The sequence below is a fragment of the Pleurodeles waltl genome, chromosome 8, assembly GCF_031143425.1.
Source record: "Pleurodeles waltl isolate 20211129_DDA chromosome 8, aPleWal1.hap1.20221129, whole genome shotgun sequence".
Taxonomy (NCBI): Eukaryota; Metazoa; Chordata; class Amphibia; order Caudata; family Salamandridae; genus Pleurodeles; species Pleurodeles waltl.
The window spans coordinates 729,138,239-730,291,671 of NC_090447.1; the positions used below are offsets into that span (position 1 = coordinate 729,138,239).

General features: G+C 43.7%; 1 protein-coding gene and 1 long non-coding RNA gene across 9 annotated transcripts; one reads left to right on the forward strand and one right to left on the reverse strand.

Moving 5' to 3' along the window:
• The first annotated feature begins 52,210 nt into the window (after positions 1-52,210).
• EPHA3 (EPH receptor A3) lies at positions 52,211-905,383 on the forward strand. 6 transcript variants are annotated; one of them, XM_069204910.1, is made up of 17 exons: positions 52,211-52,423; positions 117,556-117,620; positions 234,040-234,700; positions 481,322-481,477; positions 492,894-493,229; positions 572,528-572,652; positions 586,810-586,972; positions 598,554-598,656; positions 600,669-600,736; positions 635,100-635,228; positions 667,121-667,306; positions 725,293-725,354; positions 750,430-750,639; positions 792,046-792,195; positions 793,770-793,963; positions 885,870-886,025; positions 901,820-905,383. In XM_069204910.1, exons 1-17 carry the CDS (start codon positions 52,330-52,332, stop codon positions 901,923-901,925), a joined length of 2,964 nt encoding a protein of 987 aa, XP_069061011.1. In that variant the 5' UTR covers positions 52,211-52,329; the 3' UTR covers positions 901,926-905,383. The 6 variants fall into 6 exon arrangements, with proteins under 6 accessions (XP_069061011.1, XP_069061012.1, XP_069061013.1 ...); XM_069204911.1 differs by having other exon boundaries at positions 635,103-635,228; XM_069204912.1 differs by having other exon boundaries at positions 586,813-586,972.
• LOC138250250 (uncharacterized) lies at positions 432,673-507,947 on the reverse strand. Of its 3 annotated transcripts, none has more exons than XR_011194915.1 (4): positions 507,684-507,947; positions 500,972-501,029; positions 494,562-494,640; positions 432,673-434,716 (listed from the first exon to the last, which is right to left on the reverse strand). It is a non-coding gene; the product is annotated as an uncharacterized lncRNA (long non-coding RNA). The 3 variants fall into 3 exon arrangements; XR_011194914.1 differs by lacking the exon at positions 432,673-434,716 and adding an exon at positions 450,751-451,116; XR_011194916.1 differs by lacking the exon at positions 432,673-434,716 and adding an exon at positions 456,489-459,168.
• Positions 905,384-1,153,433: the final 248,050 nt, after the last annotated feature.

Sequence of the window (1,153,433 nt, forward strand, 5' to 3'; positions counted from 1 at the left end):
TGCGGTAGTATCCTGTGAGGCCTAAAAAGGTTCTCACCTCAGTCTGAGTTCTAGGTGGTTGCCAGGTCTTGATAGTTTCAATCTTGGCCTGGAGTGGCTGCACCTTGCCACCACCCACTAGGTGTCCCAAGTACACCACTGAACCCTGCCCAATCTGGCACTTACTAGCCTTGATGGTCAGGCCTGCCTGTTGCAGGGCCTGAATCACCTCCTTGAGGTGGAGCAGGTGTTCCTCCCAGCTGGAACTGTAGACAGCTATGTCATCCAGGTAGGCTGCACAAAAGGCATCCTTGCCAGCTAGGACCCCGTTAACCAACTGTTGGAAGGTAGCGGGGGCATTTTTCAATCCAAATGGCATCACCCGGAACTGGTAATGGCCATCAGGGGTTGAAAATGCGGATCTCTCTTTAGCCCCCTCAGTCAGGGCGATCTGCCATTACCCTGAAGTAAGATCAAACGTACTCAGGAACTTGGCAGCGCCCAGCCTGTCAACGAGCTCATCAGCTCGGGGGATGGGGTGAGCATCAGTCCGGGTGACTGAGTTGAGACCCCGGTAGTCCACACAGAACCAGAGTTCTGGCTTCGCACCTGGGGCAGTAGCCTTAGGGACCAACACCACTGGGCTGGCCCAGGGACTACTGGATTTCTTGATAACCCTTAAAGCTAACATCTTGGAGACCTCCTCCTTGATGCTGGCTTTCACCTTATCCGATAACCTGTAAATTTTGTTCTTCACAGGGAGACTGTCACCGGTGTCAATGTCATGAACACAGAGGTTGGTCAGTCCAGGAGTAAGGGAGAACAGGGGGGAGAACTGCTCCAACAGCTCATAGCAGTCTCCTTTCTGGTTTAGAGTCAGGGAGTCAGAGAGGATGACCCCTTTCACTGACCCATCACCTTCTTGGGCAGAGAGGAGGTCGGGGAGAGGTTCACTCTCCTCTTCCATTCCTTCATCTGTGACCAGAAGCATGTTGACCTCAGACCCCTCAAAATGAGCCTTTAGTCAGTTGACATGGAGCACCCTTAGGGGGTTCCTAGGGGTTTGGAGGTCCACTAGGTAAGTGGCCTCCCATTTCCGATCCTTTACTTCAAATGGGCGAGACCAGCGGTCCTGGAGAGCTCTAGGCTCTACTGGCTCCATTACCCACACTTTGTCTCTAGGTAGAAACTCTACCAGGGTGGCCTTCTGGTCATACCAGCATTTCATTACCTCTTGACTGGCCTCAAGGTTACTTTGGGCCTCTTTCCAGACGCGGGTCATCTGGTTGCAGAGGGCCAACATGTAGCTGACCACATCCTGAGGGGGTGCCTTTGGAGCTCTCTCCAACCCCTCCTTGACAATGCTTAAGGGTCCCCTGACAGGGTACCCATTGAGAAGCTCAAAGGGACTGAACCCCACCCCCCTCTGGGGAACCTCTCGCTAAGCAAAGAGAAGGCATGGTAAGAGGACATCCCACTTATGCCTCATGGCCTCAGGGAGGCCACCAATCATGCCTTTCAAGGTCTTGTTGAATCTCTCCACAAGACCATTAGATTGGGGGTGATAGGGTGTGGTAAACTTGTAGGTTACACCACACGCATCCCACAGAGACTTCATGTATGCAGACATGAAGTTAGTGCCTCTGTCAGACACTATCTCTTTTGGGAATCCCACACGGGTAAATATCCCCATCAGAGTTCTGGTCACCACCGGTGCAGTTACAGTCCTCAGAGGGATTGCCTCTGGGTAACGGGTGGCATGGTCCACCAAAACCAGGATGAACCTGTTGCCTAAGGCAGTTTTGGGGTCCAATGGACCAACAATGTTGATGCCCACCCTTTCAAAGGGGGTGCCAATGACAGGAAGTGGAATCAAGGGGGTTTTAACCCTTTTCCCTGCTTTACCACTGGCCTGGCAGGTAGGACAAGATCTACAGAACTTATCTGAGTTTGTCCTCATTCTGGGCCAATAAAAGTGGGTGACAAGCCTGTCAAAGGCCTTGCCTTGCCCCAAATGTCCTGGCAGGGGAATATCGTGAGCCAGACCTAGTAGGAAGGTTTGGTAACACTGGGGGACCACCAGCGCATGCGCTGTCCCAAAGGCCGGAACCTTAGGCTCACTGTAGAGGAGATCATTCTCCCAATATATGTGGTGATCGTCAGAGGCTTCACCTGCCGCCTGGTCTGAGGCTTGCTTCCTCAGACCCTCTAGAGTGGGACATTCTTTCTGCGCCTTGCAGAATTCCTCCCTGGTGGGTCCACCCTCAACTTGCCAGCCAGCAAGCTTAGGTAGGTCACCTAGGGTGGCAATGTCTTCCCCAGTTGGCACAGGAGCCTCCTCCTCAGGAGCCCCGTCAACCACTGCGGGAACTTCTGGGACCGGTTTCCCGCGCCCCTTGCCCCTCCTCTTGGCAGCTCTCTGGGACATTGTTCCAGGCTCCAGACACCCTTGACTTCCCTCTCGGTCATCCATGGACCGTGTGGTCATGCAGACCCACTCAGGTAACCCTAACATCTCCAGGTGAGATCTGAGCTCCACTTCTTTCCAAGCAGGACGCTCAAGATCATTGCCTAACAGACAATCTACAGGCATGGCAGGACTCACAGCTACTTTCAGAGTACCAGAGACCCCCTGTGGTATTGTGTTAAGAATAAGTAAGGAAAAAATTACTTTCATGTATTTAAAATGTATCATATTACTTGTGTAATTGTATTTCATTGTTTTGTTCTTTGTTTATTTGTAACATGTTACTTGGTTTCTTCCGGCCGCCCCTGCTCCATCAATGGGACTGTTTGGAATGTTGGTCACGACAGTTGGTGAAGGAGCAGAGCAGGAGTGGCTGGGGTTTCCTTTTCTTCATTGAGAATTATTCTTCAATAAATACGGATTACTGTTTTCCTGGTTTCCTGCATCGAAATTACTTCACCCCCCCACTCAAAGGGAACCAGAGCCACCGGTAGGTGACTCTCACGATTGTCAGCTACTATGACCTGGTGGAATGTATTAGGGACTATCTGCTCTGTTGACACCAGCTGACTCTTGATAGTAGTCATACTGGCTACTGTGTCACGCAGAGCCTCCACCTTCTGCCCATCAATGGTGACCCACTGCCTGTACTTGGAAGTATTTTGGGGCATGTGGGCTTTGGGCACCATTCCTCCTTCTCCCAGGGACACTAGGGAAATCTCTACCTGTTCCCCAAAGCTATCTGGGTCCATCTCCCCCCCGAGCGCTTCACTAGTCAACCCAGGTGTCTGTCGGGTAGTGGACGGTGCACTCTTGGAGCACTGGGGGACGCCTTTATAGTGACCATACTGGTAACACTCCATGCATTTGGGGTTGGATTTCCCTGACCTATCATATGTCCCTGGCTTTTTCCCAAATCTGGAAAAGGAATGGTTGCCACCCCCTCCCTGGGAATTCTTTTGGGGGCCTTTGGAGAGTTCCTTATCTGTAAGTTTATCTCCCCCCTCTTTCTTCTGTTGGGAACCCTGACCACCTTTGTGGGTGTCCCCCCCAGGTACCTTCTTGGACACTCTGGTGCTAACCCAGAGGTCTGCCTCCTCAGCAAGCTTCCTGGGATCAGTCAGCTTACTATCCACTAAGTGCTGGCGCAACTCTGTAAAAGTCATATTAAGCATATGCTCTCTCAGAATCAAGTCATATATAACCCTTTATAATCCTCTACTTTATTGCCCCGCACCCATCCATTCAGTGCCTTACTGGAAAAGTCAAAGAAATCTACCCATGTTTGTGTGGTTTGTTTGGTGCTGTCCCTGAACCTCTGACGGTATCCCTCAGGGGTCAGCCCAAACTTGGCAAGTAAAGTGGCTTTCTGAAGTGGGTATGTGTTTTGATCAGGTTGATCCAATGTGAGAAGTGTGTCCCTCCCCAATGGCGGCACATAACCCCACATAGCTACCCCCCATTGCCCTTCAGGAACCTCATGAGCCCTTAGTGCAACTTCATAAGCAGCTAACCATTTATCTATGTCATCTCCCACCACAAAACTGGGCACCATATTTTTGGGTATACAAACCTTCTTTTTTCCAGCAGGTCCTGTCAGTATGCTGCCACCATTATTGCTGGATTCAGACTGCTTTGCCTTGAGATCCAGCTCCTTGAGACTGAGATCATGAGCCAATAACAGTTTCTTTTCAGCCAAGGCTCTCTCAGCTGCAGCTTCAGCTCTTTCAGCTTCAATCTGTTTGGCTACTCTTTCAGCCTCAGCTTGCTTGGCTTCTCTCTCTGCCCTTCTTTCCTCCTGTTGAGCCTCAGTTTTCAGTTTTGCCATTTGCAATTGGAACTCCCTTTCCTCTCTCCTTTCCTCTGCGGTCAGGCTTTGCACAGAGACACTGCTCCCTGGTCTGGAAGAGGGTACAATTGCAGTGGTAACACCATCCACAGATAGCAACAAATCCTTTGACGGGCCATTTTCTGGCTCCTCTTCCTCATCATCCTCTTCAAAATGGGCATCTGCCCAGGCCCTCAGCGCCACTTGAAAGTCCTCCTTTTTGGAGGCCCCTTGGGTGGGTACCCTCATTGCCCTGCAGAATCCTTTTAGTTGTTTGACCGTATATGTATCCAACAGGACTAGGTCAAAGTCTCCTATCTGAGACCCAGTCAGAGACATGTTGAGTGAGGATTTAGTTTTTGAAAATTGTCAGGAAAAAACGAATTTGCAAAAAGAGATAAAAATCAAGTTGACCTTCAACTGTGGGTAGGTAGTGAAATACTTAGCTACTGTATGTCACTACACAAATACAAGTCCTATCCTCACCGCTGATCACCAATGTTAGAAATGGGGTTTTTGTTTGGCATCAGGTTACCCCCTGTCCAAGCAAAAGCCCTCACTCTAGTCAGGGTAGTCACACACAATCCAAGATTATCCTGTGCCCACCCTCTGGTAGCTTGGCATGAGCAGTCAGGCTTAACTTAGAAGGCAATGTGTAAAGTATTTGTGCAATAAATCATACAGTACCACCATATAGCACCACAAAAATACACCACACAGTGCTTAGAAAAATATATTATATTTATCAGGATAATTGTAGGTCAAAACGAATAAAGTTGCAATGTGAATTTGTAGAGATATCACTGAAAAGTGATATAAAGTGTCTTAAGTCTTTAAAAAGCAAACAAAGGCCCTCATTCTGACCCTGGCGGTCGGCGGAGAGACGGCGGTCGGACCGCGAACAGACCGGCGGTATTAAAAATGGCATTCTGACCGCGGCGGTCCCCGCCGCGACCGACCGCTACTTCTCCACTCCGACCGCCGCGGCGGTCATGACCGCGGGGCTGGAGTTTGCGCACTCCGGCCCGGCGGTCGTCCCAAGACCGCCAAGGGTATTATGACCCTGCCTACCGCCGCGGTTTCTTGCGGGCGGGAACCGCCGTGCGAACCATGGCGGTAAGCACTATCGGGGCCAGGGAATTCCTTCCCTGGCACTGATAGGGGTCTCCCCCACCCCCCACTACCCACCCGAGTCCTCCCCCCACACCCTCCACCCCCCTGCCACCCCCCAGAGGTGGTACGAACCCCCTCCCCACCCCCACCCCGACATGCACATACATGTACCCCGACATGCACACACCCCCAACATGCACATATACACACCCCCTACACACACATACACAACGGGGACACATACCCGCACACATACATGCCGACATGCGCACCTGCCGAACAGCACACATTACCCATAGACACAGCAGCACCCCCCGCCCGCATACATGCACTCACACACCCCCTCTACACACTCACACGCACACCCCCATGCACGCCCACATCACACAACACCTCCCCACCCCCTCCCCTCACGGACGATCAACTTACCTTGTGCGTTGGTCCTCCGGGAGGCGACGGGAGACATAGGGACGTGACCGCCAACAGAAGACCGCCAACAGAAGACCGCCACACAGAAATGTGGGTCGTAATTCTGTGGGCGGTGTTCTGCTGGCGTGGCGGTGGAGGTTGACCAGTCTCCACTTTCCCGCCGACCGCCAGTGTGGCTGCTGGCGGTTTTCCGGCGGAGCGCTCCCAGCGGTCAGAATGCGCACAGCGGCACACCGCCGCGGTCGGCGGTCTTCACCGCGGCGGTAACTCAGCGGTCTTGCGAAAAGACCGCCAAGGTCAGAATGAGGGCCAAAGTCTCTTTCAAGCACAAAGTACATGGTTTGGAGTGGAAAATCTCCTCAGAGGGCCACAGAAGAAGAGATACGTGAAAAAAGGGTGTGTGCGTCGATTTCTTCCCAGCACACACGGACTTGCGTCGTTATTTTTCACGCGGGGAAGTCGTGCGTCGTTTTCCGGTGCGCGGACAGTCACTTTCTGTGGATCGTGGGGATTACCAGATGTCCCGGGTCTGTGCGTGGATTCTCCTGCTTGTTTACCAGCTGCGCGTCGTTCTGCGGGGCTGTGCGTTGAAGTTTCGCTCTCACGGCAGGCGTCGCGTCGATTTCTCCTCTGGAGGTCGGGCGGCGTTGTCCTTGCGAGGCCATGCGTCGAAGTTCCGGTCGTCCCGAAGGCGTTGCGTCAATCAGCGTTGGTGTGCGGCGTTTTTCTCACCGCAGAACAAGCTGTGCATCGAAACTTTCGGCGCACGAAGCGTCCAAGTGAAAAAGAGAAGTCTTTTTGATCCTGAAACTTCAGGGAACAGGAGGCAAGCTCTATCCAAGCCCTTGGAGAGCACTTTTACAGCCAGACAAGAGTTCAGCAAGGCAGCAGGGCAACAGCAAGGCAGCAGTCCTTTGTAGAAAGCAGTCAGGTGAGTCCTTTAGGCAGCCAGGCAGTTCTTCTTGGCAGGATGCAGGTTCTGGTTCAGGGTTCTTCTCCAGCAAGTGTCTGAGTGAATGCACAAGGAGCTATCAAGTAAGCCCAGCCAGACATGGATTGTAAGGCACAGAAATATTTAAGTGCAAAGAAATGCTCACTTTCTAAAAGTGGCATTTCTAGAATAGTAATATTAAATCCAACTTCACCAGTCAGCAGGATTTTATATTACCAATCTGGCCATACTAAATATGACCTTCCTACTCCTTTCAGATCAGCAGCTACCACTTCAATACTGTATGAGGGCAGCCCCAATGTCAGCCTCTGAAGGGAGCAGGCCTCACAGTAGTGCAAAAACGAATTTAGGAGTTTTACACTACCAGGACATGTAAACTACACAGGTACATGTCCTGCCTTTCACCCACAAAACATCCTGCTCTATAGGTTACCTAGGGCACACATTAGAGGTGACTTATATGTGGAGAAAGGGGAGGTTTAGGCTTGGCAAGTACTTTTAAATGCCAAGTCGATGTGGCAGTGAAACTGCACACACAGGCCTTGCAGTGGCAGGCCTGAGACAAGGAAAAGGGGCTACTTAAGTGGTTGGCACAACCAGTGCTGCAGGCCCACTAGTAGCATTTAATCTACAGGCCCTAGGCACATAGAGTGCACATTACTAGGGACTTATAAGTCAATTAAATAGTCCAATCAGGTATGATTCAAGGTTACCATGTTTTAAGGGAGAGAGCATATGCACTTTAGCACTGGTTAGCAGTGGTAAAGTGCACAGAGTCTAAAAGCCAGCAAAAACAGTGTCCAAAAAGTGGAGGGAGGCAGGCAAAAAGTTTGGGGTGACCACCCTAAGGCTGTCAGGTCTAACACACACACATATACAAAACACTACCACATCGGACAATTTGAAATACACACACCTGATACACATACACACACCACTCCCACACACCCAATACAATACAAAACACACACCCACATCACCCACAAACCCCTACGACAACAATTACTGAGAGAAGGCCAGAGAGAGACACCACCATGAACAATACTAGCATCCACAGGCACACAACACCATCACCCACATAACTTCTACGCACCTCACACTAGACACCACTACATATCAGCACACTTATCACCCCACACACCACCCCACACATCACCTACACCACCCCATGGCACAGCAAAGACACCCCAGGTTCTCGGAGGAGGAGCTCAGGGTCATGGTGGAGGAAATTGTCTGGGTAGAGCCACAGCTATTTGGCGCACAGGTGCAGCACACCTCCATAGCTAGGAATATGCAGCTATGGCGAAGAATAGTGATCATGGTCAACGCAGTGGGACAGCACCCAAGAAATCGGGAGGACATCAGGAAGAGGTGGAACGACCTACGGGGGAAGGTGCGTTCCGTGGTCTCAAGACACCACCCGGCAGTTCAGCGGACTGGCGGCGGACCCCCACCTTCTCCCCCACAACTAACAACATGGGAGGAGCAGGTCTTGGCGATTCTGCATCCTGAGGGCCTCGCAGGAGTAGGTGGAGGAATGGACTCTGGTAAGTTAAATCTTAACTATTACATCCCCCACCCTACATGCATGCCAGCACATACCCCCACCCTCACCCCCATCACTCTAGCTCCTCACAAATGTCCCAACATCCCAAACCACACATCCTAACACCAAGCCCTGCATGCAACAACAAAGCATGGACACCCATCACTAAAGCATGCCCACTGCACATACCCATACACCTCCCTAAACCACCATCACACAAGGTCCCACACAGGAATGCAAGCACTGGGGTACACGGTCACCCACCCATTGCACACAATGGCACACACAGATATAATAAACATCCTTTTATACCCCTGCAGGACCCCTACCCAACGTCACCGGACAGGAGAGTCCACACATGTCCACACCACCAACAGAAGAGGTCCACAGTGATGACAGCACCTCTGTCCAACTGGATCTATATGACCAGCCCGGCCCATCGGGGACCTCTGGACAGTCGGTTCCCCTCACTCAGTCACAGGCCACCACAGACCTCCCCCCTCTGGAAACACCAGCACAGCACCCACCCAGCGGGCCCATACCTCCGTCCCCAGGACATGTCAATCAGCAGTGTGTCCACCACTACAGGGAACTTAGGATAACCCATCACCCCAACAACAACAGGGACCTGGGGGCAGTGGTAGTGGGCACAAGGTCCAGGGGACGGAGGCCCAGGAACACAGGGGAATTGGGAGGGCTGCTGTGCGACAGGGGGCGGACAGGCCCAGGGAACCCGCTCTCCACTAGGCCCTCTCCGACATCATGGGAGCCTACCACCACTCCCAGAAGACGATGGCAACGGCACTGGCCAAGTTTCAGGAGACCCAGCGCCTGCAGAAGGAACAGTATTCGGGCTTCAGGGAGGAACTCAGAGCCATAAATTCCTCCCTGGGCACCATCGTAGGGGTGCTGAAGGAAGTACTCAACACCAGGAGGGACACTGTGGCACTACAAGGGGCCCCTGACACTAGCATGGACGATTAACTGCCCACCACCTCCGCCGGTGCTAGTGGACAGGAGGCACCGCCACAGGACCACCACACCAGCACCCCAACCCCTGCAGATGGAGAACCACCTCGCAAACAATCCCTGAGATCCAGGACAAAGACAGAGAACGATGCAAAGACCCCCGCCAAGAAATGAGACCACCCTGAATGTCATCCTTCTGTCCCACTTTGTCACCCTGTCCATCCTTAAACTGCCCCAGCTCCACTTCCTATGCCCATTAGGGCAATGCACCTGTGAGACTAATAGACTGGACTCTGTCATGGACATTCCTCCACCATCAACCCTCACCATTTTCCTACCCCCTCCAATATTGAGCACTAAAATAAACACCCTTAAAGCACAAAACAATCTGGAGTCAGTCTGTGATTTCGGAATACTGTATAAGCAGTCACTGTGGCAAAAAGCTCTTTCATTTGTAATGTCAACATAACTATGTCACACAGCTGTAGTCCATGAGGAATCAAAGCAGATGTCACCCTGTGGGACCCACATCTGTGAAATCGTAAGGGACAGTGACATCTCACAGACCATACACTGGGTGAAAAGGACAGACAGTAGAGAGGTAGTAGTGTTTAAGTACATGTAGTGGGCAGGATTGTTTTCTTACCTGTGTTTCACTGGAAATATTGCTGGATCACTGAGTCCCTGTTGTCCATGTCTTCTTCTTCTGCTTCCTCATCTTCACTGTCCACAGGCTCTACAGCTGCAACAACACCGCCATTTGGACCATCCTCCTGCAGAAAAGGCACCTGTCATCGCAAAGCCAAGTTGTGAAGCATACAGCAGGCCACGATGATCTGGCACACCTTCTTTGGTGAGTAGAATAGGGATCCACCTGTCATATGGAGGCACCTGAACCTGACATTCAGGAGGCCGAAGGTCCGCTCGATCACCCTCCTAGTTCACACATGGGCCTCATTGTAGCGTTCCTCTGCCCTTGTCCTGGGATTCCTCACTGGGGTCAGTAGCCATTACAGGTTGGGGTAACCAGAATTACCTCCAAATGGCGAGGGACAACTGTTAGACACACACTAACCTGGAGGGATATCCCCAGACAACCATTCCCACTGCTTCCAGGTTCTCACCTAATAGCCACACACGGTGCCTCTGGAGTTGACCCATCACATAAGGGATGCTGCTATTCCGCAGGATGTAGGCATCATACACTGAGCCAGGGAACATGGCATTCACATGGGAGATGTACTGGTCTGCCAAACATACCATCTGTACATTCATCGAATGATAACTCTTCCGGTTTCTGTACACCTGTTCACTCCTGTGGGGGGGGGGACCAAAGCCACATGGGTCCCATCAATGGCACCTATGATGTTGGGGATATGTCCCAGGGCATAGAAATCACCTTTCACTGTAGGCAAATCCTCCACCTGAGGGAAAACAATGTAGCTCCTCATGCGTTTCAGCAGGGAAGACAACACTCTGGACAACACGTAGGAAAACATAGGCTGGGACATCCCTGATGCTATGGCCACTGTTGTTTGAAATGACCCACTTTCAAGGAAATAGAGCACTGACAGCACCTGCACTTGATGGGGGATTCTTGTGGGATGGCGGATAGCTGACATCAGGTCTGGCTCCAACTGGGTACACAGTTCCTGGATTGTGGCACGGTCAAGCCTGTATGTGATGATCACATGTCTTTCCTCCATTGTCGACAGGTCCACCAACGGTCGGTACACCGGAGGATGCCGCCATCTCCTCACATGTCCCAGCGGACAGTGCCTATGAAGGACAACAGCGAGCACAGAGTCAAACAACTCAGAGGTACGTACCCACAGCTTACACAGAACACCAATCATAGGCCCTCATTCTGACCTTGGCGGGCGGCGGAGGCCGCCCGCCAAAGTCCCGCCGTCAGGTTACCGTTCCGCGGTCGAAAGACCGCGGCGGTAATTCTGACTTTCCCGCTGGGCTGGCGGGCGGTCGCCTTCAGACCGCCAGCCAGCCCAGCGGGAAAGAGGCTTCCACGATGAAGCCGGCTCGGAATCGAGCCGGTGGAGTGGAAGCTGTGCGACGGGTGCAGTTGCACCCGTCGCGTATTTCACTGTCTGCGCAGCAGACAGTGAAATACATGTAGGGGCCCTCTTACGGGGGCCCCGCGACCCCCCCTACCGCCATCCGGATCTCGGCGGTCCGACCGCCGGGATCTGGATGGCGGTAGGGGGGGTCGGAATCCCCGCGGCGGTGCAGCAAGCTGCGCCGCCGCGGAGGATTCAATGGGGCGGCGGTACACTGGCGGGACCCCGCCAGTGGTGCCGGTCCGACCGCGGCTTTACCGCCGCGGTCGGAATCCCCATTGGAGCACCGCCGGCCTGTCGGCGGTGCTCCCGCGGTCCTCCGCCCTGGCGGTCAAAGACCGCCAGGGTCAGAATGACCACCAGAATCTAAAAAGTGGCCTGTATGTGTGTTGAGTCTAGGCCTAGGTATGTGTGACGCAGTTGAAAATGAAGCTATGTGGGCCATGAAATGGCGGCTGCCTGACCTCTAAAGTGGGACAATGGGATGTGAGGTAACTGCGCTGGCGTTGTATACCGTCGCGGTAGGGGGTCGAAGACCGCGGTGCAATGTTGCATTGGTTAACATTGGACCCTATGGCTCCCAGGAGCCAATGACGATGTATGCCGGCGGGACGCACCGCCGTGGACGTGACCGCCATTTTCTATCACTTCAATCACTCGATACCTGATCTTCGACAGGAGAGGACCTACCCTGCAAGTGCTGCTGTGACCTCGGTCTGGAAGAGACAATGGCTCGAGTGTCTGGGGAAAGGGCCCCTGCCTTCACATCGGAGGAGTTGGAGAAACTTGTGGATGGGGTCCTCCTCCAGTACACCCTACTCTACGGTCCTCCAGACAAACAGGTAAATACACTGGGAGCATGCTGTATGGGCTATGCCTGTGTGGAGAGGTGTGGATGTAAGAAGGAAGGGGGGAGAGTGGGGTGTGCATGAAACGACGGTGAGTGCATGTGCCACATGGCAAGAGTAGGGATGGGGGCAATGACTGTGACGGTGCAGTTGGTAATAAGTTTCTCTTCTCCCTGTACAAATCATGTAGGTCACGCCCACCAGAAAAAATATATTTGGTGTGCCATCGCCAAGGACGTCCAGACCCTGGGGGTCTACCACAGACGGAGCACCCACTGCCGGAAAAGATGGGAGGACATTCGCCGCTGGAGCAAGAAGACGGCGGAGGCTCAGCTAGGGATGGCCTCCCAATGTGGGAGGGGTGCCTGTCGGACCGTGATCCCCCTGATGTTCAGGATCATGGCGGTGGCGTACCTGGAGTTGGATGGGCGCTTGAGGGCATCACAGCAGCCACAAGGGGGAGAGTATACTCTCATTCTGCTGATTTTGCGCGCAGTGGAGGGATCTGGGTGGGGGAGGTGGGCTGTGGGTTTCCCTAGGCCAGGGCGAGTTCCGTAGGCAAGGTCCTTCCTAAGGCAGGCCATGTGGTACCCCACTGCACCTCTGTAGAGTGCCAAGAACACCTAGTCATGCCCCTGTGTCATCCATGTGTGCAGATGTCGTCCATAGCCTAGTAGGCCATTTCCCAGGAATTGAACAGTGGAGCCCAGGAGCGCAGCGTAGTGCAGGGGGCTTGTGTGTCTGTTGTGTCCGCCAACGGTAGCGGTAATGCATGCACTCAACATGTCTTTCTTCTGTCGTCCCCCCCTTTTTGTGGTCTCCCTGTTCTTGTGTGCATTAGCATCATCAGGCGGAGGAGCAGTGGCACCGGAGCACGAGGGGGCTGCATCCCACATGGCCATGGAGGGCCACACTGCAGAATCGGACTTCACCAGTGGGACGGAGGGCGAGGGGAGCTCCACGGCGGGGACAGGAGCTGAGACCAGTGACACGGACTCGTCCTCTGATGGAAGCTCCCTTGTGGTGGCAGCAACATCTGTGCCCCCCCATCTACAGGTACAGCCCCCACCCTGCCTTCCAGCACCGCCCTCCCAGCAGCCCCTCAGACTTTGCCCCATGCCCACTCACCAGGGAGGGTGGGCATCACCTTCGCCCCAGGCACCTCAGGCCCTGCCCCAGTCACCCCTGCTGCCCTCAGTGAGGAAGCCATTGACCTCCTCAGGTCCCTCACTGTTGGGCAGTCTACCATTGTGAATGCCATCCAGGGTGTATAAAGGCAGTTGCAACAAACAAATGCATTCCTGGAGGGCATTCATTCTGGTCAGGCGGCCATTCAGCGAGCTTTTCAGACTCTGGCCTCAGCACTGATGGCAGCCATAGTCCCTGTCTCTAGCCTCCCCCCTCCAACTTCCTCCACCCAGATCCAATCCCCTGTACCCCAGCCTATCCCAAGCACACCTCTAGACCAGCATGCACACACGTCAACACACAAGGGAAGCTCAGGCAAACATTAGCACCACACATCCCACAGGCACTCACACAAGCATCAGACACATGCAGACACACCAACATCCACTGCCTCCACTGTGTCCCCCTCCTCCTCGTCTCCCTCCTCCCTCCCATCTCATCTACACTCACACCTGCATGCACTACCTCTACAGCCACTACTACCATCACCACCACACCAACCACCACACCCCGCTCACGTGCAGTCACCACCCCCACTACCATTCACACATCCCCTGTGTCCTCTCCCAGTGTGTCTGTGACGCCACCTCCCAAGATACACAAACGCAGGCACACACCCACCCAACAGCCATCCACCTCACGACAGCCTCCAGCGTATGCACCTTCACCCAAAGTCAGCAAACAAACAACTCCTACAACCACAACCTCTTCCACTCCCAAACCCCCTCCAGCTACCCATCCCAGTGTCTCCCAAAAACTTTTCCTGTCCAACCTTGACCTCTTTCCCACACTTCCCCCACCCCGTCCGTCTCCTAGGTCCCGAACTAGCACCTCAGCCACAACATCTCCGGGACCGGTGGTGCCTGTAGTCACCAGAATCTGGAGTGCACCGGCCACCAGGGCAGCCAGTGTGGCACGGAGCCACAGCACAGATAGTCCCCCACCTGTCAAGCATCAGAAGTTGGCCAGTGCCCGGCGGGAGAGGGGGAAGACTCCAGCCACCAAAGCTGCTCCCAGGGGTCCCGATGGGAGTGTGGAGTCAGCTGCGTCACCTTCCTAGGTGGGGAAGGGCCACAAGAAACCAGGAAAGTCTGGGAAGAGCAGCACTGCGGAGGAGACCGCCATCATCCCCGCTGCCCAGGAGGCCACAGCCGTCATCCCCGCTTCCCAGGAGGCCACAGCCGTCATCCCCGCTGACCAGGAGGCCACAGCCGTCATCCCTACTGACCAGGAGGCCACAGCCGTCATCCCCGCTGCCCAGGAGGCCACAGTCGTCATCCCCACTGGGACTGAGAGGACCGCCAGCACAAGCCCCGCTGGGCTAGAGAGGACCGCCAGCACAAGCCCCGCTGAGCTAGAGAGGACCACCAGCACAAGCCCAGCTGGGACAGAGAGGACTGCCAGCAGAAGCCCCGCTGGGACAGAGAGGACCGCCAGCACAAGCCCCGCTGGGCTAGAGAGGACCGCCAGCAGAAGACCCGCTGGGACAGAGAGGACTGCCAGCACAAGCCCCGCTGGGCTACAGAGGACCGCCAGCACAAGCCCCACTGGGCTAGAGAGGACCGCCAGCACAAGCCCCGCTGGGACAGAGAGGACCGCCAGCACAAGCCCCCCTGGGCTAGAGAGGACCGCCAGCACAAGCCCCGCTGGGCCATGAAGGACCGCCAGCAGTTGAGTCACTGCAAAGGAGCCCACCGCTCCAAGCACCGCTGAACAGGGCACCGCCGTCTCAAGCACCGCTGAACAGGGTACCGCCGTCTCAAGCACCGCTGAACAGGGCACCGCCGTCTCAAGCAACGCTGGCCCATGAGCGCCAAGGGCACTGACACTACTGAGTCCGTCACAGGCAGAATGAAGCACTCTGGGCACCATGCCCCCTCCAGAACCAGTGGAGACTGTTATGCACTTGAGAGACTGTGGCTTTGCACTCCCCAGGATTGAACAGTGGGCAAACCACCCACTGTAGAGACTTGAGAGACTGTGGCTTTGCACTGCCCAGGATTGAACAGTGGGCAAACCACCCACTGTAGAGACTTGAGAGACTGTGGCTTTGCACTCCCCAGGATGGAACAGTGGGCAACCCACCCACTGTAGAAACTTGAGAGACTGTGGCTTTGCACTCTCCAGGATTGAACAGTGGGCAAAGCACCCACTGTAGAGACTTGAGAGACTGTGGCTTTGCACTCCCCAGGATTGAACAGTGGGCAAACCACCCGCTGTATAGACTTGATAGACTGTGGCTTTGCACTCCCCAGGGTGGAACAGTGGGCAACCCACCCACTGTAGAGACATTGAGAGACTGTGGCTTTGCACTCCCCAGGATTGAACAGTGGGCATGTGGCCCTCTCATGGATTTGGCGTCATGCACTCAACCGGCTGAGGTGCCCCCCCTTCCCTCCCCCTGAGGTGCCTGTTTTCTTGCTCTCTGATGCCCCTGCAGTGTTCTCTCCGTCATGGTTGGGGATCTTGTGTGGGCCTCGCCCATACCGTGTGGGCCAAGTGTTCCACTGACTTAATTGGAGCACTACCTGGACTACTATGCTTGGTGTATATTTTGTTAATGGTGTATATATATATTTTTACCTACTTGATTTTAATACATTAGAAATGGTTACACTCATTTTCTTTTGTCTTTGCATTCTTCCGGGGGTAGGGGGGTGTAACTGTGATGTATAAATATGTATTAGTGTGTGTGTTGTCGTGTGTGAGGGTGAGGGTGGGGGTGGGGGTGTTGCGTGTTGCGTGTGTGTCCCTGTTTTTACCCTCCCCTGTGTCATAGGTGCTGTACTCACTGTGGTCTTCACCGCCGGCGTTCGTGCTCCTGTTAGAGGATCAGGAAGACTATCGCGGGGAGAATTTGGAGTTCCGGCTCCATGGTGTCCTAGTTCCTCTTGGGGTGTGTAGAGGTGCGCGTTTTCCCTTCGGAATCCTGTTTCCGCCGTGTTTTTATCTGGGGTGAATCCGCCCCGGAAAAGGTGGCGGATTGGTAGGTTGTGATACTGTGGGCGGTACTTTGTCCTCCGCCTGTCTGTTGGCGGTGACCGCCACGCTGTTTGTCTGTACCGCCGTGGTGGTCGGAGTGTTAAAGTGGCTGTCTTTGTTGGCGGTTTCCGCCACGGTCATAATTGCTAAATTTTTCCCGCCGCCCTGTTGGCGGTCTTACCGGCGCTTTCACACTGACCGCCAGGGTTGTAATGACCCCCTAAGAGTTGCTTGAGAACCAAAGTGTGATTCCCTCTGATGGACTAGAAAGTTGAGGAACTTGTGCGTTCCTGTGAGGGGTGCCAAGCTTCGGGAGAGCACAACAGACCAGCCCCAGTAGAGAAAGGAGTAGGGCCATAACAACTCTGGGTCTCCACCAGCCTCAATTATGGGAGCCTCACTGACGGAAGGCACACCATGGTGGTCATAGATGACTTCTCAAAATACCCAGAAGTTGAGATAATTTCCACTTTGACAGTTGACAGAGTAATACCAAAAGTGGAGAAAGTCTTGGCCACCCATGGCCTCATCTCAGAATTGAGGACTGATAACGGACCTCTGTTCCAAAGCCATGAGATTGCATCCTACCTCATGACGGCTGGGGTTCGCCACAGGAAAATCACTCCCAGATGGCCTCAGGTGAATGGCGAGGTAGAACATTTCATGAGGATACTCAATAAGGTGATCCGAATAGCTTCGGCAAGCGGGCAAAATCCTTAGTATGGCATTTATGCATTTCTGAGAGACTACCACCAAACTCCTCACTCCACAATTGGTAGGGCTCCAGGACATGTCTCCATGGGGCGCGTTGTGGCTGACTCCAGTCTCCACCATCGTGACTGCGTGCCTAACCCATTGAATGGTCAGCAAGTATACCAAAAGAGGTTGGACGTGAACTGAAGGACCAGTCTCCGTCGATGCGCCAAGTGTTCAGATCTCCAGACCAGTGACCTAGTGCTTCTCAAAGACCTGTTGCTAGGAAGCAAGTTTTGTTTCCCGTTTGGACAAAGTCAGTTGATGGTCATGAGTCAGTGTGGAACCATGATCACTGCTCAAAGAAGTGGATCTACCGTCATTTCTATGTTCAAGCGATTCTACCCTCAATTTTGTCCCCAGAATCAGGGTCCAAGTCCCATTCCCCTGACAGTGACCAGGGTTCTGTACCTGGGGCTAATGACGTTCCACCTACGCCGCCGTCTTCTAATACAACAGACTGCCACCCTGCTTCTAATGGGACAAGAGCTACCCAATTGTCTAATAAGGAACCAGCCAGTGATCGCACTGATCGGTCCACCGCACCACACATGAACTGCAAGGCAACCCAGCGGCTTCCCACAGATGGTGGGACCATTTGATTTAAGGCCTTCACAATGTGCGCATGTGTATGATGCCTCTATTTATTTCCATGTTGTTCTTTATTCAGTTTTTAGGAGGAATGTAGTGTTGCTCCGGTGACGCAAATGATTGCAGGCGCTACCACGACCATAAAGTGAATTGTTAGGGGGTCGGTTAGACTCCCCTTCATGCTACAATGAAATGTTGCAACCCCGTGGTCACGTGTGGCGCTGGTAATAAAGTAAGGCTGGCCAGCAAGGCGGGGTTAATGATGGTCACGTAGGTGAGCAATAAACTGCATCGGCTGAGCCAGAGGTTCCAAACCAAACCGTGTCCTTGTGAGTTATTCCGACGCCGCATGCACAGTACATATGTCACCCGGTGACATAACAGAGATTATGATAAGCTTGTTTTTTATTGTATTAGTCAACATAGGAGACTGTGATGATATATTTTAATTTTTTCAAGGTGTGTAATGCTCTGTCTGATGACTTGTACTTTTAAATCAAGGTGATTTTCAACCATGTTTTTGTTTCTATTACATTGTAAAACTCAACGAGTTTAACACTAAAATCTTTGAATAAATTATGTGTATACAGAAGGTGCCATGGATGTATACCATTTTGCGGCCACCAATGTATATTCAGTCTCAGCCATTAATCCATTTATTGTTGAAGACATATATTTCTGTTCAACCATTGCTGCTTTTACTGCTTCAATTGTGTTTTTTACCTGTTGGGAGGTGATTTCTGGGCGATCATAATCACTGTCTCACATTTTAGCCCCTGTCCCCTTCGAGTTCATCTGAGTGATTCTACAAGTTCAAGTCAAGTCAAAACTTTCTTCGGCAAAATAATGCCAGAAAAGTACATCATTAAAAACATGTCCATATGAACAAATTAGCAATACATTACGCCGGAATTAAATAGCACGTAAAAACAAAACAGTTTGTGATGAGTTTTAAGGGGGGGAAACTACATATTTGAATTACCAGAAAAGCTGTTTATTGAAATAACAAAGATACAGAAACATTTGTATACTTAAAAAACATTAAGGGGGTGATTCTAACCCTGGCGGTCGGTGATAAAGCGGCGGCCAAACCGCCAACAGGCCGGGGGTCCAAAAAATGGAATTCTGACCCTGGCGGGAACCGCCAGCACAGCCCGCCACAATAACACTCCGACCGCCACGGCGGGACCGACAAACAGCGCGGCGGTCACCGCCAACAGCCAGGCGGCAGACAATGTACCGCCCACACTATCATGACCCACCAATCCGCCACCTTTTCTGGGGCGGGAGCCCCGCCGATAAAAACACAGCGGAAACAGACTACGAATGTGAAAACGCTCACCTCTACGCACTCCACGAGTACGGAGGACAGCATGGAACCCGAATTGAACATCATACCTGCTCTCGTCTACCTGCTCATCTACCACGAGTACGAACTCCGGCGCAGACGTCAACGGTGAGTACAGCACCTACGACACACGGGAGGGGGGAGGACGAAAGGTTACGGGCACACACATATGCAACCCCCCCCCCCCCAATCTGTACACACCAATGCAGAGCAACAAGTCACAGTGACACCAACCAAACCCCCGTAAAAAATACAATGACATTTCAAAATTGTCAATAAATATTTATGTCCAAAATAGCCTCCGATAAGTATTGGTCAACTAGCCAGAATATTTACATTTAAAAAGTCTATATACACAGCAGTGGACAACTGCAGAAATCAGTCCTGCACATTTTACGTAGTAACGATTTGTCCGTGGGCCAAAGTGTAGCAACACAAGGGCAAAGCCCACACACGAGACCTGAGTCCTTTGGAGAGAACACTGCAGGGGCATCTGATGACAAAACTACAGGCACCTCAGGGGGAAGGGAAGGGGGGGCACCTCAGCCACATGAGTCCACGACGCCAGACCCACGAAGGGGCCACCATGCCCACTGCCATATCCTGGGGAGTGCAAAGCCACAGTCTCTCAATGTCTCTACAGTGGTTGGATTGCCCACTGCCATATCCTGGGGAGTGCAAAACCACAGTCTCTCAATGTCTCTACAGTGGTTGGATTGCCCACTGCCATACCCTGGGGAGTGCTTGACAGGAAGGGCCCAGCGGAGCGGTGCTTGAGACGGTGGGGCCCAGCGGAGCGGTGCTTGACAGGAAGGGCCCAACGGAGCGGTGCTTGAGACGGCGGGGCCCAGCGGAGCGGTGCTTGACAGGAAGGGCCCAGCGGAGCGGTGCTTGAGACGGCGGGGCCCAGCGGAGCGGTGCTTGAGATGAAGGGCCCAGCGGAGCGGTGCTTGACAGGAAGGGCCCAGTGGAGCGGTGCTTGAGACGGCGGGGCCCAGCGGAGCGGTGCTTGAGACGGCGGGGCCCAGCGGAGCGGTGCTTGAGATGAAGGGCCCAGCGGAGCGGTGCTTGAGACGGCGGGGCCCAGCGGAGCGGTGCTTGACAGGAAGGGCCCAGCGGAGCGGTGCTTGAGACGGCGGGGCCCAGCGGAGCGGTGCTTGACAGGAAGGGCCCAGCGGAGCGGTGCTTGAGACGGCGGGGCCCAGCAGAGCGGTGCTTGAGACGGCGGGGCCCATCGGAGCGGTGCTTGAGATGAAGGGCCCAGCGGAGCGGTGCTTGAGACGGCGGGGCCCAGCGGAGCGGTGCTTGACAGGAAGGGCCCAGCGGAGCGGTGCTTGAGACGGCGGGGCCCAGCGGAGCGGTGCTTGAGATGAAGGGCCCAGCGGAGCGGTGCTTGAGACGGCGGGGTCCAGCGGAGCGGTGCTTGACAGGAAGGGCCCAGCGGAGCGGTGCTTGAGACGGCGGGGCCCAGCGGAGCGGTGCTTGACAGGAAGGGCCCAGCGGAGCGGTGCTTGAGACGGCGGGGCCCAGCGGAGCGGTGCTTGACAGGAAGGGCCCAGCGGAGCGGTGCTTGAGACGGCGGGGCCCAGCGGAGCGGTGCTTGACAGGAAGGGCCCAGCGGAGCGGTGCTTGAGACGGCGGGGCCCAGCGGAGCGGTGCTTGACAGGAAGGGCCCAGCGGAGCGGTGCTTGAGACGGCGGGGCCCAGCGGAGCGGTGCTTGAGATGAAGGGCCCAGCGGAGCGGTGCTTGAGACGGCGGGGCCCAGCGGAGCGGTGCTTGACAGGAATGGCACAGCGGAGCGGTGCTTGAGACGGCGGGGCCCAGCGGAGCGGTGCTTGAGATGAAGGGCCCAGCGGAGCAGTGCTTGAGACGGCGGGGCCCAGCGGAGCGGTGCTTGACAGGAAGGGCCCAGCGGAGCGGTGCTTGAGACGGCGGGGCCCAGCGGAGCGGTGCTTGAGATGAAGGGCCCAGCGGAGCGGTGCTTGAGACGGCGGGGCCCAGCGGAGCGGTGCTTGACAGGAAGGGCCCAGCGGAGCGGTGCTTGAGACGGCGGGGCCCAGCGGAGCGGTGCTTGACAGGAAGGGCCCAGCGAAGCGGTGCTTGAGACGGCGGGGCCCAGCGGAGCGGTGCTTGAGATGAAGGGCCCAGCGGAGCGGTGCTTGAGACGGCGGGGCCCAGCGGAGCGGTGCTTGACAGGAAGGGCCCAGCAGAGCGGTGCTTGAGACGGCGGGGCCCTGTTCAGCGGTGCTCTTCTGCACGGCGGGCCCTGTTCAGCGGTGCCTGTCTTCACGGCGGGGCCCTCTTCAGCGGTGCCTGTCTTCACGGCGGGGCCCTGTTCAGCGGTGCTCTTCTGCACGGCGGGGCCCTGTTCAGCGGTGCTCTTCTGCACGGCGGGCCCTGTTCAGCGGTGCTCTTCTGCACGGCGGGGCCCTGTTCAGCGGTGCCTGTCTTCACGGCGGGGCCCTGTTCAGCGGTGCTCTTCTGCACGGCGGGGCCCTGTTCAGCGGTGCTCTTCTGCACGGCGGGGCCCTGTTCAGCGATGCCTGTCTTCACGGCGGGGCCCTCTTAAGCGGTGCCTGTCTTCAGGGCGGGGCCCTGTTCAGCGGTGCCTGTCTTCACGGCGGGGCCCTGTTCAGCGGTGCTCTTCTGCATGGCGGGGCCCTGTTCAGCGGTGCCTGTCTTCACGGCGGGGCCCTGTTCAGCGGTGCCTGACTTCACGGCGGGGCCCTGTTCAGCGGTGCTCTTCTGCACGGCGGGGCCCTGTTCAGCGGTGCTCTTCTGCACGGCGGGGCCCTGTTCAGCGGGGCCTGTGTTCACGGCGGGGCCCTGTTCAGCAGTGCTCTTCTGCACGGCGGGGCCCTGTTCAGTGGTGCCTGTCTTCACGGTGGGGCCCTGTTCAGTGGTGCTCTTCTGCACGGCGGGGCCCTGTTCAGCGGTGCCTGTCTTCACGGCGGGGCCCTGTTCAGCGGTGCCTGTCTTCACGGCGGGGCCCTGTTCAGCAGTGCTCTTCTGCACGGCGGGCCCCCTTCAGCGGTGCTCTTCCAGGAAGTCTAGGGAGCCAGACCTAGGCTGGACACCCTGATCACTCGCCCTCCGACTGTGCAGTGGCAGGCCCCTTCGGGGACAGAGTCCTGGGCCCTTTGCTGTCGTCCCTTGCAGGCGGGATGGGGCTTGCGGGGCCCTCCAGCTCCGCGCTCCTGATGGATGACCTCTCCGCCCTGCTGCCCTTTCGCTCCTTAGATGGGGCTCTCGGGCCCTTGCCTCCCCTGGCTGTTGTGGCAGGTGAAGTGGCCGTTGTTGGCTCCTTGGGGGCAGCCGTCTCAGTCCTCTCACGGCGGCCCTTCAGTTTACGTGTCCTCTTGCCTGGGGGTGGGCTGGATGTCCCCTTGCTGCTCAGTGAAGTGTCACTGCCGCCAAAGGGTGGACTCCAGAAGCCATGCACCACTTGGACACTCGAAGCTGGGCTGGTGGTGGCTGAGGTGCTCTTGGGACTCTTAACCGATGGAGGGGGTGGGTCAGGGGAGGGAAAGAGGTTAAGATTAGAGAGGTAACATTTCTTAGGACCAAGGTAAAGGGTAGGATTAGTGGTGATGGAAGTGGAGGAAGAGGATGTGGTTGTAGGAGAGTCAGGTGTGCTGTCTTTGGGTGCAGGTGACTGAGGCGTAGGCTGTCGTGAGGTGGTTGGCTGTTGTTTGGGTGTCTGCCTGCGTTTATGTGTCTTGGAAGAGGGGGTGACAGACACAGTGGGAGAGGACACAGGGGACGTGTAGATGGCAGTGGGGGTGGTGACTGCACGTGTGAGGACTGTAGTGGAGGGTGTGCTGGTGATGGAAGCACTGGCTGATGGTGGTGTGCATGCAGGTGTGAGTGTAGACGTCACAGGGAGGGAGGAGGGAGACGAGGAGGAGGGGGACACAGAGGTGGTAGTGACTGTTGGAATGTCTGCATCTGGGTGTTGCTGGGGTGAATGCTTGTGTGTCCTGTGGTGCTTGTGTCTGGATGATCTGGCCTTGGGTGTTGAGGTGTGTGCAGGCTGGTCTGATGGTGTGGATGGGATAGGCTGAGGGACAGGAGACAGAGAAAGGGTGGAGGCAGTTAGAAGAGGGGGGCTGGAGACAGGGACAATGGCTGCCGTCAGTGCTGAGGCCAGAGCAGTGAACGATCGTTGATGGGCAGCCTGACCCGAATGAATGCCCTCCAGGTAGGCATTGCTCCGATGCACCTCCCTTTCCACCCCCTGGATGGCATTCAAAAGGGTAGTCTGCCCAACAATGAGCGATCTCACGAGGTCAATGAGCTCCGCACTGAGGGCAGCAGGGGTAACTGGGGCAGGGGCTGAGGTGCCTGGGGCGAAGGAGACGCCCGCCTTCCTGGGCGAGCGGGCACGGAGCGAAGGCTGAGGGGCTGCTGGGAGGGCAGAGCTGGAGCGCTGGGTGGCGGCTGTACCTGTGGAGGCGGGGTGCCCGGATGTTGCCGCCACCGCTAGGGAGCTCCCAAACGAGGACGTGTCCGTGTCGCTGGTGTCTTCACCGGTCCCCGTTGTGGTGCTCCCCTCGCCCTCCGGATCACTAGTGCCCTCGGTGTCTGTTCCAGTGCCCACCGGGGCATTGTGACTTGCAGCTCCCTCGTGCTCCGACGCCAATTCTCCTCCGCCTGATGATGCTGATGCACAAGAAGACAAAGAATAAGGGTGGGGGTAGAAATAATAGAAAGTTGAGTGTATGCCTTGTCAATACCGTTGGCGGAGAGGACAGACACAGGTGCCTCATGCACTAAGCCGCGAAATTGGGGTACACTACTCAGTACTTCTGACTAGGCCAACAGGTCTAGGGACAACAGACGTGCACATGGGTGATGCAGGACCATGGATAGCTGTACTTGGCACCCTACAGAGGTGGGGGGCGGGGGCACAGGGCCATGTCTAAGGGAGGGGACTACACTACAGAAAGCGCCCTGGCCTAGTGTCACCCACGGCCCTCCTCCCCCACCCAGACGCCTCAACTGCGCTTAAGGATAGCAGAATGTGCAGGTACTCACCCCCTTGTGTCTGCTGTGATGTCCTCAAGCGCCCATCCAAATCAGGGTAGGCCACCGCCAGGATCCGGGACATCAGGGGGGTCAGGGTACGACTGGCACCCCTCCTAGGTCGGGAGGCCATCCCCAGCAGTGACTCGGCGGTCTTACGGGTTCCGCGGCGGATGTCCTCCCACCTCTTGCGGCAGTGGGTGCCCCGTCTGGTGTAGACCCCCAGGGCCCGGACTTCCTTGGCGATGGCATGCCAAATGTCGATTTTCTGATGGGCGCTCACCTGTTAGACATGTACAGGGTGGGAAAGAGAATACGTGAAATTTCTGCATGTTTGGAGTACATGCCCCCCTCTCCCCAACCTTGCCATGTGGCCCATTCTCTCATCTGTCGTGCGTTGCAGTCCTCATTTTCTCCCCACCCCAACAACTTACATCCACCCCACTCCACACAGGCATAACCCATTCAATGTGCACTCAGTGTACTCACCTGTTGGTCTGGAGGACCGTAGAGTAGCGCATACTGGGGGAGGACCCCATCCACTAGTTTCTCCAACTCTTCAGACGTGAAGGCAGGGGCCCTTTCCCCAGTCGCAGCAGCCATTGTCACTTCCAGACCGAGGTCACAGCAGCACTTGCAGTATAGGTCCTCTCCTGTGGATGATCAGGTATCGAGTGATTAGGCAGATGGAAAATGGCGGTCATGCCCGCGGCAGTGCGTACCGCGGCGGTGCATACCGCGACCGCCGGCGCACATCGTCATTGGCTCCTGAATCCCATAGGGTTCAATGTTAACCAATGCGGGTTCGTATAGCGGTCTTCGACCGCCTACCGCCACGGTGTGCCACGCCAGCGCATTGACCTCACATCCCATTGTCCCACTTCACCGGTCAGTCAGCCGCCATTTCAAGGGCCCACATGGCTTAATTTCAACTGCGTCACACAGGCCTAGGCCTTGCATTGCCACACTTCCAAACATAGCCATCCATACCTTTTCGTGTACTGTGCATGCAGTGGTGAACGTACCTGCGACTTGCTTGACTCTGTGCTCCATGTTGTCCTTCCTAGGCACCGTCCGCTGGGACTTGCGAGGAGAAGGATGAATCCTCGTGTGTACCGCCCGCTGGTGGACCTGTCGACAATGGAAGAACGCCACATCATACTACGATACCGACTTGACCGAGCCACTATACATGAACTGTGTGCCCAGCTGGAGCCAGACCTGATGTCCCCCATCCGCCAACCCACAGGAATTCCCCCTCTAGTGCAGCTTCTGTCAGTCCTCCATTTTTTGGCAAGTGGCTCATTCCAGACAACAGTGGCCATGTCATCTGGAATGTCTCAGCCTATGTTTTCAAAAATCTTGTCTAGAGTGTTGTCTGCCCTGACGAAACACATGCGGCGCTACATTGTATTCCCTGAGGAGGTTGATTTGGCCACTGTGAAGGGTGATTTTTATGCCCTTGGACATATCCCCAACATAATTGGTGCCATTGATGGGAACCATGTGGCTTTAGTACCCCCAAAAGACGATGAGCAGGTGTACAGAAACAGGAAAAGTTACCATTCGATGAACGTTCAGGTGGTCTGTTTGGCTGACCAGTACATCTCCCATGTGAATGCCATGTTCCCTGGGTCAGTGCATGACGCGTATGTGATGCGAAATAGCAGCATCCCTTATGTGATGGAACAGCTACAGAGACAACGTGTGTGGCTAATTGGTGACTCTGGTTACCCCAACCTGCCTTGGCTATTGACCCCAGTGAGGAATCCCCGGACCAGGGCAGAGGAACGGTACAATGAGGCCCATGGGCGAACTAGGAGGGTCATTGAAAGAACCTTTGGCCTCCTGAAGGCCAGGTTTAGGTGCCTACATATGACAGGGGGATCCCTGATGTACTCACCAAAGAAGGTGTGCCAGATCATCGTGGCCTGCTGTATGCTTCACAATCTGGCATTGCGACGTCAGGTGCCCTTCCTGCAGGAGGATGGTCCAGATGGTGGTGTTGAAGCAGCTGTGGAGCCTCGGAGAGTGAAGAGGAGGAAGACGAAGAGGACGACCCAGACAACAGGGACAGAGTTATCCTACAGTATTTTCAGTAGCACACAGGTAGGAATCACCCACGCCATTTACCATTTAGTGAATGCCCCCTGCATCTTTACTTTGTGTATTTCCCCCCAGTTCTTTTAAGCTGAAGTTTACTTTTCCCTTCCCTTTTCAGTGCTCTATGACCCACTGCGTGACTTCTGCCTGGTTAGCCCATGGACTAATGCTTATTGACATCGGTATGTTGTCCACACATATATAACAGAACATTATTGATAAGTAATGTGTTATACATTTGTAAATAATACAGGCTGACTCCAGAATGATTTATGTGCAATGAGTGATTTATTTTTAGTGCTATATTTTGGTACATGATATTAAAACGGTGAAGGGTAAGGGTGGAGTTATGTCCATGGCAGAGTCCAGTTCTCGGTCGCACAGGTGCATTGTTCATATGGCAGTGGAAGGATGGAGCAGGGGCAGTTCAAGGTTGGACAGGGTGACACTGTGGGACAGTGGAATGACATCCGGGGGGATATTAGACTGGCGGGGGTCTTGGCATCCTACTCTGTCTTCCTTTGAGATCTCAGGTTCCTCTTGCGGGGTGGTTGTTCTTCAGCAGGAGGTGGGGTTCTGGTGGCCCGTCGTTCTGTGGGGGCCTCCTGACCACTAGCGCCAGCGGAGGTGGTAGGCTGTTCCTGGCTAGTGACAGGGGCCCTTTGCGGTGCCACATGGTCCCGCAATGTGGTTTCAATGCGGTTGAGGGCCTGGACTATGGTCCCCATTGCGGTAGCGATGGCCCGGAGTTCATTGCTGAACCCCATGTTCCGTTCCTCCCGCTGTGCCTGGATCTCGGTGAACCTGGTCAGTACCGTCGCCATCGTCTCCTGGGAGTGATGATACGCTCCCATGATGGTGGTGAGGGCCTCTTGGAGAGTCGGTTCCCTGGGCCTGTCCTCCCCCCCCTGTCGCACAGCAGCCCTCCCAGTTGCCCTGTTTCCCCGGGCCTCTGTCCCCTGGACGGTGTGCCCACTACCACTGCCCCCAGGTCCCTGTTGTTGTTGGGGTGTTGGGTCAGCCTGGGTGCCCTCTAGTGGCGGACACACCGCTGATTGACGCGTCTGCGGGACAGAGGCATGGGCCCGCTGGGTGGGAGCTGTGCTGGTGTTTCCAGAGGGGTTTGGGTCTGCTGTGGCCTGTGTCTGGGGAACCGACTGTCCAGAGGTCCCCGATGGTCCGGGCTGGTCGTCAGGTTCTAGGTCGACAGAGCTGCTGTCCTCACTGGGGGCCTGTTCTGGGGGTGGGATGGACATCTCTGGACCCTCCGTGGCGGTGTGTTGTCGTTCGGGCCCTGCAGGGGTAAAGGAGTATGGTTATTGTTTCTGTGTGTGCCATGGCGTGCATTTTGGGTGCCCTTGTCCCCCAGTGCTGGGATTCCTTTGTGGGAGGTGTTGTGAGGGTTTGGGGGGGGGTGTATGGGTATGTGCAATGGTCATGCTTTGGTGGTGGCTGTCTATGGTTTGTGTTGGCATTCAGGGGTTGGTGTTGTTTAGGGTGGGTTGTGCTGGTGAGACATTGGCAGGGAGGTTATGTGCTGGGGGTGAGATTGGGGGTGAGGGGGGGGTTGGCATGCTGGTGTTTAGGGGGGGGGGGGGTGAAGTAGTTGAGATTCTACTTACCAGAGTCCATTCCTCCTTGTACTCCAGCGAGGCCATCAGGATGCAGAATGTTTACCACCTCTTGCTCCCATGCTGTGAATTGGGGTGGGGTGGGTGGGGGTCCGCCGCCAGTCTTCTGCACAGCGATGTTGTGCCTGGAGATCATCGAGCGCACCTTCCCCCGTAGGTCGTTCCATCGCTTTCTGATATCTTCCCGATTTCTGGGATGCTGTCCCACAGCATTGACCCTGTCTACGATCCTTTGCCATAGTTCAGCCTTCCTTGCTATGGTGGTGTGCTGCACCTGTGTGCCGAAGAGCTGGGGCTCAACCCTCATGATTTCCTCCACCATGACCCGGAGTTCTTGGTCCGAAAACCTTGGGTGTCTTTGGTGTGCCATGGGGTGGTGTGGATGAGGTGTGGGGTGGTGTTTGTGGTGATGTGCGTGGTGATATGTGGTGATGTGTGCGTAGATGTGGTGTGGGTGATGAAGTTGTGTTCCTGTGTGTGTTGGGGTTTTCTAATGCTGTGCTCGCTATCGCTATCTCTCGCTCTCGCCTTCGCTCCGATTTCCAACTAGTGGGGGTTTGTGGGTGATGTGGGTGTGTGTTTTATAGTTGATTGGATGTGTGGGAGCGTTGTTTGTATGTGTGTCAGGTGTGCGTATTTCAAATTGTCCAATGTGGCAGTGTTTTGGAGCTGTGTGTGTATTTTGACCGCGGCGGTGTGTACCGCCAATGGAATACCGCGGTTGAAAGACCGCCGCGTGGATTTGTGGGTCAGAATGGCATGGGCGTGTTTGTGTTGGCGTGACGCTGGAGGTTTGGTCATCTCCAGTTTTCCGCGGCCCGCTGATGTGGCGGCCTTCCTTGGATGTCGGATTTTTGGCGGTTTCACAGTTGGTGGTCAGAATGCCCGTGGCGGTCTACCGCGGCCGCGGCGGTAGTATGGCGGACTTCTGACCGGCGGTAAGGGCCTTTTACCGCCGAGGTCAGAATGACCCCCTAAAAGTCTAATCAAGAATCTAACTTCCTAATATAAAGTGCGCCTCTAATAAAATGAAGGACTACACAACACATGTTTACCGAATCCAACTGCTGTAGAGGTAGATACTGAATGATCAATCTATATGATTTAAAATGCATAGGCCATAAGACTGGGACTTAAAACCGGGATCGTAATGTTTTATAAAGGGAGGGAAAAGCTTGAGATGAATACTGGATTGATCTGACCTATTGTCACAGTGACATTTAAGGAGGTTCTCAAACCAGGTACCTGGTTATGGGAAAGCAAGAAAAAGTGTAAAGAGCACAACGGTATCCTAGTTAGATATAATCTGTGTTGAGAGTTCTCTGCAAATGTTAAGTAAAGCTTTAGCTCATAATGAGGGACTAGAGTAAGATATCTTTCCAGAGAGGCCATCCGGGGAGCGATAGCATCCTTATCTGAGCTTTCGCTGTGGGGCATAATAATTCGGGATTAGTGAACAGCTCAAGTACCCTCAGGCTTAAAAGGGTACTCTTAAGGTAGGCTAGGCACAGGATGCTAGCCACCTTATTAAGGGCCATGCAATCTAAGTGAGACCTCATAACAGGGGGCTGAGTTACATTAAGATTGATACAAAGTAACCATCTCCTTTACTGCCATATGCCCCAATTTTGATGTGAAGCAAACAATTATGTTAATTGTTCTTGAAAATTGGGGTCCTCTTAACAACAAAGGGGCCCAATTAAGCTTAGAGTCAAATGGGACACCTAAATAGGTAAAACTGCCCACTTTTGAAAACTGGTGCTCCCTCTATATGATGATTTTTTGATTTGGTACTTTTTTGCCCACAAATTAAAATAAAGGACTTTGACTGATTGACCTCTAGATCTAAGTAGGTCATAAACTCCATTAAGCAATCCAGCAGCTGCAATAGACCATTTACAGTCCTGGCTATGAGGGCCGCGTCATTGGTGTAAACGAGTGTAGGGATGAAACGGTTCCCCACCTTCAGTATAGCTAACCTCTTTTGAAGAAGGTACCCCTCGAGTCTATTTATATAAAGAAAAAAGAAAAATGGAGCTAAAATACAGCTTTGTCAGACTTCCTGACTGCAGTTTAAAGCACCTGTGCAATCTCCTGGAGGTGAATAGTGGATCCTTCCTGGAGTTTCCCAATGGAGACAGCAAAAAAACATAACTAAAGATTTTTACACCATAAAACTCTTTAAGATGTTCCGTAATTTTGAAAGATTTACAGTATCAAAAGCACTTTATAAGTCAATAAAGGCCAATTTCAAGACACTTTTTTTTTTTGCTTGAACATATTTAGCAAATAAAGAGTGGGGTTTAACCATTGCTCTGTGGTTTCAGTCCCCTGCCTGAATCCATACTGTAGAACTGAAATTATATTTTTTGTCTTCGCCCAGTCCTCCAATCTTGCCAAAAGAACCCTGCCTAGAATCTTCACAGTTGAATGCAACAGGGAAACAAGGCTATAGGTCAGTAGCAGGCAGGATTATTTCTGTCCCCTTTCTTAAAAACTGAAACAATGACTGCTTCTTTCCACGTTGGTATAAGAGGTCCAGTTATAGCAGCACAAAAACATTCATGAGCAAGGGTGCCCACAGGTCTAAATATTCATTTTAAATAACCACTGGAACATCATCCAGGCCTGGAACTTTGCCAGTTTTGCTCTTTGTAATGGCTAAAGCTACATCATTGACCCTGGTGGTGAGGCTAAACTCAAGGGCCCTCTCCCTATCACTCTGGGTCCCTTCCCAGAGACTTTGCTGTATAAAGGACTAACTCCTGGAATTGAACACTTGAGAAAAATAGGAGACTCAGGTTTCAGTTGAAATTAGACATTCAATCTCAGATGAGGGGCCTGATGTAAACATGGGTCGATTACCTCCCAAAAACGTTTGGAGTCCTTTGACTTCCCTGCATTGAGGAGGATGGCCCAAGCTGATTTTGTAAGTGTAAGTTTCCTATCCCTGAGCGTGACTTTATAGAACAATTGTGGTACTGACTTAATATTCTCCTGGTCTCTAGGGTGAGAGATCAGCACCTTATGGGCTTCAGAAAAAGCTGATTTAAGCTAGCATTGTGGGGTGGATGGGACTGCAAAGCATATCTTAGCAAAGATATCTATTATCAAGCTAGGAGATGTATCAGTCAGTAAACACTTGTTTTATCTAAATTTTGGAACACTGTATGTGAGAAAGTAGTCTCTTTCTAGCCTTGTTACCCCCACTTTTGGCCTGTTTGTGAGTGTATGTCAGGGTGTTTTCACTGTCTCACTGGGATCCTGCTAGCCAGGGCCCAGTGCTCATAGTGAAAACCCTATGTTTTCAGTATGTTTGTTATGTGTCACTGGGACCCTGCTAGTCAGGACCCCAGTGCTCATAAGTTTGTGGCCTATATGTATGTGTTCCCTGTGTGGTGCCTAACTGTCTCACTGAGGCTCTGCTAACCAGAACCTCAGTGGTTATGCTCTCTCATTTCTTTCAAATTGTCACTAACAGGCTAGTGACCAATTTTACCAATTTACATTGGCTTACTGGAACACCCTTATAATTCCCTAGTATATGGTACTGAGGTACCCAGGGTATTGGGGTTCCAGGAGATCCCTATGGGCTGCAGCATTTCTTTTGCCACCCATAGGGAGCTCTGACAATTCTTACACAGGCCTGCCACTGCAGCCTGAGTGAAATAACGTCCACGTTATTTCACAGCCATTTTACACTGCACTTAAGTAACTTATAAGTCACCTATATGTCTAACCTTTACCTGGTAAAGGTTGGGTGCTAAGTTACTTAGTGTGAGGGCACCCTGGCACTAGCCAAGGTGCCCCCACATTGTTCAGGGCCAATTCCCCGGACTTTGTGAGTGCGGGGACACCATTACACGCGTGCACTACATATAGGTCACTAGAGGACAGACACAGGTGCCTCATGCACTAAGCCGCGAAATTGGGGTACACTACTCAGTACTTCTGACTAGGCCAACAGGTCTAGGGACAACAGACGTGCACATGGGTGATGCAGGACCATGGATAGCTGTACTTGGCACCCTACAGAGGTGGGGGGCGGGGGCACAGGGCCATGTCTAAGGGAGGGGACTACACTACAGAAAGCGCCCTGGCCTAGTGTCACCCACGGCCCTCCTCCCCCACCCAGACGCCTCAACTGCGCTTAAGGATAGCAGAATGTGCAGGTACTCACCCCCTTGTGTCTGCTGTGATGTCCTCAAGCGCCCATCCAAATCAGGGTAGGCCACCGCCAGGATCCGGGACATCAGGGGGGTCAGGGTACGACTGGCACCCCTCCTAGGTCGGGAGGCCATCCCCAGCAGTGACTCGGCGGTCTTACGGGTTCCGCGGCGGATGTCCTCCCACCTCTTGCGGCAGTGGGTGCCCCGTCTGGTGTAGACCCCCAGGGCCCGGACTTCCTTGGCGATGGCATGCCAAATGTCGATTTTCTGATGGGCGCTCACCTGTTAGACATGTACAGGGTGGGAAAGAGAATACGTGAAATTTCTGCATGTTTGGAGTACATGCCCCCCTCTCCCCAACCTTGCCATGTGGCCCATTCTCTCATCTGTCGTGCGTTGCAGTCCTCATTTTCTCCCCACCCCAACAACTTACATCCACCCCACTCCACACAGGCATAACCCATTCAATGTGCACTCAGTGTACTCACCTGTTGGTCTGGAGGACCGTAGAGTAGCGCATACTGGGGGAGGACCCCATCCACTAGTTTCTCCAACTCTTCAGACGTGAAGGCAGGGGCCCTTTCCCCAGTCGCAGCAGCCATTGTCACTTCCAGACCGAGGTCACAGCAGCACTTGCAGTATAGGTCCTCTCCTGTGGATGATCAGGTATCGAGTGATTAGGCAGATGGAAAATGGCGGTCATGCCCGCGGCAGTGCGTACCGCGGCGGTGCATACCGCGACCGCCGGCGCACATCGTCATTGGCTCCTGAATCCCATAGGGTTCAATGTTAACCAATGCGGGTTCGTATAGCGGTCTTCGACCGCCTACCGCCACGGTGTGCCACGCCAGCGCATTGACCTCACATCCCATTGTCCCACTTCACCGGTCAGTCAGCCGCCATTTCAAGGGCCCACATGGCTTAATTTCAACTGCGTCACACAGGCCTAGGCCTTGCATTGCCACACTTCCAAACATAGCCATCCATACCTTTTCGTGTACTGTGCATGCAGTGGTGAACGTACCTGCGACTTGCTTGACTCTGTGCTCCATGTTGTCCTTCCTAGGCACCGTCCGCTGGGACTTGCGAGGAGAAGGATGAATCCTCGTGTGTACCGCCCGCTGGTGGACCTGTCGACAATGGAAGAACGCCACATCATACTACGATACCGACTTGACCGAGCCACTATACATGAACTGTGTGCCCAGCTGGAGCCAGACCTGATGTCCCCCATCCGCCAACCCACAGGAATTCCCCCTCTAGTGCAGCTTCTGTCAGTCCTCCATTTTTTGGCAAGTGGCTCATTCCAGACAACAGTGGCCATGTCATCTGGAATGTCTCAGCCTATGTTTTCAAAAATCTTGTCTAGAGTGTTGTCTGCCCTGACGAAACACATGCGGCGCTACATTGTATTCCCTGAGGAGGTTGATTTGGCCACTGTGAAGGGTGATTTTTATGCCCTTGGACATATCCCCAACATAATTGGTGCCATTGATGGGAACCATGTGGCTTTAGTACCCCCAAAAGACGATGAGCAGGTGTACAGAAACAGGAAAAGTTACCATTCGATGAACGTTCAGGTGGTCTGTTTGGCTGACCAGTACATCTCCCATGTGAATGCCATGTTCCCTGGGTCAGTGCATGACGCGTATGTGATGCGAAATAGCAGCATCCCTTATGTGATGGAACAGCTACAGAGACAACGTGTGTGGCTAATTGGTGACTCTGGTTACCCCAACCTGCCTTGGCTATTGACCCCAGTGAGGAATCCCCGGACCAGGGCAGAGGAACGGTACAATGAGGCCCATGGGCGAACTAGGAGGGTCATTGAAAGAACCTTTGGCCTCCTGAAGGCCAGGTTTAGGTGCCTACATATGACAGGGGGATCCCTGATGTACTCACCAAAGAAGGTGTGCCAGATCATCGTGGCCTGCTGTATGCTTCACAATCTGGCATTGCGACGTCAGGTGCCCTTCCTGCAGGAGGATGGTCCAGATGGTGGTGTTGAAGCAGCTGTGGAGCCTCGGAGAGTGAAGAGGAGGAAGACGAAGAGGACGACCCAGACAACAGGGACAGAGTTATCCTACAGTATTTTCAGTAGCACACAGGTAGGAATCACCCACGCCATTTACCATTTAGTGAATGCCCCCTGCATCTTTACTTTGTGTATTTCCCCCCAGTTCTTTTAAGCTGAAGTTTACTTTTCCCTTCCCTTTTCAGTGCTCTATGACCCACTGCGTGACTTCTGCCTGGTTAGCCCATGGACTAATGCTTATTGACATCGGTATGTTGTCCACACATATATAACAGAACATTATTGATAAGTAATGTGTTATACATTTGTAAATAATACAGGCTGACTCCAGAATGATTTATGTGCAATGAGTGATTTATTTTTAGTGCTATATTTTGGTACATGATATTAAAACGGTGAAGGGTAAGGGTGGAGTTATGTCCATGGCAGAGTCCAGTTCTCGGTCGCACAGGTGCATTGTTCATATGGCAGTGGAAGGATGGAGCAGGGGCAGTTCAAGGTTGGACAGGGTGACACTGTGGGACAGTGGAATGACATCCGGGGGGATATTAGACTGGCGGGGGTCTTGGCATCCTACTCTGTCTTCCTTTGAGATCTCAGGTTCCTCTTGCGGGGTGGTTGTTCTTCAGCAGGAGGTGGGGTTCTGGTGGCCCGTCGTTCTGTGGGGGCCTCCTGACCACTAGCGCCAGCGGAGGTGGTAGGCTGTTCCTGGCTAGTGACAGGGGCCCTTTGCGGTGCCACATGGTCCCGCAATGTGGTTTCAATGCGGTTGAGGGCCTGGACTATGGTCCCCATTGCGGTAGCGATGGCCCGGAGTTCATTGCTGAACCCCATGTTCCGTTCCTCCCGCTGTGCCTGGATCTCGGTGAACCTGGCCAGTACCGTCGCCATCGTCTCCTGGGAGTGATGATACGCTCCCATGATGGTGGTGAGGGCCTCTTGGAGAGTCGGTTCCCTGGGCCTGTCCTCCCCCCCCTGTCGCACAGCAGCCCTCCCAGTTGCCCTGTTTCCCCGGGCCTCTGTCCCCTGGACGGTGTGCCCACTACCACTGCCCCCAGGTCCCTGTTGTTGTTGGGGTGTTGGGTCAGCCTGGGTGCCCTCTAGTGGCGGACACACCGCTGATTGACGCGTCTGCGGGACAGAGGCATGGGCCCGCTGGGTGGGAGCTGTGCTGGTGTTTCCAGAGGGGTTTGGGTCTGCTGTGGCCTGTGTCTGGGGAACCGACTGTCCAGAGGTCCCCGATGGTCCGGGCTGGTCGTCAGGTTCTAGGTCGACAGAGCTGCTGTCCTCACTGGGGGCCTGTTCTGGGGGTGGGATGGACATCTCTGGACCCTCCGTGGCGGTGTGTTGTCGTTCGGGCCCTGCAGGGGTAAAGGAGTATGGTTATTGTTTCTGTGTGTGCCATGGCGTGCATTTTGGGTGCCCTTGTCCCCCAGTGCTGGGATTCCTTTGTGGGAGGTGTTGTGAGGGTTTGGGGGGGGGGTGTATGGGTATGTGCAATGGTCATGCTTTGGTGGTGGCTGTCTATGGTTTGTTTTGGCATTCAGGGGTTGGTGTTGTTTAGGGTGGGTTGTGCTGGTGAGACATTGGCAGGGAGGTTATGTGCTGGGGGTGAGATTGGGGGTGAGGGGGGGGTTGGCATGCTGGTGTTTAGGGGGGGGGGTGAAGTAGTTGAGATTCTACTTACCAGAGTCCATTCCTCCTTGTACTCCAGCGAGGCCATCAGGATGCAGAATGTTTACCACCTCTTGCTCCCATGCTGTGAATTGGGGTGGGGTGGGTGGGGGTCCGCCGCCAGTCTTCTGCACAGCGATGTTGTGCCTGGAGATCATCGAGCGCACCTTCCCCCGTAGGTCGTTCCATCGCTTTCTGATATCTTCCCGATTTCTGGGATGCTGTCCCACAGCATTGACCCTGTCTACGATCCTTTGCCATAGTTCAGCCTTCCTTGCTATGGTGGTGTGCTGCACCTGTGTGCCGAAGAGCTGGGGCTCAACCCTCATGATTTCCTCCACCATGACCCGGAGTTCTTGGTCCGAAAACCTTGGGTGTCTTTGGTGTGCCATGGGGTGGTGTGGATGAGGTGTGGGGTGGTGTTTGTGGTGATGTGCGTGGTGATATGTGGTGATGTGTGCGTAGATGTGGTGTGGGTGATGAAGTTGTGTTCCTGTGTGTGTTGGGGTTTTCTAATGCTGTGCTCGCTATCGCTATCTCTCGCTCTCGCTCTCGCTCTCGCCTTCGCTCCGATTTCCAACTAGTGGGGGTTTGTGGGTGATGTGGGTGTGTGTTTTATAGTTGATTGGATGTGTGGGAGCGTTGTTTGTATGTGTGTCAGGTGTGCGTATTTCAAATTGTCCAATGTGGCAGTGTTTTGGAGCTGTGTGTGTATTTTGACCGCGGCGGTGTGTACCGCCAATGGAATACCGCGGTTGAAAGACCGCCGCGTGGATTTGTGGGTCAGAATGGCATGGGCGTGTTTGTGTTGGCGTGACGCTGGAGGTTTGGTCATCTCCAGTTTTCCGCGGCCCGCTGATGTGGCGGCCTTCCTTGGATGTCGGATTTTTGGCGGTTTCACAGTTGGTGGTCAGAATGCCCGTGGCGGTCTACCGCGGCCGCGGCGGTAGTATGGCGGACTTCTGACCGGCGGTAAGGGCCTTTTACCGCCGAGGTCAGAATGACCCCCTAAAAGTCTAATCAAGAATCTAACTTCCTAATATAAAGTGCGCCTCTAATAAAATGAAGGACTACACAACACATGTTTACCGAATCCAACTGCTGTAGAGGTAGATACTGAATGATCAATCTATATGATTTAAAATGCATAGGCCATAAGACTGGGACTTAAAACCGGGATCGTAATGTTTTATAAAGGGAGGGAAAAGCTTGAGATGAATACTGGATTGATCTGACCTATTGTCACAGTGACATTTAAGGAGGTTCTCAAACCAGGTACCTGGTTATGGGAAAGCAAGAAAAAGTGTAAAGAGCACAACGGTATCCTAGTTAGATATAATCTGTGTTGAGAGTTCTCTGCAAATGTTAAGTAAAGCTTTAGCTCATAATGAGGGACTAGAGTAAGATATCTTTCCAGAGAGGCCATCCGGGGAGCGATAGCATCCTTATCTGAGCTTTCGCTGTGGGGCATAATAATTCGGGATTAGTGAACAGCTCAAGTACCCTCAGGCTTAAAAGGGTACTCTTAAGGTAGGCTAGGCACAGGATGCTAGCCACCTTATTAAGGGCCATGCAATCTAAGTGAGACCTCATAACAGGGGGCTGAGTTACATTAAGATTGATACAAAGTAACCATCTCCTTTACTGCCATATGCCCCAATTTTGATGTGAAGCAAACAATTATGTTAATTGTTCTTGAAAATTGGGGTCCTCTTAACAACAAAGGGGCCCAATTAAGCTTAGAGTCAAATGGGACACCTAAATAGGTAAAACTGCCCACTTTTGAAAACTGGTGCTCCCTCTATATGATGATTTTTTGATTTGGTACTTTTTTGCCCACAAATTAAAATAAAGGACTTTGACTGATTGACCTCTAGATCTAAGTAGGTCATAAACTCCATTAAGCAATCCAGCAGCTGCAATAGACCATTTACAGTCCTGGCTATGAGGGCCGCGTCATTGGTGTAAACGAGTGTAGGGATGAAACGGTTCCCCACCTTCAGTATAGCTAACCTCTTTTGAAGAAGGTACCCCTCGAGTCTATTTATATAAAGAAAAAAGAAAAATGGAGCTAAAATACAGCTTTGTCAGACTTCCTGACTGCAGTTTAAAGCACCTGTGCAATCTCCTGGAGGTGAATAGTGGATCCTTCCTGGAGTTTCCCAATGGAGACAGCAAAAAAACATAACTAAAGATTTTTACACCATAAAACTCTTTAAGATGTTCCGTAATTTTGAAAGATTTACAGTATCAAAAGCACTTTATAAGTCAATAAAGGCCAATTTCAAGACACTTTTTTTTTTTGCTTGAACATATTTAGCAAATAAAGAGTGGGGTTTAACCATTGCTCTGTGGTTTCAGTCCCCTGCCTGAATCCATACTGTAGAACTGAAATTATATTTTTTGTCTTCGCCCAGTCCTCCAATCTTGCCAAAAGAACCCTGCCTAGAATCTTCACAGTTGAATGCAACAGGGAAACAAGGCTATAGGTCAGTAGCAGGCAGGATTATTTCTGTCCCCTTTCTTAAAAACTGAAACAATGACTGCTTCTTTCCACGTTGGTATAAGAGGTCCAGTTATAGCAGCACAAAAACATTCATGAGCAAGGGTGCCCACAGGTCTAAATATTCATTTTAAATAACCACTGGAACATCATCCAGGCCTGGAACTTTGCCAGTTTTGCTCTTTGTAATGGCTAAAGCTACATCATTGACCCTGGTGGTGAGGCTAAACTCAAGGGCCCTCTCCCTATCACTCTGGGTCCCTTCCCAGAGACTTTGCTGTATAAAGGACTAACTCCTGGAATTGAACACTTGAGAAAAATAGGAGACTCAGGTTTCAGTTGAAATTAGACATTCAATCTCAGATGAGGGGCCTGATGTAAACATGGGTCGATTACCTCCCAAAAACGTTTGGAGTCCTTTGACTTCCCTGCATTGAGGAGGATGGCCCAAGCTGATTTTGTAAGTGTAAGTTTCCTATCCCTGAGCGTGACTTTATAGAACAATTGTGGTACTGACTTAATATTCTCCTGGTCTCTAGGGTGAGAGATCAGCACCTTATGGGCTTCAGAAAAAGCTGATTTAAGCTAGCATTGTGGGGTGGATGGGACTGCAAAGCATATCTTAGCAAAGATATCTATTATCAAGCTAGGAGATGTATCAGTCAGTAAACACTTGTTTTATCTAAATTTTGGAACACTGTATGTGAGAAAGTAGTCTCTTTCTAGCCTTGTTACCCCCACTTTTGGCCTGTTTGTGAGTGTATGTCAGGGTGTTTTCACTGTCTCACTGGGATCCTGCTAGCCAGGGCCCAGTGCTCATAGTGAAAACCCTATGTTTTCAGTATGTTTGTTATGTGTCACTGGGACCCTGCTAGTCAGGACCCCAGTGCTCATAAGTTTGTGGCCTATATGTATGTGTTCCCTGTGTGGTGCCTAACTGTCTCACTGAGGCTCTGCTAACCAGAACCTCAGTGGTTATGCTCTCTCATTTCTTTCAAATTGTCACTAACAGGCTAGTGACCAATTTTACCAATTTACATTGGCTTACTGGAACACCCTTATAATTCCCTAGTATATGGTTCTGAGGTACCCAGGGTATTGGGGTTCCAGGAGATCCCTATGGGCTGCAGCATTTCTTTTGCCACCCATAGGGAGCTCTGACAATTCTTACACAGGCCTGCCACTGCAGCCTGAGTGAAATAACGTCCACGTTATTTCACAGCCATTTTACACTGCACTTAAGTAACTTAAAAGTCACCTATATGTCTAACCTTTACCTGGTAAAGGTTGGGTGCTAAGTTACTTAGTGTGAGGGCACCCTGGCACTAGCCAAGGTGCCCCCACATTGTTCAGGGCCAATTCCCCGGACTTTGTGAGTGCGGGGACACCATTACACGCGTGCCCTACATATAGGTCACTACCTATATGTAGCTTCACAATGGTAACTCCGAATATGGCCATGTAATATGTCTATGATCATGGAATTGCCCCCTCTATGCCATCCTGGCATAGTTGGCACAATCCCATGATTCCAGTGGTCTGTAGCACAGACCCTGGTACTGCCAAACTGCCTTTCCCGGGGTTTCACTGCAGCTGCTGCTGCTGCCAACCCCTCAGACAGGCATCTGCCCTCCTGGGGTCCAGCCAGGCCTGGCCCAGGATGGCAGAACAAAGGACTTCCTCTGAGAGAGGGTGTTACACCCTCTCCCTTTGGAAAATGGTGTGAAGGCAGGGGAGGAGTAGCCTCCCCCAGCCTCTGGAAATGCTTTCATGGGCACATTTGGTGCCCATTTCTGCATAAGCCAGTCTACACCGGTTCAGGGACCCCTTAGCCCTGCTCTGGCGCGAAACTGGACAAAGGAAAGGGGAGTGACCACTGCCCTGACCTGTACCTCCCCTGGGAGGTGCCCAGAGCTCCTCCAGTGTGCTCCAGACCTCTGCCATCTTGGAAACAGAGGTGCTGCTGGCACACTGGACTGCTCTGAGTGGCCAGTGCCACCAGGTGACGTCAGAGACTCCTTGTGATAGGCTCCTTCAGGTGTTGCTAGCCTATCCTCTCTCCTAGGTAGCCAAACCCTCTTTTCTGGCTATTTAGGGTCTCTGTCTCTTTGGATTCCTTAGATAACGAATGCAAGAGCTCATCCGAGTTCCTCTGCATCTCTCTCTTCACCTTCTGCCAAGGAATCGACTGCTGACCGCGCTGGAAGCCTGCAAACCTGCAACATAGTAGCAAAGACGACTACTGCAACTCTGTAATGCTGATCCTGCCGCCTTCTCGACTGTTTTCCTGGTGGTGCATGCTGTGGGGGTAGTCTGCCTCCTCTCTGCACTAGAAGCTCCGAAGAAATCTCCCGTGGGTCGACGGAATCTTCCCCCTGCAACCGCAGGCACCAAAAAGCTGCATTACCGGTCCCTTGGGTCTCCTCTCAGCACGACGAGCGAGGTCCCTCGAATCCAGCAACTCTGTCCAAGTGACTCCCACAGTCCAGTGACTCTTCAGTCCAAGTTTGGTGGAGGTAAGTCTTTGCCTCACCTCGCTAGACTGCATTGCTGGGAACCGCGACTTTTGCAGCTACTCCGGCCCCTGTGCACTTCCGGCAGAAATCCTTTGTGCACAGCCAAGCCTGGGTCCACGGCACTCTAACCTGCATTGCACGACTTTCTAAGTTGGTCTCCGGCGATGTGGGACTCCTTTGTGTAACTTCGGGTGAGCACCGTTTGACGCATCCTTGTAGTGCCTGTTTCTGGCACTTTTCCGGGTGCTACCTGCTGCTAAGAGGGCTCCTTGTCTTGCTCGACGTCCCCTCTACCTCCTGGTCCAATTTGCGACCTCCTGGGCCACAGCAGCATCCAAAAACGCTAACCACACGATTTGCAGCTAGCAAGGCTTGTTGGCGTTCTTTCGGCGGGAAAACACTTCTACACGACTCTCCACGGCGAGAGGGATCCGTCCACCAAAGGGAAAGTCTCTAGCCCTTTTTGATCCTGCAGAAACCTCAGCTTCTTCTGTTCAGTAGAAGCTTCTTTGCATCCACAGCTGGCATTTCCTGGGCATATGCCCATCTCCGACTTGCTTGTGACTTTTGGACTTGGTCCCCTTGTTCCACAGGTACCCTAGATTGGAAATCCATTGTTGTTGCATTGTTGGTTTGTGTCTTTCCTGCATTATTCCTCTAACACGACTTCTTTGTCCTTAGGGGAACTTTAGTGCACTTTGCACTCACTTTTCAGGGTCTTGGGGAGGGTTATTTTTCTAACTCTCACTATTTTCTAATAGTCCCAGCGACCCTCTACAAGGTCACATAGGTTTGGGGTCCATTCGTGGTTCGCATTCCACTTTTGGAGTATATGGTTTGTGTTGCCCCTATCCCTATGTTTCCCCATTGCATCCTATTGTAACTATACATTGTTTGCACTGTTTTCTAAGACTATACTGCATATTTTTGCTATTGTGTATATATATCTTGTGTATATTTCCTATCCTCTCACTGAGGGTACACTCTGAGATACTTTGGCATATTGTCATAAAAATAAAGTACCTTTATTTTTAGTATAACTGTGTATTGTGTTTTCTTATGATATTATGCATATGACACTAAGTGGTACTGTAGTAGCTTCACACGTCTCCTAGTTCAGCCTAAGCTGCTCTGCTAAGCTACCATTATCTATCAGCCTAAGCTGCTAGACACCCTATACACTAATAAGGGATAACTGGGCCTGGTGCAAGGTGCAAGTACCCCTTGGTACTCACTACAAGCCAGTCCAGCCTCCTACATTGGTGGCAGCGGTGGGATAAGTGCTTTGAGACTACTTACCACTCTTGTCATTGTACTTTTCATAAGAGAAAAATATACAAAACAAGTTCAGTGTATATACACATAACCAAAAAGTTTTGCATTTCATCTTTTCACTCTTTTCTAAGTGCTGAAAAGTACTTCTAAACTTTCTAAAAAGTTTTAAAAGATTTTTTCTGTCTTTCTAAAAGTTCTGAAAACGTTTTTCTCTTTTTCTATCACTTTAACTCTCTCTAAAAATGTCTGGCACAGGCCAAAATGTTGATCTGTCCAAACTTGCATATGACCACCTTAGCTGGAAAGGAGCAAGGAGTCTCTGTGTAGAGAGAGGTTTGAGTGTAGGGAAGAATCCTTCCTTGGAACTGTTACTTAACATGCTTAGAGAACAAGATAAGGCTAAAAGTGCCCCATCTGTTGAAAAAGTAGCTAATGGTTCCCGATCTGATCCAGGGACTCCCCCAGGAAAAGGTTCAGGAAATAAACTTCTTAGCCTTCCCATTACAAGACAGTCTAGCATAGTTGGTACTGAGGTGGAGTCACATCATACAGATGATGTGCTCTCACATTACACTGTCAGCCAAGCTGTTAAGGTGCCCTCTGTAAGGGACAGGTCTCCTTCTGTTCATTCCCATCATACCTCTGTATCTAGAAATGTCCCTCCCACCAACCCTGATGACAGATTGTTAGAAAGGGAACTCAATAAGTTGAGGGTGGAACAAACCAGACTGAAGCTTAAAAAGCAACAGCTGGATTTGGATAGACAGTCTTTAGAACTAGAGAAGGAAAGACAGAAGTTGGGTTTTGGAACCCATGGTGGCAGCAGCAGTATTCCCCATAGTCATCCTGCAAAAGAGCATGATTCCAGGAATATGCATAAGATAGTTCCCCCTTATAAGGAGGGGGATGACATTAACAAGTGGTTTGCTGCACTTGAGAGGGCCTGTGTTGTACAGGATGTCCCTCAAAGGCAGTGGGCTGCTATCCTATGGCTATCATTTAGTGGAAAAGGTAGGGATAGGCTCCTTACTGTGAAAGAAAGTGATGCCAATAATTTTACAGTTCTTAAGAATGCACTCCTGGATGGCTATGGCTTAACCACTGAACAGTACAGGATAAAGTTCAGAGAGACCAAAAAGGAGTCTTCACAAGACTGGGTTGATTTCATTGACCATTCAGTGAAGGCATTGGAGGGGTGGTTACATGGCAGTAAAGTTACTGATTATGACAGCCTGTATAACTTGATCCTGAGAGAGCATATTCTTAATAATTGTGTGTCTGATTTGTTGCACCAGTACTTGGTGGACTCTGATCTGACCTCTCCCCAAGAATTGGGAAAGAAGGCAGACAAATGGGTCAGAACAAGGGTGAACAGAAAAGTTCATACAGGAGGTGACAAAGATGGCAATAAGAAGAAAGATGGTGAAAAATCTCAAGATAAGCATGGGGATAAGGGTAAAACCAAAGATCCCACTTCAAATCTTAAACACTCTTCAGAGGGTGGGGGTAAAACAAATTCTTCTTCTTCTTCTCAACCCACACACATTAAAAAGCCTTGGTGCTTTGTGTGTAAAAACAGAGGCCATAGGCCAGGGGATAAGTCCTGTCCAGGTAAACCCCCTGAGCCTACCACCACTAATACATCAAGCTCTAGTGCCCCTAGCAGTAGTGGTACTAGTGGTGGGACTGCTGGCAACAGTCAAGTTAAGGGTGTAGTTGGGTTCACTTATGGGTCCATCATAGAAACTGGGGTAGTCAGTCCCAAGACAGTCTCTGTCACACCTAGTGGCATTGGCCTTGCCACACTGGCTGCTTGTCCCCTTACAATGGATAAGTACAGGCAGACAGTTTCAATAAATGGTGTTGAGGCCTTGGCCTACAGGGACACAGGTGCCAGTATCACTTTGGTGACTGAAAACCTAGTGCCTCCTGAACAACACATCATTGGACAACAGTATAAGATTATTGATGTCCATAACTCCACTAAGTTTCTTCCCTTAGCTATAATTCAGTTTAGTTGGGGTGGAGTTACTGGCCCTAAGCAGGTGGTAGTATCACCTAGCTTACCTGTAGATTGTCTCTTAGGTAATGACCTAGAGGCCTCAGGTTGGGCTGATGTAGAGTTTTATGCCCATGCAGCCATGCTGGGCATCCCTGAGGAATTGTTCCCTCTCATTTCTACTGAAATGAAAAAGCAAAGGAGAGAAGGCCTGAAAACTCAGGATCCCTCTCCATCAACAGGTAAAAAGGGTATCACAGTATCCCCTAACCACCCTACCATTCAGGATACCATTCCTGTGGTGGGAGAAACCTCTCCTGGGGTGGCACCTGGTCCAAGGGAATCATCAGCTGGCAAAGCTGGACTCCCTGAGGTAGAAGTACCTCTCTGTGGGATAACTAACATTGGTGAGAAAAAGAGCACCATTTTAGTTAACATGGAGCATCCCTCCAACCCTCCCAGAGAAACTTTAGTGCAGAAACTCTGCACTGCCTCACAACACTTAGGACAGCATCCCTGCCCTAGTGTGGAGCTCATAGGACAGCATCCCTGCCCTGCTCCAAATAAAGAGAAACAGCATCCCTGTTCTCTCTTCCAGCCATATGGACAAAGTTTTTGCCCAGCTGTGGCTTTATTGAGACAGCATCCCTGTCTGGCATTTCCATCATTACAAATAGGTTCAGTGGATAATTCCCACTGCTCTAAACTAAAACTTACTGATAGAAACTCTGAAAATACATCTTCACATTGTTGCTTAGATAAAAAACTTCAAACAGGGTGGTTTACATCCCCACAGGGAAGTAACCATATAGTGGATGATAAAGGGAGTAACCAGTCTATTGCAGAGCTACTCTCTACTTATCACCACTTAGACAATAAAGTCTCAACTGGCCAAGGTTAGCCTTATTGTCCGTCGTTTGGGGGGGGGTTGTGTGAGAAAGTAGCCTCTTTCTAGCCTTGTTACCCCCACTTTTGGCCTGTTTGTGAGTGTATGTCAGGGTGTTTTCACTGTCTCACTGGGATCCTGCTAGCCAGGGCCCAGTGCTCATAGTGAAAACCCTATGTTTTCAGTATGTTTGTTATGTGTCACTGGGACCCTGCTAGTCAGGACCCCAGTGCTCATAGGTTTGTGGCCTATATGTATTTGTTCCCTGTGTGGTGCCTAACTGTCTCACTGAGGCTCTGCTAACCAGAACCTCAGTGGTTATGCTCTCTCATTTCTTTCAAATTGTCACTAACAGGCTAGTGACCAATTTTACCAATTTACATTGGCTTACTGGAACACCCTTAAAATTCCCTAGTATATGGTACTGAGGTACCCAGGGTATTGGGGTTCCAGGAGATCCCTATGGGCTGCAGCATTTCTTTTGCCACCCATAGGGAGCTCTGACAATTCTTACACAGGCCTGCCACTGCAGCCTGAGTGAAATAACGTCCACGTTATTTCACAGCCATTTTACACTGCACTTAAGTAACTTATAAGTCACCTATATGTCTAACCTTTACCTGGTAAAGGTTGGGTGCTAAGTTACTTAGTGTGAGGGCACCCTGGCACTAGCCAAGGTGCCCCCACATTGTTCAGGGCCAATTCCCCGGACTTTGTGAGTGCGGGGACACCATTACACACGTGCACTACATATAGGTCACTACCTATATGTAGCTTCACAATAGTAACTCCGAATATGGCCATGTAATATGTCTATGATCATGGAATTGCCCCCTCTATACCATCCTGGCATAGTTGGCACAATCCCATGATCCCAGTGGTCTGTAGCACAGACCCTAGTACTGCCAAACTGCCTTTCCCGGGTTTTCACTGCAGCTGCTGCTGCTGCCAACCCCTCAGACAGGCATCTGCCCTCCTGGGGTCCAGCCAGGCCTGGCCCAGGATGGCAGAACAAAGGACTTCCTCTGAGAGAGGGTGTTACACCCTCTCCCTTTGGAAAATGGTGTGAAGGCAGGGGAGGAGTAGCCTCCCCCAGCCTCTGGAAATGCTTTCATGGGCACATTTGGTGCCCATTTCTGCATAAGCCAGTCTACACCGGTTCAGGGACCCCTTAGCCCTGCTCTGGCGCGAAACTGGACAAAGGAAAGGGGAGTGACCACTCCCCTGACCTGTACCTCCCCTGGGAGGTGCCCAGAGCTCCTCCAGTGTGCTCCAGACCTCTGTCATCTTGGAAACAGAGGTGCTGCTGGCACACTGGACTGCTCTGAGTGGCCAGTGCCACCAGGTGACATCAGAGACTCCTTGTGATAGGCTCCTTCAGGTGTTGCTAGCCTATCCTCTCTCCTAGGTAGCCAAACCCTCTTTTCTGGCTATTTAGGGTCACTGTCTCTTGGGATTCCTTAGATAACGAATGCAAGAGCTCATCCGAGTTCCTCTGCATCTCTCTCTTCACCTTCTGCCAAGGAATCGACTGCTGACCGCGCTGGAAGCCTGCAAACCTGCAACATAGTAGCAAAGACGACTACTGCAACTCTGTAACGCTGATCCTGCCGCCTTCTCGACTGTTTTCCTGGTGGTGCATGCTGTGGGGGTAGTCTGCCTCCTCTCTGCACTAGAAGCTCTGAAGAAATCTCCTGTGGGTCGACGGAATCTTCCCCTGCAACCGCAGGCACCAAAAAGCTGCATTACCGGTCCCTTGGGTCTCCTCTCAGCACGACGAGCGAGGTCCCTCAAATCCAGCAACTCTGTCCAAGTGACTCCCACAGTCCAGTGACTCTTCAGTCCAAGTTTGGTGGAGGTAAGTCCTTGCCTCACCTCGCTAGACTGCATTGCTGGGAACCGCGACTTTTGCAGCTACTCCGGCCCCTGTGCACTTCCGGCAGAAATCCTTTGTGCACAGCCAAGCCTGGGTCCACGGCACTCTAACTTGCATTGCACGACTTTCTAAGTTGGTCTCCGGCAACGTGGGACTCCTTTGTGTAACTTCGGGTGAGCACCATTTCATGCATCCTCGTAGTGCCTGTTTTTGGCACTTTTCCGGGTGCTACCTGCTGCTAAGAGGGCTCCTTGTCTTGCTCGACGTCCCCTCTACCTCCTGGTCCAATTTGCGACCTCCTGGTCCCTCCTGGGCCACAGCAGCATCCAAAAACGCTAACTGCATGATTTGCAGCTAGCAAGGCTTGTTGGCGTTCTTTCGGTGGGAAAACACTTCTGCACAACTCTCCACGGCGAGGGGGATCCGTCCACCAAAGGAAAAGTCTCTAGCCCTTTTCGTTCCTGCAGAAACCTCAGCTTCTTCTGTCCAGTAGAAGCTTCTTTGCATCCACAGCTGGCATTTCCTGGGCATATGCCCATCTCCGACTTGCTTGTGACTTTTGGACTTGGTCCCCTTGTTCCACAGGTACCCTAGATTGGAAATCCATCGTTGTTGCATTGTTGGTTTGTGTCTTTCCTGCATTATTCCTCTAACACGACTTCTTTGTCCTTAGGGGAACTTTAGTGCACTTTGCACTCACTTTTCAGGGTCTTGGGGAGGGTTATTTTTCTAACTCTCACTATTTTCTAATAGTCCCAGCGACCCTCTACAAGGTCACATAGGTTTGGGGTCCATTCTTGGTTCGCATTCCACTTTTGGAGTATATGGTTTGTGTTGCCCCTATCCCTATTTGTCCCCTTTGCATCCTATTGTAACTATACATTGTTTGCACTGTTTTCTAAGACTAAACTGCATATTTTTGCTATTGTGTATATATATCTTGTGTATATTTCCTATCCTCTCACTGAGGGTACACTCTGAGATACTTTGGCATATTGTCATAAAAATAAAGTACCTTTATTTTTAGTATAACTGTGTATTGTGTTTTCTTATGATATTGTGCATATGACACTAAGTGGTACTGTAGTAGCTTCACACGTCTCCTAGTTCAGCCTAAGCTGCTCTGCTAAGCTACCATTATCTATCAGCCTAAGCTGCTAGACACCCTATACACTAATAAGGGATAACTGGGCCTGGTGCAAGGTGCAAGTACCCCTTGGTACTCACTACAAGCCAGTCCAGCCTCCTACACTGTAGACATCAAAAACTGGGCCTGATTGTCAGTGTCCCATTTAATGTGGAGACCTCTGTTTGCAGAAAAAGCAATACAGACTGGCTCTGGGCTCTTACCCACACCTGACAGCTGGGGGTTAAAAGTAACAATACGGGGGTTTGATCACTCAAACAATGTGGTGAAATTCTAAAGTCTGAAATTAAGAAGCAATAAATACCCCAAATTAATATAAAATCAGCAGTACTGCATGCTCCACCCCCTGTCAAAAGTTGGGTAAGTGTTCAAAAAAGCTGGACTACACTCACTAGCGAAGAGGAAATCATTAATAAAAATCATATTATTCAGGCGCGCCTGTAAACTGTCTGCTTGAAATGGGTCATTTTCTGATTGGACTGGTCTTCCAGGCCACAAACCAAAGACTGCCCACACCTAACATGCAGGAAGCACTCTTATTACAATTCAGTTTTTGAAGGTAGTCGGCCAACATGTCTACCACATGTGAAGAATGATAGGCAAACAGATTATAATAAAAAAGTGTATTCATCAAATCTGCTGGCACTATATCAGACAATATCAATACTTGAAACAAAGGGGTTGAGTACAAAAACTTTACTTTAAGGCACGAGAAATTAACTAAAATCAAAATAGCCAAACCACCCTTTGCCCTCCCAGAGGTAGATGGGTTTGCTGAGGAACAAAAGGTTTGAAAGCCATCCATATGAAAGTCCTTTGTGGCCCAAGTCTCTTGAAGACAAATTATTTCAAAACCCTTTATAAAGGTAACCCAATCTTCGTTAGATGGTTTAGAAAAAAAACTTTGCAATATTCCATGCTAACAGTTTGTGAGGCATGGAAAATGGGTTAATCTTTAATTTAAGTGCTGCATTGTGAGGAGCCCTCCCCGATATCTGATGGACAACTATATACCGAGATGGGGGAGTGATTACTATAACTGCCCAGAGCGGCTTCACCATCCCAGGTCAGATTAGAATTCTCCCTTGTAAAGCAGACCACAGCTAGACCGGCGGCATTTGTCAAATACTGTCATAAGTTGCGGCAAGCCACTGATGGGACGCTGGCTAAACTAGTATGGCAGGAAATCAACCTAGAAAGGGGCAACAGTAACTATAAGGAATACCTGGAAATAGGCCTTAAGCGGTTAGATCTGGCTGATGCTTGGGACCTGTCACTGTCTTGTCCGGTATTTAAGAAGGTTGTAAATAAATCAAGCAAATTGCATAGCTGGCTAGAAGACAGGGAGGAACTGGCCAAAAGGTCACATGGCTGGTTAGTACTTAAATCGTACACAATACAAAGAAAATCATTTTTGATGGCTGCACCCTACACCCTGAGAATTAAAAATAAGGTTGGGGGAGATGCCCATGTTAGATTTTTTGCCCAAATGGAAGAATGAGACACAAGTGCCAATCAGGAATGTCATCTATGCCAACAGGTCTTAGGGACATTGGAGAATGTGGTTTGCATCTGCCCAGCCCTGGTATTTATCAAAGGAAAAAAATGTTGAAGAATGAATTTAACAACCTAGGTATCAGAACATGTAGACACGCCTTAGTTGAAGCACTCAATCCCAGAAATGAGATTCTAAACATTAGGCAGGTTCAATTTCTGGAGACTTTTATCTAACTTACCTCTGTACCCCCCAGAATCTTAGGGACGGTGTAGGGATTGTGTGCTAATACAATTTCATGAATGGCCCTTCGACGGGTTGGGGGGTCAGGAACCACGTAAATAAGTGCCCAGCCATGCTCTTAAAACATGTTACACATTTGTACATCTACAAACAGTCGTACGTGGGGCTCACAGGGCTCATATGTCATTGTAATCAAGATTGTAATGATGCTTGCACCTATAAATAGCCACTTGGGGGGTTTAAATGTCCATTGTATAGACTTTGTCCTCTTACTATTCAATTATAATTTTAACCATGTTTTATATTTGTAAACCAGCCAAATGAGGAGTGAACGTATTATGTATTGTCAAAGGGTATAATGTTTTGGATCATTCCATGGAGAGGGATGGCTTTTATGGTTTTATGGTTTTTATTAACTAATAAACTAATATTTGACTGACTATTATACCTTTAGTATCAAGTGTCAGAGAAATTGGATTATAAATTGAGGATTCAGTCAACTTTAAATGCCATTCATTGTCCTGAAGACTGCTCAGTAGGAAAAAGCAATTACTTAGAGGAATACTGGGGGCCTCAATGGATGACTCAACCTGAATGACTCAACGTGAATATTCCCTGTTCCTTGGCCTGGAAATGGCATGATCTATAGTAGAAGCCCAAAGGCAAGGCTCTGATTCTTCCTTGAGCATCTACCAGATGTCTTAGCACAACTAGCAACTTTCCCACCAAAAAAGGTCTTCTAAAATTTACAGCACAATCACCTAGGGTGAGTTTTGGTGTGTGGCCCACCCAGGAAACTCTCCTCACTGCCAAATTATCATTAAAAAGATCACCAGGAGAGCCTGAGTTTGCCTTAAACCAGTGTATTACCTTGTGTTTTAAGTCTAGCCAGGTTACCCTTTTACTTGGGAGCAATGGTGGAACTTGAGCTAGAATGAAAATGTAAGGAGAGCACTCAAGGAGCAGGTGTAAGCTAGGCTGGTGATCATCAGAAAGAGGAGTAGATCTGGCTTCAGGCAGATGGGAACATTGGTGACTCTGAGGCTGGCCAGCACTATAGATAACAGAACCCACATTGCCAGTATGAGGTGGATTTGAAGATGGCCATCAGCCAAAAGTGCAGCTGGGCCACTGGCCTTTGACACAGAGTGATCTTCAGCATGGGGGATGTCAGCCCTTGAAGTTGAAGTAACCAAGAAAGGGAGCGGCTGGACACAAGGAGATTGAGTCAAAGCCAAAATTGTCTCTGTTTCTTTTTCTATTTGCATGAAAATTTCAGAACGAAAAGTGTTCAGTGTAGTCTTCAGTTTAACAAACAGACCAACACACTATTCCTGACAATGGAGCTAAGGAGATCCACATGTAGGAATTTTAGGCTATCGTCTGCCAGGGCATTAAAGACTGGGGTGGCTGACTTCTGGGCGACTTGTAAATCATTCAGAGGTTTGGACAGTTAGTAAGAGGGGGCGAACTTAATTGAGGTGAAATTGTATCCGTAATTTTCAAAACGTCTGGTGATGATTGCTGGAGGGTGTAGTCCCACCCCAGCAACGAAATCTCAGAGGCCTACGCCCACCTGCCGCGGAATTAACAAGATGCTTTAATAGCACTGAACGTGCTAGCATGCCCCTCCTCCTGGGCAAGCAAGATGGTTGCAAAGGAGACACAGAGTCTTTCTCCCACTTGATAGGTGGCTAGCTGTCTAGGAATTCTAATGGTGCCAAAAAGACACAGAAAACCAATAAAGGTGTAAGAGCAAAGCCAGGGCTGGAGACTGGGGAATTTGGATTTTATTGCAACAGGCACAGAGGTCAGAAGAGTCGGTAGGCCTGGTTATCTAATATCAATGAAGTCCTTTATCTTCTTGAAGCCACTAGGTCACTTTTTAACAGAATATAGTGCCTGTAAGGGTGCAACGAGAGCTTCATGGTTCACCACCTCACTCATCCATAATTGTAACACGCTGTGTCGTATCTTTCATTACCTATGCGATAGATGTGCAATGTGGTACAACATCAGATGGAAGGCTCAGTGCAATAACAAAGCCTGCAAATAGCATTGGGGCATCCGCTCGGACCAGACACGTGGTGAGTACATAGCCTGCTCTGCTTGTCACTCTTAGGTGAAAAGCCCTGTGTTTTCCACCAAACCATGCGTTGTCTGCGGTATTTTGGTCCTTGTTGGCTAAGAAGTCATTTGTACAACGTTCACTGGGGAAGGTTGCAAATATCGGCATTATGCCCTGCGTAATAACATCATAGTAAGTGCACATCCGCCACCTGAGTTATACTACTGCCCCACCGTAAGCCTCTGTGTAAATGCGTGCCTAGGTGCCAGTATAGAATAATATAATTGGCTATCAACTCGGTGTACTTTTGAGTATGAAGTATTTCGCAGACCCCTGCAGAGGTGCTGTGTGGACTGACAGCGCGTGGGGTTTCCCCTAGAGCCGCCAGTCCCCCCTTGCCTGTTCCTTTGTGGTCCTTGGCAGGCGGCTTTAGGACCCAGGGGTAGCGGGTCTCCGGCAGCCGCGGGGGCACAGACTCCTCCTTATCTCCAGTGTCAAACTTGACATCAGCTTGGGGAAGGCGAGGAATGGTAACCAGCGGAGGAGCGCTCACATCCTCGGAGGCTGCGCGCGGCGCGGAGATATGCGGCTCCCCCTGCCCTCTGTAGCAGCAGCATGGATCCCTCCCCGCTCGCCGTCCCCCTGCTCCTACTCTGCGCCGCTCTCCTCTGCCTGGGGGAGCAGCCGAGCCCGCATCCCACCAACGAAGGTGAGTGAACCGGGCAGAACAACCAGTCGCCCCCGGTCACGGCTTGCCTGGCAGCGATTCGGACCTGGTTCGCTTTTCTCAGCGCTGCACGTGGTGATTTTGGATTAGTTCGGCCCCTTTCTTGCGCATTTCTGCAAATATCTCGCGACAAGGCGCCTAGAGGTGTCTGTGGCGAACCTGGTGGCCCCTTTTGCCAGGTGATGCGCTGATTTCAACCTGCTGGGATGCTCCTGGATGCTGCTGCACGAGCTTCACCCAGCCCGAAAGAGCCGGGAAAACTTCGGGTTCGAGTTCACGGACTCCCAGTTCGTCTTTGTTGGTGGTCCTGAAGGAGGATGTTGTAGAGTCTCTGTCAATGGGTTTCTTGCATGGGGTGGTTAACAATGTGTGTTTACAGTATGAACTGCAAGATCCTAATCTGCGATACTCTGTTTGGTGAAGTGGAAAGCAGATAATATTCCCAGTACTGGAATGTGGCTAATTTTACCACTATCAATTAACTTATCGATGCTACTTAGAATTGTGTATTTGTGAAAAAGGTACCCATAATCTTATTGTAATTGATGGCATTAATTACAAAGCTGCGTCCATGAACAGAATGGAAGTTATCTTAATTTCAGTAATCGGGTCTACGCACTTCCCTGTGCATTTGTGAGGCTAACTTGACATTGTCATCTAGCGTGTTATCACAGAGCGCCTTGCGCACACAAAGCAAGGTGGCAAGCGCTTCCCTGACTACGAGCGCAGCAGGTTGGGACAACGCAATGTACACCGCAGGCTCCTGCGCTATTAAATTGTACTGGCTGTGTAACAGAGGTAATCCCTCCGAAGATCATTTACGCTACCCAGCCTGAAAGCATTTGAGTATAAGTGCGGCTAATTGCACAGTAGGCATGCGCCGGTGGATGGTAATACGGCTACTTCAGGGCAGAGATAGCGGCTGCAGAAGTGCTCCGCTTGGTTCGCGCTGCTGGTGTTTCCGCTTTCTTCACCTGGGTTAAATTACTCCTAGTAGCTGGTGCCGACAAGTCAGCCACAAGTCGGCCTTTTGGTCAAGTGTTTGCTTCTGTTTGTTCGTTAATTCTATTAGATGTTGTGTCTTTAGTGACAGCTCCAACAAAACTTTAAAGTTGTTTGACAAACTTTACTAAAGTGATTCTTTACTTTTTTCCATGGGTGAGTTTCATTTCCTATTATTTTCGACACCTCCCCTCGAAAGCTGCTGTTCTGTACTATTTTATTTTCTGCTTTTATTCTTTTTCATAAATGTAGTTCTTCATTTCGCCACACTTATTTTTCTTTGAATTACGTCTTCCTTCTTTCATTCCTTTGTTTCTTTCTTTCTTTCTTTCTTTCTTTCTTTCTTTCTTTCGTCTTTCCATCTTTCTTGCTCTTTCTGTTCTTCTTTCATCACTCTGTCCTTCATCCAGTGTTTTTCTGTCTGACTTTGCTTCTCTTTATATTTCTTTCTTCCTTTCTTTCACGAGTTTCTACATGGATATCTAAATTGCGGATCAGTGTGTAATTTTAAACTATCACCACTCGCAAGCCCAATTTAATTTTATTTTTTATTTTTCAGTTATTTACTTACTAATTGTATTGCATTGGTCAGATACTCCTACTACAAAAAGGGTAGCAGAGTTTCTCCTAATTTGTATCCCGAGCACATCCTGTGGGTCCCAGACGCTCTTTCATCCATAAAGCCAGGGGGAGCGGCTTTACAGAGTGTACAATTAGAGCACAATATAATAAGATTTGCACCTGCTTTCAGTGTATTTACACAGGCGTTTTCAACTTCGAGCAGAGTTTGATTCAGTGCGTCCGCACTGTTAATGAGCCCAGAAGCCGCGCTCTCGGCGCTAACAAGATGCAAAATGTATATTTAAATCAGAAAAGGAAGCAAGCGATTTTTGAAAAGCAGTGTGGACAGTCGTGTAAACTTCAAAAGCTCACCGTGTTGGAGACTGTATTTCAAGTGACGCATCTTTATTGCGGCAGTTTTTTCTGGATTGTTTGACTTCTCGCTAAGAAGGTGCATTTCCCAGTTACAAGCGAGCACGACACGAGTAAAATATTAAACTTCTCACGTCGCGCGCAGTAAGCGTGTAACTACTGGCTGTCCCAGATCACTTTGTCCCAACTGCCTGATTGTACAACACAACAGCCCTGTATTGCGTTATTTATAATATTATTTATACATCACTTTCCATAACCCATGCGAGGCCTGAATCAGTTTCTGGTAAACGGGTTATTCAGTAAAAGACGCTGTAGTTGTTTCCTGTGAGGTTGTTAGCGACGGGAGAGAAGATTCCCGCATGCCGGAGAAGGCAGCGGGGTACTGCTTGAAGGGCAGCCACAGGCGCCTGTGTAAAAGCAGGCAGCGGGGTTCAATGCGCAGTAATCAGGGGCAGGCACTGTACTTACGTAAAACTCGCTGGCTTTGTATCGGTACAGCAGGCAGCACTGGCTGTACCCCTGAGGCACCCGGCGGGCGACGCTATCTCTGATAACCGAAGATAACGCTGCATTCTGTCCTTCAGCGCTAGATCCCGGGGGGCGGAGGGGGCAACAGTCGCTGGGGTCGAAACCCCATGTAACAGTTGTGGGGGACTCTTAACAGCATGAGGCCTGTACTCGTATGTGCTTGAAATGGAGGAATAGAAGTGCAGGCACTCCGTACCAGAGTACCTGCTTGTTTCTGAGAAGTGCCGGTTCTCTCCAATTAAAAGTATTACGTTTTCCTTAAGAAGTGCAGGTACTCTCCCCCTCAAAATAAAAAAGTTCTGGTACTCTGTACCGGACAGTAGCGGCCCATCTAAAGCATTGTGTATAGCAGTAACCTGGCTCTGCATCCTAGTACATACAGGGCATGGAGTACTGGCATTTGATATGCATGTAACAGTAGCCGGCCTGTACTAGGGTAACAGTAGCGGGCCGATACTCGTGTTCCAGTAGCACTGACTCCCCTATGGTAACAGCAACTGCCTGTACCCCGTAACAATAACGACCTGTACCCGTGTAACAACAACAGTATCTGCCCCCTGTAACAGAAGCAAGTCTGTACCCGTGAGTAACATTAGTGGTGCTCTCCTGTACCCGTGAACAGCACGGTCTGTAGGTCTGTAACAATGACACTGGCCTGAACCCTTGTGGTATAGTAGCTGAGCTGTACCCCTGTTTCAGTATCACTGACTATCCACTTTTATCAGTACCTGCCTGTACCCGTGTATCAGTAGCTGGCCTGTACTCGAGTAACAATAGCACTGACTGTCCCTCTGTATCAATAGCTGACCTGTTCTCCAATAACAATAGCACTGACTGTTTTTCTGTAACAGTACCGGGCATGTGACTGTGTAATTGGAGCACTGAATGTTCTTCAGTATCAATAGCTGACCTGTACTGGAGTAACAATAGCACCGACTGTCCTTCTGTAACAGTACAGGACCTGCGCCTGCGTAACAATAGCACTGACCTCTGTATCAATAGCTGGCCTGTACTCGAGTAACAATAGGACTGTCTGTCCCCGTTTATCAATAGCTGGCCTGTTCTTTTGTAACAATAGCACTGACTGTCCCTCTGTATCTGTAGCTGGGCTGTACTCTAGTAACAATAGCACTGTCTGTCCCTCTGTAACAATAGCTGGCCTGTACTCGAGTAACAATAGGACTGTCTGTCCCCGTGTATCAATAGCTGGCCTGTTCTATCGTAACAATAGCACTGACTGTCCCTCTGTATCTGTAGCTGGGCTGTACTCTAGTAACAATAGCACTGTCTGTCCCTCTGTAACCAATAGCTGGCCTGTTCTCGTGTAACAATAGCACTGACTGTACCTCAGTATCAGTAGCTGGCCTGTACTCTAGTAACAATAGCACTGACTGCCCATCTGTTTCAATAGCTGCCCTGTACTCGAGTAATAACAGCACGGACTACCCTTCTGTATCAATAGCTGGCCTTTACTCGTGTAACAATAGCACTTTCCGTCCCTCTGTATCAGTAGCTGGTCTGTACTCGAGTAACAATAGCACAGACTTTCCCTCTGTGTCAAAAGTTGGCCTATACTCTAGTAACAATTGCACAGACTGTCCCTAATTAACAGTAGCTGTCCTGTACCTGTGTAACCATAGCAGGGCTGGACGCGTGTAACGGTAGCACAGGGTGTTCCCGTGTAACAGTAACTGTGCCCGTGAATAATAGTTGCGGGCTTGAACCCCAGCTGTCAATAAGGTGGGCCTTCGGCGCTTTCCTGTCTCTGTTGGTGTAAATGGGAATAGGAACCCCCTCGCGCCTACAGAGGGTGTCCCTTTGCTTTTATTTGTCATCATCACCTGCTCATTTCCACAGTGCTCTTTCCCCACCCAGTGGGATCCTCTATTCCTCCTCCCCCCTAACTAGACCCCCCCCCGCCCCACACATACACACACCTAATTTTCGGGCTAGTCGGTGATAATTCCGCGCCAATGTCAGATGGCATTGAATCAGTCACAGGCGCCCCGGGCTGGCGTGTCTCTCATCTGCGGCCACAGCAGGATGCCTTGTCCAGACAGCCCTATAACATGTAGTGGCACGTTGCAGTGTGTGACGCTGGCAGCCCGTGGCGAGACTTTCAGATGGTGCACTTGAGACATGCCACTAGGTGTGGCTTTAATGGACTTGGGTTGCGTGTGTGTGTGTTTTTTTTTTTTCCCAGTATACACAGTGCGAGAAGAAGCGTTTGCCATCTATTTATTTATTAAACCGTTAGCGCCTATGAGACCCAACGCTGGTCACAAAATACTTTTCATAGAGTAAATTAACGAACGTCATTCTAATCAAAGGAGGATGAGGCGTGGCTATAGAAGATAATACAAGTCGTTGGACTTGAACCCAAATGACAATCTTCGCAAGCCTCGGGTGCAAATCGCGCATTGCATTAACTTCCATTTTCGCGAGGCCTGTATTTTCGCTGTGTGCAGTTAGCACTCACTTCACAGGTCCGGACCGTGGAATGTGGGATAACACGCAAATTGTGTACGTTTTCTCCATTAACGAGGTGCTAAAAGAACACAAGGACGATGCACATAAAAGAACGTGTACTTGATGGTGACACAATATGGCAAGTAAATATAGTGGGGTATGAAAATGCAGTGGGCGCAGGAATTCGTAGCCTGTCAGTGAAGGGCTTATCTGAGGTGGGGCGCTGATCGCGGGCTCTTTCGGAGAATAAAAGTGTTGTGAGGTTGAGTTGGGAGGGGTGAGGAGAGATGTGGTAAAGGCCGGCAGAGCCTGCAGTCGGACGTGGCAAATATACAGCACTTTCGGTGTCTTTATCAGGGCCGGCTTTAGCGCTGGTGGCGCCCTGTGCGATGGTCTTTTTTTGGCGCCCCCCAAACTGACACATGCCAACATTGCGTTGTGTACAGCATTGACACAAACCCATGGCTCACCATTTATGCCGAAAGCTAGCACAGTACCATCATGGATAGAGACTCGCTGTGCGGAGTGCGCGCACAAAGTAGCAATGCAGTCTGCACAGCACTGCCAATGCAATGCTGGACTTCACTGAGACAACTCAAGCGTGCCAAGTGACCGGTGAACACAAGCTGGTGATGCATTGTGCACAGCACTGCCATATCCCAGAGTGGAGCTGTGCAGAACACTGAGACAAGCCTGAGGAGCACTCTGTGCAGCCTTCACACAAGGCCGTGCTGCATTGTTTACAGCACAAACACAAGTCACATGTGCATTGTGAACAATACGAGCACAAGTCAGAGGCACATTTTTAACAGTACAGGGGAAGGACAGATGTATTGGATGCACTTCACACAATCAAGAGTGCACTAACTCAAGCCATGAACAGCAGTGTCACACACCAGGGGTGTGTTTTTCACAATTTATGGTCAGACACAGCACCATTACAAATAGAAACTCACCATGTGCAGCGCACACTCGAAGTAGTGGTGCATTGTGCACTATACTGACACAATTCACTGGTACACTGTGGCCAGCCCTCAAACAATCCAGGGGTGCACTGTGTACAACAGTCACACAAACCAGAGCTGCATTGTTTGTGCCACTGACTTAAGCCATTGGTGCCAGTGCTGAATTTGTAAACAAAAACGTGCCGTGCCCAAAGCCCTCCTCTTAAACATGCGGCTGCTGCAATTAAATGTTGGAACACGAAATACTGAGGCAGCGTAATCCTGAAGCCATCTCAGGCCTCCTCAATCCATTTAAAGCCACTCCCTGCCCCTTCAGCTCACTCTAGCAGCTTTCTACTTTCTCCCTTTGTGACGCCTTTTCATTTTTTCCTTCCTCCACCTGTCCCATATGTGTCGTTTGCTTGCAGCAAAGGCCTGAGGCAGAAGAATAAGCCCCGGCCCTAATAAATAACTGCCGGAGCTCAGCACAGGAAACAACAAGCACAAATTAAGCACTTATTGGTGCGTTTTACACAGCATGGAAACAAGTTAGTGATGCATTGTGCACATCATCCACGTGAACTGGAGCTGCAGTGCCTACAGCTCTGAGACAGGGGAGTTGTGCACTGTACATACACGTATATAAGACCCAGGCAAACTGTGCAAACCAATGACACAAGCTGGAGGGATACTGTGCACAGAACTGAGATAAGTTAAGGATGGATGGCGCACAGTATTCACACAAGCCTGGGCGCACTGTGTACAGCAGCGACACAAGCCATACAAGCAGTGTAAAGAGTGCAAACACAAGCTAGAGGACTCACTGAGCACAGCACAGAGACAAGCTGAATGTGCACAGTGCACTGTATTAACACAACCCCGAGATGCATTGTTGGACAGCACTAACACAGGCTGGGTAGGGACATCTTAAGGATTTTGGGGACCCGGGGCCAAACATATTTTGGGGGCCCTTATTCAGAACAGCTTTGAATTCATGTTACAATTTCAACAATGCATGCCCTCTTGCCCCCCTCCCTTCCCCTCAATGACCACCTCCTCGGATTCCCTCACTACCACTGGTAAATGTGCCCCTTTTCTCTCCATAGCCCCCCTTTCACATACATTCATTTATTGTAAAGCAAATGTAAAGGATGGCTTTACTAATTCATTCAGCTATCCACATAAAATATAGTTATGTTCTTATCAGCAGGCATATTAACCCTCTACTCTACGGTGAGTCAAAGCTGCCACCAGACAAAACTCCCATCTCTGTCCCTAGCAGGAACATTAATCACAAGAAGTATCTTGATATTTTAATTGCTTCCTGAAGGCTGGACTCAGGAGGTGCTTTTAAACCGCAAGCTTCTTAGTTATTGCTAAAGACAACACCCCCCTGAGGTCAGCACTCGGTGCGGTCGCACCGCTTGCGCCGCCTTAAAGCCGGCCCTGGTCTGTATTGTAGGATGTCAGTGCTTGCCATGGTGTGGAAGCTTTCTCCGTTTATTTAGTTACCAATGTATTCCTTTCACTGATTTGCATAGCGCTGGCTTGTGACAAGAAGCCGCGTTGTAGCTCTAGGTCTCTCAGACGCCAGTAGTTTGCTTTTCCGTGACTTCGACGCCTAGCTTACGGTTGCCTAATAAATGGCTTTGAGATATCACGGGGTTTGGATGTCTCTCTAGGGAACATTATTCGCCATGCTTCGCGGTAGATGAAAGGTCCTTCATTAGACTTTGTCCTCTAATTCAAGGGAGGGGTGGTCCCCGTGGGACATAGTGAGGCGGAGAAGGCCCCCAGAGACACTCCGCAGCTCGTTTTCGAGAACTGGGGACTCCATCAGTAATAAGGACATTCGTCTTTTCTCTCAAGAAGAGCGCCATCGGCAGCGGTGTGTTCCGCCCACGTGTCCGGATTCCTGGCAAGGCATAGCATTCAGTCGGCCAGCAGGTGGAGTAGCACCGGGTCACTGCGGGCGTAGCGACCAATTGGGCCCCAGTTGTAACTGTATTTGGCTACTCATCCAGCGACTGGGCGGCTGGGGTGTAGCACAACCCCCTGCAGCTCCTGCATGCAGGAAGGGGCAACCCTTCAGGGGGCCCTAGTCTGCCTCAAAGAGTATCAGCGAGACTCAGAGGCCCCGCGACACATTCTGCAGGCGAGGGGCATCATTTTACGTTACGCCACACGCCGGGGTGGGGGTGGTGTGCGGAATCTTCTTGCTTGCACCGAAGCTCGTGACGCCCTTTCTGCTCCTCCTCCTCACTGGTCGTTAGGGGGCGGTAGATGTGTTGCCAAGCCTAGTATTACCCATGGTTTAATGGCGAAAGATGGACTACTAAACCCCGGCGCTCGTGTTAACGGGCCCTGTCTGCAACGCATCCTTCACAGGTCCCTGAAATGGCTCGCACAGTGCTCCACGTATTGTTCTAATCTCACACCACGATGGCTTTAGCCACAATAAACAGATGTACGAAATAAAGTTCAGCCACTACAGGAGGTGCGCGCCTGCCCTCATCCGAATAGGACACTTTCATATCAGAACTCTGCACAATACAATTAAAAGGTGCAATTTTGTCCAAGCCCTCAAAGGAGGAGATGTTGTTCCACTGAGGAGCCTTTAAGTTAGCTCGATATTTCTACGGGGCTGGGAGGCCTTCCAGGCAGTCCGAACTGAAACCTAGAATCGCCGAAAACACTTCCGATCAAAATGTAAATCGATACAAAAAATGCTGTCTCGAGAGATTTGTGTTTCGTTTACTGGCAAGATGTCCCCCGGACGAAAATATAAGCGAACGAGGTTGGAACGCGAAATGAGTACTTTCGCTTGAAATAAATAACATTCCATGTCAGGAACACTTTCATCTACCAGTTTTAAGGGCAATTAAGCTTGAGGTTTGAACCAATGCAGAAAATGAATGTACCCATGTAACACAACCGAGAAAGATTGTTACTTTTTTGCGAACTATCGAAATAAGGGTGCGTTAGTATGTTGATCCCAACTCGCTGAGTCAAACTGCTTCAAGCTGAGAAATGGAGCACATTAGAAACCCACTATATTAGTGGCTATACAAATGTTGGAAGTCGTACATTAGTGACGACACCACTCTGGTGCCACCTATACCCAACATAAACAGTGAAACGGGGCCTCTTCCCAGCAACGTGCCCCCCGCAGATCTACTGGAAATCTGGGCCTTTCTGGAGGTCGAACTGATACTTACTCTTGTTAGGGGTCTCTCTTGGTCCTTGCAGCCACACAAGCTGCCTATGTATTATGTGGGCAACAAATACGATTGTGAATCTCAGCTAAGCACATTAATACCCCCAGTATCCCTACAAACAACCCCATTTCCTCCCAGGGTCTTCTCTTATGTTCTAAACCCCCCAATCGCACCTGGCGGGAAATCTAGGAAGAAGGCTTCGGAGGGAAATGTCTAGAGGTCTCTGGAGGTTCGTTGCAGTCTCCAAAGCGGCCTACGTGGCAGGGTGTGGCAGGGGCTCTTCTGAGCTCGGTATGTGGCACTGGGCGCGGCGAGACACGGCATTGTTTCAGAAAAATCCAATTATCTTGCTCCTCGTGTGCGAGCGTCATGTGGTAATCATCAGAATTTGAGGCTTTGCTGAAACACACTACGCTTGCAGAGCTTAGTAGAGTTCGGAGCTGTGAGGAAGGGGATCAACTGGCTGGGAAAATGAATTCTAAGGTTAGGGTGGACAAACCGAATCGTTCCCTTGTATTACTGGGGGCGCCCATTTTGTTATTTTCTTTATAATGTTGTTTTGGATTTTTATTCTTTGGGCGGTTTTTATTTTTCCCACGTGTGACAATTTGGGATTGTGTTCTACAGACAAGACTGAGAACCCTGCCAGGGCACCATGTCAACACCCCAGCACTCCTGTCATCTCCCCCTTTCCTTCCACTTATAATAACCTCACTGGTCCTCACCCCTCTCCAGCCTACCAATCACACCTCATGGGGGCCTGTATAAAGAGAAGCTGCGAGGGAAGTCTCGCGTGCTGCTTGTGACTGCTGATGTGTGAAAGGTATGTAAATAAATGCGTTATTGGGGCTCTTCTGGAAATCACTGAAGAGTACTAAAGGAATCACTTCGAGGCGTTACTAATATGAACATTGAACACATTTTTAGCAATGCCTAAATCAGTTTCCCTTTTACAGGATACATGTTTATTCAACTTGTAGCCTGAAGTGTTTTTCTCGCCCCTGTGTTGCCTGCTTAGACATCACAGTGAGCCCTGCTTTAGAGCTGTCAGGCGTCGCCTGCCCCAGCCGTGCGCGCGCACTTGGCCCCCGAGGCACGGGCCCTTCCCCTTCACGTAACCTCGCCAGTTAACACTTGACCCGTGTCATTATTTCTCCAGGCGCCGTCACAGCTACTTAGGCTCTTTACGACAACCCGAAATGCTACAATATTTTTTTTAGGCAATCAGACGCTTTCGAAACTGGCAAAAGTACAGTGCGCTATTGCTGAGCAATAAAAACGTTCAGAAATATTACGCACTCACGCATACATACGTCCAACACCATAAGCCAAGTGGCCCTTGTTACATGTTACACTTCAACCATTCCTTGTTTTTTGGCCAATAACACATTACATGGTGAGATCGTATGACATACACACATAGGCGAACACTCTATACAACAGCTCTTCCAAAAATGCAAAGTGTGGTCAGCTAAAAATGTAAAACTTGATGAAAGTATCACACATGACACAAGATCACTCGACATTTTCGGGTGCGCATAGCTTCCTGTAATTATACCTTAAAAACACTGATGTGTGCAAATGCACGCACGCTCACGGTAATGCGCTTCAGCTAACCCACCCTCCCCCTGCGTAAAGTGGTGCAGTGAGATGCGTAATTGTTTTCGCCAGTGTTCGCTTATGAAGGTAGCAGCATAATGCGGAATCTCGCGACCAATTGCCTCACGGGTGATTTATGATAACACTAGAAGAACGAATCTCAGAATCCGTGGCTATTCTAAACTTTTTTTTACACAGGTGGCCTTACAGGAGCTCTTTGAAAGGCAGACGTCTTTATCAAGTTCACACAGGATTGCATTGCTTGTTTTAAACCATGGTCTATAAAGTTCACGCCAAGATCCGTGCACCCGAAGAAGCTACAAACAGATTACTTCTCATTTTACTAAGGAGAAGTGGCTTTCCAAGTGCCTTATGACGTCAGAAGCCCACAGCGTTAATCCTGCCTTCCCCCATATAAATGTGTGATCTTGGGAAAACTATGCATCTCAGTGCTCCCCAAATAATATCGTTCAATATTTAGAGATAAACGGAACACTGGTTGTTTGCACGCAGTAGTGTACATTTGGACTTTGAGTTCTTGCGTGAAGAAGGCACATATATTTTATTCAGTCTGACTGTCAAGATTGTGCCCCTCCCCCATCGACCTTGGTGATCAAATTCGAAATATGACCTCTTAATAAAGTGAATACCTTGGTTGCACAAAGTGAAACTAATACACTGTGTATTCTGTAGCCATTATCACATTTCGAGGCGCATCTATACACACACAAACTTGCAAATGTGGTCAACTTTACTTCTTATTTTCCAGCCGTTAACTGTTCCTCCCAACCCCGAGCACTTTTCACCACTGGCACTTAAAGGAACTATCCCACACCACTAATGGTTGCTTTTTTCAGGGATTGGCCCTGCAAAATTCTCCCTTTCTTCATTGTGGAAAGCGCAAATCAATTTATTGTTGACTCAAAAACACGAGGCCCAAAATACTGCATTCGAATAGTTTTAGTGATTGACTGGGAGGATAAAAGAGGTAAATGAAATGAAAATTCGCTCCCCGCCTTCTTTCGCCGTGAGTCGCACATGTTGTCAGGTGCTGGGGGATAGATGCTGATAACACGTCTGGAAGTCACCATTTAACATTTAATGACGAACTCCGTGCGAGGACGCAGAATTTTAACGCCAATAAAAATGTTCGCACCGTAATGAAACACTTTCGAGGCTTTGATAATGTACACATTCTTTTCGCGTAATGTGTGTGTTGCATGAAAAGTGTACGATTGTGCAGCACGTCAGTGCAAGAGGAGGAAACGTGAAAATAAAAAAATGATGAAGGCCCTGATTCTCTGAAGACACCCCCCACCTCTTACCCAACGATGGCAATAACATATAAATCACGCTTACCTCCGGCAATGACTCTATTGCCCCTTCAGACTCCCTCTCCCAGCCCCTCCATATGTTTCTGACTTACACTCTTCTTTTCCCCTCTGTTACCCCCGAATCATTGTTTTCCTCCCTGCTGCTTCTACTTTCATCCTTCTCCCCCCACTGGGACGTAATACTCCTCCACGTCTCCTCTTTCCATCTTTTTTCAAGCTCTCTCCGCTCCCTCCTTTCCCTCCTTTCCCTCCTTTCCCTTCCTTCCTCTCCTGTGCTCTCCAACGTTGTCACGCGATATTGCTTTCTCGCACCTGCTTTCTGCCGACCTCTTTCTCCGACCCTTCTCTGTCGCCCCTCAACTTTCTCTCGCTCGTCCCCTCATAACTTTCGATTTGTTTACCTACTTTCTGCCTTACTTCATCGCTTTCATTTTTATTGCAGCCTCTCACCAACTCTCTCCGTTCCCCCTCTCTGTGAACATTTCGTCCTCCTTTCTCCCCTGTCTCGTTCTCTCCCTCTGCCTTGCTTCACCCCACGTCTCTTCTCCCTCTCTCTTTCCCCAGTTTCTTCATATTGACATGGTCCTTACCGGCCTGCTCTGAGGGCAGTGCGTGCACACCGATCGGATGTGTTATACAGCCAGACCCTCGAGAGTGCTCCTCCGAAGCTAATAATAACAATAATAATAATAAAAACGCATGGGCTGTGCTCACCAACAAGACCACTAAAGAAGAAGTCATGTCTTACACTTTTTAGGACACACATTGGTTCAATATTTAAGAACACTCCTGACATCCTCAAATAAGTTCCAGAATGTCTGAATTTTTGTTTGTATATTTAGTGGAAGGTTTGGCGGCCTAAAGGCCACTTTCCTAGATGCATTTTACATGTCTTTTAGTTTTTGGTCTATAATATGGGAAACTATGTCGAGTCTTTGGCGCTGTTTTTTTCCTGCTGTGCACTTACTGCTGCTTTCTGAGCATGCCAAGGGTTCAGTATCGGTGAGCACTGTGAGCTGTAGCCATGATTCTGTAGTGCTCTTTACATGACAGCTCAGTGTCGTGGCAGAGAGCATGTGAGGGAATGCATGTAGTAGCTACAACTTCGAAGGATACTTACACTAGAATATCCGTGGTCAAATGCTATATTTTAAAAGTACAATTTAGTTTAGGCGTTTTGAAAAGTTAATTATTTTGCCCAACTGTACAATCTATTTGTTTAAATATTGGGATGTTTATTTATGATTGTTCTACATATGTCATTAAGTTATCCCATATGCACAGTAAGGGTCTATAATACATGGAAGCTTCCCTGTATAAAAACCTGTTTCTAATTTCCTTATTGCACTCAAGTTGTTTGTGACATTTCGAGACACCTGCAATAAGAAAATGATGTAGCGTCTTAACTGTAATAACTTATTAGAGTTGAGATGTGAAATCGTAATGCTTGCTGCCAGCAGCCGAGGTAAAAGGCAGGTCATGGAGCTTCATTACAGGTGCAGTTCAAGCATGAAGAACTGGCTTTTCGGTCTTCTCTGTTTTTCTAAAATGAATAGTGAGCAGCAGAAAGGAGTGATTTAAGGCAACATATTTGCTTTTGCAAATTGTAGTTCATTAAAGAAAATAATAATTTTGCTTGTTTTGAAACATTATAGAGTACAGCCTTTTGTTTCAATCTGATTTATATTAAAATTATTCGAATATGTTTTTGTACCTCCTAATCAATTTTGCACTACGGATTCCTCTTTTATTTTTCATGTTTGAAAACTTCCTTTTTCACAGGAAGGAGAAATGCAGATGGATTTAAACAGTTTGTGGGACCGGTGACCGGGTGACCAAGTATTACAAGTAATTAAATGCCCTGTTCTGTACTTTAAGGGAATATTGCAAATTATCTCAGAGTTCCATACCCTTATAAAGGAATTGTCCTTTGTATACACTCATTTATAAAGTTATGGGTCTCCTCAATGAGGTGCAATATCCCTACAGAGCACAGCAGAGGGTATATTATTGTACAAATATTTCCTGTACAAATAGTTTTTAAAACTAAACATTATTTAAAATCAGAAATTAATTGGAAAGACAAAATTCAAGTGAATTACATACTATTTATGGCTCTAACCTCAAACCCAAGAATTAATGAGTTTGAAACCAATACTGTTCATGCTATAATATTAATCAAACAATTTATACAGAGAACAAGAAAGAGAGAGATGAGAAAATAAAGTGAACAGTTGATAGTGAAAACACCTCTAATTTTAATGAAGATGATCTCCTTTTGTGCAGAGATATGAGCTACTTGTACTGAGATATGAAACAAGCAAATCATTGTTCGAAATATTGTTTCTCTTGTCAGCAGTCTGAAAGATTAGAGTCCTTCTATTAATTTATTATACTGATGAGCAACGCCAAAATAAAAATTCACATAGAAGCCCATCCACCAAACTTTTTATATCCAAGGCAAAAGTTCAGTACCTTTATAGCTAAAGTACTGTGCTGAATTTTAGGGATTTGCAAAGTTTTGGAGGACTTAAACAGAAACAGTGTGTGTAGGTTTTTTCAGTGTTCAGTTGGAATCATCATGTTTTAATAAATTGCTAAAGGTTGGTCTTCATGCAGTAATGATTAATTCAAGTAGTACTGGGTAACATTTATATATTTGATATTGTTACAGCTATGAATTGTCACATGAACCTAGGGAGTGGTGGTGAATACCAGAGAATGCATTTTTTATTTATCTAGTGAAATAAGGAAATGTTGATATTGTATGCCACTGAAGTCCGTATGTGTTTTTGTTGCAGCCATATGCAAACAACAAAAAAGACAATGGTCACTATGCATTTTTTCCGTTCTGGGAAACTGTCTGGCCGCATTTGTTTTTGATGACAATGGTTATGTTTACCAAACATATTTTTGACTATTTTTGCTCAAAAGTGCAATATATAACAAAAGTATAATACATTTCCAGAAAGCATAAACAAACTGCAGAAAGAAGAGCACATTAAATGTTGACATGATTATCATGGGGAAAATGACAGGAAAACACACACTGACGCATACAATGTGTTTTCTAAGTTACCAAGATATTTATTTTCCTCGAAAGATGTCATGGGAAACTAAGTTTATTTATGTTCTTTTCAATTTTTATTAAAGATAGTGTTTGCACATTCTTCCTTGTTTAGCAGGAGTTCTCATGGTAAATATAACCCTTATGTGGTCCCTACCACCAAAAGTTCTAAAATCTAGAATGCGGGACATACTAATTTACAAATTGAAATCGTATTTTGAGAAGTGCTCCGTATAGAAAAGAATAATAATAAAAAAAAAAACACCCGAAACAAAGCATATATGTTCACTTACAACCTATTTATAAGGATATAGTTCTTTATTCAGGCTAGTCCACATCTATCCTTCAAACATGTACCCTCTTGTCATTTTTTGGTGCAACATCCTCGAGGTTTCAAAATGCTATTGCAGGTTAAATGGGACGTGTACAGCATAATGCTTCTCAACTGCACACAATTGCATATTTTTTTGCCTGTTAAATTTGAGACTACTTTGAAAACAATTGCGAGAAAAATTCCACAGCCCTAAGGCTGCACAGCCCCCTTTTCGGTGGGAGAATCCTTTTGCAAAAAAAAGTTTTGTGAGGAAAAGTATTCTTCCAAATGTTTTTTGCAAGAATTTTAAATTTCATGCCAAAGAGTTGCAAAGTTTAGTGAAGCGGTGCATTCTTTGAATAGTTTTGTTAAGTTTGTAAAATTTTGTAGAAGTTTAAAATTAACCCTTAGCTTTGAGGTACTGATATAACCTTTTGGATCACATCATCGGAGCCTTACATGCAGGCTACCAACCACTGCTTCGAAGTTAGTCATTCAGACGACCTCCTTTGATAGTGCTAGTCTGTTTCAGTAAAATGTTTTCACTAGAAAAAAGTACAATAATTAATTTTTTCAGATTTGTAGTAGGGATTGAGGGCCAGATTAAACAACAAATGATGGTGTGTGGCGCTTAGGCAAATTTGGCAGCGCCACAGACCGTAATTTTCCAAACGCAGGGATGAGGCGTATTTAAAAAAAAATGGTGTACCCATGTGTTACTCCTTGCGACGGCGCTAAATTTGCTGCCATGTGCCAACGCAGTCACCCTTGTACCAAAGTGCAAGGATGGCTGCGTTGAGGGGAAGATTGTTTTTGTCAGGAAGGAGCGCCTTCCTTCACAAAAACAATCTTAATTGACGATTTGCTCTTTCTATGTGTACTGCAGAATGTAGCACACATACAAAGAGTAAAAAACGAGGAGAAATGAAAGAATTTCTCCTTTTTGTGCTATGCTAACGCCACCCCTTGGGTGGTGTTAGATTTTGGCACTGCCTCAGGTTTCAAAAACTCGTAAATCTGAGGCAGCATCAAAATGCAATGGGTGTTGCTTTGGCACACCCACTAGTAACGCCCCTTCCACGCAAAGTGCTGCATGTGAAGGAGGCTAGTTACAAGGTGGCGTTAAGCCACAAAAGGTGGCTTATCGCCACCTTGTAAATACGGCACAGGTCACTGCGCTACTGGGGCGTCACCAAAAGTGATGCTCCAGTGGCGCTAGGGGCTCTAAATATGCCCCTTAGTATTGAAGTTATGGGGGATTAATATGCAGAAAATTATCTACATTTAAGCATAATTTAATAGACATCTAAGAACAAACTGTTGTTTACAGAGATGTTTTTTTAGGAAAAGGAGTAATGGAACTGCAACAGGTGTTTGTGATTAGGTGCTTGAAACAGGGAGTAAACACTGCCAGTTGATGCCGAGCCCCAACCGCCTGATCCCCACCTGGTGACTTTATGACTCACTGACTGCAGAAGGCCTGACATTCCGCGGACTGATGCAGCTGTGGTTTAGTCCTTACAGCAAAAAATCTTTAAAGTGTGTGGAGACTTTCAGGCAGTGTATAAGAGATTGACACATAAATGCAGATTTAAAGTGCAGATGCCCAACGGTTTTTTCACAACCATGCTGCTGGCACTGACGAATGTTGAAGTTATCGAATACCAAAGCTGCATAGCCGTGATATCACTTCTTGCCTCTTTTTTCTATCACCCACTCCCTCCCCCTTTATTTCACTCTTGCAACTCCTTTTTCAACCTACTTTCTCCCTTTGTCACTATATTTCCATTTTTCTGTTCTCCCTTTTGTGTTTTCTCTTTCTCTTCTTCTGGCTCAAAGTCTGTTGAAGAAACATAAGTGGCAGTCCCCTAAAAAGAGTGCCACTGGGCCCTACTTGCGGCCAGTGGTGAGCCTCACCTGCAACCACCGGCTCAAATTAAGCACACGTAAGGCTTAAGAAATATCCCTGCAACACAATCTGTGATGTAGAGGCCTACTCATATTTAACTCTATGACAACTACTGTGCGTGTCCAGATGGAGATGTGACTGTACTGCTGTCCATCTAAGGAATCTCCAGGAGATGGATGTCCACCCACTTACTGCCTATCACTGGTTTCTGCTTCATGACTGGAGCAGCTATGGTGACAGTGGAATTTTTTCTTTGGTAGTGGGGTGCTGACATTTTAAGAATGAATTATAAGCACCTACCGGACATATTTCTGCATTCTCTTCAAGGTGCACTGGATCAGGGGGTTCATCCATTGCCCTAGTCCTGAATGTTTCCCGAGACTAACTAAACAACCAGCTGAAACTCCAGATGCCAATTTCTTCACCAATAAAGCAATGCCCTGCACACCACAATGTATAGCCAAACAATAGATAGGGTCAGAACAAAACGTTAAGGACACCAACATGCCAACAATTTATTCATAGCCAATTTATTCATAGCCAACAGTCATAATTATATTTAGTCTGAAACTTTTTTTGTTCTAACATATATCCAGGAGGACTGGCACACAACATTGAACAAAGGCAGCCAGCATTTCAGATTCTCTGTTGTTATACAACTCCTGTAATCAATTTGATTATCAGAGATCGTGAGGAATAGGGGGAATGTTAGTAGCAACCCCGGAGTGGACATGGTCCTTACTTATACAAAGTATTGCTCCTGCTCCAGTTCATCTTGTATATGGTCACTCCTGTCTGTAAACATTGAGCTCCATCACATTTGCCTTCAGATGTATGCTGATGGCCTAGAGAGTGGCACCAATTTATACAAATGCACCTTCCTCGTAATTAATTAATGTTTTCTTTGTACGAAGGAAGTTAAAATAAAAATACCAACCTTAGGGGTGCATCCAGTAAATTCCTGACGTTAACATGGCCCTTGCACTGTGCCCAGCTCAAACTCAGGTGAAAAATCTGAAAATTGATGGGCTACACGTTAAGTGCCAAGAGGTCCTAATGCTCTAAAATAAATTCAGTAGTCGGAGGAGCAAACCTTCATCTCAAAAGATAATTAGCTGCCACCAAAGCGGCTTCCAGCTAATCATCTGTTTTATGTACAATATTCTCTAGTCCCATCAATGTTGGGAAACTGCAACAGTTTTACTACAGCCTATTAGTGACAATATTAAAAAAAAAGATAACCAAGTAATCCCAAATCTGACTATAGGGATAAGCCAAACTCTCAAAAAGCATTGATTGGCTTTCAGTTGCAGAATGGATCAGGTTTAAGGTTTGCACATTTCCCACCAGGTTTCTAGGAAAAGGGGGCTCCCCCATCTTCGGAAACTCGACTCTTACTATGCTCTTTCTGTGGACCTGAGACATCAGGACAAAATGTAAATGTGCCATGGAAAATTGAATTGTATGAGGCATGGAGGAAGAATCTACATTGTTCATTGATCTTTACTCTAGGACTTGTTTGACTAAACCTTAATATTCAAACCAAACTACCACACTGGAAGGAATAGAAAACAACAGAATGCAGGAACCTTTTGTTATAGAATCATTATTTGCAGTTTTACATGGTAACAGTAAAACAATTACCTTGCACAGTATAAAACCCACATCACAGTGTATCATTGTCATTTCACAATCTTGGATGACGTCAATAATCAAAGTCCTCACATTACTACAATTAGACCCAGTTGTATCATCTGTTCGATAGGTCATGGTAGTCTCGACATTTTTTCTAAATGTTATCATATTTGCAGGGGCATCCCGAGACTCATAAATGGTTTCCTCCAGTGGGCTGCACCAGTCCATGCCCTGAGTCCAAGCCGTAATTGAATAGGCCATTGGGAAGGTCCAGCTATGGGCATTGCCCCTCTGGGCTATTACCGTGACCACTCCAGCCAATTGTCTGTCACCCCTGGTTCCTCCTAGGTAATCCAGTATGCCAAGCAGGGCGATTCTAGGATCCCTTGCAACGGTTACACCCACCACAGCAGACAATACATCAAAGACCCTTTCCAATATTTTTGTATCACAGGACATCGCCAAACAACATGGAAACAATCTCCCACATGACTCCCACATCTATAACATGTGGGAGAGGGATAGGCAAGAAGGCCTGTTTTTTGCAGGCAGGGAGGGGTCATGTAGGCCTTATGTAAGTACTTAAGCTGTATAAAGCAGCCCTTTCATAGGGAGATATACAAGGCAGGAAAAGCTCCCTTACCAAGGGGGATGATCTCTCATTGTACTGATGTTTACGACAATACATAAAGTTCTTGATAGTAGTGGGCAAGTGTGGCATCCATCCCCCTAGGGTATTTCACCCAATCTCCAGAGTACCCCAGAACATGGGTTATCACCCAAGTTTCGGACTGGTGGGTGGCCAGCCTGTCAATAATTTTTTGATTTGTTTCCTCATTCATAAACCTTTCGAGTGGTCACCATCCAACACTTTCAGGCTTCATCCAAGGTTGATTGGTGTAGTGATGTCCGATCTATCTGTAGCTGGTGTGTTTTCGACTTGCTAAGTGACCCCGGTTACCTGCGATCAAGCAGCGCTATAGATTGCTCAAACCCAACCACCCAGTGTTGTTCATCACGTTCTTCTCCCATGAGATAGGAATGTGCCTCGCCCCTCATATAAGCTTTGCCCATTTCCCAAATGGTCCTGGCAGAGTCGCTAGAGCCCTCATTCAACTCAAGTAAGGTCTTGTATTCTTTTTGCAAGATGACTATGAACTTGTCTTCCTGCAGGAACCAGGCATTGAGGTGCCAGATCAAATGAGTGTCTCCAGGGGCCACATCAAACCGAAACAGAACAGGCACATGGTTTAATATTCCCCATGGAAGGATCTGGGATCCCGTGTGCCAGAGGAGATCAGTGGCTGGCAGGAACAGGTAATCAATGCAGGAGAGTGAGTCATGTGTGGTTGATGCATGAGTAAAGCCTAGGCTTCTAGAATGCCACACTCGCCACACGTCACTGAGTCCCAGTACCTTTGACCAGTCTGCAAACTCTCCACCATGTTGGGGGTGTATCATTTGGGTTTGTGCCAGTCGGACTTCACCATTATATCATTTAAGTCACTCCCCAAATTCGTCCTTCCCTGTGGGAGTGCGCCCACCAAATCCCTGAGGGCCTTAAGTATTTTCTGATACAGTGTTGGGGGTATGTAAACGCTTGGAAGATTGTATAGGGTAACCTTCATTAAGCCTTCTATAAGGATATATCAGCCCTAGGTATCCCTTATAACTTTTGTCACAGCCATGGGTAGGGATTTGTGAAGGAGGATGGCCACCCCTCTAGATCACCTAGGGTACCCAGCATGGCAAGGAAATGACAATTGGTGCCCTATAGATGTGTTTCCTGTAGAAATACTAACTTTGGGGAGTGCCCTTGGATGAACTGGAAGACAGCTCCCCTCTTGAAACGGTCTAATTGACTGTTAACATTCCAGGTAAGAGCCGCAAAAGATGGGGCCATGTTAGTGTCATGGTGGGCAGTTGGCAGACAGTGGAGTTTGGCATGATACAATTGCACTGCTCAGAAAAGGATGACATTTACAGAAGAGGACTACTGCGGAAAGGCTGTCAGATAGGTTGTCCCATTCAGCACCTGTCCCACATAAAGGTAAGGCATAACAAAACAATACCAACTTAACATAAACATGTAAAACAATCCCAATAACACCCCAGCTCTCCCACCCCATACTTCCCACCCAGAAGAAGCATCTGTCTCTCTTTACCAGCATAGTGTGAAACTAATTATCTAACTAATGGGGGAAATATGTAACCATACAGGGCTGGAAGTCCATCCCTGCCACTTCTGAATACAATGGAACATTACTATATCAGGATATTATGATGCTGGTGTGTAAACAATGTCAAAGATCTATATGAGCTACTGCGATCCAGGATGAATAAGTGGGCATGCTAGGTCAGGCTGGAGCTGCATGCCATCATCCACAGGTTGCCTGCCCTGGTCTTCTTCCGAGTCTGAGGCTGGATCTGAATTGAGGTTGTCAGTAGTATATTGTCTCAAGTTTTTTCCATTGGCGCTTATTCTTTGACCATGTGGTTTCCCAGACAGCGTCCTTTTGAAGATTTGTGTCGCCCCAAGGAGTAGGCAACTTAAGAGTGAGTGGCTGTTGCTCGGTTAGTCCATGTCTCCTTTGGGGAGTCAAACAACGTTTTGGATGGTGCACCACTATCATCTTGGTGAGGTACAAGCACTTTTAGGGAATCTGCGTAACTCGTAATTTAATTTTAACTTGGTTGGCTGGCTGGCTTTATACCATACAAGTGTAGTCTGGAAAGACCAAGATGTGCCCCGATTGATATTGAAGTTCTTTGGCAAGTCGTGCACCCTCTAAAATGGCGTCTCAGTCTTTGTAATTAACAAATCATGCTATGAGGGTCTCAGAGGTGCCCCAGGAGGAGGTCTTTGGGCCTGGAGCAGCATGTTTGTTCTATGACAAAATAGTTCGAGAGGTTAGAGGGGGTCCATCCAGGACCGGAGCCTCTGCTATTGGAAGTGTTCAGGTGATTGGCCTTCAACACCCTATGGCAATTCAACAAAGCACAGGTCATATTCCCAGGCACTGTTTTCAGCCTCTTCAACATGGTCCTGCAGGGTATCTGAGTATTCATTCAGGCAGACCACTTCCGATGAGAGGTATTTAACTGTGTCCTCGAGGGTAGCTAACCTTTCTTTCACTTCAGAGACCCTTTCTACTGTTTGCTGGAGGTCTTGATGGAGTAGAGGTTCATTCATTCCTACTCCTGCTATTTTGGTCTTCAGTGCCATCTTGTATTCGTGAATAGTCTGCAAAATGAGGGACGTAGTGTTAGCTGTCACCGGGGCATCACCCCTGTGGCACCTTCTGAGGGCTCTTTCGCTCTCCCAGTGTGGCCGTGTACTTATCCAACTTGGTTTGATCCCCAGGCCCTGTGTTGCAGCCCCTCGTCCTTTCACAGGCCAAGAGGGTGTGGTCCTTGCCTGTCGAGGTAGGCAAGATAGTGTGCTGCAGAGAAAGCGTGACTCCCCTCAATTGTTAGGTTAGCTGACAGCCACTAAAGAGAGGCGAAGAACAGACTCACATCGGTTGCGGCTCATCAAGACAGGCCCTCCTAGCAGCACGAGTAGTCGGCTCCCCTCCGACCCCCAGGATCCACCAACATGCACCGCTGCTACTCCAGATTTGGCCTCAAACACCGTGCACAGTTCAGGCCAAAAGGGTCCCAGGTGCCGGGAAGAGTCATCCAGAGCTAGGATCATCAACCGTTGGGTGGACCTGTAGACATTGGCTGTGGTAGTGTTTTGTGGCAGTGATCCAGGAATTGCCCCCATTGTGTTGCTTATATGTAAGTTAAAGTAAAGGGGGCCCCTGTACCTGGATCCCAATGAAGAGGAGGTCAGAGCACAGTAAATAAAAAGGGGGGAACCCCTTACCATCCAGGGCTTCCTGGGCTGTAGGGTGAATCTCAGAGGCTGGGATGTGTCATGCCCATGTGCCAAGAGGCTGGGCCCCAGGCGTCAGGCCTGTGCCTGGAACCACTTGGTAAAAGAATCCCAGGACCCTGGGCACCATCAATGCCATCCCAGAAGCATGTCCCCGGTCAGCACCACCTGGGCTTCTGGATTAAAAAACCAGGGCCCCACCCAGTCACCCTGCTAGAATCAGGGCCCCTGCCCCAACCGCCTCTGCTTGCTCATCCTCCTGTAGCCTAGCTCATGTTTTCAGGAGACCGTCAGTCCCTGGGCCTTCCTCACTGCCAAAATAAATCCTGGGTCAATCACCACCATTCTCGTGGGAGGATCTCCATCAAAGCCTGGGCCTCAACAGCTCCAAAAAAAGGTTCATCCCCAGACAGGGCGCAGTCCAGGTGTCTAATGTGAGGATAGCTGCCAGCAGAAGCCTCTGCTCACTGTCATTTCCTAGGCAGTGCCTCTGACTGTTCTCAGTGTTTCTGCCATGAGGGCTGCCCAGGATCGTTGAGGAAGGTGTCACCTGCTCCTACCGCCGTGCATGGCAATCAGGCCTGCTGCAACACCTGTTAGGTGCACACCAGCACCCAGAGAAAGGCCAGAAGCAGAGCTGCGGTGTTGGAGCTCCCAAAAGTTCACCCACCCATCTTAGCCATCCAGGCCGCACCCCCATTGTAGGAACCTTTTAAGGCACACAAGTCAAATTAAAGAAGCCCTTTCTTTATATTAGAGACTAGCTTATAGAATTCTGGACATGAAAATGAAGACACTTTGTCGCTCTAACACTCTTCTTTCCAAAGGATCTGGGGCCAGATGTAGCAAAGGGTTTTACCCATTCTGTGTCTATGGGAAAATGTGTTTGTACATATGGCCCCTAATTCCTCTTGATAACTAGCTCGGCACAGTGCTTGAAATGGAAAAATAGAAGTGCAGGTACTCTGTACCAGAGTACCTACCTATTTCTGAGAAGTGTCGGTACTCTCCAAATAAAAGTATTATGTTTTTCTTGAGACGTTCAGGTACCCTCCCTGTAAAAATAAAAAGGTGCTGGTACTCCGTACCGGATAGTACCGGACCATTTAAAGCACTGCTCTGCCGAAATACAAAAATAAGTAACATAAGGGCGGCCAGTTTTTTTAATCCTTTTCAGTTAGAGACTTTTTTGGTGAAATCTGCGGACAGTGCAGCAGATGATGCATTCTTTGGAAAATGCAGCAAATCCATAATTATGCTGTAAATACTGAGCCGCGAAATCGCATAATTCTAGTGCCCCCGGAAGATAATCAACAAATGCAAGCATGATGGGCCTACAATCATGGCAAGTATGTAAATTGGAAAACTGAAAACAGCAAATTCTAGAGGCAGCTCCACCTTTATTAAGCATGGTGTCAGTGAGAACATATCTATGGCAAGCAGCTCTATTCTCGTTTTCTTCACATGTTTTTTCCTGTGGCGCGTTATTGATGTGTTGTGTGGTATCCGTTCCTCCGCCGCCTTTAATAAAGTCATGTTTCATGTTGCCGTGGTGGCACAAGCTGCAACAAATGACATTGCCCGCTATTCTCAGAGCCATTCCGGGGCTCCCCGGTTATATATCACTAGTAATGTGCACTTCTGGACTGTGGACTGTTCATTTGAATAGTAATGGGCTGGATGGTTGGGGTCAGTAACCATCCTATTGTGCCATATTTTATGTGGACTGAAATGAGTGCAGCAGTGAATGCACTGACCTTTGATTCCTTCCCCGGGAATCAGTTGAAACGCGTGCATACATGAATATATGTTTGAGGATGAATTATAAAACCAAATCATAAACACAATCAGATTTATGACTGCAAATCTTTGCACCTATAATGCAATTTTCCATAAATTTAAGAATGATTTCCAAATACGCTTTCATGTACATGTAATATTAAAGCAGTGAATGACTCAATATGTCAGATTCTAATTTCCTAGTTGAGCAAGAACTCTCATCTGGTTCCAACGCAGCTAAATGTTCAGAACTAATCACAAATGTCTATTTAATGTCAGATGTTTGTTGTCTGGCTGCATGCACAACATGTTTCCACAATGACCTAGAACAAAAGCTTACCCCTGCCTTTTAAATACAAATTGGCATTTTGATCTATGTCATTTCACATATTAAAGTTCTGGTTGTCATTCAGAGGAGTTCGCATTATTTAATAAAGAGGCAAATAGAGCTTTTTAAATAGATCATGTGCATTGATATTGTCGATGAGACATGTTTCAGAGTCAAAGAAATCCTAAAACAGTGAGAGCCAAGAAAGGATTTTATTTTCAACCCTAGTCTCAGCCTAAACAAACACATTGGTATAATCAGCTGCTTATATTCCACAATAAAATATTTCCTTCCCCTCCAAGTTTCATTCATTAGTTCACTTACTCATATGTGGAGGCTTGTTTAGTGTTAATGCTGCCTTTACGAGACTCCAAAGAACAACTCCAACCTCCTTGAAAGGCACATTCAACCTGGAAGTGAGAGCCAAGCTAGACCATGGCGAAATAATGTATTAATCCTTGCGAAAAAGTTTGTGATTTTCACGGTTTTCTGTACTATTCACCTACATGATACTGATTCAAAGATGTCTTTCAGGTACAGTAAAGCTTTTGCTGAGAGGCGTTTTTTACTCATATCAGTCTCCTGTTGGTATCTCGAGTAAATTTTATTGTGTGAGTTATACCCTTCCATCTATTTTTCAACAAAGATACCGGCCGACTACATTTTGAAGAATAGGCATCATTTCTCAGAAAACAAAATTCAAAATCTTGCCCGTATTAATGACTGTAGGAGCCATGAAATAAGACCCGGGAGCAATTTTATGTAGCCAGGGGAAATTAGTGTACATTCCAGATTTTTTGCTATGTAAAATTCATGATATTTCACAAAATTTCACATGATGCAATTTAGCTGCTTTAATGCTGAAAGCTTGTTTACATTAAAAAAGTGTCTTGGTGTAAGGAATTTTGAGCTCAGAACAGGGTCCTGTCAATATCTCACAACATTGATTTATGGGAAGTATGCTGGTATGTGAAAAAGGTCATTTCGAGATAACAAAAAAACACATTTCACCACAAGGCATAATTTCACTTTTTTATGAATTTCTCAAAAAGAAATGATGTGATTTTGCACACACATAATTACGCCCATGAATATGATCGTCCATCACCAATATGCTCTTCCATCTACATTGGAGGTAACCCTGTCAACTTTGAAATCATTTCACTGTGTGAGAGCAGGGGAGGGGCCTTGGACTGGCAGAGTCTGCAGCTAGGGGTGGGGATTTGTGGAGGCAGGTGCTGGAGTGAAGGGTGGGGGCTGTAACCTTGAAAGGCCTCCAGTGAAACCACTGCAAAGGCTTCTGAAGCTGGTACCCAGTTCGAGGGAGGGCAGAAAACCCCCGATGGACATTGGCTGTGCCTAGCCTCCATGCACAACCAGTAACCCTGTCTGTGAAAATGTTTCCAGCTCAATTTGGGCTCACACAGGAGACTGTGTGAATGGTGCTAATATTGTGTGACACATGGTGGCACTGTGTGAGTTGCCAGGCCTGAGTAGTCTCTGGACCTTCCTTCACGCATCCCACAATTGTTACATCGTGAAGACATGTTTCCATGACACTTAATTCTCTGTACGAAAATTAGAATTTATAGCGGATGCTGGGATTGTGGTATACTTCGAAAAACCTTGAGGCTAGGGCAAGAAAACACACAATGTAGCAAGATTTTGCAAAGATGCATATGCTTCATTAAATGGAATATTAACAGAATTGCTAACCAAGCAACGCTTCCGATACATCCAGAAGTCATCACTGATGATATAACCTCTTAAAAATATTCGGGAGTCTAGTCTACGCCTTCTGTGTATTTATAGAAAACAAGAGGCATCGTCGGCCTCACGTTTGTTCAACGATCCACACAGAGGTTTTCATCCAGGAGTTACTTAGCTAAAGCAGTGCTGGTTTCTTATCCCCTCTGGATTTCCAAAAACAATGTCTCCGTCGAACAAATGCAACTTTTGAAGTCAACTGAAAGAAACAAATTGCGCGGCCGGTTTCTATAACTTGCAGACACGTCAAAGCTCTCCACATGCTGGCGCTGAGAAGAGGCAGCGGCTCACCTCGCGCCTCCCAGCACTGTGTCTAATTCAAAGCTCCTGAGCGTGTGTTTCTGGTTAGGACTAACAAACCCTGGAGCTGCTTTGCAACGCAGTTCGGTCCCTCCTGGTAAAAGACGGGTCACTGTTCAAAAACAAAACCATTAGTACGTTAATGACAACCCGGTGGAGCAGCCCAAAAGTGCTCTGGCATTAAATCGCGTTAATCTAACAAATAACAAGAGGTTTTCCAGGGGGATTGACTTTCAATAGGTGTTTATATCGCTGGGCACGCAGCCTGTTTGAAATGTTCAAGGGATGGTTAACTCGTTTATGGAGTGAGTGCACAAAGGCATTGTACAAAATTACTAAAACGGCAAACGGTTATATGTGCGGCACAAATTCTATTCATCCGCTTGGCACTGATTTCATTATAACCTGGGCCACTGGAATTAAGTGTCAGGGAAGGAACAAATAATGTGGCAAGATTGATTAAGTTATCTGGCAAGAACAGCCAAATTATGCAGTATAATACGGCATATTTTGTGATAGTATTTCTTCATTATTTTGTCATTTTTACACACAGTAACATTGTGAAAATATTATTACACCCTATCAGTAACAGTTAATATCCAAATACAGCAGTAGGTAATTGAAAGAGGACCAGTCGACCTTTGTGAAGGTCTTACACTGCCCGGGAACATTTGTTACCATATTTCTAGTAACTTTTCGTACTGTTGAACAAGAAACATTTTTTTTGTGAAAGTGCAGATTATACAGCGGATAATACATTATGTGGCAAATGCGCTAAATCCACAATGTTGCGGAAAATTCTATGTCCGCAGGATTGCATAATTCCAATGGCCCTTGTGAGGGCTTTGAGTGGGATGAAAAAAAGCTGGTGGGGTAGTGGTTTCTCAAAGGGGCATGGCCAGTGCAATTAAGGGTGTGGCTTAAAAACACATAAGCAAAAAATCTGTGCTTAGCATAGTGTGCCATCAGACTGGTATTTTGCTGCTTCAGTCTGTCATTGCATCCAGATATATAATACAACATGTAACTTTGCACTTACAACAAGCCAGGACTATTTGCTTTGTCAATGTCTTTTGGTCGCATAAGATAAATAAGCAGCAACAATCGTTTGTTGAATATAGTTTTGAAAATGCTTTAGTTGCGAATTGGTGAGACTGTGAAAGAACTATCATGAGTCTCTTCGAAGTTACATCAAAGGCAGTGAAGGGTGGTACTTCTGCCAAGGTAAAAACATTTTTTTTCACTCTGAGCGTGAAAGAAAAATGGAGAGCCCCATAGGGACCCATCTCAGCATCTGCTTTTTAGAACTTCCATTGCTGAGCACCAACAGGACCTGGCCAACTTAAAGCCCAGGCCCTACTTCTAATGTACGTTAAAGAGTTACCCAAGAACGCAATAAAAACAATTTTACATAGTTGCATGTAAAACAAGTGTATGCAAGGGCAATTGGTCTCACTGTTAAAAAGCAATGTGGACTTTTAGCTTTCTTAGAGCTTTATGCTGACGCTATATGCTTCTCTGACAAGGCTGAACAGCATCGGAAAAAAAGAAGAAAAGCTTAGTGATGTGCATGCACACATGCATCATGACGCATTTTTTGTGAATGCGTCATTATGCTATGGCTGCCTAGCATGATGGCCCAGTGAGATTACTTATGGACGCAATGCATCACTACATGTTGGTGGACGCCTATCTGGGGTCAGTAAAAATACAAAAACACACAAATATTAGATTCTGGGCCATCCAACAATATATAGATATAAATATTGATAAAAAAATGCAACAAGAGGAGAGCTGCAGAGAAGTAGGGGAGGCTGGGGTACTGCTGCAACAGTGGCTGGGGGCAGGAGGTTAAAAAAAATTAGAAAGGCAATGGAAGAGCAATGAAATAGATATGGGGAGGAGCCAAACAACACAGAAAATGTGGGGGGATTTTAGAGAAGAAGCAGCACATGAGGGAGAGAGCAAAATACAAGTTGTACTACGCAGTGTTAGGAAAAAAAGAAGACGTTTCCTGAATGGAAGCAGTGAAAGAACAAACGCCATCCAATCAAGAAACAGTAAAGAAAAACCTCTCCAGAGATAGGTCAAGCAAAGAATACAGAGAAATCTATTGAAAATGAAACAGGGAAATAAGTTAACTAACAAAGCCATTCAATCAAGAGAATGGACCTATCCCAAGGGCCATATTTTAACCTGTTAGAGACAATAGGTCTTCAACAACCAACGGCAAAGATGTCTTTTCTTGAGCCCTATAACATTTATGTGTTCTAGGTATATGTTTTTTTTCTTTATTAAGCAAACTCCTTCTCCCGGAAGACACAGATCCTGCATTTGAATAGTTCAATGTGAGACATGCGTATTGGTGCTTCAGAGCCATAAACAAAAAACAATTCCAGATAAGAACTTTCACAATGTGAAAGAAGTTCCGCCATTATAGAAAAGTAAAAGATAGAATACCCAGGCATTCTATACTTAATTTTTATTCACATCTCCATTGTTTTGTTTGGGTGTATGTTCTTTTTGTACTTTTCTATACGATTTATGTGATTACAGTGTTATATAATATGGATTGTTCAAGTGTAACTAAATATTGTTGTTTATTAATTTCACCGGGAGAATTGCCTGAAATCTATGGAACTATGTTATATATATGCATATGCACCGTTTTCTCATTGATAATTTCACTGCAGATGCTGCAGTGATATTATCAATGATGTCATAGAAGATGTCATTATTGAAGTAATATGCAGAGTAATTAGCAGTGCATGGGGAAGGTGTGAGTTATAGCTTCTTAGGGCACAAATTATAGTTACTTCAGGTAACAATAACTGCTGAATTTCTATGGTTTTGTATGTGTAAAATCAGAACCTAACTATAATGTCCATGTAACCTTTGTTTTTTTAGTGAATTTCTAAGGTTCTTTTTAATTTTGTTTCCTAACTATAGCATACCTGTAATCTTTGGATTTTTCAGTGAATTTCTATAGTTTTTTAATGCTACTTCCTGACTATTGAGTCTGTGAGTGGGTGTGTGAATGGTTCTCTCGGACTCTGAGTGGATGTATCAGTGACTGTACGGGTGTGCAAGTGAGTGTGTGAGTGGCTGTATGGATGTGTGACTGGGTGTGTCAGTGGCTGCATGGGTCTGTGAGTGTCTGTGTCAGTGGTTTTCTGGATCTCTTAGTCGGTATGTGAGTGGTTGTGTAAGTGGACATGTGAGTGTGGTTGGTGGGTGTATGAGTGGGTGTGTAAGTGGCTGTGTGAGTCTCTCAGTGATATATCAGTGGCTGGATGGGTGTATGAGTGGGTGTGTCAGCAGTGCTGCTGTTTGGGTGTGTGAGTGGGTGCGTAAGTGGATTTGTGAGTCTGTGAGTGATTTTGTAGGTGGCTATCATGGGGTGTATTTGGCTGTATGAGTGGTTGTATAGGTGTGTAAGTCGTTGTGTGAATGTGTGTGTAAGTGCATGTGTGGGTCTATGAGTGGGTGTGTGAGTGGTTATCTGGGTTTCTGACTGGATGTATCAGTGACAGTACATGTATGTGAGTGGCTGTATGGATGTGTGACTGGGTGTGTGAGTGAGTACATGGCTGTGTGAGTGTGTCAGTGTTTTTCTGGGTCTCTGAGTGGGTGTGTAAGTGGTTGTGTGGTTGTGTAAGTGAACATGTGTGTATGTGTTGTGTGTGTATGAGTGAGTGTGTATGTGGCTGTGTGGGTCTCTCAGTGGTATGTCAGTGGATGTATGGGTGTGTGAGTGCATATGTCAGTGATTTTGATGTATGGGTGTGTAAGTGGCTGTTCAGGTGTATGGGTGTGTACATGGCTGTGTGAGTGCCTGTGTGGGTCTGTGAATGGGTGTGTTAGTGGTTCTCTGGGGCTCTGTGGATGTGTGAGTCTCTGTTCAATTGAGGTCTGGATCCACAGATCTGCTGCAGATTCACATGGGGGGCCATGTTTAGCGCCACAGTAAATCCATGGATCTCCACATGCCCCAAAAAACATTTTTGGGCAATTTCTTGTCTTTGAGCGATCCCTCACAGACACCTAATCAGTCCCATGGGGCCAGAGTACCTCTTTCCTGACCCCTTATATCTTATATACACTTTATTCCCTCTTTGGAAACCATGTTCCTAGTCACAAAATGGCAGCCAAAACTTTTCTCTCAGGTTGTGGCCGGCCAATCACAGCATTGCTGTTGGCACGTGGATCTGCAGATTCACCGTGGTTGAACCACATATCTAGATATGCATGAATCTTCTTTCTTAACTCCAAAACTACTGAACAGATTTACATATAGTTGCACTCTTTGTGGACCAAGATCTAGCTTTCGCCTAAATTCAGTGTAATTCTGTCGAGCAATTTGGACTCTAGTTGTGTCTAAAATCCCTATGGAAAACTACATGGGGAAACACATTTTGGGACCACCGCCTTCTTCTCAGGCCCCACTTAATGAGTCAACTCAAAGCTTTCTAGGTAGCAGCTCAAGTGAGTGGCAAATTAGTTTTGACAATTTTGTGAAGGTTCGTCAAATGCTTATTAGCAAAATATAAACACTTCTCCTATGGAAATTAGATCCTAACTATAAGTGCCTACTTCTGATCCTGAAGGATTAACAATTGCTTATTATTCTTCTTTTCGATAAGAATTGTTGTTATCTCTATCATGATCACTCTTAAGCATTGTTACCAAATAGACAAGTTTCAAATTTAGTTTGAGTTTGTTGATACTTTGTCTAGTGGATGTGTTACTGACTTTGGAATGTCAAGGCCTCAGATTTCATCCTGGCTTCCTTAGTGGACCAATATATTTTGCAATTGTGGGTAACGACCTCTGCATAAATGTCTAAATAATGAGTTGTTGCAGTTGACAGATGAGGAGTGACAGGACAACCCGTGTACAAGGGCAAAGAGAAAAAGCAACTTAGACCACTGTTGCAATATTATTGATGTGGTGTGTATTGGGTCAGGCAGCCACTTTAGAGGGTGTTTGGTAGAGTCAACCACAGATGAGACAGGGATGAGCATAGATAAGTGTGAAGTCCCAGTAGGGGCTGCCACTTTAGATGGTGTTTGATAGAGTAAATCACAGAGTGTGAGGTCACTGTGAACAGATCAGAAGGAGCAGGAGGCAGAGAAAAGGAAAAAAGGCTGCTACCTGTGATACAGCATGGCATTTGTAGCATAACAAACAAGAATTGGCAAAGCCAATAGATCTCACATTAGGTAACTTTTGGATTTGCCAATACCTTTTAGCTAAACTGTACATGGTTTCTGATGGTATGCAACATGGCTAAATAAGAAACATTAAGCCTATTGCATCATTTTGTAGGGACCTCCACCCCACATCTGTGTAAGTGTAAAATGGCATACCTGCCGTTTTTTCTTTTTGTTTACCGATACCCTCAGATGGGGAAATAAAAAGGGAAACATGCACAAGGTTTTTTTTCTAAGCTGGTGAGGGGAAGTAACACAGAGGGAGAGAGTGGAAGCAGCACTTGGGCAAAGCAGGTGGGAGAAGCAACACGAGCGGAGGGCGTCGAACCAACATAGGGGGCAAGTGGGGGCTGAAGCAGCACAGAGGGTCGAAGAAACAGAGAGCGACAGTGCACCCAACTAATGGTGCACAATAAGGAGGCTCTAAGCCCAGTGTAAGCTTACTATACCGCTCGCAACAGACAGCACGTGCTGTCTTTAAATTCCTTGACATATATTTAGCATTTCAAAAAGTTCAACTGTTCAAATGTTTTATACTTTATTAATATGATAATATTATAAAATTCTCTAAATAGCTGCAAACACTCTGGGTAGGCTTTGTGAATTCCCAGTGATCTGAGGTTAGGAACTGCTGCTTGTCAAGTCGTCAGAGCAGAAGAGGTCTGCCCCCAGTGTAGAACAAACTTTAACTTTGAACTGTTTGTTGGTTTCCATACTCCGAATATAACATGTGGTGAGGACTGTGCAGTATCACAAGGTGGCTACCTATTTGCAGAAAATAAGTGCTACAGGCACATAGGTAGTTCTTCTCAGTTTGTGGCCTGGTCTGATTTTCTGGGTCTCCTACACCCGGGTTGGATATTCTTTCCAAACTTCCCACCTTCCAGCAACAAATGGGTGCAGAGCTGCGTGTTGTTGTGACTGCTGCTCGTCAAAGCTCCAGACACAAAATGCTTGCGTCACTCCTCTGCCCCCAGCTGAGTAGGAGGGATTCACTGCGAGGGTCTCTGCAGAAACCTTGGGTTGTCTTCCAATGGAAGGCTCAGTGGTGGGCGGGCTCACGATGATGCTCGTTACCAGTTGCTTCTGCTTAGCTGTAATTGTCAATTGTCTATGCATGTTTGTCGGGCGAGCTTGTATGAGTGAAAGTATGCATGCGTGCATCCATCATAGTATACTCTTTCTCCTCTCCGCTGTGTTACCATTCTTTCTTTCTTTCTTTCTTTCTTTCTTTCTTTCTTTCTTTCTTTCTTTCTTTCTTTCTTTCTTTCTTTCTTTCTTTCTCTAATTTTTTTCTGTATTCTTCTTTCTCTTCTCTTCCTTTTGTTTTCCTTTATTTCCACCTTTATTGTTGTGCATGCTTTCCTTTGGTTCCTCTCTCAATGTCACCTCTTTGCTGTCTCAGCTGATCGTTCTCTCTCTCACATTCCCTTGTCTCTGCCTCTCTCACGATTTCTAATGATCAATATCCCGCTTTCCCTTCCATGTCCTACTACTCTCTGTATCTACGTCTGTCTCTAACTTCCCTTTCATACTCTTTATTCCTCTCCATCTCCCTCAGTCTCTCTGCCTGTGTTTGTGCCTGCCTACAACCCTCTCTTTTCATGGTTTCAACTCCTATTTTGCTTTTGTTCAGTTCTCTCTCCTCTATATCTCTTGCTCTCTTCGTTTCTGTGTCCTCTTTTTCTCTCTCTAGCCATCTGTCAAATTTTTCTTCCATCCCTTTTAATCTGGCACATCGGAGTACTGGTGGCTTTGCCTGTTGGAAAAGTAAATACCTGCTATCAAATTGGGCTGTGCATTTCATTTTCACAATCATAATCTTGTGTTAATCTTTTGGGTACCCTGGATAATCTCTGTTTTCATTAATCTTATGCTCTTGGCATAAAGTTCTTCGACAGAAGACAAAGTTAGAGACAAAGGGGCATAATTTGAAGCCCCTAGCGCCTCCTTGTGTCACATTAGCATCATTTTTTTACACTAATGTGGCCGAACGAGGTCAAAATCCCTGCACCATATTTAAAAAGTGGCACAATGCATGCATTGCAACACCTTGTAACCCTTTGCGCTACATTATGTCTGCATCAGGCATAATATATGCAAAGGGGGTGTTCCCCCTTTAGGGGAGCTGAAAAACTTGTGCAAAGAAATCTAGGAGATATCTTTACATCATTTTTTTCGGTACTTTTAGCTCTTGCTCAGAGCAGGTGTTAAAGGGAGGCACACAATTGATTACAATGGGCCTCAATGGGCTTTGCAGGATTAGCGCCAACATTTTTTATGTTAATCTTGCAAGGCTCCGGACTAGCATCAAAAAGTATGACGCTAGTCCCTTAACTACAGCTATGGTGCGCCGTATTTTATATACAACACACACGGTGAAGTTAGGGGGCGCTAAGGGGCGCAAGAAAAGTGGCGCTGCACTGTATGCAGAGCCACTTTTCTTAAATATCCGCCAAATGTGTTGACAGAGCAATGTAACTTACTGCATATCGTCTACATGTGCTGTTGTGGCAATGTTCAGCACATGACTTTAAAAAGTGGACGGGAAATATATCGGAGCTGACATCTCACATCATTCAGTTCATACATGAGGAGATAGCTTAAGTACATTTTTCAGGTAGATGATTGCAAGTGTGTTATATACAGAAAAAAAGTTCTCAAGTGTGTCATACTTACTTATGGAAAAAGCTATGCCGTTTCACCCACTTATGCTGACTAACCTCTTTCATTCTATATCATTTTCCGTTCAAACTGCTCATCAGATATAACAGTCTTAGTGAAGGGCGAGAACATGATATTTAGAAAAGATCAGCTTATGAAATCTCAGTTACTGGTCAGTGAGGAAACTTGGAACATGTGTAAATACATAGTGCACAAAGTCCATAGTGCTGTGAAACCACATTGATGATAGGTGTGCGTTCCTGAATAGCTGATGCTATGACATAGATTGAAGGGGGAAGGGGTAATCCAAGTCTTGAGAATCAAGGTTGATTCACAGCTCAGAGTCATGCATTCATTTATTTTTCTGCATGTAAACTATACCCCATACAATGCTTGCAGAGTTAATGAGCTATGTTTATATGGATGTAGTTGGATAATTTGCATCACCGAAGGACAAATTTGCTTTTTACACTTGCAGTGACGATTGTAAAAAAAAAATACATTTGCTTCAACTGGCTAATGGAACAATCATTGGAAAAGTCAGTAGACCTCTCCTTTACAGTGAGAGGGCCAAGATATTGACTTTGCCAATGCTAGTTTTAAAGAAAGTACAAGAAAAAACATAAAAAATTGTCTCTACTCTGTGCCACTCTACTCTGTACCACTGCACTCCACACCCCTGTAGGTTATGCTGCAGCACTCTATGCCACTCTGCTTTGCATCTCTCCTCTGCACCACTGCACTCTACGCCCCTACACTTTAGTATGCACCAGTGCATTCTACAACACTGCATTGTACGCCACTGAATTCTGTGCAGCTGCACTCTGCACCACTATACTCTGCAACACTCTACATCAATGATCTCTTCACTAGTCCATTCTACTCTACAGTACTCCACTCTACACCACTCTACACCACTGCATGCTATTCGTTTCCACAACCCCACTCTATTCTATGCCACTGAATTCTATGTCCCTGCGCTCTACATCACTGCACTTTAATCTGTGCCACTGCATTCTATGCCAATGCACTTTATGCCACTCTACACCACTACACTCTACAGTACTATACTCTACTCGGCAACACTGCACTCTACACCCTGAACTCTGCATCACTCTACTCTGCACTACTGCATTCTATGCCAGAGCACTCTGACCCACTACACTATACACCACTCTATTGTGCATCATTCCACTCTATGCCATTGTTCTCTGCCGCACTCCACTCTACACTGCTGCACTCTATGCCACTGAACTCTATGGCACTATTTTCTACTCCACCCTACTCAACACCATTCTACTCAGCTGCACCACTCTATGCCACTTTACTAATTTGCACTCTGCTCTGCATCACTCCACTCTGCACTACTGCACCTTAATATGCAACACTCCAAACTACACCGCTGCATTCTATGATTCTGCATTGCATGCTACTGAATGGTATTCCGCTGCATTCTACACCACACTCCAATGGCTTTCCCTTTATGCAACTCTACTCTATGCCACTCCTATACACAACACTTTGTAACATTCCACTCTATGGCACTCTACTCCACTCTCCGGTTGTCCCACTGTATGACACTCCATGCCACTCCCCTCTACGCCAGTAACTTTTAGCCATTTTAACAGCAGCTACCCTGGTGTACAAGATGGCTAAAACACATTGGCAAAGCCAATTGCTCTTATATAGTCGAGACCTATAGCCTTTGCCAAAGCTTGTTCTCCATGCACCATGTATGACATTGTGTTTGTTAATGACACATGGCCTACATTGGTCAGTTTAGCAATGGTTGTATCCTGCACTGTATATTTTCACTTGAGTGTGTTCGGATACTGTTTCTGTTACATTTCTTTCCTTTAAATGTATTCTACTGTAGCCAAGGATGGACTAGGAACTCAAAGCAGCCCTGGCAAATTTTGTCAGATCAGCCCCCATAGGGTGCATAGTGAGCCTGACCACTACAGTGGGGCTTGGTGGGTTCTCCCCCTATGAACATTTGGTAAAGAATGGCAAAACAGTGCATTCTATGAAAATGTTCATGATATATTCAATTATATTTGTTTTTAAAGCATATTAATCATAACCTTTCAGTGCACCAGGATAGGGCAATCTTTAATGGGGCTCTTCAATGTTTCCCTCACCATCACCCTGTAACAGTGCTTCTGTTCCCTCCAAACCATTTTCTCACATGTATTTCATTTGTTTCATAGTGCCTCTCTTACCCGCATAGGCTGTTGGAGCACTTTAAATCACACACAGTTACAGAGCCAATGAATCCTGCATGTGTAAATAAGTGTGTAGATCCATCATCCGTACCAGCAGGTATTTTTTAAGAGTGTTTGATCTAGGAAAGCATAAACTCAGGATTCAGAATGTAGCACGGTTATTATAGTTGACTTTACTAATAACCATTTATTTCTACCCAAGCAAACCTTTTTAGCAAAATTAAGATAATGAAGTCTGGGGAAAACCATAACCTTCTAACCTGTATCATGCAGTTTGCATGCAGCTCTTTGATGGCAACTCATAGCTCACTGTGCTAGAGTATAATTGTAATTTATGAATCTCACAGTAACAAAAGGATCTTTGAGACCAGCAGTATTCCACTAAGCGCTGCACACAAAATACTGTTCTGTGATCTGCATAGTACAGTTCTTTGCAGCCAGCAGATTAACACTCTGTGCTACCTTAGATTAGTCAAAACTTCCACCAGACAAGACTCCAATCTCTCTCTAGCAGATACATTAATTAACAGAAATATCTTGGCATTTTATTGTTGCCTGAAAACTGTTGGATATTCTGCAGTGTTTTTAAAACTGATGCACTGCTCTAAAACTGTCCCCCCGTAACAAAAGAGGCCCCTTACACTTCCAGCCATTCAAGGAAACGCCGAGGCCCAGTACGGCCAGTCCAGCCCTGACTGCAGCATTACAAGCTCAAAGTTGACTATGGAGGGAAGAGTGCATCTTCTTTGTAGATTGAATGCACAACTGCAAAGCTTTAAATACATCCTTTCTTAAACATGAGTTCTTATTTCCGATGGTATCACTGGAGGTATGTATCTTAAGGGTTGGCAGAAATTTTAATTATACCACCGAAAATTCTTGTTTTGCATTGTGTGAAATTTGCAAAATTTAAAGAATTTCAAATTACACAATTTTACAGAGATTTTGGTTGCAGGGACCTGTTGCCTTGCTCGAGGAAAAATATTGATTGTGATTGATTGTGATTGTGAACATTTTATGATTTTCTGTATGAAACGTCTTGCGAAATTTTTACAAGAGGTATCGACAAACCACATTTCAGATAATTCACATATTTTCCTGAAATTTCGGTAAGAAAGATTACACGATTTTTCACAGCTGTAGTGTGTATACATTGTTTTCGTCTGAAGGAACTTCATATGATGTACTTATCAGGCCTGAGGGAGTTTGGTCATGTAATTTTTCCCTCTAGCACAATGGCAGTGGCCTTCTCTGTAATCTATTTTGCAGTTGCTTTGGTTATTTTTAGCAGAAGTGAATGCTAAGGTTTTGTTGCACATCAAGGGGATGTCAGCCTGTTTTGCTGGACTTTGAGAAACAAGATGGCGTCAGGGTATTTAAAGCAGCAAGATTTTGAAAGTAAACACTACTGGAGAGAAGATGCTGGTGAAATAAAATCATAAAGGGACTGTCGGTATTGGAGTGTCACAGTTAATGTCTTGATCAAAAAATCTTGGACATGTCAGTGAAAGCGTTTGGAACTTGGGGGCAGATTTATGGAAAGTGGCGCTGCACCGAGTGCAGTGCCACTTCCCCTTTACCCCTTAGCACCCCCCTACCACCAACATGCGTGCACCATATTTAAAATACGGCGCACCATTGCACAGGGTTGGGGGCAATAGCATAAGTTCACATGACGCTGTTGATGTACTCTGCAGTAGTAACGCCAAAATATTGGTGCTACTCCTGCAGAGGACATAGGGCCCCATTCTAAAGAATGGATGGCCCCTTTTAACGTCTGCTCTTCATCAGGTATTAAAAGTGCCGTAAAAAATGGCATAAAGAAATCTCACAGATTTCCTTTCACCATTTTTATGGCTCTCCTAATGGGGGAATGCCCCCTTTGCATGCATCTTACCTGGCTCAGGCATAATGTAGTGCAAAGTGTTACAGAGCAGCGCAATGCATGCAAAGGGTTACAGAGCGCGCGCAATGCATGCATTGCGCCACCCTGTAAATAAGGCGTGGGGATTTCGACCTTGTTTGGCCACATTAACATAAAAAACAATTACGTTAATGTGGCGCAAGGAGGCGCAAGGGCACTATAGTCATGTTGACCAGAATATTATCTCCATAGCATGAGAAAAACAATAATTTAAGACATTTAAAGACAACATCCAAAATACAACACGAAACCAAATTCACAGTAGTGCACTTGAAAGCAGTTGAGTAAACATTGGTACACATGACATAAATGACAAACTTTGTGTTTATGTTTAAAGCTCGTTTTCAAAACACAATCCCTCACATCAAAATTACATGTTTATTGTTCTAAAGCTGTCTTGCCATGGGTGCAACTCTAAGGTGCAGAGGGAGGGGGAAGTGGGTTATCCTTTCAAAGAGGTAATGGAAGGGTTCAGTTTTCAAAGACTGCTGTGAAGTTAAATAAACAGACGTCTCCCAATATATTTCTAAACACCAGATTAAGGACTCTGTAAAATTCCTCCAAGTGACATGGTTTTCTCTGCACCTTTTTGACCTGAAGAAAATTGGATTTTGTCCTTGAAAACATCAGTGAAATTAAGTTCAGTGAGTGGTTTACAACATGTACATAAATCGTTCAACCATTGGAAAGCCTACTTTTTTTACGTCCTTCAGATAAGTAATTTGCCAACCAAGGCATCTCTCAAAAGCAACAAGTGACACTTGTTTAACCACCATCAGAGCTCATCAGAGGAATACAATTCCCTCTTTACATCAAAAGGCTGTCATTTCCAAGGACCATTGATAGGCCAGTGAAATCACATAAAATGCAGCTTTACCAAAGTTTAATTACTCATTTTCATCTCCAACCAAAACAAACACTCCGTAAAGAACACTTACTAACACATGAATGCCAAAAAGGGCCATATTTTATGAGGATATCTTGTTACTTGTCACAGAAATGCATAAAGGTAAATTGCATTTTTAAAAGTATGGAACAGAAGCAATACACATATCCTATAAGCAGCTCTAGGAACAATCACCTTAGTATTTTGTAATGCTCAGACTGATCTACATAGCACTCTTATGATTAAGCACCAAAGACGCCATCTCAACACAGTGAAAGTCAAGCAGTGTGAAGAAGTAGTAAGACAGGAAAAAGTTATAGAAAAATACAATAGCATTCTATGTCATACTTTGTAGCTTGGCCCTGCTCCAACAGAAGCAATGGCGCAGTGCGCAAAAAACAATGAACTTGATTGCATTCCTGAGGGATTTCCAGTGTGTGATACTATTGCAAGCATTCCACAAATCACCTCTTGTTGAGCTAATGTGGTGCTTCAAGTGCAGCAGCTTATCCCACATATAGGTCCTATACTTTCTCTGCCCTAAGATACTAGAGCACCTCAATTACAGTTATCAGCAAGGTTGAAACCAGTCTGGGGTTGCCTGTGTCATGTTTAGAGGGCTTTTGGCCATACACATTGGGCTAGACTGTTCCTTTTGGAATGGGACCAAGAATGATTTCATATGTTTTTTTCTTATCTGCCATTATTAAGTGGGCAGAAAAGAGGACAGAAATTAGGTCCAAGTGATTGCCAATGGCTAAAGCTTTTGGAAGCATTTGACCCATCCATCAGCAGTTGTTGATTTAGTATGGAGTCAGGCATCAGCTACCGTGACCGCATTTCCCCAGCACCAATCTATCTATGCTGGCTCCCTCTTGAAGTGTGCTCAAGACACCTGCTTTGTATAAAAAGCAATTTGTATTAACTACTCAACTTACTGGACAGGAACTCTGTATTCAGAAATCAGTCTCACAGTGTTAAATCTTTGCTGCTTTCATCGAGCGGACGTGCAGAGGATGCAGTGCACATCGACAGCAGGAGGAGGAGGCACCAAGAGCCATCGCTGCTCGCAGCCACAGAGTTTGTCGTTTGGCCACCTGCAGCCCCCACCCAACAGCCCGCGGTCGGCCTCAGCATTTGCCTGGCACCGTCTGCACTGCCTTCTTCCCTGCTTCTTTGACAGGCAGGCGGGTCGCACTACAGGACACAGCGGGCAGACAACGGAGACGGAGGACACCGGAGGAAGTCAAAGCAGGTGAGTCGGGGGTGCCGAGGCACAGCCGTGGCGACATTAACCCCCTAACCAGACCACTCGGATCCTTGTCTTCATCCTATTGAGCGGGGTTAAGATCGCTGGGGTTAAGACTGCAGATAAGACTGCTGACACACTGCCAGCCTGGCTGTCTCCATCCCCCCTGGCACCGACTGTGCTGTGCTTGCTGGGGCTTGCTTGGTGTTGCCTACCCCAGCCCACCCCAGCTGTCCCTGCTGACCCCAGGGAAGCTGCCACACTCACAGTCCTCCCTCCTCAAAACTAACTTTAACTAACTCCAAATCAGCCTAAACCAGCTCAACTCCTACCCAGCCATCTACATATGTAGCCTCATATATCGGCTCTGAATCTAGAACTCAGAACCTCGGTCCAACTCCGATCTGCTTGACTTCGCTTGGAACCTTTGATCTTGTTCCAGCTCTAGTTCCCGATCAGCCCAGAACACCCAGAAGCCTCGAAGCACCCTGGACGTGCTGGAGCACTTGGTCAAGGTCCAATTTTAGGGTAACACTGAAGACGCCCCTGCTCCAGCGTGCTTGTGCCCTTCATCCCCTCTCTCTGACAAGGGAGCAGCGGGGGGGCAGCCAGGGAGGTGAGGTGGCGCAGGTGCTGCCAGGAACACTGAGAAACACTTTGGACGTGCTAGAAGACTAAGGTCAACGTCTAACCCCCAGGAAAACCCAGAAAAAGTCCAGAAGACCCCCAGAAATAGAAGGGCTTGGCGAGCTACTATTATCAAAATAAATATATAAATAAATAATCACACCTAGGTACGTGCTCGAGGAATAATACTTGACATAACCAACAAGCACCCTACCGGCTCCACTAAGCACTACCAAGCACATATTGAGTACTCCACTGAGCAACACAGCAACAGCAGTAGCAACGGTAACAGCAGGCCATAGCCGAGGTGACTCAGTAGGGCTTGGCCCCCCTATAAGTAGGTTGAGCCCCGTGCCACAGGAGTGGCCAAGCCAGGCCTTGGTGCAGCTTGTGGCTGGGGGCACCCCCGACTTTCACCTCCACCCCTAATCCACCCCCAAATAACTTGGAAAATTTGCCTGCAGATCCCAAGAGTTGGACCATGAGATCTGGCAAGAACTGGCTGCAAATTGCAAACAAGCCATGGAAGAAGTCCACCATGAAGCTCCTCCCTGCGTTCAGCAAGGGAACAACTGTGAACAACACAGTTGGAGCCTCCGCTGCTGCCAACTCCAAAGCTGTTCCCTTTCTGGAAGGACCCAATGGCCACAATATACACAATCTCAGACAACGCCTCCGCCCTTCCGAGTCTGATTATTCCAATAAAGAGGAGCACTGCACTTGAAACAAGTGGTCTATTTGCTTCACTTAAAAGCTATAAACCCACTAGCAGCCAAACAAAATCAAAACTTCACACCACCCAATCAGGGCACCTCTGTCTCTGCAAAAACTCTAGAAATGGTAGCTCAAACCCACCGGCCCTTCACAACGTCAAATGACAATCTTTATCTACTCTCTTCAACACGTGGTCCAGCACAGGCCTCCATAGTAATCAGTCCTCTAGCAGCAAACACAGCAAAGCAGCCCTTGCACAGCCCGCACAATGATGAAATTTGGTCCTGCTCTCTTTCTCTTTCAAACAATGCTGATTTGTTACAGGCACTAGAAGTCAAAACTGTTCATATTGAGGACCTCCACCCCCCAAAACACCCTGGAAGTCCGGTCCCAGCCAACATTACGGCCCATCCTCACAGTGTATGTGAACTTAAGATGATCCCGTCATCCTCTGACTCAACCAAAGGGGATCACAAGCTGGAAACCCTTCTGCCTAGAGTCACGCAGCCATCCCCAACACAAGGACCCCCATAGTCTACCACCCAAAGCAGGGCACACCTAGGCAGGATGACAATTACCCAGGCCTACCAAACCTTCAGCAAACCTCTTCCCCTCAGCGAAAGCATAACCAAACAACAGGAAAAGACCTAAAATGAGCGCCTGAATATGTAGCCAATTGAGAGCCAACTGTTCCGTTGTGGTGGGACTGTCTACTTGCAACCCTGCAATCATCAATCGAAGTCCTAAATTTCCAGTCAGACAAACTGGACACACCGATCAACATTATGAACTTAATGCCTGAGCAAATTGTGGGAATATACCAAAAAATTGAAACCCTCACATAACTAATAGTGAAATCACAAGCAGGCCCCACACCGAACCAGGAGCAATGCGCCTGCGGCCGAATCATTGATAAACTAGCTATACTTCCAGACAGTTTGTTGAACATATTAAAATCACTGCAGCTTGTCAAAAACGAGGAAGCAATAATGATACCGCCTACTGCAAGCTCTACGCAAAAACTGTATGTGAACTCCATCCAACATGAGCTGATCTGTGACTCACAACTACCCACCACTCAGACCAATCCTGCCTCTGAGCTATCTCCTAGCGAAGTAGCACCGGAAGGGCAAATCTGGACCAGCAACAAAACTGCCCTCCCAAAATTAATGAAAAGACAACATAAACACTTAAGGAAAGCCAGAAAGAAGCAATCTGACAATAAGGATGGGACATCCAAAAAATTACACCCCATGTTTGCTCCCAATGCAGTCCCAAAGAAGACAGATAAAGACACCAGGACACTGGACTGCAGCAGCCGGTTCAATAAGGCAGACTCATCCCTGTCAGTCTCAATGTCAGGCGACACCGCCCTCCCCAAAACAAACCAACTCAAGACTTAGATCTTGCTTACACCAGCCCACCACCGTGTGTGGGGTATAACAGGCTCACAAGAGGATCAAAAACTACTGACAGCATACCCCCAACCATTTCTATAGGCAGACCAGAGCCGGTCAGATATCCGTATCCACTTTTGAGCACTAACGCTCCCATAGTAGCAGATGAACTACCAACAACGGTCTTGAGGGGAGCCATAGGAGCCTCTCCCACACCTTATGGTAATCAAAGAAACCACCCGACTCAAACCCAAGGTCCGTTCACCGAAGCCATCTGGGAGTGGCTGCCGGTAGCCCTTAATGCCCCCGCCTCGCATGACAATTACAACCATCAAGGGCACGTCCAGACCAGGAGCACCTAAGGCTGATATCCTGGAATATAGCAGGTGCCCAATCATTGCTTGAAACAGGCTCTCCTCCAAAAGCTTGGCACAACATGGGTATTATTACACTCCAGGAAACCTGGTCACAACATTATTGCAGCTGTTGGGTTTCACGTCCTTTCAAAAAAACACAGTTAAGCACAAGCAGCATGGGATACCAAGTGGAGGTCTAGCGGTCTACCTGTCACTAACCCTGAAAATGGACATAGAAGGGCTGCCACAAGAAGACAAAGGCTGCCAAGTGCTAAATCTCTGAAATTGGAACTCCCACAATAGGCCACCGGTGTTACTGGTCAATGCCTACGTACACCCCAGCTCTTCCTGCAAACGAGCTGCAATAAAAAACCTACCAGCCATCCTTACATACCACCGCCAGACCCACCATGACTGGGACATCATTTTGACAGGAGACTTAAACTCAAATCCATTCAAGGTTCAAGAGGAAGATGAAATACTAAGCGCCAACAACTCCTACTGGAACGTCTCGACACAGGTGTCATCGACATTTACTTGCTGTAATCAACAGGGAGCACAGTTGGTGATGTCACTGGAATACCTCAAACTACGGGTATTAAACGAGAGGTCCACTGGTGATTTCTCCCAAGCCACACCTTTCACGGCCCAAATTCACGGTCTATTCTAGACTTCACCCTAGTCACACTACCTCTGATCCCTTTGGTACAGCAATTTCAAATAAAATATACTACTTCCAGTGACCATTCATATCAAATCCTGACCCTAAGGTCTTCCTCCCTTGTTCATGATCCTGTCCCGCCACAAATGGGGCCAATAGAGTCAACAAGCTTAAAGAGACTACGTTGGTCATCTGCCACAATAGAAGCATTATCTTCATCTGCAAAATTGCAGATGTTGGAGAGCCTTAACACCCATGAACACATAATGGATGTATGGGATGACTTCCGAGTGAAAATACAGGACCAATATTCCCATCACAACCCATCACGTCCAATTCATCGAGTCACTCCAGCTCGCCTCTCAAAACAAGCTCAACTCCCCAAAAAAGCTCAAAGGAAGCTTGCAAGACTTCTGAAGGCCCGTCCAGGCAACCTGCTACTCTGGCAACAACTGAAGAACTCAAAGAAAGCGTACAAAAGACAAATATGTAAAGACAAGGCCGAAGTCACGAGCTCCTTTTTGCTAAAAATAACACATGCTACTAAAAGGAAAAGTCCCAGAGACTTCTGGAGTATCATCAACAATCTAAATATGAGAGGGAACTCAATTAAAAACTCAAACATCCCAGAAAAGACCTGGGTGAGTCACCTCTAGACAATCTTCACAGCAAAGCACAACCCCAGAGGAAATACCCCGCAACTGCTAGCATGAACCCACTGGATGATGGGGAGACGATCAAACTCACCCAGTCGTCTGATAGGACATACTGCGCACTCCTAAAGGCCTCTGGGGAGGGAGCCCTGGGGCCAAATGGCCTTCAACAAGCCATTTTTAGGGAAGAAGCAGTCTTCTGGTCAGAAGTGCTAACCTCCTTATACCTAGAAGCAAGCTTAGGAGGAAGCATCCATGAGAGCTGGTGAGGCTCTATAATCAATTCAATCTTTAAGGATGGCAATAGAGCCAATCCGGGGGACTACAGGTTAATCTCCCTTATTGATGTTGAGACAAAGACCTTCGCGTCCCTGCTCCTTGCTGAACAAACAACATGGTTTGAAAAACATAAAATCATCCCAATCAACCAAAGAGGCTTCAGGAAAAGGAGTGGGTACCACGATGAATATCCTAATAACTTCGCTCCTGGTAGAGCAGAGTAAACGGTGGCACAGGACACTACATCTTGGTTTGATTGATTTCAAGGCTGCCTTCGACCGAGTGAACAGACATCTGCTCTGGAGTACGCTGAAGCTATGGGGTCTTCCGGCCCCCCTTCACAATGCAATAATTGCTCTATACTCAGATACACGGGTACTCATAAAGATCGGCGATGGCACAAGGCTTTCAAGGAAAATCTCCACAACCCTCGGCCTGAAACAAGGCTGCGTACTCGCCCGGCTTCTGTTCAATCTATTCATGGCAGACCTGACCGATGCTCTGGATGCCAGAAATGTTCACCCCCCTTGCCTGGGAGGGCTCTCAATGACACACCTACTTTATGCGGACGATTTGGTACTGTTCAGCTGCACTAAGGTCGAGCTACAAAGATCCCTAAGCATTCTTGCAGCCTATGATCAATCCAACCAGCAAGAAATCAATGTGTCAAAATCAAAAATAATGTGTGTAGGTTGCAAGTATACCCTCAAATCAAGGATTGCCTTAAGCAGTGTGTCACTAGAGATGGTCTCTAATTTACACCTTCTCCCTACTTGCCAAACGGCTACACGGTCCATCACTTCGTCCCCTGTTAACAGTCATTTAATCTAAACTGCTTCCCACACTAACCTATGCAAGAGTAGCAATGCATGGCCTAGATGAGCTTCTGATAGACAGCACAGCTCAAAGTATTCAGACGAGTCTTCAAATTACCAAACTCCGCCTCCCCGGCTCAGCTCCGTCCTGGATTCGGACTTGTACGCCAACACTTGGCCGCAAGAGCAGAGGCGGTTAAAACCTGGTACAAAATCAGTCATTCTGCAAACAAACTGAACGAGGCTCTTTGGCAGGCCATTGAATATGACCAGCACTCAGCCACTATAAGTATTGTCGATCACCAATTGTTGAGTTAAGACTTAAAGATCTGTTGGAGGCAGCCCTGACCTACAGATCTTTTTCAAAAGGGGCTTCTAAGGCCATTAAAATCCTTTCATTCACAGAAGACAAAGACAAATTCAGCACCCGGGCACACGCATAGTTGACCGTAAGACACTATGTCAAACTTGAACCGGCTGCATATCTCTCCACAACGTTTGCGCTGCACATGAAACATAATCTTATGACAAGTCGACTAAGCAACCCACCAATCCTAGTCAGTGCTCCGACCTGGAAGAACATCACCTCGCAGAAGTGCAGACATTGTGAATGCTGAAAGGAACATCTAATACACACAATCTGCATCTTCCCGGGCCTGCTAGATCTCCGAAAGAGATTTCTTAAGAGGATGTTCACCGACAGAGCCATCAGGATCTGCAGGGGAGCCAGATTAGCCTGCTTCAATCTGCACGAGCCTTAGCTAAACTGCAAGTTTCTCAAGTTCTTGAAACACGCCATTCATACTGTTTCCCCCACTAAACTGTAAGTTTATCAAGCTCTTGAAATACGTTACGTAAAAAGCGATGTTCAGGCACTTAGCTCCAGTGGGTCAGGCAGTTGTACACCACGGGAGACACATAAGCATATATGAAACTTCCTAAGACCGGGACAGTAAAAATGTATTTCTCCCACCTAAAGACATCTCAAACTCCCGGTCTGTATATCTTTTATCTTTATTTATTTTCAACTCTTAACTTTCAATCCACATCTAATTTCTCTGTATTACAATCTTAATTTCATCCTTTCTTCAGAATGTTTTTACCATGTAATCAGGCAAAATTGTTATTATTTTATTCAACTGAAACAATAAATGAACAAACCGTAAACCTTGCTTTCATCTCCAGTCAGGCATAGGTTTGAATCCCCAAAACCTAATTTAGTGCAACATATTTCTGTTCGTTCTATGCTACCAGTGCATGTTTAGCCCCAACTTTAATATGTTCGACAAAGATCTGAAGACTTTCATCTTTGAGTAGTATCTTTGTTGCAAACTTATTTGACTTCACTGAACAACCACAGATGATCAGATAAGCTAGCAGGGGCCTGCCTGGGAACCAAAAGCAGTGCTGGCAAAAATGTTTAAATCAGCCCTGCTCTCTCTAGCTCTCTCGCCACTCCCTTCCCTCTCTCGCCTGCTCTTTCTCCTGAAACCCTCTCCCCACCCAACCCCTGCTGTAATTACCTGGGAAAACTGAAGAAACTGGCGGAGGCGCCAGCAGCAGCAGCCCCCTGCCCTAAAATCTGGCCTTCAAAGCCGCACAACTTGATTTTCCACCTGAATCACACAACCTTTACAACCCCATGAATGCAGGGCAAGAATATACTACACTAATATCAGTTAGAACAACAGTATTTCCTTATTGAGGCGAGACTCTTGCAAAAATAGTCTCCTTTCTAATATCAAGAGAATGTGGCAGCCATCTTGGCAGTGGCCCTCTCTCCTGGTGCACTATAAGATGCAGGTGAAGCAAGGAATTTGGACTCGAACTGCTTCACTTGACTTGACTCGTTTGATTTGCCTCAACTCAAAGCAGACAAAAGTGGCATTTAATAAAATGAGGGAAAAATTGACGCTCAGTATAAATGTCCCTCTGTTAAGAGCTTTGGGACCCATTTGGACATCGTCTGCACTATATAAAACTACAAAATAAATCAAGTAAAGGTAGAAAATATATCTTCTTCCAATAGTTATAAGCGTATTCTAGACGCATCACTTGCACGTTTCAGCTTGCCAGTACCCGGCATATCTGAGTCCCTTCTTACATTTTTAAATTATATTGGCAACACTTAAATCAGACTTTGTAGATCACAGTAGTTAGAAAATATATCTCAACATCATAACAATATTTTGGATGCATATAGTAGTTTATGACCTGGGACATATTGGTAGTTTCTCTTTTGTTACTCAAAACGTTTTAAATACATTTTTTCGGTATCAATTTTGCACTCCATTGTGTGTGCAGTTTAATGTTAATAAAATTGAAACGAAATTCTATTGGTAGTCTGATACTTTGCCTCCTGCTGGTCAATCTTAAATAATGCTAGTTCACAAAGATATGTAAACGTCCAAAACGTAGTATAGATGCTACATCGAACTGAATGATTACTTTCTGATACAAAGATTTGTATATGTACGATATGTCCGTGTCATGGCCCCATAGAGGCGCTGTAGTTCGGCTGATTTCAACCTTGGTTTTGGAGATTCTATCAAAGACCGGGGTGGGACTTCTCCTGGTTTGACCGGGATTATTAGTCCTGTGGGTGCTGCTCATATGCTGCTTTCGTGTATATGTGTTGATCATATGTGTGCGCCAGTGGCACGGCTGCTTCAGGGTCTGCCATCTTTAGGCTCTGTGTAGCTATTATGGCAGGTACTGCATTATTTACTTGTGGCCATTAACCACAATGCTGCCCTGAACACCTGTTTTCGGAATGTTTCTGCGTGTTTGATACCAATCTCCACATTAGATTACTGAAATGATTTTTTTTCGGAGCATGAAAAGGAAAGCTGCCCTGACATGATAGTCTTAGAGCTAAAAGAGACCAATCCGCAGAGCTGTCCAACCTGAGAAGGTGCCCCTTTCAGCATCTAGATACCACACCACCGTGGTCTACCAGCCGGTAGCTCCAGAAGTGCTGAATTTGACTGGGTGGTTGCAGGTAGGTGGCGTTGGCACTCGTTTTTCAGGACTGGGTCTGATTTTTCTTCATCAGACTTTCAGACAAAGTACAGACAGAAACGCAGGAATGCGAGCAAAACGGAGGAAGAGAAGGATAGAAAAAAATGACAAAGGTCGTCCAAGAATGAGATAAAAAAGATAGGTAGTGTAGGATACTGGAAGAAAGAGACCTGAGGGTCAATTAAGAGTAGGAGGCATTGGTAGTAAGCACCCTCTGCATTCAGCAGCACCAGCAGTGGGCTGCTTAGAAAAGATTCAGGCATCTGCACTTACAAATTAAGCACTGCTTCTACTTAAAGTGGCCAGCACAAGTAAGCGAGGCCCAGGGCAGTGTTCTGCCACTTCTGCACCTTGACCAGTGCTCTGAATATTTGATTTAGAAGCACACGAGCCTGCCAGTGGCATACATAACAATACATACAATGTAGAAATTTGAAAGAAACCTGACAGCCCCATGCAGAATGTGGGGTAACCGTAAATCTTGCAATTTTTGCAGACAACTCTAAATACGGGCTACAATCCAAATATTGAATTTCCTCTACCTTAGGAATAGTACTGTAAAGGAAATGCAGGTGGTGGATTTTGATCCCTATTTAGAGTTTCCTCTAGAGATTGTAGAATGTGTAGTACCCTTCAAACTCTAAATGAGAGCCTCACTGTGAAATGCAACATCCGTCTTTGGACACAATGTTGCATCCTAAAGGTTTGCCTCCTGGATATTGGGTCCAAGATATCGTGAGACACTAATATCAGGGACAAACTATCAAGGGACAGACCGAAAGGTAAGTAGTCCCGCAATACTTTGTCCACAACATTAGTGTACCACTATATTCTTGTACTCACTATTTAACAGTACAACCAACCTAAATGGTCCAAAGTCTGACAAGAGCTAGGACCATGTGTGGCACATAGCAAGCCAGACCTGTGAATAAAATAAGGTGTAGTAGCGCAATAGCAAGTCAACAGTGAATCGAGGTGAATCTAGGTAATCCATAGACATATCCTACATAACTGACACCAAAGTTGTGCTTCAAGATGAATGTCACGCAGAATAATGGTCATCCACCATTCCTTCTCGCTTACCAAGCGTAAAACATTTTTCCTATCAAAACTATCACACGAACAATTGGTATCCATGAAAACCTATATTTATAGATTGAAATGTACTTTCTGATATTTCTTTGTATACACAGAGATACCCGGAAGGGGACAAATCCTGTTCTCCCTGCTAAGGAAACAATGACTTGCCAGTGCGATCGCAGGGCCCATTTCTGGTTAGACTGCAAACATTGAGTGCAAATTTGGCACATCACCTAATTTGGAATCATGCAAAATTCACAAAGTAGCAGCTGCGCAATTTTCGCCCACTCACGAATGGGAAGAAATACACCTATAATGTCATCCCGCCATTCAAAGGTTCGTAAATGGTGCATCTGTGCCATTTGCTATCGTGAACTGCACCAGGTTTCACCAGCTGCAAATCACTGGAGCAAACAATCAAGATTTGCACCAAGCTTGCAACCCCAGTGTGAGTGCAAATGGGTGTTTTTGCCCGAAGATGACCGAGACAAGAGTACCGGGTCCTTCGTAATGTGGGCCTCACTGTCCATCCAGCTCTTGCTTATACTGCACTGTTGCCCAATCAAGAAATCTGCCACTATATAAAGCCACCCGGGCGACTGTAAGTGCAACAACGTCTATGGTATTTGCATAATACTTGTTTGTTTAATTGCAAATTTTAGTCAGAACAAAGGCATTTTAAAATCTTGAAATCCGCCTAATATATTATTTAGTCGATGGTAATAAATGGGAAAATAAAACGCAGCCATGGTGTTCACGTCAAGGCCCTGGTGTTGCATTTCAAAGAATTTAAAATGTACTTATGCAGAGGGCAGAATTTTAGTGTGTGCTTACTCGGCACAGCAGAACAAAGCGATCGGTACATTATTGGCATCCTCTGGGGCAATGTACACAAATCATACCTTCAGGCGGAACCTCTTGAGGTGGAGTTTACGATGAAGATTAAATAATTCCTTTCCGTTAGCACTCAAGTCAGTGTAGTATTTCTTCAGTGTTTTGCAAGCATGAAAGAAGCTGAGGGTGCCAGTTCCCTAATGGAGAGCACGTGAGTTGAAGAATGTATAACCAAACAGTTGGATAATCCAAGGAGGGATTTACCTGTGCTCCTGCTGCTCGACATGACAGTATAATGTACATAGGAACATGATTTCTTTGAAAAAGTAGTAAGTGTGAGCTGAAAAAGTTTACCTACAGCAGGCTGAATTTACCACAGAAGGACGGGGTGCACTGTTTCTGGAAGGTTCCATTCAAGAATGCATGCACATTAGTTAGTATTCTTATGAGACTAGTGTGGTTGCTTCTGTTTTTACACGCGTTATACTAAATTAATAAATAAAGAAATCGGAGAAATCTGGTGTAATTTGCATTTGAAAACTGTCAATGAGTTTAACCTTTGAATGCACACACGCTCACATATCATAGGAGAGTTTTTTTTTCCTAAAATAAAAGTGTTTTTTTTCCTAGTTAAAATTATTTCATAGCACTCCTGACCCATTATAATAGGGCTAAACACTACAACAAACATAAAAAAACATCTTTGGCATCAGAGACAAAAATGCTCATTTACTACGACTTATAAGTCGCTGTCTCGACCAGCTCTGAAGAAGGCCTCAATATATACACCATAACCAAAATATAAACTGAAAAGCAGAAAAGATGAGGAACTAAACATGCATTGAGGAAAGAGCAGGCATATGAAATGTGACTTTGGTAACAAGTAAAAGCCCTTAACACTCTGCTGCTCAAGGCTCTGATGGATGGAAATCAAAAACTTTCAAAAATTCAGTAATGCTTTAATCTCTCTTGTTCTCAACGTTCGGAGCAGATCACTTGACACTAAAACCACAACTCATTCACTCACTCAATCACTCATTCACTCACTTACAAGAGTGATCGACCCTTAGGACAACAATGAAAAATACTGTACTGCATGATCCCAAGGGCAAGTCTATCCTGCATATTATGACTAGACGTTTGCTGTGTGAACACACAAAGGGGCACAGTGCGGCACCACTTTCCTTGTGCTCTTTAGCGCCCCCCTACCACAAACATGTGTGCACCGTACTTAAAATATGCCGCACCATGCCATCTGGTACAGGGCAATAGCATCTTTTTTATGCTATTGATGTATTCTGCAGGAGTAGTGCCAACATTTTTGTGCTACTCCTGCAGAATACATGGGGCCCCATTGTATTCAATGGCATGTTCCTTTTTGATTACTGCTCTGAGCAGTTGTTAAAGGTGCAAAGAAAAATGTTTCAAGAAAATCTGTTAGACTTCCTTGCGCCACTCCCCCAACCCCCCAAACGGGGGAACACCCCCTTTGCATACATCATGCCTGGAGCAGGCATAATGTAGCTCAAAGGGTTACAAACTGGCACAATCCATGCATTGCGCCACTTAGTAAATATGGTACTGCGTTTTTGGCCTTCTAACACATTAGTACCTAAAAAATGGTGCTAATTTGGTGTTAGAATGGCACTATGGACTCTTAAATATGCCAGATATTGTTTTAAATTAAACATACAGACAATGCAAATTGAAAATCGAGTATTCAGGGAAACAGCTAAGGGGGTAGACAGTTCACTCTGGTCCTTCTGCTGAAGTTTACATATGTTGGTGCCAACACACTGGGTCGATCCATTTGAGTAAATCTGTTTCCACTTCTATCAGGGATTGATTCTCCTATCCTAGGCAAATATTACAAGTTTCATCCACGAACTTTGCAGCAACTTTGGTCATGGTTGCAAACTGAACCACAACAAAAATGCCACTTTTCATATCATGCATCTTAGCTCTGATGGTCTTGTGCTCCTCAGCAGCTGTTTCTTTCTCATTCCCGGATATGACTAGGGACACTTCACACCTGCTGTTCACATTTTTCCTTTGGAAACATGCAGACGTCTTAATTCTCTGCATATTACAGACAATTAGAAAATGGTTCGAAGATTTTTAATTTTTCTAATTCCTTGCTGATTTTTTAAAATTCAGTTTTCGAAGATTGGGTCTAATTGTCTGACTTTTCTTGCAAAGAAAATGCATTCAGAAGCAACAAATAGGGAGCTTGGTTGCCTTAGGGTAAGGGAACCGTGCCCTTAGACGGGCCTGCTACAGTAGCTACTAGTATGGGACATGATAATTGATTGCAAATGAACTTAAGAAGCATGCCTGCTGGGAAGGACCCAAATAAGTGAGGGAAAGGCTGAGGTAAGGTGCGCATGGGCACAGAGGTTCTGACATAATTATGCTGAGGAGCTGATGAAAGATCACTGTGGGGCTAAAGCATTGCTTTCTAAACATTGCAGAACTGTCAACAGAATAAAGTGCAGATTGATGTATTTTATTTCCCCTTCTATTTGGATAAGAATTAATTAGATTGAATTTTATGTCATTAACGTTGTTTTTACTCGCTATAGTAGGCAGTGGCTTCTAACCACTTCAAATATTATGCACTCGCATTATATTTCAGTGTTTCCTGTTTACTATCTCAAACTCATAGGTTCAAAATGGCTTGTTTTCTATTGAATGCCCGCAAGTCTCAGTTCCATCCACCTATGGGATAATAACGTTTGTGGGGCTCGCCCTGTAGAGGTGGAGGGTGTGCACAGAAACAGAGGAACACAAAGGGTCAGCATAGGACAAGATATTAGGAAGCTTGCAACAGTTGTTATTGCTACAGCGTTTGTACAAACGATCAATCATTTGTGAGAACTGGTATATTAGGGATAAATTGTACAAGTGATATGACTAGAGCAAACAAAATGGCAGACACTATTACATATGGTCTAGTCCTAGGGTGTCCAATGTAGTGTGAGGAGGCAAGAATCCATACCATATTTTCGAAAAATCCTATTCACATCCAATTTACATAGATATTGACTTTAAGTGGAACTCATGGCATTGTCTTCGAAATTCTAAAAATATGCCATTGATCCAACTATCCTGGACCTATATGACAGACTCGGTGGAAGGGGAATGGTTTCAGTCCTTCCTGATACGTTCTCGTGTCTGTCTGAAGACAAAGAGCAAGAGAGACATTGATAGGTAGGGGGCAAAAGAAAGGAGTCTTTTAGAGTGAAGTAACCTTTCACCAAAGCATTTGTATCGCAGCGTGCAGAGAGATACAGCTCTGGAAAGACGACCGTCAGGTGGTAAGGCAGCACCAGCTTTGATAGAGAGTTGACACCCATTTGCAGCATTTTATATGAGTCATATGGTTTGCATTTGACCCCCTGCTGACAGGAAGCCAATGGAAAGACTGCAGACCATCCAGCATATGTTTTACCATTTAAAGTCCATTGATCTCAACATATTAAATAACTTTCCAAGAGTAATGCCAGTATCACTTTATGGGATGTCAGTTCAAGAAGAAACAGCAACCTACTATCCCCTAGTGACCTGGGTAATAGGATTGAAAAACAATTGTTGTAAATGTGAAAAGTATATCGTTTTTAAATTTCAGAGAAATTTGTACACTATTGATTAATGATGAGATCTGGGAGAAACCTTACTACTTTTTTATTTCAAATTGAGACGTATGATTAAACCAAGCAATGCGCCAATCTGTAAGGGGAAAGTGGCATGAGAATGCAAACCAGCAAATTGAAAGTGAATACAGTCCTCAGTTATATAGTGTAAGAAGAGTACACAAATATTTTTCATATATAAAGAAAAGGCTACCTTAAATACATAAAGTTGTCCCAAATAATTGTTAATAGGTTTGGGAAAAAAACGTCTGTCTATTTTAACCTCCTTAGTCTTAAGTTGGATGAGAGCTTTATCAGGTCCAGATAGTCAATAGCCGTGACCACCATTCATTGTGCCACAAAGGTGGTCAACCAAGTGTTAGGGCATCTTATAAAGCTCATGCAATTCAATCAAGAATAGCAAAGGAGCAGTCGAATGTGGCTTTGTGATGCATTCAACACTTTAAGAGAAGCATCGACCATCTGCAAGTGCCAAGAGCAGCTTGTCGTGGCTCATGCAAGAAACTAATGGGTCACCCTCCAGACAGGATACCAGAACAGATAGTTCAGGAGAGAATTACTGTGGTGGTACAAAATGATCCAATATAGGAGCAGGGGTCAGATAGAATGGGAAAGGGTGCAGATGAAATAATGCAAATATAGGCACGTTATTTACATGTGGGATGAAGGACAGTTAATCACTGAATGGAACTCTAATGCCCAAGTCAAACTTGAGAGTAATAATTTTGAAATTTACTCTGGCTCTTACTGGCTCTCTTAGATGACCTAGATTTCTAACTATTGCATGCTTCCCCTCGTTTCCTAATATCAAGTGATCCTTCTACTTACCTGCCATCCTCTGCATGTCCTACTCTCGCTGTTCATATCCCACACAAAGTTGTTTGTCCCTTCTCATTCTATAGATCACAACAACTGCTTTCTATTGAAAGAGGTTAACCTTGTTCCTACACCTTAAAAATACCTAATCTTTTCTAGACCATCTTTTCATTCCACCAGTCATTTGCAGGAGATGAACTCATAGAGGATATCCTAATCTCTTACCTGTTCTGTTTTTTGAATTGATACTTTTTTCTTTCTTTATTATGTACCGCTTGTATTGTATTTTCTTTTGTTGCTGTTCTTCCTTGTTTGTCCCATTTCACATTTAGGTCTTGCCTAGACAGTGCAAGAACTCTGTATTCAAGAACTTTGGTTTTCTTTCAATGGACTTAGAGCCCACCCAATGCTTATCAATGGTTGACTTCATTCTTAATCTCATTTGTTTGCTTGCTATTGATCAGTTTGCACAGCCTCCCTTGTTCTTCTTGTGTTTTCCCACCCCTGAGCACAGATGCACTGCTTGTGTCCTTCCACTGATCATTTTGTAGTTGCTACTTTTTTCTCTGAGTTTAAGCATTCTAGTTGTGCCCTTTTGCACTGGCACCCTCATGTACCTCTCCCCCCTCTGCTGTCTGTCTTTTTGAAACCAACCACCCTCTCACCATTTATTGTTGTCTGGGTTGCTTGCCCCCACACGCACTCCCTCATTCCATTATTGTACATGTTGCTTGTCCTGCAACTGCCCTCCCTCTCACCGTTGTCCATGTTGCTTGCCCCACCCAATGTCCCACTTTCCATTGTTTTCCGTGTTTCTTGCCCTCCTTTATTCAGTTGTCGATGTTACTTGCCCCACTCAACCCCTCTGAATATTTTTGCCCATGTTGTTTGACTCTACCTGCCCTCCTTCTTTTGTTGCTGTCCATTTTGCTTGCCCCACCTGCCACCTCCTTCCGTTGTTGTCTGTGTTGCCTGCCCCCCCTTGCCCTCCTTGTTTCCGTTGTTGCCCATGTTACTTGCCTCCCAGCCCTCTTCCATTGTTGCCAGTGTTACTTGGCTCCCCCGCCCCCTTCCATTGTTGCCTGTGTTACTTGCCCCCACCCACCTATCTCCTCACATTGTTGTCTGTGTTGCCTGCCCCCTTGCCCTCCTTGTTTCCATTGTCGCCCCTGTTACTTGCCTCCCCCGCCCTCTTCCATTGTCACCTGTGTTACTTGCCCCTACCGACCTATCTCCTCACATTGTTGTGGGTGTTGCTGGTGCCTCCCACCCAGCCACTTTCCCTCCCTCTGTTGTGCATGGTGGCCCCCATTTGCCATAACAAAAGATCGCTATTATGTAGACACCCCTTACTACCTCGTAATGCTTTTTCTCTCCATCTGCCCTCTGTGTTGCCTCCCACCCCACCTGCTCTCCCTTCCACCAGCAATAAAAAAAGAAACTCTTTGACACATTCGGCCCTGGCCGTGTCAAATCGCTTTTTGAACTCTCATCCATGCCGCTGTACAACACACATAAAACATTGAAAAAGCAAATACATTGTTTAAACGAGACCAATTGGCTTTGCCAATAATTGTTTCTGAATGAGAGTTTATGTCACTCACACTCTCTTTCTTACCTCATTCTCGTTGTCTCTGTTGCCCGGAAACCCTCCCTCTTTATCTTACTTTAATTTTCTCTGCCACGTTCTCTATATTTCCCCTCTGCCTGGTTCTTTCATGATAAACGCTTTACATTTCAGTTTGTACAAATGATAAAGTCAAGCACTGCTGTGGATTTTTAATCAATGAGATGTGAGGGCCCTCTCTTGCATAATGATATTTTAATTGATTTTTGATTCAGTGTAGTGCTCTAGTGGTGACTCTCTGGCAATAAGTTATCTTTTTTATTGATTTGCCCTTTGATGTGTGGTTAATACACATGCGGTAACTCTTTCCAATTCCCTGTTATGTTCAGGGTTTTGAGGCTAGTCGAGCTGTTAACATGAGCACGTGTTCAATTTTTATTTTGACGCTAGCCGGCAATGCTACTGCGTGCTGTAGTATTCATGTTACTTAGTGAAGCAACAAAATGATTGATACAGCTCGTGAATGGATTGATGACCAGTGAAATAAATGATAACTTTGTGGTGTGAAAGGGAAGTCAAAATTTAAAATCAGACATGCACTGGTAAAGCTGATAAGGCCAGTGTTGGTTGCAAGCCTTCTGGCTTTGTCAATGCTTGCTTTGCCATGGGTTCTGTTTTGTTTTTTTAGGAGGAGCTGCTGGACCCACACCAAAATAAATAAAATAAACATTGGCTAAAAGCAAAAAAAAGTCCTAATAAAGCACACTTTACCACAGTAATCAGTGCTAGAGAAGGGAGCTACTTTATCTAAATGTGCCCTTTGTGAAAGAGCAGAATACTGTCACTCACTGTGAAGTTGGCCACGGGCTGAAGTGGGCTCACCCGTTGCACCATTCTGTATGCTGTAGAGGGTGCACATAAAATATGAATGACATACCACATCATTGGATGAAGAGGACTCGCTGTAAGATTCTACATGTAAGTGCATTATGTGTATTATATTTTGTAAAATTAAAGGTGTTGGCTAACACCAGGCCTGAACCAATAAGGTAGCAGTACGAACTACACTTCTCTGTTAGACTAAATATTAAGAGCAGTGTTTCGCCACTCTTTGACAACAGGCGAAAGACTGATGTTACTTTTAAACCTCTCGGTAATCCTGCTCACAATTGTAATTTGACAATGTAGAAAAATGTCCTGCAATACACTTATTTGAAATTTCTTCTGCTCTACTGCATACTGATGTGATTTCCACAGACTTACAAGAGGGACCTCTAGTTCATGTATTTGAATACATAAAGCACTTTTATTCAGAGTGCAAAAAGGCAACGTAACATCATCAGACACCTCGGTAACAAAGGACACAAAATTAAACAAGGACCATAAATATTTGATGTATGTTGGAAACCTAAAGCTAGCCTGTCTTTGGAAACATTTTCTGAAGAGAGACAATGAAGGTGATCAGTGAACCCCGGTACTAACTCATTCCTGATATCAGTACCAAGTAAAGTAAGAGACCTGAACTGAGAGGGTCACAGGGTGGTTGAGGGCATGTGAGCAAGCCTGGCTGGCTGAATTGAGATTACTATGATGAAGAACCTATCTTTTTCCCAACACACTGGTTAATAGGTGCCCCACTGTAGTGTTCCCCGTTTAGTATGTAAATGTTCTGCTTAGTTGTTCTACGTCCACTAAATTGTCCCACCTTTCTTGGTCTGCCCAATCCCTTTAGCTAAATTACCCCATTCAGTCGGGGTGGCTGGTAATCTTAAAAAATGGTGGGGCGAGCGAAGTTCCCCGCCACTTCCCAAAAAACTAAAAAAAATGTCCCCTCCCTCCAAAGCTCCTAATAAAACACTCCCTCCCTCAAAAGGTCAAGATAAAATAACCCTTCCCTCCAAAAGCCCATAGTAAAACAACCTCTCCCTCCAAAACAACAGAATAAAAGTACCATGTTAACTTAAAATAAAAAGTACTTACTGACTGCAGCAAGTCCTCCTCAGTGTTCTGGAACTTGCATTCTGCTTTGGAGCTCCCCTGATTAATCCAGACACTGTTCTCATGCTGGTAACCTGCATGAGAGAAGCGCCTGGATTGGATGAAGTGTACTGGCCGGACTCTCCTTCAGGCCCTGGAGGCATATGCTTGGTCATTCAGCTGTCTTTAGACAGCTGAGTGGTTAGCTTCAAAGTGGGCATTTCACTTTGGCCAGCCCTAATGTCTTTTGCCTCAGGGGCACTGCAGCGCATATTGGTGGGTGGGAGGGGGGAATAATATGGAAATTAAATCATTTCTTTGCCATTTTATGTTTTTCACCAGTGGCTCGCAGTGGGCGTGGTGGGTGATGCTTCCTCACAGAGAAACCGCTGCTGCCATTCAGTCATTCTCACACTCAGCCCAACTCCCCGTAAATAGATGTCTCTGACCGACTTGCTCTGCCCAGTTTCTCTAGTCTCAGTACCACTTCCATGCACTGTTCTAAAATTCTACTCTCCATCACTTCCTGTCACAGACCTGACTCCACCATTAGCAAACACTTTTTACCCCTTTCCTGCTTCTTGCCATTATCTCAACATGATGCAGTGGTGACATTTTGCTCAGCGCGTGCATGTGCAGGCCTCAATTCTTGATACATTTCTCCTAAAATTGTTGTGATGCAGCAATTTGTATTGCACCACTTCCTTATCCTGATGTAACCCAGAAGGGCAATTGAGAGGTCAGAAGCTCTCCAGGCCATGACGTGTTATCAGTGAGAAACTGCTTATTAGCTTTAAACTCATGTATTAGACCCAATGTGAAAGTTAAATCACTCATTCTTTCTTTCTGTGACAATCATTTATTAATTAATTGGCTTCACCCACTAACTGAAACTAAATCAATGATAACAGAAGCCTGTCTTTACCCATCTTGTAGCTCACACTATTACTGTACAATGATTACCATTCTTTATTTCTTTTATTTCTAAAGTGAGTGCATGCCAAAAAGCTGCAAGGCACTAGGAACTATATTGATTTGATAGTGATTAACTGATGCTCAGCGCTGTTCTTTGTCAGTGGTGCTAGCACCTGTCTGTAAGGTTTAGGACAACTAGTTTAATTACAAAAAATATTGCTTTATTTAAAAGCAATCACAGACAAGGTAGTCTGCTGACCTCAGTGGGGAACCATCCCAGTGATGGATGCAATTCATAGTGTCACAATTTGGGACCTACCCCAATAATATTCATGAGGTAGGAAGATTTACAACCCACTATGAATCAGGTCTTTGGGAACTGACCTATTGGTACTTAGGTCGGTTAGCAAAAACAAAATGGATCCTGTAAAAGTCAGTGCGCTGTTTGCAACCACTTTTATTGAATCTATTCATAGTACATCTGACCAAAGCTTGTTTCCAGTTTGTTATCAGGGCCAAAAAGTGTGGAGCATTTGAAAGGGTGTGAGTTTGGGAAACACAAAGATAAACTGTAAAGCTGACAACATGGCTATAGTTGGTTAGTAATCTGCCTTTATTCATAGGCAAGGCTATGGGAATTAATGAGGGGAGGACCAAATTATGTGGCAGGGCAACTAATTTATGCAGCAAAAAGGCAAATTATGTGGCATATCATTGTGTGGTAGCATTACTTCTTAATTTATTATTTGACACAAGTTCACACTGTCTGTGCAGAGATTTCACCCATTAGTACCTGTTTAACACCAACATACAGCAATAAGCAACACAAAGGAGACTAGCCAACCATTGCAGAGCGCCTTCCACTGCTCGGCAAAGTGTGTTTTTAACATATTTTGATTTGGTTAAACTAGAAAGTATTTTTTCTGTGGGAAAATATGGAGATTATGCAACAAATGATGGATTATGTGGCTAATATAAAAAAAAGCATAATTATGTGGAAAATGCCACAGTCACACAATCTCATAATATCAGTGGACCTGGTCATAGGCATCAACTTCTATGGGCCCCTGGAACTCGGGATCCAGCAGTATTTCCAGTCTAGGGTCTTCAAGCTTGCCAGGGCAAAGCCTAAGTGATTATGTTGCTCTGAACTATGCCTGTTGAAGAGAGCCATGTAATTGGAGGCCAAGATCTGTGAGTGTGGGAGAACGGCACTGGTGTAGGAGAAGCTATTAAACAGTAAGAAGATGGAGCAATGCAAGAGCTGAAGGGCAGAGGCAGTGCTTAATTTGTAAAAGACTGAGTGCTACTGTCCATCGCTCTGTTCAGTGGTCTGAAAGTGGTGCAACTAAATATCAGCTTGCTGCATACTGAAGCTGTGCAGTCTTTATTCCCTTTTTAATACACTACCAGGCCCGCCTTGCCTCTTTTTCTCACACTTGTAGGTTCCTCATTTCTTCCTTTATGGTGTTTTTTTGTCTTTCTGATCCTCTGTCTTTCCACTGTGTGTGTTTTTCCCTCTCTAGTTCTCAGTAAATGTCTGATGCAGAAAAATAAGTGTCAATCCCCCAAAATATGTGCTGGTTATAATAATCTGGTCCACATACAGGATTTACATGACAATTGTCTTATCTCTAAGTGCATTAATGGTTTATGTTGAAAAATGGTAATTTGTAATAAGCACTTCCCAGTACAGTGCTATAATGTGACCTATTAATGTCAAAATGTCACCCCATACGGTAAAGAAACATGTTTTTGAACCTTGAAGCAACTTTATCATTTTTTTCTGTAATGTTTGTTGTATGATTTACAAAGCAAACATTTTCAGTGCTCTACTTGGTCATGGGCTGTAAGATCCAAACCTGAACCTTGGCTCGACTCTCCCTGTAAATTTTTGGTTCGCCCACCGCTAATGTGAACCAAAGAGTCAAGTAGTAGGGGGCAGCAGGTGAGCACAAGAATCTGGGAGCAAAGGTGACAGAGTGTAAGTGTAGGCAAAGAGGGCAGAGCATGTTTAGGTTTGGGTAGAAGATGGGCAGATTGTGAGTAGATGTAGCAGTGTGGGTGTAGAAGGGGCAGGATGCAGATGGTTCAGAGTGTGGTAAAGGGGGCTGTGTGTAGATAAATGGGGAAGTCAGCAGAAGGAAACAGTACGTAAGCAGATGGGGCAGAGTGCTGACAGATGGTACAAGGAGCAGAGATAGGGAGCACAGAGCAGGGTGTGAGCAAAGTGGCACTGTATGAGCAGAACAGGCAAGGAGCATATGAGAGCAATTGGGAGCAGATGCAGCAATGTGTAGGCAGGATTCAAGGAGAAGTGTGCCACCAGAAGGGCAAGGAGCAAAGGTTGGTTAGCCAGTAGAAGGGGCATTGTGCAAGCAAAGGGGGCAGTATGTGAGCAGATAGGGCAGAAAGCAGATGGGACAGAGGAGAGTGGAAATGGGGCAGTGTGAGAGCAGACAGCATGGTGTGTGTGCATAAGTTTCCAAATGTGTATGCGTAAGTGTTTATTGCATTAAAAAACACTAGATAACTTTTTATTGGCCCGCGTTTTAAAAAATAAAACATGGATATTCCCAAAGCACTGTGCCCAGTCAGCTAATCTTTCAAACTTATTATAAAATTTCGATCATCTCACCTAGGCCAGACCACTAATTTTGACCCTGGCTGCCTTAGCCTTAAAGAAAAAATGAAACATTCTCAGACCAGTGACATCTCTAGAAGAGGGCCATATGGAGCCCGTGCCCCATCTCTGTTTGCCCTGGCCCCCTTTGTACCCTACCACCACAGCTGCTTAATATGCTAGGAGGTGACACGCAAAAAACTGACACTGCACATTGTCATACACATTAACTTATTCAAATATATTTCAGTGCAGTACAGTGTTGTTTTTTTAAAGTGTTTAAACCTGAGCAGAGTGCAGTGCAGTGGAGGTGCATTCATTCCCACGCGGAGAGCCAACCCCCTACAACATATGGGTTTCAGTCATGCTCAGCTGGTCATGGCCAGCACCCAGCTCCCTGGAGTCAGCCAATCCCCTGCTGCTCACAACCTTCTGCTGTTTGCAGCGTCCCACTGCAGACAGGTATGCCCCACCTCCTTTTTTTCACATTTCTTTCAATTCCACAAGACTCTTGTGAAGCAGCTTGGCCTCTGAAGGAAACTCAAAACAATATATAGTTTTTTTTAAATGTAGCCTCATGGGGTGGTCTCAGCCCCTACAGGGTGCAGGGGGCTGTGTAACCATGTCCTGAAATGGCAGCCGCCACACTTCATTTCATGTTCAAGCCAGCCAGTCAAAGCGAGAGCTCTTACAGGACTCGCAGAGCATTATGCGCCCAAAGTAGTGAGATGACCGTCAGGGTGAAAAAAGGCCCCTCAGACTATATTTTGATTTCCAGCAACTGCAAGACTCTTGCGAGACTTGTGAACCCAACCACCCAGATATACGAACATTTTGAACCTTCATTTATCAAAAAAATAAATGTAACAGATTGACACCAAATCCCAAAGAGCACACTTTTTGTGTGAAGATCTAGCTTTCTGCCAAATTTGGTTTAATTCCAATCAGTCATTTTGGCTGTTCAAAAGTCCCATGGAAACTGAATGGGCAAATTAAGGTTTGGGATTCCTCCTGTTTTTCTCTGCCCCGTAGGTGGATCACCCTGAAAGTTATCAGTAAGGAGCTGAGTTGATTGAACATTTTTTGGAACGTTTCATGAAAATTCATCACAATGAGCCAAAGTTATTAGCAAACCAAAAACGAAATAAACAATACTATTCCTATGGCAACTGGGCCCTAACTATAGCTACACAGTGGGAACTGCCACTGTATCCACTGTTTACTATATATATACATATATATATATAGTGCTCTATTATCATTACATAAGTAGGAATATTACAAAAGTTGCATGATTATCATTCCATTGGTCATAGAGTAACATTAGGCAACACACATGGTAATATTCATAAAGTAATAGGGACAGAAGTCCTAGACCTAATGCAACATGCATGATTTCAACTGGAATCAAATATGATTTGGAGACTTTTGAAAATGAGGTAGAACAGTAAGAAATAAATATTAGCGATACAATTATTGATTGAAACTGGAAACTGGAGCGGGGGAAAGCGGGGGGGGGGGGGGGCGAGAGAGAGAGAGAGAGCGCGCACAAGTTTCTTCTGTGGTTCACTTTGGTACCCCCCCAAAACCCCCAACACACAAAAACACACATTCTAGAGAGACGCCACTGTTTCGTAAGTCCACGAATTGTCATACTGCCAAGACGCAGTCAGCAAAACCAGCAGGGTTTGTACACAACGTCTGTAATTAATTTACACAGAGAATCGCAGCTGAGGCATTTCGTGTTTGTTTGCATTTGAAAACTCGTGCTCCTCTGATGTTGTGCTGTTTCGGTGTAAATGAGCTGCGCCGCAGAATGTGTTTGATGTTCTGGGAGGCAGGGCCACCTGAACAAATGAAAGCTCCATAATAAACATGTCGGTGCTCAGCGTGAAGCAGGGTTAACTGGACGGAATCCAGAGACACTCATCCCCGTGTCTTCTCTTTTCTCTTGCAGTGAGCCTCCTGGATTCTAAGGGGGTGCAAGGGGAGCTGGGCTGGATCTCCTACCCGTCGCACGGGGTGAGTACTCACAATGTGAAATGAGATGGCGGCTGCACATCTATTTGCTGAGAAACTATGATGCCTGTCCATACTGTGCAATGAAAACGTGAGGAAGTGTGAATCACACACCATAAAAAGGTGGTGGTGGAGGGGGTAGAGGGCGGGGCTTGTATTATCAGTTAACACCGGAGAGCGGTGGGTCAGGGACGAGATCTCTGGAGATTGTTCTTCAAACAAAGAGTTGTGCGAAGACCATGTCGTTTTGCGAAAAAGGAAGCTATTCTTTATGTTTCAATTGGTCCACACACTATTTCAGCAAGGAATGCGAGTTAACAGACAAACCAGGAATTAAAACTAATAAGATGAGCTGGAAAGAAAAACTTCCAATGAGGAATAGCATGCAAGAATTGGTAACTAAACACTCTCGTTATTCCCAGTTTTTCTGGAGTCAACTTAAAATGGATGGATATTCACTCATCCCAGAAACAATAGCATTAGTGCTTCTGGAAGCATAACTAGCAGATAGGCCACAACACTTGAAATCAGGCACTAATTAAATAAACAAACACATTTAGCGGTTTAGTCTTTCTAGGAGATCTAAGCCAAACCTTTGGCACCAAAGGGAAGGAAGCTCAATGTAACTGGCTTAAAAATCTCTGTATTAAGACCCGTCTGGTTTAAAAAAATGTGATGCGCAGTAGCAACCGCCTTTTTACTCAGAGAAAGGCAGACAGTGGAGAGCAGAAAAGGATAATCTGTAGCAGGTCAGTATAGCATATCCAAAGGAAAGCTCTCCTAGAAGTAGAGAATTGTGTAATCGGAGAGGGATGCATTAAAGCAAGCTTAGTTACAAGAAGTACGTTCAGGCTCCGTTCCATACTTACCTATGTCTTGAGGTACACCAGAATGGGACAGAGAGCCATGAACTTTTTAAAGTACCCATGCAGCATTCAATGCAGCGCGCCCTGGCTCACACTCTCATATTTGGGGAAGCCACCGCAATATGGTAATAACTTGCATTTCTGTGTGGCCCACGTAACTACAGATCTGGGTATTATTAACACTGTAAATGACGTTTATTAAACTTACTTACACTTTTGTCCTCGTTTTTATTAACCTTTGAAGTGTAAAAGCTTGAGCAATCTCACGGGATCTTGTAATGTAACTTTCAGGGTATTGATAGATCTCTAGGAGAGCGCATTAACCTACTAAGAAGTGTGGCCCTATTTCTCACCAGTGGCTACATTTTACAACAGATTTTATAATATAAGAATGTTCAAGGACTATTATGTGTATGCACTTTAAGACAATACTGGTTTTACATTGCGTGATGAATAAGCTGTATGCACCTTCCTAAGACTGAAAAGAGGGAATTGGATATTAACTGATGTGGTTTCACTTTTCACTAGTGTTTTTACCCTTTAACTGATTTTATAGTATGACAATGCTGAAGGATTGTTTTGTGCATGCACTTTCTTGATAATGATGAGTACCCTATATGCACTGTATTGACAACTCTGGATTTGCACTGTATTATGAATAAACTGTCTTGCTTGCTTCTTATGGTTTTTAACCACAATTAAAGCCATTTGGATTGAAACCTACTGAGCCATTAGCCATGTGAACTTCCATAATTGTGGTTCGTTTTCACACTCTTCCATGTTGGATTGTTTCCAATCTCAACACTATCAAAATGCATATATCAAAATCAGATTCACTGGATGTTGCAGGAAACAATTACTCCACAAAGGTTATAAGGCTGACTAAGTTAAAAGGCAAGAAAAGATACATTTTGAGGCCCAGTCTGTGGCAGTATCACCCCAATATTGTACCACCTTAAGAGGTACACAACAGTGATCCCACGACTAGGAAAACTCCTTGAGATTTTCGTTAGGACCAGCCCTTCTAACTTCCTGAATATATCAATTTGTGGAAAAGATATAGAGCAGCACCCAGCAGAAAATAACTTTACATGTTATTGCTTGTAATGAGAGGTTGCCTGTTTTATTCTGCATATCCCAGTTATGTTTTAGAATCACTTTTAGTTAAAGATTTACTCTGTTCTCACATGATGTACGTCTTAAAGAACCGCTACCATTCAGGAAATAGGCCTACAGAACCATGTTATACATTGCATGCCTATTTAGTATTTGTGCAACACTTAAAACAGTGAAAACACCACATAAAAACAATCCACACCAGGTTAGATAAATATAGCTTAATTTAACGAACAAGACAAAAAGGACAAAAATCCAATAAGTAGAAGTCAAGATATTAATTTTTAAAAAACATCTGCAAATGTAGTTCTTGGAATCTTAAAGCGCCAACCGAGGCTAGCTGGTCATGCTAGACCAAGGTAAATCCAAACGTTCAGGCCAACCGTGATGGACCATGGGCTTGCTAGAAGGACCAACCTTGTGCCGCTAAAAAAATGCCTTTTATAGAGGGTTGTACTGACGTTGTGGATCCGATGCAAGGAGCGGAGGAGACCATGTGAAGGTGATGCATCGGGTCCAATCCATGCAGTCAGGGATGTGTTGTCATCGATCTACGCAGTAGTTAATGAGATGTCCTTGAGGTGCGGCGTTGAACCCTTTACGATGAACGTGATGCATCATTGTCGAATCATGCAGCCGGCAATGCAAAGCTGATGTGTCAGGGCTGAGGGCGATGCACTGGTTCTGAGCTGTCCAGTTAGTGATGCAATGCCTTTGTCCTTAGCGGCAGTGGTGATGCACCAGCGTCAATGAGCTAAGGGGCTGTTCCAATTGGTACACTGACAATGTGGATTTCTGTAGAAAACATCTGCAGAACCCACTTCCAAGGACCTAGGACTGGATTGGCCCCACTTGGCAGGGTAGGGCTGTCCAGGTTCTGAAGGTTAGGAGTGCCTAACATGAATAATGGTGCAACAGTTCAAATGTTTTGGTGGGCTGGGTCAGAGAAATTAATTTGTAAGGGAAGATATCATATATTATTAACTGGTCTTACTGACTGCTCTCCTGCCCTACTGTGAGAGACACATGCCTTTTGGCTAATCTTCAGTTTATTGTATTCTGCATCCTCACACACTCTCCAACGTCTGCAAATGTATTATTCTTGGTCCAATCTTTCCCATTTGAAAAGTGAATTAAAATTGATTTACTGTGTTCATTACTACGATGACAGAAACAATGGTGCAACATCAATATACTTCATTTTTGTGGCAGTTAAAATTTATGTAAAGACCATACAACGTGTAGTAAGCACAGGGCCTGATAGTTCCTGACCACAACCCCAGTGTTTCTTTATGTATATCTCTCTTCAAATTAGCCTTTTAGGATTCTGAAATAAGTTGTTAGTTGAAAACACAATATTGTCTCACTGTATACCCATCTAAAAGTCATAGTCAAAATACTGCAGAGTTAATGAAACTCCACATTACTTCACATTTTTTTCTTGCCTCACAAGCAAATATGAGTGTCCGAGCTTCTCTCTAATTACAAGGGGAGTCTTTGATTAAAATGTATAGTTTTACTTAATTTAATGTACTTTGGTATAGGTGTTTTTGAAGTAAAATGCTGCCTAAAATTGTGTGTGTTTTGGAGGACGTTGGATGCATTTATAGAAAGTAGAACCGTTTGTGGGTAATGGAGGACTAATGGCAGTCCAAAATGGATTTGTGCACAATTATAATAGAAATGTAGAAATTGACATTGAAGCACCTTTTCCTTTTTGATAGACTGATTACAGAGTTGCGTATATAAAACAATGTTAAGTTTTGGGACATTAAGAAGATAATCTCCTAAAACAGAATTATTTTAAATAAAAAAAAATATTTTTTATAATTATTGTGCATTTTAAAACCTTGTACGTTATGGACATTATTGTTTAAAGAAAAATATGCCTTGTAAAATAGCTAAGGACAATCATTTTAGGATATGCATTTTCTATCATAGAGAAACAGTTGTTCAACCATGACAGCTCCTCAGGCAGGATGCTCTACCGTGCTTTCATCGTTATTTCAGAGCCATCTTTGGTAATCTCTTTTTATTCCACAGTAGGGAATGTGAAATTCACAAAAGTTTTTTCCACAAAATGTGCTTCATTTTTGTGAAGTTCCGAGTATTACATGAACTACCTTCCACAGTTTCTCAAGTAACTTTTCCCTGTGAGTATATAACTTGCCCAAATAGGTTACATGAGATACTAGCGAAACACTGCTGCCAGCAGAACATCTCTTGCTGAAGTAGAAAACTTCTCTTTGTGAGACATTTTTTACTCAAACCAGACACAGTCAAAAATCACATAACATTTCACGTTATACTAAATGGTGAAAAGAGTGCACACTTCATAGAATGTGAATTTGGGGAATTACCTGAGATTGTGACAATGTAATAAAAACATTGCACAAGCCTGTGGTGATCTTGCAAACAAGTAATTTTTGATATTTGAAGTAGTGTAGCCCTGATCCAGGGAGACGTGGGCATTTTACAGAGTATGTTTGTACACTTTTATTTCAGCAGTACTATCTCTAACATGAGTTGCTGTGTACCAAACAAAAAGATATGCATGTGCTGTCCATCAGCCAACTCTTTTGATTGATTACTCAGTATTTATTTTCACATTTGATGCTTTAGCTCTTTTATTTTTTAACTGAGTAATTAGTCTGGAAATGAGTTTGCTGGTGTCCCTCCACATCTTTGGACATATTGAATTTCTCCTACATTCAGGGGGACAGAGTTGAGTTTTATCTAGCAGAAACCTCAATGGAAGTTATTAATCTATCACAGAACTCTCAGAATACATATTAAGGTCACCTTATTAATCAAAACTTCCTTTCTGCCTGGCACTGGAGCAGTTAATTGAATAGTCTGGGATCCACTCTTTTGGCAAAGGGTCAACATTCTTAGTTTTCTATTAAGAAAGCAAGTGCTTTGAGATATCTTTGAAATAGTAAAGTTAATCCACAGTGATATGTGAGGATTGAAATTTAAGTGACTCGACCTTTTAATCAGTGGGTTCAGTGGCACAAGCAGTGTGTACGTGTCAGCAGTAGATGACAGGGGAGTAGATTACGCACTGGAATGCTCAAAACGTATCTTCTTTTTCACAAGGTCAAACAGCAAGAAATGTAAAATGCAGTGGCAGTTCAGGGGGTGCAGAATGGGTGGGGTAGCGTGCGGAGGGGGGTATAAAAATGTAATGAAATAAGAAAAAAAACAAATCACTTCAATCTTAGCCGTAACGCTGTTCCTCTCCTCTGTCTTCTTGGTGCAGGCACAGGCTCACAGCCTGCCCTGCAGTCAGTCCTGACGCTGCTCAAAGCAGCTTCAGGATTGGCTGGGAGCACCCATCCAGGGCACTGCCAGGCAGACTGGGAGCCTGTACAGGCTCTTTCCAGCCCAGCAACCGTGTTGCTGGGCTGGAGAGAATCCTGTGCCCATGTGTGTTTGGCCGGCTTGGGACGGCCAGCCAAACATTCATGCACAGTGAGGGGGGTGCTGTGCGCTCCCCCTCAGTGCACGTCATCCCTGTGGCCCCATCCCTTGCAAAGAAAATGATAATAAATATAGTGTATTAACAAAGTTCATCGTTTTCTTTGAAAGGTTTTGCCGCCGCTGCTGTTGACTGGGGGTCGACGCTCTTCCACCCTATGGAGGAGCCGCCCCTGGTAAAAAGACATATGGTCCAATTAAAAGTTTGGTAAATGCATTACTTCTTCACAAATGAGACAGAAAACATTTCCACCTTATTCCAAGTGCATTATATCATATAGCACCTGTAAAAAAGTGCCAAGTTAGTAGTGGAATAACCTGTACACCAGACTCAAAATAGGAGCAGAATCTGAATGTCGTGGAGTAAAACTGCAATGATTGTTTTTGTGTGTCTTTATCTTTTAAAGGAGGAGAAATGGGGAGCATAAATTTTGCGGTAGGGAGAGTAAAAACGTACCCCATCTAATTTAATTTAACTGAGCATTACATTCATGTCACTGCCAAATTAAATGATTATCTTCAGTGTGTTGCCTGGGTACCCGGCTGTTGGACTGACATGTATGAATATTGAACTATTATTATCATTTTCAGGCATTTAGCAATTACGCGATGCACCTAGTTAACATTCAGCGACACGATAATGACTGAAGTTAACATGTTGAAGCCTTTTTGCAAACTAGCCCATGTAATCCGTAACAAGAACAGTTTGCTGCAGGGCTAGGGTTGCTCATTTAGAAACAGTGAAATTGGATTCATTTTTCTTCAGTTTTGTGTCTTGAGCACTGATTTGTTTTTATGGTAAAATACGCATTCACTACTGTAATATGAAGGGTATACATGGAATAAATCTATATTTGTCTTGATAAAAACAGTGAAGCTAGGACCGGTGCAGTCGGGGGGTACACACAAACCTATTAAAGCAACTGGTGCAAGACATGGCTGTGAGCAAAAGTGACAGTGTCTATAAATTGCCCCATCCACGATAAGAAGTAGAGATAATGGTATTTCGATAAGAAGCATTTAAAATATAGTTTTGTGGGGTTGTACTTCTAAATATTGACACCCAGAATATTGTGGTACAAAAATACTGGGAAAAATATAGAAGGGGCAAAATATCAAACGGTAAGTGCAATTAAGGAGTATTAGATTTACTATTCCTAACTGCACAACAACATACCTTGAAAAAAAATATATACATATATATATATATATATATATATATATATATATATATATATATATATATTAACAAGGTACATATATATTAGGCATATAAAATCTAGCCTTACTTACCTTTTGATATTTTTTTATTTTTTTATTTTATCCTTGATATTGTGTATCATCGATATTCTTGTATTACTACTCAAGATGTACACCTTTCAGGATGGTTACCAAGGAATATTTCTGGGTATCAGCTTTTTTTTATACTATGCAGGCAGCAAAACAATGTTTATTGTTGGCCTTGTGTAAGTGCCACTCTTCCTTTTTGAAGTACTGCATGTGTCCATAGTTGTACAATTCATAGAAGACAGGAGTAGAAGAGTTAATTGAGATTTTCCTAGCCTTTTTGTCAGAAAGTCTAGATTTTATTAAAGACACAGAGGCGAGTATTATGCCGTCTTTTCTTGCTTTTATTTTCACAGCAGCCAAGCAAGAACTACGTTTCCCAGAAAAAAACAAAAGTTAGAACTACAAGATGATATCACAAAGGAACAACCAATAGGACGTATGAGTATGACAATAATTATGTTGACAGCGAACAACAAGGCTTCTTTTCTTGAAGCAACTCTTGAAGAGATGTATAAATGGACAATAGCACTGAATAAAAAAGTAATCAACATGGTGAAAAAGTTTGTGAAGCAGTCATTAAAATTGAAAGAATTTCCGAATTGATCCAGCTGGAAAGGTCCATGGAAAATGGAATCTTGTGTGGACGAAAGCAACCCAGCTGGATTACGAGGAGCCAACCCCATGGGAAGCTGTTGGCACTGCAGAAAAGAAAACAGGGGCTGATTAACATCACAGTGGTGGGCTAATACTCACCGCCGTGCCTTTAATAAAATCTAGCCTTTCTGACACCAAGGCTAGGAAAACCTCAATTTATTACAAGACCGGACGCTCATATTATGCAAGTTCAAAGCATAGCAATAACAGAGTCAGTGACAAGTGAAATTGATTTGCAATAAAACATTCTAAAAGTATTCACATTAGACCAATCTGCAGATTTGAGAATATCCTGTAAGGAAGCCCCAGCTCAATAAGCCCGAAAGGCCATTGCTCCTCTGGCTGAATGGGTACCAAAGGAATCAATGTTAATTCCTGCTAAGGACATGATCCATCCAACCCAACAGGCTAATGTAGGAGAGGCAACCGGTTTCTGGGGTTTCTGGTAAGAAATGAATAACTGGTTAGAAGAAGAGCATGTCAAATCTACGTGCAAGTAATGTAACATTTTAAGCAATTTCCAACACACAACTTGGGTTGAGAAGGAAAAAATGGATATTGAATGAAGGCTAAATTAGTCTTGGTATATCCGCGACCCTGGAAAGAAACACCAAGAGGAGAGTAATGGAAAGAAGAAATCTGAAACACATTTTAATGAAATCAAACATAAAAGCATAGTCAACATGGCAGAAAGTAGCTTAAGCAAAGGTGAAACATCGTTTGGCCATGCAATAAATAACTTTGAAACCAAATTAGCATCCCATATTATATTGTATTCAAGAACTGGTGGATGACCCAATCTTACTACCTTTAAAAGTTGACAAATCAGAGGATGTTCACCCAATAGGTCTTCTATTCACCCTGTAATGTTCAGCTGAAATAGCCAGTCTATAAGTATTGAGAGTACAATAAGATTTACCTTGAGGAGCTAATGAAGCAAGGAAATTGACTACCAATGTTACATCTGCTGAAAAGTGATCTGAATTCCTGTCCATACACCAGCTGCACCAGGTGACCCAGGCTGACCTGTAGGCCTTTGAAGTGCCAGGGCATCATGATTGTTGGATGAAGCTCCTCCAAAATTCCTGGGGTTCTACAGGAAGCCCAAAATTATTCCAGGCGATCAGAAAAAAGGAACCATTGAGGATTATGTTGTGTTGGTGACCCAGAAGGTCGAGCAGTAAATCGGGAAAATGAGGGAACCAAACAGGACGATCCATTGCCATTTCTAAAAGGGTTTGATACCAACGTTAAGCTTGTCAAAAAGAAGTTATGAGAAATAGAGAGGATTGCTGTCTGCATGCTTGAGTGAGAACTCGAGGGTGAGAAGAAATGGAGGAAAAGCATAAAGAAGAGTTTTTGGCCAAAGTTGGAGGAAAGTGTCTGTAGCTGGAGCTTGTGGGTCTGGCCTCCAACTGAAAAAAGAAGAAAGATGAGAGGCAAAGAAATCAATTGACATGTTGCCAAAGAAGGAAGTAAGACGATTGAACACTGAAGGGTGCAGTTGCCAATCACTTGAATCTTGAAGGTGGCTGAAGTATCAGTCCGCTATCACATTCAATTTTTGTGGGAGATAAACTGCTTTGGCTAACTGAGATATTCTGATGGAAGCAATACTCTCAGAGATGGTTTGCAAGAATCGCTAGGATCTTGGATCTGGTGCCTCCGAGGTGGTTGATATATCTGACCAAGGTCAAATTGTCCACTCTCAAAATAATTTTGAAGCTTACTCTTTCTTTTGTAAAGGATCGGGTGGCAAAGAAACATCCAAGCATCTCTAAACTATGTATGTGCAAGAAGGGCTCCTTCTGAGACCATGCACCTCCAGTCAAGAACTGACCACACCTTGCACCCCAACCAGCCCGACTTGCATCAGATTCTATTACAAGATCTGAGGTGGCAGAGAAAATTGTTCCCCTGTTCCAGGCATCCAAGTGGGTTAGCCACCAAAGGAGCTCTTCCCTGGAATCTGGTTCTAGAGAAACTGGGTCACAACAGGCAAGGTCTTTGTGAAGATGTTGTATTTTTAATAGTTGAAGAGCCCGATAATGAAGTGAGTCTGGAAAGATTGCTTAAATTGAAGAAGCGAGAAGTCCTACCAGATGGGCTAACGAACAGAGGGAGATGTGAGGGAGGGATAATGAATGATGAATTTCCTTTTTTTTTAGATTGACTTTGTGTTGAGGAAGTTGAAGGATAGAGCGAGTAGTGTGTATCAAAAAACACAGAAATTCCAATTGCTGAGATGGTACAAGGGCTGATTGCTGGACATTGATGTGGAAACCTACACTAAGGAGAAGGTTTTGACAAAGATGTAACTGAGAAAGAAGAAGATTCTAGATTTGGGCCATAATGAGGAAGTCATCTAGATAAAGAATCAGACGCATTCTATTAGCTCTGGAGAAAGCCGCCATTGGTATGAGATTCTTGGTGACTGAAACACCAAGGAGCCAAAGATAGACCGAAGGAAATAACTTTGAGATGATAGAAAGAATTTCCCCATTGAAATTGGAGACATTTTCTGTGGGAAGGACGAATTGGCACAGTAAGGTAGACGTCCTGAAGATCTAGTCTGACCAACCAATCGTCTTGAAGTAAAATATCTCTGAGATGTAAAATGGTCTCCATTTTGAAATGACCACAAAGTTGTTGAAACTTTTGAGGTTCAAGACGAGGTAAAAATTTTGGTTCTTGTTCTGAACTAGAAAAATGGTGCTGAGAAAACCTGAAGAGCCGAAATTGACTGGTTCTACGGCCTTTTTGATGAGAACATATTGGATCTTGCTGTGGGTGAGTTGTTGTTGATCTTAAGAAAAAAGAGGGGGATGAGGGAATTGGAATTGGATTGGAGGCTGGCAAAGCTCTATGAGGTAACTTTGAATAGACTGAATTACCGAGGGATCTGTGGTGAGAGAAAACCATGAATTTATGAATAAAGCCAATCTACATCCTATGGGAGTAAGGCCAGAACTGAAAACAATTACCAAACAATTGCTCTCCTTTATTTGAATATCCTCTGGACTGGTATCCTCTGGCCCAGCGGGGATGGAACTGAGGCTTGAATCCTGAATAGGTGTCAATTTCATTCTGCTGGTTGAAGGAGCCTCTATTGGGGTATGGACCCTTTGAGAGGCTGCTGGCAGAGTGACTCCGACCTTTGCCGGCCCTGGAGAAATCTTGTGAAGGAGAAATTTTCTTCAGGGAAAATCGGGCTTTGTCCATAGTGGCAAAAGTAGACAAATATTTGCCTAATTCCTTTATAAAGCATTTGCCAAACAATAATCCTTTGGCCAAGGGACCTTCTTCTTTGGAGGCTAAAGTACCATTTATGGTCAATTTTGAGCAGGAGATTTTTTTCTTCTCTCCAGAGAAATGTGCGTGTTAGCTTCGCCCAAAATGCAAATTGCACGTTGGGCCCAATAGGAAAGCGTAACAGGATCTATGAAAGCAAAGTTAATTAACTATAAATACAAATATATACTAGCATGAAATGAGGTGAAAGTGAAATAATATATACTTATCTTGACTGCGAGCAGCACGAAAATAGAACTTGTTGTTCGCAGTTAACATAATTATTGTTATACCTGTGTCCTATTGGTTGTTCCTTTGTGATATCATCTTGTAGTTCTAACATTTGTTTTTCTCAGGGAAACGTAGTTCTTGCATGACTGCTGTGAAAATAAAAGCAAGAAAATACTGCATAATATGAGCCTCTGGTCTTGTAATAAAATTATGTTCAGCCTTTTTGCCAATTGTTTGGTACCAAGAATGCTTTGCGCAGTCCCTCAAAGGGAGAATCATTTAAAAAAATCGTATGTCACCAGAAACCATCCATATTGTCCACATCAGTCATGATAGCAAAATCCGTTTTAAGTCTTAACATCATTGGCTGAATGATTCACAAAGCATTTAGTGCACATTAATTCCCAATCCTGAGTCACAGAATTAGAATTGGCTGAATGTTTTGTATGCAAACTGTCTTTATGAATGTGGAAAGTACACTACTTGGGTGGAAATGTAATATTCACAAATATAGCATTAGGAGTAGGTTTTTAGCCATTTCCTGATAAATTACATCTGCCTCTGGAAGTATGTACAAATGTATACCTGTCAACCAACCATTAAGCTTGTTTCCGTGGTAGGTGATGAACAGATAATGCAATCATATTTAATGCGAGCACAGAAGAAAATGCATACCATGTTAAAAAAAATATTTTTTTCTGTGGAGAACTGAACACAAATTTAAAGGTTCAAATGTTTCCACCTTCTGCAAAATTAGCACATGTACATTGTAAGCAGTTGAGTACTTAAGGCAATCTACTGCCGTCTTATGTTTCCACCTATAAAAGTCAGAATTTTATAAATCAGGTTTTGTCTTTGAAGATGGTACAACTAAACATATTGTAATGATTTTGAACATTTGAATGCATTTGTCACTTGCACCACCATGAAAACTTTACATCCAAGGTGTCTCCTATCTTTGCCATTGGGCTGTCTTTTCTTCTGTCAGAACTAGAGTATGGCAAAATGTTTTTTTTTTTTTCTGTGGTACATCTTGACCTTGTTGTTTTGACCCAAGTTGAAAAATTAACATCTTAATATCTCAGAAGTGGATTTCTGCGGGGTGCTATATTCATTCTGCAGACTGATGGGTTTTAATAAACCTTTTAGAGAATCTTTATTGAGAGTATCATTTGCCACATGAATATGTGTTTGTGTGTGTGAGTGTGTTTGTGAGAGAGTGTGCCCTGTGTGTGTGCGTGTGCGTGTGTGTGTGTGTCGCTTTTTGTCATTATTATGTTATTGACTCTTGACAGGTTTGATATGTTCTTTTTCTTAAAAAAACTAGTCCTGCTTTCCTCAACTGTTGCTTTAGGACAATCAAGCATTGTTCATCATTGTACAACACCCTGTTGCTCTCTTTTGGCTTAGAAAAGTTCAAATGGAAAAAATATTAATTTTGATTATGGGAGGAACCTTTGAACATGAATGGGTATTTTGGCTCCTCTTCTACAACTTAAAAGAAGGAACAATGCTATTACTAGTGCAGCAGGTGCAGTGGCACCGAGGCTCAGAAGTGTGAGTTATCCACTGAACGCCATAATCACTGTATTTTACTGCCTAACACAAAATCAAAAAGCAGTCAGCCAACACCAAACTAAATGGCTATGCCAAAACTTGATGAAGTATCTGTTGTGACAAAAAATGTAAAATTAAGATTTTTTTTTTAATCTTTGAATTACAGCTAGTCATTTTGCCAGTGCTTCTGTTGCCTACACTCCAGGTGATTTATTTTCTGCCTTCTTTGTAGGCCGAAGCCTACCAGATAGTGCCACTGTCCAGTTTGCTAACAACATTTTTGAGACATTCGCAAAGTTTCCCTTGGAATGCATTCTGCCAATTGCTTACCATTTTCTTTGTAGTTTGCAACTCATATTTGCTTGCTTTCTATTTGCTGTCTCTATTTGTTTCAGACTGTCCAGCTTGAGCTTGTCCCTAACCATTGCCCAAAACCCATTCACTGTATTTTTCCACCAATACTGAATTTCTGTTAACAGCCCATTAAACTTGTTCTTATCTTGTCACATTCAAAGACAGAGGTCAAATGTCAAGCTCTGTCTTCCAGGAAAGTTGGTGTTTACTTTTCTTTCTCTGACTTCAACGTGAGAGGGTTTATGTGACAATCATGCTGGCTACTGGGGCTATGCTTGAGGAATGCTGTATTTTTTCTAACACACAACAAAATTCAAATGTCAGTAAATGAACTGTACAGATATTTCAGAATATATCATAACTAGAGAAGCACATTTTTGTTAATTCTGAGGTGTGACGGAAACAAATATTTTAATACAATCACAACTAATCAATACACTTGGTGATGATGTTTCCTAACATTATTGTCTGTGTGCTGTATACTTTTATCAGTAAAACTCTATGTCTGTGTAAATGTAGTGCTCATTCCAATTGAAGATGTATTGTCTGTAATGGCAGTATGCTACCATACCATGCATACTTCACTTTACCCCACTCCACTCTATTCTGCACAACTCCACACCACTGCAGTCTTCTCTGCACCACTCCACACTGTGCCACTCCACTCCATGCCACTCCGCACTGTCACTGCACTCTATTATGTGGCGCTTTACTCTACACCACTTCACTCTATACTTCTATACTCTACACCCCTCTGCTCTATGCCTATGTACTCTAGCCCATACTACTCTACTATGCACCACTGCATCTTTCACCACTGCACTCGAACCTACTCCATTCTACGCCACTCCACTCTATGCCACTCTACTCTGCAACATTGCAACCTATATCACTGCACTCTTTGCTGATGCACTCTACTCTGTGCCACTCTACCTTGAACCAGAGCACTCCATGACAAATGACTCTACACCGCTGTAATCTATTCTGTACTCTACACCACTGTACTCTACTGTGCACCACTTCTTTTTACTCTGAAACAAAGTACTCTATGCCACTCCACTCTGCACCACTCCACCCTGTGCTACTCCACTCTACTCTGCACTACTGCCCTCTACTTTGTACTACATTACTCTACTCAATGTACTGTACACCACTTTACTCAAAACCAATGTACTCTACGCCACTGCACTTTTCGCCAACCTACTGTGTACCAATGCCCTCTTCATCTCTATACTCTGCAACATTTTAGGCCACTGCACTATACACCACTGCTCTTTACACCATTGTAATCTATGTCACTGCACTCTATGCCACTCTCTTCTACTCTGCACCACTGTACTCAGCAACACTGCTCTCTACCACTTTACTCCAGATGCACTCCACACCACTCTACTATACACATTTTACTGCTCTTTACACCAGTCTACTCTGTAACACTGCACTTTCTGGCAATGTACTCTATGCCACTCTACTCTATGCCACTGAATGCTACACCACTGCACTCTCTGTCCCTGTAATCTACTCTGCACCACTCTACTCTATACCATTCTATGCCAATGCACTCTCTGCCACTAAACTCACACCACTACATTCTGCTTCACTCCACTCTCTGCCACAGTACTCTACACTACACCACTCCACTGTACTCTGCACCAATCCACTCTATGTCACTTCACTTAATGCCACTCTACTCTGCAACACTGCACTCTCCTCCACGGATCTCTACAACACTCTTCTGTGCACCTCTGCACTCTATACCAATGCACACTGCTCTCAACCTCTCTCCTCTCACCACTCTACTGCACTACATGCCTATGCTCTGTACCCCACCACATTCTAAGCCTCTCTACTGTGCATCACTGCACCCTATGCCACTTCACTCTACGTCATTCCACTCTAAAGCACACTAATCTACTCTGCTCCACAGCCCTCTACAACACAGCACTTTACAATGCTGCAATTTATGCCACTGTTCTCTATGCCAATGCACTCTACTCTGAAACAATCTGCTCTACTCCACTGCACTTGCACTCCATGCCACTCTATTCAAGTCTGTGACATCCCACTCTATGCCTCTTCACTCTACACTATTGCAATGCACATTGCACCACTCCCCTTCATTCTATTTAAGGCTGCTGCACTCTACGCCACTGCACTCAGTGCCAGTGCAACTCTACAGCACTGTCCTCTATGCAAATCTATTCTGCTCCACTGCACTGCATACCACTATACTCTACTCAGCAACACCCTACTGTATGCCACTGCTCTCCATGCCACTCTACTCTACATCATTACATTCTAAACACACCAATGCACTATGTGCCACTGGATTCTACAAAACTACACTCTACAACACTCTATTCTGCAATGCTGCACTCTTCACCACTGAACTCTATGCCATCCTATTCAGCACTGCTTTAATCTACTCCACTGCACTCTATGCCACTGCACTCTACTCTGTCCAACTATATGCCATTCTACTGCACTTTATGTCAATGCACTCTACACATCTACACTTTACACCACTCTTATCTAACGTGCACCACTGCACTCTATGATACTGTACTCCATCCCACTTTACTCTATGCCTTTTTACTCTTCACCACTCTGCTCTGTGTCAGTGCACTCTACCTTGCTCTGCTATGCATCACTGCACTCTTCACCATTGCACTCTACACCACTCCCGTCTAGGCCATTCAACTCTACTCTGCACCCCTCCATTCTGTGGCACTCCACTCTATGCCTTTCTACTCTGCAACAAAACACTCAATGCCAATGCACTCTACCCCACTACTACATGCCACTGCAGTCTACCCTGCACAACTCCACTCTACCCTGCACCGCTCACTTCCATGCCACTTCATTCTACTCTGAAACAATCTACTCTATGCCTCTGCACTTTATATCACTCTACTCAATTCTTTGCCACCACACTCTATGCAACTACACTCTATGCCACTGTACTCTGTGCCACTCTACTCAATACCACTGCACTCTATGCCACTACCTTACGCCACTGCACTCTACTCTGCATCACTCCACTCTAGCCTGCACACTCCACTGTGTACCACTTCACTCTACTCTGAAGCAATCTACTCTATGTCACTGCACTCTATGCTGCAGCACTTTACACACTCTACACTGCACCACTCTATGCCATTGTGTTTTACATCACTCTAGTCTAAACCACTGCACTCTACGCCAGTGCAGTAAACACCATCTTACTCGAAACCACTGCACTCTATGCCCATCACTCTAATATTCAAAACCAATGCACTCTACACCACTTTACTCTGAAACACTTTATGCCTCTGCACTCCATGCCACTGCATGCTACACCACTCTACACCATTGCGCTCTGTGTCACTGTATGCTACATCACTCTATTCTACTCTGCACCACTATACTCTATGCCACTGCTCTCTGTACCACTCTACTCTGCACCATACTACTACGCAACTGCACTCTAATAAACTGCACTATATGCAACACTAGTCTTCAAAATTGCACTCTCTGTCACTGAACTGAACACCACTCTACTCTTCACCACTGCCCTCTTTACCACTGAATTATATGCCACTGCTCACTATGTTACTCTAAACCATTGCACTCTATGTCACTGCACTCTACACGACTTTATTCTACTCTGCACTACTGCTCTCTGCACCACTCTTCTCTATGCCAATGCACTCTACACCACTGCACTCTACTCTAAACCACTCAATTCTATGCCACTCTACTGCACTCTATATTAATGCACTCTATGCAGATATGCTCTGCATCACTCCACACCACTCCAATCTATTCTGCACCACCGCACTCCATGCATCTGCACTCTACACCACTCTACTCCACTCCACTCTACACCACTTCACACCTCTGCTCTCTACCCTACGCCACTTCACTCTACTCTGCACCACTCTGCACTGCACCAGCGCTCTCTACACCTTCGTACTCTTCACCACTTCAATGTACTCTGCACCACTCTACTCTATTCCACTGCACTCAAAGCCACTCTACTCTATGTAATTGTACTCTACACCAATGCACTCTACACCACTTTACTCAAAATCAATGCATTCTGTGTCACTGCTCTCTATCCCTAACTACTCTGCGCCACTGTACTTTATGCCAATTCACTCTAGGCCAACCCACTCTACGCCGCTCCACTCTATGATACTCCACTCAATAATGCTCTACTCCATTAAACTCTATTACATTCTATGACACTGTACTCCACTCTGTCACTCCAATCTACAATACTCTACTCCACTATATGCCACTCTACTACACTGCTCCACTCTATAGTGCTCTGCAAAACTCCCTCTATGCCACTCCATGCCTTTTTACTCCACTCTTTTCTACGACACTCTGTTCCTCTCTACTCCACTCCACTATTCCAGTTTATGCCACTCCACTCTATGTCACTACACCCTGCGACAGTCTATGCCTCTCCACTCTACTCTACACTACTGAAGTCTACAACACTCTACTCCAGTCTGTGCCATTCCACTCTCCTACACTACTCTACTCTATGCCACTCCACTCTACGACACTCTACTCCACTCTGACACTCTTCTCCACTCTAATCCACTCAACTGTATTCCACTCAATGCCCTTCCACTCTGCGACACTGTACTCCATCAATGACACTCCACAACACTCTACACAACTCAATACCACTCCACGACAGTCCACTTCCCTCCACGCCAGAAAACTCTACTCTACACCAGTCCGCACCACTCCATAACACTGTACTCTGTTCCTTTTTCTGACACTCCACTCCACATCACTCTCCCGTGCCCCACTAACGTTTAGCCATGCTGAACAGAAGTCATGCCTTTGTACAACATGGCTAAAAGATATTGGCAAAGCCACTAGCTCTTGCATAGAGAAGACCTTTTGGCTTTGCCAATGCTTTTTAAAGTTGCTTTTCAAAAGTGGGTAAGGGACAGAGTAACAGTGTATGAATCTGCCTGCATTTTGAGTGTCTAATATAGGTCTTTATTTATTCTTATTGATTTCATAAATAATAATAAAACCCATGGCACAAGTGAAAGGCACGTTATGGAAATATCATAACCAGTAAAACAGCCACATGTGTGAATCGTCTTTTTAAAATTCTAATTTTTTTGCAAAAACATTGCAGCCATATTTAGATCTCAGTACTTTTTTAAAACTTTTTGTAGCGTATACTTAAAAGAACAAATACAAAATAACCATTGCATCAGTTCCAAAGGCAAGACGCTTTGTGTTCACCAATGCTTGTTTTTGTAATTACGCTGCGTCATTGATTATGGCAAAATGCTACAAGGCTGTGATTTCCAATATACTGTAAACATAACATAACTATTTCCTAATGGATATTGATGTGGGAAGCAGGTACAAGATTTGTCAGGTCACTGTGGATTGTATTGTGTTGACAGCACATTTCTAGTACATACATACGACTTTTCAATCTTGAAGCATCGTTTATAGGAGATGTGGTTAAAGGTTTATGGGGTTGGTCTGATTTTCACAAGAAAAATAACTAATATAACCTTTCCGCACATGGAGTAATAGTTTTCCAAAAGGAAACAGTAACGGTATAACAGTAACGGTATAACGGCTTCGGTTAAAGTAAAGCCTTAACATAACACTAAGAGGACTAGATTGTTAATGAAAACGAAATGTAAATAACTATGACCATTTATAAAATAATCTAACACTAACTGTAATTTTAAGCAAAGCGCTTTCAGTAGTTAAAACTCTTATTTTGAAAGTAGCTAAAACTCTTATTCAGTTCTAATTTTCTAAGAAACATTGGCACCTTGTAGAGATATATTTCTGCCTATCTGTTACACGAGGGATACAATGCAGGTGTTTTAGGGCACGTGTGTTTTGACTTGTAGTTAAGATCCTATAGCACCTCAGAACTTGCTGCAAAGTTGTTCTACGTATTTTTAGCTATTGCTCTGAAACTAATGCTGTGATACTATTGTGAGGACTCACATGTGCCATATTCTTGAATGGAATTGGCTAAAAAATAAAGGGGCATGTTTATACTTTGCTTGCGCTGTTTTATGGTCAATAATTTTGACGCTAAAATGACGCTGAGCTAACTCCTTATATGTATACTGATGCTAGACCCGTCTAGTGTAAAAATCGTGGAGTTAGCGTCATGTTGTGGATGCGGCAAACTACCTTGCACTAATTAGATGCAAGGTAGATGTTCCCATCCACAATATGACACTAACCCATTACCTCCTTATTTATACTCCAGTGCAGAAACAACGCACATGGAGAAGGTGGACCCAAATAATGGTGCTAAGCCTGCTTAGCTCCATTATTTAATGCCTAGGTTCGACCAGGCATTAGGGTACCTGTGGACCCATTTCCATGGCCAAACACTATAAAATGGGTCCACAGATGCCCACCATAAGCCCCAGCAACATCCACATCCAGACCAGAGGGACACCATAGGATGGGGGACCCCATCCAGGGTAAGTATAGGTGAGTATTTTTTGTTTTTTAATATGGCACTAGGGGCCCCCTACATGGCCCCCATTGCCTGGCACTGGTTCTTATGGCCTTGTCCAGGGGACACTGGCCCCCTGTGCTGGCCATTCGGGTGGTGGGCATGACTCCTGTCTTTCCTTAAGACAGGAGTCATTTTGGGGTGCTAGTGCGTCAGAAAATGACGCTTGGCTGTTGCTTGGCTGCATATTTATTTCTGAACCACTAGCGCCTTTTACCCTACCACCACCTCCCCTCACGGGTAGCATCTTTTTTAAAGACGCTAGCCTAGCCCTAGTGCCGGCATGTGACATTCCATAGATATGGCACACTGCTGCCACCATGGAATGGTGCTAAGGAATTTGCAGCAAAATCGTGTTAGCGCATTTTTACAGCAAGAACATAACTATGCACCACAATTCACAACACAATAACTCAGAAATTAGAATAAGAGACAAACATTTGCTTCACATGAAAGTTTCCTGAAATATGATCAAAAGGGACATGCTATCTTTATCAGACAAGCAAGGTGATGGGAGTAAGGCTTTAATGAATCTTAGCCCACTGTCTGATAGGAAGCTTGATTATGTCTTCTTGGTTAGACTGATGCCATGGACAGGTCAATCAAAAAGAATTGTGGAGGTGATTGTATAGGTATTAAGTCTAAAAGTCATATCCTTTTTGGTAGATTATTCATCAGCTTGTAGCCAGGAAGCTAACATTCGAGGATCTGTATGGTTCCTCTGGGGTATTGTTCTGCAAACCACTTATCTATTCTAATACTTTTGCTGCACCCCATACAGTAAATAATTTGTGTTATTAATTTTTAATTAAAACTTCAAATTGAATGTTTCCCTTAACATCTTTAGACTGCAATGACTTCTCCTCCTTCTGATGCTGTAACTAGCCTTTACCTATTTGAAAGGTGATTTCATCATTAAGCCGATAACTATGACTTATAATCTTGTTTTTGAGGGAATGTATTTTCCTACAAAGGTTCTCATCAGTATATTTCTAAACAAGTGGAAGCTTTTCTAGATGTTCTGGCCGTGTCCAATATGTGAAACACCTGTGATATTTTTCCATTATTGATTGTCTTCTTACTTTTGATTCTAGGGGTGGCAGTGTTATAGACTAAATTTTTTGGCACTGCCAGTGTGAGGGATTGTGTTATGCTTTGTTTCGATCAGTCATCGTAGGAACCATAATCCACTGTATATGAATTATTTTGGCCCAAGGAAGTGCTAAGAGTACTACTAGGAAAACGAGGGTTCCATTGTTGAGCAGGACAAATGACTGAAATGGGAGTTGGTAAACCCTTAAAATGTATTGGTAAGCTTTTTAAATGAGTGACATAATGCCAACGATAAGTAGGTTTTGATTAACAATAACTATACTTACTTATATATACTTATTATACCTTGAAACATAGATGTTCTGTGTCCTCTTTGGATGCCATAAGGTATGTTTGGAGAGTCTCCATGCAGTCAATGCCAGAAATTTCCTTCATGATTTTTTGTACATGTGAGCGGTGGTAACCATGGTGTTCAAGGCGTGCTAAGAGTTCAGACTCTTTTTTGAAAGAACACCTCTTCTTTACCCCTTGGGTACATTACATACATTGTTCTTTGGATGACATTGATTGTTTGGCCTATGCAATTAACCCACATTTAAAAGCACCCTTTGTTTTTAGGGATCATGAAGAAATGTGGAACAAACTTCTGGTGCAGTGAAGATTTGAGTAGACATGTCAAGAGGAACCCATCTAAAAGTTCACAATTTCCCATAAGAAGAAGTGCCTCCTTTCTCAAAGTATTAACAATAGATAATACATTCAAATGGAATGTAGACACCACAGTTAAAAAACAAATCTGAAATTGTAATTCACCAAGTGTGACGTTGGCTAGGTTGACTGGGATAAAGTGAGAACTGCCTGTGTGCTTAGCTTTACCTTCACTCGGCCTGGTTTTAGGATGCTCACCACCATTTACATGGCAGAGGGGTATTATAAAATTCAGCACCTCTTTGACAAGAAAACCTTTGTCATAAATATTGCTGAAAAGTGTTACATGGTAAATAATCCTAAATTAATGAAACTTCGCATTTGATACTGTACCCATAGATAGTTCAATAATTTTAGCTAGATGACAAGTTTCCCAGGTCCATGGGTGATGTGCCCCTACACTTCAGGTTTCTTTCCTTTGAATTCTGAGACTTACAGTCCTGTCTTATAATGGAATAAACTAGATTACAAGTCCCAGAATTCAAAGAAAAACCTTGACTGGAGCAACACATCACACATGGATGCTGGAAACATGGCAAGGCTGTATTTCTGAATGAATAACAATCCTGTATTTGCTACTTCCTTATCAATCTAATCACTTACAATTATTTAGTTTTCCTTAAGTGCCCTCAGGCTGCACAGCTGATTTGAGGTTGTACACAAACTAATGTTATATTATTGTTATTGATATAGCATTCTGTCTTTATTTTGCCACCCCTTTCTCCCGCCTTATGACTCTCAATGTGTCAACTGTTTGTTAGTGTTTGGTTTTGTGTTGATGGTGGAGTATGTTCAATATTTAGTTTCTGAGTCATTTGCTTAGGTTATTCTGAAAGTAAAATAAGAAAAAGTTGTACCTTTGAAGATCTTTTTACAGTGCTGTGTGTACAGATGGGCATGTTAAAGTAATGTTTCATGTTTTTCGTGATTTGGGTGTTCAATTATCCATTACATGACAGGAGTAAAATGATCTATCTATCTATCTATCTATCTATCTATCTATCTATCTATCTATCTATCTATCTATCTATCTATCTATCTATCTATCTATCTATGTTTCTGTTAATCCAACTATCTATTTATCAATCTTTTTGGTGAGTTAACATATATTTGCTTTTCACTTATGTATGTGTGTGTGTGATGCAAATCAAATATACATGCATATACACATAGATTCATGTTTACACATACATTTAGTTCTTCCTATTTATTTGCATCCTTACCCCTTTTATTTTATCTGTTTATTAAACTCAAAGTAACCATTTCAAATATTCACAATGCTTTAAATTATTTCTAAAATGAATGTTCTCCAGTGAAAGTTAATAAATCTTACTTTTGAAACTAAGGGCCTAATTTAGATTTTGGCGGAGGGGAATACTCGATCACAAACGTGACGGATATCCAGTCCCCCGTATTACGATCCAATTATATCCTATGGTTATCATAATACGATGGATGGGACATATATCTATCTATCTATCTATCTATCTATCTATCTATCTATCTATCTATCTATCTATCTATCTATCTATCTATCTATCTATCTATCTATCTATCTATCAATCTATCTACATATATATATATATATATATATATATATATATATATACACCCACACACACGCAAGCACAAACACATACACACACATATATAAAGGAAAGAGGCTCACTCAGGACGATTTTTATTTAAAAGGACCCTTGATTGGTTTCAGCCTCCAAAGGGCCTTGATCACATATCGACATGAATGGCTATTCAGACTTTATATACTTACATAGATGTCAATGAAGGACAAATAGTCTGTTAGAAATGGGGTCTTTGGTTGACAGTCAGGTTACCCCCTGTTCAAGCAAGGACCCTCACTCTAGTCAGGGTAAAAGAGAATTACCCTCAGCTAACCCCTGCTTACCCCCTTGGTAGCTTGGCAGAGCAGTAGGCTTAACCTCAGAGTGCTAGGTGTAAAGTATTTGTACCAACACACACAGTAACTTAATGAAAACACTACAAAATGACACAACACCGGTTTAGAAAAATAGGAAATATTTATCTAAACAAAACAAGACCAAAACGACAAAAATCCAACATACACAAGTCAAGTTATGAATTTTTAAAGATTAAACTCAAAAATAGCGCTTAGAAACAAAAAATGCTTCAATGAGATGTTAACACGGCGTTGTGACGGAGTCGTTCCCAACAAGCCGACACCAGCGGCGCTGGACACGGAGTCGTGTAGACCCCCAAGTACAGTACCTTTGGTGAAGAGTGAAAACAAGCCGATGCGCAAAGTCGGGAATCGCGGCGTCTGTGCGAAACGTTGAATCCGTGCACTTCAAGCGGCGTCGGTCACGACGTGGTGCGGCGACTTCCACGGAGTTGCGGACTTCAGCGGGGCTGCTGCGACGTCGGGCCTGCGAAGAGCGTCGCGTTCCAGCAAAGGTCACGGCGTCAGGTGCAGACGGCGTTACCGGATTCAGCAGCGGCGTCGGTCCGAAGTCGTCCGAAGTCGATTTCCTTGGATTTCCACCAGCTTTCCTTTTAAGGGCCCAGGGACTGGATAGGGCACCACTTGTCAGAGCAGGAGTCTCTCCAGAGACTCCAGGTGCTGGCAGAGAGAAGTCTTTGCTGTCCCTGAGACTTCAAACAACAGGAGGCAAGCTCTAACTCAAGCCCTTGGAGATTTCTTCACAAGATGGAAGGCACACAAAGTCCAGTCTTTGCCCTCTTACTCTGGCAGAAGCAGCACTGCAGGAAAACTCCACAAAGCACAGTCACAGGCAGGGCAGCACGTCTTCCTCAGCTATCAGCTCTTTTCCAGGCAGAAGTTCCTCTTGGTTCCAGAAGTGTTTCTAAAGTCTGTAGATTTGGGTGCCCTTCTTATACCCATTTTAGTCTTTGAAGTCACCTTTCTTCAAAGGGGACTCACACCTACTTGTGAAATCCTGCCTTGCCCAGGCAAGTCATCAGACACACAGCAGGGGGTTGGAGCCGGCATTGTCAGAGGCAGGCACAGTCCTTTCAGATGAGAGTGACCACTCCACCCCTCCCTCCTAGCAGAGATGGCTAATCAGGAAATGCAGGTTACACCCCAGCCCCCTTTGTGTCACTGTCTGGTGTGAGGTGAAAAACAACCCAACTGTCAAACTGACCCAGACAGGGAATCCACAAACACGGCAGAGTCACAGAATGGTTTAAGCAAGAAAATGCTCACTTTCTAAAAGTGGCATTTTCAAACGCACAATCTTAAAATCAACTTTACTAAAAGATGTATTTTTAAATTGTGAGTTCAGGGACCCCAAACTCCACATGTCCATCTACTCTCTAGGGGAATCTACACTTTAATCATATTTAAAGGTAGCCCCCATATTATCCTATGAGAGAGACAGGCTTTGCAACAGTGAAAAACGAAATTGGCAGTAGTTCACTGTCAGGACATATAAACCACATTACTATATGTCCTACCTTATCCATACACTGCACCCTGCCCTTGGGGCTACCTAGGGGCTACCTTAGGGGTGCCTTACATGTAAGAAAAGGGAAGGTTTAGACCTGGCAAGTGGGTACACTTGCCAAGTCGAATTTACAGTGTAAAAATACACACACAGACACTGCAGTGGCAGGTCTGAGACATGATTACAGAGCTACTTATGTGGGTGGCACAACCAGTGCTGCAGGCCCACTAGTAGCATTTGATTTACAGGCCCTGGCACCTCTAGTGCACCTTACTAGGGACTTACTAGTAAATCAAATATGCCAATCATGGATAAACCAATTACATACAATTTACACGGAGAGCATATGCACTTTAGCACTGGTTAGCGGTGGTAAAGTGCTCAGAGTTGAAAAGCCAACAGCAATAGGTCAGAAAAAAATAGGAGGCAGGAGGCAAAAAGACTGGGGATGACCCTGCATAAGCAAAAGTCCAACATAGTCATTGCCAAAACCAGTGCCATATTGGAAAATAAAAATCACTAACAATAGATATAGGCCCTCATTACAACACTGGCAGTAAATGCCAATTACCGCCGTACAGAAGGCCGCCAATATACCGATGCGGCTGCGGAATTCCGCTACTGCTATTACGACCCACAGCTCGGAATCCGCCATAATCCAGACACCCACACAAGTCCGCCACACCAAAGGTCAGTGATAAACTGGCGATAACAAAACCTCCACCGTCACGCCAACAGGAATACGCCTACACTATCACGACCCACGAATCCAAGCAGTGGTCTTTTAACCATGGTATTCCATTGGCGGTACAAACCGCAGTGCTCAAAATACACACACATTTACAAAACACAACCACATTGGACAATTCGAAATACACACACACCTGACACACATACACGCACCACTCCCACACACCCAATCCAATATAAAACACCCACCCACATCACCCACAAACCCTTGCTACCAGAATTCTGATACCACGCCAGAGAGAGACACCACCATAAACAACACCAGCATCCACAGACACACAACACCATCACTTACACAACATCCACACACCTCAAACAACACACAACAACACATCCCCTCCACGTCACAACACACACCACCTCACACATCACCCACACCACATCATGGCACCTCAACGACACCCCAGGTTCTCTGAGGAGGAGCTCAGGGTCATGGTGGAGGAAATCGTCCGGGTAGAGCCACAGCTATTCGGATCACAGGAAGAGGTGGAACGACCTACTGTGGAAGGTGCGTTCCGTGGTCTCCAGACACCAGATTGCTGTACAGAGGACTGGCGGTGGACCCCCACCTCCTCCCCCACAACTAACAACATGGGAGGAGCAGGTCTTGGCAATACTGCATCCTGAGGTCCTCGCAGGAGTAGCAGGACGACTCGACCCTGGTAAGTCAAACCTTTACTATTATATCCCCCACCCTACCTGCATGCCATCACATACTCCCACCCTCACCCTCATCCCCATCACTCCAACACCTCACATATGCCCCACTATCACAACCCACCCATCCCAACACCAAGCCCTGCATGCAACACCAAAGCATGGACACCCATCACCAAAGCATGTCCACTACAGATACCCACACAGACCCCAACCCAAATATCACACAAGGACCAAGACAAGAATGCATGCACTGGAGTACAGAGTCACTCACCCATTGCACACGATGGCACACACAGATGCAATAATCATGCCTTTACACCCCTGCAGGACCCCAACCCAACGTCACCGGACAGGAGGTACCAGACATGTCCAGTCCCCCCACAGAAGAGACCCACAGTGATGACAGCAGCTCTGCACAACTGGATCAAGATGACGAGCCCAGCCCATCAGGGACCTCGGGACAGTCAGTTCCCTTGACACTGGCACAGCCACCACAGAGCCTCCACCCTCAGGAAACACCAGCACAGCACCCACCCAGCGGGCCGATCCCTCTGTCCCCAGGACACGTCAATCAGCAGTGTGTCCACCACTACAGGGAACCCAGGCAAACCCACCAACCCAAGAAAATCAGGGACCTGGGGGCCGTGGCAGTGTGCAAACGGCTCAGGGGACAGAGGCTCAGGAAAACAGGGAAACTGGTAGGACTGCTGTGCGACAGGGGGAGGACAGGCCCAAGGAACCCACTCTCCACGAGGGCCTCGCCAACATAATGGGAGCTTACCATCATTCCCAGGAGACGATGGCAACAGTACTGGCCAAGTTTCAGGAGACCCAGCGGCTGCAGGAGGAACACTATTTGGGGATCAGGGAGGACCTGAAGTCTATTAACAGCACCCTGGTCACTATTGTAGGGGTGCTGCAAGACCTTGTCAACACCAGGAGGGACACTGTGGCACAACAAGGGACCCCTGACACTAGCCTGGACGATGAAAAGCCCTCCGCCGGCGCTAGTGGACAGGAGGCACCGCCACAGGAACACGACACCAGCACCCCACCCCCTACAGATGGAGAACCACCCCGCAAACGGTTCCTGAGATCCAGGAACAAGACAGATAACATTGCCAAGACCCCCGCCAGGAAATGAGACCCCCCTGAATGTCACCCTTCTGTCCCACTTTGTCACCCTGTCCATCCTTAAACTGCCATTGCTCCACTTCCTATGCCCCTTTGTACAATGCACCTGTGAAACAAATAGACTGGACTCTGCCATGGACATTCCTCCACCATCACCCCTGCCCATTTTACATCCCCCTCCACTTATTTGCACAGAAATAAACACACTTCAATCACAAAACAATCTGGAGTCAGTCTGTGCTTTCACAAACGTGTAATTGCAATAACCATGGAATATAGCAATGTCAATTTAATTGTTCACATACCGATGTAACACAGCTGTAGGGCTGGAGGAAATATAGCAGAGGGCACAAAGTGGGACCCACATCTGTGAAATGGAAAGGCAAAGTGACACATCAGGGTCCATACACTGAGTGAAAATTACAGACTTATGCTAGCTCCAACAATAGTATGAGATGTGTGAGGCAGTGACATCTTCTTACCTGTGTCTCACTGGAAGTATTGCATGATTATGTTGTTTCTGTTGTCCATATCCTCTTCTTCTGCCTCCTCTTCTTCACTGCCCACAGGCTCCACAGCTGCCACTAGACCACCAGCTGGCCCGTCCTCATGCAGAAAAGGCACCTGGCGTTGCAAAGCCAGGTTGTGCAGCATACAGCAGGCCACGATGATCTGGCAGACCTTCTTTGGTGAGTAGTAGAGAGAACCACCCGTCATATGGTGGCACCGGAACCTGGCCTTCAGAAGGCCGAAGGTGCGTTCAATCACTCTCCTAGTTCACCCATGTGCCTCATTGTAGCTTTCCTCTGCCGTTGTCCTTGGATTTCTCACTGGGGGTCAGTAGCCATGACAGGTTGGGGTAACCAGAGTCACCTGCAAATGTCTAGGGACAACTATTAGACACACACTAACCCTTTGGGACAACCCCATACCCAGACAACTATTCACACTGTATAGGGTCCTTGTCCTCACCTATTAGCCACACACGGTGCCTCAGGAGTTGCCCCATCACATAAGGGATGCTGCTATACCTCAGAATGTAAGTGTCATGCACTGAGCCAGGAAATTTGCCATTCACATGGGAGACGTACTGGTCGGCCAAACACACAATCTGCACATTCATAGAATGGTAGCTCTTCTGGTTTCTGTTCACTCCTGCAGGGGGTACCAAGGCCACATGTGTCCCATCAATGGTACCTATGATGTTGGGGATATGTCCCAGGGCATAGAAGTCACCTTTCACTGTGGGCAAATCCTCCACCTGAGGGAACACGATGTAGCTGCGCATGTGTTTCAGCAGGGCAGACAACACTCTGGACAACACGTTAGAGAACATTGGCTGGGACATCCCTGATGCAATGGCCACTGTTGTTTGAAAGGAACCACTTGCCAGAAAATTGAGTACTGACAGGACCTGCACTAAAGGGTGGATTCCTGTGGGATGGCAGATAGCTGACATCATGTCTGTCTCCAACAGGGCACACAGTTCATGGATTGTTGCACAATCAAGTCTGTAGGTGACTATTACGTGTCTCTCTTCCATTGTCGAGAGGTCCACCAGCGGTCTGTACACCGGAGGATGCCGCCATCTCATCACCTACCCCAGCAGACGTGCTCAATGGACGGGAACAGCGAGCAGAGAGTCAGCCAACACTGAGGTATCACAACATGTTATTTGCACACATTTATTAATCTGCAATTTTCCTGTTACTGTGTGTATTCAAGGCCTACCGTGGTGTGATGCAGTTAGTATTAATGCCATGTGGGCCCCTGAAATGGCGGCTGCCTGACTTGTAAGGTGGGACAAGGGGATATGAGGTAACTGCTCTGGCGTTGTACACCTTTGCGGTAGGCAGTCGAAGACCGCAGCGCAATCCTGCATTGGTTAACATTGGACCCTATGGGTCAGAGGAGCTAATGATGATGTACGCCGACGGTGACGGTACGCACCGCTGCGGATGTGACTGCCATTTTCTGTCTGTTCACTCACTTGATACCTGACCTTCAACAGTAGAGGACCTACACTGCAAGTGCTGCTCTGACCTCAGTCTGGAAGTGAGGATGGCTCATGTGTCTGGGGAAAGGGCCCCTGCCTTCACTTCGGAGGAGTTGGAGAAACTAGTGGATGGAGTCCTCCCCGTACACACAACTGTACAGTCCTCCAGACAAACAGGTGAGTACACTGTGAGCATGCTGCATGGGCAATGCCTGTTTGCAGTGGTGTGGATGGACGATAAAGGGGGGGGGGGACTGAGGCCTGCATGTGCGGACGGTGAGTGTATGTGTGTCAGGGCAAGGGTGGGAACGTGGGCCAATGAGTATGATGGTCCGGACGGGTAAAGATTTTCTATTTCCCCTGTACCATTCCTCTAGGTCAGCGCCCACCAGAAGAAGGCTATTTGGCGTGCCATCGCCAAGGACGTCCGGACCCTGGGGGTCCACCACAGATGGAGCACCCACTGTTGGAAAAGATGGGAGGACCTTCGCCGCTGGAGCACGAAGACGGAGGAGGCCCAGCTGCGGATGGCCTCCCAACGTGGGAGGGATGCCCGTCGCACCATGACCCCCCTGATGTGCTGGATCCTGGTGGTGGCGTATCCGGAGTTGGATGGGCGCTTGAGGGCATCACAGCAGCCACAAAGGGGTGAGTACACTCTCATTCAGCTGACTGGGTGGGGGAGGTGGACAGTGGGTTCCCCTAGGCCAGGGCGATCTTGGTAGGCAAGGTCCCTTGTGAGGCAGGCTATGTGACACCCCAACCCCACTAGTGGTTCGTTACATCTACACCTAGTCAGGCTCCTGTGACTTCCATGTGTGCAGCAATTGGGCTTAGGCCTTGTACCCCATGGGCATGTGATTAATCTAGGAACTATAAGTGCATGGTATAGTGCAGAGGGCTGCTGTGTCTATAGTGTCCGCCAACGGTAGTGGTGTTGCATGCACTGAACATGTCTTTCTTCTGTCTTCTCCACCCTTTCTGTGGTCTCCCTGTTCTTGTTTGCAATAGCATCATCAGGCGGAGGAGCATTGGCATCGGAGCAGAAGGGAGCTGCATCCCACTTGGCCCTGGAGGGAGAAACAACGGAGCCACCAGTGGGATGGAGGGCGAGGCTAGCTCCACGGCGAGGACAGGAGCTGACAGCAGTGACAGCAACTCCTCCTCTGATGGGAGCTCCTTTGCGGTGCCGGGGCCCTGTGTGTAACCCGCATCAACAGGTACAGCTGCCACCCCCTACCAGCACCACCCTCCCTGCAGCCCCTCAGCGTGTGTCCCGTGCCCGCTCACCCAGGAGGGTGGGCATCTCCTTCTCCCCAGGCACCTCAGGCCCTGCCCCAGTCAGCCCTGCTGCCCTCAGTGAGGAGGCAATTGACCTCCTGAGATCCCTCACTGTTGGGCAGTCTACCATTCTGAATGCCATCCAGGGTGTTGAGAGGCATTTGCAACAAACAAATGCATACCTGGAGGGCATTCATTCTGGCCAGGCAGTCCAACAGAGAGCATTTCAGGCTCTGGCCTCGGCACTGATGGCAGCCATTGTCCCTGGGTCCAGCCTCCCCCCTCCAACTTCCTCCACCCAGACCAAATCCCCTGTACTTCAGCCTATCCCAAGCACACCATCAGACCAGCATGCACACACCTCAACACATAAGGGTGGCTCAGGCAAACATAAGCACAACACATCCCACAGGCACTCACACAAGCATCATACCCATGCACACATACCATCATCCACTGCCTCCACTGTGTCCCCCTCCTCCACATCTCCCTCCTCCCTCCCAGTCTCGTCTCCACTTACACCTGCATGCACTACATCCTCAGCCACGACCTCCATCACCAGCACGCCCATCACCACACACCGCTCACGTGCACTCACCTCCCCCACTACCATTAACACATCCCCTGTGTCCTCTCCCAGTGTGTCTGTGGGCCCTCCTCCCAAAGTGCACAAACGCAGGCACACACCCACCCAACAGCAATCCACCCTACAACAGCCTCCAGCCCATGCACCTTCACCCAAATTCAGCAGACGTACACCCCCTACAACCACTACCTCTACCTCCACTCCCAAACCCCCTCCATCTACCAGTCCCAGTGTGTCTAAAAAACTTTTCCTGGCTAATATTGACCTCTTCCCTACACCTTCCTCCCCGTCCTTCCCCTAGGGCTAGGCTTTCCAGCTCCCAGCCCAGCACTTCAGCCACCACATCCCCAGGCACAGTGGTGCCAGCAACTGCGGGTCATGGAGTGCGCCAACCATCAAGACTGCCAGTGTGCCACGGACCAAGGGCAAGGACATTCCGCCACCTGCCAAGGTGAAATAGGTGCCCATCCACTACCTCAGTCCTTTGGAGAATGAAGAAGCACTCTGGGCACAAAGCCCCCTCCAGAAGCAGTGGAGTACCTCATCCACTACCTCAGTCCTTGGCAGGATGAAGCAATCTGGGCACAAAGCCCCCTCCAGAACCAGTGGAGATTGACATCCACTACCTCAGGCCTTGGCAGGATGAAGCACTCTGGGCACAAAGCCCCCTCCAGAACCAGTGGAGTATCTCATCCACTACCTCAGTCCTTGGCAGGATGAAGCACTCTGGGCACAAAGCCCCCTCCAGAACCAGGGAAGTATCTCATCCACTACCTCAGTCCTTGGCAGGACGAAGCACTCTGGGCACAAAGCCCCCACCAGAACCAGTGGAGATTGACATCCACTACCTCAGTCCTTGGCAGGATGAAGCACTCTGGGCACAAAGCCCCCTCCAGAACCAGTGGAGTATCTCATCCACTACCTCAGTCCTTGGCAGGATGAAACACTCTGGACACAAAGCCCCCTCCAGAACCAGTGGAAATTGACATCCACTACCTCAGTCCTTGGCAGGATGAAGCACTCTGGGCACAAAGCCCCCTCCAGAACCAGTGGAGACTGTTATCCACTTGAGAGACTGTGGATTTGCACTCCCCAGGATAAAGCAGTGGGCAAACCACCCACTGAAAAGACTTGTGAGACTGTGGCTTTGCACTCCCCAGGGTAAAGCAGTGGGCAAACCACCCACTGAAAAGACTTGAGAGACTGTGGCTTTGCACTCCCCGGGGTAAAGCAGTGGACAAACCACCCACTGAAAAGACTTGAGAGACTGTGGCTTTGCACTCCCCAGGATAAAGCAGTGGGCAAACCACCCACTGAAAAGACTTGAGAGACTGTGGCTTTGCACTCCCCAGGATAAAGCAGTGGGCAAACCACCCACTGAAAAGACTTGAGAGACCGTGGCTTTGAACTCCCCAGGATAAAGCAGTGAGCAAACCACCCACTGAAAAGACTTGTGAGACTGTGGCTTTGCACTCCTCAGGATACATCAATGGGCATGGAGCCCCCTCGTGGAGCAGTGGCGTTGTGCGTTCATCAGGCTGAGGTGCCCCCCTCCCGCTTCCTCTGAGGTGCCTGTATATTTTCTATGTGATGCCCCTCCAGTGTTCTCTCCGTTTGGAGTCAGGATCATGTGTGGGCCTCGCCCATGCATTTTGGGCCCAGTGGTCCACGGACAATGATTGGTGCACTATCCGGACTTGTGTAGTTGTTGTACATATTTGTATATACTGGATTTTGACTTTTGACTAATGGATTTTTATTGATTACAATTGTGACAATCATTTCCTTTTGTCCTTGCGTTATTCATGTGGGGGTAGGGGGTATATATGTAATGTTGCACATGTATTTGTGTGTATGGTGTTGTGGGTGAGGGTGGGGGTGTAGCGTGTGTGTATGTCACTCTCTTTTACCTCCCCCCTCCCCTGTGTTGTAGGTGCAGTACTCACCGTGGTCGTCACCACTGTCATTGGAGCTCCTGATAGAGGAGCAGGAAGACCATCGCCGGCAGGATCTGCAATTCGGGCTCCATGGCATCCTGGTTCCTCGTGGGGTGTGGAGAGGTGAGTGTTTTCCCTTCTGTGTACTGTTTCCGCCATGTTTTTATTCGCGTTGGTTCCGCCTCGGAAAAGGTGGCGGATAGCCGTGTTGTGATAGGGTGGGCGGTACATTGTGTTACACCTGTCTGTTGGCGGTGTCCGCCACGCTGTTTGTTTGTACCGCTGTGGCAGTCGGAGTGTTAAAGTGGCTGTCTATGTTGGCGGTTTCCGCCACGGTCATAATTCCAAGGTTTTTTCCGCCGGCCTGTTGGCGGTATTACCGCCGCTTTAACACCGACCGCCAGGGTTGTAATGAGGGCCATAGTGTTCAATTCAAACCTAATGCAAAATTTGTGCAAAAAAGTAATTTCAACTGTGGAAATCACAGAGGAAACCAGCTAAATAATTCTATTAAGAAATAAATTAAAACCCTCGTAAGTTTTAAATGTTACAGCCTTTCATATTTTCAGAGACAGCATGTCATCTACATTAACCCTAAGATGTATTTACATTGGCAGCATCCTCCATATATCTGGAACATCTAGTTGAACAGAAGCAAATTATGTCTCATTTCCTGTGGTACATAATTTGTAGTGAAAGCAAACAAAAGTCCCCAAGTGCAAATTGGAAACTCTCCAACATCTCATACACATAATGCATCTTATGGCTGGTTGAAACATACTTACGTTGCAGTTATTGGTCTCACATATCTCACTAATTGCCGAAATATGTATTAACAAAATACTGCAAAGTGGGCTAAAAAGAAAACTCAAAAATACATCAATGTTGTAGTGTTCACATACATAGATTTTATTTTTTACTTGGGTGGAGACAAAGATTTCTGGAAGAGAAGATCAGTGAGCTTCCAGTCAGTCAGTCAGTCAGTCAGTCAGAAATACTTTATTCGACTCAGAAGAGCCATAAAATACATAGTCAATTGCATATACAATAATCAGAAAAGAATATAAATAACAATATCCGGATAATCACATATTACAAAAATTAATAACACTTGGCAATTCCAATAGCATCAAGTATAAAATTTAACACATCATGTATCGTCTCTTCACTTCCCAAGTCGTGTAGATATGAATAGGCGAAATAGATGGACCTAATGCCTGAAGACAAAAGCACAGGACGTAGAAACATTCTCCTAGGTACAATATATCGATTACAAAAGAGAACAAAGTGCAAAGTGCTTTGGGGAGAGTTGCCGTCACATGTACATGGCGGGAGTTTTTTAAACCAAGTGTCTTGAGTAGGAAATGCTACTAAAAAATGTATAGACTTCAAACAAAATCTAGTCAATAAAAACCTGTGCTGCTCTAAAGGAATAAAAGTAAGATACCGATTGTGGCGTGGCGGCTGGCGCAACAAGCTCTCCAAATCCCCTGATGTCTTACTAGTCAAATTCGATTGAGAAATAGAATGCCAATAGAGCTCCTTAGTCCTCTCTTTGGCCTTGCCTGGTAAAGATTTAGGGGTATGGAAATATTCCCAAAACAGGAGAATAAGGAATTTAACATATCTGAGACTGGGAATATCCATAGACCGATCTGCAGAATTGAGCTTTGGGATTTAACCAGACTCTTAACCAAAGCAATAGAGGTTGCAATCTTATAGAGTCAGCTATGCCCCTCAGACCAACTTCATCATGACAAAAAGCGGCCAGGGTGTGTTGCAGAACTGCTAATAACCTCCTCAGAAACTTATTCTCCACTACCTGAAGGCTGTACAATTGCTATAGCTCCACAACCCAGCTCCGAACGACGCAATAGAGAAATATTTAATTTAAAAAACAGACAGCATTTCCCCAACTTCCTTGAGAACCTAAAAACAGCATCTATGGCTATTTGAAATTGCAGAACATGAACACTAGTTAAAAATTTCCAGTTAAAACCAACAACTATTGAGATCCAGAGGTAAGTACAATTCAGAACTTTTAATATTTCTGAACCTTCAAGAACACATTTCTTAGTTTTTTATAGCTTTGGACCACTCTTCACCACATAGGACTTTGTTCTATTTGTTCTTAGGCCAAGGCTCCCCATGAAAATATTAAAAGCATGCAACAAAGTTTGAAGGCCATTTACTGTTCTTGAAATAAGGACAGCATCGTCAGTGTAGGGGTATGACTGGGACTGGCTGGTAATTAATGAGTGGCAAATCTTTCCCCATCTTACACAAAACAATCTTCCAAACCATTTATATAGAGACGGAAAAGGGAAGGTGGCAGCACACACCCCTGTCTAACCCCCTTTAAAGAGGGAAATTCTTCTGTCAGATCGTCCTCCTGACTAAAATGACCCTAGCAGAGGTGCAGGCGTGAAGTCTGCTGAGAAGAGAAATTATACCTTTATCAACCCCCATGTCTGACATAACAGCCCACAATTTTGATCTGTCAACTGTGTCAAAAGCAGGGGACAGATCCATAAAGGCAAGATGGACACAGACTTTTTTTGGCCTTAGTATATTTTTATACTATCAGTGTCAGATTGAGCGTCTGTTCAGTTGTACCCAACCCCAGGCAAAACCTGAACTGTACCTTTGATAAACAGTCGGTCTCCATAGCCCAGGTCTCCAATTCTGCTAGTACAACTCAACCTAAGATTTTAACAGAGCTGTCTAAGAGGGAAAGTGGACAGTAACACTGTGGTTTGGCCCTGCCCCCTTTCCTGAAAAATGGGCACAATAATCGCCTTTATCCAGGTGTCTATCAGGGGGCCTGTTACAACAGATCTTAAAACGTTGATCATTAATGGCCCCCAAAATTCTGGTATAGTTTTGTATACATCGGCAGGAATTCTGTCAGGTCCCAGGGCTTTGTCAGGGGGGCAATCTTGGATGGCCTGAAGAACGTCAGATACTTCAATTGAGTTATAAAGGCTATGACTAAAGAGATATCTATCCCATCGGTGGGGCCATTGACTACTTCCTGGAGGATATTATCCTCTATTTTGAAAGATTTAGAGAAAGACTTTACCCACAATTGGGCTGGGATGATAGTATCTATTACAGCATTATATTTACCAGCCAATGGGGTGGAATTAACCACTCGCCAGAAAGCCTTCATATGTTTATTATTGCTTGCTTCTGTTAGCTTGTCATAGGCCTTCTCCCTCGATTCCTTCTTCCTGGCAACAAGGATGTCCTTCTATCTCTTTCTTGCCAATCTAATAGCAGTCTGATTACGTGGGGAAGTACCAATGGCCTTATTTAGGGCTTTGAGGGTGAACAGGCATGCATGATTGAACCAACTAGGGATCCTATCTTTATAGACACTTATTTGCTGTAACTTATCTGACATATAGCTTGTTAATGCAGAAAATGCCTCAATAATTTTATGCACAGGGGTGTTTTCCCCCAGAGCAGCCATGACCTCTTCCTTCTTATTTATCATCAGGTCTCTGTAAAAGCTACATTTATCAATGTTTTCCCACTTAATGGCCAGGCCTTTCTGTCCATTAATCCTCAGCTCTGGTTGCTGGACCTCAACACCAGAACCTTTATCCAGGCCCATCCTAGTTTCCAGAATTAGGGGTTTATGATCACTTATACAAGTTAGTGTCACACTAAACTTCCCTACAGAGTGGGTTAAATCTTTTGAATAAACTATAAAATCAATTGTAGATTGAGCACTTCCTCCATAAAACGTAGGGACCCCTGGAAAAATGATAGAGTTGGCGGCCAGCATTCTATTGAGTGTGTTCCCATAGGGGAATGTATAAAGTGCTGTATGGGGCAGTCATACCGCAACAATCTAAAAGTTTAGGTTCACACAAATGGGCATTAATACCTCCAACCCAGATAATCATAAGTTTCTTCTTACTTTAGTTTGGTAGCTTATGCACCCTAGTCTCAAGACCATCAATAACGCTAGTGTCTGATGAATCAAAAATATTGTTGTAATAATTAATCAACAAATCGTCATATGAATCAGTTAATTTGAGGAGATGAACCAGGTAATGTGGTGTTGCATCAGCAACACGTACATCCACCCCCCCTTAAAAGTACAGATATAAATGTGACCAAACCCCCCTTGGCCCTTCCTGATGGAAACTTGACTACAGAGGCACAGTAGGTGGTAAAACCGTTAATATGAGGAGGGGTCTAAAAGCCAAGTCTTTGACATCAAATATAAGAATATTGACCCACAAGCCTTGACCAATCTGGATTAGCCTACTTGGCCCTGAGCCCTGCCGCATTCCCTGAGGTAATCCCAGGAGTTACAATAGTGGAGATATTTGCTGTTCTGATAGGCTGTAAATTAGATAAAAGAGCGAAATCAGACTCCAGATCTCCACAGAAGGCATTTCCATTGGCTAATGGTCAGTCCAATTGCTCCAAAGAGTTCAGAGATCCAAAACTATTAGATAGTGGCAGTGGGCAATCGAAAGACTTGGACTGAGGGGGGCTGCAAAACCTCTGCTTATCTGACCTTTTAGGGTGAAAATGTCGGGGGTAAAAAGGGGTGCCAATAAAGCATGCCAGCCGCTGTACTCTGATAGATGCCAAATCAAGTGTTGATATTGAGGAATGATAAAGCAAAACACTCACTAGTTGTGGATTTCTAAAGTTAATGACAATACAATCCCCTGGTGAAACTTTGCTGGTTGAGTCAATCCATGAGACCCTTCTCACAGTTGACATTTCTCTAGACAAATCTGAACTCCACCCTGAGTACTTCCTCACCCAATGCATAACCTTATTTAATAATGAGGTGTGGGACTCAGGCTGGCCTACATACGTTTTATAGAATTATAATAAATGGGGCACATGCTGGGGAGATCCTGAGATATGGGGCATGGGTATTTAAAAAATCGAATGGAGTACCCTGCTTAGGGCCCTTTTGGACTAATGTCTCCTCAACCCTCTGCTGATGAATTCGTTTTTTACTATGGCCCTTAGATAGAGAGGTCGGGATTCCAGAGATAGATCCCTGCATGGGATTTACTCCCCCCCTCTGATCTGGTGGACAGCAATTAAGGCCGGGAGACGTATATGCTCGGCAGTTTCAAGTGCAGATTTATTACCCCATGTCAATAACGGGGCTGTTGTTTCCCATGCAGCTAGTAGTGCATTAACCTTACCTTCTGGAGACTCCATTTTGTTTAGAACCAAGGAGCACATTTCCTTTATGTCCTTGAAATAGTTATCAGTTGAGCTAAGTTGAGCACATGATTTAGCAGATGACTTCTTGTTAACAGTACTTTCACGGGAGACCTTCTTGAGAGCCTTTGTTTGTATTTTTTCCTTGCTTATCTTTATACCTGGTAGATCCTCACCAGGTAAAATAATAAGGTTTAGACAAGGCGGCACTGAACTAAGAAGGGGGCTTGCCATACTGGGGGGGCCTAATTGCCTACTCTTTTTTAGGGGGGACTATCAGTAATTGCAGGGGAGATGGGCTCAATCAAAAGCTCCTGTTCCCGAACAACGCATGGGTTCCTCGATTTGATTAAAGGCTTCTTTACATGAGAGACCACCTCTTTGTCCTCTCTTTGGTCAAGCTTCTTCAAAGTTGAGTCCATACTAACTACCACCCTCCCTATCTCAGACTCAGTTGCACCCATCACAGAGGTTAGATAGCTGGTTTTCAATTTCGGGCCAGAATCCCCAGTTAGTGTGCCTGCCATCGCATGAGTACCTTTCTACTTCCCCATCGGGTCTCCCGTAAGAAGAGCCTAGCGCTAAACTAGTTATAACTAAACAAAACTACAGGCTGCAATATCAGCATATGCCATACTAGGTATCCAGGGCTAGAGACGGGGCCCAGCCTCATCCGGCTGCTGACTGGTGCAGACATGCCCGCCCTTGGCCCAGTATTCGCCTACGTGCGTCCCACAGCGAGAGAGAAAGTCTGAATAAATGCACATCTGGGCACGAAAGGAGCATTGGAGTGGCCAACTGCCGTGAGTAGACCTGGGAAATTTAGTTATGGAGCCCACAGCCCTTCAAATGGCAGTCTGAGCATCCCTCACAGCGCGAGACAAGCTCTGAGTAAATGCGCATCCGGGCTCGAAAGGCGCAGCGGTAATGGCCATCTGCCATGAGTAGGCCTGTGAAATGTAGTTCTGGAGCCCCGGCCTTTCAAATGGTGTCTGAGCATCCGGCGCAGCGGGAGAGAAGGTCTGAATAAGTGCACCTCTGGGTGCAAAAGGAGCAGTGGGAGCGGCCACCTGCTGCACATAGACACATTAAACGCAGATCGAACACTTCTTTGGTGGAGTTTAGAACCTCCTACTCTGTTCAAGATCACAGGCTCCTACTCCCGGCACCAGGAAAAAGAGATCGACCTGAGCCTGGAGTCCATGAAGACAAGGGTAGGGGTACCAACCAACTCTCACCAGAGAGTCTCTTCCTCGTCTCCTAAAACAGAAAATAGATTGGACTACAAACCATAAGTCAGAGCACTTATCATAAAGTGGCAACACACCCTTTCAATTCAGTACATATTCACTCTCCCAAGTGTAGATTTAACACCTTCATATTCAGGCCCTTTGGAGTCTTAATTTCTAGTTCAATAATATATTTTGACTCTTTGCTTCTCAATTGCAACTATAGAGTCCCAGTTCGTATGTCAGGGTCTACTCTGTCTATCTCAAGTACTATAATAGGTTACATTCACAGTAGTGAAAATCAGTAAAATGGCGAGCCACCAGGAAGTGGTTGTCCACATTGTAGATTGCTATCATGTGTTCAGGTAAATGTTTCTTTACTGGGTGGAAAGTACTCCCAACATATAACTTGTCACATGGGCATCTTAAAATGTAATTTGCATGTGCAGTGCAACATGTAATAATTTTCTCAATCAATCTGTACCCTACTCCAGATGGTATTTGAAAGGTTGTTAGGCTCTTCCTGGTTTCATTTCCAGCTCACAAAGAAGCCTTTGAGTACTTTTTCAATCCGTTTCTCTTTATGTGGTCGAAATGTCACTGTATACTAACCAATCACAAAGTGATCTGCTTTTCGTAAAAGTAACCATAGGCTTGGGGAAGATCTGATTGGCTATCACACTGTCACACTTTATAATGTGCCACCTTACTAATTTTGTTGTTGTAGGTCATGATCATGGGTGTATACTTCCTCTCAGGATCTGTTTTGTGTGTATCAATGGAACTAAATAGGGTTCTCTGGCTTTCTCTGAGCCCCTTTGTTTGGCTTGATTAATCACCCAACCAGGGTAACCCCTTTCACTGAACCCTTTGGACATAGTCACAAGTTCTGCTCAAAATTATCAGTGGAACTGCAGTTTCGGTTTGCCCAGAACATTTCCCAATCAGGAATGATCCATTTTAGTGCTTGAGAGTGGCCACTCTGAGCATGTAATAAGGTGTTTTCTGCTGTAGGTTTTCTATGCAGTTTAGTTTCTAAATGATCTCCTGATACCTCCACCAGAGTATTGAGAAATATTATCTTACTATGACTAATCTTGCAAGTGAGTTTCAGGTTTTGACTGTATCTCTTTAAAGAGCATAGGTCCATTTTGTTCCAGCAGTATTCTGCTACGTGTAACAAATATATATGAATGCTAAATGGTTTCTCTTCCTACATTGGTATTTTAGCCAATGTAGAGATGAATATATTTTAAAATGTCTTTTAGAAGGATATTTTCTTCTCTTCCATTTTACCATTAATTTATTTTCATTGTTGGTCAAAGGCTTTTCTTGGAAAAATGTCTGACAGTAGAAATTAGTGATTATGATCAAGAGACTAAATAAGAGAGTATATCTTTTCTAAATAAGTTGTAAATATTCTTAGATAAAGAAAGTGCTTCATCAGCTCAGTGAAAAGACGCATTACAAAGCACCATTTTGCATAAAACAACCAAAAGGTTTGACTCAGACGTGCCTGAAAAAATATTTTATATTTAAACAAGAAAGTAATAGTGCAGACCCTATAGTAACATGAAATCAGATGTGAAAACATTGGCCACAGCACACAGAGAGTAATGTCCAACAGTAAGGCAGAAAAAGATATTCCTGGTGTGGTTCCGAGAGTTGAGGGAAGTATAAAGTTGAAACGAGTCTCAAATCCTGTTTGCAGATGGTGTCTTTATTCGTAGGTGCTTAGAAAGCATTAAGTCATCATGGAGATACAGCCAACACGTGTTTCGTCACACAAGTGACTTTATCAAGGCTGAGTAAATGGTAAAGAACTGAAATAGGTATGGCTGCGCCAGGCAGCTGCAGGTGCGTGTGTAAAAGGCTTGCATGAAATCGAAGATATGAGAAGGCCCTGATAAGCCTATAAAATGACCGAGTAGTAGCGTAGTGGTGAGCTGTCCGGTAAACGCGAGACGCGAGATCGCAGCCATACCTATTTCAGTTCTTTACCATTTACTCAGCCTTGATAAAGTCACTTGTGTGACGAAACACGTGTTGGCTGTATCTCCATGATGACTTAATGCTTTCTAAGCACCTACGAATAAAGACACCATCTGCAAACAGGATTTGAGACTCGTTTCAACTTTATACTTCCCTCAACTCTCGGAACCACACCAGGAATATCTTTTTCTGCCTTACTGTTGGACATTACTCTCTGTGTGCTGTGGCCAATGTTTTCCCATTTTTGCTCTAGGGTACTCCTAGTACCCGTTTTGGTGCCTACCGGGCAGTAAGGCACCGGGCCATTCTGCACCGGACTTTACTCTCACTTATCTATTCTGTTTAAACCACATGTCTACTGTCTAGAAGAGCGGCACCTCTCACCCTTACTGCCCCATTTCTCTGTTCCATGAAATCAGATGTGAAGGGTTGTGGATGATAATCCACTGTCATGATTGGCTCTTGAAAAAGAGTTAAATAATCTTATTTCATGGTGACCCTTTGTAGGAGCCTCAATAAGTGTAACAAGTTACTTAATGATTTACATGTATTTAATACCATTACAGTAAAAGAAGAATTACCTGGATGTAGTGAAACAGTGTAAAGTCCATCTTTTTAGGTCAAAGTCTATCAGACAATGCAGCGTTTGGGTTACAAAGATTTCTTGAGCACATTTGGAAAGTTTCTCTTGGAATGCATCCCACCCATTGCTCACCATTAGCTTAGTGTTTTGCAAATCCAAGTTGATTGTTCTCTTTTTGCTGGCTTTATTTGTTTTACGCAGTCCAATATGTCTTTGCCCCTCCTCTGGAGCATAACTTGTTTACTGTATTCTTCCATGAGTGCTTGCTTTCTGTAAATAAGCCTTTTCTTTGTCTTCTTATGTTGTCCCTTTTGCCGTGCATTTAAAGAAAGAGGTCAAATGGTGGGCTCTGTCTTCCAGTGGAGCTTGGTGTTTACTTTTCTTTCTGTGACTTCAAAGTGAGAGGATTTATGTGACAATCATGCTGGGTACTGAGGTTGGAAGATGGCTTTATGCAGCTTTTTTTCCTGCACACAACAAAATTTAAATGTCAGTGACTGACTGTGCAAATATTTCAGAATATATCAGAATTAGAAAAGCACTAATGTAGCACATTTTTTGTAATTCTTAAGTGTAGTGGAAATACTTTGGAAACCATCAAACAAATCAATGCACTAGGTGATGCCATTTCCACATATTATTATTAGTGTGCTGTATAGTTGTATCAATAAAACTGTTGGCCTATTTAAGTGTAATGCTCATTTCAATTGAAAATGGGTTGTCTATAATGACAGTGTGCTACCACACCCTCTGCTCCCCTACATTCCACAATACTCTTCTCCCACTATGCTATGCCACTGTGCTCTACGCCTCTCTATGCCATTGTAAATCACTCTACAACATTCTACACCACTCCACAACACTCCACACCATGCCATTCTACTCTTCTCTGTGCCACTCTACTCCACTCTATGCCATTCCTCTCAGCGCAACTGTGTGTAATTCTAATCCAATCCACACCACTTTATGACACTTCACTCTGTGCCGTTCCACTCTATGACACTCTACTCCATTCTACTCCAGTGCACTCTAAGATGCTCCTCACTACGACCATCCACTCTTCACCACTCCTCTCCACTCCACACCATTCCACTCTACGTCACTCCACTCTCCTCCATTCTATGCACCTTCACTATAGGACACTCTACTCCACTCTACGTCCCTCCACTCTATGCCCCTTCACTCTATGGCACTCCACTTCCCTCTACAACACTCTACTCTGTGACACAACACTCTGTGACTCTCTACTCCATTGTCTCTCCACTCTACACCCCTCCACTTTGCAGCACTTTGCACCATCCCACTCTACATCACCCTACTCTACACCATTCCACTCTAGTCCACTAAACACCACTCTACATCACTCTACAACTCTTTCCTTTATACCACTAACTTTTAGCCATGGTGAGCAGCAGTCACGCTTCTGTACAACATGACCAAAACCCATTAGCAAAGCAAATAGCTGTTGCATAGGACAGAACTATTGGCTTTGCCAATGCTTCTTTCTATTAGAATTTATCAAAGTTCCAGTAAAAAAGCCCTTCATTCCCTTTTTCTGATTTTCCCTTTTCAATCATGTTACATGGGGAAGACAGGAGTCTGCCCTCCATTCACTTGTCATACTAGCTTGTATTAAATTCAGTCTCAAACTCTCTTCTTTATAAATCATTCTAGGTTTCCAGTGTTGACTGATATTTTCACCTAAATGTGAGTTTGTTACCTCTCTGACCTTATATTTCCTTTCACCTTTTCTTCATCCACTCAGATAACATTGCACTACATTTTCATTGTGGCACTTCTCCTGTGTAGACTTTAAATCCAAAAGTCTTGAACCTCCTTAAATATCCAGACCTCACGCTCTCTATAAAGCGTCTGTTGATTTGCTGTTGCGGTGATGCCAGGGTCACAATTCTAGGTCTGTAATTCACTACATTTCTATTTAGTGCAAGGAGCTTGTGGTGAGTTAAAAGAACAGCACAATAATAAAACATTTAAGGCTATTTTCTGCCTGCTCAGATCTAGAAACTAAGATGAAACATATGCACAAACAGGCTCCTTAATCCCTTGGTTTCAGACGCTCTATTGCAGAGGAAATCTTATGGAAATTCCTTTGCTAGTGAATTCAGATGTCTTCCATCCTCTGCTAACCAACCTTGCAGAAAACAGTTCCATATTTCACTCAAGAAATTGAACCCATGTACGATCCATTTCCCTGGTTTATATTGAGAATCCCATTTAAAGTAATCCATCAAAAGTAAGTAATAAAGATTATCTTGCTTTGTGGATTGATCGCAGTCATGTAGCAATTTAAACTAGCAATCCTTTAAATATTTACAGTTACCCCACTTTGACAAAGTGCACAAACCACTACAATCTAATTTCCCTGTTTGCTTTGTCTTCTTCGCAATTATTGACACCATATCGCAGCACTGTCAGACGCCATACAGTTTGGTCGACGGAACTTTCCCCCATTCTATTGCCGTGAATTTAACTTAGTATGCGACATATTTGCAGGAAACTGGCACGTCAGCCCCCGGGGAAATATGCCCCGATGTGTTCTGTAGACACAAACGCCAAAGCTGGGTCTCAGCTTCAAGAATGTGAGCTGCAACGTCACGTTCTAAGAATTCTGTGTGTGTTAGCTATTTTCGTATTTGACATCCAGGCTGCTTTATAACTAGACAAAATTGTGGTCTAAGTTCGGAAACCTCCATTTAGCTTTATCCCTCTTAAGGAGATGCATACACTTTAAAACTGCGGGTGTGTGGAATCGGATAGAACGTAGGTTAGGTACATTTTAACGTTCCTGCCTCAGAGAAAGAAATGCTCAATGGATTGAAGCAGCCGGAATGATAGCCACAAATAAGTGGCTCACATTCACCACATCAACCTAACTTTCCCGTACACAGGTCTTACCTCTTTTCTTTCTCAAACTAAGGTTTACTTGACTGCAGATATTTTTCAGAAACAAAGTATGTACACTTTTTAATTCTCATGTTCTGATGCAATATCTTTTATAAACAACATCTACGGTTGTTAATTTTTGGATGCATGATTTTTTTCTGCCTGCTGCGAAATGTCCAATCAGTATTATGCCATGCCCGTGTAGCACTGAAAAGAGCTCCATTAAAAGCAATTCCAGAAAAGTAAAATTAAAATTGCTAACTATCGCTTGGATAGTATTAAAGCCGACCCCTGTTTCTCCCAAACAGACTTGGGCCCTCATTACAACCGTGGCGGACGGTGCAATGTTGGCAGTAGGACCGCAAACAGGCAGGTGATAATTATTGCCCCATTATGACATTGGCGGTTTGGCACATGCCAAACCGCCAATGTCACTGTCCGCCACGGCGGTAACGTCCGCCAGGCTGGAGACAACGGTCTCCAGCCCGGCGGCCGTTACCAGTCTGCCTGCGGGATCATGACCCCGCATACCGCCATGGATTTCATGGATTTTGAACCGTCACGAAATCCATGGCAGTAGGCACTATCAGTGCCAGGGAATTTCTTCCCTGGCACTGATAGTGGTCTCTTCCTCCTCCCCCTCCCTCCCAGGAGTCCACCCCTAACAACCACGACCCCCCTACTGCCCCCCAAAGGTGGTAGGGCACCCTCCCCACCCTCGACCCCCATAGGTCCCCCCAAACATACCCCCACCCTCCCACTCACACACCACTCACACACATATACGCGCACTTACAAGCACACATGCACACATACACACACGTTACATCCCCACTACACACATCACACCCGGCAAACATACACGCACCCACACACCCCCTCTAAACACTCACACCCCCATTCATGCACACACCACACAACACCCCCCCAACCCCTTCCCCTGTCGGACGATCACCTTACCTGATTCGGTGGTCCTCCGGGAGGGAACGGGATCCATGGGGGCTGCTCCGCCGCCAGCACCCCGTCACCAGAACACCGCCATGCCGAATACTGGAACGTAATTCGGTGAGCGGTGTTCTGATGACGTGGCGGTGACAGAGGAGCAGTCTCCACTACACCGCCGACCGCCAGTATGGCTGCTGGTAGCTCTCCGTCCCAAAAATGGCGGGGGGTCGCCACCAGTCATAATATGGTTGGCGGAAGACCACCAACACTGGCGGTCTTTGGCCCAGTGGGACCTCTGCAGTCTTTCAAAAAGACCGCTGAGGTCAGAATGAGGGCCATGGTGTGGAAAAGGGATACTTACTAAGAGACTCATTATACAGCATATTTTTACTGACACAGCCGAAAAAGCTCAAGATTTGGAGAACCATACGTTTGTGTATCTGCAAAATAATCCCTTGCTGCAGGGCATGAACGGTATCCAATAATGTTAATGTGCTTATAACAAAAAAGGTGTGCCCATAACAACATCTGGACACAGTTCAGATAGGTGATTTATTGATGCTTTTCTGCACCATATTCTAATAAATTAATTTACTAAATTTCCTTTATGAAGGGGCATCCTGGGGAGATACTCTTAACTGACCATGCAAATGATTTCAAACAGGACAAATAGGAACTATCTGATATAGCTGCTTCAGACCAGCAATTGTTGTCTTCTGTGCCGTGGCAGAAGTTGGGTTGGATGGTTGGACCCTGCATGGGTTGAAGAATGGTACTAGCGGGCTTTTGCAGCTTCTTGGAATCCTGAATAAGTGACTTTCTATGGATAAGCAAGGGATGATACATCTCTCGCTGTTAAACATATACAATATGACAGAGGAAATGCTTTGTATTACTCAAAGCATTTAAAAGGCTACAATAAATGTATGTAGATTTATGAAGATATTTGTATTAGACATTAGAGTGATTCTTTTTGATATACTTTATTGGTCGCTTTGAAAAAGTGGTTTATAAGTTGGGGTGCATTAGTGTCTGCCTCAAGTAATAAAGTCATTATATTGTTAGGTTCAGTGGAAGGTTTCTGTAATTTAAACCTGAGCTTCTACCCTGGTAGCTTTGATACAGAGCTGATATGCTTAATTTAGATCAAATATATAGAGCATTTAAGAAGTATCAAAAAAGATAAAAAGTCAGAACACAACACAATAAAAATCCTTCACCAATTTATAAAAATAGAAAACAGTATAGTAATTACAATGACACCAACAATACAAAAATCAGATAAGGGGAACAAGAAATATGATTTTTTAAAGAGTTTAATTAGAAAAATGACCAAGTAGCACTAAGGGCCAGTGGTAGTCGGTAGTTGCTCTGCATCGAGACCTAAAAGTGGTTTGAAACTTAACATGATGGAGCGTGGGACAAAGTTGACCCCGTAGGGCCTGGAAGTAGGGAAGTTCAAAACCATTTCTTAGTCCTAATCTCAAAAGGAGCTTTTTTGAGGAAAAACTCATCTCCAAGTAGGACAAACCTGAAATCCAATCCAAAGGTATGGGCTGCCGGTGGGATACTTTTCATATTTGGTACCCTTGAAGTTCTGGAGCAAAAGTTTTTTAAAAGTTTCCAAGCTTATTTAGGTTGTTAAACAACCTGAGAAGCACACTTCCAAGAGCCCCAGGAGGAGCACTGAGATACTCTTGCTGTGTCAGACAGAGGGAAACAGCAAAGTCTAGTCCATGTCTAGTTGCCACTGGTCATCTGTAATTCTTTACAGGAATGCCCTTTTTAGCTTTTTTAGATCCCTGAAGCAGTCCAGGGCATCAGCCTTGTGATTCTTGGAGATCTTTCTGTCCTTGGATTTTAAGTGGGGGTGGGGCCCAAACTTCTCACACCCTTTTCATAGATTACACATGCCAAGTGCAGCAGGTTCAGTCTGCCTGGTACCCTTTTGTACACCCAGCAGTGTTCTGAGGAAGACTGTGTGAGGATCCAGCTTTGTTGAGTTCACAAGCCTGAGAGGAGGGGACACCCTAAGACACTCCAAGTTCAGTACTTAATTTTAAATAAAACTAAGTGTCAGAGACCTCACCAGGAGGCCATTGCAGTTTGCATCACCCATTGACCCTGCCGGTTCAACCAGTGAGAGAAACAAAACATCTATTAACCATCATTCTCCTACAGGTGTGACAATTCAGACTTTTCCGACCTCTAAAAGTATAAGAATGGCTTGGGTGGTATGAATTAATTATTTTTAACATATATTGATCTACAAACAACTGTTGTTGTTCTCATCTACAAATTATACAAACAGCACCACTATGTGGCAGACTGTCATAAGTTAGGGTGAGGACAATTAAGTGCTGCTGCTGAACACTGGAAACCACTGGCTCAAATCAAGCACTGTCCTAGTTCCTCTTTGACCAATGAAGTGAAGGTTCCCAGGTCCTATCCAAACCACTTTTGCAGCGCTTCCTGGTTGCTTTGCTGCAAAAGGCCCACAAGCAATGTGCCAAGATGGCAAAGGTCTTTAACCAGATCTAACACTAAAATTCAGTTTGAAGCAGGCACTGTACCCAAGACAGATGTTCAGAAGAACTCAAGCAGGGTCCTTCAGAAATCAGACAGAGGATACACATGAATTATCCTGGCATCCTGTTCTCAAACCTTCGAGTGTGCTAAAGTGTTACATGTGGCTCATAAAGATCTAACAGACAGAATTTGACACATTGATTTCCATACAATGTCCCAGTCCCCAACCTGTATATTGTATTGAGCTCAGTGAGTCATCCCTGTCCATTTGGGTCAGCCTATTGTGTGCTCCTGGGTTGAGTTTCACACCTCTATCACACCTCTTTCCGGGCTGAGCATAGGTGGGCAACTGGCAGAGTCTAATGCAAATGAGCCTTCAGACAGCACAGGGAATTAAAGGATGTAGAGTCTTCCACAGCCTGGTACCCAAAGCATGACTAGGCCATACACGGCGCTGTATTTACATGTTTTTATTTCTCTGCATGCATGTGTAAACTCTAACATTCTAAACTTACTTTTGTTCACATTCTATTCCAGCTAATATGTCACACTGATACAGACCCTCAGGGGGCCAAGAAGGTTATCTTCCAAATCATGCAGGACACTACATCTCCCCCTCATTTAAATTTAAAAAAAATAAGTTTGTAGAACATCATTGGACATACACAAGTAGTTATACATATAAAGACATTGTACAACTATATCTCTTCAATTGATCTTCTTGGTACTTTGATCCATAAACCAGATCTGTTTACAGGAAGTTATAAACTGTCATCTTCAATGTCAAAAATTCCTAAAGATGGTGAGGAGTCAACAACTATGTTGTCAGAATCATTTGTGTCACTATATTGAGTTGAAGACTGATGAAATACAGGCCTGAAATGAGAAGAGTCTCTGGTTACAGACTTCCCAGGCATTGGACAGTCACCATGTGTCTTTCGGTGAACACTGCTTGGAAAGGTTCAGCATCATAAAGTACATTAGATTTTCATTTGTGTAACTTTTGACCAATCACCTAATATCTTTTTGTGGATGAGAGATCTTTTGCATGTTGCCTCTGGTCTGCATTAACTTTCATTTTCTGTTTGTGAGCCAAATCCCTTGTACCAATCATGTTTTCACATATGTCTCTTTCTGTGATCCATTGAGGTAACTTTGTTGTCATTGCTCTCCTGAACATCAAAGTCGCAGGACTTCACCTGTGGTCGAGTCGGGTGTTGAATGATAAGTTTGTAAAGTAGACTTTACTACTGCTTCTCAAGAAGTGCATGCTGCTTTCTTCAGCTTACTCATAAAGTGTTCAGCAAGTCCATTGGTCTGTGGCCATAAGGGTGTGACTTTTTAGGCTTTATTATCCAATGCTTCAGAAATTCTTTAAATGATTTGCTGTTGACGGGTGGATCATTGTCAGACTTTACAATAGCTGCTATGCCCCATGTTGCAAAGATGCCATCAAGTGCTTCAATTACTCACTTGTGTGTCATGGATGAAAGATCTTCGACCAAAGGAAAATGTGAATATAATCACCATTAAGTGATGTCCAGCATCAAGTGGACATAAGAAATCAAATGTCTATTCTTTTCCAGGAATATTTAGGGAGTTCTGACATGCTGAGAGTATGTTGAGTGACTTTGGTTGACAGACATTTACATATGTGACAGGCCCTGAGTTACTTTTGAACTCTTTTATCAAAGTATGGAAATCAAACTCACTCTCAGATTGCTCTCTTTGTAGCAACAATACCATGATGTCCTTCGTGAGCCACTTTGATCATATTTTTTCATAAACACTATGAAATCAGGATCCTTGATCCTTGCAGTATTATTTCTTCCTGAGTTATGGACAATTTATTTTAACATTCTTGTACTGTTGATACTCTCCATCATTACTGAGAGGTCAAATGTGTTTATTTCACAACTGATGTGTAATTATATCTTTTAACTTCAGCAGGTCACTATAGTGACTTGTGGCAATGACACTTTGGGCCAAAGACAAAGCAGCTGGTGTGCTTGTCTTGACAATGAAATTGATGTAGGGCTCAGCCATTTTGGATGGAGTACCATGACCTTGACTAGGCACTCTTGGAAAGTAGTCATTGCGATTTTGATCCTTCCATGACAATTCACAATTCTATAGTCACATTCTTGCAATTGTAGTCCCCATCGTTCCATCTGAGGAGCCACGTTGGCTTTTGGATTGCCAAAGATGGTCAGCAAAGCTTGATGATCAGTCAACAGCATAAAAGGCTTTCCCTCCAGAGTAAAAGGCTTTACCTTCAGACATACATGGAAATCTTCACAAGCCCATACTTCAGCCAAACATTCAGTCTCAGGCTGTGAGTAAGCACGTTCTGTTTAAAACAAACTTCTACTGGCACAGGCCAAAATATGTCATAATGATTTTGTGTGCCCCCCCTATGCTATGGAAGTATAGTGCCTACCTCAACAGGGCTAGCATCAGCCACAATCTCTGCATGAAGCTTTGGATTGCAGTACTCCATTTCCGTGGCATTTTTGATGGCGTGTTTGACTTTCTTGAAACATTTTTTACATTCTTGTGACCATTTAAAAGAAGCATTCTTCTTTGTTAACTCTTGTAATGAGCACTAACAGTGGCAAAGTCCTTTACATATCTTGAACAGTAACTGTCCATTTCAAGAAAAGAACACACCATTGTAACATCTTGTGGGGTTTCAACATTTTTTTAAGCTTGTACTTTTGCAGGAGAAGGCTTCATACCCCATCAGAAAAAATATGGCCAAAGAATTTCAATTGTGTCTAATTGCACTCACACTTGTCTGTAATTAATGTAAAATCTGCATCATTGAGTACTTAATATACTTGTGTGAGGGCTTTATCGTGCTCCTTCTGGGTAGTTCCAAAAAACAATATGTCATCACTATAATTGAAGGCATTCACAACAGGTTATATGATACATTATATGACATCTTGGAAAAGTTCTGAAGCCGATGACACACCAAAAACTAAAGGCCTGATTTAGAAATTGGCAGATGGGGTTACTCTATTACAAACATGACGGTTATCCCATCCATTGTATCACAATCTCATGATATTCTATGGGAAGCATAATAAGGTGGATGGGATATCCGTCACACTTGTGATGGAGTAACCGATCCACCAAACTCTAAATCAGGTTCCTAAGACTCTTATATATAAACAAACCAACATGTGTTGAAAAGGTTGTAATGTATCTGCAGCTTTCTTCATGTGATAACTGGTGGTAACCTTTATTCAAATCATATCAGGAAAAAACGTTGTCACCTTTCAATACCGTTATTATGTCAGCAATGTGCCGCCCTGGATGTCATTCTCGTTTAATTGCTTTATTCGCCTGGTACATGTCAACGCATATGCACACAGCTCCCTCGTGGTCCTTTTTAGGTACTAGTACTAAAGGAGAGACCCATGGTGTTGGCCCAGTGGAATGTTCAATAATGTCATGTTTAAGTAAAGCTTTGAGTTATTTTTCAACAGCTTCTTGTAAATGAAAAGCAACCCAGCTATGTCTCTGAGCAACCGGACAGACAGCCTTATTAATATGCAACTTTACTTTCATAGTTTATAACATTCCCAAGACGTGAAACAATGAAGGGAATTGACTTACTATTTTGTGATGAGCATTCATGTTGTAATTCACCGAAATCAGTCCCATATCCGCAGCTGTGTTGAAACTAAGCAAGCAGACTCTTGCTTCCGTGCCGTGAAGCACATGGATCTGTGCTTTTACATTTGTTTTCTTATGTTTCACTGTTGCTATAATCAAACCTCGACTCTTCATGGGCGTCGGTGGAGTACAAGTGATCACTTTCGTCTCTCTTGGTGTAAGCTGCAGTAATGGAGATAGTATATTTTACTTTTCTTCGGGCATTACATTTATCGATGCACCACTATCTATGATGAAAGGTATGGAATATCCATTTATTTTTAATGTAATCTTTGGACAGTGTTTACATGATTTCATTGCTTTGACATGTTGAAATTCCTTTTACAGACTTTTCTCCTCACATGTGTCCAGTCCGACATGTGCACATTTTTCTAGTGTAAGCTTTGACATGGCACAATCACTTTTTTCACTTTCACATATTATTGCGGCAGAAGAACTGCTTGACATTATTTTAGATGGTGATTGACTTAGTTTAGGATCTATTTGCCTCAATTGATGTTGCTGCTTGGCCTTGTGGGTGGGACACCATGCAAAAACAGCATAATGAGAAAGATTCTAGGCCGGATTTCTGATATGCACACATAAAAAATGCATTTCTTATTTCCAACTTGTTAGACATTCTTTTTTTTTACTATTGCTTAAACAGAAAGGCTCAATTTCTGAAAGAGAGGATGAAAGGTAGTACATTATGATACCCTAACGTACATTTATGCATGTGTGTTACTTAAAAATGTTGGCTTATTACGGGTGTTAATGTGTGATTCTTCTCAATGCTTCATTCCCTTTGACACACTTAACTAAGAGTAGTTTTCATGTACAATAGTGACTTTCTCTCATTTTTCTACCATACAAGTGTGCAAAGTAAACAGTGCACACATTGCACATCCATAGTGATAACAAGGTACAACAATTTTCTATATTTTTAGGCCTCACTATTTTTCCACCAAAACATTTCTTTTTCACTTTTGTAGCCCTCCTTTTTTATACAAAAACCTTGTAGATAATTAGTTGATACTCAACAAAATGCATGCCAAGTCTGTGTCAGAAGTTTACACAAGCACAGCATATGACTCAACACAGATATTAATGTCCCAAACACAATATTTTGGGGATGTGCATCTATATTATATTGCCTGTCCATGACCACTCAAATGACACTCAACTGATGTTGCTGTCTGACCTTGTGGGTGCATGTTGAAGGTTGCTTCTGGAATGTTTTGGGGGCTATTTTGTTTTCACGCCGTGATGTACTTACTTTTTCCTTTACTCTGCACATCATCACAAAATGGTAATCTTTACCACAGCCTTTGCATATCTGACCAATGGCAGTACACTTTCCTTCAAATAGAAACACAAATCCACACCTCACACTCAACCTCTTTTTCCATATAGGCATTACTTTGTGTCCCTTGGTCTTCTACTTAACATTGTGCAGCCTAGGAAGAGGAGATTTAAGAAACAAATTTGAGATCCTTGCAATAAAATAGAATGACAAACTGTTTTTATGAAAACATAAAGCATTTCTGTCTCTTTAAATTAGATATATAATAAATATTTCTTCCATTTCTAAAATGAATTGGGTAGGGGTGAACTAGATTTTACAGCAGTTTCCAGAAAGGAAAGTGCCTCTGTCACCTCACCATGAACTAAAGGTTGCTATTAGTACTAGTGTTTCTATCCTTTTTTAATTCTGCCATGTATATGTGACCCTTGGGACTTACTCACCTGTCAGCAAAATATAGACACTCATGAAAATTTATCACAGAAATGTTCACCATGAGAGTTTGGTTTTTCATTTCCTTGGAAAAGTCTTTAGCTTCCGCAATTAATTTCGCACATAGTGCAGCCTGTACTCAAAATATTATTCAGCCGGGAAATTACATTTGCGTGCAAACCACTGCTTTGCAGATTATGAGTTTAATGGAAATACGTCACCAGCGGAACATAGAAAAACCATCCTCCCTGAAGTGCTGTCCTTCTAGAAAGTCCTTTACTTCCTTACCCCTGCATGCCTTGCTCAGTTGCTTAAAGTAGGCCTCTGGTTTCTTTTCTTTTCTTACTGGTACAAATGACTAATGTAGTCACAGCCTGTTCCCACAATCTTGGTGCAACAGCTGTGATTTATTAAAAAAACAAAGGTACAGAGACGACGCCTAACTTCCTCAGCACTCCTGCTTACCTCTAACCAATCTTATTTGTTTGTATTTTTAATTGTTCTTCTCTCCAGCCAAGCTATTATTCAGCAACCTTTTCAATACTGTCGCTTTCGCATATATTTCATGATGTGAAAAGTGGTGGAAACAGAATTTAAAAATGCTTCACGTGGTGAAATCTCATTTTAAAATCCAAGGAGAGCAGAAAGAGCTGTAATTGGGAGGCTATTCCATAGGTTAATTGTCAAAACTCTTGTCGAAAGAACACGTATTTCTTTGACTCTACAATGTTCTGTCTGAGTCTGATGGAAATAGGTAGAACATGCAAAATTAATGGCCCACGTGTCATTAAGGCACACCAATGCCCTGGTGTGAAGTTTAAATCTGCCAGTGGAGCTAGCAAGTTACTGGTGAACAAAAATGACTGAAGGATGTGACAGTTTGTTCTACCATCCTTATTCTCCCCGTGAACTGGAAACCGCACGGTGGGGAGGGAGGAGGCACGATTATAAGGGGGTGAGGTCTTGTGGGGAGTATACGGTAAATAAGTTGCAAAAATATACCACAGTGCTTCATTTTGAACAAAAAAATGAGTATCAGGCCAAACGTTTCCTCAGCATCCTAGCACTGGTACAGCTGCATGCCGGGGTTGTCTAGTCTTGGTTACACCTTTTGTCTTTTTCTTCCACCAACCTGCACTTCCTGTCTTTTTTCATCCTCTTTCCAGCTTGTTTTCTTCCTTGCTTTCTCCTTTTGTTGAAGTTTATCTAGGTCTAGCTTTCACTTCCTCTTTATTTCTCCCTTTTTAGTTTTTCTCTAGCTTACTCTAGGTCAAAGTCTGATGATAAAAACTAAGGGCACAAAAATGAGGGCTGTTGCTCACCACCTAATACTACCTGCGTGAAGAAATTCATCAATTTTCTTTTTAAAATGGTTCAATAAATTGATTATGGAAAGATTTGGAGTTTGGTGGGCAGGTGCTCTGCCCACCCTATCTAGAGTCGGGCAGACTGTCAGCTTTCTGTTGAAAGTGTTCCCATTAGCTCCATTGATGGAAGGCTTACTCTGACGGCCTGATGGATTGCAGGTGGTCAGAGCAAAGACATCATACTGCTCACACTTTTTAGGGCTGATAGTCTGAGGTCCTTTTTTCTGTGTGCTACTGCCAGGGAAATCTTGGCAGTGATGAACAGAAAAATACAAATAAAGACCCCTATATCCAGGGGAAAAAAACTACCTGGATGTCTTTAATTATTTGTTCTTCAAATCAAAATCCTAGCTTGGGAGTTTGTTTTCGAAAAACAAAACGTTTGGTGGACGGCCATCAAAACTGATTGTGACTCTCTACTGTTTGGTACCTTCAGAAGACTAGCTGTCAGAGCAGTTGTTTTGAAGGTACAGAAATCACTGCTGATCAGTGATGGCCCTTAAATTTGGCAAGTGGTGGTTCACTCGGTGTGGTGGAAATAACATTCTCCTGAACCTTGACAGATGGAAGGCAGACCCCCAAATCCTAAATCAGGACCTAATTCTGATTTTGAATTATTTTTTTAAAAACCTTGAGGACAGTGACAAATACATACGTAAACATTTAATGTGTAGTGGTCCTGCTCAGCAGTGAATTTATTTTTATATGTGATACAAATGTCAGAGTTCTATTTTTTTTTTAATTCCAAACACTCAGTGAACATGTGTTTCGCTCTAGCCAATAAGCCTTAGAGCCTTACCAAAGTTTCAACAACTTCCAAATAATGTCGGTATAGAGTAACTTTAATAAATATGGCATTTGCATCTTGGCATATTGGGAAGCAATGAAGAGTTGAAATGATATTCAAACATAAGGGGTGACCAATACAACAATCCTCTTTAGGCCCAGACTGACCTGTGTTTGCACCCAAGTATGATACACCATCTTTATTCAGTTGCTTATATTCCAAACGTTGCTTAGAAGTTGTTGAATCACTGACAAAGCACTAGAACAGAGCAAAACACGTGCCTTCTAGATATTCATTTTAGGTTTTTGTACTTAGTGATATTCTGCCTTTTTGTGGGAAAATATTCAAAATGTTTTATAATATTTGAAGCATAAATAATAGGTCAAATAGTTGATAACATGTGTGGTTATTCTATTATTTGAAGACAGCACTTGCCACTGTCTCGCGCTCATGGCAAGACCTCTGTACATTAGTTTCCCATTGCAGAAGTCCCACCACAGGTGCGGGTTCCCCAACACAACTGAGGTGGCCTTCACTGTAATCAGGGAGGCCCTTTGCGAATTAGGGCCTGTGTTTCGAGCCAGGTCTGTGAATAATGTGTGCCCCTGTGTACATGGCCCTATCCATCTCTTGACTTTACATCTTAATTTACAATAGTGCTATAGAAAGAAGTTTAGTGATGCACATCACATTCTGATGCAATGACAGAAATATGGTGAACTTTAGGTACATTGCTAGAATGGTGTGTGTTGAACGCAAGAGACCAGTAGGTAGCTATAGGAATTTGTTTTACATAAAGTTTCTGACAAGGGGTTTCAACAGGCTACAAGGTAACAGTACCTCAGAAGTGGAAAGCATCAAATTCTCAAATAATGGGACCTTTCTACCGACGTGGGAAAAGTGGTCTGACATTCATGAAAGACATGGACAAACCGTACAGGGCAAGATGTGTCGCGCTGACAGAAGAAATTGACCCAGAAGTAAGACTGAATGTTCTGAGCGAGTGACTTCAAGAAGGGGAAGGAATATATTTGGTGACTGATTTTACAGTGATATTCCATGAAAGTTTTAATTTTGTAGATAATTTCAAGCAAACTCAACCTAGGTGACTGCCAATGTTAGTGAATGAAACTGAGGTGTAGGTGTTATCAGACCGCAGCAGCAGCATTCCTCCTGTAAATGGGAGCATGATTTCCCCAAAACAACAAAGGAGGAAATCACTGTACCTCACCTATACCAAAGGCATCTGATAGATAATTTGGTAACTGGGACAAAATCTGTCTCCTACTGATTCAAACCCTCTCAGAGGGCTAGGAGGAAATGATTATGGAGACAAAACTACAGATCTCAGAGACAAATGTCATACATTATTGACACATTATATAATGTAGAAGTATGCTACAGCAAGGAAAGATACATTTTGTGGTGCAGAGATAATACTGTTAGATGCCATTAGGCATAACTGGCTCTCAACCTCCGTACAGAGTTTCCTTTTCAAAGCCGTTTATCCAATGTTACTGTGTCCATCCACAGGAATTCAGAGATGAGAACCTCTTTCAAGCTTCTGGCAATGGGCAAATTAATGTAAATTTTCTAACTTTATGGAGGCTTTGGGATCTGGAAGTTCATAGACGGGAAACATTTCAGAAGGATTATCTCTATGTCACAATAAAGGCCAAGGTAGCTGTATTACTCTATAATTCCCTTTGCTAAAAGGTTTTGTTAGACAAAAGTAGAGCTTTAAAGCAAATCCATTGAGAAGTATCTGGTGGCACTGCAGTAGAGTGTTATGGATTTCCAGATGTACATGACATGGGTCCTCTGAGCAGAGCACAACACCCCCTGGCAGAACCTTTGAGGTGGCTAAATCCTATTCGTAAGTCCTGAATAGGGTTTTCTAGAAATTATATTTTCATGAACCCCAGATGTTTTGAGGGTATATTGTGGCCCCCACTGATTGGGTTGTGAGAGGGAAATCAAGAGCATTTCTAGGTCTCCTAGCAGTGGACTTTCTCCCTAGTAATACAAGTGGTGCGAGTCAAAATTAACATTATTGGGCTTTTGACCAAAGTTAGCAGCATTGAGAAACCATTAACTTTTGTTGTCCTATAGTCCACCACTATGAAATCATAGCCCACTGTCCTAAGCTCATTTATTCTCAAGGCTGAGGCTGCAGATGAAAGCCAGCAGTTCATGATCTGTGGTACATCCATGGATTTGGAAGTCAACTGATCACCACATATTAACCTGTTTTGAATGCTTTTTGTGAGAGGGCCAATGGCATGATGAAAGGCATGCTCAGAGAATAGATACTTGGAAGGAATAGACTTCCTTCCTGTTTTTCATGTATTAAAAATGCATGAAATATGTTCTGCTGATCATGAGTAGAGGTATTTTCACAATTCAATGTGTCTATATCCTGTTATGGCTATAAATTGGAGAGCTAATCCTTCTATCAGACAACTTAAGCCCTGATTTATAGTTTTTTTGCACTGTATTGCATCATTTTTTGATGCAAAAGCAGCGCAAACCTACAAAATACAATTATATTTTCTAAATTTACACCTCTTTTGTGTCAGAAAATGTTGGTAATGTGGTGCAAAGAAAGTATAAATCAGGGCCTTAGTGTGAGAAGGAGTGAGATAAATGGAATCTGCTTAAAGAAATCAAACATCATTTTATTTCAGATACTAAAAGTACTTATGTGAACTCTTTACAACTTAACAGGGATCAGGTTTGGAGATAAATTAAGCAAAATTATGTAAATTAATATTTCCAGTTCACCATCCAATTTTCTGAAAGGTTGCAAACTCATGATTCTTTTTGCCTAATTACATTTCAAAGTTTTGCTTTGAATAACTATGGATAGATGTGCCCTCAACTATAGATTATAAGGATATTGTAATTAATTGGCAAGTTCTATAACAATATGCTGGCATGAGGTTGAAGGCCAAGTGCCTTTATATGGGCATGAAACTCTAAAAGGGTTTGCTATATTATTACAATACACCCAATTAGATCTGCATCATCCCATATAAATCTTGTACCCATGATAATCTTTCTTTCTTTTGTGCCTTGTGCCTCCATCTTCATTCTGTGTTCTGTAGTGCATCTTACCTTCCACTGCAGTTCCAGCCTTAACTTGGCTGCCTATGGGCTGGCCTAGCCCTAACCATCCTTGCCTTGCCTTCTTGCCCAAGGCCATAATGTGTGTCTAAAGGGGTCCCTTCCTCGCCATCTCCCAATATCTATGACTTGCCTTCTCTGGTGCAGAGCTGGTCTCCACTCTATCTTCCTTACCTTCTATGCTGAGCAGCATTGCAAAGCCCCCACTCTTCCTGCCCTGCTTTTCTCCTCCTTGCTTCCTTCCATTGTCTATGTCTAGCCTTTTATGTCCCAGTGCTGGCCTCCACTGTACCATGCTTGCCTTCTGTACTGGATAGCAATGCAAAGTCCTTGCCGTTCCTGCCTTGATTTTTCCTGTGGTCCCCAGCTTGCCTTCTTCCTGAGGCCACAACACACTGCTCTCTGTATAGGGCCACTGTGAGCATCTTCAGATGCCCTACCTTGATCACGAACACAAGACCACTGTGTGCAGCCTCCTTTCTGAAAGACTGTATTATGCAGTTTGGTCAGAGCCACCATGTGCAAGGTAGTGGAACTGGCCTCTCCTGCATGACACAGACTTTCCTCATTAGACATGCTGGAGGTTTTAATAGAAAATAAAATCCATTAATTAAATAATGTGTCTGAGTGAAAACTAGCACTAACCAAAAAGCTGCATTTAAATGTGCACTTTCGTTTCTTAACTTTGCATGTCCTGCATATGCTTGACTGCCTTGATTTGCTTACTTTGTCAAATTCTAACATGCTTTAGTTCAGCAGAAATGTTTCTGTCATAAAATTTGCATGGGCTGTGCATGACGCTATCTTCCGTCTGAAACAAAGAAAGCTATATTATTTTGTTCTTTCTATCTGACTGACCTGCATTGGAATTTCAAAACCTGCTGAACTAATCTGAAAGTTCCTTCTGTATGAATAAGGTCTTGGTGTCAAGATGTGTGCAAATGGAAGTCGCAAAAGGAGAATGAACTTAAAACTTATACAAGTGCCTTGTTTTTCAGAGAACAAAGAGCATGAGAAAGAAAGCCAAATGTTGACAGAAACACTGTGTTGAATGTTTAGATTTCTCTTTGTTCAAATAGTCACATCGACCAAAGATGTTCCATTCTCATGAAAACATGGCTCCTGATTGGATGTCTAGTATCTTGAATGAAACAACTTTGCTACAATGTATTTTTCATGCCAAATGTATAAATATGTTCTCACGGAGAAAACATTGGCAGAGACTGGCAGACTTGCTCTCAGACCCAGACTCTGTCTCTCTCTGAGCTCTTGACACAGTCAGATTTGTTTCCTGCCTAAACTACTCACTATTTAAGAGTCTGTTACAGTATTCTTTTTGGGTACTGATATATTCACAGACTAGACTGCTACTAGAATTGTAATTTTCTTTTTTCATAGACTAAAATGTTTAACTTTTATTGATTTAGAATATTAGAATAGGGACAGATTGCGGGGCACACTTTATGTTATGTTTTATACAATTAATTGATTAATAAAGAAAGACTGAAAATGTATGATAAGATAAATATTTTAAAGCTTTAGTCAATTTTCATTATTGACTCTTGAAGAAAAGGAATTTGTAATTCATCTAAATTGAGAATTGCAGCTTCCTTTTATACTCATTTCCAAGATCTTAGGCCCTAAAAGGTGCATGATTTTATCATTTTAGGATTCTCTGCTCTCCCAGTTATGGCATTCTTGCTGTGGATGGGTTTGCAGAAGGGGGAGGATGTGCTGCAGCAAATACGTCACTACTGGCTTGTAATACATTATTGCAAGCCATTAGTGACATGATTTGTTTTATTACAAGCATGTTCTGATATCAAAACGCACTTGCAAGAAGAAAATAATTTATGTCACAGGCTAGGGAGATTACACCTCAGAAATTCTTCTTCTTTACATGCATATATTAAAATGTATTCTTTTTGATGCGTGCAGTATCGATACACTGTAGTAGAAGCTTTTTACATCTCAAACGTTGATTCTTCTCTGCACATATGTAAAAATCCACTTGTTAAGAAGGCAGAAATGAAGATCATTTTCTTTAAAAAAAAAAGTCTTATTGGCACACCTCATCTCGCTGCACCCCACATATCTAGAATGCTTGCCTCCCTCGCAATAGAAACACCCCTTCATTTACACCTGCAGGGGGTATATCACACCTATTGTGCTATTCCCACCTTTCCTGAATTCTACACTAGCTTAATGACATAGTGCTGTGGAATGTGTCAAACTTGACTGACTCTTGCTCAGATCCCTGACCATTTTTTCACACCAGAAATGTCTCTTGCATCTCTTCACACTGATCAAAAAAAAGATCAATATGAGATTTATCAAAAAGTCATCCAATGAAAAAAGACAGCTTGCACTGTGTTGCATGACAGAAAGAGAGAAGAAATGAGCCATATCTACTAAGCTATGGTACAGTGCTGCTTTCTACCTGTGCTGACGCACTGAGTGCTGCCTTGCGCCAATTCATGCACCCTGTGCCATGGTGCAAGGGTGTCTGAGTGACAGGCAGGTTTGTTTTTCGGCAGAAATTTACCCCTTCCTGCAAAAATCAATGCCTTGAGGCATTTTGGTCTTACTATGTATGCTGCAGAATGCAAAAGGTAGAAAGAGGAAATAACAAGGAGAAATAAAGATATTTCTCCCTCCTTACACCTGTGTTGGGAAGGCGTACCGTTTTGACGCAATCCCAAGTTTACTAACCTTACTAAATCTGAGATTGCACCAAAATCCATGAATGGATGCATTGGAACCCTTTCCTAATGCCGAGTAACGCACAGCAATGATTTGCAAGGTGGCTTTGCGTAGCTCAGTAAATCCCACTAAAGGGGCTTGCGTTGGCTTGCATCACCCTGCGTAAAGCAAGGGCAATGCAAGCCCTTTGTAAATATAGGCCTTAGCATCAAACATTACTTTCTGAGTCATTCAAAAAAATTGACTGTGTCCCTATTGCCATTGCATGCTATTACTTTTTGTTTGATGTATAGTGCTCTGACACCCACAGGTGGTATAGGCGGTATGAAAAATATAAATTATTACACCACATTCGTATCGAGCACAGTAAAGAATAAACTATGTCTTGGAACAAAAATAACGAGTATATTTTTTTCAATTTCAGTGGTGTGTTTTATTGATCTTAAAATGATTTATGGATGAACTATCTTAGTAGCTCGACACAATTCGGATCAAAACTATTTTAAGCAGGTACTGATTGATTTAAAATTGCTGTAGTTGAAAACCATCAGCTCCAATGCACTAATGCTTATAGAATCGTGGCCACATCTGGGTGAAAATGAATTACATTTGCTAGACCTTCATGCACATTCGCCTGACAACTTAATGCACTTACAGGGCCACAGGTTGTCCTAATCCACCCGAGGATCCAAAACAGAACACCTGTTTTTTGCTGCATTCGGTCCTGTAGTGTTAGTTATATATATCTGTATTCAAGACAAAAGTGCTCTGACAAGATTGCATTGAAAATCTATAAGAAGATGAAAATGTGTTATTTTCTGAAGGCAGGTCATGGTCTTACGGAGTTAAAACAAAAAAGAAAAAAAGGATTAAAGCAGATAAGTGATATCATATGGCCAGACCGCTTGCCGTGTGGCAGGGCGCTGACCCTTTTCTGAAAGCTACCCTTTATCATCGTCCAAAGGTTTTTGGGATTTGAAAAATGTTCAGGAATACTTTAGAAACAGCCTTTTGTGGTTTTACTTTAACAAGCTAGTTTGCTTTTACAAAAATGACACCGTAAGCAGTAGGGGTGCCAGGAGAGCAATTTCAATGTATTAATAGTATTTCCTTAACTTCAGGACAAGCAATAATTTCATTTGACAAGCAGGACTTTTGACATGCAGAACAGTGAGCCATGTGTATTTCAGAAATCATTAAACCAATGATTGCATTCTTGAAAAGAGTCTGTGTCTCAAGAGGAGTCTCCATCGTGAAACCCCGAATTACTGTGTGATTTCATGCACAAATCTGTCAATTCAAGCACCATATTAGTACACTGAAGGGCAAATATGATCCACCTATTTTATTTTATAATTTTGTATTGATTTATGTTGTTATCAGAAGGCACTTCAAATAATCGTAGGTAGCACAAAACTAACAGAATAATAGCTGGTAATTTAGCCAATAGAACTCATATTTGGTCTATCCGTTTAGTCTCATTGTTGCTTGCTACTTTTGCCCAAAGCTGTAAGTAGGTGATTCATAATTAGTTAATTGTGAAAAGCCCCAATGTGTTCTCATTAGAAGCACATTAATTGGGTTGGCCTCATGGTGGGGATAGTTGGGAGGCTGAATTAAGAAATATTTTTAGCCGTTTGCCATATGATGTAAAAGATGATTTTGTCGATGCTCTATATTGGGTCAGAGAGTTAGGGGCCTTTGGGCCCAACGCCTGGAACAGTGATTAGGTGAGCATCAGCCCTTTCAATGGAGAAACTAGTCCCACACCAGGAATTTTCTTTTTAAACTGATACCAAACGGCAGGTGTTAAAGTTAATTTCTCCAAGAACTTTGGTTAATACATGATAATTGTTACAGATAGGTCCAAAAACAGCACCTTGACTACCTAGTTTTCCTGGACCATTGAAGGTATGCTGGTCTACTGCATAGATTTAGGATCATAAGTCTCTTTAAGCAAAATTGTTGTTAAATGCTGAAATGGTGGATGATTTTAGAATGCAAATTTGACCAATAATAATAATGTTTGAAGTGTGAAAGAATTTGAAGAGCATTTCATGACTGAGTGTGGCTGCTCTCCTTCAAGAACATTCATGGTGAAGAATATTTGATTTTAAAGCACATTGAACAGTAACATTGGCCAAAACATAGTAAGATAGACAGGCCTACTTGTATAAGGGCTATATGTTCTTCCTTCAAGGAAAAAAGGCACACCAAGCCACAATATTGGACGTTATTTCACAATATTACAATAAGAGTAGTTCACATTTTACAGGATTTTAAAGATTCTCTGTACAACATAAGGGAGTCTTTCCCAACAAATGTTTGGGGAAATTATCGTCAATAGTTATTTTTTATTGTACAAGGGAGAGGTAGCATCTGTGAAAACATGAAAGAATTTAGGAATGATTACTGATTATCCACCTTACATCAATAAAGAAGATAATACCAGATTCTTCTTAAAGACAGGTGAATGGTCTGTAATCCTCAGATTGACATATAATTTCTTATTTATATATTATAGGATATAATTTAGTAGTCTGTAAAGCCACAAACCTGGAGTGACATACACACCTAGATTAGGAATAATTCAGTTTATACAACCAGAAATGTTCATGTATAAATAAATTAAAACAGTAAACTTCTTGTTCATGTTACAATGATCCAGATAATAGGTCTAGTAAGTCTACTTAAAAGTCCACATGGGTGTGCCCTCTAAAAAAAGATAATAGAGTACATGATTTCAGTAAAATATCTTAGTTGCTCACATAAATAAGCATAATTAGGAGTTTAACTAACAACAGCAATATTGGAGCTATAGATACAAATCATAATTAATCACATACGCTGAGACCAGATCGCTTTCCGACTAAATCAACACAGATAGCTTATTTATTCTGAGTCTCCATGACCACACTAAAAATCTAGAAACAGCGAACACAATGTTTTCCTTCATGTCACACCTAAGTATCCTGGATGCTTCCCAATAATGGACAGTGCTTACACAGAGGAGTAATTTATTTTTTCCGGGGCATGGAATAGGTAGGACAGAAAAAAGGAAATGATCCACTGATTCTTCCGACTGCAGGCAAAAATGGCAGTGGGAAGATGAGGAGCAGCTTTTGTCCCATGTAAATGTAGAACATTTTAATGTCAGAATGCTGATTCTAAGCTTTATGTACAAACCTTTTGCTTGGGTGGGGCGTATCTTGTTTAAATATGATTAAAAACTAAAGAACCATTTGAAACTCAAATATTTCTCAGTGATGCTCCTCTCTTTTCGATTTCTCTATGTTTGTTCCAACATAAGGTCCCAATAGGCTTGCTGCAGTTTTGTAAGAATACCTTTCCACATTGAGGTGGGAGTATGCCAGACCTCCTTTATTTTGACAAGCTCAAGTGGTACTTTTATTTTGCAGAGCAATGGGGGATGAACTCCCATGTCGATATTGAATATCTCCATCAGGGGTTTTCTATAAATCTCGAGTTCCGGCATGTTCCAGAGACGAATCCAGTATGTCCAGAGTTTTAATGGTATCACCTGATCAATCCTCTTTAGCGCTAGATCAAATCGAAGTGTATTTACTGACAGATTAAATAATCTCCTAATAAATTAATTTTCAGTCTGGCTAAGCTTAAGCACATCAGCTCACCCCCAAAGTTCTTTACCATATGTTGCCCCTGACAGAGCTGTGTCCCTATATACGTTGAGGACTGACGTTACTGTTTTGTTGGAGGAGGCCTTGTATTTTCTTCCAATAGCCGATGTCCTTTGGAGCAGAATGTTTCTGCTTTTTCCAGCTGTGGTATCCAGGACAAATTATCAACCAGTCTTACACCCAGATAATCAAAGCAGTTTACTTGTTCCAAGGGCATCCCCTCTATCCTTATTCTGCCTCTAAAGGAATGGTGGAGGTTCAATCCCAAGAATTTTAATTTTGTTCGAATTATCTTAAGGCCCAGTTCAAGACAAAAAGATGCAAAATGATCCAACAGCAACTGGAGACCACGCTGGATTTGCGATATTGAAAGCATATTGTCAGCAAACATAAGATTAGGGGTGCTGATGGCCACCGAGTTAGGGGCATCGTGATTACATGTTGCCAGCCATTCTACCGCCTCATTAATGTATAAGCTAAGGAGCATGTGGGAAAGCATTCATCCTTGACTAACAACACTGTTTATAGTTATCCTAGGTGTAAGATCCCCTCCTGAATTCCACCTAACTTGTCCATTTATTCTAGAGTGTAGTATTTTCAGAATCCCCAAGAGGCCATCTGAGATACTATCTGACTCCCGCACCGCCCATATTTTTTTCCTCTGGACCAGGTCAAATGCCACTCTTAAGTCTATAAAGGCAACATAAAGTTCTGGCTAGCAGGCATAGACCTAAAGGAATCAATTCCATGCTTCAGAGTGTTTGTAAAATCACAGCACAATTAAATTGAAAACTTGCCACATTTGTCTAATGTGTCATTTTTCCATGAGTTGAATAAAACATACATTGAATATATAATTTTATCACCCCAAATTTCCAGTATTCACAATAACCCCACACAAATTTTGTCCAAAGGTGTAACATAAATTACATTAAAAGACTGTTCCTTTTAGGTCTTTTTAAAGCAAAAGCTAACCCGGAGGTGTCATAAAGGAGCTTTTATCTGCTGACTAATCTTTTAATGGACAAGACATCGAACAGCATTGTTACACTAACATTAAGAAGGTGTTCACTTCAAAGGATACAAAATGTTCCCTTTTTAAAAAAACAATTGGTTATTGCAGTCCACATTGTGTGGTTGGATTGCAGTCTCCCTGGTATGGTCTCCTTCAGGCGGGTGAAGACACCGGTTTTGGGATTTTAGGCCTCAACAGTGAGTTGCAGCCTGAGTTTAGTGGTACAGTAAGCATGGGACCTGGCCTGGTGAGTTTGGTTGTATAGTTTCCATTGGAGCAGGATGAAGATTGATTTGCACACGACGGGTGTCTGCCTACAGTGGCATAGTGAGTCAAAAAAACTGAGGATTGGATTGCTATCCGAGTAAGTACCTGTGACTGACATTAATTCAAGCATCGCACCGATCATTTTTAGTTTTTCCAAGTGGGAGGCCTCAAGGCTGATCAATATGTCATACGTGGGTCTCATTCTAACTGTTGTTGGCTCTTACATAAATTCTGAAATGATTCTCACTGCAGACTCCTACTTAGGAGTTGAAAATAACATTCTAGGATTCAGAATAATGTCAAAAAGGCATATTTGAATACCGATTTCTGATCCTTAACCACACCAAAGGGAACATTGAACATTTTTAATGGTCTTCAATCTGGTACTTCACTGAGAAACTGGCCTAATAAGAACAATCTGGGATTATCCTATCTGATCAATTTAAGTTGTGCCAGAGGGAGCTGATGCAACATCACACTTGTCATAAGAACAGGCACCTACGGTTAGTTACAAATGTTTGAACAAGTATTAATTGCACATATAATGCCTGTCCTAAGGATAAAAGTCAAAAGTGTGCCTTATAAGTTGTTTTGTCACTGTCTGATGGAGATGCAAAGTGCCTAAATGGGACACATTGCCTTAGTGCATGTCCAAACATGGAACTACTACCACCATCAATCAGTGGGAAATCTGTGAAAAGCCAGGGCACAACACTCTTAAACATGCAGTGGAAGAGCAGCAGTGTAGCTCACCCCGGCAATAGGACTCACCTGTAAATTGTACATTACTGATTGGTCATTTATATTGCACCTTCCATATGCTTTACAAAGCGTAAAGAACTGTATTCAAATACCACATGAAGAGTGCACCCAAAACAGATTTAAATGATTAATGCACACAAGAAGAGAAAAAGAGGTAATGGATGTGAGAGAAAAAGAGAGACACAGGCCAAGAGCAGCAGGAGAAGGCATACATAAAATGAAAGAAGAAAATAAGGCAAAGTACTGTGGAGTTAAATTGATGAAAATCACAAATTGCATCACATGTATTATTGTACGTAGGTCTTGGTGAAGATTGACATTGTGATGTTTGATACAAGTTTGGTTTGTGCGGAAATTTGCATTGTTTTTTATTTACTTTACTCTCATCATGTGGGGTTATTTACTAGATTATTACATGTGCAATACCTGGGACTAGTAAATTTTACCACATGTAGTGCTACGTCTCCACGTGTGGAGGTAAACATAATACCACTTTTCAGGCTGTGCTCCACATTCCAAATGACTCCTGGAATCATAAAATGCTAATTCTCATCTAACCCGGCATTTCACAACTGTAGTCCGACCCATACACACATTGAGGTTATAATTGACAAAAAAAGGGCAAAAGTAATTTCAGATATTCTACATTTTAAATTACTTAAAAAAACACAACACAAACATTCCCAGAAGTATGTCTGAGAAGTAGCAGCTTTCCAGAGACACAACTGGGAAAGTCATATGACTGTTTCTGATGTTGGCATTCCCGAAGTAGGGAATTATACAAATATTATCAGGAAGCATTCAGAGATGCCAGTGCTGATGTGAGATTGATTGTATATTTAGGTTTTTTTTTCCTCGCAGAGGAAAAACTTTATCTAGGGAAGAACTCCTTCCCTTGCATCCCAATAAAGTTTTAGGGGGTCATTCTGACCATGGCGGTAATTACCGCCATGGCGGAGGTCGGCGGTAGCACCGCCAACAGGCTGGCGGTGCACCGCTGGGCATTCTGACCGCGGCGGTTCAGCCGCGGCCAGAAACGGAAAGTCGGCGGTGTACCGCCGACTTTCCGCTGCCCGTCTGAATCCTCCATGGCGGCGGAGCACGCTCCGCCGCCATGGGGATTCTGACACCCCCTACCGCCATCCTGTTCATGGCGGCTCTCCCGCCATGAACAGGATGGCGGTAGGGGGTGCCGCGGGGCCCCTGGGGGCCCCTGCCGTGCCCATGCCAATGGCATGGGCACGGCAGGGGCCCCCGTAAGAGGGCCCCAAAAAGTATTTCAGTGTCTGCCCAGCAGACACTGAAATACGCGACGGGTGCAACTGCACCCGTCGCACCTTCCCACTCCGCCGGCTCAATTCTGAGCCGGCATCCTAGTGGGAAGGTTGATTTGCCCTGGGCTGGCGGGCGGTCTTTTGGCGGCCGCCCGCCAGCCCAGGGCAAATGTCAGAATCACCGCCGCGGTCTTTCGACCGCGGTGCGGTGTTCTGACGGCGGTACCTTGGCGGACGGCGACCCCCTTAGTGTTCTGACCTCCTTCCCACATTTGAAAAGGGTTTACTTCAGCCCTTTATCCAGTCCTATCCATCAATTTCCAAGGTGGGGACGGAGTTTGTGAATGCTCACCAATTTACTCAACTGTGTGTTCACAAATACACAAAGCTAACAGCACCTTTTAATGCCTACTGCCCATATTTTGCATGAAGGTACTCCTGAGTAATTCCATGCATTCTGTTCTGACTTACAAGTATATAAGAGTAAATGGATTTAGATCAGCTAAGTATCCTTTTGTAAACACCTAGTGGCCTATTCACAAAGGCATCTTAGAGCATAAAAAATAGTACTTCTGTAGTATTTACTCTTCTATGTACTTGTTTAAGTATTTCTGAATCTTCTCATAGACAGCTAAAATAGGAATATTCAGGACATAATCATATACAATAAGTATAAAGAGAACTTTCACTAATAGGGTTTATGCTTTTTAGCTGAGTCACAAGACAAATAAGAACATATAAAATAGTGCACCTGTGGTACTACTTCCCATACTCATGAAAGATTTTGTGAATAAGCCCCTTAAAATGCATAACTTGAGTCATTTCTGCTATAAATGTTCACTTATTGTCACAAATGCCATTGTGAAGTGGCCCTACAGGTATGCGCAATTGCACTTTCGAACATCTGGCATGTGCCGTGGAAGTGGGGAGTTCATAAATATCAGTTTAAGATTGTAGGAAGAGGCCCTCATTGGTGGGACTAGTGATCAATTCAAGAAAACACTTGTCCCTCTTTCAAAGGCAATATGCAGGGATGCATTTGCACCTATCCAGGAATAGAACCTGTCGTATGACTCATGATTACAGCAAAACCACCTTGTAACTTGCCAAAGTTACCCACTGGAATGAACCTGGCATATCACTCTAACCTTGAGGTTTGCACATTTGTAAGAATTGTCCAGCTTTTAGTTTATACTGCCAGACCCATATTCCCATAAATAATAACAGCACGTTAATTCCTTTTCACATTCAAGCTTGATTCCTACAGAGTCCTGTGTGTCCCATATAAGAGGTCCATTGAGGAAACTCTTTCCCTAGTTTATTACTATGGGCAGTCCACACAGGAGTTCTAGTGTTATGGTGCCATGGCTCACGTTTGTGGGCAAGGACCTGCAAACACTTGTCCCACTGAAGTGCATCTTTGTTTCCAAGAGACCTGTATCAAAGCTTGCCTTTTAACTTGGGTGCTCCTCTCTGTGAACTATAGTGAGTGATCAGTAAGCCATCTGACTCAGACACTGTCTTCAAGCATTGCAGTCTTCCTTAGTGAAGAATACACTCTTGGTTGCTCATAAACATGGCTCACCAAATTTAGGAAATGAACCATAATCCTTACACATTGCACCACAGATACTGTTATGACAGGTATCCCTGCACTCCTTCAATGCTGATTCATGTTTGGTGTTGGAGAAACTCTCACTAAAGATTTTGTGATTCTCACCCTAAGTGTCCAGAAAGGGACCTGCCCTTAGTCTCTGTAGTGCATATCACCCAATCTTGTACCTTTCTTTCACTCAGATCCTCTCAGGGTGAAGACTGTCTGTGTGGAAGGTAAAGGAATCACATTTGACTCTTGGTTCTGATCTAATGCATGGGAATGCCTGAGAAAGAGCAATTAGAGAACCTCTTCTCAGAGGACCTTAAGTATCAGCTTGATCAGGATTATAGTATATGTTCCCAGCATGAAATGATTCTGTTTATATCAATAGTTTATAAACCTTTCTGTTGCCTGCATCCCACACCCCTTCCCACAAAAAGTGACACTCTGGTGCCGCTGTCCCCTCCTCCAAATTTACAAGGCAGTGCTCAAGCACTTTTTGTGACTTAAGGCCGCCTTGTAAATATGGGACCCTCTGGCGCAACTAGAAGAAATGCCTTTATTTCTCGTTTTTGCTTTTTCTATGTGTGCGGTATTATGCAGCACACATAGAAAGAGCAAAATGCAATTAATGATTGTTTATGTGCAGGGAGGTGTCCCTTCCTGCACATAAGCAATCATTCCCTTCAACACAGACACCCTTTCACTATGGTGCAAGGATGCCTGTATTGGTGCTGGCAGCTAAAATTAGCGCCAGCACTAGGGGAAACAGAGGGATGACCCTATTTGTGTAAATACGGCGCATCCCTGCATTTCAGAAGTGATTCAGCGCAGCACTGCCAATTTTGGTGCTGTGTCGCACTGCACCACTTCTGTGAAAATATGCCCCTATATTTTTTTTAACTCTTTATATTTGAACTTGTATGGTGAAAGTCAAAAAGAACGAACTACATTATTTACAACAAAAAAACATCAAGCCCAGCATCTGTGCTTATCTTGCAGGGAAGCTCACCATCTCTGGTTGTTTACACCTGCAAACAGGACACTGTTAGACTCCAGACTAAGAAGAGAAAAGGGAAAGCAGCAGGCCTTTTCATCTATGCACCCAGAATCTGGAACACCATTCCTATATTCATCAGGACCATCTCAATGCTGCTCAAATTTAGTAAAGAGTTGAAAGCACACCTCTTTAAAGTACACTACATTTCAATGCATTACCAGTTACCTTTTCTATCCCTTCTTGACTGAATATTTGCCTTTGACCCTGCACATTGGCCCACTGCCTTTTGGCTACGTTTGAACTATAAAAATACTACATAGATATATACCTTTGTACTATGTTCATGCAGGGCATGCAAACAATTTGATACTTTTGATGACGCTTTGGATTTGATCAGATAGCCAGTAATTACATCTTATTGTCAAAGGGTTTGTGCTGCAACAAAACATATATATGTTTAATGTAACTAAAAGATGCATTATCATATATTACAAAGGCCAATCTAATTAGACTCTATATCATGCAAATTGTGTACTACTCCTGCAACAAAAATATGTCAAAAACAACTGAAACCCTCATCCAGCTACAAAACTGCATCAGTCTTCGGTCTGCTATCTAAACCCTTGTAATATCACACACCGGACTACCCTGAGCTGCCACGTGCATGTAGATGTCATACTCATAATAACTAGTACGCTATACACATACTAACAAAACATAAACCATTGCATAATCAGTGCAGTAAATAAATGCATGATCAGCTAGTTGAGCGCAGGCTCTCAAACTAATAATTTTCGTAGATGTACTTACTATCCAAGGTGCCATCAAATATTCCACATACAAATATTTCTGAATTGATTTGGAAGTCACCTCTTATTTAAAACCTAAATTGCTTAAATAAATGACAAAACTCCTAATATGTAACTTTAAATTTAATTTAAAATGCCTTGTTGCTTTAAGACTGGCCTGTTCTAGAGCACAACAAGCGTTTGCTTTCTTTTTTATTTATTTCATTCTACCCTCCTGTGGGTGTAATGTTCTAATAGCATTGTAGTACTTCTGACCGGACTAGAGTGGGCTCCCATTATAGTGCCTCAGCTGAGACTTAAGTATGTAAGTGAGAGTCGAGGCCTTTTACTATCATTTTAGCCCTCAGACATAGGTTATAATGCCTATTAGCTCTCACAACATTATGAAACCGCAGGCCCTTGGTGTTAAGAACTACACATTAATAGGTTATTAAAAATACAGTTATATTGTGAACAAATTGTAGCTAAATCTACTTTAATCATCATCGTCATGTTCTTTATTTTGGAAACTTGCCATAAGGGCACAAATACATACAAAGTTAAACAAATTACATTAAAAAAAATCAATTAGAATCCATATAAAAGGAAAAAATCGCAATGCTAGCAGCAATAATTATTAAAGTGCATAAACAGTAAATAATAAAATCAAGCTGAGTCATGATCAATTCAGTAAAAGAAGAATTGGTCAAAACTTCATACAGCACTAAAATGCTTTGCCGAATCTGCCACATATTTAATAGAAACCGTGAGACGGCAAAGACAACAGATTGCGATGTGTCAGTTCTTAGCAGCCTAGAAGCAGTCTTGTACTCTCTGGCCCCAAAAGGATGGCATAAAGGCAAAAGCTACCTCCTTCTGGATGTGTGATACGTTGGACAGAAAATGAACATGCTCAGTAGATTCTGGTTGATTCAGAGAAGAATGGACAGCACAGATCAGAGTCAGAACAGGGTTGTTGCCATTTTGCTGTTGCTCTGCGTGGTGGGGGGGGGGTGGCTATTATGATTTCGCATAAAGTGACTTTGCCAATGGTTGCTCAATCTTATCCAAGTAGTCTTCTAATTTAAAATTACCTTTAAATTCCAGGAAGGAAGTAATGAGTGAGCCAGTTCTACCTTAATCATGATTAAGAGGTTTGATAGTTCCATATTGACCTTAAGCAGATGATATTATGGGAAGTCCCTAAAAATTAAAACCGTTGACATGAAGCTTCCAGTGCGATTTCTTCAGTAGGCCTATTAAACCACTATGTTAGCCAGCAGAGTGCATTCCGTCTCCTTGTAAAACACAGAAAGAGTTGTCCTTATGTATAAATGAAAGTACTTAAAAATAATCAGCATACGTATGGATCTTGTCTGTTTCATGAATACCTACTACTCTCATCAAGGAAATACAAAGCATAAAATGATACACGGCATCACCCTTTGAAAATGACTGTTGTCATTATCACTAAAGTGAAGGATGGGTGTACTCTTCTTTCACAAACTGCTCGTTGGTATCTGCCCCGGTCAACAGATTAAGCCATGGTGTGATTTATGGTCCAGTGAATGAGCTGTCACTGTATGACTAAAGGCACTTGCTTTGTGCATCTCCAGAAAACTGAAAATTGATTTGTTGGCATTCTTGAGGGAAAGAAAGAGAGATCATTCTGCGAGAAAACCTTTCTTCAAAAAGTATGCAAAAGCAATTTTTTATGTGTCATAAAATATATGTATCATCCCTTTAGGATCCCCTTTCAGATCTCCTTATATATAAATTATTCGATACATTAGTTCTTTGAAAACTATAGCTTGACTAGAGTGTTTGTACTGGTATGCTTTCCTCAAATAGCTGTCATTTATTACAATGCTTGGTAAGCTCTGTTGCAAACACTTCATCGTGAACTCCTCACAAGCACTCTTACAGTCTTGTACTGTGTTTCACTTCTATTGTCTCCTTACTCCAGAAATGGCTCAGTACCTGGTTTTAGGGTCCATGAATCCTTAGCTTTGGTTGCATAATTTAATAAAGTTTTGGCAAAAAAGTAGGTCTGGCCTCAGAAAGCAACCTATTTTTGTATTTTATTTTATCGCGGACCTATGCAATATGCAGAAAAGATGGAAATAATATAAAAAGTAAAGGAATGGCCAAGCAGCTAGACACACCTATCTTGGCACTATCACTCAAAAGGGCCAGTGGATTAAGTGGTCTGACCGAATACCCCATGTTGTACGCTGTGGTGGGCAGAACCAAAATATGATTGACAATTAGAACGACCAATGGATGAAGAGGCCTGACAGCCCATTTATTTGTTATTATGAATGTTTTGGAAAGATTGCTAAAGCTGTTTCTAGGGCAGACCTAAACAATGTTGAAATAAGACACAAGATTCATGGAGGTCAGTGTTTATGGTACTGTAAATCTGTGGTCAGTTGCCTACTGAAAACGTCCAGAGAGGAGCCAAAAGCAAGAAAAGGTCTCTCAAAATGTTTTATAGAAAGAAAACAAAAATATTAATATCTGTCTTCAGGCATCGCACTCAGAACAATTCCAAAATCAGTCCTTTCCATCTGCATTCAAAAGACAGCAATTTTCATTGACATGAATAAGTTCAAAACCCAGATCGGGGTGGTAGCAACCTATATTTTCTGTATCATACACTGTAATAATGTGTTCACAAAGTAAAGAAATAATTACAATTTGATCCTTAACAAACTTGGAAACCTGCATTCAAAGTTGAAGACTTAATTACTTTTATGGAGCACAAGCTTCAGGAGTTTGAGGTGGTCGGAATGCTCTAATTAGAGCACCAGTATGTCAAAAAACACAGTTGTGCTCACTACAATGAAAAAGGATGAAAGGATAAAAATTGGAGTAATGATAAGGTGCAAGGTTGTTTAAGTCATTGAACCATCAGTCTTGGCCAGGAACAAAATCCCCCTTTTTCGTAACATAAATCAAAAAAGCTATCCGCCTGCTCCTCTGGTAGGCAGATTCATTCCAGGACTGATACTGGCACAAAGAAGAACAGTTTTCCCACTTCTCAAGTCAAAGAGTAATACATTATTTTGATCCAGAATCCATAAAAGGACTGTGTTCTAGTACAGAATGGCAATAAGAGACATTCCTAAGTCTATTGGTTCAATTATCATTTTTCCTACTCCAACCCTGGGCTTTCCTTAAGCTGGTCTATAACTATTTTGCTGCAGTTTAAGATAACCACAGCCTGAGAGATCACTTTTTAAAGCACTCCATGTTATACACTCAGTGATTAATTTGTAAAAAAAATAAAAAACAAGCAAGTGCTAGGACCCAATCGAATGTCTGCGAAAGTCACAAGAGCTCATACCATCCTCTGCCCCTCCTAGTTCTGCCAAATGGCAGTTGTAGGGCCTAATATGAAGTATCACATTGATACCGGTGGTAGTAAATGTGTTGAGCACTGGCAAACACCTGCACAAATTAAGCATTGTATGCACCCCAATTTCCCAAAGATCCAGTTTCGAACAGATGTGTTTCTGAACAAAAGATCCCTCTCCTTTCTCTCCCTTCTTATGAAAAAAGAAGGTCATGTTTAGGGAAGAAAAGAGGGATCCTCCCACCCATTCCCCATGGATCCGTAAGATTGCTCCGCTCTATGTGGCAACAATAATCCTACCACTTGTGCTTAGTGTAGAGTTGATAGATTCTCATATCAAAGTGTAACATTGTAATGGGTCCGAGGTTTCTGTTTACTTTTTACTTTTAAATCTGAACATGTCACTTCATGTAAATCCTGAAAAATAATTTTCTTTGGTTCTGGTTTAAATAATTTTGTGTTATTCTCCTTTGGACCCTAAAAGGCACACAATTAATTTCAGAATTGGATGTTCTGTAGAAAACTATAGAGACTTTCATATTTAGGTAGTGCCATCAAGGACAATGTGAACAATCAGGTTATTATGAATTCCATAGTTCTATCTCATCAAAAACATTGAGCATATGTTTGTTACATATATGACTACAGGCCAGCACTAAGGCACACAAGATACCCAGAGAGGGCATTACAATTTAAATCTATGTCAACTTGCAAAAGAAACAAACAGCTTGATGGGAGTTTTTTTTAATTGACTTTTAATAGTAATGACATCTTGAAAAACACTACAACCACATAAATTTATGATTGGCAGAGGGTTGGTCCAGGTAAACAGAAGTTGTAACAACTGAGACAAAAATAGAGGCTTCAGTATTTTCTATAGGAAAAAACAAGGTGCAGAAAAAAACAGAATGTTTATGGTTCACTTCAGAGCTCATCGGATACATCTACAAATTCAACTGAGATCTTATAATTAGTATGCAGATATCTGATGGTATTTTCCGATTTATCTCACTGGTGACAAGTACCAGTACACAACCAGAATAGATAGTGATGTATACACTATGGGCCTGATTCTAACTCTGGAGGACGGTGTTAAACCGTCCCAAAAGTGGCGGATATACCACCTACCCTATTACGAGTTCCATAGGATATAATGGACTCGTAATATGGTAGGTGGTATATCCGCCACTTTTGGGACGGTTTAACACCATCCTCCAAAGTTAGAATCAGGCCCTATGTCACTCTGCCACTCAGCTGAAATTAATTTTTTTTCAAACAATATAAAAGTTCACCTTTCTCCGTGCAAGTTCAAGGCTGGTTATGGTGAGATCACCGTTTTCGCAAAGTTACATCTGCAGTCATTAAAACATACCCTAAAGTCATTGGAGCTTGAAAGCAATCAATGTTATCACCTGCCTACAGAAACCCAGCAGGGAAACAATCTCATGTCAAATAAGGTATAGTATTTTTTCCATTGGAAGTCATCTAATCTATAATTTCGCTGCCTTGAGATTGTGAGTTGATTAAAATCGCAACGTGAGCGTTCTATATGTTATCAGACACTGACTTCTCCATTCCGAAGGCATTTTAAAATTGGAGGCTTTATTTGCGATTTTGAATTTAAAATTTGTCAAATTCTTAGGACTGTAAAGTGCAGAAAGCACACCTTGTACATATATATATATATGTTGTATGCTGAGTTATGTAACTACACATTTCAAATAATTCAACTTGTCTGTTTTGGATCAAAGTGTCAGTGTACACCAGGTTTCCTCTTTTACCTGGATTAACATATATGAGGGAAAAATGTATTTTTAATTTCTGACCAATGCTACTGACCACTCGCAGGATGTCCCACTCATTTGTAGGTTGGGCATTACTAGCCACAAGTTATTCTGCCACTGGAAACATCAAACTAGAAACAAGGACAATGATTCATTCTCGCTGAATTAAGTGACAGGTAAAACTGTTCTTTTTTAGGTCTCGCTTGAGACAGTGCATGCACAGTGGCTTGCAAGACATTTTATTTACATACATGCGACTTAGAGCACAACCGTTACTTACCATTGATTTGCTTCATCGTCACTCTCATTTCCTTCCTTCATACTGGTCAGCGCGTGATGGTTGAATTTTCTCTTCATATGTATGTCCCTTTCATAGACCGAGTACTGCTTCCTGTTGGCGGGCTTCCACTGGTTGCCCGCTTCCGAATGTACTTTTTGTTTTTCATTTAAGTTGTAGCACACCATGAGAATGCATGTGTTCGCAGGACCCCTCTCTTCCTTCTCCACCCCTCTCTGCGTTGTTTCTTGCCCATCCCCCTCCCACGTTGTTGCCCTGTCGTTACTTGACTTGCCCCCCCTCCCATGTTTTTGTTTGACCATTTCTTCCTATCGCTCCTTCTCTGGTTCTCCACATCTCATGTTGTTACACTGCCATTGTTGCTTGTCCCATCCCCCTCGCCACTCCCGCTTGTTATTTGAGACGTTGATCCTGCTCCGACCCTCTTTATTGCTTCCGCCATCCAACCGGACCCATCCTCCTGTTGTTGCTTGCCACATCCCTCTCCACACTCCCACGGTAGTTGCTGCCCTCTTCACTTTTCTCCTTCTTCCCTCATTGCTTGCACCGTTCCCCCAACTCCTCTCCCATTGTTGCTTGCCCTTTTCCCCTATATTTATAATTTAATGTGAAATTGCTGTTGTGAGAACAAATGTAATGCTAAATTCCAACAGTGGGGCGACATACAATATTAATGCGAACACTGAGATGGATTTTAAAAAGAACAGTCATTTTGATTTTAACATAGTCTTTTTCAAAAACACAATTGGTCTTATTTGCATTTCTGTTACAGTGCAATTATAAAAAAAGTACACAAACTTTATTTTATTTTGTTGCCTAGACATTTATTGATGTGTTTTATTAATTAAAATCCACGAAAACGTTTCAAGCAAAACAGAGAATTTTAAAACAAGACATCTGCACTGAGTCAACAAAATGGATTTCTTACTTTGAGCCTTGTGAGCTAGTGTCAGAAGCAACGATTCAAACCAAGAAATAAAGGAAATGCTATACAAGCAGACTCTGAATTATATCAGGATGCTGGGCTTCCCTTTGGGATCAGACAAAAGAAAATAGGAAATACAGACAGCTTGAAGTCACAGAAGGGAATATGTTTCGATCCACTGAAGACATCAGTGATATACGTCCTCTTTAAATTCCTGACATGCTGGCATCGCCTTCTTCAGTCAGCAAAGGCATCACATGCCTGGTCCTGTTGCACAATGAACATATTCTCTTCAGCACCTTAGTCGGTTCCTAAAAGGTTCATTTAGCTACATACACATCATCAGCAGTAAACAAATAGTCCCTTAAGTCACAGTTCTCATCGGCGCTAGATGGATATAAACTGTTGTTGATGTGTATGGCCCTAAAAGATCCCTTGAGGAGCTGAAGTGAACTAGGTCCTTTAAATCCCAGTACGATGAAACATCCAGGCCCAGATTTACTAAAGGTACATCCAGGCCCAGATTTACTAAAGGTACATCCAGGCCCAAGTTTACTAAAGGTTTATGCTGGAACATAGTGATGCAAATCTGTGCAAAGTGCCACAAAATCTCCGAAGGGGTAATTTATTTTCTAGTGAAAAAAGTGGGTACCCTTTTCTCAGAAAAAAACGCCCCTGTGCTGCTTTCCATCTTCAAGGGGACACTACCTCAGAGGATCAGTAGCAATACCCATAGGTTTTGATGCAAAGCTTAACCTTCTAAGATAACAAAACTGTGCTTCGAATGATAAATGAAGGCCTCTTTGAAGCACACGTTAACAAAGGGGAAAACAATTATTTCGCTAAACAAACCATGCATTTCATGTGTGATGCAGTGTACATCACTCATTCAAAGTCTGCGAATTTTCGGAGTTTGTCTACGCATACGAATGTGTGTGCTAGAATGGCATGTTTCCAGAACAAATCCTAGAGTAGACAGCACACACTCACATCTGCACGTGGTGCAAGGTTGTGCCTCACGCAAGCAAGCTTGTTTGTTCATTAGCGAGCAGCAGCCCAATATTAGCAGCTATGGCCATGCACGGTTTACCCCCTTGGGCATTGCAGAGCAGCGCAGTAAAACGGTTGCTGGGTAATTTGAATAACAAGTGAATAAATATGGCTCCGGTTTTCCAAAGTGAAGAGGACAAATGGATGGACAGTGGCTTGGTTGGTGTGTGAGTAACACTTGTAATCATGCACAATAACTGGCATGTCTTTTTGTTAGTTTTAACGTATACCCTCAAAATACAGAGTAGAGCTTTGATTGTTTTTTTTTTATTTGTAATCCTATTGTGAGGTATAATTAACATTACTCAATTTTGACCTCCAGACAAAAGGATAATAGACAACCTCAAAAGGCGTTAAACCTTGATATTATTTGGCAATTCAAGGTAAACACAATATACAATTATTTGTTGAAATTATTTACTTAAAGCGAGTAAAGGCTTGATGAATCAATTCACTTGTGGAGGGTTTTGTATTTTCAATGGTAATATACAGATTTAGAAGCCCACCTGACAAACGTGAAACAACAATTTGATACTGAAGCAAGGCTGTTCGTTTTCCTATTTTGCCTTGTTGTGTTGCACAAAGTAGGCCTTGGGTGGCATACGTGATCTTATCACTGATTCTCCCTTCTTTTGCATGATCCATGGTGTGCAGCAGCAGATGCTTTTTGCAGTTATTGCAGGCGCGTGCCCCAGATGAACACCCTTCTTTTTATTTTTCCTCTGAGTAGAGCAACATTTCCATCTTGTTTCTTTTTTGTAAATATCATGGCATGAGTTTGCTCCGTTTCTGAATTGCGACTCTTTTAATGAATCTGTTTTGTCTACATAAATATTTACTCTTACCGTGTGGGGCGGGAAGGATGTCAGGGGGGCAGGGCATGGTGTAGGCTGGAAAGGTGGAGTGTTCCATGCTCCCCAGTGCTATTGGAGGGGGATGGGCAAGGTGCAGACTGAGTTTGTGTCCATAGGCCTTTCTCAAGCTGCATGCGACTTAACTAGCTCTATTTTCTAGCTGGTGTGGGAATATTGGAGCTCTTGTGATCTGGTGGAGTGGTATGTCCATCAAAGGTGTCAGTCCGCCTAACCCATCATCAGGTCCTAAAAGCAATAAGCAACACATGGCACACTTTATTGTCAACACCAGGGGCACAAGATTACCTTCTCATCACAAAGTATTCACTTGATAAGGAGGGCAAAATGGTAGTACAGATCAGGTGCTAAAATAATTCATTTTCAATTATCGCACAGATATCTGATTTGTAAATACTTCATACAATAACTTGATGTTTGTATTACATCTGCTTGTATCCATTTTCTGCCTGAATGTACAGCACATTCCCATATTCCCTTCCTCGATGAACCAAAGATGAAGAGGATGTCTCAGCACTCCCCACTTCAGCCTGCCTAAACTCATAATTATTAAATGTTCATATGGAACTCCATCAGAGTAAAAGTGAGATAGCACTTTCCACTTAATTAAGTGGCTGCAGGGTGACAAGCATGGTGCCTTATGATATAAAGGAATAAATACATATTTCTCCCAGTGTGATGCCAACTAATCAAAGGCTATGGTTTCGCAGCCCAGTCATGTAGTCCATATTCTCTCAACATGAATGTTTTTGAAATCCATATAGCAGACATATTTGTAGGGTGCACATTCAGCAACAAGGCTGTCACTTGGTCCTGGCAAATAACTAATGTTTAAACTACCCAAGTCAATAGTTTTCATTTAATTGACCTCGTAAGTATGAACAGATAGATGAACCCATGGGGATGCGAGCCTATGACCATGAGTTTAAACACAGGCCCCTGGATTGGATGTATCAGTTCAAAGGGCGACTGAACCCAAGAGATAATTTTTGATATATAAGCGATTCATTGGGGGTGACACAATTCTGTTCAATTCATTGTAAAAAAAAAGATAAAATAATATGCTTGCATTATACTTCTTTCTTGTGTTTCACTATGAATAGCTACATATTATCGATGTTTCATTTATATTTTATGTGTTTCCTGGAAACAGTATTTTCCTATTCTTACTTTTTTATTAGAATTATGTGTAGGTAAACTCCCCACGGTTTCTCTTATATGCCTTACATACGTTTATGTGGGTTCCTAAAAGTAAAACCGTACAACCCAATCTGTACACTGTAGACCAAAACATATGCCAGGGCTGGTGTACAAAGGCATGTAAGAGTTTCTAGAAGAGCTCTCCTGTTGTCCCTTTTTTACATAATATGACATAACTTTGTGAATTAGCCACATACATCTAAATGGAAATACAAGTGGGCTACTCAAGTAACTTTCATATACGATTAGAATAAAAGAAAATGATTGTGACCTCCTTTCCCTTTTACAAACGGAGTCGGACGTTCCGGGGTGGATTCACAAAGGCCTGTGATGATATATCGTAAATGCTTTTGTGAATTCACCTCGATGAGCCTGTAAGTCACAAATCGACCTGGGACTTGGCATCAAGTGGAGCCTTTACACATGCTTAAAGGCGGCTATGATGACTGATCACTATGTGGCGTGTAAAAGTCCTAATGATAGACTGGTCATGGCCTTGAGGTAAATTATGCATAATTATTCATAACAGCTATTTTTGGCTTGTGTGCCTTTATCCTGGACCTCTGCCTGAGGAAACAATTTGGAATAATTAGTGCGCCGCTGCTGTGACAATGATGAATGAATTGAACCCACGCTGCGCCACACACCAGTCTTGATAAGAAGCAGATAAGTTTGGTAATGGCAGCATTTGTGTTATTAGCGATGCAATTATACATTCCTTCTATTTTCTACTTTTTGTTGCACGAGCTCACGAGACGACCTTTCTAGTGACCGACGCGCTCCTCATCCTAGTTTCCGAGGAACATTTTTAGCATCAATATCAAACGGCAAGTAGATGGAAATAGAACATTTATTAATATGAAACCAATAATGAATATGTGATAATTCATGTTTGTTGGCTTCATGGGGACATTTTTTTAACAATCTTCCAAGTGCCTCATATTTGTTTGCAGAGAATATATTCATGTAAGGATCGCTGGCGTTCTAGGTGAAGGGTAATTTTGCAACCTCATGACAATGGGCTCATCTAAGACACCTTAATAACCAGGCCACAAGTCCGAAAAAAGAAGGGGGGGACTGCCAAGTTGGGCAGTATGCACGTGACATCACGGCGAGTGACATTGCATGTGGCATCACAGGAAGTGGCAACATAACCCATGACTTTACAAGAAGTGACATCATAAGAAGTGACAATCAGATTTAAAGACCGCAAACATATGGTTAGTAGGTCTATCATAAGTACATTTGAGCGCTTTATGGGCAAACATACAAACATTCCTTGCATATAATGCCCACCTGACGCAAGGTAACTCAATGCAGGGCAGTCTGCTGCCTTGCGTTCCTGTGTTTTTTTTTTTAAACAAATCAACTCAACCAGGATTTGTGTGGCACTATAAATCCCAAAATAGTTTTTTCCTCAAGGTTGCACCATAAAGTGACGCAACCCTAACGCAAAATCTGCGCCTCAACGTCTACATTTGTTTTTAAAAAGTCTGCCACAAAGAAATTGGAAACAAGGAGAAACGTGACAGTAAATCTGTTCTGCTTAATTGGTTCCAAATCCTGTTTTTTAAAATATTTTATTGGGTTATGGCACCTGCTGGAGAGATCTTTGGATTTCTAGTAAATCTGAGAAAACAATAATAAGGGTAAGATAACTTTGGTGGTTAACACATTTGCTGGAAAAATCTGTGTTTTGTCTAGTGCCCCCCTCTAACTCAAAGTAGCATTGAGGGTTAAAGTGTCTTCTGAAAAGCACATCATGTAACATGCAGAGGGCAGATTTTAATTTTATGTAGAAGAGTAAGTGGGTTACTGCTCTTAACACAGAGATAATGTTGTTACTTGCAGTTCATAAATCGTATTCCTCCTAATAGAGTGCAGTGAGCTATGAAGGACGATATTTGACTCCTACACCTTGTAACTCTCACTGTCTTATGCAACATATGCTTAACGTTGGTGTTCCAATCTGTATGATTTATTGTCAGTGTGATGAATATATGTGAAATAAAGAGCTCTGACTCCCTGCATTGGGATGAGTAGCACTATAACAGAAATAGAAAATAGTGGTATTTAAATTGTTATTTTGTGCAAATACTAGGAAAGACCAATGCATCTGACATTCTTACAGTAGTTCATGCATATCGCTCATAGACAAGGACTGCACAAAGTCAATGTGTGCCTCTCTTAAGTACTTGTAAAGTGCTAACAAGCTGTGAGCCTTTGTTTCCTCTTCACTGCATTTACATCTAGATGTTAGGCTCTAGGTAGGTGCGAGGTAGCATACCCCTTAAATCTGGCCTTTGTTATGTACCCAGATGGAGCTTGAACTATGAAAGCCCCCTCCTGCCTGCACCCTGTTGCTCAGACCGAGAGCAGACAATGTGCAGGCACTGCTGAATGTGTCCCAATCAGAAAATTACACCGAGGCACATTCAGCATTTTAAATTGGGGCCCAGCTTCTCCTTGGTAGGGTGGACAGCGTCTACCCTGTGAAAATAGTGGGTGGACGCAATCCACCTCCGAATTGTGCCCTGTTAATAACTTTATGCACTATCTTGCTTGTGGCATCATTTGATGGTTAGCTAGAATTGCCTTGCTGAAGCATCCATCCTGTATTTTTTCCCAAATCGTTGTTCTGTTTAAGAGAGACATAACCAGGGTCAGACTGTCCTACTGGGCAACCAGGCAGTGCCCGAGGGGCTGAACTGATAGGTCTGCATGAGGGCTGGGTTTTGGAGGTTTGTGGACCTGTTTTATGGCCTGATGGGCACGTTTTCACTATTGATTTACCTGATGTTATCACAAACATTGCCTCTATTAAGCATATATGCATGCAGTCTCCCATATCTTGCAAAACACTTATAAAACTCTCCTACTTGCAAATGTGGGCGACTTTTTGTTAGTTATCTGATTCACTAATGGGGGGCACTTTTATTTTGGTGCCTGGGCCTATTTTCTGCCCCAGTCCGGCCAGGGACAGAATTAATGGCTCCCTGTGGCTTTTTTTCCTGCTTATTCTGTTCTTCTACAAAACAATGACATTATAAGCATTCAGAAATGTTAATGACTCTTAAAATTCATGGTCTCGTCTGCTTTTTCTGATTGGCCATTACCGCATGACACATTGAATGCATTTCACACCTGATTGCTAATTGTTTTTTTTCACTATTAGGCTCTTGCTCCTTGCTTCTATGTCTCCTAGGACGTTTCTACTTTATAAATTCTGTTCAGCATTCCGACGCCATTGAGGCCTTGCTCGCGCTTGCCAAATAAGCATACACATATAGTAAAAGTATTTACCCAGTGCACTCTTAAACTCTGGACACTATAAATACGTACATTGGGCACACAGATTTAGAAAATAATCTCCATGGTCAAGCCACCCTTACTCAAAAAGCATGGCTCAAACTCTGCAAAACGGTGTCCTGAGTCACAACTTTGGGTTTGGCTAGATGGACTTTTGTATTAGATGATAGCACACAAGCTTCATTAACGTTTAACATACATTAAACGCTTTCTAGGACCATTGCTCTATGCACTTCACATTGTACTGTAGTTCTTTCATTTTGTTTTTCTGATGGAAATGAATGACTTAATATTACACCTTCAGTGCATCTGCCCATGAGCAGTTGCTACTTGAGGACAGACAAGGAAACTAGCTGCAATGCGACATTTTGTGACTATTTTTAGGTTAATCCAACATGGATGGCCCTACCACCATAGAGGCATTTACTTCATGCTGACCACAACACACATGCAGCATGGCAGCCACTACATGTAAAATCCTGGCAGATTCCTGCATCCTCAAAACACGTCAACATCTTTCTGTGCCACTATCCGCCCATTTCAGGGAGAGGGGAAAGTAGAACATCAAATGGGTTTTTAGCAACACAACTTGCTAATTAATGATTCACTGACATGCCATTTCTGGCTGTGTGTGATTTTTGTGTGTATTTCTTGCATGTATGCACATATAACTGCATTATTTAAGTGTGTCCATGTGTATGAATATAACTGGGTGCATCAGTGCATTGCTATCTGATGTCAGTGTGTTTTGTGCGATATTACAGTTGTGTGATTTGGTATGTATCACTCTATAAGTGCATGTGAGTGTGTGAGTGCATGTATCCTTGAGAGTACATCTATGTGAGAAAGTTGGCATACCGCTGGACATGGGTACGTGTTCACATAAATGCATGTCGAGGTGGGGCATGAGCAGATGTGGGTAGATATGTGAGTGCATGATTGCATGTGATAGGGAATTTCTGTATGTGTCAGTGCACATGTGAGTACCTTCCCATAGTAGGCTGACACATTTCCAAAATCTGTAATATGAGGATAATACCTGGCCATTTGATGAGACTACTTTGGAATATGGTGCCATTTGTATGCTGCGACATTGGTGCATTGGTGCATTCCTTTGTTCAGTTTCCCACCCAAACACCCATCCTCCCACACAGCAAGAACTATACAAGCCAAATATCCAAAACCATTGCAAATAGCGACCCACAAAAACAAATTCCAAGACAGGTGTCCACCTAGCCACATCCAGTCTATATGAAGCACAAAATGTACAACTGAGAAGGCTAGACTTAACAGCTTTGTAAATGTGTCCTAACGCAACATTTAAGAAAGTAATGTTTTATACTAGGAGACCAAACCTATCGTCATTCATAGAAATACAACCTTTAATTTCGGACACATCTTTGAGATCACTATGTAAATTACCAACGTTTAGGTCTTTCAGCATTTTAATCTATTTTGGAAGTACCACAACCGAACATATGAAGAAATAACGTTCTTAGCATTTTGCAAAGTTACATACATTTGGGCAAATTGTGCAATAGCATGAGGAGCACAATTAATCACTTCACTCCCAGAGTAAAGAAACTCCCATAACAAGTACAAGTTATTGCGCTGGTCCATTTTCGGAATTTGGACAGGTTTGATATCTACCAATAAGTGTTATTTCAATCCTTCTGTGCTTGACTGATCTATATACACGTTTATGGTGAGGCATATCATATGTAGATCAGAACACGCTGCTCAACGCCTACCCCCCCCCCCCCAATGACTGCTTTGTAAACAGAATATGCAATTCTCATGAAGGCCAATCAAAATGACAGTGTTTTGCTCTAATTGACTGTATGGGTGTAGGGTGAAGACTTGCATATTTTTGTATTTATTGGTCTGCCAAAGCACATCAAATGCTATTCAGCAGCAAATCTAAATTAAACAAGGTATGTTACAAATTGATTTGAAAGTAAAGCTCATTATTCAGAAACATGGAGGTGGAAGGCATTAACATAAACACTGCACTTTCTTTCAAGCAGTCTAGGAGCACCAGGGAAAGCAATGTACGATTTTCATGTAGAAGGACTTCATCCTCTTTATTATATTGGTCTTTCTCCGAGTCATAGGTGCTCTTTGTTCTCTCAAATAACCAACCCGCCAATGCAGAAAACATATTTGGAAGTTGGGGGTAGGTTATGTTTTATTTTGCTCCTATTTAAATAAATATTTGATTACACCTCATAAAAAACGCGAGCCAGCGCTAAATGCTCTAACTAAGGAAAAGATCCTTGACTTGGTTCCCATTTTCACCATAACCTGAAATACAATATTTCCTGTTTATTTGTAATTGGTTTGGGTTCCCCACTGTCCAGATGATTATTTTGCAGGTAGGTACAGAAATTAGGTGATTTGTAACACAAAGCATTCTACAATTTGAAGGATTAGAAATAACAAAGCAGTAGCAATTTGTAAGCTTGAAGTAAACATCCAGCTGGTCTACCAAATATCAGGGTTAGTGGAATGTGAGAATCCATTCCATTTGACCCACATTGACATTACAGGAAGTGGTATCAGATGACCTGCGACTAAGGTCATGGGTCACTGTATGTGTTGACATTCAGGGAACTTTTAATTACAACGTTGGAGTGTTTATTTTCTCTTTTTTACAACGTCTAAATTGAATTTATTTGTGATACACATTAGATCATATGGTAACTCAAAAGGAAAACTAGTCAGAGTTTGGCGCAGTGAGGCAACACATTTTTGGTGAGGTGGCACTGTTGGCTAATCAATTCAAAGGAAAGCAGTCCTGGAAATGGATATACCATAACCACGAATGAAACAATGGAGCGGATGTCTTGGGGTGTCACTCTTATTTATGGAAAAGAGAGATCTCTTCACCACACCCTGTTCAGTGGCTCTGGCAAGGAATGGCTTCAACAGGGTTTGCCTATACTCCTCCCTGGCTTCGTTTTCTGATTCTTTCTGAACTACCAGGCCAAGTCCTCCCTGTACCGGAAACAAGCATCCTAGGACTGGATTCAGGTAATCTCCCTTCATCAGCCAGGCTAGCTTGAATACAGTGGCACAGTGAGCCTGGGTCCCACGTCTGGGCATACCTGGCGCACTTATGGCGACAAAAGCAAACAAAGACAAATGATGGATCTCTTTCATTTAGAGATCAACATTTTTTGAACCTCTGTTTGTAGTGCTGGCCATTAGTCAATGCTCACATAGCATCTTGGCTTACTTTGCTACACTATAGAGGGCTGGATAGTACCATGCCAATACATTTCAGATTTGCCACATATTTTATTGGAAACAAAATAATTTCATACACCTTTGAACCTAGTAGATCACATTCAGAATTCCAGCTCCTCATTCCAACTATTCAGAGTGGAAATCAGAAAGTAGATGGAAATGTCGTTAACATCAGAGCCCAGAGCTCCATATGAGCTTTCAACTCAAATTATACAAGTGGACGTTCTTTCAACAGGATCGCTTGTTCCAAGACCTAGGACTATTTGATCAGATAAAACAAACATTTTAGCAATACTGCCTTCAAGAAGTCAAGCCCCAGTGCGCTGTTTCAGTGTGAGTTAACTTACAGATTTCTTGAATAATATCTAAAATTTAAATTAAACCAACAATCCCTTCCTTACATCACATGTATCTCAAAGTAGCATCAACAACACATGGAACAACATTTTCATGAACACCATTCTATTGCATTTACATTAGGATATCAACGTTGGTAGTAGACTATGGTAGATTTGTTTTGGTTGTTTCCAAACACTTAAATAGAACAATATGCAAAATGGTGGTGTTAGTGATTGGTTGAATAGACAAAGAAGTGGCCGCTTTGCTTGCTTTAATCATGTGATTACTTCAATATATGAACCACAAACCCACCACATAGCCTGTACATGCAATTCTTGTTTAGCACTGGTTATTCCCAGAGGGTATTTCTCTTGTTAGAGCGTAGTTCAGAATAAATCATTTCAAAATCTCTGCTTACCACTGCACCTTGGGTAATAGATCTTGGAGGTGTGTGAGCAGGGAGACTGCAAATCAAAACAGTAACAATTCTAAATTATCAATGACATTTTATAGGAGTCAATGATGTGAGTTGGAAGAAAGTTTAATATTTTTATTATCAATTTTCTTAGTTTCTCATCTTTATTGACAGAAGTAAAGTTTATAATCAATAAAATCAATGTTAAATAAAACAGTGCAAAAGTGTGTTCTATACAAATAGCTTCCTTAGTCTAATCTAAAGGATGTTTTTGTAAAATGAAAAGAATAATCAATTAATTAGATGAACCCATACAAAGTTAATAGATTCAGAGATGTAAAAGCATTGAGAAACTCTGTAAAGTTTTAAAGGAAAATAAGTTTCAGGCAGAGTCTCAAAATGAATCTGAGTATCAAGTTTAAAGCAGCTCAAAGTGAGTCTGTGAGAGGTCTGAGAACCATCACTAAAGTGAGAGAGTGTCATAATGGGGTGAGAAAGATTGGTGATTGAATTGTGACTAATGTAGTAACACGTATTTTATATGAATTCAGTATTTGTAACTTGTAACTTCTTTCTTCATCTTCGCCCCTGGTTCAACCAATCAGGTTTTGATACCTTCATGGGAACAGGATGGCTTTCATCAACTAATCTATTTACACAAAGCAACTATGCAACATTGTATTTATCATGTTCTAATGTTGCAACTAAATAATCTACTGGATACCAGTTCACACCATTGTAAGGAATAGAAGAGAAAAAGTTCATGGTTAGTGTAATGCATATTTGCACTTCACATTCATTTTCCATACACCTTTTTCTATCCAGCTTATTAATAAAGAAACAGATTTTGTGATTTTAAACTAAACATTGTATTAATTTAATGAGCAAATGAATGTATGAAGGTTAAAAGAATATACTTTACTACATGGACCATTGTCAAATGTTCCAAGCACATTTAAAAGTTAATCATAATACATTACTGACCTAGGTCACTAATGACAATCTACTAAAATATGTGCTCTATGGGGCATTCTTCAACTAACGTCTGCAGATATTATTGCCTTGTGCTTTTTTAAATGGTAAGAAAGAACAGAAAGAAAAGTAAATGCATTTCTTTCTCGTGTTCAGACCTACATGTTATTTCTACACGGTTAATTCTGTACCCATCATTTTGTTAATTGGAAACATCCTCCCACTCTCTTTCAGAGAACCCACAAATGGGTTTGTTTGCCGTACACCATTAAGGTAAATATCACCTCATGTATGACATCATTTTGACAGCGTTATCAATTTCAGGACTGGCCCTATAGGTTATTTAATTGTAGTTCCATAGAAAATAGTGGCATATCTAATTTGAGTAGAGCCTGTCACTTGCAAAATTGCCTTGTGATATCATCCCATAGGTTAACTACATCTGGGCTTAGACCAATAACATTACCCTTTCATCTGTAATTGGAATGTATGTGGCTATCTATTAATAATACATCCTTGCCATGCTGAAGCTGGAGACACATGTAGTTGAAAGTGTTTAACATTAAAAGTATGATAATCTTTGTTTTCCCATTTTTTTCCTTCAGTTGAATGATTCCTTTACACATCTAAAACTTTCTGAAAGATTTCTCTATCCCACAATTTATTGATTACCACCTCTTTTAGCTCTTGCCTTTCAGTCGAGCATTTGCTGTGGCATACGTTGTCATACCACTGCCACCTGCAAGCAACTAAAATTAAAATTGACTAATGAAATGGTATGTCATTGCCGGCAACAACCATCAAGCCAAATTATATACATCTAAGTATAGTAGAAGTAGTAGAAGATTGCTAACACCATGGAATGCCTTTTTACCTGTGTGGCGTGAATTGTGTTTTGCATAGCTTCAAAAACGCACTCTGCATGTGGTCCAAAAAAGATGTCTTCCATGAATGAGTAAGGAAAATCACTGATTCTTGGGATGCCTGAACGATCAAGTATAAAAGAAAGTGCTCCAGAGAGGGTCAAGCCACGGTAGCTATTATGTCTGGTGGCTCAGAAGCCGAACTGCACAGTCTAAACATAGGGACTAATTCTGATTGAAGGAAGGATGATTAAGTATACTGGCTGAAACATAGGGGTGCTTCAGCACTTTTGATATTAACAGCCTTTCAACTGAACACAATGGATTTCTATATTTAGACTACACGGGTTGGCTGACAGAATGGCTAAAGCAGCTTTAAGCACACACTGTCACCCCAAGGGCGAGCAGGACGGGAATCTCTCAGTGATCTGTGGCCCACTGAAATTACTTCTAAGCTATTGTCCACGACTGCTCTGCTTGTGGATGATGCATCAATGGCGGCAAAGAGGGATTTATTGCAGATGCCTTTCTATAAACTTTGGACTTAAAACGTGTATATTTCAGCCTTCCCTAGATTGGTGGTTCCTTCTATTCAACAGGGGTAAACAGTTCCATCTTGATGGATCGATCGACATCTAGCTGCAGAACAGAATGGCGCGCACATTGTTATGACGTAGGGAAGAGACAATGCGGACATTCATTTCACCCGTTTATTCACGTGTCCGTTGTGTATATGTGACTTCCAAGTTCATACGCCATTATGAGGAAAGTGATGCCAGGGAAGGCAGGCGCTAGCAGCCAGGTGGTCGCCAAATGGCAAGAAATTAAAACATAATTCAGCTGCACAGTCAGACCTCGCTACGTAAGGGGCACACGTGTGCTCAGCAAGCTTCATTAACTACTTTGGCTAAGTAAGAGCTCCCCCGGCGTAGCAATTAGTTGTGGGCCCCTCTTACTCTCAGTTAACCTTTATATTGGTCACTTGATTTAAATTACGGATAATTGTCGGGATGGAAAAGGAGTATTAATGCCGAGAGGGCTCCTAAGCCTTGCAGAATGAATAGGAACAGGCAGCAAAGGTTGCTGCAAAACGGCAGTGCTGCTGCTTTGACAAATAAATGAAACAAAAAGAAAATGGGAATATAAATGAACATTCATTTCATACATTTAGGAAACAATATGTTATCAATACTATGACTATTCCTAATACTACCATTGCTATTAATAATAGCAATAATGAATTAATACTTGTGGTAGTAGCAGCAGTTGGGTTATGAGAAAGAGGAGAAAACATGTTTCCGAGTCATTTGTTATATTCAGATGTCTTCTCATGCAAAGGACTACTTATCCATGCTAGTGACCTTGGCAAATTCATCGGAGTTGTAGATGTCCGCCACAAGAAACATACTGGGTCCGGGTGAAACTTCCATTACGTCAGCGCAATCTCACGCAATTTCCAACATGTCATGTTATGCTTGTTAGATACAATTCGTCAAGAAGTCAGTCAAAGAAAAAATACTATCACAGGAGCACAGGGATGATGTGAATGAACAGAAATGGACCAGATATTGTCTGCATCACTTGTATTTTGTCACCTTTTTAGTGAAAAATGTGTCCTCACGTCCAACTATGTATGTTTTCTATGTTTCTGTCATCCGGTCTATCGACACATTCATTTAGAAAAGAAGGCAGAAGGTTAGACAGACAGAAGGAGAGGGAGGCAGGCAGAGTGACATATGAAGAGTAGGCGGAAGGACAGACAGAAAGAAGTATGGACAATTACCAAACCTTACAGAACTCATCTACATTGAAAGAACTTGCTTTGAGAATGATGGTCTTTTCTTTTTGAAGAACTGAGTCAACCGAGCGTCCTCGAAATGTGTCTCAGTTCAGAAATATCCTGTTGAAGTTGAGAGAATGGCATGGCTTGATCAGTCTCAGCAGACCATCTTTTTTCTTCAAGATCCTTGATATAAAATCTTCATGCCTGTCGCTTGCAGTGGGCTCGCCCTGAGGGATGTTAACTGCATCTTATAATAGCATTGAAAATGGCAGTCATTATTTTGCGTTCACCCTCTCCTAATCAGATGCCGTGTTTTAACATGGCACAGATGCGGCGTCTCCTGTGTAATTAAAGATATGGCAGCCTCGTGAAAAACACTTTCTAACTTCCTTCTCCCAACCCGCCTTTTTGTCATTTTCTCTGCATACTTAAATAGATTCACACATGAATATTTTAGCTGTGCCAGCGTCAAGGTGCAATTTTTCTTTCGAAAAGTATTCCACCTATTTACATTGGAAAATGTTTCTTCTAGCCCTCGTGCACAGGTGAGAATACTTTATAATCTTTTTAATCAGACCCATTCGTTCTTTTAACTTTCAAGGTCAAAAGACCGACATATTATGATGTGACTGGACACAATGGTCTCATCCTCGCCCATCACATCTAGCCTGGTCATTTCCCAAACTATCACCCTCCCGAATCTGCTAAGCTTTTCTTTTGGACCACTGCACACATGATAACAATGTGTGCAAGCCCTCTTACAAAAACAGTTTGTTATTTGCATATATTTAGATACAATAGTAGGACCTCAGCTTATGATCAACTTTTACCACATCCATATGCGATAAAACAAAAGAAACATCTTCCCTATATCCCCAGCAGTTCTGGGTATGATCACTCCCTTTCTCACCCCAGAAGAGTAGTTATGCCAGCCATCGTCTGGAGTAATCCTAAAACCCTTTCCAGGGAGGAAAGGCAAGGGAGAGGAGCTTGGCAATGTTCAGAAACATCTGCATTGAAACACCCACCCCCTCAGGGGAATTTATGGCAGGAGCGATCCCCGCACTTGTGGTGTGAAGATTTCTACCTCAGTAAAAGTGGTTTTACACCTGCCATTAATCGCTTTCTGAATTCCAGGCATGTGTAAAAAATAAAAAAATATGTTTACAAAGGAATTTGCGTTTGTGAATAGGGCCTAATTTTATCATCACAAAACCTTGCAAGGATGAAGGTTTGCCAAAAGTGAAATATGCGTTCACAAAGGGCCTAAGATTTTTTGATAATTGTCAGAGGGTATTGTCAGACTCTTGAATGCAAACACCCAATATGCTCCATCTTAAAAAGATTTCTTAAATAGTTTTTGGGCTATTGATTTCAATCTCCTACTTTTTAAGAGATGGGTTGTTAGTTTCTCCTTCCCAAGCGCTGTGAACCAGTCTTTAGAACAGTTTAGGGGGAGTCGGCTATAGCAATACCTCTACTAAGCATCTTTTGCAAATATCCAGTGAGGAGTTAATGTTGCCTTCTTTTCACTTTGAAGTGAGACCAAAATGTAACGATGCTGGCCTTGAAGGGTGACTCATTTTGCTCCACATGTGAATATATCATGCATACGTAAGGCAAGTGTTTTATTGTAATTTGTAGCACATGTACTGTTAAATTCAATGCAGACCCCTGAAACAATCTGGCTATGTCACTTGTAAATGCAGAAAGCCTGCCCAAATGTCTTTGAATTTGAAAAGACTCAATGTGTGCATCTTTGTGCCACTTGCTTTAGCACACACAGTAATTGGCCTTAGCTCAAATGGAAAGTTGTGTGAAGCACTCTGCATTCTAATTCATAAAGAACACTTGTGGGTGTGAATTTTAATATAGTTCATAAACTGTGAGTGCCCACTAAGAATGCCCACCATTTATACTGTATTGTTTTGCAGCATAGCGCATACTATTATGTGAGACATTGAAGCAATTTTCTACATGGGTACCATGCTACACCTTGTAGGGCCTGTGGTTTGAAGGATGTTGTCTTTGCTTTGATCCTATGTGAGAAGTGTTTCCATGCCGTGTGAAATGACCACAGATGTGTTGTTATCGTGTTATGAGGAGCAGCATGTAGCAGTGTGGTGGATGATGAAATGTGTGAGACGGATGCAGAGTTTTATGGTGCAGTACGGTAGTAGCTTTAAACAACTCTGCTGGTCCCTTTATGGTATTCCTTAAGATGTAGTCTGCTTAGCTACTTCTGCACTGTGCTGTCCAGTCTGAGTGAGATTGTTTGTATAATTCTGGTCCTGAGGTGGCACGATGAGTGAAAAGTGGAGAGATCTGTAGGAATGGGCAATTTATTTTCATTCCATATCTGAGTATCTGTGAGATGTGAAGTAGTAGTCAGATTGCATAGATATTTGGGTTCTGCAGAGGTGGACTACATTAAAGTCCTCCAAATTGTCCATCAATGTTTAACAGATCTCTTAAGTTATTCAATGCCTGTTCAGGGCTGTACAGAGTGAGGGATGGGCATCCCTCAGAGCAGATATGTCTTTTGTTAATTTAAGAGATACAATTTATAATTTGCTGCTGGCTGCTTTATATTATAGTCTTGGTATTATTGCAGGTCATAACTGTTATATGTTCAAGTACATAACTATATAATGGCAAGGAAAACCATTGGTCATCCTTTCTTTGCGTATTTGCATATTGTTAGAAATGGGGAGTCTAGTTGGCATAGGTATACACCCTTGTCCAAGTGGGGACCACAATCCTCGTCAGGGTAAGTCACAACACAATCCAAACTATCCTGTGCCCACCCTCTGGTTGCTTGGCACTGGCAGTCAGGCTTAATTTAGAAGGCAATGTGTAAAGTATTTGTGCAATAATTCATACAGTAACACAGTGAAAACACCACAAAAATACACCACACAGGTTAAGAAAAAGATCTAATAAGCACAAGTTGAAATATCACTTTTAAAAGGTATAAAAAGTCTCAATCCTTAGAAATGAACTGTTGTGTCTCTGTTACATAATCAAAAATAACGACGCATGGAGACTTCAGAGGAGGAGATGTGTGGAAAAATAAGGTGTTAGGATTTTCCGGTGCTGCACAGACGATGTGTCATTTCCTTCCAGGTTGCAAGGGTTTTTTGGACTGCAGTCTTGGTTCCTTAATACGATGTGGGCATATTTTGATGCCCCTGTGATGATACATTGAAAATCCTTAACGCGCCGAAAGAAGGAGCAGGAGCTGTGTCTATCTGGTAGGCGATGTATCAAATTTACGGTCGTAAGGCAGGCGCTGCGTAGAATTTCCAGTCACAAAGTCGGTGCTGCATCATTCCGGTCGGCTGTGCAGTGATATCTCAGTTGCGCTGCAGGCTTTGTGTCAATTTCTGCAGGAGTGCATTGATTTTTTATGCACAAGGAGTTTCTTGAATAGGTGAAGTCTTTGTTGAGACTTCAGAAACAGGAGGCAAGCTCAATCCAAGCCCGTGGAGAGCACTTTTGGGAAAGGCAGAGCCCTTCCAGCAGAGGCAAGCAGGGCAACAGGGCAACAGCAGGGCAGCAGTCCTTTCCAGCAAAGCAGTCCAGATGAATCCTTTGGGCAGCCAGGCAACTCCTCTGACAGAGTTCAGTTGTAGATCCAGAAGTGTCTGATTTGGTGGGGTAGAGACCCAGATAATATACCCAAAAATGCCTTTGAAGTGGGGGAGACTTCAAAGAGTGGTTTTGAAGTGCACAAGTTCCCCTTTCAGCCCAGTTCTGTCTACCAAGGTCCCAGTGGCATGTTATCAGTCCTTTGTGTGAGGGCAGCCCTCTGGCCTTTGAAATGTAAGTGTCAGCTCCTCCACCCTTCCAGCCCAGGAAGACCCATTCAGTATGCAGATGAATACAGATGTGGCTGAGGGTCCTGTGTCTGTGGTTGTCTGGGTGAAATGCACAAGGGAACTGACAACCAGCACAGACTAGACGTTGATTGGAGACAGGCTGCAAGGCACAGATGGTTTTAAGTGCAGAGGAATGCTCACTGTCAAAAAGTGGCATTTCTAAAATAGTATTATAAAATCCAACTTTACCAATAAGCAGGATTTTCTATTACCATTCTGGCCATATTAAATATGACCTGGTTACCCCTTTCAAATCAGAATCTACCACTCAAAAGTATATGAGGGCAATCCTAATGCAAGTCTATGAAAGAAGCAGGCCTCACAATAGTGGAAAATGAATGTTGGAGTTGTTCACTACCAGGACATATAAAACACATATGTACAAATCCTGCCTTTTACCTACATAGCACCCTGCCTTATGAGTTATCAAGATCCTATCTTAGGGGTGACTTAAATGTAGAAAAGGGGGAGTTTAAGGCTTGGCAAGTACTTTTAAATGCCAAGTCAAAATGGCAGTGAAGCTGCACACACAGGCCTTGCAATGGCAGACCTGAAACATGATTAAGGGGCTACTTGTGGGTGGCACAATCAGTGTTGCAGGCCCACTAGTAACATTTAATTTGCAGGCCCTGGGCCCATGTAGTGCACTTTACTAGGGACTTATAAGTAAATCAAAAATGCCAACTTGGGATGAACCAATGTTACCATGTTTTAGGGAGAGAGCATATGCAATTTAGCAGTGGTTAGCAGTGGTAAAGTGCGCAGAGTCCCAAAACCAGCAAAAACACTGTCAGAAAAGTGGAGGCAGGCATGCAAAAAGTTTGGGGATGACCACCCCAAGGCTGTCAGGTCTAACTCATATTGACAGCAGTTTGCTGCTTGAGTTGTTTGATGTTCTGGCAGAGTTGCACACTTGTGTAAAAAAGTGCATTCCATTGGGGGTAGTTTGCCTTAATGTCAGTGCTGCCTAATTTTATGTTGGATACAGTGACATTTTGCAGCATAAGGTCTGACATAGTGAAACTGAAAGCCTGCTCTTACAGGCCTTAATATGAATCACTGTGTGATTTGCCCCAACATTGCAAGCTCGACTGCATTGTATGTATTGTGACCTTCGTTCTATGATTTAAATTAGTAAATGATATCATCAAAATGGACTCAGGTCCGTCTACATGGGATTTCTTGCTCTGCTTCATATGAACAGATGCTTGACAGCGATACAGGATAAAACTATCGAAACTCAGCAAAGCACACATTAATATCACTTTAATTCACCCTTCTTTGCTCACCAAAGATGGGGGTTCGAATATAAAATCTTGGGGGATGCTAGTCTGCACTTAGGTGCTTTTTGCTACCTTGCCCTATACACAAACTTACAGTAGAACAAAGACGAAGTAAATCCCCATCACACCATTTTCACTGTTTGCACAAACGGCAATAGAGCTCACACATTTTGTGCAAATCGTTTTCTTTAAAGAGAAACGGCTCAGGTTGATTTTACTTCAAACAGCCTTATGTTTCACACGTCAAAGGTGAAGATCATTGCCACTGAAAAAACAGAGCAAATTCGGTTCACGGTTTACTATAGTGCAAAGGTCGCTCTTTCTCCTGATAAATATCCTTGGCTCAATTTCATTGAACCCAAGCAACAAAGCTGTTTGAAAGAGAATGCGTTCGTTTTGCTCAATTGCATTATATGTTATCCGGTTTAAAGGATGCCTGCCATCCATAGATTATTAAACATATAGAGAAAATTTAGTATTTATCTTTGTTTTAAAAAAGTTGATAACATCACAGCATTTCATGACACTTCCAAAGTTCTCCATAATACTTAATGATATTATCTTCGTTGATTACTTAGGCTTTCCTAATCTTGATTTTGGATTCTTAGGGCTATTCCGACTAAAATTAGATAGCAAGTACCTTTAATAGAGGTTCATCACAATTGTTTGGGTGTGAAAGTGAAAATAGATTGCTTATTGCTTAATTTTTTAAAGAAAGAATGCCGGTGCTTGCAGCTCTGCAGACCTATTGACTTTTGGCATTGCTTGTTGTCACTTTGGTAGGCACCCGCCGTAGCCATTGGTGGCAGTTTTGTTGTCTTTCTGATCTGTGTGTTTATCACTCTCTTGCACTTGGAAAATATGTGATGTGGAAAAATAAGTGCTGGTCCCCAAAAATGAGTGGCAGTGGCAACCACCGGCTTAAATTATCCACTGAGATTGCTTAATTGAAACATGTTATTGCTCCCCGCTATTTTACATCTCACCGACCATGCAACATCATAAGAGGCCAGAACAAGTATCACTGTGAAAAACTCAATCTATATGTGCACGTTTAATTAGTAATACAAGGTTTTCACTATTTTTACTTCACAGCCCCGCTTAATAATGTGAGGTATTTCTATATCTTTTACATTTCTCACTATGAAACTAATATCAGACACCTTAACAACACAGCAGAACTGATCATTTGTTTCGACACCTAAGCTCCTCAAAGAGTTTTAACGTTACCTTTTCTTCATTAACTCAATCTCAAATAGAACAAGAAGTGCATCCTTATCTAGCACCTGCACTTTGACAAGATACTACCTCTAATCAGATTATTTCATCAGGGACTGTCCTCTATCAGATTATCCAGCAGTGTAACATTAAAGTATGAGGCTTATCTTTAACCTCTGCTCAGTATCAGTTCCAGCAACCTCAGAGATGGCCTAAACGTGACATTGCTGCTGCGACGTAGAGGAGGTAGATCTTTCAAGGAAATTTTCAGAAAGCTTGTCTGACTCCACATTTACTTTCCCAATAACCTGAAAGTTAGATGGTGTCTGACACGTGAACAATGTTGAATTAATGAATACATAGATAGGAAAGAAAGAAATTCAGTCTAGTTTATTCACTATCATTGTAAAAACGCTGTCTCATGTGAAGCCCACCTGTATGGGCTGAGAGGTCATGTCCCTCACTTTTTTTCAGGGAAAAAGAATATTTGTCAGGCTGAACAAAAGTCAGCCTGACAGACCTTCTTCTGGTTCAGGTCAGGCAGCCAAATGCTGGACATGTGCTAAATGTGCAGGCTCCTGGCTGACTGAGCTGAACTTTGCTGGGCTGAAGAAGTCACAGCTCCTGTGGGCATGACCTCTTCATCCTGGCAAAGGTCTTCGAGGCCCTCCCCATCAGTTACAAGGGGTAGCGTCATCGATTGTTTCAGACCTGGATGCTTCAGTTTTAAGCCATGAAGTGCCCAGAGCCAAGTGTCAATCAGTGGCATCTTTTCACAGAGTGGGGTGGGGTCAGCAATCTCACTGACCCCATCGCACTCTGTGACACGATTGGGACTGCTGCCTTCCCTCATTGGATGACTTTAGGTTAGCCAGTAAGGGAAGGCAGTAGTCCCAACCCTTCTGAGACCTCCGAGACTTCCCTGTTGGAGCTGCTACTCTTGAGATAAGTTCAATTGTTTCATGTTTGGTGCATAGGTGCATAGCATGTATGAATGTATGAGTAATTATTAGTGAGTGTTGTGAATGGGTGTGTGAGTGCGGGTGTGAATGAATTGGTGTGACTGAAGTGTATGTGTACATGTGTGATCCTCGCCCCACCTCATAAAATTACTGTCCGCTACTGCTCATGTGACATAATTGGCAAAAAACCCATAGGCTGGGATGTGGCACGGGTAATTATCAGTGGTTGCATTTATTTCAAGCATTGAAGCTATCATGTTTTTCTTTTTCATTTAATTGTATGAAGTTACTTTTAGTTATTTATTTAGCCATGTCATGCTCTCCCTCTTCTAAATAAAGTGATTATGGACAGCTTTAAATGTAGATTAATCAACATTATATTTGCTTGGATGAGTTCCGTTCACCTATTTTAAATTCTGCTTCAAACCAGTAAGAACCTGGAGGCATTTCATATTGCAAAGTGAAACTGCACAAGGCTTTCATTATTTTTTTCATTTAGATGGAAAAGTATATTAAAAGAGTAAAACGAGACACGCAATTGGCTTGAATATTTATACGTCATTAGGAAATCAATCTAAGAGCCCAATAGCAGCTTTGTGATGACTTATGAGCACAATTTAAAGACAAAGTAGCCTTTCTTCGAGCTCCTATCTTTTCAGCTGTCCCACTGCTTCACATGTCCAAGGCAATTAAGGAGCTAACTCATCTGCTGCTTCATGTACCCATTAATGCCAACATTAAACTGTGTTGTCTGCTTGTACTACACTTACAACAAAGCTTGTCCATTCCATCATCCCTTCCATATAGTTACCCTACAATTCCACATGCTCAGTTATCACCCAACTGCCAATAATCCTCACAATACATAACTGGAGAACGTAACAATCTATCTACCAATATCCAGCCTCTAAACGTTTGAGAAGATCCTAAAACCATGATGACAGTCTCAATCTAAGCATACCTGTAATACATGTTAATCTTCAAATCTGTCTTCCACATGTCATGTGAGGTGGAAAGTACCCTAATAAATATTGGAGAATAATTATGATGCGCTATGTACTAGGTTAAAGCGTGTGCTTTAATCCTTCCAGAACTCTTTGCAACATTTGACTCAGTAGTCCAAGATGCTCTTTTTGGCTCCCCTGGACATTTTTGCAGAACTGGTTGAACTGCTTGTGAGTGCTTTGTCTCATATCTGCCACACTCAGCGGATCAGATTATGCCCATTCATTTTCCGACATTTCAAAATTACCTGTGGGGTACCACTAGGACCCACCTTGTTCTTGGTCATTTACAGTGTATACATTGGGCTCCTCACACTAATTTTTGACTGACTTTATAAATACTGAAAACTTGTATTCAAGTGACACCCAACTGCAATGATTGACTCTCTCAAGTATAACTACTGATGCAGAGGAATTGGCTCTGCTTCAACATTTCAAAAACTAAGATTTTGCTCCTAGGGGCTATTTCATCAACCATGCTGCATTCAGCTGCCCCTTTGTGCATCCATCTCTGCCTTTGTGTATATTTTTTCAGGTGGAAAGTGGCACAATTTCAAAGTACGCACAGCTATATAAGACACCTACTGCTAATAAAGTTAGGCTGCTTTGTGTAATATGAAGCATATATTGTATCATAAAATCTACTTAAGCAGACTTTGCAAAACAGAAGAATAATACAACACCACTTTAAAATTGGATATCTCACTGGTAGGAGGACAAGTATAATGGAAATGTGTGTGCATGCGCACACAGAAGTAAGCATCCAGATGATTGTCTGGTATCCTCAGTCAGTTTGCTTAGCTGCCTTTTAAGGCCTCAGCATATGAAAACATGACATTTTACTCCTGGGGGTCATCACGCCTGTCTGCATTGATTGCCATTCATGTTGGTCCATTAGGCCTCCATGTGACGAAGATAGACTTTTAGATCCGTTTTAAACCCCAGAAAGGAAAGGGGTGGCCCTCAGTTTCTTAACACTGGGTGTCAGTGGATGTGATAGAGTAGAATGAAGGATATACATTAGATTGAGATATATGTCTGGTTAGGAACAGCTAGGAGAATCTCATCGCAGGGTGCATTTGTTTGGAGAGGGTGTCATGTGAGAGATTCAGAGAGAAGTAGAGTTGCTAGCAACATATGGCTTTTTAGACCCAGCTAAGGCACTTCTAAAGTAGTATATTTTTCACAGACAGCCACATAGCTTGGAGCAAGAATGACCTATCGATTCCACATGCATAGGGCATTGACAAGTTCACATTCTTTCACACACCCTTTCTTTGTAGTAATCTGCTCATGCTGAGGGTCCCAGACTGAATGACCCTGATCCTCACAGTTGTTCTTTTCCATGTCTGTTACTTTATTAGCATTTTAAGCCATTTTCTTTGCAAACATCAGCCAACCTCCAGGATCACAGATCTATGCTGCCCTACTCAGTTACTGCCTTAAGGGAAGGGTCCACATCAGTCCTGTACTGCAGGCCTTCTGGTGCCTCTCACTCTGGAAAAGGGTAAAAATCAAACATCAAACACAAAGCTACCAATGAAATGGACCAGAATATTTCTGGGAGTTTATGATTCCATATTCCTTATCAATCAACCACATGTTTAGAAAAAGATGTCCAGAAAAGTCTATGGCTACACAAAAAAACGGAGAAGAGGTCATTTCACTCTGGGTTTTTCCCAGTAAAACTCTTACCCACTCTTCCTCTAGTCTTAGGAAGATTGCAGAAACTACACTTCTTATTAACTAGCTCTTAACTGATACCACTGACACCTCATGGCTGACAAGCAGCGCTCTGCACACCCATTTTAAATTATATTACTTTACACTTTCGTGGAAGAACCTCCTCGGACCTCACTTTGAAATCCTGAGCACTAATGCCCTAAAGCCACGGTAAACACGCCTGAGTGCTATAAAGACACAAATAAAAACAGTAAATTAAAAAATATCAACTTTTCAACTTTCATAAAAGGTCAACGTTGTGATTGACTTGTATGAGAATAGTGTGATTTTTTAGAAATATCTATAAATATACTGGAAATGTCCTATGGCCAACTAGCTTCCCGTTAACACTTGTTAATACATTCCCTGAAACAGGAAAGGAAATATTACATATGGCAGACAGAACAAACTTAAACAAAATACTAACCTAATGGTATGCTTTCTCCGTATTTTCTAATACACTTAGGTATGTGTCCAGATTTATATAAATTTAAGTGCATACACCTGTGAAAATAAGTGCATGCATCTGTGAGGCTTCATATGTTTGCCATGTACATTTTACATGCTGTAAATGGTATTACATTCTTGGAGCTGCTTCCAGGAGATGTGATAAGGTTTTCATCTATGACAAATTCAAAAGAACTGTTACAAAAACAGAGAAAAGCAGTCGGATGAAGGAAGAAGACAGAAGCTGGGGCTAGGACTCATGGCACCGCAGCAGATGGGAAGATTGGGTGGGCACAGTGACCGTTTTTTTTACAGAAATATCCATTCATCTACCCATCCATCCATCCATTTCTGTATCGTTTAGTCTCGCTGTCTACATGATTTCTGTATGTTTTCATCCATCCCTCCATGCTTCTATCGATTAATCCACCCACCATCTCTAATATGCAATAAGTTATATATAATAACTAGGTAAGATTACACAGCAGTGCATCTACATACAACTCCGGGCACAACTGCAATTCATTTGCTGTGTATAAAATGGTTTGCACAAGCAGGATGTGTCCTCAAACAGAAGGCTGCGGCGCCATATAAAAGAAGCATTTGCTAAGCCAATATGTCTTGCCTTTTGGCTGCTAAAGTAGACCGATTTGTTTAGTCAGTGCTTTTTGTTGACACTATTCATCATTTGCAAACAAATATTAAGACGTTGATAAGTATGCTTATAGGCTTCTTTACGTATATGCATCTTGATATTCAGCATGATAATGTGTGCATACATACGCAACATCCGGCTAAACCAGTATTTACAGAAGTCAATATTCAGGTCTATCAATCATTGCTTTCAGGGAAAACACAACAGGCCCACTTTCTGAAGTTTATGGCCAAAGTAGCAGCGGGCCTAGACCAACAGAAGGCACCAGAAGAAATATCTGGGCTATCATAAGCATCATCCAGTACTGCCGCAATGTGTGCTTTACATTCTGTTCCCTGTAGCTTAAAATCCCTGGAGATGAGCAGTTGTAATAGAATTGATTGACTTTAGTATGTATTTTTATTCACATAGCAATGATTTTAGCTATATGTTCACCATTTTAGTCAATAAAAACATGTACTGTGCACTTTAAGCTCGCATCCTATGCTGTTTACATTCTGTCCCCTGCAGCTCAATATCTTCAGAGACGTGCAGCTGTAGTGTGAGTTGACAGATTTTTGTATATTTTTTTATTTAGCAATGTTTTCCGCTATGTGGTTTGAAGTACTTTAGTCGACAAAATATGTACTAGGCACTTTGGGCCAGATGTTGCAAAGGGTTTTTCCCATTCTGCGTCAATAGGAAAATGTGTTCGTACATATGGCCCTTTAACCCTGTGTCCTTGTTATGTAAGCATTGGTGCAGCTTGCAAGCCTCGGTAAATTGATCTCTGTACCTCTTCAGTGCTGAAGAGATAATCTGATTGTACCCATACAGTGTCAATTGTCGCCCCAAGAGAGTGAACAAATGTTCTGTTAAATATTTTATTGTTTAACCTGTATTATAAGCATCCAGGAGATGTTTAATTGTTCGAATGGTTTTAATTAATTAAAATTGTTTTTGCTGTAATCCCCAGACAACCATTCCTTAAGTCTCAAACTTTCTAATGGAAAGGTCAAGTTGAACCAATATTTAATGAGGCCCACATAAACATTTTGAAAGATTGAGAGCTATTTTCTTGGATCATGGATATTCTTGACCAAGTGCTGCCTCTGCCTCTACCTCATATGGCATATTATGTTATATGTTAAATTATGTTATATTATGTTAGAGAGCACAAACATCTTCCTAAAATTATAAGGCAGAGTTCTTTAGCACTATTTTGGCTAGAATAACTGAAATAATTTCATGTGCATTTAATCGTTATGCTATCTGCTGATGGACTAATTACTGAAGATTATGATAGTATTTTTCTGTAAGCAAGGAATCTGACAACAGGTGATGAGGTGAGCATCTCTGTCACATGAAGCTTTACCATGTGGACATTTCACATGAATATAAAAAGGATGTGGCATGAAGTGAGATGAAAGTGTTGGGAGATTTTCCTTTTTTTGTTATAAAATAAATTATAGAGGGAGAACTCCTTACTAGAAATTTGAGGTTAGTAATTTCAATTAAAAGAGATGAATGCTTGTATGTTTTTGTATAACGATTATAACATAGAAACACCGTAACTGGGAATCATACTATAGATTTTCTGAACATATATCTCAAAATTTCTATGCAAGCATTCTAGGACTATATCCTTCCTACAAAGTCCTCATTCAGAACATGCTGTTAAAGCTCCAATGAAAGAAATGAGTTACTTAATCTAGTTACAAACAATTTTACCTAACCCGGAGCATTACAAATATTTCTGAAGATCATGTCAATCATACTGTAATTGTTTGTTAATTTCTGGAAAAGTATCTGGCATTTCTGAACTTTTTTCTTGCCATAAGAGAATCTGGAGTCCAGATATATTATTATTTAGAAAATATTAGAACCAAATAGACTCATTATAACTGAAGAACTAGCCATCCATCTAGACATCTAAAGCATAGGGAATTGCTTCTCTCCCAGTCTGAATATAAAAACTTCCCCTTGTCCTGCCTTCTTCCCTCAGCTGCCAGAATCACATAGGAGTGTAAGAACTGCCCAGCCAGATAGATACATTTTTAAACCTGTTTAATTTCATTTTGAGTTCCTTTACCTTTTCACATTATAGTTATATTATTTTGCATTTAGTGAAAGAGGATGCTTAGCCTCTACCTCACTTTTCTTTGTTTCTTGTAATTTTTAAACCACGTGTGGAATTTTCAATATGCTATTGGATATGTTTACAACATATACTTAAAGTAGGAACAAACCAGATGAAAAATGGTGATTGAGAGAAGTAGCCCACTACAGCTCAATTTTCAGTGGGGAGAATTGATTATATTTTTGATAATGACTGTCGGTACAGCTACTTTACTGTACATGAATTTATGCACACTCGTTTGAATCTCGCTGGGTGAAGGTGGATTCACTTGTCCACTAGGGCAATATTGAGAGGATTAGAAGGCATGTTATTGCTCCCTACTTGGTAGTGATGTGTTTCCGATACACTTTTTTGTGTTGATCAATAATTGTCAGCTATTATATTATAAATGCAAATTTTCCCCATGTATGTGATATATCTTGCATGTCGATAACAATTGCATGAAAAATATGGAAATGTTTGTGAATAAAGACTGTGATTGTGAAAGAGTCTTTGATTTATGTTGTTTTTCGCGTGGTCACTTTTATAAAGTGGATGAGGAAGGTGACGCTGATCCATGAACAAGGCTTGTTTTTCTAGAGCAGATACACATATTTCCATGTGGCGGTCTTCTGTTCACTGTTAATTGTGAATAAAATGCTTTAATTCTGCACCGGATTTGGCCATACGTTTTGTTCTTCCATGAGAAGTGGGAGAATATATATATATATATATATATATATATATATAGAGAGAGAGAGAGAGAGAGAGAGCGTGAGAGAGAGATATAGATATAGTATATATAAACATATATATACACACACACACACACATATAAATCAAAATATGTATGAATATATATTCACCGAAAAAAACAAGGTTACAAACCATTGAAATTCACCTGTTATAGTTACAGTTATCTCAAGTAACTATAACTCGTGCCCTAAGGTAACTATAACTTGTGCCCCCGCTATGCACAGTTTTTTTCACCAAAAATGTTACTGCAAATATTACATGATATTATGAATGATCTTAGCAAAGATGTCAAGTGTGCCGTAATTTGTGGGGTAATTAGCAGGGCATGGCGAGAGTGAGAGTTATAGTTTCCTTAGGGCATGAGTTATAGTTACATTTCACAGCCCCCCGCATCACATTTCATTAAAGCCCAGGGGAGATGGCGGTCCCTGTGGTTGAAGTGTGGCCGCACGGCCCACGCTTTAGATTTCATTAAAGCCCCAGGGAAGTGGCAATCCTCAGGGTGTGGGGGGCCACGCAGCTCCACATATATAACAAATGATAAGCCCCATGGAGGTGGTGGTCCCCAGGGCAATAATAAGCCCTGGAGGAGGGGGCTACCCCGTAATACATTACATTTGAGACCCGGGGAGTTGGCAGTCCCAGGAGCTACGGGGGTGGCCATTCTGCCCCCGCATCACATTCCATTAAAGCTTGCGGGAGATGGTGGTCCCTAGGGTTGCCGTGGGGCCTCACCGTCCCCGGCATATTACAAATAATAAGCCCCGGGGAAGTGGCAGTCGCCCGGGCAATAATAAGCACAGGAGGGGGCTCCCTGTGCCCCCTCCTCATTTTTTTATTTGCCCCCAGGACCTGGCCCACCTGTGGGCTTTAAAAAAACAACCTCAGGAGACCGTGCTTGTTTCTTTTTTCTTTTGTACACCTCATTTGTTAGGATGTGGAAAATTCACAGTATTTGTTTTTTTTTTTCATGTGTTTTTGCCCTGGTGTGGTACCACTGGGACCCCAACATCAGAGCTAAAGGGTTCAGGGTGTCCCTACCCTGACCCCTTTTGTTTTTTTTTAATGTTTTTTTTGTGGGGCTCGGCTAAAGCTGTGTCCCAAGATGGCTGCCAACATTTCCTGGTTGAAGTGTTGGCGGCCAATCAGAGCTCTATTTTTCCCTGCACAAACTTGTTATGATTCACAATATCTTTGCAACCTCTGATATACCAACGTAGGTTTCCTTTAATTTCTCCTGAACCACCAAACAAATTTACACCAAACACCACAAAGCAGAATCTGCATAGTGACAGCTAGCTTTCTGCCAAATTTGGTGTAATTCCGTCCAGTGGTTTGGGCTGCAGTTGTGTTCATGGGTCCTATGGGAATTAATATGGGAAATGTAAATTTTTTGACACCCTCTTTTTCTCGGGCCCGTTCAACGGATTACTTTGAACATTTCGTGCGCAGCAAGAATCACTGGCATACTTTTTTGGGAAAATTTTGTGAAGATGTGATTGAATCACAATATTATTTTCTGATATTTATGTTCAATATTTTAAGCTTCATAATGTGTCCAAATGCAGAGGAAACAATGCTTCTGTTGGCTCTTCCCTCAAAACTCAAGAGATGTTTTGAGTCACTGTTGTTAATGTTATTACTGGATCCAGCATTTCTGCAATCTTTACCAGACAAATTCTACATCAGAGTCAATTTATCTATGAAATGTGCTCTTAGCAAAACTCCCTTAACTTTGGTTAGGTTCGTGCTAATGAAATGCCGTATACATACATACATACATACGTGCTCAAGCCTCAGGGAAGAAAGTAATAATTGGAACTTGCTTTGGAGGAGCAGTTTGCGCAGGCTGTATTTACGTTTCTTGTCTTTGTTCAGCATTGCCATTTACAATTATTAGCTCTAAATATTAAACATCTGGCAGGATTCCATTGTACATAAATAAGACATTTGAGACCTGGACAGGTGCCACCTTCGCATGCAAGCAGATGGCGGTATTCTTCTGTTTTTTTTCCAGTTTCTTTCAGCTGAGGCTGACAGAATTCCACTGTACCTCGAATGCTGTGTTTAATGAGAATTAGAAAGCATGTAGAAAGGCACAAAATCTTTAGAAAATCCCCCCATACAACAGTGTGATGGTATGAGAGACTTTAACAAGGAAATGATGCGTTATGCACCTGTTTATTAAGAGAAGGCAAACTGTTTAAAATGAAAAGAAACAATAAAACGCAAGCTTGGAGTTTTCCAAGGGTAATCAACACAAAATTGGAATTCAGCATCCATCATGTTTTACTCACTACATTTAGATTTAGATTTGATGGCTGAGGAGCGTGGATCTCTGAATTCTTCACTTACTTCCTGCTGTGCATTTTCATTGTAACTGCATGCAACAGCAATTTAGGAAAGTTGTGTATTTTTGATATCACGTTCCTCTGTATCTATTGGAATTTTTATAGCACAAACTAAAGCTCTGTATGTTACTTGAAGGAACGGGAGATGATTTATAAGATCCTGGACATTAAATTGGGATTACACAAATAGCATTCACACATTACATTTCACATTATCCAGAAGAGGCAGATTAAGGCCCTCATTAAGAGTTTGGCGTACGGCAGAGGCTACCTGCCAAACTCTTCCCGCCTTCAGACCGCCTGTGTGGCTTGAACCCTGCCAGCCCTAATAGGACTTCAACGCAGGGCCAGTGGGTGGAAACAGTGTTTTCTCCCGCCGGCCCTGCAGTAGACAGGGCCTCACGTTGATGCCGGCTCCTATTGGAGCTGGCGCCAATGTGGCGGTGCGGCGGGTGCAGCGGCACCTAATTCAGGCAGTCGATTGTGGGACGGGGCTGTGCATGGAGGGCCCTGTATTGCCCATTCCAGGTGCATGGGCAGTGCACCGCCATGGAAAGGCTGGCGGATGGGGACTCCAAATCCCCAGGCAGCACTGACCTGGAGGATGAAAACCTCTGGGGCCACCAGGTTGCCGGCTTGCGGCATCCTGCCAGTGTCGGTGGTCTGATCGTGGCAGCTCCGCCATGGTCATAATGTGGCAGACCCACATGATGCTGGCAGTGGAACCGCCACTGTGAGTTTGGCAGTCATGCGACCGCTAAACTCATAATGAGGGCCTAAGTGATTTGCCAGAACCACATAAGCAGTGAGTGTGGATTGAAACCTGGGTTCTTGGATTCCAAAGTCATCCTTCTGGAGCCAATATGCTACATTTACTCCCTCTGTAGGGCAGCCTATCTAGTTCTGTGCGGCAATGGGAGTTGTGCATAGAGTGGATGCCACAACAAGAGAGATCAAGGAATGAATGTTACATAGTTAAAGCAAAATAATGTAGTAGGAGCGTCATTCACAAAATAATGTGTAACTATTGAAAATAGTATAATAGAAAGGAACAACTCTCCTTTAGTAAAAGTGCAAAGGGGGCACATTCCTTTCTAGTTGTATTAAATGTGTATGGACAACCCTGAATAATCCTATGTTATTCCAATTTTAGTTGTTTTAGGGCTAAATCACAAAGGCATATAAAAGGAGGTAAAAAAAGTTCTACAGGACTACTACTTTAAATACTCCAAAATGCCTTTGTAAATAGGCTCCTCAAATGAGCTATTACAAGAGCTTTCTTTAAGGCTTTAAGGGTTGGGTTCACACCATTTGTAGTAAAACACCCGAGCTCCATTTTTGGAACTAAGTGGGCAAAGCAGAAAACATTTGCAATTTTGAATAAGATTTACACACCACTTATAACGGCCTTGACGGAGGGGCTTCCTCCATCACAAATTTGACGGATATCCCGTCTGCCATATTAAGATCTCCATTGAATATAATGGGATCATAACACGATGGACGGGATATCTGCCACATTTGTAGAAGTGCACAAAATGTATATATTAGGGAGTTTACAAAAGTCTGTTGGGTGTAAATTCACGCCATACTTGTGGCAGTGCTCTGACTGAATGGCGACGTAGCACTCATTCCCTAATGGCTGCATTATCTCTCTGTTAACGCAAGTAAGTGTACCCATTATCCAGGGAGTTTTTTCACATCTATTTGGTGCTTCATTTATAACCACAACTCCAATAAGGTATGTTTAAGGTAATCTATTACATTGTCCACCAAATCAAATCTATGCCTGCCTCATTTTGAGTTGGACAGAACTTCAGTATGTAGACGCAGAGATTACTCTGTCCCCTCAGCCTACATACACCTCTGATGGCCTAAAGATATAATTGCCATCAGAGACTTGGCCATTTACCATCCACCCTATTTAGAATTGACAAACACATAGGCAGTTTTCCCTGTCCTTCACCACTAGTTAAATCCTGGCAGTAAGGGGCAACGAAAAACTGCAGAGTAACTGCATGTCATGGGAGACAACCTCCATGGTGGTGGTGGTGGGGGTGGGGGGGGGGGTCGTAGTTGTGTTATTTTGAAAACAAAATCCTGTTTTGGGATTTTGTTTTGGAAAAAAAATATTGAAAGTTTTATGTATGGTTCATTTTGATGGAGCAATCTGTGAAAGAATTTACAGGAACTGCTGTCATGTCATGCAATGGTGGGCATCTCTAAATTTGGCAGGCAGAGAACACTTGCCATGATGGGAGCAAAGTAGTCCATCACTTATTCCATCCACAAAAGTCTAAATCAGGCTTTAATTTTCTTAGCAGGAGTGAAAAGAAATTTAGATACAATAAGAAAATATTCTGACCTATCCTGGTGCTTTTGACAATACTCTGTCAGAGATTAACCCTTGCTGCTTCAAGAAGGCCACCATCTTTGTAACTTAGTATGTGCAGTTTCCAATGATTACCAAGAACAAGGAGTAGGGTACGTGTCTGTTCCCCATATATTCAGTAAGGGTCTGGGTGTGAATTGCTTCAGTCTACAGCTGGCCACACATCTTTTCGGATTCTCCGCTTGTAAAGCCGTCATTTTCCTACTATGCACTAGCAGTGTAGCAATGTGCAGGTTTCTTTTAAACTAATAAAACACTCAGGTATCAATCACTGTGTCTGTCTTAATTCCGAAATGGATGGTAACATCAGTTAACAAATCAACCAGAATTATCGGATTTGTGCGAAACCGTTTTGTTTAATCTGGACTGTTGTATTATTGTAAGCACCTGAAACTACCTTCATTTTTTGGATGTAATCCAGGGATAATGAGCAATCACAAAGGCAATTAAAATCAGAATTACACATTTTTAATTTCTGAGGAGACCACACGACTCTCAATGGTAATGTCCTGATTACTCCAACTTTGGAATTACCACCCCTCCTGTTTTTTTAACTTGTGGGAGTGAAGTTGCTGCCCGACTTAAGGAGGCATTAAATATTGAGGGCCTTGGTGTCCAAGAAAGATAATCTTGCTGTTTCTAGGGAAGCTGGAGTAAAACTCTTTTTCACAGCTATTGAAGAATTATTGGAAATACAAAACCCTGAGGCATCCCCATCTTTTGGTTTAAGTAAAAATTTCACAAACCATACAACATCATAGAGAAGATTTTTTACCACCTGGCTCAAAGGTCAAGGAGGAAATCCCATGGCATATTTCATATAAGTGATTGCAAGAACCAAGTGTTTCGTGGTATGCTTTTTTTTGCTAAAGAGGCTAATAATTATATATATATATATACACACAAACACACACACAGACATATTTCTAAATGCCTTGTGTGCAGAGAAGAGAAGTTACATCTGTGAAAAGCAAGAAGAAGTCCTCTTGATCTTCCCAGGTAAGCTTCTTTTTAAGTTTTGTCTCAGCGTGATGAATCTTGATTTAACTGATTACCAGCAGCATAGCGCAGCTTCTCTTAATGTATTCTAAATGATAATTGTTGGTTGTTTAATAGTTTGAGAGATGATCATCTTCCTGATCCACATTACATCATGCTCACTGAACTTAACATTTTAATTCATGGCTTGTGGTTAGTAATAGAGCTAATGTTTCACAGATTTTAGTGACATGTAGGTTATTCCTGTCCACCCTCTTTTTAAATATCAGGAATGTTGACAGTAAGAACATGGGAGAGTGTTTTTTTGTTCAAACACCTTTGGTTATTTTCTTTCATTTTCTGATATTTCTATGTATAGTTTAAACATTGGAAATGAAATACCCCTAAATCTAGCACCAGAATAATGAATTTTATGTTTAAAGGTTAAACTTGAGAGGAATGTGAGAACTCACTACTAAGTCATGTACCACCCCAAAATCAGAATAGACGTCTGTGCAAGCCATTAGATTGACATATAACATCGAGGCTGTCATTATGAGTGGCCACAGCAAGCTGGAGTACCACATGTGTATACTAGTATTGCTTTGTGGTGATGTAGGGGATCACATGTTGTAGGCCTCTATTGAATGGACAGAGTGTGCAGAAGTCAGTACTGGCAGGGTTAAGCTATATATTAAGGGTATATCTTAAGGGTAGAGTATAAGTCAGGGTGAATTTTAGTGCTGGTGCTAAGAATGAGAGACAATCTTACACTCTGGATTAGGTTTAGGTATTTATTGAGTGTGAGGGTTAGGGTGAGTTTTAGGCATAGGCAAGGAGTAAAGTTATGATTTTGGGCAACTTAATGAATATGGTTAAGAAGGGGGATAGCCTAACTGTTAGGTTAGCAGTAGAGTTAGTGGTTAGAAAGGGTCAGGTTTACATTAAGAAGTGTTGCTTAAACTATGGGGCCTATTTACAAACCCCTAGCAGCACCGGACCGTCACTTTTAGCGACGTTCCGGTGGGACTTTGCCATTTTCCATATTTACAAGGCAGCATTAAGCCATTTTGAGTGGCTTAACGCCACCCTGTAAATATGCCCCCCCCCCACGCAGTTTCCAGCAGCAGAGAGGCATGCAATGGGTGTTGCTGTGGGCATTCCACTTCAACACACATTTCATTTTGACGCTGCCGCAGACCTCTGAGGATTCGTAAACCTGAGTCAGCCCACCCCAGGGGTGGCGTTAGCATGGCGCTGCAAGGAGAAATACTTTTATTTCTCCTCCTTTTTGCTTTTCCAAAGAGAAAAGTGCCATTAATGATTGTTTATGTACAGGAAGAGACACATTCTTTCACATAAACACTCATTCCCTGAAACGCAGGCACCCTTGCACTATATAATATGGCACATTACTGTGTTTCTGAAGTGATGCAGCGTGATGCTGCCAGTTTTGGCGCAGCACTGCACCACTCTTTAATAAATGGTGCCCTATGTCTGCAGCTTGGTTTCTACAAAGCTTGCTTTCACTCCCACAGATGCTGGAACTTATTTTAGTGCACCAACACTTGAATACAAAAGAACACGTTATTGTAGTTCCACAAATCCCCACTCAATACAAAGTTTATGTGATGTCCGTGCTTTTTGGGTTACTAACAGTCTCTTACAAAACGGGGCTCAGATGCAGTGGTAATCCAAACCCAATTTTATTCTTTATAATATCACCCACAAGCACTGCTTGCAAAACTAGAGAAAGACACTTTAGGCATAAAGGTGCTTTTATCCAAAAATCTCATCCTATTGTTTAGCACATGTAAAATACCCACACAGAATATTATTAAGACACCACTAACGCATGTTGCTTACAATTAAAATATGTGAACATTTCTACAGTAGTGGAAATATTATCTGGCACCCTAACACCCTAAAGTCCACTTCTCTGTGCTATAGTATGAGAGCATGAAGTAGCTCAACTTGCTTCTAGAGTGTCTTAGGATTCAGTGAATTGTATACATGTTTACAGCAAGAAGCTGTAGTTATCAGTATTTTGGAGTGAGTGTTCCCTCAAAGGGAAAACAAACATCAGCTGGGCTCAGCTCTTCTACTCACTTACTTAGCTCAGTATAAGCTCTCAGCATAAGATGGGATGCTATGGCAACAGTCTGGCATTCTCTGTCAGGATCGTTTGGCATTATCTTGTGCGATAATCTGAGACTAAGGACCTCTCTAATTTAACGGTCACTTGATGAGCCTGTTATACCATTTATCACCATTTTAATCTTAAATGGGGAGTTTTTGAGGAATTTCTGATGTAGCGTATGTGAATCAATATGATAGTCTTATGTCAATTCTAACTACATTGTTTATTATTGTTGGCTGACCTTGAAATACAGATAATAAGACACTTGTCTCCGACTGATGTTGCATTAGGTGTTCTTATCAATGTCATTTTCTGGATGACCTGACACCTTTACAGGTCCTTAGAAAGATAAGGACAAATGGAATCTACATCAAAGGAAGAAATGCAGATGACCAAGCAGAAAATTCAGTTTTTGCCTGCTCAAAATAGAGTCTTTCCTTATTGGCTTTACGTACGAAGCATCCCTTTAATCTTAATGCATAGATAAACTTTAAGGGTTCTGCTTGCTTGTTTCCAAGATACGTGATACCAATAATTAAGTTTCCGACCTTTATTTTCTGTCCCAAGGCTGCAAGCAAGGTTGAAAAACAATGGCAGGAACTGTATATGAATAGTTAACTGCCATTATTTGTGTGCTCATGTATTAATCAATTGTCTAAAGTTTTTAACCATGGATAGTGCCTTTTAAAACACAAAAAATAGATCTGAACTTTCTAGAGCCGTCAGCTTTGTCTGCTATCTACTTTCTGTGAAAAAAGTACTGCTTGGATTTTTAATTGTGTTTAACTATTGGAACAGTGCATTAATTTAATTTAACAGACTTTGGGCCAGATCTAGAGCCTGAAGGATGGTGGTCTAACTGTCAAGGTGGAGGAACCTCTACATCCACAATTCTGATGGACTATCATTTAAAAAATTAGAGATCACCGCTGGACCCCAGCAGTGATCTCTGTACCTTGGCAGCGGCAGTCATTAAGTTCCTTTCAAGGTAAAAAAAAAAACATGGTGGAAGGCCACTGTTGCTTTTGACAGTCATCAATCACATTTTAGCAACCCTTTTTTAGGAAACAAACTCCCAAAGTGAAACTTTGCTGTTAAAAAACAAAAATACCAATGACCTCACACAGCCAGGAGTTTTCCCTTGGGTGAGGGGATCAATATTTGAGTTTTTTGTCCCTCAGCGCCAGGATTTTCCTTGCTAGGATGATCAGGAAAAAAGGACATCACTATGTCCACCCAAAGTATGGTAATGGTGTTATGTCCTTCTCACAGTCAGTACTGCATCGGGCCATTGGAGGAAACTATCATTAATGCATCTAACAAGGGCTCCATTGAGTGAAAACTGACAGTCCTCCTGTCTCTAAACAGGGAAGATGACCCTCATTTTGCCAGATGAGGTACTCTGTCTTAAATGTCTGACAAACTATAAAACACCCTATTCATACACCGAAATTTGGGTGTTCATTATTTCAAAGTGAAACTATGTGACCCCGTTGTTGTATTATTAGTTTGAACTGTTCTGTGCTAATGTGCTTTCAGTTAAAACAGGAGTATCTAGTCCTGGGCAAAATTTAAATTTACACTGATCGTAATTTACGTAATTTCCGGAATATCATTTTATGCTTGTTATGTGAAATTCCCAAAATTACACCATTATGCCACATCACATAATTATGCCACCATTTGCAGCAAATTTATAGTGTGGGAACTCTGGAACAACGTACGCAACCAGAACACGAGTGGCTGTTGTGCCCAGCAATTATTTTATTACCAACTTGTTTTGCCAAATGTTTTAGTGCAAAATGACAGATTTGCATTTTGCCTAGTTATGCAGAACTTTGCATAATTATCGCAAAAATGTTACACCTACACAAAAGGAAATTATAAGAATTTTGCACACTTGTTTAACTTATACATGTAACACCATTGTCATTGAAAATTAGATTTAAAGTAAATCTTTAAAAAAGTGATTTTTGAATGTAAAGATTGAGTAAAGAATAATAAAATATGTGCACCTAATTTTGTGCTTGTTTTATAAAGAAAATCTTGGTTATTTTTTGACGTATGGTTTCTTTTAGTGGGAAGAGATCAGTGGAGTTGATGAGCATTACACACCCATCAGAACGTACCAGGTCTGTAATGTCATGGACCACAGTCAGAACAACTGGCTGAGAACAAACTGGATCTCACGCAAGTCAGCCCAGAAAATCTATGTGGAGCTCAAGTTCACATTAAGAGACTGCAATAGCATTCCTCTCGTTTTGGGAAGCTGCAAGGAGACTTTTAATCTCTATTACTTGGAGTCTGATGATGACTATGCAGTAAAGTTTAGAGAACACCAGTTCACAAAGATTGACACTATTGCAGCAGATGAGAGCTTTACACAAATGGACCTTGGAGATAGGATTCTCAAGCTCAACACAGAAGTCCGTGAAGTAGGACCTATCAGCAAAAAAGGATTTTACTTGGCATTCCAAGATGTGGGTGCCTGTGTTGCCCTGGTCTCTGTGCGTGTGTACTTCAAAAAGTGTCCATTCACTGTCAGGAACTTGGCCATGTTTCCAGACACAGTACCAATGGACTCCCAATCATTGGTGGAAGTTCGTGGATCTTGTGTTAATCATTCAAAGGAGGAGGACCCTCCCAGGATGTACTGTAGCACTGAAGGGGAGTGGCTGGTGCCCATAGGAAAGTGCCTGTGCAACGCTGGCTATGAGGAGAGGGGAGTTGCATGCCAAGGTAAGAACTCCAGGTTATCTATAACTTGTATTGTTCTTCATCTTATCTCAATCGTTGAGAAAAGCTGTATTAATGTAATTTTGTATAGAGAAGGATCAATGGTCTAGTGAAACATGCTCAAGTAAAATCGGATAATGTGATAATCACATAAGTATTTCTCTTTCTTTTACTTCAGAAATGTTATAGCATCCATGATCACAGATCTAATGATAGACTTACATCCATAACTTTGCCATTTGGAGGTACATTTGAACAATAAACTCACCGAATTGGAAGTACCACATGTGATTTTGCTACTTTACCGCAGTGACAAATAGTTTTGAAATTCACAACGAATGATGATAACTAAAGAAATTGCGAGGGTGCTCCAGGACAGAGACATGTGACTAAATTTATACAAATGTATTATTGAAAAGCAAAGGTTGCTGCAAGGGGAAACTTTAGTATTTCAAATGTGCAGTGGCCTGCTTGAGGGATTCCCTAAGTTAATTAGTACTGCTAAGGTTGATGAGGTAAATCATTAGTAAAGGTGACACATCCGCCTGCATTTGATCTGAATCTACAAGGAAGGGCCTGCTGTCCTTACAGTTTTTTCCAGGATGTATAATTTGTAAGAGTGGGTCATGCTGTGATTTCCTTGTCATTCTCAGATAAATCGAGGAGTTGATATGTTGTTTCCTTGATCTCTGAATTTCCACATTGACCGTCGGAGTGGAAGTAAAATTGGATTTTCTGTTCCCCCTGAAATGAGGATATTGACCATGCCCCCATCAGCCTTGCACGACAGTTGCATTTCATAATTCACAATGCAGTTCAAAAAATGTTTGGAGTGTGATCCAGAATTCACTCACATACACATTTGTTTCAATAGTACTATGCCTTTCCTGATACAAGACCAAACCATAGAAACATCTATATTTTTGCAGAATCCCGAAGTTGCAGCGGGGGAGTCATGATGTGATGATCGACCTGCAACTTTATGTAATTTACAGTATCGACAAACCAATACTGTCAAGCTGTAGATTTAACAATACTAAAACTTTACTTTCATATGTACCTACATCGACAACATAGCAGTAGTCAATAATATGGATGCAATATTGCGCTGGTCAATATCCTTGTGACATTCAACAACACTCACAAGTAAATCATTGTGCTCGTAGTGACAATAAATCACATAACTATAGGTCAACTAATGTACACAGTTCACTGTCTCAATCATCTGTAAACACCACTGTTCTTTCATACAGATGTGTTTTTCAAAACTTGGTATATTAATTCTAAATTAGCCTCTACTGTGGAACCTTCACGGACGTTTTTCCAATCTGAATTGACGTCTGTTGAAGATGCAAGTAAATTGAGTATTCTCAAAAAAGTGGAAATTGAATACATTCAAACCAATAGGTCTTGCCTTGTGACCTATTAGTTTTGCTAATAATTTTTAGCCATTCTATCCTGCATCCTCAATGATGTGCATTAAAGCTAAAGGCAGTAAACTTAAAAAAGGTACTTTGACGTAGAAGCTGCATCATTCTGTTGCCACATGAACCATGCATGACACACCTACAAAATGATGTGAATGTTCTTTTTTTTATATCTGCTCTAGTTGGGGGGGTTGGGTGAGTAACAAAGAGGTCCGGGAAGTAACATTACCTGTGGGGGAAGCAACACAGAAGTGGCTCTGGGGGTTCAAAGCAATGGATGAGAGAGAAAGAGGATGTGAGTCGGGGGAGCAACACAGATGGCAGTATGTGGGGCAAAGCAACACAGGAGGGTTGAAGCAACAGGGAGGGGAGGGCTGGAAAGGAGAAACACTAGGCAAGAGAGAGCAACGTGGAGATCAAGGGGATACAAAAAGGAAGAGAGAGAAAAGTGGAGCAAGTGGAAGAGAAGAACACCTCTGAGAAAGCAGCACACGAGTAGGAAGAGGCATACAATGAGAGCATCATGGAAGGGGAAGAGATACCATGTGGCCAGAAAGCAAAACATGATGCTTAGTGGGGGTCAAGAAAAGTACACAAGGAAGACAGCTGGAAAATATATGTACTCTCGTTGAGGGCTGAAATAAAAATAATAAGGAGGTCCCTAAAAGTGAGTACTGGAAGGCCACAAGTGAAAGGACCATTCTCCAGGGTAGCAGAAGTCACAAGATGGACAAGGCAAGCCATTGTATAAGATGCAAGCAAATAAGAGTTACAGGAATGCCAACCAATGGTGAGCAATGGGTGGGCTCAAAGCTCCTGTATATTTGCTAGCAGTATATCATGCAAAAGATAGAACATGCGCTGCCTTGTAGGCTTGGCCTAAAAAGAATACATGAATCCCAGTTGGGTAGAGTTTGTGCTATACAACTCACCAGACACAATTTAAAAATCACTAAAAAGATAACATGCAAGAATGAATAAAAATAATATGGCAATTATTTGTAAGACAAACAACTACAGGAGAGTCTGAGGTGAACCGCTTTGAGCATCAACAGCTCAGCAACTGCAATGGAAATATAACCTGTAAAACATTCAGTACCAACTGCACACAGTAACCAGGAGGTGGTGCTGCGATGACAAACATGTCAATCTTCTCTCTTCATTTTATTTCTTCCCTCCCTCAAATACACAAATCCTGATCAATGTAATCTTGAGGTGCCCATAAGGGAAGAATCAGTGAATGGAAATCTAAAATAGGCAGGGAAGTCCAGTCCTACTAGCCACAAGCCACTAGCTATGGACTGCTTCTTTAAATAGTGTGATAAATGAAGCAAAAAATATACAAAAGACATCTATTCATAGTTCAGGAGTCAATCCGTTCCAGAGTAAATGCATAATCTAATTTTATAAATTACAAAAAATGACGGATGAAATGCTTGAATTAATCTCAGCCACTGGTAATTACTTATTATTTTGAACACCATGTCACCTCAGTTTGGACCCAGCTATATGCAAATTAGTCTTGACCCTGCCCCAGTTGGAACAGTCCAGCCAGAAATGCCAAGCCAGTTCCTCCCTGAGCCAGAAAAAGCAATCTAGGACCGTTTTCGCCCTAGTTCTGGGGTAATCAGCTGGGTACAGCTTGGTTCCAGTGACACATTGTGCACTTGACCCACGCATGCGTATACCCGTCCCACTTGGGGTGACACACTTAAGTAAAAAAAAAAATTGATGGATGGATTTCTTGAATTAATCAGCCACTGGTAATTACTAGGGCAGCATCCCAATCCATCATTATTTTGCACACCAGGTCACCTCAGTTTGGATCGAGCTATATGCAAATCAGTGTTGACCTTGCTCCAGTCTGAACAGCCCAGCCCTATGTGCCAAGCTAGGTCCTCCCTGAACCAGAACACAAGTAAACCAGGACCGGTGCCCATAACTAGAGCAAATGTATTTTTGTTTTGAAATTGATTTCGGTTGCCGGTTGGGTGTGGTCAGTATCTGTGAAGAGGAGGTTATGTGGAATAAGTGTTGCTTTCAGTTGCAGTGGTAGGGTCTGTTTACACTGTGCATGCACCGTCTGCAGTAACCATACTCTAAATGTGCAAAACAGGTCATTCCGCTTCTATTGATATAATTGTGAGGCTCTACCAACAGATAATATACGCATAAAACATTTCATTTTAATAAGCATATAAACAAAAGAAATAATGAAGGAATTTTCAGTGCTGTGGAGAAAATTGAAATTTGTCTCTGAATCGCTCTCCATTCAATTAACTATCCGACTATTTAGGCGTTTTTACGTGTTTGGGCACCAACAGTAGGTAAGCGTTCTAAGGTCTCACGCTGTTTTTTGATAGCTTTGTATGATGTGTCTACATTATCACCATGGACGTCATGTAGGGGTCTCCAGGGATCGTGACTGTGACTCTTGGCTTGCCTTTTGCACCCCAGTACTATATTTGCGAATCCTGGCCTCAGAGGTGGTAAAGTCAGTGCCAGGAGCACAATGGCATTACATCCTTATGGACGTTGGTTGAGGCTCCTTTCTTATAGTTTTCTCTTATTTTATTTACACTAATAGTAAATAAAGTGTAATTATTCTCTATCAGTGTAATAAAAATACAAGTAGCTGAGCTATGGCCCTCACTGGCAGTTAAGGTAAGTAAAAATGCTTTTAAATGCATTTTGTGTGCGTGCTTGAGGGTCAGTGTGTGTTTGCGTGAGAGAATGTGTATAAGGGTGAATGTGCGTATGTGTAAGCATGTGTGTGTGAATGAAACTGAAGGTCAAAGAGCATGTGATGTCACGTCCGCGACCCCTGGCATTTTGGTGGATTGACATTCATGGGTTCATTAATCATGTGTAATATTTGCGTTATGTTTGCATTACTACTTAATAGATAGTGTAAGTCTGGGTTAGGCGGTAAAACGCTCTGTGGATTAGAGCCATTCCAACAATTAGACCAGAAATGAAGGATCTGAAGAATGGTTAAGTCTGCCTCTGAATGTAGACAATTTTCTCCAAATGAAATCAGTACGTATAAAGCAGCATTGTCCAATATTCTGACCAAGTGAGCTTTCGCTAGAACTGAACTGCATAGTAAAATCAAGTCATGTTTTTAGGGTAGCCACAATGAATATGTATGAGTCAAATGTACATTGTGGGACATTCCAGTGGAGGTGACGTGCATGCTTGTTGGTTGTCCTAAGAGCCAACCTAGACTGTATGCGCAAGAGAGGTGACGAGTGCAGTCCTATTTCACATTGATGACAACATTTACACAAGTATCCTCTGACTGTGCTCTGATCTGGGATTCAAATTATAAATAAATAGCTGCATGTCATTTAAATATGAATGACTGAGTGAAATGAGTGATAGAGTGGGTGAGTATATTAACATTGTGTCTGTAAAATCATTGCATGGAAGGTAAACATAAAGCTGATGGCTGGAATGCTTGAATTAATTTCTGACTCTGGTAAATACTCTGGGCATCATTCCACTCCATCGTTTTTTTCTGCTTAGACAAAGACCACCCTCACGCAAACCAGGCTTGGTGCTGTTCCAATAGGAGCAATCAAATCCAAAACACAAAGTCAGCTCGCCAGAGAATAAGAAGCAAGCAACTCCAGACTGGTTTCACTCTATATGGGCTTCATCAGAGAGCTGCAGCCGGATAATTGACTCTGGACCAAAACCCATCCACGCAATTCATGGGGAATACTATATTTCCTACAGCAAAATAGGTGTGAGACCAAATGTCCACAATAATTTAACTTGATTGTGAAAGTGAACACACATCCCATCCTATGACCTTCTGGATTATTAGCGGTGGGACAGCCATGGGATTTCTTTCTGAGTTTAAACAGATGTTTGCAGCCCCAGGAAACAGTGGCGGTGGAGCAATTCCGCCTGGCCACTGCTTCTAAAACGTACTCTGCCAAATAGGAAACACATTTCAGGAAAAAAAAATCTAAATTTGATGAAAAGTGGCAATGGCACTAGAGAAAAACTGGCAAATATTTTATATCGGTCGGTGTTGGGAAGCTGACACTGGCAATAGAATGAAGTATTCAAAGCCATGTGGCAACACTTGCAGCTGTTTTCCAGCGAAGTATGCCGCCCCACTGTGCATGCGAGCTGAAGGAGGGTTAATGCCCAGGCTCATGATGGAGTGCAGCAGCAGTTCTTCGTGGGAAGTCAGTGGAGAAGCAGGAGGCAAGGACTGGAGTGGCAGGCTCAATGACGGGTGTCTAAAGGGAGTGGCACAGTTAAATGTGATGGTGTCGGGTGCATGGCTGATCTCTGAGGTGCCTCGCACTGTCTCTGTTGGTAAAAGTTAAATGCTGCAAAAGGGCTGCATCAAGGAGGTGGCACAGACGATTTATTGCCCTCGAGGAGAGAAAAATCTCTAGGGCATATTTATGATGCCCCTAGTGCCACCTTGCGTTACATTCGCATAATTTTAGTTTTTAATGTAAATATGGCATTAAGGTGGCATTTCCAATGGCCATATTTACAAAGTGGCGCAATGCAACCATTGCGCCACTTTGTAGACCCTTGCCCCACATTATGCCTGCGCCAGACATAATGTATGCAAGGGGGCATTCAAACGTAGGGAGGCCCAAAAAAAAGGTGCAGTGAAATTTACAAGATTTCATTGTACTATTTTTAGCATCATTATTAATGCCTGCCTAAGAGAGGCGTTAAGACGATGCTCCCATAGAAACAATGGGTCTCACTGTGCTTTGCTGCAGATGGTGCTAGTCCAGCAAAGAGCCACATTAGTGCCATAAATAATGATGCTAATGTGGATCCGACCACCATGGTGTGCCGTATTGTAAATACGGCACACACATGGTGTCGTTAAGGGCACTTATTGAGGCCCTAGAAAATGCACCACTTTTCCATAGATAAGCCCCTCTCTCTTTGTACAGCTAGGCTCGACTGCTAATTCCCCTCTCTATCGGGGATTGCCACTGGCAATGTCTCTCTTCATGCCAAAGCTGGATGATGAATTTGACTGATAATGGTTCAGCGCCCTACATTGGAATATGAATTGCTTCCTGAGTGCTACAATATAACACAGTACAATACAGCTGGAGGGAGTAGGGTAGTTCAGTGAGTGGAATACACATTGCAGAGCTATGTTTATATTTTTTTGTGCGTAGCAATATATATGTATGTGTGGGGGTGTGTGCGCGCGTGTGTAAGACTGTTGAGCCTGATTTATAGTAGTTTTCCCTGACTTCAGATCCCCTTAACCACCTTTAGAGACTCCCAGCAGTCATATGATTGTCTTAAGCCAGGAGAAAAATTGTTAACACTGCCTCAAGTCTAGAAAAAAACTTCCTTTGTTTTTAAGGCTGACTACGTCTTTGTAAATGTGGTCACGTTTTTCGTTTTTAAGTGACAACATATAATTAGTGCTGAAAGCCAGGAATGATTTTATGCGAGGGAGTAGCCCTTCACCAGTAAAGAACTTATTCGGCATTCGTGGTGTAGCCATCTGTTTTTTTCATATTGGTTTTAATGATCATTATTTCCAACCACCAGGAATAATGATTTAACTGATGTGCAGCGGCAAAGGGTAATTTAAATCTTACTCTCCACCCCAGCCAGAGTATATCTGAAGAATCAATGGGGCTCAGTGTGGTGTCCTCAAATTATTTTACATTTACTTGCGAAACAAATACAACTTTGAAAAAGCAGGAATATTGCTTTTCTTGACACTATGTTCACGTAAGAAGTGTAGAAAATCGGGAAGCGGAAACAAGATTCAGGGAATCAGCATCATGGGTGCATCATGGATGAGGGTTTACACTTGAGAGGGGAAGGGCGCTGAGTTGAGGATTTCATGGAGGGTTGGGCAGCGAGAGAAGAGACAGAGCTGCATATGTGAGAGAGGGCGGAGTGGTAAAGTTGGGAAGGCGATACATATGGGTTGTCCAACGTCTGGTTGGTAAAGCTATGATGAGATGTTGCTTGAACAGCAAGGTGTTCAGCTACTTGAGGAAATAGAGAATAGGTAGATTCTAACAGATCCGGGCAGCAATGGAATTCCAGGTCTGAGGAGCATAGCAGCATAGTGTCTAAAGTCTTGTTTTCTCCTTCCGGTATTTCCTAATTTCCAGTCTGTCGTTGCTGCAGCTGAATGTCTTTCTTGTTCCAAAGGAGGTCCTAATCTTGTTTGCCACGTACAGTGGAATGGCAACAAATGTTTTAAGCCAGTAAAGCGGAGCCTAATTTACAAAGACTTGTCTCTGGATTTAACTCCTTAAGGACGGAATTACGTCTAGGAAGAGCATTTGTCAATAAGGCCTGATAGTTCTAACACTGTTGATAGACTTAAGTCTAATTTAGGGCATACTCCGTGTATAAATCAGGCCTTTAATCCCGTAAAACAGTCTTGAAGCTGTTTCAAGACTGGAATATTTCGCAATAAAACAAGCCTTCGTTACTGCTTAACTGGCCAGTACACTTCTGACAATGAAGGTAATCTCCACAAATTACAGTATCTTTGTTTAGGCAAGTTTTGGGGTCCCAAAGCGTGTACCATATGTTCATTTACTCTAAGGGGTCATTCCTTAATAGAATTAGGTTATGGCCTTGAATATATTAGGTAGGCCCAACTATGCATAGGTTTCATAATAGTAATTATCATCAGCTACTTGTAGCCATTCTCCCACAAATATAGGACAGGCACAACACCAGCAGTTAACACACTAAAAGGGGAAGAGAAAGAACAGTTGTATGCTCCATATACATACACGTAAACATTACGGGTGTGTGAAATTTTAGTGTAATCAGACAACCTTTCAGAAACATTATGCAACATTAAATGAAAAGCAAATCTGTCATTTAGCGCTAGATTGTAGGGTGAAATGTATCCTTGCATTCATTTTGGAAGACAGGGCACACTTTGTACAAAAAAATAGCACAAAAACATAAGTATTGTGAATATTAGCTGCTCACATCACGTTTGTGTTGTTCTCGTCCTCTTGCAAAGTATCGTCACCTTAACAGACATGAGATTATGTGACATGACATCTAGTACTGGAAACATCCAAAGTACTACTGATCACTTGTTGTACAGACTCATAGTTATGAGTTTCCTAGTTTGGGTGAGGTTATATCCTTTATAAGTACTGTTATGTTTCTCTATGTTAAACTTCATAACTATAATAAAACTGTGTGCGGATGAGATAAACATCGTTTTTACCACTTTTATTTATTAGTACAAATTTAAAAACAATAAGGTTCAGTAATCAACCCTACTTCTCTTTTTATTAACAAATTTCAGTGATCCCATATTGCTCCTATGGGGTGAGGACCCTTTCTCAGGACTAAAGGTATCTCAAATCAAATATTGTGAAACAGTCCCTCCTGCATAGGACATGCTGTAAAAGTGCATTCAGTATATCATTGTTTAGTCGTAAGATGGGCAACAGCTGTAGAAACATCAGTTTTATCATAAAACATGTCCAATTGGGTCAGAAACAGTGCAAGATTCCCTCCTTCAGAGGACAGATACAGCTAGGGCAAAAGCAGAGCACATTTTCCATATCACAGTAGAGGTATAATTTGGTTGCAGCAGTGCAAGCTCTGATCCCTAACATACCAGGCACCGCATGGCTGGAGCAAAACTTCTCTCTCTCACAGAATGCAGCAAGTGCAATCTTCCATTCTTAGGAGAACAGATCCAGTAGGGCAGACTTGCGCAAGAGTCCTTCTGTCACAGAAAATGTACAATTAAGGCATGAGTGATATGTGAATCACAGAGAATTCTCTGGAGCTAGGCCTTAACTCTCTGAGAGGAAGGAATAAACGGACGAGATAATTAATGTGCTAGATCTGGCACCATCCTCATATAGGTAATAGTCTATGTTGGCATCCTAATGGACCTGCTGCTGTCACCTAGAGACCTGCAGTTTGTACATATTTGTTGGATTTCCACTTATTGAGAAGTAGCCATTACTCATTAGGTCACTGTTATAAGAAGCATTTTTTGAATAGATGGTGAAGGCCCCGAACATTGGGCCATATGTACGAACACATTTTTTCATTGACACAGAATGGGAAAAACCCTTTGATACATCTAGCCCATTGACTCTTCTCTGCATGTATTCCTCTGTAATACCACTGGTCTCAATGTAATGGCCAGTAATTGTCGTTTGTATTGTTTTCAGTCTTATGTACTTTGAAACTAACAAAGTATGTTACGAAAAAATAAATGGCTCACCTCAGCACAATAAGAACGCAGATGCCAACCTATCTGAAAAATGTTTTGAATATGTATGCACCAGACGCTGTGCAATCCCAATCTGTATGCTGCACCTTTTCAAAATGTTCAGGACTGCCTCTGCCATGGCAATACAATTTTAAGATAATAATTGACTTCATCCATTTTTTTTTATCAACTTAACAAACATGTTCAATGGGATGAAATGGAGACTACATCTATTCATGGTGTGTTGAGTTCCTCAACGCTTCATCTAAATCCACTAACGGCTGAAGATGATAAGCGCTTACCTCCAAGCATGCCCCAGTCTATGTCACGTGCTACTGTGGAGCTGTGCTAAGCTGAATATGAGCTTTTCCCAGCACATTGAGAGTTGCTTTTCCTTTTCTTTATTGCATAAACAATAATCCAAAAATATATATTCTGACGGAGAGGAAAATGGGTTGCACACAGTGGATAATTGGCGTAGGTGATTGCAGCTGGTAGGCGCTAACATTTATTTTTGGAGAATGGGATGCTTTTCCATCACCAGACTTTGACCAGAGCAAGAGAGAGTAAGGTAGAAAAGGAAGAAAGAAAACAATTGAAAACAGGGAAAAAGCAACGATGGAAGAGAACTTGCAAGAGTGAGATAAACAGATAAACTGTGTAGTGTGTATAAGAAGGAGGCATGGCTTGCAGCTGTAAAATTCTTCAACCCCACCATTTGGCAGCATTGGCAGCAGGCTCCTGAGAAAAGATCTGAGGCACTGCACTTATTTTATCAACTACTTTTTTTTGCGAACTAAGCATAGCTTGCCCAGCATTTCTAATCCAAATACAAGTGCCTTAATATCTGAACTGCTCGCTCATTGGATTTGGACCAAGGATTGTTTTGCAAATGTACACAGAAGAGAGTTCAAACGTCCACTGGAAGGCTTTAGAGACTAAGATATGTCCTTCTTCTTTCGGACTTTAAATGCTTTGCTTACTTGGAGGCCAGCAAACAAAATGGAAACGGGTTTCATCCTTTTATTTGTAATACATTTCCAAGCCTAATATGAGGTCCTTGAACCACAGAGATTGCATTGTCATTGGCAGTCCTCTGAACACGTATTACTTCTTTCGGCCCCCCGCCCCCGAGGGTCTCCACACCATTTGTGCCCTTGTTTATAGTTATCTGACAATCCCTTATTAGAGCCAGAGTAGGTCTAAAAGGATCTAATGAGGGCTCGCGTTACGACCCCAACAGCTGGCGATAGACCTCAATAGAGAGCAATTGTAGGGCGAGGTGTAAGTTCAGATTATATTTAATGAAGGGTCCCTTGAAACAAAAGTCATTTTGAAGGAAGGGGTTGAGTGCCAAGGAATCCCACATGTGCTTCTGCTTCAAGCCCTTAATATGTTGTCAAAACAAAGCGATGGCAGACAGCTAAATAATTAGGATTTAGGTTCTGGACATGTATGGAAAACGTGATCCCTTCAGCATTGCAGGGAGCTAAGTTTTCAAAGTGTGAGATCACTTTACACTTTTTAAATTGCTGTAATTTGTTATCAGACCAGCGGCTATCCATGTGACTCTAAATTCATTAGTTTATTTTGATATTCTTTTCCACTATTTCTAAATTCCTGCAATAAAGAAAATGAGAAGAGTGTTACGCTATCACTAGAATGCAGAAGTGCCTCAGCGGAGCAACGAACGTTTGCACCCACTGTATTGCAGAAGGGGCAACAGATATTTGCGTGACCCTGTCTGCAATACCCCTCAGGTGGGTAAACATTATGCATGTGGGCCATGTCGAGAAAAAGTTTCTTTATTTGCGTGGAAACTTGGCACAGTGCAAATGAGGGAATGTCTTTGCCCTTATTTTAGCACCATTTTTCTGACGTAGGCAAAGGGACAAATAGGCTGTGATGAGTTGAATTAATGGAGGACCGTCAGGACGTGGCATATAGCAGGCGCCCCTGCCTGAGGGCATGTTTTGTGAAGTGTTCTAGGGAGTCAGGGGATACTAGGTATTTCACAGCTAACTTGCTAGAGATGAGTGTAGTTACTCATGGCACCCATACGTGGACTTGTATCTGACCACCCTCAAAATGCAATTTGTCAATGGAATAAAAACCTAACTGTTTTCAGTGATGGTGCAAATGAGGGCGCCTGTGCTGAAAGAGCGCCTTTTCGGTGTGTGATTTAAGTCTCTGCTGAACACACCCAGTGAGGGTGTACCCGGAGCACAGGGACACCGTATCTCCGTTTAAATACAGTGTCAAGTGATATACTCTTCTCTAAAAACTCGGACACAATTGTGAGCTTCTACTGCAACAATTCATTCCTGAAGTTTTACAATTAAATGACTACATTGATCTTTGGCCAGAGATCAATCTGATTTATTTTTTAAACAATTTTTTTTGCAAAAGCAGGGATGGGGCATAACATTGAAAAAGGTGGCTGGGAGTTTCACTATGTAAATTTGCATAGTTAGCTCCAAGCAAGTTTTAACACAAACATCGCAGCAGTCTCTTTTTACGTCTCACCTCCAGCAAACTTCCATGAATATATATGCCCTGTATTTGAAGGGATCTTTCCTAGCCAAAAAGAAAACAACATGTGTAGTTTCCTATAATTTTTGTCTATGAGCACCACTCACACTCAACCAGGAATCCTTGCTATGTTTCCAAAACTGAAAGTTCCCCCGTAGGCAAATATGGCAATACAGATATTATAATCATCTTGAGGCACATAGTCTATGGAGAGTCATACACCTTCGCCTTCTTGTCGATGTGAAACGGGGTTAGCTCCAGACAAACAACTGAAGATTGTTTTGAAATCAATCAAATAGAGTGGAAGCTTTAAGCATGTCTGAGGCTGGGCTTGCATAGTAAGACAGAGTTGAAGAACAATGTGCATGTGATTTGTGTGCTGACCCTTTGTTCACTGAAGTTTTCCTATCATTGAGCTCAGAAGATGTGGGCCAACCACAAACCTACCAAGAGAGAATTGATGGTGAAGAGACCACCAAGAGTTTTGTTTGTTTTCAGAACTTTCCCCTTAGTAGCACACATTTATCACTGGAACATGGGTCAAAAGTAGATTTATTAGGTCATGACAAGCATATTGCTGTTTTGGCGGGAAAGACAATCTCTCATAAAGACCTTGCATTCCGCTTTCAGTCCTACCACAACAAAAGAGTATTGTTGGCATCTTATTAAAAAAAAGAATACAATTTAAATCCACCTAGCATTTCTATTCTAAATTGTGTGTCATTTTGGCAACGTTGTTCTATTTGTGCTCTATTGATGAATAAATTATCAATTTCTGCAGGCTATATTTCTATTTCAAGATACCTAATTTATAACAAATCAGTAAAAGAAAACCTCATCAACATCCACCATCCTAGTACGTCCCAGAAGAATCTTATCAATTGTGACTCAGTATCTTTAGCATAAAAGGGAACTATGCAATCCTCAACATACGTTATAGGAAACAGAAGGCTTGGAGTTTTCTTCGTGTTCCAGAGAACTTTGTGGGGAAAGGTCACTAAAGTGGTGTGCATTTGCGACTGTGATTTACCTGAGGAACATGCCTAACAGAAGATCTTAGTTTTCTCATAGCTTCAAGGTTCAGGTTTGACACACTACTGGTTTTATTTGTGCTGTTCGTCAAAAGGACGCTGATACTGCTAATGCTGAGGCGCAGCTGCTGAGCTGAGCAAAGCAGGGGAGGAAGTAAGGAGGAAACCACAGGATGCGGTGTTGTCCTGTGGTGTGGTCCCAAGGTGCATAGGTGTGGATCTGAGGTGCTGTAGCTACCTGTGATCCTGGCAAGTGGGATCCCTCAATCTTAGGAAAAACGGTGGTTCCAGCAGGATATGGTGAGGGCCTAAAACCCCTTTAAATCTGCACCTACCATTCCCCCCGGCTTATCCTCATGTCACAACCCATTGTGGTGACTGGTAGCACGACATCCCATCACAGCGACAGTGCTTTCTCAGCCAAATGCTTGTTGTTGTTCTTCCACTCTGCACCCTGTACCATATGCAAAACCAAGCCCACCGCAACCTGTAGGTTTCTCCTCCATTGTGCTGCTCAGCTGCTGTGCCTGCTTTTCTTCTCCTCTGCTCTGTTGTTTGCCCAAGCGCTGACAGGACAAAACAGGAAAAAAGTAAAAGGGTCCCACGCAGGATAAAATAGAACAAAACAGGACAAGCATAAAAGGGGCCCACACATGATAAAATAGGACGAAACAGGACAAAACAAAAGAAGCATTTGCAGTACAATGGGTCTCGGGTTTGCTCAAGTTAGAGCAATTAGCATTGTAAACTCTTAACCGGACTTTTTGTAACCGGATTTTTCTTGCCATGTAAACTGAAAAGTAAACTGTAAACTGAGCCGACGGTCACCATCAGTGCAAAGCAGACACCCAATGGGAAATAAAAGTTCACTCGAAGTGAAACCTATTATCAAAAGTGCAATTATCCATGTAACTGGCAAAAGTGTAATTATCTATGTAACCGGCAAAAGTGCAATTACCTATGTAACAGGATCAATGTCATGCAAAGCGCTTGACTACTGCCCAGCAAGATCGCGGTGCGAAAATAAAGAGAAAAAGTAGTCCAGAAACCAGACCGAAAACATCGAGCCTCGTATGTTTTCAGTAGTTGGTCGGTGCACTCGAGGAGGGCTAAACACCGAAAAGGCCATGATGTATGCATGCCTTTCACTAATGAAAGCAAGCGGATTTTCAAAGGCAAGCCCACAAACCAATAAAAGTGACTGACGTGACATGGGCGTGGTTAGAAGTCCAAAGAGAAATTACAACAGGGGACGGAGCGCTTTTCACTCGCCCTTAAAAAGGGGCTCATGCAGCTATGTAGTTAACCAATGTGCACTTGAGAAGGGCCTCCAGGTGCCCCTAAACTCAAACTCAGAGGTGCTGCAGAGGGCCAAGGAACTATGTGGGTGCCTGAAAATCACAGTAAGGCAAGGAAAACAAAGTTAGGTCCTGTATACAGCTGAGTCCCAGGTTTGCAGAAGTGGCCCTACCAGGTTAGGGTGTGACTTGCATCTTGAAAATGCTCCGGCTGTGCCCTCAGCGCTCCCATCTTCAAAATCTGGAGAACTCAGCATGCATAAGAGCCGCACAACCATTAATAGACTCTCCAAATTTCATCCCAGCTAAAGCAAGTTAGCTCTATGGCCTCTAAGTTTTCACCCAAGGATATCAGGCACAGGATCATGGGGAAAAAGGAGGAAGGGCCACCTAATATCTGTGCGTGCTTGTGCCCCTCCCTAGCTCGGACCAAACAAGACTACATACCAAAGGGGAAGCGTGGTGGTGCACCATGACCAGAAAAGCAGCTTCAGTCTTTAACTAACTCTGCTCATGCATACCAGAGGGCATCCTCTGGGCACTTCAGCCACAAGAACTTCATAATTACAACTCAAGCATCTAAGCATCTAAGCATCCACACTTGTGCCTGTGTTTGGCGAACACCCTCACAAAGTGTCGCTGCAAGGCCCCTTAGTGCTCGTGCCCCCCCGGTCCTCCCTTTGGAACTCTGCATAGAGAGAGGGGAGTGGCTGCACAATCGCGGAGCCTTCAAGTCCTCAAGACCTAAAGTGCACGGAAGAAGTAATGGTTAAAAGGCTTCTTAGAGTCAACAGCATAAGGTGATAACCTCGTAGAAATCCAATAGAATGAGAAAACGAAATGCTATATTAACCTGGTTACAAGCACGTCAGAGCCCTCATAAGACGGTCAAAGTGCAAAAAGACAAGATGCTTTATCTTAGTAAATGGAGACAGGAAAAACCCTGAGTCTCACCTAACACCGAACTAAATGACAAACTGCCTCCAACAGCAGGTACTCCCCCTTAGTTCCACACTATTACACCAGTAAAATGCAAGAACGATATCAGAGGCTACATGACACTGGCTGCTCAGAAGTGCCAACTTGCCCAATCCTAGGAATCCACAAGTTTAGACCAACCCTCCTCTCAAGGAAGCAATGCAGAGTTTCAAGATAATCATTAAAATACTGCAGTCCTTAATATGATTCCAATTAACCCAGAGATAATACTAACAGGGAAAAGTCCAGCAGGTACAACTGATACCCAGAGGAGCACACGGGTGACGCTGGCTACCACCACAATAAGGGGTGGGGAGAGAAATCAGAATGGGAATCTACAGCAATGGCACTCTCAGTTTAATCCTGAGAGCTTTACACAAGGAAACATGAAAGACACCTCAGAGGCGCGAGAAAGTCTAGAGACAAAGGACATTCAAACATCACCACTACCCGCACATCCACTTTGGATCACAGAAAGTATAACAAAGGCTAAAACAAAAGGTGCACTAGTGGCATTATGGGCACAAGAATGTCTTGACACACAATTACCGCATAACTCAGCCATGATTTTCTGCGCACCAAGTGTCAGCGACACAGAGGGGTCTTCAACCCAGGAGTGGGAACAGGCCAGTCTAGAGGCAGGTTTAGATACCGCTCAGGGATCACTGCTCCCAGCAGACACCACAGTGTAAAACATTGCCATTGATACCAGAGAAAAACAGGGAGCAGGGCAAAAGATGCTGACTGGCAAGTTTTTGCTCAAGCTTCTCCAGTTTATGCTTCATTCATCAACAGAATGAAGCTCCCAAAATTGAATACAAAGGGGAGGAGGAATTCTTTCTCCCATCCTCAAGTTCTGACACTTTAATGAACGTCAACAAGGCACTGAACTCGATGGCCAATGTAGCACTTCTTCACATTGATAAACATGATTGCCAAATAAATATATTATAATCTGTGGCATCTTTAGTTATGAGAATCAACAGTAAGCTAGACCACTTGATTAGTTTAAAAGCTAGTTCGCAAGAATTAGTACAACTGACTCAAAGGCAGGACTCATGCTACTGAAGCCCTATTATAAAGAAACTAGAATAGCTGCCTGAAATTATGAGTTCCCTAATTGAGGCATTGAAGAAGGAAACAAGGGGCGCGCGGTCTGGAATTACTCTTCAACACAACAAAGCTTTAATGTCTCTGACACGGATAACACGCCAGATTCATAAGACCAATTTGGGAGGCCGAAAGACTAAAAACTACAGGGACAGCCAATGGCCAAGCAAATCCAGATCAAACTAACCAACTGTTAAATCCGGCAGCTGCCGGCATTGCTGAGTAGGAGCAGCTTCAGGAGCATAAACAATAATGGGAGCACTACCATGGATCCTTACCTGTGAAGCGTGGGCCCCATGACCCACCTGCCCCAAAAGAAGTCCCCTTGGCACCTAGGAACAGTTTGAGCCCATTAAGACAATAAAGTGGTCCACAGTGAATCAAGATAAGCAAGGGGAAATTGTGGATCTTTTCTTGGATATGACCCAGAAAGTAAGCAGTGAAATTACCACACCGAATCTCTGGGAGTGCCTGGCCGACCACCTGAGAAAAAACCTAAACTGCTAGATTGAGACAGAAAATGGCAAGTTGTCTTTCAATTCCAGCTCAGCAGCCAACATGAAATATCATATAACAACTTTACAACGCAGCCTAAATAAAGCCTTGTGGAAGCTTAGCAAGGACAAGGGGGCTAATAAATGGCAGCTGACCCGAGTCACCATCCATCTGGAATATAGAAAATCCCTCTATGCCCAAAGGGGGGGAAGAGGAAGCTCAGAGATGGGTCAACTCATATGAGGTGAAGAAATCCAGGGACCAGAGGAAATTTTAGATATGGGTCAACAGATGCTTCAAACTAAAACCCCAGATGACCATTACCAACATCACCCAATTACCGATTGATCGCACTACTGGACGTTGAAGGGAAGTGCTATACCAGCATAATAAACCAAGACCTTCAAGCATGGGCTCTCTATCTCAAACTGGCTTCCAAAAAGGCTGCCACATTGAAGACAACCTCATTTGCATCTACCATCTGATTGATGCCATAATAGCATCCAAGGGAAGGGCCATCTACGCTAGGTTCATCTACTTCCAGACTTCATTGGACAGCGTGTCACGGCCAAAACATTGGGTGAAACTTAGCAACTAGAGCATCCCTCTGAATTTACTAAAGGCAATCATCACCCGCTATTCGGACACCTGGTAAAGATAATAGTCAGCATTGGATGGACCACCCCAGATAAAAAGAGGAGAAACAAAGGTTTGAAGCAATGATGTATACTGGACCCAATCCTATTTAATCTGTATCTGGCTGACCTCCCAGACCACCTGGAGTCAGTGGGGGCATTTCCACCTAAAATGGCTGGCCTTGAAATCCAATCACTCTAGTATGAGGAAAATACAATGCTTTTAGATGAAACACCTATTGGCCCCCAGAGAGTTGTAAGGACAAGTGCCTGAAAGTGAACAGAATGAAAACAAAGGTGATGATAATCTCCCGGAAGGTGGCAAAAAAGGGGTCATGATTAATTGAGGGAAAGGTCATTGAGGTGGTGACCACTTATAAACGTCTATTGGTATGGGGAGAGGAATTTGGAGGAGATGTACAGGCAATACCGCCTCTGTGCTAAGGGAGATGAATCACTGACCCACGTGCTCTGTATCTGCAAGGAGCTGATCCTGTTAAGGAATTTTGGCTTTGACCACTTTGGTGCATCTTAAATGTCTGGACCTGCAGAAGAGCCATAGAGGTGTGCCTGAGAGGAGAGTCTGCACAAATGGCTGCCCGCTTCATGAAATTTATCAAATATGGCTGCAGTGGTTAAAGTTTAATTCTACGGAGCCTGTGCAGACTTGAGGATGCGTGACTGCTTTGGTGGGGCTGGCGGGGGTTTTTCGACACTAACCCTTGCACCAACCGCACTTGGGTCTCTGCAAGCGAGGAACTACTGTTGCTCTCCACGGGACCACAGGTGAGTGGCTTGTGGTTGCGGCTCACGGCTCACAGCGGCCAGCTCTTCGCACTTTGTGGTGAGTGAGAGAAGGAGAAGGACTCCGGTTTAGCACTGTTCAGCACCATTTGAGCAAGAGGGAGCAAGGCTGGGAGAGGAGGGGAGGTGTGGGGAGCCACTCAGATGCGCTTTGATCCGCTCAGAGATCATTTGTTTTAATTTCCCAATGCAATCTGAGCACCTTTGGGGGTGAAGAGAGGCAACTAAGAGGCGAGTGAGAGGCTGGCTATATTTTTCTTGTAACAGTAGAGGGCAGCAGTTCCGGAAAGAGGTTTTGTGAAGTCAGCTCAACAATAATTGTAAGACCTTCCCCCTCCACTCTGGGTGACAAAGGAACACTACTTTCAAGCATTAGAATCATTATCGAACAGTTGGCTTACTTATAACCCTCTCACCTCCCTCTAATGTACGGGGGGTGGAAACAATGGGAGAAGTACCAGCCGGAGCAGGATACAAGGCGGGGGAGAAGACTAATTCTGCCTCAAGGGGCTTTCTTGTTTCTTCTCCTCCACCTCTTCATGGCCAGCGATTTTGCGCAACCTGCACACAATTACCAGATCTACGAATCTACCCACACAAGTAGAACTGAGAGGGGCGGAAAGTGGGCTAGGGTTGAAGCACCCTGCAGGCAGGCAATGGAGTCCCTGAGGTGCTACTTAATTCAAGTGTGGCTTTGAGCCCTTCGGTGATTCATCAAGCATCCCCCAGTGCCAGAGGGTGAGGTAAAGCGCAATGAGGTGTATGGCACGGGACAGAACTCCCAAACCACGTATCATAAGCAAAACCTCAAAAGAAATAAATCGTTCGGATCCTCTCAAGTAGATGAATCCCGTCCTATGCAGAGGCAGATGGTCCACTCAGAGGATTTGCCTGGGGCCTTTCATTGAATTAGAAGGATGGAGGAATTTCCACTCCCCGTCAGGTTTATGAACGATCTACCACGAAATTAGAACCCTTGAATGAACTACTTAGGATCTAAGTAATCCAGAAACTAGAATGCGGTCCGGGGTGAACTGACAGCATCCTTCTGAGTGTGGGGGGGTTTGTAGTGGTGTCCCCATTGGGGTTGGCGAACCAGTGCTTTATGCTACGGGTAAGGTGGACATGTAATCATGCTTCATTTTTGTATATATTTGACAGGATCTTTGAATCTCGAAGGTCATCTGCTGCTTGCCCCTCTGAGGAAGGCTCAGGAGTGCCATGCCACAGCACTCAAATCACCTAGGGAGGTAGGGGGGAAAGGGCATATTGGGAGGGAACTGCTGTGTGGGGAGGGGGATGGTGCACTTGGAGGTGTAGTGGGAAAGCTAAGTGGGTCACTGGAGGGACCCAGCATGAGCAGGGAGGAAATAGTCTGTTTGGTGTACAGAACAAGCAACTGGGGATATAGAAGACCAAAAGTACCACAAATGAGGGAAATTTCCACATGACAGGGGGGAGCCAGACCCAAATTCAATACCATATGAAACTATGGCCATGAGACTTGTTTGATTTGCTTCCTATAATGCTAATGGGCTAAATAATTGGATCAAGTGCCAGGCCTTTCTTCAGTGGCTAAAGAGTTCCAATGTACAAGTAATCTTAATACAAGAAACACATTTCAAACCCATGCAAAACCACCTAAGTTACCAAATTACTTTTCCCAGGCCTACTATGCATCCACAAACACAGCAGTCTGAGTGGTAGCAGTTGTTATACCCCTAGGTTTTCCATGCAAGGTGTGTCAGGTCTATAGAGATATCCATGCCAGGTGGATGGTAGTTACCCTGTTAATTCAGGGTAGAATTCTTTGGGTTCTCAGCTTTTTTGGCCCATAGAGGATGATCATTCATCCCTGGAAGGCTTATACAGAGTACTTTCATCCTGATTTTAAAATTATTCCAGATCCAAGGATAGATACATCTCATAAAAATAGATCACAGAATAAGCCTAGGCCTTTTGCCGTGCTACCAAGATGATTCAGGATTTGGCCTTGATCGATCCATGGAGATCAGATCACCCTGCCAGTCCTGAATTCACTTATTTCTCAAAGAAATTTAATTCTGCTTCAAGGATTAACTATTTTCTGATTTCTTACGTATGGCTCAGGAAGAACTCCTATATTTTCGCAAACCCCTTATCAGATCACTCAGTTCCGGTTATTCAATTACACTTCCATACTGATCTGACCAGTAGACCAAGGTGGGCATTAGACAAAACCCTGCAGACTGATAACGCGTCCAGCCCTCATAAATTGCCTGTACCTGGACACGTTGGAGGTCGGTGAATCTTTTAACCGAGTCGGGCTCTCCTCATCCTCAATAGTCGAGTCGCTCAAATCAATAATCAATAACTGTTGTAATCGGTAATCAGTACTCAATTAATAAATCAATATAACACATCAGAAATCAATAACAGTTGATATTTCGGCGCACCATGACCTTTCAGTCATGAATAACCACACCAGTTTAATTAAAGTTAGTGAATTTATTTCCCTATATTAACAAAGCTAGCACGATATATATGTGTCTCAAAACCAATTGATATATGTATATGAACATTACTAGCTGTCCATAACGGCGGAAGAAACACAATCTACGCAAAATCTGAATAATGATACACTCTGTTATAGCAATGCAAATCACCAATGTGACTAACTGTATTTGACTAATTGCGTACATTCGGTCAGCATAGCAAGATTTCAATTCTTCATGATACATTGAATGAAAACCTCGACTAACCTCTAATTAGCATTGGCATGTGGGACTTCATGCAAAACGAATTTAGTCAACACAAATTTGGAAAACTTCTAGCTAGGATCCTATCAAAATAGCAGTTGGTACCTAAAAGGAAAAACACAATGCATAATACATTTATCCTTTCATATTTACCAAATACAATCAGCATTCAAGAAAAGTCTTCGTCCTTCAGGTACCGGTTGATCAGCATGGGACAAATTTCAAAGGGGCAAAGTTAAGGGCAAGTTTCCTTGCAGTGGCAAGGAGAATGGGGCAAAGTTACTGCATGGGCAAGACGGGGGCAAATCAAAGTTCAAGTCTCTAGGGTGAGAATTCTTAAAGTCTCTTTCTCTCAGATAGAGAAAAGGGCATCAGGGTGTCGTCCAAAATGGAGTCTGGCATCAGGCTTCAAACTGGCATCGAGGAAAATGGCTGACTTCTCTTTGTCCGGTGGGTTTAAGTAAGAAACATTCCAAATTCTGTAGGGTCTTCCATTGGAGGGTTCATAGGTTGGCTTCAAATTGTCCAATCAAAATTGTCTTTTACTAGCGCCCATTTATGCATACACTGTCCTTGGCGCCTTGGAACACAAATTGTATCATGGTTTGCCAATTATTTTACTATCTGTACCTTCATTGTCCGCACCTGCAGAGACTGACCTTGTATCAAAGGGGATGTAACCGGCCTAGCACGAAACCTTGGAGATAAGTGTACCAGCCAGTTTCTACTGGAAAAATACAACTTCAAGCAAGAATATATGTTTCATTAGTTCAAGGAAAAAAAATCACGCAGTTAGAATTTGAAACCAAGCAACTAGGCCAAAGCCTGTACTAAATTTAAGCTAAGCAAAACAGTTTTCAAACAGGAAATCATGGCATACATTTGCGATTATGACGGATTAGTACATTTTTTTTAATACTTCATGATTAATAAAGCTCGTTTATAATGATGGCGAACTACCCCGAGGGCACAATTTCCCTCGTACATTATTTCGTTAATTTAAAATCACACTTTAATATATATGTCGGTTACACGGTGTACATGAATATATGTCAGACCTTCTATTTCTGCGTCATCAAGACCAATACAGGCTGGGTAACCATCCTTTAGGCAAGGGTCTCAGAGTTTCTGGCAAGGAATAAGGGTCCTGCAACAAGCTTCTTCATCTGGGGGGCCTTTAAGGTGTTTATAAGTGGACAGGATAACTCCTATTAGCCCGAGATATTAAAAAGAAAGAAAGAAGAAGTTCAGTCTTTGGAACAAGAATTAGACTCCACAACATTGAGGAATGCAATGGAGAGTTCCGGTCTGCAGAGGAGTGCTGAGAGGCAGATAACGTGAGGCTTAACAAATTTTTCAGGACCAAAGAGATCCTGCATCAGAACTCTTGTTTCCAAAACTACTATGAGGAGAACGAACACGCCAGGAGGTTATTGCCATGTTCCATCAAGAAAAAGTGTAATAATACAGTGATTAAGTCTGTTTTCTATGTGGCCAATAATTGTTTGGTCAATCAACCGGCTGATCTTAATAGATTTTTTTTTACTCATTATGAAAGCTTATAGCCTTTTACACAACGAATATAAATTATTTGCTAGGATAGTGGGCTTAGGGATTACCCTGTTAGCGCAGTCGTTCACATGAATCAATGTCGGTTTCTTCCAGGCAAGCATAATTCTGCGAACACAAATTTTCTGCTACAAGCAAGTGACTACTTTTAGAATAATGAGACCAAGGCAGCCATAATAATAATAATACTCGGTGCCGAGAAGGCATTCAACCTGGTTCACTGGGAAGTCCTTTTCTCTGTACTACAGCATTTTTGCTTTCCTTAGAAACTTATTCGGGTTTTCCAGAGATTATATGATAAGTCTGAAGCTAAGATCATAGTTAATTCATGAATGGCAGGGAGATCACTATTAGCCGCAGAACTCGCCAAGTCTGCCTCATCCCTATGGTGTTATTTGCCTTTTTTTTATCGAACTTTGGCCTCAGCTTTACACCAAGATTCCCAATTTAAGGCACCCTTGCTTGACGCTCCCAAGATAAAAATCTTTGCGGGTGACATAATTTGCTACTTAGTTGGTGATGAGCAAAATATTACAATAAGCGTTTTTCAGAATTAGGCGGATATAGAATCAATCAAGGAAACTCAGAACCACTTTTATTTATTTGCTCACCTCATGTTCTGCCTGTAGATATGTGCTCTAATTCTGGGAAAGGGTGTTTAATTAGATATCTAGGAATATTTGATTCCTCCCAATTCAAAGACTTATTCCAACTGAATTATTTGCCAGTCTTGAAAAAAAGGCCAAATTACTGCTGCAGCAGTGGCAAGCAGCTCTACTCACAATAATAGGACGTGTTGCTTTGGTGAAAACGATGATCCTCCCTTTATTTATTTTTTTGTTTTGTGTGTTATTATTAAGGTTCCCCAGAGATTTTTTAGGGAAGTTGACCAGATGCTTCCATATTTCCTGTGCTCAGGCATGAAGCCCCTATGAGACTAACAACTCTGCAATTAAACATTGAAGATGGTGGCCTGGCTCTACCCCATCTTAAAAAATACTGTCAGGCGGCCTACTTGGATTGGCTGATTGGGGCATCTTTCCCCCTTTGGATGTACACTATTGCTACATTGAGCTAATGCTGCAGGAAAACAGTATTAGGCTCCCACATTTTCTGAAAAACCCCAAGTTACCCAAGCATACCAGATACAAGGTATCCCATGTAATAAGTGTTAGATTTCATTTTTCCAGTTCTTATCCCTGGATAGCACTGGATCTGTGCGAAGTTTTGGGCTTAGAAGTAAGCGCAGAGAATAATAAGAGCTGGGAGAAGCTGGGAATCACACGGTTCAGTGGTTTACTTTCCTTTGGAATAGAACATGGGAGCAGTTGATTGAAAATAAGTCAGCAGTCCCGCCTATGCTCTTTTTCCTCCTATCTCCAATCTTCAAATTTGCCATTTCTTACAATCAGTTCGTACAGCAGAGGATAACCTCGCCACTGCCATTCCCCAAGCTATCCATGCAAGATGATTATTAGGGGCTGGTAATTGGTATCATATACTTTTGCAGCAGCTACCATTAAAGCTATTTCCCAGTATTCTGGCGACGAAAGAGAAAGTTACCGTCAGTAATATCAAGCATTCTTTCTGGAAACAATATAACATATGGGTATAAAAAGGCAATACGAGGGGGCAGTTTAAAAAAAATGGCCTTTTTGTAAATGGATGCTCTGCTACACCCCAACAGATTTAAATCAAATATTTTCCTTGGTCACAAAAATTCGTCTTAGATGTAGGTGATGTAAGGGAGATTGGATGCATGTAAGCTTTACTTGTCCAGAATTGACCAGTTTCTGTGGAAAAGGTTTTCCTTGGCTAAGTAGCTAGCTCCAGGTTCCTTTGACACTCCGACCCCCTCGGAGCACTGTTTGGAATGAGTGCTGAATGTAGGGTAACAATACGGCAATGCTTTTTTATTGCATCTTTAGTGGCTAAATCACTGATTTTACAACTCTGGAAACCCATGGAACTTCCTTCTTATGAGAGGTGGCTCCAGAAAATGCGACGCAAAGAAAGCTCTACACCCAAAGAGTGGGGGGCGCTATTAAAATATCAAAATATTTGGGAAGGAGGAAGTTCGGTCTAAAAACGAAATGGTGGGGATAGAAAGGTGGACGGGCAATGGAAATTGTAATGTTATATCGTCGTCCTTTTGGTATTATGTTGAAGGTGACAATTTGTATTCCTGCTATTGTATCTACTGAATGAGTAAATGGATAAAATCAATAAAAATTAAAAAAAATCACCCGTTTTACCACCGCTCTTATTTAATGATTAATTTATGTGCGTTTTATTTTTTTTATCTTTTGCCATGGGTTTTAATAACGTGCAAGGTTCTGTTTAGATTACATTGATTTTAAATAATCGTGCAAAATATTAAATAAACAAACACACTACTGGTCAACGGGAATGCCTTGAAGATCAGGTTTCAATACAATAGTCAACTTCATGTATGTTGCAAGATATCTTGGGCTGTTATATTTTACATTGTGTTGTGTTGAACTACCATGGTCCAGCTTTCAGAGTTACTATTTAATGGTCAATTTATCAGGTACAAAAGTAGGTGGCAGACTCCTTGGGACTCAATGTCTATATAGTCAAGGCTCTGATCTCCAAATAGAATGCAATAAAAAGGTAAAACAGGGTCTAGTAGAATTAAACAGTCAGTAGGGATGTCGCACGTACACCAGCTGCTTTTTATAGAGATAGCATGTGGCATATTAATGCAGTGCAGTTGCCTGGGCATCATGAATGACTGCCAATAGGGGAAGGGAAAAAAGTGAGGAAAAACAATGTTCGAGCTCCACAAAATCGCATGCCTGTGAACACAGCTAGACACTGGCTCTGCTTCTGAAAGTTCTCCTGGATTTCAGAGGAGTAGTAACCATAAACGTGGGAGATGATCAGCATGGTTGCTGTTTCTTCTTGTGAACTGAGCCTTAGAAAGCCTGAGTTAGTACCATCAGTTGCTGGAGTACTGTGAGCAGGAACAAGAGAACAAACAGAGAGAAAGGGCCTGAAACACAAAGACTGGGGCATGAGTTACTTAGGGCCAGATGTAGGTAGGTAGTTTTTTGCGACTTGCAATTTGCGAGTCACAGCGACTCGCAAATTGCAACTCGCAAAACGAAATGCAGAAAGGTGTCTCAGACACCTTCTGCGACTCGCTATGGGGTCGCAAAGACCCACCTCATGAATATTAATGAGGTGGGTCGCAGTTTGTGACCCCATAGCGAGTCTAGGCACTCACAGGGATGGTGGCCTGCTGGAGACAGCGGACCACCATGTCTGTGACTGCTTTTTGAATAAAGCAGTTTATTTTTATTCTTTTTACAGCCCGTTTTCCTTTGCAAAAAGAAAAAATTCCGAAACCATTTGGTTTCGTTTTTTTCAGAAAAACTCTGCTCTGAAAAAATATTTTTATTGGCATTCACAAAGGGGAAGGGGTCTCATGGCATAGGACCACTGCCTGCTCTGAAAAAATATTTTTATTGGCATTCACAAAGGGGAAGGGGTCTCATGGGCACCCCTTCCCTTTTGCAAATGCGTTACCATCCACTTCAAGTGGATGGTAACTGCGAGTTGGTTTGCGACCGCATTCGCGGTCCCAATGCAACTCTGCATTGCGATGCGGTCGCAAATAAGAAGGGAACACCCCTTCCTATTTGCGAGTCGCAGCTTCAAATTGCGAGTCGGTAGCGACTCGCAATTTGCGGTTGTGCATCGCGTTAGGCTTTTTGCGCCTCACAAACTGCGTTTTTCGCAGTTTGCGAGGCGCAAAAGGCTTGCTACATCTGGCCTTTACTCTTGTAGCACATATGGCCGGCCTACTCATGAATTTTAGGAGTAAGCCAGAAATATTCGTATTTTACTGCTGGCTTACTCCAAATATTTAGGACTACTACAAAACTCAATCAAAAAAGTCACAGCAAAATCTTTGTGTATTGGTCCCAATGAGTCTAGGAACGAATCATGGGTTTGCAGATTGGAACTGGATGTATAATTCACATTCACTGTTGTAAATTGTGTCAAGTAAGTATAGTGGACTCACTAGCAGACGTTTTTGAATCTGTGAAAAGGCCCATTTCAAAGACCAAGCATAACTGCAGCAGAGAAGTTACATTTAGGACAGACTGTAACACGTAAGCTTTTATGTATTCGAACAGCTTCCTTTAACAATGGTGTGCCCCATGGCAGACAGTATTACTGTCTAAGATTACAACTAGTAATTTGGTATACTTTATCATCTCTAACAGAAGTGTTAACAAATTACACATGTCATTTGTTCTACTTTAAAACCAGTACACCTAGAGGACATAAGTGAAAAAGATGAACAATAAGTTAAGGAATAATGTGACAGGTAAGGAAGTTGAAAACTAATCACTACAACTATGCAACAACGCGCTTACTAGGATAAGGGTTAAAATGGTTTTATTTGATAAAACAAAGGTATGCACATGTGCCCAATGAGTTTCCTTTCAGCTTTCCAGTTCTATGAATCTAGCATTCTTTCAAGAACAACACTGAGGGGGCGAAGCCTGGTCGCCGATGAAGACTTGCTTGTGATCTCCATTGCACTGGAAGGCCCCGGGGTACAGAAATGCTGTTTACCACGCCAGTCTCCAGCCACCACGATCGCTGATCATGCCCCCATCGTGGGGAGGACTGTGTTGAACTCACTTTGAGGGCACCAGCTGACCCCCACTGACAGCTCGAAGACACAAAGCCCCCTGGCCTTGCAGTGAAGAGTCCGGCCTGCATCGAGGTGCAGAGGCCCCTATAAAGATGTACAGGATGGTGACCCGATGCACCAGAGCTGCCCATCTCCTGGAGGACTCCTGTGACCTCTGCATGAGCCCCTAACAGACCGAAGGCATCAGGGGTCTGTGTCTTTGCTCCCCTCTGCCTTGCGACCTCAGGATGCTCTGCGGATCCCCTCCTACTGGCAGAGACGCAGCAACCAGGAGACTCGAGGTCGTGACCAGACTGCATAGTGAACCCAGAGGGCCTGAGTGGCTCTGAAGCAGATGGCTCGTCCCTCATGCCCGCCCTCATTGGCACCCATTGTTTATACCCATGGGGATGAGAAAGCCAGCAGTCAGCTGTACCCGACCTCGCAGTGAGTGGCGGCCCACTGGCAGGATGAGCATGCATGGCCTGAGCATGGAGGGGATTGCTGGCCCTCATCCAACACGCCGATTGCCTACCAAACATAGCCCATGGTGGAGCCAGAAGTCAGCATGGAGGGGTGTGTGGACATAGATTAACCCTCCCCCACCACCCCTGCTATCGTCCTGGCCCACCCTCGACACACAGCCATGAGGGCCTGAGGAAGTCTGTGGACAGCAGGACATTGCTTTGGCCCCCAACCCCATCAGACTTGGACTCTCACACCACAGGGACTAAAGCAGCTCGGGCTCACTGGCCGATCTCACCCATGGCTAAGTCCCTCTCTGAGTCAGGGCCTTGCACAGCTTTGCAGACATAACAGTAACAGCCCCTCCAGCCATTTTATAATTGTAAATGTAATTGTATTTATATTGCGCTTACTACTCCTAACAAGGCATCGAAGTGCTTTACTGTGAGTAGCACGCTACTCTGGGACCCAAAAGGATCTGTGGTTGACTAGTATTGGGAAATATGAGGATATTATTAGTATTAGTATGAATTGATTTGAGCAGAGGTTATGTGAGTTTCTTAGTAGGTTTGAACAGAAAAATTGAGATATAGATGTGTTTAATTGGAGTTTATAGTCATAGAATGATTCTTGGGATGAGTAAAGGAGAGATGGAGGTGGGAAGAGTCTGTAGAAAGGGATTAGGGAGGTCATGGTAGTAGAAGTGGTTTTGGATGAGTCAAAGGTGAGACAAGGGAGAATTTAGTAGGATTGTTTGGGAGACCATAGTAGTAAACAGAGGTTCCGGTGAGCCGGGAGCGGTAGAGGAGGGGAGAGCATAGGCAGTCTGATATTGGAGATCATAGTAGTAGAATGGGTTTGGGATGAGTCAGAGTGTGGAGATGAAGGGTAGATTGATAGAAGTATAGGGTGATGGAGAGACAGAGTGAAGTTTTGGAGAGACAATTGTTTTCCCCTCTTGTACAGTAGGACTAAAGTAATAATTAAATATATACGTAAATACACAGTAAGGGAATATATGTGTAAGGAATATAATAATGGATATAATATATTGAGATTTAAAGTTGTGTACTATAAACACAGACTTTAAAGATTAGCAATATTTGAGGTTAGTTTATTTTTATACTTTTCTACCATTATTTTATATTTTCTCAAATCTCAATAGCAGAATGCTTGTTGATGAAATAGGTGAGATAACATTTGCTCATTGTGAGAGTCAAAATGAAAGCAGGGATTCATGAGTATCTAATTTAACAACTTATCTAGGAACTATGCAATCACCCATGAACATGTTAAGCATAGAATAATATTCACATATATATGTATACATAGACATATACTCATACATTGTATACATAGTTGTATGTACACACAAAAAGTTGAAATTCTTTCTAAGTCCCCACTCAAAATGGGACTTTGTCACTTTTTGCCAAAAAACATTGAATTTGAACTTTTTCACTTATTAGCTTCAAAAAGTTGACATTTTTTCTAGGTCCCCACTCAAAATTGGACTTTGTCAATTTTTTGATGAAAATCATGTATTTGTATTTTTTCAGTTTTTAGATGAAAAAAGTTGGATTTTTTTCATAAGTCCCCACTCAAAATGGGACTTTGTCAATTGTTTGACAAAAATGATGACTTAGCACTTTTTCACTTTTTAGATGAAAAAAGTTGAAATGTTTTCTAAGTCACCACTCAGATTGGGAATTTGTCACTTTATTTGCAGAAAATTATAAATTTGCACTTTTTCACTAAGTTGATCTCTTCATCCAAAAAGTCAAAATATCTCATTCTGACATGGGAACCGACAAACATGTCAACATAGACAAAGGTTGAATTCTTTTCTAAGTCCCTTCTCAGAATGAGATGGGGCTTAAAAAAAAACATTTTTGAAAAAAGTCAAAAGTTCTTCCAAGTCCCCAATCAGAATGGGAATTTGTCTCTTTTTTAGAAAAAAGATTTGAACTTGGATTTTTTCACTTTTTGGATGAAAAAAGTTGAATTTATTTTTTTACGTCCCCACTCAGAATAGGACTTTCTCACTTTTTCAACGAAAATCATGAATTTGCATTTTTTCACTTTTTGGATGAAAAAAGTTGAAATTTTTTCTAAGTCCCCACTCAAAATGGGACTTTGTCAATTTTTTGCCAAAAATGGTGAATTTTCACATTTTCACTTATTGGATGAAAAAAGTTGACATTTTTCCTAAGTCCCCACTCAGAATGGGACTTTGTCACTTTATTTTACGAAAATCAGGAATTTGCATTTTTTCACATTTGGATGAAAAAAGTTGAATTATTTTTTAAGTCCCCACTCAAAATGGGACTTGGTCACTTTTTGGACAACAATTATGAATATGGACTTTTTAACTTTTTCAACTTTCTGAGATGGGACTTAGAAAAGAATTCAACTTTTGGGTAAGTTAACATTGTTCCCAGTTCCCATGTCAGAACTGGACATTTTGACATTTTGGATGATATGCACACACACACACACACACACACACATACACACACACACACACATATATACATATATATATTTGTATATGTATATATATATATATATATATATATACACACACACACACACACACACACACAGAGACACCCATAAATACATTTAACTGTGAGTAAATATACGTTTGTTAAACAGGCTTAAAGAGTTTGGACATATTTTATTAATATGAAATAGTAATTATACATATTTCTTAAGGAAATACACATACCAAGGCATATACACATAATCAGATTATACATGTTTACCAACACAGGCATATGCAGTCCATTGCTGTTTGGATATAGTGGTTATGAAGGAAAGAAACAACTCTTGAGTAGTCTTCTGAAGACAAGATAGTTGTCCTTGGATCTTAAATTTGGGGGTAATGAATTCCATAGTTTGGCTGCTTGAACAGAGAAGAATGTACCATCTATAGTCTTTTTCTTCTATGGTGGTGTTTTAAGGTAGGGTGGCAATCTTGAGCAGAGGTTTCTTTGTTGAATGTGTTTGGTGATTTTATTCCTGATGAAAAGTGGTCCTGTTCCATGTATTACTTTGTGGTTGATACAAAACCTCTTGAAGTTGGATCTTCTGGCAACCAATAACAAATGTCGTGCCTTCAAGGCAGGGGAGATGTGGGCTTGTGGCTTTACATTTAGTAGTAGTCGGGTAGCCTAGTTCTGAATGCGTTGTAGCTTTTTCATAGCAGATATAAATGCTAGGTTAGATGATACAAGAGAGATAGTAGCCTGGACCTTGTGTGGAAATCCGAGGTGGGGAAGATGCATCGCAGAGTTTTCAAGGTGATGAAGCTTGATTGTGCTAATTTGTCCACTTGGGCATTCATTGTTAATTTGGAGTCAGTGATAATTCAAAGGTTTTTAAACTCTTTAGATACTTGAGGAGGTGGTCCCAGATAATCAGGCCAGGTGCACAGTGGGTCATATTTTTTCCAGTCACCACATGTGAGCATTTCTGTTTTGGAAGCATTCAGTTTGAGATGGCTCCAAGTCATCCACAGATCAACGACTCTGAGGCAAATGAAGATTTGTGACTTTCAAATGTTTTTGGGGCATTCCAATTCAAGGAGTGTTAGCGTGTCCTCTGCATAGTTGTAGTATGTGAGTTGAAATTCATGCATCAATTCTGGTAAAGACATCATGTAGATGTTGAAAAGCATAGGTGAGATGATTGATACTTAATCCCTGCCTTTGTGAAGTAGGATTTGGACAAGAAAGGGGGAGAGTGGATGGCATTTGTTTTATTTTGAAGGTAGGATGTGATCCAGTTGAGAGCAGTTCTTTCTATGCCAGCTTTGTGGAGTCTTTGAATTAGGGTGTTCTGGTCAACAGTGTCAAAGGCAGCTGAGAGGTCCAAGAGAAGTAGTGCAACAACTCCATTGCGGTCAACTGTGTTTCTAAGATCATCCCAGATTGCAATGAGTGCAGATTCAGTGCCTCTTCCTTGGCAGAATCCAGTTTGATAGTCTGAAAGTATGGAGTTATCTTCTATGACTTGTGACATCTAGGTGGATGCTGCTCTTTCTATCAGTTTGCCCAGGAAAGGTCAATTTGTAATCGGTCTGTAGTTGTTGGGTCCTGTGGGTCCAGGTTTTTTTCTTTAATAATTAGCATAAGTATGCCTGTTTAAGGTCTTCAGGAAAGGTTTATGTAGTTAACGAATTAATGATAATTCTTCTTACAGGTGTCACAGGAGAAGTAGATTAAAGAATGTTCTTGAAGATGTGTGCTGGATAAGGGTCGGAAGGACTGTTGGAAGGCCTGCTTGCTTTGACCAAATCCATAAATTCACCTTGTGATATTTGTTTGAAGGAGTGCAGATGATAGGTTGGCTTTCTCTTGGAGGGGATTTTAGCAAACGGGTTGGTGCTGGTGATTTTCCTATGTTTTAAATAGGAGGCCAATGTGTCTGCCTTTGTTGTATAATGATTTGCCAGTTTGTCTGTGAACTCTCGTGTAATGGGATGAGTACTTCATGCATGTAGGTTTTCAAAATTTGTTGCGAATTTTATGAAATTCTTTATCAGCAGATTGAGCAGTTTGAATTCTGTCTGAGTACTACACTCTTTTAGCTTGTTTGATTGATGATTTGTACATTCTGTTAAGTTTTTGTAGGTGAAGTTTGTTTTGAATGTTGTTTGTTTTGAACCAGGTTTGTTGCAGCCTTCTAATTTGTTGTTTTGTATTTTTTAGTTCTGTACTTCTCCAAGGTGTTGGCTTCTTTTGTTCTGTTCATTTTTTTCGAGTGGTACTAGGATATTGAAGGCTTCCGATAGCCACTCATAAAGTTTTTAACCAGAATTTATTGTGTCTAGATCTGTGTTGATTGTTAGTTGTGTGTCAAAGTCTTCAAAATTGAGTTTATTCCATGGTCGATAGATGGAGGTATGTAAGGTGGTCTTGAGTGTATTGGCTTATGGTGTTTTTCGTTGGAAAGTTACCAAATGGTGGTCTGACCATGTGACTGGAATGATGCTTTAAACAGTAACTAGTTTCTGCGTTTGCAAAAATGACATATAGGATGTGTGTGGGATTGTGTACAATCTGATATAGGTTCAATGTAACTAGGCCAGTGATGATAGTTTTAGGATGTGGCATATTGGGTTTGTCAAAACAAATGCTTAGGTCCCCAAGAATGCAGAGGTTGGAGTATAACGTTATAAGGTTTGAAACAGTGTCTAGAAGTGTGTCTGGGAATGTTGAATTGTTAGACTGAGGTCCTTAAAAGAGAAGAAAGTTACAGGAGGAAGTTGGTGTATGTTTGCATCTGGGGATGAGGGCCTCACAACCTTGTATGGAACTGCTTTCTGTTTTGCTGAGATTTATTGCTTGTTTGAATTTTATAGCTAGTGCACCTTCTCTTTTGCTTATACGGTTTTGTGTGATGGTTTGATAGCCCGGGGGAATGGCTGGGGTCATGTCATCTCTCAACCATGATTCTGTTATAAATAGTAAGATGGGTTGTGTGTCAGTGAGCAGGTCTTAGATGCAGTGCTTGTTTTGTTAGAGTGATAGAGCATTTATTAGCAGGCAGTTTAGAAAATGTGTTATGGTGGTGGTGTCATTTTGTATTGGAGAAGGGTGAGTAGTATATTTTGGGAGTTACCTTGGGACTGGTCATGCTCTCTCCCTCCTCACCTCACTAGCACCAGTACTGCACCTTATTGGCCATCCCTACGAAGTTGGGTGCAGTCATAGCCAGATGAGCCTCGCCCATCATGCAGCTCAACAGGCCAGACGGGGTAATGGCATCTACACTCCTGGGTAGGGCTGGCCCGTAGCATCCATCAGTACTCAACTGTCTCTTCACCAGAAGACCCAAGGTGGAGCAGTTGCTAGTCGCTGGTGCCCTGGCCACCAGTGATGAGGGAGATCCTCACAGGGCTTCTGCTCTTCCGGTACAGGTGGCTATTGCCAATGAGGATCCATACTCTGCAGACACACCCTGCCAGAGCAGAGTAAATATGGACTACTAACAGAGGCTCTTACCACACCCAGAGCCAACAGATGTGGAACTCTTCCTTCCTGTGTCCGCAGACACATACCCCCTAAAACTTGGAGGCTTTGCAAAGATACATGCCAATATACTGCTTCTTCCCCACCATCAGACAGTTCAAAGAGGAAGTTCCCCCTTCTTTTGCCTTGGTGGACATCTCTTCCCCAGTACAGGCCCACCCTCTCCACATTCCTACCTCCCCTGGAAGGGAGCAAGGTGCCCCACCTGCTCTTGCTCCGTCTAGTGACTACCTCTCCACCTCACCCCAGAATCACTCCCCCACTGGACATTGTCTGTTGCCAAAGATGGACCACTCACCAGCCATGGATGGCATCTGAGAAACTGACTAGGCATCTGCTCTTTACAGGGATCGTCTTCCAACTTAAACCCTCATCATCCCCACAAGAACCTTTGGACACCACAATGGACTTGATCCTCAAAGAGATAACTTTGGTGATCCTAAGGAGGCGATGGATGCGAAGATGGCAGACTTTATCACCTAAACAAAGTTGATCTGCGCTGAGATCGCTGGTTTCCATGACAAAGTGGAGACAGTGGACCATCACCTGGTGCCTTTCAGCCTCTCTCCTCTACTGCCTCACCCACTCATTTTCCCCTCTACCACTAACTTGATGCCATTTCAGGGTGTACTTCCCACTGCGCTTGTTCCCTCTAGATCGCTGCGCTTTGAGGCCTCCCAGATGCTGATACTCCTCAGGTGTAGACCCACAGACTACAGTCACTAGGACACCAGCATAGTGCTTCTAATTGCTTGACTGGGTTTTTTTCCTCTCACTATTTGCATTGCATTATGGTGTTTATTTGTACATAGTTTCTGTCCTTCTCCTCCCTGCCTCTTGCTCCTTCTCCCTTCCTTTTTTACCCCTTCACCACAGTTTTTTTCTCTTTCCCCCGCTTTTCATGTGGGCTCAGTTAGGCACCCTTTCTCACTGCAGGCTCTTTCTGCTGCTTGTCTTTCCTCTTCATCCTCCCTTTTTTCCTTCCTGAGGCACATAGCTGCATACTCTTTATTCTTGTCTGCCTTTGCTACACCCTGTGGATGCCCAGCAGGCCTTGTTTAGTCTTAGTCCCCCTGAACCTCCAGCATAATTCTTGGCCCCCGGGATCTCCCCCTTCTTGGTCTTACCGATCTCCATGTCTGCACACTCACCCTTAAACATTCTCTCCTAGAATGTCAAAGGCCTTACACATTTAATCAAGCACAAATAATTGTTCTCATACTTCAGTTCCAAATGCCCGACATAGCCCTTTTCCAGGAAATGCACCTCACCGATTTGGAAGCTGAGAAACTCCAGCGGGATTTGGTGAGCAAGGAGATGCAAAGCTGCAGTCCCCAGCGAGCATCAGATGACACACCAAAAACAAAGGTGTGGCCATCCTGATTAAGAAATCATTGCCCCACACAGTGCTCAAGACCTGGGTTGATATGGAGGGTCGTTACGCATTTGCTAAACTAAGGATCGGAAGAAGATTCTATGCATAGGATCAATGTTTGCGCCCATTGGCCCTTCCTTCTCCAATTCACCCACGTGTTGAAGGAAAAAGACACAGACAACAACCTGGCGGGCACAGACAGGAATTAGGCCTAGAAAGGAGTCTTAGACCACACTGGTCTTATTGACACACTCAACAATGAGGACAGAGCCACCATATGGGACCTCGGGGACAGTCCTGGCCTCCACATCGTGTGGCATTTCCAAGACCCAATGGATCTGGAGTACATTTGTCCCCAGTCCACGGCACACAATCGCGGCAGAACTTTTTCAGCGCCTCACCCAGCCAATTCTCAAGCCCTGGCATCTGAACCTCTCTAGGTATAATCACCCATTGGGCAAAACCCATATGTATACTTACCAGCAACTCAGTGATGGCTTGGTTGACTCCTCCCTGACTTAATGGGCTGCAGTGAAGGCAACCATCAGGGAACAGCTGCTGAGGGATGCATCGCTATCCAAGAGGCAGAGTGCGGAACATCGTAAGATGCTGGAAGCGGATACGCCTACACTGCTCACCCTTCTGCTCCCACCAGGTACAGCCATGAGAAAGCATGTATGGACCTCAACGGCTTTTACCTCCAAGGCTTAGTATGTGCTTCAGAGGCTTTATGAGTAGGGAGAGAAGGCAGTACGACTATTGGCAGTGTACCACCAAGCCGCAAGAAATCACAGACGAGCTTGTATCATATTACTGGGTCATCTACTTCCCAGAAACTGCCCATGACACCTGACAAACGTCTTCCTAGGTAGCATTTGCTTGCTGTGCCTCATAGATAATGGAAGGCAGCTGCTTCAGGGCATGATCACCAAACAGGAGATTGCACAGGACATATTGGACCTACCCTGCCATAAGACTCTGGGTGAGGACAGCTTCCTGGCAGAGTTCTACAAATGGACCAAACCCAAAGTGGTGGACCTTCTCTACGAGGATTTTGCTGAAGCTGAAGCACCGTATTGGACTCACTGCCCAATAGGGTGCTAATATCGGTTCTCACCAAACCTTGAAAGGACCTTCCTTCTCTGCAGCAGGTATCGCCCCAAATTCCTGCTCAACTGAGATTTCAAAATATTTGCCAGTATACTGACCACCCACCTTAAGTAAGTCCTCCCCTCCTTGGTTCATCACTCACAAGTGGGGTTTGTTCAAGGCCACTCGTCAAACAATCACCTCTGCACATTAGCCCATGCAGTCTGGTTAGCAGCGAACCTTCCAGGCTAGGACCTAGCACTGTTGCTGGATGCCAAGAAGGCCTTTGACAGGATAGAGTGGGACTATCTGTTTGCCAAGCTCCAGAAATTTGGCCTTGCTGATTACTTTATCTCCAGAGTTAAATGGCTCTACGATTCCCCCTCAGCGCAGGTCAGCTGCAGATGATTTCTTTCTGACCCCTTCCCAGTCCACAGGGGTACCCGTCAGGGCTGCTCACTCTCCCCTCTTCTATTTCTCCTTGCAATGGAACAATTGGCAGCATTTCTACACCAATCAGATCGGACAGCTGCCATACCGACATCTGGTGATCCCTCTACACTCTATTTATGTGCGAATTACATCTTACTCACCCTATTCCTCTATCCTTGCGCTGTCTTCCTCTATTCTTGCACAGCTGGAGACCATGGATGCCTTTCGACAATTCCCACCTACAAGGTAATCTGGGGGAAAAGTGAGGCCCCATGGTTATCACTGGTTACCCATTACAATGGAAGATTTTTCGCCTCAAATATCTGGGCATTCTGGTCAGCAGAAGGCTGGAGCGCATAGTGGTGGACAACCTTCCCCCCAAATGAACGAAATGTGATTAGACTTTACAAAATGGCCCCACCTGAACTTCTCTCTCTGAGGCCGTGCTCAGGAGGTGAAGATGCTTACCCTGCCCAGATTCACATATGTGTTGGGCATGCTCCCCCAATTGATACCCCTCTCGACCCTACGTCAGAGAAACAAGTCCATCATAGCATACATTTTTGGGTCCAATGACACCTCATCTGGCAATCTGGAAGTTTATCACCCACGGATCCACAGGGGGACTTGGACCACCCACAGTGGAACATTACCGCCTGGCCTTACATCTAGCACAATTAGCCTAAATGCACCCAGAGGTCCAAGATCCATCCTTATGGTTTGCAATCGAACACAGACTCCAGAAGGGTCTGCCAGGCCTGCAGCCCCTCTATCTTTCTGGCCCTACAGCCACTGCAACCACAAACCCCAGGCTGAAGTCTGTGCAGGCCACCTGAGGTGGGCCCTTAAGCTCCTTTCAGTGGATGCATATCTCCACGACAAAGCCCCCCTCTCGAACAATACTGGTATTCACATAGGAGGGACCATGCTTGACTGGGGCCTCTGGCACAGGGCTATGGTTCCTAACCCTCACACATGTGATCCCTGACAGCACACTCAAATCCTTTATTGCGCTACAGGATGAATTTCGACTGCTGCATACCCAACAATGCCGATACATGCCATTGCGAGACTGCGTGCTGAGCAGGCTAGGTCCCCAGCCCTGGACAATCCCCCATTCTCCAGTGCTCTCTTACCTTAATACCTGGGGACCATTTAAGGGTATGATGTCTGAATTTTACAACATTCTGATCTGCCACCTCTACTCCCAACCGCAACTAGCCAGCCTTAAGACAACGTGACAGGTTCGCCTGCAAGTGGAGTATGACAAGGAGGACTAGGCAGAACTCCTGGAAGACCTGGACCCGGTTAATGCTTAGTCTTTTTAAGCTTCTTCAAGGCTGGCACTGGACCCCAGCTTGGTTCCAGGCCCTGGATTTGTTCCCTCACTCTGCCTGTTAGCGATGCAATCACACATCCTGTGATACTGTTCAAATCTTCCTGGACTGCCATGCAATCCATCCTGTCTGGACAACAATGGGGTCTACGCTCCGGGAATCCATGGGCCTGTCCTCCTCGCTTTTAAACCCCTAATTCTTCTCCATGACCTGACGGACCTCCCCAAATTGACCCTTCAGCTGCCATGATCTGTGATACCCTGTGGTACTGGGCTTCCTGCACGTGGCGTTGCATGAAGAATGGCTCTTGGTAATGTTTCAGACCGCATTCTACAAAGAGTCATCTATAACTTAATAGACATGGTGGATATTTTTCTTCTCACATGGTCCCCCTTTCTACAGGACAACCCCCCCACAAAAACGCCCTAACTCTTGGGGTATTTTTGATTCCTCTTTGCCACTACCACCCCTCCAATCTGTCCTTCCTTCTCTTTTTTCTCCTTCCCTCTGTAAACTCCTTCACCTTTCTCTCTGCCTTTCTCATTTGTCATATATCAGTATTGTTGGATATCAGTGCATGCACCCCAGTCATCATTTGTAACTCCCTTTGGGTCTGTGTAGGACTTACATGACACAGTACATACTGTTATCTCCCAAACCTTTATCTATGCCAATAAAAAGAAGAACAACACTGATTCAGTTTACTTTGTCTAAACTGGTGTCCTAAATAATACATTATCTTTGATTAAGGTGTAATTTTTAACAATGTCTCTAGTCCTGACCTTTTCACCAATAAATCATTGTTTTCAGGATTGTTCATTTAATCTATTAAATGAAAGATAAACATGACCCCAATATCCATTATGTGTTGGACTGGAAACAATCTCTGCCATGACCTGGAGATAGCTTTTCACCATATCCCTGATTCCAGATTTAGCTGAAGCTGTTTAACACTTTTTACAACCCCTATTTTTCATTAACGTTCATAGATTTTCAAACTTTTACAGTACTCTAAAAGTGCCCAGCAATAAACAGCAACTCACAATTCTTGTTTTTATGGGTAGGTGTGAATTACTCATAGAAAATCAGGAGAAAGAAGCACTTAAGCATGGAGTAAATTACACAAAACTAAAATCAGATGCATTCACTTTACTTTGCCTACTGGTGCTAACTCAGGATAGAATAGCCATCCTTTAAATTACAAGGGCCTAATTGCATTGAATTAGAACAAGCAATGCTGGCTCTCTGCTGGATGTAGGCCAAATAGGATAGCAACCAGTCATACTCCTTTTGGATTGCCCACTTATGTAACATACACCCCTTTTCAGCTACAAAAGAGCATGCCTGAGCTTCAGATTCTCAAGGGTACCTCTGGAGAGTGATGTTTTTCTAGCTGACAGAGGGTACCTCTGGAGAGTGATGTTTTTCTAGCTGGCAGAGGGTTTCCAGACTTTCAGTGGAACTATTTTTATACATATGAAAATTGTATTTCTTCATGAGAGGAAATATTCCAGCTAAAAATTCTTTACATCTTTATTATGATACAGAGAACAAGGTAGCATATGGATGTTGCAGTTCATGGTATGTATGTGAATTAATGAAAAATAAAAATGGAAAAACCACACTGGAGGAATCCAAATTATGGAAAACTATTTTGAGGAAAGTCATGCATAAGGAAATATAAATGCATTCAATAATTAAAGGAAACATTTTAAATGAAATATAATTTTAAAGAAACATCCCAAATCACACCTTAGGGTGAAGATTAGGGGTAGTGGGTGTTTCTGGGTTCAGTGTTGGGTGGTGTTTAGGGGCAAAGAGGTTTTTTTATGCTTTTTAGGATTCAGAGATGGATGGAGTTTGTGGAAGGTGAATATTTTGAGGGCTCAGGCACCGGTGGAGTTTAGGGTGGTGAAAGGTTTGAGGGTTCACAGATAAGTGGAGTTTAGGGGTGATGAGAGGTTTTCAGGGTTCAGGGACGGGTGGCATGTAGGAGTGTTGAGGTTTTTTAGGTCTTAAGGATTGGTGGAGTTTAGGGCTTGTGAGTGTTTTTAAAGTTCAGTGATGGGTAGAGTTTTAGGGTGATGAAAGGTTTTTAGTATTGCAGGATGGACAAAGTTTAGGGTGATGTGGGGTTTTAAAATGTTTTTTAAAGTTAGAGATACTGGAGTTTAGGGGTGGTGATGGGGTTTAGTGGCCATAAATGGGTGGTTTTCAGGGGTGGTGAGATTTGTTAGGGATGAGGGGAGATTAAAGGTGCTGCAAGATTTTGAGGGATCAGGGATGGGTTGGGTTTAGGGGCAGAAAGGGATTTTTAAGGTTTCAGGAATGTGTGAAGTTTAGCTGTAGTGAGGGGCGTTTAGGTTAAGACAGTAGTTCTTAATCTTTTGACTTCTGTTCACCCCCAATGAATCATTACTGGAATCTGGGGACCCCCGTAAAGGCATTATTGGAAGCTGAAGACCTGCAACCGAAGCAGTTTGCATGATTCGACCTTCAAAATACACCAAAATACAAAAACAAGTATACACCAAACAATTGCTCAAATATTGGAATATTTTGTTTAAGTCACAATCAAGCATAGGAAATGTTTTCACATTTTCAATTTTGCTTCTTTATTTGTATATACTTTATGAATTTTAATGTATTCCTTTTAATATTATTTATTTTAGTAACACAGTCGCGGACCCCTAAGAAGGCCTTGCGGACTCCCAGGGCTCCTCGAACCACAAGTTAATAGCCACTGTGTTAAGTAATAGATGGAGCTTAGCGGTAGAAAGGACTGTAGGAGTTCAGAGATTTGTGGAGTTTAGAAGTCAGAAATGGGTGGGGTTTAGATGTGGTAAGGGTTTTTTAGGTTTCAGTGATAGGTGGAGTTTAAGGTTAGAAAGGTCTTTTACTGTTCAGGATCAGTGGAGCTTAGGAGTCAGGGATGGGTGTAGTTTATGTGTGGGAAGGTTGTTTAGGGGGCAGAGATGAATAGTGTTTAAAGGTGGTGAGAGTTCTGCAAATTAAAAGCATACAAAATAATTGATAATGTAAAAGATATACATCTGAAATAGTGCCCCTGACATAAAGGATTGAAATTAATTCCTTTGACAAAAGTGTTTCTGAAAATAAGACCTGCAACCATTTAATTTACACCCTAAAAAATAAGTATGCAGAAGCCAATCAAAAAACTAACAGATCATAATAGAATTGTTTTCTATGAAATAGTAAATTCCATTAATCCTGAAAATTTCCATTAAACTGTATAGATGGAATGGTTTCTTTGTAATGGTATTCCATAAATTATTTTTTCTAATACATTTCATACAACCGGTAGGGACACAACCTGTTAGGCAAGAGCATGAACTCCTTATTTTACAACATTATGAAAAATCTTAGTACAATCCTACAAGAAATTTTCCCAACACAGCTTTTTTTCATACTGGAACGATGTTGCCCAACCACTTCTAATCAAGGGGGCGACTCCGATATTTGCAGGTCAGTCCCCTCATCTGATCCTAATGTGGAATCTTACAGAAAACCGAAAAATGTTGATGCTCAAAGCTCTCCTAGTGCTTACTTCAAGCTTATTGGTTGGTTTTCTATCTTATTTAGTGTGCTAAGGTTAGACATGCACCGATCACTGGGTATTGGAGTCATTAATGGTTAAGCAATGTAACCACCTGGGCATAGTGTCTTTCTTTCATTGAACTACTTTTAATGAGTCAAATAAGCCAATTCTTTTCTGTCTCTGTAGTTCCATGAATATCCCACAGTGAAATGTGACTTTCAAGATTTTATTTTCATTTTTTCAGTTTGTTGTTTCAAACAATCAAGCCTTATGCATCAAATAATTTGTTACTGTACATATTATAACTTCCCAATGCATTTCAGGCTAATGTCCACAGCCCTTATTCAAGGGGGTATTTTCATTTTTACCAAGTCACTGGATTCACTCTGGACACCAACCTCACACTCCCGGAACAGATTGCCAAAAATACAGCCTGGTACAAGGTTTCCCTTCCAGTAAGCATATTGAGAACTGCTGCTCATGCCATTGTGTTCTTTGTAGGAGGCTGGACTGGCTTGTAGTGAGTACCAAGGGGTACTTACACCTTGCACCAGGCCCAGGTATCCCTTATTAGTGTAGAGGGCTGTCTAGCAGCTTAGGCTGATAGAAAAGGTAGCTTAGCAGAGCAGCTTAGGCTGAACTAGGAGACGAGTGAAGCTCCTACAATATCATAAGAAAACACAATACACAGATATACTAAAAATAAAGGTACTTTATTTTTATGACAATATGCCAAAAGTATCTCAGTGAGTACCCTCAGTATGAGGATAACAAATATACACAAGATATATGTACACAATACCAAAATATGCAGTAATAGCAATAGAAAACAGTGCAAACAATGTATAGTCACAATAGAATGCTATGGGGGCACATAGGGATAGGGGGAACAAAACCCATATACTCTAGAAGTGGAATGCAAACCACGAATGGACCCCAAACCTATGTGACCTTGTAGAGGGTCGCTGGGACTGTAAGAAAACAGTGAGGGTTAGAAAAATAGCCCACCCCAAGACCCTGAAAAGTGGGTGCAAAGTGCACCTAAGTTTCCCAAAGAGCACAGAAGTCGTGATAGGGGAATTCTGCAGGAAAGACCAACACCAGCAATGCAACAACAATGGATTTCCAGACGAGAGTACCTGTGGAACAAGGGGACCAAGTCCAAAAGTCACGATCAAGTCGGGAGTGGGCAGATGCCCAGGAAATGCCAGCTGTGGGTGCAAAGAAGCTGCATCCGGATGGTAGAAGATGAGGATTCTGTATGAACGACAAGGGCTAGAAACTTCCCCTTTGGAGGATGGATGTCTCGCATTGTGAAGAGTCGTACAGAAGTGTTTTCCCGCAGAAAGACTGCAAACAAGCCTTGCTAGCTGCAAGGGTCGCGGTTAGGGTTTTTGGATGCTGCTGTGGCCCAGGAGGGACCAGGATGTCACCAATAGCAGGAGGGGACAGAGGGGACGTCCAGCAAGACAAAGAGCCCACTCAGAAGCAAGCAGCACCCGCAGAAGTGCCGGGACAGGCACTACGAAGTGGAGTGAATTGGTGCTCACCCAAAGTTACACAAGAGAGTCCCATGCCGCCGGAGGACAACTCAGGAGGTCGTGCAATGCAGGTTAGAGTGCCGGGGACCCAGGCTTGGCTGTGCATGAAGGAAATCCTCGGTGAGTGCACAGGAGCCGGAGTAGCTGCAAAACACGCGGTTCCCAGCAATGCAGTCTAGCGTGGGGAGGCAAGGACTTACCTCCACCAAACTTGGACTGAAGAGTCACTGGACTGTGGGAGTCACTTGGACAGAGTTGCTGAGTTCAAGGGACCTCTCTCGTCGTGCTGAGAGGAGACCCAGAGGACCGGTGGTGCAGTTCTTTGGTGCCTGCGGTTGCAGGGGGAAGATTCCGTCGACCCACGGGAGATTTCTTCTGAGCTTCTAGTGCAGAGAGGAGGCAGACTACCCCCACAGCATGCACCACCAGGAAACAGTCGAGAAGGCGGCAGGATCAGCGTTACAATGTCGCAGTAGTCGTCTTTGCTACTTTGTTGCAGTTTTGCAGGCTTCCAGCGCGGTCAGCAGTCGATTCCTTGGCAGAAGGTGAAGAGAGAGATGCAGAGGAACTCTGATGAGCTCTTGCATTCGTTATCTAAGGAATTCCCCAAAGCAGAGACCCTAAATAGCAAGAAAAGGAGGTTTGGCTACTTAGGAGAGAGGATAGGCTAGCAACACCTGAAGGAGCCCATCAGAAGGAGTCTCTGACGTCACCAGCGGGCCCTGGTCACTCAGAGCAGTCCAGTGTGCCAGCAGCACCTCTGTTTCCAAGATGGCAGAGGTCTGGAGCACACTGGAGGAGCTCTGGGCACCTCCCAGGGGAGGTGCAGGTCCGGGGAGTGGTCACTCCCCTTTCCTTTGTCCAGTTTCGCGCCAGAGCAGGGCTGAGGGATCCCTGAACCGGTGTAGACTGGCTTATGCAGAGATGGGCACCATCTGTGCCCATCAAAGCATTTCCAGAGGCTGGGGGAGGCTACTCTTCCCCAGCCCTGACACCTTATTCCAAAGGGAGAGGGTGTAACACCCTCTCTCAGAGGAAGTCCTTTGTTCTGCCTTCCTGGGCCAAGCCTGGCTGGACCCCAGGAGGGCAGAAACCTGTCTGAGGGGTTGGCAGCAGCAGCAGCTGCAGTGAAACCCCGGGAAAGGCAGTTTGGCATTACCCGGGTCTGTGCTAGAGACCCGGGGAATCATGGGATTGTCTCCCCAATACCAGGATGGCATTGGTGGGGCAATTCCATGATCTTAGACATGTTACATGGCCATATTCGGAGTTACCATTGTGAAGCTATACATAGGTAGTGACCTATGGATAGTGCACGCGTGTAATGGTGTCCCCGCACTCACAAAGTCCGGGGAATTGGCCCTGAACCATGTGGGGGTACCTTGGCTAGTGCCAGGGTGCCCACACACTAAGTAACTTAGCACCCAACCTTTACCAGGTAAAGGTTAGACATATAGGTGACTTATAAGTTACTTAAGTGCAGTGTAAAATGGCTGTGAAATAACGTGGACGTTATTTCACTCAGGCTGCAGTGGCAGGCCTGTGTAAGAATTGTCAGAGCTCCCTATGGGTGGCAAAAGAAATGCTGCAGCCCATAGGGATCTCCTGGAACCCCAATACCCTGGGTACCTCAGTACCATATACTAGGGAATTATAAGGGTGTTCCAGTATGCCAATGTAAATTGGTAAAATTGGTCACTAGCCTGTTAGTGACAATTTGGAAAGAAATGAGAGAGCATAACCACTGAGGTTCTGGTTAGCAGAGCCTCAGTGAGACAGTTAGTCATAACACAGGTAACACATACAGGGCACACTTATGAGCACTGGGGCCCTGGCTGGCAGGGTCCCAGTGACACATACAACTAAAACAACATATATACAGTGAAATATGGGGGTAACATGCCAGGCAAGATGGTACTTTCCTACATTCTTCCATCTGGATAAAGGCAAAAACCATGTTCTCAGATTCCACACTGGCAACCCCTGTAAGTATCCTATACGATGCAGCACGTCTAATCCAGGACCACAAGAAATATAATCACATCATCCCCACCCTGATTGAACTCCATTGGCTCGCCTTTCAGTCTATATTATTTTCATAATCAGTTTTATGATTTACAAAGCAGTAATGTTGAGGATGCTTCCTTATCTTACAGACAAACTCGTGTGGTTTTTCCTGCAACCAAAGCCAGGGGAAAAAAAACAAGGCAGCAGGCCTTTTCCATCTATGAACCCAGAATCTGGACAACATCTCTGTATCCAGGAGTGCCACCCATGGCTGCTACAATTTAAGAAAGAATTGAAGAGGCACAGTTTAAAGACCGTTACATCACAGTTCATTACATGTCCACAAACCAGCTACTGCTCCTATCACTTGACTTCATATTTGCCATACCCCGTACAGTGTTCCACTGACTTTTGTCTAGGATCCTCCTATTGAATTATTTCATGCATCCATATAAACAAATCTCGGTTGCTCTGGCAGTCAAACCTTACTTAATATGGCAGATTTTCTAAATGGCATTTGTGAGTGTGCCAACATAGCAAATGTGAGAACCGGTGAACATTCTCCAAAATCAGGCTGTATTTTGAAAACAACCTTTCTGTAGGGTGCGCTGTATTTAAATTAGTTGCATTGTTAAGCATTGTTCTGGTAGCACATTGTTGCCTATAAAACAAACACCAAGGCTCTTGGGGAAAGTGATATTTATCGAGTTAGAACCCCCATCTCTGCTCCTAACTTTTAAACTCCTGCAGGCACGAAAGAGGAGTTTTTATGCAAGTGTACAACAACCAAGATAATAAACCCCTCCAGACGGCCCAATACCGCAAAGATACACAACAGACCGTAGTTTGTTGGAAACATATTGGCCGCAGTTTATTGAGGGATTAGTTACAGCATGTCAGCCCTTCTTTTATGAGGGTCATAAATCAATCACGTGTATAGTTGTTAAGGGCAATAAATCATTATACCATTGATACATTTGTGTTATAATTGCTTTCCTTAACAGCTTTCTCATTAGACGATAATTATCTTATGACATGCCGTTTGCTTTTTTGTTTTCAATCATTCTCCCACGCTGACCGTCATTCTTTAGCTAGGAGGGTACTCGTATTTTGGTTTTAGGCTTAGCTCGCTACCTTGTTTTGGTCCTTGTGTCCCGCTCTCCAGTGGACCCGGGCTGCGAGTGCCGTGTTACCGAGTACCTCCCCTGACTGCCTTACCCTGCCGTGAGGCATCCCAAGGTAAGTAGTCTTGCCACCCCGCGGCGCTGGGTGTGGCCTTTGTAGCTCTTTTATCCTTTCTTTCCGCCACCTTCCTCTTGCTGTTTTCCATCTGACAACCCAGCCTGCGACGCTCTGGGTATCTGTTGCTCTGTTGGTGTGGGTGGGTGGGTGTTTCCTTCTTCTTGGCTGCCCGGTCCCCTGTGTTGTCTGAGGTGCCGGGCAGCCCTCTTTTAAGCGCCTTTGGTGGACCCCCGTGGGCCCCCCTCGCCGTTTGTGTTTTTAAAAAATGCGCTCACCCCAATTGGTTATTTGGTTCTTCCTGTACCCCCCCTCCCTTCCGTTTCCGCCCGACGTTGCCCCTACGATGGGGCCGGAAGGAGGGGGGGGGGAGGGAGGCTTGGCCCCCCCCGTAACCTTTTGTATAGCGCGCCATGTTCTGGCGCGATTCTCGTGCTCAGGGCCGCGGTTGGGTTTCCGCTCCGGCCCCTCTAGCTCCCGGTGGTCGCGGGCCTTCGCCTTAAACCCCTCCAGACGGCCCAATACCGCAAAGATACACAACAGACCGTAGTTTGTTGGAAACATATTGGCCGCAGTTTATTGAGGGATTAGTTACAGCATGTCAGCCCTTCTTTTATGAGGGTCATAAATCAATCACGTGTATAGTTGTTAAGGGCAATAAATCATTATACCATTGATACATTTGTGTTATAATTGCTTTCCTTAACAGCTTTCTCATTAGACGATAATTATCTTATGACATGCCGTTTGCTTTTTTGTTTTCAATCATTCTCCCACGCTGACCGTCATTCTTTAGCTAGGAGGGTACTCGTATTTTGGTTTTAGGCTTAGCTCGCTACCTTGTTTTGGTCCTTGTGTCCCGCTCTCCAGTGGACCCGGGCTGCGAGTGCCGTGTTACCGAGTACCTCCCCTGACTGCCTTACCCTGCCGTGAGGCATCCCAAGGTAAGTAGTCTTGCCACCCGGCGGCGCTGGGTGTGGCCTTTGTAACTCTTTTATCCTTTCTTTCCGCCACGCCGCACTTTGGGTTACCGCTCAAGGGCGGCTCCCCCTTCGTTTAAGTTAGCTGCAGCCGGAGAGCCTTAATGCGGCCCACAGGTTGTCCCAAAACACCTCTGTCCCCTGCCTGGATAGGTGTACCCCGTCTGCTGCAAAATATTCCGGTCTCTGCAGGTTGATTAGACCGTGTCTGACACTCTCCCAGCCGTTTTGAATGCAAAATTTTTTGGCTGCGACGTTCAGTTTCTTCCTTGATCTGTCCAGTGCCCCTGTTGATATGGCCCCCCTCCATTGTTGCCTGGGGATGATTTCTGACCAGATCAATGCGGTCCCCCCCATGCGTCTGGCTGCTGCTGTGAGATTTGCCCTTATGGATTCCATCAGGATTTTCCTCCCCATCTGGGCCAGCTCGTTCCCCCCCAGGTGGATTACCAGTACGTCGGGGCGGGGGGCTGGGATGCCAAGAGCTCGTCGATTCTGTCCATGAAATGTTCCCACTTCATGCCTGGGAAGCCGAACCATTTTATGTTTGTCCACTGCGGGTGTCGCCTGCCTGTGCTGGCCGGTGATTCCCACCAGGATTTTGTTCTGTGGATGAAGGAATGACCGACCACCCATGCCGTTCTATGTGTACCTGTGGGTGGAAGGGGAGATTGTGGGGGGTGACTTGCTGTCGTAGTTAGGGGTGTGCACCCCCTGGCTTTTCCCTGATGTATCTTTTGTAGGCGTTGGAGTGCCATCTCCCGATTGCTTTGATGCTTGGCTCTGACATGCCGAGGCGGGCCGCCGTGGTGGCCGCCCCTATCCTAAATGAGTGGGTGCCAAAGTTGTGGGCGTGGAGCCCCGCTTTGGCTACTGCCCTCCTGAGTATTGATTTGAATTGGAATAGGCTCAGGCACTCCCCATTCTCGTGTGTTAGTAGCGCTCCCTGCTTTTCAGGGGTGATCTGTAATAGCTCCTGGGTGTTGCAGACTGGGCACGCATCCTGATCGTCTATGCAACTCAGCTCTATCCTTGCCCCTTTTCCCAGCTGGTCTGTTTTGGATTTTCTTAGTATGATCAGCATCTGTTTCTGGCCTATGTGCACGTCATTTCTCTGAATTCCTGCTTTTTTGTGGCCTGTTTTTGATGGGGCCACGAGTTCACTTATCCTGAACGCCCCAAAAAATGCTAGAGAGAATGCTGTCTTAAAAAGGGTATGTTCGAACTTGCTGCGGCATATGGCCCCTAGGGTTCCTAACAATTGCTTCAGCGTCTTGTAATCTATGGGGTGCCTATTGTCCACTGTTGGCCCTTCCATTCTGCGCCACCCTTTCATGGCCGTTTTTATGTAATGGGAGTTAGAGGGGTCCCTGCCCGTTGCCAGTTTGCCGAAGTGTGCTACTGCCGTTAGATGGGCCTGGGCCCATGATTTTGTTCTTTTTTGTACAAATGCCCATTGTATGAAGCGCTCTACCGCTTTTTGCGACTCGTCGTGAAGCAGCCAAGACTTTAAGCCTGTCACCTCCATTACCTTGTTTGCGTATACCGCGTAGCGTCTGCCTGTTTTGGGTGCCAAGGCGTGGGCTATCAATGCTGTTAAGTCCCCTCTACCAGTCCCCACAGGCTGCGTGGGAACGGTGTCATCTCTTTCTCTGCTTCCGGAGCCAATCTCCTGAATTTCCCCATCTGGAAACGAGAGAGGGCGTCTGCTTTAGAGTTTGCGATACCTTGTACATGTCTAGCTCTTAACTCTAAATTGCCTTCCAGCTGCCTGAGCACCACATATCTCAATAGTCTTAGGATAGCCGTGCAATGTGAGGACCCTCTGTTGATGGCGTGTACTACTGCCTGGTTGTCTGACCATAATGTGAGCTTCATGTCTCTCAGCGGTTCCTGCCAGATTGCTAGTGCCACCGCAATGGGGAATAGTTCCATTAGTGTGATGTTTTTGGTCAGGCCCTGTGTTATCCACTCTTCTGGCCATTTCATGGCACACCACTTGTTTTTTAGTATTGCCCCAAAACCTATGCTGCCTGCTGCATCTGTGTAAAGCTCGATTTGCCTGGTGGACACCCAGCCTTCTCTCCATATGAGGGTCCCATTGAAATCTGCTAGGAATGTCTGCCACGTCTGCAGGTCCTGTTTGGCCCCAGATGTCAATCTTACGTGGTGGTGCTTCCTCTCTAGCCCTCTCGTCAACTGAGAGAGACGTCTGGAAAATACTCGGCCTGCTGGGATCACTCTAGCAGCGAAGTTCAGTTTACCTATGAGCTCCTGGAGCTCTCCCAATGTGGCCTTTTGTTTCCCCAACAACTGTTTGATGGTACCTTGGAGGTCTGTGACTTTGTCTAGCGGTATGCTGGATGTGCCTGCTTCCGAATCTAATTCGATTCCTAGGAATATTAGCTTTGTGGATGGGCCTGTGGTTTTATCTTCCGCCAGTGGAACGCCCAGTGAGGCGGCGAGGGATTGGAATGCACTTAGCAGCTACTGGCATTCCGACCCGCTAGGCTGGCCTATGAATAAAAAGTCGTCCAGGTAGTGCAGCTTGCCGCCATTTGGGTGTCGCTTGTGTAATGCCCATTCCATGAATGTGCTAAATTTCTCAAAGTATGCGCAAGATATAGAGCACCCCATGGGCAGGGCTTGGTCAAAGTATGTCATGCCCTCGAAAGAGAAACCTAACAGGTGGTAGCTCTCAGGGTGTACTGGTAGCAGCCTGAAGGCTGCTTCGATGTCAGCTTTTGCCATTAATGCGCCCCGCCCTTTGGCGCAAAGTAGATCTACTGCGTCGTCCACTGATGCGTATCCTACCGCGCAGTGCGCGGGGTCTATGCCATCGTTCACAGACTCACCCTCTGGGTAGGACAGGTGGTGGATTAGTGTGAATTTACCTGCCTCTTTTTTGGGGACCACTCCCAGGGGGGAGATGATTAGCTCTCGCGGGATGGGGACGGGGAGCGGGCCCTCTACCCTTCCTAACTCTATCTCTTTTCTAATTTTCTCTTTTATGACTTCTGGGTACTCGCTTGCTGAGCGTAAGTTCTTTGTTTTCTTGTTATGTGGTATCAGGGTGGATGGTATCTTGAAGCCTTGCTCAAATCCCTCACATATTAGTTTTGCGTCTCGTTGGTTATTGTACTCATTGGCAAGTTGCCTTAGCCTGACTGTGTTAATTGGGGATGCTGCCAATTCCACCCCTCTCCCCAGCCAGCCTATGTGTGCGGTGTGCTCATTTCTTTCTGTCTTTTTCCCGCTTGGTATTATTGCTACCCCCCCGTTTGCATTCCGCCGCGGGGTGACCCCCCCCGCATGTGGAGCATACGTGTCTGAACTTGCACGCCGCTCCCCACGTGCACTCATCTTTTTCGAATTTGTAGCATATAGCGGACGCCGTTCTCCCTGCCTGGGACCCTTTCCATTGTGTGAATGGCTGCCTTTTTGGGTAGGGCTTGCCCTTCTCATGCCTGTTTTTCTGGAAGCTCCCGCGAAAGGGCTGCTCGCCCTTTTGGGTCCAGTTTCTAGCTTCCCTTGCTACCATCATTTTATGCATGTACCCTGCTACATCTTCCTCGTCCCATTCCATGTCCGGGTGGGCTTGCATTTTTAACCTGAAGCCTTTGTCATAATCTAGCCAGGCTTCCCCTGAGAATTGCCTATGTGCTTCGTGGATTTTTGATTCGTAGAGCCACAGGTCCTTTGCGCAATGTGGAAATTTCTCCACTATTATACATGCCAGGATCCTAAAGGCATCCAGCCAGTTGTCAAAGTTCCTTTCTTTCCTAACTCGGTTGCGCTCTCTCCTGTCCTCGTCTTTCTTGTCTACTGTGGTTAAGTCTAAGCCTTCCACCTGAATTTCTAGCAAGGTGAAGATATCTATGAATTCTCTGCGCCATATCCTCTCCTTCACTGCTAGCGAGATACGACTTGCTAGCCCAGGGGCCCTTGCTACCATGGATGGTTTCCCTAGGGACCCTCTCTTGTAAGCCTCGGGGGCCTGCCCTTCCGATGTTGGGTGGCGCCTTCTGTGTGCCGAGTTATCTGGCCCTACGCCCCAAGCTTGTGTAGGCCTGTCTGGGGACCCTAGGTGGGCCGGTTCTTCCCTCGCCCTGCCTGGTGTTGTGCTTCTGTTAGGTGTAATGGCTGCCCTGGCTGTCTGAGATTTTTCCCCATTTTGCCTTCTGGGGGGTGAGCCTTCCCTTACTTCTGAGTTCCCGGGCTCGTTTTCCACCCCCCCCTCCCCTGGCTTAGAGAATAATAATGGTGCCATGGATTTTAGACATTCTTGCACAATCATGCTAATTTGCTCACCGTTCGATGTCTTTGCTTTCTTGCTTGGCCCTGGGGTTGCGGCGTCCGCAGGCTCGCCTGTCTCCCTCCTGTCCCCTTTTCTTGCTCCTCTGCTTGCGTTTCTTTGTCGCTTCTTTGGTTCCGGAGGTGTTATGCCGCTTCCCGCCGCATTGGTTGTACTGCTGCTCCCACGCGCTGTGCTCGATTCCTCGTCGCCCGCACCTGCGCCCCTTATTTGTTTGAGGATCCAGTCTTTGCTGCGCGTTGTCGCCGCCTCTCTCGCCGCTTTAATGATCTCCACTAGATCCAACTCTCCGTTGGTCTCCATGATCTCCATGCTGTCTTGCTTCCTGGGACTTTTGCTCGTGGCTGCCTCTTACTCTGTTGGGCTGCCCCAGCACCTCTTTTGGACCAAGTACTGGTCTTGTTGCCCAAACGGCTGTCCCCAGCTGTGTCTGTGTGTTACTGTACAGCCAGGTCGTGTCGCCTCCCAGGCTGTCCCTGGCTGTATCTTTCAGGATGGGCACTTAGATTCTCCCACGCTGTCCGTCACCTGTTTGTAGGTGGTCCCTCAACAGCTGGTATGTTGTTTGTGCCCACCAGGTTTTAGGATCAGTTTTTGCGGCGTTCCAGGGGGCCCAGCATTTCTGTTTTGCTGGCCCCTTTCGCTTCTGCCAGTGCTTCCGCTTTGCGTGTCCGTTTCTGCGATCGGTGTAGTCCTGCGCACTGTGCGGGGTGGGCGGGGCGATCCCCCGAAATGTTTCTTACTGCGAGGGTCACCGAGCGTGACCGCGTGTGAAGGCTGCCGGCGCGATAATGCGCTGTGCGGCTTGCCCGAGGTTGAATAGAGCTGCCCAACGTCTCTCCTCCTCGATGGCCCCTTCTGCTGGGCGGAGCGTCTGCTGCCGGCGTTCGGCGTTGCCTTTAAACGCCCGGGGGCGCTTCCGGAACAGGTACGAGTAGGCTCCACAACGACGCTCGACTGCCGAGCCGCGTCCTCACCAGGTAACGCGCTGGTCCTGTCCAAGCGGGGGAAGGGGGGGCTGTTGCTGTCCGGGGGATCCCGCCTTGCGCACCGGAGGGTCGCGTCGCTCCAAGAGCGGTCCCCTCACGGTGCTGGCTCGGACGCGGGTTCGTAACGACGCTCGACTGCCGAGCCGCGTCCTCACCGGGTAACGCGCTGGTCCTGTCCAAGCGGGGGAAGGGGGGGGCTATTGCTGTCTGGGGGGGTCCCGCCTTGTGCACCGGAGGGTCGCGTCGCTCCAAGAGCGGATCCCTCACGGTGCTGCCTCGGACGCGAGTTCGTGTACCCCGGGTGCTGCTGCCAACTTGTGCACCGGAGGGTCGCGTCGCTCCCCGAGCGGTTCCCGTCACGGTGCTGCCTCGGATGAAGTCTGTTTCTTGCCGGCCCCTGTTTTGCACCGTTCGGGTCCCCGTTCACTCCCTGAATACTGGAGGGTCGCGTCACCGTGTTGCTTCGGCCAAGGTGGATCTCTGCAGATTCTGCGCTGGAGGGTCCGCTGGAGTCCCTCTCTGCTTCTTCCTCGTCGTAGCAATCTTCGCGGTTATTTCGACGTGTTTCCTTCTTCTTGGCTGCCCGGTCCCCTGTGTTGTCTGAGGTGCCGGGCAGCCCTCTTTTAAGCGCCTTTGGTGGACCCCCGTGGGCCCCCCCTCGCCGTTTGTGTTTTTAAAAAATGCGCTCACCCCAATTGGTTATTTGGTTCTTCCTGTACCCCCCCTCCCTTCCGTTTCCGCCCGACGTTGCCCCTACGATGGGGCCGGAAGGAGGGGGGGGGGAGGGAGGCTTGGCCCCCCCTCCCCCGTAACCTTTTGTATAGCGCGCCATGTTCTGGCGCGATTCTCGTGCTCAGGGCCGCGGTTGGGTTTCCGCTCCGGCCCCTCTAGCTCCCGGTGGTCGCGGGCCTTCGCCTTATACATTAACTTGGGACGTAAAGTCTGTTTTGAGGACCAACTTGCTACGGATTTGTAAACCACCAACGTCTGAGCAAAGCATTCTGACTTCCAGTATGTAACTGATAGCTGCATTAGCGCGCCCATACTGAGTAATTCTATACCGCAGTGCGCAGTACCTTTTGCACTGTATGTACAGTGTGAACTTACCAATAAAACGGCTTCCTGGCAATGCAGGTAAGTAATGAAAACAAAACCGCTCCTCATGAGGAAAACGGATACTAAATGTACTATTTAATAAAAAGCTAACTCCGCATTTTAAAAAGCCATCTCCACTTTCCAAACTGGCTTGCATTCTTTTCTAAAGGAATCAGAAAGGAATTACTCCGAAAGGGTCACGTAAAGACTGGGAAAGCCTCTTCCTGGCAGGCGTGCTCGTCTCCCGGTCTTCCAGGAGACTACCAGGGTGTGCAGTCTCTCACTCTGTTTTACTGTTAAATGAACCAATCAAGAAAATATCACCGCACAAAGGAAAACTAACAGCCACAGGAATGTGGGGTACTTTCAATTAGACCGAGGAGCAAAGGGAAGCGCGCACAATCACTGCAAAAGCCGTTTTTTTCAGGTTCTTAAATGTATTGAAGTCTCCAATGGGCTGGCAGGAAATAAAAACCAGCAGTTGCAGCCTTTTCGTTGCAATCTGATCCTAACAATGAGATGACAGGTACGGGTGTTTTTTTATATATCTTTTTTATTATACGATACAGTTCTTCGAATGTGTCTGGTGGACTCATGGGGTTTGTTCCCAGCCGAAATTCACAGCCTAAAGACATCCTCGCTGGGGATTTAGGGAAGCCGCTCAGTGGAACGTCAGTGACGATGCTTCGAGACGTAAAGGTCGCTGCGCAGCAGGAATTATGCCAATCGCGCGGGACAGAGTTCCGTGCTGTTCTTGTTCTATTTTCTAATGTTAGTGCCTCCCGCGATATCTCCCTACAACCAGGACCACTGAAACTCTGTAATGGGTGACTGTGACCACGTTATGCAGGCGCACACGCACATCTAATTCCTGGGGCATTTTTGATAAAACGGGTCTAGGTAACCTTGGCAAAGAAAGGGTCTCACTGCACGGTTCCAAGTGTGGGGACTTTTTTTTTTTTTTGAACTTTCATTCCCTTTGAACTAGAAACATTTTTCGTTGTTGCTATCTGAAAATCACACATTAGAAAATAGTTAATGTGGCAGGTGTTAACAAGAACGTATCCACAATACATCAGCAGCACACCATTTTGTTTGATTAGGACTAGTCCTAGCCCTGGAGTTAAGGACCTTGCACGCAGTGCCTGAAATGGAAAAATAGAAGTGTAGGTACTCTCCAATTAAAATGATTACGTTTATCTTGAGAAGTGCAGGCACTCCCCCCTCAAAATAAAAAAAGTGCTGGTACTCAGTACCGGACAGTGCCGGCCCCCTTAAAGCACTGCTTGCACGCCATTTTCACAAATATTGCATTGGGGTGTACGTGGACAAGATGGCTTCCGAGCTGCCATTGCCAGCCATCTTTTGCTCAAGGTGTGGGTGCGTTTTCTGTACTATTGACCCTACACACTGGAAGTCTTTCCACAAAATATAGTATCATTAGAACAGTATGCAGCAGTTTAAATATGTATCTTTTCTTTATATTCATGTTTAATTAATGTATTCATTCACATCTAGTCAAGCCTTTTCTGTATCACCCCTAAAGTAACACACAAACAGAGATAATGATTTATTTCAGCTGGGTGGAATTTTTCCCATTGTAATGCTTGCTTCTACGAGCAAGAAGGTAGCAATCACTTCTACTAGCTACATGGGTCCCTTTTTTACTGTTCTGATTGTAGAACAATGGTTAAACATGTACACAGGAGAAGAGCAGCCATTGTTAAACACTCGCTGAGGCCCAAATTATACGTATCGCACATGTGTCAGTTTAATGTTGCACTAGCATTTGAAGATTATAAATAGATGTTTATAGTCACAATTCTACAGAAACATTTGTCCTGCCTGACAAAACCACTTTTCTGACCTGTTCGAGACCAGCATTTTTCACTGGTGGTCAGTTGAAATTGTAGTCCAAAATTGCATCCACCTAGATGCAAACCATGGAAATGCAAAATCACACTAGCAGAGCTGCAGTCTGTGTAATACGGATGTTCAGAAAAGTGTGCAGACTTTGAAGTAGGTACTTTGAAGGAGGCTGGAAGAGAGGTGCTTTCTTGAAGTTGTGAAGGGGTAGTGACTAGCTCAGTAAAAGATAGATATTCACTAGCTTATGGTTTCCATTCTGATTCCTGAAATTGAATGAGTGCCATCTTCGGGAACTAGAATAGACTCAGCAGTTGCTGCTGTAAACTGACCCTGCTGCTCCTCTGCAGCTAGTGACTTCGCCAACAACAAGACTCCTGTATTTATCCCTAGAGCGTAACATGGCGTAGTTAGGAAAAACCATGAGGAATGCAGACATTTTGGAGTTTTGTGGAGAAAGGCATCTTTTTGTGGGTAACTAAATAGTGGCTGTTTTCAGAAATTCAGAGTCCCAAATCCTTTCTTAGGAGCTGGCCGTCAGGTTTGCATAACACCAATGCTGCTTTCCCCCTCTGTCACTGTCTTTCCTATATTTCTATTCCTTTTATTTCTCCAATTTCTGTCTTTCTCTCTTTTACTCTGAATCAAAGTGTGAAGAAGAAAAATAAGTTCCTTCCTCAAAAATAAATGGTGGTTCACACTACCTGAAGCAACCAGAAGGAATTAAGCACTGGACATTTGTAGTTTCTTTCCAAAACAATTGGAACACTTGAGATGAAAAGAGATACCTTTTTTCCTGCTAAACCTTTTTTTTAAATAAACACTGTGTTAGATTTTGTTATTATTCTCAGCTTTTTCTGGAAGCATTTGTAGAAAGAAATGGGTGCCCCCCCCCCATTGAATATTGAAACAAAAACGGACATTAATAAATGAACAGATATGGAATAAGTGAAGAGATCTGTCACACAGTCTTGGACACTTTGGAGGATTCTATTATAGTCCACCACTGCAGGTCCAAAATACCTATACAAACTGACCGCTTCCTTAAATCTCACAAAGACACTCATATATGTGATGATGATAAAATGCCGATCCCTGCAGATTTCTCCACTTCTCTCTCCTTCCAACCACACCAGCTCAGGACTACAACTATACACAAAATCTCAAACTGGACAACCCAGTGCAGTAACAGACAAAGTAGGCTATATCATGAAATACTATAATGGGACCTGCAAAGCTGTTCAAAGCTACCAGTGTGCTGAAAACCATAAAACTATACATCTGTCTCTCACACTTCGTCATCCAACACACTGCAATGCCTTGCGTCTCATAACACAATAACTGCAACTCAGTGATCATCACGCATGACATGGAAACATATCCCACATAGGATTGAAACAAAGACAACCTCCTTCCACCCTACATGGTGTAGCATGCTACTCAGGCAGGAAAGCTCTTTATTTCCCCACATAGAGGTAGTAAGTGCTATGTAAATACTGCAATACAATACAGTCATAACAATTTCTGTTTGTGGTTTGGTTGGAGTAAGGACCCCCCATAATGATGCTGCAGCAGGGTATGTAGTATGAAGATTGCAACCACTGAAGATGCATGATTTTCTTGCATTGTATAGCACATTGTTTTTCCCTTTCTTCCTGCCCCATTTTTTGATTGAGATTGTATTCTTTTTGCTTCCCTTTTAGAAACAAATAATTCACAAATATAAACCTTACATTAGACTTGATTTAGACTTATAGTTACTTTCATTATAATATTTAGAAACCATGCAACCAATAGAGTGCACACAAGTATTTGGAGCTGCAGTGCTGTGGGATACAAACAAAACTTTCACAGCTGAAAAGGTGACTGACATAATGGTGACTCAATTGACCTTTATTCAGATATCATTGTCCAAACCCTTACTTTCACCCAATGCTGAAGTTGTACTGGTGGTTGCCGGGTTTGGCCAGCAACACACATTTCTTGGTAGTAGGACATATGTCCACTCTTTATTCTGTGACCCAGAGCAAGAAAGAGAAAGGCAGAAAAGGAGAAAGGATGAGGAAGACAAATGTAGGAATGGAGCACCAATGGAGGGGGGGACAGGGATGAGAAAAACAACAAGAGTGAAATAAAGAGACAGGCAGTGAAGGCTAAAAGAAGGGGGCATGATGTTGAATCAATCCTAGCCATTCCTCGTATTCTGTGACATTGTAGTGAGAGATCCAGATCCCCCATGAAGATTTGGGGGAGTCTGAGTTCTCTGCTAAGAATTTTTTTTACAAAATGTAAGCAGAGTAGCACATTTCACTGCACAGTAATTTCGAATATATCTCCCAAAAGCACTATGTTTTACACGCAGCTCTGAAGTCAAACTAATTAAATATTTAACTAAGTTTGAGTCAGCCCTAGTATGCTTGAGCTTTATATTTCCATAGCTGGGAATAATACATAGGCTCACAAAATAATTCTGAGTTTGACAAGCAAAGGACTGTGTTTTGTATCATTTGTTTTATGATGCATTACTCCCAGCTTGCCATCCCTCTGCCTTAATATAAACAATTGCTTTGGTACATGCAGTGCAGACCTTGTAAGACAAATGTCACCATTCCTGTGACTTCTTGGTAAAGAAAAACAGATTTTTCCTGATGTGTAATGTTCATGGCACGGGAACTTGTGGTTTTGAAATCTGAAGCTATTCTAGATGCAAACAAAACAAGCATGTGCAAAGTCAATAGGATTCACCTTTGAAAGGCATTAGCTTATCTTTTCATTTGTCAGTACTTGTTTCTAATGTTGAATAATATTGACAAAACAAAACAAAAAATATTCCTGTTGCCAATGCTGAACCGCATCAGCATAAAAATGCCAAAATGGCTTGCCCTCATGTGATGAAGTATGCGCATGCATGCCTAACTTTGCATACGGCCGATTTTGGCTTTTTTTCAATTTATAATTTCAAAATGATAGACATCCGTGTTGGAGTAGAAAAAAAAAAAAAAAAAAACCTGTGTGAAAGTGTAGAGAAAAAAGCAAACAATAGCAAAATGCAATCGGGTGTGTACTTTGAAAAAGTAAAGTGTAGAATTAAAAAAAATGGGAGCTTGAGGTGCTTGGCTGCAACAGAGTTGTTGGGGTGGGTATGCAACAGAACTCCGCCAAGTGACACGGAGCAACACAACAGCAAAACAAGGAGGAGTGAAAAAATGCAAAACAATGAGACCTTACAAGAAGCAAAGCATGAGCTATGAAGCAGGAGGAAGAACACGCACGTCATAGATGTGCAGTGAGGGAGGAGCAGCACAAGGGGCAAGAGCAAGAAAACACATTCACTTCCATGGAGTGCTGAAAAAAGGTAGTTCCCTGAATTTCAAATGTGAAAGGACAAAAATGATCCACTCAAAATCAAGGTTACATAGTTAAGCTGCAGTGCACAGACAAACACAAAAAGCCTGGGAGTGAAGAAATGATATGCAATTGGATGACCCAGAGAACTCTCTTAAGCATTGGTGTTGTAAACAATAGGTATTTCGACAATCAACAGCTAAAAGCTGACTGTAGACAAGACTTAAAAATGATATCCCACTATCTCATCTTAAAATTGGCTTTTCTAAATATCATAACCCTCCACAATTAGCTTCTTGTCCCTTAAAAAAGAAAGCAAAAATTCAAGTTTAAAAACTCTTTTCATCACCATAAAACCCCCCAAATACAGATTTTAAAACGTGGGAGGCATTGGGCAACAACAATCATAAATTGCCTGAGGATACATGGTTAGCGTTGGGTGTACCCCTTAATTGGTGACTTATGGGGTCATTTAGGATATGGTGGAGCAGACGAACTCCTGTAAATCATTTGCTGTCTACCCTGTGAATCCCTTACCCCATTTAGAGGTGGTAAAGCACCAGATGTATCCCAAAATATCCCCCCATCTGTTCCTCTGCTGCAAACCATTGATCTCATGCTACAGGGTCCTCAGGTCATAATGACCTCCCCGTGCCCTATTTAGGTCAAGACAACTGTCAGTAGATTTTCCTGCCTACGATCTCCTCATGTGGCATGGTGGTTCCAGGCAGGCAAATTAATCAATGGCCCTGACTTTCAGGAAGAAAACTCCTTGCCTGACGGGTCATTAGTGTTTTGTTATGTAGCAACAAATGCCTGATTCAGGAGTTTGTTTCTGGAAAACAAAATATGGTGCTGAGCATACACATAAACATGGCACTTGTTCAGAGTAGTTCACAACTCCACTGCAAACACTACAATCAAGGCTTCATAGTTGCCAATACAGCAGTGACTATGGTCTCCATTCACCTTCCAGGCAAGCAAGCATTCAACTAAGCACTGAGGGGATCATTATGAGCCAAACTTGCGGGGATGAGGCGGCAGTCAACCCGGCTGCCTTACCCCCATCGTATTATGATGTTCCCACTGGGCTAACTGGTGGGAACATCGGATTAAGACAGTCCCGCTGGTCAGCCCAGCGGGAACAGTGCTACGGTGTTGGTCTCGGAGCCAAGACCAACACCGTAGCACACCAGCACCCTCAGAATTCACACTGTCTGCAAAGCAGATAGTGTGCATTCCGAGGGTGTTGGCAAAGGGGGCCCTTGCACTGTGTTTCCACCAACTTTTTCATTGCGGGGTCTCCACCATGAGAAGGTTGGCAGTAACTAGACTCATAATCAGCGCAGAGGTGCTGAACTCAGCGCCACCGTGGCTGACCATGACTCAGACTGCCATCAGCCTGTCAGAAACGATGTTCCTGGTGGGCACAACAGTCCAAGACTAGGGTCGTAATGTGACAGTTCGACCACCTGGAGTGCAGAGTTCTAACCACCACAACAGCATTGGCGTTCTAAGACCCACCAGTTTCATAATGAGGCCCTAAATCTTTTCTTTAAGCACACACTTGTCCTTCATGTTGGACAAGCCACGGCTCAAACATCTAATAATTACTACAAAGGAGAACACATTTTTGCACAATTCCTGCAGAATGCAACATAAGAAATGATGTGAATTTAATTGATTCTATTCACTAAAATGACTACCTGATTTTTGCTCTAACATCAAAATAGAAAGCTGGAACTCTAGTTCTTTATTATAGCTTTATGGATCTACCATAAAAAATAGCTCATATAAAATGAAAGGCCTACAGGGCTCTAGCTAAGAACTTCCACAGGATCTGTCTCTGGGAAGCCACACAGTCTGGCCCAGCAGAGTGTGTGGTCAGTCCTGTGCAAATCGTGGTCCATGGCAATATAGTGTCTGTGACTGGCACAGAGGCTGAGTTAGGGTGGCCTGTTTAAAGAGTGAAAGAAATGAATGGTGGTCTTTCTGTCAGAGTGAGCGAGTCAGTGTGCTTTTATATTAATGTGCAGCACTTTGATTCAGCACTGCTGATCTTCCCAGTTTGATTACCCACTCGCCAGAGCCTTCAATCTCTTCTTTCGGTCACTAAGAATACATGTGCACATTAAAAATACAACTGCCATTCACTCTAGTATGAATACACCCTCAGTAAAAGCAGCAGTGTAAAGAAAGAAGCAGCCAATTTGTAGAATGGTGTGGCAGGGCTGCTGCTCCTGTTGCACACTTTTAATATTTACTTAGCTGTGGGCTGATCCTGAGATCACTCAAATCAACCGCCATCCACCCAGTTTTTTCCAGATGACTAGCTGCCGAGCCCAGTTATGCTCTCAACTCGCTGTCTCTAACCCCTTATTTTTCCCTCTCTCACTTTCTGTTTCCCAAGTCAGCTCAATAATGCTTTAGTTGGATGTGTCTAGACACATGTTTGTGTTTATCTTCCACTTCCATGAAATCAGTGATTCTCCAGAACAACTCTAAAATAGCTGCAACTCAGTTTCTCCCTCGTAATTGTGGTAGTCCATGACAAGCTGGACTTAGTTTTCAACAGGCACTGGAAAAGCTAGTAGGCCTGACATCGTTTGCCAAACCTTAGACTTTGTCAATGCTTGTTTTGTTTTGTCATAGTTTTTGCAAAGCTTTATTGTTAGGGAAACTGCAGGGCCCTCATCAACATAAAAATGGACTAAAAGCAAAACATATGTCTCTGATTTCAAAAAGCACATATTGCCATAGTAGTCTCTGGATTTTGAGGGAACTACTTTGTGTGTGGATGTGTTCCTGGTGCAAGGGGACAAGGCTGTCACTCACAATAAAGTTAGGTAATAGCTGAAGTGGGCTGACCCATTTACCCAATACCACATCTTGTATGCTGTAGTGGGCAGAAGAAAAATGTAAATGAAACAATGACAGACCAGTAGATGAAGATGACTGGCTGAAAGCCCCTATTTGTAAGTAAATGATGCATATAATTTTAGTAAAATGAAAAGGCCTTGACTAACACCAGACTTAAAGAGGGCCAGACCACATTACTGTTAGTTCTTATCATACCTTAGTTTCCAGACCTTTCTATTCTGAACTCATTCAAACTCCAGTACATGATCACTGCTTGTGTGCTCGATCGCATGATGCCTATAACTGAACATCTTTAGAGATAGTGGGAGTGCAAGTCTGTCAAGCATTCACTAGCTTATTTCTGGATTTTTCTTATTTGTTAGGAAAGGTTGGCTGTTATTTGCAAAGTCATTTTACATTAACTGAAATTCTGTAACTGAATATGTGTCAGTGTACACACGTGTGTCTATTGGTGTGCATCTTGTAAACTTGTATGTGTGACGTTGTTATACAGGTAACATCAAGTTGCATTTTACATACAGAATTAGCTCAAAACCATTTTTTTCAAATTTGCCAGGCACCCACAACAATATTGGACCCACCTGCACTTAAAAATTGATGAAACGTATCCAGTGGTTTGTAGTAAAAGTTAGTTTAAATGATGTCTGGATATATCTAGCATTTGTGGCAGAAGTAGTTTTGACACAGCTGAGTGAACAGAAGGCTATACTGTTGACATCACACATTTGGCATTCTCTTTTGCTTTTCAGAAACAAACCACCAGAGCATAGGTCTATTTCTGAAAAAGAAGAAGAAAAATGTCTGTGAGATAAATGGCAGTTTGTAATATGGCAGACAGGGTATCCGTCATGTTTGTGACAGAGCAACCCCTCCACAAAACTCTAAGTAAGGCCTTTGGTTTATTCAATCAGTCTACTTTTTACTTTAATGAATCAATTAAATCACAATTCAACAATAATTTATTTCAAAGGAAATGTGTAGGAGCACCTTGCCAGGTAATCATTAATGGGCACATGGCATGTAACATGATATAATGCTAAAAAAGGAGGGTTTTTAAGATCTCACTTTTCTATTTTTTTAAATCTGTTTGACAGCATCACCATTCTTGTTTAATCCTAATGTTAGTTACAATACTTACACTTCTATCTATATTCACCATTAATCCCTGACATAAATGTATCTACCCAAAATTCAGTACTCAAATAGGAATTCAGATTGCAAACATTCCTAACTGAACAGAGTGGAGTATAAATGGTGGCAATACCAAGAGAGCAGTGCAAGGGAATGTGCTACAACTTGTTCTTTTTTTAAATCTAGATTTGTAGTAAAATGGTGAAGGTGACATATTTGAAAAACAAATAACATTTCATAATTTTGTTGGAGGTGTAATGAGAGTGAATATGTTGTAACAATGATTTAAAATTCTGTAATTGACCAGGCAATTTTATATTTTATTTTCACCACTCAGTGTCACAGCTCATTTATTTCATAATATTGGCCTCATTTGTACTGGCCCAGATGTGGCCCTTTTGGATACACTGGAGTTCCCACTAGTGTGGTTACTGGTACCTTCAGAGAGGGGATTTAATGGGGATTATGAGTGGAACCCAGGGGTTCCCATATGAAATGAGGAATTGCCCGGGGACTCAGTAAGTAAGAGCTCAGTTCACCTAGCAATTCTTCATTTTCTCCTGGAGTTTTACCAGGATACTTTTGATGCTTTCAGCAGCGGAAATCACTGGGTGAAAGAAAAAAGGTCCTTACAGTACCCATAAGATTCATATTTTCATTGGGCCCTGTAACTTTTGTTATTAGACCCATCAGATGTATTAAGAGAAAATGTGGGCAGAGGGACTTCTTGACTAATATGCTAAGCCATTCATCAGTCATATTCTGACACGAATAGTTAGATAAACATGATTTTGCACTTTTATCGGCATCCATATCTGGCATTCATTTTAAAAGTTTTAGTTTAGTATAATACATGGAATTTTGTAATCTTTGTATAAGATGGTAGTCACTCATTCCTTTATAATTGGCGACTTGTGATACACCAAGTCAACGATAATAACAAAGAGACTCATAACTCAACTATTATAAGATATTACAGTCGAGTTCCACCGATTATAACAAAAAGACCCAGAACTCGACTATTATAAGATATTATAGTCCAGTTCTGATGTGACAATGCCTGCTACCAGAGCCAGCAGCCAGGTGAAAGGCAGGTCAAGTCACTGAGCGTAATTGAAGCAGCTGGTAAAAGCAACAAAAACAGAACGTTGCTTTTCTTTTTTCTTCTGTATTCTAATAGTTTACAGTGACAATCAGTGAGAATATGTTAATTTTTTTTAACTCTTCAGATAAAATATTTGCAAGAAATATGTAAAAGGTTTGCAAACATACTTGCTTTTTCATATGAAAGAGCTACGCACCAAGGTTTTAAGTGGTTTGTAGAAAACACAATAGTGTGACCATGTATTATATGGGATAATGTATCCCCTGCCATACATGATAAGGATATTACAAGTCACCTCAGAGTTTCATCACCTTATAAAGGAAGTCGAACTTCAGCCTTGTTCCTCTAAATGGTTATGGAATTCCTCGATGACTTTCAATATTTTTATAATGTACTGTGGGGTACTTTATCCCTAATATCATTGGGTTTGGAATGCTAGGCAAATTTCACAGACCATGAATAAAAAGAATTACATTAATTCAGAATTCTTTAATTGAGGTACCACTGAGGTTTCTAGCAATACTTGTGAAAGTCATAAAAGGCACCCAGTTAATGGAAATCTACAACACTACCCCTACCTGCCACATCCACCAACACACTATAGATAACATATATTACTTCACAACATTTTTATCACTTTTAAGGTATGTAAGAAAACTAAGTGGCTGTTGGGTAATCATTTTTCAGATTTTAAAGTGAAAACTTTTGAATAATAAGGGAAATGTGCTTGTTAAAAGAAGTTGGGAATGACACCAGACTCCAAGTGATAAATGTGGCACCATTTGGTTCAAGTTGAAATTAACAAACAAATAGCAGTTGCATTCCTGTACAGCTCTTTATTTCTGCACACAAATTAGGCTTAACAAAATATTTTGTTCATAAATTAGTTTTTCCATTTCAGGAGCAATGTTGATAAAAGTTTATTTATCTTCTTAGAACCGAACTTTGAAATAAATGCAGAAAGCATGGGTGAAGGTGGAATGTTGTTATTCTCCCCTCTCCCTTAAAACGTGTATTGGAATATCGAAAATAATTGCTACTTGTTGATAAAGCTGCCTATTGGCATTTTAGAAGGGAAAAGGTGGTCTGTAACTAAAACAAACCCTCAAAGAATATGCCTTCATTTGTAGAACAGGTGTGTGCTATACAAATATTGATTTCAGACTCTTGACCACAATGGAACATGAGATAAGCTTTTCATGACTTTTGCATTTACTAGATTATGTTACGTTTCTTCAGTGTGCCTATTTTAATATTTTTGTGACACACGGTGACTATGCCACACTTGAATGCAGAGTACATCAGTTGTATGGAATTAATAAGCTAAACTGGCTTGAACTTACTTTAAAACAAACCGCTTATTTATTTTAGGATATGTCGTTAGCAATAATTTGTCAACAGCTACTTTGTTTGCCAACATTGTAATTATATTACTTTAGTTTAGTAAATCTATACCCATCACACATTATGGGCCTTATTAGGGTTCAGCGGATGGAAAAGCCCTTTTGCTGAAATCCCAACGGGGAGGTTGCCGCCATTGTGGCAGCCTCCCTGCCAGGCCCATTACGAGTTTCCCGCTGGGCAGCATGCAGAAACCTTTTTCCACCGGCTCTTCCAGCGAGAATCGGCCTACAGTATTGCCTCCAGCTTGTAAGTGAGCTGGTGGCAATGCTGTAGAGTGCAGGGTGCACCAGCACCCTCGCAATGTTTACTGTCTGCATGTTGCCAAACTAATTTCTCCCTGCCTGGGAAGCTTTTTGAAAATGAGTGTAATATCCTTTTCTAACATCATGAGTTAACATGATATTGATGGGTCAATTCCAGTGCTTAGTTTGTAAATGAAGGAATACCAGTTCCCAAAGCTCTGCTGAGAAGCCCGCAGCTGGTACTATTAAATATGGACACTCTGAATACCAGAATTGCTGGTTTTGAATCCATTGTATGTCTCTTTAATCCAGTACCAGGCACTCCCTGCTTCTTTATCCCACTCTTGCAGATTCCTCTTTCTCCCTTTGTGACAGTTTTTCCTTCTTTCACTTTCTCTTTCTTTCCCATTTGTGTGTTTTACTCTCTCTTGCTCTCGGTTAATATCTGATGAGAAAAAAATACATGCTGATCCATAAAACATAAGTTTGACAGATTTGATCTTACCAGACTAATAGCTACCTTAATGGGAAACGTGAGGAAAATGAGTACAGTGTGCTTTTCTACAATCATGAGCTACTTTCTTATGTGGGTCAATATTATACATCACATTTGTTGAGCTGCCCAATTACTTGTTGGCCTGTGTTTTTTTTTAATGATTATTTGTTTTTAATGTGGCTGCTGAGGTGTGTCATTAAAGGGATGCTAATTCTAGCCCCGATCTGGCCATAAAATTTACAACGCATGGCAACATTTAAAAACCAAATTTAACAGTATAATCCAAGCAATGTCACTACAATTTGCAGATGAAGTACATGCATTTATTCATCTACCAGGTGTCTCCAGCGAGTAAGTCGTGAGCTATTAGTAGCTATCGAGCTACCCATAATTAGCTCTCCTGTGATAAGCGCAGCCTACAAAAACTGAAAAGTGTATATTCAAAACAAAAATGTAAACTTGTCTGATGTGGTCAGTATTAAAATTCTAATATTCATAGCTCTGGATGATTTTCATTGAACATAAGCAGCTTTTGCTACAGAAAAGGTTGGAGACACCTGATTATATGGTCATGCAGCTACCGAACAAAGGTTTATCCATTCAGGCAAAGGTCGTGTAACTATAAATGAATGTTAAATTCGAGAACTTGTCATGTCTATGCACTCCTTTTGTATGGACTTCAACACAGGTGCAAAATCACAAGGTGAAATAATACATTTACCAGAGACACTACCTCCAATGCACTGTCAAATGATGTGTTCTGTTTTTTTGCTTCATTCCTGTAATTCTCTTTGACATTCAGTCTGACATTGTATGTGTCGTCTTCCTTGCAACATTTGTGTTTTTTTTTATATAATGCTATTAACTACTCTTAAATGTAAGTAATGGTAGCTACCATCCATTTTTAGGGTTGTTGCTTCTTTTTACGCACTGAATATTTCTTTTGAACACGACAGTAAAACTCTAATGGGGGTATAGAAGCAACGATAAAAATGTGTAATTCGGAGCTTGAATTATAAATGTTTTCTTGTGCATCCAGACAGCAAACACCTAGAAGAATATAGTACTAATCTGACTTCTGTGCACAGCGTTACAATATGACTTGGACACCAAGAGCACATTGTTAATTAACTTATTTGAGAATTACAAATATTGATTTTGGCAAGCATGTTTATAGCTATAGCTACATATTTTACATTCTCAAAACTATCTGTTACTTCACCTAAAATATTTTGTATCTGAGACACTATGCCCGTAATTACGAGTGGATCTGTGTTTTCCAACCCTTGTGAAAACCTCTGCTTGTGCAGGGGTCCGGATCGCGAGTTGGGTGGTATTTACACACCCACTAAGTACCAGGTGCATTAAATACCTCCTCCTTTGTTACATTTCAGTAGGTAAATCCTGCCAGACTTTAACTGGGTAATAAATGTACTGTGTTTTCTGGATGGGAAATACTGCACCTGGTTCCCCTGGTAATTCCTTACTTTTCCTCAGAGTTTCGTTTAAACATTTAGGCTCCTTTAAGAACTCCAAATCTCTGGGAGAAACACAACAGACCTGTAAACCACAGTAACTGCCCCTATTGGAATTACAAGGGCACTCGGACTGGAGCCCGACGGAGATTACATAGTATGCTTCAAACCCATCTAAACAAGTCTTATCCTGGTCACCCTTGTAGAAAGCCCACATAATGCGCTACATTATCGTTGCCAAAAAACATAGCCATTTTGAACCCCATAATAAAGATCTTTAGTGTTCTACAAAAATATACCTGATCAATCACCCCAAAACTTATCTAGCGTCATCACCACGTTCAAAAACATATTTGGTTTCCTGTCCTCCAGTCTCAAGTTATAAATGCTGCCCTGACCTTCCAACACAAAAGGTAGTTGTTGGCCCGCACCCCCCCTCAACTTAAAAGAAAATGTTCTCCCTTCTTCCCTATTCAAAAACATATTTACAATTACACACCACACCACACCACACAATGCCATACCTTAGCATACCAAACCGTAGCATACCATTCCAGTTTTTGTGCCGTGGGACTGGACAGCCTCTTAACTATATTCAAAGACATTCAGAGTTCAGAGTCATCTGGTGAAAACATTCTACTCCTATTGAAAGAATATGCATACGCACTGAAACGGTTCTGCGTTGTTTCTGAGGCAGTATAGACATCCATAGTAGAATAATGTGAACTGCAGAATTTCATTTGAGGCAAAATATACGTTTTGATTTTAGAACTTAGTCAACAAAGGGCACGTTGTTTAAACATCGGGTTGTGGGTTCTTGCTTCAGACAAACCTCAAAAGTGTGCTTTGACAAAACAAACGCTCTCAGCTGTTTTGTGCTTATGGATATAGTCGCGTATAGTTGCTTATCGCTCATTTTCTTCACATTATTTGCTTGCACACGCACACACACACACACAATATATGCACATATATTTACAGTGTGTATTCCATCCAAATTGTTTATATGTAGCTGTTATTTTATGCTGTGATGGTTGGTCACTAATATGCCATAGTGTCAAGTAAACCTTTCTTTAGGATGCTTGATATACTGGGTAACCGGAATGTGTATGTTGTCTTTGCAACATTGTTAAAAGAGCTGTGAAACAACAGGAAGTCGTGGTGTTTGAAGTGAAATGAATTTCTTGGAAGGAAGTCTATTCATTTAGGCACCCCACAAATGTCAAGAAATATAGTAAACAGAGCAGCTTTTCCTAGTCAATTTAATTGCAGGTTGCCATTAAAGTCTTGTGCGTGCTGTGTGGTGGCTACCAGGCAAATATTGTAATGCTACTTAGCTCCACAAAAGGTGTGCTAGCAAATCTTAATAGAATGGAACATTCTGATTGAGTTTAGCAAAGAATTACAACACCTCATTACGTGTGAAGTGGCCATTTTACAAGCCCCTGCCTGGCAGGCAGACATTTTCCTTCTTGCCTTTGTACTCTCGTAAGAACAACATCTGCCTCTGTTAGCCTACAGGCAATTCTCACTCTGCTCATTTTTATTGGCTGCTGTATGCAAGGGTAATAGCCTGGTGCCCACTAGCCATGATTAGGAAAGACAATAAAAAGTACAGCTTGGTTAAGAGGCAGTTAGCAATCTTCTGTCGGCTTGAGTGGCATGGGGTGATTAGTGTGCCTCCGCATCAGAGGTGAGGATCCCTTCCAGCTATGAAAGAGTTAGAGAGCAGTAATGTGATTGCCTTCGAAGTGGATTAACATTATCATGACACGCCTGAAACTGAGAGTAGCTTGTCTTTCCCATAATTCATGCTGAAAATATGTTAGCAGTTTGGAGATCATTAGCTTAAGACGAGTTAGCATGGAACTGAGCCAACACAGCATCTTGGTGAAGGAGAATGTCTGGAATGTCTTCAGGTAGGAGAAGTGGCATGCAAAGTCTAAGGTACCGTGTGAGAAGACCGTGAAATGGTGGGGACCAGCATGTCCCTGGAACTCTTGCTTTCAGAAGATCAGCTACTTTTGAACTGGCGAAGGCACAGGACGCAAACCAGCATAGCACTATATTTATTTCTGGTATTCTAAGTAATTTTTGAGATAGGAACAGCAACAGTTTAAAATTCCTCTTTTGGGCTTTTGATAAAATGTTGAATGTAAGATAAGTGTTGCTTGTGCTCTTTGTTGTTTTATCTTGTTATCTGTGACTTTGACTGTCCTCTGTAGTTATCTCCAGCGAAAACACACAATACTTGCCACTGCCTAATTTACGGTAATCAGGGAAACTAGGCATATGATATTAATGTTTGTGATGTCCTAAGCACTTTTAAAGCTGCAGATGTGACCTCAGGCTGCCTTCCATTGACCTTCACATTTACAGTTGTGTTACCTCTTTCTCTTCACCCCACAAACTGCAATCTTCTTCCCCTGACATTGGGTCTGCAAACTCACCATTAGAGCAACAATGGTTTAATAGCTTTTTGCAGACTCATGTAGTCATCCATGGAGGGATGTGACCAAGCAAAGAGTACTTCAGAAGAAACCTGCCAGGATATTGAAAGACCTATTTTAACTGCTTACCATTCCAAAATAGGTGAGATCTCTTTGTTTCCATGGCAAGTGAAAATGAGTATTTTTAGAACAATGACATGGAGAGCACAGATCACTATTTCACACACAAGGGGATCAATGATAACGCATTGTCAAGATGGAAACATATGTCTTACACTCAATGGATAGATTTGTTGAAAACTGATGGTCCCATATGATCCTGTATGTATTTGTGATTGTAAAAATCCACCAACTCCAATTAAAAAAAAATCTGGTTCTCATACATCCAATCTTAATGAGTTGCTGACACTGAAAAGGGCAGATGGGACATGCAACACATGTAAGTGCACTCTCCCATGTGAACCGGAGTGTTCTTCACATATATAAAAAAAGGCAAAGTCGAATGAGTAGATGCCAGATGGCAAAGGGAGGTATAAAAGTTTGAAAAGTAACAGAAAATTAAAAGCTCTCGGCTAAATCCTATATGTTCGGGTTCTAATTGGGAAGAGGAATGTAAACTGTTTTTTACAAACTGAAAGAAAGTAGAACATCAAATGGAGAACTGCCTGAGAAGCCAAGGTTTTATTTGAGGTGAACAAGAGTCTTCTGAAAATAAAAATAGGTCGTGAAACTGTAGAAATTGGCTGCCATCTTGTAAAATTCTATTTGCGAGACCCAGAGAAGCTCTTTATCCAAGGAGAATCACCTGGTAAGTTCTATTTTTCATAATCAGTCTATATCAGTTGCAACATATCTCTTTGGCATTACCTACCCTCAAATCACAAGGTCAATTCGAGGCAGAAATTTTCTGGGACAGAGAGATGCACTAAGGGATTTCTCAGGAAAGTATTTGGCTGCTATTTTCTTGACTTGACTTTCATCAGTGTCAAAGCACTGTTGATGGACAAAAAAGGGCTATGTATTGTTTACTAAATTGTCTAGGAAGGCAGAGAAACAAGGATTCAGGAAAGAATAACCGAGTCAGCTTTTAGTAGAACCAGGTTGAAGTACATTTTCAATGTGGTGTTACAATGTGATGAGAGGAGCTTGACCTTTTGGTACATTGATGGAGGCGTTCAAGTTTATAGCACTGGCTGAGCTGTATCAGTGAGTAGATTTTAATGGATGGAAAACTTAACCATTTCCCCTCAAAGTCGTGCAAATGATCAGAAGCCAAACAATATAGTACACCGCCAGTTGGAAGTGCCCTTTGTTTTAATAGCTCTAGGAGAGCTTTAAAAATACACAGTGACCTTCCTCCTGCACCAGCCCCTATTATGAAGCTTGATATATTGCTGCTGTGGTAGATGGATCCGAGATTACAGTTTGTCAGCATTAGTGGTAGCTTTAAACCATTGCACTTTAAAACTCAATTTTTATTTTAAAGAGGAGAATATTCAGATGTGAGTTAGCTGCTTTTCAATGGCTTACTCAGTCCTCATGTACTTAACGAGTCCAGACATTCTGTTAAGGAGTGTTGGGAACACACGTTGAATAACAACACCAATGAATAGAGGAAAAGGTTTACCCTTTTACTTGTCTGCATCGAAAAGCACCTACACTGAACTTGCTCTTCTCCTTCACCAGTAATTACCTTGTGATTTTGAGAATGTGAAGTGCATGTGAAAACATTGACATGTCACAGAAATGTCAAGAAATGCTGCATGGTTGTGCTTGTGCCGTGGCTGATCAGAGAAGCTGTGTGTCTATTTGTCAAGCCAGATGAGATATGTCCACGTATAACAATCCAGTGATAAAAGAGGCAAGAATTACAACTGAAGGGACTGACCAAAAAGAAGGAACCTGGCGATCAATGATTGAGATGTGCTTTAGTTACAAGTCATGTGGGAAGATAAAACAAGTTTAAGACGAGAGATGTTGCCGTACCACAAAAAAAAACAATGAAGAAACCGAACATTATTTAGTGTTGTGATGAACACAGCTGTGGGGCAATAATTTGTTGTGTGCATCTACTGTAGTAGAGGTGTTAGGAAAGTGTATTGATTTGGAAAGCAGGGTTTGGACAAGAGAAGCTTCATTACAGAGGCTTCTATGAGCTTCAGTAAAGAAACAGAATCTATTGTTATGGAATAAAGAAGTGAGATAATATTGTATTTTCATTGAAAAATATATTATGCTCGTAAGATGAAGAGAAAAAGAGAAAATAAAGATTACTGTAAGAATTCTATTTGGAGACGACAGGACCTACAGGGTACTGAGAAATAAATGTGAATATATTCAGAACACATTCAGAGAAGTGAGCACTGTAGTAGACTATTGTGGGTGCAGAGATATTTGCCAGTTACATAGTGCCATAAGTGATCACCACATCTTTTTTCACAAAAAGGTCTATGCAGGATATGGACAGTACATTCTCTTTGTTTTTCTACTTCCCAAATCTTGCACCCACCAAAGGTTAGGATTCAAGCACATCTCTACGCATAACTAATGAGCTGCCTCTTCTCACATGTGTGGGAGAGCCTGTGTCCTCTTTGAAGTGCCCTGGACCCTGCAAGGAGGCCTAGGTCAGGATATGCTGGTGCACCGCCATACAGTAGCACTCTCTGCTGTTTATATGTGTATTTTCTTCAATGCACATTGGCCTGATTTTAGTACGGTAGGCAAACAACCTGAGGGGGTCAATAAGATTCTTCCGTTGCCTTGACAAATATTTATCGTCAAGGAGCACTCTATTTGTTTAAAACCTGGGAGGTGCATCTGATATCACACAAGTGTCCACTTCTGTAAAACCAAGTGTCAGGTAAAACAAAAAGCCTTAAAAGGCTGTTGCACAAATATTGTTCTGTTTTAGAGGCTGGCTCTTGATTCATAACTTTTAGATGCAAATGAGCCAAAAAACGTAATCTTCATTGTTGTTTGTTCTAAACCTTTTGGGTCAGTATCAATGTCACACGGTGTTGGTGGTGAAAAGGGAAAAATCAGGGGGGAAGAAATGAATTACAGATTTGCATACTACTAGAAATAATCTATTTAGGGGATTTACAACTCTAAAATATCTAAGTTTGGTTTGGACAATAGAGATAATTAATTTCACAGATAGGAGGTCGAACAGTGTTGAATGTAGAGTCTCTAGGCTTGCAATGATTCTTAGAGTGTGACTAGAAGTGCCCACTTAATTCCGATAGGGCCACTAGCTGGGCTTGCTAGCTTTATTGGAATTATTAGTCTCAATTGAACATCAGAGTCCAGTTCATTTTACAAAAGAGATGGAGTGTCCAGGAGACATAGCCTGGGAAGTGAGGAATAACCAGGTAAATCGAAACCAAAGCTACTGATTCCTCATCTGGGGCCAGATGTATCATGTTTTACAATAGCAATTACCTAATTGCAATTTTTTGCAAATTGCTATTAAGTAATCGCTATTGGAGTGTATGAAACTCTAGGAGTTTCATACTGCGATTCGCAAGGGATCACAAATCGACCTACCTCATTAATATTCATGAAATAGGTCGCAATTTGCGAGCCATTGCGAATGGCTACAATCACAGGGATACCATGTCTGTGACAGATTTTCAATAAAGCAATCTTTTTTTTTAATGCAGCCCGTTTTCCTTAAAGGAAAATGGGATGCGTTTAAAAATGAAAAATGAAAGGTTTTCTTTTCATTTTGTAAGAGTAGGCAGTGGTCCATGTGACTGTTCATTGCAGAGACTTATAGTGGTGCCCCTTCACAAAACCTTTTAGACATGCACTAGGAAATTTATATTTAGCTTTATGTTTTTTTACATATTCCCTAATTGAGAGTGTGTGGAGCCACTGAACTGCTAAGAGCTGACATCTGTGTTTAGGGAAAACATCTCCGTTTTAGTTTTTTTGTTCATAATGAGCACAATTTTCTTGTGTAGTGCTTTCCATCTACAGACACTGGAAAAATGTGGCAGATATAAGCTTCTTTTTTCACAAACTCTATACTTTTTGCCTCTCCTCATTCTCATGTAATTTTCAAATTGCAGAAGCGTAGGCAAGAGGCATTTGGAAAGTTCTAGAGCTCTGAAAGTGTAGCTATACTGCATGTGGCACTTCACCTCTCTGAAACATCCCAGGGACCAGAAACGTCTCCTCCTGTAAATGTCACTTGTGGATGTGAAGCTTTCCATAACAGCTGTTTTCCTAAGGCACACCCATTGTGGCAAAGCATGCCTTTTAAATCACCTGTTATCTTTGTATGCAGTTTTTGCTCTATTTCCAGTCGTAAATTGGACTTCGCACACCAAAAATCTTCATGAATTGCACTCAAAATGCACGTTCTAATTTCCAGGCAGCAGAGAGCGTTTCTAAAAGGGAGTGTTTTGCACTGAGCTCAGTGTCTTGCTTTTATAGATGCCAGCTTTTCGGACGATCAAAGCATTCTGTTTTGTGTTGTTATTGTTGACATGGCCTCTTGTGTCGCCTTCTCCTGCTGTGCCAGATTTGAGACCTTTGCACAGCATGCGTTTTTTTCTCGCACGCTGTGGGGTGGAGGGAGGGGCGGGACGAATAGGCGATGCTCTTCCTGTGGGATGGCTACTTTTGGCGAGCTGCCTGGCCGAGGATTGATTTCTGCTGCTGGGCCTCACAGTGTGAGACGGGCATCACATGAGTAAGATAGATGACTGCACATTGGAACCTGTCAGCTCAACATGCCGGTGGTTGAGCTAAGGGGAAAATGCTTCCATCATATGCTGAGCTTTCACTCAGATTCTCTGAATTGATGTGGGAGCAGGGGAGGAACGGGGCACCACATTAAAATACACTTCTTTAAAAAATAAAACAGAATAGCCAACCAGCTTCAAATACACCAAACACATTCTATGATAAACCACTTTGGCCCGATTTAGAAACACTTAGTGTCGGGTTTGAGTTCCTTTTTAACACAAACCAGACTCATAGTGTTGCTTTGGATTGCAACCCAAAGTTATGCAAAGCTACGCAATGCACTGCCTTGCACCTATTCACGTCTAGGGGGCATTTCATGGGTGGTGGATGGGAGCTCCCATGCTGCCACCCATGGCTTTTGGTGGAAATCCCTATCTACAAAGATTGTAGATGGGAATTTGAGCCAAAAACTTGCACCTCAAACAGGCAGCAGTAACAAGGAATGTTTTAATTTCTCCTCATTTCCCCCCCTTTGCATGTGTGCTGCGCTTTACAGCACACAAAGAAAGTGGGAAACACCTTAAAGCACTTTTTTGTACTGGAAAGGACCCCTTCCACCTCAAAACCTATGCTTCTCATAAAGCAGGCATCCTTGCACTATGGCGCAAGACTGTCTGCTTTAGCAAATGGCAGTAGAAGTGGGCCAGCACAGGGAAAGAGCAGCACAGCACCTTATATTACTAGATATGGCGCTATTCTGTTTTCTCCCTTTCATGCATTACAGATCAGCAACATTACTTGCTGCACCGTGATGTGCGACATCTACATACGTCTGGGCCACATCCATGTGACTCTGGGCTATGACTTCCAGTTTTTCATGCAGCTGTTAGGATTTGTAACCTAAGAGTGATAGAAAAAATAAGACATGATTTTAACGAAGTAAAAATTGGAGTAGGAGGTGGTAACAAAAATCATCAAACTCTGTTAGAAAGTCTTGCAGTTTGAGCATGAATACATCAACTAAAGTCCAAGATTTTGTATTCAGGTCTTTAAAGGGCTCTGGATGGAATATTCTTATATCTAAAATCCCTGGTAGTCTATGCATGAATAACAGTCGTTTTCGTTTGTAGGAAGAGAGGAGTTTTTGGTTGTACAGGAAGAGGGAAGATGGGCAACCATTGTGTGCAGCACTGGTGTGACAATATATGGAGTGTTGTCATCAAATCTGATGCTGAGTTACAGATTGGGTGCACAGTTCCTCCATATAGCCTGCACATCAATAGTATGCAGCAGGAGTACACTGCAACATTGCGCCCAAATGTGCAAAAATTAACTCCCCCCACTGCAGACACAAACTCTGACATTGACATGTGTTGGGGGAGGGCGCATCATTGAAAGATGGAGCAGTTGTTTGTAATCGCAGTCCTTTCTTTCACTGCCAGGCGACTTGGAGTTCATTTGAAGCGTTGGAAGTCATTCACCTGAAGGAGCCTGCAGTGAGTGACAGCACCCACCTGCAGGAGGATGCCTGGTGGGTCTCTGGAGCCTCACAGTCGTCTTCACAGAGGTGCCTTTCTGAAGGCCCCTACTGTGCCATCTCACTGTGGCGCACCCCCCACAGCTTCCCTTCCTCTGCACCCATTTCTGTCATATGTTGTAGACACAAAGAAAAGCGGTTCCCTTGCAAGTGAGATAACACTCCTTTGGGATTTTGCGGGTGCACCTTTTGTTCCAGCATGATTCAAATCCCAGAACTGTCCACAAAACCAAATGTTGCCCATTTTTTAAATACCAAGGTGCCGGAGGGGTACAAAACCCATTGCATCGCCTGGGTGCTTTGTGTAGCACAGCCCTTGAAGCTGGGGCTTCTCAAAGAAAGATACAGGCAGATCAAAAGTGGCTAGTAAAAAGTACACGGTAAAAGGATCACGCTTCAGAAGACGAGTCTCTTCAACATGGGCCGATGGTATGTAAAGAAGACAGAGTGACTTCAGAGAGAGTTATTGCAAATCTAGACACCCTATTGCAGAAACACTTTGCTGAATCAAATTTTTTCCTCAGTGCTATTCAGTGCCATTCTTCCTTTTGGAGGATGTGCTATTTCGTTTCATGTTTTTTTGCTGCGGTCAGTGGTGTTTTGTGGTGCTAAAAAGCATTGTTAATATTTTGTGTGCAAAGTGAAAATATGAAGAATAATTATCTATGTAGCAAAAGAGTAAGATCCATTTCTAACAGAAACACAGGAAATGACCAGACACTCACAGTTTAAAATAATGTGCTAAGTAGCACCGAATAGTAACTGGAGTACTTCCCTAAAATTATACTTCTTTTTTTGTATTTGAGGCCACTGGAAAACATGATTGTAAGATTTCAGCACATTCTGCGAAAATCCGATTTCTCCGTTCTTAAAACATATTCCGTCATCGTGTGCATAGTTTGCAGAATTGAATTAAACATATGTAATAAGTTAATGTTGAAAAATTATTAAAAGTGCAGCACATTTACTCCAACGGATATTCGACGGAAGCTGGGCGCTCGAGGGGTGTTGCACCTAGAAGTATGGTGGTTAATGAACAGCACATTCACAGAATTCCTCGGGGATAACATCATTGGATATTTGGTTCCTAAGAGGAAATCCGTTACCACACCGGCTGTCATGTGGACCCTGCAAGGAGGCCTAGGTCAGGATATGCTGATGCACAGCCATACAGCAGCACTCTTGGCTGTTTATATGTGTATTTTCTCCAATGCACATTGGCCTGATTTTAGTACGGTAGGCAAACAACCTGAGGGGTCAATAAAATTCTTCCGTTTCCTTGACAAATATTTATCGTCAAGGAGCACTCTATTTGTTTAAAACCTGGGAGGTGCACCTGATATCACACAAGTGGCCACTTTTGTAAAACCAAGTGTCAGATAAAACAAAAAGCCTTAAAAGGCTGTTACACAAATATTGTCCTGTTTTAGAGGTTGGCTCTTGATTCATAACTTTTAGATGCAAATGAGCCAAACAACGTAATCTTCATTGCTGTTTGTTCTAAACCTTTTGGGTCAGTATCAATGTCACAGGGTGTCGGTTGAGAAAAGGGAAAAATCAGGGGGGAGAAATTAATTACAGATTTGCATACTACTAGAAATAATCTATTTGGGGGATTTACAACTCTAAAATATCTAAGTTTGGATTGGACAATAGAGATAATTAATTTCACAGATAGGAGGTCGAACAGTGTTGAATGTAGAGTCTCTAGGCTTGGAATGATTCTTAGAGTGTGACTAGAAGCGTCCACTTAATTCCGATAGGGCCGCTAGCTGGGCTTGCTAGCTTTATTGGAATTATTAGTCTCAATTGAACATCAGAGTCCAGTTCATTTTACAAAAGAGATGGAGTGTCCAGGAGACATAGCCTGGGAAGTGAGGAATAACCAGGTAAATAGAAACCAAAGCTACTGATTCCTCATCTGGGGCCAGATGTATAATTTTTTACAATAGCAATTACCTAGTTGTGATTTTTAGTGAATCACAATTAAGTAATCGCTATTGGAATGTATGAAACTCCAGGAGTTTCATACTGCGATTCGCAAGGGATCACAAATCGACCTACCTCATTAATATTCATGAGATAGGTCGCAATTTGCGAGCCATTGCGAATGGCTACTATCACAGGGATGGTGGCCTGCTGGGCTCAGCGTACCACCATGTCTGTGATTCATTTTCAATAAAGCAATCTTTTTTTTTTAATGCAGCCCGTTTTCCTTAAAGGAAAACGGGATGGCCCATGTCAAAGGCAAACATGTAGACAGGGAGTGAGATATGCTCAGTCTAGAACACCAACTTATTCTTTTCTAACAAAACACAGTCACTGCACATGACAAGCATGTCACTCATCTCCTTGAACAGGCTAAGGTCACCCTCAAGCAGAAGCTATACAATCAATACTGCACAGGTGGACTGGCTGAGCTCCCAAAGCACGATTTATGAGATGGGTCACAAAGTAGGAAGACTTCTATGTTGGCTTGCCAGTTGAGAACATACTGCTTGAATTGCTTCTTCTGTACATGACACTATTGGAAATTTGAAAGTATCCTCTCTAGATATTAAAGAAGCCTTTGCCTCTTAATATGAAATTCTATGCTCTCTAGAAGAGCCTCCAAATGCTGAAAAAGAGAACCCTATTTTGAAGGAGCTGCTGGTGTGGACGCTGTCCGTAGAATATAGGACCACACTTCACCTATCTTTCACAGAGGAGGAGCTACATGTAGCCATGATGGCAATGCCCCCTAAGAATATCCCCGAACTGAATGGTTGTTAGCAGAATTTATTAATAAATGCATTCCCTTGTGGGTTCCGCACTTCAAGACAATCTATGAAGAGGAATACACATCCCGTTTCCAACCCTATAATTTGAGAGGCACTGCAATCGTTGTCATCCTCAAACCACATAAGCCACTAGATACTTGTACCTCCACAGGCAAATCTCCTTACTTAATCTTGAACCGAAAATGATAGCAATGATTCTAACAAATGGACTGCACTCTTTCGTACGTAGGTTAATAAAGGAGGACCAAAACAGGTTTATGCCTAATAGAAGTACACAACATTGCCTGAGGCACCGCCACATGATACTTTCCAGAGCACTAGAACTTCCTGGTGATGTGGACTACTATTATTGGTTATAGAGAGGGCCTTTGTCCTAGTGCTCATGCCCTTTATGTTCCCAGCCCTATCGAGAATGAACTTTAGGCCCTGATTCCTCTTCTTCGTTGCAACCCTCTAGGCATACATTGGGCTTGAGTTCCAGTCAATTATGTTTTTTTCAACCCTATTCCCTATTGGAAAAGGCATGCATTAGGGCTGCCTCCTCACAAAAGACACCTGACGGAATGAATCTGTGGGAATACACAGGTCTTGAGATTCAAATGTGACAATAGATTCAAAGGCAGAATTTTGCTATATGTGGATAATTTGCTTCTTTACATCCAACATCTTGACACCTCAGTTCCTAGGTTAACAGACATCCTTAGAAATGATGGCGATGCCTCGGGTTTGAGGGCAAGTCGGAGCCAGTCAGCTTATATGTATATCACCTGGGAAACACCAGTCTGCCTAGCATCTACCAACATGCACATAGCAGGAAACCATTTTGGATGCTTGGAATGCAGATCAGTGGAGGAATTGGTCTATAAAGGCTGAGGTGCATAACGGAAACCTGTAAAACTCTGGGATCAATGTTGGAATCCAGCTTGTTACCCCCTTCTCTTTCGTCACTTCACGTGCCCTCATTATGAGTCTGACGGGTGGGAAAGGCCTTCCCCCAAACTCCCGCGGTCAAGTCACCGCCAGTGTGGTGACGTTCTTGCTGCTCCTATTATGAGTTTCCCTCTGGGTCAGCGGGCTGCAACAGAGTTTCCACCCGCTGGCCCAGCGGGGAACAGCACACAACATTGACGCTGGCTCGTAATCGAGCCGGGGGAAATGTTGCGGTGCGTAGCGTGCAACAGCACCCGTCGTGCTTTGCATGATGGGGCTGTCCATGGGGGCCCCTGCACCCAGTCTCCGCCAGCTTTTACATGGTTGTGCCACAGCCATGCAAAAGCTGGCAGAGAGGAGACTTGTAATCCCCAGGGCGAGGCTGCATGCAGCGCTGCCCTGGCAGATTAGGACCACTGGCACCGCCAGCATCTCCTGTGGAGGGAAACTGGTGGTGCCGGCGGTCCGATCGTGGTGCTTTCGCCATGGTCATAATTTGGCGGTCTGAGCGCCACTAAAGCGGTCGGACCACCACTTTGGCGGTGGTCAGACCGCCAGACTCATTATGAGGGCCTCAGACTTTAAATGTATTGGAAACAGGTTGGTCTCATTTTAGGTCTCATGAACTGAGTCCCTAGGCACCTCCTTGCGAGAGAAGCACACATAACATTTGAAAAATCGCTATACTGTGTTGTTTTTAACAGAACGAGGTGCGGTATAATAGATGGAGAATTTGTTTTTCCTTAATGCACAATTTAGTCTCCGCTGTCACATAATTTGGTCATTCATTGCTGCATAATTCCAGCGGCCCTGTTTATATTAATTGAACTGCAGAACATTTTATATAGTACATTGTTGTAGCAGGAGCATTTTGAACATAAAGCGGTCTACATAGTACAGTATGGTGCGTGGGGTCAGCTGAAACTAGACTACACAAACCATGATTATATGGGGAAGAGGAGGTGAATAATTTCCTGGAATATTGCAAAATAGCGCAGCTCATTTCAGTATTTATTCATATATTTACATTGCTAAACAGAAGGGATGAATTTATTTGCCAGAACCACAAAATGTCCACAGGCTGGATTAGAACCCAGGCTGCTGAGTCCCAGAAATAGCAACAGAGCGCGAGGACCACACAGTGAAGCACTAGTACTAGTTTACTTCCTTGGTGGACAGCTGAGAATTTAGTGTTCCTTCTTCTCTCCATTTAGTTTCTATGGACGTGCACACTTCCTGTTCATGTCCATTTCTCAGTTTGAGATATCAAAGGCTCTCCCATTCTCATAGTGTTGATTAGCAACCTCTGCTCAGAAACTGTTGATGAACTTCCTGCCAAAGTGTTCATCTTTTTCATGATGAAAGAATGTTGGCAGCAGCTCCCATCCAGTATGAGGAAATACTAGCTGAATACATCTGCACACCCGAACTTTAAGTTGCTTTTTGAAAAAATCATTAAACATTATTTAAAAAATAACCAGATATCAGTCAATCAAAAACTAGTTTATTAGTTAATTAAAATCATAGACAACCGTAACCAGAGATTATTCAACAGAAATAAGCACACGATTTGTGCCTAATTCAGTTAAACAAAGCGATTCAAGAGAATAATTCACATTAACCCCTCCCGATGTAAAATCCAGGATAAAACATAATGGCTTCCAGCCCAAAAAATAGCCATAACCCTGTATGGGGCACGGTAGGGGCCGACATTGGCCTGGCTTAAAGACAGCCCCTTAGCAACCTGTCCCACACAAAGGGGCGAACATGCACCATACTTCTTGTTGTGAAAGACAATATGAAAGTGTGAGTGGTGCCTTATTAAAATCCATAAAAAAACAATCGGGAGGTCAATACATATAAAATCCAAACACAAAGTGCAAGTCCAGAAATTGTATACACGGTGTAAACAAAAAGTGCAAGTCGCGCTTTATAAAATCATAAAGAGACAATCGGGGGATCAATGCAAATAAGATTTAAAATCAAAAATGCGTCTAGACATGATATAAAAAGCATAATTAAGTGCATTAAAGGGAACAGAACAAAGTTCTAAAAGATCCGAAATAGAATGTAGGATGATGGACAGCAACGAGAGAGACTACTAGCTTGTCCTTTCGCCCAAGACGACAAGTTACACCCCATGACTGTTAGGAAAGCGAAGTAACAAAGAGTGTAACAGAAAGCATGATTGAGCCAGGATGGAGGACAGCACTGACCCAAATGAAAGATAATCTTCTGTCAACTTGTCCTAATCTAAAGGGAATACAGGCATCCTTATTATAAACATGGAGTAAGAATGAAAAAGTGCGAGTGCAGACATAAAAATCCATCAAAAAGCTGCCCAAAGCAGGCCCAAACGATGACCCTTATAATGGACGTGACCATTTTAAAGCTGCCTGAAGTGTTTTAACGGAGAAGCATGAATGTCATTAACCAACACCAGTGAACAAGCGGAATAAAGAGTGTAAAGAAGAGAAGCAATGATGAAACACGAAGCATGCAAAGTCGAGGTTCAATGGAAGAAATAACCCAATTAGGAAGGCCCTGCATCAGATCCAATCAAGGAGTGTGCAGGATTCAATGCATGTGGCCTACGACACTCCCTGCCACCTCTCCCTATGATCCTGAGCAATGGCTGCTACCTTCTTCTTAAAGATGTGAAGCAATTGAACTGTTCGAATGTTCAACATAAGCTTCTGCGGGCATAATGATTCAGTGAGCACTTGCCTGCAGCTCTGAATCCCCATTGGTACTTTGCATAGCAGAGCCCTTCGAAGGATCAACAAGCACGGGCAAATACAAAGTACATGTATCATGGTTTCCTCAGCAAATCTGCACAGTCGGCATTTTTTGCTCACAGCATTCACCATCTCCATCCACCTTACGGTGTGATCCATGGTCAGGCGTGACCCTAGCCACAGAGCCATGAGCTTTCTTTTCATGTGATTTGAATAACAGGTCCCGTGTGCAGTTGCTCCAGTATATTTGTGCAGGAATTTAGTACCAACCACCCATGTGCCCTTTTAGCAAGATCGCTGTTGTCCTCCAGTTGACTTATATTTTGGATACATTTGTTCACTATTTTTTTAAATACAGCCTGGGTTGTTGACAACCTCAATAGCCCCCCAATCCCCAAGGTTTCAATAGATTCCTATAGGAAGTTCTTTGAAATGTGCCTTTCCTTTCTGCATATTTATTTCTGCCCAAACGTAGTCATCCAATGATCCATTTGTGGCAGTCCGAGCTTTGTGGCATAATTTTAGGAAGGCACCTTTTCTGACCAAAGTTTGTTTTGCAATGGCAAACTCAAGCCTTATTTGTGTTGGAGAGGCTGTTCTTGGCAGATGGAACACAAGCTTGTACATTGTGACAAGGTGGTTCTCCAGGAGCTTTGAATCTGTCCCGAGCATTAATTTACTACCATCTGCTATTGTTGGCAAAAAGAGTTTGCTTTAATAATGGCTAAAAGTGGCTTCAAAGAATGTCCCCATATTTTTTTGGAAAGGGCTATAAGTGTAACGTTCAGAGCTGTGGCTTTTTCCTTGATCATTTCTTTCTGAAGGGCAAGGGAAGCCCATGAATCTAGCTTGACTCCCAGATATTTGTAGGTGGTTACTTTTTCTTTAGGCTTTCGATTGAGCCACCACTGGCCCTGCCTGATGGTGCACTTCCTGAGTGAAGGTTGACTTCAAGGAGGTTATCTGTTGTGCATTTGGTGAGTTTGTTGATTAGTCTTTGCAGCCCCACTCTGCATTAAGGAAATTCGAAATGGGTTCACCTCCCAAACTTGGATCACGTGGGGTCACTCTATGAAGGCTGTTTTAGAGGGCAGGAATGTACAGATTCATCAAGAAGGGGGCAAGGACACATCCCTGTTTCAGCCTCATAGTTGTTGGTACTGCCTTTGATAGATGTCTTCCTCCCCCCACTTTGATCACCACCCATGTGCTGGTGTATAGCTTTCTGATGGCCTTCAGTAGATTTGATGAAATTCCCCAAGCTGCTAATTTTGCTAATAACTTTCCTATTGGTACTTAATCAAAAGCCACCTTGAAGTCAATGAACCGCATATACAGGGGCAGGCAGCAGTTGCATGCTCTCCTTATTAGTAGCCCCACTGCCATTAGATGTGTGAGAGTGCCTTGTTTTTACATGAACCATGTTTCATTTAAGGGGACTCTTCCTGATTTTGTTGCCCAATCAGCGAGGTTGCACAACAATAAGGATGAACAATATTGAAGTTCAGCATCAAGTAAGCCTATGAGACAATAGTTACTTTGCGAGGATGCATTACCACCTTTAAAGATGGGATGAATAATACAGCCTCGCCAGCTCTCTCGATAACCTCAGATTGCAAGATCTTGTTGAACATTATTGCCAGGTACTTAGCCAAGGCTGATGTACTGTGCTTTTATATGGCTTGTGGGATGCCACTGGGGCTGGTGTACAGTTGGAATGGGACCCATCTATCACTCTAATGATTACATCAATTAAATCATTTAGCACCTCAAATTCAAACAGATCTTTTTTTTATTTGAGCATTTCTGATTCCTTGGCTTCCAGACTTGCACCACTTATTGAGTGTGTTAAAAGTGGGCATTGAGGTACTCCATCCAAGCTGCCTTCCTTATGTTAGCATTATTGGCTGGCCTATTTATAATTTGTTGATAATCCTCCAGATCTTCTTGGGTCCCTGCTTTTCGAGGCACCTATGAGCTTTGCCCAGAAGTTCTCATCCCTGCTTTTGTTTCGCAACAATACCTCTTTTTTGAGCCGTCTTCGATCCTCCCTCAGCCTTGTGATTATCAGGGTAGTTTATGGTTGGCTCCTTATTTGTCTCAGGGTTCTACTGATTCTGTATTTAACAAGGTGTATGTTTCTAGGCAGTTGGGTCTTCCTGTTAACATAGCTGTTCATGTTTGTCTGTGAGCATTTAACTGGGTACATTGCCACTATTCGGTCCGTGAATGCAGCCTGGGCTGTTATTGGATATGGTTCATTCTTGAAGGCAGCTTCCAATACTTCTAGAGACCTAGCAACTAAGGCCCTCATTATGAACTTGGCGGTCGAGACCGCCATGTCGGTGACGGCAGAAATTACCGCCACCAGCATGGCGGTCTTGACCACCACATAATGAAGGCAGTGGAGACCGCCACAGACGGCCTTCCACCACCTCCAGGCTACTGCTGCCAGGCAGCCTGACAATGGTGGAATTCTTCATCCGACAGGGCAGCGCTGCAAGCAGCGCTGCCTTGCGGATAGAGAACCCTTGGTCCACCAGCCCTTCCCTGGTGGGTTCACCTGCCAGGCAAAGGCTGGCAGAAGGGGTGCTCAGGGGCCCCCCCACGGGCCTCCTGCACTTCCCATGCACTTGGCATGGGCAGTGCAGGGGACCCCGTGCAGTGCCCCATCGCGCAGGTCACTGCCCAATTTACGGGCAGTGATCTGTGCAACGGGTGCACTGTTTCCCCCCGCCGGCCCAGCAGAAAGTTTATAATTCAGCCGGCGGGGTCTCAAGGGGCTGGTGGTCTGTGATAAGACCGCCAGCGAGAACACAGCGGGGATTCCCGCCATGTTCATAATGACCCCCTAAGTCTTGGATGTTATCCGAGTCCCTTTTTAGCCATTTAAGATTATCAGTATTGACCTGCTCAAGCAAGTCTCTTGCAGGAGTAAGTCTGATGGGATGGGGTCTCTGCCATACATTTTGAGGCTGGTGATTGCTTTCAGAGAAGTTGTCAATCCTGAAATCCACAAACAATAGTGTATATTCTGGTTTTCACCATGGTGTAATCTATATATGTTTCCGTCTTAGTTGAGGTCCCTATCCAGGTTGGTGGAATGTCACCCTGGAATCTCCCATTCAGGATTGCCAGCCTATAGTGTTCACAAGCTCCTGATATTCTTCAACCTATTTTATCTGGGCATCTCGTCACTGGATAAATTTGCTCCGGTAATACGTCATACATGGCGGGACCAACCTTCCAAAACTGGTGCCTGTATCTATGGATCTTTCGTATCCAGGTTTTGTACATTTATGGAGATGCTTGAACTGATGTAGCCCACTAGGCCTCCTTTGGCCCTACCGTATTTGCTTTACTTTTGTGCATATATGTGATATTTCCCAAACTCGATGAGCAGAAAACTCATCCGGGTCCATGTCTCCTATAGGGCTGCTACATCAAAATTATTCCTGTATCGTATCAGCTCTGCATCCTCCGTTTTTGCTGCTAGGCCTCCCACATTCCAGGAGCATGGCCGGAGATTTTCACATGCAATTGCTGAATTGACAGACTGTGTTTGATTCAGGCCACCCTTCATGATGTTGACAGGGCCGAGGAGAGACTCATCTTGCCTTACAGAGGTTCTTTGCCTCTCTGCTGCGTGGGCCTCTTTAATTTTGATGGTGAGCCCCTGCTGGTCACCTGAGGGGGCCATTCCTACTGCGCCTCTGTGAATTGAATGTGTGGATCTTTTCTTGGTATTCGTCTTGTTTTTATTGAGCAGTATGGGTGGATAAGGTTGCAATTGAAATAGTGATACTTTAATGTCTCAATTTCTCAACTGATTTTTTCTTGTTAATATTTACATGTGTAATTCTGGCATATTAAACGTGACTAGAGTGGCTCTGTAACTTGATTGCTATGGGTAGGGAGAAATTTGATTGAAAAGATGTCTAGAGTTCACCCAGGATGGTCCTGGCAGCTCTTTGATCAGCTTCTGAATGATTGAGTGATTTAAGATACTATGGTTCCCTCTCGAACAAAATAGTGGGATCCACAGTAGGCTTGATTCGTGGGAGGTCTGTGGCACCAATCCCTTGATCTCCCATGACACAGTGATGTCATTCTTCAACCCATATGCTAATATTAGAGGGGTGCTTAATTGCATAAGTGCTTCCTTTGTACAGTGGCTGCAGTCCCCAGTGTTAGTTTTTGGGGTTCCACATTTCAAAAGTTCTCCTGGAGGGCCAGATCGAGATTCTGGGTTGACAAGGTTGTGATTGAAAACAGTGCAATCGGGCCTCTGTCCTTTTTACTGATTGTTAGATCTGTCCATATGCAATACTGCATCCCTGGATGATTCCTCAACAACAAACTCATCCCTTCCTGTGCGTGGTTCAATAAGGTAAATGGATGCGTGAACTTCCTGTGTTCTTGATGATGACTCTGCTCGACTGTTGTCTGTGGGTTCCATTAAGGTTTGTGGGTCCTTGATTAAAGCAATGGCGGCCTTGTTCTACCCATCTATTTCTACAGACTGCAGGGCTGGTTGTTATAGTAGTTCCAATGAGTTCCTTGCCTGGACTTCAGTCCTACCTTTTCACACTCACTTCCTTACACGTTTTGACAAGCTTTGCATTGTGTGCTCTGAGCTTCCCAATTGAAGCTTACACTTCAGGCATTCCACCCTGGGGGCACTTTTATTGCTGCAGGTGGATTAGGATTACCAGCACTTATGGTTGTGACTGTGGCTTCTGTCTCTCTTCCACAACTCGGGGCATTGTGGATGCTGACACTGTCTTCATCCTTTGTGATCACCCTGGCCCCCCCCCTTTGTGATGGTTTTGTTGAGTAGGGACTGTAGTTGTGCCAATTTACCAATGACCTCTCCACATAATGTTGTTTTTGCCCTTATTGAATTGCACATATGATATTAGGCTACTGAGGTGCTGAAACTTGTTGTCAGTACCTGAGACAACCACCGCAAGAGTGTTTAATAGGTCTACTTGTATGTCCATTTTATCTGAGTGGTGGTTAAGTGCCATGACAGTTGTCTGCATGGTGTGTAAAATAGATCCCCAGAGTAACTTGGAGGTCATTGTGTTCCCCCTGCTTTCAGCACACCCAGTCTGAGAAGGGCCATTCTCAGCTTTGGCCTTGGTGGATATACTTTCCACCTGAGATATTCCATGGGTGGAACTTCGAGAACATGTAGTTATTTGTATGTTGGGAAAAGAGAGAACAGCATACTCAACTGTTTGGAAGGGTCTTCTGTGTTTAGTACTCCAGAATGGTTTATGTTTATGCCAGCCCCAGTGGAGGGTCTGAATATCCTCTGTGCACTGTGATTCATAGACAAAGTGCATGTTCCTGAACACTCTATCCCTGGTTGCTGTTCTGCATTGAGTACTCATTCCTTTTTTATGGGCAAGAACAAAGTGCTCCGTCCATTCTGTTATCTCTCTTCGGGCTTGAAACCACACCCATGCCACGTCAGTCACTTACATTGGTTCGTGGGCTTGCCTTTTAAAATCTGCATGCTTTCTTTGTGAAAGGCATGCATACATCATGCCTTTTCCGGTGTTTAGCCCACCTACACAGCACCGGTAAAGTACCAAAAACATACAAGGCTCAATGTTTTCAGCCTGGAGTCCGGACTACTTTATCTGTTTATTTTCCACGCAGCGTGATCGCGCTGCATTTTGCCTAAGCGTGATCGTGCTGCGTTTTTTTTGCTTTACAACGCTAATAGCTCTAACTCAACCAAATGCGAGACCCGTCGCATTGAAAATGCTTGTTTAACATTACTATTATTGGTGACGGTGGGCGTGGCCTAATGCCAGGACTCATTACCGTTATTTCATTTTCATCATTTCCATTGATTTCATCAGTGGGCGATGTCAGCTTCTTAAGTCTGCCGTTGGTGCTCTCAGGCTCAAGACGTGCAGCTCCGGAGCTCAGCAGTATGCAGCTGCTTGCCTGTGTAATGTGACTGTTTTTAAATACCTCTGATGGTTTTAAAGACCTCTGCTGTTGTTGGTGAGTTGAGCACCTGGAAGAATCCAATATCTTCCTCATAGTTTTTTCTGGCATAAAGGCTCACGCCTGTAGCAGTTGTAATTTCCCCTCATTGCATCTCCTTTTCTCAGGATTGGGGTCAGTCAGTGGCACTTGGGGTGAAGACACTGGCATACTTGTTATGCTTTTGTGCTCTTCATTTCTCTTCAGAGGAGCTACCTGTGACTTGACATTGCGCTTTCTTTTCCTAGCACCTGTATGCAACATAGACCTGAGCTTTCCTGATCACACCTGTCGCGAGGGAGAAACGTAAGGCTGTACAGTATTCAGCAGTCGTCACCTGGACTTTTTGGGGTACTAACTTTCGTGCTAGGCCTTTGTACCAGCTCCTTTTTCAACTGAATCGGATGATTCTCAGTTGCTTGCAATTTATGGGTTGCTGATGGTGCGGGGTTTCTACTTAACTTCCCCTTGTTCTACACTTTGGTTCACTTAGCTTCAATTGGCTTAATACCCCCTGGGACTTATCAGAGATTTATCAGGTGGGGGTCTGTGAGTTACTTGGAGCCTTCTAATCTGCTGCAAGCAACACCTGCGGCAGCCTTCTCCTTTTCCAGCAGGCCTGAACAAGTGCTAGTGATCCCTGATGTCGCCCTCCTGCACCGCCAGGGTCGCCAACAGCTGTACTGCCATGGACTAACCTAAGAGGGCACAAGTGCAGCTGGCTGCTTCCGTGGCTTTCACTGGGTTTTGGGGGACAGCCCCAGTTGCCTTCCCTCTCGTCTCACCTCAGCTCTTCTGTTTTTCAGGTTTAGTTCTGCTCCAAGCCCTCTTTCCCTCCTCAAGCTCCACTTTTTGCAAGTTGTCCACTTCTGCAGTTTATTCATGCTCCTTGCCCAGTGGTCGGTGATAATTGGTGGCAGACAGGTCACGCATCCTTCCTCTCTTTCTCTCACCAACAGGGCACACAGCATCAGCATCAGCACAGGGCACATAGCATCAGTGTCAGCAAAAAATAAATAACCAGATATGAAAATCTGTGTAATATTGCTCATCACAATTTTCGTTTTCAAGTAGTTATTAATTAACAATTTTTATCCTAAAGCCAAAGACTACAAGAATGTACTTGAAATAAAATAAAACTGAAATGAAAATTCAAGTATGGAACCTAAGTTAGGTAAAGTTCTTTGTTTATGTCTTTTTAGGGGTTGGATATTCCTATTTTCTTTTGTAATAGTAGAATAGAAAAAATCAACATTTACACTTTTTGAATCCTAAAACAATGCACCTCAAATTATCAATCTAAGGGCTTGAATATGACCTTGGCAGATGGGATACTCCTGACCGCTCGCTGTATAACAAGTTCCAGTATATCCTGTGGAACTTGTAAAACTTGCAAACATGCGTGCATGGAGCAGAAATTCCTGGCAACAATACTAGACAGTAGACTGCTGTCTATGTACTAGGGTAGTAACTTAAATGGTTGTTGGCAGCATCCTGAGTTTTGTTTTTATCATTAGTTATGACCAGGCATTTTTTCTGTTTCAGAGTAGAATGTCAAGTTCCCACTTTTGTGTGAGACGATATCCTGTGCTGATATTCCATGCGTTGACTGCAGGTATTTTTAGCAGTTAAATGGCACATATGTGATAGTAAGACTCTCTATGATGAGAATATGTCTACTGAGACCAGTGGGATCCATTTTGGATAGCTCTTCGTTTAGCATGGGACCAAATGGAGCGGGGATACAGCTTCCCCACACAGTGGAAGGGTATTGATTGAATGGTGAAGATCCAGATACTAAAGTGAAGGAGGATTAAGAGAAGGCCACATTTAGAAATTCAATGAGGACTTTGTTAGCAAAAGGCTGTGGATTAGTTCTCCTTGAGCCCTGCCATTTTATAGAGGGCAGGGGTTTGTAGTGATACAGCAGTTTCTGATATTCAATGAGAGGACGTGTCTAGGCTGGGCTCACCATTTTGCCTGTCCCTGACTAATGTTTCAGTAAGGCTGAAGATAGTCAAGTACAGAGATCTCACACTTCATTTTGCCCTTGTTGCTGATATTCTGGCTTGGAGGCAGCACCATTGCGTCCTGCAGTGAGAGCCATTACCTTGCACAATCCCTGTGCCTAAGTAGCAGTCAGAAAATTACACTTCAAAGAGAACCAAAACAAACCAGCTTCGAAGCTTTAGACAGTAGATCTACATCTTCTGTCTGGAAAATGGGTATAATAGTGGGTCATAAACTATTTCACATTATTACAGGTCCAAGTTTTTCTTGACCAAGTAGGGGAGTGTTCTGCAGAGTACCTGAAGAGCTGCTGTGTGACAAGTGCTGGTTCTAGCATGACAGCCAGTCACCAGAGATGAGGAGATTGGCTGCAGTTCTTGCTGGAGGAGCTAGTAAAATACCTAGCATTTAGATGCCTGACTACTGAGAGAGGGAAGAAGGTATCTGGCTTTATAGAAGGAGAGACTTCCCAGGAAGGGCAGCATAACATGTTACCCAATCATGAACAACATACAAAAGAAGCTGACTGCCATGGGGGTGAAGTCAGGAGTGACACTTGTTATGTGGAATTTCCCTGATTGGTTGCCATTGTGAACTGCATCGATCTATTTAAGTGAGAAGGAACATCGTTGGATCTGGCATCTTGCTCTGTGCTTAAAAGACTGGTGCTGTCAATGCCTGGTGTTGGAACAGCCCAAGAAGAACCACCAAAAAAACAAAAGGGGTACCCAATACTCCACAGGAGTTTCTGTATCAGATTGGTATCATGAACAATGGTTTCCTCTGAGACTTTTGCTTATTATCTTGTCTGAGTTGGGCTATTATTGACAAGCTACAATCTGAAGTATTTCAATCAGTTTGAACGATGGGATAAATTCACATCCAATAATGTAAATAAGTTTAAATAATCATAATCCACAAATGACTAATACAAGATAAGTGTATTAAATGGTTGGAGCAATGCTATTTTTGTAAGCTTTACATTTGACTTGTTGAACCAAGTAAAACCAGGGAGGTGTGTGAGCATATGAACATTCTGCAATTTATTGAACACATTCTCTTGGAGAATACAACATCCTTATTATAGGCCTTGGTAGTACAAAGTTCAACAGATACCTTAGGGTGCTACTGCCCATAGACCCGAGGAGGACACCAGCATAATTTAGCGTATGGGGGTCAAAGCATCAAAATAATATGTTTTTGATTTGTAAGAAGTATTGAGGCTTCAACTTCCAAATATGAAGTCTGTGTTGCAAGCTTGACATGCTGATCCTCACCACTTGGCGTTATCTGAGTCGGCTGCAGCTATTCGCACTGATACTGCTATTGCAAAAAGGGTCATTGAGGGCACCTGCCAGCTCCTCCAGATCTGCATCTCCACGGAGGAAGTAAAATGGAGCCTACCTTTAAAAAGATTGAAAGACTGTGCACAGAGAAATGTGCAAAGTGCAGACTTTTTGCTTGTGTGAAATGTTGGTGGCAAAATCCATTGAAATAATCTACACACTAGCAAGTGGTTTAATCAAGATCAAACTGCACCTGTGATTAATTAATGCCTGTGCCCAGGTGGCATACTGGGGTCATAGCCATTGAGTGAAGACGGTACCAGAGTAGATGTATCATCTTTCTAGAGAGCATAAATCAAATGATGACCTTGTGCCTGTTCCTCTAATGTACTGTGTAGTATTTCTTTTTGGTGTGAGGTTAAAGTACTTTCTGTTTAACTGAAGATAAGCATAACGATGACCATTACCTTGTAGAGTCTGTTGATTTATGTTTGATTTCTGAGCTCGTGCCCCAACTCTACCTCTCTGATAAGCCTTTGACTGTCCTCCCTCGCAACCATGACAGTCAAGTGAACACTTGGCATAGTTTGCAGAACCATAGTACAGCAGACGCCAAGACTCCAGAGGCACATGAGCCAAAACAACGGTGGCTCCGTAATTCCTGTCTGCCCTGTGGCCCCTTCAGATGAGGTTGAGAAGAAGTAAACTGTTATGCTGTGGAAAGGAGGCATCAGCAGGAAATGCGACTCCTTGGGTTTGTATTTAGTAAAGATCACAAGTCTTTTTCAGCAGACGTCTGTTGTGGTTAGGACAAGTATTTATTCCAGGTTTTACAAAAGTCTGAGTGAGATACATGGGCTGATTATTATGAGAGTGTGAAGAGCCAACAGGAAATAAAGAAGATATGGTGCATTGATTACTATGAGAGAGTGAAGAATAAGGACGGGAAGAAGGAAGTTTGATATCATAGAAGGTAGTTTCTTAACAGACTTAGTGGTTTTAGCACATCTTACCTGCCCTCAAGTTCACTCTAGCTGTATGACTGGGTTTTACATTTTTTATGGATTGTGTGTGAATGTATCAGTGCAACTGTGGGAGCGATCACAGTTCTAATTATTTCTGTTAAATACTTCAAGGTAAGTGTAACCTATTTTGAGCACCTCTAAATCAAACCCTCCATTAAAAATGAGAACGAATATTCATTATTATTATTTTAATATCTCTTGCCTATTGTTATATCATTTTACAACACCCTGAAAAGAGTGCATTTGGTTTTCTTTGCCCTGGATTTTAAAGAATTATACTTTTCTTATCGTGAATGATGGTACTGATTCAAGGATTAAGATGCACCCTTGTTTCCTAAGCGTTAGTAGGCGATGACGTTATGCGTCTGACAAAGTTCTGCAGAATGGGAGAAAACTGCCTCTCAAGGAAAGAAGACTATAAATGTTTGGGTTTTGTGTAATTTTCTTTCATTTAATTATGTAAAATATCAGCAAAAATACACGAAATGCAGTCCTTCATTTAGGACTATATTTTCATGCGAAATGCATCTTTAAGTCTATTTTCTGATGTAAGACTACACTTTGGCTAAAAAAATAATTGAAAATAATTGAAAACAATACAATAACAATTGCTGCGTACCACAGCTGTTTGTGGTCCGGTTGCTTGCATTGTTCTCGCGCTCCTGTACTATACTTTTACCAGGAGTGGATGTGTAATTACACGACACAGGGTAATGGCTAATTTTTGTAATTTTGAATAAAAAATGTACAGGAAATTCACATAATTACCTTGTGCAATTAATTTAAATGTCGCCTGGTATTGATTTCATCACAGTCTTTTGGAGAAGACTACGTTTTATGGCTGATTATGAATGACAAAGAGACAATCCACTCTATAGACTCTGAATCTCCTTTTTTGTTTGCATTTGAGAAACTAAACTTCATTTTTTATATTTTTCCTTTGGTACTACGAAAACTCAAGAATCCACAATACTTATGTTTTTTCTTTAGTACTTCCAGAGCCCAGCATTCACAATCCCTAAATAGCGGTATCATGGCCTACAGCAGTAGCACTGTCCGCTACAGAAAAGCAGCTCTTAAACAGATTGTGTGTACAGGCAGCCTTCCTACATCGCCCTGGTAGTTACTGCAGCAGTGCTCGTGATACTCACTTCCTAATCTGAATAAGGTCTTTCATACATTTTAACCTTTCCAGGTCTTTGATTTGAGATGTAATCACCTGCCTGATTACATACTCTACACAGGCCGCTGTCAAAAAGCAGAAAAACGTGTTTTTTTTTTTTTTTTATATATATAATGCTGGGGGCATCAGAAACTGCCATGCTCACACTATGAATCCCTGGACACTTCTGATGGCAGATATACTTGGAAGATATTCTAAAGATGAACTAGCCGGTGTATTTATGGGCAACATGAACTTGATTTAATGGCACTTGGCTCAATTGCTACCGTCCAAGACAATTCACCTTTCAAGCTCTATGTTATATCAATGGCATATTGAAAAGTTTGCAACTGCAATCTGCCATCAGCCATACCACATCTACGACCATGACTTAGGTTCACAGAACCTGAAAATAAAACATCAAAACTCGCCCTAGGATTCACATGGGAGCAGTATTTGTATTTTGTTAAACTTTGCGGAGCATAGGAGTCAAAAGCCAACAACTTGGGGGTAGTCACAGGAGCAGTGAGAGGAGGGTCAAGCAGAGGCCCATCCCTTTCTATACATCAATCATTTCAAACTGGGAGTGTCTAGAGGCGGACCAGGCATGTATTCCAATAAACTCAGTCAGTGTGCAATAGAACTGTTTTCATTGGGGTGAAGCAAATGAAATGAAAGGACAGCATTTATTTCACATCTGTGCATTACATCTATCTGCAATTGCCCCATTGGTGGCAATTAGGTCACGCGCACAAGCGCTCTGACCTGTTGTAATCTATTTGTGGGCTTTTAACCACGTCCACCGCACGCCCATCACTATCACTCATTCATGGGCTTGCCTTTCAAAAATTCTTTGTTATCATTGGTAAATGCTTTACGTTTGTCCCTCCTTGGGGCGGTTTGGTTACTGCCTTGGACATGGACCCTGTTACATGGATAATTGCACGACTGCTGATACGTTTCACTGTGAGCAAGCTTATTTTTCCTTTTGTGTCTCTCCTTCGCCCTCATGCTCATGGTGGACAGGGTACTTTGAATCGGCTTGCTTAAGTCAACTGTTTTACTTTTCATTTTCGATTTAAGTTGCAAAAAAAATCCAGTTAGGAATTTACAACGTTTACAGCAGTAACTCGGGCAAACGCTAGACCCATCGCATTGCAACTGCTTGTTTTTCTGTTATTGCCCACTATTCTGAGTTTTAATCTTTACGTCATTTGCGAATGGCATGAATAACAGTTCATTGCCTGTACTTAAGGCTTGATGGGAAGGCAAGTGTGCATAATATCACAAAGGCAATGAACAGCTTTTAGAGTTTTAATGCACTTGAGCAATAAGTTTGTTAGTCTGTCTATCCTCACTGAAACAAACAACAAACCACTTCCACTGTCTCTGCCTGCTTCCTGCCCCAGACCTTAACCTACAATGCATGCAAACAGCAAACTGTGAATATCCGTACTCTATGCACAGTGCTAATATTTAATATGGCCATGAACATATTTAAAAAATCATTTCGCGTTTTAGGAACTGGGAAGTATGCTTTCATCCGACAGCATGATGTCTCAATCTTGCAGCAATGCTTTTCATTTGGGAATGCAGAGAGAAAAGCCAGCGGGGTTTAATGCGTGCAAGAAATATCTCTTAAATCTCACTGAAGTTGGCCAAAACAAATATGGAAAGCAATTTGTGAAGACAAATCCTGCTTCCCATGCAACACTCTAACATATGTTCTTTTGGCATTGCAAATGGTAAATATTAGTAGAGAATGCATGAAGTGCATCTGACTGTTGCAATCATCAGAAGTCTGATGTACCGTACATCATTTCCCTTTGTGCACACTTTCTGAAAAAGAGCTAGGTGCTGCTTATTAGTTGAAGTTTCACTTAATTCGGACTGCGTGCTGTCGGAAATTGGGCTTTCAGAGGTGGGATGTAAATGATTCTCATGCAACAACCCAAATGCCTGTAACGATGAACCATAGAAATACACTAAATTAACCTGTGCTTAACCCTATGGTTGCTTGGCACAAAAGAAGCCAGGCTCACCATAGAGGCAATATGTAAAGTGAAGTGAAAACATCATGCATGAAAAATCCCACACTAATTTAGAAAAGCAGAGTAAAATTGAATAAATTATTTGATACCAAAGTCCCAGGCTCAGCGGTCAACCCTCTATAACCACCCAGCTCCAAGTCACACAGGGCTTTCGGCCACACTCAGCGGGGGTTGGCTGCACGGCCTGGCCTGTGGCCCGGCCCTGAGGCCAATCCCCCATAATCACCCAACCCCATGCCGGGCACCATCACCCCGGGACTACCTAAAAATAATTGTCAGTAGCCTTACAGACCCACCCTCTGGCTCAAGGGACCACCACCTCTGCAGGGCTACCTCCCTTTTGCTTAGTCCCCACTTGGCAGATCATCCCAAAACTTGCCATGCACAACAAGATCCAGCTTGACACTTCTTTTCGAAAATTTTGTGAGGATTTGTGAAAAAATGTCAAAGATATAGGAAAGTCAAAAAAAAAAAATCTATGGCCAGGTCATATGTATGTATTCGCTTGACAAATCTTCACAACATTTTTCAAGAAAATATAAAGCTCACTTCAACATCTGTCTGGAATGTTTTGGGGTGATCCATCATGCGGTGGCTGAGAAAAATGGGTTTCCAAAATGCTTTTTCACCATTCATTTTTTCTTAGGGATTTTGAACAGTGCTAGCACCCAAACCACTGGACAGAATTACACCAAATTTGGCAGAAAGGTAGCTGTTGGTCCAGAAAACACCCTTACTGTTACTTGGCATAAATATGTTCAGCAGTTTTAGAGAAATTCAAGAAAATCCAAATTTTTACTTATAGGGACACAAAGGATTCACAAACCCTCCCGATCTCTTTCTGAGATCTAATTGGCTGCCAACACTTCAACAAGGAAGTGTTGGCAGCCATGTTGGGACTCGGCTTCAGCTGAGCCCCCCAATTTTTTTTTTTTTTAAAGTAAATGGGCCAAGTAAGGGACACCCTGACCCCTTAGCTCCGGTGCTGGGATCCTAGAAGGACCTGCCAAGAGCCAAAAAGTATTGTTTTTGGCTGAAGTTGTGGCATATCCGTGTCCATTTAAACAAGGCTAACTTGCTTGTTTAAGTGGACCCCCCCAGGTGGGCCAGGTCCCAGGGACGTTTATATTTTGAATGCAGGGATCCCTCAGGGCCCCTCACAGCCCCAGGGACCACCACCTCCCCTGGGCACATATTCAAATCATATGTGGGGGCCACTCAGCCCCCCCACAGCCCTGGGGACCACCACCTCCCCGGGGTTGAATGCAGAGTTAGAGGGGGGCCATGAGCACCCCCCAAGGAGCCACAAATGGCCTTGGGGTTCACCACCCCCCCAGGTCTGGCTTCTGCTATGTTCCCAGGTGCCCACCCCTGGGTTATAGTGTTTGCTTGTGGCTTGGCAGCAGTTTTATTGCTGCTGACAAGTCAGAGCAAACACTCCACTTGGATGAAGTGAGAACTGTCAAACAGCTCTCACTTCATGCGAGAGGAGGTTTCCTCTGTCTCCCTGCCTATGGAGAGGCAAACAGGGAGACAGAGGAAATTTTGCTGTCACAGAGAGGGAGCTGCTTTGCTCTCTGTGACAGCAATGCCAGCTCCCACAGGAGGTGGGAAGCAGACTGGGACCGCGTGGGCCTTCAGGCCCCAATAATTGTGACAGGGTTCTCTGGGGGGCACACAGGTCACATGGGATCGGCTCCCGAGGACTGAGATCGCCCCTATGGAGTGGGAGGGCATGCAGCCTGCCTCCCCCCCAAAAAATAATAATTAGGCTGTGCCCTGGGGGATTGGGTCCCCAGGTCCGGAGGTAAGGTCCCTGAGACCTGGATCGGCCTAGGGAGGGGGCTTGTGCACCCCCCAAAAAAATAAATAATGAGGCCACCCCTTGGGGGATGGGTTCCCTGGGGCTGAGACTAGGCCATGCCCTGGGGTGCCCTCCCCCCAAAAAAGAAAATATTTAAGCTGGGCCCTGGGGGATGGAGTCCTTGGTGTCAAGATTGAGGACTGTGTGGGGTTAGGTTGTTATAGGGGGTTAGCCACAGGGCCTGGCTGCAGGCCCTGCAGCCAACCCCCACAGCGCACAGTGTTAGGCTGTTATAGGGGTTGACCACAGGGCTGTGCGTGGTGGTGGTTGAATTAACGTATAGTAATGAAAATTACTTTATGTTACAAAAACCTGAAAAAACAAGGTTGCAGGGACATTGTAGTTAGGAAATAGAATTTAAAAAAACATAGAAATTCACTTAAAAAAACCCAAAGGTTACATGGGCGTTATAGTTAGGCACACGTTTTAAAAAATACCAAACCATTGAAATGCACCTGTTTTAATTAGAATTATCTCAAATAACTAACCCCCTCAGGCAACTATAACTTGCGCCCTCACCATGCACTGCTAATTACCCCACAAATTACGGCAGTCAGGACATCTTTGATAACATCATTGATAATAGTAATGTAATACTTTCAGTAAAAATTTTAACGCGGGGCGTGAGTTATAGTTACATTAGTTCACGAGTTATAGTTACTTGAGATAACTCTAACATGTGGATTTCTATGGTTTTGTAAGTTTAAAATGTGATTCTTACTACGACGTCCCTGTAAATTTTGTTTTTTCTATATAGATAGATAGATAGATAGATAGATAGATAGATAGATAGATAGATAGATAGATAGATAGATAGATGTTCAAACCATGTAAGTACGTTTTTAATTATAACGCTATAGCATAAAGGTACAACAATACATTTTAGTAAATTAATCTGCATTTCTTTTTCATAATTCTGTAACTTTTAGTATTGCTAAATTCTGTGGTTTGTGCCACTTTCGTGACACTGGAATTGGTAGCTGCTTTGTGTACTGCTGACTTCTCTGAAGAGTAATTCATCTTTTTTCAGGGTGGGCAGCAGGGACTGTCAAACCTCGGCCTGTAATGAGGCGCCTCAAAAATCCATAGGTCACTTCCGTATTTCTGGTGTGCATTTCAGTGACTGAGCTGACTTGATTCATAGGAGTAGAAATAGCGACACATAAAAAATTCATTCGTTTGAATGCATTTGTGATGGAGTGGATGGGACTGAGCTGTGAGATGTTAATGGGTCCATTTTCAGTCTCCCTGTTACCAGCTGATCCCCAGAATGTGCGACAGCTGCGCCACACACCCTGGACAACGGAGTCCTCACAGGACAAGAGTCAATAGTTTGACTTCTGATCCCCACTGGGACTGCAGACAGGATCTCCTGCTGTAGCCATTTCGGTGCAGTGACTAGAGATGATCAGGTTGTTAAAGTAACGTATTCAGGTGAAATCCAATCGGAAACAGCAGCAACAGCAGCAAGGAAGGGCATCTCTAGTTACATTGTTCCTTTCCCTAGGAATTGCTGACACCCATGCAGTGAAAACCTCTTTCGAGCTTTTATTTTTTGCATTGGCACAAAAATATAAAAACAAATAAATACATCTTTTCACAATAAGAAGCAAGAAGAAAAATGAGAAATACTCCAACTTTCGGGTGCCAGCTGTTGTAACTGGAGATAAATCGAGGAATATGCAGGGAAATGCATATGTTCATACAGGGCCGGCTTTAGCACTGGTGACGCCAGGTGCAACAATCTTTCTTGGCACCCCACATCCCATGACCACCTCCTCAGGCTCCCTCACTACCAACCGGCAAAAATGCCGCTCATCTCTCCGTAGCTCCTCTCGCACATACATTTCATTTGTTTTAAAGCGCTCCTAAAGGCTAGTTTTACTAATCCACGCAGTTATACACATAAAACATAGATCTGTCCTTTACATCATGCACATTAACCCTCTGTGCTACTTTATGGGGAGTCAGAACTGCCACTGGACAAACGCCAACCTCTCGTTCTAGCAAGAACGTTAATCACAAGAGTTATCTTGACTCTTTAATTGCTTCCTAATGGCTGGGCCACAAGGCTGGATGCACAAGGAACTTTGCAGAAGGTGCTGCTTTTAAATCGCAACTTTTGTAACTTATTGCTTAATACAGAGCCCCCTGAGGTTAGCACCCCCATCCAGGCCAGACCCTGGTGCGGCCGAACCGATCGTACCACCCTAAGTCCGGGCTGTGTGTTCACAATGAAATTAAATAAATATGGTCATGTGGTGCAATGTTAGTCCACACCAGACTGCTCTAGACTTAGGAATAATGTTCTTGTTTCTGTCATAGTCAAGTTCTACTCTCCCATTACATATAGTGCATCCTCTAGCCAGTGGGCAATAAAACTCTCTCAACGAATCCCAAAAGTTCGAGGAGTAGAGTCAGAATAATGAATTATTATTCACTCCAAAATTTCGGTACATTCCTAGGTCTTACACCAATTTTCAGATGAAGCCTAGAAATATGACTACTTCTGGAAAGCAGGGAAAGGTGGGTTGCGTTAATGGTTGGAACACCCACCTTCTAGTACACTTTCAACACACGGACACTGCTTGCAAAAACCTCAGCAAGAGAGCATTGGTATGTCACAAATTATTTTGCAGTGGCTGAGGTTTCAACTGAGGTGAGGGTTCATCTGAAATTGCACCCATCTTGGTCTTTCAGAGGCTCCCACCCAGCCTCAGCCGCAATGGACAGGACGTGCAGTGGCAGCACAGAGAGCACTTAGGCCACTGTTATAGATCTGTACCATTTCTCTCCAATTGCAAGTTATTGTGAGGAGCTGGAGCTCCCCAGCGAAAGGGAGCAGTTACGATGCTTAATTTGAGCCGGTGGGTGCAGGTGGGCCCCCCGGCACTCACTTTTGATGACTAGCACTTATCTTTCCTCATCAAACTTTGAGCCAGAGGGGAAATGGAAGAAAAGAGGAGGAAGAAAAAGGCCAATAAAAACGGAGAGATAAGGAGAAAGCAGGAACGAAAAGGAACCTGCAAGATTGAAATAATGGGTCAGATGGTGTGGTGAGGAAAGAAAGAGGAATGAGGTGGAATCCACACTATGCAGCTTTGGCATTCGTCGATCCTATTCTTTTACAAATTAAGAATGGGGAAATGCTTTAACTCATAGTCACGTGGACAAATGCACTCAGCACTAATGCACAAGCCAAAATTCAAGCCACAAAACGTTTTGCAGTAACACAATTTGCATGAGATTTTGCTCCATTCCTTTTATGTGTAGAGTCCATAGCAGCCATATTTATGGCATGTTAGGAACCACTTTTGAAACTGCAACATAATCTAATGTATGGTTGTTGTGCAGTAGGAGACAAGTAGGTTTTGATGTGAGCATACATTATTATGGAATATGCTGCAATGCACAAATGCCTATAGCAGCAATAATTTATTTTTGCTATATAACAGAGATGGCACACTTCTACAATTTGTTTAACCGCAGTTGCGACTCCTGAAAAATGTGACCCAGTACAAAATATACCTCCACAGCAATCTCAGCGGGGTAATGCACAGCCATGGAGCCCCTTGCAGAATGTGAAGAGGAACCCCTGAGCCTCCCATATATCATAGATATTAATTTGCATTGGGCTCAACTGGGGCCCTTTGAGCGGTTGGGTGTCCCTGAAGAGCTGCGGGTTCCCCTACACTGCCAGGGCTGTGGGGCCTGCTTTATGCCAATGAGTCCGCTTTCAACAACTGACATCTTTATCTGCTGTGAGAAGCTGGCAGGATAGTAAAGTGGATTTGTTGCCCACTACAGAAGTTCTGTGGGTAGCCTGCATGTTTTTGACTTACATCCTGATCTGGCCAAAAGAGCATTTCACAGACCAGTCAGAAGAATACATTTAAGAGTGTTGTCTTTAGACTTGTTTTGAAAGTAAAAAAAAATGCAAGTCTGTTCTTTGGGGTGTGTCTGTAAGTAAATGAGCACTATTTGTATAATCCTACAATTGAGTCCAGGATGGCTCTGAACGCTCATGTAATTTGTGATTTGGTCAGTGTGTGCCCGTATTCAATGTCCCTCTTTGAAATAGAACTACTGTAGTTTGTAGGGAGGATTTTTGGGCCAAGTTTATAGACACCAATATTGGAACACGGACACCTTTCATGGTAAACTAGGGTTCACTATCTATAGTTTCTAGGCAAATCAGTACATAATATTACTTTTTACACATCTGCCTCATTATATTTCCACACACTGGAAACGCACAGAAGTAAGGAAATAACCACAGTTCACCTTGTACATGGTGGCCTAGGCATGTGAGGTCCAGGGCTATGCCAGATTTCCAGGATATGGTTTGTAACCAAGGGCTTCACTCCTCTCAATACTATATGCACACCAATTATGTAGTTTTAAGCCAAATTAATTCTTTGCTAAGACCCAAGAAGACTTAGGAACAGTTTATTTGTTTGCTGTTAGAAATGGGGTCTTTGGTTGGCAGTCAGGTTACCCCCTGTCCAAGCAAGGACCCTCACTCTAGTCAGGGTAAGTCACACACAATCCAAATTATCCTGTGCCCACCCTCTGGTAGCTTGGCACTGAGCAGTCGGGCTTAACTTAGAAGGCAATGTGTAAAGTATTTGTGCAATAATTCATGCAATAACACAGTTTAACACCACAAAAAATACACCACACAGGTTTAGAAAAATATAGAGTATTTATCTGAGTAGATTAAGGTCAAAACAATCAAGATTTGATAAATACAAGTTGAAATATCACTTTTGTAATGATAAATAAAGTATTTAGTTCTTAAGAACAACAATGGTCTCTAGCGAGCGCAAACTACCTCGTTTGCGTCTAAATTATCCGCACGGGAATGCAGAGGAGGAGATTTGTGGAAAACGGGGAGATGTGCGTCGGTTTCTCCAGGTACACATAGATGATGCGTCTAGCTTTTCCATGCAGCAAGGGCTTTGCATCAATATCCGGTGCGCAGACTTTGATCCTCTCTGGGTTGCGGGGTATTTGGGCTCCCTGGGGACCATGCAGAGAAATCCTGGTCATGCAGGATGAAGTCACAGGAACTGCGTCGATCCGGTGGGTGATGCAGGGAAATTTCTGTTGCATGGCAGGCACTGTGTCGATTCTTCTCGCAGGAAGTCAGGCTGCGTTGTTCCAGCTCGGCGATGCGTCGATCCGGTGGGCCGTGTATCGAAGTTCCTGTCCCATATAGTGGCACTGTGTCAATCTCCACTCAGGGAGCCGGGCTGCGTTGTTCCGGGTCAGGCGATGTGGTGATTTTTTCACTGCAGGGCAGGATATGCATGGATTCCGGCAGGCTGTACGTCACTTTTCTCTGCACAAGGAGTTCTCTGAAGAGATAAATTCTTTTTGGCTCTGAGACTTCAGGAGGCAAGATCCATCCAAGCCCTTGGTGATCACTTGTCAGTAGAGCCAGAGGGCAGCAAGGCAGCAGGGCAACAGCAAGGCAGCAGTCCTTTACAGCAAAGCAGTCAGGTGAGTCCTTTGGGCAGCCAGACAGCTTCTCTTAGCAGGTAGCAGGTTCTGGTTCAGAGTTCATTTCCCAGTAGGTATCTTGTCAAGAAGTGTCTGAGTTGGTAGGGTCAGGGACCCAGTCTGTATACCCAAATGTGCCTTTGAAGTGAAGAGACTTCAAAGAGTGGCTTAGAAGTGCACAATGCCCCCTTTCAGTTCCATCCTGTCTGCCGGGGTCCCAGTAGGGGGTTTGTCAGTCCATTGTGTGAGGGCAGGTCACTGTCCTTTAAAATGTAAGTGTCAGGCCCTCCACCCTCCCAGCCCAGGAAGACCCATTCAGTATGCAGATATGTGCAGGTGTGACTGAGCATCCTGTGTTTGGGGTTGTCTGAGTGAAACGCACAAGGGAGCTGTCAACTAACCTAGCCAGACATGGATTGTAAGGCACAGAAGGATTTAAGTGCAGAGAAATGCTCACTTTCTAAAAGTGGCATTTCTAAAATAGTAATATTAAATCCAACTTCACCAGTCAGCGGGATTTTGTATTACCAATCTGGTCATGCTTTATATGACCCTGTTACTCCTTTCAGATCAGAATCTACCACTCAAACAGTATATGAGGGTAGCCCTGATGTTAGACTATGAAAGGAGCAGGCCTCACAGCAGTGAAAAACAAATTTAACAGTTTTACACTACCAGGACATATAAGCTACACAGGTATGTGCCCTGCCTTTTATCCACATAGCACCCTGTCCTGTGGGTTACCTATGGCCCACCTTAGGGGTGACATATGTAGAAAAAGGGGAGTTTAAGGCTTGGCAATGCTTTTAAATACCAAGTCGAATTGGCAGTGAAACTGCACACACAGGCCTTGCAATGGTAGGCCTGAGACATGGTTAAGGGGCTACTTATGTGGGTGGCAAAATCAGTGCTGCATTTCCACTAGTAGTATTTAATCTACAGGCCCTGTGCACATGTAGTGCACTTTACTGGGGACTTAAAAGTAAATTAAATAAACCAATTGGGTATGATCCAATGTCACCATGTTTTAAGGGAGATATCATATGCACTTTAGCACTGGTTAGCAGTGGTAAAGTGTGCAGAGTCCTAAAGCCAGCAAAAGTTAGGACAGTAAAAGAGAAGGAGGAAGGCAAAAAGTTTGAGGGTGACCCTAGGGAAAAGCCATTTCCAACATTTGCTTATCAATTTTGAAGGAAATGTAACCCTTGATTAAAAAACATCTGTTGATTGGTTGTCATGGCTGGAAAGGCATTGCATCAGCATGTCATGAAAATTTAGAATTTGCCTATGGATCAGTGAGTGCGCGGATATACTAAAGCTATATTTTTTGGGGAATAACCATTGTCTAGGAAAATAATTTCATTTATAATCATTATACAAGTGTGCCTTGTTTGGATATCCGGAAAACCTGGCATGCCAAGCAGGCACTCATGGGCTATTACTGAATACCCGTGCATTGTGCAAATATATATATCTTTATTTTAAAAGTGGAAAAACCACAAGCTGTCTGCTTGAAATATTATAATAGTTGGTATAATCCCGTTAAGTATGCCAGTCATTGTCTACCTTGAGGATGGATTTATTGAAGTGGACAACTCCCTACTGTGAACTGTAATGATGCCAAAACTAAATTTTCACAAAATGGCTACCAGATGATACCCGCATTTGGTCCTACTGAAGGGATACTGGAATTAAACAAGTGAAAGAGAGGTGGAAGCCTTGTGCCAATTGTCATTAGCTAAAACTATTGGTAAAGGTTCTAGCAACTTGCAGCGAAATTACAAGAAAATAAAACCCTGGTTACAACATGTTATTTACTATTAGATTAGTAATCACAGGAGAACACTGTTTATAATGAAGACTCCCAGTTTGGTATTGTTTCAGTTGTACTAATAAATACCAGAAACAACAATCTGTTTCCATTTCTGTATTTATTTAAAAAAATGAAGAAATCTGAAAACGGGAATCCTGAACTCTCCAAGCTGTGACTATGCAAGCCTTCTAAGCAAATGGGCATGTGTCTACAGTGTTCATAATCAAGTGACTTTCACACACGCATTAATATCAGAAAGATTGGAGGGACATGTTGGGATCAATGGCAATGGAACTTTGTAATGCATATTTAACGTGTTATAAAAATAGCATTTTTGTGTTTTAAATGACAATGTAATCTAGAAATTGATACATTTAGATGAAAAGATATATACGTAAATGTGGATAAATACAGACGGAAATATAAAAAAGAATCATGAACCATGACCTGTTTTCATAAGTAAACCGACAACGTCCTATAGGGTTGACCCCATGTTGGTCATGGCTATAGTTATTTTTATTCATAGTTGACGTTAGCATATTGCCATGCTGATACTTACGTTTCCACGTTCATTTTTTGTTGTGGGCTACAGCATGCATGCATGTTTGTGATTGTGTCTGGGTGCCGAGTTGCCAATGGGGGAATAGTTTGGTATCCTGCATAACGTTTTGAGTGTTTGCTCAAAGCACGTTCACTTACGATGCAGTTAGGCATACATATGTTTGCTGAAGTGTGAGAAGCAAAGTAGTATACATATCTGCTTCTAAGATTGTTGGAAAGGCAGATCCTTTGTCACAAGTCTGATCAGCTTTAAGTCTGTGGCAATGTTTTTTTTGCCTTTCATTAACTCTCTGTTTTGTCAAAGGTTACTGAGGCATCAGTGTCTGCAAAGTACTCAAAGAAAAAAAAATGAATTAACGTGATCATGCTATCAACTATGTGATTAGCTTAGAAAATTCGATTACATTTGTGTGTTATGTGTGTGTGTGGGTCTGAGTGCACGTCCGTGCATAGGTGCGTGTGCTTGTTTTTTAGTAATGTTAAGAGGTAGACAGGGCTCCCCAAAATGTGTAAGATCTTGGCAGCCCAAATAGGCAGCTCATTGCAAAACCTCAAGACTAATTGGGATGATCAGGCCGTCTGGCAAAGTATCACACTAAGAAAGATGGAGGCTAAACCCCAGGTAAATATAGAAGACTGAGCTTCATCAGCAGTACGCGTTACCTACATCAACCTAGATGTGCAGGACCACATGTGCCCAGACACGTTTTGCAAAATGTGGAACTCCTGAGGTAATGTACAGGGCATGGATGAAAGTTATGAGGAAGACTTAGCCAAGTTAAAGGGTGATAGAAGACAGCACAAGACTCTTTATATAGATTGAAGCTTAACTGTTTGTTTAAGCGTGAAGTAGTTACTGAATGTCAATGGTAAAGACGTACGAGGAGGACGCACAAAAGGGGCAATTTTACAATGCTTTGTGGCAATGTATTAATTTTTTTGCAATTAAATGGAGGGAATGTTAACATGACTAGCCGGTGAATGTTTCGTTTCTTGGAATTTCCAATGAGGCAATGATTTTTGTGAGTTGCTTTATTTTTTCACATATTTGAAAAAATCTAATTTAATTGTGATTATAAAAAAAATCAAGCCCTAGTTGATGCAGCTCTGGACAGCTAAATACGATGGAGGGAGTGGCAATATCCAAAAGGGATGATGACAGTTTTAGGGAAAGAAATGTGCCCTTGTCAGCACAAGCAGGAAGTGAGTGAAAAATTTGATGCCACAAGACATACTACAGAAGGGCTGCACAAGCGTCTGTGGGCCAGTTCTGTAACACCAAAATGACCCAATGCTGTAAAGAGCAGGCAAAAACGTCTGTTTTGCCACCAGTTTATTTATGTAATATGCAGGAGCAGCTTGCGGGTAGTGGAAGGGGCGGGGTGGGGCGGCGGCGCGCGGGGGATGAGTGGGGGTGGGGGGTAATAAACTTTAGAATTAATGAAATTTAAAAAAAAAACACTTACTTTTTCCATGCTGTCCAGCGCCGCGCTCCTCTTCCCTGCGGGCTGGCTGCACGCAGGCACAGGCTCCCAGCCTGCCCTGCGGCCAATCCTGATGCTGACACTGACGCTGCTCAAAGCAGTGTCAGGATTGGCTGGGAGCGCTCAGCCAGGGTGCTCCCAGGCAGGCTGGGATCCTGTCCAGGCTCTCTGCAGCTCGGCAACTGTGTTGCTGAGATGCAGAGACCACACTGCGCATGTATGTTTGGCGCCCGAGACCGCCGGCCAAACATACATGCGCTCTGAGGGCGAGTGCTGAGCACTCCCCCTTACAGCCTGTAGCCCGTCCCTTTAAAAGAAATGGATAATAAACTAAGTTTGTTATCCTTTCCTTTTAAAGGATTTGCAGCTCCCGCTGCTGGTGGGGGGAGACACTCCTCCGCCCTTAAGGAGGAGCCGCTCCTGGTGACTCCAGAAGAGCAACAGTTTTTACTTGGTGAGTAATTGTTCCTCATATTTGTAATCAAGACTAGTTATATGTTTTTACTTAACAGTCTTTTCGTTTGTTTATTGTTGACCGAGAAACGAAAGCTTTATTTTTGTTGGTGCTGCTGCTTTAATCCCTTAGTCTGGTATTTTTGTAGCAAGAACAGGTAAAATAAATATTTCTCTAGCATTTCTTTACCTGTAGGTTTAGAAAATATGCATTCCAAGTGGTACTCTTATATCACATGCATTACACTAGTAAAATGACAAGATTAGAAACAAAGAGTACTGCAAAAGCTGCACGTGTTTTTGTCTTATTTTAAGTATACTACAGGAAATATTCAAAGACATAGTTTGAGTTTTATGGTGTGTTGTCCAATCATAACAGAAAATAGGCACTTGATTATTGTATTCAACATGACAAGCTCATTATAGTAACTGGTTTTGTGCTGAAATGAACCGATGTAGGGCAGAATCTACATATAACTTCAAAGAAAAAAGAAAAAAGAAAGAAAGAAACATAATATTTGTACATGATTGTTGCTGTATATTTGTCTGCAAGTTCTATTAAAAACATGGCTTTATAATGGTTTTGTATTTAGAGACTAACTTACACATGAAATTCAATGAGCCGTTGACAAAACACCTACATAAAAACCCGTCTAAAGTTGGCCTCGCTGAAGAAACACTCATTTCCTAGATTTTCGCGGTTTTGTACACGTGTGTAATTGCAGAAATAACATATATAGACCGATGAATTTAAGAAGTGTGAAATTAAACCTCTACTGGCAACGCTGACACCGTTGCACCTTTAGTCTGCTTGCTCTGAATAACTCGGGCTGCATGCATAATTTTACAAAAAAAATGACATGCCCCTTTTAACTGGAAATGGAGTTTGTCAGATTTTCTCCAGCAAAAGTTTTGCTGTATTTTTACAATATTTTTTAACATTCACCAAATAGTTGAATTTTTTCATGTGATGCTATCCAGTTTCACCAATTTTGCACAGTCTGACATGAGTGCCAACCCACCATGGTGCATAATCTAAGACCCTTTTAATTTGCTGAATATGATTCGATATTGGGTTGACAAAATACAGTAAGTTGTGAATTTCTTCAGGTTCGGATGCAGGTATTATGCGTCAAGTGCAAATTATTGTAATTGGGCCACTGGTCATACATTGGTCACTCCATGCAATCACTGTTAAGTGGCCACTGTGACTCAGTTCTTATATTTCCTGATATATTACCTGACCACAGTGCAGGACACATTTCTTGTCTAAAAGAGAAATAATAGCTGAGGGCAAATTTGGATGAGGCCTGGATGAGCTTGCAGAGATTTACTTCAAGGAATTCCACTGAGTTCCAAAAAACCTCAGTGAGATTCTGTGGAATTCTGTGATTGGTAATAGTCACGTCATGCTGCTCGAGTTGGTATTGAGCACTGAGAGCTCGGTTCTTGCTGAACAATCAGTATGAAAGTCACCACTTGGCATGCCAGATGGCACAGCTTCTCAAGTTGATTTTGCTGCTCCTCGAGTACTCTTTCTACTGAGCGGGAGCTTTCTGACTGCGAATGGTTATGACTGCCCACAACACTCTGCGTTGGAGAAATCTCACTGGGTGCCCTGCCTAGCGACTGTAAATCGTGCTCGGGAGGACAAATTTCACTTGTGCTCATCAGCTTTATGTTTTTGAGCCACAAACAAGAAAAAACGTTGCCATGTGGCGGTTGATAGAATTTGGCCTGAATTCAGTGTTACAAGCGTAACAAAGAGTGGCCCAAATTCTTCAGCAGAAAATATCACCCACCCCTAATGTTGGTATTCAATGGTAGACTTTAATTTGACATCCAATTAGGTAAAAGGATACAGTAATGCAACATTTCATTCAGTATTTTAATCTACTTTTCGCATCCCAAATTAGTTACATTGTATTTACTGCTGAAATACTTTGGATTGCACTGTCTTTTGATTCGTGCAGCGAGGTCATACTTTGCGCTAATGGTTGCAGGTCGAGGGCACCAGGCCCCTTTTTTGGTGACCAGGACTTTTTTCTTCAGTAGGTTTTTAGCCAGAACAAGAGAAACATTCAGAAACATGAGAAAGAAGGAGGATGAGGAAGGGAGAAAAACTGTTCAAAGTGAGAAAGCGGGGATGGAAAAGCACCTGAAAGGCAGTTTTGGTAGTGTAAGAAATAGGCAAGAAGTTGAATGAAGGATTATATGCCTTGGTTTGTCAACCCTAGAATTGAGCAGCACTTGTGTTGGGTTCCTTAAAAAACATTGTAGACTTATGTTTGTTTTATAACTTAAGCAGTGGTAGCCTCAGTGATCCCGAAAGTGGGCAGTGGGAGTATTGTGAGTCATATTCTGACTGCTTTATGTTCCTTTGTACACATCTAACTAAGACAGAGATGAAAGTTATAGGTATTTCATCCTTGGTTAATTCAATGATCAATATGAACTCCTGGATTCAGATCTGTGCAAGAATTCCATTCTTTATTTGTAAATGCAAGCTTGTGAATCCCTCACCTATTCCCAAAATGTGATTCACTTTTTTTAAACATTCAGCCAACACGTGTTTCACCCCCTTGTGGCTAGCACGCCTGGGGCTTTTTGAAGGAGTGTGAGGACTAATGTCCAATACCAGTATCTGAGTGAGACTTATAAGTTTGCTCAGAAACAGTTTGTGTGGGGTCCTGGTGAGGACGCCATACACGTAAGAACTTAGCTGTGTTCAATCAATCAGTTTTTGTAAAGGGTGGCTTTTTACCCATGAGGGTCTCAAGGCGCTGGGCAAAAAGCTAAAGTTCTTTAAATCTCTTGCCGTCACTTGAATCGGATGCTCAATGTATGATAGTGTGGTCAGGCTTGTATGTGGTATCATCCCCGACAGGGCTGAGTTCTTTCGTGGATGGCTGTATATTTAAGAATAGTGACTAGTGAAAACAGTATTTGAGGAGTTCACAAGCTTGCAATTACAAAGAATGAAATTCTTGCACCGATCTGCATCCAGGAGTTTATCTTAATTACTGGCTTCACCAAGGATGAAATATCTATAACTTTCAGCTCTGTACTGCAACATTGGAAATAATGTTTGTTGAATGGGTTAGGGGTCCCCTATCCTCTAGGACCTCTGACTCTGACTATTCAAAATACCCATTAACCTAGGACGGGCAATGCCAGAAACTTTCACCCCTGTTCTTCAGTGACACCTAGCTAAGGGTGAGCAAGATTTGCGTAATTTTCCTTTGTGTAATTGCATGAAATTTTGAGAAAAGACTGGCATTTAGCACTATTTTTAGTGTAAAATGTGACCTCATGTGCATGGATGTGAGGACACATCTTGTGCTAAGAAATGCTGCTAAATGGCATATAAGGCTATCAGTATCTGGTCGCATTCCGATCGCTCACGTTGTTCCTGTGCTCCCTTCAACAGGATTTTTCGATTAATGGACAGAAAATTATGCAACAAGGCGTAAGGGAATAATTTTGTGCATTGAGCTTAACAAACACAGCACTGCCATTGTCACTCTTCTGTTTCCAGCATGGCTCACGCTATAGGTGCAAAAAATCATTCTGGCCGCTGATGTTGTATAGTATTAGTTGTCACTTCTGTAAGCCATATGGGTAACAACGTAGGGACATAGCTTCAAAGGGGTGTTTGGAGTATACCACCCGCCTAATAAATGTATTTTGAGATAATTAGTTGGGTGCAGGTGCTATCAGTCGGGTATGGTGTGGTGTCTGTCAGATTTCACCAGGAATATTTACACATACAGACAAAAATGCACATACACTCTCACCCTCTGTTTGGAAAGACTTAAAAAAATGTGGTTGTTTAACACAATAATGTGCTTTTTCTCACTTCCTACCCCTATCAATCCTCCTTCCTCTTTCATAATCTCTCTCTTTTATTCTAGTCCTCCATATTATTCATGATTGCTCTTTCCTGCCTCTTTTACTTTCTGTAATTCTCATCAGATTTGTCTCTCTCTATGTGGGCTTCTAACCATGCCCTTGTCACGCCCGTCACTGTCATTAGTTCGTGGGCTTGCCTTTTAAAAATCGATTGATTCCATTTGTGAAAGGCATGCATACTTCATGCCTTACCGGTGTTTAGCCCTCCTCGAGCAGACCGGTAAAATACTGAAAACATACAAGGCTCCCTGTTTTCAGTTGGTTTCTGGACTACTTTATCTTTTCATTTCCTGCGCAGCGCGATCTCGCTGGGCAGAAGTCAATCGCTTTGTATGACATTGACCCTGTTACATGGATAATTACACTGTTTTACTTTTCATTATTAGTTTATGTGGCAAGAAATGTCCGGTTCGGAGTTTACGGCGCTAATATCTCTAACTCGAGCAAACGCGAGACCCATTGCATTGCAAATGCTTGTTATTTCTGTTTCTCTCTCAAGACCTTCCACTTCCATTCTGTTCTCTTTTGTCTTTCATGCTCTCTCTTTCTTGCACTCTCGGTTTCAATTCAGTTGTTCTTTCTCTTTACATATCTTACTCTTTCTCACTCCTTTTTCTCTCTTTCAGTTTCTCTTTCACTTTTTGTTTCATTCTTTCTTTATATATGTACACACACACACAAACCAGTCTCATTCTAATGAAAAGAGATATGGCTCATTGCGTGCTATTATTATGCTGGCATATTAATATAAATTCAGAGAAATTAATCTCACAATGTTTCCCTTCTTCGGCTGTCTGCTACAACCAAAGCCATCTACAGCCCAGTCACAGTTCTTAGTGCACCCCCTTGTGGGTGTTCCGCCTGTAGCCGGCCCGTGGCTGCCTTTCAACAGTCCCCTGCCTTGGCATGACCTGGCATGGCGTTACATTTCCCGTAAGGACGAAGGAAACGTGCCTGAAAATTCAGGAGACTGGAAGGCTATTTCAAGTGTATCCTTGGCTGAGCTGAATAGCAATTAACCTTGCGGTTAATCCGTTTCGCTTTCACCAGGTGGTGTCAGTGTTACACTGAAGTGGGCTTGAATAATTAAAGAGGGGTTTAATGGAAACGAAAAACTGGCTACCTTTTGAGATCATGTGGGATTTTGTAAAAATAGAACCGTTCTTCTAAATGTAAACCTGTATGGAGATACGCTTGACTTTCCGATTTTCCCTTTTCCCCGGAGCACATGTTCCAAAACAAATACACTTTCTTTGACAGCCCTTATGAGAATGTACAGGAGAGTGCTTGACCGGCCACTAATCCAGCACAGTTGGAACCTGCTCACTACACAAGGCGCTGAACAGAAAGAGTGCTAGCTCGAAAGGGTTCAATCGACTGAGCTCAGCGGGCCAAACTCTTAACTTCATAATATTTTCAGAAGAAATAGCTAGACCAGAAAACATAGCACAACGACAAGGAAATGGCGCTAGGCTGCCGCAGTGAGAGACTCACGGGAAGTCGACAAGGCGGCCAGCTACCGTCCCCTTACTGCATCTGCTTCTAACAAGGCACCAACACTTTATTACAGTGGCGTAACAAAGGCCCCCGTGGCGGTCGAGCACCAGGGTCCCCCTCAGCACAGCACCTGGGCTGAGTGAGTCCGATGGGGCCCCCCCGCCATGTTCTTTGCCGGGGTCCACCTCCAGTTTCGTTACTCCACTGCTTTATTGCCTTCACTCCCAGACGGTGGCCTGTCTTTCCTGACTACATCCCCAAATAAATATTCCAAGCCATGTGTGCCAGAGGCAGAGCTCTGCGACGTTTTCATGGACCCTGAAGTGACAATTTATGTTTCCACATTATGTGAATTATAGATGCGTCTTCGTATTTTTGGAATGCACTGACTTGTCTATTTACGTTTGGATATTGGATATTCCTTAGTGAGAGATTCATCTAGTTTATTATTCAATGTACTTTTTTGCAAATGTGCTGCCTGTTAACCTAGCACCTACAAAATGTGCTTAGTTTGGTAACTCTCTTGTTATTTTTGTTGTTGTAGAAGTTCATCTAATAAGTTTAAGCAGCAACATATTTGTTAAAAAGATTCATAACACACAAACTTTTCTTGTCATTTGAGACATTGGATGTTGGGTTTTGTGACACCAATGTACGAAAAAGACAGCAATTGCAGGATTTTTCTGCTTGAGGCGATGCAGTGCTGTGAAACAAAAAGTGGGGCCACTAGTGCACATCTCTAAACATTTAATGGGTCGGTCATCGTAAGTTCATTCACAAAGGTGGACAAATTGCACATACTACTGCTCCTTAAAGAGTAGCACGATATAGCCACAGAACACTAAACACAAGTTATATGAATAAAACAATTATGAAAAAATAATGAAACAATAAAACAAACGTTCAGACAAAGCATAAATATGGGCTTTGCAAAATACTATAACTTCGATTAACAACGGGTCAATATTTGAGTTCACACATCTCAGGACACGTAAATCACACCTCAGTCAGCATCTGAATTTCTGTCTGCCTAAGACTCCTACCCTCGTCACGCTTGTGGGGCCTCTGTTGCCTGCTTCTGACCATATAGGGCCATGTTCACATAACCTTTTGCACACCTTTGAAGAAACACAGGAAGAGAAGCCCCCCCGCCCCCCCCCCCCCCCACCTCGCATTGCCAAATACATAAGGAGCCCCAATATTCCTTCTACAAAACTAATGGAAGGCATGCAGATGTATTGTGCATCTACCACACAATATTTATGTGAGTTTTTCATGGACCACAATTAGAAATTCAGGACCAGGGATGAGCATATTTTGTCACTTTCATAGCACCCAGCCCACTTTCTGAAAATCAATTCCTGGTTACGCAACTTGCCTCAGAAGGGTCAAGAGATCTGAGATGCACCTGTGACTCTGTCCATTGACAGTAGCAATGGCAATGTCAGCCCCTTGCAGAAGTGTGATGGCATTTGCTACAGGAAACGAACAGCACCAAGAAGTCAGCCCTCCCAGGAAATGGCCGCCAGGACACACAAAGAAGGAAGGATATTCGAGCTGTTCTGAGCAGTCATTCATTCTGAATTGCCCTGATGTTTATCGGGCTGGTCTTCCCAGAGCTGCCATTTTCTCTAACGTGCACGCTGCTCTCAGCGGACGCCCAGGTGGCGGTCCCTTCTCCTCACAGACAGCACAAGATTTATCCCTCGACAAGTGCTGCGTGGGAGCAGCGGCAACGAGGAGCTGCAAATGATCCTTCAGCACACAGCAGGAGCTGCTTCTCCGTCTGTATTTTTGGAAAATTGTTCAACGTCCTTCCTTTGTGGGCCGCGATAAATTGCGTCCCTAGGCTGTTCTGAGGAGTTAGGGGGAGCGATAGTAGGGGCTGTGAGAGTGAATTCTTCTCATGTAAACATTGGCAGACACGCTCTGATACTTAGTATGGTTCAATACATAAATAAGTGAATATTATTTTATGGAGAGCAGCATAGAACACACTATCCGCTGAATCGTTTGAAACTTTTTCGTGAAGGGCACAATTGATTTTTTGATAAAATGTATAACAATAGGTGGGCAAAGTTTTAAATAACACCGAAATTAGGGAAATCCAGAATTTCGCTGTACAGAGAAATTCCTGGCATTTCCTAAAATACTCCTTATTCAATTTCACATACTTTTGTTTTTACCTGAACGTGCATATCACATTAAAAAGTTGTATGATATCCCAGTGGTAGACTGGTTTGCAAAATAAAATGCTTCAGGAATTGATATTTTTTACTCAAACCAGTCTCCTGCCGGTATCTGGTGAGATTATTCCACGCAAGGTGAGTGCTCAGGTAAAAAAAAAGTGATGCAAGATAGAGCAAGTCCCATTTCACCATGAAAGCATAGTTTTGCCAAACTTAATGGAATATTGTGAAATTTCCTGAGAAACAATATGCAGATTTGCTCCACCCTAATTTACATAGCACTTGCTAATAGTGGTGGAAAAAACCGTTGGTTCAATGGCAGGACATGTGGAATTAATTTTACGTTTGCTCTGCCTATTGGAATTAAATGGCCAGGATCTGCATTCAGCTACTTCACTCTCTAGTGCTGGATGTCTGCCGAATTGCGGGCTTCATAAATGGGAGAGAGTGCAGGTGATGGATATTTCTGCCAATCCGATAGGCCAAATGGAGGTTTTTTTCAGCCAATCATATAAACTGAAGCAACAGACTTCCCGCACCAACCATAGGACACAACACTGTCCCCTTTCCGATTCAGCTGCGAAAAAGAGGAATGGACAGAATGTCTTAGATTTCCACTGAAAAATAAATACCAAGGGAGCAATGGGAATTAATGCAAAATAGGTAATACAACCAGCCATAATAAGGGTTCAGTGGGCCACTCAGATTCCAGGGCTCTGGTGCCACCGCACCTGTTGCGCTTTTGCACCTCCGTGTTGGGCTAGGTGGAGCAGAGAAACCCACTCCATCTTGCAATGGAAGGCCTAGAGTTTTGAATTACTTCAAATTGGAGGTATTTATATTATTTCAGACCAATGACATCCATTTTGCCAGCTTCAGGAAGATTAAGGGCTGAATGGAATTGCAAGGATGTAATCCTGTGGTTTACTGGTTTCCCTGAGCTCAGCAGCAGATGATTGGCCCGTTGACCTTTAGTTAGAGAAGTATTCTCAAGGGACTGTGCACATATTAAGTCCTGGATTCCCCACCATATTCTTCTAGAGCGGCATACATCTAATTGTGTGTTTGTTTGCTGCTGACCTGTGTAAGAAAAGGCTCTCAGTGGGGTGTATTGTGCAGGGGCGGTGCCTACCTTACGCCGTTGGGACATTGCCCAACTCATATTCTGCCCCCCACAATTAAAAGTTGGTATTTCAAACAGACAACTAATAACATTTTAAAGCCCTTCAGCCACAGCAGCAGCCTCAGTATCCAAGGATGAGGAGGGTCCTGATGAAGCCAATGTGTCAGGGACTGTGGGGATGGGGCTTATATTGACAGACACATATTTATCAGGTTAGTAGTAGCCAGGGCGCACCTGGGTCCAAGTGCGCATGTCGGGTTGGACTGCTACCTTTCTTCAGCCAGCCCAGCATGAGCAGTAGAGGCATCTCTGTCCATGCATTAGTAAGCCAGGGGTGACTCAAAGCTCCAGTACCCAGTCTCAGTAATGAGTGGTGAGGTTGCATGCCCAAGCCAATCCGGTGCTACTTCAATAACAGTAGCAGTGCCATGATTGGCTTATAGACACAGTAGACAATAGTGGCCTCCATGCAGTGTCGGTGCATGACATGAGGTCTCTCTCTCTCTCTCTCTCTCTCTCTCTCTCTCTCCCTCTCCCTCTCCCTCTCCCTCTCCCTCTCTCTCTCTCTCTCCCTCTTCCTCTCCCTCTCTCTCCCTCTCTCTCCCTCTCTCATCTGTGGTGGTTCTTTTAAATTACAATGGCGATCCTCGTGTTCCACTTTACTGTGCCAGGTGGATGGCCACTAGGGCTGACCGTCATTTATGACTGTGTCTTCAGAACCTGTGCTCTTGTTACCCCCAAGAATGTCATCCTGGTCTTTAATGATGCATTTTAATGTGGCAGCTACCAAGGAACATTGATACCCCTCACAGTAAAAACAATGTTTTTGAGAACACACTCCTGCAAAAATTGTCTGCTAAAAATCCTTGTGCGTTTAGAAGAATTTCATCGGCTCATCGTGTGCTGCAAGGTAGCTGAATGGGCTCTGCGCCTGCTGCAGAAATCTGTTTGCAACCGGATAAAGCAAAGTGATGGCACAGCATCTATTTCCGTAACAATCAAGTTTAATGCTGCAAGTTTCCGTGTAGTTTCAGGCTACTTCTAACCTTTTACTCTTGTCCCAGCGAATGCAGGGTGGCCATTTATAAAGTTAGGATTATTCAATCTTTTAAGTGTATTTTATGTATAAACACTGTACTTTTAAAATTCGATTACAGTGGTTTTCAGAATGGAACAAGTTGCTTGATGACTAATTAGACTGTGAATGTAATGGTTTTGGTTAAGGAACATAGAGATGATGAAGAGAAAATCAAATAGCGATACCAAACATGAAAACGTTGTTATTAAGGAATGAGCTGGATGACGCTTGGACGCACATTTCGTTGTCCCTTTGTTCGCAGCACCACGTGGCAGAAACAACATATGGGCAAATGATACAGTGAAAGTTATGGAAATTCTGTATAATATTTACCAGTTGTATAGCACACTCTGCAAACTGAAATTCAGTTACAGTGACCGACTCCATAGTGCTGTGCAAATGAAATGCCTAGCAAATCATGGCTTGCATACACACATAGAAGTGCACGTTTTTACACATGACACATGAACACAAATATACACTCAGACGAGGGTCCATGCTCATACTCTTATTCCACACTCTTGAACAGTCTCTTTCAGACAAAAAAGAAGCAGATACATAAAGACACGTGCACACTGGAAAAATTGCACACTCAAAGACTCATGCTCATCAAGGCAATCACATTCACTCACACAGATTCATATGCACACACACACACACACACACACACACACATGACACGGGCAGCACACCCACAGAATCACACAAACATAAACAAGAAATCACACATACCAATGGGCACGTAGAGGACCAGACACCCACGCACAGGTACAGTTACTTTGTGTGTTCAATCAGTTACACAGTAGAAGGCCCCCTGTAGGAAAGTACCATCTTGCCTGGCATGTTACCCCCATATTTCACTGTATATATGTTGTTTTAGTTGTATGTGTCACTGGGACCCTGCCAGCCAGGGCCCCAGTGCTCATAAGTGTGCCCTGTATGTGTTACCTGTGTTATGACTAACTGTCTCACTGAGGCTCTGCTAATCAGAACCTCAGTGGTTATGCTCTCTCATTTCTTTCCAAATTGTCACTAACAGGCTAGTGACCAATTTTACCAATTTACATTGGCATACTGGAACACCCTTATAATTCCCTACTATATGGTACTGAGGTACCCAGGGTATTAGGGTTCCAGGAGATCCCTATGGGCTGCAGCATTTCTTTTGCCACCCATAGGGAGCTCTGACAATTCTTACACAGGCCTGCCACTGCAGCCTGAGTGAAATAACGTCCACGTTATTTCACAGACATTTTACACTGCACTTAAGTAACTTATAAGTCACCTATATGTCTAACCTTTACCTGGTAAAGGTTGGGTGCTAAGTTACTTAGTGTGTGGGCACCCTGGCACTAGCCAAGGTGCCCCCACATTGTTCAGGGCCAATTCCCCGGACTTTGTGAGTGCGGGGACACCATTACACGCGTGCACTATACATAGGTCACTACCTATGTATAGCTTCACAATGGTAACTCCGAACATGGCCATGTAACATGTCTAAGATCATGGAATTGCCCCACCAATGCCATCCTGGTATTGGGGAGACAATCCCATGATTCCCCGGGTCTCTAGCACAGACCCGGGTACTGCCAAACTGCCTTTCCCAGGGTTTCACTGCAGCTGCTGCTGCTGCCAACCCCTCAGACAGGTTTCTGCCCTCCTGGGGTCCAGCCAGGCTTGGCCCAGGAAGGCAGAACAAAGGACTTCCTCAGAGAGAGGGTGTTACACCCTCTCCCTTTGGAATAAGGTGTTAAGGCAGGGGAGGAGTAGCCTCCCCCAGCCTCTGGAAATGCTTTAATGAGCACAGATGGTGCCCATTTCTGCATAAGGCAGTCTACACCGACAGTCTAGCCCTGCTCTGGCGCAAAACTGGACAAAGGAAAGGGGAGTGACCACTCCCCTGACCTGCACCTCCCCTGGGAGGTGCCCAGTGCTCCTCCAGTGTGCTCCAGACCTCTGCCATCTTGGAAACAGAGATGCTGTTGGCACACTGGACTGCTCTGAGTGGCCAGGGCCAGCAGGTGCCGTCAGGGACCCCTTCTGATAGGCTCCTTCAGGTGTTGCTAGCCTATCCTCTCTCCTAAGTAGCCAAACCCTCTTTTCTGGCTATTTAGGGCCTCTGCTTTGGGGAATTCCTTAGATAACGAATGCAAGAGCTCATCAGAGTTCCTCTGCATCTCTCTCTTCACCTTCTGCCAAGGAATCGACTGCTGACCGCGCTGGAAGCCTGCAAAACTGCAACAAAGTAGCAAAGACGACTACTGCGACCTTGTAACGCTGATCCTGCCGCCTTCTCGACTGTTTTCCTGGTGGTGCATGCTGTGGGGGTAGTCTGCCTCCTCTCTGCACTAGAAGCTCCGAAGAAATCTCCAGTGGGTCGACGGAATCTTCCCCCTGCTACCGCAGGCACCAAAGAACTGCATCACCGGTCCTCTGGGTCTCCTCTCAGCACGACGAGCGAGGTCCCTTGAACTCAGCAACTCTGTCCAAGTGACTCCCACAGTCCAGTGACTCTTCAGTCCAAGTTTGGTGGAGGTAAGTCCTTGCCTCCCCACGCCAGACTGCATTGCTGGGAACCGCGTGTTTTGCAGCTACTCCGGCTCCTGTGCACTCACCGAGGATTTCCTTCGTGCACAGCCAAGCCTGGGTCCCCGGCACTCTAACCTGCATTGCATGACCTCCTGAGTTGTCCTCCGATGGCGTGGGACTCTCTTGTGCAACTTCAGGTGAGCACCATTTCACTCCACTTCGTAGTGCCTGTTCCGGCACTTCTGCGGGTGCTGCCTGCTTCTGAGAGGGCTACTTGTCTTGCTGGACGCCCCCTCTGTCCCCTCACGCACTTGGCGACATCCTGGTCCCTCCTGGGCCACAGCAGCATCCAAAAACCCTAAAGACGAGCTTTGCAGCTAGCAAGGCTTGTTTACGGTCTTTCTGCGGGAAAACACATCTGTACGACTCTCCATCCATCCTCCAAAGGGGAAGTTTCTAGCCCTTGTCGTTCATGCAAAATCCTCAGCTTCTACCATCCGGTGGCAGCTTCTTTGCACCCACAGCTGGCATTTCCTGGGCATCTGCCCACTCCCGACTTGATCGTGACTTTTGGACTTGGTCCCCTTGTTCCACAGGTACTCTCGTCTGGAAATCCATTGTTGTTGCATTGCTGGTGTTGGTCTTTCCTGCAGAATTCCCCTATCACGACTTCTGTGCTCTTTGGGGAACTTAGGTGCACTTGACACCCACTTTCCAGGGTCTTGGGGTGGGCTATTTTTCTAACCCTCACTGTTTTCTTACAGTCCCAGCGACCCTCTACAAGGTCACATAGGTTTGGGGTCCATTTGTGGTTCGCATTCCACTTCTAGAGTATATGGTTTGTGTTGCCCCTATCCCTATGTGCCCCCATTGCATTCTATTATGACTATACATTGTTTTCACTGTTTTCTATTGCTATTACTGCATATTTTGGTATTGTGTACATATATCTTGTGTATATTTGCTATCCTCATACTGAGGGTACTCACTGAGATACTTTTGGCATATTGTCATAAAAATAAAGTACCTTTATTTTTAGTATATCTGTGTATTGTGTTTTCTTATGATATTGTGCATATGACACTAGTGGTACTGTAGGAGCTTCACTCGTCTCCTAGTTCAGCCTAAGCTGCTCTGCTAAGCTACCTTTTCTACCAGCCTAAGCTGCTCGACACCCCTCTACTCTAATAAGGGATACCTGGGCCTGATGCAAGGTGTAAGTACCCCTTGGTATTCACTTCAAGCCAGTCCAGCCTCCTACACCCCCATCCGCCACCTCAATAGCACTTCAGATGCAGATGAAAGTAGGGAAACAGTTTGATTCTAACTTTTGGTAAAAGATAACCAAACATTTAACCAAGTAAGAACTGCAGCAGGGATCCAATCCTAGGCCTCTCTGCAGAGAGGAGAGCACAGGGCAAAGTATTGCTCTTGTGATTGTGATTCTGTGCAAATGAGTGTGTGGAACCCCACATCTTGGGGGTACACAGTCTGCAAAATAATAACAAGGTGAAAGTAAAAGAAAAAGTAGTGCTTGCTCGCTACTTAGGTCATCCATAAAGTTTACGCCGTACCATTTTCAAATGTCACTAGCCGCCACTGCTATTATGCCCTTGTAGTACTAAAGGCATATGAAGTGTTCGAATACAAAGATATCCCTAGTGCCTCCATCCTGGTCAGAGAGTCCAGGAAACTTTCTTTTTGAAAGTAAAGATGATGATGATGATGAAAGTAGACATGCTCAGGGTGTGTGTCATGCTTTGAAAGTTTTTTCACAAGCCCATGAAGTCACGGGGTGAAACATACAATGTACATCTATGATCCACTGAAATGCCTGGTATGTCAACATTCGATTCAACAATCAATTATTCAATTCTTTATTACTAGTTTAGCAGAACGCGGTGTTATAAAACTTTCCAAATGCTAAAAAATCAAAATATTAATTGCAGTGCATAAGACCAATACAAGCTTTCACTTAATTTAAAACTTAAATGTCATTAAATGTAATTTTCTGCATTAAGTTTAAAAATAATTCAGTTGCAGTCATTCCACTCATAAATTGCATTTTACTAATCAAGGATAAGTATAGGCTCGAATAGTTGCTTTGACTAAGAGAAAAACAGCAAACAATCTAACGATAAATGAGTAATGTCTAATTTGACACCGAGGTTACAAATGCAGAATCCAGCATTGTCCTTCATTGCTGTCATCATCCTCTAATTCGCCCTGTCTTCATTGTAAAATCTGCATATGTTTTTACTTGTCTGGCAGACACTTTGGGAAGGTGAAAACTTCACAATAACATAGCCAAGACAAACAAGCACAGGCAAAGCAAATAGGCCTTGTCTACGAGAGCAATTGACTTTGTCAGTGTGTTGTAGTCATGTTATGCAGCAGCGTGTCTGCTGTGCAGCATGACTAAAAGTAATTTAAAAGTGTTATGGTGCAACTGATTCTGGCTACGTCATTTAATTTATTTTTCTCCCACCCACAGGTACCATGGAGTAGGAAGGCAAGGGTACGAGGGAGGGAGCACACTGAGAACCATTGGGTGGGTGTGCAGGACGTACTGAGGACAAGCAGATGGACAATGCAGGGTAGGAAGGAGAAGCTGGGGCAAGCACATAGACCATGGAGGGTAAGATTGAAGGGCTGGGGCAAGGAGATGGACAATGGACAGTGGGAGTAACATGCTGTGAGCAAGCAGATGGACAAAGGAGAGTGGTCAGGAAGTGTTGGGGTCGAGAACATGGACAACATGGCATGGTCAGGCGGTGTTGGGGGAAGCAGATGGACAACAGAGGATGATGGGAGGGAGTGGCTGGGTCAAGCAGGTGGACAACAGAGGATCAATAGGCAAGAGGGATTGGGGAGAAACACAGGGGGAGAAGTACCCAAGGGAGATAATAAAAAGCACACACTGTCATGGAGTGCTTAAACAAACATAACAAATATAAATATATCACCCAAATAAATGTGCAGTGGAAGGATAATACATCCATGCTCGAGGGGAAGGACAGCATGCAAAGTGTAAGGAAGCCTACAGGAGCTGACCAACAGGAAGCAAACAAATCAGAGTGACAGTAAAGCGAACAAATGGTAACCAATGTGTAGCCTCCAAGCCCCTGGTAAGATAACAGATGTCACACAAGAGACAGTGCATGTGTTGTCATAGGCGAGACCTAAAAAAGGTTATCCACATTCAATTCGGGAACATAATAAAGAAATACATGTTGCATGTTACTCTCTCAGGCCATTGTAACTCACACACAATCTTTGAGGTGACATTTCTTGTCTCCACAACAAACAATAGCCCATTCTCTCTCACTGGTTATACCTACCCAGATGTCTCCCACACCTGTTCTGGAGTGACATCAATTCCTTCTAAGTCATATTTGGGCGTGGCTACCTATGTTGTGCTTTGTCTAAGTTGACTGTCTGGAAAGCACAAAGCCAGCATCTATAATTGAGGGCCAAAGACTATGAACAAGTACTAGTCTCCTATTTGGTTAAAAGGAGTCCCAATGTGTGCCATGTAATTCCCCCAAGAGTTCAGTAGCCATCTGTGGTGGCATACTTTGCATCACAAACTAGGTGCCTATATGAGAAACTATCCTCTATGGCTTGTAGAGATTTGTGAATCTGCCACCCTTGGCTTGACCTGGTCTGATACCAAGGGCTTCCAGAGAGAAGATCCTTAAATGGTCAAGGCCTTCCTTCAAGCAAGTTCATCTAAGATCCCCCCAAAGACATGATAACCGGTACCTTCCACCCATGCCAGCATCCAGGGACAGGGGACCTGCCTTTTCTCATACTGCTCACAATTAAGCTCTGAAATATTTCTGTTCCCACTAACTCACAATAATATATATATATATATATATTTTTACATCTGAGGTACTTTTATTGCTCCTTAAGCAGAACATGTCAAGCATTACTCTTTAAATTAAGGTGAGTGAAAAAATAACTAATGTGATAAATGAAGTGCAACAAATCACTTTCTTAATACATTTAACTTCCCCAAACCATGTTTTATTTAAATATCTTTAATTTTAGCTCCTTTATTAAGTGCATGTAGGTTGCAATTCTAAGGTGTTTCCACAGAACATGTGTTTAGAAAGGATTTCCCCCTGAGCTAGTGGCATTAATAGTGAAATTAATTTGTCTAATGAATGCATAGCACTGACTTCCCAAACACTCAAGCGGGTGCTGTATAAAGAAAAGGGCATTCCCCTGAAATCTGTAGTAATCTTCAAGAAAATGAATTCTGTCAACAACAGCACATGATTTAAATGCCCACACCTCCAATTAAACTAATAGAGTTTGAAGATGAGGGTCAGTGGCGTAACAGAACTTGAGCCCCCCCCCCTGCAAGGTACATGGAGGGGCCTCCCTCTCCCCATCCACTCAGTCAAGAGTTCTAAGGCCAGGGGCCACTCCGCCTGGGCACAGTGCCAACCAGTGTATGATGTGTGACTGTGTGCTGCTGAGGGGGCCCCTTCGAGCTCAGCTCCCCCTCACTGCAGGGGCTGAAGGGACTATTGTCACACCACTGATGAGTTTGAGGTGTTTGATTAGTGTGTTACTGTATCTGCTTCAGAAATCTGATCCCATTTTAAAAATTGTATATTTTGTGGTTTCCTAGAGGTGAGAGAAGATTCAGAGCAGTGTGCACAAGGTTTAAACTTGTAAATGATATCCTCCATAGTAATATATTTTTTATATATAATATATAACTTTACATAGTAATATAAAATTACATGGGCATAGTACTGTTGGACTGAATTTAAGACAAAGAAATATACAATGATGTGGAACAAAGTAGTAGTAGTCATGGGGCATACAAGTCAGCAGTGGCAGGAACCATGTTGGCTAGGAATGAAGCCAACAGATTAGCACCTCATAGATGTATGGAATCGTATTCTTGATGCTCATGGTCTAGGACAGGGATGTATCTTCCATTGGTGCCGTGGCACCAGGGTTCGGGGGTATGAGGAGCCCAATGAACTCTAATCATTGTTGTATTTCATGCTTAAAACAGCTGCTGGGGGCTTATTTCCTTCCTTGCACTGGGACCCATGGCACACTAGCTGCGTTACTACAGTAGTCTTGGAAGGGAAACATTTAACCAGTTGGAGAGTTCAAAAGTCATATTAACCATCACAAAGGGTTAGTCAGTGTCTTTGAAAAGCAAGATCTTCCTTTCATTCCTGAAGATAGCAAGACCTATGACCAGATGGATTAAAAGAGAGACAGAGTTCCATTTATTTGGTGAACAGTTGGAGAAGGGTTGGCACAAGACTCTCTCCTTGTCAATTCTTGCTGCTCAAAGGCAGGGGGAGGATTTGCTGAGTGAGCCCCGCTGGCCTGCAGAAGGAGGTCATTTGTTTGGACAGGTATCAAGCTGCAGGTTCAAAATTCAGCACGTGCTCCTCCTTCTCAGGTCAATAGAATGCAAAACAATGTCAAGTGGGATATAGACAAAATGTAAATGTTCACATCCAGAGTCTGTGAATCAACATGTAGATTTGGCTGTGGAAATTTGCCGCTTTAGTGCTCATCAATAACTAAAATGCAGAAATACCTTTTGTTATTCGGGCCCACAAATGTTTTCTCGGAGTCAAAAAGTTTCTTACAAATCTCATAAATCCATGGCTTGTAGCTGCAGTTATTCAGACGAGAGCTTACCAATTTTAAACTAATACTAATAGGTCACTGTCCTATGTCATGGTAATGACTTTCTTGTCCCTATACTGCCAACGCAGGCACCACAGTCCTGTGCATTAAGATGACAATTTATTATTTTACATTCCATTCATTTTATAGCAAACAAGAGCCTCGTTTCGCAGAAACCAATCAGCTTCCTGCCTGGCACCAACCCAAGGAAGAGCTGGAGGAGGAAACAGGGAGAATTAGGACTGTGGTTATTTGACTTCCATTTCATCAAGCTGCCTAAAAAGAGACAGTCCAAATCTTTTAAAGAAGAACCTGTCTTAAAAACGGGAAAAAGAGAGTGAAGTAAGCGTACTTGAGGGAGGTTATGAACTGAGCTCCCTCTAGATAAGCCATCGTGTCCTTATAAGTGCATTAATGGGAACCCCGTGTCCTAGATTATATCTGCCTGCCCTCTTCCCTGTCCCTCCGCTCCCGTACATCCTCTGATTGTATTGCTTTTGGCGCTGCAGAGAACGAGTGGAATACATTTCATTTCTCTCCCCCACCCTTCCACGTATAATACATTGCCATTCAGCGGCCATTTTGGAAGCGCTACTTTAGCGCTGTGAGCCTCCGGTACTAAACACACGTAAGTGTTAAGGGTGGCACACTCAATTATCTAATTGGTTCTTTATTTGATTTTTTTCGACGTGCATACCCTCTTTTGGAGCAAATTACTTAGGCAGAATCAGACTCAAGCGCTCGAAGAACAAATCATTTTAATGTGATACCCACTTAAAGAAACTTAGTAACCCAGGAAGTGTCTAACGTTGAAAGACTGATTATAATATCAGGTTTTCACATACTTGAGTATATCTCTGCGGGGCCTCCTGAGCTGGCAGTTCAGCTCCAAGGTAACAGCTGCTGCATTCATTTCAACTGTACTTCCTCGCAACCCCTTGCTATTGTGCATATTGTCTTTACATGTTCAGCTATTTTGGAACTAGGGCCAGGCGAAAGGCAGTATAAACAGCTAACTGGTATTGAATAAAGCTTAACTATTCGGAGTAATGCAGAAGTAAAATCATTTGACACTCCCTTCGAGGAAGGATGTGAAAAGTGTCAGCGATTGAGGCAAAATATACATTCTCATTGAGGCTAAATATACATTTGCCTTCAAGAGCAGCTATGTGTAATTAAAAATACCCTTTTAAACAGGGGCGAAGCTTGGTCAGTAAGATTGGGGGTGTGAGTGTCAGATTTTCCAACAATCGCGCTGGCAAATAATGTCAAAATACTTTATTTGACAAGCAGGGGCACATGAGAGGGGCTAAAGGGGCAGTGGGAAGGAAAACGAATGCAGATTGGTAGGGGGTACTAAGTGAGTGAAAATACAATGTTTTGTAAAATAACCTCATTTTTGAAGACTTTTAAACCAGCGAGAGAAAGAAAGTGTGTGCATTTTTGTCTGAGTGTATGTAAAAAGTCAGACACCTCACCAAACCCGACTGAAAGCACCTGTACCAAACAATTTTCACGAAAATAAATTTATTCGGGGTGTGTAGCACCCCAAACACCCCCCTGAAGATACACCCCTGACTGTCTTACAGCCCCTGCCTTACCTCACTCCACTGAAATGCAGCTTAGGCCCCCCCCGCAAGACATGCCATTCTCTACACTTCCATTTCAGTTCCCCCCAGCCCCCCGACCGTGAGATGAATAGGTTTAAATCTGCAATATAGTTTATTTGACTGAGTAAATCTTTCATCATATGTTCCTCCCAAGAAAATAAGTTGTCATTTTGTCAGACTTTAGAGGGAAAATGCCTTTCAGTTGTATACCATGTACAATTGGAATACGAGGTATGCATTATCGCTGAACTTCACTTTACCACAGCTCACTATCACGTTTAGTGACATTAGAGACCTCGCCTTCTGCTCAAGCCAGACCCAAATTATCACTAGAAGATTTTTTGAATCCCAAAACACTATTGATCACAACGCCACTGGCACTCACTGAGACCCAAACCAAGACGTGTCCCAAAACACCCTGCACCTCTTTGGGGAATGTGTTTCCTGTGACTGAGGCAACCCGGACAGGTAGTAATGCTACTTGACTATGCGTAGTGTACCCTAAACACCTTGTACTCGGCAACTCGACGAAGTCTTTACATCCCTTTTGTTTGGAGGACAATTGTAATATAGTAAAAAAAAGCTCCATATCCATTTAAAAATGTCGACCTTTAGTATGAATAACTGATAGTCATTATTTAAAATGAGAGGCTCAGAACTGAAATCATTGTTCTCTCTCCACACAAATACCTCTTCTGTGTTTATCATGAATTTTTCTCTGTGAGAATCGTACACAAGGTTTTTCTTCTTGGTTCCCACAGTGTTAATTGAAGCATATAGGGCCTGATTTATACTTTTTTAGCGCCGCATTTGCCTCATTTTTTTACACTAAAGCGGCACAAACTTACAAAATATAATTGAATTTTGTACGTTTGCGCCGCTTTTGCATAAAAGAATGACGCAAATGTGGCGCTAAAAAAGTATAAATTAGGCCCATAGTTCGCTGCTCATATTGTGATCAGAGATTCAGGCGTAGGGCCGAGAGAAACTTTAAACAAATTTACAGGCATAGTAGGCTGCTAAACATAGACGGGGGAAAGTATTGATAAATAATTCCATTTCTCTTCATGGTGGCATTGACTGGGTAGTTCCAGTGAAGGAAAAGCGAGAAAACAGGTACTTAGTTAAAGAGTGCGGTGTCCTTAAGGCTCATGCAATACAATCAAGAGACTATCTCTTATTTCCAAAATTGAGTTGACTTTTACTGTTGGGTCATTTTTTTTTTACACAAAATGTTCGTATGAGGTGACACTTTGCATTTTGTACACTGCAAGTACTCTTGTGTTCCCTACGTATTCTTACAATCTCCTGTTTTATGGATGGCATGCATCAACCACATGGTGTTTGGTTACCTCATTGTTTAAAGCAACATAGGATACACTGACAGAAAAGTCATTGACTCTGGCATCTGCACTCACTCCATATTCCTTAATTTGGACGACCACAATTTACTCATCATAACGGATGAGACCCCCTGGTGAGCCTGAGCAGAGACAACTATAAAGACCAACCCAACCTTGCTCCTGCTTTTTTGACCCGCATATTGGAGATTTGTTCCTGCATACATCTTGACAAGCAACCACTTTACAACCAAAGAACTGATGCTAATTATACCATGAACATCTGTATGGGAACTAAGGCACCACAGCATGAATTTATTGACTAAGGCATGATCTAAAGTAGGCAGAAGGTATCAGGTAATTATAAATTGTCTAAAAATAAGATCTAAATATGGCCTGTATGGTCTGTGGCCATTTATGCGGTGAACAGCAAGATAAAGCAAAGTAGATTTGGAGTAATATATTGAGACAGCATTTAGGCATTAGAAAAAGGTGGTGTTCTAGACAACACAGCACGGTTTGATACCATGATGGGCATAAGGGCATTTGTTTGGGGAGTATGTGGGGTTGAGGTCAACATCCTATCTTCTCTGCACCTGTCAGCTAACAACTATGTTGAGAATTTCGGGCATTGCAGCAGAGATGGTTAGTTAAATAGGGACCAGTGTATGTTGATTAAAGTATGGCGAGGATAGCATAATGCTGGACGTCACTTAAGATTTTCACAATTTCATTGAAGGCACCAGTGCATGCTCATAGAGAGGGTCCTGACATGGACCCATAAGCATCTGAACCATTACAGCAGGAAGAGAAATGAGAACAGAGTGAAAGACCTGGTTGTCCACATCTGGGGTGTAACAGCACCTCTATTCTGGGTGTTAGATCTCTCCTCGTAGGTTTTCCTTCCGCTCTTCTCACTGCCACTAGTCTCCGTCTCCCGCCCCCGCCTTCGTGCTTCTTTATACTCTAAGGAAATGAGTGGGTGTTAGGGATGGTGGTGGATAAAAATGTGGGAGGAATAACCAGCAAATTCCAGAGACAACTGCGATTTAGAACAAGGAAAATGGAGGCAACACTATAATTATAAAGTTTTGCCTCTAGCTAAAATTATATGTTTTTATCTTTTTTACACAGAGCGCAATTATGACCAGATTAACATACCCTCGAGTTTGACACAGGAATGCAAAATGTACGACTGCTTTACAGCATCCAGGCTTTTGTCTGACTATTGTTTTAATAACAAACGCTCAAAATATTGGCTGTTCCAGACAAAAATGAAGAAAGGCCACTATTAGAATTTGAGCAGGCAAAATGAATAAAAAACAGAGATGAACAAACCAAAATCGGCTAGTGATTAAAATTAATGTTCAGTTTTATTTTTTTGCTCAATATTAAATCATACAGCGTTTTCAAATGCATAATTGTTGTGGCACCCACACTGAAATGCATTTCACCAGGTTTGGATAGCTAAGAAGGAGATTTAACTGTATTTATGAGGCGCAGCCATTTCAAGTTTAACCCAAAATCATAGGACAGACTATGAATATATATTAGTAACGTAAATTTCATCCAAACTATTTCATTATCCAAAATTGATTATCAGAGTGTCCTATTAAAACAAATATGAGAAGATTTTAAAACTTCACAGAGTGGGCATTGCAATCTTGTTGAGTGATATCCAAAGATATCTCCACATGAGCCTCATCTTGCGTCAGCGTCTCGGACTGCCAGTAACACAAAGGAGAGAATTCAGATTTCTGACCCTTAACCGCAAAAACATTAAACAGTGGTGGTGCTGGCTGTTTTAAAGACCAGCGGAAATTGCTGAGTCCATTTCTCAGTGTGGTTCCTCCAGTGCTTCTGAAAATGACTGGACATAACTTTACAAGTGCGGGAAGATCACAGTTCCTCTACGTGATTTTTCGGTTTTTTTCCATGGCAGATGCACCACCGGCTGCATTTGCTCACCTAGAGAAGACTTTTGAACTCTGCCATTAAAATATGATCTTGAATTAAAGTTACTTTTTAAAATTATATATTATAATATACAAGGCAAACAAGTTTGTTATGTTGAATTAATGTTATTTTCATAAATATTTAAAAAAAATCCCTTCTGTTAAGTTAAAAAAGCCCTTACCCACATTTTTGTTGCATGCTTCACCACCAGACCTATATTAATCCACAACATCATTAAAATGGGATGCGCGTCTACCGAAATAATTTTGGAAGCTCTTGATACTAGACGTAGGGATCTTAAATCAATTTCTTAGTAGTCAAGTGGAGTAAAGTTGTTTAGAGTACTTTGCTTGATAATTTATTGGTGGTGACTTCAGCAAAATTAAAATCAGCAGAGAGGCTGATGGTTCACCTCTGCTATCTTTGTCAAATACTTCCAGGTGGGAGGCCAGCTACTTTTAATCAAAGAGACAGAAGTCTAGAACTCCAGCACCCCAGCAGAAAGTTACATGTTTCTGTAGCCAGAAGTGCTCTGATTGAGGTCTGGGGCATGTGAGAAGCAAATTACACAAAACAGCAAAACTCTATTAAAGGCATGAGCAAATGTGAAATTCCCAAAATGTGTCCATATCTATCTGGTTACATTTCAGTTAAGCTCAATGCCTTTGTAAAGGGCCGGTGCAGCAGGATCAAGGCAAGGGTGGCTTAGCAAGAAAGGACTGGAGATGTAATTCTGGGCTCTGAGACATTCTCTATTAGAGTACACTTCCTGCATCGCCAGGGCCTACTTAGTAACAGTGTTTTCAGATTGTGGGGACAGGTAATTCTTTCTACGAACCAATAGTTATCATTCCACAAAAAACTTTGGCTCAAGGGAAGAGAGAGGACGTCTATAAAGGGAAAAGAAAAAGGAGGAGAAAGAAAAACAGTAACAAACTAGAAAGTAGTGATGTCAAAGCAATTCCAAGAGATAGATATAAAGTGTAGGGTGGTGGAAGAATGAGACGTGAGGTGGAATACTAAGCAGCCAGGGCATTCTACAAAAACCGGATCGGCAGCACCAGAGGAGAGCTCAGAAAAAACCCTTTGGGACCTGCATATATATATTTTAACACATTAAGCACTGCAGCATCGCCATATGAAGCGACAAACCCTGCACAATAAATAGAAACAGTAAAAAGAGCGCGCCTGGCTATTATGACCGCTGGTTGCGACGTTGGAGCTTTGTTTTCTCACCTGCCATTGCCTTCTGATGTGCGTTCATTATTGAAGCGAAGGCCCGGGCCTGCTACCTGGGACGCTGTCTAGTCTGTGGTTAGCGGGGGCAAAGCTTTATTACTTTTTGCCACAGGCATGGACATGCGGGAACTGAATATTGCTTAATACGTGTGGCCCATTTCTTGAATGCAGTCACCGTTTCTTCTGGCTTCCTCTCAGCCCATTCCCACCCATACTTTTGTAATGGACCCCATTATGCACTAGGCACTGCGCTGAAGGACGTTTTATATATTTTTTTTTTACGAAAGAAATATTAAACAAACTTTGCAACTTAAGTTTGACTGAGTGAGGAAATTATTTTCCATAACTTCTGTATTAAAAAAACAAGACGCTGCACGATGCGAAAATGCTTTCTCGGGGCGCATAGGTTCCCACAGAACACCGGAAATTATGTGTTTTTTTAGTTTTAAAGACTACATTTTGCATTAAAGAGGATATTTAGGAGTTCGTGATGGTTACAGTCGTAACAGTTGCATAGCCAAAGAAATGTATTAAGTGTTACGATTTTCTTTTGTATTGAATTTTTTTTTTTTTTCAAATGAAATGTGTGAATTGTAACCGTGCTGCCTTTCAACCTAACATCAAGCTAGATAGCTTGATCGTTCTTTGACATTTTATTTAGAAATAACATAGGCCCTCATTCTGACCCTGGCGGTCTTTGACCGCCAGGGCGGAGGACCGCGGGAGCACCGCCGACAGGCCGGCGGTGCTCCAATGGGGATTCCGACCGCAGCGGTAAAGCCGCGGTCGGACCGGCACCACTGGCGGGCTCCCGCCAGTGTACCGCCGCCCCATTGAATCCTCCACGGCGGCGCAGCTTGCTGCACCGCCGCGGGGATTCCGACCCCCCCTACCGCCATCCAGATCCCGGCCGTCCGACCGCTGGGATCCGGATGGCGGTAGGGGGGGTCGCGGGGCCCCTGGGGGCCCCTGCAGTGCCCATGCCACTGGCATGGGCATTGCAGGGGCCCCCGTAAGAGGGCCCCTACATGTATTTCACTGTCTGCGCAGCAGACAGTGAAATACGCGACGGGTGCAACTGCACCCGTCGCACAGCTTCCACTCCGCCGGCTCGATTACGAGCCGGCTTCATCGTGGAAGCCTCTTTCCCGCTGGGCTGGCGGGCGGTCTGAAGGCGACCGCCCGCCAGCCCAGCGGGAAAGTCAGAATTACCGCCGCGGTCTTTCGACCGCGGAACGGTAATCTGACGGCGGGACTTTGGCGGGCGGCCTCCGCCGCCCGCCAAGGTCAGAATGAGGGCCATAGTCTCTTTTGGCATCTGTCAGCTTCTTCAAAACCATTGTTGGTAATTTTATAGTAGGGGTTCTTAGGCTTTTGATGGACTTGTTCATCCACAGCTTGAAAATAGCAAGTGAAATTAGTTGTTTTTGAGGCGAGCTGGAGGAAAAGTGTCAGACACGTAGTTGTATCTCGATGTTCCCTTTCTATTTAGAAGATTTAAGAATGGAATTTCGATGTCAGAGTACACCCTCTGTCGATTTGTAAAGTACCCACAGCCAATAGTGTCAATTATCTAAACGAATTAAAAAAACAAAACAAAAAACATTCACAAGTGATTTAACATTTGCAGTTGCACTCGGGTGGACAGCTGAACGCCTGTTCTGTAAGTTGGTTGTTGCAGCACACTCATGTGGGCAAAATAGTGTCCCAAAAGGGTCATGTGTGTATTCATGTGGTTGGCACCAATTTATCCCCCTAAGATAAATCTTGATGGCTATAATCCTTAACATTCAGATAGCAACAAGAATCTGTGATTGTACATTGACAATAAATTCAGTTTCTGGGCTGCAATCGCACACTAAACCAATTGCCTTGGTCCTGTTCTACAGACTGAAGAACTTGTCAGAAACAGATTTCGAAACTGCATCCAGGCACCAGTTTTTTCCAATATTCGTCAATGCACTGCTGGTTGGCGTCTGAGATCCTTCTGACTTCAATGAAGAACATTGCCCCTTGAGCAACATGTCTCATTAAAGCCTTTTGCAAGTACAACAGGATCAACCTAACCTGCTGAGTACTCCTCTCACCTACTTTAGAATCAAGTCCACCTACACTGTTTGGAAGAAACTCGACTCCTGGCCCCATCATAAGAAGAAGAATAAGGTCTCATTGTAGCATGCAGGACACACAGCACAAGCATCACAAGGCTGGAAATCTGGAGTTGCAGAATTGAAAAGCAGAGATTTCAGGCCCTTGCCTGCTCTGCACCTTGATTCTGGAATGCCATCCCAGATCAGATCTACCATGTTCATTCTTTCCCAATTGTACTCCATGGTAACTCATCCCAGGATAAAGCAACGAGTGCAGCCCAACCCTGAATACCCCCTCCTATTCCACCTTCTGTCTGAACCCCAGCTCTGCCACTTCCTTCACTGCCACACATCCCTCACATGCTTTTCTTCTGTCCTTCCGCTCTCCGCTGTTAACCCTCTTACATAACGTATTGGGAGTACAGGTGGGGGACCGCAGCAAGGCCGGTCATATCTCAACCAGACATACAATTACTCACCCTTCATATGGCAAATTATACAAGAAGGACCCAATACAAGCCGGTTTCATGCGTTAGAGAATATAACATTTTCCGGCCATATTTATTACAATTCATAAACACGACAAATGTTTTGTTTTCCACATAAATATGACAATAAGTATAGTACAGCATAGTGATCGCATGGGCATATCTAATACATACAATCTCCTATCAAATATTCCATAACTAATACATGAATATATTAAATTTCATATCAAATTAAGAAGTCATGATTGACCACCCTCAGGCCTTTGTGGTGCTGGCTGATTCAACTGACTTGACTTAATTGACTTGGACCCAGGGCAACACCCTGCTGGTCTTTCGATAAGTTGCCTTCTACAAAGCAAACTCACTTGCCCCCTCAGGACTGAGGGGGCTTGGCCCTTGCCCATTCTCCCTCGCACTACACATGACACAACTCCCATTCTGTATAATGCTCTTTTGCTTTGTAGCAAGGTTCTTGCTATAAAAAGCACATGTACGCAAACATACATTACCATGCATATATACATACAATTATAAAACATAGCCTTTTGTGGGTGGCCATTGTATCCTGACGGTTTAAGTTAATCTATAGGAATATTTATTGTATCCTTGTTTCTAAATAACATATGTCATTTATTATTACATTTGCTATTCCATTTCTCTCCTGTATTTCTTAAGTTCATAGGCTTTCACAAACATGATTTTCCGAGTGTCAACTCGAGGTCTTACTTATGCATATCATTCAATTTAAGAACAATAGACATGCAATTCAGCTACTTCTTTTGATTTCAGAATCATGGCTCATCTAATAGGCCTAAAGAAAGATTTAACTTTTTTCAGATAATTATTTCCAAACTTCCTAAATTTACTCCTTTTCCCTGCGAAACCAAGTACCATCTTTTTTCACCATTTTTACCAACTATCAGAGAGACTATCCTTCTGCCTCGATGTAAAAATTAAAATATGCTTCATTCCATTGTGGGATGTTCTGGAACTTGGCAGTTATACATTTGGTTTACAAACAGGATCAGCCTTTGATAGTTTTGCTGCTCTAATTGTGGATCATTTAAAAATTTAATTCACTTAATGTCGAAATTCTGACTTAAAATGGTGTACTTTTCCCATTAAATTTGTTAAACAATAATTGAGATGGTGGTCTCAAATATTCTGCTGTCCTAATTACTGATCTGCCACACCCTGCACATTTTTGTCTCTTTTCCAACCTCATGCCCAATCCTGTTAACGAGAAAAGTTTCAAAAGTTGGTTGTAGTTAACAGCATTTCTGACACCTACCAGTAAGGTTCAGGTCTGAAAGAGGGGTGGAACAACTGTACTGTTGTTTTTGTATGGGGTACATCAGAGAGCTAATGTAAATATTATCATTACCCTGAGGTCTGTCTGTGGCATTCAACAATGTTGACTATAGCATCGTAATTGACTTCTCTAGCAAAAAGTAGAAATTTGTGTTTGATTCCAAATGCCAGATTGAATTGTGTCTTTCTCCTCTATATTTCCCTGACACTCAACAACTGAAATGTGGATTGAGACAGGGCTTTTTCGAGAGCCATTTACAATTCAAATACAAGCAGGAGTCCCTAGCCAATGATGGCCATGCATCAAAACCAAAACCTTTCCATCACTGACAGCAGATCAACTTCAACAAATGTAACTAGGAGAAAACATATGGGCATATTTATCATGACTTTGCATTGTCCTTGCACCTCGCAAGGCGGTGCAAGGGTGACACAAAACCTAAGTCAGATTTATCAAGCCACACAAGATTACCTTGTCGGGCCCTGAATGACAAGATAAATGTGAAGTAAAACAAAGCAGCGTGAATCGCTGCCTTGTGTTACTTTGCCACAGGGGGGTGTTCCATGGGTGGGACATGGGTTTTAAAACACATTCACCCATGGATTTTGGTGCATTCCCAGATTTATCAACACTGGTAAACCTGGGAAAGTGTCAAAATGCTACACCTTCCCAGGGGATGTGCAAAGAGGAGAAATAACTTTATCTCTCCTTGTTGTTTCCTATTTCTAGGTGTGCTACATTTACAGTTTTTACTTAATTTGTGGACGCTGGAGACTAGTTAGAACAGAAAATATCTATTGCAACTATGTGTCACATCCTTGAGACATTTTTCTGCTTGAACCAGACTCTCTCTGGCATTTCAAGTATACCTGGGGAGAAAATGTACCAGCAAAATGTATTTAAACAAGTGTTAGAAATGAGGTCTCTAGTTGGCAGTCGGTTTGCACCCTGTTCAAGTAGGCATTGTAAAGCATTTGCGCATAACACACAGTAACACAGCGAAAACACTACAAAAGGACACCACACCATTTTTAGAAAAATAGCCAATATTTATCCATATAAAACAAGACCAAATACAATAAAATCCAACATATAGTAATAGATTTATGAATTCGGCAAGATTTACTTAAAAATACAGTTCCTTGAAGTCGATAGCTCCACCTGAGGCTATCGCGACATCATGATCAACAAAACCAACAGTTCAGGTCTGCTGCGGCATCGCGGGCCAGCTATGGTGTTGGGAAGACCTGCAACAGTACCTTTGGAATTGCAGGACACCGTGACCCTCGTGATGAGCCCCAGAGAGCGGCGTCGCTGGCGTCACGGTGTCGGTTCCAGAGTCGGTGCATGAGTCGTCGGCCCTTGAAGTCAGTCACGTTGCAGATCGAACTCCGGGTTGATGAAGTGAGGAGCGCTGGCATGGATGGGGTCGGGGCTGCGGTGCAAAGCAGGACGATGCGAAGTAAAGTCCCCACAGGTCACGGTTCAGTCAGCGGCTCGGTGATGGCATCCAGCACCGCCGGTGAGACCAGAGCTGTGGTGTGAAGCGGAGCTATGTAACATGCGGTGTCACCAGGTCTTGGTGCAGGCAGCGGTGTCATTGTTGCTGATGCACTGTCGTCAGTAGGCCCAAGCCAGCAGTGTGGGCGGGACAGTGCTTCATGATCCTCATGAGCTTTGTCCACAGGCCACGGTGCAAGCAGGGATACCTGATGCCGACACTGGAGTCCATGATGCTGACGTCGGTGGACTGGGGCTATGTTGCGGGACGGGATGGTGTTTCGTACTCCTCATGAGCGGTATCCACAGGCCATGGTGCAGACAGCAGCACCGGTGTCAGCAGGAGCGTCATCGTCAGAGATGCCCAGGCTGCAGTGTGAGCAGGCGATGCTGGAATACAGGGTCCACAGGTCGTGGTGTGAACAGCGGCTCAGTGAAGTCATCCGATGTCGGCGTCGGTGAGACCAGGGTCACGGTGCGAAGCAGGGCATTCCGGCTCTGTGCGGCACCGGCAGGTCACGGTCCAGGCCAGAGGTGTCAGTGGTGGTGTTGCAGTGGTTTCTCCTCTTGAACAGCACAAAACACACAGTTCCCAGTGCTGAAGGTCAAGGAAACTGAAGTCTTTGGTGTCCCTGAGACTTCCAACAGGAGGCAAGCTCTACTCCAAGCCCTTGGATAACTTTCTCAAGGTAGGATACACAGCAAAGTTCACCCTATTGCACTATTTTCAGACAGAAGCAGCAACTGGAGGCCAGTCCAGCAAAGCAACACAGCAAAGGGACAGTACTCCTCCCCCATCTCTTTAGCTCTTCTCCTGGGCAGAGGCTCCTCTTGATTCCAGAAAGATTCTTAAAGTCTGGTGGTTTGGGTCCAATACTTATACCCCTTTCTGCCTTTGAAGTTGGCAAATTTGAAAGCAAAGTCTCAAGTGTTTGCAAGATCCTTCCTTGTCCAGGCCAGGCCCCAGACACACACCAGGGGGTTGGAGACTGCATTGTGTGTGGGCAGGCACAGTCCTTTCAGGCGTAAGCGACTTCTCCTCCCTCCACTCTAGCTCAGATGGCTCATCAGGATATGCAGGCTACACCCCAGGTCCCTTGGTGTCACTGTCTATAGGAGCTGTGTAAACAGCTCAACTGTCAAACTGACCCAGACGGGGAATCCACAAACATGGTGAGTCACAGAATGGGTTAAGGAGAAAATGCCTACTTTCTAAAAGTGGCATTTTCTAACTCACAATCCAAAAACCAACTTCATTAAAAGATGTAGTTTTAAATTGTGAGTTCAGAGACCCTAAACTCCACATTTCTATCTGCTCTCGAAGGGATTCTGCACTTTAAAGTTATTTAAAGGCATCCCCATGTTAATCTATGAGGGAAATAGGTCTTGCAACAGTGAAAACCTAATTTGGCAGTATTTCACTGTTAGGACATGTTAAACACACCAGTACATGTCCTACCTTTTAAATACACTGCACCCTGCCCATAGGGCTACCTAGGGCATACCTTACGGGTGCCTTATATGTACCAAAAGGGAAGGTTTGATCCTGGCAAGTGGGTACACTTGCCAGGTTGAATTGGCAGTTTAAACTGCACACACAGACCCTGATGTGGCAGGTCTGAGTCATGTTTACAGGGCTACTAAGGTGTGTGGCACAACCAGTGCTGCAGTTCCACTAGTAGCACTTGATGTACAGGGCCTGGGCACCTCTAGTGCACTGTACTAGGGACTTATCAGTAAATCAAATATGCCAATCAGTTCAGAAGGCAAAAAGACAGGGGAGACATGCCAAAAAGCTGCCAGGTCTAACAATGAGTAAGAGTAGTTTTCAGGAAAATCACATGTCCGTACGTAAAATAAAAAAATTGGGATTTTGCCAATACAGCAGAGACGTCCATCATTGTGTTTACACATGGCCTCTGACAGGACAATTCCTTGATTTCGAATGGATTAATTCTGTCACTACTGCACAGCCAACTCATTGTAGTAAGATATACGTCAGTGCTTAGTTTGAGATGGTTGTTGTAGGTGGAGCCCAATGGCACTCATTTGTGGAAACTAGCATTTGTTTTTGCTCCACAGACTTTGTCCCAGAGCAAGAAAGTGAAAAACACAAAAAAGGGAGAGAATTAGAAAGAGACAGATGAAAAACAGTGGCAAGGGGAGAACACAAGTATGAAAAGAAGCTGAAAGAGTGTCATGAGGGGCACGGAGTGTCCAGTAGTGAATTAAAGTGGAGTCAACATAACACAGCTTTGGGATTCAGCTCCCTCGACAACTAAGGGCTTCTGGGCAGAAATTTTGGCACCAGGATTTATTCTTTTACAAAATAAGCCTTAAGATCCTCTTTTTATTTTGGCACATCCTGTCATGTTCCTGGTGGGAGTCAGGGAGTTTTCTCAGTTAGCTACAAATTTTTGGAATCAACTTTGTAGAGAGCCCTGTCATATTAGACATCTATGGCCTTTAGAAGGTCAATCGATCAATCAATCAGTAGATTTGGAGAGTGCTTCTTGTCACCCATAAGGGTATCCAGGCAATGGCATGGTCCATTTGATTAGTTGAATAACCAGGTCTTCGGGGACTATCAGAACTCTGGAAGAGATGGTGAGGTCCTGTGATGAAAGGGTAGTTCATTCCCTATCTTCGCTGCTAGGTCAGAGAAGAAACAACATCTGCTTCTGCTACATTGGATGCAGGGGGGTGTTTTAGAGTAAGGAATGCAGAGCGGATGTGTTGGTGGGCTGATGGAAGTTCAAATAGTGGTTCAAGTGGGTCGGTCTGCATTTGTTGAGGGTCTTGTACGTGTAGGTCAGGAGCTTGAAGTGGCATCTTTTCTGTACAGGGAGCCAGTGAAGTTCCCTAAGGTAGGAGGTGATGTGGGTTTGTCTAGGAATATCCAAGACAAATCTGGCTGTTGTGTTCTATATGGCCTGTTGTCAGAGGAAGTGAGCTGTGATCCCAGGGTAGGGAGAGTTGCCATAGTCCAGTCTCCTGGAGATGTGGGCTTGGGTGATGGTGCATCTTGAGCTTTGAAGTAGTCATTTGAATATCTTGCGAAACATGCAGAGCATGACAAAGCAAGAGGAGAATATAGAGTTGGCATGAGTCATCATGGTCAGCTTGTTGTCCAGAATGATGCTTCGGTTCCCAGCATGGTCAGTGGGGGAGAGGTAGATCCACGTTCTGGGGGCCACCAGAAAGGGAGGCAGCATCCCATGAGAAGCTTTTGATTCCAAAGATCAGTATTGCTATCTTATCCCTGTTGAGCTTCAGGCAGTTGCCCTTCACCAAGTTGGCGATGTCTGTCATGCAGTTGTGGAAGTGTTTTATGGTGTTGATGGTGTGTTTCAAGTTGGAGAGGATGAGTTGGGTGTCTTCGGCATAGGATATGATGTTGAGTCCGAGGGCTTTGACAATGCTTGTCAGAGGTGACATATGAGTGTTAAAGAGGACAGGGCTGAGAGAGGATCCTTGGAGTACTTCACAGATGATTTCCTTGGGTTTGGATGTAAGGGGGGAAGGTGGGCTTTTTTCATTCTCCTGGTGAGAAAAGAGGTGATTTATCTGAGAACGGCTCCTTGGATGCCTATGTTGTGCAGCTTTGTGATGAGTGTGTGTGGGAGACCATTTCCAAGGCTGCTGAGTGGTCTTGGAGTTGAGTAGGGCTCAGATGTCATTAGTAGCCGCGATGAGGGCTGTGGGGTTGCTATGGAATCCAGATCTGGAAGAGTTGAGTAGGAGGTTCCATTCCAGCTCTGAGAAGAGTTGTTGATTGATGGAGTTTTCTAATAATTTAGCCAGGAATGGTTGGAGGGCATTTGATCAGTAGTTGTTGAGTTTGCTGCGGTCTGACAATGATTTTTTTAGTAGGGCGTTGACTTCTGCATGTTTCCAGTCCTTGGGAAAGGTGGAACTGGCAATTGAGGTGTTGAACAAGAAGGTGAGTACGTAGCTGAATCTAGTTTCCCCTAGGATGAAGATATGTTAAGGGCATGGGTCCATTGGGGCCCCTGAGTGGATTGAGTTCATGGTGGCGGAGGTGTCCTGGGGGGCTGGTTGGTTCCATTCAGTTAGTCAGATGTCTGGGGTGGTAGTGAGCTAATTGTGCTCCTTGAAGAAGTCAGTGGCCTTGGGCTCGGGTTTGAAGTTTCTGTAGATGTCGGCTACTAGACACTTTGGGCCACATGTATGAAATTCAGGTTTTGCGACTCTCAAATTGCGAGTCAATGACACTGTTTGCGATTCCCAATGGGGTCCCAAATGACCTACCTCTTGAATATTCATGAGGTAGGTCACAATTTGCGACCCCATTGGGAATGGCCTCCCTCACAGGGATGGTGGCCTGCTGGAGACAACAGACCACCATGTCTGTGACTGCTTTTAAATAAAGCAGTTTTTCTTTTTGTTTTAAATGCAGCCCGTTTTCCTTAAAGGAAAATGAGATGCATTTCAAAATCAAAAATGAAAAGTTTTCTTTCAATTTTTTCAGAGCAGGCAGTGGTCCATGGGACCACTGCCTGCTCGGAAAAAATATTTTCGCTGCTATTCACAAAGGGAAAGGGGACCCATGGGGACCCCTTCCCCTTTGCTAATGGGTTAGCAGCAGTTTGAAACTGGTGCTAACTGCAATTGTTTTGCAACAACATTCGCAGTCACAAAACAATCAGACATACCATCTGGATTCGGTATTAGGAAGAGACGCCTTTGTCACGCCCCTTCCTAGTACCGAATCGCAAAACCCAAACTTCAATTCAGTAACAAGTTACGGAATCGCAGTTTGGGCTTTGTACATCCCAAATAGAATTTTTCAAGTTGTAAACGGCCCGATTCGCCGTTTGCGATTTGAAAAATGCTTCGTACATCTGGCCCCTAGTTCTTCCTCATTTAGCAAAATCCTTTGCAATATTCTGTGTTAAATACAGTTATAGGAGCCTATTCTGTTTTCTTCTAATTTTATTTAAATTAATAACTCAACATAAAACTTGCCCTGTCAATTCCATAACTGTTGTATGGTACATCAGCAATATTCCTAGGACCGAAGCCATTTTTGCCAATTAAACAATTTGTGTGAATTAATAAAATGTGAGGGCATGTTTGCTCATTTCAGATTATTGATTTCTTAGAATTCTGTCACTTTTCTTCAGAAATAAAAAGAAAGCTTTTATTTTAAAGAAAAATCAATCTCCTTCGAAGTTTCACATTTTGTGCAGAAGAAATACATTTGTTTGGTAAAGGGTAGGCAGGACAACTAAGTGAAAATGTCAGATCTAGGATTAAAAAGAAAACACGCTTCCTAGAACCAGTGGACGCAGGAGAACTGCTTCCAGGTGACATATGGCCCCCCGGCTGCAATTAGAGAGCAGGTTCTATGGCTGTGCAAGTTCAACAAGAGCTCTTAGTTCCTGGATCGAGCCTCCACGGTGTATGGGTTTTAGCTGCGACATGAAAGAATATTTTGAAAACTGCCAACTTTGTGATCATTGCTTCTTAACAAATTACATATTTGATCATTAGTTTATTTATTTTGGTTGGTGTAATATTCCTGCAGTAAATATTGCATTGTATTGAAATTGTATCTAGATAGCTGTTGTGGCCCATAATGAGATCCTTAAGTGGATTACAGAGGGCAGCATACTACCCTGGGAACCCAAGGTTGGGAGTATGAGGATGGTAGTAGTGCCATACCAGTAGTGTTTAAACAATTTAGGCAGTAGGGACGCCACTCCTGCGAAGCAGTCTGATGTCCTGTGACTCGAATGCCACTGTTATCTCTGCCCTGCAGCACCATTCCCTGGTGAAAGAACTTCCACTCTTCTCATTTCTTTATTCTGGTTGCCCCATTGTAACATGAATGGATCAACAAAGTGGTGAAAAAAATTGAATGGGGCAATTACTGACTCTGAGAGATTAGAATATCCGGATAAAGAAGGTTGTCGTGAAACCGTTTTGAAGCAAAGCATGTTAAAAAAAAGTGTGGCAGATTTCTCAACCATAGTTGTACATGGGTTTTCTACCAGAATGTCATGGACAGAATATTGTACAAAAATATTGTACAATAAATATCAACTCAAAAAATATTGTGACTATAAGTATATAAAGCAAAGTATAGGTTTCTATACTTTACTGCAAATCTATGTATCATGATGATATAGCTATGCAGATTCAAGAGTATTAGATAGGTGTTTACCTATATATAATTTGCATAGTAGAAAGTCGCAAAAGTTGACTGGTCCTCTTTCATTTTATTGTTGCTGTATTTGATTGTTAAACTGGTACTAATAAGGTGAAATGTTTACTGGGGCAATGTTACCATGTGTTAAATTGACGAAACAATAAAGTAATGCTATCACAAAATGTGCCCCACTATGCCACATAATATGTCTTTTGTTGCCGCATAATTTAGCAACCATGTGCATAATATGGTCCTGCCCTGTCAGATAAATCCAGTGGTACTAACCATGGAGTAATCTGGCACTGTGGCATACTTAATGAAAATGGTTGCATTTCTAATTTGGAACTAATGGCATGTAAGCGATGTTTAACCAATCAAGCCACCTAATTGCACAGCAGACAATCTTGTTTCCTGGAAGCCTGGTAGTCCTACTGCCAGTGTCTACTGCAGTGCAGCACTGTAGCTGTTAGCCATACCAGCTAAAAGAGAGAAAGGGCTTCTTTGGATCTCTTTGAAGCCCAGTTCTACGATTCTCTTCCTTCTCCAGGTTGAACTCAAGGCATGATGATTTACTAACTAAAACTCTAAAACTCACATTAGCTTAGGGGCAGACATCACTTTCTACATAAAATGGAAACTCCCTGCTATGGCCCTTACATTTGATGCCACTAGATATGACAGAACTGGAAATAATGCTCCATGGATTGCTGTGACATTGTGGACTAGGACAGAGTACTCCAGATAAAGCTTTTTCAGTGAACTGCACACTGTCCTGCTTGGGGGAGTTTCCTTCTCTTTACCTGCACCTCTTTTTCTGTGTCCCCTTTCTCATTGCTCCAATCTTTTCTCTGCCTATAACCATTGGCCATATTCATTTTTCCTCTGCATCTCCTCTGCTTGAATGTATCCCCTGTGGAAAAGTAAGAGTGCCATAGGTTTTAGTGCAAACACAGCAAATGAGGCACCATGTACCCCTATTGGGCAGTAAAAACCAACATTTGTGGGAAGTGAAACTCTCAAACTCCTGAGTCCTGTCACCTCTGCACCTGTTGAACCAGTGATGATACAGCCGTGGTATCCCTCCTGATTGTGACCCCTTTCCCTTGATTCCTCTTCTTTTCGTTGTGGCACCATGTTCTATTCCTGCTCCTGCCAGTTGCATGTGTATCTGTGCATCTGCATGGGAGTGCTTGCAGTGCTCCTCACCATCGAGTATGTATTCCCTTTATGAAGGAAGCGTTCATTGCTCCTACCATGCTGGACCAGACTGGGGAACCATAAACAAATGAAGCAAAAAAACTCAATCTAGCCAAGCTCCCTTTGCATCCTTACGCCATTGCTCTTTTTCCATCTATACATTCTCTCTTTCTCTCCTCTCTGCTCCCTCTTCTCCCTTTCTGATCACTTTTTCTCTACCTTCCCCTTCCATCCATCTCTTTCTCTTGAAGCCTTCCCCTGCCTGCTGCAGTTACCCCCAGAGAGATGGGAAACCGACAGAAGCAACTTGAGTGGCCTTGGGCTTTAAAAAACAGTCTCAAAGGGTACCAGACCACTGGGTAAATGCCCAGTGGAATAAAAGGCCTGTCCAGCTCTCCTATCATGATGTACCTGTTCTGCATGTGGGAGGAAGACTTGCCTTGTTGCTCACAGTGATGTTCACGAGAGCTTTTCTTGCTTTGATGTGCCCATGTTTGTAAACCTTGCAGTGCTCCTTACCAAGTTGCACCTGATCTGTATGTGAAGAAAACTTCCATAATTGCTGCAAGGCTGCACTTTTTAGGTCGAGCACACAAGTGCTTTGAACTTTTGTAAGTATTGTGGGCTTTTAACAGTGCCCACCGCACACCCACCACTTTCACTCATTCATGGGCTTGCCTTTCAAAAATCCTTTGTTATCATTGGTGAATTATTTACTTTTTTCCCTCCTTCCTAGGGCGGTTTTGTTATGGCCTTGCAGACTGCCCCTGTTAAATGGATAATTGCATGATTGCTGATACGTTTGACTGTGAGCTAACTTCTTTTTCTTTTTTGTGTCTCTCCTTTGCACTCATGCTCTTGGCGACCGTGGCTCTTTGAATCGGCTCGCTTACATCGACTGCTTTACTTTTCATTTTCAATTTAAGTGGCAAGAAAAGTCCAGTTAAGAATTTAAAACGGTAATAGTTTTAACTCGAGCAAATTGGAGACCCATTGCATTGCAAATGCTTGTTCTGTAAGTGAAGCTCGCACAGCTTCTACATTTGTTGCACCCATTCCGAAACTAAGCACTTTTGGCTAAATGGACAAGGGGACAAGGCGGTAGCTCGCGGGCCCCGGAGACAGGTGCAGGCCGGATCGGACCGGTCATGGCCAATGGGCTAATGGTAGCCCTAGTTCAAATTTCGGCGGTCACCCAGAGTCAGCAGCCATTGGTTGCTATGTGATTGGCGGGAGCACCTGGGCAGGCATCAGGGGCAGCCACACCATTTAAATAACGAGCAGGGCTACCTGATTGCCTTCTTTTTCACTCCTGGCTGCCCCTGGTGACTATGGACGTGCCCCCTCCCCTTCTCCCCTTCTTCAGACAAGATTTCTTCTTTCCCACCCTCCCATCCCTGTATAAAGTCCAATGGGGGCAGAGGAAGAGTCAAGTTTGGCCACAAAAAACAGGTAGGCAACCTTGGCATCAAGGATATAAGTGCAGGCGAATTCAGAATGGAATACGTTTTAAGCCTTTAACTGAAGCCGGGGCAGGGGTACTGCGGTCTTTATTGAAAGGCTGTGGACGTCTTCTACCGCAATTGTCCATAGATGGCCAGGGTACTCCATTACACGGCCCTGGGGATACCCGGGGATGGTGGGCTGCGCTAGGGGACTGAGGTATGGCCCGGTTGACAAGGCCCATCTCCCAATGGGTGCCAGGGGGAGTCCCATATATTGGGTTGCTCTGGCATGGTTGTTTGGGTGACCAGCTGTCATGCTGGCCCAAGATCCCTCTGTCTTGAGGGGACAAGTGAGTTCGCCTTGTAAAGGACAGCTTATTGAGGGACCAGCACGGTTTTCATCCCAGGTCCAAGTCAATGCAATCAGTCAATGCCACAAGGGGCCTGGGGAGTGGTCAACCATGACTCCTCATGTATTTGGTATTTGCTGGGCATTGTTCATATATTGGTATTGAATATTTGCTAGGAATGGCATGTATTAGTTATGTACATGTGATAATTACAATGCTATTCTGTACATATTGTAACAACATGAGAAAGAAAATTTGTCGTGTTTATGAGATGTAATAAACACGTCCGGAGAATGTTTTATTCTCTAATGCAATAATGGCATCTTGTATTGTGTCGTTGCAGAATCAGTCATGGATGTGTAGATGTATAATGTTTGAGTGGTTGAGATATGACCGGTCTCGCTGCGGTCCCCCACCTGTGAGCCATAATGGCCATACATAGAAAAATGTATTACTGCAGTTTCCTGTACTCTACATTACACCCTGTGAGTGAATGCTACATCTATGCTACTTTTAGTCTACCTGTAATTTGTGTGTGAGTGAACATTGCACATGCCTAGCTCACACTGTTCCTGGATGTTCGGAACCATTGCTTAGTTTGTTAAAAAAAGAAAAAGTGCAGAGGCCCCAACTATTGCTTAGGAGAATGCCACGGGTGCTTGCGAATGCAGGGTTTACGAACACCAAAACTGTCAAGTCTAATGTTGTGAGGCTTAACACCTAGCATAGCACCTAGAAATCGTTAATGCCCTCAAAACTATTATTTTGTTCATTCATACGAGAATGATTTCTATGATATCTACTGTGGGTTTTCAATGAGTAAAAAACAAAAAAGAATGTGTAGTTACAAAACAATCACCAGGATGTTTGAACCACTGAGCATGTGCATTGTTGTCCCTTAAGGTACACCTGGAACCACCACAACTTCATGGCTTAATCCATATCACCATCTGGCCAAAGCATCACAAGCTGTCTCTGATAAGCAGTCCTAAGAAGCTTAAAGAACAACTTCTGGCATGGCACACTAATCAATTGCCAAGACAGAGAAAATATATAGACACCTGGAGAGGCTAAACTTTAAAAACAAATGCACAATACTGTGTGTGTGTGCGTTATTTGGAAGTGATTTCACACCACAGAACGGCCTACCAATATAAAGAACATGAAGAAATTTGTTATAGGTTTAAATGTATGCACTCTCTTTACGAAAGTCTTTGAGCTAGAGAGATGATATTTATAATTCTTCTAGATGAGTGGTAAGTACCAGCATTCGCCACTGCAAGATGTAACCCATATCCTGACTAGGTAGAAAGAGCATGAGCAATTAAAGCATTTGTGAGTTGTGGGCCATGCAGCCACTCACTGTATATTGACGTTTACAATGTCAAGTCCAAGGGAAACCCCTCCTGTTCCTAAAGGATGTTCCAGAGCTGTTACTGTGTTGGAGAACACAACTGAAACTTCAAAAACGATAAATAAAAGATCACACCTTCAGCAACATAAAGAAGTTTCCTACTTTATTCCTATGCACATTTGGATATTTTGAGACACAGGGGAATTTGCATCAACAAGGGCCTCATTAGGAGTGGTCTGTGAAATAAGGTGGTGTTTTCCTACCCTTAGATACAAATAATAGGGTTACCAGTAACTCTACAGACAGTGAAAAACCAGCTCATTACAAGTTGGATCCTGAGTGTCCAACAAAAAATGAGAAACAACAGATGGAATTGGTAAAACTGGTTCGAATTCCCAAGGTAATTCCTGATATTGGTCAGGGCTTTAACACAGAGATTTTGTCTAATTTTAGCAGCATACATTTCTCAGTGAAAGTAAAAAGATCCCTTGTCTTCCCATGGATTACCTGCGATAGGGCTGGACACCTACATTTTATGTTCCATGGGAATTAAGTGGCCTCTCATAATGAGGGCAGAGTATTCATATAAATACATTTAGGAGCTACATCATTTGTCCATTTAAATCTTTGAAAATGCCCTAATAATTCTTCGTAGCTCATGATTATAGGAATACTTTAGTATTAGTATGAACCTTATTTCAATCATTTGCTAGCCTCCAAGAAGAAGACACATCATTGAAATAAAAGGTGCAGATGTTAAATTCACATTTGACGATTCATGTGGCATTTTATATCACTACAATGTCCTATAGGCTTAAATTTAATTAGCATTTTCGATGTTTGCCAGACAATGTCAACACATCCTCTAATCTCAGTGTACAGTGGAGAGTTGTAAATATAATTACGTATTATTTTTCATGATTAAAACATAATTTGCTATCCCCGGGTCCGGATGGTTTGCCTGTTGACTTCTACAAGGCTTTTGCACCTCAGCTGGCGCCCCGGTTGCTTCACATGTACGAAAAAGCTATTCAGAGGGGCTGCTTGTCAGCCTCTCAGAGGAGGCATTGTTGGTGTCTCTTCCTAAGCCCGGGAGGGATCCAACAGAGCTGGGATCGTACCGGCCCCTAGCTATGCTGAACACCGACTACAAAATTCTGGCTAAAGTGTTAGCGGTGCGTCTTGCCCCGAGGGTGCCAGACCTGGTCCACCCCGACCAGAACGGATTTGTACCAGCCAGAGACACCTCGTATAATATTAGACGGCTGTTTCGCGTCATGCAGTATGCGAGGCGGGATTGGCTGAGGGCGGGCTGCCTAGTCCTGGATTTGGAGAAGGCCTTAGACTCTCTGGAGTGGCCCTACCTGTTTAGAGTGTTGCGGCGGTTCGGTGTGGGACCCTCCTTTACCCGGTTGGTGCGGCTGCTGTATACTAGGCCGCAGGTTCGAGTGAAGCTCGGGGGCGTGATATCAGAGCCGATCAATGTGTGCAGGGGCACGAGACAGGGTTGCCCTCTCTCACCGATTTTCCCCATGTGTGCATTTCTCCCATCCTTCTTGTTGCTCCCACCGTTGTTTAATTATTTTCCTTTACTATCCTTCCCCCATCCACTAGCTGACCTGCTCTGGGGTTGCCCACCCCTCCCCTGCTCTATTTGTTTATTCAACTTTAAAAAAAATTGTAGCAGACCAGGCAGAAAATTGTTGCTGGTCCTTCAGCTTTATGAATAAAAGTGTTTTCACCCTATTTCATTTTTGTTTGTTATTTCCTGATCCATCTTAGATTGCTAATTTTAAAAAAAGATGCACACATCACATGAATGCCACGTCTATCAGATGCTGCACCTTTGTTACCCATTTGTTCATGCTGTACAGCATTGCCATTTTTGCCAATGCTGTACAACATTAATACAATACATTGACAGAACAATATGTTCTCAAAATTGAGACCTATTGGCGTTTCCACTGCTTGTTTTTATTTTAGTTTTCAATCCCTTTGAGTAAAGGTATGCCCTGCAGTGCAGTGTGACATTTGTTTGTTTGTTTGTTTTTTAAATCTCTTAAGTGAAAGACACAAAACCCCATGTAGTACTACAGCAGGGCTTATATTTTTAAAGTTGCATGGAGAATGGCAAATATCTGGAAGGCATTCTACCTTTTTATATGTTTTGAGGACCAGCAGCCCATCCCTATATGCTGCCTTGCCTTTCCCTCCACCTTTATCCCAACAAGAGCAAAGGTCAGCCTGACAGACACTTTTCTTGTTCAGGTCAGATAGTTAGGAGCGAGACATGCGCTATATGCACATGCTCCTGGCTGCCTGAGCTGACCTTTGCCAGGCTGAGGATTTCACAGCCCTGTGGGCCTGACCTCATCAGCCTGGCAAAAGTGTCTCTAGTCCCTCCCCATCGTGATGAGGGGGAGTGTCACTGATTGCCTCGGACCTGGACATTACGGTTTTAAGCCCTTAAGTGCCCAGGGCCAAGTGTCCATCAGTGACACCTCATCAGAGAGTGGGTTGGAGTCAGCTGTCTCCCTCACCCCATCACACTCTATGATGAGTGAGGGACTTCTGTCTTCCCTCATTGGCTTAGGTCAACCAATGAGGAAAGGTAGCAGTCCCAACCCTCCTGGGACATCCAAGGCTTCCCTCTCTACCATGAAGATAAGTTTTTTTTTTTTTTGTATGTTTGGTGTGTGTGTGTGCAGGTACGACTATACGTGTATTTATTAGTGAGTGTGTGTGTGTGCATATGTGAATGCATGGGTGTGCGATTGAGTGTGTATGTGTGTGTGTGTGGAGCCCCGTTCCTGTCCCTGGTAAGATGACCAGCCGCCACTGGTTTTGAGTTAGGTGATGGCAGTCACATTGTTTTTATAATGTCTAAAATGAAAGTACTCTAGTCTACTTCTGTGTATGTATGGTAGAAGAATGTAGTTTGTTTCATTGTTGTTTATGGTCAGTAATCATGGGAAACAGACTATTATCTGTAGCAATACTAATATAGGAGCAGTCTGTAAACTGGGTTCCATAGACATTGTAAACAGACTGTGCCATGACCCTGATCATAGAACGGAAGAGAGCAGGGAATTTAATTATTCTTTTAATCAATTTCCCTTGTGAAATGTTCTCAAAATATGTACACTGCACTCTGAAGGGTGTCACCAGTGTGTTTTACAAATATATATAGTTTCACTGCATCTCCCTTCACTGGGAGATTTGGATGCAAGCAGAATTAATTTTTCTAGCCTAACTGAGATGTCCAAAGATGGAAGAAGTCAGTAAATCTTTATGTAGTGTCTCTATGTGCTGCATGGAATGTATCTATTTCTTTAAAAAGGTTTTTGCTCCTTGTCTTTGAGTAACTGGCTCTGTAACTTGGTACTAAGGAATAATTTAAAGATATCCTCATTTAATGATAGTTTTGCATTTCCCCAACCAGAACACATAGCAATTAAGGGGTTATTTATTAAATGAATCTTCATGTTACTTAAATAGCAAAACAGACCAGTGAGGGTTACTTAGATTCATGTAACTTCAGTGATTTTCATATAGGGACCATCAATTCCGAAGGCCAATGCTCAAATAAAAAACCCTCTCATGGATGTAAAACCTTCCTAGGACTAAAGTTCATGCATTATCTGATTCCTGTGTATGTTAGAGGGAATTAGAAAATTGTGCACAGCTTACTCTATTTCTTATGAATAAAGGTGGATTACAGGAATAAAATGAACTAACTGGTATATTCATGCATCAGAAAAAAGATAGACTGAGAAATTAAAGATTAGAACAGAAGAATAAAATAGATAATAATATATGCATAATCAATTGCTCCAAGACAAGGAGGCATGAATGTTTACAGGCATCTGGATTTTTTTCTTAGCAATTTAAATTGTATATCGTATGTCAAGCAAGTTACCTCACCCCAACCGCTCTCACTCCCTGCGCAACTGACATCTTCACAAAATTTGGGTCAGGTAAATGCAGTCTCAGCTGCCTTCTTCCAAACTCTACGCATGCTCCAAAAGATTTTCAGGTGGCTCCCAATCAAAGCCAGAAGGACTGTCACTCAGGCCCTTGTAATAAAGTGAGTCCACACCAGATGAAGATATGTGGTAGGAGATATTTATTACAGCCTCAACCAACAGCCAGCATATCAACTCTCATCTTTTTGTATGACTTGACACTCCACTTCTTGTGCTTTTACACTGACCTTGTCTTCTTTATGTGCTTTACTTAGTTCTCCAACACACTTTAACATATGCTCTACCCTTTTTGCAATACTAACAACCTCATCCAACGGTGGCTCGTCCTTTAGCCAGAGTTCTTCCCTCACTTTATCACAGAACAAAAACACATTTGAACAGAAAGAAAAAGAGGGTAGAAAGAACTACACAAAATCACGCAAATGTAAAGGAAACCTGCGTGTTCTGACACTCCTACGAGTATGATCAGACCTTAAATCAATGTCAGAGGGAAAACGATAAGAAGTATCATCTCTCCTGTCGGCCACACCACACTCCCCAAAATGTGCTACACGACTATGATTCCAGATGCGACCATCATCCGTCTTGACAGAATTTTTAAACAGCTTAATGATAGTTTTTGGAGAGGTATATTTTGACCAATTTTGACACCCAACAGGAGCTTTGACCTTTACTTTATCTCCAACCTCAAAATTTGTAACTTTCGCATTATTCCTTTTATCAACATAAATCTTCCTTTTGCTTTGCAGAGACACTTCTTTGTCTCTCCATTCCCCAATACCATTGTTTTTCAAACCCTTCCCAGCAACCATCCAGCCAGGACACAAACAAGTATTTGGAGACCTTCCCCTGAGCAGTTCAAAAGGAGTCTTCCCCGTTGATGCATGAGGAGTGTACCTGTAAGCTGTTATACGACCCTGCAGTTCTTTTCTCCAATCTAAACAGTTTACCTTTGCTAATTGTATACTCTCTTTTAAAGTCCTGTTAAATCTCTCCAAAGCACCATACGCCTCTGGATGATATAACGCAATTTTTTTATGTACAATTCCACATTTTACAAAATACTCCTCCATCTGAGCAGAACAGAACTGCGGACCATTGTCAGAAAGAATAGAGTTAGGAAAACTCTCGCGTTTGAACACAGATTCTAAAAAACTGATCACAGATTGAGAAGTGATCTCTCTCACCAAACTCACCTCCACCCATTGTGAATACAAATCCAGCAACACCAACAGGTAAGGAGTCTGATGTTCTCCATGCAATGGCCCCACAATATCGATAGCTAATTCATCCCATGGACTTTTTGGTAAACTTCTACAAACCATAGGTGAACATCTTGGTTTGAGCACCTTATCACTAGCTTGACAAAGTGTACACTCCCTAACAGTACGTTCCACCATCAAATCTAATCCAGGCCACCAGAAATCCTGACGGATGTGCTCTTTGGTTTTAGAAATGCCCATATGCCCTTCATGAGCCATGTTCACGATGACTTCTCTCAAACTCAATGGGGGAATCATTCTTGTGCCCCTCATTAGAATACCATCAACAACGGCTAACTCATTCGCAACTAACGACCAAGGTTTAACCAGACTTCGAGACTTATGCTGTTCCAAAAGAGACATCACAGAACACAATTCACTATCCTTTTGCAACTCATCCCTCCATTCATCTTCCTTTACAGCCCCCAGCGTAACATCACAAACTCTTATGCCACACTCAGCATCACATTGATCATTTTCATCCTGAGATTTATCATTCCCTACCGCCTCCACCAATTTCGACAGACAGTCTGCCGTTACATTTGTCTTTCCCGGAATGTATTCAAACATGAAGTTATACTCCTGTAAGGAAATGACCCATCTCCTGATCCTCGAGGAAATTGAGTCCAAACCCTTCTTCTCAAAAATTTCTTTCAGGGGTTTATGATCAGACCTGACTACGAAAGAAGATCCCCACACAAATTTTCTGAACTTGTTTATGGCCCAGAAAATTGCCAACGCTTCCTTCTCTATAACATAATACCCTATCTCTGCCCCTTTCAAGCATCTTGAAGCACAAGCTATTAGCACCTCTTGGCCCTTCCTGATCTGAAAAAGAAGAGCACCCAGCCCCTTTATACTCGCATCAGTAACAATGAAAGTGGGATTCCCAGGTACAAAAGCTTGTAAGTTTGGTGCATTCCTGAGATCATTTTTTACTTGTTTAAATTCTGTACCACACTCTTCCATCCAAACAAACTCTGCATTCTTACACATCAACTTCCTTAGATTTACTGTCTTATCTGCAAAATTTCGTATAAATTTGTTATAAAATTCTGCCATACCTAAGAATGAAGAAACCTCATCTTTTGTACACGGTTCTTTTAACATTTCGATAGTGTCCACCAAATCCTTTTTAGGACTCACCCCCTGCCGTGAAATATGATGACCCAAATAGTCCAGTTCAGTGACTCCAAATTTACATTTGCTTCGCCTAAGAGATAACCCAGCATCAAGCATCCTTTTAAGCACAGCATGCAACCTCTCATCATGTTCTCTCACGTCTCTCCCACATATTAATACATCGTCCTGGTAGCACTTTACGCCTGAAATGCCTTTAAAAAGATCTTCCATAATCCTCTGGAATACTGAGGCCGCAGAAACCAGCCCAAACGGCATACGCAAAAACTTGAAGGCCCCCATTGGCATAATAAAAGCCGTTAAATCTTGACACTCTTTACTCAACGGAACCTGATGGTATGCTGATGCCATATCCAGAGTGGTAAAATAACAAGCACCATCCAGCGATGATACTAATTCCTCAATATTGGGAAGTGGGAACTTGTCAACCACCACTTCTTTATTTAAGGCACGAAGATCCACACATAGACGGATTTCATTATTTGGTTTACGTGCCACAACCATGGGAGCTAACCACTCCGTTGCCTCTACAGGCTGTATAACACCAGTGGACAACAATTTATCTATCTCTTTTTGTACAGCGTCTTGGACACAAATGGGAATGCGTCTAACTTTTGCCACAACTGGTACTGCGCCCTGTTTCAACTTAATATAGTGATTGTACCCCTTTAAACATCCCAAGGTGTCACTGAACAATTCCCCAAAAGCTCTCACAAACTTGTTTTCTTCACCCTCAATAGATTGTACCTGAACAGATGGATGTGCATTAGGATTGAGAATGACACCCAAACGTGCTTGATGACTCCAGCTCAACAAATTATCACCCCTCTCAGCAACATAAATCCTAGCATCAGTGAACCTACCATTGTACTCAATGCAGTCATCAAAATAACCTAATAACTTAATTGGCAACCCACCATAACCCGTAGGTTTAATATTAGGTTTGGACAGTTTCTTCCTTCCTTGAAAATTCTTCATAAAAAGATCCTTTGAGAGAAACGTGATGTGAGAGCACGAATCAAATTTCATTTTGACTCTAACATCCCCCACCAAAACCCATTCAGAGGGATGTTCCACCTCACTCTCACTAACTTGAAAACTGACTTCCTTTATTTCTGATCTAGAATCTCTCCTATTCCTCATCCTACAATTTTTCCCAAAATGTCCTCTTTTTCCGCAAACATTACAAGTAATCCTATTAGCAGGACACTCACTTGCATTAGCCATGTGTCCAAATCTTCCACATCTGTAGCAATTTCCTTGAAAAGGTGTTGCAAACCTCCTATTCCCCTGTGTCTTTTCTGCGCTATTTTCAATTACAACACCTTTCTCATGGACACCCTCATACTTTTTTTTCTTCTCATCTTTTTGTATGACTTGACACTCCACTTCTTGTGCTTTTACACTGACCTTGTCTTCTTTATGTGCTTTACTTAGTTCTCCAACACACTTTAACATATGCTCTACCCTTTTTGCAATACTAACAACCTCATCCAACGGTGGCTCGTCCTTTAGCCAGAGTTCTTCCCTCACTTTATCACTGCAACACCTCAGCACAAACTGATCTCTAATCCTTTCTTCTACCAACGCCCCAAATTTACAACTTGAAGCCAACTTCCGTAACGCCGTAATATATTCTTCAACACTCTCCTCTTTCCCTTGCTCCCGCACACCAAAATGGTACCTTTCCATAATAGTACTAATCTTTGGCAAGTAATGTAAATCTAGTTGTCTTGCACATATTTCATATTCATTCAACCCCCTCTGATCAGCTTGCGACAATGGAGGTAGATTTTCCAACACCTCCTGTCCTTCACCCCCTAAACAATGTAACAAAAGTGCCTGCTTCCTTTCACCACTCAAATTCGTACCACACACCCTGGCATAATTCTCAAAAATCTTTTTCCATTTCTTCCACTTAATAACCGGTTCTCCTGGATCTGACAAGAAAAACGGCGGCGCCGTAACATTCTGCATACTCACAAGAGGTGTAAAACACTTCTTCCCCACAATATATACCAAACCCTACTAGTTGCTAAAAGTACTTAAATTCCAAAAGGTTTCCCAGTCACCGTATGTCCCAGCACGATGCCGCTATATCAAACACATGTCTTCAGGTGTGTTTGTCACCGCAGAGACGACCTTTTCAGTTTACTTCATTTTACAACGCCCAATACTTGTATTCCACAAGTGCAATAAAGTTTCCAAAGAAATGTATATTCCCGTGACCACAAACCAATATAGTGATCCTTATCCAGTCTCCGTCTAAGTTTCAACTTCCAATAGACCGTCGATGTTCTTCTTCGATGTCCTCCAACAATTGCGCTGTAAAAAATTTTTTTTTTAAAAAAGAAAAAAAAATCCTTCTTCCTCATCTAAGATGGCCGCCACGAAACATTTAGTCCGTTTTCTTCAGGCAGTTGGGCTTGCTTTCTCTTTGAGCAATCTCGGATCGTTTTCCTCACTCAAAATGGCTGCAACCAAACATCCAGTCTATTTTCTTCAGTCAATCTGGCTTGTTTTTCTCCTTTCACCACACTCAAGATGGCCGCCAACAATTCCCACAGCTTACAGTCCTTTTTCAATTGCTCACTGACCTTCTGACGTCAGGAAGCATCCAGAGACCACTTTGATCCTTAGTAAATGCTCAAACAGCTTTCCACAAAACCCCTACAACCGCAATTTCACACTTTTCTCCGCTAGAACATGCTGCAAGACGCTCAATCCTCTCCCAGCACGTCTCTGTAAGTTATCTCAGTTTTTCTCTTAAATAATCCAAGCTCTTCCTTCTTTGTTGTTGTTGAGGCTGTCCCTTCCTCTGGGTTCCTTTTTATCCCACCTTCGTCGCCAGTGTAATAATGTGAATCCACACCAGATGAAGATATGTGGTAGGAGGTATTTATTACAGCCTCAACCAACAGCCAGCATATCAACTGTCATCAGAGAACCCTGCATCACAGAACCTCAGAACAAGCTGGTTCCATGCCCAGTGTTCTGGCATGGAGCCATGTTACATCATTAGGAACACCGTCTGGGTAGGAATCACCACATGCCTCCTGAAGAGACTACAGACAATACAAAACTCAGCAGCAAGACTCATCCTCGGCCTCCCCAGATGAATCCACATCACTCATCGCCTCAAGAAGCTACACTGGCTCCTGGTCCAAATGAGGTGCCAGTTCAAGGTGTTGACCCACTCTTACAAAGCCCTTCATAGCGAAGAATCAGCATACATTAACAAATGAATGACCTTCCACCAACCAAATCGGCACTTATGATCTGCCTCCCTCTTCCTTGCAGACAGCCCCCGGATCTTCAGAGCCAACAGTGAAGGATGCACCTTCTCTCACCATGTGGTCATAGGCTGGAATGACATTCCCCTGCACCATAAGAACTCATCATCACTACGCAAATTCAGGAAAGGTCTCAAGACCTGGCTATTCAAGTGAACAAAGGACCACATAGCAGCCAACAACTCCAGTGCAATGACACCCTCACGGGTGATTTGCTGCGCTTTATAAATCTTGATTGATTGATTGATAGTTGCTGATGAGGTACCAAGTTCTACTCAAGGGATCATTAGTGGTGGATACCCTCCATCCATAATTGTAGGGCACCAACATATGAGGCATGGAAGATTTCTACTCTATGTTATGAAAAATTCCAAAAGGGTTGCCAAATGGTTGCAGGGACAGCACAAGTTTTTCGATATCAAGAATATACCCAGGGGCATCAAGGTTTTTGTTGAAGAAACTATCCAATCCTAGACACCAGCTGGAGACACAATAAACTGTTGAAACTTTGGGGCCACGCAGTATACGCTTGTCTCAGAGAGCAGTGGACCGTCCTTTATTTTATAGAAGACTGAATTAACAGCTGTTATTTTGGAATATTGCATGAAATTACACATTACAATTGTGGGAGTACTATTTGTATTGTTGGGTTGTTTATCGTGATATGCTCAAACAAACGGTGAGTCAGTAGGCAAATTGGTTTGTGTAGATCACGTGCCACAGATCACAGCAGGTACTGCCCAGAAACGTGTACTGCTTTGTTTTTCCCTCCCTATGTCTAATAACCTCATTCCACAATGCCCCCCAGAAGGTATTAGCAAATTACCAGCATTTGATAGTTTATTTCTCACATCATTTTTGATTGAAGCATCATTTAAGGTGGATGTTCACGATTATTATGTAATCTTGTAACAGCTGTGGAAAGTGTAAGTTTAGAAGACCTTACAAGCACATTAAAGGGACAGCAGTTCATGCTTAAAATAATTGTGTTTTACCTTTTATAGTAGGCCTTTCTTTCCATATTTTGCTGGGATATGTAATATGTTATTGCAATATAATTACATGATTCACAACGGGTTGAATCCTCGCATCACTTTGCACAATTCCTATAACAGGAATATTTGTTTTTACAAGGTTAGAGTTTCTTTACAATCCCTCTGTGAGAGAGGTGTCAATGATTTCCCTTAGCTCTTAGCAGTGTCTGGGAGGTGCCAGCCTATTGAATCTACACTGGCCCTAAACGTATGCCTCTCAAGTCGGCATGTTTTACCTCTCAAAATATGCATTTGTAATCATTCTGTAACATTTTAGATGGCGACGTCTGGCTGGCAGAATGTTGCTGCAAATCACCTTATGTTATTTTCTCCTTAAAATGAGACAGTGGTGAACATGTGGCTGCTCTGCATGTGGGCGTCACGCCTAAGAAAGTCTGTTCTTCCAGGTGGAAGCGCAGCCTGTCAAACTAAGAAGTCGAACATGATTAGTGTTCTAAGTTCATTAAAATGAAAAGTTTACAGGGTTGCGCGCATTTCGTCTGGGTAGGCCAGAGTGGAACAATTTGGTTTTTCATGTGCTGAGTAGAATGCCATGTGCACGCACAGCAGGTGAACATTCCGTGAACGCGCCATGCTTCCTGTGCAGCAGAAAGCATCTCGTGACCTTCTTAACTTCCCATCGCACAGCGTGATTGGTTCCCTTTTCTGATCTTTCACTCCTTTCGATGTCAACGTGCTTGGTGAAGAGGAGCATAACTCTTCATCAAAAGATGGACGTGTGATTGCATAACCCTTGAGAGTACATTTGGCTGCACACCTACTTGGCACTTGGCTGAGAATGACCCGCTCCTCATATGTCCGACTCTTCATTTTACCTTAGAGGAAATGTGTTCTCTTATGTCCCTTCTTTATCCACATGATTGTTTTCACGTTTTATTTCTTGACCTGATGTGCTCTGTGAAAGTGATTACCACATTGTGCTTCATTTGCGCTGGTGGTTGCAGGAGGTGGGTGTTGGCATCCTTTTTTGGGGGGCAGGCCTTGTGTTTAATCATCAGACTTTGACCCAGAATAAAAGAGTCAGAAAGAGAATGGCAGAAAACGGGGGAAAGAATGAGGAAGCAAAAGAGAGGAAACCATTGAAAAATAGGTAAAGCAAGGATTAAAAAGAGACATAATTGGTGAGATAAAGAGACAAAGGGGGTTATTCTGACCCTGGTGGTCCATGACCGCCATGGCGGAGGGCGGCGGAAGCACCGCCAACAGGCTGGCGGTGCTTCCTGGGCTATTCTGACCGCGGCGGTAAAGCCGCGGTCAGAAAAGGGGAACCGGCGGTTTCCCGCCGGTTTTCCCCTGGCCCAGGGAATCCGCCATGGCGGTGCTGCTTGCAGCACCGCCATGGGGATTCCAACCCCCTTCCCGCCAGCTGACACCGCCAGAACCAAGATGGCGGGAACGGGTGTCGTGGGGCCCCTGGGGGCCCCTGCACTGCCCATGCCACTGGCATGGGCAGTGCAGGGGCCCCCTGACAGGGCCCCACAAAGATTTTCACTGTCTGCTTTGCAGACAGCGAAAATCGTGACGGGTGTCACTGCACCCGTCGCACCCCTGCAACTCCGTCGCTTCCTCGTTGCAGGGGCTTTCCCGCTGGGCTGGCGGGCGGCCTTTTGGCGGTCGCCCGCCGGCCCAGCGGGAAAGTTGGAATGACCGCCGTGGTCTTTTGACCGCGGTGCGGTCATTCGGTGGTAACCGCATGGCGGGCGGCGACTGCCGCCCGCCGCGGTCAGAATGACCGCCAAAGTGTATAAAGTGGTGGGAGACTGAGCAATGAGTTGGACCAAGACAAGGCAGCCTTAATATTCTGCAACTAATATCGTTTTAAGGGGGAGAGAAAGGATTTTTAAGGAAGAAGCAGTATACCCTCATTATGATAGTGGTTCATTTTCAATACTTAACCCTACTCCCTCTTATCTTCCTACTGGATTGGGCCCCTCTGCTGGACTACCCAAAGTGAAAAAATTTGGCAGAATAGCTGAGGTGTGAAAGATATAATTTTAAAAGGAAGTTGACCTCCCCACCCAAATCCAGTAATTGCATTCTTCATCATTTTGTCTGCTCCTGACTAAGAAACTACCTTAGCTCAAAATCGTAATATTTATCTGGAAAGTCAGAAGTCCTAGCTGAGTCAATAGTTTTGGTCTTTCTGATCTTCTAACTTTTTCCTGTTCTCCCCAGACGTTCAATATCCTTCCTTTAGGCGCTTAGCTGCATCCACTATTCCCACCCCATTTTCCTACTCTGCAGGTACCACAAAACTAATATTGTATGAGGATGGCTTAATAAAACTTTATTGATGTGCATCTTTCACAAGGCCAAATACAATTACCCCTTTTTTATTTCTGGGCCCTCAGTATATCAACATGTTTCAGCATATCCATCGGGCCTTACACATTCATCGGGACAAACCTTTTGGGTTTGTAACAGTTAATGTCATCTGTACATGACTATCATTTGTATAAAATGCAATAAAACTAGATCACCTAATTCTTGCATGGATGTTGAAGCTGAAGTCTTTTTTTCTCAGTGTTGAATTACTTGCTCTTCCACTACACAAAGCTGAAGTGGAATTATTCCCTGGGATGATTATATGTTTTGAACCTTCTCTGTTTTAGCCACATTAATTGCACCTTTGGAGGACCATCAACAGGACCAAGTCCTGCACATGTATATGAGTGAGCAGTATTATGAACTGAGCATGTAACTTGTTATTCAGCTGCTGGTGGAAGACTTCCAAAAAGAGCTTTTTGCCCCTGGACTTATTTATTTTTACAACTTAAGCATTGGCTCTACGCAGAGATGCCTGAAATGCAACTGTATGGACATGTTTTCCCTCATTGTTGACCTGCTAAGATGGATTTGGAACTCTTGGTTTTATTTATGGTCATAGTCTTCACTGTCTCTATAGTCATAGCGCTTTGTTTTCCTTTCTCCACTGTCACAGGGCTGAGTAAGTACAATGATGAAGTTGACTTTTCCATTGCAATCTAAGGTCTTTCAAAGATTACTCTAATTTACCAGTTACTATATAAGGATTTTTTCAGGTGAATATTGGTACGATACTAAACCACATGAACAGCACATTAATATATCAAACAACAAACCTGTTGGGTTGCTGGCAGGTGCTGGTATTTATTTTATTCAAGTAAAGAGAAGATATAGGGCACTTCTACCTTTAGAAGGTAAAACCCTCACACATCCATTGGATGTCATGCTTCATCCTCAGGTTTGCTCCTCGTCGGGCTGGCGCTGCATTCCCCACAAGGCCCCTGAAAGGGGCTCTATGCCACAGATCTTTTAGAAGTGTGTGCCATCAAAGCGAGTAGGAAATAATTCAGACCTACTCAGTGATACAGAGATCTAGAAAAAACTAAAATTGGCTCGGGAGCCAGCCTACAACCAGTTTATTGTGAATGGTGAGTCTCGGTCAAGGTTAAAAACAAGTAGAGTGTCTGGGAAATAATGTTCCCCTACTCTAACAAAACACACGTGGGGCACAGGACATTCACTTTAGCCATACTTATAAGGTCGACATGTTTCACGCGTCAGGCGTCACTAAGGATCAATGGCGTTTCATCAGGACCGAAAGGAAACACTTTAGCTACTCAAAAATCAAAAAGGAAACTTACATGAACAACGAAGCAAAACAAATGCCACACTTGGCAAGAAACCCTCCTATATTAAGGCAGGTACATCATGGGAAGAATGCTGGCTGAAGGGCTATATTCACTATTTGTGAACGGGGCCCCTGTGGTGAGACCTACCCGCGGCCGCATACCCGGAAGTCCGGCTTGTTTTTTTTAATGACCCACCATTCACAATAAACTGGTTGTAGGGTGGCTCCCGAGCCAATTTTTTTTTTTCTAGCTCTGTCTCACTGAGTAGGTCTGAGTTCTTTCCTACTCGCTTTGATGGCATGTACTTCTAAAAGATCTCCAGCATAGAGCCCCTTCCGGGGGCCCATTGGGCATTGCAGTGCCAGCCCGACAAGGAGCAAACCCGAGGATGAAGCATGACATCCAATGGATGTGTGAGGGTTTTAGCTTCTATCTACTAAGATATGGTGTTGCTGTTCTCCTCACCAGGCATGGTGCTCTTCCAGGTTGCCTTGTGCCATGGGCATGACTACCGCAGCCATTACACACCATCTTTCATTCATGGGTCAATTCAGATGAGTAAGATGTCAGATGTGTGAAGTTTCTTCTAAGTAATCTCGTCCCCCTTGTCTGATCGTTCTACTGTTTTGCAGTGTATATGGGAGTATCGCCTCAAATGTTTTTCTTTTCTCAGTGTTAACTTACTGAGAATGTTTGTGCTACATTACGACTTTTATCTAGAAGGAAGGTACTTATTTTATTCAAAATCACTCTGAATGGGGCGGATTGGGACGCCTGTTTCATCTTCCCAATGAAGTCCTTTATTACCAGTCCCACAATTTCAAGTACAACTAGTAGGGTGTCTTACTTTATCCAAAGTAAAATTAGTGACACAGGCATTTGTATTGTTGCTTTGCATAGCAAGGAAAACAAGCAACTTGCTTTCTTGCAACAGTATACCAGATTAACCATCCATCTTTGAACACCAAACACATCCATCTAGCAATGTAGTAACTGAGAAATGTTGACTAACTTCAAAATTCTCAAAAGTGGGACTATCAATACAGCAGAATCCAGTAACATGGGGGCACAGGTTAGCAGTAGAAAAACAAGGGTTACCTAGGCTTATGCACAGGCATCCACCAACAGTCTTCAGGTAAGTAGCCTGTCTGCATATTATATTCCAGGAAAAACAATTCTTCCAAAGTACTTATTTAGAAGCTACTAAACAAAGAATAGCTGTCAGCATGGTTGCTACACACCCTGAACAACACTCTCAAGCTACTAGTTAATAAAGATTGTATCTCAATCAAGTAAATGTTTTACCCACAATACCTTGCCAACATTAGATCTATAAAATATTCCCACGTGTAAATGTGGTGCAAATGTGCATTAAGGGGCAGATTTAAGGAAAGTGGCGCTGCACCCAGTGACGCTATTGATGTACTCTGCCGGAGTGACGCCAAAATGTTGCCGCTACTCTTGCAGAGTACATAGGGGCCCATTATAAATAATGGTATGCCCCCTTTTAAAGCCGGCGTTAACGACTGCTCTGAGCTGGTGTTAAAAGTGCCCAAACAAATGGCGCAAGGAAATCTTTTAGATTTCCTTGCGCCATTTTTTCAGCTTCGCTAATGGGGGATAGCCCCCATTTGCATACATGTAAATATGGCATGTGGGAAAAGCCACCTTAGTGCCACATTTGCGTAAAAATAAATGCTGTAAATGTGGTGCTAGGGGCTTATAAATATGCTCCTTAGAGTTTTTACTGTTTTTAATAGGAAAATATATTTCCTTCTCCAGAAGTTCCTTTATCTGCCCCCACCCATGGTTAATTTGTGCTGTGGTTTCCAGTGGGCACAACCGACACCTACTGGGTGATCTGGAACAATTTATACATATCCTGCTGGCGAGTTTGCAGGAGTTTCATGTGCAGGAAGATGCTGTCGCTCTCTGCTATGCTTACTAGAACGGTATGAGCTCTGGTAACACTTTGAGAGGGCGTCAGGTCAGAGCACTGTACAAATATAATCGTGTTACTGATTAAGTGTTGATTTGAAGAATGTTATTGAGTAAAAGAGTTTCTTCATACCAGCGCATGCACATTCCCACCCACCTTGCATTGCCGCTAACCAATAACACTCATGATGACTCTCTTTCAGTGGGGCTGGCAGTGCGAGTTAAACCTTTAGGCTCTGTGGGAGTGTAGGATTGTGTGCATAAGCCAAACAGGGAACAAAAATCGTCTGAAGTAGCTGCTTCAGTAGGGAACTGGCCATGACTACGACCTACAGGTTTAGGTTAGGTGTCTTGCTCGAAGCCCAGCTGGACCCAAAAGTGCTGCCCAGCCGACGGAAACAGCCCCCAAACCACCTTCTATTTGGGTTTAAATCCGTTGTGTCAAACAACACCTATGAGAAAATGAAAACACGTGGAAACTGCAAGACCGCACGAAGGCGCACTAGGCTAGTGAAAAAGGGCTGAAGTGAATGACACTTTGATCACTATAGAGAAAGCTGTGTGTTTTTAAAAGATTTTGGCTTGCAAATTAATGATTGCGCAGCATCTGCTGCAAGTCTCTTTTTTAATAGAGACACCTACGAAATGCTAATTGTAAATGACACCAAATGACCTTATTTAAAGGCAATTTCCGAAGTGACTGACCTGCTCTATAGTTAAGCTAAACTCTTGCAGTCTAGGTAGCTGTAGCTGATTGTGTCTGTTGCTGCGTCCTCAGGGCAGCAGTGGGCATGGTGGACACTTAAAGGTCACATTTGCTATTCTAACTCCAGTCCTAGAATATTGGGGGAAAGAGCAACTTTTCCCCAAACATTTCAGGCGGCATATTTACTATTCTATCTCCAATCCTTAAATACATTTGGGAAAGTTTAAATTCCAGGACTAATTTAAGAAGGGTTGAAAGTAGTAATTATGAATTGCAGAAAGTGGTGTCCTGAGGGCCCGGCTCAGGGCAAAAAACTAGGAATACTGTTGCATCTGTATGTTTGAAAGCCCAGTGTCAGTGATAAAGTGGCACCGCACTCTCATAAGAAAGAGTCTTGGCACCAGCACTTTTTTTTCAAATTAAGCATTGCACCCCTCCCATCATATATGGCAGTGTTGCCATCTCATTATCACTCTGGTGTTGCCTTTTATGTTTTTTGCAGTTTTATTTATCTCAAACTCAACTAGTAGGTATTGGAGTGCCTGACATGAGTTGAGCTGACGCATAGACGTGAACCTGGTTCACGATTTCCAAAGTCATCAGCTCTGGCCATAAAGCCACATCCTCTCTCTCCTTCTCTTTGGGAAGTACCTCTATGGGATAAATAACTAAAAAAACACAAGATTATAATTGTATGTCTGTTTTTGCAGTTAGGGCCTTTTAGAAACATCCACACACCAGCCGTTAATATTAAATTTGTAAATGTTGAAATCCCACCAAATTTGCAAAATGTACACATTCTCCCAAATACTGCGCACATAAATTATTCTACTGTACAGATTCTGTTAATCAGGATTGGGGATTTAAGAGTAGAACGTGGAAATTTCACACATATAAATTCAACGTAGGTACGTGAAATGCTTTGTGGATCGGTCCCTTCTAACGCCCTTAGGCTAATCCAATTTGAGCTCGAACTGGCCCAGTTGCTGATCTGCATGTACGCTAATTGTCCTTCCTGCACTATATGCCTGCAACATCATACCTAGGAAAAATCTATTGAGAAAACTGCTGGCGACTAACACAGTGTTCCAATTTGTATTTGTAATTCGCTCTTTTGAGGTCTTCGGTTCAGAATAAGGTGGGAGTTGTGCAAACCTCGCTGGGGGTAATCGGTAATTATAGAGTGCACAATGTGTACTTCCATTTGGGCCCGATAGTTGGATGTAGTGGACCTACTGCGTGCTCTAGTGAGCATAAGTCAGTAGAACAAGTAGGGTTTGATGAGATGCTAAATCCATTTTCTGCCTAGCCCTTAAATGAAGGCAAGGATTCTTAAAACAAATCATTTGCAATAATTGTCAGAGATAATTTCCCAGTTCTTGCTAATGCAGAGCAAGCTTTCATCTTTTCTTCCAGAGAAAACGAGAACAAGGTCAATGAAGTACAATTGCTCTATTATTTTCACACTTAAAGTCTGGATCAGACATAATGTCTAAAAGAAACATCACTAGCTGTCCATGATTAATTAATTTTATACGTTCTTTATATGCCGCTGTCTGTAGATAATTGGTTAAAGGTCTGAAAATTTGTTTAACAAATGCTCTGGGTAAATGATGCTGAAAATTCAGAGAAATGGCTCAATTTGCAGTGTATTCAATGAGGTAAAACTCTCCTGTCGCTAGCTGCTTCTGTGTGTTTTTACTTAATTGATCACCAGTGACATCCCACTGCTTTTTTAAATGAGACAATTCATCTTTTCTTCAGCAGGGTTTTAATAACGTGCATATTTATACAGCATTTTCTACCTGGTAAGAGAACAGGACTATTTCTTTTTTCCAGACTGCTTTAGTATTTGTAGGATATAAACTAAGACTCATCGCACTGCCTTTATCAATCACCATAAAAAAATAAATAATGAAATAGTGTTGTCTGTTCACACACACCAAGCGCCTACACACACTCATACATTCATTTTTAAAATGTTTGAATTAATTACAATTCCTTGGCCATTATTCACCCACCCATTTCATGGCCCTTCGCTCTTGTGTTGCCTTGTAACAGGTCACCTTCATACTGTTGGCCACCACTCATCCACCTCCACTTAATCTACCAGCAAAACAGTGAAGAAACCTTCACAAAAGCAACTCGCACCTCACCCCACTATCGCACTATACATTAAAACATATTACATTCGACCGAACTCAATACCTTATCAATCACACCATTGCACAGAACAAGCCATCCCAAAATACTGCACCACATGTGACTACAGAGCACCACAAACGACTCTCAATAACGCTATACCATCACAACTCATTCTCCAACAGGACCTTCAAAAACAAGAATGTGCCACAATATGGCGCACTGTTAAACCATAGCAGCTACACTGAGAACACATGGAAACAATTCTACACGTTTTTACAATAGTATAACAACAAACAAGATTCCACTATGTACCACTCCACAATACCACACCAAACGTATCATACCACACCTCACAATACCACATCACAACAAACTGGAGCACATAACTATAATAAATGACTTCATACCACACACATTCAGACCACATCAGGGCAAGCAATTCAGACTTTACTGGACAGCACACAGAGACACAGGCCATGCAAAAGCAAAGGACGTACTCATGGAATCTCACCTTATACTCAGTGACCACTGCATCATAAATCACTTAGGGATTTACCAATTTTTGGTTGCATCTCTATGATCATCATGGAATTCTCTTGGTTACTCACACCAATATGTGTCACAAGGTCACACCATCTGACAACATGATCAAAGATACTTAATATGAGCTAGTGTTTGGTGATGCTGAGCACTGATTCACAATTAACATGACAGTGACTTGTTTTTAGGCATGATATTTTGATTTTACTAAAAATATATGTATAATATTATATCTTCCTGGGGTTTCAACCATCCCACTGGTCTGTTATGTTGATTAATTTAATTAACTGCTTCTCTGGCAAGTGTTGTCATAATTCCCATGCCACAATAGTTTCTTAAGGGCCAGATGTAGGAAGCCTTTTGCGCCTCGCAAACTGCTAAAAACGCAGTTTGAGAGGCGCAAAAGGCTGAACGCGATGCAGAATCACATTTTACGAGTCGGTACCGACTCGCAAAATGTGATTCCGACTCGCTATAAAATAGGAAGGGGTGTTCCCTTCCTATTTTCGACCGCATCACGATGTAGAGTTGCTTTGTGACCGCGAAAGCGGTCGCAAACTAACTCGCAGTTACCATCCACTTGAAGTGAATGGTAACTCATTCGCAAAAGGGAAGGGGTCCCCATGGGACCCCTTCCCCTTTGTGAATGCTCACAAAAATATTTTTTCAGAACAGGCAGTGGTCCTATGGACCACTGCCTACTCTGAAAAAACCGAAACAAAAAGGTTTCGGTATTTTTGATTTTTGCAGCTCGTTTTCCTTTAAGGAAAACGGGCTGCAAAGAGAAAAAAAAAACTGCTTCATTTAAAAGCAGTCACGGACATGGTGGTCTGCTGTCTCCAGCAGGCCACCATCCCCGTGAGTGCCTAGACTCGCTATGGGGTCGCAAACTGCGACCCACCTCATAAATATTCATGAGGAGGGTCTTTGCGACCTCATAGCGAGTCGCAGAAGGTGTCTGAGACACCTTTCTGCATACCAGTTTGCGAGTTGCAATTTGCGAGTCGGAAGGACTCGCAATTTGCAAGTCGCAAATTGTTTTGTACCTACATCTGGCCCTAAGTGCTTGTATAGGACGCCTCCAATATATTTTGATGACATTTTAGACTTTTTCTGCAAAGTTATCTGATATTCACTTAAAAAAAACAAAGGTTACAGGGATGTTATAGTGAAGCTCACATTTTAAACACACCAAACCAAAGTTCACCTGTTATAGTTAGAGTTAACTCAAGTAACTATAACTCATGGCTTAAGGTAACTATAACTTGTGTCTCAGCCATGCACAGTTTTCTGCTTAATAATTTTCCTGCAAATGTTACATTGATATTATCAATGATGTTATCAAACATGTCATTAGTGATGTATTATGTGGGGCAATTTGCAGTGCATGGCAAGGGCTTGCATTATAGTTACCTTAGGGCATGAGCTATAGTTACTTGATATAGCTATAACAGGTGAATTTCAATGGTTTGGTGCATTTAAAACGTGAGCCTAACTATAGCATCCCTGTAACCAATGTTTATTTTTAAGTGAATTTCTATGTCCTTTTTTAATTCTATTTCCTAACTTTAACGCCCCTGTAACCTTTGTTTTTTTCTGTGAATGTTTTTTTTAACGGTAAAGTAATGTTCATTACTATACGTTAATCCAACCACCACCGGGCGCAGCCTTTGGCTGTGTGCAGAGGCAATTGGCTGCAGGCCTGTGCTGCACACCGCAGGGGTTGGCCACAGGGCCACAGGGAGGTGGCTGTCCCGGTGACTGCCGAGGGGGCAGGCGGCCACCTGGCATTCAAAATTGCAATGCCCCGGGATCTGGCCCACCCGGGCGCTGAATTTAAACAAGAGCACGTGGCTGCGATTGTTTTTTTAATTTTCAGCAGATCCGTGGATCTCCTGTGTCTCCCACTGAAAATGTTTTTAAAAATGCTTTTTTGCTCTTAGGAGGGGGTGTCCTCTGTACCAGAGCTGAAGACTCATGGTGTCCCTACCCTGGCCCCTTTCTTTTGTTATATCTTTTTTTCTGGGACTTGGATGAAGCAGAATCCCAACATAGCTGCCAACACTTACTTGTTGAAGTGTTGGCAGCCAATCCGATCTCAGTATGAGATTGAAAGGGTTGGCGGAGCCTTTGGTATTCCACCAAATAACAGAAAGGTCGCTTTCTGGACCAAAAGCTACCTTTCTGTCAAATTCAGTGTAATTCTGTACAGTGGTTCAGGCACTATTCCTGTTCATAATCCAGAGGGAAAAATAAATGGGGAAAAAGCATTTTGGGACCCCCCTTTTTATCGGCCCCCACTTGACGGATCACCCCAAAACATTCCAGACCGACGATGAAGTGAGCGCCTTATTTTTATTTTTTATTTTGTGAAGATTCATCAAACGGCACCAAAGTTATTAGAGAAACAAATAACGTTTTTTCTGTAGAAACTAGGTCCTAACTATAACTACCTAGTGGCTACCACCGCTAGGTAATAGTGTTGCTAAGAACATGAAATGATATGTTTGACCATATATGGAGTATTATGTGTAGCTAGATGGTACAAATAATTTGACTTTTTTGTTTTCTAATCAAAGATTTGTAGAGCCTGCTATGCTTTGACTATTCTATGTGTTTCAGAGTAACACTCTCATCATCATTTTCCAACTGCCTATACTGTCATTTAGTCACCTCAAATTTTAACCTGTGGCACATCACCTCTGTGGCACTTTAGTGTTTTGCTGGGAGACGTGGGTTGGAAAAAGGAGGAAATGAAGTTGTTCTGCCACTATGGAAGATCTGGAGATAAAGGACAAGGGTACGGTCAAAGAAAATTAAATAGGCGCTAGTTATAGGTCTCCTACTGCGCCATAGAGTACAAGTGATCAGAATGGGCCATTTAGGAGTCTGTGCTGCCTTCAAGAAGGAATAGAAGGACGCTCTGATGTTTACAGCAACTCTCTGCCCTCAATTAATCGATACGGGCAAAGGGTGACGTTAACCTGCTTCCTTGTTGCCAGAACTTAAGTAATTCTTTATTGACATTTATATTGTAACTATAATTTTCTGCACAATTTTCATGTATATTTGAAACCAAATTAGTGTACCATTTAGTGCCAGTGTTTCAGATTTTAATGGCAACAGTGTCATGTAGTGACCTTGTTTATGTTTAGATTTTAATTGTTGTAGAAAACACATTAATAAACAATAGGTTTTCAATGGCATCTCAGCTCTCGATGAGCTTGGAACATTGTTCATGTTTACTTCAACTTTAACATCTGCGGACCCAATGGTGATCCTTCACATCCTTATTAACTAGGAATAGAGGTGTGTTAACTGATATATTGTTGCATGTTTACAACCTGAAAATCCGTTCTCCCTTTTGCATTGATTTTGAGGTTTTGGACACAGAAAAGAGTCCTGTTTGGTTCATGAGCACCGATTTCAATAGTATACTAGCGATTCTCTTGATGTTTACATTTGTTATGTTATAATAATTAAGAAAACATTGTATTATGTTGTATAATGGGTGTGGTCCGAGGTCTCGCCAAATGCATTTGGTAGCAGGAATGGTGTAATGCAACATGATGAGTACCCCTGAAGAATGTGATGAGGAGCCCCTGAGTTGCCCATATAACCTTTGGCTTTTTGGCTGAATCAGGGGTGGCTCCTTCACAATGTGGACGGAGCGTCGCCATGCTGGCTGAGCCAGCAGCTGAAAAATAAAATTATATTTTAATATTGTTTTATTTTTCAGCTGCTGGCTCAGCCAGCATGTGCAGGGAGGGGCGGGGATGGTCCATGGAAAGGGGGAGGAGGAGTGGAGTCAGTGCACTAAGTAAGCATCACAGTTTGGTCAGCTGTCTTAGGTCGGCCAAACTGACATGCACACTTAGGTTTCTTTAACCTGGCTGTGCAACACAGCTGGATTGGAGAAACTGCACAGACCCCAGTGTACTGTCTGAGCGGCAGACCAAGCCGCTCAGACCAATCCTGATGCTGCTCTCATGCTACATATAACATCAGACCAATCCTGATGCTGCTGTGATGCTACATATTGTATGAGAGAAGTGCCAGGATTGCATGGGGCGTCTGTGCTGGTGTCCCAGGGACTGCTGGGAACTAACACCATCAAAGGAAGAGGATCGAGGTAGCTGGGGGTGGCAGCAGCAGAAAGAGGTAATTTAAAAAATATATATATATTGTATAATAATGCCCCATCACTCCCTCCTCCCTGCCTGCCCCTCTCCTTAAGAGTTGGGGTGGCCACCACTGGGCTGAATGGGCCCTCTGAAGATTTTGAGGGCCTCTAGAATGTTTGGAAGCCCCCCGGCACTGCTGGGGCTACTGGGGCCTGAGTTATGCCCATGCGTTGCAGTCTGAGTTAATTTTCTTGTCATTTGCCGGCAGGTTGTTATGCATTATCTGAAGTTAGAAGCCATTAAGAATTAGGAAAATTTTGCTGTCTGGGGACTGATTGCCAGAAGTACAATTTTGACTGGTACACCAACCCTAAGTGCACTATTCCACTGTAATGTATCGATTGTCCTCAGAGTAGACAACAGGACTGGGACCAGGAATTACCGGGTCCATTTCTGCATGCAGATTTCCCTTTCCATGGACAGTTCTGATCTCATTTCCCACCTGCTTGGAGCAGATGGTAAATCAGAGTATGGGGCCTACTTAGGGCGAGGGGTATGTGGATCCAGTGTACCCACAAATAGGAACTTGGGTTTGGGCACACAGGGAAAGTTGTGATTGGGTATACAACTCCTGCCCGCTCATAATTGCAGCCCCATTTGTTATTTTGGCTAGCCCTGATATCCAACAACTGGCTATTCTTAGCTGTCGGTTGGTTTTTAACATACTCTGTTGATTGGAGTAAATGTGAAGTATGTGGTTGGATATGCACTATTAGGACAACGGTCATACACAGATATATGGCTTATCTGAACAGTTTAGGGCACCACAGAGTGTTCTGTCTAATATATCGGGCTGCATGTTTTTGTGTTGTGTTGGTTTTAACTAGTTAGTGTTATGGTGAGCACGCTGGTACCTCCTATAAGGCCTAGATTAGTTTTTATGTAGGCAAGAGCTCTAAGAACTGCTTTGCAGAAAATTTCAGCTAATTCCTATTACATTCCAAATCTAATACCAAATGGTAGAACAAATGTTTCTATTGCATTAGTTCAAAAAGAGCCTTCGGATTTAGCAATAACATATTTTTCATTGCATTTCTTTCCGTACAACTCGACCATTGTAAAAAAAAATATATATCTTGCTGGCTACCGTTTGGCCGCCTCCATTACTTTTATTTGGAAAGCTTCCATTACAATAACTGTGCTGCTTTCTTTACTAGCTACCAAACCTATTTAAGTCTTAAAACAGAACCACATCCGCCTGTCTACGTAAACCACGGTAAACTCTGCAGGGAGCGTTCTGCACTTGGAAGGGGGACGATTAGGAGATGCAGACACAAGTCCAAAAGGGGGAGAAATGGAGCCAAAAAGCAGCCAAGTGCACATTTTAAGGCAATTAATTAGCACTGCTGCTTTAATTATAGACCCTGATTACTAAGGCGTTCGCCATCTGCACAAAACATTGAAAATGTCCCGTTGATTACTAGCGCTCGCTGTAGTTTTTTGGCATTCCACCTGCTCTGCAAAAAAGCAAGAAAGACCAAGACATAGTTGTCAAATATGATTAAAGGACATAATGGTAAAATGAATGTTCCGTGTATTACTCATCTAGACAGTAAATGGAAACTTTTACCAGCACATGTTGGCACAGCGTCTAAAACATTGTGTGTGCAGTCTTTGTGAATGAAACAACAAATCCATTGCAGTCTATGGCTCCATTTAGGCATTCTGGGCCTGTGCGTTGACCTCTCCCCTAGCACGGTGGTCCGTGCTCCATCTTGGAACAGTACTATTATGCTCCATCTGTTATGGTGTCCTAAAGACTGGGCCAACCGCTGGGTCAACACCAGAAGGTCATTTCTAATACTGTTGATGCCCATGGTGCATATTAACAGGAAAGTACACCGGTGGAAGGGTTTTTGAATTTCTTTTTAGGCAAATTATTATTGCTACCTAATCTACTGTAATGAAAAAACAGAGCAGGTCAGAATTAGTCTGTGCATGGGGCTATCAATAAATTGAATACAAATCTTTTTATCACAACTATATATACTACTTTATTTTGTGTTTTCGTAATTTGTGTTGCTATATGCGTGTTTTAGGGGATGTGACGTTTCTAGCAGTGTGAATGTATCACAACGAATATCTACGCTGCATATTTATGGCTTTCACACATCGTCGACCGTGACAATTCAGGATTCCAGTGAACATTTTTGTAGGCTATAGAAGGATCACTGTAAATTCTGGGCAAAGGTTTGTGTATTTAATAGCAACTTGCCATGTCTTCTTTACAATAGAGCACTTTATGCCAATTCAAATGGCATCAAAGTAACTGTTGTTTGATCAATTTTGGGTCAGTATTGGCTGTAGTTGAGCGGAACTTAGTCACTAAGGAAAGCAGACTTTGGCCCATAAACATTTGATATAAAAATATTTTCATGATGTTATAATACGTGGGAGCTCGTGATCCCATATATTATAAAAGCGTTTCTCTAATTTCTCTATTGCATGCCGAGCATGACATGAATTCGCCATTTTCTTGTGTATTTGTATGCAATTGATGCAGTGCACTTGCTTCTGTCCAGGGACTCTCTTTTCAGTTAACAAGGTACTATAATTCTGTTCTTAAGCTGGAGAGAGGGTCCATTCCAAGTTTAAGTTCTTCATACCTCATCTAAGGCCTTCTTTATCTCTTCTGGGGACACTACCACACACAAGTTCAAGATTAAGTGGGTGCATCAACAAACCTGGTGAAACCAAAAGAATTTTTATGCACATGTTCCTCCTGGCTGGATTCAAAGTACCAGTGGAAATCTGTTACTCCAGCCCCAGTATCTCCTCCTCCAAGTACCAGCTAGCTCAGAATGTGGGTGGGGTGGCGGTCTTGAACAATTTGCCTACTCATTGGGTTAGTTCCTTCCTTTTGTGTCCTTTTTTATGCATAGTCCATTACGAATCAAAAGTGTCAGTAGAGAAAGGCATTAGGCCATTGTTCTGCATCCTTAAGTAGACCCTGCATTTTGCCAAATAAAAAACTTTGAGGTCGTTTTTTGGGTCGAACGTGTTGAAATCTATCTGTGGGTTTTTAACCACACCCACCGTACACCCATCACTATCACTCGTTCATGGGCTTGCCTTTCAAAAATCCTTTGTTATCATTAGTAAATGCTTTATGTTTGTCCCTACTTTGAGCAGTTGTGTTACCGCCTTGGTCATCAACCCTGTTACACGGATAATTGTCTGTTTGCTGATACGTTTCACTGTGAGCAAACTTCTTTTTCCATTCGTGTCTCTCCTTCCCTCTCACGCTCATGGCGGCTGTGGTGCTTTGAATTGGCTTCCTTGTGTCAACTATTTTACTTTTAATTTCCAATTTATGTGGCAAGAAAAGTCAAGCTAGGAATTTAGAACTCTAATAGCTCTAACTTGAGCAAACGTGAGACCCATTGTATTGCAAATGCTTGTTTTAATACTGCAGTTTACATCTGTGACATATCTGTCTGTGATTACTACTTCTAGATTATACATATTGCATTTGCAGCAACTTTTTACACTCCATTGTACTTATGCCACTGTTTGTTACTCATTGAATCAGTGGATATTCTAGAATTGTCTTCCACTTCATGAAAGAAAATAACTAAATTTAAACAGATGTTCTATGACTATAGACTGAGTACTTTTTAGATTGAGCATAGCAGTGCGCAAGGGCTGCTTTTCAGACATGTTGTTATCTATTTGGGTTTTTCGCCACACCCGCCTCACGCCCATCACTATCGCTCATTCATGGGCTTGCCCTTCAAAAATCCTCTGTTATAATTGGTAAATTCTTTATGTTTGTCCTTCCTTGTGGTGGTTTGGTTACCGCCTTCGACATTGACCCTGTTACATGGCTAATTGCACTTTTGCCAATACGTTTGACTACAAGCGAATTTCTTTTTCCTTTTGCGTGTTTCCTTCACGCTTATAGCATGGATCTTTGAATCGGCTTACTTACGTGAAACTGTATTACTTTTCATTTTCAATTTATGTGGCAAAAAAAGTCCAGTTAGGAGTTTACAATGCTATTAGCTCTAACCTGAGCAAATGTGAGACCGATTGCATTGCAAATGCTTGTTTTTATTTGTTACCAGGTTTTGATTCTAGTGACTAGTTGTTTTCACCCACTGACATTGTCATTTCCACATGGTCAGATTTCTGCAATTTTCACTAACTGAATTTGTTTCAATGTCCAAATATCTTGCTGTTTGAAAAATATTATTTTTTATGTAGTGTTAGCTGAGATTCATGTAAGACTGTATCATCATTAGTATGTTCTTGAAGAGGTGTTCGGTCAGGTACCTTCCTACCTTGATTTAAAGAATTCCTACACTGACAGGACTCTGTTTTCTGTCCATCATCTGTAGGGTGGTTGCATTTAACATTTTGTGCATTTATTTGCTCGTACTGTGGTGTGCGTAGCCAGAGATATGCACCAGTTTTTCAGCATGCGAGCTGAAGGACTGATATGTGCATTACCCGGGTTGTGCTTCTGGCATCATATTTATGCCCTCACTGTAGCAACATCACACATCTCAGTGAGGACAAGTGATTGAGATGTGAAGATTTTCAATTTTGAGAGCTTGCAATGAGACAAATAAAATTGGTGAAATTCAAAGCTAAGGCCAATGTCTGAAGCATTTGGAAGCAAATCAATCCAGATGGAAAAAAAAAATCATTCAAAAAATTATTAGCCCTTAACATTTTAAACTGTTAAAGGTGGCCTTGTAAGCACCGTGGCTTCCATTGCCTTTATGTACACCAAGACTATTGGTTTAGTCACGAATTGTCCAAGCTGTATGAATGGTTCTAAAATTGATATCAGTGGGGCACTAAAGTGCTACGTCAAACACAAAAGCCTGGCGGGAGCAAGGGTAACAGAGTCTATGGCTGAGTGTTAGAACAGACAGTCTGTCTGGGCCTCACTGACAGAAGAGCAGCAAGAGAGTCTCGGATTTAATGCAAGATCAATGCGAAGGCTGCCAGGGATTGGTAAAGGGATCCCGGGGGCCATATTGTCACTATGTCTCTGCAGCCTGTTGTACAGCTAATACAAACCAAACCACTTCAGCTGTGACAAGTGATGTTTCTATTCTCATTGATCAAGACTAGGAAGTATCCTTGAGGGTATGATTCCTTATCAGTCCTAAATTTGCTATAATCAGGTTTCTGCGCTCCGAAGAAATTAATCGATACAGAGATGGGCCCAGACGAAACAAGATAGTAGCGCTGTGTTTTCTGTACGGAAGCACATGGAGGCTTTTATGGGTCCTGTTTTAAAAAAAATGCCAGATTATAAAAACCTTGAGTCCACATTTAGTAAAGCAATATGCAGTGGCTTGCACCATAGAATCGAAAAGATAGTGTCCATTGATTTACTATTTCTAAAGATAGCATCTATTAACCTACTTTTGTAAAGGACCACCAACGAAAGGCTAAACTCTATTGCGTTGCACAAGCACCTGTGCAAACATAAGGAAATGTGGGCCTTTTCTCTCCCACTGTCCCAAATAGTATTGTATAATGGATACATTATGAGAAATCAGTGTTGGTAACACACTATAAAAAAGACCATTTCATCAAACGTTAACAAACTAGAAACATCTTGGAGGAGCAAGTATAAGCAATGGCAGGCAGAATGGAGTTGTCGGCTCAAATTGCATTTCCCCAAATTTCGGTGTGAACTGTCATTGTGTGTTTTTTCACAGTACAGAGGATTTAGTCTAGACCCTGCAGGAAGGGCAAATTTCTGATACGCTCCTCTGGTCTTTTACAGAGAAATGAAAAATGATGTATGTCATGAAAATCAAGAGTAATCCTAATAGTCATACTTGAAAGCTGAATAATATATATTGGATGATAAAAAGCAGCAGATGTCTCTGCAACCTGCCTCTCCTGCTTTGACAGGATGCAAAGGGGAGAGACCATTTTTTCTTTTCAGATTCCGAGAAAAGAGTGATAACGAACAGTCAGCCATGGCATGACTGTCCCTTCGCCTGCTTCCACTAGGAAGTGGGAGGATAGTTCAGCTTGTAACTACCTGTAGTACAGGATTTATGCACATATGGGCTTCACTTACTGTAAATCTCACAAATGCAATGAGGAAACTTCCAGAAATTCATGAGGTTTCTGCGAAAGGAGCAGTTCACATTAGACTGCATATAATCCCATTGTTCATTTCTCAATGATTTGTGACGTTTGACATTGGCTCTAGGTAGGGAGGAATGGAGCGCTGTGGAACCGATCAACTTCAATCAATCCAAAATGAAGGTCTCCAGTCTAAAACTATATGACCACTGTTATTCAGTGGACTCTGCTTGTTGGCGCGCATGCGAATGCACTGTACAGGAGATCCTTTCCTAATATTAGATTTGAGAAAGACGCATGCACATACATGCAGCTTGATGAGAGCGGCTTTGCAAAGATCAGGGGTCATGAACTTGAAGAGCAGAAAGAGACATTGAAAGGGCCACGAGAAATAGCGTTACTCACAAACATCATGAAATAAGTCCAAGTGTAACGTGAAGCATAAAAAGCCACTACTTCCGCTTCCCTTCACAGTAGAGGAGTGGCATCCCATGCCATTTCCCCTCCTCCAAGAATACCCTCGTAGACGGTGAGTCAGGGCACCATAACATTACCTTACCAGTGTGTTTTGTTGTGGAAATTAATTATTTCCTCTCTTCTGTGCCATCTCTTATGTAACCACTAGAGTTTCCTATGAAGACAGATGCTTTACTAAGGTAATTAATTAGACATGGAACTGGACAGGCAGTGTGGCCGTCATCCATGATTCTACAGACATTTTTTTAGAACTCGGTTACAGACAGCTAGGCAAGGCCTATTGTTTCCAATACACATACTTAGAGTAGGCTTTGGGTCAGACCTTTGATCATGATTGGGTGACTTTTTGTCCATTTAAATTTTCTGAACCTGATATGAGAGCTTTCCTCCCAATTATTGTTTTTCCCGAGCATGAACATTTTGGTCGCAGAGTGTTCTGATTGAATACGTTGTAACCTTTCGCTGCAGACTTGAGGGGACTCTTGTTTATATTTTTCCTAAATAACTCCATGAAAATGCATATGGTTCCATGCTCTTTCCCTGTTTTCCACTCCTCCTAACTGCACTCTCTTCAATCTTGGTGCTCACTTCTGCTCCCCACCCGCAACCTGTTTCCCATCCTGTTCTCTGGTGGTCATTCTGACCCTGGCGGTCTTTGACCGCCAGGGCGGAGGACCGCGGGAGCACCGCCGACAGGCCGGCGGTGCTCCAATGGGGATTCCGACCGCGGCGGTAAAGCCGCGGTCGGACCGGCACCACTGGCGGGGTCCCGCCAGTGTACCGCCGCCCCATTGAATCCTCCGCGGCGGCGCAGCTTGCTGCACCGCCGCGGGGATTCCGACCCCCCCTACCGCCATCCAGATCCCGGCGGTCGGACTGCCGAGATCCGGATGGCGGTAGGGGGGGTCGCGGGGCCCCTGGGGGCCCCTGCAGTGCCCATGCCACTGGCATGGGCATTGCAGGGGCCCCCGTAAGAGGGCCCCTACATGTATTTCACTGTCTGCTGCGCAGACAGTGAAATACGCGACGGGTGCAACTGCACCCGTCGCACAGCTTCCACTCCGCCGGCTCGATTCCGAGCCGGCTTCATCGTGGAAGCCTCTTTCCCGCTGGGCTGGCTGGCGGTCTGAAGGCGACCGCCCGCCAGCCCAGCGGGAAAGTCAGAATTACCGCCGCGGTCTTTCGACCGCGGAACGGTAACCTGACGGCGGGACTTTGGCGGGCGGCCTCCGCCGCCCGCCAAGGTCAGAATGAGGGCCTCTGTTTTTAAAAATGTTCTATGCTTTTATTTGTATTTTGTATGCTGGCACGGCAACTACAAACTGTGGCTGGGCCTCTTGCTCTTTCATCCCATTGCCACTCAATACTATTCTCCCCATTATTGTTCCAGCTCTCCATCCTGCATTCAATTTTTTAAAAATATATTTATATTTTCTTTAAGCAGGTCCTGGCAGCATGGAAGTGATGATAGACTGCGCACTCGTTTTTTTGCTCTTTATGTAACTTGATGTACCTTTTTTCAATTTAATTTACCAGATTAACATTGCTGCGTGCCATGTTAGACCAGTAATTGAAAATTGGCAGGCTGTGTAAGCAGTGCATGTCTATGATTGTGTCATGAGGCATGCATGATCGTGAGTCATAACGCATATTCACATGTATGGTTTATGATGTATGCATGCGAATTGGAGACAACCTTAGAACTGGTTTTCTCTACTAGAAAAACCTATTTAAGAGTGCATGTTTCTTGACATATGTGCAGGCATGCAATTGAAAAAAAAAGCATTTGACAGTTGCTTGACAGTTTTGAGCCAATACCAATTAGTTTTGCTAATGTTTCTTTTATTTATGCATGTATATTTGGAGTATTGTATATTGTTGCACTTTCCTTAAGGATACTTCAAAGTGCTGCAGTGAAGTCTAGATGTTGCAAGATTGGGGATGCTAGTGTTCAGTCGTCACAAGAAGAGCCGCAGTAGAACACTCTTCAATGTCTACTCCAAATTGCAAGGAGTTCAGATGCAAGGACCTTGGAACAGGCACTTGTATGTGTCTTTTATGAATGCAAGACATTTGAATCTTCTGTTCGGTGTGAAAAGAGTAGATTGCACAGTCTGCGACTCTGAGTTGACAGTGGTCCTCATTCATGTTTCGGTCATTTGTAGATTTGTTGGGGAAAAAGATTTGTCTTTTAAACACAGGTTTCTCTTGGAATTATTGTCAGGTTGACATTTCACCCTTTTCTCCAGTAGTCTTCGTGCCTAGCGGAGAGGATTTAGAACTTGATCCCTGTTTCTACAGGAAATCAATTAGTATTTTCAGGGGCTGGTCTGGCTTCCTGATTTTGGTGTGAATGAGAATCTTTGACAGCTCATTATAGATTCTGTTGTAGTTAAGTCATTCCTTTGTCAAGACTCACATCAGCTCAACCTTTGTTAATAGTTGTAGATTGATACCCAAGAGCACTGCACTGACTTGGAAGTGAAGGACTTCTAGGTTTCAAGAATGACTTACAGAGTCTGCACTTTTAAGATGTTGCCTTATGGCATACTGAGGGGCAGGTTTAATAATATTTGGTGCAACGCAATGCAGCAAGACAACTTGCTAAGCTGCAACCAAATGGAGAGAGCCGAAATGCACCATATCTACCAAGAAATGGAGCTTTACTGCTCTCTCTGTACTAGCACTCTTCTGCTTGGCAAGTGCCAACTGAGGCATCCTTTCACCATGGTGCAAGGGTGCCTGTGTTACAGCCAGGATTATGTTTGTGCAGCGAGGTACACCTTCCTCCACAAAAAAAAAATCCTCTGAGGTTTTATCCTCTTTCTGTGTGTTGCATAGTGCGCCACACATTGAGAGAAAAAAAAACATGGGTAAATAAACATATTTTTCCTAGTTACGCCTCTCGTGGGAGGGCATACCATATTATAGTATTCCCAGGTTTATTAGTGTGAGTAAATCTGGGAATGCGCCAAAAACCATGGATAGATGCATGAGAACCCCCGCTCTCAATCCATGGAACACCTCCCAGGGCAGGGTAAAGCAAGGCAGCAACTTGCCCTGCCTTGTTTTACTGCAGATTTACTATGCCACACAGAGGCACGCAAAGTGGCTCTGCATGACAAAGTGAATTTCAGTTAAGGGCATACGTTGCCCTTGCATCAACTTGCATGATGCAAGAGCAACACAAACCATTGATAATTCTGGCCCCAAGACTTGAGGGATTGAGTTGGATTATTTTGTTCTGACCACCATCACATGCTCGTGGTTTTGCTCCATTTGTACAGAAGAGGGTCCCCTTCGAGGAAAAGGTAACTCAGCATTATTATGTCGTTGATTGGCTTGCTCTCCAGCTCAAAGGGATTTTGAGTCCTTTCCGTAGGCAATATGAGCTGTACCTGAAACTGCCTGAGGAGTTGTGCAAGCAGCTAAACACTAATTTACAGCCCAGATAAAGAGCAGCTTTCTGGAACTTCCCACATAACATAAGGAGAATTCTGTTGACCCAATGTGCGAACAATTTTACTGCAGTTTAAAAGGAAAGGCTAAAACCAGTTCATTATGAACACACCCGCTCCAGATGAATGTTTGAGCCTTCTTAGCAGAATTCCCATGTGAATAGTATATTAAGCTGTTCATAAATGAAAGGATGTGAAAGCTGAGTTTCTGTTATTATCTAAGAAGATCAGGAGTTTCTCTCTGACATTGACCAATCCAATTTTTGAACCTTTAACAGGTAGGGTGGGACTCGCCTATTGTAAAATCAGTGTGCAGGATTTTTTTGGCTGTTGGCATTCCTGTTTTATGAATGGTTGGCAGGTTTATGTTGTTGAATGTCCTGATAATAAGACAGGCATTTCCTATAGCAAGCTCAAATCCACGTGATCTTCCTTATCTCGCAAAACACATATACAGTTTGTCTTTACAAGTTCAAACTGTACAAGTACAAGTTCAAAACTGGCCCAATTTTCAAACACAGGCACTTTTTAGCTATGTAATTCACTAATGGGGGCACTTTTATAATGATGCCCAGTACTATTTTCCCTGTCCAACCCTGCTGGCTGGCCTGAAACTAGATTGCTGATGATGCAGGAGGTGGTATATTTCGAAGTATTCTTGCAGTTCTTCTTTTCCATTATCTTCCTTGAATACAATATGTTGTAAATACGCTGAAAGTTGGAAGAAATATTTAAATAAATTCCAGGATTTTCAGGACAGTCATATACGTAGCATGTCACAGAGTGCATGGAATTATTCCTTGGAAAAATGTCATAGGGGTCAAATCTGGTATGACAAAATGGAGGAACAACTTCATACATGCAGCTGCCCATTGTTCTGCGGGCTTATCTGATGTTAGTCTCATATGCTGAAGCTGGAGCTATAACTTACTGATCGAATGCAACCCCATGTTCACAAATGAAAGCCATGTTACTGATGCAGTAATAGAAATGACATATGAGCCACAAGCAGCAAACTAACCAGCTGATGAATGTTGGTCCAAGTGACATGGAACTTGACATTACCCATGTTGCATTAATTCTATATGAAACACTTGGCCCCACATGAATCTACAATTCAGAATCCATTCTTGCAACCTTCCTGTTGGGATTTCATAGGAATGAGTTCAAATACATACCAAGTGTACATTAACCAGTGGTATGGTACATTTCAGTACCATCGGTTCATATTTTGGTAAAATCAATTGGCTCTAACTGCTTGAATGCAAGTTGATCCCATGACAAACCAAAACAAGTGGCATTATGGACCTTAATTTTGTCATCGGTGATAGTTAGCCACCTTTTGAAGAAGACCTCTGCCTTCTTCATTAAGAACAGAAAGGAATACTTTCAGTGTGAGCCCAAGGTTCAAGGAGAATATGTGCAAAATTCTTGCATGTGATTATTAGGCAGAGATTTTAATAGGTACAGAAGTTGGTCAGCAGCTGATACTTATATTGAGGGCCACTGGAATTATGTGACCGAAAAGGACGAAATTATGCTGTATAGGGTTACAATTATGCGGTAAGAAAGGGCAAATTTTGTGGCAAAAAGCAGCACATTTTGTTGCAGTACTACTTCATTATTGGTATTTTTATACATGTTAAACCTGTCTGTGCAAAGTTTTCATCTTTTCAATTATTAGTTTAACAATCAAATAGAGCAATAAGCAACAAAGAGGTAACCAGTCAACCATGACAAAGAGCCTTCCACTGTGCTGCAACATGGGTCACTGAATTTTTAGTAACGTTTGATCTGTTTGATATAGAAACAATTTGTTTTGTTAAAATCTGAAAATTATGCCATTGATGATGGATTATGTGGCAAATCTTAAATTATGCAGAAGATGATGTGGCAGTAGAATCACTTAAATACCTGCTTACAACACTATCAAACTGCAGCTATGAACTTAATAAAAGTGGTTTGTGGTAGCACCTCATGGGAAAAAAGATCCATGACCATAAGACAGATAGTTCTTACTGATAGAACACTGAATTCTAAATCTGGAAGTTATATGCGTGCAATAGATTTGAAAGAAGTCTGTGTAGCCAGTGTTTGTCTATGTTGCTTTAGCCATCTTCAGCTTCCTGTAGTCGATTGGAAGTTTCACCTAAGATAGAGGGCCATAAATATTTTGAGTCTCTGAGGGACTCCAAGTACTTGAGGTTCCTGTTCTAGAAACATCATCATCATTGTCAGGTCTTGCCCAGCAAAGTTGTGTTTAATACATTGAAACTTCCTTGAATGCCATGCCTTAGTACTTTGATCAGAGTTCATGTCTCCCACAAATAGTATCTGCAGTAATCTTCGACCATCTAGATGATGAGAAGGTCATCCAAGGCCAGTAAGACTGTTTTAGTTTAAGCAGTCAACAAAATTAGAATTGAACAAGTGAATTAGGCCCTCATTAAGTGTGTGGCAGTCTGAAAACCGCAACACACGCAGTCGACCCAGTGGTAAAGTCCGCTGCATTACGAGTCTGGCGGTTTGGCTGAAGCCAAACCACACCAACACTGCCAGTACCACCAGAGTGATCAGAACGCCGGGACGGAGGTGAGCACCGCTGGCTCAGCTGCAGCCGTAAGGTCACAGGCGGTATTATGACTTGGCAACCTGCGTCACCCCACCACAAAAACTCTGGTGGTAATGCACCCGTGTCAGGAATCCCCAATCCTGTCACTGGCACACGCACCCCCAGATGTCCATACACCTGTAAACACCCCCCACCCATCCACACACTTGCAGACACACCCCCCCAACTGCACTCATACATCCAGATATCCCCACTCACTTACACACAAACAGACATGCACCCCCACTCATTAACACATCTTCATACACGCACCCCCACTCACTAACACACTCATGTACGCGCCCCCACTCATCAACACACTCATGCATGCACCCCCACTCACGAAAACACTCCCTGACATACACTCCCACTCATCAACAAACTCATGCACGCACCCCACTCACCAACACACTCCCTGACATACACCCCCACTCACCAACACACTCCCTGACATACACCCCCACTCGCTCGCATGCACCCACACAAATACCCCTACTCGCACGCATCCCAATACACATACCTACTCACTTGCACCTTGACATAACCCCCTCCCATCTGCTTCCATTCAGACACACACACCCTCCACGCACACATACATATACACACACACTCATGCACACCCATACCGCTACACATACATGTACACACCACACACATGCACACAACAGCCCCCCAACCCCCTCCCTTTTGGACAGTTCACCTACCTGTCCCGGCAAGGTGGTCGTCCGGGAGAGGATGGGTCTCCGTGTTTTCCACTACCAGCACTGCAGAGCTATTCGGAAAACCGCCAAGCCATATTACATATCGTAATATAGCAGGTGGAGTCCTGTTGGCGTGATGGTGCTGGCGGTGGAAAAAGCCCCTCTTCTGCTGTCGGCCAGGGCGACTGTGTTGGATTTCAAATTCAAATTAAGTCGTAATTCGCAGTCTTCTGGCGCCCACGGCTTCAGCGGTCTGTTGACAAGACCGCCAAAGTTGTAATGAGGGCGTCTTTTAGGGGATTCTCATCATGAGGCTTTGCACTTGCAGGAGAATCTTAGTATTTTGACATTTAAACTAGAGGAAAAGATCACCAACTAGATACCATCAAGGACAGATTTTTTTGAAACTGGGAATTGAGGAGGATTATTATTCAAGCATAACTTTGAGAACTAAGAAAATGTGAAAATGAGATTGGTCAAGAGAGACCAACATGACTACCAATGGAGTTTAACGGTATTCGATTGAAGGTCGCTGATATTTCCAATGTACTTGGTGGTTTATTTTTGCATAAAGTGGAAATTAAAGATGATATTGCTATGCTTTCATCCCACTATTGTACTGATTTCCAAAATAGTGTGGGCTCAATAGGCCAAACTTCATTCATTTTTGTTAAATCTGACCAAAGTGATACTGGGCCAGATGTAGCAAAGGGTTTTTCCCATTCTATGTCAATGGGAAAATGTGTTCGTACATATGGCCCACAGTTCTTAAACGTATTTTTCTCTTCATTCACATTTTTTGTGGATGCAGAGATGGAACTAAATAAGAGCATGCAATACGTTCTAGGAGAGCCAAGTTCAATAAAATAAATCTCAAATTCGGTCTGGGAGTAGGGGTGTGAGATTGCTGCATCCCCTCCGAATACCCATGTTGGAGATCAGTTGAACAATGAACAGCAAGGAGGTCTGCATTTGCTGTTCCTTCAAGTAAAAACTTTCACTTGACAGGTAAATTCGCTTGACCAATTTCTGCTAATTCTCTTTTAATTGTTCCTTTCTCTGGCTCAAATTTGAGGTATTTTGCTATTTTAACTAGTGAAAGTGTAGATTGGACACAGGGCAAATGATTGAATATATAGCATATTACGTATATTCCATATCACATTTTGGGGTCGGAAGGAATTCATTGCCTGGAGCCTCCACCTACAGCAACCAAACCCCCACTGGTGCAATTCTTTGTTGATACTTCACAGGAGGTTGTTAACGTTCAAACATTGAAAGTTATTATAAATATCTGATGGAGAATAAGAATACAGAATAGCAGTTTTAAATCAATCAATAATGTACTGTATTTGAATGTATGAAGTGTAATAACCTCCTGGGAAATATAAACAGCATATCAGGTATAACAGGATTTTCCTAACACATATAAAATTAAAGATGTGCTTGTTTTACAAAATAATGCACAACAATCTCAAAATCTATATCAGCTGCAGGGAGCGTACAAACGAGGCACTCAGTCACGTGATATTGATAGTGAGCAACCCTCCTCTGGAAATTGTTCCTGCACCAATAAACTCAAGGTCTTTCAGGGAGAAGATACGGATATTACATGCATGTCTGCATTTGTGCAATGTGGGCTGCACACATACACATGAATGTATGTTACCAAACATATTTTGAGAATGTTATCTCCAAATTTTACTGATCACTGCAATTATCTTTGTTCCTACTGTGCACTGTTGAATGTATGAGTGAATCCGATGTTCCAGGTCTCTCTACATGACAAACATATTGCCAGCAGCAGATTTATTTCTTCTAACATTTTGAAAATTATACCCACCAAGCCTATTCAAAAAGCATTTTCATAAAGCAACTACTCAAGGTTCTACTCCCCTTAGGCTCGCCCCAGGTCAACAGATTCCTAATACAGTTATTTGATATTTAATAATCTTTTCAAAAGGGCACTATATAAAAAATCATATCTTTCTGTTTAAGGATGAATATGGGTATGTGAAACAATTGATCCTTTAGCCAGTTCTCCACAATTCGTGCAGCCGATTTTTTTTATGACAAATTGACGACAACCTTGTTTCAAAAGAGACAGGTGTGAGCTGCGATTCATCCCCGCAGTCCTTTCCTTCCGAATCAGCGGGCAAGAAAATTTGGCTCGAGCCCTTAATAATATACATCCTTCAAGACTCCCTGTCACTAAGCGATCACTGAAACAGGCTGAACTAGAAAAATATTTTCATACATCAGCATATTAAGGTTTTTAAGGTCTGGAAATTTAGCTTGGAAGAGAATCAGAGTAAACATGTCTGTGTGACATTTGGTTGTATGCGTGGATAACAAATATTTCCTTTTGGATTAAAAACTCCCCGCACTTAACTGCACACTGAAAATGTTCAACACTGTGTAATACATACAACTGTGAAAAGTGAAAAGAAAAAAGTCACATTCCCGATGTAAAGGGTACCCAGACAGAGGGAGCAAAAGGAGAGGATGGCACATGACAAATATGTACATTTTTGTAAAAGAAATCGTCAGAATAAAAAATAATAACATAAATTCACCATTTCTGAACCTGGGCCCACAATCGACAAACGTTTCTGTGCATGCTGTTACTAGATTTCTTGTGTAACTTGACTCTGTGAAATGTGTCATTGTTTGGCCTTTTACCATCTCTTCAGTGGAGAGAAGTTACCCACATCTAAAGTTCAGGTAAAAAAAAGGTTTCCTCATAGTGCACATCATTCGGTGTATAGTTAATATAGCCTAAGAGCCTGCTGTAGCGGGCTATACCGGACATTAAAGGCCCACTCCAGCATTAAAAGCCCGAGCCGATGCTGAGGGCCTTTCACAAGGAAGCAGGACTTTAATCGGCAGTATAGTCCAGCAACGAAGTGCTTTAAGGCTATTAGACCATTCCACCACTAGAGGGCAGAATTTTCTAATAAATAAAAAAAAGTCTTCACAGAGCCCAATGGGATTGAAATACCCTCGGGCTCAGTGAGGATTTTGTTCACTGTTTTTGCTATGAACAAAGAATATTGGAATGTTGATTCTCCGGGCTTTTAGCAGCCAGTAAAAACCCAGAGTACTCCATTGTCTCCAAAGAAGCTCCCAACATTCCAATGTTCTAATATAGCCTTAGAACCCGCTGTAGCGGGCTCTACCGGCTATTAAAGGCCCGCCCCCCTGTTAAAGAAGGGAGAGGGCCTTTAATAGCTGGTAGAGCTCACTACGGCGGGTTCTAAGGCTATTAGAACATTCTGCCATTAGAGGGAAGAATGTTCTCCTAAATAAAACAAAGGCTTCAGAGAACCGGAGGGGATTAAAATCTCTGAGGCTTTGTTCACAGCTGCTGCTGTGAACAAAGAAGATTGGAATGTTGGCGCTGCGGGCGTTTACCGGCCAGTAAAAGCCCGGAGCACTCTATTGCTTTCAATGGAGCTGCCAACGTTCCAATGTTCTAATTGGAGTTTAACCTTTAGATTTCTGAACATAGCGAGAGTTCTCTTTGTTTTAGAGCACATGTTTAACTCCACCTCGTTCAGATTTAGTCGAGAAATTAATTCCCGTCGAGCCCATTTGCATGGAGCAGAACCTGATTCGGACTGACAAAGACAAATGAGCCAAAATTTTCTTTTGATGCTCCGGAATGTCAAGCAGAGTTTAAACAATACTCTGTGTCACTTTTAAAATGCTGTGCATTTTGTAAGTTATAGTAAAGAAAAGGACAAACAATAGTTACAATGTAGTTTTAATGAAAGGAAAGCAGTGTACATTGTGAGTATACATATGTGGTAGAATAGCAATGGAAGTAGACATCTGCATAAAAGTCGGAAGGTCCTTTAAATGAGGACAGTAGAAAGGTCATTATTTTTCAGAAGTTATTTTGCCTGATTGGTTCGAATACACTTAATTCAGACGGCAAAAAAACATGTGATGAGATTTTCACAAGTGCTTTATTTTATTACATAATTTATAAATTGAATGCGCCAAGATGCCTTTCACCTGCAGTTTTTTACCTCTGATTTTCCTAATTATTATTGACCAGTACAATTACTCCATAACTTCTAAATGGGTTTTGATAAACTCATATTATTAACACTACCTAAACATTTGACTACATCACAAACATATGTAAATCACGCTTAGGCAGTGGCCAATGGGCTTGAAGACTAATTGTAAAAAGTGAAAAGCAATGCACATGAAGGGTATAGTAATTTGCAAAGTGCATAAAGAATTAATTACATGGAGAATAACGCTTCTATTGGATTTTGGGGATAGTATCTGGAATTAATACTTCCTCTTTCACAATTTATTTGCATTCTACCCAAAGGTATTCCTATTGCAAACACTGTAAATATATTCCAGGAATATATACAATCTTGTTCATGGAATACTTTATAGTTTTATGTATCAGGATTAGTCTAAACTGAATGTTTTATGTCAATTTTATTTCTCTTGATCATTTCTGTCATACCTATAAAAAATCTAAGAGAGAAATATAAAAAAGGAAATTCTGATAGATATTACCCATAAACATATATGATGTGCAATAGTGTGTATAGTATAGTCTCTGTTACAGAGAGGCATGTGTATTTATGGCATTTGAGTAGGCTAGTAATCTTTGTGGAAGGGAATAAAACGGTTCCGTCAAATGATAAACTGCTTCCCTTATGTCTCCTGCAATACAGAACCATTATTTAATGTTCCTTTCCAAAGAGTGCTACAATTGCCTGTGGTTATATATCTCTGCCCAAACTATGCCGTAAAAGATGTCACTCACCTGCTACTGTCTGGGAGCCTGACCCCTGTGCAGTTATTGGGGATTTCCGGATTCCACATTGTTTAACTTGTGGTCGCTCTGCACACTGCTAGATTCCAAACTTTCAGTGCATCCGTAGGTGAATCACATCATAAAATCATTTTAGTTCTTTATAAATCAGATGTGGTGTACTAGCTCAATTTCTTTCAAACTCTATCCAGCTTCTTAAGTACGGCTAAGGTAACAATCGGGGACTTTGATCATTTCATGATGACTGCAAATTGTGTACCGATTGTACTACTGTATATTGACTCGCAGAATATCATCATATGAGAAAATTGAGGACAAAATATTGAGGAAGAAAATATTCAAACATAAGTGCATATAGGGAAGTATGGATTTACGATCCCTAACTCCACATCTAAGTACCTTGAAGATATATGCACCACATAGGTACATATACGTTGAGTTAGGCATAGAAAATCCAAACTTGCTTACCTGTTAATTTATTTGAAATATTTTGTCCTCAATGTTCTGTATCATCGATATTCAGGAGTCGATATTCAGGGTGGACACATTGTGTCACAAGTCTTCTACCTGCTTAGGGTTCAGAATTCGGTATAGGATAGTGTAAAAACTACAAGGTATGGGCTCATAGCACCCGTCTACCACATTTCACTATCATCCTGTGAGGAGCAAGCTGGCCTTTAGTCTCCTCACCTTTTTGCATACTTTTGTGAATAAAAGACCTCCTCAGAATTTAAAACCCACATAGGCACATTAGCCTCTTCATTTGTCTACCAATGTACAAGGCATTTTTAAATGTTTCACAGCGTTTTTCAATTAGAAATTGCAGATTACTGTTTTGCATTTGTGACAGGCGTATCTTTACTAACTTTCAGTAACACATGCTCTATTGCTCCTACTACAATCTGTACATCATGCAACAATAACCTGATTTACAGCAACGCAATAGTAAGGCACTAACGCTATGTACAGCTGGGAGCTGTTAGCCAGAAAGCACTATTCTGAATAGTTTAAGGTGTTCTTGAGTGTCTGCCTGACAGTGGAGATAATGTCACTTTAATGTAGCCTGCGGTGCTATGAGGGTGGAGTATTGATTGGCAGTGGAATACCAACAGTGATCAGCTGCATTCCACTCTGCCACCTTTGCCAAGTCGTGATGTAGCCGCTTGTGATACAGTAGAGGGATATTTGTGGTCTACCAGAATAGCTGGGTACAGAACAGCTTATCATATGATCCATAAATAAGTAGTAGAAACCCCTAGGCAGCGGAAGGCCGCTCCCCCACAAAGTTCTTTGCAAAACGTGGATTTCTGTGCTTAAAGTGTCACACCAATTAGTTATAAAAAAACATTGCACTTTCCCATTCATCCAATCCACATACACCAACCGCCTTTGTGTGACTCTGCAGCGACTACAACAGTCCAGCAAACTGGTACTAACATATTCATACCCCAGTTTCAATTGCTACATTAATATCAAAATAAAAAGGACACCCTCCTGACATTCATGGTGGGCGGTCGTCTGTTTCAGCCATCAGCACCAACAGTATGGTGTCCCAAGCACAGGTAATGTATTGCCAGAACCTCGTCAGTTCTCGTTTTGGAGTATCCTCATTTCAGCTCAAGGCCATTTTTGAACATTGTATGTACAACCACAATCGGGGTCCTGGAGCCCTGTTTGCCTTGCATTGTATTGCAATTATCTACTTTGCAAGCACCATTTCTGAGTCTACAAATGTACATAGCTGCCTAGTATTTTGGCCTGCGAGTACAGACCGACAAACAGGCAAGAGACTAGCTTTTACATGTTTACCTGACTCTTCCATGAGCAGGTCAAGCATCTCCATACAAAATTGTTTAATCACATATCATTGCCATAACATGTGTTCAGAATCAGCATGTGCTGCTTGGCATCTTGACAAGGATTAGGTGCACCATGGTACATACGTGCAATTCTACTGGGGAACAAGTAGGTTTGGTGTAAATATTTGAATTATGTAAATAAAATTCAGGCATTCCCACTTACCGTTAGAGTAGCTGAAATCCCTTCCCATTCTTTGTCTGTGAGTTACATCCCTACTACCTCATGCCAGAGTTCCTTTGCTGTAGAGACATTGATTTACAGGGCAGGGGCCAACATTGAGTACAACACTGTGATACCATGTCTACATGTCCAATAAGGTAGTAGGACAAATATTAATGCAACGCTGGGGACAGGGGGTTCATTGTATTCTTCACTCCATGTCAATTTGGCTGTCTATTCCAACACACTATGAAGAATTAATTGTTCTACTGGCAAACCATGCTGCTCAGTGAGAAAGTCAATCAAATGTATAGTCCCTCCAGAATACAAGGCCCCAATTGTGTTTACGCCTACCTCCAACCATGGGCTGTTACCAAGGGCTTTCCAGATAGTTTTGAATATGGGCAGGCACCACAATAACAGTTCGGGGAATGCACCTAGTCTTTACTAATGCCTGGCAATTACAGATGTGTTTCAGGTGCATGTGCCTTTACTCTGTAAATAGGCCAATTTATTTTCAATGTTAATATGTTTGAAGTGCCATCCATTAGCACTCATTTCATGAATAAGTGAATCATTGGTTGGCTAGAATGTCTCCATTCTCAATTAGACATCTCTGTGTTTTTTAAGGATGAGGTATACTAGGCCAAGTTGCCAGTGGCGTAGGGAAATTTGAGGGGGCCCCCTTGCAAAGTACATCGAGGGCCCCACTGCCCAGTATGGAGCTCTCAGGCAGACGTGCACCCGTGCACTGTTTACTATTCTTTAGGGGCCCCATGGAGCTCGGGGGCCTCCCGCACCACAAGGGCTGCGGGGGCTATAGTAATACTGGTGCAAGATGCATGAAAAGTATTTGTTACGTTTACTTTGCCACAGTCCACATTTTTTATCTTAAAATACAAGTCACAATAAAGTGACAAGTCTGAGAAATGCAGTGATCAATACCTACTATATTTGATTTATTCAATGTGTCCTGCCACTGAACTCAATAAATGGGTTTGTGCATTGAATTCTCTCGCAACATATGGGTGAATGGGTAAGCGATTTTTTTTCATTTCAAACCCGGAGGACAATGGCAGAGGAGAGTCCAAAATGTCTCTTCTTTGGATACATAGCCAAGTAAACCTTCAGAAGAAAGCCCTCTCTTTCGCGCGCTGACCTTGACAGAAGACTGGGTGACTTTGTTGTGCTTTGGTGGATGCAGAGCCTGACAGGTCGGCTCCAGCACAATCCCCTCATGGGCTCGAGGCAAACTCTTAACATGTGTTGTGGTCTCTGTGGGGCTAGTGGGAAAAGTGCAGCACGCCTCTAGACATCATTCGAGCCGATATCATATATCAATCCGGAGACAGCGTCACTGCTTTCAGGGCGCAAGTCCTGAGCGAGGAGGCTGTCTTGAAATTGATATATTATATAGCTTTTACTGGTGCGCGATGTAAAACCTTTACAAAAATCTATATTTCTCTAGGGTGGTACAGGATCAACATAAGTTTTTGTAATGCGGATTAACGAACTAATATTCCATCAAAAGCATACAATGTGCATGCAACATCTTTTTTCTGTGATGTGAGAGTGCTGATTTGTGTTTTTCGTGGTATCAATAGGGCACACATTTCGACCACTGAAACAGCAGAGAGCTTTATGAAGAACATTTTTCCAAAGCACAGGATGCCCTGTATGGAGGAAAGTATTGAGTTTTGAGTTCGCTTGAGGCTCTATTGCATGAAATTGGGCAGGAAAGTGGTGGTACACATTTATGGCATTGCACTGTACAGTTGGTTGTTGAGACACATATTTGCGATTTGGGGCACATGAAGAACCGATTTATTAAGAATGATACAACCTTTTGTGTCAGGTCCAAACTATGGTTAGATGACTTCAACTCTGCAACTTAGCCACAAGATCAGTTTACTCCCTTGCATTGCCAGTTGTACACGATAGCAAACTCATTAGTATTTAAAAGTGATTTCCTTAGGACTAACTCCGATTCAGTTAGTTTTACGTCTGTCTCAGTACTTAATTTGTAAATAAAAAGGTACCGGTGCCCAAAGTCTTCCTCTTAAACACGCGGCTGCAGCAATTAAATGCAGGAGCACGGAATACTGAGGTGGCGTAATCCTGAAGCCATCTCGGGCTTCTATAAGCCATTTAAAGCCACTTCCTGCCCCTTCAGCTCACTCTAGCAGTTTTCTACTTTCTCCCTTTGTGACGCTTTTTCGTTTTTCCTTTCCTCCTTCTTTCCCATTTGTGTCTTTTGCTCGAAGCAAATGCTTGAGGCAGACTATTAAGCCCCGGCCCTCAAAAATAAGTGCCGGTGCTCAGCACCGGGAACAAGTAGCACAAGTTAAGCACTGGTCTGTCTGCTTTTGTGTTTAAAAGTGTGATTCTTTTCTACATTATTGATGTTACAGAAAATAATTAAACTAATTTGCAGACAAAAAATGTGAAGATATTTTGAAATAGCCATGGTTAATGCAACCTCAGCTCAATGACAGACATGAAGAAGGTTGCATTTATTGGGCGCTGATTGAACCAGCGTCAGACAGTTTTACATCAAAGATAGTTCAATTTTTCGCAAGTAATGATTCAATTTTGGGCCATCATTTGTACCCCCAGAGTGTGCAAAAATTAAATAAACTGCACTTAAAAACTCTTGCAAAATGCACAAACCATTCAGTACAAACATGGCAAACTAAATCATCTATTAGCCTTTTCCGATTTTTTTATATATCTTTTGGTGAGTTAGACCCGGCCCAAGTGCCTGTATCTAGCGTATTCGTCTAGACACTCCAGTTACATGGACTTGGTTACATTGAGAAAGTGTGTTATTCATGACCCCATGGCATGCCAGCATCTAACATGTCTACCTTTACTCAGCCCACATACAGATTCTCTAACACTAAAAAATACTTCTGTTGGCTGCTCTGTGATTCTCCTTCTGTGGTGCAAATCATGACTCGTCAATAATCCTGATGTGTCCAGTAACGCGTTGTCAGCAGAATCAGGGTCACCAGTTCCGCACAGCGCACTTGTGTTTTAGCTTCAAAAGGTGACATCTTTTAAGCAAAATCCGACTCAGCACACTTTTTACAACTGAACGTTTACAAATTGCATGTTTCAAATACGATGAGATCAAAGTTGTCATTTTTGGCAAAATTGAGAGTGCTTAAAAATGAGCTAAGTGCTACATAGCTAGATATAAACAATGGTATGTTTCCATCTAAAATTTCACTGTGTCTAAAGTATCGCTTACGCAATCCAGCTTAGTGTATTTGATGTACTGAGTGTGATTGGAGAAGTGGATATTGCCCTAATGGAGGACAAAATTATTTTTTAACTAATTCGTTTCTACATTTTCAATATGTATAGTCTTAGCATTACACTTTGGCTCTAATTATGAGTTGCATTGTACTAGGGCAATTTTACCACAATCAATTTTACCGCTTTCATCTGGTTCACCTCCCAGAACCACACTATTACGAGGATAACCTCATGGACTGGAAAATGACCACCTATGATGCTTTTTCCAGCAGTGAAACCACACAGATTTCCCTCTTCCTTGCAGTCTTACTGCATATATTTACCACCTGCTCTGATCTGGGTTAAAATGTGTGGAGGAGCCACTGTGTCAGGTGGGATGTGATGGAGGGTATTGGGGAATGAGGGAAGACAAGGGGAAGTTTCTATGAGTAGGGGAAGTATTTTATGCTTCCCTCTCTTTGAAAAAAGCAGCATGAGACTTGTGATTTTTTGGGGCTGGTTTTTCTGGTTCTTTCAAAACCCGTAATACCCGAGAAAAAAATATAACCAACAGTAATCAACGGGAGCAAAATGTATGCATGCAGTATGCGTTAATTCCTCCTGCTCAGCAATCAGGCCATAAGTGATTTACATCCGTATACTACGTAACTGTGCAACCAAGTTAAATGATTTTTTTATAACCAACTTTATTGATTTTCAGTGCAAGTTACAGATCAACAAAGCAAATAAAAAATAGACTGTGATCTGTCAAGCAGTACATCAGCAGAGGAATACATATAATAATAGATAACTTCCTGCATCTAGTCCATGGTAAGCCCGCCACCTGCACCAGAGCTTCTTGTGTTTCTGATGGCAACTCTGAGCTTCATACATGGGTTGTTCCAGTGGGTCACACCAGAACACCCACTATGCCCCTCTGCCACCAGGGGCGCCATGGGGCCCTCCACTTGCCAGCAATTTCTCAGTTAGACACAAATCTCGTAATCTCCACAAAAGTGAGTTCCATCCTCAGCCCCCCAACATATTTCAGCAACCCCAACCATGCCACTCTAGGAGTGAGGATGAGCTTATGGCTCAACACGTCAGAGAGCTCAATACTGATTTCCTCCCAGAAGGGCACCAATTCCAGACAGGACCAAACAACATGATAAGAATCTGCTCCTGGCAACAAACACCTAGAACAATGTACCTGGGTCAATCTGAGAGCCCGATTAAGCTGCTGGGGGGGTCATATACATAAGTAGTTGAGTTGAGCCAGTCTGAGGTGCATGGAAATTGGCAGTTCCTTTGGAGCCAGACTAGCCTCGCCCCAATCTGTGTCATCAACTTCTTCCATCCAGGCCTCCCACATCTGTCTCAGACTAAGAAAACACTCTGGGATTAATGATGAGGGAAGAGTAAATCAGAGAGATAGTCCCTTTCTGCATCTTCCCAATTATCAGTTTTGCCTGGAGGGGGCTAAATTCTGGTATCTGCATGCCCGCTGGGATGCCAGCAGTCAAGGCCGGTGCAGCTGCAAATAATTGTGAAACTGGTTTTCGAAGATCTGATACTGCTCCTTCAAACCTTGAAATGAAATCACCTGGGTGCCAGCCTAGACATCCCCTAGGTAGGTAATGCCGAGCCCCATCTCACCGTACAAACCCTTCTAGATGAGCTGTGTGACGTAACTACACCCCTTTGGGGGTCAGCTTGCTAAAATGATGGTCCCAGCCCAGAAATCTGAGTGCCACCCTCCAGGGGGACAACACAACCCGGGTACACTCCATAAGAGAACAAGAGAACAGGCCCCGTAGAGCATGCTTGTCTGGCTATCAAAGCCTAGTAAGACCCATAGGCTGGGTCATCCCAACCCCATTTACACCAGTCATTAATCCCAACCAGTTGCAGAGCTAGGTAATAACAGCACAGATCTACCATGTCCATTTAACTGTTGAACTGGCATTACAGGCAATTATTAAAGGCAACAGGCGAGCAGCCACCCGCTCAGAGGAATGTATGGATAATACCCCATAAGGGTCTGAAACCATTACTTAGGAATGGAGTATGGATAATTCGAAATAATATATAAGAATCAGGGCAGGATCATCATCTTAAAAGTGCCACCATCCCTAGGACATGTAGAGGCAGAAGACTCCATCTCTAACGGTCTTGTTTCATCCTGGTGAATAGCAGGGTCAGGTTGAGACTCCAAGCCAGGTCTAGGACACCTGAAAAGTAGACAAATTAAATTTTGCACTCACTTTTACCACTATGTGCTAATTAGCCAACTTAAAAAAATGGCCATAGTTAGCATTTGCTGTACTTTTGTACAACAACTATTGCCTTACTGACCTCATTTGTATTCATAATCCCTGATACCTTTCTGCCTAGGCCCAGGGTAGCTGTTATGCAATGTCGAACCAGAGTCACACTGGAAACCAAAATAGTCCTCGGCAAAATGCTCAAACCAGCTCGAAACTGCAGGTTGACAGAAATAAAATACAGAGCTCTAAGTGGGCAGTTTCTATTGAGATTGACACTCCCAAGTTTTGTTAATTTTACAAAATCATTTCCCATACTTTTGGTGAGAAACCAACTGTTCCCGAATGGTTAATGCTGACCTTGAATCAGAATTCACAGGGGGTGTTTTCCCGTACAGTGTAGACGAAGGAGGATCAGAGAGTTAGAAAAGAAACAAGTCTTCTGACAAGTGTGACTGCTACCTGAAAGAACTGTAAATGTGTGCAGTTGGTTTATCAGCAAATATAAAGGTTCCTAGCAGGTTCAAAGTACTTTCTGTCACAGGCTGGGACTTCGCAGCAGTATAAATATATAAGTGACTATTCCGATTGTGACAGCAAGGTTTCAATTTTGTCACTCTCACGGTACACCCAGACATCTACAGTGATAGCATTAATCATCTGAGCTTTAATAAATTAAAAGACTGCACTTCCCATCCATTCGTTTAACATGCGTTATCTATTATACAGATACCTGAAAGCAAAAAGATAACACAATAGATTATTTTGTTCTTGTTAGCAATGTCTCTGACTCTGCTCCTACTCTCATGAATATTGTCCTGTTCTCTTAGAGACAGTTCCCATACTTTTTAGGTCAGATGTGCAAGCGCTTTGACCTGTTGTAATATATAGGTGGGCTTTTAACCACACCCACCTCACGCCCATCACTATTACTCATTCATGGCTTTGCCTTTCAAAAATCCTTTGTTATCAATGGGAATGCTTTACGTTTGTCTCTCCTTGGGGTGGTTTTGTTACTGGCTTGAACAATGACCCTGTTACATGGATAATTGCACTTTTGCTGATATGTTTCACTGTGAGCGAACTTCTTTTTCCTTGTTGTGTCTCTCCTTCGCGCTCATGTTCATGGTGGCCATGACGCTTTGAATCGTCTCACTTACGTCAACTGTTTTACTTTTCATTTTCAATTTATGTGGCAAGAAAAGTCCAGTTAGGAATTTACAGCGCTAATAGCTCTAACTCGGGCAAACGTGAGACTCTTTACATTGCAAATGGTTGTTTAGATCACTGCTAGAATGGGACCATGGGCCTTTCATGGTTGAGTCGTGGCAGCCTATCCAGCTCTGCCCCTTCACACCAACCTTCCAGGAAACTAACTAAGTGACAGAAGGGCCAGTCCGACCTGAGAGAAAAAAAGGGAAGCAAATATCCGATGTATTCAAGGACTAAAAAAACGAGGCTACGCTAAGGCACGTTCAAGCGCGCCCATTTCGCTAGATCAATGGCTTACTCGGGGATGAGATATCGTAGAAGAAATGCAAGCACTTAATGCTCAAGGGTTATTATAAAACCTCTAAAGCGGACTCTTGAAGTGCAATGTTGCATGAGATTATGTGCAGGGATCATCGGCTCCACTTTATAACTCTCTCGTTTACCGACAGCCTGGAGAACAAAACTTTCCATCTTGTGCGGCTTAGACTTGGCCCTGATTTATGTGACGTGCGCTCCGGGTTGGCATGATGCATGAAAACGCCTTTTCTTCAAATGGAACTTCCCCGGCAAACCGAGGCTGGCTGTAGGCTGCACCGTGCCTTGTGACAGCTTGACTGCCCAGTCACTGCAGATAAATGGGACAAGGCTTGCAGTCAAACCTTAACAAATGCGCTGACATCCCAGCCGAAGCTCAGACATCTCATCTGATTGATTTTTTTCGGCCTATCCCAAGCTCTTCTTTCACAAAATGGCACCGCTATTTCAGAGACTCATTCTTTCCCGGGAAGTAGAAGATACACACTCTGCAAAATTTTAGCTATAAAAAGATTTTAGTTTTCAATATATATCTTTTTCCATCCATCGAGCGAGACACGGGATCTCCAGGGAATACAACAGTGCTTAAAATGTGCAGCGGGTCCTGGTGGTGGTCACTGTCAATAATTTTGGGGGGTGGTGTTTATGAAACTTTGACCTAGAAAAAGAGGGAGAAATGGAGAAAGAAGGGAAATATTAACACAGTAGAAACAATGAGGCAATTAGGAATGTAAAAGGATCTGCAATAGTGAGATAAAAAGACAAGAGGTGTAGGATTGTGGAAGAAAGAGCCTAGAGGTGGGATCAAGACTTTGCTAGCCTTTTTGTTTGATAATCCGGCATTCAGCAGCTCTGGTGGTTGGCTCCGAAGAAAAGTTATTTTTTGTGCAATTTATTTATTTATGTATATATTTTTTTATTTCAGCTTTTACAAATACAGCAATGGGTAGCATGGTGTTTAATATACTACACCGTCCACTTTTTTACATGTGAGCCTAACATCCAAATGCTTGAAAACATTGTGGCACTTCATCAGTTAGTACAACACAGAACAGCGCTATATACATTTTTCTGCATTCAAATGACAAACTGTTTTAAGGACTTCCTTATTTTAAATGAAACATAGTAACTGGTATTATTTCTAACTTTTAGTACTCTATGAAGAAAAATTAAGGATGGGCACACATTTCAATGAAAATATGGTGGAACATTTGCAATGAGACATCAAAGAAAGTAATAGTGCAAAAAATGAGGTGAAGTAAACTAGCAATTTTTAATAACAGACATGTGGAAGAGTGAAAGGAAACAAAAATGTAATTTGCTTGGTTTTGACAGTATCTCGTTTCAGTACGACCCACATTTGTTATCTGTATGGTGCTTGATATGAGCACCTCTGTTTGAGTTGAATTGCTTTTGCGCTTTGTGTTCAGCTACTCCTGTATGTTGTACTTGGATCCCTTTACTTCAAGGCTGCCTGAGAATTGCATATGACAAATTGTGAAGATGAGCTCATGACCTGTGCTTCTAAGTATTTATTTCTCATACCTAACAAAGGGTAGCCAGTCAATGAGAATTGCCTTTAGAAATGTATTTTCCTAATTATTTTGGTCAGCTCCTTTGTTGATGGAGGTCTGTTTTCTCCACAAGCCACCATCCTTTCGCCATGTGCAGGTACGCAGGCTCTGCGTATTTGCTTGGAGGCTGGCTGCAGAGCATTCAAGCGAATTGTTGAATCCTTCGCTCAGCAAAAAATTCTTCAACCTGCAGAGGGAGCATATATTTCAATGCTTATGTATTTGTGCACACGTTTGTGGTCACCTTGTGGACCAGCTTCATTTAGTGGGGGTCCCAAAAATGTGCCACATTGTGTATTACTTAGAATTGTCCTTCAAAATCAGATTTGACTTCGCAGTTGGGCCTGCGGAATTAGCTAGCGTTCTGCACTTAGTCCCTTCTGTATTCTGTTGTCCTTCAGTTCCCCTTTATTTGAAAATTATCTCTATTCAATTCATATTTTTTTGTTCTGAGTATCCATGTCTTAGTAGTTCATAAATAATAAATTTTCTTTTACGGTAACAGATCTTGTTTTTCACCCATCCCTCTGGGTATGGGCTGCAAGCTAATGCTGCTGTTGCGCGATTATGGGATGCCCACTCCCCAGCACCGGATTGTCTAAACCAAGATGACATGTGCTGCATATGTGTCGACTGAAAGCCTTTGCTTCTTGACATCACATGGACTATGATCGGCACAACATGCTGGACTCCCTTACATAATATATTTGCGTGGGGATGCCAGTGGCAGTGTTTTTTTATGGAATGGGTATTCAGTATAATATACACTCCACCCTAAAAGAGCATCAGGTTTACCTGTAGAATGTTGTCAAAATTAACAATGCAATGAGTTATCAGCTTGTCACCTGACGGCACCAACTGATGTCTGGAGGGCAGTAGTTGCCAGTATTGCCATCAAGTTCATGGATAGGCCTAATGCTAAATAAGCATTGGGAAAGTCAATAGATATTGCTTTAAGTATGCAGTATTATCACTTTAGAGCAAGACACAAGGGATAGAGCTAGCAAGGCAGACACGGAGGGCTACTGTTCTAAAGTAGTCCTTCATGCAGTTCAATGACCGTGGAGACAGAAGGTTATGCAGAAGACAAAAGCATTAGGTGAGAGATGGATACACTAGTGGACTGAAACAAGACTTAATAGACAGAGTCTCAAGCCCACGCTCTATATTTTGTTAGCTATGATGTCATAACGCAGACCTCAAAAGGTGAGAAATTGTGGATACAGAGTTTATACCTAAATCAGTAGAGATTTAGAGGAGGGCACTGGGTACAATTAATAAAAGGGTGATAGTCCTTCTATGCTTAAGGGGTGGATATGACATCCTCTTTACAGCAAATCATCTAAATTTAGGGCTAGCATTGCATCACAGTCGTCTTGCAGACACTTATAAATATTACGTTAAGTCTTACTTGTCATATATTTTTGGATTCTTTTAAACAGTAGAGGGGGGTGACTTTTGAAATTGGAGGGGTGAAATAATTGTTGATGACAGAGCGAGGCATGTGTGATTAGAATAGATGGTTGGGAGGTGCCCTCACTGAACAAACTTTTGAACACACGGTGCGAAATGGTACATCTTACAGCAAAGTTTTAAGATGACATTGGCTAAAAGGAATTTTCTGAAGGGCAATTCTGAATAGGAACTCTTGAAATGTTGTAAAACCTCAAAGTATGTACATGGATTGTTCGGTCTGGGATATCAGTATGAGAAATCTGTGCCCGTGGAATGTGGGAGAGGGCTCCTCAGTCTTAGAGGTCTGCCTGCTCAGGGCACACACAACATACATTTCACTTTAAGGAACTAGAGTTCTGCTACAGATATCAAAAGGCACAATCTGTATGTATTTATGCATTAGCTTGCTACTTGTGGAGTGAGCATGTACCATCTCTGTATGTTTGATGTACGCTCGGCTGTCCATCTTTGGGCTTTTTATTGGCTTGCAAGCTTCTGTTGAGGAAGTCTCAATCGCCCATTCTTTTCTATGTGTTCAATGTGTGCCATTTATTCCATCATGGCTTTAGCCGGGTGATTAAACACGCTTTAGTTAAATGATTCTATTGTTTACAGCGTGGACCTACTTAAAAGGCCAAGGCACACTGGCAAATATTTGAGAACTTCCTTCCAAGTGTATTACAGGGAACACCAGGGAGGCCTCCTACTTTCCACTCCTGTGCAGAGGGTAATGGTATTTTTGGGGGAGAGAAGGGGGGAGTAGACAAATCGTACAAAACAGGAAGGTAATCTTCAATAAAGAAGAGCTGGCAAGTAGGCGTGTGATAAGGTGACATTGCAAAAGTGCTACTCCGGGGCACAGCTAGCATATATGCAGCAGTGGAAGTGGCACCGGGTCCAAGAGTGGGAGGGCCCCAGCAGCAGCTGCCGTATAATGCAAGGGGAGGGGCGGGGGGGGGTGACAGAGAGAAGGTCAAAATTGCAAAAAAATAAGAAGAACTTACCTTGCCTCCATCCCTGCCGTCTTGCGCTCCTCTTCGTCCTGTGTCCCAGCATTCACTGGGACACCAGCACAGGCTCCCCAGCAATCCTGGTGCTGCGTTCATGAAAAATCCTGCATGAAAGCAGTGCCAGGATTATTCTGAGCAGCAGTGACTGCCGCTCAGACAGAGCCCTGGGGTCTGTGCAGGGTTGGAGAAACCTAAGTGCTCATGTGTGTTTGCCCCGACTCAGATGGCCAGCCAAACACACATGCGATCTTAGGTACACGATCCCCTCCTCCCGCTTCCCCCTCCCACCTACCGTGGCCCATCCCCGCCCCTCCCTGCACTGCTAACAACTTATTATTTTATTTGTCTGCTTCTGGCGCAGTCATTGGGGTGACCCTCTTTCGCCCAAACATTGCTCTCTCTTACTACCACATTGACTAACAAGAGAGCCCGAAGCACCTGGACTCCACCAGTGTTACAATGTGACTTCAACAGCTAGAAAAGTTGTTTCCTATGGAGCAGTGACTGACACAGTTGTGCCCAAGATCAAACACACAATGACAGCCACATGCAAGCCCAGGAGAGGGGAGTGAATGTTCATGATTACATGTGTTAAAATGGGGTTTCTGGTTGGCTAGGGTATGCACCTCAGCCAGGCAGAACCTACCCACTCTAGTTAGGGAAAGAGAGTTACACGTCCAAGATAACCCTGCTCACCCCCTTGGTAGCTTGGCACGAGCAGTCAGACCTATCCCAGAGGCAATGTGTAAAGTGCTTGCACAACACACATAACACACTTGACGCAATATCCCCACCACAAAGGAAACACAACACCAGATTATATGAAAATATATTGTGTTGTACACAATGCAATTATTAGACCAAACATCACATATCAGTACTATCCTCCTACCTTAGCAGTTTTAAGAACATTACAAATTAGTTACTCTGCAAACTAGCAGTAGTCACATATAACACACACGTTACTCAGTTATTCTGCAACATAAGCAGTAGACAGGAAACATGTTATTACACCAAAACACTTGTCATAAGAATGTCATAAACACCCATAATAGGAACAGTAGAAAACGTATGGCAAGTCATAAAAAAAAAAATTAACATTTTATGCCCATAAAAGGAACATTTGCACACATATATAAAAACATCATCAACCAGGCAGGCAATATATAAATCCAAGTCTGTAGAAAGAATGTTGAATTAGATATACAGTTCCTGGTAGGGAATACCTGTGTTGATGGAGGCACCCCCAGTGCCCATAGACGAAAAATGCCCCCCGGTGCTCCTCTGCGCAACATGGGGGCCTCCCTGACAATTCTGGGTGAGAGGGGGGTGGCACGCACCCCCTCTGTTCTCCTAACGGGCCCCCCTGGGGCCCGCGATCACTGGGGGCCCCCAGGCCTCCACCGGCCCTCACAAGGGGGGGCAGAATCAGGGAAGAAATGCAAGGAGGAGGGGGTGCCACGCACCCCCTCCACTTCAAGGGCGGGCCCCTCCTGGGACCTGCGATCGTTGCAGGCCCCCCCCAGTACTTAATTGGCCCTCCACGAAAGGGGGGGCAAAGATCAACACTGGCCCACTCAAGGGCCAAACCAAGGACCAGCTGCACAGAGGGGAGCCTCCAATGAGGCTTCTGCCCCGTCCTCAATCCAACAGAGTGCCCTTCTGGGCTCGGCAGGGCAGGGAGAGGCTTTCTCCTCTCCTGCCCGTCTTCCGGCGTCGTTCCTCAGAGCGATCCCTGCCTGAGGGCACCGCTAGGAGCACGCTTGCTCCAGGTTTTCCCTTTTTGGTTTTGTTGGTGCCCGGGGGCACAGAGAGCAGCGCGTCCTCGACGCCAGTAAAATGATTAGCACCTGGGTCGTGGCGGTGATTACCACGCCAGAAAAAGCGCTTCACAAAGCTTTATTCCTTCAGAAGAATCCGGGATGCGGTGGTGTCTTTTTGTGCACAAAGGAGCATGCTCACAGCGCTTGGGGGGGGGGGGTTAAAGACGAAGCGCTTTCCCAAGCGCTAACTTTGGCACATATTAAAGCACTCCTTGTGCTTTACAAGGTGGCAGGAGTCAGGGGCCACAGCACCCTGTCCCTGGGGAGCAAAGCTTGCAGGAAAAGGCCCCCAGGAGAAGGGTCCAACAACAGGCCAGCACAAGGAGTATGAAGCAAGTCCTCTTTAGTGACCAAGCAGGTCAAAGGTCAGCACAGCAGCAGTCGTCCATGGCGGTTCTTGGTGAGTCCTTCCAGCAGTCTGTGTCCAGTTCCAGGTAAGCTCAAGGAGTCTCCAAATTGTGGGGAGAATTTTCCTGTACTTATACTCAGTTCTTATAATGTTTTGCAATGGTAGGTAGAGGAGGTTCCAGCCAGTTACAACTGGTTCTGGGAGTGCCCCCTCTCTCCTTGGAGTCAAGCTGCAAAACACCAGAGTCATAGGCACAAATAAATGTGCACTTTCTAGAAGTGGCATTTCTGTGATAGTAATACAAAATACACCCACACCAGTAAGCAGCATTTATTATCACCATTACATAAATAAGACACGACCCCTTACACATAAGGCAGAGCATTTCTAATGCAATCCTATGAGAAGGCAGCACTCATAGTAATGAGACACCAAGTTAAGCTGTTTGTCACTACCAGGACAGGCCATGCAACCTGGCACATGTCCTGCCTTCAACATACATGGCACCCTACCCATAGGGCTAGCTAGGGCGTACCTTAGGGATGACTTACATGTAGTAAAAGGGGAGTTCTGGGCCTGGCAAGTAAATTTAGATGCCAGGTCCCTGTAGCAGAAAACTGTGCACACAGGCCCTGCGTTAGCAGGCCTGAAATAGGTTTGAAAGTCTACTTCAGTGGGTGGCGCAAGCAGCACTGCAGGCCCACTAGTAGCATTTAATGTAGAGGCCCTGGGTATAGAGATACCACTGTACAAGGGACTTACAAGTAAATTAAATATGCCAATTAGGTATAAGCCAATCATACCAACTTTATATGGGAGAGCACATGCACTTTAGCACTGGTCAGCAGTGATAAAGTGCTCAGAGTCCTAGAGCCAACAGCAAGAGGTCAGAAAAACCAGAAGGAAGGAGGCAAAAAGAAAGGGGGTGACCCTGCATAAGGGAAAAAGTCCAACAGCATGTAAAAACAAGCATTTGCAATGCAATGGGTCTCGCATTTGCTCGAGTTAGAGCTATTAGAGTTGTAAACTAATAATTGACTTTTCTTGCCACATAAATTGAAAATGAAAAGTAAAACAGTTTCACATAAGCGAGCCAATTCAAAGCGCCAAGCCATAAGTATGAAGGAGACACAGAAAAGGAACAAATCAATTCAAAGCAGCACCGCCGCCATGAGCGTGCGAGAGTTATTGACTCTCTGCATGAATGTCTAGAGAGGATAGTGGATGGGATGAAAAGAAAACTGAAACTGGAGGAGGGGACATCACACGCTATAACAGAAGGAAGCGTGATGTAGTGTGATGGCCAACAGAAATGTTCTCTTAGTAAAATCACCTGTGGGAGGAAACTCAGCACACAAAGGAGGGACATTTCACAAAACGCACCAATAAAAATTAAGCATTTAAAACAAGCGCAACAAACAACAAATAGATGGGCATGGTTAAAAGCCCACAGAGAGATTACAACAGGTTAGAGGCTATTAACAATCAATTTCACCATGCTGCATCTAGTTCATCAATAATGATAACTTAAGGCTCCTGTTTTTTGTGGAATAAAATGGGCATATTGCCCTGCATAAAAATGAATCACTTGGAAGGGTTCTGGTTGAGCGATAATACAACAAATGATGTATTAACAGATCCAAACCTCGAATACACCTAAAACGTAATTGACCAACAAGGGGACTCACCCCTTCATAATTAACCCACAAGAAAACGACATCCCTTCGTGGTTATAGCAACAGAATTCAACATAAAAAGGGCACAAATAATCAATTAAACAGATGCTCCACAGAACCACTGCACTCAAATATTTACCTCCGAGATAGAACATAGCATTGTTGCACAAACCTACGAGATGAATGATACAAAAACCACAAAAAGCTCAAAGACCTGTTTAAATGGTGTAGATTAAGGGTTCAAAGACTCAATATTGGTCTCACCTGAGCAGCTCGTAAATCGTACGCTAAGGCTAATTCAAACCAAATGCTACTAGGATGCAATTGGTAAATCCCGGAGTGGGACACACATCTCCAAAATACGCAATACTGTGAGCAACTGTTCCATCATACACACTACACCGAAAATATAAGCAAAGAACATTAGCTCCTGTTACTTAATTACAAATTTAAAGGTAAAAAAACCTATGCAGTAAAATCAAAAAGCCACAGTAAATGAAAATAAATTCCACTGAAAAATGAACACTATTATTTATCAAACTGACTGCAACCTAGAACTCCTTGCCTCCAGGATAGGAAGTGTCCATTCTACACCATTATGCTACATCTAATGAGTGTATTACTCAAGATTAGCACCATGAGGGCGAAAATCATGTATGTTTTCTACTGCAGAAGGCATTACCAAAGCACTTCAAAGTCAATTCACAGTGTGGCATCTCTACACAAGTTCATTACTCAAGGTTGACCCGATAAAAGCAAAATACCAATGTGCTTCCTAGTGTCAAAGATGTTACAAGACGCACTTCAAAATCAAGAGCCAGTATATGTTAAAAAGAGAAAACTTCAATAACCGTGGCCGTGATCCCAAAAGTAATTTACCAGACATAAATTACCAAATTATGTGATCTCACTGACCTTAACATAGAACTCATTACTTCCTAGAAAGGAACTACCTGGTCTCCCCCATTGTGCTATAAACAGTGGATTTGGTTGCTATCTAAAAAAACACACACATCAACCTGGCGGCTCGTGCAGTTCCATGTGAGAGGCACAGAGTCACCGATAAAAAGAGAGAGGGCTAGGTGTGCAAAGTTTTCCTATGGGCTGATGTAAAAGTGGCAGCCATATCAGCAGAGAAGACGAGTGGCATGAACATAGTTAGATACTCACTTTTAGCTGAGCACAACATGGTGCCTTATTAGTTAGCCTGAAATGGGACGCCAGGAAATCACCGCTTCACACACAATAATGAGGATTCCACAGGAAAAAAAAGTGAACTGTGGGGTTAGATCCATCCAGTCGTGGTCTTGGCGACAGACCCCCACTGTCCCTGCGCACCCACGGAGCAAGCATGAGAACTGCAGACTGTAGCACCGAGTGCTTCCAGGAAACACAGACAGAGAACACACACTCACTTTGTACAACCTGCAACGTGAGAATGAGTTAGAGCTGTTAGCGTTGTAAATTACTAACTGGACTTTACCTGTTATACAAACTGAAAATAAAAAGTAAAACAGTTGACATAAGCGAGCCAATTCAAAGTGCCACCGTGAGCATGAAGAAGACACAAAACAAAAAAGACGTTCGCTCGTAGTCAAAGTTATCGGCAAACGTGCAATTATCCATGTAACAGGGTCGGCCCCCAAGGTGGTAAGAAAAACTCCCTTAGGAGGGACAAAAGTAAAGCATCTACCAACAAAAAGAGAAGATTTTTGAAAAGCAAGACCACGAATGAGTGATAGTGATGGGCATGCAGTGGGCCTAGTTAAAAACCCAAATACATATCAACACGTCAGGAAAGCAGCGCTTGCACTCTGCTATGCTCGACCTAAATAGCTGGCTGAGGGAATGTGAGGCAGGCATAAAAAAATAATCAGCAAGAGCTTGGCCTCTGCCTTTTGTCACCATCGTGCTATATCAATCTGCTTGTTTAATGCCCTGCTTTCTTTCTTTACAAAATGTGTTTCATGTTTCAGTTTCTCTTTCATCATGGAGAGTGTGCCTTTGGTCTGCTTTTCATCTATTGCATTAAGCATTCTTCGTTGCCACCTGTCAGGAGCTATCTTCTCCCTGGTTTTGCCTTTCCTATGTGAAGAAGCATCCAAAGACAGGCTGGCACGACCTCTGCACAGGCAACACTGCTTCATTCATTATTTATTCATATTTATGATTTTTGCATCAGATCCGAATCAGATCTGACAGATTACTCACCTTCTGTTGACGGCCACCGCATCAGTCCTCTTCTCCTCATGCCCCGCAGTCCATGGGCTCGTGCACGAGCTCCAAGACTCTCCTACGCCAATCCAGGCATTGCTGTCATGCTGGAAAATACTGTCTCCCAGCATGAGAGAAGCACCGGTATTGGTCTGAGTGGGCTGGTTTTGCGCTCACACAGGGCTGGGTGCCTGCACCTGTTCTCCACCTGGCTGTGCCACATAGTTGGGTTGGAGAGATGTAAGTGCGCATGTCAGTTTGGCCGGGCTAAAACGGGCAGGCAAACCACATGTGCACTTGCAATGCCCACCACTGCTCCCCCTTTCTGCGTCTGCTGTCATCAGGATGGCCATGTTCCACCCTAAAACTGGCTTCAATGCTCAGTCAGCTCAGCTGTCAGCCTGCAGGAGAAAAAATAAAATGATAATAAAATTGCTTTATTATCATTTTATTTTTCAGGTTAGAATCTGCAGACTCAGACTTAGCAGTGGGGCGACGCTTCTCCGCTCTACGGAGGAGCCACTGCTGCTAAACACATTCTATTATGTATTTTAAACAGTTGCAGCCCTTTAACACATATCAGTATATAATGTAAATCTGTTAAAAATGAGTTTTCTTTCGTGTCCTATGCGAGAGATCAGAGACGTGTAGACTCATGTCACTCCAGTTAAACCCGACCCAAATGTAGTGAATGAAAAAGAACTACTACAGAACTTTGAGAAAACATTATTGTGCATTTACTCTGTAGCGATTTGTGGCAACTACTGATACACTTTTTTCAATGGGTAAATATCTGGTATGCGTAAAGACATGAGAGCATCACTGACAAGTATCTGAATTCATGATTGAACTAATGCACAATCATTATTCCTACACCATGAATATTTCTATGCATACGTGATACCACTTGCCACAGAGCAGTCTTATTGGCTTGCTACAAGTGTGATACTAACAAGGTAAAAGTTTATACAATGTAGTAATGATGGTGCGACTAAACAACAAAGCAATTTTTGTTCGCATCCAGTGGGGTTCCATTACTACCATTCTTCAACAAATTAGTGCATAGAGTTTGCATCCGAATTCCTGAAACATTTACGCCCAAAAGGCCGAATAAAAGCTCATTAAAGAAGAGAATGGTTTTCTATTGCTCCAAAATATCTACGCCCCAGTGGCAGCAAAATGGTGATTTATCATTCCTGTCTTCTATTGCAGTGCACCAGGGCCCGGTGTTTGTTCCACAATGGCTCTATCAGTGCATCACAGGACCAGTTTGGCTGGTGCTCAGTGGCTGTAGAAGGCGGGACAATGGCCGGGACTGTTCTTCTCTGCTAGAGGGAGCTATGGGGAATTACTGTGACTGAAGCTTTAAGCAAGCTCAAGAGATGCAGAAGGCCTGAGAACCATCCATTCCCATTAGTGTCTAACTGGACTGCACATAAAAGCATTGCTGTTAGGTCACTTTATTAAATTAGAATTTCGTTTCCTTGCTCTATTTTGCATTATCTACAAAAAATGAAAATCCGTTTAACAACTTTTCTCTTTCTCACCCTGTGAGAAAAGGCCCACTATATAAGTTTTATATTGCAAGAAACTAAGGGCCAGATGTAGCAAGGCATTAGCGCCTCGCAAACGGCGAAAAACGCCGTTTGCGAGGCACTAATGCCTGTGCGCGATGCAGAAACACATTTTGCGAGTCGGAACCGACTCGCAAAATGTGTTTCCGACTTGCAAATAGGAAGGGGTGTTCCCTTCCTATTTGCAACTCGCACCGCGATGTAAGTTGATTTGTGACCGCAAAAGCGGTCACAAATCAACTCGCAGTTACCATCCACTTGAAGTGGATGGTAACTCATTCGCAAACGGGAAGGGGTCCCCATGGGACCCCTTCCCCTTTGTGAATGATCACAAAAATAATTTTTCAGAGCAGACAGTGGTCCAATGGACCACTACCTGCCCTGAAAAATACCGAAACAAAAGGTTTCGGTTTATTTTTCAAAGTGCAGCTCGTTTTCCTTTAAGGAAAACGGGTTGCACTTTGAAAAAAAAAACCTGCTTTATTGAAAAGCAGTCGCAAACATGGAGGTCTGCTGAGGACAGCAGGCCTCCATGTTTGCGAGTGCCCATAGTCGGTATGGGGCCGCAATTTGCGACCCACCTCATTAATATTAATGAGGTGGGTCATTGCGACCCCATACCGACTCGCAGAAGGTGTCTGAGACACCTTTCTGCATGTGGTTTTGCGAGTTGCAATTTGCGAGTCTCTATGACTCGCAAATTGCAACTCGCAAAACCATACTTACCTACATCTGGCCCTAAGATTCCAGTATACATACGTGTTTGAACAGTTTATGTTTATGCTCGTGGGCACTTGGGAATGGCTCAGGGAATGCCACACATGCTGCAATTCAAGAATTATCACTTGACTTGAAATACCAACAAACGTATCTGTTTGGTACATTTCAGATGACATTCCAGGATCCATTGTAAATCGGCTGGGTAACAAGGTTCAGTAGTAACGCCTGCACTATTACCAATACTGGGTGGTATTACTGCACCAGTACTCGGTTAGTCCCAGCTCTGACACCTAGAATGGAGAATGACACGGGAAAATAAATATTACCACAATGTTTCCCACAAGTTTTTCCAAAATTCTGTACCTTTTACTGGGCATAGTTATACATGGCTTTTGCATATGGTTATGTGGCTGCCAGGGCCAGCTTTAGTGCAGGAGCAACAACCATTTTTGGCACGATCATGACCTCTTCCTCTGATTCCCTCATTACCACCTTGGCAAAAGTGCCACTCGTCGCTCTGTAGACCCTCCCTCCCATACATTTAATTTATTTTAAAGCACTGGTTAAGGCCAGTTTTACTAATCCACTCAGCTATCCACATAAAATGCAGATCTGTTCTTTGCAGCAAGCATATTAACACTCTGCACTACTTTATGGCGAGTCAAAACTGCCATTAGACAAAACTCCAATCTCTTTCTCTAGCAGGAACATTAATCACAAGAGTTATCTTCACATTTTTATAGTTGCTAGAAAGATGGACCCACAAGGAACCCTGCAGCAGGTGCTTTTAAATCATAAGCTATCATAAGTTATAGCTCAACACAGCGCCCCACCTGAAGACAGTACACCCCCTCTACTTCCAGGACAGCATCCACTGCGGCTGCCCCAGTCACACTGCCCTAAAGCAGGACCTGGTGCCCACAAATACCCATGGCAATTATAATACTGTTTCATCGAAAAACTGTTGTTTTCAGTCAAAAAGAGGAATAACAGAGCACTCTCAATGGGGCTCTCAGAGGCTCATTACAACTCGCCTGGTAAATATGGTGTGGTAGTATTGCACCCTGTATTTCCATTACTGCACCATTACGGGGCCAATAGAAGTTTTGGGCCCAGGATGGGGAGTAACATACAGAAAGGTGTAATACCATCCAGAGGAAAAGCTTGACCAGCACATTCTAGACAACATTGGATCTGTAGTCAGATCATAAATAGTTAGATTCCATCCCCCATATTTCTCTCCTAACCTCAAGGGTTTGTTTAAATGCCTTGCGCTATATGTAATTAAAGATATATTATTTTAAATGCCTACCTGCAATGATATGTATTTGAATATATACATTTTGTTCTCTCTGTTATTGTCTAATAAACAGAAAGTTCCCAAAAATATAACTCTACTAATCCCTACTTTGGACAGCCAGTGACATATTTCGGTAGATTTTTGCACAGCTTCACTCCAATCATCCATACATCATGAAGGCGTATACGTATGTATACATACACTTACAAATTGCCAGAAGAAACAGATGATATAATTTTTTGAGTGTCCACATTTCCTTCCTATTTTGAATTTGAGCATCCTATTAGTCACCAAGAATACCTTTGACTGCCCGATTGTCCTTAGTTTCTTAGCACTTCGTGAATCACAGGTCTTGTATTTAGTTTATTTGCGGCATAATGAATATATGATTGCTAATTCTCGCTCTTAGAAAACTGTAAAAAGCAAGTGAAACGGTGAGTTGTCACAAGGGCCTTTCTCAATCCTGCTGAAAGTTCCCCTGTATGAACAAGCTCTTTTTCAGAGATGTCATCATTGGGTTGCTGCTTGTACCCAAGGTGGCTTTGCACCATGCAGAATGTGGTTTTGCTAGAAACTGGTGGCACTCGCACTCATTACTCTTAAGCTCATTCACCACTATAGCTGTAAATGTTATTGCTAGAACAAATCTCATTATTATAGAAGAAAGAGTTCGTTTTTGTTCCAAAAGCATCTGATCTAAGCTTTGAAATTAGCATTGTTCTCCCAAATCACACATATGTTTGATACTGGCCTTAACTGTCTTTTTATTTCCAGGAGATGTTGTTGTCATTGGTGACTTTTACCACTTGTGAATTTCCTGGAGGTCTTTATAGGTGAAGAATGTGAAAAGTGCTGCAACTGGCCTATCAAACACAATTCAGCTAGGGAGTAGACAAAAACTTCAGGTCATAACTACAGTCTTATATTTCATCAAGTCATTGCTCTCTTATTAATTGTGCACCCTGACATATGAACAAAGGCTGATTTGTTTCAGTCTCTCTCACTACCCAGTAACAGCAGAAAGCACAGTATGCTCAGCTGAATCTAAAGCCAGTAAACACCACCTTTAACCAATGTCTTCTAAACTGTATCGCAGGACTCATAGGCTCCTGTTTCTTGTTGATTGATTCTGACCCTTCGAATAAAGCCCTTAACAGTGTCATACTGACTTAAATTGCTCTCCTTCACCAGTCCAATTTGCGTTTGAAAACAGGTGATATATTTACTTAAGTTTTGTGCTGACACTTGCATAATGCAACACAATGAAAAATGTAATTTCTGTCTACAATACATTATAAAGGCCAACTTGCAATTCACATAAAACTGCTGGATTAAAAAAATGCTCATAATCAGATAACCTATTCCTTCACCAAATTACTTTGATAACTAGTTTTTCTGCTAACTAGACATCAATTTATGGAAGTAAGAGACACTTATTAGCATATCAGATTATTCATGCTACAAACAACAGCTAAAGGACTTTCAAAGCTTGAAATCCCTATAAAATTCAGCAATTCCTCATAATTTTCTGGGAGTGTAAGAATAATATTTTACTGATTGGCTTAATTGCCTAGACTTAGATTGTTTTCTTTTCTGTTTAAGGCCATTTAGCCAAGAGCCTTGGCTTCAAGTTAGATGTTCACTTATGTCTCGTGATCAGGACATTTCTCCTGCCGATTAAAATGTTGCAGTTTCGCTATTGCAAAGAGAGCCGTTGCTTTCAGAGCTCTTACATTTCATCGTTGGTTCTCCATACAGTATGTTTGCACATAGCCAACAGTTGCGTTCTTGTGTGTTCTCTATTGTCTTTGGGACAAGTAGTGCTACTTTGGTGGCTCCAACACAAAAAGGAAAACATTGGTGTCATTTAACTTTTATCATCTTCTTGTGGCCATACATTTAGTGACAATCGAGAAAAAATAGTTTCTGTTTCCTTCATCTTCATAAGTTGTCTAAAGTGAGTGGAACTCACATTCTTCCCTTTCCAAGATGGCCATTTTGTTGCAGGCCAGAGTTCTCGTAAACGAAAAGTGCATAATGTGTTCTAGTCTTTGGTGGATAACATTTCCTGTAGACATGTAGCTCTACATTTGGTTTGATAATCAACATGGGTGTCTCCTTTTGCTTTTCAAACTCATTACCTACTATGTGCAACTATTTTTATTACTTAGATTTAATGCAAAGCTATTCAAGAACTTGCTCGAAACAGTTCAGGCATTTAAGCTGTTTTTTTTCTAGAAGTTCACAGTCATTTGCTAAATAGTTGCTTTTCCAAATTTCTTTATTTACATTTTGAAGGAGCAGCTCCTTATCTATCGGCATTCTGTATAAGCAGACTAACAGTTACCTCAATTAGACTAGTGCCTGTTGGTTCAAGGTCCATTAATGGTTGTAAGGCTGCTCTAGCGCTGGTTAAGGACCTCTATGTGGTATTTTGTTCACATTCAGCCCTATTAGTACCTCTAAAGGTATGTACGTGTTTCTAGAACTGTAATTGTTCACATTCCTACTTATTCGTATCTCGACAAAATGGTTTTCCTCTACTGTTTTGCAGAACACCTTCTTTGCCGAAGATTCCTCTTTCATTTAGTATGGAAACAAACGCTGGCCCCTCAAATGCACCTCTGAGTGGTTCATCTCACAGTGTTCAGGGCTGAGGAGGGACTTCTTGTCAGGCTGCTCGAGGCAACCTGCTGGGCTGCTCAAGGATTTCGAGTCTCCCCATAGAGCAACTCTTAAATTAAACTATTTCTAATTAGAAACCTTTCACACACATCAAAAAACCTTTGTACTCCAATTCTGCTGCATAACAATTGATTAAACAAGTGGCTTCTTAAGGAACTTTGGGAGAATTGTAAGTGGGTTTTCTTTTTACAGACAGGCCAATGTTTCTTTCACCTAGATTCGCCAGTTAATGGAAAAAAGTGTATTTTATAGACATAGCATAGTTCACTCCTAGTATTTGAATTTTCTTTAAATAATCTTTATTGTCAGCAATTTTTACCATTGCCCAAAATGTATTTACTTTTTGGAGTTTTACACATAAGAGTGCTAGGCCACTCGATGAGGTGTACATGAGAAGAAACAAATTTCAGCGGTTATTTGCATTTAACCATAAGAAAGTCTTGATTCCTCTGCCAGATATTTCCGCAGTAAACCATTTCAGAGCCTTGTTTTCAGTAGAACAAGACAGTAGACTAATGTCTTTGAACATTTTCTGAATCGCAGGTGGTTAGGTTCTTTTCCATTATAGTGTTCAAGATGTTCTAATATCTGGGATGATAGAAACCCAAAGACCGGCATCCATTTGTCTGTCAGCTGTAGGCCCATTGGTGGATTCGGTGCACATTGGGTGACTTGGTTCTGGGAATTAGTATAACATGGAGTGAGATTTTGCAAATAACACAGTCATCTGTTTCAAGAGGTCTCGTAGATGGTGCCATGACATGATACAATAATACATCTCTCTGTGCGGCACGTCCCAATGCTGGATTATTCGAATTGCTTAGCTTGCAAAACATTTTGTCAAGGAGCTGCAGCATGACTTGCGCCAAGCCCCGCTCCCAGAAGAAAATGATAACAAGTCATAAGCTTGATGTAAGAAGTAAACATATCACATAAACTGCAACTTACCAGTGCATTTCCTCCCATAAACTCTTTGGGATTCTTTTGATAATCATATCACCCACCAAAAACAGATTTGAATGCAAGGCCGACACATATTTAAAAAACACAGTGTATATACAGCTTCTTATCAACTTTGCGTTGTAGCCAAACTAAACAATGTCGTTTCAGAGATGGCCCTCTATCTGTATGACCCCACAGCTGCTAGGGCATCCGGCCCCATGACTGGAGCAGCAATGGGGGCTAGACTTTGTAAATCAGAAGCAACTGCAGGTCTTGGGTCTAAGTTGCCTTGAAGACTGTTGAAGAACCCGATATGACAGCAGCAGTATAACAATTTAGATTGTACCTCATAAAAGCAAGAAAATATGTTCAACTTCATTTCATGCAGATGTTTAATCTTTACTAGAAAACGCTGTTTACTCGACTGCTCAAAGTTCAGCCCATAAACTACACATTTATGTCAGGCCACAAAAGAACTAACAGTTTGGAGTCCTTGTGAGTTATTGAGTGTTGCTAAGCTTGGGTAACAAAGAGCAATCTTTTTTATGCTTCCTTTAAAATAAAAGATCCACCAATCTGAGCACATTGCCAAAGCATCAGAAACACTGATTGTGTCATGTCTTGATTCTTCTTACATGTTCGAATCCGTTGCTATCCTGAGGACCTTTGGATATAGGGGCAGAAAGGCTTTATAACTGGATCTTTAGCAACTGCAGCTTGTTGAAATGTATACAAGGAATTTGCACAAGCACATCTTCAGAGCTACTGGCAAAGTACAAGTGCTCTGTATACGTGGGTTGTCAGTCATGGCTGGAGGAAATCCCTGTTGTGATGCGTTATAAAGAGTTGCGGAGAACAGGAACGAATTTGAAGGTGGCTGATCCTTTCCTGTGCGGGCCTCCGAGCTGTTGTACTCATTTCCAAAATCTTAGGGCAAATAGCACCACAACCAAAAATGATGGAAGGTATTGAAAACTTTAATATATGTGTCATATGTCATGATTAAGGCTCACAGTTTTCTCTTTTTATGTATGTGTATACATAAATACAATCATCTTTTTTGTGTGTGTGTCTGTGAGCGTGTATGTGTGTTAAGGAGAGAGAAATGCCAAAACAAAAACCATAGCTCATTGCATGATATGGATAGAAGCAGGACTTCATTTATAGATAAAAATGTGCCGGTGCCCATAGCACTCCTCTTAAACACGCGGATGCTGCAATTACATGTGCAAAAACGAAATACTGAGGCAGCGTAATGCTGAAGCCATCTCGGGCCTCTTCATTTTATTTACAGCCACTCCCTGCCCTTCAGCTCAATCCTGCAGCTTTCTGCTTTCTTCCCTTTGTGACATTTTTTAGTTTTTCTCTTCCTCGTCTTTTCCATGTGTGCCTTTTGCTTGCAGTAAATGCTTTAGGCAGAAAAATAAGTGCCGGCCCTCAAAAATAAGTGGCGGTGCTATGCACCGGAAACAACAAGCACAAATTAAGCACTGAATAGGAGGAGGCTTGCCAACACAACCACCTCAAGCACAGTTATCTCTCACTCTCCTTTGCTACATGTTGACCAATCCACATTCACATGCTCACTCTTCATTCATAAACTGGCATGTATAAACCTATCTCTCACTTCTGTTGCTTCAGTAATGGTAAAGTGGCAGCCCAACTGTGGTCCTAACGCATAACATTGGAACTCTACTGACAAAACCTAATTATCATATCAGGGTGACCACCTCCCTCACTCCTGGCCTTTAGATATATACTGCTTCCTGTGCTGGACGTTTATGTGATAGCATACTGCATTCTGGGTGCTGTAGTCTTGGTTTGATTTCCATTGCACTAATTAGACTAATACAACTGAAATCAATGATTTGCAGGTGAAAAGTTCCAGACTGGAAACAGTGTCTTTAATGACCTGGAGTGAGGTGGCCTATAACAAATTCACATATGCACTTAAGAACATTGCGGGGGTATGAACAGCTACATACATGCAACTGTCCTACAATGGAACATCAACTGATCTATTTTGTGCTACAGGGAGAATTCTCCATGTTAAAGTACAGAGCAGCAATCCATGCATTGTTGAATGCCTCGCATCTCACTGCATAACAGATCTGCGCAATAAAATTAGGCTATAAAACTGAGCTTTTGTGCAGAATTATCTCATCATATTGGTTGGCATCTGGTGGCGATCAATCTGTCCTACATTCACTCACCCAGCTTAGAAATGGCGGTTTTATAGCTAGCTAAGCTGTCATTATACCGATCTCGTACTGTGCACCATCAATAAGATACAGTATAAATATCTTTAATAAAACTGGAAAGCATTTTTTATTACTCAGGGCCCAGTATCGTGTTCTGTTACTGTATTGTGAGGGAATGTCCTGGCAGATGAAGGAGAATCCTGCTGCAGTTTATTTTGCATGTTTGATTTTATATTCTTGTAATTGTCGCGGCTTCTTTTTATTATGATCTAAGCTGGAAACAAATTGAGTAAATATAGTTAAAAATATATTTTCTTAAGCCTAATCCTGCGATAATAAATGGCAGTATATTATATCTATTCTCCTTGAAAAGGACGAGGGGCCTTTGTAGCATTCAACCTCTCTTTACAAAACTGAAATCAAGTGGGAGAAAAGAAGCGATATGGGCTACGTTTCTGTATCTCTATTAGGTATTCGCTTCGAGCTAAATGCAGCTCTGGGTATTTTCAATGTCTCTTAATTATTTGTAGGCAACCCAGTACTTAATATGTAAACAAAATAAGCGCAATGTCTCACAGATCTTCTTTGGAGCACGCTTTTTACACTGCCAAATGCCTGGGCTCGCAATTAAAAAGCTGCCTAACCTTGATTCCACCTCATGCCTGTCTCCTCCACCGCCCAGCACTTTCTGTTTCTTTATCTCACTCTTGCAGGTTAAGTCCCTCCTGTCGCCATCTGTCACCATGTACTATTTCTTCTCTTCTTCTTTTCTCCCTCTTAGGCCTTTATCTATCTTTTTCTGCATCAAATGAATAAGCCTTGGTCCCCAAAAGTGAGTGACAGAGCCCACCACGAACAAGCCACCTGCTACAATTAAGGGTGAGGCAATCAGATTAAGATCAGGGCAGGCCAGGTGTGGCCATACACTTATTCGGCTGTTAGTCATGCGGAGGTACATGGTACAATGAGTAAAATGAACTATTTCTCACCCGACTCAGTTGAAAGTGCAACTTAGAGTATGTGGGGAAGCGGCCTTAACCATGACTCCGTAACAACGAAGTTGTGGACAACGAAAGCGTAACAACGCTTTCTTTAACCACAACTTTGTTGTTTGGTGCCTTAAGCACACATGTGCTGAACCACGCACATGCGTGGTTAAGGTACAGAAGAAGGGAGTCGGCTGAGGAGGATGACGTGATTAGTCAGGTAAGTGGGGCTGTTTTAAGTGCTGGGGGTCGGGGTATTTTTAGTTTTGGGGGGCTGGGTGGTTTAGGGGAGGGGGTTGGGTTATTTTTATTTTTAGGGGTAGTTTAGGTTTAGGGGCGGGGGAAGGGGGTTGGGTATTTTTAGTTTTAGGGGTGGGGGTCGAGGTATTTTTTAGTTTTAGAGGTGGGAGGTCGGGGTGGTTTAGGTTTAGGGGTGGGAGGTAGGGGTATTTTTAGTTTTAGGGGCGGGGTGGGGGGTCGAGGTATTTTTAGTTTTAGGGCGGGGTGGGGGGTCAGGTATTTTTTGAATTTGGGGGTGGGGGTTGGGGTGGTTTAGGTTTTAGGGGTGGGGGTAGGGGCATTTTAAGTTTTAGGGCGGGGGTGGGGGGTCAGTTATTTTTTGTATTTGGGGGTGGGGGTTGGGGTGGTTTAGGTTTTAGGGGTGGGGTGGGGGTTGAGTTATTGTTAGTTTTAAGGGCGGTTTAGGCTTAGGGGTGGGGAAAGGGGTAGGGGTATTTTTAGTTTTAGGGGCAGGGTGGGGGGTTGAGGTATTTATAGTTTTAGGGGTGGGCGGTCGGGCGGTTTAGGTTTGGGGAGGCGTATTTTTAGTTTTAGGGGTGGGGGTCGGGGTGTTTAGGTTTAGGGCCAGGGGGTCCGGGCATTTTTAGTTTTAGGGGTGGGGGTGGGGGAGTCAGGCATTTTAGTATTTCGGGTGAGGGGTTGGAGTGGTTTAGGTTTTAGGGGTGGGGTGGGGGGGTTGGGGTGCTTTAGGCTTTAGGGGTGGGGGTTGGAGTTATTTTAAGTTTTCGGGGCGGGGTGGGGGTTCGGGGTAGTTTTCGGGGCGGGGTGTTGGGGTGGTTTTAGGTTTTAGGGGTGGGGATTGGGGTAATTTAGGGGTGGGGGTTGGGGTGGTTTAGGTGTTAGGAACGGGGTGGGGGGATCACGGTGGTTTTAGGGGCAGGGTGGGGGTCGCGATAATTTTAGGGGTGAGGTGGGGGTTGGTGTGGTTTTAGGGGTAGGGGTGGGAGGTTGTGGTAATTTTTAGGGGTGGGATTAGGGGGTCAGGGGGGACGCATGCTGGAACCATGCATGCCGTTCACTAGTGCCTTTACCAACAATGCATTTACACCGAAAAATCGTTGTTAAGGCATTCGTGGTAAAGTCCGACCTCGTTGTACAGGCATGTGTTGTTCCAACATATATTCGAGCAAGTGTGCGTCGATATGGGGCTCTGTGAGTCAGCAGCAGCACATAATCGAAACCCTGACTTGATATGGGCTGATTGAGAAAAACTTTCTCTGGGTTAATGTCAGGGTTGGTTACATGTCATTACTTCAACCACTATTACTTCCCTTTGCGATTACTACTTTACCATCACTTTAAAGTACTATCACTTCAGTCCCTGTCTGTATCACTACAGTGGTCATCACTTTGACTCATCACTTGAACCTTTCATCACTTGATTCCCCTTACATTACATTAACCCTAGTTCTAAATAAAATAAAATTGAATTCAGTTTAACTCAGTAAACAAAATGATGGGCTTATTATTTCACTGATTCTAATGTCAAAACCTAAATTGATTTAAGTTAAATTAAGTTAAATAAAATTGCTGTCCAATATGGTGTCAAAGTTTCGCCTAGTTGACATTATACCACACACAAGCCAACATTAGATACTAGTTATTCACATATGAAGGGGTTTTGTTTACGTTAGCCAATTCTCACAATATCATACGTAGATTCTCTCATTCCAAACAAAATGCCATTTTTTACGTTCATTTGTGTTAACTTTATCTATCTTTATTATATTTAAACGAAAGTAGAATCATGACTGTTTTCATATGATTGTAATTACGGTGTTAACTGTGCCACTTGTTGCATCAAATTTTTACGAAATAATATTTCAGATAAAAGCACAACTCATTGTAACCATGCTATGCATAAGAACACTAAGTGAAACATCCTTTATCATTTAGCGGCCATTTTTAAGGATGGAGTGACTTTAGGGTGTAATAATTTGTGGCATTGTAGTATGAACCAAGCGAAAATACCTATTTAGGTAAATTTACCAAATATATTATAGGCAAGGGACTCACTCAAAGAAATATAAAACAAGATTGAAAGAAAAAAACATGCTTTAATGTAAAGTATGGTTCTAAAATACTGGCTTTTTGAGGTTTAAAAAGGCAGCTGAGGTTTCATTGGAGGAAGTGCTAGAGTAGTGTAAAATTTTATGCATGTCAATTTCCCCAAAATGCCTGAGATAATGAAAGTGGCATCATGCACCCTTTCACTACCAATACAATCAAAGGGTTGATGCATTGTCCTACCCTTACTCACTCAACAGCCTCCTATATGCTGCTGAAGAGCTAGAGGAAAGGAATTGGGTAGAAAGTGCAAATAGTAAACAGGGCTCTTACCGCTGAGTTTAATTTGTGCTCTTTTTGCAGTCTTAAGGGGCTCTGGCATTAGGGGTAGATAAGGCAGTACCAAGGGTACTAAAGTGAAAAGCCAGGGCAGCATCTGCTACCCTGGTTTTCCACTAGTTGACATCCACGGAAAACTGTGCCACCCAAACTACAAAACACAATCTCCGTTTTAAACTCATTTTATTGATTTTATAGGCAACCAAAGCCAAAATACATGTGCTTTAGCAGTGCTTCTTCCACCTGGGAGCTTGCAGTGGCAAATGGTGCATTATATAGTAATCGTACACACATTCCCTTCACACTAGAGCCTTTCACATCAGCCTTTCCAAGGACAGACTTTGGCATTCACAACGCCCAGCCATGTTTTGGTAAACCTTTGTGGGTACGCTCTCTTTATGTATATCTCCCTCTCGCCAAAATACCCCAGTCCATATTCCAGCGCTATCCCCTAAAGCAGTGCACCTGCAACCTTCCACACCAGCTGGCTATATCTCTCGTGGCTTCTGCTAACACTGTGCTGTGCAGAATTCGGTCTTACTACCAAACGTTTGAAAGAGAGAGAGGCATACTGACTGAAATGTCAACAGATTGGAAAAGTGACTGAACCTCTGCTGCTGTGATCCCTACTTGACCCATTTAGGTTATCCTTTACAAATCCTGCCAAAATTATCATCACTTAGAAACAGGCGCTCCACGATATTATTGGCAATATATACAAATACCATGTGTATTTTGTAATTGAAATTTTACTATAATCCTTATTTTTTAACCCCAAAATGATACAGGTATAGTTTCCTACTAGAAAGATGACTAGCGTGGCCAGTACAGCTGCATTAATTGGTTGTTCTTTTATTGCAATCCTTGACGCACCCATAGCTGTAGAAGATGTTCATGCTATGGTCGTTTGATAAATCCCATCAACTTTCAATGATAAAATACTATGCTTAACTCGTTTCTAAACCCTCTTTAGGATCCAGGATGCTTACTAATAGCAATGGCACACTATCAGAGTTGCACTGAAGTTTACAATGCCAGTTTTTGTAGAATTAAAGTCTCAGTGGCACCACCAGGAATCAGACCTGTGACTTGCAGGTCACTCAAAATGCCAGCAGCAGACCAGTATTGCTGGATGTTTTTTCTTCGTAATCTCTTCAACAAACCATCAGTTCTGTTGCTGGTGATACACGCCGGCTAGAAAACTTGCTATGAAATTGGATCCAGTAAGTACCTCTGCACTTTGATAAAGGAAATGTGGCAAAGCGAATGAAGACGTTTCGCAAAAACGCAATTAGAAGGTGTAGTTCCCACCAGATACGCTTATCACTCAAATACATATAATTAATTTGTCAACCAGCTACAGTCACTGATCAAGATGTAGGCTTGTTTCTGTTAATTAAACTGGCAAGGAAATAAGCGGAACACCAAACTGCATACTATTAAAATGCATTAAAATATCACAGTGCCATGTGAGTCAAGAGAATGGTAAAGAACTGTGCTTCAGTGAGTCTGGACGTTTCATCAAATATCTGTGCTCAGTCCCCTATCAGTCTGAGTGACACAGTTTATAAAAGCCCCTGCTGTGCCATTAGCATGTCAATGATGGAGTGAGCCCCTACCATCCCGAAATATGGTTAGAGTGGAATGCTCTTGGCTGCTCCTGGGGAGGATGCCTGCAACATAGCTCATCTGTGACACAGAGAAGTACAGCATGTCTTCGCAACTTGGGATCCTGCCTATCTGTACTTGCCAAAACCTCTGCAGTTCAAGGTCAGTCAGTTCTCTGAGAGGTCTCTGGGGAAGGGTCTTGATGGAAACAGGCTGTTCTCATGTGCGCCTAGTAGGTGTCTTGTTGAGTTGTGTACAGTGGTTTGGTGACCTGTGTTTTCGGGCACCGCACACCTAATGATTTATTTTTCACTGGCATGCCAAGGTCACCTTTCTGATGACTGCATCTAAAATAAGAGAGAGAAAATCGGCGTGTAATAGATCTACGAAAAGGGCGCTATCTCAGGTCTGAGAACAATATTTTTATACTTGTTGAAAAATAATCGTTTGTGAAAAATCCACAGCAAAGATCACGACATACACATGTGTTCAAACGTTTTAATAGCCACAAAAAGAATAAAATGAATTATCTGCATTGGGTGTAGAAAGTAAAGATGCCCCTTATCATTCATACTCCCTGCTTCAGTGAATATTGTGAATGATAGAAAACATTAATAAAAACAACAAAAAGCAATACGCAGACAAGAGTTTTGTATGCTAATTAGGTTTGTTACATTAGTCTTTAGCTACCTGTTAATATTTCCAACAGGAAAGCATGTGTTTCATTATACAAGGAAAGCTGAATGCATCTATTGGACATTTGAAAATGTCCTTACCTCCAACACACAGTACCAGGGCCAAGGTATTATCCTCTGTTCCCTTTCGTATGGGACCTCATGTCTAAATCTCTATCGGGAGTTTGGTTCTTGCCCATCTGACTAAATAAAGGCAGGTGAATGGGAGTTTTATTATTGTGAATGGGTTTACTGCAATGTTGCCTCTGACCCTGCAGTTAATTTATTCAAGTAGATGGAGGTGGTGGGTGCTGGCACTCATTTGCGGGGGTGAGTACTCATTTTTCACCATCGGAGTTTGACCAGGTTCATAAGATAGAAAGGATGAAAAGGGAAGTTATATGTAGGAGAAGCAGCAAAAAAACGAACAGAGAAAGAGCCAGGACTTGTAGGGTGGTGGAAGAAATAGGTGCGAGATGAATCAAGAGGTGGTAGCCCAGGGATTTTGCAACCTTGGCTTTTGACAGCACCGGCAGTGAGAGTTTAAGAAAACTGTTGGACCCCTGCACTTATATTTCTATAAATTAACACAACTCTGGCCTAGTCTTTTAAAATCCGAACCATTATTTAAATACCTTCAAGTATATTGCAGCAAGGATGCGCTTTTGTTTGAAATAGGAGAAGGCCTCATTATTCTACGCAGAAGAGAATCCTTCCAACGATGCCATCTTTCAATATCAATGGAATACATAATAAACAGCCTACATTAAAGATTTGAAAAAAGATGTGCACTGCGTCTTAGAAATCTTGGAAATGTAAAATATGTGTTGGTTTGACATCTAGACGTTGGTTTCTTGCATCATTACTGCTCTAGATAGCACAATGAAATACTGCAATTTTCCAGATCAGTTACTCATTATTTAAGACTAATGATAGATATATTTAAAAAGCACACAATAGATATTATTTGTAACCACATACAAAATACAAAGCTATCAGTGGACAAAGGTTTTTTTTTTTTTTTTTAAATGCAGTGAATGAGCTTAAGATGATCAAGTATAACTGTTATATTTTGATATTAACTGACCCACTCACACCTCTGTTGATTTCGATCAATGCAATATTTCCAAGGGTTTCGTGTAATTTGATTTTTGACCTTCAATTAGGGAAACTGTTATCATAATTACAAAAACTGTGTGCTTTTAAGTTTATGTTATCTCATTCAGTATACTTTGTACAAAAACACACTCTAGTCTACACCTTCACTTAAGGTGGTGGTGAGAGCTGAAGACCACCTTATATTTATTAGTGCACATGGGAAGCTGAGAATACATTTTCAGATATATACATAATTCTTCCCACTAAATAAATTGCCAACACCTCTCATATGTTAAACCTCAATGGTGCCATCTGTCAATGCAAATGTACCCCGAATGTGTGCTCCTTTAGTACATGTAGTGGTGGAAATGGAACCTGACCTGAAAACCTGTTATGTAGTTTGGGCATCCTTCATATATATTAATGGGGGTGGCACTAGTTAAGACTTGTAACCTACTCCTTCCTTGGAGCATCTGTGTTGGCGGGAACAACACATCTTACACACACACAATATCACACTGACTGAAACCCAAATAAATTTCATACAACTCATCATGCACACTACCTGGGTTTAACTATCTGACATACTGCATATTGTAATTTGTGGTGATTTATTTGCCAAAATAAAGTTCCCAGTAGAGAGACTAAACAGCTTTACAAGTCTAGCAAAATTATGAAGTAAAAGAAAGTCTTGAATGCAAACAGAGTGAACTTTAGAATTGGTTAAGTGATTGGGTTAAGTGTTGCATGATAAATGTAGCTTTCATTCAAAGCTCACCAAGTCATCGCCACCACTAAAATAATCTATTTTTTACTTATGGGGCTTTATCCAGCTAAAATGATTTGAGAAGGTAAACAGCAAATTTAGGTGTGCTGGTGCTTTGTGCCTAAGTTTCAGCACACTTGTCTGAAGCTTAACGGATACAAGATGAAGGTGGTGGTTCTCAGAAGTCACCCACGATCTGGTCTTCTCCCTAGTGGCCTGAGTCACTGGGATTATGTCCTCCCTCCACCGCAGTAAAAAATGTGGGTGTTTATTTTGATACATATCTAATCTTCCTTTGAATCCCATTTTGTGAATGTGCTTCCACATGCTTTTATCATCCTAAATTTGGGAGAAAAAAGTACTTCCATTTCTTCCATGGGTATCTCACTTTAATATCATCAGGTCAACACCTGACGGTAGATGAGATTATGGAAATGTCTTATATTTAGGCCTGTCTGCAGTCTCAATTCATCTGCTATAAATGGCCCAGAATGCATCTGCGAGACTATTACAGAACCTCCCTCACTCAGAGTAAATCCCTGGGCACTTAAAAACCTACACCGGCTCCCCATTCACAGACAAGTTATGTTTAAGAGCCACTGAGTTCTCTCTTAAGAATTTTACAATAATAGCCGTTTGACACTCAAACATCTCCCTATGCAATATATACCAGAGCAGTTCCTTTGTTCTTCCAACATCTGATGGCTTTGCATTCCTAAAATAAAAAGAACCAGGCAAGGTGAGGGGTGGGGGGCACACATCTCACTTAAGGAGACTTCTCTCTGGAGCTCTCTTCCTCCAGAGATTCAGCCATCTTGTGCTATCTGAAGTTTGTCAAGGCTATTAAAGCTTATCTTCTTTTTATAGTTTTAATGCTGGACATTGTCTTGCATCTTAAGATAGTGCTAAGATGCCCAAGGGCTTTCAAGCTTTAAAAAATAAAAATAGATATAGAAATACCAAATAGCACCCAGCATCAGAACCATAAGACTAACGTAAGGATCTTAAGACTTGAACGTCAGTCTGGTAACTGCCCAAGAATAGCTGCAAAAACCAGAGTCCAGCGGATTCCAAAACAAAGTGATCCCTGCCACATACTCCTTCAATAGTGCCTTAGTCACAAAGTTTTTTAGGTTGAGCATAACAGCGTGCAAGCGCTGCTTTTCTGACTTGTTGGCATGTATCTGGGCTTTTAGCCACGCCCACCGCACGCCCATCACTATCACTCGTTCATGGGCTTGCCTTTCAAAAATCCTTTGTTTTCATTAGTAACTACTTTACGTTTGTTTGTCCCTCTTTAGGGCGGTTTTGTTACCGGCTTGGAAATCGACCCTGTTACATGGATAATTACACTATTCCTGATAACTTTGACTGGGAAAGACCTTCTTTTTCCTTTTGTCTCTATTCTTTGAGCTCACAGCGGTGCATTGAATGGGCTCGCTTATGTCAACTGTTTTATTTTTTTTATTTTCAGTTTGTGTGGCTAGAAAGTTCCAGTTAGAAAGTTACAATGCTAATAGTTCTAACTCGAGCAAACGCAAATGCTTGTTTTTCCTTTCTGCGAGTTCATGCGACTTGCTTTACTCTTACTCCAGAATTTCCAAGAGTATAACAAACCAACTCATGAAAGAGGCATTGTGAATCAGGCCTGTCATTAGGATGTGTAGAATTATTTTAACATGCATACACGCCTAATTATTCTTACATTTATACACACCATTCTGCGGTTTGAGCCGAAATTTACACAAATAGAAAGTTTAGCTGTTTCACAGGATTCCATTAAAAGTGGGGAGCATTCTCCTGCATCCGAGAAAAAAGCGTGAAAAAAGTGTGGTGATACATAAACTTATGGTTCCTGCCTTTTAGAGTATTCGTGAAATATCTATCGTACTAGCTGTGCTCTGTTATGAATTCCATTCTCCAAACACGGCATTTCCATTCTGCAACGTTATTCTGCCCTGGAGGCTCTTGTATTAAGCAGCACATGAACAAAGGAAGGAAACACTTGATCAGCCGGTAAACAGGGCCCATTGCTTCCACTGTTTGACGACTCCTTGTATCCCACTGCAGGCCATTGAAATACGGCAGCCCTCCCCTCCTCGTATTGTAGCCCTATTCAGAGAGCAAAGAATGGAGTTCCTGTAAAATGGCGGAGCGCGCCTCGTTTTGAGCATAAACAGTTGCTTTGACCTTGCACTGCCAAATGGGCCGCACCAGGCCTGAAATAGCAAGGTCAGGAAATCATCTGTTTAGTCAGTGCTGGTTCGAATCATTAGTTTGTGTTTACGGCTGGGAATTGGCGCTACTTCTCTGTGTATCAGTCTGAGGGGCTGAATGCTAAATGGGCATTCTTTACAAAGGGCTTTTTTATTGTTTTAATTTAAAGTTAATTCAGATTGAAACGAGACATTTAACCTTTAATTAGGACCACGTTTTCATATCAAAGGCAAACACATTAGTCAACCGTGGAGAATTTTTCTTTGTAGCTGGAAGACTGTCTCATTTCTTCCACAATGACCACCAAGAACTGCCGGGTGTGAATGTAGCTTTCACCAGCCTGTAACCATGCTCATTTCTAACTACAGACGGCCAACCTCACAGTGGCCTCTTGCTTATTAAATTCTCTGTTGTGGATGACAGTAGGGGTGAGGCCACAATCCATATCATCACAAACACTGTTTCAGTCCTGAAATTCTAACCTACAAAATATTTCTGTCAGCTGGTTTAGTGTAATTAGGTCGTTTGAAGCAAATTAAGGTTACACCACCCAGAAAGCATTCAGTTTTATATGAAAGGCCGGGGACCCAATCATGCTGCCATTTTCTGTCTCTGCTCTGCACGGCACATGAGTGGTCTGTGCTTTTCTTTTTGGCAACTCGAGTGCATTCATTGACTCGATTTCTCGACGCATGTCTTCGGTTATCTCCAGGAGGTACATGTTTTTGTCTGACAGCAGAGCAGAAGCAATTACTGCACCGTGTTTCTGAGCTTTGTTGTTGTCAAAAGATACAAAATATTGGAGATATTTCAAGTTTATTTGGGCACTTAAGACACGAAAAATAAACTCACAGATCACTTGTGCAACAACACAGTGCAGAATAAATGGCATTTTGATGCAGCTCCAGGACTGAAAACAGCGTCCGTGAGGACATGGAGCAAGGTGGTTACTCCCATCCCAGTGGCAACAACCCTGAAAGTTACCAGTAAAATATTTACACTTTGCCACAGAACTTCCTCTCCTAATCATCCAGGGGTAACATAGTACTAGCTAGGTTTTGCTGATACTGTCAATACAATCAAAGAGCTTAAATGTAAGGATAAAGGAGACCAGATGACACCATGTCACCTTAACACAACTTTTCAAGTTCTCAGTTTTGATTTAACATACTAGTGCATTCTGGGAGATGTAGTCTTGGTTCACTTTATTTGAGCCGATTGAACCAGCATACCTGACAATGATATGTAAAAGCAAAGTCCAGGGATGGAAAAGTTGTGTCCCAGTGACAGGGAGCCATCTAATCATCACAATAAGAATGCATCCTGCAGACGGGCTTTGAGTATTTGAAAAACAATCGCAGAGCTCTGTTATGGCCCGTCATTTATGTAGGTGTCATTTGAATTCTGGTACATGAAGTCCTGTATTTGTAATGTTCTGTTATGTTATGCTGTTTGCATTTGCTATAGCATCAACCACCATTTTTATAATAATGTAAAATATAGGACTACAAGTGCCAGCATGAAAATCTTGGTCTGACTGAGCTACTCATGCATGAAACTGGAAAACATGAAAGTTTACTTGGAAAGCAGGCACACAGCTCCCTACTGCATCTGTGTATACTTGCACACAACATCATGATACAGTTGCTGTTTGATATATAGAACTTCTCAAACGTCTGAAATCCCTTTTCACACAAAGCGTGTAACTGCACAATGGCCAAATTTTACTATTCATCGTCCTGCATACGCACACCTTTCCACCTCCTAAATTCTGATATGTAACAATTGGAACAAAGATCAGCACAATTGCTACTCAAAACTGTAGAACGGGGGAGTTATAGAACCTAATTGCCTTGAAATGCACACCATCTAGCGCTTTAGTCATGTTTATCACTCGTTCATGCATTCATCTGCAATCATATATATAGCAAGCTGAATATGCTTATTCCATTTTGCTTTTTATGCGTCTAGACAGTTATGTGTTTGGTGCCAGGGCCTATCATGTCATACTAAATTGGTTGTGACAGTGTGGCATATCATACTTTGAACTAGTGTGGATACTAATTAAATGAAATAGGTTTCAATGAGATGTGTTAATTAGCAGTGCATTAAGTAGCAAAGCATAATAATAGACAAGCATGCATTACAGCTTCAGTTATTTGAAAGGCAAAATAACAAGAGACTTATTTTCCTGATTGTTTATATGTAGTACCAACAGCAATATCTGTTTAGGGTTTTTATGTTCCGAAATAGCATGGTGATGAGAAAATTGTAAATAGTGATTAATGTGAGTTTTAAACTCTGAGCTATTTTCACACATGCACGGGAACCTTCCACTTTACTTAACTGATTTCTGAAATCCCAAGAGCTTTCCTCATGAATGTAAGATCCAGGCCCTGATATGGAGTTTGATGATACTTGAAAATCTGCTCCAATTTCTGGAGGAAGTGGTAAATCCAGACGAGAATGTACTAGTAGAATGTACACCACCAAAGTGGTAGTGTGCTGAATTAATTGCATCAATGGAGTTTCCTAAACATTGCTACTTCAACAGAGATCAGAGTCTTTACATGTCCACTCAATTCTAAATTAGGACCAAATTCAACACGACCCAAGAGTATCCTACTTAGTGTTTCAAATTACTTGTTGAAGATTTAGACATTTATGGAACATCTGATGCTATTCACAAGTACGTGGACAAGAATTCCAGAGGATGGCACCACAGTCTCTGAATGTGCTAACATGCTAAGATGTTTTAATGAGAAGCAACCATTGTGACTATTGGTGCAATTCCTTGGTGGAGGTTCAGCAGTTTGTGGAAGATTTATGTAAAGCATCTGGGGCCAATATAGGCCCCTAGCGCCACAGGAGCCTCACTTTTAGTCATCACTTTCTGTGGCTTAATGCCTCTTTGTAAATACGGCCCCTTCCCACACAGCTCTGAGTGTGGAAGGAGCGTGCAATGGGTGTTGCTGTGGGAGTGCCACAGCAACACCAATTGAATTTTGACGCTGCCTCCGATTTATGAAATCTCGTAAACATGAGGCAGCGCGAAAATTTAACTCCACTACCGGGGTGGTGTTAGCAGGGCGCTCCGAGGAGAAATACTCTATTCCTCCTAATTTTTTACTTTTTCCATGCGTGCTGCATTCTGACGCACACATAGAAAAAGCAAAATGCCAGAAATTATGGTTTATGTGTGAGAAGGTGTCCCTTGTGACCAGGGTGACTCTAGCCTGGTGAGTTTTGGGAGACCAGTTTTATTCTTGCTCAAACTTTCTCTGGCCTGAGAGAGTAGGGTTGTTCGCTTTCTGAAGGCAACAAATGGAGTAACCCAAGAGGGGGTGTCCCCTTGGTCCAGGACAACAGAAACAGGTGTTGCCACAAAGAATGGGACCTGAAGGGTGGCCAAACATGACCTTGAGAATGTTTGGAGGAATTAACATGTAGTAGTTGCTTGAAATGCTGTTATAAAATCATGTAAATATTTCCAACATCGCTGTTTTTGGCTATGATATGTCCTATGCAGTGTTTATGATAGATAATTACGGCCTAAGAGTGGCATAATTTCCCTAATGCAAAAGTGGTACACAAACAAGGTGAGGAGTCCTAGGGCATTTCTGTGATGAAACTTTCAATGCTTATATTTGGTTTCAAGGGGCTATGACTGATCTCAATGCGGTACTCAACATTTGAGACAATGATTGAGAATGTCCTGAGATGCCAGGGTGTCCAACAACCCAGACTCACAGATAATACCTTGGGCCTATTGGATCACAAGCAGGTCGAAATAAGGCTTATGGATGATGTGGAACATACCAATAGCCCCACAAATCAGCCTATAGAATTTGTTGGTGTCCGTAGATTGCGTAAGAGATTGATGTGATTGGCACATTACTAAGTAGACACTAAGGGCCTGATTACAACTTTGGAGGAGGTGTTAATCCGTCCCAAATGAGACGGATATACCACCAGCCGTATTACAAGTTCCATAGGATATAATGGACTCGTAATACGGCTGGTGGTATATCCGTCACTTTACCGTCACTTTTGGGACGGATTAACACCTCCTCCAAAGTTGGAATCAGGCCCTAAATCAACTATTTTAGTGACATCTGTTTCTCTTTTTTATGACCTGAACTAAAAATGTCATAAGAAGAACAAGAGGTCACCATTTGCAAGTTGTGCAAGTGCAAGAACCAATTAGCTACATCAAATTATGTGCAATATGCAATACAGCAAAACAATACAGAGAAAAAAAGGCCAACTGGCAAGATTTAGCATTTTGCAAAGCATTGCACACACCATCTGCTCCAACCCCATAGCTTGTATTTGGCTAAATGTATTGTTTCTACACCTTGATCCAAAATTCAGAATTATATCACTGGAGCGCTTAAATATGGTAATAAACTCACCTTTCCTGTTCTTTGAGTCCTGTTCTTTAAATGCTTGAATTGCTAAAAAAATATTCGAGTTTCTCCTTTCAAACGAAATTTGAGTGGTTATCCCTGGTGAGCCATTTTTTAAACAAGTGAATGTTGGTAAGTTTATTTATTAATCTAGGAAAAACTACATCATGCAGCATGTCTACAGTGTCTCAGGGAGTTAACATGGGAAAAACACTTTTTGGCCCCCCCCCCCTTTTTTCTCGGCCCCCGCCTGGCGGATCGTCCTGAAACTTTCCATGCACAACAATACCCTCGAGGGCACTTAAGTATGGAAATTGTCATGAAGATTCGTCAAACGATGCCAAAGATATAGGCAAGTCAAAAATGCTTTTTCTGTGGAACTAGGTCATAAATACAACTATCTACTGGCAGTCACCAGTAGGTAATATATATATACATATATATATATTCTGTAACACTATTGTTAAAAAGTCCCATTAAAGTTTGGTATTGAATGAGTCATGGGCTAATGTTAAAAAATACAAACCAGTGAAATACACCACTTACATCTTAGCGAACTAACTATAACGTGCCCCCGTGATACACTGCTTATGACCTCACATATTACATCACTCATCACATGTTAATGACATCACTGATGCCGTAGCAGATTATATTTAAATTACAACATTGTTTAAATTACTAATTTGATCAACCTGAATCAATGGTTAGACTCTTAAGCTTCTCTGTAAGCTTTTGAAAGAATCAAAAGAAATTGAATATTCAGAAGTGAAGCCCTTTTGATGAATGCCCCTGTTATTTTCCTTGTATTCACCCAGTGAATGGATGCAGAAAGCGTAAGTCACTTGTGGAATCTTTGGATAACCTTTGCTGTGAATGCAGAAGGCTGAGCAAATATATATATATGTTTTGAAGGGATGAACCCAGAAACACGTGTCCAGAGATGCTTGAAAATATAAGGCCTGAAATAATGAAAATGCAAAAAAATTCTCTGTAAGTTGCTGACTTTGTTACATTCCATAAAGACCTGTGAGAGCGCTTTCATTCACGACAACTCTTTTTTATATATATATGTTTACATAAATCCTCCTAGAATGCTACTCTGATGCCCACTTCTCCAGAATATCTACTTGAGATCAGGAGGTAAAACATCTCAGATTAAAACTCATTTCTTTTACAACAGGACAATTCACCAAACGAGAAACAATCATAAATGTTCAAGTGCTTCATCATGACAATACAGTGAAGAGTTAACATCTTTAACAAATACAAAATACAACATTTACAAAACCATGTCTGCCCACTTCTCAGAAATAGTGTGGGCAAATGTGCATAAAAACTACAACCTTCCTAGAGTTCATACCTTGAACTGTTTTCGTATTCTCTCTTTCTGCTGACATCAGCTCATCTGATTTTTTTTTTCTTTTGAAAGTGAATTGGGAACTTACCTAAAAGTGTAATATAAACACAACATGTCCTTTTCATTCACCCCTGCTTAGGGTGACCAGACGTCCCGGATTTCCCCGGACAGTCCCGGTTTTTAGAGGACTGTCCCGGTGTCCTGACGCCTCTCTTAATTTTAAAGAAATGTCCCGGTTTTTGGGACAAAGGTCAGGTTGTTACATAAATGTCCCGGTTTTTGGGACAAAGTTCAGATTATCTACGGAAAAATAAGTTAAAGGTAAACTCTCCTTTAACAGATGCCTACAAAGTATGCAATAATGAAATTAATTTATCTGTTACTGTGAGGCAACACAGTTACCTGTCTGCTCCCAGCAGAGAAACCGGAGTGGGGAGCAGAGAGATGGGTGGGGGCGGGTTGGGGGGGTGCAGGATGGGAGGTCAAGCCATAGCCAATTTTTTATGTGTGTATATATATATATATATATATATATATATATATATATATGTAAACACACACATGTATAGGCAACATTCACAAAGCTACACAAAAAATAGGGACAGGCAAGATATAAAAGTGGGTGTAAAGTATTTAGTCCTTCTTTTATGTCTGACCTGTCTCGGTTTTTGCTCCTCAAAATCTGGTCACCCTACCCCTGCTTATTATCAATTGTCCCCTCTGCAGTTACGCACAGCCAGCAAAGAATTGGAGACTGAAGCTACAGACAACGTCACTGATTGAAGGACGTCTGAATTTAAATGAGACCTCCTCATAAATACTGATGTAGTCAGTTGTGGGGTTAAGTAGACGTGTGATTACTGCATCATTTCAATTTTTAGCCCTCAGAATGGGGAATAAAGCATTATGTGAACATGTTTACACTTGTTCTGAGGCGAGTTGACACTGAATCTGAGATTCTTGCCGCACGCTTTGTAGTAATCTTTACCAGGCACAAATTGACTTTCCAAATACCAATTGGGTGCACAATTAGAGCCCAAGTTATAAACTCATAATAGGTGACAACAACAGTTGCCTCCTGAATCAAGGTCTGGGTGGGTCTGAGACAGAGTATGTTAGAATCCCTTCAGATTATCTACCTAGTGAAAGTTACTCATTTTTATGTACCCCTGTTCAACAGAAAGTGGTCTTGCAGAATCCTCATTTGTAATGCCTGTTGTTACTGCCATATTGGAGCAGACAGTCACCAGCAGAAGTTCTGCCAATAAGCAAATGTCGTCCAAGGATTGATGAAACTTATTGCATGTGGCCGCTGGGAGGTTGTGAGTCTGCTCATAATCAAGGCCTTCTAGGTCAAAATTCCTATTATCTGATGCCAGACTTACGCCACAGGGCATTGTTTCCCTTCACTTTGCCATTGGCTAGCACCTTTAAAGAGCACTGCGTTTGTCCGTTGCAACTGTGTAATAAATCATGTGAAGCCATGCTTCTGAAGCACTGGGAAATCCGCGTTGCAGTGTGTTCCCTAAGGGATTATGGCCCTGAGAAGTGTACAGACATGTCTGGCATCACGCTCTCAATCATTAATTGCGGAAGAAAGTGGTAATTCAAAGAAATGTGAAGCGCAGCCTTTTGCAACGAATGGCATTAATGAACTACGAGATATTGTCCAACCACACTGCAGCAGGTGACATAGTTGTGGGCTAGTGCTGAAAAAGCCATGGATAAAATAACGCGAATAGAAATTCTACAGTTAAGGTGGCTCTTTGAGACTTTAGTTCAACCACAATGAATTAAGAACAGTTTTTATAAGGATACACATTTAACAAAACAACATTTTGACCTTTCATGTGCCTATTGAGAAGGCACAGGAACAGCAAACTCAGAAAACAAAATGATTTAATTTCCACATTAACAATTAAATATGTGACAAAACGTGAGAAAATGGCGTGCTTTTTCCATTCCACTTTGGAACCGTAATGTCAAAGCCACTAAACGATGACATACAATTTCTCAATTCATCACTCTGTGGAGAAATACATTAACTTCCCGCCATCGTGAAGGTCCCCATCGAGTTTGCACATAAATATGGTATGTATTTACCACAGACACCTCAACCGAAATGAATGGAAAATGCACTGTTCAAAAAAGGGCACCTTAGAGCCAATGTAAACATTTGATGAATTGATAATCAGCCACAGAGCTAGGGGCAAATTCATGAGGCCGATTGTCATTTCGTCCACTGTAGATGTTGGCTTCCAGTCCCCCTTATTAGGGGCTGCATTAACTAAGCATTTGTAGTTATGGGTTTTCTGGCATGCGCGTCCCCCTTTTATGTGGGGTTTTCATTTCAAGCAGCATCGCATTTCAGAAGGAGCGGCTACCTGCAGAGAAAGAGGCCCCGTCCTTCAGCACCACAAATGACGGACAATATTTTTTTGAAAATTACAACCCTGATTAAGCTGAGGGCTCTTCCAAAAGCCTTCACGAGTGGAAAGGGCTAGGATGTATGAATGCCCAACAGAAATCAGATCCTGAAATGCTTACCCCTCTTCCTAAAGATTAACTGATGTGGAGCTAAACGTGCGTACTCCTACAAAATAATCAGTCGTCACTCATCTAGAATAAAATAGAGAGAACTAAAAATAGTTTTCCCGGATTATGCTACTCATAGTTTGTTTTTCCTTCGATAGAAAAGACAAACCCCACTAAAAATAGATTTGTGGCCAGTCAGCATCTTTGTGTATTCTCTTTTAATTTCCATGGTAATTGCATTGTTTTCCTTGGGGTCTGCACGTGCATTACTAAAGTGTCCCGCCTGACGGAGACGGCAGGCCTTCACTGCCTGCGGGCGTCCATAATCCAACTGTCACAGCGCCCTGGGATTGCCGCTTTTGCGCAGCTCATTTCCAGGGCGGACGCTGTTTCGAGACGCGCCAACCATGAAAGAAGGAATGAACTTTTCTCATGAAAGGCATCAAAGCGACTATTCTCAGCAAATTATGAGGCTTTCTCCGCGTTAAAATTATGCTCTCAGTCTTCTTTAACATCTGCCGTAAATATTATCTGTTAACACTGGGCCATCTGGTGTTCACACGTGAGTCCTTCCGCAACATCGGTGGCCTTGGTATTCTGGAAACCTTCTTTTCATTGTCATAAAAATAGTTCTCTTCGCCTCCTAACCATTAAGATTGTTCAGTGCACGATTCTAGGCGCTGAGGAGCAGTGATATTACATTAACACAACGATTTTTATTTTAACATTCTCTTTTTGTTTCTTATGATATATACTAATAAAAATACACCATTGCCTTTTTATAGTATTGCATTGAGTGCTATAAATAATATCAAATTCCTGGCATAAAATACCCTATCTGTTAGACCTGACAGCCTTAGGGTGGTCACCCCTAACTTTTTGCCTGCCTCTTTCCACCTGTTGGACACTGTTTTTGCTGGTTTTTAGACTCTGCGCACTTTACCACTGCTAACCAGTGCTAAAGTGCATATGCTCTCTCCCTTTAAACATGGTAACATTGGATCATACCCAATTGGACTATTTAATTTACTTATACGTCCCGAGTAGTGTGCACTATATGTGGGCCTGTAGATTAAATGTTACTAGTGGGCCTGCAGCACTGGTTGTGCACCCACTTAAGTAGCCCCTTAACCTTGTTTCAGGCCTGCCATTGCAAGGCCTGTGTGTGTGTGCAGTTTCACTGCCAATTCAACTTGGCATTTAAAAGTACTTGCCAAGCCTAAAACTCCCCTTTTTCTATATATAAGTCACCTCTAATGTGTGTCCTAGGTAACCCCTAGGGCAGGGTGCAGTGTGGGTAAAAGGCAGGACATGTACCTGTGTAGTTTACATGTCCTGGTAGCGTAAAACTTCTAAATTCGTTTTTACACTACTGTGAGGCCTGTTGACTTCATAGGCTAACATTGGGGCTGCCCTCATACATTGTTTTGAGTGGTAGCTGCTGATCTGAAAGGAGTAGGAAGGTCATATTTAGTATGGCCAGAATGGGAATACAAAATCCTGCTGACTGGTGAAGTTGGATTTAATATTACTATTTTAGAAATTCCACTTTTAGAAAGTGAGCATTTCTCTGCACTTAAATCTTTCTGTGCCCTACAATCCACGTCTGGCTGGGTTTAGTTGACAGCTCCTTGAGCATTCACTCAGACACACCCCAAACCCAGGACACTCAGCCTCACTTGCATACATCTGCATTTTGAATGGGCCTTCCTGGGAGGGTGGAGGGCCTGCTCTCACACAAAGGTCTACCACACCCCCTACTGAGACCCTGGCAGAGAGGATTGAACTGAAAGGGGCCCTGATGCACTTCTAAGCCACTCTTTGAAGTCTCCCCCACTTCAAAGGCACATTTGGGTATAAAATCAGGGCCTCTGCCCTACCATCTCAGACACTTCCTGGAGAAGAAACCTGAACCAGAACCTGCACCCTGACAAGAAGAACTGCCTGGCTGCCTAAAGGACTCACCTGACTGCTTTCCGAAGAGGACTGCTGCCTTGCTGTTGCCCTGCTGTCTGGCTGCTCTCTTGATTTGCTGCAGAAGTGCTCTCCAAGGGCTTGGATGGAGCTTGCCTCCTGTTCCCTGAAGTCTCAGGGCCAAAAAGACTTCTCTCCTGCAGCTGAAATCCCTGTGTGGCGAAAATTCGCCGTACCGCCTGCCAAGAACGACGCACAGCCTGTTCGCGGTGAAAATTTCACCGCACACCGAGTCTGGAACGACGCAGCCTGACTTCGCAACAGAAGATCGAAGCAGCGCCAGCGACGGGACCAGAACTTCAACGCACAGCCCTACTGGATCGATGCAAGCCGACTCAGAACGACGACGCCTGACGGAATCGACGCAGTGCCTGCTATGCTGAAGAAAATCCCACGCATCGCCTACCGGAATCAACGCAGCCCCTGTGACTTCGCTCTGCAAGCCCAGGATTCCACGCATTGTCCCCGAGGCGTCTGAAAACCCCGCAACCTGAAGAGGATCCAAGTCGGCGCACCAGAAATCGAAGCAACGTCTTCCACCGCGTGGAAAATAACGACGAAAGTCTGTGTGCGAAGGGGCGAAACCGATGCACAGTCACCGTTTTCCACACATCTCCTCCTCTGCGGTCCCTTGCGAGGAGTTTTCAACACAAACCAGGTACTTTGCCCTGCAAGAGACACTTGTTGTTTCTAGGAGAACTTAAGACACTTTTTATTGCTTTTACAGTAATCTTTGAACTCTAAAGACACTTGATATCACTTTCAGTAATGTCCCTACAATTGTTTATTTCATAAAGACACTTGTTATCACTTTCAGTAATATCCCTACATTTGCTTATTTCAACTTTAATCGTTTTGACCTGCATTTATTCAGATAAATATTATATATTTATCTTAACACTGTGTGGTGTATTTTTGTGGTCCTATATTGGGTTATTGTATGATTTATTGCACAGATACTTTACACATTGCCTTCTAAGTTAAGTCTGACTGCTCAGTGCCATGCTACCAGAGGGTGGGCACAGGATAATTTGGATTGTGTGTGATTTACCCTGACTAGAGTGAGGGTCCTTGCTTGGACAGGGGTAACCTGACTGCCAACCAAAAACCCCATTTCTAACGCTATCTATCTAAAAGCAGTTTTCACTAGATGCCCAGTTGTTTTCTGCAACATACAGAGGATAGGGATAAGGGAGGCTATTCACATCTCCCAACCTGAGCCCTTTTTGTTGTCCTGCTCGGGCTTCCAATTTGGCCTTCCCCTGAGGGGCAATGATTCAGGGTGTAGAAGAGGTGTGTTCTAGCCCCACTCTACAGTCCCACCCACTCTCCACGTCACAAAGGTGGAGCTCAACAGCTGGGGGCTGTAAGAAGAAGGGCTGAGTTCCTTAAGAGGTACGGCTGTGGCAAATATTTCTGTAAGCCCCTTCTCACTTCATCCACTGATCCTCCAGGAGAGGGAGTGTGATATAGAGAAAGAGAGAGGGAGAGAGAAATATAGAATAACAGGGACGGCTCCTCCATTAGGGCAGAGGAGCGTTGCCTGCCTGCCAGCAATGGTAGCTGTAAAATCTTTATAAGGAAACTATAATAAATTGAGGTTATTATTGTTTCCTTGTAAATGGGTGGAGCCTCAGGGTGACGAGCCAGTGAGGAGGAGTGCACAGCACACAGAGCCCATGAGTGTTTGGCTGGCTGTCTCGGGCCGGCCAAACACAGATGCGCAGTAGGCTCTCTCCAGCCCAGCAACAAAGTTGCTGGGCTGGAGAAAGTCTGCACAGGCTCCCAGTCTACCTGGGAGCGCCCTCGCTGGGCTCTCCCAACCAACCCTGGCACTGCTTTGAGCAGCATCAGGATTGGCCACAGGGCCGGCTGGGAGCCTGTGCCTGCACTCGAGAACAGAGGAGCGGATGGAGTGGTGCGGCGGTGAGAAAGGTAAGTGTTTATTTATTTTTGTATTTAATTTTTTGTTCCCCCCACTTGCTGCCCCACCCCTTCTGTGCCTTTCAAGCTGCGACTGGAGAATAATAGAGAGGGGGAGGGACAGAGTGAGGTGTATGTGTGAGCACGCATGCAAGTGAAAAAAAAGAGTGAAATTGGGATAGAAACCTATTAGTCACTGAGAGAATGTTGATATGAGAGGGATAGCTTAGACTCAAACAGAGGAGAGGGAGGGAGGGAGCTAAATCCGTGACACAGAGTGGAAGAGTGTCAGAGGTACATTGCTAAGAGTGAGAGTCCACAAATACACAGGAAATGGTAAGATATATCACAGAAACAGACACAAAGTAAGAAAGGCAGGGAGAGGCAAAGACAGCAGATACACCACACTACAGAACCCCTCAAGAGACCCATAAGGCATCAAAACTGAAAAGAGAGAGACATCCCTGAAAAAGAAAGGCAAAAATATTAAAGGATGCCCACTCATTTTGTGGTGAGAGATACCTCAGTTACAAAGATAAAATAGTTCTATATGAGAAACACAAAGGTATGAGGGAGATAGGCCTTAGGGGTGTAGAGAGAGTGCTCAAGAGAGAGAGCTCAGAGACACAGAAGTGAGAGATATGAAACAGAGACGAGAAAGAGTTAGAGATGCCAAAGAAAGAACAATAAGAGATAAACCAAAAGACAGACTCAAGAAACACCTAAAATGCAAATTGGAGAAAAAGTTTCTTTAGAAACAGAGGAATGAAAGAGGAACACTCCACAGAAACAGATATTAGTAAGGATGGAGCAACAGCGAGAAATCGCATAGGCACTAAGAGCAAAGAAAAGGAGAGAGAGGATTTAAAGACAGAGTGATTTAGAAGAGAGACAAAGTATAGACTAATGGTTAGAGCCTGTGGGAGAGATCACAAATAGGAGGGAGACTCCAAAGACAAAAAAATAAGATGGACATAATAGTAATTGGATCAAAGGGATGCTTAAAGGATTTATCTGAAAACAAGGCAATAGAAAAACATTAAAAGCTGGCCACTTGAATGCATGCATACATTAGGACGCACTAGAGCATACCAGAACTGTGATCTTTGAATGTTTTTTTTTTACCAGTACATAATAAAACTATTAAAAAATGTCTACCTGTCCATGGGTATGTGCACACATTCAGATACAAGGGTAGCCATCTCTGAATGGATTTAAAGCTGATTCAAAGATGGCTCCTTGTGCATTAAGATGCTTACTCCTCCAACAAACGGGAGACCATCTTTAAATGGTTTTAAAATGCACTTAGGGAAGGGCGCCACTTGCAGTGCCCAGCTGGAATGTAGCAGACTGAAACCGCTAGTGAGAGTCCAGTAGCAGTGTCGAGGGGAGCTAACCGGCCATCACAATATTAATACAAAAAAATAAAATAAAATAATAAGCAAAAAAGGGCACATTGGCCTACCAGTCCTTCACACTTTTTAATCTCCTATGCACATTATGCGTGAGGTAAAACCATCACTCAGAATTGGGGGAGTCAACGGCAGAAGTGAACTCACCTGTTGTCCTTTGCTGTATAATGCAGTAGGTGGAAGGAAAAAGTGAATGCCACAATAACAGGTCAGTAACTTACTGAAAGCTATTATATGTATGTATACTCGTTATATACTTAATTGTAAGTATCGCTTGGAAAAATAAAGGGCCATATTTACAAGAAAGTGGTGCATCACTAGTGATGCGTCACTTTTCTTGCTGTCCCCTTGCATCTCCTAACACCACCATGGTAGCGCCATATTTATAATACGGTGCACCATGGCACATGTTAGGGGCAATAGCGTCATTTTTGGGTGCTATTTTAAAGCTATACTGGATTAGGTTAAAAAAATGACGCTAATCCAATATAGTCTTAAAAGGCCCATTGAAATTAACGGGAGCCTCATTTTAACACCTGCTTTAAGCAGGTGTTAAAAATGATGCTAGAAATGGCGCAATGGAATCTTGTAGATTCTATTGTGCCATGTTTAGTGACCCTCTAACAAGGGAATGGCACCTTTGCATACATCGTGCATATACTATGCAGGATGTGGCGCAAAGGGTTTACAAGGTGGGGCAAGCCTAGTTTGTGCCACCTTGTAAATAAGGTGCTATGGCTGTTAGCGTTCCATTTGCCGAACATTTTTTTCTGCAAATGTGGCGCTCAGGGGCGCAAGAGCCTTGTAAATCTGGCCTCAAACGTTTTGTCACGTGTCAGACCTAAAAAATGATAAAAGACAGACAGCCCAGTGAAGGGAGAAGGTAAACCATTGGGAAAGAGTCGACTTATGCACCAAGGAAAACAAAGACACTCTACATACAAACAAAAACACAGTCACAAGAACATTCTTCCCAACACAATCTTTTCAACACAATTAAATGTCAATGTCCGAAACCCCATACAAATAGAATAGGGAGAGTCATGTAGGTCAATAATGTACGATAATGTGCATGCACTTCCCAATCACAAACATTTCCTCCAAACGTATAGCCATGTGCCAACGCTGAAAACAACACACACTAAAAATGTTAACGCTCACACTGACATTTACATAGTTTTGTACCTCTATTAGGTCAAACACACAGATCCAAACACACAAATAGAAACACAGATACATACATACCCCAAAACACACAGATGGGCAAGCGAAATTCATGCTATTACAAGTGCGAAAATAATTTATTGTTGCAGGGACATTTCACTTGAAAAATCAGAGGTTCATCCTCTGAAAACGTGCTACCTCAGCAAGCACAAAGTGTTATCACCAAGGAAATCTTCTATATTCACCTTGGTGCAGAAAAAAGGTGCACGATCTAATTGTCCTGGAAGTGCGTGAAGTTAGTGGATGTCTCAGGCAAATTATTATAGGTCTATGTGGCGATATATCCCCCCCCCCCCACACACACACACACACACACTCGTATAAATTCCTATTTAGTTGAAGGATAAAAAGGAGAAATAATATTTTTTCTAATTGTTGTATCCAATTTGATCTGTTTTGTTTTGTTTCTCGTTCAAATATTAACCACAGAATGCTGAACTTGCTAATGATGATCTGAATTGTCTGAGCCTCACAGTACCAAAGTGCAGGTTTACAAAGCGCTTGTGGTCTGATGCGCTATAGTATAATTTATGCATATAAGTAAAGAATGGCAGAATCAATAAATATATTGAGGCAAAGGAACCTCACACTGGAGAAGTATATCTTGCCTCCGAGAGACTGGCCTGTAGACCTTGCAGGTAACGGAGATTATTTTGGCATGAAGGTGCCTTGTTCCTTTCTGTCATTATTTTATTTTGGTCGTTCATTCCTGCTGACGTTTTGTTTCTTTTGGATTTCTGGCTGTACAGCGCTCTGATCGATTGAAATCGGCGCTGCACAAGACTATATATTAATACAGAACTAAATAAATATAAAGCCAATAAGCAACTTGTTTGTCAAGCCCTAATGACAGAACACGTTTGGGGAGTTTGAGCATTGATTTGATCACATCGCATGTCTCAAAGGTAGAGACGCTGCACTTTTAATAATAGATCTGCGGGCTTCACAGGCAAGTTTTTTTTGTTTTTTTTTTTAACAATTTCTCAAGGAACAGCCTATTAGAGTCCGGCTACCTTAAGTGACAGATGCACTCACTGGACTGGACTGTAAAATAACAGAGGCTAGCCGATTAGTATGTGTGTGTGCCTGCGTTGCCTTGTACTGCTTTAGAAATATGTTAAATTGAGTGCAAAGGGTTGTCTTTTTGTTCATGAGAAAATGGATTAATTATCGAAGATTTTTACAAAGTTTTAAGAAGAGAATTCCGTTTCAACAGAAAAAGTTACTGGTTGCAATCGAAAACTATGTTCTTATACTTCGTATCCATTATGAAAAACACTCGTGCTATATAAAGCTATTTAAAAGAAATAAATACATATTTTATTCCTCAATCTAATTAGCTTTTTGAAGCTTTAGTTTTCACGGCTAAAGTGAAAAACACCTGTCCTCTGTCCTCCATCCTAAGAAGTGTTAGGACTTTTATTTTTGTGCCATACTTGAAAATGTACTTGCTTAAATAATTTCTCTGAAAATACCTTGTTTTAAATAGATGCGACCCAATCAACACGTTCTGAAAAACCATGTAACACACTGCAACTGCGAGCTGACACCATTTCACAGCCCCAGGTGCTGCCAATATGCAAATAAATCTTAAATATGCAGGAATTTGTTACCTATAATCTGCTTTTCCGTCGTTATTTGTAGACATGGAAAGGGACCTGTTTTTGTAGTATTACCAAACATGTAAATCATGTCAACGTCAGAATGGGAGCTTAATACATAGAAATACAATAGGCAAATCGGGCTAATGGTAGAGCCCCCTGGTTTAAGGCTGAGGAGAGGAATCGATGAGGGTGGTAATGCTGTGTTCTGCGCATGCGGATGGAAACTAGACAAGGACAAACTATCCATTATTGCTGGATAATTGTGCATAATTTGGTAATTTTGCCTTCCACTTTTTACGAGAAATTCCCAAAATTACGCTTTCATGCCATGTCAAGTAATTATATACAAGTAACAGCAAAAATGTAGCTAAAAGCGCACAGGAACAACACAAATGAACAGAACGCAAGCGGCTGCTGTTTGTAGTGCATGTGTTTTTGTGTGTTTTGTTTAAGGTCAAGATGCACCCTCATGTCCTAAAGAGACACAAGGATGCTTTTTACTTTGAAATATAGCTCCACGTGATGGTTTCATATGTTGATCAGTTCTGCATAAATGTGTGAAATTTTTCTAAAAGCTTACATAACTACGCCAAAGTAAATTGAGCAAACTTTGAACACTCCTAAAAACACATCACACGTGCTCAGTAAAAATTACTCAACATCAAATAAGACCTAAGTTTCACCTATGTAGATGGTCATAAGATGTTTAACAAAAGCAATGGGGATGAAATGTGTCTAAAAGCCTCAAATCCAGGAATCCACTCAGACTAGGAAGGGACACAAATAAAATCTAGGAATATTTCTGTTACGAAGTGAATAAACTGAGATCCTCTCGAGGTTGCTATTCAAACTAGGCCCGCGCAAAAAATAAATTACATTGACGTAATTCACATAATTTAGGGAACAACAAACTCTATTGCGAGCATGTCATTGCTGCCGTCCATACCCCAGGAATAAAAGAGTTTATAGTGTTCTGCCCCATTACGTTGTTTTCGCTGCTGGTGGCATTTTTTGCTCTTTTTATAGCATTGATTTTTTCCCCCTCAAAGTCGTCTGATTTCCTGAGTTTTTCCTTTTAATGTAACATGGTTCAGCGTTACCAAAGTGGACAACCGCAGACTGCCCCGCCATCAAATGATGCCCATTCTTATTTCTGTCACATTTATCAAATTCAGAATCCACACAATTTTTTATCGTTACTGCTGAATTACCTTTTTTCTGTACAAATGTATACATACATATCAATGTAAAGCGTAGGCATTTTTATTCTACTTGTTTACTTCATCTACTAATTTGTTTTTCAGCCTGCAAACCCGGATTCTATAAAGCATTTTCTGGCAACATGAAGTGTTCCAAGTGCCCGCCTCACAGCTCTACATATGAAGAAGGATCAGTAAACTGTATCTGTGAAAGAAATTACTTCCGGGCAGAGAAAGATCCTCCCTCCATGGCTTGTACCAGTAAGTAATGTTAAACTTTGAAACGTCTTTAGTTCTTATTGCTTCATTGGCAGTTGGTGAGCCATTTGAGTAAGGAAGAGTACAACTCAATTCTCTCTCGCTCTCTCTCTCACAAGCACACACACATGCGACATGACATACCTATATTTATGAGGACTGGCCATTGACCGCAATGAAGTGAATATTTACTATTCTAACTCCACACGTGCTTTGATAGTAGTGAAGGGTATAAAGCGGACCAAGGCAAATATAGCTACACTTTTATTTTTTTGATGCACTCGCTCGAAACTACCTAAACATATTACGGGGACCGGTCCTCAAAATGCACCGGTTTTCACAAGGGTAGTGTTTATCTGGAACTGACAGTGTTTACCCACGCTATGAGGAACCAGTCCTCACAGCGTGGGCTATAAATGCCCACACACAGACACACACACACACACACGACTTAGTTGTCCATATAACGATCTTACGTCACATCATCAAGCACCTTAGAACTAAAATGCAACACATATGAAGATCACTAATACCAGTCTCAATTCTCAAGCTGTACTTGTTCAAGAGATATTCAAGAAAATATCATAATGGCTTTGGTCCTATTCCACAATCAATTGACTAATTTGAGTTCCAGTTCCATGACTGGCTTAGGTCAATCATCTCTCACAAGAAGTAGTAGGCCAGTGTTACCTGACAGTAGGTCCATATAATGGTTATGTCCGGAGTTGTCAAGAAAACAGAAAGTTAGCCACATACATGTTGAGAGAAATTGAGCTGTTGGTTGACTGGAGTGTGAGCCCTGGCCAAGAAACAACCATAATCCTTTGTAGGTTGAGCCATAGAAAGTCACTTAATTAGCCCTTGCTTAAACCTAGACAGCTTGGCATAAAAGGCAGTCAGGCTTAAGTCAGAAGCAGTGTATAAAGTATTTATGTGTCACACAAATAGTAATAAAGTGAAAATGCAGCACAAGAACAAATTCAAACCAATTTAGAAAAAATAGTAAATTGTAATACATCATTTGATACCAATATGACAAAAACCCTCTCAGTAGAACCAGACTTTTTAAAGTTTAAGGTTCATATCAGTGCATAAAAGATAAAAGCTTCAACCACAGACATTTGATTGTGCGAGACTGGGTCAAAGTTGAAAGTTAAAACCAACTGCAAGAAGTGGATTGGGCCCAGTCAGTTCTTACCTTCAGACTTAAAATAATTTTAAGTGAAAAATGTCTGAGAAGGTAAAGGTTCAGTGGGGCATGGCTATAGGAGTGTCCGAGAAGGGAACTTTGTCTTCAGATGGCCCTGGAGCAAAGCTGTAGTGCTGATTTTTAATTTTGGACTTAGTCTTGAAATGCAAGTCGAAAATCTCCAGTGGGATGAAGCAGAAATCTGTAGCTGAATAGTTTCCTGAGGTCAGATACCCTTTTGTTGAAGGGTTGCTGAAACTGATTTGTTGCTGCAGAGAAGAACATAGCGGGAGGCGCCGCAAAGTCAATCCAGTAGGTGATGCACCTCAGGCAGATGGATGTGCAGGTTGGTCATGGTCTCCACCTGGTTCTCAGAGCACGTTTTGGCTAAGTTTTGTCTCTGTCATCAATTTTGGGAAATGGCCATCTGGGCACCTTTAGCATCACAACCAAGGATCCAGGAGTAGATGGAGACCACTTGGGGATTTGGCACTCACTCAAGCTGGGTCCAGGTGCGATGGAAAGAGCATGTTATGTCCCTGTTGCTCTGAGCAGGAGGCTAGCAAACCAGCCCTTAAAGTCACTCCTGGTAGTCCTAGATGCAGGTGGAAATGCAGGGTTAAATAGCAGGACTAGCCTCTGTGGGCTTGAGGGAGGCTCCAGGCAGCAATGAGGTCCTTTCAGCTACAGAAGCAGTCTGGTAGAGAGGACAGCAGGTCACAACAGCAGGTAGATCTCTGAGAGTCCTTCCACAGGTCCAGAAGTGGGTCTGAAGGTCCTATTTTTATACCTTGGCACCCTTCTTCTGGAAGGTGGGAGAAGTTTCTGGAAAGATTCTTTGAAGTTCTTAGACTTTCCTGACTCCTCTGCCCTGGCTGTAAGTTGGCAGCAGTGAAAATACAGGGTTGTTAGGCCTTTTTTGTGAGGAGACAGGGAACAGCTTATTCTGGTGCAAGTGGAGCTGTGCTCAGCACCAACCCACCATCCTGCCAGTTGATGGCCCATTGTGGGTCTGCTAATCCCACAGTTACGTGACAGTTTGGGTGGAATTCACAAAGCCTAATTGTCAGCTATGGCCAGACTGCAGGCACAAAGGACGGGAAAATGCCAACTTTGTAAAAGTGGCATTTTCAAAATTGTAATGAAACACTCAACTTTACCATTAAAGAGGGTTTATCATTACAATTCCAGGTACCAAACATAACACATCTACCTCCTCTCAATTAGGATTACTGCTTGTTAAATGTAATAAAGACTTCCCAATGTTATCGTATGGGAGGTATGGACCTCACATTAGTGAAAAACGAATTTGGGAGTTTTTCACTACCAAGGCATATAAACCTTAAACGTACATGTTCTACTTTTTGGTTACAGAGCACCTTACACTATGAGCTACCTAGGTTTACCTTAGGGGTGATTTATATGTAATACAATGGGAGTTTAGGGCTGTGAAGCACACTACAGAGTGGACATGGCAGTGTGACATTGCATTTAGGCTGCAATGGCAGGCCTGGGACAAATTTTAGAAGTCTACTTAGGAGGGTGACACAAAAAGTACTGCAGGTTCACTGATAGCATTTTTTTTTTACAGGCCCTGAGTATATGGTTTTCCTCTCTAAAAGGGACTTACAAGTAAATTAAACATGCCAATTGGGTAAAGATCAATTTCACCATGTTTTAGGGGGAGCGCACAAGCACTTTAGCACTTGTTAGATGTGGTAAAGTGCACAGAGTCCTAAGGCCAACAAAAACAAATTCAGCAGAAAGTGAAGGGTACGAAGCAAAATGGTTGAGTGTGACCTTGCAGAGAGGGCCAGGGCCAACACATCTTTGGAATGACCCGGAGCATATGGTAGTTGAAAATCACAGAAAACAAAATAAGATAGTACCTAGATCAATTGTAATTGGCCTCTTCAAATTTCTAACCTCCATAGTAATCCTACTCCAGAAGTAAAAGATGCCAAATTAAAGTAAAAAGTCTTGATAATGATAAAAGAAATCCAAGTAGCCAGTACCCATCCTTCATTTTTGCTGAGTCCAGACATGCTAAATGCAATTAACATAGATTAGTCTATGCATTGCGGAAAGGCTTCCGGGTACCTTTTGTTTGATCTGGGGATCACTTGAGGCTGCCAAGACTAATTTTCAGTTTATACCAGTGAGATTTGAAAAACCATCATGCCCCCGGCAGCCTAGAGTCCAAGGATGGCTCCCAATAGGGGTTGGTAACTAAAATAGTGATATCTTTAGAAACACTGCAAATGGTTGAAACTGTCCAATGGATTTTAATGTATGGCACTCTGACTGTCTTCATGTTAGATTTAGGCGCTCCTGAAACCGAGGAATCACTATTGCTCGTTCACAGCCTTTCCCAGAAAGTGTATATGATCCCGTGTTCCTGGGGAGTCCAACCTCTTTAAAGAGTTGTATTAAACATTTGCAGTGGTTGCATTCATGACATGCATTTGTTGCAATGAAGTGGGATCTGCAGAATATATATTGTGATCATAAGCCACAACCACAGTGCACCTTTGACAGACATGGAGCAGCATTAAACCATTTCAAAAGAACATTGATGCCTTATGCTACTGATGATGTTGCATTTTCCATTAGGTGATGAGACATGTTGTGTATTAACTGTTGGAGGTAAGTTTGAAATGCATCCCAGATATCTTTAGGGCAGGTCACTGTGTATAGTTCCTGAGCATACATTTCATCTCTTTCTATACAATGTATCAGGTCTTGAATCCAGCAGTCATACTTGGGCACTACATTTTGTATCCAGTGCATAGCCACTCTCCTTTTGGCCATTATGAGGGCTATTGAAGTGAACCGTTGTGTTCCTTTTTGGTCATGTCTATAGGTGCACCCACTAGTGCCTAGGGGGTAGGACAAAGTAGCACCTACCATTGCGCTCAGGAAGTCAATTTGTTTCAATATCTTAAAACTTTGGGACAGCTCAAAGCAGTATGTAGAAATTCAGCATTAATAACAACATATGTTTCATATTTCAACTTGGAATCTGTGTCAAACTTAGTTATACGTTCGGGGGTAATGGATAGTAGATGTAGACATTTAAATTGAATGAGCTTATGTTAATTTGTAAGAGGAGCATCCCAACCTGTGCACAGCAGTAAGACTAGCATTTATCGGATATCAGGACCCCCAGAACGATCGCCTATTCTGACCTACTGTTATATGATTTGTTAAGAGAGTTCAAAGTCATTTCTGCATATGAAAAGGAAATAGAGCTGCCCAGGTCCCCCTGTTGTCTGTAGTGTGTGAGAGTAGTGCATGTCTGTAGTGCGTATTTTCAGGCAGTGGACTGAGGGGGTCCAGAAAGGAGTTTCAGGTGGCAGATCATAGTCAGTACTTAAATTACACTGTCAAAGAGGAGAAACCAACACGGTTTGAAATGTAAAGAGGGAACAAAATTATGCATTAGGGAAGAGGTGTCTCAAAGTGTCAATATTTGCTGCATTTAAAATTTGTGCCACCAGTTTTTTGAGCTTGGATGAGAGCAAAAGATTGAAATGTATAGGCAGGAGTGAGGAGTATGGTAGTGGACAACCTACCTGCTTGGACAGAATCTACCGTGCTCAGTTGACCATGCTAACACCATCCATGTCACTCGTAAACAGACGGGTGTCAGCAAGTCATAGCCAGATGTGGCTTAGGGCGTGTCATGGTGCATTCGATTTGAGTGTAGATTGGTGTATCAATACCAGGAAGCCAATAGTTAACATAATGTGCTTGTGCCACTAGGTAGTAAATTGAAAGTCTGGAACTGCCAAGCTGCCAGCGCTCAGGGACTCCGTCAGGACATCTAATGTCACGTGTGGCTGCTTGCCTCCCAGTAGCGGTTCAAGGGCCGTGGAAGGGGCGGGGCGAGGAGGGGCGGGAGGCAGGAGGGAATAAACATTAAATGTAATTTTTTTAAAAACCACTTACCTCCTCCGCTGCTCCACTGTCCCTCGACACTCCTCTGCCTCTGCAGGCACAGGCTCCCAGCCTGCCCTGTGCCAATACTGACACTGCTCAAAGCAGTGTCAGGATTAGCTGGGAGCGCCCAGCAAGGGTGCTCTCAGGCAGACTGGGAGCCTGTGCAGGCTCTCTTTAGCCCAACAACTGTGTTTCTGGGCTGAAGAGAGCCAACAGTGCATGTGTGTTTGGCTGGCCTGAGATGGCCAGCCTAACACACATGCGCTGTGAAGAGGGAGTGCTGAGCACTCCCCTTCAGTGCACGTCACCCCCGTGGCCCAGCCCCTTTTAAAGAAAACAATAATAAACCTGCCGCTGCTGGTGGAGAGGCAACGCTCCTCCACCCAAACCGAGGAGCCACCACTGTTACCTCCCCATCCATATGACAAAGAGTTTCTTGCCAGTGCTTGAAAAATACAGCAGGCAATCAAACTGGCATATTGGTGAATAGATACAACATTTTTGGGAGCACCACAACTTTGATAATTGAAACACATCTTAACAGTGAGAGCAGTAGCTGTATCCATCACTCAACCCAATTGCTAAGTGTTTCAAGCACTACACTGAAGTTGTGACAAAGCAGCTCTGGTGTCGTGAGTCATATGGATACTAAGACATGTCAGTCAGCACTCAATTTCATAGAGAAATCTGAGGGCGAAAGGCCTGTAACTCCCGTCAGGGGAAATACCTCAAAATTGGTCCAATGAAAATGTAATCATGAATGACCGCTGAACTTGATAACCTCTCTAATAACTGGTGCAAGATTATTTTCAGGACTTTGAACATGCACCACAATCTCTTCAGCATATAATGACACAATTAACAGCCATCCACCTATATAAATCCCATGCAGTGCCTTAAAGTTTCTGAAGAAGAATGATCGAATATTAATGGAGATAGGTGATAACCCTGACGCGTTCCCTAGTAATAGGAATTATTTCAGGGTATTGGCCATTCACCCTGACCCTAGCACTGGGTGTACCATATAAGAGTATAATATTGTATTGCAAGAGCCGGGCCCCCAGTCCCTCAAACATGAAGGGCTACTCCAAAACATCAAAAACCTTCTCTGCGTCTAGCAACACTGCTGCTGTCAGCAGGTGGGTGTCAAAATGGTGTAAAACACCCATAAGAGGACGCAAATTAAAGGCTGTGGATTGCTGGGGAATAACGTCTGACTGTTCAGGTCGTACCAGATACTGCATTAGCAGCTGCAGATGATGCACTAGTAACTTAGCCAGTATTTTATCATCACAGTTCAATAATAATAGGGGCCTATAAGAGGCTCACTTGGTAGAGTCCCTGTCCAGCTAATTTTAATGGCCTAACACAAGGAGTGGGGAGGTGTCCCCTGGAAACTGCATCCTGATACACTGCCAGCAAATGGAGAGCTTAAAGATCAATATCTTCTTTCTAAAACTCTATGGGCAGGTCATCCTCACCTGGAGTCTTACTGCTAGGAAGGAAATGCATTGTACCCTTGATGTCTTCCAATTTAATCAGAGAGTTCAGTTGTTCCCTTGAGGCACCCTTGATCCAGTCTAGTGCAAATTGATCCAAGAAAGCAGGGACAGCTGAGCCTCCCTTTCGAGCCCTGGAGATAAATAGATCGAGATAACGGTGCTGAAATGCCACCAATTTATGCCACACCACACCTCTGCAATTGACCTGCCTCTGGCCGGAGAATGAGCCGTTGGGAGGCCACCGGTCAAGATGTGGAAATGAACAGGTCAATTCAACCGTAGGAAAGTGTGGAAGAGGGTAGAACCTTGACTATTGCAGCTGTGACTCAATAAGCCCATCCCTTAAGTGGCCATCATCGCTCCCAGGTGGCTGACAACCCCCTTTGGGGAGTTCAACTTGATGATGGAAGGTATAGAACAGGCCATCTCCTTAGAAACACATGTAAAATCAGAGTATATGGCCTGTAGTTCAAAAAAAGATGCAGAGTCCTGTCAAACCAGCTCTTTGCCCAAAGGTGTGAGACCTGGCTATTTGTTTTAGCTCTGTACTGCCTCACATTGCTCACATTGCTCAGGGACACCCCATGTCCTTCTCAAGATAGTCTTCTGGCACCTATGCCAAGGTTAGAGGAAAGGCCTACACTTAATGCCATACCAAATGTAGGCTCTGAATATATTTAAATGAAAGTTTCTATGGTGGATCATGAGTACATGCTCAGATGTAATATCCCTCATCTAGTATCAGCTAACCTGCACTTTATCATCAAGGAGAAATTCTCCCCCATCTTTTTTGATGGTCAGTGAAGGGCTTCTGGCGTGTTCTAGCTTTCTCAGATCTCTATTCACTTTATTAGTGGATCTCCCACAGATGATCTGGCTGATGGGCAGCCAAATAGGGCTAGACTTTGGCTATAGTCATAAGACATCTACCTCTGAGGATTCCCTTCCTACAGTAGTATTGCAGATTTCACATGCTTCTTCTGCACCAATATATATGGCTTTTCTGGGTGGAAACATTTTGAATCTATTTCAACAAAAAAGGGCAAGGAGGACAGCAGCGGCAGTGATGTGAACAGCCATATTCGTGTGTTGGAGGCACCTACCAACCATTACATGCACACACTGATATAAAAGACAAATCCCCACAACACATGTTTTCCCTACACCCGTGTGGTGGAAGGAAAGTTGGTCTCTAGTATGCACAACCTGATGGGAACATTCAAATAGGTTAAGAAGAAATGCATCCCTATTTTAAAATACTTACTGGATTTTAGGGGTGGTGGTGAACACCATCTTTCTGCTTTCAAAATGCTTTAGCTTAAAAAACGACAATGGGGAAGAGCAAAGTATAGCACTTTCAACACAAATGTTCAGCCTTGGGATAAGGGACCAGGCATGAAAAAGAGGGAAATGTAAGACATCTAGTATAGATATATTCACATGCAGCACATTCAGCATCCATGCCAAGCTTTAAAAGTGACAATGGTGTATGCCATTTTTGCAGCAAAGTCTTTAAGCATTGGATTAGTTAGTGCAATCCATGATGAGATGAGCTGAAAAATGACAAAGCCTTTTACCACTCCAGGCACAGCATTACAGCTTTGGATTAGTAAATGGTCATGCAAGCCAACTTTGAATGAATAAAATCAGTTCTGACACGTGTGTCACCCTTATTAGAGCTCATCAGAGAGACATAGCTTTGTCCTGACACAAGGGAGCATCCAGAATAAGTCAAAGCCATAACGTTTTAAACTTGGCATGCCACATAAATTATGTGAAAAAGGAATTAGGGAACTCTGGGTAGTTGCTGGTTTATAGGTAGAGAGCAGCTCCTTTATACCTTTATATGGAGCACGGTACAACACCACCAAAACTCTAAAACTTCTCACCTCAAATGTCTTTTTCTATCAGAGGTTTAAGCATAGGAACAAAACATATGTCAGGGATTGCTTTGGGTATTTCAGTGAAAACATATACACACACACACACACACACACACACGCAACTGCACACACACACATGCGCACGTGTATACATGTATACATATGTGTATGTGTGTAGTCACTTCCTTGCTATATCACTCACCTTATTCTGTCTCTTTAATGCTTGTTCATCTTACCTCATTTTCTTTCTCTTAATGGCACTCTTAGCTTTCTCTTTTGGACTTTTGTTTTTGTGTTTCTTTCTTCCTCCATATATCTAAAACATCACTCACTCTCTTAGATACCTTAACTGCGAATTACCCACTCACTGTTCAAACTTACTCCTAAACATGGTTCTTCTTCTAAATCAGCAATGCACCTTTTTTCTGTCCAATAAGCTTGTTATGTTCACTCTTGGAATAAAGTTTCTCCATTTTGAAACAGAAACTGACACACAAATTACTTTGCACGTTTGTTTTCTCTAGACTATCTATTCTACAAAGTTAAGCTTTTGAAAAAAATATAAAATTAAACTTTGCAATTGTGTGAAGTATTCTGATTTTTTTTACTAACTTTACAAAATGTGTGGAACTGAAGTCCTCCAACCTTGCACACCTTCCATTTTGTTTTCCAAAGATTTAAAATTGGCAGTAAATACCACCCGGCATACAAATCATTGATTTCTCAACAACATTATTGAGGAAGAGTTTTGATTTTAAGCTTTTGAAAATTTTCAGTAGCACTTAATCTTTTGGTGATGAATCGTGTTGCCTTAGAAAAATCTCTCAATGTGACTGAAACTGCATGAATGCAAATTCAGTCTATTTCAAGGTTGAAGCATATTGTTGAGGCTGTGTAAGAGAGGAAGCTGCTCTACTACTACACATTTTAGGTTTTTCCTAAAAAAGCATGCAAGCACTGTTGTTTGCAAGAGATTTTGTTTTTCTAAAGGGGGCCAGAGCCACCCATTGCTCACCATTAGTAGTTTGCTGTCACTCTTATTTGCTGTCACCTAATTGACCAGAGCGTGCCAGTTTCACTTCCTCCGCTTTTGTGTGGCACATGGACCAACTACTGATTCCTTCATTTTCTTTAGTGTTCTTCTGCTGCTTGCCATTTGATTTAAATGCTATTTTTCTTTCTTCTCCCCATGTCATTTATAATTGTCAGTGTTGCTTGTTCTCTCCTAACCCCGTTGTCCAGGTTGCTTCTTCCCTCACACCTCCATTCTCCTTGTAGCTTCTTGCCATCCCCCACTTTGTACATATTGTTTCTTCCCTCCCACGTCCCACCTTCCTGCAGTCCGTATTGCATCTTCTCTTCCACTTCAACCCTCCATTTTCTGTGTTGCCCTCCCATCCGCCATTAGCAGTGCTTGAAATGGAAAAATTAAAGTGCCGGTACTCTGTGCCAGAGTACCTGCTTGTTCCTGAGAAGTGCCGGTACTCTCCTATTAAAAGTATTACGTTTTTCTTGAAATGTGCCGGTACTCTCCCTCTCAAAATAAAAAAGTGCCGGTACTCAGTACCGGACAGTACCGGCCCATTTAAAGCACTGGCCATTAGTAAAAAATTGGCACTATAACACCACCAGCACTGGCTGCATCAAAACACCCACTGTCTTCGTTGCATCTTCCCCTCAATACCCCCTTGTCCATGTTGTTCTACCCTCTCTCATCCCCCACTCCTGTTGGCCATGTTGCTTCTTACCTCCCACTGTCCCATTGTCCATTTTGATTCTTCCCTTCCATCCTCCTATTGCCTATCTTGCTTCCTCCCTCTCACCTCCTACCCTTTTGTTATGAGCATTGCTTCTTCCCTCCCACCTCCAGCCATCATGTTCTCTGTGTTGCCTACCACACTTGCCATAAAAGAACGAGCAATGTTGCAGCCAGCACTGGCCACTTTAATGCACTTTTTTTATCCTCCCAGTGTTCGTGTTACTTTTTCCCTCTTACCCGTTATCCATGTGACCACTTGAATCAAACCCTGTGACCCATTGTCCATGTTGCCCATCCCCACCTCCCATAGGAAAGTGCTATGACACATTAATGTCTTTTTTTTATAACTTTTAGTCATCCTTCCCCACAGCTGCACTGCTTTACGACATGACTAAAAGACATTGGCAAAGCCAATTGCTCTCACATAAGTGAGAATTATTGGTTTTCCAATGCTTGTATAAACAGTGCCCAAAGTGTAATTTCCTGTTCAGCTTCGCATTCAAGTCCAGACAATTCATCAATTTACTCAAGCACTCCTTGCTACACTTAAAAGTAAGTTGACAAGCGTATAGCTCCATTGCCCAGGGTTAGATTAGTAAGTCCACTACTACGTCATGGTAAGTGTTGGTTTTAGGTGTTATATCAAAAGTTTGAACATCTGTAAAAGAATGTCTATAATATCTACCCATGGGAAACTCTCCACTCAATGATCTAGACGACACACAATGGAAGATTACTCCACACTAGGTAGGTGTACTCTTTTGTTTTTCTAATGTTATAAACTCTACAGGGTTCTAAAATTCCTGGTAATGCAGCAAATGCTACTTTGAAAAATGACAGTCACTACTAGATGCTGGTCTCTTTCATTTGAAAATTACACGTTATGGCTATTGGGGTAGGTCTAAAGTATGTGCTTATCTCAAATCCCCAAAATCATTGGGGATATTCTTTTTAAGTTGCCTAATTATAACCAGTAAAGCAATGCTTACATTATCTTAACATGACAGGGCTAACGTGCAATTTGGTGATTCTTTCTGAAGCCTACTAGAGATGTAGATTCACATTTCAAACAAGCTCTGTAAAGTTTAGGCTAGACACAAGCATATCAAACATTTACTTCACCCTTGTAACTTTTTTTTCATAGGACCACCATCTGCACCAAGAAATGTTATCTCCCTAATCAACGAGACATCTGTTATACTGGACTGGAGCTGGCCCCTAGACACAGGTGGCCGAAAAGATGTTACCTTCAATATTGTCTGTAAGAAGTGCGGGGGAAGCATTCGACTATGTGAGCCGTGTCGCGGAAATGTGCACTTCCTGCCACGTCAGAAGGGGTTAACAAATACCACTGTCATGGTGGCAGAGCTCTTGGCTCACACCAACTACACGTTTGAGATTGAAGCTTTGAATGGTGTGTCCGACTTGAATATGCCCTCCCGCCACTTTGCTGCTGTCAGCATCACAACCAATCAAGCAGGTGAGTACTTCTTTTGGATTACTCCCCTTAGAGTAAACAGTTACGGCTCAAATTTTGAACAGTTCTCATGGTGTTGCTTGGAGAGATATTTGTCTTGAATTTACAGTTTTCCAACTGCTTCGAAAGTTGTTTTCAAAAAATATTTAGAACGGCCGTTTTTCATGCTATGAAAAATTAAAACCCAAAACGAAGTGGGCTGGTTTAAGTTTTGCATTTTCTTTACATGCAGAGAATATGTGGTAATTTTCACGAATGAAAGGTTAATGGATATGTCGGTACTCCATGTAATGCTAGATGCCTCATAAATATGTAGATTTGCATGGAATGGCCACATTGCGAGGAACCGCGAGTGAGCCGATTGTATTTGCGTTAAGTTAAATGACACCCGGGTTGCAAGGCAGTCTATCTTCTCACAATGACATATATAGAACACAGAGTAGTGAGGCACTGTAAGTAATTTGAAGGACTTCAGAGAAAGAGGATGTCTTTTTCTAATTCCCTGGAATGGTGCAATTACACAGGAGAGCACCGCATCAGGTTTAACATCCAGTATGGTGCAGTTACTCAGCATGTGCCCCATCCCCCTTGAAGTGAAGTCTTAGTTAATAGCCCAGTCTGACTGACACATGCAATTCTTTCGGCATGAGAATTACCCATATGAAACATTCAGTACCTTAAGACAGACCATAATCCTCACCATTCCAAGCAGAAAACTTTTTTTTAAAGCAGTCAATGTTTCTTAAAGTAAACCAATTGCAGTCACACACCATTTATACATGCCAACAGAGTTAGGAAGGGATGCCCATTTCATCCCAAGTTCCTAGTGGTTAAACCCATTTTGTGAGTTGAAAAGGCTTTTCTGACTCACTGAATGGGGTTAATACATACCTAAAATCCATTTTGTGGTTGCAAACCCAGAGATGTTGCAAATTGAAGGGTTTGGGATCGCAAAGTGGCTCAGTACATCTGGCCACATGAGATATATAAGAAACAGGCAAATGTGATTGATTAGTGTGTGTGCCGTAATCAAGGAGTGAATGATATTGGAATGAGTAAACCTAATTGTCCATATGCTAGAATTTATCTTGTATGTTTAGGTGCAAAAAGAAAGAAAAGAATGGGTGGTAGGATGAAGCTTTTTAGAATTTCTGCATGTATTTCATTGTTGACCTCTCTTTATAGTTCTTAGGGATATTTTCTTTTGAAACAGTTTGCATTTTTTGCATTTTAAAGAAATGAGTTTAGAATATCAATATTATTGTATATATTTCCTGTGCCTAAAAATAGAAGGACAATTCAAAAAAATATTTTGTTGAGCAAGCTGCCATTCACCTCTCAGGCAATATCCACACAGCATTCTTTAGGATGTCGCCCGAACATCAAACTTGAGGTATCCTGCGTAGTCTGAATCCTGTTTTTAGATTACCAAGGAAAAGAAACACAAAAACACATTTGAAGCAAGTTTTAAATGAAATACATGAAACACAGTAAATATTTACTAATTTTAGTACATTTCTTTCTGTGGTCGCCATCTCCCCCTAAGACACCTGTCCCAAGTGAAGCTGTGTAAACTCTTTCCTCATAGATTGTGACTGAATAGGGTAGAGGACATTGACATTAATTACCAAACTGTCCCATGGAGCCTCGAGTTCTTTCTGACTCAGTAACTCATGTAATATTTAGTTAGTAAGGGATTTTGCACAGGGTTGTGTGTCTACAATATCAGCATGTTCAAAGCAGGCAAACTGTATCTTTGGGATGCACCACTAATGGAATCAAGTGTGATGACTTGCCTATATCCAGGGCCACTGGAATTATGCCATCCTGTGCCCACGGCCTTTTTGCCATGGTTAGGATTTGTTGCATATACCACATAATCCATTATCTGCTGAATAATCTGCAAATGTTAACAAATAAAAAATGGTTCTATCTCAAACTGATCAACTGTTACTAAGGTTTGGTGATATGTGATCAAACGCATGGAAGACCCTTCTGAAATGTCAACTGGTTATTTTTCAGTTGCTTGTTTATTTATTTATTTGGTTGTTAAACTGGTATAAAAGAGGTGAAATCTTGGCCCAGATAGAATTCCCATGTATAAAAATTACAAATAAATGCAGTAATAATTTAAAACGTACTGCAGTATGTCGCATAATGTGCCTTTTTTTGTTGCATAATTTAGTCAACCCTGCCGCATAATTAGGTGCTCCCTTGCAGCATAATTCCAATGGCCCTCACTATATCCATAATTAAACTCCCGTCCAGATATTAAGATTTTCGAATGATCGGAAAAATGGCATAACAATAACACTGTGAAAAACCTTAAAATTCTTTTCACTTGTGTAATACTTTTCAGCTCTATCCTTCAGATTTGTGCTGCTACTATGACCTCATATTTTGTATGGTAAAGTTAATTTGTTGCCACAAGGTACATTGTTATATCAAAACTCTGTGGTCATTTTCGAGAGAAAGTTTAGTGTCACAGATGGATATATCTTCCTAGTAATTGTAGGAGGTAATCTCTAAACTGTTGTCACTTCTCCTGGTTCTGGACTTTCTTTATTTACCTACTTCATTGTATTTTTAAGGGGGTGAAGAGGGATCCCAGCAGCACTCACATTTCTTCTTTTCTTCTTAACAAATGATGATGATAATCCCATGCTCCCGCACCACCAATTTAGCTATTTTGAATTGTCCCACATCCTATTCTATGTCATGTCAGCATGCAAAATCCCTTTCATTTTTACTACGGAATTAGATTCTCCATTGATGGCATAATACTGAATGCAAGTTTTCAGTGTGTGGCACAATTGACATAATGTATTTGGCATTAGGACTGTAAACACTTACCAGCTGGCCTCTATGATAGGGGACTTGAACCTATACCATCCATGGACAGACACAGCTTTGGTTTAGTACACCTAAAAGTTTTGTTTCTCCATATCAAAAAATACATGAGATCCTGAATTTATTGGATGAGATAGACGTGTAAATGCATAAAATATAAACTGAATTGTGAACAACTGCTGCTTAGATGTGAAAATGGGCATGGACTGTAGTATATTACGTGTTTTTACTTTCAAATGAAAATACATATTTCGAAAAGAAAAATTCAAGTGACAGCTCTAGTTTCCCTTCATTCGTCAAATGGAGCAAGAAGACTGAGAACTTGAAAACGTAGGGTCAGAACCATTGCTTTGAGCTATAGAAACAGTAAACAAATGCCGCTGCTTGTTTTATTTCAAAAGTTTTTTGATTGAGTTTAAGAGAGCTAGTAGTAGCATATTTGTATTCCAGACATATTTTTGGCATGATAGAAGCTAGATCACATTACATAAGAGATGCTACAATCCTGTTCCGTTATAGAGCAAAGTCGAAATAACGGGCCTTATTTAGAGTCTGGAGGAAGGGATATACCGTCTGCTGTATTACGATGTCCTTAGTACATAATGGAATCGTAATACGGCGGACGGGATATCTGTCACATTTGTGACAGAGTAACCCCATCCGCCAAACTCTAAATCAGGCCCTATGTCTTTTTTGGTGCAGCATAAATTTGAGTTGTGGTATATATTTGTAGCAATGTCCAAATACTACTCCTCTTCTTTGTTCTGCATCTATTTATGTATGTATATGGTATTTCTATAGTGTGGACCTAATTGAAAGACTGTGAAGTGCAGTACAAATGTTAGAAGTAAAGCTTAAAGTCAAAGAGTAGTAGGAGAGGAAGGTGAGTTTTTGATGGTTAATACATTATGAGGTGGTAGTGGTCTTACAGAGCGAGTCTTCAACACTTTCCTAATGAGAGCAACATTGGGCCAGTTCTGATCTATATGGGAATCTTGCTTAAGATTTTTATATTTAAATTTGCATGGTATCCAGTTACAGATAAATTGCAGGACACATACTATGCTAGAAATTAAAATGTTAGAGGATCAGAGTGGATAGGAAAGAAGGAAAAAAGAGAACAATGATTTCAGTACTTTGGTGTATGACTCGGAACAGTTCTTTAGAACAGCACCTTTCAATTGGCTCTTTCTCAGAGTTAATTGATTCTAAGCACTTAGGTAAGATATGTGATTACTCGATTGGCTGTAATGGCTTGCATTGTTGGTAGTGGATATAGTTATGGATAACAGTGGGTGACAAGTTTGGAGCTATATGAAATGCATTAGGGATGGATTGATGACTTGCCTGTTCTGTAGTCTCATGACGGGGAGTAGTTGGCAGTTGGCCTTTGTGTATTCCTCCCAGACTGTATCACAACTGAGACTCTGGGTGCTGACAAGATGAGCCATCCTGCCTTGATTCAGGAGCGGAGCTGTCATCTGTTACACTTGTACTTCAATGATTCTTCTTCAGCTCACACACAAAAGACTATTCTGTACTATTGTGCCTGAAGACAGACTGGCATAAGACCAGAGTGACAGGAAATTCTAGATGCTTCTGTAGAGGGAAGAATCCAGAAATGTCTTCTACTCCAAAGTGGGTACAGGTGTAAAAGAGGACCCTCAGGCCCAATCTTCAGTACACTCCTGGACCTGCGAATACTACATAAGATGGACTGTCCAGCTGCTCTGCTGCTACCTCTCCCTTCACCCCTGGGTGAAATGACTCCAAGGGTCTGCTGACTGACCTCCTGTTCTAAGCTACGGTGACTCAACAAGATCCAGAGGCCTCCCTGCAACTGTCCAGATGAACCTGTTGCATTGGATATGCCTGGATCTGCAATTGGTCCCGTCTGAGCCTTTCTAGCCTCTAATGGAGTGAGTTCCTGATCCTCAAAAAGTGACTCCCAGATTATGGACTCACTGTGGCATCAGTTGAGCTCCTCCTTGAAAAAAATGAAAAATCTGGAAGGTTTAGGCTCTTTGTGACCACAAATGGGCCCATTCACCGCAAGACCTTGCCGTTCACTCTGCACACCAACAGGATGCTTCAGTTAACCTGTCTCTTGGCGCCATGGTGACCTGCAGTGACGAGTTGAAATGTAATATCTGCACTTCATGCTATAGCATCGACAGCCTACGGTGACTGCCAACGTAAATCTTCAGTAAGATCCATCTATAACACCTGAAAGGATCTTTGCGCTACAGCAACAACTGTCCATGATGCCTGGCTTGCTCTTTGCACTACAGCAAAGACCATCTGTGATGCTCTCCCTGCTTCTACCGGCCTCCTCCACCATAAACAGGACTCTTTGCACTGGACTTCAGATCGCAACTTTTTCAATGGGACTACCCTGCTCCCTGTATCTGGCCTGCACTTGATTGCGGTCAGCATGAACTTGTGACTTTCACCTGGTCCTGCAGGACTAGATAGACTAGATAACTGCAAGTGGCATTTTATACACTTAAGCTCTGTACTTGCCTTAAAACTTTTACATTGTATATCTCCAGTTTTACTGATTGGATTTTTGCCATTTTGGTGTCAAATAATTTATTAAACCTTACTCTATTTTTCTAAATTGTAATTGGACTTTTCTTGTTTTGTGATTTCAGTTTATTAATGTTTGTTTGCTGCATAAATACTTGACACATTGCCTCTAAATTAAGGCTGAATGTTTTTGTGCCAAGCTACCAGAAGGTTAAGCACAGGTTAATTTAGTGACTTTTTGTGGTAATCGTGACAAGGATTGTGATTGGTGCTTGTGTGGAGTTTCTCCCTCTCAACCAACAACCCAATTTCACACAATCAGTTTCCAAATAAATGTATATTTGATGTGTCAATTGTTGGTCTACTCATCTGTAGCAATCAAAAGGCACCTCTCTGTACTATTGTGTACAGCATTAGAAAAACTTTGGGATTGCCTAAGAATGTTTAGCAGGAATGGTCGAAAATGAGTGTTCTTCTCAGTTCTAATTTGCAACAATCAGTCCCAATACCTTTTAGACATGTTTCAGCGAACAAAGCAAAGTATATTTTGTGGACGTTTTCAATGGAACAGCAACTATGAATAGCAATTGTTAGGAAAGTTTTTAAGCTTGTAGGAGTCTCTACTGAGTATGCAAAATGCAGAATGCATGCATTTTCTTTAACAACCCTCCGTTCCCGACATTGCACGTGTTTGCTGTTTAATTTGGCTGCCGGTAAAGCGAACATATTAGCTTGGAAACACCTGCAGCATATGTATTTGGAGAGCTACCTTTGCAGATAATGGCATATCCCTTACTGTGAGAAAAATGTGTTTGCCTATTGTTAAACCCCTATTATGAAGATAGATATTTGGTATATCGTCAGTACTAATGCCATATTTATATATGTATATGAACAACTGTGTAGGTAGAAGTTCAGACACCTGCTCAAAGTACAGTTTTATCTTCACTACATTATTTTGGGTAAAAGCTTATCAGCGATCAGCTGCTGTATTTGACCTAAAAGCACGTTAACTGCCTTCATGTATAGTGCTTTTGTGAGGTTATTACTTTAAGTGCCAACATTTGTTTTTTTCTGCAATTAACATTTTGTGACACTAGAGGTGTTATTCAAAGCTTAAACCTACGTTGAACTCATTTCTGATACCTCAGATAAGAGCGGTTGTGGGGAAGAGGATGAGGTGCAGAGAATGTGGCGTAAGGGCCAGAGCTGCTGACTTTGGAGTTGGTTAACCAGGTTTGAGTCTTGGCTCTACACCCTGTGATACTGGGCAAATCACTCAGGGCCAGATGTAGCAAAATACCAAATTGCGACTTGCAATTTGCGAGTCCCTGCGACTCGCAAATTGCATGTCGCAATTTGGTATGCAAAAAGGTGTCTCAGACACCTTCTGCAACTCGCAATGGGGTCGTAAAGACCCACCTCATTAATATTAATGAGGTGGGTCGCAGTTTGCGACCCCATTGCGCGCATGGGCACTCACGGGGATGGTGGCCTGCTGGAGGCTGCAGACCACCATGTCCGTGACTGCTTTTTAATAAAGCAGTTTTTTTTTTTTCTAAGTGCAGCCCGTTTTCCTTAAAGGAAAACTAGCTGCACTTTGAAAAAAAAAACGAAACCTTTTGTTTCTGATTTTTTCAGGGCAGTTAGTGGTCCATTGGACCACTGCCTGCTCTGAAAAAATATTTTTTATTCCAGTCACAAAGGGGAAGGGGTCCCATGGGGACCCCTTCCCGTTTGCGACTGGGTTACCATCCACTTCAAGTGGATGGTAACTGCGATTCGCGATTCGCTTTCGCGGTCGCAAATGGAATTGAATCGCATTGCGAGTCGCAAATAGGAAGGGGACACAGCGCTGGAGAAACAGCACAGACCCCAGGCTTGTGTCTGAGCAGCAGTGACTGCTGCTCAGACAAATCCTGACACTGCTTACATGCTATGTTTACCATGTAAGCACTGCCAGGATTGCTGGGGAGCCTGTGCTGGTGTCCCAGCGAATTGCAAAGCGCCAGAAGACAGAAGCGGGAAACAAGTGGCGGAGATAAGTGTTTTATTTTTTCTCAAAAAAAAAATTGCCCGTCATCCCCTCCCCCGCTCCCCATTGACATATGCAGCGCCCGCCGCTGGCTTTTTAAAGGTATAAAATGTCTTTTATTTGGCTCAAAAAACCTTAAAAGTTCGAGACACATATACAATACAATAATTGAATAAAATTATCTATTACATAATATCTTCCCATACAATATTCTTAGTTCACTCCAATTCATAAATACCTTACCCTCCTTACATAAATCAGTTAATTATTCTAACGTCAAACTCAAATTTCATTTTCTTACTAATTTACAAAGTTCATTGTGCATACTCACTTTCCCGCTTGCAATTCTACTGAGCCTTTAGTTCTCCTGATTTCCATGTGGGCAAATCCTAAATAAAATGACACCGCATTTTGTTTTGGGCCTCATTATAGCGGAATAATTGTCCTACGTTATGAACAAACTTTGTAGTCTTTAAAACAATCAATTTATAAATTCTTCGTTCATCTCTTATTCAACTTCACTTCTTACATTTTACGAGACCCTATAAGATCAGTTAAAACCTCTTGTGATCCAATTAAAAATCTGCCAGGCGCGCATGTTACATTAAAAAATCTCATGTCTATTAGTAACTTAAATGATTGATCCCGATTTATAATATTATATTTCTTAAAAATTGGTTTTAAAAACTTCATACGCACTTCTAAAAAACCACTGACAATCCAAAAGTATATGTTGAGTACTGCAGTTCTGTAGTAAGCCACAAGTGCAGCGGCCATGAGCAGCCTTAAAAATTACTTTTGCTTTACGGTCCCTATACCCTGGGTTTAAAATGATTCTAAAGTGTAGCACTGCGTCCCTTAATCTTCTGTTGGGTAGGGCCTCTATATATGGGAAGCTATCAGGATTCCTCCATCCATCTACCATAAACTTGGTAGAAATTTTACATTCCAAATACTTCAAATCTGCCTCTCTTGCCCTCTCCTTTACCATTATATGTAAAGATTGCTTCGGGATTTGATCTCCACAACACTGATTACCAGGGAAACCTAAGGGGATGCAAAACTTTTCTAACCGTCCTCTCAATTGTGATGCCCAGTGTAATTCACTTGCTATTATTTTTTTTGCACATTCTTGCAATCTTAGCAGTTCCCTCATTGCTTATGCTTAACCAAAATTTCAACGAGGCTTGCAGTCCCTGGTAAGTCCACGCCGTCATTTGACATTCTGCTCTTATAGCTTGTATCATGCTTGAAGGAGGTAATGATAGCATACGATTTACACATGTGCTTTCGTCTACCTTCCAATTTCATTTACCAGAGAATGTTAAAACTTCAACCCCATATTGAAACTGAGGGCATACCATAGTGCTGAAAGCAGAGACAACTGGCTGAAGTGAAGGTCCCTCATATTTCCAGCTAAACAGTTTCAATCCCCAAACAGATGTTAGAGCTCTATTCTTTAGAGCATCAATATGATCTTTCCATCTCAGTTCCGATTCAAACCACATACCTAAATATTTATATTTTTTTCCCTTCTCCACTTTTTCTCCTCCCAAGTAGTAGGTAAATACACTCTTCTTTTTCCCTATTGACAATATTTTAATTTAATCCATATTTACTACCATTTTTTTCCTTGACCAATAAGAATTGAATACATCTAATTTTCTTTGAAGCCATAGCTACAGCATATCGATTATCACTAGGTCATCTGCATATATTAAGCAGGAGATATGTGCCCCATTCATTTTTGGGCATAAACCTTTAACCTCCCTCAGCAACCCTTTTAAGTCTGACAAAAATATAGTAAATAATAATGGAGCCAGAACACACCCATGGCGTAAGCCATTCCTTATGGGGATCTTCTTTGAGAGTGAACCACTCATATCTAAAATTACTTGGGCCCAATTTTGTGAACGTAAACCCTGAAGGAGTAATAATAAATCTGAGTCAATCCCTAACTGTTTTAACATATCACATAGTAATTTTCTGTCTACCAAATCAAATGCAGTGCAGAAGTCAACAAAGCAGTAAAATAGACTTCCTCACATTTCAATTGAGTTTTTTGCTAATAACCACAAGCTGAAACAGTGGTCAATTGTCGAGTGGCCTTCTTTGAAACCACCTTGCTCTACTGGTATCAAATCATTTTCCTCTGACCATAATTTAATTAACCCCAGCAATAACTTTGTAAATACTTTTTCGCCTACATCCAATAGACTTATTAGGCGATAGTTTTTTGGTTGTGTAGGGTCATCCTTTTTATGAATTGGTCTTATGATAGCACCCTTCCAATTCTCCAGAAAACAACCGTAATTAAGGATTTTTTTAAACATAACGCACAAAAATGTAGTCTGCCAATCAATATTATTTTTTATTATTATTGCTGTGAGTTTGTCTAGGCTCGCAGCTTTGGTTAATTTAAGTGCTACAATGATTTATTGTATCTTTTGTAGGGCAAAAGCTGATCTCACCTCTTTACCTATCTTCCTATTAACACCGTATTCTTCCTCTACATCAGTTCCTTTATATACATTACACAGATGTTTATTCCAATCCTCTTCTCCAACTAAGAATCAAATGGTTCCTGTAGTTTTCCCCTCCCTTATCAATTGCCAAAAAACCCTAATATTCTGCGATCATATCACCTCAGTCATTATCTTCCAATTCCTATTTAAGTATGCCAGTTTCCTGTCTTATAATTGTTTTATAAATGTGCTTTGCTTGGCAGAGCTTCTCTTTTATATCAATAGATGGTCTTTTCTTATATTCCCTTTCTAGTTTCCGCACCTTCCTCTTCTGTCTCCTGCAATCCTGATTAAACCATATCTTATTATTATTGGTCTTACCCGCTTCACCCTTCGTCTTCCCCTCCTGCAATGTTTTTAACGTTACTTTTAGACCATCAACTATTATCGCAATTCCCCTTTTATAACCCTTGAATGTGTCTTTTGAATCTTCCTCCATTCTAATGTTTGTATAATTTACTATTACTTCACTAAGCGCTTCTAGGCTGCTTTCTGTGATTCGTGTAGTTGGCCTACGAGGGTACTCTACCTGCACTGTCAGTGCTTTTTCTCTTCCTGTTTGGGCTTTATTTGCTGACCGGATTGTTAACCGCAAGGTCCAATGATGACTGCCCTCTATATGCTCAACTCTGAAGTCCAATACTTCTCCAAAATGCCAGGTACTTATAAAGGTATAATCGATAGGGCATGCCTGGTTACTTATACGAAAGGTCTGTTTTGCCGGGCGATCCATATTGATATGTCCATTTATACAAAACATACCTAGGGATCCTAGGGTTTTTACTAAGGACAAATCCCGAGCAGGGCATTCTACATGTGGAAAGTTACTACATGGAATTCGTGTGGCTTCTAGCAGCTTTTTATACAATTTACCACTGCTATTAGGGTCACGTCTATGATTGAAGTCTCCCAGCATTAAAACCAAGTTTCCTGCTTTCCCTATGCCTAATGATTCCAAGTCTTCCTCAAATAGACACCGTTGGGTGTCATAATCATTTGTATTCCCTGGTTGTATGTAGACATTAATTATCATAAGCTATCTGGTCCCTCCACTTATATTATAGAGATCTGCCTGACCTACTAATAGCCAACGACATTTAGTTTTTACCTCTGTAAGCCTGTTCACTATTCAGGTTGAGGCCAAAGTTATTAGGCCTCCTGACGGACGGCCTGGACCTTTCCGGGTTTCTCCCCTAAAGAGCCTCATAAAACCATCTACAGGTTTGGTTTCCTTGCACAGCCAAGTTTCTTGGAAACACATTATATCACATTTTTCCAGCTCTGCCTTAAATAAATCGTGTTTTAACTGTTTTCTATAGCCTCCTAAATTCCAGGAAAAAATCTGGTGGCTGTGCGAGGAGCTTAATTCCTAATCCACATTGCTCGATTCCCCCCGCTGTAATTAGCATGGGAATTTACAAGGGGCTCAAAGCAATTCCTCAACTTTACATCATTGCACTCAGTGGCTATAGTTACACTTAATCTGCACTTATTTCCATCCACACACATTCTTTGATTTTTATTACATACCAGGTTACACCATACTTGATTTGGGAGCAGGCCTGCATGACACCTAAGGATTCTACTATTTCTTTCCTCCACCTCTGCCTTGCTTAATTGCACCAACCTTATTCCCTCATTCATTAACTCAGTCTCAGCTTGCAATACCAATTGTTTAACACATTCAGAGTAGAAGAGTGCCTTTGTCACCTCCACCCCTTCCGAGTTTAAGATGAATCCTATTTGTTTTATGTCTTCTGACTCTATCTCACATAGGCTTGGACACAAGGCCATCACTTCTAAAAGCTGCTTTCGATTCAAGGGCTTTAACTTTCTCCTCCGTTTTCTCCCTGTCTCACTTCCCCAGGGCTCCAAATATATCCACCTACTCATACTTCCTTTAGGGCTATCCGTTTTCCTTTCTTTCCCAAGACCATTTGGTGGAAACAAAACCCTGCTGTTCTCCGGGAAGACGGAATTATTTAATTCTCCACTTCCCCCACTTCTTACAAATCTCCTAACATTGTTCTCTCCCTCCAACCCCTTACTTTCCCTTTTTCTTCTATTACCTTTCCTTGGATGCCCTTTTTTCTTTTTGCTCGCTTACTATCCTCTTTAAAAGGTACACTGGGTATCTTTTGTGGTGTACTCCCCCGATCTGGGACTACTACTTCCAATCCTTGTCCTTGGGTTGTCCTTAATTTCTTATCCTGAGCTACCTGGACTACCCTTCCATCTCTTTCTACTAATATTTTGCTCCTAACACTTCTTTGCTTACTTTGTTTACTTCTTTGGGGATTATGATAGGGTCTATAGGATCTATATTCTTTCCTCCCCCATCCTTGTTTTCTTCTTATCACCAGCATTGGATGCTTAGAAACATATACTGATGGCTGATTTGATGTCTTTATTATAACTTCTGCCCCTCTTTCTATACTATGTTCTGCAATACCTGTTTCTTGATCTCTCTTTTCCGGTACTGGTCGTACCAGTGCTGGCATACTGCTATTAATATATTTAATCTCCTCCATTATCCCTTACAATTGATTTTTATGTGCTTTCCCCAAACTATTGTTTGCCATTAGGACCTCTAGAATTGCCTGTAGAGTTTTTTGCATGAAGAACATTATGTCTAATAAGGCATTGGCAGGTGCAGCGGTGGTGTCTAAAGTAAATGCAGACTGTCTACCCAAAGGAGGGTGGGGGGCGGTAAAAATATATATGTTTTACTTTCTCCTCTAACGCCTCCCTCTAGATCTCCTAGAAGGTCCTCCCTCTCTTCATTTCTCTCTGAGACAGCATAAGACCTCTCTCCCAGCCTATTACCATCCCTTACTTGAGGCGGGAGGAATGGTGATAAGGATTGCATGGGTTCCAGCAAAGCCTTCCCCCCAAGTGCCCTCCTCTGACCCCCACCGGAATAAATCCTCTATCTGCAGTGAGACTAAGGTCTGAAAGTCATTCCATATAGATTGCTCGATTTCACTCTGGTTATGATCAAAAATATAATTTCCCTTGGGCACATGTGACATGTAATGAGTCTTTTTAAAATATTTCCCCACAAATTCTCTGATTGATGCCCCGAGTGGGGTTACTGAAGATCTTTCACCATTGTCTCCATTATCTCTCTGGGTATCCTCTTGTTCCAACGGTTGGAGTAGTTTCCCTCCTCCTTCTTGACTATTGACTGTTACCCATGAAGGTTGACACCCGTGCATAGCTTCCTTTTCATCCTTTGCTTTGGAGACTGTCTCCGGACCCTTTTTTTATGTCACAAGTACCACGTGATCAAGCTTTGTTCAATGGCATACTATATGGCTACCCCTTAGCGGCGAATACACCCCGCTCCAATTTACAAACTGCAGGGGTTTTTTAAAGGTTCTTTTATTTCTTGAGTTCTTCAGTAGGTGCTTAAGTAAGTGCAGGTTAGGGCAGACCCCTGAGAGGAGCTAGCCGCACTGGCCTCATGGCAGCCGCCTCTGCGCCACTACTGGTAATCTGCAGCTCTGAGCTTACCTCTCCTGATTCGACTTTCGCTCTATTTTAGTTCTCCCCAGTCTTCCAGGCTAGTGTCTCCTGCGTATCCTGTGCTAGTTCGTACTTAATTTGCGCTTAATACATACTCAGTTTGTGCTTTGAATGTGGCGCTTGTAATAGTGGCACATATAATAGCACTTTTTCCAGAGTCCATGGTCCAGACAGAATTCTCAAAGTTCGAAATCGATAAGCCCCCACCGTAATCAGGCCTGCTGACCTTGCAATTTATGATTTATAGTTATAAATAACAAGTTTCCCTGGAAGGTTTCCTTGGGAAGCGACCGGAAATGACTGGTGCAAAAAAGACCCCCTGGATGCTGGTTGTTTTTCCTGCCGCTGCTGGTCCCTTTATTCTTGCTCCTAATCACAGCCAATCACAACCAGGTATCTGCCTCTGTGCCACCTCTACTCCTCAGCTCCACTGCATTTTGCTATTTCTATACTTGCTGTACTTGCTGATTTTACCCCCCTTCCCAAACTGGCCACTACCTGCCCCCACCCAGTTGGTCCCTAAGTAACACTAGGTACCTAGATACCTGGGCACCCGGGCTGTAGGCGTGAGGGATGAGGGAAAGGGGCGGAGCACAGGCTGGCGTAGGCTGGAGTTGGCTGGCATTGACGTAGGATTGGCTAGCATAGGACACTCTACCTTACTCCCACAATCTCTCTGTGCCACCCTAACCCAAAAATGACCAGCTACAAGGGGGCAAAAAACACAAGTTCAAGCAAGTTCAAGCAGACTTGCTGGTTTAAAAAAAATAAAAATAAAAAATCCAACTCCCTTTTTTTCTCTCCTTTCTCCATTCTTTTATATCCTATGATTTCCTCATCTCTTCAGCTGCGGTGTCTGATCTTTCAGAGGCACCCTAATCCAAGAAAGTAGCTGCAATAGCCGGAGGTAAGAGACCGGCAAAGGCAGTGTGGGCAGTGCGGGCAGTGCGGGCAGGCATGGAACTGACGCAGATGCAAAACTTAGATTACCGTAGCTGTTCCGATATGCTGATATGCTGCTGATATGCTGCGGTACGCCGGTACGCCGCTAAGCCTCCACACTGCTCCCGATGACTCCCAGAGGCTTCTAGCACCTCACTACCTCTCTCCTTGTCTCTCTGCTCTACTCTGCTTTTCTCCGGTGGCCCGTGACCACAGCGGCTCATGAAGGCAGTGGTCCGGTCCTCCTCGTGGCCTCTCACGACCTCCCTCACACAGCGGTCCTCACAGCTACCACACAGCGGCAGCGGCATCTCCTTTCCTCTTCCGGTTCACGCCAACACCTCCGGTTCACTGCTTTGTAGCTGGCTTTGTTTTGTTTGCACTTGCATACAAAAAGGGCAGCTGAACGTAGATATGATATATGTGAGGTTCGTGCTAGCAGATCAATCAGAAGACATTATACTGAGGGCAACATGAATTTATATGGAAAGGAGAGACCCAACGGCAAGTGTGATTGCAAGGAATGTTTTATGACCAAAGAACATTTACAACGTACTTTTATTATCAGTATTTACATTCAATGGAGGAGAAGCAACCCGTGCCCTCTCAAACATATTCTCTTTCATATTTTATTTTCAAGTACCTTTTCCAGAAATGTTTCTGATGTCTGACACCAATCTGTGATTTTCCTGGATTCGATTAGGCTCTTTTCTACTCTAAAAGTTGAAAGAGGATATGCGTGTCCCGGACTGGTACTGCTTGGGGTTCTGCCCATTCTCACATGTACCTACTCCATAACCCAATGGTCCAGATCTTGTTTATGGGTTTCAGTTCTATCATTTATATTGGAAGGCTTCTCTCCAGGAAATGGGACATTTAGGCCACATTTGACCAAGCAGAATTTCCTTTTAAGATCACATACAAGCAGTTCCTTGGTAATACCAATAACGGAAAATTTGTATGTAATACTTTATGGTATTCTCAAAAAGCTGTGCACCATGTTCTCTGCAGAGAATGCATTTTGTAATCGAAGTAGTGCTCGAGAGGGCGAGTTTCACAAAATAATCATAGTATACGGATCACTATGGTGGGATTCCCGCCACCAGGTATCAATTTTAATTTTCGAAAATAGATAATGTTTTACATTTGATCTTTGATAGCCTGAAACCCTATTGTGCACTGGTGAGTACAAGATTCGCCTCTGAATTTAAAAAATGGCATCGTGCCAGGATGAATTAATCTGAAAAATGTAAGGTCCATATAATATATATATTGCCAACTGGTGCTTTGACGTATTGCTGGACATCGTTTATACAATCGAATGCAATCAAAACTTAAAAATAAACATTTGCTCTTTTGATGTAACCATATTAAAGTTTTTTTTTAACACTTTGCAATTTTAAATGAATGGTATCATGGATGGAAGTTTTAGCTAAACTGATATAGCTAAAACCAGTTTGAATTGAATGACAGCTCCTTTTACGTAATCTGTCGGATCTGTGTTTTAGCCATATTAACTCAAAAACAATTAAAACAATCGGTATTTAAAGAACATAATTGTTCTTTATTTTCTGTACTTCTCTAAAGAAGGTCAATTTACTATTAATTTATTATACAGTATTATCGATGGACATTTTCATAACTAGGAACCTAATTTTGAAATAGTTAAAAGAAATGCGAGTTTTTGTCCAGGCTCCATCATGCAATTGTTCAACGAGCCACCCGAGCATTACCTTGTTGTCGGTCTTTTTTTGTAACTGACACTTTTGTACCAGAGTAATTATTATAATTGTCTCCTTTTTATTGTCAACAGTTTCTATTGAGCAGTTCCCAGCGAAGAGCCCTTATTAGCCAGGGTACTTTCTCTTTCTTTGAGGCAAAGTGTTCTTTTATCACTGCAGAAGGCTATAGAGAGCGGCCTGTGCTTCAGGGAATACTTTGAAAATGCTAATGTTTAGACATACTTGAACTACGCTTCATTAAAATTGCGTGCGAGCCGCCAAAATGTTGTCCTGAAACACGTTTTATCATCTGAAATCGCAGTCTTCCATTTTTTACGTCATGTGTTTTCACACTTCTGCATGCTTAATGTAATAATAAAAATAAAACTAGGTTGACTTGATGTCAAGTGTCTCTGGAACACTGACACAAAAAATAAATGATCTATTAAAAGTAAGGAAACATTGATGCAAGTGACAGAGTGAATCAAATAGAAGCTTTCCTAGTTCCTTTTTGTGTAGTATTTTTTATTTTATTTCGTTTTTTTCAGAAGCATTGATTACTTCTTAGTAGAGGCGGCCATTCATTTTAGCAAGGAGGGGGGGGGGACACAAACGCACACTTACACACCAACTCACACCCATGCATTTACAAACGCATATACAGACACACACCCATTCACAACACTCACTCATAAATACACACACATACGCACGCACCAAAAACCATAAAACATACCTTCTCTGTGGCTCTCTGGGAGGGAAGTTGAGGAAAGAAAGCAGTCCCTCACTCGTCACAGGGTGGGAGGGGCTCAGTGAGACTGCTGACCCCACCCCACTCTGTGACGAGGTGCCACTGATTGACATTTAGCCCTAGGCACTTCAGGGCTTAAAATTGAAGTGCCCAGGTCCGAGGCTATCAGTGATGCTCCCTCAGGTCACAAGAGGGAGGGTCTTGAGACACTTTTGCCAGGCTGAGAAGGTGACGCTCACAGGGAGGTGAAATCGTCAGAATGGCAAAGCTCAGGTCAGGCGCCTGCACATTTAGTGCATGACTTGGTCCTGGCTGCCTAATTTAAACAAGAAGAGTATGTGTCAGACTCACCTTGGTCAGCCTGGCAGACACTCTACTTGTCAAGGAAAAGGGTCGGGGTGTGTGGCTCCTATTCCCGTAAGGATGGCCCATGGCTGCTGCTTAGATGCCGCCACATAGCACATGGAAGAAAGGGGAAGCAATATACAAGCAATGTGAGCAAATCAAAATGTTTTGTTTGCCTACTTGCATAGTTAATGTAATGCAAATGGTTTGCAGCTCAAAAGCATTATGCTTCCTCCATTGGCGAGTTAATCAATCTTACAATTGTAGGTTTCAGGAAAAATCCTTTAAATGGAGGCTGGTAGAAGTATAGATCAGTTTTGTGTCTTATTAAGATTCCTAAGGCCTTAGATAGAGCCCAAAAAGTGGGTTGTTGACTCAAAATCATGTATACTGCAGGAACTTTGGAATCAAGGATTTGCAAATAACTGAGCTGGATTTGATGTAAAGTTTACTTGAGAAGGTTTGTAGTATGTATTGTGATTTACAATAATGTTTTCACCTTTATGTCTATTTGGGGATCTCAACCATTAGGTATCTATCTTTTTTGACCCTGTCCGTATCACCATTTTTGGTTGCAAAATCTGAAGTATTGGGACTTTCTGGAATATGTAAATGAAACTGTATTTCCTACAGTAGTATTTACAAGATTATGAGTTTTCGTACCAGTTTTAGTTTCCAAAGCAATTTTGTGATTCATGATTAAGGAAGATTTTGCACAAATTCTAATTTTACTTTTGAAATATGCTGTTTGTTTTACACTGGTACATTTCATAACATTAACTGTTTGGTTCTTACCAGCACACTTTACAGGGGTGTGCTGGTCCAGTGAACACAGCAGTTTTTAATGAGTGAGGTCAACAATGTTTTTCATGTACTAACCAGGAATAGAGTTTTATCTCAAAAAATTTTCATAATTTTTTTTGTATGATCCTTGGTGCAAGAAATCTTGCACAGAAAGTGGACAAGCAGTATATCGGAATTAGAAGATAAGGCTGGCAACAAAGGTTGTTTGAACCATATTTGGAGGGTCCTCCCCAGTGCAGGTACTCATGAATGAATGTGCCATATATGGAGCTTGGTCTTAGACGCCTTTATTGCTCTGCGTGTAACCACAAACTCAACATTCTAATCAGGAAAGCTATTCACCACACCTGGATACTTACGACATAGTTCTACAGATTTCATTAGGAACCAAAAGTGTCCCATTGTCACTAACAGGGAGCTCTCTTCAGTCTCAATTTAACTAGTTTCATCTCTGACATCAGTAGCTGGCGAATTATGAGGCAGATGCCTAAATTGTGAAGAATCTTACGTAATGGACTTTCCAGGATGATAAGCATTCACCAGGTGTCTTCTGCTAGTCACAGCTTTAAAGGGTTCAACATCAATGTGAGCACCAGATTTGTGTTTTTCTCTGTTGTCATACCCATACTCAATCTCCTTCATTGAAAAAAGTGTTCTTGGCACATCGATGCTTGTCACCATATACTTTCATCTGTTGTGTATGCCACAAATCTGTTTGACGAAGTTCACCATCTGTTGTAGATGTCATGGTGGTCCATTGTGGTAACTTGGTTGTCATGTCTCACCCGAGCATTCAGGGTAGCAGGACTTTCATCGGTTTTTGAATGAAGAGTCAATTGTTAAGCTCTAAGAGTAGCATGGAGAGCTGAATTCAGATCAAGCTTCTGCAATTTAGCATGCTGGGCAGTCTTTTTAAGTGTGCTCATAAGTCATTTGATAATGCCATTTGGTTGTGGCCAAAGAGATGTGATTTTCTGATGGTTCATATTGAAATGATTAAGAAAGTCTGTAAATTCTCGGCTGTTGAAAAGCGGGCCATTGTCGGACTTTAGAATTGAAGGAATATCCCATATTGCAAAAATGCCATCTAATCTCTCAATGGCTCTTTCTTGAGTAATCGATGAGAGATCTACTAATGGAAAACAGAAGCATTCATCGACAATCACCATCAGGTGATGTCCATTATAAATAGGACCAAAGAAATAAACAGAGATTCCTTCTCATACATAATTTGGCAAATCTGACATTTTCAAGGTATGTTTAGTGATATAGTGATATAAGCAATTGCACAAAATTACAGCTCTTCAACTCTCTTTTAACCCTCTTGTCAAGATGAGGAAACCAAGTATGGTGTTAGGGTGCTCATTTCGTGGCAACAATTCAACGATGGACTACATGGGCCACTTGAATAACTTGTTGCCACAGACTATCTAGTATGACAATTCTCAAACCTGGTAAGACAATACCTTCCATTCTACATTTGTGAATTTCTGATATTTGGTGTCATGTGTGAGAGGTCGAGGGTAATGTGACCCAGACTGATGTGCAAAGATGTCTTTTAGTATCAACACAGTAATATCTTTGCTTGTTGCAGTGATAATTCCTTCCAAAGTAATAGCGGCAGGGCTATTCAACTTCACAATGAAGTTAATGTAGACTTCAGACACTTTGGAAGGGGTACCATGACTCTGTACTGGCACTTGTGAAAAGTAGTCAGCATGGTTTTGATCTTTCCCTGGTCAGTGCACAATAGTGTAGTCATATTGCTGTAGTCGCAAACCTCAATATTAAATTCTAGGAGGCATCTTGGCTTTTGGATTGCCAAAGATGGTAAGCAACGCTTGGTGATTGGTTACAAGAGTGAAAGATTTTCCATATAAGAATATGTGGAAATGTTTACAAGCCCACACCACTGCTAAAGTTTCTCTCTGAGATTGTGAATAGGCACTCTCAGTTTGTAACAAACTTCTGCTTGCATATGCCACAATATGCCTGAGAGCATTTGGGTATCTATTGTGTTGGGCAAGGATCACACACAACCCGATCGGGCTTGCATCAATAACAACCTCTGTATGAAGTTTGGGATGAAAGAAGGTATTTTCAGAGACATTCTCAATTGCAAGCTTGATTTTCTTAAACTTTGTTCATATTCTTGTGACCAGTAAAAGTCTCTTAAGGGAGCACTTACTGAGGCAACGTCCTGTGTGTTTCTAAAACAATAGCTGGCCATGCCAAGGAATTAACATAACATGGTAACATCTTGTGGGGGATTAGTGACTGACAAAGCTTGTACTTTAGCTGGATCTGGTGTCATACCCCATAGAAAAGATATGGCCAAAGAATTTTAGCTTTGTTTTGTCGAAAACACATTTCTGAGCATTAAAAGTTAAAACTACATCAGCAACTAAATGACACATTTGTGCAAGAGCTCTATAATGTTTCTTTTGACTAGCTCCGAAAACCAGTATGTCATCACTGTAATTGAAAGCATTCATGATAGGTTGTATGATATGTTGAACGACATCCTTAAAAAGTTCTGCAGCTGATGACACACCAAAACGTAATCGTTTATGTCTGAACAAATCAGTATGGGTAGAAAAGGTGGTAATGTACTTGCAATTTTCTTCGAGTTCCAATTGATGATATCCTCTGTTTAGATCGAGGTGTAAGAAGACTTTGGCACCATTTAGCTGTGTCACCATGTCGGCAATGTGTGGACCGGGAGGTCGTTCTCTTTCATTTTCCCTTGTTAGCTTGACACATAACAACACATAACAACACAGATGAGTACAGCTCCTTCACTTTCCTTTTTGAACACTGCCACTATGGGTCAAACCCTCAGAGCTGGAATGGTAGATTCAACCTTGACTCTTGAATGGCATTGATGCAGCCCATGCATATACTTTAGTCTTTGAGGGTGTAAGATGGTGCAATGGAGACAGTTCATTTTATTTCTCTTCAGGCATAATGTTTATCAATTCACCACTGTCAATAATAAAAGTTATGGAACAACTGTTTACCTTTAGTGTAATTTTTGGACAATGTGTGAATGACATTTGAGATTTTACTTGTTGACTTTTCATTGATTCATATTCTTCTTTGCATGCGGATAGTCCAAGATGCACAAGTTTTTCTGAGGTAAACATCAACATCACATATCAGTCTTCCTCACTGCCACTTGACATTGAAACTGAAGAACTCTTGGACAAAGACGTAGATGATGATCAACTTTGTGCAGTATTGGATTTGCCTCAACTGATGTTGCTACTTGGCCTTGTGGGCGTGCAAAGAACTTTGCTTGTGGAATTTTCAGGTGTCCATTTTGTTTTCTCGTCGTCACGCACTCAGCTTTCCTTCACCTTGCAAACTGTTACAAAATGGTTCTCCTTCCCACAGCCTTTGCACATTTGTCCAAAATTAGGACATTTACCTTCATGTGGAAACAAAAATCCACGTCTAAAGCACATTTACTTTTTCTTTAGAAACTTAATTTTGTGTCCTTCAGCTTTGTGTTTCTGCTTACTTTTCATGTTCATGACTGGCTCATTCTGGGCACCTCTGGCCTCCATGTCAGCAGCTTGCCAATCAGCACATTCCTCAGCTCTGGCAGCCATGATAACTCACTCCAGACTAAGGGGTTCTCTAGCATTCATCATTTGGATGAATCTGACAGACATTCATTGATAATTCAGACGTGTTGCTTCTTCATCATTGAATTCATTGAAGTTACTCGTTTGATAAGCATATCAAGTGGCTCAACAAATTTGTAAATTGGTTCACTATCCTTCCTGACTGAAAATGTATGTTTCATAATCAACATTCGGCATTGGGTTGAACTTCAGATTTAATGCTTCTTTGATTTGACGGTATGTGACTTTGTCAGATCACAGCAGTTTCTTTATTGCCTCTCTTACTCCTTCACCGGCAATATCTTTGAGGTATTTAACAATCTTTTTGTTATAAATTTCATCCAGGGCATCAATGAAATCAGGCAGGCAGTCTGCCTATCACCAATAATTTGCCTTTTGGCAATATCAAAGGGATATGATGGTTTACGGAAAGCGCCGGCATTGTAACCAGTTGTATAACTTACTGATGTTGAGAGTGGGGTTTCCTTCTGCACTGTTTGCTGTCTGCTAGGATCTGTTTCATCCGTACCATCTCTGAGCCCCTTTCATCACAGCCATTGGAGCCCGTTAACTTCCCAAAGACATTTGAGTTGTTCTATGCCCCACCAGGCTTAGGTGGTGTGCCACTTAAAATGTCAACAGTTTTGTAAGCACAACCTTTTGTGGATTCACTGGGGTCACTTTGCCTGCTGCTGAGTTCCTAAGGTTCTGGTAAGCATAATTGTCTTTTTTATGTTTGAATATTCTTTCTGTTAGTGCTTTTTGGTACTCAGCTATCGCTGCCTTTATTGCTTCTTTGCACTCCTGCTACCGTTACCTTGAGTGTTTTTCTGTAACTGGTTGTCATTGTCTTTAGCGTTATTGTTCCATATGTCTTATAACTCCGAGTTGCGTTGTGGCACAGAATCCCTTCTTGCTTCTTTGCACTCGGCTATCATTACCCTCAGCGTTTTTCTGTACCTGGTTGTCAGTGCCTATAGCATTATTGTTCCGTATGTCTTATAGCTGTTGTGTTTTGGAACAGTATCTCTTGCACAATCTCACCAGCAGGTTCCTGGCCAATAATAGACACATTTCTCTTTAAGGCTTTTGCGTTCTTCTTCAAAAGCTTGACACCGGCTGGAGTGGGGCTCCACATACACCAACGGTGGATCTTCACTTTGATTGAGGCATGTGTGCCACTCACAAGCAGTTTCCTGAACCACAGCAAACTTCTGGAGAGCACTGTCGATCTTTGGATTATGTGTTCCCTAACTCGTTGCCAGTTGTAGTGTCCTCCCTATCCTGGGTACCATGGAGCCTGGTCTTACATGTCTTTATATGAAATCTAGTCACCACATCAAACACTTACATCACAGTTCTACGGAGTCCATCAGGAACCAAAATCGTCCTGTCATTCCTAACTCGCAAGACACTACGGGCCTGATTCTGACCCTGGCGGCCGGTGACCGCCAGGGTCACCGGCCACAGGAGCACCGCCGACAGACCGGCGGTGCTCCGAAGGGCATTCTGACCGCGGCGGTTCAGCCGCGGCCAGAAAGGGTAAACCGGCGGTCTCCCGCCGGTTTACCGCTGCCCTTGGAATCCCCCATGGCGGCGCAGCTTGCTGCGCCGCCATGGGGGATTCTGACACCCCCTACCGCCATCCTGTTCCTGGCGGTTCGCCCGCCAGGAACAGGATGGCGGTAGGGGGTGCCGCGGGGCCCCTGGGGGCCCCTGCCGTGCCCATGCCAATGGCATGGGCATGGCAGGGGCCCCCGTAAGAGGGCCCCACTGTGTATTTCAGTGTCTGCCTAGCAGACACTGAAATACGCGACGGGTGCAAACTGCACCCGTCGCACATGCCCACTCCGCCGGCTCCATTCGGAGCCGGCTTCCTCGTGGGGAGGGGTTTCCCGCTGGGCTGGCGGGCGGCCTTCTGGCGGTCGCCCGCCAGCCCAGCGGGAAAGCCAGAATGGCCTCCGCGGTCTTTCGATCGCGGAGCGGCCATATGGCGGTTCCCTCCAGGCGGGCGGCGCCGCCGCCCGCCGGGGTCAAAATGACCCCCTACATGTATTATGGCTTTTGATTGTATGTCATTGGATACAAAAGACTGCTCATACGGAGAACATGGCGGGCTACGGAGGTCACGTAGCGCGCTAGGGCGCTTTCCGGTTCCTGGGGGCGTGGCAGGTCGCGGCGGCCGAGCGGGCGGCAGCTGTGAGCATACGGATGTGCATGCCGCAGCTATTGAGACCTGAGGCAATCTGGAGGACAGCGGGGGCTGTCTGGTGGCACCGGGCCGCGCTGGAGCTGCGCCGGACCCGTAAAAGTGTGGCGCGAATTCCCCTCCGGGGGAATAGCGGCAGCGGTAGCTGCAGCAGCAGAACTTGGCGGAGCCGCTCCCGAAAAGTGGCGGTCGGGTGAGCAACCCAAAGAGAATCCAGAGAAGGACGCCAGGAAGAAGACGGTGAGGCAGCGTGGGGTGGGGGGCGTTTTTCCTGCCCCCCGTTCCCATTAACAAGTGTGGAGGGGACGGCTCAGTCGCCCCAGGACAACTCGGCTGTGACTACAGAGGAAAAGGGAGACAAGGGAGGATCAGCAAAAAAAAAAATCCTGAGACCTAAACTGGGGGAAGGAGGCAGGAGTGCGGGGAGGAAAGCGGGGGAGAGCAAGCTGAAGGTTAGAGACAAATTGACGCCCTCTCTAAGGTCTTTTTTTAAAGTGAGACCTGAGGTAGTTACACTTACCCTTGAGCAGCCTAGAGTTGCAATGGAGGTTACCACCAGGCAGGTGGAAAACGGTACGGATGAGGGCAGAGAGGGGTCGAGGTCCCCCCCGCCACGGCCAGGAGAAGATCTGACGGCCCCAGTGCTAGTTCAGTCTCCAAACGATAACCCAGCAGAGGTTCAGGACTTCGCATCTAAGTCGGTAGTGCTGGTGCCTCCTGAGGCTGCCTCGGTGATCCCCCTCTTACTGAGTTCCTCGTTGGAGGCGTTAATCTTGTCCATTTCTGAGGATGTAAAAAAGGGCTTTGCGAATTCAGAAGTAAATCAAGGGGAGATAAGAGAGGTTTGTGCTAATTTAGAAAAGAAAATTGATGGCGTAATGGTAAGAACGCAGGCCCTGGAAGAAGCGATGGGGGGTATGAAGGAGGAGCTGATTCAGCATAAGGGTGAGATCAATACATTGAAGAGGAGTGAACAGGCTCTAAAAAACAGGGTGGAGCAGATGGAAAACTATTCCAGAAGAAATAATCTAAAACTGCTGAAAGTGCCGGAAGGCACGGAAGGGAGCGATCTTAAAGCCTTCGTAGTATCATTAATTAAATCAGCGGTGGATCTAGAGGAGACCGAGGATGAAATTGGGAAGGATATTCAGAGAATTCATCGAGACCCCTTTAAGCTACGAACAAACAGTAGTAGACCTCGGAAAAGTTTGATAAACTTTCTGTCGTACCAGATGAAGGAAAAGATTTTATCCAGAGCATTGAAACTGAAGTCCTTAAGAGTGAAGGATATTGTGTTTGAGATTAGATCGGACCTATCCAGGGAGACTATGGATAGGCAGTGGGAACTGGGAAAACGGTTGGAGATTTTCAAATCTTTGGGGGTCTCTGCCCAGCTGAAATTTCCAGCCTTCCTTAGGGTCATGTATAACAACAAAACGTATAATATCAGAGATATTAGTGAAGCGGATGAGTTATTGGTGGCGGTCAAAAATGGGCAGGCTACTGAGTAAGGCTGCGTGCAATGGGTAATGGTGAAATTCTCCCAGGAACCGGGGGGCGCTCTAATATTTGGATCATTATGGTCCTTAGTTGGGGGGGGTTCTCCACGGGTGGGGGTGAAGGGGGTGGGGAGGGGGAGAGAGGTCTAGGGTGGGGGAGGGGGAGTTGGAAGAAAGTAAAAAGCAGTGCCTCGTTCAGCCCAACTATTGGTTATTCAAGATTAATAGATGGCTAGTAGGGAGGGAAGCCAGAGGGTGCAGAATATACCACTACAAATTCTTTCATGGAATGTTAATGGCTTAAGGGTGCGAGGAAGGAGGGAACGAATATTACAGTATCTGCAGGATTCTACGGCACAAATTTTAGTCTTGCAGGAAACGCACCTCACAAAGGTGGAGTGTACTAACATAATACAAAAACTAAGATGGGTGCGAACATTTACATGTACAGAACACAACTATCATAATAAAGGGGTGGCTATTTTAGTTAAACATGCACAGTTGGGGGGTGTGGGAATCCTGGAGTCTAGATCAGACTTAGCAGGGCGATGGGTGATAGCTAAAATACAATTTGGGGGTCGTAATCTGGTTTTAGCAGGCTACTATGGGCCCAACTGCGACGATATAGAACCCTTAAAACAGCTTTTTTCTCAGCTTCTGGAATTCTCGGACCCGGTCATTGTGATGGGCGACTTTAATGTGGTATTAGACAACGAGTTGGATAGGCAGAACTGTAAATCACGAGGTACACCTAAGTCACAACAGTTTTTAAGGAGAATGATGAAGGAATTTGGTTTGGGCGATATTTGGAGGCAAAGGGCAGGGAAGAGCAGGGATTTTTCTTTTTTTAATAAGAAATACAGACATGCGTCGCGAAATGATTATTTTCTATTAGATATGCGTTTGAGAGAGGAGGTGAAGAATATTGTGTATCTGTCCTCGCATTTATCAGATCATTCTGCGGTGGTGTTAAATATGTGCTTTCGTCAGATAAGTTGTAGTGCCCGGTGGACGATTGATCGGACATTATTATTAGATCAAGAGGTGTTGTTAAAGCTGCGCAAGGAAGCCGAATTCTTTTTTAGTGTAAATTTGGGCTCCGCCCCTTTATCTGTAGTATGGGACACGTTTAAAGCAGTCATCCGTGGGGAGTTAAGGAGTTGTGCCATTCAGAAACATAAACGTCAGAAAAAAGAGATTTCTGCGTTGGAGCAGGAAATGCGAAAATATAAAGCCAAAATAATTGAAGCAGGTGAGACGGAGGCTTTGAGGTCCAGCTGGGATGGGTTGAGAAGTCAGTTGGAAAATATACTACAGGGAAGAATTCAAAGTAAATGGGAAGCAAGTAAACTGGCCCATTTTGAATACGGGGAAAATGCGGGGAAGTTATTAGCCTCGAAAGGTAAAGCTGACCGGGTTAGGAACTACATTAAGGAGGTTGAAGTGGAGGATACAGTTGAAAAAAGATCAGATGAGGCGGTAATAGAATCTGCTTTCCGAAACTTTTTTTCGCAATTGTATTCGGAAAGGTTAGTGGTGGATGAAGGTATGGTAACGGACTGGATAGGGGCTGATAGACTTTTAGGTTTATCATTGCAGGAGAAGGAAGCATTGAACGCCCCAATAACGGCTGAGGAAATTAGGAGAACTCTGACTAGTAGTAAGTCAGGAACGGCGCCTGGCCCGGATGGTATCCCAGTGGAAGTTTATAAGGTATTAGGAGATTCAGTTATCCCAGTATTGACAGAATTGTTTGGAGGGATCCTGGAGCTCGGCAATGATATTCCTCTTTCATGGAATGAAGCAGTGATCTCCTTAATTTTGAAACCGGATAAAAACCCAGCGAAGTGTGCCTCATATAGGCCGATATCATTGCTGAACAGTGATTATAAACTGCTAGCTAAGCTTCTAGCGGATAGGCTGACTAGGATAGCGAATAATCTAGTGCACCCCGACCAGAAAGGCTTTTCTAAAGGCAGATATTTGCATGAATTAACCTTCGAACTGAACGGGGCAATAGATATGGCCACAACGTTTGGTTCGCCTTTGGCAGTTATTATGTTAGACGCAATGAAGGCTTTCGACCAAGTTAATTGGAATTTTTTGAAATCGGTTTTGAGGCGGGCCAATTTAGGCTCCAAGTTTTGTGGTGTAATTGACCGGATTTATACATCCCCTTCTGCGAAGATTCTGGTGAACGGTAAACTTACGGGTCCTATTACTATTTCAAGAGGTACGAGGCAGGGCTGCCCCCTGTCGCCGGTATTGTTCAATCTATATATTGAGCCATTTGCTAGAAAAATCAGACAAAACCCTCTTATCGCACCCTTCTGCTGTAATGGTTGGGAGAAGAAAATTTCCTTATATGCAGACGACGTACTAATATATACAAATAACCTGTCCCTGGCCTTTAACACAGTCAAAGATTTGGCTGATCAATTTGGAAGGATATCAGGGTACCGGATTAATGTGGGGAAAACAGATATTATGCAGTGGAATATGGAAGGAGGGTCGATAACAAATAAGCAGGAAATACGGTACTTGGGCATTTTAGTGACTCAAAATTTGAAGGACTTAGCAGAGAGGAATGCTCGAAAGTTATTAGTAGAATGCAAAATTATGCTACAAAAATGGGCATATCTCCCCTTGACGATTATTGGGAGGATAAATCTAATTAAGATGTTTATCTTGCCCAAATGGAACTTTGTGTTTTCAGCTATACCCTTGGCAATGCACAAGGGGCATCTAGATAAAATGCAACAAGCGATAAGTAGTTTCATTTGGAACTCAAAGGGGCCGAGGATATCATGGAAAAAGCTACGCAGAAGGAGGGAAAAAGGTGGACTGACTCTCCCTGATTTGACATATTATGCGTGGGCTTTTTTGTTTAAAAACTCAAGGATGCTGTTTATATCTCCAGACGGCTCAGCAGTAGGCAGAATGTACAAGGCTATGGTTTTGTCGGAAAAAGGGGGCTTACAGTCTTTTCTATTTAAATTTGGCGACCCTAAATTCTTCAAAAAAATTAAGCTAAAAGTGCTGCAAGGAATGGCAAGGAGCTGGTACCAGTTGAGGAGGCGGTTAGGTGCACTTTATTACAGCTACCAGGCCCCTATCTGGGATTCCCCGGGCACCCCAGAATGTTGCCAGGATATTCTCGCATTACCACTTAAAAGGGCAGGTGTGGAAAGGTGGGGGGAGATTGCGCGAGATGGCACCTTACTTTCTTGGGAGGAACTGGTAAGAATAACGGACGGTTCTCTGTCCAGGTTAAAATATTTACAGATAAGACAGTGGGAAAAAGAAACTAAGGGGGGATTAGGAGTGGTAAATGGCCTGGAGGACTCTTTTTTAGTCCTGGCGGTCTCGGCTTCGGGGAAGAGGGTGGCGGTTTGGTATTGGGAAATATTAGAAACCCTGGATGAGAACTTTGACCTACCAAGCAAGCTTTGGGGCAAGGCGATGTCAGGCGACAAGATTGGGTTATGGTGGAGGAAGTCGTGCATGACATTGTATGAAGTAGTGAAACCGGCGCCATTAAGGAAAAATCATCTTTATACTCTACATAGAGCATACATATCTCCGGCAAAATTGTCCAAATTTAAGAAGGGGGAGGTGATCAAGTGCCCGAAATGTGGTGGGCTGGGAGCAACGGATGTACACATGTTCTGGGACTGCCCCTCTGTTCGGTTGTTCTGGGAGGAGGTTTTTAGGGTAGTATCATCGATGTTAGGTTGGAAAATTAATGTATCACTCCCATTAATTATATTCGGGCAGCTCCAGGACGAGGGGATATGGAAAAGGGTGAACAAAACTAATCGTTCATTTTTGTTCTATGTAATTGTGCTGGGACGAAATGAAATCTGCAAAAAATGGTTGAAGGAGCACTCGCCGAGCTATACAGACTGGTTGAACGCGGCTCGCCGTGCGGCAAATATGGACTTAAATACGCAGGGCTCAAAGAAAAGCGTAGAAATATGGTCACCATTATTAAATTGGCAGGGAATTTACTAAATTTGCTCCCCTGCTAAAGTTTACTGCGGGGTACTTATGTGAAAATGTCCTAATGAACTTCTCTCTGCTTTAGTCCAATGATTAAGCACCGTTTGACGCCTCGGCGGGTCTGTTCAGGTGGACCAGGGGCTACAAAGGTGCACCCCCTGACTTGAGTCTCTCTTCGTAGACAAGAGGGCGAAAAGGTTATAGAAACGAAGAGGGGTCTCAGTAAGCGGGGCTGAATGAGGACAAAAAAAAAAAAAGACTGCTCATACATGAAATAGGAAAACTTTCAAATATACATAATATTTATCGATCACATATTGTGTAAACTTTATATGTCCCACATGAACTAACAATGTGAAAAATAGAAATGTTTGACTCGTTACTAAGGAGTCAAATGGTGTTAGTGTTTGTTATTTACTAGTTTTGGCTGGACAGCTCATCTCTCTGTAAGACCTACTGTTACCAGTTCTTTAAAACATAGATAGAGTGGGCTTTGACTTGACTCCACCTAGTATAGAAGTTCTCTCTCAGTTCATGTGGTTGCCAGTTTGGTGCATTGTTCCACCTCTTGTGAACTGTTCACATTCCCGTTTATTAGGGATTATCTTGCACCTCAAAAGTACAGTGAATTATCACACGGTAAATTCTTTATTTCGTACATGCATTTTATGAAAATGTAATTCTTTGCATTTGCTTCTTTTCACTGCAGCAGGCTTTTTAAGAAAGTTTTGGCCACGAATTTTGTGTCAGTAGAGCACACGTACACATTTATGTTTAAGCACACACACAAACACATACACATTTATAACAGCACAGAGTCCAACTTCTCTAAAAGAATGCAATCATTGGCACAGCCAGTAGGTCTGGCTTTATTACAGGAACGCCTGAAAACAGAGGTATGCACTAATGCGGCCTGCATGCTTTATCACATTAAAACCAGACATACTGGTTTTTGAATGCATGTGCATTTTTGTTCCCTTAAACCAAAAGAAGGGCATCCTCTCGCTCTTTGTCAGGTGAAGGAGCTCATGAATGACAATTTTTTTTTCTGGGAGCTTGGTTAAGACATTACAAAGCTCTAATTTATTTAATTTTCTGAAATATGTCTGCCCCATTCTTTTATGTTGCTTGAGATTTTTGATTTTATGGACCATCCCGACCTCCGCAGAGGGCCAACCACACATATACTTCTTCTAAAATATAGGGACTCAAAAAGAGAGAGTGCAAAAAATGCTTCGTTTTGTTATCCTTTGGTTCGCAATATTAATACTTTGGATAGACACATCTTTAATCAGCCTATTTTTCTGCTGCAATGCCAATATTATAATTTTAATATTTGATACTAGCAATAAGATTCGTCTTTCAAAATTGTGTAATGGGATTCATTGAGGATGAGTTGTTCCCTGTCTGTGGGTTCCCATTGATATCATTACAGTTCTATGCTCCATATTTACTGCTATTCCTTGATCTTCATCTCTAATTATACTTCTCTCATATTTTACAAGCTAAACACATGCCTCTTAATGTGATGTCCGTATTTAAATTAAAAGGTGCATTTTGTTACATTAGCTTCCAAGTTGCATGCTACACGCAAGCGTTCTTTTATGCATGTATTAATTTACTGCCCCTCTGTAGATTATTTTGAATTCTCCACACAGAGCTCTGCTGCATTTGCATATCTCATATGGTATTAAAATAACGTTACAAAGTCAAATAGATTTGAAAGAATTGGTTAGCCACTGACACAAAGATGTACTTAATGTGTTTTCAGAGTACACTATATGCTGCACTAAAAAACTATAGGACTGTCAGATAGATGTGTGTTTAATAGATTTATAATTGCTAGTCCCATATGGCTGACGGGCAGTATATCCGTCAGCCTCCCTGTGGTGCTCTCTAAACAAGTTCTTCAAGATAGGAGGCTTATTAGAACCTAGCTAATGACATGATACAGACAAGGGGTTTAGTTGATGTTTTTACAGCTGTTCACTGCTGCTCATTTTATAGCTTCGTCATAGTTATTCCTATAATTGTTTTGCAATTTATCTTCAGATATTATAGCAATGGTTCAAAGTACAGAAATGTTATGCTTTAAAAATATGCTTCACTGTTCAGGTCATGACCTGCCAGAAGTTAAGGTTCTTGGGTTATAGAGGGCTAAGGTATCTTTTCGCGTTCCTAAGAGTCTGCACTATAGTTTCATCGGTAGCACCTTTAACCACAAGGACATAACCGCAGCATATTCCACCAGAGGCTGGGGTACTAGTACTATGTTGTGCTTTACTTCGGCTACATTGAACCAAAAAAGGTTCAAAGTATTAGATACATGACAAAACGTAATAAAAGCAATCAGATATATGATCGTACATTAATGTAAACATCTAAAAAAAAGTGCAGTAGTTCTTAATATGGTTTATCAGTGCAAACTAGATTGATAAGCATTGAAAATGTGAGATAAACTTTTGTTAAGAACAAGCCAAATGCCCAAATCTGATTAAATGCCTTTGGAATTGCAGAGCTGAAAGTGTGCAATGACAATATTCACTCCTTTGTCTGGGCATTTGAATGTATGTGCCATATTGCTGACAAATGTCTCATGACTGAGAACACAATGGGGTCCCTATTGTTGGATTTACACAGTCTCAAAGCTGTGTGGTGACCCCTAAAACCCAATAGTCTGCAAAAGGGCGTGATCCAATGGGAACATTGCTTTTTATATGCCTTGCAGAGAAATAAAACACGTTTTATATTTTCGACTACCTTGTAGCCGAACGGGCACAAGTTTGTTGTGCTTCCCTTTATAAGACAGGAACAAGTAAAAAAGGCTGAAGGTAAAATTCCTAGTCTAAATTTTACATAAAGTGACGGTGCAGAGGGTTTGGAGAACATATTCAAGTATGCTTCAAAGTCTGGGACACACTTGAACGGCAAAAAGGAATCTACCTGCTTGAGGCGACTCCTGAAATTTTTGCTCCTAAGCCACAGTTCCAAAATGACGATTTTAGCTTTCCATGGGCATACCGAGGAAGAAAGGAAGGATGTAACCAGAAGTCCTTTAAGCCCAGTTTAACTATCCAAGTTTTTATATGGACAATCCAGGGAATTTTCTCCACGGAATTGCCATCTAATACACTTCTGACCGAAACCCTACAGGGTTCTAAGTCGTCAGTTGGCCAGGGCCTTACCCAGTATACTATAGGCCTCAGGGCAGCTATATCAGAAATTGATCTGAGGTTTAGGTCGAGCCGAATTGGGGGCACTGAGAGCTGACCCTATTCTCAAGCGAGTGTCTTTTTGAAAGTATTCTCAGCCTTCTCGAGGATGTCAAGATTACAGGGCCCCCATAAATCCACCCCATACAGGAAAGCCCTACAGGTTTGAATCTTGTATATCTCAAAGAGGTTTAAGGGAGTGTGAGAAGTGGATGCCAAATATGCCAATCTTAAGATGGCTCTCACTTTTTGTTTTGGGTCATTGCGCTCTATGTTAATTCCTGTAATCGCTGTCTTTAATAGCAAACACAATACTGGTGTTCTCACTTTCAAGCAAAATCTCTGTCCTAAGCTGTTCTCTCAGGAGAATGTATGTTTGTTTGTCAACCTTTTCACTATCAATATCCATCTACCAAATTTGTGCTAGTAGCCTATACTATACATTAGGTCACACACCCACTCAACAAGATATCAACATATTTAAGTACCCAAAACCTCTTTTCCGTGTTTTCATCAGGACCAGTTATGTGTGCTGTTATATCCCACAAACTTTATGGAAATTGAACTGTACCGTGTATACAATAGATGCTTACATATTTACCTCACACAGGCCCATTCACAGTTCCCCAAACTACCATCTAAAAGTATTTCAAGTCAAACTCTAAATGAATAAAAATGACAGTGGAAATATAACATTGCTAAGCATAATTTCATCAATTCTCACACCCAGTGAATATCCCACTATGATAACTCCAATAATCAGGGGCATTATTTATATAATATGGGACATTATTTGCTCAAATCCATTTGTGGATCATATTTTATACACTCGAACTTGCACTGTGTAGTAATTAGAGCAATCAGCAATTTATGTCATAAGATGTTAATCAAGAAAAAAGTTGGTCACCCTCCTCTTTCTATAGATAAACTCACTTTTCTTTCCCTTCTTGCAACTACATTTTGAAACCACTTAACTAAATCTTAATGTCCAATTCACAAAGTTTTCTTATGAGTATTAGTGCCTTACTTCTCTCTTACATGTGAATGACTCCTACATATAAACGAATAATTCATAAACAGTTGCTGCAATTTGTTGCACCTATTTCAGGCTTGCAAGTGACTTATCCAAACACAAAGGTACAGGGCACTTCTTTGTAAATGAGGCCCAAAGAATGATAGCTGGATAGAATGGGGATCCAGATAATAAAATTACCTTAGGATAAACCCATATTAAGTTAATTTAGAGCTCATTATTGCACTGCCTTTATCATCTTCTTTGCAACTAAATTACTTCTTGAACAAATCCATCTGGGTCAGCATACTCACCTCCAAAAGATTTTTCTTCAGAATCACAGTTTACTCCCTTACCAAGGACAGGACAGTGTTCATGCTTGCTCATCGGGTGGCCAATGTCCTTGCACTTAATGCAATGTCCTATTGCCATTTCACGTTTTCTTCTATAGGCTAGTAGTAGTCATATCTCCTCTCTGAGGGTTGGTTTGTGCTTGTTTTCAATATTTTCCCACCAAATAGGAGGTTTGGTTAATGGATCGCAAGCAGGTGAAACCCCTCCTGTTAGCAGTGATCTCACCCTCACTCTGTCTGGATTCTCTTGAGACCAAGGCTGATGAAAGCCCTGATCTTCCCAAAAACCCTACAGTGTACCTCACTGTACGAGGAATACCATAGACAGGCAGGGGAATACAGAGAGGGGTAAAATAACAGACATAAAACAGCAGGACTTCCTTGCAACAGGTTTTCCGTACACCTTATAGAACTCTTTGAATGGTGTTTGAGGAACTGATAAATTGTATCTCAGGGGAGAGCTAATAAACATAGAATACATAGATTTAAATCCCACCCATTGACCTGGAAGCCATGTCTGGCAACCCAGTAGCTGTGTTATTTGTGTCTCTTGTTTCTATTGCAACATGAATGTCTTATTGATCCACAAGAGTGTCTCCACTAGACATGCTTTTTTACTACAGTTGATAACCCTGTGAAACAGAAGCATCCTTAAATTCATGCCTCATATTCCAGCAAACAGTTCTTGTTACAGAAGTAGAGCCACGCGTGATTAACAGGCCAGTAGCAGCATCATATCTAGCAGGATAGTATCCTACTCACTAGCATAATTATACTTATACCATATCAAGAGGTATCCTGGTTACCTCTGATATGCCATTCCCTGGGTGGGAATATTATCCAGAAACAATGATTCAGGAGAAATCAACGATGGGCCTCCAGAGCTGATTAATCTGCTGGAAGAGAGGGGTGTCATGAGCTCCTATGATAGTGGTGGTACCTACCTTTTTTTCTGGATCTCCCTGAGTGTTCAGAAGGACATATTGGTCCTGATGTCAAACAGGTGTACCCCAATGGAGACAAAGTTGCCAAGGCATGTCATTTAAATGTGCCTGAAAGTGCCAACACCTCTACTAATTGTAAACCTTTCCATAATAACATTGAGACTAGACTATAAAAACTCAACACTAAACAAAGTGGAACTAGGAGTCCTCCCCAGTCTTGCTATCTCTCTCTTCCAGCATGGTACATTTCTAACTAGCTACACCCTTAGGAGTTTGCTCGCATCCCTCAGATGCAGATTGACCATATCTAAAAACACGTTCTTGTGCATCACATTTACACTCAACCATTGCACAGTAGTATACTGGATTCTTAGCCTTTGCCTCTCATCATCTACATGCCTTCACGGAGTCACTCTCACCTTTAATCAGTCACAGCTCATCCATGCCTCTGTTCTTTTTGGGAAGACAAATCAGGGGGAGTAAATAAGCTGCTTGTTTGGACAAATCTTCATTAAATTTACTTGTGCTCAGCATTGTTTATGAGAGATCTTGAAGGGAACCTTCCACAAATTAAATTATCCCTGTGTGCCCTGATCCCTCGAAGACATGGATTAATTTCCTCATATTCTACCTCAATGCATCTCATTGTTGGTCGTTCTAATTATTTGTTATTGTAATATATGTTCACACAGTTTCTTTCAACAAAACTCCTGATAAGTGTTTTGCTCTGTTTGCTGCTTATCAGAGGAGTGCAGCAGTGTTATTTGCTGGCACCTATTCAGTGATACTCTTTTCTGCAAACACATCTCTTCATTGGTGCAATGCTACCAGCCTCTACAAAGCCACAATTTAAGCTATGCATACACCTAGAAACTGCATTATTGATTTACAGGTGTATTTATTGGCTTTAATAGTCATGTCATCGATTTCACGTCTCCCATTGAAGTGGGAACCGTGTAATTATAATTTTGAAGCTCATCTGCCATATTACAATGGAATTTACTCATTGATTTGAAGGCCAGATTCTCAAGTACCAATGCTGTTCCCAAACGTCTCAGCAAACACAAATGTAGTTTTAGAGCCCTCTGCTCAGCTTGACAACATGGTGCTTTTCAGCAGTTCCAGTCCTTGCTCATAATAAACATCTCAACACTCTCTGTTGTCCATTGATACATGCTGCAAGGATCATTTTCATTGACAGTACTTGAAAGTTTCCAAGAATTACTTTTTCATATTGTGAACCATCCAAACTGAATGCTTGAAATTTCTTCTCATAGAATCTTGTAACACTGTTTACTTTCACAACCTCTGTCTCCTAAACATTGATGGCCTTCGAAGGGAACAGTGTCTTTGCATGTTTCAGTGGTGTATTGCATTCATCGCTGTGTATATGAAGGCAGCAAGTACATTTATATAATTTTGTCTGTATTTCCTGCCTATGAATAAAAAATAACTGTGGTATGGGATGTACCCACCTGTAACTATTGTTGCGTACATTGTCCTCATCACGAAGTAGTGCAAGATCTTACAGTAAGAAGCTGATAAAGAAATCCTGTTATAAATTCGAAGCTGGACAGAAAAAGTAGATTTTCTTCCTGTATCTCAAAACTCTTTGTACTTCAAAGCCCTGGATCACGTGGTATTTGACTATTTTACAAGCTGTTTGCCTCATTCCGGCTACTTACCCCACTACAATCTGTTTTTCTTCTACTCATCAGACATGGCAGCACATGCTTATAATTTTCTTACATCATCACACAAAAACCAACCTTCTAAGCCAAGCCTCCTTAAATTCTCTGCAATTTCAACACAGACACAAAACAATGCACATATTCCTTGCCTCTCCATGAACCATGGGCATAGCACAAGAGCCATTTGTAATTCATTTCTCCATCCGCACTGTCTGTGTCACCTAGAACTCTTTACTCTTTCTGCCTACCACCTATTCATGAAGGCACCACCCTTTACAACTAACTCCATGACATCACTCCTCTTACATTTTCTCCTATAACCTCTAGGTTGCCAATCTCCATTGTTTTGGCCCTTTCAGACATAAACCTCCCTCCTGCCTCTGGAATGTGTCCTTTTATACTGCTACATTTCTATCCTCAGCACCCCAGCTCAAAAAATGCAAAATGCACTTGGTCTAGATACAACCACAAAGCACAAATAATACTCTTGACAAAGAGGATGCATTCACACAGCTTTCTAAATAATGGCACCAAGTGATCAATGTTGAACCGTTTTACCGTTCACTTTCTCTGCTTTTGTTGGTCATTTATGGTTTTCCCTTTGGATTTTAACAGGAGCAGCATTAACTCAGTTGTTCTCAACCCTTATTCCGGGGTACTCTGGGGGTCTGCAAAGCCTACTCTGGGGGCCGAAACTACTTAGACAATTGAACACTATTAACTTTAAAAAGTGTATATAAAATAAAAAGGCAAAATGTAAAGTGAAATGTAAAGGAATTTGAAATTGTAGGCTAAAGATCATGTTAATATACTTAGGTTGATTTATGGGAACTGGGCAAGTACATCAAACAGAAAATAATATGAGCAGTGAGTGCCTCAGTTGTATTTAGAAAAAGTTCCAAACTTACCAATAATTTATTTTTCAATATTTGTTTGTGAATTAAATACAATATTTTATTATTTTTGTATCTGTTTTGAGAATGTCATTTGCTGCATTTTTTGTGTATTTTGTTTTGAAGTTCAAATCATGAAAAGGCTAAAGCTGTGGTCCCCGGCCTCCAGCAATGACTGGCTGGGGTCATCGGATTACAGTAATCATTTAGTGGGGGTCCGGGGTTCCAGAAACAATTATGTGGGGGGTCCACAGAAGACAACAAGTTACGAACTACAGCATTAGCTTAAACATCCTCGAATTTTTGTAAATAAACTCTAGCTCCAGTGCAGTTTTTTGAATCACCAGTGACAGTAATTCCTACGTTGAACAAAATGGTTGGTGCTTCTGTCTTGTGGCTATCACAGTGTATATTGATATATAATGGGTACATAAAAGCTCATGCATTCCATTTGTAACGTTTTGTTTTTAGCATTTACCTGAATTTCACCAGGCTATGTTTTTGTTTTGGGGTGCATAGGAAATGTCACATGCACACATGCTTGTTCTTATTAAGGTGCTACTTACGAATTCTAACAACTACTTTATAGAAATATTTCTAAAGGAGCGCCAACACGTTGTGGAATTTCTCTACTCTTAAAATCTATTTTGAAAAACTTAGGCCCATATTTATCCTCTTTTTGCGCCGCATTTGCATAATTTTTTTGACACAAAAGCGGCGCAAACTTACAAAGTACAAGTATATTTTGTAAGTTTGCGTCGCTTTTGCGACAAAAAATGACTCAAATGCGGCGCAAAAAAACCTATAAATATGGTTCAACCCCTAATTAGCAATTGTGAACACGAACCAGCAAGCTACGCTCAAGTACCACGCCAAGGACACATGAATATGTACAGATCGGTACCAGATTGGTTTCAATCGAATCGCTCATTTTTACACACATATTTTGTTTTACTGTGCATGCAATAGTCAGTGTCTGGGCCAAGATTCCATTTCCAAGACAGCCAAACGGCATGCTTCGGTAGATCCTGGCCTATTGCTGTCATACCTCGTCCCTCATCTCCTGTCCCCCCCCCCCTTATTTCCTTGTTTTCTATGTAGTCCACGTGCGTCTTTTTGTGCAGTCTGTATTATAATCAGAACTTGCATGGTTACCTTTACTTTCAATTTTCACTTTAATCGCTAATCTACTTTGAGGAGTTGAAACTTGCCTTTCGAAGATTTGTTATAAGAAATGCAACATACACGATTTAATAATCTTAATAATCCGACTCAAAGGCGCCACACACACCTCAACATACAGCATAGTATTGAAACAAAACAAATTCAATATACTTGGGAGAATGTAATATTAATATGCAGACGGATCACATTCATAAATAATTTTGTTTTCTGTATGCATGCTCGACTTCATTTGCATATCGCGAAAGCCAATGTCATTTTTCAAGGAGGGAAATCAATTTACAGATCTTGGTAATTCTCAGATGCTAAAAGGCGATGCACATTTGCTGTGGTAGTACATGCAATCTGCTGCTCAAAAATATATTTAAAGATGCTATATATATGTGTGTGTATTTGTTCCTTAAACGTGTTTACAAAACAACGTCTTTAGAAACAGCAGACATCAGAAGACACCTAATGACATGCCATTACGAGACACTCAAACACACCTATTACAGCTTTTGTCTTGAACACATTTTTTAATTAAAACATAATATACATATCTATTTATTCTGGAGTCTTTTGCAGCATTGCCTGTTGCCTTTAATTTAAGAATGTGTACAGGTGCAAGGTAGAGTTCAAATGTTGAGGGTGTTCTCGTCCAAATGAGTGGGGTGAGTAATCATGTCCCGGTGTCTTTAACACAACCCTTGATAATGATATTGAAATTAAGGGCCAGATTTAAGGGAAAATGACGGTACACGTCACTGCGCCAAATTTGGCTTTGTCGCACACTGTCATTTTTAGGACGCAGGGATGCGCCATATTCTATTAAATACGGCGCACCCCTGTGTTGCCCTCTGCACTGGCGCTGAATTTGCCACCGAGTGCCAACACAGCCACCCTTGCACCATTGTGCAAGGATGGCTGCGTTGAGAGGGGGGGGGGTTTGTGCAGGAAGGAGCACCTTCCTGCACAAAAACAAACTTAAATGGAGATTTACTCTTTCTAAAGACCAAACAATGAGAAGAAATTAAAGTATTTCTCCTCGTTGCACCCTGTTAACGCCATCCCTGGGTGGCGTTAGATTTTGGCACTGCCTCAGGTTTGCGAAAACTCGTAAATCTGAGGCAGCGTCAAAATGCAATGGGTGTGGCTGTGGCAGAGCAACACCCATTGCACGCCCCTTCCCAAAGTACTGCGTGAGAAGGGGCCGCATTTACAAGGAGGCGTTAAGCCACAAAAAGTGGCTTAACACCACCTTGTAAATACGGTGCAGTGCATAGCGCCACAGGAGCATCACTAAAAGTGACACTCCGGTGGCACTAGGGGCTCCTAAATATGTCCCTAATTTTATTAATCGCAGCAGTGACCTCAAAGTCATTGCGGCACTGGCAAACACTGAGAAACAGGAAGAAGACAGAAAGGGAAAAGTGCTGAGCTATTATAGAAACAAGAAAAGGTACAGCATAAAGGGAGAACAAAAGGACTGGTATTCGACATCTTCCCAAGTTCGACAAGAGGCATTCTCAGATGAAGATGAGCTGGAAATATTTAGTTTTCAAAGTCTTATCAGTGAAAGAATCGATTGAGGCAGTTTCAAAATCACACACTTTTTTGATAATTGGAATTCGTTCTAATCACCAGATTTTCTTTGAGATTTGGATACTTTGGTTCAGTGCGGAGGTTTGCCTTTGGAATATTTAACCTCCTAACTAAGAGGTCTAGAACTCCCAGTAAAATATGCAGCCTTTGTTTAAAGCTGTACATTGGACAACAGACTGCGGCATCACACTGCCAAGTTTTTTTTTTCTTCATTTTTATGCCCTTTGTAGTATGCCATGTCCCCAAAAGTAAAGCATTATTTTAAATGAGGATTTCAACTTGCACTGTAAAGATTGTAGAAAGATTAGCTTTTGTTTGTATACTGTATAGATCAAAGACTATAGCTCTTCCAGTATGCTGACATTTAGAAAATATTGCAAACTCATATGTATTGCACAATAGACTGTGCAGATGGTAGTTTTTCAACAATATATACAGTTTGAATCAGAAAAAAAGAATTCAAATATATTTTTAAAAATTGTGGCAAAGCTGTGTGGAAACTCTTGCTCAAAATCTCATCACAAAATGGTAGTGGTAGCTTGTAATCTTTGAATGTGGTGTGGAATAAGGCATAAATTGTGGCAAGCCACCAAGGCCAACGTTTTCTAGAAAGGTTCAGAGCCATTCTGTGGCCAACAACATTTTGAAAAAAAATAGGTTAAATAGAGCATTTTAAAGCACATTTTCATGCAAATTTGCGAAAAAGCCACCGTCTCTAAAAGACCATTATTTATTCACGTAATTTCATTGTGTACCAAGCCAATGAAACTTGATGCTCACCATGAGCTCACCCCATTTTTTCAAATGTGCTATGGGTACCCCATATGTCAAAAATGTATTATCTTGTTACACCACACGCATTTGTCAGGGATAGTCCTATATTCATATGTCAGAATTTTGTAATTGATGATGTCCATATACTATAGATGACCCTTATGTCAAAATTACCTCAAGTACTTTGGGCCCAACATTTGATCATGATTGATCTACTCCCATATGATACAGCTTTCCTCCTTTGTGCTAAGAATTTGCTCCAGTCTGCCAGCGCATGCATTTTGCAAAAAGTGATGCATATGCTAAACATTGTACCCAGCATGACAGTGCCAGCATTACCTTCACTGGTAAACCATATACCAAAGATTACAGCATATGTGTCATTCAGAGTAGCTTATCATGGTTGGCAGTCATCCCAATAATTATTTCCAGTATACAAGTGACAACATTTTGCCATCAGTGCTCATATGCCAAATGTTACATTTAGCATACCAGCATTTTGTCACAGGTGCCGGTTATGTTAAGCATGGCCTACGGTTTACAAGTGCCAGCATTTTGTCTTTGGTGTCTTTGTATGCCAAGATTTACCGTCAGTATGGCAGAGTCAAAAGTGGAATCACAAGCATAACCCCATATTCTAACTCATGCCTATACTACCTCACTCATTCTCACTCACTCTTCTCTCATTCATTCTTTCTCACTCACTTGCACTTTTACTCTTTCGCTTTCAATCTCAGTCACTTTATCTCTGGTACCTACTCTAACTTTCACTCACTCATTTTCATTATGCTTACTAGCTCCCTCACACTCACTTGTATTTACTCTTCCTCTGGCCTAGTTATTCTCTTTCACTGTTGCACTCAATCGCTGCCACTCATTTTCTTGCTGTCACTTCCTCGCAGACTCTCTCATACTCTTACTCATTCATTTTCACTCACTCACAGTCACTCTAATTGTCATTAATTCCCACTCAGACTCACTTATGCTCACTCCCCGTCATTTACTCTTACTTATGCTCTGTCATTTTGTCTCTCTCAGTTTCACTCAGACATACATGTTCAGACATGCTCACACATATACTTATGCACAAACATGCACACATTTCCACTGTCTCTCTCACACAGACACACAAACTCACCCATACACCATACATTCGAAAACATTTTTTACTTACCTCAGATGCCTGCACAGGTTCTGTTCAAGACGCTGCTGGTCCGTTGACCTCAAGGAAGGTACACAGCAGAAGCAGGAAACTTAAAAAACTGAACTGTGCCATCACAGGTTCCAGCTTTCAGCCTTTTCACCACACCCTTTTCTAACTCTGTGTCCAGCTGGGCACTATTGACCTGACGCCGGAAGAGCCCAAAGCTACCTGTATCAGTGGCACTGCAATATTTCACAAATAGGGCGGCATTGAATAATATCCGGCTTCTGGGGCAATCTGTCTGGTGGCTTGGGCAGGTGACTTCATGCACCTGCACCGGTCACCAGACAGATATCCCTCCTGCCTCAGACTGCTAGTTGACCCTCACGAGGGTCAGCATTTTTGTATTACTCCGATAGTGAATTGGGCAGAAAACAAGGAGGCATGAGCCCTGACATCCAATATGGAGAGCCACCCCAGCCCCAGGGATCCAGGAGTTCGGAAAAGCACAACACGTTTCCTGAGATGATCTTCTCAGTTTCATAAGTGTAATTTTGGTCAGGTTAATAAGTCCAATTAACATTCTTTCAAGGACAGTTTTGGATTAAATGGTTTATTGTCGATTATTAAAAATTATAAAAGAATAATAAAAGAAAACCAAAGCAAATGTGCAAAGTCTTTCCTCCTGCCAGCAGCTGAAGCAGTCATATTGGAGTAAATATGACATTGAGGGATCTCAGATGTAGAAAACTGTTTTCCCCTGATGGCCTCTGCCAGTACTCTTTCCTTAATCTGATAATCCATGAAGTAGATCAAATTAGTGCACAATGGGCCCTAGTAATCAATAGATCCCCTGAGAAGTCTGGAATGACCTGGGATCTGATGAAAGAGTTGACCCATTGAGGGACTTGCTGGCCTTCACAGCCCTCTGGAACACTAACAATTCATAAATTAGAATGACGGGAATGATTTCAAATTTTTCAAGTTTGACCTCAAGGGATTAGGGGCCATATGTATGAACACATTTTCTCATAGACAGAGAATGTCTAAAACCCTTTGATACATCTGGCCCATATTCTGCTATTCAAGGTGGGAGACAAGTTTCTGAATTGATACATTCTTATCATCTAGTTGCAACACTCTTGCCTCTGCCTCCTTGTGCTTCTCCGGGAGGTGAGTCATTACCTGCTCAATTTTGGCAAGCCTTGAATGAAGAGCCGCAACCTAGGCGGCATGTGGCACCTTAAGACTTCTGATCTCATCCGAGATCATACTAAGCATTTTCTTAGTGTCCACCTGCATAATCACCACTTCATCTGTGGATACTTGCTGCTGTTGTGCCTGTTGTGCCTGCTGGTCAGGGTGCTTAACAGAAGAGGAGTAGTCTTGCGATTTGGTCTTGAAGCTGTGTTTGCGATACGGAGGGGCTAAAAATGGAGACAAGTTCCAGTGAATATGTCTGGGAGTTGACAGGCTGAGAGGGCTCTGAAGCAGCAAAACACGCTCTGCCTTTAACAAACAGAGGTTAGTCCTTGACTTTCCTAGGCTTCAACTCCAGAGTTTAGCTAGCCCCACTGGAGGAAGATGGCCCCGGGATCAAGAGAGAAGAAAGGGCACCATTGTCCTTGGCACCAGATTCCAGAGGAATAGTGGCAGGAATGAATGACTCAGGCACTGTTAAGGTTATAGTAGAAACATGGAGAGGGTCCACCAGGGAGGCCCCCTTTGCTGCACAGCATCAGTACCTGCCCTCTTGCACTGATGCTGCAGGATATCCTCTGACTTTGAAGAATTAGGGGAAATCCTTCCCTCCTTATGAAAGTGTGGGTTACATTTTGCGCTTGCACCAAGCTGCCCTGTTCTTTTCTTGACCCTTTGTGTTTCTGCAAAGGAACCTGCCTCCCTTCAACAGTTAGAAAAAAAATAATAGCAGGAACAAAGTCTCATACACCTTTGGATATATTTCTGAAAGACTGCCTGTTTTCCAAACGCACTAAGACTAGTGCACAGTCACGATAAGGGATTTAGGAGAAAGAATACCTTATCAAGTGTTTACCTGTTCGTGCTGCTCAGTACGCCAAGCAAAATAGTCAAACAAAGAAGGAAAAAAAGGTGAAACCAAGCTCCCAGATCCTCCCAGCCTCTCTTCACCTCTTCTCCACTTCCCCACATTTGCTCAACTGTTGGATGAGGCAGGTTGACCACTGCCTTCCCTGCCGTCCAGCACTCAGCTTGCATCTTGTGTATTTGCGAGCCAGATGTCCAAAAGTAACACGACCAGTGAAAACAGATTCAACTACATCACCCCCATTAACCTTGCAGGTTCTCAGGACCCCTTTGGCTCTGACAAACAGTATTTGCCCTCTGCTGTCACAGCACGGTGGGCCTCACAATTCTCGCCACTCCGTTGGGCCTGCTGCTCATCCGGGCAGTGCACATTTTCAGACGTGGCTCCTCTCACACAGCCTCCATTCTCCCCTGGAAGTGAATGTGGCATGACCGGGGAAGGGTTCTATCAGACACCTCAGCAGCAGAGCATGCGGGATCTGCCTGCTGCCGTCTTAGCCACATAATAGTTGTGCTGGGCCATTTAGCAGTGCAACGCACCACCTATGAGGGTTTTTATTTCCAGATTTGTTTTTGAATCTCACATTTGGAGTGGGTGCCCCTTTTTTGGGAGGATGGGTGAAGAGGTGAGGGACTTGCTTAACCCATGAAAAAGGAGCAGATTTGAGAGTAGATTTGTACTACTATACATACACCTGTTCTCTGGTGGAAAAACTTATTACTGTTATTTCTATCAGGGAAGTTCAGGAAGCCCTGGTTTTCCTGTCTAATTTTATAAAGCATTTGCCAAAAATCTTTTACCTAGTTTGACTGACTTGTTTAACTCAGTACTAGAAGGGGGAGATTACCAGCACATTCAAAGAATCTACAATAGTCAGCTTTGTAAAAAAGGAAAGAATTCTTGTGATGTCAATTCATACTGTCCCATAACCTTGCTTAATACAGATTATAAATTACTCATGAAGGTATCGGCTGCTTATATTACTCCTTTGGCTCAGACCCTAATTCATAGGGATCAGGCAGGCTTTGTGGCTGGTAGACTGATGGCTGGTAACACTGGCTTTCTAGAACAAGCATTAGATTAATTCTCAGCTAATAATACCAGGGCAACAGTAATAATGGTGAATGTTGAGAAAGCGTTTGAATTGGTCTCTTTTTTTCCTCTTGGAAAATTTGGTTTCCATTCCCCAATGTATTAACATCCTTGGTAAATTATATCAAAGTGCTCAAGCTATAGTTATGGTAAATTTTCAGCTGGCAGGAGTTACTGATATTAATCCAGGGACTTGCCAGGGGTGCCCTCTTTCTCCTATTTTATTTACTTTTTTCCTAGAACCCCTTGCAATTAGGATTAGAGCTACTTTGGTGATTGAAACCCCTATTTCAAGTATTTCTAAATTGAAAACGTTCACCAATTATGTAATTTTCTACCTGAAACCCGATAGAGGGAATGTACAAAGAGCAATAGAGAAGTCCTCACAGTTCCAGGAAATTGGAGGCTATAAAATCAACAATAATAAAACTGCTTTTTTAACACCCCTGCCAGTAACCTTCCTGACTTTTCACAGCAACAAGTGGCATCTCCAGCCCCAGTTCGATATCTTGGGATATACGTGACCAACAACTTTTCTGAGTTGTTTCAGCTAAATTTCCTCCCAATACTTTATAAACTCAAGGGCTTTTTAGATAAATTGACACGTCTTCCATTGACTTTAATAAGCATGGTGGCTCTTATTAAAATGTCTATTCTTCTATTTTTATTTCCTAATATTTCTGTTAAAATCAGCAAGAGATTTTTCAGCGGCCTTAATACTATGTTTAGACAATCTATATGGAACCATAAAACACCCAGGGTGAAGTAGTCTCTTGACTGTACATTGTGGGTTGGCTCTTCCTCACTTCGAAACATGGATATCCTGGCCAACATTGACTCATGGGTCTAGGTTTGATAGATTTTTTTTTTTAAACCATGATGTGCAAGGCTAGTACACGGCTACTGGTTTTTATTAAGATCCTGAAACTGCTTAAGAAAACTAGATATAAGCTAATACAAGGCTGGAGTGCCCGGCTGACATTACTTTATAGTGCTAAACAAATTTCTTCAGGTTTTACATTTTTAACTTTATAGAAGCTAAGGAATGTGGGTTTACAACTTCCTTCATCACATATAGAATGCTGGCATTGTTCGGAATTTAGGGAAATAGGCAGTTTTTACTTCAGGAAAGAAGCATGACTTAACAAGTAATTTGTGTATGACTCAGTGAGTCATGTAAGCGATTTAGTTTAAGTTTCCATCAGATTGTACATTTCCTAAGATTCCCATGGTCTGGATCCTCACCCTGAAATGCACCCAGTGTTGAGGGCACTATGCAGGTCTAATCTTTCTGGCCTAGTGAACTGGTATAGGCAGCTCGACAACCTACGTGCACAAGTATGACTCATTACAGATCTAGAAAAGATTGATTGAATCACACAATGTAGAGTTTCCGAGGAGGATTGGTAAGCAATTTCACTGTTGGGCCATAGTGCCATAAGGGTTGCCAATTTTAAGAGAATGTCATTCTTATATCACTGGGTGGCATACTATACTCAGGCTGCCCTCCGTAAAAAAATTATCTCTTTGGAGGACAGGAGCTTTTGGTGTATGCAAGAGGGCAGTGGTGCGTAGCTCCATATTTTGTATTCTTGCTCAAAACTGGCACTCTTTGGCATTCGCTTTGCTCGGCCTTGAGCCAGGCTCTGGGTACAGATATAGAGTGGGAACCGGCCCTAAATCTATTTCCCTCTGTTCCTCAAGCACAAGGGTGTCAATTGAGTAAATCAGCACAGATATTTATGTCTATTGCACTTTCTGTGGCCTGGTACCTCCTTTTTCAATTCTGGCGTACAGAGCAGGTTCCATCATATAGAGAATGGCTTTAGAAAATGTTAACAATAAGTAGGTTTGAAGAGGCATATGCTAAAAGAGTGGGTGCTTGAAGAGATTTCGGTCATCATAGTATTATTTTAATTCATTGTGAAATGAGCTAGCTCTGTTTTTTTATCTGAAATGCTGAAGGAGTTCGGGGAGGCACTATTCGAATATTAGTTGTAAATGGTTTACTTGTACATTAGTACTTTTGTGTTGCTATGTGCAGCATGTTTAAACACTATAGCACAGGTTCACTTTTATCTAATCTGGGACTGTACTATTATGCCTTTTTTCTTAAGCACAGCAGCACTTTAATGAGGCTCTTTCTTGCAAATGACACACTGGTGCTTCAAGGGCATTTGCTCACCTTGACTTCGAGTCTGGTTCAGGGAGCACATACAGAGTGGGAACCATTTTTGTCCCACTCGATTTACTCCACAATGATGGGGGCGTTACAATGGGGGAAGCCTCACAGGTGTTTACTCTTATTACACTTTTGTGACCCGGCTATCCAGCATTAATAGGTACTTTAACACATGTCCACTTTTAATCAAATTCTAGTTGTAAGCCTTTTTTAAAAGCACAGTAGCACTTTTGTACAGCTCGTACAGATTCTGTAGCACTTTAACACATGTGCACTTTCTATTCTTTTGGGGATATCATGATTTGGAGCTTACCCTAGGACCCATATATAGTGGGGTATTGAAACTTTGGAATTGGGCCATTTGTCCTGTTCTGACCTCTATATTTTTTGATTGTTAAAATGCTGTATTGAGCAAATTTGATGTGGGTTTTGGGAGGGTACAATTTTCTGATAAGGTATGGTGTGTATTATGTCTACCCATCTCTGCTCAATTAAGCAAGGCAGGAGCCATAGAAATGTGTAGGGTGAAATGAATGCTCTAGCATTCAATGAGTGACTTGGTCATGCTAATTTAGGTTTCTAAGGGGACATTTGTCCACAAATAGTTTAAATTTGCAGTTTGCACTCAATCTGCCACGTCCTGCAGAAGCCAACGCCTTGAACAGAACAACCTCTTATGCATAGTATATTGTGGACCATAACTGTTGTGAGCAACAACCTTACTTAGAGTGGTGTATGCATGTGGGGAGGTGTTGTATGCCACGCAGGCTGGAGAAACTCCTATCTGTATACATAAGTTGGGCCTGGTTTAACAATAACAAAGGTGTTTCTGCTTAATTCTTTTGCCCTCCATGGGGAAAGGTAAAGACTGATATATTCACTGATTGCTCATCTGAGCATCTGAGCAGCACACACACACAGAAACATATGTATTACATACATATATATTAACTATGCTATATATATATTCAAATAATCTACAAAGGTTTTGAACATCATCCTACTCAATTGCTTTACCTGGAAGTATCTTTTAGGAAGATTGGGAATTCTGGACACCCTGTATGCACAGTCTGTGTAATGAATGTATCTCAGCATCCATCATCCCAGAATCATGGAAAGGCTCCATCTTGCACATCAAACATAAAAAGGGTGACAACTCCTGACCAGAAAAATATAGACTTACAGACTTACTAAACATGAGTGGTAAGACCTTTGCTAAAGTGCTTTTACATGAACTGGTTATTTGGATTAATGATAACAAGCTCATACCACTGTATCAGATGGGGTTCAGGCCAAGCTCTTCTACCATAGATAACATTATCCCCTTGCTTATCTGGGTGCCAAGGCAATAGAAACAACAACGCCTCCACTCTACGCTTGTTTTGTGGACTATGGTGCAGCATTTGATGGTACAGACTGCAATTTCCTCTGGACAAAACTCGCTAAGTGGGGTACACCCAGGAAATTACTTGTGGTCACAATAGCGCTGTACTCAGAGAACTGGGTCCGCACTACGATCATGCAGAATCATGTTACAGAAAAAATCTATACAAACAAGGGCCTAAAACGAGGATGTGTTTAATTTATACACAAACGACTTGGGCAGGAGATTGTTGAAGGTGAATATCTTCCTGTCTAAGTTAAGATGCGTTAGAGTTCCAATCATGCAGAATGCTGATGATCTTGTCCTACTGGACCAACCCTGATTCGGGATGAAAATGACTGTGAACATACTCTATCTATATAGCGTTAAGAACAACTTAGATGCAAATGTCACCAAAACCGAGGTCCTTTTATTTGGACAATGAACTAGGAAACATCAGTTGGAATGGCATCTGGGCCTATTAACCATTAACACTGCCAACAAATATAATTATTTAGGTGTCTGGCTGTCCGACAAAGAAAAACCGACCTTGCAGGCTAGGGCTTTCGCAGATAAAGCATCAATGACAGCGTTCACAATGAGTAAATTACATCATAACCTGTAAAGCTATTTGTCAGAGGGAATCCGAAGGGTGCTGCGGGTGAAACTCTTACCAAAGATAACGTACGGCCATTTGGCCTTCCCGGGCAAGCTCACTGAGCCACTAGAGCACTGCCACATAGCGGCATACAGAAAAATATTCAACATCCCAAAATTCACCCTGTGCACTTTGATCCACCTAGAGTTCAATCTTGTGAAAATGGATATTGAGTGCAAAAAAAAATCTAATTAAGTATTATCATTGTGTGTTGAGAGGGGATCAGGATTCAATGAGAGGTGCATTGACTGTGATTTTCCATGATAAGAAGAGCCGCTGGTCAATATTTTTGATAGGGCTATTGCCCAATTGAATATGTCCCTAGAGGGCATAATAGACCCTCTTACAACAATGGGCCTATTAAAAAGGTCAATAAATGTGCAAAGTAAGGGCGTATCAAGTGAATGGAACATAGAATAAATTGGAAACTTTCTAGGCGCATGCAGTCACCTCTTGTCAACCATATCTCAAAGTGGCCCTGGATAGAAAAGTTGTAAGGAATATTCTGTTGACAAGGCTGTTAACCCTGCCTATATGGGAATATAGGTCCCATTGGAGCAACCTTCCCACTGGTCATGGGCAATGCAAGTTTCATTCTGAATCAGCCCTGCATATTGTTTCCTGCTGCCCCGCGCTGCTTCATCAGAGGCGACTATACTTGAGAATCATCTTCTGGCTAAATGGGATAAGTGCGCATAAAGATGCCCTGGCATACATCTACACAACAGCAGCCCCACGGACTGGGATTTTTTTTATGGAGGCTGGAAGGCACCTGTGTGGTGTTCACCAAAGGAGGGGAATGGATAACTAAATGTTCTCTGTTTCATTATGGAATGTGCAAACAATCTGCTTCCGCACGGGGAACATGATCCACGATAGAGCTGCACGCCTTTGAATGTTTACCATGTTCCCAAAGTACTTGCCCATCTGGTCTCAGATTGCAGCAGGACTTCCCCTCTAAGCGCATCATTCTTTTTAATTCCACGCATGTGAAATGTGCTCCACAACAGAGTAGCATGCACTTTAATTCACCAAGTTCGCAAAGTGCTTGCCTACAATGTCTTTGACTGCAGAAGGAGTTTTCTACCTTAACATTATGCTTGTTTACATACACCAGAGACTATGCATGTGAAATATGCTTCACGACGGAGCAACGTGTACTTTAATGTGGCATGTTCACAAAGTGCTTGTTTATAAGGTCTTAGATTTGTGGAAAGAGTTTCCCCCCTTACATTATGCATGTTTTCATACACCAGGCACTATGCTCTTTAATATTATGTGTGTTTGCATACTAACCCACATATGACACTTTAATAAACAGTTTGCTGAACCAGCAGGTGCTCGATTTATATAAACTACATAATCTGGCTTTAAAACGTGGAAAAACAATTATGTCGAGGCACATTGCACTTTATTGCATGAACACCAGTATCCAGCACTTTATTGATCAGCTTGTCTGCACTTGGCCATGATAGTGTATAGATTATAGTTTTCGACTATCCACACCCCACTTTGCAATTGGCACACATAAAGATGTGGCTGTGGCTTGTGCATGCCTGATATTCTTAGGATTTTAACTGCCGGTTGTATCCTTTGTTTTAAGCTTCATATGTGGCCCAGTTTTCATTTTCTATTGCCGGCATTCGTTTTGAGCTCCTAACCTGTAGTTTGCTCGAGTACTATGCACTGTTCAGTGCTTTTATCCTTTGATGTGTTTGTAATGATTTTAGTAATTACACCATACTAAATGAATGAATGAATAAATTGATGAATTAATACATTGCTCTAAACCAGTTACGGGGCAATCACACAAACACGTACATGCATACACACACATACACACACATATGTGATTGTCCCGTAACTGGTATAGAACGTTTTATTGAATAGGATGATTGTCAAAACATATGAAGATTATTTTGATATTTACTGAATCTCTTGTTTTCCGTCAATGATGAAATTGTATTTTAATGTTGATGTAATTTTCTATGCTTATATAGCACTAAGGTATAAATTGCGTGAGGAAACATTTATATGCTTTAAACAAAGTAATGCGTTTTCTAAAAGTACATTTTTTATTTCCTTTAATGTAGTTTTACATTGGTCCGTACAAATTCTGAAGCGTGACGGGGAGCCTAACATCATTTTTATAATTTTCCTAACCTCATTTTGATACAAACAGTTTTATGGACTTGCATTATCATTTATGCAGCGGTCCATGTACAGACGTTGCAATAAATGTTTAAAATATGATTACAAATAAACTGTCCATGATGTATGAGATAATGAAAAATATACGGAAAAACATACAACCAAACTGTTCAATTGGTGTTTTGTCAAAACCAAGTTTTATCAGAGAGCACATGCTCAGTTATGGCCTTGATATCAAGGTTAACATATCACAATATAGAGTACAGTTATTGATACTTGAGTGGGGTGGCCTAGGTATTTCTGTGGAAAGTCTTTCTATCAGTTTTGAACTAGCGGTCTTAAAGTTGAGCTGAAATTCTAAGAGAAGAGTGTGAAGGGAACATGCTTTTAAATGGAAAAAACAGAAAAGGAAATGGGTTTTCTATTACAAAGTATGTGTGAAATTTTTCCATCTTCCAAATGGTTGTGAAGACCACTTCACTCTGCCTAAGCTCCCTTAAGTGAGTAGAAATTGCATTTCTCAATGACCGTGACATGCTTGTTAAACTCTACCGATGTAATGCATGGAATTAAACTTGAATTCCGCTCTATAGCCTGTGGTTTTTAGTGCAAGCGTAAATGAGCTTTTTTGCTGCATTTTACTCCAAAATTCTTCTCGAGACACAGAAGTGAGCAGGTGCCTTTGTTCTTGCAGTGGCAGCTGCTACTTTCGTGGGAGCTGGCTGTTAGGGTTCCTAAGTCCTGACAGCAGCATCAAACAGCTGTTGGGTACAGTGGTTGTTGCTCACATATCAGCCTCCACCTGCTCCCGCCAATGGTCACGTGCTTACCTCAGCTGTAGATTTTCAGAATCGGGACGCTTGGATGCTGATAGCCTGGCCTGCACGTGAGCCTTTATGCAACCAACTATAAATACCACACCGTAAGCTGCAATGTCCTTTGTAACTATCACGGCACACAGGTGGACATATGACTGTAGGTGCTTTTTCGATCTTTACTGTGGCATTCAGTCCCACAGTACTGAAACTCTTTCCACGTAGGCCACAAGGCAATTCAGCACTGTTCCAACAAAGCACTCGTTCAGGTGCAGCCTGTCACTCATCCAATAATGTGACTAAGCCCCTTGTCAGGGGCACGAAACGCTATAAAACTGTAACTGCAACAAAATACAAGAACATTTGAATATGGTCCCAATTTAAATTTAAAGAGGGATAAAAAGCTATTTTTAAAACTACTTTCTTGTGCCACATTTATTGATTTGTAATATCCTTCAAAAATATTTTTCCTGTTTGAGTTTAGGACTATATATTGTGCTGTTTTATATGAAGTGCTCTGATACTCATTTGGAGTGGTCCACATTATATAAATATCACAAAAATAATAAAAGTTGATCTTCATGTGTGTAACGTTCTGTTTTTTGTTTGAGGACACCAATAATGGTAAGAGAATAACTTTTTTGTTATATGGAATAACAAGTATGTGCTCCTATGAAAGGTGGATTCATATGTGGGATATGAGTAGGTACCATGGCACTATAACCTGAGGATTTAAGATTTCCGAAGAGCTCAGTCCTATTATGCATGGTCCATGCCTAGCGGATAATGTCAAGTGATTTTACTATGAAAATATTCTACAGCACATGTTCTGCTGTTGATGGTTGTCAATGGCAACAATGTTTTCTTTTAATGCATGAAGGCCAAAGGCAATGCGGGTAGCTACCTTAGGGCACCCCACTAAATGGCCACATAAGAATGACAGATTAGGCCTCAAAATGTAAATCAACCTGCTCATGTCAATCCCCACACCGCTCTCATGCTTGGTAATAGCATGAGAGCAGCTCAGGGATTGCACAAGGAAGTCTCTGAAACTGCTGGGACCAGGAAGAGCCGCGTGAGGTGTCTGGCAGCAACAGGAATGTTTGTTTTTTAATGTTAAAACCCCCCGTGCTCCCCACCCCTGCATGACCCCTTGCACTCCCTCCGCACCCCCTACACCTGCCCCACCACTTTTAATATGTATTGGCCGTCCCTGAGCTTAGGTCAAGTGTGACCACGGAAAGGGGCTTCATGTTTCTCACATAAATCCAGAATTATTGTTTGGGCCATTATAGCCATAGACTCTTCCTTTCAGACATTCCTTGACATTGCTTCATACAATTCGAGCCTGAAGGTTCTGCCGCCTCAGCATCTGTGAAACATTCAGGAATGCTGTTTTTACGGCAAACTCAACCTGCCTTACTATCCATTAACGCCGGGCATGACCAGTGGACTGCATTTAAGATGCCCTTATGGATATGCACGCATGATGACATAATGGGTGTCAGGATATAGGGCAAAGGAAGATGAGACCTGTAACTAAATAAAAAGAAAACAAGGGATAGATAGCAATGAGGATTGGAGGATTAGAAAGGTGCCCTATGTAAGTGAACGTTGACTAGCAAATGTCACAGTCATACGACAAGCAGGTAGGAGGATGACGTGCCGAACAGCAGTGCTGTATCAGCGACTCTCTCACGCTCTAAGTGGGTGCCTCCTAAACCGTTATGGACTTGGGAACCAGAAAGGTACAATTTCAGCCCTAGAGTCGAACTATTGTGATCTCGGGAAATGTACATCATTTCTCTCTGTGTGTGCTCTAAAAAAGAAACTCATCATTGCGTTACTTTCTACAGTGTAGGTAATCGAAAATGCATACTTATCAAATAATGCTCATAAGTTACAAAAATTCACATTAACCATTTGGTCTTATATTTATTCATTGGAGTAATGACTTTTGTGTTAGGCATTTTTGTTTCACTTTTGCAACTGCATTTGACGTTTGAAAGCGGGGCTGCGAAACGATAAGTGTGCGTGATGAACCTATATATCTATATCTATCTATATATATCTATATATCTCTCTCTCTCTCTCTGTATATATATATATATATATATATATATATATATATATATATCTATATATACATATAGATATATATATCTATCTATATATATATATATATATATATATATATATATATATATATATATATATATATATGTATATATATATGGATATATATATATTATATATATAATTATGTAATAATTTGGGCAGTTGCCCCCATGAAAATATGAATTCGTACTAGATGCATTCATATTCTGCGGGGGGGGTCAACTACCCAAATTAAACAAAGGGTCTTAGTTAGACTTTGGTGGACGCCTTATTACAAGTGCCATAGCACATAATGCGCTTGCAATAAGGAGGAGGTTTATGACAAAGCAATCGAACCGCAAAACTCCAAATCAAACACTTATTTTGAATGGTAAACATTCACCTTTGATGTTATCAGTCTTTATGCAGAGCTCATAGTTTGCACCAATATGGTACACAATTTCAGGGAGTTTTACTCTGAAACACATTTAAGCTACTCTGGTACCAGTTAGGATGTTATTACATAACAAACATTGGCAAAACCAATTGATCTAATTGCATTTTGAGTACTGAAAAAATGCCTGCTACAGTGAAATAAACAAAACAAAAAGACAACTGCTTCGTCTATCCAATATCTCAATGAGATACATTTTTAATGTTTCATGATTCAGTATGCTTTAAAGATATAAAATGATTCCTTATGCATTGCAATGCAAGCTCTCCACAGTAGGATGAATGACATACAAAGGAAGCAATAGAGCATGGAAAAAGAGGGTACTCATGTGGGTGGAATCAAAGCCCACTCCATGTACATTTTAAAGATTTGATATCTACAGTTTGACAAATACCTTACACTGATAGTCAGACCTAAAAATAATAGCTGACCATCTTGGTTGATGTTTATATGATAAAGGCACACAGTATCTATTTCCCATGAAATGATGTAACTGAAAATGGATTGCCAGGTGCCATGTTTTTTTCCTTGGTGCTGGGATGACTCTGATACCTACCTATGCACAAGGTGGCTGTGAAGGGTTCTGTCATTGTGTGAGTAGAGCTTGGAGTTGACTCTCATCTCGCAGAAATGTGTAGAATGTCTGTGTTACAACCTCCAGATCAATACTATCAAAGTTGCATTGAGTATTGAAAATCAGTTGACAAGCTGATATGTAATAGGCCAAAATGGGCTAGCAGGTCGTAGCCTGGGACTTGTATTGATTAGCTATCAGGGACCCATATGATGACCAAATGTATAAAAGAGCACATTTGCTGTATTATTAGAACCAGGATTTCAAAGTTATATTTATTTGCCAATTTGAATCCTAACATATATTATAACATTGAAAATGGCTTTCTGAGGCATGTACATACTTCACATTTCCATGACTTATTTCCACTGTAAGTCTTACTGTAAGAAGTAAACCACATAATAAAGGGGCAGATTTACTAAGACTTGGCACTAGTCTAAAGTCACACAAAATGAAGAAAGTGGAGCAAACTCTTGAAAGGGTAATTACTTTACAGTGCAAAAAGTATATAGTAGTGGAAATGTGTCCCTTTTTCTTCATGGATAATGCTTCGTATTGCTTTGTGCCACTTTGCATCAACAGAGAAATAGCTTTGCTATGTATATACTGATTTTGGAATAGAATTGTGGACCAAATACCTGCATGGTTGAAATCTAATCGCTTTAGAAAGAAAAAATACATGTTTCTGTGTACAACTTAATCCATTTGCTTCTCACAGCTAAAGTGAAAAATGTAAAAGTTTACTTGGAGGACTATTGTTCAACAAGTGTGTTTGTGCACTTGTTATTTGAATACAATGACAGCGCGTCAAATCTAAATCACAGTTAAGATGTTTTCCTCATTAGATACTAACAATATTGTTTACCAGGTAACAGTAGGGCAGGGTGTAATTTTTGCTCAGGTTTCAAACTTTAAACTTCACGCGGGCTTCACGCGGGCTTTCATTAACTTTGCCTCTGAATGACACAACCACATTAAATACCACAACTTTGATATCTTCCTCATGATTGCCACCCTGTTCTCTAAATACGCTGCCCTAATTTCGGAGCATCTTGACCCTTGGACATGCTTCGACATTGTACTTTAACCTGGCCTATAAATACTACCCAACACGTTTCATAGCCTGACCACTCCATCATCTAACTCAAATTTATCCTTCCAAAATCTATCCCAACCACAAAAAGCACCACCACACTTAGCAATTTCCATGCAACAAAAACACCTCTCCAATATCTTCAAGTCAACCCTGGAGGGACAACTAAACCGCATTTCCTCCTACAACTTGTCAAGTAACAAATGGTCTTCTTAAAAAAAAAAACCCTGCCCAACCCATGGTTCACAGACCCCCCTAAAAACTCAAAACCAATTGTCACAAATTTGACACAACGTGGTGCAAACAAAAATTGACAGCCAATTAGCTAGATCTCCAGCAATCATGTATGGAACACTATCAGTCTACAACCAAAAAAGAACAGTAAAATAATACAACCAGTAGAACAGGAACAGTGTACAGGTGTTTTTCAAGGTTGTCCAAGAATTCATCCACCCACAATACACGTTCTCATTCATATCTCAGTGCCATTAACAATGTCCCTGTATGGACCCCTTCTACACTGAAAAAGGTCAATAAACGTGGGCCACATCTACGACAATGTGGCCAATTCCTAACACTCTATCTACTTACAAGAGCACAATACCAGTGAGTTCATGTTCACCTCACTGACAACAGATAACATATTGCCCCTTTTAAAGACCTCTAAACTGTAAAAGACACAATTGACATATGCCCCACTGCCATTGTCATAGTCCATTCAGACATCTTAGTTATCCAACTGACCAAATGTATAAATGGTAATCTCAGTTAAAGTTCTCTGGCATGCTTCAACAACCCTACATCACACCACTGGTCTTAAAACCCACTGTAGACCACACATGCTCCAGCAACTGTCTCCCAGTGAGAGACATTCACTGGAACTCAAAAATAATTTGGATGATAGTTTTCAGTCAAACATAAGAATCCACTAGATTACTAAAGTATTGTCAACATGCATCAATTTGATTCAGACACAAGTATGGGATTGAAATCACAATATAAGTTTTTTGGGGTGATCTACTTGAAATAATACTTACAGGGATTCCCAAATCATTTGAAATCGTATGAGCAAAGGTCTCAGATATAAATGGGGATGCCACTGTCAAATCAGGTGTCTCTAAGGCAGAAATACTGCTTTGGGGGCAAACAGTCCTCTTCAAAGCCATTGATACCCTTCATCTACGATTTTGGAGAACATGTTCCCATCTAATCAAATGCATAAAAAATGAAAATGTGTGGCATGTTGATTTAAAACTGAACTCGTAAGTGGAAGTAGTAATAAAAATGTTATGCACCAACTCAGACATCTAACATAAACCTTCCTATGCATCCTCCAGCCCAGCAATGCCTTCCTATAGCAAGAGAGGTATTAGTCACCTTGGCCAGGACTGAGCTATTGCAACACTTGGACAGGGCTTTCAGACTGCCAAAAGTACAACATATGACTGCAATGAAAATAATTTAGGATCAGAAAAGATATGAACCAATAGCATACTACCCCAAAACTTTACAATGACTTCAATAAAAGAGGGAACTGCATTTAACATACCCTGTCTCACATAGTAATGCATTGAAGGGGCAACCCCCCAACATTTGCAATAAGCTGTGCAACTCACAGCCTTACATACAGCCTTTACTCTGGTCACCTCCATAACCAGCAACAAAAGGTGACCAAAGATTCTCAAGGTCATCACCCTACCTTTTCAATGATCTGTATTGGTAAATCTACAACTCATAATTGCTAGTGCAGTTCGGATTGAGTCTCAAAATCCTCCTGTTTTAAATCCTTGATTCATTCATTCTCGCATTCCCCACTCCTCTGACATTTGCTTGCTGTTCTATATGCCTCACCTACATATTGCATAATTTATAAACTCAAAATCTAATTGTGGCCTGTTTCTGATATAATCATTAAGGCTTGGAAATCCAACCCATGAATTTATGTACCTATTACTAAGAAAACTCTCATTGTAACAGCGACCATGTTTCTACATAGCCTAATTCTCTCTGCCAATAAGCAATTGAGAGTTGCAGTAAGTACAAAATAAGCAAAATAAACTTAACATCATTGAATTACCACAAGCAATTTTAAATGTTATTGTTGACGCTGCTGTTACAGTTGTAGTCTTATCTGAACATATGTACATTGAAAAACATCGAACCCTCCAATTGGCTTCCAGCAGCTGATATAGACATTGCCCCCTGGACATGAAAATCCGGCACACGTGTCCTATTAGCACCTTTGTGATTCTGTTACTAAGGCAAGCTGGTGGTTCTGATTTGTCCCATTTATTCCTTACTCTCTTTAAAATCTATAGGGTCCATTCACAATCTTCCTTTTGTAGCACATATAATTGTACTACAATATTACCATTCACATACTACCAAATGCTATTCACCTACCTCTGTGTGGAGATCTCCACCTTTGTCTCCCATATGCTTTTTTTGTGTGCGGAGAACTCTGTCCCGACTGTGATGATTTTTGACTATGAAAGCACATGTTTTAAAAGTAATGTAGAAGTAAGAGAGGTAAGTGACTGAAATATGTGGAATACTTACTACAAAATTGAAGGAGCTAAGGGAGGAGTAAGGAGAGGCTAAGCAAAGCTTAAGTTGGAGTTTCAGGGAGGGACCTGTATCTACCCGCAATAGGGTAAGCATAATGCAATACTCAAATTGTCCTACTGCAGTTTATACTAACAACAATGAACCAAACAGGGGTAAGTGCACTCAAGCTCGGACCTGGAGTATTTCCAGCACCACACATGGCCAAATACTTGTACTGCAACACCCTCCTTTAGAAGATAATGGAAATAGGGACTTAGAATCCCACAGGAAACAGTGTTAATATAAATCAGTTTGTTTTGACTTTTTCAAATACTTATACAATTAATTTAATGTTAAAATATGATTCATAAATATTAAATATAATTTATTAACTTTTTAAATTTGAAAATAAATAAATATTTTTTCTATGCATACCATTTGCTAAACCTTAGTATATAATAAATATAAACATTTTACATTAGGGACATTTAGAAAAATAATTTTAATTTAATTTAATATATTTACATTAATTAATTAAAATATAAACAAAACATTAAAGATTAATGCAAAAAGTTAATAGTGTTGTAGTATTTTTTTTGTTCTGCATTCAAAATACACATTTAATATTAACTTACTTTAAGATTTATCAGAATAGTTGTAATAGTTTTTTTCTACATTTCATAATCATTTTCACTTTTCCCTATACTTTCCCAAAAGGAGATCTCACTCCACCAGCATAGAAGTCCTCCTGTGAAAAGTTACTACCTGTAAATTAAACTCCACTATCTGAACTCAGGGTGTGGAAACTTCCAAGTCTGCACTTTGTAGTCAATTTGTACTTGTAAATACTGAATAACCTAAAGTAGTAAATTTACTACAAAGTGTGAAGTAATTTTAGATGTGTAGATTTACTCCTGAATATTCACCTCTGTGAATAGTGCATGCAGAATGCATTCTCATGCTGAAAAATTCTGGTTCAGTAGGCATTCTTCAGTGCATGGGCAGCTCGCATGGGATTTTACACCGGGAGCCATAAAACTTCACTTTTTCTTAGTTGTGGGCCGATCATATGAATAGAGGAATATAGCCACATCTTTTCAGGTTTTATTCAAGCAAATGTGATGTATACCCATGCATGCACCACATTTGGAACTTAGGGCCTGATTTAGATCCTGGCAGAAGGGAATACTACATCACAAATGTGATGGATATCTCGTCTGCCATATTACAGTCCCATTATTTCTGATGGGGATATTTCGGATGTGATATCCGTTACGTTTTTGACAGAGTATTCCCTCTGCCAGGATCTAAATCAGACCCTTAATTTTAGCACTCCTTTTCTTGGAACTATAAGTAAACATTTTAGTTTAAAGTAGTGTAATTCATAATGCCCAGTTGCAGTGCAGTGAATTTATTAAATGAGATTTGAGTACTGGCTAACAAGTGATTTGTTTTCTCTGCATATGCTTGCAAACATGTGGTCCTGTTTTGGCCTATTGCATTGTGCATATTTCTTTTCTCTGTCAATTCAATAAACATGTGCACGTTTTAAAAATAATTTTAGAGCGTGTAGAATGGCTGACTTTCCCTTTAGAGGAAACCTTCATTTGTTTTGTTAAAACCTTATGGAAGCATTTTCGTATAACATGAGACACACCTCAAATCCAGGTGCTGAATTACTTTATTTCACACGTGGTGTATTACACATCCTAAAACAGCAGTTCTTTATTAAATCTGCATTCTTATTAATATTTGTTTAGTAGTCTGTTTCAGATGCTTTCAATAGCTATAGAAAAAGAAAGAACACATTTACACATTGAATAATTAGGTGAGCTTCCATATACATTTCAGTAGTATAATTGCTGATGTTATTATGAGTCAGATTCATTATCATCGTGTGAAGAATGGATAAGAAGTCTACTCAAGGTAGAACACCATCTAACATTTTCAGGCTCATTAGTAGAAATCTCACAAAATGTTGTCAAAGTTAACTGAAATTAGTCCAAAATGTCATAAAACATTCTTTGAAGAACCTACTTTGAAAACTGAGTGGCATATTTACAAGTTTTTGGCTCAGGGCAGAGCCACAAGCCTTCTTGCTGCACTGCCTTGCATCACACAAAGAGGGCAGGAATGTGGTGTGCTTTTCCCCAGCGCTGGTGCACAATGGGCTGCATGGGCTGCCATGCGCCAGCGCAGGCACTCTTGCACCATGGTGCAAGGGTGTCTGCGTTGCAGGGATGATTGTTTTTGTGCAGGAAGGAACACCTTCCTGCACAAAAACAATCACAAGAGGTGTTCCTCTTTCTATGTGTGCTGCAGAATGCAGCACTCAGAAAAAGGAAAAAAGGAGGGATAAAGGTATTTCCTCTTGTTGCACCTCCCCTGGGGTGGTGGAGGCTTTTGACGCTTTCTCAGCTTTACAAACGCTTGTACATCTGGGATTGTGTCAAATTCCATGGGTGTTATGTGGGAACACCCTCCGTAACGCCATTGGCACACCTCCATATCACAGGGTGAGGCAACAGCAAAGACTTGCGCTGTGTTGCCTCAGTCCATATTTACAAGGCCATGAAAAGCCACTCAGTGTGGCTTTACATGGCCTTGTATTTAGGGCCCTGCAATGTGCGCCGCCAGACGGTCACTAAAAGTGACATTCTGGCCGCACAGAGGGGCTCGTCAATAGCCCCTAAATTTGAGAGCGTGCCTCACTTTTAAAAATCATGCAAGATACTAGCAAGAGGACTGGTTCAAAGAGGAAGTGTCTTCCTCAAGTTATTTTTCTGCTAAAGCCAGTCTGACACAGACAAAATGTGTGAAGTTTCTCTGATATATCAAAAATTGCACAGACGTAGAAAAACAGGAGGATAGAGTTCAAAATCAATATCACATTGAACGTGCCTTGTCCCGTCTAGGGATATAGTATTAAGATCCCAGCATATCTAATAGTAGTCGAGCCCTAAATAGTGTATTCACATTTTTTTTTTTTTAAAAGCCTGTCTGCCTTTCCATATTTCATGGAAATTATTCAGATATTTTCTAACGGCTTTTTACTAGTAAGCATCTGTGTGCTCTTGCGTTGTGGATATTCAAATTGCAAATATTTGAACAAGGGTATAGGATATAAGGCATAAGTGAGAGCCAGATCCCTAAAAAAAGAAGAGTCCAGTTTTGCACTATGACTGAGGAGCAAAGGAACGGTAGCACCAGGCACCGTCTGGTGTCTGGTCTTCGGATGGAGAAAGGAAGCACGGCGTCTTTTCAATCTGCCGAGGTTGCTGCAACTTTATCACACAAATTTAGAACGTTTTATGAGATGCAATTAAAATATACAACTCCTACAATAAGCAAGTTAACGCAGCTTAGATGACAAATGTAGAACTAGGCCTCAGGGAAAATTAATTTATTGAAATGTGATACTCGGGGCTGAATGTCGAGAGTAGGGGAGTTATTACAGTGGTCATTAAAGGTGCAAGGCGGATGGTTTTCAGTATGGATGGTGATATAGGATGACTGGGGTTCGTTTAGAAAATTGACACGCAAAGTATGGCCCGGGGCCACGAGCAGCCCTCCTGACCTTTACATACGGGCCACTGGTGAACCGGAGCACTGGGCTACTGTTTACTAGGTAGATGCACACAATAACAAGCATTTGCAATGCAACGGGTCTCGCGTTTGCTCATGTTAGAGCTGATCGCGTTGTAAAATCCTAACCCGACTTTTCACCTATCGGGCAAAAGTGCATTTATGTACATAACCCGAAAAAGTGAAATTAACTATGTAAAGCGCTCGACTTCTGCCAAGAAAGATTGCGCTCGTAAATTAGGGAAAAAGAAGTCCACGAGCCCGATGGAAAACAGCAAGCCTTGCATGTTTTCTGTACTTGGTCGCTGCCCTCGAGGAGGGCTAGCCACCGGAAAAGGCATGACTTATGCGTGCCTTCCACTAATGAAAGCAAGCAGATTTTATTAGGCAAGCCCACGAACCAATAAAAAACACTGACGTGACGTTGACAGGGCTCCGAGCCCTTTTCTAAACACTAAAGCGTCTTGATGCGATACGCATGCGGGAGTGCATGCAACGCAGGCTCGACCCTAAAAAGATGTTAAATAAAGCAACCTAGTGTTTATTTAATGGTTAATTGGTGTTAAAGAAAAGAATTAACTTATTTGTTCTGCACCACTTAACTTTGGGAGCACCTGCACTTTTAAATACATCTTGCAGCAAAAGTGCAAAAATATGATAAAGTTTGTTCAAAATTTCAAACGTGTACTTAATTAGCATACAGAACCTTTTCACTTTAGTACATTGGATTATATCAGTGCATTGAAGCACTATTTTTAAAGTGCTAGTTTTCAAACATGAATTTAAGTACATGAATTCTTCCTTGAATCCTTACACAATTCCATTAGTGAACTAAAGAGGCAAGTTAATGGTTATGTGCACTTGTTGGGTGATCTGGGTTCCTATTATACATGAAAAACATTATTGAATGAAACACAGGAGAAGGTTTTGTACAGTATCCTTCCCGAAGTCATGTATTTCGAGGTCATCTTATATGTGATAAGGAAGGAAAAAGAGGGAAAGTGACAAAGTGAAATAGAAGAAGAGCTTAGGATCACAAAATCTGGTAACGGGGGGAAGCCAGGATTAATTTTAGGTGTTCTGATTTAACACTGTGCAATTCAGCAACTGGATGTATATGTTTTGCTCCCCCTACACCCACCTTCCCGCCAACCTCCCCTCCCCCCATCCGCACCCACTGGCATTAATGCAGCCCTCTGTCACATCAAAGATGAAACATTTTGCCCCCTGGGAAAATATTTGCGAGTACCCATGATTTAGGGCAATGGAGTGCGGTGATCAGTTGCTGAAGGGTTATTCAAGTTCTAATTCTTCTGGCAGCTGCTCTAGGGTATTAACCAGACTTCCCGCTATCAAAAGTGATTCTTACACATCCAGATGTTGTATATTAGAATTGTTTTCTCCTGTGTGCCAGTGCTGCTCACCCATCGGTACATGAGTCAGGATCCTCAGTCCCTCTTTTGTGCTGTTTGAGTGTCTAATATACAAAGCTCTCCTTCCATGCTTCAGCAAAAACACATATTTTTATGAATTGCCAGAGAGCCAGTGAAGTGAATACAAGAATATGAAAATAGGTATTCATTGCTACAGCATCATATTAGTTGGAAATAAAAGCTGTTTTCTACTGATGCAACATCATATGGCGAAGCACTTGCTGCCCCTGCGCTAGCTCCTATTTTCTTCTGCCAGCTCCGGGCTCTACAGAATGGTGCTGATCGAGGAATTGCAAAGCTGCTCTGACGTCGTTCAGAGATCCTGCCTGCGAGGCACCTTTGTTGGTGTCTGCTCCATAAAGAGCAGAGAGCATGGCTTTGCCTTTGGTGGGGAGCTGAAGGAAAGGCACATAGGCAGGACACTAGGGTTTTTTCAGTTTGGTCGGGGTAAATGCATAGCATTGTGGAAGTGCGTGGCACGAAGCCAAGTATTTTTTATTCATATTTGGGGAGGAGGAGAGGGCAATAGTTAGGGCAGTGTAGGGAGGTTGAAGGATGCTGGGTACCATTTTAAAAATCTGGATAGTAGAGGACAGGGAGGCGAGGGGGGGGCTGGGTAGGTGTCAGACCACAAGATTTAATAGGTGTCAAGGTACAGACAAAGGTGAGGTTATGTTGAGCATGGGCCTGTATGTATTACAAGACATAAACAGCCTATGAAAAACAAGACCACATCAAGTTACTGATGTGGTGAAACAAAGTAATTGGTAGTCTAAAGATTTAATTTATCATTCTTGTTAACTATGATAGAATACAAATTATTATGATTTATTCATAAATTTCATATAGGGAGATTTAGAAGTTGATTGATACAGGGCATCTCACAAAAAGCAGCAGATAACCCATCTAGGAATCTCACACTTCCCTCATTCCTCTTGGGGTGGAGGAAGCGCATGTGTTCTGGCAGTGGAGCCTCAGCTATCTCCACTGGAAGAAATCTTTCATCAGATGGCCCTTATGCAGAAGGCCAATACTAGGTTTTCCTGCCATGCCTGTCTCTCCAGCAGGGAAGTCAATTAATGGCCAGGCAGTGACAAATCTCTCCACATCATGACTATTTACTTTTAGATTTTATGAAACAAACTCCCACTTTGGAAATGTGTTTTTGAAAAACAAGAAAAATTGCCAAGCATGGGTAACAAAAATGCGACCACTCAGCAGTCCCATCCACAATGGTGGACACCCTCAAATCTTTAGAGATCCCCTCTGCCCCCTGCTCCCCTCCCGGGTAGGTGGAGTCTCTAAATCAGGCAGGCAGCAGAGGAGCAGAGGCCATAGTCTACCTTGAAGTTAGGGGATGCCAACCCCGTCTACAAATGACTCCCATATCCTCGAATGGTGGAAGAACCACATTGTTATATAGGCAATACACAGGCCGGCTAAGTGCCACAGTATTTGGCAAGTCGTCTGGGAGTATTTCAGGGAGCTGTCCTGTTATATGAAGACTTGGTTTCTGGCAGTAATTGATTTTTGATAACATTTTTGAAATATGTATGTTCAATGGTTTAAAAAAATATATCTTATTGGTAAAGTTATAGCTACCTTCCAGCAAGAACAAATTGGGCTACGTCTTATACGTGCACTGCTGTTTATTTACAATACATGTAAACTTGTAAAACAATGAAATACAATTAAAAACCCTACATTGCATGTTTGAGTTTGTGTTATTTGTCAATGAACAAAGATTTGTCCAAAAAACTCAAAATCAAACCACACTTCTTTCCAAAATGTCAACATTTCCAGTATGTAATACTTGCACCTATGTTATGGATGCCTTACAGTTACAACGTGTACGTTTTGTATTAGGCAGCATATCATAAGACAAAAAATAGTTTAAGAAAGACACATTTTTGAATCCTTTTGAGTCACAAATACCCACGCTCGCCTCAACATGATACTATAATATAAATAAAAACTGCGTGCAAAAACAATGCAATCATAATTATGCGCTATGTATTCAAGTGGGGCGTTCTCCTGTTAAGGGGACCACAAAAATGGCGCAGTGGAAACTGTGAGATTCCACTGCACAATTTTTTGCAGCATTTATTAACACCTGCACAGCGCAGGCGTTAAAAGGAGGCACACCATTATTTAAATTGGGCATCCATGTACTTTGCAGGAGTAGCACCAACATTATTGGTGCTAATCCTTCAAAGGGCAAAAATAGTGTCAAAAATGTTTCTGCTTTATCCTTTAACTGTGCCATATTGTGCCCTATGTTTAATACGTCACACACATGGTGGCATTAGGTGGTGCGCTAAGGGGCATTTGGATGAGGCCCAGATATATACTTTTTTTGCTGCGCATTTCCACCTATTAGTTTACAATGTAGCATCAGCAGGTTCTCTAGCTCACATGCTCCAGCACCCCTAGCAATCTGTTCATCTCTGAGCAAGGCCCAGTAGTAGTTTGTCTTTGGAGCTTTGAACTACAACAGGTAATGGCCGCCAATTATCCATTATTTGTGCGGTGAGATGAGAATTTCACCAGTGGGTTTGAGGGAGGGGCCTGTGTGGATTAAAACACATCAATAGGGACGCATGAAATGCATAAACAAGCCGTATACGTCTGAGAATGATAGAATGCGAGTTCACTAATTAAAATGCACAGAGAAGTCTTGTTCGAATGCCGCACGTGCGTCTTTAAGGAGCTGGCGAAAATCCATCTGTAAATCAGCCAAACTCCTAATGCAAGATGTTACGGATGAAAATGATTTCAGTCTCAGCATGCTTGTTTCCTCAACTGTTTTCACATATTTCATTATCTTGTTGCACGCTGTACAGACTCAATAACGATATTTATTCATGTTGTTATGGTGCGGAATTTCTGAGAGGTGTTGGTATTTTCTGGATAATGGCAGGCGTAAGCTTGATATATTTGTTTCTGAATTATCCATATACATTGTTTCTTTTTACTGCACGCAAATACAAATGAAGCATGACTGCCCTTTATTAACAGACCTGCTTAATTAAACAATGTAATATGCTTAGTGTAGTAGTCAGATTATATTTAATGAATTTATCTAAATATTGGCTCATAGTTATAGTCAGACTTTTCCTGCTTGAATGCAGATACGTATCTTTGTTTTCAGAAACAATGATAGTGTGACCCTGCCTCCAGCGCTTAATGTGTGCAGGTGGTTATAGGTTTCTATCTCCACTCCAGTCCTACAAGGCTCTCCTTATGAGGTATATGATCATACAAGTGGCCCATCATTCAGATAAATATCTCAGATTAAGGGACATATTTATACCCCATTTGCACCGAATTTGCATCATTTTGGTTTACACACATTCAGCGCAGAACTAGCTCCATATCTATATTTTGACATTAGACCAGTCTAATGTGAAAATATTGGAGTCAGCACCATTTTTTAGATGTGTGAACCTACCTTACGTCAATGAGATGCAAGATAGGCGTTCCCATCTAAAAAATGGTGCTAACCCCGTAGCCCCATATTTATCCCTGTGCTAAAATGATGCACGGGTGGGAGGAGGGTCTAAATAATGGTGCAAAGCTTGCTCTGCCCCATTATTTAACACCTGGGCCAGGCATTAAGAGACCTGTGGACCCATTTCCATGGTTAAACACAATGGAATGGGTCCACAGATGCCCTCCTCAAGGCCCAGGAACACCAAAACCAGAGGGACACCAGAGGATGAGGGACCCCATCCCAGGTAAGTAGGGTAAGTAGAGGTAAGTAATTTATTTTATTTAAAGTGTCATTGGGGGCCCAACTTGGGGCCTGCTGCATGGCACAGGGTACAATGGCTATGCCCAGGGAACACTGGTCCCCTGTGCTGGTCATTGGGGTGGTGGACATGACTCTTGTCTTTTATTAGATAGGAGTCATGTGGTATGGATGGTTTTGCATCAGAAAATGACGCTAGGCTGGTTAGAGTCATTTTTTTTACTCTAACCAGCCTAATGTCATTTTTGGTGCAAAACCCCCTTCTTCCATACCCCCAGCCCCACCCAGATAACGTCATTTTTTTACACTAGACCACCCTTTGCACTGGCTTACACCATTCCAGAAATATGGCGCTGGTGCTCAGGAATGGCACAAGCTGTGTTAGTGCAGTTTTGCACCCAAAAGTATAAATATGCCTCTTAGTTTTTCAGCAAGGAAATGTAATATAACCTAGCTTCAAATTGGTCTGACAATATTAACCTTTCTGCGTCCCAAGTAGTGTGATAAGAGTACTTCAGTGTGAGGACAAAAAGCATACCACTGTTTGTGATGACCTCAACAACTTCTGCTCAATCACTGGTCTACCTTTCTTGGCTAAAATTCTGAAAAGCTGTCTAAATAGCCAACTCAAGCTGTTGGTAAACAACAATAAATTCTATTAATCTTGGATTTGGCACATAGATATGTTTGTTTATTATATTTGTTAAATTCCTTACTCAGCGCCTTGCTTTTACTGTATTTCCCATGAGTTCTACATTGATTAACCTAGGTAATATATTGCCCTTGCTTCATTTATTTATACTTCTTGCTTATGCTTTGCCACTGTTCCCAACCATTTAAACCGTCTCAAAATAAAGCACTCTGGTGCAGTCTGGCCTTTTATGTACTATATCAAGTTCAAAAGACATACATAATATGTCTTTTTGAATGCTCATTTTGTAAATAATTTATCATACATGACATAACTTTGCTTGCTGAAAAAAGACTGCATGCAAACTACCTAAATTGTGTATCTAGTGCAACTAGTGGGATTTTGAAGCTGTCGCCAATCTTCAGCATTTTGTGTGCCCTGTGCCTGCTCCTGTTCTATTGTTTTACTATGTGCTAGAGGATATGTCAACTATTGTCATATACAGATAGTAATATGGCCCCGTTTGCATGGAGGTGTTCTCATGCAAATGATAGAATTCTGCTTACACTTGTGTATATTTCATTTATGAAACTATTGTAAAGTATGCACTGGGCAAGGGATCTTGGACAAGTAGGGACATACAAGTAGAGGTGGGCTGCATTTTGTGACTCCTTTAAGCATGGTCCTTTGCCAGGTGCTAAGGATGGCCCCACAGACACTCCAAACCATCAATCCACAGTTGGAATGTCATCATCTTACAAAAATGTCTGTCCAAAAATATAGTAATTAAGAACAAAGGAACATTATCCCTTTTGATTTTGTTCAGGGCCAGACATGCATTTCATTCCACGGGGCATCTCCCCAGTGGCATGGAGCCCTTGTGGGCTTATTTTGAAAGCCCAAGGTCACTTCGGGTGCCTTTGTCTCTTTCCCCAGCTCCTCATGGTTTATTGCAGAAAGCACAGGGAGGCCTCATAAGACAGAGAATGAGAAACAGGGAAGTGGAGAATAGAAAGAAAGCAATCAGAGAGGAAGAAAAAAGATAGGTGCTACGGAGAGAGAATGAATGGACGGGACGAAGGAGATTGCACAAGGAGCCCAGGAGAGCAGGTATGGTATGAGCATTTTTGCCAGGGCTGCTTTTGGTTACCCAGTCTAGCCCAGGTTTTGTTGTCCTTCACACTCAATCCTTGCATAGCCCATTGATCCTTTAGATCTACAATGTCTCAGTTTCCACTTACTGGTGTCCCATTTAGCACTTCTTCTCACTTACGTCTGAGGCACAGGAAACGGGGGTCTCACTTCATGTTGGTGATGGTGGTCCCCAGTAACCACAGAGGATCCCGGGGGTCATTTCGGAGATCAAAGGATTCCACATTAGAGCGCAAGCACCCAAGGCAGAACCAATTCTAGACAAAGCCAGGTCGGCAGACTACACCTTCTCCTCATCTCCAGCTTCAGGTGGCTCTGGCCCTAAGGCGGGCAGAGAAGCAGCTGGGAAGGGGTCTCAGCAGGGTTGCTCTATCACTGACTTGCTACTTACTTCATAGAGAGCCTCCTCTTTCAGAAAACATCCAGATAGTATGAGCCAATCCCTAATGACAGGGCACCCTCCCACAGGGTAAGCAATCCCTGCATACAAATGTCTGTGGTTGATGGGACTCTGTAAGTACCCTCTCTTTATTCATGACACTGCTGTTTATGAGGGTTTGACGCCCTGTGTTTAGCATATTCTCACCAATGCTTCTCTTAATCCCAATGTCAACTCTTAAAATACAACAAATTACACAAAGAAGATGGTGATTAGGAACCTTTTCATCAAATACACAAAAGCTGATTGATGAATGCCTATACCCAGGCAATCGCTCAGGGTAGCATTCCAACCAATCATTTTTTTTCATTAAGCCACCTCAGATTAGACCTAGCTGTGTGTAAATCAGCTTGGTCCGTTTCAATAGGAATGCTTTGCCATACCATCACACAAGGTAGGAATAGTCCTGATGGAGGGTGGGTTAGAGTTCCTAAATTTGGGTCCATAACCTGAGAAGGATTGTTTGAGGGTTCATATTTTTCTAAAGATAGGGAATTCAGGAAGGAGGGTGCCTGTCCACTGTAAATTCCATTGACCACCAGGCATGGTAAATTTCATGCTAAGATAGTTTGGGTAGTAGAATGAAGTATCTTGTGACTAATGCAGGCCAATTTAAGAGTGTTCATTGCTTCATCAAGAAACCAGTTCAAGAAGATGAAGATTCTAGTGTAAGGGTCACATTTCTTGGTTCCTGAGGCTAGTCTGGCTGCTGAATGGAGTCCTGCTTTCTGGGAGACAGGATGTAGTTCTGATATGCTAGTCAACAGGGAGTTGCCATAGTGGAGCCTGTAAAGGATGAGAAATTGGATCTCTTGTTTGATATTTTCATCCTGTAGGAAGGTTGAAAAGTCACCAAGTGAAATGTCTTTTGATGAAGAAGATGTTTCTTTTTCATAAGATCACTGCTCTGTTCAGCATAAATCAAGGTATCTCCAGGCTTCTGAATACAAGGTGGAATTTGGTAACAATGGAATCTATTGGAATCTATTGGTTTCATGCTGGCTAAGAAGCATTTAAAACTAGGGGATGTTCTCAATTTTTCAGATCTATGCATTGAGTGAAGCATTTATTTATAATTCCCTACCCAGGGCCTGATATTTCAATTGGATAAAGGTGAATGGTTGAGTGTTCTGGAGGAATGGGAAAAGCCAGCGCCAGATGTCAGGCATCATTGAGCAAGGTCCATGTTTAGTAATCAGATCTGTGCTCTCTGCTTTCCTTTTTTCAGCAAATCTGCAATTATAAAGGAAACATTTGAAAGAGACTTTGACTGGGTTATTTATCGTGTGTCATGGACTGGTTTTCAATGATTATGTTTGGGTTGCATGTTCTATTGTCACAGTGCAAAGAAAGCTCTTGCATGCCAAAATACGAGGATTTTAGAATTGATTTGCAATCAACTGTTCAAATTTGGAGATCCTTATTTTGGGTCTCTATGAAGTGAGATTGAGATCGTCTGGGTTGTGAGAATTTTTTGGTCCTAGATGAGGAGGTGTGTTGATGTGATCTGCTTGATTCAGATCAGAACTTGACAAGAGGGTAATTGCTGAGATTTAGGGTGCTTATGAGAGAAGACAGTGATGACTTGAACTGCTCACTTTGAGGTAGTAAAGTCTGGAATGCTTTTAATGTTTACAGAGGTGGGAAAGGAGAATACATAGCTAACCTTCAGGAGTGTGAATGTCAGGATCCAGAAGAGTGAGTTTTGCTAGTCCACTTGCACTGCTGGTGCGTGTGCTGTAACTGATTAGTGTATGTGATTGAAGCTTCTAATGATACTGCATAAGCACTATCTGTTCTGTTTGTACTTGGAGGCATGCAGTCCTGCTGTCTATGTGGCAACTCTTCTGTCTATTTAAGGGAAATTCACACCACTCGTGTGACCTGTAGGTGAAGGAGTGTTCATTGCTGCTATTTGTATTATTACTCTTCTATGTATGTTATGGAAGATTGCGCAGCACCATCAATTGCACTTACAATTTTATGACATCAGTGCATCTTTGTTTGGCGTCTGTACCTATGCCCAGTTCTCTTTGGCATGCAAAGCGCATTCCACGTGCCGCCCCACGGTGAAAGCATGGGAGACATTCTTACTCTCTTAATTCGCAGAGGCTATGTCCTTTTGCCAGATGCCTACAGAGGTGTAAATAATGAATTATGGGCCAGATGTATCAAATTATTTTGCACTTGCAAACTGCGAAATCGGCCGTTTGCGAGTGCAAAATCGTGGTCTGCAATGCATCAAAGGCATTCGCAGACCACAAAATGAAAATCACAAACATTGCGAATTTCTGTGTTGCGACCTGGATTTTGCGAATCGTAGTTTGCAATTCGCAAAATCCAGGTCGCAAGGCAATTCTGCAAAAAATCGCAAATTGCGATTTTTCGCAGAATGGTATTTTGCACATGCAAAATACCATTGTCTGCAACCAGGTGGTAACGTGGTGCAAAATGTAAAAATGCAGTAAAACTGCATTTTTTAATTTAATATGTAAAGCACACATGCTCTTTTGGCATGTGTGTACTTTACATGTTAAAAAAAAAAAATTGGGGTGCAGGAGAGGGAGCCTTAGGCCCCCAGCACCCTGGCCTTTTGCATTTCCCAAATTGCGATTTCTGTTTCAGAAATTGCAATTTAGGAAATGCAAACAATTCACAGCTATGGGCCAACAGGCCCATAGCTGCGAATGGGGCCAGTATCGCAATTTGCGATTCGGTAATTGCATTTGCGATTTCTAAGAAATCGCAATTACCGAATCGCAAATGTGATTCATGGCCCTTTGCGAGTCGGTAATTGCGATTTCTTAAAAATCGCAATTACCGAATCGCAATGGGCCAGATTCATACATCTGGCCCAAAATGTACTGGGTTTCGAATTAATGTAAAATACAGAAATTACTTTTAATATAATTCCATGAGTTTGCTCATTATTCTGTGTAGCTCCTAAGTGAATAATTATGGTAAAAAACATCACCACAACTGTGGACTTAACATATAGCAATCAAAATACTGCTCCGTCAACTCCTAACAGCCTGTATAGCTTTATATATTTAATTTGTACTAACCTAACAACTATTCACAAATTGGTCACACAATTCCTTTCTAACATACAGTTTTTCAATGTCTACTCGAATTTTGCATTGATTTGTAGTCTCAAACTTTTCTTTCTCTGACAAAAATGTGTATTTGCGTTTTCTCCCCAAATAACCAGTTTAACACTAAACCAACGGTGTTACAACGTTAAACACTTTTGCTAGTATTTGAAATGCTTGTGCAAAAAGGCAAGTTTTGAAATATTGCTGCAAAGAAAAAAAACAATAAAAAATCCTCGATATGGTAATATGGTGCTTTACATCAGGAATTTAACAGTTTACCACCTAAACATCCTTATTCTGCCTTAAGCATCTCCTGCTGCAAAACGCTGATGCAAATCTGTTCTTGTAATCCAGCCAATACCCCTGCAAAATTGAAATACGTCCAAAATAAAAATGTTTACTCGGGTCATTTTTATTCTGTTCGGGGATTTCTGGGACTAGCGTGAATGAACTTGGCTGAAGTAGTTTAACAATGAATCTCCCTAATCCCTATTCCATTTGGCTGCAATGCACCCCACTTAAGTAGTTTGAGGATGTTTCCTTCATTACACACACTTTTTCTCATGCATTCCTATTTTGACAATATCAACTTTTCACTCAAGGTTCTAGTACAGCTCCGTGGAAAACATAGCAATAGTCTTTTTGTTCCTTTCTTGGAGTACAAACAGCCTCAAAGAAAACACATTAAACTTAAAAAAACAAGGTTTTCATACAATGAACTTTGGGTGAATTACCAAACATGAGACAGCTAAAACATGTGGAGCCATTACAAACCTCAAGGCTACTGAAAAATATGTATTCTAAGTTTTTCTCTGACATAACAATTTAACAAAAGTGTGCTGGACAAGTGAATACAAGCTTCAAAATAAATATGTGTGTGCACGTGAGTGTCGAGTGTAATTATGAATGTCTTCAGTATTTAAACAAGAAAAGAACATCCTATTCCCACTATGCAAATGAAATCGTATGGTGTATAACACTTGTCTTACAACATAGTTGTTCATTTGTACAGAAGAAATCTTAAAGCAATCCTAAAAGATCCTTATCACCTGCAGAGTCCCGCAAGGTTCCATTGTATGCCCTGTAAACTTCAACCTTTTTGGGGGTCTAGTCACAGATAATAGCATCAAAATTAATCAAAGCTGAAGCATACACAACTCTACTTGATAGTCTCCTACATTCTAAACATCCAGTGCCTAAACACGCCCTGCATCTCATCCAGACCTGAATGTCCAGTGCCTACCTGAACCCATCCAGGACCTAATTCCAGTACAAACCCCAGCTGTCATTGATCACTAAGCTACTTGGATTTACTCTGGAAACCAACCTCACCATCAAGGAACACATTACCAAAAGCAACAAAGACAGCCTAGTACCAGTTCTCTCTTCTAAAGAAAGTGAAATCTTTTCTTCTATAATGTGCCTTCAGAACCTCTGTCAAGTCCTCATACTCTCACATTTGGGTTGTGTTAGCAAACTATTCCTTTGCCCCCCATGCTATAAAAAGTCATGCTTTACAGACATCTTACATGTCGCACATGCCTCATACAGAGCCTGAATAAATATGATAACATCACCAGATCGTGATGGATCTTCATTGGTACTCATTGCCAGCCTACACCATCCCCAACACCAGCAGCATTATTTACAAAGCAATTATGAATTACACTCCTGTTTAAATTGCAGCAAGCTCACTATGTCTGGTGACTCTCAGCAGACCGGTAGGCAGGACACCATCAGATCCGGGACAAAGAAGTGTAAAAAAAGAAAAAAGAAGGCAGCACGTCCTACCCATCTACGCATCCAAGATCTGGAAGAACATCCCTGTACATATCAGGACCCACCCAAAGTTATGCCATTTTAGAATAGTTAAAAACACACCTGCTTAAAGTACACTAAATTGCAATGCCATAACAGTACACTTCTGCTCTGAGAAATTAGCTATATATTCTGTCACTTGTTGACTACATGCTTGTTTTTGAGCCTGTACAGAGCTCTGCTGACTTTAGGTTGCATTCTATACACACAAAACTTTACATGATATATAAATACAATGGCCCAAATTTAATAGAGTTGTTTCGACCTTCTCACTAGCACAGACCTGCCAAATTTAAAAAAAATGTCACCATGTGAAAGAGATTTAGTTCAGGACCATTGTGATGATTGGGCTGATGTGCAAAGCATTGATTGATGTCCACTCGTATGCCCCCAAACACAAAGAAAATCTAAGGAGGCTGCCTCTGATGCCCAACAGAGAAGACAGTTACTCTGCTAGAAATTAGCTGTGCAGTACCACCACAATGAGCTGGAAACCCACTCTTTGCAGAGGTATTTAGTTCACTTTGTCTTGTGCTGAATTGTACCAGTGTTTCACCTGGTGATCATGTGAAGAGAGACAAATGTTGCATGACGCACTGTGGCACAGTGGCAATTAACAGGTCTGAAGTTGTAAAAAAGAGTGCAAGTGATTTGTGTACCCATGTTTAAATTAGAGGTGTTACTGAATTGCATGAGCTTTTATTGCCCTTGATCAATTGCTTGGGTTATGCACACCAATTTACCACCAGGATCTACCTAATTGTAAAATTGAGTAACCATCTTGCAAAAAACAATGAAAAATGGGTGTCAAGATTTTTTGAAGTCCGTACTCTGAAATAGTTCCTAGCTCTCAGGACTAAACATAGCTATAGGTTTTTGTGTAAAACTGGAGGACGATATCTCAATGTGAGTGTTAAAATATTATTGTCTGACACATATAAAGTAAACCTATTGGTACTCTCAAACTACACTCCTATAGGTACTGCAGTCACAAAAGATACAAAACAGTTGTAATTGTACTTCAACTCCGAGCTGGAGTAAGTCCAGCACCACCTGTGGACATTCACAGGTAATGCAACACCCTCTCATAAAAATAAGGGATTCAAAATAAAACCTGAGACAAAACATTGTTATAATAAATTAATTATTAACACTTTTTAAAAAATATATAAATGCATTCCATGCTACAAAAACACAATTTAAATGATCAATAATTATTATTTTATTTAACACTAATAACCCTCCTTCAATTTAACTTTAAAAAGATGATAAATTAAATAAACTCTAGATATAATTTTCAGCAACAATTGGTAGATAACAAAAATTAAACATTTATTTTAGGTGAAAACTTTTTTATATAAAACTTCAGAAATAATTGTTTCAATTTAATGTAGCATATAATATACTTTTACATTTTTAATTAAAAAATGTTTTAATAATGCTGTAGCATTTTACCTTTTTCTCTACATTTAAAATACATAAGGAAAACTATTTTACATTACATATCAACTTACAAATATCTATTTATTTTTTACTATAGTAATCTTTTCAAAATTTCTGTATACTTTACCATGAAGAGATACTCAATGGTTCTATATCACATTCTATTGACTTCATGTCCTGTTTCAGGGAGTGGTGACATGCAAGTCTACACTTTTGAGCAACTTTACACTAAAAAATGGTGAGTAGACAAAAGTAGTAAAGTTACAAAAAAATGTAAAAGTAAACTTACACATATAGATTTATTCTTGTATAAGTTTACCCCGGTTGCTTGAGCCTCATTGTATCTATGTTGCACCACTAGCTGTTGTGTGAAAATAGCTCTCCCCTTTTGTAGTCCTTACACTGTGTTCGTTTGAGCTACTAAACTGTTCAAAATGGCTACAAACACATCATGAAAAATTAAAATTTATTCCAAGAACTTTTTAGTGTAAATCACTTGATTGCTTTCTTATTACACCTTTAGCATATAGCTGTTGAACCAAGAGAGGGACTTTATTTGGTTTGAAAAAACATAAAAGTTACAACAATTCAGAATATTGAAAATACATTCCATCCTGTCAAGACAAAACTAATTCATAAAAGAGAATAAATAACAAAGACCGCCATCCACTCTACAATATGAACACATTGTCATCCACTATCCCAGAGTAGCTACGTGAGCTGGGATAACATTGTGAGGCAGCCAGAGTTTAAAAAGAAATGCAGATATATACAGTAATATAAACCTATATATCTATAAAACCTAAAAAGTAATGATTTACTTTGGGCTCGAATTAGCCTCCAATTATGGAAATAAATTAGATCTCCCTTGGTGGATTTCACAGATTCCGACCGGCAGCTCAATATCGAAGTGGCTATTTGGCCCTTAAAAATCCACACAATGCTACTGGAATCTATCTTGGTGACAAAATAAGGGACACTGAGGATATTAGATCTGGGACAACTGTTTTGTAGCCACATTGCAATAAGAATCAAATGTGTAAAGTGGAAGTTCCACCCTACACAATTTTATGCATTGCCCGACCCGCTGTACAAAATGCCACACTCAGACATTTTATTTTGTTTTCAGTGTAACGTCTGACACTTTTCCAACTTTATCAGCTGAACATTAATACATAGCAACCACTATCTTGCCGCATTCTTTCCAATTTCTGAGACATTTGAAGTGGAAAAGAGCCACATAACACTTTATGTGGAGCATTCTTGTCAATGCAACAGATACCATATTATTCCTGAGACAAATAATATGATAAGCAATGTGGTAGCATCCGTGGGTTTTACATGGGTGGCGACTGTCTCCACCACATAATACATTACACCAGAAAAGAACAGAAACAACAATATGATTGCACTGTATTCATTGCTGGGAAATGCACAGGCCCATAGGGGTGTGCAGTAGCAATTGTTACACTGACAGTGATACGACCCACGGCAACAGGGCAGCTTACAACCCACGTCTCGTTTCAGCTTGATATCATTGCCCTATATTTCTGAGTGAAGGATTATGCTATGCACTTTTATACATATAATATTAGCAACTCTGTCGTGTGAACTGTTCTGAAAGGCAATAAGGGAACAGATCTCTTAGAACAGGTAAGATGGTTTAGAGTTTTGCTGCAGAACTTATGTCCTCCGTTGCAGAAAATGCATCTTTCCTCTCAGGGCCTGTACAAGTAATGGACTGTAGAATTTATTCAACCAGCTGTGGGCACTGAAATGTACCCCCAAATTGGGGGTCAGTTGCCATTTCCCACATATTTAATCGCCCTAATGTATTGCTTGAGGGTTCCTAGCATATTATTGACATTACCATTTGAGGAATGTGTGGCACTCAGCTTGTGCAACTTATTTCCAACAAACATGGTAGCAGATAGCGATCTATATAGAGTTCATGCTCTGACACCGTTTTGGGAGAATTTTCACCACTCCTTGCCACACCAGACAGCAAAGCCACTGGAGGCTTTTGTGAATGACATCCACCATCAGAGAAACTCAAGATACGGAGGTTCGGGCTCCAGAGAGTGGGCAATGCAGATTCACCCATCTTTGGCATAATCATGGTTACCTCCCTCCCCCTCATTAATATGTAGAGTAGCTTGAAAGCATCCACTTTAGATAAACCTCCAAATCAATGCCACGTTTCTCTGCTGTATTCTCGGCAGTCCATGGGGTGAACTTTAAGGCTGAAGAACCTAGAATAGAATCCTAGCTGACAAATAACGATGGAGACAGAGAGCGCACAAGGTGCTCTTCTTCAGAAGAGATCGCCCACTTGTCCTAAGCAACAAATGGCTACTCTCGGGTACTTGTTCTATTCCTGGGGTCTGAAAAATCAAACTAAGCACTATCATACTGCATTGTTCTCTATTAATATATCAATGACATTTTCTTGCTTACATTAACGTAGCAGATCAAAAGCATCTGTTCGCACGTCACTAGCACTCCAGCTACACAAATTTCGCAGCTCATTCATCTGTCAGGGCAGTATGTTTCTAGGTATGAGTGCCAGCACCTAAACCCAGCTGTTATGTCTTGGTCTAAGGCCAGGCATGGGTTTAGGAACCTGTTACATTAGAAACTGACGTGTGTGACTGAGAACATACACGCAATGAACTCATTCTCCTTTCCACCTTCCTCCACAGCTCCATCACCTGTCACCATGATCAGGAAGGATCGGACCTCCCGAAGTAGTGTCTCCCTGTCTTGGCACGAGCCGGAGCATCCTAATGGGATTATATTAGACTACGAGGTCAAGTACTACGAAAAGGTGGGAAAAGACAAAAATGGGAAGAGTGCATATTGCTTAGAAACCTGTTAAAGTGCTGGTCAAAATTGTGATCGTATCAAGTTCCATATTGATCCTTATCCACCTCTCGCCATGCTCGGTGTAATAGCAAAGACATTGAGGTGGAGTGAGAGCATGTGTGAAGACAGCTGCAGTGTGTGTGACATGGTGGAGTTAGAATGGGGAAGAAGAAGGAACCAGTGGCTTGGCAGCACCTCCACAACAAAATGTGCCAAATTTGATTGCAGCAGTAAGCTAGTTTTTGAGTGGTTCCACCAAGCCAGAGTGCTATCCTAAGCTGTTGATGCAATCCGTGTGCAATCATTAATTCACAGGTTCAAGTTAGAGCTTGGCTGAGCCAGACGTCCATCCTTGTGATAACTACTGTGTTTTTATTTTCTTTAAAAGTGTAATATCACTGTGGGGTGCTTATGGCCTGGCAGACCTGTTCTCACAGCTGCCATCATGGCAGTATCTTTCATATCCTGCTCAAATGACCAATATCTCACAAGATGCTGTAGCTTGCATTTCCCAAAATGTGTGTTTATCATGCGACATTAAGGCCGATATTTATACTTTTTGACGCAAAACTGCGCCAACGCAGTTTTGCGTCAAAAAAATTAGCGTCGGCTAACGCCATTCTGAAGCGCCATGCAGGCGCCGTATTTATTGAATGACGTTAGCCGGCGTTAGCCGCCTGCGCCGTCTGGTGTGTGTTAAAAAAAACGACGTACACCAGGCAGCGCCGGCGTAGGGGAAAATGGAGCTTGGGCGTCAAGAAATGGGGCAAGTCAGGTTGAGGCAATTTTTTCGCCTCAACCCAATTTGCGCCATTTTTTACGACTCCCAACCCCCATAGAAATGACTCCTGTCTTAGCAAAGACAGGAGTCATGCCCCCTTGCCCAATGGCCATGCCCAGGGGACCACTGTCCCCTGGGCATGGTCATTGGGCATAGTGGCATGTAGGGATGCACAAATCAGGCCCCCCTATGTTACAAAAAAATAAAATAAAAATACTTACCTGAACTTACCTTAATGTCCCTGGGATGGGTCCCTCAAGCCTTGGGTGTCCTCCTGGGGTGGGCAAGGGTGACAGGGGGTGTCCCTAGGGGCATGGGAGGGAACCTCTGGGCTCCTTCAGAGCCCACAGGTCCCTTAACGCCTGCCTTTTGCAGGCGCTAAAAAACGGCGCAAAAGCGGCCGTACGTCATTTTTTTTCACCCGCCCACTCCCGGGCGTGATTTTTGCCCGGGAGTATAAATCCGACGCACATGCCTCGGAGTCGATTTTTTAGACGGGAACACCTACCTTGCATATAATTAATGCAAAGTAGGTGTCCACGCTAAAAAATGACGCTAACTCCATGGACTTTGGCGCTAGACGCGTCTAACGCCAAAGTATAAATATGGAGTTAGTTTTGCGTCGAAATTGCGTTAAAAAAAACGACGCAATTCCGGCGCGAACGGAGTATAAATATGCCCCGAAATTCCTGTGGAGTTCTATTGTACAGTAACCGGGGATGAACAAGTAAAGGAAGCAAAATGAAACAAGACAATAAAAGAAAGAACAGTTAGAGAAAGGAACAACGTACTTCCACACGTGATTTTAACTTCTGTGATGTGGTGTAGGTACTTGAAGTCATTACCAGTAGGCAATTATGAGATGTAAAAATGATGGCATCCGATACAAAACCGACATTTAAATGGTCTCCGTTTATATGGTGTTATAGTTGTTGCCTATCACAAGAGTTTGGGAATAACTTGAAGATTTTTGTGCTTGCAGCACCAACATTTGCATGTTCCAGTAAATACTAGAAATCTTCCCCGAATACAAATCGGTAGGTTTGACCAGACGATGTTTATCACAAACTCATAAATCCGATATCAAAGGTGACACATGTATCAGCCCAGGCACAATGAGGACTCCGATGTCATCTTGGCTCCACATAATGTTATCTATCCCGTGTTATGGACAGACAGAGCAAGCATGCCATCAGTGCACAGTGACACTCGGCAGAAAGTTGCAGGATATGATTGGTAGGAGATATTCCTCCTCAGACAAGGGATGTGAGAATATGCAAAGATGTGCGTCATGCAACTGTGTTCACTTTAAAAGAAAAAGAAGCTTTGCAAAATGTAAACAAAAAGGGAAAGGAAACGGGGTCCTCCCTAACAGTGGAAAAATGTTTCTGCTGTCTTTGGGGGCACTGCCATTTCCAACCACTGTATGCCCTACCTCGTTAGGGTTGAGACTTTGGGTGGTGTGGAGTTGGCAGTGCATGGCTACTGACCAGCAGCTCTTTTCCCAGTGTCACTCAGTGCCAAGGTCATTGTGGAACATCAGAAGTGATAGCGTCCCTTCAAGGCAGCCAATATCCCATTGGTTCGGGGCTATAACCACTCTTCCTTGGAGGTTGATCTGGCACAGGAGTCATGCACCATACCTATAGATGGATGCAACCTCCTCGAAAGCCACTCTCGCCTCTGTTATCATTACCCATCTCCAATGTGTTTCAATATTAACCTCACACTTATGGTCTTGGGCATCAATGTTACATTTAAAAAAAAAAACTCCAACGATCTTGAGGGAAAGGGGTCATGTAGGGTTCTGCCTGTAGCACCAGCTTCCTGAAAACATCTTAAAACAAGATAAGATGACATCAATCTCATTATTAACTCCTAAAAGGATCTGATGTTCGATTTCAAGCATTTTGGTTAAGATTTCTTGTCAATCCGAGATTAGTAGAACTGTTGGCCATGTACTTCTTCAGGACCCTTGCTACGAACTGTCTAAAAAAATATTTCTTGTTCACTAACATATTACCTCAAACCATCACAGACATTAAAAAAGAGATAAAAACTCCAGGTGACCTATTTTGGAACTCAAAATATTACCCTTCCTGCACCCCAGCATTTCCAGTGTTCCCATTTCCCCCACTTCTGTGTCCTACTTTTTCTGTTTCACAACAACACCACGCTGCAATTCGTATGAAACTCGTCCCAAACATTTAGGTCTTGCTTGGGACCTTGGGTGAGATGAGTAATTGAGGACTGTGAGGAAAATACGCCTTGAATATTCCAGTCTCCCTCAATTGTGCGTCTCTGGTGGAATTCTTGTGTGGCAAAATGGGGCGTGCTGAAAGATATTGCAACTGATTTATCGTTATCATTTCAAAGAACATACAGCATGCTGACACTGCTCTGAATGCGATTACCTTGTTTAATTCCAGTCTTGCCTCCTGGTTAATTTTTTCAAATTCAGTTCCTAAAAGCAACAGCGGCTTTATAGTGCCCACATGCTTCTCTGATGCCAATGGTGTGCTCAGTCTCTGTGGAAGTTCTGGAAATGTGTTCATCAGCATCCTGTATTCCTCTCCCTTTTCATCTCCAGGTATAAAAAAAAAGAATTCCAAATAATTTGTAATCTGCTATGATTCACTGACCTTCCTGTCGTTTCAAAAATATGTGGAAATGCTGTAACACTGCACATTAGGCTACAGGACTTTAGGGCATACATTTTACAAAGGAATAGCGCCCTTTTTCTGCAAAATTCAGCCGGCGATTGTTGTCGGGATGAACCAGTAGTAATCTGATGACATACTTAATGACAGCTTTGCCAAAGCGGCTCCCTTTTTTACTTTTCCTCACCCTCCATTCAGTTTCCTAGGCAGATGTGTAAGCTATGTGAAGTCCTTTCTATCCATTGAATGATTAATGGTGTCATACTCAAGATGTAAAAAGTGATAGTCCATCCTGAACTCCCCTGAATACTTCTTTCTAACTAAACCGGGAATGGGCAATTTGAAAAGCAGAACAGTTAATTCCATCAAATTAACCGACTCTTCTAGCCAGACGTCATTCTTTGTTTTTTGCAAAAGCTTGTCAGGATGTTTACTGTCAACGTACACCTTCCTGTTGTGTGTCGCCACACAATGGTTGGTGCGGTGTCGCGCAGCGGAGTAATGAGGAACACACAGGCAGTTACTTCTTGGTCATTAGGTCTGGGTACCCAGGTCTTCTATTTCCTACCCCCGCCTACGTCATGGACATTACCATCATGTTCAGACAACGTAGGTCACAATACAAAACCTCCCCTCCTGTGGAGCGCCAGGTAGACTGAAGCTATTGCAACATAACACCTTCCCTCGGTCTAAGTCACCTTCCACAAATGTTTACAGCAGGAAATCTGCCTCTTTCCTTTCCTGGATACCCTCCATTACTCTGTATTGTTTCACCAAGGTTTCTGTTATTGCAAGGAAGGCATCGCTCCCTTTCTGAACTCTAAACTCCAACTACCACCTTGTCACCTCTTTTTGGGTAAGATCTGAATTTCCTGACCAAGTGCCTCCTGTGTGTCAGTTTGAGAAGTGTGCCTTTTTTTAAAGCCCTGTCAATGGATACAATGATATTGGAACATGCACAGTACCCCTACTGCAATTGCCTAGAAATAAATGGTCCATCAAAATATTTTTAGGCATCCAGTTTCCTCTGTTGCTCTACTACTCCTGACCCTCATAGACCATTCACCTCAAAGGGCAGGCTGGGCATCATAGCCCTTCGCAATGATGCCTCCCAACTGCTTCCACTGAGTAAAATCACGTAGTGGTGGCTAATATAGCCTTACAGCCACTGTAGTGGGCTATACCAGACATTAAAGGCCCCCTCCAGTGTTAAAGGCCTGAGCTGAAGGCGAGCACCTTTAACAAGGGAGCAGGACTTTAATGGTGGTATAACCAGCTAAGGAGGGCTCTAAGGTTATTAGAACATTCTGCCACTAGAGGGGAGAATGTTCTAATAAATGAAACAAAGGTCTCACAGGGCCCGAGGGGATTAAAATTCTCCCAGGCTACGTGAGGCCTTTATTCACAGCAACAACTGTGACTGACAGTGGAATGTTGGAGTTTACTTGCCCTTGTAGGGAATCCCTCTTGGATTGGGATCATTTGGGCGGCAGAGCAACAGCCCCATTGAAAGCCCTGTCCACAGGTATGGCCCTCTGCAGTTACAGGGTTATTATGCAGAATGTGGATTGTGCAATGCTTGGTATGTTCCCTGTACTACAGGTGAAAGGTTGGAATGTTGGGGAGTAGGAGCTGGTGAATTACTGTGTGTGCATATTTTACCTGAGTTCTACAAGGTTGTTCCAATAAAGGATTTGTGCAACTTACCTCATGCTCCATCATCACAGAAATTAGCGACGAGCTGAACAACCCCATGAACCCACAGAATTACTTTGGCAGTGAAGGAAGCGTTAAATTTGTTTCTACATCTTGTCAAGATCCAGAGTGTAAAAATTGCTTATTATACGATTTTCAAGATTTCTAATGAGGCACTGCTGTCTGCTACAAGTAAGAGCTGACGGCTACCTTATTTGTTGGATTAAAGTGATGGTCAAGTGTTTTTAGAGCATCAACAGTTAGAAAAGACCACAGAGAGACACCGCGAGTGCAGACATTGAGCTTGTTTCAAATAATGCTTCTACACATGCTCTGGAGGCTCTGTGTTCTCAAGTGCTTGTTGGATGAATGCCAAGCTCTGGAACATAGGACAGCGTATTTGGAAGAGCATATAGACCATGAGTATACGAGCGCATCAGCTGCACATTGCTCTCTGGGACAAAAGACAGCACGTTATTCCTGGGATTTTTGTGATGAATTAGGTTAAAAGCTTCCAGAAGTATCAGTGTATGGAAGCGTATGACAATGACGATACCTTGAGAAATGTTAATGAAAGAGTTGTAAATAGATGGGGAAAATGTGTGAAAGTGGAGGTATTAGGTGAAATGACAGGGTATTAGGAAGATGAACTAAGGGGGTCATTTTGACCCTGGCGGTCATCGACCGCCAGGGTCGACGACCATGGAAGCACCGCCAACAGGCTGGCGGTGCTTCCCAGCCCAGTCAGAAAAGGGAATCCGGCGGTTTCCCGCCGGATTTCCCCTGCATGGGCTGAATCTCCATGGCAAGCAGCGCCGCCATGGAGATTCCGACCCCCTTCCCGCCATCCCAAACCGCCAGGAACAGGATGGCGGGAACGGGTGTTGTGGGGCCCCTGGGGCCCCCTGCACTGTCCATGCCACTGGCATGGGCAGTGCAGGGGCCCCCTAACAGGGCCCCATAAAGATTTTCACTGTCTGCATTGCAGACAGTGAAAATCGCGACGGGTGCAACTGCACCCGTCGCACCCCTGCAACTCCGCCGGCTCCATTCGGAGCCGGCTTCATTGTTGCAGGGCCTTTCCCGCTGGGCCGGCGGGCGCCCGCCAGCCCAGCGAGAAAGTCAGAATGGCCTCCGTGGTCTTCTGACCGCGGAGCGGCCATTTGGCGGTTCCCGCCAGGCGGGCGGCGTCCGCCGCCCGCCAGGGTCAGAATGACCCTCTAAGTGTTGACGAAATGTTTGTTATGAGAGGGGACAAAATTATACCATCTAGTCTCATCAGAGACAATATTGTGTCGAATTGCCATGAAAGACATTCAGGAAAGCATGCACTAAACATAATGTGAAAGCGTTATATTGGTGACCTAGAATAAATATAGAAACAGAAAGCTTTGAATGATTCTGTATGGATGGCAAGAGTGCTGACAAATCTGAGAAAACATTGAACTCTTTTATGAGTTCATTAGGGTATCCCAACTAACTATGGGAAGAAGTGGTGTTGGACATCATGGGACCTATTACATAAAAAAATGGGTCCTGCAAGTACTTTTAAGTGTTGATGGATTTCGTTTTCAAGGTGATTGGAAGTTGAAGTGGTTGACAAAGTGAATACTGGCACGGTGATCAAGTTTTTGGATACCATATTTTTGAGAGAGGGTTCTCCAGCATCCATATTAACGGACAACGGGGTGCAACTTAGATCTGAAGAAATGAGTAACTTTATTAAATTTGCAGGTATTGAGCACAAATTCATAACATTATATCATCCCAGGGGTAATGGCATTGAGGAGAGAGTGAATACATTTTTTAAGGCAATTTGCAATTGGCCAATCAAGGAAGGAAACATTTTATTTCAGAATTGAGAAAAATGATTTGGAACTATGGTGCAACTTTCCATGATTTAGTAGGTGAGAGTCTGTTTGGATTAATGAGAAGATGTGTACTCCATTCCAAAGCAAATACTGGTTGGATAAATAGAGGAAAAAAACTGTTTGGGTGTGGAGAAAGTGAGAACATACATTCTAGCATCTCAGGAGACAAATAAGTAATATTTTGATTCCAAACACAGTATGTGACGTGAATGTAACAGTGGGGCAATGAGTCTTAGAAGTCAGTTAGGAAGGTTGCTAAAGGGAAAAGAAAATTCAGTGTTCCTGAACCAACTCTGAAAGTAATGAACAATACTGTGGAATTGGATAACGGCAGAATTTGTCATATGAGTCGTTTAGCATTGAACAGCATTCCATTAGTAGGGTGGAGGACAAAAAGAACAGCTGTGAGAATGATGGTGTAAACAAGTTTTGGTGGTTGAGTGCTGTTCCAGAAGTTGCACAAGACGAGGACATTGCTGGAGAGGGACATTATATTGAGTGTGAATGCAAAAATGTTTTTGAGAGGAGATGAGAGTCAAAGAATTCAGAGAGGGACCTCCGAAGACGTTGGAAATAGTGCAGTAATGAATGAAGAAAAGAGTGGTGTTAGAACAAGCTTTTTTGGTAGGAGCGTCAAGAAACCTAAGAATTTAGAATATCATAAATGTAGCATGTAAATACAGTATGATAGTTGTTGAGTGTTTTTATCCTTTGTTAGTTTTTATTTGTTTGCTTTATTAACGCAAGGGACGTGTAGTAATGTGGTTGTCTGTTAGGCAGAACATGGATGTGTGTCATGCAGAATGTGGATTGTGAAATGCTTGGTTTGTTCCATGTACTTAAGGTGAAGGGTTGGATTGTTGGAGAGTATGAGATAGAGATGTACTTGTGTGTATATGTTTTCTCTGCATCCTACCAAGTTGTTCAAATAAAGGATTTATACAACTTACCTCGTGGTGCGTCATCAGTACGCCATCCCTGGATGGACCGGGGTCTTGTTAGAAACCACAGTCAGTTATGCAGTTTCTGCTAAATGCGATGCGTCACTATCTGGGGTAGTTTTGGATGTTAATTCTCAGAATAATCAGCAGTTGAATTCCTAAAGTACCAGCTGTGCACTTGATTGAAGTCCTGCCTGGCAAATGCTTCTGCCAAACTGTTTTAATTTATTTAACTTCTAAGCATACTGCTTCCTGCACATCCCACCACTAATCAAGGTAACTATTCCATGACTTTGAAACAAAGCCATGATTAGAAGGCAAAATGTGTTCACAATTCACACAATTCTGTACTGGGAACAATATGCACTATAAAAAAGTAAAGGAAATAATTCTGTTTGAAAAGGAGGCTCTCTTACAGTGATTATGAATTCTCTCTGGGTGTAGCATAGATAAATGGCAGGAATCGATGCAATTTAAGTAAATTATATTTATTTCAAGTGTCTAACAAAGCCCACTGGTGAGGAGCGGAACAGTGCAGCCTCCTGCTACCAGTTCAGCTCCGTTATGCCCAAACTACATTCTACATCCCATATGACAACATGACAGAGTGGCATGATGCGAATGCACGTTCACTGGTATACAAACATACCTCCTTTTTATTTAAAAAAAATAAAAACCAAAAGTAATAATAAAAACATAAACTATATAGAAAAAATCAAGTAGTAAGACATGCATTAATACAAATCTATTTAGTAATGAACATATTACTTTGTCTTCCATTTAACCAAAACTCTTAAATAAATTCTAAACAAAAATCCAATTGCCATTTATTTAAAAACATAACCGTTCAATTTCTCAGGAAATTTAATATTTATTTTTGACTGGCGTTGAACCTTGTTTTTACTTAGAACATCCTTGGAAATATTTTCCTGTGTCGTTCTTAACCCTGTACATTTTGACTTAGCTAAAGATGTTTCTTCATGTACATTACCAATACCACCAATACTACCACTTGAAACATCTGTGGGAGCATCTTCCTACATCAGTGTCAACTCTGTATCTTGTGATTGAACTTCAGACGTTTCTGCATGCACATGTGATTAAACTAAAGAAGTTTCCTCATTCACAGTTTCATCACCAAACACATTATGGGCCTGATTACAACTTTGGAGGAGCTGTTAATCTGTCCCAAATGTGAAGGATATACCACAAGCCGTATTACGAGTTCCATAGGATATAATGGACTCGTAATACGGCTGGTGGTATATCCGTCACATTTGGGACGGATTAGCACCTTCCTCCAAAGTTGTAATCAGGCCCTATGGCCCTCATTCTGACCTTGGCGGGCGGCGGAGGCCGCCCGCCAAAGTCCCGCCGTCAGGTTACCGTTCCGCGGTCGAAAGACCGCGGCGGTAATTCTGACTTTCCCGCTGGGCTGGCGGGCGGTCGCCTTCAGACCGCCAGCCAGCCCAGCGGGAAAGAGGCTTCCACGATGAAGCCGGCTCGGAATCGAGCCGGCGGAGTGGAAGCTGTGCGACGGGTGCAGTTGCACCCGTCGCGTATTTCACTGTCTGCGCAGCAGACAGTGAAATACATGTAGGGGCCCTCTTACGGGGGCCCCTGCAATGCCCATGCCAGTGGCATGGGCACTGCAGGGGCCCCCAGGGGCCCCGCGACCCCCCCTACCGCCATCCGGATCTCGGCGGTCCGACCGCCGGGATCTGGATGGCGGTAGGGGGGGTCGGAATCCCCGCGGCGGTGCAGCAAGCTGCGCCGCCGCGGAGGATTCAATGGGGCCGCGGTACACTGGCGGGACCCCGCCAGTGGTGCCGGTCCGACCGCGGCTTTACCGCCGCGGTCGGAATCCCCATTGGAGCACCGCCGGCCTGTCGGCGGTGCTCCCGCGGTCCTCCGCCCTGGCGGTCAAAGACCGCCAGGGTCAGAATGACCACCTATGTGTTTTACCACCATTAGTCAGATTTCCTAGTGAACAATGACTATTAGAACCACCACCAGAAATTGTTGATAGACACATCACTGAAATGAAATACATCATCATTTAAATCTCTGAACAACTTTTCTTGACCAGGTTTAAGTACCACGACGAAGTTCTTATTCCACCACCCCTTGTTGTGTAGTGACACTGCAATTCCCTAATCTTTATCAACTTGTACAGGTGTGACACTCAGGGGGTTATTGCAACTTTGGAGGAGGTGTTAATCTGTCCCAAAAGTGACGGTAAAGTGACGGATATACCACCAGCCATATTACGAGTTCCATAGGATATAATGGACTCGTAATACGGCTGGTGGTATATCCGTCACTTTACCGTCACTTTTGGGACAGATTAACACCTCCTCCAAAGTTGTAATAACCCCCTTGGTTTTGAAAAACGCACCCAATCTACCTTTTTAACCCTCTTATGTTTAGCATGGTGCACACTGTCATGATATTCATTACCGTAACTATCTTAGCATTCAGTTGTTTTTAGCCTTTTTCCAACTTCACCAAATCCATTACTCTTGGTCATATATTAGCAAAGGACAGGTGTCATGAAAGTACGACTTTCTCGCCCTCTCGTTAGGTAATACAGGGAAACACCCATAGCTGAGTGTGATGTAGAATGGTAACTCCAAAGTGTTTCCTTGCGGAATACTGCAACATTCTGGTTATTTGCCAAATGTGTTTGGGTTTATGCCTGCCTTCTTCAACCTTATATGCTTCGACTTATCTCTAAAACTAACTTCAGAGAGGATAGTAATTGGGGAACTCAAATCAGCCAATATGTCTATGTCTACGTTACCAATGGGTACCACTCTCAATGGTGCTTTGAATCCAGAATTTATAGCACAGATGTGAAAATCAGTGTTATCACCATATAATGCAAGAACTAAATTATCCAATGTATCACTGACATCTTCCACTGTGTTGACATTCACACCCCTGTTGGGCTCTGTACTTCTGAAGACACTTTGAAATATCTCACTTTGTTGCTCTTATTACATTTTTTTCAAGTGTGGGGCACCCTGGATTATTACTAAAATGTGATTTAAAACCACATTCAAAACAGCTGAAGTTTTGTCTATTCCCAACAGACTCCTGGGTTGTCTTTTTCATTTGAACTATACACACTTGTAAACTAGTTCTAACCTCCTCAACCTTTAATGCTTTAGGTGAAATGTTGACCTCTCAGTGCTCTTGGCAATATCCCGCACCTCAGAAAGTTTAGGATTACAGCAAACTAGTGAACTTGAATTTTCTTAGATTCACAACTAAACACAAATTGGTCTCTTATATATGTGTCAACACTCTGTCCAAACACAATTTGCAGCTAGCACCCTTAAAGCCACACTGTACTCCCAATGCTTTGCATTATGGCCCTTTTCTGTGGGGCGTATTAGGGCCCAAAGTTTTTCAGTGAAGCTAGCGGTCGTTGCTATCAAATATCAGAGAGGCTGAATATCAAGGCTGCGCAGTCTTGATTGCACCTCATGCATCTGTCATCCACCACCAGTCACTCATTGCTTCCTTATATCACACTTTCAGGTTCTTTTGAATCCCTCCTTTATTTGCCACTGTATCTCTATATTTATTTTCTTCCTTTTGTTTACTTCTGTCCCTCTCTCTTGTTCTGGGTCAAACTCTGATTAGACAATTAAATGCATTTTACAAAAAATGAGAGCTGGTGTGCCCCGCCTGCAACCACCGGCTCAAATTAAGCACTGCCATAACTGGAGATGTGCGATGAGGAGAAAGTGCAATAAACATCTATTGATGCCCCGAAGCACAAGAATATTTTAATTGCAAAAAAAAATGCACAAGTCACTTATCGATCTATCTTAATAGAAAGCAGAGTACAATAAAATGCTGTGGTGACTAATTTGTCCTTTTTTGGTCTGTGATGAGTTTGTTGTTCCCGCGCTGTTTCTGAACAAAATGCTATTAATTCTTTCGTAAGGAGGATCCTTGAGCACTGCATATGTCCTTGCATAGAGGAGAAGCGTGCAACGTTTTTGAGAGATTGTGGTGAGACTATGGTCCAAGATGTCGCCCGGAGGACTGTGTGTCTTATGCATTTGATCATGCCAGTCTTTCTGAGCAATCTCTTCGGCCAAAGTGACAAGGTCCATGCTAAATATGTTCAAAGGGTGGGCGACATTGCATAATTTTGTGCTGCGAGTGAAATGTTGTGAAATTCCACATATTTTGCGAAATAAAATTGTGAAAGTGAATTATGGTTGGCCGTTATCTTACTTAACTTTTTTTCATATGAGCGCACCCTTTGGGTAAAAACGTTTTGCAAGAGCAAATCGCGAATGAGTCTCTTGGGTGCTAAATTACACAAAACTGCTTAATGTGAAATTTCATGTAATTTTGGGAATTTTAGTAATGTGAAATTCAGGAATTATACAAATTTCACCAGCGTAATTAAAATGTTGCATAGGCCTAAAACAACGGTAACAAAGAAATAAATACATACATACATAGATAGAGAAAAATCATAGAATGTGCATTTATCTACAGTCTCGCTTTCCACGTTTCTGTGTGCACATACAACCACTGGTGATTTTTGCCAAGCAGTCATTGGAGGATTATGTATAATCAGTCTACTTTAGGCGAACAGGAAAATAAAACGTGTTACAAGCCTGGTCGGCTGCCCCTGTTATTACAACGTGTCGTTAGCTGTTGGTTTTACTGGTGTTTCACCGGCCCTCGTATACCACATTGTAGCAGTCGTCTTGCAGCCTGGAATGCGCCCTTTCTTCCTACAGTCTAGTGCGAGCTCAGATTGGGTTAGTGAACTAACGCAGTCTGACAGTCACAGGCCTAAGGAACTGGTATGTTTTATTGAACGGAAATGTACTTTTGCTTGTTCGCAAACTGTAAGGACTTTTATGACTTTGCTGGCTGGCCTGCCTGAGTCTAATAAACTGTAGAACAACTATTCAAAACGCCTTGCACTTTACAAGACAGTAGTGTGTTTTAACGCAGGAAAAAAAGGTGGTTCCAGAACGTTCTATGGGGGATTGAATACATCTATTAACATATGGGGGGTCATTACGACCTCGGCGGTCTTGCAAAAAGACCGCCGAGGCCGCGGGAGACAGAATGCCGCCATTGCCGGCGGTATTCCTGGCTCCCTATGATGACATTTCCGCTGGGCCAGCAGACTCCGCTGGCCCAGTGGAAATGTCACATCAACATTGCTGCCGGCTCGTAATAGAGCCGGCAGCAATGCTGATGTGCAGCGGGTGCAGTAGCACCCGTCGCGCATTTCACTGCCCGAAATTCAGGCAGTGAAATGCGCGACGGGGCTATGTCTGGGGCCCACTGCACTGCCTATGCCAAGTGCATGGGCAGTGCAGGGGCCCCCAGGGGCACCCCAAGTCCCCTTACCGCCAGCCTTTCAATGGCGGTGTTTATCGCCACGGACAGGCTGGCGGTCGGGGACTTACCGCCGGCCGCCAGGGTCGTAATGACCCCGATAGTCCTTAACCCTCTTGTAATCATAAGAGACAGATCTGCTCTCTTTTTAGTTCAATGCTAACTTTTCCACAAATAATCACTTTCTTAAATAGTGCCTAAATATAATCTTTTATTGTTTAAAAATGCTATAAATAACGAGCATTACTGTTATCTAGACCCAAGCGATATTTCATTGTGCCAGCATAATCATGTATAACTTTCAGAAATTCAATGTGTTCTTCTTATGTGAAGTACCCGAGATCACAAAATTACACAACTTTTCGAAATTGTGATCTCATCTAGGGAGAAATTCTATTGAGGGAGCACAGAAGCACCGCGAATGAACAGAATGCGAGCAGATGTTTTTTGTGTGATATAGCACTTTTTAGCGCAAAATGTGCCCTCACGTTCAAGATGGATGCAAGAGCGCAGTTCATGCTAAACAGTAGCACAAAATAACCCTCCAGAATATCACATAATGGCCATTTCGTGTCGTGAAAGTCGCGGGGTTTTAAAAGCAGAGATACTCAGTTTAAAAGGTTGGAAGATGGAAGGCCCTCATTCTTTTGTAGCAGTGTCCACCAGGTCACTACAGATATCTACTATGACCATCAAATCATGAATGCCACGAATATCTAAAACAGTCTCTGTTCGTGAATGCAACTTCTGTTTTGGTATTAATATGCTTATCATTTCGCCCAAAAGCAGGAACAGGAGACAAGCTACACCATTTTGAGATCGAGGGGAACCAACGTGACCATCAATGGCCTGAAGCCGGATACTACGTACGTGTTCCAGATCCGGGCTCGCACTGCGGCTGGATACGGACCAAACAGCCGCAAGTTTGAGTTTGAAACCAGCCCAGACTGTACGTAAGCGAGATATTTATTTCAACTACTTTGATTATTCCAGGAGAGTTTTTGTATTCCCGCTCTGTATGTTTGGTTATAATGTTTATTCAATGTTGCAGCTTACTAGTGATCTAAATTCGTCAGAGGGGAAAAAGAGCAGCCACATTTTGGATGATTCTTCAGAGGGACATGAATGATAATGAGAGACAGAGCACTCCGGAGCATCCCATGAACAACCCATTAGTATTATGTGCATTACATGATTTCACGCCCGCAAAAATTGTAGTAGATCGTTGTCGTTTGTAAGGAAACTAATTTCAATTAAAAGCCACAACTAGAAATAAAAATTGAAAGTTGGGAAAGGCTTCGTTCTTTTGAAGACACATTTGTAAGCTGCGTTCTCTTAGCTGCACTTTTAGAGGCGTTTTGAGAACGGATCACCCTTTCATCCTTTGCAAGTTTGTAATCTCTTCAACAGAGGAAAGACTGGAGGAGCACTATTGATTAAATGCTGTTATTTAATACAAGTCTTCCTCTCTTTCTCTTTCTCTCTATATTTTAATTATAATAATATTTTTCCATTATTTTACTATAGGGAGACTCCACAGTTGGGCTGAAGATCTTCTTCCTATGGTAACCCCCTGTGGTTAAATATAGGGAAAATAAAAAGGTTTACTTTATAATAAATTTAGAAAAATATTTGTATGCAAAATAATCTAAATTCATTTTATATATTTAGGATATTAATCTTTATTCAGTTGTGAAACCATAAAAGCGCACAATTCAAACATTATACCAACATCATAAAACAAAGTCAACAATATAATTATAGATAAACAGATCAACATTTAAAGGAACATTTCTCCAGTTCGTTTGACGGGCTCCCCACACAATAAGACCTTACCGATGAAATGTATTAATACTGGAGATAACAAATTGATTTTCAGAAATATCATAAGAGACAGGGCTCTCAGCAAATTAAACTATACATTATAAAATCACACATGGGATGACATACAAATGCCAAAAAGGCAGAGAAAAGACAATATAATAAAATACATCAAAACTAATAAAAATGGTGCCTACCGCTGTACATATATATAGGGAATCCTCAGACCTAGGCACTGTAAGATGGAACCCGTCAGAACAGTGAGCCTAGTGCAGACACTTCTGCCTCCAAGAAAGGGGCCATATGAAACCTCATGTAGCAGACTGAAGAAACCTTTGGCAGAGTAAATATGTAGGGTGCAGCATACATTACAATAAAACAAGTAAGCCTTCTAATGCCAGGAAAAGTGCTTTATACGCAATCAATGATGAGCAAAATGTTTACAATATTTACTGGCTGAATTTATATATGGGGGTTATTGTTTTCCTGCAATTTTGGGCTCCTAACAGAGGCTGAAATAAACCTATAAACTATGTGTGATACCAGGTGAGGTAGTAGAAGCTGGATGTGCAATAACACTGGTCTACTTAATGTGATGTTAAAGGTTCTGAGGAAAGGGGCCAATAACGTTTTTCCTCGAGGCCTTATATGTCACACAAAAAGACAAAATGCAGCTGTGACTGGGGAGTTTTTGATTCATAAGGACATGCTTTAAAATCTTTATCACAATAAGGATGTGATGGATAGATGACCAGCATATGGGCCAGGTTAAGAAGGAATCTTACCCAATAGTACCTCTGTATACTGGATATAATAAGCAGTTAGGGTTCTATAGAGATGGTCATTTTCAAAGAGACATAGGTCCACCTGCCACTTACCACATTTCTGGGCCTTTCTGTTGAGTGCGTTAAGGGCTATCAACACCTTTTTAATGAGTGCCCTGTGAGGCACTGGGGATTCTCAAAGTAATCATGGCAGTCAATTGAGTAAAGTTGATTCACAATCTCCCCCGCAATAGAAATATATAAAGTACAAGCTAGAGGGGCGGCTTTGTATGGAGCAGAGCTATGGGGGCATGGCAATCTGAGGGACCTAGAGCTTGCTGAAAACTCATTCATAAAGGACTTGTTAAAAATACCGACTAGTTCCCCCACTTTGCCCATTCAGATGGACCTAAATCTAGATTCCATCGCCCACATAGCCACTTTAAGACCAATATTGTATTGGATTAGGATTTGGTCCACAGATATTTTCAGTCCATATAGAATATGGTTGAATGCCCTGCTGAGTACACACGTAATAAGAAAAATCCCATGGTGTAATCATGTCAAAAACAGTTTGACCAAACTAGGGTTAGGCTCGTTTTGGACAGACCTCCATTGCCTCCCAAAAAATGCGGCAAAAAGTTGTTAAGAATGCAAATTGGTTAAACTTAAAAATAGTAAAACCAGCTGAGTTGCCTTCGTTCAGTTTGACAGATAGATTTATATCAGCCAAATGTCACTATGAATTTGAAAATTATATGGACTTGATTTTTTCCCCCCGAGCATGTGCACTTTACATCAGGTTTAGGTTGGGGTCGTTACCACTACGCACTTTTACTTGCAGGTGGTCCCAACAGGATAACCAACAAGACCTATGCCCAATGGGTTGTGGGTCATCTGAATGCATTGCTCATGTGTTATTTCATTGTCCCGCATATGCCAAACAACAGATCCGATGGATTATACCTCTTTGCAGATCCATGGGCATCAATAACCGGCTCTTAGCTCATAGAATTTGCAAAACAAATACCCATGGCATTGTGGTATGTGCTTTGGCTAGATAGTTAGATGCAATTTGGTACATAAGAGTGAAACGGATAGGGGCAGCTTGCAATGCATTAAACTAAAGTAAGTCTGTTTGTAGATAAAATTGGATACGTCGCTTTTATAGTGAATATTTGATTTTAAATTCAAAGCTGCTATATTGTTTTTTTATTCTGTGTTTTAGCTTATAGGGTGAATGTTTTTATATTACTGTCTTTTTATATTGGTGATCCTTTATAATTTTTGATTATGTTTTAGAATTTAGCATTTCGTATTTAATCACCGATTTTCGAGCATTATCCAGTTAGAGAGTTTTATATTATTGTTCTTTTATATTTTTAATGTGTGTATTGTATGATGAGCTTTTATGGTACTTTTATTACCGAAATAAAGCTTAATGGAATGGAGTAAAGTTGCAAATTGACATATTGTAGACACTCATAAAGTAAGCTGTGTCTAGAGCCAAACAGTCTGTAATAATTGCCTTGGTGAGTATGGTTTCGGATCGACACCAGATGGAAATCCATAATAGTGTTGGGGCTACCTTAATTGTGTCCTCCAAATATTTTAAACCCAGATTCTCATGGCAAGTAAGGCAGGTACACTTTGGGGTAGGCGCAAAAGTTTCAGCAATAAACTTTTTGTCAGTTTGCAACAGTGTCTTGTTACAGATTCCCCAGATACTTGCCCCATAAAAGGCAGTTGAAATGCATCTAGCTTTATAGATGTTGAGTATTGCCTCAAGGGAGGACAAACCCAATTTATTCACAAACGTAAATGTGGATACCCTATTCTGCTCAAGATGTGGATGTCTCATTTTTTATGAGGTGTTTGCAGATGCAGTTGTTAGCAAAAGATATCCCAAGAAAGGTGAAAGTTGATATTGCCTGTAGTTTAATACCACTGATCTGGAACATCCTCATCTTGGTTTTAGGATGACCACATGTCATGTAATATGATTTGGACTTATTTGTGTGTAGCCCCAGACTGTCCATCTAACCCATAATACTGTCCAGCAGCCTGTGTAAACACAGTCATCATCATAAATGAGGACAGGCAGGCCTTTTGTACCAACCTTACGGGACGCAGAATCCACCTCTGACAGGATGGTCTGCAAATCATTGAGGTGTTGGATAAACAGAAACGGGGCAAGTATACAACCCTTTCTTATGCCCTGACCGACGTTAATGGGGCATGTACATTCTCCATTGGGCCCCTATCCGACACTGCCCACCACTTCCTCATGTAGTCTAGATAATATGTATTATCCTAGTGTCAGTGCCCATAGCCAGGATTCTGGTCCACAGCCTGCCTCTGTCAACATTGTCAACAGCTGAGCTAGGGTCCTAATTGCAAGATATAGACACCCATCTTTGATCTGAAAGATCAGGAGATGAAGATTGATACATTGATCTATGGTCCCTAGGACTCACCTTAACCTACATTGTACTGGTGTTCAAATGCCCTCCTTCTGAGTGCAGGTCTCAAAGTGGTCCAGCAGGATCCTGCCCATCACCTTGGCCGTAGAGTCAATAAGTGATATTGGATGATAGCAACGAGGATCCCATTTAGCCCCCTTTATAGAGATTGGATCTTTGGCAGCCTTTCACCAAAAATTAGGCAGGCCACAAATAATAGCATACTTCAGGATATTAACTAAAAGTGACGCCTATAGGTCCATATTATTTTAAAGAAGTTGATAGGGACCCCATCCAGTCCTGGGACTTTATTGTTAGGGCACCACCTAACTGCCAGGATAACCTCTTCTAAGGAATTGTGGTAATTGGGAGTTTGGCTTCAAATGTCTTTGTGAAGTGTGCCATCCATGTGGGGGGCTGAATGGATACATCTGTAATGTTATTGTGTCCACTGGTGAAATAAGTCTAGCTCACCACTTTCCAGAACAGGGAGGCATTGTTAGTTATGCTAGCCCTACATGTTGTTCCTATGCCTTCTTTCTTATGTTTTTCTTCCTTGCTCTGATCGCTTCTTTTAATGGTGTCTACAGGTGTTTTTAAAAGGCTATGGGCTTTCGAGCAAGTTTTGTCAAACCACGTCTTTTGTCTTACCACATGGAATAACTAGGCAGCTGTCTGCAGTTCCAAGGCACACTGACAAATACCAGTATAGTCCCCCAGAATATAACTGTTGGATTGGTATAGCTATCATGACTCTTCATAAAGTGCTCCATATTGTCACACACCAGGCAGCCAACCTTCACCCCTGAATCTATGTATGCCAACTTGTGGCGAAACCCTTATTTTTTGTGTAGCTTGATGGAGGGTTGGTGTGGGTGTGTTGTAACATAGTCTGCCCTAGTGATGTATGTAGGGCTAGGGGATTATGGTCACCTATGACACTATAGAAATGGAAAAATGGGTTAAATTTGTCCCAACTCTTCTGATACAGCAAAATACTCAATTAGACTGCCCTTTCCTCTCCCAGTGAATAACACTGGTCCAATAACTGACTCCTCTAATAAGTCAACAGTAAATTTAAGATGCTGCCTCACCATCATTTTATTGAGCACTTTGCCACAGGGATTATGGTTAAAGTGTGATTGGTCAGTAGTGTCTATGCCTCACAGGCCATAGACAATGTTAGAAATAGGGCAAATACAGCAGTTAAAATCTCCACTCCACAATATAAAATAGTCCCCATAAGTCCTGCCTACGACATCACCCAATACGGAGTCAAGGGAACCCACTAATAATTAATTCCTAACGTTAAAATTACTGTGGCAAAAATGTATCCAAATTATAGTACGATGTGAAGGAATTAAAAATGGGGGGAGTATAAATATGACATGACAATTTTGCAAGGCAATACAACACTGATTAAGTTCAAGAGACTACAACTATTATGTCCATGTGTAGATGGCAGGGCAGGCGTCATCACAGAATAATACTCATTGATATGCTCACTAGTGCAAGGCAATATCTCCTGTGAACAGACAGTCTGATGGTCATTTATCATTTTGGCCCAATAAGGGTCTGTCAGTTTGTCTGTAATTCCAGGGTGTCGCAGAAAAGGATTTTTTGTATTCTGTGCAATTGAAGCAGGGAATGTAGGAACACTGGGGATGGTAACCGGTGCAGACACTTGCTTGGGGGATAGCTCAACTTAATTTCAAGTAGGGTTCACAGGTTTTGGCCCAGTGGTGAGAGTATTCGATGACAGAATAGAGCAGGGAGATAAGTGTTAGAAGCAGGTCCAGACCTGGAAGCATCGATATCCTCAAGCTTCAAGCTTTCTCCCTGCTACCAAACATTGTTATATCCACTAACGCTGTGGAAATGGGGACAGGTACTTTAAATGCGGGCTTACAATTTTCACACATGGCATCACCCCAGCCCATGGACCTCCTTTTTGCACCAGAGTCCCAAGTCTCCACCTCAGAGTAATTTGTATACAGCAGACCACATTTCGCTTCAGGCGTGCAGGCATGTGTTCCCAGTCAGGCTACGGCCTCTAATGCTGAAAAATTATTGTGCATTGGTATGATAAATGGTGAGGCCTGTGGCCATGGTAATAAAGGCTGAGGTAATGGAGTAGGAGGTCATTTATATGTAAAGGAAAAGAGTAAGGCCTAAAAAAATAGACCAAGGGCTCGCTTGTATAGTGTGTTTATTCTGAGCCAGTCTTGATAGGCTATGCAATAAAAAGCCAGTCAGATGTTTGTCCCAAACGTTGACAACAATACAGCCTCCTTGCTCCCTCTCGGTGCTATTGCCAACCCACGAGACTCTCCGTACAATGATGATGCCATTGAAGACAGTGTTGCTGTTAAGATTCCTCTGTGATCTGCACAGCCAATGTGTGACCTTATTCTTTAGTTGCAACATACTTTCACTTTGACCTGTCTGCAAAACTGGCACATTTTTTATATAATCACTATGGGGGCTGCTTCAGGAGGTATTTCTAAGATCATAGTTTGTCTGATGGGAGAAAGCTCATTTAGTATTCTGGCCAAAGGATTGCCAGGTAGCGGTTGAGTGGTAACAAATGGTAAAGGGGAAGATCATCAGGTTACTGCATGGTGACTGTACAGGAGCTGACCCGGAATTTGTCCCCTGGCGGATACTGCTCTTTGCAACTTTCTTTGTGTCGTAGACTGGTTGATATGAGGGGCCCAGATGCACATTGTTCTTGATTCCAAAGTTCTCCACTGGCCTGGAGCGATCCACTAAGATCTCCTTTAATGCCCCTTCAATTCCCTTGAGCGCTGAGACTACCTGTAGCTTTGAAAGTACATTCTCCATATGTTTTATGTCTAACGGAGTAGGGTGAGTTTTGATTGCAGTCCCTCTAGAAGTGTCAGGCCATAACTCTATCTGCCCTGTGGGCAGAAATCTTTCTTAAGTGGGCCATTTGTGGCTGCTTTGGTGAAACATCTTGTGGCCATGGTGGCTTTCCTTGAGGCAGTTTTGGTCTGTCCTGCATTGACTTTTGACTTATTGGACAGTGGTGAGCCAGTATCCGTCTCAGTTGGTGGTTCAGACACCAGTACTATGTCCACACCCCTGTGAATACACAAGGGTTGTCCACACCCAGGCAACTGCCAACGTCAACGAGCCCATGGGGGCTAGTTTGTTTTTTTGTCAGCACTTACACATATAGAAGTATGGGCAGCAGGTGAGACATTGATGGAAGCCAGGGTCAGCGCTTTCCTTGTGGCCCTCAATCTCCCCTCCATGTATTCAATTTCTGTTTGAATAGCACCCATAGCATTAGTAAAAAAACTGCTAATGGTACCTGTTAATTAGCGTCCCCTGGTTGGCACACTGGACATGCTTAAGGCAGTGGATTTGCTCTTGCCCATATTGTAAGCAGACAATTTCATTTGGTGGCAAAGAACCATCTCCTTGCGGTGGATCAAGAAGACAGCTACTCCCCTCTCTTACTGTCCTTACTTGCTGCCCTCTCACCAGCACAATAAAAGTGCAGGCAGAGACCACTAGCATACTGCACCCATTGTCTCGAGTCAAATAAAAGCTCAAAAGTTCCTATTGGGGAGGGCAAGGTATAGATTGAGGCAGTTAGGGTAATTGTGGTAGTAGGTGCAGCTCCATAGGCCTATGATGCAGTTCAGAAGAGGCCAGCACCCCTAATGCTCAGATGACACATTAGTCGGCCCAAGTAGACAACAGGGAGAGATTTAAACAATGGGCTAAGACCAAATAGACGTAGGAGTCTTACCAGGCGATAGCTGCAAATGTACAAGCACAAAACCAAAGAAAAAACAAAGGGGTGGCCTCGCCCCAGCTCTTCATGGTGCTGATGGGCGCAGGACAGCCTGCCCTTGGCCCACAACTCACCCAGGTATGGCCCATGCACATCCTGCGTTGCTGGACCAGGTGTGACGCTTTATAGAGCTTGGGCAGGCAGCAGGAGTGTGCAATGTCCTGGGGCTGCCTCCCATGCCCCACTGCTTCCTGGGACTCAAAGTCCTTCCAAACTGCACTCCTGCACCGCAGGTCCAGGTGTAGTGATTTATAGCACTTAGGCAGGCAGCAGATGTGTGCAATGTCCTGGGGCTGCCTCCCATTCCCCACTGCTTCCAGGGACTCAAGGTCCCTTCACAATGCACTTTAAAGTAGAACAAAATAAATAATATTCCAATGCTATTAAATTAATTTTGGGTGCAATGCCCTGGGCTGTCTCTTATACCCCACTGCTTCCTTGAACTCTAAGTCAGTCCACAGTGCACTCCTGCACTGTGGGACTAAGTGTGGAAGGTTTTAGCGCGTGGACAGGCACCAGGTGTGTGCAAAGTCCTGTGGCCGCCTTCCATACCCTACTACTTCCTGGGACTCAAAGTCGCTCCACGATGCACTCCCACACCGCAGGACCAGGTGTGGCACTTTATAGCACTTGGTCAGGCAGCAGATGTGTGATATGTCCTGAAGCTGCCTCCAAGGCCCCACTGTTTCCAGGGACTCAAGGTAAAAATAGCAAATTATTTTATCAGGCATTCATAATTATTAAAAGTGGTGTACAGAATTAATTAAAGTAAATTTGTTATGTTTTAGTAAAAAATAGTGGTATGTTCATGCATTAAATTAAAAAAAAAACTTGTGAAAATAGTTTATGACTTTATAATAAATGTTTTATTTTTAGATTCTTTTTAACATTAACGTTGTTTTAATATTTTTAACTTTTTAAAATAATTTAAAATAATGTAAGATTAGTTCCTATGGGGTTTTCTTTACATTCCCACCTCCACTATTTTTCGTAGGAGGGTGTTGCAGTACCGGTAGTTGGCCATGTGTGTGCTGAACTTATTACTGTTTATAATTTGGTAGTAGTAACTACAGTCACGAATTTGCCTCCACCCCTGTATTCAGGGAGTGGAGCCATGTAGCCTACAATTTTTAGTAATTTTATACCCTGATGTTGTGAATAGCCAAACATAGTAATGTTACTCAAAAGGGTAAATTGCATTTAAAAATTACTCATAAGTGTATGCTACTTTTATTAATGTCTCCCAATACACTTAGTGGCGCAAAAGTCAATTGATATTGATGCACAGTCAAAGATTTGATATCCACATACCTGTGAGTGAAGTTCACATTGAACCATTATCCATAGTCACAAACCTTTAGTAAAAAACATATTGCTTTGTAACAATGTATATTTCTATGGACTAAATTAAAATGACATTTCAAGTGATTATTTAACTATTATCACAATGGGAACCTCTTCAACAGAAATTCAAACTTGTCTGAAAATCATGTTTGCAAACTGCAATGTTACTTGGCCCACAGTCGTGTTGAGACGTGGTTCTGCAGTGCCTGCAAGAAGTCTAGTAATGTGACCAACAAAAGGACAGAATTTGGGCCCATATGTACAAACACATTTTCCTATAGGCACAGAATGGATAAAACCCCTTGGTACATCTGGCCCTTGGTTTGCTAATGCCACCAAAAGCTTGGGTAGCATCAGTGCTGATTTTCTAAAAGAAAAAGTGCTAGGCCCAAAGTTTTACTTAGAGGCCTGCAGAAGGCGCTGTTGAATGTTGGGGGTGCAGAATACCAAGACTTTGAAGTCTAGATTCAGCCTCCTGCCTATTTCATCCACCACCAGACACTCCCTGTAACCTTAACCCGGGCGCTCTTTCATCCCTGCCTCCATTCTTTGTCACTGCTTTTCTGCATTTCTCTTCCTCCTTCTTTTCTCATTTTGTGTTTTTATTTCTCTTGCTCTGGGTCATAGTGTGATGAGGAAAATTAAGTGCTAGTCCCCAAAAATGTGTGCTGATGCGCTCCACCTGCAACTACTGGCTGAAGTTGAGCACTACGTAGAATTTTCAGATATAGTTGCTCTTTAACTCACTGTAGTCCACTTCAAATCTTAATGTGGCTAAAACTCAACTGGGCGATCTCATTAGTCTCAATCTGGATGTAAAGTTTAGGCCCACTAACAAACAGACATTTTATTCCAATTATTTAATCTGGAGAAACCGTCCTCACGCAAACATAAGCTGCTCTGCGAGGAATTTTTTAATTTCCAGGTGGGATTACAAAGACAGCAGTATGAAGTTTGGACAGCTCTATGTGCTTGCCCCTGTGCTACTAAAAGGGGTTCCAGCTGTCATCTAATAACTAGCAAGGTCATCTGGATCGCGTCCAGAACGGACAGTTTTAGCTGAAAGTTGGCCACAACTAACTAAGACATTGTATAATGACGTTAAGGCGAAAGAGTAATTCATTGCTTGAGCAATGATGTTTGACAAAGTTTCAGACCATCCATTCACTCTTCCGGCTGGGATCTCTGCTATAGTGTGTGGTGATTACTCTCTCTATAATGTATTAAATCACCCTGTGCATGACTTTGATCAATCTGAGTTCAGGTGGGGATGTATCCCCCACTAATTAGGCTAGGCCTAATCCTTTTATACAGGCGTGTCATTCCACTTATTAAGATAATGTGTTTCTGTTTTCATTTTGATCAACGGTCTTAACATCTTTAATTCCACTTCCAATTTTTTTTTAAATGCCTGAGAAGAAACATCCAGCATTTTTGTATGTTACAGGTGATAAATGTGGGCAATAAACATAATTACTGACCTGTTGCGCTTCTCCTAATGTTTTAACTAATTATTTAGTTAAGTCCTCAGCCTCAGTTATGATGTCCGTATATCAGGCCTCTTTGTCCCTTCCACATAGCCTCTTTGATTCTTCTGAGATAAATTAGCTATCACTTTATCTCCTAATTCAGAAGTGAACTTTGACAACTGTGCACGTGCCTGCTCAATATCTGTAGGCTGTTATGTACCCCCATTCAAATGCGTATTATAATAATAACAAATTAAAACATGCACAACAACTCAAATGCCATGAGTCTGTAATAACATTTTGGTGGCCTGGTGAACTTTATAAACGAATCACCTTCGACTTCATTTTGAATAAAGTTACCATAACCCTCTGTTCCTCCACCCTTTTTCTCTATGCAGGAAACGCGCAGGAGCCCTTTTCTAGATACAAAACAAAATGCTGGTCAAAAAGCGTGCATTGTAACAGTTGTATGCGTTATTGTATGTATGCCTGTGAAGCTGGGGATAGATGTAACTAAAGCCTGCAAAACATTGAGGTTTAAGATGTATGTTTTATGGTACTTCTACTCAGTTATGCATAGTTGTTCATCTTGTCTGGATAATACATTTGAGTGACTCCCCAAAATATCGCTACTGATTTTTGAACTAGAAATTGGTCACATATATAAGCACTGGCGAGTGTTGGTCATTGTGTTAAGATTAATGAGTCACTCTTCTTTGGAAATTGGGCATTATGTTCTTACGTTGTGAAGCAATAAAGGGGAAAATGGAGGCAAAATTCACCTCACTCTGTATATACATGGTAACCTGCTAAGCCTTTATTGTTTCTCCTGTCACTCTTACAGCTTTCTCAATTTCCAGTGAAAACAGCCAAGTGGTAATGATTGCCATATCTGCAGCTGTCGCCATTATTCTTCTCACTATTGTGGTGTACGTCCTGATTGGAAGGTTTGTTAATTCACTTTTTGCACGTTTTACTTTTTTACCTGCATTTTAAGTCTGCTGAGTGGGCCTGAAAACTTCAACGAATCAGCCAGTAGCATGATCCAAGCAGGGCTTTTGTCACATTGTGCTGCGCTTGAATACACGGGAAATACTCATTTAGAGGCACAGGAAACAGCATTCATTGTGAGGTGGCGTATTGTGATTGCTACTCAAAATGGAGGAAGCTATTTGTATCTGCACATTTGTTTGTGGGAGGCTAAACACATTAAAAGATTCCTTCCAGTAATTTAGTATTCCTAATGCAAATAGTTATAGTTAGGTCAAGTAACAATAACTTGTGCCTAAAGTAACTATAACTCGTACCCTCGCCAGGCACTCCTAATCACCCCACATATTACATCAGTCAAGACATCTTCTATGACACTGATAATCTTGTTGCAACATTTGAAGTGAAATTATTGATGAGAAAACTGTGCATGGTGGGGCCGCTAGTTATAGTTATTTGTGATAACTATCATTGCTGAATTTCTGTGGTTTTGTGTGGGTAAAATGTGAACCTAACTATAATGTCCCTGTAACCTTTGTTAGTTACTGAAACTCAAAGTTCTTTTAAACTTCTACTTCCTAACTATAACATCCCTGTAACCTTTTTTGTTTTCAGTGTGTGTGTGTGTGTGTGTGCTTATATATATATATATATATATACATATATATATATAGATAGATAGATAGATAGATAGATAGATAGATAGATAGATAGATAGATAGATAGATAGATAATGTTAGTAAAATATTAACATCTTGGCTGGTAGCAACCTAAAAAAAAATATAGATTTTTATTAACGACCTCTTAACGGTTGCCGTTGTAAATGCATAAGGACTCGTTATGACAGTTATTATCCCCAACGAAATTCCGAGATCTGCAGAAACACCACAGATCTAGTGTATTCTACTTGGACATTTGGCTAATCAAATTTACTTAAATGTCAGAATGAGGCTCTACGGAGAAATGGTAAATTACTGGAGTAAAGTGGCCCAGTGTTCCTTATTCCCCTGAAAGCTCCTCATTTTTTAGGGTACCCTGAGGGTACACCCTATAATTAGGTTGCAATTGAGAGATTTCCTATTACCCTGTGTCAAAACGTCACATAAAGTCTGCTTCACAGTCAGATAGCCTTTGGATAATAGAACATGCTGAGCAGGCAGAGGAGAGCCTCTCAAGTGTGTTTGTTTTCATTGAAAGTAGTTTTCAATGAATTATGAATTGTGTTTTGATTTTTGTGCAGTGATCTGTAGATACTGCCTAACAGCGGCATGCATATTCTAGGCCTTGTCAGGCAATAAAGCCCCATCATGCGTGCACCCCGCCACTGAGTCACGGAGCAGTGTGCACGCGATGTGCCCTGCCAGTCGCACAGAGCCTAGAATATTCATGCTGAATTTCCAGCAATATGTTTCCACATTCATAATAAAAAAATCATCCTCTTGCTTTCAGAGGGGCGCTTTCCGAGGATTCCGTGGCATGCACATGCAACCAAACTACTTCTCAAATGTAGAATTCTGATCACTTCAAAATTACCCCGATTTAAATGTTTTATTGTTTATTAAGTTGTCTACAACAAAGAAACAGAAAACAATAAAAACACGTCACAGCCTTTCATACCGTTCCCGACTGTCAGCAACCTTACACCTTTCGGAGCAGGCTCTCAGACACACAGAGCAGAGTTGGCCCTTTAAACTCCAGCAAAATCAATCGTTTGCTTGTGCTACTTGGATATCTGATTTAATGTTTTTAAGAGCTCACTGAGTGTACGTAGCTTGTTATTAAATGTCCAGCACGTTTTTTCTTTATCGCTAATTGATTTTTAATGATCTAGATTTGTCACTTGCACAAATTACAAACGAGTGTCTATTTAGGGCGTTAACTGTCAGAAGATGCCCGCTAAAAACACTGTCATTAACAATGTGGGGAACGATGGCGCGCTGCCTGAACCCATTTCTGTTTACTTCGTTAGATTTTGCGGATACAACAAATCAGTGCACAGTCCGGATGAAAAAAGACTGCATTTTGGCAATGGGCACGGTAAGTTCAAAAATATAATTTGCTCCCATTTTCCGGTCTCTCTTGCTTTACTGGTTTGTTCATAAACGATATTTAAGTAGATTATGAAAACATGATGCTTGTATATATGTGCCCTCAAAGAGGCTTCATGTCAAAAGTTCTTAATTGTATCTAGAAGCAACGTCTGATTGACACTATAAAATTCATTATTTTATGTTGAAGACCAAAGCTGCTGGCAAATATCTTTTTCAGTTATTCATTGCCGCGCGTTTCAACAATTGATCATAAGACGGCGCGGTTTGAGTTTCAATAAAACATGTGGTGTGTAATTCTGAATGGATGCTGCATGCATCGCTGACATGCAGAGCGTAACCGTAACTGCCTCGTTACCAAGTAAGGCGCAGCAAAGTCTGAGAGAAGACAGCACACGCTACAGAATTGGCATAATATTTTGTGGCGCGCATGCCAGGCCATCAGTACAAAACAGCTGCTCATGCTGTTTTAAAGTATTTAGCATTCAGAATTCTTTGAGAAAATGAGATGCGCAGTGATTTTCAAAGTTCTGTCAAAAGCGGGTGTACACAATGAGGCTACAGTATATTTGTGAAATATGGATTTTTCGTCTGGATCCACTGTTTAAAATACAGCCTTGACTGGATTTTGAGTTGGATTCTACCCCTTAGGGCTTCTTCCACATTTGGGGGACTGGGGGCTTGCAAAGCCCCCCGCCCCTGCAGCCGCTGTCACAAATGCCCAAGGTCACCGCTCTATTGTGGCTTATGACATTAACATCCCTGGGACGGAACAGTCACAAGCCTCTTCTTTCTCTTTGCACGTGGGGGTGATCAGCGTGTCCCCAAGTCACAACCTGGGGTAGGAGCAGGTTCTTTCAAGCATTCGGAGGCTCACCCACACCAGTCAACAGACCAAAGGGGCATGTGCAGGGATCAATTATGCACACATATACTTATGTAGGGCTACGTAGGAGGGGGGAGTCTGCATGTATGTAGGTGTTCCCACAGTCACAGAGGAAGAGGAGGCAAAAACAGGCAGTTGCTGACCATGGGAAGGCCAGGAGAGTTGAGGGGGTTGCCCCACATTTGGATAATTACTTTGCACAGCACTAGTCACATAGCAAAGGGAGAGCAAAACACTCTGGTGAACACCAAGTGCCGCAAAGAAGGGGAATCACAGGAAAATATCCTATTGGACAGCTCAGATAACTGTGTCTCAGACTCACTGAGCTCTTATGTAATAACACTACACAACTGATGAACTCCAGTGTCATGGAGACCGGTGCCAAGTCACCATTGGGTTCATAGGTGAGGTTGACTTGATGATAGCACAGTGAGAGTACCAGGCTGGGCGCTGCATTAAGTAATCATGCTGCTCTTCTGAAGGAGCTTTCCTTCCCCCTTAAGGACTAGCTTGATGAACCGGTCAGCCGCTGTGTAATGTGGAGGTCACATAATAATCCAATGATAGACCTTTCAGATTAGACCAACAGAGAAGGCTCACCTTAGCGGTTGCATGAGATGTCTGTAATGGGAACAGACGTTCTCATTACACTATGAGATACTGGTGACTGTGCAACCCTCTATCTTGAAGGCGGTGTACTAACTCATGTAGACTGTCTAGCTAGTGCCTGCTGCCTCAGGAATCATCCAGCATGCCAAGCAATGCTGCTAGGATAAATGTACCAGTATTCAACATTTGTGTCACCCATTCATGAGACACCCAGTGGGCTAGAGAGACCACAGCAGTGAAGACTCTTGCCAGGTGTGTTCACAAACTGCCCTTTAGAAGCTAAATAAGGCTTCAGGACCCATTGTTAACTGTTTTGAATTATATTGGAGACTCGTCTAGGACCATTATGAAATACCATATAAAGCGCTGAAAGTGAATATATTTCTTACTGACTCATGTTAGTGTACTGGTGTTTATGGGCACAGTTTCAGTGGAGCGACAGTATTAAATTGATGAATCCTGCTTTCACACCACAAGGTCAATGCACACACCTGCCGTACCATAGTTGAGGAAATTGTCCCATTTGCCAAAAAGCATTCCTGTGCCACCATAGACCTTTCCCATCAGAACAGAGAGCAGGCTGGCCAGGTTCTTAGAATAATTACATCTCACTGCATAGTACTGTGCAATGCAACTAACACCGTCTCCACTTTACCTTTGCTGTACTTCAACACAATAATCATTCCCTATCTTTGACAACAGTTTGTGAATATTTCTCCAATATATCATTAAAGACCACAGGAATTGACCCAACTTTTTTTTACGTTTTCACATTGCTCTCTTTGGGTCAGTTCTTGGGGCTCAGGAGTTGTGATCATTGTGACATACTCCTTACTGCTTTTGTACATATGAATATATTCTAACTAATCCAGTTCCCCAGTATATAGAAAAGTAAATGGCCATTCTTCATATTGGACTTCTAAGACTACCAGTTCTGTTTATTTACTTACTATTCAGTAGAACATATACTTATTTATGGTACAAGGTATATGGATCATGTGTTATTCTATTTTTTCTGATCTCCCATCCAGAGCTCTCCAAAGCTGTCATGTCCCCTGTCTCACAGGTCCCTTGGTAGCACCCGTTTGGTTCACACTTGCAACCCGCAGGGCAGAGATACCTATTCACAGGATGGTACCTGGAAGGCTCCTATCACTTATAAGGTCATAGAAGAGAACCAATCGCAAACTACATAGACAAGAAACAAGAAAACATAAGACTACACTCACATATTATGACAGGCAAAATACCCCTCACTAATGTGCAACTGCAAATATTTGGCAGCAGCTTCTCATTCATGACCAGGTCCTGCATTTAGGAGGACTACTACACAGTGAGCACAGATATCATATTCTTATCCCTCACCTTGCCCTCTGCACAGCAATACAGTGCACAAGCCCACAGCTCTGCTACGCTGTGGCTTCCATAGACCATGTGGTCGTTATGAAAGGAGTCTGCGGATATATGAGGGCTTCTGCCCCAAGCTTACATCGTACATGAGATAAAAGGCCTACACAAGGCAATGCTTATTTTTACATTTCCACACCTAAGCTGTGAATAAGAGGAAATTTAAAAATCCGATTCCACTGCTCATTTATGTCATGAAGTGTGACTTTTTCTGCTGCAACCCACTGCTCATTTGCATAATTGGCATAAGGAAAGGGAAGGTGCGGCACTCGTAATTTCAGAGCATGACTTTCTTGTATTAGCGTGCCCTGGAATCTCTTCCTGCCACACCTTCTGCCACTCACCTTTAAACAAACTCTGCACTTGGCCGAATTTGTGCTTGCAAGGAAAATTGCAAGCATGAAGCATGATCTGCACACGCACAAATTATTTGTTCAGTTTTGCAGCGGGCAGTTGCTGTTTCAAACTTTACACTTTGCACACATATATAGACAAAGGTCCCAGAAAAATCGACGAATCCACAGAATATGTCCAAATTGAGGGTCGAGTTGAATCCTACCTTCCCAAAAGTTTTCAGCGTTGATATTCATGGGCATATTTATAGTGCCCTAGCGCCACCTTGCGCCACATTAACGTCATTGTTATTGACGTTAATGTGGCTCAACGAGGCCGAAATACCCACACCTTATTTACAGGGCGGTGCCAGGCATAATGTATGCAAAGGGGACATTGCCCCATTAGGGGAGCCGGAAAAATCTCTGAGATTTTCTTACGCCATTTTTTACAGCACTTTTAATGTCTGCTCAGGAGCAGGCATTAAAAGGGACCTTCCATTCTTTAGAATGAGGCCCTATGTACTCTGCAGGAGTAGCACCAATAATTTGGCACTACTCCTGTAGAGTACATCAGTAGCGTCACAAATAATGACTCTTTTGTCCCCTACCCTGCGCCATGGTGCACCGTATTTTAAATACGGTGCACACTATGGTGGCGCTAGGAGGCTGCTAAAGGGTGCAGGGAAAGTGGGGCTGCACATGGTGCAGCCCCACTTTCCATGAATCTGCCCCTCAGTTCAAGGGCCGGATTTAAAGTTTAGTGAATGGTATTCCATCTGTCAGGATGCCAGAGGACATTTCGCCTATACCCAGATAGGCTACTATCTGATACATTTAAAAATATCTACTGGCCCACCACAGCTGGTAATCTCTGTACCTTGATAGGAACAGCTCTTATGGGAGTTCCTGTCAAGGTACAAAATGGTGGATTGCTTTTGACCACTAAACCTCTACAAAGCTTTTGTCTATCAATAAAAAATCCAAAAGTTAAAGTTTGTTATTGACCAACAAAACTCAATACCCCCTAAACCCAGGGAGTTTTTTTCCTGGGTGTGCTAGTAATTATTTGTTTTTTCTGTCTCTCACCACAGGTTTTATCTTGCGGTGTCAGACAAGAAAAAAATGGCATCAGATTGTCTATCCTAAATAGGCCGGGCAGTGTAATGCCCTTCCTCCAACGACCCCTTCTCTATCAGGCCATCAGAGGAACCAACAGGGACTTTGCTTCCAGATAGGTTGTTGTCCTCACGACCCTAAATAGGACAGGCAGACTGTCAGTTTTGCAGACAGGGTATACTCTGATGCATTTGCGATGTAGTACCCTGCCTTTCAAATCTGGTCTTAAATTTGAAGCAGGTACCAGGCAAGGTAGTGCCAAGTTCACCCCTTAATGAAAGTCACAGATTTGGCTGGGAAGTTTATGTGATGGCTGAAACATGCCAACCTTAAATTGAGGGGGATGGTGACTAATGCCTTGAACATGTATATGTACATTTTTTTTCTTACCATAGGATGCAACACAGAGATACGAATAAGGGGTTTACTGTACACCTACAGATAATCTGAGCAGTGTCAACTATGAATTCCTGGGTTCAATAAGTTGGTTTTGGATCACTACAAACAATGTTCTACATACACAAAGATCTTCTTTAAGTACTCCTACGTAGGAACCACCCAAGTCATCCCGACCATGCTTCAAATATTTTGGGAGGAAGTATGACAGAGCCCTTAAATAACCTCTAGATCCAATGGTTGTTTTATGAGTCTGCCTTCTTTTTACCACCTGTCTGTTAGTAGTGATTGAGAATAACCCATCTAAATCTAGCATGACTTTTCTGAGCACAGAGTGCTAACACCATTTTCTTAGGTTTTAATATACTAATACCTATTTGCATAAGAGCATCTGTGTGGGAAAACAGTTGTTGATTGGAACAAGTGATGTAGTGAATTACATTTATCATGTTTTGGAAGTAAAAGGAAAAAAAAAATCAAGTTAATGGGCCAATATCAGATACAATGTATAATTGCAAAAAAGTATAGCATCATATAATTTAGCAGAAATCACATGATGTTTTGGGTTGTCAACAGTCTCCCATGCGGATAACACACAACTAGTCATATCAATCACTCCAGAACATGGCTCGAATCACATCCAACTGGCCTCCTGTCTACAGGAAGTGGCTAGCTGGATGGCAAATGTTTGCCTTAAATTTCATGGAGATGACAGAAATTATGTTGCTGAGCAACAATACCAGAAATCAGGCACTGGCATGTTGACCTAAATGTCTCGGGAGCGCTCCCAGGCCAAAAAAACTGATAAAGAGCTTTGGCTTCTGGCTTGATAACAATGTTACAATAGACTTTGTCGCTAGAAAGCTTGCAGCTCGCTGCTACAGCATTCTCAGAATGCTTAGGGAGGTATTAGATCTTCTCCTCAGAAGGCAAATCATTTGGGCCCTAATAATCTAATTCCTAGACTACAGGAACTCTCTATATTTCACCTGTCCCTAGCCGCAGGTTGTTCAAAATTGTGCTCTTGTCTCCTCATGAACATCACAAGGCATTAGTTTGCTGATAGTGCTTTAGTCGAACTTCGCTGGCTTTTGGTGGAGCAGTGGGTGTAGTTAAAGTCATTGTCCATTATGCACACAGCCCTCTATAATAATGGTCCCCTGCTGTTGCAACCTCTGGACACATCTTGTATCCCTGAAAGGCCACTCAAATCCTCTGCTGGTTACCACCTGACAGTACCTCAGATCCTTAGATCAAGATGGAGAGGCTATTCATTTGCCTACCTGGCCCTAAGACTGTGGAACTCTTTACCAATTGGACTACATCTAGTGGACTTAGAACTACCTTTCAGAAAGGATCTGAAAACCTGGCTGTTTATGAACCAGCCTCTTACCAGTTCTGTTGCAGTTTGTCCGGTGCAGCATTTGTTCTAGCGCTGGAAGCCTTTGAGTAGCCATGCGCTTTACAAGTCTAACAGAATAGAATAGAATTTGATGATAGACAAAGCTGAAAAGTGATTTTGCAGCCAGTAGTCTATGATTTGCTATTTCTAGACATTGAAGGTGAGTCTTGGGATGGCTTGTGGACTGGAATGCAAACTACCTCAGTTTCAGAGAGTTTCAGGGATCAATGCAAGCAAAGCAAAGGACGTGAATCATGAAGAGATTCATTGCACATACAGGTGCTAGTTAGGTTTACACAGGAAATAGTCTGGGTCAGAGAAGAGCCGTGAAGTGAGGTGAAGGCCATTGAGAATAAATGGAAACTTCACTTGAATATGAATGGGGAATCAGTGAGAATGGGAGTGACTGAAAAACAAGAGAATGTCTGTATGTCAACATAAAGGTGGCAGCTAATCACAAAGAAAGAGAAAATGCCCCCTAGAAGGTAGTGTACAATAAAAGGTTATGTTGTGTTATGTTACAAGAGAACATGCATTGCAGTGCAGTGCAAGGCAGTAGGGTGCCTATGAACTGTTCAGGTGACCTAGGGCCAATAGTCACAGATTCAGATAGAGTGTCTCCTAAGGGAGGTGGGTGCTACACTCTATCCAGCCCCAAGAAAATAGATCTTGTAATTCCAGCCATGACGGGGTAAGATTTCTGAAAGGGATCACTGGGCACAGAGGTTAAGTGGTCCCATAGAGCAGCAACGGTTAAATATAAAGATTAGGGTAAGAGAGATGGCAGAAACAGTTATGGGCTTATTAGTCCTTGTAATAAGAATCGCCCGACAACCAGTCTTGGTCGTGTGTAGCCCCAAAATCATTCCATCTGCCAGTAGTGTACCTGTGTATGTCATGTTTCACCAGACAAGAATTACTTGCTTACTAATTACTTAACTTTAGAGTAGAAAGGTAACAGGCCTTTCATTTCTGCACATGCTCCTTTGGGGGCACAATCCTCACATAGTTTTGTAGAAATGCACTTAGATGTTGCAAACACTTACAAAGTTTTTTATTCGTGTTTTTCGTCTAAACGACAAAAAACTGGTCAAAATCAGGTGTCAAAGGAAAGTCACAACACTCTAGGTCCCATATTTATGAGGAACGTGTGCTGCTGTTGCATCACTTTTAGTGATGCAACGTCTGCGCAAACCACTACCTCATATTTATGAGACCACGCAAAGCCATTTTGCGTGGCACTGAATGGCCTCATAAATATGGAGAAAGACAAGGCAGCGCAAATTGCTGCATTGCCTTACTCTGTTCTAGGGAGGTGCTCCGTGAGCGTCACAGTGGGTTTTGTCTCGCAGCACCCATGGATTTTGAGGCATCCCCAGATTTACAAGACCTTGTAACAGTAGGGATGCTCCTAAACCTTATGTCTCCCGAGGTGAGGCGCAACAAGGAAAAGTATCACCATTTCTCCTAATTTTTTATTCCTCTTTGTATGTGTACTAAAGAGGAAAAAGCATACTCAGGATTGTTTTTGTGCATGAAGGTACCCCTTCCTGCACAAAACAGTCCTGCATGCACTGCAGGCACCCTTGCACCATAGTTAGCGATAGGCTGCCGAAACAGCGCCAGCGCAGGCGATAAGACAGGAATGCACCGTATGCCATAAATAAGGCTCATTCCTGCCCCTTCCCTGTGATGCAGGGCAGCCCTGACCAGAAAACCGTAAATATGCTCCTAGATGTACACTTACCTAACAAATGAACCTTTGTGCACACATACAGATGAGACAACTGGTCTGATTTAAACATCGTGTTTCTGCCACCCATCCCTAAGTACCTTCAATTTTCTCTGTAATTTGCAAAGGCTCAACAAACCTAATCTGTGTTGTGTTTCAATACAAAGAGTGCTGTAAAAGCGAAGCCAGAAGAGTGAAGCAACTTACTGCATCACAGGCTATGATGTTGGAACTAGGGAGATCATCCCTTCATTTCATGGAGGAAGACAAGGAGAATAATTGTGCCTTTCTAGACTCTTTGTTAAAGATTTTTTCTAGGGCAGGCATTTCTTAGGTGTAAGTAAACCAGAAAAAAACGTTGTAAACTACGTTATCTAAAAAAAAAACGCCGCTAATTTTTAGGTTATGCATATCTGTTTATGCTTGTCTACAATCGAAATGTCAGCATTTTATAATCTGAAACTAATGAAAGCACGAGTTCAAGGGAGAGTGGAAGTAAAAAAAAAATCATTAAAAAACGCTGATGCAAACGCATCTACTGCTCTCTTTATAAAGTGTACAATTATTTAAAAGTAGGCGCTTCACTCGAAGTACAAATGAGACATTTTACATCTTACTATTTACCTGTTATGGGATCACTTTTTTTAAGAGGGTTGAAATTAAACAAGATACATAGACACTCTATGTGTGATGCACAACAGGTTAAACTACTCTCATTTTCTATTGCTTTTTCATAGGCATTAAGAATTTTAGTGGCAATGGACACCGATAAATTAACAAATTAATGTATCTGATGACATACCATTTTTCGAAATCATATCAGGTTCAATGTATTAATCGCATACATTATGGTCCACATTAAAGCCCAGATTTATGGTGGCCTAGCGCCATTCCAACGCCGCATTAGTGTCATTTTTTTACACTAATGTGACATTGGAGGGGAAAAAACTCTGTGCCATATTTAGCATTGCGCCACTGTGTAACACCTTGCGCCACATTATACCTGCGCCACACATAATGTATGGCGCTAAGGGAACTGTAAAAATGGTGTGAAGGAATCTATGAGACTGCTATGTGCCATTTTTATCAAAAAACTTTAACACCTGCTAAGTGCAAGCATTAAAAAGAGGCTCCCTTTGTGTTTATTAGGCCTTTGGTTGCTTTGCAGGATTAGCGTCAAAACTTTTGACACTAGTCCTGCAAAGCACCATACTAGCGTAAAAAATGATGACGCTAGTCCCCCTGACTACCGCCATGGTGCAACGTATTTTAAATATGGCGCACACATGGTTGTATTAGGGGGGCACTAGGGTGCGCATAACAAGTGTGCAGCGCCACTTTTCTTATAACTGGGCCTAACTGCCTGGAAATATCAGAAGATAAAATCACATTGGAAAAATGGCTAGTACACCCTGTGGTTTTGCCCAAGGCAAATTTACCTTCCCATTCTGGATTTTAAAGATTGGATAACATACAATTTTGGTTTTACTGAGTGTAAAAACTGTGTGTTACCTTGTATCAAGCAGCAAAACTCAAAAGAGAAATCTTAATTCTGCGAACACATTTTAGCAGGTATTGCCTGGCACAATGTACCTTGGGAAAAATCACTGTTGGTACTTGAAAAAGATTTTCATTTTCTATTCAGACACAAATAACCATTTACACCTAATTTCACATTTTCCTCTGGACTCATAATAATGCACCACGTGTTATGTCGAATACATTATGCGTCGTAATGCTAGATTCAAACACTTTGCGTTTCCAAAGCCAGCAACGCTGTCATCACAAATGAAAATTTAAGATTTGTGATTAGCAGACATGCACTAACATTCACAACTAGCTTTGACTCCCAACTAGCTTTGACACTTACAGGGCACACATTACACATCCTTACTACTGGTCCTTGCTTGCGACTCACAGACCTTGCACAAATGCTTTTTGACTTGTTAGGGTCTCTAGTTGGCAGTCGGTTTACACCCTGTCAAAGTAGGAACCCTCCATCTAGTCAGGGTAAGTGAGTCACACTCCTAAGATACCCCTTGCTCACCCCCTTGATAGCTTGGCACAAGCAGTCAGGCTTATCTCAGAGGCAATGTGTTAAGTATTTGTACCCACACAGTAACACAGTGAAAACACTACAAATGGACACCACAACAGTTTAGAAAAATAGGAAATATTTTGCTAAGCAAAACAAGGCCAAAATGATGAAAATCCAACATGCACAAGCAAATATGTGAATTTTAAAAGATTAAATCCCAATAAAAGCACTTAAAAACACAATAGTTCCAACTACGGCTATCATGGCATCATGACAGAGTCATTTCCAACAGTCCGATGCCACTCGGGAGGGAGTGCATCTGCAGTCACAGAGTCGCACGGACCCCGGGTACAGTACCTTAGAACTGAAGCAGAGTCAACGGGGAGGTGAGGTGTCACTGGAGCCAGTACGGCATTGTTTCCATACTGCTGCGCAGGATGTGAGACGTAAGTTCTTTACTGCTGCGCAGGGGAGATGAGGCATAAATTCCTTATGGGGGCATAGGAGATGAGGCAGCATTGGCAGTGAGGCATCAGTTCCTTACGATCCAGCAGGGTCGATGTGTCCAGCGGGTCAAGACGCAATGAGGTGACTTTGCAGTGTCGCGGTCACATCACAGGGTTACAGGCACCGTGGTAGAGTTGGGTGTCACAGGCATCAGTGACACTGCACTTGGAAGACACAATGTTGCAGGACTTCAGAGGGGATGCGGTGGCGACGGGCCTGTGGTGTTGTTCTCGGTCATCATACTTCAGCAGGGACCACAGCTTTGGGTGCAGGCAGCATCGTGGAGTCGGGTAGCTGCAACAGTTCCAGAGTCATCTGGAGTCGGTGTGCCTGGTTCTGCTTGTTTTTCTGCCGACTTTACTCCCAACAGCACAGGAACTGGTATGGCTCCTCTTGGCAAGTCAGGGCTCTCAGCAAGAGAACCCAGGGGCTGGTAGGTGAAGTCTTTGATGTCCCTGAAACATCCTAACAGGAGGCAAGCCCAGTCCAAGCCCTTGGAGAAACTTCGCAAGCAGTATACACTGAAAGTTCCAGTCTTTGTCCTCTCCAAAGTGGAAGCAGAAACTGCAGGCCAACCCAGCAAAGCACACACAGCAAAGGGGCAGTATTCCTCCTCACAGCTATTCAGCTCTTCTCCTTGGCAGAGTCTCCTCTTGATCCAGAAGTAATCTAAAAGTCTGGGGTTTTGGGTCCAATACTTACACTCATTTCTGCCTTTGAAGTAGGCAAACTTCAAAGGAAAGTCTTTGTAGTGCACAAGAGCATGTCTTTCCCGTCCTGGTCCCAGGCACACTCTAGGGGGTTGGAGGCTGTATTGTGTAAAGATAGGCACAGCCCTATTCAAGTGCAAGGGTTAGCTCCTCCATCCACCCTAGCCCAGGAAGACCCATCCGGCTATGCAGGGCACACCTAATCTTCCTTTATGTGACTGTCTAGAGTGAATTCACAACCAGTCCAACTGCCATCCTGACCTAGATGTGTATTCCACAGCCAGGCAGAGGCACAGAATAGCCAAGCAAGTAAATGCCCACTTTCTAAAAGTGTCATTTTGAAGCACACATTTTGAAAAACCACCTTCACTAAAAGGTATATTTTGTAATTGTGATTTCAGAGACCCCAAACTCCATAACTCAATCTGTTCCCAATGGGAAATTACACTTAAAAGATATTTCTAGGCAATCCCCATGTTAACTTATGGGAGAGAGATGCCTTGTAATGGTGAAAAAACAAATTTGACAGTATTTTACTAACAGCACATATAGAACACACATGTCCTATCTTTTAAATACACTGCACTCTGCCCATGGGGATACCTTGAGCCTTCCTTAGGGGTGCCTTATATGTACTAAAAGGGAAGGTTTGGGCCTGGTAAATTGGTGCACTAGCCAGGTCGATGTGGCACTTTTAATCTGCGCACACAGACAATGCAATGGCAGATCTGAGACATGATTACAGGGCTACACATGTGGGTGGCACAATCACTGCTGCAGGCCTACTAGTAGAATTTGATTTACAGGCTCTAGGTAACCATGGTGCACTATACTAGCGACTTACCAATAAACAAATATGCCAATCATGGATAACTAATCATAATCACAAATTACACGGGGAGCACTTGCACTTTAACACTGATCAGCAGTGGTAAAGTGCCCAGAGAACCAAAACCAGCAAAAAGGAAATCCAGCACACAGTCAAAAATACAGGAGGCAGAGGCAAAAAGAAAGGAGAAGCCACGCCAAGGATGCCAGGTCTAAAACTTGTCCTGCGGTTGCAAAGCATAGAATGTTATACAGACTGCCAGTGGTAATAATTTGCAAAGTGAAAGCATTCAACATCTGGCAGCTTACACTCTGCATTACCTGACTATGGGCTTCATCAGGAGCAGCCAGCATGCTCACTGACCACACTATGCTCCCAACTTCATTCCTAGGATCCATTTCACAAAGGGCCACATTTTATGGCCCTCCAGCCACTGTTTCTTTAAGGCACAGGGTCCCAATGCTGGTCCATTGCAAACCTGAAAGCTGAGATTGAGCTTTTCTGTTTTCGAATAGACCTCCACCTAAGTTTTGACTTTTATACACAAGCAGATGCACAGTCAATCCCACCTCATTAATTTCAATGAGAAGGGCAGTGTGAGTTTCATGTCACAGGTCCCCTTTACCAGGGGCGGCTCCTCCATAGGGGTGGAGGAGCGTTGCCCCCTGCCAGCAGCGGCAGCCGCAAACCTTTTTTCCAAAAAGCTATCATAAACTACGTTTATGATAGTCTTTTGGGAAAAAGGGACGGGCCACAGGGGCGACAAGTGTGAGGGGGAGTGCTAAGCAAACCCCCTCAGAGTGCATGTGTGTTTGGCCGGCTGTCTCAGGCCGGCCAAACACACACGTGCACAGGGCTCTCTCCAGCCCAGAGCCTGCACAGGCTCCCAGTCTGCCTATATGCTAATGGGTTGAACGGATGACTTAGCTTGAATTAAGATTCAGGCACTCAAAAAACTACAGCACATTATTCTTTGAGTAGGGAGTGAGCCTGATGTTCGAATGGTAATTGTTCAGTGGTATAATATTTTCAAGAACACCATGCCATTATTCCTCACTACTATGAGGCATTGTTTTAAAGTGTGCATAGTATTCCTGGTGGCCATTATTTCCCCTAACACAGTATACTTAATAGATATCCTATTTGTCCTTGCCTAATGTTTCAGTTCAATAGCATTTCTGCATTTAAAAAAAAAATCATTCTTACTTTCATCATCCAGGGTTCCAACTGGCTGCATAATGATTCTGATGTGCTACCTGGAGGGAACTTTGTGCGGGTCTGTGTATTTTTAAAAGGATATAATTGAAGGAGTCTGAGTGTTAGCAGGTATGCATTTGCAAGCCACACTTGGCATTATAAGAAGCATGGCTCCAAGTGAAACTGGGGTTTTTGAACAATTCCTTGTTGGATTCTGTATATCATGAAAAGTCACATATCTTTAAGAGAGACGATTATTCTGAACATTGTGAAAAATAACAACAATCTGATCAGTAACTCAATATGTTTGAATTGGGTTTCCAGTAGTCAATTCTGCTAATTTCACATCATCAAGAGACCATGTGTTATATATAACAGTATAACAAACAATGCTGTTCTCAGGTTTTGGAGTAAATGTCGTTTAAAGGAGACACTGAATCCAGTTTTCAAAAATGAAGGACAGAGGTCATCACTCTCCGACAGAAAGGGCATAGCTATTTCCTTACCTTCTTGTGTAATAGTGGTAAAATTGGGTATGCACTCTGTCCAAGCAGGGACCGCAATCCTAGTCAGGGTAAGACAGATACACATTATAATTTAACCTGTGCTCACCCTGTGGTAGCTTGGCCCACATAAAAATAATCCACACCATTTTAGCAGAATGGAACTTAATTTAATGAACAAAACAAGACCAAAACAACAAAAATCCAGTAAGTAGAAACTAAATCCAAACGTTCAGGCTGATTGTTATGGAGCATGGGCCAGCTACAGGAACCAACCTTGTCTCGCTGAAAAAGTACCTTGTGTGGAGGGTTGAGCCTACATCGAAGATCTAATGCATGGAGCAGTGGGGATGATGCGAAGGCAATGCATTGGTTCTGATCCACACAATCAGGAATGCATCATTGTCGAGCCACGCAGTCATTGATGTGATGTCCTCGAGCAGCGGTCGTCATCGAACCCTTTGTGAAGAAGGTGATGTTTCTTCATCGAGCCATGCAGCCAGTGATGGGAAGACAATGCATCGGGGCTCAGGTCGATGCTTCGGTTTTGAGTCATGCAGTTGGTGCTACAAATTTACTCGTCATCAGCGGTGATGCTTCGGCATCGAGGAGAGATGCAGTGGATCTGATCGGCACAGTGACAGTGATGTGTAACTTTCTGTAGAAACAGCAGCAGAACCCACTTCCAAGGGTGTAGGACTGGATTGTCACCATGTGGTAGGATGGGATTCACAGTGGGCAGAGTCCAGAAGCTGTTTCAGAGTTGAATTAAGTCTTTGATGTCCTTGAGACTTCAGAACAGTAGGCAAGCCAGCAAGCCCTTGGAGTCACTTTGGTTCCTCGGTTGTAGAGATGCAGGTCCAGTCCTCAAGCAGCAGGGCAGGTACAGAAATCAGGAGCCCACCATTGTCCAGCAGGGTCCAGCCAAGTAATAGTCCTTGCAGTAGCACAGCAGTCCTTCTTCCTGGCAGAATGTCTTCAGGCCCAAAAGTGTACTGATTTTGGAGGGTCAGAAGTCCAATTCTTATACCCAGTGGTGCCTCTGAAGTGGGAGAGACTTCAAAGAGCAGTCTAAAGTCTCTTCTCTTCCTGCTCGGACTCCAGACACACTATGGGGGATTATGCACCCCATTCAGGTATAAGTGTCAGCTCCTCCCTTCCACCCTAGCAAGGATGGACCATCAACATGCAGGTGGCCACTCAGTCTCACCTTAGCTCCCTTTGAGTGTGTCTGTCTGAAGGGAAAGCACAATAGCCCAGCTGTCACCCACCTAGACGTGGATTCTGAGACAGGCAGATGGCACTAGATGAAGTAAGAAAATGCCAACTTTCTAAAAGGGGCATTGTCAGAATTACAATTTAAAATCAGACTTCATCATAAGTTGTGATTTTAAATTGTGATTCCAGAGACACCAACCTTGGGGGTCCCATCCCTTTCCAACTGGGAATTACACTTATAAGATGTAATAAGGCAATCTCAATGTTAACCTATGGAATAGACAGGCTTTCCATCAGTGAACAACGATTTTAGGAGTTTTTCACTATCTGGACATGTAAAACTAAAAAGTATATGTCCAAATTTTAAATACACTACAAACTGCCTTTGGGGCTGTTGATAGCCTACCTTTTAGGTGGCTAGTTGGTATTGAAATGGAAGGTTAGGGCTTGGCAAGAGGGTTAATTTGCCTGGTCAACATGGCAGTTTAAAACTACACACACAGGATATGCAATGCCTGCGGCATGTTTACAAGGCTACTGAAGTGGGTGGTGCAATCAGTGCTACAGGACCACCAATAGTATTTAATGTACAGGCCCTGAGCACATGTTGCTCACTTTACTATGGAATTATAAGTAAATTAAATATGCCAGTTGTAGATAAGCCAATGGTATTATGCTATAAGGAACGAGCACATGCACTTTAGAACTGGTCAGCAGTGGTAAATTGCCCAGAGTCCTAAAGCCAGCAAAAACAAAGTCAGTAAACAGAAGGTAAGAATGCAAAAAGTGTAGGGGAAACCACCCCAAGGATGCCAGGTCTACTAAAAAGCATCACTTTTGCCCATAGCGCCTGTGACTTTAATGAGGTAGGGGTGTAACACATCCAACTGCAGCCCTTGCGGCCCCGGGTGGCCCATTCCCTTCGTGGCCCACAACCCCTTCAGGGGTCCCCCTTTCAACCTTATGTCAATGAGTATCAGTAAGATATAGGAGACTTGAGGGTCCCTTATTACATTTTGCATGGGAGCTCCATAATGTTCATTTACACAATTGTAGTGAGGTGGCACACCCACTCTTAACATTGTTTCTTCACCACTGACCACCCTTGTCCCTACTATCTTTAATCACAAACAGAGGCACAATAGGCTAAATGGCATAGTGGAGCGAAATGTTTCATCACAGTTGGAAGAGTAGCTATTAATAGTGCAGCAGGGTAAATGGCTTCAGGGTAAAGGGATCTTAGGGGCCCACTGCACTCCAGTTATTGCAGCCATTTTCTAACCCACCATGGGGTTGAGGGGACTATTTCCATTACTTGCATCATGACCCATGCCATCCTTGAAATGCTTCAAGTGGATATATCAAAATCTAATCCTCAACATCAGACTGTACACTCTCTGGAGGAAAAGGCGCCACTCCCCTTAATAAATATTAAAGGGAAGCGCATGCGGCCATTTACAGGGCTGTGTCAGCCATTATGAGTCTGGGGGTCTCGTTTCACTTTCTATTCTTCGTGGCCCGAGGGCGCGGTTCCCTGCGTGCTGTGGAATCTGCTAATGAATCAACCTCAACCATCTAAACAAGTAGGGTTACTCCTTCAATAAATGCTCCCTCGTTCTTACTTAATTGGTTTATAAAATGAAAGAGCCAATAAAAAATGGTGTTGCGGACGTGCAACAGGCTCGTTTTCTCTTCTGTAAAAACTTTAGCAATCACAGTTTTAAAGGCGTCAGCAAAGGTGTATGTCCTGAGGATATAATGGAATCTACTTTATAAAAAGCAACTGTAAAGTCAGAGGCCCAGGAGCTCTATGGCGTGCACAATTGTTTAGCTTCGCAAAAAGTGGCTTTAAAGGGAACTGTTCCATCACTTGCCATTGCTTGGTCCATTCTATGTGGGTAACAGTTTAGAGTAAACAAATTAGAGCATGGTACCCGTTTGTTCAACTTAGTGAGAAGTAGAAGAAAACTTTTCAAATCATCGTGAATAACTAGAGTTTGGTGGCAGCTCAAGGTCAAAATATGCCCTTGCAGTGATAAAGCTGTTAAGTTTGGTGGTCTCAGCACAGTTTTCTGGTGACTGACGCTAAAGCCATTTTTCAAAGAATGGGTAACAAACAGTTGGCTGGCTGGTAGGAATACAGTGTGTGACTCGTGGATGATACTGCTATGTTCTGGGCTAGCTGAAAGAAATGCTTAGTCAGATTCACAAGAAACTGACACAGTGCGGTGTTGCGCATAAATCAGCAATGACGTGGCAGTTTTGAAACGAAGGGTTGCGCTGTATTCACTGGAATACGGCGCAGCCCTGCCTTTCCACGTGCACTGGTGCTAAATTAAGCTGCCTGCGCCAATGCAGGCATCCTTGCACCATAGAGCAATGGTGTCTGCGTTGAGAGGAGTGATTGTTTATGTGCAGAAAGGTGTCCCTTCCTGCACATAAACAATCTGCAATGGCGATTTGGCACTACTATGTGTGCTGCAGAATTCACCACACATAGAAGTATCAAAGAGCTATTTTTGAATGATTGTTTATGTGCAGAAAGGGACAATCATCCATGGCATTTTGCTTCTTCTATGTGTGCTGCAGAATGTAGCACACATAGAAAAAGCAAAAAGCAAAGAAGAATAAAAACATTCCTTGTCGTTTTGCCATGCTAACACCACATCTGGGGTGGCATTAGTTTTTGTCGCTGCCACAGATTTATTATTTCTCATAAATTTGGGGCAGCGTCAAAAGCAAAAATGGCTAATACAGAGTTTGGAAAATGTTGCTCTATACCATATGCTTTTTTTGTTGTCCCTGATAAAAAGAGCAGATGATGGACGGAATGCTGAACAATGTAAACATTCACCCTCTGTCACAGAGATCCTGGGTTAAATCCATTGTGTTTTTGACCACCAAGCCACCCCAGATTGGACCCAGTCAACTACAAATCCATCTCGACCCTGCTCCCCATGGGAATAGTCCAGCCTGAACTTCCAGACCAGGTCCTCCCTGGACTGGAAACAAGCATCCTGGGACCAGTTTTGGGAAATCACCCCTCATCAGATGGTGTAGACAATTAAGCTTTGCCAATGAAGTTATGGTATCCAATTAAACCTGAACTCGCCACAGTGAAGGATATAAACTTTTTCAAAGACTGCATGCCCACCATTCAGGTAGGAATGTTAATTCCCCACATTAAGGAAAATACAACCAAATAAAAACACATATGAGAACCAAACAAGCATGGAAACAAGCATGGATCCAGGAAAGGTTGTCATATGTGGAATTGGACACATTCATACCACAGCTTGTCATGATTAAAACATCCCTTGTCTTCAAAATGGTATCTAGTTTCCCCTTAAAATCCCTTATGGCCATGAAAACACGTTAAGTGTGGTACCGCCTCTCATTGGTATGCAAAGTCAAGCTATACTTCAACAAAGAATACTTACGAACCACTGCCTCACTTCATATCCTCACGTCCCTAAAGCATGACAATATCCTGCTCACCGTTGTTCTTGTTCAATAGTCCAACCCTCTTAACAAGTAACCCCAGGCCATAGAATGTATGATAAAACATTGGGAATAATTCAATACAAAACTCTCAACTTTTGACAAATCCATTCTTGCTGCCCTGCAGGTGTGCACCATCTTAAAGGCTTTTTACATCATATACAAAGTAGTGGCAAACAGCTCATACCAAACTAGCACAAAAACTAAACATTTAAAGATGTCCAGCGTAACACAAGTGTTAGACTTGGCATCCTTGGCATGGTCTCCCCTAACTTTTTGCCTCTGTTTCCCAGGTTGTTGATGTGTGCTGGACTCTGTTTTTGATACTCTGGGCACTTTATCACTGCTATCCAGTGCTAAAGTGCAAGTGCTCCTATGTAAAATGTATGTCTTATTGCGTTTCCATGACTGGCATATTCGATTTACTAGGAAGTCCCTAGTATAGTGCACTAGAGGTGCCCAGGGCCTGTAAATTAAATGCTACTAGTGGGCCTGCAGCACTGGTTGTGCCACCCACATGAGTATCCCTCTAGACATAGTTCAGACCTGCCACTGAAGTGTCTGTGTGTGCAGTTTTAAACTGCCAATTCGACTTGGCAAGTGTACCCACTTGCCAGGCCTAAACCTTCCCTTATCTTACATGTAAGTCACCCCTATGGTAGGCCCTAGGTACCCCAGGGGCAGGGTGCAGTGTATGTTTAAGGTAGGACATATACTAAAGTGTTTTATATGTCCTGACAGTGAAATACTGCCAAATTTGTTTTTCACTGTGCAAGGCCTATCTTTCTCATAGGTTAACATGGGGGCTGCCTTTAAATATTATTAAAGTGCAGATTCCCTTTGGGAGCAGATAGAAATATGGAGTTTGGGGTCTGTGAGCTCACAATTTAAAAATACATCTTTTGGTAAGGTTTGTTTTTAGCTTGTGTGTTTGAAAATGCTACATTTAGAAAGTAGGCATTTTCTTGCTTAAACTATTCTGTGACTCTGCCTGCTTTTGGATTCCCTGTCTGGGTCAGTTTGACAGTCGGCTGTTTGCACCTCTCCTCTAGACAGTGACACAAAGGGAGCTGGGTGTGGCCTGCATATCCTGATGAGCCATCTGTGCTAGGAAGGAGGGGAGGAGTGGTCACTCACACCTGAAAAGGCTGTGCCTGCCCTCACAATGCAGTCTCTAACCCACTGGTGTGTGTCTGAGGCCTGGCCTGGGCAAGGCAGCATCTTACAAAGAACAGAGACTTTCCTTTGAAGTTTGCCTACATCAAAGGCAGAAAGGGGTATAAGTAGTGGACCCAAAACCCCTGAAAATGAGATCACTTCTGGATTCAAGAGGAACCTCTGCCAAGGAGAAAAGCTGTACAGCTGAGGAGAAGTGCTGCCCCTGTCTGTGACTGTGCTTTGTTGGGCTATAATGGCAGCTGCTGCTTCTGCTTGTGAAAGGGGACAATGATTGGACTGTGTTGTGCATGCCTGCTTCAGAAGAATCTCCAAGGGCTTGAACCGAGCTTGCCTCCTGTTGTTGAAGTCTCAGTGCTATCAAAGACTCCCACCTGCCAGCACCTGGACTCTCTTCGGAGACTCTTGCCCTGCCAAGTGGTGCCTTATCCAGTCCCTGGCCCCTTGAAAGGTGAAGTTGGCAGACAAGAACTGGAAATCCACGCGCAGGACGCTGTGTGGGGAAATTTATGACGCACCTTCTGCAACGTGGCTGATAAGCGATGTGCCGTCGGCTTCGCGGCTGAGATAAACGCTCCACCTACATCGCGGCTGGGAGATCGACGCAATGAGGCTGGAGAAACGAAGCGCAACAGCTGCTTACAGGTGCTTACAGAGGCTGATAATGACGCAAACCCCATGCAGTGTGGTTTTCTAACACAGTGCAACCGGATTTTCCACGCATCGCCCCTGGGCGTCCAAGTCAACCCGACTCTGCACAGATCTGAGGTGCCCTGTCTGGAAATCAACACATCGCTCTCTTCAGAGGAAGGAAAACTATGCATCGCCAACCTGACCAGAGAACCAAATGATGCATGGCCTCACTTACCAGTAAGGAACCGACGCATTGCTGTTTTTTCCGATGCACGCTCGCCCGTGAGGCTTTATTTTTGATGCTAACCAGGTACTTTGTGTACCAACAGCATTCTCACTGTTTTCTAAGGATTAAGACTCTCATTCTTTTGAAAATTCATATCTTGACTTGTGTATGTTGGATTTTTGTCATTTTGGTCTTGTTTTGTTTGGATAAATATTACCTATTTTTCCAAACCTGTTGTAGGAAGTTGGCTCTTTATGTACTATTTCAAAGTAAGAAATAGCATGCACAGAGTCCAAGGGTTCCCCTTAGAGGTAAGATAGTGGCAAAAAGAGATAATTCTAATGCTCTATTTTGTGGTAGTGTGTTCGAGCAGTAGGCTTATCAGAGGGTAGTGTTAAGCATTTGTTGTACACACATAGGCAATAAATGGGGAACACACACTCAAAGACAATTCCAGGCCAATAGGTTTTTATATAGAAAAATATATTTTCTTAGTTTATTTTAAGAACCACAGGTTCAAGATTTACAAACAATACTTTAAATGAAAGGTATTTCACTTAGGAACTTTAGGAACTTTGAATTAGCAAAATAGCATATACAGTTTTCACACAAATGGCAATAAGCTATTTTAAAACTGGACACTGCAATTTTCAACAGTTCCTGGGGGAGGTAAGTGTTTGTTAGTTTTGCAGGTAAGTAAACCACCTACAGGGTTCAAAGTTGGGCCCAAGGTAGCCCACCGTTGGGGGTTCAGAGCAACCCCAAAGTTACCACACCAGCAGCTCAGGGCCGGTCAGGTGCAGAGGTCAAAGAAGGGCCCAAAACGCATAGGCTTCAATGGAGAAGGGGGTGCCCCGGTTCCAGTCTGCCAGCAGGTAAGTACCCGCGTCTTCGGAGGCCAGACCAGGGGGGTTTTGTAGGGCACCGGGGGGGACACAAGTCAGCACAAAAAGTACACCCTCAGCGGCACGGGGGCGGCCGGGTGCAGTGTGCAAACAGGTGTCGGGTTTGCAATAGGATTCAATGGGAGACCCAGGGGTCTCTTCAGCGAAGCAGGCAGGCAAGGGGGGGCTCCTCGGGGTAGCCACCACCTGGGCAAGGGAGAGGGCCACCTGGTGATCGCTTCTGCACTGGAGGTCGGATCCTTCAGGTCCTGGGGGCTGCGGGTGCAGTGTCTTTACCAGGCGTCGGGTTCTTTGAAGCAGGCAGTCGCGATCAGGGGGAGCCTCTGGATTCCCTCTGCAGGCGTCGCTGTGGGGGCTCAGGGGGCTCAACTCTGGCTACTCACGGTCTCGCAGTCACCGGGGAGTCCTCCCTGTAGTGTTTGTTCTCCACAAGTCGAGCTGGGGGCGTCGGGTGCAGAGTGCAAAGTCTCACGCTTCCGGCGGGAAACGTGTGTTCTTTCAAAGTTGCTTCTTTGTTGCAAAGATGCTTCTTTCTTGGAGCAGAGGCGCTGTCCTCGGGAGTTCTTGGTCCTTTTAGATGCAGGGTAGTCCTCTGAGGCTTCAGAGGTTGCTGGACCCTGTGGAACGCGTCGCTGGAGCAGTTCTTTTGAAGTGGGGAGACAGGCCGTTAGAGCTGGGGCCAAAGCAGTTGGTGTCTCCGTCTTCTCTGCAGGTTTTTCAGCTCAGCAGTCCTTCTTCATCTTAGGTTGCAGGAATCTGATTTCCGAGGTTCTGGGGAGCCCCTAAATACTGAATTTAGGGGTGTGTTTAGGTCTGGGAGGGCAGTAGCCAATGGCTACTGTCCTTGAGGGTGGCTACACCCTCTTTGTGCCTCCTCCCTGAGGGGAGGGGGGCACATCCCTATTCCTATTGGGGGAATCCTCCAAAATCAAGATGGAGGATTTTTAAAGGCAGGGGTCACCTCAGCTCGGGACACCTTAGGTCCTGACTGGTGGGTGACTTCTCCTTGTTTTTCTCATTATCTCTCCTGGACTTGCCGCCAAAAGTGTGGGCTGTGTCCAGGGGGCGGGCATCTCCACTAGCTGGAGTGCCCTGGGGCATTGTAACACGAAGCCTGAGCCCTTGAGGCTCACTGCTAGGTGTTACAGTTCCTGCAGGGGGAGGTGTGAAGCACCTCCACCCAGAGCAGGCCTTGTTTCTGTTCTCAGAGAGCACAAAGGCTCTCACCACATGGGGTCAGAAACTCGTCTCTCAGCAGCATGCTGGCACAGACCAGTCAGTCCTGCACTGAACAATTGGGTAAAATACAGGGGGCATCTCTAAGATGCCCTCTGTGTGCATTTTTTAATAAATCCAACACTGGCATCAGTGTGGGTTTATTATTCTGAGAAGTTTGATACTAAACTTCCCAGTATTCAGTGTAGCCCTTATGGAGCTGTGGAGTTCATTTTTGACAGACTCCCAGACCATATACTTTTATGGCTACCCTGCACTTACAATGTCTAAGGTTTTGTTTAGACACTGTAGGGGCATAGTGCTCGTGCACCTATGCCCTTACCTGTGGTATAGTGCACCCTGCCTTAGGGCTGTAAGGCCTGCTAGAGGGGTGACTTAACTATTCCACAGGCAGTGTGAGGTTGGCATGGCACCCTGAGGGGAGTGCCATGTCGACTTAGTCATTTTCTCCCCACCAGCAAACACAAGCTGGCAAGCAGTGTGTCTGTGCTGAGTGAGTGGTACCTAGGGTGGCATAAGACATGCTGCAGCCCTTAGAGACCTTCCCTGGCATCAGGGCCCTTGGTACCAGAGGTACCAGTTACAAGGGACTTACCTGGGTGCCAGGGTTGTGCCAATTGTGGAGACAATGGTACATTTTAGGTGAAAGAACACTGGTGCTGGGACCTGGTTAGCAGGGTCCCAGCACACTTCTCAGTCAAGTCAGCATCAGTATCAGGCAAAAAGTGGGGGGTAATTGCAACAGGGAGCCATTTCCTTACACCTGTGTTGTGTCATTTTGTAGTGGTTCACTGTATTACTCTGTGTTGGTACAAATACTTTACACATTGCTTCTGAAGTTAAGCCTACCTGTCCGTGCCAAGCTACCAAGGGGGTGAGCGGGGGTTAACTGATGGTGATTCTCCTTTACCCTGACTAGAGTGAGGGTCCTTGCTTGGACAAGGGGTAACCTGACTGCCAACAAAGACTCCATTTCTAACAACAAGGAATGAGAACCTCATCAGACTGAAAGTGAACAAGGGCAAAAAAAGGAAAAAACAGAGGCATTTTGACTATGTACTGGGAATTGACAATATCCCTTTTAATATTAGACTTGTCCCTTTTTCACATTCAGGAAAGAGCTATTTCTGCAAGGAGTACCCCATTCATCATTAGACATCGCCGTTAAGGGGTTTCCCAGGTCCACCCACACATGCACGTGCTACGGTAATGAGTTAGCTTCTCCCTCACTTATTAATTTTTAATTAAAATCTTGATTTGTCTTTAGTACTCCTTAATGAGCAGTACTCTGTGTTGATTCCCAACTAAGCTTCCCTGCATAAACACCAAGATACATACACATAGCCGCAGAGTCCTTGATGTCATTACAGTTGAGCAGGGTCTTTACTTGATCGATTCATGTGTTGTATTTGGCTGTTTGAGAATGAACTGTAGACAGGCAAACGCACACACACAGACCCCCCCCCTCCCCCCACAGAAACACATATATGTTATCGATTCGAAACTGATAAACATGATTTTCTGCAGAAAATGTGTTATTACTTTTGATCATACAAATCAGAGTCCCTGAGTGATTACAAATATTGGCAATTGTAGCTTTATTAAAAGTTCGAGGCCTTCTATGAGATAACAGACTGGAAATGTATGCACATTAAACCGCTAATTAAGTCTGAATGAAAATCAATGACCAGCTTTGTCAACAAATAAGGTGACCAATTTCGTGGCAGATACTCACTTCAATATTTCAGTGTGTTTTTCGATTATGGCGCGAGTGAACTTCGTTTAAAGGAAACTATAAGAAGAACATGCGAAGTGTTGCTTTACAGCCATAAAGCGTGCAAACCAAACATATTTCTCTCTTTATTGTCAGGCACGCAGGTGCATCCATACGTTTTTGGTCGCCTTGCATCGCCTTGTAAATCTCAAGGATGTTGAACATACGAGTGGTTGAACTCTCAGGTCTGTTACTCGTGCGTTTTCCTTTCTGTACCTCTCACTGCGCTGTTGCCTGTCACTCAAAAACCTTCCCAGGCTCAGATAAAGCATATGTGAGCATTCAGTGCCACAGATAAGGCGATGAGCAAACAAGCTGTTGTCAACGTTTAAGCATTCGAATGTAGCAGCTGCTTCGATTCCGGCGATTTATTACTGAAAGACGAGGGAAGTTAAAAGCTTCGCCTATAAAGAATCCCTTCTGCATTATCCACAGCCCAACCTCCCCTCGGAGGGACGGATCTGGCTTTCAGCTCCTCGGATGCAATCCGTCGCCTTCGCCTCCTTTGTTGACTGATGGAGGGCAAAGCGCGCTGGTGAAATATAAATGTAAATCCCTGTGTTTGCAAAAAGAAGGACCCGTAATGCAGCACAGTTTAGAGCATGCGCATATGTGTATTATCTGTTATTCATGGTCGGACGAAATTACCACATGCGCCACCGTTATTTATGACTGAGATAGTATTATGGATTTGGGGCCATTTATGACGGTTTCTGGGGTCGTGGGGGCTGGCCTGGCTTAAATCGACAGTGAATGAGAATGTTTGCAAAATCATTGTGTGGGTAATTTTTACTAAATAACGGGGTGGCTTACACACGTAAAATGGCTCAGTGAGTAAAGGACTCGCTATTGAGATCTATGGAACTCCTGTGGGTCAGGTCACATACTCAAGTCTGAGGCTTTAAGGACTTGCTCAAGTCGCCAATGAAGGAAGAATTACAAACATAAAGTATGAGGCATTTGTACCCAAGAATGGTCATTGTTATTCATGGGATAAAGAGCCGTCTAACATACAATATACAGAGATTGCCAGCGAGAGGAGTTGTGTGACCATGTAGAGGAACGAGGCTGAAAGTCTACCCTTTTAAGGTACAGCAGAGAATATGTTATTTCTTACAAAACATGATCACATCACCTTTCCCACAAACCTCTTACATCTGTAGTGTTTTTGCTCTTTCAGTATGAAATAGATAGGCTGCAGACATGCAGAATTAAAATGTTATCTGTAGTGAAAAATTAAACAAGCCAAAAAGCGATTAACAATTTGTTGCAAAAATATATTAAAATCAGTTTAATTACAATATATAAAAAGCTGTAGCTCAGAATGTGCAGAAACATGCTAAGGTTATGTCTTTTGTGTGGAGTAGAAAAAATAAGCACACCACCGCAAAAATATCATTTCTACCTAGCACTGTTCCTTTTAGAAAAATAAATTAGAAAAATGAAAAGCCAGATGCTGCGTTTGTTTAAACTGCAGCTGTAATTCTGTTCTTTGGCGTGCTTTTCTTCTCGGTTGCCGGCAGCAAACGTTACGAGGTCACAACTCAAATGAATTAAATTATTACAGTAAGCAGCTACATCATGTTCTTAGTACAAGTGATATGTCACAACTGAACTGTAGTAAGATGGATTTTGTACAGGGTTTGCAGGCTCTCATGTAGTATATTGATGATATTGATAGCTCAGCAAGTTAGGCACTCACTACTTAGATCTGTGGGACATCTGCAGCTCACATATCCAGATCTTGGCAAGGCAAATTCATGCTAAATGTAAACATGTGCTAGTAAGCACTATTTAAAAGCTACATTATTATTATTATTACTGTTTTGTTATGAGAAAAGGGACATGTGCTGCCCAAACTTATATTGTATTAGGTGACTTGCCAAAAGAGAAGTATTTTACTTTGCACCATTTTACTTTTTCTTCAATTGAAAGATGATAAGGACCCTCCAAGCAAGAAAAGTGCAGCAATTAGGGAAATGGAATACACAACCCCTGTGTATCTCATTAATTGCTTTCCTTTCCCTCTTCCTTATTCCTTATTCTCTTCATCCTCTTTGTCTCTCGCTTGTCTCGAAAACCCTTAGATTGTTTCCTACTTTTTTGTGTCTCCTCTTGTTCCCCCCTTTTGATTTTGTTATAATTATATGTATAGTATAGTTAATTATAGAAGTTTTCAGTCATTCCTCTTTGTCAATCGGTCTGCTATTGAGACATTATTGTTTAATTTCATCCGCTAAAGCCTACAGCATGGGGCAGTGGGCCAGCTCACTGAAGCTATTGGCTTACTTCACTGGGGTTGACAACATTCTGCATTTTCATATGAAGCACATCCACACACAAAGTTGTTTCCTCCAGTGCCATGGAATACTAATGTAATGTGTGTGTCTTGAGACCAAAAAATATTTTGGATCATAGCCTGTTTTTTTAAGATCATCAAGGACCCTGCAGCTTCCTCAGTAATAAACGCTTGCAAAAAACCACAATGAAACAAAACCAGAATTGCTAGAGCCAAAAGGCTGACAACCAATGCCAGACATATTGGCTTTGCTAATGCCTGTGCTTGCTTCAAAACTGCTTTCAATTCATCGTCAATTTAGCTTGATTGAGATAAAATGTGCCTAATTGCACACACAATTGTTCCCAATGAATGGGTGCTGAACTGTCCACAACAGTGCAGGGTTACCACCGCATAGGACAAATGCTGGGCAGCTTTGCACTGCTCTAAACCCAGTTTACATTATAATAGTGTATCCTCTCTAGTGCTTTGCCTGTTGTCTTATTAGAGGCTTTTTCCTACCATAAATGAGGGAAGAATTATTTCTGTACATTTGCGGCAGTTCAAAGTATCACAAACCTTGTATTGAATATCAGCTGTGATTTGTGAATTGCAATCAGATGCACTGGAAATAGAGCCATTGAAAGTCAACGCTGTCATTGTTTGTTTGCTTGTTGAACTCCTGATTTAGTCTTCACCCCCACTGAAGGCATCTGTGCAGAAACATCATGTGACTAGTATCTTATTGGAACGACTAGTCATACTGTGGCCAGTGACCTATACAACACTTCACTGTGGCCTCAGATTTTGCATTGCCATGCATTAGCCAGTCTTCCAGTATCACACTGTTCCTGATTTGTCATCCAGCACCAGCAAAATGAATCATGCCTAAATAAAATGGATCACATTTAAAAGTACAACTAAGGGTCTGGTTTACGGTTTAATAGATGGAGTAATGTTCATCAGGAGAGGGGGGGGGCATTACCCTCGCCATCCATACCACACTCTGCCCACCAAGTTTAGCGATGAATGATGGCCCAGCAGGCACCTAAGTGAGCTAAAACGAACCTCCATCACGGTTGTTTCTTGCAATGCCCTGGACGGCTGACATCAGTTGTGGTGGCTGTCCACCAAATATTTTACATTCATTTGTATTTGAGAGACAAAATCCCAAGCAGGTAGTTTGTTTCTGAAAAACAAACAAAAAAATAATAACCCCCACACCCTGGGAGATTTCTTCCAGAGTATGGAGGGCATTATTTGTTTTACAACTGCCCCACACTACCAAGTTTTTCCTGGAGGTGACATGCAGGAAAAAAGACATTACACATTCTAGCTCCCCTAATAGTGCGTGCAGAGCAAAGTCCTACCTCCAGTCTACCCTCCTTCGCTTCACTTTGTTTCAGTGACTCTTGATCCAACAGAAGTTCAAGAGCTGTTTTGTAAAGTTATATAAGGGTCACTGGGTGAACCATTTACAGCTCATATTTTTTGACTCTGCCTCCTCTTCTGGTACCCCACTTTACAAAGCTAGTCAACTTCTTTAAAAATAGCCAAAATACAGAAAGTCTGGAAATGTACCTACATCTTACCCATTCTTAAGAAATCATCAGCTGATACAGCCTGTTTTTCCAACTATTGACCAATCTAACTTCTGCCTGTTTCAAATAAAGTGTTTGGAAAAGGCAATAAATAGGCATCTCTGCAAATTACTTAAAATTATGTATTGGATCCCTCACAGTCAGGCTCTAAAGCCAGTCACAGTACTGAGACAGCCCTTGTAGCAGTCATGGATACCATCAGGTCTTCCCTAGATAAGAGCATCACAGCAGTACTGATACTTCTTGATCTGTCTGCTGTATTTGACAAGGTATCACATGCTGTACTAATGGGCTGTCTCTATGCCACTAGGGTGTATGGACTGGCCTTGGACTGATTATAAGACTTATTGAGTGGATGTTCCCAGGTTGTCTTTATTCCATTTTATAAATCCAAGACAGCTGATAACATCTGCAGGGTACGCCAGGGATTTTCACGGAATCATATGCTTTTTAACATCTATGTGTACCTCTCCCCCACAGGTGAAAGTTGTGAGATCACTTGGACTTGAGGTTCTATCATCTTCTGATGACACCCAGTTGGTGGTGTTGTTTGGTCAGGAGACAGCGCTAAAATTAGATTTGGGGACTGCGTGGGTCCCGTGGCTATGTGGATGAGACAGAGTTTTCTCCAACTAACTAGAACAAAGGCTTGTGGCCACAAAAATTTGACACTTCTCCAGTCTCCAAAAAGGCGGTTAAAAAACTAAGCTTTTTAATGGATGCCAAGCTTTCAGTGGAATGTCACTTCAAGGCTACATGTGGTAAATGTTTTGGCATGTTACGCCTTCTTAGAAAGGTGGTTTTTGTTGTTGCCTTTAGATTACAGGAAGATGGTGATGCAGTCACATTTACCAGTTGCCTAGATTACGGTAATGCTTTGCTGGTGGACATGAATTCTTCCTTTGGAACTCACCTTCAGTTGGTCCAATATTTGGTGGCCTAGATGGTATACCACTTATTTATATGCACTAGAATTAGCCTGGGACTTAGCTCTTTACACTGGCTTCCAGTCAGGAAAATTAGCATTTTCAAGCTTCTCTGCTTTTTTCACAAGGCCGTATATGGGGTTGACCCAGTATATCTCCTCTCCCATTTCAGTTTGTACCTCTCAGCTGGGGATTTGAGTTCTTCTGATATTGTTCTGGCTGCTCCCTGCAGAATTCAGACCACCCGCAATGACGATCGCTCCTTCTCGTTTTTTGTTCTTCACTTTTGGAACAGGTTACCCTTTCACATCTGCTCCTGCACCTCCTTCCTGCTCTTTAAAATATTATCAAAACCTAGCTTTTTAACCTTATCTCCTTGTGGGTGTCAGGTTAAATTCAGCTTTCTCTCATAAGCTCTCAGTGCCGGGATGCACCTTAAGACGTGAGTCCTTTCTGCTCTATACTAAATACATGTGACATAATATAACATTGGGAGAACAAAAGGGGCTTTATTGACAGAATACATAAGGTCTGCCTATATCTAAATGGGGTGGGAAGACTGAGAGTTTAGTGGGCTTGGTACTCCGTCAACTTTGCAATGGGAAACCCTGCTTGATAAACTCTAAATCAGGCCCCAAGTTCCATAGAGAGAACATAGGTTTTCAAGAAACCCCACAAAACGACAAATGAATAATGAACAATTTTCTCATCCTCTCAACTTTATAACATTTAATATGTCTTGCAGAATCTTGTTCACACCTTCGGTTTTGCACCAGCAGTTGTTGCTGCCAAGTTTAGACTGCAATTAACACTCTACAGAAATGTAACAAATGGAAGACTATAATTTTAGTACAGTGTGGGCTGCAATATTTTTCAAATACATATTTTGACGGAACGGGACTTCTGTAAAAAGAAAAGATTGGCCCTAGCCACTACTAATTGTTTATTTTAAGAGACTAGTCACGTTCTGGAACATGTGCATTTCACACTGCTGTTAAGATGTTACCACTCCTTCCACTTCATGACCTAAACAATGAGATGAGCCATTTTCCTTGCAAAGATTAATATGGCCTTTCTTTCAAAAGAGAGGCCATGCATAATGGAGCTAGCCAGGCATACAGCCTGGAGTGTGGCGAGCCCACACACAGGTGGGCGATGGCACACATGGTTGACATGCACATCCATTTTTCCCTGCTGAGTTATTATGTTTTTTTAATAAGGTGATTGAGGAAGAACATTCTACTCAGGAGTGTGCTGGGTGAAGGGACGCCAGGTATAACTTTTGAGCGGGGTTGTACAGAAGGTGGTGGAGGAGGGTGGCAGAATGTTCTGTATTATGGTTTTTTAAACGTTTATAAAAAAAGGGAGTGCTTCTCAGAGAGACACAAAGGCAGGGAGTTGCTGCTGTTGTCTAGAAAGTCACTTTTGGTGTCATGTTGTCACTATTTTTCATTTCCCTTGTTAACATGTTAATGTATGTCACAAATAAGCAATGCTTACATATATTCAAGCATGAATTTATTTTTAGGTTCACCATAATTCATGACTCTACATTAATAGTTAATCGTAGTTAGAGTGTGTTCTCTTTAGGTTAGCCAGAGTTACTGTAGGCCTCGATTTGAAAGGCTTCATATGAAATGTTGTTCATAATCTTTCACTCATGTGAGAAGCCAGGTTTCACCAGTGTTCCCTTTAAACTGTACCCTTGTTTTTAAATTCTGTGTGAAGGCCAATGAATGTGTCTTTTAATGAGCTGAACAATAATTCTTAACACCTACGCGAGAGACTGATAGCTAGAGATGTACACTCCTTTGCACTTTATCTATGAAGGCCAGAAAGCTAAAATCTTCTATCATATGAGTCATGAGAAGAGGGCCGACACCAAGAGTTTTGTGTGCATTTATGGGCATATTTTCAAGGGGAGTTGCATCGCTCTTGCACCACATAACGTGGTGCAATCGTGACACAAGCCCAAAATGCTATTTATGAAGCCACGCACAGTCACCTTGTGTGACCCTGAGAGTTTTCGTAAATCTGGTGTAACGCAAAGCAGCGCAAACCTCTGCGTTGTGTTACTCAGTCCCGGTTAGGCATTCCAAGAGTGTTAAGTGGATGTTCCAACACAACATCCTTGTATTTTGACACATTCCCAGATTTACCAGAAGTGGTAGACCTGGGCATGCACGGACACTTCTACACCTCCCCAGTGAGGCGCAACGAGGATAAATATTTTTATTTCTCCTTTTTATGTGGTTTGCAACCTGTCCAAGTAAAGACCCTTACTCTAGTCAGGGTAAGGGAGTCACACAACTAAGATAACCCCTGCTCACCCCCTTGGTAGCTTGGCACAAGCAGTCAGGCTTATCTCAGAGGCAATGTGTAAAGTATTTGTACACACACACACACACACACACACACAGTAACAAAGTGAAAACACCACAAAAGTACTCCGCACCAGTTTAGAAAAATAGCCAATATTTAGCTGAGTAAAACAAGACCAAACAACAAAAATCCAACATACACAAGTAAAGATACAATTTTTCAAATATTAAATATTAGTAAAGCACTTAGAAACATGATTGCTCCAATTGGGGCTATCACTGTGTCTCGACGGAGTCGCTTCCATCAGTCCGGCACCACTCATGAGGGAGAGCAGGCCGGTCATGGAGTCACACAGACACCGAGTACACTACCTTTGAAAATGATGAGGAAACAAAAACGTTGCATGGAGTCGGGGAGGTGAGGCGTTCCTGGAACTGGTGCGACATTGGTTCCTTACTACCACTGAGAAGGTGAAGCATCAGTTCTTTACTGCTGGGCAGGGGAGATGAGGCATTGGTTCGTTATGGTTGCAGCGGAGGTGAAGCAGGTTGTCGGTGAGGTGTCTGTTCCTTCTAACAAGGCGTGGTTGATGAATCCAGCAGGTCAAGATGTGAGGCATTGACTTTGCAGTGTCATGATCTCAACACAGGTCAACGGCGGAGTCGGATTTGGGTGTCACAGACATTGGTGACAAGCCACTCAAAACTCATGGTGTGGTGGGACTTTGGATATGCTGCGGTGGTGTCAGGCCTGCTGCATCAGTCACAGCCATTGCTCTCAGTGGGGCCCATGGCTCCGGTGCAGGCAGCGGCACAGAGTCAGACAGTGGCACTGGTTCCGAAGTTGCTCTGGAGTGTATGTGTTTGTTACTTCATGGATACAGCAGAACTCACTCTTGAGGGCCAAAGAAATTGATTTAGCACCACTACACAAGTCAGGACTCTCAGCAAGAGAGCCCAGGTGTTTTCAGATGAAGATATTGATGTCCCTGTGACTACACAACAGGAGGCAAGCTCAGTCCAACCCTGGGAGAACCTTTGGAAGCAGGATGTAGAAAGTAAAGTCCAGTCCTTTCACTCCCAGGACAGAAGCAGCAAGCAGCAGGCCAGCACAGCAAAGCAACAGGCAGAGTGTCATTCTCTCCCACAGCATCCAGCTTCTTCCTGATAGAATGTCCTCCGTTCAGATGGATTCTAACTATGTAGATGTCATAGGTCCAGTACTTATACCCATTTCTGACTTTGAAGTAGGCAAACTTCAAAGAGAAGTCTTTGTAGTTCACAAGACACTGTCTTTCCCTGCCCTGGCTCGAGACACACTCCAGGGAGTTAGAGACTGTCTTGTTTAAGAACAGTCTTATTCAGGTGCAAATGTCAGCTACTCCTACCACTCTAGCTCAGGAAGACCCTTCAGCCTGGTGATGGGCCATCAGGATATGCAGGGTACATCTCAGCTTCCTTCAAGTGACTGTCTAGAGTGAATTCACAAACAGCCCAACTGTCACCCTGACCCAGACGTGTATTCCATAGACAGGCGGAGTCACAGAATGATTAAACAAGAAAATGCCTACTTTCTAAAATTGGCATTTTCAAACCTACAATTCAAAAACCAACTTCACCACAAGATGTATTTTTAAATTGTGAGTTCAGAAACCCCAAACTCCATATCTCTATCTGCTCATAACTGGAAATTACACTTAAAAGGTATTTCAGAGCAATCCCCATATTACCCATATGGAGAGACACGTCTTGCATTAGTGAAAAAAAAAAATTAGCAGTATTTCACTATCTGGACATGTAAAGCACACCGGTACATGTCCTACTGTTTAAATGTACTGCACCCTGCCCATGGGGCTGCCGTTGGCCTACTTCAGGGGTGACTTATATGTAGCAAAAGGTAAGGCTTGGGCTTGGCAAGTGGGTGGTTTAAAACTGCACACACAGGCACTGCAGTGGCAGATCTGAGACATATTTGCAGGGCTACTAATGTGGATGGCACATTCAGTGCTGTAGGCCCACTAGTAGCATTTGATTTACAGGCCCTGAACACACCTGGTGCACTATACTAGGGACTTACTGGTAAATTAATAAGCCGGTTGTGGAGAAACCAATCACCAATATATTTTTGACAGAGAACATATGCACTTTAGCACTTGTTAGCAGTGGTAAAGTGCCCATAGTCCTAGAGCCAACAAAAACAGGTCAGAAAATATAGGCGGAAGAAGGCAAAAGGTTTGGGTATAACCCTGCAAAAAGGGTCAAGTCCTGCAGGCCCTAAATACTTTGATCAAAAACACCCAGTTTGGTCAGTTGAAAGTAGTGTGATTTACAATTTATTTTGAGGTCTTCACTGCACATTTTTAATGTTAGCACGTTAAATGCACCAAGGCCTTGTTGTGCACAGATTGTAAGCTTTGCAAAAATGCATGGTTCTCAGCTATTGAATGTTCAAACTCTTCTTGGTATTGTTTGAACCTGATGGTAAGAGTGCAAGTGGATTTCTACTTTCCATAAAGCAATTTTTTTTATATCTGTGTGAAAGCAATTACTCATCAATTATGTTTGAAAAAGAAACGCAGATGAATGCTCCTGCTTTTAGTTATTTATTTTCTATGAATTAAGACAGGATATGATCAAAGACCTTATCTTGCAAGTCTAGCCATTTTATCTCCACGTCATTTTATTGAACTACCTACTGCACAGCATTATAATTATTGAATTGATTTTATTTAACTTGATAAACATGTAAAAAGATCAAATCAATTCTTGTGTTTCCTCTCTGAAACATATGCATATCTTTAATTATGCTAATTTGTCTATGCTTCTAATAGTGCTTATTGTTAAACTCTCCATAGTGTTCTCATGGGTAATTGATTTTATTTCTCCTTAGCAGTAAAGCTTTCAGGCCTGAAAACATATATTGATCCACACACCTATGAGGATCCGAACCAGGCTGTTCATGAGTTTGCAAAGGAACTTGATTCTACTTCAGTGTCAATTGACAAAGTCGTCGGAGCAGGTAATTGCAAACACAAAGGGGTTTTGTATTTTATCAAGGGTTCATTGAATCATGCATCGTTAACATTCAACATCTAAAGGTGTTCTGGAGTGACTGAGATTACTTTTGTTTGTGTGCTCACTTATTATTGATCCACTACCCGGGCCCTCGATCATCACTGTGCAATTGTCATACCGCTCTTCTTCCTCAACAAATATTATCCATTAATGACAGTATTGATAACAACACTAATAATATCAGTAACAAAACAACAAAGCAACAGCAACGAGACAACAACATAAGAAATTAAGACTACTAGCCATTCTACTGCTACTACCACTACTACTACTACTACCACCACTACTACTGCTGCTACTACTACTACTACTAATACTACCACTACTAATAATAATAATACATTCATAGCATGTTCTTGTTTTTGAGTTATATAAGTTATATGCAGTTTGGCCGACTTCACTCTGAAATTGTTTCCTCTTTTGCTGCTTCCTCATTGGCAGACTTTAGCAGGAGCATAATTCTGTTGTGATTTGACTCTACATCTCTTTATTTTTGTACAGGCCAAACTTTGCCATTTCTAACAAAAGCTGAAGGTGTGTTTGCAAATACCGCAGCTCCACACAGAAAAGATTCTTCTAAAAATGTTTCTATGGGAGGAGCCTTTAGACAATGCGTCGCTCTTTCTCAGGAGCAAAGCGTGTCCTTGACATGTTTGAGATGTAGTTTGTTCCAGTGCAAGAACAAGGTTGTTCTTTGTGCACTCACAGTGAAGTTGGGCTGTAATTGAGAAGTCTTACATAAATGAAACATATGTGTAGCGTAGTGTCATGAGTTCAGCGTCATGCACTACTGTGATAGTAACAGGGTCCCTATCTGGAAGTTATTGTCAACATACTTTATTTTTCTCTCTCCCTCTCTTCGGTTAAATAAATTAAATGTCAAGGCCTATTCAGTACCAACTTTCTTGTACCAGGGTACAACCGAGGGGACTTTTCTGTACAGATTCACAAGAAATAGTTTGGTATGTTGATTGCTGAGCTATTTTCAATCAAAACGAAATTTAGCAAAATACTGTTCTGTAACTATGCTTTATTTTTAAAATTGATATTAGGTCTACAGAAGATTATTATTTTTGTTTGAATCATTTATTGAAGAAGGCTTTTGAAGCCATGTGCTGACGGTACAATGTTCCATGGTTGGTTATGACAGCTGGGCATCAATGAGAAAGTGAATAGAACTATGCAATGAATGAGATTCAGAGCGATGGTGAAAGTTTGTAAGTCTAGCGACTTTGAAACTGAATGGCTGACAATGTTTCGTTTCTCCCAAAAAAATGAAAGGAACTTGAAAATCTCAAATTCAATATGAAAATTCATGTAGAGAATACTTTTTGACCTACTGGTTAGTAATCAAGGTGTTTGAAGGAATTCGGGAAAACTCGTATCAGAGCACAGCCTTGAACATTCCTAATTCCGAATCTCTGACAGGAAGCAGATAGCAATGAGTACTAAAGTTGTTAGGAAGGCAGGTTGTTGGATCGACCTGCAGTATGGGAAAGGGCATTATCGAGCCTTATTGAGCCAGTTGCAACAAACTTTACAACATTTTTAGGTTTCATTTCTACAGCACATTGTCAGATAAGCCTATTTGCTAACAAAACACATAGGATAGGCTCTGGGGCAGCTACTTTTCCACCACTGTCTTTCTTCAACCAAGGTCTTTCAGCCATTTGCTAATGTCGGACCTATTGGCTTTGCTTGTTCATTTTGCTTATCACCACCAGTTCCATGTTTGGCAGCGTCGGGGTCTGACTGTGACCCTCTAGTGAACTAGAAAGACAAAGCGACACTTCATTTGTGAGCTAAATGTACCCACAAATTCTATGGTGGGGCCCATCAATACACTTGATATTGAAATCATGTCCGATTTTCAGCATGACAAAAAGTAAGGAATTAAATCACGTGAAAATTAAATATTTGTACTGTGATACATATTCTCTTAGCCTGAAAATCCGAGCGATGTTGCCATGTGTTTGCTCAATAGGCCCAGACCAGAAACGTGCGCATACATATGTGCATTTTACTACAGTTAACGTCTTTAGCTTGCTGTACTACCACTTTAAGAGAACATAGTGTATATTTTTGCCCACAAACATTGGCTTAGGGTTACATGTCAGTCAACAAGAGGCTGTCATTCAATCATGATAGCTGGCTGAAAGCTCCAATTTCATTTACATAAAAATAACCATATACAGATAACGTTTGTATGACAGACATCAGATAGATAGATAGATAGATGTCTGACAGCAAGACGGTATAGAAAGATAAAGAGGCAGGTTGAGATATAGATATACTGCGATACTGATTGATTTTTTTATGGATGGAGGGGGTTGACAAAGGCTGGATTGCAGAAGCAAGTTAGAGCAAAGTGAGGAAAAGCGCTGGCAGGCAGAAATAGAATAGTCGTACACTGCAATTCTATCGGGTACCCAGTGCTTTAAATGGAAACACGGAAGTGCAGGTACTCACTCTCTAGAGTACATGCTTTCTTCTGAAAACTGCCGGTACTCTCCAAATTAAATGTATTGTACAAGTGCTCAGAAGTGCAGGTACTCTCCCCTTCAAATGAAAGAAATGCAGGTACTCAGTACCGGACAGTACCTGCCCACTTAAGCACTTAGGATGCCTAAAGGATGCTTCTGTGTTCTAATGCTCGGGTTTCATGTGCTCCTCTGACTGGTTCAATGATTATGTTGTGAAGCGCTAGGAGTCTCGGTTTCCATCCGAAGCCTTTAGAGTTCACGTGTCTTTTGCCGTTGATCCACCAGGGTGCGCTGCTCCCCATAACCTTTTAGAAACCAACTGTATAACGGCGCTCACTCCTAGCTCCCTGCGTACAGACAAGTAACCTCAACAACACAGAATGAACGAATAAAACAGTGACAGAGTGAAGGCTGCATAGGTTTAGCGATGAGCAGAAATGGATACGGTTTGTGTATGAGGTGCCACGGGAAGGCAATGGCGTCAGAATCTTGCTTGTAACCTATCAGCCTGAATAAAAAAAAAAAGCTGCAGTCGGAGTGCAGGGGAATCAGAAAGTGAGACTTCTGATAAAAACAAAAACGGTTAACGTCGACGACCACCGCAATTATTGCACTGATGTAGATATTTGACATTGGACGGAAAACACGAGTGAAACAAGGGTTTCTGTAAACAATGAAGTTGCGTATGAACTTTATATTATTAAGTGATTTCTCTGGGTGGGGAGATCCCTGGCTTCTCGGGGTTCTATGAAGCAAAGTGAAAGTGGTTTGCATTTTCCACTCGGTATCTACTTGTCTGCATTAAATAGAAGGGTATCTGTTTTAAATCTTCAAATTGATTCAGCAGGCTAGACCCTGTTTCTGACGTTTAGTATGACCTGCAGCTCACGAGTTCATATTTTGGCAACGTGAACTCAAATCCTTTACATGTGGTGCTGTTCTCCCTATGGTAAAGTAAAGGGAAAGGTGAAAAAAATTACCAAACTTGCAAAAAAAGTCAAAATATTTTTATGTTAAATATTAATGTATATTCGTTTTTATATTTATTTTAAATGTAGGGCAAATTAATAAAAAAAAAAACTAAAGTACTATTCACTTCATTTTGAATAAAAAAAAAATATTCAGTTAAATATAGTGTATTTAATGCAATTATTCTTCTGAAGTGTAAATTAAAAAAAATCAACCTAAAGTTAAAATGTTATTTTTTTATTTTTTTATAAGTAGTAGTAATTATTAAAAGTGATGTATAGAGTTAATTACAAGAACTTAATTATATTTTGATACAAATTCATTATATCAATACATTTAAAAAGTGTATTACAATATTTAAAATGAAGTAATATATTTGTTTAATTTTGGGCTATTTTTAATGTTAAATCAAATCTATTGATATTTGTGAATATTTAAAATAATTTAATTGAATTGAACATTAGCTCATATGTAGTTTTCTTTTAAGTTGCTACCTTCATTATTTCCTATAAGAGAGTGTTGCACTGGGTGGGTGGCCATGTGTGGTGCTGGACTTACTCCAGCTCTGAACAGAAGTACATTTACTTCTGTTTTGGGTCCTTTTTGGATGTAGTAACTTTAGAAATACAGTTAGTGAATAGCAATGAGCTTACTGTTTTGTGAGTGGATGCATATTCTGCCCTAAACCCCTCACTAAGCCTTCTTTAAACTCGTCTGTCTCCTAACCAAACCCCATCTCTTTTGTGTTATGTTATGTCCCATTTTAAGCCTCTCCCTGCGCCTCCCATATTTACTACTAACTAGTAAACCTACATGTTTGAGGATCTCTCCATAGAAAAGATAAGGAGGTGGGGATTTACACTGATAGGTTAATGACTAACATGTTATATTACTTATATTACTTTAGTAGTTATACTGTAGTACCTCTAAAAACATATTACATAATGCATTTTGTAAATGGGCACTAAATGATCTAAGGCTGATATGCATATTTTCTCCCAAGTTGAAAGGGCTGTGTGAAAGGAGCTTGTGAGACTTTAAAGATACATTTCTATATATGGATCAATTTAAGGATGAAGTTTAATCACATTAAACAAAAAACAAACTTAAAAGCACTATTTGTGAAAGAAATCGCTGAAACTTGTCAAGCACTCTCAGCCAATCAAGCACACTCCAGGAGACAAAAAAGCAGCAACTTGTATTTATAGCCACAGGTGGACAATCAATTTAGTTAGTTAGACTTAGGATGTAACTACAATACACTAAGAAAAATATGTTTTTAATAAGCAGCTAATGTTTGTATAACACTTCATACAACCTTAACAATTGCATGAGGGCTCTTTCTTACAGTGGAAGCAAATAACAAACAAATAGGTAACAACAATGCTACTACGTGACCCCTAAAAAATATGAATGTGATTTTTAGCAACAGAAACTGTGACCTAGAGGCTCAGAGCTGCTATGCACCTGTCTTTAGGTTTTGGTAAACTGTGAAAGTTTAATATAGGCCAGACTAAAAGACTATGATGATGGGCTACTAGCTGGAGCCCCTACTTTGTATGAACAAACACCAGAGGTGCCCTTCCAATCTCAAGTGTGCAGTTTACAAATAAATTAGTCACTCTGAATGAATCTATGAACATTACGGAAGAGCCACCATGACATATAGTCCTATTGTACACAAGCACCAGAGGCACTTTTCAGATATGGGCAAGAGATTAACTTTTTAAAACATATCCACAGAGATTAAAAAAGTGTGAACAGCAAATGGCAGCATATTTGTGCCAGTGAAGTAAAACTCTCTGACAGGTCTTGACGACAATAGTCTCAACAGGAATTATATAACAGAGAGTAAAACTGAACATGTCTTTCAAAGTGCAAATTGATTTCAATCTTTATTTCCAAGCTTAAAACAATTTCTGGTCAAGAGCACATCTGGTAGAAGCAAGATAACATGAATAGCATACAGTGGCTTGTCTCCAAAAGAATAGAGCAGCATCTTCAGATTTCTGAAGCAAATGAGACATTTTAATAAGTATATTACTGAAAAATGGTACCAAGGGGCTGTCTGCCACTTCCATATAAGAGATGCTAATCAGGCCAGATTTCATAGTGTCATGTGAGACTAGAATGTTTAATAACCTAAATGCCGATGTCCACCCCGAGATTCACATCACAGATTGTATGCTGTGAGAATGGAATGACTCACTAACTCTATATTACAATTACTGAGCAATATCAGTGCCAGATGCTGCAATGCAGCTTGTGCCATATAGGCGCCTTCTCAATCATTCAATCACTCAAGCTAAAACGAATCAGGAATTATGTTGATGCAAATGCCTTCCTGGAACTATGGGGCAGTGCCTCCTTACAGAGCAAACAATGCCACCGACTTTGGGTGAAACACCATCTACTTATCAGAGGTAGTCGTGAGTGGGCATAGCACCTACATGCGCTGAGGAAGGGAAGGAAGAGAAAACATTAGATTTAGACCATGCACTGGTGCCCATAATTCTTTTAACAATCAGACGACCTTCTCCTAATTCTTTGCACCTGCTGCCTGTCCAAATCCACCCTAGAGGTGTACATGACCACTCCGATGCGAAAAGAGTGGACTCTAAAAATGGACGTGTCTATCCCAGTCACTGCTAGCATGATCCTGAGAGCCCTTGTAAACTGAAACCTAAAGAGAGGGGAGCAGTCAGCTTATAAGAATAGCATTGTTACTGGCCCATGTGGACATATGGCCTGTTATCTAGGAAAGATTGTACTGGGCAACACTGAGATCTTGGGGCCCTATGCAAGATTAAATGTTCACCTCTGCCAAGCTGGCTCATGTTTAAAAAGTACAAGGTAGCCACCAGTGAACCCCAAAGCCAGCTTGTCTGATCAAACCAGAGACCTTTTTGGATTCGGAAGCTCCATGAAAGGCTAGTCAAAAGGCAGATTTAAATAGCTGAGTCTCAAAGTGTGAATGGCACAGGTCAGGCAAATTGGAGACTAAGGTAGACAGCGTCTGAACATCAATTGGCCTTCTTGAGTCCTTGCACTGATCCTCAAGCCTCTGCAGTAGCGGCTGAAGGCGCATGGTGGGGGCGGGGTGGCGCGGCGCGCGGAGGTGGAGGTAAAGAAAAAATGAATAATTAAAAAAAAACTTATCTGAATGCCCTGCAGCCGCCGCCACCACGCAGCTCCTCTTTTCTTTGCTGCAGACACAGGTTCCCAGCATGTCCTGCGGCCAATCTGAACACTGCTGTCATGCTGCTGGCAGCATGACAGCATCGTTCGGATTGGTCTGAGCACCCAGCCAGGGCGCTCCTAGGCAGACTGGGAGAGTCTGCCTGCTATCTCCAACCCGGCACTGCGTGGCCAGGTTGGACAGAGCTTAGTGCGCATGTATATTTGGCCGGCCTGAGACAGCGGGCCAAACATACATGCATACTTAGGGGGAGTGCTGAGCACTCCCTCTTTGTGCTCGTCATGGCCCCTGGCTCGCACTTTCTACACTACAACAATAACAAACATAGTTTATTATCGTTGTAGTGTAGAAGTTTGGCAGCTGCTGCTGCTGGCGGTGGTGCGACGCTCCTCCGCCCAAACGGAGGAGCCACCCCTGAACCTCTGTGAATCCTTGAGGGCCTTCCTGATATGAAATGAAGTGGCCCAATTATTAACCCCACCCAGTCTTGCAAGGAAGAAGTGGGAAGCCAAATGCTTTCTTGCAGTTACCGCTGATCTGTCATCCCACCTAAACTTAGTTAAGAAAGCTACCCAGGAAGATTGTGAGAACACCTCTCCCCTTTGACCTAAAAAAAGCAAAAGATTCCTGGAGGACCCCCTCATAGGCTCTTCTTGATTTAGGTGCTAAGCTGGCTGCCACAAAGTCTGGTAGGATAGGGCACCAAGCTTTCAAAGATGGTCTTTGAACGGCAGGGGATGCACTGCTGCCACCAGGTGGTAGCACCTGAACTCCTGCAGCTTTAGGCAAGACAAAGCATCAGCAGCGTTGCTGAATACACCTGGGACATATTTAGTCTTGAATGTAATGTTATTAAGTAGATACAGCAAGATTAATTGCTTGAACATCCTCAAAACCCTTTGGCAGCATGCTTTTTACTAATTTATGGCTTCCACCACTGCCATGTTTACACACCAGAACATCACCGCCAGATCACAGAGCTGAGCAGACCAAATCATCAGGGCAACAACTGTAGGGAACAGCTTCAGGAGCGCTATGTTCTTAACAAATCAGCATGGCACTACTCAACCAGACATTTCTGCAGAAACTGTGAAAAGACACAACTCAGGGCTAGTCTGTGGTGAGGTTAACCATGCCACAGTTTTGTTGAAGCATTGTAGGAAGAAGTCTGAAATTCTCAAATCCTGCCTTACCTCCAGAGACAGCCACATCCGATCATGTAACTGCTTAACACCCACATGGCTTGAGCAATAGATCTGGAAAATGGCCACCCCATGGGTATAATGCAGGGGTCAAAATTCAGCTGACTGACTAATACCTGCAAATTCTGAGAATCGCATTTCTGGCTGTCAGGCAGTGCTTCAGTGAGCTCCTGAACAAGGCCACCTCATCCTCTGGGAGCCTGCGCACCCCCGCCGCCGAATCCAACTCAATGCCCATGAAGGTAATCACAGTGGACGGGCTGCATGTCTTTCCCTGAGCCAAGGGGACCCCACAATGCCTTAGCAAGTCAACAAAGCCTTCAAGAATTCCAGCACAATGCGATGAGCCCATGGGCCAATGAAGAGGAAATTGTTCAGGTAGTGCAGCACCCAGCTGGTGCCTGTTACCTTTGTAAAGATCCACCTTAGGAAGGAATGGAATGTTTTGAAATATGCACAAGAAATTGAGCACCCCATTGGCATACATCTGTCAAAATAAAATACACCCTCAAATTGGAGCCTGAACAAATGGAAATCATCCTGGTGCATTGGCAAAAAATAAAAAGCTGATTCAATATCTGCTTTTGCTAACAGCACGCCTGTACTTGATAAATGCAACATTGCTCTGGCTTCGTCAAACGAAGTGTAGTTCACTGAGCACAGCATAAGATCAAAAGCCTCATTCACAGAGCTCCCCCTCAGGGTTCATAGGAGATGTATGAGGCAAAACTGTGCCCGCTCATACTTCAGCACCACATGTAATGGAGAGAATACAGAAGTCTCAAAATGTGCTGAATGAAAAAGACCTACTACCATGCCCAGCAAGCATTCTTGGCAATTTTTTGACTGGCGGCAACTTTACGTGTATGTGAGGATTGCTGATTCTTGCAAAAGGGGACGCTGCCACTCCCACTGCAGGGATCCTGAAACCGTAAATGAAGCCATCAAGCAGTATTCAAGCAGTTCTGGGTATAATGTAACTCTTAAGACATAGGATTAAAACCTGATTATTTATCAGTAACTGAGCTTTCTGAAAAAGAGAAGTACCATTACTGCTTTTACTAGACTTTTCTCTCCTTTTTTTGAAGCATTTGAATTCATGGTGTGCTGGCATGCCATAGAAGGAGCAATTGTGTTTAAATTAAGTTCCTGGTGGTCAGGTGCAAGCTTTTTTGTTATAGACCTAAAATTGGCCCTTCTTTTCTCCAGCCACCTGGCCCCCAGACCCTGACCAAAAGGGCTGATGTGAGCTGACCTACAGTTTCTTGACCATCATGTGGTGAAGCCATGCATTAACATCAGTCTGGATCCCAGTTCAAGGACTTGCAAGCAACCTTTTTTCTCCTAAAGGCCCTGTCCTAATCCTTCCATGTGCTGCCCCCAAACATATTGTGAGTACAGATGATTTTGTTCTGATAACAGGATAATTGGGGACCTAGCTCACGGTATTTCTCCACCATGACCACATGGGAAGTAGTGAAACCTTTGACCTTGTTCTTTACTGTTTCTTCAACATTCTGTGTACAAGGGTGTGAGAGCAATTCCATGAGTATGACCACTTTTTTGCAGCATTTAGCCTCCTTTCGCACTGGGGTGTCAATGATTAAGACAAATATTTCTACAAACACCTCACTCCAGATCTTCTCTTTGACTTCTGAGGGAAGATAAACCCTTAACTGACCTGACTCAGAACGCACCTCATCCAAACCCAAATTATGCAGTACGGTACCTGGGGTGGGGCGGATGGGGCTCGTACTCTCATGAAAGCCGTAGGTGAGTGGGGTGAGAAGCTGAAGCTGTTAATGGAGCTGTGCATGTCAGATTGACCGGTATTTTTGCTGTGGCCAGCATGACATGTGCAATTCAGGATTCCACACTGAAGGCTACCCTGGGGCTGCATAAGCAAAGACACAGCCCCATTAGTCAGTGGAGCATTGTGCTTGCATGCCCCAGCCAATCCAAGCACTGCTGTCATGCTGTTGATTATTATAAGCAGCATAGGAGCAGTGCTTGGATTGGTTGGAGAGCTCAGGCTTATTTTCCCCGGCCTGGATTGGAAACACATCTTTCCAAGCAGGCAGCGCGAGGCGGGATGATTAACTTTAGGGCACGGAGTGTAACAGCCTGAAGTATAAGAAGATCATCAAGGTAAGTCTCTTTAACAGTATTCATAATGTATAGTTTTAATAGGAACAAAAACTTTTCACCTTAATGCCCCACCACTTTCAAAATCAAAAGCTGCTACTGATTAGGATAATGAAAGACGGGGTGGCGAGACATAGCGTTTTAACCCAGTGGTATTCAAACATTTTAATGCCCCCTTCCCAGTGGAAAAATCCTCGAGCCCCTCCTCCGAATGTTTCACAATTGTTCTGTTAAATTGGCAGTGGTTAAATGCTGTTAAGTTTGGTTACTGTTTTAAAAATGCAATCACATACATGATTGTCAAATATACTATTCTGGTCAGGCAGACCTTACTAACATGTAAAAGTATCCACAGTATGAATATTAGTGGACGTTTTGAATCATATTTGGAGTCCCTTCCCTTTTGACACATACTCCCAGCTTGGATATAAGTGACAAAACATGTTAGTGATGGCCCATTACAGAGCGGTTTACTGCAAAGTCATGTTTTCAGTGTAATGCTTCTTTCGGCCCCAGCCTCACGTCCCCTCCCCCTCTGGGGTCCTTGAGGCCCCCCTATTGAGGCCCACCTCCTAGATTGAAGACCCCTGTTCTAAACTATACCATGCAGTTTGCATGCAGCTCTTTGATGATAGTTCTCAGGTCACTCTGCTATAGTAGGAATGTAACTTATGAAATGAAAGTTAACAAAAGGGCATCTGTGACAAAAGCACTAATCCAATAAGCTACCATATAAAACACACTTCAGTGATCTTCATGGTACATATTCTTTGCAGCAAACACATTTTCCCTCTGCACTACTTTATGAGGAGTCAAAACTGCCACTAGACAAAACTCCAATGTCTCTCCAGCAGGACCATTTATCACTAGAATTATCTTGACATTTTTGTTGTCTGAAAACTACTAAAACACTAGGAACTGTGCAGCAGGTGCTTTTAAACCCACTATATATTTCTATTTCTACACACAGCACCTCTTGCCGAGTTCAGAGCCAGGGGCACCTGCATCTGTCTCACCGCCCCAAAACTGGCCCTGCACACAGTAATCCATACTGTAATAAATACCCACGAAATCGATATAAATATACACAGACCAGATTTAAACTCTTTATTTACAACCGCCGAGATTTATTCCCGAGCCATGAGCCTCTACTTATTTCGTTTCTTTTTAGATATCTTTTTATTTACAGCAGCTTCCTCTTGCTCTTTTTTAGTGGGAATCATCTCAATATGGCAAGCAGAGCTCATGTAGGGGTTGATTTGGCCACGGGCTCAGTAGGCACGACTCTGTGTTCACTTCGATGTGCTTGATGACCAGTGAATCAACATCTAACCCTTAAGTTCAGCGTTACTGTCCGTGTTTTTCAGCATATGAAGCAAGAAGTAAGCACTCTTTTTAGGCCAGCGTCCCTGGGTCCAACCCTACTGCTTGGCCAAGGCACATTTTCCAATTTCTTCATCGTAGCGACGGAAAGGAACACACACTGCTTCTGAAGAGGGACGTCCTTCAGGCATTTGGTGGCTTTATGGATATGCATTCTCTTGATGGCTTGAGCAGTCTCACAGGTATTCTTGAAATGGACACTCAGGTTGGAACCCCTTGCCTTGTACGACTTAGTCGGGTTCTCGAGAAAGTAGCGTGCCATTTTTAAACATTAACTCCGGCCATGCAGGAAATCACACAGTAGATCGCCTACTTCCTGTTCAAAATAAAATGTTCATAAACAAAAATTCACAGTTACTACTGGGTTACGACATGTAACAAACAAAGACAATTTAAAAAAGACTAAACGTGCTCTTAGAGAAAACAAAAGTTTGACTGTGTTTCTTATTTACTTGTGTATTTAATTAGATGGATAAATATTTGCTGTACTTATTTTGCCAATTTTTTGGTCTGTCCTAGAGAGCACTTTAGCTATCTTGCTTACCTCATGTTATCTAAAAACTCATAATAAAAATGCATACACACACACATACATGCAGGAGCTTTTTGTCAGCCCTCTTCATATATTGCTCTGTTCTTGTGGCATTCATGTTCTATTTCCACCCACCACAGCATGCTGCACTGGGCAGGGGCTCAATCCACTTGTCCCATTGGCTTTCTGCACTGTGAGTGATGGCATTTTGCTTGTGTGCATGTGCACGTCGATGTAAAAAGTAGTCCACTTCAGTGCCAAGGTGAGGTAATCTCCGTTTTCATTTCTGCTTCAATTTATTGTTACTGTAATGTTATTTTTTATTTTTTATTTTTTTGTAATGACATCTTTACTTCTTATTACTTTTAAACCTTTAGTGCGTGTTGCATATGTTTATAATTATCACAGCTTTCATTAAACAACCCATTGCTTCATTTGCTTAATTTTTCAGTGTGCAGAAAAGTCCTTGATGAGCTAGGATTGTGACTTCATTCAGTCTGACTGACTGTGGTCGGTTGCTCGCCGAGCATATAAACAAAAGGGCATGTCTAGCCGTGGTACCAGGAATCAATGATTGCCTTTAGTCATCGCCACAGGAGACACAAGCACGTAGCTTTATGGCTTATGTCTCTGTAGTAGTTGCCAAGTGGAGTTAACCAAAATGTATGCCTCTCGAGACAGTAAATGATTGGTTAACACAAATCGGACCATATGGATATATTATAAAGGATATTAGCAATTACACGACCAGAGATAGTTTTATTTAACTTTTCATCGAAATATATAACATACTTTTAATTAAACCCTTATTCATGTTTTCATGTTCTATCGTGAGCAGAATTATGTGTTCAGATACAGAAAATCTTCCTTTTAAAATATATCACTGAAATTCCAAAATCTGTATTATTTGACAGAGAATTTGCTTTTTCAAAAGAAAGGTGCCTATTGCTCGGTGGGTATCCTCACCGGAATGATCCTCACAGTAAGACAGACAATTCTGTATAATTGATTTGCTTTGTTGGTGGTGTATTTTCGCAAGAGAGGTACAGGATCCCTTTCTTGGGAAGCCTAGAACTCGTGACAAAGGTGGTTTACAAGGAGACATCAAATATATCCGAATGAGAAGGGCAAGAGAGAGAGAGGGGAGAGAAAGAGTGGACGGAGGGAAAGAGAGACAAGTAGACGCCGGAAAGGGAGCAGACTCCTGGCAAAGATGATCTGTTTCCATCGTTTCGGACTGCTGTATTTAGGAGCTTAACTGATACTACTGAGGTGACTCCTTTGCCAAGATAGTATCCGTCTGTGTTAAATTATCAAAATAGTGAAATCATATTGCGACTGAATGGCCTCATGCCACATGGTCTGGTCAAATCTGCACAATAAATGTGCCTTTTATTGCCGCATAATTCCAGTGGCCCAGATTGTAATGCAAACGAGTCAAGTTAGGGAGGAGTTTACTTATGTGAACAAGTGAATTCTATCTCCTAGGATAATTAAATGATTGAACGTGAGAGGAAGTGAATGAACAGTCTGAAAATGTATATACTGGAATCAGACATGCATAGTATCTACAGGTTCTTACCCTTCTCAGGCCACAAAGGCATGTTCCACTCACCCAGAAAAGTAACACAGGTTCCTGCTTCCTCTTCCATTATCATCACACGAAGGTCTTCCTCCATGTACAAGACTTTACCGGTAGTCATTATTCAGAAATGTGTCAAAAAAAAGCTGTGTACACTGGTTATATACCTAATTGTGCCTCTGTTATAACTAGTTCAGGTGTTCAGGGGTGATCACAGGTTAATGGGCTCTAATTGTGACAATTGGAAGGTTTTACCTCCGTTGTCCCAAGGAAGTCCTGCCATTGGACAGAAACTGAACATCATATACAAACCTTCTTTCATGCGATTCTCAATGAAGTAAAACAGAGGCATCCAAAGTTCACTTAGAGGAAGTGGATGGTTAGAAACTCACAGCATCCTAATAGCGAGAAACAATAATGAATGTCCATCAAGAGAAATAACTTTAATCACAGCAAGTAGGCTCATTTTCAGTTTAACCAAATTCTCAACTTGTTTAAACATGCTCAGTGAGTCACAGATTCTGGGATCGACTGCAATTGCTCCCATGAAGTAATTGGTTAAAATACAAGATCATGGCATCCCCACATGCATTTAAATGGGGCCTGTGCACTCAAGTTTCTGAGGCTGCACTAGCAATCCGATCTTCGAACACTGAGCCATTGGATGCACAGCCAGTCCTCTAGCTAAGTTCTGCGGCATAGTCATTAATTGCTGCGTAGAATCCACAATAAGTGTGCGTAGAATCTCTTTACCAGCTTTCTTGTTTTCATGGATAGCTAAGCTGCACTCTCCTTTTCTGGAAATCATTCTGCTCTTGCAGGACAGCTCCTGCACTCCTCATCAGTAGACGCAGGGCTTCCTCCTGCAAAGGAAGTATCACCAGCACTTCATATTGGGTATGGATCCTCCAAGTCTGGTCCAGGCTTGGAAAAGAGGCTGGCCATCTAGGATCCCAAACCTGGAGCTCAAGGATCATTTAACCCCAATGGGTTATACTTCTTTCTTTTTACCAGCATCCTGGCACAAAGTCACCGCATTTGTGCCCCCCTTTTCTACCTGGCTGCTAGACAAGAATAGGGATTCCAGCACCTTCCAGCACCTTCTTCTTTTTCGGTTATATCTAGAATAAGGGTGTTGGGCAGATTTCCAAATTATGTCCTAGCCATATCCTTTTATACATAGAATGAAGAGGAAGATGTTGTGGGGTCAGTTATGCCCTGTGAAAAGGGAACAATAAAGGTCACAAAAGAAATGCCTTCACTACACAAATCTGTCTGGGTAACACAACTTGATCAGGAGAGCAGGGGGATGTCAGAGAGGAAAGCTTTTCTCTTTGAAGAATGTACCTTCCAATTTCTACTGTCTAGTGAATCATCTGCTATAAGGCCTGGCATTGATCTGTCTAACAGCGACATGGGCTAACACACCATCCATCACAGGGGAGGAGGGGGAGAGATGCGATTATCCTCCAGGGCCATCTCGGAGCCAAACGTAGTTCACCTGTTGCTAACTTCTCTTGACACCTCTGCTGATGGATAGGGACCATCTTCCCCTGGAGTATGCCGTGTAGAATGTGCCCTGGTGAGCACAGATGGAGTGATCTAGCCCTTGTAGACCTCTAGTGCTGGAACTACCTCATGTGCAATCAAATCATTACCCTGCAGGCATCCAGCACTGCACTTCTCTTGCACACACACATCAACTATGGCCTTCTTGCCATTGATCATTATTCCTACTCTGGAAAGCAGGTACTCCATTTCATTGCTACTGGCCCCAAGCCTATGGCGGATAGTGCCAGGGAAATGTCTTCAGGTTTAAGATACTTCATATCAACCATAGTCCTGCAGAAACATGTATCCCTAAGGGTAGTGATTTTCCTTCCATTGTTGTCCACCTCATTGCAAGTCACGTGGTCTTTGGGTGATTATACTAAACATCACATAGAGTTTAATCCCGGATGTCCATCACAACTAGGTTGGATGTGCCAGGCCCCTGCTGCAGCCCTTCTACACTGATATCATACATCCTATGAGGGAGGCCAGTGTTTCTGCATTCTTGCTCCCACTGACTGCATCATTTCGACAATAGATTTTGGATTTAAGAGCACCACTGCACTGTTCCTGTCAAGTAGAATATGATGAGTGCACTTTATGACAAGAAGTCCATTGTCATCTGTTCCTACTTCAGCAGTGGTAAAAATGGTACTCAACCGGTAGGGGAATTCTATTATGTCACTACCAGAAACATGACTGCCTCTTGGAATTCACCAAAACCTTTGTAGTCTCATATTAAGATTTTCAAGACTATGCAACGCAGAACGTGTTTATGCTTAAACAAATTAAAGGGATGCACTATGAGATTTCCTCCAATACACCCTTTTTTGGAAAGTTACAATGGGCCCATTATGACTGTTTGGTTACAGATACAGTTTTGTAGAAATACCTAAGAGCAGTAATAGAAGTGTCCGAAACAGCTGCATGCACTGTAGAAGTATGTAATTGTCTCGTATGATAGTCTTCTGAGATTAAAAACAAATCAGTGCTGGTTCATGATGCTCTTAGGTGATAATGAGGAAATCCTCTTTGATGTTCCTCAATCCAATTTCTGTGTCTCTTCTGACTGGCAGTCCTGGCACATATTGTCTCGTTTCATGTACTGTATTTGTTGTTGGGTTACCTCCGTTTCTAGGATATGAATAGACAGTAGGTTGAGATCACATAGAAGTTAACTAGCATCTCTCTTCGCAAGTGGTTTATTCGGGCATGTGTCATGGGTATAGGGACGATGCTTCGAAGATGAGACTGATGAAGAAGCTCAGACATTTTGAGAGCTAGAGGTTGGATTTTAGGTAGGGTCGAACAAGTATAATGGAGGTGCTGAACTTGTTTTCCAATGCCATGCTACTAAGGGGGAACATATGTATCTAATGTAGGTATCTCACATTATGTTATCTCCTGACATATTGTCACATATACTATGCCATCTCAGGGAAGGTTTGTACAGCCCCCCTACACCTGCATGGTCTTTCCACACTAAAACACAGGATATGAGGACAAAAGCCTGCAAAATAAGTATTGACAAAGCCAATTGGTCCGGCTTTTCAAGTGTGGATGTGCTTTTTCACTGATTGGCCAATTTGTTATTGCAAAATGTTTATGTGGGTGAGTAAGTGGATAGAAGTGGAAAAAATTCAGTGGACTGATTCATGCCAGAATATGTAGGAGAATGGGTGAAAAAGTGAAGGTGGATGAATGATTGACATAGTGCATGAGCTCACTCATGTACTCACCCATATAAATTCTGTGTTACATTACATTACAATGCATCCATGCAACTTTCGCTCCATGCATTCACCTCATCCTTTCTTGTAGCCATTTATCATTACACTCAGTAACCTATCAAACCATTCATGCACTTATCCAAACACTCACTCACGTACTCATTCATTCAGTCACCCATCTGCCCTTTTTTCCCACAAGTAAGGCATTATCAGAATCACCCATTCGCCATTCCACCCAAACACTGGCACAAACTAGACACTTCGTGAAGAAAGAATATTTTAAAAGAAGAACGATTAGAGTTTCTTCCTAAACAAAATATAGGAAGGAGTCCGACAGAGCCCTGAAGACAGGCAGGTCCGCAAGAAAGGAGCCAGTAGAGAGAGGGGCCGTCCACCTTCTTGGACAGAACAGAACATCGCTTTGTATTTGAGTCTTTGGTGGCGCTTTTATTCTCCAGCTTCAAAAAGGGGTTCCAATGCGCAATGTAAAAGGATGGCCCTGGGTCGTATGATGGACCCAGCTCTCGAATTGGACAAATATCAGAGAAAAGAAAAGTAGGAGATTGTTCTAAAAGACCAAGGCTCTGTATGGAAAACTGCGGCTTAATTTAGCATTCTGTGTCCACTTACAATGCAAGAACTCTAATATATAATGACAATTACCTTTTTTAATGTAATTTTCGTAGCACCCCCCGGAGCAATGTTTGAAAAATAAGCCGTGTGAGCCGAGGTTTGGAGCAAGCACTTGTAGTCTGGTATCCCCCCGTACTTGCACAATGTTTGCAGCTTATGCAGGGTAAAACTCCATCTTTCCTGCGATCGTTTTGTTTGTAGAACAGAAGACAGATGTACTGTAGTATATATGTATATACAAAGACGTTATCAGGAGAAACATCCATCACTAATAATCTATCTCCCCTTTTAAAGCAAGCCTGATAGAAGCACCGAGCAGGAGTAAAATTCGCAGAGTGGAGTTAACAATGAGTGATTAATTGGCTAACCACTGAGGCCACTAAAACCATAAATACAGACTCTCCTGCCAGAAATCAAACAGAACAGTAGCTGCAAGAACTGGCAAGTGTAACTGGGGGAAGTATAAATAAATGAAAACAAGTACCCTTCATTTTCCGTGATTTATGGCTCTTTCTGTTCCAGCCCTGTGTCCTCCCTCTGATTAGTGGCTCCGGTTAGGCTCAGCTGATACCTTTATCTCTGTTAAAAGTGTGAGGGAGGCTTGCTAGCTTGGTTTTTGTATGTGCTGTTTCGCTCACACCTAAACAGTGCGGTCTAATCGTGGCAATTTGTTAATGTTGTGTTGGGCAACACATGGACGTGCATGTATGTATCACTGTAGGCCTGATTTAGATCTTTGCGGAGGGGAATACTCCGTCACCAACGTGACAGATATCTGGTTCACTGTATTACCATCCCATTACAGCCTATGAAGATTGTAATACGGCGGACAGGATCAGGGGAGGCTTTAGCGCTGCTGGCGTCCTGTGCGACAGTCTTTTTTGGCTCTCCCCCACCCCATCACCACCTCCTCAAATTCATTAACTGCCACCCGGCAAATATATCTCTCCATAGCCCCCCTTTCACATACATTCATTTGTTTTAAATGGCTTGTAAAGACTGGCTTTACTTATCCACTCAGCTATCCACATAAAATATAGTTCTGTTCTTTGTAGCAGGCGTTCTAACCCTCCACACTACTTTATGGCGAGTCAAAGCTGCTGCTAGACAAAACTCCCATCTCTCTCCATAGCAGGAACATCAATCGCAAGAGCTATCTTGACATTTTAATTGTTTTCTGAAGGCTGGACACACACGGAATTTTTCAGGAGGTGCTTTTAAATCGCAAGTTTTGTAAGTCATTGCTAAACACAGCACCTGCCCTGAGGTCAGCACCCCCCAATCCAGGTCATCACCTGGAAAATACTTCTGTGCCTAACACTAGATTTTTAAATCTTGAGTGCCTCATTCTGTCAAATTTTCCTCTGAAAAGGTATTGTAAGACTGATGGAAATTGACAGAATTCCCCATTCCCAACTATTGATTCTCCGTATAATGAGAGAGCCAGGCAATGCACCTTCTGCGCATTCTGCTTCACAAAGGTGTTGTTCAAATACTGTTTATTGTTTCTTTGGTTCTTTCAGTGTCCGGTGATTTTCCTTATATTGGGCCTGGTCATCATCATCCCATTTCCTTTATGATATTCTTCTACATTTACTATTAGTTTTATGGCATGTCAAGTTCTTGTTGTTTTTTCTCTAAAACAGATGTTTATGTTTTAATAAATATTTTACTAATCTCCTTTAAATACAGAAAGATAGAACTTGTCAGGTAGCTTTCTAAGGATTGGAATAATCCAAATAATTTATAGATGATAACTAGTCCAGGCTGTGATGTATCTCCAAAAGTACTCTATATCATATCACAGGGAGGCTAAGTAACTTTGCATCTTATTAATAAAATGTATCAATATGTTAAGCAAACCTTTTTTTTCTGTACAAAAATAATTTAAGATATTAAAAATGAGCACCAATGAGTATGTCTTTTTCCGTTGCCTGATGAAGGGTAGACGCTCAGATGACATGCCCATAGAAATGGAATACATTTTCTGGTAGAGTACAAAATGTATAATAGTACATTCTGACATGGTTTCTGTGTGGTTCGGAATGTGCGCATGGTCCTAGTACATTCTACAGTTTAGTGTGTGACTGTGGATTGTGGGTTTGTTAATGTGTTTGTGTGCATATGAGCAGGGGAGCAGCCAGAAAAAAAAATATCCCCCACTTGGACCCACATCAAGAATGGCTGCGAGTGAGCAAGACTGTTTCCCCCTGTAAGCGGTATCATTTAACCTCTCCTGCCAAACCTCTTTTCTGTCTCTTCTACTTTCTCTCTCGAATCTTCCTCTTTTCCTTTCTCCTCCTTTTTCCTATATTTTCCTTCTCCTTTTGCCTCTTTTCTTCCATTGAACTACTTTCTCTCATCCTTTTGTCATTCCCGTCCTCTCCTTGAACGTTTGCTCTTTTCCTTCTTCTGCTTCTCCCTTGATCCTTTTGTCTTACCTTCACTCACCTCCCCCTTCTCTGTCTCCCTCCGAGTCTCTCAGCCCGCTCCAAATTTTATTAGTCTTTCCCTCTCTTTTCTCCTCTGTAACCATTTGTCCTCTCTGTCACCCCTTCTTTTGCCCCTATCTTTCCTTCTCACCTCCCATTCCTTCTGAACAGTTGATAAAACAATAAAAAAGCTTGTCCTGGCCAGCATGTCCCTAGTTTGGACCAAGACAATCAATAAGTCGGATAAGCACCACCCCTAATTATAATTTAGACCAAAAGACGATGGCCCTCATTACAACCCTGGCGGTCGGTGTTTAAGCGGCCGTAATACCGCAACAGGCTGGCGGTAAAAAAAAATGGGATCACGACCACGGCGGAAACCACCAACACAGACAGCCACTTTAACAGTCCGACCGCCACGGCGGTAGCAACAAACACCACGGCGGTCACTGCCAACAGACAGGTGGAAGACAATGTACCGCCCACCCCTTCACAACCCGCCAATCCGCCAGCTTTTCCGGGGCAGTACCAACGCCATCAAAGACATGGTGGAAACAGTGTTTGGAAGGGAAACCACTCACCACTCGACACTCAACAAAGAACCAAGACGCCATGGAGCCCGAGTCACAGGTCCTGCCCATGATGGTCTACCTCCTCATCTACCAAGAATACGAGAGACAGCGGTGATGACCACAGTGAGTACTGCACCTAATACACAGGAGAGGGGGGAGGAAAACCAGAGTGACACACACATGCAACACCCCACCCTCACCCAAAACACCATACACACAAACACATGCAGCAACAGTACATTTACACCCCGTAACCCCATGGAAGAACTCAAGGACAAAAGTAATAGAGTTAAATCAGTGTAATTTTAGAAATAGGCAGATCTACGTAACGATAATTAAAACAGTATCTACAAAAATATACAATATGTACATAAGGCCGTACATTGTCCCTTCCAAATGTCTGTGGGCCACTGGGCCAAAAATCATGGGCCAAGCCCACACTTGACTCCTGCCTCAATATGGAGAGAAAACTGCAGGGGCATCAGGTTGAAAACACACAGGCACCTCAGGGGGACAGGGAAGGGGGGGCACTTCAGCCGGAAGATGGAATAATGCCACTGCTCCTCGAGGGGGCTCCATGCCCACTGCTTGGTCCTGGGGGGTGCAAGGCCACAGTCTCTCAAGTGGGTGGTTTGCCCACTGCTTGTTCCTGGGGACTGCAAAGCCACAGCCTCTCAAGTGGGTGGTTTGCCCACTGCTTGGTCCTGAGGAGGGCAAAGTCACAGTCTCTCAAGTGAGTGGTTTGCCCACTGCTTTCTCCTGGTGAGTGCAAAGCCACAGTCTCTCAAGTTGATGCATATCTCCACTGGTTCTGGAGGGGGCCTTGTGCCCAGTCTGCTTCATCCTGCCAAGGATTAGGTGAGTGGATGCCTTTCTCCATTGGTTCTGGCGGGAGCCTTGTGCTGAGTGATGCAGCACTTGGGTTGTGGCAGTTCACATTCCCTCACCTGGGTGTCTGAGGCACAGGATTTCCAGGGACCAGGTTGTATGATAGTCCATGGAGGCAGGGCTAGACTCCATGCTGCGGCACCTAAAGCTGCAAACTGGTAGTGTTGCCGGTGCTGGTGCAGGTGCTTCCAGTGGTGGTGGGAGGCTCCAGCCCGTCTCCTGCAGCCTCGGACGGCTGCGCACTGGGGATGCTGCTGCTGGTAGTGCTCCTACTGTCAGCTGTGCAGGTGGCAGTGCTTGCCGCGGTGCTTGCGGCGGGGTTGCTGGCGGTGCGGGCCATGGTGCAGGTGCTGTGCTTCCAGTGGTGGAGGTAGGCCCCAGCCCTTCTCCTGCAGCCTCGGACAGCTGCCCACTGAGGAGGCCTTGCTGGGTGGGTCGTGCTCCTTGCCCTTGCTGCATGTCGTCCCCTTCTTCACCATGGCAGGTGGCAGGATGGTTTGGTTCTTTGCAGGGGTTGGTGGCACACTGGCTGGCCTGACGGGTGTCCCCTTTGAGCCTCTGGGAGTTGGAGGTACCACAGAGGATGCCGACTTGGTGGCTGAGGTGCTGGCCTGGGTTCGGGACACCCTGGCCCGAGGGGAAGGACGGGGGAGAGGGGTAGGGAACAGGTCAATGTTTGCCAGGAAAAGCTTTTTAGACACACTGGGGCGGGAAGAAGGAGAGGGTTTGGGAGTGGAGGAAAAGGGAGTGGTGGTAGGAGGTGTCTGTCTGCTGAGTTTGGGTGAAGGTGCATGTGCTGGATGGTGTTGTGAGGTGGATGGCTGTTGGGTGGGTGGGTGCTTGCGTTTGTGTACTTTGGGAGGAGGGGTCACAGACACACTGGGAGAGGACACAGGGGATGTGTGAATGGATGTGGGGGTGGTGACTGCCAGTGAGGGGTGAGTAGTGATGGGCATGCTGGTGATGGAGGTAGTGGATGAGGATGTAGTGCATGTAGGTGTGAGTGGAGACAATACTGGGAGAGAAGTGGATGACGAGGAGGAGGGGGACACAGTGGAGGCAGTGGATGTTGGTGTGTCTGCATGGGTATGGTGCTTGTGTGAGTGCCTGTGGGATGATGTGTGGTGCTTGTGTTTGCCTGAACCACTTCTGTGTGTTGATTTGGGTGAATGCTGGTCTGAAGGTGTGCTTGGGATAGGCTGGGTTTGAGGGGATTGGGACTGGGTAGAGGAAGTTGGAGGGTAGACACAGGGACAAGGGCTGCCATCAGTGCGGAGGCCAGAGCCTGAAATTCTCTCTGTTGGGCCGCCACGCCAGAGTGAATGCCCTCCAGGTAAGCATTTGTTTGTTGCAAATGCCCTGCTACACCCTGGGTGGCATTCAGTATGGTTGACTGCCCAACAGAGAGGGATCTCAGGATGTCAATAGCCTCCTCACTGAGGGCAGCAGGGATGACTGGGGTAGGGCCTGAGGTGCCTGGGGCAAAGGGGATGCCCACCCTCCTGGGTGAGCGGGCACGGGAAACACGCTGAGGGGCTGCTGGGAGGGCAGTGCTGGTAGGGGGGTGGCCGCTGTACCTGTTGTTGGGGTGGGCACAGAGGTGTCCGCCACCACCAGGTAGCTTCCATCGGAGGAGGAGGCGCTGTCTGAGAGCTCCCATTCTGTCCCTGTCGTGGTGCTCCCCTCGACCTCCGTCCCACTGGTGCCCTCACCCTCGATGGATTCGGCCTCCAGGCCCATGTGGGATGCAGCTCCCTTTGTCGCCGGTGAATCTGCTCCTCCGCCAGATGATGCTAATGCACACTGAGACAGGGTGACAAAACGAAAAGGGGGGGAGGAGACAAAAGATACACTTGGTCAATGCCAGCAACACCACTACCGTTGGCGGAAACAACACACAGGGAGCAGCCAATACACTAGGCCATGCCCAACCAGTTACTTAGATAGTCACCAGCCCATGGGGTTCAGTGCCTAACGCCATCAGCTGCACACCAGAAACCCACAGGACCCTGCCCAGGAGTAGATGCCCACTAAAACTATCGGTGTAGGAGTTCTTCAGAGCCTGCCCAACAAGGGACCTACCCTGCCATTTTCACCCTGGCCTAGGGGCACCCGTTTCCCACATCCCCCACCCAGGTACATCTTAACGTGCGCAAAGTCAGGAGTCAGTATCTGTACTCACCCCCCATGTGGCTGCTGTGATGCCTTCAAGCGCCCATCCAACTCCGGATAGGCCACCGCCAGGATGCAGAACATCAGGGGGGTCATGGTGCGACCGGCACCCCTTCGTCGTTGGGCGGCCAGCCCCAGCTGGGCCTCCGCTGTCTTCTTTGCCCAGCGGCACAGGTCCTTCCACCTCTTGCGGCAGTGGGTGCTCTGCCTGTCAAAGAGCTCCAGGGTCCGCACCTCCTTGGCAGTGGCACGCCAAATACCCTTCTTCTGGTGTGCGCTGACCTGCAGGGAAAAGACAGCAGATCAGGGAATTAGTCAGCTGTCCTGGCTGTCAGACTCATGGCCCACTAAATCCCTCCCATCCCCTGACACACAAACATTGTCCACCTTACATGCTGCACTCTGGCCAGGGCGCCTTTGCCCCCCCCCACACATGGCTTTCATACACAGCACTCCATACTTTCATGGCCCATGCATCATGCTCACAGTGTACTCACCTGTTTGTCTGGAGGACTGTAGAGTAACGTGTACTGGGGTAGGACCCCATCCACCAGTTTCTCCAACTCCTCCGCAGTGAAGACAGGAGCCCTTTCCCCAGACACATGAGCCATTGTCGCTTCCAGACACAGGTCACAGCAGCACTTGCAGTGTAGGTCCTCTCCTGTTGAAGGTCAGCTAGCAAGTGAGTGGATAGATCTCTGTGCCCCACTCTGGCTCCTGCTATGTGTACTGCTGCCCACTAAAAGTCATTCCAAAGTATATTTCACTGTACATTTGAGTTGCAATGCCAGATTAGTATTTGTTCCATTGTGTTTATTTATCTTGGTATCACAGGTGAATTGTCCAATGGTGCATAGGATGGGGGGTAATGGCAGTTCAAGATGGACAGGGTGACAGAGTGGGACAGAAGGGTGACAATCAGGAGAGTCTTATTTCCTGGCGGGAGTCTTTGGCAATGCTCTCTGGCTTCTGTCTGGATCGCAGGGACCGTTTGCGGGGTGGTTCTCCTTCTGCAGGGGGTGGGCTGCTGGAGGCCTGTTGGTCCTGTGGCGGGGCCTGCTGTCCACTAGCGCAGGCGGAGGTAGAAGGCTGTTCATCGGTTTGGCTAGTGTCAGGTGCCCGTTGTTGTGCCACTGCCTCCCTCATGGTCTCGGCCATGTCAGCCAGCACCCCTGCAATGGTGACCAGGATGGTGTGGATATTAGTTAGGTCATCCTTGATCCCCAGGTACTGTCCCTCCTGCAGCCGCTGGGTCTCCTTCAACTTGACCAGTATCTGGCCCATCATCTCCTGGGAATGGTGGTATGCTCCCAGGATGTTGGAGAGTGCCTCGTGCAGAGTGGGTTCCCTGGGCCTGTCCTCCCCCTGTCGCACAGCAGTCCTCCCAGCTTCCCTGTTGTCCTGTGCCTCTGTCTCCTGAACCGTGTGCCCACTGCCACTGACCCCAGGTCCCTGATCGTCCTGGGTTTGAGGGGTTGCCTGGGGTCCCTGTAGTGGTGGACACACTGCTGATTGTCGTGTCTGGGAAACAGTGGCACGAGCCCACTGGGTGGGTGCTGTGCTGGTGTTTCCTGAGAAGGGAGGCTCTTTGGTAGTTTGGGACTGTGGCTGGGTACCCGACTGTCCAGACGTCCCTGATGGGCCAGGTTGGTCATCCTGATCCAGGTGTGCAGAGCTACTGTCATCACTGTGGGCCTCTTCAAGGGGGGGATGGATGTATTGGTGGATGTAGCTGGCACCTCCTCTCCAGTGATGTTGAGTAGGGGTCATGTGGGGAAGAAAATGCAGTATTATTGTGTTTGTGTGTGCCATCTTGTGCATGGGTGTGCTTCCCTGTATGGTTGTGATTTCCCTGTCAGCTTTGCCTTGTGTGAGTAGTGATTTTGTGGGCTGGGTGAGTCTCTCTACTGGGCATGCTGTGGTGATGGGTATCCATGCAGGCCTGTGTTGGGGGTCCATGCTTTGATGTTGCTTGGTATTGGGATGGGTGGGTTGTGATAGTGGGGTATATGTGAGGTGGTGGAGTGATGGGCGTGAGGGTAGGGGTAGGAGTTTGTGATTGCATGCAGGTAGGGGGGGATAAAGTAGTAAAGATTTGACTTACCAGAGTCCAGTCCTCCTGCTACTCCTGTGAGGCCCTCAGGATGCATTATTGCCAAGGCTTGCTCCGTCCATGTTGTTAGTTGTGTGGGAGTGTTTTGCTTTCCTTCTCTTATCTTATGACCGAGCTGACAAAACTTCTCTGGAATGCACTTCTTAGTTTAAAGAAGACCTTTATTATTATTACTTCACCACGAGGTTCCTGAAAGACGGGCTTAGTAGGTTGGAAGTCCCAGCAATGAAAGCAAAATATATCAAAGTACTTCTCAGTTGCAATGTACACAGCAAATACATGTGATTATATTATAGCATAACTTCAAAGCAAAGAATAAAAGTAAAAATGTAATCACCGTAGGGCCTATCACTGCTTGTCATCCTTTTCATGCCTGCAAGGTGATGACTCCTGTTCAACTGGGAGAAGGAGTTTTCCACCCAAACGGGAGGCCAGGCAGCCGACGTCCGCTCCTGACTGAAGTCCTGGAGAATCTCCCCTTGCTGCTGCCCAGGGCCACCGTAAAAAAGCCTGCCCCTTCCTCTCAGACCTGGGAAATAAAACAAGCCATTGGAGATTAGCCAGATCTCCTAAGCCTCTCCTCTTCCCAAGGCTGAGCAGAAAGGAAAACACCAAATATACGCTCTCTTATCACGTTAGGGTTCGTGTAAATTCAATTTGAAAAACACAGCTTGGTCTACCATGTGGAAAAACACAGCTTGGAAAAACACAGCTCATCTGCAATGTCTCAACTGCAATGTCTTACTCCACGTTAAAGCCAATAGGCTGCTAAACTGAATACCAAATGTAATGTCTAATGCCATGTTAAAGCCAATAGGCAGCTAAACTGAATACAGAATGTAATGTCTAATGCCACGTTAAAGCCAATAGGCAGCTAAACTGAACACAACATGTAATGTGCTACTGGTGAACATTGAGCAACTAATATGCGCAGTGGTGAAACACAAAGTCATTGGTCAAACACAATTAATAGCATAACGGGGAGGAGCTGGGGGTCCAATGCCAGTCCTCTGTACAGCTACCTGGTGGCTTGCAACCACGGAACGCACCTTCCCCCGTAGGTCGTTCCACCTCTTTCTGATGTCATCCCTTGTTCTTGGGAGCTGTCCCACAGCGTTGACCCTGTCCATGATTCTCTGCCATAGCTCCATCTTCCTTGCAATGGACCTCTGCTGCACCTGTGATCCAAATAGCTTTGCCTCTACCCGGATGATTTCCTCCACCATGGCCCTTAGCTCCTCCTCAGAAAACTTGGGGTGTCTTTGGGGTGCCATAGATGTGGTGTGTGTGATATGTGTGAGGATGTGTGGGGTGATGTGTGGGGTGATGTGTTAGGGTGTATTCTGTGAGGTGTGTGGATGGTGTATGGGTGATGGTGTTCTGTGGCTCTGATTGAGTGGGTGCTCCTGGCTTGTGTCTCTCTGTGTAGGCAATCTTTTTTTTTTCGATGAAAGTGTTGTGGGTAATGTGGGTGTGGGTTTTATAGCGGTGTGAGTGTGTGGTGTGTGTATGTGTGTCAGGTGTGTGTAGTTTGAATTGTCCAATGTGGTGGTGTTTTGTAAATGTGTGTGTATTTTGAGCGCGGTGGTATGTACTGCCAATGGTTTACCGTGAATGAAAGACCGCCACGGTGATTTGTGGGTCGTGATACTGTGGGCGTATTCCTGTTGGCATAACAGTGTGGGTTTGGCTATCGCCAGTTTATCACTGACCTTTGGTCTGGTGGGCTTGTGTGGGTGTCTGTATTGTGGCGGATTTCTCTGTGTGGGTCATAATACCCGTAGTGGAATACCGCCACGGTCACAGTATGTTGGCAGCCATCAGCACGGCGGTAGGCGGCATTTACCACCACGGTTGTAATGAGGGTCTATGTGTTTGATGCTCCTCCTTCGTAAGAGCCAAGATGGAAGTAAAAATGATGTGGCAGGGTTTTCTACATTGAGCCATATGCACATGCTATACAGAAATAAGTGACTGACATTGTTTTGGCATTTAAAACTCTGGTAGATGAGCAGTGTTTCTTTTAACACTTAGACAAAACAGAAATATTTTTAGCATGCAGGAGTTGTAGGTATGAAGCACACAGACCAGCATTCTCACATGGATAAAACACTCCAGCTGAAAAACATGATTAGAGGAGAGGAGAGAGAAAAAGGCAGTTACGGCTTTGCCCTCCTGTTACACAAAGCTTGAGCTTCTATCAAAATAAAATGAGATTCCCCGATGCAAGCTGGAACTGAGATGTAGTACATTGGCCTGTATCTCGCTATATCTCTTGGGAGATGAAGCGGCCCTTGGAGGCCTGGGGGCTTTAGTCCTCAGGAGGCGGGCCTCCTTGGAGAGGCGATGGCTTGTGGACTACAATCCTCATAAAGCTGTCAGTGCAACAAGTGAATCGAGCTGGAGCTGACTGTCATACTGACAAACTCCACTCAGTTTGGTGCCCTGTGCTCTGAGGGGGCCTGCATAAGCTACTAAAGCTGGGGACTGATGACGCCAGTGCATGTGAGTGTGCAGGTATTGCAAGTGCACTCGTAGAATGGGATCATCAGTATCCATGAAGAAAGCACCAGTCAAACAGACTAGAAAATCTTCATAGGATGTGAACCTTCATTGACATACCATTGCTGGAATGGTCGAGTGCTGGTCTAGGGCTTACCCATTTGAGACTAGCAGACTCAGAACTAGAACAACACCCATGTGTGTAATCTAAAGGATATGTAGCAGTAAACCCAAAAAATAAACATTGTTGAAAACGCTCAGTGGGAGGAAATGTACACTTCAAAATAATTTCTTTGTTCCTGATCCCAGGAACAGGAAGAAAGCAGTGGAAATTTGAAATCATTGTCCCTTTACAGAGAAGATGGGGAAGGGTTGAGGCCAAAATGAGAAAAAAACAATTGAAATAATCTTTTCTACCAACATCTCTCATTATGGAACACCATCAATTTCACCCTGTTCCCTGTCAGTCTTTCCTCGAAGACTCTGATATCCATGCATCTGGCCTTCCCAAAGACTAAGTCAGTCATGCAAGGATCTTTATTAATTCTAGTTCGAGCCATAAAAGCACAGACAAAAACAGTACAATCATAAAACTACATAAAATTAATAAAAACACAGTTAAAACTGGATCAAATTCAATACATAGGGACACAAAGGGCCGGATTTATAGTGGCCTAGCTCCATTCGAACACCACATTAGTGTCATTTTTTTTTTTACGCTAATGTGGTGTTGGAAGGGCAAAAACGTCACGCCATATTTACGAAGTGGCGCAATGCTTACATTGCCCCACTTTGTAACACTTTGTGGCACATTATGCCTGCATCAGGCAAAATTTGTGCAAGGTGGGAATTCCAGCGTTAGAGGGCGCCATAGAAATGGTGCAAGATAATCTATGAGATTCCTTTGCGCCATTTTTATCAGCATTTTTTAAAACTTGCTAAGTGCAGGCGTTAAAAAGAGGCTCCCATTGAGTTCAATGGGCCTCTGGGTGCTCTGCAGGATTAGCATCAAAATTATTTATGCTAGTCCTGCAAAGCTCCGGACTAGCGTAAACAATTATGACGCTAGTCCCCCTGACTACCACCATGGCGTGCCATATTTTAAATACGGGCACACATGGTGGTGTTAGAGGTGCACTAAGGGGCGCAAGAAAAGTGGCGCTACACTAGGTGCAGCGCCACTTTTCATAAATCTGGGTCAAAAAATCATAACAGCAGGAACATTCATCACACAGTCCCATAGAGGTTTCTGATCCTAATTGCTCAATGAATAAAATTTAAGACTACTACACAGAGTCCAACTCACATAGTTGTTACAAATAAAGCAGCACTTTTCTAAGTGATCGGGCCATGGAAAATTGGTCTCAGGAAGCGCTTCCGTGGATGGTAATATAAATAACACAATAAGGTAAAGTACATAGGCCCATATTTATACATTTTTAGCGCCGCATTTGTGTCATTTTTTGATACAAAAGCAGCGCAAACTTGCAAAATACAATTGTACATCATCATAAGGGCAATTTAGACTAAGACGTCATTTAGATCCCCGCAGAGGACCGGCCATCCATTTGAGAGCTCCTCAACTGATTGCAGGGACGGTCTGTGCTGTGAAGAGCATCACCACTGTTCCAACTGCCTTCACAGCACTAAAGGTTTGCCAAATGAGCACCATCTTTACAGTTTGCATTTAAGAAGCTGCTTTCTATTGAGAAAGTCATTTCCCAAAGTGGGAGTTTGATTTCACAATAAAAATAATAATTGGATGTAATGTGCAATCCCTGCACGTGGGGGCCATTCTTCATTTTCCCTGCCATTGACTAATGTGGTGGACGCAGGCAGGATGAATGAGTAATGTTCAGCCCAACTTTAGCAAGGCAGGATGAATATCATAGTAACTTAACAGTCGTTTGCAGGAAGAGTACCAGGTCAGAGGTTGACACAGGTGTAACCAGCGGGGGCCCGCCCGCTGCATACCCAGCACTCCCTTGCACTCAAAAGTGAGCAGGGTATTCCTGAGATTTTGACAAAAGTGTAGAACCCTCGATTTAATACTGTATTTCAGCTCCAGAAAACTCTAAATCAGACCCTAAGTTCCGTTTTTCCATACTCTGATGAGGTCATCCTGCTAGTTGTCCTGCTTCCCATTTACATCCTACCATAACCTTTGCCATTAACTTAACTTTTAGGAAGACTCAATTAAAAGTTTTTTCATTGCATGTCAATAAACTACTTGAGATTGTTCTTATAAATGTTTGTACTTCATAGCATCTTACATTACAAGTATGTTAACAATATATCATTAGAAGGTATACGTGTACCTTATCATTCCAATTACTATAAAAAGTGTTTATATAGTTTATATTCATACAAATATTTATTCCATTTTTAATGATAATGTGGGAAAATTACTTCTTCCAAACTTGAGAAGTCAGCTGGCACAGTAGGAGTGAGAGCACAGAAAATCGTTGGTGCTAGATAAGTGCAATTACATTTACATAAAATGAGCTCTCACAATGTCCAACTCCAGTGATTTCTAGGAAAATGATTGTCAGTGGACTTGTTTGAAGTGCAATTTGCCTCATATATTAAAGTGCAGGTTTGGCTAAAAGGTTTAATTCCAACAGATGTGGTCAAGCCGTGCTGAAATAATTATGTACAATTGCAACTCAGCCAAGGGAAGTAAAAAGACGATCCACTTAAGAAAAAAAAAGATTTTCTTTGTCTGGTTCTGCATCTACAACGAGCAACAATAATCTTTCTAGAAGGTGTTTTTGTTAAATTATTTCAGCAAGTGGTTTTAAGATTTACTGTGACGTTTACCGTATAGCCCTGTAAGGCTGTAGCCAAGACATATATAGTATATAAATCTATTAGCTAACACACACTAAACAGAAAGGAAAATGGGCTAAAAGTACAGAAAATTATTTTTCATTCAAATACAATAACGTTGAAGTCTAGGAAGATCATGAAAGTGTATGAGGAAAGCATTCAGTTGAAAAAAATGGCATAGCCCTAACATTGTGCTTTCGCCAGAATTTGGACCACAGAGCATGAGAACCTGAACTTAAGAGAACATGCTCGTCCTAAAATGGATGACTGGGTCTGTTACGGAAAGAAACGTTGGTGATAGCAAAAAACACTTCAGTAAGGAGCAGATTGCATGTGCTGGCTGACAGGAGATCCAATGCAGTGGACAGACTTTATGGATGCCCTGAGGAAGCAAAATTAAAGAACGTAATAAGGTTCAGGTGGTAACGAGTACATTTGGGCAAAAGACAATTCATGCAAGTGTGTTACAGTGATATTGTGGCTTGCCCTAGTCAAACCTCCTTCACAAACTATTTGGAAAAATGTCAAACATTATCATTCACTGCATAGCCATCTAAAGTATTACAAACAATATGGTGCCAGTAACATAAATTATATTATATTACCGAGGAGTAGTTACAAGTAAACTCTTTATAAAAAAAAGAGAAAGTCATTTTTGTATTGGTATTGCAACATTCTCTGAATATTAACATAAATATCCATAATTACATAGAGTTTGCTATCCTTTTGCATCTTCATGGCATTGCATACTAGAGAGTTTTCCTTTACCCAGATTAATAGTACTCATTAAAGTACTTAGGGCCATATGTAGGAACACATTTTCCCATAGACACAGAATGGGTAAAACCCTTTGCTACATCTGGCCCTTAGTTTTTTCTATGTGCATTAACTGAAACATAATGTTGTTCTATCCCTACAGGAGAGTTTGGGGAAGTGTGCAGTGGTCGTTTAAAACTTCCCTCCAAAAAAGAGATTTGTGTGGCCATTAAAACCCTGAAAGCGGGCTACACTGAGAAGCAGAGGAGAGATTTCCTGAGTGAAGCCAGCATCATGGGACAATTTGATCATCCAAACATCATTCGTCTGGAAGGAGTTGCTACTAAAAGTAAGCGCTAGAAGTAAGGCAAGTGTGGGGGCCGTCACTCCCTACTCATTAAAGTTTAAAACTATCACTGCCCTTCTGCACTTGAAAATACGTTTCTCTATATCCTAAATTTTCAAGAACAGAGAGAGAAACACATGTAAATTAGGAAGCAAAGTTTTATATTAGCATATTTATGTGTTGCTTGTTGATAGCACTCAGACCATTTTCAATGTCCTATATATTTCTGATATGTAGACACTGATCCATAAAGAAACCAATCACACTATGCATTAAGGGAAGAATCTACTTATGGAACGTGCACAAAATGGTTGTTTTTATTAATCTTTTGTGATGTTTTAATAAGATTTCTGATAACTTTATGGTGATCATTTTCTTTTTTTAATGGTTTAGTAAATCCGTTATCTATTGCATAAAGTTTGAAATTGTTCTGTGACTTTCTTTTTCATAGTGTGCATTGTAAGGCAATTTGCTGGAAAAAGTCATATATTATTATTAATATTATCATGATTATTATTGTTGTTGGTGGAGTTGGTGTTATTATTACACATTATCAGTATTGTTCCATGATATTTCACTTAGAAATTATGGCAATTTTATCTTATGATAGGGAAAAACGAAGAGAAGAAATGGCATAATAACAAAAACCTTTATGAGCTTGCAGAACAACATACTCATTCATTGATAGGCACAGTGTCTATGTCCTGTGCCCGCATCCTACATACTAAGATCAACAAATTTAAAATTATAGCCAAGCCAGATTATTTTTCTTTTCATATCATGCCAAGCCCAAACATGGTGGCTTTGCAAGAGCTTATTGCCACTTCTTAATGGTCCTCCCGGCAGGTCAAGGCATTTGTGTTCTACTACTGCCTTCCTATGAAAGGACCTCTCAGCAAGCCACCTGCCTGGTTGCAGGGCAGCATATTCCTCCAGTAATAATGACAACTAGAAATTATACAGTGCTAAATACTGTACTGCTGTCATTATATCTGCAATGAAAGATACTGCACTTCTTCTATTTTTAAGTACTGTAAAGAAAATATGCTACTATTACCTAATATGAGGTATTCGATTGACCTATCTACAAAGGATGGAAAGCTAAGACCAACTTGCTTTACTGTTGCCACTACACTTCATTTTATCCTTGCCATCAGTCAGTCCACTCAGCCATTCTCCTGGTCATCCTCCAAGAGTAGCTGCATCATAGCTACCTTGTACCGCAGTCAGGGGAAAGCAAAATCAGTGTTTCCTGTTGTCCTTTATCTTGAAGGGTAAAGAGTTTTTCTAATTTATTTGTTTTACCCATTTGATGTGGGAGCTGAAAGGAAGAATTGCAAAGAGAAAGGCCATTTTTTAATCTTCTAAGCAGAGGAAGGGGAGGCGGTGGAGAGAGCTATATATACAGAGAGGAAGAGGAAGGCTAGCAGTTACATTCTGCTAGCAGAGTAGGAGAAGCCAATACAATCTTTTTATGTTTTTTAATCAATTTCACAATGGAGCCAATGCACAATTGGTATGTGCTACTTGCTTGTCATTGTTGGAGCTAAGTAATATAGCCTTATATCTCATGTAGCAGATACACTGGCCATTAAAGACCTACTCAAGCCTTATAGGCGTGAGCTGAAGGCCTATAACAAGGGAGCTGGTCGTTAAAGGCAGGTGTAGTCCACTCTGATGGGTGATAAGGCTAATAGAATATTCTTCCACATGAGGAAGAATTGCTTTAATTGGAAAATGCAATCTCCTGGGAGATGCAATGGGTTTACAAGCCTTTGCACACCCGAAGCTTAAGTGGCTTTCATCGCTCTTTCTGTGTGTTTGCTTCACAGTTGCTGGCATGTGCACATAACAGGAGCTGAGAAAGTGGGCAGCACTCATGCCCTCATGTAACTTGTGCTCGGCCCAACTGTTTGCCTTTGTCTGGCATAGCCAGAGGAGACAGTAGCTGAGCATTGTTCCATTTCCCCTTCTTCCTGTGTCAGATAGCAATGGGTGGGGCTTGCTTTGTCCCCCGATCTATAGCCTCTGACTCTCTCATTCCCTTCCACAATCCACATAGCCCGTTGAAAGGTAGGGGAGAGGAAGAGTGAGACTGTATGGATTAGGATATTGAAATGGTGACAGCAGCAAGCCCCCACCAATGTTATTTTTACGCTGCTGTTCCATTTTCAATGGAGCTCTTAACATTCTAATGTTCTAATTCAATGTACATTTATCAGACTTGCCTGATTATGTAGAACATACTACCTGCCTGTCTGCTCATCTGCCAGGCCCAAAGAAGAAACATATAGGTCAATGATTGGATGAGATGCATTATTATACGACATGTTGACTCCCAGTCTGTATAATGGACAAATGTAATCTACAGCAAAAGCTGTTTTGGTTTCCTTAGTATATTTGTTAGAACACTGTCTCCTGTTATTGGGGGGATAAGTTAGAGGAACTAATTGCTTGGTGGAGGTTTCTGACTGAACCCCTCTGTGGGAGACTCCATACCACCCCTCATTAAGGATGTAGGGCCTACTGCCACACAGTACTGGGGAAGTGACTGTAGCTGTAGTTCCATTAGGGAGGGTCGCCTTTAGTTGTGCTTTGAGGAGGGAAAGGGGACACCTCATCTCCCATCCCATGTAAAAAAAAAAATCTTCCTTTGCCAGACATCTCTCCTGGTTTGTCACTTCTGTCCGGAATCTCTCTTTATCCGGGGAAGGGCTGGAAAGAAGTTTTAAAGCCTGTGCTACACCTGGGCAAGCCTCTTGAGGTTCTCTTTCCTCAAAAGCAATAGGAGTATTGGGCTTCACAAATAGAGGTGAAAACATTGAAGGTTTGATGCCACATGGTGTAGCAATTTGACTTCAAGAGTCTTAATCTCTGTGCAGTCTAAGGTTCTTTCTTCTGAACTCATGTCTTTTGAGCTGGTCTGTGACCATTTAGTGTATAATGTTTTGGGCACTTTTTGGATAGTATGCACGGTTCTCAGGTTCTAGGCCCACAGCTGATGAAAGGGCGCAAGTTTTGGTGCTTGAGTACATGCAAATTTGAACTGCTGCAGTACAGTGTTGAATAGTATTAGCCGTGGTGGTGCAGTAAGGAGACCCCAGTTGTGGTATGTCCCTATTTGTCTCCTCTCATGCTAATCATTTAAGTGCACAAGTAGCACAAAATTGAGAGTTGGGTGCTTGGAACAGTGAGTCACAGTTCACGACCCAGCCCTTGTAGTCGCCCAGTTCATAAAGTATCTTCCTCCCTCTCAATTTGCCAAAATTTTCAACTACGAGAGCAACATAAAAGTTAAAATAGGACGACATTGTATTTCGTAAGGCAATAGCAAGGGGGGTAAAGGCCATGTAGCTCGTGTTGGTCTTTCGTCCTAGCTTTTATTTTCTCTGCTTTAAGTCTAGTTAGGTACCTATGTCTTGTTTGTGGGGTTCTCAGATGGCAGATCAGTTCAATAGTCATTGTTGGCTTTGCCCTATGTCCATCAGAGCAGGCCCAGGTAGGAGTTTTCTTTGCCTCTGTAATAAAGATATATGTGGCTTCATATTGTGTTACGCCCAGGATATTTGCTTCCTAGCACGATCCTATGTACGTGACCAGGAGTCTGCTACTTGTTGATAGCACACTGTTGCCCTCTTTATGAGAGAAAATTGCATGTTGGGAGGGAACTCCACGCTCCTGATTTATTTCCCCACATATATTTAACCAGGAAACGTGTGTGTGAGAAAGGCTTACAATGAGTAAAAACCTGTGGGAATGAGTGTGGAAACATAGCTCTTACTGCTATATCTCATTCCGCAAGCGAGAACCTGCAGAATTACCCTACCCCATGGTACCGGTACCTCCCAACTCAGAATTATCAGTGTGGGTTCCCACAACACCAAGAGGGCCTTTGTGCTGACTGCACTGCCCTTTCAAAGATCATTATCATGAGGGACAAGAGTAAATCTTGTTGATCAATCTGCATCCTTTTAACATGATATTGTTGTTTTCTTTTTAGTATTCCATTTGTTTTATGAAATGAGCATATATTTCGTGAAATAGTGGCCACAGTGACCTTCTAAAAAGTCAGTCCTCTGTGTAATACCCAGGAATCTTGGGTGTGATTTTTCGTGATTGGTTGTTTAATAATGCAAATTCCAGCAGTTCAATGTGTGTGTGCGCGTCTGCACAAACGAATGTGACCATCACCAAGAATCAATTCCCCGGGACATCGTTATGTTAGCGTGTTAGCACACTTTTAAAATAAATCCTACCACACGCTTACTATGCATAAATGAGTACTATGTGCAAAACAATTAATTACCTCCAATCTAATTGCTGCAATACAGCGAACAGACCACTGCTGCCACTCTCTCGGGAGCAGCTTTCCCAACCAAGGTTTACCGATTCAATGATTCAATAGAATTACCGATGCATCATGTTCCTCCTGAAATGAAAGCCATTATCATTAGCAAAGTGCAATGCAGAGTCCACTGAGTATTGCTTCAATTATAAGCGAAAATGTTGTTTTTGGATCCTAATGCCACTGATTGGATCATTTATTTCTGTTGGCGAGTACTTGCTTTTCTGTCAGCCATGGAAAGGCTGCAACTGAAAATGTCAAGTCTTAAAATATGTAAGTGAGCTGTGAATAGGTGCCTTATATTGTACACTTCTAGTTTTTTCAGCAAAATAAATGCTCTGTCTTTACCAAGTAGAGCCAGCGTTACATATATGGCTTCAGAGGCGTTTTGTGTTACACGAAAATGCCAATGTTTCCCTTAGCACATCTGCACATGAATAACTGTGAGCTGCTTTCTGATGGCTGAATGTATGAATGTTTTTTGCAACTGCAAATATTTCTTTGTGCCATTTCATTCCCCCCCCCCCCATAGGGAAGCTCCCCCCTTGTATCCATTATGCCTGGTGCAGGGGGTTACAAAGTGGAGCAATGCATGCATTGTGCCACTTTGTAAATCTGGTGCAATGACTTTGTCCTCATTGGGCCACATTAGCGTAAAAGAATGACTGAGTGCAGTGCCACTTTTCTTAAATCTGCACCATAGTTGTGCCACTAGCCATCACACGATTATCAAGGTACAACAACATGTTCAGACTGCAAGACAGACTGGCCCCTTCGAGGCAGAATGTTAGCATGCTCTTGGCAAATAGGCCTGAAAGGAAGCATTTTGACTATTACAGCAGAATGCGCTTAATGCATATATTGGGCATAGGCCCAGATTTACTGTAGCGTGGAAAAAAAGCACAAAGAGTTCAGAAGTAACCTGAATGCCTGTTGTATATGAATTTTCAAGAGACCAATGAGCCACAAGTGTGTGTGGCCAGTTCGGGTGGTGAGGTAGACTACTGTACTGCACAGGCCACACCATGATAGGCAACACTGGCTCAGCGCAGGGCTAGGAGCCTGTTTTTATGTGCCTGCTATGTGTAATCTGAATTAGTTTAATTAAAAATTTCTCCAAGTTAGTGCTTGATTTTCAGACAGCAAAGCTTTGCCTTCTGTTTCTGAGCTGTGCTGTCGTAAATAATGCACTAACTCAGATACATTTCAGGTTAAAGGAATTCTTTTTTACATACTGCACATGCATAAAAACAAGCACTGGGCTTTGTGCTGAGCGTAGCCCATTTTGATAGTCTCCCAATCTTTAAATCAATCCTGTATTCTTTGTAGTAGTAGGCCTATAAGCAACTATATTCACAAACAGAAGTGTTATTAGAGGCATGTTTAGATGTGCATCACCAAAGTAAGTTCAAGAATTTGTGTAGATTGGATATTTGCAAAAGGCACAATTGTGGCAGCACAAAGCCTGTACATTCATGTTCCCTAGTTTGTAATAGCATGGAGTGTTATAGAGTGAAGTGGCGTTCACTGTAGAAAAGTGATGTGGTGTGTCGTAGAGTAGAGTGGCTTAGAATAGAGTATAATGTCATAGAGCAGAGTGTCATAGAGTTGAGTGTCATAGAGTGTTGTAGAGTGGAGTAGCATAGAGTGGCATAGAGTGTTGTAGAGTGGAGTGGAGTAGAATCGAGCAGTGTGTGGTGCAGTGCAGTGGCTTAGAGTGGAGTAGTGTAGAGTGGAGTAGAGTGTCACAGAGAGGAGTGTCTAAGGTGGAGTGGCACAGAGTGGAGTGTTGTTGAGTTGAGCGGCATAGGGTGGAGTAATGTGGAGTGGCATAGAGTGGATTAGAGTGGAGTAGAACTGAGTAGGATAGAGTGGTGTGACGTAGAGTTGAGTGAGTGAGTGGTATAGAGTGGAGTGGCATAGAATGGAGTTGTCTAGAGTGAATTAAAGTATAATGGGGTGCAGTTGCGTAGAGTGAAGGGGTGTAGAGTGGAGTGGGGTAGAGTGGAGTGCAAAAGAGTGTCATAGAGTGGATTGCTATAAAGTTGAGCAGTCTAGAGTGGGTTAAAATACAGTAGAGTGGCATAGAAAGGAGTTGAATGTCCTAGATTGCTGTAGAGCGGAAGGGCGTAAAGTGGAGTGAGTTAGAGAGGAGTGGCATAGAGAGAAGAGGTGTAGAGTGGAGTGGAATATAGTGTCGTGGAATGGAGTGGTATAGAGTGGCATAGAGTGGAATAGAGTGTTGCTCAATGGAGTTCCATAGAGTGCAGTGGCATAGAGTGTAATAGGGTGATGTAGAGTGTAGTGTTGTAGAGTGTCGTGGAGGGAAGTGGCATAGAGTTGAATGGAGTAGAGTGGAATGACATAGAGCAGAGTGGTAAAGAGTCGAGTGATGTACAGTAGAGCAGAGTATCGTAGATTGAAGTGGAGTATTGTAAAGTTGAGTAGAGCATTATAAAGTGTAATATAGTAGAGAGGAGTGTCGTAGAGTGGGGTGTTGCAGTTTGGAGTACAGTGTCGTACACTGTAGTAAAGTGTTGTACAGTGGGGTGGCAAAAAGTAGAGAAAAGTGGCATGTAGTGGTGTAGAATTAAGTTATGTAAAGTAGAGCAAAGTGTTGTAAAGTGGAGCCTCATAGAGTGGAGTAGAGGGTTGTAGAGAGGAGTGGCATAGAGTGGAAAAGAGAAGAGAAGAGTGTTGTGCAATGTCATACAGTGTTGTTAGGTGTTGTAGAGTTTGATGGAGTGGAGTAGAATGGAGTAGAGTGTCATTTAATTGAGTGGCATAGAGTGGATTGGCATACAGTGGAGTAAAACAGCATGGTGTTACATACAGTGGAGTAATGTAAAGTGGAGGAGAGTGTTGTGGAGTGGAGTCTTATAGAGTGGAGTGTCATAGAGTGCAGTAGAATGTTGCAGAGTGGAGTGGCATAGGGTGGAGTTGCATAGAGTGGTGCAGAGTGGAGTACAGTTGAGTAGAGTTGATTGTGGTAGAGAGGAGTGGTGTAGAAGGGAGTGAAGTGGCGTGGAGTGTCCTAGAGAGGAGTGGCATTGAATGAAGTAGAGTGTCATAGAGTAGAGAGGAGTAGAGTGGAGTAGTGTGTAGTAGAGTGGAGTGGCATAGATTGGTATATAGCGTCATAGAGTGCAGTATCATAGAGTGAAGTGGCATAGAGTGGCATAAAGTGGAGTAGAGTGTTATAGAGTCATGGAGATTGGAGTGGCTTAGAATGAGTAGTGTCATTGAGTGGAGTGGTGTAAAGTAGAGTTGAGTCTTGTAGAGTGGAGGGACAGAGTGCAGTGGCGTAGAATGTAGTAAAGTGGTGTATGCTGTTGTAGAATGAAGTGGCATAGAATGGAGTATAGTGTCATGAAGGAGAGTGCCATAGAGTGGAGCGTCATAAAGAGGTGTAGAATGGAGTAAAATACAGTGGTGTAGAGTGGCATAAAGTGGAGTGGCATAGAATGGAGTAGAGTGTTGTAGACTAGAGTAGAGAGGAGCGGTGTGTTGTGTGAAGTAAAGTTTCATAGAGTGGAGTGCAGTAGCTTAGAGAGGCATTGAGTGGAGTGGCAGAGAGTGGCGTGGCATGGGGGTGTAGAACGGAGGGGAGTGGGGTTGAGAGTCATTTAGTGGAGTGGAGTAGAGTTGAGTGGGATTGACTGGAGTGGCCTAGAGTGGAGTAGAGTGACATTGACTAGAGTGTTGTAGAGTGGAGTAGCGTAGAGTGGAGTTGTGTAGAGTAGAGTAAACTGCCATGCAATGGAGTAGCATAGAGTTGAGTGGTGTAGAGGGGAGTCCGGTAGTTTGGAGTGGAGTGATGTAGACTGGAGAGTTGCAGAGTGGAGTGTCATAAAGTGACACAAAGCATGGTAGAGTGGCATAGAGTGGTGTGGAGTGGACTAAACTGAAATGATGTAGCGTGGTGTAGAGTGGAGTGGCATAGAGAAAAGTGGCATAGAATGAGAAACATAGAGCCTCACTCTGCTCTTGACAAGGGGGTGGTAGGCTGGGCCGAACCATACCTCCCAGGAGACCTGAGGGAGGAGGAGGCCGCCTACGACGCTCTGCCGCGCCCAAGGCACATTTAATTGAGACTCACGCTTCTGCTGAGCGGAACACGTGTGGGACGCATCCGGGCGCGTGCCAGAGCGAAGACCAGGCCAAGAGCGGGCCCGTCTGCGCCTGTCAGCGGCCGACAGAGGCCGGGCTGGGCCTGCCCTCTTGGTTTTGTGGCCTTTCCTATTTTATGCATTTTATTCTCATATATTTATTGACTTTTTGAAAAATTTACGTCACCTATCTGGAGTTTCGGCCCCATTGGCCTAGGCTATTTGGAATCTGCCCCCCACCCAGGATAGAAGTTGCCTATCCAAGGAGGTGGTAACACAAACTCCTAATTATGAGTAGGAGGAAGGCAGGGGAACAGAAGGCAGATATGGAACCCTGCTGTACCATGATTGATTCCTTTTTAGTTACAGTGGTAGGGGTCATCCAAAAGGAAATTAACCTTGCCGAAAGGTGTTTATACTTGGGGGTAGCAAGATTCAGAGATGAATTAGAGTGTACCCTCATACCCCCTGAATATGCAGCCGATATTCATCACACAACTGATGCAATGGTCATGAGAAATGGGGATGCCCTGAGGGAGCCTAGGACCCCATCCAGCATAAACCCTACAACAGCAAGCCAGTCACCTATTGTAAAAAGAAAAAAACAGTGCAGAAGGGGGACTGATAGTAACCTGGTCCCTATTATGTTTGAAAATATGGTATCTACAGATTGGAAGGATTTCACATCCCTCCTTAATAACTTGCTTAAGCCAATTAATGATAAATTGGACAATTTGTAGGGGGAGGTGGGGAAAGTACTGGCAATTTGCCAGAAGCTCCCTCTGCCAATGGTGTCCTCCAACCCCTAGATCTCTGTGGCACAGAATACTACCCATAACAAGATAAGACCTACAAATATATCACAGGGCACAGACACTATAGATCTGCCAGAAACTATATTGAGCACTGGAAATATGGCCCCTATATAAGGGCAAGTAAGGGAGGCCCAAAAAATAGACCAGCCTAGTGGGTGGCATACAGTCACTAAGAAGAGACCACCGGGTTTCGTTCCAGATGGCCTTCAACCTATACAAAATCCTGAAGCATCTGAACTATTCACCCTGAACCCCCAGAAGATCGAGTCTGCCCACCTACATATGAGAGAAGAAGTGCCTACTGTTAATCTACCACCAGAGTGTGGCCCTTCTGTCATTATTATGATCAACGCCCCCCCTCTACGGCCTGACCAGAGTGAACAACAGGGGGACCTGAAGAATATGGTTATGCATTGGCTAGTGTAGAACAATTTATTCTCAATGGACTATGCCCACCAGATAATCCTAACTTGGAGAGTAGGGTGGGTTGGTGGGCCCCCTAGTAAAAGACAGTGGGGGTGATTGTATAATTATCAATTTTAGAAGTCCTCGGCTGGTGAGGGATATCCTGTCTGGTGCTTCTTCTCGCTCCCAAGCCAGTAACACCCCAGAACTGCTCCCCCTTGGTGTATTCTATAGACATTTGCAACCTGGACAGCCAGGATACAGACACTCACATCATATGCACCATGGATTACCTCGGCACACCCAGGCTCCGAAAGTATTGATAATTTACATTTTACCTCCCCGTTATTTCTAAGTAATAAATACCAGGCATTAAGTTCACTGGCAGAGTATAACTGACTGCCATACAAGGGTTTTGTAGACAGTGAGAAAATGAGGTTTAGTACGGAGGGAACTGTCAAACGTAAGATGGTCGTGAGCCCCAACAAGTCACTCTTAGTACAACAGGGCACAGATGGTACGGACGCTGTGGATACTATCCACAATGGGGAAGGGGAACTGACAGAAGTAGCTCAAAAAGCAGCCACCCTTGGAATGGATGGTCCGCAGACTCATGTGCTTGTTGATAACAATAATGGGCACCACTATTTTGCAACATGGAATGTGCAGGGTTTACGTGGTAAAACTGAGATAGAATAGTGGGGCTCAATAATTTAGCAAGTTAGATATGGTTTGCATCCAAGAAACATGGTGCGTTTCACCTGTCTATGTGCACGGATTTACCTCACACCTCCTGCCAGCTATACCATCATAATCTGGGGCGGCCAATAGGGGGCTCCTTGTACCTATCTCTAATAAACTCCCTGTAGTGGTAAAAAAGATTATCTGGAGTCCGTTTACTTCCAATTGTTGTGGCTTAGGTATAAGAATATGGCTGATGTGGTCATAGTTAATTATTATAACAACGTTTATGATGCCTCTCACTGTAGGGTTGTTCACACCCTGGACCAAAGTTTACCCAAGTTTTACGCCCTAACTGCTCTAATCCCATTATATTTTAGGCCGGGGATTTTAATATCCAGCCTTGCTTCTGCACCCTCTCTCGGTCCTGTGGGCTTACCATCCCTGATGGGGCAGGGTTTAACCATTTTTGCCATAATGAGTATGGGGAGGCCCTTAACCTGATGATGTCCACATTTGATTTAACACTTATGGAAAGTGAGTAAGGAGATAATGGTGAGATAATTCCAACTCATAGAGGTGCCAACTCATCCTCGGTTATAGACCAAATTATTGTGTCATCCTTTGCACTAAATGGCTGTGACTCACCCTATACGGGGCTGACCCTACTTAGTGATAATGATCCGATCATTCTTCCAACTATTTTTTGGGGGTCAAGGGATTTGTTTTATACTACCCCTAATCAGGTTGAGGCACATAGAACCATTGGGGTGAGACGGAAATGGGAAGATATTGAGGCTGTTGACTTTCTGCAGAATGTCATACGTGGCTGCTAGCAAGAAATTGGTTATTGCTTACAGGAGGATATTGAACACCAATGCTACTTAGGCATTTTAGTATAATTGATGTTTATATATAGGGGCTCCTGGCCCATAACTCTCAACATAGGCGCCCTAAGTATAATAAGGGATGGTTCAACCACGCCTGCACCAAAGCCAGGGGGAATCTTAAATTAGCCCTTCAGACAATACCTTGAGACTTGATGGTAATTATGTCACTCCGAGAAGAATATATAGAAGGCACAGGAGCAAAGGGAGAAAGAACTAAGGGAAGAGGCATGGTCTAAACTAGCCTTGGCGATGGAATCTAACAACATTAAATTGTTTTTGGAAACAATTAATGCCCCCTTCCTCTCAGAATAGGCGCCACCAGATCTGGGATCTAGTGTAGCTTGTGCAACATGGGTGGCCCACTATTCAGAAGTCTTCAAGGAAGGGACTGGGACAGTAGATTTAATTGGGCAGTTCGAGCTGGGGCCACCCAAATATCCACAAATTACCTTGGATGAGGTTTATTCTGCCATCCTAACCAGCGCTGAGGGTAAGGCCACAGGACCTGACGGGGTACCAGTTGATGTCTACAAACATAAGACCAATTTTTGGTTACCAATTCTGACCAGACTATTCAATTTGGCCATATCTGGGGATATTCCGTGGTCTTGGTACACCTCCATTATCATACTGATATATAAGAAGGGAGATAAGGCTGACCCTAATAGTTATAACCCAATATCATTGTTGGATTCTTCCCTGAAAACATTTAGTAGAATCATTCTGGTAAGATTAAATGATTGGGTCCTGGAAAATAACGTCCTGTCCCCTGTACAGTTTGCTTTTAGGAAAGGATTAGGTACCATAGAGCAATGTGTTAACCTAGACTTAATACTACGAAGTACACCAAGGCCAAAAAAGGTGCTCTATAGCTATGTTTTGCAGACCTCAGTAGCGCCTTCGACCTAGTGGAACATGCCCTTCTATGGCCTACATTATTAGACCTGGGTGCCCCAAGGTATCTCATCATGTTTTTGGCTCTCCTATATAGAGATATGACATGCAATGTTTGCTTCGGTCAACTGGGAGAATGCACCACCTCTTTCAATTTAGGAAGAGGTATTTGTCAAGGTTGCATCCTTGCCCCGTTATGTTTCTCCCTATTTATTAATGGGGTAGATAAACATTTGCACGGACTATGAGTTGATCACCTGTACGTGGCCAGACGCACTGTGCCTGCACTACTTTATGCGGATGATGTTGTCCTGGTCTCCAGAACACCCATGGGGCTCCAGAAGATAATGTGCAACTTTGAACAGTTCATGTCATCAAGGGGTATGATAATAAATCTAAAACATTTACTAGGGCATGTGACAAGAAAGTAAAGAAATGCAGGAGTTTCTACATTCAGAACAAGGAAATTAGTACTGTCAATTGCTTTAATTATCCAGGGGTATTGTTCTCCAGTAATGGGCAGTGGGATCAGCTGGTTTATTCAGGTAGGAACAGGCTAAGAAGAAATTCAGGAGCTATATTTAGATTTGCCAGTAAACTAGAGCGTCGTCCCATAGGCACTATGTTGAACATTTACAAGGCTAGAGTTGTTTCCACAGTAGTATAATGTGCTGGGGTATGGGGATACACTAAAAGTGTTCCCCTACAACTAGAGGATAACTATTTTTTTAAATGTATGTTATGTTTACCCACCTCAGCCTCTAACTGGATTACACATCAAGAAATGGGTATACAGTATTTGGAAGATGTGCTACAGGTGGGACCTTTGCTTTTATGGCACAGCATAAGGTCTAAGGAAGCCACTGTTTTTACAAAAGAACTCATATTAGACTGCATGGAATTGGATAATGCCATGTGTATACCATGGCTATCTTTTATTGATTCCTCTTTTAAATCTGTTTTTAGTAGATCTATAAAACCTAATCCAGAGGACGTGCTGTCACTATCTAAAAAATGTATTAAGGACACATTTATGCAATATAAGGCGGACGATAGGAAGACAATCAAATCTACTAAAACTACTGTTGGCTTTTACAAGTCTTTCTCATTGGATGCAAGTATGTTTGGCTATCTCTCCATAGTCACCAACATGCAGCACCAGTTTGATTTAACTAGACAAAGACTGGGTATTGCGCACAACCTAGTAGCATTTCCCCAAACTTGGTATTGCCCGCAAGAATCAGCTAGATGCCCCTGTGATGGAATTAGCAAACAAAGTACATTGCATTTTGTCTTATTCAGTCAATTCTATGAAAATCCGAGAATTTTCTACCACAAAGTGCTTTTTAATGAATTCAATATAAGAACACACAAGGATGCAATGGAATTCCTGTTAGCCTTAGACTCCCTGAATGTGTGTTATAGGGTGGTACATTATATCCTAAAAGCCATACAAGTTAGGAAAAGCCTTATTGCTCTCTAGAAAACCTGATTAAAAGTAGCTATTGTATTATCGCAATTGGTGACAGAATGCAGCATGATAATTTATATATTTTTATGACCATAAATATTTTGAGTCTTATTGATTTACTGTCTTACGGTTACTGTTGTACTTTTACTGTTTATGTGCTTTTATGGCTTACTGTTGGTATAGCCAAATAAAGATTATGAACTAAACTGAACTGAGTGGCATAGAGTGGAGTAGAGTGTCGAAGAGTGGCGTGACATAGTGGGGCACAAAGTGGAGTTGACATCACAGAGTGGAATGGTGTAGAGTGAAATAGAGTTGAGTGTCGTAGAGTAGAGTGTGCATGGTGTCTTGCCATTTTAGCCAACATTTACAAGGCCCTTGTACCACCACAGCATCACTTTTAGTGATGCTCTGGCAGTGCTGTGCCCTGCTCCATATTTACAAGGCAGCGTTAAGCCACTTTTCGTGACTTAACATCACCTTGTAAATATGGGTCACCCCAAGGAGTTTACTGCAGCAAAGGGCCATGCAATGGGTGATGCTGTTGTCATACCCAAACAACACCCATTGTTTTTTGAGGTAGCCCCAGATTTACGATAAACTGTAAACCTGAGCCAGCGCCAAAATCTAATGCCTCCCAAGGGGTGGCGTTAGAGTGGCGCAACAAGGAGAAATACTCTTATTTCTCCTTGTTGTTTGCTCTTTCTTCGTGTGTTGCATACTGCAGCACACCTAGAAAGAGTGAATCACCATTAATGATTGTTTATGTGCATGAAGGTGTTCCTTCCTGCACATAAAAAAACATCCCCACAATGCAGGCATCCTTGCACCATGGCACAAGGGTGCCTGTGATGGCACTAGGCAGCTGATTTAGTGCCGGCGCAGGGATATACAGAGGGATGCGCCAGATTCTTGAAAATATGGTGCTTTCCTGAGTTTTGGAAATGACAGAGCTCAGAGCAGCAATATTTCTTGCTGCACTGTATTGTGCCGTTTTCTAATAAATGAGGCCCTTAGTTTCAATTGAAATCGCCATTACATTAGCATAAACATAGTTTGACTGATAAAACTATACAACGTACAAACAATAGTTTGTGGATATTGGAATCACCTAGTGTGTTGATTTGTTCTGATTGTATTGTAAGTTTTGTTTACACCAAACTTCAGAAATACAAAAAAGTGTGCTTCATTTGTGCTTCCTAATTCTGATATAATCTGAAATACTTGGACTGTTCATTCACTGTCATTTACATTTTGTTGTGTGCTAGAAAAAAAAACATCCTTTACTTTCACACACCCTAGCACCCAGCAAGATTGTCACATAAATCCCATCAATTTACAGTCAAAGAAAGAAAAGTAAACACCAACCTCCCTCGGAAGACAGAACCTAATATCAACCTCTGTCTGTGAATACACAGGAAATATGACAAGATGACAACACAAAATAAAGCCTGGGTATTGCTTTTTCACTTTTGAAATCCAGCATGGTTATTTTGGGGTGTTGCAACAGACCCCACTTCCCTACTTCCAGCACCTATGGTGTGGGTGTGAAAATGAGGAAGAGAATTGCTTAAGTTAGGCTATTTTAAAAAAGTACTGACCAAAATAAACAAGCTCGTAGAAAGAACATGATTCCTCACAGGCATGTGAGAGTGACGCACTGGTAGTGACAGAGCTAAGTAGAGTCAGTCAAGCAGAAAGATAAGAGATAGGAGGGCTTTTTAGAGAAATACAGAAGGGAAACATAATTACTCTTGTAGAGTGCCTGACGAACAAGAAAAAAAGTTCTCAGAAAGCAAGCATTCATGGATGAATACAAGGAGCCAGTCGGAGAGGCGGTAAACATGCTATTCTCCAAGGGAGGGAAAATGACATGCTGAACAGTTTAAAACAAACAAAGTCAGCAAAAAGAAAGCAACCAAATGTAAGCTACAAAACACAAAGTCAAGGAGCATCAATAGGCAGTATGCATTTGGATGGAGGCTTTCAACATGTCCCCAGTATATCTTTGCAACTAGACAGCTGAATTGTCTGTAGGGTAGGACCTAAAAGACTCTATAAATACCAGACCAGCTGACATCTTGTGAAAGCTTTAATACCTCATCTTTGTTTTGTCACGACTCTGTAACTAAAAATCCAAACTGATAAATGACTGTATTTTGCTGCATATTGCAAGGGTAAGGATACATCTAGAGTGGCATGGAAGTTATTAGCAGGTGCAGACAAGGTATGCCATGGGTGTAGCTGGGACATACACCTATATTCGGAGAGGCTTATATTTCAAAGAGAAAATAAAGCCTGAACATAAATTAAGGGCACAAAATGAATACAACCTGCCAATACACGGCCTGATATTTGAGTTAAATTAACAAAATCCACAGTTCATTAAGAATGATATTTAGGAAAACTGTAAAAGTCAGTCTACTCCGTATTCAGGATTAGAAATGGTGACAACTCAGGCAGATTGTATGTACATGACTTTTGAACAGCAGTCATAAATTGAGCTCAAATGAAGAATATCTTGATTAAGCATGACTACCTCTTAACGTGCTTCTGAAGTTTTCCAGATTTTACGATAAGATTGTGGCTTCTATAACAAAGTATTATTTGTTATCAACAATTCTTCCTAATTGGAAATCAGGTCAGTGCTTAATTTTGTGCCTCTGGTTGCTGGTGGTGGACCCTAACCCTTATTTTGGGAATCGGGATTCGTTTTCCATCATCAGACTTTGTCCCAGTGAAAGGCAGAAAAGAGAGAAAGAAGGAAAGAAGAAGAGAAGAGCAAGAAAATGGTGACAAAGGGAGAAAGCAACAATGAAAATGAACCCGCAAGAGTGAAATAAAGAATCAGCGAGAGTCTGATGGTGGAAAAAAGAGGCATGGTGGAATCAAGACTAGCCAACCTTGGCATTTGGCAACCACCACATTCTGCAGCAACTGGTTTAGTTCTTTGTTAAACAATTAAGCATTGGGGCAGGCCAATTGTTAATCAGGGAAAGTGATCTGTGTTACATGCAGCTTCTTTAGAATTTGAAAACGCCTATCCCGTATTTTTAATGTTTTATCAGCAATCATTTCAAGCATAGGCAATCACTGCATTTTAGTCAGCTGATCAGTTGGTCAAAAGAAAGAAGGGGAATTATGGTTTTCAAGTAAAACCTGCCTTTAAAATCCGATCAGCAGCTGGGAATTGCCGCATATTAAAGGAGACGGTTCTTTCATTTTTACAAAACAAAAACTATTTTTTTCGTTATTTATTTATGTATTTATTTTGTAATCTTTCAACAAGGTACTCTGCAGCCGCTATTTAAACGTGATCGTCTGTTGCTCAAGATCTAGGCTACTGATTTAGTGAGATCGGTCGTTCTCCATTATAGTTTGTGTCATTGGAACAGGAGGTCATGCCCTTCTTCGGGCTTTTTGGGCCTTGTCATCTTGAGCATGTGCAAGTGGCCCCAGTCATATTTTACGAGGGTTAAAAATGTCCTGAGAAGTGAAATTCGAGCGGACTATAGAATAACAGGTCCTGATGCAGCACCCTCTAGATTGGAGCCAATGTGCCTTAGAATCATTACCCCCAATTCTGATTAATTTTATTTTGTAACCCTTCTCCTGCTTGCTAACCTTAATTCATCAGGCAGATTGCCTTATTTGAGGTCCTTTTTGCTTCACCATGAAAGAATATGCTGCAATTGCCCAGGTAAGACAGTAGCAATGCCCTAAAATCCCCACTTGGTAGTCCATCTATCACAGCCACAGCGCTTTCTTTAACATCATAAGACTGAGGTAAATCATTTTTTAAATAATGGATACATTAAAAGGTGACCTTATTTAATTCTCTGTGCAATGGTCTTGTGGTTATTTTGAGCTCATGTGGCAATCCAAACTTTATGTCCTTCAGGGTTGCGATTCCTGTCACTAAAATCTTGGTTTGGCTCACATCTAAAATATTGGTAATTAAATGTTGTTCCAATGCTCAACACAATTATGAATCTGACTGTAAGTTCAAGAGCAAATCATTTCATTGTAAATTAATTCGAATCACTGCAATAAGGAACTGTAATTGTTAGAAGTGGGGTCTCTAGTTGGCAGTCAGCTTGCACCCTGTCTAAGCAAGGACCATCACTCTAGTCAGGATAAGGGAGATACCCTGCTCAGATAATCCCTGCTTACCCCATTGCTAGCTTGGTACGAGCTTCAGGCTTATCTCAGAAGCAATGGGTGAAGCATTTGCACATAACACATAGTAATACAGTGAAAACACTACAAAAGGACACCACACCACTTTTAGAAAAATAGCCAACATTTATCCGTGTAAAACAAAGACCAGAACGAGAAAAATCCAACATACAATAACAACATATGAATTTTGGAAGAATTATTTAAAAATACCATTCCTTGAAGTTGATACCTCCTTCTGGGTCTATCACAGCTTCGTGAACAGCAAATCCAACAGTTCAGGCCAGCTGCGGCATTGCCAGCCATCTACGTGTCAGAAAGACCTACAAACAGTACCTTGGAAATGTAGGGTGTCATAGTCCTCGCGATGAGATCCAGAGTGCGGCGTTGCTGGTGTTGCAGGTCGGTGCAGGGGTTGTCGGTCCCTTGAAGTCACCCATGTTGCAGATCGAACTCCAGGCTGATGACGAAGTCAGGAGCGCTGGTGTGGATTGCATCGAGGCTGAGGTGCGAAGCAGGACGATGTGATGTGCGGTGCCCACAGTGCAGGCAGCGGCTCGTTGATGGCATACTGTGGCGCTGGTCAGACCAGGGCTGCAGTGTGAAGTGGGGCAGTGCGACATGTGGTGTCTCCATGTCACGGTGCACGCAACAGCGTTATCATTGCTGAAGCGCTGTTGTTGGTAGGCCCAAGAATGTGGTGCAGCACAGAGTGGGCTTGATGCATCGCCCATGAGCCGCGGTGCAGATGGAGTGTCTGCTGACGACACTGGAGTCAATGGCGCTGGCATCAGTGGACTAGGGCTGCGGTGCAGGATGGGACAGTGCTCTGTGTACCTCATGAGTGGGGTCCTCAGGCCATGGTGCAGGCAGGGATGTCAGTGTCAGCATGGAGCATCATTGTCGGGGATGCCAAGACTGCGGTGCAAGCAAGGTGATGCGGAGTGCAGGGCGACAAGTCATGGTGCAAGTAGCAGCTCCATGATGGTGTTAAGTGGTGGTACCGGTGAGACTAGGGTTGCGGTGTGATGTGGGGCATGGCTCTGTGTGGTATCATCAGGTCACGATGCAGACAGCACATCGTTGGCAGGCATCGTAGTGTTTTCAATTTTATTTGAGGCACAAAACCCACAGTTCCCAGTGAGGAAGGCAGATGAAGCTGAAGTCTTTGATATCCCTGAGACTTCCAACAGGAGGTGAGCTCTACTCCAAACCCTTGGAGAAACTTCACAAGCAGGATACACAGCAAGGTCCAATCTTTGCCCTCTTCAAGGTAGAAGCAGCAACTGCAGGCCAACCCACAACGCACACAGAGCAATGGGGTAGAACTCCTCCTCCAGCTCTTCAGCCCTTCTCCTTGGCAGAGGTTCCCTTTTGAAACAGAAGTGTTCTAAAAGTCTGGGGTTTTGGGTCCACTACTTATATCCCTTTCTGCCTTTGAAGTAGGCAAACTTCAAAGGAAAGTCTCGGTTGCTGACAAGATCCTGCCTTGCCCAGGCCTGGCCCCAGACACTAACCAGGGGGTCGGAGACTGCATTGTGTGCGGGCAGGCACAGCCCTTTCAGGTGTAAGTGACCACTCCTCGCTCCACTCTAGCCCAGCTCATCAGGATATGCAGGCTACATCCCAGCTGCCTTTGTGTCACTATCTAGAGGAGATTCACAAACAGTCCAACGGTCAGTCTGACACAGACGTGGAATACACAAGGAGGCAGAGGCGCAGAATGGTTAAGCAAGAAAATGCTCACTTTCTAAAAGTGGCATTTTCATACAAACAATTTAGAAAACAAGTTTACAAAACATTGTGTTTTTAAATTGTGAGTTCAGAGACACCAAACTCCACATCTCTACCTACTCCCAAAGGGAAACTGCACCTAAAAGTTATTTAAAGACAGCCCCCAATGTTAACCTGTGAGAGAGATAGGCCTTGCAATAGTGAAAAACGAATTTGACATTATTTCACTGTTAGGACATTTAAACACATCAGTACATGTCCTACCTTCTAAATACACTGCACCTTGCATAATGGGGGTAACTAGGTCCTACTTAGGGGTGCCAAACATGTTGTAAAAGGTAAGGTTTGGGTCTTGCAAGTGGGTACAATTGCCAGGTTGAATTGGCAGTTTAAAACTGCACACACAGACACTGCAGTGGCAGGTATGAGACCTGTTAACAAAGATACTCATGTTGGTGGCACAACAAGTGCTGCAGGTCCACTAGTAGCATTTGATTTACAGGTCCTGGGCACCTCTGGTGCACTTTAATAGGGTCTTGCCAGTATATCAATCATGAATAAACCAATCACCAAAACAATTTACATACGAAGCACTTGCAATTTAACTTCAGCAGTGGTAAAGTGCGCAGAGACAATAAACCAGCAAAAACAAATCAGAAAAAGTATAGGAGGAAGAAGGTGAAAAGTTTGGAGATAACCCTGCAAGAAGGGCCATTTCCAACACAACCCCTCCCAGCCTAAAGCCAGGATAGGCCAATCAATACCTTGCTGGACTTCCCTGCTCAGGGCGATAGAACCTGGACAATGGCCGACTACTGCAGGGGCTTTTACGAGTTCTATGCCTCTCTGAACCCAGTTGGATCCCTCGCTCAACACTTTCAGGGCCCACTGAACTAACCCTGGGGGGACCCTTCTCCTCATCTGAGGACTCCATCCATCTCTGCAGCACCTAACATTACGTTGCTCACAGATGCACCCCAGTAGGCCGCCTTTACCACCATGGCCAACAGTGCGATGTGGCCCCTACCACCCTGGGGTCTGACTTCAGTTCCCCTACCAGGGAAAACTCTGACCACAAGGATACAAACCATAAGAGCCCACTGACAGCTAGGATCCAGGCTCCAGGCCATCCTAGGGTTTCTAGTCTCTGTGGTTTCACAAAATGCGGAGCAGTAACCCCAGGTGACTTGCACCCTTTTTCCATTTCATCTCCCACCAGTTCAGGAGTGGTATCCTGAGACCGGCCACTCACCTTAGGGTCTGTACCCTGAGGCTGAGCAGGGGACAGGAGTGGGCTCTCCCTTTGTGAGAAAGTAGCCTCTTTCTAGCCTTGTTACCCCCACTTTTGGCCTGTTTGTGAGTGTATGTCAGGGTGTTTTCACTGTCTCACTGGTATCCTGCTGGCCAGGGCCCAGTGCTCATAGTGAAAACCCTATGTTTTCAGTATGTTTGTTATGTGTCACTGGGACCCTGCTAGTCAGGACCCCAGTGCTCATAAGTTGATGACCTATAGGTATGTGTTCCCTGTATGATGCCTAACTGTCTCACTGAGGCTCTGCTAATCAGAACCTCAGTGGTTATGCCCTCTCATTTCTTTCAAATTGTCACTAACAGGCTAGTGACCAATTTTACCAATTTACATTGGCTTACTGGAACACCCTTATAATTCCCTAGTATATGGTACTGAGGTACCCAGGATATTGGGGTTCCAGGAGATCCCTATGGGCTGCAGCATTTCTTTTGCCACCCATAGGGAGCTCTGACAATTCTTACAGAGGCCTGCCACTGCAGTCTGAATGAAATAACGTCCACGTTATTTCACAGCCATTTTACACTGCACTTAAGTAACTTATAAGTCACCTATATGTAGCTTCACAATGGTAACTCCGAATATGGCCATGTAACATATCTATGATCATGGAATTGCCCCCTCTATGCCATCCTGGCATAGTTGGCACAATCCCATGATCCCAGAGGTCTGTAGCACAGACCCTGGTACTGCCAAACTGCCTTTCCCGGGGTTTCACTGCAGCTGCTGCTGCTGCCAACCCCTCAGACAGGCATCTGCCCTCCTGGGGTCCAGCCAGGCCTGGCCCAGGATGGCAGAACAAAGGACTTCCTCTGAGAGAGGGTGTTACACCCTCTCCCTTTGGAAAATGGTGTGAAGGCAGGGGAGGAGTAGCCTCCCCCAGCCTCTGGAAATGCTTTCATGGGCACATTTGGTGCCCATTTCTGCATAAGCCAGTCTACACCGGTTCAGGGACCCCTTAGCCCTGCTCTGGCGCGAAACTTGACAAAGGAAAGGGGAGTGACCCCTACCCTGACCTGTACCTCCCCTGGGAGGTGCCCAGAGCTCCTCCAGTGTGCTCCAGACCTCTGCCATCTTGGAAACAGAGGTGCTGCTGGAACACTGGACTGCTCTGAGTGGCCAGTGCCACCAGGTGACGTCAGAGACTCCTCCTGATAGGCTCCTTCAGGTGTTGCTAGCCTATCCTCTCTCCTAGGTAGCCGAACCCTCTTTTCTGGCTATTTAGGGTCTCTGTCTCTTGGGATTCCTTAGATAACGAATGCAAGAGCTCATCCGAGTTCCTCTGCATCTCTCTCTTCACCTTCTGCCAAGGAATCGACTGCTGACCGCGCTGGAAGCCTGCAAAACTGCAACATAGTAGCAAAGACGACTACTGCAACTCTGTAACGCTGATCCTGCCGCCTTCTCACTGTTTTCCTGGTGGTGCATGCTGTGGGGGTAGTCTGCCTCCTCTCTGCACTAGAAGCTCCGAAGAAATCTCCCGTGGGTCGACGGAATCGTCCCCCTGCAACCGCAGGCATCAAAGAACTGCATCACCGGTACCTTGGGTCTCCTCTCAGCACGACGAGCGAGGTCCCTTGAATCCAGCAACTCTGTCCAAGTGACTCCCACAGTCCAGTGACTCTTCAGTCCAAGTTTGGTGGAGGTAAGTCCTTGCCTCCCCACGCCAGACTGCATTGCTGGGAACCGCGCCTTTTGCAGCTACTCCGGCCTCCGTGCACTTCCGGCGGAAATACTTTGTGCACTCCAGCCTGGGTCCACAGCACTCTAACCTGCATTGCACGACCTCCTAAGTTGTTCTCCGGCGACGTGGGACTCCTTTGTGCGACTTCGGGTGAGCACCATTTCACACATCCTTGTAGTGCCTGTTTCTGGCACTTCTGCGGGTGCTACCTGCTGCTGAGAGAGCTCCTTGTATTGCATGACACCCCCTCTGTCCCCAGACGCAATTGGCGACATCCTGGTCCCTCCTGGGCCACAGCAGCAGCCAAAAACCTGTACTGCACGATTTGCAGCTAGCAAGGCTTGTTGGCAGTCTTTCGGCGGGAAAACACTTTTGCACGACTCTCCACGGCGTGGGGGATCCGTCCTTCAAAGGGGAAGGCTCTAGCCCTTGTCGTTCTTGCAGAAACCTACACTTCTACTGTCCAGTAGCAGCATCTTTGCACCCACAGCTGGCATTTCCTGGGCATTTGCCCATCTCCGACTTGCTTGTGACTTTTGGACTTGGTCCCCTTGTTCCACAGGTACCCTCGACTGGAAATCCATCGTTGTTGCATTATTGGTTTGTGTCTTTCCTGCAGAATTCCCCTATCACGACTTCTATGTCCTTTGGGGAACTTTAGTGCACTTTGCACTCACTTTTCAGGGTCTTGGGGTGGGCTATTTTTCTAACCCTTACTATTTTCTAATAGTCCCAGCGACCCTCTACAAGGTCACATAGGTTTGGGGTCCATTCGTGGTTCGCATTCCACTTTTGGAGTATATGGTTTGTGTTGCCCCTATCCCTATGTGTCTCATTGCATCCTATTTTAACTATACATTGTTTGCACTGTTTTCTAATACTATTACTGCATATTTTGGTATTGTGTACATATATCTTGTGTATATTTGCTATCCTCATACTGAGGGTACTCACTGAGATACTTTTGGCATATTGTCATAAAAATAAAGTACCTTTATTTTTAGTATATCTGTGTATTGTGTTTTCTTATGATATTGTGCATATGACACTAAGTGGTACTGTAGGAGCTTCACTCGTCTCCTAGTTCAGCCTAAGCTGCTCTGCTAAGCTACCATTATCTATCAGCCTATGCTGCTAGACACCCTATACACTAATAAGGGATAACTGGGCCTGGTGCAAGGTGCAAGTACCCCTAGGTACTCAATACAAGCCAGTCCAGCCTCCTACACCCTTCTCCTGTCCCTCTTGCTGGGTTCCTGTACCTTCCACCGTGGAGTGGTACCCCCAGACAACTGAACTGTGAGGACACCTCTGGGGCCCACCCCTCCCAGTTCCCCTGACATCTGGGGCAACTCATTCCCCAGAATGCAGTATGTGGGCATGTGGGGACTAACTATGACCCTCCTCTGGGTCATCTCCCCACCCCACTCTAGGGATACCAGGGCCATAGGGCAGAAGACGTCCTGCCTATGGGCTGGTGTCACCCTACACACCTGGCCGGTGTACTGCTCTGGGGAGACGAGCCTTTTCACCATCATGGTATGGCTAGCCCCATTGTCTGTCAGAGCAGTGACTGGAACTCTATTCACTGTCACCTGGTGAAAGTAATAACTCCCAATCTCAGGGATCACCAACTCACCCTCTGAGTCCACCTCCCAACTAGAGGATACCATGGCAATGTCTATGATCTGCCCCTGGGGGTAACCTCCCCCTAAGGCCACATTGGCCATCCCCATAGAGGGGCCACCACTGGGGTTCTTCCTAGGACAGACAGAGTCCCATTGCTTGTGTCCGAACTGGGAACACTCAAAGCACCGGGGTTGAAAATGGAGTGCCCTAGACCACAGTCCACCTAAACCTCCCTCCTTGCTGTCAGAAGAGACATAAGACCCTTTTTCTAACCCCTTACCCTGGGACTTGTCTGTGTCTCCCTTGACCGCCCCCTCCTTCTTCTGTTGGGGACCATGCCCACCCTTGGCTGAGTCTCCCACCTCTGCCTTCTTTTGGACCTCGGTACTCACCCAGCGGTCCACCTCCATTGCAAGCTTCCTGAGGTCAGTTAGCTTACTATCAGTCAAGTGCTGGTGCAGCTCTGCAAAATACAGACTAGACAAGTGCTCTCATGCAAATAAGTTGCACAGTCCCTGAAAATCTGTGACATTACTGCCCTTTACCCAAACATCCAGTGCCCTGCAAAAAGAATCCACACATTCTAACCAGGTCTGTGAATCAGTTTTCTTACTCCCTCTAAACTGATCCCTGTACTTGTCAGGAGTGAGACCATACCGGGTGAGAAGGGCCTCCTTCATGTCAGAATAGGTGAGGTTGTACTCCTTCCCTAAAGCTAACAAAGTTTCCCTCCCCGCCTCTGTGAAGTGGTTCCACAATCCTGCTCCCCAATTCTTCTCAGGGACCCCATTCATGTGGATAGATGCCTCATATCCCTGAAACCACTTCTGGATATCATCTTCCTTCTTGTACTCCATTCCTACATTGTTGGGAATGTGGACTGTATTGCTGCCATCGCACTGCTGGATATACTCCTCTGATCCAGCTAATTTACTCTGAGGTCATGGTCCAAGACCATTTTCTTCTCCTCCATGACTCGCTTCTCCCTTTGGTCCTCCATTTTTAACCTCTCCAACTCTATCTGGTATCTCCTAGTTTCCCTCCTGTCCTCCAGCTCTCCAGGGGTCAGAACCTTGGAAACACTACTGCTGCCTGACTCAGACGGTACCTCCCCTTGCCAGCTCCTGCACCCTCAGCATATCTTCCCTTGGATTTGGCTCCACAGCCTCCCCAATTGGATCCTCAGAATACCCACTGGCATTTTTGGCTGCTACCCAGGCCCTGAGCACCTTTGTAGATCTTCCTTCTTGGTGAGGCCTCTAACCGGGACTTTGAGGCTTTTTCAAACTAAATTCATTTCTTTCACCATTACACTTGCCAAGTCGAATTGGCAGTTTAAAGCTTCACACACAAACCCTGCAGTGGCAGGTCTGAGACATGTTCACAGAGCTACTCATATGGGTGGCACAACCAGTGCTGCAGGCCCACTAGTAGCATTTGATTTACAGGCCCTGGGCACCTCTGGTGCAAATTACTAGGGACTTACTAGTAAATCATATATGCCAGTCATGGATAAGCCAATCACCAATACAATTTACATAGGGAGCACTTGCACTTTAGCAACGATCAGAAGTGGTAAAGTGCGCAGAGACAATAAACCAGCAAAAGCAAATCCGAAAAAATAGGAGAATGCGAAAGGTTTGGGGATAACCCTGTAAAAAGGGCTATTTCCAACAGTAATTGGCAGTCTCCTCGGAGGTGTGGGCTTTAATCCCATCTCTGCCATCATTCATGGGAACTGGTTATGCGCCACAGTTAATCAGTGGATACTGTACTTGAGTTGCATCACTTAGAGCCTTTTACCACTAGTTTCATAGCACCACCTTGCTACCGGACCCAACCTTTAGCACAAGTACACCCTTATAGCATTTGGCCTCAGATAGTGAGGCAGAGTGGTTCAAGACTTACTCAGGGAGGTTGTGTGGGATATAGACTCAGAATTCCAGAGATACAATAATAAAACTCAATAGTGCTATCAATCTAGCCGTTGCTTTCACTTATGAAGAAAAGATTACTCAACAGGCTTTTCACAATAAAAATATGTCCCTATTGATGTTGACATAGGGTTGTTATAATCCGTACAGACTGGGCACGGACTTCACTGACTGAGCTTTCCCACCTTTATCAAAGATTGCACCAGGACCCAGCTTTTCAGAATCCCACCATCGCTGAGCCCAGCTTCGGATTCAGCTTGAGGCATGACTCTGATGACCTGCCAATAACCATTTTTTTCCATAAACTTTTAGAAATCATTAGGTAAATTATCCACCGGGGCAAATGTTGAACCTCTATCCAACCAGCGATCCATAAGGATTGGCCTTAACTTTTGACTTTGACCAAGTCTAGCACGATCAGATACCTGTGTTTGGCACTTTGTGCTTTTTGGCGCTATATTCAATTACAAAATCATATCTCTGGTTCTACTAATTGGATTTCTGTCATTTTGGTGTCATTTTATTTATTAAATTTTACTCTATGTTTCCTAAGTGGTGTGTTATGTTTCTTGTGTTGTGTTTTCACTCTATTACTGTTTGAGTAGCTGCATAAATAGTATACTAATTGCTTTTAAGTTAAGCCTGGCTGCTTTATGCCGTAGGTAACAGGTAGCAGAGGGCTGAGTATAGTTTTATTTAGTGACTTTTGTGATTCACCCTGACAAGGATTGTAATTATTATTTGGGATGGGTTCTCACCCCCCCCCAACTAATACTCTAACTTCTTACACTTACTCTCTTCATCACGGATGACTACTTTATAATCTGGTTCTTATTACTAACACACCTTTGGTGAAAATGTGCTGCATGAGATTTATTACCAATCAATCAGGGTCACACCCTATGCTCAGCCCTGAAAAGGAGGCTGGCAATCAAATATCCTAGCCCTGGCACACAGATGTCTTCTCGAACACACAGCTCTCTGCTATCTTCCTCCAAGTTTGGGAGACTGCTCGAATTACAACTTGGAGGATACCTGCATGATCACTAAATGCCAGGGCCGTCTTCTACAAGGGCTCTCCTTAAATGATTGTAGGCTGTTCTTGTATTTTCCACATGAGCTCCCGATCGGTACAGCACATCCTTTGTCATTCATATGCAGCAGAAAGAGGGTTTGGAGCTCGAAGTGCCTTGACAGGGAATAGAAGGTTAAAGTATAAAGGGAAGGAAAAGTCATCTCGTTCCCTAGTGGCTGTATCCTAATTACAGTGGCATTTTTGGGGAAAGGGCCAGGGAACTTCCAGTGCTCACTCCAAGTGAAACAAAAGATGGGCTAGTCCTCTCCTGGCCACCAGTCACTGTAGATGGAGTGAAGATCTCAGTTGAGAGAGACTAGCAGACCTTGAATAGAAAAGCCTGGTGCTATCTCTTCCCTGAAGATGAACAGAATAAGGGCTGTAATTCTCACTAGAATTGAATGTTGCCTCTGTTTACTGTACCTTTGAGACCAGAGAATGGACAATTGTCAGTCTCAAAAGGAGCGGGACACTTGTGTGTGCCTTCTCACATCCGGCTCAGAGGTCTCACTCAATTACATGGGAAGCCCTCAGTGAAAACACACGTGATTGTGGTGTACGTTGAGGCAACAATCAAAAAGCAGCAGAGCCATACCATGACTTTCATAGGAGGCTAACAAAGAGCAAGGCTGCATGCTCTTCAAACCACATAGGGAACATTTCACTTCCAACAATTAAGATTATTGATCAAACCATTTTCCTGGGCAAGATAATGCATTATAATTGATGGTTAAATATACGAAGGTCCATTGAAATGTGTTCCTGTAGACAATTATTGCTTGCAGGATTTCTCTTCCAAATGTTCAATAGGAATACCCACGAAGATAGCAATACAAGCAGGCATGCAGAAGATGTGTCCACTCCATGCACTTTGGCTTGTTCTAATGTGAATTTGTTATGTTGATCTCTGAATTCAGTGAGGGACAAATGCAAACAAGGTAAATTATAGTCTCCCTTTAAGATCTGCGTTCTCAGCCTAGATTATCAGATAGAGTAAATATGCATGGTGACCATACCTTTTCAAAGGTTATAAAATGCAGTTGTTGGACTTTATTTTTAATGCTATGTACTAGAGAGTCAGATAAGCGGGATAAGAGCTTGCCAGCTGAATAACTTTCGTCTATGTATTTTGCAAGCTTCGTGTCTTTGTGCTCCTGCTAGACTCGGCCTCATAAGGTGGATTTTAGGCGAACATAAAGTTTTAAAGGGGTTTAGAGATTCATAATATTCCCAGCTTTCACTAACTCAGGCTTTACTAGTAAATGTTTCAAGCCCTTCGCCCTTTTTGGGGTAAGTCGGTGCCCTGATAGAGTCTGGCCCAGCTTCTTGAAACCAGTAACATGCCGAAAGGAACTGCAACATTGCAAATTGTGAACGTCTGACCAGGTTAAACTCCAGTCTCATTTGGGACTAAGGGCAGGATCCGGGAAGATAGAAGAGGGAAATAAAGTCCGAGGATTGAGCCTGATCTAGCCAGTTGAATTGTTTGCCGGGCAAGCAACGCGGTCATCTAAAAGTGCTGACATTATAGCTCTTATCACAGAGATAATGCATTTGAGAGGGAATGAGTTTAATTAAGTATGCAGACGCTTTTGTTCAGAAGCCAAGGAATTCATTTTTTTTTTCAACGTGGATTGATTGATTTTAAGGCCCGAACATTCTCCCAAACATGTGCCCAGTTAATTGTACTTAAATTTCTTTCAATATGCAAGTCACTTTTATTCCGCCTTTCAATTCTTCACACACTCTGGACGAAGAACACTATGTTAGATCTTTAGGTGCAAACAATTGGTCCTTTTTTCAGGGTCTAATGGCACTGTTATCCAGCAGGATAGTATCTTCGGCATCCTATAGGATTTTAAGATGGCAATAGCTTATTTTAGGGTAAATGCTCTCACCCCTGATAATGCATTGACCATAAAGGCACTGTCAGGGAACTCACAGCCTACATATGAAGAGTAGTGGTGCAAGAATGCACACAAGCTCCAAGCCCTTGTCAGTGGGCATTTTGATGGAGAGAAAATCTTTATGCCCCAGCTATACAATCCTTAAACTCTGCATAAGTCTTAACAAGGGCTTTGGAATTCCAAACATTCATTTTCCAGAAGCGAAGCCCTATCCCCTATACCAAAGCGACTCTACAATCCAGATGCAAGCTTATAGCATATCGCTTGGTCTTTGTTAATTTGGTGGAGTGATACATCTTAAACAATAGTACTACTATGTTATGAATTGCATTGCACTTAGTCATAAAGCCTGTTTGATTGAGTGATGGGGTTCCTTGCTGTTGGTCCCTCTTCCAACTCCCATAATGGAATAGTGGCATACAGCTGAGCCTCCATCCCCAATTTACTTCAGTTGAGCAGCACCAAATATTACCTCTTCATTGCAAAAAAAAAACGAATGAATGGATCTACTAAAGGGTACTCTTTCTGACATTCCTACTCACTCTTCTAAGCAGTCAGAAAGGATCTCTTGATACACTCCGTTAGAAGCCAGTGACTGATTGAGCACGCCTTAACAAACAGTGACTATTTGAACAGGTTCATCCTGATTTGGACTTGAGAACAGGATAGTGGAAGATAAAATAGGGAACGATAACGCAAACACTGGGCCTGAGCCTTATTCTGTGACATGAAATGTTACATATTATTGTAAAAACTTCACTTGCTGTTCTTAAAAGGTCTTATTCAATTAGATTTTTCAGGGAGGAGGTTGTGAATGCAAAGAATGTTTGAAACTGGCATGTGCAGTTCCTGGTCATCTTATTTCTGGGAAATTAAAGTTAGAAATCGGCCATTAGATGGCCTGGTCATTATGCTTTGCCATTGTTGCTTTTTAAAGAGAAGTGATCATATTTATTTAATATATCTAATTACATTGTGATCAGCAGTGAGTCCTGGAATTAGGGGTCAATTCAGCATAGTTGTGATGTCTGGGGCAAGAATATTCAGTCATTGATCAATACTGCCGGGCATTGTTCCTTCAAAGGAATGGGGAGAGTTGCAATTTGTTTACGAAGCATTCATTTTTTGTGAAAATTCGACATAATAGCAAAATGCATTTCATCGTTTGTCTGAATGAGAACAGAGCATACAGGTATACATCCTGTACAAAGGTCAAGCAGGATACTAGCAGGAGTCTGATTTGAGTAGAAAATGTCACTCATCAGTGACACCCACCAGTTGTACAGTTCTTGCAAGCAATGTTCTTCTTATACCAACGTCATAGGGTGAAAATTACATGAAAAAGTAAGCATTCCAGGTGGGAAGTTACACAAAAATACACATAACCCAAAAACATGAATTACACTGGCCTACTTAGCTGGGGTCTAATCCTGAATGGGAAGTACAGGAACACAATTAGTTTGTAATATTGTTTCAAGTGGCACCCTGGGATCCTCATTTGCTCAGTGAGTACTGTAGATGTGCTTACAGGAGTGAACCCCAACTGAGTTAGAGCATGTTAAGATATGGTACGCTGTATCCGCAATCAATTTCACTTTGCTAAAAGAGAGGTATTCACTAAACATGTTACTCTTTGTCTTGCAGCTCATGCAAATAATGATAGTTGGTCGTGATATTAACATGAATGCAATGTGGATTTTAGAGTTATTGTGAGGTTAAGGTGAAAGCAGTGGTTTCTACCCCTGGCCTTTGGTAACATACAGCAAATGGTGCTTCCAAAGCAATAACTTTTATACAATCTGCTTTTAATCTAGGTCAATATATAGTGGGTCGATTTTAAACAAGGATATGAATAAACACAGCCACAGGCAATCTCCTCAAATACCGCTCAATATATGTAAGCACTGTGGCTTTGCAGGTAGACACACAGTTTAATGGATCTTATCCCGGTATGGGCACGCCTGACTGCAACATCTTTAATCATCGCCGCAATTGATTTTTTGGACTGGAGGTTAATGAGGAATTTGAACATAAACACTACAAAAACTAGACATAATTGCTAATAAAGGAAATAACTCTATGATTAGATTTTGGCCAGCTATCCGCATTCCTGTGTTTTTTTTTTTCATTTTGGTGCTGTCTGTTACGTCTATTTCAACCAGCAGTGAATTTAGTCATGTCTCTGGCCTAAATACAAGAGTTCTTAACAAATTAAAGAGAAGACTTTGATTCCCAAAGTGCCTGCACAAAGCTCTCATCAGATTAAAACAAAGGAGCACAGGATGCAAACCACAGCACATGGACAGGGCGCCAAGACTACATGGGGTTTGCGCTCCCTTTTAGGCATGTATTTTATCCTGTGGTTGGTTGATTGAACTACAGGGAAATGCCAACTCTGTTTCTGAAGTTTTCCAGGAGAAACTGAATATGGATTTTCAGTGTGCAGCCTACTTTGAAAGCCATTCCAGCCTTATGATACAAACATCTCCCGTTTCCTGAGTATTTCTTTCTCTCTTGCTTCTTTTCTGTTCAATTCATTTTATTGTAGTTTATTGTAGTGGTTAAATTTCTCCATCACCACCTTTCTAAAAAATGAACAAAAATCATGACATAAGATATCCCTTCTATATACAAGTCTCCATATTTCGATCCTTAACTCAACATCTTATTCCCCTTTTCCTCTCTTTTCTTATTTCTTTTTCATCTACTTAAAACTTTGATTCTTATTGATATTGATTGAATTGTGGTTTAATTATTATTAGTAGTAAATACGCTACAGTCTAAAGACAATAAAAGCAATAAAAAACAATAAAATACATAATTACAGAAATATTTATTGCAACTTATGTCAGTTGCTATTTTGTGAGTGTTGTAATAGTATGAGCTTTGTTTTTCTTGCATATATTAACTATCACTTTAACGTGGACAATTTATATCATTCACTTTCTGATTCAGTATAAAACCACTGAACCCAAAAAAGTCATACATTTTCCCCACCATTTACATGTTACACCGGCCTACAATCCTTGGTTCAGCATCCAGTCATCTCAGACACTTTAGTTTTCACTTTGAGCCTGTTGTTTATCTCTTCTTCACTAAGCCTCCTCTACGTACTGTTCGACAGTACTCATCATGTCAACACATTCTACCTTCATCAAGTAAGTTAATGCTTCAAAATGATTTCTAATACCAGCACTTACCATGAGCGGTTGCAGTAGCCTTGTCCTCATCGCCAAACGATTTGTGCATAATGGAACATAAAATGTGTCATGTCCACTCTGCTGCAAGTAGCAAGTCCAACAAGGGATGCTTTTCCTTTTGCGTCTGCTATACTGTCAAGGTTTGCCTTCTAAAATCTTGACTTTTTAACCTCCTCCCAGACACCAATCTTAACCTGTAAGGTGCAGAAATATTTTCTAAAGCAGTTGTTAATAGCATCATAATCCATCAGGGAACACAATATATTTTCTATTTTAAAATGTGTTAGCAGATCCCCTTCCTTATTATTTTTTCGGGGAATTATTTTCTACACAGTGTAAAACTTTTAGTATACTCCTTCATACCTTATGAAAGTTCTCTTCCCCTCCTTAATACGGTGTCATATGTGAGTACCAACTAGGAATATTTGATCAGAAATTCATTAAAGGTTATAATTAAGGAGGAATATGTGTTTTTATGTTTCAGATTACAATAGTAGAAGTTTGGATGACAATATTTTTTCCAATCCAGTGGTTCATCTTTTTTCAAATTTCAGAGTACACAGAAAGGTGGACATGGGTTATCATATAAAAAGACCGTGCTCATTTATTTTCAATTGCTTATCTTTTTCTGCAACTATGTTTTATCATCCTAAAGAGTTTCATACATTTTATAGATACTCTCATTCATATTTGTGGTAAAACCTTTTTATCTGCCTCGAGCTTCCTTTATGATGTTATCTAGATGTTTGTTCTCTTTCCAGTTTCATTTATAAAAGTGGCATTAAAATAGCTGTGTGCACTTGCTAGTTGCAATAGGCCGCCCAAGAATGAAAACAAGGTCAGACCTGGCTTCACAAGCATCTGCTTTATTTAAATTGTATTGTTGTAGTTAACTTTCAGCCACAATAGCTTTTGTTACAACCTTCTTAGAGCCGCATTATGAGTTGGCCAGATTTAGGTGCAAGGATACCAGGAGCTGAGAGTATCTGATTTTGGCCATTATGATTCATAGTCCTAGGAATGGGGAACAACCTTATGTGCCCTGAAAAAGCGGACACAAATGTGCTGTTTCCCCCAAATTATTGGGACTTTTTTGCTGTAAATGTCCACAGGAGGCTAGTGCTGATCTGTAGTTGGAAGGCGTAGATGGCATACAGTGAGTGGAGACTCTGGCGGTGAAGTGTTTTTGCTCCCCTCATGGCCCTGTTAGGGGGGGGGGGGGGGCGAGGACTGGGCTGTGCCCTTTCCCAGACCTCCTGTCCTTCCCCTCTTTAACAGTTTAACCATGTGCAGAATAACACTGTGTTAAACTATGTCGTACCTTGTAATTAAACTTCCGGAGGCCCTGGGTCACACATAGACCACTTGTAGTATGGCAGAATAGTATTCACTCAGGGGATACCACTCCACCGTAGTCACAATGGGGCCTTAGTACATCAATTTTGAAGTGAAAAAGGGGTACATCCATTTTGAATTGTTCTCCTACTTGTCAGTGCAGAATGATGCACACAAACATTGCTCCAATTGATATTAAAGAAATAATTTTGCACCAGGTCAAAAGTAGTTTTTTTTTAATGTATAGTATATTTAGGATGGACAGTTATAACCTGAACAGGAAGGAGAGAGGGAAGACAATATATTATTGGATAGATGTTTAAAAAATATATAATAATTTTACTTGTCATTTTCGATAATGTAACTATGATGTTAAGGCCATAAACTAACAGGGCATATTTCATATGACCAGTATAGATTGCATAGAGTGACCAGCAACTAAAAGATAATCAGCTACCCTTAACAAAGGGTGTGCCATTGCACAGCACAACATGAGGTGTGTGTTTTTAAGTAATTTTAGATCCCCTTGAGCTAGAAACATATCTTTTTTGTTAAACTATGAAATTGTTAAGCAGATAATGGCTTATGTGGCAAGTGAAGAAAGCCCATGATTTTGAAGAAAAGACAGCTGTCACAGAGTTGTGTACATCCAGTTGTCCTACATATGGTGGACCCTTTCCATGTCAAGGACTAAAACATACTTGAGTGTGGCATGAAGCCTATCATGTGGGAGTAGCTGTGCATCCATTTATTTGGAGTTCTTTGATTCAGAGCACTCACACATATGCCTATAGTTAAATCATTCAAGTGATTTTGGGGAATGTGTTTTGGGTCAATAGGCTTCAATCTCAATTAATCACAAGGAGAAATGTTCAAACTGAGTTAAACGTAGGCCCTAATACTCCTGTATCATAACCTTCATAAACCAAAATGCCCTAATAGTATAAGTTTCTGATTTGGACATAATGAGTAAACACAATCGAATATGATCACCAAATCCCTGGCTTCCTGGATTTGTTAAATTTGAAAAATGATTTCCACATTTTTTTATATGTCTTTTCCCTTTCCAAAATGGTGGTTCAGTATATCTTTCAGCTTAATTTCATATTAAGCCTATTTCACTTGGCTACAGAGACCCAAACTGCTCATAAGACCCGATCAGCCTAAAAACAAACACCACTCTGTTAGATTATTGCCAGTCAGACATGAAGTGTTGTACGGCAAGAACAGTCCATACTCCTATAGTCTTACAGTACTTCCTTTTTTGGAAAAATAAAAGTAATCTTTATTACTTTCAGTAAATGTTAATACAACTCAAGGTCTAACTTGGGCATAACAATACACTTACACCGTATTCACACCTGTGTTCCGAAAAAGTAAAACATATAAGGATAACAACATGTGCAGTTTACGTGTCACAAAGATCAGCTGGACATATGTGATTAAGACCAGATAGAACAACAAGTACTAAGGTTGTGACAAGAAAATCCATCCCCACTCCCATCTCGTCCAGCTGTCGAACTCTTAACACTCAAAATTACCTATAGCGGTGCTACTTCTCACAGTACTACTCCGTCAATCCCTGTTGCCTTAGTATGAAGACAAAATATCATGAGCCAAATGAAAGGACAAGAGCAGGCCTCTTCCTTCGGGTACATGTTGTTACAAATCTGGGAGTGCAGAGATCCACTCAATGCTGCAGCTGTTAATTTCATTCTCCACATCATGGTCCATCTGAAAGGTTCGCTAAGTGACTTGACTCAGTTCACTCCTGGCAATGCCTGATTTGAATAAGAAATAACTGATTGGTGATGAATGCTTGAGCAATTTTACAAAGTGCCAAGATAAGTAATATATATTTGATATAGAGGCAGCAGCAAAAAGCAAGGGACCTCATTCTGCGTGGGACCAGTAATATTTGCAGTATCACCCCCTGGAGTTACTGTTACTGGATCTCTCGGTAATTCCAGGGCAGAGAATAAAAGGGATTACATAGTCTTGGGCAATAATATGTTGAAATCGGATTAACTGTGGATATTCCCATATGTTTCTCAAGAAATTCCACTTGGAAACTTTGCCAGTTTTCAGTAGGTGAAATCTCTGGATGGACTATCACTAAGGAGCGGTGCTCACTTTGTATTTGGACTACCGTTTGGCACTGTAACTCCTGTTGATGGACACATTGAAATTAATGGGCTGCTTGTGATGAGGGTCTAGGTTTTCTAAACTGCACCTTTTTGGTATGAACGTTTGTGGTAGAACGTTAAATTTTGGCTCTCACTGCAAACAAAGTCCTACCTTCCTCAAAGCTGAGCTGAGTTTTGTGATGTAGCAATAAAAACACGAATTCCACCTTTTCTTGCTGCCTTGCTTTACTTATGTTACTTTTCATGATATAACAACAATACCTGTCATCCACCATTGTTTAACAGATGCACTGCGCTTAAGCTCTTCTTGTAGGCCATTCCAAACAAACTTCCAGATAGTTTTATTAACGCTGCTGCTTCCATTGTACTTGACATAATTACCTCTAAGGCATAACTTGGAATGTGAACAATTATCCCTCCCGTGGTTTCTAAAGCTATTAATGCTATATTAAGTGTGCTAAATTGTGAAACCTGAGTGCCGAATTGCGATTTTGTGCTTTTTTTAACAAAGGTTGCAAGCTTCACTAGTTATGAACCGAAGACAGTTAAAGAAAAATGAGTTGGTGAAAGGAGGACGGCAGTGGGAACATGCCTGCTGCGGTAAGAGACAGGAGAGCTCGCAGCTAAACTCTTAACTCAGCCGTGCCGAGCTCTTTCTCTTCTCCTTGTCACCAAATGTCCCAGGTATGACTTTGGGGCGAGGAAAGGTTATGGCACCACATAGCGGCTGTCAGTGTATCTGCAAGTGGGAAAACACAAAGTCTGTGCAACCAGATGTCCCAGTGTTGCTTGCCGGAATTTCCGTCAACAGCAAATGTGCACAAATAACTACGACAACCTCTGGAAAATGTGGGAATCTTTTTACTTAAGAGTGAATTCACCTCTTAATGCACACCCAGCACTAACTTTCTGATGTATTGTAAAAAGAAAGAAAATTTATATTTCAAGGTTTTATGACAATAAGTTATGGTTCAAATTTCTAGGTAGCCTTATATAATATAATTATTTGGATCCTCAGAGGTGTGTGTTATTTTTACATTGTAGTGACAGCAAATCCATTATGTTATTGGAGTTACGTTGTAGGCTGGGTAGTACAAGCACACCAATTGCTCCCTTTAAAAATCTTAATAGACATTAACAAATACATTGTGAATTGTGCCTACTGCATGATCGCTGATAAACACACTGTAAATTCAATTTTTGGCACAATATTACAAATAAAACCAAAGATTTTCAAATTACAGACACAAACTGAAAAGATTCTTCTGTAATGAGAGCCTGGCAGATGAGCTGAAAGCAGAATCAGTTTCATCCCACCCAGGACCACATCTCTTACACCACCGGTAAATTACCCCCGTCTCATATTCGTTTCTGTGCATTGGCTTTCCCTCGGCCCGGTCTCAGGGGTGTCTTATAGGCAGTTGCTTTAATGCCCAGCACACATGTTCTGCTTAGTTTACTAATAATTTACAACAATTTGTAGCCCGTTTGTGCAATAAATTCCGGAGCCGCTGTTGACACAAGTTGTTAGCATATATAACTGGCTGAGCTTTGATAAATGAGCACAGTGCCCGCTCCCTTAAAGATACAAGGCCGCGCGCGGCCGCATGTGTTTCTGATTGCGCGCCTGCTTCGGCCCAATGCAAGCTGAAATCTGTATTTCATGCTCTCGGCATTCATGAGGCAAAAAGGAAGCCGTTTTTCGCCGACACATTCAAGATTGCTTCACGAAAAAAGTTTGAGAGCTGAGGCACTCGGTTGTAATCAAATACACAATCCATCTGCGTCTTCATTGTAACCTCAAAGCAGGGCTTTCAAACTGAAGCAGGAGCTGGATTTTAAAACGTTTGTCCAGCGCTTAGTTTGTAAAACAAAACAAAATAAAATAAAACTATGGGGACCAACAGTGCTTCTCAGCTCTCGTTCGCACCATGGCGGTGGTCTGATAGTAGAGGGTTACTAAAGGAAGAAGGTTCAAATAATACGATTGAGGCACAGATAAAGTGTAAAGAGAGACTTTAGAAAGATGACCCCTAAAATAGAAAGTCATCAAGAGTAAACGTTGCTACGTAAGATAGTTGTCTGTCATGCGCAGTTTCTACTTTGTGAATGGTTACTCATTTACTTGCTCGTGAGCTGCCTTTCTCTTGCAGGTTGCAAGGTATTTGGCTTTAGATAATACAGTTTGCAAAGCCATCTGAAAATTCCAATATCTCTTTTGCAACCTGAAGTTTGAATTTTTTCTTGAGGAATAATGCCAGTCTATGCAGCACAGCCCTGCACAGCATTCCACATTCAGAAGACTTTTATGCCTCCAGCCCTTTAGTCTGATATTAACAGATGCCTGAGTGCTAGAGCCTCCCTGAAAACTGTCTGTTTTGATACATTATTTGTCCATCTTGCAACAAACCCTTTTCCAGTATACTCCAGGCCTCATTTACAAGAAACTGGCGCATCAGCATCTATGCACCAGTTTTCTTGCGCCAGCCCTGCCCCTATAACAACACCATGGTAGCACTGTATTGATGATTCAGCGCTCCATGGCGTACGATTCCACAGATGCGGCAGAAATATGCCCTGTCTGTTGGAGCAAAAGTGGTGCAGTGCTGGAGTAGCATTGGTAATCTGATGCTATTCCAGCAAAGTGAGGAGGGTCCCATGTTAAAAAGCTCAGCGTCATTTTAACACCTGCTCTGAGCAGGCATTAATAAAGTGATGCTGTAAGGGTGCAGAATGGCACAGTGAAATGTAGTAAATTTCACTGCATCAGTTCTGCGTGGCTTTTAACGTGGGAACGCCCACCCAGCATCCATCATACCTGGCGCAGGTATAATGTGGTGCAGGGCTTTACAAACTGCTGTAATTGTCCCATTGTGCTAGTTTGTAAATGTGGCTCAGTGTAGGGGACTGCTTGGCCCACTGCAGCGTCACAAAAAACTGACACTACAATGGCACAAGGGGCTTGGAAATAAGCCTCCTTGTTCCTTTTTAACTGATGTTGTTGCTTACCCTTACCCCAAAAATATATAGGAGTTAGCTTGTGCTAAAGATGTCTATCCCTAAGCCAGCTGGACATTGCCCTATTGGGCCTTACTTACAAAACATTTTATGGGCCATATCTGCTGAATTTGTGGTATAAGATATGGTAACATAGGTGCATCTAGACAGGGAAGTCACCATTGGGCATTTGTTGGATTTGCGGATTAGCCACAAAGTAAGCACATATATATGTAAACATTCCAAATAACTTTTCGCACACAATTTAAGTCCCTAGTGTTAGGTTTATGAAAAGGTGGATTGAACATGCAAGTTAACCTCGAAACTACCTTCATATTTGTAGGAGGTGTGCTCCATTAAGAAAAGTATTCTTTTATATAGAGAAAAAATAAAACTATACATAAAATGCAGTCATGTGTTAGACATAACCCAAAACCATCAATATGTCTATCTAGAGAAAATATACCTGTTTAGGGTTAAATGTTAGCATGGATTCTATGATTTTTGCATATTGCTATATTCAATGTAGTTTATCTGAATTCCTAGAAATAATTTTTCCTACTTATATCTCTTGTATACTGTACCCTGCGTAGTCCACTGATTTAGCGCATGGTTGTCATTTCAAGATCACAAGGGGATACAGCTGTGACCCCTGGCTTGCCTCTTCTGAGTCCTGGTGCTGCCTTTGAGACACCTGGCCTCAGAGATGGCAAAGATCAGAGCCAGGACACAGAAGTAGTTTATCCTAATGGACATCGCTTGAGGCTCCACTGACCTGAATTGCTGTCATTTTTCAATTGCACAAATAGTGAATCATATCATTCACTGTTGGTGTAATAAAACTGGTTACAATTAGTTGGGATATGACCCTATCTGGCAGTTTATGTAAGTAAAAAATACTTTCAAATAAATGATACATGCATGCTTGGGGGCGAGAGTGTGTTTATGTGAGGGACAGTGTGTGAATGTGTGTGAAGGTCAAACGGCGTGTGATGTCACTTCCGCTACCCCTGGGATTTTGGTAAATTGACATCCATGCTTTAACATTTGAGCTTACTCTTGTTTATTCCCCCGCTACTCCTTGCAGAACAGAGGCTGATCACCCTTGTTGACAATGTCAACCTAACCAAATGAACCTAACCCATGAAATTAGCACATGTAGATTGTCTGTGACATTACAAAAGGGAACCAACCAAAAATGCAAATAAGTCCATTCACTCCCTAAAACAAAAATTTTGGCCCGAGATGTGTGGCAACATTCTTCTTCACAAGACAAGTAACCTTTACCACTTCCTAAAGTTAGAGCACTCCCTTCAGCTTACGGTTTATATGTTTGATTTTTTTCTGATAGAAAATCCTCTTCAAGTAATCCACACACATTACAACTACACTTTTATATTTCCTGGGGAATTGTTTTGTGTAATGCTCAACATTTACACATTTATTCACTTACAATAATTGCTGTTCTAAGCAGTGCCCAGTGGAGAAATCTCACACCTAGTGCAAATGTCTTAAATCTCATGGGAAGTCGTTTCCGTCCTGTATAAATGCCTCCCTCTCCATATGTTTGCATTATAAATGTGCACGTCTAAAAGCTTGTCACAGGTAAAGAAAGACACTAATCTTTAAATCAGTGAGGATGATTAGTCCTGAGAATAAAGGGGTACTGACAATTCTCAAATATTGCCTTTCAGAGATCTTGCCTGTTTCATTAGACAGGCTGCATCACACTGTGACATATGAGCCCATTCACAACAGTCTATAAATATGAGTGTGTTTTCTCAGTAAAATACAATTCCTTAGCCTCTGTTATTTTCTTTGAAAACAACTGTCTGATGAATAAGGGAACATGTGATAGAAAGAGTGTGTGCAATGATATCCTATTAATACATTCAACAATTTCACCAGCATGTTATACGAAACCTGGTTCCAGATTCCAGTTAACAACCTTTTATGTGATGGCTCTGCTAAGCCCTATTCTGTGGTGTTTGTTCTAATATGTGTTAGACCCAAGTCAAGGGCCACATGGCAGATAGGGTTGTTGGTCCCCAACTATAGTGTCTGATGTCATTTGCCACCGGTGTCCTGGAACATGTTTGACTATGGCTCTCCAAAATGGACCAAGTACAGCCCTTTCCACACATCACATTCGGGAAAGCAACGGGGAGCAGTCCAAGACTTCTCAGGGAGTGAGTGTGGAGCACAAGAGCTCAGAGCTCAACATTCAGTAATCAGACACAATGACATATTGTCTAGCCAGTGCTTATCATTAGTTCAAAGTTAAGATCTTCAGCAAGGCAGTACACTCCACCTTCCGGTATTCTCTCTCTCCACTATAGGAGATACTTTGTGACTAAGGTCCCCAGAATACTATATGCATAGGCATAAGCTAGGCAGAGGTGCAGATTAATTCCAATACACCATTGATCAAATGCATAACTCAGCGCAAAGTTGTCTTACTAAGTTTGTTTACTTGCCAGAAAGCCTTCGGTCCAAACAGCAGACTAGTTAGTCTGTGTGTTCTAGTTACCTGTTCCAGTTGTAGGCTAAACCTCACTTCAACCTTCTGGTTGCTGTTGAGGTTGTAGTGGTGTACCTGTAGTGTGTGTATCCAACCTAGCAGTAACAGCTTCATCTCTGTGAGGGGCCGCAGCAGTGACTTGGTGCTGGAACAGACACCACTGGATGAAGCTGATTACTCTGGTCTGCGCAGCAGCATTGATCCTCAGCAGAAGTGACCTCCCTGGCAAGTTCAGGCAGGAGCTCAAGTAGAGAAGTTGCAACCACCAGGCTGATTCACCCACAATGGGGTTTCTTCAACAGTTGCAGTTTCCAGGTCGATCAGGGCTTTTCTGCTTTTGTGGTGGCACAGGTCATCTCCTCGGAACTGGCAGCAGCACCAGCCCCTCGGGCTCATGGTGGATTGCCACTTGGCAAGCATTAGTTCTTGCTCTTTTAATCAGCTTTACATTGGAGGCTCTCAGGGAGACCTGTCATTCGCCTTCCTGAAGCAGCAATCAGAGACAGACAAAAGGGCAAACTCTGCCTACAAATTATCTTACATTGACCAACCGAATCTGCAGACCCACCACTCAACCCTACCATCTACCAAATGTCAGTGTTCAGGCAAAACTAATCTGCAGCCTATATCTAATGACCTTCATTGAAATGCCAAGAGAAACTCTGTCTCCATCCTCCTTATCTTTAGTGTCAGAGTTTCTACCCTTTACTCAAAGGAATGCAGGCAATACACTTCCACTGTCTGGGAAAGCTGTCTTCACCTTCCATTATGTGCCATGCTAAACCAGGGGCACCTGATGTAGCTCCTAATGGCCCCACTACTCAGACTTGTACCACACACAGAATCAACTACCATATATGTATTATACATGAATTGCATGCACACATACACTTGACATGCACATAAGATATTAGAGCAAGGTTCTGGTAAGTCAGATAAAAACAGAAAACAGAACTTTGCACAAGAAGTCTCAGTAGACCATATTCTCTCTGACTCAGAGAAAAATGTCTGATCATAACAAAGATTCACAAAATATAGTATGCTGCCATTACTATGTTAGTGTCTCAGCCAAGGCATGGACAGTAGTCCTATGCACACTGATAAGGGGTTCTTTGTGTGCCCCTCTAGGTCATAAAACAAATTCTGGACCTTGCATTGCCCTGGAAAGGCCTTGGCCTCTGCCTGCCCATTAGATGAGCATGATGCCAATGTCAAACAAAAAGTCAGGATACCAGTTTCACATGCAATTGGGCGCTCAAAGCAAGAGAGTACAGCCATTTAACATGCAGAGTATAGTCCCATCCCAACAATATGTCAAGGCAAAAACATGTTCTCTGTTTTGTGATGGATTTTTTCCTTTTCATTTATGTTTTATGGCCTATTGTTTCTGAAACTCATATGTCAGTGTTAAATTTTGAATGGTGGAATTTCAGTGTTAAAGTTAGATAACAACAAATATGCATAAGCATCCCCATTTATTTCCTATCCAGGGATATCACAGAGGATCTGTAAATGCGAACACATTCCGTCTTCTTAGTGCCTAATGTTATTTTGAAAGTTGATGGTGCACAAGCATTTACTTGACAGATTTTAAACAAACAGCTTAAATCATTTGTGAAAAAATCTTTTTTACACGCTCAACCCAGGGACTGATATTTCCATTACAAGTGACATACAAGGCTTTGTTTTGACAGTTTACATTTTATCCTAATGTGAAGCTGTGGTTAGTATATGATTTCTTAATCATTAAAACGTGATGAAGCACAAAAGGGAACAGTACTGAATCCCAGGAGTCCTGTCACACCCATGAATAGACAGTGTAACATTTAACAAACACTTCAAAGATAATCATCTATAGTAAGTGCTTAGTTTGTGAAATAAAGAGTGCCCAAAGCTCTACTATGAAGCTGGCGGCCGAGGCGTTGCCACGGGCGTCAAGATGGCGGTCGCACTATAAGAGTGCTCCGGACCCCTCCGTCATCCCCCAAATATACTGCCATAATCGATCCTGCTTTGTCCCAACCGGGACCCGAGGGGTGTCTTGGTGGCCCCCTGACTCCGGGAGCTCAAAAATCCGAAGCTCAGGAGTGCCTGTGGCCTTCGGGAGCGACACCGGCTCGGGAGCCGGGCCGCGCCAGAGGCGGGAACCGCCCTCCGGCCGAGACCGCCGAGCGAACGGCATACTGACCCCGGCCGGCGGGGCCCGACCGGGGCTCCTGGAGCCGCGCCTGGGGGCGCCACACCATCCAGCGCGCCCGAGAGGGGGGCCCGGCGGACGACCGCACGCGCGGTCGGCGGCACCGAGATTGGGCGTCTCCGAGGCAGACAGGCCCGTTGTTCAGCGGACCAGACACCGGGAGTCCGAACACCGGCGCACTGACTCGGGCAGCGCGACCCCAGAAGGTAGGAGGCATAAAGGGACGCGCACTGGAGATCCGCACCTTCAGAGCCCTGGGAGACAATACTGCGCACCACTAAATGGTGGAAGACTGGCCCTGCAATCCGGAACCCGGGGCCTGCTGGACTTTAAACAGTGAACCGGGGATGTCCCCCCCCCACCTCAGAAGACCATCCACCGGCTCCGCCCCCCAAACTGCGAAGCTCCAAAAACACACCTGCTCCGGCGCCGGAACGAGAGTGGAGGAGCGATTGGAAGCAGGGGTGACGAACAAACACGACGAGGGCCCTGACCCACGTGGTCCCACAAACCGAAGTCCCGAAACCTGCACCCGGGGGTAAATCAGCCCACCGAAGGGTGAGACCGACCTGGCACAATAACAACTCCGTGGGGAACACAGTGGGGCCAGTGGTTCCCCATCGCCTGGGGTCCGCGGAGACTCGGGCCCCGGGGGAAGTTGGCCTTGGAGCGGCCCTGGGTCAACGCTGTCCCGTGCCTATGGGGGCACCGAACGCCATGGGCATGCCATGAGGGCGCCAAGATAACAACTGGACTGCTGCCCCGGAAGATTCCGACAATTTAGACGCTTCCATGGCTCCTGACCTGTAGAGGGGTGAGTCCCTTTCCCTGCTGACCGAATCCTGGGACACACCACGAGGGGGACAGGTGACCCCACCCCCTCCTGCGGACCCAGTGAAAGACCTTGTTGCCGTCCTCTGCTCGGCCCCTCGCTGGAACCCCCTCCCCATGGTGGCCACCCCAGATCGGACCCACCCGGACAAGAGACACGCGACCCTTATCACGGATACGCACTGCTCCCTCTAGATCATATCTGCACTTCTTTGGCCCTTCGGACAGCATGGGTAAGGATAGAGCCGCCAGGCAGGCGCAGCCATCCTAGCAGAGGATCGACCAATTTACCACACCAACGGTCCCCCGAACCGGAGGTGACGCTCCACTTAACGTGCAGACTGCACACGGGGTCAGTACTATCCTCCTCGCAATTCAGACTTCGCAACAGGCAGTGGAAACCAAGATTGGAGAGGTGAGGGAAGAGATGGGCCTCGTAAGACAAGATCTCAGAAATGCAGTGGGCCGTATTACGGAGGTGGAGGGCCGTGTCTCACAGACAGAGGACGACGTGGCCGACCTTAGAACCAAGGTGGCTCAGCTACAGGCTCGGACCGGCGAGCTCCATCGCAGAGCAGAGGACGCAGAGAACCGCTCCAGACGCAACAACCTACGCTTCGTGGGCGTCCAGGAGGGTGCGGAGGATGGCAAAGCTACTGAGTTTCTAGAGAACTGGATTAAATCCTGGATGCCGGAGAACTCTCTTTCACCTTGGTTCGCGATTGAAAGAGCGCATAGAGCCCTGGCCCCGCGGCCCCCGAAGACCCATGATAGCGCGCTTTTTCAATTTTAAAGACCGTGATGCGATCCTCAGAGAAGCCAGGCACTCCCCTGACCTCCTCTGGGACAATCAGAAAATGTTGGTCTTCCCAGACTACACTCGAGAAGTCCAAACCAAACGCCGATCGTATGAGCAGGTGAAACAAAAACTGAGAGCGATGCAGCTCTCCTACATGCTCCTCTTCCCAGCTCGCCTGAAAGTAAACCTGGCCGGCAAGGCGCACTTCTTCGAGTCACCTGAGGAGGCGTGGGACTGGCTGACGGAGGAGGGTATCGGAAACCGAAGGGGTCCAATTGATTCGTCTGGAGGCCCACGGGTGACACGCAAGCGATCATGCAGAGAGGTCAGAAGCGCACCAGTTCCAGGAAAGGGAGGCTGAGGAACTCCAATGCCCAAACAGTCGAGGATAACTATCCGAACCTGGTCCCCACACCAGGGGAGGGACCAATGGTACACCCTGGAGACCAGACCTCGAAAGAACAGCAACGTTTAGGCCAATCTCCCGAACTTGGTTGACACTGGCCTCACATGTACTGAGCTCCTTCTGCAATGGGCCACACCAGCAGAACTAGATGGCGCTCACGTGATTGGTGCAATGCACACCCACGACGGCATTACGCCGAGCACCCCAACAACTTTATTGCGGGTAGGGGTTTTTCGTTAATCAACTGCAACTGATCCGACATACAGGAGGGGTCCACCACTCCACTCGATGGCAGTCTACACGGCTGTGTTGCCCCCGTTGGGCATTAGGGCGACAGATGCTTCAAAGGTAGAAGTATGGGGTGGGGGGGAGTTGGGGAGTTTAAAGCTCACGTTAGGGCTTAGTGAAATGGTTGTGATAAGTTACTATAGCAATACATACACCCGCCGCATAGATCACTTCCATTCGAGGTGCCTATCTCTGGACCCATGGTCAGTTCCCCGAATCCCCGTAACGCAATCATGGCACACACGGTCCCCGCACTGACACAGATTCTCTCATGGAACGTTAATGGCCTCCTAGATAAAATCAAAAGATCTGCAGTGTTCAACACCCTGCGCAGGTATGCCCCTTCAGTGGTCCTCCTACAGGAGACCCACCTATTGGGAACCAAATGCCCTATCCTAGCGCGGGGAGGGTTTGACAAAGCTTTCCACGCGGGTTTCTCGAGAGGTTCCAGGGGGGTGGCCATCTTATTCCATCGCTCACTGCCCATAGTGGTTACAGCCACGCAGTCAGACCCACAGGGTAGATTTGTAGCAGTGACCGGTATACTAAACGGGTCACCGATAAATTTAGTATGTGTGTACGCTCCCCCAGCTGGCTTCGACACCTTCTTATCAACTCTCCGCCGGATGATTATAGGCCTCCCACAGGGACTCGCACTTATTGGAGGGGACTTTAATTCAGTCCTGGATCCTAAAGTAGACGTATCCGGACCTATTTCATCTACCCGAGTAGGGAGAGCAACCAAATTAAATGGTTGGATAACAAGCCTAGCACTGTGTGAGGTATGGAGGACATGGCACCCCAAAACACGACAATACACACACACTTCAGCGGCTCACCACTCTCAGGCAAGAATTGATCTTGTGCTCATGCCCGCCCTGGACGTCCCTAGAGTCACTGGCGCTGAGATATTACCTCGGGGAGTCTCGGATCACTCTCCAGTCCGAATCCGGATAGGAGACATAGCCCCAAATCAACGTCCCATGTGGCGCATGAATGCATGGTACCTACAAAATAACGACTTCACTCTCGAAATAAGGAACCACCTCACCCAGTACTTTGAGCAAAATCTGGGATCCGTACAATCCCCGGGCACAGTCTGGGCGGCATGTAAAGCCACACTTAGAGGCTATGCCAAGTACCGTGTGCGCGCCTGCGAACGGGCACGAGACTTACAGGTGACAACCCTCAAAGCCAGAGCTCCAGCCCTGGAGCAGTCTGAAACTACCGTGGCATCAGCATCTGCTTTGAGGCGTTTAACAGTGATTAGAGAAGAAATAAGACAGCTGGTGTTTGAGGCCGCAAAGCACACATGGAGGGCATCGGCAGCTCGTGTGTATGGATGGGGCGATAAAAATGGCAAACTCCTGCATTGGTTGGCCTCACGGCCGCTAGCCGACAGAGTTATCCCAGAGGTCGTGGACGAGGCAGGCTCAATAGCGAAGACCTCTCGGGAAATTGCTACGAGCTTCGCTTCATACTACGCCCAACTATACGCTGAGCGCCCCCGCCCGCAAATTGAAAGGGAATCTCCCCTTCTAGATGACATAATCCTCCCTAAAATCCCACAAGCAACCAAGGAGATCCTGGAGGAACCCATAACCCTTGCCGAATAACAACGGCCATGTCCGGGCTAGCATCAGGCAAAACTCCTGGGCCGGATGGCTTTCCATCCGAGCTCTATAACAGATGCGGAGACATTTTGTGTCCCCATCTACTCAACATGTTTAACGAAGCAGCAGAAATGGGATGTTTCCCCACAGGAATAGACCAAGCCACAATAGTGGTGATTCCGAAGACCTGCCCGCCAGCGCCCGACCGCTCAGCCTATAGACCCATCTCCCTGCTAAACGCGGAGATTAAAGTGCTCTCAACATTACTGGCTACCAGGCTGAGGGAAGTGCTCCCCTCGCTGATACATCCAGACCAGTGCGGCTTCATGCCCTCACGTAGCACCAGACATTGCATTAGAAGGTTGCATAATCCCATAGCTCGCCGTGGCACCTTGTCCAGGTCCCCTCTTGCCCTCCTACTAATAGACTTTGAAAAAGCCTTTGACACTGTGGATTGGACGTACTTAGAACACGTTTTAAAGAAAAACGGTTTTGGACCCAAATTCCGAAACCTAATAAAACTGTTTTATTCCAACCCGACAGCTCGTATTCAGGTGAACGGGGTGACATCCGATCCATTCCCCATCCGTCGCGGGACCCGCCAGGGTTGCCCCCTATCACCGTTACTCTTCGCCCTGGCAGTTGAGCCTCTGGCAGAACTGCTGAGAGAAGACCCACTAATAACAGGCTGGGCATGGCCTGCGGGACCGGAGGACAAGGTGGCACTGTACGCTGACGACCTTCTCCTTTACCTCTCCAACCCGGCAATGAGCGGCCCGCGGGTCCTAGAACTCCTAGAGCTCTTCTCACAAGCCTCGGGGCTTACCCTAAACTCTAGCAAATCCTTAATGATCCCACTACACCCCTCGAGAGACTGTGTAAACTGGCAGGAAAACATCCCAATCCGCCGCAATAGTTTTAAATATCTGGGCGTTCACATAGCTCTGCTCCCTGAGCTAGCTTGGGAACTGAATATCACACCGCTCCTTAAAAACTCCAGGAAAGACCTTCAACGCTGGTGGAATTTACCACTCAATACGCTGGGGAGAATAGCTCTATACAAAATGTTGGTACTCCCCAGATTCTTATACCAACTACAAAACTTCCCGCACCTAATCCCTCGGAAATGGTTCAACGAAGTTGAGACTATGGCACGCCAATTCCTATGGCACGGCTCGCGCCCCAAACTAGCTCTAGCCACGTGTCAAAGAAACGTCTATGAAGGGGGACTGGGGATGTCCAACATTCATTTTTACTACCTAGCCATGTGCCTACTGGTGATTAACAACTGGCTAACAGGGGGTTGGACCGACCCCGCGTACAGACTGGAACTTCAGGAGATGGGTTACAATGGGGTTTTCAATGCCCTGTACGGAGGCGTGATTCCACAATCCACCCCAGAGGTGACCAAGCTGGTCTTCACGGGATGGCGCGCAGCACAGAGAGCCACGGGGTGGTGGGCTCGCCTAACTCTTCAGACACCTCTCTGGCAGGGGAAATGGCTAAAGGAAGTCTCCACACTGGAGGGCTTTCGGAAGTGGGACAATATTGGGATAACTACGCTCGGCGACATCTGGGGCAACTCGCACATTCGACCCTATGAGGAGCTTCAGAAAACATACTCTCTACACAGCACCCAGTTTCACAAATATCTACAGCTCAGACATGCTCTACGGGTACACGTACGACCAGGAGACAGCATCCCAGAGTATAGCCCGCTGGAAGCTAAGATTATGATGGGACACCTAAACAAAGGAGGAACCTCCCAAATATACCGCTCCATCCTCACTAACACATCCCCTCCCCTCGAGGAACTTCGCCGGAAATGGGAGGGCTGGGTGGGTCCCATGGAGGATTTAGACTGGAGAGAGGCACTAATGGCTCCACGAACACTGGCCATATCCACACGGTTTCAATTGCTACAGACCCTCTACCTACACGCAGTTTACCTTACCCCTAAGAGGCTCCACCGGGCGAGTCTTCGGCCCACAGACGAGTGCCCCCGGTGCTCTCAGCCAGGAGCTGATTTTTTCCACATGGTTTGGGCCTGCCCAGTTATAGAGTCATATTGGAGGGCCGTTATAGAGGAGGTTTCTGAAGTACTGCAGTCTACGGTGGAGGTATCCCCAACACCACTTTTACTGGGGGCATTAGGCGAGATAGGACTAAATAGATCGAGTCGTACATTCCTGGGAGTGGCCTGCTTGGTGGCAAAAAGGGACATTATGTCGGAATGGAAGGCCGTAAAAGCGCCGACCCTTAACAAATGGAGACGAGGAGTGGATTGGTGCGCAGGATGCGAAAGACTGGTGTACGAAGCGAGAGGTCGTCCTGAAAAATACAATAGAATATGGGGGAGTTGGGTGGGTCTGTTGGCTGATTGAATAAACTAAGATGGCAGGATGCTCCATACACCCCCGAAGTAAAAGTCACCAAAGGTCCATGGGGCAGTAACAGCTGAAATCCTTGCTCTGTGTGTGGGAGGGACCGAACATAGGCCACAAAAGGTAGAGAGCAAACTGATCTCCCTCGGACATGGTATCAAGAGGGGTCAGCCACCTATTCTAATGTCATAAAGACTGGACCAAAATCTCCAGAATCCTTACAAACTAAAACTTATTTCAGACCGCACGGATGCCGTGAGCCTACCAGGTCCCTGGGTCCCACAGGACGAATGAGACAGAGATGGCAGATGCTACATCGTGAAGAGGGTGCTATGGTATTGATATCTGTATTATTATTATTATTATTTTTTAGGTATTGCTATAATGTATTTTCGTTGTGCATTTCTTTTTTTGTTCTTCAAAATAAAATGAAAATCTTTATAAAAATAAAAAATTAAGCTGGCGGCCATGAAGTTAGATGCTGGCGCACCGAATACCATGGCTGGTGGACTTTACTCCGCTGACAGACACTTTCTGCCCCATTTCTCGCTTTTGTAGGTTCCTGCTTTCTTTCTTTGTGACTGATTTACCTTCTTTCTCTCCCTCCCTCGTTTCGATATGTGTGTTTTTCTCTCTCTTGCACTCCATACATATCTAATGCAGGGAAATAAGTGACGATCCCCAAAAATAACTTCCAGTTGCAAAATAAGCAATGCCAACAATGCTGTCTCGGTGTTCTAATGACATTCACAGATTGCCCCCCTTTAATTAATGATTTATCATTTCACCAAACCCCTCAGTTGCATGATTGGACTGTACAATAGCTGGGCTCTATTTTAATTTTCTGTAACTGAAATTTAGAAATGTGCTGATATAGTATACAAGCACTTATATTTTAGCTACCGATGCGTTCACAATTATCTCAGGTAGCTGCCAAGGAACTGTTACTTTAAGGTGACAAACTGCGGGAAGATGAAAGCAAAAATGCCGGATGCGCATGTCAAACATGAATCAGTGATAATTAAATTATGTGAACAGAATTAATAATTTCATGAAGAAAAACTCCTGGGTTCACTGAAGTTGCTGATTAGGTTCTGAGTGTTGCTTTACAGTGAATTATAGAGTCACCGGTTCATAAAAATATTGGTCGGAATAGAGAAAAAGAAAGAGGGAAATAACTGTACGAAAACAGTTTATATAGAGAAAGCAGAGATGCAGGAATGCAGAGTGGTGGGAAAAAAGTCATCAGGTGGAATTCAGACTTGACATTTGGCGACCCCAGCATTCAGCATGTATTACCATTCCAAAGAAGTGGCCATAGCAGCTAAGGCCTAATATGTGAAGTTGGCAGGAAGGTGGATACATAAGGACATAATTAAGTGAATGGTGTTGTTGATCAATGGGACAAATACATTTGCAGCGCAGTAAATGCACAGCTAATAATATAGCAAATTACCAGGCAAGCGCCTGGATACCCTTTTAGGTGATTAGCCGTGCTTTATAAATCCTGATTCATTGATGATTGATTGAGATATATGTCATGATGTGAAGCGGGTGGTGGAGACACATATTTATGTAGTTACTTTGTATAACACTCATTAATAAATAGCTTCCTGATGCTATTTGACAATAAGAGGAAAAGAATCAGTGAAGGCAAAGTTAAACAATAAATAACCCGGTTTTACCCGGTAACAAAGGAAGGTGGATACCGCCTTATTATAGGTGCTATGTCAGATAATACTGCTACATGCTGCCTATACTCCAGTTTCCAGCTATCAGAGCAACATCACCTGAAAGGCTGAACTTTCACTAGGTTTCAGCTAGATTACAGCTTTCTGAATGAAGACCTTGAATTGAGCCAATCCAGCTTGAAGCAATTCCCCTAAATTTGAGAGAACTTCATGAACAGTACATAGGATTCCCGATGCGCATAACAACTTTGCGTAGGAAGCCCTACAGTTCGCTGAAAGACTTGCAACTAAACCTCTTTTGTGAGTTATGAACCTTTTTCTGACTTGCAAATGGGGTTCAGAAACTCATTACAAATGTGGCAATAAGGGGGCATACCTTCCTAATTGTAAGTTGCAATAAAATACATCAGTGGTTTCTACTTGTTATCATAAACCATTGATACAGACACCCAAGCAGGAGTGATATTTAAACCGCAAAGGTGAGTTTCCTTTTGCTAACTGTGGTGGACCGCCTGGAATTGGGAGGACCCTGGTCCAGGGGACCGGTGCAAGTCCCTTCCCCCCTGATAACTTCCCAAGGGGATTTTCTTTTGAAGCTGCACCTTTCACAATTGTACGCCTTCACAACTCACAATACTTGGAGCATCAGCATCTCACCATGAGCCTCCCTTATAAAGGACCACTTTACCATAGCGACTTTACAGTTAAATATGGTGTTCCAGAAGAGTGTGGAGCCCAATAGTGCATAGCTACATTTTACAAACCCCTTCTCTAATTCAACCCCGTCTTTAATCTGGGATTGATTAACACACTTTCAGCCTGCAAACATATTGCCAACATTGGTGAATTCAGAGAGCCCTGGGGACACACTGGATACACAATGGACGAAACTTACATTGCCAGTGTCCCGCTAACCTAACCTGAACAATTACTTTGTAATTACAGTCATCTACTGACCAACATGATGCAATTCCATGTTTCTTAAAATAATTCTGAACTTTCCTAGCAATTGCAGGTGCTAGGATCACAAAACGTTAATGCTTGGTTACATTGAAAGATGTGTCAATAAAATTGGAAACATACTTATTGTCAAATTGATAGATAATGAAAACATGAATTGACTGACGGTTTGAAAGGCCAAGAATACACACAGCACATCATATATGGCTTAGGGTTCACACATACCTTTACTACATCTACACCTTGGTGCAGGCTGAAACATTGTTGAACCATTCATTCATTACTCATCTGTGATCACCACTAAGTTAGCTTTATTTTTCAAATGAACACTCTTAAAGATTGTCATGCTACTTATAAGCTGCAAAATCATTATCAGGAACCAACTCTGATCCAGAAATCATGCTAAAAAATATCTATCAAAAATCTCTCTAGTTCAGTTCAGTGGATGAGCTGACCTGCTACAACATGAGCTATCTTAGGCCGACAAGATCATGAACAAAAGGCTGCGAAGTGGATACCAAAGCCATGAAAACTTATTTCACTCCCTTCAAACAAATGGAAGAGGAGAGGAGTGCAATGCAAAACTCAAAGATCAAAGCACATAATTAACTGGTGGTACATTTCAAAAAGTCAATGGCAGACCTACTCAGCACAAGGAGACCCTCCTGGGTGAGTTTTGCTCAGTACAAATGCAGATAGCATTACATAACCTGGTGTGTGCAATCGTTGGTCTATCTCACTCTCCTTTATCCCAGTAAAATACTACAAGATACAGTTCCAGAACAACTACAAGAACATGGGGATATATACCACCCTCCCTGTGACTGTTTCAAGTCATTGAGAGAAAGACTATCAGAGAGTACTGGGATGGAAAAGTCCTCCACATGCTAATGGTCCTGCACCCCTGCCATGATGTACCCTACTCTACTGATGTCTGAATTCATAATGGTGATTTTTGTTGTCATATGCAAACAAGGATCATGCGTGTGTACCATGATATAGGCCTGTCTCCTGGATTGCAGTCTTGTTGGATTGGGAAAGGTACCCAAGAGCTCTACCCTCATAGTGGTGAAAGTCCACTGCCTTTACCATGAGCTAAGCTGCACTAGCTCAGTAGTGGCAGCATACCAGTAAGTAATCAGTAGAAGTGAACAGGTCCTTTTTACGTGTGTCACAGGAGTGAGATGTACAATCTCACTCATTTAAAGTTCTGCTGCCGTGTGCTTAACCCACCCTTGGCCTACATCGGTTCGGTGTGGAGTGCTGTGCAGCGTGTGAGCAGTGTACCTGTGCTGGGTGTATTAGTGCCTGGAAAGGGTACAATACAGGTATAATGCAGTACTGTGCGCTGCATGCATGGTATATGCATGTGTTGAGTGTATGTGTGCCTGTGAGTGATATAGTACATGAAGGATGTAATGTTGCAAAGTGTGCACATGTGCTGCGTGTATGTGTGCCTGTAAATGGAACAATAGAGGGCAAATGCAGTACTGTGCAGTGAGTGCATGTAATATGCATGTGCTGGGTGTCGGTGTGCCTGTGAGTGGTGCAATGCATGAACAATGTAGTGCTGTGTAGTGTGTATATGTTACATTCATGTGCTGGGTCTATGTGTGCCTGTGAATGGTAAAATACACTGTTGACTCTAGGTTCCATTTTGGGAGACCAAGGGCTTCATTGTGAAACATGAGGAATGGAGGTAGAGGAATCCCCTTAGACAGATTTGTGGATTGCTGCATTCCTGTAAGCTTGGTGAGACACCCTGGAGAAAGGGAGAGCAAGGGTCCCTAGCACACTTCAAAGGAAGTTCTTTGATTCAGATGGGGGGGGTCACGAGCCAGGGGTCTCGGCACATCTCAGGAAGGTGATGGGACTGCTAAGAGAAACATAACGAGCAGGGCTGATGCCCTGGACTAACCTTTCGTTACACATATCACAGTGGCCAATCGCACCTGCCAACTGTTCAAAGTGGTGGGCAGGAGCGGGGGAACAGAAATTATTATATATATATATATATATATATATATATACACATATATATATGTATATATATATATATATATATACATATATGTGTATATATATATACACATATATATATATATAAACTTACCTTCTCTGCACCGTCACGCCTCCGCTCTCTACCGCGTTGCAGGCACAGGCTCCAAGCTCAGAGCAGTATCATGACTGGCTGGAGGGCCCTGGCTGGGTGGACCAATGCAGACTGGGAGCCTGGGCTTGCTTTCTCCAACCCTTCAACACAGTGCTGAGTTGGGGAGAGCCCTTTTGCGCATGTGTGTTTGGCCGGCTTTCCCCTCAGTGCTTGTCACCCCCCTGGCCTGCCCCTTTAAAATTAAAACTATAATAAACATTGTTTATTATTGTTTTATTTTTAAAAGTTTCCTGCTGCTGCTGGCGAGGGGGGTGGGACACTCCTCCGCCATAGAGGAGGAGCCATCCCTGACTGTGGCTGACATCCAGGAGTGGACTCCTTGACCCACTTTACTACTGAGTGTCAATTACTGAAGGGGTTCTTGACCCAGTTGCTCAGGACCTATAGTAGGCCGGGCCATGGGGCATCAGGAGCAAAAGACTTCCGCCTGTATGGCTGAGCTCAGTAGTTCCTGCTTAACCTGTGGCCCTCTAAACGAGGTTCAGACAAGAGGATTTCTTATTCACCAAAGATGAAAATAGACCCACTACCCCAATTGTCCGCCTGCCACTGACAGCCTTTGATACTGTTGACCACAAATGTACTTATAGACTAAAATGTGATCAGGAAAATGCTGCAAGTTTGCTTTTACACATTGGTATCTTCCACTTGGATGATGTCTTACTGAGCACCACGAATGTAGAATTGTATCCATGTTGTTCAACAGCTAAATGCACTTTTTGTGGTACATGCTTGAGTAATATCAGGTGCACTTCTAATTGTATGCTACAACCCAGGTAATTAGGTAAACATCAGCAAATGCGCAGGCCACCATTTTACTGGGTGACAGTAAGCCTCCTGGGCCTAAGCTGAATAAAATCTGACATCCTCTGCATAGAACACTGTGCAGGGGAGGCAGGCCCCTGACTGAGTCCAGGGGAGGGTGCCCCCTCCTGTTACTTTGCGAGGGAGCCCCCTTGAGTTTGTTACGCCACACAATGTTTAGTGATGGTGTGCTTGTAAGGTAATGAAGATTGGTCTAGGCAAAAAAATGTACAGAATTTGAAAACTTTAAAATTGCGTGGAGGAATGTCTCTGAAAATGAGCAGAAACTACAGTTTTGGCCCGAAATGGATTTAATAGCGCACTCATAGGGCCAAGGTAGCAGTACAGTCTTAACTTCCCCAAAGTGCCTCTGTGACTCAACCACCTAGCACATGAATTGGTAGGTCAACTGATACTTAAATATAAGTAAGTGTTGATGTCGAGAGAAGGTGAAGATGAATAGCTTAATGCGGGAGAGAGTGGTATTGATGTGTGGTGCAAATGGGTGGCAGAAGTGTGGTATAGATAAACGGTCACTTGATGGACTCTGGTAGGGGATTGATAACAATGAGCAACTGAACAGTGTAGGTGGGTAGGTTGACATTTAAAATGACAGATTTGTAAATAGAAGACTGGAAAATGTAAACTAATGGACATGCAGTTTAGCTTGGCAAATATGACGGATGGACTTACATAAGTTCTGTTACAATGAATGATCAATACGGATGGATAAGTCGGTAGATGGACAGAAAAGATGAGTTGGCAATTGATTAAATACTCTGAATGGCTGTTTAAGCAGGTATGTGAACTGAAAAATACACAAATGGTCAGAGGATGGACTTACAAATGGACTATCAAATAGACAAAAACACGGACTCATGGTTTGATTAATAAATACATGGATGTAAGGATCAACCAGTGTGTGGATGGATCCAAAATGACTAACAAATCGAAGGGCAAGTTGCCAAATGTGTATGTCTCAAGATCAGATACACGCGTAAATGGGCGGATTGACCAATGTGAATGTGCGGGGAAGGGGGTCTTGTGTGGATAGCTGGTTATACATGTATGGTCTCAGAAGTGACTGATCTGTTATTTCATTTAGAAGTAGGCTACTTGGGTCAATAGAACTGTAAATAACTATTTACATTTGCTGTAACATATTTCCAGTTCACATACTGATTGTTATATTGATGTAAGTAGCGGTAATATGTTTTGATGAAAACTACAAATATTACCATAATTCCTATCCTAAGAGATGGATCACTAAGTGAACTTGAAATCAAGCTTCCAGGATTGGCTGTGATTTTTTAACAAACCCCAAAAAATGGAGTCATTCATGTCTACAAACAAACGCACAATATTTATAAGCAAATGAATAGCGAAGCACTTTGTAAACTCACTCTCTACATTGTAAATATAAACATTTGTAAAAATGGTTTCGGTACCTCTACTGCAAATGAACGTCCTTTCTGGCCAAACGGTTTCTGTAACTGTGGTTCTGTGCATTAAAATTAGAATTGTATGCTTTTATTGATTTCAAACACCCGGTGCCTCCTCTTAGCGTGACAGAATAAGTTGTTGTTGAGCTACTTAATGAATCGGGAGGGACAAGATGAAGACCGGTGCCAATCAGGCACTCTGCCCTCTCTCAGCACTGGGTGCAGACGGACACTGCACGGATTATGAAAGTAGTATGCTTTCCCCAGTACAACACTAATTCTGACAGTTCCCACCTCTGCTGGGGACATCGCATCAGTTAAAAGAAGGAGCTGCGGTTTTCAGTTTCATTTTCAAGAATGGGAAGGAGCTTCCCCGAGGCAGGTGCTGTGTGGCTGCTGATGCAATGCAACTCCAAGACAGGATATGTGATTAGGTTGGGGCTTTGAAGAAATCATTCTTGTGCTATGTTTGTTGACTGCATTGCATAGCCTCGTAGCACTGTCATTCTTATGATAGGAGTTGGAATTCTTTACACATTGGATCTTTAAACTGTACATTAAGCACGAAATTCACATGTAAGACTAATTTATTATACATTGATCTATGTCTCGAACCATATCAACCATTGCATATATTAAATAGAGTTCTATTTTGGAAATATTTTGGATATATCCAAATGTTAATGCGTTGTGGAATGCTGAGCGGTACGTCCTTCAATAAGGTCTATGAAAACGCTGCACAGTTTTTTTGGCTGCACTACATCCATGTGAAAACCATTACTTTATTTTGCATGTATCCTTATTTAATGATAAAGATCTACCAGTACTTCATAAGATAAGAATTGTAGAGTGTGGAAGAAAGTGGGATGATGTAGAGTCAAGATTATGCAACCCTGTCATTTGGTACTAATAACAGTGTGCTACTAATAAAATATTTGGGTACTAATTTTTTTTATTTATTTACAAATTAACTACTTGTTTCTTCATTTATCCAATGTAAACAGAATCCTTCTAAATCACTCTGTGCTATGGTTTATTTATGAAGATTTTAACAAAATCAAATGCTGCAATGTATATGCATGAAATTTAAGGTTATTCTTCTCTACTTCCATTTTCCCAATGAGTTAATTTTTTTTCCAGGCAAACCGGTTATGATTGTTACCGAATACATGGAAAACGGCTCACTGGACAGCTTCCTACGTGTGAGTAGATACATCGGTTCACATCTGAACGTTTTTCAATTTCAGAATGAATGAGGTTGATCCAAAGCAATGTTAATGCGTGTTTCTTTAAAAAGACTTGCATGTTTTTAAAACCAAATGTAGAATGGAAGTAATGCTTCTCTGTGATCTTCTTTGAATGCTACTCAGGCCTATTGCATTAGAAATCATGTTGTCTTTTACAAATAATTACAGACTATTAGTCATTCACTCTTCCCATTGACCAATAAGATTACGTTTGTACACCCTTTATCTCGACCATTGATATTCCGTTCTTTTAAACCTAAAACATAATTCCATATCACGGTTCCCCTTTGAGTCTTATCTAATTTAACAATATTGAAATATTTTAAAATATTTTATCATTTAACAAACAAAAACAAAGACAAATAAAACAAACTAATATCTCATGGCAGCAGAACAAAAACAGTTTAGAGTGCAAGTAGTGTGTCAGTAATTCAATATCTCTTGCAAGTCTCTAGTCTGAGCCTTGCGATGCAGAGGTCATATATGTTAAGAAGCTAAACTTCCACTTGGTAGCAGGTAAACATTTGATGGATAGATAGCATGTGAATCAGTCAGTGTACGAACAGAGGAGAGCTACACAGTTCCTCAGGCTCAATTCAGTTTTCGTTAGGATCACAGGCATCTATATCTCTCCAGCAATCACAGTGGGACATTAATTAACAAGAGGGGTTGCTGCGAAGAAAACGAGAGCCACCCGTGCTGTACAAGTGAAGGGTTTGTGAAAGGATGAGGAATACATCTTGTACTCCTGATTCGAGTGCGATACCACTGTAAATGTGGAGTTAGAAACGGAAACGGCCAGGAACAGGGAGATGTACTCTGACTTTAGATTTTCTGAAGTGGTCACCTCTCTGCACTGCAGCTAGATGCCTTCCCACTTTTCTAATGCTCCCCAGATTTGCACACTTTGTAATATTTCTTTTAAATGCGCTTTCATTCCGGCAGACCTCATGTGCTCGAAGTCTTTTGAATCAAAGTCTAATCTGTAACTTCTTTTCAAATGTTTAATATTCTCAATGTCGATATTGTATTTGTCTGCTAGATTTGCTAATTTCTGATGTACCTTACCTACTTCTTTAGCAATCTTAGGGCACAGGTATCTCAATTCTGCTTCTGTGTATGACTCTAATCTGTTCACTCCCATTGTTCCGTCCACTAATTCAGCAGCTTCCACGCCCAGTCTCACAAAATTCAGGTACTTATCTTTCCCCAACCTTTCTGGTTCCACTGCAGTTACTGTAGTCCTCTGCGTAGGAAAGGTCTTCTCTAACCACTCATTCAACTGTTGTACCGTAAAACCTTGTAAGGAAATGTTTCCTGCATGCATCATTGTCGACTGTGAAGCATTCGTATTTATTGTCTTTGGGGTTAAAATTCCTAGCCCTGCCTGTTTCATTGCTTCCAACGGGGCTTCAACTGGGCTAAGGTCTATCAAAGACCTTGGTTTTTCAACCGCTTGTTCTCCTGGGGCCATTACCTGAGGGGTTCCTATGGACCCTCCTCTTATTATATCTTGGGTCATTACTCCCTGATCACATACACCAGGCTTACCTTGTGCATACAATGGCACCGGTGGACCAACAGTAATTGGCAATGATATTGCAGCTGGTGTCTGACCTGGTCCCAAACCTCGTGGAGCAGCAACTCCAAAGGTCTGATTTTCTGAAGCCGGGGCAGGTATTAATGGAGGACCTGCTGCTGGATTATACCCCGGTATCAGTTGTGGCTGCGGCTGGGGCGGCAATTGCGGAGTTGACTCAATCTGCATTAACCTTGATTTTGTATATATCGGGTCTGGCGGCACTATCAGGTTTGTAGTAGTCTTTAGTACCGGGACATCTGGGTAGATTCTCTGTATCTGCGGTGGAGGTTGAAACTGTATCTGCATGTCTGGCGCAGTGGGTACACTAACACCATTCTGTATCAAACCCGTATCACTAGTCTGTGCTGTATCAGTAACTCCCTTCTCCTGCGTCTGGTTCCCAAGACCTGCACTAGTGCTCGGGACATTGTCGCTTACCGCATAAGGTGGCGGGCGATCATGTAATATCTGATTTAGGAATTCTTCATCATCTGAATCATCTTCTTCTTCCCAAGATCTCTTAGTTTCTTTAGGAATACTAGAGTCTTTGTCTGTTTTACAGGTGGCTTTCTTTCCCCCCATCTCCTCATTTTGCTCTCATTATCCCACCTAGCTTCCGCATAAGTCTTTTCTGCCCTTTTTATTCTTCTTTGGAATTTCTCTTGTCTCTATTTAAGAGCCATTAAATCCCAAATCACTAAAGCCTTATACTCAGCTGGCCTCGGAGGTGGTTTCTGTACACTTAACATCCACCTTATATTCTCTAGAACTCTCGTATTGAACGTCCCGTGTTCTAGGAACGCCAAACATCCCTCTTTTTCTGTCAATTTGCGCCACTGTTTCATCCACAAACAAGGCGCAACACCTTTTTCCTCCATGACTATGTAAGCTGGAGTTCCCTCAGACAGTGTAGGCTCCCCTTCACTCGCCATAATGTATGCGTCTCCTTTCAGAGCACTCTTAAAAGCTTTGACAAAATTCATCTTTTGCGTCTTTTCTTTTGTTTGTATTTAATCAAAAAGTTACTTTAATGCCCAGGACACTCTTCACCCACCTTTCTCAACCTATTGCCTATCACGGACGGCAGCCAATCCGTGCGCGACCCCTCTCGACAACTGACCTATCTCAGTGCGACACCACTGACGTCACACTCACACACTGCAGCTGACAAAGTCTTGTGGCTCGTCCGCCCCTCAGTGGATTCACACCAAACTAATGCAAAATTACTGCGAGCACCTTTAACAACAACACAAATTTGCCCATTTACTACAGGAAGGGTAACACATTCGCTTCAGAACTTTAAAGAAATTTCACTTGAAGCCTCAGCCGCTACTCTCTCCTTCTCAGTTCCCGCACCCGCAAGCAGAATTCGACCTGCAAATCCTACTCTCGACTTGTAAATCGTTTGCTCTAGTACACTTTAGAACTTGGCAAATCTCCATCGAAGGTTTCACTCACACAATTGACTCAAACTCAACTTGTCAACCATGCCCGATTGACCTAATTAAACCGCACAAATTCCAACATAAACCCAAGTGTCTCCTACACTTTTCAATATACTCCGGAGTCTTAGATCACGATGGGTCCGTACATAAACAAGCAACCATGTGGATAATTTTGAGCACAAAGCGCCACACTCTTATGAAGTACGCCGTCTTCCCTACTCTCATACTGCGGAGTACGCCCACTCCTACTAAAACAACATTTACCTGGCCTAGATACACACAAACTTCACAAATCACCTGCAAAATGCATAAGCTGAGCAAGCGCAAATCCTACACCACACATGCTATGACACCGAGAACATCCCCAACTCACTTAGGCAGGCTCCAAGATCCCGGGAAAGTCATGGTGAATTTAGAAACACATCATACCTCCAATTTGCATTATCTCAGAAAAACAATTTAAACAATGATTCTCCGTCCTAGGGTCCCAAATGGCCAAACCGTCGCTCTGCTACCAGAACTGTTAACGCGTCCCTTTATGATATTTTATTACACATCAGGACTCGTTTTAGGCCAATGAATCTTTTGACCCAGTTGAGAGACACCTTAGGACGAGATAACTTATCAATATATCAATAATGCCAGCAATATTCATCACGACAATGCATTTCACTTTAGTCAAAGTCATTAATCAATTTAAAGATGCTACCATGACCTTTCAGCCATGAATAACCACACCTTGTTTAGTAGAATTGTATAAGTTTTATTGCCTATTAGTTACAGTCTATAAGCAGATACGTTAATCTTAACACCAAGAAGCTTAATAGCATATTCACAATATGGTAACTTTGATAAGATTTCATTAAAGCGAGAATCACAAACATCAGAACATAACACGGCGTGAACATAGATCAGGTTTAGCAGAGTGTCAATAACGTGTCAATTCAACAAAGCATAGTCTCAGTCGTTTGTCTATTTGCGTCAGTTTAGGTGAACCCCTGTTCTAACCACTGATTAGCATTCGCATGTTGGGCTTCATGCAAAACAATTTAGAACACTAATTTGGAAAACATCTAACTAAGGTCTCTATCAAAGGTAAGCAGTTGGTACCTAGAAAGGAAAAGCAAACAGACAAATCACAATTGCATTGTCATAATTACCCTCCAAAGTTTGGGTCAGCGCACAGGTTCAGTCTTCATCCTCAGGACATCAGTCAAATCGCCATCAGTCAGGATTCATCTCCGGGGCAAAAAGGGCACTTTCCTCATAAGGAGGTAAACTGTAACATGGACAAATCTAAGGGCAAGGATGGTTTTAAGTAAACCACCAAGTCACCAAACAGAGTGACAGAGTTTCTGGATAAAATCAATAGCATTCCCTAACCCACCTCTAATGACTCCCCGTGACATGGGTTTTTATCCCTTTTCCATTGTACATTTCCCCAAAATGTTATTGGTCATTTGTTATACCCCACTATCTTTAGCCTATCAGAAAATACATTAGTTAATCCAACTCTTCACCCCATATTATTTTACAAGTCTTTGATTGGTCTTCATAATTGACGTCTTCAGAGGTGGCACGTCCGGTATGATTTCATCTTTCTGTAATTCTTTGCACATCTTCTGGTTAGCAGTTTCATTGTCTTCACCAGTTTGAATGACCTTGTACATAACATTAATCTACACTGTTTCAATTTACTTTTAACATTTATTCTGCAAACAAGAGAAACTGTGAGAACCGATCTAATATGGTTACATCTATCTTCTAATTTGAAGAAAAAAAGAACACGCAGGGTCATGTCCCTTTGTGAGTCAGCATACTGAAAAATAGAAAAATGCATTTAATATGAGCGCCAAGGCAGCTAAGCTTCAGCTCATGCTAACTTAAGGCCTTTGAGGATTTCAGTACAGATTCAATAACGCAATCATTAGTATAAACTTATTTAAACATAATATAAACATTTTGGTCACTATTATTAGTCTACGTATACATTGTTGGCCACTCCACGTGGTCACAATTCAAGTGCACGTCTAAGCAAAATTACTATCATTATAGTTTCTATGCAGCATTATCACACATTGATTCATGAACATTTCATGTTAATATAGATTATTTAAGCTACGCTCTCTCACAGGTATTCTACTCGTTATACCCACTACCGGTACCGCAAACTTGGTCGATCCACAGTACTGTTTCCTTTCTGAAAATACATCTGCATGCTCCGTCTGAGGTTGGATAATTTGGTGTGACGAGTACACCTAGCTGTTACCATTACAGGGCAGCCAGTTCCGACAATGCAAGCACCAGACCTGTGCTGCTCACAGTGTCATACAAGGGGAGAGACATAGCAGAATATGGTATCCTGTACTCTTTGGTGGTCTCCTTGATGAGGAGTGTTGTTCTCGAGAATACCCCCCACAGTGTTTAGACAGCAGTTTGAGGAATGGAGTTGACAGGGAACAATTTTGACTTTAACTAAAAAATCTGAAGTTTTTTTAATTTGCATCGAAATGCTTTTTGTACTTTTTTAGCTATTTATTGTTTGTGAAGGTCATGACTGGGTTCTTGTCAAGTTATTCTGCTTACCTTATTAAACTATTACTTGTTTACTTTTATAACAAATCTCATTACTGTCTCTATCCCTGTACAGTCAATCCCTGCACATGGTTGACCTCTAAAAGCAAGACATAGGGCCTGAATTAGGCCTTGTTGGCGGGAATAATCCATCACAAATGTCATGGATATCCCGTCCACCGTATTACGATCCTATTATATCCTATGGGTATCGTAAAATGGTGAACGGGATCACCGTCACGTTTGTAACAGAGTATTCCCTCCACCAAGATCTAAATCAGGCCCTAAGTCTCTCAAGTGCACTGTTTCGCAAAGTACCAGAAGGCAGACATTGCACACTATAATTGTACTGTACTTTTCCATATTTTTGTGTGTCTTACTGCACTGTGAGGTTACCAAATATACAATAACGGTGGATTTCTGATACTTCATTGTTATGTACCAAATAAGAAGAGGTGAAAAATAAACATAATAAAATATAATCACATCTGTTAAAATATCCACCTCCAATCCCGTCTTGTCTCTTTCGCTACAATATTTCAATATCCTGAATCTCATTCATAATCTTAGCCTACAGCTGCACATTTTTAATTAAATTTTGGCCCATACTTATATTTTTTTAGCATCACATTTGTGTCATTTTTTGAGGCAAAAGCTACACAAACTTCCAAAATACAATCGTATTTTGTAAGTTTGCACCGATTTTGCATCAAAAATCGACGCAAATGCAGCGCTAAAAAAGTATAAATATGGGCCTTTTTTTTTTGGTTTAGCTTAATTGATACTGTGTGCGAAATCTGCTGAAGGTATAAGAAGGCACTGAGTGGTACTATGTTGAAATGTATTTTTCTTTATTGGTGGAGCCAGGTAGGAATGCAAGTGCCCTACACAAAAATGGAATTTAACTACTCTACCCTAATAAAGTGTCGTTTGCTATTTCCTTAGTAGCACTGTTAAATATCACTTGTCTAGCCATCAGAGAATGTACTTTGGAATTAGGCATTTGCGTGTGTATTACTAAGGGGTTGAACTGAAAAAGGGCACCTTTTTGGTACATTAACTCTCATCTTTCCTGGTGTCCTTTAAAAATGGCATGAACTGTTATGTGTGCATCAAAAGTAAACAAATGGTACTGATATTTTAACTATGATTACTAATACCTCTTTGTAGCAAGGCCCTTGTTTAGATTGTCCAACGCAGGTTATTGTAGTTCTCCCATTACTGTAACATAGAACTATATCAGCTCTCGCAAACATGGGGGAAATAATGGCAACTTAGGGACATATTTATACTTGTTTTATGCCAAATTTGTGTTATTTTTTTTACGCAAATTGTGTGCAAAAGTAACTCAATATTTATACTTTGGCACTAGACTTGTCTAGCGCCAAACACATGGAGTTAAAGTCATTTTTTGGACGTGGAAACCTACTTTACGTCAATGAGAGGCAAAGTAGGGGTCCCATGAAAAAAATGACTATGGCCTTAGTGCCGTATTTGTCCCCTGTGCTAAAACCACGCACGGGGGATGAAGGGTCAAATAATGGTGCAAATATTGCTTTGCACCATTATTTAATGCCTGGGTCAGGGCAGTGTTTGGGGACCTGTGGGCCTATTTCCATGGTGGAACACCATGGAATAAGCCCACAGGTGCCCTCTCCAGGCCCGGGGACACCCCTACCCACACCAGAGGGACAGCAGAGGATGGGGTACCCCATCCCAGGTAAGTATAGGTAAGTACAGGTAAGTATTGTTTTTTTAAGTGCCATTGGATGCCCTGCAGTGGGCGCCCCTACATGGCACTGTGTGCATATGGCCATGCCCACGGGACCCTGGTCCCCTGTGCTGGTCATTGGGGTGGTGGGCATGATTCCTGTCTTTTCTAAGGCAGGAGTCATGTGGTATGGATGGTTTTGCATCAGAAAATGACACTAGGTTGGGTAGAGTCATTTTGTTTAACTCTAACCTGCCTAACGTCATTTTTGGTGCAAAACCCCTTTCTTCCATACCGCCAGCTCCACCCGGCTAACGTCATTTTTTTTTATGCTAGCCTACCCTATGCACCGGCTTGCACCATTCCATAAATATTGTGCCCAGCTGGTGCTCAGAAATGGTGTAAGACTGTGCTAAACATTTTGGTGCAAAACTGTGTTGGTACATGTTTGCACCAAAAAGTATAAATCAGGGCCTGAGTTGCATGAGCATCTGGAGAAATTGCTGTTTTGGTATTAAAGGCATTCTTGAGCTCAAAGATCATGGTAGACAAGCAGCATTGACTGGGCCAAGTGATGGGAATTAGGTATTACGGGCTTCAGTTGATTAGCACCTTCCATATGAACAGAGAATAACATAAATGTGGTAAAAGGTATGTTGCTTCTAATATACCTGGCCTGTGGAGAAACCCAGGGATCTGCCTTTTGATCCTCCTTTGTTTACTGTTGCATACTCTTCATGGCCTAGATGATTGAAGACTATTGGTGTTATGTATCACATGTATGCTGGTTACCTCCACATTCTGCTTTATTCCATCTGGGATTCTGGTGAGAATCTTCTTTGTGGTCGCATGGAAACTGGCTGTGCCTTAACCCCTTCGCTACCAGGCCTTTTCCCCCTCCTGTGCCAGGCCTTTTTTTGGCTATTTGGGGCAGTTTGCACTTAGGCCCTCATAACTTTTTGTCCACATAAGCTAGCCAAGACAAATTTGTGTCCTTTTTTCCAACATCCTAGGGATTCTAGAGGTACCCAGACTTTGTGGGTTCCCCTGAAGGAGGCCAAGAAATTAGCCAAAATAATGTCAAAATTTAGTTTTTTTCAAAAAAATGGGAAAAAGTGGCTGCAGAAGAAGGGTTGTGTTTTTTTCCCTGAAAATGGCATCAACAATATACAGCAATTAATTTGCTGAAATATAAATAGTCAAAAATAGCTATCAAGAAAACCTTTGTATTTCCAAAATGGGCACAAGATAAGGTGTTGAGGAGCAGTGGTTATTTGCACATCTCTGAATTCTGGGGTGATCATACTAGCATGTGAATTACAGGGCATTTCTCAAATAGATGTCTTTTTTACACACTCCCTTATATTTGGAAGGAAAAAATGTAGAGAAAGACAAGAGGCAATAACACTTGTTTTGCTAATTTATGTTCCCCCAAGTCCCCCGATAAAAATGATACCTCACTTGTGTGGGTAGGCCTAGCGCCCGAGACAGGAAACGCCCTAAAACACAACGTGGACACATCACATTTTTTTAAAGAAAACAGAGGTGTTTTTTGCAAAGTGCCTACCTATAGATTTTGGCCTCTAGCTCAGCCGGCACCTAGGGAAACCTACCAAACCTGTGCATTTTTGAAAACTAGAGACCTAGGGGAATCCATGATGGGGTGACTTGTGGGGCTCTGACCAGGTTTTGTTACCCAGAATCCTTTGCAAACCTCAAAATGTGGCTAAAAAAACACATTTTCCTCACATTTTGGTGACAGAAAGTTCTGGAATCAGAGAGGAGCCACAAATTTCCTTCCACCCAGCGTTCCCCCAAGTCTCCCGATAAAAATGATACCTCACTTGTGTGGGTAGGCCTAGCGCCCGCAACAGGAAATGCCCCAAAACGCAACGTGCACACATCACATTTTTTGAAAGAAAACAGAGGTGTTTTTTGCAAAGTGCCTACCTGTAGATTTTGGCCTCTAGCTCAGCCGGCACCTAGGGAAACCTACCAAACCTGTGCATTTCTGAAAACTAGAGACCTAGGGGAATCCAAGATGGGGTGACTTGTGGGGCTCTGACCAGGTTTTGTTACCCAGAATCCTTTGCAAACCACAAAATGTGGCTAAAAAAACACATTTTCCTCACATTTTGGTGACAGAAAGTTCTGAAATCAGAGAGGAGCCACAAATTTCCTTCCACCCAGCGTTCCTCCAAGTCTCCCGATAAAAATGATACCTCACTTGTGTGGGTAGGACTAGCGCCCACGAAAGGAAATGGCCCAAAACACAACGTGGACACATCACATTTTTTTCATAAAAAACAGTGCCTACCTGTGGATTTTGGCCTGTAGCTCAGCCGGCACCTGGGGAAACCTAGCAAACCAGCGCATTTTTGAAAACTAGAAACCCATGGGAATCCAAATGGGGTGACTTGCAGGGCTCTGACCAGGTTATGTTACCCAGAATCCTTTGCAAACATCAAATTTGGGCCCAAAAAACACTTTTTCCTCACATTTCGGTGACAGAAAGTTCTGGAATCTGAGAGGAGCAACAAATTTTCTTCCACCCGGTGTTCCCCTAAGTCTCTCGATAAAAATGGTACCTCACTTCTGTGGGTAGGCCTAGCGCCCACGAAAGGAAATAGCCCAAAACACAACGTGGACACAACATATTTTTTCACAGAAAACAGAGGTGTTTTTTGCAAAGTGCCTACCTGTGGATTTTGGCCTCTAGCTCAGCTGGCCCCAGGGGGGGGGGGGGCAGAAGTGGCCTAAAATAAATTTGACCCCCAATCCCCCCCCACCGGGAGCGACCCTTGCCTACGGGGTCGCTCCTCCTGCGTGACATTGGTGACCAAAAACAAATCCCCGGTGCCTAGTGGTTTCTGCCCCCTTGGGGGCAGATTGACCTAAAATCGGCCAATCTGCCCCCAAGGGGGGCAGAAATGGTCTAAATACAATTTGCCCCCCAGGGGAGCTACCCTTGCCTAATGGATCGATCCCCATCTCTAAAAAAACAAACAAACAAAAAAATGCCCCCCCTGGGAGCGACCCTTGCCCAAGGGGTCGCTCCCTTATGTCCATTTCAAACAAAAAAAAAATCCCTGGTGCCTAATGGGGTTTCAAAAGCCGGAATGCAAGCAATCCGGCTTTTGAAACCCTGGGAGAGACTTCAAAGGGAAGGAAATACATTTTCTTCCCTTTGAAGCCTCTCCGGGCCTCCCCCACGTGATTGAAAGAGAAATGTTGAGCATTTCTCTTTCAATCGCGCAGGAAGCAGAGCTTCCAGCGCGATGGGGGAGACCCTGTGACTAATCATCAGGCGAGCGCGCGCTGACATCACAGTGGGGGTGGGCTGGGGGTCGGGTGGAAGTGGAAGGGCTTCCCCTTCCATCCCCGCCTTTGGGGGGTGGGTGGTGTGCACAGGGGGGGCGCGCTAGCGCTCCCCCCAGTTCCTGTGCCTTGGACAAGGTGACCTCGTCCAAGGCACACTGGAACTGTAGCCTTGGACAAGGTCACCTCGTCCAAGGCACAGAACAGGTTAACAGAGAGAAATCAAAGATACTGCTCCTGATTTGTGGTGCCGTGCATAAGGATTTACTGGACTAGTCTCAGGTATTAGGCCAATTTCAACATCCTGTAGTCTTCCCCTACAGTATTGACAAAAGTAAATGTGGTGTATTACACTGATTCATTAGCCAGGTCTTCTTCTAAATACCTTCTGCTTTGGAAAATGGCTGTGAAAGGGCCTTGACTTTGCTATTTTATTTGCAGTAGCTCCTCCTTCACGTGTGTGTTGGCCATCTGCTGTGGTAGCCTCTTACAACCTTTTCTCTGCTGCATGAGTGACTATTCACTTTCTATAGTGTGGCTATTATGAGTGATTACCTTGGTTTCTATTTAGAGGTTGGATCGCCATGGGAAAATACAGCTTTGTGGATGGAGTGCTAAACCAGGAGGAGAATCCACTATTTCAAATTCCCTCAGCTATACTATTGAGCTGGTAAATGGAATTTCCATTGTGGATTGTAATCTGGATTTAGCACTTTCTCAAGAAATCTGGATTTTCCCATTTTTCCGGCCATAACGAATTTATGTCCTTAGTCTTTATTAGAAGAGGTGTTGTTTTTCACAACCAGTATTAGTGTGATATCTTCAAAATGTGGGGATTCCACAGAAATATGTGTGGGGAAAAATGCAGAGTCTTTTCTCAATCTTTTTACATGTGTTCTGGGAGACTTTGGATTATTGCAGACATAACACAAAGCCCATATTGAGACGTTAGTAACATTCTTTAAGCAACTAGACAGGCTTGTTCAATTAGCTGAGACCATGACAAAATGCAGTTTGTTCCAGAGTGTAATTAAAAAGGACAAAGTGTGCCAGTCTGATGTATGCTAATTACAACTTCCACATGTCTTGTTATCCTCAGGGAACCTACAAAATTGAGATGACTAGAAAAAGAAAAATGTTTTCAGACATTTTCAATGCAATATACAGTGCCTTGTGGTGCCTTTTAATTTGGCAGATGAGAAATTGGGTTAGATCACCTCTGCATTCTACTTTTTCATTTGTTCAACAAACCCAGAAAGCACTTATTTTCCGTGAAGAAATCATGAGCTGGTCAAACAAGCGAATAGATATCAGATTTTGGGTCTAAGTACATCACTCTATTTTGAGATAACAGCCTTTCCTGTTCAATGAGGATTCTGAATTCATCGTAAATATATACATATCTCTGGATACGGTGTTTTTCTTGGCCTTAATAACCTGCATTATGAGGAAGAGATGTAGTACTCTTCATACAGTCATATCATTTGTTTTTTGTTAAAAATTAACCAGTCAATCAATTAAAAGATTTGGAGAGTTCAACTTGTTACCCATGAGGGTATCAGGCACTGGTGGGGTCCAGTTGATTAGTTGAATAGCCAGCTCTTCCAGATCTTTCAGAACTCTAGAAGAGATGGGAAGGTCTGTATATGACAGGGCAGCCTGTTCCATGTCTTTGCTGCTAAGTAGGAGAAGGAGCAACCTCCACATCTGCTTCAACAGATGCAGGGGGTGAGGGTTAGAAAAATGGGCGTGGAACAGAAGTGTCTAGTCAGCTGATGGAATTTCAGGTCGTAGGTCAAGTATGCAGGTCTGCAGTTGTGTATGGCCTTTTATGAATGGGCCAGGAGATTGAACATCCATCTTTTCTGTACAGGGAACAAGTTGAGTTCCCTGAGGTAGGGGTTGATGTGGGTTCATCTAAGGAGATCCTGGACAACTCTGGCTACAGAGTTCTGTATGGTCTTTAGTCGTCATTGGAGGTGAGCTGTGATTCCCTGTGTAAAGAGCATTGCAGTAGTCCAGTTGGCAGGAGATGAACGCCTGAGAGAGCAGTTGGAGTTTTGAGGTAGACATTTCTATATCTTATGAAGCATGCAGAGGACGAGTAAACAAGAGGAGGAAACAGAGTTGACCTGAGTCATCATGGTTAATTTCGTGTCCAGAATGATGCTTAGGTTCCTAGCATGGTCAGTGGGGGTAAGAGTAGGTCTGAGGGCCACCAGAATGTGTCCCGTTGGGATCTTTTGTTTCAGAAAATCAGTATCTTTGTGTTAGAAATGGGGTCTTTGGTTGGCAGTCAGGTTACCCCCTGTCCAAGCAAGGACCCTCACTCTAATCAGGGCAAATGAGAAACACACCTGGTTAACCCACACTCACCCCCCTTGGTGGCTTGGCACAAGAAGGTAGGCTTAACTCAGAAGCAATGTGTAAAGTATTTGTACCAACACACACAGCAATACACTGAAAACACTACAAAATGGACACCACACCAGTTTAGAAAAATAGATAATATTTATCTAAATCAAACAAGACCAAAACAACATAAATCCAACATACGCAAGTTAAAATATGAATTTTCGAAAGAATAAGAGTCTTACTCCATAGAAAACAATGGAAATGATGATTTTGCACAAAGTACCTGGTTGGCGTAAAAAATAAAGCCGCACAGGTGAGCGTTTATCGGAAAAGGCATTCCATGCGTCATTTCTTCTCCTATTCGGGTCAGTGGTGCACCGTTTTTCTCCCTGGATAGATACTGATGTGTCAATTCCCAGGCAGGGCATTTCGGATCCCTGCAGAGTCGGGATGACTTTGACACACATGGACGATGCGTGGAAAATCTTGTTGCACAGTGTTAGAAAACTGCGCTGCATGGGGTTTGATTCATTATGAGCAGCTGCAAGTGGGGTTGCATGTTGTTTATCCAGCCACGATGTGTCGATCTCCCTGCCACGATGCAGGTGGAGCACCGATTCTAGCCTCAAAGCCTGTGGTGCGTCATTTATCAGCCTCATTGCAGATTGTGCATCATAAATTTCCCCTCATGGCATTCTGTGCATGCATTTTCAACTCTTGTTCTGCCAACTTCAACTTTCAAGGGCCCAGGGACCGGATAGGGCACCACTTTGCAGGGCAGGAGTCTCAGCATAGAGTCCAGGTCCTGGCAGAGGAAGTCTTTGATGGCCCTGAGACTTCAAAACAGGTAAGCAAGCTCAGATCGAGCACTTGGGGATTCTTTGCAAGCAGGAATATACCACAAAGTCCAGTCATTGTCCCCTTTCACAGTCAGAAACAGCAACTGCAGGATAGCCCAACAAAGCACAGTCACAAGCAGGGGCAACACTTCTCCTCAGCTCTTCAGCTATTCTCCTTGGCAGAGGTTCCTCTTGAATCCAGAAGTGATCTAATTTTATGGGGTTTTGGGACCAATACTTACACCCCTTTCAGCCTTTGAAGTTGCCAAACTTCAAAGGGGAGTCTCTCTTGTTTGCAAGATCCTGCCTTGTCCAGGCCAGGCATCAGACACACACCATGGGGTTGGAGACTGCATTGTGAGAGGGCAGGCACAACCCATTTAGGTGTAAGTGACCACTCTACCTCTACTCTAGCTCAGATGGCTCATCAGGATATGCAGGCTACACCTCAGCTCCCTTTTCTCACTTTCTAGAGGGGATTCACAAACAGCCCAACTGTCAAACTGAACCAAACAGGGAATCCACAAAGAAGCAGACTCACAGAATATTTTAATCAAGAAAATGCCTACTTTCTAAAAGTGGCATTTTCAAACTAACAATCTAAAAACCAACTTCACTAAAATATGAATTTTTAAATTGTGAGTTCAGAGGTTCCAAGCTCCATATTTCTATCTGCTCTCAAAGAGAATCTACACTTTAAAGATATTTAAAGGCAGCCCCCATGTTAACCTATGAGAGAGATAGGACGTGCGACAGTGAAAACTGAATTTAGCAGTATTTCACTGTCAGGACATGTAAAACTACACAAGTACATGTCCCATCTTTAACGTACACCGCACACTGCCTATGGGGCTACCTAGGGCATACCTTAGGGGTGCCTTACATGTATAAGAAGAGAAGGTTTATGACTTGCAAGTGGGCACAAGGCGAATTGGCAGTTCAAACCTGCACACACAAACACTGCTGTGGCAGGTCTGAGCCATGTTTACAGGGGTACTAATGTGGGTGGCACAACCAGTGCTGCAGGCCCACTAGTAGTATTTGATTTACAGGCCCCGGGCACCTCTAGTGCACTTTACTAGGGACTTACTAGTAAATCAAATATGCCAATCATGGAAAAGCCAATTACACACACATTTTACACAGGAGCACTTGCACTTTAGGACTGGTTAGCAGTGGTAAAATGCCCAGAGTATCAAAAATAGCAAAAACAGAGGCCAGCACACATCAACAACCTGGGAAGCAGAGGCAAAAAAGTTAGGGACGACCACATCAAGGATGCCATGTCTAACACTCTGGCCCTCATTACGAGTCTGGTGGTCTTAAGACCGCCTGACTAGCAGTGGTGGTCAGACCACCGCCATAGTGGCAGTACGACCGTCACATTACGACCGTGGCGGACACTCTCAGGTTGCCGACAGCCGACAGCCTGGTAGTCTCAGTGGTCTCAATCCGTCAGAGCAGTGCTGCTTGTAGCGCTGCCCTGGGGATCTCAAGTCCCCTTTCCACCAGCCTTTAGATTGTAGTAGTCCTGCTATGCAAAGGCTGGCAGAAAGGGGATGCAGGGGGCCTCATGGGGGCCCTGCACTGCCCATGCTCTTAGCATGGGCAGTGCAGGGCCACCATGGACAGCCGCGTCGCTCTTTCCACTGCTCGAATTGCAGGCAGTGGAAAGTGCGGTGTGTGCTGCTGCACCCGCCGCACCGCACATTGCCACCGGCTCAATTACGAGCCGGCGTCAATTTAAAGGCCCCATCACTGCAGGGCTGGCAGGCAGAAATGCTGTTTCTGCCTGTCGGCCCCCCGGTGAACTCATAATAGGGCCAGCACTGTTTAGACCGCAATGGCGGTCTACCTGCGGTATGAGTTTGGCAGGCGGCCTCCGCCACCTACCAACCTCATAATGATGGCCTCTGTCTTGTCCATGTTGATCTTCAAGCAGATGTTCTTCCTCCAGTTAACAACATCGGTCATGCAGTTGTGGAAATTGCTGTTGGTGATGTCTTTAGAGAGGATGAGTTGTGTGTTGTCGGCATAGGATATGATGCTGGGTCCATAGGTTCTGGTGAGAGGTGTCATATATGTGTTGAAGAGGGTGAGGCTGAGCGAGGATCCTTTGGGTACTCCACCGATTATTTCTTTGGGTTGGGAGATGAAGTGGGGAGGCAGATATTTTGTATTCTTCTGGTGATTAAAGAGGCAATCCATCTGAGGGTGACTCCTTGGATGCCTATGTTGTGCAGCCTTGTGATGGGTGCGCAGTGGAAGACCATACAAAGGCTGCCAAGAGGTCTAGGAGGATCATAGCCACAGCCTCTCCTCAATCAAGTAGGGCTCGGATGTCATCAGTAGCTGTGATGATGGCTGTTTCAGTGCTGTGGTTGCTTCAGAATCTGGATTTGGAGGAGTAGGAGGTTCTGTTCCAGATGTGAGGAGAGTTGTTGTCTGATGGCTTAGTAGAATCTATTGACATTATTGGTAGACTGATCTTCATACTCTCACTAAACTTTGAGTACAATTATGAGGGGCAGAATTAATGTGATTTTGTTAATCTTTTGCTCACCCTTTAAAAACATGAGACCTCACAGAAATATTCATATTTTCTTCATTCAACCCCCCCTAAATTGAGGTTTGGTGTAGTCTCTCATATGTACAACTGTAAGTTGTTAAACTGACTCTACTACAAAGTATATAGTAACAGGGCTAAGCATACATCATCTCTTCATAAGGATGGAGAGGTGAATGCTGGACTACTGGCCGTCTATGGTAAGCTGGGACGTGTGTCCTTACAAGTCAAACTGTAGTCAAACAAAGTTTTACAGTGTATTGTTGTAAAAATAAGAGCCCCATCATCAAGCTTCAAAACCAGCATCTAGTATAATTGGTAGAGAATTTGTGATCACCAATGTTAGAAATTAAGGCCCTCATTACGACTTTGGCGGTCTTCTGCGAAGACCTCCAAAGCCGCCGGCGCCAGGACACTGCTGGTGGTCTCCCAACGGCCATATCACGGGTACTGCCGGATTTCCGTCACACTTTGGGCAGAAATCTGGCAGTAGTCATGCTGGCAGATAGAGGTGCTCTGGAGGTTCCACTACCGGCCCACCCTGCCAGTAGGACTCCGCCCACCATATTATGGGCCATAATATGGCCGGGCAGTGTCCTCCTGGCGGGGCGCTGCCGGTGGTGGAAGCACCCATTCTCATTCCCTGCCAGACAACCTTCTTCCTGGAACAGGTAAAGTGATTGTCCGACAGGGGAAGAGGGTGGAAGGGGGGGTTGTGTTTGCATGTGTGAGTGTGTGGTGTCTGCATGTGTGTATGAATGTCTGTATGCCTGGTTGTATGCATGTCTGAATGTGAGTGTGTATGCCTGTGAGAAAGCGTGTTTTGATGGGTGTGAGTATGCATGCAGGAATGCATGTATGGATGTAGTTGTGAATGTGTGTATGAAAGTAGATGTGAATGCGTGCATGGATGCGTGTGAGTGGATGTGTGTATGTAAGTGTAGGTGAATGGGTGTATGCTTGGTGTGTGATGGTGGCTGTGTGCATGTATGCGGGGTGAGGGTGCTATGTCAGAAAGGGGTGGGGGTGCGCTGTGGCTGGAGGGGAGGTCTAGTGCTTGCTGGGGCAATGGGGGAGCTGTCTACCAGTGACAGGGAAAGAATTCCCTGTCACCGGTAGCCCTTCCACCATGGTTTTCATGGCGGTGCTACCGCTGAGGAAACTATGGGGGTGATTCTAACCCTGACGGGCGGCGGAGGCCGCCCGCCAGAGTTCCCCCCTCCAGAACACCGCTCCGCGGTCATAAGACCGCTGCGGTGATTCTGGGTTTTCCACTGGGCTGGCGGGCGACCGCCAAAAGGCCGCCCGCCAGCCCAGTGGAAAACACCCTTCCCACGAGGACGCCGGCTCCGAATGGAGCCGGCGGAGTGGGAAGGTGCGACGGGTGCAGTTGCACCCGTCGCGAATTTCAGTGTCTGCAGAGCAGACACTGAAATTCTTTGTGGGGCCCTCTTACGGGGGCCCCACGACACCCCATACCGCCATGGAGGATGGCGGTATGGGGTGTCAGAATCCCCATTGCGGCTTAGCGAGCTGCGCCGCCATGGAGGATTCATTTGGGCAGCGGAAAACCGGCGGGAGACCGCCGGTTTTCCACTTCTGACCGCGGCCAAACCGCCGCGGTCAGAATGCCCTGTGGGGCACCGCCAGCCTGTTGGCGGTGCTCCCGCCAACCCTGGCCCCGGCGGTCCATGACCGCCGGGGTCAGAATGACCCCCTATGTCGGAAGTCTGGCTCCAAATACCACCGGCAGTCTTCTGTGGACCGCCGGGTCGGAGATGATTATTGCCAGCCCGGCGGTTTAGACGGCTATGGCGGTATGAGTGGAGATGTGGCGGGTTAGCAGACGCCACCCGCCATACTCATAATGGGGCAGTCTGCACCGCCAGCCTGTTGGCGGTGGGACCACCACATTTACCCTGGCGGTAGGAAGACCGCCAGGGTCAAACTGAACCCCTAAGTCTCTAGTTGGTAGACGTATGCACTCTGTCTAAGTAGGGACCACAATCATAGCAGGGTAAGTCACAACACAACCTAAATTATCCTGTGCTCACTTTCTGGTAGTTTGGCACAGAGCAGGGAGGCTTAAATTAGAAGGCAATGTGCAAAGTATTTGTACAATAATATAGCAACTTAGTGTAAACACCACAAAAAGACTCCACACCAGAATAGAAAAATAGATTATGATTTTATAAATAAAATAAGATCAGAGTGACAAAACTCCAATGTGTAGAAGTTAAGAAAATAATTTTTCAAGAGTGAATGCAAAATTACACTTAGAGGCAAATAGTGCTTTAAGGGGTCACTTTAGATCATGTTGGACCCAAGAAAGTCAAAGTTTGTGCCTGCTGTGATGGAGCACAGGCTGGCTACAGGTCCAGCGCAGGCCCTGAGGAACAAAGTAGCTTTCCTGGTTGCAACACTGAGATGCGCGGTGAGATGCCAATTCCATTCAGGAAAGTCAATGCATCGATCTGTCCCAAGCAGTGATGTCAATTTATCATTTCAGAAGACAAGTTCCTGAGCCGAGATGTGCTGGTTCCGAAGTGTGATGCGCTGGGGTTTTCCAACAGTTGAGAGTTGCATTGATCTCTGAAGACTGCTGCAGTGGCAAAGTGTGGTTCCAACGTGTTGGGCCCTCAAGGCAAAGCATTGGTTCTGACAACAATGCGCTGAATCTGCTCCAGCAAATGGGTTGATATGCTGGTTCTGCTACATGCAGATTGGAGATGCATTGATTTCTCTCATACAAGTATCTGGGTCCCTCTCCAGTGAACCAGGCAAAGGAACAGTAGTAGAGACTTTGATGTCCCTGAGTCTCCAGCAACAGGAGACAAGCCAACAAGCGCTTGGCAATCACTTGGGATGCAAGGCAGAATCCAACTCTCCTTCAGCAGGGTCAGAGAGCAGCAGGCAGCAAGACAGTACAGCAGAAACGCAGAGCTTCCAGGTCAGCAGCCCAGCAGAGTAACAGTCCTTGTTGCAGCACAGTAGTTATTCTGACAGAAACAAGTTGTGGGTCTAGAAGTGTCTGATATGGAGGGGTTAGAGACCCAGTACTTATACCCAGCTGTGACTTAACACTGGGGGAGACTTCAAAGAAGGGTCTTTGAAGTGCACAGAGGCCCTCTCTTCCCAGTCCTTGCTCCAGACTACCAGTAGGGGGTATTCAGTCCTTTGTGTGGGGACAGACGCTGTCTATTCAGGTATAAGTGTCATCCCCTCCCATCCTTCCTGCTCAGGAAGAGCCATCACAATGCAGGTGAATGCAGATGAGTACTCAGACACACCTAATCTTCATGTGTTTGTGGCTGTCTAGACAGAAAGCACAGGGTGTAGCTGTCACCCCCTTGAGACTTGAATTGGAGACAGGCTGCAGGCACACAGAGCTGTAGAAGCAAAGAAATACATAGGTTGTAAAAGTAGCATTTTTTTAAATAGTAATGTTAAATCCAACTTTGCCAGTAAAGTGGATTTATCGTAACCATTCTAAAGATATGAAACATGACACAGCTATTCCTCCTCAATGAGGAATTGCAACTTAAAAGTGTATCAAGGAATCACCATTGTTAGACTATGGGAGGAGTAGGCCTCACAGTAGTGAAAAATAACTTTGGGAGATTTTCAATACCAGTACATGTAAAACTTAAAAGTGCATGTTCTACCTTTTACTTACACAGCACCCTGCCCTATGGGCTATATAGGGCCTTCCTTAGGGGTGCCTTAAATGTGATAAAAGGAGAGTTTCAGGCTTGGCACAGGGTTTTAAAAGCCAAGTCGAAGTGGCAGTAAATTGCACACAGGCCCTGCAATGACAGGCCTGAGACATGGTTAAGGGGCTACTTATGTTGGTGGCACAATCAGTGTTGCAGGCCTACTAGTAGCATTTAGTTTACAGGCCCTGGACACATGTAAGAAAATGTAATCTATCATCTAGATATGAGCTAATATTAACATGTTTAGGGGAGAGAGCACAAAAACGTTAGCACTGGTTAGCAGTGGTAATATCCACAGACTACTACAGCCAGCAAAAATCAGGCCAGAAAAATGGAGGGAGGCAAAATGTTGGGAGAAGACCACCATAAGACTGTGTCATGTTTGCCTCTCATTATACTAATGAGACTGCTAGATTTGGGCAGCAGCACCTCCTGGCTGTCGGGAACTGGATCTAATTCCACACCGTGTGACATCTGTCAGCCTAACCCTTTCTGCCAGCTAGCTGAACCTCACCAGCACCTAAAAGTGGTAGTGATTTCTTGAAGCCATGCGCATGACATTTTGATATCTCAGGGAAATCGTGGTATGATAGAGCTCATCCTTTTCTCTCAGTCACATTCATCTCAAGCATGCAAAGACAAACAGAGGTAGGAACTGTTTCAATATATTTTATTGAATCAACTGCGTTTTAAATCAAATTACATGTACTGCAATGATTAGGATGACAGAACATAAGAATAGTAATGCAATGACAAGGAAAGTGAAACACAAGAAAAGTTCCACCATAGTTTCAGAATGCTATGTGTCAGGATTCCTACCTAAGCCACTAAGGTACTATTAGAGCACAGTAGTGATAGCCATAATCTGCCCTTCAGGATCCCTAGGAAGACACCATTCCCCATACCTGAATATGGGAGTGGCGAAGAAGGCTGTGGTCTGCTGAGAGTCCTCTCTCATGTAGGTGAAAAAGACATCAAGTCTCAGCAGGCAGCTGTAGTAAAGCAACAGCATGCAGTGGCAATTTTCTCGCTGGAATTCTCCTTCTAACGTATAGGTGTAGAGGGATGTTTTGTAATAAAACAGCTGGTATTCTGAGAAAACTGCCCTAACGTAAAAACACGTGTGTCAGCCCGGGGGGAACATTGTAATACACTCGGGGGTAACCGCCTTGGCAGTGGCATCTTCCTCATGAGTTTGGTGGCCCCGTGGTGGGACCGCCAAACTCATAATGAGGACCTCGGTGCCATATTCCTTCTAGGGCAGTAGAAGACTGGTTTGCATATGACTTGTCACAGGTGGGGCAAAAAAGGTGAATTGGAATCAGGCCAGGAGTCGTGGCAGTGGCAGAGATGTATTCAAGAATTTAATCCAACACTTGGTCTGGCGTCCATGTATAGTAATTAGCAGCTGTTGAAATGTTTTCCTTAAAAAGAAAACATTTGTTCAAATCATGTTGACCAGATTTTTGTTGCAACCTGGTCTACTTGTAAATAACATTGTTTTTATAGTGTTTATGTACCACTGGGCTAATAAAATGCCAGCAGAAAGAGAAAATAGTAAAATATAATATACAATAAGACAGGGAAAAAGTTAATGATAGGGCGCATTAAGCAGCATTTGCTATTCTTTAATAGCAATTCGGGACACAATGTTTTCCAGAGACTCTTAAGTGTGTAGTTTACAAAGCTTTTAATTCTGCACATGGAGCAACGGCTCCTGTAATTGTTCCCTTTATATATGTGTTGTGCTCAAGAGAGCTACCAATACTACTTCTAGTGTTACAGCCAACGATTTACAGGCTTTCACACTGTTTTGTGGGCTTGTCGTTTTGCTATAAAACATGTTGCAACTAGTAAGTGCCAATAAAATGATGTCGGGAATAATGAGGCATCTGCACTGCTTTGGGCTGGTTGGGCCAGCAGGCTGCATACAAGGAGAGCTTTCAAGGAGCAACACACCGTTTGCACGCTATTAACTAAATTGTGAAATGTTTATTTTATTGATACTTCAAAGTAAGGCTGTAGACTTGCCAAGGTGCACACTGAGTTAAAAAATTCTCTCACTGACATAATTCTAATTGTATTTATTGTTCCAATGTCTTGCTAAAACATTTGGCGTAAGATTTACCAGGCATATTGCAAGGCAAGGAAACTCAAATGAACATGGCAAGATCCATAAAGATAAAAAAGTGCGCATTAAATGGAGTGTATTTTATTATGCGTGCCTGTAACTTATTCTGTTTTGGGGCAAAAGACGAGGGGAAAGGCAGAACTGCAAAACCAACTAGTTTTCTTGCAGAACATACGTATTTTCGAGGAGTGTTGAAGAAAGCATAGTTAATGATTTTTAAACCTGGAGAGGAAAACATGTCAGAATAACATTACCTGATTCACAAAATGAGCATATTATTTGCTTATTTAAATTATTTTACGCTTGTTCCATCCCGGGAGCACATGGAATGCAGTTTGATCTTTCATGCATTCCTGACAAAGGAACACTTCCGCTTTGGCGGACACACTTGAACAGCAATAACAAAAGATACATGCATTTCCTGCACACAAAACAGAACAATGATTTACATAAATATGTGTTAGTAGAATTACAAAAAATCATATTACTAGAAGAAGTGGACACATTATTTCAATATGAGACGCATTAACAGCTGTCGCGTCTCTACAATGGTTGCTTCCCTTTCCGGGCTTTTTTGCTCTCGAACCCGATCCCTGCACAAACAAGAAGCCGACAATGGCCAAAAACTGAGAGAGCACAAAAACAGTGGGCCGATTCACAAAGACTGGGGAATGGGTAAATGCAACTTGCTGCTGGTTTGTGCATGGATTTCAGTAGTAAGCCAGGAGTACTGCTACCTTACTCCAAGCTTAATCCTGGAGTTCAGGAGTACTACAAGAGTAAGTTGCAGTCAAATCTTTGTGAATCAGGCCCATGATTCTTCTCATCCATGTAATCACAATATACAACTTACTAACTATATAAATTAGGAAGTGTTGATGCCCAAATGCGTCTGTTCTCACCTTCTCTACAGCATCACAATCTTCTCCACAACATGGCATGCTTCTGTGCAGTGATGTACACTACACCAGGTATGAACCATGTCTTTGGCTTGTGCACCCCTTAATCAGCATCTCCTACATTCAGTTTCCTTCCAATCACACTCTCCAAAAAAAGTCTCATATGGTCTTCCATTATTTTTCAAGCAGTATATAGCTTCATCACTCAACTCGATTTACTATCTCCTTTCAGTCTTTCTTCAAAGTATATTTTCAGCTTCATATTATGACTGAAAATCCACTTATAGGACACATACTGAAACAATGTAAAGTTGCACACATTCCATTTAGTTGATACCAGGCTACTTCTTGTATTGTATATAGTTCATACTCAGGTTACAGCGATATTACAGGTTGAAACAGCAGACATAGCCCTACAGTCAAACCAGATTTAACTTCAGCAGCAGAAGTGCTGATATGGCCTGAGAGAAATGTTCTATACATCACAAAAGGACTATCTTTTGCATCTGAAATGATAATGTTTCTACTTTCACTGTTGTTCTGTAGACGTAATTGAAATACTATAGTAAAAGAAAGTACTGTAGAATATGAATCTATCACACCACAAACATATTAAAGCTGGGACCATCTTCAACAATGCCATCCAGGAATCAGAAGGACGTTATATTTTAAAGAGGATGAAGTGAAAATGATGTGTGGCACTCCCTTATAAAAATCGAGAGAGAACTGTCAATACAATTCAATGAAATGGTAAAAGCAAAGCAAAAGAGGTTAAGCACTGCATTTCTACACCTATATTTACTGATAACGAACTGTACGGTTCTCCGTAAGATTTGCCACTGTTAAAATACTTACATCCTTGAGTGGAAGAAGCTCTGCTGCACCCTCCTCTCTCTTTTTTTCTTCTACTCTTTTCTTTTTTCTCTCTACTTACAATTTTACATATGCTACATCATTGATATTTTTAATTTTAGCATCTGGTGTTGCATTCCCATGATGCCTCTATTGAGTTTCAGTAGATTCAACCAACAATTTTAGTAATGTAGTGATTACAAGCCATAGCTTGGAAATAATCTGAGAGAAGGAATCTTTTCCTTCTACGTGAATCCCAAAACTTTAATGGTTTTAATTCATACAACTAATACTTAAATCTGTCTGCATTGATAAAAACTGAAACTTTACCTCGTGTCTTGTACCAAGTCGTGTGGCCAATTTAGTGGAGAACCCAACTGTGCTATACACCTTTTTTCATCCATATTTTTTTATTTATTTTATTTTATTGCTTGCACTTTGTTTCTTCTGCTGCTATATTTTTGGATTTCTTTGATTTCTCAATAAAATATAACTGAAAATATAACTGAAAATTATATACTTTACCCTTTCTTCTGCAGCTACTTGGATTTGTATGTTATGTCTTCTACTTATTTTGTTTTCATTTCTTTGATTTCTCAGTAAACATTTATGAAAAAATAAATAAAATCTTGCAGAGCGAAAGTTGTTATAAATTCCGCTATGTTGTTCAGATTTGGATACTAATGTTTGAGGCTTGTGGTGCACAGTTACAAAGTAATTTGCCCCTTTGCTATCAAAGGGAACATTGTAGATTTTTAAACATGGCATTAACAGATAGGTTCAGAGCTCATATTTGGAAATTAATATTCTTCTTTAACATTGACCAAACATTTTCAGCAACTGAATCTCTTTAAACTAAAATGCACATTTGAATTGGTAACGCTGGTCTTAAATTAGTCATGCTTGCATATTACAATCAAACTAGCCTTACACTATGGAATACTTATCAATAACATATCTACTCAGATATTGAATTGAATTAGTTTTGACTTATTTTGGTGTAATAAAAAATATGTTTTAATGTGTTTACTTTTGCCTCCAGAAAAATGACGCCCAGTTCACTGTCATTCAGTTGGTCGGCATGCTGCGTGGGATTGCATCTGGCATGAAGTATCTTTCAGAAATGGGATATGTTCATCGGGATCTGGCTGCCCGCAATATCCTCATTAACAGTAATCTTGTGTGCAAAGTCTCAGATTTTGGCCTTTCTCGTGTCCTGGAGGATGACCCTGAAGCTGCATATACAACACGGGTAGGTTTTCACTCAACAACAGCATGAGTGACTGCATTCACAAGAAGAACAATATCTGTCCTTGGTCACATGGATTTTGATTGCCTTGTTTTTAGTTTGACAACTTTATATTTTCCTGCTGAATATTATCTTAAAGCATTTATAATTATTTCTTTCCAGCATAATTAATTGTCATTTGAAAATTAGCACAGCTTTTTATTTCTTTATCATTATAACCGGATAAAATAGGAAGGAACAACGTTAACAGTTATTTGATTTACAAATGTATATCCAATGAAAATAAATATTTAGAAGACTGGGAGATAAAGGTGCTGTATTGAAAAGTGAAACATGGCTGGCAAAAGTAGTGTTTGTAAGTAATAAGGACAATTACATGTCTGTAATACGAGGCAAATTGAATAATATACTTTACAAAGCTGAAGCTGTTACCAAATTGTTACTTTAAATTCTTGGCTAACCAGTCAGAAATACTCAGCCCACTATTATAATGCTGTACACAATTGGGTGGGTGCAATATGATGCATGATATTCAAAAGTTCACAAGAGTTGTTTTTTTCTGGTAAATTTTCTAACAGATTGGGAAATTATTTTAATATCACCAATCCTTGTTAAAATTACATTAGGAATTTTCAAAGCATACAGACTAGATCTACAACTACATGTGACAAATTATTAGCAATAACATAATGCTCGTAAATCGGCTCCACTCCCTAGTTTTATGATGTGAGGACAAGTAAGTGTACACTTTGTGTCTCATTCACAAAGATAAATCTAAACATGTAGATTTGCAAACGTTTACACACTATTACACTGACTCTTCTTTTAGCTATTCACCATTTACAAGCGTAAAATTACTATGAAGTTTAGAATTACCTATATCCACTGCCTGAAACCAAAATGATGAGTGTGTATTTGCTACTAATAACTTTTCACACATGAGCAGAGGCGTTTACTTATTTAATTATGTATTAAATTTAATAACGAAAACATCCCACATATGTAAAATGTTTATTTTTATTTATTGTGCATTAAAATTACTAAAAGGTGTCAATATAATTATTTTTAATCAATTTAAATGTTTTTACAGAAAAGCTTTTTCAATTTTAAAAAGTTATTTCATATATGTTTTAACAATAAATTATTTATTTTGTATCTATACTTTTTTAACACTAACATTGATATATATTTTTAAAAGCTGAAATAAGTTATTTTATTTATAATTATTTCCCGTGACGTTTTCCCTGCCTTAATTATTTATATGAAAGCTTGTTGCAATTCCAGTGGTTGTACGTGTGTGTTTATGAACGTACTGAAGGTCTGAGCTTGAGTACATTTACAACTATGTTTGGACCTTTTTGACTGTAGTAACCATAGAAGCACAGTTTCTGAATAATATATAATTGGCTTACTCTTTAGTTGTTGAGTGTTTGTCCCTTATGGAGCCCCTTTATAACCATCACATACTATCCCTTCTTACGCCTCCTTAACTCCCCAACTGTTTGTAGTAAGCAGTTCCATTTACCATAGTTCTATAGAAAATATAGGAGAAGTGAAGGCAGTTTTTTTCTGATCGTAGGTTTGTGATATTTATTTTGTAGTGTGTGAGTAGTACGATTTAAGTTCTACGAAATGCACTTCAAAGTGCAGTTTGTGAAAAAGCCCATTTGTAGTACATTTACACGCAGCAATGGAGTATAGCCAAAAGTAGTAATGTTACTACAACGTGTAAGACCAAATATACATCTGAGTAAATCAACACTTGATGTCAGGCTCTCCTTATAATGAAAACCATAACAACCAAGTATGAACACCAACATGGCTTCCCACTCACCTATGGATACTACACTGCTTCTGGAATGAGGAAAGCTTCTCAATGGCTCTGATATTTCTGAGTGAGGCTTCTTAAAAACATACCTCCAGGTTATTGGTAACTGTCACCAAATGTCATAGTTATGCTAAGTGACATATTAAAACATGAAGGATGCTTCCCAAATTGTTCAGTCCGACACTGATGCAACTGTCTTGACTCCATAGTGTGGAGGACACAGCAGACAGGGAGAAGTGTAAACATGCTGAGAAGGTCACTGTCATCACTGTAGCAAGAACAGAAACAGGAACAAGAGCACATCCACGCTCCACAGACTTTGTTCCAGCAGGCTTACTGCGAGACTCATGGGAGTAATATGGCTGTGAAGTGGAATGAGCTAACAACAGCTGGTGTGTTATTGAATCCAAGAGGGAAAACAAAAGCTAAGAATACTGGTTGATCGGAATTTAAAACTGGAGAAATAGCCTTCCTTCACCTGGTCCCTGAGATCACCAGTTCCTGCTGGTACATAAGCAAAGTTGAGGGACACTAATGACTCACTTGACTTGAAGATACCTCCACCTCCTAGGCAAGCAGAAATGTGAGTAAACAAACTGAATGTTGTTAAACCTGGTGTAATTTCAAAATTACATCGAAGTATAAACTTGCCTGTTGGCTGCAATGATGGAAGACAGGACATTGTCTAAATTCCTAATGATATAATAATAGTACTAAAAATCTATTTGTTGGGTAGGGACTGGCAGGCTGAAGTCCTATATATACCCTTTGTAATAAAAATAAGAGAGCAAAACCCCAACCTTCCCAGGTTTTCCTCAAATAAACCAAGGCAATTGTTGGGGGCACAGATCCCATATCTGGTCCCCGGGAAAGTGTAGTGTGGTCTAACTTGAGGAATAATGACATTTAAATTCTACCATCCCCAGAAAAAGGTTCAGTCTGTGACCAACAGAGAAGAGACATCTACTGGTACCTCTTTGGCTTAATATTTGTCAACTGGTCGAAATACAAAATTATGTAAGACTCACATCATTATAAAAAGGAGCTGAAGTCTTCAAAATCAACCCCCCAAATAACTAGAGGCTAAGTGGTGAAACTTTATGAGACACCACTGCCTTTAAGAGTAAAACCAATTGCAAACACGTCACCCATAACTCTCACTTCATCCTGTATACAATAAGTAGTGAACCTAGAAAATCTTCAGGATTCTTACAAGTACAATCTGATTCTGAATTGGAGATGCTGCGCTAGGAAGGTGGGGAACCTGGGAGCCATTTTCCAACTCAGTGTCTTTCCCTGTAGTCGATTGGATCCATTGTGATGAGAATCCTAAAGATGTAAGGCCATATTTATCAAACTTTCACGCATAACAACACAGAAAAACACCTAGCTGCACTGCAAGAAAGAGGGGGGGGGCAGGAATTCTGTCAAGAAATGGTGCATTCTGGGCCTATGCCTGTGCGGGTGCACAATTAGCAGCCTAGCACCAATGCAGGCCCCTTGCATCATTGTAGCAGAATTATTTTAATATTTTTGTGTAGGAAGGGACAGAATGCAACACACAGAGAAAGAAGAAAGAGCAAGGAGAAATAAAGATATTTCTCCTCATTACACCTCACCTGGGGGCCATATTATTTTGAAGCATTCCTTTGCTCTACCACTAATGGTAAATCTGGGAATGTGCCAAAATCTATGGGTGGATGCGGGGGAACACCCATACTCCACCCATGAAATGTCTCCATGCAACAGAGTAATGCAAGGCAAAGATTTGTGCTGCCTTGCGCTACTCCAGATTTATCAAGCCATGCACTGCTACATAAGGTTGCCTTGACTGGCTTGATAACTCTCACTCAGGTTTTGCGTCCCCCTTTACGTGGAGCAAGGGCAACACAAAACGTTGAATAATCTGGCCCTTAATCATTTGCATGCTAAGGAATTTTCTGTATGAAGTCTAAAAGATGAACAGTTCACAAATCTACTCTAAAAAATAGCAAGGAGCAATTAAACAAAAATTGTATACCTTGGATCGGAAGATTATACCGAATCTCAGCAGTAGAGATTAGAATACGGGACTTCAAACAAGCATGGCAGGCCAGGAAACGTTAGTTAGATAAATTATTGAGAAAACTGCTATGAAAAACAAAACATAGATTTTGTAGACCCAATCTTGAGTTCATGGGCATTCCGAAAGAGGCAAAATCTGGTTTGATTATGGAAGAATTTCTCACTCACTTTATTCATGAAACCCTGCTAGTCAGCCCTAGCAGATAAAAGGAATATCCAATGCTAGCTCATGTCCATAGTATACTAGTCGAACAAATCTGAAAAGATGGTCCAGCTCATACTATAATTGCCTAATTTGGGGATTTCAGGGTCAAGGAACAGATTGTGGAGCGGGTCAGGCATGTCAGGTCAATGAATTCCCCTGCATTGAGAAAATTCAAAATGAAAGCTTGTGCAAGGGAAATTATCTATTCTTTGATAAAGTTGGGAAGTTCAAAAATGTCTGATTCTGATTAAAAATACCATTTGAACTAAAAATCAACTGTTTAGCTCCTATTTAACTCCTCTGTACTGTAGGATTCAGTAATCCAGTTCAGTAATTCAGTTGCGAAGGGGATGTTGGTTGGCTTTTTTTGGGCTTAGATGTTGGTCTCTAAAGTCTAGAATCTCCCAGTAAGCCAATACAAATTTAGTAAAAATGTTTTTTTTTATAAACTGAAGGGTTTTCCACTTGATAAATTGATGGTACAGTTTTCAATATATACTCTGTGTGGGATAAATGAAGTAAATAACAAAAATTATGTTATTTCAGACATAGGATCACAGTGGCTCTCATGGGAGGGAAAAGGGGTCACATGGCACGTGGTGGGAGTAGTGGGGAAATGGGGGGGGCAACAAAAAAAATAATATTAATTTTTTTAAACATACCTTTTTACGCCGCTCCAATCTGCAGCACAGGATCCCAGCCTGCCTTGCATCCGATCCTGACGCTGCTTTCATGCTTCTGGCAGTATGAAAGCAGCATTAGGATTGGACGGAGCGCCCAGCCAGGGCTCTCAGAGGCAGACTGAAAGTCTCTGCCTGCTGTCTCCAACCCAGCAATGCAGTGCCTATGTTGCTGGGTTGGAGAGAGTCTAGTGCCCATGTATGGTTGGCTGGCCCGTGGCAGCTGGTCAAACATACATGTGAACTGGGGGAGTTCCGTGCACTCCCCCTCCATGCTTGTCACAGCCTGTGAGCCCACCCTTTTTACAAGAAAACGATAATAGACATAGTTTATTATTGTTTTCTTCTAAAAGTTTTGCAGCACCTGCTGCTGGCGGGGGGGGCGACACTCCTCCACCATAGCAGAGGAGCCACCACTGTAGGTTCATAACCCTTAAATGCTGATCTGATTATTGTCTTTTCCATGCACTCATTTCCCTGCAATTGCATTGATTGCACTTCTAGCACATTCTATCAATAGAATGGGTGGGTTCACCATTTAGATGATAAGGGTAAAGGGATAGAAGAGGGATGGTGGACTGGTGAGAAAGGGGAGGAGAGGCAATCTAATAAAAACAACAAGTGATTAATGTTTTGTCATTCAGGGAATTGGCAGATATTTGGACACCAAGTTTGTATTGACAGAAGTAAAAAAAATTACTGAGGTTAAACAAATATCAGTTATTTGTAATACCATTGGTGAGATTAGAAAAATAAATCTCTTTATGTGAATCTTTGAACAAACAAAAACGTGAACTGGTATATTCCAGTAAACTAATTTTATTTTGAAGGACATTTGGACCCACTTGTTAAATACTTGTGGGTAAAGGAAATTGATAACTTAAATGCCTCTGTTGTAGTTAAGGGGGTGGCACAAATTAGTATGCGTGCCAATTGGTCTGCTATGCTTATTGAATTGGAACGGACCTGAAACAATTGAAATAGCCATTCTGCAGGCAAACATGATTAAAAGGCTTCAGAAATGGTGTAACTGGCGGACAAATCCTTCCGGTGGGAGACCACATACCTAGTATCTGTTTCACACACTTTCCACATACTTCAAATCGATCAGCATAGCAGAATCACTGGCAAGCTTACTCATTGGGGCTTAGTCACCTTCTTACTTATTTTCCAGCTTGATTCATTCCACATTTTACAATAGAACACATTTCCTGATTATGATGAGCCTTGTGCTCCAAATTCACCTTACCAACTGACTTTATATTACACCCTGCACATCAGAAATCTGGGATCTACTATGTGCTTTGAACAAGCTCTTGTCCTGATGATGACCCTGGAACTATCTTATATCGGCTGAAACACAGCCAACTTTATATGAAAAAAAACTTCCTGAAATTATGATGGCTGTCTAGGATCTGATCTGAGTATTAGACTTATACGTGCTCCGTTGAATTTTATTAATTATACTTGGTTGGCCATTTAGTGTCTATTGCCTTGTTTTTGATCATGTTAACCAACTTTTTTGGTTTGTTGTCTCTGTCACTTGCACATTTTGATTACCTCATTCACAAAACAATATTATTTATGTAGATCTTATGTATGCGTTATACTTGTAATTTCTTAGTGCTTTTTTAAAATATTTGGAACAAACATAGTCGCCTTTAATATGTTGTGGGCAATTTTTGCAATTTGATAGTACTAAGCACTGTCTCTTATATTTATCAAACTCCTATTCTATTTTTAAAGATACCTGGTAGGACTTTTGTTGTGTTTATAATATCCTGCTAAAGATGGCTCATGAGTATAGATAAAGTGGTTTTGCTTGCAAATTGCACAATCCCAAACACTTCAAAAAGTAATATTTAAGGTCCTGCAGGCCCTCTGTGCTGGCAGTAATCAGTGGATGACATTTAAAACATTATATGATGTTGGATTTGTACCCCTCAGTGAAAACCACCGCTGCCTTTTGAGATTACTCAAGAAGTACCTTGAATGGAGCAAAAAGGATTATAGGAGCTGGATTAAATGTTTGAAACAGGGAATATTTTTTATTTTCTAGAACTACATGGGTTATGCAATACTAATTTGTGGCAGGTTTTCCAAGTACTTACAACTCTGGTGATTTTTAAGGCTCGTTTGATCACATTTAAAGTAAAATAATCCTGTCTTCAGGCCATAAGGGCTTTATTTTTCCTGTATATAGTATGCAACCTGATATTACCCCATCACGATAAATTGAAAAATACCTGGCAGCCAGAGCTGAACATTGAGGTATCGGAAGTGGATTGAGAAAATTTAAATTTGATAATGCTCTGTTTGCCTAGTAATTCACATCGCTGACAAATTAGATGTTTTTCACCCAATTGATTATTCTACACTCATGAATATGTTCATAAACTTCACCTGATGACAGCAAAATATGCTTTATGTGCAAGCACAATGCATGTATATGAGTACACATGACGTGAGAACAATAGCCTCTGAGCTAAGATTTTTCAAAATATTGTTTTTGTATTACCAGAGTTAATCGCTTTTGACCTATGCTCAGCCTTTCTCAGGAACGACTACAATTTGTATATCTGACTCATTCTAAAACCTTTAGGATTTTTGGTTCGTTAATAGACGTTTCATTAATTGCCCAACATCGACGTGATGAAACAAACCCAAGTGGGAAGCCTGGGACCTAAACATGAGGAAAGCAATTCATGTGGAAAACATGATTTGTAAAAGAATCGACAGTTACAGTGAATTTCCGAGGATTTGGGGACCCTTCCAGACATCTTGAAAACACTATAAAATCACTTTAGGAGCTTAAAGACGCTGATTTTAACTAATTCCACTCTAAAAATATCAAGAAACCTTGAGTTTATATTTCATTCGTTACTTTAATTTGGGCCTTAGTCATTTAACTGTGGTATACATAAAATTCATTGATTGTGAATGCGTTTTTTGCTTATTTAAAAAATGCATAAATACAACTGACATTGTGTGCACTCAGAGCAAACCGTTTTAAGGAAAGCGGGGTAAGGAGCCAATGCACCTGAAAGCCATACAATGCAACAATGAATGTCTTTACACATACAAAGAAAGTTAACATGATGAATATCCAAACATTAATAAAATATACTCGTGCGATTACTGTGTGCATTGCCCACACCAAATACAACTAAGAAACTAAATATTAAAATAAGCTTTGTATTGCACTGTTTGGGCATTTACATAATCCTATATACATGCATAAATAGTGCATAGCTCTGGCGTATGCAAGGTCTACCTCTGTCAATCCGTTCTAGAGAAAATAAAAACACCAGAGGCAATATCACAAAAGTGAGCACTGCTCAAGTGTGAATATAACATATGGTCTCGGGTCACAGTTGTCGGCTAAATAGGGCCTTACATTTTTTGAAGAAATATTTGAAAAAATATCTATGCCATTTTTCCACTTTTAGCAGTGGTAAATGGTTATTCAACGCAGGATTTTTAAAGACGTGTACTGCTTTTCCCTGAAAATAAAGATGCTTTTGTTGAGGTATCAAACGTAAACGACAGAACATTAAGACAGTAACATACACAAATACAAATAACGCAATTCAAACATTACAAGGTACAACACAACAAAACAGTCAACACAGAATACAACACAACAATGCTACAATACCAGTACACTGCAATAATGCAACACAAAAACAAAACAGCAGAAAACACCAGAACACATCACCACCACAGTAAGATTACATTCGAGAGATATGCACGAGCATCCTTGTCACACTTTATCACCTCCCTAAATCTGCTTTCATAAAACAGTGGTAAATGGTGCTTGCATCAAGCACTGCCTCAGTGCTTAATTTCTAAATAAAAACGCGCCGGTGCCCAAAGCCCTCCTCTTAAACATAGGCTGCTGCAATTGGAATACTGAGGCAGCGTAATCCAGCAGCCACCTCGGGTCTGCTCAATCCATTTAAAGCCACTCCTTGACCCTTCAGCTCTCTTTTGCAGCTTTCTGCTTTCTCCCTTTACGATCCTTTTTGGTTTTTCTCTTCCTCCGTCTTTCCCAGATGTGTCTTTTGCTCGCAGTAAATGCTTGAGGCAGAAAAAGAAGGGCCGGCCCTCAAAAATAAGTGGTGCTCCTCACTGGGAAAAACATGCACAAATTAAGCAGTGTACTGCCTTAACCAAATATCAAGTACATTAAATACCGCCAGGCAAAATGGGTGTCTCGTGGCATCAGTTATAAACAAATCTTGTTTTGTGTGAAACGATGCCCTGTATTGTGACCAGTTACCCCCTGATTGCTGGATGTGCGACCGTGCACCTGTGTGCGTTCCGCTTCAAGGATATTTCCTGTGCTTCATGTGCTCAAACTCAGCTAAGCAGATAATACAGAGCGAGCTCAGACTGTACGTTTTACCGCGCTACAAACAAACCCCTTTCACTCCCTCCTGCTCACATTGTATTCTGGGAAATCATTTGGGGACTTCGTTTGATGATTGTATTCTTGAACTGGAGCAAAACCATTCCTTGATTGGGGCGGATTAGTGGTGCTGGCAGAAATAAACCAGCTTTTGCAGAAGAGTCCTGCAATCAGTGAATACGTTCTCTATTGTTTATTGAGGTATTTGAAACTTCTAAAATAGAATAAACTCTGAAAATGCCTCATCACCATAAATTACTATATCGTGCATCAGACCTTCAGACGACCAAATGCTGATTTAATCTTAAATATGACAATATAGAGCATCACTCAATCAGTTAAACCCTAGTTTAGCCTAGCCACAGAGAGCACGAGGCCCGTAACTGGATACATGGCAAAGTTCGTACATTTGGCTAGAGTAAAAGGGAAGAATTATCTGACCGTAGAGCATCTAGAGCAACGGTTTTCATATTTTCTATAGCATTCCCCCTCCCCCGCCATGTTAAAAATTCTCATCGCCTCCTGTCCGGAATAAGAAACTGATTTTCTCGCAATAATTTTATAAAACCGGCAGCTCTGAGCATATTTACCTGTTTAGACTTCTCAGTTATGTTTAATTGTGCCTTAAAAAATAAAATAAAATAAAATACATGGTTGCCTACATGCTATATTGGTTGCCCGATCTCCCTAAAAGTGTAAAGGTTTACACAGTTTGAGGGACTTGGAGTCTGATCTGGACGCCCACCCCTACAGTGACACATACAGGACGAGTGACAAAAATGCTGATGGCCCATTCCTTCACTAATAACATAGCACTGTTTTCACTGTTTTCAGCCTGTTTGTCTTGCTCCTCTGGAACATAGCCCGGATCACCACCCACCCCAAATTTCAACTCAGACATCCGAAAGTCCCCATTTTGCCCTAGAGGCACACACGATTCAAGGTAAATAATGGGACATCCATAAATGAAGAATTCAGTAGTGCAACGTTGCCCTGTACGGATTCGTAGTGATCTAATATGCAGGAGGTTTCCCACGCAAAAATACGTCCTGCGTGGATTTGCACTGAGTAATGTTGAGGAAAACGACTTAAAACTTGGTAAGCATACAGAAGTTGCAAAGATGTCTGCGTTATCACCACCGTCTTTCAATCCACCATCAAGGAAGCTCCATTTTGCACCAGAAACAAGATGTCACATTGTGACGAACATCAAATACACGCATGTTCTAAATACTTAAAGATGGAAGGCAGGTGAAACAATACATTTTGACTCGTAAGTAAAGACACGTTTTGGCAAAAAATTGTAATATGGAAGGGCTTTTGTGGAAAGGTTTCAAGATTGGAGGGCTGTAGATGGATGGTTTGCAGTGAAAAAAGGAGAAAATGAAGACAAAGAATATTGCTGAAAATATAGGCTGGAGGAAATGCGGGGGGAGTGACGTGCAGCAGCCTTCATTCAAGTTAGTCAGTGCTTAAATGTAGAGCAAAGGTTTCAGATGTTGATCTGCAAGGTTAGGTTCATGAAAGAGTTTCAGGAAAACCATTGATTATGTGAGTTCTTCCCAGTTAGGGTAATTCTGAGTCAGCGTATCCATTTGTAGTAGATGTGGTTGCTTCTTATTGTGCTTTGTTTCCCTGGAATGAGTCCAGACACCATATATAAACATTAGTTGTTGAGCATAAATAGCAGTAGAGATACTGAGGGTTTCTGAGGCATTGACATGAAGGGTCAAGCTTTAACCTGCAATCGAAACAAAGTATAGTATATTTGCATATCATATAACAGGAAAAGGCTCAACACTATTGTTGGAAATGCTTCCATTTTCTTACGATAATGGCATTACTCCTAGTCCTACTCCCTCGCCTTCCTTTTAACCAATGAGGCCTCCCGCCTCCCCTCTAGACCCTCCCTTCCCCTTTCAAAACCCCCCCCCACCCTTATCCCCTCCTGTACAAAAACCAAGCCCAAGCTGCAACTCGGACAGTCCGTACCGGGAGGGTGGGTGGGAACGGAAAAGGAAGGCGAGGGAGTAGGACTAGGAGTAATGCCATTATCGTAAGAAAATGGAAGCATTACCTCCCGTCCCTCCCTCGCCTTCCTTTTAACCAATGAGACACAGCAAGAAAACACACAGGAGACGGACATCGAGTTGCAAGACCTTTATTTAATATCCTGCACCAAGAACATCCCAAACATTATCTCATAGAGGATAAGACCCGGTGACCTAACACCGACTCCAAACTACCCAAGTCCGACAGCCTATAATGACGCACAAACGTCGAAGGAGAAGCCCAAGTGGCGGCCCTGCAAATTTCCACCACGGAAGTCCCCTGAAGCTCCGCCACCGTAGCCGCCATGCCTCTGGTAGATCTCCCCTGAATCCCTTGAGGAGGAACCACCTCTTTCAAGGAATAGGCCAACAGAATTAAAGATCGAACCCACCGACTCAAGGAAGCCGTGGAAGGTTTTTCACCTTTGCGAGCCGGACCAAAATTAACAAACAGTGAATCCCCTTTACGAAAAGGAGCCACCACCCGCAGATACTCCAACAAAACCCTGCGTACATCCAACGAATGCAAACGGACCTCCTCCCTTGAGGAGGGATTCGGACAAAATGAAGGAAGGATGACCTCCTGCCGGGAATGGAACGAAGAATTGACTTTTGGAATAAAGGAAGGTACCGGAACCAGAACCACCCGATCGTGAAAAATCTTACAAAAAGGAAAGGAACAAGCCAATGCCCCCAATTCCCCCAACCGACGAGCCGAAGTAATGGCTACCAAAAAGAATGTCTTCAAAGATAGATGGCGCAAATCACAGTCCCCCAAAGGTTCAAAAGGGGGCTCCGTCAACACATCCAAAACCAAGGACAGATCCCATGAAGGAAAAGAACGTACCGGGCGAGGAAATAAATTAACAAGCCCTTGAAAAAATCTCGGCATCAAGCGCCCTTCATCCTGAAGATTACGCCATGGTCCTCTGAATGCCTGAATAGCCGCCCACTGCACCCGAAGAGATGCCACTGACAACCCTAAATGAGCACCGTCCTGCAGGAACTGCATCACCTCAAAGATAGAAGCGCAGGTAGGATCTAACTCACGACTTAAGCACCATGACGAAAACACCTTCCACTGTCTACCATAAGAAAGCAAAGTGGAACGTCTCCTCGAAGCCAGCAATGTAGAACTCAAAGCTACCGGCACCCCCAGACCTGTCAATCCCCGTCGTTCAACTTCCAGGCCGTCAAGTGTAACCTTCTCAATGACCCCAATGGGAGGCAGGGAAACTCCAGGGGAGACGGACAAAGAGGCAGAGGCCACATCCTCCCGTCCGCCATCAGCCTCAACAAGGGGAACCAATTCGCCCTCGGCCAAAGTGGCGCAATTAGGACAACCCTGGACCCCAGATCCCTCACACGTAACAGAAACGCCCTGAGTAGTTGAAAAGGAGGGAACGCATACAAAAAGCCCTGCGGCCAAGGACATGACATCCCGTCCACCTCCCAAGCTTGGGGACATCGAAACCGGGAGCAGAAGCGATCCACTTTCGCATTCCCTACTGACGCAAACACATCCAGCACTGGAAGACCCCAAAGCCGAACCAGATGCTGAAACAGAGACTTCCGGAGAGAGAAAAGTTGAGAGGAAGGAATCACTCTGCTCAGCAGATCCGCCCGAACATTCACCACCCCCCGAATGTACGTAGCCCTGAGAGAAGGAACCCACTCCTGAGCCCACACAAAAATCTCCCTGACTAGATTGAACAGAGCCCTTGACCTGGTCCCTCCTTGCCGATTGACATAAGCCTTGGCCACTAAGTTGTCTGTGCGAACCAGAACCGCCGAACCCCTCAGGGAATCCTGAAAATGGACCAGAGCCAGGAATACTGCCCGCAATTCGCGCCAATTCGACGACCGACTCGCCTCCCGAGGGGACCAAAACCCCTGAATCTGAGCCGACCCCATCCATGCCCCCCAACCGGAGAGGCTGGCATCCGTCGTCACCACCACGGGTCTCAGAGGCGATAAAGAAACCCCTATCCTCAGGTGGTCTGCATCCAACCACCATTGCAACTCTCTGTGAATCAATCCGGACCCTGGAACCCTGTCCTTCAGAGAACCGGACCCTGGTGTCCACCTTCTCAAGAACCATGTCATCAAGCACAGGAGATGGAAACGTGCCCAAGGAACCAGAAATATCACCGACGCCAAATGACCCTGCAGACGCAACCATAGAAGAGCTCGGGGAGCAGACCGCAACAATACCTTCTTTACCAAAGCCTGTAGGACACCCAACCGTTTTTCTGACACAGTCACCAACCCAAGAAGAGTCTGAAACCGAGCTCCCAGAAAAACCAGATCCTGGGACGGCACTAAGTCTGACTTCTCCCAATTGATTAAAAACCCGTGGTTTTGCAGGACCCCCAGAACATGGACCACCTGCTTCTGCAAAAGGTCTCGTGATTGGGCATGAATCAAAATGTCGTCTAGATAAGGATGCAGAAATACCCCTTCTGAATGAAGCAAAGCCACTAGAGGAGCCAGCACCTTTGTGAAAATTCGAGGAGAAGATTTTAGACCGAAAGGCAGAACGCAAAACTGATAATGGTCCTGACCCACAGCAAACCTCAGGAACTTTTGAGAGGATCTTGCCACCGGTACGTGTAGGTAAGCGTCCTGCAGATCCAGTGACACCAGAAAGTCCCCGTGTCTGACAAATGGAAAAATAGTCTGAATGGACAGCATGCGGAAATGCACTGTCCTGATCCAGGTATTCACCTCCTTTAGATTGAGCACCGGCCGAAATCCCCCTGAAACTTTCTGCACAAGAAACAAGACCGAATAAGTGCCCTGACCCCGTTCGTCTAGCGGAACATGGGAAATGGCCCCCTTGACCAGTAAGTCCCGCACTCCGTCCAATAATGCTCTTCTCCGTGACCCCTCTGAAGGCAGAGGTGTGGGACGTACCCCTGAATCTGGAGGAACCACCACAAAATCTATGACATAACCATTGGCCACAATGTCTAGTACCCAATGATCGTTTACACTGTCCTTCCAAGCCGAAAGAAAGTGACTCAGTCTTCCCCCAACCGGCCCTCTGACAGGCCCACAGTGATTGTCAGGACCCCTTCTTGAAACCACCCCGGGTCGCAGGAGCAGACTTCTTAGGTGAAAAACGCGGCTGAAAACGCCGTTTCCTAAATGAAAAGGATTTAGCATCCCTAGCAGGAGAAGATCTGGAATGTTTCTTCCACCCTTTACCCGAAGAAGAACCCCCTTTATAAGGTAAGGCATGCTTCCGTTCCTTAAAAGCCTTGGAAAGCATGGATGGCAATTGTTCTCCAAACAAGGTACGACCTTCAAACGGCAGTCTCAACAAGGCCGCCTTTTCCCCTGGATCAGCCTTCCAGGAACGCAACCAGAGGGACCTACGAGCCCCAATCAAAGACCCAGATGCCAGAGCCGAAGTACGGACCACATCCGAAGACACATCAGCCAAAAATCTGGCCTGCTGCTCCATACCAGCCAGGAGCTCCGAACATTCCGCCCCTTCCTGTACAGCCACCGCCAGATTATCAAAGTCTTGAACCAATGACTGTGACGCATAAGCAGAATAAATCCCTGCCCTCAGCGCCAGATTCTCCGCAGCAAAAGCCCTCTTAAGACCCGAATCCACTTTACGGTCAGTGGCATCCGTAGGCACACAATCCTCCGGATTGACTGCCGTTTTGCCAATCAGAGTAGCCAAAATAGAGTCCAGGCGTACTGAAGGAGGCAAAACCTCCTCACCCTCAAGTAAGTAAAGTTTCTGAAGGAATCGTGGAACCTGAGCCTTATCCACATCCTTCCACTCACGAAACACCATATCCCTCACAGGTCCCTGAAAAGGCATGGCAAACTTTGAAGGTGTCTTATATTGAGGAAATAAATGAGAATCCGAGTTTGCAGGTTGAAACACTGGGAAACCCAAATTGTCCCGAACATGTGCCATCACTTCCCACATATCTTCTCTGGAAACATATTTCCCCCCAGATGACGTCGATGGGGCCTCATCCTCACTCTCCGATGAGGATTTCCTAGCTGCTACCGATGAGTGCGCACATTTAGACTGACCAGTCCTGGCCACGCCTGCTTGTAGTGCCCTGGTCACCGCCACCTCAATCATATCCTGAACCTCCTCTCTGGACATGAGGGGAGTACCCCTGCCAGGTACCTGTGAGTTCTCAGGAGTAGTAATGCTAGCCTCACCCCCCTCCTCCTCCGAGGAAGAAGAGACAATCCTACGTCTCTTTGCTGGAACTTTAGGCATGGTAAACAAATAATCACTGACTTGAACCCCAAAAAACTACCCTCTATATAGGCACCTGGTCCTCCCCCCAATCAGGGCTCCACCAATCCCTAAAGAGGTCACCTATTTCATCAAATACATAAAAACCACGGGCCGAACGCCCGTCCTTCCTGAGAGCATCTCAGAATTGAAGTCCCTCGGTTCCCCGCGGCTCCGCGGCGCTGAAACCCGGAAATCAACGTCCCAGCCACAGAGGGCCGGCTGACCCCGTCAGCCGGCCTCCAGGACACGCCTCTCGAGCAACCATGCTGCTCGTTCAAGACGCGCCCCAGCCGTAGCACTCCTCGCGGAGCTCCGCGTCCCGAGGAGTGCCTCCATCGACGACCTCCAGGCCCCGCCGTGCAGGTAAGAAAGGGAAAGAAAACCGTCTAGCGTGGGATAGACAAAAGAACAGGAGGGGATAAGGGTGGGGGGGTTTTTTGAAAGGGGAAGGGAGGGTCTAGAGGGGAGGCGGGAGGCCTCATTGGTTAAAAGGAAGGCGAGGGAGGGACGGGAGGTAATGGCCTTTCTACAGAGTCACCCTGAACTTTTTGCCTTCCTACATCTCTTTTTCTGACCTCATTTTTTCTGGCTTTAGGTCTCTGATCACTTTACCACTGCTAATCAGTGTGAAAGTGCATATGCTCGCTCACTAAAACATGGTGACATTGGCTCATACCCAACTGGCATATTTAATTTACTTGTAAGTTCCTAGCAAAGTGCACTACATGTGCCTAGGGCCTGTAATTTAAATACTGCTAGTGGGCCTGCAGCACTCGTTGTGGCACCCACATAAGTAGACATTAACCATGTCTCAGGCCTGCCACTGCAAGGCCTGTATGTACAGTTTCACTGCCACTTCGACTTGGCATTTAAAAGTAATTGCCAAGCCTTAAAGTCCCCCTTTTTTCTACATATAAGTCACCCTAAGGTAAACCCTAGGTAACCCATAGGGCAGGGTGCTATGTAGGTACACAGCAGGACATGTACCTGTGTAGTTTACATGTCCTAGTAGTGTAAAACACCTAAATTCATTTTCCACTGCTGTAAGGCCTGGTCCTTTCATAGGATAGCATTAGAGCTATCCCCATATACTGTTTGAGTGGTAGGTTCTGATCTGAATGGGGTAACCAGATCATATTTAGTATGGCCAGAATGGTAATACAAAATCCTGCTGACTGGTGATGTTGGACTTAATATTGCTATTCTAGAAATGCCACTTTTAGAAAGTGAGCATTTCTCTACACTCAAATCCTTCTGTGCCTTACAGCCGGTCTCCAGTCCACATCTGGCTGGGCTGGTTGACAGCTCCCTTGTGCATTTCACCCAGACAACCACAAACACGGGATGCTCAGTCACACTTGCACACATCTGCATACTGAATGGGTCTTCCTGGGCTGGAAGGGTGGAGGGCCTGACATAATTGAAAGGACAGTGGCTTGCCCTCACACAATGGACTGCCAAACCCCCTACTGGGACCCTGGCAGACAGGATTGTAGTGAAACGGGATGTTATGCACTTCTAAGCCACTCTTTAAAAACTCCCCTACTTCACAGGCACATTTGGGTATATAAACTGGGTCCCTGACCCTACCAACTCAGACACTTCTTGATAAGAGACCTCCTGGGAAAGAAACTCCGAACCAGAACCTTCAACCTGCTAAGAGAAGCTGCCTGGCTACCCAAAGGCCTCACCTGACTGCTTTGCTGTAAAGGACTGCTGCCTTGCTGTTGCCCTGTTGCCTTGCTTCCCTCTGGCTCTGCTGAGAAGTTCTCTCCAAGGGCTTGGATTGAGCTTGCCTCCTGTTTCCTGAAGTCTCAGGGCCAAAAAGACTTTATCTCTGCAAAGAAGATCCAAGTCTGCGCACATGAAATCGATGCAAAGCCCTTGCTGCATGGAAAAGCATTGACGCATCGTCTGTGTGCATCCGGAGAAACCAACGCACACCTCCCGTTTGCCACACACACCCTCCTCTGCGGTCCCATGTGGATAATTTAGACGCAAACCAGGTGGTTTGCGCTCCCAAGAGACCTTTGTTGTTTATAAGAACTAAGGGCCAGATGTAGCAAAGGGTTTGCGCCTCGCAAACGGCGAAAAACGCCGTTTGCGAGGCGCAAAAGCCTCTCTGCTATGCAGAAATGCATTTTGCGAGTCGGATCCGACTCGCAAAATGCATTTCCGACTCGCAAATAGGAAGGGGTGTTCCCTTCCTATTTGCGACTCGCAATGCTATGCAATTTCATTTGCGCCCGCGAAAGCGGTCGCAAATGAAATCGCAGTTACCATCCACTTGAAGTGGATGGTAACCCATTCGCAAACGGGAAGGGGTCCCCATGGGACCCCTTCCCCTTTGTGAATGATCACAAAAACAATTTTTCAGAGCAGGTAGTGGTCCTATGGACCACTGCCTGCTCTGAAAAATACCGAAACAAAAGGTTTCGTTTTTTTTTCTAAGTGCACCTCGTTTTCCTTTAAGGAAAACGGGCTGCAGATAGAAAAAAAAAAACTGCTTTATTAAAAAGCAGTCACGGACATGGTGGTCTGCTGACTACAGCAGGCCACCATCCCCGTGAGTGCCCATACTCGCAATGGGGTCGCAAAGTGCGACCCACCTCATAAATATTTATGAGGTGGGTCTTTGCGACCCCATTGCGAGTTGCAGAAGGTGTCTGAGACACCTTTCTGCATAGCAAATTGCGACTTGCAATTTGCGAGTCGCACGGACTCGCAAATTGCAAGTCGCAATTTGCTTTTTTCCTACATCTGGCCCTAAAAGACCCTATTTATCATTACAAAAGTGATATTTCAACTTGTATTTATCAAATCTTGATCGTTTTGACCTTAATCTACTCAGATAAATATTCTATATTTTTCTAAACCTGTGTGGTGTATTTTTGTGGTGTTTTATCACTGTGTTATTGCATGATTTCTTGCACAAATACTTTACAGATTGCCCCCTAAGTTAAGCCTGACTGCTCAGTGCCAATCTACCAGAGGGTGGTCACAGGATAATTTGAATTTCTGTGTGACTAACCCTGAATAGAGTGAGGGTCCTTACTTGGACAGGGGGTAACCTGACTGCCAACCAAAAGACCCCCTTTCTAACAACTATCTCAACACATGTTCATAGCAATACAGTCATACAAGCCTATTTACAAACTGGAGTTTGTAGCTTAGGGCAGTAGTACAGTATTGCTACACACATACTATAAAATGCTATTTACAAAGCTATGGGGTGAAACCTCCGTCTTTCCTATCATTTCTGTGTGGAGATTTCACATACAAAAGTATTAATTTCATCAGTAAACGTGGGTAGGACAAGTGTGAGTGTCAAGAAAATGGAGAATGTTCATTACTAAATGGGATAGGGTCACAGAAATTCAAGGAGGAATGTAAGAAGGGGCATGTAATGCAAACATGCACAAACAAAAGAGCACAGTTATTACTATTCACTTACTAGAATTCGAAAATTATTACACCCCTAAAGATCTCAAAACAGGTGTAAACTTACTCCTACCAGACTTGGAGTCACCTTAGAGTCAGTTAAGCTACGTCGCATATAACCACTCAACTATAATGCAAACACACATTCATAGTAAACAATGAATGATATATTTATGTGTGTGTGTGTATATATCTATAGACACTTAAAAAGACAAAGGTTACAGGGATGTTATATTTGGGCTCACATTTCAATCGTAAAACACCATAGAAATTCAGCAGTTATAGTTAGTAACTATAACTCATGCCCTACTGTAACTATAGCTCATGCCTCTGCCATGCACGGTTTTCTCCTAAATAGTTTTACTGCAAATATTACATTGGCATTATCAATGGTGTTATCAAAGATTTCATGAGTGTTGCACTTTTGGGGTAATTAGCAGTGCGTGGCCAGGGCACGAGTTATAGTTACCTTGGAGCATATGTTATAGTTACTTGAAATACCTTTAACTATAACTGCTGAACTTCCCACTCAGGGGTATCAAAACAGAGAAATCACTGTGAAATTTGCAGATCTGCAGTGATTTCAGTTGTGATTTAAAAAGAAAACAAACATTTTAAGCCTTAGTGGTCCAGGGGGACCCCTGCACCAAGGCTATGGGGTTGTGGTAAACAGACCCTGCCCCCTTTTCTTTTTTTTTATTTCATGTTGAGACTGGGGTGAAACACTAATTCATTTATTGTTGTTACACCCCACCATTTTGAAATTCCACCTGCTGTTACTGACTGAGGACCTTTTTTATGTGGATGCATGTGTTAATTATTTTACAAGAAGTCTATATGTAGCACTGCACAAAAACCCTGACACAGCATGAAATTGCCAGGGTGGCCAATCAACATTCAAATTTGTCTCTGCGTTCTGCACTGTGATTTCTGATGGATACAACTACCTGTGGATTCCTCACCTAATGAATACTCCCATGGCGCCAGCATTCGACGGAAATCTTCTTACTAGTCTCTGCACGTCGACGAGGACGTCACTCTAGCCCACGCGACGCCGTCTGACGTCATACAGGCAATAAGAGGTCCTCGACGACGTGCCGACGTCAGTTCCCTTTTTTCCATGCATTCGAAACGGTTATCTTCGAGGGAGCAACTGTTACTTTTGTGGTTACAGTGTATTTTTGCTGCGTAGTCTTTCGCTGTGGTAATAATGTCGCAGAGAAAGTCTGGATTCAAGCCTTGTCGTGAGTGTGGAGGCAAGATGTCAGTGACGGATCCTCATTCCGACTGCCTTTGGTGTTTGAGCTCCGACCACGACGTCTCGACTTGTGATTCATGCCAGCACATGAATCCAAAGGCCCTCAAGGAACGTGAGGCGAAGCTGTTTATGGCGAAATCGAAGGAGAAGCATCACAAGAAGTCTTCTTCGCCAAGACATCGGCGTCATCGAGACTCCCGGCGCCGTAGAGAATCTCGGCGTCATTCAAAGGAGACTCGTTCCAGGTCTTCGGATCGGCGCCGAAGGACATGGGAGATCAGTCCCACGGTTACGCCGCATCCTTCGACGCCGTTGCCCTCCCCGGCGTCTCCGACTTCACCTGGACAGGCGTCGGTGATTGAGGTATTGGAGCCTCAGGTGTTATCTCCGGCGTCGCAGACGTCGAGGCCGGCGTCGGGGTCGCCTCCGAGACAGGCACCCCAGTATCCGGCTTTTCCCACCCCTGGAGCCGATAGTTCCGCATTCTTGAATGCGATGTATGCCATCTTCCAACAGATGGCTCCAGGGGGTGCTCCGGCTGGGCCTTTGGCCTTTTCATTGGGTGATCCTGCGCCTCTTCGGCCGGCACCCTTTATGCCCTTTCTCCCTTTTGGGAACGTGGGCTCGGCGCCGGTGTCGGCGCCGGTGGCCGCTCCGGTGGCTTCAGAGGGATTGGCCCCGGGGATTTCCATCCCGTCGACGTCGGGATTTCGGCCTGTGACTCCGGTGGGTCCATCTGCTTCGACTGCTCTTTCGTCGGCGCCGAAGTTACCTGTGGCGCCGGACGCGGCGTCGGTGGCTTCTGAAGATCGGCGCCGATCTTCGACTTCGGCGGAGGCATTGTCGACTCCGCGTATTGAACAACGGCTTCATTCGAGGAGATGTGCTCTCCGTGTATTAGAGGAGCAGGAGTACCAACGAGCCCTGGAGGAAGGAGAGCTAGAGGACTCGGGTGATGGGCTGCGTGGTCTGGAGTCGGCCAGTGGGCTGGACACTTCCCCTGAGTGGTATCTTTCGTCCCCGGGTGAATATACTGAGGAGGCTGCTTCCTTTCACGCAGTGGTACGGAAGGCAGCTAGTTTTTTGGACCTGCCTTTGCCGGTGGTGGAGGCTAAACAAAACCTTCTAACAGAGGTGCTACAACCGGCCTCAGCTGCGGCGGTGCCTCTTTTGCCATTTAATGACGCTCTGCTGGATCAGGTGTTAGAGGTTTGGAAGAGGCCGGCATCTTCCCCAGCAGTTCACAGAGCCGTGGCCAGGAGGTATTGGGCGGCTCCAACTGACCCTGGTTTTCTGTCTAGGTACCCTACGCCGGAGAGCTTGGTGATGCAGGCCTCCTGTTCATCCAAGTCAGCGCCTGGTTCTTTCCCGACGGTGCCTGGGGACAGAGATTCAAAGAAACTGGAGGCGCAGTCCAAGAAGATTTTTTCGTCCTGCAGTCTGGCGTTGAAGGCCACCAACGCAACCTGTATCCTGGGGAGGTATATTCATGCTCTGATGGATGACATTTCCTCATCGTTTACAGAGCTTCCCCAGGGTCTATTGGATGTTGTTTCAAATGCCCAGGCTGCTGCGACCCAGATTATCCAGACTGGACTGGATACGACCGACTCGGTAGCCAGAGCAATGGGCACAACTGTGGTGGCAAGGAGGCAGGCCTGGCTCCGTAACTCGGGCTTTTCTGCGGATGTACAGTCCACATTGTTGGATCTCCCGTTTGATGGGGACAAACTGTTTGGAGCCAAGGCTCATTCGGCCTTGGAACGTTTTAAGGAGAGCAGGGCCACGGCTAAGTCGTTAGGGCTCCAAGCTCCTTCTTCCACGGCCTCTTTCAGATTTTTCAGGAGGTTTCGTGGATTTGGGCGTGGCTCTTCCTCCTCTTCCTTTCGGGGAAGATATCAGCAACCTGCCTCTTCCCATCCCTATAGATCTTTTAGAGGGAGAGGTAGGGTCCGCACCAGAGGAGCCTCTCAGCAGCACTCTGCCTCTTCCTCATCCTCAGGCGGGGTGCAGCAGGGGAAGCAGCCTTAGGCTTCCAACATTTCCCACTCACTCCTCTCCTGTAGGGGGAAGATTACAGCATTTTCTCACCAAATGGAAGACTGTAACAACGGACACTTGGGTTCTCAGTATTGTGGGAAAAGGCTACACCCTTCCCTTTCGGGAGTTCCCGCCCCTCATCCCGCCCCGCCCTTCTTATTGTTCAGAAGAACACCTCCTGTTGCTAGAACAGGAGGTACAAGCCCTCCTTTCAAAGGGCGCGGTGGAGTTGGTCCCAGAGCAGGAAAGGGGTCGAGGATGTTACTCAAGGTATTTCCTGATTCCCAAGAAGGATGGTCGTTTGAGACCAATCCTGGACCTGAGGATCTTGAATTGGTTCCTCAAGCAGGAAAAGTTCAAGATGCTGACCCTAGCACAGGTGCTTTTGGCGTTGAACAAGGAAGACTGGATGGTGTCTGTCGACTTGCAGGATGCTTACTTTCATATCCCGATACTCAAGTCACACAGGAAGTATCTCCGGTTTGTGGTGGGATCGCAGCACTATCAGTTTGCGGTCCTTCCGTTTGGTCTTACTTCAGCACCTCGAGTCTTCACGAAGGTGATGTCGGTGGTTGCGGCAGAACTCAGAAGGAAGGGGATAGCAGTATTCCCTTACTTGGACGACTGGTTGATCAAAGCCAAGTCCCCGGAGCTTGTGTCGCATCATCTGCAGTCAACAACCCAGTTGTTGTTCGACCTGGGTTTTTCGGTGAACGAGCCCAAATCTCACCTAGAGCCCTCTCAGCGCCTCCTGTTCATAGGGGCAGTACTGGATACAACATTGGGTCGGGCCTTTCCTCCGCCTCAGCGGATTCAAGATATTCAGGATTTGGTTCCAATGTTTCGAAATGGAGCGGTAGTTCCAGTCCTCAAGGTCCTTCGTCTGCTCGGTCTGTTTGCCTCCTGCATTCTGTTGGTCACGCATCCTCACTGGCACATGAGGGCTCTTCAGTGGTGCCTCCGAAGGCAGTGGTCTCAACACAAAGGGGATCTAGAGAGTACTGTCAAGATCTCCAGAGATGCTGCTGTGGATTTGAAGTGGTGGATTGCAAGCAACAATCTTTCACAAGGAAAGCCGTTCCAGCAGTCGCCACCAGTGGCCACAGTCATAACGGATGCTTCCACTCTAGGGTGGGGAGCTCATCTGGGGGATCTGGAGATCAAAGGCCTTTGGTCTCCAGAGGAAAAGATGTTTCACATCAATCTGTTAGAGTTACGGGCTGTACGTCTGGCTCTCAAGGCCTTCCTCCCTTCCCTTCGTGGTCAGTCGGTACAGGTCCTAACGGACAATACTACCACGATGTGGTACATAAACAAGCAGGGAGGAGTGGGGTCGTACCTTCTCTGCAGAGAAGCTCTTCGACTATGGTCCTGGGCAAAGGACCATCAGATTTGCTTGATAGCAAACCATCTGGCCGGAGTCTTGAACGTGCGTGCGGACAGTCTCAGTCGCCAATTCTCGGCAGACCACGAGTGGCGTCTCCATCCAGATCAAGTCCGTTTAATCTTCCAGAGGTGGGGGTTTCCTCGGGTAGATCTGTTTGCCACTCGAGAGAACGCGCATTGTCCGTTATTCTGCAGCCTCCAGTATCCGATGCAGGGAGCGTTGGGGGACGCGTTTCAAATAACCTGGTGCGGCCAGTTGCTTTACGTGTTTCCTCCCATACCCTTGATTCCTCGAGTATTGAGGAAGATTCGCCAGGACCGGGCTCTAGTCATCCTAATAGCTCCGGATTGGCCAAGGAGGGTATGGTACTCCGACCTTCTCCAACTCTCAATGTGCCCTCCGCTCCGTCTCCCTTTCAGGGCAGACCTCCTCTCGCAGTCGCAGGGGCAGGTTTTACACCCCAACCTCCAGAGTCTGCACCTACATGCCTGGAGATTGAACGGGGCAACCTGAGTTCCTTCTCTCTCCCGCCTGAGGTAGTGGATGTTATATTAGCGGCCAGGCGACACTCCACTAAATCTATCTACGCTAATAGATGGTCTAAATTTGTTGCGTGGTGTGGAGAGAGGCAGATTGATCCTTTGCATGCTCATCTATCGGAAGTTTTGTCTTTTGCTCTGTCTCTAGCGCAGAAAGGTTGTGCAGTGGCTACCATTAAGGGTTATTTATCGGCCTTGTCAGCCTTCATATGTCTTCCAGACCAACCATCTTTATTTAAATCCCCTATTGTTATCAGATTCTTGAAAGGTCTTCTAAATAAATATCCTCCAAAGCCATTCGTTATGCCGCAATGGGATTTGTCCTTGGTCCTGACTTTCCTTATGGGGTCCCCTTTTGAACCTATGCATTCTTGCCCCTTAAGGTATTTGGTTTTAAAAACAGTCTTCCTGATAGCTATAACATCAGCAAGGAGAGTGAGTGATTTGCAGGCCTTATCAGTAAAGCCCCTGTGAGAAGGTAGCCTCTTTCTAGCCTTGTTACCCCCACTTTTGGCCTGTTTGTGAGTGTATGTCAGGGTGTTTGTCACTGTTTTCACTGTCTCACTGGGATCCTGATAGCCAGGCCTCAGTGCTCATAGTGAAAACACTATGTTTTCAGTATGTTTGTTATGTGTCACTGGGATCCTGCTGGTCAGGACCCCAGTGCTCATAGGTTTGTGGCCTATATGTATGTGTCACTGGGACCCTGTCACACAGGGCCCCAGTGCTCATAGGTGTGCATGTATATGTTCCCTGTGTGGTGCCTAACTGTCCCACTGAGGCTCTGCTAACCAGAACCTCAGTGGTTATGCTCTCTCATTACTTTCAAATTGTCACTAACAGGCTAGTGACCAATTTTACCAATTTACATTGGCTTACTGGAACACCCTTATAATTCCCTAGTATATGGTACTGAGGTACCCAGGGTATTGGGGTTCCAGGAGATCCCTATGGGCTGCAGCATTTCTTTTGCCACCCATAGGGAGCTCTGACAATTCTTACACAGGCCTGCCACTGCAGCCTGAGTGAAATAACATCCACGTTATTTCACAGCCATTTTACACTGCACTTAAGTAACTTATAAGTCACCTATATGTCTAACCTTTACCTGGTAAAGGTTAGGTGCAAAGTTACTTAGTGTGAGGGCACCCTGGCACTAGCCAAGGTACCCCCACATTGTTCAGAGCCAATTCCCTGAACTTTGTGAGTGCGGGGACACCATTACACGTGTGCACTACATATAGGTCACTACCTATATGTAGCTTCACCATGGTAACTCCGAATATGGCCATGTAACATGTCTATGATCATGGAATTGCCCCCTCTATACCATCCTGGCATAGTTGGCACAATCCCATGATCCCAGTGGTCTGTAGCACAGACCCTGGTACTGCCAAACTGCCCTTCCTGGGGTTTCACTGCAGCTGCTGCTGCAGCCCACCCCTCAGACAGGCAGCTGCCCTCCTGGGGTCCAGCCAGGCCTGGCCCAGGATGGCAGAACAAAGAACTTCCTCTGAGAGAGGGTGTGACACCCTCTCCCTTTGGAAAATGGTGTGAAGGCAGGGGAGGAGTAGCCTCCCCCAGCCTCTGGAAATGCTTTGTTGGGCACAGAGGTGCCCAATTCTGCATAAGCCAGTCTACACCGGTTCAGGGACCCCTTAGCCCCTGCTCTGGCGCGAAACTGGACAAAGGAAAGGGGAGTGACCACTCCCCTGACCTGCACCTCCCCTGGGAGGTGTCCAGAGCTCCTCCAGTGTGCTCCAGACCTCTGCCATCTTGGAAACAGAGGTGCTGCTGGCACACTGGACTGCTCTGAGTGGCCAGTGCCACCAGGTGACGTCAGAGACTCCTGCTGATAGGCTCCTTCAGGTGTTAGTAGCCTATCCTCTCTCCTAGGTAGCCAAACCCTCTTTTCTGGCTATTTAGGGTCTCTGTCTCTGGGGAAACTTTAGATAACGAATGCAAGAGCTCATCCGAGTTCCTCTGCATCTCTCTCTTCACCTTCTGATAAGGAAACGACCGCTGACCACGCTGGAAGCCTGCAAACCTGCAACATAGTAGCAAAGACGACTACTGCAACTCTGTAACGCTGATCCTGCCGTCTTCTCGACTGTTTTCCTGCTTGTGCATGCTGTGGGGGTAGCCTGCCTCCTCTCTGCACGACGAGCGAGGTCCCTCGAATCCAGCGACTCTGTCCAAGTGACCCCCACAGTCCAGTGACTCTTCAGCCCAAGTTTGTTGGAGGTAAGTCCTTGCCTCACCTCGCTGGGCTGCATTGCTGGGAACCGCGACTTTGCAGCTACTCCGGCCCCTGTGCACTTCCGGCGGAAATCCTTTGTGCACAGCCAAGCCTGGGTCCACGGCACTCTAACCTGCATTGCACGACTTTCTAAGTTGGTCTCCGGCGACGTGGGACTCCTTTGTGCAACTTCGGCGAGCACCGTTTCACGCATCCTCGTAGTGCCTGTTTCTGGCACTTCTCCGGGTGCTACCTGCTTCAGTGAGGGCTCTTTGTCTTGCTCGACGTCTCCTCTCTCTTCAGGTCCAATTTGCGACCTCCTGATCCCTCCTGGGCCCCGGCAGCGTCCAAAAACGCCAAACGCACAATTTGCGACTAGCAAGGCTCGTTGGCGTCCTTCCGGCAGGAAATTACTTCTGCATGACTCTCCAAGGCGAGAGGGATCCGTCCACCAAAGGGGAAGTCTCTAGCCCTTTTCGTTCCTGCAGAAACCTCAGCTTCTTCTGTCCAGTCGAAGCTTCTTTGCACCCGCAGCTGGCATTTCCTGGGCATCTGCCCATCTCCGACTTGCTTGTGACTTTTGGACTTGGTCCCCTTGTTCCACAGGTACCCTAGATTGGAAATCCACAGTTGTTGCATTGCTGGTTTGTGTCTTTCCTGCATTATTCCTCTAACACGACTACTTTGTCCTTAGGGGAACTTTAGTGCACTTTGCACTCACTTTTCAGGGTCTTGGGGAGGGTTATTTTTCTAACTCTCACTATTTTCTAATAGTCCCAGCGACCCTCTACAAGGTCACATAGGTTTGGGGTCCATTCGTGGTTCGCATTCCACTTTTGGAGTATATGGTTTGTGTTGCCCCTATCCCTATGTTTCCCCATTGCATCCTATTGTAACTATACATTGTTTGCACTGTTTTCTAAGACTATACTGCATATTCTTGCTATTGTGTATATATATCTTGTGTATATTTCCTATCCTCTCACTGAGGGTACACTCTAAGATACTTTGGCATATTGTCATAAAAATAAAGTACATTTATTTTTAGTATAACTGTGTATTGTGTTTTCTTATGATATTCTGCATATGACACTAAGTGGTACTGTAGTAGCTTCACACGTCTCCTAGTTCAGCCTAAGCTGCTCTGCTAAGCTACCATTATCTATCAGCCTAAGCTGCTAGACACCCTATACACTAATAAGGGATAACTGGGCCTGGTGCAAGGTGCAAGTACCCCTTGGTACTCACTACAAGCCAGTCCAGCCTCCTACATTGGTTGTGCAGTGGTGGGATAAGTGCTTGAGACTACTTACCACTCTTGTCATTGTACTTTTCATAAGAGAAAAATATACAAAACAAGGTCAGTGTATATACACATAGCCAAAAAGTTTTGCATTTCCTCTTTTCACTCTTTTCTAAGTGCTGAAAAGTACCTCTAAACTTTCAAAAAGTTCTTAAAAGTTTAAAAAGTTTTTTTCTGTCTTTCCAAAAAGTTCTGAAAACTTTTTTTCTCTTTTTCTATCACTTTAACTCTCTCTAAAAATGTCTGGCACAGGCCAAAGTGTTGATCTGTCCAAACTTGCATATGACAACCTTAGCTGGAAAAGAGCAAGGAGTCTCTGTATAGAGAGAGGTTTGAGTGTAGGGAAGAATCCTTCCTTGGAACTGTTACTTAACATGCTTAGAGAACAGGATAAGGCCATAGGTGCCCCATCTGTTGAAAAAGTACCTAATAGTTCTCAATCTGATTCAGGGACTCCCCCAGGAAAAGATTCAGGATAAAAACTTCCTAGCCTACCCATTACTAGACAGTCTAGCATAGTTGGGAATGATGATGAGCCACACCATACAAATAGTGTTGTCTCACATCATAGCAAAAGCATTTATTCTCACCATACTGGTAGTAATGTTTCTGTTAACCAAGCTGTTAGGGTGGCTTCTATAAGGGACAGGTCTCCTTCTGTTCATTCCCATCATACCTCTGTATCTAGGAATGTCCCTCCCACCAACCCTGATGACAGAATGTTAGAGAGGGAACTCAATAAGTTGAGGGTGGAACAAACCAGACTGAAGCTTAAAAAGCAACAGCTGGATTTGGATAGACAGTCTTTTGAATTAGAGAAGGAAAGACAGAAGTTGGGTTTAGATACCCATGGTGGCAGCAGCAGTATTCCCCATAGTCATCCTGCAAAAGAGCATGATTCCAGGAATCTGCACAAGATAGTTCCCCCTTATAAGGAGGGGGATGACATTAACAAGTGGTTTGCTGCACTTGAGAGGGCCTGTGTTGTACAGGATGTCCCTCAAAGGCAGTGGGCTGCTATCCTATGGCTATCATTTAGTGGAAAAGGTAGGGATAGGCTCCTTACTGTGAAAGAAAGTGATGCCAATAATTTTACAGTTCTTAAGAATGCACTCCTGGATGGTTATGGCTTAACCACTGAACAGTACAGGATAAAGTTCAGAGAGACCAAAAAGGAGTCTTCACAAGACTGGGTTGAATTCATTGACCATTCAGTGAAGGCCTTGGAGGGGTGGTTACATGGCAGTAAAGTTACTGATTATGAAAGCCTGTATAACACAATCCTGAGAGAGCATATACTTAATAATTGTGTGTCTGATTTGTTGCACCAGTACCTGGTAGACTCTGATCTGACCTCTCCCCAAGAATTGGGAAAGAATGCAGACAAATGGGTCAGAACAAGGGTGAACAGAAAAGTTCATACAGGGGGTGACAAAGATGGCAATAAGAAGAAAGATGGTGAAAAATCTCAAGATAAGCATGGGGATAAGGGTAAAACCAAAGATCCCACTTCAAATCTTAAACACTCTTCAGAGGGTGGGGATAAAACAAATTCTTCTTCTTCTTCCCAACCTGCACACATTAAAAAGCCTTCGTGCTTTGTGTGTAAAAATAGAGGCCATAGGCCAGGGGATAAGTCCTGTCCAGGTAAACCCCCTGAGCCTACCACCACTAATACATCAAGCTCTAGTGCCCCTAGCAGTAGTGGTACTAGTGGTGGGACTGCTGGCAACAGTCAAGCAAAGAGTGTAGTTGGGTTCACTTATGGGTCCATAGTGGAAACTGATGTCATCAGTCCCAAGACAGTTTCTGTCACACCTAGTGGCATTGGCCTTGCCACACTGGCTGCTTGTCCCCTTACAATGGATAAGTACAGGCAGACAGTTTCAATAAATGGTGTTGAGGCCTTGGCCTACAGGGACACAGGTGCCAGTTTCACTTTGGTGACTGAAAACCTAGTGCCTCCTGAACAACACATCATTGGACAACAGTATAAAATTATTGATGTCCATAACTCCACTACGTTTCTTTCCTTAGCTATAATTCAGTTTAGTTGGGGTGGAGTTACTGGCCCTAAGCAGGTGGTGGTATCACCTAGCTTACCTGTAGACTGTCTCTTAGGTAATGACCTAGAGGCCTCAGGTTGGGCTGATGTAGAGTTTTATGCCCATGCAGCCATGCTGGGCATCCCTGAGGAATTGTTCCCTCTCATTTCAAGTGAAATGAAAAAGCAAAGGAGAGAAGGCCTGAAAACTCAGGATCCCTCTCCATCAACAGGTAAAAAGGGTATCACAGTATCCCCTAACCACCCTACCATTCAGGATACTATTCCTGTGGTGGGAGAAACCTCTCCTGGGGTGGCACCTGTTCCAAGGGAATCATCAGCTGCCAAAGCTGGACTCCCTGAGGTGGAAGTACCTCTCTGTGGGATAACTAACATTGGTGAGAAAAACAGCACCATTTTAGTTAACATGGAGCATCCCTCCAACCCTCCCAGAGAAACTTTAGTGCAGAAACCCTGCACTACCTCACAACACTTAGGACAGCATCCCTGCCCTAGTGTGGAGCTCATAGGACAGCATCCCTGCCCTGCTCCAACTCAAGAGAAGCAGCATCCCTGTTCTCTCTTCCAGCCATATGGACAAAGTCTTTGCCCAGCTATGGCTTTTCTGAGACAGCATCCCTGTCTGGCATTTCCATCACTACAAATAGGTTCAGTGGACAATTCCCACTGCTCTAAACTAAAACTTACTGATAGAAACTCTGAAAATACATCTTCACATTGTTGCTTAGCTAAAAAACTTCAAACAGGGTGGTTTACATCCCCACAGGGAAGTAACCATATAGTGGATGATAAAGGGAGTAACCAGTCTATTGCAGAGCTACTCTCTACTTATCACCACTTAGACAATAAAGTCTCAACTGGCCAAGGTTAGCCTTATTGTCCTTCGTTTGGGGGGGGGGTTGTGTGAGAAGGTAGCCTCTTTCTAGCCTTGTTACCCCCACTTTTGGCCTGTTTGTGAGTGTATGTCAGGGTGTTTGTCACTGTTTTCACTGTCTCACTGGGATCCTGATAGCCAGGCCTCAGTGCTCATAGTGAAAACACTATGTTTTCAGTATGTTTGTTATGTGTCACTGGGATCCTGCTGGTCAGGACCCCAGTGCTCATAGGTTTGTGGCCTATATGTATGTGTCACTGGGACCCTGTCACACAGGGCCCCAGTGCTCATAGGTGTGCATGTATATGTTCCCTGTGTGGTGCCTAACTGTCCCACTGAGGCTCTGCTAACCAGAACCTCAGTGGTTATGCTCTCTCATTACTTTCAAATTGTCACTAACAGGCTAGTGACCAATTTTACCAATTTACATTGGCTTACTGGAACACCCTTATAATTCCCTAGTATATGGTACTGAGGTACCCAGGGAATTGGGGTTCCATGAGATCCGCTATGGGCTGCAGCATTTCTTTTGCCACCCATAGGGAGCTCTGACAATTCTTACACAGGCCTGCCACTGCAGCCTGAGTGAAATAACGTCCACGTTATTTCACAGCCATTTTACACTGCACTTAAGTAACTTATAAGTCACCTATATGTCTAACCTTTACCTGGTAAAGGTTAGGTGCAAAGTTACTTAGTGTGAGGGCACCCTGGCACTAGCCAAGGTACTCCCACATTGTTCAGAGCCAATTCCCTGAACTTTGTGAGTGCGGGGACACCATTACACGCGTGCACTACATATAGGTCACTACCTATATGTAGCTTCACCATGGTAACTCCGAATATGGCCATGTAACATGTCTATGATCATGGAATTGCCCCCTCTATACCATCCTGGCATAGTTGGCACAATCCCATGATCCCAGTGGTCTGTAGCACAGACCCTGGTACTGCCAAACTGCCCTTCCTGGGGTTTCACTGCAGCTGCTGCTGCTGCCCACCCCTCAGACAGGCAGCTGCCCTCCTGGGGTCCAGCCAGGCCTGGCCCAGGATGGCAGAACAAAGAACTTCCTCTGAGAGAGGGTGTGACACCCTCTCCATTTGGAAAATGGTGTGAAGGCAGGGGAGGAGTAGCCTCCCCCAGCCTCTGGAAATGCTTTGTTGGGCACAGAGGTGCCCAATTCTGCATAAGCCAGTCTACACCGGTTCTGGGACCCCTTAGCCCCTGCTCTGGCGCGAAACTGGACAAAGGAAAGGGGAGTGACCACTCCCCTGACCTGCACCTCCCCTGGGAGGTGTCCAGAGCTCCTCCAGTGTGCTCCAGACCTCTGCCATCTTGGAAACAGAGGTGCTGCTGGCACACTGGACTGCTCTGAGTGGCCAGTGCCACCAGGTGACGTCAGAGACTCCTGCTGATAGGCTCCTTCAGGTGTTAGTAGCCTATCCTCTCTCCTAGGTAGCCAAACCCTCTTTTCTGGCTATTTAGGGTCTCTGTCTCTGGGGAAACTTTAGATAACGAATGCAAGAGCTCATCCGAGTTCCTCTGCATCTCTCTCTTCACCTTCTGATAAGGAAACGACCGCTGACCGCGCTGGAAGCCTGCAAACCTGCAACTTAGTAGCAAAGACGACTACTGCAACTCTGTAACGCTGATCCTGCCGCCTTCTCGACTGTTTTCCTGCTTGTGCATGCTGTGGGGGTAGCCTGCCTCCTCTCTGCACCAGAAGCTCCGAAGAAATCTCCCGTGGGTCGACGGAATCTTCCCCCTGCAACCGCAGGCACCAAAACGCTGCATTACCGGTCCCTTGGGTCTCCTCTCAGCACGACGAGCGAGGTCCCTCGAATCCAGCGACTCTGTCCAAGTGACCCCCACAGTCCAGTGACTCTTCAGCCCAAGTTTGGTGGAGGTAAGTCCTTGCCTCACCTCGCTGGGCTGCATTGCTGGGAACCGCGACTTTGCAGCTACTCCGGCCCCTGTGCACTTCCAGCAGAAATCCTTTGTGCACAGCCAAGCCTGGGTCCACGGCACTCTAACCTGCATTGCACGACTTTCTAAGTTGGTCTCCGGCGACGTGGGACTCCTTTGTGCAACTTCGGTGAGCACCGTTTCACACATCCTTGTAGTGCCTGTTTCTGGCACTTTTCCGGGTGCTACCTGCTTCAGTGAGGGCTCTTTGTCTTGTTCGACGTCCCCTCTCTCTTCAGGTCTAATTTGCGACCTCCTGGTCCCTCCTGGCCCCCGGCAGCGTCCAAAAACGCCAAACGCACGATTTGCGACTAGCAAGGCTTGTTGGCGTCCTTCCGGCGGGAAAACACTTTTGCACGACTCTCGAGAGCAAGTGGGATCCGTCCACCAAAGGGGAAGTCTCTAGCCCTTTTCGTTCCTGCAGAAACCTCAGCTTCTTCTGTCCAGTCGAAGCTTCTTTGCACCCGCAGCTGGCATTTCCTGGGCATCTGCCCATCTCCGACTTGCTTGTGACTTTTGGACTTGGTCCCCTTGTTCCACAGGTACCCTAGATTGGAAATCCACAGTTGTTGCATTGCTGGTTTGTGTCTTTCCTGCATTATTCCTCTAACACGACTACTTTGTCCTTAGGGGAACTTTAGTGCACTTTGCACTCACTTTTCAGGGTCTTGGGGAGGGTTATTTTTCTAACTCTCACTATTTTCTAATAGTCCCAGCGACCCTCTACAAGGTCACATAGGTTTGGGGTCCATTCGTGGTTCGCATTCCACTTTTGGAGTATATGGTTTGTGTTGCCCCTATCCCTATGTTTCCCCATTGCATCCTATTGTAACTATACATTGTTTGCACTGTTTTCTAAGACTATACTGCATATTCTTGCTATTGTGTATATATATCTTGTGTATATTTCCTATCCTCTCACTGAGGGTACACTCTAAGATACTTTGGCATATTGTCATAAAAATAAAGTACCTTTATTTTTAGTATAACTGTGTATTGTGTTTTCTTATGATATTGTGCATTTGACACTAAGTGGTACTGTAGTAGCTTCACACGTTTCCTAGTTCAGCCTAAGCTGCTCTGCTAAGCTACCATTATCTATCAGCCTAAGCTGCTAGACACCCTATACACTAATAAGGGATAACTGGGCCTGGTGCAAGGTGCAAGTACCCCTTGGTACTCACTACAAGCCAGTCCAGCCTCCTACAGCCCCCTTATACAACTTTTTATGGGGATATGGTGGTGTTGAGGACCAAGGCTGCTTTCCTTCCGAAGGTTGTTTCACCTTTCCATTTGGCTCAGGCAATTACTTTGTCCACGTTCTATCCTCCGCCTCATCCTTCCAAAGAGGAAGAAAGACTGCACCGTCTGGACCCAAAGAGGGCGTTGAGCTTCTTTATTGATAGAACAAAGGATTTCAAGCTGGAGGATCAGCTGTTTATTGGATACGTGGGCAAGAGGAGAGGAAAGGCAGTCCACAAGAGAACACTATCCAGGTGGGTTGTTCTTTGCATTAAAATCTGTTACTCTTTGGCAAAGAAGGATCCTCCTGAGGGCATTAGAGCTCATTCCACCAGAGCTAAGTCGGCCACTTCGGCCTTGGCCAGAGGTGTTCCTGTGGTCGACATCTGCAAGGCCGCAACTTGGTCGTCCCTTCACACTTTTGCAAAACATTACTGTTTGGATTCTGAGGTTAGAAGGGACGGCCATTTTGCACGGTCAGTACTGCAGGATTTCTTGGTTTGACCATTTAGGCACCCACCGCCGGGCGTGGTACTGCTTTGGGACTCTGTTCATTAGGTGAGGAATCCACAGGTAGTTGTATCCATCAGAAGAACGAGTTACTTACCTTCGGTAACGACTTTTCTGGTGGATACATTAGCTACCTGTGGATTCCTCACGGTCCCACCCGCCTCCCCGTTGCCTTTCTGGTCTTACCAAGTAATCCTTGAGTACGCTCCTCTTGGTCTTCGAGGGTGCAATAGATGTTGTATATAATATATTTATATATGTATATATGTATATATCTTTGTGTATATACTTGATGTGTATATATATTTTAAAAAGAGAGAGTTATATATATATATAAAAGATTTACAGTTATTCATGCAATGTTGTGTATTTTTACAATGTAATGGGATGTTGCCTTGCTCTTTCATTGCATTGCCTGGTTGTTCTCATGCACGTAAAAAATGATTGGTACTGACGTCGGCACGTCGTCGAGGACCTCTTATTGCCTGTATGACGTCAGACGGCGTCGCGTGGGCTAGAGTGACGTCCTCGTCGACGTGCAGAGACTAGTAAGAAGATTTCCGTCGAATGCTGGCGCCATGGGAGTATTCATTAGTTGAGGAATCCACAGGTAGCTAATGTATCCACCAGAAAAGTCGTTACCGAAGGTAAGTAACTCGTTCTTCTGTGATAAAACACGTTTCATCGATGTCAGAATGGTTTACACCCTCCTGAAATAAGAAAAAAACTAAAAAACAGTCTTGCAACAGAACATTATAGGTAGCCACCTCTGTCTTCTTTTTTGTGATTTTTCTAGAATGTCCCTTTGGCTTTGCCATTATGTTTAGTACTCCATTACTCCTCTGCTAGGTTTACAATATACAAATACCGCTATATACCTAGACATACATAAATCTATAAAAAAAATACTAAGTTTCCTCTTGACAAGAATTGGTCACACAATAACAATCGATGGAGTCCACTAATAAAAGTATTACGGCTTCCTATGGAGAGGGCAGAGGAAGGGGTCACTGCATAGGTGAGATATTCAGTCAACAGTCTCCCCTGTGATCCTATTCCTTGTTATTAGTCAGGCCACCTAACACGAGGAAGTACTCCAAAGTAGATCCTTTCTTTGCTGTGCCTAAGTATCCATTGCTTCCTATAGTCATATAGGTGGTACCATGACATGCTTGCAGCATCTCGAACTATCACAAGCACTCATAACATACCACTGCAGAGCTATTTGAATTAGAGCTGCATACCTTGTAAAATGGCAAAATGCACTGTGTAAATGTATTTAATTTATTATGAATCAAAAAGCCTGTCACTTTGAGCTCTGCACGATTTTCACTGCTGTTAATATTCGTTTGATTGATTCATTTGAAGTACATTCGGATTTCTTTTAGTGGAATATTTTCACATCACAGTGTTTAATTATGACATGAGGATGCAAATGTTCCATTTGTCAATTTTAGAAAAAAAACAATGGGCCTGATTCTAACCTTGGAGGACGGTGTTAAACCGTCCCAAAAGTGGCGGATATACCACCTACCGTATTACGAGTCCATTATATCCTATGGAACTCGTAATACGGTAGGTGGTATATCCGCCACTTTTGGGACGGTTTAACACCGTCCTCCAAAGTTAGAATCAGGCCCAATGTGTTCAAAACTTGCGCCCTTACTCGAGGCAACACAAAAGGCACAGGGTAAACATCATATACCATGAACCTGTTTCTCTGTCCTGTGCATTTGTCTTACAGAGTAGGTATTTATGCCTTAACTGTAATTTGCTCTGTGTTGTGGCACTTGTTACATGGCCACGATTTGGGGGAAAATCCCTTATTACACATTTCTGAACATGTGCAAATTAGGAAAGGCTTGTAATATTTGGCCTATTTGCTATCATATGCCATTCACTGGCCGGTGTGCTTCTTCCTCGGTGCTCAGTATACGAGTCCTGGCATAGTGAAAGATTTGTAGTCCAATGCGAAGACCTTTGCTGTTTGATAGCAAAGTCGACCGAAACATTGGATGGTGATGGATTTCCATCTTATCTCTCCTCTTGTGAGAGGCGTGTGGGAGTGCCCAGAACATGGATATCAAATTTGGAATAGGGTTGCTGCTCCATCTGAGCGTGCTTGTACAAACTCCTGTGACTTCTCAGTGGCCCCCACAGCCCAACACAGAATATGCTGTCACAACACCAGCCACCTCATGAGGTCCTGAGGTCCCCTAGCAAATACCAGCGGGATGCATTTAGTGGTACCACCAACAATGTACTTCTTACAGCTATCTGATGCTGCCTCAGGGCACTTCTGCACACACAGAATGGTGACCGTCATCTGCCAGGTCGAGCATCATGGAACAACCAATTCTCAACAGCACTGAGTGCATTGCTTTTTGTGACTAACCCCATTTTATGGAAATCAGGCAGTATTTAAAGCGCTACACCCAAATAAATGTAAAGTGATTATACTCCTTCTTGTATTCTTTACATTCCTTCTTTAAGCACCATGTTTCAGAATTTTCATGTCACGAAGAATACATAATTTTGATTTCTTTATATTTTTTGAAGGAGGCCACTTTTATGATAGTTCTGCAGAACATCTAATGTAATGCATTTCGAATAGTAATACAAAACACCCTCAAACAATTGAAAACGCACTTTTATCTGTTAAATATTAATATGCAGATGCTGATTGGCTATCAGAACGCTGATATTTTTCGGATTTGTCCAGCCCGTTCCAGCTCATCAGTCTCATCAGCATTCTTCTCTTGTAAACTCCCTTTCAAATGTCGGCTCGTTTAATTAGTGTTCATGAAAAATTTAAGAAGCGAGAGAACGCTAACACCATTTAGTAAATGCACATACTGGAAAAACACAACTTTTCTGAACCCAAAACAGTTACTTCTGTCTGTGAAAACGCAGGCTGTTTAAATGTGATGTTCCACGGTCGATTATTTCTATTGTTATGTAAAGCTAATCGCATTAGCCATTTTATAGCTGCTAGAGATCATAGGCTATAGAAATATCCATTCTGCTCGAATGTCACGTGAAATAGATCATTGAAGGATTGATTAAAACTCCATTGCTATTTCTCAAAAAGGCATTTAAGGAGTTTGAACTTCTCCCCCATGTCTTTCTTACGTGATTCAGAACAGAATAGTCGGGGATCAAGTTTGGAAAAAGCTCGCCTATTGATAGGTAACCTTCTAGGACTTAACATTTCTTTAATATTCTATTTGGAAGAGCATCAAATTGAAAGAGCATCAGCCAAAAAAAAATCGCTTTTTGCTCTTGAGAGGTGCCAGGTGAAAGCACTGGAAATTCAACAGCTTGAAATATTCACTCGCTATAGAATAGTAAGTGGTTGCTTTACAGGTTTCTTTACACCTCTCTTCAACAGTGCTTTCTTCCTGCCCTAGAGAGGTCATGTCAAGTGGAGCGAAAGCATTTAGAAGATATCCTCCATGCTGACACCTCGACCTTTAAATAGAGAACCTGTACTTTGCATGAATGGTGTTGAAAGAGATCCCTGGTCAGTAAGAATTATAATGTGCTGACACATACACCAACAACTCATGTTTTATATAGGACAATACTTTAAATGGGCAGGTATAGTCAGTACTGAGTATCTGTACTTTAATTTGAAAGGGGGAGTACCTGCATTTCTCAGCGTTGATGCAATACATTTAATAGGAGAGTACCAGTGCTTCTCAGGAGCAAACAGGTACTCTAAGTAGCGAGAACTACCAGTTCTATATAGTTCTGTTTAAAACAATGTGTAAGAAATTGCGTGGTTGACTAGGAGTTTAGCCCTGGGCAAGCAGTAAGTGCATTCATTGTCAGGGTGAGGCACAAGCCAACCCTAAATTAACCTGTGCTCAACCCTTTGGTACAGAGCAGTGGGCTTAACTTAGACGCAATATGTAAAGTATTTGACAACACTTCCAACAGTAATAAAGTAAAAAGCACCTCAGGAAAAGGATCCCACACCAAGTTAGAAAAATACAGTGTTTTTTAATAATAAAACAAGACCAAAATGGCTAACATTCAATCAATTTTACCGGATATATACAAGTTAAAAGATTTCAGTGAAAATATTGCCAAAAAGCACAAAGCGCCAACTGTAGCTATCTGGTCACCCCAGATCAGGACAAAGTCACAAGTTCTGGAGTACGATGGAGTGTGGGCCAGCCACAGGCTCCTAGTTAGACACGCTGAACAAAGTAATTAAAAAATCCTGGTTTGCGGAGTGCTGCGAGAGTCCGCTTCGAAGATGCGTTGCACACTGAAGCAATGTATCAGTTCTGAGATATGGCGAGGCTGCAGTGTGAGGTCCTTTGTCATTGTTGACAATCCTGTTGATGAGGGCTTGCGATGTGAAGTCTGGAGTCAAGGATGCATTGCGCGGCTGGGGCGATGCATTGGCTCGAAGGAGATGCAAGGTTGCGATTGAAGTCTGGGGTCATCAGCCAGGCTGCCAAGGACAGGCTTGTGCTGATGATGTGCCTTGCAGTGATGGTTCTGATGAGGCTTGAGACGCAATGCGGTGTGGATCCTGCTCCTGGGAAAGACCCTATCAGTGGTGGGGATGTTTTGGTTCTGCTGTAGGTTTGGTAGCAGAGCAAAGGAGATGCATCTGTTCCACTGGATCCACAGAGGCTGACAAAGCAACTTAGGCCCACTTCCAAGGGTCCAGGACTGGGGTGGTACCACTTGGCAGGGTAGACTCAGAGATGGCAGAGTCCAGGTACTGGGGTCAAGGTTTTTGGAGCTTTCTGTCCGTGAGACGTAAGTCAGGACACCAGCCAACTAGCCCTTAGAGTCACTTTGTAGTTCTGGGTTAAACAGATGGAGGTACAATCATTCTCACCCAGGCAAGAGGGCAGCAGTCCTTCAGAGCAGTGGTTCAGCAGAGTAGCAGTCCTTTCCGCAGTGCAGCAGGCCTTCCTGGCAGAGTATCCACAGTTCCAGAAGTGTACTGAAGAGCTGGTGTCTGAGGTCCAATATTTATACTCAATTTTACCTTTGAAGATTCTAAAGGCATGCCCTTGAAGTCCAGAGGTGCCCTGTCTTCTTTACCCTTGCTCCAGACGAACTACAGGGGGTATGCAGCCCTTTGTGTGCAGGCAGGATGCACCCTATTCAAGTGCAAGTGGGGCTGTGCCCATCTCCTCCCTTCCATCCTGTTAATGATGGCACATCCAGGCACACCTAAGCTCCATATTGTGTGTTGCTGCTTAGGAAATATGCACAAGGCCCAACTGTCAACTACACCCAGTCACATAAGTCAGAGACAGGCTGCAGGCACCCAATGGCTATGGTAGAAAAATGTCAACTTTCTAAAAGTGGAATTTTTAACATTTTAATTTAAAATCCAACTTCACCATGAGTTAGGATTTTTCATTACAATTCCAAAGACTCCAAACACGAATTAGTTACTAGTTCCCATTTGGAGGTTACAGCTTATTAAATGTAATGATATTATCCTATGGGCGAGGTAGGCCTTGCGGTAGTGAAACATTAATTTAAGATGTTTTCATTACTAGGACCTTTGAAACTTAAAAGTGCATGTCCAACTTAATAAATACACTGCACCCTGCCCTCTAAAGGAAGGTTTTGGCCTGGTACAAGGTTTATTTTGCCATGGTGAAATGGCAGTTTAAAACTGCACACACAGGCTCCAAAGGCAGACGGGAAACAAGTTTAAAGTTCTACATAAGTGGGTAGCACACTCAGTGCTGCAGGCCCACTAGTAGAATTTAATTTACAGGCACTAGGCAGGGGTAGTTCCACTTTACTAGGGACTTACAAGTAAATTAAGGGTGCTAATTGGGTATAAGCCAATCTCACTATTTTTTAAATGAGAGAGCACAAGCACTTAGCACTGGTTAGCAGTAGTTAAGTGTCCAGAGTCCTAAGGCCAGCAAAAATTAAGACAACAAAATAGGAGGTCTGAGAGTAAAAAGGTAGGTGAAAACCACACCAAGGATGCCAGGTCTAACTCACTGATATAAGGCATTGAGCACAAACTCTATTGTATTGGTTTAATTCACGACAGGCATGGCTGGGATTTCGAATATTCTGCAAGTCTGCATCATCTAGGCCCAATTTCTTCAGTCAGTCCACCTATACGAACTTCTTTCCTTGAAATGAACTGTCAATTTCCAAATTTACACATGGTTATAAACTTGATTGGTTTGAGTTCTAGAACATGTTTTAGAAGCATTGGATTGAAATGTAGATGTCTGTCATTCGTATTGTGATAATTGTCTTTTGAATAACGACAACAGGGTTTATGAGTGACTTACAAGCGTTACATATACCTGCACTTTCTCTTTTTATGACTACAACATCAATCATTAGCAAAGCCAAGGCCTGTCCTAGGTATCTATACAGTGATTTTTTTTAAATGTATTCATTTTTGGAAAAACATGCAAAACGGAAAAAAATGTGTCAAACATATTAAAAAAATTAACAAAGGGTCGGTAGCAGGACAGCACACTGTCCCTGACAGTGAGATACAGTTCTTTTCAGGTGGCTGTACAAAGCACTTGAGCGCGTCAATGAATGTAAGACCTATATAAACACCAAACCCATAGCACATGCGGCCAGGGAAAATCGCTGTCATTCACGGTGCATGAGAGCTAATGGGTGAGCTTAGCTGAACTATTTCCACATGCTGTACGCTTTGGTTCGTGGAATTAAGTTATGTATGACATCTTAACAGATCAAAAGGTGAAGAGGTCTGACTGAAACCCCGTTTGACGTATATATGTTTCTATTTTTGTTTTTATTTTTGGTCAATATGTGGCCTGTGGACACCTAATGCCGTCTCGAGGCGAGACCTAAATACAAAAATAATGTTGCGGTTTAGACGAAAAATAGGTTTACCAGCATTTTTATTATGTTAAACTTGAATGATTTTATATTGTTTCTGTATGTACTGTTTAATCACAAATTGTACGCTTTTTCTAACCAAACTTAAATGTATATTAAGAGGGGAAATGGCTATTAACATACACGCTTTGCCCCCCAGGGTGGTAAAATTCCGATTCGATGGACGTCTCCTGAAGCCATTGCATATCGCAAGTTCACCTCAGCCAGTGACGTTTGGAGTTACGGGATTGTTCTCTGGGAAGTTATGTCATATGGAGAAAGACCATACTGGGAGATGTCCAATCAAGATGTAAGTAGGCTGCACGTTGTGAGTAATGTTCTCGACAGCGGAGGCATGCTATGAAAGGAAGCGAAGCTGAAAGAGAACAGATAGAGATCAGTGTGATAGTCATCAATGAAACAAATTTCCATGTAAAATACTACTTTTTTTTACATGTAAAAGACAAATTAACCCTCTCCTGAAAACATTTAAATGAAGTACATTTGAGGCGATATGAAAATAATTTTAACGTGAATGTAAGAATACTTCCATGGGATTATACTGAAGAAAATACGTTTAAGAACAACAAAGAACATATTTGAGATATCATCAGATTTGATTGTGTTGCTGAACCTGCAAAAAAATTGGAGACTAGCCTGCCACCTCCAGTGAATCTGGATGCTTTTTTTCCTGCGCTTCTCCAACTGTGTGAGAAGCCACCCATATAAGGTGACCACCAGCTTATGGTAATGTTGGGAGGGTGGAACACACTGATTGGAGAGCCAGCCGAGGCGCGGCATTTTCAATACTTGTAGACTTCAAGAGGGATACAATTATTTGGCCCTCTTGCTACTTCCCATGTCTTGTATATCAGACCGGCAACACGAATTATCAGCTCCATCAGAATTATGAGATCCGCAGCAACCTCACTGATCCTTTGTGCCTCATTAGGTGGTTTCATCTGGTGAAAGTAACCACAATCTTTTGGTGAAACACTGTGGTAAATGAGGAATAACTGGGAGGATTGGACCTGGAATTATTAATTCCCAGTAATTCCCCATTTCTCAGGGGACCCGCAGGAATCCATCTGTAATCCCTGGTCATTTTGCAACCTGGAAGTTATTGGGACTGTCAATTAATGGTAACTCATGGTGTGTGAAGTTATCACTTGAAAATCTGCAGCAGTTGTAAAGGTCCCCAATGTTTAAACTAAAGGATGGACACACCCACTCCCATATTATTCCTCTATTGCATCAGCAGAATAATACAATACATCAGGATGTAGATCATATGCAATTGCCATAATTGTAGACACTTTTATGTTTATGTTTCAGTTGTGTGTTGTCTTCTGTAAACTCATGGTGACCAATGATTGAACTGTGAGTCAGTCTTGCCAAGAAATCCCACATCACGCAATTGGGGAGTATTAAATAGGACAGTAATAACATAGTTTTCATAGACAAAAGTCGAATATGAAATGCTAAATATAAACGAAAATATTATTATTATTATTCAAATGTTAGTTTTCAGTTATTCAAATGGGTCCACATTCACTCTAGCACCAACGAGTGATCAATTAAAACAACCTGTTCTTTATTAAAAAAAAGTAATGACATATTTGGAATTATTTAAGCATTTTTTCGATGGGCAACCTTCGTGAAAGTCAGACACTGTATCTTGATCAACAGAAAGCCCTCTGTGTTTCGCTTGTTTGCATCGTCATTTACTTAGCAGATAAACTGCATGCGTCGTATCCAGAACCAATTAGAAAATAAACCTGTTTACCATGAAACGACTCACCCCCACACCCTTGACACAATGAATGCCTAAGAAGTTGTTATTAAGATCCATTAAACTTCTCAGTGTTGTGTTTTGTTTGGCAGGTAATTAAGGCAGTTGACGAAGGCTACCGGTTGCCACCGCCCATGGACTGCCCAGCTGCCCTGTACCAGCTGATGCTCGACTGCTGGCAGAAGGACAGAAACAACAGACCTAAATTTGAGCAGATTGTCAGCATCCTGGACAAGCTGATCCGCAATCCCAGCAGTCTGAAAGTAATCGCCAATGCGGCGGCAAGGTGACACATCAGCGCTTGCCTCACACTCACTCAAATGTGTTTGCTTTATGTGTCTAATTACAACGTGTTTGCTTTTGTCCACCTTCCCGTCCAAATTTATTCATCGCTTTCCGCAGTTAGGAAGACTCGGAAACAGCTTTGACATCTGCTAGGTTTTCTTTTCAAAAAGCAGAATACTGCCTAGTGTTCCGAGGGCAAGAATTTGAATTTGGATAGCAAGGATTAAAATAACAGCACAGCCGAAATGCAGCACGAAAGCTGCTGTCAACCTTGTGCTCTGGCCTGCACTTTATATATCTAAGCGAAAATGAGCTATTAATTTAAAATATTGATTTATTTTACAGGCACCCTTTAAGAATACTGGTTTTATCGTTCAGGGAAGTACTACTTGATGTTTTAGTGAAAGAGCAAGTGAAGGGCTCTGGATGGTTATAGAGCCAGCAAGATGGCTATGTGAGTTAAATGCTCACCGCTGATGGCGGCTGTGCTCTGTATGTCACAAGTGCAAATCCTTTCAACGCTGCCAGTTCTTTCTAGGGAGACATTTTGAATAATATCAAATTGAACAACAGTAACGATAGGATTTTCAATAACTAGAAGTGACAGACGCAGCGCTATATAAAACAAGTTATTATTATATTTATTGGCTCTGTTTGTCTACTTCTACTGCGTTTTTAATCTTCGGTCACAACTAATAGAACTTGCACATAAATGATGTAGATATATGACGGAGTTGTGCGTAAATCTTGAGCCGGGCAAATAGTCTGATGTGTTACACAACCTTCGGCACCAATTATAGAAAGGAAGGAAACTGAGAAATTAGAGCTGAGCCTACCAGTGGAAGGTGACACCTACTGTAATTGGATCAAATCACAATCAGAGGTGTAGCTATCAGCAGTGCAGCAGGTGCAGTGTCACTGGAACCCAAGTGTCAGGGGCCCACTGCCAGAGCCAGGTAGGCTTTTTATTCCAAAGGAATTTTTCAGATGGGCTGGAGCCCTTGGAGGCCAGTTTTAAAAGCCCAGAGCCCATGATCGCCAATTCACCAAAATGTCAGGAGTAGCAGAAGTGACATCACACGCCATGTGCCATTTACTTTTATTCACACACATTCTCACACACACACACACACCTTTACACATTCATACATACACATACTCTCTCTCATAAACAGAATCTCACCCGCAAGCACGCACACACCATAACTGTACTTACCTCAGATGACAGTGAGGGTCATGTTCCACCTAATTGTACTCTATATTTTATTACACTAATAGTGAAAAATATATCATCACTACTAGTGCGATAAAAGTCTGATAAAAAGCAAGGAAAATTGAGCTTCAAATGGAGCTCCAACCGACATCTGCAAGGACGAGCTTCCCCTGTGCTAATGATCCTGATTTTGCCACCTCTAAGGCCTGGGGTTGCAAAGGGAGTGCCAGAGGTTGCAAAGGGCAAGCAGGGATCGGAGCTGCGACCCCTGGCTACCCCTAAATGACGGAAATGCCTGGGCCGCTCCTGGTGCCTCTGTCGTTTTCCCAGGACCCAGAGCTTCATGACAGCAAGTACAGGAGCTTTCAAGAGAGAAAGGGGCAGGGGGAAGTCAGAAAGAAAGTGATCAGAGAGAGATAAGAGAGAGAAAGGGAGAGAGAAGGAATGGCTGGATAGTGAGAGAAGTTTGCATATGGCAACGAAGGGAGGAGGGCTGGTTTGAGCTTTTATGCCAGGGCTACTTTTGGTTTTCCAATTCGGCCCTGCCCAATGGGCCCCTATTACAGCTGTTTTCTACTACCAAACCAGGGTTTGGGGGTCCATTTCTCGTGCTTGCCTTATGGCCCATGCTACCCCATTGATCCTAATGCAACTTTTGTATAATCGTGCATTAAAAAGCCTACTTCAGCTTTTAGAGCAGTGGGCTTCAAAATGTCATTGCAAAACCTCTACCTCTCTTGAGTAAAATAATTTAGTTGGTGCCCAATATGAAAGAATATTATTTTGTCTAAATTATTATAAACATGAGTGCAAGCAAGCTAAAATATTATACTGGATATTGAAGCACATTTCCTCTTTGACAAGAAAACAACCACTATTAAGTAGCAGTTTTCATTTAATTGCCATATAAATAATTGTCTAAAACAAAGCCAGTATGCCGAACACTTCAGGGGCGAGTAAAAGTAATCTTGCAAAGAAAAGTCTAAAAATGTGCCTTTTGTTGCTTTTTCTTTAAAAAATCAAGGGCCGTATTTATAGGCCCCTAGGGACATAGGAGCATCACTTTTTGTGAAGCTCCTTTGGAGCTAAGCACAGCACCGTATTTACAAGGTGGCATTAAGCCAGGTTTTGTGGCTTAACGGCACCTTGTAAATACGGCCCCTTCCCAGACAGTACTGTGCGTGGAAGGGACGTGCAGTGGGTGTTGCTGTGGGTGGGCCACAGCAACTCCCATTGCATTTTGACGCTGCCTCAGATTTATGAAATCTCATAAAGCTGAGGCAGCGCCACACTCTAACGCCATCCCAAGGGTGGTGTTAGCAGGGTGCAACGAGGAAGAATACTTTTATTCCTCCTTGTTTTTTGCATTTTCTATGCGTGCTGCATTCTGCAGCACGCATAGAAAAAGCAAAAGGCCAGAAATTATTGTTTATGTGCGGGAAGTTGTCCCTTCCTGCACATAAACAATCATTTGAAAATGACGCTTTGGCACTTCTGTGTGTGCTGCACTATGCAGCACACACAGAAGTGCCAAAGCGCCATTACTGATTGTTTATGTATTGGAAGGGACACCCTCGCTCACATAAACAATCACACCCCTCAACACATACATCCTTGCACGATGTTGCAAGGATGCCTGCATTGGCCCTGGCAGCTAAATTTAGTGCTAGCAAAGGGGGAAACGCAGGGGTGCGCTGTATTCCCTTAAATACGGTGCACCCCTGCGTTTCTAAAGTGACTCAGCACAGTGCTGCCAATTTTGACTCAGCACCGCGCTGCGCCACTTTTCTTTAAATCTGACCCCAAATTCATGAAATTAAAAACATATATTTTAAGTAAGAGATCTGAAAAGTTTAATGGAATCTGGAGTGTAGATGGTATATACAGTTCTAGAAACCTTGACCAAGATCGATGTTACATGCTTCCTTTTCTTTTCTAAAATTGACATAAATAACTTTTCTGTCATTGCAATGCAGGTTATTTTTACCTTACAAACAATACAATGAGTAGTTTTCTCATTTTGAAGACACTGCCACCCTAAGTTCATTGGGAATGCCACCAAGTCCAGTTAGAATAGCCCTTTGTAGATTTTCCAAGTAGCTCAGACCATTCTTCATGGTGGGCAGTGTTACTGATAAGCAAGCTGGGTTAATTGATACATTCTAAATTCTCAGTATCTTTTGCATTCAGCTCTGATACTATATGCTCCAAGGTCCAACAGTTTCCTTTTGGGGATGTCTGGATAATTCAAAAGACAGAAATATCTCCTTTCAGTGCTCTTGAAAATAAAAAATGTTTTGGGGTAGATACGTTTGTATAAAGTGTTTACATAACTTTAATTAATCTTCCATCGTTGTCACAATCCCCATATTTCGATATTTTTTTAACTTTTTCATTTTCTTTCTTGTCTGAAGGGATATATGTCTTCAAAAGAAAACGCTGTACTTGCACCTTTTGGTTCACAACTATTTTCCCTCATTCTTTTAGTTAATATGTACCTATGCTTTTACTGTCACTTTAAAAAACACGGCTCTATCATTATTTTCACTTGGTACAGTGTCCTCATACAATGTGTAAAGACCAAGATGCCTGCATCCCAGTTCCTCTAGTCTACCAACACCCTTCGACACCTCCAACCACTAGACCTGTTTCCCCTATTTCCGCTTTGACAGACGAGAGTTTGTCCATACACACTGTAGAGATGCTCATCATCATAGTAACGAGCATCGCTCAAAGTTTCATTCTTTCCTGTATGATATTAAACCTTTTTCGAAGAGCCCCAAACACAGCATCACCTCACCAATTTGCTGATGGCATGCAGCTATACCTCGGAGAGTCATGCTTTTGCTTGCCTGAGATCTTCTCTGCGCACTATTCAAATGTGTGCCCTACATTTATCTGAAACTTTGTTCAACAAATATCAGGATCATGGTCCCAAATGGTGGTTACCCCACTAGCGGTATTCAAGCACGAATGTGCAAGAACAAAACCGGATAGCTCAAAAGCAAAAAATCCAGTCGATTTAAATGGGCAGAACCCATTTGCTACAGTCAAAACCGAGTTCCTGCTTGCCATTGCCCTAAGTTTGAGTGATGTAGTGGACAAGTCTGATTTTTTAAAACTTAGCAGCAGAACTCAGCTTCCAGGTGGAAATATTCTCAGCCCTGACTTCTTTTGGAACTAGTGGCAGTTCATTAACCACAGATTGAAATAATCCAAGCACTCCTGGCAAACCCGAGGCACATACCCCAAGATTATTATCTTGATGGCATTACGCCACTTCGATGCTGCTGGCATAGTCTATCTATCCACTTTACTAGTCACTGCTGACAATACTGTAAGCAGTGTTTGCAATCTCTCAGACAGTGGTGGCAATAGTTTATGCTCTGATGGCAATAACACTGGCAACAGAGGCAATATCTATACAGATCCTTTCTTTATGGCACAACTATGTTAAATCCAAGTATTGTAATAAGAGAAATGTTTGCAGCAGATAGTAGTATTGTCCCTTTGACCACCATTTTGTTTCCTGCCAAAGTTAATACTCTGATTTCTAGTGTGTATATTTGCCATCTGTTAAAATCATGCTCACATTCCTCAAACATGTGACATAAACTATGGTACACTTAGCTGGGTGAAAAAACTTTAGGTATCATTGAATATTATATTTGGATTGGTTGCCATCTCCCAGAACCAAGAGGCAATATATAAGCTCTGGTTGCAATATTCTAGGAAATACAGTTTCTTTCATGGCAATACCACAGAAACAGCAGACAATACTACATGGGTTGTTGGCGCTCTTTGGCCACGAGTGGCAATAGTCTAGGTTTTGGTGCTATCAACATTGGTACTGTTTGCGGTATCATTACGTAGGCACACACATATGTCAGAACAGATTGTAAGCAGCTTTGTTAGAGGCAGTTGATAATTTTGCCTGTTTGATTGCTCTTTATGTGCACAATGAATGATACTACTCCTATACTCGGTACTACGTCTGGTTGCTATGTTGGTGTTAGGCATAGTTCCATAAACAGAGCGATGTTAGAAATTATTTCAATCCTGTTTCTGCCAACTGGGCTTCTTTTGCCCATCTTTCCAATCCATTTCATAAAAGAAGCACAGTGATATAGTAGCTAATGTGTCATCATCTTTAGCCTCCCATCTTTGTCTGTTTCACCTTTCTAATTGTTGGCTCTAGGCCTCATGTGTAAACAATAACCCACCACATCTGCTGTGCATTGCTTTGTATTAAATCACCACACGTGCTTCTTAATCTTGGTATCTGTTATGCCCAAACACAATTACAAATGCTGTCGTGGCCCATGCCTCCGAGAAGTCCCGTGATTCACCTCAAATGTCCCTTCACTTGTTTTGGGGGTCCGAACTTTGAAATTGAAGACAACCAGCACCATACTTTCAAAAATTTAAACAATTGAGCTTTTTCGTTTCTCCTTCTTTTAAATTATTAGAGATGTTTACAGTATGTGCATCAGAAACTTCATCTTCCCTTGCATTTCTCCATTTACCTGAATAGTTTGTTTATCCATGTTGACTCCTAATTAGTATTTCTGCTGTATAGCAGTCTGAGATCATAGCATTCATTAATAAGCATTACTTAACTTGACATGCTGATGTGATATTTGTGAAGAAAACACGTCCAACCAGCAATATTTCAAGCAATAACTTCGGCAAAATGATACAAAATACAAATCTGGCGTTTGGGGCCGCATTTTAACGTGAAACGAGCTCTTCCCTGCGTTTCGGATACGTGGAAACATTTTGCACAAAAAAACATAATCTCTACAAACTGCAGCGACTAGCATTCCGGTTGTCTGCGTTCACTTTACATTTTTGCAATGAAAAGCATAAAAGCGTAATGGACTGTAGACTCTTTCCTGAATACTCAAGTATCCGCCTTGATAGGAGATAAAAATGAGTGGTGGGGTGGCAATTACTCACAAAGACCCAATTTAATGAAAAAATATGAAATGTGAGCTTTTCTTTTCTTCTAATGTCTCCTGGCAGAAACGAAAACAAAAGACAATCCCAACCAAATCCCACTTTTAAACAACTCCATCCCCCATGAAGATAAAATCTTTGTGGAATCAATCATATTATGGAAAGACAACCCTCTGCTTCCAAACACATTTGTTTCTATGACACTTTACACTGTAGTAGTGAATAGGTTTATTTCAATAATCGATGGTTACAATAGTTCAAGATTAATATACAATCGGACATCCATTAAAAAATATATTACGTACAGATTTGGAGTTCGGGCGGGCATGTTACTCCTTCCCAAACGTCATAGGTAGCCTGTCCACCCTATTGCAAGTGCATTATACTCAATGACACTTGTAATAGGGCTGATGGGATGTCCATCAGGTTTTCAATAAAGTAACCCATCTGCCAAATTCTAAATCAGGCCCTATGATACATAGCAAAATCAGCACCCATTAAATAAACCAGGTAAATAAAAAATTATAACATTTTTGCAGCTTGCTTAAGATGATAGTATGCTCAGTCAAGACATTTATTAATGAAAGAGTTAGACTGCGTATTAAAACACAGTTTTACAGCCAGGTCCATAGTCCTCACATTAGATTGTCGAAAAAAATCCAGTAAATATTTAGTTTGTATGTCTAATAACGTTGGGCACAGGCAAATTATGCAACCATTTGATTTATTTGTATAGCGACACAGCCAGCATCTAGTATAATCAGCGCAACCAGTATTCCATGTTTCTTCCAACTGGAAATGGGTATGTGCTATAGTCTGAATTGTAAGAACTTCCGTTTTACAGATCCCTCCAAATTTGAGTTGATGAACAGTTGCCTTACAGTAAAATAGGAACCCAAAACCAGGTGTATGTGTTTGTTTTTCAAAGGTTTTAATAGGTCTTCTTCACATCTATTTCGCGAGAGTATTTCATTTATTAATCTCGAACATGTACATATTGGCACCCCGATGAGATCAGTTAATTGGGGTAGTTTTTTTTCTTCAATTGTTTTTAGAAGTAATGGCAGATCCAATCCCCATTTCCTAAAGTTCTTTGTTTTTACCTTTTCCAAGATTAGCTACTTTAGTGTATCAGATTTTGCCCTACTGCATTTGCAGATATAATTTAGTTTGGATACCATGAGGTGCACCCACATGTTTGACAGGGTTGATTCCAAGCATAGTTTACTTTGTGGAGTCGCAGGACAAATATCAAGCAAGGATCCAATGGCTTACATGTAGATTGTGTGCACATCAGTTATTATTCTGATATTGAAAATAGTTGAGCCGTGAAGTAGTGATGGTAAAATGTTTGCATTTAAAAAGTTGATCAACGGATCTGTCGTCCTTCCTCCATTAATCCTAGAGAACCTTTTGATGGTTTCGGTATTTATTTTTGCTTTGTGTTTCCTTATTCGAATGTGCATGTTCCACGTCAGTTTCTCATCAATAGTTACACCACAGTAATCGTAGTACCTTATTTGATCAATTATTACATTGCACATTTTCTATGATTGCTGCTTGCTGCCTTTCCCAAACCACATTACAATTGATTCTGAGTGGCTGACCGTGAGGCCATTTGTAACACTGTATTCATTAACTCTTGATAACTGCTACTGGAGATCTTTAGCCACCAATGAAAAGAATACCAAGTAATCTGCATAGAAGAGATGTGTGATCACTTATTTTCCTTGCTTTGGTGGAAGACCATATGCAGTGTCCAATTCCACAGATAAATTGGAAATGTAAAGAGAAAACAGGAGATGAGCCAAAATGCAGCCTTGTTTTATTCCATTTTGTGTTGCTATGTTATGCAACAGGCTCCTTGTGTTGGATAATTTGATTTGAAGCCATTTATACATGCAATGCCATGATAAAATGAAGCAATGAGTGGTCAATCCCCCAATTCTGCATCTTGTGCCCCAGATGAGAACAGTTGAGCTTATCAAATGCTGTGCTGTAATCTATGTAGCAGGCATACAGTACACAATAACTGTGGGGGCATTGTGGGCTAATAGTGTGAAAACCACAATATTATCAATGGTAGAGCAGCTGGGCTAGAAGCTTGTTAAATACAAGCTTCTTATTTTCCTCTCTTTGCAGAGTCAGCTTCTTTACACGGAAGGCTTTGTGCAAAAATTTGACCATTACAGTCAAAGAGCATTTTAGATCATTTTTCACTCCCTTTTTGTATCCGATTAATGATTGATCCATTCCATGATGGAGGTATAGTACTAGAATACAAAACTTTGAAGAACAGACAATATAGGAGAGCGCTTCAGAGAGTAGGATCATGTTTTATAATATTATTAGGTAAGCCATTGGGCATGCAAGCCTCTTTTTTATCAGTAAAATTATGTTGTCTTGCGTTATAGCTAATGATGCTTTGAGATATGGTTCATACAGCTCTTTGAAATGTGCCTCCCATTTCTGAAAAAAAAAATAAGGTGGTCATTTGCTGCCCTATATACATTTGTCCCAAGTTCAATCAACAACCAAAATCGATTGGGTTGATTTGCGTTGATAGTGTTTAACAGGTTCAGCCATGCTTCTTCGTGTTGATTAGGTTTTATAGCTTATAGCACTTGTTTGTAATTTTTTCTTAACACTGGATTGAGCCAAATACCACATGGGACTGATGGAGCGGTCCATTGAGGGATGTCTCAAGGCAAGAATTTGTCCAACAATATTTTTTTAGTGCACAAGGATCTGCGGAGGCACCCTGATCCTCCAGGATTCTCATGGCTTCAGGTGGATCCATGAATCCTCAAGCATCGTTTAGATCCACATATTTAGACCCTAATAAAAACAAAAACACATGCACCCACTCATAGACCCACACACATATTCACAATCCCAACTTACACAACCAAACAACCACTCACATACCCACCTACACACCCATATAGCCGCTCAGAAACCCACTCACAGACTCACAAACCCCTCACACACCCACTCACAGAGCCACACATCATTCACACATGCACTCTCACATCCACTCACTCACGCATCCACCTATACACCCACACAACCACTCACACACACCCATACAGCCACTCACACACCCATTAACAGACCCACAAAACCACTCACACACCCATTCACAACCCACACAGCCACTCACACGGCCACTCACACACCTACAAAACCACTAATACACCCAAATAACAGACCCACACAGCAACTCACACACCCATTCACACATTCACACCCACTCATAGACCTTCAAAACCACTACCACACCCACGCACAGACCCACACAGCCACACACACACTCACACTTTCACACAGCTATGCACAGACCCAGAAAACCAATACAGCATTTCCTCACATTACCACAGAGCCACTCTCACACCCACTCACGTAGCAATCCACACACTCACTCATAGACCAACAAAACCACTAGCACAAACATTGACAGACCAACACAGGCACCTACGTACCCATTAACATACTCACAACAGACCCACAAAACAACTATGGCACTCTTTCACAGTCCCACACAGTCACTCACACACCCATTCAAATGCTCACACACCCACTCCTAGACCAATAAAACCACTATCACACCCACTCACAGTTTCACACAGCCACTCCAACACCCATTCACACATTCACAGACCCACAAAACTATTACCACACCCAGCCACAGACCCACACAGCCACTCACACACCCATTCACACTCCCATTCGCTCAGTCACACATCCACTCACAGACCCCCAAAACCACTACCACACCCACTCACAGATTCACACAGCCACTCACACACCCAATTTATACATTCACACACCCACTCACAGAACCCCACAGGCACTCACACAGACACTCAAACCCACTTGCACACTCACTTACACACCTACACAACCGCTCACATACCCACTCGCACACCTATACAACCACTCACACACCCACTTACACATTGTAGTATAATTTATATAAAGAAATGGTGAACTTAATTAAAAAAACAAAGGTTACAGGGACATTATACTTAGGAAATAGAGTTAAAAAAACATAGAAATTCACTGAAAAAAACAAAGGTTACTTTGAAATTATAGTTAGGTTCAGATTTTAATCACACAAAATCACAGTGAGAGGTTGCACGTCTCCCAGTACGCCTTAAATAATGTTTCTGTAAAGAACAGGAGAATAGTGTGAAATACTCCATCCAAATAAAGCAAGAGAGGATTGCTGCTTGCCCGCATAGTAATCGTTATTTTATAAACTGACTGGGAGGAGCCCGTGGGATGGGAAGCATCTCTGAGGTCAAATCGCCGATATACTCATGAAACCACTAAAAAGTAATAATAAACCACAAAGAAGGCCCTGATTGGGAGGCTGATTTTAGAAACTAGGTTATATAGCATCCCTTTCAAGCGCTTATCAGGAACCAGATCCACAGAAGTTTAAGTCACCAAAGCATCAATGCGGGCAGCCACTTGTACAGTATCAAACAGCGTGGGTGAATGCGCTAATGGGCAAAGTACCCGTACAAAGGAAACAACTGGACTGTGAATCGCCGAGATTAGGTGCTGTGGTTGGCAGCCATATTTGAATATCGGGCATGTATGGTGACTGTTCCCATCTAAGAAGAGCATACAAAAACTGCCACAACTGTTCCAATAACCTGTAATAAAGGAACTATTTGAATTTGTAGTATAACAAATGCAAAATTAAAAAGAACATTTAAAACAATGAAAAATTAAGAAATAGCTGCATGAGAAAAAGGGTGGAAGGAGGAAACGGGGAAAAAAAGAGAATGAATGTAGGAAATGAACAGAAGAGTATAGGCAATACAAAGGAGGAATAGGTGACAATTCAAATTAAAAACAATTAGGAATAAAAGAACATGTATTTAGATGTAAAATAACCATATTACATAACAAACAAACAAACAACACTTTCAAAATGCACAAACTGAAGGAAATCTGACTGTTGGATAAAGTTATGCAAGTAGTGAAATCCCAAACTTCCATCACCATACCCAGAATGATGTGAGTCAGAGAAATGTAACAAGTGGTAAAAACACGATGATATACAATCCAAAGCCAAGGCTTAGTTTCTGAAACAGATTTATGCAACAGTCACAGTAAAGCTGTCCAGTCATACATATGGTTGATGCCAATATGGAGGCTATTAGAATGTAAAATCCATTTAAGTTATTCCTTACACAGTAATGTAGCAATGTCCACACCTCTGGGGGATTGGCTTGACCCTTGTAATCCCCTGCCACCGTACATCATTGTCAGTGTGCTCCAAGTGTTGAACTAGTGGGGAAGTAACAATTTTGCAGGGCAGTTGACTCCTGTGTTGACAAATTCGCACCTGGATCTTCTGTGTTGTCTGTCCAATACATACCTTGCTACAAGGGCATATAATGGCATAAATAACAGTCTGTCTGTTACAATTTGAAAAAGGTTTTGAAGTGAACCTAGCATTTTCGCACACAAATTGCTTTGTTTCAATTGTTAAGTCTCAGACACTGCAATTTCCACATTTGAAATGACCCATTGCAGGGGTTGGGCCAAACATGTCAGTGTTGGTACGTTCTGATCTAGAAGGCATTATGATAGCCCTGACTAAGTGATCTTTTTTAATTTTACTCTTAAAGAATGCAAAGATGGATTGCTCTATAGTAAGGTGTCCTGCATTAAATACTCCCAAGTGCTTAAGGATACACTTCTTGAGTTGGTTGTAGATTGGAGAAAAGGTAGTTACACAAACTAATCTGTGTTTTTTCTTTTCCTTTGGTGTTAATAATACTTCTCTGGGACAGTACCATTCTATTTAATGGACCTCCCAACTAGTATGTGGTTGTATTCTCTTGTAATCAAGTTGGTGGATAAGATACTTGCCTCATGAAAGAAATCCTGTTTATAACAAATATTGGCAAAGCCAAAAGGTTTCGCCTGTGCAGAACGTACTGGCTTTGTCATTCACAGCATTAAGTGTTGGTTGGGGCAGTGGAGAAAAGTGATGTGTATTTTTAGTGCTACTAGGTCACAACCTGTGGCAGATATTACTGTGAATATGTAATCCATTGTCAGTAGAAGATAGACTACTACAAAATGCACAAAATGTTTGAGATAAAATGGTGCTTCCAGAATATAGATTTTAGTAATACCCAGAGTGTACGTAATGCATTTTTTTTTTTTACATTTCTGTCCCTTCATCACCTCCAGGTGTAGTAAGCGCGATATAAATACAATTACAACTAAAGGATGCACTTCATAGTGCAGTTTTTAACTCCTTGCACTATCACTCAAGAATAACTTTTGTTATCACAAAGCTTCAAGTGATTAAGTCAATTAAGGCCAGTACCACCTCCAAAGCATCCTTTACGTTTGTAGAGCAATACGTAGCACACATTTGCATTTCTTTCAGACAAGCAGGAACCCTGGCCAGAAGGCTTGTTTAGCTGTCTACTCAGCTTTGTTTTCACCGTTCAGGAGACTCACTGAAAGACACTTCAGTTGAGGCATTTAAACTGATAGAATTAAGCACCCTGTGACAGTAGTGTTTTTACAACATATGTACAGTGGCAGCTGAGAGGAGCCCTGGCGTCCATGAATGGCTGAGAGAGTCCCTGGCATGTAGGAATGATTGGACGTGCATGAGGAAATGGCTGGGGAATGACTAAGAGGGCTCCTCGCAAAATGGCACTAAACCTTTTGACAGTGTCCCCTTCAAAGTGCGGTGGCAGAAATATGCAGTGTACGAGGTACCTGCACACTGTGCACTTTAAAACAGATTTTGCACTGATTTTAGACAAGGTCCACATGCAAGGACTAATCATTTCAAAATCGATGCTGCACCGGGCTCACATGTGGGGAATCGGTATTCCAACATGGATGGTGTACCAAGCCTGTAAGAGCGGACTCATTATTTCAATACTGAGGCTGCACCGGACCCATCTGGCGACTCATTATTTCAGCATGGATGCAGCAAGGGGCATGTAAAGTGCTATGTATTTAGATGTTAGTGTTGGACTCCTGCCAGTGATAGGGCCTGTTAATTCTACACTAATGCAGCATTTGATGCTCTAAGGGGACATATTGAAGTAAAATGATCAGCATTTGATGTCATGCCCTGGCAGCCGTGCATTAAACTAATGAACATAAACATGCCTCTCATAGAATGCAGGTGTGCAGCACTGTCACAGCGGCACGTGTGAAAATGGTTTGAACAGCCTAATAATATAAAGTGAAACATTAATGAAAACATTTTGTGTTCACAGTCACACTGTGGCAGTATGCCCGATTGGACTCTGCAGGCACGCTGGGACAGAGAGAGGCAACAAGCTGGGAGGAGAGAGACAACCTACCTGTAAGGCCCTAGTATATGGCAGGGCAATCACGTTTAGAGACCCCAGTGAACCTAATGCACCTAAGTGTGCACTACTGTGGTGTCTGGTGTCATTTTAGAGGCAGGCCTGACTTCCAGGGTGGTTTTAAAATAAAATTATGTCCAAATTGAACTTTGGAATTAAAGTGCTCCCAAAGCCCACAATGGTCTTTTTATTACATTTACTTCACCCTTAAGGTCTACCCCAGGTGCCCCAAGTGTAGGGTGCTTTGTTATAAATTGCAGGGAAAATACAAACTATGTTTTATATGTTTTGATAGGGAAAACAACCTAGGCTAAAATGGAATGACTTTATTGAACGTATTAAGGTCTAACATTTGATTGGAGCTAGCTAGGCATATCAGTTAAAGTATCAAAATAATGGTTACAATAAATCCAACAACTTGCCAACGTTAGATTTATTATAACTATTACAGGAAAGTAGTTTTAAAACTTACTATCCTGAAGTTGCCTAAGTAGCCCTTTAGCAGCCTCTTCTGATTGATCAACCTTTCACAGCCTGAGCCAAGCTGCTACCTGAGTAGGTGTGAAGAAGCCTGGGACTGAAACTATACAGCCATTTGGTGGGAGGACATGTGCTTCCTGTAGAAGCAAAAGAGAGAAAGGGAACTTGAGAGATAAGCTGGACTTCAAAGACAGTAGAACAAATATCATAGGACCCAGGCCAGCCCCCACTTCGTTGATCTTCAGCCAAATGGGAACCACCCCCACCCCCAATAAGTTCAGGAGAGGGGCTGAAAGGGGAGTGTAATTCGATGTTAGACACATCTCCGGGTTGGGTTACACAGATACACACACACCAAGGAAAATTACTACATTCTGATTTTGGGAGAACAGTGCATTGTAGGTCACAAATATGCAACACTTCACAGAAACTGGTCTGAGGAGAGGGAGGTAGCTTTCCCCTCATTGGTTGGGATGTTCACCCCTCCTCTGGCCCAAAATGAAGGATACATATAGGAGAGCTGCAGGAGCCCTTCAGAATATTGCCTGGAACATGAGAGAAGGACTATCCAGCTGGATCCTTGGAGTTCAGTACAGAAGGCTTGCATTCAGGAGGAGTGCACCTGTTGCATTCTCAAGGCTCCACAAAGAAAAGACTGTGCCTGACTCAAAGGAAAAGAAGTGGAATCTCTGATCAGCAACATGTACAACAGAGTTGGAAGAAGTCACCTGCCAAGCCAAAGAAAAGATGACCTGAGTTGACCAGTTGCTGCTGGATTTTTCCTTGACTATGCAGGTCCTAGCACACCAAGAGTCAATCCAGAGTCTCTGAACACTTGGCTGGTAGTACTGGAGCCTTATCGTCCTCAAATGAACTCAGAACCAACAATATCTAGAAGCTTCTACAAAGTTTTACAGAAATACTCCAGGAGGGGACCAGCTCATCGTGGAGAGTCAAGCTACTGCCACTGACTGGTGAATCAGCCTGACTGTCCTCTTCACTGTTGAGGACAAAGACTTTCAGAGGCTCACTGAGGCATCAAGTTGCAGTAAATCACCAATGTTGAATCAAACTCCAGATCCAAGGAACCCGTGGACTTGTCATCGAGGGAAAGGTCCAAAAAAGGTAAAGTTTTGACCAGGACCTAGCGCTCAACCTATCCAACCCACGCTCCATTGCAGTCAGCCTAAAACTTTGACTTTGACTTTGTCCTGGTCCAGTGCAACCAGATAGCCACGAGGTGTAGGGGTGCTTTTTTCTCATTGGCACTAGAATGTATATGTGGTTCCCTATATTGGATCTTTGTCATTGTGGTGTCATATTAAAGATACAAATATTTTCTTTTTTCATAAATTGATGTTTGATTTTTATTGCGCTGTGTCTTTTACTATTTACTTTTGCTGATATTAAATACCTGTCTCTTACGTTAAGCCTGACTGTATGTTTGCTAAGCTAATAAAGGCTCAGCAAGGATTAAATTACTGAAACTTGACTGGACCTATTAGTGATTGTGGTATTATTGCAAGCTGAGGATGTATACCCCCATTTACTAGTAACCCACTTTCCTACAAGTGCTACAAGAAAATGTGCTTGAGAGTGATGCTTAGGTACAAATGTTATGTACAACACCATTGCCTTGCATTTGTGCTGAGACGCTAAATGTGAATAGTGCAAAAAAAGCATTTGGATGAACACTTGTCACTTACTTCATCTGCAAGTGATTCTCATTAAATCCTTTCTGTCATTCTTGCGTTACTGGTTATTACTTCAAATATTGTATGGATAGCTTTTTTTGTTGTTTAAGCAGTCAGCACTATTGTAATAATTATAAAAAAGAGACAAAGGGTATTAAAGTGTCTGGAAGTCTGATCTTGTTCCATTCAGAGATTGTACTTGATACTACGTACCATTTTGTAAAGATAGGTGTAAGGTGCCAGGCATATTATTCAAAATGTTTCTGTTTGAAAAGCAGTTCCATATAAAAGTACAATCTTAATTAATTTTTCAGCTCCTTGGATGGCAAAATTCGACTCTAATTTACAATGTGGAGCAGCAAAGATAAAAAAAAATATATATTGCTGCAGGGATATGGAGGATTTCTGACTAGGAAGATTGTCAGAGAGAAATAAGTATGAAATCTGGGAGTTAAGACACAGAGGTGCAATTTTTGGAAAGAAGTATGCCTAGATCTGTTTTCGTGTCATGAGACCACAGGCTTGATTTACGATTATAATGTCTCATTTAAAGTCTGACAGGAGACCTTCTGGCCCATCAGGTCAGCGGAGGCTATAGCCTCCGCTCAGGTGCCGGAGCACCATTCACCACATTTACAGATCCCAATCTGCCTGCTGGGGATCTCTGGGCCTTCTGTGGAGAGCTGATGCAATGAATAAACTATGGGCATTGATCTTGTCGAGTGGCTCCTAATTTTGATGTGCCCACTTGTCAAAGTATTTTTTTGCAAGAATGCAGTCACCAAAGTCGGAGCTTGTTCTTGTAAAACAAAATATCAATGGCTCAACACAGGGAGTTTCCTCCTTGTGAGTGGAGGCCATTTTGTGATTCCTCTACCCAATCTTGCATGACAAGTTAAAGTCGAGTTTCCCTAAATTTGGTGAGGCGACAGTCAATGTAATGTGACTGCCCTGTGGAGGATCAACAGGTCAAGGTTTCTGAGGATGAAGACAACTGAGACTCAGCTGCCTAAACCCCTTTATATCCCTCACTTCTAACAGGGGTCTTCAGAACACAAGTTTGGGAGAACCGTGCACCTGCAATTTTAAGCAGATGCATTATACTTCCAAACACTAAATGACCATCTAGTTTTGTGTTTGGGTAAAATATTAATTATTTTGCCTTCTAAACATATCCCATGCTTATTCAGGCATCTTCATATTCTACCTAGATATGAATTAGGCCTGGGTGAAGTTCGCAAAGTTGCGCTAGACGGCAAAAGTGGCAAAAGTGCACTAAGTTGCGCCGTTCGCACTGATTTTTAGTGCCAGGTGTTTGTCCCACGCTGAAAAATCAGCACGAACAGCTCCATGCGCAGTGAAAGAGGGTCTTGCTTCTTTTCTGCAGCTCAAGTTGATTTTCTACTCGAGTGGCAGCTATCTCAGTGCATATGGAAGATTTATAAACGCGATCCGTTGTAACCAATTGCGACCGCTCACGTTGAATAATCTCGCCGGGAGGTGGTCTTGAGTAAGATTTTCCTTGCTCGCGCTTGCCAACTTACCCACTCTAAATGGAGCTCAGAGTGGGAAAAACTGTGCAAACTCAACGAGCGGAGTTCACCCCCCACCTCTACAATAAATTTTAAAGAGTTCAGTTAACTTATACAAGTAGTCATGTACGATTATACGCTCTGGATATAAGTGGGCTACCAAAGGGGCATAGATAATACTGCATCGTGGGAACTATTTTCATTATGGTGATAACAGTGCTTTGCTTTAAGCTCTATAAAATGAGCAACAGTAAATCGCTCTGTAATGGGCCATCACTAACATGTTTTGCCATTGATATCCAAGCTGCGAGTTTGTGTCAAAATGGAACAGATTCCAAATACTCTTCAAAATCCCCGCCCCCAATAATCACACTTTGGTGATGTAGGAGTTAAAGTTTAACAAAGTAAACAATACCCTCTGTTAACACCAATGCGATATTACTCTTCTGTGTGTCCTTTTTATGTATATACAACGTGCAACACATACTTTCTTTATCTCTGTAACTGCTCGATGTATAAAACAAAATGCTTAAGAAAGGCAATATTTAAATATTATGAATCATAGAATTTAAGCAGAGACTATCTTTCAATATGTCTCACTGTTACGGGCTCTGCTTTCTTCAGTATGTGTTTTATGCGCTGATGAATACAACTGAGTGGAATATTGGGCGTTATGTATTTTCCAGAGTATTGTGTCATTTCTTATTATTGCCAGAGAATTGCATAACCTCATTCTCATTTCCTTAGTACTGTGTCCTGCTGCCCTATCTCAGTCAAAAGTCTTACTTTGGACATTTTAATTGCACCTCCAGGTTATTTGGGGGTTTTAGAGGGTGAAACTCATGATGGTTGGTTTCCATTAATTCCATGCACATGTTTGTTATTCTTGGATCCCCGGGCACATTGCATCATACTCGTGAACAATTAATCTTGATTGCTACATTCCCAACTTGCAACACAGAACAGACCAGTTTTCTGTAAGTTCAGTTCCAAAGTTTTGCTTCCCACTCAAGCTTTTTTTATTTCAAGAACGTTTATCATCCATTTTACTTTTTCCTATTTCCAAGATTATTTCGTTTTTTAAATTCTGTTTTTATTGTAAAATGTGTTCAGTTGATCATATCCAACCAGCAATATTGTTTCTTCGCCTATTTCAATAATGCTTAATAAACACCGTACTTTAACTTTTGTAAGATTAAAGTAAAAACACGAAGTTGTTACCTTTCTACAAAAAATAATTATGTGAGATGCTAGGCAGGGAAAGGTAGAATATATCGAGACTACTTATAATCAATAAGGTTCCTTTAATTGGCTTTAATTGAGTGAGACCTGTACTTCGTTTGTTTTAGACCATTTGTTTGTTTAAGCAGAAAGCTCTAGAATTCCTGGATTTTAATATTTTCATTCCTCAATTCTGGTATTAATGAAAACTGAAATGCTGCATTATAACGGTAGAATTATTTTTTTATTCCTACAGTTTTTAACAAATGTTTTATAAATGTATAACAGTAACCTACATGTTGTTTTCAAATTTGAAATGGATGGAAATGTGCCATATATTAATGCACTGTTTGGGTCCTGGAGACCAGCTCCCCGTATTGCATTGAGTACAGGCACGTGACGGACCCACATCGGATGCAATTTCATTTCTGTGACAGCATGATGATATCAGATAGAGCAGTGGTCTCCCTACTTTTTAATCTGCACTCCCTAGTTGGAAAAACAATTGCCCCCTCCAGATTTTTCGCAATTATTTAGAGTTTTAAACATTGCAGTTAAGTTCTGCTTTAAAAATGCATTGACATACATTATGCCCAAACATTCGGTTCTGGACAGACAGTCCTTGCTAACGAGTAAAGGTATCCAAAGTGTGATTACGGGGGGGTGGAGGTTTTAAAGAATATTTGGAGTCCCTTCCCTTTTGACACAAGCTTCAAGCTGAGATTTACTGCAAAATATGTTAGTGATGGCCCATTACAGAGCGATTTGCTGCTGCCTATTTTTATCAGCTTAAAACAAAGCATTGTTATCAGTGCTTCTGTTGGTTAGAGCCTAGTGCCCCCATGGGATCATTTGAGCCCCCCTGTTTGAAGACCCCTGAGCTGTATTGACAAGGTATACATGCCAAGCCTCATTATAAATGGTTTACACAGAAATGGCCGAGGCACAATTTAACACACTTAACACACTAGTGGACACAGAATTAGATAGTAGACAGACTTTGATGCAAAATTCTTGGAGACCAGGCATCAGACAGGCCCACATGGGACAAAATCCTCAATAGTAATAAAAACTCAAATGACTCCGCACCCAACTTATTAGGAATGTAGCATCTTAGTTAAACTCCTTATCATGTCCGTGGTTTACACATCTACATCTACATATCATTCCATGACCCTTCTGAATGGTTTTAAAACATTTTTTTCTTTAATCATATTCTTCTTAAAAGCTTCTTTTGACTGTAGCCAACGCATTTTGTCCCGCAAATGACTTCTTCATGGCAGAGCCTAATGTCTTTTGTGCACAAATTTGAACTACCCTGTGGGCCTTGTCGTAGGCATCCAATAAGTATAATTCCTGTATAATTCCCATCTTGTATGGGGATAGACCATTTACGGCCCTGTGGATTCAGATTATTTACATACAGCTTCCCATGCCGTGTTCAGAAACATGCGTTATTATTACTATTGAGGATATTTCCCAAATCTTATAATAACAAGCATTGACAAAGCCAGTAGGTCTCACGTTTGTGACCTACTGGCTTTGCCGAAAGTTTTAGACATGAAGCACAGCATACCAGATGATGTGCCACAAGGCTAAAGAATTTAGGAAAACAAAGCCTTTGAAACAGCAGATGCAGTCCTTCTATTCTTTCTGAGTTCAGTGGTGTTCTGAGGCTGGAAACAGGGGCCACAAATTTTGTTTCCATGCATGTAAATATTCCTGGTTGAATTGAATCCGACAGGCACCTCAACATACCCAAATTAAACCACCAGAACCCAACTATTTACCAAAAAATACATTTATTAGAGGGGTGAAAAACTCCAAACACCCACTGAAGCTATGCCCTTGCACACCTCTTCCATCCAGCAGACCCTGTTCCCTTTCCTGGGAACACTTCACATTTTTTTAGCAGGAGGGCAGCAGGCTGTCTCAGTTGACTGCTGGTAAAGTTAATCAGAAGCAGCTTCAAGAATTTTGGGGCATAGAAAAAGTAGTGACCTTCTAAAGTCATTGTAGTATTAAAACCTGACTTAAGTAATAAATCAAGGTTAACACGACAGTAAATTTGATGCCTTTAAATACTATATTGGGTGGTCCCAAATGGAAGTTACCACATAGCGTGTGGGCAAAAGAAACCCCATGTTAGCCAGTGGGCCTACTGGCCTTACTGCAGTGAAATCAAAGATTTTCAGTTTTCGCTGTCAGGACATGTGAAATTTAAATTTAACATGTCCTTCTTTTCAATAGTTGCCATCCTGCCTTATGGGCTACTAAGGCCTGTTTTTGGGATGACTTACAAATGTGAAAAAGGAAATTGTGGATAGGGCAAAAGGGTTGTTTTACCATGTCAAGATGGCAGTTTAAAATCTGCCTGGCTAGGCTGTGATGGCAGACTTAAACCCAAGTATTCACTTGTCACAGCAGTGGTGGCACTCCAAGTACTGCAATCCACTGGTGACATTTAACTTAGAAGCCATTGTGACATTTTGTACCATATGCAAGGGTCATATAGGTAAATTAAATATGCCAATCAGGGATTAGCTAATTGCACATACACTTTGTGACTTTGTGGGAGTCAGAGTACAAACACAGGAGTCTGGTCAGGGGGGGCCAGTGCACGTCAGAATCAAAACACCAGCAGCATCAATCCCAAAATTAGGAGTGATTATGCAAAACTGTTTACTTTCCTTACAGAGGAGGAGTCGAGGAAGACTGAAGCCAGGTTTTTTTTCTGTAAGAGGACTGCCCTCAGGTTCAACCTGTCACTCAGAAGTTGGGGGGGGCTGGAAGCTGAAGATGGCCCAATAGCCTGTCTGGAACCACTGCCCTGCCTCAAAACATGTCTAATCAGGGTCATCAGCTTATAGTTCCCCCACTGGTCTCTTTCCTATAGCCTCAAAATGTGGGCCAAAGTGCATTATACCAAAGAAGGGAAGACATATTAGTATATACTTTTTAGAAATATCTGTTTTTCAAGAATGCATCCACAAATTTCCACAAGCAGCCACAAAAGTTTTATATACCATGAGCACTTTAAAAGTGAGACAGATTATGTTACACTTTTTTGTACACAGGGAGATAAAGTGATTTGCCCAGAATAACAGAATATTGATGCAAGGTCAAGATTCAAATCTGGTTCCCCAGTTCCAAAGTCAGTAACATCAGCCTCTAAACCACATCTCCTCTACCGGAAAGAAAGTGAAAAAAAATCCACTTCCACATCATCAAGAAGAGAATCTACAAAGCCAAATTGGTTCTAATGTGTGCCAAGAATACTTCTACATTAGACCCTTAGATATGTTACTCATGCACATGTTTTTCATCATCAGGGTCGGCAATGTTAGGATCTGGCTAACATCTGGGGTAGCCAGGCACAGAAAGACCCTCTCTTGAATGCAGTAACTGCATTATTGAAGTTTTATGCAGTTTGGCCACGAAGGAAACGTCAGAGTAATTTCAGCAGTACTTCTTGCATTCTCCTAAACTGGTGCTTCACTCTCTGGAGGATCAGAGTGCTTCACGTGGTGAGGCACTTTCTGGCTTCTATAGCCGGCATGCACCACAACCATCACCAATAGAAAAAAACACTTCCATGTTTGAGGTTGCTTCTATTGCAACAGAGTCTCTTGACCTCTGTGATTAAGCAAGAACATCATCATAGAAAGAATAGACAGGCCGATAAATGAAGTTCACAGGAAATACAGACTTCAACTGCCACTTCCACTCACTACATGGCTTCTATCATGCTACACAAAACATCGCTAACGGAGAGCGCTGCAAGGTAAGATGGTGCCCGGAGCGAGGAGCAAGCCGGAGTATGTGGGGGTAGTAGCACCAGGCACTCTGCAGATTTGAGCGAGTGCAAGAACAGCAAGCCAGGACCTATGGAACCACTTAGGGCTGAGCCAGCTTTGAGGGAGTGTAGGAAAGTACCATCTTGCCTGGCATGTTACCCCCATTTTTCACTGTATATATGTTGTTTTAGTTGTATGTGTCACTGGGACCCTGGTAACCCAGGGCCCCAGTGCTCATAAGTGTGCCTGAATGTGTTACCTGCGTAGTGACTAACTGTCTCACTGAGGCTCTGCTAATCAGAACCCCAGTGGTTATGCTCTCTCAATTCTTTCCAAATTGTCACTAACAGGCTAGTGACCATTTTACCAATTAACATTGGCTTACTGGAACACCCTTATAATTCCCTAGTATATGCTACTGAGGTACCCAGGGTATTGGGGTTCCAGGAGATCCCTATGGGCTGCAGCATTTCTTTTGCCACCCATAGAGAGGTCTGACAATTCTTACACAGGCCTGCCACTGCAGCCTGAGTGAAATAACGTCCACGTTATTTCACAGCCATTTTACACTGCACTTAAGTAACTTATAAGTCACCTATATGTCTAACCTTTACCTGGTAAAGGTTAGGTGCAAAGTTACTTAGTGTGAGGGCACCCTGGCACTAGCCAAGGTGCCCCCACATTGTTCAGAGCCAATTCCCTGAACTTTGTGAGTGCGGGGACACCATTACACGCGTGCACTACATATAGGTCACTACCTATATGTAGCTTCACAATGGTAACTCCGAATATGGCCATGTAACATGTCTATGATCATGGAATTGCCCCCCCTATGCCATCCTGGCATAGTTGGCACAATCCCATGATCCCAGTGGTCTGTAGCACAGACCCTGGTACTGCCAAACTGCCCTTCCTGGGGTTTCACTGCAGCTGCTGCTGCTGCCAACCCCTCAGACAGGCATCTGCCCTCCTGGGGTCCAGCCAGGCCTGGCCCAGGATGGCAGAACAAAGAACTTCCTCTGAGAGAGGGTGTGACACCCTCTTCCTTTGGAAAATGGTGTGAAGGCAGGGAAAGAGTAGCCTCCCCCAGCCTCTGGAAATGCTTTCTTGGGCACAGATGTGCCCAATTCTGCATAAGCCAGTCTACACCGGTTCAGGGGACCCCTTAGCCCTGCTCTGGCGCGAAACTGGACAAAGGAAAGGGGAGTGACTACTCCCCTGACCTGCACCTCCCCTGGGAGGTGTCCAGAGCTCCTCCAGTGTGCTCCAGACCTCTGCCATCTTGGAAACAGAGGTGCTGCTGGCACACTGGACTGCTCTGAGTGGCCAGTGCCACCAGGTGACGTCAGAGACTCCTTGTGATAGGCTCCTTCAGGTGTTGCTAGCCTATCCTCTCTCCTAAGTAGCCAAACCCTCTTTTCTGGCTATTTAGGGTCTCTGTCTCTGGGGAAACTTTAGATAACGAATGCAAGAGCTCATCCGAGTTCCTCTGCATCTCTCTCTTCACCTTCTGCCAAGGAATCGACTGCTGACCGCGCTGGAAGCCTGCAAACCTGCAACATAGTAGCAAAGACGACTACTGCAACTCTGTAACACTGATCCTGCCGCCTTCTCGACTGTTTTCCTGCTTGTGCATGCTGTGGGGGTAGTCTGCCTCCTCTCTGCACCAGAAGTTCCGAAGAAATCTCCCGTGGGTCGACGGAATCTTCCCCCTGCAACCGCAGGCACCAAAAAGCTGCATTACCGGTCCCTTGGGTCTCCTCTCAGCACGACGAGCGAGGTCCCTCGAATCCAGCGACTCTGTCCAAGTGACCCACACAGTCCAGTGACTCTTCAGTCCAAGTTTGGTGGAGGTAAGTCCTTGCCTCACCTCGCTGGGCTGCATTGCTGGGAACCGTGACTTTTGCAGCTACTCCGGCCCCTGTCCACTTCCGGCGGAAATCCTTTGTGCACAGCCAAGCCTGGGTCCACGGCACTCTAACCTGCATTGCACGACTTTCTAAGTTGGTCTCCGGCGACGTGGGACTCCTTTGTGCGACTTCGGGTGAGCACCGTTTCACGCATCCTCGTAGTGCCTGTTTCTGGCACTTCTCCGGGTGCTACCTGCTGCTGAGAGGGCTCCTTGTCTTGCTCGACGTCCCCTCTCTCTTTTGGTCCAATTTGGGACCTCCTGGTCCCTCCAGGGCCACAGCAGCATCCAAAAACGCTAACCGCACGATTTGCAGCTAGCAAGGCTTGTTGGCGTTCTTTCGGCGAGAAAACACTTCTGAACAACTCTCCACGGTGAGAGGGATCCGTCCACCAAAGGGAAAGTCTCTAGCCCTTTTTGTTCCTGCAGATACCTCAGCTTCTTCTGTCCAGTAGAAGCTTCTTTGCATCCACAGCTGGCATTTCCTGGGCATATGCCCATCTCCGACTTGCTTGTGACTTTTGGACTTGGTCCCCTTGTTCCACAGGTACCCTAGATTGGAAATCCACAGTTGTTGCATTGTTGGTTTGTGTCTTTCCTGCATTATTCCTCTAACACGACTTATTTGTCCTTAGGGGAACTTTAGTGCACTTTGCACTCACTTTTCAGGGTCTTGGGGAGGGTTATTTTTCTAACTCTCACTATTTTCTAATAGTCCCAGCGACCCTCTACAAGGTCACGTAGGTGTGGGGTCCATTCGTGGTTCGCATTCCACTTTTGGAGTATATGGTTTGTGTTGCCCCTATCCCTATGTTTCCCCATTGCATCCTATTGTAACTATACATTGTTTGCACTGTTTTCTAAGACTATACTGCATATTTTTGCTATTGTGTATATATATCTTGTGTATATTTCCTATCCTCTCACTGAGGGTACACTCTAAGATACTTTGGCATATTGTCATAAAAATAAAGTACCTTTATTTTTAGTATAACTGTGTATTGTGTTTTCTTATGATATTGTGCATATGACACTAAGTGGTACTGTAGTAGCTTCACACGTCTCCTAGTTCAGCCTAAGCTGCTCTGCTAAGCTACCATTATCTATCAGCCTAAGCTGCTAGACACCCTATACACTAATAAGGGATAACTGGGCCTGGTGCAAGGTGCAAGTACCCCTTGGTACTCACTACAAGCCAGTCCAGCCTCCTACAGGGAGCAGGACTGCCACACCATTCCAGACCTGTACACTGGCCATTGGTTCACATAATTTCTGGACCCACTGCAGCCACCTGCCACTGCAGCCACCTGCCTTGCTCCTCTCACCCACTTAAGTGCCCTCCCTTGGACCTGTAGTGCGGTACGGTGCTGTGAACGGGCTAGGCCGCATCAACCAGGCCACTAGCCCATGGACTGCCTGCAGTATTTTGCAGGGGCAGAAGCGGGGAAAGTGCATCACCAGCAGTAAGAGACTTAGGGTGACTCAGGTCACCATAACACCAGGTTGCCTGTCCAGGACCAGGGCAAGACCCAGCCTCTGCCACTCCCCACCTCAACAGTCATTCAATCAAACCAAGAGTTGTCAGACCTTCAGGACTGCACTTACGACTACATTCAGAACTACACCCAGGCCAAGATCCAGCCTATTCCACCCCTCGCCTTATCACTCCCAGAGCAGAGGAAGCCTCTGAGGGCTCTGAGCCAGTTAACCTGTGGGGGGCTGGCATAGCAAGTGCAGCATAAGTGACAAAGAGAATCTGAGAGCATTGGTGAAATTAAGAGGGCAAGTTGGAGGACAGCCAAACTATGAACTACGGAAGGAAGAGAAGCGGTTAGTTCCCCTCACCTGGTTGAGCCCCCTGATCGCAGAAGTGGCCTTGTTAGGTCAGGTGCAGCTTATGGCCAGGGTTGAGCTCCCGCCCATCCATGTGGACATTCTTGCCCCCTCAAGCTGTACAACACCTCTTGTAAAAGTCTCAAGACTAAACAAACCAATGTCACCAACAGTCAAGACCAGTATTGACTCATTGACCCCAGCAACCCCAATTTCACCAGCATCTCAATCCCGCCCATTCCCACATAAACTCACCCAATGCTAAGCTAACTTTGACTCAACCAGACTCAATCCTCAATAGGTGAAGTGGCAAGACAAGGGTCCCTCCTATGACGTTGCCAAAAAGGAAAATAGCCCCGATCAGGTGAGCAGAGGCCACAGAAGAATCTATTGTAATTATTGTTACAACATTGTCGCCAGGGTAAATGAAAAGTATGGACAGTGTGGCAGCCCCAACAACTTTGGCCAAGTCTGTTTCAGTAATCCCTAGGTGTATTCATGAAGTACATTCAGCAAAAAAACGCCATCCCAAAATTTATGCCAAATTCTTTTTCCTTAAAGACCCAGTTGCCCGAATTTATGCAACCAATTCAAATATCACAGGCTTAGCATCTCCATTGGAACCAACAATTATTAACTAAATAGCCGCCTACAGACTGGCCCAAGGCACCTCACTACACCCCTTGCACGACAAGGGAAGCTCAAAGTCTACAACTAGTTGCTCTGCCCCAACAGCTGACAGAATTCAGCTTGACAGGTATACCATCTGTGCAAGAGTGAACCACAAAACCGGAAGACAACGCAGGCTTGGAGTTACCTTGCTGTGCAACCAGGCAATCCAAATGACAACAGCGACACCCTTTTATCTGCCCCTTTTACCATTGCACATGTACATTCAAGTACTGACACTGTAGAGTCCCTATCAGTCATTCCTGTAGTGGAGCGGGAGACTTGGTGGACGACTCTGTGCTGTTAATAGAAACCACTGATCTCCAGTCACAGCTCCCATGCTTTCAACAGCCAACGACCTCCAGCCAAGCCCACCTTTTGTCACAGACAGCAGCCCTCGTCACCTTTCAGGGGCCTATCCTAACAAAAACCACTCTAATCAAAGTCATAACACCTCCAAGCATCACTAATCTCCCTGACAAGACCTTGCAACCCAGCCACGCCTAGACAGAACTCACCCTGGCAGTCCAGTAATTCAGGAACCCTTGGGGAACAAAGCAGTACAGAATCCTTCCTCGCTTACCTCCATGGAGTGGGAGGCGATTATAGCTATGTATTGAGACCGTGAGTGCATTCATACAAACTCTATTCACGCTCCCCGAGGTAATTTTTAGGGACTCCAACAGATCTCCTAACATCCCTACAGGGCCAGTATCAATGGATATCTGGGGAGTTTTACTAAACACTCTGCAACTGACAGTTGAAGCCCTCAACTAGCAGTCCACGAAAATGGGCACTCAGATAAAGCTATTGAACACACGGAAGTCTTCATGTTTGGGCCTGACACAAAAATCGCTAACCTCAATAACTTAATAATCAAAGCCCAAAAGATGGCCGAAGTCTGGATGCCGACTGGTACCTGTGCCTGTTCTCCCATTCTGGAAAAATGTGAAACCTTTCCAGACATATTAAGTAACATCCTTCTGGATTTAAAAAGCTCCTTGATGCAACGCGCTTCGGCAAACAGCATTGTCACTGAAACTGCCAGCACATGCTGCTACCGGTACCTCGACTTGTGCCTTCTCGTCCCACTCATTCTCAAGGAGTGAGCCAAGACCCCCTTATGCATGCTATGCAGCAGCCTGCGGCCATCTTACAATTGGCAGAAACCATTGACGCGGTGCCACAGCCTCATTGCACCCAGACCAGCCTGCCCTCAGACCCTGACATTGATTCTAACGGCAGCACTCTGGCCCTAAGTAATGTTCCAACAATAGGCCAGGTACATCAGCCGGAAGAGCCAATGAAGAAGAACCACCAAAAACGATCACATCATAGGGAAAAACCAAGAGTGAGGAAAACCATCCATTCCTTTTTCAGCAGTCAAACTAATCACCCCAATCACTATCTAGGCCCAATGCAGAGGAGCAGGAGAGAGATCCAGAAAGGCCAAACAACACCTCCCTGAGCCCTTCTCAGGACTCCTCAAGCAACAGCACTACACAGCCCCTGAAGGCACGGTTACTCGTGGGGGGGGGACTACCAGATCTCAGTAGGCCTACTGTCCAGCCAAAAGCACACACCTTCTGGGAAACAGGGTCCCTCCCCAACATGGAGCTCCCTCTGCTAGACTCTCCTTAGCAGGTGGGAGTACTACACTTATTGTGACCACTGACCACACAAGTAAAACACACACAGTCAGGGATGCACAGGACTTGAACTACCCTGGAGGCACCAACTTGGAGCCCCCGGTTTCCAACAGCAGTCCACAACTAACATCTGCAAACGAGGCATCTACTTGCCCTCAGCCTGCCACCAACGACATGAAGCCCCAGGCTCTGGTTCGTATCCTAATGCCATTATCGCCATCCTCCATTGTCTGTGGCAGCTCTAGTGAAATCCTAAAGTAACCTGAATATAAGTCAAGAGGATCATTAGACTTACTCAAAAGGAGCAAAATTCTTTGCCTGTTAAACCAAATACCAGACACTTTGATCATAACCATTGCTGATATAGTATTGGTGGAATTTCTCCCACCTTTCTCAATTCGAGGAAATGATACTACTAAGGTGACCTTGATTTCCAGCACTGCTGCTAATCTGGTTTTGGGTGCAGCAGGAGTCTTTAGGAATGTGGGCATACAGGTTACTCCCACCATCGAAAAAGCATCCCCCCCATTTCTTACTCTTACTCTTGAGAACAGGTAATCATTGTCCTACGACCCCAAACAATGTCCCTGCTGCAACTCTAAAGATCATGCAGAGCAAATCGTCATTGGTCCCCGTCCCACAAGGCACCTCAGCATTGCCGCAATTTACCAGGGACCCAGCACATTGTTGTGAGTGGAGCTATCTTCCTGGCACCCAGAATCCAACAGCAAGGCAATCATGAATAAGCAGATCAACATCAGCGGCCTTCAGGGCCAAAAGGAGTGCTCAACATCAGGGCCAAAAGGAGTGCTCAACATATGTTCGTGGAAAACCACTGGTCTACTTAATAGGCTAAGCTAGGCTATACATTGAATTGCCTATTCTCTTTTCAAATAATCATGCTGCAGGAAACATGGGCTGAAACATCCTGATGATTCAAGGGTACATGAATTACTATGTGCCAGCCACAAAAAGTGCCTCTTATGGTCACCCAAGTGCAGGTTTAGCAATTTACATCCACTCTGCCATGCAAGGGAGCCATTTCATGCATCCAACTAATTGCAACAGCCTCCAAACAGTCCTACTTTCTCTGAACCATGGCTCTCAAAACCTCAGTCTAGCTCCTATGAATATCTACATTACCTCAAAAAAAGGATCACAAACTAGCAGCCAAAGTCCATCTGGTCAGGAAAATGTCAGAGCTACAGGATGGTCCTTCCCCTTCTAAACTAATTCTCTAAGAAGACTGTAACATGAACCTGCTGGGTACCGAATGTTTTGAAGAAGTTATTGTGGCTCGTAATGTTTTTTGGCAATTCCCTGGCCAAGTTTGAGCGAAGTCTTCAAGACTTCAAACTTGGAAGATCACAAATCAACAATCTGGAATTTATGAACCTATATAACCTTTCACAATCAGAAAGCGTGCGTGCTAATTGACTTTATAGTTCTTTCATCCACCTTGTTTCATCAAGTCTCTTGGTTCCAGGGACACTGTGTCGTAGTTTGACTTTTGCTCTAGGCATGACTGCTGGCTTAAGGATGACAGTACTTGTGTTTGTAGGCAACTAGGCCAATCCCACAATAAGTCGCAACTATCGTCTCAACCCTCCTGGCTCACAAGCAGTACCTCGCCAAAAACACAAACAGTAAAAAGAGAATTGTGGCAGCCTTTACACATGGACTCAAGGGTGTGACATATCAGGGAGGTTGTGGTTAAACAGAAATTACCCCTTTCTCACATGAACAACATGTCAAAATCAAACACAGGCAATGAAAGAGATGCAGTAGAGTTTTCAATAGGTTTCATTAACAAGACTGCAATCTTCGAAAAATTGCATGGGCTGCAATGATTAGGATATTGAATAATGCAAGGAACAGAATGGTGAAAACAAGAGTCATGCATACAAAGACCCCCACCATCTTGCAATAACATATGATGCAAAATGGATGTGAAATAGGCCCTACAACCCTAACATGATGAACCTAGCCTCTAACCTAAAGAGAGCTAGGTGTGTTAAACCCAATCTGCCAGTACCATGTCCATGTGAAGAACCCCCAACCCTTTTTACCCTGGAATGAGGTCTGTAGATCAGACTCTGTGGGGACACAAAGACTGGGTCAGCATCAAGGCAACGTGTAGCATAGATAGTGTTGATGGCATCTGGTAGGAATCCCTCTGATTATCTTGTCTGTGTGAGATGTATCTATACAGATCTGGTAGGACCCCTGATGCAGGTATTTTCCCAAACAATAGATAAAAAGGCATGCTTTGGGCGGCAATTATATAAACAATTCCCTGAAAAGGTACATTATGTGACTGGCACACAAAAGTGGGAAAGTACATAATGTGAATACCTACGGATCTCATTTATCTATGGTGCTGATAATGATGTCTTTACAGAGTGCAAGAAGCAAAAGTGATCACTTCCTACAAGAACTGTTCCTCATTGCTAGTATTGACCACCATGAATCAATAGACGTATTACAGCGTATGACGTACACAATCAATGGCAAGAAGCTTAAATGGTCATCAGAAACCAATTTCAGAGGAGGCCAAACATATGTGGGTCAACAAAGCTGGCTGCGCTACCTCCATACAAATGGCCTGGGAACACTTTATAGCAGAGCTTGTGGCTCACCACCAGCACCAATCTGGGCAGTCCAGGCACAACAACTGTATCACTGTGCCACCAAAAAGTCAGGAAACTAAGACACTAAAACAAAACCTAAATAGAACTTTGCAACTATTTCAATGAAACCCAAGAGATGAAGGCCCGTATTTATACTCCGTTTGCGCCGAATTAGCGTCGTTTTTTTCGACGCAAATTCGGCGCAAAACTAACGCCATATTTATACTTTGGCGTTAGACGCGTCTAGCGCCAAAGTATGGGCAAAGAGCGTCATTTTTTTGCGTGAACGCCTTCCTTGCGTTAATGAGATGCAAGGAAGGCGTTCCCGTCGAAAAAAATGACGGCGACGCAAATGCGTCGTATTTATACTCCCGGGCAAAAATCACGCCCGGGAGGTGGCGGGTCAAAAAACCCCGCATTTGCGCCACTATTTAACGCCTGGGTCAGGGTAGGAGTTAAGGGGCCTGTGGGATCAAAATGAGCCCACAGGTGCCCTCCCCTGCCCCCAGGGACCCCCCCTGCCACCCCTGCCCACCCCAGGAGGACACCCAAGGATGGAGGGACCCATCCCAGTGAAGTACAGGTAAGTTCAGGTAAGTATAACTTTTTTTATTTTTTTATTTTTTTTGTGGCATAGGGGGGCCTTATTTGTGCCCCCCTACATGCCACTATGCCCAATGACCATGCCCAGGGGACACAAGTCCCCTGGGCATGGCCATTGGGCAAGGGGGCATGACTCCTGTCTTTACTAAGACAGGAGTCATGAAATGGCGTCTGGGCGTTGAAAAAATGGCGCAAATCGGGTTAAGACGATTTTTTAGCGTCAACCTGACTTGCGCCATTTTAAGACGCCCTAACGTCATTTTTTCCCAACGCCGGCGCTGCCTGGTCTACGTGGTTTTTTTCCACGCACACCAGGCAGCGCCAGTCTGATTGCGCCGTCTAACGCCATTCCATAAATACGGCGCCCGCATGGCGCTTCAGAATGGCGTTAGACGGCGCAAAAGTATAAATATGAGCCCAAGCGTTCTTGTCCAAATCTAGATTAAACTATAGTAAACATCTGCAGGAATGTCTAAGGGAAGCTGCAGCTAACTTGTGAGTATATGATCTCAAGGTGAACATGCACACAAGAGCCCATAATTATACTTTTTGATGCAAACCTGCGCTAGCGCTGATTTGCGTCAAAAAGATTAACGTGGCTAACGCCATTCCAACGCGCCAGTCGGGCGTCATATTTAAGGAATGACGGTAGTCGGCGCTGTAGCCTGGTTAGCGTCCAAATAAATGATGCTAGCCAGGCAGCGGAGGCGTAGGGATGAGTGGGGGTTGTGCGTCAAAGAATGGTGCAAGTCAGGTAGGCGTCAAAAATATTGACTCTAACCTGACTAGCGTCATATTTTGAAGCACAACCACCATGGATATGACTCCTGTCTTAGCAAAGACAGAAGTCATTGCCCCCTGTGGAATGCCCATGCCCAGGGGATTTCTGTCCCCTGGGCATGGCCATTGGGCACAGTGGCATGTAAGCGGGGCCCAGGTTAGGCCCCCCTGTGCCACTTAAAAAAAATATTAAAAATACTTACCTGGACTTTCTGTAGATGGGTCGCCCCATCCATGGGTGTCCTCCAGCAGTGGGTGAGGGTGGCAGCGGGTGTCCCTGGGTGCAGGGAAGGGCACCTGCCGACAGCTTCCATAGAGTTCCACCATGGAAATGAGCCCACAGGTCTCCTAACGCCTACCCTGACCCAGGCGTTAAATAATGGCGCTAAACTAGATTAGCGCCATTATTTAAGGCCCACCTCCTCCCGTGCATCATTTTTGCACTGGAGGATAGATAAGGCGCAAATGCCTTAGAGTAATTTTTTTCCCGGGAACACCTACCGTGCATCTTATTGACGCAAGGTAGGTTTCCACAGTAAAAAAATGCCGTTAACTGCATAACTTTGATGCTACACGGGTCTAGCGTCAAAGTATAAATATGGAGGTAACTTTGCGCCGGATTTGCGTAAAAAAATGCAAAACTGGAGCAAACAGAGTATAAATATGCCCCAAGGTTTGGAAGCAGGGGAATAGCCTAAATGACTCACCACAGTCGAAAGCCATAACTAACATCTCCGAAAGCCACCTGGCACCGATTCCTTTACCAATGCTTTGGCCCCTCAAGATACACACTAACCAGTATGTCCCAAACTCGCAAATTTGGAGCATTCCTAACCATCTGCTGAGAGCAATAACAGTTCTCCACACAGACACCTGGATGAGAATTAAGCTGGGGGACAACGCCCATCTTTCAACAGAAATACCAACTTCTCAGAGTCTACGGCAGGGTTCTCTTTAATCTTTTTTTAATTTAATTACCATCAAGCTTGGCACATATAACTCTCACACCCCTAGAACAAGGGAATACTTCTTTTCCATGCCTCATGTACGCAGATGACCTGATCCTCCTTAGCGGAACCAAAATTGGACTAAAAAGACTTCTGAACTTCACAAACGAGTACTCTTATCAAGAACACACTGACTATCAATCTGAAAAAATCCAAAAATATGTCCTTCAGAAGGCTACAGTAGCATTTGGTAATTGGGTGACAACAAAGTGCATGATGTGCAGGAATACAGATTCTTGGGAATCCTCCTGGATAGCAACAAGACTTTCAAGCCGTACCTAGACCTTCTATGGCAGAAATCCCTCTCCCTCACATCTGCATTTAAACGTATCAAATTAGGTATAGCCTCTTCGACCTATCTACCTATGCTTAAAGTAATCCAGTCTAAACTGGTTTGACCATTGTATACAGCAGCGAAATCCTAAGAGGAAGGGATGGGGTCATCATGGAGAAGATTGTCTCCAGGCTCTTTAAATCAACGTTCTTCTTACCAATTTATACGTCACTTGCTCAGCTGCACCTGGAGTTTGGCCTACTTAGGCAGTCATTAGCGAAGAAGGGTGCATTCATCAAGCTCTGCTTTAAACTTACGGCAACAACTACTGGCACACTTACTTCCATTCTTTGGGCAGTAATAAATGGGTGGACCCACTCTTTAGCCAGGCTCTACTTGGACAGCTCCCTTGCATCACTAGGTCTAAAGGTCCAATGGGAATTCTTTAGGTCTTATCACCAAGACAAAGGGTTAGTCAACAAAAGCATCATTCACTACTAGCAGATAAAGAGTCATTTGCTAAGAGACAGTACACCTGGCTCACTTTGTCATTGTAGACCGAGCTAGCATCCCAGCCATATCTGGAAACAACTAGAAAACCTCAAGTTTAAGTAGCCTTCATGAAATTCTGAATGGGATGCTTGCCAACATACGAACATCTCCCTTCATGGATGAGTAGAGACGTGACAGGGTTATGCTGGCTTTGCAGACTAGCCCCCAAGACATTGGGGGCTAGTCGGCTTGTCTGCAAGACGCAACCTTTTAATAAATTACTAAAAAGAGTCTTTATTTTTGCCTAACTCTAAATGAAAGTTAAAATCTTCTAGGATCGTAAAGTTAGGATATTGCATACATGATTCTGCTATATCACCAAGGCCGTCCAAAGATTTTGCTTTGAGACTTGCCAGCCTCTAAATCAGTAGTCCACTAAAGCTATTATTCTCATCTGAATAGCATCACCTCACTATCCGCTGGGAAAACAGGTTCCGATGATACTTCAAAAGGGTCACAAAAAAACATTGCAAGACCCCCACCACATTTGCCTGCTTGGTCTATCCTGGTGATGCAAAACTGGGTGGTAGTGCATCTGTTATATGAGGGCCTGTGTTTCATCTGCCCACATTTCAGTTAAAAATGCCATAGCAGGAGCATGTGTTTCTAAATAATTAAAAAACGTATGTTTAATGAGCGAGCAAGGGTTTATGAACATGCATTTCAACCTTTGGTGTGCCGCATCTGATGAGCAGGTGGTCACTGAGGAATCTATGTTGCATCTGGGAGATATATGTTCCAACCGGGCAACCAGGTTGCAATCACTGCATAGAGCATTAGCTTGGATCAGGCTACAACTTACGATATTGAATAGCAGTGGCTTGCCCATATTCAGTGCAAATAGATGATCTCTGGAATATTTTAGAGAAAAAAGGCCAGGGATCATGGTGCTAGGCGTGATCTAGGTGCGTATGGGGGCAGACAGGCTTGCCTTTGGTGCGCCAGCAGCACACTCACTGCATGCATTCTCTGCACGTCTGCGTCACCCGGCTCACTAAATAACAGAGCTCATCCGAGGACTCGGCCACTGACCATGCTAGAACTTAAAAATAGCACAGATTCTCACCGCAGATGGAGCTATAAACATGGCCTCGAGACGCAGGTGAGTTAAAATAAAGTGCTTAGTGCAGATAAGGTGCCCTGAGCATAATGTGCAACAGCAATGTATCAAAAGGTCCCTCTACAGATAGACAGTATGAATTAAAATTAAAATCAGAATTAAATCAGTTTAACAGGTAGCGAAAGCTCTAACCTCACCCCTCAGTCAATATTACAGAGAGCACGCCATCTTCACCTGGCTCATTAAATAACAGAGCCTGGCCTAGGACTAGATCGCTGACCCTGCTAGTACTTAAAAATGGCACAGATTCTCACCGTAGACCCAGTTCTAAGTATGGTGAAGGGACGGAGCGTCATAAAATAAAGTGCTTTGTGCCGATAAAGTGCCCTGCGCAGAATGGGCAACAGCAATCTAGCAAAATATCAAAAGGTCCCTAAACAGACAGACAGTAAGAATTAAAAGTGAAATCAGAATAAAATCAGGATTAAAGCTAGCGAAAGCTTATATTTTGCAATATCGTACCAGAGATAAATAAAGATTTCGTACATTAACAGAAATAAACAGCAAGACATTTGGGGTAAAATCACTTTTTTTATTCAGCTAAGCCTGGACACTGAATACTGCATAAAATCTGAAAAATGAGGTTAAAAGATATGCGTTAGAAATGGGGTTTTTGGTTGGCAGTCAGGTTGCCCTCTGTCCAAGCAAGAACCCTCACTCTAGTCAGGGTAAGTCACACACAATCCAAAATCAGCCTGTGCTCACCCTCCGGTAGCTTGGCACGAGCAGTCAGGCTTAACTTAGAAGGCAATGTGTAAAGCATTTGTGCAATAAATCATACAACACGATAGCATAACACCACAAAAATACACCACACAGTGTTTAGAAAAATATATAATATTTATCTGGGTATCTTCAGGTCAAAACGATCAAAGTTGCAATACGAATTTGTAAAGATATCACTGAAAAGTGATATAAAGTGTCTTAAGTCTTTAGAAAGTAAACAAAGTCTCTTTCAAACACAAAGTACCTGGTTTCTGGTGGAAAATCTCCTCAGAGGGCCACAGGAGAAGAGGTACGTGGAAAACTGGTGTGTGCGTCGATTTCTCCTCAGCACACACAGACTTGCGTCATTATTTTCCATGCGGGGAGTCGTGTGTCGTTTTCCGGCGCGCGGACAGTCTCTTACTGTGGTTTGCGGGGAGTACCAGATGTCCCGGGTCTGTGCGTGGATTTTCCTGCTTGTTTTCCGGCTGCGCGTCGTTCTGCGGGGCTGCACGTCGAAGTTTCGATCTCACGGCAGGCGTCGCGTCGATTTCTCCTGCGGAGTCGGGCGGCGTTGTCCTTGCGAGGCCGTGCGTCAAAGTTTTGATCTCACGACAGGCGTCGCGTCGATTTCTCCTGGAAAGTCGGGCGGCCTTGTCCTTGCGAGGCCGTGCATCAAAGTTTCGATCTCACGGCAGGCGTCGCGTCGATTTCTCCCGGGAAGTCGGGCGGCGTTGTCCTTGCGAGGCAGTGCGTCAAAGTTTTGATCTCACGGCAGGCGTCGCGTCGATTTCTCCCGGGAAGTTGGGCGGCGTTGTCCTTGCGAGGCCGTACGTCAAAGTTTCGGTCGTCCCGAAGACGTCGCGTTGATCAGCGTCGGTGTGCGGCATTTTTCTTGCCGCGGAACAAGCTGTGCGTCGAAAAGTTCGGCGCACGAAGCGTTCAAGAGGAAGAGAGAAGTCTTTTTGGTCCTGAGACTTCAGGGAACAGGAGGCAAGCTCTATCCAAGCCCTTGGAGAGCACTTTTACAGCCAGACAAGAGTTCAGCAAAGCAGCAGGCCAACAGCAAGGCAGCAGTCCTTTGTAGAAAAGCAGACAGGTGAGTCCTTTGAGCAGCCAGGCAGTTCTTCTTGGCAGGATGTAGTTTCTGGTTCAGGTTTCTTCTCCAGCAAGTGTCTGATGAGGTAGGGCAGAGGCCCTGTTTTATACTAAGTTGTGCCTTTGAAGTGGGGGTGACTTCAAAGAGTGTCTAAGAAATGCACCAAGCCCCCTTTCAGTTCAATCCTGTCTGCCAGAGTCCCAGTAGGGGGTGTGGCAGTCCTTTGTGTGAGGGCAGGCCTTCCACCCTCCCAGCCCAGGAAGACCCATTCAAAATGCAGATGTATGCAAGTGAGGCTGAGTACCCTGTGTTTGGGGTGTGTCTGAGTGAATGCACAAGGAGCTGTCAACTAAACCTAGCCAGACGTGGATTGAAGGGCACAACAAGATTTTAGTGCAAAGAAATGCTCACTTTCTAAAAGTGGCATTTCTAGAATAGTAATATTAAATCCGACTTCACCAGTCAGCAGGACTTTATATTACCATTCTGGCCATACTAAATATGACCTTCCTGCTCCTTTCAGATCAGTAGCTGCCACTTCAAAAGTGTAGGAGGGCATCCCCAATGTTAGCCTATGAAGGGAGCAGGCCTCACACTAGTGTAAAAACGAAGTTAGGAGTTTTACACTACCAGGACATATAACTACACAGGTACATGTCCTGCCTTTTACCTACACAGCACCCTGCTCTAGTGGTTACCTAGGGCACACATTAGGGATGACTTATATGTAGAAAAAGGGGAGTTCTAGGCTTGGCAAGTACTTTTAAATGCCAAGTCGAAGTGTCAGTGAAACTGCACACACAGGCCTTGCAATGGCAGGCCTGAGACAGGGTTAAGGGGCTACTGAAGTGGGTGGCACACCAGTGCTGCAGGCCCACTAGCAGCATTTAATCTACCTGCCCTAGGCACATGTAGTGCACTCTACCAGGGACTTACAAGTAAATTAAATAGTCAATCATGGATAAACCAATCAGTAGTACAATTTACACAGAGAGCATATGCACTTTAGCACTGGCTAGCAGCAGTAAAGTGCCCAGAGGTCAAAAGCCAACAACAACAGGTCAGAAAAAATAGGAGGAAGGAGGCAAAAAGTTTGGGGATGTCACTGTCAAAAGGCCAGGTCCAACATGACCCCCTACCAGCCTAAAGCCAGGGGAGAACAATCACTATCCTGATGTACTTCCCTGTTTGAGGCGACAGAACCAGGACCCAGGCCCACAACAGCAGGGGCATGCTCCAGTTCTTCGCCTTTCTGACTCCAATTGGATCCCTCTGTCCATACTCTCAGGGCCCACTAAGCCAACCCATGGGGAACCTTTCTCCTTACCTGCGGATCCCATCTGTGCAGCACCTAACCTTACTTTGCTCACAGATGTATCCCAGGAGCAGGATAGTACCACCATGAACAACACAGTGGTGTTGCCCACTCTACCCCCGGGGTGTGACACTTGTCCCCTCCCCAGGGATAACTCTGTCCACCCGGACAGCAAGCCACAGTGATTACTGACAGCTGCCAGGGATGAGAGCCAGGCCCCAGGCCTCTCAAAGCTCTCCAACCACTGTGGCTGTGGAGAGTGGGGGGCGGTAGCCCCAGGTGCTGGGCACCCTTTAACCACTCTCCCCTCCACCAGGTCAGGGATGACAGCCTGAACCTGGTCCTCCCCTCTGGGGCTCTGTACCCTCCCTCCTGGAGCGGTACCCCCAGAGTCCAACATGGTCAGGGTGCTTACAGAAGTCGCCCTGTACCATTCCTCCACCAGTGCAGGGCTGTTAACCTGCAACTAGCCCTCCAACCTGGGGTCTGTACCTTCAGGTTGGACTAGGGCCCGGGATGAGGCTTCCCTCCCCCTGCCCTCCCTTCTGGGGTCCAGCCCCCTCCAACTAGGAGTGGCCTCCTCAGAAGACAACATGGTAGGGGCACTGTTATCAGTAGCCCCTCCCTCCAGGTCCGGGGGGACACCCTGAACCTGGTCTTCCAGCCCAGGGTCTGTACCCTCAGACTGGATCACTGCCTGGCAAACCAGGACTTCCTGGGAGGCACACCTACCCCCCACCAGGTCAGAGTTTAACCTCTGCACCTGACCGTTCAACTCAGAGTCACCACCCTGAAGTTGAACAATTGCCTGGCACGCCAGGACTTCCTGGAGGGCACACTGACCCTCCACCAGGTCAGAGTTTAACCTCTGAACTTGGCCATTCAACTCAGAGTCACCACCCTGAAGTTGAACAATTGCCTGGCGCACCAGGACTTTCTGGGAGGCACGCCTACCTCCCACCAGGTCAGAGTTTAATCTCTGAGCCTGGTTCCCCAACCCAGGGTCACCACCCTGAGGTTGGGCAACAGCCTGGCACACCAGGACTTTCTGGGAGGCACGCCTACCTCCCACCAGGTCAGAGGTTAACCTCTGAACCTGGTTCTCCAACCCAGGGTCACCACCCTGAGGTTGAACAATTGCCTGGCACGCCAGGACTTTCTGGGGGGCACACCTACCCCCCACCAGCTCAGAGTTTAACCTCTGAACCCAGTTATCCAACCCAGAGTCAGCACTCTGAGGTTGGACCACTGCCTGGTACACCAGGACTTTCTGGGGGGCACACCTACCCCCCAACAGGTCAGAGTTTATCCCCTGAACCTGGTTAGCCAACCCAGAGTCACCACCCTGAGGTTGAACCATTGCCTGGCAGGCCAGGACTTCCAGGGAGGCACACCTACCTCCCACCAGGTCAGAGTTTAACCTCTGAGCCTGGTTCCCCAACCCAGGGTCACCACCCTGAGGTTGGGCAATTGCCTGGCACGCCAGGACTTTCTGGGGGGCACACCTACCCCCCACCAGGTCAGAGTTTAACCTCTGAACCTGGTCATCCAACCCAGAGTCAACACCCTGAGGTTGGACAATTGCCTGGCACAGCAGGACTTCTTGGTAGGCACATCTACCTCCCACCAGGTCAGAGTTTAACCTCTGAACCTGGGTATCCAACCCAGAGTCACCACCCTGAAGTTGAATCTTTGCCTGGCATGCCAGGACTTCTTGGGGGGCACTCTCACCCCCCACAAGGGACATACCGTCCCCAAGGGCCACACAAGAGTCTGGTTGGCGCAGGTCTCCCGACCTCTGCCCATCCGGCAGAGTCTGGGTTTCCCCCAAACCAGAAACGGTTTCACCTGGGTCATTCCTGGGGGGCTCTGCTCTCAGAGCTGTCCCCTGACTCTCAAGGTCCTCCACTGGGGTCTGCAACCCCCTCTCAACCCTATGTCTGGACTTCTGCACCCCCTCACTAGGAGGGGTACTGCCAGACACCAGAACTGTTGGGATGCTGGCTACAGTCACCCCCCCAAGTTCTTCTGACACTGCGGGGCTTCCCTCAAAAGGTGGCCCTACGGTACAGGCTAGGCTTCCCTCCTGGTGTTCCCTCATGGAACCCTCTAGGACCTGGGACCTACCTGGGACACTACAATCCTTTCCCACCTCACTCGGTTGGGAACCACCTAGACCACTCCCTTCAGGAGCACCCCCAAATGCCTCTTCAGACTCTCTGGTACTCACCCAGAAGTCTGCCTCCATTGTAAGTTCCCTGAGGTCAGAGAACTCACACTCCACCTGGTGTTGGCGTAGCTCTGGAAAATAAGGACCAGACATATGCTCTCCAGCAATTACATCACTCTGCCCTTCACATGTATTAACCACAGTACCCTTCACCCAACCACCCAGTAACTCAACCTTGGAAAAGCACTCTACCTCACCCTCCTGAGACTGGTGAGACAGTATCTGTCTGTCCCTGACACTCAACCCATACTCTTCTGGGATGTCTCTACACTCTATATCCAGGACGTCCACCAGGGGGGAACCCTTTTCTCTGTCACTCTCTGCTAGAGTCAGTAAAGTGTCCCCCCCCAGTAGGAATATGACTCCCTGTGCCAGTTCCCCAATCCTTCTCAGGGACCCTGTGCATAACGGGAACTACCTCATACCCTTGAACCGCCTGGGGTGTGTCAACTCCCTTCTTCAAGTTGGGCACCACATCTCTGGGCTTGTGCCCTTCTTCAGCAGTACTAGATGCAAGATTTTTGCTGCCACCATCTGAACTAGACTCAGCCCTTCCGGCCTCCAGTTTCAGCTCTTTACAGCTCAGCTCTTGAGCTGCAATCTTTTCTCCTTCCAGGGCTAAGAGTCTTTTTGCCTCAACCTCTGCAAGATACTCCTCTAATTGTTGCTCCTGTCGCCTTTGACCTCGGAGCCATTCATCTATTTCTGGGTCACTGTCCAAATCTGAGTAGTCTTTCTCCTCAGGTGCGTAGTCCTCCTCCTCATCTGAGGGGTACTTAGTCATTTGGTTTCTTGCTGCCTCTCTCTCTGCCCATCTTTCCTCCCCCCAGACTATGTAGTGATGTAGCATCTCCGCCTTAGTAGATCTCCTTGCTACAGGAAGGCCCCATTTTCTGCAAAGCTTCCTTAGGTCAGCCTTAGTGAGGTGGTCAGTACGAACAAAGAATGAGTAGGTACACAATCCCATTCTGATAAGATTTTACCAGCAAGAACCAAAATCTCAAGTCCAAAAATATCAATAGTATATCCAGGAGGACATCAGAGAACCAAAAGCCAAAAAAGATGAAAAATCAAGTTGACCTTCAACTGTGGGTAGGTAGTGAAATACTTAGCTACTGTATGTCACTGCACAAACACAAGTCCTATCCTCACCGCTGATCACCAATGTTAGAAATGGGGTTTTTGGTTGGCAGTCAGGTTGCCCTCTGTCCAAGCAAGAACCCTCACTCTAGTCAGGGTAAGTCACACACAATCCAAAATCAGCATGTGCTCACCCTCCGGTAGCTTGGCACGAGCAGTCAGGCTTAACTTAGAAGGCAATGTGTAAAGCATTTGTGCAATAAATCATACAACACCATAGCATAACACCACAAAAATACACCACACAGTGTTTAGAAAAATATATAATATTTATCTGGGTATCTTCAGGTCAAAATGATCAAAGTTGCAATACGAATTTGTAAAGATATCACTGAAAAGTGATATAAAGTGTCTTAAGTCTTTAGAAAGTAAACAAAGTCTCTTTCAAACACAAAGTACCTGGTTTCTGGTGGAAAATCTCCTCAGAGGGCCACAGGAGAAGAGGAACGTGGAAAACTGGTGTGTGCGTCGATTTCTCCTCAGCACACACGGACTTGCGTCGTTATTTTCCACGCGGGGAGTCGTGCGTCGTTTTCCAGCGCGCGGACAGTCTCTTACTGTGGTTTGCGGGGAGTACCAGATGTCCCGGGTCTGTGCGTGGATTTTCCTGCTTGTTTTCCGGCTGCGCGTCGTTCTGCGGGGCTGCGCGTCGAAGTTTCGATCTCACGGCAGGCGTCGCGTCGATTTCTCCTGCGGAGTCGGGCGGCGTTGTCCTTGCGAGGCCGTGCGTCAAAGTTTTGATCTCACAGCAGGCGTCGCGTCGATTTCTCCCGGGAAGTCGGGCGGCGTTGTCCTTGCGAGGCCGTGCGTCAAAGTTTCGGTCGTCCCGAAGACGTCGCATTGATCAGCGTCGGTGTGCGGCGTTTTTCTTGCCGCGGAACAAGCTGTGCGTCGAACAGTTCGGCGCACGGAGCGTTCAAGAGGAAGAGAGAAGTCTTTTTGGTCCTGAGACTTCAGGGAACAGGAGGCAAGCTCTATCCAAGCCCTTGGAGAGCACTTTTACAGCCAGACAAGAGTTCAGCAAGGCAGCAGGCCAACAGCAAGGCAGCAGTCCTTTGTAGAAAAGCAGACAGGTGAGTCCTTTGAGCAGCCAGGCAGTTCTTCTTGACAGGATGTAGTTTCTGGTTCAGGTTTCTTCTCCAGCAAGTGTCTGATGAGGTAGGGCAGAGGCCCTGTTTTATACTAAGTTGTGCCTTTGAAGTGGGGGTGACTTCAAAGAGTGTCTATGAAATGCACCAAGCCCCCTTTCAGTTCAATCCTGTCTGCCAGAGTCCCAGTAGGGGGTGTGGCAGTCCTTTGTGTGAGGGCAGGCCCTCCACCCTCCCAGCCCAGGAAGACCCATTCAAAATGCAGATGTATGCAAGTGAGGCTGAGTACCCTGTGTTTGGGGTGTGTCTGAGTGAATGCACAAGGAGCTGTCAACTAAACCTAGCCAGACGTGGATTGAAGGGCACAACAAGATTTTAGTGCAAAGAAATGCTCACTTTCTAAAAGTGGCATTTCTAGAATAGTAATATTAAATCCGACTTCACCAGTCAGCAGGACTTTATATTACCATTCTGGCCATACTAAATATGACCTTCCTGCTCCTTTCAGATCAGTAGCTGCCACTTTAACAGTGTAGGAGGGCAGCCCCAATGTTAGCCTATGAAGGGAGCAGGCCTCACAGTAGTGTAAAAACGAATTTGGGAGTTTTACACTACCAGGACATATAACTACACAGGTACATGTCCTGCCTTTTACCTACACAGCACCCTGCTCTAGGGGTTACCTAGGGCACACATTAGGGATGACTTATATGTAGAAAAAGGGGAGTTCTAGGCTTGGCAAGTACTTTTAAATGCCAAGTCGAAGTGCCATTGAAACTGCACACACAGGCCTTGCAATGGCAGGCCTGAGACAGGGTTAAGGGGCTACTGAAGTGGGTGGCACAACCAGTGCTGCAGGCCCACTAGTAGCATTTAATCTACCTGCCCTAGGCACATGTAGTGCACTCTACCAGGGACTTACAAGTAAATTAAATAGTCAATCATGGATAAACCAATCAGTAGTACAATTTACACAGAGAGCATATGCACTTTAGCACTGGTTAGCAGCGGTAAAGTGCCCAGAGGTCAAAAGCCAACAACAACAGGTCAGAAAAAATAGGAAGAAGGAGGCAAAAAGTTTGGGGATGTCCCTGTCAAAAAGCCAAGTCCAACAATAAGTTTACCAGGCATTGCTAAGTTGTCTGAGTGACATTGTCTCTTTAGGGATTCCCCTACTCACTATCCCTTCAACAGTACCCTTTTCCTAAAGTCCACCCACAACATCTTACAGTGTAATTGAAATGTGCTAAATTTTTTGTTTTTCCAGAAACTTCGGTTCTCAAACAGTTTTTGTGAAAGTTTGCTATGAAGCGCGTTTACTCCTGAATGATATGGTATCACTTTGTCCTGCATCTAACAAAAAAGTCTCCGTTCGTTTAGCACAGAAGTTCAACGAATGAGCGTGAGGCAGATGTTGTGATGTAACGTTTTGTTCATGTTTCGAAGAAGCGAGAAAACAATCACTGATGTCGTTTTCAGATGACTACTTTTTCAGCACCAAAATGTTAGTTTCAAAGAAACTGCTTAAAGTGTCTTTCTCTAAAATGCATTCTCAGCACAAATATATGACTTAAGGATGAAACACCTGCGACGTCTCAGGCTCATGCTTTTAACGTAGTAATTATATCTCATTTGTGATTTAGAAACGTCAAATTTGTAATCTGAAAAACACCTATTGATTTATCACTTTGCTGCTCTGTTTCCTATATTTTGGATTTTGTATAGACATATAAATGCTTGTGATTTCTATGCTATGGGGTAACAGAAATGTCGGTGTGCTCTGGCAATTATTGCCTCAAATAAGACGTAACGCTACTTCTAAGGAACAGGCCTCGTGTGGTTTTAAAATGTGCTTTTTGCTAAGTGTGGTTTCCTTTGATTAAAACACTGGTGGGAATGGTATTTATCACGACTGCTTGTTGTTTTAAACTAAACACGAATCCAATTTCTCTTTGGTCTGATGAAGGCCAGCCAAGTACGTGTTTCACTTGTTAGTAATCTCCGTTTGCCAACGTTGATTTCTGTTCTGGTTAGAGGGCAAGCGCGTACATCATCAATCTGTTTTCAGAAAAGGTAGCTCGGGCGCTCAATGGCAACCTGCCCGTAGAACTTGGATTTGAACTTGCTGGCCTCTTGAGTTTCCCTTTCACGGGTGTGTGAATTGCTTAATTCTACCGTTTGTGTGTCCGAAGGATATGAAAGCTGTTACACTGACGTCATCAAGAGGTTTCCTATTATACAGTTTCTGCAGGAAAAAAACATATTTTCACTTGAAGCAGACTGTGCATAAACCTGCAAATTTCGTCTTTTTCTAAGACTTATCATCATCATCATGTTCAAACAATCTTCATTCGGCTCATAAAAACACACAAATCAATAAAAAGCAGACATTAAAACTTAGCAGCAATTTGAACAACGATTGAACAAATTGGGTCATAAAGTGAGTTGTGCATGAAACGGGAGTGTAAACAACAAAGAACAAGTAGTCCGGCCCCTAGTGCATCAAATTGTTCTAATATCTGACAAGAATTCTGAAAGGTCTTTCATAAAGTGACTTGTGCGTAAAGGGAGGGAGTATTAAGGTGACAAATAAATAATCCAGCCGCTGGTAAATCACACAGCTCATTTATCTAACGATCCTTAAGAATACTTAAAACAGGTTATGAATAACGCTATTAAAATATTGCTTGCCCACCATATTTCTCAAGTTCAAGTTTAATTTTATTGACACAGTTAATTAAAACCATCGCAATTCCAAAATGCCTAATAATATAAATACTTTGCCTACTCATTATGTTAATAGAGACCCATAATAAAATCATAAAAGCTTTTTTGAAACTAAAACATATCATGATAAAGAGTTGTGCATAGCTAAAATGTTCTCCACTAATTCCACCCTTGCTTGGTCTTGGACTTAACTTTAGGACTTTCTTGCTCCCTTACGAAAACTGAGTGAGAATCCTAAGTAGTGTCTAGGGATGTTTTCCTGGCTGGAACTAAACTTTCAGAGCTTTACTAATCATAAAATGATGGCCCTTGCACCATCAGCTTCAACTTTATTTACTAATTCTTTCTGAGCCTGTACCATGAATTTCTCAATCTCACGGCAGCCGAGATGAATTTATGAACCAAGCTAGTTCCATTTGCAGTTATTGGAGGTGAAAAAAAGTTGGTCTGCATCTTTTGATGTTCAGGGACCTAAGTAATGGGATTTTAAAAAAACGGTTTCCTAGGGACGGTGTGCAGTTTACAAAAAATAAATGTAGCATGGATTGTGCTGACCATGAACCACAGGGGCAAGGCGCAAGGTCTATTGCTCCAGAAACATTTTTGGGATAAGACCAGGAGATGAGCAGCCTCTCTCTTCTTGCTGCACTCTAGGGCTTCTCTTCTCCTTTCCAACACAGTAAGGAATTATGGGGGCATATTTATACTTGTTTTGTGCTGAATTTTCATCATTTTTTTAATGCAAATTCGGTTCAAAACAAACTCTATAGTTATACTTGGTGCTAGACCCGTCTAGTGCCAAAGTTATGGAGTTAAAGTCATTTTTTGGACGTGGAAACCTACCTTGAATCATAGAGATGCAAGGTAGGCGTCCCCATGCAAAAAATGACTCTATGGCCTTAGCGCCATATTTATCCCCCGTTATAAAATCACGCACGGGGGAAGGAGGGATCAAATAATGGTGCAAAGCTTTGCACCATTATTTAACGCCTAGGTCAGGGCAGGCATTAGGGGACCTGTGGGCCTATTTCCATGGTGGAATACCATGGATTAAGCTCACAGGGGCCCTCTCCAGGGAAACCACCACCCACACCAGAGGGACAGCGGAGGATGGGGGACCCCATCCCAGGTAAGTATAAGTACAGGTAAGTTTTTTTTTTTAAGTGCCACAGGAGGACCTGAAATGGCCGCCCCTACATGGCACTGGGTGCAGCGGCCAAGTCCACGGTCCCCTGTGCTGGCCATGGCTCCTGTTTTTTTAGTAAGGCAGGAGTCATGTGGTATGGATGGTTTTGCGTCAAAAAATGATGCTAGGCCAGTTAGAGTCAATTTCTTGACTCTAACCTGCCTAACGTAATTTTTGTGTGCAAAACCCCCTTCTCCCATACCCCATGCCGCCACCTCCACCCGGCTAACGTCATAATTTTTTACGCTAGCCTACCCTTTGCGCATGCTTGCACCATTCCATAAATATGGTGCTCGGCTGGCACTCAAGAATGGTGCAAGCCTGTGCAAAACTGTGTTAGTGCAGTTTTGCACCAAAAAGTATAAATATGCCCCTATGTTTTAAATCGAGCTTTAGCTAAAGTGTTGGTATACCTTGGGTTATCAAAAAGTTCAGGACTCCGTAGCATGTTAAATTGGTCCTTTACATATTTCAGCCATGGTATACTGTAGGCATAATCATGCTGAAGGCAGACAGTGATTATGTCCTGGTTAAGAAGGGTTACAGATTTGATTCAGATGGAAAGCCATAGTATAAGTGATACAAACTTGACACAATTTTCAGAATACAGTAAGCTTAGTTCGAATAGCAGGCATAAGTGGGCACACTAGTAGGGACAGAAAACAGTCTTCTCAGGAACACATTCTCACTAACCTACATGTTTGTTGTTTTACAATTCCCCAATATACCATCGCCAAACGTTAGCAAAGAAATGCACTGTGCTTTGTAGATATTAATCATCGTGTCTAGGGGTTTAGAGACTAATTATTGGGCTTTCCTTACTTCCATTAAATGAGCCCAATTAAACGTATATTAAAAGGTGCCCCCAGAAACGGGAAGTTTGGAACAAGAAAAAGTTTGGTCCAGGGCTCATTTCACCTGTTGAGAACAAGAGTAATTTTCCCTGAGGAAAAACGTGTGAAAACGAGCAGAAATAGATGTGCAAACCTACTTTGTGATTAGTATACTCTGGCTGTTTGCTCTATCTATGTTTAAAACCACTGGTGGAGGAGGCAAACTGCTGGTCGACATCAGATGTATTTGGATCATCCACACTACAACTTAGGGAGTTTGATCAGACATAGGCATTGGTAGACTGTTCAGCTACACCCATAATAGACTAGAGCTACAAAAGTAAAAGATTGTAAAGGTTTTATAAGCCTTCCTAAAATTAAGATAGTAGTTCAGCAATTTCAGCTGGACGTGAGGAATATACATACAAATCTTCTTTCACAATGAATTAAACAATGAATTGTGGCTCAGTCTGCACAATGGTATGTCAATAAGACCACATAACAAATACTATGGGGGTTATTCTAACTTTGGAGGAGTGTTAATCCGTCCCAAAAGTGACGGTAAAGTGACGGATATACCACCAGCAGTATTACGAGTTCCATAGGATATAATGGACTCGTAATACGGCTGGTGGTAAATCCGTCACTTTTCCGTCACTTTTGGGACGGATTAACACCTCCTCCAAAGTTAGAATAACCCCCCCTATGTCGTCTTTCAGTTTTTAACATTGGTTCTATGCAAAGGTCTGTACCTAGTGGAAACCTTTCTTCAGTTTGCACATATCAGATTTTTTCAGTATTCCATACATTTGAGTGTGTTATTTGATATAATATGCCCTTGCATATGTAGAATTGTGTACACAAAAAAGGGATTGGCGTAATACCTGAATACATCTTAGCCCAAGGTAATGTCTCAGGGTCACATTCAGTCCATTGTTCTTTTGTCCATCATGCCATATCAGACAGAAACCAGCCACATGCAAATTACCTGGCACACTCAGAGCGACAAGATCAAACAAACACAAATGATGAACACAAGGCGTAACCAATCAAACATTCACCCCAGGTCACAGATCTGGGTGTAATCCATCAATTATTTTGCTCACTATGCCACCCCAGTTTGGATCAAGCCATATGCAAATGGATCTTGACCCTGTTCCCCATGGGAACAATCCACCCCAAACTGCAACGCCAGGCCCTCCCTGGACCAGAAACAAGCATCCTGGGACCGGTTTCAGGGTATCACATTTCATCAGGGAGGTCAGCTTGAATCCAGTGGCATAATGAACCCGGGACCCATGTCTGGGCAAAACTGGTGCACTCATGGCAACAAAAGCAAACAAATACCAATGATGGAAAGATGCAGAACCAATGAAACATTCATCCCCAGTCACAGATCTAGTTTTAATCCATCAATTCTTTTACTCACCATACCACCCTAGTTTGGAGCCAACCATATGCAAATTGCTCTTGACCCTGTTCCTCTTGGGAAAAGTCCAGCCCAAACTAACATGCCAGGTCCTCTCTGGACAGGAAGCAAGCATCCAGGAGCCAGTTTCAGGGTATCACCCTTCATCAGCCAGGCTAGCCCGAATCCAGTGGTTCAATGAGCCGGGGACCCATGTCTGGGCATACCTGGCACACTTAGGGTGACAAAAGCAAACAAACACAATTGGTGAACAGATCCAGAACCAATGAAACATTCACCCCAGATCACGGATATGGGTTTAATCCATCAATTCTTTTGCTCACCATACCACTCCATTTTGGAATCAACCACATGCAAATCAGTCTTGACCCTGTTCCCCCTGGGAAAATTCCAGCCAAACTGCATTGCCAGGTCCTCCCTTGACTGACAACAAGCATCCAGGAACTGGTTTAGGAGATCACCCTTCATCAGCCAGGGTAGTTTGAATCCAGTGGTGGAATGAACCAGGGACCTTAGTCTGGGCATACCTGGCACACTTAGGGAGACAGAAGCAAACAAACACAAACGATGGACGGAATGCAGAACCAATCAAACATTCACCCGCAGTCACAGATCTTGGTTTAATCCATCACTTCTTTTGCTTACTATGCCACCCCAGTGTGAACCCAGCAATATGCAAATCAGTCTTTACCTGGCTCCCCATGGTAAGAGTCCAGCCTGAACTTCCAGGTCAGGTCCTCCAATGGACCAGAAACAAGTATCATGGGACCAGTTGCAGGGTATCACCCTTTACCAGCCAGCCTAGCTTGAAACCAGTGGCACAGTGAGCCCAGGACCCATGTCTGGGCATTGCCAGCACATTTAAACGAGAAAAGCAAACAAACACAAATGATGGATGGAATGTGGAACCAATCATGCATTCACCCCTCAGTCACAGATCTGGGTTTAATCCATCAATTCTTTTGTTCACCATGCCACCCCAGTTTGAACCCAGCCATATGCAAATTACTTTTTACCTTGTTCCTTATAGGAACAATCCAGCCCTAACTGCCAGGCCAGATCCTCCCTAAACCAGAAACAAGCACCCTGGGACTGGTTTCAGGGTATCACCATTCATCCTTCAAGCTAGCTTGAATCCAGTGAAACAGTGACACCAGGACCCACGTCTGGGCATACCAAGCACACGTAGGGTGACAAAGCATACAAACACAAATGATGGACAGAATGGGGAACCAAACAACATTAACCCCCAGTCACTAACCTGGATTTAATCCATCAATTATTTTCCTCATCATACTTCCCCAGTTTGGACCCAGCCATGTGCAAATCAGTATTGAACCTGGTCCCAGGGGAAAAGTCCAGCCCGAACTGCAATAACAGGTTCACATTGACCCGGAAAGCAAGCATCTTGGGACCAGTTACAGGGTATTACTCTTCATCATCCAGGCTAGCTTGAATCCATTGACATAATGAGCCCTGGACCAACGTTTCAGGGTATCACCCTTCATCAGCAAGGCTAGTTTGAAACCAGTAGCATAATGAACCCGAGACCCACATCTGGGCATACCCAGTGCACTTAGGGAGACAAAAGCAAAGAAACACAAATGGACGGAATGCAGAACCAATCAAACATTCCCCTGTGTCACAGATCTGGGTTTAATCCATTGATTCTTTCATTCACCACGCCACCCCCAGTTTGGACCCAGCTATAAGCAAATCAGTCTTGATCCTGTTCCCCATGGTAACAGTCCAGCCTGAACTGTCAGGCCAGGTTCTCCCTGGACCGGAAGCCAGAATCCTGGGACTGGTTTCAGAGTATCACCCTTCATCAGCCAGGCTAGCTTGAATCCAGTGGCACAGTGATCCCAGGACAAACGTCTGGGAAGTCCTGGCGCACTTAGAGCGTCCAAAGCAAACAAACTCAAATGATAGATGGAATAAGGATGCAATCACACATTCACCCGCAGTCACAGATCTGTGTTTAGTCCATCAATTCTTTTGGTGTCCATGCCACCCCAGTGCTTGTTATGCCACCAGATTCAAGCTAGCCTGACTGATAAATGTTGATACCCTGAAACCGTTCCCAGGGTGCGTCTTTCTGATCCAGGGAGGACCTGGCCTGGCAGTTCGGGCTGGACTGTCATGGTAAACATGGTCAAGATTGATTTGCATGCTGCTGGAATCCAAACTGGAATGGTATGGCAAGCAAAACAACTGATGGATTAAACCCAGATCTGTGACTGGAGGTGAATGTTTGATTTGGTCTGCATTTCGTCCATCATCTGTTGTTTTTGCAACTTTCTAATAGTGGCATTTTCAGAATTGTTATGTTATGTTAAGTGGGTTTCAAAAGCGCTTGATAAGCTGAAGGTGTCTTGGTGCTGGCTTTGACAAAAGGCAATGAAATGAAAGGATCCATGGACTACAGCATGTTTAATAACCAGAACTGAATTCTAAAATCCAATTTATGATAAATTAGAATTTAGAATTAGGATTTCAGAGACACCAAATTTGAAGACCTTATCTTTTCAGAATTGGAAATTATACTTATAAAATGCAACAAGGCAACTCCAATGTTATCATACAGGAGAGATAAGTCTTCCAGTAGTGAAATGCAAATTTAGGAGTTTTTCACTATCAGGACATTTAAAACCTAAATATACAGGTCATACTTTTTAAATGCATTGCACTCTGCCCTCTGGGCTGCCAAGGGCCTACACTAGGAGTCACTTATGTTTATTAAAAAAGAAGAATTGGCCCTGGTAAAAGGTTTATTTTTCCAGGTTGACATGGCAGTGTAAAACTGCACACAAAGGCTCTGGATTGCAGGCTTAATACATGTCTAAAGGGCTACTTAAGTGAGTGGTGGAATCAGTGCTCTAAGCCCACTGATAGCATTTAATTTACATGCCCTGGGCATGTGCAGTGCATTTTACTAGGGAGATACAAATAAATTAACTATGCCAATTGGGTATAAGCCAATTCTACCATGTTTTAAGGAGCGAGCACAAGCACTTTAGCACTGTTTAGCAGTGGTAAAGCGCACAGAGTCCTACAGCCATCAAAAACAAATTCAGCAAAAATGGGAGGAGGAAGGCAACAACTTTGGGGATGACCTTGCAGAAAGGGCCAAGTCCAACAGTCAGTAAGACAGGTCACTGGAAAATAAATGTCAATCCTTAAATGAATTCCCAAATACCAACTTTTTTTATTGATAAAGGACCCTCCCTCTGCTTGTAAGTTAACAAATTTAACTGCATTCCAGTTTGCTGATCCACTGTTAAACTCATCGAAAATATAAATCTGAAATGAGGATATACCTTGCGCTTAGTTCAAGGGACATGCAAAAAGGAAGTATCAGCTTGCCATAACTAGGTCAGATGGGCAGAAAAGTGACAGTTCTTTCCTTCATGATAATAACACATAGCAAGGTCCAAACTGGTCAGTCTCAAATACAGCTTTAGCCCACATGTGACTGAATTATTTATTAATTTATATATTTAATAATGACTGGATGTTGTATTGCTATACTGTTACAGCACTATAAACAAATATCAAGTAAGATTGATCATATTTAGTTGCCTGCATTTGATAAAGATAAGCATGATGAGGTGAGTATAATCAATCTTTTTTCCATTATATCTGGTATTGTGAATTCAAGTAATTGATTTGCTAAGTAGTTCAGTGTTATTTCCTGAATGAGAAGTAGTTCAGCTCTAGCTTGAGGATTTAGGGTGTTTCACGGTTTCGGGTCCAATACTCGAAGTATTGTTTTCCACATGTTATTCACTAGAATAATCTGGGGTCGAGTGTTGCAAGGTGAAACAAAAATTCCAATAAACATGTTGTGTGGTTCCAGTTTTTGTAGATATGTTTGGGCTTAGCCCCGGTATTTTGAAATTGATTGCAGCATCAACTGGGACCCAGGGGGGTGCATTCAGGTGTGGTTTCAAATTGTCACATCCTCATAGGCTCAGCAGTTCTTTGCAGCTTGAATTTGGAGTGTTTAAAAATTGATAACCAGTTTCTTTGAGAGGTCTTTACAAATCATGTTACAACAATCTATGGGTTCCATGATCAGTTCTCTTACTAGTTCGGTATGAGGGTTGTTCTGCAGGAAAGTAAGACTTGTTTAGATTGATGAATTTAACAATAGCATTGATCAAGGGGTGCAAGAAAGGTCAAAATCAAAGATGATTCCAGAGAGGGGTGTGTGTTGTGGGGGGGACAGAGAGGGAGGAGGAGGGGATGCATAATTCTTGGATTTCTCACATACTGCCAGCCAGCCTGAAGTGGAAAACATTGTGCAAATATGTTTTCCAGGTTGGATACGCTGACAAAAATGAAGAAAATCAATATCTGAACATCTTCAGAGAAGGAGAGACAGAGCAATTGAAATAAACAGGAATAGACCGGTACACGATGGTGGAAAATGTGATTTAGGCTGCTCAAAAATGTCAGATAGGTTTGGGGACCCTGGAGTGAATTTCATGGGTCAGTTAAAGAAGATACTTACATATGATGACTGAAAAAGAGAACACATATGGTGTTGTGCTGTCCATAAAACCCCAGGCGACAGTAGGCTTGTGTAATGATGGATACTGGATGGGAGTTATTAGAGTTAATAATGGAGAATGGTAACAATATGCAACCTGAATATGTTTTGTTTGTTTGAAATTATTTGACATTTTCATGATTTGGACAGAAGTGTACGGGTTTCTTGAAAAATGTCACAAGCTTTTACCCATAACATCATATCCATCCTGAAATATTTAAAAACAAGCCACCTTTCCTGGATTGCATCATTTCATATCAATCAATAACCATAAACAAACCATATGCCTATATGCTGTTATATCTCTGAGAAGACATGGACATTTACAAACACCTTTATGCCATAACGTCACTCATAAGAGCAATTATACCCAAAAAACAACCAGATACATTGCACCAGATATTGTCAGCCAATTGGTTACAACACCATATGGCCATATGAGGGGAGAAGGAACAAACAGCTGACACACCTCCTCTCAACATTTTTGCAGTAGAACACTCAATTCAAATTGTAAGTAATTTGAACATGCGTCAAGAAATCCCATGGAATATCAAGCATAAGAGGGATATAGACCAACATTCAGTACAAGTACAATAGGTGGTTACATAACATCCACTGCAGGCAAAACTGATGAGGATTATTAAGGACCTACAGTTAAAATTTAGCCAGAATGAGAAACCGAAAGACTTTTCACAAAACTCCATTAATTGATTAAAAGCAACCTAAAAGGTTGGCACAGACCCTCACCAGAAGCAGACCTAAACTGGTTGATTGTTTTCTGGCAAATAGTACATTTTACAGCGTGCAGATTCATTAGAACCTCTTCAGGCTTATTTAAAGTTCATCTAAACCCTGTACCTGCTAAACTAATGAGCAAAGTGGCAGGTTTCAAGAATAATGCATATGACTCCCAGATCTTTCCCAATTGAGAGTAAACTATGCTAGAGATGCTGCAATACATAATGAAGATGTTTTTGCTCTTAAAGGCTGGAGACTGAATAAATATGGGCCAAACAGAATTAAGGATAGTTGGCACAGATTGAAAATGAACAAAGACCAAACTATTCGATATTTCGAGTGTAGCGCAATTATAGTCCCATGTAACCAAAGTAAAAATGTTGGGTGTACGGAGGCTCAAAGAGATCTAGTGACTGAGCGCTGTATATATTTCTTTTAATCACTCTGTAGGTTTCACCCTTCTTTAGCATTAACAATTGTTGGTTCTCAAATAGGACTAATGTAATACTCTGTATCTTCCATGCACACAAAACTTCCATGGAGACAATGGAAAGTACAATGATGCAGCTAGAACAGTAGTAAGATACATAGATTCACCCATGTTTTCCCCACCCCCAAAGAGGCTACATGTGATTCCTGTGGCTAAAATAATATTATTTATGCCACCCAATACCTTTCAAAAGGCTTAATATTCATATGCCCTTCCAGCTGCATCTGAAACAGCCTTTTCGATGGTTTATTAATAACAGAGGTTTAGGATCAGCTGAATGAATGAATGAATGAATGATTTAAACAACACTTGATAAAGCGCAAGGCTGCTTTGAACATAAGCGTCCAGGTGCTCAAGCTAATAGTACAGGCCAACCAGCTTAACTAAAAGCTAAACATTGTCAAATAGCCAGGTTTTTAGTTGTTTTTTGATGGTTATCAGAGATTCGACCTGGTGCAGGTTCGGTAGGAGACTCTTCCAAAGTTTAGCAGTGAGAACAGTTAAGAGCTGCCTCCCTAGCTGTACTTCAGAAATTTTGGGATCCATAGGAGTTAGCTGTTGTTGGATCTGAGTATCTCTCTTGGGCATATAGAGGCAGTCTGTTGAACAACTAGTGAGGGGCTTCAGCATGAAAGGCTCTGAAAGCCAGTGTCTGAGATTTAAATTTGATGTGCTGCTCAACTGAGAGTCAGTGCAGATGTCTCAGATAAGGAGAAATGTGATGACAGCAAGGAACTTTCCTTGTTAGTCTGCCGCTGCATTCTGGATTAACTGGAGTCTGCGTATCAAATGTGCTGGAAGTCCAAGGTAAAGACTATTCAAGTAGTCCAAGAGAGAAGTGACTAACACATGGACTAGTGTTTTTCTCATCGCCTCAGGAACCATATGAAGGAACCTTTCAAGATTTTCAGCTTCAAGAAATAGTCTGACATAATTTGCTTAATTTGAGTAGCAAAGGAGAGCAAGGAATCAAAGATGATGCCACGATTTCTTGCCGAAGAGGTTGGATTAGGAGGGGTGTTAGGTTCAGCAGGCCACCAAAGGGATGACGGAGGGGGACAGTTCGGATTGAAAACCAGGACTGCCATTTTATCTGAATTTAATTTTAGACAATTTGCCACCATCCACTTAGCGACTCCTCTGAGACACCCCAAGATTCGTTATGACCCACCAAGGGTGGAAGGAAAAGGTTAAACAAGAGAGGGCTAAGGGCAGAATCCTGCAGTACTCCACAAACCATGTCTGGTGTGCTTCTATCTAGAATATCCCTGACAAACTCACTCACCTCCAAAAGAACCATCTCCATGCTAAAACTTGTGCAAAAACCTGACTGTGAGTCATGAAGAATGGAATTGGCCTCCACAAAAGAGGATAGTTTTTGTCTTCCCTGTATCTGTTGAGCTAGTGACTACAGCCTCTCTCAGAGAATCCAGGAAAGAGGAGCATAACTTAAGGATCTTCTCATCAGGGAAGGCTGGCAGCTTTTCACAGAGTTCAATACAGAGAATTATAGCAGTCCTGGTCACTTGAGGGGAATTAAAAGAGCTCACTATTTTAAACACCTCCTTAGAAGAATTTGGAGTTGTCTTAGTCTGAGGTGCAAAATGTCCTTTCATGGCAGTGCATAGTACTTTGTGAAAGCTCTTAAGTGCCGCTTTATAAAGAGATTTAGCATTGGGATCATATGATTTCTTACATGTGTTCTAATTTGAACCCAGACAAAGGCTATGTTTTGGTAGCTCAGTGTAAGAAAACCACTAAGGAAGGTGAAGTCATGTTAGCGTCACTGTCTGAGTTTTGGAAATTACATACTGAACATTAAGATTGAAATTACTTTTTTTGCAAATGTGGGTTACTTCCTAATTCAGGTGCATATCTAGCACTAGACATAAGAAAGTTTAACATATTAAATAACAACAATGAACACAACTTGTTTGTCATGTTGTTGAACGTGAACTTTGCAGACACATCACACCAGACAATGTGGGATCTCAAAGCTGAATAGGATTATTATGTATCTATGGTCAAAAATTATCCTGAATAAGAAACTAAAAGATACTTTCACAAAAGCTAATTGCCTAGAAGCAACCTAAAAATCTGGCACTGACTTTCACCAATACTTCAACAGTACATGTACTTGAGAATTCTGGGCCTAAAGAACATTTGCTGTTGGTTTCATTTCAAAATAGAGTGAGCTTTGAATCTGGCACCATCCTGGCAATCACTTAAACAATTGATTGAGAAAAGCAAAATATATGAGTGACTTCCATTGCAGCCAACCCCAAAACGTCTGTGTGATCCAACTTTATGTGAACATTGTACCATGAGCCCAAGATATCAACAATGAGAACGTACCAGTGGCTTCTCAATGCTACTTTATCAACCCCTATTGGGTTTTGCAAAATCAAGGTTCTTTAGAACAACGATCAGCATAACAAAATGCAAGGTCCAAACAAGCTGTGAAACTTCCACTGCACTTCCACCAGGAGCAGTGGCATGTCACCAAGGGGAACTCTTTAAACCAAGATAAACATACCAATGTGTGTTTTCAAAACCTCTGGGAGTATAGACAACTGAGAATTCAGTCATTTTTTCATACATATCTGGTGCAACACATTGGGCAATCGCAGACCCTTTACCGTTTTACCATTTATAGTGTGTGTCTTTGTAATGTTTTTGACATAATAAATGCCTGCATTTGGGCAGATGGAAATGCAGATAACTTTGTGTATATTTAGACAATAGAAAGTACGCAATTGGTATTGTCAGATTCTTGCTCTCACTGGGTTTATAATGAGGGCTTTAGCTGATATGGTGGGAAGGAGTCTGAATTTTAGACTTATATTTAGTCTAATGGAGCACCTATCTTTTGTTGACAACACATTGTATACTGTCTGACTGTTGGCAATGAAATCTTCTTTGGAGAGAACTGTGTAATCAATGTGTAATTGTATGTTTTCATGGGAGTATTTCTTTTTAGTCAGGCTAGGTCCTAAAATAAAGTAAATGACTAAAGAAAGGCCTACAGTTCAATCACAAATTGCTTTTAGGATGTATTTTGCACATTGAGGTTTCTTTTAAAGACTAGGGGCCAGATGTATCAAAGCTTTTTGCATTCGCAATCGGTGCGAATGCCCGTTTGCGAATACAAAAAGCCCTTTCAGAATGTATCAAATGCATTATGAATGCAATTTTAAGGAACCGCTAAAATAGCGATTCCTTAAAATTGCGACCCTGTTTAGAGAGTCGCAAATTGTGACTCTCTAAATGAGAAATCGCAAATAAGGAATCCTTATTTGCGATTTCTAAAGCCCATGTATGAAGCAATTCCTTAATGTGAATTGGGCATTAAAGAATCGCTATTACCACCAAGTTGAACTTGGTGGTAACCATGTGCAAATTTTTAAAATGCATTTAAAATGCATTTTTAAAATTTACATGTAAAGCACACATGCCCTTTTGGCATGTGTGCACCTTACATGTTGTTAAAAAATGTGTTGGGGTGCAGCAGAGGGGGCCTCAGGCCCCCAGCACCCTGGACTTTGCATTTCCCAAAATTGTGAATTCCAGTTAGGAATTCGCAATTTGGGACATGCAAAATATTCGCAAATATGGGCCGACAGGCCCATAGATGTGAATGGGGGCCGGTATCACAATTTGCGATTCGGTATTAGCATTTGCGATTTGTAAGAAATCGCTATTACCGAATCGCAAATATGATACATTGCATTTTGTGAATCAGAAAATGCGATTTCTTAAAAATAGCTAATTTCCGAATCGCAAAAGTATTTTTTCGTACATCTGGCCCTACATTCCAAACAGCCTCAAGACAATTATCTTATTTGAGAACACAGTCTAATTACTAGAGAAAGTCTGATGACTGTTGTGTGAACATAAATGATTTATTTAAAGAGCTTGGAAAACTGTAGGTTAGCTACATTTTACCCCGAGAAAGTGTATAGAACCACCAAGACAAGGACTTAATTGCCAAGCCCATCACCACTCACAGATCTGCCTCTCAGGCGTTCTTCTAATCTTGAAGTCCAATATACAACCGTACGTTTTCTTGCGTGTAATAAAACAAAATGAAAGGCAGCTTCCGATACTGGCCATTGCACCACTGGTTTATGAAGAAATTATCTCTGGAACTACAAAGGTTAATGTGTTGCTCTGTTCAAGCAAAAGTTATGAAAACATTGTGTATTTGTTCAACTAAGAATTGACTCCCCCCCACTGAACTCATCAGAAAAAAAGAGAAAAGAGGATAGCTCTCAGATAGGCACCCACTTGCACATAAACCTAATACTCAAGAAGCAGGATCGCTAGAAACTCCAATCAAATATAGATGAAACTCAGTCACAGACTCGTCAGCCATTCGGGGACGGCCAATAGGCGACCAAACAACCCACATCATCCACCAACCAACCCCCATAACGGCACAAGCTTCAAAAATTCAATTTAGGTGTGTAAAACATTCATTTTGATTAAGTGTTTCTCATTCTTACTCATATACGAATGATGGATCCTTCCAATGACATTTATGAGTGTAGCAATTCTACCTGTGCAGTGGAATTTCTGCAACTGCAATTTTAGAGTGGAGGAGGATTCGTGGCCGTTCCTGTTGGGCCTTCCTGTAGATTTCCTGTAGATGTGTTGAACAGGGAAAATCCCAGTATTTGAAGCTATTCATATGCTTCTTGTCGCTAGCCCCCAGCTCTGGTAAAGCACCCTCATGTACTCCTTACAAGTGCAGGAGTACATGCGTTTGAAGGTGGGATTGGAGTGAGAACACATCCACATTTGAGGGGTTTGTAGGCAAACAAAGGAGAAAGTGGAGACACTAAAACAATACTTTCATAATACTCATAATGACAATGAAACATTGCGAAAAGTGCCCAAAAGTGTCAACAAAAGAAGGAGCGAGAAGGGAACTATTCAGGCAACTTTCCTTTTTGACACTTGCAGAAAATACTACGGTGCACAAGTTATGCAGTTTATTATTTCGGTGTCAGCTCTCGAAGAGTTGTGCAGATTTTACAGTGAAAAGGGGGCTTATTAGCAAATGTATCTCCTATTGCACAGTTCCTAATTCTTCAAGGCGGCCTGCTTGTTCCTGAACAGACGATTGCGGCGTGATGAGTTTGCACCCCGCTCGTCCATTTTCGTTTTCTGCACTATCTGAAGTGTAGGAAGGACAGATGCCTGCTGTCCACGGAAGGCCTCCGTCCAGCATCATGGTAGAACCAAGACCACCTGAAATGGTCCGTCCTCAATAGCTTTGACATGCCAGTCCTTCTGTATGTTATCTCTGTTGAAGAGGGAAAATAAACCTAATGACATCGCTCAGAGAAATCGTCGTCTTTCTAAAAATATTCATGTTTTTATTTCTTTCAATGGAAGTTCCTAAATCATGAACTCATGCCGCCACCCCTCACCCCCTTGCCCTCCACTCATAAAACATAATTTACTGTGCATGCCCACTGAGGTGATGCTAAACTTTAATTTCTACTGTACGTTCTTTTTGCACATCAATGTAAGTGATGGATAGACTTTACTTCAATATGGATGACTACCGCATTGGAAAATGGCTCCTATTTCCTTTGCCGCTCATTTCTGATGTAATCTTCAATAAATTACATCATGAAAACCTACAGGGCCTAGTTTTAAAGGGACTCATTTACTTCTCGTTTTTATAAATTCTTCAGGAAAAACAAGTCCTGGCTTTCATAATATGATACATTGCAAGACCCTCTCTTAAAATATGATGAAAATTAGGCTCACGACTTTTTCCATTAAATACTCATTACTGTCCAATAGAGTTCAATGTTCTATAATACACAGCCATGCATGGTTTGTTTCCCCTGTCAAACGTGAGGTCAGCAAATGAGGCACCGAGGTCACATTCTCTTGATAAGGAATGCTCATGCAGTGACGGGAGCCATTAGTACAGTCCCCAGTATTCACTTTTGCCATATAGTTCCCCTTGTGACTGCTGTATGGTTATTTACTTTGGAACAAAAATTTACATTTTCTTTTGCAGACAACCTTAGAAGAATCCTTGTGTAAAGTTAAGTGTTTTTTTTTTACTTCCGTGGACCCCACCTACTCACTACTATAAGCAGACTACCCTGGCCTAAGCAAGTTCTTCAATTTGGGCCTCAAACAAATATAAAAATACAGAACAAAAAGCACATCAAAAACATACACAATTTATGACATATCTTATTTACTTCATGAATAAAAATATTACGAAACTCGAAATTGTAATTCTACTGGAACTGCTGGAGCTTTTCAAAATGTGTTTTTACTTTTATAAGATGAAGCAATGTGCTATTCTCTAGTATATCACTGTATTTTTTTTTTACTCCTAATGCATACTCTTTTCTATCTGTCCAACCAGATTTTTAGTTGGGGTCACAAACAGGGTGGCTTCCCTGCTAGGATGGAGGAGCGATCCCCGCCAACACCCGCCAGCAGCAGCAGCTGCAAACCATTTAATACAAAACGATAATAAACCATGTTTATTATCAATTTGTATTAAAAGGAGCAGGGCCATGGACTGTGATGAGCACTGAGGGGAGCACTGGGCGCTTCCAGCCAATCCTAACGCTGCTCTGATTACCGTCAGGATTGGCCACCAGGCAGGCTGGGAGCTTGTGTCTGCAGTCGACTCGAGGACGGAGCAGCGCGGGATTAAGGTCTTTAATTTTTTTATCCCCCACCCCACGTGCTGCGCCGCCCTTCCCCTTTGTCCTCTCACAAGCCACCACTGATCAAAAAACGGCCATTCTCAGGGACGTGGTTACCATGGGTCCAGGAGGTCAGTGGCCAGAGAGACTCATTTAACCCAGCAATTGTTGAATTTTTTTACTCCCACAAAAGTCATGGGTGCCATTTCCTTGTTTGCTGAAGGACCCATGGCATCCTTGCTACACTACTGTCCATGCTAGATTATGTTTGCTGTATTTGTATTGAACATAGATTGCTTTCTTAGGAATCTTGCTGATGAATGTTAAGTGAGTGACACCATGTTTTTTCCATTGGTCTGTGGTAGGCTTGTTTTTGCACAAGAATTTATAGCAAAACTTTGCATTTTTGTCTGGTGACTGGAATAGTTTTTGTTATTTAGTCAAACTGGGTTGTAAGAACTCGAACAGCTTATTTGTGATAATTTTAACTTCATTTATAATTTTGGTTTACATCTAGTTTTCTTGTAATGGTGATGTTTTGTCACACATTGCTGTTTTCAACCCACGTTTAAAAGTGATATCTTTTGAACCTAGTTTGAATGTATTTTCCTGTTGTGGAATATAAGAGATAACTTTCAATGTTTCTATGTGACATTTTGACGTTAAACCTATAAATACAATTCATATATGCTTGATTTTGGTTAAACTGAACTGATTTTGTAAGCGTTTTTATTTCATTCCACAGTTTAATGACATAGTTTTTGCCTATGGTGTTTTTTAATAATCATAATTTGCCATAATGTCCTCTGCATGTAAAATACAATTGCGTGACCCACCACACTTGTGCAGTGCAATTGTGGATTAATTGACAAAGTTAAGGGGTTGGGATGAGTGAAATGTGTTTTTTAAAGTCACTATCTGGCAGATGGCATATTGTTTGTCAGGATCATCTTTATTTAATTTTTTTACAGTCATAAGGATAATATTTGCTGAGGCTACCTCCCTATTTTGTATAACATTGGCGTTTTTTGAGAATAGAGAATTATTGAGGTTTCTCTGTATGGGAGGCCTCAAAGAAATATAGTTTTAAGTGATGTATGGTCTGTTGTTGCCCTGACAGTGCCATAAAATTCACCTAATATTTTCTCAATGGGTCAACGATAGTTATTTAAATTTTTGTTATTTTTTATTTTCTTGGCGACAAAATTCGAAGTTTTTTCCCCTTTGGTTTCATTTTGGATATTTTGCTAAATAATGTTTTGTGGTAGGTCTTTGCCCACTTGCTGAAACGGGGATGTCCAATTTCTGCTACTGTGCTTTCTCTTTTCATTTTTTTAGTTCTATTTTAGAACTGGGAATGATAATTGGAACAGCCACTTTGGCCTAAATGAAGTATACATCTAAATGATGCATAACGTATGTATCTAAATGTTAAATGTTTGAGTTATGAAAAATAGCTGTCATTCCTTCCCTAGCCAGAGCGGTGTTAATATAACTAACTTGTTTGTTGGAAACGGAGTTTGGCGAAAAATGTTACTCAATATTCCACGTACTGATGTAGTCCTAAAAAGCAGGAACGATCTCACACTATCTATAGTTTGTGTGATTTCATTGTGATGTATGGTTGAAATAAAGCAGCTTTTTATGAGTGAATTGCTTCTATTAGAGAAGCATATTTTGACAGTTGTCCTTACAATTTTCGTCTATGCCAAATAAGTGTTGCTACTGGCAGTTACAAAATGTTTGATTGTCTCTTAAATGTAATTTGGTCTCTTTTAATTTTCCTAGTGGATATCACTAAGCTAACAGCCAATTACGTTGTAGTATGTCATCAGTAAACGGCTGTCAAATTTGCAATAATCTATCAACCACTGTAAACAAAGAATTCTAAGATCTTTATAGCCATTGACCTGGACATATGGATTTCCCTGTAGAGTTGCCCTATTCCTTAATAGTCGTTATTTATTTCTCACTTTGGAAAGAAAGCCTAAGTCATATAAGCTGCCTTTAAGCATAAAAAAAAAAAAAATTGCTTAGAACATGGCATATTCTAAACAATGGGCACAATCTATTTTCTGTTTTTTTACATCTTACATTCAAGAAGTGTGTCTAGTTTATGGACCGTTTGATAATACCTATATCTGAGGAAGTACTTTAAGACAATCATATCTTATAGGTCACTTTATTGTGACTGCTGCTGTAAATATATTACCTCAACTCATCCTTAAATATTTCAAATACTTGGCAAAAGTCTTTAACAGGATCTTGTGAAGGACCATTTACCATTAATAAGGTAGGATGTTCTAGAGCCAATCAGAAACAATAGGTTGCTGCATCAAGCCTGTGATGTTTAGAGATAAGTTTATGTTTTGAGAAAAGTGACCAAACGCCTGGTTACAGCACTTTGAAGTCAGCTAAGACTGAAGAAGGACTTCCCACGAAGTCTACTGCTACAAAGTGCAGATGAGTTGCCAGCTGATGACACACCTTCGCCGCATCAACTTTTGATATTTTCCTGTTTTTATGTGGCCCTGTTGTTGTTACAATCTCTCACCCAACAAAGTAGCCAGCTGCTTGAGGCCTGTGCTGCAGCTACACGACATCCCAGCTATTATTTTTACTGAATAGTGGATTCTGCGCTAGAGGTCGATAGTTTGAAGCGACATAGGTTTGAGGGGATGTCATCAATGAGTAATGTAAACTTCAACAATAATCAATATAAACAAGAAATTTAACCTCAAACAATAACCACACTAGTTTATTATAAAGAATTAGAAATTGTATTTCCCTAAATTAACAATGCTAATGTCACAAAAATAACTCTCAAACACAAATGGTAAGCATATAGAATTAATAGTGGTTGATTAGGATGTTTTATATATCTCAATTTAATCAAAACAAGCAAACAAATAATCTCCAAAAGAATTACACTTATTAATAACATTAGACCTTGTAACAATGGCAAAGTATACCTTAGTACAGCACTCAAAGGATGTCAATATAAACTATGAGCACTCTAAGTTATTACCCTCACTAACCTCAAATTGGCATTCACATGTTGGGCTTCATGTAAAAAGAATTTAGTAACACAAATTTAGAAAACCTTTCAACTCAGATTATTATCAAAATTATTATTAATATGCAGCAATCAATTTATAAGTTGCAGCTGGTACCTGGAAAGCAAAAGAGTCACATATAGCAATACAATGACATACTTTATCAAACTGATAGCAACAAGCACTATACTTCAGCAAGGGGACACCATCAGATATGCCTTCAGAAGAATCTGGCCTAACAACAGCTAAACCCACACTGCTAATATGACTCGAACCATTAGCTGGAACTCTGGCATCTAACTCTCAGGTCTCTTACATCTCTCATGATCTGATCATCATCTGACTAAAGAAGAACCCTACTCAAGTTGTTATACTAATCTCTAAAAGAAAATACGTCAATACTACATTAACTATAACATTTTTCTCAACAGTAATTTTTCCTCTTCCGTGCCTGTAGCTCCATTGTTCCATCGCACCCGAACTTCTCTTTGAAGGAAGAAACTTTTACAGTTACAAACTCCACTTCCATCCTCGAGGAAGAAATCACGTATTAGTAACATTCTCAAACAATAGAACATTCAACTTATGCAACATTCAGTTAAAACATGGCCTTGTAAGACATAATGCAGCAATCCACTAGGGGTAGCTGTGTACAAATCTATTAAAGCACTGAATGCACATTTATATACGCATTGAATCATGGAAAATAACAACATTATTTAGTTCGAATTTTGCTCAGTTAGAAACAGAAAATGAACTGTGGCGACCATTTTCAAAAGTCACCCGTTTTACATGTTAATTGATTATACATTTAGGGCCAGATGTATCAAAGGGTTTTTCCCATTCTGTGTCAATGGGAAAATGTGTTTGTACATATGGCCCTTAGTATACTAAAATCATTAGTACACATATTAGAAAATTCACACTCTCACAATCCCTCCTCTGATGACTATTTATATCATCACATCAATCTATAAGAAATTAATTTATTAATATCAATTTTCAAAATTTTGTCTCATGTATTTTTGCATTATTTCTTTTTCTCCTTTTATTTTCTCCATAGAACATATTCATTTGTATTTCAAAATTCCTTTTACTCTGCTCCAATTTTCTTCTTTTAAAACATTTTATCATTTTATATGTTCCCCAGATTCCAATAGGACAATATACAATTATTGACACCTATCTTACCATTGTCAAAATAGCACTTCTTCCCACATTACTAAACCAATTTCCCACAGCTTTAATGCATTTGCCAACTATTTCCCAAACTGTAGTTTCTGTTAGTTTTTAAAAAAAATCTTCTTTATTAGTCAGTACATTTTAATCAGATCTTTATCTTCACCTGAGTTATCAGGTATAAAGGAACAACAATGGTTAGAACCAAGTAATTTACAAACCCCCCTTCCTTCACTAAAAAAATGTCTAATGCAAGGCGGTTCTGAAGTGCCACAGCTCTTGTAGCAGCCAATTCTGTGTCTAGAAGAATAATAGCTCTGGAATATCTTGTCAACATGTTATCCACTATTGTGGACAACTTCTATATTTTGATTGAATTCAAGACCATTCCTCCTGAAGGAATTATAGCCCCAGAAATGTCTCCCACGATGCTAGAAATTGATTCTCGCTTGTGCCTCATTTGAAATTTCATTGTTTCAGGAATCTTACTCAAGTCTTCCAACTGATAGATTTTCGGAAAGACTATTCCCAAGTAACATGTTCCATACCATCCTCTAGGAAGACGGTAATATGCATTTCTCCCACAAATATAATCAATTCCAGGAACTGGTGGGTCTGGTCCATTCATCATAAAATCCCACTTACTCATAAAAATATGTCTATACTCACTCTTCCCTGCAAACACTCTATCATTCTTACTCCAAGGTCTGTACATACAAAGCCTTCCCACGTGTTCAGCATCTATTGTTAGTTTTCCTTGTTTAGTAATATCAGTATAAGCATAATCAACTCCAGGTCTTCTAATTTTTATTCCCTTATCTATATTTGCCTTTATTTCTCTTCTTCTATCTTCTGTGTCATCTAAAAATGTATTTTCTACAGGAGTTAGTAAACACGTTAGATTATTTCTATGAGCAAAGGCTTTACCAAAAGTTGAAGTAGGCTCAAAGAAATCTCTCATAATAACTATGTTATTATCTTTGGCTATTTTATTCAAATAACCTATGACAGGTACGAATGACAATACAGGGTCATAGTTTGAATAGAAATACTGGATATATTTTTGATTATAGAAATCCGTAAGCAAAAGACTGCAACTTATAGCATATGTAACAGGCAAACTATGATAAGTAGTTCCTTCTTCCACTGAAGTCGGAATCTGTGTACATACATAACAATCTTTTGCGTCCATCACTTCAACATACTCATGCAATACGCGATAGAAAGCATTAGAAGAAAGCTCTTTCTCTTCATGTAAGTATTTGACATCTATTCTACATTTATCTTTAGTTAGTGTTGTATCAGTTATATCCAAGGAACTATCAATCTTCATAGTCTGGTTGGCTCCATTCATCTCATAAACAGACACCCCTACAAATAGCAATAAACATATTAACACACTCACTACTGTCAATCCAATACTTAAAACTTAACAACTAATTCTACTGTCTTGGTTTCTCATATTTTCCATAGTCTAAAAAAATAAAAACAAACATTTTTCAAAATTTTAAAGAATTCAAAATAACACAAATTCAAAACAATCAAAAATCCCTCCTAATTATTATTTTTTTTCAAATATTTATTCACTCTGGACAGTCTCCTTCACAGTTTCAGTATAGCAGCCTGACAAATCCAGTTATTTATTTGTCAACTCCAGTAAGTACTAATGTCTCTTCTTAAACACAACTTTTCATATAATTTTCCCAATATCCTCTCCCAAAGTCTTTTCTCGCAATCTTCATGTGCCAAAGTAAACATTTTCAATGTCTTTGTCAAAACAATAGCTCAAAAATTCGTCTTGACAGTCATTTGTAATTAAGTATGTCCATTCTGGCCCTTTATATCTCTTGCTTGCAACTCGTTTCCTTTTTGGTCTTTTGCCACTTTCACTTTCTTCTCCACTAGTATTTTCTCCTTCATGCAATTTGTTTTCTTCTTGAATTGGTGGAACTACATTAACTCTTCCACACTTTGAGCTTTTCTCTGGCCAATTGTCTCCTTTCAATGTCTTTTTGTCAACAATTTTCTCAAGATTGAGGCTTCACTTGCCTTCGAACCTTTTCCTTCTGACGTTCCCGCAACTGGTTCAGGAAGAGTATAATCCACTTGGGCGGGACTACCCTCAACTCCTTTCCCAATGGAGTCTGTCCTTTCTTCAGTTTGGTAAGCCAAACCATCTGCTTTTGAGGACACCCTCCTCTGAGCATATCTTCTTTCTGTTGATTCTTTGTGTACACTCTCATTCGAGGACACCCTCCTTGGGTCACAATCAGTCTTTTCACTTTCTTCACGGATTGACTCTTCTACTCCTTTTACAGATTGTTCAACTTCCTCTGTATTGTGTTCTTTTTCATCTGTTATTGGAGTAGGCACATCTCTGTCATTTTTGATGTTCTGTTCACTTTCTTTCTCTTTGCTCTCAGTGTTTTCAGCTGTTGGTAATCTCAACAGTTCCTATTCTCTTTCTGTTGGATCATCCACTTTTCTCGTGTGGCTCGCTTGCACCCAATTTGGTAAACCAGGACACTTTACAGCTGTCGTTTTAGTGAGCACCATTTGATACAGACCCTTCCACTGTGGTTCTAGGCAGGACGTTCTCATGTGCTTCCTTGTGAGTACCCATTCTCCAGCTCTCAAGCTGTGGCTTTGACCTTGTGTTTGTTGTACTGTTGTTGCTTCCACCTGATGAGAAAAAGACTGAACCACATCAGCTAGGCTTTTGAAACAATCATTTAAGCCTCTGGCCTCCTCTTCTGTTTCTATGTGCCAGACCACTACTGCCATTGAGATTGGTTTCCTCTGACCGGGAACTTGTTGGGCTGTTAAGTGGTGTGTTAGCTGAAATTCAGGTAATCAACCCCACTACAACCTAAATGCAAGTGGTACGTTTTCCTTACTGGCTGGTAGGAGCCAGTAAATACATTTTATTTTAACAGCGAGAGACTTGCTACTTCCTTTAAATGCTATTAGGTACATGATAGACAATTTGTTTACCTCTTTTCTCCTTTGTTTTGCAAATATTGGGGTTATAACTGCAAGTGTTACCAATCCTAAACAACATATCAGTTTTGGCAGAAGGTTTTGCAAATCCTCCACTCAGAAAAGTGTTGAGTAGGTTCAGCTAGTGATTGCAGTCTTCCCCTGAACATGGTAAAATGTGTTTAATTCGTGCAATGGTTTTGTATTTCATTATTTTGTAGGATTCTAAATCTTGTTGTAGGAATGTGCGAAATTCTTGAGCACCTAGTGAAAGTAAACATCACATAGTGTGGATAGCCAGAGGGGGTGATTTTATTGATATATTGTGTAATTTCATTGTTTGATTGTCCTGTGTCGGTGTATTGTTTGGTGTTGTGTACTTTCTATTATTTGACTTTTTGTTTAAACTGTGAATATATTTTCATTTCCTCAGTAATTATTAAACTGTTGAGTAACCAGATCACTAGCTGGACACTGTAATCTTTATTACAACTATAATATTTTTGTTATACTTCACCTTGACTTGCACTACACCCCATCATTGAGCTAGGCCTTGACTGCTCGTAGAACCTTGGCGTTCCCAGGAGGGGAAATACATCAATTGACCCCTTGCAAGGGGATAAAACTTCCTGTATGTCAGGACCATTGTGTCTTTGGTTTATACAAACACATTCTCTCTTTAAGAGTTTATTTTTTATGTGAAACAAATAGTAATGCCAAGCTGCATTTCACTAAGCTTATAGTGGAATCAGAACCGACGTAATTGTGGTGGTAGTTCTTCACTACCAGGACATGTAAGACTTAAAAGTACATATCCCGTCTTTTACTTACTTGTCACCCTGAGCTATAGGTACATAGGTCCTAACTTAGGGGTGACTTATATGTAATTAAAGGGGAGTTTAAGACTTAGCAAGAGGTTTTAAATGCCAAGTCGAAGTGGCAGTGAAACTGCACACTCAAGCCCTGCAATGAGAGGCCTGAGAAATGTTTAAAGGGCTACTTAAGTGGATGGCACAATCAGTGCTGCAGGGTCACTAGTAGCATTTATTTACAGGCCCTGGGTATATAGTATACTGCTTTACAAGGCACTTATAAGTAAATTAAATATGCCAGTGGTGGATTCACCAATGTTACCATGCTTTAGGGGAGAAGCACATGCACCTTAGCACTGGTCAGCCATGGTAAAGTACTCAGAGTCCTAAGGACAACAAAAGAAACAGCAAAAATGTGAAGCAAACAGGCAAACGGATTGGGGGAAGACCACCCTAAGGCTGTCAGGTATGACACAAGGTCTTCAGCTCCATGCTGAATACAAGAAGAGAGGAGGAGACTCTGAGGAGGAGTGGGAGGCCATTATACACATTCACAGCAATGTAAGAGAACATCCATCCTCCTTATGTGGTTCTGGAATTGCTTGGGGAGTGTGTGAGTAGGAGTCCTGCATAGCATAGGCGTGAAGGTGGTTGGTGGAAGGAGATGTAACTGTTCAGGAGGGTGGGATCTGAGTTGTGTAGTGTCTTTAATGTGTGTGTGAGGAGTTTAAATTGAGCATGTTTGTATATTGAGAGCAAGTGGAGCTCCCTGAGGTGTGGTGTGATATGAGTTCTGCGTGGGAGTTTGAGGATGAGTCTTTTGAGTTCTGGATGGTTTGTAGTCTTCTAGTGAGTTGCATGGTGGTCCCCGGCCTAGAGGGTGAGCTCTTAGTCCGACTTGCTGCTGATTAGGGTATGAATGCCAGTATTTTTTTGTGTTGCTTGGGAGCCATTTGAAGATGATCTTCTTTTGCATCTTCAATGTGTGGAAGCAGGATGCAGTGAAGTGTAGTTTAGGCTAAGTAAAAGAGTTAGCATTAGTAGGAATCTATTTCATTTTATGAGGAAATCCTCAGTATAATCATGTGCAATATTTTACATGCAAATACAAAAAATGCATATATTAATTCCACAATTGTGTGTTTTTTCACTGCAAATGTTTTTTTAATCAAAGCTGCTATCCAAAACTTTAATGCTAAAATATAGAAGAAGAGACCTTTCAAGCATGAGCAGTGAACTATACTGTAAGATGTTAACTAGCATTCCACATTTAGCCTTGCTTAAGATACCGTCTGAATAATTTTTCTCCTGAATACTGCTACTGAATATTAAATAGTGAGCCATCATCACCTTTCCACCAGACATCTGAATCTCTGTTCCCATGAAAGCAATGTTTTTCGTCAGTGGGTGGCTAATATTCTTTTCTTGGTGTGATGCTCCTTGACAGAACTGTCCTCGCCCTGTAGTAGACCTTGATTTTCTGACAGCAGTCTGCTGGCCTCCACCAATACACATTCAAACGAAAGGTTCACACTTACTGTTAACTTCAGAGGTCTTTCTGCAGATTACATATTTAAAATCTTCTGTCTTAAAATAGCTATTTCACTGCTCTACTTTTTGGTGTGTATGTTAAGAGAATCAGTGGTCCATAAATGGTGGTGTATGAAAAATTACAATTTAAAGGTCTTAATTTACTAGGGAGGATTGCAAAGATAGCAATGTGTTGCACTTTTTTAGCCCATTCCAGTGGTATTTTGTGATCTGTACCAGAAAGCGAAGACCCAGCTCTACAAAAGACTTCAAGCATCACAGCCTTAAAATTTGCTGTGTTGGGATGCGTGCAAGGATAAAACAGCACCATATCTACCAAGAATGACCTGCTGCTGGCATCACCTGCGCTGATGCACAAGGGAACTGCTTTGTGCAAAGCACAGCCTCACATCATGGCACAGAAGTGAGTGTGAGCTGTCTAGCATTGGATTGCTAAAGGAAGCATTCCCTTTACAAGACAAATTCCTTTACCGAGACATGTAGTGTGTCTGTTTCTGGGCGAAAAGAACACATTGCCCCTTGTTTGTGCCTGCTTAAATAGTTGTAGATTTTGTCAACAAACTATCCTAAAAGTGGCTTTGTGTCAGAAACTATAGGGTTATCCCTAATATCTCCCCTTAGTAAAGGCCCCTTGTCACAAAGTGGCACAAAGCAGTTTTTGTGCTGAGAAACGTACATCTCTAAAGCGCAAAACATCAGCTCAAGCTTTAGTAAAGGTTAACCAGTCTTTCTTTAATTCAATGAAAAAGTGCTGCTTGAAGTGTCTATATGCTACAAAATCTGAGGTCAAACAAAACAAAAAACAATTGTAAGGTACTCAACATTATACCAGGGGCGTTGAAATGTAAGTGTCTTAAGAAGCGTGTCTAAGAAATCTCCACAAGAGACTTGACCTAAATAACTAAAGGCATGCCCGAAGACCTGTGAAATAAAACCCTGTGCTTGACAAATACATACATAGAGTAACAATAAACAAAGATTAACCAAAATCATCAGGCAACAAAATAAATATTTAAAAGTTTATAGAACTCTATCACCTGTGCTCATACGCAGTAAGATACTTTAAGAGGTAAGATTATTAGTAAGTGTCTCCTTGATAGTTTGCTTTTGCTACTCTTATGGAGCCAACGGTGCAAACGGTATATTTTGCTTATTCATTTGGAATCAAATAGTCCCGTGGGCCTCAGATATTAGTTTGAAAGCAAGTGTGCTTTGCTCCTGTGTCATTAAGTGGGCTACTGGTCCCATTGCTATGCAGCTCCAGCTCAAAACAAGCAGGTAGATTTATTCAGCCATTACGGGACAGAATAGAGGAACGCATATGGTCCTGGTTGAATGTAATTTTTTTGTTTTGCTGGAACTGAGCCCTGGAAGGCTCTTGTTCATTTAGAGCATTAGTAGCTTATTTTTCAAGAATTCATGCCCTCTTGTTCCTCCCCAGCAAAATGTTTTTTTAATAAAACGTTCAAATCTAACACACTCCATTGGTGAACACCTTTCAATATAAAAAAAGTTTTGCACAAGAAAACCATCAAATTACAGTTCTTTGAATGACAAAGGCCAAAATACCAACTTCATGCCTGCCTTTTGCCTTGGTCCTAGTCCTGGTCTTCAAAGGATGTATAAGACTAAACCCAGCAAATTACACCTATGAATGAGAGTGAATGGGGTGGGTGGAACTCGTGGAATTTGAATCTATGGAATTTCGCAGAGTTACATAAAAACTTTACAAGATTTCACAGAGTTCTGCTAGTGGCCAGGAACAGACAAGTTGCACTGCTCGTGCTGTGATTTAGCACCGGGAGCGTGTTCCATGCTGAAACATCAGCGTGAACAGCGCCACACGGCACACCAGAAGGTGCAGCTACTAAAGCTGATTTTTCTGCAGGTCAGGCAGATTTTCTACTCAAGTGGAAGCCTTCTGACTATGAACTGTCACATCCAGCTGTGTTAGAAAAATCTTACTGCATGTACTCATAGCAAAGGAAAATCATGCTAGAGGACGTCAAGCATCACTTGTGCTCATTGACTTACTGTTTTGTGCCCCCTTCTTAATGTCACAATGGCCCTGGAAGATAGTGTTCCAGGGACCTCTCAGATGCCTATGGAGGGGACTTGTGGCCCCCTCCCCTATAAAAATATTTTGCATCCCCCCTCCAGGGCCCTGACCCACCCCATAGCATGGGAGCATGTGGTTTTCTTTTTTTAAATGTTGTATCGGATTTGTGGATCCTGCACGCCTAGGTGGGTCAGTGTATCGCTACCCAGCCCCATTATGTTTTTTTTTTCATTTTTTTAGGACTGAGTCCTGAGTTCTACGATGGCTGCTGCCACATCGTTGTTGATGTGGTGGCAGCCACTCAGATCTCTCCATGAGATCTGTCTGATCCATGTATCATCTGCGATGTGAAATGTACATTTTTTTTTAAAGTTAATTTCTCAAAAACTACTAAATGGATATAGACCAAATGTTTCTGAACCTAGACGTCACTTTCTTCCCAATTTGGTGTAAATATGTTCAAGTGTTTGGCTGTAGCTTTGTCCAAAGTTCACATGGAAAAGTAAATGGGGAAAATATGATTTGGGCCCCCCCTTTTTCTCAGCCCTAGTTTGATGGATCACCCTGAAACGTTCCATGCACTAATTAGTCAAAAAGTAGCACTTTTTTTGGAAGGTTTTGTGAAGATTTGTCAAATGACGCTATAGTTATTAGCAACTCAAAAAAAGACATTTCCTCTGTAAACATGGTCCTAACTATAATTACCCATGGCAACAACCACTGGGTAGTATATATATATATATATATATATATATATATATATATATATATATATATATATATATATATATATTAAACACATAAAAAAATGACCAGCGTAAATACCTTCAAAACTTCCTAGTGATACTTACCTTCATGATTATGATTGTGTTGTAAAGGGTGCATGCCCATTTCAAACTCTGATGCTGATGGAATGGACAGGAAGCACCTTAAATGCCCCTTATTGGCTGGGCGGCAACACTGAGTGCATGGAGGGCATTAATTCAGTGAATCCTGCCAATAAAACCCCGCCTTGGGTTAATGTCACCAGGAATCACCAAAGTGACAGGTCTGCAATGCTAGCATTGCAATAGGGACCTACTGTCACAAAAGAAAATGTTTATATAAAACTGAACCAGCTCCTTCCAGGTATACACGAGATTTTGGAGGGAAAAATTTTCACAAAGAATTCTGACTTGCCTAAATGTGGTATTATGAATAGCACCAGCACACCACAGAAACTACCTCCAGCATAACAGTGGTACAAAGACGTAGCCACCAAAGTTTAAAGGACACCCTTAGGGTGTTTGAGAAAAGGGTGAGTGGTCAGAGAAGGTAGAAGTGCAGAAAGGAAGTCAAAACGATAGAAGGCACAGTATAACAGAAAGAGAAGTGCAGCAGGTAAGAATAAAGCACCAAAGTTACCAATAGATGTTGGAAAATGATAAAGCCACAGATTGAGCAGGAGAAAGTTCAATTACCTGCGCATTCTTGAGTCTGAATTTATCTGATGACTTTTAGGCTAGAACGAAAACACAGCGCACCCCCTTTTTTCCTATTGGAGGGACCAGAAGCACAACGATCTTCTATATAAAGATCTTCACCCCCTGGAAGGTACCAAACCTTTTTTTGAAAACAAAGGGCCAGATTTACAAGGCCCTAGCGCCTCTTAGCATCAAATTTGAGGCAAAAATGTTGCCACAAATGTGGTGCTAACGGGACACTACGGTAGCGCCATATTTACAAGGTGGCACAAACTAGGTTTGCACCACCTTGTAAACCCTTTGCACCACATCATGCATAATATATGCATGATGTATGCAAAGGGGGCATTCCCGCATTAGAGAGTCGATAAAAATTGCGCAATGGAATCTACAAGATTCCATTGTGCCATTTCTAGCATCACTTTTAATGCCTGCCTGCCTGCTTAAATCAGGTGTCAAAAATGAGGTTCCCATTGATTTCAATGGGCCTCTTAACACTATACTCGATTAGCGTAATTTTTGTGACACTAATCCAGCATAGCATTACAATGGGGTCAAAAAAATGATACTATTGCCCCTAACATGCGCCATGGTGCACCGTAGTGCAAATACGGTGCTGCCATGGTGGCGTTAGGGGATTCAAGGGGCCACAAGAAAAATGGCACATCACTAGTGATGCACCACTTTCTTGTAAATATGGCCATAAGGGTGTTGATTCAAAACACAGGGCTTTGAATGAAGATGTCAGAAGTTAAGGGGATGTAAGACTTCGAAACATTGGTCAAGTATCATGTTCATTAACAGCTGAAAACCTAAAGATCACGCAGTAGGGAGGTTGGAATCATGATTTCCATCCGAAAAAGCACACCCGACACAGGCCTTATTTAGATAAACATTAGTCATGTGAGCCTTTAATGTGGAAAGGGTCAGGAATCTGGTTGTTATTGTGTAAAAGTTAATTACATTTAGTTCGTAAGTGATTGTTCAGAAAGAGACAAGCATCAGATTTAATATAAAGCAGGCTCGCAATTATCTGTTCCTTAGTTATACTTTTGAGTTTGGTGTCCAAGTCCTAGCCTTGGACGTGGGGCGTGGCGGTCGGTTTAATTAACTGGTAGCAATGCTCCACTCTCTGGGCACATTGAGAGTTTTAGTCGTAGCTCATTCTTTACACCCGCACCCCTCTGAGGTTGAAAAAAGCATAAACATTCCTGTACAGGCAGTAACGTGATCCTGTCATGTAGAGATACTACTATGGGGCTCTCCTCCGCCCAGACCGCATGAGACTGATTGCTCGCAATGGATACAAGATGATATGGAGACCATATTCCACACTACTCACTCGGACAGCCTCTGCAAACTGCCCGACTCAAAATTAAGCTTCACAGACCTTTGCCTTGGTATTTTTGACCTGGTGACTCACCGGGAGTACAGTTATTCACCTTGCACTACCTTGGAGCCTTTAGAAAGCCCCAGGCCTGCACACCACCATGGGCTAAATACGTGTTGACTCTCCTGTCTTGGTGAAGAACTAAGAATACATTCACTTTACTTCACATTGGATCTCTGTCACCAGTTCTTTATTAAGTAGATGACTCTTTCTACACTTATACATTGGTTGAATGTCTATTTGCTCTCAGATGCTCTCTGTAACAACTGATGCATGTGTGATAGTAGTACTTATTACTTTATTTTTATGTACAAATGACCCCAAATCTTAAAATAACCCACACTATCATGTGATTAATTTATTAGGCAAGTTCAATCTCGCAAAATCCCTGTTAATTTTATTTACGCTTGCACTAATTTCATATTTTTCTTTTGTGTGAAATTTTGTATGGGCAGAAAAAGTATTGCACAAACTGTAAAACTAGATGTGTGCCCTAATAATGCTTATTGTGTGAAACTAAATGGATAGCACTTGACGGGACACCTAACATATGATGTTTATGCAGATGACTGCTCACTCGCAAAACATGTAATTTTCACAAGAATTAGATGTGTTTTGCAAAGAAGAAAACAATTATGCAGTTCCATCCACCCTTACATTTGAGTGGCCTTTGATTTCCAGATTGCAGAACCCTAAACAATGTAGCATTTGTTCCTTACATGCTAAGACAAGTGAGACATTATGAAGCTCACAGGCAGCCATGGGTGCAGATGGAAATGTGAAACAACGCCAAAGATATGTGGATGGGTGGTATAATGTAATTTCCCTAGAGCCACCACGCGATTCCCATGATTTCTTTTTAATGCAGCAGTACTGATTTATGAAAAGGCCTGGAAAAGACCAGGAAAAGCTCCGCAGGGTGCTGGTCGCAGCTGCCTGGGCCAAGCCCCATCTCATTTGTCTAGTAAAGTGTGAGCTCATGGCGCACACCACCCAGCTCATAAATTTCGGGTTCAGACCGCTGTCTGGGGGTTGTGTCCAAAAACGCAGGGGCCTGCAGATGCTCAGAAACCCCGGCATTCCCCTGGTGCAAGCGAGGAGACATCACAGACTCTTCACAGCAAGAAGCAAATTCCTTCTCATTGATAAACTGTCCAGATGTCCTCTCGGAGGAGGAAAGTAACTAATTCCTGCATGGAAATCTCCGAGAAACCCTGCCAGTAGAAAATAATACCCTGCATTACCGGACATAGCAAGGTTACTCGCATAAAAAAATGAGGTCACCTGCTTTTGGGTGATTCTTTGATCAAAGCAGTGAACATAACTCACTTGGACCTCTCCGATCCCTAATCCTATGTCCTGTTCTGTTTCAAATGTGCTTCTACTTATTTTACACACTAATAATGTCACAATAACAAAGATTATTTTATCATATAAAAAAAATACAGCAAAACAAAGAACAAGGGGGGCGAAGAACACCTTGTTAGCTGGTTCCTCGGTAGCTGGCTTTCGCTCAGAGCCCTGGGCTCCCACCCAGGCCTTGGCACTTGATGTGCGCCCCTGCACTTATCACCTCATCACCACGGCGCTCTTAACCGCTTTGCCACAAACGTAATAATGTAGCTCTATGTCCAACGTTTCTTATAAAATGCTACATTTATAAATAATTCCAGGGTTTTAAACGAGAAAACCGGTGAGGTGATGGGTGCCGTAAAGTTAGCGTGAGAGCCTTCCCATCTTTTTCTGAAACTGGCCAGAGCAGAGCTCATACTTGGCATGATGTCCAGAAGGCTGTATGTGGTCTTTTTATTGCTACTGTACTTTTGCTGGACAGGAATCTCCTTTACAGCAGCCCACGGTGTCTGCCAGGTCACGTTCGTTCGAGAGTTTGTGGGTCTGCAAGCGTGGGCGGGTGTGCACTGATCAGAAGGCCCATGTTGCAGTCTGTGGAATTCTATAGTTTACTGTGAATCAAGAAAGGGCCCGCAGAACTCTACAGTTGTGTTCATAACGTTTGTAAATTAAGGTGGTTGTCGTAAGGTCTGCGATCAGACAAGCTCGTGTTAACTGTGATGTAGTTATTATTCACCCTCACGGCGATATTAGAAATTAATGCTCTTTAAGCAGGGCCATTGGAATTATGGGTCAGTGGAGGACCGAATTATGTGACGGGTTCGATAAATTATTCTACAAGAAAACGCGAAATATGCGGCACGGTAGCTTGTATTTTGTGAAGGTATTACTGCTCTATATTGTCATTTTTACACAGGTTAACTCTGTCTGGCCAAAACCTTCGCCACATTCATAAATATTTGGCACAGAGCTACAGCACAAGCAACAGGAAGGGGACCAGTAAACCTTTGGAACTGTCACTCCTGCTGCACGGCATCACCTGTTGCAACGTTTTTGATCCGTTTGAGCTAGAAACATTTTTTTGTTGTTGTTAAAATCTGCTGATGAAGCACTAGATGATGGATTATGTACCAAATGTGTCCATAGTTATGCAGAAAACACTACATCCGCAAATTCACATAATTCTAGTGGTCCTGTATATAAGGGATGGAGCCTCTATTCCTTATGTCAGATTGTAAAATGCGTTTATTGTTCATGGTATATTCTTCTCAGCGTCTATGCAGAATTTATAAGAGAAGTAGGCCAGCAAGATGGCTGAGGGAGTAGAACACTAGCTGCTTCAGTCTGCAGTCATATGCAGGGCTCTAAGTCCTGCAAGGACAACGTACCCTCGGTCCTTTTTAAATGTGGCCATCAAATTAGCAATATTAACACCTATTAAAAACTAGGACTTCTCATGAAGTGAAATGCACAATACAATTATTATTACCACCCTTCTATAACTATCACATAGGCATCACTTTCGAATCTGAATATCTATGTGGAATATGTAGATAAATGTAAATGTGGACTAATGCTTTATTCAGATATGAAAAACCAGAAACTGTTCCAGTTCAATCTGTTGCACAACTAAAACTTCAAAGAGTCAATTGGTGGGTCTTGGAACTGCCACAGGAACTCACTTGTTTCAAATTTTCAACTCGGTCCATATTTTAAAACTCATCCCAAGATGCAGTTCGTCCTACGCAGATCACATGTAATGTTAATGAAGATGGTGCATGAAATTGCTTACAAAGCTGCGTCATGACGTCAGTCAAGTATATAGACAAGCTTAGACCTGAAGTACAGCTAGGTGCAGCGGGTGCATTGGCACCCGAAACCAGACTCTTGTACGGCCAATTAAATTAAGTCTACACAAATAATCTTCTTTGTTACCTTTTCTCTACACAGGAACACAATTGCACTTGAAGAATTCCATTCTCCTAAGCCCTTATCGGGTGTCCCCATAGTTTTCCTTCCTGGCATGAGAAGTAACTCTTGTTCTTCATCTGAGTATCATTACAGGATGGAAGGGGCCTGAAAAATGGATAACCACAGACAAATGTATTTGTAGGTGATGACCACTTTTGCTTGGCACACATCTTGTAACGCTCAATCTTCCTGCTGCTGATTAGAGATCTTCGCCAAAGGTAGACTGTCAGTAGGATTAAATCCCACCTGAACAGATCTGCTTATCCAGAATCGGCAAATCAGGATCAAGTAACTTCTAACAACAAATCTGTGTGCTTTGAGAATATTAAGTTCCATTACATAAACAAAAACGGTATAAACTGGGCCCTTAGTCCCTACGTTCTGGCGTTAAGGGAATACATTTGCATGATCTTCACCTGCTTGCATAAATAATGAATTGAAAACAGAAAATGCTACACTTGATATGGTGTAGCAAGTATGGCAGTCGGTAACAGGGGCGAGAAAATACTATTTATTATCAGCTTGAAGCGCAATATCGTGGGTCAGTAGGGCATACGTGCTCAGTTACTCCTTAATGTGTAAAGAAGGATTTTTAAGTGGAAGAAAAAAAAACATTAGTTTCACTGACTAGACATTAGTGTAGGCTGCCTAAAATCAGACTTTGCCTGTTTCAGATACAGCGGTTTTAAGTCTGACAAAGGATGAGGAGTGCACACGTTTTGTCGGTGATTTTCTGGGGAGGGAGCACTCGCACATTTGCTTCGTATTTGGCAGCATTTGTTTGGTGCTCGTAGACAATTATTGACACAATCATTCATCCCTCTGGGAATCAGAAAATGCAAATTTGTGGTAATAGCATGTCTCAGTGGCCCCAATTAACAGAGTGTTTTCTTTTTTAATTTATGGATTTAGTTCAATGTAAACTTAATTTTTTGATATTTCTTGTCGTTTTATTGAAATGTTTTTAGATATACATTCCTGACCATGTGGTTAACTTAACTTCTGAAATAATAGGCTGCAGCAGGTAATTTGTTATTTAGTGGATACTATTTAATATTTGTAACACTTTTAAGTGTGCAATAAACGTATTATGAATGCGTTACTGAGTACACAATACGTTTCACAGAGTAGCATGCTGCACTTGTTGATATGAGTGTGTCTGTAATCTTGGGAGCAAATCTGACTCACTGACCACTATTTGCTAACATCATTTGTTTGGCGCAGGTAGACAATTACTGACACAACCATTCATCCCCTAGGAAATCAGAAAATTCAACGGTGGGGTCACAGCATGTCTGAGTGGCATTGACCCTCAATTACCTGAGTTAATTTTTTGATTTATACCCCCAATTTCCTGACTGTTTTTTTTTATTTTTTTATTTATGGATATGATTAAATGTAAACCTTTAAATTGTTGATATTTATTGCTATTGTGCTGTAATGTTTTAGATGTACTTTGTTGGCCATGTGATTAACTTAATTATAACGTCTGCAAAATAGGCTACAACAGGTACTTTGTTATTTACTGGGAATATTTAATCTTTGTAATACTTTCATTTTAAGTGTACAATAACGTATAATGAATGTTTGATTGAGTACACAATATGGTTCACGCAGTAGCTTGCCACACTTGTAGACATAAATGTATTTGTACTCTAGGGAGAAAGCCTGTCTTACTGGTCTCTATTTGCTGCCATTGTCCGGGGAAAACATATTAATCAAAATGAGGGAGCTAGGCACACACCCAGGTCCTCCAAATTGATCAGAGGCTGACTGTGCTGCATTGTACTGTGAAACCAACCTCCTCGAAACAGGCACAGGTGTAACTATCAATAATGCAGTAGGTGCATTGGTACAAGGACCCCAAGCTGTAACGGCCCCACTGCACTCCAATGGAAACTTTTTTATCTTTCAAGTACTGGGAGCCCATTTCCCTTGCCTGCATTAGGACCTAGGGTTTCCTTGTTTCACAAGTCCATCCAGTTTGCGAATAAGAACTGTGCTTGGATTGCCTTACATATCTGCATATTCCTTTGAGGGTCAGAGGCATACATAGGAATATCTTGGAATAACAGTAATAGCAATATTCTGATGCTCATGAGTTCTGTGCTTGGATGGAATAGGGAAAGAAATTATGGTGCTTTGAGTGACAACAATCAACTCATCACTCCTTGAGTGATCTGCGAGTGTAGGAGTACCACAATCAAGCACACTGAATGAAAATCACAGGGGATTCATATTTGACACGGAGAACTCCCTTTATCCCCCAAGTTAATATTGTGCTAATGTAATCAACTTTCAGGTTTATCTACTCGAGAAAATCCTTGTACCCATATGCTCAGTGGAGGTAATATGACCCCTTTTCCACTCAGAATGTAACCTCGTCATTTAGAATGGTCTGTGAGAAAAGATCATGCCAGGCTGCAAAGTCTTCAAAAGTATGCTGCTGGGTTTTGCTTGAATCAAATAATGCATATGCACAGAACCTGCCACGAAAGTGCTACTTTGACTTCCATGGATGTGAAAATCACGTTCAAAGTTCTTAGTACTGTATCTAAGGCCTAATAAGCAATAGCTCCAGGAAGCCAGCAAAACTAGCACTTCACTTGAGTGGTGAAAGTAACAGAAGCTTACCCAGTACATTTTCAAAGAGAGTGATCATGGCAGTGCGGCAGTGGGAGTGCGTGCTTCCATACTATAGAGTGCACTGGATCCAAGCAAGGAAGCAGAACCTAAATATATTTCACGAACAGCTAAAAAACTTGAACTCTTCTAACTCACCCCATGAAAATGAACACATCAATCATATTTCCACCTTTTCCCTTAGATAGATTGCTAGAAATTGTGTCTCTAGTTGGAAGAGGTATGACCCCTGTTCAGGTAGGGACCCCAATCCTAGTCAGGGTAAGTCAGATGCACACCCTAAATTAACCTGTGCTCAACACTGGTAGCATGTCACAGAGCCATCAGGTGTAACTTAAAAGGCAATGTGTAAAGTATTTGTGCAACACTTCATTACAGTAACACAGTCAAAAGACACTACAAAAAGACTCCACCCCAGTTTAGAAAAATAGAGGATATTTATCTGAGTAAAACGAGTCCACAACCACAAAAATCCAATAAGTAGAAGCTGAGATTTGAATTTTTAAGGATTAGCAGCCTGATTACGACCTTAGTGGATGGGATACTCTGTCACAAATGTGAGGGATATCCCATCTGCCATATTACAAGTTCCATTATATTCTATGAAACCTGTAAAACGTCTGGCAGGATTTCCATCACATTTGTGACCGAGTATCCCATCCGCCAAGGTTGTAATCAGGCCCTAAGTGGGAAAACAGTGCTTAGAAGTTACTAGTATTCAAAAGGTTACTTGAGGTTGCTAGAGACCAGTGCAAATCCAAATTTCAGGCTGACCTCGATGGAGAGTAGACCAGTTACAGAACCCTTGCAGGGTCTGCTGAAACAATACCTTTGAAGGAGCTAAGCGTAGCTGTTGAGGGCACAATGCATTGGCTTTTGTAGAAATCAGCTGCAGAATTCACTTCTGAGGCCCAGGACTGAAGGGGACACCTCAGGCAAGGGTAGGGCTCACAGATGGCAGAGTGCAGCAGGAACAGGACAGTTGCAGGCAGTCTTTGATGTCCCTGAGACTGCGTAGAACAGGAGGCAAGCCAACAAACCCTTGGAGAATCTTTGGTTCAAAGATGTAGAGAACAGGTCCAGCCCTTCTCACTCCAGGCAAGAAGCAGCTAGCAGCAGGCCAACACAGCAAAGCAAGTAGCAATGGCAGTCCCTCCTTCAACACAGCACACAGCAAGCAGTAGTCCAACACAGCAATGCAGTTGCGGAAAGGCAGTCCCTCCTGGCAGCACAGCAGTTCTTCTTCCTGGCAGAATGTTCTTGGTTTCAGTAGAGTTCTGATTTGGTGGGGTTTGGAGTCCAGTATTTATCATTTGGTGCCCCTGTTCTGGAAGGTGAGAACAACAACCAGAATTTCCTTTGAAGTCCACAAGGTCCCTGTTCTTCCCTCCCTGGCTCCAGACACTCTACAGGGTGTATGCAGTCCTTTGTGTGAGGAGAGGCGTAGCCCTAATCAGGTGTATGTGAGGCAGTGCTAATCTCTGCATCCTCATCAAGCCAGTTAATGGCCCATTAAAGCCCATTAAGTCACATCTAAACTCCTATTGTGTGTGACTATCTAGTGGGAATGCACAAATGGAGAGCTGTCACCAATCCCAGAAGTGTATTCGGAGACAGGCAGAGGCACAGAATGGCTAAAGTAAAAAAATGCCAACTTTATCGAAGTGACATTTTCAGACTTTACCATTTAAAATTCAAGTTCACCATGAGTTGTGATTTTAAATTGTGAGTCCAGAGACACCAAACTCTACATTTCTATCTTTTCCCAATTGGAAGTTACACTTAAAAGCAGCTTCAAGGTAACTCCAATGTTAACCTATGGGAGAGATAGGCCTTGCAGTAGTGAAAAACAAATGTAATCGTTTTTCACTCCCAGGACATGTTAAACTTACAACCACATGTCCAAATTGTTAAATACACCGCGCCTTGTCCATATGACTTACTAGGGCTTACCTTTGGGGTGACATATGTAATAAAAAGGAATGTTTGTGCCAGGCAAGTGGGTGCAGTTGCCAGGTTGAAATGACAGTTTAAAACTGTACACACAGGCTCTGCAGTGGCAGGCCTGAGACATGTTTGAAAGGCTATTGTAGAGGGTGGCACAATCAGTGCTGCAGGCCCACTAGTAGAATTTAATTTACAGGCCCCGGGCACATGTGGTGCTCTTTACTTGGGACTTACAAGTAAATTAAATATGCCAATGGTGGACACACCAATGTTACCATGTTTTAAGCAGAGAGCACATGCACTTTAACACTGGTTAGCAGTGGTAAAGTGCCCAGAGTCCTAAAGCCAACAAAAACAATGTTAGAAAATGAGGTGGAGGAAGGCAAAAGGTATGGGGGTGACCCTGCAGAAAGAGCAATTTCCAACATAGATGCTTAGACACACCCACAGTATTCTTAAGTAGCTGAAAGACCGTGGGCATAGCAATAAGAAATCTCTTAAGACCTCGAACACAAGAACAGTATCAAAAGCAAGATAGAAATATAAACCTTCAGTGTACAGAATCTATACTTTTGACTCAGTGGTACTTTTGATTAAAAATATCACAGTTACCTTGGCCGAGCCCCACATGTGCGCTATGGCTGCAAATGGAAGCTGGAAATAGCAGTCATTTACAATTGATCTAAATCCCTTGTATAGAAATGGAGTTGAAGGGCTCCCTAAACACTGTCACTCAAAGTAAATATTGTGACAGCCTTGGTACACTAGATACACATATTAGAAGTAAACAGTAAGTGAATTCAGAAGACATTCCAATACAAGTCAGCAGGATGGAGTAGGTTCATGGGAAGGGTAGAGATATGACTTCAAATAGTTAATATCCACTTCATAGATCAAGTTAAGAAATTTCACCGCTGGGGAGTCTGCATTTGGCACAAGAAAGCTCCAAGATCATAAATGAAATTGTAGGGTCTTAAATAATGAAACATATCATCCAAGTAAATTTTGATTTAAGATGCAGAGAACCTCAGCAGTTTCCAGATCCCAACTGATGGCCAGGTGAGCAGGGAAACATGAACCAGAACATTAGCTGTGTTCCTGGAAGGGGCTTTACTAAGCATCTTCCTTTAATGGGAGACTGTCAGGGAAAAAATTTGAAAGTGCACATTGGATGCACATTCCAAGATGGATGTCCGGAGCAGGAATGTGCTCTGACATGCTGTCACATTCAGCTTGAGAAGTAGAAAGAGATTAAGAAATGTGTGCTGCATGTGCACTTTCAGTTACAGTAATAACAATCTATGAAATAAGGCAGGGATGTCTTCCAATCTAGAAAAAAAATGCAGTGCATGTTAGACCTGAAGACAGTATCCTCAAGTATGGAGTGAGTAAATGAGCGGTTGAGAATTTGGAGGAAAACATTTTGCAGGATTGGAAAATAGATCGACTTAATACTAATTATCCTAGGAGCAGGGCTACTGGAAATATGTGATGTGCGGCTGCAGTATTTTTCGTATAATTATAGTTTTATCACATTTGCCACATAATCTATCATCTGCTGCATAATCTGCAGATTTTAACAAAAAATGCTTCCAGCTCAAATGGTTCAAAAGTTACTAAAATACAGTGAAACATGTTGCTACCTTTGGAAAGCCCTTTCCCAGGGTTGACTGGTCACATTCCTGTTGGTTTTTGCTATATTGGGGTGTTAGACAGGTACTGCTGAGGTGCAACCAATACCCAGACAGTGTTCACAAGTGTAAACATGACAAAATAATGAAGTAATACTGGGCCAGATGTAGCAAAGGGTTTTTCCCATTCTGTGTCAATGGGAAAATGTGTTCGTACATATGGCCCACTGTCACAAAATGTGCTGTATTATGCCTCAGAACTGCCGCATAATTTGGTTGGCCCTTCCTTGCTGCATTATTCCAGTGGCCATGCCTATAGGTTATTTTCCAGACAGTGACCATGTAGCAGGACCTCTGCAAGGTTGCCATAGCCAAAGTGGAATTTTGAAAACCCTCTTTCATACGTGTATGCTCCACTTTAATGCCTTTATGGCAACCTATAATTCTTTTTGTTGCTCGCACCTAATCTGCCCTGTTCAGTATAACTTTGGCCTCTAGGCTGCCCTTCCCTATTCCACAATATACAACCTATGGTGCTTTCCTTTACCGCAAACAATTGAAAACAATTACAGTTTCACCTTTCATTTAGCAGACTGTGCAATGTTTACCATTAATATTCTCGATATTTTTATATAGCCTACATCAAGGATCACCCAGACTGGAGCCTACCATATACGTCAGACAGAGCAGTACAGTGTTTTGGGAGAGATTACCCGATTATGGGCCTAACTAGGCGTTCGACGGATGGGATGTCCCGTCTGTCAAAATTCCGACTAGGAGGTTGCTGCTAGACTGGAGGACCCATTAAGACTTTACCTCTAGGCTGACTGGTGGAAACATAGGTTTCCATCAGTCAGCCTAGTTCGAACGTGGTGGCAGCATTGTCTCTGGCTCATAATCGAGCAGGTGGCAATGCTTTTGCCTGCAGAGTGCACCATCACCCTAGCAATGTTCACTGTCTGCAAAGCAGACAGTGAACATTGTGAGGGTGCAGGGCAAGGGCCAAATGCATGGGCAGTGCAGGGCCCTCCCTGGGCTCCCCTGCACCTGTTCTCCACCAGCCTTTCCATGGCAGTAAAACCACCATGAAAAGGCTGGTGGAGAACCAGGTCATAATCAGCAGGGCAGCTCAGCATGCAGCGCCGCCCTGGCTGATTGCGACCTGCACCCATCGTCAACCCGTCAGGATCACGATCCTGGCAGAGATGGTGGTACCCTGGCGGTCTGACCACCAGGGTCTTAATGTGAAGGTCAGACCTCCACAGCAGTGGCGGTCCTTACTGCCACTGCGAGGCTGGCTGTCTCAAGACTGCGAGCCTCGTAATGAAGCCCTATGGAAGCTAAGTTGTGAGGAGTGCAGGGGTGTGAGCTCATTATGGAGTGAGACAGAAGGATTTCTTTTTACAGAACTTTAACTAATACACGTTTCTATCATAGTGCACACTTTTACATTTTATTTCAAGCACAAGACAATTAAGGGCCTGATTTGAAGTTTGACATCTGGAGTACTGTCCAGAGGATGAAAAAGGATTTTACGTCTGCCATGCTGACAGTACTACATCCTTCAAATTTAGAGAAAATTCCCAGCCAAGCGGCCATCTCTAAACCTTGGAAGAAAGCATCTAGGTTCTTCCCAAATCTTCTGTGCCACATTATTTCGAGCACCATAGTAACCCTCATGTCTTGATGTCCGTGCTTTGGAGCAGTTTAACATGAGGCACTAGGGAAACACATCAGGCATATACTATAACTGGTTACTTGATGAATACTCCTCTGCAGCTTCTTTGTGTACCTCTCAGAGCATATATTACAACTAAATCTATACTGCTCATGCCCATGGACCGGTTGTTTGATGCCTGCTTCTATGGTTGCTTCCCTGCTGCTCCTGGGTAAAGCCTGAATCATATTTACTGTGGCATCTGGTGGTAAACTACATTTTATGTGGTGCTCCCTGACACTATGGGTGGGCTGCTCAGACCATAAACCTCAGCAGTTTGTATATCTGCCCAATTCTATGGGCAAGGTATCAGTTGCTCCTGGGTGTAAATGTGATAGATCCAGTAGCTTATTACTGACTTATGTTGCTGGTAATAGGTACCACATTTTTTAATGGCTGTTTTGTGGCTTGCTTAAAGACATTTTATCATCTAAGCTAGAAACCCTTAATACCACTATTGCTTTATGGGGCCTGGGTCTATAAGAAAAGTGTACTCTGTTTGCTGTCTGGTCGTGTATGGTCTAAGTAAATGAACTGTAGCATTTCTGTATGAGCTTGTGGTATTTCTCTAGCACTTCTGTCCGTGGCATGCAATTTCAAGCTTGGCAAATCTTTCGATTTTTCCTCTTTTCCTCTTGGAAATAAAATCTAAGAATTTAGTTGGAAGGGTCAAGATGCAAATACGAAGTTAAGAAAGCTGTTATATGCATTTTGCCACATGGTTGTCAATGTGAAATTGCACAATCAGAGCTTTTTAAAGTTCCAACAAAACAAATAGGCTGCATCCAATCTTTCAGGAAATTTTACTGACAAGTCCAGATCTGCCTCCCTTACTTTCAAAATACCTGTTGGAGAAATTAAGGTCTTATAATTCCTGGTGATGATACGGCACACCTACCACAACAAGAAAATATTGGACTATCTTGCTTCACTCGCTCGCATGATCCTATTCGAAGCAGGCATATATGTCTCACTATGGTAATCACTCACCAGCACAGAAATTACCCTCAGTCGGCGGAGTGGCGGAGTAGGTTTGGGCCTTCTATCTAAATGTTGCATATCAGCACTTTTTTCCCACAATTTATGCTGTGGTTGTACTACTTCTTGTCACACCTTCCCTTATTCACTGTTACATCTGTTATGTACTTGCTTCGCACTAACAATAACTGACATATTCATTTAACCAAGGAGCACAGAAGCAAACATCTAATAGAACATAGCTATTCGTGATAAGAAAAGCATGTAATGTGTTCACTTTCTCACACAGAACTCAATGTGAGACAGCTGCAATTTTGAAGTGATTACTTATATTGTTAAAATGAATCAATGTAATATGCAGGGCTTTTTCTCACCATTACATCTCCTAATGTTGTTGGCCAAAACGTTCTGTATTGATAGAAGTGCAAGTAATCGAATGTCTTCACATAGAATCTGCTCTGCATCAGGCACAAAAGATGAGCCTGCATGTGTTCTCCATAGATATACCAATTTCAAGTAAAATCTCCTACATAAATGAAGAATAGCTAGCAGCCCTTCTCGTTGACCTCTCTACGGCATAAAATAAGTTTAACATAAAACACTACTCAACCAAATGCAATAGTGGTGGGGGTGTAAATGGCATTTTGTTGTCATTTTGGAGTGGAGAGGACCCTTTTTCACAACCTGCGGCCAAGAGATCCAGCTTGGTTTAGTGAAACAATCTTGTCCTGCATTTCCCAGAGCTTAACAGATCATCAATCTTCATTACCTTTCTACACAGTACAGTTTGTTAACAACACCCAAATCATCCAACATTGACTCTTGGTGCTGAGGAAATGCCCTAAAATGTCTTGAGCTTAAGCTTATAGAATGAATAAGAAACCTCTCTGTTTGAACTAAGCATCGGATTAGAAAAGGCATCTCAAGTCACCACCATTTGACCAGCTCCATCCCGAGTGGAAAACATGAAAAACCTGGAAGTTGTGTTCATTGTCAAGATGCCTTTGGACCCTACTCAAATATTATGATGCAATAAGCAATGTACCAAACATCTGTGCCAGAAAATTGCTCTCACTGCTTTCTGTTACCTTCCCTCTGAAAATAAGACTGCTGATCTTACCAAGATAGTACTAGTACAACATTGTTTATGTTGATATACCAATACACAAATCAAACATATCAAAGGATCTATATTTCGACAACCACAGTGTGCATCAGCACACCACCTCAGCATTGCTTCACTCGTGTCTGGTACACAGTGCTCAATTTGTAAAATAATAAGTGTTTTTTTCTCAGAAGGCAGAGGCAGGTGCCATCGAAGGTCAGGATGCTGAACCCTAGGCTGCATAGTCTTAATTCCATCTCATGCCTCTTTAATTCACCACCAGACACTCCCCGACTCTTTATCTCACTTTTCCAGATTATTTTTTATCCCTTGTGTCCCTTTCTTTCTACTGTTTTTTTTTTTTTACTTTTTCTTCTTCTTTCCTTCCCCCTTTTGGGTATTTGGGTCAAAGTCTGTTAAGGAAAAACAACTGCTGGGCCCTCAAACAACATGGGTCCCACCTTCAACTACTGGCTTAAATTAAGCACTGCTGTTTAGTCAAAGGATTCAGTTCAAGGTTAAGTGAACCATTTACAAAGCTCTCTGGCATCTCATTGACATTCTAAAATCAACTTGAGATTACATTCCCTCCAGAAATCTCAAACTGAATGAAACCACACTAAAGTGCTTTGACTCATGAGAAGGAAGCAGCTTGGAGGGAAAGCCACAAGATTCAAGAAACCCATGTATATAAACTTGTAGAACCAAACGTGTGACCTCAACCAATTTACCACAAGGCATAGAAAGAGCAGGAAAACAGACTTTTTTGGGAAGCTTTGGTGAATACAAGTCACCTATAGACTATCTTACAATTTCAGGCACCAGCCCAGCACTTAACAAGCCAATTACCACTGCAATTATGAGGTTCTTTCAGTTCGGGGGTGGAGTGCAGCTACATTTGACTCACCAAGAAACCAGTGAAATTACAGTTGTGAAAGACAATACTCACATGAACGATTGGAGAGGCCATAACATTGGTCCCCTTAAACACTTAAACACCCCACACTCTGAGGTAGATAGAGCTCGCTGCCAGCACTTTAATTACAAATTAATAGAAAAACTCCATATTTATCAATAGATGTATCTTAATTCAATTAATAATAGGTAAAGAAGTATAGTTCTTTTTTTCACACACCACACTATCAAGAGCAAAGATTCTAGATAAATCCAAAAGTTGTAATGACCCCTCCACCCATGTTTACAAAGCAGTACAATTATCATGATTTTGTCAGATTTACGATAGGATCAAATTAAGAATCATTTCAGCAGAATAGAGTTGGATGACCAGTGTACCTCACACCTGCTGCACCATATTTAATGATGACAGAAAACTGTGTCCATTGCTTGTTACTTATTGCAACGTCCTCGATAAACATCTGGAAACCTGTGTTGTAATTCTTTTTTTAAAGTATCCGCAAATCATCTCAACCATCATTTTAATGCAAGCCATTTTAAAATGAGCACTGTTGCAACTAACAGAGCGTGGAATTTAGGTTCATATTTACACAGAAGTGACGAGGTGTTGAGACAAAATTGACAGCTCCACACTGCGTCACTTCTGAAATGCAGGGATGCGCTGTATGTATACAAATACAGTGCACCCCTGTGTTTCCTGTAGTGCTGGAACTAAATTTAGCTGCCAGCTCCAATGCAGGCATCCTTGCACCATAGAGCAAGGGCATCTGCGTTGAAGGGAATGATTGTCTATTCCTGCACATAAATAATCTATAATGGCAATTTGCTACTTCAAAGTGTGCTGCAGAATGTAGCAAATCGTCATTATTGAATGAATGTTTATGTTCAGGAAGGCGTACTTTCCTGCACATCAACAATCATTCATAGGGATGTGCTCTTTCTATGTATGCTGCAAAACGCAGCACACATAGAAAATGCAAAAACAAGGAGCAATAAAATGATTTCTCCTCATTGTGCCATGCTATCTCCACCCCAGGGGTGGAGTTAGTTTTTGATGCTGTCACAGATTTACAAATTCTTGTCAATCTGGGCAGCGTTAAAAGCAATGGATGTTGCGGTGGAACGCCCATAGCACCACCCACTGCACGCCCCTCTGCTGCAGTAATCTGCGTCGGAGGGGCCCATATTTACAAGGCGGCGTTAAGCCCCAAAAGTGACTTAGCGCTGTCTTGTAAATAAGGCTCAGTGCACAGCACCACCAGAGCGACACAAAAAGTGATGCTCCCTTGGCAGGAAGGGGTTATAAATATGCCCCTGCTTTTAAAAACGCCTAAGTGCATTCTAAATTAAGCTCATCTATGGTAATGGTTGAACAAATTAGAGAATAATGTTCGAATATATATCATACAGACAACACGTTTCATGACTCACAGCCACATGCTCAGCGGCTGCAAAGTTTAACAAGATAATTAGACTGAGCTCCGCAGAGCCGCAGGTCTGAGCAGATGAGGCATCGCTGGCAGATAAATTCCACACCTGAACAGAAACTGCAGGGCGCCTGGAAGCCTCTGCTGATGCGAGTGCGAAGTCGAGTGACAAAACCTCTTTGTACTCACCTCTACCCTGTCTTGTGTGTTTTTTCCAGGCCATCAAATCTTTTATTGGACCAAACCAACATCGATGTTGCTGCCTTCCGAGTGTCTGAAGACTGGCTCGACGGTGTTCGAACAGCGCAGTGCAAGGGCGTCTTCACGGGAGTTCGATATAGTTCCTGTGAGACAATAGCAAAGATTTCACCAGAGTAAGTGAAACTATTTTGCACGAAATACAGGAATAGCATACCCACTCTAAACCACATAGATCTTAGCACCGATATGCCATAGCCTACATCACATATATTGTTCCGGTAAAACTGAACACCCCCCCCCTACCCCCCCATTGCACAATACTGATGTGAAGCAGGTTGTGTACTGGAAGGGCACCTTTCTGGTGTAAAAGAGAACTATAGCAAACTTTAAAAAGCTTTGAGAAAAGTAAGCTTTTCTCACACTTTATGCGAACCTTTAGGATGCATAACTTTTTATGCAAATCCCTGTCTGCCCTTTTAAGTAGGGATTTACATTAAAACCCATGGGTGCTTGCAAAGGAGCGCTGAAATACCACTCATGTTTACCCCCTTGACGCAAAGTAGCACAAAGTCATGCATAGCAATACTTTGTATTCCAATGCAAATCGTTCAAAAATAAATTCCAAAATCAATTTTGCACTCGTTTGCATCACTTTTGTGACTTGAATATGGCTCAGAGTGTTAATAAATTTGGCCCAAATTCTATACTACATACCTAGTTTCATGTGATTGGATTCACAATTAATGTATTTATCAAAATACCAATGCATACAGTGCTGCTACTGTTCTTTTGGTAGCTTAATAATTGATTCAGTCATTTCAAACTCATACAATGTCACCATGGAAGGGATCGAGGCCTACAGCCTAAAGAAGAGGTGTCTTACACTGCAATTATAATTACTATCCCAAAAATGCATTCCTTGTTGTAGAGTCAATTTCAGTTAAAAAAAAATACATATTATTTTTGCAATACCTCTGCATCTTTTATTTTTACTTTGACATATTGTTTTCCTCCTAGTGCCCACACCTGTGCATTCAGCTGACAGAACGGGCGTATTTGAACTGAGTTAAATACTAATGAATTGTTTTGAAGCAAAAGGGATAGTCGCATTTAGAAAAAAGATTAGGATAAATGGAAAAATATACAATAATAAGCAGTATACTTTTCAACATGGTAGAGAAGAAAACACTCTTAGGTAGGATCCTCAAACTTATGTTCTGCAAGGGATGGTCGCCATACAGTTAGCAGCAGTGGTATTTACATTTATTTTTAGTTTGTGCTTTGCTTGTAATGCTTTTGGAACTAGAATAAAGCAGCAGCAACCCGTTCCCTGGTGTGTGGGAGAAAGTCCTTCACGGAGGGCACATTGTTGCATCTAGCCTCCCATTTGCATTATTAGCTGTGCTAGAGTAACTGTAGATTACACTTGATGGACAGATTTAAGAAAAGTGGTGCTGCACCCAGTGCAGCACCACTTTCCTTGCACCCCTTAGCGCCCGCCCCCATGTGTGCGGAATATTTAAAATACAGCACACCATAGCGCAGGGTAAGGGCAATTTCCTCAGACTTTTTGATGCTATTGATGTTCTGTTCAGGGTTAGCACCAAAATGCTGGTGCTAACCCCAAGCAATACATAGGGGCCCATTGTAAGAAATGGTGTGCCACTTTTTAACGCCTGCTGAGAACAGGGGTGAAAAACGCCCCAAAAAATGGCCCAAGGAAACCTTTTAGATTTCTTTGTGCCATTTTTTCGGCCCCCCACTTAAGGGGGTACACCCCCCCTGCATACATTATGCCTGGCACAGGCATAATGTGGTGCAAGGGGTTACAAAGTGGTGCAATGAGTGCATTGCACCACTTTGTAAATCTGGTGTGGCGATTTTGGCCTCGTTGGGCCACATTAGCAGACAAATAATGACCCTAATGTGTTGCAAGAAGGTGCTAGGCCCTCTTAAATATGGGCCTGTATTTCCCTGGTTGATCGGTTGCATAGGGAACATTTTAGACTGCTCACACTCCCAGAATAATTCTCTACAGTTTTGAACATTTTCAAAGCACTTAAGTATGACTAGAGATACTCAGCTGAAGGATGCAGGGCTGAGTGGGCCCCTTTCAGCAGGGCTGGATGGGCTTCTTTCAGTGCTCCCTTTAATCTCTCAGGAGAAGGGTGGGTGGGTGTCTTCTGGGTGGAGTGGGGACATGGGCATTGCTATTAACTTTGCAGCCGGTGTAGTGACACAGGGGTACATAGGTCCAAGAGTTAACCCATTTGGTCTAAGAGGCTCCCCATTTGTAGCTGCATCCCGTTTGTAGCTGTTTTACTGCTAAACCAGCAGATGGACACCCATTTTCCTTGCTTGCATTAGGACCCATGGCACCCTTGCTGCCACACTGAGTGGGGCCCATTAGCAATAGCGCAGTTACACAGAGAGTGGAGCAAGCACTGCATTCCTTCAATTGTTAATTTCACTTTTTCTATGGCTACTGCCATATGTACTTGCACTGCTACTTACCCGTAAGCTGCTGCAGAGTACTCTCTGTGAGTAGTCTGTCCAGGACCTAGGCACTGGGCTTGTACAGTGTGCGAGCGACCAACCCCTTGTCCTGTGGCACGATATTCCTTGCAAACTGCCTTACAGGGATCACTACCATTCTTGCAAACAATTTTTTCATCTTTCATGTAAATACCAAGAAAGGCAGAAGCCACTACTAGCAAAGCGAACGTCTGACATCCATAGCAGAAAAGAAAATAGATTTATCTTAAAAAGCATGTATTCTATCCTGCAAATAGACTAGTGATAGATCGTGCATGGAAATGGTGGTCAGTAGTTCTTTTGATCTTTTAGGAGCTACACAAAGAGGACCAAGAATCAATATGGAAGTTTGGTAGTTTTACTACAAGTTAGAAATTGTATTGTATTTGTATTGTATTGTAATAGTATTTACATAGCGCTTACTACCCCTGATGAGGCTTTGAAGCGCTTTTCGGTGAGGAGCACACTACTCCGGAACACAAGAGGAATTAGTGGTGGATTAGTATAGGGACATATTAGTACAGTTTTAGTATTATTATGAGTTAATTTGAACAGAGGATATGTGAGTTTGTTGGTTGGATTGACTAGAGTAATGGAGGGATAGAGGAGTGAAGAATCCAGAAGCGTTAATTGGGAGTAATAAGATGAAGCTTGGAATGAGTAAAGGAGAGATGGAGGAGGGAAGAGTCTGTGGAAAAGGTTAGGGAGATCATAGTAGCAGGAAGGGTTTTGGATGAGTCAAAGGTGAGCTAAATGGGGGAGAATTTAGTATGGTTGTTTGGGAGATCATGGTAGTAAACTGAGGTTTTTGGTGTGCTAGATGTGGAAGAGGAGGGAAGAGCTTAGGCAGGGTTATTTTGGAGATGATAGTAGTGGAATGGATTTGGGATGAGTCAGAGTAGGGATGGAGGATAGATTGATAGAGACATGACATATGGTGATAGGTAGACAAAGTAAAGCTTACAAGAGAGTACATTTATATTATTTTTATTTATTTATAATTTTATATATATATATCTATGTATATATTTATATATAGATATATATATACACATCATTATTTTTTAGTTTTCTTTAATTAATTTATTCATTATTATTTTAGTTTTATTATTTAATTTACTTATTTATAATTAGAATTGTATTTATAGATTTTATTTTATTTATTTTTATTGTATTTTTCTCTAGTACAGTTGGACTAGAGTAATAAATAAAAAGATATGTAACTACATAGTCAGGGAACATATGTTCAAGGAATATAATAATGGGTATAAAAACATGGGAAGAAAAGTAGTATTATATAAACACAGACTTTCAAGATCTGTAATATTTAAAGTTAATTAATGAGTGTACTTTTCTAACATTTATTTCTTTCCTCAATTTTTGAATAGTGAAATGCTTGTGATAATAAAACATTTGATCAGTTTGATATAAAACGAGAGCAGGGATTCATAAGTATCTAATATAACAACTTATCTAGAAGCTATCCAGTGACATATGAACATGCTAAGCATAGAATAACATACACATATATATGTATATACACACACATACACACATGCATACACACACATATACACACACACACATATATATACACACACACATACACACACATATATACATGTATATATATATACATATATACACACACACACACACACACACACACATATATATATATACACACATATTATTTATATATATATATACATCCACATACATATTTAATCATGAGTAAATATACATTTCTTAAACAAGTTTAAAGAGTATGTGTGTAATTTATTGTTTTGACACAGTAGCAATGCATTTTTCCCAAAGAACTATATATATCTAGAAAATACACATAATCAGATTAAAAATATTTATCAACACAGGGATATGCAGTCCATTGCTGTTTGAATATGGTGGTTATGAAGGAAAGAGCCAACTCTTAAGTAGTCTTCTGAAGACAAAATAGTTATCCATGGATCTTACATTTGGGGGTAATGAATTCCATAGTTTGTCTGCTTGAACAGAGAAGGATGTACCACCTAGAGTCTTTTTCTTGTATGGTCGTGTTCTAAGGCGGGGTGGCAATCCTGAGCGGAGATTTCTTTGTTGAATGTATTTGGTTATTTTGTTTCTGATAAAAAAACGGTCCTGTTCCATGTAAAGCTTTGTGGGTGATAAAAAGCAGCTTGAAAGTGAATCTTCTGGCAATGGATTACCAGTGTAGTGCTCTCAAGGCAGTGGAGAGGTGGGCTTGTCACTTGACATGTAATAGTAGCCTGGAAGCAGAGTTCTGAATACGTTGTAGTTTTTTCATAATAGATAGAGATGATCCATGGTAGAGGCCATTGGCATAATCCAGTTTGGATAGTACAAGAGAGATAGTAGCCTGCACCCTGTGTGGAAATCCGAGGTGGGGGAAGATGCGTCGCAGAGTCTTCAAGGTGATTAAGCTTGTTCGTGCTAATTTGTCCAATTGGGCATTCATTGTTAACTTGGAGTCCATGGTAATGCCAAGGTTTTTAACTTCCTCGGATAAATGAGGAGGTGGTCCGAGATCATCAGGCCAGGTGCACAAGAGGTCATAATTTTTCCAGTCACCACATATGAGTATTTCCGTTTTGGAGCCATTTAGTTTGAGATGGCTCCAAGTCATCCACTGGTCAATGGCTCTGAGGTAACTGAAGATTTGTGAGTTTTCAATGTCTTTGGGGCATTCCAATTTAAGTAGTATTTGTGTGTCATCTGCATAGTTGTAGCATGTGAGTTGAAAATCATTGATCAGTTCTGATACTGATATGATATAGATTTTGAAAAGCAAAGGTGAAGATGATGGATCCTTGGGGGAACCCTGCTTTTGTGAGGTATGGTTTGGATGAGAAGGGGGGAGAATAGATAATATTAGTTCTGCTTTGAAAGTAGGATGTAATCCAGTCAAGAGCAGTCCCTTCTATGCCGGCTTCGTGGAGTCTTTGGATTAGGGTGTCATGGTCAACCGTATTAAAGACAGTCAAGAGGTTCAAGAGAAGTAGTACAGCAACTCCATTGTGGACGACTGTGTTTTTAAGATCATCCCAGATTGCTATAAGTGCCAATTCAGTGCCTCTTCCTGGGTGGAATCCAGTTTGGTAGTCTGAAACTATGGAATTGTTTTTAATGAATTGTGACATCTGGGCGAATGCTGCTCTTTCTATCAGTTTGCCCAAGAAAGGACCATTTGCGATTGGTCTATATTTGTTGGGATCCTGCAGGTCTAGGTTTGTTTTCTTTAATAATGGACATATGTATGCCTTTTTCAGGTCTTCAGGAAAGGTTCCTGTAGTTAAAGAGTTGTTGATGATTCTTCTTACAGGTGTGGCAGCAGAAGTAGATAAAAGAATGTTCTTGAAGATGTGTGGTGGACAAGGGTCAGAAGGGCAACCGAAAGGCCTGCTTGCTTTGAACAAATCCATAAATTCACCTTGTGATATTTGTTTGAAGGAGTGTAGAGGCTGGGTTGGTTTATTCTTAGAGGGTATTTTAGGAAAGGGGTTGGTGTTGATGGTTTTCTTCTGTTTTAAATAGGAGTCCAGTGTGTCTGCCTTAGTTGTGTAATGAGGTGCCAGTTTGTTTGTGAAATCTTGAGTAGTGGATGACTTCCTTCCATGCATTTAAGTTTTCGAAATTCATTGAGAATTTTATAAAATTCTTTGGTTGCAAATTTAGCATTTTGAATTCTGTCTGAGTAGTACCTTTTTTTTAGCTTTTTTGATTGATGATTTGTATATTCTGTTAAGTTTGTGTAGCTGCAGTTTGTCTTGAATCTTGTTTGTTTTGGGCCAGATCTGCTGCAACCTTCTGATTTGTTGTTTTATCTTTTTAAGTTCTGTGTTTCTCCAAGGTGTTGTTTTTCTTTTGTCCTGTTTAGTTTTCCTGAGTGGTATTAGGATATCAAAAGCTTCCTGTAGCCACTCATAATGTTTTGGAACAGAATTAATTGTATTTAGATTTGTGTTGGCTGTTAGTTGTGTTTCTAAGTCATCAAAACTGAGTTTGCTCCATGGTCGATAGGTGCATGTGTGTAAGTGGGGTGTGTTGATTTGTGGTGTTTTATGTTGGAAAGTTATCAAATGGTGGTCTGACCATGAGATTGGCGTGATGCTATGAACAGTAAATAGTTCAGGCTTAGCAAAAATTTCATCTAGGATGTGTCCAGCGATGTGTGTGGGATTGTGTACAACCTGATGTATGTTCAATGCAACTAGGCCAGTGGTGATATCTTTTGAATCGGGCATATTGGGTTTGTCAAACCAGATATTTAGGTCCCCAAGAATGCATAGATTTGAGTATAATGTATTAAGGTTCGAGACTGTATCTAGAAAAGCAGCTGGGAATGTTGAGTTGTTAGGTGGAGGTCTGTAAAGGAGTAGAAAGTTGCAGGAGGAAGTTGGAGTAGGGTGGCATCTGGTGAGGAGGGCCTCACAACCTTGTATGGCAATGTTGTCTGTTTTACTGAGATTTATTGCTTGCTTGAATATAATAGCCAGTGCACCTACTTTTTTGCCTGAACGGTTTTGTGTGATGGTTTGAAAGCCCAGAGGAATGGCTTCATGCAACACTGGGGTTATGTCATCTCCCAACCATGATTCTGTTATGAATAGTAAGTCAGGTTGTGTGTCCGTAAGCAGGTCGTAAATGTGGTGCTTGTTTTTTTAGGGTGATCGAGCATTTGTGAGCTGGCAGTTTAGAAAAAGTGTGTTAGTGGGGGTGTTGTTTTGTTTAGGTGAGCAGTTTATTTTGAACTTGTAGCAGGTGTGTTGTTACTTGTGTTAACTGTGTGAGGGTCACAATAGTCATGTTATTCAATATGGTGTCCCTTTTCCAGCAGGCTTAGGAGGCATTTTGTTGGGTATGTGTGTGTCGGACTTGGTAGCTGAGAGAGACATGAAGAGTGTACTTTTTTGTAGGGAAGCGTTATTATATAGTAAAAAAGGGGATGCGAAGTTGTTAAGAGTGGCATTTAGTTTTTTTTGTTTGTGTCTGTTTAGTGTGGAAGAAGTATGGGTTGGGGTGGTGGGGGAACTTGTGGATCATAATGTAAGGCTCTAAATTGAACAATGGATGAGAGGCAGGTGAATGAATGTTGCTGTGTTGAGATGCTTGTGGTAGATTTTTGTGAAGAGTGAGAATGTAGGGGTAAAGATTGGTCAGGATTTGTATTCTTTGCGTAGTCATGAGGGTGGGAGTGGGTGTGAAGGAAAGTATGATGATAGTTTGTGTTATTTTGATGTGCTGATGTGTGTGGTCTGTATTGTTTTTGTGTAATAGTGGGAGGGGATGTTGATGTAATGGTTTTCTGTGAAGGGTTTGTATGTGAGTTACTGCTGTTGAGTGGTGTTCGAGTATTACATGGGGTGTTGATGTGTTTTGGAGATGAGTTTATGATGTGTGTAAGAGGAGATGGATGTGTGTCAGGGGAGTTTGTGTTAGTTGTAATGATTGGAAGAAGTAATATGTGCGGTGGAATATAAGGATTATGTGGTTGTGTGTAATTGGTGAAGAGAGGGGAAGGGTGTTTGTAGATGGTGTGTTGGAAGGTTGGCTTTAGGTACTGTCATGATAAAAGGGCATCTGGCGGAAGCAAATAGAGGATAGTGCTGTTGGTTTGTATGAACAGGGAGTGTGTATCTGGATGGCTGAAAGTAATGTACAATGTGGTTTTGTGTTGTGTGGGCGATGGCAGGTTGTGTTAGTGGGAATGAACAGAATTGTGTTTGCTGTGAGAATGAAGGTGATTTACTGTTGTAGTTGTGGTGGATATGTGTATAGGTGTGATATATGGGGGTTTGTGTTTGTTGATGAGACATTGTAATCTGTATGAGATCAGTTTGTGATGCAGGGGTTGGATGTCTTTGCTGATAATGTGTTTGCATGTTGATGGATGTGTAGAGAGTAAGGTCCTTTCTGGTCAATGGAGAATTGGGCAGCATTTCTGTCCTTAGGCCCGACCAGTCCCGAACAGGCCCAAACAGGCAACTGCCCTTGTCCTCTCCGCCCTTAGCCTCAACGCTGGGGCTGAGACGCCCTGAGCCCTAGGCTTAAAGAGCCCTACTGGCCAATAGAAACCTAGTCCTAACCCTAACAAATCAGATTTGTAATCCTAAATCGCACAGCCATAGGGAGACCCAACCATATTCACCAATCATACCCGTAATCCTGACAACCAATCACAACCCTAACCCTAAAACCAGGAGCCAATAGGAATCTCAACCCTAGTACCAATCACAACCTCAACCCTAAAACCAGGAGCCAATAGGAATCTCAACTCTAGTACCAATCACAACCCGAACCCTAAAAAACAGGAACCAATAGGAATCTCAACCCTAGAGCCTAAACCAATAGAGAGACCAACCCCAACAACCTATCAGAACACCATATGCAACAATCAATAGAAACCTATGTAAGGGCCAAGTTAACTGAAGCCCCACCCCCTGTGGGAAGGGAGGAGGGAGCTGCTGCTCTATTCAGAATCTCCTTGCATACAGACAGGCTAAATCCACAATTACAAGATAGCAGAGTCTGCTTTCCAGGTAAGGGAGAGTTTGTCGCACACTCAGAAATTTGGCTTTTTCAAGGCAAAAACAGGTGATGCAGACAGTTTCTGAACACAATTTAAATCACAGACACAGATTAAGCAGTCTCCTAAACACACTTGGGTTAGCCACTGAGGTGTATGTAGCATTTTAACTTAAAAAAGAAGGGGGATGCTTTATGCAGTCTTTTGCCACAAACTAGGAGGGAAATTTCAAACAGTCATGGCTAACAAACAGCACTTTAAAAGGCCAAGCTGCCGGAAACACAGAGAGTCTACGGTAAACAGGCACGGGTAGCAGTAGAAAACCCTTTTAAACAAATAATAGGATTTCCCTGAAAAGTCTGGAGCTCCTTACCTAGGTCTCCTAGGAATCCTTGATTACTGGGCTGTATTAGGGCACAGGAAAATAGCTGGGCTCACAAAATGGAGGTGGCTGTCTTGGGGTTCCCTCCACAAACGTAAGGGGCAAGGGCAGGTGTGGGACGAGGGCTCTGGTTGCCTGGGTCTCAGAGAACCAATCAGCAAGGCCCAGCCCCTGTGGGAAGGGAGAAACGAGCTGCTGTTCTATTCAGAATCTCCTTGGATACAGACAGACTGAACCCACACTTCCAAGCTAGCATAGTCTACTTTCCAGGTAAGGGAGAGATTATTTCATTATATAAGCATATCAAAATCAGATTATAAAGATATAAAATCAGAATCAGCAAGTTGAAACGCTGAAACAAATTCAATCTCTTTAGTATAAGGCATATATGAATTACAGTCACAGCAATGCGAAAACTATGAAATAGGAATTATCATTCTATAAAAGATTTCAGATATTGTCTATGCAATAGGAATTATAAATAGAGACATCTAGTTAAATTCTGGCTAAACAGGATTGAATTCAAGGATGTCTGGATAGAGAAACAACAGGTGTCAGTATTGTAAAGACATCAGTAGAAGGCTTTATAAAGTAAAGAATCCCCTGTTAGCATGCAGCTCTGCACTGTGAGGACAAAAGTTCTAAGAGGTTGCACCTCCTAAAGAATTCTCTAACAATGTGAACACTAAATGAATGTGCAAAGTTCCAGGAGAATCCATTTCATCTGACCACATCAGTGACACACCTATTATTTCTCCTTCTCACAGAGCACACTCTCAACATGGAGTGATCCCCCCCCCCACGAAACACTAACAAACAGATCAACCTTGATTTTCTTCTTCTCAGATAGAAAGTAATTGGCAGGTGCACCAAATCATCCTGTCTGAGCCAAGGTCTTCTTGCTTGGCCTCTCTATCTCTAGGACACAATACTTCTTTCACTAAGAAATGAAAAATGTGCACCAGCAAAGGGAAATCATGCAAAGTAAAGAGAAGACATTTCACACATGAAATATAGGTCTGTTTATGCTAACTGTTAGAAATGGGGTCTTTGGTTGACAGTGAGGTTACCCCCTGTCCAAGCAAGGACCATCACTCTAGTCAGGGTAAAGGAGAATCACCCTCAGCTAACCCCCGCTCACCCTTTGGGTGCTTGGTACGAGCAGGCAGGCTTGTTACAGAAACAATGTGTAAAGTATTTGTACCAACACACACAGTAACGCAGTGAAAACACTACAAAATGAAAGAACACAGGTTTAGAAAAATAGATAATATTTATCTAAACAAAACAAGACCAAAACAACAAAAATCCAACATACACAAGTCAAGATATGAACTTAAAAAGAAAAAGAGTCTTAAATCCTTCAGAAAACAGTGAGAACGCTGTTAGCGCACAAACATACTTGGGTAGTGCCAAAATAAAGCCACACAGGTGAGTGTGCATCGGAAAAGGCCAGTGATGCGTCAATTTCTCACTCACAAGCGAGACCGTATGTCGTACCGACCTGACTGGAGTAGCGATGCATCGATCCTGACGGGCACCTTGTGTGCGGGCAGGCTTTGCATTAAGTTTACGCGCCCACGGATGTTGTGGTCGCACAGTATTACAAAACTGCACTGCGTGGGATTTGCGTCATTATCAGCCTCCATTAGTGGGTGTTGCACATTGTTTCTCCAGCTGTGTTGCATCGATCTTCCAGCCGTGATATAGGTGGAGCGTTGATTTCAGCCACGAAGCCGGCGGCGTGTCATTTATAAGCCGCGTCACGAAGGGTGTCTTGAAAATTTCCCCGCACAGCAGTTTTTGCATGGATTTTTAGTTCTTCTCTGCCAGCTTTACCTTTCAAGGGCCCGGGAACCGGATAGGGCAACACTTGGAAGGGCAGGAGGCTCAGCAGAGAGTCCAGGTGCTGGCATGGGAAGTCTTTGATAGCCTTGAGACTTCAACAACAGGAGGCAAGCTCAATTCAAGCCCTTGGAGATTCTTCTCAAGCAGGAATGCATAACAAAGTCCAGTCTTTGCCTCCTTTCACAGGCAGAAGCAGCAACTGCAGGATAGCCCAACAAAGCACAGTCACAGACAGGGGCAGCACTTCTCCTCAGCTCTTCAGCTATTCTCCTTGGCAGAGATTCCTCTTGATTCCAGAAGTGATCTAATTTTCAGGGGTTTGGGGTGCTCTTCTTATACCCCTTTCTGCCTTTGAAGTAGGTCTACTTCAAAGAGAAGTCTCTGTTGTTTTCGAGAGCCTGCCGTGCCCAGGCCAGGCCTCAGACACAACAGGGGGTTGAAGACTGCATTGTGTAAGGGCAGGCACAGCCCTTTCAGGTGTAAGTGACCATTCCTCCCCTCCCTCCCAGCACAGATAGCTCATCAGGATATGCAGGCTACACCCCAGCTCCCTTTGTGTTACTGTCTAGAGGAGAGGTGCAAACAGCCCAACTGTCAAGCTGACCCAGACAGGGAATCCACAAACAAGCAGAATCACAGAATGGTTTAAGCAAGAAAATGCCTACTTTCTAAAAGTGGCATTTTCAAACACACAATCTAAAAACCAACTTTACTAAAAGATGTATTTAAAAATTGGGAGTTCAGAGACCGCAAACCCCACATGTCTGTCTCCTCCCAAAAGGGAATCTGCGCTTTAATCATACTTAAAGGCAGCCCACAGGTTAACCTATGAGAGAGAAAGGCCTTGCAACAGTGAAAACCGAATTTGGCAGTATTTCACTGTCAGGACATGTGAAACACATAAGTACATGTCCCACCTTTAACATACACTACAGCCTGCCCATGGGGCTACCTAGGGCCTACCTTAGGGGTGCCATACATGTATAAAAAGGGAAGGTTTATGCCTGGCAAGTGGGTACACTTGCCAAGTCGAATTGGCAGTTAGAAACTGCACATACAGACACTGCAGTGGCAGGTCTGAGCCATGTTTACAGGGCTACTTATGTGGGTGGCACAACCAGTGCTGCAGGCCTACTAGTGGCATTTGATTTACAGGCCCACGACACCTCTAGTGCACTGTACTAGGGACTTACTAGTAAATCAAATATGCCAATCATGGACAGTCAATTACATATACATTTTACATAGGAGAACTTGCACTTTAGCACTCGATAGCAGTGGTAAAATGCCCGGAGAATCAAAAAACAGCAAAAATAGAGTCCAGCCCACATGAACAACCTAAGGAACAGAGGCAAAGGTTTAGGGGAGACCACGCCAAGGATGCCAAGTCTAACACTAACTTAACAAACCACAACTAATATGTACTTTTAAACATTTGGTTAGAATTGTATTCACAAAGTTAGAAGAAACGCAAACCATGAGCAAAAACATCATGAGCACAAGAGCGAGGCTCCTTCCAATAGATGCTACACTGTGAAATACAAGTGTAAGTGTGAATGAGAAACACAATTTCACATTAAGTCTAAACATTTCTACAGCGAGTACACTTTCAATAATTTAATTTGATGCTTCACTTTACATTAATAAGTTTAAGGCACACAGTATATATGATGTTGATTACTCTATTAGATCACCTTTGTTATGTACGGAGCTGCAGCCAAAATCATGCTGCTCCACTAGAAACCCATTACATGCTACTCACAGAGTGCCACTGCAAGATTTAAAACATACCCTATGACCTGCCTACTCTAGCTGCGCCTGATGCCACTCTGAAATTAACTATGGAGGTGCCACTGCTTAATGATCCTTTTTTGAAGGGTATGTCTTGGCAGTGGTTTGTTTTCAGCCTGTATGTGGGGGTACACACACACACACACACCCACACACAAAGAGACACATACACACACACACAAACACAAACACACACTCGCACAGCTGTCATATGGGACACCTTCTGCCCATCCAAGTTTTTTAGTCATCACTGAGACTTTAGCTTTGTTTCATCCTTTCTAAGCATAAGATAAGAAATATCTGGTTGCTCAGTGCTTTTGGAGTTATTTAGAGGAATACGAATACCTAATAACAACAAAAGCCTGGGGGTGGCTGGCGGGATGTCATAAATCCACTTAGTAGCTCTGCACACCTAACCTTTCACATGCTTTCCCTCTTCTGTAAATTAGGCTTACTCTGCTGCAATGATAGTTTCTTTGAGAAGGGCTTCCACAACTTGCCGATGCTATTCTTGCTTTGTGCGTTTAGGGTAGCAGGGAATGATCACCTTGAGAACTGGTATTCCAAACAGATCAGCAGTATACTGGCCTGTCAGTGGACTGTTAATTGCATTACTGGACTTATATCCTGACAGCTTTGTGTTTGATTATTTTGATAAGGCAAAGGAAGGAGAACATAGGCAGAAAAGGAATAAAACAAGTGAGGGGGTCAAGAAAAAGGAGATGGAGACACGAACAAATGAGGGGGAAGGAAGATGAAGGAAATATGGATGAAAGGGAGAAAGAGCATAAAAGTAAGAAAACAAAAAAAAAGGAAGTGTGAGAGAAATGTCATAGACACGTCTTGGTTAGAGAAACAAAGAGAAAGATAGAGAAAGGATGGGAGAGCAGAAGAAATGTGGAGTGACGGGGGAAAGGAACTAGGGCAAAATGCAAAATATGGTGTATAAGCTGAAAAACATGTTGTAAATTGCACCATTTCAGCATTTCTGTCCACATAGTTGGTGGGAGACGTCACATTCACATTCTCCTAAACGAGAGCCCTGGTAAATAGTAGAGGACTGACCAGAAACAGTTTTAACTCCTTGGGGTGCTCTGCCCCACTTTTGCCTATGGATACAGACTAGAGATCAAAATGTCTGAACTGGCGTTTGGGAAGTCATTGAAGGGAGCATAGAATGGGGGAGATTTAGTCAAATTACTTGTGTCCTGTCTTGAAGTGGGCTGCCACATGTAGGACTGCTCTGAGAGGATATAGATGAACTTTGGGACTGCCAGAAAGGAGTGTAGTTTCTAAGTCGAGTCTGAAGAGCAGACATGCCTTGAAAACACATTTAAGGGTGTATGCTGGAAGGAGATTCTTGATTCCCCAAAGATGCTTCGCTGGATACGTGCACTTTTAGCCATGAAGGAGATATGGTTCTGGAGGTTGAGACATCTGTCAAGGGTGACTCTCAGAGATTTGGCATTCTCAGTGATTGAGGGCTGGCCATCCATGTCCAGGGTGAGATCCATACAGTCTTTGGATCAGCAAGTTAGCTTTCTTTGGAGAGATGAGAAGAATTTAGGTTTTGGCACTGTTTAGTTTGACGTGGTTGTTAGCCATCCAAGTTTGAATTCTATTCAGGGGGTTAGATATGTGGATGCAGTCTTTCAGGCATGAGACCTTTAAGTAGATTTGTGTATTATTGGTGTATAGGTAAAGAGGACTCCTGAGTTCCTGAGGATTGTGCAGAGTGGCTCAAGGTAGAGGTCGAAATGGGTTGGGGAGAGATTTGAACAATGCAGGAAACCTTGTTGCAGGCTGACTGGATCTGACATGGCATTTCCAATTTTTACAATCTGGGAGTGGTTAGTTAGGTAAGAGGTGAACAATTTAAGGACAACATCATCAGTACCCAATAAATACTTCAGGATGTTTAGCAGTGCCTGGTGGTTGACCGTGTAAATGCCAGGGAGAAGATGATAAACACAAATAGACATAAATAGCCTGTGTCTACAATGTGGAGGGCATCGTCCACAATTTGCAGAACTGCAGTATCAGTGCTGTGGCACTGACGGAATATGGATTGAAGGGGATCACGCCGTTTGTTGTCCTGGATGTGGGATGACAATTACTAGGCTACACAGCTTTCAAATACCATGCATAGGAGAGGCAGGCAGGTTGGAATTAGGGCAAAAGTTGTGTAAGTCATCGAGTGCAAAGATTGTTGTATTAGGAGAGGAGAAATTTTTCCCCTTTTTAGACAGTGTGGGAACGAGGCTTGATCCAACGATGAGTTAACCAGGGATGTCTAAATTGGGAGAAGGAGTTTGGCCAGAGCTTTACTGTTGGAGTCTGGAATGGTGTCACAAATGTGGTTGGAAGGTTTCATCTTTGATACAGTTTGAAGCAAATCTGCCTCAGAGATTGGAGAAAGAGGAGACCATGGCTGTAGTGCCCGGCAAGGCAGTACCTCTTCTGGTTTGTTGTTCACTTTGGAAGGAATTGAGATGTTAATGTCTTTGATGTTTTTTGTCAAAACACATAAGTTAGATATAAAAAGCCAATGGGTCGAGGTCAATGCAGCATGGAAGGAAACATTTTATTCTGATATTTCGTTGTTCCTGAATACCAGCACATGTTTGCACTACATTAGAATAATGAACCATGTCTTATGTGCTGCTCCCAAAACCTGGAGCTCTTTACCATCACAAATCCATTAAGGAGAACATCTTTCATTTTTTATATAATAAAATTGTTCTTGTTGAATGTTACTTTGAATTTCCCCCAAATTCCCTTATCTTGCCAGTGCAATGCTAAACCAGTGCAACAAAAAGACTGTGTTGGTACACTTATGTTCACCACTTGTGTTTTTCTGATTTCAGTGATATGAAAAAGGTTGGCGTCACAGTGATTGGACCTCCGAAGAATATAATTAGCAGCTTGAAGGCACTAGAAACATATTCAAAAAATGGCCCTGTTCCAGTATAAAAGGACTAATGTAAAACTCTCAGGAAAAGCAAAGAGGGCAGATGCTGTAGAAGGAGCAATACCAGCTGATTCAAATGTGGACACAGAGGACAGCATCTAACAGTGGGTAGAATCATGTGGAAATCTCATGCCCACTAAGACATTCAACTATGAGTACAGATGCCTTAAAACAAGAGCGAAAACATTTTCTATATTTTAGCGATTACAAATGGGTACTTTTCGTTGGGTGCAGGGACAGTGCAACTGGCGAATCCTGTAAAAAAGGAAAAAAACACAAAGCATTTGGAATGGAAAAAGATCATGACAATGGGGCTAAATATGATGAATCCAGAGACAATGAAGGTGATCAGATGCTATGGAGGTTCACCACTAGCAGTGAGAAAAATGTGTGCAGTATTTTTGCAAACAGGAACTCTATTATAGGGGCTGTTTTTATTTCAGGTACAATAAAGAGTGTTCGACATTTCAACATAATGCCCAGATTCATATTAACACTTTTGTATTTTGAGCCACAAAATGAATTCAGAACTATGTACGTAGTAATTCTAATGGCCTGAACTAAATTATGACAGTGCACAAGACATCACCAGGTATTACAGACAAATTATCATAATTTTGAAAAAATATGTATTTATTTTTGTTTTATTGTTATTTTTATGGTTCATGATGCTAGCATTGATGACTTGGATTTTTTTTACTGAAAGTGCCAAATGATATTAGCATCAATAAGAAATAACATACCTTATGTGCAAAAGAACATGGCTTGTCAAACACATTGAAAACACCTTCCCAAATACAACGAATCCAAGAAATGTAATGATTCTGTGGATCTTCAACTTGTTTGATATGTCTGTTATAATAGCATTTCAGATAAAAAGTGATCATTCAAAGAAAGGCAAATGCTTTCACAAGATATGATTTTCTTAAAGCATCTTTCATAAATAACTTTCATGCTTTCCAGACAAACATCAGGACATTTCTTCTTAAATGTTGGTTTCATCCATTGCAGTATTTCAGTGGTCTTGGTATTTGACTCTATTGGTGTAGAGTTTCTTTAAGAGGCACGTGGTCAGAATTTAAATTGTATACTTATTCCATGTTTAAGCAACTGATAGAAAATGGAACTTCAACCCTCTGAACCTTTCAAGGAAGCACCAGTAGTCCTAGATGCTTCTATGCTTTATGCCATATATTATCAGAACACACTGCCCATCTTTCTTGTCAAAACAAATCCCATAGTTGAATATTTGTTATATTAAGAAGTCATCCTGTGCACTTGTACAGCAACAAATGAATATGAAATATTTTGTCAAAGAACCCCAGTTTTCAAATACACCTGTTCAAATGCAAACCTGTTCAAATACACCAGTTTAAATGCAAGCCCGTAAAGCCTAAAGGTTTGCCAAGACTGTCCTTTCTGAGGATGTGGTAGATTTATTTGCATGTTGGTGGTCCTCTTCTACAATGTGGTAAAATAATACAATTTTGTCCTTAAGGATAAAGAAACAATTCTGGTGTTTACAAAATGGTGGGTCAAGTATTGCCATCAAATGTCTTATTCCACATCATCCAAAAGATAGTATATAGTTTGATTAATATTTTGCCACTCTTTTGTATAAATTTAGCTCCATTTGAACTTCATTAGTAAAAGCATGTAGTCCACTCTTACCCACTATTTGTCAATGACAGCCTTTCATGGCTCTCTTGAGTTCAGTTTAAATCCCACTTTTAAAAATATTTCCACAGTACTTTGGCTTAAAGGCCAAAATGCATTAATGTGAATTTACATTTTACATGAACATATGGCATTTCACCAAAGTGGTAGCACAGGTGATATCACCTGATGGTATTATGGGCCAAGAAATCATTTGAACTTTGACTATAGTTTCATCACACGAAGTGGATTGACAATACATAACCTCAGACCCTAAAGAAAGTATAGATTGAATGCAAATAATTCATATTTTCAAAGCAGAACAAACAGGGGCACGGGTTACAAGTGCAAGCCTACTGTTCAAAGACACAATCCCTTGTCACACCTAACTTTCACCACAACCTTTATTTACTGATCAACACAGTATCCCTGGTACCTGTCAAAGGAAAGGTCGTCACAAAAGCATCAGTATCTTAGCACCTATGGGTCCTAGAGATTCAGGAGATTGCTAATTCGGCAGCCAAGAAGCTGTGCAAATATAATCAATAGTGGTTGTGATTGCACTGCATACACTGGCAACTTCTTAATGACTCTTGATTTTGGGTCTTTCCACGTAATACATTTTTGAAACATTTCCAATGTGGTTGTAAACACTTGTAGATAACTTTAAACACCATTAGGCACAATCCCTGGCGGTCTTCCTTCAAAGAACCATGCCAGATATTTATTTTACTGGTCAGCCATCTCCTACATGTCTTTGTGTAAATGCTGCACAGCAAGACTTAGAGTTCATAGTCTTTAACCCAGGTTATGACCATATGAAGGGAATGGTCACTTCAGATACACAAGAGAAGATGTAAGAGATTCCACAATTAATCTATAGAGCCGTACATGTCAGTGCAATCTAGAATGGTTAGACTTATACAAGAATAAAAAAAAAAATCTATTCGGCTTGAACTTAAAAAAATCAGAATACAAAAAAATTGCAAATGCAGACACAATCTCCTTGTTCATGTTTTAGTGCAGTTTTTACCATCTAGTCTGAAGATCGATCACCTTAGAAGAAAAACAGGGTCATTGTTAGTAATAATTTTCCCAACTTCATACATTGACATGTAGATCACTCTAAATGGTGGTTTGGAAGCATTTCAGTGCTATCTACCCATTTTGCATTTGATAATGGTTTATCTGACCAAAATCCAGGGCCAAATGAGCAGTGTCTGTCACTCCATCTTGGACATCTTAAGAAGCGTGATTACTATGCGTGTTCCTCCCACAATCTGAGAATCTTCCATATTTACATATGAAGAATTATTTTCTTTAGTCAATGAGGCACATCCTCATACCTATGGATTTGGGTTATTGATTAAGAGGACATTGTAGATTTTTGTTTATTACTTTGTAGATATGTATACAGGACTATGTATGATTCTTGACTGTGGATAAGAGGTACTAGGTGCTAATGGCCACATCATTGCACAGAGCCCAAATAGGTTATTCACACAAACTGCATAAGCAATGGCATTCACAAACTCATATATCATGAATTCTGAAGTGTATCAAAAGCTTAAATTGCAAAATATTTATTTAAGTTCACATATCTATTTTACATGTCTATCTTAGCATACAATAAATCACATATAAGTGTTAACCAACCAGCAATGCAAAATACCTTTGCTTTAACTTGTTATTTGAAAACATTGCCGTTTTAGTATACATCGTGCAACCCTAGATGGCCTCTTGCTAATGTAAAATGATTTGTAGTGGAAACATTTATATTTTTATAATAAACATATTGAAAGTATTTTTACAGAATTGAATGAGGAGGTGATTGCTTTGAAAATGTTAATGATTCAAATTTCATTTTTTATTGTACAAGCTTTTCTAGTTTTACACAATCCGACATCCATGAGCCATGACACTTTGCCGTATTATCATCGGTGGCCACATAAATGTATCCTGACCAACTGCTTCAGCCAATCTTATTATTAAAGTTTGCAGGTTACTAAAATTGTAGAAATTCTAAAATATATTTGGACTATTTTCAATTTACATGAAGAGATTTTTGAAGTAATCAGAATGAAACAATTTAGATCAATAGAGCTCATACAAATCCTTCAGATATTACTCTTTTTTAATAGATTTAGTACTGCTCTGCAGTGCGCTAAATATTCGGAGTTTTGAAATGACCAAACCACAGCATGACGAGAGAAGAAATTGTAGATGCAGATATGACTTGCTCACCATAGCCTCCTTGAATTATTAAAAATTAATTTTTCTGAAACTAAGCTGAAATTGAGAACCAAAGGGAAGCGTATCAAACATCAGTTGCAGTGCAATCTACCAAAATAATCAACTTAGATATCATTTAATGATTATGAAAAAAGAAATGAATCATGAGGCAAGGAATAAATCACCAACACAATCATTCACAACTGAGCCAAATGAGTAGTGTCTGTCACTCCATCATGGACATCTTGAGAAGCGTAATTCCTAAACTTGTTCATCCCACAATCTGAAAATCTTTCATATTTACATAAGAAGAGTTATTTTCTTTACTCAAAAAATATTCTATTCAGCTAAACGTAGAGAAAATCAGAATACAAAAAAATCCCAAATGCAGACACATTATCCTTGTTCTTGTTTTAGTGTGACTCCCAAACAAGAGAAACATTTGAGAAGCAGAATTATAAACATATGTTGCTGTTGATTATCTTTTTGGGATACTATCTGATTACATGTTGGGTGGCTCTATCATTTTCAAAACCATTGTACTTATGAGGAAACCCACGGCCATTCCCACAAATTGAGACAAATGCAATCAACATTTTAGCTACAGATTTTAACCAAAATAGTTTGCTTAGGATCTGATACATACAACTGTGATTATTTTCATTGAATCTTTCTGTTTTAGGTAGCATCTTCACTGTTTCCACACCCAGTCACCACTTTATACTAATCACTATGGGGTTGATTACAACTTCAGCAGACGGAAGAGGTTGCTGCCAGTGTGGCTGCGTTCCTGCGGGCCCCATTAAGAGTTTCCCACTGGATCAGCGGACAGAAACTGTGTTTCTGCCTACTGGCCCAGTAAGAAATGGGCTACAACATTGATGCCAGCTCATAATATAGCCAGTGGCAATGCTGTAGTGCGTAGGGTGCACCAGCACCCGTTGCTATGTTCACTGTCAGCATAGCAGACAGTAAACATCGTGACAGGGCTGGCCAGGGGGACCACTGCACTGCCCATGCACTTGGCCCTGTCTCCACTAGCAGTTACATGATGGTGCTATCGCCATATAACCACTGGCAGAGACGGGACTCTTAACCCTCCAAGGCAGCTCTGCATGCAGCACTGCCCTGGTGGATTAGGATCGCCAGCACCGCCAGCACTGCCAGTCCCTCGTATGGAGGTAAACTGGTGATGCTGGCGGTCCAACCATGGAGCTACTGCTATGGTCGGAATGTGGCTGTCAGACCGCCCGCCCCATTGGCGGTGGTCTGACCACCACCACTACCCTGGTTGTCTCAAGACCACCAGGGTCGTAATGACCCCCTATGTGTTGTACATTGATGTGTTTGCCCCCTTTTTTGTGTGTATATAATATTAAACAGAACATACTGCTTAGGCGCTTTTCCTAAGTTTTTGCAATCTTTCATACGAAAATCATCACTGATTGCATTGGAACTGATATTTTGTACTTCAAAAACCCTGTACTACTTGTTTAAAATGAGATTTGAGGGACCATTGCTTTTGATCATGGTTCTCCCATGGTCTCATTCACAATCCAAGGTAGTTTTAGGTGAGTGCATATGTGAATCCTTTGCTAATTAAGAAGTTAAAAGCATTCTTCTATTGTTTAACATCATAAAGTGTTCCTAGTCACTAGGATAAGTGACTAATTTTTTAAACTACAGCTGTTGTGGTTGTGGGCGGCAGAAAGAAAGAATTACCAATACATGTCCACCAAAAAAACACAATACTGAAATTAATCAGGGCCTGATTTAGGCTTTGGTGGGTGGATCATGGATCGTTAGGGTGGTAGAGAACATTACCTCATGGCAAAATCTATAGCTCACTTCTGGACCAACAATGATCTCGGTGCAGAGGCCATCAGTATTGATGGCCGCCCTTCAAATGTTTTGTTTTTCGAAAGCAAACTCTCAATGTGGGAGTTTACACAGAGGTTCCTTGACCAGTATTCTGCATTGCACTGAACCACATTAATGATTTGCTCAAATACTCTCTTCACGTGCTGTCCAATGAATTTGGTCACTCTAATGTTTCACTTCTTGGTATTAATTTATAGTGGAATGGTACAATTATTTTTATTTTTATTGTCAGAAGCAAAATTCACTTCTCCCAATTTTGTGCCACCACAAAAAGGGCCAGGTTTACACATTTTGTATCCCCCTTTCTCCCTACTGAAGGCCTCATAAAGAGGCTGGTTGTCTTATCCCGTCTTATGGTATATTCTGGCACAGCTTTGTAGATTTATGTCAATGGGCATCAAGCAAGAAATGTCATTTATAAAATTTTATGCCATCTGCAGAAACTGTTGGGGCTCTTACTGCCAATTTCAAATTTGCAACTGATCATAATCTATCATTTATGCAAAGCTGTTCCAATGCTTTCACACATATCCATGTGATGTTAGATCAGTGTTAGAAGACCACTCTGTCACCAAGCTACGTGACGAATCATCTTTATGGCTCATTACTTTATAAACCTCAGAATCAGTGAAGTAGAGAGATTTATACATAAGAATTTTCTACTGCTGAAGTGGATCACCTGCTATTGATGATCAATTTGCTATTCATCGTCCTAGTTCTGCAAGCTCTTGAGGAGGTTCAAAAGATGGGTAGGTTGTTCCATACTCTGATAACCAGATACCACAGAGAAGAAGTAAAGGATGCACTTCCTTTTTCTCTGACAGGGTGTGACATATTCTAACTCACAATCCAACCTCAGGCCTGACTGTCTCATGGCTAGCATGAGAAACAACTCTTTCACATCTCTATTTCGAGCCATTGAGTTTCTATTTTTTCTACCTTTTGATGCACACAGTGACAACTTAAATATGTCTGTGTACAAGTATGAAAATTAGCAAAGGGATTCATGTACCCTAAACAACCTAAGTCTCTAATTATGAATTTAATAATAGATTTTATCCAAGCAAGAACTATTATTCTGTATAGAGTAAAGTGAGGAGTTGCAATGGACAGCTGTGCATTTGCTTAAAAAAGACACACAAGAGGAAAAGTGAGGACCAAATTTAAGTCCCACTGTGGCATCACAAAGGGCTTTAGTGAAACATATGTTGCAAACCTTTAAAAAAAACACATCACAAGGGGTGATTCGAACATGGCCAGCAAATGTACAAAGGCTGACAGGTAACCTTTAACAGTGCCTACAGCAAGTCTCTGCTGGGCCAAGGACTAAACATCCAACAGTATGTCACAGCTGGTCCATCTGGCAACTACATAATCAAGCCACAAACTTATCCCAGCACTCAGCATACACAGAGTTCATGGAAAGACGCCTCACTGTCAGGATGACATCAGCACGTTTGGAAGGGAGGTCGATGAAGAATAACTGTCACTGCACAATCTCCATGCATGGCAGCACAGGTTGCACAAGCCCGGGTGCAAGATGCTGACCGACTTCTGTGACATAACATCCTCCCAAAGCAACAGGTAGATCAGAGACATGATGCTCAGGCCTAGAAATTTTGGAACCACACACTCTTGGCCCAATCCAAAGCCACACAGATGAGTTTGGCCCGGTCGTTTCTAGTCTTCTTCAGAAATGAGGACAGGGTGGTTGTGGTAGAAACCCACACAAGAGTTCCATGCTCCACTAAGGGAGAGCCTTCTTTGAACACCAACACATAAAAGTGTTGACTCTGCACATTCTCTTTGGAAGTGAAGATATCTACCCAGGGTTCTCCCTATTGCTGGAAGACAACCTGTGCCACCGTAGGGTATAAATGCCATTCATGATCCACTAGACATAAATTGCTGAACTTGTCTGCCTTGAAATTAAAAGATCCTGCCAGATGGTGCACCATCAAAGAAATGCTCAGATTATCCAGGCCGTTCCAGAAGCTCCTGAGCCTCGCGGCACAGGAACCCAACCTCACCTTGCTTTTGACAGTACAATGGCAGTAGTGTTCACTGTAAGAACCTGAACCAGCCCTTCCTTGATGGTCTGCAGGCAGGCCTTCAATCCCAAGCAAATTGCCCAAAGCTCCAACAGATATATGTGTAGCAAGGTTTCTGCTGGAGGCCAGAGTCCTCTGATCTCCACCACTCTTAGATGGCCTACCCACCCAAGTAATGATGCGCCCCTCACCATTGTCAACTCTGGGTTGAATGAGGAGACGTATGTGCTGCTGGTCAAGTTGAAGTCTAACAACCAACACTGCAGATCGTTTGCAGTTTCCTCCTACTTTTGGGTAGAAACTGACCGGTTTTCCTGGTGCTGGTCCTTCAGAGATTTCAGATCACCAGAAAATGCTGTCTGGCATGGTCTGTGAGCTGGATGCAGGAGGCTAGCAGCTAAAGGAGCCTCAGAATCTTCCTCACTGAGACTCAGGACAGAGGCCAAAATATCAGGATCATAGCCTGAATGTCCTGCAATCGCTGGCCCAGAGGAAAGGCCTGAAAACACACTGTCTCCAGCATTACACTGATGAAAGGAAGCCTCTGTGATGGTATCAGGTGTAACTTTGGCAAGCTGATTAAGAACACTAATAATGGCATAAAGTTTCCAAAGAGGCACTCGTGAGACATCAAGGGAGCACGGAAAAATGAAAGCACTTGAGGCCCACCATAACCAGCAGTCAGTGCTCGTGGGCCTGTAGAACACGGATGTGTAAATAAGCATCCTGCAGGTCTGATATCACCATCCAGTTTCCAGATTAAGTGCAAAAAAACCTGGTCAGAGTGAACATTTAGAAATTGCCCTTGCACAGAAAAGTGTTGAGAGGGTGAAGATTGAAAATAGGATGCATGCCTCTGTCATTTTTCAGCACAAGGAAGTAGAGTGAATAACAACCAATCCCTACTTCCGTGACTGATACCCTCACCATGACTCCTTTGACCAAAAGAGTCTGCACATGCAGGTGTAAAATGGACAGATGGTCCTCCAAAAGCTGCTCCAGTACAGGTGGCAGGTGCAGTGAGTCAAAAAGGAATGAAAGGGAGTTGCCCATTGGACAATTTGCCCATCTGTCTCATGTTATGCCCTGCCTGAAAGGAGTGGCTGACTCTTCCCCCAACCATATGTCTGGGTGTCACTAAGGGTGCTTTAAGGAAGTTTGGAGGCTGGGTCCAGAGGGTTGGAGGATTGGGAAGTATGCTGGGCTGCTAGCCATTGTCCGTTGGTCTCACGGCCCGACCTTAAAAGGGCTGGAAGGCATGGCTAGTGCAGGTGGTGGCTCATGATGTTGTTGCTATGTTAAGCCCCCAGCACATCCTTAAAAAGGGTGAAATTCTTAGGGGGATTGCTGGTTTGGTGCTGAAAGACCCAGAGAACATTAAGGGGCTCAGTTCTTGTTAAGGTACTTAGGGCAGAGTCCACCTTTTCACTAAACGGATGGTTATTGTAGAAGGCCATGTCCATTAAAGATGCCTGGACATCCTGGGTGAAGCGTTTGGATCTCATCCATGCAAGGTACCAGAGCACCATGCTTGTCCCAATAGCCCTTCTTAAACAATCGTTGGTGTCTGAGCGGTTAACAAACTTGGCCGCACTGGCTGTTCGGAATAGTTTGGGCCAAGGAAGCTTGTACATTTTCTGACCAACCAATCATGTCGCAAACTGCTTGTGTGTAATGTCCAAAGAGTCAGCTATCATTGACCATCCCCAAGGTGAGCCTAGCCAGGTAGGACACTCTCTCACCAAATGTTGCCATAAGCATGGACTCTCTGTCAGGAGAACTTGTTAGAATGGTGTTAGGGTTGATTCTGCTGCAGCACCAAGCTCTTAGGAATGGGATACTGAGTTAGATTTTTTTTATTTTTTATTGAGATGCGACCTGTCAATTGTCCGGAGGGCCATAACATATCTATCAGGGCCTCAATGAAGGGAAGGGGAGGTTTAGGACCAGATTGAAGAACCTCAGTGAGGACATTTATTTTTAGGCTCCTCTGTGGGGAGGTGGAGGTCAAGAACTTCAGCAGTCCTCCTAATCACAGTGGGAAAAGATACAGGGGGTCATTTTGACCTTGGCGGACGGCTGAGGCCGTCCGCCAAGGTACCGCCGCTGAATGACCGCACTGCGGTCAAAAGACCGCGGCGGCCATTCAGACATTTCCTCTTGGCCGGCGGGCGCTCTCCAAAAGAGCGCCCGCCGGCCCAGAGGAAATGCCCCTGCAACGAGGACGCCGGCTCAGAATTGAGCCGGCGTAGTTGCAGGGGTGCGACGGGTGCAGTTGCACCCGTCGCGTATTTCAGTGTCTGCTTAGCAGACACTGAAATACTTTGCGGGGCCCTCTTACGGGGGCCCCTGCAGTGCCCATGCCGTGGGCATGGGCACTGCAGGGGTCCCCAGGGGCCCCGCGGCACCCCCTACCGCCATCCTGTTCCTGGCGGGAGACCCGCCAGGAACAGGATGGCGGTAGGGGGTGTCAGAATCCCCATGGCTGCGGAGCGCGCTCCACAGCCATGGAGGATTCACAAGGGCAGTGGTAAACCAGCGGGAGACCGCCGGTTTACCCTTTCTGGCCGCGGCTGAACCGCCGCGGTCAGAATGCCCTCGGGAGCACCGCCAGCCTGTTGGCGGTGCTCCCGTGGTCGGTGACCCTGGCGGTCACCGGCCGCCAGGGTCAGAATGACCCCCACAGTTTCTTCTGTTGCTTGTCCAGAGGAGAGGTACCAACTTGGTGAAGTATCCAGCCCTCTGGCCTATTGTAGATCCATGTTACAACTGTATTCATGAAACGATGGGTTCAAACTCTTTCCCATATCCTCAACTGTCACCTTCATATGGCTGGCTCCAGTCAGAGTCTGATCCAAAAACATTGGTGTAATGACTGTGCGTGACTGTGTAGTAATGGAATAGAGACTAAGGCCCTCATTCTGACCCTGGCGGTCGGTGATAAAGCGGCGGCCAAGCCGCCAACAGGCCGGCGGTCTAAAATATGCAATTCTGACCCTGGCGGGAACCGCCAACACAGCCCGCCAACTTAACACTCCGACCGCCACAGCGGTACAAACAAACAGCGCGGCGGTTCCCGCCAACAGCCCGGCGGCAGACAATGTACCGCCCACCCTATTACGACCCACCAATCTGCCACCTTTTCCGGGGCGGGAGCACCGCCGATAAGAACACGGCGGAAACAGACTACGAACGGGAAAACGCTCACCTCTACGCACTCCACGCGAGATTCCGGCAGTATGGAGCCAGAGTTGCAGGTCATCCCCGCACTCCTATTCCTGCTCATATACCAGGAGCACGCCCGGCGGCGCGGAAGACATCGGTGAGTACTGCACCTACGACACAGGGGAGGGAAAAGATTACCGGCACACACCCACCCACCCACACCCACTACAACACACACATCAATGCATTCCCACAGATCACTGTCACAACCCACAAACCACCCCCCTCCGAAATAATGCAAAGACCAAAAGAAGAGATCATAAACGGGCAGATATATTGAAATATGTACACCAGTAATCCCAATAAATAAATAAACTATGTACAAAATATATACAGCTACTAAATGTAGTCCAACCACTGTCCGTGGATCACAGGGGTCCTGTGCAAAGGGGCAAGGCCCAGTCCCACGACAAGAACTCCACGGAGAGAACACTGCAGGGGCATCAGAAAGAAAATAGGACAGGCACCTCAGGGGGAAGGGAAGGGGGGGCACCTCAGCCACTTGAGTACACGATGCCAGATCCACGAGGGGACTCCATGACCACTGGGCCATCCTGGGGAGAGCAAAGCCACAGTCCAAACAGTCCATACAGTGGGTGGCCTGCCCACTGGGCCATCCTGGGGAGAGCAAAGCCACAGTCCAAACAGTCCATACAGTGGGTGGCCTGCCCACTGGGCCATCCTGGGGAGAGCAAAGCCACAGTCCAAACAGTCCATACAGTGGGTGGCCTGCCCACTGGGCCATCCTGGGGAGAGCAAAGCCACAGTCCATACAGTCCATACAGTGGGTGGCCTGCCCACTGGGCCATCCTGGGGAGAGCAAAGCCACAGTCCATACAGTCCATACAGTGGGTGGCCTGCCCACTGGGCCATCCTGGGGAGAGCAAAGCCACAGTCCATACAGTCCATACAGTGGGTGGCCTGCCCACTGGGCCATCCTGGGGAGAGCAAAGCCACAGTCCATACAGTCCATACAGTGGGTGGCCTGCCCACTGGGCCATCCTGGGGAGAGCAAAGCCACAGTCCATACAGTCCATAACAGACCCCACTGCCACTGGAGGAGGCAAGTTGGCCAGAGGACATCCTGCAGCCCTGCCCGAGATAGATCCTGCCCTGCCACGTCTGCCAAAGGGCCAGCGGTTCTTGCCCTGAAGGGCCCAGTTCAGCGGTTCTTGAGACGGCGGGGCCCAGTTCAGCGCTCCTTGCCTTGTAGGGCCCAGTTCAGCGGTCCTTGCCCTGAAGGGCCCAGTTCAGCGGTTCTTGAGACGGCGGGGCCCAGTTCAGCGCTCCTTGCCTTGAAGGGCCCAGTTCAGCGGTTCTTGCCCTGAAGGGCCCAGTTCAGCGGTTCTTGAGACGGCGGGGCCCAGTTCAGCGGTTCTTGAGACGGCGGGGCCCAGTTCAGCGGTTCTTGCCCTGAAGGGCCCAGTTCAGCGGTTCTTGAGACGGCGGGGCCCAGTTCAGCGGTTCTTGAGACGGCGGGGCCCAGTTCAGCGGTTCTTGCCCTGAAGGGCCAAGTTCAGCGGTTCTTGAGACGGCGGGGCCCAGTTCAGCGGTGCGTGAGACGGCGGGGCCCAGTTCAGCGGTTCTTGAGACGGCGGGGCCCAGTTCAGCGGTTCTTGCCCTGAAGGGCCCAGTTCAGCGGTTCTTGAGACGGCGGACGGTCTATGGCCAACTGCTAATTGCCTGGTGGTGCCCTCCTGGGCAGCGGGGATGGTGCTCCTTCACTGCCCACCTGGGCTGTGGGTGGTGGGGCCCTCATGGCCAGCTGGGCTGGGTCCTCCCTGGGCAGCGGCTATGGGGGTGGTGGGCTCTCCCGGGGCAGCTGTGCCGGTTCCTCCCGGGGCAGCGGCTATGGGGGTTGTGGGCTCCTCCTGGGCAGCAGGCCTGCTGCCTGACCTCTCCGACTTGCTGCCCTTGCCCTCCTTAGTCGTGGGCCTGTGGCCCTTTCCTCCCTTTGGAGCTGTGGCTGGTGACTGTCTCTGGGTGGTGTCCGGGGGGGATGTAGAAGGCGGGCTCCTGCGGCGACCCTTCCGCCTTCTGCTCCTCTTCCCAGGGGGTGGGCTGGCTGTCCCCTTGCTGCTGGGCGAAGATCCAGACATGCGGGCTGGCGGGCTCCAATACCCCTGCACCCTTGTCAAGGGGGCTGCAGGGCTGGTGGTGGCTGAGGTGCTCTTCTTACCCCGACGAGAAGGAGGGGGGGGCTCAGGGTCAGGAAAGAAGTTAGTAGTGGCGAGGAAGAGCTTCTTGGGACAATGGAGAGTGGTAGGTACAGTGGGAATGGGAGTGGAGGGAGAGGATGTGGTTGTAGGTGAGTCACGTTTGCTGTCTTTGGGTGCAGGTGCAGGAGGGATAGGCTGTCGTGAGGTGGATGGCTGTTGGGTGGGTGGGTGGCTGCGTTTGTGTGGTGTGGAAGAGGGGGTGACAGACACAGTGGAAGAGGACACAGGGGACGTGTAAATGGCAGTGGGGGTGGTGACTGCACGTGTGCGGACTGGAGTGGAGGGTGTGCTGGTGATGGAAACACTGGCTGATGGTGAGGTGAATGGAGGTGTGAGTGTAGACGTCACAGGGAGGGAGGAGGGAGACGAGGAGGTGGGGGTCACAGAGGTGGTAGTGACTGTTGGCATGTCTGCATCGGAATGTTGCGTGTGTGAATGTCTGCGTGATCTGTGGTGCTTATGTTTGGATGAGCTTCTCTTGGGTGTTGAGGTGTGTGCAGGCTGGTCTGATGGTGTGGGTGGGACAGGCAGAGGAACAGGAGACTGGGAGGAGGGAGTTAGTAGAGGCAGGCAGGAGACAGGGACAATGGCTGCCGTCAGTGCTGAGGCCAGAGCCTGGAACGATCGCTGATGGGCAGCCTGACCCGAATGAATGCCCTCCAGGTACGCATTGCTGCGATGAACCTCCCTCTCCACCCCCTGGATGGCATTCAAAAGGGTAGTCTGCCCAACAATGAGCGTTCGGAGGAGGTCAATGACCTCCTCACTGAGGGCAGCGTGGGTAACAGGGGCAGGGCCTGAGGTGCCTGGGGCGAAGGAGATGCCCGGCTTCCTGGCAGAGCTGGCACGGGGCGAACGCTGAGGGGCTGCTGGGAGGGCGGAGATGGTGCGCTGGGTGGCGGCTGTACCTGTAATGGCGGGGGGCACGGATGGTGCCACCCCCGCAAGGGAGCCCCCTTCCGAGGACGTGTCCGTGTCGCTGCAGGCTCCAGTCGTCCCCGTCGTGGAGCTCCCCTCGCCCTCCGTCTCACTGGTCCAGTCTGACTCTGTGGCATGGCCCTCCTGGGCCATGTGAGATGCAGCTCCCTCCTGCCCCGACGCCACTTCTCCTCCGCCTGATGATGCTGATGCACACAAGCACAGAAAGACAAACAAAAAGGGGGGGGGAGAGAGAAATAAAGGGATATTGAGTACATGGATCTCCGGTACAGTTAGCGGACATGACAGACACAGATGCCCCCTGCACTAAGTTGCGCCCTTGGGGTCCGCTACGCATTCCGTGGAACATGCCCTACACGCCTAGAGTTGACAACTGCACCCATGGATGACACGGCCCAGGGATGGCTGTACTGACAAACTACTGAGGGTGGTGGCTGGGGACACAGGGGCTTACGGGGGTGCCCAGCCTACAGATATCGCCCTGGCCTAGGGGGACCCCCAGCCCTCCTCCCCCACCCAGACACCTCCACTGCGCGACAACAGAGTAGATAATGCTTGTACTCACCCCCTTGTGTCTGCTGTGCTGCCCTCACGCGCCCATCCAATTCAGGGTAGGCCACCGCCAGGATCTGGAACATCAGGGGGCTCAGTTGACGGCAGGCACCCCGCCTACGTTGGGAGGCCATCCCCAGCAGAGACTCGGCGGTCTTCTTGGTCCCGCGGCGGATGTCCTCCCACCTCTTGCGGCAGTGGGTGCCCCGTCGATGGTGGACCCCCAGGGTCCGGACTTCCTTGGCGATGGCACGCCAAATCCCGATCTTCTCATGGGCGCGGACCTATGTGACACGTACAGGGAGGGAGAAATACCACGTTCAAGTTTCTCAGCACTTTCCTTTCCAGTGGCCCAACGCCCCCCATCCCCGCCAGGCCCCCCGCCATGCCCCCCGCCAGGCCCAACATGCCCCCCATCCCCGCCATGCCCCCCGCCAGGCCCAACATGCCCCCCATCCCCGCCATGCCCCCCGCCAGGCCCAACATGCCCCCCATCCCCGCCAGGCCCCCCGCCATGCCCCCCGCCAGGCCCAACATGCCCCCCATCCCCGCCAGGCCCCCCGCCATGCCCCCCGCCAGGCCCAACATGCCCCCCATCCCCGCCAGGCCCCCCGCCATGCCCCCGCCAGGCCCAACATGCCCCCCATCCCCGCCAGGCCCCCCGCCATGCCCCCGCCAGGCCCAACATGCCCCCCATCCCCGCCAGGCCCCCCGCCATGCCCCCAGCCAGGCCCAACATGCCCCCCATCCCCGCCAGGCCCCCGCCATGCCCCCCGCCAGGCCCAACATGCCCCCCATCCCCGCCAGGCCCCCAAGCCAGCCAGTGGCCCCAAATCCATATAGAATTAAACTCACTTGTTGGTCTGGAGGACCGTAGAGTAGGGCATACTGGGGGAGGACCCCATCCACAAGTTTCTCCAACTCCTCTCCAGTGAAGGCAGGGGCCCTTTCCCCAGGCGCAGCAGCCATTGTCCCTTCCAGACCGAGGTCACAGCAACACTTGCAGTATAGGTCCTCTCCTGTGAAAGTTCAAGTCGCAAGTGGATAAGTAGATAGAAAATGGCGGTGAAGTCCGCGGCGGTGCGTACCGCGGCGGTGCGTACCGCGGCGGTGCGTCCCGCCACCACCGGCGCCCTTCGCCATTGGCTCCTGAAACCCATAGGCTTCAATGTTAACCAATGCGGCTTTGCGCCGCGGTCTTCGCCCGCCGCCCGCCGCGGTGTGCCACGCCAGCGCATTGACCTCACATCCCATTGTCACACTTCACAGGTCAGGCAGCCGCCATTTCCAGGGCCCACATGGCTCAATTTCAACAGCGTCACACAGGCCTAGGCCTTGCATAGCCACTCAGACACGCCATTCACTGCATAGAGAATCGTTTACTGTGCTAGCTGTGAGTACGTACCTGTGGGTTGCTTGACTGTGTGCTCCATGTTGTCCTTCCTAGGCACCGTCCGCTGGGTTGGGCGAGGAGACGGATGAATCCTCCCGTGTACCGACCGCTGGTGGACCTGTCGACAATGGAAGAACGCCACATTATCCTGACCTACCGTCTTAACCGTGCCACTATCCATGAACTGTGTGCCAAGCTGGAGCCCGACCTGATGTCCCCCATCCGCCAACCCACAGGGATTCCCCCTCTGGTGCAGGTCATGTCAGTACTCCATTTCTTGGCAAGTGGGTCATTTCAGACAACCGTGGGAATTGCTTCTGGGATGTCTCAGCCCATGTTTTCGAAGGTGTTATCCAGAGTGTTGTCTGCCCTGATGAAATCCGTGAGGAGCTACATCATTTTCCCTGAGGTGGGCGAATTGGCTACAGTGAAGGGTGATTTCTACGCCCTTGGACATATTCCCAACGTAATTGGTGCCATTGATGGGACCCATGTGGCTTTGGTTCCCCCAAGAGACAGGGAGCAGGTGTACAGGAACAGAAAAAATTACCATTCAATGAACATCCAGGTGGTGTGTTTGGCTGACCAGTACATCTCGCATGTAAATGCCAAATTCCCAGGGTCAGTGCATGACGCCTACATCCTCAGGAATAGCAGCATCCCTTACGTGATGGAACAGCTACAGAGACACCGTGTATGGCTAGTGGGGGACTCTGGGTACCCCAACCTGTCGTGGCTACTGACCCCAGTAAGGAATCCCCGGACCAGGGCAGAGGAACGGTACAATGAGGCCCATGGGCGTACTAGGAGGGTGATCGAACGCACCTTTGGCCTCCTAAAGGCCAGGTTTCGCTGCCTGCATATGACAGGTGGATCCCTAATGTACTCACCTAAGAAGGTGTGTCACATCATCGTGGCCTGCTGCATGCTTCACAACCTGGCTTTGCGCCGCCAGGTGCCTTTCCTGCAGGAGGATGGTCGAGACGGTGGTGTTGTGGCAGCGGTGGAACCTGAGGAGAGTGACGAGGAGGAAGACGACGGGGCTGAAACAGACAACAGGGACAGAATCATTGAACAGTACTTCCAATAGGACACAGGTAACATTTCAAAGAGAATTTAGTAAATGTTAACTACTCTCCAGCATCTCTGCTGCCTGTCTATTTGCCCCAGTGTATGATGACTGAGTTTTGGCTTTTCCCTCCCTATTTCAGATCTGGGGTCCCCACTACGAGTCCTGTGCTTCGTTTCCCCATGGACTACAGCTTTGTGGCAGCTGTTTGTTGACTTCACCATGTACAAGGACATATTTGCACTGTCATGTCAATTACAATCTATTGAAATCACAGCCAGACTCCAGATATTTTGGTGCAAAATAGGTGTTTATTTAAGTGCTCAAAATGGGATGGGTGGTTTCAAGTGGGTGGGGGCTATGGTGAAGGAATGTCCATGGCAGAGTCCAGAGTAACAGTCACACAGGTGCATTCTCCAGAGGCCTGTGGAGAGATGGAGCATGGGCAGTTCAAGGATGGACAGGGTGACAATGTGGGACAGTGGGATGACATCAGGTGGTATCCATTGCTGGCGGGGGTCTTGACATCCTACTCTGTCTTCTTGCGAGATCTCAGGGCCCTCTTGCGGGGTGGTTCTTCTCCTGCAGGAGGTGGGGGTCTGGTGGGCTGCTGCTGTGCGGGGGCCTCCTGTCCACTAGCGCCGGCGGAGGTGGTTGGCTGTTCTTGGTCCAGGCTAGTGGCAGGGGCCCTTGGGTGTTGTTCAGTGTCCGCCCTGTTGTTGACGAGGTCCTGCAGCAGCCCTACCATGGTAACCAGGGTGGTGTTGATGGCTCTGATGTCCTCCCTGTACCCCCGATAGTGTTCCTCCTGCAGCACCTGGATCTCCTGGAACCGGGCCAGTACTGTCGCCATCGTCTCCTGGGAGCGGTTGTATGCTCCCATGATGGTGGTGAGGACCTCGTGGAGAGTGGGTTCCCTGGGCCTCTCCTCCCCCCCCTGTCGCACAGCTGCCCTCCGAGTTCCCCTGTTTCCCTGGGCCTCTGCCCCCTGGCCGGTGTGCCCACTACCACTGCCCCCAGGTCCCTGTTGTTGTTGGGGTGGTGGGTTATCCTGGGTGCCCTGTAGTGGTAGACACACCGCAGATTGACGCGCCCTGGAGACAGAGGCATGGGCCCGCTGGGTGGGAGCTGTGCTGGTGTTCCCAGAGGGGTTTGGGTCTGTAGTGGCCTGGGCCTGTGTGAGGGGAACCGACTGTCCAGAGGTCCCCGATGGTCCGGGCTGGTCATCGGTGTCCAGGTCGACAGAGCTGCTGTCATCGCTGACGGCCTCTTGGGTGGGGGGTGTGGAGAATTCTGGCCCCTCCGCCGCGGTGTGTTGACGGTCGGGTCCTGCAGGGGTATAGAGGTATGGTTATAGTTTCAATGTGTGGCATATGGGTGTATCTGTGGGTTCTCGTGTCCCCAAGTGCTGGCATTCGTGTGTGGGGGCTTTGGTGAGGGTGGCTTGTGGGGGGGATGTGTATATGCATTGGGCATGCTTTGGTGATGGGTGTCCATGCTTAGTGGACGCATGCAGGCCTAGGTTTTGGGATGTGTGGGTTGTGATGTTGAGACATTGGCGGGGAATAGGTGTGCTGGGGGTGGGGGTGAGGATGGTGGTGGGGGTGAGGATGGTGGTGGGGGTGAGGGTGGGGGTGACGATGGGGGTGGGGGTGAGGGTGGGGTTCGAGGGTGGGGGTGAGGTTTGGGGTCTGATTTGGCATGCAGGTGGGGGGGAAGCAGTATTGAAGCTTCAACTTACCAGTATCCATTCCTCCGCCGACTCCTGCGAGGCCGTCAGGATGCAGGATGTTCAAGACTTCCTCCTCCCATGATGTGAATTGTGGGGGTTGAGGTGGGGGTCCTCCGCCAGTCTTCTGCACGGCGATGTTGTGCCTGGATACCATGGAACGCACCTTCCCCCGTAGGTCGTTCCATCGCTTCCTGATGTCTTCCCGATTTCTGGGGTGCTGTCCCACTGCGTTCACCCTGTCGACAATCCTCTGCCATAGCTCCGTCCTCCGGGCAATGCTGGTGTATTGTATCTGTGTGCCGAACAGCTGGGGCTCTACCCGAACGATTTCCTCCACCATGACCCTGAGTTCTTCGTCTGTGAAGCGGGGTAGTCTTTGGGGTGCCATGGGGTGGTGTGTATGATGTGTGGGGTGGAGTATGTGTATTTAAGTGAGTTGAGTGTGGTGGTGTGTGTTGTTTTGTGTGTGGATAGTGTGTGGGTGATGGTGTTGAGTGGCTGTGGCTGTTATTTTTTGGATGCTGGTGTCTCGCTCTTGCCTTCTTGACGAATTTTTTGTCGTAGGGGTTTGTGGGTGATGTGGGTGTGTGTTTTATATTGTATTGTGTGTGTGGGAGTGGTGTGTGTATGTGTATCAGGTGTGTGGGATTCAAATCGTCCAATGTGGCTGAGTTTTGTTCGTTTGTGTGTATTCTGACCGCGGCGGTGTGTCCCGCCAATGGAATACCGCGTTTGAATGACCGCCGCGTGGATTCGTGGGTCGTAATGGGATGGGCGTATTTCTGTTGGCGTGACGGTGGAGGTTTGGTCACCTCCACCTTTCCGCCGACCGCTGGTCTGGCGGTCTGTTGTGGCGGACGGATTTTCGGAGGTTTGCCTTCTGCGGGTCAGAATGACCGTGGCGGGTTTCCGCGACCGCGGCGGGATTATGGAGGATTTCTGACCGGCGGTAGGCGCCTTTTACCGCCGAGGTCAGAATGACCCCCTAAATCTGAGTAATTGAGCATTGGCTGCACCGGATGGGGATCTGGGCAGAGCCTCGGTCGAGACAAATTCAGTTCAGAGTCAGATACCAGGATAGGTTGTGACACCTCCTCTGGCACTCCTGCTGATATCCAAGGAACCAGCCCAGATTTTGGCATTGGAACCAAAGTCGACACCGATGCCGGTGCAGAACCCAAAGTGGGTTTAGTGGGCACAGATGATGCAGAGGTTGGATCTGACAGCAGTTAACCAAGTAAAGGACTTGCAGATTCTTGGTCTCTATGGCGTTCCAGAGGAAGATACACGCATGGCGAAGATGAACAGCATGGCTTCTTGAAAGGTTTCAACCTGCTGCGATGTCAGCAACGGACCCAGGAACATAAGGTGCATAGGGACCAAAGTTGGAATCAGCTTCTCAGTGGAACAGACGCGTGACCTGATGCAAGGTGATGTCTTCACAACTTCTCTGGAGAATATCAGTAATGTTAAGGAGCCGAGTCACACTTGGACGTATGCTTTTTCTTCAACCTACCTTAAGTGTTCAACTATGAAGATTTGCCACAGGAATGACTTTAGGAGAAGAAGTGGGTCTGCAGTCTCGACTTCAACCTAGTTTAGGACTTTGTGGATTTTTGCAGTGTTTTGCCATGTAAAGCTTTGTGTTATATTAAGGGGCGGCCTTTGGTTTCATCTGGGCGCAGTCATCAAAGGTCTTGGAGTTTGTGCACCAAACCCACACCCCAGAAACACACCTCATGGGGATCTGTCAGAGACATCTATTTATGACAGTCGTTTTAAAACTTAAATCTTGTATTCTTAGAGGAGACATATTCCCTTGAACATTAGAAAAATGTAGAGAAAAAAGCCACTTCACAGTAATAAGAAAAAGAGGAGTGGAGTTCTGCATCTACGTCTGAAGGCAGAGAAAGGAATTGACACTAGTGCACATGACTTGTGCTCATATGAGACTCCAATAAGCATTTTTTTTAGCAGAATGAGGTCAACACAGAGTTGCATGGTGCCTCCTACCCATGCTCAGGAGCACTGCTTTTGAGTTTGCTGGATACAGTCTGGTGCCTGGGTCTAGTCACAAGGTGATGAATCTGCAGTTAGAAGCATCCATCAGAATAGTTGTAGTAGAACCAACCAATCTAGACTTGATGTCTGCCATCATTTCTGGTGGGGTCACTACCATGAAAGTCTGTCTCACAAAGGTCTGGAAGCTTTCTCTTAAATATAAATATTGTGTCCTTAAAATGCTAGAATACCCACCAATCATGTAGGCACTGATAACCCAACTTTAGGGCTACATTTCTAGAAATCAGGTTTGTAGATGAAATTTCTGCCAACAGTGAAAGACAAACATGTCATTTTATGACATTTCAGATGTCATATTCAGCCAGTTTAGTGGAGAAACCTCCAATAGATTAATGAAGAATCTAAAGTTTGGGAAATTTGTCTGTGCTGCCTTAGTGAAAGGGGACATTTGAAAAAAGTGCACAGAGGAAATCTGCAGCAAAACACTTAATTCAGACCTGTGAAATGTAGTTAGATAGTCTTTCCCAACCATCTATGTCCTTGACTCTGATCATAGCACTAATCTGAAATCTAGTACAAAGTCGCGGGCAAAGGATTAGACTGTAATCTCTGGGAATAGAACCCACAATAACTAAAATAAGAGAAAGGGCAGCTATGAACCTCTGCCTTGGAGAGTAGAAGCTCTAATAACAAACTGTAAAGAAATACATTTTGCATATCAACCATAAAAACATTTGGCAAAACACTCTATAGAAATGAAATCCACCTCCCTCACAAATTTTGCACTTTTCTCTGAACAAAAGTAGCTTTTGCTCAAAGACTTGACTGTGCTATATCTTCTAAGATCCACCTGGTTGGGCCTCTGAGAATCAAACCTGTAATAACACAGAGAGAGAAAAAATATGTATATGCCACCTATGGAAAGCAGAATCTAAAGCTCCCTAAAATTAATAAAATATAGCCTGGCTTTATTCCAAATTTATGTAGATTCTGACCAAAGTATTCTCTGGAACATCTCCATGACTGGAGCTGAAAATGTAATACCTTTTTTATACTTACTGGAAGACTAAACATCTTGCACAAGGTGGAAAGATACCCATTCTCAACCACGTTTGTGCTGGAAATTGATCATTAAACAAATCAGAAATCTCACAAACAGCCAAGTGGGAAAGGGTTATGTCAATATATCGGGGAATAGAGCCTACAAAGGCCCAAAAAGAATAGGTCTTAAACTCTCATGGGTTCTTCTCTAGCCAATTCATAATGAAGTGACTTTGGGTAATAGAACCCGCAACAACAAAGATAAACACAGTAAGGTCACTTTTGACCCATATATAAAATAGATCTTACAGATTGTAAAATAACAGATACAATCTATAATTGTACCTGCAAATATAGATTGTGTTGGTTGGAACTCCAGCGAATGAATCCTTCCTCCTGATTTACTGGAAAAGAAGAGAACCTGTAATATAAACAGAAAGAGAAATGACACCTATATCAAATAAGCATGAAAAATTACCAGACATAAACAACTTTGCCAGCTCACAATTGGTCTTTTACCTAAAAGTATGCAGATTTTGTCCTATATATGTGCAGAGTAATTTCCATAGGGATTTGGCATTTCTGAGCATCCTTTTCTTTCCCTGGTCAATAGAGGAGACATTGTGGAAATCAGAAGGTGCAGGGACACAAATAATAAATATTTGATTAGAGACAACAAATATATACTGTATAAGTTCCAAAGCAAGAACTCTAGGTATACCACAATGTGTTGTCATTCATCTGGGTGTACAAATGCTTATACAAGATTTTCACTGGCTTCTACCTGAAAGGCTAGATTGTCTCATCACCAAAGGCTCTGGAATTCATATAAATAATGCCCTTGTGCAGCTTTACTGTGGAGGACTCCAGAAAACAGAACTACAACAATATAGAAAGAACAAAAATGATATCTAAATGTCATCTGCAGAAAGTACCCTTACAAAACCTTCAAAACATATAACATAGCTTAATCTTATCCTGAAAGTATGCATCTTTTCTCCAAAGTATTTCATGAGATTATCTCTGGAGGGCTAGAAGGGATTTGAAATTTCTGTGGATATTTGTCAGTTTCTGATTCCCATGGGATAGAGAAGTCGGCTAGTAGAGAAAAGAGCCTGCAGAAAGAAAATAACACTAAAAAAAAAAGCTAACTCAAGCCAGCATAATTTGCTATAATTTACCTGAATGTATGTACCTGTTGTCTAAAGTCATCACTAGGCTATCTGCACAGGACTAGAGTGAATCTCATTATTGTCTTCGGCATTCATGTACAAACTTCTCTAGTTCAAATTCATTACAGAGGTTCTAGAGAATATAACCAGTATAACAGAAAAAAATAAAAACGAGATTTATACTTGCCATGCACTGAATTGCCGTCATTTTTTTTACGCTAATTCAGCGCAAACTTAACTCCAAATTTATACTTTGGTGCTGGACCTGTCTAGCGCCAAAATTTTTGAGTTAAAGTCATTTTTTCGCTAGCGTGAACCTACCTTGCGTCAATGAGATGCAGATCCTGGGCAAAAAATGGCTATACGGCCCAGGCGCCGTACTTACCCTCCCATGTAAAAATGGTGCACGGGAGGGAGGCGGGCCTAAATAATGGCGCTAAGCTTGCTTAGTGCCATTATTCAACGAATGGATCAGGTCAGGCATTAGGGGGCCTGTGGGCCTATTTCAATGGTGGAACACCATGGAATAAGTCCACAGGTGCCCTCCCCAGGCCCCAGGTACACCCAACCCACACCAGAGGGACATCAGGGGATGGGGGACCCCATACCAGGTAAGTATAGGTAGGTTAAAGGTAAGTATTTTTGATTTATTTTTAAAGTGCCCTTGGGGGCCCTGAAATGGGCCCCCATACATGGCACTGGGAGCAATGGCCATGCCCAGGGACCCATGTCCCCTGTGCTGGCCATTGGGGGGTGGGCATGACTCCTGTCTTTTAAAAGACAGGACTCATGTGGTATGGTAGGTTTAGCGTCAAGAAATGAAGCTAGGCTGGTTAGAGTCATCTTTTTTTACTCTAACCAGCCTAACGTCATTTTCTGGTGCAAAACCCCCCTTCCCACCCCTACCTGGCTAACATCATTTTCCAAGACATTAGCCCATTCTTTTCTCTGGATAGCACCATTCCATGAATAAGACGGCCAACCGGCTTCTTGGAATGGAGCTAGGTGGCGGTAAACGTTTTAAAGCACAACTGCGTTAGCGCAGTTATGTGTGGAAAAGTGTAAATATGGGCCTTAGTTGCTTCAACAGACAGCTCTCCTGCTTCCTCTGACTTTAATTACTCCAGTCTTTCAGAACTATGTTGTTTTATTATTTGCTTGCAAGTGGAGTATTCTGTTAAAGCAATGGCCAATATATTTTCACAAGAAGCTAGAGGACCAGCTGCTGTTGTACAAGAATTAAGATACAGGATTTTGTTCTGCATTGTGAATGAGTCAAAATGTTTCTTGTTTTCTCTCACCTCTTCTTTAAGCTGTTTTCTCTTCTTCTCTCATAATTTCTTTCACCCCTTTTTCTTTTCTTCTGTTCAGTTTCTTTCCCTAGACAAATAACACATATTGTTGTTTGTGTCATTCATTCAGGCTTAGTAAGAACAACCAGAAAAGATGAAAATTACTAAGGAATACATCTTACATTTTTAGTATGAACACTGCACAAAGAAAGCACGTTAGGCCATTGATACTCAAAGAAAAGCACATTCTAGCCCTGCAATGGTCAAAGTACACCCCAGGGGACGCACGCAGCCCTCCTGACCTTAACTTGCAGCCCCCTGGTCAAGAGCAGCACCGGGCTGCTGTTTCCTCAACTCAGCACTAACATTAAAACATGCTAAAGAAACAGGCAAGTATTTATTTAAAGATTAATTGGAGTTGAAGAAAGGAAGTAACCTTCGTTTTTAAAGACATCATGCAGTAAACGTTTGAAAGTGTGATAAATTCTGTTAAAAATTCATATAATGTATTTCTTTAACATACAGAACCGTTTCACTTTAGTACATCAAATGATATTAGTGCATTAAGAAGTGTTTTTTAGAAGTGATAGTTTTAAAACATGAACTCAGAAACATTCATTCTTTTCCACCCACTCTGACAACAATGCCAGTAGTGTACTAAGTGGCCAGCCATTTATTATGTGCACTCTTTGACTGACCTGAGATTCTATTACGCATGAACAATATTATAGTTTATTAAGCCATACACATGAGAAGCTTTTGTACAGCACCATCTTGAAGTCATGTATTTCGAGGTCCTCATATGTGATACTGAAGAAGAAGGAGGGAATGTGAAATAAAACAATCGCCTAGGATCAAACAATCTGGTCAAGTTGAGAAGCTGAGATTAATCCCAAGTTTTTGGTTTCGCATTGTGCAATTCAGAAACTAGGGCCCGTATTTATACTTTTTGACGCTAAACTGCGCTAACGCAGTTTAGCGTCGAAATTTTTTGCGCCGGCTAACGTCATTCTGAAGCGCCATGCGGGCGCCGTATTTATTGAATGGCGTTAGCCGGCGCAAGCAGACCGGCGCTGCCTGGTGTGCGTGGAAAAAAAACACGTACACCAGGCAGCGCCGGCGTTGGGAAAAGTGGCGCTAGGGCGTCTTAAAAATGGTGCAAGTCAGGTTGACGCAAAAAATCGCCTCCACCCGATTTGCGCCATTTTTAACGACGCCCAGACGCCATTTACATGACTCCTGTCTTAGTAAAGACAGGAGTCATGCCCCCTTGCCCAATGGCCATGCCCAGGGGACTTATGTCCCCTGGGCATGGTCATTGGGCATAGTGGCATGTAGGGGGGCACAAATAAGGCCCCCCTATGCCACCCAAAAAAAAAAAATAATAATAATTTATACTTACCTGAACTTACCTGAATGTCCCTGGGATGGGTCCCTCCATCCTTGGGTGTCCTCCTGGGGTGGGCAAGGGTGGCAGGGGGGGTCCCTGGGGGCAGGGGAGGGCACCTGTGGGCTCATTTTGAGCCCACAGGCCCCTTAACGCCTACCCTGACCCAGGCGTTAAAAAGTGGCGCAAATGCGGGGTTTTTTGACCCGACCACTCCCGGGCGTGATTTTTGCCCGGGAGTATAAATACGACGCATTTGCGTCGCCGTCATTTTTTTAGACGGGAACGCCTTCCTTGCATCTCATTAACGCAAGGAAGGCGTTCACGCAAAAAAATGACGCTATTTGCCCATACTTTGGCGCTAGACGCGTCTAACGCCAAAGTATAAATATGGCGTTAGTTTAGCGCCGAATTTGCGTCGAAAAAAACGACGCTAATTCGGCGCAAACGGAGTATAAATATGCCCCTAGATGTCTATGCCTCACCTCCCTTACACTCACCTTACCACCAACCCCGTGACTGCCAACCTGCTGGTATCAATGCGTACCTCGGTCACATAATAGACCAAACTTTTTGGCTCCTGGGAGAATGTTTGTGATAATACATGTTCAAGCCTATGTCATCATATAATACAATATGGAACAATGCTTCAAAAACATTCCTCATGTGAATTGTGTACATTAAATTGCAACAGCGTTTTACGTGGAATTCTGTGTGTAACCAGCCTACTCTTCACATTTTTGGTTGTAAGGTATGGGTAAGTTGATTGATGTTTAGTGAGGTAGCACACACATCACAGTAAGCCATGTGGGCATTGTGTTTGCAATTGTAGCTTTAGTCATTTTTACCAATGCCATTCTTACAGCAAAAATGAAAACCAAAGCGCTGTTCTGAGATTTTCACCATTCCATTGGATGAAATCTAATAATTTCCTTCTTATTTCTCTTCCCCACGGTGTCCCTCTGCCCCTCTTTCTTTTTTGTGCACTACTATGGTTGGATAGTGATCCCCAGTTCTGCTGGGCACTAGCAACTGGAGTCCTGGGGAAAAAGAGGAGGTAAACAGAGACATAAAGAGACGTATAATGAGAGAGGTGAAGTAGAACTAGAAATGAGGTGGTGATGGGGGGAGACGTAAGGTAAAGATGGAAAGATCAGGTAGCCAGAAGAAAAGATATATAGTTATAGAAAGAGGAAGTGGTATGTGGATAATGTGTGTAAGAGATATAGGTAATACTTTATAGTTATAGTAAAACACAGGTAAACCTACAAAAAGCGCACCCTCTTCAATTTTCCAAAGACACATGATGTTGCACCAAATCTGAAGCACATTCTGCGGTCCACATGCATGATAACAAAACACAGCCAACCAGAAAAGGTTCTGCAATAGCAATTGGTCCCCATCTTGCTGACAGAATAGTACCATGTGTATGGTCATAACATTACCTAAGCCTTAAACAGCCATGGGCCAACTATCTTATAGAAAAGCTCCTCTATTGGTGGCAATAACCATGAAAAACAAAGAAAATCAGAATAAAGGACATATAACCTCAACATGCTAGAAGAGGCACTCCTACTGCACAGAGAAAAAAGTTTGCAAAGTTTGATTAGGCCTCCAGCAGAGTTTTGCTTAGCATGAGGCGCAAACAGTTCTCTTTCGAGAAAGCACATTAACACAAAGTCTTAAACATATCCTGAAATCAACACACACAAATGTTGGCACATACCAGCCTAGGACCTAAAATAGAGTCTAGTCAGAATGACCTACCAACTGCAGCCAAAAACGAGCTGAAAGTTACTGAATAATATTCCTGCCATATTGAGAAATAAGTCCCTTGTTTGCATTGTGGATGAGGTCTCTAAAATAGAGCTCAAAGTTTGACTTTTACAACAATTACTCAGCTTAATTGTGAAAAGAAATGGTAAAACAAATCCATAAAATGGGTTCCTACCTGTTCCTTCTTGTGTCATAGGAAGGATCGGCTAGCAACACACAGCATTTCTGTGTGCCTTGGTGCTGGATGTTGTAAGTCAGAAAAGCTTCAGAGCAGACCTACTGCACTGAGCCTGGTGTAGGATTTGCTGGATGTGGTGGGACCATGATTGCGGAACACTAGATGTGACTTTGAGTACTGCTTTTCTCAACCTGCTTTGGTCAGCCGTGGGGTGCCAAAGAAATCAGATGGCCCTCTTGAGTTGGAGCTTGGCCCAGTGGTGCATCTGGTTAGAAGAGTAACTGAAAAGAAAAGGCTGGGTGAACACTCTGTAGTTCTGTATGGGATGGTTGGGACTGTCTTCTGCCTAAGACTCAGGAGTTGGCTGCTAAAGGTCTAAGAATGTCTCCTTCCTCCTGGGAAGGGAAGGAAAAGGTTATTGCCTAACGAGATTAAGAAGTAGGCAGAAGCAGCATACTGTTGAAGCAGGTCTTATGGGCATCTGAGGGCTGGGCAGGTCTTCGCTTTGACCTCCTGCTGTGATTTCTGGATAAGATGTTCCTGATGATGGGCACTGTAGAGCCCAATTTGAAGTTGTCTGATGCAAGCTGCTGGCCAGCTGTTTTTAGGCCCTTCACCTTGCTAACATGGGTGTGGTAATCAGGAGGTGGGATGGAAATCTATGAATTCTCACCCCCACTTCAATCCAGAAACTGCGTCTTACTGGCTGACTGTGAAAGAGGGTGTGGTCAGAGCAACAAGGCAGAAACCCATAGGCCTGCTGTTTTCTCACTCATGCAGGCTGTGAGGGAGGGGTGTGGCCATATGGAGGTGAGGCAGGAAATTTTAATGTCTCTTTCTGCTGTGGATGGAAAGGAAAGCCACAAACATCATCCAGCAAAATCCCCCATTGCAGGCTGCGGAGGGAGTCACTGGGAAATATGAACACAACAAAATGTTGTTATCCTAGTGCAAGCATAGACTCTCACTGGATAATAAAAAGAATATTGATGTAGAATGATGCATCCAACAAGTGACACAGAATGACTTAAGTGTCAAAGCGCAGCTTCCACAACATAGAAAGCCCAGACAGTGAGGCACTAAGAGGAGTTAAATGGAAGTTTTGCATCAGTGTTCACTGAACCTTTTAATTTGTCTCTCTGTGAAAAATGGGACATTAATTACCTTTTGGCCAGGCAGATGAGGTGAAATGGCCACAACACCTGATCTGGATAGGTTTGCCACTTGCATGCCACATGGATGGTTTGTTACTGGCATGCCTGGTAGGAATTTTCATTTCCTGGCTGCTCCAGAATGGACATAAACACCTAAATCCGGTACTTTTTCAGCAAGTACTTGGAACAGTAAACATAAGGGAAAGCACCTTAAAATGTGTTCTTAAGCTACCTAGATGATCCAGGACTGATAGTTAAAGTAAATAAAGATAGCAAAGCTGTATTAAAAAATACAGATGTGTTTTTATAAAGTGTCCTCTTTAATGAACATGTTCCCTTTGCAGAATCATAAAGCATTAACAAATAGTTATTTTCTATGGTTGTTCTTCTTTTTGACAGTTGAATATAGTGTGAACTCATCCCAAAGTGAAGGCTATTTCAACACAATTCATGAGCACCAATTACAGTACACATTATACATGTTGTTTCATTTAAGGGCCCAGGAGATTAAGGCCCATATTTATACTTTTTAGTGCCACATTTGCATCATTTTCTTGTTGCAAAAGTGGTGCAAGCTTACAAAATACAATTGTAAAATTACGCAAATGCAGCGCTAAAAAAGTATAAATATGGGCCTAAGTGATTTTCCCAGAATCACAGGATGTTGAGCAGGAGCTGGGACCCGAACCTGATTCCCCAACTTTGACCTATGCCTATGTACACGCAAGGCTTGAATGTGGGAGGATATGGATCCTGGGAAGGACACTGAGGCCAAGGTGACAATGGCCTTCAGCCAGAGCAACAGAACAACAGCAAAGCCCCTTCTATTTCTGAAGCCATCCCCAGCCATCCATTGCGTCAGGGCAATGGCCTGACAGGGGAGAGGATTAAGCATAAGATAAAGCTAATGGGCCATCCATTGGGGTGGGGGCTGAAGTGAAGATGGCCCAAGGTCACAACATCACCTGGCACCCCAGCGTAAACCCACCCTCACCTACCCACCATGGTCGGAATATGATGGGCCTTGGGGGGGGCATCATGGAAAGACACAGTTTCTAGGCTGTGACGGCCCCGGAGATGGAGCGAATGAGGGAATGTCTCAATGGCCAGAGCAACATCTGACCCCCAGGGAGGCCAAATCTCGCACTCAGGCCCATATTTATACTTTTTGACGCAAAACTGCGCTATCGCAGTTTTGCGTCAAAAACATTTGCGCCGTCTAACGCCATTTGGATGCGCCATTCGGGCGTCAAATTTATACTTTGACGTACGGCGGCGCAACCAACAGGTGGGAGTCATTATTTCGTGACGCACACAGCGTCGGTCTGTCGTAAGGGAAACCCACGTAAAAGTGACTCAAATCACTGTGGGTCGATTTACGACAGCGCAATCGTGAAAACGCCGTTTTTTTTCACGCTATTGCGTGACATTTTTGCGCGAAAACTGCACTTACAGGAGAGGAGACCCAAAATGGATCCTAGATGCCCCAACAGACCCCAGGAGGATGAGAGCAGACCAGGAACCAGCCAGGAGGAAGCATACAGGAACCAGGACATGTTAAAGAAAAAAAGAAAGTGTCGCTTCAGTGCAGAGGAGCAGGAAATCCTGGTGAAAGAGGTGACGGAACACCAGCACCAACTTTTCATATCCTCAAAATTGCCACTCAGTAGGAGAGAGGCCATCTGGAAAGAAATTGTGGACAAGATAAACAGTGTGGCTGAAGAACGCCGGACAGTCACCGAGTGTAAGAAACGCTGGCATGACTGTAAACGTAGGACCAAAGAGAAAATGGCCAGGAACAGGAAGGCAGCAATGCAGACTGGAGGGGGGAGTCCAGCACAACAGGAGGCCCTGGACCACATGGAGGAGATGGTCGCAGCCGTCATCCCGGAGGAGATCGTCACAGGGATACAAGGACTGGACAGCGCAGACTACCACAACACTACGCACATGCAGGGTAAGTCGCATGGGGAATTACAATGCAATAATGGGGACTGTAAGCAGGGGGGGGATACCTACTACACAATGCATGTAACTTAGCACATATATGAAGTGGCATGGGGAAAGGGGCACGGCAGGGGGGAATGCCCAGTACTGACCATAGCCGGGGCACGACAAAATACTGCCACCACTACAGTCCCACGGGGACATCCTGTAATTACAACAAGAGAGCCAAGGGAAACCAGTGACAGGTGGGAAGGACACTACCCTGAATCCACATCCAGGCACTTGTTTTGCACAAACTATTCCCCATCAACTAGGTCCCTACCTGTAATGCAGTAGCAAATACAACAACTGCAACTTAACTGCCACCATAGTTGACAATAACACCTCTCATCTCTGGGCAGCTATAGTACCAAATGGCAGGAACCCCACCCTGGAACATACATACCTAAATTAGGGGGTGAGGATGACATCTGCAACTACTCCTAGAAATAAGACAAAGGTACCAGTACACTTAAATGCCGAATGTCCATAACTGACACATACATAAGCCTAAGTAAACAGCAATAGGAGCCACACAGCACTAACGACACACACATGCTGCATACGTCAGGGTCCCTCATGTGCCTGCCTAACAATGCTACATCACAAATGTCATACTGCTCAGACAACAACATTGACGAGGGGACACAGGCAACTGGTCAATGAAACACATCTGCACAGTCTAACCAAAAAATAGGACATTCATACGATAAACAGGCCAATCCAGTAAGACACACATGAGACCCCATCAGATACAAACATCAACAATGTTTACATCCATACCACATCCTAACATTGACATACATAGGTCATGCCACCTAACATGTACAGATCATGCAATGTGAATAAAAAGTGTATGGTGCAGGGCCTGTGGGGCAAGTGTGCTGGCAGGGCAGTCACAACACCCACAGTCAGTCAAAGTGTAGCGTGGCAAGTGAAACGTATACTTTGCGCAATAGCCTCAGGCTGGAGGCCTTTGTGCATCTTACCCTGAATGTACTTATACTCATTTGCTCACATCTAAGTGCCTCAGAGCACTTTGCACTAAATGAATCTCATTGCCCTTCCTATCAGTTAATGTAGCAAATAGTCAGTCCTAAGGTGTTGGCAATTAGTCAAATCACCCTGTTTTGCCTACTTCTGCACTGGAGTTTGCCAGAACATATTCACTCTGTGCCCCAGTCAAGGATACCGTCTGGTTCGTTGATGATAGATGTGGTAGGGGTTAAGGTTTGCCATTCCTGCATAGGGAAACTTTGTCATCACAATGACATATGTCTTTTAAATTCACTTCCTCGTCCCAAGACACGCATGGGGGAGTTTACAAACAGAAAATCACATCTAGATGCTGCCTGCCTTGCTGCTGATGCACAACCAGATCCCAGCCCATTCCTCTGATATGAGGGATGATGTCTCCCCTGTGATTCAGACAGCCAAGCTCCAAACTTGACATGCTGTGCTATACATAGAACAAGCAGAGGGAGAGTAGAAACTGTTAGGCACCATGATAGCTGTGTACCAATGTATTACTCTCCTGCGGACTATTTCAGTTCTAACTGTGTGTATTGTTTTGGTTATTGGGGCTCACACCTAAATTCCTACAAGTCAGTTGTACAATGAAACTTCATATCAAACAAATACTGTCTGTGTCATTTGTGTATGGGAACATACCGGAAAAGATAGAAATGTGTAGGACCTGAGTGACCACCACTTCCCTGAGAAGTCCCAAAGATGTCATGGGCTTGGACTTCTAAACATTCCTCTGTTGTGGGAGACCAGAGGCACTGCTAGTCTGTCTGAGCTAAATAGAATATCTGGGTGACAGAGTTATTTACAAGTGGGTCAAACTTAGTCCCCCACACCATTAGCTATCCTGCTGCCTAGAAAGCCAAGAATCACATGTAGGATAATGAGAGCCCACCCAAACAAATGTCCCTCCATAACAATAGTGAAACACCGAGGGAGGAGTAGGACAAAAAAATGCATATTCCGAAATAATTACAAATCAACACCTAGAGATGACCTGGCAGGCATGTCTGATAGCTCCATATTATACATGTGACACACAGGTGGGCCATAGGCCTACAACAATGCCCTATGACGGACAGCAGATACCAAGACAAAATCAGAGTACAAAGTTAAGGCATCCAAAGGCTTGTATCTTATTGCAAAATGATCTCAACACAGACACACTAATTGTACCCTGTTTCTTTGCAGAGGAACACGGATCTCCTGCCGATATGCCTGTCCATGAGTTCCCTGATGACATGGATGACGAGACCATCAACCTCACACAAGAGACCATTGACATGGTCCTCGAAAGCCTCCAAACCCCCCCTTCAGTAACAAGGAGGAGCCAAGAAGAAGCAGCCACCACAGTAGAACCACCCGCCACCCCAATTGTAAGACCTGCCAGCTCCAACACAGCTGAGGACTCTGACGACACTGGAACCAGCTTCGAAAGAACAGTCGTTGGGGTCCAGCGGGAGCTGGCCAAGGAGGTGCGGGTGGGGATGCAAACTATGGCAGCCAGCCTTGAGGGGGTGCGTTCGTGCATGCTGTCAACTGCTGATCAGGCAGCTGCAATGCAAGCCAGAACATCGCTGTTGGAGGAACTTTTAGTAACACAGAAGGCAATCTGCACAGCTGTCATCCAGTTGACCAAACAACTCCAACAGCAAGCCAGTCAGCGTGTGCACGAATGCAACATCGAACCCCTCAGGGCCGACCTGGCTGCCTACCATCGGGATGTGGCTGCCATTCTGAAAAACCAGCACGCCCTCCTTGCTGCAGTACTGCCCTTCATAACTGGACAGGGATCAGCCCCCGGGATGTCTGCCTCCATGTCTTCTGACACTGAGGTGTGTGTTGCCCCTTCACAACCAACAACAACAAGGACACACCAGGCAACACACACATCAGAAGAAGAAGACATGGAACAGATAACATTTACTCGCAAGAGTACCCGGAAGCCCTAGTCCCTGCACCATGCCCTAATCTGACCAAGGTCCTACGTTTTGACACATGCCAGCCTCACTCCAACTACCCTCAATGACTATTCGGCAATCCACTGTTTAACTTGTCCACATTGGCTGTAAATGTTTCTCTCCTACCATTTGGCAATTCCTGTTCCTCTGCACCGTCTGTGACATCACCCCAGCATGTCAGGAGCATCATCCACACCCTGTAAATAGGATCACCATTTAAGAATGCACCAGAACGGACTCACCTAACATTGTTAATGGACTTTTTGCACTACTCCACCTAAAAATAAATATCACTTGCACACCTATTGTGTCTCTGTGTCATTTCACACTTCAACTGTGCAGTACATAACTCCAAAGTGGCTGTGTGGCAACCATGTCGATTCTCTATACTACTGTCCTGATTTCATGTATACTGAAACATCTGTGCAGTGGCCAGGATTGCATCATAGCTTTACTAGACTGAGGAAAATAACTGATGTAGGGACTAAGCACACACAATCATGCTGTGTTGGACAGAATGAGGCCCCATCCATAGCTATTCTAGACAACTAATGGTGGCTGAGAAATGTAGGCACCTTGCAATACTAAAACAAGAAATTATGCTGTAAAATGAAAGGAATGATAACCAAATTACACTGCATCAATCACCCTTACAGCGTATACTACCATGAAGGAAAGTCATGCTCAAGCAGTACACACATGATGTAGGTCAGCAATGACAGCAACAAGACAAGAGTGTGAACAAATACTCATCTACAAAGCTCTCCCTGAACTTCACAATGCTGTCCGACCTATCTATTTACCTACAAAATCAACTCTGGAAGCACTCTTTGTGAAGTAGGATACATACCAACCCCAAATCTTGATGATCTATGCACACTACCAATGGTGGCTCTCCCACATGGTGGATACTTACCAAGTTAGCACACGGGTAGCTGGCATGTTAAACCTCAATAGCCTGGGGATAGCGAGCATAGGACACAAATGTCATACTAAAACTTTCTGCTACACTGATGTCAAGGCCATGAAAAGGTAGCACCTAACGCATCAGGTAAAGGGTTAACAAAATTTTTATTTCCAATAAGTAATAAAAGAGGCAACTAAGGGAAAGATAAACCTACACTAATCTAACCTGACTACTACTAACCCACAACTGTCCCTAACTAACCTAAGCTAAACTTACTCTACACATGTAACGAAACGATCTAAACATCAACCCCCCACCCACCATTATGAGACAAGACACATGCAGGACAACACTTACTAACCTACACACATACTACACTATCCTAAACAAACATATATATATATATATTTTTTTTTTATAGATTTATTTATTTATTTATTTATTTTTAATTTTTTTTTAAACAGGAATCCCAACATTGCCCCCCACCCACCCACCCACACAAAAAGATAAGATATAAAGAAGAAGGACCCCCCACCCTCTTACCTAACACTAACTAAGCTAATTTCCTACACTTATCCTATAACTAACCCCCCAAACCCAACTAACAGTATGAAATAGGAAAGAGGTGAGAGGGGAGGGGTAAAAGTTCTGGAGGGCAAAATGTCTACTGATTTGGCCTCTGTAGTGTTCGCCGGATGGAGCGCACCTTCTTCTTCACCTCAGCCATGTCCTCCGTCAGGGTGTCAACTTTTCCAATCAACCTGTCCAATTTCCTTGACAATGCGTGGAAGTCCGCTGGGTTGATCGGAGGGTCAGTGCAGGTCTGGGTGCCGGTGGAGGTGGATTGTGTTGGTGGAGTGGTGTGGGCACGGGACTGCCCTGCTCCCACCACACGGCTGGGTCCAGGTCTGGATGAGGATGCCTGGTCCGTTGCTGGGTCCACTTGGCCAGACCTGGTGGATGTAGTGGCGGGGGTTGTTGGGGGCACCGTTGGGGGAGCCTGTGGTGTGGCATACCACGCCCCGGAGGCCCGTTCCGAATTGTATCTGCGGGCCATCCTCCGATACCCACACTGCACCTGCAGGATGTGGCTGTACCTCATTGCCCGGCGCTCAAACTGGTTGCGAGCTGCGGCACTCAGGTTTGCAGCTGTGAAGAGAAAAGGCAAATATTTAGGTATAAAGGTAAATACTTTTTAGTGCCACATTTGCATCATTTTCTTGTTGCAAAAGTGGTGCAAGCTTACAAAATACAATTGTAAAATTACGCAAATGCAGCGCTAAAAAAGTATAAATATGGGCCTAAGTGATTTTCCCAGAATCACAGGATGTTGAGCAGGAGCTGGGACCCGAACCTGATTCCCCAACTTTGACCTATGCCTATGTACACGCAAGGCTTGAATGTGGGAGGATATGGATCCTGGGAAGGACACTGAGGCCAAGGTGACAATGGCCTTCAGCCAGAGCAACAGAACAACAGCAAAGCCCCTTCTATTTCTGAAGCCATCCCCAGCCATCCATTGCGTCAGGGCAATGGCCTGACAGGGGAGAGGATTAAGCATAAGATAAAGCTAATGGGCCATCCATTGGGGTGGGGGCTGAAGTGAAGATGGCCCAAGGTCACAACATCACCTGGCACCCCAGCGTAAACCCACCCTCACCTACCCACCATGGTCGGAATATGATGGGCCTTGGGGGGGGCATCATGGAAAGACACAGTTTCTAGGCTGTGACGGCCCCGGAGATGGAGCGAATGAGGGAATGTCTCAATGGCCAGAGCAACATCTGACCCCCAGGGAGGCCAAATCTCGCACTCAGGCCCATATTTATACTTTTTGACGCAAAACTGCGCTATCGCAGTTTTGCGTCAAAAACATTTGCGCCGTCTAACGCCATTTGGATGCGCCATTCGGGCGTCAAATTTATACTTTGACGTACGGCGGCGCAACCAACAGGTGGGAGTCATTATTTCGTGACGCACACAGCGTCGGTCTGTCGTAAGGGAAACCCACGTAAAAGTGACGCAAATCACTGTGGGTCGATTTACGACAGCGCAATCGTGAAAACGCCGTTTTTTTTCACGCTATTGCGTGACATTTTTGCGCGAAAACTGCACTTACAGGAGAGGAGACCCAAAATGGATCCTAGATGCCCCAACAGACCCCAGGAGGATGAGAGCAGACCAGGAACCAGCCAGGAGGAAGCATACAGGAACCAGGACATGTTAAAGAAAAAAAGAAAGTGTCGCTTCAGTGCAGAGGAGCAGGAAATCCTGGTGAAAGAGGTGACGGAACACCAGCACCAACTTTTCATATCCTCAAAATTGCCACTCAGTAGGAGAGAGGCCATCTGGAAAGAAATTGTGGACAAGATAAACAGTGTGGCTGAAGAACGCCGGACAGTCACCGAGTGTAAGAAACGCTGGCATGACTGTAAACGTAGGACCAAAGAGAAAATGGCCAGGAACAGGAAGGCAGCAATGCAGACTGGAGGGGGGAGTCCAGCACAACAGGAGGCCCTGGACCACATGGAGGAGATGGTCGCAGCCGTCATCCCGGAGGAGATCGTCACAGGGATACAAGGACTGGACAGCGCAGACTACCACAACACTACGCACATGCAGGGTAAGTCGCATGGGGAATTACAATGCAATAATGGGGACTGTAAGCAGGGGGGGGATACCTACTACACAATGCATGTAACTTAGCACATATATGAAGTGGCATGGGGAAAGGGGCACGGCAGGGGGGGAATGCCCAGTACTGACCATAGCCGGGGCACGACAAAATACTGCCACCACTACAGTCCCACGGGGACATCCTGTAATTACAACAAGAGAGCCAAGGGAAACCAGTGACAGGTGGGAAGGACACTACCCTGAATCCACATCCAGGCACTTGTTTTGCACAAACTATTCCCCATCAACTAGGTCCCTACCTGTAATGCAGTAGCAAATACAACAACTGCAACTTAACTGCCACCATAGTTGACAATAACACCTCTCATCTCTGGGCAGCTATAGTACCAAATGGCAGGAACCCCACCCTGGAACATACATACCTAAATTAGGGGGTGAGGATGACATCTGCAACTACTCCTAGAAATAAGACAAAGGTACCAGTACACTTAAATGCCGAATGTCCATAACTGACACATACATAAGCCTAAGTAAACAGCAATAGGAGCCACACAGCACTAACGACACACACATGCTGCATACGTCAGGGTCCCTCATGTGCCTGCCTAACAATGCTACATCACAAATGTCATACTGCTCAGACAACAACATTGACGAGGGGACACAGGCAACTGGTCAATGAAACACATCTGCACAGTCTAACCAAAAAATAGGACATTCATACGATAAACAGGCCAATCCAGTAAGACACACATGAGACCCCATCAGATACAAACATCAACAATGTTTACATCCATACCACATCCTAACATTGACATACATAGGTCATGCCACCTAACATGTACAGATCATGCAATGTGAATAAAAAGTGTATGGTGCAGGGCCTGTGGGGCAAGTGTGCTGGCAGGGCAGTCACAACACCCACAGTCAGTCAAAGTGTAGCGTGGCAAGTGAAACGTATACTTTGCGCAATAGCCTCAGGCTGGAGGCCTTTGTGCATCTTACCCTGAATGTACTTATACTCATTTGCTCACATCTAAGTGCCTCAGAGCACTTTGCACTAAATGAATCTCATTGCCCTTCCTATCAGTTAATGTAGCAAATAGTCAGTCCTAAGGTGTTGGCAATTAGTCAAATCACCCTGTTTTGCCTACTTCTGCACTGGAGTTTGCCAGAACATATTCACTCTGTGCCCCAGTCAAGGATACCGTCTGGTTCGTTGATGATAGATGTGGTAGGGGTTAAGGTTTGCCATTCCTGCATAGGGAAACTTTGTCATCACAATGACATATGTCTTTTAAATTCACTTCCTCGTCCCAAGACACGCATGGGGGAGTTTACAAACAGAAAATCACATCTAGATGCTGCCTGCCTTGCTGCTGATGCACAACCAGATCCCAGCCCATTCCTCTGATATGAGGGATGATGTCTCCCCTGTGATTCAGACAGCCAAGCTCCAAACTTGACATGCTGTGCTATACATAGAACAAGCAGAGGGAGAGTAGAAACTGTTAGGCACCATGATAGCTGTGTACCAATGTATTACTCTCCTGCGGACTATTTCAGTTCTAACTGTGTGTATTGTTTTGGTTATTGGGGCTCACACCTAAATTCCTACAAGTCAGTTGTACAATGAAACTTCATATCAAACAAATACTGTCTGTGTCATTTGTGTATGGGAACATACCGGAAAAGATAGAAATGTGTAGGACCTGAGTGACCACCACTTCCCTGAGAAGTCCCAAAGATGTCATGGGCTTGGACTTCTAAACATTCCTCTGTTGTGGGAGACCAGAGGCACTGCTAGTCTGTCTGAGCTAAATAGAATATCTGGGTGACAGAGTTATTTACAAGTGGGTCAAACTTAGTCCCCCACACCATTAGCTATCCTGCTGCCTAGAAAGCCAAGAATCACATGTAGGATAATGAGAGCCCACCCAAACAAATGTCCCTCCATAACAATAGTGAAACACCGAGGGAGGAGTAGGACAAAAAAATGCATATTCCGAAATAATTACAAATCAACACCTAGAGATGACCTGGCAGGCATGTCTGATAGCTCCATATTATACATGTGACACACAGGTGGGCCATAGGCCTACAACAATGCCCTATGACGGACAGCAGATACCAAGACAAAATCAGAGTACAAAGTTAAGGCATCCAAAGGCTTGTATCTTATTGCAAAATGATCTCAACACAGACACACTAATTGTACCCTGTTTCTTTGCAGAGGAACACGGATCTCCTGCCGATATGCCTGTCCATGAGTTCCCTGATGACATGGATGACGAGACCATCAACCTCACACAAGAGACCATTGACATGGTCCTCGAAAGCCTCCAAACCCCCCCTTCAGTAACAAGGAGGAGCCAAGAAGAAGCAGCCACCACAGTAGAACCACCCGCCACCCCAATTGTAAGACCTGCCAGCTCCAACACAGCTGAGGACTCTGACGACACTGGAACCAGCTTCGAAAGAACAGTCGTTGGGGTCCAGCGGGAGCTGGCCAAGGAGGTGCGGGTGGGGATGCAAACTATGGCAGCCAGCCTTGAGGGGGTGCGTTCGTGCATGCTGTCAACTGCTGATCAGGCAGCTGCAATGCAAGCCAGAACATCGCTGTTGGAGGAACTTTTAGTAACACAGAAGGCAATCTGCACAGCTGTCATCCAGTTGACCAAACAACTCCAACAGCAAGCCAGTCAGCGTGTGCACGAATGCAACATCGAACCCCTCAGGGCCGACCTGGCTGCCTACCATCGGGATGTGGCTGCCATTCTGAAAAACCAGCACGCCCTCCTTGCTGCAGTACTGCCCTTCATAACTGGACAGGGATCAGCCCCCGGGATGTCTGCCTCCATGTCTTCTGACACTGAGGTGTGTGTTGCCCCTTCACAACCAACAACAACAAGGACACACCAGGCAACACACACATCAGAAGAAGAAGACATGGAACAGATAACATTTACTCGCAAGAGTACCCGGAAGCCCTAGTCCCTGCACCATGCCCTAATCTGACCAAGGTCCTACGTTTTGACACATGCCAGCCTCACTCCAACTACCCTCAATGACTATTCGGCAATCCACTGTTTAACTTGTCCACATTGGCTGTAAATGTTTCTCTCCTACCATTTGGCAATTCCTGTTCCTCTGCACCGTCTGTGACATCACCCCAGCATGTCAGGAGCATCATCCACACCCTGTAAATAGGATCACCATTTAAGAATGCACCAGAACGGACTCACCTAACATTGTTAATGGACTTTTTGCACTACTCCACCTAAAAATAAATATCACTTGCACACCTATTGTGTCTCTGTGTCATTTCACACTTCAACTGTGCAGTACATAACTCCAAAGTGGCTGTGTGGCAACCATGTCGATTCTCTATACTACTGTCCTGATTTCATGTATACTGAAACATCTGTGCAGTGGCCAGGATTGCATCATAGCTTTACTAGACTGAGGAAAATAACTGATGTAGGGACTAAGCACACACAATCATGCTGTGTTGGACAGAATGAGGCCCCATCCATAGCTATTCTAGACAACTAATGGTGGCTGAGAAATGTAGGCACCTTGCAATACTAAAACAAGAAATTATGCTGTAAAATGAAAGGAATGATAACCAAATTACACTGCATCAATCACCCTTACAGCGTATACTACCATGAAGGAAAGTCATGCTCAAGCAGTACACACATGATGTAGGTCAGCAATGACAGCAACAAGACAAGAGTGTGAACAAATACTCATCTACAAAGCTCTCCCTGAACTTCACAATGCTGTCCGACCTATCTATTTACCTACAAAATCAACTCTGGAAGCACTCTTTGTGAAGTAGGATACATACCAACCCCAAATCTTGATGATCTATGCACACTACCAATGGTGGCTCTCCCACATGGTGGATACTTACCAAGTTAGCACACGGGTAGCTGGCATGTTAAACCTCAATAGCCTGGGGATAGCGAGCATAGGACACAAATGTCATACTAAAACTTTCTGCTACACTGATGTCAAGGCCATGAAAAGGTAGCACCTAACGCATCAGGTAAAGGGTTAACAAAATTTTTATTTCCAATAAGTAATAAAAGAGGCAACTAAGGGAAAGATAAACCTACACTAATCTAACCTGACTACTACTAACCCACAACTGTCCCTAACTAACCTAAGCTAAACTTACTCTACACATGTAACGAAACGATCTAAACATCAACCCCCCCACCCACCATTATGAGACAAGACACATGCAGGACAACACTTACTAACCTACACACATACTACACTATCCTAAACAAACATATATATATATATATTTTTTTTTTATAGATTTATTTATTTATTTTTAATTTTTTTTTAAACAGGAATCCCAACATTGCCCCCCACCCACCCACCCACACAAAAAGATAAGATATAAAGAAGAAGGACCCCCCACCCTCTTACCTAACACTAACTAAGCTAATTTCCTACACTTATCCTATAACTAACCCCCCAAACCCAACTAACAGTATGAAATAGGAAAGAGGTGAGAGGGGAGGGGTAAAAGTTCTGGAGGGCAAAATGTCTACTGATTTGGCCTCTGTAGTGTTCGCCGGATGGAGCGCACCTTCTTCTTCACCTCAGCCATGTCCTCCGTCAGGGTGTCAACTTTTCCAATCAACCTGTCCAATTTCCTTGACAATGCGTGGAAGTCCGCTGGGTTGATCGGAGGGTCAGTGCAGGTCTGGGTGCCGGTGGAGGTGGATTGTGTTGGTGGAGTGGTGTGGGCACGGGACTGCCCTGCTCCCACCACACGGCTGGGTCCAGGTCTGGATGAGGATGCCTGGTCCGTTGCTGGGTCCACTTGGCCAGACCTGGTGGATGTAGTGGCGGGGGTTGTTGGGGGCACCGTTGGGGGAGCCTGTGGTGTGGCATACCACGCCCCGGAGGCCCGTTCCGAATTGTATCTGCGGGCCATCCTCCGATACCCACACTGCACCTGCAGGATGTGGCTGTACCTCATTGCCCGGCGCTCAAACTGGTTGCGAGCTGCGGCACTCAGGTTTGCAGCTGTGAAGAGAAAAGGCAAATATTGAGCATAGAATTTACAGTGGGTTGAATACCACAATGGGTAATTTGTCCATTACTAGCAATGTATTGGTTGCAGCAATTGTTACAACATAGTTCACGGGAAGGCTCAGAGGAAGTACATGTGAATCATGCATACTGAAGGGCATATCACATATAGCATATCCATGTCTCTACATGATGGATGACATCACCCTAAACTACTCATACAATTCATACCTAAGGCATTATACATTATGGCACCAGCTCGTCCGCATACTGACTTCACTACATATGTCATTTTATGTGATAAGAATCACACTCCTCACTCAATGGCATTTCGAAATAGTTGTGTGCTAAGATTGAACCCCTGGCCATGAATCATATGTCGACACTATGGGCCAGATGTAGGAATTGATGGGAAATCAACTAGCAAATTGCAAAGCTGAACGGTGTCTCTGACACCGTCTGCGAGTCACTATGGGGTCCCTAAATCCCACCTCATGAACATCAATGATGTGGGTTCCAACTTGCACCACCTTAGCAACTATGGGCACTCACGGGGAAGGAGGCCTGCTGGGAACAGCAGAACTCCATAGACGTGACTGCTTTTAAATGAAGCAAGTTATTTTTCACCAAGTGTAGGCCCTTTATCTGAAAGGAAAATGAGCTGCGATTTGTTTAAATTCACAACAATTGATTATTCGTAATTTACACAATAATTATTGCTCCCCTAGACCACTGGCTGTTTTGTGCAGGAGTATTTTGGTCCACTCACAAAGGTGAAGGTTCACAATGAGGACCCCTTCCAGTCAGCAAGTTGGTTAGCATCCACTTCAAGTGGATGATAACAGCTACTCACTTTGCAACCACGTACTCGTTAGCAAATGGGATTGCCTACCACTGTGATTTGCAAGTAGGGCTGGTAAACTCCTTTATTTTTTTCATTTAGAAAAGCATTTTGCTAATATGTACATGACCACCAAAAACATTTCGGATTAGGAAACAGACGTTTGCAACTCACTAACATAAAATGATGCTATTTGCAATGTGTAGACATTTTGCTACATCTGGACCTAGGTACAAACTCAAGTCACAAAAGGTGTTAAGTACGTGTAACATACTGGTTGCTACAGTCCTAGGTACCCTGTTTCACAGTAACATCCCAGTCTTTGTGGGTGGTGTGGGAAGAACAAACAACAATCCCATGATCAATGCACAACCAGGAGTGTACAGAAAGTTCAACAAGCATGTGCCTTCACACACAACACCTATGAAGGGCTAGCAACACGTTGGAGTCAGCCCAACCTTGTCAAATCCCAGGTCCACACATGTCAAAATGATATGACTTAGCCCAACATAACATACTATTAGTGAGGCATGTTTTACAACACACACAGAGGAGGTAGAACACCCATTCACATGATTCAACAGAACACCTAGGCCATTGCACTCAAGTCACACACACTTCGAGGTCACCTTGTGGAAGTACATGCCCCCGGAAGATCCGACCTACAGTGTACACAGTCCATCCTCAACTAGGAAGAAGCACTTGTCATCGAAGCCATGTGCCTAAGCTATCTGGGAGACTGTCAGTCTGATATGCTGACTCAGTTAATGGCAAGTTCCTGACCAAGTCTAACATTGACCAGTGTATTCAAAATGAGTCATGCCATTCCCAATTGTCGCACTAATTGAATGACCTACTGCCCCTCAATCTGAGAGATGACTAGGTATTGCTTTACAGAAACATTATTCCAATTTGATATCACACCAAAACAACAAAGCCAATGAACGGCCAGCACATCAAATCATGAATTATCCTGAACACACAGTAATCCATCATGCTTCATTTCCAAACAATGTAAATAGCACTTAGGCAACACTCACTGTAGGTATCGGGGTCGTCAAAATGGGCCACCTCACCAACGGTGTACGGGGCTGGTCCACCTGTAAAGCATGAAAGGAAGATTATACTCAGACTGGGTGAACAGACAAATAATTTCTGTTACAATGACAGTGTGTGAATATTACATGGTAATGATACACTTTCACACATGCTCATCCTGCCTGGCTGACTTTGTATTCTAGATTATCATTGGATGAGTCTCCTGCTCCAGTGACACACCCTACTACACTCATGCAGTGGCCAGGACAGTCATGTGTCGTCCAAGTTAATCCTCCATTAGTAGGCCCCAACAATCATGTGATCCATACATCTCAGCATGTGCATCCCAGAGAGAAACATTCCACAACTGGTTCCATGAGGACTGCATGACCACTCACAATCAAACAGGCTATGTGGACAGGTTCAACACACAGCAACCAGACACACATGTGACATATGTGTGGACAACATGACTAACTTCATGTGACGTGAAGGCAACACACATGTGTAGCATCATCATGTGTTTGCAATTTTCGGTCTAGCTATGGCGTCTACATATGTAGGTATGTTGTTTCTACATGACGTACTCACTGGCCATTATGACCAGTAGAGTACAAATAGAGCAGTTCACGTGTTGCTTTTCAGACACAAATGCAACAGTACATTCCATGCAGCTACAGCCATCTGGTATGTGTTGCAAAAATGAGGCATCGGCCTGGTAGCATAGGTCTTCATACACATCCTGCAACAAATACACATTTGGACACATATGTATACCTTTGTAGCGCAGCATTTGCATCATTTTGTGACGCAGAGAGGGGGCTACTTAGCAAAATACAAATAGATGTTGCATTTTACTGCTGTTATTGGGTGTACATGTGTAGCAAAAATGGGGATTTATGTGTATACCCATGGGCCTAGGTTTCCCTAGCATAACACGCAGTCAGCTACTTATTTTGCAGATTGGCTACCAATCATCACATGTTCACGCACACATTCCTATTATTCCCATGTTATTGATTAGTACTCACCAACATAGCCACCAATCCGGAGTCCCAGGTGGTCCAGCAGGTCCTGTTCCCTGCTGATCAGATCTGCCCAGCGGTGCTTGAGTTGATGTATATTCCTCAGACTCCCGTAGACCCGGACCAGGTGATGGCGCACCTTCTCCCAACGGATTTTCCTCGCCTCCGTGTGATACCCCTGTATCACACGGCCCCCAGCCTCCAGCATCAGTGGGAGGAAATGGCTTACGAGCCATATGAAGCCCCCCAATTTGTCCTCACCCATCCTGGACAGGCGAGGCCTACCTGACATGATGGGAGGTGTAAAAAAGTACAAAAGAAAAATGAAAGAAAAAGTGGGAAATGGGGAAAGGTAGAGGTGTGAAAGAAAAAGAAGAAGGAGAAAAATAGCCCAACTAACCCCCCAAACTATGCTACCCACAACAGACTCCCACAGACAATACAAACTATCACAGGTATAGACAAAATAACACTAAACAGACTGAGACAATGTTAGACAACAATAAAAGATTGACACAAAGACAAAATACAAGGCACACACGACACTAAAGCAGTAAAACACAGGACAATACCTTTCACACAACCACACAGTCTAGATAACTCTGAGACTGCAAAGTGAAAGTGAAAGTCAACTCCCAGTACAGATTTGGTAAACAGGATATCCTATTACATCACTTCCTGCATAAAATGGCCGCCGTTTTTCTTTTCGCGTAATGCGTCATATTTTCACGCATACACAGATGTGCGTCATATTTTTTTGACGCATTACAGTGCACATGATGCGGAGTGTAAAAATATGATATGAATATTAATATTTCAAATTGTACATGAGATGACCAACATATTGTCCATGTAGCGTCATTTTTACCACGCATACATCATGGGCGTCATTTTTTTTACACGTACAGTAGTGCACATGATGCGGAGTGAAAAAAAATGATATGAATATTAATATTTCAAATTGTACATGAGATGACCAATATATTGTGCATGTAGCGTCAATTTCACCACGCATACATCATGGGCGTCGTTTTTTTTACACGTACAGTGGTGCACATGATGCGGGGTGAAAAAATATGATATGAATATTAATAATTAATACTGTACATGAAATGACCAACATATTGTGCATGTAGCGTCAATTTCACCACGCATACATCATGGGCGTCGTTTTTTTTACACGTACAGTGGTGCACATGATGCGGAGTGAAAAAATATGATATGAATATTAATAATTAATACTGTACATGAAATGACCAACATATTGTGCATGTAGCGTCAATTTCACCACGCATACATCATGGGCGTGGTTTTTTTTACACGTACAGTAGTGCACATGATGCAGAGTCAAAAATATTGTGGATGTAAATAATAATTTGAAGGTGAAATATCAAGACACTTTTGGATACATTTGTATCTGACTCTGCATTGTGTGCACTCATGTACGTGAACAAATTATGACGGCCATGCTGTATGCGTAGAATATGGAGCAAATTTATCCAAATGTCTTCATGTGTTTAGCTTTGGAAAGGTGATTTGTCATGGTAAAACGGTGCGATGTGAGACACATTTGTGTTTGTATATGACAAATGTCCGTACTTTTATGTATAGACGGCCTTCACACTGTGATGTTTGGGATACGTTAACTAATGTATTGACCATATTTGACAACATATTTGGTGTAATTGCTGATGGCTATTTTGAAATGATGTTTTTGATACCATTATGTATTCCGTCTCCAAAATGTCCCCACCTTTATGATGGGGATGCTTTTATCTGTAGTCCTAACAGGGAGTGGGAGAGTCACTTTCAGTTTTTATGGGGCTGACCATGTCCCATTATGATTTTGTGTTTCATGTTTGTGTAGGACTTGTGACATGGAGGCCACACATGTGCCTTATGCATGTGTTTAGTTCACAAGTACATGATTCTTGTATGTTTTGGGGGTGGTAGAGGTGGAGTTAGGCCCCCAGCACCCTAGGATTTGACCATCCAGAATAGCTACTGTATCCATGGAGTATTTTTATCATATCCTGGCAAACCTGCAGCAGCGGGCGAATGTAAGGCCATATGGTATGAATGACTGTTGACCATTCATTCATCTCATTAGCCCATTTGACGTTTGCAGTAATGATGATTTGGAGCTAAGTTGCATACCATTTTCATATGACTAAGGGGGTCATTCTGACCGCGGCGGTCGGCGGTCGCCGCCCGCCAAGCGGTTCCCGCCGAAAGACCGCGGCGGTCATTCTGGCTTTCCCACTGGGCTGGCGGGCGACCGCCAAAAGTCCGCCCGCAAGCCCAGCGGGAAACACCCTTCCCACGAGGACGCCGGCTCAGAATGGAGCCGGCGGAGTGGGAAGGTGCGACGGGTGCAGTTGCACCCGTCGCGAATTTCAGTGTCTGCAAAGCAGACACTGAAATTCTTTGTGGGGCCCTCCTACGGGGGCCCCTGCAGTGCCCATGCCATTGGCATGGGCACTGCAGGGGCCCCCAGGGGCCCCGCGGCACCCCCTACCGCCATCCTGTTCCTGGCTGGAGACCCGCCAGGAACAGGATGGCGGTAGGGGGTGTCAGAATCCCCATGGCGGCGGAGCGCGCTCCGCCGCCATGGCGGATTCTCAAGGGCAGCGGGAAGTCGGCGGTACACCGCCGACTTCCCGTTTCTGGCCGCGGCTGAACCGCCGCGGTCAGAATGCCCATCGGTGCACCGCCAGCCTGTTGGCGGTGCTACCGCCGACCTCCGCCATGGCGGTAATTACCGCCAGGGTCAGAATGACCCCCTAAGTTTGCAAGACTCTCAGCGTTCACGATGTGATAATGCGAAGATTGTTTTGGTTGTCTGTGTCCCTTTCTGCATAAACTGGTTTAGTGTCATGTTACAATCTTCCTGCTAGGTTCAAACTGGGACACAACTGTGATGGTCTACTTTCAAATATTAGGTTGGTTGTATGACATATGTGTACATGTGTGTGGGAATGTGGATCCAGTATGACCTGTCTGTGTGTATGTTGTCACTGTAACTTCAAGGTCTCCTCCTGAGTTAGTGGCAGCTGATGTTGTTGCAATTGTGTATTGCTCACATCATACACTTGAGAGAAGCCATTGATGACATGTTCACGTACACATGGATGGTCCCACCCTGTCTCTGAACACGTGTGATGTGACTTTCAAATGATCTCCAATTTTGGGCTGGATGAGAGACTGTTTCAGTTGTTTGGATCCGGCATGTGTAATTGTCACATTTGTACTCTTGTTGGGCTCTGTGTATGGTAATGTAACATGTCACATCCTACCCTCTGTGCATACAGTTGTGATGTTTATTTTTGGTGTGATGAATTTTAATGGCATTCTTGATCAATGAGACGACATTCATCTTCAGCTATTCCAAACTAAAGGTGGTCAGAAATGAATAGGCCAAAGCATGATGTGGTGTTTGTTATCTGTGTTTATTTACAAGTGTGGAATACAAGTGATTATAATAACTTAAGTAAAAAAATTGTTCACAAGCTGTTGGCGCCTACGCACTCCTGCTGCGGTGTTAGGTTGTTCCCCCTCCTGTTGCAGGCCAGCATCCTCCTCATCATCATCCTCAGGCATGTCTGGGTCCGGTTCAAGGAGGGGAATGTTCCTTTGTACACAAATATTGTGTAATATGGCACAAGTGAGTATGATTTTGCATACCATCTCTGGGGAGTATAGTAGGCTTCCGCCAGTGATGTCAAGGCAGCGGAACCTTGACTTTAGGATCCCAAAGGTCCTCTCCACAATACTGCGGGTCCTCTTGTGGGCGTCATTGTATGCCCGCTCAGCAGCAGTATTTGGGTTCCCATATGGTGTCATTAGCCAAGGCTGGATGCCATACCCCTGATCAGCTGAAAGAGAAACACAGAATGGTATCAATTAGATGTAGGAGGCACTGTTGTACGTATCTTTGATGGCAGTAGTTGTGTTGTGTTGTCTGTGACTATTTTGTGTACTAATGTGACAACCTATGGTTGTTGGTGGAAACTTTGGCATTGTTTTTTTTCCTTGGCTGAGCAAGTGTTTGTTGTCTAACTGTTTGTCAGCAGGATGTATTGGTTTCTCAAGTACAGTGTGCCCTCCCTTGCATTGTGACTTGTGACACAGGTGTCCGTGTGTCCTCACTGGGGGTGTGATGATAGTTCCATGCAGAGTTGAAACATGAAAGGGTATTAGAAACGTTCATATGAACATAGCCAGGCCATCCCATCCCTTAAAAGTTATGCATTGTATTAGTGTAGAGGTTATTGTGAGACTTCCAATTTGCAAGGTGACATTTAGGCAACCACAGTCATGAATGTCTTCACACTAAGCTGTGGAGTAAATTCAAATGTGTGAGAGGTTCAATGGTGACTTGTGACACATGGCTAGTGATGTGAGTACCTCAGTGTATTCCTGTCTAGGTGTTGCTATTGTGGTGTATGGGTTGTTTATCCTAGAGGGTTTCTGTGCAGTGAGTATATAAGTAGATTTTTGTCCTTACCAACAAGTAGTCCATTGCCATACCGTCCATCCTGGAAGTGTTAGTTGATGGTGCAGTGACGGAAGATGAATGCGTCATGCACACTCCCAGGATATTTAGCCACAATGTTGCTGATCAGTCCTTGGTGATCGACTATGGCCTGCACGTTGATGGAATGTGTGTTCTTCCTGTTGCGGTAGAGGTGTTCACTCGCAGCAGGTGGCACAAGGCGTACGTGTGTGCAGTCGATTGCACCAAGGACGTGCGGAAAGCCACTGATGGCGTAGAGCCCCTGTTTTGTTTCCTGCTGCTTCTGCACTGTATTAGGGAAGCAGATGTGGCGGGGTGTCAGTCCAATGATGGCATCCAGTACTTTAGGCAGGAATGCGGAGAAAGATGGTTGTGAGATTCCACCAACCAGGGCACCAATTGTCTGAAACGAGCCACTTGCCAGCAGGTGAAGTACGGCAAGCAGCTTTGTTTCGGTTGGGATAGTGCGTGGAGTCACTAAAGTGGGGGCCAATTGCTGTTCAATATTTGTCAGCAGCTGCTGAATGGCCTGCCAGTTCAACCGGTACCTCTGGATGATGTCTCGTTCCCTGAGGCCATGCAGGGTTGTTCGTGGGCGGAATATCCTCTCCTGCCTTCTGCGCTGTCCTTGGGGTCCCTGCTGTTGTTGTTGTGGCTGCTGTTGTTGCTGCAGGGCTCTGCGTCTACGTGCACGTTGAAGAAAAAGCACCTCCATGTCTCCCTGTTGCTGCTCTGCTGCTCTGCTGCTCTGTTGTTTGTTCTGTGTGTTCTGATTAAGTACAGGTGTGTTTGCCCCATTTTAACGCCTGCCCTGACCCAGGCGTTAAAATTTCACGCTATTCGTGCTCTGCGCCATTTTTTTGCGCCGCCTGCCGCGCGGGAGTGATTTTTGCCCTGGAGCATAAATACCACGCACCGCTATGTGCGTCTGTTTTTAGACGGGAACGCCTTCCTTGCATCTCATTAACGCAAGGAAGGCGTTCACGCAAAAAAAATGACGCTATTTGCCCATACTTTGGCGCTAGACGCGTCTAACGCCAAAGTATAAATATGGCGTTAGTTTTGCGCCGAATTTGCGTCGAAAAAAACGACGCACATTCGGCGCAAACGGAGTATAAATATGCCCCTCAGTCTCTCCCTCCCCAGACCACCTTTGTCTCCGGGTGACTGCCTGGCAGGGGAGGGGGCCAAGGAAAGGCCACAGCTGTTGATTGCCTAGCAGCCATTTCAAATGCCCCCCTCAGTGAGGCTGCTTTACTATCCTTTTCCAGTGCCCTCTGTGGGCTGGGAAAGAAAACAAGCATTTGCAATGCAATGGGTCTCGAGTTTGCTCAAGTTAGAGCTATTGATATTGTACTCTGACTGTGGACCGTCCATATCTGTCAATGGATTTGTTTTCCATTCAGAGATGAAAGCAAATGCAAATGAAGTGGTCTACTGGCTGGAGATCGCAAAGACCTGAATTATAATCTCAGTTTGCTAAATGTCAAAGTTTCTGTGCACATCATTTTATTGATTTCTGTAATAGTTCTGAAAACTGCCAACACTTTGCAGATCCATAAACACGCTGATTTAGAGAGCCACAGCCGCCATGAGGGTGAATGCAAGAGTTATTAGCTCCCTGTGTGAATGGCTAGAAAGGATCTCCGCTGGAATCAAAGGCAAACCGAAAACTGAGCAGAGGCCATCACACGCTGTAACAAGAGGAAGCGTGACGTAGTGTAGTGTGATGGCCAACAGAAATGTTCACTTAGTTAAAACATCTGAGGAGGGAACTCCGCACACAAAGGAGAGACATTTCACAAAGTGCACCAAAATGAAATGAAGCATTTAAGACATGCACAACAAAGAATGAATAGCAAGAGTATACGTGGTTAAAAGCCCACAGAAAGATTACAGCAGGCTAGAGCGCTTGTGCGCTCGACCCTAAACAGGAGGTCAGAAGCCAAAAAGACAGGGAAAATCACATCAAGTGCTGACAGGTCTAACACTCTATATAAATGCTCCAATACAATACTATACCAAAGACCTAATTCAAAAGAAAAGGGGCTATTTACACTTTCCAACTGGAGTGTATGCCAGAAAAGCAATTTCACTTTTAATTAGTGATTAGGCACTATATAAAAATATTTGCTAGATATTCTCCTAAAAATATGTACAAGCGGGAAATCAATTTTAGAAAAAAAAAAAAAGCAACTCCACTTAACCCGAGCATTCATGTTTTGCTAGAGTCAATTGAACTGGTATATTGTAAACACTTTTACTGCAGTAACAACGTGATTTTACAAATGTCTACATGTATTTTAGGTAGAAATTATTTTTGGATTATATTCCAGAAAAACATAACAATGATGAAAGTCACCAGAGGTGGAATTGCTTACTAAGGAACTGGGCCATTTTGTTATGTGGAACTGACTCTTCTCCAGCCTTTCCAGTCTTTTAAGCACTGCTCAGTGTACTCTGAAGGCAAAGGTTTTTGTTTATCAAGCTTGTGAATATCTATAAAAGCCTGGTCAATAAAATACTGATAGTAACAGTGTTAAAAATTGGGTCTTTGGTTGGCAATCAGGTTACCCCGTGTCCAAGTAAGGACCCTCACTGTAGTCAGGGTAAAGGAGAATCACCCTCAGTTAACCGCACTCACCCCTTTGGAAGCTTAGCACAGGCAGGCAAGCTTAACTTCAGAAACAATGTGTAAAGTATTTGTACCAACACCCACAGTAACTCAGTGAAAACACTACCAAATGACACAAAACAGGTTTAGAAAAATAGGTGATATTTATCTAAACAAAACAAGACCAAAACGACAAAAATCCAACATACACCAGTCAAGTTATGAATTTAAAAAGCAAAAGAGTCTTAAATCCTTTAGAAAACAGTGGGAACATTGTTAGCGTACAAAAGTACCTGGGTAGCATCAAAATAACACCGTATGGTTGAGTGTGCGTCAGAAAAGGCCAGCAATGTGTCAATTTCTCACCCGCAAGCGAGAGCGTGTGTCGTTCCTCCTCCTGTCGGGTTGGCGTGCGTCATTTCTTCTCTCCCACAAGAGAGCGATTAATCGCTCCAGATGGGCAAGTTGGGTCCAGACAGGCTTTGCGTTGATTTTCCGCTCCCAGCGATGTTACGTTGAAAATCGGGTCGCACAGTATCGAAACACCATACTGCGTGCGGTTTGCGTCGTTATCAGCCTCCGTTAGAGGGTGTTGCGCATCGTTTCTCCAGCCACGTTGTGTCGATCTTCCAGCTACGAAGCATGGGGAGCTGTGATTTCAGCTGCGAAGCCGGCAGAGCATTGTTTATCAGCCGTGATACGGAAGGTGCATCGAAATTCCCCTACACAGCGGTCTGTGCATGGATTGTCAGTTCTTGTCTGCCAATTTCACCTTTTAAGGGCCCAGAACTGGATACAGCACCACTTGGCAGACCAGGAGTCTCAGCAGAGAGTCCAGGTGCTGGCAGGGGAAGTCTTTGATCGCGTTGAGACTTCAACAACAGGAGGCAAGCTCAGTTCAAGTCCTTGGAGATTCTTCTTTAAGCAGGAAGGCACAGCAAAGTCCAATTTATGCCCCCTTTCACAGGCAGAACAATGAGTTTTGCAGGAGAGATGTACAACAAAAACTCTGACCCCCACATATCGTGCACACAACACGGGTGCATACAGTGTGGAAAGTGATCTGAAGAAAATGTTGATGTTCGATAACTGCAGTACCGTACCCTAAGTTTGTTAATTGTGTCAAAGTCTAACAATAATTGAGGGGAGCCAATAAGAATGTCTCATCACAAACTTTGCAAGGTTTCCTGCAGTCTTTGTCCATTTGAAAATCGATATGATGGAGATGACAGTGTCTTTTCCAGAAATGTTGGATCCTCAGAGCACAATGCCTCAAACTATTCACAAATGAGTAGGAACTTGGACTTGGATCCTACAAAGCTGGTCATCCTCACTTCAGTAAATGGCCATTATGTTAAGTCCTCCAAAAAGATATCCTCAGGGGGAATTGCACGGCTCACTTTGAGCTGCATGCCTGGAGAATATAGTGAAGCTTGGCAGCACCATTATGGAGCCACCTGCTCCCAGCTATTCCTCCACTCCTGATGTTTGGATTGTTCCTGATCACATCATAGGCCTGTGAAGCGCACCCCATTCATAAGAAAGGCTACGTGCTGCCATTCACCCCTGCATCCCTCACTTTCCTGATTCTCTGGATCATGCACAGATGGGCTGTGCCAGCATGCTGGTGAATGTTGTGAGGATCCAGATCTGAGAATCTGCACAGACTGCCCATTCAGAGGAATGAAGTTGTCTGGAATGCAGCAGTCATAGAAACCACAGTTACTGGGAAATACATGGGATTCTGGCAACATCGATACTGCAGCTGGAGAACAGAAACAGTGGTGGAGAAGAGTTCGTAGCAGGTCCCATTATTGGCAGCCAGGATGAACCAGGAATAATCTTGAGCAACACACAAAACCCTCTATGGTCATCTTTGATTGATGTTTCTCATTCGGTTTGACACAACAAAGGGATTCAGAATGCAAAGACTGTGTGTCCCAACTTCGTGTACCACTTTGTTCATGGCTCTGCAGGAGATTTAGGCCCTCATTCTAAGTCTGGCGGGCGGCGGAGGCCGCCCGCCAGACTTCCCCCCTCCAAAATACCGCTCCGCGGTCCAGAGACCGCGGAGGGTATTCCAAGTTTTCCCCTGGGCTGGCGGGCGGCCGCCAAAAGGCCGCCCGCCAGCCCAGGGGAAAACAACCTTCCCACGATGAAGCCGGCTCGTAATCGAGCCGGCGGAGTGGGAAGGTGCGACGGGTGCTACTGCACCCGTCGCGTATTTCACTGTCTGCTATGCAGTGAAATACTAGCGGGGCCCTCTTAGATTTGTCATGTTAAACAGATATTTGACCGTAGTGATACAACTGTGGCTGAAATGTTGTCATCAGGCTGCAGTGATCACACTAAAATTTGATTGCAGCACTACGGAAGGATTTTCAGTTATTTGTACTTTCAATTGTTTGTTTGATTTGATTTGGTTGTAATTACACAATTAGGCCACATTTGTATCACTACGGTCAAATATCTGTTTAACATGACAAATCTAACTTTAATTAAATTTTGATTGTGTTCTTTTTGACAGTGGTTTACAAATATTTTTCTGTGATGAGAGAGATGCCACACATTGTTGTCTTCTATCTGCTTGGTTCATAACCTTTGAGGGGTTGGGTGTTTCCCTTGTGCAGGCACCTTTCATTGCTGAATATTAACTTGCTTGATAGAGGATCCCGAGCGCCTACCTAACCCTAAGTTAACACCCCACTCTTGAGATATAATCCATTGTTTTTGATGCTGCCTCAGATTTACGAGTTGTTGTAAACCTGAAGCAGTGCCAAGAACTAACGCCACCCCAGAGGTGGCGTTAGCATGCCAAAACGAGAAGGAATGCTTTTATTCCTCCTCGTTTTTATCTTTTTCTATGTGTGCTGCATTTTGTAGCCACATAGAAGAAGAAAAATCCCATGGTGCAAGTGTCCCTTCCTGCACATAAACAATCATTCCGAAATGACACTTTGGTTATTATATGTGTGCTACATTTTGCAGCACACATAGAAGTGCCAAATCACCATAATAGATTGTTTATATACAGGAAGGGACACCTAACTGAACATAAACAATCTATCCCCTCAACGCAGACTCCCTTGCACTATGGTGCAAGGATGCCCGTGTTGGGGCAGGCAGCTTAATTTAGCGCCAGCGCAAGGGGAAATGCAGGGCTGCGCCGTATTCCTGTAAATACAGTGCATCCCTGCATTTCAAAGCTTTCTTTGGTGCAGCAACGTCTCTCTGAATTAAATCAGGGCCTATCTCTCCCATAGGCTAACATTGGGGTTACCTTAAAGTATCTTTTAAGTAAAATTTCCAATTGGGAAAATAAAGAAATGTGGGGGTTTGGTGTCCCTGGACTCACTATTTAAAATCACTTTTGTAAAGTTGCTTCTTGAATTGCAGCTCTTAAATTGCCACTATTAGAAAGTTGGCATTTTCTTACTTTAACCATTCTGTGCCTTAGCATTCCCCTGAATACATGTCTGGGTTTAGGTGACAGCTACACTTGTGCATTCTCTCTAGGCAACCAACATGGGTTGGGCTGGTAGAGCTGGTTGTGACAGGTAATACCTCTGCATTCATCTGCATATTGACAGTATTCCTGGGCAGGGAGAGGGAAAAGTAGTTCACACTTACATCTAAATAGGTTGTGTGCTGCCCTCACACAAAGGGCTGATTTACTCCTTTCTGGTAGTTTGGAGCCAGAGCTGGGTTAAAAGGGATTCTTGTGCACTTCAAAGAGTTCTTTTAAATTGACCCCTACATCAAAGTCCTTTTTTGGGTCCAAACACTGCATCTCTGGCACCATATACTCAGAACACTTCGGGACTGAAGACAGGAAGAAGGGCTGCTGTGTTGCCAGGGGGGAGGCTGCCACTTTGCTGTTTGCTTTTCTGTTTTGCCCTCTTGCCTGCAGCTTCTTGCCTGGGAGTGAGGGGACTGGACTTAACTGACTCCTGCAATCTAAACTTTCTCCAAGGGCCTAACTGACCTTGCCTCCTGTTTCAGAAGTCTAAGGGACATCAAAGCCTTCACTTGCATGTTGCTACTAGCATCTGTACTCCTCTGTTGTGAGTCCTGCCCTGCCAAGTGGTGCTAAATCCAGTCCTGGGCCCTTGGAGGTGAGTGTGGTGCTGCAACTCAAGAAATGTACGCATTGACATTGGTGCATCAATTGGAATTGATGCATCAAACCTGGTGCATCAATTAGAACCGGCGCATCCTGCTGCAGAAATTATGCCTCGCCACTTCCTGCACCAAAGCCGCAGCAACCCTGACTTACACGGCAGCAGCACATTGGAACTGGTTCACATTGCTTCTGGATATCGACGCATCAATGACGTTTTCCGATCAGGAAACAACACAAAGCCTGCAATAGCGACACATACCCAGCTGGTCTGCATGACTCCTGTACCCAGCCCATGCTCTTTCGCGGTTGGAATGAACATTTGGATTTGCCCCAGTTCAGCATGATCAGATAGCCTCGGTTGGAGGTATTGACTTGTAAACACTGTATTTTGATTTAATCATTAAAAATTCATAGCTTGACTTGCGTATCTTGGTTTTTTGTAATTTTGATACTGTACTCAGATAAGTATTGGATATTTTTCTAAACTGGTGTGGAGTACTTTTGTGGTCTTTTCACTGTGTTACTGAGTGTGTGCACAAATAATTTATACATTGCCTCTTTAGTTTAGCCTGACTGCTCTGTAGCAAGCTACCAGGGGGTGAGCGCAAGTAGACATTTAGGGCCTCATTTAAGAGGTCCCAGCAGCACCCTGCACCACGAAAGCATAATTTATTTTATGCTTCAGTAGCGCAGTGTGCCAGCCCATATTTACAAGGTCAAGCAAAGCCACCTTGCACGTCTTTTCATGTCCTTGTAAATATGGACCCCTTTTATGCATAACACTACGTGGAAGGGTCGTTCTATGGGTGTTGCTTGGGATGGTCCATGCAACATCCACAGAATCCATAGGAATCTGACACATACCCAGATTTACAAGTTTGGGAATGCATCAGATTCCTATGCGACCTCAGGGGTGCATAAGAATGACGTAGCAGGGAGAAATATCTTTACTTCCCCATGTTTCTTCCTCTTGTGATTGATTTTGTGCAGGAAGGTGTCTCTTCCTGCACAAAAATAATCATCCCTGTAATGCAGGGATCCTTGCAGCATGGTGCAAGAGTGCCATTGTTGGTACTTGGCAGAAGTTTATGCTCCAGCTCGGGAGAGAGGACAGAAATGCGCTATATCTTCTTGATATAGGGCCTTTCTGCCCTTTCCCGTGGGGCAGGGCGGCACAGCAAGCTCCTTGCTGCACTCCCCTGTGCCACAGGCCTCGTAAATGAAGCCTTTAGTGTTTGTCTATCTATGGTTCATGCTTGGACAGGGTGCAAACATCTGTCAACAAGAGACGCAGGCCCATATTTATACTTTTTGACGCAAAGCTGTGCTAATGCAGTTTTGCATCAAAAGGTTTAGTGCTGACTAGCACCATTATTTAATGCCACCCGGGCGTCATATTTATATTATGATGCCGGTGGTGCTAAAAATAGTTTAGAGTCATTTTTCTCGACGTTAACCATTGCGCCTTGTCGTAAGGCAAAATTACCTAAATGCGGGAAAAATTACTCGAACCCATTTTACGGCACGTAAACATGTTGCAAAACAGAAGTGCACTATTTTTCCCCCCAATAGCGTCAAATACAGACGCTAACGGAGAAGACAGTGCAAAGGAGAAGCAAAATGGCGCCAGAAAGCCAGGAGAGACCTCAGGGAGACCCCAATCAACCAGGAACCATCCAGGAGGACACAGACATTATCCAGGGGAGGGAGAAGAAAAAGAGTTTTTTCAGTGCAGAGGAGCATAAAATACTGTTGAGAGAGGTGATGGACCATCAACATCAACTTTCCGTCACCTCAAAATTGCCAATTGGAAGGAGAGAGGCAATTTGGTAGCAGATAGTAGACAAGATTAATAGTGTGGCAAAGGTCGGGAGAACCGTAATAGAGTGCAAGAAACACTGGCAGGACTGCAAGCGAGGGACAAAGGAAAAAATGGCAAGGAACAGGAAGGCAGCACAGCAAACTGGAAGTGGGAGTCCAGCACCACAAACGGACTTAGAGGAGATGGAGGAGATTGTTGCAGCAGTCATCCCAGAGGAACTTGTCACAGGAATTGCAGGACAGCTCAGACTACCAGGAAACACCACAAATGCAGGGTAAGTTGCATGAGGGAAATTTGTGCTAAAAGTTTAAGTGCAAGAAGGGGGAGGCACATAGGACTCACACAATGCAAGTCAAAGGAGCGCAGAGGGACACATTGCACATTAATCAAGTTGCCCCATGCTGACGTAAGCTACATTTACTTACACCTTGGTAGTGCCATGCACCATAACACATAGACAACCTGGACATATGTCGATCTCCATGCCTAAATACCTACATGTACATATGCAGCACATGGGATGGATGGCATGTATACTCACTGTGTCTCTGGTTGTGTCATCACAACACCCCTTGTATATAGTCATATCAACCCTACCAACACGACCAAGACTTCAGAGACTAGGTAGTCAGTCAATACCATTCCTGAGTTAACTTCATGGTGGTGTCCCTTGCAGTTACACCTTGCAACTACCTTGCCTCATTGCTCAAACACAGGTGTGCTGTATTTGACAGCGCACAAGTCATTGCAACTGTCCCAACAGTATCCACACATGTGTCGGTAGCACCATCACCCTGCACATTGACAACACATCCACATAAGGCAGCCACCACTCAATCATGCAGTCAGGATGATCCCTGGGTGCAGAGAACAATGGTCTGAACAGGTTCTGGGGGAATAGCAGGCTGGACCTGTATCATTGGTAACATGCCACAACCCAGTCCAACTGAACTGGTGTAGTGTTGAACCACACATCTTGATGCTGAACAGAAATATATCACTACAGAAAATATGTACCCCAGATAGCAAACAGTAGGTCACAATAGTCACAGTCTGAGCCCACAACTACTCTGGCACAACCATGTGAGACACATAGGCATGGTGAAATAAACACACACATACAACACATGGGGTATGACTGTGAACATAGGCCCGTATTTATACTCCGTTTGCGCCGAATTAGCGTCGTTTTTTTCGACGCAAATTCGGCGCAAAACTAACGCCATATTTATACTTTGGCGTTAGACGCGTCTAGCGCCAAAGTATGGGCAAATAGCGTCATTTTTTTTGCGTGAACGCCTTCCTTGCGTTAATGAGATGCAAGGAAGGCGTTCCCGTCTAAAAAAAGGACGGCGACGCAAAAGTGTCGTATTTATACTCCCGGGCAAAAGTCACGCCCGGGAGGTGGCGGGTCAAAAAACTCCGCATTTGCGCCACTATTTAACGCCTGGGTCAGGGTAGGCGTTAAGGGGCCTGTGGGCTCAAAATGAGCCCACAGGTGCCCTCCCCTGCCCCCAGGGACCCCCCCTGCCACCCCTGCCCACCCCAGGAGGACACCCAAGGATGAAGGGACCCACCCCAGGGACATTCAGGTAAGTTCATGTAAGTATAATTTTTTATATTTTTTAATTTTTTTTGGGTGGCATAGGGGGGCCTTATTTGTGCCCCCCTACATGCCACTATGCCCAATGACCATGCCCAGGGGACATAAGTCCCCTGGGCATGGCCATTGGGCAAGGGGGCATGACTCCTGTCTTTACTAAGACAGGAGTCATTTAAATGGCGTCTGGGCGTCGAAAATAATGGCGCAAATCGGGTTGAGGCGATTTTTTTGCCTCAACCTGACTTGCCCCATTTTAAGACGCCCTAACGCCATTTTCCCCCTACGCCGGCGCTGCCTGGTCTACGTGGTTTTTTTCCACGCACACCAGGCAGCGCTGGTCTGCTAGCGCCGGCTAACGCCATTCCATAAATACGGCGCCCGCATGGCGCTTCAGAATGGCGTTAGACGGCGCTAAATTTTTTGACGCTAAACTGCGTTAGCGCAGTTTAGCGTCAAAAAGTATAAATATGGGCCATAATGTCATATAATTCCACATTGACGGGCGGGGGATGGTGCATGGGCAAGTCTGGTGTTGGTAAGACTGCCAGTGCAGTGTAAAAACAACAAGTGATGGACGGAATGCTGAACATTGTCAAACATTCACCCCCAGTCACAGATCTGGGTTTAATCCATCGTTTTTTTGCTGCCCATGCCATTCCAGTTTGGACCCAGCCATATGCAAATCAGTCTTGACCCTGTTCCCCATGGGAACAGTCCAGCCCGAACTGCTAGGCCAAGTCCTCCCTGGACTGGAAACAAGCATCCTGGGACCGGTTTCGGGGTTTCACCCCTCATCAGCCAGGCTAGCTTGAATCCAGTGGCATGGGAAGCACGGGACCCACGTCTGGGCATACCCTTCCCACTTAGGGCGACAAATGCAAAAACAACAAGTGATGGACGGAATGCTGAACATTGTCAAACATTCACCCCCAGTGACAGATCTGGGTTTAATCCATCGTTTTTTTGCTGCCCATGCCATTCCAGTTTGGACCCAGCCATATGCAAATCAGTCTTGACCCTGTTCCCCATGGGAACAGTCCAGCCCGAACTGCAAAAGAACGATGGATTAAACCCAGATCTGTGACTGGGGGTGAGTGTTTGCATTGTCAGCACTCCGTCCATCATCCTTTTGTGTTGGTAAAGTTGCCCCAGGTGGGAATGGTAAGCCCAGACGTGGGTCCCTTGCTCACTGTGCCACTGGAATCAAGCTAGCCTGGCTGAAGAAGGGTGATACCCTGAAACCGGTCCCAGGATGCTTGTTTCCGGTCCATCGAGGACCTGGCCTGGCAGTTTGGGCTGGACTGTTCCCATGAGGATCAGGGTCAAGACTGATTTGCATATGGCTGGGTCCAAACTGGGGTGGCATGGTGAGCAAAAGAACGATGGATTAAACCCAGATCTGTGACTGGGGGTGAGTGTTTGCATTGTCAGCACTCCGTCCATCATCCTTTTGTGTTGCCAGTGCAGTGTACCCTTTGCACTTGGCAGCATGAGTCACACGTTGTGATGGCGAGTGGAAATCTGTCTGCTCATGGTAGCTTTGTGGGGCACTTAGCAAACACTTTTGATGTATCAAATAGAGTCAGTGCCTGTTTTGGGATGCATTGGGTATGACAGGACACGCTGCACTTAGCCCTGCAAATCAGGCAGTGGAAAGGGCAAATGGCCAGGGCATGGGACCCCCTTCACTACCCATGCCGTGTGCATGGGCTGTGCAGGGGCACCCATGGGCACACCACACCACATCACCACCAACCTTTGCATTGGGGTTTCACTACCATGCAAAGGCTAATGGAAATGCGGAAACTGACCTGGAGGGTAGCGTTGAACATAATACTGGTCTGGTGTCGCAGGACAGCTGGCATTGCCAGTCTGTAAGCTTCTGGAAACCTGCCAGTGCCAGGCCATTGGCCCATGGGTCATTCCCCATTGACAACAGTTGCCACTATCACCTGTGCTGTTAAGGGTTGTCAAATAGACAATGGCAGTCAGGTGCCCATAGTACTGACACACTTGAAATGAGGGACCAGTATGACTACCTGCATAATCACCATCAAACTAGCTTCAGGCCCTGACCTAAGTTCCACTCCTGTTAACTTACTATGTCCATAGACTCATTTACCAACAGCACTGTCACATACATAATGATATGCACAGCAGAAAGTTTATACCCAGAGGACGTAGGTGTGTAGGAATGTGAACCCACCTGCACAGAGAGAAGATGAAATTGAACTCTGCTAGGTCCATGAGTGCTGTGCAATGTAGCACACATACACATACATACATGTGCATCGACATGAGGAGCTATCAATGGTAACAAGAGCATAGTGTCCTGGCAATGCCATCCATAGGGTGGTGCAAGGTCTCAGCACTACATGGGTGTATGTGAAACATGTAAGACTGTCAACTCAAGTCAAGTTCATTTGAATGCATAGTTAATAAAAACCGATACATCATACATTTTTAAAAGATACTACTCACCCCATGCAGAAAAAAAAGCAAGAACCTTCCATTCTAGTCTAAAAGTCCTTTATAACATATAAGTTCAATATATCTAACCATGATTTTCTTCTAATTATACATTTCATAAAATATTACTATTGGTAATTGTTTTTACTAGCAAAATACCTCCTTAATAGGAGGGAGTATGTTATAGTCATAGCCACATACGTTTTGCTATAAAGTGCATCAATTTCCCATTCCCCTCACCTTATGCATGTGATTCTAAGTATGTTATAGAGGTATCCTAAACATTTCTAATAACTTTAAAAAAAAAAGTTATAAATGTATTTACAATTAAATTAATACTCAGGAGAGCTAAAATACTTTCATGAATACTGTGTGGGGGCCTTATAAGCCAGCATAAACATATATTATGTTTATACTAATTGATGAACTTGTAATAGTTTTTTAGATGTCAAACATAAAAACTTTGTAAATCTGGCATTCAAGGTATAGTTAGAAGATTTTAAGCAGGCGATCACCCCTTCTCTGCAGGACCGTATTCCCCTATGATTGAATGCTGCTTTTAATAGAATCTTACGCTCATTCAGTAGGCCATTACAGATGCAGATCACATGAGTAATGTCTTCCAGTCCACAGCCACAGAGGCTACACTGGGGAATTGTTGCAGTACTTTCCCGTGGGGCTAGATGGCCAACACCAGGAATAAGGCCAAATCGGTGTTTGATAAAAAGATCCTTTTCAGTTTTTGAACACTGGGCCTCCAGATATGGCTGATATTTCAGGAGTTTATACTCATTTATTACCATCCAAGAGTCTGACCTGGCTGCTAACAGGTTCTTATCCATAAGTACTGATCTCTTCTTTGCTATTCGGCTTAAGATTTTTTTTAAAGCATTATGGGAGATGTTTGAATCCCATAGTTCCCGTACTTTCTAATCTTCTAATGCCTGATCTAAGTACTCTCTGGATTTGGCTGTAGGATTCAAACTGATATCCTTCCAAATTGCCTGGCAGAGATGATTTCCCCTTGTTAACTGTAGGTGTTTCCAGGTTTTAATGTAGGTACATTTCCTTGCTATATTTTGGTTCAAGTAACCAAACTCCAGCCTAATTTGAGCTTAGGAAGTATACCCTGGTAGCTGGAATAGAGACCTAAATACTTTTCCAATTATTCCATTTAGGATGGGGCATCTTGCCCACGCAGGGCTTCACTACCGTACCCTATAGTCAAATTTAGTTTAGCTGCAACAACTTGTAGGAAGGGACGGTGGCTAAGTGACTTTTTCAGAGTGTGAAATGCAGGCAGTAGAACATTTCCTTTTCTATATAAGTCCTGCTTTTGAGGGAGAAAGGAACCCCGTTTATCAAATAGTATGCCCAGGTGTCTATAGTGATTGACTTGTACTAAAACTCCCCTTTGTGTGTGCCATTTTTGATCTCTAGAGCTTTTTTTAACTAATTTTCATCACTTTGGTTTTTTCGGATTGATTTTCATTCTGTTCTGCTTGGCATATTCGATTAAGTTGACGATGAGCCGTCGTAGTACTACTTTAGTTTGACTCAGAAGTACTACATCATCAGCGTGTAACAGATTGGAAATAAGTATGTCACCAACCTTATGGGAGTGCGTGTTCACCTTATTAAGCTTAATGGTCAAATCTGATAGAAAGAGATAAAAAAGATACGGCGCCAGCACGTAACCCTTTTTCAAACCTTGTTTTGTCTCAGTTTTTCTTGAAAGGAAAGATCCATCCCCTATCTTTACTCTGATCCATGTATCCATATATAAAGGCTCAATGGCCTTTAACAATTTCTCTGGAATGCCCCTGGCAGCCAGTTTTTCCCATAGAAGCTTTTGTTGTACCAAATCAAAAGATGATTTGAAGTCTACAAAACACAAATACAAAGGTTGATTTTTTTGTTTGCGTTTGTCAATGACAATGGAAAGGGTTAAGATGTTTGTAGCCGTTCCGGGGCCCTTTGCTAAGCCTGTCTGATTAGAGGGAATAATATTGTTCTCGGTTGCCCAGCTGCAAAGATGCTCTAGTAATAGCCCAGCATAGTATTTAGCTTGTACATCCATTAAGGTAATCAATCGGTAATTCTCAGGATGTAATTTACTGCCTCCTTTAAATATTGGATGGATTATAGCCCCCCTCCAAGATTTTGGAATACATCCTAATTCTGTACAGTGGTTGTAAATCGAGACCAGTTTTTCACCCCAAAAGGCTGGATTCATTTTAAATAATGCATTTGGGATCCCATTTGGACCTGGGGCCACTGCGCTTCTGCTGTTCTTTATTAAATTCACAACTTCTGACATCGAGAAGGTTACGTTTGCGGATTCCTTTCGAAGAGTTGGGGGCTCTGATATAACTCCTTCTTGGCTTAACTCATTTATTATCTTGTCTGAATTTTTTGTGTCTGTCTTATTTTCACCAAAATGGTGAGTTAGGTAATCAAACCATGAGGATTCCGAAATATTGGAGCTAGTCAAGGTCATTGGGGCTTTATTCAGTTCATTAACCATTTTCCAGAATACCTGTGCATTTGATTTTTTTCTCAGAAATAAAGCCTTTGCCCAAACGTCATGACTGTTCTGTAAATTATCATCCCATATTTGTTTCCGATAGATATTATTTGCATTTGTTTAATCAGCCTTAATATAACAATCAATTGGCTTTTTCTTATATAGCCTAAAGAGTCTGTTTCTTTGTCTTCTTAGTTTGGTTGTATGAGCTGAAAGTTTTATATTCTTTTTTGTTTTAGCTAGCCCCTGGTTTTGATTGTTCTTTTGTGGTCTGTCTATGAGGAGAACAACTGCAATTCTGTCCAGGAATGTCGACCAGATGGTTATTGGGTCACAGGATGTAACATTTTGGCATTGGTCGAATATCACAGATGACCATTCTCCAATAGACTCCATTGATTTTTCGTTCTATTGAAGTTTCTTATAGTTCGTTGTAGTGACATCCCTTGATACAGTTGAGGCAGGATTAAATAGAGAAAAACACAACCTATCTCCAGACATTTTATGACCATGGTCAGTTTTATCTGACTTTATAATATGGTACTTAGTAATTAGAGGAAGTAAGGATAAAGAGGCCTCAGTGTAATCGATTGTTGCTTGAGTTCCAGTGACAAAGCAGGTAGTCGCCAGTGGAATATCTTGTGGAAACCTCCCGTTTAGGAGTCTGAACCCGAGGGCCTCAAGATCTTTTACTGAGGAAAGCACCTTAGCGTCAGGTGTACCTTGCTCTAGTGACCCCAAGGACTGCTGGGGGACTGCCCACAGCTGGTCTTGCAAGATGGTTTGAGGATCCCTTTCAAAAGGATTTAATATTTTTATATTGAAGTCCCCAGCTACTAAAAACTCTGGGGATCCTAGATCCTGATAGGAAATTAATATTGTGTCTATCAATTTGGAGGATATGTGTTTCCTGGAGCATGCATCTGGATAGATATAGACATTAATTAGCAAAAGTGAGCTGGAATGCTCTTTATTCCATCCATCTAACTTCACTAGCAGAAACTCTTCATTTTCCTCATTTATCCGTGTGCATGATATATTTAGACCTGCTGAAATGAAGATTGCTAATCCCCCCTTGAGTTGCCAAACCTTTTTCCCTAATTGCTGGGGAGAAAAAGCCCATAAATCCATCAATTGTTAATGGGTTAGTAGCCCAAGTCTCCTGTAAGAAGATAATTTGAAAATTTCTTAATAGACTAGTCAGATCTTTGCTTTGGATGTTTGATCTTATTCAGTTTATATTCCAAGATCAGACTTGGAGGGGTTTATCATAGGGAGTTACCAACCCAGAGTGTGCCCGGCTATTCGGAAGTCACTGACGATTTTCTTGGTGAAGTGCTTCCGGCAGCCATCCTAGATCTAGCTGCTGTGAAGTATAAATATTGGATGCTTTGTGCCGCAGGTAGTGATCATCAGTACATTGGTTCACAATTGCAGATCTAAGGACTGAAAAAGGTTTATTTAAGTCTTTTGATTTATTTAAGTTAGGAATATTATTTTGGGCCTCTAGAGGGTCGGGATAACCTATTTGTTGGGGTATACTAAATCTAATTTCCCATTTTAAGAAATAACTTTTTTCTTTTACGACTCTTCTAACCACTTGTGATGTCCTCCAAGTTACCAGGGTTGAGTCCTAAAATTTGCCTTCATTGCTTTTAACCCCGGGTAACAATTCTATAGAAACAATATCAGTAGGCTTTATGGGGGTCATTACAACCCTGGCGGACGGTGTTAAAGCGGCGGTAAAACCGCCAACAGGCTGGCGGTCTTTTTTTTTTTATTATGACCATGGCGGTTACCGCCATGGTCATCCGCCGCTTCTCCGTACTGCCCGCCAGGGCGGAGATGACCACTGGGCTGGAGACCTGGGTCTCCAGCCCGGCGGCCATCACACTGCCGCCGCCGGTATTTTGTCCCAGCTTACCGCCGTGGATTTCCAGCGGTAGGAACCGCCATGAAATCCATGGCGGTAAGCACTATCAGTGCCAGGGAATTCCTTCCCTGGCACTGCTAGGGGTCTCCCCCACACCCCACCCGCACCCCGACTCCCTCTCCTACACCCCCCACCACCCCTGCCACCCGCCCAAGGGTGGCAGGACCCCCCTCCCCACCCCGACCCCCGACATTACCTGACACATACACACCCGACACGCACGCAGGCACCACCAACACACATACATGCACACACCGACATACATGCCAACATTCACACACACAGTCAGACACGCACACCCACATTCAAACATACACGTGCACATCCATACAGACATACCTACAGACATACACGCACTCATTCCCAAAACACGCACCACCCCCGCAAGCATACAGGCACTCACACCCCCCTCTACATACACCCACGCTCACCCCCATGCACGCACACAACACCCCCCCACCCCATCCCCTAACGGACGATCGACTTACCTGTTCCGTCGATCCTCCGGGAGGGGACGGGAGCCATGGGGCAGCTCCGCCGACACCACACCGCCAACAGAACACTGCCGCGGAGAATCACAGGACGTGATTCGCTGGGCGGTGTTCTGTTGGCGTGGCGGTGGAGGTGGAGCAACCTCCACTTCCCCTCTGACCGTCACTATGGCTGTTGGCAGCTCTCCGTCGGAAAAACGACGTAGAGCTCCCAACAGTCATAATACGCTGAGTGGAAAACCACCACCACTGGCGGTCTTCAGCACGGCGGTCCCTCGGCGGTCTTGTGAAAAGACCGCCGAGGTTGTAATGACTCCCTATATCTTTTAGGGCTGGAATAACTTGTAGAAGTTTTAGTATGTTTCTTCGATTTAAAATATCATATGGGCCCCTAGACTGATATTGTGGTTCCAGAATTAATTGTTTGCAATCTACAGGTGGACCGTAGTTGGGACTACTTATAGAGTCGTCCTGTTCTCTCATTTGGGCTATCCTTTTGTAATTTGTAACCCATACCTGTGGCGTAGAGTCTCTATCCAGCCATGCTGGATTTGATACATTTAGCTTTGCAACTGATCTCTTTGGGGACTCTAGCTCCGAGAGTTGTCTGGGAGATTCCACCATAACCTTTGTTCCTAATCTCACCATTTCCAACTGTTTGATGGCAGACCGTCTTCCTTTTATTACCTGAAGCTGAGCCGTTTGGGCCCATGTTTGAACCCATTGACGTTCAGCATATTCGGAATTGGTAACTGTAATAGCTATACCCTCGTCATCGAATGACCTCCTATGAATTACTGGAATAGTACTCGGTTCAGCTTCCACCTCTCATTGGGGTGGTTTGATATTCTGTTTTTCCTGCTTGGTTGGACCTATATCGTTTAGGTTTAGCGAATCTTGTTGGTCCTTCTTTTTTATATTCTCCTAATTGGAGTTTGATTAATTCTGCTCCCCACTGTTTTGGTGAATAGGCCCCCTCTTTTGTGTTTTGAATAGTGGGAACAATTTATTGGTCATTGGACTGCTATTTTTATTAATATTTAGGTAATAAGACATTAAAATTCAATTTCCTATGTCCAGAGATAGAGAGGAGCTCATCTTTGTAGTGGGAGGGGCCATTAAGACACCCCCTTTTTTATTCCTTGCTTTCCGTTGTTTTTTGTTTTGTCTTTTAGTAAGTCGCTTTTCTAAATGTAGTGGGTGCAGTGCAGATTTACGGGAGGGGGGAGGAAGTGTATTTATTTGAATCTCAGACTGACGCCCTTCCTCTTTCTCAGAGGATTTTAGTAAGCATACTATTTCAATGAGTACTCCCTCCGGACCGCACCCCGGTTCTTCAAAAAGTTCTATTTCTTTATCAATAATTTTCTCAGGACAACAAGTTGCTATATTGCCCATGTTATTATTTAGACCAGCCTCTTCCCGTTGCTGGGAAGATTCTTGGCTCCAAATTCACCCCTTTTGTCGTATTTAGATTCGCCTTAACGTTTGTTATCTTTGAATTTAAAGCCTCTGGGAGTGTGGCCAGCTGGTTGATTAAGAGCTCACAGGTGCAGTCTGTTATTGTCATCTCTACAAAATTCTGAGCTCGCTTAATCGGGAGGTTTAGGTTAGCCAGTTTCTCATCCATCCCTGCTATTGATTTTGCCATGGCATTCAGTAGATCCACCTGGACATCCATTTTTGAGGACTGATAGGACAGGGCGTTGAGAGTTAGTTGTGAGGTCTTAAAGAAGATATCACATACAGCATTTTGATCCAGTTGGTTTTGAGTATTTTGTGAAGACCGTATGTTCTCATTTACAGCTTCCTTACCTTCGGATTCATATATATGTCTTTTTGATATGACAGAGGCATTTATTGATTTATATTCAAAAGCTGAGATATCCAGTTGAGTATCTGAGGTAGCAGCTTGCTCTTCTTGTGGACTGACCCCCATATCTTTGATAAATGGCCCTTTAAAGACGTGTACCATGGGGCTCAAATCCAATTGTAGACGAGAAGGAGAACTAGGATTTAGATTTGATGGGCCTAGTTTATTAATATCGTCTGAAGTGTGAATAATTTCTAGAGTGTGATTCTCCTTCCGCCCGTGGGCAGCCTCCTGTGGACCCAAGGCGGATAGTCATGGTGTGGACTCCATACCTCTTTTAATAATTACATTTACCTCAAAGGGAGGTTGGTTACCTAGTTGTGAATGGTCATTCAGGGTTTCCAGGGATGGACAATTGGAGGCAACTGGGGACGGCGATGGTGACTGGAGGGTTAGTAGTTCTAAGTCACTGATTGAGCCCCAGGCATTTTCTTTAAGTTTATCATCCATTAGTTTTGTGATATTACCAAAAGCAGATTTTTCAGTCACCCCCCCTCCTCCTTGAGCCCACTTATGTCAAGTTGGTCATATAGCAAACTGCTTTCACTTTTTATAGGGGAAATTGGATGAGGTAGAACCACGGAGCCGTTAGGTATAGTTAAAATCACGTCCACGTGGTCCTTCAAGAAATAAAATTTATGGGGGATATTCACCGATTTCTCAACTCTTTGAAAAAGGGAGATATTGGAGAGATTAAAGACTGTTGCTCTTGCTTAATTTTTGGTTTCCATTTAAGTAATGAAGGCGGAGAGGAGGGTTTATTATACATCCTATTCCTCTTAGTCAGTGGCTGAATAGCCCTTTCTTTCCCAGATCGCATCTTCACCAGTCTTGAGGTTTTTCTTCTCCTTGTTTAATGTTTAATAATGCGCTGCCACACCTCAATGTTGATGGGCACGAGCAAGCGTAGTCCTCCTCAGCTGCTACTGGATCCTGCTGAGACTGCTAAAGGGCTTGAATGGCTAAGGAGTCCCACTGAGTCCGCCTGGGCCTTTTACCGTCCTCCAGATGTCCCTTTAGCATCTGCTTTGTAGACGCACCGCCACACTTCGACTATTGACTGGCACGAGCACGTGCAAATTTCCTTGGTCTCCTCCTGAATCTTGCTTGGCCCACTGGAGAATCTGCTGTAGATCTGATGTAAATCTGAGCGGTCCTGAGGGCTCGGCCTGTCTGATCCTGTTAGGCCTGTTGGACCTACTAGGGCACTTGACAGTTTGATAGTTTGGTGTTTGGCGGCTTGCGACTTGGTACACAGTATGGCGAGCGGGTCACATTTACTCCCCACAAGCCGCACCCAGACCTAGCTGAGCCGCTTCTGTGGAGGCCAGGACTCACCCTTGGCGGCAGTCACCTATGACTGGCGCACTCGCCCACACTTGCCGACACTGCCCTGTTTTGAGCATATCCTGCTTCTCCTGATCATAGGTCGTAGGGAGGCTTCTTTGGCCTCCTGGGCCTCCTGCCTCTAACTTCTTTGTGCGGTCCAAGGAAGGGAAGGGGCCAGGAAGGGGGCCAGAGGACTCGAGCTGTAAACCCTTAGAATGGCAGGTGGATGATGAGCGGTGCGGAAGGGGGTAGCCGTGCTTTTCTTCTCTGTGGCTTCTTTGTGACTCAGCAGCGGCGAGGCAGCAGCGGCGAGGCAGGGAGCAGGCAGCACAACAGCACTTTTTTTCTCTCGCTTTTCTTCTCAGCGGCTCAGCGGCGGCTCAGTGGCAGATCGGCAGCAGCGGAGCTCGTCTGCACTTCCACTTCACTCTGTAAGACTGGGACTGGGGAAAATTGCCATGTATCGTGTTGTGGCATGAGCACAACAACACCCATTGCAAGGCCTCACCATGCAAATGGATGCATAGAGATGGTTGACAACAACAAGATGTTGTCAAGCCACAAAAAGGATATACATCACACCTAGAAGATATGACGCAGCCAATTGCACCAACTGGGCTTCCCTTCATGTGGCACGCAAGTGAGGCATATGGCTGATAGACTGCAACCATGATGTACAGGAAAAATGTTTGGGAACTAAGATGACAATGAGCCTCCAATAGTAAGTCAGTGATATGACATATCAACTGCCACAACAAAGATAGACTGATTTTACACCATCTCATTGCAGAGGATGATGCCTCTCCTGCAGATCTGCCTGTGCTGGAGTACCTCGATGACCTGGATGACCTGCTGACAACCATCAGCCAAGAGACCCTCCAAGAAGTCCTCGTATCTCTCCAAACACCACCTCCAGCCGCAAGAAGGAGTATTAATGTAGCAGCTATCCCAAAGACTCCACCCAACACCCCAATAGTACGACCCAACACCACCGACACAGCTGAGGACTCTGAGGATCCAGTGATCAGTTTTGAGAGAACAGTGGTAGGAGTCCAGCGGGAGCTGGCTAATGAGGTGCGGGTGGGGATGCAATCTATGGCAGCCAGCCTAGAGGGTATGCACACGTGCATCGTTACAGCCACTTAACAGACTGCAGCCAAACGAGGCACACACTCCCCATGCATGGAGTCCAGCAGTGTCTGAGGGACATAGCTGCTGACATGAGGGAGAGGCCACAACAACTTCTCTCCCAAAGTGGCAGCAGCGGGATTGAGGACAAGCTGGAAGTGGCCACCCTCAGGGCAGACATGGCTGCCTCCGACAGGGATGTTGCTGCTATCCTCAAATATCAACAGGTCTTCTTTGCTGCAATGATGCCATATGTAGTTTCACAGATGGCAGCTGCAGGGAATTAGGAGTCCACATCTTCAACCACTGAAATGTGTGTGGCCCCCATCTACCTCCCCACCACCACCATCAAGGGCAGAGGAGACACCACACACATCGGAGGATGAAGATGTGGAACTGATCATCTTCGCCCGTAGTGTTTTCCTTTGTCCTGTGCTTGTCATAATGCCAGTGTGAGCACAGATGGAAATATGCACTCTTTACTGACACACTGTTGACCTTTCTGCTATGGACTGCAGTTGTCTCTCACTATTCAGTTGGCAATTCATGTTCCCCTGCACTGAACAACAATTTGAACAAGCATGTCCCATGACATGTCCCTCAAACCTGGACTTGTGTTGTGTCACAGTTGCATGGATTTCACTAATGAGGTCACATACCTGGACATTGTAAATATTGCACTACAACACTTGTAAATAAACACCACCTACACAACCAGCATGTCTTTCTGTATTGTGACACATACTACGCTTAGGAATTGTGATGTGTGTAACCATGTCTTCAGTCACAGAGTGTCAGTACAAGAGTGCAGGAATATGGGGGCACATATCTACGCACAAGTTGCATACATGATGAATGACAATGCTGGTATCAACCCCTACAAGCAATTCACTGAGTATGTCAAAAATGTAGAAGACATGTATGCTTCACCCACTGCATACGGCAGGAATGGATGTGAAACAGGTCTCGGGCAACATTGGCAGCTGGGAGTACCAGTAGAACACATTGGTGTGAAACAAAGGTACTTGACCTCATCTGTAATTGCCACTGGTCAGTTTAGCAGGATAGATATTAAATGTAGGCTGTTGTCAGATGTGCCACAGTACCCAATGTTCCTCCACAGGACCCAAACAATGACAGCTGAATTACCACAACTACCTTTAAAATACAAAGTTAACATAGTCACCTTGAGTGGTGGGTACACTGGATGGCAGAGGCAGAGACAAGTAGATGTGTTGTAGCTGCCAATGTGACAACTCAGTTATAAACTGCTGATAAACATGTCAGGAGAGGGATTTGGAGGCAGGACAGAATATCTGGCCAACACACAATTTTCACTCTGCACTCATGGGAAGACCCTGAGCTACAAGCATATGACACATGAAGTAAGGGAGTACCCAAAGATTTTTAATAACAATGAAACTGAACTATTAATAATGAAGAAAACCTATCCTAACCTAACCTATCATAACTATACTTAACCAACAACTAACCATGACTACCCTATGCTAAACTTACCTAACACATTTAAGAACACACTCTAAACATTGGTCCCCTCACTCCCCTTATGTTACGAGACACATGCAGGACAACGTATACTAAACTACACAAATACTAAAACACATATATGCCCCAACATTACCCCCACCTACCCACAAAGTAACATGTAAAAAGTAGAAAACCCACTCTCCCCAGCCCACTAATCCTAACTAAACTAAACACCTACTCTAACCTAACCACCTAAAACCCACAATAAAAAATAATATAAATGAGGAAGGAGGGGAAAGAACTGGGGGTGTGAGTTCCAAAGCCAATCGCAGCTTTGCCCTCTTGAGGTTTTTTTATGTACTTTAGTCTTTTGTCATGTCCCTCTGCAGATCTTGGATCATTTTCTATTCCATATCCAGCAGGTGGTGTGGACTGTGGAATTGATGTGGAAGGTTTTGTAGCTGGTGCTGTAGTTGTGGTGGCAGCTGTGCCCCCCTGCACAGTTGTGGAGCTTGGTCTCTTCTGTGTGGCCACTGCCCCCTTGGGTGAATGCTCACCATTCCCCGGTTGATTTCTCTGTGCGATAGCAGTGTGCCATTGTCCGAAACCCAGATTACACTGCCAGGATACGTCTATAGCGGACTGCCCTCTTCTGGAATGCTCGCATTTCCTCATTGCTCATGTTGGCAGCTGTTAAATTGAGACAGGCAACCATCAGGGTCAGCATTGTGTGGAGTATGTACAGATTATTGGTTTACACTCTACATGTAATTACACATGCACTCCAACTCACATTTTGCAAAAGACAATGGCAATGTGACACAACACAAGTCCAGGTTTGAGGGACATGTCATGGGACATGCTTGTTCAAAGTGTTGTTCAGTGCAGGGGAACATGAATTGCCAACTCTGGCTCTGATAAATGCAACGACAACGCTGCCTTAGCATCATTTTATTGACACCAAAGCGACGCACAACAAGATGAGAAACCAAAACAAATGAGGTGTGCATTGCTTTTGTGCTAAATGTAATGACGCAAAGTAAGCATAAACTTCTCATAGATCAGGCCCAAATTTCCTCATCATCTGTGTCAATTTCCAACCATACATCACCAGTAACTTGAATATGTTATTGGGAGGATGGGATGCAGTTGGTAACCATAAGGGGTCAGTGCTGTTAGGTACACATGCACACCTGATCAATATGACTGTCACTTACACTTTGAGCATCACATTTACCTACAAATTTGGCATTCCTCTCCCCCTGTGCCTAAGGGAGGATGGCCATGCAATCAATCATCTCAACTTTCCCGGTCATCCACCAAGGCATGCTCACTCATATATGGAGTCAGGGAGTGGACCATATGCTAGGAGGGCTCCAACTAGGAAGCTGCTATCCATAGGTCTATCACATCTACATTCATGTGCCCAGGTGTAGACACCCATCAATACCTGATCTGTCAATACAATTCCTTACACACCCACATCCATGACAGCATACGTCTAGCCCTGACCTGCATGCACGCCTATATCATTCAACATAAGTGTACGTACATGGAGTGCAAAATATGGAACACCATGCTGGGGGACAATTGCCTACCCAGTCTTCCATATTCATTACAATACAGGGATGCACCATATTGGGTACAAAGTGGTGCATCCCTGTGTTGTGAGAATGACGGAGTGCCCCAGTGCCAATATTTTCACAGCGTTGCACTTCTTAGTCACATATGGCCCTACATGTGGCTTGTCATCACCTTGTTTACATGATGCTGCCCATTGAGCACCACGAGTCTCATAAGGTTTGACCCTCTGCTTGTGCATGGGGTATCTTTAAATGGGAAACAATGTCACCATCCAGCCTACTTTGATATCTGATCATTTTATCAGCTTGTCACATCTAGCAATGTGTGCAACACACATGACTCACTCACCCCAAACCCTGGATTACTTCACAGGACACACATTATCACACCTGCTGGATACATCTGGGTCCCCAATTCTTGTGACTTCACCGATGGTGTAGGGGCAGGTCCACCTGTAAGATATAGAAGGAAAACCATGCTTTGGGCCATATTTATACTTTTTGACGCAAAACTGCACAGATGCAGTTTTGCGTCAAAAATGTTAACGCTGGCAAATTTATACTTTGACGCACGGCGGCACAAACCACTGGTTAGAGTCATTTATTTTGACTCAAACCAATGCACCTCATCGTAAAGAAAAACAACGTTAACGCAGCGAAAATGACTTTAATCCAGTTTGCGACATCGCAAACCGGATACGCGCTTTTTTTTATGAAATAGTGATCAAACACTGCAAAATGTGTAAAGGAGCCCCAAAATGGATTCCAGAAGCCATGAGGGACCACAGGAAGATGACAACCGACCAGGAACCAGCCAGGAGGACCCACACAAGACTGAGGAGAGGGAGAAGAAGAAAAGGAAGTGTCAGTTCAGTGCATGAAATACTGGTGAAGGAGGTGATGGAACACCAGCACCAACTTTTTGTCACCTCTAAATTGCCAATTTGGAGGAAAGAGGCAATTTGGCAACACATTGTCGATAAGATCAACAGTGCGGCAAAAGTACAGAGAACAGTCATCGAGTGCAAGAAACGCTGGCATGACTGCAAGCACAGGACCAAGGAAAAGATGGCCAGGAACAGGAAGGCAGCACTGCAGACTGGAGGTGGGAGTCCACCACTGCAGGAGGCCCTGGACCACATGGAGGCAATGGTGGCAGCCGTCATCCCTGAGGAGATCGTCACAGGGATTCAAGGACAGGACAGCGCAGACTACCAGGAAACAACACAGATGCAGGGTAAGTGGTAAGGGGAAATAAAATGCCTAATTGTTAACTGCAACCGGGGGGGACATACCTACTACACAATGCATGTCAGCCATCATAGTCAGGTAGTGGAAAGGACAAAGGGGTACGGCACGGGGGAATGGGCTGTGCATTGGAAACCTGGGGCACAGCACAACACTACACCAACAACCTTTGCATGGGGGTACTCTGACATGCCAAGGATGTTTGAACAGCAATGCCAGTTCAGGAGGGTAGGGTACAATGTTAAACTGGCCTGCTGACACACAACAGCTGGTATTGTCACAACATGAACTAGGGCTCAATTTCCTGTCTCAGGCCATATCCGCAAGTGGCATGTACCACTGACAACATTTGCCACTACCACCTGAGCTATGTGTGCAGGTCAAGTAGCAAATGGCAGTTAGGTGCCCATGGATCAAACACACCCAAAATAGAGGGTTCAGGATGACGACGTTATCAATCCCCTGTAATTACTATCAATGTGCAAACCCTGTCAATTACTCATGTCTATAGGCGTTATAAACATCAGGTTTTGTAATTAAAATAATGAGGTACACAGCAGTAATATCATACCCATGCTGCACATGTCAGGGTCTAGCTTGTGCCTGGGTCACAATATCTGCAATGCCACCATGCAGCATCTCATGTGTCATAGTGCTAAGACAACTGCATTGAGGGGGTGGACATATGTGTGTAGGAAGGCAAACACACCTGCACAGTCATAAGAGGAAATGGGACACTGCTAGGACCATCAGTGCAATCCAATGTAGCACACATTCCCCAACATCAGCAGTACACACTACCAATGCTGACACCTGTACTGTGCCATGCCAATGTAACACGTAGTATATGCTAGGTCTCAGCAACGTATAGCTGGATGTGAAGTATCAGCAACTGGGTCCGTTCCAGATTGTTAAGTGTGGTGCAAGTGCCATCAAAACACCCACAGCCAGTGCAAGGCCACACCATAATAACGGAAGTAGACGGAGGGTTGAGTAGGACAAGAAGGTGGCAACATACAATTTGGGCAGAACCTACACCTAGAGGATGTGACGCTGACATTCCCCAAACTGCCCACACTACATGTGACATGCAGGTGGGGCATAGGCCTGGGAGAATGCTAATATTAATGACAATGACAATGAACAGGAGTCAAGAGCAACTAATAGGAAGTCAGGCACATCACATTACAAATGCCACAACACAGACACACTAATTGTACAATATCTCATTGCAGAGGAATCCTGGGGATATGCCTGTCCTGGACTTGCCTGATGACATGGATGACGAGCTGACAAACATCAGCCAGCAGACCCTCCAAGATGTCCTTGGAGCCCTCCAGACCCCACCTTCAGTAACAAGGAGGAGCACAGAAGTAGCAGCCATCACAGAGGATCCACCCACCACCCCAATTGTATGACCTGGCAGGTCCAACCCAGCTGAGTACTCTGACGACACTGGCACCAGCTTTGAGAGGACTGTAGTTGGAGTACAGCGGGAGCTGGCCAAGGAGGTGCGGTGGGGATGCAAAATATGGCAGCCAACCTAGATTGGGTGCGTTTGTGCATGATGTCATCAGCAGAACAGGCAGCAGCCATGCAAGGGCGAACATCTATCTTGCAAGAACTTCAACAAAGTGTAAAGGAAATCAGCACAGCAGTAAGGGAGTTGACACAACACCTCACACACTAAACCTTTCACTGCGTGCACAAATGCAATATTGACCCCCTCAGGGCTGACCTGGCTACCTACCACAGTGATGTAGCTGCTATACATAGGAATCAGCAGCTCCTCCTTGCTGCAGTACTGCCCTTAATAGCCTCACATTTGGCAGCTACTGGGATTTCTGACTCCACGTCTTCAAACACTGAAGTGTGTGTTGCCCCTTCAAACCCACCACCACCAAGGGCAGAGGAGACGACACACACATCAGAAGATGAAGACGTGGAACAGATCTCCTTCACCCGTAAGAGTACCCGATAGCACAAGCCCATGCCAAATGGGCAATTATGTCCAAGGTCCTGTGCTTCGTGACATGCCAGTCTTGCAACAGCTGCTACATGCACTGTTTTCCAGCCCACTGTTTACCTTGACACTATGCTCTGAGATTGTCTCTCACTACCTCATTGGCAATTCATGTTCCTCTGCACTTTATGACATTTCACCCCAGCATGTTCAATGACATGTCCCTTTGCACGTGTGTTGTATCACAGTAGCATGTGTCGCACTAATGGACTCACAATCCTGGACTATGTAAATGTAGAACTATAGCATTTTAAAATAAATAGCGCTTACACACCACTTTGTCTCTGTGTAATGTGACATATCAACCGTGTAGGAGATTAGTGATGTACATCTCATGTCAATGGCCATAGAATGTTATTACAACTGCCTTGAAAGATTGTGGGCTGATAACTATGCACAAGGGTCTGTATTGTACCATCATCTGCCCTTCCTGAGGGTTATCTCTGAAGTAAATAGAAAAATTACAGTATAATGCTGTGTTGGACAGAATAAGTCTGCTCCAAGGGATGTCTAAGCAGAAAATCAATGTGTTAAAACTTTTTCTTCTAGACAATCTTTAGGTATGTGACATCTGACTCTAAAATGTCATCACACACACACCATGCAGCAGGAATGGATGTGTACGAGTGTACGGACAAATAAGTAACCTGGCAGTATAATATAAGAAATGATAGGTGTGAGTTATGTATACTATACTCCTTAAGAATTTACCATCACTCACCTTATCAGGGTTCACATGAACATCAGGCTGCAGGCAGACATACCACAGTGTCCCAGAGACAAAGGCCCATATTTATACTTTTTGACGCTAAACTGCGCTAACGCAGTTTAGCGTCAAAAAGTTTTGCGCCGTCTAACGCCATTCTGAAGCGCCATGCGGGCGCCGTATTTATGGAATGGCGTTAGACGGCGCAATCAGACCGGCGCTGCCTGGTTTGCGTGGGAAAAAACCACGTAGACCAGACAGCGCCGGCGTAGGGGGAAAATGGCGCATGGGCGTCTTAAAATGGGGCAAGTCAGGTTACGTCGAAAAAATCGTCTTAACCCGACTTGCGCCATTTTTTAACGACGCCCATCCCCCATCAACATGACTCCTATCATTGTAAAGATAGGAGTCATGCCCCCTTGCCCAATGGCCATGCCCAGGGGACTTCTGTCCCCTGGGCATGGTCATTGGGCATAGTGGCATGTAGGGGGGCACAAATAAGGCCCCCCTATGCCACCAAAAAAAAATATAAAAAATAAAAAATTATACTTACCTGAACTTACCTGAATGTCCCTGGGGTGGGTCCCTCCATCCTTGGGGGTCCTCCTGGGGTGGGCAAGGGTGGCAGGGGGGGTCCCTGGGGGCATGGGAGGGCACCTGTGGGCTCATTTTGAGCCCACAGGCCCCTTAACGCCTGCCCTGAGCAGGCGTTAAAAAGTGGCGCAAATGCGCCGTTTTTTGCCACGCCAACTCCCGGGCGTCTCTTTTGCCCGGGAGTATAAATACTACGTAAAGGCCTGGGAGTCATTTTTTCGACGGGAACGCCTCCCTTGCATATCATTAACGCAAGGAAGGGGTTCACGCTAAAAAATGACGCACATTCCGGGAACTTTGGCGCTATTCGCCTCTAACGCCATAGTATAAATATGGCGTTAGTTGGCGTTAGTTTAGCGTCGAATTTGCGTCAAAAAAAACGACGCAATTTCGGCGCAAACGGAGTATAAATATGGCCCAAAATCTGGTCTCAAAGTATGACAGATTGAAAACATACATCCAAACTTAACAACATATTGGGAACCATAGTAAACTTGAGTGGTGGGTGCAATGGATGGCAGATGCATAGAGAAGTAGCTTTGGTGTAGCTGCCAATATGACAGCTCAATTGGGATTTGGATGCAGGATGGAACACAAATGCAAATACTAAATTGACACTGTTCACCCATGCCAAGACCCTGATCCCCAAGCATATGGCACATACTGTAAAGGAATACCTAAATATTTATTTAACTGTAAGAAAGGATAATAAAACTAGGGGAAACACCTTAACTAACCTAACCTATCCTAACTACACATTACACAAAACTGGCCCTAACTACCCTAGGCTAAACTTACTTATCACATTTAACTAAACACTCTAAACATCAACCCCCGCCCCTCTTACATGATGGGACACATAGAGGACAACATATACTAACCTAAACACATAGGGGGTCATTCCGACCCTGGCGGTCCATGACCGACATGGCGGAGGGCAGCGGAAGCACCGCCAACAGGCTGGCGGTGCTTCCTGGGCTATTTTGACCGCGGCTGTAAAGCCGCGGTCAGAAAAGGGGAACCAGCGGTTTCCCGCCGGTTTTCCCCTGGCCCAGGGAATTCTCCATGGCGGCGCTGCTTGCAGCACCGCCACGGGGATTCCGACCCCCTTCCCACCAGCCTGTCTCTGGCGGTCTTCACCGCCAGAACCAGGATGGCGGGAATGGGTGTCGTGGGGCCCCTGGGGGCCCCTGCACTGCCCATGCCACTGGCATGGGCAGTGCAGGGGCCCCCTCACAGGGCCCCATACAGATTTTCACTGTCTGCTTAGCAGACAGTGAAAATCGCGATGGGTGCCACTGCACCCGTCGCACCCCTGCAACTCCGCCGGCTCCATTCGGAGCCAGCTTCCTCGTTGCAGGGGCTTTCCCGCTGGGCCGGCGGGCGGCCTTTTGGCGGTCGCCCGCCGGCCCAGCGGGAAAGTTGGAATGGCCGCCGCGGTCTTTTGACCGCGGGGCGGTCATTCGGCGGTAACCGCATGGTGGGCGGCGACCGCCGGCCGCCGCGGTCAGAATGACCGCCATACTATCTTATCCTAAACAATTATATATATTTTTTGTATTTTTTGTTTTATATATTTTATTTTTCATTTTTTAATACACAAAAACCCCAACATCATCCCCAACAAAAAAACACATGTAAAAATATCATACCCTCCACCCCCAACCCACTTATACTAACTAAACTAACAGCCTATTCTAACCTAACACTAAGCCCCCTAAACCCACTAAACATAAGAACCAGGAAAGAGGAGGGAGGGGAGGGAATAATGACTGAGGGTGCAACAGTTCTAAGTTTGCCATCCGCAGGATCTTTTTTTATCCCATGCACTCTCCTGTTAATCTGGGACATCTCCTGCTGCAGCCTGTCCATTCTGCGCAACATCCGTTGCATGTCACGTTGCATGTTCCTAAATTCATCATTGTCAATGACTGCGGCAGGGGTGGTCTTTGTGCCAGTGGTGGAGGGTTGTGCTGCTGCCTGTACCATGCTTGGAGGGGGAGGTGCAGGGGCTGCTGTCAGTGGCCAGGAGCAGATGATGTTGAGGGACCTGCAGTGGTGGCTGTCATCCTCTGTGCCACTTGGGTCGGAGTCGCTGGGGGTGGCGGCTGTCGTGAACACGGATGGGAACCCTTGGGCAAAGGCCCTCCAGACCCATGTGGCTCTCTCATGGCGATAACGCAGTGCCATGGGGCGGCACCCAGACTCAACATCCAGAATGTGACGGTAACGCATCGCCCTCCTCTCGAATTCGCGAATCTGATTGGCATCCATATTGGCTGCTGTTAAAAAAGATGAAGCCAAACATTAGTTACATCATTGTTCGACACAGCTACTGATGATATTCAAAAAATTCATCAACATTTCTTAAACAGGCCAAATCACAGTACAGATCACAGATTGTCCCTGAGGAAGTACATGCCAACGTACCCCACACATTTCCTATCTCACAGCAAAGCAATGCTTAAAAAGATGTGTACCTACTTAAAGGATCTAAGCATCATTGTTCTGCCATTAGTCACATAACAGATGCTGCACGTCCTCCAGATGTGACAGGCCAACTAATGACTATCTTCTGGATGACAATCAAGGGCCACCAGATCTGTGATTTGTAAATGGAATTGCCAGGATGGTATGCAGTAGCTAATCATGAGGGCATATCCTAGGTTGGAACAAATGAATAGTTGAATTACATGTCTGTGTACTACACTTGGATCTTTACACCTAGGTACACATATTTCATAACTCTAAGCCTGTGCCTCGGGGGGGGGATGGACATGCAGCACATACTTTCAAACATCAAGGACAGCCAGGAAGCTTTGACAGCTGTCCATGGGTTTAGTCAGTCCACCACAGGTAAGGAGGGTGTCCAACTAGGATAGACACAAACATTGTACAATCATATTCACATTTATGTTCCTAATTGTGGACAATTGTCAACATCATTTGATATCACCAATACCTGTCCTACAACAAGCACATAGATGCAAGCACCCATCTGGGCTTGAGATGCATGCACACCTATGACATTGTACTCAAGTGCCACATAAACGTAGCACAACATGTGGAGCTAGATGCTGCTAGGAAGTCAAACATACAGTCCTACATGTTCATTAGTTAACAGGGAGGCTCAAGTCTGTGGGTAATACTTCGGCATCCCTGCTCTGTGTGATTCAGGGTATGACTTGCTGACTAAATCATGAAAATGGCTACCTCCACATTTTTCATTACAAGAAATGTAACAACAAATGTCACCCTATTCACATGGCCACACCTACAGTGCTGCACTACAATCCCAAATGATGACTCTACGCCACTGATTGTCCAACTAAAATATGGAAAAAAAGTCAAACTCCAGTCAAGTCACATATCAGATCATGTGCCAGCACATCATACCTTGCTATGTGTCCAACACACAGGAGTCAATCACACAACAGCTGCAAACACAACACAGAACTGAAATATCAACACTTACTGGATATGTCTGGGTCCGCAAATCGAGCCACTTCTCCAATTGTGTAGGGGGCAAGTCCACCTGTAAAGCATGGAAGGCTGAAATGTGCTCAATGTCTGTGCACTGTACAACACTTTGAATAAAAAATTGCTGTGTGACATTATATCTGATAGTTCAGCCCCTCAGGCATGATGACACTCTAACAGACATACCACTGCCAACATGTATTGACCCTGTCACTCCAGTGAATGATACACACACATATGCACACATGCAGTGTTCCTAACAATCATGTGGTGACAAACATGATTCCTCAATTGGTTGCAGATTCGTTTATAGAGAGTTCTCCAATTATTAAGTTGTTTTGAGAGACATGCAAAGCCACATTCCTGGGGCACTGCAATACCAGTCACTCAGGTATGGAGGATGTGCATCAAGGGACATCAGTTACTGTGTGATGCTCATGTGGGTTGAGTTTAGCTCATGTATTATTATGCTTTCTGTGGTCCATAACTTGTGGGCCTGTGTTGTCTGCAGGTTACATATGCTACATTGATAGTGTATCCTGAGCCAGCTATGCCCCCTATGACACCATAATGGCAGGGATCCTGTGTGTTACTTGATGACAATCAGACGCTAAACATGGCTTGGCCATTTATCTAAATTAATACAACAAAGAAATATATGCTGACAGTGTCTATTGTGGTCATCCGTGACAGAATGCATGGGCACAGGTGTAGTCATTGCACCTGAAGTGTGTCACTCATTGCCCTGTGTACCCATATCGGGTATTGGAATTCACAGTTAGCCACATACATCATCTTACGTTAGCCAAGTTGGGTGATCTGCATGTATACAACAAACTGACACTGTCCCATTATTGAAACATGGTTTAGCAAATGTCCTACTGTGGCGATCTTGATGATGTAGGTTTTAATTTGTATGCACCCTGGGAATGGCAGCAGTCACAGAAATGCTGGTCTTCTGATCTTAGTGTACACCCATGTCTGTTATAGCCTTCATAATGGGAAGTTAGCTATTGTACATATGCTGCACTAGATCAACAGGGGTGTACTAAACGTAAAGTAGCAAAGTATTTGGACACTTTATATGTATGATGGAATCGGTCAGGGGTCCCTTGCACAACATTATGCAAGTAATAAATTGTGACCATGCAATCACTAACTTCAGGTATCCCATGATGACCCTATAACTTATGAGAATTGCATGGCTATAAAGTGACACAGATGGCAAATGCATCAGCTCTGTTCTAGCTATTGTGCCCAAGGCAAATTAAAACACACAGGAACAATGAAGAGAGGGACAGATATATTTTTTATTCCTCAATTTGTAGCATTTGCTTCATGTTTTATGCTACAGCTATGGAAAGTACCACCAAACATTTAGATATGAACCCGTGTGCATTACTTTGGCATCCATTTCAAATTTAATTGCGGCACAAACCAAGTCAAAGTATCAGCCTAAGATATTACCTGAGGTTAGGAAGAACTTTGTACGTATGGCCAGGAATACAGTTCAGACATGTATTCCAAATAATTGGGGACCACATTAATTCCTTGCTTTAGCTTGTGAAATACATCTCTTTCCTGGTACACTCACAGACCATGAATGAAACATATGTTTGAGCCGCATTACTATCATCTATTGACGTCAAAGCAGCAATAATATACAAGATCAAGTTGTGTTTTGTAAGTTTGTGCAGCTGTTGTATCAACAAATGAAGGTAATGTGTAGCAAATATTGTATAAATCAGGGCCTCTGTATATTTAACTTGCATTCCACATGTCCAAAAACATTGCATGCATCATATCAACAAATCTGTTACTGTCACTACAGAGCATTTAAATGTGCACATTACTCTGAATTGTATTCACCAACAGGGCCACGAATCACCACACCCAGATGGTCCAGCAGGTCTTGCTCTCTGGCAACAAGGTCAGCCCAGCAATGCTTGAGTTGGTGGTCGTTGCGTGGTTGGTTGAAAATTCTCCTCAGATGGTACAGCACCTTGGACCACCTGAGCCTCCTCGCCTCCGTGTGATACCCCTGTATGACCCTGCCACCAGCCTCAATCATCAGGAGGAGGAAGTGGCACACCAGCCAAATGAATACCCCCAGCTCCTCCTCACCCATTCTCCCCAGACGTGGCCGACCCAACATGACCGAAATAATAGTTATAGGAAAGGGTACAGAGGAAAATACAGGGAAAGGAGGGAGGAAGAAGAAAGTTATGTAACCCACAAACAGCCCAACAATCCCCAAACTAACAATACCCACTACACACTCCCATCATTACAAAGACAAAATTAGACACCAAATATGACAAAAACGTACTTACAATGAACAACTGAGACAATTAATAAAACAACAGATGACAAATAGGATGGCACACTGGAGAGAAAAGCACAATTTGGACAGACAAAACTCTCAGCACAGCCACACAGTCTAGAAAAATCAGAGACTGCAAAGTGAAAGTGAAAGTACACCCACTGTACCATTTCTGAAAACAGGATATCCTATTACATCACCTCCTGTCTCAAATGCTGTGCGTTTTTATTATGATGTGTGCAAATTTTATGACCCTTACTGGCTGTGCGTCACTTTTATTTGACGCAAATGCTTCAAAATTCCCCCGCATTCATAGTTCCATATATTTTTCATTGGTAACCAATTTCATGGGGTACAGTGTAGAAATTACCACCCGGGCCCAATGGATGTATAATGGCTGTGAGCGTCATTTTTCAACGCATATGCAGCATATTTTGACACATATGCATCTTTTTTGACACGTTTGCGTCAAAATGTCTGTCTTTAACTGTGTTTGTGTCATTTCTCTCATTTTTAACGTACATGAAAGCTGTAACTGTACAGAGATAGGCTGTCTGCACCTGCATTGTGTGCTCCAGTGTTTGGGCACATGTGGCAGACCACATACTGCGGACCACAATACTCATGTTGTTGTACCGGATGAGCACTCTTAACTGACGCAACAGCTACCCAAACATTTTGAATAAAAATTGGTATTACCTAGTTTGAGCAGGTGCGGCGTCAATAGAGGATAGCAAGGCTACGCAACTTAATACATTCACTCATGGCCTGTGTGTTTATGTCTGTGAATTGGCTATTTCAATTGTTGGTGAGCCTCTGTGTGAACGTCACAAGAAGTGATTTCATTAATGTGCTTGTATGCATGTGTTGTAAATATGGATAACCATCAGATGCGTTTCAGTGTGGAAATGAGTTAGGATATGTGTTTGTCACACAAGTGGCATCTAATGCTGTGTGAACTTCCCTGACTTTTTGGACAAAACATCTCCCATGACAAACTATGCACAGGATAGGTAGAGGACGGTTGATAATGGCAATGTTACAAGAGTAAGCCATCACATGTATTGGAATGTTGGACACCACTTCATGGACACTTGTTTGTCTACTACCCATGAGTCAGGCATTGGAAAATGCTATGTAGGTACAGTGTTTGTGACACAGAGTCCCAAAACCAATCCAAAAATGTAATGTCACTCCACAGTTTGAGTCATATAAATGCCCTATGTTTCTCTTGTGGCAGTGGAGGACCAGCAGACCAAGTTGCATGTGTTCACATATATCCAGTGGTTAATTGCACAAAGGTGTCCAGTTCAAGTGTGTGGCCATGTGTACCCTGTGTCATTATTGGCCTCCATGTTGTGACAGTTACGTGCAGGTCTAGTCATGAGTCTGTGGAGCCATTCACTGCATTAACAGAGTATCCTTCAAAGCAGAATTGACTGAAAGCCAAAGAGGAATTGACAACACACATGGGGATAGTCCAGCTATGGCACTGCAGACGTTTTATGAGGCTGACAACAGGGCAATCTTGGTGTGCTCACAAACTTAATGGATCAGTTATTAGAAACCGGCAGGTTTCATCACAACATTTGTACAGAGGGTGGCCTCTAAAATTCCCACTGCAACAGGGAACATCTGTGCCTCTGTGCTGATTAATCTCACAGCTAGTCACCACGCAAGCACCATCATTGGGTTGCAGCCAATGTGAATCTGTGTGTGGACCGTCAGGGCACAAACATGTTTTGTCCTTTCATGCACATTAGTAAACGTTGTCTGTTGTGCTGGAGGCACCATACCCAATCTATGGATATAGCCATGGTACACTGTCACTGTTTGTCACTCATGCACACATGAAACCCAGGCAAGGGATAGGGCCAGGGTTAGGCTATTTGAATATATGTCCCAAGCATGATACTTAAGTAAACTGATTACACTATACAATCTATTTGAGGATTCATCGTAGACGTACCAGACACAATACCCCAGGAGGAAAGTGAGGGCATGGAAAGCAACTATGAGACAAATGAGTCACAGGGAACCTCTATGGTAGCACAAAGAGAGGAACCAATCAGGCTAACAGAATGCAGGCTCTGTCAGGAACTAACATGGACAAGGCAAATGCACAGTGAGCAGACTCTGACTGGGAAAAGCTGGAACAACACTGTGGAAAATAAAAACTGTATTTGTGCTGTGGGCTGCAATGTGACATAATAACCCAAGGCCTGTGTTACACAAGACATTTATACGGCAATGCACAACAAGGATATACATAAAATGGCAGCTTCTAAGCCATTCCAGGCAGCAGCAATGGCAGTGCAGGTTCAAATGGCTGGTCTGCATGGAAGTGCTCACAGGTGTGTGTAGCTTCAGTCTCTCACAAGTCCCGTAGGCGAGAAACAAGTTCAAAGATCCAACAGTACCTTTCACATGGTAAGCAATGAACAAGTGATTACAGGTACTACAGACTACCAGGCAGTGCATTATCGGACCCGAAGTCCATGCAGACAGATGAACTAGGACCATGGCATGCCATACTAAAGAGGGAAGCACACTGGACTCAGAATGTGAGTCTGGGTGTGTGTAGATGAAGGATTATCAGGGTACAAATAGTCCAGTTACAGGGCCCCCTAGAGAAGGGTGGGGAGAGACTGAACCCAGCCTGTGGCAGAACTTATAACCTTGGATGGAATGCGCAGGGCATGTCTTGTGAGAAATGCTTGTCATACCTGGGGCACTCGTGCTATCCATTTGCAGCTTACATGGATTTCTTGTCACACATACTCCTTGCGGAGACAGCTGATGTCACACTTACTGCTGTCAAGGGTCTGGTTATATATTCCTGTTACCAGTGCAATGGCACATCCACTGCCTCATGTATGAAGCAGTTTTTAAACTTATGATTGATGGTGCCTTAGTTGTCTGCCATAGGCTGCAATGAACCATGTTGCCAACATGGATGTGTGCCATAGCTGTGCTACTCTGATATTGCCCTTCAAATGTGAAATGGACAGGATATATGTCATTTACACTGTATGTGAAGTTGGGTGTACATTCATTTCCATCAAATGTGATGGTTTTTTTTCAGTATCCTAATCTGTATATCTGCAATGCTCCATGAGGCTAATCTCTGATTATGATTCCTAGGGATCATGTGGTGCATAAATAATTACCCAGACCATGATTTAGAGATGAAGTGAGGTGTTTAATGACATATGGTAAGACAGTGGTGATGGTGACTAGAGTTAAAAGAAGTTTTGTACAATGTGTTGTCTCCGACGCAATCCTGCCGCAGTGTTTGGATGGTCCCCCTCATATTGATGGACAACATCCTCTTCTTCCTCCTCTTCAGGCATTTGTGGCTCTGGTTCATAGAGGGGAATGTTCCTCTTTACACATATGTTGTGCAGGATGGCGCAGGTCAAAATGATCTTGCAGACCATTTCAGGTGAATATAAGAGGCTGCCTTCGGTGATGTCGAGGCACCTGAATTGTGACTTCAGGATGCCAAAAGTCCTCTCTACTATAGTGCATGTCCTCCGATGTGCCTCATTATAGGCAGGCTCTGATGCTGTGCTTGGAATGGCAAATTGGGTCATGATCCATGGCTGGATCCCATACCCCTGATCAGCTGAAAGAGAAAGTGAGTGAAACAATTTGGAAGTAGCTTGCACTATGATTATCACTTTGCATGGCAGATGTTATCTTGTGTTGTCTGTGACTCATCTGTGTTTGGGTTATTATGTGGAATCCTAGGCTTCTAGGATGTACTATCAGCATTGGGTTGTTTAATTTTCTAAACTGGTGTTTGGCCGGATAACAGCTGTATTTTTGTACACTTGCAGTACATTGTGTACTCCCATGCATTATGTCATGTGAAAGAAGTGTCCATGTGTCTTCACTGGGGGTGACATGATATTTCCACACAGAATTGATTCCACAGTGGTGGTAACACGGTTGCACTATGTGGCCTGAAGATCCCGTTCAATTCAGTATATGTAATAGCATGTGAAAAACAACAGTGAGGACCTATGATTTGGCCTGGTGACAATGTACAACACATCTCCATCAGTTGGCAGCACTGAAGTGTTGACAATTGACAATGCAAAAATATCCCATGTGTGACAAGTTCTATGCAAACCTATTTTTGTGCCCTTACTGAGTTGACTCATGTGCAAATGTGTACTTACACTACTGAACCTGCTCCAGGTAAGCTGGCTTACTTGGTTGTGGGGGTGAAGGTTTAATTGTCAGAAGGTCCATATGCCTGTACATCCTTTGTGTATATGTGTAATTGTCTCAATCTGTACGTGTAGCAATGTGCACTTTGCAATAATGTCACATCAATATGTGTTCTTAGCACAGTCCACTTGCTTATTGGTAGCAGGCAATGTCACCTCAGGAGTGATGTGAGATGTTGGTACTGCCTCAATGATTCCATGTCACCTTCATTAGAGTCATCATCATCATAGTATGTGTCTCATGGTGTTTGACCTGCAGCGAAACACATTACACACCCCTTACACACTACGTATTGCTTGGAAGGGTGTGTGATTGAGTGTTATTGATGTGATATTGAAAGATTCATCTTCCAAGTTGTACTGCCAGTTAAGGCCATGTCATTGTCACTGCGTGGTTTTAAATTGGTCTCTTGTGGCTCTGGAGTGGCATCTCTTGTTATTTGCATCTATCATCTGTCCATAGGTGTGTATCCCATTGGGTCAGGATATCAGACATGACTAGCAGTGTCACAACCTCAGTGTCTTTCTGGCCACGTGTCAATGTAGTGATAATGTTGTGTGTCCTACAGAGTTGCTGTGTAGTGTGTATATAAGTAGGTTTCTGTACTTACCAACAAATGGGCCATTTCCATATCATCCATCCTGGAGGTGTTGATTGATGGCGCAGTGGCGGAAGATGAATAAATCATGTACACTCCTAGGATACTATGCCGCGATGCTGGTGATCAATCCTCGGTGATCCACAATGGCCTGCACATCGATGGAGTGTGTGTACTTCCTGTTGCGGTATAAATGCTCTGTTGCAGAAGGTGGCAGTCAATGGCACCAAGCACGTGTGGGAAGCCATTGATTTGGTAGAACCCCTGTTTGGTCTCCTGCTGCTTCTACTGTGTGTTGGGGAAGCTGACGTGGCGAGGTGTGAGGGAGATGATAGCATCCAGTACCTTGGGTAGGAAGGCAGAGAATGAGGGCTGTGAGATCCGGGCAACCAGGTCACCAGTTGTTTGAAAAGAGCCACTTGCAAACATGTGGAGGACAGCTAGCAGCTTGGTCTCTGGTGGAATGATGTGGGGTGTCTCCAAGCTGGGTGCCAACTGTGGCTCAATGTTGCTCAGCAGCTGCTGTATGGCTTGCCAGTTTAATCTGTACCTCTGGATGATGTCATGTTCCATGAGGCCCAGAAGGATTGTCCTGGTCCGGAATATCCTCTCCTGCCTTCTGCGTTGCCTTTGGGGTCCCTGTTGGTGTGGTGTAACTGCTGCTGTTGGTCCTGTGCTCTGCGTCTTTGTGCATGCTAGATAAATAGCACCTCCATGTCTTCCTTTTTAAGCTCTGATGTTGCTTCTGTGAGTTTTTCTTATGTACTGGTGTCTTTGTCCCATTTTAATGCCTGCCCTGACCCAGGCGTTACTTTTTGATGCCAATCGGGCTGTGCGCCATTTTGCGACTCTGCCTCCCTGCCGTGCGCCATTTTTGTGCGGTTGGATAAATATGACGCATGGGTGTTTAAGTCATTTTTGGATGGGAACGCCTACCTTGAATGTCATTAACGCAAGGCAGTTTCACGCATCCAGAAAATGACGCACATAGTGGAATTTTGACGTTCGTGGGGTCAGGTGTCAAAGTATAAATAAATTGTTAGGTTTGTACTGAATTTGCTTAAAAAAAGACACAAATCCGGCACAAGCAGAGTACAAATATGCCCCTTAGTGTCATATCACTGTCACTACTAGTGGACAACATATTACAGTGTGTACTATTTTAGAAGAGTGAGCAAGTTGTCCTGGTGTAAAACAGTGTAACAGACACACCACTACAAACTCACGATGACACTGACGCTCAGGTGAGTGAGATCCACACATCTACACACTTACACTAGGACTGAGACTCATGTAGTGCTACACCCTGCAGCAGCCATATGTGGCCAATTTATAGAAGATAGAACTCCATGGTATGAGGAAGAGTTGTGTAACAAATACATGACACTACCCTGGTGCTTTGCGAGACAATTGACTCTGGTATTCAAGCTTGTCCTGCAAGGCACCCAGGGGCACTTTGTGATGGACATGCGGCTCAATTACTAGTCTGCAATGATCATGCATTGAATTATCCATGACTGATGTGGCAAAGTTGTCTGATGGTATCAAATGAACCATTTACATTGCCCCCTAAGGCGGGTAAGCCCCCTTTGCCAACATAATGGCAGGGATCATGTGTGTGAAATGATGAGAAATGTAGCCATATACATGTATTGCCCTACTTTGTAGACACAATCCAGGTAAATATGGTAGGCTAGCGGTGTCTTGGCGTTACTTACATGCCACTATGCTGGGGCACAGTTGTCACCATGGCCTCTGAAATATGTGACTTAGGGATGGTTGTGCATGACTCACCAGACATTTGACCTGCATTAGTATGATGGTAGAACATGTGAGTGCCATGTCCAGTCTGGTGCAGTTATTCTTCATTCTGGTTGTATGCAACCTGTCCACAAGCATTGAAACGCAGCACCCCAAAACATCTGCTACTGTCATTAAAGAGCCAGGAACAGTAAATAGTATGCCAATGGGAGATTCACCAACAGGGCCACCGATCTCCACACTAAGATGATCAAACAGATCCTCCTCGCTGGCCACCAGATCAGCCCAGTGATGCTTCAGCTGGTGCTCATTCCTGGTGCTCTGAAATGCCCTCTTCATGTGGTGGAGCACTTTGCCCCATCGCAGCCACCTCACCTCGGTCCGGTAACCTTGTATTACCCGCCCCCCCCATCTCCAACATCAACGGCAGGTAGTGGGCTACCAGCCACACAAATCCATCCAACTCCTCATCTCCCATCCTGGTCCACCTCCCTATACCAGACCTATTATCACAGTACAGGTTGACCACAAGGATTAAAGTACAAAAATAAATTAATATAAAGGAAACTTAAACCCAATAACTAATCCCAACTATCCCAATTTAACAACTATCCTGGACAGACACCCCACAGTACAAGTACAATTATACACAAAAAAACACACAAATGTAGAAACACCGGGACAAAGTACAGACAATAATTAGAAAAACACAACAGGAGGGACACCACAAGATACAATAAACCATAAAATCACACCACCAACTCCAGAACACAACCACACAGTCAAAAGAGGCACAGACTGTAAAGAGAAAGTGAATTTACACCCACTGGACCATGCTTGTAAACAGGATTTCCTATTACATCACTTCCTGTCCCCGTGCGTCACATTTTATGTTATGCCTATATTTATATGATGCATGTGATATTTGTGTGGGTATTTTAGACGCATGACGTACGTGCGCTGTTTTTATTGACCCAATACCTTCATGCGTTGAATTTACTGAAAATCAACATTGAGAAGGGTGTGAAGGTGGAATTCACGCTAAGGGCACATGTGTCATATACTTTACATTTGCGGATGTTTTAGACGCATTTGCGTAAATGTTTTTGACTCAATTCCTGTTTGCGTGTGTTTGTTCCTTTGTCTATGGATGCACCCTATATCAACATACAAATGACATGGGCTGTGCTGCAGTGTGGCATATTGTGTATGGCCCCATATGGTAGTCCATGCAACAATGTGATGAGGGTGTGATAGGTCTGTTTCACCGATATGTGTGTTACAGAGTCAACAGCATGCAAATAGTTGCACGTTGTGCATATGTATGCATGTGTGACAACAGTGTATCCACTTGTGTATGGCAGTCAGTACAATGCAATATTTCTGGGTTGTGATTGTAAATTCTGTTTACGCCTGTGATGTGTGTAGTTGTATTACAGAGCATATTATTTAAGATGACATACACAGCTCAGGCATTGTTGATGATGGCTGAACAATGCTACCTAGTGTAGGAGGCTGGCCTGGTTTGTAGTGGGTACCTAAGGTAGCTTATACAAATATGGCACCTTATACCAGGTCCAGTTATCCCCTATTTGTGAAATGTAGTCAGTGTCTAGAAGCCAGGCTGTCTAGAGGTAGCTGTAGGCAGAGCAGCCAAGGCTGGACTAGGAGACATGCAAAGCTCTTGCAATACCACTCTAGTCACACAGTACTTCCACACATGAAAGACAATACTCACCGTTACCAAAAATAAAGGTACTTTCCTTTAGTGACACAAGGTGAAATATATCTTAGAGGCTATACTTCCTTATGAGGTAAGTATTATACATAAAATATACACAAGTAACCAAAATCAGGTAAGTAAAACGTCATAAAATACTGCAAATAGTGCAAAACGCCATAGGTTACTATGGGCCTAGGGGGAACGCAAACCATGTACTAAAATAGTGGAATGCAAATGTCGGTTTCCCACCTAGGCAAGAGTAGTGTGTAGATGGGCGCTGGGAGTGTAAGAAAACGCCAAAGGTAAGTAAAGTACGATACCCTGGAGCCCAGGAAAGCAGGAGTAAAGTACAGCAAGCTTTCTCAGAATGCACTAGAAGTTGTGATAAAAAATAATGCAGAAACCAAGCAAGACTGGAAGACACCAATGATGGATTCCTGGACCTGAAGACCTGCAGAGAGAGGAGACCAAGTCCAAGAGCTGCTGAAGAGTCTAGGGAGAACAGGAGCCGCTGGTAACACAGATGAAGGTGCAAAAGTGAAACTTCTGGTTGGAAGAAAATGTCAGAGATGCACCAAAGAAGACAGATGCGGGTTCCTGCTTGGTGCTAGAGATGTCCCACGTCAAGTAGATGAATGCAGGCTGGTTTTCTTTGTTGGATTCTGCCAACAACCCTCTGCTCACGAAAGGGATGCGTTTGGAAGGAAAAGGCGCTGCCCGGGTCCAGGAGGGACCTAGGGGTTTCAAATCAGATTGAGGAGACAGAGAGGGCTCTAAGCATGTCAGAGAGCCCTCAGAAGACCAGGCAGCACCCGCAGGATTCCCAGAACACGGGGCAAAGGAGTTGCAAATAGAGGTTATCACAGCACGATACAAAGGGATCCCACACCGCCAGAGATTAACTCAGGGAGCTGAGCATCACAGGATAGAGTGCTGGGGACCTAGGCTAAGTTGTGCAAGAAGCATTCCTTGGAGAAGCACAAAGAAGTTCTAGGAGCTGCAAAACACGCGGCGCACAGGGGTACTGTCTGACACGGGGAGGCAAGCTCTTACCTCCACCAAATTTGGACAGTTGGACCTTTGGACAGTCAGGGTGCTTTGGTCTACCATCTGTGTTCCAGGATCCTCGCTCATTGTCATGAGAGGGAACCCAGAGTACTGGTCGTTGCTGCTAAGAGGTGCCTGCTGGAGTGTGCACAACCTGGAAACTGTTGCAGTTGCTCGCAGGAGTTGGAGTTACAGAGTTGCAGCAGCCATCTTGGATACTTTGTTGCAAGTTCTAGAGTTCCCGGCGCAGTTCTGCAGTTGATCTGATGGTAGAAAGTGAAGCAAAGGATACAGAGGAGTCCTGCTGGAGTCTTGCAATCCAGATCTGAGAAAACACCCAGTGGAGAGACCCTAAATAGCCCTGGGAGGGGGATTGGTCACCTAACCAGGTAAGAACCTACCAGGAAGGGTCTCTGACGTCACCTGCTGGCACTGGCCTCTCAGATGCTCCCAGAGTACCCCACCACCTTGGAATCCAAGATGGCAAAACCCAGGGACACTCTGGAGGAGCTCTGGGTACCACCCCTGGGGTGGTGATGAACAGGGGAGTCGTCACTCCGCTTTCCTTTGTCCAATTTCACAGCAGAGCAGGAACTGGGGGTCCCTGAACTGGTGAAGACTGGATTATGCAAGGAGGGCACCATCTGTGCCCTTCAACGCACTTCCGGAGGCTCTAGGAGGATACCCCTCCCATGCTGTAACACGTATTTCCAAAGGGAGGAGGTGTAACACCCCTCTCCTAAAGGAAATGCATTGTTCTGCCTTCCTGGGATTGATCTGCTCAAACCCCAGGAGGGCAGAAGCATGTCTGTGAAGTGGCAGCAGCTGGGGCTGCAGTAGAAACCTCATAAGGCTGGTATGGCAGTACTGGAGGTCCATGGTGGAGCCCCAGAGTACATGGAATTGGCTTCCCAATACTAGAATCAGTATTGGGGTACAAAGTTGTTAGACACCTCACATGGCCATATTCAGAGTTACCATTGTGGAGCTACATATATGTATTGACCTATGTGTAGTGCACATTTATAATGGCGTCTCTGCACTCACAAAGTCTGGGAAAATGGGCCTGGACAACGTGGGGGCACCTCTGCTAGTGCAGGGGTGCCCTCACACACAGGTACTAAGCACCTAGCCTTCAGGGTCTGAAGGTTAGATATATAGGTGACTTTTAAGTGACCTGGTGCAGTGAACATAGCTGTGAAATAGTGCTTACACTATTTCACTGAGGCTGCAATGGCAGTTCTGAAGAAGTGTTTGTATGAGCTCCTTATGGGTGGCAAAATAAATGCTGCAGCCCATAAGGATCTCCTGTAACCCCAATGCCGTGGGTACCAAGATACCATATACTAGGGACTTACAAGGTGGGTCCAATATACCAATTTGAAGTGGAATACTGGGTTACCAGTGTGTAAGTACAAATTTGGAACCAGAGAGAGCATGCACACTGGAGTTCTGATTAGCAGGACTCCAGCGACACAGTCAAGCATATTGACAAAGCAGTAATAGATACTGGCATGTAGGTCACAAACTATGAGCACTGGGGACCAACTAGCATGATCCCAGTGACACAGTAAAAACACACTGACAAACAGGCCACAAATGGGGGTAACCATGCTAGAAAGAAGCTACTTTCTCACACTTAGGACATGTTACCCGACTAATGTCTCCGTATGTTGATTTGGAGTTTATGGTAACTTGTGTGTGGCCTTCACATATGTCTGACATGTGTATGTCTTTGGAACAAACTGTGTATGACACACTCTGCCTACATTCCACCCAGATTATGTTTTGACCACCAATGTTTGATGAAACTCATTACATTTAGAAATGGTTGTTGGTTTTGTGTGGTGGTCCTGCAGCCCTAGCTGCATATGTTATCATCCATACTGATGTGCATTCCACAGATGTGTCCGTGCAAAGTGTGAGGTCATATGTACCCTGTGTCAGGATTGGGCCCCATGGTAGTGGCAGGACTGATTACCATGGATGTACCGCGCAGTCCCAACTTCTTCCATTGCTTGTCATACCTGGGCTAATCATGATGACCATTGTTACCAATGATGTCCCCCCTTTGTCATACATGCTCCATGCAGCCGTTGCAACTCTCACACTGAGTTGTGACAGTGTTCTGTTCCAACATTACTGTCTTTCTAAGTTTTTGACATCCACTACCTCATGTTTGGGCCCCTTGCTTGCCAAATGTCCTCTCCACGATATTCCGTGTCATTCGATGTCCCTCATAATATGCACGCTCTGTTGCTGCGCTCGGGTTGGAAAATGGGTTCATAATCCATGGCTGTATGCCATAACCCTGATCCTCTGCAAAATATTAATGGAGTATGTTGTTGTTAAGGCTTGCAACAGGTTTGTCATGTAGCATGGAAGTGGATATTTTGAGTTGGTTGTGACTCATATGTGTTTATGTTATGGTGTGAGTTCCTGGCCTTGTGTAAGGTCTTCTCAGCATTGTGTTGTTGGACATGACAATCTTGAGTTTGGATCAAGGACCTGGGACAAATGATTTGGATTCCTAACTGATGGTCCATGCGTTGTACCATGCGTTGTGTAGTAAACCTTTGTAACAGTGTGATATCGCTAGAGGGGACATGACACAGCCTCACATCATAATGGGGTCAGATGTGGTGGCAACATGGTAGCACTACTCTTTGGGTCGGACTGTGGTAAATGAGGACAAAAAAGCAACAAAAAAAACATGGTAGCACTACAGAGCCTGGACATCCCATCCATTTTGACATGTGTCACTACAGTGCGACACTTAGGTCCATTTAAATGAGTAAGTGACAATGCACAATACATCTCCGACATTGGCAGCACTGTTTTGCAACATTTTGGCTATGCAAGAATGCCCCATGTGTGACATGTTACTAGGCAACCCTTTGTTGTCCCCTGAGCCAGTAGCTAATATGCAGTCTTTCACCTACACTGCCAACCTTGCACCTGGGTACTTGGCTAGCTGCCCTGTGGAGGTGGGTGTATCTGTGGAAGGGACACCACCCTATACATATACTGTTTTGATGGACAATTGGCTCTTTGCGTGTGTGCGGTAGTATGCAACATGCATTAGTGGCACATGCATATGAGTTCAAAACACAGTCTACTTCCTTATTGTAACCTGCAAATGACACCCCTGGGATGGTGTTTGATGTTGGCACTCCCTCAGGTTTTGGATGACACCTACATCTGAGTCAGCATCTTCATGCTATGTATCTTGTGGTGACTGACATGCAGCAACACACATTGCACGCCCCTTCCACGCTACATTCTGCATGGGAGGGTGGCCAATTTACAATGTGGCTTCAAGTCACACAAAAGTGTTCATCTGCCAAGTTGTACATACAGTGCAGGCCATGACAGTGGCCCTGGGATTTTAACATAGGTCCCTTGGTTATCTTAAGTGGCAGCTAATGTTTGTGGCAGCCATCAGGTGTCCAAGGGTGTGTATCCCATTGCTTCAGGATGCTCAACATAACTACCAGTGTCTCTCCTGTCTTCCACACATGATTCAGCATTTATACTGTCAACACATGCACAGTGCAGGCAATGGGATGGAGCTCAGCTACTTAGCAAATGTGTTCCTTGGCACAGTGCATGTGAGGTCAGCGATGTCCTGTATTCTCCTGCAGGGTCCCACTATGGCATCCATGATCCGCACTGTATAACAGTGACTCTGCCCCATGGTGGGCCATTTATTGTTTATGATACTGACATGATGGTGTTGTAGGTCAGTAAGTGGTGCATGTGAGGTGGTACAACATTAGGTGTGGTCCCACTTATCACAAATATGGCACATGGTATGTGATGGGCATTGATTTTGTATTCCTATGTGTGGGAGCCAATGCGTAAGGCAGATGTCCATGCACACTACAGGTAAGTCAGGTATGAGTTGATAAGATGCAGTTGGTATTGGCAGAAGTTGTCTGGCATGTTATGTTTGTTCTGGCAGTGACTTGCACGGCATGATTTGAAGGATCTGTGCCTATATGAGACTTACGTAACATGAGCATGGTGTAAGCCACTGACATCCCTGTGCTATTCATTGTTTGGTGTACAGTGTGTGAAGTGCACGTAGTAGGCAACCTGTGAGCACTTGTAGTGGTCTGTGTAGTTCTTCTGTTAGCAAAGGGTACATATCCGCATCTGTCCTTCACATCGTGTGCATGTCAAGTTGTAGAAGTGTTACGTACATGTGGGTGTATGTGTTTGTGGTGTGCACTGATTGTGCTGTACTACAGCATGGTGCATATGTGTTGTTACCTGCACATCTGTGTTACCGTGGCCATGTGTTAGTGTAGTTGTGGATGTCTTGTGTGTCCTACAGGGTTGGTGTATTGTGTTTATTTTGCTAGTTTTGTTGACTTACCCCCAAGTAGGCAATTTCCATATTGTCCATCCTAGAATTGTTCATTGATCCTGCTGTGCCAGAATATGAAGGCGTCATGGACACTCCTGGAAAACTTGGCCAAAATGTTTATGATTAGTCCCTGGTTGTCCACTATGGCCTGCACATTCCAGTATAAGTGCTCTTTTGCTGCAGGTGGTATGAGCCGGACATGGGTGCAGTTAATTGCAGCAAGTACAAGTGGAAAGCCAAGGATTTGGTAGAACTCCTGTTTTGTTTCCTGCTGCTTTTGCTGGGTGTTGGGGAAGCTGATGTGGCAGAATGTCAGGGATATTATAGCGTCTAACACCTTTGGTAGGAACGTAGAGAATGACAGCTGTGAGACACCAGCAACCAGGGCACTTATTTTTTGGAATGAGCCATTTGCCAGCATGTGCAGGACAACTAGAAGATTTGTCACAGGTGGTATGTTGTGTAGGGTCTGCAGGCTAGCTGTGATTAGTGGCTCAGTGTGGTGCAGCAGTTGTAGTATGACTTGCCAGTTCAGTCTGTAGGTCCTTATGATGTCCTGAGGCCAAGGAGGGTTGTCCTGGTTCTAAAGAGCCTCTGCTTCCTTCTGCATTGCTTTTGTGGGCTGCGTTGTGATGGTGGTGATTGCTGTAGTTGTTGCTGTCCTCTCCGTCTCGCAAGCTGGATCAGTAGAACCTCTGTCTTCTCCTGTTGGTTGGTACTCTGGCTTCAGTGTGTTCTCCTTAAGTAGTGATGAGTTTGCCTCATTTTCACGCCTGCCCTGACCCATGAGTTAAAATTTGACACAAATCAGAGTTAATGTGATTGTTTGGATCCGCCTCCCACCCGTGCGTCTTTTTTGCCTGGTGGATAAATATGGCGCTAGGGAGTTAGAGTTATTTTGTGGACGGGAACGCCTACCTTGCATCTCATTGACACAAGGTGGTTTCACGCATCCAAAAAATGAAATGACTTTAACTTCAATATTTTGACGCTAGACTGGTCTAGCGCCAAAATAGAAATATGGCATTGACTTTAATCTGAATTAGTGTAAAAAAATGACGCTAATTCAGCGCAAACAGAGTAGTGTTATCTGCTCTGCCGCTAATGGTGAACCTTGACTTTTCTTGCTGCTGCATTGACAGTCCTACCTCCACTGTATGGCTGTTCCTCTCATGTGCGGCAGAAAAGACCCTGAATCCCTCTTTCTAAATGTGAGTGGTTGCTTTTTGGCCGCAACAATGACCACTCCTGTATCTCCATTGATGGTAAAACTTGAGCTAGTAGCTCTCTCTTTTAGGACCTGATTTGCAAAGGGCTTGTGTTGCCCTTGAGACATGCGAGATGATGCATGGTAACACAAGACCATTATTGGTTTTTAATAAACCATGAAAAGCCACCATGCGTGGTTCTGTGTGGTATAGTAAATGCAGAGTAATGCAAGTCCACACAAATTGCTGCCTAGATTTTGTATTTTTGGGGAAAGTTTTCTATCGGTGGTTCCCATGCATCCACCCAAGGATTATGACACAGCCCCAGATTTACTAAGGTTGCGAAAAAATAGTACACCTTCCCCACAGGAATGTGTCATATCTTAGAAAACGTATTTCTGCTCGCTCTTTGTCACACAGTGCAGGAGTTGTCTTCCTGCACTGTGTTGTGTGACTTTGATTTATCTGCCTCTTGGTGTACGGCTCTACATGTCTTATTAGAGGCTACCAGAATGACTTCTTCTGATGGAATGTTGCAAGGCCATGTTTAGTCTCCATTTTAACTTTTCTTTTTGACTTAGCCTTTCTTTTAAGTGGTGGGTAACACATGTTTTTTCCTAACATGAGAGTCTGCTTCATGTGCATTTATTTATGACAGGCATTGTTGCCTAGTAGTTTGCACAATTAGTTCCCGGGTTGCGCAGCTAGAACACATTGCCCTTCTTATCTTTTCTGTGTGCTTGTAGGAGACAACTCTTTCACTCTAGCCAAACTAAAGATGCTGTTGTATATCACTAGCACAGTACAATAAGGATAGTGTTTTATTATAGAAACAGCATCCTTGTTAAACTTGGTGGACCCGACAAATGAAGGCAAACATAGACTTCTGCTCTAAACTATACCAAAAGTCTACGTTTAGGAGTTTGGGAATTCAGAAAGGGCATTTACAAGTACTATCTTTAGATATGCACTCATGGAAGTTTTCCTTTGTGAATCGGACCTGGTGAAAGGTGCACTTCCTGCTGAGGTTATCATGAAAGCCGCCGTGTGCTGTGACTGAGATTCAGCCCTGCTGACTTTGACCTTCATTCTGAGAAGGAAGATAGTCTGCACTCTCAGACGGATGCATTCGCGAGTACACTGAGGCCGGATTCATAACACATAGGGGGTTATTCCAACTTTGGAGGAGGTGGTAATCCGTCCTAAATGTGACGGATTTACCACCAGCCGTATTACGAGTTCCATAGGATATAATGGACTCGTAATACGGCTGGTGGTATATCCGTCACTTTACCGTCACTTTTGGGACGGATTAACACCTCCTCCAAAGTTGGAATAACCCCCATAATGTCAAGGTATGTGGGTTAGACCACCCCACCCATCTGGCAAAGAATATTCCTTCTTTGCTCTCTTTAGTGTATAGGTATGAGCAACCGAAAGGAGTAACAATAGAAACAACATGATTGAATTGTTTGTATTTTTAACCAATTTAATAATTCTTATTAAAATATTGGCCCTCATTCCGACATTGGCCGGCGGCGGCCGCCGCCGGCCTGTCGGGGGCCGCCAGAATACCGTTCCGCGGTCGAAAGACCGCGGCGGTGATTCTGACTTTCCCGCTGGGCTGGCGGGCAGCCGCCTTCAGGCCGCCCGCCAGCCCAGCGGGAAAGAGGCTTCCACGATGAAGCCGGCTCGGAATCGAGCCGGCGGAGTGGAAGCTGTGCGACGGGTGCAGTTGCACCCGTCGCGTATTTCACTGTCTGCGAAGCAGACAGTGAAATACATTTAGGGGCCCTCTTACGGGGGCCCCTGCAGTGCCCATGCCAGTGGCATGGGCACTGCAGGGGCCCCCAGGGGCCCAGCGACCCCCCCTACCGCCATCCGGTTCCCGGCGGGAGAACCGCCAGGAACTGGATGGCGGTAGGGGGGGTCGGAATCCCCTCGGCGGCGCAGCTAGCTGCGCCGCCTTGGAGGATTCCTATGGGCGGCGGTACACTGGCGGGAGACCGCCAGTGTTGCCGGTCCGACCGCGGCTTTACCGCCGCGGTCGGAATGCCCATTGGAGCACCGCCGGCCTGTCGGCGGTGCTCCCGCGGTCCTCCACCCTGGCGGTTTGAAACCGCCAGGGTCGGAATGAGGGCCATTGTGTCTTATCTGCTTAGTATTCACAGCTCATGTTTTTATTAAGAGAATAAGATTTCTGCAATACATATTTGAAAATTTATTTTCAGAACTTTTCTTGTAGATACCTTGGGCATGCAAATGTAATGAACAAAAGGGTTAGATCTGCTTCCATTAATTTCTCAGGAATCACAGTGGTCATGTTCAAGGTTACCAATAAAATGTATTACCCAAATATACTGACTTAGTTCAGACACAAAGGACTACACTCTAACTTAATGTGCCCCCAGACAGTCTGTGTTCAGGGCAGAGCACTAGGAAATTCAGACACCTCTGTAGGGGGGTCACACCGGAAGCTTCTTCCACTTCAAAGTGGTCTCTAGGTATAAAAAGGGGACATTGAGCCCCACTCCTCTGTACACTTTTGGACCTATGGATACTACATGAAAAGGACACCCTGCTTCCGTAATGCGTGAGGCCAAGCCCTGCTTGCTGTTAAGGAATACCAGACCAACACCCTTCATTCCAGGCTGAAGTGACTCCAAGAGTCAGTTGACTGATCTTTTGTGCTGCACTACAGGCCCACAGCAAGTTACAAAGCCCGCCACTCATCTGTCCAGCTGACCTGCTGGGTGGACCTGCAACAGGATCTGCCTGAGCCCTGCAGGCCTCTGCAAGAGTGAGCTCCTGATCCCCAGGCAATGCCCCCCCCACCTCCAGGTCCTATAGTGCACTCCTCCAACTCAGGAAGGGGAAATCCTGAAGTTTTCGTATTTTCGCTATAGTGAACGGGCCAATTCTTGCCAAGATCTTGCCGACCGTCAACGCAAAGATCTGGTGAAGAAGATCTGTATCTAGATGATAAGGATGTGGAGTCCTCTGCATGCCTTCATTTGCTTACATGTTTCCCCATCAAAGAAACAGGAGAAAACTGAGCACGAACAACAACCCTCTCAGAATTAAAGCTTCAAAGATTCAAATGAATCAATTGTTTTAAAAGAGCCCTCGATCCAGGGTTTACTTACTTGCATGATGTCTGCAGAAACTTTCAAGTCAGTAAGACACACTCAATAGAAATTAAGGCCCATATTTATAGGCTTTTGGCACAGGGTAGTGTAGCAAGTAACCTTGACATATGGTGCATTCCTGTCCTTCCCCCCTGAGCCAAGTACCGATGCAGGCACCCTTGTACTATTGTGCAACAGTGCCTGTGTTTCATGCAGGATTGTTTTAGTGAAGGAAGGGGCACCTTCCTGCATTAAAACAGTCCTGGGAGGCATTTTTCCTTTTCTATGTCTGCTGCAAAATAGAAAGAGGAAAAACCGAGGAGAAATAAAAATATTTCTCCTTGTTTCCCCTGCCCTGGGGAGGCATAAGGTTTTGGCACATCACCAGGTTTACAACATCTTGTAACTCTGGGAATGTGTCAAAACCCATAGGCATTTTGTGGGAACACCCACCTTGATGCCCATGGAAGCATTGCTAAAGCAGAGCAAGGCAACACCGCGATTTGTGTTGCTTTGCCTTGCTCCATATATATGAGGCTATTCAAAGCCGCCCAAAGTGGCTTTGTGTGTCCTCATAGATATGACTTTAGGGATTGCCCCACCATTGCATCGAAGAAAATGATGCAATGGTGGTGCAAGGGGCTACTAACCATGCCCCAAAAAGCCTGCACAAGCACCCACAACTATATTTTGTGCACATGCATTAAGGAAAACTACTTCAGAATTCACCCTTCTCAACTGGTTGAAAAATACAACAGTGATGGTAGTTAAACAAACACATATTTTAAGTGAGCCACTTCTATAATGGGGAACCACAGTACTTTAAAAATAATCATTAACAAGAGTCCTTACTATTGAGCAGACCCAAAAACTGGAAACGGTCATGTAAATGTACAGCTCCTCCAATTCCTGGATCAAACGACACACTCCTGGGTCTCTTCTTGAAAATGCAATGCTAATAATTCCTAAGAGAATTTCCATGAATAGAACTGTCTCACCTATGTCCCAAGAAGAGCGAAGAAAAAACTATGAGGTGACACGATTGTACACTTAAACCCAGCTGGATTCTTATAATTTCTTTCATTCCTTGTAACAGAGCTATTTAAAACAGGATGATGCTGGGAATGACAAGACTTTTTATGAGGTCTCGAGAGAAATGGACAAAACTTGTTCCAAAGCATTTCCTGTGTCATTTTCCCTATCCTGAGGTAACCTACACCATACGTTATGACTGGGAGGATGACATAGAGCATTAGGGTAATGATACAAGATATGCTAAAGATGGTAAGACATGAACATCTGATGTGTTCAATATTTGAAAAGACTTTGAACCTTTCCTTTTGCGACTAGAAAATTGGTTCTTGATCTCCGTCTCACCACTTCCTCCTCCCTTCCTCCCAGGGGCGTAGCATGGTCAATAAGAGTAAAGGGGTGTGAACTTCAGATTTCCCAACAATCACACTGACATATAATGTGAAAATAAATGATTCAACAAGCAGGGCGACAGAAGGGGTGTTAGAGATCAAAATTTACTAATACATTAGTGGCATAGAAGTTAGCATAAAGAGACTTACACGTTTCATTTTAAAGCCTAACTGAGAACTTAACATGAGATGTAGAATTTTGCCCTTTTCAATGATGGTGGACATTGTGATCTCCATTTGTTTCTGACATCAGGCTTTACAATGAAAAGTGTTGCACATTTATATTTTAATGAATTACTGACATGAATTAATAATAGCAGTGTTATTTTTAGAGAAATGGTAGAGATGAGAAGTATATTATGATTATTAACATGAACATGGATTAATCATACATATACTGAATTAAAACTGAATTTTTTAAGGTGAGTTATATGTGTGCAGAAAAATGAATGCATGTTTAAACTGAAATGTATAACAATGATTGCAATTAAATAATTTTCTTTGCATATTTGATTTAAATTGTAAGATGTGCAATAGTTGAATATGTATTAATAATTCTCACTGATATGTACTTAAACTCTCTTAGCTAGAATAGGCCTGAAAATTCATTTTGCGCTAATAATGTAAAAGTGCAAAGTCATTCTGCTTCCTTTGACCTGAATTTTTTTCCTAGGCTGCTGATGTGTTAGTGAATGTCCTATGTATTGAAGACAGGAGAACATTTTAGTTAATAATAGATGTAACAGTATTTTTCTAGCTGCTGTACAAGGCAGGAAGCACTATTGTAGTAACATGAGAATTGTTAGAATCATCCTACAGAAGCTTGAGAAAACTGTTCTATGTTTCAAAAATGTCATAATTGTTACATTTTGGCGGAACTGTATGAACTCATCAAGACGACATTGTACGATCCATGAGAAAATCTGGAATAGTTACAAACCTGAGAGGCCATATAATGCAGTTGAAACAGCCAATCAGAATGTAGCCCCGAGTATAGCCACACCTCCAGTTGCACTAAGCGAGGTTCAAGCAACAGCTAATTTGCCTACTTCTACTGTAGCCAAGGTGCCAGCTGTTTTTCTGACAGTTCCAGTTGTTCATACAGCCCAGAATGTCACAGTTCCAGTTATGCCAAAGCCAATTCTGAATTCAGGAGTGACTCAAATAGAGCCTACACCTAATGTAATTACATCTGCACAAATTGTGAATCAGAGATGGACAATGCCTATGTATTCCCCAGTACGACACTGCACAAAGTTGCCCCACATCAGTGAAATCAGACTTTTGGTCCTGTACTAAATAGTCCGGGAACAGGATTGATGTTCCCACCAAGTCAACTGAATTTGTCAGGACCACATGCATTGACAGTTCCTGTGATAATAGGTCCAGTCATTCCATTTGATGACCAGGGTAATAATGGAAATGGTCAACAAACTCCAAATCCGGTATCAGTAGTGCATTCTCCTTTTGTAACAAATGTAGAAATTGAAAGACTGAGAACTACTGTGCCAGCAATGAACACTACACATTCTTCCACGTTTAAACAGAGAGGTGATAAAGTAGGTCCACTAATTTTTATTATATGTCCCCCATGCTCTACAGGCTCATCTATGTTGGCACAGGAGCAAGCTATGAGAGCACCATGTGGTACTCCACAGCCTATGTCTCGAGGTAACAATGTTAGTTTACAAGTATTATCAGTATAACAACTAACTGAATGGTTATACAGTTTGGGTGAAGTATCAGCTTTAAGAAACATCCCATAGGGAGAAAAGATCCTGAACATGGCTACACTAAAATTGGAATTAAATTAAATGATAGAGGGAACACATGAATCAGACAGATTGGATTCTTACAGTGAAAATGAGTTATTCTTTCTGTTCAAGGACATTACACATCGTGCAGGGCAGATCTATGAGAAATTCGCTGATTTGGCAGAGAAATGTGAAATTGAGATGAATAAATCCAAACAGTCGAAAAGGAGCTACAGATTAGTATTCGATTCAAGAGACTTTGCAAAAAAAGATTGTCTGGGATAAATATTCCTATCAAGGAATTGATTCAGAGCATCCAAACATGTGGAGCATTAGGTAAAAAGGAAGGCAGATGGGCAGGGAAAAGAGATCAGAACAAAAAAATGATTGCACCCTCAAATGGTGTACAGCAGGCTGAGAGAGCTGCAAAAATGATGGCACATGAGACAAATTCAGGGAGGGAATTTTGTTCACGTCCCATGGAGTAAAAGTCACATATTGCCATTTATAAAAGATTATCCTAAATTGTGGGAGAAGCTAGTGAAATGGTACCAATAGACAAAGAGGTTTGTTAAGCTTGCAAAGTGTCTGTGGGAAGTTTTGAATACTTTATTTGATATTGTGTTTCCAGCAGATTTGTGGTTGAGTAGAAGTGGAGTGCTGATTGGCCATTTTGTGAGCCACCATGGAATTCAGTGACAGGTGCGCAATCTGAGGAGGTGATGAAAAGTAATTATAAGGTGATTGAATTTCTGAAAACTAGAGTTTCCCCCAAAGATGTTGATTGGCAGACAATTGACAGGACAGCTCAGGAATCAAAGGAGTCCGTTCATGCTTATAAGGAGAGATTGTTGTAAGCATTTAAACAATACAGTGGCACAAACATTATTTATCCAAAGAGATATGATTCATTGTGTTCAGATTTGTTCAAAGTATTGAGGACTGAAATTAGCCATATGATTCAGAATATGATTTGGAATCATTTGGTTTGTTGGTAGGCTAAACCGATTGATAAAGTACTGCAGTATGCAAAATACTGTAGTGATTGAATTGAGTTGAAGCAGAAGAGATTAAAGGAGAAGGCGAAGGTGATGAAGGTTGTCTGTTCAAGCAGCAGGTATGCAGGGATCACAAGGGAGGATGAGCACAGGAGGAATTTAGGGTGTACAACAGGGCACAATTATGCCCCAGTCTATGGGTAGAAGTTTTGGAGCCCACGTAGATCAGAATGTCAATGTGGCTGATACTTAAAGCATGAAGAAAGCCAGTTTCTATTTTCATTCAAATTTGGCAACTGTGTGTATTTGTGATGACGAACTCCACCCGGATTCTCAGAATCACCATCCAGTATAAATATCAGATTCTGAAAAAGAAGTCAGGGTCCTTAAATATGCCATTTCAATCTGCTTTGGTACAACACATTGATGATTTGATGGCCGCGTCCAATATGCATAAAGCTTGCAGAAAGGCTACCATAGCATTGTTGAATTATTTGGGAGAAAACGAACATAAGGTTTCCTCTACTAAAGTACAGTATTTTCAGAAGGAAGCAAAGTATTTGGGTCATTAGATTGAGAAATGTGCAAGAAAAGTGTCCAGAGAGAGAGAGTTGCAACTATTATGCAGATGAATTTCGCAGTTACACAAAGAGATGTCAGAATGCTTTTAGGCATGGTGAGCTACTGTCACCAATGGATCCCACATTTTTCAGTAATCTCTAACCCTCTGCAGAGATTAACACGCGAAGACATTACCAACCCACTTCATGAAGACTGCACAAAAGTTTCACTGAGTTGAGAGAGAGTTTGTGCAGAGCCCCCGCTATGGGAATGCTTGATTACACTAAAGGCTTTTCACTGTTTTGTCATGAATGTGAGAGTTGTGCTCTTTCTGTTTTAACTAAGTTCCATGGAGGAATAAACAGACCTGTGGTATATTTTTGCACCACACTAGATCCTGTTGTTGCACCTTTGCCTGGCTTATTAAAAAATATGGCTGCCACTGGTGTTAGAATTAGGCAATGTAAGGCATAGTAATGGGCACCCTTCAACTGTCTATGTCCAACATTCAGTTGCAGTCCTTTTGACTCAAACAAAAACTCAATACCCGACAAATGCCTGTCTTACTCATTTTAAGTTATTCATTCTTGGATCCCCTGATGTGACCATCAGAAGATGCTTACATCTGAATCTTGCTACGTTGTTGCCTGCTAATGTTGACAATTCAAATTATGTAAATGAAATGGAACATGACTGCCTCAATGTCACTGAACTATGCACCAAATCCAGTCCTGATATACAGGATACTGATCAAGTTGTATTTGTTGATGGCTCCTGTTTAAGAGACAATGCGGAAACCCTGAGAGCTGGTTATGCAGTTTGCACCGTCTTAGGAGTAGTCGAAGCTTCATGGCTTCAGGGAGTCATTTCTGCCCGAGAAGCTGAATTAGCTGCCCTTACGAGAGCATGCTGCGTATCTGAACAGCTTAAAGTGTCAATATGGATTTGGTGTTGTGCATGACTTCGGGCAGTTATAGCACCAGAGAGGTTTTATGGCCTCTTCAGGATCACCCATTTGAAATGGTAAAACAATTCAGTTTGTTGAATGCACTACAATTACCTGAGAGGACTGAGGTTGTAAAGTGCGCATCACTTCAGAAATCAACTGAAAATATCTCGTTAGGCAATGTCTATGCTGATCAAAGTGCCAGATATTGTACACTCCATTGCGTCACCTTCAAAGAAGAGTGAGGGGGGTGGAAGGGACATGGGTGAGACAAATGAATGTTTCCTAATGCCAGTGGTTGATACCTGGGATGAGATTAAGAGACTGCAGGAAAAATCGACAGAGGAAGAACGTAAAGGTTGGGGTAGAGTAGATTGTGTGCAAAGAGAGGAAGATGATGTCTGGATTTCAAATGAAGGGGAAGTAGTTTTGTCAACTTGTTTGTTGACCTCTATGGCTAAATATTACCATGGTCAAGTTCATCTCGGCAGAGATGCAATGATTCACACGTTTAAACCGGCATGATACAAGCCCAGATTTAGGTTATTTGTGGAATAAGTATGTCACAAATGTGTTACATGCTAACAAATGAATGTAGGTAAATGTACTGTGATTAATTTGAGCCACATAGGCAGATCAGTAGGTCCATTTAACAGAATGCAACTTGATTTTATTTAAATGCCTGCCTGTAATGGACAGAAGTATGTGCTGGTAGTTGTGTGTATGTTATCAAAGCGGATAGAAGCTTATCCAATAAGTAGGAATGACAGTCTTACTGTAGCCAAGCTGCTGGTCAGGGAAGTGATACCCAGGTTTGGCTTCCCAGCTTCTTTGAAATTAGATTGAGGAACACATTTTAATAATGAGATCATTAAATTGTTGTGTGCAGCACTGAACATTGAACAAATATTGCACTACAGTTACAGACCAGAGGCATCTGAATTAGTGGAGCGCATGAATGGAACACTGAAAGTTCGATTGGCAAAGGTTTGTGCCTCTACAACCTTTAGATGGCCTGAAATATTACCTCTTATCCTGATGAGCATGCATAGGATCCCTGAGAGGAAGGCTGTATTGTCACCACATGAAATCCTTATGAGCTGTGCAATGAGGTTATCAGTAGTACCTGCTAATACACTTGTGAGAATAACAGATGATTTAGTGCTGGATTATTGCAAAGGACTGTCTGATGTGGTTCGCTCTTTATCTCATCAGTTTGAAGCAGCAAAGGTTCAAATGGCTCAAGAGCAGTGTCACAGCTTGAAGGCTGGTGAGTAGGTGCTTGTCAAAAGGCACATAAGGAAGACTTGCCTAGAACCAAGGTGGAAAGGACTGTATTAAGTCATCTTAGTGAAAACAACAGCTGTGAAGTGTGCTGGTCTTCCGAACTAGATTAATGCAAACCATACACACACAGTTCCATGTCCTCTTGAAAACACACAGGCCCTCATTATGACCCTGGAGGTGTGTGATAAAGTGGCGGTAATACTTCCATAGACAGCCAATGTACCACACCAACCCCCAGGGCATTAAAACCACTGACCTCGGCGGTAGCCAAGAACAGCCGGGTGGAAGACAAAGTACTGCCCATCATATTCTGAACCTGCAATCTGCCAGGATTTCTGGGGTGGTACCAACACCATCAAAAGCCTGACGGAAACACATCACAGAAGAACAAAAGACTCACCATCGGAGACACAGGGAAGAACAATGCTGCCACGGAACCGGAACTGCAAGTCTTACCGATGCTCATCTACGTCATGCTCCAACTGGAACACCAATGCCGGCGGAGATGATGACGGTGAGGGCAGCCGCCTAGTACACAAAGGACGGAAGGAAAACAAAAGTGACACACACACACAGAACACACAACTGACACACACATACACCATACACACAACCAGCTGCAGACGAAAAACAATGGCACACGATACACAGCAGAATAATGCAAGGACAACAAGAATGCAGTAATGAGACTGTATTGATATAAACAGCTACCAATAGAACCTATTGTATGAAAAACAGGTATGTACAAATGTACACAAAGGGCCAATGCCCAGTCCAAAGTATTAAGGGCCCAGTCCAATGCCCAACTTGAATCCTAATTTCATCTGGATAGAACTCTGCAGGGGCATCAATTTGCAAGGGGCAGGCACCTCAGGGGAATGGAGGGTGGGGGGCACCTCAGCCGAATACGATAACAAGCCCACTGGTTCTGGAGGGGGCTCCATGCCCATTTCTCTGTGCTGGGGAGTGCAAGGCCACAGTCTGTCATGCTACGGAGGCCCGCAGCGTCTCCTGCTCGGGCCCCAGTGGGGGCCACAGTCCATTTTCTGGATCATGGGGCCCGCCGCAGCCCTTTTTTCCGGCCGCACTCTGTTTTCTTTATTGCAGCAGGGCCGGAGGCCCAGATTTGGGCGTCGGTCCTTGTCACGTATAATGCGCAGAGCCGGTGTTGTCGCGGGGTGCCCGTGCCCCCGGTCCTCTCACTTACCTGTTGCCCCATTTTAGGGCTTTCTCCTTTTTCCATTTTATTCCTGGAGGAGCCATGATTTCTCTTTCCCAGCATACCATTCTCCTTCACCTTCCCTACATGCATCTGTGCCCCTTACCATAATGGTGTCTTTCCTATCTTGTTCTAAAGCCCTTTTCCCAATCCAAGATGGCAGTTCTACTTCTTCCTGCATGCCACTTCCTGTCAAGGGGTATAAAAGGGGATAGATTCTTCTTCTCTTTGCATTGCAACACTTCTCCTGTGGTGGTCACGCTCTGGCTGGTCTTCTTTTGGACTCCAGTTTTCGCTCCTGTTTTTCCCTGGTCTTACCAGTGATTTTCCAGGCATCGCAGTTCTGATTCTCCTGTATCCTCCTTTCTGTTCTAGGGAGTTCCTGTCTAAGAGGTTTTTCCTCTGGGACTATTTCTGGAGGGCACGGACTGTGGTGGCGTACTACTGTCAGCAGCACCGTGGCTACCGGAAGGGGTCGCCCCTACCACGGCCAGAGTAGGACTTGCAAGAACCAAGGCCGCATGCCATCCCAGTGTGACCTGGGCAGTAAGCCAAAGGTAAAACATGACAGATTGCAATGCACAAAACTCCAGTTGTGGTCCGGGATCATGGAGAACCCCTCAACAAATACGGAACCAACAAGCCAAACATTGCTCCTGACGATTCAACAACAAGCCCAGGAACTATACTTTTCTGTGGGTGTCAATTCTGAGCACAGTGGTATGTACCGCCAATGGTTTACTGCCATTGAATGTTCGCCATAGTGATTCGTGGGTCATAATGTAGTGGGTGTTCTGTTGGCTTAACGGTATGGGTGTTGGTTCCGCCACTTTAGCACTGACCTTTGGGCTGGTGGATTTGTATATGTGGCTGTATTCTGTCAGATTGGTGTGTGTGTGTCATAATAGGGGGAACGGATATTTGCCACTGTGGTGGTATGTTGGCGGCCGCCACCGTGGCGGTAAGTGGGATTTACCGGCAATGTCCTAATGAGGGCCTATGATATTGGTGGTGACTGTTAAAGTGGCAGTAATACCGCCAACAGCCTGGCAGTAATTACTGCCAAATTATCACTATGGCTGTGATACCTCCTATAAACAGCCAGTGTACCACACCAACCGCCAGGGTGTAAACACCACTGACCACGGCAGTAGCCATCAACAGCCAAGAGGACGTCAAGGTACCGCCCATCATAATATGACATAGCAAACCACCAAGATTTCCGGGGTGGTACCAACACCATCAAAAGCATGATGCAAACACAGTACAGAAAATGAAAGACTCACCATAAGGGACACAAAGGACTCCGCCACAGTCATGGAACCGGAACTCCAAGTCTTCCTGATGCTCTTGCACACCATGGCCGTCCTGGAACACCAACGCCGACGAAGACAATGACAGTGAGTACAGCCGCCTAGCACACAAGGGAGGAAGGGAGGAAAAGGAGAGTGACACACACATGCACAACACACACCATTCACACACACACCATACACAGAACCAGTTGCAGAGTAAAACGAATGTCACAGGACCCACATGAACATAATGCAAGGACAACAATTCTGATGTACGAACACTGTAATTTGCTGCCAACAGCCACCATAATGAAACATGAAATCTAAATGCAGGCGTCAATGTCCAGATTGGGCCAATGGCTAGTCCAAAGTACCGAAGGGCCACATGGCCACAGGGCACAGTCCATGGCACAACTTGACTCCTGCCATAATCCGGACTCCACTGTTCAGGGGCATAATGTTGGAAATGGGCAGGCACCTCAGGAGGAAGGGGGTGGGGGGCACCTCAGCTGAAGTGGATAACGTGCCCACTGGTTCTAGAGGGGGCTCCTTGCCCAACAATCTCTGGAGGGGAGTGAAAGGCCACAGTCTCTGGAGTGGGTAACATGCCCACTGGTTCTGGAGGGGGCTCCTTGCCCAACAGTCTCTGGAGGGGAGTGAAAGGCCACAGTCTCTGGAGTGGGTAACATGCCCACTGGTTCTGGAGGGGGCTCCTTGCCCAACAGTCTCTGGAGGGGAGTGAAAGGCCACAGTTTCTGGAGTGGGTAACATGTCCACGGGTTCTGGAGGGGGCTCCTTGCCCAACAGCCTCTGAAGGGTGGGCTACATGCCCTCAGCTGGTGGAGGCAGCTCCTTGGGTGTCTCTGCTGGTGGACATGGCTCCTTGTCCTCTGCTGGTGGAGGGGGAACCTTGGGTGCCTCTGCTGGTGGAAAGGGCTCCTTGCCCTCTGCTGGTGGAGGGGGCTCCTTGGGTGCCTCTGCTGGTGGAGAGGGCTCCATGCCCTCTGTTGGTGGAGGGGGCTCCTTGGGTGCCTCTGCAGGTGGAGAGGGTTCCTTCCCTACTGCTGGTGGAGGGGGCCCCTTGGCTTTCTTTGGTGGTGGAGGGGGCTCGCTGGTTTTCTTTGGTGGTGGAGGGGGTACCCTGGCTTTCTTTGGTAGTGGAGGGGAATCCTTTGCTATCTTTGGTGGTGGAAGGGGATCCATGTGTTCCCTCTTGTGACAGGTCCTCTTGGCCTTTGACATGTGAATGGTGTCCTTGTCTCCAGGTATAGGAGGTGCCTCCATTGACCCCATCCTCTGTCCCTTGGGTTTTGCCACCCTAGTCCTCCCTTTCTAAAGGCGGAGGTGTGCACTTACTAGGAATGGCTGCCGTCACACTTAGGGGCCTCTTTGTGCCCGTAGCCGATGTTTTGGTGGGAGCAGTGGCAGACTGTTTGGCTGAACTGCTGGGCTGGGACGTTGGGACCCTGCTCTTACAGGCAGACGGGGGTGGGAGGGGAGGGATGATGTTAAGTTGGGCAAGGAAAAGCTTCTTAGGGATGTTGGGGCAGGATATGGGAGGAGGGATGGGAATGGAGGTAGAGGGAGTGGCTGCAGGAGGTGTACATCTGCTGGACTTGGGTGGAGGTGCATGGACAGTGTGCATGTGTGAGGTGGGTGGCTGTTGGGTGTCTGAGTGGGAGTGTTTGTGTCTCTTAGAAAGAGGGCAGACATGGTGGAAGAGTACAAACAGGACGTGTGGAGGGATGTTGTGGAGGTGTCTGCAAATTAGGTGTGTGTGCTGCATGATGTGGTGATGGTGGTGGTGTTGGCTGTTGATGCAGTGCACGCAGGTGTGAGTGCGGATGTGACTGTGAGGGAGGAGGAGGAGGAGGGGAGATAGTGGAGGCAGTGGATGTTGTTGTGTGTGCAACTGTCTGTTGTTTGCATGAGTGCTTGTGGCACTGGCTGCCACCAGAGAGGATGAGAGAGCCTGAAACGATTTCTGTAGGGCCACCAACCCACCGTGGATGCCCTCCAGGTAGGGAATGCATTGCTGCATCTGGGATGCCAGCCCCTGGTTGGCATTCACTATGGTTGACTGCCCTTCAGAGATGAATCTCAGGAGGTCAGCAGGGCTGACTGGGGCAAGGCCTGAGGTACCTGAGGCGAAGGAGATTCCCACCTTCCTGGGTGAGTGGGCACGGGCAACTCGGTGGGGGGCTACTGGGAGGGCGGTGCTTGTACGTGGGTGGCAGCTGAACCTGTAGCTGGGGTGGTTCCAGAAGTGCCCACCACCACCAGGAAGCTTCATTTGGAGGAGGAATCAGAGTCAGTGTTGTCACCTCCTGTCTCCACTGTGGTGCTCCACTCACCCTAACTCTCACTGGTCTTCTCAGCATCAGTGGACTCTGAATCCTGGGTCCCGTGGGCTGCAGCTCCCTCAGTAGCCGGTGCCCCTGGTCCCCCGCAAGATTATGCTAATACACACAAGGACAGGATGACAGAAGAAAATAGGGGGGAGAGAAAGGGAGCACTGGGTTAAAATACAGCACCAGCACCACAGATGGCATACTCATTACCATCACATACAGGGATCAAGATTGAGCACTATGCACCACACTGGCATTCCATTGGCTAGGTACCACAGCAAGATGAGAGCCAACCACCGCCATCTGCACCCCTCCTGGGACCTAATAAGCCCTGTCTGACATGGAATGCCGCCTAGATAGTTAACAAGAGTTTGCCATTCACCCATTTACCCTTTGCTGGACCACATAACAATGTCTGAGCTGGCATTAAGGGGGACCCACTAACTGAAATCCACCACCAGGATCCCATGCCAGGCAACAAGGATGGTTGTTACACACCCTGTACTCACCGCCTTGTGGCTGCTGTCCTGCCCTCAAGCACCCATCCAGCTCTGGGTAGGCCACTGTCAGTGTGCGGGCCATCAGGGGGGTGTCAGGTTCCAACGGGCACCCTTCCTCATTGGGAAGCCATCCCCAGCTGGGCCTCCGTGGTCTTCTGGGCCCAGGGTCTCAGATCCACCCACAGTTCCTTGCAGTGGGTGCTCCTCCTGCTATAGACCCCCAGGGTCCACACGTCCTTGGCTATGGCATGCCACAATCCCTTCTTCTAATGGGCGCTGGCCTGCAGGGGAAATAAAGACAGGAGGACACAATTAACCAAACAATCCAGCCTGTCACACATATGGCCCACAAATACCATTTCCCTTCAAATGGCATACACATCACCGGGAGCTCTGCATGTACACTGCCACCATCCATAACCCCCATCCAAATTACACACTGTCAGCACAAACACACATCTTCATGCAACCTTGTTGCATGCATTGTCCCCATGGTGTACTCATCTGTTGGTCTGGAGGCACATACAGCTGTCCATACAGAGGTAGGACCCCATCCACCAGGCGCTTGAGCTCCTCTGAAGTCAAGGCAGGGGCGCTTTCTCCTGTCGTACGGGCAATGGCAGGCTCCAGACTCAGGTCACAGCAGCACACGCAGTGGATGTGTTGTCCTGTGGAAAGTCAGGAATCAAGTGAGGTCATAAGCAGAAAATGGCAGTCAGGTCCGCGGCGGTGCCGGTAATCCTCATTGGACACTGTACTCCATAGAGCCCTGTGAAAGCCAATGAGGAATAGCACAGAAGTGCAAGACTGCCTTCCGCCATGACGCCCAACGCCGGCGGAGTTACATCACTTTCACCGGTCCCTACATACAGGACAGATGGTTGCCATTTTATGGTGCTGGTCAACATTCTGAAATTGGAAACTGCGTCATTGCTGTCAATTGTACGTACATTGCCATTCACATAGTCCAATTACATACAAGCTCAATGTACACTGAGGTGGTGGTTCCATTGTTCAATTTGTCACTCCCTTCTCACTCTTGTGTCCCTTAGGTACCTACCACTGTGGAGGAATAGGAGGAGGAGGCAAGCCCCTTGTGTACAGACCCCTTGTGGACTTGGCTACACTGGAGGACAGGCACATAATACTCACCATTTGAGCGGACAGGGCCACAATCACAGAGCTGTGTGCTCAATTGGAGCCGATCTGATATCTGCTATTCCGTCATCTCTCTGGGATCCTCCCTCTTGTGCAGGTTCTATCTGTGCTCTATTTCCTGGCAACTGGCTCTTTCCCAGTGACAGTAGGCTTGGCAGCAGGAATGTCACAGCCAATATGCTCAATAGTGCTGGCAAGGGTTTTCTCTGCCTTGCTCAAACACATGTGCAGCTACATCGCTTTCCCCCAAGTGGAAGATTTGGCCACTCTGAAGGCTGGATTCTATGCAATGGGACATATTCCAAATATTATTGGGGCCATTGGCGGAACACATATAGCATGTGTCCCCCCCACCCGGCACAATGAACAGGTGTTCAGGAATCGGAAGAGTTTCCACTCACTCAATGTACAAATGGTGTGCCGTGCTGACCAGTAAATCTCCCACATCAATGCCAAGCATGACGCCTTCATTTTGAGGAGTAGACGCATCCCAAATATGATGCTACAACTACAGAGCCACAGGATGTGGCTAATAGGTGAGCCTGAGTCCCCACTCTAAGCATGTCAGTGTATTCCTTCAGGATTCAACCCCCATACCATTGTGCAAGGCTAATGTTTGTTCCTCAATTCTTGCAGGTGACTCTGGCTACTCAAACCTGTTGTGGCTCTTGACCCCTGTAAGGAATGCCAGGACATGGGCTGAAAATAGGTATAATGATGCTCACTGGAATAATTGAGCAGACCTTTGGCCTCTTGAAGGCCAGGTTCAGGTGCCTCCATCTGACAGGTGGATCCCTCTGCTACGCCCCTGAGAAGGTCTGCCAGATAGTTGTTGTATGCTGCATGTTGCACAACCTGGTCATCAGATGACGTGCCCCATCTGCAGGAGGAGGAGGGTGAAAATGCTCCTATGGCAGCAGTGTACCCTCAAGGACAGTGAGGATGAGGATGTAGACAACAGGACATCAGTCATACGGTAGTTCTTCCAATAACACACAGGTAAGACAGTGGAACGGACCGTTCCTCTGATTATTTATCTTTTAGTGTGGCTGTAGCATGATGGCAGTCACTGCCTTGCCATCTCAACTGACCTGTCACCTGTGCCTTCTCATTTTGCAGATGTTGGTGTGGTTACAACTGTGTACTGATGTGATGACTACAGACAGCTACAGGCCATTATTTGTATGCAATCACAAAGTTAAGGACAATTGCACAAGATGAAACTGTTAATATTATTGCACATTTTCACCACATAAAGCGCTATCACTCAACTTGTGTTCAAGGGTGTTTATTGTAGTGAAAAATATAGAAGAAATAGTGCAATGGAATGGGGTGATGGTAGAGGTAAGTCCAAGGTATTGGTCCAGTATGTTTGTAGCACAGGTCCAGTGTCCAAGAGGCCATAGGAAGGGGAGCAATGGCAGTTCAAAGTGGACAAGGTGACAGAGTGGAACACAAGGGGGACATTCAGGAGGGTCTCATTTCCTGGCAGTGGTCTTGGTCTTGGCGAGTGTGTCTGGCATCTGTCTGGGTTGCAGGGAACGTTTGCAGGGTGGTTCACCTCCTGCAGGGGGAGGGATGCTGGTAGCCAGTGGGTCCTGTGGCAGGTCCACCTGTCCACTAGCTGTAGCCAATGTGGAGGGCTGTTCCGTTGACTAGCTAGTGGAAGGGGCCCCCTGGTGTGCTGAGGGCCTGCAAATCTTTCCTGATCTCTTGCATGATGTTTAACATCTGACCCATCTTGTCCTGGGACTGTTGGTAAGTCCTCAGGTCATTAGTGAGTGCTTCCTGGGCAGTTGGTTCCCTGGGCTTGTCCTCCCCCTGGCACACAGCTGTCCTCCATGTGTCCCTGTCCCCCTGTGCCTGTGTCCCCTGAACGGTGTGCCCACTGCCACTGACCCCAGGACCCTGATTGTCTTGGCTCTGAGGTGTGGACTGGAATCTGTGTACAGGTGGGAACACTGTTGATTGACATGTCCCGCGGACAGAGGTGTGGAGACGTTGGGTGGCTGCTGTGGTGTTGGATACTGAGGGGGGAAGCTTTGTCGTGGAGTGGGTGTGGGCTGGGGTAGCCGACTGACCAGTGGTCCCTGATGGGCCAGGAAGTTCATCCAATTCCAGAAGTCCAGAGTTACTGTCATCATTGGGGGCATCTTCTGATGGGGGACTGGGTAGTCGTGGCATCTTCTCACCACTGAGATTGGCGGGGGCACCTGTGGGGATGTAAGTGGTATATTATGCTGCATGTCTGTGACATTTTCTACATCCCTAGCTTCCCCTGTGTCATTGCTGTTGCCCTGCCACCTTTGTTTGTGTATGGTTATGTCTTGTGGGATTGTTAGTTCTCCATGCTGTGCATGCATTGGTGGTGGGTGTACATGCAGGACTGGGAGGGATGTTCATGCAGTGGGTATTGCATGCAGGGCTTGGCATTCAGGTTAGTCAATTGTGGTGGTGTACTGTGTGGGTTGGAGTGGAGTGATGGGTGTCAGGGTGAGGGGTGGTGGTGACATGCAGGTATATGGGGGGATAGGTATAAATATTGACTCACCAGTGTCCAGTCCTCCGGCAACTCCAGTGAGTCCCTCAGGATAAAGGATTGCCAAGACTTTCTCCTCTCATGCTGTCAGCTGTGGGGGAGGATGTGGGGGTTCACCAACAGTTCTCTGGATGGCGATCTGGTGTCTTGCTGCCATGGAACATATCTTCCCCCGTAGGTCGTTCCACCTCTTCCTGATGTTGTCCCTTGTTCTTGGATGCTGTCCCACTGGGTTCACCCTGTACATGATTCTCTGCCATAGCTCCATCTTCCTGGCAATGGATATTTGCTGTACGTGTGCTCCAAACAGCTGTGGCTCTACCCTGACTATTTCCTCCACCATGACCCTCAACTCCTCATCTGTGAAATGGGGGTGCCTAAGTGGGGACATGGGTATTGTGTGGTGTGTGTTGTGCAGTGGGTGTTGAGTAATGTGGTGGGGTGTGGGGTACATGATGGATGGATGGGTGTTTGTGGTGTGTGTGGTTGTGTCTCTGATTTGCGTGGCAATCTCTTGGATAATTTTTGTGTTCATAAAGGGCTGTGGGAAATGTGGGTGTGTGTTTTATAGTGCTGTGGGTGTGGTGTGTGTATCAGTGTCAGGGGTGTGTGATTTTAGTTTTAGCCAACGCTGTGTTGTCATATATTTGGGTGGCCATTCTGACCGCGCCGGTGTGTACCGCCAATGGTTTACCGCCGTTAAATTCCGCTGTAGTGATTCATGGGTCATAATGTGGAGGGCGTTGTTTTGTTGGCATAACAGTATGGGTGTTGGTACCGGCAGTTTACCACTAACCTTTGGACTGGCGGATTTGAGTTTGTGGCAGTATTCTGTTGGTTTAGTGTGTGTGAGTCACACGACGGTCCGTTGGCGGCCGTCACAGCGGCGGTAAGCGGGATTTACCACCAATGTCATAATGAGGGCCACAGTCTGATCCCCTAAGAGTAAATGCAGAAAGTGAAAGGGTTCTGAACAACAAAGCTGCAAGGACTGAACAAGTGGCTGAAGCAGAACTCATGCATGATGGTGAAAATGCAAGTATTCCAAATACTGATCAAGATGCAAGAGAGGAAAGTCAAAACCAGCTGACTCCTGCCAACACAGCAAATGTTGAGAATACAGTTGCACCCGAAAAGAGAATTGCAAAAGGAGATCAATGGCCTGTAACCACACCTCATCCATTTGCTGAGAAGCTCCCAACTATAAGAGAAGCCATTGATGGATAAAATCAAAGTGAAGGCGAAAATGGTGCTGTGAGAAGAACGAAAAAGAAGAGAGTGCCAAGTTGCAAATACTCTTCACCTGAATGGATCTATCTTGTTGCAAACAAGTGGGAGAATGAGTTTATGTCCTTTTGCTTTGACCGTGAGAATTCAGTTGAACATACTGGAACTTGAAATTGTATTTGAATTGGCATTTGAAATGACCTTGCTAATTGATCGACAAAGACATTGCATACTGGAAGTGATGATAAGTGATCATCAGACAGTGATGTATTAAATACAAACACTTTTAATTTTATTTTAGAACCTTTTCGTTGAAACTCGCTGAATTTTCTGGAAGATCAAAAACTGTTGTAAATAAGTGCAAAAAGACTTTGAAAAGCTACTTTGAATTTTTGATTTTGCTTGCTCTTGACTTCAATTTTTCCTTTTTCTTTTCCTCTCTGATTCTACAGAAGCCATGAACCCAGAACAGGGTAAACGTAGCAAGTGTAAATATGTGTACATTGGTTTAATTAAAGTATGTATGCTGGTGTGCATTTTATTGGTTGCAGGATTGAGGGTTTCAGTGAAAGAGAGTGTGCAAAGCACAGCAACACCAGTGCATGTAATCACACCATCTAAGCTGGATATGGTCTATAAGGATGATAGATTGCTTCATTTGGATGACACAAAGGGAGATTTGTCTTCCAACGTGTATTATAGCCTGCTGTATGAGTATGTGTACATGATAAATATTCGTGATTGTTACCTGTGCACACAGATTCCTTCATCACTACAAGAAGGGATAACATATCACAGCTTACCACCAACTTACAGCATTAGTTGTAGTGTACTGTTAATACGTTTGTATAATCAAGAGTATATGCACTATTTTTATTCAAATTATGATCTTGTTTTTTTGTTTGTTCCCATTTGTCAGTATTTGAGCAGCATTGCAAAGGCTAAAGGGCATAGATATAGTAGGAGGATTCTTTGAGCCCACTCCAACTTTAGGCCCAGCATTTTCACACAGAAATAACTTGACATGTATTCTTACACAAGTAGAAAAGGAATTTGTTAACCAACTTGATAATAGAAGAAAAGCAATGAAAGAAAAGATAGAAAAGGGTATACTTTCAATGATTACAGAAAAAAATCAGTTCATAACACACCTGACACACAAGAATGCTTAGCTTTAGATTGGCAACATGTAGGAAAGCTTTGTATACATAGGCTGCAATTCAAAATTGACAATACATTTGTAGGCACTAGTGAATGCAGACATGTGTTTTTGTTTAAGACTGTGTAGGATTTTTAGTTAAATGGACCCCGCTGTGTCTTTTGTATATTACATTTATTGGAAGAACGCTTATTACCGATTTTTTCTATATAAAAACATTGCCCTTTAGTTAGTTTTTGAGTGTGTGCCTCATTTCTTGACAGTGTGTGTGCAAAAAATGCTTTGTACTACCCTCTGATAAGCCTAACTGCTTGAACACACTACCACAAAAGAGAGCATTAGTGTTATCTATTTTAGACTATGTTAAGCCTCTGTGGACGCACTGGAATATGGGCACACTAAGTCTCATTTTGGTATAGTATATTCAGAGCCAGTGTCCTACAATCGTATGCTGACATCTATGTCACTAATTTATTAGTAAAATGTCCTCTGAATTTAGGCTGCAGGTGTTGTCATGTTGGCCAGGAGGAGGAGGAGTCAACCCACTGTGGTCTCAAGGTCAGAATCGTCTGGGTAAATCCTCTGGACCAGTGGGCCATCGGGACACGGGCCGTGGACGTCGGGTGCAGAGTGGGCAGGACAGTCAGATCCGGGGAGGTTCTGGAGTCTTTTTGAAAGGTTTCTTCTAGACAGGGTGGCTGTCCTTCACACTTCTTGCTCCTCTGCTGGGCAGGCAGTCCTCTGGGGGTTTGTAGAGGTCACTGGTCCTGCAGGATGCGTTGCCTTTTTGTAGCAGGAGTCTTTGAAGCTGCAGACAGGCCGGTAGGGCTGGGGCCAAGTCAATTGTTATCTGGAATCTCCAGTGCGGGAGTCAGCTCTTCAGTCCTTCTCCTTTCTTCTTCTTGAGGTTGCCAGGAAACTGGACAGCAAGGTTCAGGGGTGCTCCTAAATATTAGATGTAGGGGGTCTTACAGGAGTCAGAGGGCAGTAGCCAGTGGCTAATGTTTCTGAGGGTGGCTGCACTCTTCCTCTGCCCACCCCCTTAGGGAAGGGGGGCACATTCCTATCCCTTTCGTCACTCTCCTCCAAAGCAAGATGGATGATTCTTCAAGGACGGGGTCAATTTAGCTCTGGACAACTTAGGGGTGGTCCCAGCTGCAGTAGTCACTCCTCCTTGTTTTTCCTAGTTTTTCTACCAGACCTGCTGTCAAAAGTGGGACCTGGTAGGGGAGGGGGGCCCTCATTGGACATGGACAGTATTTGCATATAAGGGTTGAAAAAAGGAAACAAACAGCCAGAGCTCCACTTGAAAAGAACTTGTCTCCCCAGAGTGGTGCTAATGGGTACGGAGCTGGAGCCAGCAGGGAGAGCTGGAGACCGGGGGAGCATCAGCTGCTGAATGTAGTCTGGCAGCCCCACCAGATGTGTGTGGCCTGAGAGAGTGCCTTATAGCCCAGTGGCAAGCAAGGCTACGCACTTTGTGAAAATACCCGGCTGCTGGTGGTGGGCTGGTTTGCTGCTAACTAGTGCTGGCTGGGCGCCAAAGAAAGGGCGGTCTGACACTGTGTGTAAGTCCAGAGGAAGTGATTTAAAGGCTGGTGCAGGACAGGGTGTGTGCTTGTCCCTCCGTAGCAAGTTTGTGAAGCAGGGCAGTTGGTGAAAGGAAATGTGCAGGACAGGTGGAGACTTGCGCCCGATCTCAGAAGTGCTAAGCAGGGTCAGGCTGCCCGAACCTGCTTAGCGTTTCCGAGATCAGGCGCATAATAAGCCAGGGCGGTACTGTTGCCAGGCGGCACTACACTGCACACAGAACTCTGCGGAATTCCACAGAGTTTTTAACCAACTCTGCAGAATTCCACAGAGTAGAACTCCGTAATCTCCACCTGGGCCTACCTTTTTCTCCACACCAGCACAAACAAGTTGAAATGGCAGTGTGCATGTGTTGCTGAGAGGTTCCTTAGGCTGGCATATTTCATGCTGCAGCCCTTAAGGCCTCACCCTGGCCATAGAGCCCTTGGTACCTCTGGTGCCTTTCACAAGGGACTTATGTGTGTGTCAGGGGTGTGACAATTGTGGAAACAATGGTACAATTTAGGGAAAGAACACTGGTGCTGGGGCCTGTAAAGCAGGATCCCAGCACCAACTCAGTCACGTTAGCACCAACATCAGGCAAAAAGTAGGGGGTAACCATGACAAAAGGGGAACTTTCCTACAATGGTGACTTATAAGTTTAATTTAAAAGCGTAACTGAGAAATTAACATAAGATATAAAATTGTGCATGTTTGAAATTTGGTGGACAAATTAACCATCACGTATTAAAATGAAAGCTGTTGCCAATTTATAATTTAAAGAATTACTGACATGAATTAATATTAAAAGTGTTATTTTTATAGAAATGGTAGAGATGGGAAGTATAATATGAGTATTAAATGAACATTGATTAATCATACTTATACCCAATTAAAACTGAATTTATTAAATTGAGCTACGTGTGCAGATAAATAAATGCAAGTTTAAACTGTTTAAACTAAAATGCAGAACAATGGTTGCAGTTAAATCATTTGCTTTGCGTATTTGATTTAAATTGTAAGGTGTGCAAGAGGTTTATGTGTATTAATTCTCACTAAAATATATTTAGGCTTTCTTAGCTAGGCTAGGCCTGAAAATTAATTTTGCAGTAATACTGTAAAAGTGCAAAGTAATTCTGTTTTTTTACCTGAATGTTTTTTCCTAGGCTGCTGACATGTTAGAGAATGCCCTATTGTATTGGAGACAGGAGAAGCTTTTACTTTATAATAATAAATGTAACAGTAGTTGCTCTACTTGTTGAACAAAACAGGAAGCATTGTTGTAGTAACATGAGTATTTTTAGAATCATCCTGTAGAAGTTTGAGAAAAATGTTCCATGTTTTAAAAATGTTATAATTGTATGAACTCCTCAAAACAACATCACACAATCCTTGAGAAAATTCAGAATAGCTGCAAACCCGAGGGGCATCCATAATTCCAATTGGATATAGATCAATCTGCGCAAGATGAGTCCACCCAGAGGTCCAAATAGAAAGTTTTTTTACATTTCTAGTTAGGGAGAGACTTTTGAAATTAGAAGTTAGTCTTATTGAGTTAGCTTTTTTTTTTTAGTTAGTCTTCTGAGAGTCTGCTGATGACCGTCCTGATGTTCAGTTCTACTTGTTGTCTACCTCTCTGAACCAGCCTCTAACTTTGTCTGCCTATGTGATGTTCAGAGGTATTCCTCATGAACCATCCTCTATGTCAAACCTCTGTCACCTATCCTAGTTGCCGCTATACTCATGCTGTTCAGTATTAATTTGTCTACGTTACTCAGAATTGCTGACCTGTCCTATGTGCAGCCCCTGTTCTGCACTGCCCCTGATGCTGCTGTCTTCTTATGCTGCAACACTGTGACTGCTCTGATTGACGAAGCCTTCAAGTCTGCTGTACCATGAGGAGAGGTATAGTCAGCAATGTTATTTTCCTTATTTCCTTTTTAGCTTAGATAATTACAGCAGTGGATGTTTATAGTTAGTTACCCTAGCTAGATGTTTTCCCAATTTTTTTGTCTCTTATTTTGTTTTGCCAGCATGGGCTAGTCCATCCTCACACATGCATGTCCAAGTTCGTCCTAGGGATAAGGATGACCCAGCCCCAATCACTGACTGTTTTAACTGACTTTGAGGTTACTGATGGCACCATCACCTGCTATGAAAACTGATTTCAATGTGCATATTATTGTTTTGTTGGTTTGTGTTATTTTTTTAGAATGTTTAATAGTATTGATGTTTAATAGGCTCAACCTCTCTAGATGTTTTGGTCAGCCTACGATTTTCATGTGTGTTTATAATTTCATTTTGTGCACCATTTACATTATCTTGGCTTTGTGTTTGTGATAAAGCTTTGAATCTTTATTCACTTTGGAGTCTTGTTTCTGTGGCCAAATTGGTCATAGTGTGTCATATTGCTTGTGTTATTTATGTTATTGGTTTATGTTGATTGAACCTGAATGCCACACTCCTCACTGACCCCAAAGATCTGGTCGGCCTCCATGTGGTGGGACGTGTTGTGATGTCTCCCCTGAGATGACCTCCACATTTGCGTTCCTACAGGAGCTTAAGGTGCAGTGGAGAGGAAAGAAGAATGAGGATAAGTAGGGGTAAGAAGTGAAAGGTACACAACATTTTGTAAAATGGCCCACATTTTGAGGACTTTCAAAACAAAGGTGAGAGATAGTGTTTGTGTTTTGTCAGTGTGTGCATGAAAAAAACAGAGGTGAAATCTGACAGACACATCACCATACCTGGCTGAAAGCGCCTCTGCCCAACTATTCATCAGAGAATAAATTTATTAGGGAGGTGTAACACCCCATACACACCTCCTGAAACTACATCCCTACTTTCTCCATTATTTGCCCCACTGCCTTCTGTGAAAATGGACTCTGGCAAGGGTTCAGGCATATTCCTCATCTTCTCCAACCCCTCCCACCTTGCCCTAATAGTATGTCCCATTCTTATATCATCTACTTGTGACTCTTATGTTGGATGCTGCAAACGTCCTCTACCTCACCCCTTTTAGTCCTCCACTGCACTGCTTTGTAAGTCTATACATCGCTCACACCCATCTGACTAATTCAGCACCTTCCTTCTCATGGTACTCCTTTGGTGAGTCTAAATTTGATTATTAACAGATCCAACTAATGGCCATGGCTTATTTTATCAATAAACAAAAAACAGAAAGGAACCCCTCAAGTTACTTTTATCAAATCCTATTTACAATTCTCACTGAAGAAGTTTTCGTTTTTTTAAAGCATACTTTCACCCACATATTTCTATGTGGTGTGTTTCATCACAGGGTCCTCAACAGGTAGAGAAAATCAATACTGAGTAGGATCAACCCGACTTATAGAGGAAGTTCATTGATGCTGATTCTCTACTCTACTGTGGGATTCTGATCAGATTTAAAATGTTGGAGTGTTTCCTAGTCATAACCTTTTATTCTCATGGTACCTTTGACAGGTTACAAATAGGGGAGAGGATGTTATGGAATCTTAATTACTCCCAACACGCATCAGCCAGTAAGTTATTGCCACGTGGGTCACCCGGCTTTCATCAGGACATCAAGATCACTTTTGTCGCACTCACTCTGTACATTTATCCAGACCATACCGCATTGTAATTCTGAAAAACCTTGCTGCAGGAAAACCTGGCAATTACCCAGTGTTCAATTCTATCTTTTTAGGCTCTCTGTGCCCCAAGAGTTAATGTGGGCAGGCGTTACCCCAGAGGCACACCTACTTCCAGGGATAGCACCCGGTGTTGAACCTAGCTCAGTCCTGCAATTTACGTAATGCGTTTCACATCACATTTACAGCACAATGTGTGCACAAGTGGTGTACCAAGCTTCATCCTGCAATTTCCAAAATGCATTTTAGGAATTGCAGGACCTAGCAAGGTAAAACACTGTGCACTATCCATGAAAGTGCGTGGTGTCTTTTGATGATTTATGTGAATTAATGGAAAACGAACACTGAAAAAATGCATTTGAAGAATCCAATTCATGGAAAAATCAATTTTCAGGAAAGGCAATTTCAAGGAAATGCAAATAACTCGAAAATTAAACGAAACATTTGAAAAGAAAATATATTTTAAGAAAACATGCGAAATCACTCCCTTGTGTGAAGATCAGGGGTGGTGAGTGTTTTTTTGGCTTCCGGGATGGGTGATACTTGGGGGTAATGAGGGTTTTTTAGGGTTATAGGGTTCAGGGGTGGGTGGAGTTTAGGGTAGTGAGGGTTTATTAGGGGTCAGGCATGGGTGGAGTTTAGGGCTGGTGAAGGTTTTTTAGGGTTCAGAGATGAGTGGTATCTAGGGGTGTTGGGATTTTTTAGGCTTTATAGATTTGTGGTATTTAGGGCTAGTGAACGCTTTCAAAGTTCACTAATGGGTAGGGTTTAGGAGTGGTGAAGGGTTTTTAGTGTTTGGAATGAGTGGAGTTTAGAGTGGTGTGAGTTTTAAGGGTTCAGGGATTAGGAGGTTTTATATGTAAAGGTTTTTTAGGATTCAGGGATGCAGGGGTTTAGGGGTGGAGAGGAATTTCAGGGGTCATGATTGGTTGGTTTTCATGACTGGTGTGGGATTTTAAGAGATCGGGATGAATGCGGTTTAAACTTAGAAAGGGTTTTTTAGGGTTCAGGAATGGGTGGAGTTTAGCACTAGTGAGGCGGTTTTAGGTTAAGAGATGGATTGAGTTTAGGAGTAGAAAGGAGTTCAAGGGTTCAGAGATCAGTAGAGTTTAGGGGTCAGAGATGGGTGAGGTTTAGGGGAGGTGAGAGCTTTTTAGGGCTCGGAGATGACGGGAGTTTAAGGCTAGAAATGACTTTTAGGGTTCAGGGATTGGAAGAGCTTAGAAGTCAGGGATGGTTGTGGTTTATGCTCGGGAGGCATTTTTAGGGAACATAGATGGACTGTGTCTAGGGGTAGGGAGGGTTCAGCAAAATAAAATCATCAAAAGTAATTGTTTGGCAATATAAAATATATCACTCTGAAATAATGTTCCCTGAAATAAATACCTTCCACAAAAAATGTGGGCAACAGAGTGGATTTAGATAGATGTAGGAAGACATCAACCCAAGCAATACTCCAAAGAGATATACACATACTGACTGATTCCTTGCACTCATTAAACTTGGCCTTGCAGTAACAGGATTTGCACCTTCAAAGTGAAAGCCTTACCTTTGTTGGTATCCAGTGTTGTGTATAGGAATTGTATACACATGAGGGGTAAAAGATTATTTTTGTTTGTCGGGTGAAAGACATTTGTGAATAGTTTCAGAGATGTTTTTGTGGAAGCCTAGGTCAATAGGAATGGTACACTTTTTAAACACCAATCACACAGATATGGAAACGCTGGCTGGCCATGTCTTTTGAGGAAAACCACCACAGGAACCATACATTTGGCAATGGTCCTTGGGACAAATTTGAACCCAATCATGGGTTTGTTTAATCAGTAAAAGCAACCTCCCCTTTCAAATTGTAAGTATTTGGGATATTTGAGGTAGATGGACACATAGAAGTAAGTGTCCTCTAATTCCACTGATCTCATGAACTCCCTATCCATCAGGAATTGAAGGTATGTTGTAGCAAAACCATACAAAATTATTGTTGAAGATTCAAAATTGGCTTCTACTCACCAGACTTCCTGGGGCTCATTGCTTTATTAATGAGAGAATTTTGAATTGCAGCAGGTGGCATGTTGATGCATCGGTCTGTGCAGTGGAGTGGGTCAAAGCTTCAGAATCACTTGAGCAAGTGCATTGAACTCCCCTGGTTGAGGACCCATTGACATGTAGTGATTGCGCTCCATTCCTCCAAGAAGGTTGGAATTATGCCCTCAGTGGGCCCACAAGGATAGAGGAGGCTGGGATGGCCTGTGTCTGCAGGAAGTCAGTGTTGTCTGTTAAAATCATGTGATCTTGAGTGATTTTCACCTATTGCTGCAGCAAATGATCTGTACAGACCACCAATGTTGATGAGTCTTTATATTGCTGAGTACATGGCTCACCGTAATGCGGCTGCTGTACCGGGAACAGTTGACAGGGGTACGGCTTGTTATCCCTTCCAATAAGGGTTGACTTCTGTCTGAAATCCTGAAAGAGGTGTAGGGGAGGGGTGTTTTTACAGTACTCCCACAGGAAAAGAAAAAAAAAACAAGATGTTAAAATATAAAGCTAATGAAAATGAGGTATCTGAATATAGTGGAGCAGAGCTCAGAGAGGCTCTCCTCACACAATATGTGCATTATAAATCTGAGGTCTGGTGGTCTCTGGGGGAGTAATCGTCATTGTGATATTACCTTAGGGGCTGATGTTTAATTTTTTTCAGTGAGGTGTTTGTGCTACTAAAGTGACGATTTTTAGGGCATTTCAGGCTTTGTTTAGGAATACACTGCAATTTTTAAGCTACTATTTTTTCAGATAAGTGCTGTAACTGTTTTTCAGTCCTCTGTACCTTTCCTTTTGGCGGCAATACTGACAACCTTTTTCAGGTGGGCATTAAATTCATAAACTCCAATGCTTGCTATTCTACTTAAGGCACGTTCTGAAGTCCGAAGGTATGTGTAATAGGTAAATGATGCATCTAATCACTTGTAATAAGTTATTGCAGGCAGCCAGTTGTGTCACCCTACTCCAGTCACAAAGCAAACCTCTCTGCATGAAGGAAGTTGGTGAACGGGAGTCCAAACGTTGTGTATTGGCAACAGTTTATAAAACCAACCTTTACTTCACACAGGCCACCAACTTCAAGCATTACCTCTTGAATGTAAGTTTGAGAAAAAAAACAGCACAGCGCCAGTCAGTCCAATAAAAATAATTATTTCCTTCACGGTGCTGTTTCAGTTGTGCCTTGTTTGTAGAGCCCTGACCTCTCCTGATAAAACACAATTCAAACAGTAGACTAAACGGTGTCAAACATGACAAAGACCAAGTGGGCCTCTGTCATACACGACACCGTTAGCGATTCATGACTGTTTAACTTGTATATGTTGCTCTCTGGGTGTGTGGTTTCCTATCAATACAGAATTTATGGGCTCAGAACTTTTTGTAAGCTACAAAGCTAAGATTGGCTAAAGATGTCACACAAAATATGGGACCACTGGGCACTTATGTGGGATAAAACCCCTCCTTACTTTACATTAAGCTTATTGCAAGTAACCTCGGAGCTCAGTGACCTGCTACCTCGTAAGTCTAGATGGCCAAGGACCTCCTCTGTAACTTGCAATATAATGATAATGAACAGTGAATGTTCCTTATCTCATGCAAGTTTTGTATGGCAATTCTAGAGCGCTCTCCTACCCACTGAAGAAGCCCAAAAGCACTATCCAATTTGCCTGAGCTAGTAGCTACTCTCTAGAGCCTGGTTGGAGAAAGGTGTTGGTTGAAGTGCAGGTTATGAGTTGTGTGTTTTGAATTCATGCATGGGGCCTGGAGAACGTCTTACTGACGTAGGGGCTCATTTACAAGCCTGTGTGACGCAAGTTGGTGCAACAACGTCTTTTTAGGGGCTTACTTACAAGCCCCTGTGATGCGGGATGGCGCAGCAACCTCTCTTCTTATTACTTTGATGTCTGATCAGCCTAAACCAATGAACAGGCTATCCAAGACCATGTAAACCATTTAGACAGTATGAAGGAACTAAGCAGCACTGGTAAGCAGCTGTATATGAATGGACTGGCAAAAACTAAGGGGCAGATTTATGAAAATTGGCAGTGCACCTAGTGCAGCGCCACTTTTCCTGCGCTCCTTAGCGCCCCTTAACTCCCCTTAATGCCATCATGATGCCATACGATGCACCATGGTGGTAGTTAGGGTGATTAACATCATAATTTTTTAAGCTAATCTGGCGCTTTGCAGGATTAGCATAAAAAATGATGACGCCAATCCTGGAAAGCACCAAGAGGCCCATTGTAATCAATTGGCGCCTCTTTTTAATGCCTGCACTTAGCAGGTGTTAAAAAATGCAGATAAAAATGGCACAAAGGAATCTCCCCCCCCAAGTGCTGGATTGCCCCCCTTGTATTATGCCTGCTGCAGGCATAATGTGGGGCAAGGGGTTACAAGCATTGCGCCATTTTGTAGATATGGCACAGCGTTTTTCCCCTTCCAATGCCACATTAGCATAAACAAATTATGCTAATGTGGTGTTGTAACAGCGCAAGGCCAAAATATATCTGGCCCGGAACCTGAAGGAAAACAGCAAAGAGAGAGAATACACACAGTAAAACAATTTTAATCTCGGACATCGTCTCAATATTGCTTGTTAATCTGTCCTAGAATCCACGTTTTGTTTTTCCTTTTTTTTTTTTTACTCAATTTTCTCAAGGAAAAGTTTCATTAATATTTACTTTACAGAACGGCCCAGGCTTCACAAAATCAGAGACAGCATATAAAGTAGGCTCAGATAACTCTAACCATCAAAGCAGGCCACATACATTGTAAAAAATAAAGAAAAGAGAGCACCAATAAACAAATTACATAACACAAATACATTGAGAAATAATAAAAAAAGGACAACAAAACATGAAAGCCAATAGAATATGAGGATTCTGATCAGGTTTTCAGGTGAATTAAGATAAAAGACACATTTTTCTTATTGGATTCTATATAATTCGAATAATAATTCCCAGATGTTATCAAACAGTTAAATTTTCCCTTTTTCACCACATTACATTTCAAGGTCTGACAAATCCAGCATTGCCTTGGATCTTCGTTTTAATACAGCAATAACCCTCTATCATCTGGTATTCTCCAACCTTGCTATGTTTCACTCTTTATGAAATGTTTTGTATGTAATTATACAATACTGTTCAATTCTGCAATATTTTCTGCTATCCCATTGTTAAATGTAAGCCGTACAAATGCCTTCTAGTGCAGTTACATTAAAGATAAGCACTGGCAAAGCCAATAGATCTTACCTATGAGAGTGACTTGCTTTGTCAATGTTTTGTACTGTACAGCAGAGTGGATGTTTTGCAGTGTGGCTAAAACGAATTTAGGAAAGCACTACAAAGCATCCTGGCATAATGAACTTTTTTTAAAGAGTGCATTAGTGCTGGATGCACCATAGTCTTTTATTATTATTACTTTTAGCTATGCTGCACAGTAGCTGTGCTACTATACAACATGGCTACAAATCATTGTCAAAGTCAGCAATGCCCATGCTGTAAAGCATGAACAAAAGGCAATGGCAGGGTCAATAACATAAGAAAAGGCTCACCCTATTGGCTTTGACAATGCTTGTTAGGCCTCAGGGCAACACCCCAGTAATTCTGAGCCAATCAATTAATCGTCTCCTGCCTGAAAAAGAAAACAAAAAGATATTTGGCAAAAAATCCTATCACATATAGAAAGCAATTGGGCCTTTGTCTCTGTCTTAGTGAAAACACATTTGGAAGCAGATAACATCTGCTGTCACAACAAACTATCCATTTCAAAACAGAAAAGTGCGTCTTTGAGGTGGCATGGAAAAACGGCTACAAATGGCAAGAAGTTCAACAAGGGCAGCGGGGAAGAAGAAAAAAATAAAAGCATAACCTCATTTACAGTGCAGTCAGTGGAAGGACAGAAATCAAGCTGATGAATAACCAACTGCAACAGCAATCAGCTAAAGCAACAGTGCTCGTTCCATGCTCCAGCCAAAAGAAAAGCAAGTGAAGTCAGCATGCACTGGTCAATTATAAGTCAGCAAATAAGAACGACAATGAAGCCAACAAATGTGAAGCAATGGTCATGCAACATGCCTGTTGTTATATACAATATCTCTTGCAGTTGCATGTGCTGTCAGAAGCGAGACCTAGAAAACATTAAACAAACAAATCAATGATCAAGCTTCATGGGTTTGAATGGAAGGCACTCAAACCTCGCACCATGTCACATATACTCTCCATAGTTAGCTATGCATTTTTTAATTGTTTATTCATTTACCTACAAGGTCTGATACAGTACTGCATGCGTCTCAATGACTCTGATGAGCTATTCATGTTGGAACACTCCAGAGTTGGTCAACAGGTTGGTTCTTATGAGACAAGGTTGATGATGGTGTGGTAACTGCACATACTATAAGATCCACGATTCAGCGTACTGGAGCTGGCTCACAAACCAATGTTGAATGGTGCTATTACGTTTCCTTGGTGACAAGCAAGTGCTTGCTGCTGGCACTTTCACCAACATATTATAAAAACCGATTTCTGAAGGTGGTAATGTGTGACAAGAATATTTGCACATATTTGCATTGCATTTTATTGTGGTGGCTATGAATTATGTTGAATGTGATGTTATGTTCTTGTGCTGCATTACTGCATTTTATTGTTGTGTTCCCTTGTTTTGACAATTGTGTTGTACTGTGGTTGCTGTGTAGCTTGTTTTGACAAGTTTGTTGTGCTGCGATGAGTGCATTTTATTTGTGCTGTCATGTTGTTTTGAGTTATACTGTTGGTTTTAGAGATGTTAACGCATTCTGCTACTTTTCCGACCACAAAATTCCTTCAAATTGCCAGTTTAAATAATTATCCTCTCTAAAGAGGTGATACATCACTGCTCTTCAACTAATTTTGACGTTAATGTGGCTCAACAAAGCTGAAATCCCCATGCCGTATTTACTGAGTGGCGCAATGCATTCAATGCGCCTCTCTGTAACCCTTTGTGCTACATTATGCCTGCGCCAGTATATATGAGATTTCCTTGCTCCATTTTTTAAAGCACTTTTAACGCCTGCTCAGAGCAGGGGTTAAAAGGGGGCTTCCATTATTTAGAATGGGCCCCTATGTACTCTGCATTATTAGCGCCAGCAGTTTGGTGCTACTCCTGCAGAGTACATCAATAATGTCAAAAATCCCTGCGCCATGGTGCGCCATATTTTAAATACGGAGCACACATGGTCACGATAGGGGGACGCTAAGGGGAGCAGGGAAAGTGGCGCTACCCCTAGTTTGCCTGGAACTGTCCAGATCCCTATCTTAAATTAGCCTTTCTGGTGCTCACTTTTTTGTGACTGGAGTCACTGTCATCAATATTGACCAGAGTATAGCGGAATTTTCAAAGTAACTCTTCAATTTGGTCAACTTGCACTCATACATGGATCAGCTGAATTAGAGAAAATGTCAGAGAAAAATATGCTGGCCACATTTTTCTTGATTATCAATACACCACATTCTAATTTACTCCTGTCATGAAGCTACACATAAAATTAGGGACAAATTTACACAGAAAATTACGCATGAACTATAATGCACCACTTTTTGGGCACCCCACTTCCCCCTAACGTCACCATGGTAGCATTGTATTTATAATACGGTGCACCATGATGCACGTTAGCACAATAGCATCAAAATTATGGCACTAGCTCAGCAATGCGTGGGGAGGCCCAATGGAAACAATTGGAGTGTCACTCTGACGTCTACCTTGGGCAGGCGTTAAAAATGATGGGAAAAATGGCGTAGTGAAATTTTGAAAATTTCAGTTTGCCATTTTTGTGGGCCTCCAACAAGGGAATGCACCCTTGAATACACTATGCCTGGCTCAGGCATAATGTGGCACAAGGGCATTGTGCCACTTTGTAAATCTGGTGTGGGAAAATGGCATCATTGATGCCAACTTAGTGTAAAAAAAATGACGCTAGGGCAGGATTAAACACAGATCTTTGTGACTGGGGGTGAACGCTTGCATTGTTCAGCATTCCGTCCATCATCTGTACTTTTTGTATTTGTCTCCTCCGAGCCCAGACGTGGGTCTCATGCTCACTGCGCCACTGGATTCAAGCTGGTCTAGCTGATGAAGGGTGATACCCTGAAACCAGTCCTAGGATGCTTGTTTCTGGTCCAGGGAGGACCTTGCTTGGTAGTTTGGGCTGGACTGTTCCATTGAGGAACAGGGTCAAGACTGATTTGCATATGGCTGGGTCCAAACTGGAGTGGTGTGGTGAGCAAACAAATGATGGATTAAACCCAGATCTTTGTGACTGGGGGTTCATGTTTGCATTGTGCAGCATTCCGTCCATCATTTGTTCTTTTTGAATTTTTTGCCCCAAGGGGGAAGAGTATGCCCAGAAATGGGTCACGTGCTCACTGCGCCCCTGAATTCAAGCTAGCCTAGTTGATGAAGGTTGATACCCTAAAACTGGATCTAGGATGCTTGTTTCTGTTCCAGGGAGGACCTGGCTTGGCAGTTCCGGCTGGACTGTTCCCATGAAGGACAGGGTGAAGACTGATTTGTATCTGTCTGGGTTACAACTGGGGTGGGGTGGTGAGCAAAAAACGATGGATTAAACCCAGATCTTTGTGACTGGGAGTGAAAGTTTGCATTGTTCAGCATTCTGTACATCATCTGTTCTTTTTGCAAGGGTAGCGCAAGGAGGCACTAGGAGATTTTAAATCTGCCCCCAAGAGTAAAGGCAGTGGGGCAATTTAAAAACATGCTTTGCAATAGTTGTTAGAATTTTACCTGAAGTTTCGAGGTCATTTAGGTTCTTACGTCAGATTCATCGACAACCATATAAGGTAAAAGAAAAGAAAACACATGCTGGTTTGTGGGATTGAAATTTTTAGTTACGCTATTGCGCTAACAGCAAGTTGTGGGTTTTCCCCTGTGATTTGGCATGTTCCTAAAATATGAGGCATCAAAAGAAAGCACTTAAACTCGATACCACAGCGTCAACGTTTCTTACTAACAGTGATTTTTTTTTAGCTCAGGCTATGAAGCATCACTTAATATTTGGTATGTGATTGTATCTCTTTTAGTAAGCATACTAATTGGTAACATATGTTCAGTGATTCTCAGAGGTAGATACCCTCAAGCACATCTGACATCTCTACATGTAAAATATTGGGTGGCCGCTTTTCTTATTTTCTTTCATTTCCAGAGCATTTGAGGTGAGGGAGGGATATAAAAAATAAAACGGTCCAAATATACTAACCTAAAAAAGAACTATAAAAGGGTGAGTGACATTTAACTAAATGTTAGATGCTTCGTCTTTTTTAAAAATATTTTATTGAGATTCGATAACCAAAATGTGTTCTTACTTCGAATGACCTTGCTTCATATTAATTCTTTGACCATACTGACTAAAATGTATAGGAAGCACATACGAATTCATCTGATGAGGTGACTCACTGGATTCACATGTCAACTGTGAGTCCACTGATTCTGTGTTATACTTCGTGCTCTAAGGTTCGCATGCTGGCAGATCCACTAAGGGGCATATTTATGAGCCCTTAGAGACACCTTGCACCACATTTGCGGCATTTATTTTGACACAAATGTGGCTTTAAAGTGGCATTTCCCACGTGTCATATTTACAAAGTGACACAATGCTTGCATTGCGCCACTTTGTAACCCCTTGTGCCACATTATGCCTGCACCAAGCACAATGTATGCAAGGGGTGGGCGTTCCTGCGCTGATGGGGCTGTAAAAATGGTGCAAAGGAATCTATGAGATTACTTTGCACCATTTTATTGGCTGATTACAATGGGCCTTTGGGTGCTTTGTAAGATTAGCCGCATAATTTGTGACGCTAGTCCTGCAAAGCGCCGGACTAGCATCACAAATTATGATGCTTGTCACCCTAACTACAGCCATGGCGCGCCGTATTGTAAATACGGCGCTGCCATGTTGGTGTTAAGGGGGAGCTAAGGGGTGCAGGAAAAGTGACACTGCTCTAGGTGCTGCGCCACTTTGCATAAATATGCCCTTAAATCTTTTATTTTTCCAACATCAATAAATAGAGTACCATTGAGTTGGCTGACAATAAACATCTACTATTATAAAACAACCTGACACCCTGGAAGGACCAGCACCACATCTTCTTGGGGGTCAAACGTCTTAACTTTCAATACTGAGGATGGAGCTAAGGTCCCTTGTGGGGTCCCAGACATGGTAAAACCAGGAGTAGGAGCAGGTGAGGTCCACCTTGCTCCTCTACAGAAAGGCACAATGACCAACGTCGACTTGCTTAACTGGAAGACAACCTCCCTTCCTATCCTTATATCACCTACATGCATCTCTATGGAGTGATGGAGTGAAAATATGAAATTTACAGCAAGTGTAAAGGAAAGTTTTAAATTCTATTAAGAACAAAGAGTCAAGGTTAAGCATTCTTTCTTCACTTTAATTCAAACAGCAGCCAAACGCGAACTACATTTCGCAGAAACACTGGGAAAAATAGTAGTGTGAATAAACCAATCACAGTCCACAAAGCTAGATGTAAGTCCAAATCTCTAACCCTTCTCGCTTCTTCTTCCTGTCTATCCACCTTTAGTTCTGTTTCTGCTCCGAAACTGTTAAAATACAAAGGTCCTGATTTATTCAAAAGTGGCACAGCGCAGTGCTGCGCCAAAAAAAGCAGTGCTGCGCTGAGTCACTTATGAAACACAGGGTTGTGGGGCCAAAAGTATTTTCACATGCATTCACAAAGGGGAAGGGGTCCCTTTGGGACCTCTTCCCATTTGCGAATGGGTTAGCACCAATTTGAAACTAATGTTAACTGCGATTGTTTTGTGATCATATTTATAGTCCCATAACAGACAATCATACATACCACTGCGATTTGCAATTAGGAAGGGATGCCCTCGGGACTCCCCTTCCTAATTGTGAGTCGCAATGTGTTATGATCTGGTGTTAGAATGTAGAGTGCAGACGTATTCTGCATTCTAGGTTCCAGTGAGGGAGCTGGCAGTCCTAGGAGGGCAGTTGGTGTTGGGCTGGCTAAGGGATAGCCACGCTCCGGTTGTGAAACACTTACCTAATAAATCTACATGTTTATTCCTCATCTCGCTTGTCAGAAGAGTTTGTACAGAAGCGCTACAAGATTTGACGACGAGCTGAGCCAGTTGGTCTTCACAACCACCTGAGGTGGCTGTGGACCCAATGTGATATCAACAGTTAAAGGAGTACGGGAACAGTAATTCGACATTACCACCAAAGCTAAGGACGTACAAGTATTGATGGTACATTTTATTATAATTTTTAGTTTTGTTGTACCTTTAAGCGCTCTCGTCTGTCATTTTCCTCGCGCTCTCGTGCCAACATTCCCTTTGTCAGGCATCTCGTGCAGGGGTCTTGTGCTGACATTCTCCTCGCGCTCCCGTTCCTCATCAGGAAGCTTTTGTTGAGGACGTGCCGCCATTGCACGCATCATCACTTTGGTAATGCTTATACATCGTGCATACCACCTTCTTGGAAGGAACGTTGCAACACTGATACGCACACCATTTCCCATCGTCATAAAGTCAGTATATTGCGCATCACACAGCAAACAGTGATACACACACTTTAGTACAGATTAACACGTTGTGCCTTCGTTAGACAAACAACTTTACACATCGCACGGTCAGAAACGGTGATAGGCTCACCATATTGTTGTTTCTGTCGAACTAAAACCAAGGGTGTCATCACGTATTTCGACAGTGATACGCACACCTGTTAACTTTGTATTCTTTTTCAGCTCCACCACAGTGTTCAATCCAATCAACCCATTTAATATTATACTGTACCTAGCTAGTGCGCTTTCTCAAACTAATGTCTATAGGCAGTGTGATGCCCTCATGAAGGGTTCATAGTATTATAAGGTGTTATTGTTTTAACATGCAGCGCAATATCATAAATTCACGACTGATATTTGTAGATCAACCGGGATCATTATCCATAGAATGGGATGATTGGATAACTATGTTCGAAACTTATGTGAACGCTTTAGGTGGTCAAGACTTTAATGCTGCAAGGAAAAAAGCCTTACTTCTCAATGCATTGGGCAAAGAAGGTCAACACATTCTTAAATACTTACCAGTCCATACAGCAGCTAAGGGCGGTCCACTGGAAGATGTGTATCTTGAAGCAAAAAAACGCTTGGAAGGTAGATTTGCAAAGGTTATAAACATAGTTATGAACAGATATACATTTTATACCCATTCACAATCGTAATGTTAGACGATTGATGACTATGCTCTCATTACAACCTTGGCGGTCGGTGTTAAAGCGGCGGTAACACCACCAACAGGCCAGCGGTAAAAAAATGGAATCATGACCACAGTGGAAACCGCCAACAGAGACAGCCACTTTAACACTATGACCCCCACGGCGGTAGCAGCAAACACTGCGGCGGTAACCGCCAACAGGCAGGCAGAAGACACTGTATTACAAGAGGCCTATCTGCCACCTTTTCCGGGACAGTAACAATGCCATCAAAAGCACGGCGGAAACAGTGTTCTGAAGGGAAACGACTCACCTCTCGACACTCAAGGAAGAACCAGCACTCCTTGGAGCCTGAGCTGCAGGTCTTCCCCCATGCTGGTGTATCTGCTCATACACCAGGAGCACCAACATCGGCGACGACCACCACAGTGAGTACTGTACCTAGCACACAAGGGAGGGGGGGAGGAAAAAGAGAGTGACACACACACGCCCCACCCCCACCCTCACCCCGAACACCATACACAAAAACACATGCAACAACATTACATATACACCCCATAACCCTCTGGAATAACGCAAGGACAAAAGGAATGGAGTCAAATGAGTGAAATATTAGAAATACTTAGAAATACGTTCAGATATCAAAAACAGTATTTACAATATCTACAATATCTACAAAAGGCGGGACAATGCCCACTCAAAATGTCCGTGGCCCACTGGGCCAAAACACATAGGCCAAGCCCACACTTGACTCCGGCCTCAAAATGGAGAGAACCCTGCAGGGGCATCAGATCGAAAACACACAGGCACCTCAGGGGGACAGGGAAAGGGGGGCATCTCAGCCGGAAGATGGTACAATGCCAATGCTCCTGGAGGGGGCTCCATGCCCACTGCTTGGTCCCGGGGAGTGCAAGGCCACAGTCTCTCAAGTGGTTGGTTTGCCCACTGCTTGGTACTGGGGAGTGCAAAGCCACACTCTCTCAAGTGGGTGGTTGGCCCACTGCTTGGTCCTAGGGAGTGCAAGGCCAAAGTCTCTTTAGTGGATGCCTTCTTCCACTGGTTCTGGAGGGGGCTTTGTGCCCACTGAGCTTCATCCTGGCAAGGATAGGGTGAGTGGATGCCTTCTTCCACTGGTTCTGGAGGTGGCTTTGTGCCTGGTGTGCTTCATCATGGCAAGGATAGGGTGAGTGGATGCCTTCTTCCACTGGTTCTGGAGGTGGCTTTGTGCCCGGTGTGCTTCATCATGGCAAGGATAGGGTGAGTGGTTGCCTTCTTTCACTGGTTCTGGAGGGGGCTTTGTGCCCTGTGATACAGCACACGGGGAGTGCAAGGTCACAATTATTCAACTGGGTGTCAGACCCACCCGATTTTCTGTGGGCAGGATGCATGACACTCCATGGGGGCAGGACTACAGTCTATTTGCCGGCGGGGACGGCTGTACAGTGGTGGCAGTGCCGGTGCAGGTGTCGGTGCTGCCAGTGGTGGGGGGAGTCTCCAGCCCTTCCCCTGCAGCCTCGGACGGCTGCCCACTGGGGCTGCTGCTGCTGGCAGTGGTGCCGCTTGCGGCGGTGCAGGTGGCGGTGTTAGCAGCGGTGCAGGTGACGGTGATGGCGGTTGTGGTGGTAGCCTCCAGGCCTTCACCTGAAGCCTCTGATGGCTGAAGTTCCCTGGCTGGTGTTCTCTGCCCCTTCCTGCCCTTTGCAGATGGTGGTGCCTCCTTGATTCTGGCAGCTGGAGTCTTTACCTTGGCCTTGCTGGCTGGTTGTGCCTCCTTCTCCTTGCTGGATGCTGTCCCCTTCTTGCTCTTGCCAGGTGAGCAAGGGATGTCTCAGCCAATGTTCTCCAACGTGTTCACCAGAGTGTTGTCTGCCCTGATGAAACACATGCACATCTACATCGTATTCCCCCAGGTGGAGGATTTGGCCACAGTGAAGGCTGACTTTTGTGCCCTGGGACATATCCCCAACATCATTGGTGCCATTGATGGTACACATATAGCATTTGTCCCCCCCCCCCGGAGAAATGAACAAGTTTTCACGAATAGAAAAAGCTTTCACTTTCTGAATGTGCAGATGGTGTGTTTGGCGGACCAGTACATCTCCCATGTGAATGCCAAGTATCCTGGCTCTGTGCATGATGCCTTTATCTTGAGGAATAGCAGCATTCCATATGTGATATCTCAACTCCAGAGGCTTATAGGGGAGCCCATGGTCTCCACCCAGTTGATGTAGGTATATGGTTGTGGGTTTGGCCCTAAGGGTGAGTGTGTGTCTAACAGGTATCCCTCGATATTTGCAGGTGACTCTGGTTACCCCAACCTCTCATGGCTACTGACCCCAGTGAGTTATGCCAGGACAAGGGCAGAGGAACATTACAATGAGGCACATGGACGAGCAAGGAGGATAATTGAGAGAACCTTTGGCCTCCTGAAGGCCAGATTCTGGTGCCTCCATCTGACAGGTGGATCCCTCTACTACTCACCAAAGAAGGTGTGCCAGATCATCGTTGCATGTTGCATGTTGCACAACGTAGCCTTGAGACTTCAGATGCCTTTTCTGCAGAAGGATGAGTCTGGAGATGGTCTTGTGGCAGCAGTGGAGCCTGTGGACAGTGAGGAAGAGGAGGCAGAGGAAGAAGATGTGGACAACAGAAGTTCACTCATTTAACAGTACTTCAAGTGACACAGAGGTAAGACACTGTAACTTCACTTTCCATTGCAGTTTTGTGTTAGACATTGAACATTGCACCCTGATTTCCCTATGTCTATGGCCACTTACTGTACCCTTTGGCATTTCTATTTTCAGATCTCTGTGCCCCACTCTGGCTCCTGATGTGTTTACTGCTGCCCACTGCAGGTTATACCTATGTATATATAACTGTACATTTGAATTGCAATGTTTACAGCTTTTTAAACTAATACATATTTCAATAATTTGACAGACTCCATACTTGTATTTATTCCAAGGGTATTTATGTATGTGCTAATAAGTGGGTGGGGTATTGCAATGGCCTGGGTTGCTGATGGAGGAAATTCCAGGGTAGAGTCCAGTCTATTTGTATCACAGGTGCATTGTCCATGGGGGCATAGGAAGTGGAGCAATGGCAGTACAAGGTGGACAGGGTGACTAAGTGGGACAACAGGGTGTCATTCAGGAGAGTCTTATTTCGTGGCGGGGGTCTTGGCAATGTTCTCTGGCTTCTGCCTGGATCGCAGGGACCGTTTGCGGGGTGGTTCTCCTTCTGCATGGGGTGGGGTGCTGGGGGCCTGTTGGTCCTGTGGTGGGGCCGCCTGACCACTAGCGCCGGCGGAGGTGGAGGGCTGTTCTTCTGTGTGGCTAGTGTCAGGGCCGTTGTTGTACCACTGCCTCCCTCATGGTGTAGGCCATGTCTGCCAGCACCACTGCAATGGTGACCAGGGTGGTGTGGATGTCTTTCAGGTCCTCCCTGGTCCCCAGGAACTGTCCCTACTGCAGCCGCTGGGTCTCCTGCAACTTGTACAGTATCTGGCCCATAGTCTCCTGGGAATGGTGGTATGCTCCCAGGATCCCTGCAAGTGCCTCGTGGAGAGTGGGCTCCCCGGGCCTGTCCTCCCCCGGCACACACCAGTCCTCCCAGCTTCCCTGTTGTCCTGTGCCTCTGGCCCCTGAACCATGTGCCCACTGCCACTGACCCCAAGTATCTGATTGTCTTGGGTTTGTGGGGTTGCCTGGGGTCCCTGTAGTGGTGGACACACTGCTGATTGACGTGTCCTAGGGACAGAGGGATGGGCCCACTTGGTGGGTGCTGTGCTGGTGTTTCCTGAGGGGGAAGGCTCTGTGGTGGGTTGGGACTGTGGCAGGGTAACCGACTGTCCAGAGGTCCCTGATGGGCCAGGTTGGTCATCGTGATCCAGGCACGCAGAGCTGCTGTCATCACTGTGGGCCTCTTCTGTGGGGAGACCAGATGCTTGTGGCACCTCTTCTCCGGTGACGTTGAGTGGGGGTCCTGTGGGGATGTAAATGCAGTGTTATTCTATCGGAGTGTGCCATCTTGTGCATGGATATGTTTCCCTCTATTGTTGTTATTAGCAAGGCACGTTTGGGTTGTGTGAGATGTTATTGGTTTGGCTAAGTGATTGTCACTAGTGTGCATGCTGTGGTGATGGGTGTCCATGCAGGTCTGTGATGGGTGTCCATGCATTAGTGTTGCATGCAGGGCTTGGTATTGGGATGGGTGGGTTGTGATAGTGGGGTATATGTGAGGTGGTGGAGTGATGGGGGTGAGGGTAGGGGTAGGAGTTTGTGATGGCATGCAGGTAGGGTGGGGGGGTATAGTAGTAAAGATTTGACTTACCAGAGTCCAGACCTCCTGCTACTCCTGCGAGGCCCTCAGGATGCATGATCACCAAAACTTGCTCCTCCCATGTTGTTAGTTGTGGGGGAGGAGGTGGGGGTCCACCGCCAGTCCTCTGTACAGCTACCTGGTGTCTTGCTACCACGGAACACACCTTCCCCCGTAGGTCGTTCCACCTCTTCCTTATGCCATCCCTTGTTCTGGGGTGCTGTCCCACGGCGTTGACCCTGTCCACGACTCTCCGCCATAGCTCCATCTGCCTTGCAATGGACGTCTGCTGCACCTGTGATCCGAATAGCTGTGGCACTACCCGGATGACTTCCTCCACCATGACCTTTAGTTCCTCCTCCGAGAACCTGGGGTGTCTTTGTGTTGCCATGGGTGTAGTGTGAGTGGTATGTGTGAGGGTGTGTGGGGTGATGTGTTGGGGTGTGTGATGTGAGGTGCGTGGATGGTGTATGGGTGATGGTGTTATGTGGCTCTGATTCAGTGGGTGCTCCTGGCTTGTCTCTCTCTCAGTTGGCAATATTTTTTTTTGTTGTAAGGGGTTGTGGGTATTGTGGATGTGTGTTTTATATTGGATTATGTGTGTGGATGTGGTGTGTGTATGTGTGTCAGGTGTTTGTAGTTTGAATTGTCCAATGTGGTGTAGTTTTGTTAGTGTGTGTGATTTTGAGCGCAGCGGTGAGTACCGCCAATGGTTTACCGTGGTTGAATGCCCGACGAAGGGATTCCTGGGTCATGATGCTGTGGGCTTATTTCTGTTGGCGTAACGGTGTGGGTTTTGGTACCGCCAGTTTATCACTGACCTTTGGGCTGGCGGACTTGTGTGGGTGTCTGTATAGTGGCAGATTTCTTTGCGTTGGTCATAATACCCGTAACGGTATACCGCCGCGGTCATGGTATGTTGGCAGCCGTCAGCATGGTGGTCGGGGGCATTTACCGCCAGGGTTGTAATGAGGGCATATGTTTCAAAGCTAAGACAACTGTCTTTGAAATGTCAATTTGGACCCATATTTATACTTTTTTAGTGCCACACTTGCGTCGCTTTGTTATGCAAAAACGGCGCAAACTTACAAAATACATTGTATTTTGCAAGTTTGTACCACTTTTGCATCAAAAAATGACGCAAACATTGCGTTAAAAAAGTATAAATATGGGCCTTGGTGTCATGACTGATGTGTTGGTGTGTGATCAAATTATTGTGCACTGTAAAAGCAAGAAAATTCAGGTGCGACTATGGGCAGCTAAGAATCCATCTCTCAAGGACACCATTGATATTGCAAGAATCATTGAACAATCCGAACATTATATGAGTGAAATGGAGAAGGAAAATACTATCAGTAGAGTATCCACTACTACTGGAAACAGTGAACTAGAAATTGGGGCAATTGCAAAGAGTAACAAAATCTAAACAACAGTCTAATTGATATTATCGATGGGGTAGCAGTTTCCACACTGCAGATTACGCAAAGTGTATAGCTATAGACAAAACCTGTTGAAAGTGTGGACGTAAAGGACACTTTGAGAATGTATGCAGACAGGAGAACAAAACTAGGGTGGCCATGGTTGATGGAGAACTTCATGCAACACAATGTACTGAAGTAAGAGATAGAATTCATTGTGTAGATAAGAAGGAGGGTAATCAGGGTAGAAAGAAAAGATGTGTAGCTGATTTTGGGATAAATGACAAGGTAGTACAGTTAATGATAGACACAGGTTCCATGTATACCATTGTTCCAAAAAAAATATTTACTGCTTTTTGGCCTAATTCTAAGCTGTTACTGAAGGATATTAAACCTGGTGGAAATCAAGGGAAAAAATTAATTTGGTGGGATACATGGAAGCAACTATAGAGTTTGGAAGGAGAAGGACTTGTGGCAAAGTATATGTGTCTGATAGTGGTCCACCCATACTAGGTTGGATACATCAATATGATCTTAATATTGTAGTGAGTCCTAGAGCTCACAACCAAGTAATGGTGGTAGAGGATATAACGCTTTCAGCTATTTTGTGTGAAGCAAAAGAACTGTTTAAAGAAAAGATTGGCTTCTTGAAAAGATATTTCCATAAAATAATGTTAAAACCTGATGTCATACCTGTTCAACATAAACTGAGGCGTTTCCCTTTAGTAGCTCGAGATACAGTAAAATAAATATTGAAGGAGATGGTTGATTCTAGAGTAGTTGAACCAATAAAAAAGTCTAGATGTATATCTCCAATAGTTATTATGAAGAAAGCTGAGGTGAAGTATAGATTTTGCAATGACCTCAGATCTTTGAATCAAAATGTGGTTTTGGATACGTACCATTTGCCAAACATAAACGAGTTGATTTTAGCATTAGGTGGAGGGAAATATTTTTCTAAGTTAGATTTAAAAACACCTACCATCAGATAAGGTTGCATGAAGAGGCTACGGCCCTCATTTTGACAATGGCGGTAAAAACGCATAGTGCTGCAGTGACGGCCGCCAAAAGACCATCGCTGCGGCTACCATCCGTCTGCCATAATATGACCACAGCCGGATTTCCACCACAAGAAAGGCGGAAATCCAGCTGTGGCCATACTGGCGGATGGCGGTAAGTTGACACTGCTACTACCAGTGGCACCACACCAGTAGACCGCCGCCAGCCGTATTATGAGAACTAATATGGACTGGCGGTGTTCTGCTGGCAGGTGCTGCTGACAGTAGCAGCGCCCCATCCCATCCCCTGCCAGAAGACCCCCTGGATCCAGGTAAGTCGGGTCTCCAACAGGGGGGAGTGGGGGGTGTTGTGTGTGTGCGTGGGGGTGTGTGCATGTATGTGTGAGTGTGTGCGTGAATGCGAGTGTGTGTTTAGTGATGTTTGCGTGTGTGTATGAATGTGTGAGTGAGTGTATGTATGGAAACATGAATGCGTGTATGTTTTAATGTGTGTGCGGATGTGTATGTGAATGGATGAATGCATGTGTGTATGTATGTGTGGATGAGTGTATGTCTGGGTGTGTGTGTGAATGGGGGCATGGATGTAGGGGTGGTGGAGGGTGTTTGGAGAGGTGTGGGGGGAGGAGGCCTCCTTAAAGTGACACAGAAGGAATTCCCTGTCACTGATATGGCCTACCGCCATGGTTTTTGTGGCATTACGAACGCCATGAAAACCACGGCAGTAAGCGGCGGTCGCGTGGTACATTGGCTTCAGCCAAGCCGCCAATGTCATAATGTGGTGGTAAGTACCGCCAGCCTGTTGGTGGTACTACCGCCACATTAGCTCCAACCGCCGGGGTCATAATGACCCCCTAAGTCCCTCACAGCATTCATCACAGATGAAGGAACTTTTCAGTTCACTTGCATGCCGTTTGGTTTATGTTCAGTGGCAAGTGTTTTTCAAAGAATGATGAGTGAGGTATTCAAAGGTATGGGTAATATATTATATTTTCAGGATGACATTCAGATTTTTGGTGATTCTGTACAACAGCATATCATGGTATTTAGGCAAGCTCATCATGGATTGAATGAAGCTGGTTTGTCTATTAGATGTAACAAATGCATATTTTTGGTGGAGTATCTAGCGTTTACAATTACAGCTGATGGAGTGAAACCTAAACAAAATCTATTAGACAGCATAAGATTTGTTCCAGCACCAAAAGACAAGGATAATGTGAGATGTTTTCTAGGATTGGTTTAATACTACTCCAGGTTTGTACAGGGGATCTCAGATAAAAAAGAATCCTTGAGGTCGTTGTTGAAAAAAGGGACAAACTTTGTTTGGTGTGAGGTACAAAAGAAATGCTTTGAACAGATAAAAGAAGAGATTTGTAATGCAGGAATTTTGACACCATTTAACACTAAATTGAAATTGATTTTGACAGTGGATGCAAGTGCTACAGGCTTGGGAGCTGTTTTGGCTCAGGTGTGTGACAAACAAGAGAAAACAGTAGTATTTGCATCCAGAACTTTGATCACTTCAGAAAGAAATTGCTCAGTGACTGAAAGGGAGGCACTGACAGCAGCATGGGGTGTCGAATATTTTGAACTTATTTGTGGGGTACCAAATTTATTTTGCGAACTGATCATAAGCCCTTGGTAAAAATTCTTAGGAGGGGCTGGCAGGGGGTCAGCAAGATTAATTAGACTTGCAGCTCGCTTACAAGAATATTGCAATACCTTGGAATACATTCAAGGGTGGAAAAATTGTCAGGTGGACTGTTTGTCCAGGATGTCCTTAGGTTGGAGAGAAGTGGTTGGTCCTGCTGTTTTAGCTAGAGAAGGGGAGGGTGTTGTGCTTCAATACAAGATGTATTGTGGGTGCAGGAAGGAGGCACTATCACTGAGCAGGACTGGATCAAGGAAATGGAATTGGATTCCACACTTAGAGAAGTGAAACATTCGATTTCACTAGGCACAAGAAGGGAAAGTACTTGGTCAATTTCAGTTAGACACTATGTTAAAATTATGGAAGAGTTATCAGTTTGCAATTATGTGATAGTTATGAGGGGAGCTAAGTTTGTCCCTCCTTTAGGTTTTAGGATTAGACTGGTAGAAACAGTGCATGAGGGACATTTGGGTAAGACAAGAATGAAGAAGAGGCTGAGAGAAAATTGGTGGTGGCCAGGAATGGATAATCAGGTGGATGAATGGATATAAATGTAGTATATGTAAAGAAGGCAAACAAAAGTTGAAAGTGGGGAACCAAGCAGACTTGGGGTACATTCATGATCCTAGGAAAGCTTGGCATACTGGCCCTCATTACAACCCTGGCGGTAAATGCCGCTTACCGCCGTGCAGAAGACCGCCAACATACCGCTGCGGCCGCGGAATTCCGCTACAGATATCACAACCCACAGCTCGGAATCCGCCACAATACAGACACCCACACAAGTCTGCCACACCAAAGGTCAGTGATAAATTCGCAGTACCCAAACCTCCACCGTCACGCCAACAAGAATACGCCCATACTAACACGACCTACGAATCAACACAGCGGTCATTCAACTGTGGTAAACCATTGGTGGTACACACCGCTGCGCTCAAAATATACACACACTAATAAAACACAACCACATTGGACAAATCGAAATACACACACCTGATACACATTCACACACCACATCCACACACACCCAATCCCATATAAAGCACACACCAACATTACCTACAAACCCTTACAACCAAAATTGTGAATGAAGGCCAGAGAGAGACACTACCTAAAACAACACCAGCATCCACAGACACACAACACCATCACTTTACACAACATCCACGCACCTCAAATAACACACACCAACACATCCCCTCCCCCATCACAACAGACAGCACCTCACACATCACCCACACCACATCATGGCACCTCAAAGACACCCCAGGTTCTCTGAGGAGGAGCTCAGGGTCATGGTGGAGGAAATCATCCGGGTAGAGCCACAGCTATTCGGATCACAGGTGCAGCAGACATCCATTGCAAGAAAGATGGAGCTATGGCGCAGAATTGTCGACAGGGTGAACACAGTGGGACAGCATCCAAGAACACGGATGAGGTGGAACGACCTACGGGGGAAGGTGCATTCCGTGGTATCCAGACACCAGATTGCTGCACAGAGGACTGGCGGTGGACCCCTGCCTCCTCCCCCACAACTAACAACATGGGAGGAGCAAGTCTTGGCGATCATGCATCCTGAGGGCTTCGCAGGAGTAGCAGAAGGACTGGACTCTGGTAAGTCATATCTTACTACTTTATCCCCCCATCCCACCTGCATGCCATCACATACTCCCACCCTCACAACCATCACCCCAACAACCCACAGATACCCCACTAACACAACCCACACATCCCAAAACCCAGCCCTGCATGTAACACCAATGCATGGACACCCATCACCAAAGCATGCCCAGTACAGAGACTCACTCATGCCCCAAAATCACCAATCACACACATACCACAGCAATAATGCAAGCACAGGAGTAGAGGGTCACTCATCCATTGCACAAGATGGCACACACAAATACAATAACTATGCATTTACACCCCAACAGGACCCCTACCCAACGTCACCGGACAGGAGGTGCCAGACATATCCAGTCCCCCTACAGAAGAGGCCCACAGTGACGACAGCTACTCTGCACGCCTGGATCAAGATGACCAGCGCGGCCCATCAGGGACCTCAGGACAGTCGGTTTCCCTGACACAGGCACAATCCACCACTGAAACTCCCCCCTCAGGAAACACCACCACACCACCCACCCAGTGGGCCCCAGGACACGTCAATCAGAAGTGTGTCCACCACTACAGGGAACCCAGGCAACCCCTCTAACATAGGATGATCAGGGACCTGGGGGCAGTGGCAGTGGGCACACGGTTCAGGGGACAGAGGCACAGGACAACAGGGAAGCTGGGAGGACTGCTGTGCGACATGGGGAGGACAGGCCCAGGGAACCGACACTCCACAAGGCACTCTCCAACATCATGGGAGCTTACCACCATTCCCAGGAGACCATTGGCACGGTACTGACCAAGTCTCAGGAGACCCAGCGGCTGCAGGAGGAACACTACCTGGGGATCAGGGAGGACTTGAAGTCCATTAAAACCACCCTGGTCACCATTGCAGGGGTGCTGGCAGACCTTCTCAACACCAGGAGGGACACAGTGGCACACCAATGGGCCCCTGACACTAGCCTGGATGATGAACAGCCCTCCACCTCCGCCGGTGCTAGTGGACAGGAGGCACCGCCACAGGAACAACAGGACACCAGCACCCCACCCCCTGCAGACGGTCCCTGAGATCCAGGAACAAGACAGAGAACATTGCCAAGACCCCCGCCAGGAAATAAGACTCCCCTGAATGTCACCCTTCTGTTCCACTATGTCACCCTGTCCACCTTAAACTGCCATTGCTCCCCTTCCTATGCCCCTTTGGACAATGCACCTTTGAAGCAAATAGACTGGACTGTGCCATGGACATTCCTCCACCATCACCCCAGACCATTTTACAACCCCCTCCACTTATTTGCACAGAAATAAACACACTTCAATCACAAAACAATCTAGAGTCAGTCTGTGCTTTCACAAATGTGTAATTACAATATCTATGGAATATAGCAAAGTCAATGTACATGTTCACATACCAATGTAACACAGCTGTAGGCCAGCAGTAAGCATAGCAGAGGGCACAAAGTGGGACCCAGATCTGTAAAATGGAAAGTCATAGTGACAAGTCAGGGTCCATACACTGAGTGAAAATTACAGACAACAATAGTATGAGATGTGGGAAGCAGTTATATCTTCTTACCTGTGTGTCACTGGAAGTATTGCATGATGATGTTGTTTCAGTTGTCGATCTCCTCTTCTTCTGCCTCCTCTTCTTCACTGTCCACAGGCTCCACAGCTGCCACAAGACCACCATCTGGCCCATCCTCCTGCAGAAAAGGCACCTGGCGTTGCAAAGCCAGGTTGTGCAGCATACAGCAGGCCACAATTATCTGGCACACCTTCTTCTGTGAGTAGTATAGGGAGCCACCTGTCAGATGGATGCACCGGAATCTGGCCTTCAGGAGGCCGAAGGTGCGTTCTATAATCCATCTAGTTCACCCATGTGCCTCATTGTAGTGTTCCTCTGCCCTTGTCCTGGGATTCCTCACTGGGGTCAGTAGCCATGACAGGTTGGGGTAACCAGAGTCCCCTGCAAATATCGAGGGACAACTGTTAGACATCCTCCAAACATTAGGGAATCTCCCATACCCAGACCCCTAATGAAATTGTGTGGGGACTTTAGGCTCACCTATTAGCCACACACGGTGCCTCTGGAGTTGCCCCATCACATAAGGGATGCTGCTATTCCTCAAAATGTAAGCGTCATGCACAGAGCCCGGATACTTGGCATTCACATGGGAGATGTACTGGTCTGCCAAACACACCATCTGCACATTCATAGAATGGATTGCTTTTCCGGTTTCTGTACACCTGTTCATTCCTGCAGGGGGTACAAATGCCACATGCGTACCATCAATGGCACCAATGATGTTAGGGATATGTCCCAGGGCATAGAAGTCACCTTTCACTGTAGGAAAATCCTCCACCTGAGGGAAAATGATGTAGCTGCGCATGGATTTTAGCCGGGCAGATAACACTCTGGACAACACGTTGGAGAACATTGGCTGGGACATCCCTGATGCCATGGCCACTGTTGATTGAAAAGACCCACTGGCCAGGAAATGGAGTACAGACAGGACCTGCACTAGAGTGGGGATTCCTGTGGGATGGCGGATAGCTGAAATCAGGTCTGGCTCCAACTGGGCACACAGTTCCTGGATTGTTGTACGATCAAGTCTGTATGTGATTATGATGTGTCTCTCTTCCATTGTCGACAGGTCCACCAGGGGTCTGTGCACCAGAGGATGCCGCCATCTCATCACCTGCCCCAGCAGACGTGCCCTATGGAGGAGAACAGTGAGCAGAGGGTCATACAACACATAGGTTTCACAAGGCTGGAGGCACTAACGTTAACATTTCTCTATGTGCCTTTGTCTGTCGGTATTCCTGGCCTAAATAGGTGTGAAAACAACAAGTGATGGACGGAATGCTGATGGACAAGCATCCTGGCACCCCTCATCAGCCAGGCTAGCTTGAATCCAGTGGCATGGGAAGCACAGGACCCACGTCTGGGCATACCCTTCCCACTTAGAGCGACAAAGCAAAAAACAACAAGTGATGGACGGAATGCTGAACATTGTCAAACACTCACCCCCAGTCATAGATCTGGGTTTAATCCATCGTTCTTTTGCTCACCATGCCACCCCAGTTTGGACCCAGCCATATGCAAATCAGTCTTGACCCTGTTCCTCATGGGAACAGTCCAGCCCGAACTGCCAAGCCAGGTCCTCACTGGACCGACAACAAGCATCCTGGGACCGGTTTCGGGGTTTCACCCCTCATCAGCCAGGCTAGCTTGAATCCAGTGGCATGGGAAGCACGGGACCCACGTCTGGGCATACCCTTCCCACTTAGGGCGACAAAGCAAAAACAACAAGTGATGGACGGAATGCTGAACATTGTCAAACACTCACCCCCAGTCATAGATCTGGGTTTAATCCATCGTTCTTTTGCTCACCATGCCACCCCAGTTTGGACCCAGCCATATGCAAATCAGTCTTGACCCTGTTCCTCATGGGAACAGTCCAGCCCGAACTACCAAGCCAGGTCCTCACTGGACCGGCAACAAGCATCCTGGGACCGGTTTCGGGGTTTCACCCCTCATCAGCCAGGCTAGCTTGAATCCAGTGGCATGGGAAGCACGGGACCCACGTCTGGGCATACCCTTCCCACTTAGGGCGACAAAGCAAAAACAACAAGTGATGGACGGAATGCTGAACATTGTCAAACACTCACCCCCAGTCATAGATCTGGGTTTAATCCATCGTTCTTTTGCTCACCATGCCACCCCAGTTTGGACCCAGCCATATGCAAATCAGTCTTGACCCTGTTCCTCATGGGAACAGTCCAGCCCGAACTGCCAAGCCAGGTCCTCACTGGACCGGAAACAAGCATCCTGGGACCGGTTTCGGGGTTTCACCCCTCATCACCTGGCTTGGCAGTTCGGTCTGGACTGTTCCCATGAGGAACAGGGTCAAGACTGATTTGCATATGGCTGGGTCCAAACTGGGGTGGCATGGTGAGCAAAAGAACGATGGATTAAACCCAGATCTATGACTGGGGGTGAGTGTTTGACAATGTTCAGCATTCCGTCCATCACTTGTTGTTTTTGCTTTGTCACCCTAAGTGGGAAGGGTATGCCCAGACGTGGGTCCCGTGCTTCCCATGCCACTGGATTCAAGCTAGCCTGGCTGATGAGGGGTGAAACCCCGAAACCGGTCCCAGGATGCTTGTTGCCGGTCCAGTGAGGACCTGGCTTGGCAGTTCGGTCTGGACTGTTCCCATGAGGAACAGGGTCAAGACTGATTTGCATATGGCTGGGTCCAAACTGGGGTGGCATGGTGAGCAAAAGAACGATGGATTAAACCCAGATCTATGACTGGGGGTGAGTGTTTGACAATGTTCAGCATTCCGTCCATCACTTGTTGTTTTTGCTTTGTCACCCTAAGTGGGAAGGGAATGCCCAGACGTGGGTCCCGTGCTTCCCATGCCACTGGATTCAAGCTAGCCTGGCTGATGAGGGGTGAAACCCCGAAACTGGTCCCAGGATGCTTGTTTCCGGTCCAGTGAGGACCTGGCTTGGCAGTTTGGTCTGGACTGTTCCCATGAGGAACAGGGTCAAGACTGATTTGCATATGGCTGGGTCCAAACTGGGGTGGCATGGTGAGCAAAAGAACGATGGATTAAACCCAGATCTATGACTGGGGGTGAGTGTTTGACAATGTTCAGCATTCCGTCCATCACTTGTTGTTTTTGCTTTGTCACCCTAAGTGGGAAGGGTATGCCCAGACGTGGGTCCCGTGCTTCCCATGCCACTGGATTCAAGCTAGCCTGGCTGATGAGGGGTGAAACCCCGAAACCGGTCCCAGGATGCTTGTTTCCGGTCCAATGAGGACCTGGCTTGGCAGTTCGGTCTGGACTGTTCCCATGAGGAACAGGGTCAAGACTGATTTGCATATGGCTGGGTCCAAACTGGGGTGGCATGGTGAGCAAAAGAACGATGGATTAAACCCAGATCTATGACTGGGGGTGAGTGTTTGACAATGTTCAGCATTCCGTCCATCACTTGTTGTTTTTGCTTTGTCACCCTAAGTGGGAAGGGTATGCCCAGACGTGGGTCCCGTGCTTCCCATGCCACTGGATTCAAGCTAGCCTGGCTGATGAGGGGTGAAACCCCGAAACCGGTCCCAGGATGCTTGTTTCCGGTCCAGTGAGGACCTGGCTTGGCAGTTCGGTCTGGACTGTTCCCATGAGGAACATGGTCAAGACTGATTTGCATATGGCTGGGTCCAAACTGGGATGCCATGGTGAGCAAAAGAACGATGGATTAAACCCAGATCTATGACTGGGGGTGAGTGTTTGACAATGTTCAGCATTCCGTCCATCACTTGTTGTTTTTGCTAAATAGGTGTGACACAGTTATTTGCCCTGCTATGTGGCCCCCTGAAATGGCAGCTGTCTGACCTGGTGGGTGAGACAAGGGGAAATGAGGTAACTGCGCTGGTGTTGTCCACCGTCGCGGTAGGCGGTCGAAGACCGCAAGCTATTCAGCATTGGTTATCATTGGGCTCTATGGGTTCCATGAGCCAATGACAATGTACGCTGGCGGTGACGGTACGCACCGCCACGGACATGACCGCCATTTTCTGTCTGTTCACGCACTTGATACCTGACCTTCAACAGGAGAGGACCTACACTGCAATGGCTGCTGTGACCTGTGTCTGGAAGCGACGATGGCTACAGTGTCTGGGGAAAGGGCCGCTGCCTTTACTTCGGAGGAGTTGGAGAAACTAGTGGATGGGGTCCTCCACCAGTACACACAACTGTACGGTCCTCTAGACAAACAGGTGAGTACACTGTGAGCATGCTGCATGGGCAATGGCTGTTTTGAGTGGTGTGGATGGACGATACATGGGGGTGCTGAGGCCTGCATGTGCGGATGGTGAGTGTATGTGCGTCAGGACATGGATGGGAACTGGTGGGCAATGAGTATGCCGGTCCGGACGGGTGGGTAATTTCCTTTCCCCCTGTACCATTCCTCTAGGTCAGTGGCCACCAGAAGAAGGGTATTTGGCGTGCCATCGCCAAGGACGTCCGGACCCTGGGGGTCTACCACAGACGGAGCACCCACTGCCGGAAAAGATGGGAGGACCTGCACCGCTGGAGCAAGAAGATGGCGGAGGCCCAGCTGGGGATGGTGTCCCAACGTGGAAGGGGTGCCCATCACACAATCACCTCCCTGATGTACCGGATCCTGGCGGTGGCCTATCCGGAGTTGGATGGACGCTTGAGGGCATCACAGCAGCCACAAGGGGGTGAGTACACTCTCATTCAGCTGACTCTGCACGCATTACGAGGTGTCTGGATGGGGGAGGTGTGCAGTGGGTTCCCCTAGGCCAGGGCGAACTTGGTAGGCAAGGTCCCTTTTGAGACAGGCTATGTGGCACCCCAACAAAACTAGTGGTAAGAGCCATCTACACCTAGTCAGGCTCCTGTGACTTCCAGGTGTGCAGCAATTGGGCTTAGGCCTCGTACCCCATGGGCATGTGAATTTTCTAGGAACTGTTAGTGCAGGGTGTAGTGCTGAGGGATGCTCCGTGTGTGTTGTGTCCGCCAACGGTAGTGGTGTTGCATGCACTGAACATGTTTTTCTTCTGTCTTCCCCCCCTTTTTGTTGTCTCCCTGTTCTTGTATGCAATAGCATCATCAGGCGGAGGAGTAGTGGCACCGGAGCAGGAGGGAGCTGCAACCCACTTGGCCCTGGAGGGTGAAGCAATGGAGTCTGAAGCCACCAGTGGGATGGAGGGCGAGAGGAGCTCCACGACAGGGACAGGGACAGAAGCATACACCAGTGAAAGCGACTCCTCCTCTGATGGGAGCTCCCTTGCGGTGGCGGGCACCTCTATGCCCACCGCATCAACAGGTACAGCCGCCACCCCCCCTACCAGAACCCCCCTCCCAGCAGCCCCTCAGCGTGTGTCCCGTGCCCACTCACCCAGGAGGGTGGGCATCTCCTTCGCCCCAGGCACCTCAGGCCCTGCCACAGTCAGCCCTGCTGCCCTCAGTGAGGAGGCTATTGACCTCCTGAGATCCCTCACTGGGCAATCTACCATTTTGAATGCCATTCAGGGTGTTGAGAGGCATTTGCAACAAACAAATGCATACCTGGAGGGCATTCATTCTGGGCAGGCGGCCCAACAGAGAGCATTTCAGGCTCTGGCCTCAGCACTGATGGCAGCCATTGTCCCTGTATCCAGCCTACCCCCTCCAACTTCCACTACCCAGACCCAATCCCCTGTACCTCAGCCTATCCCAAGCACACCATCAGACCAGCATGCACACACATCAACACATACAAGTGGCTCAGGAAAACATAAGCACCACACATCCCACAGGCACTCACACAAGCACCATCCCCATGCAGACACGGCAACATCCACTGCCTCCACTGTGTCCCCCTCCTCCACGTCCTCCTCCTACCTCCCTGTCTCATCTCCACTCACATCTGCATGCACTACATCCTCAGCCACTACCTCCATCACCAGCACGCCCATCACTACACACCGCTCACGTGCAATCACCACCCCCACTACCATTCACACATCCCGTGTCCTCTCCCAGTGTGTCTGTGAGCCCTCCTCCCAAACGACACAAATGCAGGCACACACCCACCCAACAACCATCCACCTCACAACAGCCTCCGGTCCATGCACCTTCAACCAAATTCAGGAGACGTACACATCCTACAACCACTACCTCTTCCTCCACTCCCAAACCCACTCCATCTTCCCGTCTCAGTGTGTCTAAAAAACGTTTCCTGGCAACCCTTGACCTCTTCCCTTCACCTCCCCCCGTCCTTCTCGTATGGCCAGGCTTTCCAGGTCCCAGCCCAGCACCTCAGCCACCAAATCCCCAGGCACAGTGGTGCCAGCAACTGCAGTGTCATCTAGTGCGCCATCCATCAGGGCTGCCAGTGTGCCACTTAGCGAAGGCAAGGACATTCCGCCACCTGCCAAGGTGAAGAAGGTGCCCACATCCCGGAGGGAGAAGCTGCACCTACCAGCCACCAAGGGCTCCGGAAAAACAAAAGGGGATAGTGGCAAGACACCTGCAGCACAAAAGCAGAAGAGCAGATCAGGACAGGGCACAGTGGTACTGACTGAGGGACCAGTGTCACCCCTTCTGTCCACGACAACACCAATCTGTATGGCGAGAACACTGCAAGCTGCACCGCCACCTGCACCGCCACTTGCACCGCAACCTGCACCGCCACTGGCACGTCTACAGCCTCAGCGACAGTCCCCAGCATCTTCCCCAGTGGGCAGCTGTCCGAGGCTGCAGGAGATGTCCTGCCATGTCTCTCAGCAGGTGCTGAGCCATGCACCTCCGCCAGCACCGCCACCACAGACACCGCCGCAAGCTTCACCCCCGCGACGTGCTCGGACAGTGGCACCACCGCTGACATGGCTACCATCCCCAGTGGTCAGTCGTCCGAGGCTGGAGGAGACTTCCTGGACCCTGGCCAGCTTCCATGAGGCATGACTTCCATCACTGTTTGCACCTGCAGGTGGAAGGCAAAGCTGCAGCAGTGTGGGGTATGTCACTGCCTCCATGGCGTATTATGCTACCTGTTCCTCAGCAATCCCGTGGCACACACACCCAAGTGATGGAATGGTTACGGGCCACACTGCACGTGGAGCGCTCTGGGCACCAGGCCGCCTCCAGAACCAGTGGAGAAATACATCCACTACCTCAGTCCTTGGCAGGATGAAGCACTCTGGGCAGATTGTGGTTTGCACTTCCCACGACCATGCAGTGGGCAAACCACCACTGGAGAGACTTGAGAGACTGTGGCTTTGCCCTTCCCAGGATAAAGTAGTGGACAAACCACCCACTGGAGAGACTTAAGAGACTGTGGCTTTGCACTCCCCAGGATAAAGCAGTGGGCAAACCACCCACTGGAGAGACTTGAGAGACTGTGGCTTTGCACTCCCCTGGAAAGAGCAATGGGCATGGAGCCCCCTCGTGCAGCAGTGGCGTACGTTCATCTGGCTGAGGTGCCCCCCATCCCCCACCCCCTGAGGTGCCTGTTTATTTTCTATCTGATGCCCCAGCAGTGCCCTCTCCGTTTCCAGTCAGGTATCTTGTGTGGGCTTCGCCCATGCATTTTGGGACCAGTGGTCCACGGACAATGAATGGTACACTATCCGGACTTGTGTAGTTGGTGTACATATTTGTATATACTGAATTTAGATTTTTGACTATCAGATTTTTCATGATTACAATTGTTACAATCATTTAGTTTTGTCCTTGCGTTCTTCCAGGGGTTGGGGGGGCATATGTAATGTTACTGCATGCATTTGTGTGTATGTTGTTGTGGGTTAGGGTGATGGTGGGGGTATTGCGTGTTGCGTGTGTGTGTCACTCTATTTTCCCTCCCCGCCTCCCCTGTGTTGTAGGTGCAGTACTCACTGTGGTCGTCAACGGCGTTGTCCTTCTCCTGATAGAGCAGGAGGAAGAGCAGCATTGGTAACACCTATAGTTCGGGCTCCATGGCTTCCTGGCTCCTTGTTGGGTGTCGAGAGGTGAGTGTTTTCCCTTCTGTGTACTGTTTCCTTCGTGCATTTGATAGCGTTGGTTCCGCCCCGGAAAAGGTGGCGGATAGGCGTGTTGAAATACAGTGGGCGGTACTTTGTCCTCCACCTGTGGTGGTTACCGCTGCGGTGTTTGTTTGTACCGCCGTGGCGGTCGGAGTGTTAAAGTGGCTGTCTCTGTTGGCAGTTTCCGCCATGGTCGTGATTCCATTTTTTTTTTCCGCTGGCCTGTTGGCGGTAATACTGCCGCTTTAACACCGACTGCCAGGGTTGTAATGAGGGCCACTGTGTCCCTAGACTTCATTGTACCTAAGGATGGGTTGAAACCTTATTTGAGATATGCCATGGTAGCTATTGATGTCCATACCAAATGGTTGATCGTGAAGTTCATGAGAGATATAACCACAAAAACAACAATAGTTTTTTTAGAGAAGGTGTTTAGTGAAGAAGGTATTCCTTCAATTGACCTCACATGAAATGAAAACGTTCTTGAAAACGTTGGGTTTAAAACACAATCGGGCCTCATTGTATAATCCCCAAGGAAATGGTATGGCTGAGAAGGCTAATAGATTAGTTAAAGGAACAATTCAGATAGCTGTTGCAAGCAAACAGGATGTTGGGAGAATGATTGTGAAAATGTTGTAGGCTTACAGGACGAGTGAACATACTGTGACAGGCAGTATATCATTTCAATTGATGCGGGGAAGGTTGCCAGGAACAAAGTTAGTTCCTGCATGGTTTAAGGAAATGGTTGAAAAGTCACAAGAGAGAATTCTGAATAAAAGTAAAAGTGAAGATAAAATAGAGATTCATAGATGAGTCAGAGTTGGGTAGCCTTGTATCAGAGAGGTGGGCAGAATGATGTAGATAAAATGAAGCAGGTTAGAAATACTTTCATGTTGATGTCGGATGAAGAGTTGTGTGGTAACTGGCAAGTATCTGAGAATGTTAGGGATAGACGAGATAGTGGGGTTCAGGTGGGTTTGGTATCCAAACATTTAATGGAAGTAAGAAGGAGTAGGATGGATCGCCAACTTCCTTCATATTTAGCAGATTATGTATGTCAACTGTAAAATTGTTTTCATTGCTTCTTTGTACAATTTTACTTAGGTATAGTATGTGTGAAACTGACATTATCTTTGTAAAATTGTTTTCATTGCTTCTTTATATAATGTTATTAGGTAATATGTGAAACTGACATTATCTTCAGTTTTAGTTTCTGTGTTGTATTTGATTGTCATGTTTTTTGTGTATTATTTATAAAGGAGGAAGATGTGTTATGATCTGGTGTTAGAACGTAGAGTGCAGAAGTATTCTGAATTCTAGGTTCCAGTGAGAGAGCTGGCATTCCTAGGAGGGCAGTTGGTGTTGGACTGGCCAAGGGATAGCCACGCTCTGGTTGTGAGACACTTACCTAATAAATCTACATGTTTATTCCTCACCTCCCTTGTCGGAAGAGTTTGTACAGAAGCGCTACAAGACAATCCCTATTTTGCGAGTCAGTAACTGCATACCGACTCAAAAAATATAGATGGTTTACAGTCCTTGGCCATTTTGCAGTCACAAATGGCTAATTTTTTATTTTTGCCACCGCAAAAAAGGCATTGTACATCAGGGCCTAGAGTTGCCTTTTGGTATTGGATAATCAATATAGTGGAGGCATTATTTACTGCTGCTGATTAATTGTGGAAGTAGAGATCACCTTAATATTCTTTTGTGTGAAGATCAGATGACATGGTGACATTACCATTCCATTGTATACCCTAGGCATTAGAGAGTTCTATAGTACTTTTATCAATATGGAAACGTACGGAAACATTATCCATACTATAAGGTTCCTGATGAGGGGTTGAGGGTTTAAGTCCTACTCCCTCATTCCATACGGCTTGTGTAATTCATTATTGGTAGAAATAGGCAATTTGAGATGGTGCCTGAGCTCACACCAGTATTTTCCGGCAATTTGCGGCATGTGACTTACAGCAATATAACTCTAGGAGGGGGATAGACATTGTAGTGGATAGTTTTTTTTTAAATACTAAACATTTGATGTAGTAATATTTACCTTGTTATTGAGTTGCATGATGGATTAGTGAAATCACATTATTGCCCTTACAATGTAGCACCTGCCAAGACTGTTCATGTTTGAGTCCAACTTCTATTCTCTTTTTGCATCTGTGACTCAGGTCAGGTATATATAGGCACTCCAAGATGAGCGGCACACCAGGTTTCCCTGCAACACACTGCATAGGTTCAGGAGTACTCTCCCCAGGTATGTGGCTGAGGGTTCTTGTCTGTTACACTGGGGTTAGACTTATCTTTCGTTTATGGGGTACGGCTCGATTCTGTTTTGAGACGAGCACTGTTTCTTTAATGCTTTGAGTTAAGTCGGGTGAAAAATTATATTACTAGAGCAAGGTCTTCAAATCTGTTGCAGCCTCAGAGAACGTTCAGTTTACTTTGCTGCTGATATGGGGGACGTTAACACTTCAGAGTTGAGTTGGGTGAACTAAGATATTGAGACAACAAGGTTTTTGAGTCCATTGAAGCCTGAGAGGCCACCTAGTTCACCTGTGCTGTTGATATGGGGTATGTTGTTAACTGCTTCCCATACACTTGTGATTTGTACATAACCACTTTGGATAAAACTGGATGGTGGTGTGATCTCTACTTGTGGACTGATTATACTTTATTGTACAGTATGAATTGGATACTACTTACGTGATATAGAGAGGTGTTTTTTGACTGTGGCTGTTTCTTTAGAACATCCTGGTTCCTTCCATGGATATCTATTTCATTGTAGGCAGTACAAAATCTCCAATACAGAAGAGGGATTCAATGTTTTACTTATGCACAGACATATCCAGGTAAGGATTAGTGTCAGTGGGGCTATTCAAATAGTGGGCATACTTGTATGTCAGTTTATAACTGTGGAACCTTTATACCTTTAGGATGCATACTCAAATACATAATTTGAGAGATCTAAGACATAGGGACACCAAACCAGGCATGCTCTGTTGGTTTGAAGACAATTGAGCTTTAGTGCCATTCTAATATAATTACATCACTTGGACTGTTTGTATCAATCTTGGGTGATCTTATCTCACTACAGGTTACAGGTGATATGGGGAGCTGATTGCACTTACTTTTATAGATGAGGCGCCCTAATATCTTGTTCACAAGGTTATGTGGGTCAACTAGACCCTGGTGACAATGTTTATGATCTTTATAGTCGGGAGTCCTCCCTAAGACTCTGTATATTTTAATTATAGCCTTGAAGAAGGCTGCTGCAACACCTGTAGCATATGACGAAACAGTTGTTGGCATGGGCGTTTGTGTTTCACCAATATGAAAATAAAGGCTTGCTGATAATTCATACTCAACGTGAACTTATTGACAGTGCTCGGAGATCTCTTGTGATTTATGTATACTGCTAACTCCTTCTAGGACACAAACTCATTTTGTTGCCAGGACAAGATCAGATGCAGGATCAAATTCTCATCCTGCATACCCAAATATTTGGGTCCAGAGGGAATGGTCATCCTGATACCCATAAGAAGCCTATACACTAAAGGGTGTTTCCCAACTGAAACTCCTTTTACCAGGGCAAGCCCTGCTGAAATGGAAGATCTAACCGCATTTATCGACCTTTAAGATAGGCTCTTGGTACCCTGGCTGGTTGGAAATTGAGGCCCTGCAGAAACACGGAACCAAAAGATTCCAGGACATGGTCCTGAGATACAATCAGTCAAACTTCCCTCACTCAAAAGAACTCCATGACTGCTCTTTGAACCTTGCTGAAACACTATGAGGCTGATCACAGGTCAAAGGATAAAGCACTGGAGTCACACACCCAACACCTACAATGGAAGTGCAAGAATCTGCAATGGGGGCAAAAATCGGTACCATCAGGAAGGCATTCTTCAGATCCAAGTAGACCCACCAGTCACCCACTCTGAGTGAATCCTGGAGCCAATGGATTGCCTTTATCTTGAAGTGACAATAAACAACACACTTGCTGAAGTTCTTTACATTGGTGACTATTTGATATCCCTTGTCTGTTCTAAAAAGATGCTACTCACAAATCCCATGGAATAGACCACTGAGGGGGTGATGGCCCGTTTTTCTCCAAGGCTACTGCCTCCTTGCCTATTAAGTCTGAGTCTTAGTCAGAGAAGGGAATCTGCTTGGGCCTCTACCATTGCTACCATGAACTATAAAACTCAATTTGAACGCCCTGGACTGTCTGGGAAACCCATGCATGGTTGATCAGTTCCTGACAATTGTGCACAAATAAAGCCAGCCTCCCCCTCACCTCTATGTATGGCACTCCACTGTATGCCATTACACTCTACCCCATTCTACTGTATACCACTCTAGTCTACACAACTCCATTATATACACTACACTGTATGCTACTCCACTATACACTACTACACTTTATGCCACTTAATTGTACAACACTCTGCGCTATGCCACTCAACACTATGCTATTACTCTGTACATAACTCAACTCTACACTACTCCATTCTACACTATTACACTGTATGCAACATCACTGTATGCCTCTACATTGTATGCTGCTCCACTATACGCTATTCCAGTTTATGCCACTCTACTGTACACCACTCCACTCTTCACTATTCCACTGTATGCCACTCCACTATACGCCACTCCACTCAATGCTACTCAAGTGTACAGCACTCCACTTTATGCCTCTCCAGTGTATGCCACTCCACTCTACCACACTCTATTCTACAGTAGTCCATAGGATGCCGCTCCACTCCACTATAAGCTATTTCACTCTATCTCACTCCACTGTACACTACATTAAGTTTTACTTCTGATGGATACAACTACCTGTGGATTCCTCACCTCATGAATACTCCCATGGCGCCAGCATTCTACGGAAATCTTCTTACTAGTCTCTGCACGTCGACGAGGACGTCACTGTCTCGCACGCGACGCCGTCTGACGTCATACAGGCAATAAGAGGTCCTCGACGACGTGCGGACGTCAGTTCCCTTTTTTCCGTGCATTCGAAACGGTTATCTTCGAGGGAGCAACTGTTACTCTTGCGGTTACAGTGTATATCTTGCTGCGTACTCTTTCTCCGTGGAAATAATGTCGCAGAGAAAGTCTGGATTTAAGCCTTGTCGTGAGTGTGGAGGCAAGATGTCGGTGACGGATCCTCATTCCGATTGCCTTTGGTGTTTGAGCTCCGACCACGACGTCTCGACTTGTGATTCATGTCAGCACATGAATCCGAAGGCCCTTAAAGAACGTGAGGCGAAGCTGTTTATGGCCAAGTCAAAGGAGAAGCATCACAAGAAGTCTTCTCCAAAACATCGGCGTCATCGAGACTCCCGGCGCCGTAGAGAATCTCGGCGTCATTCAAGGGAGGCTCGTTCCAGGTCTCCGGATCGGCGCCGAAAGACATGGGAGGTCAGCCCCACGGTGACGCCGCATCCTTCGACGCCGTTGCCCTCTCCGGCGTCACCAACTTCGCCTGGACAGGCGTCGGTGATTGAGGTATTGGAGCCTCAAGTGTTTTCTCCGGCGCAGACGCCGAGGCCGGAGTCGGGGTCGCCTCCGAGACAGGCACCCCAGTATCCGGCTTTTCCCACCCCTGGAGCCGATAGTTCCGCATTCTTGAATGCGATGTATGCCATCTTCCAACAGATGGCTCCAGGGGGTGCTCCGGCTGGGCCTTTGGCCTTTTCTTTGGGTGATCCTGCGCCTCTTCGGCCGGCACCCTTTATGCCCTTTCTCCCGTTTGGGAACGTGGGCTCGGCGCCAGTGTCGGCGCCGGTGGCCGCTCCGGTGGCTTCAGAAGGATTGGCCCCGGGGATTTCCATCCCGTCGACGTCGGGATTTCGGCCTGTGACTCCGGTGGGTCCATCTGCTTCAGCTGCTCTTTCGTCGGCGCCGAAGTTACATGTGGCGCCGGACGCGGCGTCGGTGGCTTCTGAAGATCGGCGCCGATCTTCGACTTCGGCGGAGGCATTGTCGACTCCGCGTATTGAACAACGACTTCATTCGAGGAGACGTGCTCTCCGGGTACTAGAAGAGCAGGAGTACCAACGAGCCCTAGAGGAAGGAGAGCTAGAGGACTCGGGTGATGGGCTGCGTGGACTGGAGTCGGCCAGTGGGCTGGACACTTCCCCTGAGTGGGACCTTTCGTCCCCGGGGGAATATACTGAGGAAGCTGCTTCCTTTCATACAGTGGTACGGAAGGCAGCTAGTTTTTTGGACCTGCCTTTGCCGGTGGTGGAGGCAAAACAAAACCTTTTGACGGAGGTGTTGCATCCGGCCTCAGCCGCGGCGGAGCCTCTGTTACCTTTTAATGACGCTCTGCTGGATCCGGTTTTAGAGGTGTGGAAGAGGCCGGCATCTTCCCCAGCAGTTCACAGAGCCGTGGCCAGGAGGTATCGGACGGCTCCAACTGATCCTGGTTTCCTATCTAGGCACCCTACGCCGGAGAGCTTGGTAGTGCAGGCCTCCTGTTCGTCCAAGTCAGCGCCTGGTTCTTTCCCGACGGTGCCTGGGGACAGAGACTCAAAAAAGCTAGAGGCGCAGTCGAAGAAGATTTTTTCGTCCTGCAGTCTGGCGTTAAAGGCCACTAATGCGACCTGTATGCTGGGGAGGTATATTCATGCTCTGATGGATGACATCTCCTCTTTGTTTACAGAGCTTCCCCAGGGTCTTTTGGATCTTGTCTCTGATGCCCAGGCTGCTGCGACCCAAATTATCCAGACGGGACTGGATACCACCGACTCGGTAGCCAGAGCAATGGGCACAACTGTGGTGGAAAGGAGACAGGCCTGGCTCCGTAACTCGGGCTTTTCGGCAGATGTACAGTCCACATTGTTGGATCTCCCGTTTGATGGGGACAAACTGTTTGGGGCTAAGGCTGATTCGGCCTTGGAACGTTTTAAGGAGAGCAGGGCCACGGCTAAGTCGTTGGGACTCCAAGCTCCTTCTTCCACGGCCTCTTCCAGATTCTTCAGGAGGTTTCGTGGATTTGGGCGTGGCTCTTCCTCCTCTTCCTTTCGGGGAAGATATCAGCAACCTGCCTCTTCCCACCCCTATAGATCTTTTAGGGGGAGAGGTAGGGTCCGCACCAGGGGAGCCTCTCAGCAGCACTCTGCCTCTTCCTCATCCTCTGGCGGGGTGCAGCAGGGGAAGCAGCCTTAGGCTTCCACCATTTCCCACTCACTCCTCTCCTGTAGGGGGAAGATTACAGCATTTTCTCACCAAATGGAAGACTGTTACGTCGGACACTTGGGTTCTCAGTGTTGTGGGAAAAGGCTACACCCTTCCCTTTCGGGAGTTTCTGCCCCTCATCCCGCCCCGCCCTTCGTATTGTTCACAAGAACACCTCCTGTTGCTAGAACAGGAGGTAGAAGTCCTCCTTTTAAAGGGCGCGGTGGAGTTGGTCCCGGAGCAGGAAAGGGGTCAAGGAGTTTACTCAAGGTATTTCCTGATTCCCAAGAAGGATGGTCGTTTGAGACCAATTCTGGACCTGAGGATCTTGAATTGGTTCCTCAAGCAGGAAAAGTTCAAGATGCTGACCCTAGCACAGGTGCTTTTGGCGTTGAACATGGAAGACTGGATGGTGTCTGTCGACTTGCAGGATGCTTACTTTCATATCCCGATACTCAAGTCACACAGGAAGTATCTCCGGTTTGTGGTGGGATCGCAACACTACCAGTTTGCGGTCCTTCCGTTTGGTCTTACTTCAGCACCTCGAGTCTTCACGAAGGTGATGTCGGTGGTTGCGGCAGAGCTCAGAAGGAAGGGGATAGCAGTATTCCCTTACTTGGACGATTGGTTGATCAAAGCCAAGTCCCCGGAGCTTGTGTTGCGTCATCTGCAGTCAACAACCCAGTTGTTGTTCGACCTGGGCTTTTCGGTGAACGAGCCCAAATCTCACCTGGAGCCCTCTCAGCGCCTCCTGTTCATAGGGGCAGTACTGGATACAACATTGGGTCGGGCCTTTCCTCCGCCTCAGCGGATTCAAGATATTCAGGATTTGGTTCCAATGTTTCGAAATGGAGCGGTAGTTCCAGTCCTCAAGGTCCTTCGTCTGCTCGGTCTTTTTGCCTCCTGCATTCTGTTGGTCATGCATGCTCGCTGGCACATGAGGGCTCTTCAGTGGTGCCTCCGAAGGCAGTGGTCTCAACACAGAGGGGATCTAGAGGGTACTGTCAAGATCTCCAGAGATGCTGCTGTGGATTTGAAGTGGTGGATTGCAAGCAACAATCTTTCACAAGGAAAGCCGTTCCAGCAGTCGCCACCAGTGGCCACAGTCATAACGGATGCTTCCACTCTAGGGTGGGGAGCTCATCTGGGGGATCTGGAGATCAAAGGTCTTTGGTCTTCAGAGGAACAGATTTTTCACATCAATCTGTTAGAGTTACGGGCTGTACGTCTGGCTCTCAAGGCCTTCCTCCCTTCCCTTCGTGGTCAGTCGGTACAGGTCCTAACGGACAATACTACCACGATGTGGTACATAAACAAGCAGGGAGGAGTGGGGTCGTACCTTCTCTGCAGAGAAGCTCTTCGACTATGGTCCTGGGCAAAGGACCATCGGATTTGCTTGATAGCAAACCATCTGGCCGGAGTCTTGAACGTGCGTGCGGACAGTCTCAGTCGCCACTTCTCGGCAGACCACGAGTGGCGTCTCCATCCAGATCAAGTCCGTTTAATCTTCCAGAAGTGGGGGTTTCCTCGGGTAGATCTGTTCGCCACTCGAGAGAACGCGCATTGTCCGTTGTTCTGCAGCCTTCAGTATCCGATGCAGGAAGCGTTGGGGGACGCGTTTCAAATGACCTGGTGCGGCCAGTTGCTTTACGCGTTTCCTCCCATACCCTTGATTCCTCGAGTATTGAGGAAGATTCGCCAAGACCGGGCTCTAGTAATCTTAATAGCTCCGGATTGGCCAAGGAGGGTGTGGTACTCCGACCTTCTCCAACTCTCAACGTGCCCGCCGCTCCGTCTCCCTTTCAGGGCAGACCTCCTCTCACAGTCGCAGGGGCAGGTTCTACACCCCAACCTCCAGAGTCTGCACCTACATGCCTGGAGATTGAACGGGGCAACCTGAGTTCCTTCTCTCTCCCGCCTGAGGTAGTGGATGTTATATTAGCGGCCAGGCGACACTCCACTAAATCTATCTACGCTAATAGGTGGTCTAAATTTGTTGCGTGGTGTGGAGAGAGGCAGATTGATCCTTTACATGCTCATCTATCGGACGTTTTGTCTTTTGCTCTATCTCTGGCGCAGAAAGGCTGTGCAGTGGCTACCATTAAAGGTTATTTATCGGCCTTGTCAGCCTTCATATGTCTTCCAGACCAACCATCTTTATTTAAATCCCCTATTGTTATCAGATTCTTGAAAGGTCTTCTAAATCAATATCCTCCAAAGCCATTCGTTATGCCGCAATGGGATTTGTCCTTAGTCCTGACTTTCCTTATGGGGTCCCCTTTTGAACCTATGCATTCCTGCCCCTTGAGGTATTTGGTTTTCAAAACAGTCTTCCTGATAGCTATAACATCAGCAAGGAGAGTGAGTGAGTTGCAGGCCTTATCAGTAAAACCCCCTTATATAACTTTTTATGGGGATAAGGTGGTGTTGAGGACCAAGGCTGCTTTCCTCCCGAAGGTTGTTTCACCCTTCCATTTGGCTCAGGCAATTACTTTGTCCACGTTCTATCCTCCGCCTCATCCTTCCAAAGAGGAAGAAAGACTGCACCGTCTGGACCCAAAGAGAGCGTTGAGCTTCTTTATCGATAGAACAAAGGATTTCAGGCTGGAGGATCAGCTGTTTATTGGATACGTGGGCAAGAGGAGAGGAAAGGCAGTCCACAAGAGAACACTATCCAGGTGGGTTGTTCTTTGCATTAAAATATGTTACTCTTTGGCAAAGAAGGATCCTCCTGAGGGCATTAGGGCTCATTCCACCAGAGCTAAGTCGGCCACTTCGGCCTTAGCCAGAGGTGTTCCTGTGGTCGACATCTGCAAGGCCGCAACTTGGTCGTCCCTTCACACTTTTGCAAAACATTACTGTTTAGATTCTGAGGTTAGAAGGGACGGCCATTTTGCACGGTCAGTGCTGCAGGATTTCTTGGTTTGACCATTTAGGCACCCACCGCCGGGCGTGGTACTGCTTTGGGACTCTATTCATGAGGTGAGGAATCCACAGGTAGTTGTATCCATCAGAAGAACGAGTTACTTACCTTCGGTAACGACTTTTCTGGTGGATACATTAGCTACCTGTGGATTCCTCACGGTCCCACCCGCCTCCCCGTTGCCTTTATGGTCTTGCCAAGTAATCCTTGAGTGTGCTCCTCTTGGTCTTTGAGGGTGCAATAGATGTATATATATAATATATTTATATATATGTAGGTATATGTCTATATATCTTTATGTATATACTTGGTGTGTGTATATATTTTAAAAGAGAGAGTTTTATATATATATATATATATATATATATGTACATAAAAAGATTTACAGTTATTCATACAATGTGGTGTATTTTTACATTATAATGGATGTTGCTTTGTTCTTTCATTGCATTGCCTGGTTGTTCTCATGCACGTAAAAAATGATTGGTACTGACGTCCGCACGTCGTCGAGGACCTCTTATTGCCTGTATGACGTCAGACGGCGTCGCGTGCGAGACAGTGACGTCCTCGTCGACGTGCAGAGACTAGTAAGAAGATTTCCGTAGAATGCTGGCGCCATGGGAGTATTCATGAGGTGAGGAATCCACAGGTAGCTAATGTATCCACCAGAAAAGTCGTTACCGAAGGTAAGTAACTCGTTCTTCTCTGCTGTATGATATTCCACTCTACCCCACTTTATTGTATTCCACTCAAGTCTAAACCACTTCACTGTACACCGCTTCACTGTACATTACTACCCTATATACTATTACTCTTTATGTCACTCCACTGTAAGCTACTACACTGTACACTATACAGTCTACAGCACTCTACTGTATGCCACTCCAGTCTGTGCTACTCCACGCAACATTATTCCTCTTTCTGCCACTCCACTCTATATAACTACACTTCACAAAACTCTAATACACTCTATGCCACTCTATTATACTCTACTCCACTCTATCCCCATACACGCCACTGTCCAATATTGCACTCAACTCTATGCCTCTACGCACTATTGTGCAATACTCTACTCCACTCTACGACAGTTTCCATCACTTTACGACACAGCACTCTCCTCTACTGTATGAGCGATGCCACTCCAATTTATAAGTTTCCTGAACCCTATGCTATACTACTTCAATGTATGCCACCCTTCAGTACGCTAATCCACTGTGCCCTACTCCACTTTATGCCACTCCACTGTACACCAGTCTACTCTATGCTATTCCACTCTATGCAACTCCACTCTTCTACACTCCACTGTACAGTATTCCGCTGTATGCTCCTCCACTTTACAATAATCCACTCTACGCCTCTACAGAGTACACACTCCCCTCTATGCTGCTTTGTTGCATGACACTCTCCTCCACTCTATATAACTCCACTCTATGAAGGACTACCACACTTCATGGCACTCTATGACATTCTAATCCACTCTATTCCCATACACACCAGTGTCCAACTCTATACTCCACCCTATGTCTGTACACTCCAATGTACAAAACTCTATTCTACTACACAACACTTTTCTATATGGGGTGGGGGTGGGGGGTGGGGGAGACCCCTATCAGTGTCAGGGAAGGAATTCCCTGGCACTGATAGTGCTCACTGCCATGGATTTCATGGTGGTTTCAAACGAATGAAATCCATGGCGGTCAGCCGGGTCCAAATACCGCCGGCGGTATAGTGACGGCCGCCGGGCTGGAGACCCAGGTCTCCAGCCCAGCGGTCGTCTCCGCCCTGGCGGGCGGAATGGAGAAGCGGCGGATGACCATGGCGGTAACCGCCATGGTCATAATACAAAAAAAAAGACCGCCAGCCTGTTGGCGGTCTTACCGCCGCTTCTCCGCCTTCTGCCAGGGTCATAATGACCCCCTAAGTACTTTACTCCAAACCATGTTACACCACTCCACTCAACTCTACTCCGATGTATGAGACTTAACCTCACTGTGCACTACTAAACATCAATCCGCTCTACGCAGCTCCATTGTTTCACACACTACTGTATTTTATGCAACTCCACTCTACAACACTCTGCGGCAATGTATTCCACTCTCTGATATGTTACCTTTGTCTATATTCCTTCACTCCACTGTACTATACTGTATGCAACTGCACTCCCCTCTTCTCTCCTCTCCTCTACGATACTCTAGTCCTCTATACAGCACTTTACACAACTCTTTGTATTCCACTTCATCCCACTTTAACCACTCTTCTCTGACACAGTGCTTCACTGTACTCCTATCTCATTAGTCTATTCAAGGATTGACTTTGTGACTTCCCTCTACCTTGGCGCACCCAAATAACTCAACTGCAGACTACAACTAGCACAAAACTAGGCAGCCAGGCTAATCTACTGACAGCCTAGAAATTGCCACATCAACCCCTCTGATGAGGAAACTACACTGGCTGCCAGTGGAACAGTGTAAGGTATTCAAGATGGTCTGTATTATATTCAAGCCCCTCCATGGTGGCAGTCCAGCCTTTCTCTCTAACCATATTGAAAAATATACACCAACCCAGAATCTGCGATCCACTTACTTGAATCTTCTAATTATCCCCCATTCAAAAAGAAGAAACTTGTGGCTCCAGATTCTTTGTTCCTGGCCCGTATCTGGAACTCCCTCCCACTCAAGACCAGGATTACCCCCTCTATGATAGATTCGGGCACTCTTAAAAACATGGCTCTTTAAACAGGCATACGATTGAACCATGAGCAGGGTGTATGGTTTCTATTACTTAAGTGCCAAGAAACTGACCAGTGTACCCATGCTCTATAAGTGCTTACAACATAACATAACATACTCCTATTCTCCACTCTACACCACTCAACTCTACTCCACCCAATGCCAATGTACTCTATAACATAGTATGCCAATCCACTGTATCACAATCTACAACACTGTACTGTAATGTATACCACTCCAAATTACAAACATCAACTAGATTGTATGCCACTCTTCTGTAATCTTCATCACTTTCCAATACTGTGTTACAGTACTGTACAGTACTGTACAGCACAGTACTCCAAATTATGACACTTTACTCTACTGTATGCTACGCCACTTCACTCTACTGCACTCCATGCCACTATAGTCTACGGCATGCCACTCCACTCTATGACACTTTGCTCCACGCTACATTACCCCACTTCACTATACTCCACTCTACTCCACTGTACTATACTCCTCTCTACTCCGCTCCACTGTCCAACATGCTATTCCACTGTGTGCAACTTCACTCTACAACACTGTACTACACTCTTGGACAATCTATGACACTATACTCCACTCTATGGCTATCCACGCTACACCACTATACTACACTGTATAACACTCAATGACATGTCACTCAACTTCTCTCTATGATATGACCACTCCACTGTATGACATGCTCCTTCACTGTACTTTACAACGTTCTATGTGATGATACTCTGCTCTATGATGCTCTACTTTACTCTACTCCACTGTAAATCACTCTACTCCACTCTATGACAATCTAAGACACTACCCTACTGTTCAACACACCATTCCACTGTACAACCCGCTACTCCAGTCTACAATAGTTGTCTCGACCATATAAGAAACGCCACTACACTATATAACACTTTACTTCACTGTATGATACACTACTACATTCTACTCCATTTGATTACAATCTGCAATACTCCTGTCTTTGACAACACTCCTCCACTGTGCTGTACGACACTCCACATAATAACTCTCTACTCGGGACACTGGACTGTACACTTTAAAACACATTTTTATTCAAATAAAAAAAAACATTGAAATTCAATGAAAAAAACAAAGGTTAAACCTTAGTTATAGTAAGGAAAATGTATTTTCCCTTCACAAGCTAAGTTTAAACTACACAAATTAAAAAAATTCTAAAGTTATAGTTATAACTTTCATTTATAATTAATCCACCTCCTTCAAATTATTATAAGTATCAGACCTCGCTACACACTCTTTTCTTCCAGCTAACTATAACTCGCTTCTGAAACATCAGGATTACATGCTGAATATCCAAGACTCACTGTAACAGAGCAAAGGCCTTGAACACCATCCTATGAAAACATTCTCCATTGAATTGAAGTTTCTGCATGCCACTCATTTGGGACATGAGCATAGTCATTGTGAATGAAACATGATGATATCAGGATTTGGTCCATCATCTGGAGGTGGTCTATGAATGATTGCAGTGAGCCTGCCTTTATCAGTCAGTTGTTGAGATACTGGAATATGTATCTCCTGCCTCCTAAAGATGTATTGAGAATACTGCCATCACTTTGGTGAACACACAAGCAGCTAAGATAAGGCTGAAAGGAGCATGGTAAATTGAAATTGTCCCAGGCCCACCATGAACCAGAGGTAACACCCGTGGGACTTCTGTACAGGTATATGGAAAAACCTATCCTGAAAGTCCAAGGACACAATCCAGTGTCCTGGGTCCAAAGCTGACCAGCTCTTAGTCAGAGTGAACATTCTGAACTTGTCCTTCCACAGCAGGCAGAGATCAAAATAGGTTTGGAGCCTCCAAAGTAACATGAGTAGCATCTTCCTCACATCTCTGAGTCAAGCACCCCTTCAATGGCAGCTTTGAACAAGAAAAGAATGACTTCATGAATCAGAACTGCAGAGTGCTCCCCTGAAAGCCACTGCTCTGTGGGAGGAAGGTGATGTGAGGAAGAAACAAAGGGCAAGGAATAACCTCTTTGAACAATCTGTGAGATCCATCTATCCAATGGATGGATCACCAGCCAAGAAAGAAATTACATATTCGGCACCAACCAGCCAGGCATGAGCCAGAGAGGGAAAACTAAAGCAGCTAGAAGCTGTTGCAACAGGGGAAGAAGCACTGTAAAATTTCTGTCCCCTATGAATTTATATGAACTTAATGGTCCCAGTTGATGTTACTTCCACTCAAAAAGACTGAGATAGCTGCTGCAGTACAGTTTAGGAAGACTGGCATTAACAGTGAACTAGCCTCACTGGAATAGCCCCGGAATTTTCTGTATTGGGGAAAATATTCCAGATTGTGCTGCAGAGCAACTTTCCTTGACTCTTTGAAACACCAAATCAGCCTTTTCTCCAAATAGCCTGGAGCACTGGAAGTGCATATCCATTAAAGAGACATGTATATCTCCAGCAAGCCCAGATGACTGCATTCAGTCAGTACCTCCCTAGCATGATACCAGTGCCAAAAGCTCTGCCGATTCACTCTGTAGTTTCAAGACCAGCTCCATTCTGTATAGTTTGGGTAGGTGATACCCTGAGGTCCTCCGGGATGGGTGGCAAAATTTCGCTGAACATGTCCCGTAGTGCATGGGCGTAGCTCTCCAGAAAGACTGTAGAAAGTGCTTGACTGAACGAAGAAACATGAGTGCTTAGACTGGCAGATGATAACATTCTCTTTCTGAAAGCATCAATTATTTATGATTCTCTATCTGGCAGGATGGTCAGAAATAAATCTGAATTATTTTTACTTGCTTAGGCTGAACGGTCAGGCTCTCCAGTGTAAGGTGCTGGATTAGGAAGTCAGGATAATGGGAGGCAGGTCTATGTCAACTAGACACATGGTGACTAGATGGCAGGCATGAGCAAGGCTTTGGCAATGTAGCCAGGAGGGGATCAGTAAGGGCTTATTTAAATGGCAATAAATGCTCCAACTATACTGACCCTGGTTAAAGAATCTCACACAATACCTGTATTTTCTTCTCTGTGATGGACAACTGCAATTCTAAAGCTTTCAATACCTTCCAAACAACCACTGCAAACAAGGCGCTTTCTTCCATTGGTGGCCCAAGTTGCAAGTCTACCACCATTTCAAGAGCTGTATCTAGCCTGCTGATGTTTGTAAGTCAAAATATAATAAATTGTCAGCATAATCAGGGAGGTAGCCTGTCCCCATCCTCATAATCATCAATGTCCCAAGGGATATAGTATGCCACCTGCACTGAGTAAAAATCAGACCCAAAAATAGTTTGACTCCTCTGTTGGTGCCTTTGTTGGGGCAAAGGTCCTAACTGAAATTTGGCTGCATCCCCACTGGTTGCACTTTCTTAATTTCATAGCATGGATCGCCCCAGCATTAGTTCAGGGTCAGTGATTAGCATTGGGATTGGATCATCTATTGGCACTGGTGGAGTGGGTATCAGCTAGCGGTGGGCGAGCCACGGAAAGCTTGAGCCAGGTTCTAGCCAGAAGCCTGGCTTTGGCTCAGCTTGAGATCCTGTTGAACCCTTGAGCGCATAACAAGCCAAGCTTTTATGTGGTTTCTGCCTTACTCTCTGTACCTGGGATGTGGTGTTATGGCAAGAGGTGCTGACTATGGACTCAGGAACCAGGTTTGGGTCTCTGTGTGGGCTCAACATCATGTTCTTCTGGGCAAATCAGTTCATTTCCCACTGCTGATAAACAATGCATGTGGCCTTGTGCAATGTGACTTGTGCTCCTGTAAGGTGCTCCAATACCTTTGGGTCGAGTTTGCGCTATTTTTTAAAACGTTCAGAAGAATTCACTGAGAGATAAAAACAAAGCCTTAACATAAGTACTGACAAAGAGAAACCCATTTATTGGCAGATGTGTAGAGAGTGAAACCAAAAAACATGGATACATTTTAGCTTCCCTGCTTAAATTGTGTGATGTTAGGTGTAAGGAAATGCCTCCTTGGCATGGTTACCCCCTGACTTTTTGCCTTTGCTGATGCCAAGTTATGATTTGAAAGTATGCTGAGGCCTGCTAACCAGGCCCCAGAACCAGTGTTCTTTCCCTAACCTGTACCTTTGTTTCCACAATTGGCACACTCTGGCATCCAGGTAAGTCCCTTGTAACTGGTACCCCTGGTACCAAGGGCCCTGATGCCAGGGAAGGTCTCTAAGGGCTGCAGCATATCTTATGCCACCCTGGGGACCCCTCACTCAGCACAGACACACTGCTTGCCAGGTTGTGTGTGCTGGTGGGGAGAAAATGACTAAGTCGACATGGCACTCCCCTCAGGGTGCCATGCCAACCTCACACTGCCTATGGCATAGATAAGTCACCCCTCTAGCAGGCCTTACAGCCCTAAGGCAGGGTGCACTATACCATAGGTGAGGGCATAGGTGCATGAGCACTATGCCCCTACAGTGTCTAAGCAAAACCTTAGACATTGTAAGTGCAGGGTAGCCATAAGAGTATATGGTCTGGGAGTCTGTCATACACCAACTCCACAGCACCATAATGGCTACCCTGAAAACTGGGAAGTTTGGTATCAAACTTCTCAGCACAATAAATGCACACTGATGCCAGTGTACATTTTATTGTAAAATACACCCCAGAGGGCATCTTAGCGATGCCCCCTGAAACCATACCCGACTTCCAGTGTGGGCTGACTAGTTTTAGCAGCCTGCCACACACCAGACATTTTGCTGGCCACATGGGGAGAGTGCCTTTGTCACTCTGTGGCTAGTAACAAAGCCCGTACTGGGTGGAGGTGCTTCTCACCTCCCCCTGCAGGAACTGTAACACCTGGGGGTGATCCTCAAAGGCTCACCCCCTTTGTTACAGCACCGCAGGGCACTCCAGCTAGTGGAGTTGCCCGCCCCCTCTGGCCACGGCCCCACTTTTGGCGGCAAGGCCGGAGGAGATAATGAGAAAAACAAGGAGGAGTCACTGGCCAGTCAGGACAGCCCCTAAGGTGTCCTGAGCTGAGGTGACTCTGACATATTTAGAAATCCTCCATCTTGCAGATGGAGGATTCCCCCAATAGGATTAGGGATGTGCCCCCCTCCCCTCAGGGAGGAGGCACAAAGAGGGTGTAGCCACCCTCAGGGCTAGTAGCCATTGGCTACTAACCCCCCAGACCTAAACACACCCCTAAATCGAGTATTTAGGGGACCCCAGAACCTAGGAAAACAGATTCCTGCAACCTGAAGACGAAGAAGGACTGCTGACCTGAAGCCCTGCAGAGAAGACGGAGACCCCAAGGGGCATATTTATACTCCGTTTGTGCCGGAATTGCGTCGTTTTTTTTGACGCAATTCTGACGCAAAACGAACTCCATATTTATACTTTGGCGTTAGACGCGTCTAGCGCCAAAGTCCATGGAGTTTGCGTCATTTTTTAGCGTGGACACCTACTTTGCGTTAATTATATGCAAGGTAGTCGTTCCCATCTAAAAAATTGACTCCGCGGCATGTGCGCCGTATTTACACTCCCGGGCAAAATTCACGCCCGGGAGTGGGCGGGTCAAAAAAAATGACGTACGGCCGCTTTTGCGCCGTTTTTTAGTGCCTGTAAAAGGCCCAGAGGTGCCCTCCCATGCCCCCAGGGACACCCCCTGTCACTCTTGCCCACCCCAGGAGGACACCCAAGGCTGGAGGGACCCATCCCAGGGACATTAAGGTAAGTTCAGATAAGTGTTTTTTTTATTTATTTTTTGTGGCATAGGGGGGCCTGATTTGTGCCCCCCTACATGCCACTATGCCCAATGACCATGCCCAGGGGACAGAAGTCCCCTGGGCATGGCCATTGGGCAAGGGGGCATGACTCCTGTCTTTGCTAAGACAGGAGTCATTTCTATGGGGGGTTGGGAGTCGGAAAAAATGGCGCAAATCGGGTTGAGGCAAAAAATTTGCCTCAGCCTGACTTGCCCCATTTTTTGACGCCCAAGCTCCATATCCCCCTACGCCGGCGCTGCCTGGTGTACGTTGTTTTTTTCAACGCACACCAGGCAGCGCCGGCGGCTAACACCGGGTAACGTCATTGATTAAATACAGAGCCCACATGGCGCTTCAGAATGGCGTTAGCCGGCGCTAATTTTTTTGACGCAAAACTGCATTAGCGCAGTTTTGCGCCAAAAAGTATAAATATGGGCCCAACTGCTTTGGCCCCAGTAGAAAAACTGCAACAGCGACGCGTTCCACAGGGTCCAGCGACCTCTGAAGCCTCAGAGGACAACCCTGCATCTAAAAGGACCACGAACTCCCGAGGACAGTGGCTCTGCTCCAAAGAAGAAACATCTTTGCAACAAAGAAGCAACTTTTAAAGAACACACGTTTCCCGCCGGAAGCGTGAGACTTTGCACTCTGCACCCGACTCCCCGGCTCGACTTGTTTGGAACCAACACTACAGGGATGACTCCCCGGCGACTGCGAGCCTGAGAGTAGCCAGAGTTGACCCCCCTGAGCCCCCACAGTGACGCCTGCAGAGGGAATCCAGAGGCTCCCCCTGACCTCGACTGCCTACTTCTAAGAACCCGACGCCTGGTAAGGACACTGCACCCGCAGCCCCCAGGACCTGAATTATCCGACGTCCAGTGCAGAAGCGACCCCCAGGTGGCCCTCTCCCTTGCCCAGGTGGTGGCTACCCCAAGGAGCCCCCCCTTGCCTGCCTGCTTCGCTGAAGAGACCCCTGGCTTTCCCATTGAACTCCATTGCAAACCCGACGCCTGTTTGCACTCTGCACCTGGCCGCCCGTGCTGCTGAGGGTGTACTTTTTGTGCTGACTTGTGTCCCCCCTGGTGCCCTACAAAACCCCCCTGGTCTGCCCTCTGAAGACGCGGGTACTTACCTGCTGGCAGACTGGAACCGGGGCACCCCCTTCTCATTGAAGCCTATGTGTTTTGGGCACCACTTTGACCTCTGCACCTGACTGGCCCTGAGCTGCTGGTGTGGTAACTTTGGGGTTGCCCTGAACCCCCAATGGTGGGCTATCTTGGACCCAACTTTGAACCCTGTAGGTGGTTTACTTACCTGCAAAACTAACAAACACTTACCTCCCCCAGGAACTGTTGAAAATTGCAGTGTGTCCAGTTTTAAAATAGCTTATTGCCATTTGTGTAAAAACTGTATATGCTATTTTGCTAATTCAAAGTTCCTAAAGTTCCTAAGTGAAATATCTTTCATTTAAAGTATTGTTTGTAAATCTTGAACCTGTAGTTCTTAAAATAAACTAAGAAAATATATTTTTCTATATATAAACCCATTGGCCTGGAATTGTCTTTGAGTGTGTGTTCCTCATTTATTGCCTGTGTGTGTACAACAAATGCTTAACACTACCCTCTGATAAGCCTAATGCTCGACCACACTACCACAAAATAGAGCATTAGAATTATCTATTTTTGCCACTATCTTACCTCTAAGGGGAACCCTTGGACTCTGTGCATGCTATTTCTTACTTTGAAATAGTACATACAGAGCCAACTTCCTACATTAGGCAAATATTTTATTTCAGCAAAACTTTTTTTCTTCTTTATCCTGTATAAAAGCACTTTTTAATATGTGAGTTCAGATTGATAGTCATACAAATGTATCACTTTTAATAAGTACTTTTCAGAGCAGTACTATAATGTGCCCTAACAATCTTAAACATTCCTCATGCTAAACAAATACACTTTTATGAACTTTGGAGAGACTCTCATATTTTATGTGGTTTGTTATATGATTTACATAACATACTTTCAGGACTCAGCTCATACATGGGCTGTAGGATCTGAGCCAGACCAGGCTCAGCTCTGGCTTGGCTCTTCCTGTTAATTTGTTGTCTCACCCACAGCTAGTATCAGCGCTGTCGAGATGGGGTCTTTGGTTGGCAGGCTGGTTACTCCCTGTCCAAGCAAGGACCCTCACCCTAGTCAGGGTAAAGGAGAATCACACTCAGTCGACCCCTGCTCACCCCCTTGGTAGCTTGGCACGAGCAGGCAGGCTTAACTCAGAGACAATGTATTTGTACTAACACACAGTAATACAGTGAAGCAGTACAAAATGACACAACACAGGATTAGAAAAATTAGTAATTATTTTATCTAAATAAAGAAGCCCAAATACAACAAAAATCCACAATATACAGTCAAAAATAAGAATTTTGCGCTTAAGAGCATGAAAACAGTGCCTTGAGGCACAAATACTGAAAGTTGGTACTATGCGGCATCGTGACAGAGTTGTTTCCTATAATGTGACTCCATTGACACCATTTACTGAGTCATTCGACCCCCAGGTAGAGTACCTTAATAAACAAGTAGAAAACAGGCCGGTGCATGGAGTCGGAGAGAGCAGTGTCGCTGGGTTCGATGCAGCGTCAGTTCCGGTGCCACGGGGCAGAAGGGCAAAGGCGTTGTGCAGCAGCATCGGGTCCTTACTACAGGGCAGTTGAGATGAAGCGGCGTCAGATGGAAAGTCGGTCCTTTGGTTCCAGCAGATGCGAAGTCCAGCGAAGTCACGATGCTGCAGGACAGCTTCACGGGGTTGCGATGACACCACAGGGCCGCAGGCACTGCAATGGCATCAGATCGTAACAGACATTGGACTTACAACACTCTGAAGACGTGAGGTATACAGGGTCATCGGACTTCTACGAGGTCCACGGCCTAGGGGCAGGTGGCGCAGCGGTTCCGGGCAGAAGCGTCCTTTGCGTAGTCGCCCGGCATCGTCCAGCGTTGTTAGACTGTTTTTTCTCCAAGAATTCACTTCCAGGGTTCCAGGAACCGGAATGGCACCATCTGGCAAGCTAGAGTCCACAGAAAGTATACTCAAGTCTGGTTGGTGAAGCCTTTGCTGTCCCTGAGGCTTCAAAAGAGGAAGAAAGCTGTACTCCAAGCCCTTGGAGTTACCTCTCAAGCAGGATTGCAACAAAGTCCAGTCTCTGTCCCCTTGCACAGGCAGAAGCAGCAACTGCAGGATAGCCCAAAACAGCACAGTCACAGGCCAGGGCAGCACTTCTCAGCCCTTCAGTCCTTTTTAGGCAGAGGTTCCTCTTAAATCTTTGAAGTAATCTAAAGTCTGCGGTTTGGGGGCCAATACGTATACCCCTTTCTGCCTTTGAAGTTGGCAAACTTCAAAGTAAAGTCTCAAGGGTTTCTGAGATCGTTTCTTGTCCATGCCAGGCCCCAGCCACACACCAGGGCGTTTGACACTGCATTGTCTGAGAGCAGGCACAGCCCATTCAAGCGTGAGTGACCATTCCTCTCCTTCCTTTGAACACAGATGGCTCATCAGGATATGCGGGCTACACCCCAGCCCCAGTTATGTCACTTTCTAGAGAGAGGTGAAAACAGCCCATCTGTAAAACTGATCCAGACAGGGAATCCACAAACAGGCAGAGTCAAAAAATGGTTTAAGCAAGAAAATGCCTACTTTCTAAAAGTGGTGTTTTCAAACCCACAAACTAAGAACCAACTTCACTAAAAGATGTATTTGTAAATTGTGAGCTCAGAGACCCTAAGCTCCATATTTCTATCTGCTCCCAAATGGAATCTGCACATTAATGCCATTTAAAGGCAGCCCCCATGTTAACCTTTGAGAGAGATAGGCCTTGCAACAGTGAAAACCGAATTAGGCAGTATTTCACTGTTAGTACATGTAAAACACATAAGTGCATGTCCCAACTTTAACATACACTGCACCCTGGCCATGAGGCTACATAGAGCCTACCTTAGGGGTGCCTTACATGTATAAAAAGGGAAGGTTTAGACCTGGCAAGTGATTACACTTGCCTTGTCGAATTGGCAGTTTAAAACTGCACACGCAGACACTGCAGCGGCAGGTCAGAGCCATGTTTTACAGGACTACTAATGTGGGTGGCAGATTTCCTTGCGTCATTTCTTACAGCACTTTTAAGTGGTCAGAGGAGGTGTTAAAAGGGGTCTTCCATTATTTAGAATGGGCCCCTATTTACTTTGCAGGTGAAGCGCCAATATTTTGGCGCTACTCTTGCAGAGTACATCAATAGAATCATCCAAAATGATGCTATTGCCCCTACCCTGTGCCATGGTGCACCATATTTGAAATACGGTGCACACATTGTGGCAGTAAAGGGCGCAGGAAAAGTGGTCATAAATATGCCCCTATTTAGAATGGGTTATCTGCAAACACTTTTGTTAGGCCAAATTAGCCACGCAGCTAGAACAAGATTTTCTGTTCTTTAGATGATTCAACCATCCTAGAAGGAATGCTTTCCCTGGCCCAAAACATGGAAATAGCCCTCTCCAACGGGCTGATAGAGGAGCTGGTAAGCCAATTCCAGAGGTTAGTAAAGACATTTATACGTTTCCGAAGCACTGAATTAAAAATTAGAGCAAAGTTCCAACAGGACTCTTTTTATACATGACATTTGGTACAATTCTGAGCTCTGGATGACACTAGCTAGACTGGAGTTCCAGTGCATATTTACCTCATTTTTGAAGATTTGGCATTTACTGCTTTTGACCAGGAACGTGGGGTTCTCAATGATGGAATGATTCAAGAATGTGGATATATGAAACATTCTGTGCTTTAGTACTGAGGGAGGGGTACACACAAAACTAATTAGTGGCTGTCAACAGTGACCTGTTTTAGCTGAACCTCACTTTGCATCATGACCAAAAGCTGGCTTCTCAATGTAATTATGTTACCCAGCAATCACATTTGTATGATTTGTTTTTATCATAATTTCAAGAAGTCTCAATGTAGGGTGCATATTTTTTATCTCTTCTTTTTATTGACCTTTTCAAGAAATACTGACAAGGGCTCTACATACTGTGAGAGCATGAATTTTCCAATATGTTTATTAATGATCTTCTTACTAAGATGTGTAATAAATTAACCTGTAAAACAAGTGACTTGAAAATGTTAATTTTTCTGTTCTTAGTTGAGCAAGATTCTAACCAGATACTGTGGTTATTTTCTTTAAATCAAAGCTTTCACAAAAGTGTCTTTGAGGTTTGTGTAGATGTGCTCACAGCTACCCCTAGTGGGTTGCTGCGTTATGTCTTACAAGGTCATGTTTTAACCAAGAATTGCTTAAGTTGAAATGTCCTATTGTCTGAGAATGTTACTAATATCTGGTCTTTCCTCGAGGATGGAAGTGAGTTGAAACTGTAAAAGTTTCTTCCTGAGACAAGATATTCGAGAGGCGATGAAACAATGGAGCTACAGACAAGACGGAAGAGGAAATGCTACTTTTGAAGAAAATGTTATAGTTAGCGTGGATGTGTTGTGTTTTAGGTCATCAGTTTGGTTGGTGATTGGCTAAAATGAAACCACCCCGTAGACTGACCAATCATGAGCTTATTAGAATTTAGTACAACAACTTGGGTAGAATTCTTTAGGGGGAAGAAAATGAATTAGAGTGTTGGAGAGCAGACAAGAAATCACAGACTTGAGTGGGTGTAGCTGACATTAGGCCCAAATCTTATGATGACAAAACTGATGGTGTCCCCTGGCTGAAGCAAGCTATTTGCTGTTTCTACTTTTATTCTGGGTAACGTATACCATTGTAATGTGAATTATGTCTCTTTTGCTTTCCAGGTACCAGCTGTAGCTTATGACTTTATTGCTGCAAATTAATATTATATTTTCACTATTAATTGAGTTAAGGAGTTTTCCTAAATTTGTGTTACTAAATTCTTTTCACATGAAGCCCAACATGTTGATGCTAATTTGTGGTTAGTGAGGGAATTAATTTGCAATGCTCATGACTCATTTTGGAATCATTTGTTGCTGAACTAATGTACACTTTGCCATTATTTTGACATACAGACTCTTAAAGCCTTGTTTGAGGGCAAAGCAATTTCTTAGGAACCACCTCAGAAAAACTAGGCTAAAACCTCAGTGACCTTTGGTAAGCACTTTCTCAGAACATTCTTTCTAAAAATACTGTTGACAGTTGACATCTGTTCCATCTCCACTCAAGAAACGAGCCCTCTGTCACCGTAGTAAACTGGATTCTATGTCAGGACCAGAGATGCTTTCTCTTTACTTTACTGACAAAACTGCAGCCAATATTACAAAACTTTAAACTACAAATCGCATAAGCGCTGAGTCAACCAATCATGGCTCTACACTGTCAATATAAATAGCATAAACGCTACAGTCCATCCTCTTTCTTTGCTGCTGCAGCAGCCAGATAAATGATGCGTTTACCTTGCGATTATTTTCAGCGCATATTTATTTCTGTGTTTAATTATATTTTTTACTTGTACACGCGCACATGCTAATTCCGCTTTGTGCTGTTGCGTTTACTGTATTTTTACAAGGATCTATGATCCCTTTTTTGTCCTTCTCAGCCGGCGTGGAGTGGGAGCAGGCCGAAAGTGAGAGAATCTCTCACTCGAGAGGACGTAGTCCTCTTTTTGTTTCTCGTGCCGCGCACGCGTGCTGAGCCGGATCTGAGTTTTCTTTCTGATCTGCTTAAAGCATGTGTGTTGGAAGTGACACAGTTTGTTCTTCAGTTAATCGGCCAAATTTTTGCCCAACGGTGCTGCAACAATATTCATTGGGCTTGGCCCTGGGGGATTGATTACATGCTTAATGTTCATTTGCTATTTTTCACACAAAAGTGTATTTCTTAAAAGGGAGGTGGCTCCCTCCACTAAGAATTATTGCTGGCTAAACAGCTTATTTTTTCTCTGATATTTATTCACCTGCTTCAGGGTTCCCCCTCCCTGCTAACTCCTCCATCCCTCCCAACCATTACTATGGCGTACTACGCCGATGAGGAGGAGCAGTATCAAGAGCTGCAAGAAGTGTCTATTCATCACCAAATGGAGGAACGACTGGTGGAGGCACTTGGGCATCATGTGCAAGACTCTGTGAATTTGGCCCTGATTCAGGCCTTAAAACCTTTTACCCAACCTTTGGGCAATTTTGGCAGGAGAGAATTTTTGGGTGAAGGCAGTCAGCAGCCTCGCTTGCAAGCTGGAGAGTACAACAGTTTCTCCCTGCATGGCAAAGTATTACTCAAGATCCTTGGGTTTTACAAACAGTCCAAGGTTTCCACCTAGAGTTTTACGTCCCCCCCCCAGCTCAGAGGGCTCTTCCTCCTCCTTCACTTCTTTTATCCCTCGCAGACTGCACAATCATCGAAGAGGAGATTTTTGCACTCATTCAGAAAGGGGCAGTGGTGCAGACCATGCCACACCCTCACGGGTTCGTCAGCACGATTTTCTTAGTGCAAAAGAAAGGAGGTGGTTCCCAATTAGTTCTAAATCTCAAACATTTCAATTCTTGGGTGGTATACCGCCATTTCAACATGGAGGGAAAACACCTTCTCCGAGATATATTAAGAGACGGAGATTGGATGGTGCAATTGGATGGCAAAGATGCGTACCTTTCAATTCTGATTTTTGCTCCTCACTGGTGTTTTCTTCAATTCCAATGTGGTTCCCATTTGTTCGAATTCAACGCCCTTCCCTTCGGGCTGTCCTCAGCTCGTTGGTGTTTCACCAAACGACTTCGACCGGTGGTCCAATTTTTGAGGGAACAATGAGTGAGACTGATTATATATCTCAACGACATTCTTATTATGAGTCAGGACAAAGATGTGATTCTTTATCACCTCAATTGGACAATCCAATTGTTGCAAGATCTCGCTTTTGTCATCAATTCCGAGAAATTCAGCATGGTGCCAACACAGACTATCAAATTTTTAGGTTTTCAGATAGACTCTGTCAAAGCTTTGTTACTACTCCCTTTAAGCAAATGTAATTCGATCAAGAAGGAGTTGAGGAGTGCCTTTGCCTCTCCGACTATGTCATTGAGGACGTTAGCATGCCTAGTCGGCCTTCTTGCATCGTCAATTCATGCGATTTTTCCAGGGGTGCTGCACTAAAGGGCCCTCCAGAGGTTAAAAATCCTTCATCTTCTGAAGGGTCTTCAGTATTCAGAGTTGATTCCACTATCGGAGGATGCCAAGATCGATATGTCTTGGTGGCTCTCCCACATAGATGTCTGGAATGGCAGAGCGATTTTCACCTCCAGTCCAGACGTGATAATAGAGTCGGATGCCAGCCAGTGGGGCTGGGGAGCTCGTTGCGGCTCAGTGGAAACGCAGGGTCGTTGGTCCCCTGGGGAAGTGAACTATCACATAAATTGTCTGGAACTCTTAGCGGGAGCGTTTGCAATCAGATCACTTTCCCCTCACAAAGACCATTGTTGCATCCTTCTTCGGATGGACAATGTGTCTGCAGTCAGGTACATCAATCGCCTGGGAGGGACAAGATCTCGACTACTAGCGGCGATCACAAAGGATATTTGGCCTTATTGCCTCCATCACCAGATCTCGGTGATAACAGAATACATTCCAGGTCATGCCAATATGACGGCGGACTGGAATTCACGTTTTCTGCGGGATTGCAGCGACTGGAAGCTCAAACCGCAGATTTTCCATGCTCTTCTACTTCAGTTGGGGATTTGTCAGATAGATTTGTTTGCTTTCTGGTTGAACAATCAAGTTCAGTGTTATTTCAGCTGGAAGCCGGATCCTCAGTCGATGGGGACAGATGCCTTCCCTCAACCATGGCTGGGAAATTTGCTTTATGCCTTTCCTCCCTTTGCTATGATTCTGCGGGTCCTGCGGGTCCTGCGAGTCCTGCGGGTCCTGGCCCAAGTTTGGCGCTACCAAGCAAAGGTTATATTGTTGACTCCATTTTGGAGGGCACAACCTGGGTTTCCATCTGTAATTACCCTTTTGTGCGACTTTCCAGTGATGTTACAAGTGAGCGAAGATCTTCTCAAGGATCCGATAGGCAGCTCACACCCTCTGATTCTACAGGGATTGGTGTCCCTGATGGCTTGGAGACTTTCAGGAGACGATGGCAAGTGCCTTGAGTTTCGGATTCTGCACTGTTTAACTTATCCCAGTTTAGACTCCCTCCACTCATAAAAGATATGAGCAAGCCTGGAGGAAGTGGTTGTGTTGGTGCAGTACAAGGAGTTTGGATCCCGTGGGGTCGGAGATTCATGTCATAGACAATTTTCTATCCAACTAGCTTCTCAAGGTTTGGCTTATAGGACAATTAATATTTGTCGTTCCGCTCTATCGGCTGGTCACCCTCATATTCAGGGTTAGCCGGTGGGGGAACACCCTGAGAGAGCGTAGTTTAAGTATTACATATATTAGATGTGAAATGCTTATTTAAATATCTAACAATGCTGCATATAAAAACGATCATAAAATATTAATTGCTTAAATGTATTCTTAACATGATTATAAGTGTAAAGTTACTATTGTGCACATAAACTAATGTCGACTGTAAGAAATAATTGCTTGCATTATGATTAATTGAATATGTTAACACCTACGAAGATTGCATTAGAACCCACAGGCCTTAAATTAGCGTGAGTTGAAGTTTTAGCCGTGTAGCTCTCATATTAAGGCATATTTTTCTGTTTTCCAGTGTGCTGACTCGTAAAAGGCCATGACCCAGCATGTGTTCTTTTCCTTGTTTTATGTTGCAAGATTTGCCCTGTTCCCATCCGCATGCTAGCTGCCTTAGTATAAGTTTTATACGTTTTGCAACAAATGTAGAAATATTCAAGGACGTTTAACCATGGAAAAGAGAACTTTTGACCTGAAGAACGTGCCAAGGAGATGACATACTCCGGATGTGCCACCTACGAAGACGTCAATTATGAAGACCAATCAAAGCGTTATAAATTATCGTGGGGTGACAATTTGGATTACCTAATGTATAATTTGATAGGCTACAGATAGTGGGGTATAGCGAATATCCAATAGAATTTTGGGGGAATGTATTGTGAAAAAGGGATAAAAACTCATGACACAGAACAGTCGTTAGGAATTAGGTAGGGAATGATATCGATTGCATCCAGAAACTCTGTCACTCTGTTTGGTGATTTGAGACTTAAACAAAATCATCCTCATCCATAGACTGCCCATTTACACTTTTCCTCCTTATGAGGGAAGTGTCCCCTGTCCTTAGATGAAATAGACTGTCGGTGTTCTAACTGATGTCCTGAAGACGAAGACTGATCCTGTATGCTGACTTATTCCGAGGAGGGTAATTATGACAATGCTATTGTGATTTGTCTGTTTGCTTTTCCTTTCTAGGTACCAACTGCTGCATTTTTGGATAGAGAACTTAGTCAGATGTTTTCTAAATTTATGTTCAAAATTATTTTGCATGAAGTCCAACATGCTGATGCTAATTAGCAGTTAGGCTAGGTGATCACTTTGACTGACGCAAATAGACGTGACTGACATTTGTGCTATGCTGAACTGAGACGTATATGATATTCTATGCAATCTGATCTATGCATATCTTATGTTGGTGCTCTTATGTTTGTGATCTTTGCATCATTGAAGTCTTATCATAGCTGTTGTGTTGTGACTTTGCTCTTATGCTGCTTGGTTTTGAGATTGACACTTCTATTATTAGATTGTAATCCATAGGGAATAAAATTCACAAAACTCCAATAAAGGTGTGGTTATTCATGGCTGAAAGGTCATGGTTGCGTCGACAGTTTAATAAATGTCTTTATCCAAAGTAAGGTATATTGTGGTGATACATGTTGATAACGTCATCGACATATTGCTTGATATATTGATCAGTTATCTCGTTCTACGGTGTCTCAGCACTGGGTCAAAAGATTCATCGGCCTAAAACTAGTCCTAATGTGTATAAAATTGACATAAAAGGACGCGTTAACAGTTCTGGTAGCAGAGCGACGGTTTGGCCCTTGGGGGCCCTAGGACGGAGATTCATTGTTTAATTTGTTATTCTGTGATAATGCAAATTGGAGAGATGATGGGTTTCTAAGTTCACCATGACTTTCTCGGGATCTCGGAGCCTGCCTGAATAAGTTGGGAATGTTCTTGGCGCCATAGTGTATGTGGTTACGGTCTCTGCGCTTGCTTAAGCTTACGCATTTTGCAGGTGATTGTGAAAATGTTTGTGTATTTAGGCCAAACTAAGTGTTGTTTAGTAGGAGTAGGCGTACTCCACAGTATGAGAGTAGGGAAGTCGGCGTACTTCATGTGAATGTAGCGCTTGGTGCTCAAAATTATCCACTTGGTTGGTCGTTGTGTACGGACCTGTTGAGGTCTAAGACTCCGGAGTATGAAGGCAAATGTGGTTTATGTTGTAATCTGTGCGGTTTAATAGGTCAATCAGGCGTGGTTGACAAGTCAAGTTTGAGTCATAATGTGTGTATGAAAACCTTCGATGGAGATTTGGTGAGTTCTAAAGTGCACTAGGATGAGCCATTGACAAGTCGAGAGTAGAATTTGCTGGTCGAATTCTACTTGCGTATGCGGGAACTGATAAGGAGAGAGTAGCAGCCGAGGCTTCAAGTGAAATCTCTGTAAAGTTCTGAAGCGAATGTGTTACCCTTCCTGTAGTAAACCGGCAGATTTGTGTTGTCATTTAAAGTGCTCGCAATAATCGCATTAGTTTATGTGAGATTGTATAGGTTCAGTGAGGAGCGGATGAACCGCAAGACTTTGTCAGCTGCAGTGTGTGTGAGTGTGACGTCAGTGGTGCCGCGCTGAGATAGGTCGCTTGTCGAGAGGGGTCACACACGGATTGGCTGCCGTCATTGAGAGGCAATAGATTGAGAAGGGCGGGTGAAGAGTGTCCTGGGAACTAAGTCACTTCTGATTAAATACAAAATAAGAGAATAACAAAAATGAATTTCGTTAAAGCATTTAAGAGCGCTCTGAAAGGAGATGTATATATTGTTGCAACCGATGGGGAGCCTACACCACCCGAGGGTACTCCAGCTTATATAGTCATGGAAGAGAAGAGTGTTGCGCCTTGTTTATGGATGAAACAGTGGCGCAAGTTAACAGAAAAGGAGGGATGTTCAGTGTTTCCAGACTATGGAACATTCAATACGAGGATTCTTGAAAACTTGAGGTGGATGTTAAGTACACAGAAACCACCTCCGAGACCAGCTCAGTATGAGGCTTTGGCAATTTGGGACTTGATGGCACTTAAACATAGACAAGAAAGGTTTCAGAGAAGACTGCGGAGGGCAGAAAAATCTTATGCAGAGTCTAGATGGGATAGCGAGAGCAAAATGTGGAGAAGGGGGATTGTTGATGGGATAAAATTATTCCCAGCAATATCACAGGGTGAAGAGACACAGGGAAAGAAAGCCTCCTGTAAAACCGACAAAGATTCAGGGAAATCTAAAGAGAATAAAAGATCTTGGGAAGAGGAAGATGATTCAGACGATGAGGAATTTATGGACAGATTATTACATGATCGCCCGCCACCATATGCGGTGAGCGACAATGCTCCAGGTACTAGCTTGGATCCTGGGAACCAGACGCAGGAAAAGGGAGTTACTGATACGGCACAGACTAGCGATACAGTTTCGATACAGAATGGTGGCAGTGTACCCACTGCACCAGACATACCGATACAGTTGCAGTCTCCACCGCAGACACAGAGAATCTATCCTGACGTTCCAGTGCTTGAGACTACTACGAATTTGATAGTGCCGCCAGACCCGATATACACGAAGCCAAAGTTAATACAGATTGAATCAACTCCAAAATTAATATCTCAACCATAATCACAGCTGATACCAGGGTACAACCCTGTAACAGGTTCACCATTAGTGCCGGTTCCGGGTACATTGGAACAGACCTATGGAGTTGCTGCACCAAGAAGTCGGGGTCCGGGTCAGACACCTGCCGCTATATCGTTACCCATTACTGTCGGTCCACCAGTGCCATTATATGCACAGGGTAAAACGGACGTGTGTGATCAGGGAGTGATGATTCAGGAGGCGATAAGAGGAGGGTCCATAGGAACTCCACAGATAATGGCCCCTGGGGAACAAGTAATTGAACAGCCTAGACCCTTAATGGACCTTAGTCCAGTAGGAGCACCTCTCGAAGCAATGCGTCAAGCGGGTTTGGGAGTTCTAACCCCACAAACCATGAGTACGAATACCTCACATTTCCCAATGATGCATGCTGGGAACATTTCACTGCAAGGTTTTACAGTTCAACAGTTAAATGAATGGTTAGAAAAAACTTATACTTCACAGAAAACCGCAGTGGTTACAGTCGAACCAGAGAAAGAAAAACAAGATGAATACTTGAACTTTGTACGATTAGGGGCGGAAGCTGCCGAGTTGGTAGAAGGGACAATGGGAGTAAATAGATTGGAGTCCTACACAGAGGCAGAATTGAGATACTTATGCCCCAAGATTACCAAGGAGGTAGGCAAAGTACATCAGAGATTAGCAAACTTAGCAGACAAATACAATATCGATATTGGAAACACTAAACATTTGAAAAGAAGTTACAGATTAGATTTTGATTCAAAAGATTTTGAGCATATGAGGTCTGCAGGAATGAAGGCACATTTGAGAGAACTGTTGCAAAGCGCACAAATTTGGGGTGCACTGGAAAAATGGGAAGGCAGATGGGCAAAGAAAAGAGATAAGGGAAAAGGTGACAGCCCAGGGTCCAATCAAGCCAAGACCTCACCTGATTTGGAATCAGTAAAAATATTACCTATGAGAGAGACAGCTGGTGGTGTTTTAGTTCATGTGCCTTGGACTAGAGGAGATATTCTATCCTTTACTAATGATTATCCCAGATTGAGAGAGAAGCCGATCGAGTGGTATCAACAAACAGATAGGTTTGTGAAACTTGCAATGTGTCTCTGGGAAGACTTGAACACCTTGTTTGAGATCATTGTTCCGCCTGATTTGTGGCTCGAGTGCAAGAGAGGCGTTGATTGGCCAACAAAAGAACCAGCAAGGGATAAGGTGACTGGAGCACCTTCTGAAGAAGTGATGAAGTATTATCATAAAGTGATTGAGTTTTTGAAACAAAAGGTTTTGCCGAAAGTGACTGACTGGCAGAAAATCGACCGGACCTCTCAAGAGGTTAAAGAGTCAATACATGCTTATTACGAGAGATTGTTAAAAGCATTTAAGCACTACAGTGGTACTGAGACTATTGAACCAAAGGACATGAACTACCTTGTGTTCAGATTCGCCGAAGGATTGAGACCAGAAGTTAGCCAAATGATTAAGAATCACTTGATTTGTTGGCAAGCTAAACCGATTGATGAGGTGTTGCAGTATGCAAAGTACTGTAGTGATGAGACTGAGTTAAAGCAGAAAAAGCTGAAGGAAAAGGTGATGGTGATGCAGATAAGGGCTGCACAGGCTGGAATACAGGGAAATGGAGTTCAATAGATGATACTTCAACAACCGCAAATGAATGGTGTGTTTCAGACCCAACCGAGGGGTCGAGGTCGAGGGTTTGTGACCCGTGGTTCAGACATGAATACTGTTGTAATTCAAAATGACACGCAAGGGGTAAAGAAGATGTCACCATGTCACACGTGCGGGGGGCACTGGAAACAGGAGTGCCCAAATATGGTACAGGATGGTGCAGTTCAGCAGGGCACTAATGTTGGTCCATTACAAAATTCACGAGGCCCAAAAATAAGACATCAGAACCCAAATTTTCAGAACAACTTGGTACAAATGCAAGGGGTACAGCCCATGCAACAGCTGCAAATGCCGCGTTTTCAGTCAATACAATTGCAACCAGTGCAGCAGCAGATTCCTGTGGTGCCTAGACAGCAAATGCAAATACCAATGGCTCCGATGGGACAGCAACAGGTGATGCTTCCTCAGCAGGTCACAGGCCAGGTAACAAATCAAAACAATACTGTACAACAGTTCCCATTACGAGGTGGAAATGGCATGACTGAAAATTGGTCAGATGACAGCTCAGACAGTGAAGAGTGCAGGCTTGCAGAATCCTTAGAGGTAGATCAGAGAGGCCCATACGTCGAGGGAAAGGTGATGGGGTATAAGGTTTAATTTCTGGTTGACACAGGAGCCACACGCTCTACAGTCAGAAGTGCGGAAGTTCCCAGATTGCCACTGTCAGGGCGTACCATACGAGTGGTTGGAGGAGCAAATCAGTATCTTTTCAACCCGATTACAGATCCAGTGCAGGTTGAGATTGGCAACTTCCAGGGACTACATAGGTTTGTAGTATGTGATTCAAGTCCGGTATCCCTCCTGGGAAGAGACTTACTGTGCAAGACAAAATGCTCAATTACCTGTTCCAATGATGGAATTGAGGTACAGACAAATAGTGATGATGAAGGAGATGAAAGTCATATTTTTGAGGAAGAAGCAGGAACAAATGAGGACTATCCTCTGATTACTTTATTCCCAATGCATACCTTGATCGACTTACCTGTCGAACTACAAGGAACAGTAACAGAAAAAGTGTGGGACTTAACTGGGAAAGAAGTAGGATTGATAAAAGGAGTAGAACCAGTTAAAGTTCAGATAAACTCAAATGCAGAGTTCCCACAAGTGCCACAATACCACATGACCCAAGATGTTCTTATCGAAGTGTCACAAATAATTGCAGACTTTCTCAGACAGGGAGTTCTGAAAGAGGTTTTGAGCAGTCCATGTAACTCTCCCATAATGGGGTTAAAGAAGCCTTGTGGAAAAGTTTGAATTGTGCAGGACCTGAGAAAAATAAATTAAATTGTGATAAAGTGTTGCCCTGTGGTGCCCAACCCAGCAGTAATCATGTTTCAGGTCCCCTGTGATGCTGAATGGTTTACCGTAGTAGACCTGTCACAAGCTTTCTTTTCAATACCTCTTCATGAGGACAGTCAATTTTTGTTCAGTTTCAAATTCCTGGATAAGGTGTACAGTTGGTGCAGAATTCCTCAAGGGTTTTCTGAGTCACCATCCATCTTCAATGTAATATTGAAGAAGGATTTGGAGCCACTGGTGCTGCCTTTTAATTCAACTCTTGTGCAGTACATTGATGATTTGCTAATCGCGTCCAAAACAAGGGACAGTTGCAAGTATGATACCATTGCATTACTGAATCATCTGGGAAAGAATGGACATAAGGTGTCACCCAGAAAACTACAATACTGTCAGAAGGAGGTGAAATATTTGGGACATTTGATTGAAAAGGGTTCCAGGAGAATATCAAAAGAAAGAATAACAGCTGTCTTTCAAATGAACCCTCCAACAACAAAAAGAGAGGTCAGGATGTTTTTGGGAATGGTGGGCTACTGTCGCCAGTGGATACCCAACTTCTCAATCATTTCAAAGCCATTAATAAAACTGACAGGAAAGGAAATCAAGGATGAGCCATATACTATAACCTTGTCAAAAGAAGAGCTCAAATCATTTATGGAATTGAGAGAATGCATGTGCAGGGCACCAGCACTGGGAATGCCAGACTACGAGAAACCATTTCTGTTGTTTTGTCATGAACATGATGCTTGTTCTTTGTCTGTCTTAACACAGGTCCACGGAGAGGCAAATCGCCATGTAGCATATTTTTCAGCTACCTTGGACCTTGTTGCAGCAGCCTTACCGGGTTGTTTGCGTGCAGTTGCAGCAGTTGGTCAGAGCCTTTTACAATGTTAAGGCATAGTCATGGGATACCCTCTAACAGTAATGGTTCCACATTCAGTTGAAATTCTGTTAACTCGAACTAAGACTCAGCACATGACAAATGCACGTCTAACTAGATATGAGACGATCATACTGGGGTCACCGAATGTCACGCTTAGGAGATGCACTGTACTGAACCCAGCAACTTTGCTTCCAAATGAAAATACTGAAATCAAAGATGGGGAAGAATTTGAACATGATTGTCTTGAGGTGACTGAATTGTGCACCAAACCTCGTCCAGATATTCAGGACACTCAATTGAAAGAAAATGACTGCATCATGTTTGTTGATGGGTCCTGTCTTAGAGACTCTGCGGGAACACTGAGAGCTGGTTATGTGGTATGTACTATAACTGGCATCGTCGAAGACTCCTGGCTCGAAAGAGTGTTTTCCGCACAAGTGGCAGAACTGATCGCCCTTACTAAGGCATGCTACGCAGCTGTAAATTTGAAAGTCACTATCTATACTGACAGCAGATATGGATTCGGAATCGTACATGATTTTGGCCAACTTTGGTCACAGAGGGGTTTTATGACCTCATCTGGTTCTCCTGTGAAAAATGGCGAACAAATAAAGGATTTGTTGCATGCGATTCAGTTACCTCTTGAAATTGCCGTGGTGAAATGCAGTGCTCACATTAGATCACAAGACTTTGTGTCCATGGGAAACGGCTATGCAGATCAAGTCGCAAGATTCTGCGCATTGAACTGTATATCGTTCAAGGAGCAATGGGAATTGTTATCACAAACTGAGAATGACACATGTTTAAACCTAGCATTGCGGGTAGTTGACACATTGGACGAACTAAAAACACTACAAAGCCGTGCAAGTAAAGAAGAAAAATGCTCTTGGCAAAGAATGCAATGTGTACAGAGAGCTGATGATTTATGGGTTTCAGAGGAAGGAAAATTAGTTTTGCCAAACAGTCTCCTGTCACAATTTGCCAGGCTCTATCATGGGCAAACCCACCTGGGAAGAGACGCCATGATCAGGTCATTTAAAATTGATTGATTTAACCCACAATTCAGACATGCCGAAGAAATTACTTGTCACAGATGCATTATCTGTCAACAGATGAATGCAGGAAAGGGAACTGTGGTAACTTTGAGCCATATTGGAAGAGCTGGAGGTCCATTTAACAAAATGCAAATGGATTTCATTGAAATGCCTGTTTGTGGAGGACTGAAGTATGTGTTGGTGATTGTGTGTGTTTTCAGTCATTGGACTGAGGCATATCCCACACGTAGAAATGACAGCCTTACAGTAGCCAAACTACTACTCAGGGACCTGATACCAAGGTTCGGGTTTCCGGTTTCTATAGAATCAGATAGGGGTAGACACTTCGACAATGAGGTGATTAAACTCCTGTGTGTTGCACTCAACATTGAACAAAAGCTGCATTTTAGCTATCGCCCTGAAGCATCAGGACTAGTAGAGCAAATGAACGGTACTTTGAAATCGAGAATGGTAAAAATGTGTGCAGCAACTAACATGAAGTGGCCAGATGCCTTGCCTCAAGTGCTGATGTCAATGAGAAATACCCCAGACAAGAAAACGGGACTATCCCCCCATGAAATCCTCATGGGCAGAGCTATGAGATTACCAGCAGTACCTGCAAATGCACCAGTGAATATTACAGATGATATGGTGTTGGATTACGGCAAAGGTTTGGCTGATGTGATTCGCTCTTTCTCTCACCAGGTGGAAGCTAACACTTTGCCACCGATCGGAGATCCAGGCCACTCTCTTCAAGCCGGTGACTGGGTGGTTGTCAAGAAGCACGTGAGAAAATCGTGTCTAGAACCACGTTAGAAAGGGCCGTATCAAGTAATATTGACGACTACTACTGCCGTAAAGTGTGCCAGCGTTCCCAACTGGATACATGTCAGTCATACAAAAAGGGTAACGTGTCCTGTTGAAGAGGAACTTGAAGTTTCCGGCACAACAACTCAAGAAAGAGAAGTCTCAGGGCCAGAGAACAGTCAAGAAGAAACTGAGACTACAGGAGAGCCCACTGAGAACAGCCTTGTCCCTCAAACAGTTAATGAGTTCGAGAGAGGTGACAGAGTGCCTATCTCAGAAGAAGCGACAGGAGAACTAAGTCAAGGAGAGGTTCTCCCAAAAGCAGACGGATACGGGTTAGAGTTCGAACCCGGCACAGAACCGGAAGAAGAAGGAGAAATTGTAGAGAGGAATCAGAACGTATCAGAACCTCCTGAACAAGTTGCAGGTCCATCAAGAGAAAACACCATATCACAAGAGGGGGGTACTGTCCAATGTCCTGAAAGGACACATCGAGAAAAGACCCTTAGAGGCGACAATTGGCCAGATAAGCCACTCTTCAAGATAAGAGATGTATCAAATGACACAATAACTGAAGAGAACAATACATCTAGAATGGATGATCTGAGTGAAGGAGAACAACAGGGTGAGCGAAGGTTAAAGAGAAAAAGAATCGCAAACAGAAAATATACGGGTCCTGAATGGGCATATGCTACAACTTCTGAATGGCAACAAGAATTTCTAGCATTCTGCTTTGATCGAGAAGTACCAGGCCAATACTATGGTACCTGAATGAATCAGAAGGGCCTGGTTAAATTCTAAAAAAAAATTGAAACTGAAAAGAGACATTATAAACTACCGGAAGTGACACTAAAAAACTGGATTGACTTTAAACCTGATTACGACAAGCTGCTAACCGAATTTGACAAGAGGTCCTGGTGTGAGTGAAGACGCTGTAAATAAACGAAGAAAGCTAGAAAAATTGGAACTATCCTCTAGTTGATTGTTGCTCTACTGTCTGATTCTATATAAACATGGCTTACAATAGAAATAGTAGCAAGGGAAGTAAGGTGTGTGGTTGGTTAGGTCTTATAATAGGTGTTGTGTGTGCAGTAATAATTGTGGGAGTGATTGTAGGAATGCCCTAGATAGAGAAAGAAACTATTAACGCTACTTCAAAACCTGAAATTACCACACTAACACCGTGGGAGAGATTTGAGCAAGACGCAAGACACATGAAGGAGGGAACTAATGCAAAAGGGGAACTTTCTAATAATGTCTTCTATCGCTTACTAAACGAGTATGTGGAAACTATGGATGCGAAAGATTGTTATGTATGTACTAAAATTCCTTCATCTGTGCAGGAGGGAGTTACTTATCATAGCCTCCCTTTAACCTATGGGATTAGTTGTAGCTTGCTATTAACAAGATTCTATAATCAAGAGCATGTGCAATATTTTTATTCAAATTTGGATGCTGTGTTTTCTTTTGTGCCTGTGATAGAATTTTTGAACAAGTTAGCTAAGGAACATGATATAAAAATAGTTAGGGGATTCTTTGAGCCGACGCTTACATTTGGAACTGCCTATGCACACCGCAATAATTTGACTTGCTTATTATCGCCTGTAGAGAAAAGCTTCTTAGATCACACAGATGATAGACGCAAAGCATTAAAAGAAAGATTAGAAAAAGGACTAGAGAGGTCTGCAAGATGCTCAATGAGCGTCATTGTTATTCATTCATACCAGATAACAGTAAGAAGATTAGAAGTATGCTTACTAACCTTACTAGAGATAGTACAGATTTGAAAGATTTGAAAATAACTCAGTGTTTGGGAGAAATTTGGAAAGGGAATTGCCAGAGTGGGGAGCTGGTTTACCAACATGTGGAATGGGGTACTTGCAAAAATATTGATGGGTCTATTAATTGTTCTGGTCTGTCTATTAGGATTATGGGGGGCATGCAAAATTAATGACAAAATAAAGAGAAATTGGACCAAAAGAACCAGGAGAAATGAAGAAAGTGAAAGAGAGAAAATGTTTAATGAAATTTGGGAAAGCTCACATAAAGGCCAGGATGTTGAAATGCGCATTATGCGCAAGGTGAAAAATTAAAAATTAAAAGTCAAAAGAAAGATTTGTGTGATGACGAGCGTCATCAGAGGAGGGACTGAGAGAGGGTAGTTTAAATATTACATATATTAGATGTGAAATGCTTATATAAATATCTAACAATGCTGCACATAAAAACGATCATAAAATATTAATTGCTTAAATGTATTCTTAACATGATTATAAGTGTAAAGTTACTATTGTGCACATAAACTAATGTTGACTGTAAGAAATAATTGCTTGCATTATGATTAATTGAATATGTTAACACTTACGAAGATTGCATTAGAACCCATAGGCCTTAAATTAGCGTGAGTTGAAGTTTTAGCCGTGTAGCTCTCATATTAAGGCATATTTTTCTGTTTTCCAGTGTGCTGACTCGTAAAAGGCCATGACCCAGCATGTGTTCTTTTCCTTGTTTTATGTTGCAAGATTTGCCCTGTTCCCATCCGCATGCTAGCTGCCTTAGTATAAGTTTTATACGTTTTGCAACAAATGTAGAAATATTCAAGGACGTTTGACCATGGAAAAGAGAACTTTTGACCTGAAGAACGTGCCAAGGAGATGACATCCCCCGGATGTGCCACCTACGAAGACGTCAATTATGAAGACCAATCAAAGCGTTATAAATTATCGTGGGGTGACAATTTGGATTACCTAATGTATAATTTGATAGGCTAAAGATAGTGGGGTATAGCGAATATCCAATAGAATTTTGGGGGAATGTATTGTGAAAAAGGGATAACAACTCATGACACAGAACAGTCGTTAGGAATTAGGTAGGGAATGATATCGATTGCATCCAGAAACTCTGTCACTCTGTTTGGTGATTTGAGACTTAAACAAAATCATCCTCATCCATAGACTGCCCCTTTACACTTTTCCTCCTTATGAGGGAAGTGTCCCCTGTCCTTAGATGAAATAGACTGTCGGTGTTCTAACTGATGTCCTGAAGACGAAGACTGATCCTGTATGCTGACTTATTCCGAGGAGGGTAATTATGACAATGCTATTGTGATTTGTCTGTTTGCTTTTCCTTTCTAGGTACCAACTGCTGCATTTTAGGATAGAGACCTTAGTCAGATGTTTTCTAAATTTATGTTCAAAATTATTTTGCATGAAGTCCAACATGCTGATGCTAATTAGCGGTTAGGCTAGGTGATCACTTTGACTGACGCAAATAGATGTGACTGACATTTGTGCTATGCTGAACTGAGACGTATATGATATTCTATGCACTCTGATCTATGCATATCTTATGTTTGTGATCTTTGCATCATTGAAGTCTTATCATAGCTGTCGTGTTGTGACTTTGCTCTTATGCTGCTTGGTTTTGAGATTGACACTTCTATTATTAGATTGTAATCAATAGGGAATAAAATTCACAAAACTCCAATAAAGGTGTGGTTATTCATGGCTGAAAGGTCATGGTTGCGTCGACAGTTTAATAAATGTCTTTATCCAAAGTAAGGTATATTGTGGTGATATATGTTGATAACGTCATCAACATATTGCTTGACATATATTACCAGTTATCTCGTTCTACGGTGTCTCACCACTGGGTCAAAAGATTCATCAGCCTAAAACGAGTCCTAATGTGTATAAAATTGACATAAAAGGACGCGTTAACAACCCTTTGATTCTTAGGGGTATCCGTATGGTTAAACCCCCTCAACCAAAATATACATCTTTATGGAATGTTAATATTGTCCTGTGTTTTCTTAGGAATTGGCCTGATAATGTAGGACTATCTTGTAAACAATTGTCAGCGAAACTGACAATCTTGATATGTTTACTATCTTGTAGAAGAGTCTCGGATGTTAAAGCTTTGGATTTATCAGGTAGAGTATTTACTCCTTACGGAGTATCTTTTTCCATTACCAGACGTACTAAGGCTTCATCAAAATGTATTTCTTATCCATCATTCCCGCATAATAAAAAACTTTCTGTTGTTCAATGTATAAAAGCTTATGAAGATTGTACACGTGAATTTAGACAGGATGTTTGTAGTCAATTGTTCATTTCCTTGTAGAAGCCTTTTCGGCCGGTCACTGCAGCAACTTTGGCTCATTGGGTCAAATGATTATTGTCAGAAGCAGGTATAGATGTAAGCATATTTGGAGCTCATTCTGTTAGAGGAGTTAGATTAGAAGATATTACGGCAGCAGCGGACTGGTCAAATGATTCTACTTTCAAAGTATTTTATCATAAACCTATTGTTGATGTTGTATCTGATGTAGTGAATAGATTTATAAACTAGCATAATCCGAAGCCTTCGGTCCTGACATAGAATTAAAATATTGCGTCAAGAATTTTAGATTCTATTAAGGACACGGAGGCGAGGATTATCTCACCTGTTGTAAATATTTGTTATACATGCTTTGCATAATATGTCTGTTATTTATACAATATGCATATTAACAATAGTTAATAAAGACCCACCAATTTTATATGTAGATATTAGTTGTTTGTTTGTTTTCTGCAGCGGTGAATAACACTGCTTCTTGAATTCTTTGGTTCCGTTATGGATCGAGTGGAAGTTCTGTTTAGGTCAAAGTAACCGGATGGACTTCAGAAGACCAGTGTTCTGCAAGTTCTTATTGACTCTTAATGTTTGGTTTTCGCAAAGAAACAGGACGGACTCTATTGTTTATGCTGTTTATATTGACAGTGTAGAGCCATGATTGGGTGACTCAGTGCTCTGGGGTTTGTAGTTTAAAGTTTTGTAATATTTCATTGGCTGCTGTTTTGTCAGTAAAGTAAAGAGAAAGCATAGTCCTTGCCTTCTTCATAGAATCTAAAATTCTTGACGCGATAGCTAGAAAATGTTTAATTCGCTTCATTGAAAAACTAATTCATAGAGAGATCCATGTTGATCACCAAAATTTGACATTCTTGCTCTGCTCTTTCACCATCTCAAAGCAAAAGATAATTAGTCCATTGAGTGAAAATCCTAGAAACATATGTGGGCTGTGGGTGGTGAGCGGGGGGAGAATCTGAAGAGAACAATCCAGAACACTTGTATGTTAAGTGGACAGTAAAAGAAAGATAGATATTATGAAGGTTTTAGTGGTTGCATCTTTGGTTGAGCCATTGTAGAGACCAGAAAGTTAATGGGTGCCATCTTGCACCTCTCAAATTTGAATCTGGTAATAATTGAGACAATATTTCCTTGTATCATTGATATTCCCCACAACTGTTCATTTGCTCTTTGATGGGATTGTACCATTTTGCATATTTTGCACTAAAGAAATCTGAAGGGAATTTGCTTTAAGACAATGTCTAGAATTTAAAATCTTTTTTGTGTCGTTAGATATTCTTGGGTGGGGTGGGTTGTGTTATTGTATGGCTAAACTTGTATTATATTTATTTGTTAGAATTTTGAGCTTTAATGTAGACCTCCACAGAGCTCTGTGACATAATAAAAATAAACTTGAACTAATGGGTGCCACAATCAAATGCTTCATCTTTTACACTGCAAACTTAATAAGCCTCCTGTCCATTGATTTTAATTCGATGATTGGTCTTGACTTAAATTTGTAAATGTGTAGACTAATTTAACAAGCATTTGCAATGCAATATGTCTTGTATTAGCGAGAGTTGGAGCTGTTGGCGTTGTAAATGATAATGGCAACCTTGCAATGGGGACCTTATAATTATTTAGCCATGCAGCACATTAAACCTTTATTAGAAATAAACTGTGTTCATGCATCACTTCATAACTTGGCACTAGACTGTAATGTTTTGAACAGCCCCTACAGAGCATCACAGTAAAAATAGCGTTTGGAAGAAACATGGTCATGAAACCATATATTCAGCCCCTAGAGGGCATAATCACATAAGAAAGAATGTTAAAGAACATTGCAGTGTAACCATAAAGTCAACTCCTTGAGAGCAAAGGGGCAGATCAAAGGAAAGTGATGCTGCACCCAGTGCATGTCCACTTTCCTTGCGCCCCTTAGCGCTCCCCTACCCCCACCATAGGTGCAATATATTTAAAATACAGCACACCATGACACAGAGTAGGGGCAATAGTGACTTTTTTATGCTATTAATGCGATTTTGTCCCTACTCCTGCAGAGTACATAGGGGCCCTTTATAAATAATGATATGCTCCCTTTTAACGCCTGCTCTGAGCAGACGTTAAAAGTGCCAAAAAAATGGGGCAGGGAAATATTTTATATTTCCCTGTGTCATTATTTCACCCCCCCAGCAGTGGAGCGTCCCCCTTGCAGACAGTATGCCGGGCGCAGGCATAATGTGGCGCAAGAGTTTACAAAGTGGCGCAATGCATGCATTGCGCCACTTGGTAGATAGTACATTAGGAAAATCCCACTTTGGCACTGCCTTGGCATCAAAAACAATGATGCTATGGAGGTGGTAAGGTGGCGCTAGGGGCTCTTAAATATGCCTCATAGTGCATTCCACATTTTCAGGCCTAGAAGGCCTTTTGAATATCATTTAGCTGTGGAATCAGTGTCACAAGGGAGAAATGCCGCAGGTCATTACTAGATATTCCAGTAGAGTCAACAAAGGAAGGTGCAATACCACCTGTTGTGGCTAGATGTCCATGTAGAGTCAACAGCAGAAGGTGCAGTACCACTGGTGGTGCCTAGATGTTCCTGTAGAGTCAACAGCAGAAGGTGTAGTACCACTGGCTGTGGCTAGATATTCATGTAGAGTCAATAGCAGAAGGTGCAGTACCACTGATTGTGGCTAGATGTCCCTGTGTAGCCAAAAACACTCAGAGTACAGTGTCACAGAACACTGCCAGAACTTCTTCTGACGTCAGAAGCTCAGAATATCCCCCAAACCTAGAAATGGCTGGAGAAGTATCAGGTCCTCAGTGAAATGGCTGAAATATTTAGCCACGCTGTACAATAAACCTTTATTAGGAGTACACCGTGTTTGTAGTTACAGTAAACATTTATCAGCAATAAACTGTGTTTCGTCATTAGCAGAAGGTGCAATACCACTAAGTGGCTAGATGTCCCTGTTGAGCCTACTGAGTTAGTAGTGCTTTGGAGCAACTATCATCCTTCAGCCCTTGGAAAGCAGAGTGCATTGCACATTTGCAAGCCAGCAAGGCTATTAGAATGCTATTACAAACAAGGTCCTTATAACACAAACTCCTCTCAGCTGTAAAAACAAAAGCTCCAGCTATAATAAAATGTATGTGTGCATTGTATGGTGGAAGAGGTTATGGTTTTTGGGCCCCCTCTAACTTAGTGTGAACCACAAGATTTCCTGGACAGAATGAGCACATCGTTCTGGATGTTTTGGTGGTGGTCCAATTGCCCTAGGACCACCACAGGCTCAGTAATGGACACGAATGTGTTGTAAAAGGAATGGCTGTAGAGCATTCTGGGTAGAGATTCCCTGAGTGCAGTAAATATTGTAGTATCAGCTCTTCCGCTATGTGGGGAGAGCCACTTTTGCGGATTCATTCCTGGGTTGATTTATTGTAATATAGTGCCACAAAAAAATTTACAAAACACACGCAGATCACAACTACTTGAATTTTCTGATTATGTAAAGTAAGGACCAAGTGAAGGGCAAAAGTGGAAAATGAACCGAGTGCTTACTGACAAACACAAGAGGCAGGAAGCAAAACAATAACTCCGTCCAAACAACAGAAAAACATTCCAGGCATAATTAAACTGTACGTCGGCGGTGCTCCTCAGCCAAGTACAGGAAGTGACATATCAGCTGCCAAACCAGTTAGGAGGCAGCAAGACAATAGCGATACTGCCTTCAACCTATGGTGAGCTGCAGGCAGCCTCAAGTGGGAGCAAAGTTCTATACTATTCCCAACAGGTCTTGCAGACAGCGCATGCGCGCTGCCTAGGCTCGAACTAAAAAGGTATAAGGATTATAACCATTTTATAACCAGAGTAGAGTAAAACTTTAACGAACAATGTTTGGTAAAGCCAACAAGTCTTGTCTTTTTTAAGTGCAACTGTATGGTAACACTTGGGCAACCTTGTGTGTGCTGTCCCCAGAGACCCAAAAAAGAAAATCCCATAATAAAGCAACGTCTTTACATACGTCAAGAGGGAGGCTGGCAGTGGGGTCCCTCTGTTGAATAGACCACAGAGCAGAGTGAATCTGCACCCTCAAAGAGAGGGACCACAAGGCATCCAAAGATGGTGTTTGTTTGGTAAGTAGTACACTCAAGAGCCATAGACATATTGTGTTAAGGACACATGTGACAAAGCCCTAGTATTTTTGTTGCATCTCTAAGAAGAGCTATAAATGCTGTAAATCCAGCGTGTAGTCGTGACAGCAATGTAAAACAAATGAGCATGAAAGTCCAATTAGTGGATAGTACTGTGCCTTTATGACAGGATAAAGCATCCAAACAGCCCCCACTTCATAAGCTCAAAAGCCATATATCAGCAACCAAAAAGAAACTGTACCAGCAAAGTAAATACATCAAAGAACAAATATGCCACACTTCATATTGCAGCAGAGTCCAACAAAAGGACAGCCTGATACTCTATCTGTGAAACCTAATGAAACCTAATGTCACAATGTAATCACCCACAAAATGCCATAGCCTTGATGCACAACCTATGCAAAGCAAAGGAAAACCACAAGAAGGCCAGGAAAGCTGATGGGTGAAGGAGGCTGTCGTAAGGCTCACTTAATCTACGTACTTCTAATAATCTTTTTGATGAACTGATGGCATGAGATATGCAAGAAGTTAAAGCTGGCTTCTGTGCCAAGTCCTAAAAATTAATATCATAAAGCAAATGTACACTGTTTCCTAACCAGTGACAATAGATTTGAAGCACCTAAAATCATGAATAACACTTTCGGAATGCTAGTTACTTCATTTAAAGTTTTAAAAACCTATTTAAAGGATTTGTTTAGAGGAATTAGATAGTAACCTTAACTATGGGTATTAAAAAGCCGAGAAAGAGGTAGTTATGTGTCCCCCAAATCATTTTTTTTTACTACATTTTATTTCACTTCTTTATTTTAGCTAGGAAAATGTTACATTGAAGTGTATATTTGAATAAGGATTCGTTTTTCAAATAAAACAACCCGTTTACTTGTTTTTTAAAAATAAGTAAATAATGCTTTTGTTTACATCTATCTCATAGAATAACTTGAAAAATGGAAACGTATTTTATTTATCTGAAGGCAAAGTTTTATTTTCTATAAATTAGACCCAAAGTGGGGGAAAATGAAATTTGAAATAAATGTGTTTATGTGTAAGCATTTAAAGAAAAAGAAAAGTGTAAAACTCCTGAGACCTGTATGTAAGTAATGTGTGTAATCCTGACATACATCAGCATCGTCTTGAACAAGTATTCATAAAAGGTGAAATTACACCCATTGATCATTGTACTCATGCATATTACTACCCCATGATAGAATATTATTGTGCATAAGCAAACCTCACTCAAGGGGTGTACCTTGGAAGGTTTGTGAACAGCCCCACACCCAAGAGATTCTAGGTATTCTCAAACTCCACTCTGTCCCTTTTCCCACAATGGAAATGACCATTTTTACTTGTATAAGAGGCAGGGGTAAATTCCTTGCTAGAAGCAAATGGTCAGATGACAAGAGAAAATCCCTTTTCAGGCTGGGATTAGAATAAAGCCCCAAGTCATTCAGGTGTGAGGAAAGGGTTTCTCAATGCGAATCTACAGCACTTCATGCTACAAATTGATGCTTATAGAGTAAGTCACATATTCCATTTGTAGCCTGTGTGGCTATAGATACACCTGTTCTACAGAGACTGTAAAGCAGTGCTCCCATAAGTATTGGTCAGTGAGAGGATGGTGCAGATGTATGAATCTATGGGGCAGAATGCAGCACCCATAGAAAGAGCAAAAAAAGAGGAGAAATTAAAGGATTTCTCCTCGTTGCGCCATGCTAATGCCACCCCTGGGGTGGTATTAGTTTTTGGGTCTGTCTCAGATTTACAAAATCTTATAAATCTGGAGCAGTGTCAAAATGCAAAGGGTGTTGCTGTGGAACACCCAAAGCAATACCCATTGCATGCCCCTTCCACACAGAGTGCTGCATGTGAAGGAGTCATATTTATAAGGTGGCGTTAAGCCACAAAAAGTGGCTTAACGCCGCCTTGTAAATACGACACAGTGCACAGCACTACCGGAGGGTTACAAAAAGTAATGCTCTGATGGTGCTAGGGGCTTGTAAATATGCCCCAAAGAGCTTAAAAGTGTAGCTTGCTGAAATGGTATGGTATCCACTTAATAATGCTTTATAAAAGCGTGTGGAGTTGACTATGTCACTCCTTTACAAATGTCAGCTATGGTAATATTTCCCTGGAAAGCCATTGTTGCACCCTTCTTAATTGTGGTATGTGTCTTGAGAGGGGAAGTAGTGTTTTTTGGCATTAAGACAGCATGCCTTTTATGATCCACCTTGCTATACCTGTCTTTGATATAGGATGACTTTTATGAGGTTTAGCACAATAAATGAAAAGCTGTTGGGATTTTTCTATAGGATATGGTCCTGTCAATGTAATACATCATGGAATGTTGAAAGTCAAGTATGTGAAGTACCCTTTTGGCTATTGAGTCTGGTTGGGGAAAAATGTCTGTGAGGTCTATAGTTTGGTTGAGATGGAACGGTGACACAACTTCAGGTAGGAATCCAGGGTGAGTCATGAGAATGACCCTATTATTGTGAACTTGAGCCTGCAATGAACTAATACACCTTAACGATGTAAGAGCTGCTCTGAAGGTGAACTTCCATGATGAGAATTGTAGGGAAAAGAATGTAGTGGTTTGGAAGGGGGATATATGTCTGGTAAGGGCAACATTGTTTCAGACTGGTGCGGGCGGAACTCTTGTTGTGATGACCCTTTTAAGTCCTGCCATGAACGCCTTGATAATAGGGATTCTGAAAAGGGAAGTGATCCCTGTTCTGCATGGACAGTGGCAGCTAGGTGCAGGTTTATAGAAGATTAGTTTAGTCCAGATCTTTGTAAATGAAGGAGGTAGTAAATAATTTCCATAACACAGGTTTTACGGGGTCTAAGTGCTTTGAGATGCAATAGTGGGCAAACCTTTTCCACTTGAGGCATATCAAGGCCTGGGGAGTGGGTCTGTAGGCTTCCTTTATGATGTTGATTATATATTGAGGTAATAAAATTCAAGGACCTCAGGAGCCAGATTGCTAGGTTGAGACCCTAGGGTCTGGGTGTTTGACTCTGCCTTGTGAGCAGTCCAGCCTGTTGAGAGGTTTCTCATGAAGTGTATCAAACATGTCTAGGAGCATTGAGAAGAACGTTTTTTGGGCCAGGTGAAAGCCCGCAGGATTTGAGTGATGGATGTCTGCCAAAGTTTTGTGACTATGTAGGGTAGAAGTGAGGAGAAGGATAAGCAAATAACCCTGACTATTTGATCCACTAAGCATTGTCAATGGAATAAGGATGTGGAAACCTGGAGGCAAAGTTTTGGCATTTTGCGTTTTTGCAAGTGGTACACCTCTGGGACACCACTAAAAAAAGTACAGGAGTAGGATGTGTGGGTGAAGGTTTCACTTGTGGACTTATCTTGCTGGGAAGGTTTGCAAAGGTACTGTCCATGTCTGGGAGGATATCTGCTGGCAAATCACCCAATGCCAAATCTGCTGCACCACTGTTGAAAGCTGTGGAGAATGTGTGCTGCCATGTTTGCATGGATAGTACATAGTGATCATGATGTCTTATCACGACTCCCTTGCCTTAAAAGTCTTAAAAGACTGCTTTGAAGGCTAGCTGGATTAATAGAAGTCTCAAATGTTTGATGTGGAGTCCTTGTTGGTGAGGTGGCCACAGACTCTGGACTGTCATTCCCTGGACACACGCCCCCTCAGCCTGTGAGTCTTGTGAGTTTAAAGATGCGCTTCTCTTCCACCCAAAGATGCATCCATTGCCAGGAGGAGCTAAGGGTCCAAAGTACAGAGGTTGTGGCAGGCTGCAAAGATGTGATTGCTAAATGGCGTGAGAGCAACAGGAGTCTACCATAAGTGGTTACTTGTGTCCAAAAGAAGATCAGCTGTTCTTGCAACCACTGCATCTGCTGCAGCACTGAACGTCCAGAAAGACACAGGGAAATATTTTGCCCAGAAGGACCAACTACATCTAAGCAGAAAAGAGAGGGCTGTACTGAATAAACGGAGCTAGCACCATTACAGGCACTACACTCTGGGAGGGAAATATTTTCCATGTGTCAATGCACACTTGCACTCCAAGAAATAATGCACATTGGTTGGGCCAAAACTGCACTTCATGCATTCAAAATAAATCTGAGGTGCTCTAGAAATCATGGTGTAGGCTGTACTTTGCCCTTTGATTCCTGTTTCACAGGTTCCTTGAGCAGTCAACACATAAACTAGGATAAATCCTGCAGCCTTTGACGAAAGAGGTGGGCTGCAATGGTAGCCATTTCAGGCAGAATTGCAAGGATCTCAATTGGAAATGTTGGCCTTTGACCAGAACATGGAGTTACTTTCAATGTTGAGGGTATATGGAAATATAGAAGTATTCATAATCCATGTCTACAACTGCCAGGTAATTCAATTATGACTGAAGAATGACAAACAGTGTGATATTTTGACGCATTGTTTCCTCATGTATTTGTTGAGCCGGGGTTCCATTCTTCTGACCTCTTCATCAAAAAGAAGTACCTCAAATTAAACCCTTTGTAATACTGGGTTCATGGCACGGGTTCCACTGTACATTTGAGAAGAAGCTTAAGAGTATACTTTTGTAACAACTCTGGATGCAGGTAGTCCTACTACTTCAGAGACTTGAGAGGAGAAACAATTTCTAATGAATATCCATACCAGATAATACCCAGAGATCACGGGTGATATAATGCATGTGTTTAGGTCTGAGTGGTAGCTAAGCAGGAGTTTCACATTCCCCAGTGTTGATCCTAGCTTTTAATAGACTAAGGGCCTGATTACATCTTTGGAGGAAGGTGTTAATCCGTCCCAAATGTGACGGATATACCACCAGCCGTATTACGAGTCCATTATATCCTATGGAACTCGTAATACGGCTGGTGGTATATCCGTCACATCTGGGACGGATTAACACCTCCTCCAAAGTTGTAATCAGCCCTAAGTTTCGGATCTGTTTGAGAATTGGCTCTGTATGCTACACTGGGAGTACAACTGTCCTTGCTAGTAGCAGCATACATCGGAAGCGTGCAATAAACCTCTCTTGTGCCCATAAGCATGTTGTCTGTAAGAAATGTCTGCCATTTTGTAATAGTCCTCAGAGAGTGAGCTGTGTCAGCTGGTGAAGCATCTTTCACATGAAGGCTGAACAGATGTTCACCATCAAATGGCATGTCTAAATCGCTGCATAGCACCTCAAGGGAAAAAATGTGCTGCAAAACCACCACATAAAGGCGGTACTGCTCTGGTAACCACTGGTGGAAACCACTATTGTAGGCACTGTAAGAGGTTTAAATAACCATTGAAGAGGTGTGATTTTCCTCCCTTACTATTGAATCTGCCTGGCTGCAATTGCCTTCAAACAATCTATCAGTGAGAGGAAAGAACTCATACCACAACTGCCTATCATAGCATGGATAATATGGTGGTAGCACTGGTAACGATAGCAGTAATACAGAAGACACCAACTCACTTACCAGTAGCTGGACTTCCTTGTCCATTGTCAATGTACAAGGGGTCCAAGAGTTGCAAGTATGAGCCGCTGCAGATATGACAATCTACTTTGATTTGGTTAAGAGGCAAGCAAGGGAAGAACCTGGTGTCTTTTTTCATGTCCAGAAGTGCTAAGGAATTAGTGTCAAGGCGATGTTTAATATAGAATGTGATTTGGACAAGAAAACAATCAGGGAATGTACCTCCTTTCTTTCCTTCATGTTCAGATGTGCTTTTGAGGTACCTGTATTTTTTCATTAAATAGAGGTGAGGCTATTCCCCGAAAAATGATTCAATACAGACATAAATTTGCCGGACATTGCCTTTGAAGTCAATCAAGGAGCAAGGGTTTGCAACAGCCTCAATACACATGTGTAATAATTCAGAAGCAAGTGCAATGAGGCCATGAAACTTAACAATGTCATCAGGTTGGAGTCCGCAGAGTTGATTTGTGGTCCGCTCTGTCCTCAGGCACACATCTCATTCTTGTGCGTGATCATCAGGGATAAGCACTGTCATTGCGATCATTGTCCCAAATGTCTGACACTATGGTCTCTTCATATGCGACACTTGAATGCTTGTGCGAGAGCATGGACAGCAGGCAGACATATGGGTGTTGAGGACCGACAGAAGCTTCCAGCTGGTGTGGAATTGCAGGCCTACTGGTAGGCAGAGGCTGCAGTTGAGTCATGAGTACCTAGTGTGTTTTAAAAGGAAACACTGAAGCCAAAGGTTATGACAAAGCATTTAGACCACCTAGGGTTCAGATATACTAGCCATTCATTCAAGTCTTATAATATACCCTTTAGGAAATTTGCCAGGATCTGGACTAATGGTGGGGAAGGAAAAAATAATTAATCTGGAAGGGGCCATTGACTTCCTTTAAAAGAGCAAGGCCATGGCAAAAGTAAAGTATGCTTGTTTATTATTAAAACTGATTGATCTTAAGTGAATGGCTAAGTCTCAAGGTACCATCAAACCATCCTTGAGGACTTCACTCATCCAAATAAATCTCAATGTTCATGCTCTTCCTCCACCTTAATAAACTGTGTTGCTCATACAGTAGTAAAAATATTAGTAGCTGCATTACTCCTCATAGCAATTGTACACATTTATTAGTAATTGTAGTACTTTGTTGTTTTGATATTTCGAGGGGGAAAAATGGCCAAAATAAGGGCTTATTAGTTCCACAGAAAATAATATGAACACAGTTCTAGGATTGATTAACGGTTTGTTGGTAGGAATGTTGCCAAGCAGGTGACAAAGGTATCATACAAGAATTTCTTTCTCTTGGATCATGCATTAGTGGTTTTAGCATTAAGCTTTGGAACAAGGCACGTATGTCATAGATGGATGATGGAGAGAAAGGTAATCAATCAGCCCTCTGTGGCCCAGCACTTAAAGCCAAATGCACAAATCTTACTGGAGAGAAATGTAGGCAGTTGCCCAATAAAAGTGGTTTGGTTTGCTTATAGGTGTGCTATAAACTACACAAAAAGGGAGAGGCAGGAAGAGTTAGCACTTCAAAGGAAGTTTTGGGATTTAGATAACAAGATAGCATACACAGAACAGAAACATGCATGTACTCTATCAGGGCTGGTCTTGAAACATGTAAAACTCTTGCCAAAATTGGCTTAGAACAAAGGGTCCTGGACCAGTGGTGGGCTAGAAATATGTAAGCACATGGATATGGAGAAAAAGCTGGGAGAATTCTGGCATGGAAGACCAGGATACAGGAAACATGTAACACTATCATGTTCATTCAAAATGCCCTTGGTGAACCAATGATTTCTCTGGTGACCTCTCTAACACGAAAGACCCAATTTTGTGCAACCTATGTGAATAATGTGGTAATTAGTAAATGGTGACTAGAAAGTGTATCAGGTGTGTGCAATCATGCACTAGGGCCAGATACATCTTACTGATGTTTCACAGTTGACAATCTGCTTTTCAGAGCCAAGGAGGAATGGAGAAGTCCAGGAAAAATCATTCTTTCGTCATGCATTTCTTAAGAACACAGCACTTTCTGGTCATTTAAACTAGAAAAAGGAGGAAAAAATTCAGGATCCAGATTTCTCAAAGGATTGTGTTGCCCTTGCATCATGCATGGTGACACAAGGGTAACGCAATCCACCTTGCATGGTCATGCGTGGCTTGGTAAATCTGGAGCAACGCAAGGCAGAACAAGTTGCTGCTGTGTTAATCTGTTGTATGAAGGTGTTATATGGGTGTTCCCACATATCCACCCATGCATTTTGGTGCATTCCCAAATTTACCAAGAAAAGTAAAGGCGGGAAAGTGTCAAAAACTGTATCCCTTCCTAACAGAGGCACAGCGAGGAGAAATATATTTATTTCTCCTCAATGCTTCCTCTTTCTAGGTGTGCTGCATCCTGCAGCATGCTTAGAAAGTGGCAAACATCACTAAGGATTGTTTTTGTGCAGGAAGGTGTGTCTTCCTGCAAAAAAGGAATCCTGCCAGCAACACAAGCACCCCTGCACCATGGTGCAAGGGTGCCTCCGTTCACGCTAGACAGCACATAGTGCACCAGAACAGGGAGAGAGCAGGAATGAGCCATATCTTGGCAATTACATTTCAAAGCTGAAACACAGATGTTCCTCAGAGACAGAGTTCATACCATGTCTTGAGTCTGCTATAATTCAGCAGTGCAAACCTTTGATAACAGCTTGCCAATACCTGGTGCAGTGTATCGAAGATCCTGAAAAATGCACAGTACATTTGAATGGATATATTTCCCATTTGCTGTGCTTTCCTAATAAATGAAAATTGTTTGACTACAAGGAGAGATGGCAATAGCTGGATGGATGGAAGTGAAGCTTCCTGATTAGGTGACTGGTTTTTACTGACTTTATTTATGGCTGATTATTCCCACTTTCTGATACTATCTGGGCCAGTGGATGGCATCACGTCAGCGGGCCGCTCTACATAGAAAGGAATCAGCTAGGTCAGAATGAGACACATCTATCTCTATTATGTTCCACATCAGTAGATCACCACATGAACAGAGACTTTTAAATTAAAAAGTTATCTAATTTTGCAGTAACACAACTATCTCATGTAGTACATGCATATACTCATGTATAACAAAAGTCATGCGATGTAACTTATTAACTCTGGGCTGTCTTCTGTATGGTGGGGTTTTGCTACACACTCCTGATCACCTAGTTCCACAATGCCCTCTTGTTCAAGTTCTCTGATCTACTGCTCTACGTCCCCCTCTTCCTCTTCACTACAGTACCAGACAACTCACTCATCTTTGCTGGATGACCCTCCATCTCAACACCCACTTCCCCACTGCTGATAGGCATGTCATACATGCTAGCCCTACTTCTGACTGGCACCTTCTTTGTTCCAATCTGCTGTCGCCTGGCCTTTTCAATATTCCATCCCCAGTGCTACCAGCTCCCTTCACCTTCAAGGCGCACTGACTCTGGACTTCTACTACACCTAACTCCACTGATACCCTATAGAGTCTGCACCCATGGCCCATGGACTCTCGGCACCCAAGTACCAGTACTATCCCATTGCCTGTCCCTCCAATATCCATTTCTGGCATATATAATTTATACCATATGCCTCCTGTTTGCATTGACTCTACTTTCATCACTGCATTGTAATGATGAGTGCTGTGGAGACGGCAGTCTGGGCAATTAATGCCAAGGTCACCATGCCTGTGGCAAACAAGTCTCCTGTGCAGCCACGTTTTTATTCTGACCTGCAAACAGCCCCAATTCCATTATTTCAAATACAGCGGAAGACTGGGTTGCATCCAGTCCTACACTCTTCCCTTTCCCCGCTCTACTCTCGAAATCATCAGGTTTCCTCTCATAAGGCACCACCATCCTTGTCTGTGGCATCAGGTGCATTCTCAAAGTGAGTTAGTTCTGTAAAACACAGTCAGTTGCAAGTTACATTTTTAAATAATTAAGACAACTCAGCAGTGGAATTTATATGTGATGCCCTGCAACAGGTCACACATAATTATGAATAGGGGAAAGGTGAATACAAATTAATTCTTGAGCCAACATTTTCGGAACATTTAATTTTAGGATATTTCTATTTAAAATGGATATTCTGTTTTCTCACCTAAATGTATTATGCATAATTTATATTTATATACCTATTCTACTCCAGTTTGTTTCCTCGTACATCCCTAATGGAAAACTATGGTCTTTGAACCTCCAGCTGGCCACAGTCCCTAGTGTTAAAAGAGCCAGAAATGGAAGATGATCTTTCAGCTTTAATGGTCATATGGTCCGGAACTCGCTTCCACTTGCTATTCGAGCAATAGATATAGAACTATGATTTTGAAAATCCAATAAAACATGGCTATTCAAATAATAACCTGATTGAAATAATAATTATCTCTAGAAGCCTCCTCGCTTTGTATGTTGCAGCCTCCTCGAACACAGTGCTGGGATGCCTTCAGGTCATCATGCTCTTTATAAATCCCACAGTATAGTATAGTACAGATAAAATATGGAGCTTCAAAGAGCTCTGCCATTGCATCCAAAGAAAATCAAAAACAAAGCAGGCTAACAACTTACGTGCTGAGGTTTCCCGAACCTCCTCCTAGTGGTGAGCCATTTTTAGGTCAAGTCTAAGCAGCGCATGCGCCATCTCTTCGAGACATTTTGCAGTCAGTTCATGGGCTTTCATCCTCCAGTAGGTTTTTATTTATTTGGTGTGTTTTGAGAAAGGTTTCTTTGCCATTAGGTATTTTTAGTCCCTCCTAATGCACATCTGTTTCCTCCCCTGGCGGAGGGACAAACTACTTGTATTGTTCTAGTGTCATTCTTACCTGTCGTTTTCATACGCTATTTTTTTGTTGGTTACTTATCTTCTTTTCTGGTTGTCTTTGGAACTTCATCTGATGAACAGCCATGCACTGCATTTGTTTGTTGTTTTATTTGGCATCCCAAAATGGCTATGTTGTTTAGTGGTAGTGTTATGAACTTCGATTGATTAACAGCCTGCAGTACATTTTGTTCCAAAAGGCCATACCTTTACTATACCGAGACTCAAACCCATCTCCCCAGCTGCAAGGTTGGCAGTTCTGGCTGTTACATCACATCCTCTGTCTTGCCCCTTCTCTTCTATTTTCTGTAGAGTTATTTAGCAAACGCAGCTGGGTCACTTCACCGTCGCTCTACGCACAACCCCCTCAAAGCGTGCACCCCTAGCATCTGCTGTAGTTACTGATAAAGCCTTTTGTATCTTTTGTTGCATTCTAAATATCTCTTAAACCTTGATTTTTGTTTGAGTGCCACACAAAATTGTTAAATAAATATATCCATAAATAAACATTAAAGCTCATCATGTCTCGATCTCCTCAGAGAAGGTACAGTCAGCCGCACTGCAGAAACCTCCCTCAGTGCAGCCCCCTCCCTCAGTGCAGCCCCCTCCTTCAGCAATCAGGGCATGGTCACTTTGCAGCTGCTCCTCGCATACCCCCGTCATAAACGGCCCTCCTCTCAGTCTATGATCCTACAGGTTTCTCGTTCTCCTTGTGAGATGTACAGCCAGCCAGAGGAGTGGTACCAAGAAGCCATGCGGTGGGTCACCGGTCATTGCAAGTGGTTCAACTTTGGTTTCATTTCCATGAACAGTTGCCACGGCTGTCCCTTGTACAACCATGCTCCATGGGCCAAAAGCTCCAGGAAACCCATGAATACTGATTACAGCTATATGCTGCTACTAAGCAAGCTGTCACCAGTGAAGTTACCTTGCAGGCACCAAGGTCCTAATATGGATGGTGCAGCAGGTACAGTGGCACAGGGGCCAAAAGGTACAGGATGCCAACTGAACACAGATAATTGCTATATATTGTTACTAAACAAGCAGACACAAGCGCAGTTACCTTGCAGGCACCCGGGCCATTACAAAATCACATCAGGTTTAGGCCTCGGGCGAAGTTTGTGGAGTTCTGCTATGCAGAACTCTTCGAAGTGCCGAAAAAACTCCACAGTGCTTCACAGAGTTCCGCGAATGGCAAAGTTTGGGTAAGATGCGCTATTTGCACGATTGTTCGAGCATGAGTGTCTCCTGTGCAGTAAAATCAGTGCAAACAGCATCACGCAGAGTGCCAGAGGGTGCTAACTTCTTTTTGCAGCTCAAGTAGATTTTCTATTCAAGCGGAAGCTTCCTCAACATGAACAGCAGCTTTCTCATCACGAGAAGTCAAAGCCCACCGTGACCGCTTGCGTTCAGAAATCTAGCTCACGAATGCCAACTTAACGATTTCTCTTGCTCCCAGTCACTATTTTAACATTGGCGAGTGCAACTGAGATAAAAAACTCTGTTCTGCGTCACTTCGCAGAGTTTTTCGGAACTCCAACCGGAGTGGGGAAAACTCTGCAAACTCCGCCGGTAGAGTGGAATTCTTCACCCACCCCTAATCAAGTAACAAATCATTGAAATCACTTTTACACCTTAATAATTGATTTACATATTAAATAATTGCTGTTCGAAGTGTTTGCACAAAGCAGTAACATGGCTTTGTTATTTTGCGCGTTCAGTGGCACTCCCTTCCTTCTGCAATCGTGGCTGGGTCACTTCGTCACTGCTCCTCGCAAATCCCCAACAATGCGGCCCCCCTCTCTATGGCTCATGTTCTGACTGCCCCTCTTGCATGCGCTGATGTTGTTACAGACAAACCCTATTGTATCTTTTGTTGCAGTCTAAAGCTCTTGTATACCTTAATTTTTGCTGGAGTGTCACACAAAATTGTTAAATTAATATATAAATAAATAAATATTAAAGCTCATTGTGTTATGTTTTCCTCAAAGGATGTACAGCCAGCCACACTGGAGAAACCTTCCTCAGTGCGGCCTCCCTTCTTTTATCAATCAGGGCGGGGTCATTTCACCGCCGATTCTCGCACACCCCCTTAATGTGGCCCCCCTCTCAGTCTATGGCTTCTGGGGGGGTGTTGTTCTCCTTGGCTGAGGTACACCCAGCCAGAGGAGCTGGAGCTTGGAGCCGTGCTGCAGGTCACCTGTCATTGCAAGTGGTTCAACATCAGTTTTATTTCCCTGTACAGCCACCAAAGGGAGTCCTATGGATGACCATGTTGCATGGTGCAGCAGGTGCAGTAACACATGGGCCAAAAGCTCCAGGAAACCCACTGAACAATGATTATAGCTATACACTGCTACTAAGCAAGCAGTCACAAGCGCAGTTACCTTGCAGGCACCAGGGCCATGATTTAAATAGTGCAGCAGGTGCAGTGGCACAGGGGTCAAACGCTCCAGGAAAGCCACTGAACACTGATTATTGCTATATGTTGCTACTAAACAAGCAGTGACAAGCACTGTTACCTTGCAGGCACCAGGATCATGATTTGAATGTTGCCACAGATGCAGTGGCACAGGGGCCAAAAGCCACTGAACACTGATTATTGCAATATGTTGCTACTAAATAAGCAGTCACAAGTGCAGTTACCTTGCAGGCAACATCATGGTGAGCAAAAGAACAATGGATTAAATCCAGATCTGTGACTGGGGTGAGAGGTTGAAAAGTTTCAGCACTCCGTCCATCATCCTTTTGTGTTGCTAAAGTTGCCCTAAGTGGGAGGGGTTTGCCTAGATGTGGGTCCCTTGCTCACTGTGCCATTGGGTTCAAGCTAGCTTGGCTGATGAAGGGTAATACCCTGAAACCGTTCCCAGGATGCTTGTTTCCTGTCCAGGGAGGACCTGGCCTGGCAATTCGGGCTGGACTGTTCCCATGGGGAACACGGTCAAGACTGATTTGCATATGGGTGGGTCCAAACTGGGATGGGAGAGTGAGCAAAAGAACAATGGATTTAACCCAGATCTGTGACTGGGGGTGAGTGGTTGAAAAGTTTCAGCACTCCGTCCATCATTCTTTTGTGTTTCAAAAGTTACTCTAAATGGAAGGGTATGCGCAGATGTGGGTCCCTTGCTCACTGTGCCACTGGACTCAAGCCAGCCTGGCTTATGAAGGGTGATACCTTGAATCTGGGCCCAGGATGCTTGTTTCCAGTCTAGGGAGGACCTGGCCTGGCAGTTCGGACTGGACTGTTCCCATGGGGAACAGGATCAATACTGATTTGCATATGGTTGTGTCCAGACTGTGGAGGCATGGTGAGCAAAAGAACGATGGATTAAACCCAGATCTGTGAGTGGTTGAAAAGTTTCAACACTCCGTCCATCATCCTTTTGCATTGCTAAAGTTACCTTCCAAACACCAGGGGCACGCGCTCTTGTCTTCTTAAGGTTTCTTCTGCATACACAAAAGCTCTCTCTTTAGGCACCTGTGGCCTGCTCTCCTCTTCTTTCTCTCTTTCTCACACACTATTTCTTCTCCTCTGTCTCATTGTCAATAACCATTGCCTGCACAAACTACCTATCTCTTTCAATCTTCCTTTTTATCTTTTCTTGGCAACTCTCATCACTATCTATTCACCATGCCACATAATTAATCCACACAAGTGCATTACACAATTCTACACCACACAAATAATCAAGTAACAATTCCACTACAGCACACAAAATTCCTCTTCACACCACATACATCCACTACACTACAAAACAAAATACATAGGTAAAAACATTATCATTTACAATGCCAATAGCTCCAACTCTCACAAACGTGAGAACTTTATTGCATTACAAATGCTTGTTTTATATTTGCAGCAGTTTGTGCTTAAACCTTCCTACCTTTTTTCCACAACAGATATTCAGTCCAAATGTGCACCCTTTCCCCTCCACAAGGCATCTAGGGTTTGTGGATTCTCCTTGAGGGAACCATGAAAATAGCCAAGATGTAGCAATGAGGTCAACAAATGTTGGCTCTGACAAGATTACTTTCTTCATCTTCCAGGAACAGGCAGTGCTGTGTAGAAAAAAACTACTTTTTTCACCACCAGTTTTTGGAATTTTCTAAGTGTAGGCAATATTAGTGCTAAGGTGTGAAACTCACTGGGGAGCCCACCCAACTGTACATTTCTGAAAAGTAGATGGAATTCTGAAATTTTCTGTAGGTCACGCATGGTTTTCCTAAAGAAACCAATCTCCAATCAAGAACTAAATAAAGCAAGAAAAAAACTGAAATGGGTGACAATGTTTTCATTTGTCATTTTTTAACCAGATTGCTGATCTACAAAGTAACATCCATTATATCTTTCAGATTCTACTGGTTGCAGGACTATCTAACATTGGTTGTCATAAACCCATGACACTCAAAGCCATCAACCAAGTATTTCTGTCACCCGGGGGAAGCAGAAAGGAGGAATGCACCTCCCCCTCTGCTGGTCCATGTGTCAAAGTTAGGCCCAGTGGAGGTAATTACCTCTCACTTGCCATGGGGATGGCTGTAATAGTCGGGCTCTGGACACTCATGGGGTAGAAAGACCATCTAGGCTCCAAGGGTGGAAGCTGTGGTACAATGACTGACGGGCAGGCCCTTTCCATGATTAAAAAATATATATTAATAAATAAATCAATGGGCCTGAATTGTACATCAAGCACATTGGTAGAGTATGCACTGTGGGGCGCCATTAAATAGGTCCACTTGGCGCAGTGCTCCAGATTATAAAAAAATGACGTCCTCCATGCAGGCGCAACCTCAAACCACAGCTCCATCATGCATTGGAGGCAGACACTTGATCTGTGTATCCCTTTCCATAAGGCCTATGTGCCTGTGTCTATTATATGGCGTGGGTGCAAGACCACATTGATCCCTCATTTACTTGAGAGTAAGTCCCCAAGCAAATGAAGGAACACCCCATTGTAATCACACCGGCAAAAGACGGGCATCAGCGCACTTCCATAATAGAAATGCAGCCACAGAAGCCTCTGCTGCCCATTCTATAATAAAGAAGTGATCCACGGACACAAGGAGCCGGCGCAGAAGCCATAACTCCCCTGTCCACCACTCCCCTGCGACCCTTTTTGTGATAAGATGATGTGGAGGCAGCTCTCTACCATACAGAAGGACTTGTGGTTAGGACAACTGGAGACTTTAGTTAAGTGATTTGGGCTGTTCTCTAGTCTGATGTGTAGTACCATACCATATGAGTATGTGTCAGCTGAGTCTCTCATCCCAAAAAGCACATAGCCATTTACTGCGAATCACAAATTCCCCGCTAGACAAGTGTAGTGTGTGCAAAATCGCTGGGAGAGTAAGATTACAGTAAAGGTAAGTAAATTACCCCACCCCAGAGCCCAGAAAAGCAGGAGTAAAGTCCTGCAAGTTTCCTTAGGGCACACTACACCTTGTGATATGGATTATTGCAGTAACCAACCAAGCCTGCAAACAACAACTGCTGGACTCCTGGACCTGAAGACCTGCAAAAGAAGGGGGGCAAGTCCAGAAGTTGAAAGAAGTTCCAGGAAGGACAGGAGCCCCTGCCAACCCAGAAGAGGGTGCAAAAGAAAAGCCCCCAGTTAGTCGAAGACTGCAGAAATGCACCCTAGGAAGATGCCAGTGGGTTCAGATGCAAAGGATGTCTCACAACGTGAAGATGGATGCAGATGTGATTTCATGTTGGAAATCACCAACAAGCCTTGGCTACGACAAAAGTGCAATTTGCATCAAAATGGCACTGGCTGGACCCAGGAGGAACCTGGGGGCCTCAACTCTGTGTGAGGGGGGAGAGAGGGCTCTCAGCACTCCAGAGAGCCCTCAGGATGCCAGGCAGCACCCACGGGATTCCCAGGACATTGTGGAGTAAGAAGGTGCAAAACACGGTTGGTGCAGCACAACAAAGGAAGGTCCCACACGCCAGAGAACAACTCAGCGAGTTCAGCATCAAAGGATGGTGTGCTGGGGACCTGTGCCAGGCTGTGTATTAAGCAATTTTGTAAATAGTGCACAGAGGCCTCAGGAGGTGAAGAAGACCCAGTACACAGGGGCACCGTCGCTCTCAGGGAAGGCAAGGTCTTACCTCCTCCAAATTGCGTCAGCAGGACTTCAGGACAGTCTATGTTGATGGGGTCCAACCTCTGTGTCCTTAGGAGCAAGCTTGTCATTGTGAGAGGAGCCCAAAGGTACCGGTCTTCGTCTTGGAAGGTGCCTGCTTGACCAGGGGAGTGACTCCATCACCCCACAGGAGATTTCTTCGGTCCTTCTGGTGCAGGGTGAAGACAGGGAACCCCAGAATGTGCACACCGTGGAAACTGTTGCAGCTGCTGGCTGGAGCTGAAGTTGCAGACAAAAAGTATCCCTTGTGGAAAATTTGTTGCTGTTACAGCGGTTCCTGGAGCAGGCTGCGGTTGATCCGAGGTCAGAGGATGAAGTAGTAGTTGCAGAGGATTCCTGAAGGAAACTTGCAAGCAGAATCTGAAGAGAACCCACAGGAGAGACCCTAAATAGCCCTAAGAGGGGGATTGGCTACCTTATCAGGTAAGGACCTATCAGGAGGAGTCTCTGACGTCACCTGTTGGCACTGGCCACTCAGAGCCCTCCAGAGTGCCCCCACACCTTGCAAAGCAACATGGGTGAAGTCTGGGACACACTGGAGGAGTTCTGGGCACCACCCCTAGGGTGGTGATGGACAGGGGAGAGGTCACTTCCCTTTCCTTTGTCCAGTTTTGCACCAGAGCAGGGGACAAGGGGTCCCTGAACCGGTGTAAACTAATCTCTTCTGAAGAAGTTTGAACAGTTTTGTTCTGTTCTGCCTTGTCCCCTCCTTCTGGGGAGTCAATCAGGTTTTGCTTCTCTTTGTCTGTACCGTCTGCTTCTGGGAAAGCCCTCCTCTGATCAGGCTCTCCTGCTTCTTCACCTCTTTCGAGCCCTTTGTCACCGTTACTTTCGTCAGGCTCTTTGTCACTTTCAGCTGCTTCAGGCTCTTTGTTACCTTCAGCTGCTTCAGGCTCTTTGTTACCTTCAGCTGCTTCGTCACTGTCTGAGGTTTCTCCTTGGTCTTCCCCAAGTGAATCGGTTGCTTCGTCCTCAGAGAATATTTCTCTCTCCTCTATTTCTGCCTGTTCGCTTCTAGTTCAGTTTTGCTCTGTCTCAGCGCTCGGCACTTTGTTATCAGGTACTGGCAGTTTCAGCGCTTCAACTTCCTCATCTGTGGGACACAACACTTTCTTTGTGTGACTGGCGTGAATCCAGTTGGGAACTCCCGCACACTTCACAGCGGTAGTGGTTGTCAGGATCACTTGGAAAGGGCCTTTCCAACGGGGTTCCAGACACGACTTCCTCACGTGCTTCTTTATCACGACCCAGTCACCTGCTTTCAGTGTGTGTCCTGGACCTTGGATCGGTGGCAAGGTGGTTGCTTCCACCTGGTGAGAGAAAGAGCGAACCACGTCAGCCAGACCTTTGCAGTAGTCTAACACCATATCATCTGTAATATTCAAAAGCGCGTTTGCGGGAACTGCAGGAAGTCTCATGGCCCTGCCCATGAGAATTTCGTGCGGGGACAATCCAGTCTTTCTGTCAGGGGTGTTTCTCATTGACATTAACACCAAAGGCAATGCGTCAGGCCATTTCAAATTTGTCGATGCACATATTTTCGCCATTCTTGATTTCAGTGTACCATTCATTTGCTCCACCAGTCCTGAGGCTTCAGGGCGATAGCTACAATGCAGTTTTTGCTCAATGTTCAGCGCTGCGCAAAGTAACTTTATCACCTCGTTATTGAAGTGACTTCCTCTATCTGATTCTAAAGAGATCGGGAATCCGAAACGTGGTATCAACTCCCTCAACAATAGTTTTGCAACTGTAAGGCTGTCATTTCTACGTGTGGGGTATGCTTCAATCCATTGACTAAAAATGCACACAATCACCAACACATACTTCAGACCTCCATGCACAGGCATCTCAATAAAGTCCATCTGCATTCTGCTGAACGGGCCACTTGCCCTGCCAATGTGGCTCATGTTCACAACCGTTCCCTTTCCTGGGTTCATCTGCTGACAAATGACACAACGATGGCAAACTGCTTCTGCAGCTTGACGGAATTTGGGGTTAAACCAATCAGTTTTGAACAATCTTATCATGGCATCTCTCCCTAGGTGAGCCTGCCCATGATAGAACCGCGCTAGCTGCGATAAGAGACAATTTGGTAAAACATATTTTCCCTCATTTGAAACCCATAACTCATCTGGTCTCTTTGTACATTGTGTCTTAATCCAGGAAGCTCTTTCATCCTCCCTGACGCTATTCTGTAATGCTTTTAGTTCATCCATTGTATCCACGACCTTCAAGGCAAATGCTTCAGCTGGTTCAAGCTCTGGCTCACTTATCAAATTCCATTCATCCCTGAGCAATATACAGTTCAAGGCACAAAATCTTGCGACTTGATCCGCATATGCATTTCCCAGAGAAACATAGTCCTGTCCTTTTGTATGAGCACTACACTTTACCACTGCAATTTCGGCTGGCATCTGAATGGCGTGTAACAATTCCCTTATTCTCTCCCCGTTTTTCACTGGGGACCCTGAAGAGGTCAGGAAACCTCTCTGTGACCATAGTTGCCCAAAGTCGTGCACTATTCCAAACCCGTACTGACTATCAGTGTAAATGGTAACCTTCATCAATGTAGACAGTTGGCATGCTCTTGTAAGGGCTACAAGCTCTGCTACTTGTGCGGAGTAGACTCCTTGAAGCCAGGACGCTTCCAGGACACCTGTTACAGTACATACAGCATATCCTGCTTTCAAAATTCCCAATGCATCTCTTAAACATGACCCATCAACAAAAACAATTTGGTCATTTTCATCAAGCTTAGTATCCTTAATGTCAGGTCGGGGTTTTGTGCAAAATTCAGTCACCTGAAGGCAGTCATGCTCGACGTCTTCAGCGTTCTCAATTTCAGCATTTTCACCGGGAAGCAAGGTTGCTGGATTCAACGTAGTGCACCTTTTCAGCTGCACATTCGGTGAGCCCAGAATTATTGTTTCATACCTTGTGAGTCTTGCTCCAGTCATGTGTTGCGTTCGGGAGCGGGTCAAAAGTATCTCAACTGAGTGAGGGACCATGACTGTTAATGTGTGTCCCATCACTATTCCTTCACTCTGAGTGAGGCTGATACCAACTGCTGCTACGGCGCGCAAACACCCGGGCAGTGCTGCTGCGACCGGATCCAAAGTAGCTGAAAAATACGCTACTGGTCTGTTTATGCTACCATGGGCTTGGGTCAAGACAGACAAAGAACATGCATCACGTTCATGACAAAACAATGTGAAAGGCTTTGTGTAATCAGGCATACCTAAAGCTGGAGCCCTGCACATGCATTCTTTCAATTCAATAAAAGCATCCATCTCATCTCCTTTCAGCTCAATTTCATCCAAGGCATCCTTCTGGGTCAGTTTCAGTAAAGGCTTTGCTAGAGTTGAGAAGTTGGGAATCCACTAGCGACAGTAGCTCACCATCCCCAAAAACTTCCTCACCTCCCTCCTCGTCTTTGGTGGACTCATTTGAAGTACACTTGTTATTCTTTCCTTCATTATTCTCCGTGACCCTTTCTCTATTTGATGACCCAAATATTTCACTTTCTTCTGACAAAACTGCAACTTTGAAGGAGACACTTTGTGTCCATTCCTTCCCAAATGGTTCAGTAGGGCAATGGTGTCGGCTGTGCAGCCACTTTCTGTCTTAGATGCAATCAATAGGTCATCAATGTACTGTACTAGGGTTGACTCGAATGGCAATTCTAACGCTTCCAAGTCTTTCTTTAGAATCTGATTGAAAATTGACGGTGACTCAGAAAACCCTTGAGGAATTCGACACCAACTGTAAACTCTATCTAAGAATTTGAAACAAAAGAGAAATTGGCTGTCCTCATGAAGAGGCACCGAAAACAATGCTTGTGACAAGTCGATGACTGAGAACCACTCGGCATCACAAGGGATTTGAAACATTATCACAGCTGGATTCGGTACTACAGGGCAGCATTTAATTACGATGTCATTTATTTTCCTCAAGTCCTGCACAATTCGGACCTTTCCACTTGGCTTTATTAGTCCCATGATTGGTGAATTACATGGACTGCTTAACACTTCTTTCAGTACTCCCTGTTTTACCAACTCGTCAATGAGTTGGGCGACTTTCATGAGGGTGTCTTGTGCCATGTGGTATTGTGGGGTCTGGGGAAAGGTTACATTGGGTTTTACAGTCACTTTCACTGGTTCCACTCCTTTCACCAATCCCACCTCTTTTCCTGTCATATCCCACACTTCCTTTCCGACTGTTTCCCGTAATTCAGCTGGAATATCCTCTTCAGTTATCATCGGAAAAAGGTTAATCAGAGGGTATTCTTCATCGACAGTTTCCATCTCGTCCCCTTCTACACTTTCCTCTTCTTCCCCATCACTGCTCGTCTGAATTCTAATTCCATCGTCCGAACACATAATCGAACATCCCAATTTGCACAATAGGTCTCTCCCTAACAGTGCTATCGGGCTTGAGTCACATACCACAAATTTATGTAACCCTTGATAGTTACCAATTCTGACTGGTACTGGATCTGTGATTGGGTTCGTCAGGTGCCTGTTTGCTACTCCCACCACTTGAACTGTTCTCCCTGAGAGTGGCAAATTTGGTACTTCAATGCTCCTAACAGTTGAACGTGTGGCTCCTGTGTCAACCAAGAATGAAACACAGTGACCCATAACTCTTCCCTCCACATATGGACCCTTTTGATCAACTTCCAAGGATGCTGCAAGCACACAATTTCCCTCCTCATCTGAACTTTCACTCTCCCATACATTGTTTATTCCATTCTCACTGTGTAATGGGAACTGTTGTACTGTGCCATTTGTATTCATCACCTGACCCGAGACCTGTGGAGGAACCATCGCTTGCTGCTGATTCATTGGTGCCAAAGGTATTTGCATTTGCTGATTAGGTACCATGGGAAACTGCTGTTGAATTCGCTGCATTTGCGTCATCTGCATACGGGGCATCTGCATCTGCTGCGGCTGCATGGGCTGTAATTCTTGCAGCTGATTTATGGTCTGAAAATTTGGGTTTGGACCTCTCATTTTCGGTCCCCTCATTGTCTGGAATGCATTGACATCATTGTTTTGCTGACCAACACCTGCACCTTCCTGCACCACCATCGGGCACTCGCGTTTCCAATGTCCGACGATTCCGCACACGTGACACGGCATCACCCTTTTCATTGCCTGCACACCATTCGGAGTCACAACAGTGTTCAAATCCGGACCATTACTCCCAAAGCCTCCTCTGCCTCTGCCTCTGCCTCTCGCCTGTGGCTGAAACACCATATTTCCCTGCGGCTGCGGCTGCGGTACCTGCTGTTGGAACCCTTGCAACCCTTGCATACCTGTCTGAACTGCTTTAAGTTGCATCATCATCACTTTCTCTTTCAACCTTTTCTGTTTCACTTCAATTTCGTCGCTACAGTATTTCGCATAATTCAACACCTCATCAATAGGTTTCGACTGCCAACAAATCAAATGTGTCTTTATCATCTGACTTATCTCTGGTCTCAGCCCTTCCACAAATCTAAACACAAAATGAAGCATGTCCTTCGCCTCTATTGTTTCCGTGCCACTGTAGTTCTTGAACGCCTTCAACAACCTCTCATAGTAACCATGAATCGACTCTTTAGCCTCTTGGGCAGTTCGATCAATCTTCTGCCAATCCACATTTTTCACGGCAACCTTCGTCTTCAAATGCTCAATCACCTTATAGTACAAACTCATTACCATAGGTGATGGTGCCCCCGTATCCCTGTCTCTCTCTGGTTCACTTGTCGGCCAACCTACAGCCCTTTTGCAGTCTTCCAACAAATCTGCCGGAACCACAATCTCAAAGAGGGTGTTCAGGTCTTCCCAAAGACATTTTGCAAGCTTCACAAACCTATCAGTCTGTTGATACCATTCAATCGGTTTCTCTCTCAGTTTGGGAAAATCATCCGTAAAGGACTGAATGTCACTTCTGTGCCACGGTACATGTATTAATTTTCCCCCTGCTGTCTCCCTCATTGGTAACATGGTTATTACATCACTACTCTGTGGTCTTTTCTCCTTGTGCTCTGGGACACTGTCTTTCTTCTTTTCCTTTTTCTTTGCCCATCTGCTTTCCCATTTGTCTAAGCACCTCCACACTTGTGCACTCTGCAGCAATTCTCTAAGGTGCGTTTTCATGCCTGCTGACCTCATGTGTTCAAAGTCTGTGGTCCCGAAATCCAATCTATAGCTCCTGCTCAAGTGTTTTGTCTTGTCTATCTCAACCCCGTTTTTGTCAGCTATTTCTTGCAACCTTCTATGTACCTTGTTCACTTCTCTCGTAATCCTGGGACATAGATACCTCAGCTCTTCTTCCGAGTAGGACTCTAACCTATTCAAACCCATAGTCCCTTCCACCAATTCTTCTGCTTCCATGTTCAACCTTACCCTATTCAGATAGTCTTCTCCCTTCCCACTGGCTGAGCTTTGTGTGGAATTCAGACTGTTGAACCATTGTGTCAGCTGTTGCGCATTCAACCCCATCAGTGTAGCATTCACATCGACTGCCATTGATGGTTGCGGCAACTTTTCAGTGTTCGATGATAGCGGTATCATCAGTGGGGGACTCGACCTCACCACTGTTGACTGAGCACATATGGGACTAAACTCCATCAAAGACCCAGATCCAGTTGGCTGAGCCACTATCGGAGTTGTCTCTGGAGTGTTTTCTATGCACCTCCTTTCAGTCCCATTCTGCACCACTAATCCTTGACCGCTCACACCTGAGTTAGGCTGAATGTACAAAGGTACCGGTGGACCTACAGTAATGGGTAGGGATATCGCATCTGCGTTCTGTCCATTCCCCATGTTCTGAGGCATGTTCATTCCCACACTATGGGTCATCATTGCCGGCATGCCCGTCTGACTCCCCGTCATCTGAGCATGTGCGGTTCCCCCCTGCATCTGCTTTTGAGGCATCAAAAGCTGGGTTGATTCAGCTTGTGCCAATGTTGGGTTGCGACCATTCTGTACTCCCATTACGGTTGGCTCTAGAATGATTCCCGTACTGTTGTCACTGCTGTAGTACCTTGGGACCTGCGGCTGATAATTTTCTGCTGTTTTCAATATAGGCACATCTGGATAAATTCTCCTAACCTGCGGTATCTGCGGGGTGAACAGTAAACTCGGGTCCTTAGATCCCGATGGCGTTTCTGAATCTGGAGTTTCATTATTCTGTACCGGTGCCAGAGCGGCAGAACTGGTACTTGGACCTTGTTCACTCGCTGCATAAGGTGGTGGACGGTCGTTCAGCAATTGCGTGATGAACTCCTCATCCTCTGACTCATCTTCTCTATCTTTGGAACACCTCCTGTTTGTCTTACAGGTAGCTTTCTTGCCTGTCGCCTCTTCTTCCTTAGCAATTGCGGGAAACAATTTTATCCCCTGCAATATATCTGACCTCCACACTTTCTGTGCATTATCCCACCTAGCGTCCGCTAGTGTCTTTTCTACCTTTCTTATCCTGGTCTCGAACTTCTTTTGCTGTTGCTGTCTAGCCATTAGTTCCCAAATCGCTAGAGCCTCAAACTGTGCTGGCCTTGGAGGTACCTTCATGTCGTACATCGCGAATCTCAAATTCTCTAGGATCCTTATATTGAATGTCCCATGGATCGGGAATGCTACGCTCCCATGTTTCTCTGTCAGCTTGTGCCATTGCTTTAGCCAAAGGCACGGAGCTACCCCCTTTTCCTCCATTACAATGTAAGCTGGTGTACCTTCGGGTGGCGTCTCCTCTCCTACGCTCGCTTTAATGTAAGACTCCCCCTTCATCGCACTCTTTAATGCTTTAAAAAATTTCATTTTCTCGTCTTTTATTTCACAAAGTTTGTAATCAATAAGTGACTTTAATTCCCGGAATACTCTTCGCTTGCCTTTCCCCTTCCAATCGAGCCCCACGGACTGCGTCCAATCCGTGCGCGACCCTTCTCTGCAACCAACCTATCCCAGCGCGGCTCCTAGTGACGTCACACTCACACACACTGCGGCTGACAAAGCCTCGCGGCTTGTCCTCCTTCACTCGGCTCCTCTCGTAACAACTTCTAGCATGTATCGCGAGCAACCAAATAATAATAAAACAGATCTGTCGGTTTACTACAGGAAGGGTAACACAATCGCTTCAGGACCTTAGGGATTTTTCACTAGCCTCGGCAGTTATTCCATCTTTCTCGGTCCCCACTTTCGCAAGCAAATCTGACCCGCAGACTCTGCTCTCAACTTGTCAATGATCTATTCTAGTGCACTTAGAATTTGTCAAAGCCCGAAGTCGAAGTTTTCTTTCACTCCCTTAACACACGTACCGACTCGTTGACCACGCCCGGTCAACCTATTAAACCGCCCAGACCACAACATAAAACAAGTGTCTCATACACTTTTCAACATACTCCGGAGTCTCTTGACCTCGCAGGGCCCGTCTCAACAACAACAACCACGTGGACCTTTGTCTGCACAAAGCGCCACACGCACATGAAGTTCGACGACTTCCCTACTCTCACACTCGGAGTCGCACCTCCGCTATTCTCTATGAAGTTCGACGACTTCCCTACTCCTACACTCGGAGTCGCACCTCCGCTATTCTCTAAAATCCTCGCAACCTTTTCACACAATCTGCGGCAATAAGCTGTGCAAGCGCAAAATCCTAACTTCACTCATACCGTCACTAGTACCGCCAACGCCGATCTCACACCTCCATTCTCTCCATTCGCAAGCTCCGAGATCCCGGGAAAGTCGCGGGGGACTTAGGGCATCATCATTCTCTCAATCTATTTTACCCAAGAATATCTAATTCAACACCATATACCTCTCGAGTGGGGTCCCAAAAGTCTAAACCGTTAATTCAACACCATATACCTCTCGAGTGGGGTCCCAAAAGTCGAAACCGTTAATTCAACACCATATACCTCTCGAGTGGGGTCCCAAAAGTCGAAACCGTCCTCTGCTACCATCTACTGATAGAGCGTTCCGTCCTAATAAATTACCTATATTCGGACGCTCTTGGGTCGATGAATCTTTTGACCAAGTGGGACTCTCTTCACCCGAGAGTAATCAATCAAAATCAACAATCAATAATCAATAACGAACATAAGCAATACCCTGATCAACATAACACTTCACAATTAATCCAGAAAACATTTCGGCGAAACCATGACCTTTCGGTCATGAATAACCACACCAGTTTATTCAAAGTTAATGCATTTATTTCCGTATATTAACAAAGCTAGCACAATATAAATGTGTCTCAACACCAAATGATATATGTAAATGAACATTAATAGCTGTCCATAACGGCGGAAAAGATGCAATCTATGCAGCATTTGAATAACAATGCATTCGATAATAGCAACGCAAACCACTAAAACTATAATCTGTAATGGGCTAATTGCATACATTAGTCAGCATAACAAGGTCTCAAATTGCATCGTGCATCAAATGAATCCTCATCTAACCTCAAATTAGAATCGGCATGTGGGACTTCATGCAAAAACAATTTAGCAACATTAATTTGGAAAACTCCTAACTAGGGCTCTTATCAAAAATCAGCAGTTGGTTACCTAAAAAGAAACACAATGCAATTGTACATTTTCCTTTCATATTTACCAAATTCAATCAGCATTCAAGGAAGTCTTCGTCTCGCAGGTACCGGATTCGATCAGCATGGGACGGGGGCAAAGGGGTAGGGTGGACGGGGCAATTGCCTCACAGCGGCAAGATAAAACTACTACTTCATGCAAAGGGCCAAATCAAAGTTAAAGTCTCTAGGGCGAGAATTACTTAGAGTCTCTTTCTCTCGATTAGAGAAAGCATCAAAGTTCCTTTCAAAATGGCGTTGCAGCAAGGTGGGCCATAATAGCTGCAATGTCCTGTAAATGGCCGTAATGTCCGCAAATGGCTGGTAAAGTTCGTAATGGGCTACTTTCTTCTTGTGCACCTGGTTTAAATAGACAACAGTTCAAATCCAGTAGGGTCTTCCATTGGAGGGTTCATAGGTTGGCTTCAAATTGTCCAATCAAAAACAACAGTTCTCAAGCTTCTACCTAGGCATACATTATCCTTGGAGTCGGGAACGTAAGTTGCAACATATTTTACCAATTAACTCACTTTCAGAGCGTCCATTGTCTGCACCTGCAAATTGACCTTGGAGCAAAGAAGAAGATGCCAGGCTGGCACGAAACCTTAAAGATAAGCATGTGAACCGATCTCACTGGAAAAGTACAGCTTCAAGCAAGAATACACGTTTCATTAGCACATTGGAAAAATACGAGCATCTAAACCGTGAGACAAGGCAACTAGGCCAAAGCCTCCACTAAAGTCATGCTAAGCTAAAACATTTCAAACAAGCAAATCATAGCACACGTTTACGATTATTTCAGACTAGTACAATTCTAATACATCACGTTATATAAAGCACGCTTATAAATGTTGGCAAACTACTCTGAGGGCACATTTGTCCCCGTACAATCTTTATAAGTTCGGCTAAAGTCACACTTGATTATTGCAGCACTACGTTTATGCGCTAATAAATGTAAAACCTTCATTTCTGCGTCATCAATCCCTCCTCTGATGACTACTTGTCATCACACAAAACTAATCCCACAAATTTTATTCCATTAAAATTCTGTCAGTTATCTATGCCTTTTAGTTCCCCTTGTTCTTGCTTTGTATTCTTCTGCCATTCTTTTCATCATTTTCTCTTCCTTCCTTCTTTTAATTCTTGCCATGATCATTAATATTCCCCTTTTTATTCCCCAAATCCCAAAGATGCAAATCAGAACTATTAGAATTCCCTGTATTATTTTCAGTAGTATTCCATTCCAAATTCCACCAAGCCAATTCCCTACTTAAGCAATTCCCTTTCCAACCATCTCCCAAACTCCTGGTTCTTTCAATTCCTTCAAGTCTGCACTCTCTTTCGTTAAATTTGCAAGCATTGTTTTAATCTTCACACTGTTGTCTGGAATGTACGTGCAACAGTGACGCGCACCAAGCATTTTGCAAACGCCGCCATCCTTTGCTAAAAGAATGTCTAGGGCAAGCCTGTTTTGAAGAGTCATAGCTCTTTCCGCTGCAAGTTCAGCATCCATCATGATTATAGCACCTGAAAACTTTGTCAACATGTTATCCACTATAGTAGACAACTTTCTTATTTTGATGGAATTCAACACAACTCCCAATGAAGGAATCATGGCTCCAAATATATCTCCTACCACAGCAGCTGCGGTCTCTCTTTTCTGGATACGATGGGATCCAGATGTCTTTGGAATCACCGATAGGTCATCTAGTTGATAAACCTTTGGGAACACTATACCCAAATAACATCTCCCCCACCATCCCTTTGGAAGACGATAATAGGCATTATGCCCACAAATGTAATATACACCAGGTATGACAGGATCTAGTCCGTTCAGCATGAATGTCCATTTGGCCTTAAAGATAAACGTATGTTTACATTCACTCGCTCCTACAAAAATATTATCATAATAAGACTCACCACGATATATACAAAATTTCCCTACATGCCAAGCATCTAAAGCTATTCTCCCTTGTGTTCTTATTGCGGCAAAAGCATAATTATCTACTGAAGTCCTCTTATGTAGCTCCTTTTCTAATTTCGCATTCATTTGTGCCCTTCTATCATCTGTGCGATCTAAAAAGCTTATTTCTACTGCAGAGAGGGAGCAGGTAAGATTCTCCCTATGAGCGTGAGCTGTTTCAAAAGGTTGCATTGGCTCGAAAAATTCCCTCATTATTTTAGCATCCCAATCTTTAGCAATCTGGCTTAATTGCGTAATTATAGGAACATATGCAAAGGTGACATCATAATTTGAGTAAAAATACTGTATGTTGGCTTGATCATAAAATCTAGAAGTTACTATACTACATTTAATCCCATATGTAAGAGGCATGTGATGATAAGTCACCCCTTCCGTTACCGATGTCGGTATCTGTGTACACACATAACAATCTTTCGCATCCATAGTCTCAACATATTCTGTTAGCAAGCGATAGAAAACATTATACGAAAGTTCCTTCTTATCATGCAAGTGTCTCTCATCTAATTCTAGTCTTTTCAGTGCAGTTAGTTCAGTGACAATAACAGGAGCAGAAGTAGAAGCATCAATTTTCTCATTCTCACCCTTACCATGCATTCCAAGCACTATTGCCATTATTATTAGTACACATGCAATTATCAAGCCTATACACGCATATTTACAATATTTCATTCTACTGTTTTGTGTCATGATCTGTATAGAATCAGAGAGCTAGAAGCACCTGTAAAAAGAAACGATTTAGCAATTTGTTACAAAGCGGAACGAGCGCAATGTTCACACAGTTTTCTTCAGGAGGCCAGTCACTTATCGGTTAGCAGCATTTGTCTCAATTCGGCAATAACTCAATTCGGCAATAACTCAGTTCGGCAATAACTCAATTCGGCAATAACTCAGTCCTTTTTTTTTTTTTTTTTCAATTAGCAATAACTCCGTCCTTTTTTTTTTTTTTTTTTTCCAATTAGCAACGTTGTCTCAAATCGAGTTTAAAAGTCAATCAGGTTATCAAAGTCTTATCAAGTTAGCAAATGTCTCATCCGGTTTAGCAATGTCTCAGCTGGTTGTATCACGTTAAATTATAGCAAGCAATGTCATTTACCAGCTTTTCAATCAACAGTGTCCATAAAACTTTTATTTTCTATTGGTATCTCTTCTTCTTCGTTCTCGAGGCTAAGAGATACAAATTTGTCGGTCCAATCGTCATTGACTGCATATGCCCATTCTGGACCGGAATACCTCCTGTTTGGTATTCTTTTCCTTTTCAATTTTGCATCTCTCTTTGATTCTGCCTCACTGGTACTTTCCTCTTTGGCCAAGTCTTTTTCATCACTTGAGGTTAGTACCACGACAGACACTTCCTTTCTTTTCTCTTTCACTCTTGGCCCTTCACTGTCGTTCAACTTTTCTCTAGTTCTTAGTTTTACTGGTGATATACTTTGTTTTCTCTTTGCACTGTGTCCACTTGATGGACCTGCGATCTCTTCTGAAGAAGTTTGAACAGTTTTGTTCTGTTCTGCCTTGTCCCCTCCTTCTGGGGAGTCAATCAGGTTTTGCTTTTCTTTGTCTGTACCGTCTGCTTCTGGGAAAGCCCTCCTCTGATCAGGCTCTCCTGCTTCTTCACCTCTTTCGAGCCCTTTGTCACCGTTACTTTCGTCAGGCTCTTTGTCACTTTCAGCTGCTTTAGGCTCTTTGTTACCTTCAGCTGCTTCAGGCTCTTTGTTACCTTCAGCTGCTTCGTCGCTGTCTGAGGTTTCTCCTTGGTCTTCCCCAAGTGAATCGGTTGCTTCGTCCTCAGAGAATATTTCTCTCTCCTCTATTTCTGCCTGTTCGCTTCTAGTTCAGTTTTGCTCTGTCTCAGCGCTCGGCACTTTGTTATCAGGTACTGGCAGTTTCAGCGCTTCAACTTCCTCATCTGTGGGACACAACACTTTCTTTGTGTGACTGGCGTGAATCCAGTTGGGAACTCCCGCACACTTCACAGCGGTAGTGGTTGTCAGGATCACTTGGAAAGGGCCTTTCCAACGGGGTTCCAGACACGACTTCCTCACGTGCTTCTTTATCACGACCCAGTCACCTGCTTTCAGTGTGTGTCCTGGACCTTGGATCGGTGGCAAGGTGGTTGCTTCCACCTGGTGAGAGAAAGAGCGAACCACGTCAGCCAGACCTTTGCAGTAGTCTAACACCATATCATCTGTAATATTCAAAAGCGCGTTTGCGGGAACTGCAGGAAGTCTCATGGCCCTGCCCATGAGAATTTTGTGCGGGGACAATCCAGTCTTTCTGTCAGGGGTGTTTCTCATTGACACTAACACCAAAGGCAATGCGTCAGGCCATTTCAAATTTGTCGATGCACATATTTTCGCCATTCTTGATTTCAGTGTACCATTCATTTGCTCCACCAGTCCTGAGGCTTCAGGGCGATAGCTACAATGCAGTTTTTGCTCAATGTTCAGCGCTACGCAAAGTAACTTTATCACCTCGTTATTGAAGTGACTTCCTCTATCTGATTCTAAAGAGATCGGGAATCCGAAACGTGGTATCAACTCCCTCAACAATAGTTTTGCAACTGTAAGGCTGTCATTTCTACGTGTGGGGTATGCTTCAATCCAGTGACTAAAAATGCACACAATCACCAACACATACTTCAGACCTCCATGCACAGGCATCTCAATAAAGTCCATCTGCATTCTGCTGAACGGGCCACTTGCCCTGCCAATGTGGCTCATGTTCACAACCGTTCCCTTTCCTGGGTTCATCTGCTGACAAATGACACAACGATGGCAAACTGCTTCTGCAGCTTGACGGAATCTGGGGTTAAACCAATCAGTTTTGAACAATCTTATCATGGCATCTCTCCCTAGGTGAGCCTGCCCATGATAGAACCGCGCTAGCTGCGATAAGAGACAATTTGGTAAAACATATTTTCCCTCATTTGAAACCCATAACTCATCTGGTCTCTTTGTACATTGTGTCTTAATCCAGGAAGCTCTTTCATCCTCCCTGACGCTATTCTGTAATGCTTTTAGTTCATCCATTGTATCCACGACCTTCAAGGCAAATGCTTCAGCTGGTTCAAGCTCTGGCTCACTTATCAAATTCCATTCATCCCTGAGCAATATACAGTTCAAGGCACAAAATCTTGCGACTTGATCCGCATATGCATTTCCCAGAGAAACATAGTCCTGTCCTTTTGTATGAGCACTACACTTTACCACTGCAATTTCGGCTGGCATCTGAATGGCGTGTAACAATTCCCTTATTCTCTCCCTGTTTTTCACTGGGGACCCTGAAGAGGTCAGGAAACCTCTCTGTGACCATAGTTGCCCAAAGTCGTGCACTATTCCAAACCCGTACTGACTATCAGTGTAAATGGTAACCTTCATCAATGTAGACAGTTGGCATGCTCTTGTAAGGGCTACAAGCTCTGCTACTTGTGAGGAGTAGACTCCTTGAAGCCAGGACGCTTCCAGGACACCTGTTACAGTACATACAGCATATCCTGCTTTCAAAATTCCCAATGCATCTCTTAAACATGACCCATCAACAAAAACAATTTGGTCATTTTCATCAAGCTTAGTATCCTTAATGTCAGGTCGGGGTTTTGTGCAAAATTCAGTCACCTGAAGGCAGTCATGCTCGACGTCTTCAGCGTTCTCAATTTCAGCATTTTCACCGGGAAGCAAGGTTGCTGGATTCAACGTAGTGCACCTTTTCAGCTGCACATTCGGTGAGCCCAGAATTATTGTTTCATACCTTGTGAGTCTTGCTCCAGTCATGTGTTGCGTTCGGGAGCGGGTCAAAAGTATCTCAACTGAGTGAGGGACCATGACTGTTAATGGGTGTCCCATCACTATTCCTTCACTCTGAGTGAGGCTGATACCAACTGCTGCTACGGCGCGTAAACACCCGGGCAGTGCTGCTGCGACCGGATCCAAAGTAGCTGAAAAATACGCTACTGGTCTGTTTATGCCACCATGGGCTTGGGTCAAGACAGACAAAGAACATGCATCACGTTCATGACAAAACAATGTGAAAGGCTTTGTGTAATCAGGCATACCTAAAGCTGGAGCCCTGCACATGCATTCTTTCAATTCAATAAAAGCATCCATCTCATCTCCTTTCAGCTCAATTTCATCCAAGGCATCCTTCTGGGTCAGTTTCAGTAAAGGCTTTGCTAGAGTTGAGAAGTTGGGAATACACTGGCGACAGTAGCTCACCATCCCCAAAAACTTCCTCACCTCCCTCCTCGTCTTTGGTGGACTCATTTGAAGTACACATGTTATTCTTTCCTTCATTATTCTCTGTGACCCTTTCTCTATTTGATGACCCAAATATTTCACTTTCTTCTGACAAAACTGCAACTTTGAAGGAGACACTTTGTGTCCATTCCTTCCCAAATGGTTCAGTAGGGCAATGGTGTCGGCTGTGCAGCCACTTTCTGTCTTAGATGCAATCAATAGGTCATCAATGTACTGTACTAGGGTTGACTCGAATGGCAATTCTAACACTTCCAAGTCTTTCTTTAGAATCTGATTGAAAATTGACGGTGACTCAGAAAACCCTTGAGGAATTCGACACCAACTGTAAACTCTATCTAAGAATTTGAAACAAAAGAGAAATTGGCTGTCCTCATGAAGAGGCACCGAAAAGAATGCTTGTGACAAGTCGATGACTGAGAACCACTCGGCATCACAAGGGATTTGAAACATTATCACAGCTGGATTCGGTACTACAGGGCAGCATTTAATTACGATGTCATTTATTTTCCTCAAGTCCTGCACAATTCGGACCTTTCCACTTGGCTTTATTAGTCCCATGATTGGTGAATTACATGGACTGCTTAACACTTCTTTCAGTACTCCCTGTTTTACAAACTTGTCAATGAGTTGGGAGACTTTCATGAGGGTGTCTTGTGCCATGTGGTATTGTGGGGTCTGGGGAAAGGTTACATTGGGTTTTACAGTCACTTTCACTGGTTCCGCTCCTTTCACCAATCCCACCTCTTTTCCTGTCATATACCCACACTTCCTTTCCGACTGTTTCCCGTAATTCAGCTGGAATATCCTCTTCAGTTATCATCGGAAAAAGGTTAATCAGAGGGTATTCTTCATCGACAGTTTCCATCTCGTCCCCTTCTACACTTTCCTCTTCTTCCCCATCACTGCTCGTCTGAATTCTAATTCCATCGTCCGAACACATAATCGAACATCCCAATTTGCACAATAGGTCTCTCCCTAACAGTGCTATCGGGCTTGAGTCACATACCACAAATTTATGTAACCCTTGATAGTTACCAATTCTGACTGGTACTGGATCTGTGATTGGGTTTGTCAGGTGCCTGTTTGCTACTCCCACCACTTGAACTGTTCTCCCTGAGAGTGGCAAATTTGGTACTTCAATGCTCCTAACAGTTGAACGTGTGGCTCCTGTGTCAACCAAGAATGAAACACGGTGACCCATAACTCTTCCCTCCACATATGGACCCTTTTGATCAACTTCCAAGGATGCTGCAAGCACACAATTTCCCTCCTCATCTGAACTTTCACTCTCCCATACATTGTTTATTCCATTCTCACTGTGTAATGGGAACTGTTGTACTGTGCCATTTGTATTCATCACCTGACCCGAGACCTGTGGAGGAACCATCGCTTGCTGCTGATTCATTGGTGCCAAAGGTATTTGCATTTGCTGATTAGGTACCATGGGAAACTGCTGTTGCATTGGCTGCATTTGCGTCATCTGCATACGGGGCATCTGCATCTGCTGCGGCTGCATGGGCTGTAATCCTTGCAGCTGATTTATGGTCTGAAAATTTGGGTTTGGACCTCTCATTTTCGGTCCCCTCATTGTCTGGAATGCATTGACATCATTGTTTTGCTGACCAACACCTGCACCTTCCTGCACCACCATCGGGCACTCGCGTTTCCAATGTCCGACGATTCCGCACACGTGACACGGCATCACCCTTTTCATTGCCTGCACACCATTCGGAGTCACAACAGTGTTCAAATCCGGACCATTACTCCCAAAGCCTCCTCTGCCTCTGCCTCTCGCCTGTGGCTGAAACACCATATTTCCCTGCGGCTGCGGCTGCGGTACCTGCTGTTGGAACCCTTGCAACCCTTGCAAACCTGTCTGAGCTGCTTTAAGTTGCATCATCATCACTTTCTCTTTCAACCTTTTCTGTTTCACTTCAATTTCGTCGCTACAGTATTTTGCATAATTCAACACCTCATCAATAGGTTTCGACTGCCAACAAATCAAATGCGTCTTTATCATCTGACTTATCTCTGGTCTCAGCCCTTCCACAAATCTAAACACAAAATGAAGCATGTCCTTCGCCTCTATTGTTTCCGTGCCACTGTAGTTCTTGAACGCCTTCAACAACCTCTCATAGTAACCATGAATCGACTCTTTAGCCTCTTGGGCAGTTCGATCAATCTTCTGCCAATCCACATTTTTCGCGGCAACCTTCGTCTTCAAATGCTCAATCACCTTATAGTACAAACTCATTACCATAGGTGATGGTGCCCCCGTATTCCTGTCTCTCTCTGGTTCACTTGTCGGCCAACCTACAGCCCTTTTGCAGTCTTCCCACAAATCTGCCGGAACCACAATCTCAAAGAGGGTGTTCAGGTCTTCCCAAAGACATTTTGCAAGCTTCACAAACCTATCAGTCTGTTGATACCATTCAATCGGTTTCTCTCTCAGTTTGGGAAAATCATCCGTAAAGGACTGAATGTCACTTCTGTGCCACGGTACATGTATTAATTTTCCCCCTGCTGTCTCCCTCATTGGTAACATGGTTATTGCATCACTACTCTGTGGTCTTTTCTCCTTGTGCTCTGGGACACTGTCTTTCTTCTTTTCCTTTTTCTTTGCCCATCTGCTTTCCCATTTGTCTAAGCACCTCCACACTTGTGCACTCTGCAGCAATTCTCTAAGGTGCGTTTTCATGCCTGCTGACCTCATGTGTTCAAAGTCTGTGGTCCCGAAATCCAATCTATAGCTCCTGCTCAAGTGTTTTGTCTTGTCTATCTCAACCCCGTTTTTGTCAGCTATTTCTTGCAACCTTCTATGTACCTTGTTCACTTCTCTCGTAATCCTGGGACATAGATACCTCAGCTCTTCTTCCGAGTAGGACTCTAACCTATTCAAACCCATAGTCCCTTCCACCAATTCTTCTGCTTCCATGTTCAACCTTACCCTATTCAGATAGTCTTCTCCCTTCCCACTGGCTGAGCTTTGTGTGGAATTCAGACTGTTGAACCATTGTGTCAGCTGTTGCGCATTCAACCCCATCAGTGTAGCATTCACATCGACTGCCATTGATGGTTGCGGCAACTTTTCAGTGTTCGATGATAGCGGTATCATCAGTGGGGGACTCGACCTCACCACTGTTGACTGAGCACATATGGGACTAAACTCCATCAAAGACCCAGATCCAGTTGGCTGAGCCACTATCGGAGTTGTCTCTGGAGTGTTTTCTATGCACCTCCTTTCCGTCCCATTCTGCACCACTAATCCTTGACCGCTCACACCTGAGTTAGGCTGAATGTACAAAGGTACCGGTGGACCTACAGTAATGGGTAGGGATATCGCATCTGCGTTCTGTCCATTCCCCATGTTCTGAGGCATGTTCATTCCCACACTATGGGTCATCATTGCCGGCATGCCCGTCTGACTCCCCGTCATCTGAGCATGTGCGGTTCCCCCCTGCATCTGCTTTTGAGGCATCAAAAGCTGGGTTGATTCAGCTTGTGCCAATGTTGGGTTGCGACCATTCTGTACTCCCATTACGGTTGAATCTAGAATCATTCCCGTACTGTTGTCACTGCTGTAGTACCTTGGGACCTGCGGCTGATAATTTTCTGCTGTTTTCAATATAGGCACATCTGGATATATTCTCCTAACCTGCGGTATCTGCGGGGTGAACAGTAAACTTGGGTCCTTAGATCCCGATGGCGTTTCTGAATCTGGAGTTTCATTATTCTGTACCGGTGCCAGAGGGGCAGAACTGGTACTTGGACCTTGTTCACTCGCTTCATAAGGTGGTGGACGGTCGTTCAGCAATTGCGTGATGAACTCCTCATCCTCTGACTCATCTTCTCTATCTTTGGAACACCTCCTGTTTGTCTTACAGGTAGCTTTCTTGCCTGTCGCCTCTTCTTCCTTAGCAATTGCGGGAAACAATTTTATCCCCTGCAATATATCTGACCTCCACACTTTCTGTGCATTATCCCACCTAGCGTCCGCTAGTGTCTTTTCTACCTTTCTTATCCTGGTCTCGAACTTCTTTTGCTGTTGCTGTCTAGCCATTAGTTCCCAAATCGCTAGAGCCTCAAACTGTGCTGGCCTTGGAGGTACCTTCATGTCGTACATCGCGAATCTCAAATTCTCTAGGATCCTTATATTGAATGTCCCATGGATCGGGAATGCTACGCTCCCATGTTTCTCTGTCAGCTTGTGCCATTGCTTTAGCCAAAGGCACGGAGCTACCCCCTTTTCCTCCATTACAATGTAAGCTGGTGTACCTTCGGGTGGCGTCTCCTCTCCTACGCTCGCTTTAATGTAAGACTCCCCCTTCATCGCACTCTTTAATGCTTTAAAAAATTTCATTTTCTCGTCTTTTATTTCACAAAGTTTGTAATCAATAAGTGACTTTAATTCCCGGAATACTCTTCGCTTGCCTTTCCCCTTCCAATCGAGCCCCACGGACTGCGTCCAATCCGTGCGCGACCCTTCTCTGCAACCAACCTATCCCAGCGCGGCTCCTAGTGACGTCACACTCACACACACTGCGGCTGACAAAGCCTCGCGGCTTGTCCTCCTTCACTCGGCTCCTCTCGTAACAACTTCTAGCATGTATCGCGAGCAACCAAATAATAATAAAACAGATCTGTCGGTTTACTACAGGAAGGGTAACACAATCGCTTCAGGACCTTAGGGATTTTTCACTAGCCTCGGCAGTTATTCCATCTTTCTCGGTCCCCACTTTCGCAAGCAAATCTGACCCGCAGACTCTGCTCTCAACTTGTCAATGATCTATTCTAGTGCACTTAGAATTTGTCAAAGCCCGAAGTCGAAGTTTTCTTTCACTCCCTTAACACACGTACCGACTCGTTGACCATGCCCGGTCAACCTATTAAACCGCCCAGACCACAACATAAAACAAGTGTCTCATACACTTTTCAACATACTCCGGAGTCTCTTGACCTCGCAGGGCCCGTCTCAACAACAACAACCACGTGGACCTTTTTCTGCACAAAGCGCCACACGCACATGAAGTTCGACGACTTCCCTACTCTCACACTCGGAGTCGCACCTCCGCTATTCTCTATGAAGTTCGACGACTTCCCTACTCCTACACTCGGAGTCGCACCTCCGCTATTCTCTAAAATCCTCGCAACCTTTTCACACAATCTGCGGCAATAAGCTGTGCAAGCGCAAAATCTTAACTTCACTCATACCGTCACTAGTACCGCCAACGCCGATCTCACACCTCCATTCTCTCCATTCGCAAGCTCCGAGATCCCGGGAAAGTCGCGGGGGACTTGGGCATCATCATTCTCTCAATCTATTTTACCCAAGAAAATCTAATTCAACACCATATACCTCTCGAGTGGGGTCCCAAAAGTCTAAACCGTTAATTCAACACCATATACCTCTCGAGTGGGGTCCCAAAAGTCTAAACCGTTAATTCAACACCATATACCTCTCGAGTGGGGTCCCAAAAGTCGAAACCGTCCTCTGCTACCATCTACTGATAGAGCGTTCCGTCCTAATAAATTACCTATATTCGGACGCTCTTGGGTCGATGAATCTTTTGACCAAGTGGGACTCTCTTCACCCGAGAGTAATCAATCAAAATCAACAATCAATAATCAATAACGAACATAAGCAATACCCTGATCAACATAACACTTCACAATTAATCCAGAAAACATTTCGGCGAAACCATGACCTTTCGGTTATGAATAACCACACCAGTTTATTCAAAGTTAATGCATTTATTTCCCTATATTAACAAAGCTAGCACAATATAAATGTGTCTCAACACCAAATGATATATGTAAATGAACATTAATAGCTGTCCATAACGGCGGAAAAGATGCAATCTATGCAGCATTTGAATAACAATGCATTCGATAATAGCAACGCAAACCACTAAAACTATAATCTGTAATGGGCTAATTGCATACATTAGTCAGCATAACAAGGTCTCAAATTGCATCGTGCATCAAATGAATCCTCATCTAACCTCAAATTAGAATCGGCATGTGGGACTTCATGCAAAAACAATTTAGCAACATTAATTTGGAAAACTCCTAACTAGGGCTCTTATCAAAAATCAGCAGTTGGTTACCTAAAAAGAAACACAATGCAATTGTACATTTTCCTTTCATATTTACCAAATTCAATCAGCATTCAAGGAAGTCTTCGTCTCGCAGGTACCGGATTCGATCAGCATGGGGCGGGGGCAAAGGGGTAAGGTGGACGGGGTAATTGCCTCACAGCGGCAAGATAAAACTACTACTTCATGCAAAGGGACAAATCAAAGTTAAAGTCTCTAGGGCGAGAATTACTTATAGTCTCTTTCTCTCGATTAGAGAAAGCATCAAAGTTCCTTTCAAAATGGCGTTGCAGCAAGGTGGGCCATAATAGCTGCAATGTCCTGTAAATGGCCGTAATGTCCGCAAATGGCTGGTAAAGTTCGTAATGGGCTACTTTCTTCTTGTGCACCTGGTTTAAATAGACAACAGTTCAAATCCAGTAGGGTCTTCCATTGGAGGGTTCATAGGTTGGCTTCAAATTGTCCAATCAAAAACAACAGTTCTCAAGCTTCTACCTAGGCATACATTATCCTTGGAGTCGGGAACGTAAGTTGCAACATATTTTACCAATTAACTCACTTTCAGAGCGTCCATTGTCTGCACCTGCAAATTGACCTTGGAGCAAAGAAGAAGATGCCAGGCTGGCACGAAACCTTAAAGATAAGCATGTGAACCGATCTCACTGGAAAAGTACAGCTTCAAGCAAGAATACACGTTTCATTAGCACATTGGAAAAATACGAGCATCTAAACCGTGAGACAAGGCAACTAGGCCAAAGCCTCCACTAAAGTCATGCTAAGCTAAAACATTTCAAACAAGCAAATCATAGCACACGTTTACGATTATGTCAGACTAGTACAATTCTAATACATCACGTTATATAAAGCACGCTTATAAATGTTGGCAAACTACTCTGAGGGCACATTTGTCCCCGTACAATCTTTATAAGTTCGGCTAAAGTCACACTTGATTATTGCAGCACTACGTTTATGCGCTAATAAATGTAAAACCTTCATTTCTGCGTCATCACTTCACCAACGAGTTGAATTGATTCAGTCATGATTCTTGTCCTTCAATGATCACTGATCATTAAAGGAACAAGCAAAAGAACATCGTTTATTCGTCTCGTCTGGAAGGTAATTTTAGATAAAAACATAAATGTGTGTGTCCTTTTTAGGTAAGAGTCTCATTCGGCACATATTCTTACAATTTGGCCACTTCTACCGATTAAGATGATTTTAAGAAAAGCGATAAGCGCAAGGAATCTAAGGATTATAACGGGCAATTACATTTTTGGTGTAGTAGCAACTAAGATATGGAGCCATGCTTGGCACATTCGCCTGTGCTAGTTCTCGTTTAGCTGCATTGAGAATCTGCAAGAGGATGACATGTTTGAAGTTAATTGAAGGGACAGATGGGCGATGTGTTTGGAGAGAGTCTCGACCAGTTCCTTCTTGACACTGTCATGGATTTTTTCAATGTTGGAGGCAAATAAACAGATTGTTATCTTCACAAGCTCTGGATTGGATAGGGTGCTGTTAAAATGAAGAAGCGACTTTAAGCAGAGGGTCAGTAGGCAGCTTTAATAGGCATCTTAACAATAACAACTGAGAAACAGCTCAAAGACTAACCAGTAACAGTCACAATTATAACAGTGGAACCAGGGCACTCTGTGTCTCGCACATGAGGCGCACAGCTCCGTGTATATATGTTGATATGCATATTGAATACCTGTTACCTTTTAATTTTCTTTTTCAACCTGAACTTTTCTTGAAGAGACATCCATATCGAAAGGAGCGTGAACAGTTAGCATAAGCTGTTTCATTCACAGAATAAAATTGTTCCATTCTCACTCGTTCGTTTCTTTATTTATTGATTATTTTAATATTCTACAGTGGTGGGGAATTCAAGTGTCAATTATAGGATGCACTATACATGTATGCCCCTCGCACGTCTCCTCAAGTGTATGCCCTAAGCATATCATTTTGCCAACTTGCCTTGTAAGTATCAATAGATGCACTGTTCCAAAAAAAAAGAGAAATATTCATCCCTTCTCTTAGGCATACATATCATCATCGGGGCTCTGCTCCACGTCAGACTGGTACTGCAATGTCTGACGGGGTCCTATATAGGACCACAAGCCATTAAATGTATCTTGTTAACCCAGTACCACATCATTTAGGTTACTGAGGAAATAGCTGAAGAGAAAACAAAATTAAAATTGGCTCAGGTATCCCCTCAAAATGTGAAATAATTTTATAGGCAAATGAGGACCCGGTCAAGATGAAAAACACAGTAAAGGTGACTGGGAGACAATGAACCCTCACTTTTAACAAAAGGGTAAAGCACAGTGACTTCAGCCTCTACAATAAGTCAACATGTTTTGCGCCTTAAATTTGCCCAACAGGATCTCATGGCGCTTCCTCAGGACCAAAAAGAAAATGCTTCTCCAGAATGTCTCGTGAAATAATACAGTTCTCTTCATACAAAAAGGGAGAAGCAAAGAAAATCTGTACAAGAAACTTGCCTTACCATATGACAGAGAAAGGTGATCTCTGATGTGGAAAAACCTATTTTAATACATGAGTTAATTCACCATGTAAGCCACCAGGGCTTGATGCTTAATATATAAAAGTGTGACATCCTATATACTAATCATTTTAATGCCTGATTGATGCTTATATAACCACATCATGAAAATGTACCTCTAGGATGTCCTTAAGATGGACATATACATCAATAACTATTTGAGCACTGTCACCCTGAACCCGTTTGAGGAGTAGGGAGGTGAGGAATCTCCTACTGAGGTGGAACTATAGAGTTTGCTAATACCTGATTCTTGGAAGTCATGGGCAAACTGCCAAATGAGTTCCGGTGATTCTCACCTCCGGGCCACATCATTAATATGCATGTAACATCACCAGTGATATCAAATACAAATTGGAAGACCTGGAGGAATTCTCTAGCCCCTCCCAGTGCCTAGGTCCTTCCTCAGGATTGAGCTTGTGAACAGGGCTATAGGAAGAGATGAAGGGAATTATCACCGCCCATATCTTCCCTCTAGCCACGTCCACTTGCTCGATTCAGTTATTTTAGAGGTGGGAGGGATGGGATGAAGATCAACCAGTTCCTCCCACACTCCCTCCCCACCAACAGAAGAAATACCCCAGCAAAGGGGGGATTAAAAGGGAGGGACAAGGGTTGTTCTTAGTGCCTACCCTTCTAATCCTCACTTCGTGGTTCGTTTCATTTGTTTTGAGTAGAGCTCCTTCCTCTCACAATGCTTTTCTGTCTATGGGAAGCATTGTGAGAAAAAGAGTCCATAAAGGAGCCAAACACTATTCAAACTCTGTTTTGCTGTGACAAAATCCAAACAGAGTCTGGATCTTTTCTCAGGCACAAAACTATTCTGTGAGCCAGCAAGGAGACATATGGCATTTGAATTTTCTCTTAGGCAAATCAAATTTTCAAACATTGGCCATCTCTTTTGTGTGGCTCAGGCACACCATTCTGTGCTCCAGCAAGGAGCTACAAGCTGTTTAGATTTTATCTTAGGCCAATACAATGTTGAACCAGTGGCTGCCTCTTTTCTGGGATAGGGGCACACTGTCCTGTGCCCTAGCAAGGAGCTGCAAGCTGTTTTTATTTTTTTAGGCTAAGAAACAATGGCGTGCATCAGCAAGGAGCTAGATGCTGTTTGGATTTTTTTAGACTAAGACAAAAGCCAAACACCATTAAAGCTCCTTTGAAGTGCACAAACAAGAACCCACCAAGGAGCCATATGATATCTGGTGGTGAAAGAAAACATTCAAAAAGTGCACAGAATTTCGGGGCAAAAGATAAAGGCTGACAATGTATCCACCTGTAATGTTTTGTACAGAAAGATGATCAATCAAAGAAAACATACTGTGACTTCTGACAAACTATTCTATGGCAGATATGAATATAGTTTGTAATTTGTTAACATAAATTTGGGTTGAAGGAAACATCTATATTTTTTAATGCCTGACCAAAGAACATCTAGCAGTATGCCTAGTTGAGCTCTAACCAGCCACTGAAAAAACACAACATAGACAGTCTCAGTACTCTCAGAAGAGACCTCGGCAAAATAACTCAGACTTAAGCTCCCATATGCAATCCATAAACCTGAGTCTTAAAGTACAAGAGAGTCAAGTTGAAAAGAATGAGGATGCTCATAAATGTATTCATATGACAGCGGCACTCCGAGAATCGCAGACAAGAGCACTCATGGGCATAATAAGAAGACCTTGAAAATAGGTGTCACGGTTTCGGGCGGGTCTGATCAGGACTCTGGTTGGGACACTCCTTGAGGTCACCGAATATCCTAAAGAGGTAGTATACTGGGGAAGAAGAGCAGCTAAAGGCATACACGGAAAGGACAGCTATGAACAGGCACAGGAAAGTAAAAGCAGAGCAACCCTTGTGTGAACAAACAGGAAACGGATCACCAGTGGACAAACACGCTGGGGTTGTACACAGAGTAAGGCGCAGAACCTCCCACAGTGACAGGGAATCTCAATGCCTCTGTGCAGTTTGCTCTTACAGATAGTCACCCTGCCAGCCCCATAGAAAGGAGGCAGCAGAAGTGATTCTGTCTCTGGACCCTAGAGCACAAACAAGGATAGTACTTACATACACAGGACACGCTCTTGTGGGTCCAGCTGGAAACACAGTGGCGATTCCTGAGAAAACAGCAATAGCACACTGTCACTGTTAGGCACGAAATACAACGTATAACACTGGACAAGGATGGGGGCTGGAATTGCCTCCTGGAAACCAGGAGCCAACCCCAGTACACAGGAGGACACGTATACACTGGTGAAGACTGATAGAACACTTACCAGACACAAAGAACCAAGAAGAAACAGAAACAGAAGGGAACAAACAAAGAGGCAGAGGCAAGAACTAGGAACAGGCTCAGGCTGAAGCAAAGGCGGGACTAGGACTTGAAAACAGGGCGCAAACTTCTGGCTGGGACAAACAGAGACAGGACTGGGAAACTGAGAACAGGCTCTGGCTGGAACAGGCAATGACAGGGCTGGAATACAGGGAGTAGGAAATGAGCAGTAAACTGGACTGGGAAACAGAGAGAAGGTTCAGGCTGAAACAAGGCAGGAGCAGGGCAGAGAAACAGGGAGCAGGCTTTGGAAGAAACAAACAGATACAAGGCTAAGAGATAGGGAGCAGACTCTGGCTGGAACAATCAGGAGCAGGGCAGAGAAACAGGAAACAGGATCAAGCTGGAACAGAACAGGAACAGGAACAAAACTGGAACACCATCCGACAAAGGGTCTGTAACACAAAGGAATCGAAGTCCGATGCACGACGGGGAGCTTGAGGAAATGGCTGCTTATATGCAGTTCCAAGCTGGGCAGCACAGGAGAGGTCACAGGTGTGTGTAGTTTCGGACACTTGCAAGTCCTGGAGGAGAGGATCCAGTGAAAAAGAGCAAATGGACTTCTCCCATAGAAGACAATGGGAAACAGAATCCGGGTTTTCCTGACTACCAAGCTCTGCATTATGGGATTTGCAGTCCCAAGAAGCAAATGTAGTACTATACAAGTGTACCATAGAGAAAAAAGAAACAAACAGGAGTCAGCAAGGGACTCTTGATAGGTGTTCAAGGTGATTCCCAGGCTTCTGACAGTCCCCTTACAGCGCCCCCTGGAAATGGTACGACAGAGTCGTAACAATAGGTTGCAAAGAGAGAATGTTAGGGTGAGGAGTCCAAAGGAAGACACTGATGGCCCTAACATCTACAAACTGAGAGCTCTGAAGAGCATCTGAAATGAAAGCCCCGATTTTCATATTGACACTATTTTGTATTGTATTAGAGCACACATGGTGGGCAAAAAAGCCAAAGACTCCAAGTCGAGACCCAGAGACATTGTGGTAAAATTAGCAGATTTTTGCCTTAAGGAAGGATTTATCCAACAGGAACACCAGCAGAGTGTTTTTCCCACAAGATGTAAAGTAAAAGCATTTGTTATAGGTCGCTGCACTTGCTTGGTCCATTTATTTTGGATTTTTAAAGCATGTAAATTCCCTAAATAAGGGCATCCTGATCTATAGTTTTGTTGGCAGGAAAGAGAAGCTGTAACTACTACATTGGAAAAGGGTCAATGTTTGCTGCTGCTTGGAGAAGAACTTGGGGGCATATTTATACTCTGCTTGCGCCAGATTTGAATCTTCATTTTTTACGCAAAGCCAGCGCAAAGTTAACTCCATATTTATAGTTTGGCGCTAGATATGCCTAGAGCCAAAATATTGGAGTTAGCTAAATTTTTTGCCTGCGGAAAACTACCTTGTGTCAATAAGATGCAAGGTAGGCCTTCCCAGGCAAAAAATGCATCAAAGGGCCTAGGACCTTATTTTTCCTCCGGTGCAAAAATCACGCACGGGAGGAGGAGGCCTTAAATAATGGCGCTAAGCCTGCTTAGCGGCATTATTTAATGCTTGGGTATGGGCAGGCGTTAGGAGACCTATAGGTAGATTTCCATGGTCGGAGACCATAGAAATTGCCCACAGGTGCCCTTCCCTGTCCCCAGGGACACCCTCACCCACCCCTACCCACAGCAGGAGGTCACCCACGGATGGGGTGACCCATCCGAAGGTAAGTCCAGGTGAGTATTTTTTTTTTACTGTCCAACGCCGCTCAGGGGCCCTGACTTGGGGCTGCATGCATGGCGCTGTCCCCAATGGCCATGCTAAGGAGACATTTGCCCCCTGGGCATGGCCATTGGGGTGGTGGGCATGGCTCCTGTATTTACTAAGACAGGAGCCATGTCCATGGGGATCGTGCGCCAGAAAACAGCACTACACTGCCTAGAGACAATTTTTTTGCCTCTAAACAGTGTTGCACCATAATTTGGCGCAAAAGCCCCAGTTCCCCCTACGCCTCCCAGGCCCTGTTAGCGTCCTTTACAAGGACGCTAACAGGGCCTTAGCGCTGGCTACCGCCATTCCTTAATTATGGCATCCGACCGGCGTCTAGAATGGCACTAGCCGGCGCTATACTTTTTTCCGCAAACCTGCGCTGACACAGGTTTGCGGCAAAAAAGTATAAATCAGGGCCATAGTACCTCTAACGATTCGATCTCCACACCAGGGTCTTTCCATTCTACAAATTATAAGAAGGAGGACTCAAAAGATCACCGCACAAAGAGAGTGGTAAGAATAGAGGCAACAAATAAATGGCACTGCATGGTTAGGCTGCATAAGGTGGTGGAGGGTGCTGCCTGACAAAACCTTTAGCATTGCAGTCCATTAGTTGATCACAAGATTTGATTACAAAGGATACTGTTGTCCAGCATTCAAGATAGGGAAATAACTTTGTCCTTCTGTGAGAAAGTACCTCTTTTTAGATGGTTAGTCCCCCACCACCCCTTGGGTGTTGCATGTGATGTGACGCCTCCATTTCATTTTCTTCCATCTTGCATGGTAGGAAAATAGCCTATCAGGGATAGGGAAGTGATCTCTGCCCATAAGGTGTGGTCACATAGTGGGTGCTACCACCCTAAGATAGATGACTCATTGGTCACTATTAGGGACTCCCCTAAAACCCACTAAATTTAGAATTTAGTGGGCACCCCTTGATCTGCAGATCAGATTCCAAGGACACAAGAAGGGCAGCAACAGGAAGACCCAAGGCTCGATAACTGCACTTATGCTGCACAAAGAAAAAGGCACCAAACTCTGCCTGCTGCACCCAGAATTCAACACTCACGGCTAAGGGGTTGCTTGGACATCAGACTGACTCTACAAAACCCCAGAGGACCTCCACCCTTTTAAAAATTGCCAAAGGTCTCCCTCCAGAGTGATGGCATCACTCCCTGCAACAAAGAAGCAAAAGACCAGTCAAGTCCAGTTCACTGACCGCCCACTGACCAAGGAACTGGACATAGCAGCTGGACCAAATTTCATCCAATGGTCCTGGAGGACAAATCCTGAAAGTGTGCTAAGTTTGGTGGCACTGTGACCTCCAGTGGCTGAACTGTGTAATAGCCCGAGGTACTGGACCCCCAATATCGGACTACCAGAAGAAATGTCCATTCTGGACACTCACAGGACATAGAGCAAGCCCCAGTCAAGAGGCTTCAGGGCACACAAGAAGCACCCCACAGAGTGGCCCTGCTGACCTGCAATACACCCTCAAAGTGACCTACCTCCTGCTTAAATGGCACCTTTGCACACAGCTCTTGGCTTACCTATCTGCTCTGCACCTGTCCTGCCTGGGCCTTATAACAGAAAACCAGCTGTCCCATAAGAGTCCCCCACCCCTTGCGACCTCTACAGTCCAAGGGGGCCCACCAGACTCACCTTAAAGTCCACCTGTGCATTGCTTTTCCAAGTGGTCCCCAGCAGTGGTCTTGCACAAGCTCCAAGGACTTTTCAACAGCTGCTCCTGCCAAAACTAGGAGCCACCAAACTTCCCCAGCTGGACTACAGGACATCTCGATGTCCTCAACCTAAAAACGAAAGGAGATATTGGTAAATGCATTGCCTGATTTTATATGCAGTTTTCTCCCATTGATTCCTACAGTGCGTAATTACGCGCAAAATACTATTTTTGCTAAACTTTGAAAAATCAGACCTTAAAAAAAAGCACTTACCTGATTTTGATAGTCTTGGTCTTAAAAATGTTATAAAAATCTGAAGTATTTTTGTGAATGTGTCTTGAGTTATTTTTGTTTGAGTGTGTGTCTACGTTTATTGGTTCTGTGAGTACAATAAATGCTCAGCACTTCTCCAAGACTGGCCTAACTGCTCGACTAAGCTACCATAAAAATTTGAGCATTAGGTGGTCTAGTTTTTAGCTCTGTAAACCAAGGTGGGGTTTCTTGGACTCTCTGCACATCATTTTTGTAGACTACCTAGGGAGCCAGCCTCCTACACCCTGGTCAATGGGGGCTTCTCCGACCTC

Coding starts and splice junctions, on each gene's coding strand:
- EPHA3 (XM_069204910.1), top strand. CDS start 52,330: ATGGATCCCTCCCCGCTCGCCGTCCCCCTGCTCCTACTCTGCGCCGCT. Junction 481,478..492,893: donor TCCCTCCATGGCTTGTACCA/GTAAGTAATGTT, acceptor TTTTTTTCATAG/GACCACCATCTGCACCAAGA. Junction 793,964..885,869: donor ATCGCCAATGCGGCGGCAAG/GTGACACATCAG, acceptor TGTTTTTTCCAG/GCCATCAAATCTTTTATTGG.